We start from the raw sequence: 1,150,576 nt of genomic DNA, 5'->3' as shown, positions 1-1,150,576 counted from the left end.
TCCAGTACATTTGTCTTTTAACCTTCATATTACCTTCACAGATAGTTAATTTGCTAGCTTTACTCTATTTTTACCTTTACAAGTGATTTTATTGCCTTTTTTTTTGATAATAATTTTTTTATCTCTATTTGTAGTCATTGCTTTCCCATTTAAATAAGTCCCTCCAGCATTTCTTGTAGAACTGGTTTCTTGTTGATAAACTCCTTTAATTTTGCTTGTCAGCAAAGCTCCTTATCGCTCCTTCCAATATGAATGACAACCTTGATGGATAGAGTATTCTTGGCTGTAGTTTTTTTCCTTTTAGCACTTTAAATGTATCATGCCATTGATGGGGTTGTGGGCAGGCTGCCCCAAGATGTGCCACTCTGGTATGCAAACTATTTTGAGCTGAAGACAATGAAGGCTCAAAAGACTCAGGAAGAGCATCTGACTCTCCCCCCTCAAACTGCCTAAAGGACTTTAACATACAAGGCCTGTTCCAGGAAGGAGCTCATATCATGTGATAGCTATAGTATGATGTAAAATAGGTGTGATAAAAGGACACCAACCAACCCATTTTTGGGGCCTAGCAAAACCTGTTTAACCAAAATTTGCATTCCATCTCTATGCAGATCGTCTTCCTCCTCTTTGAAGTCCCAGATCACTATGTCCTCCTTGTCTATAGCTAAGGATTCTTAAACGGGCGGACTCAGCCAGATGGCTGAGTTACTCAGTTTCTTCTGGGTTTCTCCCATGTATACATGTTATTAAATTTTGTTTGATTTTCTCTTGCTAACCTGCCTCTGACTATTTAACCAGCCATAAGAACTTTAAGGAAAAGTGGTGGGGGTAATTCTCCCACTTCCCTGACACCATTGTCTTCTTGCCTGTAGGGTCTCAGCTGAGAAGTCTGCTGATAGCCTGACGGGCTTCCCTATATATGTCACTTGTGGCCTTTCTCTTGCTGCTTTTAGGATTCTCTCTTTATCTTTAATTTTGGACATTTTAATTATAATATGTCTTGGTGTGGCCTTCTTTGGTCTTATCTTGTTTGGAGCTCTCTGGCTTCCTGAACTTGGATGTCCATCTCCTTCCTCAGATTAGGAAAATTTTCAACTATTATTTCTTCAAATAAATCTTCTGCCCTTTTGTCTCTCTCTTCTCCTTCTGGGACACCTATAATCTGAAGGTTAGCATGCTTGATATTGTCCCAGAGTTCCCTTGGACTGTTCTCATTCTGTCTAATTCTTTTTTCTCTTTTCTGTTCAGATTGGGTGATTTCTTCTAGTCTTTGGTCTAGCTCGCTGATCCATTCTTCTGCATCCTCTACTCTGCTATTGAGTCCATCTAGTGGATTTTTCATTTACAGTACTATATTCTTCATTTCTGATTGGTTTTTTAAATATCTTCCAGTTCTTTGCTGATCTACTCACTGTGTTCATCCAGTCTTCTCCCAATATCTGTGAGCATCCTCATGATATTTTGTTTGAACTCTTTGTTGAGTAGGTTGCTCGTGTCTGTTTTATTTAGTCCTTTTTCTGGGGTTTTGTCCTGTTCCCTTGCTTGGAAAGTATTCCTTTGTCTCCTCCTTATGCCTCTTTCTCTGTGCTTATTTCTATGTATTAGGTGAGTTGGCTATGTCTCCTGATCTTGGAGAAGTGGCCTTATGTATGAGATGGCTTATGAGGCCCAGCAGTGTGCTTCCCTCTCCTCACCAGTCCAGAAGATACACGAGTGACCTCTTTGTGGGCTACTTGTGTCCTTCTGCTGTGGCAGGGTTGCTCCCACTGCAAGTACCCAGGGAAGCTTGTCTTTCCTTCCCTGGCCAGCTGATTGTAAATCTGGTTTGGGGAGCCTCAGCACTGTTGGCTACAAGGTCTAACAGCACACTCCTATTGCAGTTTTCCTCTTAATTGGGTTGGTACTCAGTGTAGCTTGTTGCTAGGCTCAGGGGCTTAAAGTAGCTATAGGCCTCAGGCCTACAGATGTTGTTAGTTCTCTTAGGAGTGCAGCTGAGTGGGGCTGGCCGTAGGCATGGAAGCACTCAATTGTTTCAGGCTTTGGAAGGCAGGCTGATCCTTTTTATGGCTATTTGTGAAGCACAGGTCTTCTGCCGCTGATAAGCTTCACCCCCCACAGGACCACACACACTGTCAACATAGTCCTGGTCTATGTACACTTCTCCATCCCTTGAAGCATACCCGATGCCACACTGCAGGGACCCCCACCTCTCCACCAATGCCCCCCACAGTTCACCTGGTCCTCACACAGGTCCTGCTCCACAGAGGCAGACACCCTTGCCTGCCTGTAGATGATCAAGGCACCCAGTCAATGCAGGCTGAAAAGTAGCCTGAGGGCTTGCTGTTAGGTGGGGCCAGTCCCTAGGGCAGGTTGCCTGCCCTGGCTGAACTGGATTAAATCTGTGCTCTAGTGGGTGTGGCAGATTCCTGGGCTAACAGGCCAAGGGATGAACCTCAATGGCGCTCACTGGGGTCTGTGTCAGCATGCCTGGACCAGTTCAGAACATTGGCCCCAACCAATGTCTCAGTCTCCAGAGAGGTCCCTCCTCTCACCAAGATGCCCCCAGAACACACCAGGTGAGTCTTGTTTCACCAAAGGACTGTCAGCCTTTTCTCTGGTGATTTTAGGTTGCTGCAATGAGTGAGTTTGTGCATGGGCCCTTTAAGACCCTGGTCTTTTCAGCTTTCGATAGCTTTTCTCGGGGTACCCTTGCTGCAGTTAATAGCCAGCAAAGCCAGACAGTAAGGCCCCCATCTCAGTTTGGCTGAGTCTGAAGGATGCTTACAGAAGTATTGGCCCCTGCTCTCGACCTCACTCCTTCAGGGAGGGCTGCGTACCTTAGGGTGGCTCCTGCCTGGCCAGCTGAGAAGCTCCACTGCTCCCGAAGGTGGCTTTTTCCCTCTCCAGCAGGAATTTCTGCCTCTTCTGCCTTAGTCAGGACTGTCCCTTGTCGTGGGGATTCTTTTTATCCAGTTTTCAGTTTTCAATCCAGGGTAATGTTTCCAAAAATTATTGTAACCCGGTTGTTTTCATTGGAGGAGATGAGTTCAGAGTCTGCTTACGCCACCATCTTGACGGGATCCTCTCTTAAATTCTTTTAGGCAGTTAGGGGGAAGGTCAAAGTTTCTTCCTGAATCTTTTATTCTTAAACATAATTAACCCAAACAGACACATTTTGGGGTGGCAAATTCTGCTTCCCTACAGTCAATAAACTCCAGCCACACTCACCTACTTTCAAGTCTTATAACTTATCAATCTTCATGACAAGCTTTACAATCACTTTGCCTAGAAGGCACTTTCCCCATCGGTTTGCTTAAGTAACTCTTACTCATCCTCTATTTCTCAATTAACTGGCATTTTCTCAGGGAAGCCTTTCCTGACGCCCAAGATCAGGCAAGGCCTGTTGTTACATACTCTCAATAGCCTGTATTTTTCCTTCAGAGCATTTAATAGAATATAATTAAATAATGACTCATGTAATTACTGGTTTAATATGTGTCCTCCCACTTGATTGCAAAAGCTTTTGAAGACATTCAATATTTGTTAAATAAATTAATGAATAACTTGAAAGCATAGTAATTACTGGTTTAATATGTGTCCTCCCACTTGATTGCAAAAGTTTTTGAAGACATTCAATATTTGTTAAATAAATTAATGAATAGCCTGAAGGCATAGTAATTACTGGTTTAATATGTGTCCTCCCACTTGATTGTAAAAGTTTTTGAAGACATTCAATATTTGTTAAATAAATTAATGAATAGCTTGAAGGCATAGTACCTATAGAGACCTTTTCTTGCTCCAGTGAGTGTTTCCTGTAATGACTGCTTATGTCTAGGAAGAAATGACACTAGATATCCTCGTGGTGGGATTTGCCAGCAAGGGGCTTTCTAGCAGAGAATATAACCTCTTCAGTCTCCTTTGTCTAGAACAGGTTAGAGACCACAAGAGAGACTGCTTCGTTAGGGTACCAGTGAAAATTCTCCTTTCCTCTGTCCCTTCTCACAGGAAGGCTAGTATGTTCCGCTACACCTCCATCCACCCACTCAGTTGGATGCTTACTGAGTTGCAGGATCTTCTGTCCCATTCAGTGCCTCTGATGTGTGAAGAAATATCTTTAGGGTAAGATGTCATAATGCATATATAGGGAGCAAGAAAAAATAAAAAAAAACTGGAATAAAGATATTAATCAATTCCATAGTGGTGAATGAGATTCCTGGGAAAAATATAAAAAGTATGAAAAGAAAAGAACTGAAAACTGTGGGCCACCTACAGTTAAGGGAAGATCAGAGGAAGAGAAAAAGCACATTGAATGGGAGAAGCCAGAGGTCTGGAAAGAAAACAGAGAACCTGCATGTCATGGAGGCCAAGGGAAGAGAATCTTTCAAGATGAAAGGCAACGTCAAGTGCTTTAAAGGCTGCAAAGACGTTGAGTATAATTTGATAACTTTCCAAATTATTTCCAACAAGGAGATCATTGATGACCCTTGGGAAGGGTAATTTCATAGCGCTAATGTGCGTGCACATCAAAATGCTGTAAATTAACAAATGGCTTTGAGGCCAACAGCTCTATAGGAGTCATGATTGTGAAAAAGGCTTGGGGCATGGGGCACGTTGAGTTGGGGACATGATTTAAAGAGAGCATATTTAAAGACATGTGGGAAAGAGATTGTACAGAGGGAAAGATATAGAATACAGAAACAAGGGAGGGGATGTTGGATGGAGGGAAAGTCCTTCAGGGAGTAAGTGGTAGCATCTAGGACACAGGAGAAAGAGTCAGTCTTTGACAAGAGAAGGGGGTCAAGGCTGGGTGGCTTGACATGAGTGTGGGGAGAAAGCTGATCCTGTTCTTACAGAATGACTTCTTTTTTCCTTCTTTCAATTAAAAATGAGATGAGATAAATTGCTGCAATAAGGAGGGGCTGTGAAGTCTAGGGTTTAGGAAAAGTGGAGGACTGAAATGCCCATAGGCAGTGGAAGAGAGATGACTTGGGAAGACCAAAGGCGTGTCAGGCACTGAGGCCCAGGTAAACTTGGTGGTTGCCCCCTGTGGAAACACACTAACCTCCAGCGGTGTAGAATCTCCTCTAGCTTGCTCAGTAGTCCTAATAGACAGGAGAAAAGAAAGTATTGGATTGTTAGAAATCTGAGATTTTTCCAGGTGAATGACATGGCTAGGTGCAAGGACTTCCCCCTCCTCCTAATATTTATTATTTAAATCATAGAAGAAATTCTAAAATTTAGAAAACAGAGGAAAGAACACATCTCATCACATAAACAAACACACCAGTAGCACTTTGGTATAATTATTTAAGCCTTTTTAATACATGTTTTCATTGTTTACATAATAAAAATCAAGAAATAGATAATGGAATATATTTTCTTCAATTTTAAAATAATCTTTTACAATAATAAAATTATGTCTCAGGCATGTGGAAAATTCAAATTCAAACTACTTTACTGAAAATGGTTGGCAGGTTCCCTTGAATCCTGACCTCCTTTTGATAATGTGCAGAACGGCCTGTCTTCTCAAACTGATACCGCTCTTGTGGCCAGTTTGATAATTGTCAAATACCTTTTGCCCAAATATGATCTTGTAACTGCTTTTAGCACACTTTTCCAAATTGCGCTGTTGGACTGGAAGGAAAAAAATTAAATGAATATTCTCCATATTCAGAGGCTACAAAGTGCTTGTGCAACTATCACCTCTTTCAGAAATGTTTATATTAGAAGAAATATTCTTACATTATAAGGTAAAAAGAGATGAGTCAAAAGATTGTAAAGTTTTGGGGACGGTCCTGTGGCCAAGTGATTAAGTTTGCGTGCTCTGCTGCGGCGGCCCAGGGTTTCCCCGGTTCAGACCCTTACTCTCCCTGCTTCCTAGCCAGCTCCATGGGAAGTGCAGACCCCACATACACACCTCAACACCTTTCCCGAAAACTCTCTACTCTACTGGGAAGGAAATCCACTTCCCTGCCCTTGTGGCCTAACCCCAGGCCCTGGCCTATGCCCACATATCCTGAATGTTCTAAATTCCTGAGTTACTTCCACACTAAACAATCCAGATTAAAAAGCGAGAGATTTAGGGGCTGGCCCCGTGACCGAGTGGTTAAGTTCGCGCGCTCCGCTGCAGGCGGCCCAGTGTTTCGTTGGTTCGAATCCTGGGCGCGGACATGGCACTGCTCGTCGGACCACGCTGAGGCAGCATCCCACATGCTACAACTAGAAGGACCCACATCGAAGAATATACAGCTATGTATTGGGGGGCTTTGGGGAGAAAAAGGAAAAAATAAAATCTTTAAAAAAAAAAAGCGAGAGATTTAAATTTTTAACCTAGATTTATCTGAATCTGCTGCTTTTACTTGAGTTAGCCAGATAATTTATACCAGTGCCATGCTTGAAACTTTAGAACGTCTCTGACAGCCTGGAAGTCACAATTCCTTTTCAATTTCAGGGCTATCTCTGAGAACTCTGAAGTCCTCGATCTCACAGGAAACTTATTGATTCATGTAAAACAGGAAATACAGTTTTGTGGGAGATAGTTTGGGTGCTGTCCCTTTCGTCTTGTGACTTTAGTTTAGAAATTCTTCCCAGGATTTCAAGTTTCTGAGAGGAAGGGGGTTTCTCTGGGCGTGGCTCCGTGGGAGCTCTGAGATCCCGCAGTGCTCCAGGCGCTGCAGGCTCTTCCTGCTCACGAGCCAATAGGGATTCAGAGTCCTCCCTAACTCCCTACCGCACAGTCTAATAGTGAGGCTCACAGTAACTCAGTACTTAGGGAGGAATCAGGGCACAGCATCCTTAAAGCTGGGCTTCAAACCTAGACCTCCTGATCCCGGACCAGGTTCTTGACCTCAGCCCTTGTGTTACTGAATGTTATTGAACACAGGTTCGTTTACCCCCTGCACAGTGCGGCCAATAAAGAAAAAAAAAAAAAAAACCTGACACACTAGGCCTGTGGCAAGGAAACAGGTTTACTATTATGGACAGGCAGCCAGATGAGGAGATGGGAGTTGATTAGAATCCAGATCCACCTCCCCCGAAGGGAAAAACGTAGGCAGCCATAGACCCCCTCCATGACGGCACTTAGCACTGTGCTTTCTTATTCATGCGTCCTCCCACATTTCCTCTATTCTTCTTAACCTTTCCCTTTCAATGAAAGAAATATTCATTGCCTAAATAAATTAATTTGGTGTTTTTATTTTTGTAATCTCTAAGGACCTTCACTATATCATCCAGTTGGTGTATAACACACTCTGTGAAGTATGTAAAGCAGATAAGGAAACAGGCTGAGAAGGTTTAAATGATGGACCCAAGTTGAACAACTAGTCACCTTGGGCTCCTCATTTTAAGTTCTTGCTCTTTCAACTTCATTTTTTCACTTCATTTTGGGTGTGATTTGAACCAGGAGAAATGGGAGTTAGGGAAGCATTTTAGGTGGAGCAAATAGCATGAGCAAATAGACAGAAAATAGCTATTTGGTTTGGCTAAAGGTCATGATCTGTGTTGAGGAAAAATAGAAAATATGGGAAAGAACAGGGCTGTGTGGATGAAGCCTTGAATGTCAGGTTTGGAATTTTGCATTTTACTCTGATGATTGTGTGCTATATTTTTTAGAGAACGTTATCAAAGTAATCTTATTTTTATTAATAAAAATACTGTTCATTTGTTTTTGAGAGTAAGCTGATTTTCATCTTAGTAGGAGCAAGAGGAGAGATAAATAGTTCGATTTGCACCTGCCAATAATAATCTCCTGAAGCCCACAGCTTCCTCTCCTTCCTCAGTGTGGGGACAAAGCACCTAATCCTGACCAGCTGGCTCCTCAGCTGGTACAACTGGTAACTAGGGCAGTGAGGTTAGAGAGTGTGGGTGGATCAGTTCAAACTTACCACTATTTTCCAGCCACATTCCCAAGTGAGGATGAATTAGCCACGTCTTTGTACAAAGGACGTCATCTTTTTTTCAACTGATATAAAATACTTTTATGGACTCCTTGTTTTCAAGGCAAAAGAGAATTATATGTTTAGATTTTTTTTTTTTTAAGTTCTCAACACAGCAGTCAGAGCAATCCCTTTAAAACATGTCTAAATCATGTTGTTCCTCTTCTGAAAGCTCCGCAATGGCTTTCTATTTTACTCGGAGTGGAAGTGTAAGTCTTTAAAACATCTCAGAGGCCTTACACAACCTCACTCCCCATGACCCTTCTCATCTCTTTTCTGTTTCTTCCTCTGTTGCTCACTCTTCTCTAGCCACATTGGCCTCTTTGCTGTGCCTCCAACACACTAGACCCCATGCTTCCTCAGGGCATTTGCTCTCGTTATTCCCTCTACCTGGATCACTCTTCCCTAGTTACCCATAGGGTTTACCCTCTCCCCTCCTTGTGGTCTTTGCTCAAATATCCTCTTCTCAATGAGGCCTCCTTAATCACTCTGTTTAAATTGAATCCCCACTCCAGCACACCCCATCCTCTCTGTTTCATATTCCAACATAAATTCTTATTACCATGTGGCATCCTACATCTTTTATTTATATATTTGTTTTTGGTCTCTCTTTTTCCACTAGACTGTAAGCATTGAAGGAAGGGATTTGATCAGTTTTGCTCATGGTTGTATTTGCCAAGACCTACAATGCCAGCACATAAAGGTGCTCAATAAATATTAGTTGAATGAAATAAGTGAGGTATTTTATTCTCCAATGATTGTGCATAGTATTTCTTTGGATCTTTTAGTTTGTTAAAGTAACTGTTAATCTTCCATGGATTTCTATGAATCTGGAGAAATTTCTTCATCTATCTGAGAATTTTGGGTAATTGTGATAGAGAAATCATTTTCTTTTTTTTTTTTCCCAGGACTAGCGATGTCACAAGAGTTTAGTCAGGCTGAGCAAAGGTGACCTATTTCTTATAAGTCATAGAATGTGGCTTGGCAAAGCCTGGGACCTTGAGAAACTCTCCATCTGCTGGCTGGGATGTAGTCACAATCTGTGGTCAGAAATATTATTGCTCAATCTTTCTAGTCTATTTCCACTCTAACATTTTTATGTATGTATGTATATATTTAATTTGTGCTATTACAATATTGTTTTATGCCCAGTGACTGCTAACTTTGGAAATTCTTCAAAGGATTGGGCATTTTTCTCTCTAATCAAGTTTTGATACTTGAGGGCGAAAGACCAATTTTCGATGATGCTAAAATGGTGGTGCACAGAAGCTTAATAAACATAGGTTGACTTGGTGTAGTGATGACTGCCTCTTAATTATAAGAGTCAAATAATGCCATAGAAATTATAATCTTATCTGTGGGTACCAATTATACCAAGCTATTAAAGATCCACATAAGAACAAATAAATCTTACATGTCCTTAAAATATCAAGAAATGTGGAATCAGAGAATGGAATGAAAGGATAACTTTCTATTATATTGCTTCAACATTTATCTCCAATTATTTAAGCATTGAGAACATTTTCAGACTCCTAATTAATCTTATTCATTCTGGTGTGTCTTGCTTCCATATATTGTTCTGAAAGTGACTGGTGTCAAATTCATAAGAACAATTTTAGTGAATCCTTCAAACCCATAGGTTTTCCCTAAGCTTCACTGACAGAGAATTTTAGAAGAGTGGCAAAGTTCTGTTGGAGAAAGTACCAGTGGTATAGGTCTTTATCTTGTTGCCTCAGCAAGATAGAAGCTAAGAATTTCAGGTCTGACCTGGAAAAGAAAGACAAAGAAGCAATGTTTCCTAGCCCTGGATCTGAATCCGTGATAGGTCTTAAGGCTTCGCCCTACGGACTCCAAACCAGTTGTCACTGTTATGATATTCACTTCCTCTCTACCATGCCTCTTCCCAGTTTCCTGGGAATCTCAAGGCTTTTGAGAAACAGCACTGTGCCTCAGACAATATTCAAAGTCATTGAAAACAAAAACTATTTGTTAGAGATGATAATGACCCACATTTCCTATCCAAAAAATGATTCCTAGAATTTCTAGGCATTGGTACAAAGAAGCAATTGACATTAGTGGATATCCTTTAGCTACTATCAAACAGAATTGGAATGTCCAATTCCGTGAAGGAATTTTGACAGTTCCATGATACTTGTAACATTTTTGCCAAGATTAGTGGTCTGAACATTTATTCTGTCTTAGTATGGCAGTCCTGAGTTCCCAGAAGTAACTTATAAAAAAAAAGAAAGAACGCTTCTGACACTTATTGAAGCCTACTGTTATTTTCTTCAAAGACATCAAGTCACTCCCTTGTTCCAAACTTTTCATTAGTTACTCATTGGTTTACTGAATGAAGTATAAACACTTTAGCCTTATCATTCCAGCTTCACTTGAAGCCTCCCCTCCAGGCAAGCTGGTCCTCTTGCTGTCCTGCAAATTACACTGGACACCTCAAGAATTCCCATTGCCATGCCTTTGCCAACAAACTTGACTTGCACTTACCATGACCTATGTGCCTAGAGCAGGTCAAACTCAACGTCTGTCTTGAACACTCCCCTGATCAGGCCATGCTCCAAATCTGATCTTCTGGACATTTAATTGTCTAGAATACTCAGAATCATGAATTTGATGTCAGACCTTGTCTCTTGCTAGAAGTAAAATCTTGGGCAAGTGGCTGTCTCTCTATTTAAGCATTGAGAACATTTTCAGAATCCTAATTAATCTTATTCATCCTGGTATATCTTCCTTCCATATATTGTTCTAAAAGTGACTGGTGTCAAATTTGTAAGAACCGTTTTAGTGAGTCCTTCAAACCTAATCTCCACCGACAGAGAATTTTAGAAGAGTGGCAAAGTTCTGCTGGAGAAAGTACCCAATTTCTTCATCCACCGAATGGTGGTAATAATACCAAATTCACAGAGTTGTGAAGGTTAAACTTTGTAAACTCTAAAAAGTTATAGAAATATTAGGTATATCATTATACTTTCTATTCAATTCCATGTGATGTTTACCTTAGTTACCATTTCATGTGTAAATATCTTATTTCTCCATCTATATCCTGAAGTCCTGGAGAATGCTGTATAGTTCTTATACTTTGCTCCTCAATATTCCTGGCCAAGTATCCTTTCTATTTTCTGTGAACAAAAGCATTTTCACTTCATGGACTGGGTTTGATACAGTGATGAAGTGCTTCCAGAGTATCTCACGTTTGATAACTTATTCATTGGTTAGTAGTATGTGAAGATAGTGCTTAATTAATTTTTGTTGTTAATTACAGGGGACCTGGGGTAATTTAAAACATAATCATTGTGACAAAGAGGAGACATGTTCTGTATATTAACAAAAAAATTACAGACCCCTCCCTTTCATCTCTCTGCCAGAAAACCAGTGCTGAATTTGATCAAATATTGCCTGTTATTCACTGCTTTAACTTTGAAAGCTGGGACCCGGTCTTGAGTCTCTAATTGCAGGATGACTTGTAATTAAACCTATTGGGAGCTGGCTGTGTGTCAAAACACAGTGGCTTTAATTAGAGCTTTCAAACAGCTGACAAAAGTGAGAAAGCTAGGGGTGGGTGGGGAAAGAGAAAAAACATGCTTTGTTTTAGGGACATATTTTTTTTATCTGTTGATCACAGGACATCAGTGGCTGCTTCAGGGACTCAGGTCAGTGGAGTCTCCAGGGTTTACTTTAGCAGGTTTCAGGGGTAAACATGACAATCAGGAACACAGCAAGAAAAATCTGCAATACAGGCAAATAGATTATTTAAAAAGCCATCTTTTGGTTACTAATATGCGGTTGAGCAATCTGTTTCTCTATATGCCTAGAAAATTAGTGTTCTTTAAGGCTGTAAGGCACAGTTGAAGGCAACCTGAGGTTCATCTGGGATTCCTTCTCTTCTCCTCTTGGACAGCTGTTATTGGGCTGTTAGTGCTGGCTCGTTGTGTTTCCAATGAGGGCGGAGGGTTGGGCTCTCCTTAAAAAAGGGGAAAAAGAATGACAGTGATGTTCTTTTCCTGTTTCTCAGTGGTTTTGAAAACTTTGGAGTATTTAATTGGAATAAGAGGAAGGAATTGTTAAAGTCAATTTAAAAATCATAGAGACTGTACAATTGCTTGAAGAACAAGGGGAGAAAAACTGTTGGATAAAACATATTGTGTTGTTTAGAAAAAATAAAGGGTAGCCATTTGGCAACATCTATTAAAAGCTTTAAAATGTTCATTATTATTTACTCAGAAATTCTATTCCGGGACCTGCCCCATGGTCGAGTGGTTTAGGACTCGCCCTCCACTTCGGCAGCCCAAGGTTTCGCCAGTTTGGATCCTGGGTGTGGACATGGCACAGCTCATCAAGACATCCTGAGGTGGCCCCCCCACATGTCACAACTAGAAGGACCCACAACTAAAAATATACAACTATGTACTGGGGGGCTTGGGGGAGAAAAAGGAAAAATAAAATCGTAAAAAGAAAAAAGAAATTCTATTCCTAATAATCTTTCAAAAGGAAATGATAGCAAACATGAAAGAATAAAAGCTTTGCTCACCAAGATATTATCTATTATATAAAATGGACCATAATGTAAACATTAAACTATTACCCTTAAAAGTGATATTTATAATAACATGAGATAATGTTAAGAGAAAAAAATCAGACATAAAATTATGTATTTTTATAAATTTTTATAAAATTTATAATAAAAATTTTATAAATTTATTTTTATAAATAATTATAAAATAATGATATTGTATAGTTAAAACTATGAAAAACAAACAAAATAATATATAAAATATTATATGAAAATATATCAAAATGCTAATGGGATTATTTCTAGGGATAGGTAGTATCAAGTTATCTCCTTAACTTTTCTGTATATTGTGTAAGGATAAATACAATTTAAAAACAAGAGGCTTATTTCTCTGCTAAAAATACAGGAAGAGGGGGCTGGCCCAGTGACCCAGTGGTTAAGTTCGCACATTTTGCTTCAGTGGCCTGGGATTTGCTGGCCCGGATCCCGGGTGTGGACCTATGTACTGCTTGGCAAGCCATGCTGTGGCAGGCATCCCACATATAAAGTAGAGGAAGACGGGCACGGATGTTAGCTCAGGGCCAGTCTTCCTCAGCAAAAAGAGGAGGATTGGCAGTAGATGTTAGCTCAGGGCTAATGTTCCTCAAAATAAATAAATAAATAAATAAACAAATTTAAAAAAAGGAAGAGATTTTCCTCCTCTTTTTTTCAGAACCTTTACTTTAGAAAACTTGTAATAAGTATAAAAGTACTTCCTCTTTGAAGTATGTATAAATCCTTTTGAAGACTTGAAGCCCAGATAGGCCTTAGTCAGCTATATAACCTAGGGACATCTCTCTCAAAGATCTGGGAACCATCTCCTTGAAATATAAACATCAAATTTTTCTGCCATATCAGGACACAGCATGAAGAATGAACCTGGAAGTCTGAATCAGGGAGGGTCCGGTCCTCACCAGACACTTGATCTTGGCCTTCCCAGCCTCCAGAACTGTGGGAAAAAAAATTGTTGTTTAAGCCACCCACTACACACACACACACACACACAATCACAAAGAAATATAAATATCAAAGGAGACAGCACACCCCTATCTCCCAGTTTCTGTGGGGGTGGGCGTGGGGGGCGGGCAGGATTCTAACTTTAGTGGGCATCTTGCTCCAAGTTGCAAAACTATCTTCTGTTGTAAAAATATGAGAAGTTTATTTTTCCTCTGGATAAGGTCAGTTAGCTAACACAGATGGCCACCCCAATGACCAGGTGAATTTAGGATGAACTGTGTGTGAAAATGGTGCTGTCCAGTCCTCTTACTTGAGGACTAGTTATTATTATCTTGAAAACATGTGTATAATAGATTTTATCAGCTTGACTATATAAGAGAATGAGACAACCTTCTGTCTGCAATCTCTTAGCAGATTCCCCATGATATGCATTACATTCTGTTTAATGATTATTCAATAATAAAAGTGCTTTCTTTATTACCTTTTTGGGTTGGGAAATCTTTGTGTTTTTAATTATATTTCTCTAACAGTTTCAAATTTTACAAAATGAGCTTTTTACAATGGAAAAATATTTTATTTTATAATTAGCTTCTATTCTCTTAATTGGCAATTTCTTTATCTTGTTGTTAACAATCAGTTTATAACTACTTTATTGGTTTATCCTACTCTAAACTGTCGGCTCTTCTCCTTTCCAAAATCCTTTTGACTTGGATACTGTTTCATTTTCTTCTGAGCTGCATGTTGCAGAGTTTTAAGTCTGGGAAATACACATCAGTACCATCTTGCTACAATGAAGAGCTCTCATTAAGCTCAGACTCCCATTAAAACTTTCCCTGCTTTTCAAAGCAACCAGTTTATCATTAGTTCTGGTTAGCCCTTCCTTTGGTCTTTGCTTTCTGGTGTTAAAATATTTCTTTTTTCTTTCTTTCCTCTATCCTCTCATGCTCCTACAGGAAGTATCAAACGACAACAAAAAAGCTGTAGTATATGTGTGTCCCAAATATCGTGTTTATCTGTCATCTACCTATCAATCATTTATCTACCTACCATCTGTCTATCCGTCTATCTTTGTGTTAACAATCAGTTCAAAGAATAATAAGGTCCTTATGAACTGATTGTTGTTTATCTGAAATTCAAATTTAACTTGACATTCTGTATTTATATTTGCTAAATCTAGCAACCCCACATGTATGGTCATCATAAATATGCTATTGGAGCCATTTTCCTCAGGAACTGTAATTCTTAATCAGGGTCAAGATGAGTAACTCAATATTTTATAGTCTATTATCTAAAATAAGTTAATACATTAAACACAATGAAACTAACAAATAACATATAATTTAAGTGAATAGGAAGATTTATTTATAAGATAAAAAAGATATTTCCTTATTCCTTAGAAATTCAATTGACTTTCCAATTAGGACACTAAAAGACAAGCATTGTTTGAAAGACTAAACAAACTAGATAATTTAGTTTATACCTTTTAAAATTTGTTTTCTCTTTACACATATTTGTGGGTAGAAAATACAAAAAGATTTTGCTACACATAAGTGATCTCATTACTTTTTTCCATTTTACAATATGACAACATTTTTTCCTACAGTCAAAAGAGTAAGTGCCTATTTGCTACTAAATCCTCCAAAATTCTCTAAATTCTTCTTTCTCCTTTCCCCAGCTGCTATAGTTCACAAATACAATAAGGAGAGACAACTCGAGATGGCTGGGGTTGGTAGCTCATTTCCTCCCCCTTTTGGTAGCTGGCTGGATACTGGTCTGAGTCAGCTTGATAAAAGAAAAGGCTGATGGCAGTGCGTGAGCTCTGGGGCTCCCCCTTTCCGACAAGGCTATGTTTTTAATGTCCCATGACACTGTTAAAATAAGCTCCCTTTGGTACACTGTCAAAATCAAATGGCCATTTCCTACCCCTCTGTCTCTATCAATATGTAGAATGGCAGAATCAGTGAGATTCTTCTCCTAGAGCCCATTCCATGACATGTCCTGCTCCCCGCTCAGCATGCCTCCGTGAGAGATGCAGGCCAATGCGATGGTGTATGCCTCACTGTTTTCCCTGCCTATATGGTTTCCCAGGACACCCACTTTATTTTATGCCTCTGGTTGCTAAAATTGTGTGTCTGTGCCCCCACTGCATGACACGTACTGTCTGAATTTGGGGATGATGACAATGGTGTGATTTAGAACCAGATCTGCCTTTTCCTTGTACTTTATGAGACTTAAAAGGCTCTGACCCCAATCTCAGACGGAAACCAGAAAATCCAACCACTTCATTACAATCTCTTGAAAGCCATCCTTCTTTTTATTCCGAAAATTTCTCTTTGCTCTTTTTAAAATTTAAGACAGTTGAAGAACTGTTAAAAAAATATTTTAAATGACAAGATTTCAATTAGATTTTGCCCCTATTATATTTTTTTCTCTCTTGACATGGGCTTGGGATTTAAATAATTATGGAAGCCTTGTTTAGTAAGCCATGAACATTTTAGAGTAAATTACAGAGTTAGAAAAGAAGTATTAAGTGAATGAATATATTTTTAGGCTTCATATATTAATTTAGGATGACCTTAGGGTGCAGAAGTGAAATGTCATTTAGAAAATAATCCTGAATGGTTTATTACTCAATCTTCTTCTTCTTTTTTTTTTGGAATGGATTGAGTTCTGTCATGATGAAAGACTTATTCCTTGCTTTCTTCTTTCACACGAACAAGTTAATGTCCTGAATAAAATTTGGAAAAATCTTCAAATCTCTTTGTCCTCTTCTCTAGCCATTTGAAATTTCTATGTAGTGCCCTTTGCCAACTTAAGCTCCTAAATCCTTTTTGTTGATTTTACTGAGCACTATAAATAAATGACCCTGCTACATATTGAGGATAATTATTGGAGTAATCAGAAAGTCACTCAACAGAAACCATCTACTATCATTTTTCTTATTGTTTAAGTCATTTTAAATCAAAGGTTTAATTTCAGAATAAGTATTGCACAAGCATTTTGGATTTTCTCACTTGCCTTCATCTACTCTACTGTGTACGGCCAGGGCTGGGAGACTACAAATTATATATCCCAGGCTCCTTCGGTACAGGCAGGAGATCAGAAGTGGTAAGGGAAGAGAGACTCTTCTGCCTTGCAGCTCCTACCTGTGGTAATTGCTGGTAGTTGCTGTAATGGCAGTGGAGGTGAGTTGATTTCAGACTGTAGAGTCTGAAAGGAAGCAACACTTTTTATATGAAATGGTCCTTACTTAGCATTCCAGAATCAGCACTGACAGAGCTTCCAACAATGCAGCATCAAGTGCGTCCTCCAGGCCAGGAGCATTAGCAGCTCCTAATCACCAGGAATTATCTCTTCTTCCTTCTTACTCTTCTAGACTTCATCACCAGTTTGTTCTTCCACGATTCCAGTAACTTTGTTATCAATTTCCTATTGTTATGTGTTTAAATTCTTACTGTTGTTTCTGTTTTCCTGACTGGATCTTGACTGATAAAGTACTGATAAGAAGCTATTAGAAATGCTATACTACAAACAGAACATCGGTCTTTGGTGCCAGAACGAAAATTCACCTCAAAGTTATGCCCCTTTTGTAAGAAGGTATATGATTTCACAAAACAATAATGAAGGACATTCATGCTTCTGAAATGAAAATGGAAGTGACGTTTCATATTATAAACTCAACACACCTTTCTGGAATGAAAATTTTACTTGAAGATTTATATTTAAAAAGACAATATTTTTTCACTCCTAAAAGTTTTTGCACAGATGATTTTGCTATTGAATTCTACCAAACACTTAAAGAGATATTAACACCAATCCTTCACAAACTCTTCAAAAAATAGAAGGGGCTGGGGGAACACTTCACATCTCATTCTACGAGGCCAATATTACCAACATTGCCCTCATACCACAACAATACAAAGACATCACAAAAAAACTACCGAGCAATATCCACTATGAATATAGATGCAAAAATCCTCAATGACAAAATACTAGCAAACTGAAGCCAGAACATATAAAAAGGATTGTACACCATGACCAAGTAGGACTTATTACTGGAATTCAAAGTTGGTTTAACATATGAAATCAATCAATGTAATACATCATAGCAATAGAATAAAATACAAAAATCACGCAATTGTCTCAATAGATGCGGAAAAAGAATCTGGCAAAATCCAATTCCCTTTCATGACAAAAAAACCACTCAACTAACAGGAATAAAATGGAAGTCTTTTCAAACCAATAAAGGAGACCTATGAAAAACCTACATTTAACATCATACTTAATGGTGAAAGACTGAATGCTTTTTCTCTAAGATTAGGAATAAGACAAGGATGTCCACTCTTGCCACTTCTATTCATCATTGTACTGGAAGTTCTATCCATGTCAATTAGTAAAGAAAAAGAATAAAATACATCCTTATTAGAAAGGAGAAAGTATAACTATGTCTATTTGCAGATGCTATGATCTTATATGTATAAAATCCTAAGGAACCCTACACACACAAATATTAGCACTAACAAATGAATTCAGCAAGACTTCAGAGAGAAGATCAATATACAAAAATAAATTGTATTTCTATACACTAGTAATGAGAAATCTGAAAATAAGAAAATCCCATGTGCCATAGCATCAAAAGGAATAAAATACATAGAACTGATTTTAACAAAAGTAGTGTAAGACTTGTACACCAGAAAATATAAAACATTATTGGAAGAAATTAAAGAAGATCTAAATAAATGGAAAGACATCACGTTTATGGATCAGAAAATATAATATTGTTAAGATGGCAGTAGTCTCAAGTTGATCTACAGATTTAATACAATCCCTACCAAAACACAGCTGCATTCTTCTTTTGCAGAAATTGATAAGCTGATACCAAAATTCATATGGAAATGTAAGGGGCCCAGAAACTTATTATAATGAGACAGTTATTGAGAGTGTGGTACTAGTATAAAGATAGATATAGAGATCAGTGGAATAGAGTTGAGAGCCCAGGAATGAACCATTATATATACGTGTGTGTATGTATATATATGTGTGTGTGTGTGTGTATACGAGCTATTAATTTTTATCAGTGATGTTGGAGAAATTGTGTATTCACATACAAAATAATGTAGTCAGACCCCCTATCTCACAACATATACAAAATTAACTAAACATGGATCATAATCCTAAATGTAAGACCTGAAACAACAACATGCTTATAAGAAAATGTAGAAGTAAATCTTTATGACCTTGCATTAATTAGTCAGTGGATTTTTAGATATGACACTAAAAGCACAAAAGAAAAAAATAGATAAATTGGACTTCATCAAAAAGTCAAAAAGTTCAAAGGACGCCATCAAGAAAACAAAAAGATAACATACAGAAGAAGAGAAAATATTTGCAAATCACATATCTGATAATGAATTTGTATTCCCTATATGTAAGGAATTTTTGCAAGTCAACAATAAAAGACAATATGATTAAAAATTGGGAAAGGACCTGAATAGACAGCTCTCCAATAAAGACACACAAATAGCCAATAAGCTCGTGAAACAATGTTCAACATCATTGTCATTAGGGACATGCACATTGAAACCACAATGAGATACCACTTCACACCCAGTAGGATGGCTAAAATCAAAAAGTCTGACAATAACAAATGTTGCCAAGGATGTGAACACATTGAAACCCTTGTACATTGCTAATGGAATTGTAAAATGGAGAAACCACTTTGGACAAATATTTGGCAGCTCCTCAAAATGTTAACCATAGACTTACCAAATGACCCAGAAATTCCACTCCTAGATATCTATTCAAGAGATATGAAACTTACATTCTCACAGAAACTTGTATCTGAATGTTCTTAGCAGCATTATTCATAATGGTTCCAAAATGGAAACAACCCAAAAGCCTATCACCTAATGAATGGAAAAAAATGTGGTATATCCTTACAATGGAATATTATTTAGCAATAAAAAAAAGTGAAGTACTGATACATGTTACCATGTGAATGAACCTTGAAAACATTATGGTAAGTAAAAGAAGCCAGTTATAAAAAGCTGTATATTATATGATTCCATTTATATGAAATTTCCAGAATAGCCAAATCCATAAAGACAGAAAGTAGATTAGTAGTTCCCAGGGGCTTAGGGTGGAGGACAGGTAGGTGAGTAACTGCTATTAGCATAGGATTTCTTTTTTGGGTTGACGAAAATTTTCTGAAATTAGATAGTGGTGATGGTTGCACAAGTCTGTTAATAGACTAAAAATCATTGAATTTTACACTTTAAAATGAAGAATTTTGTGGTATATGAATTACATCTCAATAAAGCCATGACAAAAAAGAAATAATTTGGAGAGAACTTCTTGTTCTGGCCAAGATGAACCAGCAAATTCTTTCCAGGTCCTCCTTAAAAACCCTGGACATAACACAATAAAGAAAATTGGAAGACTCTGAAAGCTGGGATAAAAATGGAAGAGTGACCAGTTACCCCAGGATGTGAGGCACGACACAGATTTGAGCTCTCTGTTTTGTTTTTTGCTTTTTTCCTTTCCACATATCCCAGACAGGCACTGGGGAAGCCTGCAACATGGACCATCAATAGGCACAGACAAAAATAATTCCAAGAAAAGCCTATTTGCCCTCGTCAAAGGACCAGGAAAAGATAATGTAACAGAACATAAAAGCTTTTTGACAATATTCACTGTACTCTAGAAAAACACCAATACAATACAATACCCTGTCCACTTCACCCACTGCATACACTCCATGGTTTTGGCAGAGATGAGTGGGGAGACAATTCTACCTCCCACTCAGAGGAGCAGGCAGCAATGGTCTCACATTCCTGCAAGACTAGTGTTAGTGGGATCCAGCTTAAAGCTGAACCTCCACCCCAAGCTGGTATCAGTGAAGTAGAATGAGGAGGTGCGAGCAGGCTATTCTTTACTTTGCACACCCACCCACCTTGGCGTCAGGGCTCAGTGGGGAGCAGAGCCTCTGCCCTTGCCTGGCATTAAGGTGGACCAAGGTGGTATGAGGTGGGCTGGGTGGTGCTCTGATTTCCTCCACTCTGGTGCATCAGGGAAATGTAAATTAAAGCCACGATGAGACATCGCTACATACCTATTAGAACTTCTAATATAAAAAATAATAAGAAATATTGTTGAGGATGTAGAGAAACTGGATTTCTCATACATTGCTGTTGGGAATGTAAAATGGTACAGCCACTTTGGAAAATAGTCTTCCAGATTTTACAAAACTAAGTATGCATGTACCATGTGACCCAGCAATTGTACTCTTCTAGGATATTTTTCACAGAGAAATGACAACTTATGTTCACAAAAAACCTGTATATGAAAGTTCAGAGCAGTTTACATAGTAAAATACTGGAAACTACTCAAATGTCTTTACGTGGGTGGATGGTTGAACAAACAGTGGTACAACCATACGATAGAATGCTACTCGGCAATAAAAAGTAGTAAACTAATGATACATGCAACAAACTGAATGGACCCCAAGGACATTATGTTTAATGGAGAAAAGTTAACTTCACAATGTTAGATGCTGTATGATTCCATTCATACAATACCCTTGAAATGATGAAACTACAGAGAGAGAGAACAGATTAGTGGCTGCCAGGGCATAGGGACAGGTGTGGTGGGGGAGGAGCACACACTACAAAGAGCTATCCCAAGGGAGTTCTTTCCTGATGATAGAACAAATTTGTATTTTGATTGTGGTGGTAATTATACAACTTTATACATGGAAAAAAGTGCACAGAACTACACATACAGACACACACACAATGAATGCAGGTTTTAAAACAGAAACATGCCAATGTCAATTTGCTGGCTATGACTTTATACTACAGCTTTATGAGATGCATCATCAGGGAAGGCTGGGTAAAGCCTGCGTGGTACACTGTTCTGTTTTTCTAACTTTCCATGAGTCTATTACTATTTCAAAATAAAAAATGTGTTTGGTACATGACAACTCAATGAAAATAAGAAAATCTGGCTTCTTTGTTCGTGAATATTTTGTTGCTCTATGTAAGCTCAGAAAGCATAACATTTTTTGTATAATTGTTAATTGGAAACTTTGGTACTTTTGTGCTTAGGGAATAAAGTGGTGTCAACATTGCAGTCCCAAGAAATTGATCTGGACATGATACTAGGAAAAGAACAGAGTGTGCTAAAGTTGCTCATGGCACTGGCTGCCAGAGTGGAAAAGCTGAAAAGTGATTTCTTCAAGTGTCCTCAGAGACCCACACAGCTAGTCTTTTGAGAAATTATTTTGTTACTGCAGGAGTCAGCGTTTTGTTTTTAAACTTTAGACTACATCCTAATGTAAATCAAAATTTTTTTGGAATCAAAAGGATTTCTTTGGAATCAAAAAGTCATTGATTCCAAAATAGAGTTTAAGAATTTCTAACAATTACTCTCACTATATATTTTGTTTTTAAGTGCTTGATTTTAGTTCTACTTCCTGGCAATAGCAAATAAGTACCAAAATATCTGTACTGTGTGCGTGATGTTACCATTCATTTTCATTTATACATTTAAAGTATAATAATTTAAAAATTATATTTCCAACAGGAAATGCATTAGGTGATTTGATATAGGAAGTTTGGATCAGAAGCTGGATATTGGGTAAAATAGAAAAGATAATTTAAAATTTTTAGTATATCCAGAAATCAGTAAAGGTCGGAGAGATGTCTTACCAATGAAATTGATGGTGAAAAAGATTATAGACCATTCTCTTTACTACTGAACTGGTACCAGGTAGCTGCCGTCTAAAAGTAGTAGGATGTATTTAGAGGCATATTTAAAATATGAGACATAATATTGTGGAACCGCCAAACATCTAATCCTTGAAATCTTTCATCGGTTAAAAATCTTGAGAATAATTGCATAAAACATCACTGTTCTTGTAGGTATCATTGAAAATGAACTCTTCAAACAACCAGAAAATGTTGCACCAACAAACAAATAAATATATTGACCAGGAATGAAAATCACAATTAAAAAGACAAAATTGCTGGAGGATTAATTTAAAGTCTATCTAAAGAAAAAAAACTTGGTAATACTCCATGCTATAGTTATGGTCAAACCTGCTGGGGGCTTAAAAAGAAACTGGCAAGGTGAAAAAGATACTGAATGATGCTCAATAGTTTTAACACTCCAGAAGGGTATGCTAGAATGACTAGTTGAGAGATGAATGCTAACCTTGCTCTTTATTTTAAATTGGAAAGCATGGGCACTAATAATTTAGCAATTTGATTAGATGCTGATCTTTGTTCATTAATTTTATAACTTACAGTAAAATATTCAGTAAAAATATTTTAAATATATATGATTTATTTTTAATGAAGGGAAAAACACATACTGATGGGTGCATGCAGGGTAACAAATCTACTAAGCTGACACTGGTGGGAAAGGTCATCCTTTTGTATCCTGCATGGATCAGCACCTCTGAAGCAGCCCGTCAATATCTCCTCAAAGAGTTTGTCCCTTGATTTTCTTTGTGCATTAACGGGCTGGAAAGAAATGCTGGGTTTTGTTGAAAATTAGCAGACATAGTTATTTAGGTACTTATCTTTTTAGATAAATTTGTAAAGAAATGGAAAATAAGTTTGAAAACTTGCTCTTTAACATATGTATGTGCTGGCTTAGGTAGAGAAAAACGTTGATCAGATTTTCAATTAGTGGAGTTACTGGTTTTTAAATGGAGAATTAAATGGAGAAAAAGTGAGAATAAAGCAAGAGTTAAAATGATGAATCATTGCTTTGCCTAATAATAAACAATAGTTCTCAAAGTTGACATATTCAGCAAACACATTTTAAGGGTGAGTTCTTTGTGAAAATGAATTTGTGAAAGTTCTCACCGGATGTGATAAGATTGCAGCAGAATTAGTGTGAGAGTTGTGAAGTGTTGACTTTATCGACAATGAAATTTTGGAAATTTTAATTCAATTGCATGTGATAAAAGTTAGCTCATATAATGTTATTTTTTTCCTTCAGAAAGGCCCTTCAACTATTTTCCCCCTAAAACAATAAAAGAGATAGCCTTACGATATTTCACATGACATAAATCATTTGACTTGTCAGCTAAAAGATGCTTAATGAAATGTCCACCAGCAATCGTCTCACCATTCCGGTGTACTATCTCTTTGATAGTGTTCTCGTCATCTTGCCTTATGGATTACATTTATAAAGTTTGCAAAAACAGTAAAAAAAAAACTATTTCAATTTGCCTGCAAACTTTTAAGTGAGTTCACAGTCTCAAAATATGGTAACACTGACAAGAAGAGAAATTATTATACAATGTAAATTCAAGTTGGCTCAATTTTATGAAATAAGTAAATTCAGTCCAGCTGTGAGTAAAGAAGGCTGAAGAGAGGAAAATCTGTTTTATGTCTCCTGATAGCAAGTGATTAAAACATTTAAAATTTTTGTTAATTGTTCAACAAATATTTATCGAGCCTACTATGTGCTGGCACCTTTCTAAGTTCTTGGAACAATCAGTGAACAAAGCAGACAAAATCTCTTTTGTTTTAAAGACTGTAAAAATGTTCAAGATACAATCCCCCCAATTTGAAGAATTTTAGACACCATCAGAGAGGTTTGGATAGCCATTTCTTTTCTTTGCTATTAGGGAACTTTCTGGAAACATTCAAGAAACACTGGTCTAGATGCTCTCTTACTTCTCTAAATATCTAGGTAGTTAATTTGAGAATCTGAAGCTGCTTGAGTTAGCGTGGAGAGTGAACTGATGGAATTGGATGATGTTGAGGGATATCTGTGGGGCACAGATCAGTCTGGGGGAGCCTCCTGCTTCCACGACAGAATAGTCTTGTGGCCAGAAATGTAATGTTCTCAGACTCTAGCCTTTTCCACTGGACAGCAGCGGACCAGCACTGCATATTCTTGCTCTCAGGGTACCTTTTCCTGGGCTCCATGCAGTCCATCTCCTTTCCATTCAGACAGAGATCAGAGCAGTCAAGTTTTACATTTTTAGTTATAATCACACTGTATTTTTTTCTTTGAGACCATATTCTATTCTTGGATGCAATTTGCGTGTTCCCTATGCTCACTCACTTCATATATACAATGTTGTGTAATTTCTAAGTTCTTCTAAAAATGGTCTTACTCCGATTATGTGCCTATTTTTAAATTTTTATTGGAGAAAAATATCACTTTAAATTTCCAGGGTATCTAACTTTGCTCTATGATCTATTATATGAGGGTATAGATGGCTTATTTTATCAGCTTATCTAGATAAAAATTTTAGATTCTGGTGATAGAGTCACAAGAAAATAACAATAAATAGAAGGTGAAGAGAAGAGAGTTATCAGTCCACACCTCATCATCTTTACCTGTCTTTTTTTAATCCCTCACAGTAGGGTCCTCTGATGGCCTCCTATAAATTTTAGTTTATAAAAATATCCCAGATGAGAGCTCAAGCTGCACTGACCCTCCATTTATTTCAGCTTTGTGATGGTTACACTCCTAGTCGCCTACAAATCGGTCCATCATTTGCAACCCAAATCTTCCTGCCTCCCAACTTCAGTAAAGATCTGGTGTGTTGGTGAAGACCTCTTCATTCCTATTTTCAATGAAAATTTCCCTCCTTACCTCTAACTGCATCTCAACTTTCCTACATGCTGATTCCCAGGACTGGGCTTCTTGATCTAGTATCCTGCATTTGCCAATATCCTTTCCTGGACACATCATTCCTACCCTGGCCCTGGACTCAGCATCGAGTCTGCTGTTTTATGAAGAATCTCCTTGAGGATGTCACCTGCCTGACTCCTGAGAATGGTCCACCCTGGAGTCCCTGATGTTGTGCTTTCTGCAGGTTCTTGAATTGCCAGGGAAAGCCTACTGCTTGCTTTTACTGAGTTGAATACATCAGGAATTTATTTAGCTTTGACTCACTGGGCTACACCACCACGAGTTTCCTTTTTAACAAGGTGATATTTCATCTCAGCTCCCCTCTCCTTGCCTTGGATTTCCCAGGAAGAATCTTTATTCCCAGTGATTTATCTCCTGAATTTTAATGTATAGAGACTATCGTCCGCTTTTACTCTTACATTTACTTTCTTTAAAAGTATTGTGAATGGTTGCCTGGCTTTCATTGCAAATTAACTATTTCACACCAGATATCATTAATTCAGAGAACATTTTACTGAGTTAATTTTAACACAAAATTTCTTGCAAAGATTGAAATGAAAAAATATGTAATTCAGGTTAGGTAATTCGGCATTATTTTGAGGCTGAACAGCATTATCTAGAAAAAAATCTGCAGATCCCAAATACCTGTATTAAATTTGTTTAATGATTTTTATAAAATTACATGAGTAAATAATTTAATTGGAGAATAAAGCCTCAAAAAGAAATCGGTGAGACACAATTAAGGTTGGATTGAGATTATAAATTGAAAATAACTACGTGTTTCCAGCAAAATGGTCTCATTTACTCTGAAGTACACTGAAGATGTATAGCATGAAAATTTTCTGTGATTCTTTTGAAGACTGAGGAGGTCAGGATTCAGTTGATGCTATAGATAAGGATTGCTTGGCTATTTATTGAAATACTTATTGGTTTTACCTTCAACATTTTGGCCTACATACAAAATTTACATAATACCAGAGTATAGGCATTAAAAATGAAAAATATTTTGATAAAGTGAGCTTTCTTTGTGATTTCTTGAATATGATCTCTTGAAACCATCGAAACCATATAAATCATGAATGATGACTTTTGGTTAAGGTCATTGAAAGACAAAATTAAGAGAAACTCTCAATGTAAGCAAAATAAACAATTTCATTGTCATGCATAAAACACAATTGTTCACTCTTTGCCGTCTCTTCCTCTTCTTTGTGAAAATAGTCTGACTAGGAGTCTGAAGAGCTAACTGTTTCTTTCTAAATACTTTTTTTTGGAAACATTTATTCTATTATCTCAGCTATTTAATTTTTCCTGCTGTAATTAGAAATCACAATGGCTGCCTTGAAGTTTCATTGTAAGAAGTAAATAAATCAAGGAATATGAACATGCTTTGCAAACCATCAAGTCATAGATGCACATGGGTATACAGCGAGGGCAGGACACTGCTGTTGGAGCTTGGCTTGGTTCCCATCCCTGCAACCTTGGCAGCCATGCAGAACATGCTGTTTCAGGTTTGTCACTTCTAAATGAGATTGTTCTGCGTGACTTCTAAGGTCCTTCCTATTCTAGACTGATCCCTCCCATCTAGATTCCATAACAGCTTTATACAAGCAGAATTTTTTTCAGAATTTGCCAATCCTCCCTGTTGGATTCATAAGATATTGCAATATGTATCGGATTTTAAGCCTTATGCTTTTTTCCCCAATGAAACAAAAACTACTTCCTATGCCAAGAAAAATTCCTACAGTAAAAAATGTTCAGTAGATACTTGCCTGAAAGGTCCTCCTCCAAATCTTTATTTTGAGTTTTACTTTATGAAGCTCATTTTATGAAGGAGCGTATTTTCTGGGCTATGATAAAGTAAATAAGTCATAGTTACAAATTTGGGTAAAGGTACTTGCTTCTTAGGAAGAAATATGCAGAATTTAAAGCAAAATAGTACGGTGACGGAACTCTGAATCTGCCTAAAAATAATTTAATGAATTTTACCTTGTAAAGGCAGATTTCAGAGGAGTATTACTTTTTCAAACAAAACTTAATCAGACTCCATGAGTAGCTAAATGGGCACAGAGTGGATGTCAGTGTACGAGAAATTATGTGGAGTTGTGTCTGTGCAGGAATTCAGGCGGGCTTGACTTTTAGATTCTATTATATAGAGATATTTTAGAAGGAGCTAGGTAGAACTGTGTACATATCTGAATTTAGACTTTATAAAATTTTCAGCTTTACTGAAGATCACCGTAGAAAAATCAAAATGTTCTCAATGTATACAGATGCCACAGCAGGTGTTTCCACACCTATTTTGTTTGATAGCTTCCAAGAGCTGAAGGAGATTTCAACAGCAAGTCTTGTTTGTCAGCAGATGTGCCTAAAAATAATTTTAAAAATCTTTGTAGGGAAGCAGATTCTGTTTTTTTAATTTTTTTTTGAGGAAGATTAGCCCTGAGCTAACTACTGCCAGTTCTCTTCTTTTTTGCTGAGGAAGCCTGGTCCTGAGCTAACATCCGTGCTCATCTTCGTCTACTTTATACGTGGGACACTTACTACAGCGGGGCGTGCCAAGTGGTGCCACATCCGCACCTGGGATCCGAACCGGCAAACCCCGAGACGCCAAGAAGCGGAACGTGCAAACTTAACAGCGGCGCCACCGGGCTGGCCCGCAGCAGATTCTGTTTTTAAGGTCCAGATGTTTTCTCAGGATGACATGGAGTCTGGCTAAATGCTCTCTGTAGAAGTAAACTGTGCTTCGTGCATGATAATATCTGATCATCTTCATTGTCCATGTAAAAAAAATGAAAGTTGTGGCTAATTTTCGATAAGGTGAATTATGCAAAAGTCATTTATATTTTTATATTCGGTTGTGGACATAGGCAATACAGGAAAATCGTGTGCAAGCATTGTGCGTGCACACACACACACAAACACACACATGCAAAGAAACTCAAGCACTCTTCTCTGCTTCACTCTTATTCCTTTCTGAGGTCAACCCATAATATCAGCGACCTTCTGTTGAAATAACTTGGATTTTTCCCCCAAAAGCTGCTAGGGAAAACTTCTATTAACACAAGTGTTTCTAGTCAGATATTTCTGAAATGTTTACAAATCCCTTAAGTCCAGCGATGATGGCATAATGAATGGCACGTTGTTGGGAAGACAATGCCCATGCAAAGTAGAAAAACTACCAGTTAAAAATCACAATACATCAGAAAAATGTTTTTCAAGGATAATTTCCATTTACCCATAGGTTGTTTTCATAGAAAAATTATAAAATATTCTAAGAGAGAAAACAGAACATTCAAATAATCTGTTTTAGTTTCTTCATCCTTACATTCAAGGAGTTGGACTGTATGCTAAGTTCTTTTCAGCTTTAATATTCTATGATTTTAGTTAACACAAAATGTTAAAATGTGTCCCACTGTTTCATTGAAATGGTAATAGAAAAGGTGGCTTAAAATTGCGAAGCCTGACAATAGAACCTTTGAAATTTACAGGTAACAAAGGCAAGTTCCAGGGAAGAAGCGGGACTCCCCAACCATACCCATCCACTAGGGTATCAACCAATGTCACTGCTTCCAAATCCCCCTAATCATCAAATAGTTTGCTTTGTTTTACTAAAGATTCAGGATTCCCACTCCCCACCCCTGGAAATTCTGCTTTAGTAATTATGGGGTGAAGTCAGGAATCTACTTTTTAGAAAGTGATCCTCAATATTCTGACAAGTAGTTAAAGAAGAGAAACACAGATCCGCATCAGACTCCCTGGGGTGGTGATGGAGAGGAGCAGAGATGTTGCACAGTTCTTACGCAGGCTCTGCAATATCACACAGCAGCATCTCGTTAACAGGTCCATCATTTTATGCCGCAGGCTACCACCTCCCTAGTGTTTTCTTCCCTCTAGATGAAAAGCATATTATATCAGTGACTTCATTTGGTGTCTAGATTACTTTTCTCTGATAGCTTCCTATGGAAAAGGATATCCCTGAAAGAAAGAAGAATTAAGAGCAGATCCATACCCCTTACTTACCATCTGCATCTGCTCCAACCTCACATTCTAGAAGTTTAATTCAGCTCAATTCTTGGAAACTCTCTTTATTGGAAAGCATGAATCAGTCCGTCACTATGCAACAGTCTTGAGCCTTTTAAGGCAGTCTGGGATTTGAAAATTATTACTTTACCTCAAGTTGTGGTATACAATGAAGTGAATTTCTCCAAATTGTGAAAATATATTGTAAGCAGAAGGCCTTTTGAATACTTTTGTCATAAGAATTCCTTAACCTTTTTTGTAGTAAAAGAAAAGCTTAAATAGAGTTAATGTTCTAATAACATAGGTGGTTTTATAAGAGACAATGGCGAGCAAAGTTGCTTCTAAGAGCTTCCATGTAGAATTTCAAGCACCTCGACATTCATATTTCTGTTAGTTCTCAATACAGATTTTATGTGTTCACTATTCGCAATTTCTGGCCAAAAAAACTGTTTCTGTTTCTTATGCTACTCATGGATGCCAAAGTTTACTTTAAGGCTTTTTAATGTAGCACACTCTAAGAAATATATTATAACTCAGCTTTCAATGAAATATCCTTCCTGATTTTTCTTGTTAATAAAAAAGTGGATTAGTCTTTCATCTAGTTATTTTAGGGAAAACATCAGAAAAAAGGCGAAAGTAAATGACTTACCTTTCAATATGTATGACTCCAAATAAAGTAGCTGAACTAAAAGCTTACAATAAATTTAACAAAAAGTAGAATTCAACATAATTGAATTTCTTTTCATATCCCATTTAAGGAATGTTTGTTACTGAAGTTGACAAAATAAATTCATTACTTAGTCATGTCGTTTATAAGGCAGTCTCATGATACTGGCTCTGAGTATCAAGTATACGGTGCAAGCTGTAAGACTACCGACTGATATAGCAAAGCTTTTGTGAACATTTTATGTTTGCTTTAGAAGGCTGATCTGTTAAACTTGTGACAATTTCATTCATTGAAAAGAGAAAACAAGGAGATCAATGGTATTAGTCTATCCTCATATGGGTTAAGAAATTATGAGTTGTATATAGAAATCTACCAACGTTAGACATGTGTATAATTACTTTTCAATGGGGGCCAAGGAAGCAGTTAGTTAATATACGTACCTCAAATGCCTTAAGTGGATACCTATTAAAAGGTTTACAAAATATAAATAATACTGTATATTTTTAAAAATTTTAAATAAACACAAAGAATATATAGGTATTCATGTTATAATTTCAAAGTCAACACTAGCACATAAGGTTTTCTTATCTAAATACATACTAAGTTACTTCCTATTTCAACACATGCGCCTACAAACACGTGGCCATGCACATAACCTTGCTTTTTCTGCCACTTGCAAGAAAGTTAGAATATACAATATAGTACATTGTTTCAACTTAAATCATATTGGCAAATTTCATGAGGATGGCATTAAAAAATTCTGATCTAAGAAATCAAAATAAAGGAAGATAATTATTCTATAGATTAAAAACACTGAAGACTGAGGGGAAGTTAAGATTTAAATTGTTTGTCCCAGTGATCTTGAAAGATACTGAAGAGACGATTGGCTGTAAACACTCAGAACGCTGTCTGGCAATTGCGACTTTTGCAACCTAGCAATCCAGGACAGAGACTCAGACCATCGATGCTTCAGATCGCGGAGAAACGGTATAACTGTGGGCAGTTCTCCGAAAGGCAGGGGGCGCCGATGGTGATCTGGATGCCCATCTGGACGGGAGACGGCGATTTGCTGGTCTAGCAGGTCGGGAAAACCCTCTTCCATGTGAGGATGTCACTGCCATGGATTCCTATGACACAAATGAAGACATTCATCGCACTATACAGGCACAAATAATGGGCTCAATATATTATGAATTTCAACTATGGGATTAATGTATTAGCACATTTACAGGTAAGAAAAAGTATCAAAAACTAAAGAAAATATTTGTTTAATATTTGTGGTCTTGAATGTTTTAATCAAAGTAATTCACTTTCTAATAAGATACTTAAAATCTGTAATAAGATTTGATAAATCTTGCAGATTTCTTCATGGTGACAAATTTTAATACAACTGATCTCTTTTTAGAACTAATGAGTTGAGGATTCAAAAGTTCATATTAGATAACTTTGATATGATAAAACTATACATGTTTCTTAGTGGGATATTAGGACATTTTAGTGTTATTTAAAAATAAAAAGATAACTTGTAAAAGAAACTGTGTACATTTATGTCAAGTTATTGATACTTTTAGAGATCATAAGCAAAAGGTACACAAATCACTAAAATGATTTACCTGATGCTTTTTTTTTGTTAAGAACCAGTCACTCTCTCTCAAAAGTTTCAAAATTATCATTAAAATATTTTAAATATAACTTCACTCTAATTGCTAATAAACGATTACTATCTATATTGGGCATCTCTGCTGAGTGAAAACCTTTTCCTTCTCTTTCCTTTTCTTTCTTTCATTTCTTCCTTCTTTTCTTTCTATATATTTTAATGGAAGAAATGCATTCTTGGACCCTTGCAATTGAAAAAACTAAAAAGCCTCCAGGACACATTTTATAACTTTGGCTCTTCTTGACCTTCTTAACAAAGCCTGTGCTCTTTCATCTGACATAGGCAGTGAGGATAGTCTCTATTTCTATGACAGTAACCTGAATTTTCTTTTTATCTCTTTGGAATTTTATTTTTTTCCATTTCTTTCCAGGGAAGGAGGTTGGAGAACTACTCCTAAGGGTCTACAGCAGAGGACCCCTCCCAAACCCCCAATTAACGTAGAAATGGGAAATATTTAGTAATATTTCTTGTTAGGTAATGAGAATTTGGGCTAGTTATTGTATAAATGTTTCCATTTGCAATCTGAAGCTACAGAAGCTTACAGGTATTTATCGGCTCGACTAAAAAACAGAGAAATAAAAAAGCAGGATAATTATTTGTACTTTGTGGAAATAGGTAAGGTTTCTGATAAAATAGATGAAAACCGATATTTTTGTTAGGGTTTGAAAACCACATAAAAATAATTTTTTACACCAGAAAGAGGAACCTGCATAGCTTAAAACTATGCTGCATAAACACTGCATTATGTAAAACTGGGATTTTCAAAGCATTGGCCAACTGTAACAATATGTCATGTTGTAATGTTCAGTAAATTATGCATACAAAGGGACTGTTGGGTAGCTCATCATTGTAAATAGCAATCTCGTCAACCTCTTTTTAGCCTATAACTAATGAAGATTATATTCTTTTGCAAACAGGTTGGAACAAAAAAGGAAACAGTTTATTTAAATATCTTTTTTTTTTTTGGCAATTTCCATGCTAAGAATTTATACAAAAAAGAATGACCTTAAAAATCTTTAAGCTATCACATCATTTTTTATTTTCATGTACTTGCCTTTTAGCTCTTCAAGCTATTAAGAGAACTTTATAAGGCACTAATTTAAATGATGCGTTTTACCCATACTCACATTCATGTGACTAATCCCATGTGAAAGAACATGAATCAAATGCTGGGAATAACTGAAGCAATTATAGCTAATAACTGAAAAGTGCAAGTTATTTTTGAACTATTCCCCATTTACTTTTAAAAATATAAACACTTTAAAAGAATAAAATTCTATAAATCAACAAATGCACATTTGGAGTATTTTTTAAAGAAAGAAACTTATAACAAATATTTGATCTTGAGGGTCTTATGCCCATTTATTACATCTATTTTATTCCATTTCAGAATTTAGAAAAAAGTTATAATGGGTTACTCCTACTCTTAAAAACTATAAAACGTTCATGTTGAGTGACAATGCTAAGGTCTATATTTATACACAAATGCAAGGTCAAGAAGTTAAGAAGATGCCAAACACTTGCTTACATTCTATTGATATGAACAGGCAATAGCTCTGAGCTATTCCAAAAATAGATGGAGTTCTACCAATATATGTTCATTGCTTTCTCACCTCTGTTATCTTTTTCCAATCTGCTCCTTGCTTCACTTGCTGTGCCCCAAACATAGCTGCCTTTCGCTGAAGCTCTTGTTCTATTTGGAGTGTTTCTAAATGCTGACTTAATGTGGCCCCACCACTGACATCAGAATTACATTTGGTCCAATTATCCTGGAAGCACTTAGAATTTTGTAATGCAGACCCTGTTGATGTCTCATAGGTTTTCAGCAGCTTTTCCACAACACCATAATTTGACTTAGGATCAGCTGATCTTGGTCGGCCAGACAAATTACTTGGTCTCCAGTCATGCTCGTGGAGCATGTTCCGATAACTGCTAGGACTTACGTGTTCTTGCTTTGGTCTGACTAGGCCTGTTGTAGATTTTTTGGTGGGATTATCAGGCACATTTTCCCTGGGCACAGGCAGGTGGGCACTGGTTTTCAGAATATCAGATACATTGTCATCTTCTGATATGTTACCTATATGAGTAATTAAGGTATCACAGGGCTTACGATCTTCAGATGATCCTGAGTAGCTTTGATTTTGCTGTATTGCATGACAATGTCTATCTGTTCTAAACACAGTTCTGTTAAATTCATCAGTCTTCACTGCTAGCTTTTCATTCCTAGCAGACTTTTCAAAGCCACAACTGAAACTTCTAAGTGGGCCACTGCTCTGTGTCACTGAAGCGCTATAGTCATTGCTTATATGAAGATCAGGATGAGATTTAGCAGGATGATCTGGGATCATCTTTTCATATTCATATTTTGGCTTATTGGGAGCAGAGCAGGTTTTCTGAAACCATGATGTAGAGGGACTATTTTTGGTACTTTTCCCAACGTCGAATGCCCACATGCTAAGTCCAACACTTTCATTATATGGAGGCTTGTTATCTATTTTGGCTTCTGGTGCCAGAGAAGAAAACATGATACCATCTTTCAAAGACTTCCCTTCATTTAGACACAGCGTAGGCATCTCATTGCGCCTCAAAAGGAAATGAGGATTGCTGTTCCTTTCACCTTGACCCCCTTGGGCTACCCGGCTGTTGTGGTCTAAACTCTCCTTCAGACTTTCATGGGCTTGTTCAGAATATGGGCTGGGAAAATTTCGAGATGTGCTTCTTGGAGGAGGAACTGGTGGAGTTTCATTTCTTGGCAGATCAATTGTATCAATTCCACATTTTTTCACAGAATTGCTTTGGAGCACACTGGTACAGTTTAGTTTCTTTCTATTTTTCGGTTTGTCTTTTTCTAAATTGATTGGAAGAATGCACTGGCCATCACTGATCATGTGGTCTCCATGAGGCATACTAATTACCCTTGGCATTTCCTGGAGAAAAGAGTCTGACTTCATCCTAAACGATTATAAAACATGGTATATATTAGTAATAAATTTATTTAGGAGAGGCTCTTAAAAGAAACCATAGCTTAAGCAATGGATTTCTGCTTTAGGAAAAGGAGTTACAACTTCCTTAAACATCATTTCTCTGTAAATCCCCTAGTCAAAACCTCCAAGTCCCTTACACTGTAGGACAAAGTCCACCTCAGTGTTGCATTCAAGGCTTTACCTACTCTGAGTCAAACTATCTTTCCAAGCTTGTCTCTCATTTTGTCTATTATCTGCAACTTCATCTACAATCAGACTAGACTCTGCAGTCTCTTGGGTGTCTGCTATTGACATTCCCATTTCCATGGGGTTTTTTTCCTGCCATTTCTTTACCTCAACTCTGCCTACTGAATTCCTACTCCTTATGTCATGTGAGTTCAAGTTCTTCTCCCTGAATTTGAAATAACGTTCTAAGTAGTATGACAGAAATCTGAATAAAAGTGCAATGAGACATGAATAATACTAAACTCAGGGTTTCATTTGGGGTTGAAAGTAAAGTAAGACTTTTTTGGGTGAGTGGAGTAGAAGGTGATAGGCAAAGTGAGCTGTAATAAAAACTGTGTGGTTATTCGAGGAACACTGAGCACTTTGGTGCGGAGGGTTAGAAAGGAGGTGGGGAGGATGAAGGAATAGAAGAGACAAACACGAGGTTAAATTGGAATGTCTTCGAATTATGTATTAAGGATTCTGAACTTTTTTCTAAAGGTCGTGGAGCAACGAGGAGCATATTATACCAAGTGTGACTTGTAAAAGAAAATTGGCAAGTAAGTCTTTTTCTGAGTTCCCTCAAAATAAAAACCTATGGGTCAGTCCGGTGGCACAGCGGTTAAGTGTGCACGTTCCGCTATGGCTGCCCGGCGTTCACCGGTTTGGATCCCGGGTGCCAACCTATGCACCGCTTGTCAAGCCATGCTGTGGCAGGCGTCCCACATATAAAGTAGAGGAAGATGGGCATGGATGTTAGCTCAGGGCCAGTCTTCCTCAAAAACAAAATAAATAAATAAAAACCTAAATATAGCAGCAATATGGATTCAAAAATGAAAGTTAATTAATCATATTGATAAATATAAATCATATTTATATCTTTTCAACTTATAAAATATTCTGAGAAAGCTTACAATAAATAGATAAGTATGCATTAACAGAGAATAGGAGGAAAAAGCTAAATGGACAAGTAGATGGTAAAATAATGTATAAAACATGGTTGGATAAGAAAATCTATTGTTTAAGTCAGTACAAAAATTCTCCCTGAGCTTCCTAAGAGCTAAAGAAAAATAAGGGTACACATTGCTGTAGCTTTCAAAGAGGAAAGCATACTGCCTCACTGGGAGATAGATGTTGATCCTAGAACAATCCACCTTTACTTAACTTGTAGAAAATTCCATAATTATTTTTTAATTTGGCTAAAGCTTGCTTTGACAATTATATAGGTGTTTCTGAACTGAAGCTTTTTATACCATTGTACATATGTGTGTACATACTTACAATATGTTGTTCTGAAAATTATGTATGCTTCCATTATATACATAATGAATGTAAAGAAATAAATAACTCACGTATAAAATATTTCAGTAGAACATCATTATGTAATTAAAACACCACATTGTTAAATCTGACATAGTTTAAAGATGTATTTAACTGGATTAACCCTGCTGTATACTTTTCCACCGGTGAAATACTCAAAATTAAAAGGAACTACATTAGAAGATGCTTGTGAATTTATCATGGAGGTACCTCCTGACTAAACAACAAATGGGTAAAGCATTCCTAATAGCCAAATTGCAAAGAGAATTAGAAAATTTGCTTGAAGAACTAGTGAACAGAGAAATACACACTGAAAATTTTTATCTTCTACGATAGATTTTAATAACTCATTGTTAATTCTCACTAAGTGTGTGGAAGAGGCAGTTTGGATTCATTAATTGAAAATAATATTTTTTCTTAATTTTCCAAATAATCATAGATATACCGGCCTACCTTCTGTGGTTAGATTGCTTTCGAATTTCCTCTTGAAAGCTGCACAATTCTTCACTAACTTTGGCAAGTTCTTCAAGAGCCTTTACATATAAGCAATAGCATGTTAGCACTTTGAAATGTAAATATTTACTTAGCAAGAGTTCTAGGCCAATCACATCTTACTTACTGTGGTGAGGGCGCCAGAACAGCTCTTGCTCTCTTCCTCAGAAGTCCTCAGGTCAGGCCAGGCGTCACATTCCTTTTGGTTGTCTGTGGCCAAAGGATCCATGAACACGACTTTTGATTTTTTTCTTGCTGTTTGTTCCTTACACATTTGATTTCCTTCACTGAGTAAGCTCTGCTCTGTTTCATTTCCTTTTTCCAGATCATCCCTGTGATTCATCCCTGTAAATTCACGTTGTCCACAATTGGGGTAATTTGAAGACGATTTTACTACTTGTTCTTGAATGGCTTTCTTATGATCAAGATCAATGATCTTAGCACGTTCACTCATGTTGATTTTCCTCCGAAGATTTACTTCACGGCAAAGCTGTAAGAAAAACAAAGAAAAAACTTTTTCTGCCCCCTAATTCACTCTGTCAATATTTTTTATACTAAGCACACTGTTGTGAGGGTCTTTTTGCTATAGTACTATATGCTGCCCCGGGTATTAATGCTTATGCCTCTGAACAGTGCTTCTAAAATTTGGATTAGCCGAAACAGTTTGATGAACCATAAAGGCTATTTTTAGTAGGTCAAAGCATGGATGGTAATTTCTATCTTTCGGAGTAGAAAGAAACTCCTTTAAAAATAAAATAAGCCTGTATCTATATATAGATGTCATGATGATACAGAAGCAGTCACAAAATTGAACGACCTGAATCAATTACTGGCCATGCTCTCTAATTGGTTTCAGAGAGAAGCAAGAATTTAACTAATATTACAGTCCTGTTTTTGAAATAAATGGTCCTACTCGTATGCCAATTTAACTGTTGAGAATCTCATATGTTAAATCAGTTCACTGTTTTCTAAATACACGTTTTACAATCAAAGGATGTTTCCTTTGGAAGTTACCTTGGTAAGAGCTGGATATTACTGTGATTTTTTTAATGCCAAGGCTATACCCATTCTAAAAAAGCTCCTCACCCTGACTAAAACAAATGTGACCCCCTAAGTGATATAATAGAACTCTAAAGCTTTGACCATCTATCAGTCTATCTTAAAGTAGACTCCAAATTATCTCTTGATGAGGGCTTAGTTTAACCTGCAGGCACTCTTTCAGCTCACCCCTGAAGAGAGGAATGACTGGCTTTTTTTTTTTTTTTTTTTTTGAGGAAGATTAGCCCTGAGCTAACATCTGCCAATCCTCCTCTTTTTGCTGAGGAAGACTGGTCCTGGGCTAACATCCATGCCCATCTTCCTCTACTTTATATGTGGGACGCCTACCACAGCATGGCTTTTGCCAAGTGGTGCCATGTCCGCACCCAGGATCCGAACCGCCGAACCCCGGGCCACTGAGAAGCGGAACGTGTGAACTTAACCGCTGCGTCACAGGGCCGGCCCCAGAGGGATGACTGGCTTTTTCTTTGAGTTCTGGGAAAGCTTGTCAAATTTCAAAGGAGACTGTCAGAAAACTATTGAAGCACATGACTCTACATTTTAAATCCACAACTTATATCTGCACCACATCTATTATTCAAGGAATATAATACAGATTTATTGCTGCTCAATATTTACCCAAATCTCAGGTGAGAGAAGCACTATATACAGTTGATGCCTGAAGGATGCACAGTACATTTATTTCCTTAGATATTCATAAATCTATCACAAGATCAATCAGAATAGCAGCAGATTGCAGCCATGAATCAATTGTGTTGTCCCCTGTAAAATTATTCATACTGAACTGTTGTGGGCATTATGATTTTGCCTGACCTTGAAGGATATTACAAGAAGCAACTCTCAAAAGTACTACATTAAATCTAAGGATGCTGCGGCCGGCTCCGTGACCGAGTGGTTAAGTTTGTGCGCTCTGCTTCGGCAGCCCAGGGTTTCGCTGGTTCTGATCCTGGGTGCGGACATGGCACTGCTTGTCAGGCCATGGTGAGGCGGCGTCCCACATGCCACAACTAGAAGGAATCACAACTAAAACATACAACTAAGTACTGGGAGGACTTGGGGAGAAAAAGCAGGAAAAAAAAAAGATTGGCAATAGTTGTTAGCTCAGGTGCCAATCTTTACAAAAAAAAAAAATCTAAGGATGCTGCTGGTGACATTGTCCTCTTTTCGAAAAACCATGGGTAAGAAAAAAATTTCTGTAGTTTAAAATCAGGGACAAAAGTACTATTCCTGGAAAATAGGTTTGCTTTTGTATTTTGAATATTGAGAAATATGCATCTGATAATTTTTGTGCTAGTTACTAGGAAGATAGACTTGCTGCATGCATTTCACATACGATCCTTCCTCTTGTCTTCATCTCATCTTTCTCTTCTAGTTTTGGCATATTTTACCTTATATAGAATTTTATATCCTATTTTAAGTTCTCTTGGGACTTAAGAGAGGTATTAATAACCAAGTAACATAATGTTATTGATGGAAAACCATTTATTTTGTTTAAGAGAATCTGTGTTACCTGGTACCCACCCCTGTCAATGGTTATCTGATCATCTGAACACAGGAGACAAGCAGGAAAGATTACAATGTGACTAAAAAAGAAATTCTAAGGCATCTATTAACTCTATCCCGGGTTTCTATCTGTATTATTCCAGGTTTCAAATGATCAAAGTATCTACATGTTGGATTTGCAAACGAAATGCAATGATTGTGGATAGAGGCTGAACAGAGAATCATTAGCATCTTAATTATCCAACGCTGGATCCTCTCACTAGATGATATTATCACTTGGAATCACCAGAGTTATGTGTGTACACTTGGGAATCTACAATTCTCTAATACATGGCTTAATAATGTGTGTCTGATTTAATACACAGAACTTAGTGATAACTGTTAAACAGATATAGTCTATTATGCTTGTGCCATGTTATAATTTTTTTCGGGTGTTGATTTTTTTAGTTTAAAAGATTGCCTTCATTCTCTGTGACATGTGTGGATACTTTCCTGCTGTCTTCCTTAATCTTTTCTACTCCCAGCTTTGCAGCCTATAAGAAGGGATATATAAAAGGTATGTTCTCACAGGCTACAAAGCTGGGAGTAGAAAAGAAATATATATTAGTATGATAAAGGGAGCACAATGCTACTATTCAGATGAAGAGCATCATCAATGGGTATTAAGTGTAAGCACATTATCTAAACATATTCCCAGGTATGGAGCTGTATACTTCAGACAGCAAGACATAAATAGCATCACAGCTACTGTCTAAGAAAAAAAATTACAGCTCTTCTGTCTCCTTGATGCAGAAATGGATAGTATTTCTATGGACTATCATCCTGTTTAAAGTATGCTTAATTCCTGCTAATTGATATGGCTAATATTTACCATAGATGGACTCTACAGAGCTGTCAGAATAATTACTCGACAATAACAAAATTAACCAGATGCAGGTTGTTTTAACTACATGGCTTAAACAATTGGCTAGACTAATTCTGACTCCTTAAATTATTTTGATTGGATGCTAGAATTATCTGAGACTGTTAACTACCTGGACCATCCAAACCTTTGGGAGCCAATGACCCATGACTTCAGGTTTCTAATTGGAGTTTGGATTCTGTTTTGACCCAGGCATCTCCTGTGGATCCAATCCGAGTGCCTGGGTGGAGGAGTTAAGTGAACAAAACACATTTTCCAAACTCTAGAGGGACGAGAAGTGGATTCTCCTTTCAATCTCTAATCGTTCACTACATGCCTGCCATCTCAGCTCTATTTTAGAGGAATAGCTACTCTTTGATTTTTCCATTTAGCATGCCAGTTTGTATTTTATTCACAACCAATTACATAGTTGTTAATAAGACAAATATTTGCACTATAAACACAAAGCATCAGCTTTGATTGCCTGTGGATAAAGGCCAAGGAGTTTGTTAAAATAACCACTTTGGCAATGTGCACAAAACCGTCTAAGTCAATACCATGGATGTTATCAGAAAAAAGCAAGATAAATATAAATAATTTTCAGTTGGAGCAAGATTAAATACACATCAATGTAAATACTTACAGAAAATATTCCAGGCCCAGCAGACTGAGGGATGGTTAATGGGGATACAAGAACTATTTGTAGCAGAGTCGTGGCATGTCATTTTTCATAAGCCCTTCCTAATAAATGTGCAAATAAATGTGGCACACCCTGCCAGAATAAATATCATGTCCACTGTCATTTTCTGTTTGCTATATGATACTCCTTTTGATATGTAATCTCCTTTAGCAGACATTATTCATAAATCATCTTAGGAAAGACCTCTGTTTTAACGTCTAATTGTAATTTTGATAACATATGTTCCACCAATTACGCCCTTTTTACGTCCTCATCCTGGGCCCTATATTTGAAAACTCATGCAAAATACATACCTCACTTTTGATAAGGCGCTCTAGTCAGAAAATAATAAATTGATACACTTTAGAGTGTTATTTCAAGTTCTTAATTTTCAAGCAAGGCATAGTCCCTGTGATACCACTGGGTAAGGTTATGCTATTTTTGGTCTAGTAAATGTCACGGAGACATGCATCTCTTAGGTGGAATAAGAAAATTGAAATGGTTTCCAATACAAACTTAAACAGAATTTTTATTCTGAGCTTTAACTTTACCATGCATTCAAAACAAATCAACTTGTACCTCTTCTATTTTCTTCTGCATGATCTTCCATTGACTTTCCCATTCTTTCCTTTCGTTGTCAAACTGGTCCAGTAATTCCATCTTTTCCTTGTGCCAGTTCGTCTCTGTGTTCTCCCACTGCTTGTGAACGTCCATGGCAACCGTGTGAGTGTTAGTGAAGGCGTGTTTCTGCTCGTCTCTGCTTTCTCTTAACTGTTTCTTGGAAGCTTGGGGTTGTTTTATTTGAAGCAGTCTCACTTGCCTTTAAAATAAAGCCTAATATAAACATAACAAGAGAGAGTTCCAAATCCGTGTGCTTTCTGGAAACATTTCATCATTTCGTTAAGAGCCATCGACATAAACTATAGGAATATTGGACTCAAAAGAAGAGAAGAGATGACAACAATCTGCTTAAGAAGAAGAAACTAACCCAGTCAAAAAAATAAGTATTGTCCAAAGGTTTTTTTCCCCCTTTCTGAGACCAGACAGCAAAATTATAGTGGACAAGATGGGTAAATGCACATGTGAAATGTAAGTATTCCTTTAACTAACCACCTAATCTAAAGATAGAGCTTTTCATGAATATCTAAGAGTGGAAGTAGGAAATTCAACTGTATGGTCATATCTACACAACTGTGGTAGATTCTGCTGCAACAGGTTTATTCCTTCTGTTCTGATGCAACCAGATTATGTACTTCTGTGACAAAGTCCTGAGACAGTGCTGGACTACAGCCTCCATGTTATATTCAGAGTTCAAGCTCATGCGAAATGTGGTAACTCTATTAATAAGACCCCAGAGCTGGTAGTCAATCTGGGATTGATGTATCAACAAGAAACCAAACATTTTCTCAACCATAAAAACATTTTCATTATTTTACTTCAACAATTAAAGTGTAAAAGCAGCAAAACTATCCAGGGAACTATGTTAAAACTTATCCATGCTCTCTTTTCCAATAGACTATATATGAGAACCTATTTAGGATACTGAATACAGAGAACTGAAGAAAACATTTTGGTTGGTTTGCAAGGATATCCTTGATCACATTAAGCTGTGACTGAAATAATTAGATTTCTAGCATTTAGGGTCTGTGTATCCACGGTCTGTAGATGCAATTTAAAATACCAGATTGGTAACTCTGTCATCTAAAACTTCTGAGATTTAGTTTATTTACATTAAAATGGGGGATATTCACAGAGTTGTTATAAAGACTGAATAACATATGGGATGCAAAGTAGTATGAGAAATTTAAAAATTTTCCTTATGGTTTGCTTTAAAAAACCTTGCTCTGACTTCTACTGAAAATAAACTTTTATTAATAAAGTCAAGTACTTTTTTTAAAGGGTAGAACAACACGTTTAAAATGTTTGTATCTCCGTCTAAGATAATCATGCCGATAAGAAGTCTAATTCTTCAGTTTTCTAGGCCATGACCAAAATGTCCTAATTTACCAGGTGGCAGCTTATGCTTACTAAGAGCAAAGTTCCCGAGAGTCAATAGCTGCCTGAGTGCTGGCATTGTGGAATAAAGCCGATGTGACCAGGCAGCAAGCCCCGTTTCGTAGTCACACAAGACGGCTGCATATTTCATTTCCCGAATAAAACATAAACATTGAAGACGAATTTTATTTTTGTCACACTGTTCTGAACATGAATGTCTGAGTGGTCAACTGGGCTGAACATATATTTTTTGAGCTGCACTCTATCAATGAGTTACAGTAGACTAATAAGGATAAAGAACGTTAGTGCTATATGCAGGGCTCCACCTTCAAAAACACTCGAATAATATTGGGATCTATATTGTTATTCTTCTCTCAAACGATTTGCTACAGATACTTTGATCATTTTTACCTATTTCTTTGGCACTCACAATGCTATGATTAATTCAGCCAAGAGAAAGAATTTCAGGTTTAGCCATTAAACATGCTGGCATGTCTCCTTTTATCCACTTAGTCATGCTCCTGTCTAATGTCATTTTCCATCCTCCCTGTCATCCTTCCTCCCTTTTGCTACTCTCCACACCTGTGAGCCAGTGAGCCCAGGTACCTGCTGTAACAAACACAAGTTGTCCCCAAATAAATGTGTCAATGAAGACCTAACAAAATGAAGACAGTAAAGAATATACAGAATTCTGGTTTTCGTTTGTTTTGGTGAATCTGTCATTGATCGTGATTACCCAGTAATCTTTTTGGTTCATCTCATGATTATTCACAGGAAATGTAGACAGTGCTTATTTTCAGAGACTTGCAGACTATTTTAAAGCTGTACATAATTAACTGTGATCTGAAACTATCCATCTTGCTTACTAGCGGGTACTTAACATTGGAACTTCTTAGGAAGAGTGAAGTATTTTAAGAAATCAAGAGATAGTTACAGATTTAACCAAGGAAGTTATAGAAAGGAAGCAGACTAATTTCAAGCTACCTGGAAGAGGTAGCACGATATTCCATGTTTCATGCTGTCTTTAAACACTGGAAATGTCCAGAAATCATCGTAAAGTTTCTCCTACAATTATGTAGCACATGGCTCCAATTTTTCTTTCTGTTTCTAACTTTTCTTCAAACACTTCCAGACCAGGGTTAAAAGGCATCTGACCCTTCTCTTTTTTACCTACCTGAAGATAGTCCAGGAAAACTCTAAATCAGGCTTGCTCCTGGTAACAGGACTATACATGAATCCAGGTAATGTTCCCAAAGCAGACACAATCCTGTACTTCATTGCAAAGAACTAAACTCATCACTTACTATGGAGAAGGGCCAATCTACAGAGCTTCCCCTAACCAGGGCCAGAGCAATATCTAGTGCCAGGAAATATAGTGGTTATGGATCGAACACAAGCCTTTGGAAGTGAATTCTTATAGAGCGATATCTGTGCCAATTTTTGTGGGAGGATTTATTTTGCCTTCTTTGCATCTATGTCTTGTCCTAAATGTCGAATGTAATATGGCTGAATATATTGCTTTCTCCTCTAAAAATAAAGTGAGGGCCATACAGGCGTCGTGAGGCTTAAATGAGGAAGAGAGAGAATGTTTAATAAAAGCGCCTAACCCTGTTTTGGATCATAGTGAGTGATGGATAAACGTCTGCTTCTTGGTTTCTTCCTTCTGTCCCTCTCTCCCTCCATCTTTTTTCTTTTCTTCTCCCTCCCTCCTTCCCTTCATCGGTTCCTCTCTCTGTTTTCTTTCTCCGGGACAAAATTGATGATTTTGATCCTTACTAACTAGAAAATTGACAAAAGCAAGTCTAATTCTGTGACCTCACATGAATTTTCAGTGATTTTTCTTTGCTTTCACTAACTTTCAAATATTTTAAGGATAAAGGGCAAGTTAAATATTTAGGGATTTTTTTTAAGTGTTAGTAAAAATTTGAACAGACAAATCTTATATGAAACTGCCTGTTATAATTCTCCTTAAATATTTTTTTTTAAAAAACTCCAACTAATGAGGCAACTTGGTAGGGACATAATGTTCTACAAGGAGAAGTTACTGGCTAACGTGGTTCAGCAGACTCAAAAACTCACTTTCAGCGACTCAACCGAGGCAAATATAAAAGTTCTCTTTGTTCTCAGCCGTCACTCTTTTTCACCCACAGATATTGGCATCTATGTGGAGGAGCAGGATTTCTGCTATCTGCACCCCTTCCCGTGTCCCTTTGACTCTCCATTTCATTTCACTTCTTCTAGAATTTCATTCAGAATAAAAATTTATTAGAGCAAATGTGAAAGGATAGAGTGAGCTGCCTTACTTAGTCCTGCACACGTTCTTCACCCAACAACTCTAAGTTAGCATTTCACAATCCACTTTAACCTACTTCCCCCTCCCCAAGGCCAGCGGCCAGAACTGTAGAGTTGTGAGTGGGCTGCAGAAGTGTGGCGATGGGAGGAAAACAGTTCTGCCAACCTTCCGGCCCTGCTAGTAAGCAGAATTGAATGTAACACAGGAGTCTCACAATGACTCATTTTCATTCCCCACATTAGCCTCAATTTCCCTCGGTCACACTTCTTTGTCTGAGGGCTGTTCCACTCTTACTACACCTTGGTCATTACCATTTCAACCTCCTCTCCCCCACTGAAAAGTGGACTCTAGCCAAACAAACGACAGTGTTAGGGGAGTTAACTCCTTTCCTACTTCTCTCTTCTGAGACTTTTGTTCAGAGTACTTGTTTCTTGCTCTCCTATTTCCTTTCTCTAAACATATCACTTTTCAGATAACTGGAGATTTTTCCTTTGTAGAAGATTACATCTCTGAGTAGCAATGCCACACACAGTAGGGACTGTCACTCTCACGATTCCTAGAAGAGTCATTACCCTGGAGATGCTTTGCTTCCTCTTAACTTTGGGGGATTAGGATTCCCATGCCTACACCCAGCAGAGTTAGGCACCATTTGCCTCCAAGTTTCTCTAGCCCTTTCTCCAAGCTACTCTGAATCACCTGCATCATTTTAACTGATTAACAGACCTTATTCCTCCCCTATGGTTCGTGGCAAATGCATCTTTCCAAAGAGAACCAGGATTTGATTTTGTTACAGGGCAAAAGGGAATATTTTTTTATTGCTATTTCTTGCTATTTCAGCATGGTCTTCATGTTCCCATACTGCTGCAATTGCAGAGAAATCAATTTCTCATTCTCATTTTACTATCTTCTCCTTCCTTGTTTTCTCTCCAGTTATTTAGTAAAACAAGAAAACATCCAAGATGTAGGTGCACCGATTTGACTTCTCTTAACTTATAAAATAGAAGCTTTGAAAGAAACTTTTGGCTTGGGTAACCAAATATCTAAAATTAACCATCTTAAACAGTAGATGATGTAGTGGTAAGGTTTCCTCCTAACAGCAGATAAACCCATTATGAATGGCACGCACTTCAACTCAAATTACAGAAACACCATGCAGCGAGCAAACCATCATCTTGGATGAAACTACATTTATTTATTTTTCATTGCAATTTTCAAATATCAGCCATCTCAAGGGCTGTGAACTTTACTGCAAATGTTAAGAAGCCCTCATCCTAATGAAAATAGCACTCTAGTGAATATATTTAGAGAAACCCCACAGTAGGCAAACTGCTGTTCAAAGTCTTGAGAAGCTGTGTTTCAAAAACACAGTCTCAGAGAGCGGATGGCACTGTCTGTCTAGAGTTGAGAAATCCACTCACAGCAGCTGAACCCTCTTTTCCCTGGGAGTCAGTGAAATCCATTACACACCCCGCCCCACTGATTTTAAGCCCAGACACAGACACTGAAACAGGCAGATGTTGAAATCACCCTCCTCTTAAACAGTATCCACAGTTTAAAACACGTCTGCAGCAGCCACACTATATTTTGCCACGGTTAGTCACTTGCATTCAAACTGCCAGAAAGAAACATACCTTTTTGCTCCGGGGAGAAAGCCTATGGATGTTCGACCACTGGTCAATCTAGCAATGGAAGGATAGCTAGTTGTTTTAAAGAGAAAAGACTCAGCTCAGTGAATCTTGCTTCTTTGCAAGAAAAGGGAATGCAAAATAAGCCCGACCATTCAACAGAGCGGTACTGACAAGTCCTTTTGAAACCTTCACCACTTTTACAAATCAAAAAGCTGCTCAGTTCAGTTTCACAGCGGCAGCTGAGACTACTGTGACGTCAGTCACTTGGAGGCGGCCTTCCAGCCACCTCTTCCAACCAGAACCCTGTAACTTTAGAGCAGCTCATACTCTGGGTAAACAACTCCAGGTCCAGGACATTTTTAGCTTTTATAATGGAGCTGAGTATTTTCAAACTTGCCAAAAGAGCTGGTGTTAATATCACACGAAGACAATGGCCAATTTTAGATTTCCTCTATTTGGAAAAGTAAAGTCCTTTTTTATAGGAAAGAATTATCTCTTTGCATGCATCTCTCTTTTCCCTTCTCAGCCAGAGTCAGAATGCACTTTTCAGTGCCTTTAGAAACTGCTGTCTGGAGGTGCCAGAAGAACATATGCAGCAATATTATAGACATATGATCTCAAAAGATATATATGGCTTCAAAAAGATTTAAAAACTTTTATCTTTAAATAAAGTCGAAATGGGACATATACAAACACCCACCTCCTAGCTCTATGACAGTTTGCTGCTTATATCTACAGGGATAGTCATGTCTTTCTGCTAGAAAAAATCCGGCCGACGGGAAAGGATGATACTTACTAAGGGAGGAAAAAAAACCATGAGATACTCACATGCTTTTTTTCAGCTGAAGTGTGCTGCAGCCCAAGTGTATGGAGAGGCTCCCTAAGGCATGACCAAATCGATCTGCCCTGGATATCCTCCCCAGCAACATTTCCAGGTTGTGTATGAACTTGTACACATACGCATCTGCTCATGTTTGGTTTAATTGAGGTGAAGAAATTGTCTAGAGCAATTTGTGTCTAATTCAGCAAATAATCTAGATAAAAGTTTAAACAATTAGGCCTTATCGTCAAGTCTGAAGAACTACCTCTGTGTGGTGGTTAAAGCATTACATACTCACTTTCACATTATTTTTGTCTGCTTCCAGTTAAATATTTCACGGGGGGCTAACAAATTTAATAATAGTAACCTGTTCATAGTAGGACTTTAGCACACGTAGGACAAGTGAATGAAATCATACTCTATGCCTTGCAAACTTGGCATCATAATCTCAAAATCAATAACAGCAACAGTTCTAGTAGTCACAGTGACCACTCATAGAGCGACAGCTCTCTGCAAGGCTCTGACTACTTCGAATACATCTTTATCATGGTTCACTCTCATAGCAACTGCGTCTGCAAATATTATTAACCCAGTCTTACTGATAAAACCACAGCTCAGAGAGGTAATGCAGTTTGCTGAAGTTCCTAGAAACGCGCCCAAGCAGAGGAGGCAGGATTGGAACCGGTTTCTCTAACTTGCGACCCTGGAATTTTGTCACAGAGATCTTGATTTCAAGCCCACTGCCACCACTTATCTATGTGAATTTTGGGTTTCCGTTACTTCTTTAAAGGGATAATTTAATTTACTTCATGAAGTTGTAAGAGTATGAGCACCAGGCACACAAGAAATAGCACATTTCTATCTCCATCCTTATGAGGACAAGAGGAAGATCCTGGGGTCGGGATGCGGGGTCTGCCTCAAAGCATCTATACAGAATTGTCTAGGAATAGTGTCCTCCTACCTTCTCTTCCACTCTGACCTCTTAATTTCCATACGTCCTTTGTAAAATTAAGACTGTTTCTAGATCCTATCAGAACTTCAGATAATATGTGGCTAAGTTATAGGAGAAATTATGTTGAACTATACTCTCTCTATACTATCAGTCAGTAGTACCTATTTCAATGCCCTTTTTCATGGATGTCCCAGTAATTATTTACTGCAGATGCTTCATCTGCTTCTCGTCATAGTAAAGCTGACCTTAAATCATATATAGAATCAAAAATTAGGGAAAGATTTTGACAAGAATTTCACTCCAAGTCTACCACTTATTCTAGTATTTACCAACCCTCTCTGTTGAATATTTTAAAATATATATTAGCTAAAATTTCCATGCTGTATTTCATACCCAAAAGAAGTAAAGTCACACAATTAGATGATAGGATACAAAGGCAATAAATATTCTGTGCAGGCATTTTTGAACCTTTCCACTAAAAGCTTTTGTTTTAAGAAAAGTTCCTACTGTTATGTACATAAAATGAATGGACTTAAAAGACTGATACTCGTGTACTCAGCCCTCCAGTGACGTTCAGACATCTTGAAATCCTTGCCATTTGCAATCAGGTGTCAGAATGGCTGCAAACCTTATGGAAAAAATGAAATTTGTTGTGTAATCCAGACTACTTTTAAACTGTTTAAATATTTAAACCTTCAAATATGAAATTGACCCAAATTATTGCTCTATGTATTGGAGAGAATTTGGAAAAATCAATCATAGTTGATGACATACTAATCCTATTTCAACGAATAACAAATATGCAAAAATAATGTACATAGTAATACTTTATGTAAAGTAAATGTAGAAACAGTGGCTACTGTCAAGAAACAAAATCCTGGAAAGGATGTGAAAAGGTCTATATGAATAATGATACTAAGCCACAAACTAAAACATTTTGGAAAAGATGAAAGATGACTACTGAGCACACAAATATCACTAGCAGGTGCTTCCAGACTTACAGGATTTTAGAGCCGGAAAGAACCTCTGAAATCATCTAGCCAACCTTCTCATTTTACAACTAAGGAAAGAGGCTCTGATGTTAAGTCATTTGCTCAAGGTCACAAAGCCACTTACTAGCAATGCCAGGAATAGGATCCAGGTTTTCTCATTTCCATCTGAGGTGGTGTGCCTTGACGTTCAAAATTCCAAGGAGTTTAAGGGAAGGGAATAGAACACAGGGATAAGAGTTTTGGTCATGAGAGGCTGATTTCTGGCTTTGTCAAATTTTAAATTCAATTTTCTTCCAAGTTCAAATGAGAGAGATGACACTCCATCTTCCAAGTATAAAATAGGAGTCATATAGCAGAATATTTACCTTGATGACTATTTATCTAAAGAGGCTTGATCCCGGCTATATAAATTCTGGGTCAAAATATGAAGATGAAATGATTTTAACTTAGTGTTGAAAAAAATCAATTGGTTGATTGATTTGATTGGTTGGGACAAATACATCAACTTTGCCTTTAGTATGTCAGTATACATTTAATTTATACTATTCTGTTGGAAGGAAGATGTTGAAGCGTCACAAAGCAATTATCTATTTAATCTCTTTATGCTATGACAACACTGGCTGTGCATAAGACTGGGAAGCTTCTGACTTCTTGCTTGTATAGCTTTTCAGTCCCTTCTTCCTTTACTCTTTAACATATTTACCAGTAAAGGGGTATTGTATTTCTATTTTCATTGGAAAGGATATGGAAAAAAGTGGAAAGAGATGACTATGAAAAACTGAACTCATTCTTACACATATTAAAGTTTAGAGGCTACTACAGACGACATATTTTAAATAATCCTTCCTTCTAGAATAACATCTGCTCTTTGCAGTTTTACGGTATCTGATCTCAGTTGGTTAATAGAACTCTCTTGAATCTTAAACTTTCTTCCATTCCTAGGGAGAGATCTTGGGCACTCCAATGAACATTCCATTTAACAAATATTTATGAGCATCAAGTCTATGCCAGGTGTAGTGTTAGAGCCTGAGGACTGGAGGAAGAATAAGACAGGTCCTTGTCCTCAACAAGCTCAGTCGACTGAAGATTTCTGAAGTGTGACCTGCAGCGTGACTGCCCACGTCCTGAGTGGCTCACCGCCTTGAAGTAAACTTACAAACAAGTGTGGAGAGCCTCACCTGTAGTCCCCACAACATTCCTTCAAGGAGACAGTGTAGTATTACTCCCAGCCCTGGCTGTACACTGCAATCACTCAGAGAATTATTTTAAAAATTACCAAAACTGGAATTTTCCCGCAGACTTTCTGAATCAGACTATCCAGTGGTATAGCACAGGTTTCTTAATTTTTATAAAGTTGCACAACTGATTCTGTCAAATTTGGCCCTGTGTTGAGTCCTACAGTGACAGAGTTTGGACTCTGTGTTAGTAAAAGAAATAAAATTTTGATACTTACAAGAATCTGTTTTGGGTTATAAAATTATAAGAGTCACACACAGACTATTTATCATCCATGGAAGTTACATATTTAGATTGTCGTGTTTCAGCTAATGTGCTATTTTCCCAGTGCTGGATGTTTTCCCCCTAGAATCATGGGATGCTGGCTCTCTCCTCTATTCTGAGGGCTGGTGACATGTCAACAGACTTTTCAGCCAAGCAGATCTGTCATGGGGCTTATGTACAGGCACTTCCAGATGACAGAAATATTCAAAAGAAACAGTTTCAAGCTATCTGCTCTTTTTAAATGCTGGTCTGTATTCTGAAGAAACAAAACAGTAAAACATTTTAGAAATGTGGGATATTTAAAACTAGAGACAGATCTTGCTTGTTTTCAAATTTGCTTTTAGCATCTCATTACATTATTTCCAGATTCCTGATTTGGGAGATGTTGCTAATGAAGACAACAAAGACTAAATAATACACGGACAATTCTAGGGCTCCTCTCATTCCAGAAAAGGGCCTTGGGAATGCCTGTCCCCCACAAGAGGGCCACCCTGAGTCACTCCTCTCTGTTAGGTATTTCTAGAAGTAAAGCCGAGCCGAGAGAAGCCATTTAGCAAGTACAATTTAAAGGACACAGGAATTAATTCCTACTCTTCTCACCCCAAGGAGTTGCTAGCCCACCCCTATCTTCCACCAGAAATTTTAGATTTATCACCATTAGGTAGTAGCATTATATTTTCAGTAATTGTTTAATAAGGTGCCATTGACAGAGGACACAGTTACTAGCTAGTCACACCTTGGCACAGAAAAGGAGAACAGCTAACACACAGGAAGGACCAGAAGGAACAAGTCAGTATAGGTAAATTTTGACTGGAGCCCGGGAAAGGAAACTGCTTTATTCACAAGGCAGGGAGGGAGTGGGGAGAGGGAAGAAAGATCAGAATGAGGAACTGTAGGAGCAGGTGCTAGATTCTGAGGGATTCAGATGAGAAGTACTGGTGCCCAGATGAAAAGACATGTGCCATCATGATGTGAGATCTGGAGAAGATGACACAGAAAGGGAGGCCCAAAGTCACACTTCAGCGTAGCCGTGGGCCCACTCTGATTAGAGGACTTCTGCAGGGCCAGCCAGACCTTTTCTCCACACCGAGGTCTCTGGAAGTCCACATGAGACTGTAAACACAATGCCTTGATGGCTGAGCCTGGCCTTTAAATTCTATTCTTCTGTTGTCGTTGTTGACATCAAAATATTTTGAATGGTAAGATTCTAGTAACTTCATTCTTTCTTTTCTGACCACTTTGAATCCACTCTGCTATTTTGAATCTATCCACTTTCTACAAATATCTTATGCATTAGCTACTTATGCATAAATTACATTCCCTCTAAAGTGAGGAATGAGACCAGAGATATGAGGGGCTTCTCCTGGAGAAGGTTTTCACCTCGAGATTGTGAGGTCCAGTGCTGCGGTGTCCTCACTTTCCTTCAACTACCTCCTGTGCCTGCTTCACTGTGGCTCTCCCCACACTGTGGAGTCTAACCCGTTAGAGTCATGCCAAGACCCCCCACGCACTGGCCCTGGTGCCTCGGCAGACGCGCATTTCCTTTTAGGTAAAGAAGCTCAGGTTCCTAGGAGTCACCTAAAATCCAGAATAAATTAGTTTTGCTGACCTGTCATGTTGAACTCCCGTTCCAAAGTTCTAAATGACTGATCTAGGCTGACACATAGGATGCTCTATTTAAAAAATCTAATTTTGTTTTATCTCGCCAGGAGTTAGTAATACAGCGAAAATGACATGGATTGTGCAAAAACTGCACAGGTGAATGAAAAAGAAGAGAGAGAATTGTAAATTAGATGTTAAACTGAGTTTTCTGACTTTAGGAAATAAAAGACTATAAGATATTTGCTTTTTAATAAAAAGCTTTTAAATTCTCTTCTCTTACTAAATCATTTGAGGCAACTGGGCAAATTGATGAGGTTCTCTCTGCCTCCCACATCCTCTTAATTTTCAGACGCAGAGGTTAAGGCAGGTACTTTCAACAAGAAATTAAAGAGCTGACTTGCTGACTTTAAAGGTACATGATGTTGGACAATCTGAGAAAGGAACAAATGTTGTTTGCCAGCCTTCAATAATCACTCACACATCTTGTTTGTTAACACAGATTATATAAGCAGCTGAAATCAAAACACTCAGAAGAGACTACAGACAATAAACACGTAAGGCACACTTTTTCAGAATCAATAATTTCCAGAGCTCCATCTCTGGAGAATGCAGTAGAATAAAGCTCCTGAAACAGTCGCTCCATTCCTGAATACTTCAGAGTCGTTTGCCATTTTATGAAATGAGTCAGTATTCTAAATTTTGCTGAAAGGTTCTAGTTTTTAAATAAGTGCAATCCTCCAATTTACTGTTTATTTAATATTTATTTAGGTACAAGATAAAAACTTTCCGTTATTTATTTAACATATCTAAAAATGTACTGATAATTTAAAAGAAAAATAATCAAAATAAAAGCAAAATATGAACTAAGCTTGAGATACCCTTAAACAGAAATTTTTGTTCAGACAACATTCAAAGAAACATTCTAATAAACAAGTCAATAAAGGTCCATGAACATTTTTGAAAAGCCTGAATAATTGCTAAAACCACTAATTCTTATGTCATAGTAAATTTTATAAATCTATAAAATCTTATAATTTTATTTTCAGATGTTGGGTTTTGATGGTACCTTATTTTGAAAAATAGCCATAGGAAAACTCATACAACTATGAACTAAAAAACCTTCTACAATCGTAACAATGAAACTGAATAATCAGGGAATATCACTACATTTAAGTTAATCAAACATACATATCTGAGATATAAGATGAGGCTCTTTAGGACAACATGGCCTGGCTTAACAGTGGGCCGTGAAAGGTGGAGATTTCTGAAGTTTCTTCTTATTTTTAAGAGGCTGCTCCTAGACTCTGATCAAGTGAAGTTATAACACTACTCTACTTGAAAGTTGTTCCTGGAAATGTTAAAAAAATTACCCACAACTTCACTAGGGCAGCCACAGTGTTATTTTAAAACTGGGAGTGAGTAGTTTAGAGTGAGTGAGTCCCTAAGCAGAGAAGGCATGGACTAAAATGTATTTATTAAGTTACAGGGAGAGGACTTTTAGAGAGTCTTTGGTTTTTTTTTGTTTTTGTTTTTTTTTTTTGGTGAGGAAGATTGGCTCTGAAGCATCACCCGTTGCCAATCTTCCTCTTTTTGCTTGAGGAAGAGTGTCACTGAGCTAACATCCATGCCAATATTCCTCTATTTTTGTATGTGGGATGCCACCACAGCATGGCCTGATGAGTGGTGTGTAGATCCGCACCCGGGATCCGAACCTGCAAACCCCGGGCTGCCTAACCACTAGGCCACCAGGCAGGCCCCAGAGATTCTATGATTTTGCACACGCTTTAGAATGGCCAACACTTAAAATAGCTACCACCGCTGCTTCTTCTCCCAACTGCTCAACACAACAGTACCGTTTAGAAGCATTTAGTACGTTAACACATCTATTACTGTTACTATAAAGGTTTTCCTGCCATATCCGGGCCATAAAGTCTTCTTACTCTGAATGAGTTTCCCTCTGAAATTCCACAAGTAGGCTGTTGGGAATCCAGGACACACTCCTAAAATGTTAGTTTCATCAAAATGGGTCTGCAATCACTTCACCTATCAAAAGCTAGATCAAAATTACAAAATAGAAGCAAAACTATCTTTCATTACATCTAACTGGTTCAGAACCAGGGTTTAAGCAGTAGAGTCTTCTCGAATATTGTTTTTGAACTGGACCAAATCCCTGTAGATTAAGAAAGACTTTTAACTTTTAACTCTCAACTTTTCTCACTTTCTGATGTTATCCTTCACTGCTTTCTCTCTTCAATCCTGACATACAATTAGGGCATCTGACCCAAAGCACAACTCTACCAGATAAAAGTTGGCTGTAATTCTATAAGACTATAGCTACAAACACTGTGTGAATATTTGCAGTTAAGGCTTAGCTACCAAAGTGACATTCCAGACTTCCCTGGCAGCTGCTTACATAACTGTATCCCACTCTACCACACGAACTGAAGTGCGGGTTGGGGAACACAGGCCAATACACATTCCAGGCTCTGTGCTGAATTTTCTTTTGTTTTATGAGTTTGACTCAATTGTGCTTTAAAAATAGCCAACAGAATTCCTTTTTTCTTGAATCTAGGCCAAATTACCAAAGACACTTCTTCCTACTCCCAAGAATGTGCATGCAATGGAATTTTCTACAATAAGGTTTGTTTGTTTGAATTTATTTTCAGCATGATGTTTAAATAGCACAGCTCCAAAGGTACAAACAGGAGAAGTCTCTTTGTTTCGACACTTGGGGGACTTTGTTCTCTCGATGAACAAAGAAGCCTGAGTGTTCCTCTTTTAGAACTAGCTTTATACAATAAAGATAATGCGAGTAACAGGATCAAAGGGCAGGGGAAGCAGATGCTGGGGATTCTCTTTCTGAGGTCTTGGGCACCAGATTTGTTAACTTCTCTTACCAAGTTTGTGTCCTGTAGTGTAAGGGAGAGATGCTCCCTAGATGCTGGATGCCCACAGAATAGCTTGAAGTTCCAGGAAGAAGCCAAGGGACAAGATCACTTGGTGCCTGCTGGCAGTTTGCTGAGATCACCTGCCGACTACTGGCCCCCAGCAGTCCCTTGAGATAGAGGCAGGTCTGAATTCCCCGATGCTGGATGCATCTCTCATCACACACCACAGTGTGGTAGAGGTGTGTGCATTCACACAGGCACAAACTGGGAAGTTGGCTATGCAGTGGGCAGGGCAGAGTTGGAAAAAACCTCCCTGGAGTTCGAATATACAGCAAAGTTGCCTCACTAACTTCAGAGGAGTTGTCAGAACGAGCCCAAATGCTCCAGAATCCGTGAGCAGTAGCTAAGTCAGTCCTATTTCCTCTCCCCAATATCTTACTGGGGTTCCGTATATGGAGGGCCTGGATGGAGCTCAAGATTCTCACGGAACTCTTCTATAAAGTCATTGCCTTCGGAGTTCATAGGTGAGATTAACACTCCTATTGCCAGATGACTTTAATTCCTAACAAGAGATCTGAGGATGAGACTGGTGTTTTGGGAGCCCAGACCTCCCTTGGTTAGTTTCTCCTTTCTTACTCAGGTCACAGGATATCATTGAGGTATATATCACCCCACCCCCTGCAGTTATTTATGATATTGTTCCATCCAAGAATGCCTAGGAATTTTATTATGTTTTCTTAGGGAAACCTAACACACTATCAGGTGTCCAATAAATAATAAATTGCAACCACAAGCCTTTTTTTTCACTTCAATAAAAATATATGTTCGAGTTGGCTGTTTACATGTTTGTCCTGGTTAATCAACTGAAAGCTCTAAAAGAGTAGGAACTGAACCTCACTTTCTCTATACCTAACATAGTCAACACTTCAGAATGTTTGCTAAAGACACAAAGGAGCCGTGCTCTATCTTTTTGCTCCATTCTCACATCTCTTGTGTATGCTTTCTCATCTGGGTTTGCAGGGTAGAGTCAGTTGGCATCCATCATTGCTGGTGGGTTTGTGGGATACCATATCCTCTCCAGATCAACATGAGGAAGCTTCGTGGCAGAGATAACTGTATGATGACAAAGTGGTGGGTTGTCAGGGTGTGTGTGGGATCATCCTGAGGCTTTAATTCACTGTGCACGTGTGCCTGTATCTCCAGGTGTGTGCGTGACCTTGTACACACACAATATTCGTGTTGGTTCTCCCTTCTGTCATGTACTGTTCCTATTTGTCTTCTGTGATTTTGTTGGTTTCAAGAACCTGTATTAATGAAAGGAGAGTTTTCTAACACCATCACAGGTGTGAAAATAGAACGGCTTTGTCATTACGGGTCTTTTGGCAAAGGCCGTATGACAAAGGTGGAAATGCTCTAGAGAGGATGTGGACATCCACTGAATGGCTGGAACTTTAAGCTCTACCCAAACCTAGGCAACGAATGATTCTATATAGCCAGTATAGTGTAGTTCACCGTAACGTTGGTACAGGCCGGGTATACATATTTTAGATAATTCAACCACACTTTCCCACAGGGACAATCTTAGCAATTTGAGCAGGACAATTACTTGAAATTGTGACCTCTTTCCTCTAACTGCCAAGAGAGGTTCCCAGTCATTGTGACAACCCAGAATGCCTCCATAAACTACCAAATGCTCCAGAGGTAGCTGAGAATCACTGCTGAGCCAGGTGTATGTGGCTCCAAAGGCAATAAGCATTTCAGATAAATTTCACACATTTAGTTTCAGTTCCATTTGCCAAAGCAGTTGCTCTAAGATGGTGGTCTGGAAGCTTATCAAAGATCTAACAGGCAAATTTTGATTTTTAAAGTGGTTGCTTTCCCTGAGATGAAATTTTTTAAAAGTAAACACTTGAATAATTGATTAAATATAGCACTTATGTTATTTCATTCTTTTTTGTCATGAAGTTCTACCTAGCCTTCTGAATCTCTAAGACGAAAAGCCAAAGGTATGCAGTAACAGGTTCCAACTGTTGGTTAATCTCTCCTCATTCCAGGTCTCTCCTCCCCCCAAAACAAAACGGAATAAAAACCCAAAAGAAATTTTAAAACATGGGGATTAAGAGCAGTCATTTTAAACTGAATTTTCAACTATTGTGAATTTTTAAAAAATTAATCCTCAAAGGGAAATGAATATACTAGAGCATGAGTATTCAACAGATTGTTACTAGTACCAACTTGTGTAACAAAGCAAAGATTTTCCACATATTATTCTTACCCTGGAGGGGCAAGATACTTCACTTTCCAACAGATTTTCATATCCACCAACCATCCTGCAAATATTTCCAAGTACAAGACTTCAATGAGTCCTGGCGCCCCTGAATCTTGGGGGCTGTGGTGCGTTTCAGCTTTCCATGGGGTAAACTGCCAACAAGACAGATGGAATAAAGCCTTTTGGCTAAATGGAACCTATCCAGGCCACTTTAGGTAGGAGAAGAAAGGGGGATGTTCAAGCTCATCAAAGTAAGTTTATGTCTAGAGAGCAACTCCCACTGGAACTATGCTACTGGCCTTGGATTTTGATTTAATGAAATTCTAGAGAATGTCTATTTCTTTCCCTACTCAAAATATTTCACATACTGTATTTCTTGCATATTTCTTGCTCTGGAGGCAGTTCTGTGTGCTAATGTATTATAGAGGACAGAACTCCAAGTTTAATAGGTAAATGCAGAAACGGCTGGTTTGGTTGGAAGCTGATCTAATGCAGTAGGATGGGGATAATTATTTTCTCAGTAAACTAAGGCCTAATCCACTCTCATGCTTCCACACACATCTTTTTAGACAGAACACCATCAGCATTGCAACAAATTATTTAGTTTCCACGATGGTTGTATTTCATTCATTCATCATAATTTTCATTGAAATTTATTGAATATCAACATTATCTTGTTAGTCTAGTTTAACCTAGCAAAGGTAGTTTATAAATCTCTTTATTTTTTTGAAATGTGATCAACTTGTAAATGTCCAGCTTTTGAATTATCATGCCAGTCAACAAATGAGAAAAAACTGAGAGATTCTCAATTTTTACAGCCACTCTTGCAATTATTTATCAAAGAGTACAATTCAAGATATAAAAGAAAGAAGCAAAATTAAAATGATTTATTAAAAAAAGGTCACACTTACTTCCTTACCTGAAATATTTTAGTGCGTGGCCTTCTTATTGAATTTGGTAGTGGCAAGATGTGTCTTTTTAAAGAAACAAGCAGTCTTCAGTGTTTTTATAGCATTGGTTACTACAGAAATAATATTTCTTTTACTTCTTGTCTTGAAGGGTGAACAAAACAAACAAACTGAAAATACTACAATGAATGGTAAATGAGGAAAGATTTACAGTACAAAAAACAGTGTAAAGAGGAAGACAAGTTTAAATATTGTTGTGTAAGAAAGTGATGAAAATAATACAAGAATGAGAATAAGTAAAATGATAGGCTGGAACATCTGGGAAGGTAAATGCAAACACAAAGAGAAAAGTTAATTAATAATAATTTAAAAAACAGATTTATATCAACTAATCTAAGCATTTATTCAACTTAAGATAAAGAAGAACCCTCCTTAAGCCTCTATTTACAAAATCTGAAACCTATTACACAGTGCTCTCTCTCCCTCTGGTGTCTATTTTTTCCCCTGAGAATATAATTGAAAAACGACATGCTCAAAGTACTCAAAAATATTCAACAAGAAAACTAAAAACCAATTGTTTTATATAATAAACAGAAAAAAGAGCCTTAACCTTTCAAAATCCAACGAGTTTTATCACAAATCTTTTTTTTTCCCCCAAAGCAAAGCAGAGCAACATGCAAGATAAATAAGCGATAGGGTTGAAATTTTTCTAGCTGTGACTAAAAGGCAGTTAATCTAATGTCATGCTTCTGTATATAAACTGATCTTTAGACTTGTGTGTCTTAAAAGCCATGCATGCTGTTGTCCTTCTGTGGGTTTTCCGAGAGATACAGGACGCCAGGCTTGCCAGAGCGGGTAGCGCTGCCTGTTTTGTTTTATAAATTCTCTCTTACGTGATTAACTGACACAATGCATTGGTCTTTGGCCACCATACCTGGCTAGAGCAGCTCAGTCCAATTCATCCCGTGTGCCTCTACAAATCAGGATGAAGGAAAATGCTGGTTTCCCTGTCCGGGAATGGTTATTACTAGTCTCTGAATTAGTGTTGCCTTAAAGCTGAGGTGTAACACTCCTTCCCCAGTCCTGAGATTTCCCACTACACAGCTGACTGTGACTTTTTCCAGAAATAACGATCATGTTACTTCGACTTATGGTAAAGGAGCGGCTTCCATCTGTTGTTTTGGGAGGGCTCTAGACACAGCACCAGCTCTCTTTACCACTGGGTTCCACATTTACCAATAGTTATGCATCAATCCTGCTTATTTGGTAATTAAAAAAAAAATTACTTAAACTCAATTTGGATCTTGGCTCGAAAACCGCAAACCAACAACTGAAGATTCCTATTCGGGATCTTCTTGCAGCTCGATCTATAGGAGTCAGTAGAGTAATAATAAAAATGTTGACCTTCAGTAGTAGTAGTAATAATAATAATGATATCTAAAAAATCCTTTCATCTTTACACAAAAACTGGGGGAGGAAGGGGTTAAATTTCCCTTTTAAACGGAACGAGGTGAAATACTGAGCGACTGCGACTGGAGTACGGAAACCTCAGACCTGAAGGACAGTGTGAAAGAAGAGGAGTGCTGTCCAAGCCCAGAGCGGCTCTGAGCCGGGACTTCCCTAAAGCGGGGCGTGGAGGTCGGTGCGCGGAGACGCCCCACTGGGGACCGCGGCTCCGCGGACCAGACTCGCCATCGCCGTGGCTCGCAATAGGCAGAACTGTACCTGACTCACGGATATGGGCTCCTCGGCGCCGCGGTCGTCCGCGGACTTGGGCACCTCGAGGCGGTCGATGAAGGTCTGCAGCTCCTTGCGGAAGGCCTTCATCTGTGCGTTGATGCGGTAGAGCAGCTCGTGCTCGCGGATGCGGCTGCCGTCGTCCTCCTCGTCCATCAGTCCGAACAGGTCCCCGTTGGCCACGTAGATGCGCGCCTCGGTGATGATGGTGCTCGTGTCGGCGATGAGCCGGTCGATGGTCTTGCCCAGGCGCTCGGCCTCCGAGCGGATGTCCTTCATCTGCTGCCGGTCCGAGAAGCTCTTGGGCCAGGGCCCGGGCGCGGGGTAGAAGGAGCGGGTGGGCGTGAGGCAGCGGATGTTGCGCACCTCCTCCGAGTCGCTCTCGCCGCCGATGGGCCCTTCGCGCTTGCGGTGCGGCGGCCGGGAGTCGTCGTCGCTCTCCTTCTTGCCCGCGTCGCTCTCGGCGTCGCTGTCGCGGGGGCTGCCGCGGATACCCAGGTGCGAGGCCAGGTCGTAGCGCTGCATGTTTGACATGAGCACGCGGTTCTCGTACTGCAGCTGCATGACCTTGCCGCTGAGCTCGTTGATCTGCAGGCGCGCCGCCTTCAGCTCCTCCTGCAGGGCCTCGGTCTTGGCGCTGTCGTGGTGCCGCGCACTCTCGTGGCCGCCGGACTTGTACTTGTACTTGTTGAGCTCCGCCGTGATGCGCTTGTTCTGCTCCTCCAGGTCGGCCACGTTCCTCCGCAGCAGCTCCGTCTCGTCTTCCACCAGCTGCAGGTGCTGCCGCAGCTCCGAGAGGGATTCGCTCTGCTCCCTCATGAGCGGGTTGGCCGAGCCGTTGAAGTCATCGCCCCTCAGGTCGTCCAGTTCCGCCTTCAGGCCCCTGTTCTCCACCTCCAGTTCGACGATTTTCCTGCCCAGGATGTTGGCTTCCTCCTCCACCAGCCTCAGCCTGAGCTTGAGTTCTGCCTCCCTGGTGCTGGGGGGCCCCCCGGCTTCTCCTTTGGGCAAAGGACTGTCCAGATCCCCGTAAAAGGATCTGTACTTCTGCAGCTCGTGTTCGAATCTGTCCTTTTCTTTATCAATCTTGGCCATTTTCTTTCTCATCAAAGCAGCTTCTTCCTTCACGAACTGCAGCTGGCATTTCAGATCTTCATTGTCCTCCTCATTTGGAAAAAGAGCGGAAGAGGGTAGGAGGTCATTTTTATGTAAATCAAGAAAACAACCAAAAAAGGACACCTGCAAAACAATAATTCCTTTTTCTTGTATTTAGGATTTAGTGAGAGACACAAAGAGAGAAGTAGATGCTGTATATTTTTTCCAAATCATTTAAATTCTTTGGCAAATAAGAGATTAGGACAATAGTACATCTTGGAAACAAAAAGACAAGGGAATATAAAGAGAAAAAATGTGGCCATCACTATTCAGAGATTATTATATGTTGTAACTGCACACAACTGTTTGGCTGTCATTTCGACAGTGTTAATTTTGCTTGTTTTGTTTTTTGTATGGGTTGAATTCCCTTGACTGTGATAAATATGAAACATTTCCTGGAAGGAACACATGGTTAATGTGCACTCACTGCCGTTTATTGAGTACTGACTCTCAGCCAATTCTGTAAAGTTCTTTATACATATGACCTAATTTAATGTTCCGAGTAAACTTATGAGTAGGTATCAAAATACCTGGTTCAAAGATGTTCAATAACTTCTTCAAGGTTACCCGGCTAATAAGTGGCAAAGGACAAAGGTGAAATTTGAATTCAGTTCTGTCTGACACTAAGGTTTAGGCTCATAAGCACCCTGCCATATGGAAAGTAATCTGTCCTCCATCTTTATTCAAGGGAGAATTGTTTTTACAGGCCTTTAAAGTAGGGAGAGTTTAACACCGGAATGGCCCATCCAAGGAGAAACTGGTAGGTGTTCCATCTAGATCCCTTTTAAAATATGATGTACTCCCATCAGTCTGAAATGGATAGAGTTGGTTCTACCTCATAAAAGGATGATGGCATGGACCCTATGGAAGTTCTTCTCACATATTCCTAGGACAACCTTCAAATTCTAATCATCAACTAAGTTGAAAAGTACAAACAGAAAAATGGAACTCAACTCTTTCTCTGAGAGCTAATATAAAAGCATATGATTGTTTTCAAGGGCATATTTCCCAAGGACAATTTCCTAAAATTCTCTTTTAAGTATGTACTTTGGGTCAATCATGTAACTTCTGTCGACTTTGTTTTCCTCATTTTAAAAATGGGACTAGAAATGCCTGCCTTTCCCAGCACTGAGTCAGCTGTGCTTCAGATAAATTCTGGTAGAAGCAGCAACCACTGGTGGTGGAGGTGAGGACTATGGTGAGCTTTTGCCAGAGATGCTTAGTAAATATGTCCCAGAGCTTCTGAGATGGAAGAGATGGAGAGCCGGGCACGGGGCTCATGTCTTCCCATCTACTAGTGAGAATTAGTATGAAGGTTTGAGGTCTGCTGAGTGTGCAGAGCCTGAACATCATATTCCTTATGTCATTATATCCTCACATCAACCCCGTGAGGAAGGTGATGCTATGTCTACTTCACAGATAAGGCAGTTAAGCTTCAGAGAGGTTTATTAAACATGGTAGAGCACAAGTTAATAAATGACAGAGCATATGTGTATTCAGACAGTTTCTAAAACTCATACTTTTTCCATTGCATGTGTTGCCTCTAGAAAAGAGGCACGAGAGAATAGTAAGACAATCGTGTGAAATAAAAGGCATCAGATGTGTTGACCACTACTAGAAGCTAAATCCCACTCTAATAAATTACATATATTAATTATTTTAATCTGTACAACTCTCTATTATGATACCCATTTTATAGATGAGGAAATAGAGGCATAGAAAGAATAAGTAACATGTTTAAGGCAAGATAGCTGGTATATGGCAGAGATTTCCATCTAGGCAACCTGGCCTAAAGTTACTCTTCCTAGTTGCTATGCAATACCACTTCTCAGTCAATAAAGTCACTGTGCTGCTGGAGGAGCATGTAAGGAATACATCAAAGAAGTTGAGGCAAATGAACAAAATGAAATGCAAAGCTATACAAATAATAGTAGGTTGAGCCATATAAAACTGCCATTTCTGTAGGTCAAACTCAACAGCATGTTGGCAATTTCATAGGGCCCAACTTAGAAAAGGGGGACATGGGAGTATTCAAAATTGCATATTAAGCATGTGCAGAGTGCCAGACACTAGATACTGATGAGTCAAAGCTGAATAAGACGCCCCTGTCGACAATACACCCTTGCTAAGTACGGAAGATGAATATGTAAACAAGAATTACAGTAGAATGGGGATGCTTGCAGTAATATTAAGTATGTGAATCAATGGTCCTCAGCCTTGACTGAGCAATAGAATCGTCTATGGACTATTCTGTAATTGAGATCTCCCATCCGAGGCAGGTCTAATCAATTTATTGGGGTGGGATTTTGAAAAAGAAAGGCAATAATCTCTGAAAATAAATGAATTGGAAACGATAGCAGAGACTTCAAAGGCCACAGTAGCATACTTATAAATTTCCCACCACCTTTGTGCTCATGAAATAAAAACTGGCTGATTGTGATATACCTCGACTGTTGTAAGATCCCAGGTCCCACTGAGGAACTGGTGAAAGCTGTGGATGTGTTTTGTTGAAAGGTGCCCACGGGCACACGGAGTGGGGTCTGTAGAGCCAGGAACAAACAGTTTAGACTTCCTGGATTACAGAATATTGTTGAAGAGAATAAAATAAACTTTAACATGGGAAGTATAAGAATACGACAAATGTGAATTAAAAAAAACAAACTGCTGATGAAAGCTGATAAGATTTTAGAAAAGGGAGCATATATCATCTTCTCCCTAAATGAGGTGAGGAAGAGGATTCATGGCCACATGAGAAATGACCCCCAGCAAAATATTGAGACTGAGGTACCTAAAGTTATGGCAAAGGCAGTGGGAAAACTGTGTGACAAAACATATTTGAACTTACTAAAGGAATGCAGAGAAAAGTAAAAAAAAACCAGTAATGATCTTAGTATGAGATTCTCGCCTGTAAATTTTCTTGTGCAAGTACCAGGAATAAAATTAACCAAGAACAGAGCAAGGAGAGAGAGGAAAGGGAAAATAAACATTTAATATGTTATGCTTTTAAAAAAAGGATTGAGAAAAGTTTTTCAAATTTTGTATATTTAAATATTGCTTTAGTTAAAATTAATGAGAAAACACCTTGTCAGAATAGAAAAAAGTATGCCATAGTACTATAGATTCCAACTTACACACTTAAAAGTCAGTATTTAGGCAAGTGTTTTCGGAGAGCCATAATGTCACTTCTGCCCCCAAATATTTCCTTTTCTGTTTTGAAATCTCCTTTATTGCCTCCATCAGCACATTCTGCTCACCCTGAAAGCAGGGCTTGTCTTTATACTGTGGCTTTGTGTCTAAGGATTAACAAGCCCATGTTGAGTACATCTTTTAAGTTTTATTTTTATTCCTTTGCTTCCTTGGTTTTGCTTTCCTGGTCACTGGTATAGAACATTACTTCGTTCTAGGTCTCTCCAAAGCCATCACGAGCCTCTCTCTCCCCTCCGCCATCCCTTCCCACAGCACTCCTTTCTTTCCTCTCCTCAATATTATAGAAACAGCCATTCTATTGACCTTATTAATTATAAGGGAACAAGATTAGCACCACGGGTACAGTTCTCAAATATAGCAACATATAAAGTACTAATGACATTTTTCTGTGTGCTTACAATGTAAAAGCGATTATAATAGGGATGTCAGTGTTAGTTTTATAAGCAAACATACTGCGTGCTTTATACATCCAGTATCTGTATCTACAGCTACCTAATTGATACGCATAATTTAACTTTGTTTCACATGTGTGTATCTGGCTATTATGTTTGCTTATAGATCTAGCTTATTATTATATACTTTAACAGGTGCTTGATATATTAGTTGAAATTTTATTTGCACATACCTCTGTGGGAGTCTGCTGAGCCTTTTTTTCAGATTTTGGCAAATCTTTGCTTCCTCTTCTTTTTAAGGATAGCTGAAACAAAGCATGAATATATTTAGCTTGTTAAACTATAATTTTAGTTCAATTTCATGTTTGTTTCCTAATCTCATATGACAAAACCAAGGCAAATGAAAAGTTTTAGTTCAATAATCATAAAGGAGGGAAAAAACCCAAATCAGATCAATTTAGATATATTTTTACTTTGCAGTGGAATGCACATCAGTAGAAGAGTAGCTAGCAGTTACCTAATTAATTTGACAAATACAGAAAACCTATGAAAATGCAGAAAAACAATTTGGACAAAATTTAGATTGATAACTCACTATGCTATGTATTCCAAATGAAAGCAAATCCTTGTTAGCATTCCATATCACTAAATGAAAAAAAGAATAAGTTATTATTTCCAGTGTTGGAGTTATATTGCTATAAATTTGTAAAGACAAACTTTCAGTGGATTTATTTAGAGTTTGAAGAACTTCATTCTTTATTCACCACACATCCATGCAAACACGATACACACATGCATATACACACACGTGTGATACAATAGGGAATAGTAGGGTTTGTCGTGAAATGGAGAGGCTGTGCTCCATCTAAAGGAGCAGGAGGAGTGGGAACTAGCTTCAGCTGATTGGTGCAATACAGGAATGTGGGTTTCAAGAGAAGCTGGAAATCTGGATTGTTATGTAAATCCCAGGTTTTATTGGTTGGCCTTAACTGAAATTCAAACAAACAACACTTTGTAGGTCAAAGAATACGTATCTACTGAGTGCTAAATCTTGTCACAGAACAACAGTATATGATCTCTGGCACTCAGTTCCATTTCTAAGCACCAATGAATGTCTCTCTGTATAAATAATTACCTATATGTATGAATATCTATCTTAGATCAGATATTGAGCTGGAGACTGAAAGATCAATTAGATAGTGCGCCTAACATCAGGAAGCTCACAATTAGCACGAGGGACAAAGAAGCCAAGACTCACACGACAAGTTGGTAAATGCCATGTTTCAGGTTCTGTGAAGCAGGGACTTTGCCTGAATGGCATCACCACCATGAGAATACTATTTGCCACATGGAAGATGGTGAAAAAAAATGTGTTGAACTAATAAGTGAATAAAATATCAGATTCTGAGGTCAAAGAGGAGGACGGGAGTATGGACTGACAGTAATAGCAGGAAAGCTTCTCAAAAGACGAGACTTCATGGATTTGCAAAGAACTGCCAATTAAATTCTTTACATGTTAATTTCTAACCCATATCCAGTGTTACATGAAAGCATATGCTCAGGCACAGAAGGCAGGGGAATACAGTGCTGCCTTTGCTTTCATTCAGTGTGAAAGGGAAACTACAGTGAAATGAATAGTCCACGTGGTAATTTACTTCTACTTCTTTACAGAAAGACACCCTCTATGTTGCTTGTACAATATTCTTAGAAACAAAAGCTGTGGGAACTGATTCACCATAACCAAAAGTGATTTAGGAACCAATCAGCAAAAACAGTCGCAAGAAAACCAAAAACATAGCAAGCTGAACTAGGGAATGATGGAACATTCTATGTAGGGGCTACCTACAAAGAAGCACTAAATTCATTTTATTAAATATTTACTGCATGCTTTTACTTTGAATTTATTCCATTATACGTTTATTTGGTGCTTACTAATGGACTTCATAAGGCACCTGTGATAAAACAATAATAAAAGCAACACAGTCTCTGCTCTCTGTGGGGTTCCTAGTGTATTTGGCAAATGGTCTGTTCAGTCTGCAATTTAATACAGTGTAATGAAAGCAATGATAATGTAAAATCAATATTAACTGGCATTAATTGAGTATGAATTAATGTCAAAGACTTTACATACATTATCTTTAATTCTTAAAACATCCTTCTTAGCCTCACTTTGCAGATGGTAAATCTAAAGCTTAGAGAGGTTAAACAAATTGTCTAAGGCAGTGGTTCTTAAAGTGTGATCCCCAGAACAACATCATCAGTGTCACCCAGCAACTTGCTCAAAATGCAAATTCTTGGGACCCATCCCAGAACTACTGAAGCAGAAACTCTGGCGATGATACCCAGTGAGCTGTGATTTAACAAACTCTCCAGGGATTCCGATACACGGCAAAGCTTGAGAAGTACTGGTCTAAAGTCAGTAGTTGGTAACTAGCGGAATCACCTCTTGACTCAAGTCTTTCTGATATTTCTTATCTCCTAGATCACAAAAGGGAAAGCTTAATTCGGTCTGGGGCTGGAGATTGTATAGGGAGCTAGAGATGATTTCCAGGAAGAGGTAACATCTTATGTCGAATCTGGTAGATGAGGAGTCAGCCAGTCGAAGATGGAGAGGAGGGGAAGGGAAGAACAAAGCATCCCATGTAGGAAGATCATTTCTGGGATGCAAAGAAATTCAGCATGGCTGTAACAAAGTCTGAGTAGAAGAGTGACAGGAGATTTGCTGGAGGCATAAGTCAGGTCTTAAAGGACACTGAATAAAGTTTGGATTTTATTTCACTAAGGTTAAATTATTGTTCTATGGTCAGTTAGGAGTGTTAAAGGGTTTTAGCTAGGAGTGTCCATAATCAGCTGGTCATAGAAGAAACACAAAGACACAAAGGTGGCAGTCCAAATGGACATGAGATGATGGGATGGCACACAAGGGAAATGAGAGAAAGGATGCTCTAGTTCTGAGAATTTTTTTGGTCTTTGTTGTTCATTCATTCCACAGGTACCTGTTGAATTCTGGCATATACAGGGTATTGTACGGTATCCAATATGAATGAGAAATATTTTACTCTCCCCTAAAGAGTTTGCTGTTCTTGATGATAAAACGATGCAGATAATTAGCTGAACAGTAGACAGAATTATCTAAGGACAGTGAACGAAGAACAAACAAAGGACTGAGAGAACAAAGAAGCAGCTATGATTCCAGATCTGGAGAAATCAGAGAGAATCATCCAAAAGGGCCAGTCTTTGAAGGATGTGGAATATTTCAATAGGAATAAAATCAAATAAACAATAGGAGCAAAGACTTGGACGAATGAGTGTGCTTTGTAGATTCACTGACTTCTGAAAAGAAGTAACGGAGGTAGAGCCATTAGAGAGATGAAGTAGAAGAAGACACAGGATTGAGGTCAGCTTGTGGAGCTGAGAAATTTAGACTTTATCCTGTGGGCCATGTTAAAATGAGCCCTCTAAATTAATATAAGGAGAAATGCTGAAACTAGGCCATTCTTTCCTAAGAGGCATTTTCTATCTTACTTTTATTTAAATATCACTCAGCTAGGGTGTCAAACTCAAACAAGGCTCCAGAAAAAGGTTTCGCCTTGAATGAAAGCATTTTGCCTTTAAGGCACCTCGAGGACTACAAGTACCTTTAAGTATCACACTCAAATTTTCAATAAATATTTAACAACCTTTTCATATTCCAGTAAGTTTTATTAACTTTCTGACTCCTATGAAACAAAGATGAGAGATTCAGTTAGAGAAATAATGTAAGTCCAAACAGTCTCTTTCCTCTGAGGGTAAAATTTCCTCCCCTCCCCTCTTGTCATCCTGCCTCATCTTCATCCACTAAATCTAGGAACCTCTATAAGGGGAGCAGTTAGGGAGGCTAGAACTATATCTCATATTTTCATCATTGTTTGCACAGTAGGCACTTCAGATGGTTCTCTAGATAAATGCGTTGACGACACGTCTTGTCCCTGTCTTAATTCTTTGCATTCCCAGCCTCAGCCTGTCCAAAAGAGGCTGCTGTTCTTTTATTCACGTGAATGTCAGGAATTGGAGAGTTTTGCCAAAAATTATGCTTGCAAAGCAATTATATAAAATGGCTTATTTGTGTTCTAAAAATGCTTTGAGACTGCCTTTCTTCCTCCATTGAAATTTGGTACACTTCTTAATACGTAGCATCTTTACGTTTTCAGCAATTAAACAACAGAGAAGAATAAATACTACTCAACGTGTAAAATGCTACTGAAAGACATGTGTAGAAGTCTCCTATGTTTTAGATAAAATTAAAGAGAGATCCATTTGTGTTGTGATTAAATCAAGAAGGAAACTATAACTGGAGTAATGGCTAGGATTTATTGAGCACTAGATCTGTGCTATGCACATTTCTAAGCACTATGTATCCACTTATTTAATCTTACAACAGTCTTAGGAGTTTATCATTATGTGAAGCATACAAAGGATAAATCACTCAGCTAGTAAGAGTTAGAAACAGGATGTAAGTTATCCAGCTTCAGAACTCTTACTCTGAACAACTCCATTACAGTTGCTCCAAAGGAAGAAAAGTGCAGGGCGACATTATCATCGAGCATATTCTTCTCTATGCTGTTACACCATGGCTGCAGGGGTTTAGGGCACTAATTTACGTATATTATACACGAGCAATGTGTTTTCAACATTAAGGTCAGCAGAAGTGACATTCATACCCATTGGTTCTCACAGTCATCCTGAAAATACTTGTGACTTCAGGGCAACATTGGGAGGGAGGGACAAGGATTTCTGGCTGAAGGCTGGAGGGAAACTGAAAGAGGCAGGAACTCTGGCTCTGCTATGGTCCGAATGTTTGTCTCCCCAGATTCTATGTTGAAATCCTAATGCCCGATGGGATGGTATCAGGAGGTGGAGCCTTTGGGAGGTGCTTAGGTCATGAGGGTGGAGTGGTCCTGAATGGGATTAGCACCCTTATAAGAAGAAGCCAGAGAGGTAGCTCGCCCTCTTTCTGCCATGTGAGGATGCAAAGAGAAGTTGGTGGTCTGCAACTCAGAAGAGGTTTCTCACCACAACCCAACCATGCTAGCAACCTGATCTTGGCCCTCAAGCTTCCAGGATTGTGAGGAATAGTTTCTGTTGTTTATAAGCCACTCTGTCTGTGGAATTTTGTTACAGCAGCCCAAATAGACTAAAACAGGCGCCAACCCGTTTTGGAAAGGAACAGGAGGGGCTCTTGTCCCTGGAAGTCCTCCTCTTTCCCTTTTATTAGTGTACATCCTGGACACCGACCTGAGAGCCTGGCAGAGGAGGGGCAGGTGAGGACACTCGAGATGTTGCTCATGACCACATTCTCCACTCTCTCCCCTCAAAGGGTGAGGCACGTCCCAAATGCTACACTAAGGTATCATCTTGGGGGCTGAGGGCAATGAGGGTGAAGGAGGTGTGCCAGGATGATCAGTTCGTGTCATTCTCCCGTGCAAAATATTCCAGCCATTTTCACCTTACTCAGAGTCATAGTCATTCTTAATAAGGCACAGGAGATCTCAGCTACACACTCCATCTATTCTGTTAATGTTTTAAAAAGACTTGACCAGACTTCAACCCTGACCAACTAAAATAGATTCTTGGGTTGGGCCGAGGCATTTTTGCAAAGCTCCCACGGTGAGTATAATGTGCAGCTGGCTCTGAGAACCACCCTCCCACCCCCCATGTGGTCAGCGCCACCTCCAACTCCAAACAAACTCTCTGACCTCATCTCCCACCACACTCCTCCTCTGCTTTCCTTGCTCTAGTGTCACAAACATCCTTATGGTTCCCCAAACATGCCCAGCATGCTCCAGATTTGGGGGCTTTCCTCTGCCTGCGACACTCTTCCTTTATCTGCTCTCAAGACGCACTTACACAGTTCTTTCAGGGTCCCTAATTAGAGAGACCTGCCCAGACCACTTCATATAAAATAACAAATAACTCCATATAAAATACTTCTGCTACTTTCTTGCTCCACACACTTCTTGTCTTCCTAACCCTGCTTTATTTTTCTCCATAGCCCCTCTCATCATCTGACTTCTGTATTTGTTTCATGTCTGTCTCTCCATTCTGGAATGTGAGTGCCATTCATGCAGGAACTTTGTATTGTTCTGTGTTAGAGCTCTGGGCTCTCAGAAATACACCTAGCACAAAGTAGTTGCTCAGACAATATCAGTTGAATGAGGAAATGGCTCCTTATTAATAATCAACCTTATTTTGTACATCACTTTGTTTTTGAAGCATCTTAACCCAAGAAGTTGGTAGAAGGTTAAAACAAACAAATAAATAAAAGCCCATTTTGAAAGTTCCACTTAAAGCTGGAAAAATAAAAATGTCTCAAACTTTTCAACAAAAAGACTAAAGAGAAAAAAATGTATGCGCTGAAAAGCATTTAAAATGGAACATATGATATACCTTCCTCCCGTTCTAATACTTTTTTCAATTTTTACCAATCCATTTTCACCACAGTCCAGGTCTCAAAATCATCTTGTAAAGAGTATCTGGTGCTAATATGCTTTGACAGACCTATGTGCCTTTGTGGCTTCTACTTATCAGCTCCTCTCCCACAATTTCTCCTCTGTCCCTGGCCTTCTAAGTGCTCAGAGATTTTGGGATGGCTTACACTGCAAAGCCTGACACATTTACCGAATATTCTTCACCACTGGGATTAAAAAAGGCATTAGGCTAATGAACTCAGATGATGTTTTTGATGTTTTTGAAAAAAATCCATATTCAAACCCAGAAAAGCAAAAGACACATGTAAAAAGTCAGGAAAAAGAGTTGAAGGGGGTTATCAAACATAAGAAAAAATAAATCTCAATGTATTTTCTTTGTTTTTATTTTCCCCCTGCCTTTGCCAATATCTTGATTCCATAAAAGGTGTTTAAATAAAACTGAGCTTTAAACAAATTATTTTAAAAGCTCACCTTTCTGTTCCAAATTGCAGATGCTTCTTTCAATAAAAGTAGGTGTTCAATTAGCACAAAAGGTGTGACATGAGTTAAAAGCTAACAAAGCTCATCCTAACGGTCGTTTATTACAGGGTCTGGCTCAGCACATTTATGAAGCATTTGTTCCATTTGAACTTAGCTTTTATTCTTCGTTTTCAGAAAGAAGTGATGTACACATCTTTACAATGCTCCCTGAGATCTAGGTTTCTTTTTTTTTTTAATTGAGTTAATGATAGGTTACAATCTTGTGAAATTTCAGTTGTACATTAATGTTTGTCAGTCGTGTTGTAGGTGCACCACTTCACCCTTTGTGCCCATCCCCCCACCCCACCTTTCCCCTGGCATCCACTAAACTGTTCTTAGTCCACATTTTTAAATTCCTCATATGAGTGGAGTCATACACAGATTATCCTTCTCTAGCTGGCTTATTTCACTTAACATAATTCCCTCAAGGTCCATCCATGTTATTGCAAATGGAATGATTTTGTTCTGTTTTGCAGCTGAGTAGTATTCCATTGTATATATGTACCACATCTTCTTTATCCATTCATCTGTTGATGGGCACTTAGGTTGCTTCCATGTCTTGGCTATTGTAAATAATGCTGCAATGAACATTGGGGTACATAGGACTTTTGGGATTGCTGACTTCAAGCTCTTTGGATAAATACCCAGTAGTGGGATGGCTGGATCGTATGGTAGTTCTATTTTTAATTTTTTGAGGAATCTCCATACTGTTTTCCATAGTGGCTGCACCAGTTTGCATTCCCACCAGCAGTGCATGAGGGTTCCTTTTTCTCCACAACCTCTCCAACATTTGCTACTATTAGTTTTAGATATTTTTGTCATTCTAACGGGTGTAAGGTGATATCTTAGTGTAGTTTTGATTTGCATTTCCCTGATGATCAGCGATGATGAGCATCTTTTCATGTGCCTATTGGCCATCCGTATATCTTCTTTGGAGAAATGTCTGTTCATGTCTCCAGCCCATTTTTTGATTGGGTTGTTTGATTTTTTGTTGTTAAGTTGTGAGAGTTCTTTATATATTATGGATATTAAGCCTTTGTCAGATATATGACTTGCAAATATTTTTTCCCAGTTAGTGGGTTGTTTTTTTGTTTCATTCCTGTTTTCATTTGCCTTGAAGAAGCTCTTTGGTCTGATGAAGTCCCATTTGTTTATTCTTTCTATTGTTTCCCTTTTCTGAGAAGGCATGGTGTCCGAAAAGATCCTTTTAATACTGATGTCAAAGAGTGTGCTGCCTACGTTTTCTTCCAGAAGCCTTATGGTTTCAGGCCTCACCTTTAGGTCTTTGATCCATTTTGAGTTTATTTTGGTGAATGGTAAAAAAGAATGGTCAATTTTCATTCTTTTACATGTGGCTTTCCAGTTTTCCCAGCACCATTTGTTGAAAAGACTTTCTTTTCTCCATTGTATGCCCTCAGCTCCTTTGTCAAAGATAAACTGTCCATAGATGTGTGGTTTTATTTCTGGGCTTTCAATTCTGTTCCATTGATCTGTGCACCTGTTTTTGTACCAGTACCATGCTGTTTTGATTACTGTAGCTTTGTAGTATGTTTTGAAGTCAGGGATTGTGATGCCTCCCGTTTTGTTCTTTTTTGTCAGGATTGCTTTAGAAATTCGGGGTCTTTTGTTGCCCCATATGAATTTTAGGATTCTTTGTTCTAATTCTGTAAAGAATGTCATTGGGATTCTGATTGGGATGGCATTGAATCTGTAGATTGCTTTAGGTAGAATGCACATTTTAATTCTGTTTGTTCTTCCAATCCATGTACATGGAATGTCTTTCCATCTCCTTATGTCGTCATCCAATTCTCCCAGAAAGGCCTTGTAACTTTCATTATATAGGTCCTTCACTTCCTTAGTTAAATTTACCCCAAGGTATTTTATTCTTTTTGTTGCGATTGTGAATGGTATTGTGTTCTTGAGTTCTTTTTCTGTTAGTTCGTTATTGGAGTATAGAAATGCTACTGATTTATGCAAATTGATTTTGTATCCTGCAACTTTGCTGTAGTTGTTGATTACTTCTAAGAGCTTTCCAATGGATTCTTTGGGGTTTTCTATATATAAGATCATGTCATCTGCAAACAGCGAGAGTTTCACTTCTTCCCTCCCTATTTGGATTCCTTTTATTCCTTTTTCTTGCCTGATTGCTCTGGCCAGAACCTCCAGTACTATGTTGAATAAGAGTGGTGATAGAGGGCATCCTTGTCTCATTCCTGTTTTCAGGGGGATGGTATTCAGTTTTTGCCCATTGAGTATGATGTTGGCTATGGGTTTGTCATATACGGCCTTTATTATGTTGAGGTAGTTTCCTTCTATGCCCATTTTGTTCAGAGTTTTTATCATAAATGGCTGTTGGATCTTGTCAAACGCCTTCTCTGCATCTATTGAGATGATCATGTGGTTTTTATTCCTCAGTTTGTTGATGTGGTGTATCACGTTGATTGATTTGCAGATGTTGAACCATCCCTGTGTCCCTGGTATGAATCCCACCTGATCATGATGTATGATCCTTTTGATGAACTGCTGAATTCTGGTTGCCAAAATTTTGTTTAGAATTTTTGCATCTATGTTCATCAGTGATATTGGCCTGTAGTTCTCTTTTTTCGTGGTGTCCTTGTCAGGTTTTGGTATCAGCGTGATGTTGGTCTCATAGAATGTGTTAGGAAGTGTTCCATCTTCCCTAATTTTTTGGAATAGCTTGAAAAGGATAGGTATTAAATCCTCTCTGAAAGTTTGGTAGAATTCCCCAGGAAAGCCATCTGGTCCTGGGGTTTTATTCTTTGGGATGTTTTTGATTGCTGTTTCAATCTCTTTCCTTGTGATTGGTCTGTTCAAATTGTCTGCCTCTTCTTGAGTGAGCTTTGGGAGATTGTAGGAGTCCAAGAATTTATCCATTTCCTCTAGGTTATCCATTCTGTTGGCATATAGTTTTTTGTAGTATTCTCTTATGATCCGTTGTATTTCTGCATAGTCTGTTGTTATTTCTCCTCTTTCATTTCTGATTTTGTTTATTTGAGCTTTCTCCCTTTTTTCTTTGTAAGTCTGGCTAGGGGCTTGTCAATTTTATTTATCTTCTCAAAAAACCAGCTCTTTGTCTCATTGATCCTTTCTACTGCCTTTTTTGTTTCAATAGTATTTATTTCTGCTCTGATTTTTATTATTTCTCTCCTTCTGCTGACTTTGGGCTTTATTTGTTCTTTTTTCTCTAGTTCAGTTAGGTGTAGTTTAAGATTGCTTATTTGGGATTTTTCTTGTTTGTTAAGATGTGCCTGTATTGTGATGAATTTTCCTCTTAATACAGCTTTTGCTGTATCCCATATGAGTTGGCATGGCATGCTATCATTTTCATTTGTTTCCAGGTATTTTTTGATTTCTTCCTTAATTTCTTCAATGATCCATTGCTTGTTCAGTAGTGTGTTGTTTAGTCTCCACATCTTTGTGCCTTTCTCAGCTTTTTTCTTGTAATTAATTTCTAGCCTTATATCATTATGATTGGAGAAGATGCTTGTTATTATTTCAATTTTTTTAAATTTGTAGAGGCTTGCCTTGTTTCCCAACATATGGTCTATCCTTGAGAATGTTCCCTGTGAGAAGAGTGTGTATTCAGCTCTTTTAGGGTGAAGTGATCTATATATGTCTATTAAGTCCAATTGTTTTAGTTTTTCATTTAGCTCCACTATTTCCTTGCTGATTTTCTGTCTGGATGATCTGTCAATTGATTGAGTGGGGTGTTGAGGTCCCCTACTATTATTGTGTTGTTTTTAACATCTTCCTTTAGGTCTGTTAATAGTTGCTTTATGAATCTTGGTGCTCCTGTGTTGGGTGCATAGATATTTATAAGCGTTATTTCTTCTTGATGAAGTGTCCCTTTGATCATTATATATTGTCCCTCTGTGTCTCTCTTTACCTGTCTTATTTTGAAATCCACTTTGTCTGATATAAGAATTGCAACACCTGCCTTTTTTTTCTTGCTATTAGCTTGAAGTATTGTCCTCCACCCTTCACCCTGAGCCTGTGTTTGTCCTTGGGGCTGAGGTGTGTTTCTTGGAGGCAACCAATTGTTGGATCTTGTTCTTTAATCCATTTTGCCACTCTGTGTCTTTTTATTGGAGAGTTCAATCCGTTCACATTGAGAGTGATTATTGACGCATGTGGACTTAATGCTGTCAATCTGTCACTCATTACCTTGTTTTCCTGTGTTTCTTTTCCTGTGTGCTTTAGACTACCCATTTAATACTGAAATTTCTTATGCTGGGTTTCTTAGATTTTTCCTTATTTATGATTTGTGACTCTGTTCTGTATTTTATTTTAGTGTCTACCCTGAAGTTTGTATTTAGAATCTCGTGTATATTATAGTCTATTCTCTGGTGGTCTCTTACTTACTTGGCCAATACTGATTTAGACCCTTTGCTCTTCCCTTCCTAAATAATTATTTTCATTTCTTATTCAAACTTCGTGTTATGAATTTGTAGTTAGAGTGATAAGATCGTCCTTGCTTTGGTAGTTTCCTTACCTTTACTCTAATGCTATAGTTGAATATTTGCTATCCTGTTCTGGTTCTATCCATCGGTCTCCCTAGTCTGTGGATTGTGACCCCTTTCTCCCTTTTTTCTTTTTTCAGGTATGAGAGCCTTCTTGAGGATTTCTTGTAATGGAGGGCTTTTATTTACAAATTCCCTTAACTTTTGTTTGTCTGGAAAAGATTTAATTTCTCCCTCATATCTGAAGGAAATTCTTGCTGGATAGAGTATTCTTGGCTGAAGATTTTTATCTTTTAAAGCTTTGAATATGTCACTCCATTCTCTCCTAGCTTGTAGGGTTTCTGTAGAGAAATATGCTGAAAGTCTGATAGGGGCTCCTTTATAGGTTATTCTCTTCTTTTTTCTTACTTCCCTGAGTATTCTTTCTTTATCTTTCCTTCTTGCCAATTGTACTACTATGTGCCTTGCAGTAGGTCTTTTTACATTGACAAATCTAGGAGATCTGAAAACTTCCTCTACACACATTTCTCCATCAATCCCTAGATTTGGGAAGTTCTCTTCAATAATTTCATTCAGCACACTTTCTGCTCCATTTTCCTTTTCCACGTTCTCGGGAATTCCTATGATCCTTAAGTTCTTACTCCTCATTGAATCCACTATCTCTCAGAGATTTTCCTCGTTTTTTTAAATTCTTAATTCTCTTTCTTCCTCTGTCTGGAGCCATTCAGCCTGGCTATCTTCAATTAAGTTAATTTGCTCTTCTATGGTGTCTACACGGGCATTCAGAGAATCTGTATTCTGTGTTATCTGGTCCATAGTGTTTGTCATCTCTAGTAATCCTGTTTGATTCTTCTTTATGATTTCAATCTGTTTTGTGAAGTAACTCCAGAACTCATTGGCTTGTTTCTCTCTCTTTCTCTCTACCTCATTGAGTTTTTTGATTATAGCTGCTCTGAACTCATTATCACTTAGTTTACCTAATTCCAAGTCCTCAGGACTTAATTCTATGTTTTTATTGTTTTCCTTCTGGTCTGGGGCTTTTATAAATTGCTGGATGGTAGAGGAGCAGTTTTTTCACACGGTGGTAGAATTCCATTGCAGTTACAGCCTGTCGCCACTAGATGGGGGTCGAGAGCCGTGTGTTCTGAGCTCTCCGCCTTAGGGCAAGATGGCGGCTACCCAGTAGCTTTGCCAGGAGGGAGGGGCTGCTATTCTCACACACAGATCTGGATTCAGATCAGTTCTGTTCTCTGGTCTCCCGAGGCCCTGGGTTTATGGGGTCCCTGTGCACAGAAGCTTTCCCCCGTCAGCTGGTTTCCACTGAACCAGCGGCAGGGGTCCTGGATGATCCCTCTGTTGTGCGGCTCCTCCCCCGCTCCTTCCCAGACCCGCGCAGCAGTGATCGCAGACTCTAGGGGAGGGAGTGATGTTCTCTCCTACCCGTTCTGGCGCCTCCGAGGCCGTCAGCAAGGTTTATGATCTCCACCTTCTTGGTACTGTAGGTCTCTAACATGTTGGCATTAGATTTATTCTCCTAAATTCAGATTTTCCAATCCTTTGTTGTATTTTGGAGGGGAGAGAATCCTGGGTCAGCTCACCCCGCCATTTTGCTCTGCCCCTTCTCCCTGAGATCTAGGTTTCTAATTTATATCTGTCAATCACAACCCTAGTTTTGGAAATATTGCTTGTCCTTCTGTTACTATAGTTTTCCTAGGCAGTGGAAGAAAAATAACTTTAATTTTACAAGATTCCTTGCTTAAGTCAATTTAGGTCTTTATGTTTCAAAACATAAAGACATATTCAACATAAATTCAAAGGAAGCTGTATTCAGAAAATTCTTAATTGTAATTTAAGGATTAGATTTTCCAAACTTCTACTGATTGTTAGGTAAGAGGGCCAGAATTTAGAAAAGGACAGAATGGAGGAGAGTGGAAAGGAAAGTCGATATTTATTCATTTACTCCAAGAAACAGCCTAGGAAGATACAGGAAAGAAAATTGATCAACAATTTAAATCTGGAATTTGTTTCCAGAAGATACTAATAAATAAAAAAGCTGTGAAGTTTGCATTCTTGAGGAAGATGATAACTCCCTTCTGGATATTGTCATAGAGGCACATGCCACAAACGTGGAGAGGTGTATCTAGCATACAGAAGTGTATGTCACAGAGGTGGAGTCCCACATCTGCAATGAATAAATCAACCCTCTTATTCTAAGATCTCCTTCTTCTGTCCCATAAGCAAAGGCCCCATTCCCATCTTATGAGGTCTTCTAAACTTATTTTTTCCTTATCTCCTGAATGCCTAAATAAACACTTTCATTTCTTTTTTATTTTTATTTTTTTTGAGGAAGATTAGCCCTGAGCTAAAATCTGCTGCCAGTGCTTCTCTTTTTTGCTGAGGAAGACTGGCCCTGAGCTAACATCTGTGCCCATCTTCCTCTACTTTATATGTGGGATGCCTGCCACAGCATGGCTTGACAAGTGGTGCATAGGTCTGCACCTGGGATCTGAACAAGTGAAGCCCAGGCAACCAAAGTGGAGTGTGTGAACTTAACCACTGCGCCACTGGTCTGGCCCCTAAATAAACACTTTTAAAAACCAGAAAAACTAAAATCAATCCTGAAGACACAGAAATCTATAAGCTAAATGACAGAGAATTCAAAATAGTTATCATTAAAAAACTCAACAAGTTAAAAGAGAATGCAGATAGACAATTCAATGAGTTCAGAAGCTACTTCAGAAAAGAGATTGAAACTATAAAGAAGAACCAATCAGAAATATTGGAGATGAAAAACACAATGGATGAGATAATGCAGAATGTGGTTTCTCTGAACAGTAGAGCTGATATCATGGAGGAAAAAATCAGCAACATTGAGGACAGAAATATAGAAATGTTTCAGATGCAGGAGGAGAGAGAACAAAGACTAAAAAGGAATAAAGAAAGTCTCTGAGAAATATGCAACTCAATTAGGAAATGCAACACAAGGATTATAAGCATTCAAGAGGGAGAAGAGAAGGAAAATGGAGCAGAAAGCTTGTTCAAAGAAATAACAGCAGAGAACTTCCCAAGTGTGGGGAAGGGGATGGAAATCCATGTGAAAGAAACAGCTAGATCTCCTAACTATGTCAACGGAAAAAGACTAATTGTAAGGCATATAATAGTGAAGCTGGCAAAAGAAAACAACAAAGAAAAAATACTACGGGCAGGAAAGTAGAAGAAAATAACTTACAAAGGAACCTCTAACAGGCTTTCAGTGTATTTCTCAGCAGAAACCTTACAGGCTAGGAGAGAGTGGAATGCTATATTCAAATCTTTGAAAGACAAAAACTTTCAGCCAAGCATACTCTATTCAGTGAAAATATCCCTCAGATGTGATGGAGAAATAAAAACTTTCCCACATAAACAAAAGCTAAGAGAGTTCATTACCACAAGATCCCCCCCCCCCCAAGCTAAAGGCAAACAAAAGAAAGCAGGTATCAAAATACTTATATCAGACAAAGTAGACTTCAAGATAAGACAGGTAAAGAGAGACAAAAAGGGGCAGTATATAATGATCAAAGGGACACTCCACCAAGAAAACATAACACTTATAAATATCTATGCACCCAACACAAGAACACCAAAGTACATAAAGCAACTATTAACAAAGCTAAAAGAGATATTAACAACAACACAATAACAGTAGGGGACCTCAACACACCACTCATATTAATGGGTAGATCATCCAAACAGAAAGTCAACAAGGAAACAGTGGAATTAAATGAAAACCTAGACCAGATGGACTGAATAGATATATATAGAACACTCCATCCATAAAAAGCAGAATAAACATTCTTCTCAAGTGTGCATGGAACATTCTCAAGGATAGACCGTATGTTGGGAAACAAGGCAAGCTTCAATAAATTTAAGAAGATTGAAATAATAATGAGCATCTTTTCTGACCATGATGCTATGAAACTAGAAATTAACTACAAGAAAAAAGCTGAGAAAGGGACAAAGATGGGGAGACTAGACAACATGCTACTGAACAACCAATGGATCATTGAAGAAATTAAAGGAGAAATCAAAAATATCTGGAGACAAATGAAAATGATAGCATGCCATACCAACTCATATGGGATGCAGCAAAAGCAGTCCTAAGAGGGAAATTCATTGCAATACAGGCTCACCTTAATAAACAAGAAAAATCCCAAATAAGCAATCTTGAACTACACCTAACAGAATTAGAAAAAGAAGAGCAAAGTCCAAAGTCAGCAGAAGGAGGGAAATAATAAAAATCAGAGTAGATATAAATGAAATTAAAACAAAAAAGGAAGTAGCAAGGGTCAATGAAACAAAGAGATGGTTCTTTGAGAAGATAAAAAAATTGACAAATTCTTAGCCAGACTCACAAAGAAAAAAGAGAAGTTTCAAATACATAAAATTAGAAATGAAAGAGGATAAATTACAATGGATATCACAGAATTACAAAAGATTATAAGAGAATACTACAAAAACCTATACACCAACAAATTGGACAATCTAGAAGAAACAGATAAATTCTTAGACTCTTACAACCTCAGAAAACTGAATCAAGAGGAAATAAAGAATCTGAATAGACCATTCACAAGTAAAGAGATTGAAACAATAATCAAAAACCTCCCCAAAAATAAAAGGTCAGCACCAGACGGCTTCTCTGGAGAATTCTACCAAACATTCAAAGGAGATTTAATACCTATCCTCAAACTATTCCAAAAATTAGGGAAGATGGAACTAACACATTCTACAAGGCCAGCGTCATCCTGATACGAAAGCCTGAAAAGGACAACACAAAAAAGGAAAATTACAGGCCAATATTGCTGATGATCATAGATGCAAAAATCCTCAACAAAATATTGGCAACCTGAATAAAGCAATTCATCAAAACATGATACACCATGATCAAGTGGGATTTAGACCAGGCACATGAGGATGGTTCAACATCCACAATTCAATCAATGTGATACACCACATTAACAAAATGAGGAATAAAAGCCAAATGATCATCTCAAAAGACTCAGAGAAAGCATGTAACAAAATCCAACATCAATTTATGATTAAAACTTATAACACAATGTGGATAAAAAGGACACTGCCTCAACATAATAAAGGTCATATATGACAAACCCACAGCCAACATCATACTCAATGGAGAAATGCTGAAACATCTCTCTGAGAACAGGAACAAGAAAAGGATGCCCACTCTCACCACTCTTCAACACTGTACTGGAAGTTCTGGCCAGAGCAATTAGGCAAGAAAAAGGAATAAAAGGAATCCAAATCAGAAATAAAGAAGTGAAACTCTTGCTGTTTGCAGATGACATGATTTTATATATAGTAAACCTGAAAGAATCCATCAGAAAACTATTAGAAGTAATCAACAACTAGAGTAAAGTTGCAAGTACAAAATCAGCTTACAAAAATCAGTTGCATTTCTATACTCTAATAATGAACCAACAGAAAGAGAACTCAAGAATACAATCCCATTTACAACTACAACAAAAAGAATACAATATCGAGAAATAAATTCAACCAAGGAGTTGAGAAACCTGTACAATTAAAGCTATAAGACATTATTGAAAGAAATAGATGATATCCTAAGGAAATGGAAAGATATTCCATGCACATGGATCAAAAGAATAAACATAGTTAAAATGTCCATACTACCCAAAGCAATCTACAGATTCAATGCAATTCCTATCAGAATCCCAATGACATTCTTCATGGAAATAGAACAAAGAATCCTAAAATTCATATGGGGCAACAAAAGACCCCAAATAACTAAAGCAATCCTGAGAAAAAAGAACAAAGCTGGAGGCATCACAATGCCTGACTTCAAAATGTATTACAAAGCCATAGTGATCAAAACAGTATGGTACTGGTACAAAAACAGGCACACAGATTAATGGAACAGAATTGAAAGCCCAGAAATAAAACCACACATATACAGAGAGCTAAACTTCAACAAAGGTGCTAAGAACATACAATGGAGAAAAGATAGTCTCTCCAATAAATGGTGTTGGGGAAACTGGACAGCCACATGCAGAAGAATGCAGGTAGACCATTGTCTTATGCTATACACAAAAATAAACTTAAAATGGATCGAAGACATGAAGGTAAGACCTGAAACCATAAAACTTCTGAAAGAAAATATAGGTAGTACACTCTTTGACACGGATCTTAAAAGAATCTTTTTGAATGCCATGTCTTCTCAGACAGGGGAAACAAAAGAACAATAATCAAGTGCGAGGGACTTCATCAGACTAAAGAGCTTCTGCAAGGCAAAGGGAACCAGATATTTCTCCAAAGAAGATGTACAGATAGATAGTAGGCACATGAAAAGATGTTCAACATCAGTAATCATCAGGGAAATGCAAATCAAAACTACACTAAGATATCACCTTACATCCTTTAAAATGCTTATAATAACCAAGACCAAAAATAACAAATGTTGGGGAGGTGGTGGATAAAAGGGAACCCTCCTACATTGCTGGTGGGAATGCAAACTGGTGCAGACACTATGAAAAACAGTATGGAGATTTCTCAAACAACTGAAAATAGAAATACCATATGACCCAGCTATCCCACTATTGGATATCTATCCAAAGAACTTGAAATCAATAATTCAAAGTGACTTATGTACCCCTATGTTCATTGCAGGGTTATTCACAATAGTCAAGATGTGGAAGCAACCCATGTGCCCCTTGACCGATGATTGGATAAACAAGATGTGGTATATATACACAACGGAATACTACTCAGCCGTAAACAAAGACAAAATCTTCCCATTCACAACAACATGAATGGACCTGGAGGGTATTATGTTAAATGAAATAAGCCAGACAAAGAGAAACACCATATGATTTCACTCATATGTGGAAGATAAACACATGGACAAAGAAAACAGTTCAGTGGTTACCTGAGGAAGGGGAGCACTTACATGGTGACGGACAAATAATAACGTACAACTGAAATTTCACAATGTTGTAAACTATTATGAACTCAATTTAAAAAACAGAAAAACTACATCTTTGCTGTAAAACCCACGAACCAATGCCAAATTGAAATAGTTGGGATCTTGTTCTTTGGTATTGTAAGGTTTTTTTAAAAAAATAAAAGACTCTAATGAATTTTCCTTTTCTTGGCTCCTGCATCCTTCTCCCTTTGTGCTGACACAGATATCTACAGCTGAAGTCAGATTGACTATAGAGCTATATGAATTCTTTATTGCTAAGGAATACCAATGAATGAACTTTGTAGAACATGTTATCAAACTAGGCCACCAATGAAAAAAAGTTTCGAATCTTCGCCTGTATCAGAATCAGGGTTCTCTCCTCAGAGTCAAATGACTTTGCAAGGCTCTAGAGTTGCTCAGTTTCTTTCCCCTTCAAAAGTCATTCTTTGGTGCTAGTAATTACTTTAGAACACTGTTGTTCTTTTCCTAGCATACTGTTTGCTAATAGTGCTTGAAGGTTTTCAGAGTGGAACTTACTTTCCATGACTAGTACAGTGAAATTTAGGTAATACAGAAATTTGAAAGCAAAGGAGTGACCTTAACTCCAGAAAATCTAAGAGGTCTTAAGGACCATGGCTTATCAGAGAGAAGAAAACAAATGGAGCTTCTCTTATTAATGGGATGTGGTTGCTATGGAACCAGAGGAAGTGGGGTTGGGAGGAAACTGGAGATGATCTTGTCATAGCTGGGGCTTATAAAATCTCCATGGAAAATATCCCCTTTAAAAAGTCAGTTTTGGGCTCAGTAATTGCCTGCCTTTTGTGGTGTGCTTCACACAATATGATCAAAAGAGCTCTAGATCCTTATGGAGAATCAATCTCTGTATTCTTTAAGCTACTCTAGGACCCCTAAGGGGCTCAAGGCTACTGGTGAGAGAGTTTTTGATACAAAAAAACTCTTCAGTCATTGTAGAAACCCTCTTTTGGAGCAGGGTACAGGTTGTTAGAAGGTTTTCCAAATTACCAATAATGAACTGAACCCGATGCAAGACCATCTTGCTTTAAAAAACCACGGCAACATGATAACATGTGCTTCTCTAATATTCATTGTTGTATCAAGTTCAGAATCTTATAAAAAATATGCTTCAAGTGCCATTACAAGATGGCAGGTAGGTATCATATAGGTTAAAAAGTGATAGCCCACAATTGTGCTTTAAAAATTTTGGAATTAGTTGCCAAATTTTAAAATATAGACAATATACATTTTAAAAATCAAGATTTCCAGTTTCACTTGAAAAATTGGAAGACCTGGTAAAGTTGGGTCTTGGTTATGGCGTGGCAACCTTGGGTTGGAACTGAATATTGAGACATACAATATCCAGGGTGCCCCATCACTCAGCACAAACAGTTTCACTCATTCATATAACCTCCTCAGCCCCTAGTAACAGTGGAGAGTTCAGACTCTGCCCTGGACTGCTAAGGTCATGTCTATGGAAGGGGCTCAAGAAACCCAGTCTTCCAGTCAGTATCTTACAGGACTCCTTTTTGCACCATCTAGACCCTGCCTACTCTTTTCCAGGGGCTTGCTTCTATATGAGGCAGGCAACACAATCCTGTACCAGTGACTCTAATGGATAAAATGTCTTTATTTTGATCTTAAATCTACTTAAAGCTAAAAATCACTTAAAGTGATTCAAAGAATAAATCTACTTTATCTTCTATATATTACACTTGGACAGGTACAATGCAAAGGGCTCAGAAAGTCCCACACAAGCAAATGGATTTAGGATTGGAAGCTTTCTCAGCCAAGATTGTCTTAAATTTGAGAATCTGTTTAATGACTTTTCAAATAATCATCGTTAAAAAATTATTTTATATCTTAGATACTTGACCCACAGGAAATGTATGCTTACTAAGCTATGAACGTCATCAGCAAAAGCAGAGATTTATATCCCCTTCTAATTTGCTCTAGTTAATGAATTGGATTCTAAGCGCCATTGCATTTAGTAACTACGATGCATTTAGAAATTATGGCTAGGCAGTGACAGAAGTTCCTTATAGCCTTTCTCTATAATGAGGCAAAGAAACAAAAACTGCAGCCAGTATTTATAAGTTGAAACAATGACTTGTCCAGTCTTTTTTACACTGTGTCTCAACCAGCTTCTACCTTATTAATGCAGTGACATTAACATCTCAAGGATTTTCTTCTCCAGGCTATACATTCTCCCCAGTTCTTTCGAGCATTTGTCATATGACATGGTTTCATGTTGACCTTATGATCAACTAAACTCCTTGTCTTTTTTTGTGTAAATAGCTATGAATATATTTCTCTCTTTTTGTATTTCTGTAAATTAAAAAAAAATCAAATTGTAGGATATCACATTTATTCATATTAAATTTCATCTCATTAACCCTAGTATGTTGACATGATTCTGATTTTTGTTTTGTCCTTGCCTATATCTTTCTTGATTGCTGCTAAGGAGGATGCTGCTAAGGAGGATGCTGCCTGGATGTTCTTTTATTTACTAGAGACATAGTTGAAATAACTTGAAAACAAATGGCATAAGACGAAAGACTGAGTTAACTTCTGATTACAAATTTATGAAAACATGAACATATTTATGAACATAGCATGACAATCACAATTTCTATAACCTCTACCCATGTGCCAAGTAAGTAAAAATCATGAATAAAGTATGATTATAGAATATTTTCTCTGAAAATCTAAATGGATTAGAAAAAAATCTTGTTCCCATGGTTTTATTCAATGACATCAACTATTCCTGGAAAACTGGCCCTTTCCCATTTTTGAAGACAAAAGAAGTAGATAGAGAAGTAATTGGCTTAACAAAAAATTCACAGAGTATATTTAAAAGGGCAAATAACTGAACCCAAGCTTTTAAAATCAAATAACATACCCACGGAGTGTGTTTTGTTTGTATGTGTATACGCATATTAGTAGAGAAAATGAGTATGAGGGTCTGTGCATGTCTATGTGCACATGTGTGTGTGTGAATATATGTGTGGTGTATGTGTTGGAGCATGCGTGTGTATATATGTATGTGTTTTAGGTCTGGGGAGGAATTTTAGTACATCTTAAAAATTTCTCAGTGAATTCCAAAACACAAGGAATAATAAAAAAATCTGTAATCTCTATCCATATACCAAACAGATCATTTGAAAGCTATTACAGATATCAGAAAACATGCTCATTGAAATAAGTCATAATCTGATTTTACTTATGTTAAGGGTTATTATATTTACTTATATTAAGGGTTACCATGATATCCTTTGGAAGTGTACTGTATTTGATCAAATCAGTCAGCTAATTTCAATGTTATTTTGGAATAAATAGAAAATCACTAAATTTCTGAAATTTTAATTTGAACAAAAACAAGTACCATAGTCTAGGCTAAGTAAATTTCCTTAGTCCCTTGAATAACTTTGAAGAATACACACACATCCACACACATCTTCTTTAGACATGAGAGCAACTTAACAGCTACACGTATAGAGATGCCTTAACAAGTAATAAATAAGTACCTGGGGAGTTCATACATGAACATAAGGGCATGAGATATCACTGGAATAAGAATAAAATAATCCACACATTAAGGAAGTTATGGTAAGTAATCATAGATGAACCAAATTCATTTCCTAAAGTATTATCTTTTTTAAAGAAAATTTACCCTTTTTACATTGTTACTCAAATTGAAAGAATTTTGGTTAATATGGCTTTAAACTATGACTTTCTTCCTATTAAATTATACTTAAAGGCAGAGATAAAAACGTAGATGTAATAACACTGGAAACTAAGGTTAATAGTCAAGCATTTGCTATAATCTGAGAAAATTTCCCTTTAACAATAGCATCAGTGGAATTCAACCAAGAAATATAAACTATCTTTTATGTAGACTTTACTGCCTGAAACAGAAGAATTGGAGATGCAGACCAATCAAAACTAGACATCCCTGTTTCTTAAAAGGTTAAACATAAATTTGCATATGACTCAGCAATTCCACACTTAGGTATATACCCAAGAGATATGAGAACTTGCATTCACAAAAGGACTTGCACAAGAATATTCTTTTCTTTTTTTTTTTTTTTTAAAGATTGGCACTGAGCTAACAACTGTTGCCAATCTTCCTTTTTTTTTTAAAGACTGGCACCTGGGCTAACAACTGTTGCCAATCTTTTTTTTTTTTCTCCTTTATCTCCCCAAACCCCCCGTGTACACAGTTGTATATCTTAGTTGCAGGTCTTTCTAGTTGTGGGATGTGGGACACCGCCTCAACGTGGCCTGACGAGCGGTGCCATGTCCGTGCCCAGGATCCGAACCCTGGGCTGCCGCAGCGGAGCATGCAAACTTAACCACTCGGCCACGGAGCCGGTCCCCAAGAATATTCTTAACAGCATTATTCATAATAGCCCCAAATTGGAAACAACCCAAATATCCATCTACTGGTGAATGGACAGACAAAATATTGGCATCCACACAATGGAGTATTACTCAGAATAAAAAAGAAATGAACTACTGATACATAATATGACATGGATGAGCCTCAAAAACATGTTAAGTGAAAGAAGCCAAAGATAAGAGACCACATATTGTATGATTCCATTTATATGAAATGTCTATAAAAGGAAAATCAATAGATATAGAAAGTAGATTAGTGGTTACTTGGAGTAGCGAGAGGGAGACAAAGAATGGGGATTAACAGTAGATGGGCCTGAGGGATCTTATTGAGGTGATAAAAATGTTCTAAAACTGATTTATCATCATAATTGCACAACTTGGAAAATTTACTAAAAAAATCACTGAATTGTACAGCTGAAATGGGTTAGTTATATAACATGTAAAGCATGCCTCAATAAAGTTATTAAAAAATAAACAACTAGGCAGGACTTAGACATCCCAACTCTGCCTTACCCAATACATGCATAAGAATTGCACAGATACGGCTTTATTGTGTATTTGGAGAAGTGGCCTGGCCCATTTGCAATCAGCAAGTCTCTGATTATTAAAACCCCAATACAAGTAGGAACGAAGCAGGGAAGGAGCTAGGTAACTACTTGTGCGATGAATCATGAAATATATTCTTTCCTTATTCAGGGCTTCCTAGGCAGAAGCAGAAGCAGAAAAGCCTTGGCAGCATCTATGTTAGGGTTTATGGTTTCTCATATACGAAAGGTAGGCACCAGAACAACGACAAACTGCAAAACTCCCTCAAAGTCGATGGACTTGAGTGCTGTTGTAATAGACTTTCCTACATTCCTTCAGAATAGGTCAGAACTAGATGAATGTCTACTAGCTGTCAGAAATTGGGGGCGAGTTGTGCATATCAAGTTGCACCTCAGCTTCGGAACTTCAGTGGGTAGTGAGAGGGACTAACAAAAAAGCTACCCAGTGAGTGTCTTGAGCCAACAATGAATTTAAAAAGAGAGACTGACATTCGATAACATTTTCTAAAAAGACAGAAAAAGTAGGAAAGGAGATAAAAGTTCATTGGATGAAGGCATTTCGATGGGGAAAGGATAGTCTTTTCAACAAATGGCGCTCGTGCAACTGGAAATCCACATGCAAAAAAAGATGAATTTAGATGCCTAATTCACACCATACACAAAAGTTAACTCAAAATGGATCATAGACCTGAATGTAAGAGATAAAACTAGAAAACTCTTAAATTAAAACAGTAGACTGAATTATCCTGTAGGTTAGACAAAGATACATGCTACAATAAGGATGAACCTTAAAAATACTGGTGAAGCAAAAGAAGTCAGATGCAAAAGGTCACATATTGTATGATTACAATTGTATGAAATAATCAGAAAATATAAAGCTATAGATTCAGAAAACAGATTAGTGCTTGACTAGGGTTAGGGGTGAGAACAAAAGGTGACTGCAAATGGGCACTAGGGATCTTTTTGGGGTGATAGAAATATTCTAAAATTGTATTATGGAGATGGCTGCACACATACATTTACTAAAAAACATTAAATTGTACACTTAAAACAAGTGAATTTATGTATGTAAATTATACCTCAATAAACCTGTTAAAATAAAATGTATTGGGTCAATTTAAAAAAAGCATTCAGCTAAAGAGAAAGGAAAAAAACAAAAATAGACGTCTGAATATTTACTCTGAAAAACAGAAGGCAGTTTTAGAAAATATTCTTAATAAGATAACGGCTTCTGTGAACTAAAAATAGAAGGTCATAGAGAAGATTAAGCTCTGAAGAGTAGGGAACTGCTGAGAATAAGAAAAGTCACAGAAGATACTAAAATTCAATGCAAGAATTAAATTTTGCACTGGAGTCTTCAAAAAGCCCAACTGACATGGCAGGAAATTAACTCTATATTGAGAACAAACTTGAGAAATTGTCCAAGGATACAGGTGAAAAGGATAAAAAGAAAGTTAAAGGATGAGAAGAGAGTAGTAAAGAATACAAAGTGAAGCAAATCCTAAGAAGAAAAAATAAAGTGCATGTGATTATTAGGCCTATAATTCAAGAAAGCTCTCAGAGCTAATTAATACATAAATGCTAATTTTTAGAATAAACAAAGACCATCACCTAGATATATCCTGGCAATATTTTTGAACTGGTTATTCTCCTTTAGCTACCCAGATTCATTCTTGCTCCTTCTCTGCCCAACTCTGAGCTCCAGGAGGCTAACCTCTGCATACTTTTTTACCTGGGCTCCCTCTCCCACCAGTTGCCTTCTAGTTGGGTTTGGCCAATAGAAGGCCCTGGTGGAAATGCTGAGGAATGGAAGGTAGGAGGAGAGATAGTTAAAGGTATTTCTCCTTGCTCCCTCACTTTTTCAATAACACATCTGGGCAGTAGCTAAGACCCCTCCAGAGCACAGGCTCCCACTGAGTGGACCCTCCTCCACACTTCCAGCTTTCACTGGCCCCTGTGCCAACATTTCTTCAGCAGCATCTTTATTTCTAGAAGTGTTCATGGTTTCTGAGTGTTGTTGGTCTTCCCTGAATGCCTCATCAGGCCAAATTAAGAGAATGTTCCCTTAATCCTGCCCTGGACACTGTGAGTAATCCTACTCATCTGACTCATCTAAGGTGAGTTCTAATTCCTACTGGAGGAGCCTGATTGATGCAAAGGGTAAAGAAACATATCCATAAATATGTAGAGAGAAAATAATTTGACCCACAAAGGAATCAAAGTCAGAACAATCTCACATTTCTCCACTGCAAAACAAATGCCAGAGGCTAATGGAACAGAATATACAATATGGGGAAAAATATTTTTTTTTCTTGCTGAGGAAGATTTGCCCTGAGCTAATATCTCTTGCCAATCTTCCTCCTTTTGCTTGAGCAAGATTCACCCTGAGCTAAAATCTGTGCCAATCTTCCTCTATTTTGTATGTGAGTCTCCACAGCATGACCCCTGATGAGTGGTGTAGGTCCACGCCCAGTAACTGAACCTGAGCCACCAAAGTGGAGCATGCCAAACTTAACCATTGGCCATTGGGCCAGCCCTGAGAAGAAAAATTTTTGACTCAATTATTCCATTCTGCCGTTCCTGTTTGAAGTCATCCAAATGCTGTTTTCAAAAGTGCAAAGGCTCAGAAAATATGGCATCTACAAATTTTTTATGAAAAAAATCAAGAGCATTATTTAAATTATTTAAAGTTGAAGTCTCAGAAATACAGAAGTTGTGGTTTAAAATCATTGACAGCAAGTATTGAAATTGTTTGACTATACAGAATTGTTCATATGACTATATAATTACGTATGAAGTAAAAAAATCCTTTAAATTAAGACTATATATTATATCAATGAATAATTTAATAGTAACAATCTTAATCTATAATCCCACATTAAATTAACAAAGACCAGATAGTAATCCAAGGGATTGGACTAACTGAAAGAATTCTTAATTCCTTGTTTCATTCTTGAATTTGTTAATTGGGAAAATTGAGAATCATACATGTGTTACAAAAGAACTCAAGGTTAATACCAGTAGCATTAAAAATAGGATAACTACTTTCCAAATCATTGTAGAACATAATTATTCTAATTTAAATCTAGCCATACCTCTAAATAAACGAATTTGATAGCTGTATGTTATCCTTGAAAGACAATACTTTCCATGTAACAGATCCTCCTGAATACACACAAATGGCTATCATAAAGTTCTATGAATCTTTTCTTCCATATGCAAGGAGGCAGTGGATACAACCATATACCAACATATTAGTCATTCATTGTGCTCTTGACTACAATAATCAATTGGGCAGTCTAATTAGTTCTACGATTATTCCGGGTTCCTGGCCAATGTAACGGTAAGAACACTTACTCCGTGAAGGAAAGAAAAAACAATGTAGTTTATTTTATTAACCACTCACCACTATAATTAATTGGCCAGACAAATAGGAAATAATGGAGCTAGTAAGCAGACGAATATAGAATACTTTGAATTTTTAATTTTAAGCGCTTCTGAGCTGAATCAAGATGAATATAAATGGCCCCATTAGGTGAACTATACAAGCATAAAACGGAAATGTCAGGAGAGAAGTTAAATGGCATCTTTAAATGTCATCTTCAAATGTCATTTACCATCTGGATAAAGATCAGTTTAACTGACCCTGAAATGTAAAAATGGAATTAAAACAGAGATATCAAATAAGTGACTGTATTTCCATTAAAAGGCAATCAAGTCTAAAATCTTCAAGATACAACTGAATTTTCAATTTGGAAAATACTTCATAATATAAAGTTAAATTGCATGTTATATTTACTCAAATGTAACACAAGTATTGGAAAACAAAGGAACCGAGTAAATTCTAATCTAAAGAGCTAAAAATGAACTCCCCTGACAGCGATCATATCTTCTTAAACACCTCTTCTCTTGCCCAAGTATTTATTGATAACAGTCTGTGTGTGTGAATTAAATAGAAACATGGTTCTAAAATTCAAAGAGCATAGAATTTAGCTATGGAGTCAATAAAACCTACAAAACAACCTAATGTAGCTTATGCTTGAATACACTAGCCCTTCTCTCTCTGTTAGGGTATTTCTCTTTAAGAGGAACATTTATAGAGCAGCAAACGTAGGAGAGAGACATTTATCCAGACAAGTCAGCATTGTTAGCCCTGTTGAACGCAGGGGCAGACAGTGCAGCTGCATTGTCTGCACATCCCCCAAAACCTTTGCAAATGTGAGCTAATGGTTGGGGAAGCAGTAACGACTAAGGACATGCCTAGTGGAAGAGGGAAAAGGACAGGTGGAAGAAATTAGAATGGCTTCAGAGTGAAGTGAGACGAAAGGGGGAGCTTCAGAGAATGGTAGACATTCATGGAAATAGAGAAAGCAAAAGTGTTTCAAAGGCCTGTACAAATGAATTGGGGTCTTAGATCCATCTAAAATTTCAACCTCATGGATTTAAAAATTATTTCTAGGAGTTAAGTCCTAATCAGCTAATCAAGAGCTAAGTCATGATAACAACAAAAACGACATCTGATGTCTATATTGTATCTTACAGTTTATAAAGCACTTTCACACATATTATCTCTTGTTATCCTTGTGAATAGACCGGAAAGAGAAAATATTCATTTTCCTTTAACAGGTGATTAAACTGAGAGTTGGTTATTAAGTGACTTATCTGAAATAACACAGGTATTAAGTCTGTAAAAAGAGGAGATAGGATCAACAGACCTGAAAACATTTTTTCTAGCCCCATAGTCCTAGGTTTTTGTTTTCCTCCAAAGATTCTCTTTCTTTGAGACAGAGTAGGTTCTTCCTATAGACACCTTGGAATCCTTCTCTCAATGGTTGCTCAGAGCATTTCCTAAACTGTGCTAGAGGTGCAGAACTTGGGGATTCTAGGAGTATTGAGGCCCCTAAAGAGGGAAGGTCATTTGTGGGTCAGGAAGAAGGTGGAAATGGCTGTGGAAGGGACAGCCTGAGTCCCAGCAGTGAGGCCATGCAGCACCGGCCAGTGGAATCTGTGGGCTTGGAGGCAGACCGACCAGTGTGGACCCAACCTGCCGACTAGTGATATTCACCTTTCTAAGCCTTGAGTATTTATCTCTAAAATGAAACTATTAACAACATAATTATTCATAAAGTATCTGGCACAGTGACTAGCTTATAATTAGACTCAACGCTTGTGCCTATTGAGCAACTGCAGCCCTGGGGTAATTTTCCATACCTCTCCAGCCAAATTAACTGCTGAACTGACTGTCCCAAACCTTGAAGATTTAAATCAAACTTAGTTGGACAGTTTTTAGGAGTGCCAGAATCTGCAGTCTTCTCTCATTCTCTGAACCTCCATTTCACATTTTCTCATCAAAGCACACACAAGTTAAACTGCAGAGCTGACGTCCAGGCCATCAGAGCCATCGTCTTGTTTTTGAGCTCCTGTCCTCATTCCCCCTTCCAAGGGGCCTGTGAGACCTTGTCTCAGGGAAGACTTGCTTCTGGGGAATAACTGGGGTTTGAGAGAAGCAAGGTAGAGGACTGGAAGTTTCTAGGAGGTAACAAAGTCTCAAGAGACCTCTATTCTGGAAGCAGGGTGAGGCTGCAGTTACTCATCTGCTTCCTTCTCATCTTGTTTGTATGTCACTAAGCACCGTGGAAAGAGGGCTGGTTCTGAGTCACGTTTCTTGTTCTCCCTGCAACATAGGGCCTGAAACACCTCTCCTAATTTCCATTCATTCTGTCATTCAACATTATTTATTGTTTATCAACTTTGTATCAACAACTTCTGGTTTTGAGGACACAATGATGAGTAAGACAGACGCAGTCCTTATGCTCAGGGAGTTTATAGTCTAGTGCAGGAAAAAGATATATACAAATTAAATATGAAATAACAGTTGTTATAATATTATAGAAGAACGTGGTCTAACTGACTACATGCTGGGCACAGAACTGGATGCTGAGAATGCCACAGTGATCAAAACAGGCATCAGCCCTGTCCTCATAGAGTTTACCCTCCTGAGGTAATGAAGATCAAAGTATTCAGTACAGTGTGCATATGTGTAACTATTGTCAAAGTACAACCTCTACAAAAATGTCTTTTCTATCAGAAAATAATTAACTTGATGTCAGGGACTACTCTCATGGTGACACTAACTGTTAATCCCCTTATATAAATTACACATATGCTCAATAAAAGCTTGCAAAAAGCTTGCTAAATTAAAGTCAGATTAAAGTTTTTGGGTTTTAGCCTTGAGGAAAGGGCTGAGACAGAGAGCAGATGCTGTTTTCTGCCACTGCTAGAGACAAGGCCTTCCTCAGGCAGCCAACAGTGGCCACGGTAGAGGGGAGTGGTAGAGGGGAGTCATTAATTACTACCCAAAAGCCTGAAGGCAACACAGGAACTAGTCAGGTCACAGCTACACCCTTCAGAGTCCCTCAAGGAAAGGACTGAGTTGTTTAAAAGGGGTAGGTCCTACATGAGGTTTTTGTCTGTCAGACACACACACAAAGGCCAAGTGACCTCAAGAGATTCCTGTTATGCTCCTGGAAACATAAAGACTTTCACCTTCAAAAAACATCAGAGAAGTCACAGGGGGATGAAAATAAATTTCAATAACAGCAGAAAACAAATGTTTGAATGTTCCACTGATGACCAGCACTCGCTAACTCAAGGCCACATCCATATGGTGAGAACCTGGCAGTCTTCCAGGGGAAGAAGCCACCCCACAGTCTACACAGTAAAGAACCTACCTCAGAGATGTTCTGTACAACTTAGCACGTCTAGGCACCATCATTCAATTTTCTGGTTTATTTCTTATTGGACAAGATGGGGAATTTTTGGTTACCATGAGATCTCTGTGGCCTCTTGGAGTGGAAAGCTAAGGCTAAATCCAAACTATGGCTCAGATTATTCCGAAGGCACCACTTGTCCTGAGCCCCATGTGTCAGGTCTTCAGTTCTGATTTCTACACTAAACCAGGGCCTGAATGCTGAGGAGTAGCAACAACCACAGAGAACATTGCAGGTCTTAGTCTCCGTGGTTAAAAACCCTTCAGCAGAACTCTCACTGAGTGCCAACTCTGAGTTTAAGGCAATGCTTTGATGTCTGTATCTCTGTGGGTATCTATATGGCCACATTACAGCAGGTCATGAATTACTGTCTGATAAATAGTTGTTGATTGAATAAATGAAAAATATAATTACAGTAATAAAATAATAATAATGAAATGGAATGGTATACTTAACTATGAATAAAACTTTCAAGGAGAACAGAGATGGATAGCTGACAAAGTAGAAAATGACATTTTTATGGAACCTTTGAGAGCATTCCATTTAACTTCTGCATTTATGAATAAAGAAACAGAGGCCTATATATTTCAAGTTATTTATGCACGGTCACAGGGAATGAGAGGTGAACCCTCAAAGACAATTTCCACACTCTATGACATAGGTACTCTCTAGTAAACCACACTCAAATTCACAGCTAATGACAAAATGTCTGAATTTTATTTTCTGCAAAACTTTAATTCCTAATTTATTGATTGTATAGAAGAGAACTTGACAATTGTTTAGAAGGTGCATCCATCCATTGGTTGCCATGTAAAATCTGTTTATAACTGTCAACATTTTGCTGTACCATAATTGACTTTCTTCACGGTTGCTCTGAAGGTTTCACATGAAACTTGATGTTGCCTCCATATCTGGTCATAGCTAGGAAAGAATTTCTTTCAATATTTTTCTCTCTGCCTGGATTGCTATTAAACTCAGAGCCGTTTCATAACAATGGACATCTCTTGGATTAAGTTTTCCTTCATCTTCCCAGAATTCTCAACCAAATTTTTAAACCCTGATTTCAATGGTTATTATTTATTGTGAACCATTTCAAATCCCCTTTTAAGGCAGGCTGGATATAGAAGTTAGAAAAGTAAACAATCCTTCAGTAACTATGTAGGTAACATACTTCTATGGAGATATTCAAACACCGAGAAGCTGCTCATCTTTCAGGCATGGATCATTCAAAGTTCAGCCTAGATCCCCAGACCTCCATTAAACTAGTAGAGTCCAGGGTTGAAAACTCAGCTCTCATGGATATGGTTTATCAGCAAATGTAACAAATATTTCAACATACATTCATTCAACAATTTCTATGAAGCCAAGACATTGCAAACATCAAAATCAACAGATATTTTAAATGGGAACTGCGTGTATACTCATAGGAGATGATTAATCAGATAAAATCCATAGTTGTACAGTGCCTTACTGTTTCAAGAATATAAAGTTCAAAATTCCAGCCAACAGAAGAACTGGGATCTGATCAACTATGTAGGGTATGTGATGCTGATATGTATTTTCATGTAAAAAACCAGAAATTTGAAGTTTATAATATAAGTTCAATATCTTTCATGAAATAATCCACCAACAGAGATTTTCTCATCTATGTCCTACTTTGCTTTTGCTGAAGGCTTGCCATCTCGGTGAAAGAAAGGGCCACTTAACCAAGACTGCGTCTTGGGAATCACTTTAGAGTGCATGCGACTACATATATAATTTCACGAAAAAAAATCCAATAAAGTTTATAATTACTAAATAAATACATCTTTAAAAATGCATTCACAACATATGGTGCCCCAGAAGACAAGCTTTCCAGTGCTTACCTGGAACACTCTTCTCTGTTTTTAATTTAGTCTCTATTATTCCTGCCTACGTGATTTAACAAACTATTGCCTCTGAGATGTGACTAAAGTCACGGTGTTTAACTGATGCATTTCAAAATATTTACAGCAATTTCATTAAAAAATATCAATGACGGCTGTTCCATTTTTCAAATTATAAATTAACTACCAGAACCAGGGGAAAATATTCAAATGCCAAAGAAATTCTCCATTTAAACTATTGGACTGCTTCTTTGCTGATTTATCACTCAATATTTCTTTTTTACACTTTAAAACTTAGATAAACAAGCCCTATTAAAACCAAATATAGTTCTTTGTTTTGCATAAGAAAATAAGTAGGTAATTTTAAACATGCAGGACAAGCTTTTGTTTATTAAAGTCTTATATCTGTAAAGAGAGTCTGAGTAAATAGATGTATTCCATATGTACTCTAAAAAAGAAAAAAAAAACAGGGACACTACTGTTGCAATTTATAGTATTAATTATTTTTGTGTCCTACAATGAAAGTTCATTGTAATGGATAAGATATGTTAGCCAAGTGCACAGAGAATAAAAGTCCCAAGACAGATGGTGTTATTGCTGTTGGCCAGTTAACAGCCCTGTAGAGAGCAGAGACCAGGAAAAGTTAAGGAAATCATTTTCTTTTAAGACTCTTGTGTGAGGGTGAGGGAAGAGACAACACAAAGAGTACAGATTCTGAAATGAAAAAGATGTAATAAACAGTTCTCATCATCATCATCATCTCAATTACTCTTTCTCCCCTTTCCATCTTCAAAGGTCCTCTCTTGGTTATTTCTTTCCTCAAATGACTATCATCAATGCTTCTCAAAAACAGACCTTAAAGGTGACATGAGAAGACCTCTCCCTCTTGAAGAGCAAAGGGGTTTTGAAATAAAGTTGTGCAAAGAAAGGTTCTTCCTATAGAAACAGGAGTTCATGAAGGGCAGTGACCTTCAATTAACTGTAGCAGAGACTCGCCTCTCATGAGCCTCCTCCATATTAGATAGAGCTTCCTCCATATCCTCACTTTATGCTATTTGTGCATTAACCCATCCCGGCATTCAAAAGACTAGTTGTAGTTTCCATGAAATAACTTTTACAACAACTTTTGTCTTTCTAATTGTTTGTGATGCTGGAAGATAACTCATCATTTTTCTCCAGGTTACAAAAAGGTAAAGGCATTTTTTACTGCAAGAAAGCATACTGCTAGAGGCAATCAATGTTTTATAATCAGGAAGAGAATGTCATTAAGATTCTAAGGCAGCTTCCTAAGAGGTCCCTCTTGTTTGCAGTTGGCAGAATACCAGCTGTTTTGATACAAGTAATGAGTTGCAGTAGACTCAGTAATTACCTCCGTCCTGACTCTACTCAACTCTTCTTATCTCGAGGTACCTATTCCATACTCTTAGGGGGAGAAGATAAGCAGATGGATGTGAGCAGGTGCACAGAACCTCGTGCAGCCACTAGCCTTGAGAGCAATTGGTCAACACCCCCAAAGCCAGTTAAACTCTTAGTAAATGGTTTCCAAACTTCAACAGATGGGCTATTGGTCCCAGTTGTGTTGTTCAACATCCATTTTGACTCCATATAAGAAACTAAAAACTGGGAGTTGGAGGATTGCTTCTCTCTAGTATATTCTATTTCACATTTTATGATTTTGCTCCATTAACTAACGTCTTTTCTTTATAATGGAAAGCTTGGCCTGGTTCTATTTTCTCCACTGGTAGACTGCCACAAAGGGATGACAGTCGTATGGTTACAACCCACCAAGGACTTGAATATGTTTTCATTTTACAATCCAGAAGCAGATGATTAAGTGGAGCTGTTGCAGACATACAAGAACAAGTCAGGCTTCAAACCTACAACTCCTACCCCACAAAATGAGCCAGTTATTACTGCAGCTTAGTTTTAGGAGCTATCTTTTTGGAAGATAACAGAAGTACCATTAGAAAAATCTTATTTTAATGGACCATTTCTGATTTCTAAACATATTTCCAAACTACTTTTTCTACTTCTGACACTTTTCTGAACACTATGAAGGGCAATCTCAAATGAATGATTACAGAACTTCCCTCCTAGAATATTTTCATTTTCCCTGTATTACATTTAGAATCCCCCAGATCTTTATCTTCCACTCGTTTGTCCTTCCTCTCTATTTCTATTTCTCTTCCCCACCACCATCCATCTTCTCAAACTATAAATGCTATTTTAGAGCCCATCTTTTTAGTAAAAGGTTACTTTAAGAACTGATGTCCTGCATCCCTGCTCCTAAACTCCTTACAATTTTACTGTTGTAGTCCCTAATCAGGGATTGGAATTCGGCTTTTATAACTCCAGGGAGAATGTGAATTGCCTCTTTGGCGTGAACATATATACCCACACTGCTTGGTTCTACAACAGTGTTTTTCCAATCCAGAGTTAGAGCCCTGAAGGAAGAAGTAGTCATAGGGAAGAGTGTGGGGAACAGAATCAAGGAAATGCATCTTCACAATGATTCTCCTTGAGGACATTTGCAGGTTCCAGTCCTTCTTCGGTAGCCAGATTATTTTGGCTTTTATTTGAAGATGGGAGGGGTCCCATCTGTCTGGCTTACAGACAGCCAGTCTATAGGCATTTTCCCCTTTCCTGGAACAGGATGAAAATCAGAAATCTCTTATGCCATTCTTAAATCCAACTTGAAACACAGTCACATGACACCAAATCACAAGGTATTTGTCTTTCATCCCTGGTAATGAAGTGAAATTTTTTTGACTTGAATGTTTTTAATGGTATAAATGCAGAATATGGAAGAAGGCAAGAGAGGTATGAACCTGGAATGGAGCCTAATGGGACTGACAATGAACTTTCTCTTGGACTATAAGAAGGCATTCAGTAGCTATTGTTAAAAGTTGAATTGTGTCCCTTCGATTCATATGTTGAAGTCCTAACCCCAAGTACCTCAGAATGTGACCTTATTGGAAGATACGATCTTTACAGAGGCAATCAAGCTACAATGAGGTCATCTGTGTAGGCTCTAATCTAATAAGACAGGTGTTCTTACAAAAAAGAGAAATTTGGACATGGACAGCTACAAAGAGAATGCTGCATGAACGTGAAGATGGCCATCTACAAGCCAAGGAGAGCGGCCTGGAACAGATCCCTCCCTCACAGCCCTCAGAAGGAGGAATCCCTACCAGCACTTTGACTTTGGACTTCAAGCCTCCAGAACTGTAAGGAAAATAGATTTCTATTGTTTAAGCCACCAAGTTTGTGGAGCTTTGTTACGACAACCCTAGCAAACTAATACATCTACCTACCCACATCCTGGAACTCAAACTTTCAATTTTTGACACACTTCAACTGTACATTATTGCTGAGGAAACATATATTTAAATCTATATTATTTTTATATTTGATCTCTTAACTTTAGAAAAAAATCTGTGCTGTTCTCTAATAGTAATGTCTTAGGTTTCATGATAAAAGTCACGATAGCCACAGGAGATGCTGAGAATCATCAAAAACATTTTACAACTGAATAAACTGAGGCAAGTAGAAGTTAGAGGTCTTCTAAGTTACCCAGTTAGTTACAGATGAGGATAGTAACATGGCTCCCAGTCTTCATGTTTTTCTGTTATAACACACAGTCACCCTTGGGTATTAGCCAACAATTCTATCTCATTAAAATGATTTTGCCCTAATTTGTCATGTTAAAAAATATTTAAAGTCAGGATGATATAAGATTAAGTAGAAACTTAGATCACAAAATGGTTTACCCCACTGAAACAGTCTTCTACAAATTCTTGACACGTACATATTCTTAATCAGACTATTGATATTTTCATTGTTACACGGTTGATATATTTTTATACCATTTTGAGATAAGCGCAGCAATGGAAGGTGCAATATCTCAGTTAGTCCATGGAAAGACTAGGATTTTCATTTAAATTCTGCATATTTAAGCAGAGGAAAATATTCTAAGGACTACGTATGTATTCGCTAACTCTCAATAACAGTTTTCACAAGTTGCACTGTATCAAAAAGTTAATTATTTCTTGATAGATCTTTTCTGTTTCTTTCCTCCTCCAATTATTTCCTTTGATACTGATTTTGTTCTTTGAGAAGATTCAGGGGAAACATGGTAGGAATCTTCAAATAGAAGATGTGGAAGAGAACTCTGACTCTTCTACCCTAAAGGGTAGAACTTAGATGAATTGGTTAAAGTTACAATTGAGTAGATTTCAACTTGAAGCAAAGAAAACCTCTAAAGAGAGCTATACTGTGATAGCACTGGCTTCTGCAGAAGATCTGAAGGGTTAGTCACTGGTGACGCTCTAAGCATTAGATCATTTGGAGGATTTGTTATAAGGAAGATTCAAGCAATGATTAGATTAGATTAAATGGCCGTTTTCATCCCAAAAGTCTATGGTTCTATGAACTCAGTAGTAATCTCACCGGACTAGCTCTTCATCTCAACTAACACAGGGCTTATTTCTTCATAATCTTGACACCCTTTGTGCTTGGTTCAGCTGTGTAATTTAACTAACAGACACATTTGGATGACACAGGATGAAACATCAGTCATAGGTCATATGTCAGGTTAGAGGAAGGGCTAAGGTCAAAATTTTTTCTTTGCTACTTACTTATTAGTATGAAATCATATATCTGTCACTATATTGGGTGAGAACAACCAAATGTCCTATAATCATTAAAAAAGCCAATTCTTTAACAGTCATATTAGTCCTTGGGAATCTTTCCTAAAGAACTAAAAATACGTAGTCCATTAAGAGATAATTGAATACTAACCTCCTTCATTTTTTCCAGTTCATTCTGTAAAGCCTGCTTTGCAATCTCAACTTCTATAAGCTGTTGTCTCAGTTTCTCATTTTCATCTTCTGTTGTCGTTCTCTTTTCTTCCACATTTTCCAATTCATGGTGGAGTCTCACAGATACATCCTTTGCAACCTAAATGAAAGCAGTTTGTAACAAGAGAATATAATTAAAGACAACAAAATAAGTTGGCTAAAGTGATATTCATACTAAAGTAACAAGAGCCAATGCTTATACAGTGTTCGCCATGTGCCAGGCATCTTTCCAGATGTTTTAAATATAAGCCATTGACATACATAAACCATTTAACTCTCACAACAATCCCATGAAATAGGTACTGTTATTATTCCTATTTTATAGATGAGGAAACTAAGTCTCAGAGATGTGAAGTAATATGCTCAAGGTCATATAGGTAACAAATGGCGAGGGGTCTGGCTCTTGACTTTGTTCCCTTAACTTCTACATGACAGTGTGGTAATAAATGTTCAATTGTGTTTTATTATGTGAGGAGAAATTTCACATATCTCCTATAATTTTACAAAAAAAAAACCTATGAGGGAGGTGCTTCTGTTAATACACATTTTAAAGACCAGAAAACAAATTTTTCACAAGTGGTGTACGGGGCTTGAATTTTGATCCTATACCTCTGGGTGTTTAGTTTTAGGAAACATTTTAGTCCTTGAGATTAAGCTTCTAAAAAAATGACAGTGCGCATTTTTGCCTCCTGTTTTGAGATTACGTTGGAAATTTTAGGGTTGGGAAGAAAGGTGGAGCAGCCTGGTGTAGTGACTCAGTGCCAGGCTGTGGTTTTAGACTGGGTGGGGAGCCAGCCTGGCCACATACTAGTTGAGTTCCAGGTCTGGAAGCTTGGCACTTAACCTCTGTAAAAGGTTCAGCTTGGGCACCTGTTAAATGATGCTATTAATAATCCCTACCTTACAGTTTTGTTGTGTTTTCTACTTGAGAACTAAGTGAGATAATAATATATGTAACAATGCTTGCACAGTGCCTGGTGCCTAGTGTGTACTCAACAAATGAGAGGAAAAGAAGAAAAAGAGAAATAATACAACAACTTTCATAAAATGCTTCCTCATAGCTTTCTTTAAAACAAATATAGGATAATTACAATTGATTTTTATATTTTGACGAAGTTAATACAACTAAAATTATGTTTGTTTCCTTGTTCATAGCCATGAAGATAACATCTGATTTGCACTGTCAGAGAATCTGCCTACAGTCAAACTGAACTGAACAGCCCACACCTGCCTAAAAACTGCATTTCAAGGCTAAAATTTCTCCACTGGGGGAGATTCTGAAGAAGCAACTTCACCTTAAGAAGGAGGCTCTTTCATTTAGTTCGCTCTCCCTTTACTTCTCCAAAAGGAGCCGCAAGTGGACAGTTTTGCTTCTGGGGAGACATCGCAGAGGTAACACAGAAGGGAAGGAGTCCTGGAGGGGGGGGGGGGGGGGGGGGGGGGAGCGGTCTTGCAGAGAGAAATCTTAACTTTAACACCTTCCCAATGCTGTTCTTATTCTGGGCTCCTCCTCTGGAGGAGTCTTCATCATGCTGCTCTTGGGTGCCTGATTCTGCCTGGCCTTCACTAGGAAGACAACCCCTGGAGGCCAGATCAAGGCCAGAGCCTTCGCTCTGCCACGCCCTTGTTTCCGCCAGGGACGGAGGCGCCCTCTTCCCCCCACCTCTGGAAGAGTCACCCCCAGGAGAGCCCACAGGGCTCCCTCTCCGCAAGACCTTCCACACCCACTGGACTCTTCAAACCCACCTGTCTGTTCTGCATCTTCCCCTTCCGGGATCCTGGTATTTTGTGGTCAGCGCTGCAAAACTCCGTGTCCCTAAAGCTCTTTGCCAGTCACCACTGAAGGCCTTCAGCGCAAAAAGCCCTCGACCAGAGTTCCCCCCACCCTGCCCCGCTCCCCGCGCCCGGCGCCCCGCCGCCCCTGCTGTGCGTCCCCAGCCCGGTGCCGCAGACCTTGAGGTCCTGCTCCAGGCTGCGCAACAGCTCCCCGTCGATCTCCCCGGTCTGCGCGTAGCGGAGCCTTTTGCGCTCGGCTTTGCGGAGGCGGTACTGCAAGATCCGGCAGTTTTTGTTGGCTCTCTCCAACTCGTGGCGCATTTCCTGCAGTTGGCAGGCATCCTCCTCGAAGAAAGTGTCCCTCATCTCGTCCATCTCGGTCCTCAGCTCATCGATCTCGTTCTGAGGTGGTAACAGGCCGCGGGTCAAAATTAGCCTCTTCCCCCACCCCTCCGACATACACCGTGTACACCCCATCCCAAGTCCAAATTCCCAGCTTTACTGCCCCTTCTCCGTGAGACAGGAGTGACACGGAGCTGAATGAAGGAGAAGAAACTGAAAAAACGGACCCTCTTTAGGCCTCTCTCTCCTACTCTAGCTCTATGAAAAAGTGGGACATACCATGATAAATCAGAGAAACGAAGGCCCAGATTTGGATTTAAATTAAAATCTAACGCTATCTCAGGCTGCTTTAAATCCGGAAAAGGCCGAGGAACCCCCTCTCCTCATTTCCTGTTCCCCTCCTTCTTCAAGGCTCCCTAACAGGTTAGCAGCCTTTCACCCCCGCCCGGACACGCCCTAATCCTCCGAGGCCCACACCTCCCCTCCCCCACCAGGTTCCCCCCACTCTCCTCACCTTGAGAGTCTCGTTTTCCTCTCGCAGCTTCTCCATCTCCTCCTGCATTTCTTCCTGCTCCTGGAGCTGCTGGGGGTGCGGCTGCGACGATGGGGGCGCCGCCGCCTGCATGCCCCCGCCGCTCGTGCTGCCCTCTGCGCTCTGCTGGGGGCCTTCTGCTGCCGCCGCCATTGGGGAGGAGGAAGGGAGTGCGAGGGGCTCGCAGATGGCAAGGGTGCCAGCGACCGGGGAGCTGCGGCTGCTGCTGCTGCCGCCGTTCTTAGTGTGCATCTGAGCTGCGGCCGCCGCCGCTGCCGCCCGCTCTTTCTTGAGATGGAACTGGATGAGCTCAGACTGCAGACATCCTTCCTTCCAGTAGCTCCCTCCGCCACCACTGCCACCCCCCACCACACCGCTTCCGGAGTTTCTGCTGCCAGGGCCTGGGGTTTTGCCCGCAGAGGAGGAGGATGGCGAAGGGGAGGCCCCCTCGCCGCCGCTGCCGCCCCTCTGCTGAGCCCGTACGCCTTTCCCTCGCCAGCCCCTGGGCGGCGGCGGCGGCTGCGGAGCGCCCCCCTCCCTTTCTCCGGAGCCGCCGCCGGCTCCTCCTCCTTCCCCACCCCCTCCTCCTCCTTCCCCCAGCGGAGGGGGTTCCCCGAGTTTAGAGGACACGGGTTCTAGCTCCCGGGGCGGCTCCTCCGACGGGCCAGGCCTCCTGCCGCCCACCGGGGCCAGGGTCGCCGCGGGGGCCGCTTCAGCACCAGGCGCAGTCTGGACAGCTCCCGGCGCGGCCCCTTTGGGCGCCAGGGGCGCTGCCTTCTCCGCTCCGCCTCCGCCTCCTCGGGCGATGGCTGGAGGCGCTGAGCGGCTCCCGGTCTTGTTGCCCTGCTGTTGCTGCTGCAGCTGCTGCTGTCGAACAGAATTGACTTTAGTGCCGGCCCCCGCAGGGGACCGGGCGGCCGCGGTTGTCTGTCGGACCGAATTGTCCCTCAGTCTAGCAGGTGACTGAGCACGCTGCTGCTTTCTGCTGCTGCCCTCCGGGTGCAGGCGAGCTTCTGTGGCAGCAGTGGCGGCACAAGCTGCGGCGGTGGCAGGGGCAGCGCCCCCCGTCGGTGGCTGACTCATGGCAGTCTAGAAAAAATCTACCCAATGAGATTTAGAACGGTCCATCACCAGATCATTCTCCTCCTTCCTCACTGCCACCAACCTTTCTTTCTAACCTGGCACAAAAACAAGAGAAGGGAAGCGCACAGCATGTCTGAATTGTTGCAGAGCAAAGAGTGATTTTCTTAAACAAGAGAAGCCCTAGAAAATGAGATTTTTGGAAGGCGCTTAATAGAAGCCTTGACTTTAGGAATAGGATGCACAATTATCAATTCTCATTTTGCCCAGGGAGGCGCCATCTCCTTCTGACGCCACCTCAGTAAATGACGACCTGAAAGCAACTAAATCTAACATTCTAGGGTAGCAGGTTTTGGCAAGAGTGAAATATGGAGACAGAAAGGAATTGTTAGGGAGAGAGATTTAAAAAAAAAAAAAGAGGATAAGGTCAGGAGGAAGGTTCAGAAGGAAAAGGAAATGTCCACATGCTAAAGTTGTCAATACCCTCCCCGCTTTTTCGACCTTGCTTTTCCTCACTATCAAATCTGCATTTTAAAGCCTAGTTTAGTGGAGAAAGTTTTATTTAATTAATATTCCCAAGTGTCAATTAGAGGGAAAGGGTTATGATGAAGGTTCCTAGAGATTTGCTATGGATAAATGGCACTATTCTCAAACAACTCTAAACCTTAATGCTCTTGGTTAGAGAAATGTACCCAATTTCCTTTAGATGAGAACTAAGAGAAAATACAAATAATGGATGACTTTAAATCAACTTCAGTTTCAAGAAAATAATGGCATTAGGAATCATCTATATGGTTTAGTCATCAGCAACCCTAAACGGATTTTTTTAGCTTTAGGAAAAATTTTTTAAAATGCTTTTGGAAAAGTTTATTCGAGGCTGTGCACAATTTCTTAAATTACGGGTGGTGACTCTTTCTAGACTAACCCAAATTTCACAGTTCTGTGGAATCATTTTAGTTTCAAGTGTAATTGCTAGATATAAAATGTTTTCATTCTTAAGAATGAAAATGGCATGGAGGGCATATCATACATATCGTAGGCAAAGCTGTACTCTTAAAGTGCCCAGTCCCTCCTATGGAACCAAATTCTGAGATAAAATGATGCTGCATCCAAGACAGCTGGTGCATCCTGACCCTGCACCCCGAAGGCTGGTGCATCCTCACTCATGGCGATAAGAGCAATTTCTATTGTGCATTTTTCCCAAGGCAAATCTATCACTGGGTTTTAAAATCTGGAAAATAGCAAGCCATTGCCTCCTGGGTTCTTCTCCCTAGTGATCCAGCTAGCTAGTAAGCTAATCAATTGGGTGCCTTTGCCTTAGAACTATAATTTCTCTCTAAAGTACCGAAAAGGGTATGACTAGGCAGAAAGTTCTGTTTAAAAAAAATTTTTTTTCCTATTAGGAGAGGAGATACTTGTTAGTTATTTTACTAACATTATGCCTGTCATTAGTCAACCTTCAGTGATACCTCATTTTATAAAGAAAAATTATTGGAAGTATCCTTCTCCATCTCCCTTTCTCTTTCTAGGATCTCCTTCCAACTCATTTTGGAAAATAATAGAGAAGAAAGAAGACAATAGAGAAAAAAAAAGTTCCCCATCAACTTATTTTCTACATGTTCTCCGGGAGCCACATGCTCCTAGAAGAGCCTAGTTCATCGGCATGGGTCACACTAACGTGGACCACCCAAACAAGTTATATTGCCAACGCAAGCTTGAATTAGGCAGAATCACTCTGGAGATAAGTGCCACCAGAGAAACGTTGAACTCGGGCCCCATACAGCTCTCACCCAAGAGAAAGCTCGTTTTACAGGAACACAGCTCCCACAATCAAAGGTACCTGGCTTCTGTCACGTGGTTCTCACAAAGTGACAAGATGCTGTGTCTCTTCAAGGCTTTGCCCGTGGAAATCACCAACCAAGCAACCCCAGCATGGCCCAAACCAACATTTTTAATCAATGGTTTCATCTGCCCACTGACCCACCCCATTTCTCATGCCCATCCCTTTAGAAATCCAGAAGAACTGCTCACTTCTCAGCAGAGGCGATGTTTCCAAGTTGATGCAAATCAACAGCCCTTCCCTTTCGATCTTCCAGGAACCTCAGGGTTTATGATTGTGTCTTTCAGAGACGAGGGAAGTTTAGCTTCGTAGTATGATGTGCGACTTTCTGGCCGAGCACGACTTTGGGCCCGCTCGCCCCAGTTCCACACCCGTTCGATTTCTCCAAACAACGGCGTTAACGTGCAGACTCAGAGGCCTCAGAGCCGGTTCCTTCATCAGTCCGCGGCTGGGGTGGATCTGCGGCTCGAAGGAGGCGAACACGCGAGGTACCACGCCGTGCCAGACGCTCCCCAGGAAGTGCACAGATATTCATGAGCTGACCTCACCAGACCCAGCAGGGGAGGGGGCGGAATTGCAAGGGAGGGTAGAAGTAACCGAAGAGAAGCTACTTTCAAAAGGAAAGAGAAAAAGGCAGGGACGGGGGGCGGGGGGGGGGCAAGACAAAAAGGCCAGAGCCACGCCCGAGATGGAAGATCGGTGGTCGCTCTCAAAGCTTTCAAAGTGCCTGCCTCACTCCAATATCCTGTGCTTGGCAGAAGATTCCCAAACGTCTCGAAATAGGAGGCACCGGTTTTCTGTAAAGCTTTGTCCTGGGCTGGATCAATTTCCATCAATTATTTACTTGAGCTCTTTTCTCAGGGAGGCGGATTCCAACAGCGTTCCGGGCGTGACTGACGTCTCCCGGTGCAGCTGCGAGGCGCTGGCGGGCGGCTGCTGGGAGTTCTCTTTGTTCGTTCACTTTAATCCTCAGCGGAGCTCTCCACGCGGTGCACTCTCCCCACCCCCAGCCCGGGCGGAGTCAGCAGACGTCGTTTCCACGAGTAGATAATGGTTGCCAGACCCAGCGTCCCGCAGACAAAGGGTTCTTGTGCAATTTAGTGCAACGACTCGTTTAGTGCAAACCGAATAACATCGGTTTACAGAGATCATTTGCAGACGGGTTTGCCTTTGGTACATTTTCTTCTCCTCTTCATTAAGTTCTAGTTTCCGCTTTGAATACAAGGAACAGTTGCCGGGATCTGTAATCTTTATAGTAGTGCATGTGGGTAACACGAATCATCAAGAGTGTATTTATAAGATATAAGCTTAAAGGGAATTCAGGGGGAAAAAGGGAATTCAGAGTACATGCCTTTACAATGTACACTAATCCACAGTGTTCCACAGTAATAATATTTTAAAAATCCAACAGGAAAATTCCCTTTTCTCTTCCAGTTTTGTTTTTTGGGGGGAGGATAGGAGCATGAAGGTCTGCCTCCTACCTCTAAGAATTCCTTGGTGAACTTGAAGGTGAGAATAAACGTAAACATTGCTTTCGAAAGGGTATTTTTTTCGTAATTAAATTTCTTTTCCAACAATATCGTGGTTTTGTAGGTAAAAGGAAGTCAATATTTTGATAAAATAATTCTTTATGCTAACATGAATTTTAGTGCAAAATTCTATTTTCCAAATGTAACATCCTGCATTAAAAATGAAATAAAACAATTTAATTATGTAACAATTTACTCAGTTTAACAATGAGTAGTTTGCATACAAGCAACACCATTACAGCAAAATAAAAAAGACGTTCAAGCCCTCGTGATTAATATCTCCAGCGATAAATAAGACAACTATAGTATCAGGACAAAACATTCACGGATTCAGCTGGTCCAAAATAGTAAGTGCCTAGTGCATGGCCAGCACTGTCCAAGGTGCTGGGTATGCAAAGATAAATTAAGAAATAATTCTGTTCTAGGGAGGCTCAAGCTTATGAATGAGAATTGGGATAATTTCCATATAACTCTATGAATACTTATGGCAAGTTGAATTGTGATGTCTGTGACATCCATGATAAATAGCTCAGACCTTGACAGCATATCAAAAATAAAAGAAAAATAAGAAAGTAAAATGTAATCACAATTCAAATTAGGCAATTTGTCATTATATACTCACACTTGAGTTGTGATTTCCTTAAAAAATATCAAGATCCACAGATCTCATTCAACTAAAAATATTTCTTCTGATTAATCTTTAAAAATAAGATAATGATATTATAAACGTACTCTGAGAACACAAAACCTACCTGATCCCTCTTCTCTAAGAACTTGCACTCTGTTCAAGTATCTATGTTTCAAATTTTTCCTAAGGTAGCATTATTTATTTCAATGCATTAGGAACTTTAAAAAGTCTGGTAAAATCAAGAATAGATTATCATGCATACTTAAATCAAGCGGTCACTGTGCTTACAATTGTCAATTTATAATTTAGTGTTATACAATTTCAGGGTTGAAAACTAATAATAAAGAATAAATATAAGTGGTATTTAAGATGCTTCTTTACTCACATAAATATGCCATTAAAAGAACTTTTGAACTGGAAATTTATCTGGTTTATTCCTTGTTTTGCTAGTTAAAATTATATTTCTCCAATTAAGCAAACCCCAAAGATGATTATTCAAAGAACTGGTCAGAATTTAGAAAGGCTTTCATATTATTTTTACTGTGCTGCAGAAGCAGACAGGCCAATTGGCCTTTTAAAGTCTGTCATAATGAATCATCCACTCTGTAACACAGTAAGACGTGGATCTTCAATCAAGGAAAGAAGGCTGAAGTCTCAACTTCAAAGCCCTTAAGAAATACATCGCCTAAAGTATCTACTCTTTCATATTCATGACCTTAAGCATATAAAGTATCTTTATCTACATAGCTTTAGAGTTTGCAGCGCCCTTTCTCTTTGTATGCTCGGAATAGTGTGAAGTAGATACTATCCTCTCCACTTAAAACATGGACTAACTGTGTTTCAGGGATATTAAACAACTTAAGTTCAGTTTCACAATCCTAACTTGAACTTGGGTCCTCTCTTCTGCTTTTTGTATTCTTCCCGTGTGCCTCTTTTCATACCATGACTTAGAAATCTGTATCTCTGAGGCTATTTTCGTACCTGTATCTTAATCTGATCTTTTCATATATCACAGACTATTTACATTTGGAGATAACACTATCCCCTCAAACTCCGTATACAATTTTTTTTCTCTCCTCCAACTGATATCAATTTCTAATCTTTTTTTCTTTTAGTGAAGAAAAACAATATATTCTATATCTATTTTTCTTTTAGTGAAATCATTTGATAGACTTTCCCACTAAACACTAGTTTCTTCCTTGCTTAATCTTTTCCTTTCTCTTCTATATCCATTTTTTTCTTTCAAAATATTTTTTAGGCTTTTTCTTTTTTATTTCCTGCACAATCACTACCAAAATTAAGACCCTCATAGTTCTATGTTTAGACTGCTGTAAATTCTTCCTCTATGACATAGTTTCTTTCTGCCAAATCCACACTATCCAATGCAGCCAGTTTACACCTTTATTAAACAAAATTTTCCTCACGTTACTCTGCTTACAGTCACTGCATCATGTTCATGATGCATTGTCCCCAATTATACCAAAATGCACTCTCTAACACTTCACCACACATACTCTCTGTCCTACTTAGACTTAGTCTCTCTTTTTCTCATAAGCATGTGGAGTTCGTTCTGCTTGTGCAACCTTTCTTCTTGCCATTTTCCACATTTGGCCCGTCCCTTTTCCTTTCCTGTTCAAAAGCTACCCATATTTTAAGGTTCAGCTTAAGTTTCAAATCCTTCTGTCATACAAATTTAGGCAAGTTAGTTAAACTTTCTGAGCCTCAGTTTTTTTCCACTCACTCATTCATTCATTTATCTGTACATTTAACATATATTGTTGAATGCATGTCATTAAAAGTACCAAATTTATGTGATTATTATTATAAAATGGTGAAAGTAATTTTTATCACAGTGCATGGGATATGCAATAATCATAATGATAAGTCACAATTACTATGTGCTTGGCAATGTAAGCTGTCAATAAATGTTAGCTATTATTGTCATTATTCATATTTTAGGAATATTATTAAAATAATTTACACCAAATTCTACCATTTCTGAATTTCTACAACTAATGAATGCCACACTGTTAGAAATACTTGGTTAGTCTTGGATTATTTTGTAGTTGTCCACACAAATGGTAAATATCTTAAAATAATACTCCTGTTTCACTCGTTATCTCTAGCAGGGAGTTGGGCACAGAGAGGCTGGCCAGTGGAGGGGCTGGGTTGATCGGTAGACTTCTAGTGACAGAGAAAACTTATATTTTCATGTCATCTGTTTTTGGAGAGTAATTTAGCTTGTATATAGCCATTTTCTTGACCTTTACTGACATGTATGCAGTCACAAGCCACATTTGCTTTCTGGATTACATTTTAGATAATAACTCATGAATCATAGACTTCTTGGGCTGTAAACACCATGATTCATCTTTTTATCTCTAAGCAGGCTACCCAAACCATATGATACATTGGGTTTAACCTAATTTCAGGCATCTCAATAAAGTATATTCTACAATCTCTCAGAGTAAATGTTCGCATGTTATAACTTGACATTACGACCTAAAACTAATGGCTTAATTCATATATTGGGTTAAGGCTGCTTTGTGAATGGCAGAAATTGCTACTCCACCATGAATGTTTTAGTTACTTGTGCTTTTGCTATTGTCTAAGTTTGCAGTTGGGTATTTGTAGTCAAACTTTCATTGTATTCTTTCTATAAACACTAATGAATATTCACCCTTGGTAATTCAAGCTAATGTCTAACCACTCATTATAGCCAAAATTTTGTGGGATGTCTGTTTTCAACCTAACCCCATTTTCAATCTTATCTTAATCTTGTGGGAGATTTTTTAACAAGTCAGGTAGTTATTATGTAAATACTATCCACATTTAAGGTTACCATTAAAGTTCCCCTACTGTCACTAGTTTAATAACTCAGAATTGTCAAATTTTCTATAGCAATGCTTTAATAATCAGTTATATCACCTACTCTAAATCCTCCTTCATCAATAATTAAACTAACATAGGGGTCGGCCCCATGGTAAAGTGGTTAAGTTTCTGTACTCCACTTCAGTGGCCCAGGGTTTCACTGGTTCAGACCTTGAGCACGGACCTAACATTGCTCCTCAAGCCATGCTGAGGTGGCGTCCCACATGGTAGAACTAGAAGGACCTACAACTAGAATATGCAACTATGCACTAGGGGGCTTTGGGGGAAGAAGAAGAAGAAAATAAAGACAGGCAACAGATGTTATCTCTGGGCCAATCTTTAAAAAAATTAATTAAACTAACCTAATATGAGTACTGTAGGCTAATTCTCATTATGTTGACCAAAAAGGATGGCATCCATTTCACTGGGAAATTTTAGTAGAAGTTTTTCATTTCTGCTTCCTACATTCCTCCATGCTGTCTGTAAAGAATGTCTAAGAGTCCTCTGCATAGATGTAATCAAACAAAGATCCTACCAACTGTAAATGGATCTGGTAGTTTTTTGCATTATTATATACTCCATATTTGTTAAGTAAACTGCAGAGGTAATATTTTAATATTCAATTTGTCCATTTATAGAAAAAATGAACAAAGTGTCACATATATTTTAAAATTTATATCTTGTTTTCCTTGTTGTTCTTAAATATCAGTAAGATTTTTATTCAACGTCTAGTCACTTAAGTTTGTAAGCTATAGTATGTTATGCCAAGATCAGGGCACTTTTTTACCTGACAGGATGCTGATTACTTTGACTTGATTTATTCTTCACTCAATGATGTTTATTGTATGTAAGTGTTCATTCAAGCACACTTAATTTAAGATAATTTGAAGAGGGTTTATTTACAATGGAAGTATTTCTGAGATGTGGATTAGATGTAGGAGAAACCACAATGGATACCTCAATAACCTGTATTTTAGTAACAAGTAGGAACTATCACCACACTTGGACATCATTGGCAATAGTACTAAAAAGATGAGAGAACAGAGTGGTCAATGGAACTAGAAAAAAAAGATTTGTGTAGAGCATGCCACCTTGAGAAGAACAGTGATTTTCTATTGGGTCACAGTCAGCCCAAGATGATGTCATTCTCCTCCCTGCCTCTGGTCTCCTGCTGGGGCTTTCCATTGGTTGATCCAATTAAATCCAGAGGGCTATGGAGTCATTTGATGTGATCCATTCTGGGCAGCCTCCTGGATGGAGAGGAGATCTGAATGAGTCAAATGTAAGATATTAAGCACAATAAGCAACAATAGTATCAATAACTCAGACTTTAACATTATTATGTCTCTCACAACCTCATATCTTTTATGTATGGTGCTGATCTTGAAGTGTCTACTTTAAGAAAAAGCATACATTTTAAGTTCTTTCTTTCACTACCAGTAATGAATTTTCTCTGTGGGTATTGTCATTGGAATTTCATATTAATCAATTGAAGGGATTATTATTTTTATGATACTAATATTAGCTCCACATTAACATGATATATCTTTTTATTTACTTAATAATTATTAATTAATAATAATTTTATCTAATGCAGATTGTCTTTCTGAATCTCAGCAACTTTCTTTTTGGTTTTGAGATCTTATACATTCTTTGTTATATTTGTTCCTAAGTATTTGATATTTTATGCTATTGTCAAAGGTGTCTTCTTTTTAAGCACATTTTCTAATTGCTTGTTGTTAGTGTATAGAATGACAATGGCCTGCTGTATAATGATTTTTTTTAAAGTTTTTTTTGTTGCTCTATCACTTTATCAAGTCTCTCTTTTTTTTTTTTACCCCTGGAAAAGATTTGCCCTGAGCTAACGTCTGTTACCAATCTTCCTCTCTCTCTTTTTTCTCTCCCCAAAGCCCCAGTACACAGTTGTATACCATAATTGTAGGTCCTTTTAGTTGTTCTATGTGAGCTGCCACCACAGCATGGCTACTGAGACAAGTGATGTGGTTCTGTGCTGGGGAACTGAACCTGGGCCGCCTGAGGAAGGAAAGAGGCTTGGTAAGCAACAGAAGTAGCACTAAAATCAGCAAGGAAATGATGGATTATTTAACAAATTGTACTAAGACAAATGGTAAGTCTATGGAAACAAAATTAATTGGACCACTATATCGCATCCTGAACAAAACCCACTTGACAATGGATTTATGATGAAAATGTGAAAGGCAAAACAATAACAGTTTTAAAAGAAAGATTAGGAACTACATTTTTTGAGTCTGAGATAAGGAAAGATTTTTAAAAATGTAAGATTCAAAAAGTGTATAACACAAATGGGAAGATTAGTACATTAGACTTTATTAAACATAAGAATTTCTGTTCATCAAAAGATAATGTGAAAATAAGAATGAAAAGACAAGTCACAAACTGGGAGAAGTTGCTTCAAATTTATAACAAAAGATTAGTATTCAGAGTATCTCAAAGTGTTCCTATAAATCAATAAGAAAAAGATTAACAGTTTAATGGTCAAAAGACACAAATAAGCATTCACAGAAGAGTAAACATGAATGGTCCATAAATATAGAAAACATATTCAGTCTTATTTGTAAAAAGAAAATACAAATAAATGTGACCACTATATCATACCTATCATATTTTAAAAATATTAAAAAGTCTGATAAAACTAAATATTTAAGTGGATATGGGGCAACAGGAAGTCTTATAAATTAGTATAAATAAGTAAGATTAAGTAAAATTGTAAGTTGATGTCATCACTTTGAGAAACAATGTAATGTTATGCAGAAACGTTGAAGGAACATGGTTTCTACAATGTGGCACCTCCCATAATAAGAATAGAATTTCTCGTATGTTTACCAGGATGTGTGTTCATAGAGACATTTGTAATGCCAAAATCCTAGAAATTAAACAACTTAAATTGTGATATATTTATTCAATGGATTACTGTAGAGCAGTGAAAATGCATGAACCATATCTATAAACAGCAGTGCAGATGGTTCTGAAGAATATAGAGCTAAGCAAAAGAAGCAAATCATAAAATACATGCACAAAAAATTTTACACATGTAAGTTTAAAACATATGAAACTAAGCAATATATTATTTAGGGATGTGTGCATAGAAATGAAACTAGAATGAAAAGCAAGGAAATAAGAATAAAATTCAGAACAGTAGTTAACCCTGAGTACAAGAAAAAAGTAGTTTAGGGGCAGAACTGGCTTCAGGAACAGCTGACATACCCGGATTCTAGTGCTCAAAACATATCTCCCATTTGTCTTTTTCCTCCCTATCTCTGCTTTCCTTGGTATTGACTTCAATCTCAGCAGGCTCTCCATTCATGGGGACTACCAGCACTTCCAGGCTCAGCAACCTTTGGAGAGTAAAGACATCTGTTTTCTAGTTGCTCCAATGGAATTCCAGGCATGACTCTCATTTTCCAAACTGGGTCTTGAGTTCACCCTTGCGTTGGTGGTGGAGTTGTGCAATTATCACCACCAATTCTGCACCACGTGTTAGCTGCTTAACCTTAAGTGTCAGGGTCAATCCCAGTAGTCCACATTAATAGAATGGGGGATTTGTGGTCTTCCAAAGGAAAATTAAGGCTCTGTTACCAAAAGAATGGGATATTATTGATGCTGAGATGCCAAAACAACAGATGTGTACTTCAGTCTTAAGGCAAACCATGACCCTCTCTCTGAATCAAATACCTGACAACTTTTAAATGGTGGTTGCTAATATGGAGAGTCTATAGGATGCTTAGATGCTTAGCTAAATTCTGCTCGGAAATTAGTAAATGGGAGGAAAGGCTATCATCTACGTATGACAAGAATACCACAGTACTGTGTGTGATACACTTTAAAAAATCTGACTCAATTGGAGTAAATGATGGAGCAATTGACCCCACATCATTACTGGTTCATGTAATTACAAATTCATTAAATTTACAAATTCATTAAAGATCCATAAGACCCCCAGAATTCTCAACATTTGTGCAGCTTTCACTGCAAATAGAAAGGAGAAAAAATTGGGTGCTCTCAGGTAACAGAACTAAATTCTAGGGATGGGCTTGAGATATCAATTCAGATTTAGAGATCTGGAGTTAATACAGCCACTACAAGTTGAATTCCTGATAAGCAGGAGCCCAGGGAGTGGATAAAGCATGCTGATAATCGGAAGGGTCCTGAGTGGAAACTTTCAGAATGGGGGGGACCTGGGGCCACCCAGGACAGCTGGGACCACTTAGATACACATTTCTAGCTTCCTTGCATTCTCTAGTCCATATAAGGCAGTGATAGAAAAAAGATCTTGAAACATGAAGTTTAAACTTTAAAATAAAACCCAGGAATTTGATCAGTGGAAATACCACTCACCTATTTATTTTGATTGTGTGATGCATGAATTATGATACTTTTGTCTGCAGATTTCCAGAGTTAGTCAGTCCCAGAAATGGTTAATTTCATGACTCAACAATGTTAAGGTTTTGCTTCACCTTCTCTAACGTTCCCTGGGCTTTACCGCTGTGGTAGCAGTATCTTGTCTTGGTTTAAGGCATCACATCATGACACAGCATCTAAAGGGAAAGAAAGTGGATGGAGAGTTTTGAAGAGGGTCAATTAGTCTATAATAAACTTGCCATAATTGTAATGGTACCAAGACACTCTCAGAGTAGTTTTGAGATTCTTCAACTATATGCTTTAAAAAAAGGGATTATACTACAACTCCCTTCATATTTCTACACATTGGATTTGAGGTACAAAATGGGGCAGAGTTGAATTGTTTTGCATTATAGTTGGGGAAGGGGTTGAAGTTCCTTGCGTGGTGGAAAATCTTAGATGGAGAAAGAGAAATCAAAGAGATTGGGCCCTTTATGGGGCAGCAAAAATATCATAGAGTTGGCCAAAAAGGAGCTTTATAGAATAGGATAGTCTACTAAGGGTTATTTATTTATTTTATTTACATATAAGTGGTGCCTAAGTATATTATTGTAAAACATTTTTAAAATATAGAAATACATAGACTAAAAAGTGAAAGTCTACCTTCATATCTCCCCCTTGTTCTATTTCCCAACACAAAGATGATAATTGCTGGCAGTTTAGTGTATATGCTTGCTAGTCTTTCTTATGAATTTTTATTACAAATAAAATGTGGTCATACTATGCATACAGTTCTGCAAAGTGCTTTATTTTGACTTAACAATATGAGTTAGTTGTCTTTCCTTAAAAGTCATATGGATTTCCTTATTCTCCAGTTGCTACTTAGTATACCATGCTATGAATATTCCAACACATATGACATCTATATTGTCTAACTTTTTATTACAAATAGTAATGCAAAAAAACCCACTTTGGGGCTGGCGCCGGGGCCGAGTGGTTGAGTTCACGCACTCTGCTGCAGGCGGCCCAGTGTTTCGTTGGTTGGAATCCTGGGCGCGGACATGGCACTGCTCATCAAACCACGCAGAGGCGGCGTCCCACATGCCACAACTAGAACCCACAACGAAGAATATACAACTATGTACTGGGGGGCTTTGGGGAGAAAAAGGAAAAAAATAAAATCTTTAAAAAAACCCCACTTTGGGGGGCCAGCCAGCAGCGCGGTGGTTGAGTCCACTTTGGTGGTCCAGGGTTTGTCGGTTCAGATCTTGGGCGCGGATCTCTGCACTGCTTATTAAACAACGCTGTGACAGGTGTCCGACATATAAAATAGAGGAAGATGGGCACAGATGTCAGCTCAGGTCAATCTTCTTCCACAAAAAGAGGAGGATTGGCAAGAGATGTTAGCTCAGGGCCAATCTTCCTTACCAAAAAACCCCTCCACTTCTTTGTACATATGCCCTTGTGCACCTGTGTTTTCTGTAGAATAGATATCCAGAAGTGAATTACTGATTAAAGTAAATGTTCCTCTAATCTTCTAAAGATTTGTCCTTTTACATTCTAAAATGTCATTAGTAGTGCATTTTCCTACTAAGTGTGTGAGAGGAATTATTATTCCCCTTTTTGTCAAAACTAGATATCTTTTTAATTGTTGCCACTATATTACGTAAAAAACTATATATCATTTTAGCTTAATATACATTTCCCTGATTATTAGTAATATTGAGCATCTTTTTATATACCATTTGTATTTGAATTGCCTCATTATCTTTTTTACCTTTTTTTCTATTGGATTCAATTTTATTTATTGATTTTTAGGAGTTTTTAATATTCTAGATAATAAATTGTTCTATATTCTATTCATAAATATTTTCTCCAGACTGTCTTTTGCCTCTTGACTTTATATTGTTTTGCACAAAATTTTTAATTAGTATGCAGATGTATTTTTTTTTTACTATCTTAACCATTTTTATGTATACAGTTGAGTGGTAGCAAATGCAGTCAAAATGTTGTATAACCATCACCACCATCCAACTCCATAACTCTTGTCATCTTGTAAAACTAACTCATTAAACACTAACTCCCCACTTCCCCCTCCCCCGAGTCCCGGGCCACCACCACTCTGCTTTCTGTATCTATGATTTTGACTCCTCTAGGGACCTCGCATAAGTGGAATCACACACTATTTGCCTTTTTGACTGGCTTATTTCACTTAGCATAATGTCTTCAAGCTTCATCCATATTGCAGCATGTGTTAGAATTTCCTTCCTTTTTAAGGCTGAATAGTGTTCCATTGTCCATATAGACCACATTTTGGTTCTCCCTTCATCCATGGATGGACACTTGTGTTGCTTCTGCTCTTTGGCTGTTGTGAATAATGCTTCTATGAACATGGGGTACAAATACCTCTTCAAGATCCTGCTTTCAATTCTTTTAGTTGTACACCCTGAGGTGGAATTGCTGGATCATATGGTAATTCTATTTTTTTTATTAAGTTATGAAATTAACATCCTTGTGAAATTACAGTTGTACATCATTATTAGTCATGTTGTAGGTACACCACTTCACCCCTCGTGCCCTCCCCCCACCCCCCTTTCCCCTGGCAACCACCGATCAGTTCTCTTTGTCCATATGTTAATTACCACCTATGAGTGGAGTCATACAGAGTTCGTCTTTCTCTGTCTGGCTTATTTCACTTAACATAATACCCTCAAGGTCTATCCATGTTGTTGTGAATGGGACGACTTTGTCCTTTTTTATGGCTGAGTAGTATTCTATTGTATATATGTACCACATCTTCTTTATCCAATCATCAGTTGCTGGGCACTTAGGTTGGTTCCATGACTTGGCTAATGTGAATAATGCTGCGATGAACATAGGGGTGCACGGAACTTTTGGAATTGCTGATTTCAGGTTCTTAGGATAGATACCCAGTAGTGGGATGGCTGGGTCATAAGGTATTTCTATTCTTAACTTTTTGAGGCATCTCCATACTGTTTTCCATAGTGGCTGCACCAGTTTGCATTCCCACCAACAGTGTATGAGGGTTCCTTTTCTCCACAGCCTCTCCAACATTTGTCACTCTTGGTTTTGGATATTTTTGCCATTCTAACAGGTGTAAGGTGATATCTTAGTGTAGTTTTGATTTGCATTTCCCTGATGATTAGTGATGATGAGCATCTTTCCATGTGTCTATTGGCCATCTGTATATCTTCTTTGGGGAAATGTCTGTTCATGTCCCCTGCCCATTTTGTAATTGGGTTGTTTGATTTTTTATTGTTGAGTTGTGTGAGTTCTTTGTATCTTATGGAGATTAACCCTTTGTCGGATAAATAACTTGTGAATATTTTTTCCCAACTAGTGGGCTGTTTTTTTGTTTCAATCCTGTTTTCCTTTGCCTTGAAGAAGCTCTTTAGTCCGATGAAGTCCCATTTGTTTATTCTTTCTATTGTTTCCCTCATGTGAGGGGTTATGGTGTCCGAAAAGATTCTTTTGAAGCTGATGTCAAAGAACGTACTGCCGATATTCTCTTCTAGAAGACTTATTGTTTCAGGCCTAATCTTTAGGTCTTTGATCCATTTTGAGTTTATTGTTAGTAAATGGTGAAAAAAATGGTTGATTTTCATTCTTTTACATGTGGCTGTCCAGTTTTCCCAGCACCATTTGTTGAAGAGACTTTTTTTCCTCCATTGTAGGCCCTCAGCTCCTTTGTCAAAGATTAGCTGTCCATAGATGTGTGGTTTTATTTCTGGGCTTTCAATTCTGTTCCATTGATCAGTGCAGCTGTTTTTGTACCAGTACCGTGCTGTTTTGATTACTGTAGCTTTGTAGTATGTTTTGAAGTCAGGGATTGTGATGCCTCCAGCTTTGTTCTTCTTTCTCAGGATTGCTTTAGCAATTCGGGGTCTTTTGTTGCCCCATATGAATTTTAGGATTCTTTGTTCAATTTCTGTAAAGAATGACATTGGAATTCTGATTGGGATAGTGTTGAATCTGTAGATTGCTTTAGGTAGAATGGACATTTTAACTATGTTTATTCTTCCAATCCATGTGCATGGAATGTCTTTCCATCTCTTTATGTCGTCGTCGATTTCTTTCAAGAAGGTCTTGTAGTTTTCATTGTATAGATCTTTCACTTCCTTGGTTAAATTTATCCCAAGGTATTTTATTCTTTTTGTTGCGATCATGAATGGGATTGAGTTCTTGAGATCTTTTTCTGTTAGTTCATTGTTAGCATATAGAAATGCTACTGATTTATGTATGTTGATTTTATACCCTGCAACTTTGCTGTAGTTGTTGATTGTTTCTAATAGTTTTTCTATCAATTCTTTGGGGTTTTCTATATATAAGATCATGTCATCTGCAAACAGTGAGAGTTTTACTTCTTCGTTGCCTATTTGGATTCCTTTTATTTCTTTTTCCTGCAGAATTGCTCTGGCCAAAACCTCCAGTACTATGTTGAATAAGAGTGGTGAAAGTGGGCACCCTTGTCTTGTTCCTGTGCTGAGAGGGATGGGTTTCAGTTTTTGTCCGTTGAGTATGATGTTGGCTGTGGGTTTGTCATATATGGCCTTTATTATATTGAGGTACTTTTCTTCTATACCTATTTTATTGAGGGTTTTTATCATAAATGGATGTTGGATCTTGTTGAATGCTTTCTCTGCATCTATTGAGATGATCATGTGGTTTTTCTTTCTCATTTTGTTAATGTAGTGAATCACGTTGATTGACTTGTGGATGTTGAACCATCCCTGTGTCCCTGGTATAAATCCCACTTGATCATGGTGTATAATCTTTTTGATATATTGCTGTATTTGGTTTGCCAAAATTTTGTTGAGGATTTTTGCATCTATGTTCATCAGTGATATTGGCCTGTAGTTTTCCTTCTTTGTGTTGTCCTTGTCAGCTTTGGGGATCAGGGTGATGTTGGCTTCATAGAATGTATTAGGGAGTGCTCCATCTTCCTCTATTTTCTGGAATAGTTTGAGAAGGATAGGTATTAAATCTTCTTTGAATATTTGGTAGAATTCTCCAGAGAAGCCATGTGGTCCTGGACTCTTATTTTTGGGGAGGTTTTTGATTACTGTTTCTATTTCTCTACTTGTGATTGGTCTATTCAGATTCTCTATTTCTTCCTGATTCAGTTTGGGTAGGTTGTATGAGTCTAGGAATTTATCCATTTCTTCTAGGTTGTTCAATTTGTTGGCGCATAGTTTTTCATGGTATTCTCTTATGATCCTTTGTATTTCTTCAGTATCTGTTGTGATTTCTCCTCTCTCATTTCTAATTTTATTTATTTGAGACTTCTGTCTTTTTTTTTTAGTGTGTCTGACTAAGGGTTTGTCAATTTTCTTAATTTTTTCAAAAAACCAACTCTTTGTTTCATTGATCCTTTCTACTGTCTTTTTTGTTTCAATATCATTTATTTCTGCTCTAATTTTTATTATTTCCCTCCTTCTACTGACTTTGGGCTTTGTTTGTTCTTCTTTTTCTAATTCCGTTAGGTGTCGTTTGAGGTTGTTTATGTAAGATTTTTCTTGTTTATTGAGGTGAGCCTGTATTGCAATGAATTTCCCTCTTAGGACTGCCTTTGCTGCGTCCCAAATCATTTGGTATGGTGTGTTTTCATTTTCATTTGTCTCCAGATAATATTTGATTTCTTCTTTAATTTCTTCAATAATCCATTGTTTGTTCAGTAGCATGTTGTTTAGTCTCCACATTTTTGGCCCTTTCCTGGCTTTATTCTTGTAGTTGATTTCTCGTTCCAAAGCATTGTGATCAGAAAAGATGCTTGATATTATTTCAACACTCTTGAACTTATTGATGCTTGCTTTGTTTCCCAAGATATGGTCTATCCTTGAGAATGTTCCGTGCACACTTCAGAAGAATGTGTAACCTGCTGTTTTTGGATGAAGAGTCCTATATATATCTATTAGGTCCATCTGATCTAATTGTTCATTTAATTCTAAAATTTCCTTGTTGATTTTCTGTCTGGATGATCTGTCCATTGGTGTTAATGGGGTGTTGAGGTCCCCTACTATTATTGTATTGCTGTTGATGTCTCCATTTAGTTTTGTTAATAGTTTCTTTACGAATTTTGGTGCTCCTGTGTTAGGTGCATATATATTTATAAGTGTTATGTCATCTTGGTGTAGCATCCCATTTATCATTACTGCCCCTCTTTGTCTTTCTTTATCTGTTTTGCTTTGAAGTCTACTTTGTCTGATATAAGTATGGCAACACCTGTTTTCTTTTGTTCATTATTAGCTTGGAGTATTGTCTTCCGTCCCTTCACTTTGAGTCTGTGTTTGTCTTTGGGGCTGAGGTGTGTTTCCTGGAGGCAGCATATTGTTGGATCTTGTTCTTTGATCCATCCTGCCACTCTGTGCCTTTTGATTGGAAAGTTCAATCCATTCATGTTTAGAGTGATTATTGAAACGTGGGGGCCTACTGTTGCCACTTTATCACTTGTTTCCGGTTCTTTTGCATTTTGTCCTGATGGAGAGCTGTTACTTTGTGTTATTGTCCTTCTGCTTATCTCCTTGTTCTGGATTTTGTAACCTCTTTCCTTTTTTTTGATTTTTCAGGAATGAGGTTCTTCCTGAGCATTTCTTGAAGAGGAGGTTTTGTGGAAATGAACGCCCTTAACTTTTGTTTATCTTGGAAAGTTTTTATTTCTCCATCATATTTGAAGGATATTTTCGCTGGGTAGAGTATTCTTGGCTGCAAGTTTTTGTCCTTCAGAGTTTTGAATATTTCATTCCAATCTCTTCTAGCCTGTAGGGTCTCTCCTGAGAAATCTGCTGATAGCCTTATGGGATTTCCTTTGTAAGTTATTTTCTTCTGCCTGGCCACCCTTAGTATTTTCTCTTTGTCATTGACTTTTGCTAGTTTCACTACTATATACCTTGGGGTTGGTCTTCTTGTGTTAATAAAGTTTGGAGATCTATTGGCTTCTGTCACATGAAGTTCCGTCTCTCTTCCCAAGTTTGGAAAGTTCTCAGCTATTATGTCTTTGAACAGGCCTTCTGCCCCCTTCTCCTTCTCTTCTCGCTCTGGTATACCTATATTCCTTATGTTGCATCTCCTAATTGAGTTGGATAATTCTCAGAAAGTTTCTTCATTTCTTTTTAGTCTTAGTTCTCTCTCCTCCTCTGTCTGCAGCATTTCTATATTCCTATCCTCCAAATTGCTAATTCTGTCCTCCATATTATCGACACTACTGTTCAGAGAGTCCAGATTTTTCTTAATCTCCTCCATTGTGTTCTTCATCTCCAGTATTTCTAATTGGTTCTTCTTTATAGTGTCAAGCTCTTTTGTGACATAGCTCCTGAACTCATTGAGTTGTCTATCTGAATTCTCTTTTAACTCGTTGAGTTTTTTAATAATGGCAGTTTTGAAATCATCGTCATTTAGGTTATAGATTTCATTGTCTTTGGGATTGTTTTCTGGGTGCTTATCATTTTCCTTCTGTTCTGGAGATATAACATATTTTTTCATACTGCTTGATGGCGTGGATTTGTGCCTCCGCATAGAGATAGAGTTGTCACTGCTTCCACTTGTTGCGAGTGGTGTGTGTCGGGGGGGCAGCTGTTTAGACTGCAGCAACCAGGAACCCTGTCAGCTCTTACTGAGTGGACCTGGACCCCTCGTAGTCACAGTGGTCCTGTGGGGTCCCTCGTCGGTTGTGGGGGTAATTGCAAGGGGGCCTCAGGCTGCTGGTGCCTACTGTTGCAGCCCACTTAGACACACTCCCTCCTTGTGGTCTGCAGCAGTGTTGTGGGCTTTCCCAGCAGCCAGGAGCAGGATCACCTATAATCACCGCTTTGTCCCCAACAGAGCCCACAAGATCACACTTGCCCATTATAGGTCCCAGCAGAGCTACGAGTATCTTCTGCAGTCTGTTGTTAGCACACCTAGCTGTGCTACTTTTGCACCAGGGCCTTCCTGCCTTGTGATTGCCAGTTGGGACCTCTCCACTAGTTCTGTGCAGAGGCTTTTGCTGAGGCTGCTGTAGGAACCTGGAGTTCCCCCCTTGGCTATGTAGCCGTTTCACCGGAGCTCCACTCTGCCCCCCTCCACTCTCACAGGATCTCTGGGAGCCCCTTGCCTCGTCTGGGACACGGCCAGAGTCCGTGGGCCTGGTGGTGGCTTGTAAGCTGCTGCCTTGTGGGGAATTCTGCTCTAGGGAGCTTCCTGGTGTTCCGAATGCTGGGCGGGGCCTCCCTGCCAATGGCGAGCAGAGGTCCTCCCTGCTGGGGGGGGGGTGTGGGATCCTGGAGTGTCCCCCCCAGCCACAGAGCTGGGTGTTGGAGCTCCACCCAGTCCCCCAGCATATCCAAGGGAAGTCCGGGTGCCCCCTGCGCCGGAGACCAGCAGCAGCTTGCCGTCTGGTGCAATGCTGGGGAATCCGCCCACCGGGTGCTTCCCTTTGTCCTGGATTCTGGGCGTGGCTTCCCTGCTAATGGCGAGCAGAGGCCTTCCCTGCTGGTGGGTGCGGGACCCTGGGGATTCCCCATGGGCTTAGGTAGGGCTGTTGTCACCTGTTTCCACCGTCGCTCCGCTGGTGAGTGCACACTCCCGCCCTTGGTGTGTGGTGATGCTGTGGGGGAGTCCACTGGAAGAGAGCCTCCTGCAGGAACTAGGCTGTCCGGGGGTTGGGGGTCAGGGGTCAGAGAGTTTTCACCTATTTCCATCTCCTCCCGGGGGAGAAGTCTATCCACCTTCCGATGTATAGTAGCACGAGACTCTTAGGCGTCTTGAGATGCTGTCTGGATATCTTTTGTTAATCAGTGAATGTCCAATTAGTTGTAGATTCTTAGGTTGGCTCCCACCTGGCCAGCTGAGAAGCTCTGCTGCTCCCAAAGGTGGCTTTTTTCCTCTCTGGCCGGAGTTACTGCCTCTTCTGCTTTCGTCAGGACTGTCCCTTGTTGTGGGGGTTCTTTTTATCCAGTTTTCAGTTTTCAATCCAGGGTGATTCTTCCTAAAATTTTTGTAACCTGGTTGTGTTTGTGGGAGGAGGCGAGTTCAACGTCTGCTCACAGCACCATCTTGATGAGAACCTCCACAGATGTATTTTTTGATCATTATATTTATAGCTGTTGGGCTTTGCATCTAGCTTAGGAAGGTCTTCTCATTAGAAAATTATAATTACATTCTCATGCATATTTTTAATTTCAAATATAATTTCATTTTTATTTTGAATGATTAGTTGTTTCAAATAAATCTGGAAGTTATTTTTGTGAATGACATGATGTAGCCATTTAAATATGGTTTAATAAATGAATAACAGGTTATCCTTTCTCCACTGGCCTGATAATAGTAATCGTTGTTCTTCTTCTTACTATGATGATGATGATGATGATGATTATAAATAACATCTTTTGGTTGCTGATAAGGAGAGTCTAGCCTTTTATTAGTTACGTGAATTAACTAATTGAATCCTAAAAGTAGATAGTTACTGTTATTACCCCCATTTTATACCTTAGGAAATCAAGGTTCTATGAGGTTAAATAATTTTCCCAAGATGACACAGTCTATTAGTGTTGGAATCAGATTTGAATGCAGCCAGTCCTGTTCCAGAATGCATACTCTTAACTATCATACTATTTCTATAATATTCTAAATTTCAGTATTAATAGATGTCTTTTTTGTACCATCCACTCTGTTTATTGATCATTTTCCATGCTAATGTATGCTATTTTAATTACAATGAATTCATAGGCCATGTGGATGTGGTAGGGGATGTCCCCTCTTATTTGTTTAAATATTTTCTTGTCTATTTATTTCCATTTTCTCTTTCATATGAACTTTAAAATTAGCTTCTCAAGTTTTATGGAAATCCTGTTGTGATTATTTGACTTTATACATTTATTTGAGAAAATTAATGTCTTTATAACATGTGAATATTTTTCATAGAAACAATCTATTCATTGATTTTGATTTTTCAAAACGATCCTTAACAATGTTTCTTTGTTATAGTCCTGTGCTTGTCTTTTGGTTTTATCTTCAAGCAGTTCAAAATATTTATTTCAATTGTAAATTGCACATTTTTCAACTATGTTTTCCAATTATTTATTGCTATATATGGAACTATAATTAGTTGATGTTTGTCTCTGAGATGTAGCTGAGTGATCTTATAAATTATAATTTTTCTTTTACTATTTTAAATTTCTTTTCTGAAAGAAGACTGTGAAGAGCCTTTTGGATTTCCTTTAGAAATGAAGAATATAAAATCGTTACACAAATGAATGATTAGGAAAACGAGAGCAAAGAGAAAAAGCTTAACATTCACTGAGTCAACCCATTAAAGTAACTAAATTTTATGAACCAGTCCATGTGGATGTGAACCAATGATTCTTTACTTGAAAGATTTTTTTCTTTGCTGTCTTTTTTGGCTTTTTCTTTTCCTTTAACATAAAAAGCCTAAGGAAAAAAATGATATGTCAATTTACATTATTATGATAATCTTGATTCTTGCTTAAACAATTAAGGAGTGCCTGACTCAAAGTGAAAACATCAGCTTTGTGCAGTGATTTCTTCCGTTACGTTTAGTCAACCTCAGCATCTTTGAAAGGCAAAGACTTCATACTATGAATGCCTGAGAAAATCTAAAGAATATTTGTTTGAAACATACACACACACACACACACACCCCACATAAGCATGTACTTCTGAAGAGTGAAAAGCAAAATCAGCAAAGCAACAGTCTGGTGTCAGCCATTTTAGGTAAAATGCCCCATCCTGACCAAGAGCATCTTGCCAGGGGACAGAAGGAGCATGATAGCAGGTTTTAGAGGTTTCTGAAAATATGCTACCTTTACAGAATGCTTTAAACTTGGTAACGTTTCCACACATTGTCGGTTTTTTTATGTTTATTACAAACTGATAGTGGTTTAAGTCAGAAATACTTCAGAGGAAATTAAAATAACAGGCATTGCCACATAACAGAAATTTTATATAACACATCTCATGCTTCATAGAAATTGTACAGAATATATGGAAATAGTAAAATTGCTTGATTTAAAGTCCGAGAACTAAAATTAGAGGCCAAGTACTTGAATAATTCTCTTGAATATTTAGTGGATTCCTACTTTGAGCTGAAAAATATACATATATTCCAAAAGGGGGAAGTTTTCTGGACCTTTGGGAAGACTCTTTCTTCCCTCTCACCTTTCTTTTCCAAAAGCATTTTAAAGTAATGTAAGACATTTTATAATGTTCAGGTATATTTATAACTTTTTCACAATATTTATTTAGTATTTATAAAGTGCAAAGGGAATTAAATAAGATGAAGCTCCTGTCTTCAAGTTTACATCCTAGAGTAGAACTAGTGTATACTGCTAAGAAAACATAAACTGTAAGTGCAAACCAGACCAGTGAGAATTTTATGCAGGTGTTGAGGAAACTCACCTGCGAGGCATTGAGTTAGGCAAAACATCATGGAATAGCAAGGCTTAAGCTGGCTTTGAAAGAACTGCAGGTTTTGCCCATTTGTTGAATTCTCTGGCTGACAGTGATCTCTTTTCACTTTAATTCTGATGTTTCATTTTTTTCATTTAGTGCTTGATGGAAAACTCCTACATCCCAGCCATGGGATGATGACGTCACCCATCACACTTTCAGCATCGGTTATGAACTTCTCAAGAAGAGGGGCTGAGTCTTGTTCTCAGCTGTTTTCCTATGTGCCTCTGTACCTATTCACTGTCTTTGTTCACAAAAGGTTATTTATCCATAAAAATTTGCATACTTGAATAATATTGTTATAATATCACAAATATATATATATATAGTTTTCTCATATAGATTTTTAGGAATGTGTGGGGCCACATCTTACATATTTTTACATCCTTCCCAGTTTCTAGCACAGGGCTCTGCAAATTGTGAGTGCTTCATGAATTTTCTCAATTGAATGATAGTGTTGTGGATGAGAGGATGAATCTAAGCAAAGGAAATGAGAGATATAGACAAGGGCAAGGAAGGAGGTCGAGGTGAAAGATATAGCATCTCTTTGGTTACGGAATAGTTGAGTATCTTCAGCAGTTTTCCAACATCAGTTAGTAGAAACTCCATCTTTCCAGGTATTTGATTCAAAATTCTTGAATCCTCTCTTTCTCCTTATATACCATCTCAAGCAATCAGGTAGTCTTGTCAGCATTAAATACAAAGTAAATTCCAAATAGACCCATTTCTCACCACTCTCGCTGCAACCACTGCAGTCCAAAGGAAATCATCACTTACTTGAAAAGATCTCCCTGCTTCTACCTTTGCTCTCTTTCTGGTGTAGGTCATGTCCACATGGAGGCCAGAGAAATCTTTTCAGAACATATGTCGCTCCTCTGCTCAACCCTTAAAATGGCTTGGCATCTCTTCCAGAGCAAAACCCAAGGAACATATATGGCTCACGAAGCCCTACATGATCTGGCTCCTCCACTCTCTCTGCCCTGCTCTCATCTCACATTCACCTTTCACACTGGCCTCCATGCTGTTTTTCCAACACTACAAAAGGACTTGTGACTCATGACTTTTGAAGTATTGTTTCCCTCTGTTAAGAATACTCTTACCCCAAATCATTGCTTGCCTCATCTCTACACCTCCTCTGGTCTTTTTTCAAATGTCACCTTCTCTGACTATCCTGATATTCTGAATTCTTTATACAAATTTGTGCCCATTCAACAAACAAGCTCTGTCCTCACAGCTGTGCTTTAGCATTTCCTTCATAGCACTTACTTCCACCTAACATATTCTGTGTTAATTGATTTGGTTCCTATCTGCCTCTTTGCCTCCCCACTCTAGAATGGGAGCTTCAAGATGGTAGAGCTTTTCTTTTCTTTTTTTTTTTTTTTCAGTGCTCTAACCCTAGGACCCGGGATAGAGGACCCTAGAGAGCACTCAAAAATGTTTGAGTTTTGCTTTGAGATGAAAATCAACAGAGATACACTTGAAGAAGGGAGTAGAGGTTACCTGTAGTCAGAGAGAGGGTAAATCTGAGGAAAATAAAGAGTAAGGAAGGAATTGCTGTAATCTGATCTGAGGTCACCGGGATCTTGTTTAGGAAAGTAGTTGTGGAAATAAGAGAAGAAGTAATGAATTCAAATGGGACAAAAACTGAATTGGCTGAATTAACTATAGTGGGTGGAGGGAAGTGTGATGCCATAGGAAGTCCTAATACTATGATCTTAGAGAGCTGGAAACTTGGGCCACTCCTAACAAAGACAAAAGTGGGAAGTTAAGCTTGTTAGGAAGAGATGACTTTGCTGTTAACTCTCCTTATTTTGACTTTTACTCTCTTTGAGTTTTTCCTCTTTTGGTATTATTAAATGCAATGGGAGTTAGACTTGAACAAATTACGGAGTAGGGACTTTAAACTGTTTGGCTACACATTTGAATGGATAAAATGAGTGACCATCTGGATTAGTAGGAATTCCTTTGGTCAAAGTCATGGTAACCCAAATCAAACTAGCTGGAGCAAAAAGGGATACTTATTGGAGGGACACCTTGCTGTCAAACGTGATTAAAGAAGTGAGACGAATCAGCTTTTGGGAGGGCAGAGCCGTCACAAGCTCCAGGACTAGCTGGAACAAGGGACATGAACACTGCCAGGACTCTCTATCTCAGCTTCTTGTCTCTGCTTCTCTGCTTTTCAGCTCCAATTTCTCCTATTCAAGGCCAGCTTGCTACTCTGCTTCCTCTGCACCTGCATCCTACATCACGGTGTTCCCACTTCCAGGGAGGCGCTGGCTGGCTCTTGCTAATTCGAGTTTGAAAAAACCCCAGCGAAGGATTCAGAGTCACTCCTTTTAGGTCATAGGCTCACCCTTGGGTATTCAGCCAAGGCCAAGGGGCCATGATGTGAAGTGTCCTGCATGAGGACCAAGAATCTGCTCATTTTATCAATGAGGAAACTGAAGCACTGGGAGATTAACTGATTTGTCCAAGACCACCCTCCTAGTGCAAAACTATTTGATCAGTGTCTATAGACGTTATTAAATAAATATTAGTTATAATTGGACTTGCATTCATTAAAAAGTCACCTGGGAAAGGTCTGAAACAGAGCAGCAAAAACAGGGATATAGATTATATTTAATAGGTTACATGGTACCACCTAGTGGTAATCTGGAGAATTTCATCCTTGTTCATATTTCACTTTAATAACCAAGGAAGTTTTGCTTAATGTAATCTTTAAGAAGGTATCATAAATTGGAAATAACAAATTTACTTATTTTATGGGTCTATTAATAGAACAGCATACTTTAAAGTATCAGTCCAATTAATAATCAGTAAACCAGCTTTGTAATGCTGATGTTGACAATAACTTTGAAGTTTAAAAAATTGTGGCTGAGTTCTCTTACAGAAAATAGCCATCCTTCCTCAAATGCAGTATAAAATGAGCCAGATTTCAAGGCTTGCAACAGTTTGGTAAGACAGACAGTCGTCTTTCTGGGAATCACATAGTTGCTACTATGAACGAGGTAAAATGTAGGTATGCACTAGCGGCCTTTTCTGAGCATGCACTTGCTCATCCCAGAGGCCAGCAGGAGAGCTATTCTGCAATTTGCTTCTAGCAGAGGAGAGGGGGAGCCACAGGGCACAGAGCTGGCCAGTCAACCTGGTTCTGAATCCACGTGTCTACTCCAGTCTCACCAATTTGGATCAATGCAGCCATGCTGTTCCCTTTTATAAATGCGTGATTTAAAACAATGTGATTCTAACATTTATTATTTCTACATATTACAGCACGATTTTTAAAGTAAGGGAAACCTAATTTCCTTTTATAAAAATATTAACCACTTGACTGAATATTTTTAAGATCATATTTAGTTCAACACCATTTGATGATTTTTAGTATAAACTTACATTTCTATTGCAGAAATGATATTTCATAGTGCATGTGATCAATAAATTTGTCCCTGGAGTACTAGATGTGTAACAAGAGATTTACATATCTTTAGAGAATTCACCATACCATGCTCTAAAGGCTGAAATCAGGCTAATATTTACAACTCCAGTTATTTGATGAGATCATTCAAATGTTGATATGATCCACAAGGGGAAAAAATCATGAGAAAGCAGGTAACTTGAACATAATGTTTTCTTCCCTTGAGCTAACAAGATTTCATTATGTGTGGAAATATTACTCTATCCTTCCCTCAGGTAAGAAAGAGTTGCTACTCCAGCTTGTTAATTAGTTCCATTTTCAATTCCCGTATCAACCAGCGGCATGAGAACAGTTTTTAGAGGCATTGGTAAACTAAGGGCTGATAAATGTAGTTGATTGAGTGGTAATATTTAAAATTAGATATATTTTGAATGTAAATCTCATTTATGTGGAAACAGAAGATTTTAATGGCGTCTTAAAATATATACCTGTAGTCCTTAATATATTTAATTTCATATAAATGTGCGGGTGATATATTTTGCTAAGTATATCTGGAATATTTATGGAAACCATCTGGCTTCCCAGCAGTTATTTAAAATTGAGTCACGTTAATCACAATTTTAAAATGTTTCACAAGGGATATAGAAAGCAGCAGCTCCTGCAGTATTTCCCCCTCTATTCCATCCTTTCCTTCAAGAGAAATTTGGAGGTGATCCAGGAATCTCCTGGGATGCATCAAGAATCAATACTCATATACACACTCAGGGCTCAAGATCTTGGGGAGCCTGAAAGAGTGGCATTTGATCATATTTTCCTGATTGGGAAAGTGTACTGGAGAGCCCTTCTGTATCCAAGCAGAATGCAGGATTCCTGGCCTTCCTATAGGTGTGTTCTGTAGCCTTGAAAAATAAAAGAGAATAATGCTATTATTCAGCAAATTCTTCATGGCAAGACATAGCTTAGCTTGCTCTTGGCCTTGACCAGGAACAGTTTTACAAATAATTCAGTGACGCTAAGAGATAAGTGTAGCTAGAGAAAGATCCAAGTAGGAGTGTTTAAGGGATAGGGTGTGTCTGCTCATCTTCACCATGCTGTCGGGGGTCCTCCTCCAAACTCTAGGAGAGTGGAATTGTCCCTGCCTGAGTCAGCAGTGCCTGGCCCTGCCTCTCATCTGAGCTGAAAATTTAGAAGCACAGATGCCTCCATGACTCCATCTGAAGCCCATCTTTAAAACGAGGGATTGATTGGGCCCATCGCTAATGCTGACAGGACCCCAGCCCTTAGCTGAGTTGGGTTTATGATGGAAACAAAATGAAACAAGAAGAATAGGCCTCTTTCTCCAGAGACTCTGTAGGATAATTCAAAGAGGGGAGATGAATCTGGGAAGAGGGTGTGCTTTAATTCATTTTGTGAACCAAATCTCTGGTTCCATGTGGTCTTTTTATCCTCTCTTTGGAGCATCATCCCAAGTGAGAGGACTCTCCAAATGGGTCCCTTCTGATGAGGGCCCTGATGCAGACGAAATCCTCCCCACTTTCCCCCTGTGGATGTTGCGTGAGAATCAACTCTAAATTGCTATGTTCTCTGGAGACATTTCCCACATTTTCCTCGATCCTCAGTTTCCTGCTGGAAACCCATAGGACCAACACCTCCAGGAGAACTTGCAACTATACTTTTGCATGCATCTGCCCATACTTCCTTCAGGCCCACAATTTTCATTCCATTCTACTACTCCCTACTCTTCTTCCATCATATTAGGCACCTGGATTTCTTTCTCAGTGTGTCATTTACCATGAGGCAGAAGACTTTCCTCACCCAGGGAGCACGCAATGGAGAGACCAGCCTCTATGCTAAATTGTTGTCCTCACTCCCTGAGCCTGAGATGGTGGCTTTTGCAACTATTGGTGATCGCGTTTCCTACATTTATCCTTCTTTCTAGGACCCAGTGTAAAGCAAATCTTAGATAAAAATTAGCTTTTGGAAACGCAATGTAAATCAGGGAAAGAGGCAGAGAGGAATTTGACATAATAACCCCAAGGAGACATGCAAGGAGGAAGCATTCCTTGATTCCCACTTGCTTTCTACTGCTCCATTTGTAACTCCAGGTCCTTGGAGGTGGATGGAGTGGAACACTTGACGACATGTACCAAGGCAGGCTGAGAAGAAGAGGCATGAACTTGGGAGTAGAAGCAGAGGAATCAAGGGACATATGGAGTTGAGAGCAGAGGAGAGAAGAGACAGTGGGCCCAGAGAGGAAATTTTCTTCTTCTCTGCTGGCAACAAGCATAGTGGCCATACTGCATAGCTCTAAGACCCTAGATGAAACCTCTCAGGACCCTTGATGATTTGAGTATAATTTGTATGTGGCAGAAAAATTCCTTCTGATACTTCACTATTTGTAAAATGTGTATATGTTGGAAGATATGATTAAAACCTGAATCAAAGGATTGTTTTACAAATTCTTTTGGACTCAGTGAGTGTGGAGAGGAAAGAGATTATTCAATATGGGACCCCATCACCCTTCTCTTCCACAATGCATAGTACCAGGTTATATGTATACATCTGTACAATATATCAATCATGTGCCATCCATCTCCTCTTGAGCTCTTCCAATACATGTCATGAAGAAGAAAATTGAATAAATATGTGTCTAGCATGTTTTCTGCAGCCTTAATGCTGTGTCATGAGAGACTTTTGCTAACTTTCACCAATCCTCTTCTAGACAAGCTGTTCGATGCTCTGATCTTCATAAAGCCAGACCTCTGGAGAACATCTAAATATATTAACATCCAAGAGATAAATAGAAGGATACTTCTAGAAAATCTGAACAATGCAAGTTCCTAGTGTTACCTTTATGTCTGGTTTCTTTTGACAGCCGGCATACTAGGTGCTGCGAGACCTCTGAAATACCCTGAGTCATTGTTTATCTGAGTCATATATTCTACTAGCTGCCTTGTATGGCCCCTGGTCCAAGTGTTTTTGGGCAGATTATAGCAGGACCATATTTATTCCAAAGCTGAGAAACATGTATCTGAAGACCTGTAGTGGAAATTCCTAGAACTGCTCTATCTGCTCAGTCATTAGCAGAACACCAGGAAAAGTCTTCATTAACTTGAAATGGGAAAGCCCCCAACATTAAGGGTATCCAAAAAATTATGGATTTCAGTGGGTTTCCATATCCCATTTTTCAAATTTCACTTCCATTTTAAACAATTTTTTAATAAAAAGAATCTTCTTTACTAATGCATTATTAGTTTCTGCTTTTGGTAACTTAATTTGATAGGCTTCTCTCCACCTGAAATTATTCATCAATATTTTATTTCAGTGTTTGTCTAATTAAATGTTTTCATTAACTCTTTAAAATACTTTTTTTGTCTTTGATGTAGCATTAATTTTTCTGAGGTAATAATCTACCTTGATTTTTAGTTGCTTAGACCAATACATTATTCAAAAATCAAACTGATTTGAAATCCTTCTTTTATCATATACCAAGTTGTTTCAAATATTTATGCCAATTTCTAGGTTTATTTTTCTGTTCTGTTTATCAGTTTGTGCTTTAACCATTACCAAATGTCTTGTTTACTCTTTTATTTTCTTTCTTTAGTTTTACCTTTTATTTTTCTCAAAGATAGGAAAGCTTTGAATTTTCTATTTTTATTCCAGGAACACATTGCTGTTCTAAACTCTCTCATCTACACTGATGGTTTGTTAGTTGATTTTCTTGGCTTTTCTAGGTAAACGATCTTATTGCATGTAAATAGTCATAAATTTGACCCTTCTTTTTCCATATGTATATCCTGTTGATTTCCTTTCTTCTTCCCTCCTTTTTTCCCCTTCTTTCCTTCCTTCTCTCTTCCCATCTTCCCTCCCCGTTCCCTCTCTCTCTCTTTTTTTCTAGGTTAAAACTTTCTAAACAATGCTGAACAACAGTAGGCAATGGTGCAGTCTCATCTTATTTTTGTTATAGTCTTCATTAATGTGAATGGATAGGTTTGTTTGCACTTTGTTGTTCAACAAAATATATTTGCTGTTGGATTCAGTTACTGGTGCACCTTTTGGGCCAAGTGTAAGACAGGAATGGTAGCCTGTGAGTCAGCAGCCACATGCTTCCATAGGGTATATGTAGGGCGTGGTTGAGAACTCCCTTTCCCCATCCCCACTCATCATCTGCCCTGCTTCAGGCTAAGCTTGCCTACATTCCCTGCTGCTTGGAGCTTGATTATGTTTTCACAACTTTCTGAAAACTATCCACTGGCTCTCCAGGTGGGCTAGTGAATTGCTGGGTGGTTTACCATTCACCAAGTTAAATTTATCAGCAGCGTGTCTTCCAGAAATTGCTTGAAGTGACTTTTCTCTGATTTCTCTTAATGTTTTAAAATTTCTTTGGAATGTCAATGGGAATTAAGTAAACAAATCAGCTCAGCTAACCTACTTGAAATGAGATTTTTTAAAAGATAAAATCTATCATATTTAATTCTCAAATGTCAAAACATAAGTGAATCTTCCCTTAAGCTATAAAGACTGATGCAAATGATGTATTAAAATTCAGGTCTTACCACACATCAGTGATGGTAGCTCACTTAAAAATGTTTTCCTGCTTAACTAATTAACACTGGATTAGGAGCAGTGGCTCCAAAATGAAAATAGGAATATGAATAGGTTGTCTCTTTCCAAAAGAAGTGACAACTAAGCACGTGTGTTGAAAGAATTTTTATTCAAATTATTCTATGAATTATTTTCCTTTTATTATATTGGCAAAGAGCCTTCCTAAGAAACAATGTTGAATTTTGGATCAACACTGCATATTAACTAGGAAAAAAAAAACCCTATCTCATTATTCTTTCCAAATAACAAGTATTTTTCCAATGGGACCACTGTAGGTTTGTGCATATTGATATCTGATTTTTCAAAAGATTTACTACTCTGTTCAATGTTTTGCAACACTAGGTCTTGTTGTGTCTTTCACAGTGAAATGACGTCTTTGTTTGAATCACATTTTTGGCAGGATGGTGTTCTGTTACATCCCATGGGAATCTTGGAGGCTGAGAGAGAAGGGAGACAGCTCTTCTTACCTAAGAAGCTTATGCTTGAATTTTTGTTTTGGCTTCTAGGAAACTTGCCCCTGTGCATGAGGTGAGTATAAAAATCTCTGTAATGCTTGATCAAACTAGATTGTTTTCTCAAATTAAAAGTACACCACAGAGCATTGAAAAACCCTTTTCTGCTTTTAGACTTAGTTCAAAATCCAAAATGAATTTGAATGCAACCTATACCAGTGCTCTCCACCTTCGTTCTCATACCCAGACATCTTCAGACATTTTATATCCTCATTTCATTCCTTCAGTGGAAAACAGCTCTTTGGTTCCTAACTCAAACCTGTTCTCTCTGTCAGCACCCCATGCTCAGAATCTCTCCTATTTTTTATTTATTTCACTCAACTAGCTCTCTGATTTCTATAAGCCAGTTCCCTGATTTTCAAGGTAAAACATGGCTAATCTGTCAAACTAAGTCCAAATATAGGCATAGACTTGGAGTTAGTTAGTTAGCCAAATCTAGCTTCTTTTTCTCTATGCTCACATTAACTCATTATTGTGACTATATGATAAAGATGAGATAATATGAAGGGCCTGTGTTATTTCTCATGAACTGACAACTTGGTTTGATACATCTCTACCCTGGACTGCCTGGACATTTATACTGACACCCACACTTTAAATCATATTGAAGGTGATACATAACTAAGGTGTTATAAAAAAAAGTCTGCAAATATCATCTCCCTCTTCTATGGCTTCCATTTGAAGTAACTTCACATCTCAAAATTCTGCAAAGTTCCCAAACAAGCAGGCTTCAATGACACAGATCATGGTTGGTAAGATTTACCATCTTGGTAACTTTCCAGGATGATTGCTATTTTTTTCAAGAAAGCAGCTGTGTGCCCCCTGCAGGCAGGTTGCCTCACTGGTGAGGTCACTCTGCTGGTGGAAAGGGCCCCCCTGTTTCCTAGAGCCATTTCTTCTTCCATATGGCCAGACCATCTCCAGCTCACTCTCCTGATTAGTCCACTGCTACAGCCTTTTAAATGTAGGGCACGTCTCCTATAAACGAAAGAACTGCAAGATCTGGGTTCTAGGCCTGGTTCTGTTCCTGACCCAATATGTGATTTTGGGCAAATCAGTGCCTCTGGACTGAACCTCAGTTTCCTAGGACATAAAATGAGTGTTTTGGATTTTATGATATTTCATGTCACTTCCTGCTCTAAAGTTTAAAATTCTCATTCATCTCAAGGTTCCTTCTCTTTTAATTTATAACTTGCTATCATGGTCTATTGGCTGCTGGGAGGAGGGAATGAGGCAGGCAGGGTACCTGTCAACTCATGATTGCTGGGAAATTAAGTCCTAGCCCAGATATGTGTTTTATTTTTCTCCCCAGGTCATTTAATTTATGTCTACCTGGTGGATGAGTTAAAATAGTAACCCATACCTCCTTCAAGAGCATTTTATTCATCACACACAAATGATAAATTTCCTGAGGGGAAATGATACACAGTCTAGGCCGTGTTTCCTTATATTACATTCCAGTTGGTGACTGGCGCATTTGGACCACAGGACAATCCTCCTCTTATTGATCCTGCATAGGAACGACAGGCCTGGGGTTACTAGAATCTCAGAAAGTCTAGGAGGTCAGAAAAGAAGTTGAAAAAGGCCACGTTTCCAGGAGCTGGTATGAATACCTTTATACCTTAGGTGACTAGGAATTTCTGGTGTGCCTTATTTTTACAGTTTTTCTGAGTAAGGAGATTTGAAGACATGTAATCTCTGAATATTCAGACAACATCAGAGATGAAAAGGTGTCATTTGATTGAGGTTAAAACCCAGGTAGGTGGCTGGCCCCATGAGATAGCAATTAGGTTTGGGTGCTTTGCTTTGGTGGCCCAGGGTTTGCAGGTTTGCATCCTGGGTGTGGACCTACTCACCACTCATCAAGCCATGCTGTGGCAGGCATCTCACATATAAAATAGAGGAAGATGGGGACGGATGTTAGCTCAGGGCTAATCTTCCTCAGCAAAAAGAGGAGGATTGGTGGCCGAGGTAAGCTTAGGCCTAATCTTCCTTAAAAGAAAAACAACAACAACAACAACAAAAACCCAGGCAGGACAAAATTTATTTGTCTTTAAAGTCTGGAATGTGTATGCAAAAAGGAACTAGAATTCCTGATTGCCTGGAACTTACCCCACTGGAGCAGAAGAATTTCTAATTTTTTCCCTTCCTTTCCTCCAGGCTGCCTCTGGAGACCACTGAACAAGTAGGTTAGTTACAGCACCACTAGGAAGCTTGGGAGCCTAGGTTTCTTGAAAGGATTGCAGTAGCATTAAATAAAGCTATAGGAAGCTGAGGCCTACTACTCAGATTTCTGAGGCAAAAATACACTTTGTTATAATAATAGAGCTTAGACTTCTTGTGATGGGTAGGGATATAGAAGTGAAGTAGCAGTCCTTGTCATTACTCAAAGAGTCATCTTGTTTGACCTTATCTGATGCTGTTAAGCAACCTTAAATAAAACCAATTTATTCAAAAACTGAAAGCTAAAATTTAGGCAGATATTTTTTAGATTACTTAAATTCCATACAATTCATCTCAATTAGAAATGTAAGACAGAGTTACAACATTTTTCACTTAAGTTACTGCACAAAAGATCTTTTAAGAAGATATTGATGGTGCTTGGAATTCACCCTTTCATTTTGTCTTGGTTCACCTTGCTAGAGGTGTATGCATTTTGTTGATCGTTTTGGAGAACCAGCTTTTGCTTTTGATTATTTTTAATATTGTTTTCCCATTTTCATCTGTTTGAATTTATGCTCTCATTTTTATTATTTCTTTACTTCTGCTTTCTTAGATTTAATTTACTCATCTTCCTCTAGTTTCCTAAAGTAGAATTGTAAGCTATTAACTTTAGATCATTCCTAATTTCTCCTATTGTAATATATGCATTTATGGTTATAAATTCCCCTCTAAGCACCATTTTTACTGTATATTAATTTTTATTAGCTATATAATTATTTTTATTTTATTCAAAATATATTTTAATTTTTTTGAGACTTTCTCTTTGGCCTCCATGTTATTTAGAAGTGTGTTCTGTAGTCTCCAAATATTTGGGGGTTTTCCAGTCAACTTTCTGTTTTTATTTCTAATTTAATTCCATTGTGGTCTGAGAACATACTTTGTCTGAAATCTATTATTTTAAATTTGCTCTGTAAGGCAATAATAAAAATGAAAGCAGAAATTTGAAAAGTTGGAAATAGAAAAAGAGTACAGAGAGGAAACAAAAAATAAAAGCTAGTTCCTTGAAAAGATTAATAAAATGGATACAATTCTAGCAAGGCTAACCAAGACAAAACAAAAAAAGGAGAGACAGACAGACAGAAGACAAGAACGACCATACCACAAACGAAAGAAGCATTGCCATTACTGATCCCTTGGGCATTCAAAGGACAAAGAGGGAACAGTATGAATAATTCTGTCCCCAAATTTGATAACTAAATGAAATGGACCAATTTCTTGAAAGACACAAACTACCAAAACTCACTCAAGGAGAAAAAAATAACATTACTATCCCTGTATCTACTAAAGAAATTAGCTTAATAATGTAAAACTCTCAGAAAAGAAAGCACCAGGTCCAGACGGTTTCATAGGTGAATTCTATCCAACAATTAGCAAAGAAATACTAACAAGTCTCTGCAATCTCTTCCCAAAAATAGTAGCAGTGGGAACACTTCCCAATTCATCTTAGGATGTCAGCATGACTCCAATACCAAAACCAGATAAAGATATTACAAGGCAAACAATCCCACAGATTAATATTTCTTATGAACATAGACACAAAAACACTTAACAAAATATTCACAAATTGATCCAGAAATACATAAAGGTAATAATACATCACTACCAAGTGGTGTTCTTTCTGGAAATACAAAGCTCGTTCAACATTCTAAAATCAATTAATGTAATTGTCACAACAACAAATCATATGACCATATCAATAGATGCAGAAAAAGCATTTGACAAAATTCAATACTCATTCTTGACAAAAACTCTCAGAAAACTATGAATACACGGGAACTTCCTCAACTTGATAAAGGACAGCTACAAAAAAATCTATAGCTAACTATATACTGAATAGCGAGAAATTGGATATTTTCTTCCTAAGATAAGGAAGAAGGTAAGGATGTTCTCTTTCACTATTCCTGTTCAACATCTTACAGGAAGTCCTAGCTAGCACAACAAAACAAAGAAAAGAAATACAATGTATACAGATTGCAAGGGAAAGAATAAAACTTATCTTCATCTGCAGCTGACATGATTCTGTATGTAGAAAATTCCAAACAAACAAACAAGCAAACCTTCCTGGAAGAAATAAATGAGTATATCAAGGTTGCACAATACAAAGTCCATTTCTTTCCTATATTCCATCAAAAAACAATTAGAATTAGAAATGAGAAGAGCAATGCCATTTACAACAGCACCAAAAAGCTGAAACGTTTGGATACAAATCCAACAAAATATGTATGGATGTGTATGTGAAAAGCTACATAAAAGTGATGAAAGGAATCAAAATAAATGGAGAGATAGTCCACGTTAGTTGATTGGAAGATTCATTATTGTTGAGATATCAATACTCCTCAACTTAACTATAGATTCAAAGCAATCACAGTTGAAATCTCGGTAAGCTTTTTGTAGATGTTGACAATCTGTGATATTATTAATAAATAGTAAATTAATTAATTTACATTAATAACTGAAAGGAACCAGTCTGAAGAGGCTTGTATTGTATGATTCCATTTACGTGGCATTCTCAAAAAGGCAAAACCATAGAGATGGTAAACAGATCAATGAATACCATAGGTTTGGGGTGTGGGGAGATTTGGGTAGATGAAACAGAGAGGATACTTTAGGGTGGTGAAACTATCCTGTATGATCATGTAATGGTGGATGAATTACACTATGCATTAAATTTTACAGCACAAAGAATGAACCTTAAAGTATTCAAATAAAAAAATCAGGAGTTTAGGGGGATTTAAGGATGGAATGCAAACTGTGATATTAGAAAACTATGAAATAATCTCACTAAAGGATGTGAGGACAAAAGATGCTAACCTATGTAACTGTGGAAACAAGTGGAGTCTGTAAGACTAAAAGTAGAAGGAACTACATATATACACTACACTCCAGTTGGTAACATTGTTTCCCATTGGGACAAGGGTTAACAATTCTGAAACTGCTAACACACATGGGAACTGAACAATTAAGTAAGTGAATCATGGATAGTGGGAGCGAGATTTCTCAGTTTTGTAATGGGGCGTTACAGACAAACAAAAGGAGAAGGTTAGGATATTCCGTGGTGTAATAGATTAGAGTTGGATACATCCGTATGAACTCATGTTTAGCTTAATATAGATACAGACAGCTACTTATAGGAATACTTATAGAAATATAGATTAGTACATACACATATATTTCCTTGATCTGTCAGCTGAGAGGGCTTAGAAACAAGGACAGCTTAGTAAGAACTAGCATGCCCAGTACCCAGATCTTGGTTTCTAATACTATTCCTCCAATACAAGGAACTGACTGGGGCTTCCTGGAGAAATGGTTGATTCCAAGACAGGGGCAAGGAACACACATGATGAGTCTGAGGAATCATGTGGTGCCAGAAATCAAGGAAGTATTCTAACCCCTCTCCCCTACCTCTAAAACAAAATAAAACAAAAAACAAAAGCAAAGAGCAAAAAATCCACATAAAACATAAAACACAATGATGCAGACATGTCAAAGGGGTGCAGGAACCAACTGGAAGAGCTCTGTTTGGTCACAGCTAGAATGATTTGAGCAACAAAATTAATAGCACAGTATTGGATTAAATCCAAGATAAGAAACAAATACTCATGAGTCCATACTACTATAAACAAAGATTGAATAAATAACTCTCCCCACCATAAATGTGGGCTGCATATGGTGACTTATTCCAGAGAGAACATTATGGAAAGGGAGAAAAGAGCAATTTTACAATGGAGAAACCTGACAAATACAACCTCAGCCAGATGATCAGGGTTAATATCAGCAGCGATGTCATGTTGATAGTATGTACACTTGATATGATGACATGAGAATGATACTTTACCTATGTAGACTTCCTCCCCCAAATCCATAATCTCATGAAAAAAAGTCATACAAACCTCAATTGAAAGGCATTCTACAAAATACCTGACCAGTATTCATCAAAACTTTCAAGGTCTTCAAAAGCGATGAGAGTCTGAGAAACTATTACAGTCAAGAGAATCTTAAGGAGGCATGACAAGTAAATGTAATTTTAAATGGGATCCTGGAAGAGAAAAAGAGCATGGGATGAACACTCAGGAAATCTAAATAAAGAATGGGTTTTAGGGCCCAGCCTGTGGCTGAGTGGTTAAAGTTCTGTGCGTTCTGCTTCAGTGGCCTAGGCTCACGAGTTTGGATTCGGGTGTGGACATACTCCATTCACCAGACATGCAGTGAATGTGTCTCACATACAAAAAAATAGAGGAAGATTGGCACAGATGTTAGCTCAGGTCTAATCTTCCTCAAGCCAAAAAAGAGGAGGATTGGCAACGAATGTTAGCTCAGGGTGATATTTCTTCAGAAAAAACAAAAAAGAATGGATTTTAGTTAATGGTGTATCAATGTTGGCTCGTTATTGTGACAAATGTATCATGCTAACGTAAGATATTAACAAGAGGGTAAACTGAGTGTGGGCTATGTAGGAGCCCTACATGTTATCTTCTTTACTTTTCTGTAAACCTAAAACTATTCCAAAACAAAAAAGATTCTTAAAAAAAACTGGGTGTTATGTTTAACCACAATAGGTTCTAATCATCTAAAGGTGATGAACAAATTTACTTATGCATTAACCAAAGATGATTAACAACTATAAACTCAAGTATACTAGGGTCCAGTGACATACTTGATCTTCACTGGACTTAATGGGAGACGCCTTCATGGCCAGTGAAAAATAGGATGGGTTTTAACCAATTACATAGATGTTTGTACTAATCCTGTTAGTTTGCAGGGTCCAACATTCAATCCTTTAATTAGTCTAACCACAGTAAACTTTCTATTTCTATCATATAAAAGTTTCTTCTCTTCTTTCGATGGTCACTCAAAGAAGTTCTTCACTGGGCTGTTTTATCTTGCTTGAGCAAGTGAAGAAACTCAGTGTTTGTTTTATTGATGGACAGTCTTTGACATTCTTTTTTTTTTTTTTTTTTTGAGGAAGATTAGCCCTGAGCTAACATCAGCTGCCAATCCTCCTCTTTTTGCTGACGAAGACTGGCCCTGAGCTAACATCTGTGCCCATCTTCCTCTAGTTCATATGTGGGACACCTGCCACAGCAGGGCTTGCCAAGCAGTGCCATGTCCACACCCAGAATCCGAACTGGCAAACCCTGGCCGCTGAAGTGGAACGTGCGAACTTAACAGCTGCGCCACCAGGCTGGCCCTGACATTCTTTTAATGAGAGATCATACTGAGTGAATCTATTAGCTTTCCTTCATCTAGAGCAGGGTTTCTTAACCTTGGCACTATTTTGGGCCACGTAAGTATTATGGGGGCTGTCATGTGCATTCTAGGATACCTAGCAACATCTCTGGCCTCTGCCCACTAGATGTCAGTGGCATGCTCTCTTCCAGGTATGAAAACCAAAAATGTTTCCAGCCAAATGTCCCCTGGTTGGCAAAGTTGTCACTCCTTGAGAACCACCGGTTTAGAGCAACACAGGGCCTGAGGTGTTCAGGATGGGGCCTCTTGAGTCCATGTTCCTGGGACCTGCTGTTTGTAGTGGTGATAACTCAATAGCAACAGAATATTTACTGTTCTCATTGACTTTTGCCTTGTTTCCCAGCCAGAAATCTGCAAGTGGCACACAGTGCCACTATGTTGGGACTTTAGAGTTTGTCGATGGAGCACCCGTCCTTGGTTTTGTCCATTAAATTTCTACAGGGAGAGGTGTTTGTCCCCAGGATTTGGTACATCATTAGTGGGCTCCTCACTCAATCTGTGCCTAGTCTGTTTGTTGTCTGTGTCTCCTATCTTCTCTCTGTCTCCTTTGCTATGTAGACCATCATTGGCCAAAATGTTAAACAAAACTCTGTTCCTCTGTGTCTTCCTTGCATATTAACTCTGTTATATTCTGCTAACTTTCCTCTTGATTCTATGTTAAATTTTGATATCCAGACCATCTTATATAAGTGGATTTCATCGATCATTAAGAAAAATAAATAACTCAATAGAAAAATAGGTAAAGAAAGTGACTAGGTAATTAATCAGTTAGATTGCAAAGATTACAATAATTTACAATAGCATCAGAGTTGTTGAGGTGTGCAAATTTATTTAATGCTAGTAGTTGTGTAAATTAATATATCCTTCCTGAAGTTCCATGTGATAACACTTCTCAAAATTTAAAGTTATATACATTTTAACCTAAAGGAAAAGATTTCCGACTGAAGATACACATTTTTTGATTAGTAAATATTCATTGTCAACTATTATGTGCGATACTGAGAATAAAATGGTAAATGATATAAGAATTCATAACCAGTTAAAATTCCCATGCTAAGAGGCTGGTTATATGTACTTACAAGGTAGTATTATGTCAACCTTAGAAAGAATAAACTACATTTATAAGAGCTGGCACTTAAAAAAAGTAGCAATATTTCTAGAGAATATACAGGATTAAATTACATGTAACAACAGTTAAGTTGAAAAACTGGATAATATAATTCCATTTTGTTAAAAGAAATTTAAGAATGCATCTGAAAGAAAATGAAGGATCTTCACCAAAATTTTGCCAATAAACTATTAAATTGTTTTGCTTTTCTTATCATTAGGACCACTGAACTAAATCAATGAATAAATGAATAAATGTTAAGGAAATAAATTAAGAAGGGTTGGATTATCAAACATTTAACTGCCTACTCTCTAAATAGAATTATTCTTTTCATCTTTTTCCCAAATAGCATGATCAGAAAACTATGTTAAGGAAAATCATTAACAGAAAGACCTTTGTATATAAACATAATCATGATTTATTTTAATAATCCTTAAGGTATAGTAAACCTAAAATATCAGTAGTTATTTAGCGATTAGCTATTTCAGTGGTGGGAGGCGACAACTTCCTCAAAACCTCCAATGAAGGCAGTTTCTTCTCTTGCTCCTCTGTCTTTTAGCTGGGACCCACTGCCTCTTCTCTTTTGCCACATGGTGGCAGCGTCTCAACACTGCTCCTCCATTTCCTCCTGGGCACGTACACTCAGGCAAAACCTCGATCTGTGCACCACAGTATGATCAGAGGGGCATGGCTAGGTGAGACCTACATGCCACGAACACGAACACTTGTGTGCTGTGTAATGCCTTTCTGTGAAAATACTCTGTGACACAGAAGAAAATAATATCTAATGTTCAATTGCCATGTATAAAAATTATACATATTTTCGAATAACATTTTAACTTTTAGAACAACTTTATCATTAATTTAGTTAGCTTCAGAGCAAATTTCAGTACTGGTAATATTTTCTACAATTAATTGTGCTTTTTATCTTATTGTCTTAGTAGATGTAGCAATACTAATTCTTAAATTACTCCTGCCGTCTCTTATTAAAATTAAAAGTAAAATGTGTGATTCACGTGTTCTCTGAGGCTGGGTGGATGAGGGAGAGAGAAGAATCCTTTTAAGGCGGTGTATTTCAGTTTTAGGAAATTAGACTGTCACCATGTGAATGTGCTAGTAGGTAGGACAGTACATAATTTCCATGTTCACCATTCTCTTCCTGGTACCTAGCACCAAGTCTGGAATAAAAGAATAAATTAATAATGATCTCTTATTCCCCATCTGATGATTCTGCTTTCCTGCAGCTGATGTTTTAACTAATCCTCAATATCATCACAGAATGATACTAAAAGTTATTCATAAAAGATACTTCTAAATGCACTTGCCTTTTATTAAATATATGGAGCACATGCATTTAATAGTAACTAAAAATATCTTTGAAAAACTTTATATTGGTTTTCTGTGCTATGTGCTATGGTAAACAGAGTTTTTGTTTTTCCTGTTAAATTTGTAGTTCATAGTGAAAACATTGTGTGAGATGACTATATGTTCACATATATCAATATAAACAAATCATTGGGTCAGTTAAGATTAAGAAAATAGGTCTTCTGGTTAGACATTCTAAATTTCAGTATTACTCACCTAGATTTTCTTGTTCAAGCTATTTAAATTCTCTAAAACTTAGTTTCCTCATGTATAAAAGGAGGATGAAAATACATCTTGTATAGAGTTTGGGAAGATTCAGTGTCAGAATGTATATAAAGCAGTTAGTGGGGTGCCTGGAGCACAGTGAGTGTTATAAATTGTGCTCTGGTTGCTATTGCTTTGACAAAAACTAGAGAGTATACTTCTGGAAGTGGGAAAAATCAGGTTTATGCATTATAGTGAGATAACTTTATAATGGTGAAGAACAATGATGAATGGTGCATGAAAAAGACACTCTCCTTGACCAAGCATTAGTTATGTCCTCTTCTTGATCAGGCCTCCACCTTGGCTTTTGGTATATGTCCTTGCTAAGTCTAAGTTTAACAAGAATCCTACAAAGCAATTTAGAGACAATCCTCTACCCTTGATGTCTGATCAAGTTCTTTGTCCCCCACCTTTGATGTCTAAGTCCTTGACCTGTCTTTAACAACAATCTTGGTAGGCCACTGCAGCAATAATTGTCTTACCTTTGATGTCTCCTTTTAGTAATTTTCCATCCATTGACCTCACTCATCTCCTTGGCTATTAATCTCCAGCTGACTTTGCTGTATTTGGAGTTGAGCTCCATCTCTCTCCCTGGTTTAAATACCTCTATTGCAATAGTTTTGAATAAAGTCTTCCTTACCATTTTAAAAAGTATCAGAAAAATTTTTCTTTAACAGGCACACCATGCATAGAGATTCATCACTGATTATAGGCGTGGATTACAGGATGAATACCTTTGTGTGCATGTGCATGTGTGTATGGGTGTAGATGTGTGTGTAGGCGGAAAGAATCATTGCCAAAACTCAACCTCATTCTGGACTCTGTGATTAAAAAGTGAAACAAGCAATATTTTTTATCACTATAGAAAAAATTCTCTACTTTGTGTTGTATAAATATATCTCAAAGGCTTCACCAGTGCAGACTGAAAAGCAATGTCTTTCCACTATTGCTCTTATATTTCAGATATTTTGGGCTATTTTCACATGCTTGTTCTTTAACTTAAATTTCATAACTTTTGACCAAGTGCCCAAATCATTACTTTTGGATTTGTCGAGATTGTATTGTTATTGCACAAAATTGGAGTTATCCTACCAGATGCACATTAAAAAAAAAACAATTACTATGGCATCAGCTTTTGGGAAAAGAAAATAGCTTTATTGCTAGATTGATCTGCAAGGAGACAGGGTGCATATGCTTTCAGATCTGTCTTTCTGATCCAGGGCTTGGGGAAATATTTATGGGATGAAGGGCAGGGTGGTCTGAAGTGAGGAGATAGGTGACTGGAGGTAAGGAGAAGTGAGATAATTGATGTTCTGTGCAAGCATAGTCAAGCTTCATGCCTCTTCATAGGACTCATTTTCACAAAATAGTGGTGTTAGTATGACGCAAGAGTGGAGTTTTCAGACCTTTGACATCATAAGTTCAATTATCAGGCATTTTTGCAGGCCTAGTTGATGAGTTGGTGGTCTCAACTGGCCTGACCTGGAAAAGGGGTCTCAGTTCCTGAAAAACCACTCATAATTGCTCTGTTGATAAAACGGGGTCAGCTGAACTGGTCATGGAGGGCCTGTGGTTACAAATTTCCCTTTTTTGATGTTCATTCCTCAATCTTGAGGGATGTAGTGTGATGACCAACCACTCCAGCTTTTTCTTGCTGATAAAGAGCACAGGTTGTTCCATCTCACTGAACCAGTTTCTTAGTAAGGTGGTGATTCATGTGGGCTCCCAAAGTTAGACCTATACTGTGTAAGCAAGTAACCAGGTATTTAATAGGGAACATTCCTAAAGAAACAAAAAGAAAAATAAGGCTAATGTTTGGAGCAAATTATAAATCAGTTTCTGAGCCGAGGGAGCAGCAAGTCAAGAAGATTTCTAGATGTCAGGGTCAAAGCATCTTTTGCAGTTGGAAATGTCTCTGATGATGTCATCACGTGTTCAGGCACCTTTCTGAGTGGTTTACACAGCAATAGGCATGAATCTCTCTTAAGTTTATATCAAGTTGTCCAGCCTCAGTTTTGCAAGCCCTCAGGAAAAAGGGTGGTTCAGCTCTCAATGATTCCAAATGACAATGATGGATAAATTGAAAATGCTAGTGTGGAGATTTGTAGCCAGATATTTTAGGAGACTAGAAGAATTCAGGATCCAGTCAAGTTTACAGATAGAAAACAAAAACCTCAATTAACAGAACTATAATCTCATATCCACAAGTGTGTACTATAGTTTCTATTGTAACATAATTTTTCTCTCTAAAATTACCCTCATTTTTTTCTCTCTCTTTTTTTTGTGAGGAAGATTAGCCCTGAGCTAACTGCTGCCAATCCTCCTCTTTTTTTGCTGAGGAAGACTGGCCCTGAGCTAACATCCATGCCCATCTTCCTCTACTTTATACGTGGGATGCCTACCACAGCTTGGCTTTTGCCGAGTGGTGCCATGTCTGCAATTGGTATCTGAGCTGGCGAATCCCAGGCTGCTGAGAAGTGGAACATGCAGACTTCACTGCTGTGCCACCAGCCTGTCCCCTTACCCTCATTTTACCAAAGATAGCCAAATTAGGACTAATTGGTTGGCAAAATAATTCACTTCAATAAACTTGGCCAAATTATTTACATAACTATAGATAAGAATAGCTATTGATCATATAGACTCTTTTAAAATTGCATTGCAGTAACTTTTTATAAGGAATCTCAGATTGAACTTTAAAGGCCTCTTGAGACCAGCAAACCCAAGCCAAGGACTTGTAGTCAGACTCTGCCTGCAATACCTACTGATCTGTGTGAATTCCTCTCTTCTTTTGAGGTTTCCAAAATACCCTGAGGTTCTCTGCACCTTCCAGGGAAGTGATATTATTCATTCACCTGGTAAGGTTGCTGGGAACCCTGTAAGCAAGGTGCCAGGCCAATATTTTCAAGTGGCTTTATTCCATAAATTCAATCCATGTTCCTTAAAGCTGTTTAGTCATGTCTGAGTCTATGCGTGATTCCCTCAAATATTACATTCCAGTCAAAGCCTTGGTAATATAACCAATTCTTCCACTTGTGTCCTATTATAAGGAGAACAGATTCTTATTGCACTTATACAAATAACTATATTGCCATAGAAACAAGAATACTCACTCATCCTGGCCTGCCCCATGGGCAAGTGGTTAAGTTTGCACTCTCCACTTTGGGGGCAAAGTCCACTTTCACTGGTTTGGATTCTGGGAGTATTCATAGTACTGTACATCAAGCCATGCTGAAGTGGCATCCCACATAGCATAACCAGGGGCACTCACAACTAGAGTATACAACTATGTACTAGGGTGCTTTGGGGAGAAGAAGAAGAAGAAGAAAAGAAGATTGGCAGCAGATGTTAGCTTAGGTACCAATCTTTAAAAAAAAAAAAAGAATACTCACTCATCAAGAGTTTGCAAATTCTGGAGGGGTCAGGTAGGGAGAAAAAGATGAATATTTCAATTCTGCTTACAAAGATATAATTTACCAAATTTCTATAGGTCACAGTTAGCTTAAAAGAAAGGAGAAAAGGTTTCCTTAAATCTGGAAAAGCAAAACTTTAAAAATCAGCAACAACTCAAACAAAATTTGATAAAAATTATAATCCTCCCCATCACTTCATTTATTCCCATGTAATCAACTCCTGATCTTGATCTTCTGTTAGCCATATTATGAGGTCATCAGTTTCTCCATCAGAGTTCTCTAATTTCTTACCCACTTCAGCTCTATAATCTGAAAATTTGTCAGAAACCTGTATTCTAGAGCAAGTGTCAGAGTCCTTTCCATGAATCTCTCTGAAGATGAAGCATATTTGCAAAAGCTTGAGTAAAAAAATAGTTAAATATCTGTGAATGACAAAAGATTTAAAAGTGGTATTTGACAAAGAAACTTGGTTATGTCTGTGACATACAATAATTTAAAATAGCTATAATTATGACTGATAACCAGGACCTATCAGAATTTTAAGAATGTTATTTAATTTTAAAAACTCTTATGTTAATAACATTTACCCATGTAATATAACCTAAGAAGGTTTAACATCATTTATTTGACAATGGTTCCCAATATTTTTACATACCAAATAAGCCTAATTAGTTTAATATCTCTTTCTCTACAGAAAAAGATAACAAATTCCTTGAGAAGTCCCAGTGCCCCATTGGAAATTCTCAAAGTTTGAATTTTGGGGAAGTTGGCAAAAAAAAATCAAAAGATTTTAAAACGCTTGATCAGATAGGAAGCAAGGCATAGTTACCTATTTAACCAAGGGCACAACAGAAGGTGTTAAATGAAAGCAGAGAGAGTTAAACAACAACAACAGCAACAACAACAAAATCCCTTAGTTGTCCCAATAGAGAGACCTCAGCTTTTTGATCATAGGAAATTATTTTGACAAAACATAGGTTTTCTGTCTTTTAGGTAGATTTACCCAAAAATAAAGAAAAACCTTTTATAATCTCTTTGCTGAGAACTGACTAAAAGTCTAGGAAAATTAACACTTTAAGAGAGAGGAAAAACCAAATTTTAATTTTTCTATCAGCTTACTTTGACATTAAAACTTATTCACTTAATTAAATTCATTTTAATCTTAGCCAACTTGACCATGTACACAACAATTTAATCAGGATTACTCTTCCACAAATCTTCTATAAATTTCTTTTTACATTCAGAATTTGTCCCATGGCTTCTTTCTTTCCTCTTCGTACTTTAGGACCAATTTATCTTTCTTAACAAAACAACAAAAATATTTCCATTCTTTTTACCTTCTTTACTGAAAACATACATCTTACTTTCCTTGAATACAAAGATGTTTTCCTTATTAATTTTTAGTAGCTTTGATCATATATATTAATTAGAATTCTTAACCCTTACAGATCTTAATTTTTAGTGAAAACTAAGAAGAGGGCAATTATAAACTGTTTTTTACATTAGCATTCTGTGGCTTGACAAGTTTATAAATACTTTTCATAATTTCTAGAAACATGCTACTTCATAGTAAATATAAGACATGTTTACTAATAGACTCAAACATCTTCTTTTTTGTTTTTCAGTGACAAGAAACCAAAAGTAGTTAAACTTAGACATGGTTAGCCATAATGTTTCAGTATTTTATCTTATTTGAAAATGACCTAAGCACTGAATGAATTTTCCATCATTTAACTTAACCTAGCAAAACTTTAAAAGTTTAAGTAACCAAGGAGATTTTGAAGTTAAGTACATTCACTATAACACATAGTTATTGTTGAAAAGTTCACCTAACACTTTTATCTTTTTCACATCTATTTCAATTGTTCTCAATAATTATTCAGATTGCCTAAAAACTTCTTGAGACATTAGGCAAAATTAGCTATCATTTTAAGTTCTTTTTGCTAACCAGTTTGGTAACAGAGATAATATGAGCTTATTTGACCAATAAATGCAGAATAAAGGCTGCATGTCTCAATCATATCCAATGTTGATAACTATGAGGACATGTCTATTTCAATCAAACTAACAAACTTAAATAAACTTTCACTTACCAAAGATTATTTTGTATTATGCTAGCTTGAAGGAACATTGGAGTTAGTTTCTATTACATTTATATAAATGCTTACTTTAAGCCAATTAAATAGAGCTCTTGTAGAAATTATACCATCCAGGGGTAAAAAAATAATCTCTCTCTCTCTCTCTCTCTCACACACACACACACATATACATATACATAGATATATAGACACATACATGAAGACTCCACAGCTATCATTGTAAAATTACTGCCATGAATCAGATATAGTAATATAAGGCTCAGTAGTTATGAAAGCACAATTGAATTCAAATCTTTTTAAGCTTTTTCTACTAATATCTATGGAGAAAACACTCAAGATGCTAGATTTTGGTTGTTGGTGCTGTTATAGCCATTTTTCTTCTTTTTCTTCAGTTTTAGGAATTGGTGAGGAGCTACATAACAGTTCCCCACAGAGGTTACAAGCTTTTTGGGATAAAGGCAATGGGTAGAATCTGAACTGCCTCTAGAGCTGCATTTCCAGTCTTGCAAGGATTATAAGTTGAGGATAGTTGCTCTCAATTCCTCAGAAATTTGGGTTGTAATGTAAATGGCATTATAGCTCAATCTACCTTTCCAACTACATCATCCTAACTTGCTTCTTTCCCTCTGGGTGCTTAGTTTTACTTTAATTTAGGGAAGAAGGCCTGGAAAGAAAATTCTCATCAGGCTCTAAATATCAGCTTCAAGTTTGGCTGAATTTCTGATCATTAGTTGCTAACTCCTTTCAAATATCGTGTCAGATTTCAGCTGGGGTGAGCAGTAATTATACCTGGCAGTATTGAACAATTCTGGTAATCTTTATCTTAGAAGCATTCAAAAACGTCTCTGAGTCTTGTTAACCCTGAGAGGGGCTCATTTTGGGCCCTCCTGTGAAGGTAGATTAAGGATGTCTGTAAAGCCATGACCTAATAGGCTTTTATTTTAGGTATCTTTTATATCTTATATTTTCTTTTTGTCACAAAACTTTCAACAAGTTTACTTCAATAATTTTGATGTCTTTGCTTTTAAGTAAACTTTTAAATGATCTTATCTAGTCAGAATATTCCTTCCAATGGCCAACGTAATTCCCCTGAGGCTGACAGCAGTTTGGAAGGACCCCTAGGCACAAAAGGGAATGCAATCTGCATTTCTGTCCAACCATCTCTGACCAAAAAATGAGAAGCAATCACATTTTTGTCTGACCATATTCTTTGGATCCCCCCAACCCCCGCAAAGCAGATGATTATCAAGCCAAGCTCTCAGGGCACGAAACAAGCTTGGTAAGATTTTGCATTCTTTGTAAATATTTTCAACTTCTGATACCTTTAGGTTCTGAGCAATTGTGCAAGATCATGGGAGCACTTGACATTTTTAAAGATTAAAGATTTTCCTTGTTTCTTGGTTTGGAGGCTCGAAAAGAACCCAAACTGGCCACTGTAATTTTAGATTATCCCAAGTTATCTTGCCAGCTGTTTACAGTTATCCCCAATTTAGGCAGCTCTTCCCAAGGTGGCTGCAAGCAACAAAGTTATTTGGAAAGAGAATTTGTTACCATCACTGAGAAACTCAGTCCCCCAACAGCTAATTTTAACAAATAAAACAGTCAGACAGACAAACATGAAAAGACATAGAAATCCAATATTCTGGGACTGTAACCCAGAGTATTCTGAGACTTTAACTCAGAATTTAGGACTCTAAACTGTTCCTTTGAGTGCACCAGTGGCTGTACCCTTTTTTATTGTCTCCCTTGGAATGAGACTTGAACCCACAATTCTAGCCTTGGGACTGTAACCCAGCAAAAATCTCCCCAGTGAGGACTCTAACCCACAATCCTGATGAGATTATTAGACAATTTTTAACAAAGCCACTCACCCAAAAGACATCTTGCCCCAGAAGCTGTTTCTTCTTCCAAAAGAAAAAAGCACCAAGAGGTCTAGAGTGCCACAATGGGAGACAGAATCCAATCAGCCAAGCCTCTAAAGAAAATTATCTGGGCGGCCACTTAGGGTCAACAAAAAGATCATGCACTCCACTGGGGATTCCAGAGCCTTGGGTGGGCAGTCACAGGACCTAGTCCTTCTGTGGGTTTCAAAATTGTTACCACACAAAGTTGGGGTTCTCCTACCAGATGCACATAAAAAAATGCCAATTATTATAGCATTAGCTTTTAAGAAAAGAAACCAGCTTTATTGCTAGATTGATATGCAAGGAGAAAGGGGGCATATGCCCTGAGATCTGTCTCCCTGATCCAGGGCTTGGGGAAAAATTTGTGAGATGAAGGGTGGGGCAGTGTTAAGTGTGGAGATGGATGATTGGAGGTAAGGAGAAGTGAGGTGATTGACAATCTGCACAAGCATAGTCAAGCCTCATGCCTCTTCATAGGATGCATGTTCACCAAATAGTGGTGTTACTGTGATCTGAGGGTGGAGTTTTCAGCCCTTAGATGTCAGAAAGTCACTTATCAGGCATTTGCACAGGCCTAGTTGATGGGCTAGTGATCTGAACTGGTCTGAATTGGACAAGGGATCCTTCCTAAAAGACAACCCAATTATTATTTTGAGAAGATGGGGCCAGTTGAACTTGTGCTAGGGGGCTTGTGTTTACAGCGTTAAATTTATATGTCATAAAATATCCCTTATAAAGAAAACTTGACCAGGTCACTCTTGATCCAGATGCCAAAATTATTTCTCATTACTTAGAGGATTAAGATCTAAATATAGAAAAATATGTAATTTCTTAAGTTTCCTTTGTCTGCCCTATAAAAATTGTAATAAATGCTTAACTGCCATTATTTTGATAGATGAGTTCACAATAACACCATGTGAATCAGTGAATACTTTAAATAAAGGAAGATTTGTAGGTCATTGTTATGACTGATAAGATGTTATTTCAGATAAAACCTACAGACTAGTGTAGTAAAAAAGCATTCGTATTTTATTATTTTGTGAAATAAAGTAAAATAACTTTTTTCCCCACAGGCTACTGAAGTTTTCTTTACCTGCTATGTGTTGCTTTATATAAATTTCGTAAAGTTACTTATAGTCCCTTCGTCCCATCACTGTCTGTTTTCCAGAGGAAAATTAAATGTTACAAAGACGGAAGTTAAATTGGAACGCTAAACCAGACTATTTTTCTTTTCCATGTCAGATTTATAAACTAGAAAAGAACACAATACAAAACGTGAAAGAGGAGGATTTCATATTTTGTACTGCATTTTTTTCCTAGCTTATAAATCTGTTTAAATGAATTTCCTGTTTTGAATTTAGTTTTCCTGATGTTCTTCCTATAAACATCATCACATTTTTAATTAGAAGCAATCTAACCAATTGTCTTTGTTCTTAAATTTAATTATATTTTTTGAAAATATGGTAAAATGTGACCACATGTCACAGACTGGGTTTTGCCTCAGAATTTCAAAGTTGCTTAATATTAGAAAATATGCTAATTTAATTCAGCATATTTATAGGTTAAAAGGTCAGAATAGCTTAATAGATGAAAATCATTGGATAATATTCTGCCTCAATGAATGACACAAGGTTTTTAGCAGTCACTGAACAGATGTGAATTTCCTTTTTGTGATAAAAGGTATTTTCCAGAGGCTTATACAAAACATAATTCCTAACAATGGAAATATTCTATTTAAATTCAGGAACAAGATAAGAATGTCCTGTCCCTCATACAATTCAGCCTTATATTAGAGGCCCTAGTCTATGTAATTAAAAACAAAAGTAAATAAAATATAAAGGTTGTAAAGAAAGATAAAAATTGCCCTGTCATGGGCAAGTTAATTAATCTGGTAAAGTTAGGGTTTTATTTTGCCCAACTTATTCATTTCTTGTCTGTTTGGTAACATCCAGATTAAAAATTTCTTCCTAGGTTTTTCCTTCTTGCTTGTCTTCTCAGTGTTGAATGTATATTCTTGAAAATTTTCGAGTCTGTATCCCTCCAAGTGAAGCTAGGACGCTAGTGGAAATAATTAGCTTGTTTCCCATCTGCATCCAGACTGACTTTGAGTAAGTCCTTGACCCTGAAAAGACTCAGTGTCTCTATTATGAATTAGGATATTAGTATTCATCTCATATTAATCTTTTGTAGTTTGAGCTATTTTATGTGTGCATGTACCTCAAACACAAATACAGATTGAGTTGTTTTAGTGTTTGTGCCTCAAATTTACAGACAAATTTTTTATCCAATAATCTAATACAAATTTTCTATCCTATTATCACAAACTTCAAACAACTTGAACTAGTCATAATTAGTGGATTTAGGAATATGTAATGCTATTTCTATATTACAGTTAAGGAAAATGAGGCAGAGAGATATTAAAAGACATAATTACAGTGTTAGTTCAGATTAGGTTCCAGATAGTAACAAATCTTGCAAAAAAAATATTGTCTTGTGATAAAACTTCATTTCTTTTTTAGAAATTGGAGTCCAGAAGTAGGTAGTCTGGAGCTCCATGAATATCAGGGATCTAGGCTCTTCTCTATTATTACTACCCTTTTTGCTACTTCATAATCTAAGAAAGTTTGTCAGTCTCAAGTTATTCCATCCAGCAAAAGGAAGAAGGAATAAATAGGAAAGGACAAGTTGTCACTTAAGGAGGTTTCTGAAAGTTGCAACTAACACTTTGGCTTATTATTAATTGGACAGAACTTAATCACATAGCCACACTTAGCTGTGAGGTAAGATAACGTAATCTTTATTCTAGGAACACCCAGTTGCACTAAAAAATCATTGGTACTCTTACTAATAAAGAAGAGAAGAATGAATATTGGGATATATAACTAGCAGTCCATACCATGATAAGTCTGGTCTTCACTTGAAGTTTATTTGTAAGTTTCTAATTTATTTTCTCTTTGACTAGCTTGACACACCTACATGCACTGTTCGTAATCTTTGGATCAATAGATCCAGTTTCTGATAATAACTTTATGATTTCTTATATATCTTCAACACATATCTTACTTTAGTTTGTACTCTTATTTTCTCATTGTATGCAGAAATCTGATATCTATCCCTCCAGTGGATATATAAGGAATGTGCAGATCCAGCCCCACAGTTCCCCATTAAATTCTCATTTGTATACATGTCTTTCTTTTCAAAAAAGACTTTTTTCTATTAGTCCAATGATCTGTCTATTTATGTGTATCTGGTCACAGTATCCCACTGATGACTGTACACATTGATAAATTTAATGTTACTTTAATTATTGAGATTTTATTATAGGTTTTAATATTTGTTAGGGAAAGTTTACTTTCGTTACTTTTTCTATTATTTATAGAGTTTTTCTACTTTATTTTTTTTTAAAAATTTAAACTTAACTATACTGCTTCTAAAAATTCTGTTAATATTTCTCATTGTGATTGTGTTAAATTTATAAATTAACGTCTTGATAATTTTGAGTCTTCCAACCCAAGAACACGCATGGCTTAAACTTGTTGAATTTTATTTTTGATCCCTTATGAGTGTTCTTAAGTATTTTTTCCATATTTAACTAATGCCTTTAAATTTTACATAACAGTATTTTAAATTACATAGCAGTAATTTCCACCATTTCCCTTTTATATTATTAATATGTTTGGAAATTTGAATAATGAGTGATCAGAGGGCTATTGGGTAAATAAATTAACAGGAGAAGGGAGTAGAATCCTGCTGAGGGATGTTTAATCTGGATCATGCCAGGAATAAGCCATACCTGTGACCTACTATGAAACATGTTTTTAATGATGCTAATAATTGGGCTTTCCAAATGTGCTGCTGGAAATCGTTAGTGAGGCAATAATTTTCGCTATGTGTAAGTGAAACCCAAATAACAGTGGTTTATATAAGATAGAAAGTTGATTCCCTCTCAGGTAAAATGCGGATTTAAGGATTCAGGAATATCTCATGGCTCCACAGTACTCCGGGACTCATATAACCTCCAGCTCTGCATTCTGCCATCCCCAAGATAGTATCATTGTCCTTAAGTGTCAAGACGGAATTTCAGCCGTCACATCCACAATCTAAGCCATGACATAGAGTAAGGGATGAGAAAGTGACATGTCCTCTTCTTTTAAGGGACATGGGGTACCATTTTCATTTATGTTACAGCGGTCAGCACTTAGTAACATGGTTGCTTGTGCACAGGATACTGGAAATGTAGCCTTGATTCTAGATGTCCATATTCCCAACTAAAATTCTAAGGAGGAAGGGGAGTTGAGAATTAACTAGGAGATTTTGCCAAAAAATAGGCTTGGTCTATTGGACATACAGGCATACTTCAACTTTTTTCCTTGCAACAGAAACTTCTATTAAGTGGATCATTCACATATTTTTCAGTACATCTTTACACATTACTATAAATCCTAGTATGCTAGACTTCTACTTATTTCATATTTTCTGTACATTAAAACTTTTTCTTAATGAGAAAGGAACACCCTAATATCATTGGTAACATATTTTGTAATCGTAATGTAGGCTAGGGAACACCTGGGAAGTTTCTGTAGACAGTATTTTATCTATAATATTATAGGCCATCCTAACCTATTCTTTAGGTTCTGACACAGAAGGAGTTCCAAAATTCAACTATTTTAATTCTTAGCCAACATATAAATTTTCTCCACAACCCCCCCACCCTCAACATTGGTTATATGGCCTCTGCATGGAGAAAACTCAGCCCTTTTAAGAGTCCATTCCTTTATAAAAAATTATAATCATCAGGAATTTCTTTTTTATATTAGTTGAAACTTACACACCTGAAATTAGAGCCTATTAAAAACTTGGTCTTTTTCTCTAGAATCTAGAGATACATGATTCAGTATGGGAGCGAGCATTTTTCATATTCAATAAACATACTGAATAAATGTTTAAAAAGTTTTTGCTTAGCCTTCTGTGAAGATAACCTAATGGGTATGTGAAGGTTTTCCATCATGGGCCTATGTTGAAACGTTCTCTAGAAGTACTCACAAGACTCCGCATATCGTTATCCTCATGGCTAAGATGCTTTATAGTGTTGTAATAAGGATACACAACTGAACAGAAGTGAAAAGACACCTGCAGAGTCTGGAGGAACGCATGTGTAGATTTCCATGTGATTCTTTCTCCTATGAGAGGTCACACAGAGCATACATTCTCCCTAGTAACAAAAATGCAGCAACATGTGTGATGTTTCTGTCCAGGGATGCTCATTAAAGATGCAGTTCTCAAGGTGTTGACTGGGGGCTGGTCATGTGGGCATCCTTTGGTTTACTGGGGGCTGGCCATGTATGAAAATCTCAGACTCTACAAGGACAGCAGGTGTTTAGCATAAACCATATTGTTTGCACAGTCTAGGCACAGTGAATCTCCCTTGTCACTTGACTTTTGTTTGGGAACTTTAAGAGCCATGGGCCAACCTTGCCAGTGGACTCTTCCAATGATAGCTATCTCAAGCCTAGTTTGTAAACTCTTTTCTCCAAAGATAAGTAAATGCCGACATCTTTAAATTTCTAGATGAATAAGGTCAAGATATATGTGCAAGTGTGTACTTAATTTAGTAGGCATAAAAATACAATGTAAACATAAAGTGTTTAAAATAGTCATTAAACATTGCAATTTTCCATAGTCTTTTTCAACTGTCAGGTGAATAACAAACTATATTAATCACATTATTTAACAATGGAGGCACCCTATTTTTGCTGGCAAGGTATTTCCATCTTCACTCTCCTGTCCCCAGGAAAAAACACAAAGTTTTGATGTGTTGTGATAAGAGCAATACCATGACTTCTTCCTCCATTTCCCAATAAAAGCTCTGCCACAATCTCAATCCCCAGCCAGCTTCAACACAATGGCTTTCCTTCCTCCTTGGGCCTGTGTACTAGTTGGTTGCTTTTCTGTTTCTTTAGCAGGAGACTCCAGTCTCTCAGACCTGTATCCCCCTCTGTGGGAGGAGAGTCCTGGTCAGTTCAGTGACTACAGGGTGGAGAATGGAAAGTACATTATTGATCCCTGGGTATACCCTGAGAGAATGGGGATGTATAAAATCCTACTGAACAAGACAGCCATTGATTTTGAAAGATTTGCACCAGAAAATAAAGACAACATTTTGTGGGGATTGCCTCTGCAGCATGGCTGGCAATATAGTACAGGTAAGAATGAATCTTGTTTTCATTTTAAGGATATACCTTAAATATAACGTGTAGTAATTGGGAAACGGGACTCTATGTGGACCATACTATGTGTTTGAAAATTGATTCTTTTCTTTTCCTCTCATAACCATTATTTTTCTATTTATTCTCCTTCTCCTCCATAAATTCTTCTCCTATGTGTTGCCTGTTTTCACTAGAAACTGCAGTGAGGCTTACAATATAGTTGCCAAACACAAAAAGATTTCATACCTAATCTATTGAACATTACTGAACTCTTACTAAGTGTTAGACTCTGTTTTAAGGACTGGGATGAACAAAACAGTCAAAAGGATATGCATTAAAAACAGAAGGTGTTGTCAAATTAGTTTAAATTTCTTGAAGTCCTAATTTTGATTACCTATACATGGAGATGGGAGTAATACGCAAGGAGTGGTACCTTGTTCATGAGGATGTTTCTCTGCAAATGATTGATTCCTTTTAAACATAAAGTACATTCCAGTGTTTAGTTAGAAGATATGTTTGGGCCAAAGATTCATAGGTTAAAAGATAGTTTTGTTCTCGCTTATAGAAGCTCATGAAGGAGAAAGGTACCTCCTGCCCACTCCATACTGATAATCCCACCAAGAGGAAAATTTGTTCTGGTCTGATGGAAAAAATGTAGGGAGGAGATTAAGATTTCTCTGAGGTCTGAGCAGGAGTCACATGCAAGAGCTCCTGAGGTTGGCAAGTCATCCATTTTTGTCAGGGGATGTCTTGAGACTCAAACATATTACTATTTATCTGGCTTTCCTTGGAGTCAAAAAGACCATGGTCCAGGAGAAATCATTAGCATATGGTCCACGATGGGATGCATGCCAACCTCAGGTAACCTGGAGGCCTATGTTAGATGGATGCTGGAGGAGCTGGTAGATTAATGTTCTTCTTACTCTTTCATTACGTCCACAGGTTAGGGTCAAGCCTGAGTTTTTATACGTATCCAGCACTTTCTAAGAGTAGTGGGGGTAAGGGCGTAAATAAGTATTTCAGACAGTTTTCCTGCTATCAAAGACCATACAACACAATTGAAACTGGAAAGATAGCAGAAATTAAACAGAGAACAATAAATAAGTTTTGGATAAAAGCTAAAAGTGCAAAACAAGGGACAGAGTGAGTCAGCTGGAATAATCAGGAAAAATTGGATTTGAACTGAGGCTTGAAGTGTGGACAGAATTTCACTGGGGAAATCGAAACGAAATCTACTAGAGAATAAAAGAATGAACAAGAGTAGTGGTTCTCAGCCAAGTGGTTCTCTTGGCGCACATTGAAAATAACTGCCTAGTTTTAATAAAAACTAATGCGTAGGTCTACCACCAGAAATTTTATAATGGTTAAATAATGTGGGAAATTAAACTAAAGGACAGAGACTGGAAACAGCACGGCACAGGGATATGTGATTGAGTGTAGGGTGTGTGTGTGTGTGTGTGTTAAAGGGACAGGAAAAGGAAGGGAAGATTCAGAGAGAGGGGCTGAGGGGAGGGAGTTGTGGGGATCAATGAAAGAGGAACAGATCAAATTAAAGCAGAATATTTACTGATATTCAAGAATTAACATTATTGGCATATTGGGTAAATTAAGCTTAGAGTTTGGGTTTAAAGTTTCAGGAGATATAAAACTTCTTTAAGCTCTTGAACAAGTATGATTTTACAAAAAGATTTTTCATCAGGCTTTTTGGTTTAGGTGGATTAAAATAAGGTGTTGGTGTCACTGGGCCAAGCTCAGATACTCTGGAGATAATGCAGTTCTGACATGAGGAATCTGCATGAGTGAATGTCCATGGTGAAGGCTATAAAGATTCTTCAAAGGGAGAAATGACAGGACATGGATTCAGATTGGGTACAGAAGAAAAGAATGAGCTCAGGATGCTGAAATGAAAGAATGCAAAATATTATGCCTTTAACGGAAAAGACATATTCAACCTTGTGTGGATATCAAGACTAGTGCACAATTTCAGGCATGTTCAGTTGGAGATGAGAAGGGATTAAACAGGACATATGCTCAACTGGGTGTTCAGGGCTGAAGAATAATTGTTACCCACATTAAGGTGCTATTTGGAGGTGTCATACAGGCTGAACTCTTTGAGGGAGTAAGTGAAATCAAAAAGAGATGGAGTAACGGAAAGAGGAGTTGGAAGAACCCCCAAAAGAAATGAAAGAGTAGAAACAGAGGAGGAGTGTTTTACAGACTTATCTTTAACTCTAATTTAGCAGTCTGAGGAATAGTCAATTAGGCAAATTCACACTTCTAATACTCACACAGGTAAAATAGCATTAACAAATTCTTATCAATCATTGCTTTGAGAATGATCAGGTTAAAGAAAGCTGAGAGGTAAGGAATAACTAATTGAAAAAGAAAAGAACTGAAGATAGGAATGGAAGATGAGGGTAGCTAGCAAAAGGAAAGAATGACGATGGTGAAATTGTAGAGAAACAGAAGGAAAAGAAGGTGAGCACACAAGAGAAGGGGTAGAAACTAAAGCAGAAGATGCAACACATTGGTCAGCAGAGGCAAGAAGGCAAGGGAGCAGTAGGAAAAGTAAATGAGAACGAGTCCTTGACTTACTTATGTGGAAACTAGGGAAAAGAAGTGAGCAGGCATGGAGAGAGTAAGCTTGTAGGTGAGTAAGGTAAAAAATGAACAAAGCAAAACAAAACCAAACAAAGGGGACAGAAAGTATGACAGAGAATCATAAGGGTGAACAAAGGATAGGCAAGGGAGGTGGGAAAATCACACAAAAACATGAAAAATCAGAAAGGGAGATTGAGAAAATATCAATTGTCATTTGGTGAGGAAAAGGACTATATTCATTGGCAGAAACACTTTTCATGCTTTTTCTCACTTGATGCAACAACCTTATGATGCAGTTAATATTATTATCCCCATTTTATAGAAATGAAAACTGAGGTATAAGTGGTAAGTTATTTAGCAAAGGTCCAGCTAGTAAATGATGGGACAGGAGTGTGGTTTGACTCTAGGCCTCTTTCAAGGGGTTTGCATATTGCCTCCCTAATGTTGTAGAGGAGGAGAGAAGGAAGTAGAAAAAAGCATAATTACAAAAGCAGATAATATTCAAGACAGATAATTCAAAAGTAGAAAATAGTGGTGATGTTAGAGAAAGGAGAAAAAATTGGTTCAGAGATGGAAAATCAAGGATGAAGAGTGATGGGAAGATAAACACAGGTCATCAGAAGATAACTGTTTGTGCATCTTTGCAAACAAAGTGCACCTAGTTAAGTGACAATTATAACCAGTTTCAAAATGTGCCTAAGAAGTAATCTGTGCATCCTCTCTCTTCTAGACAGATTAGCTGATCCCAGCAAAAGGACGGACTGTGGCTATGAATCTGGAGATCGTTTGTTCATCTCTGTGGATAGTTGGTGGGCTGGTAGGTTCATTTAAATAGCGAAGTAGGTAATAACCATTCCCTAAAGAAAGTATTCAACCTAAAATCTTAGGGACAGGGACAAAACAAAAGCAGTGCTATTCCTTTGTATAAATGAATCTACTTCATCATGTATCTTGTAGCCTTTATGTCAGGTTCTAGGATTTAACAGCCACAGTGTCAATAATGATTCCTTCGGACATAGTAAGCTTTTCACAGAAGGACTGACACAAGGAACTGCAAAGGACAATGCACTGGCAGTTAGGTCAGAGGTCCCCCTAGTGACGAGGAGTCTCCAGGATGAGAAAGGATGAGAAATGAGAGAATAGGAAAATAATACTGTTTCTCATTTAACTTTTAAACCCATAAACATGCCACAGAAAAATCTACCACAAATCATTTTATCAATCAGTAATCTAAGGCTTCAGTCAAATATTTAATACTAAAGTCATCAAAAAATATTTTGTAATTCTTTAATTTTATTTTGAGTTTTCTAATGAAGTTAATTTATGTACAATTTCTTAGAGATATTTCCCAATACTCAGAAACAAGACCACATTAAATTTCACTTTCTCTGAGTGACACACACACATCGGTTCTTTTCAAAGTCATGGCCACAATCTGGAATTCAGGCTTCTTTACCACTAGGTTGACTTAGTAGTTTGGAGTATCAGCCTGCTACAGTGGGGCATGGAACTGCATTAAAAAGTGCATGCTTATGATGAAAAATATTCTGCGTCACCAGTGGGAACCTCTATAAGCTTTATAGCCAACCGTATTATAATGTCTAAATCTGTTGGAATAGGTTATACTTGGAGAAATAAAACTCTTAATTCATTGTCAGTTTAATTATCCAAAGATTCATTGTCAAAACTTATCCAACAATTTTGCTTTAAGAACCTAATAGAAGACAAGGACTTTGTGCTATCGTGTTGCACATTAGACTTGGTTAGATAAAATATAAAACATCTATACTATAACTGCATTAAAATATTTTAGAAAAAAAATCACATTTCGTGGTAAAACCTCTGTTAGAGGTGTTGTAGCATTCTGTGCACAAGTAGATGCCTTTCTTTCTTTTTTACCTAAGGCTTTAAAAAAATGAACATTACCAAATCTTTTAATACACCTTTTGTTTTAAAATATTATAGGCAACCACTTTAACCCACATTTATTTATGATTATAGGGTAATTAACAGAAACATGTTAAAGTTATGGATATGATCCTTAGGGAGATTTTCAGTTTTTTTACAGTGACTTTTTTTTCATATATGTCTGGATCTATGAGTTTTTGCTTAAAGATTTACAGATTACTTAAGGATATCCTCTAACACATTTATAAGTACTTGTGGTAATAATAAGTATTTTGTTCTTACAGATATAAATTACTTCCTAAGTGCAATACCCTTCCTTGCTGCGGTTGATTCTGGCATAATGGGGATATCATCAGACCAAGTCGTGCTTTTGCCACCACCCAAAGATCAGACAGAATTCTGTCTTAATGTTTCTAGTTGTCGGTCATCCTTCACTGGGGCAATGAGAACATGGAATGTCTTTTATCAGGTTCCTTTTTTAAGTTTTGTAATTTATTCTCTTAGGAGATGGTACAAGAATTTTTTTTTGGATAATGTTTTTTGTCTAGGTTTTTGTGAGTATTATATTTTTTCCCATGTATAAAAGTGTAAATATTTAGGCAAGCTATATTAATATTATTACATTGCAGCATGTCATTAACACCCTCTAAACCAATGCAGAATTAACAAAAAATCTATTTACTCATCTCACCCTAAATAAACAATACATGAATGTGAGAGTGCACAGGATATCTTACTGAATGAAGAGATTAATCTTGTTAATTGAAACTTCTTGTCAACTGAGGGATAAATCTTGAGAGAGATATGATTATAAAATTCATTTTAGAACAGTCGATTAACTTATTTCAACTGAATTAATAAATCACCACTAATAGAACTAATCAATTATTTGGCCATCAAAACCAAATATTCAATGACCCAAATAGAATACATTTGTTAAGTATAGGCATAGACCAAGATCAATGCTGGAAAGATTGGTAGATTATTAGTTTATTATTTTAGATATGATTAAATTAAATATTCTAATAATTGTCCCCTTTCCTTAATCTTTTGTGGTAACTTCAACTATGGTAGCAGAAAGACAAAAGACAAAAAAAAAATAAAGTCCTCCTGGCCAGTATAAAATATTGACTGTTTGGAAAATACTTGTTCATTTCTTATAAATGCATTCAATATCAGTACTGCTACTAATTATTATAGTCTTTACAGAGCATTAGTCACTAACAGCTTACACAAATTAATTCTCAGAAACAAAATTCTCCTTTCAGGTAGAATATTGCTAAGTTGTAAATGTGAACAAGATTAAACTGTAGAGAGAGGAACTGTGATATCCCTCAAATATGAATCAATTTCTCCTCTTTATGACAGCGTTTGCAGTCATCTTCTCAGAGCTTTTCTAAACTGTTGAAGTACTGATGGGCTGCACATGTCTCATCTTTAGACGATGCTGATGGACTTTTTGAAGATAAGTAAGAATGGATCCCAAATCATTTCTTTTTTTTTTTTTTTAAAGATTTTATTATTTCCTTTTTCTCCCCAAAGCACCCCGGTACATAGTTGTATATTCTTCGTTGTGGGTTCTTCTAGTTGTGGCATGTGGGACGCTGCCTCAGCGTGGTCTGATGAGCAGTGCCATGTCCGCGCCCAGGATTCCAACCAACGAAACACTGGGCTGCCTGCAGCAGAGCGCGCGAACTTAACCACTCGGCCACGGGGCCAGCCCTCAAATCATTTCTATTTAACATGGCAAATGACTTTTAGTCTTATTTATGCCTTTTCATTTTTCTTCTAAAGTGACTGTCAATTTTCCTATTAAATAATATATCTAATCATTGAGGATTTTAATGATGAGGTGTAAATATTTTCTTGTGATCAGGCTTAAAGTGCTTTATGAAGACAGGGCAAAAATTTGAGAAAAAACATCTTGCACCAACCACCCAACTAACCAGCTAACCAACAAGTAAAACATAAACCAGTTCCTCTCTATTAAAAAAAGAGAGAAAATACATTATCTTCATTGTTTTGGTCACAGACACATAATATGGTAGCTATATACTTGGGGAAAAATCAGCTAGCATCAGGATTAGAATGCAAAATAGCCTAGAAGATTATCAAGTCACTCCACTTGTACACCTAGAAGTATAATACACTTAGCTGTGAAAATATAAGAAGGATTTGTGTTTAGATGTGAATGACACTGTGTGTTAGTCAGGTTTCTCCAGAGAAATAGAGCCAATAGGAGATAGATAGATAGATGGATGGATTTATTATAAGGAATTGGCTCCTATGACTATGGAGGCTGCAAGTCAATAATCTACAGAGCTGATGTCCTGTTCAAGTTCAAAGCCCAGCAGCTGCTGTAGAACCAGGAAGAGCCTATATCCCAGGTTTTTGTTTTTTTTTTAAGATGTGTTCTTTTTTCTTTGGTGAGGAAATTTGGCCCTGAGTTAACAGCTGTTGCCAATCTTCCTCTTTTTGCTTGAGGAAGATTGCCACTGAGCTAACATCTGTGTCAATCTTCCTCTATTTCTATGTGGGATGCTGCCACAGCAAGCCACCATGGCTTGGTGAGCAATGTGTAGGTGCACAGCTGTGATCTCAACCCGTGAACCCCAGGCCGATGAAGTGGAGCATGCAAACTCAACCACTACACCACTGAGCTGACCATACATCCCAGTTTGAAGGCCATCAGCTAGAAGAATTCTCTCTTACTCAGGGCAAGATTAGCTTTTTGTTCTACTCAGGTCTTCAACTGATTGAATGAGGTCCATCCACATTATGAAGGGCAAACTGCTTTACTCAGTCTACTGATTTAAATGTTAATCTCTTCCAAAAACACCCTACAGAGACACCACAAACAATGTTTGACCAAATATCTGGGCATCCTATGGTCTAGTCAAGTTGGCACATAATATCAACCATCACAGACCCTATCCAAGGGGTGGAGTCAACCACGTAGAGTGAGGTATGGGGTAGAAATCTGGGTACGGTGAAAAACAGGAACAAAAAAATTAGGGCTCATTGGTATTGTACAAGTAAATTTGTAAATTCAGCAGAAATGTTTGAGTATCTCATATTTCATTGGTTGTTGTTTCTCCAACTGACTCCACCATCCAGTAAGGTAAATAAATCACCTGATTAGCAGATTCTCAGTATGTTTCCTCCTCTACCTATTGGTATGGCTTCTACAATTAGGTATTAACATGGGCAATGGAGGAGTTCTTTCTCTTAGCAGTGCCAGTGATATGATTTGGGTCAGCAGCCATCGCAACAGTTGTAACTCAACTGCTCTTTCTAGTCTGATGACAGGAAACAGGAATGAGATTATCAGATGAGGCTTTCAAACTGGGATTGTCAACCTCAAGATTTGACGGGTAGCAAACCATCTTCCTAGATTGCTTTTTTCTTTTACAGGTTTTTCAGGTTCATATACAAAAGTAAATCACAGGAAATTGCAATTTTCTGTATATGAAACATGAGTACTTTAGTTAAGGAGATTGAAGAATTTTTTTCTTAAAGATATGTTTCCTTTTCCTTGTGAACTTAGACTTTTAAGTGTATTGTATTTGTTCCTATTTATATAACGAAACTGCTTTTGAAAGAAATATGTTTTTAACAGGCCAAATTTATTTAAAAATTTCTCCAAAATACAAACCATATGAATTTTTTATTGAATAAGTTTAAATCTATGTATGACTATTTTGATCACAAACATATAAATTTTTTAAAAATCAATTTTCTGATATTACTAGAAGCACTTTCCTTACTAATTATAACAACACCTGTTTTTTATTAACTTTATTTTATTTTGTGAAATTCTATCTTTCTAATTTGACCTTTCACTTAGGTGTCAATGAATGACCCTCTTAAGTGAATTTTTTAAATAGCCACCATTTCTTAAGTACGATAAGTAAAAGAAATTTCATTAAGTATTTTAATATAATATCTCACTTCAAAATAACTCCTTTTCACAGATCATGAATATGCAACTGAGCTATTTAGTAACTTGCTAAAAATCTTATAGTTAGTGAATGGCAGGGCTAGTATATAAAAACCCTGTGACTCCATAGCCCATCCTCCTATCTTGTATGTTGTATTGCCTGCAGTGTGTGTGGCCTGCAAACTAGTTTTCAGAGATCAATATCTACCAAGATTCTTCTTCCTTTCTTAAAAGATATTAAAACTTATTAAACAATAAAAAATATGCTTCCACTTTTTGGGGCTGGCCCAGTGGCCTGTTGGTTCAATTTGGTGCACTCCACTTTGGCAGCCTGGGTTCAGTTCTCAGGTGCGAACCTACACTACTTGTCAGTGGCCACGCTGTGGCAGCAACCCACCTACAAAGCAGAGGAAGACTGGCAACAGATGTTAGCTCAGGGTGAATCTTCCTCCTCAGAAAAAAAAAATGTCCTTCCACTTTTCACTGTATAATGAAGCAGAAACAAATGAGGCAGAAATAAAAGATAAGATTCACTTCCTTTTATGAAGAATCTTTCACTGGAGGAGAAATGAGCCACAGATGCAATCACTTAACTGAACAAAATGCCCATTCACGTCTCTTCTCCCACCCTCTCACTGGAGAGTGTGAGCAGGACATCCTCGCCCTAGGAGTCCAGAGCTGTGGATAGACAGTCCTAGAGTCTTCCTGAAGATGCTGGTATTTCTACTTCAGGAACTCTTCAGAAGTTCTTTCTTTCTTCCATCCTTCCTTCCTTCTTTTCCTTCCTTCCTTCTTTCCTTCATCTTTTTTTTTATATACTGAATTCAGGTGTACTTTCTTATTTTTTATTTCGGATTATTTTTAGTTTGTATATTATCTATTTCTTATAAGTCAACTCTTTAAATCATTTTTAAAGAGTCAAATGGTTCTATGAGATTTTTGCCATCCCTCCCACCAAAAATAAATAAAACAGCTGTATCTAAAGAGAATGCCATATGACCCCTTGTTCCTGGTTACTTTGATATTAGCTACTGTATTTCTAAAATAGATTCCTATAGCACATTGATTTTCAGCTTTAGGTACTATCCTTTGTATCACTACTGTATAAAATTGCTATTTAGCTCACCTCACCCCAACCTCACACATTCTTCCCACCTCTTGTTTTCTCTGTGTAGTTGTTTAGTGATTTTGTTAGGTCAATATTCAATGCTTACATTATTTTAATTATTATCACTATTCACATCTTGGGTATGTGCAAACTGATTGCTTTCACTTTTGCTCATCCCTTATTCCTCTTAGAGGTAATCGTTGTTCTGCATTTTGTGTTTGCTTTCCGTAGCACATAACACTAATTATGTCAATTCTTTGGTGAACCGGGAAAGTTTCCTCTCAAGATGTTCAAAAGCATCAAGAATGGTATCAATTTCTTCTGGAGAGATTTCTTTAAGAGCTGTTGACTTGTTCTAAATTGCCCCTGGTAGTCAGGTCTCTACTACCCCCCTGAGGATTTCCTTTGCCTCTTTTTTTGTGTTGAATCACTTATTTCTAGTAACCCATCAATTTCCATTTCATGGATTACTTTGTTAGGACTCACATGCCAATGGATTTAGAACAGTTGTAAGAGAAAAAGATTTGTAGGTAATTTGCATATCTTAAAATATCTTTATTTCATCATAATTTTTGGCTGAGGCTTTGGGGGGGGGTGAGTATAAAAATCTACACTGGTAATAGTTAAGATGTTTGAAGGCATATCTCCAGTAAGTATTACCTTCACTTTTGCTGCTGAGAAGTCTAAAACCAGTCTAATTCCTGATCTTTTGTGTGTAACCCATTTCTCATTCTTTTTCTGTTTTTTTGTTTCAGTCTGTTATTTTGTTTTGGTATCTCTTATCCATGGTAGAGGTTTTCCTCAGGTATTTGGTAATACCCAGATGTCTACTCATATTTAAAGTGGATCACTTAGTAGTTCTGAGTGTGTGAATGGAGCTTTTTTGCTACGAACACTCCCTTAGGATAATCTTGCTGGAGTGTTTAACTGGAGATGCTAAGTATTAACAACTGTGTCTTTTCTCTTGAGTCTCGCAGTTCTCCAAAGGAGACACTTTGGTCACCTGCTTCAAAAGTGAAGGCCCAGCTGCTGGTATTCTTTAAGCCCAAAGAGGGAAGGAAGGAGGGAGAGGAATGGGGGATCTTAGTATTCAGTGTATTGTATTCACTTATACTCCCTGTTTCAATATGATGTTCCTGCCTTCAACTATGACTAGATTACCTGGGTTAGGGACATTCTGCTCTACCTTTTTGAGTGTGAGAAGTGGTAGTTATCCACTATGTGGAGTCCAGGAGTGAATCTTTGTATATGACTGCTTCTTGCATATGACATACTTTCAAACCATCATCTTGATTTTATCAACTTCCCTTCATCCAAAGGGTTCCACTCAGTCTTGATTTTGGAGATTTTTGACAAATTACATTAGCATTATTTCTCAGTTTCCCTCTCTTGTTGCTTAGGATTCAGTTTTATGACTATTTTAAATCTTCTTTAATTTGTTCTATTTGATTTCCAGCTTCTAAAATTTTGTTATTCCAGATTCCCCTCCTGTTCTTCCAATCCTCTGAATTTATTCATTACTACTATCATTTTAATGGGGATTTTGCAGCTTGTAGCAAAGTTTATGCATTTATAAAAATAAAAGTTTTTACTCAAAAATCCTGCTGTTTCTTTAATTGAGATAATTTGTTCTTTATTTAATTGAGATATTTTCCTTCTGTTGTTTCTTTCAATAGGTTATTTCCATGTGGTCTGTTTATATTATAGATAAATTTATAAATTGATTCACTATTAGCTGAGTTTAAGAAGAAAAGTTTTCTATCAATTCATCTCACTAGAAACTTTGAAAATAGGATCCCAGCCACATAGAATTCTTCTGACACCTTACACTGATGGAAGGTGAATCTTTTAAGGATTATTAAGATGGAGGATTTCAAATGCCTGTTTATGTTCCTTCTGATATGTCCAGTTCTAAAATTCATTTGAGAGGCTCTAGGCTATCGATTGTTCCTTGAAATAAAGTAATGATGTAGAAGTTAAGATCTTGTGCTTTGGGGTCAAACAAATTTGATTCTATTTGACCTGAGCATCCAAACAGGGATAAAATCAGTTTTCTCATCTTTAAACCTGTAATAACAATAGTACCTACTACATCTGGTAATTTGGGGGATTAATTGAGAAATCCATGCATCATGCTTAACACAACCTGGTACATGAGAAGTGTTCCATATAAAGTGACTGCTCTCATCACGACAAGAGGCGGTACAGGGCAGTTGTAAAGAACATCTGGCTTTAAAGCCAGATGGCCAAGGTTTAAATCCTGGTTCTGCAATTAATTAAGTGTGTGGCCCCACATTTCCTCGAGGTTTTTCTCTTGAGAATGTGAGGCACAATCAACAATCACTAGATCTCAGTGTCATATGACAGTAAGCATTTATTGCTCATATGTCAGAGGTCTAGCTGGCGAGTTCTGATCTTTTCTGGGCTCATCTCATGTTGGCTGATTTTGATTGGTCACGCAGGGATCAGTGGGGAAGCTCAGCTCTGCTCCACTTGTCTCTTCTTCTCTGTTAGGCAAGCCTGGGTGTTTACCACAGTGATGACAGAATGAGAAGAGGGAGAAACCAAATTGTGAAAATGCATTTCTAGCTAATGCTGTGTCAAGTCTGTTAATATCCTATTGACCAAATCAAATGAGATAGCTAAGCCAGGAGCAGGAAATTATACGTATTCCCCTCTTCCCTTTACCCACTGTAGCAGAGAAATTACCATCAAATTACATGTCAAAAACCAGGGACGTAGAGAGTACTGAAAAATTTGGTCCACGTTTGCAATCCAGACTATAGTCTGAGGAACTTCCTTAAATCCCATGTGTTACTTTCTTTAAGTAAAAAAATACACAAAAGGTTATTTATCTTCGTAAGTCAATACTGAAGTAGTATTGACAATACTGTAGTCTATAAATACTTAATTAAAATTCTGTGGTCCTGGATCCTATGATTGGCTGGTGCATGTATATCTATGTTTTAAACTAAAATGAGCCTTTTAAGGTGTGTTATCTTTTTACTTGACTACTTCTTAACTGACTTATTAGATGAATCATCCAATAACACACCCAATTGAATCATTTCAAAGACTTCCATTGAATTTCACTCCTGCTCATATGCCTTCTGTGTCTCAAACTGGTGCCCTCATCTCTTTCCTCCTCGAACTAGTGTTGCTGACTCCCTTGCAATTTGTTTAATCCACTGTTGCTAGGGCTTTGTGGCCATTGCTCAAAATCCTCATGAATTCACATTTCCTTGTATCCTTACTTCACAGTCAGCTGGGATGAGACTAAAGATAATCAAATGTGAATACAAACCAAACTCTTCTCTCAAGGGTCCACTGTACCCACTCTTCGACTTATGGCTATTGGAGGCAGAAAGATGCCCACGAGCCTGGGAGCCACACACAGCAGGTTTTCTCCTCTGGTTGTGTTATAGTTTACTTAACATTGACAAACATAATACAAGTATTTTCTGTTTTATGATCCCTACATATGTGCTATGGAAACAGAGAAATCAGAAAATAACGTAATTTCTAGAAATTTGAATATAATCTAAAGAGAAAATAAACTTTTAAATATATGAATGATATAGTGCTTTGGGAATATAGAAGAGGAAGACATAGTTAATTCCACCTCAGGTGGGCTGGAAAATCTTGTGAAGGAGGTGACAGCTATGTGAGACTTGAAAGGGAATGTAGCTGGTGAACAAAGCAGGGAATAACAATGCTTCAGGGGGAACAGTCTTTTCAAAAACTTCAAGTTGTTGGAGCTGACCCTGTGGCCTAGTGGTTAAGTTCAGCACACTCTGCTTCAGCAGCCTGGGTTCGTTTCCTGAGTGTGGACCCATACTACTCATCGGTGGCCATGCTGTGGCAGCAACCCACATACAAAAATAGCGGAAGATTGACATGGATGTTACCTCAAGGTGAATCTTCCTCAAGCAAAAAGAGGAAGATTGGCAACAGATGTTAGCTCAGGGCAAATCTTCCCAAGCAAAAGAAAACCCCCCAAAAACCCCTGCAAGTTGTTCAGCATGCTTAGACAGTGGATGGGTACAGGAGCTGTAAATTATGTAGTTATAAAACTATTTACTACACCCTTAATCTTTCTACTGTAATAATTTGTTCTCCAAATAGATGAGAGTATTTGGCTTCCTGGCAGCCTTCCTCCTGTAGAAAAAATTCACGTATTTAGAAAATCAGACAAGAAATCAGATATCTATGTTTCTAGGATGCTCAATGCTTTAGGAACCTCTGACTTCAGTAAGTCAACAGTTTTACAAAAGATGTTATAGTCTAGCAAAAATTTTGTCTCGGAAACTTTGATTTTTATCTGTACATTTCTAAAGAGTATTACTTAGTCATGGTCTAACATCCAGTTATTATATGCTATTCAAGTATAAGGTGTCTGGGTAAAAGAGATAAAAACTCAAAATAAAATGCAAGCAACTTACGAGATGGTTCTTTCTAAATTTAAAATTTTAATTACCCATATCCATATTCTCAAAGGTAGGAGCTCAAGCTATCACATTTTAAAACTAAGAACAGCATTCTTAGTCTGTTGGCAGATGATGATCTTTTCTAGAGAGCAGTGAGGCTGAAATTCTGAGTGGACTAATTATAATTGTACATGTTTCCACTTGTTTTTTAGGTTAGAATATTATTCTAAACCGGAAGCAGAGTTTGGAAGAAGTTGGGCTGTGGCCGTCGACTATATAGCTGCATCTCGCTTTCCTATAACCTTGACTAAAGTGTATCAATTCCAGGAGGGCCTGCCACCACGACTTCTTGTTAGTGGGGATAAAGCCCCGTTCATCAGAGACTTTACTGACTTACAGAACGTAGTCCTGTTTGGTAGAAATCTTCTTTACAAAATAAGTGAGTCTACAGGTAAGCCTTATAAACAATATCTTAAAGAAAATCAGTATTATATTCAATAGACAAAGGAAAATATAATGATACCAGAGATGTATATCGTCACAACACACACTCTCAAAGAAAGCCATGATTTCCTATGGGCATCCATCCTATACATTTTGCTCCTTCCACTCATGGCTTGTCCTTTCTCATGAGTCCTTATTGACCCATGAATCCACCAGACTACCTCAAATCCACTTTTTTCATCAGCAAACTCAGCTATAGTCTTTTGTTGTTGTTCTTGTAGTGTCCTTTTTTTTTCCACCTTAATATCACTTATACATTTAGAACAAATATAGGAATCTCAAAAGAAAACCTGCCATGATTAATGGGAAATCTAGCAAATTAACTTACGTAAGCTTCCTACATCCAGCCTTACTAGTCATGGAAGAAGTATTCTGCTCCAGAACCTCAACTGTGAGATTTCCCGACAGAGTGAAAAACAGAAGGAATCTATAATTGCAAATTTGAGTGACCACATCATCCCAATTTTCCAGATATCCTCTTATGCGGTGAATCAAAGTTAAACTATGATTAACATATTTGTATTTCTAAAACCCAAAAGATGAAGCTGAAAGATATAAAAGCTAAGTAAACATAAGTAAATTAAATTTACGGTTTAGAAATCTTATTGGCATTAGTTAGAATAACAAATAAACCCAAACATTTTAGAGGCTTCATGCAATTGAAGTTTCCTCTTGCTCCAGTTCTGGGGCAGTGTTCTCAGTCAGTGGGAGTGTTCCTTCACACAGTGAGTAGCAGACTGAAGATCCTTCCATTTGTGGTCCTTCCAGGCCCTGACCTCTATATTATCTACATCTCACCAGCAGAAATATAGCATTTGGAGAAGGCCTGGACATTTCTATCATTTTATCTCATACTCTATTGGTATGAAATAGTCACGTTGTTTCATGTCTGGATGCAAGGGGCTAGGGAATCCAGCTGTTGCCTGAGAACCACTTTTGCGTGACAAATTTACACTGCGAAAGGAGAAGCATGAATTTCGGTAGTCACCTAGCCATATCTGCCAAATTATGACATAGTATAATTGCATTCTAGGCCTGGACTGTATAAGCTGGCTCTTTCCTGTTAGGATGAAAACATGAGGCACTGCATGCAGAGTTAGAAGCTGTTTCCTTGAAAGCTTGGAAGTGCCATACTACAATATTTTATTATGATATCCAATCTTACTGGAATTTAGCTTTGGATTTAAACATGTGATTTTGGGCTGCTATCACAAGAAAAAAATAGGAGATTGAAACTTGAAAACTACTGATGAAAAAAAGAAGTGAGCCTTGATATCACAATAGCTTACATGTCATATAATGGGGCATTTACTGTTATCTAGCCATGATTCTCATGGCCAACCACTCTCCATGCTCCTATTGACACTCAGAATTCAGTCATAGTACCAAAGTCCTTGGAATTTTCAAATAAGCAGAGAATAGGGAAAACAGAGGTATTGAAAACAAAACATTAGTAAAAAACAAATAATGATATCCAAAATGAGCATTTTTAGTTGATATTCAATAGAAATACATACACACACTTACAAAATCCTTTTAAAGTATCATTTAGCTACTTTTTAGTCTCTAAAAGTATTTTATGTTGCTTTTCACAAGAAACATGAGTTAAATTCTTTGAATATACAAATAAAATTAACCTTTTAAGGATTCAAGTTAGCTCTTCAACATTTTTTGCTGATAGTAAGAACTGGTGTGGAGTTTTTCATTTTTAATTATGTAAAATTTTCAACTACCTCTCCCTCTATAGGAGTATGAGGTTTTAATCCTTGACTACACAAATTCTAATAGTAGAGAGCTCATATTAAAGTTGAGAAATAGTTTTAGGTAATAAATAAATAATAGGAAAAGAAAGCTTGCCTAGATTTTATGTTGTTTTCACGGTTGATATTAAAATAAACAATGGAGACTGAGGGAAGCTTCAACACTTCAGAAGCTGGATGATTCATGTTAATATAATTCAAAGTACTTTACAAAATTATTAAATTTCATGATTCAAGGCTGAGGTCAGTTGCCCCCTTACTATCCTCAATCTTACCAAAAAGGTCTTCATCACTTCCTCCTCGGATGCAGTCTTTGTCACCTCCTCCTTTCTTTGAATGGGGACAGATGTTTGCTGAAGTGTGATGCGTGAAGAGGTGGGAGGAAATGAGCTTGTGCCTCTCCACAGCTTTAATTCAGATGGCACCATAGGAGGCTCCTGAATTCACCTCCTTCTACAAACGTACCATATCTACAGCTACATATGGAACAGTTCCTTCTGACAGAAATTCAGAAACTAGCTGAGTGACCCCTACACATCCAGTGAATGAGAAAAAAACTCACATTGAAACAGGAAAGAGAAGCTGTGACACGATCTTGCCATCATGCCCACACCACCCCATCCTGGTGTGGCAACACACAACTTGGAGGGATCTCACAACTCCCAGCTTCTCCCAGGAGTGAAAGGTTTGGACCCCACATCTAGCAGTCCAACTTTTAAAATTTCCACCTGAGAGATGGTCCCTGAAAACACCTGGCTTCGAAAGCCAACAGGGTTTGCATCCGTAAGACCCAAAAGACTAAAGTGAACTAAGAGACATTTATTAAAGAGCTTGGGCCAACTCACTATGGCAAACTCCACTGGACCCAAAGTAGAGGCAACAGATTGAAACATGCCCAGTCTTTTCATGAAAGAGGCCTATCTGCTTATCTTAATGTTACAGACCTAGGGACAGTCTTCTAATTTAACATATATCAAGTGGCTGACTGCAAAACTCTCCAGAGACTAGGGACCCAGTGGGTGCCATCTCCACTCCTTCCCTCTGCCTTGCTCCAGGTTGCCAGTATCTCTTGGAAAGGAGCCTGTGCACAGATCTAGTTCCCTGTTTTTTGCAGCTGCTGCCCAGGAGATACCACTCGATCACCCGGCTCTAATGGCTAGTGGGGCTTAAGTTTATGGGTTCCACAGGACTATAACTAACAAAAGCTGCTGCCTGAAGATCCAGCTTACAATTAGCTTGCATCTAGGTTCTAACTGAGATCCTCCTCTTTGGGACACTGACAGGTCTTGGTACACCCTCAACTACTGAGAGCCACTAAGAACAAAGAAAGCTGCTTGGAAAATCATAAAGGATTGAGAAACAACAAAGAGCTAGGACAGATTAAACAATAAGATTCATCTCCTACACAAGTCCACTCCTTCAAGACTGGGAGAGGTGGCTGTTTTACCTAATGCATAGAAATAAACACAAAGAGTCAAGGAAAATGAAGAAACAAAGGAATATCTTCCAAATGAAAGAACAAGATAATACCTCAGAAAAAGATCTTAATGAAACAGAGATAAGTGGTTTACTTGAAAGAGAGTTCAAAATAAAGGTCCTAAAGATGCTCACTGAAGTCAGGAGAACAATGCATGAACAAAGTGAAAATTTCAACACAGAGATAGAAAATATAAGAAAGTAGCAAATAGAAATCACAGAGCTCAAGAATACAATAACCCAGCTGAAAAATTCAACAGAAGGATCAACAGCAGACAATTGAAACAGAAGAAAGGATCAGTGAACTCAAAGACAGAGCAGTGGGATTCATCAAGTTAGATGAGCAAAAAGAAAAAAGAATGAAAAAGAGTGAAGATAGTTTAGGGGACATATGAGACAACAACAGACCAATATTCTCATTGTAAGCATCCCAGAAAAAGGAGAGAGAGAGAAAGGACAGAAAACTTATTTGAAGAAACAATGGCTGAAAACTTCCCTCACCTGTGGAATGAAATGGACATCCATATCCAGGAAGCCCAGAGAATTCCAAATGAGATGAACCCAAAGAGACCTGCACCAAGACAATTGTCAAAAGTTAAAAACAAGGAGAGAATCTTAAAAGCAATAAGAGAGAAACAATTTGTTATATACAAGGGACCCCCCATCCCCCCCGGAAGACCAACAACAGATTTTTCAGCAGAAACTTTGCAGCCCAGAAGAGAGTGGCATGATATATTCAAAATGCTGAAAGAAAAAAAGCTGCCAACCAAGAATACTGTACCTGCCAAAGATGTCCTCCAGAATTGAAGGAGGGATAAAAAGTTTTCCAGTCATGCAGAAACTGAAAGAGCTCAGCACTGCTAGATCAGCCTTACAACAAATGTTATAGGGACTCCTTTAAGGTGAAATAAAAGGATGCTAATTAGTAAGAAGAGAGCATACGAAAGTATAAATCTCACTGGTAAAGGCAAAACATAGTTAAATTTAGAACAATCTAATGTTGTAATGATGGTGAGTTAGTCACTTATAAATCTAGTATGAAGATTATAAGACTAAAGTAGTAAAAACAACTACAACTACAATAATGTGTTAATGGATACACAAGATAAAAGATGTCAATTGCGACATCAAAAACATCAAATGTAGGGAGTATGAGAGTAAAAATGAAGAGCTTTAAAATGTGCCCGAACTTAAGTTGTTAACTTAAAATACATCTTAGAAATATAAGATGTTTTATGTAAGCCTCATGGTAACCACAAAGCAAAAATCTACAGTAGATACAAAAAAGATAATGAGAAAGGACTCTAAGCATACCACTAGAGAAAATTATCAAATTGTAAAGGAGGAGAGCAGGAGAAGAAGAAAATAACAGAGGAATTACAAACAGCCATAAGACAATTAACAAAATGACAATAAGTCCATCTTTATCAGTAATTACTTTAAATGTCAATGGACTAAATTCCCTGATCAAAAGACGTAGAGTGGCTGAATGGATAAAAAACAAGACCCAACTATATGTTGCCTACAAGAGACTCACTTCAGCCTTAAGGACACACACAACCTGAAAGCGAAGGGATGAAAAAAGATTCCATGCAAAAGTAAAGCAAAAGAAAGCTGAGGTAGCTATACTTACATCAGACAAAACAGACGATCATAATATAATGATAAAGATTTCAGTCCAACGGGAAGGTATAACACTGCAAATATTTATATGCCAAAACCAGGAGCACCTAAATATATAAAGGAAATATTAACAGATCTAAAGGGAAAAATAAACATCAATACAATAATAGTAGGGGACTTCAATACATGACTTTCACCAATAGATAGATAATCCAGAGAGAAAGTCAATAAGGAAACATCTTGGATAAAGATTAGTTTGGAGAGTATTAGAATTTATAAACCACTGACCCAATAATGGATCAAAACGTTTTTGTTTGGTCTAAAAATATTAATATTTCAAATATAAAATTATTTGTGAAGGGGCCGGCCCGGTGGCACAGTGGTTAAGTTTGCATGTTCCACTTCGCGGTGGCCCAGGGTTCGCTGGTTTGGATCCCAGGTGTGGACATGGCACCGCTTGGCACACCATGCTGTGGTAGGCATCCCACAATAAAGTAGAGGAAGATGGGCATGGATGTTAGCTCAGGGCCAGGTTTCCTCAGCAAAAAGAGGAGGACTGGCAGTAGTTAGCTCAGGGCTAATCTTCCTCAAAAAATAAATAAATAAACTTGTAAAAAAAAATTATTTGTGAAGATATAATAATGAGAGATTTCATGAAAAAAATCTAAATTTCTGAGACTCTCCTAAAAAACATTATAATACAGGGTACAGTGGGCCCACATTCCTGCATGTCAACAAATGTCTAGAGTGGTAGCTGCCTATTATTGAAATAGTTTTTTATAGCTACCACCATTACTAATTTTCTATATTTATCTGATCTCAAACATTTATGTTACCTTCTTGGCCTCTGTAGGCATTAGATTCTGCAGCCTCCAATGTAAGTAGTGATTAATGTTATGCACATGAGTGAAAATCCTCAAGGAATGAGTATTGGTAATTGAAAGGGATCAATAGAACATTTTTTGTCCCACTTAAAATCAAAATCAGTTGAGATAGACAAAGGAGCAGGTGAATGGAGATAGAACCTCGGCTTGAATACTGGAAAACAATTGGAGACTGTGATTTAGATGTGCAGCAACGACGTTCTTCCCGCTCCCGACCCTACTCTAGACATGGGAAAGGCCATCCTGGGGAAAGTCTAAGTGTGCAGAATAGACCACATAACCTAGTATTATTTCCTCACTAGTCTAGGTAGAAAGAAGAGAAAAAGAGCTATTCTTAGATCTCAAGACTTTAATAGATTAGATCTAGCCAGTTGAGAAACCTGAACCAAATTCTCTCACTACCAATCCGGTTACACGCAGCATCTCCATGGAATGGAGTAAAAGATGTTGATGAAAATAGCTCTTCGTGAAAATTTAGCATTGTCCTCCCATCTCCAAAGAGTCTAGGAAGAAAAAGAAGGGACCAAGTGTTCTGGATACTTGCACTCTCTTACCTCTTGTACGTTAACAGATCTAACCTGAAATATTTCTTCTCTTCAAAAATTGATTTAAAAAACTCTAACTTATTTTCTCTTTATTTAAAATGCATTTTAATCCGTATAAATTTTACTGATTTATTTTTAATTAGTTATTTATTTATTTTTTTTTAAGATTTTTTTTATTTTTTCCTTTTTCTCCCCAAAGACCCCCAGTACACAGTTGTATATTCTTCATTGTGGGTCCTTCTAGTTGTGGCATGTGGGACACTGCCTCAGCGTGGCCTGATGAGCAGTGCCATGTCCGCACCCAGGATTCGAACCAATGAAACACTGGGCTACCTGCAGCGGAGCGTGCGAACTTAACCATTTGGTCACGGGACCAGCCCCTAGTTAGTTTTTTAAAATTGAGGTTTCAGTTTTTCAAATGTTTCCTTTTTTCTTTTTTTTTTTTTTGGTAAGGAAGATTGGCTCTGAGCTAAGATCTATTGCCAATCTTCCTCATTTTTTTCTCCCCAAAGCCCCAGTACATAGTAGTATATCCTAGTTGTAGGTCATTCTTGTTCCTCATGTGGGATGCTGCCACAGCATGGCTGGACAAATGGAAGTCCGCAGCCAGGATCTGAACCGGCCAACCCGAGGCTGCCAAAGCAGAGTGCGTGAACTTAACCACTTAGACTCAGGGCCAGCCCTTGCTGGTTTATTTTGAAGTATATTTAACATATTCAAACTTACAAACAGTCTAAAGTGTATAAACATTTATTAAATGAAAATAAAAGTCTTCGTCATCCTTCTTCACTTATATCTCTTGGTTCTTCACTCAATTTTTAAAAATCAGTCTTTGGCGCCAATTTCTAGAATTTTTTTTATACATCAAACAGTGCAAATAAGTGAATAAATAAAACGCATTTGCACAAATGAAATCATACTCACTGCTCTACCTGGTACTTCTTTTTACTAGAAAATCTTAGAGCTTTTCCCATGTCAAGATATATTGATCCAACTCATTCTGTTTAAAGGAGATGTAGTGTTTCATTTAATGAATTTACCATAACTGTGGACATTATTTTCAGTTATAAACTACTGGCAATAATGCAACAGTGTCATTTTATATATATTTTTCTTGGCATAATTTATGATTTTACCAATAAATTTGTAGAAAGGAATGAATTAAAATGGACGAGTTATATATTGCCAAATGGTACTCAAAAAAGTTTTCAGGAGTTTACATTTTTATTACAAAACTATGAATTAGGGTTTCTGTTTTCTTCAACCTACTGTTACATAGCAATTGTTATAATTTGTGATAGTTTGTTATGTATAAAATGCTACTTCACTGTTATATAAATTTACAACTCTTTGAATGTGTTTCTGTGCTTTTCCCAGTTCTCTGGTTAGTTACTTGTGTTTCTTATTGATTTTTATATGAAGGGCTAGTCAATTAGTTGTAATTTAAAAACTTTACGTGTGTAATTATTGTGTAACGAACAACTAATATTTGTATGCAAAATACATAGAATTTTGTTTAAAATAAACATTTTAATAATTGGGTATTAATTTAAATTTACATATAATAATTTTATATCTTTTCCAGGTTCATTATCTTTGACCAAATGGAAAATTTTAATGATAACAGAAAGTGGGAGGAAGCTAGTTCTAGAGATTTTGGAAGCAATTCTTGACATCTTTAATTCTGGAAATAATTAATGAATTAAAAATGAACAATTCTAATTTGTTGAGCAACAATAATATCAAAATTTAACATGATCACAATCATGTAGTTTTCTTGTTTCTGGCATTTTTGATTTAGGTTTACTTGTTAGGATTTTGTTCACACATTCCTAACTTTAAATTAAAATTAATGCTGTGATTATTTTGCTCAGTTAATAATTCCTGATTTTTGACTTCATCAATACTGAAAATGTTTAGTATCTAAAGAAGATTGCATTAAGCTATCAAAAATCACTGAGAAATTAGTAAACAAGCATTAAAATTATATGGCTCTTATGTTGTTATTCTATGTAACCTAATTTCATGAAATTTAGAGTAATATAATTTGCTGATTTATAGCAAAAACCCATAACATTTTAAAATAAAATAGACAGTCAATTAAAAATTTTCAAACTCGTAAAACTGAACTGGCATTAGAATACATAACTGATTTGTCAGGGGTTTTTGTGTGTTTTCACTGACCACAAGTTTATAACAGTTACAACACTAAGCTTCCCCTCCTTTGGTTCACACTTGATAATGAATGCTTAAGGGTCAAGTATGTCAAGCTTGCTTTCTTTTTGGAGAGAGATTGCACTGGCCAGGAGATGGTGACATCCAGAGCTGACGAGAAGCTTTCATATGAAGGTTTTCCTAAGAGCCTCGTACACAGACTAAATCCACCCACTGACTGTTTGAAGAAGAAATTAGATAAATTGATGTGAATAATGTGGACACTGGAGTAGGAACATTATAGTTTAAATCTCAATTGCTTTGCAGAGTGAACTTGGGCAATTTTTCTACTCCCCTCTATGCCTCAGTCTAGTGATTGTTAAAATGAAGATTATGAAACCTACTTGCAGAATTAGTTTGAGGAGTCAATAAAAACATGACTATAAAATGACTAGGAATCTTCCCAATGAGTATTATGTGTCTACACAAGGTAGTAATTGTCACAGTAATTGTGCTCAGAGATCAATGACGTGCTGTATTGTTGGGGCAGTAAAAACATCTTTGATGAGCCAAGACCATGAATGAGTTTTTATGGAATCCAAAAATATACAGAAAATTTCCTGATACTGTATACAACAGAGGTAGTGTAGTAAACATGCTTCCAAAATCTTCCCCTCAAATCATGTGAAATAACTACACATCTACGAAATGTCTACACAAAACCAAATCCTCAAGTTACTTGAAAACAGACAATGCTAGAAAGGCAAAAGAGCTTCCAGTAAAAAGAGAAAAATCAACAACTACCAGCGTCTCCGTAACACAGGCTTTGACCCCATCCCAGCAAGCAAAGGCGGAGCAAGAGAAACTATGGAGTAGACCAAGGAGGGTAGATACTAGCAAAGGAGCCTGAGATTGGGATGGGGTGACCATCAGAATCCAACTTTATTCTGAAAATACTAAAAAGCAATGGACAGATTAGAGTACCTTGGAGCCCAACTGAAGGAAGCAGATTTCAAAGAACGAATACAATTTAAAAGGATAGGGCTGTGATTTAAAGAGAGAAACTCTTTTAAAAGGTCAAGATTGATTTAAAAGGACAGGCACAATTTCAAGTGACAGTCTTCCAAATACATAATTTCTGATGGAGAAAAAGAGTGAAAAAAAGGGAAGACATGTCCTTTGGCAATTTGGTAGTGGAGGAGAAAAGAAGAAAAGGAAGGAAATTTAGTGCTCCTCAAGATAAAAGAGAACTGCAAACTCAGATGACTCTCAATTGCTCCCCCACTGTCAAAACAGGTAAACCAAGAAACAAAAAGAGCTAATGCAAGTGGACTTAGCCGACCTAACAGAAAACTAGAAAAATTAGCTAAGTATCATTAATTAGAAATTTTGTAAAACATTATAAAGTAATAAAATGAACAGGAGGAAAAGAAAATCAACAACGAACACTTGCAGAACATCAGGAATAAAATTTCACGTAAATCAACTAAAGAAATTTCTCTCAGAAAAATCACATAGAAGTAAAAGAAAACTGTAAGTCTATACTCTAAACAGAATTAAATACACTCAAACAAGATTTCGAGGCTATGAAAACCAACTTGAATCAGAAATTTAAAAACTGAAAACGGAGATAAAAAATGGAGAAATGAAAGAAAAAGAGCTAACAAAACTCAGGAAAGAAATGGATGAAAAAGACAAAGTCATAAGAGAAATGAAAAAAATAAAGCATAAGTTGAAATGCCCAAGGGAGAGTAAGCTCAAATGAAGTTTTAATGAGTTATACTAGGGAAAGATAGGAAAACAACCAAAATCTGATAATACCTCAAGAATCAACAAATATATGAGAAGAATAGAATAGAAAGTTCATACGTAGGCCCCAAAACACATGGAAACTTAGTATATGACAAACATGGAATCTCATATTGTATGAGTAAAGAGTGTCTTGTTAGTAAACGATGCTGGGGTAACTAGATAGCCGCTTGAAAAAAGATAAAATTAGATCCATTTCTCACACCTTATACAAAAACAAACTCATCAATTTGTTATGCAAATACAAAAGAATGAAACTATAGCTATGCAGAAGGAAAAATTTGGGTGAATCCCTCTTAAACTTGGTGTGGGCAATGGGCTTCTTAGCTTTATGGCTTGGAGGCAATAAAAAAAGGAGCGATTTGGCTACATAATAATTGATATTGCATAACAAAACAGCATAAACAAAGTCAGAATACAACTTACATAGAAGAAAAGATTCTTAACAAATACCACAGACAAAGAGCAAACATCTTTAATACATACAGAACTCTTAAACTTGAGAGACAAATGAATAAAAACCTGGTATTAAAAATGTGAAAACACATTGAAAAGATAATTCACAAAAAATAGACAAATGATATAAAAAGACATAAAAAATGACTCATGGAAAAATGTTTACATTCACTCATAATCAGAGAAATGAAAATTAAAATAACATTAAATTCCTATTTCTAACCTACCAGATTGACAAAGGTTAAAATATGTGATGGCCATTCTGTTGGCGAGGCTGTGAACAAACAGGTACTATGGAATATCGTGGGTGGGAATGTAATTTGGTGTAATCCTTCAGAAGGGGAAATTGGCAAGATCTAACAAAACTACACAAGCATTTACCTTTTGACCTTATAATTGTACTTCCAGAAATCTATCCTGAAGACATACCTCCAACAATGCAAAATATAAATGTACAAATTTATGTGTTGTACCATTGTTTGTAACTGCAAATTAACAGAAACAACCTAAACACCCCCAAATAGGAGAGTGGTTGCATTAAAAACTTGAATTCTATGCAGCTATTAAAAAAATATGAAGAAGATCACTATGAACTGATAAGGGGTAATTTCCATGGCATACTGTTAAATTAAAAAAGCACTTCAGTGAGAAATAAGAAAAACCCTCCTTATGTGAGAGCTCCAGATCAACATCTTGAGTAAAAACATTGAAGAAACCTCAGTTAAAGCAGAAAATTACACCAGACCAAAAGAACAAACACCAGGAGTTGGGAATAAATGGGAAAATGCTTAAATAGCTGTGAAATTATTTTCTGTCATGGACCTTTTTAAAATTAAGCACAGGTTTAAAAACGTTATAGAAAAAAATGCTAATGCAGGATAGTATAAAACAGATGGAGGGAAATACGAAATACCTTCCAAAATCCTGGAGATGAGTAAAGCAATAGAATGAACTCTACACAGAAAAACAGAAAAATAAGAAAAATGTTAAAAAAAAAAGAAAAAATAGAATTACAATGGCAAAGTCAAGTCAAATTAATATATGAACAAAATTTCCTTTCAAAGGGGTAAATATCCTCATATTAGATAAAAATACAAAATTTAACAGCATGCTGCTTGCAGATAGATAACACTTAAAACTAAGTAGCATGTAGATTTTAATATTAAAAAGTATTATTTCCACTTTGAAGATGACTAAATAAAGATATATTTACTGTTTCTATTTCCTGAATGAAGTGAAAATGGTAAAAACATGAAAGACAGAAATGGAAGTTTCACTTTTGCTGACAGTAGGCATCTTTAACCAGGCATTTAGCATTACCAAAAGATAGAAAATGTTATAATTCTCTATTATGTGTTTTGATGGTTAATTTTGTGTGTCAACTTGACTAGGCTATGGTGTTCGGTTTGCTCAAACAGTAGTCTAGATGTTGTCGTGAAGGCATCATTTAGATGTGATTAATGTTTAAATCAGAAGACTGAGTAAAGCAGATTATCCTCCATAACATGGGTGGGCCTCACACAATCAGTTGAAAGCTGTAAGAGTAAAGATAGAAGCTTTCTAAAGAAGAAGTAGTTTGTCTCGAGACTGCAATATAGAAACCCTTACTGAGTTTCCAGCGTGTGTCCTGCCCTGCACATTTCAGACTCAAGACTATAACATCAACTCTTATCTGAATTTCCAGCCTGCCAGACCAACTCTTTCTCTGTCCTTCTCACGCTCCTGTCTACCATCTATCTGTCTATCTATCATCTATCTATGTATCTGTCTATGTGTCTAATATATCTATCAATTTATCACTATCCTATTGGTTCTTTTTTCACTAGAGAATCATGACTAACACATGTGTAAACAAAGTATAAGTCTCCAAATTTAAAATCACAAGCTCTGGAACCCACAGTGAAGCAGAGAGTCTTGTGAAGAAGGTGATTACACAGAAAATAGAAGAGAAGTTGCAGAACATAGAGAAGACCAGCCCCAGAAAGAGGAAGTTTTACTTCAAGTAGGGAAATACTGAGCACCCTCTTCTTTTTTTTAGTGATGAAGATTGGCCCTGAGCTAACATTTATTGCCAATCTTCTTCTTTTTGCTTGAGGAAGATTGTCCCTGAGGTAACATCTGTGCCAATCTTCCTCTATTTTGTATGTGTGTCTCTGACACAGCATGGCTTGATGACCAGTGTGTAGGATCCGAACTTGTGAACCCTGGGCCATAGAAGCGGAGCCTGTGAACTTAACCACTACCTCACTGGGCCAGCCCCTGAGCACACTTTTAACTACAAGACTATTTTTATTATATTCTAAAATCTGATATCAATATAAGTATCTCCTGTACTATCTTCTCTGTTCCTTGATCTATTCTATGTTAATATATGCCATTTTAATTACTATGAATTCACGTCCATGTTGATATCTTGTAGGGCAAATCTCCTCTTATTTATTTAAGTCTTTTCTTGTCCATTTATTTTCATTTTCTTTTTAGGTGAACTTTTGAATTTGGTCATTGCATTCCAACACCAATTATTTGATACCAAGAGGGTATCCTACAATTCAATTCAATTCTGACCTAACTACCTAGACATAACTAGACATATCTGACATAACTAGCTAAAGTTAGCACAGACTCCACAATTTTAGGGCAAAATCCTTCATAAGACTGCTTCCATTTCAGATGCCAGTTGCAAATCTTTGGTATTCCCAAGCCATCCACACTCATGCCCACTTGACTACAGGTTTGGGACCTCCTACATTCCTTCAGATTTAATAATTCTCTTGAATGACTCATAGAACTCACTGAAAGTACTATACTTAACAATTACAGTTTTATTATAAAGGATATAGATCAAAAGAGCCAAATGGAAGAAACCCATAGCACAAGGTCTATGAAGCTGGAGGTGAGTATCAGGGGTTGTTGTTGTGTGGACACTGAGCTTCTATGCCCTCTCCTATGGAATCTGGCTACACCACCTTCCCAACATATTAATGTGTTCACCAACTACAAAGCTCCTCTGAGTCTTGAGGTTCAGAGTTTTTATTAGGTTTTCATTATGTAGGCATGATTGATTAAATCACTGGCCACGAGATTGGACTCAACCTCCAGGCCCTTCCAGTCTCTGAAGGTTGGACTGGCCTAAGCCAACTTCTAATTACACTAATTAAATCTTTGGTCTTTCTGGTGACCAGCCCCCATCATGAAGGTATCTTGGGGTCAGCCAGGAGTCAGCTTGTTACCATAATAAAGACACTCTGAAGTGTCTTTGGGACACTCAAAAGATCACTCATGAAATTCCAAGAGTTTTTAAAAATCTGTGCCAGAAACAAAGACTAAGTATATTTTTTTATATTATATCACAGTCATGAATTTTTATAAAAGTCTTGCTGAGATTAATTGATTTTGCATATGTATTTAGAAAAATTAGTACCTTTATAATATTTGAATATTCTTATATAGGAATATGATTGGTGTCTCCACTGATTTTGATTTTTAAAAATAGTCCTTAATGTTTCAGGTTTTTTGTTTAGTTATAATCTTGCACTTTTATTTTTGGTTTTATTTTCAGATATTCAAAAATATTTGTTTTTTAATTATGAATGGTATCTTTTTCAGCTATACTTCCCAATTTTTTATTGCTATGTATAGAAACTATAATCAGTTAATTTTTGTCTCTGCCACATAGCTGAATGCTCTTGTAAGTTCTGAAAGATTTTCCATTGATTCCTTTAAATTTATTTTAGAAGTAAAGAATATGAAAAGTCTTTTGGTTCTCTTCTGAAAATGAATCATATGAAATTGCTTCACAAATGAAAAAAGAGTGGAAGAAAGCAAAGAGAAGGAGGAAAATGTTTAGTGAATGTACCTATCAGAAAGAGTAACACAATTTAGATATTTTGAGCTAGTGAATTTGAGTGTAAACCAATTTCCTTCATCTGAGTAAATGTTTTCTTCGCTATCATTTTTCTTTGCTTTTTCTTTTCCTTTTGCATAAAAATGTCTAAGAAAAAATGACATATTAATTTATATTACCATGATAATCTCAAACCTTGCTTGAGCAGCAAAACAATGCCTGACTCAAAGTGAAAATGTTCTAGTGTGTGGTGTTTTCTTTCACCATCTCTGGTAAATCCTAGCAACTTTCACAGGCAAAAACTTTTATACTGTGAATGCCACTGACGGCTTGAGATAACCTAAAGAATATTTTGTTTGACACACACCCCACTAAATATCGGAAAAAAAAGTCACTCTAGGAGCAAAAGAAATCCCAAATAGAAAGTTTCTCACCACCTTACACTGCTGCCACCAGTCCAAGGGAAACTCATATGGTACCTAAAAGGATCTCCCTGTTTCTACCCTTGCCCTCTTTCTTATATAACTAATGTCCACATGGTGATCAGAGTGATCTTTTCAGTTATAAGTCACATCTTATCGCTCCCCTGCTCCACCCTTAAAATGGCTTGCCATCTGTCTTAAAGTAAAACCCAAAGCACATATATGGCTCACGAAGCCCTACATGATCCGGCTCCCTCATTCTCTCTACTCTGCTCTTGTCTTACTTTCCCTTTTCACACTGTTCCTCCAACACTACAAGTGCACTCATGACTCATGACTTTTGAAGCATTGTCTCCCTCTCTCAAGAACGCTCTTCCCCCTAATCATTGTTTGCCTCCTCTCTACATCTCCTCCTGGTCTCTTTCCCATGTCACCTTCTCTGACTGTCAGGATATTCTCTGACTTATTTTTATAAATTTATACTCACTCAACAATCCCTATCCTTCTTACCATGCTTTATTTTTTTCTTCATAGCACTTATCTCCACTTTTCATATTTGGTATTCATTTATTTTTCTTGTCTGCTCTCCCCCCTTACCCTTCACCTACTGTGGGATCAACATAACAGTAGAGCTTTGTTTTCGTTGCTGCTGCATCCCTGGGATCCAGGACAGAAGATTTTAGTAAACACTCAAATATATTGTTACTTATCTGAATAATTAAAAGAATGAATATATGAATAAAAAATGGAAGTTTGAAGCAGTAAGAAAGAATCGATAGAGGTTACAGATGCCAAAGAAGAGTTTTGTTTTAGTATGACAGCCACAGGAATATACTATGGATACTTGAAGAAGGGAGTCGAAATTAGCTGGCAGAGCATGATAACTTTCAGGAAGATAAAACCAGGGTAAAGGAGGTATTGCTGTAATCCAATCTGAGATCATTGAGATCTGGTTTAGGAAAATACTTATGGAAATGGAGGGAAAGTAATTAATTCAAATGGGATAAAAAGTGAATTGGCTGAATTAACTACAGTGGTTGGAGAGAAGTGGCATTTTGCAGACATTCCTAATACTGTGACCTTTTAAGAAGTGGAAAATATTGGGGCCATTCCCAAAGAGGGAGAAATCGAGAATTTAAGCTTGTTTGCGATAAGTGAAAATGATACATATGGGATGTGAGGTGGGTAGCTGTGGTTTATTGATAATTTTTAAAAATAATCTTTGAACCCACAGTACTCTTTATTGCAGTCAGGTAGAGGAGGGTGAATGAATACAAAATTTTTACAGTAAAAAAAAAACCTGTCCTTTTCAAGTCTTGCTTTTATGTTTTATGTTTTATGGTGCTCTTCATGTATCTGAAGGCTGTAATTTGATCAGCATGCTAATTAGCAGAGTAGTTATTCTGTACTGCCAAATTAGTTCAGGGTATGTTTTTTCTGTGACTAAAGGAGTCATAAAACTAATAGATGAGTCCTCAGGTTCTCCCTGGCCCTATGCCCTTAGCCACATTCCCATTTTAGGACTCTACATTCATAGGCAGCACATTGGCATAATGGAATCTCAGATCCTACATTTTTCCATTGAGACAGAACAAGAAGGAAAGTGAGACCCAGAGGGGGAGAGAGAGAGCCCCAGAAGTGAACTTTCAAACTGTTTTTTTGCTTAAGGATTTTGCACCAGAACCGAGTCTCCTGAAATTCTTTTAGTCTTTAATTTCTGAGTGTGTAAATAACTGGAAAATAAATGTTTATTCAATTAGATTACAGGGATTGGAATCAGGACAGTTAAAACCTAATGAAGCAAAGTCAGAACACTCATCGACCTTCCAAAACTACTGAAATCCCTAGTAGCAGAATGTCTGAGAGTGCTGAACTGTCCAGACTTTTAGAACCGAAGCGATGCACCCTTTTACAAAGGGCTTGGCATTTCCAAGGAGGTGTATCCCTTCAAGGTAGTACTTAGTCCTAATGAACCACAAACTTTGAATATATTAACTCCTTGCTTTACCTTTGGGATTCTTTGCATTTTTCCTCTTCTGGTATTATTAAGTACGATGGGAGTTGACTTGAACCTATTATGAAATAAGGACTCAGACTGTTTGGCTACACTTTTGAATGGATAGAATGAATGACCACCTGGATTAGTAAGAATTTCTTTGGTTAACGTGACAATAACCCAAATCAAACTAGCTGGGGGGAAGAGGGGGCATTTAGTGGAGGGATACCTTGTCAAATGTGATTAAAGAAGTGTGACTAATCAGCCCCTGGGAAAGCAGAGCTGTCACACACTCCAGGAATAGCTGGATACAGGGACGTGAATGCTGCCAGGACTCTCTATCTCCACCTCTTGTCTCTGCTTCTCTGCTTTCCAGCTTCATTTTTTTCAGGCCATGTTCCTGTCCTGCCTCCTCTGCACCTGCATCCTACATCATGGTGCCCCCAGTTCCAGGGAGGCACTGGCTGGCTTTTGCTAATTCTAGTTTGAAAAAACCCCAGGGAAGGATTCTGAGTCACTCCTTTTATGTCATAGGCTCACCCTTGGGTATTCAGCCAAGGCCAAGAGGCCACAATGCCATGATTGATGCAGTCTAATCCTGGAGCAGTCAACATCACTAGAGGTGTAGGGGTTTGGTGACCAGATCAGAAATAATGCAGGAGCTCCCATTCAAAGCATGTGACCAGAGAGGAGAGGGGGCAGCTCCACGAAGAAGGAGGATGTTGACCCAAAGGTGCCAATAAATGAAGCATATGACTACACTCTGTATATGGAGAGATTTCAGGGAAAAAAGGCCTTTCTGTTTCTTTAAATTTGATCTCCTATATGCTTGGATTTTTGAAATTCCATATTAGTGTTTCATTCATTTCTTTGATTTAAGGCAGCATCCATATTAAAAAACAGAACCAAAAAAACCCTAACTATTCTTGTAGGTGTGTGCAGCCACTCCTAGTTACCTGCCTGCTAGCTAACCTGTTCCACTTCTTTTCCTTGCTGGCAGAAACTGCCACTCTCCATAGAAGCTGAAAATCTCGCCAGAACCTACCACCATTTCTGGTGCACGGTAAGCACTCAATAAGTGTTGAAGAACTGAGTGGTTAATAGAGACTGAAGGTGTAAAGAACCCCAGCACAGTGCACGGAAAGGCCATGTGCCTGGTGATGAAGTCCCTGGAGTGTGAACTCACTCAGATCTTAGTTCAAGTCTCAGTGCTTATCTTAGGAAAGTTAAAATTTGGAAAACATACGTGCATATACAAATTTACATGAAAGTTCCTGGTAGAGTGCATGTTTGGCAAATAACAATAATAGCTAAGCTATAAAGCGTCAAGGACACTATGGATCACCTTAATAAACATTTTAAAAATGTTTCACTAGGATATAGAAAGCAGCAGGTCCTGCAATACTTCATCTCTACTCCCTTCCCTCCTTCAAGAAAAATTTGGAGATGACCAAGAAGTCTCCTGGTATTCATCGGGAATCAGCATTCATATTCACACTTACGGTTTTCCATTCCATTTATTCAGTAAATTATTTTCCTTTTTTCTTATGTTGGCAATGAACCTTCTTATGAAACAATGTTGGGTTTTAGATCAACAATGCATACTAATTAGGTAAAAAACCCCACCCTCTTATTCGTCTTTCTGAGTAAAGAAAATTTATACACTGAGGCCACTGTAGATTTGTGCATATCAATGCTTAAGTTTTCAAAAGCTTTACTACTCTGATCAATGTTTTGCAGCACCAGGTCTCACTGTGTCTTTCCCAGTGAAATGTCATTGTTTGAACCACATTTTTGGCAGGATGGCGTTCTGTTACGTCCCATGGGAATCACAGAGGCCGAGAGAGAAGGGAGGCAGCTCTTTTTAACTAAGAAGCTTATGCTTGAATTTTTGTTTTGGCTTCCAGGAAACTTGTCCCCACGGATGAGGTGCGTGTAAAAATCTCTGTAGTGCTTGATCAAGCTAGATTAGTTTCTCACTTTTAAGTACACACAGAGTGCTGAGAAACTCTTTTCTCAGTGGTTTATAGGCTTTTAAACTTAGCTCAAAATTCAAACTGAATTTGAACGCAGCCTCCAATCTTTACCACTGCACCCCACCTTTGTTCTTTATACCCAGACATCTTCAGACACCTTATATCCTCATTTCATCCCTTCAGTGGACAACAGCACTTTGGTCCCTAACTCAAACCTGTTCTCTCTATCCGCACCCCACACTCAGAATCTCGCCTGGTTTTTCTTTATTTCACTGAACTAGTTCTCTGCTTTCTATGATCCAAGTACCTGATTTCCAAGGTAAAAGCTGGCTGGTCTGTCAAACTAACTCTAAATCTAGCCATTTGTCTTCTTTTTCTCTATGCTGTCGTCTCAGATTAACTCATTCTTGTGACTCTCTGTTAAAGATGTGATAGTATGAAAGGCCTGTGTTATTTTTCAGGGACTGACAACTTGTTTGATACATCTCTGCCCTCAACAGCCTGGACGTGTACGCGGACTCCCACACTTTCAATCATACTGAAGCTGATATATAATGAAGCTATTATTAAAAAAAAGAAAAGAATCTGCAAATGTCCTCTCCCTGTTCTGCAGCGTCAATTTGAAGTAACTTAACTTCTCAAAATTCTGCAAACTCCCAAAACTAGTAGTCTTCAATGACACAGACTGTGCCTGGTCAGATTTACCATCTTGGTAAATCTTCAGGCTGATTGAAATTTTTTATATATTATATATACATGAAGTTTTCTTTATCCATTTATTCATAAATGGATACTTAGGTTGTTTCCATATCTTGGCTTATAAATAATGCTGGAATGAACATGGGAGTGCAGATATCTTTTTGAGTTAGTGTTTGCATTTTCTTTGCAAAAATATCCAGAGGTGCAATTTCTGGACAATATGGTAGTTTTAATTTTTTGAGGAACTTCCATACTGTTTTCCATAGTGGCCGCCTCTAGTTACATGCCCATCAGCATTGCTCAAGAGTCCCCTTTTCTCTACATCCTTACCAACACTTGTTGTCTCTTGTCTTTTGGATGATAGTCATTCTAACAGTTGTGAGGTGATAGCTGCTTTGGTTTTGATTCGCGCTTCCCTGATGATTAATGACGTTGAGCTCCTTTTCATGTACCTATTGACTGTCTTTATGTCTTCTTTGGAAAAATGTTTATTCAGATCCTCTGCCCATTTTTAAATTGGATTTTTTTTTTTTTGCTATTGTATAAATCCTTTTTATATTTTGGATATTAACCACTTATCAGATATAAGATTTGAAAATATTTTCTCCTATTCAGTAGGTTGGCTTTTCATTTTGTTGGTGGTTTCTTTTGCTGTGCAGAAGCTTTTTAGTTTGATGTAGTCCCACTTTGTTTATTTTTGCTTTTTTTGCCTTCGCTTTTGGTGTCAAATCCATGAAATCATCTCCAAGATCGAAGTCAAGGAGCTTACTGCCTGTGTTTTCTTCTAGGAGTTTTTATGATTTCAGGTCTTACATGCAAGTCTTCAATCCATTTTGAGTTAATTTTTCTGTATGGCACGAAATAGTGGTCCAGTTTCATTCTTTTGCATGTGGGTGTCCAGTTTTTCCAGCCCCATTTATTGAAGAGATGACTTTCCGTTATTCATCTCTTTACCTAAAGTAAGTCCATAGTCCCTCTGGGGGTAAGTGATTTATTATAGTGGAAAGACCATTACTTGAAAGGAAGTGACTTGGGTTTTCACTCCAGTACTACTATCATTTCTACTTTTCTTAAACTTTTTACATAATTATAGACTCACTTAGAAGTTAGAAAAAAAGAAGTACAGAGAGCTCCTCTGTACCCTTACCCAGTTTTTTCCAATAATAAAATTGGACATAACTATAGTAAAATAATAAAAGCTAGGAAATTGGCATTGATATAATACTATTAACTAACTACACAATGGATATTATTCTGATTTCACCACATTATAAATGTACTCTTTTTGTTTGTTTGACTGGTGTGTGTGTGTAATCTCACTCTATGAAATTTTATTACATGTTAGATTTCTGTAAATGCCACAGTGGTCAGGGTAAAAATCTGATTGTTCAACTGAAAGAAATTCTCTTGTGCAATCTCTTTTGTGTCAGACCCTCCCCCAAACACTAAACTCCGGCAACAACCACTGATCTGTTCTTCATCATATAGTCTTTCAGAGAATATTATATAAATGGAATCAGAAGGACCAAAGGAAAGGAAGTTCTAATGCAAATGTTCCAACCTGAGGGCATCTACAACCCCCAAAATATTGGCAAACAAAGCAATGCACGGTAAATGAACAGTTCAATCATAAGTATTTTAAAAATGCAAATTCGTTGTCAAAATTTTCTATTAAAATGTGCTTTTGACTATAGATCTTAAAAACCTATTTCTCCAAATTCTATGAAATTAATTAACATGGGAGAACAATCGGACGTCTATGAGGTTTTATGGCGTTTTATTAATTCACCAGCAATTGTTAGTAATTCAACTGAATATATATTGGACCACAGCATTTTAGATATTGTTGATCATTAACTCAGTGTTTATTAATTGAGCAAATTAACAGCAAGCTTAATTCAAACTTTAAAAAGTGTTTATTTTATTTAGTAGGAACACTTAACACGAGATCTATCCTCTTAACAAATTTTGAGTGTATGGTACTTTACTGTTGACTATAGTTACAACATAGTACAGCTGATCTCTAGAGTTTATTCATCTTGCTTAACTGTAATTTTATGCCTATTGAAGTAATTCCCCATTTCTCCTTCCTCTCAGCCCCTAGCAACCACCATTCCACTCTTTTCTTCTATGAATTTGACTACTTTAGATACCTCATATAAGTAGAATCATGCAGTAGTTATCTTTCCATGACTGGATTATTTCACTTGATATAATGTCCACAGGGCTCATCCATGTTGTTAAATATTGCAGAATTTCCTTTTCTTTAAAGGCTGAATACTATTCCATTATATATGTATGCCACATATTATTTACCCATTAATCTGTCAATGGACAGTTAGCTTATTTTCAAATCTTGGTTGCTGTGAATAGTGCTGCCATGAACATGGGAGTATTAATATCTCTTCGAGATCTGATTTCAAATCTTTCAGATAAATACCCAGAAGTTGGATTCCTGGGTAATATGATGACTCTGTTTTTAGTATTTTGAGGAACATCCATACTATTTTCCATAATGGCAGCACCATTTTGCATTCTCACCAACAGTGTACAAGGGTTCCAATTTCTCCACATTCTTACTTGTTGTCTTTTGTTTTTTGGTAATAGTCATCCTGAGAGATGTGAAGTGATAGCTCATTGTGGTTTTGATTAGCATTTCCCTGATGATTAGTGACATTGAGCATTTTTTCAAATTTAAATATTTAGGTATGACAAAATTTTAATAAACCAAGGACTAATTTATGAAGGTACTGTTGCTTAAGGAGTTGCCATTTTGAGTTTTTATTTCATTACACATTTTCAGAAGTTTTTAATTTAAAAGACGAAAAATAAATTCTAAAATCTTCAGAGAAAGTTTTCTTGCAACTTGGAACCTCATAAAAGTTTCTGTATAGCCAAAGACAATGCTCCCATAAATAGTAAAGATATTAAAGTGCTGTGACTCAAAATGTGATTTTGCTCATCAGATGTTGAAAGCTTGAAAACAAAATTCAATTGTACTAATTTAATTAGCACAAAATTAATATATATTTATAATGCTCTGTAATAAAAAACTAAATGTTGATGTTTAAAATTAAGATTTATGTTTTCATACTCAAACTTATAAGAAACATAAGTAGATAATGTGAATAAACATCAATATATACAATCAGAGTTAGAGAAATGAAAACTTCACAAAACATTGAAATACCATTTTTCACATAACAGACTGACAAAAATGTAAAGGTTTGCTGATTTCATTGTCAATGGCCATGGGTAAACAATAATCTTAATAAACATTTCATTTATGGCAGGAGAAAGAATTACAATACACTATTTCTATTGCTGTTTGTCAATAGCCAAATCATCAGTTTCCACTAATTGACTCTATTATTAGTTTCACAAATGAAGCTAATAAAACACACATTGAAAGTCACTTGTGTATTATCTTCAAGAGCATAAAACTAGACATAATGTAAATCCATTTGATAAGAAGCTATGCATTCTTTTAAGAGAATGATGTTTATGTCAATATAGGACAATATGAAGAACATAATCCCATTTTGCAAACAAGAAAGGCTTTATTAAATAATTTATTTGTTTACATTCACTGAATACTCAGTGGCATATGTTTAATTATGTTTGCAGGAGTGAGCACCAAATTTTTTTGAAAAATATTCGTTGGGTGATCAAGCCATGCAGGCAGAAAAGTAGTATTAGAAAGGGTAAGTTTCATTTTCATTTAATAACTTTCTGTAGACTTTGAATTTTAATAATAGAAAAACATTAAATATACTATAAAATAAAGAATTACAGCCATGTGAAAATTAGGTATTATTGAGAAATAAAGCAACAGTATTTAATGACAGTGTACAGTGATTTTGAACAGAAGAGATGTGTCCGGATAGAACAGTTAATGTACAAGAAATAATGGTCCTGAAGGGTGCAATACTTAGGCTTACTTCCCTGCTCCCTCTTGGCAGAACTAACGTTTATTCATCATTGCTTGTTGTTTCTACAAGGAAATATTTCCATAAATATCCCTGGACCCTTGCCCTACCCTTCATTTCTCTCCCTGAAGGTGAGATGGCACCTTGGTGATGGACAGCAATTGGTTGGAGCTTATATATCAAACGTCCCAAGAGCCAGGAATCATTGTGCTTTCCCATTTTATTCAACTCCACATTCTCATTTTCTCTTTTTAACCTATAGCCACAACTCAAATCTCATAGCAATCCCAATGCTACCTTTCAATAAAATTGAAGCTTATAAAAACCTAGAGATAACTAGCAAATCAGTAAATTTTGTCCATCTCCTGTCAGTGGTACACAGACAAAAACCAATCTTCCCAGCCCGCAGCCCCAGCCCAAGCCGCTAGGTGGCGCCATGTGAACAGTTCTATATAATGTGTTTACTCTTACTATGATTCAGATTCTATTTTTCAATTTGATTTTGGACTTTTTAAAAGGAAATAACATATATGTATGCATGGGTGTGTATATATATAAAGTGTATATCATATGTATTTATAAAACAACTGGTCACTTCTAGGCGTTTAAAATGAGGTGATTCCTTCTTTTAGGCTAAATCTACTGATGGAAGTGCCCTGGATACCAGAATCACCCACCGTGGAATAGAGGCCCCTGACATTTGGGTAAACATCCTTGAAGCATTATTTGAGCCAGAACTAGAATTCCATTGAGTTAAGCCATTAAAACTTAGAGGTTTATTTATTAAAGCAATGTGTTACCTTTAGTATTATAGACACAATGTTTTTCAACATAATATACAATGCATTGGTTTTATTTTTTTGGTTTACTTCTTAATTTTGGATTTGACTTTAATTTAAAACTTTTGCTTTAGGGAACAAGTATTATATGTAATATAGAATATAATTATATAGAATATAAATAATTATAATTTCTCTATAAGACAAAATCAACCAGAGAAAGAAGCAGTGTGTGGCATAGACCAAGCGGGGACCAACTGAGAGTGAGTCTTCTGCCAGTGCTGGGCGGTTGTGCCTCTCTCTCTACTGTCACAGCTGCCTTCAGGCCCCCAGGGCCACACTATTCCCAAGTGCCAATAAAAGAGAAGTCCTCCATGAAAAGAAAACACTCTGCTAAATAACAAATGACTTATTGATACATGTAACAACTTGATTGAACTTAAAAGTTTTATGCTTAATGATAGAAACAAGGCAAAAAAAAGAGTGTTTACTGTTATGATTCCATTTACTAAAAAAATCTAGAAAATTAAAAATAATATGCAGTGATAGAAAGTAGATCAGTGTTTGCCTTGATGGAGACATGGGGATTGGAGATGTGGGGAAGAATGTGAGGAAGTGGTTGCTAAAGGACACGGGAACTTTTGGGAATGATGGGCATGCTTATTATCTTAAATGTAGTGAAGATTCCACAGAAGTAACGTCGATCAAACCATATCAAATGATAGGTAGTGCGATCTAATAGATAATGCACTATTATGGATAGTGCAACCCTAAATAGATCATGCAATCTAATAGTATATGTACTTGTATATTAAATATATATCACCCTGAATGTTTGTTCCTGGATGTACTGCCAGTGCTTAAAACTGATCTTGGCACATGGCAGGTGCCAAAGTAACACGTGTTAAACGTTGAATGAACTACAATGGAAGACTTTAGAAGTTGACAACTCAGTATTTGCCTCAGTGAATGTCCACTCTATAGTACTTGGTGCTATTCAATAAAGTAGCCATTAGGCAATTGTGGCCATTTAAAACAAATTAATTAAAATTAAATGAAATAAAAATGTCATTCAAGTGCATAATAGCCTCATGTAGCCTCTGCAACTATCCTGGACAGCGTGCATATGTAGAATATTTTTATCATCACAGAAAGTTCTATCGGACAGAGCTGGGTAGACAAATCCTGCACACAGTAGGCATTCCATAAATGCTTGATAAAAAAGCATCAATGAAGACTGAGGAGAGAGAAGAACAGATGGGGAAGAGAGCAGAAAAGTAATCAGCATTCAATAACTTCGTGTAGTGCATGCAAAATAAAATTTCCTAATTTTTTTCAGTCACATCAAAGGATTTATATATTTAAAAAGAGAGTCATTCTAACCTGTCTGACATTCCCAAAAAGATCTCCATAAAATATTTTGTTCCTTTTTGATGCAAATTTTGCAAAATATATTGATGCTTGATTTACTACGATTTTATACATTCTCATTCTCTCAGGGTATGGCCAGGGACCAATGATGTACTTTCCATTTCTACCTTATAGCCATTGAGCTGAGCAAGACTCTACTTTCACAGAAGCAGATTCACGACTGAGAGACTGGATGCTCCTGCTAAAAAAGTAAAAAGACAACCAATGATTAGACAAGCCACAAGCAAGGAAAGCCATGATGCTAAAGCTGGGAATTGAGATTTTTTTTCAATTATTTTATTGAGGTCATATCGGTTTATAACATTGTGTAATTTTAGGTGTACATTATTACATATCAATTTTGATATAGACTACATCATGCTCACCACCGATATCTAGCTTTTATCCATCACCATACATATGTGTCCCCTTACCCCTTTACCCTTTTTACCCACCCTCCACCCCCTTCCCTTCTGGTAACCACTAAGCTGCTCCTTATCCCTGTGTTTATCTTCCTTATATAAGTGAAATCATGCAGTGCTTGTCTTTCTTTGTCTGGCTTATTTCACTTAACATAATATCTTCAAGGTCCATCCATGTTGTTGCAAATGGGGCGATTTTGTCTTTTTTATGGCTGAGTAGTGTTCCATTGTGTGTGTGTATGTATGTATGCATGTATGTATGCATATATGTATGTATATATATAGTGAATAATGCTGCAATGAACATAGGGGTGCAAATATCTTTTCTACTTAGTGTTTTTGTGTTCTTTGGATAAATACCTAGAAGAGAAATGCAGAATAGCTGGATCATATGGTAGTTCTATTCTTATTTTTTTGAGGTATCTCCATATTGTTTTCCATAGTGGCTGCACCAGTTTGCATTCCTACCAGCAGTGTATGAGGGTTCCCTTTTCTCCACATGCTCCCTAACACTTATTTCTTATCTTGCTAATGCAGGCCATTCCTACAGGCATGAAGTGATATATCATTATAGTTTTGATTTACATTTCCCTGATAATTAGTGATGTTGAACCTCTTTTCAGGTGCCATCTGTATATCTTCTTTGGAAAAATGTCTCTTCGTATCTTCTGCCCATTTTTTCATTGGGTTGTTTTGTTGTTGTTGTTGTTGTTGAGTTGTATGAGTTCTTTATATTTTTTGGAAATTAACCCTTTTCAAATATGTATGATTTGCAAATTTTCTCCCAGTTGATGGGTCGTCATTTTGTTTTGCTCCTGGCTTCCTTTGCCTTGCAGAAGTTTTTTAGTCTGATGTAGTCCCATTAGTTTATTTTCTCTTTTCTTTCCCTTGCCTGAGTAGACATGGTATTTGAAAGATGCTCTGAAGACTGATGTCAAAGAGTGTACTGTCTATATTTTATTCTAGGAGTTTTATGGTTGCAGGTCTTACATTCAAGTCTTCAATCCATTTTGAGTTAACTTTTCTGTACGGTGTAAGATAATGGTCTACTTTCATTCTCTTGGACGTGGTTGTCCAGTTTTCCCAGCACCACTTATGAAAGAGACGTTTCTTTCTTCATTGTATGTTCTTGACTCCTTTGTCAAAGCTTAGCTGTCTATAGACGTGAAGTTTTATTTCTGGGCTTTCAACTCTGTTACATTGATTTGTGTGTCTGTTTTTGTGCCATACCATGCTGTTTTAATTACTATCTTTGTAGGATATTTTAAAGTCAGCGATTGTGATGCCTCCAGGATTATTCTTTTTTCTCAGGATTACTTTGGCTATTTGGGGTCTTTTGTTGTTCCATAGGATTCTTTGTTCTATTTCCATGAAGACTGTCATTGAGATTCTGATTGGGATTGCACTGACTCTTTAGATTGCTTTTGGTAACATGGAAATTTTAACCATGCTTATTTTTCCAATTCATGAGCATAGAATATCTTTCCATTTTTTAATGTGTTCTTCGATTTCTTTCAATGACGTCTTACCGTTTTCAGTGTATGGGTCTTTCACCTCCTTGGTTAAATTTATTCCTAGATATTTTATTCTTATTTTTGCAATTGCAAATGGGATTGTCTTCTAAACTTCTCTTTCTGCTACTTCATGATTAATGTACAGAAATGCAACTGATCTTTGTAGGTTGATTTTGTACCCTGCAACTTTGTTGTAGTTGTTGATTATGTCTAATATTTTTTCTGGTGGATTCTGCAAGGTTTTCTATATGTAGAATCCTGTTGTCTGAAACAGCAAGGTTTTCACTTCTTCCTTGTCAATTTGGATACCTTTTATTTCTTTTTCTTGCCTGATTGCTCTGGCCAAAACCTCCAGTACCATGTTGAATAGGAGTGGTGAGAGTGGGCACTCTTGTCTTGTTCTTATCCTTAGAGGAATTGCTCTCAGTTTTTCACCATTAGGTATGATTTTGGCTGTGAGTTTGTCATATATGGCCTTTATTATGTTGATGTACTTTCCCTCTATAGCCATTTAATTGAGAGTTTTTATCATAAATGGATGTCGGATCTTGTGAAATGTTTTTTGTGCATCTCCTGAGATGATCATGCGGTTTTTATTCCTCATTTTGTTAATATGGCAAATCACATTGATTGATTTGTGGATGTTTAGCCATCCCTGTGTCCCTGCTATAAATCCCACTTGGTCATGGTGTACGATCCTTTTAATGTATTGCTATATTCAGTTTGCCAATATTTTGTTGAGGATTTTTGTATCTATGTTCCTCAGCAATATTGGCCTGTAATTTTCCTTCTTTGTGTTGTCCTCGTCTGGTTTTAGTATTAGGGTGATGTTGGCCTTATAGAATGAGTTAGGAAGTGTTTCACACTCTTCAGTTTTTTGGAATAGTTTGAGAAAGATAGGGATTAACTCTTCTTTGAAAGTTTTAGTAGAATTCTCCAGAGAAGCCATCTGGTCCTGGCCTTTTTTGGGGGGGAGGTTTTTTTGATTTCTCTTTCTATCTCTTTACTTGCTATTGGTCTATTCATATTCTATTTCTTCTTGATTCAGTTTTGGGAGATTGTATGAGTTAAGAATTTGTCCATTTCTTCTAGGTTATCCAATTTGTTGGCATATAGTTTTTCATAGTATTCTCTTATAATCCTTTGTATTTCTGTGGTATCTATTGTAATTTCTTCTCTTTCATTTCTAATTTTATTTACATGAGCCTTCTTTCCTTTTTTCCTGATGAGTCTGGCTAAGTGTCAATTTTCTTTATCTGCTCAAAGAACCAGCTCTTTGTTTCATTGATCCTTTCTATTGTTTTTTTAGCCTCAATTTCATTTATTTCTGCTGTAATTTTTGTTATTTCCCTCCTTCTGCTAAATTTGAGCTTTGTTTATTCTTTTTCTTGTTTTGCTAAGTGTAGTTTAAGACTACTTATTTGAGATTTCTTGTTTGTTGAGATAAGCTTGTATTGCTTTAAATTTCCCTCTTAGTACTGCTTTTGCTGCATCCCATTAGAGTTGGTATACTGTGTTTTAATTTTCATTTGTCTCCAGGTATTTTTTGATTTCCTCCTCTCATTTTTTCATTGGTCCAATTGTTGTTTAATCTCCACATATTTATGCTTTTCCTTTGTCGTTGATTTCTAGTTTTATAGCATTGTGGTCAGAAAATATGCTTGATATGATTTAAATCTTCTTAAATTTATTGAAGCTTGCCTTGATTCCCAACATGGTCTATCTTTGAGAATGTTTCATATGCACTTGAGAAGAATGTGTATTCTGCTATTTTTGGATGGAATGTTCTCTCTCTACATATATACCTATTAAGTCCATCTGGTCTAGTGTTTCATTTAGGGCCACTATGTCTTTGTTGACTTTCTGTCTGGATGATCTATCCATTGATGTAAGTGGGGTGTTGAGGTCCCCTACTATTATTGTGTTACTATCATTTTCTCCCTTTAGGTCTGTTAATAGTTGTCTCTGTATACTTTTGTGCTCCTCTGTTAGGTGCATATATATTCATAAGTGTTATGTCCTCTTGGTGAAATGCCTCTTTTATCTTTATATATTGTCTCTCTTTGTTTCTCATTGCCTTTTTTATCTTGAAGTTTATTTTGTCTGATATAAGTATGACAACACTTGCTTTCTTTTGCTTAACATTTGCTTGGAGTATTGTCTTCCATCCCTTCACTCTGAGCCTGTGTTTGTCTTTAGAGCTGAGATGTGTTTTCTAGAGGCAGTATATTTTGGGGTCATTTTTTTTTTCTTTTTTTGGTGCAAGATTAGCCCTAGGTTAACATCTGCTGTCAATTCTCTCTCTTTTTTTGCTGAGGAAGATTGGCCCTGAACTAACATACTAGCCCATCTTCCTCTACTGTATATGTGGGACGCCTGCTACAGCATGGCTTGATAAGCTGTGCATAGATCCCCACCCAGGATCCAACCAGTGAACCCCGGGCCACCAAAGTGGAGCATGTGAACTTAAACACTGCATCATTGGGCTGGCCCATGGGTCTTGTTTTTAATCCATCCAGCCACTCTCTGTCTTTTGATTGAAGAATTAAATCCATTTACATTTAGAGATATTATTGATATATGAGGGTTTAATACTGACATTTTCTCTCTTGTTTTCTGAGTGTTCTATATTTCCTTGTTTGCCTTGTATTTCTGACTGCCATTTCAATTTGGTGGTTTTCTGTGATGATTTTGTCAGTTTTCTCTTTATTTGTGATTTGTGGTTCTTCTCTGAGATTTTTGTTTAGTGGTTACCATGAAGTTTGTACAAAAGATCTCATAGATGAGATAGCCCATTTTCTGATAGCCTCTTATCTCCATTAGCCTAAGAAGGTTCCATCCCTTTCTTCTTCCCCTTTGAGTTGTTGCTGTCAAAAATTATTCTGCTTTGTATTGTAAGTTTGTGACTAAATTGAAGTGTTTATAGTTATTTTTAATGCTTCTCTTCCCTTTATCTTTTATGTCATAGTGAAGTGTTTGCTAACCTGTTCTGAAAGAGAGCTCCAATTTTCTGATTTGGTCTGTCTGTTTATCTCATTGCTCAAAGCTTTGTAAAACTTTGCCTTTTTGTTTCAGATAGGAGGGCTTCCTTCATTCTTTCTTGTAAGGCAGGTCTAGTGGTAATGAACTCCCTCAGCTTTTGTTTATATGGGAAAGCTTTTATTTCTCCATCATATCTGAAGGATAGCTTTGCTGCATAGAGTATTCTTGGCTGAAAATTTTTGTTTCAGTATTTTGAATATAAAATTTCATTCTCTCACAGCCTGTAAGGTTTCTGCCAAGAAATCCACTGAAAGCCTTGTGGGGGTTCCTTTGTAGATTATTTTCTTTTGCCTTGCTTCCTTTTATATTTTTTCTTTGTAATTGAATTTTGCCAGTTTTAATATTATAAGCCTTGGAGAATGTCTTCTTGCATCTATGCAATTAGGAGTTCATGCAATTGACTTCAGGTACTTGTGAGTCCAGTTCCTTTCCCAGGTTTGGGAAGTTCTCAGCTATTATTTCTTTGAAAAAGCTTTCTGCTCCCTTCTCTCTCTATTCTCCCTCTGGAATACTTATAATACTTATATTGCTTTTCCTAATTGAGTCTGATATTCCCCCCAAAATATCTTCATTTTTAAAAAATATTAGTTCTCTCTCCTCCTTTACCTGAAGCATGTATATATTTCTATCCTTTAATTCACTAATTCTGTCCTCCTTAACATCAGCTCTATTTTTTATGGTTTCTAGATTATTTTTTATGTCATTAATTTTGCTCTTCCTATCCAGAATTTGTTTGGTTTCTTTGTAGAGCTTTAAGCTCTTTGGTGAAGTATTTCTTTTCCTCATTAATTTTATTGCTGAGCTCATTTAATTGTGTTTCTGAGTTTTCTTGTGACTTAAGTTTCTTTATGACAACTATTCTGAATCCTCTGTCATTTAGACTGTAAACTTCTGTGACTTCAAGATTGCTTTTTGGAGACTTGTCATTTTTCTTCTCCTTTTGTTACTGTAGTTCTTCATGGTGTTTGATGAATTGATCCTTTGCCAGCACATTTATGGTAATATCAGGTTGCAGATTCCACCTACTACCGCTAGGGGGAAGTAGGAGCTGAGTTTTCTAATCTTGCCCCACCTGCTTGTGGTTGTGCCAGGAGGGCCACTCTGTGTTTGCGTCGGCTGGCTGCAGCTGCTTGGCAGGTTGTGCTCACATGGGCAGAGTTTCTGTACCTGGTGGGTAGATTGTGCACTGCAGGTGGGGCCTGCAGCAGGGGATGAGCTGAGCTCCAATGCTAGGTGGGAGGTGTACCTACATGGGGTCTGAGCCACTGCCATTCAGTGTGAAGCATTCCCACAGGCAGGGCCACTGTGGCATGGTGGGCACTCTTGTGTGCCAGGCTACCACTCTGAAAGCATTCATGTGTGGCCAGGCTGCCCCGCCCCCACTTACAGTTGCACTGTGCTAGCTGCTGTGTGAGTATCCACGACCTGGCTCACTGCTGCCAGGGAGGGGGAGGAGTGTGCTCATCTCATTCCACTGCTTCCTAGGGATCCTGTCAACTCACTTTAAGACGTATAGCTCCGTGGATCTCTCAGGTGTCTTCTTGTGCTGTGTAGGGAATCCTCTGTTGGTTAATGAATGTCCGTTTATTTGTAACTTACAGGGGATTGACAAAGGAACCAACTAACTCTACTATGATGCTGACGTCACTCTGGAATTGAGATTTTTATATCTCAACCAATCAACCCTTTGAATTTCTTTGCCTGCTGATAATAGGGTAGAGATGGGAATGCCTTACCAACAAACACATTGTGCCTTGCAGATAAAGTCGAGTATTTGTCAATTTCTGAGGCATGTTGGTAAGTCTTGGTCTCAAGACTTACTTATTTCTGTCTTATTTCTGTCCCTTTGTCTTGTCTCTCATAGCAACTATAATAATAAGTCACATATTTTTACCTTGAGTGTGTGTACTTCTCGTGGAGGATCACTGTGAATCCAAATGATTCTGATTGGTGAGACTTGAGCAACATAACTACATAAAATAAACAGTTCTATACAAAATTCAGCAGAGGTTTTTGTGAGATTTAGCACTTATTGAATCCTTTTTCTGTTTCACTTTATATACAAGCCCAGACCTGTATTTCTGACCTGTCTGAAGTCTAGCAAGATTTGAGACAAAGGCCTGTACACAGGTAATATATATGGGAACATGATCCCAAGAAAATAATGAAAGAAAAGAAAGGAGGAAAAAGGGAAGGAGGAAAAGCTAATACAAGGAGAGACAATTGAGCTGCCACCACTAAAGTAAGATTGCTTAATGTCATGGGATATATGAGGAATATTTTGAAAGGCATCATCCAACTTTTGGCCTTGAGATGTGGAAGTAAGAAGCATTTATCCTTCTTTCATTATCCATTGTTCAAGGTACATTAATTATGTTTTTTATTTCATATATTATGACGTTTTGATATTTCCTGGGGCCTTTATAGACCTGGAGAGACACTGCCTCTCTCAGAGGCAATTAATTCTTGGGGATGGGAGACAGCTTGCCGGAAACATGCCTTCCTGTACAGCCTTGTGGATCCAAGTCTGAGCCCCTCACCACCTTCTTATCTCTCACACGCCTAGCCAACATTTCTCCTGCCCTAAATCATTCCAGGGCCAAGTACCTAGAGACCACCCCTGTTTCCCAAAATGAGTCGTAGACTGTTTCCTCTGCTCTGTCTTGCCTTTATCAAGGAAACCTCAGTGGAGGTCTGACCTATGCTTTCTCCTCACTCCTGTTGTCTGCCTCCTGACCATCCCGGTGCTTCCTCTGTGCCCCTGTGTGGTGTGGCATGCTCACTTATTTCTGGAAATGTCAGTAATAAATTCTTCTTTCAGTGTCATTGGCCTCTCCCTGTCCTCTTTCAATCATACCTCCATAAACTAAATCCTAGGTATAATTTTCAAACAAGGGTGGCCCAATGAGTAGAAAATCTCTTGCTATTCTGGTTGTACAAGTCTAGGTACCCAACAGGCTCTTGCAGGTGCCCCAGGTAGAAGCATAGCTGTAAAAACCCAAGGCAGTATGTAAGAGGTACAAGGAGTGACTGAAATTAAGTTGCACCTGCATGAAGCAAGTCAAAGCCTATTTGGAACTGATCATAGCAGCATAGGCTGCAGTCAGAATTAAGTCCAAGAGGATTAAGGAGTGATGCACAAGAGATGGTTGATTCAGAACCCCTGGACTATGATTTGAACTACGGGCCATAAATTGGGAATATGCAGGACGTGCTTTCATGCAGGCCTAACACTTCCCTGTATGTATGTGCTGTGTGCTTATTCTAACCACAGTGAGTTGCCTGAAAACTATCAGAAAATCATTCCCAAGCCTCTGACTTTAATCAACAGATGTTTATTGAGCAGTGACCTTATTCCTGGTGTTGCATCAGCATTGGGCTGCCATGATAAACAAGGTAGAAAAGATGTCTCTCTCTGGGATGTTCAACAAAGGATTACCATAAAAATTTAATCTCTGATGAAAGAAAGTAATTTGAATATGTAGTAGAAGAATTTTATCATCTTTCACCTCACCCCAGCTTCTGTTCAATGTAAAGGTGAAGTTTCTTTTTCTCTCTCTTGCGTGAGTGAGCATAGAGAATGCCAGCTGCTCTGCAAGTTCCACACCTTATTATTTTGGGATTCCTTTCCTGTGGTGCAACTCCACTGCATGCCAAGGTGAACATCTGGCCCTCATTGCATCATTCTGTGGAAATTAGGGCATGAGGAACTGGCATTATGATGTTCTATGAGTAATAAATGCATTGTTTTCAGATCCAGAGGCATCTTGTTTTCTGTCAAAATTCTATGTACATGAATAATGAAATGCAAAATTATATATATAATATATTATATATTACATCATATATGTGATATAATATATATTATGTATATATTACATATGATATATAATTTGTATATATATAATATATGTCATACTATATAAATATATTAAATAATTCTTAGAGACAAGGAAGAGATTCTGTAAAGAACATAGAGTTGATGGTGACAGTGGCTATATCTGAGCAAACTCTATAGCCATTTGGGCAATATGTGAGACTCTGCTTTGTTTCCCTTTAACGAAGGAAGATGGTTGAAGGTGGTTCAAAAAGCAGCCTGAATGGGACTTTTGAATGTTGTCTCTAATTGGGGCAAGAGAGTGTCTACAGATACCCAAGTTCCTGTTGTTTTGTGTAGAGGGAAAGCATTAGAAGCTCATTTGTTTGTGCTCCCTCCCCCAGGCTGGAGGAGAAGGATCCAGGAGTCCCAATAGCTGGTATAGGGATTTGTATGGGCCAAAACATTGACAGTGTGCATTTTTAATTGCACTTTCTTCCAGATGATAAGAAAAAGGTTAAGTAATTCAAAAAGCTAATGTAAAGCTTTAAATGGGAGGAAAACTGTAAGTGGGCTGTTCTACCCCAGCTTGACCATAAATATGTCTTCTTACTGGTATGGAGACACATTCTCTGCATCCCACCAATTCCTTGCTTCCCTCTGTCCTGATCTCAGCTGTTCTAGGGGTTAGAGGTAGGGTCAAAGTCTCCTCGTCCCTGACAGGAGGGCCCTACATATGCTCAGGAACCCCAAAGGCAGCGAGGGATTCACTCTTTATGGCCCTGTTGGAGCTCAGTCCCATATGGAAAAGGGATGCTTAGCAGAAGTGGGCAAAGCCATGGGCTGTAGGGTGGAAGGCACTGTACCACATGAGGGAGCAGAAATGAAGAGTTCCTGAGCCAGGGCATTCCTAGGTACTGAGAAGGACAGAGCTGAGGGACCAAAGAGAGAAAAACGCTTCTCTGACAGCTCCACCATCACATCTTCTAGCCTAGCCCACCTGCCACTTCCTGCTCCCCTGACTCCCAGGTAAGAGGTAACACAGTCTCTTGGAAGGGTGATTGGGTTTTTTGATATCCTGAAGTGAACTGATCACAGATCAATGCATAAGAAACCAAAAATTGGGAATAGGCCTAAGGGCTACACTCACATGGTCACTTTAACTTACTTTCTTTACTGCAAATTTTGCTGAAACCTCTCGGTTACATTCAGCATTTCAAGGAATGCAATCACAGCTGCCAGGAGATTGTGAGTCTTGTATAACTGTAAAAACTTTGTGTTCATTCACCCTTCTCTAAATCATTGCAATAGAGTACTGTAGTTCCAAAACAGTTTTTAAAAAATTGTCAATAAACCACAGCTGCCCACCCCAACCTCCAGACACAGCAGTGTCATCTCTCCTAAACAAGCCTTAACTTGTCAACTTCTCCCTCATTGAGAGTAGTCCAACATCGTCCAGTGTGCTAAAGGAGTATCTATGAAATGTCACTTCCCCTTGCTCACTATAGTCAATTGGGCAAATTTACTTTTTCTCCCACTTAAATTTATTATCTTTTCTTCATTTCCATGACTATTTCCCTAAAATATAGGCCAGCTATTTGGTAGCTGCTCCTCAATTGGATTCTCTGATGTTTATTCATAATTGGATTTGGGTTATGTGTATTTGGCAGAAATATCACCTAAGTACTACTGTGTTCTTCCAGTGCATCAGGTAAAATAGAACGCAATTTTAATTTGTCCCATTACTGATAATGCCCATTTTCTTCACTTAATTAAAGTGGAGTCTGCCAGATTTCCCCAATGAAATCATATTCTTTTCCTCTTCGCATTTATTATATATTTATATTTTATTTATATGTGCATTAATATTTTTATTTGTTGTTATTGCTTATGTTTCATGTTTGTTACTTATATTATATTTGTTCATGTTATGTATATTATATGTATTATGTACTATATATGCGCATGTGTTATATATACATATATATGTATGCATATGTACACATTATATGTACATATATATGTATTATAGATACATATTTGGAAGATACTTCGAACCTATGTAAATATCCTATTCCTCAACAAAGTTTAAATGTAATTATTCAGTTATTTATATCTCTCTATATTTCTGTTTTATTATTTTATTCCATGAGTTTTAATACTTTATTATTTATTTCACTATTCCGTTTTCCCAGTATTGGCCAGTGGAAGCCTCCTTTGACAATATATTCGTCTATTTTCTTAAAACACATTATTGTTTTCTGGAATAACAAGGTACTTCAAGCTTATCTTTTCCTTTATCTGCCTCAACTCTAGAATCAGCCATTTCTCCAAGGCATCCTTGTTCCATTTATTGAAAAACGCTATTTTGAAGTCAAGATCTGAGTGGTATATGTGTTCATCATTTTTGGGATGTCTCTTCTCACAGACCCTCTCAGTAGATACATCTATCTATCTATCTATCTATCTATCTGTCTGTCTGTAACTATAATCACCTATCATCTAATTTATCTCTATTGAAAATCATGAATTCACAACCATACCTCCAATTCTAATCCAGCAGAACAGGGGTTATTTATCACACTTTTCATGTTTGTAACTCCCTTCTCTACAGTGAAAAAACTTGGCTTCTATTAGCCTTAAATGTTTATTTATTTAATTATTTTTTCTGTACATAAGTCAATCTATCGTCTGTGCCACAACCTCCTCCTCTGTATGGATGTCTTCCTCACCCTCTTTGAGCTCCAATATCCTATGCTATGTGGCCTCTATCAATGAATTCCCTCTTGATACTGCTTGGGCTCTGGCTCCCTTTGCTGGGCCTCTCCTCTCAGGGAATGCATTTTTAGCCAGATTTGGACTCTGTTTTCCTATACCTGGGCCTTCCCTTTGTGAGTACACATCAACCATCCTGCTTGGGCACTGGATCTCCATGCTGGGTCACCGTGACTCCCCTTCTCCTGTCCCCAACTCTTATCTTGCCTAGTCTACCTAATGTATTTTTCACTGAATTATTCAGGAAAGGAAGGGAATGAAGGAGTCTGAACTTGAAATCATTTATAACATTTGTCTTCCTTTAAGACCTCACGTCCAATACATTAACAAATCATGTTGGCACTGCGTTCAAAGTATATCCAGAATACGACTGTATTACCATTTCTATTATGGTCCAAGATAACACCATATTTCCTCTGGATGATCTCAATAGCCTCCTTACCACTTTCCCATTACCTGAAGAGTGTAGTCTCAACAGAGAAGCTAGTTTGGTCACTCCTCTGCTCAAAAAATTTCTCTATGTTCTCCATTCCTTTCCAAGTTTTAAAAAAAAAAGTCCTTATGATGGACTACAAGATGCTACATGGTCTACTTTTTGTACCTGAGTCCTAACCCTTGGCCTCTCAAATCCATCAGTTTTCTGATTATATCTCTTACTTATTTCACCTCATTTAATGGTCTTTCTGCTCTTCCAAGAGCATAGCAGGCCTGCTCCCAGCTTCCAACCTTTGTGTGTGTGCTCTTCCTCTTTGCCTGGAATAGTCTTACCCCAGGTATCCTCAAGGTTCATTCTCTCTCCTCCTTTATATCTTTGTTGAAATACTCTCTTCTTAGCAAGACCTCACTGATGAACCTTTTAAAATTTTTATTAAAAAAAATAAATTTAATTTCTAAATTAAAAAAATTTAATTAAAAATGTTTAATTTTTAAATTTTGTATGCTCAATATCTTCTAGTATTCCTTATCATTTTTCCCTAAATTATTTTTTCCTTAACATTAATATTTACTGAGACTATCAGGTTTGCTTATTATCCAACTCACTGATGAGAATATAACCTCCATGAGGTCACAGATTTCCGTCTATTTTTCTGTTACTGTATAACTAGGGCCTAGGACAGTGCCTCTGGTGTAGTAGGTACAGATGAGTATTTTCTGAGTGAACAATTTTTTTGTGTGTATTAAGTGTAATAAAATTTCTGATGTGTAAAATACATTAGAAATGCAAACTATTTTCTGTCTATTCTCCCTTCCTTGTTAAATGATAATTCACCCCAGGTAAGGGATCATGTATTATTCATTTCTTTTTCCCCCAAACTCATCATAATTAGAACCACACTATAGCATTCAATAAGCATTTATTTCAGTCAAGCAATAAGTAGCTTCCTGAATTAGTAGAGACGTGTTGAAACATTGTCTCCTAAATTCTGTAACATTTGATAAGATTGCATGCCTGTGTTTTCTTACTTAGTCTTTACCTCTCTAACACATTGTGGTATCAGTGAGTGTCTAGAGATTTCCTCCAACTATCAGCTAATAATGATTTCATTGATACAAAAAGGAATCATTGTTTTGCTTTCTTCCTTAGTTACTTTCTTGCTCTCTTGTTCATTTTCACTCCCTTAGACAGATTTCTTTGTTACACTAAGTGGTTTGCTTTATAAGTAATTCCTAGTGTTAGAAAAGAAAGAATTTACATTTAAAACCAAATTTTCCTAGATGGGCTCAGTTTGGTTAGGGAATAGAATAGTCAAAGATATTTTTATTCAGCCATATTAAAATGGAAATTTTCAACATTAGAAATACAAATCTAAATTTTTAAATTTTAAAAATATTTTAGTTGGGTTTTCTGGATCCATATGCTGAGATGGAGTTTGGAGTTAATGCTTTTATAGAGGTCAATACCCTGGAAGGAAGAGGGGGGCAGAAGTAGAACTGGACAGAGATACAAGTCAAACTAGTGCAAGCCCTACAAAGTCCCAGGAACCCATCAGGGTGCTCCGGAGGGAATGTTGCTGAGGATGGGCTAACATGAGAGACTAGGATGCATGGGAGCCACAGATGTAAAGGCACTTCTTACCCAACGAAATGTTCTTTTCCATGGATCTTCCTGGGTATTTGCTAGAGAGTTCAGGGACATGGAAGGAACTGAGAAAGGCTCCTTCTTGGTGTATGCTTGGAGGAAGAGAGAGCAGCTGGAAAGGCACAATCCACTCAGATCCTTCTCCCCATATCTCCTCTATGGTACAAAATCCTTAAGCTGCTGGTGGAGAGGCAGCAAGTCCTATTGCCCTATTGCAACTTAGAGAAGGGTACAGAAAATCAAAATGAAACAAAACAGAAATCCTAGCTCTATTGGAGAAGCAGGAAATCAATCTGCATTCAGATCATTAGAAATTTCCTGCCTCCGGGGGGTACTCAGTCACTGATAAAGTCCTAGGCTGGAGACCCAGTGATGGCCTGAGTGAGACAGAGGATGAACCAGGACAACAGAAAATGATTCTGCCCACCCACTCCAGGCTAGCAATCATCACTAATAACAAACTTCTAACATCAGAGAAGAGCAAAAACATGGAGAGAGACCTCACTGAAGCACGGACTGATGCAGAAAATACCGAAGGCTGAGGGCAGAGGAGGATCATTGAGAAAAACCCTCCAGCAACCCAGTTTCACCCTAAGCACAGGAGACAGTAGAGGAATGTGAAGTCAGTGATGCACTGAGAATAATGGTAGGAGCAACAAAATCCAATTGTTGGCTAGATTTGCTCACTTCCTCTAAACTAAAAGCCTATCAGAACAAGGGGCCTGCTCACTTCCAAGCATGAACACTTTTTACCCTGATCTCTACTCTCCTATACATGTTGTTTGGCTTTCAACCTAGAATTATGGGTCACACATAAAAAAAGTAAGAAAAAATAACCCTCTGTCAAGAGACAAAAATAGCAGAATCAGAGTCTTATATGACCCAGATGTTGAAATTATCTGGCAGGGAATTTAAATTAAACATGTTTAAGATATTAAAGCTTTTGGTGGTAAAGGTAGACTACAATATGAAAACATGAGCAATTTCAGCAGAGAGGTTTAAAACTACAAGAAAGAATCAAAGGGAAATATTAGAAATTTTTTCAACACCACGCATGTTGATAGTGGTGAAAAATCCCTTTAATGGGCTCACCAGCAGACTCTGCACAGCTGAGGAAAAGTTAATGAACTTGAAGATAGGTCAATAGAAATTACTCAAAATGAAACAAAAGAGAAAAATGAGCAAAAAGTCAGAACAGAGAGTAAAGGATTTGTGTGATAATATCAAACAATCTAACATTGGTATAAATGGCACCTCACAGCAGACAGGAGAGAGAATGGAGCAGGAATATTTGAAGAGACATTGGTGGAGAATTTTCCAAAATAAAGAAAGTTATCAATCCCCAGAGCTAGAAATCTCAGAGAGCACCAAGAAGGCTAAATATCTACCCCAAACACACCTAGACACATTGTATTCACACTGGAAGGAATCTAAAAATAAAGAGAACATGTTGAAGGTTGCCAGAGAAAAAAGATAAATTACATACAGAAGAATAAATTTAAAGATCCCAATAGATGTCTCATCTAAAACTATACAGATAACTGGATTGTAGAGTTAAACCTGTGTACTAAAAAAAAAAATAATAAATGAATGAGAAATAAAGATGTTTTCAGTGAAGCAAACTGAAACCAAACACCACCACCACTACTATGACCATTACAGCTGGCGACAACAAAACAGAGAATCCATTACCTGCAAGACTACATTACAAAAGAAGTTAAAGCAAAGCAAGTAAAATTTGCATACTCAGGAATTTCTCTAAAAGACAATCGCTCATTTAAATAAAAACGACAGCAATTTGTTTATCCCATATGTAAAAATAAAATTTATGACCATAGCACAAAGAAGAGAACAAAATGAGAATATTCTGGTACTACACATGAAGTAACACAATATTATTTGATGATAGACCAGTTAATTAAATTTGTATGCTGCAGTCCTTGGAGAAACCAATTTTTACCTTTAAATAGTTTGTATTTCTAAAGTAGTATGAAGTAAGTAAATAGTAGAGTTAAAATGAAATCATAAAAAGTACTCACTGCAAAAAAGGGCAAAAAGTGATAAATGTGATAAAAAAGGAACATATCTCTTTGAGCTTGGTAGATTTAACCTAAACATTTAAAATTACGTTAAATGCAAATGGTCTAATCATAAAAGTTCAAGACTGTGATTGTTTGGATAAAAAAAATCAAGACCCAATCATATGGTGTAAACATAAAATAACGATAAAGATCATGGAAGAAAATGATCAAGAGATTAATATGTTAAGAATTTCCAGTCTCTAAATTTTTCTACTCAAAAATTTGTTTTGTCCTAAAGCAGTAGTGCAAATATGAGAACACAAAAAAAAATGGAAAGCATTTTTGGAGTCATTTTTTTCATGGATTTTTTAGGCTATATATATCCCATAAACTTAACCATCATTATAAAGTTTAAGAAATAATTTATCTGGGGCCAGCCTGGTGGCATAGTGGCTGAGTTAGCACACCTTCACTTCAGCAGCCCAGGGGTCATGGATGTGGATCCTGGGTGCAGACCCACACACCCTGCTGATCAAGCTGTGCTGTGGCAGCATCCCACATACAAAAAGTGAAGGAGAATGAGCAGAAATGTTGGCTCAGGGGCAGTCTTCCTCCAGCAAGGGGAGGGGGATTGGCAGCAGATGTTAGCTCAGGGCCAATCTTCCTCACAAAAAAGAAAAGAAAAGAAATAATTTGTCTGAACCAATAATTCACTTCAATATTTTTCCTTATTTGATCTGAACCGCAGATGTAGGTGGGCATCTGTGAATAGTTTGCACATGACTGTTCAGTCCATATGTTCTTTTCTGAAAATAGCCCACTTATTGTCTGTGTAAAATGGAGGATTATTGCCAATTATTTTTATGCTATGACTGTGTTAGTCGTTGTCCACAGTTTCATTGGAGCTAGCATGTACAACTAGCAGGTAAACCAACACAGCGGGTACAGCCCACCAAACAAGCTCTGTCTTTGGGAAATTTATATTCTGACAAGGGTAGGTCAGTTAGTTGTGGGCTGTGAGCGCATAACTTGTAAACTGATGTAGGCTCTAGAACTTTGGGGAGAAATGATGATGAGTCATGCTCAAATGGAGCAAAGGAATCAGTCTCTATATAGCAAGGGAAGAATAGATTCAATGCACAGAGAGAAATAGAAATGAGTTCTCAGAAAGTTCAAGAAATATAAAGGGCACTTTATTTGGTTCTTGATGAGTTTTTAGCTCTTGGTTCTAATATCTAATAAAAACCATTTGCCCTTTCATCCCACTGTTTTCATGCAGTATTGTACTACATATAAATCCTCTTCCTTTTTTCCTTAATTTACTTTGCCTATTTCACTCCACAAAGCTAAATTACTTTAATTTTTAATTAGTAATATAATCACTAATCAAGATACTGCCAACTATCATTTCTAATATGGAACAGAACAATTCCTACTGGATTAAAGCCATCAGTAGAAAACATATGTATTATTTTGTAATGATGTACTCAGAAATTTGTCATGTGTTTATTGCATTGCGACCACAAATGTGCCATTTTCTTATAGCTATCCTTGAATACATATATTACAGAACAGAAATAAAGGCCTCTAAATGATATCCATGTCTGAACCCCCAGAACACATGAATAGATTAACTTACACAACAAAAGAGATTTGCAGATGTGACCGAATTGGAATCTTGAGATGGGAGCTTGTCCTGGGTAATTTGGGTGGACCTGTTATAATCACAATGGTCCCTATAAGCAAAAAAATGGAGTCAGAACGGTCAGAATCAGAGAGATTTGAAGCCACTATGCTACTGGTTTCAAGGATGAAAGAAAGAGCCATGAAGCAAGGACTGAAGGCAGGTTCTAGAAGCTGCAAAAGACAAGAGAATCGATTGTACTCTTCGGCCTCCAGAAGGAACCCAGACCTGCCAGTACTTTGATTTTTGTCCGGTGAAATCCATTTCAGACTTGTGATCTCCAGCACTATATTAAAAAATATAATACATTTGTGTGGTTTTAAAGCCTCTGAATTTGTGGTCATTTGTTATAGTAGCAAAAGGAAACTAATACAAATGATTAAAAGTTATTAGCAAATGAAGATTTCTATGAATGATAGAGCTGCTGTAATTCAATATGGGTATATTTCGTGGTTTTGTATTCCTGAAGTTTATGCTATAGTAATAATTTATTTATTTATTTATTTATTTAAAGATTGGCACCCGAGCTAACATCTGTTGCCAATCTTTTTTTGGTCTTCTTTTTCTCCTCCCCAAAGCCCCCCTGTACATAGTTTTATATCCTGGTTGTAGATCTTTCTGGCTCTGCTATGTGGGGCACTGCCTCAGCACGGCCTGATGAGCGGTGCTGTGTCCATGCCCAGGATCCAAACCAGCGAAACCCTGGGCTGAGAAGCAGAGCACGTGGACGTAACCACTCAGCTATTGGGCCAGCCACCCTGTCTCTTCTTAAAGGAAAGAATTTTTGCCCTCTGTGACCCTGAAGTACTCTAAAAATATAGACTAGAAAAAGAGATGCTCAGAACACAATTTTCTAACTTTGAGAGAACTAATAACTTCCCAAAACATTGATAAATCAGGTAATACATTATAAACGAATAGTTCATTTTTAAGCGTTTTAGAAATCCAAATATCCTTTTAAAATCTTCTGCCTCTTGACTACTGACCATGAAAATCCATTCCTTCAAATTTTGTGAACTTAATTTAGGTAGAACAAAATCCAAAAGTCCAAGAAACTTTTATGACCTTTATTAATTTAACAGCATTTGTCAGTTATTTAACCGAATCTACATTGGGCAGTTAAACTTTAATTATTATTAATGTTAATTCCATAATTATTAATTAAGTAAATTAACAGCAACATTAAATCAAATTTTAAAATATGGGCACAGTGACAAAATTAAGCAAACATGCAAAGACTAATCTTTGAGAATACTGTTCCTTGAGAAATTATCATTATGGATAAATTTTGAGAAGCAGTTAATTAAAAAAGTGAAGGATGAATTCCAAAATCTCTAGAAACAGTTTCCTTGCAGCTTTTACCTTCATTAAAGTTTTCCATACAGTAAAAGACAATGTTCCTAGAAAAATAAAGATATTTAAAAGTTGTAGGTAAAATTTTAATTTTTATTCCAAATGTTGAAATCATTTAAAACAAAATTCAATTTAGTTAGTATGAAATCAGCATGTTTTCATATTCATTCTTAATAAAACATAGTTCACTATTTAAAATTAGTTTATGCCTTCACATTCAAACTTACAAGATACATAAGTAACTAAAGAGAATAATGAATACAGCAATGATTAAAGAAATGAAAACTCATAAAAAGTAAAGTGATATTTTTCACATATCAGACAGTTGCAAATTAAAAAGTTTACTAATACTACTTTTTGGTGTCTTTGCAGAAACTTGAACCTTAATAAACAGTTTGTGTTGTTTTGTTTTGTTTTTATTTTCACACGGATATACTCTATAGCACACTCTTCAACTGCCATTTGGCAATACCTGACCCATGAATTCATTCCTAGTAATTTAATGTGTCACTATTCTAACAAATTAGACTAATGAAAGAACACATTGAATGGCACTTTTGCATTGCCTGAAACTGGAGAGAATATAAATCCATTCAGTGGAAAGCTGTTATTTAAAGAGAATGATGTCTGTCAATATTTGCTGACTTGCTAATTTCTCAAATATACATGGTTAATGAAAAAGATATAGCACAGAGCAGTGCCATTCCTATAATCTCTTTTATGCAAACAACACAATTTTGTCAAATAATTTATTCATTTATTTATAATCACTAATTTATGTGAATACGTTTTTGTAGAAGTGATTCTGAAACTTTAAAAAAATTTATCAGGCAAGAAATCAAGGTATGAGGTTAAGAGATGATTATGAAAGAGTAAGTTTTATTTACATTGAATAACTTTCTGTAGTGTTTTAATTTTTTAAAAAAGACATATATTGAATATATTTTAAAAATAACTATAAATAAAATTACAGCCATAAAAATGACATTATTAAGAAGTGGAGAAGTATTTAGTAGTGGTGTGAATTTTGAGTGGAACAAACGTGTCAGAATGGATTGAGCAGTTAATGAGCAAGAAAGAAAGATAAGAAGTTTTGAACCTGGCCCTATTGTTCTTTTCCCGCTATTGATTCCCTGTCAGGAAAATCGTGTTTATTTCCCATGGTTTTGTTTCATGAGCAGCTATTTTCATTAACATCCCTGGACCTTTGCCTCTCCGTGGAGGTTCCTGATGGGTGGCTGGCAATTGGTTGGAGCTTATTTATCAAAAGTCTCAAGAGTCAGGAATCACTCTTTCCCCCATATTATTTTACTAGCAGTGAGGCAGGGAGACCATAAAAGTAAGTGGTCTATTCCTTAGACTACACTTTCCCTTGCGTGGCTTTTCCCAATTCTGGTCGAGGTAAATAAATAATTACTTAAAAAAATGCCAGAATAATGGAGACTTGAAATCTCAAAAATATCAAGCTATAAAGGTTAAAATACAAGGAAATTCAACCCAGTTTCTGGTGCAAAACAAAATCTTGAATTTTCTGTTGTCAAAAATGTAGCTGAATGTTATGTTAAAAAGTTTGTTCAATATATGTTTACTGACTATAAACAAAATGTGTTCAATAGCAAAAATATTTTTATTAATGATACTTACTATTAGTTTTTCTATACTTGGGTTAATTAAAAATATTTCAGCACTGTTTCTGAATTCTGAGCATTGTGAGCACGCATTTACTACAGGAAGCTAGGAAGCAAGATAGCTAGTTTAACTATACTCCAATTTGTCATTTTTTATTTTTCTTTTGATTGTAACCTATAGAGAAAATTCAAAACTCCTTAACAAATCTAAAGTTAATTTTAGTAAAACTAAAGCTTAAAAAAATCTAGAAATCTCTTATATACAATCTTTAAATGAAATCAATTCTAACCATCCACTCAGTCCCTCACTCATTACATACTAGGAAGTCAGAACTTGTTTATATCATCTGGGCCTAGATTGTACTTTGTATATCTAACAATGTGGCAAAGATGACTGGCAGATCAACAGATTTCGTGATTTCCCTGTCGGTGGAGCTCAGACAAGGATTAAATTTCCCAAGTCCCTTCCATTCCCCATCTAGTGGCGCTGTATGACTATTCTTGACAAAAGTATGTGAGATCAAGTTATGTTTGTTGCTTCTGGTTCTAGGCCTTAGAAAAGGGACTCCCCTTTAAGCTCTCTAATTCCTTTCATTTTTTAATGGGAGCACAATGGTGAAGTTGCGAAGATTGATGGAGCCACAGAGGGAATGATCCTGGGCCCCTGAATTACCATGGAGGAAAGGCTCCTGTCAGTTCAGTAAACATCCTGAATCATCATGTGAGTCAGAAATAGAATGCTATTGGGTTTTGCCATTACGATTTGAAGGTTTATTTATTAAAACAGCAAGTATTATCCTGAGAAATGCATGCACAATTTTTAAATTTAATATACAATGTATTCATTTTTATTTTGACTTAGATCTTATTTTCTAATTTTGCTTTAAGAAATAGAAATTAAACACACACACATATATGTGTGTATACATGTATGCACCCATATTAATATATATTTATAAAAATATATAAATATATATTTTTTCCTCAGTAGAACAAGGGTAAATGGTACCTGGGAAATAGAAGAAAGTAATTTTCAAATTTACCATTATGTTTTCGACTATTAGTAAACCTAGGATTTGGAAAATTTGGAGAAATATACCTCCTCCAAAATGGGAATTTTGAGGGGTCAGATTTCTTTGTGTCTATAACTTGCAGAACTGAAAAAGGAAAGTTCCTGTAACAATTTATTTCATGGTTCTGTTAATCATGGCAAGTGTCATTATCATGCTTATTACATTTTTCACTTAAAAACAAACCAAAATAAAATAAAATAGTAAAACTTATCCAAGAAAGAAATAAAGATTCCTATTACCTTCTGGCCGAACTAAGATGCAGTGATATTGATCTGCTGTCTTTGTGCAAGGACCTCAGAGGAGAGGACATTCCAAGAGAGGAAAAGACTATAACATGTGCTCATTAAATAAAACCTGTCATAAGCCCACAAGGATTATTGTTAAAATTTTGAAAGAGATACCTATAGGAAGTCAACATTTCCTTGTTTAGATAGCCTGCTGTAATGATTTATAATTATGATTCTAATGTTATTTCATTACCTATGAAATCAACACAACGTATAGAAATTACAAAAAAATAATGACTTGAGGTTTCTTACCTGTATATTCATGCACTTTGCGGATAAAATTTAGAGCAAGCAGGACTGTGTTCTGAAAGCCAGTAAAGTCCTTGATGAAAGGGGCTATATCCCCACTAGCAAGCATCCGTGTCGGCAGGCCCTTCTGGAATTCATACATTCTAGTTAAAGTTGTAGGAAAGCGTGGTGGAGCTAAATAATCCACGAACAAAGCCCAGCTTCTTTCAAAATCCGCTTCTTGTTTAGAATAATATTTTAACCTAATAGACAAGTGGGGGAAAAGTATGCATTTAGAATTAGTCTACTCAGAATTTTGCCAACTCTATTTTTAAAACAGATTTGTTCACAACTACATTGTTCTACATTTTAGAAGATAGTGTTGAATATATGGTGTTGATTTTAGCCTCTGGATCTGAACATTTGAAGAGATGTTATTAGAATTTTAAATCTGGAAATTTCCATCTTAGAAAAATATGTATTTTTAGTCAAATATTTTGTTGTTTTCATAAAGCGTACAAATTCGGTATTTGTGTATATTGGGAAATGATTACCACAAGTCTAGTTAATATTCATTACCATACGAAGGTCACAAAATTTTTTGCTTATCATGCAAAGTTTTAAGATCTATTCTCTTAGCAACTTTCAAATATGCAATATAGTATTATCAACTATAGTAGTTACTATGCTGTACCTTGCATCCCCCTGATACCTTGCATCCCCCTGAAGTATTCATTTTATCAGTGGAAATTAGAACATTTTGACCCCCTTCACCAATCTGTTCTCTGTATCTCTGTATCTGTTTGCTGTATTTGCAGCTTGTCTTTTCTTTAGATTCCACATATAAGTGAGATTATACTGTATTTGTCTTTCTCTATTTGACTTATTTCACTCAGTATAATGCCCTCAAGGTCCATTCATGTTGTTGCACATGGCAAGATTTTCTTCTTTTTTACGACTGAGTAATATTCTGTCACGTATATGTACTGCATTTTCTTTATCCATTCATCAATCAATTGACACTTTTGTTTCCATGACTTGGCTATTGCAAATAATGCTGCAATGAACACTGGGGTACAAATATCTTTTTGAACTAGAGTTTTCATTTTCTTCAGATAAATAACCAGAAGTGGAATTGCTGGATCGTATGGTAGTTCTATTTTTAATTTTTTGAAGAACCTCCATACTGTTTTCCATAGTGATTGCACTAATTTACATTCACACTTTCTCTTCTTATTGAGAGAGAAATTTTAAATTTATAATGAATAATTTTACATCTATGTAATCTGTATCACCTGTTCTAGCAATCTTCTGAGTATGTAAACAACTTGCTATTTTGAACCATGCTTGTTCCCTCTGAAATATTTTATACTATATGGCTTGCTTATTAGGCCCAACGTCCTTCAAGACTTCTATGGAAGTCATGAGGCTTGTTACATTTCCTCTGGCATTACTCTGATACCGACATGGGGATCTAGGTATTATGGATTCAGAAAGAAATTGGAACATATCCTGTGGTTAACCTCTGTGAAAGAAACACACCTGTGTATATGTGCTTTCTATGGAGCTATGGGAGTACAGAGGATGAAATATCTACCCTGTTCTTGATTATAGAAAAACTGGTAAGCACACCATGCTTTTATCAAAACATCATAGCCAAATCTCAAATTTAAGAAAGAGAAGATATGAAACATAAGGATATTCAGTAGGGGTCATACAATCTTAATAATAGCACAACTAGACATTGCATAAATTATAGGACAGCCAATAGCACATAGAAGATAAAAAAAGAGATGCGGGCATATGTTTTCAATTCTCTTGGGTATTTACCTAGACATAGAAACGTTGGGTCATATAATAACTCTACGTTAAAATTTTGAGGAAGTGTTAAACTCTTTTTCCAAAGTGAATGCACTGTTTTCTAACCCTGCCAGCAACATGTGAAAATTCCAAATACTCCACACCCTTCCAACACTTGTTACTGTCTGACTTGCAGATTTTAGCCATTCTAGGAGGTGTAAAGTGCTACCTAACGGTTTTAATTTTTACTTCTCTATTGATTAATGTTTTTTAGCATCTCTTTATCTAGTTATTGGCCATTTGCATATCTTCTTTGGAGAAATACCTACTCAAATCCTTTTTCCATTTTGAAAAATTAGGTTTATTTGTTTTTTTATTATCTAATTGTGAGAGTTTAAAAATATAATTTGGATACAAGTCTTTTACAGATACACAATTTGCCAATATTTTCTCCCATTCTGTGTAATGTCTTTTGTTTTCTTATGGTATCATTTGCTGCACTAAAACTATTTAGTTTTTATGAAATCCGTTTTATCTGCTTTTTCTTTGTCTCTTGTCCTTTCAATGTCTCATCTTAGAAGAAAATTCCTAACTCAAAGTCAAAAAGCTTTATAACGGCTTCTCTAGTTTTAGGTCTTATATTTAGGTCTATGATGCGTTTTGAGTTGTTTGTTGTATTGTAGGAGACAAACTTCATTCATTTGCACGTGGATTTCCAGTTTTCCCAGCATTGTCAAAAAGGCTGTTCTTGGGGCCGGCCTGGTGGCACAGCAAAGTTCACGTGCTCTGCTTCAGTGGCCCAGGGTTCGCTAGTTCAGATCCCAGATGTGGGCCTATGCACTGCTTATCAAGACGTGCCGTGGCAGGCAACCCACATATAAAGTAGAGGAAGATGGGCACAGATGTTAGCTCAGGGCTAATCTTCCCCCCACCAAAAAAAAAAAAAAGAAAGAAAGAAAGAAAAAAAAAGCCTATTCTTTACCCATTCAATGGTCTTACATCCTTGTTGAAAGTCAACTTTTATTTCTGTACTTTCAGTTCTATTTCATTGATCCATATGTCTATTATTATGCAGCAACATGTTGTCTTGATTACTGTACTTTTAGAGTAAGAGATTGACAGAGATTGCATTGAATCTGTAAATAAATTCAGGCAGTGTTGCTATCTTAAAAATATTAAGTCTCCCAATCCATGAACACAAGAAGTCTTTCCCTTTAAATAGATTTTAACTTCTTTCAACAATATCTTGTATTTTTTCAGTGTAGCCACGTTTCTCACTTCTTTTGTTAAATTTATTCCTATGTATTTTATTCTTTTTGATACTGCTGTAAATGTATCATTTAGTTAGTTTCTTAGTTTCATTTTAGGTATTTTTTATTACTTATGTATAGAAATACAACTGATTTTTGTATGTTGATCTTGTATCTCGCCAGGCTGATGAACTCGCATATTAATTATAATAGATTTTTAGTGGATTTCTTAGAGAAAAAATATTACTTCTTCCATTCCAATCTAGATTACTTTTATTTCTTTTTATTACCTAATTTCCTTGGCTAGTACCTCCACCATAATCTTGAGTAGATGTAGTAAGAATGGAAATCTTGCCTTGGTTTTCATCTTAAGGGGAAAGGATTCAGTCTTTCACCGTTATGATGTCAAGTGTGGGTTTTTCTAAATGCCCTTTAGCAGGATGAGAAAATTTTGTTTTATTCCTAGTTTTTCAAGTGTTTTTATCATGAAAGAGTGTTATCATCAAATGCTTTTTCTGTGTCTCCTGTGATGATCCTGTGGTTTTTGTCCCTTATTCTATTAATATGGTGTCTTATATCGATTGATTATCAGATACTAAAACAACTTTGCATTTATGGAATAAATCCCTATGTGGTCATGGTTTATAGCTTTTTTTGTATGTCACTGGATGCTGTTTACCAGTATAGTGTTTAGGATTTTTGTGTCTATATTAATAAGAAATGTCCGTGTGTAGTTTTCTTTTCTTGTGAAGTCCCTGTCTGGTTTTGGTATCAGAGTAATATTGTCATTTTGCTATTTGTCCTTACATCTTATGTCTTTGCCTTCTTTTCCTTTACTATCGTCTTCTTTTGTGGTAAACAGATAGCTTCTAGTGCAGCTTTTTATTCCTTTGGGGTTTCTTATATTTTTTTAAAATTTATTTTCTTAGCTATTTCTTTTAGCTGATGAAATTACAATTACCACCTTAACTTAAAACAATGTAGTTCAGATTAATAGTAACATTTTAACTATTTACATAAATTTTGCTGCAGTGTAGTTCAACTCTTGCTCTCCTCCTTTGTATTATTAATGTTATACTAGTTATATCTTTTCACATTATAAACCCATCCAAGCAATTTTATAACTATTGCTTTGTGCAGTTGTCTTTTAAAATCAAATGGAAAACAAAAGTGATACAAGAATATACATTCACACTTCTTTTATGCTTACCTATGTAGTTCCTTCACTGAAACTGTTTATTTCTTCATGTACATTTCAGTTACCATCTTGTGTCCTTTCGACTTCAACACGGACACCTTTTATTATTTCTTGAAAGGCAAGTTTGCTAGCAATTAATTCCCTCATTTTCGCTTATCTGGAATTGTCTTAATTTCTCCTGCATCTTTAAAAGATAGTTTTGCTGTATATATAAATCTTGGTTGACATTTCTTTTCTTTTAAACCTTCAAATATACCATAGCTCTGTCTTCTGTCCTTCATGGGTTCTGATAAGAAATCAGCTCTTAAACTTATTGAGGATCCCTTGTACACATTGAGTCATTTTTCTCGTGCTGCTTTTAAGATTTTTTCTGTCTCTTTGGCTTTGGATACTTTGATGGCAATTCGTCTAAATTCTAAATTAGCTTTTCTTGAGTTCGTGCTACTTAGGGTTTATCGTGCTTCTTGGATGTGTAGCTTAATGTCTTAAAATCAAGTTTGGGAAATTTCTGGCTATTATTTCTTAAAATATTCTTTCTGCCCCTTTTCTCCCTCTCTCCTTCTTGAAATCTCATTACATATGTATTACACGTTTGCTGGTATCCCACAGGTGTGTGAAGCTCTCTTAATTTTTCTTCCTTCCTTATTCTTTTTGTTTCTCACACCGGACAATCTCAATTTGCCTATATTCAAGTTCACTGATTCTTTCTCTTGCCAGCTTGAATCTGCATTTGAATCCTTCCAGTGAATTACTCATTTTGACTATTATACTTTTCAACTCCAGAATTTCTATTTTTTCTATTAATTTTATTTCTTTATGGATATTATCTACTTAGTAAGACATTGTTGTCAGTTGTCTTACTTTCCTTAAATTCTTTAAATATGATTTCTTTCACTTCTTTAAATGTGTTCATAATAGCTAATTCAAAAATTGTACTAACGAGTCCATCATTAGAGCCCACAGAAGAACAATTTCTATTGACTGATTCTCTGTGTGTGTATGCATCCACGCAATATTTTATTGTTTTTTTTTTTGCACATATTTTACTTTTCTTTTGAACACTAGACATTCCAGACAATATAAAATGGCAACTGTGAAATTCAGATTCCCACTCTTACCAGGGTTTATTGTTGCTTGGTCCTCTTGTCATAGTTTGTTTATTGATTTGCCTGGACTAATTCTGTTATACAGTCTGTATTCTCTGTAATGAGTCATCACTGAAATCGCTGCTCAGTAAGCTTAATGGTCAGCCAATGATTGGTTAAAGATTTTCTTAAATTCCTTGAATCAGCACGTCTTCTACCCTTTGCTGAGGAACTCTGTGTGTTGGGGCACACCTTCAATGTAAGGGCTTTTACAACTTTGCCTTAGCCTTTACTTCTTACTTATTCAGGGCCTCAATGTCAGCCAGAGGAGAGATATTGGGGTCTTCTCAGTTTTGGCCCAAGTATGTCCTCAGTTCTGTTGATGAGTGTAGGCTTCTAGATCCCCAGGGATATTTCAGGCCTTTTCAAAGTGCCCTATGGGCATCTTATCCTCCAGATTGTCCTTTTAAGTTTTTGGCCTGGCCTTTGTTTGCTGCAACTGCTATAGCAGTCTCAGGCAGCTGAAATGTTAAACAATTGATGCTGATTAATTTTCCACAAATGCCTTGGGTATAGAACTTTGGCCACAGAATGCGTAGCTTAAGTAACTACAACACCTTGAGAATAAAATTTTTCCAGGGAGCTGTGAGGCAGGTCAAATAGTGACAGTGCTCTGGGGTGGGGCTTTTTGAGGATCTCCAAACCAAGTATGCTCTTTTGGTGGCTGCACAGCTGTTGGTTTTCACAGCTACATTAGTTACAAGGCTGTTGTTTTTCGAGGCTCCTGCAAAACTAGGGGAAGTGGGATGAGATAGGCCAAGTTAAAAGACCACAAACCCTGCTGTTCTTACCTAAGTTTATCACTTTTGTTGAACAAATATTTTTCAGATGTTGCAAGCCATTGGAGAATTCCAATAATTCTGAAAGTGTTGATTTTGACCATTTTTGACAGCATTTTTGTTGCTTTTATTAAGGAGTAAATTTAGGGAGATCTTCACTCTGCTGTTCCAGAAGTGCCACCCAAATTGTTTCCTTAATAGTTAAAGAAGTGGAGTCACATAGAAAAAATAACCCAATTTTCTACAACTAATAATATGTAGATCTAGGATTTGAGACCAGATGTTCTGGTTGAAAGAATCATATACATAACTTCTACCCTATATATCCTTTTTGAAAAAAAATAATAGTTGAAATCACTTTATATTGATTGCAGATTATATGGCAATTATTATGCTATGAATGTACTTCTAAAACAACCCTAATGTGTTATTAGTCCCATTTTACAGATGAAAAAGTGATTAGAGATTTCTCATGTCCAAAAGTCAGGATTCAATACTTAGATTTGTCTTCAATGAAAATTATTTTAAACACTAAAAAGTTTTACTGTATCCAAGAATGATCATTATCTTAACACATTCCAATATGACATCTGAATGAAATTATAAAAATGGTGTACTAAATAGGAACATATCAACAAAGAGATTAGGAGATAAAGTTGAGGAAATTGGATAGAAAGTTGCAAAAAACAGAAATGTGGAAAGCAAGAGGAAAAAAACTAGAACAATTAGATTTATGATGTAGGAGATTTGACACAGAAGTACAGGAATTACAATAGAACAGAGAAAATGGAGTTTTAGGCTATGCACTCTGCAAGAAGAATGGAAAATAACACACTAAAGCACAACTCCTTGAAATTTCAGAAGCTTTATGAAAAAAGTGAATACCTATAATACTATTTTTTATTTATGATTCTACACTCAGCTAAATTATCAGTCAGGTGTCTTGATAGAATAATGTTATTTTCAGATATGTAAAGACTCAAATTTAACCTTCCATCAACCCTTCTTCTCCATTGAAAAATTGGATTCACAAAAATAAGGAACTAAATCAAGAAAAAAGATTATACAAGATGCAATAAAGTAAGTGTGAAGGGAAGGTTTATTTACTTAACTAATTAAATTCTGAGGTGGTGCTTGACAAAAACAGGCACATACACATTTAAACTTATTCACCAAACAATTCATATGGATGTCTTTTTTCTAGGTTATTTATTAATTTTATATATTGAAAAATGAGTCAAGTATTTCCAAATTATTCAATAATTAGGAATAAATGCAATGAGCATGAAAAACTAAGCAAATGATGGAAATTATATCTATAAGCAAAACTTATCTGCAACATCCTTAAAATTTAACTACCTGAAGTACTGTCATGTTTGTGAGCATAAAAGCAGGTTCTCTCATCCCAAGGAAAACACAAATGCTCTGTAGACATAGCAATAAGTGGCCAACAAACCATTTTAGACTTCTTCAATCAATCAACAAAAACTAGTCTTCATGAACAGGTTTTTGCAAGCCTTCAATTAGTGACATCCCCTTATTTCTGAAGGTCAGCCAACCAGGAATGGATTCCCTGTATAAACATGATTCTACTGACAATTGACAACTGTCTCACCTGAGTAACCCTCTTATACTGATGATTCAATTCACTTAAATGCCTGAAAATCTACCAATCCCTGAACTCAGTATCTCCTAACCACCCATCACAAGATGAGAAGAGTGCTCTGCTCAGTGATACTGTGCCTGACTGACATTCTCTCTTCCTAGAGTTGAAATAAATTCAGTTTTGTCATTTTATTTCAGAAATTGGGTGCTATTTTCATCATCGTTTGAGAGTTGCCATGAAAAATGCTGTTTCCTAGGAGAATTTAGTTTTGCATGTGGTTGGGAAAATCTACAAATGAAAAAATATTATTTTACAAACTATGTTCTATAAACTATAATGGCTTGACCTCAATTCCAATCTTGATTTTGTCAACTCCCTCTATACTTCCTTGGCTGATAACCTCACCCCTTTTTGTCAGTCATCAGAAGTAGGTTGGGAAGTTGAGCCACAACAGAAAAATGTTATAATGGCTACAATCCTAATTCCTCTCACAGACATGCCAAGAGGATGAACCGTCCCATTGACCAATTAAAAAATTAGCCCTTGAAGCAATACCAAGAGACAAAATATACAAAGCAGTATAAGTCTCCTGACTCTGATTTTTTTTTTATCTTAGTTGGGCTTGGGGTCATTAAGAAAGACAAAAGTAGGTGGTTAACAAGCAGACCTCAAACATGTGAGCCAGTTTGCATGTGATCTTTAAACCAGTTAATCTATTTTCCTTTTTTCTTCACAATGTCTCACTCTGGGTGGCAGATAATACCCCTACTACAGTGTCATTCACTTCCATACCAACTCATGCTCCCTTATTCAATCTAGTTTGCTATAAAATGGGGAGAATTTTGAGATTGTTTCAGCTATTTGGCATGATAACCAAGATGCTTCTTGAATATCTACCTCCAAATATGTGTTAACCAAGTTATTATCTCTGATCAAAATGATGTAAAGGTCCTAAAATTACTTGCTACTACATCCTTCTGGTTTATAGACAACAGTTCATGTTGAAACAGCATTTTTTTGGTCTTATACTTCTGGTTTCACTTGGTTTATTGCTTTTTATTTCATTATATTTTGTTTTACAAGCTTACTTTTCTTCATATTTTTCCCTCCCTAGTTATAAAATACTTTTGAAATTTATCAAGTAAAACATTTTCTTGCCAATTTTCTCTTTATCAAATACTCATCTATGTTTGACATATTGGTAAATTGCAAAAGACTTCAATGGAAAAAATGGTGTAAAATTGAAAGATTGTTATCACATTAAAACAAAATAACTTTAGATCCATTCTTACCTATCATGAAAATTTTTATGAGCAATTTTCAAAGATGAGACATGTGCAGCCCATAAGTACTTCAACAGGTCATCAAGGTTATCAGAACATGACTTTACATGCTATTCAAGAAGTAAAATGTTATTAATATTTAGGCAATTATAACAATCTGTATTCCTGAAAATCAATTCTATTTACAAATATAATTTTTCAACATTCTAAATGAGGGGAGAATATTTTTTCTAAGAGTTAAAGTATGAAAGAGTTAATGCTCAACACTCCGTAAAGAGCTTTATATTAGCTATATTAATTACTAGTAATACTGAATCCATTTGAAAGGAATAAACCATGTGCTTTTGAAATGTTTAGAGTTTTATACTGTTAAGAACTAGAAATTTAGTGTTTTACTTCTTTGTTTTTCTCTTGCCATGCAATGAACTTTCCACAAAGTCTTCAGAGTCAGAATTGGGGGAAGTGGGAAGAATAAGAGTATTTTATCTAATCATATGCAATATAATGAACAAGGTCTCTAAAGGGAAATTTGATCTTTGGTTATTTACTCTTTCACCCATGATGCTTTACTTGGGATATCAATATTCGATTCTGATTGTCAAATGACCATTTCAGTCAACTAATATATGACTGTTTATCATATTATTGTTTATAATTGTTTATGAAATAAGCTGATCAAATTCCTCATAGTCTATTCCATAACTGTATTTATATATAGGTTATTGCTCAGTTGACCTGAAATTGTGGTGATCTAGGATACTTCATGCACTATGAAGCCACAATTTCTCCAGGCTCAGATGTTTGTATGTAATTTATTTGGTGTGAGAAGAGTGGACAGGGCAGCCTCAATACTATATTGGTCATAAGGGTACTAATGAGATACGATGTCATGCAGTAATCTACTCATACTAATATTGCTGTCATCATAATAAGCTTTTTCATTTTAAGAACTGCATTCCTTAGGAACATATTATTCAATGCACAAAAAAATCTACATTAAATATTATTGAAAAATTATCTGCTACCTTCAAAGAGTATTTATAAAAACACTAAAAAAAACCTGATAAAATTCATTCCACTTTTTCATTGCTTCTGGAAAGGATGAATGACAGCTAGAAACATTATAACAAAAACTCATCTGATCCTTGGATGGTGGCAAAAAAGTGACATTGTCTGATGATATCCCCATTATGCCGGAATCAATCGCAGCAAGGAAGGGCATTGCAGAGAGATAATAATTAAAGTCTGTATAAACAAAAAGTTATTATTAATGTTAACATATAAAAGAGGTTGTTTTTGAAGTAAAGAAATCTACCATAAAAGTAAATCCACAGATCTAGAAACATGGTAAAACTTAAGCAGTAGTTCTGGGTACTTCAGAAACATTATCAAAAATTTCCTTTAGTGTTATATGCAACTCGAATATGCTTTTCTTAAAAACTCTGCTTTCATAAAGCAGAATGAATTTATGTTGTAGATTTATTATTTTAAATCATAGATAATAATTACATTGAAATTTAAAAACACTAAATTCTAAAGCACAATAAATGAAAAAGGAAAATTTAGTTACTTATCCATACAATGCTGTGCATACAAAAATACACACATACAAAACTCTATGAGTTTTTATTCTGAATTTGAAAATCTGATGTACCTTTAAAATATTCTAGTACGTATCTAGATTTTTTCTTGTTAAAAACATTTTGTTTGATAATATATCACAAATTCCTACTTCTGTTCTATGTATTTAAAGAAAGTTTTGAGGTTTACAAGTTTTCTCTGGTTGATATTTTCATAATTGGATAAGGTACTTAGTAAATTTAAAAAATATCTATCTAAAAATCCATCTCAAAACATTCAGAAGATTTGAGTCAAACAGATTATTTTTGTAAAAGTAGTAATTCTGGGGGTTTTTCCCCTAACTGAGATTATAGGTTGAATTGATTCTTTGTGGAAAGGTCATCAATCTGAGGTTTGACTCTTACATCAAACTCACCGGCCCACCAACTGTCCACAGAGATGCACAGATGATCCCCAGATTCATGGCCGCAGCCAGTCCTTTGGGTGGGATCAGCTAATCTGCCTGAAAGAGAGAGGATCTAGAATTGGGTTTACTTGGCCTATTTTTAAGCTGTATGTAAACTAGGTACATTATGTTTACAAGAATGCATAAAATTTTTATTCTCTGAAAGAACTGTGTCAGCCTTCTCAGCACTATTTTTCCTTCACTTCTTGACTTTTTACTTCTCATCTCCCATTTATATTCTTTCCTTTTCTTTAATATCCCTACAATAATCTACTCTTTCTCCTAGACCTTATTTTTTTAACCTCTATAGTTTTTATTTCTTCTACTTTCTAACTCCTCTACTCTTTGTCTTCAACATCAGGGAGTTGATATTGTATAATGAACAAAATCTATACTCTATTTGCCTAAAATCAAATCCTTTTTCATTGCTTGCCTACTATTTTACCCTGGATAAATAAATTCTGTGTCTCAGTTTTCTAATCTGCATCTTAGGGAGACTAATAACAATGACCTCATTAAGGTTTAGGGATGTTGAATGAAGAAAGCTATGCAAAGTGCTCAGCTCAGTGAACATGTGCTCTAAAAATATTAGCCATTATTCTGTTTTTTCCCTTTTTCTTTCTTGTTCCTGACCCTATATTCATGATGTCCTTCTCACCAGTTCTACCTGTTTGTTTCCATGAACCTATTATGTTTCCTCTTCATTCTCTCATTCTAGTTCCTCACTTGGTTCTTCTTGACCTGCTTACCTTCAACTGGGCAAGAGTAAAGATCTGGGTAGTTCTGTTAGTGCATATAAATTTCTTAAAATTGTTATTCCTTTTTTAAACTGGAATAATATTCAAATATGTGAAATGTTCCTCTCCTGAATCTTAGATTTTTTTCACATTTGGGAGTTGTTTTGACTGTAATTCCAAGAGTCTCTCCTGTTAAGTCCACTCACTCTCTGAGGACATTCAACCATGATGCTAACCTAAGGATTTCTTTATGTTGCTTACTTCCATATCTTCTGATCTAAATCCTCACTGTGTGCCAGTTCCATATTTGTCAATCCCTCACAGAACTCCTATAGTGGTGATTCCAAGTTATCTCCAACTGAACACACCTGAGACTGAGCTCTTTGTCTTGACAGTAAAGGAAGACTGCTTAATGAACTTTCCATTGTTTCTTTTAAGAGTTCCTTTTCTTCTTTTGCACGGAAAGATTCACCCTGAGCTGACATCTGTTGCACATCTGTTACCAATCTTCCTCTTTTTAATTTTCCTCTCCAAAGCCCCAGTGTATGGTTGTATACCCTAGTTGTGAGTCTCTTAAGTTCTTCTATGTGAGTCTCCACCAAAGCATGGCAACTGACAGGCTGGTGGTGTGGTTCCAAGACCAGGAAATGAACCCAGGCCATCAAAGTTGTAAGAATGCTGAACTTTAACCACTAGGCAATCAGGGCTTGCTCATGAACTTTCTGTTTTTTGCCAGAGGATTTTCACTACTCTTCTAGACATCTTCAGCACTTCCCCCTTCTTTACAGTCAAACTGTGTTCTCCTGTTGTTTTATCCTCTGAAGACTTTTTTTCTTGCCTTCCCGTGGCGAGAAATGCTTTCTATACCTTTCATCAAAATTTGGTTTTTGTCACACCCGTTTTTTCAAGAACAAAATTAATGCTATATTTGTTACTATTCAAACGCAAATTTCTGCTGTGAACTTACTCTATTCCCCCACTACATCATGTCCCTAACAAAAGTTACACATCTCCCATACTCTCAACATTTCCCTCTCTTGTTTTCTCGCATATATCACACTAACTCCAAACTTTGTCCTTTAGTTCATTCTATTTCTTTCTTCATGGATTACTTCTTTTTTAATTCATAAACATTCTATCCTTTTTTCAAGATTCACTTCAAAACTTCTATTTCTAGATTATTCCAGTTCACAACACTCTCACTTTTATCTGGTATCTTATGTTTTCCCCTTAACTGTCCTCTAGGTTGTATCATTTCTAACTTTCCTTCCTAATCATGTTGGGAAGTCATGAAATCTACTGTAAATATCTTTTATGTTTGCCTCAGCCATCCCTTTTTTCATCTCTTTTTCTCTTTGGTGCACTTCCTTATCCTGTGTCTGACTCCCAATATTCTCTTCCTGATTCCAACATTTTTCCAATTAAACTTTCTGCTAAGCAATAAAAATGAATGAATATTGACTATTCATTCAATTAATTATTGACTAATAATGAGTGAATATGCAACTAGATGGATGAATCTCAAAGTAATCAAGACAACTGAAACAAATCAAACAAAAAAAGAATATGCAACTGTTTATATGAAAATTCTAGATAATGCTGTCTAATGTGCAATCATAGAAAGCAGATCAGTGGTTACCAGCGTAGTTGGGGAATGGGGCGGGGTGAGGAGTTGAGTGACTCAGGGGGCAGGGAGGGCATGGACATAGAGAGTAAGTAAGTTCCTGAAGATGAGAACACAAAGGGAAAAGAATTTGTTTTGGAGGGTGAGGAAGATTGTCCCTGAGCTAATATCTGTGCCAATCTTCCTTTGTTTCGTATGTGGGATGCCACCACAGCATGGCTTGATGGGTGGTGTGTAGGTCCGCGCCTGGTCTCCAAACCCACAAACCCTGGGCCACTGAAGCAGAGCATGTGAACCTAACCACTGTGCCACCAGGCCAGCCCTGAAAAGAAAATTTTTAGAGCGACGCATAAAATAATTATCTGTGGTGATAGGTTCAAGGCTTTACACATATATTGAACTTATCAATACATTTTTAAATGTACAGTTTATTGTATGTTTATTATATATTAATAAAACTATTTAAAAAATCTGCTAAACAAGAAAGAAATAAACATTTAAAGTGCTTAAGTATTGCACAAACATTAGGTCCTTTTTACTAAACTAAACCACGTTGCTTAAGAGCCCAATTAAAATTTCTCAGTCTGACTTTAAAAATATCTCCTAAACTGGCCTTAATTGATCTCAAATTTACCACCCACTACTCTTTTGCACATTCTAATTTTCCTGTCAATGCAGTAGTCTTGCTCCCAATATAGCCTGCTGTCATTGCCATCTTTGTAATTTGTATTCTAGAAATACCTCCATCAAGCTTTCTGGTCCCACTTTATTCTTGGGATAATCTCAGCCCCTGGTTGTCACCTCTCTTCCCTGAGCTGCTCCTGTACTTATGGTCATTATCTTCTGTTTCAGACTTCACATATTGTTGGTGAAAAAACTTTATGGGCTACTTTCATAATTTTTGATCCTATTTTGATTATCCCTAGTTATGTCAGAGTTCAACTCAATTAAATTCTAAGTAAAATCAATCACTTAAAAAAGAGAAGAATCTCACTTATTATGTTCATAAATGAAAATGAAATTTTGAAAGGTAGCCAATCGAACATTCTGTCTTGCTATTTGCTCGTTACTGGACCCGGAATAGAAAACTTTCCTAAGGGTGGATGTACATCCCGTTCGAGAGTGTTGGTTATTGTTTACAGTGGACCTTATGTTTGAGCTTCTCCTGAACCATGTCTCAGGAATTCAGAAAGTCCGCTTCTCCATGCCAAGGACAGACTAAGAATAGGTGTTATACTGGATGGCAGGAGATCCTCCCTACCCTAGTTTAGGATGTTATCACAGATCAGACCTTGCAGAGTCTCCTCCCTTATCTTTCCCACAACACATCCACTTTCTCAGTGATTCTTTTCTTCCAATACTGTTTTCTGGAAGCTATTGATAAAGATCTCTTATTTCTTGAATGACATTTTTAGCCAGAATAAGATAGGTTGTGATTTATGATATTTTTGCTCCAAAATAAATCTCTACTTTTATTTCTGATCATAGAAACAGTTTTCAGGGAGAGAACATATGAGAGAAAGGTTTTCCTACAGAGGATTTTTAAGGTCTATTGGACATTGCTGGGTAGAAAAACCATGCACCCAGGGGGCATTCCATAAATGCTTAACAGAGAGATTACGGGAGAATGAGGAGAAAAATAGAAGAGGAAGAGTGAGAAAAGAATAGCTGGAAAAGGAATAGGAAGGGGAAAGAGAGAAAAAAATAATTTTCAAAAAGGTGGTAGTATATATACCAGTTACTACTGTCTATTTATTTTAAAGTTAGATCAAAGGGTAATTGCAATGAGAAGGAGAGTCGTTCTTACCTGTATAATATTGCCATCCATGATGTACAGGCAATCCCCATAAAATATTTTGTTCATTTTCGGGTGCAAATTTTTCAAAATACTTGGCTGTCTTGTTCAATAGGATTTTATATGTCCCCATTCTCTCAAGGTAATGCCAGACATTAATAACATACTTTCCATTTTCTACCTTGTAGTCACTGAACTCACCAGGACTCTCTTTCCACAGAGGGGGATATGCATCTGAGATACTGGACGCTCCTGCCAAAGAAGCAAAAATACAAACAATTACTACATAGTCCCAAGAAAGATCGAGTGCCATACTGTTTAACCTGGAGATTAAGGTTATGACAGGACTTTTATTGGGAAGTAAAGGAGGAAGTCATATTACTTGTTATACCTCTTCCAATCAATGCTTTCAGTTCTCTTTCCTGGTAATGACAGGGCGGAGATAAAAAAGAAATACCTTGCCAAAGATAATAGGATACCTCACTTGTTAGCCATCTCCCAAAAAAATAATGTTGACTATGTATCAGTCTCTAGAATTTTTAGTAAGACTTGATTTCTTCCTAAATTTGTTTCTGTCTCTGTATTCTGTCCGTCTGTCTCTCATACTAACCATGATAATAAATTAGATGTCCTTCCCAGAGGTACTTGTATTTTAAAGGATGAATATTGATCCAAATCAATCTCTAATTGGTGGGATTTCAGCAATGTAAAATGATAAAGTAAGTAATTTTAGGTAGAATTTGGAAGACATTTTAATGATATTTTGGACTTCACCAAATCTCTCTTAATTCTCAGCCATGTCCAAGTCCAGATGTGTACGTCAGATCTGTCAATCCAAAATCCTCATTAGCAGGATCTGATCCAAAGCCTTGTGTCCAGGTAGTTTACTTCGGGGGTTACAGAATGAAAGAAAAGGAGAAAGAATAAAAGGAAAGGAGGAAAAGCTAAGACAGAAGAGATAATTGGCTTCCCTCCACTAAGGGTAAGAGTGTTATGTTCTCTTTGGACTAATATGGAACATTCTTATGAAAGAACCACTGGCCTTGAGGACGCAAGCGAGAAGCATTTTCTCTCATCATCCACTCATCAAAGATGACCCAAAGGGTAGAAGCTCTCCTGTGGTTCTGGTTGCACAGTCCAGTGTGTTAAGTGGGCTCTTGCAGGTGTCCCATGTAGAAGCAGAGGTGAAGGAACCCAGGACAGTAGGTAAGAGGTACAAGGAGTGATGAAATTAATCTGTAAATTGCACCTGCATGAATCAAGTCAAAGCCTGTGTGGAACTGATCATTGCAGCTGTGGCTGCAGTCAGAATTGAGTCCAAGAGGATTCAGGAGTGATGCACAGAGATGGTCAATTCAGAACCCCTGCACTGTGACCTGAACTACGGGCCATAATTGGGAATATGCAGGCCATGGGCTCATGCAGGTCCAGTGCTTCCCTGTATATATGTGCTGTGTGTTTATTCTAACCAAAGTGAGCTGGTTAGAAAATCATTCTCAACCTTCAGACCTAGTTTGACAGATATTCATTGAGCAGTGACCTTATTCCTGGTGCTGCATCAGCAGTGACCTGCTTTTGGGAACAAAGTAGAAAAGATGCCTGTCTCTGAGATGTTCAACAGAAGATTACTGTAAAAATTTAATCTCTAATGAAAGAAAGTAATTTGTTGTGTGATAGATGAACTTTACCTTCAATTTGACTTTTTTCGCAGCTTCATTAAGGTATAAATGACAAATAAAAATGGCATATATTTAATGTACATAATATAGTGTTTTGATACACATATATATTGTGAAATCATTACCACAATCAAGCTAATAACACATCCATCACCTCATATAGTTACCATTTTGTGTGTATGTGTGTTAAGAATATTTAAGATTTGCTTTCTTAGCAGATATCAAGTATAAAATACAGTATTATTAACTGTAGTCACTATGCTATAAATTAGATCTCCAGAACTTACTCATCTTATAACTGAATGTTTGTACCCTTTGACCAACATCTCCCCATTTCCTGCACCCTCCAGTCCCTGGCAACCACTATTCTACTCTCTGCTTATGTGAGTTCAACTTTTTTAGATTCTGCATATAAGTGAGATCATACAGTATTTGTCTTTCCTTTGTCTGGCTTATTTCATCTAGCATAATGTTATTCAGGTTCATCCATGTTGTTGCAAATGACAGATTTCTTTTTTATGGCTAAATAATATTCCATTGACTTCTTCCTATAATTTACATTTTCTTATTACACAGAGGAGAACTAAACACATATGCAATGCTGGAAGACTGTAATGGAGGAAGACATCTTAATGTTCAAGAATCCTGTCCGTGGAGTAGGAAGGTTTATGCATAATTGTCAGGAATTTTTTCGAATTATAATATATTGACTGTTATCATCTTAGTCTTTTAGACAATATTGACATTACTAATCCTAAGAATTCAAGATGGCCTTTTAAACAACTCTTTACCTCAAGAATCTAGATGGAATGGAAAGTTTAATTTTTTATTTCTTCTGGAAGGAAGACATTGCTTTATTCTTTCAGTCATTCTTTGATTAATTATCCATTTAGTGAACACCAAATAAGTGTGATATGTTATGGAGAATGAAAACATTTAAAAGACTCAGATAATATTTATTCTCAGGGCTAAAAAATGTCTCAAGAAAATTATGAGGAAAGAGTTATAAAAGTTCTGAAAAGGGAGTGGTATCTGTAGGTCTGAGTTGGCAATGGGACATCAGGTAAAGGGAGATTTTACAGAGCAGATGGCCTCTGAGTTAGAATCCATCTTTATTTACACACATAGCTTTCCTTTCCAGATAACTTGCTTTGCCCTGGAAGGAAATCTTGAAGTGGTTGAAAATGGAATGCAATGAGAAATGAAGTGATAAGTACAGTGTGAGGGAGAACTCATTTGTATGCACTCAGGTGAGTTCCAGGCGTGAGTTGTAGCTTGCTAAGACGCCAGTTCAAGTGTCTGTTCTTCTATGAATCTTCCATGCACGTTGCCATGCATGCAACAGGTCTTCATTTAACGCATTTAATTGCATTTGACTTTAGCAAATGAGATTGTATTCTGGATATATTGTGAATAGAGCAGCGAAAGAAAAAAAAAAAAGAAACCAGTAGCTCTTACTTTTCAGTTCTAAGCTAATTGTTCTGTACCAAATGGCTACATTGAAACTTTTTTTTATTGCCCTTTGTGTTTATTCATCCTCCTTGCTATATAGCTGTTTCATAATCCTTAAAGTGAAACTTGATGCTTGTGGACTTGAGTTGGGTAACAACACAGGCCCAGGAAAGATTGGCTACCACTTATTAACCACTTTCAATTTATACAGAATTTTAATATAACCTGGCAGTGAAATTCTCACCAACTAACTGCCCCAGGTAACTCAAAGGAGGTTTTGAAAGCACCTAACTGTTTCCCAAAGCTGTCTTTTAACTAATGTTAAGAGATACAATCGCCAACTGCCCTGAACTGGTCCAAACCCCATGGCAAGAGCGACGCCTGTGCAGACGGGCTGAGATTTGTCCAAAAGTTACCTTTGCTTCTTTTAAATGTTAAGATTTCTGCCCCAGGAGGAGCTTAAGCCTTATTAGCATAACATGTGATGTATGTGAAAGCAAACGTTTTCAAACTATGCCTATCTGAGCTTATACCCACCTATACACGTGATGACAAAACTTTTGAATATTCGTTCTCCATCCAAACAAAAGGGTCTCTGTTTTCTTTCTCCTGGGGAGCCATGGCTTTGGAATTGATTCCCTGTGGTCTCCTTATTTGCTGCAAATAAAGTGTACTTTGTGTGACCACTACTTCTGGTAAAGGCTTGATTTCAACTCACCGAGAAGCAAATCCACTTTGGTTCAGTAACAAAATCAGGTGAAAGTTTGTTTAATTGCCAATATTTTTTCTTGATTAACTATCTATAAGCATCTAATATGTTTTCACTCACATTTTATTTGTCAAATTTGATGTGTCTTCTTACATTCAGTGTGTTGAAATGTCTTCAAATATACCTGAGAAAAAAATTGGTCCTTTATAAAAAGGGATGATATAGTGATACAGAATTGTGTTGTTACTAGAACAGCAGTGGCCAAAGAATTATTTAAGGGCATCATTGTAATATTCCAGGACATGAGGTAGTTTGCTGCATCACAGATTTCAGGCACAAAACTAGAATTCTCTCATTTTGGTTATAATCTCTGCTGTAAAATTGAATAAAAACAGTGATTAACCTGTTTCTGTTGTGTAATTTTCCATCAAAGGCAATCTTTTGTATGTGTGTTATCATTTTGATATACTGTTAGGTTCATTTGTTTATGTTAAGATTCAATTTTTTGTTTTTAACTATCTTCATTTAATTTTATTTTTAATGTAAATTATTAATGTGTTAAATGTCAAAACCATATGAAAAGGATATACCACAAATTCTTTTCCTTTTGTTATCCATGCTTAACCCATGTTTACCCACACATGAGTGACCAGTTAGTTTCCGGTTTATCCATTCTGGCTTTTTTTCTTTGTAAAAATAAGTATATCTCTATGTGTATCTATTTATCTTCTTCTATATTTATGTATATGTCTCTTATTATTCTCTTAATTTTCCTACAAAAGGTAGAATACTATATTTACTCTTTGGAGTCCTAACTTTTTCACTTAAATTTTTCTCTGGGAAATTATTATATATGCCCTTATAGAGATAGCCTTCATTTAAAAAGTGTTTTTTTTTTTTTTTATATAACTACCTAGCACTTCTCTGTGTGGATGTTTCAAAGTTTACTCAACCAATATGTTATGTATGGCCATTTAGATCTTTTTCCAATATGTTTCAAATGCCAAGAATATCACAGTGAATAACTTTGGATATATAATGTTTTCCACTTCTTAGGAGGTGAATCTTTCAGGTAAATTCCCAGAAGATAAATTGCTTGTTCAAAAGATTAGTGCATAGGAACTTGTGATTTTGGAACAAAATGGCATAGATTCACATTTCCCTAATTCTCCCCTCTACATAGAATGAAATGCCCTCGAAATTATTCTACAGACCATGATAAAAGGACTCAGAATGCTGGATAGAAGAATGTGGACTGGCTAGAGAGCTCAGGAGTTTAGGAATGACATTGTGATGAGTTTTCTGAGTTTTCATTCATTTTCTACCTAACCCAAGACTGGGAGCCAGAGAGACCTGCAAGCTGGAACTTCCAATAGGAATACACAGGAACAAGAAAAGCTGCTCTCTTTGGCCAAGGACCAGGAAAGGGGAGGCCCAACCGAGACCTAGTGGGGTCCCAGGCCCCACTCCACAACCTGAACAGCTGCAGGCAGACTAATGAGCAGGCAGCTCCCACTCCACAACCAAGGCATACATGGGTAGTCCCATCCTCCAAAAGTCCAGCAGCGTGAAGCCCTGTGCCTATATGACCTCCACACCTGCAGCTTCTGCCCTCACCCAGATTGTTTCTCAGTGACAGCAGGTGACTCAGAGAAGTGACTTCTTCAGTAAATATTGAGTGGGAGCCCAATAGCACCAGAAGAACACAATAGATAAGAATAACATTGTAAAGGCTGAGAAAACTAAACTGTCATTGGACTAAAGCACACAAAAGTTGACTGCTAAACAACTTGCTAAACCTAAATAAGGCTATTCTGTGATAAAATGGAAGATTTATATAGGATTAGGAGTCTCTTAACATAAAAACCAAACGTGTAGGATACAATGAAAATCACCAGACATCATAAGAACCAGAAAAACAATCATTTTAATGAGAAATTATAATCAACAGATGCCAATACTGAGATGAATCAGATGTTGAAATTATCTGCCAAGAGTTTTAAGCCAGCCATCATAAAAGTGCTTCAAAATCTAATAGACATTTAAGGAACACTCCCCCAACAACAGCAGTATATAAATTCTTTTCAAGTGCCCATGTAACAGTCATAAAGATAGATCACATCCTGGACAATAAAACCTTAACAAACTTAAAAGAATTGGAATAATAGAAAGTATGTTCTGATCACAATGAAATCAATCTAGAAACCAATAACAGAAGGACAGCAAGAAAATCACCCAAGATGCAAGATGAACAAACAAAAATCAATCATTTCTATATACTAAAAACTGTAAACCAAATTTTTTTTAAAGTACCGTTTATAAGCACTCCAAAGAAAATGAAGTGCTGGGGCTTAAATATAAGAAAACGTGTAAAGGTCTTCAAGATGAAAGAAATCAAAGACCTTAATGCTTGTAGAGACAAACAATACCTATGGTTTGGAAAACTCAATATAGTAAAGATGTCAATCTCCCTAAATGTATCTTTAAGTTTAACAAAATTCTTATTAATATCCTAATAAGTTTTTTTTCTACATGTAAACAATCTTACTCTGAAATTTATACAGAAAGGGAAAGACCCTTTAAGTAAAAACAATCTTTCACTGTAAGAATAAAATGGGAAGAATCATTCTTCCTGGTTTACTGCATAGCTGCTGTGGTCAAGACAGTGTGGTACCGTGGGAGGAGGAGATACATGGAGCAACAGAACAGAATAGGGAAGCTAGAAATAAGGCTACACAAATATGTGCAATGAATTTTTGACAAAATTGCAAAAGCAATTCAATAAAGGAAGGATAGATTTTTGAATAAATGGTGCTGGAGCAATTGGACATCCACAGGCAAACAAATAAACCTCAGTCTAATCCACAACACCTTATACAAAATCAACTCAAAGTGCATCAGGGACGTAAATGTAAAACATGAAACTAGCACAAACATAGGATAAAATCTTGGGGACCTAGGACGAAGCAGAGTTCTTAGCCTTGACTCCAAAGCACTTAAAAGTGAAAATTCTTAAAAGAAAAATTGACAAATTGAACTCAGAAAAATAAAAAAAAATTTCCTGTGTGGAAGATTCTGTTATGAGGATGAAAAGATAAACTACAGACTGAGGGCAAATATTTGCAAACCACATATCCAACAAAAGACTTGTATCCAGACTATACATAGAATTCTCAAAACTCAACAACAAACAAGCCAATTAGAAAATGGGCAAAAGATACAAGCAGACTTTCTACTGAAGAAAAGATACAGATAAACACATGAAATAGCACATGAAAAGAGGTTTAACATCATTAACCATTGAAGAAATGAAAATTAAAATCACGGTGAGATATCACTGGATGCCTATCAGAATGCCTAAAATAAAAGCAGTGATAACACAAATGCTAGTAAGGATGTGAGAAATTGGATCATCATACATTGCTAGTAGGAATGTAAAATGGTACAACCACTCTGGAAAATAGTACCACAGTTCTCTTTAAAGCTGAAAATGGTCTTACCACGTAACCCAGAAATTAAACCCTTAGGCATACATCCCAGGGAAATGATAACATATTTTCGTGCAGAAAATTGTACACAGATATTCATAGCAGCTTTATTTGTAACAGTCAAAGACTGTAATAGCCAAAAACCCAAGTGGCTTCAGTGGATGAGTGGATAAACAAACTGTATATCTATGCCATGGAATACTACACAGCAGTAAATAGGAACAAACCACTGATATAGGCAGCAACTCAAATGAATCTTAAGGAAATTATTCTGAGAAAAAAGCCAATCTCAAAAGGAAACATACTACTACTATTACTACTATGTAATATTTGTGAAATAACATTAAGTATAGCCATGAAGAACAGATTAATCACTGCCAGGGCTCCAGGTAGAGGAAGGGATAAGCTGAATGTAGATCTAAAAAGGAAGGATGAGTAAGTCTTGTGGTAATAGGATAATTAAGTATCTTGATTATGGTAGTGATTACACAAAGCTTTATGCATAAATGTATAATTTTATATGATAAATTTGCATTTCCTTGCAGGTGTAACTGGTGAAATCTGAATAAGCTGTATGGATTGAGCCAATGTCAATATTCTGGTTTTGATAATGTAAAATGTTAACATTGGGAGTGTTTAGGTGAAGGGTGCCTGGGACCTCCCTGTACATTTCCTTGCACTTTCCTATGAATGTATAATTATTGCAAAACAAAAAGTTTTTTTAAAGTGAGGATATATGTTGTTTTGTTATATATGGCCAGATTCTTCTGTGGGTGTTGTGCTAATTTGTCCTGTAACCAGTAATGAAGATTTTAAGCTGCGTGGCTTTTTACTAATTTCCGAGTAGAGAAATGGTGTGCCAGTGTGTATTTTATTGGCATTTCTCTTATCATGAATATCTTACAAAGAATATAACTGTCAAAGCAGATTTACATGAATCACCAATCTTTCCCAACCCAAAACTTAATTAATGATTTTAAAGATACAGGGAAAAAGAAGACACAGAATTTATTTTTGGAGGGCAAGAAATCTTCAGACACTGCATCCTAATTATCTTTTTTCCTGCACTAATGTGCGATTTGAATTCAGATTAACAGATGTGTTCAGAACAATGTGTTCTGAACAAACGCTATTCTCAAGGCAGTGATTTCAGTTTGGGGGCTCCCCAGTTTTATGCTTTGTCACTTACACAGATAAAAAATGCCTACAAGATTAACTCCCATCTCTAGCTCTGCCCCTATAAATCTGTAAATTCTATGTTTATGTACTGGCAAGGATGCAGAAAAACTGGGTCAATCATATATTGCAAGTAAGAATGTAAAATGGTACAGTTACTGTGGAAAATTGTTTGACAATTTCTCACAAAACTAACTGTACACTTATCACATAACCCAACAGTTGCAGTCTTGGGCATTTATCCCAAGGAAATAAAAACTTACATTCACATGAAAACCTGAACTACATGAGTCCATGGTAGTTTTATTTCTAACAGCAAAAAATAGGAAATAACTCAAATGTCTGTCAGCTGTGTCTGGTATAAATGTCTGGCACATCCATATAATGGAATACTACTCAGCAATAAAAAGGAGGAAATTATTGATAGGCACAATAATTTAGACGGATTTTGAGACCTTTATGCTTAGTGAAAAAGGCAATCTTTAAAAAGGCTACATATAGTGCTATTCCATTTATAACATTTTCTTTGACCTTGGATAAAAAATTCTACAAGTCTCAATTTTCTAATCTAGATACTAAGGACACTAACTATAATTACCTGATACAGGTTTAGGGAGTGTTAAATGAAGATGGAAATATTAAGAGCTCAGTGTAGTGAACATGTGCACATAAATATTAGCTACTATTCTTTTTTTCCTCTTTTTTTCTTCTCCTCTCTTATTTCCTATTTTCAAAACTTCAAAAAAATTTAAATTTTTTAATCTATTGTACCTTCTGTGTATAGTCCCTGCATATCCCTTCAGTTATCTTCCCACTCTATGCTCATTTCTTTCCCTCTTTCAACCATTTCTATACTGGGCTTATTCTCTCTACTCTTGCTAGCTTCGTCTTTTCTCAAAGTCTCTCCTAAGCGGTGGGTTGAGTTTTGCTCCTCTCGTCTTACTTGTCTCCTTCACTGGATACATCCTCCTCTTTTCTCCTAAAGATGTTTTTCAGCAACTCTCACCTTTCTTCTTTCTCATTCCAGTCCCTACACTCACTATGTCCTCACTATGTCACCAGTCGTGCCTGTCTGTTTCCCACGAAGCTATGCTGTTTCTCTTTTACCATCTCATTCTAGTTTCTCACTTGGCTCTTCTTGACCTGCTTACCCTCAAGTGGGCAAGAGTAAAGATCTGAGTAGTTCTGTTAATTCATATAAATTTCTCAAAATCATTACTTCTTTTCTTAAACTGGAATAAAATTCAAGTCTGTGTCACATTCCTCTACTGGTTTTTAGACTTCGTCTCCTTTGAGGGTTGTTCTGAATCCTGCCTCCAAGACTCTCTCTCCTTTTAAACCTACTCTCTGAGGATCATCACACATTATACTAAACTAAGGATTGTCTTACGTTGCTGACATCTGGGTCCTCTGTCCTGAATCCTCGCTGTGCTCCAGTTCTGTTCTGGTCAAATCCCTACAGATCCCCTCTGTCTGTGATTTCATGTCACCTCAGACTGACGCCTGAGACTGAACTCATCGTCTTCAACACAAGTAAGCCTCCTTTGTGAACTTTCCTTTTTCTGCTGGAAGAATAAATTCTTTTTCAGTTTCACCACTCCTTTAGGCATCCTTATCTCTGCTTCCCTCCTTATTGGACAATCTATGCCACCATCCTCTCTTTTTTTCCTTTAAAATTTTTTTGTTTTGCTTCCCTTGACTACTCTTTAATCCACATTTGTACCTCACACCTGGATTAGTTCTACAGTGTCTGAGCTGGTCTCAATGATTTCATTTTTTTCTTTTAGTTAATATAACACTCATTTCCAATAATCCTGAAGAAGAAAACTGTTTTTGTCATATCTATTTCTTCAAGACACAAAGTAATTTGGTATTTCTTACTGTTTCAAACTCAAATTCCTGGCCTACTTACACAATATTCCAATTAACTTATCTCCTAAGTACACTGTGTGTATTTCTGATTGGGCTAGGCTTTTCCTCTCTACCCCTCTTCCTTGGTATCACACACACACACACACATACACACACCCACACACACCCCACGTCACAATACTTTCAAACTTGTTTTTTTTTAATCTCATAATATTTCTTCCCACATGGATTACTCTTCTTTCCTTTTCTTTTATCCATCCAAATTCTATTCAGTTTTTAAGATTTACTCCAATTCTCTTTTCCTTCAGTGATTATTCCAGCATACAACCCTCTCTCTCTTCTGAAGATCTTATCACACTTGTGAGATAATAGAAAATATATATATATATATATATAGTGCTCTATGTCCCCAGTTCCTGGCTCGGAGCTGCTAAACCTTTGTAATTTCCTAAGTGATAAGAGCTCTAGGAGCATCTTCTGTTCTACTGAGGTGACTGGGTAGACTCCTGGATGGCTCCTGGATGGGGGCTGGTCACCAAAAAGACCAGGCCATGATTAGAAGCTTTCAACTTTCAGCCTTAACCCTCATCCTCCAGAAGGGGAGAGGAGCTGGAAACAGAGTGAATAATTGATCACGCCTATGTGAGGAGGCCTTCATAAAATCCCAATTGTAGGGGGTTTGGAGAGCTTCCAAGTTGGTGAACACATCCACCTTGGGAAGGTGATGCACCATAACTCCACAAGGGCAGAAGCCCCTGTGTTCAGGACCCTATCAGACCTTGCCCTATATATCTCTTCATCTGATTGTTTATCTGTATCCTTTATAATATCTTTTAATAAATTGGTAAAGGTATGCTGCCTCTATAATCAATAAACAAGTCATGAGGATGTAATATACAGTATGGTGACTATAGTTAGCAGTACTATATTGAATATTTTAAAGTTGCTAAAACTAGATCTTAACAGTTTTCAACATAAGAAAAGAAGTTGTAACTATGTGTGGTGATGGATGTTAACCAGGCTTATTGTGGTGATCATTTCACAATATACACAAATATCTAATCGTTATGTTGTACGTCTGAAACTAATGCAATGTTATATGGAAATTGCACTCAATAAAAAAATTCCTACAGCTCTAAGGGATTTGGCTTTATCTTGAAGTCAGGTGATATAAAGTTATTGTAAGATTAATAACTGGATTATCTTTGTTCCTGGGAGGTGTCTCAGAACAATCTATGTGAGGGGAAAATAATTACAAGGTATAAATAAAGTAGCTTAGCTCCTTGACATTAGTCTTGGCACTGACTTTTTTGGATTTAGCACCAAGAGCAAAGGCAACAAAAGCAAAAATAAACAAGTATGACTATATCAAAGTAAAAAGCTTCTGCACAGAAAGGAAATCATGAACAAAATGAATAGGCAACATACAGAATGAGAGGAGATATTTGCAAATCATATATCTGATAAGTAGCTAACCTGAAAAATGTATAAAGAACTACTACAACTCAATAGCAAACAAGCTGAACAATCCAATTAAAATATGGGCAGAGGAACTGAATAGATATTTTTCCAAACAAGACATACGAATGGCTAACAAGTATAAGAAAATGTGCTTAACATCACTAATCATCAGGGAAATGCAAATTAAAACCACAATGAGATTTCATCTCACACCTGTTAGAATAGCTACTATTAAAAAGACAAGAGGTAATAAGCTTTGGCAAGGATGTAGGGAAAAGGAAACCCTTGTGCACTGTTGGTGGGAAAGTAAATTTCTTCAGCCACTATGGAAAACACTATGAAGATTCTTCAAGAAGGTAAAAATCAAACTACCATATCATCCAGCAATTCCATTCCTGAGTATATATCCAAAGGAAATGAAACCACTATCTCAAAGAGATATTTGCATCCTTATGTTCATTGCAGCATTATTTACATTAGCCAAGACATGGAAGCAATCTAAGTGTTGACAGATGAGCGGATAAAGAAAAGATATATACATATACAGTGGAATATTATCCAGCCATAAAAGAGGAAATCCTGCCATTAGTGACAACATGGATGGACATTGAAGGCATCATGCTAAGCGAAATAAGTCTGACAGAGAAAAACAAACACTGTATGATCTCACTTATGTGTGGAATCTCAAAAAACCGAATTTATAGAAACAGAGAACAGATTGGTGTTGCCAGAGGCAGGGGTTGGAGGATGGGGAAATGAGTGAAGCAGGTCAGAGTTACAAACTTCCAGTTATAAGATAAATAAGTTCTTGGGATGCAATATATAACATGGTGACTATAGTTAACCATACTGTATTGTATATTTGAAAGTTTCTGAGAGAGTAGATCTTAAAAGTTCTCATCTCAAGAAAAAAAATCCATAACCATATGACATAACAGATGTTAACTAAGCTTATTGTGGTAAACAATTCACAATATATACATATAGCAAATAATTATTTGTAGACCTTAAACTAATGCAATGATATACATCAATGATATCTCAATAAAACCGGAAAACATAAAAATAAAAAAATAAACAGTTAAACATAAGTAAGAGTTTCCCTCAGTTCTGTGAGCCATTCTAGCAAATTAATTGAACCCAAGCAAGGGGTTGTGGGAACTCCTGATTTGTAACCAAGTCAGACAGAAGTTGTGGGTAACCTGGGGACCTACTGCTTATACTTGGTAGCAGAAGTGGGGTGGGAGCAGTCTTGTGGGACTGAGCCCCTAGCCTGTGGAATGCGGCGCTATCTTAAGGCAGATAGTGTGAGAATTGAGTTAGATTGTAGGACACCTACCTCGTACTGCAGAGACTTGCTTGGTGTGGGGAAAAACCCCAGACGTGTTTTGTGACTAGACGTGTCAGAAGGGAAGTGTTCTGTGTGAGTGTGGTAGTAGTGTGAGAGTAAAAGAGACACACAGGTTAGAAAGACACAGTTGGGAAAAACTAAGTTTTTCCTTTAAAAAACCACTATCCAGTACTGTATACTTTGGTCTCTTATTGTCCAATGGTTGGTTTATTCCTAGATTTCTTTTCCAACAATGTGTAATTCTTTGAGGAAAGTCGTGAAAAACTCCCTTAAATTCCTTATATATTCTCCACAGTCCTTAGAATTGAGCTACCAGACAGGTAAAAGTAAATGTCACCTCACGAGGTAAAGTCAGAGTCTTGTTCCCTTTCTACATGAAATTATGAAACAAATTACTAGTTGTTCAGTGCCCCTTCCTTTTTTCATCTTTTTTTCCTTCCCTGGTACCTCTTTGTCTTGGCATAACCTCCCAATATTGCCTTACTGGCTTCATTATTTTTTCTACTAAAATCTATCTGCTACACAAAAAAGTGAAAACTTTTGGTACACACAATATGATGGGTAAATCTCAAAATAAGGATTCTTCATTAATAAAATATTTGTATGATTTCATTTAAACAAAATTCTAGAAAATTCAAAGCTAACTGCAGGGACAAAAGGAAGAGAAGTGGTTTCTTAGGGCAAGGCTGTTGGGGCAGGGAGGGGAATGAGGAAGGACTGATAAAGGATTTAAAGTGACTTTTGGTGTTAATAGATACGTTCATTGTCTTGATTGTGATGACATGACTGATGACGCTGTTTTTAAAAAGTCCCGTGCTAACCAAGCAAGAAGCAAACAGTCAATGGGCATAATTATTCAGTAAATTCTAGGTCCCGGTTACTATATATCACCACGGTCTCCTCTCCAATCTTTTCCAAAAAACAATACAAATTTTCTCATTGGTCCTCATCACTTACCTCTTGAATTGCTTTTGTTGGCCAGAACAAAGATAACTCTAGATTTATGATGATTTTTGTCCCAAAAAAATCTCCAATCTAATTCCTGAGTGTTGATGCTATTTTCAAGAGGAGGAGAACTTTTATAGAGAAAGATTTTCCAACACAGGCTCTCTCTCCATCGTCACTCCAATCAGAGAATTTCACATATAGCAGACTAAGCTTATACAGTCTTATTTAAGTAATGTATACAATCTGTATTTTGTGCCTGGGTGTATTCGCAGGGTTTGGAACTGAACTTGACACGTAACACAAATTCTATTAGTAGCTGTTCATTGTTGAATGAACGAGGTCTAAGTCTTCAGAGGTTGGCAGCCTTGTGTTTTGCCTTAGTGAGCACCCACTGTCTAGTACAGTATTCTCCAGTAAGTTAGTCACTAGCCACTTGGGTCATTTAAATTTTAAATTCATTCAAATTAAATATTATTAAAAATTTAGTTTCTCAGTCACATTAGCTCCATTGCATGTGCTCGATAGTTATACGTGGATAGTGCTACCATACTTGAAAGTACGTATACATAATATTCATCAAGGAAGAAAGTTCTATTGGCCAGTCCTGGGTACAAAGTCCTGAACACAGAGGTCATTCCTTAAATGCTTGATACGGAAAAATAAGGAGAAGAAATGGGAGTCATGGGAAAATATGAGGCAGAAACGAGATGGAGTGATGAAGACAGAGAAAAATAATCACTTTTTAAAAACCTGATATCCCTATTCATTTACATTATATTAGAAATTTATTAAAATTAAAAAAAGAGTCATTCTTACCTGAATGATATTGCCAGTCATGCTGTAGAGGTAACCTGGAATCCAAACCTGTGAAACCCGGGCCACCGAAGCAGAATGTGCGACCTTAACCACTGTGACACCAGGCCGGCCCTGACATTTTGTTCATTTTTGTGTACAAATTTTTCAAAATACCTGGCTACCTTGTTCATTGGGATTTTATACATCCTCATTCTCTCAGAATACACCCAGATATCAACATATTTTCCATTCTCTACCCTGTAGTCATTGAACTTACCAGAACTCTCTTTCCACAGACGGGGATATAAATCTGAGTTATTGACTATTCTAGCTAAGGAAGCAGAAATACAACCAACTATTACAGAGGTCCAAGAAAGATGGAGAGCCATGGTGGCAAAGCTAGAGGTTGAGATAATGGCAAGGCTTTTATTGGGAAATTGAGGAGGGAGTCAAGGTATTTTTTATATCCTAGCCAATCAGAGCTTTGCATTCCTTTTCCTAGTGATAACAGGGTGGGGACGGGAATGCCTTACCAATGAAACTAGAGTGCCTCCTTTGCAATATAAGTTTGCCAATGTGGGATTTTACTCACATGACGTGATACAAATTTATTATTAGATTTATTATAAGGCTACATGAGTAAACATTTTTAAGAACTTTAAACATGTTTAATCATGTATCAACACTCTTGTAGACAGTACTTAATATTGCCTATCCAGAAATTTGAGTGTGTGTGTGTGTGTGTGTGTGTGTATAAGAGACAGAGAGAAAGAGAGTCATTTTTCTTTATTTATAAATTCTCTATTTACTCTTTGGAAAATTTTCAGAAGTGAATTTGTTTACATCTCCTCAAAGGACTTGAAAATGACTGGAGTTTAGAACTGCATTGGAATGAAATGAACTTCAATGGAATGGAATGAACACCATCAGAATACAATGGATTGCTAGAGAAGGCCAAGGTTCCAACCACTAGCATGATTCAAATGGAAGCTATGCAATCATTAATTGGAGCTTATTGTAGAAGGCATTTTTACACTCATCAAATATTGTGCTAGATGTTTTACATATTTGGATTTTTTTCTGGACTTTATCTTCTCTTTTATTGCTTGGTCTGTTATTTCCTAATACTACATTGCTGCAAATAATGAGGTTTTGTAATATATTTTAATATATGTCATAACATCCCTCTCATTTTCCTTCATCTTCAGAGATTTTCCTTTCCTGTTTATTTTTCCAGACAAAATATAGAATCTGCTAAAAAAGTTAGACTTCTAAAAAAATCCAATCAGTATTTTTCTTGGGATTCTATTACATTTCAGATAATCTTTGGAATGTTAAAATTTTGATGATGTTGTGTCTTCCAACCAGGAGCTTGAAATGCTTTTCAATTCATTCATATATTCTTTTTTGGAATTCCCATAAACAACGTATAAAATAGCAGTTCAAAAGTAAATTAAGATACATTTTCAGTAAAATTAAAGTATCATGCGTCAACACCAAAAGCACCAACACTGCATACATGTGTAGTAATTACTTAAGGTCCTAAGGAAATAAATTAGAATTTCTAAAGTAATCTTCAGAAGAATAATTTAAAATGATTCACAATTATCAGACTGACTCTGGAATAGATCTCTAGTTACCTGTCCCAATGTTGAGTCAGAGGTCCAAACCTTAGCAGAAATCACCTCCCCACCTCAAATGATAGAGGCCTCCCTACTCAGTGGTATCTCTACCCATAGTGATATTGGCCTTTCCACCTCCATCTGCATTGCCTGAGGAATTGGGAATGGCTCTCCTGAAGCAGTTGTCATGCGAGACAACACTGATTCTCCTCAAGGATCCAGCTCGTCACCTTGTTTGCTTCTACAACTATAACTCAATTCAAGTTCCAGCAGGCCTCTAATGGTGAGGCGCAAAGTGTGTGACCCATGAGAAGTTATATTATACTCCAAAAGAATGACTTGAGTTTGCTAATTTATACAAGGAGAAATATGGGGGAATACATGTGGGGGTGGGAATTAAGAGTGTGGGACAATTGTGGAAAGAATAAAAAGTTGGGTCAGGCCAAAATTATTGATATGGGCTCACTAAGCAGAAATTCTACATTTAAGGTTTCAGCTCAGGAGTTGCAAAGGGTTCTAACAGTTTGCTAGTTTGGTTGGTTGGCTGGAACATGAATTGAATATGGCCTTTGTTGGGGCAGAGAAAATCCTCTTTCTTCCCTTGTGTTCTTTTGGCTGGACTAATAATAAAATTGATGCAAAACCAGATTAACAGGAGAAAAAGCCCAGTTTAAAATGTACATATTGAAAATCATAAAGAAATGATACTCAGAGAGTGAACAAAGCAGGCAGTATAAACTTCTTTTACACAAATATACATAAACTTGTGAGGAATTGACAGGACAAAGAACTTAGGTTTGGGGTACCTAAATAGTGAGGAACTTAAGCAGAGTTTAGATTTGAGGTAGTAAATTGTCAGTTTGTTTATGTAAGCTTCTTGGCCCTGAATTTCCTTGCTCTGGTGATAAGGATGCAGGGAGAGCACGGTTCACATAGGAGATTCATTTCCTGCTTTCAGGAGGACCAGAGACAGGAGGGTCAGAATCCCCTTTTTGCTTCTCAAGTAACTTTAACTCAAAATAACCAATATGCTATTGTGGGACATTTTGGAGTAGTCTTCCCCAGGGCCCAAGAGTTTCCTCCTCTAAAACTTCCATGGAAGTTTCACATATTAAAATTTGAGTAGGGGAGCTGGCCCAGCAACATAGCAGTTAAGTTCGCATACTCCACATTGGTGGCCGAGAGTGCGCAGGTTCAGATCCCAGGCATGGACATACGCACCTCTCATCAAGCCATGGTGTGGTGGCATCCCACATACAAAATAAAGGAAGATTGGCATAAATGTTAGCTCAGTGACAGTCTTCCTCAAGCAAAAAGAGGAATATTGGCTGACAGATGTTAGCTCAGGGACAATCTTCCTCACCAAAAAAAAGTTTTAAAAAGTTGAATTGGTAGGTTGTTTTATTATTTCACTGAATTAATCTCTTAGTCCGGAAAATAAATCAGTTCAGTTAAACAGTTGTGCCTCATTTCAGGAGGCAGTGATGCAGACGGGCTTCCAAAGTTAGGTCTGTGGTGCAAGCAATTAGGCATTAAATAAAAGGCATTTCTATGGAAACAAAGAAAAATAATGGTTAATGGCTGTAGCAAATTATAAACAAGCTCCTGAGCCTAGCGGGCATCCAGTCAACAAGATTCTAGACGTCAAGGCTGAAGCATTTTTTTTCTGGTTTGAAACATCTCTGGTGATGTCATTGAGAGTTCAGGTAAACTTCTTGAGTGGCTTACTCAGCAACAGGCAGAAAAATTGCCTATACACGGGCTGTTGTGGAAATCTCTCTTAATTTTATATCAGGTCGTTCAGCTTCAGTTTGAAGGGCTTCAGGGAAAAGGGCAGCTTTAATTCCAAATTATTCCCAGCAAGAAGGGGAAGAAAAATTGGAAACATTTGTTACAAGAGTTGTAGCCAAATATTCGAGGAAATTAGAAGAATTTAGGATCCATTCTAGTTTTTAGGTAAATCACAAACTTCAAGAAAAATTAATAGCACTAGAATAAATATTCACAAGTGTGTATTTTTGTTTCTATGGAAACATGATTTCTCTCTAAAATAACACTTATTTTATCGGAGATAGATAAGACTAATTTGTTTGTAAAATAAGCCTATTTTCATAAAAATTGGCCTAGTTATTTACGTGATTGCTGCAAGAATAGCAACTGATCTTATAGGCTCTTTTAAATTTGCTGTGCTGGAACTTGTATAAGGAGTCTCCAGAATGAACTTTTAATAGCCTCTTGAGGCTAAAAAGTCAAGCCAAATATTCTGCCTGCAACACCTGTAGATATGGGTGAATTCCTCTCTTCTTGAGGCTCCCAACATATCCTAAAGTTCTTGCACCTGCCAGAAAGTGATCTTCTTTATTCACCTGGTTAGGTTGTAGAGAAGCCTGTAAGTAAGGTACCAGGCTGTTCTTCCAAGGGACTTTATTGGCTTCATGGAATAAACCGTATCCTTAAAGCTGTTTTGTCATATCTTAGTTTATATATGTCCCTCTCAAATATGATATTCCAGTCAAAGCATTGGTAAAATAACCAACGTTTCTAATTATGTTCCTGTTCCAGTTCCAACAACTCCTCATTAGTCAATTCTTCCGAACTACCTCTAGGAACTACTCAATGTCATCCTCATCTACACCCAAGTTAAAGTTATTTTCCAACTAAACCACAGCCTTGTTGATTTTTGCAACCTCTTCATCTTTGGTAAATCCTTTGAAGTCATGGATGAACATCTTGAGTGTCTTCTTCCAGATGCCATTCATATACTTCTTGGTGACATCACCCCAAGTCCAAGCAACATTCTTGATGCAGTCATAGATGCTGTAATCCTTCCAGAATTGCATCAGTATCTTCTCAGTTGCAACAATAGCCTGGGCAAAAGTCTTCCTCAGGTAGTAAGTCTTAAAAGCTGCTATAACTCCTTGGACCATTGGTTGGATTGAAGAGGTGATGTTTGGAGGGAGAAACATGAGCTTGATATTGGGATGAAGATCACCAGTAAAAGGAGTCTACCCAGGAGCATTATCAACAATAAGCAAAATCTTGAAAGGTTCTCCAAACAGTACTTCTCCATTTCACCAGCATAGTAATTCAGGAGGGCATCTTTGAAGAGGAGCTGGGTCACCCATGATTTCTTATTGCTCTGTGGTATACTGGCAGTGTCTGCTTATTGAGATTCTCAAAGGCCCTGGGGTTCTCACTGTGCCCGATCACAAAGAGTTTCAATTTGTAGCCTGCAACATTGCCCCCAACCAAGACCATTATCCTGTCCTTAAAGCCTTGAAACCTGGCATTGACTTAGCCTCCTTAAGAAGGAAGGTACTTTCAGGCATCTGTTTCTAGAATAGAGAAGTTTCATTCATATTAAATACTTGTTCTGGCAAGTAATTTTCCTCCATGATCAGTTTATCCAGAGTTTCCAAAAATTCTTCAGCTGCCTTCACATCAGCCTTCACCTGCAGACTCATCAAACTTTTTTACATTATGTAATGAATAATGATTCTTGAATCATTTAAACTACCCAGAGCTAGCAGTAAATTCACCATTGTAGTCAGGCCTAGCCTTTCCTTTCAACATCACACACATTTTCGCTTTGTCCATGATCATCACGGTGCTGAGAGGGATATACTTCTGTGTCTGGTCTTCAATCCAGGTCATTAGAAGTTTCTCCATGTCTGATATAGGCCCTTCTTAAATTTTTGTTAGTCTCATTGTCTTCTTTGAAGCAGATTATTTAACAGCTGTCACTTTGTTCTTGTTCTTCAAGATCATAGCTATGCTGGAATGGGACATGCCTGACTTGTGAGCAATAACCATCACTGATTTTCTAGTCCTTAATCACTTTTCATTTTGTTTCCAGATCAATCGCTTGATGTGGCCTCTTAGTGGCAGTATTAGCAGTGAATTGTGTATGCTTAGGGGCCATGAAGAACAAAACAACATGAGATTAAATCAAGCACAGGAGAAAATCAAGTGAACAAGATATGTAGTAAACACGAGACGTATGGGGCTGTAAAACAAGGCATACTGTTTTATTTTGTGATGAAGATTGGCCCTGAGCTAACATCTGTTCCCAATCTTCCTCCTTTTGCTTGAGGAAGGCTGTTGTTGAACTAACATCTGTGCCAATCTTCCTCTATTTTGTATGTGGGACACCACCACAGCATGGCTTGATGAGTGCTGCTAGGTCAGCACTTGGGATCTGAACCTGCAAACCCCATGCCTGTGGAAGTGGAGCATGCGAACTTAACCACTAGGCCACTGGGTCAGTCCCAGGAAACTATTTTTTTAATAAGCAGAAAGAGTACACTTTGAAATGATGATAAAAAAAGTGTAGTAAATACATAAATCAGTAATATAGTGGTTTATTATCATTATCAAGTATTATGTACTGTATACAATTGTATTTGCTAAACTTTCATATGACTGGAAATATAGTAGGTTTGTTTAGACTAGCATCACCACAAATACTTGAGTAATGCATTGCACTATGACATTATGACAGCCATGATGTCGCCACGCAATAGGCATTTTTCAGCTCTGTTATAATTTTATGGGACCACCTCTGTATGCACAGTCTCTCATTGAGCAAAAAGTCATTATATGCCACATGATTGTATAAGCCACCCCGTCTACGGTATTTTTGCTAAAGCAGCCTGAACAGACTAAAGCAACCAGTAAAGCCATGTAGCCTATTTGAATGAAGTTATTGCATCATGAATTCAAAATTTTTAGTAGATAACAGAGTTCATCATTTTTCGATATCTACTTAAATCAGTTTTGGTGATTAGTTTCTTGCGAGGAATCTGTATATTTTATTTAGGTTGTCAAATTGGGATCATTTTGTTCATGATACTTCCTTATTATTTTTTAATGTCTATAGGATATGTAGTGATGTTCCCTCATAAATTCTTGATATTGATCGTTTGTGTCTTCTTTCTTGCTTTCTTTATTAGGCTATCTAGATGAGTTTTATTCATATTTTTTAAAGAAGTTACTTTTGATTTTGTGATCTCTATTCTTTCTTTTTCATTTTCTATTTCCTTCATTAGACTCCTCCTTTACTCTCTTCCACGTACTTTGAGTTTACCTTGTCTTACTTTTCTCATTTTTAACATGGAATATTAGATCATTGACTTCGACCTCATTTCTTTTTCCAATATAGCCATTAAAAATATAAATTTCCCTTTAATCATTTCTTTAGCTGCATTACACTAATTTTGGACTGTTAAATTTTTATTTTCATTCAGTTAAAATTATTTTTTTACTTTCTTTGTCATATCTTCTTTTGCTCATGAATTATTTATTCCTTTATTGATTAATTTCCAAATATTTTTGAGAAAAATTTTGCAGATACATATTTGATCTTGCTTTCTAATTTATTTCTGGTGTGATAAGAAAGCAAAGACACTATGCAAAGTTTCAATTCTTCTAAATTTATTGACATGTTTTATGTCTAAGCAAATAGTCTATCTTGGTGAATTCTCCATGTCCATTTGAAAATAATGAGTACTCTTCTATTTATGTTCATGTTAACAAATAAATGTCAGTGAAGTGAAGTTGTTTGTTAACGTTCAAATCATTTGATTCCTCACTAGTTTTGTTTATTTTTTCTATTTTGAAAAAGGGTAACAACATATGCAACTGTAATCATAAATGTTTTGCTTCTTTGCTGTTGTTATATTTTACTTCTTGCATTTTGAAACTATGTGTTATGTAAATGCACAATTAGATATTTTATGGCATCTTGCTTAATTAATTACATTTTCATTATGAAATGATCCTCTCTTTCTTTGATAACATTCTATATAAAAGTTTACATTATCTGATTTTAATAGAACCACTGTCATTTTTATGCCTAGCAATTGCCTATTATATTTTGCTTTTCCTTCACTTTTAAGACACTTTTTCCTATATTATCCTTATGTTTACAGTAGTTTTTGACACAATTTAGTTAGATTTTGCTTTTCTATCTAGTCTCACATTCTCAGACATTTAAATAACGTGTTTAGTTCATGTATATTGAATGTAATTATTAACATAGTTGGGTTGAAGTTTATCATTTTGCTATTTTTAACAGTTATCTTGTCTTTTTTTGTTTTTTAAAGATTTTGGTTTTTTCCTTTTTCTCCCCAAAGCCCCCCGGTACATAGTTGTATATTCTTAGTTGCGGTCCTTCTAGTTGTGGCATGTGGGACGCTGCCTCCACGTGGCTTGATGAGCAGTACCATGTCTGTGCCCAGGATTCGAACCGAGGAAACACTGGGCCGCCTGCAGCAGAGTGCATGAACTTAACCACTCAGCCATGGGGCCAGGCCCTATCTTGTCTTTTTAAATTATTTTTTGTTTTCTTACCCCTTGTTATCAAGTACTTTTAAATAACTTATTTTATCTCCGATAAATTACCTATTTTATCTCTTCATAACTATATTATTTTATTATTTATATCTCTTTATAGCTATATTATTAGTTTTTCTGTGATTCAATATATGCTTCTTTAGTTGATTTATTTTCAAATAATATTATACCATCTCACATATAATATAAACAAAAATCACAACAATATACCCGCTGCACCCTCTGTATTGATGTCAGACATGTACTTCTGCTATTATTTCTGCTTTGACCAGTTATCTTTTTAAAATATAAAGTGATAAAATATCATTTACGTTTACCCACATATTTACTTTTTTCAGTGCTAGTCCTTCCTTTGTGTAGATCTTTGTTTCTAATTGATATCATTTTATTTTTGAATGGATAATTTCTTTCAACATTTTTTGAAATGTAGCTCTACTGGTGTGAATATTCTTGTCTCTTTCTATTTTTTTCTGAAATTTTTTTTTCCACCATCATTTTAGAAATTACTTTTATTAGAAATAGAATTATAAGTTGTCTTTTTTTGTTTTTTTTCCTTTCAGCACTTGAAAAATTCTATTTTACTTTCTTCTGGTTTGCATTACTTCTGGTAAAAAACTTCCATTCATGATTATCTTTGTTTCACTGCCTGACTGCATGTCATGTTCTTTTTACTTCTGGTTGCTTTTAATTCTCTTTATCATTGACTTGCAGCAATCTAATTTTGATTTGCCTTGGTATAATTTTCTTTATGTTTGATTCATTTATGTTCATTGGGTATCTTAAATCTGTTAGTTTACAATTTTGATCAAACTGGAAAAATTTCAGTTATTATTTCTTCAAAAATTTCCTGTGCCATCTTCTCTCACCTATTGTTCTGGACACTAACTACAATTACCTTGAGCTACTTGAGATTGTCTCCAAATTCAGAATGTCCCTCCATTTTTTTCTGGTATTTTTGCTCTCTGTGCTTCATTTTGTATAATTCTTATGACTATGTCTTCCACTTTCACTGATTTTTCTTTACAACATCTAACCTGCTTTTAATTACACTCAGTGATAGTATAATTTCAGATATTACATTTTTTACTTCTGGAAGTTCCATTTCATCTTTTTTAATGTCTTCTATATTTCTCTTCTTTATGTTAATGTTCTTCTTAAATACTTAAATATATTTATTCTATTTACAGTATTGTGTTAAAAATTTTTCTAATCCCTATATCTGTCATTTCTGGGTCCCTTCTCATTGACTAACTTTTCTCCTGGATATGTTTCACACCTTTCTACTTATTTCATATCTAGTAATTTATTACTGGATGATGAATATTTTGATATTTATGTTGCTTAGTGCTAGATATCATAGTCTGCCTTTAAAGAGTCTTGTGCCTTTTCTATGGCAGATATTTAATTCACTTAAGGTTTAGCTTCATCCTTTGGATGCTTCTTAAAATATCTTTTGAGAGCAACTCTAGAGTCATTTTTACTTGGGGCTAGTTATCCTTACTACTAAGGACTGACATTTGTAGGTGCCCACTGAATGCTCTGCTTATTCAACAAGATCTCTCCTGTATGTTCAAAGAAACCTGACTGAGTCCTGGCCCTCTGTGAACTTGGGGAATTTGAAGGCTTAAGCTCACTAGCAACTATTTTGTCTTTGGCTTGTAGATTTTCACTCTACACACATGCATACTGCTATTCAGCTTAAAGACTCAAGGAGAAGTCTATGTAACTTTCTGGGATTCTTATTTTGCATGCCTCCCTTTTTCTCTGGTATTTTCCTTTGCAAATTCTGGTAGCCTCAGCTTCTCTAAAGTCCAATCTCTTTCTCCTCAAGTCAGCATAAACTCTGGAGTCTTGAGGTTTCTCCTCCTGAACTTGCCAAAAAGCAGAAAGCCATGGCTGCTGTTATCCTTCCTAGATTTGTTTTCCTTCTCTGAATGATTATTGCCTTCTTCTAATTGCTCTCCCATGCCTGAAAGCAAATTTTATATATTCTATCCAGGGTTTTAGTCGTTTATGCAGAAGGCAAGTCCAGCTGGGATATCTTTGTAATGGTAGAAACAGAAGTTCTGAAATTGACAACTTGGAGCACGTGGAATAGAGTTTTATGTACTTCGTTCTCAAGGACTGTACTGACAGATCTTGGTAGAACAACACCCATAACAGAGGCAAATTTTTAGTGTTTGGGTACCATAGGTAGCATTTTTATTTTAGAAAATGACAGCTCTGTATTATTCAAGATCAAAAGACCCAACCCCATAATTCTTCTCTCTGCTGGACTTTTAGCCAACTCCTACGGGGAGAGCCAGGGAGATAACTTTTTTTTCTTTATCAGGTCACTGCTGACCTTAAGAAAAATATTATCTTAGACAAAGTTGATATTCTGAAGCCTAGTTATAAGAAGACCTTTACTCATAAAAGATATTCTAGATAGAGATTAAGTGCATGATACGAAATCTTGAAAGTTAGGCAAGAGATATGGAAAGAAGGAGGTATAACTTTTCCTATCTGCTTTAAACATGGATGAAATGATCTAAAATACTCTAGTAAATACAAGTACAGAGATGTTGCTGAAGTCCAAAAATCTAAGAAAGAGAGATAATATTTCAGAAGCAAGCTAGATTGACACCCACTGAGGACCTTTAATCCTTGATAAGAACACTCTTAAAGCTGCAGATACAGCCCCTTAAACAAGTGCGCTTTCATTCCCCAAATGCTAATTGCTTTCCAGAAATGTGTTAAGGAATGGCAAGAAATTCTGGGTGGGTCAGTACAAAATATTTAGAGTAAAACTAGGTGAATTTTGAAGTGATGCAGTTATTTATAGGTGGAATAGTTTTGTGCATTTCAGCTTGAAGTACAGTGTAGCCTTTGAATGATTTCACCTCATGTGCTCTTTGGGACTCCTCTCGGAGATTCCTGAGGCGCTGACTCTACTGCTTACTAGCAGCCTGAGGAGTGGGCTCATGAAGATGGAAGCAGAATGGCTCTGATTAGTTCTGGTCTCTTCCCACCACTAGTCTAAACCATGGTGAACATAAACAGAATGTTTAAGCCTGATTGAGTAAGTGAACTAAAAAATGTTTTACAGTTATAGAGTTATTAAATCATAATTATATATTTACATAACATAAATTTTGTAATTTTTAAAAAGCTTACATATTATATATATATATATTTTATACTTTTAAGAATATAGAGTAAAGCTACATCTCCCCTCAGAGTTTCTCCATTGCTTCATAAAGTATAAATACCCCATTTTCTGAAGAGCAGCTTCTGCCAGACTCTGTAACCAGAGATTCTCAACGCTATCTTCTCATAAGAATTATCTGAGGAGGATAAATAAAAATTATTTTTCCCAGGTTGGGCCAGAGAAATTCTGATTTTAACTTTTTCAGGAGCATAGCCCAGGAATATGTGATTTAAAGAGCTTCTGGGGTGATTCTAAGGTGTAGTCATATCTGAGGATCCCTGCTCCCCCACTCACTCACTCTTCCCCCAAGGAGGAGGAGTGACTTCCAGTGTTTTTCAAAGTTTTAAACACATCACCTGGGGGTCTAGTTAAAATGCACATTCTGATTCAGCAGATCTGGAGTGGGCCTTGAGGGTCTACATTTCTAACAGGTGGATCACCTTTCTCCTTTGAGTAGTAAGGAATTCACTGTTGGGTGAGATTAGAAGGACGGGTATGCAAGTGAGGCTTCAGTTCCCTCCTTTTCCCTCTTAGCCAGCAGCCTTTCTCCAGGGACACACAGTTTTCTCCTCCATGATATAAGTGACCTGCCCCTTTAGGGCAAGGCCTGCTGTTGAACAGATCTGCCTACAACTGCTGGGGGTGATAATCTTCTGCATGGGTGAAATATTCTTCATCTGTTTCTCAATAACATGGTGAGAATTATGAGTAGTGGTGGCGTATTATGGCCTCCAATACTATCACCAAAAACTTCAGTATTATTGGTATAGGGTACAAATAGTTAGACTTATATATTCTATATTGAGAATTCTTTTTAATTTGTGAGTTAAAAGTTCATGAATTAAAAATTCATGAGTTAAAAGCATTTACTATGACATAATATAAATAACATGAATGGCATGGTGTATTTGATGTATTCATGGTCTAATAATACTAATTTACCATTCTAATCACAACCTATCACTATCTCTATCCATATTTCACTTCCCTGTTATTTCTTTTCTGTTTTATGTCATGAGTTTGATTTTTCAGGATGTCTTGGTTTACACTGGGGAAAGTTATGTATATCCTGCGTATCTTTGGATGTGCGTTTCAATGCAACTGAGGGAGTCACACATTCATGGAGCTGAACCATCCCTGTAAACCAGCTTCAAAATTTTCTGTAAAGACTTCAGGAACAAAGAGCTGGTGGTAACATTGGTTCAGTGGAACAAGAACATATGCAACAGCAGACTAGAAAATGTATTGACACTTTTATGATGACAATCTCAATGATACTTCGCCTCTTTGCTAGAATGACTATTCTTTTATGAAAAAATAAAATAACAAGCAAATTCACTTTGATATAAAACACAAGAAAAGGAAAAACATGCAAATGTTATCATTTGACCTCTTTCATTTACTCTCTTCTCATCTGTGGATTATATCGAATTTGTTAAATACTAAAAACTGTCAGCCAATCACACCTCTTCTTGCTCAAACTGTATTTCTTCACTAGTTTCTACTGTTAAGAAATTCAATTGTCACAAAATCATTTCCCGTATTTAATCATGTGGCTTCATATGAGAGTCTTGGAGCTTACCACAGTGGGTTAGGAGATGTGGGTTCCTTTGAGGCTTATCCTGTGCTTATTTGATTGAGTGACCCCAAAACAACATCAGCCTCAACTACTCACCTCAGTGAGACAGGGTCATGAAAACAGAAGAATACAGATGAGAATCCAGAAACGTAAAGGTAGCTGTTTTCCCAGGATTTGTTTTACTGGGAGAGGGTAAGGCAGAGGTAGACAGAAAAGAGAAATGTCTTCTGGAAATGTAATATTCAGTAAAAACAACACCAGTCTTCCCAACATACTAAGCAGACCTGGTGGCCTTGGGAACTAGGTCTGATGTGTTAAGACAACAGGATCTTGCTAGTTAACTCAGAGACACTAGAGAAATTTCCTTCCAAGTAAGTGGAAGCACTTGGTAACTGGAAAGACCATGAAGTAATCAAGGAATGGACTTTGTAGATTACTAAACTGATGAAGCATTATGCTTGCTACTGGCCCTGTGCCAGGACATGTGTATTAGTTTCCTATGGCTGCTGTAACAAATTGCTACAAATATAGGGGCTTAAACCACACAAATTTATTATATTATGGTTCTGGAGGGCTGAAGCCCAATACTGGCCTCCCTGGACTAAATTCAAAGTATTGACAGGACAGCTTCCTTCTGGAGGCTTTGAAGGAAGAATCCATTTCCTTGCCTTATGTAGTTTCTAGAGGCGAGCCGTCTTTGTTTTTTGTTTTGTGATCCCTTCCTCATATCACTCCGAACTCTACTCACATCATCACATCTACCTCTACTCATTTTAATCCTCCTGTCTCCCGCTTATAAGGACTTTGTGATTACACTGGGCCTATCCTGATAATTCAGGTAATTTCCCCATCTCAAGATCCTTAAATTAATCACCTCTTCTAAGTCCCTTTTTTCAGGTAAGGTATCATCTTCTCAGGTTCAGGAGACACAGAGATTGTATTAGTTTAGCAGGGGCCACCTTAACAAAGTATCAAAAATTGAGTGGCCTTAACAATAGAACTTATTTTCTCAAAGTTTCAGAGGCTAGAAGTCCAAGATTAAGGTGTCGGCAGGATTGATTCCTTCCAAGGGCGTGATAAAGAGTTTGTCCTATGCCTCTCCTCTAGCTCCTGGTGATTGGCTGGCAATCTTTGACATTCCGTGGCATCTGAAAACATCACCTGATCTCTGCCTTCTTTTTCACACGGCATTCTCCCTCTGTGTATGTTTGTCTCCAAATTCCCATTTTATAAGGACTCCAGTCGTATTGGATTGGACTTAACCCTGATGACTTCATTTTAACTTCTCTCTGTAAAAACGCTATTTCAAATTAAATTCACATTTGGAGGGATGGGAGATTTCAACATATGAGCTTTGAGGAGGCACAGTTCAACCCATAACAGATGTGGAAATCTTTTGGGGGCCATTATTCAGCTCACCACAGCATGTACCCACATTTTGTAAGGACCTCCTGACATTATGATTGTAAGGGAATCTTTGATAGTTGAAGGACAGTGGCCAGGTGTGCAGGAGGTCCAAACTAGAAGGTTACATCTTGGGGAACACTATGGCTAGCTTAAACTTGATATGATCTCACTCATAATGTCACAGTTGGTTGTAACTGCTCCTGCCTCATTTCCAGGGTAGCATGAATTGAAATAGAACTTACATATCCTGTGGAACCAAAATCACAGTTATTAGAGCCAGAATTGGCATATGTTCTGTCCATAGGTGGCAGATGAGTGGTGCTTCACAAGGATAATTACACAAGGAGTAATTACAATTATATTCCCTACATCCTCCCTTAGATGTGTATGATCCTGTAAAGAATTTGCTCTGAGGGATTTTGAATCTGATTTATTGTTCCACCTAGCAAAAATGATTAGGCAACTTAACACAACTTAACTTGTAAACAAAATGAACATCATGAATCTTTTCCCTGTATGATTTCCTCATTCTTGATGTAAAAGTAGAAAAAGAGTAAATATTGATACGTAAGTCTATCACCTTTCATGTTTTTTCAATGTGTGAATGTATATGCGTTGTGTCATATAAATCTATCGAACCTTTTTATAAACACAAGGAGAAAAATGCATAATATACACAATACAATTTTGTGAAATTTTTTAAAAACAATTTTAACATATCACTACGTGACAGTGTACCCATTCTTTTTCACAAATGGCATTGAATTTTCTTGTATGAATTTGCAATAATATACATATCAAAACCATTTCAATCATAGTTTGGCCCATTTATTCTTTTCCCAGTCAGTCATTTTATAGAGTTTATTTTGCCATTGGGCAATAATATATGAATGATAAAAATATTGTAAGTGGAATTTTAATTTCTTGAAAAGTATTGCCAACGTTAGTTTTTTAACAGTGACAGAGTGTGTATAGTCTCATAAACTTGTTAGTACTCTAGTCTCAAATCTTTTGATCATATCCATTTTTAAATGTAAAAACCAGCATGCTTGTATCTTTCTATGGACTGATTTTCATATCTTTTATCAATTTTTACAGGAATATTGGTATTCCCCTTATAGAACTGTAGTATTTATACATAAGGACAAACTCTTTTTGATATATTTGTTGCATACTTTTTTTGGTCTATTTTTTCCCTCTTTTATTAAGATATAATTGACGTAAAGCATTGTATTAGTCTAAGGTGTATAATAAAATGATTTAATATATGTATATATTGCAAAATAATTACAAGTTTAGTTAGCATCCAATACCTCACATAGTTACAAATTATTTTTTCTTGTCCTGAGAAGTTTTAAGATCTACTCTCTTAGCAACTTTAAATGTACAATTAAGTATTATTACATAGTCATCGTGCTGCACATTGCATCTCCAGGACTTAATTATCTTGTAATTGGAAGCTTGTACCTTTTGACTTTCTTCATCCACTTCTTCCACCTCTCAACCTCCTCCTCTGGCAACCACCAATCTGTTATCTCTTTCTATGAGTTCAGTTTTTTTTAGATTTCACATGTACGGTATTTGTCTTTCTCTGTCTGTCTTATTTCACGAAGCATAATGTCCTCAAGGTCTATTCGTGTTGTCCCAAATGGCAAGATTTCCCTCTTTGTTACGGTTGTATGAAATCCCATAGTGTATATATAGGACACATTCATTATCCATTCATCCATTAGTGGACACTTCCGTTGTATCCACGTCTGGGCTGTTGTAAATAATGCCACAGTGAACGTTGGGGGGCAGATACCTCCTCTAAATAGTGACTGTGTTTCCTTCAGATAGATACCCAGAAGGGGACTTGCTGGATCATACAGGAGTTCTATTTTGAATTTCTTGAGGAACCTCCATACTTCTTTCTTTAGTGGCTGCAGCCATTCACATTTTCACCAACAGGGCACAAGAGATCCCCTTTCTCTAAATCCTCGCCAATACTTATCAGCTTTTTTTGACGATTGCCTTGTTAACATTTGTGAGGTGACATCTCATTGTAGTTTTGGTTTGCACTTCCATGATCATTAGTGATGTTGACCATCTTTTTGTGTATCCATTGGTCATTTGTATATCTTATTTTGAAAAATGTCTATTCAGTTCCTGTGCCTACTTTTAAATCAGATTGCTTTTTTTCCTATTGAGTTGTATGAGTTCTTTATATCTTTTGGGTATTAACCCCTTAAAAGGTATATGATTTGCAGATGTTTTCTCCCATTCTATAGGCTTCTTTTTTCATTTTTTTGATAGCTTCCTTTGCTGTGTGGAAGTTTTTTAATTTGATGTAGCCTCACTTGTTTATTTTTACTTTTATTGCCTTTGGTTTTGGTGTCAAATTCAATGTCAGGGAACATACCACCTGTGTTTACTTCTAGGATTTTTATGGTTTCAGGTTTCATGTTCAGGTCTTTAATTCATTTTGAGTTGAGTTTTGCACATGGTGTAAGATAGTAGTTCAATTCCAACACATTCCATGTGTTTGTCCAGTTTTCCCAACACCATTTGTTGAAGAGAGTATCCTTTCTCCATTGTATATTCTTGGCTCCTTTGTCAAAAATTCAATGACCACTTGTGCTTGAATTTATTTCTGGTTCTCTATTCTGTTTGACTGATCTATGCATCTGTTTTTATGACAATACCATACTGTTTTGATTCCCATAGTTTTGTAATATAATTTGAAATCATGAAGTAGGGTGCCTTCAGCTTTGTTCTTCTTTTGCAAGATTGCTTTGGCTATTTGAAATTTTTTGCAATTCCATACATTTTGTCCTTTGCCTCCACTTATTAGTTTTATTTCTTTATGTGGAAAAGTCTCACTTGCATGCAGACATTGATCAACCTGTTATTAGACTTTTGAACAGTGGCACTTGCTTACTCAAGCCATCTCCTAAGCAACAGTGATAATATAAAAAACATCACCTCTGTTCATAAGAGACAATTTGGGTTGAGAGGTAGCTAAAGAATACTGAGATCTGTGGGAAATAAATGAATGACACATTACAGGGAAAAGGTACAACTGGTGCCTGGAAACATCAGAAGATACTTAACCTAATGTAATTGTTTTCATTAATGCCATCAGAAAAGAATTAATGACGGGCCATTTTAGATAAATTTAACTCATGTTTTTAATACGTGCTTTTTCCACAATGGGGCTTCAGTTGTAGCAAAAATTATATAAAAAAGGAAAAGTATAAGTTTGAGTGATTTACATTGGAGGAGCTCAGAAGTTTCCAACTAGATAGTGAAAATTACTTCTCCAAGAGCTCAGACACTAGGGAAACGGCCTCTTTCACTATGCGGATTGACAATGGTGCTCATATCACAAGGTATTTTGAGCTCAGTCCTAGAATACAAAGTACTGTAAAATCTCTATTCCAGGTGCCAAAACTTGTATCTCGTAAGAATAATCTGTTAGAGAAGAATTTGCCTTGCTTACCTGGCAATCGAGGAGTAAGCATTGAAGAAAGTACCCAAACATTAAGTAGTATAACCCGCCTTCGACATAGATATTTGCATATTCATGTGTAACTCAGGCAATCTAAAGGATTAATTAGGCTTCCACCAGAAATGCAGCTAGATTCCAGGGGCACCAAGGGGTGATTATTGGCTGGTAACTTCAAATTTCGTGGGAAAATACAAAGATGCGAAAGGAATAATGGAACCAGAGAAATTTTCACAAAATAGTAATTATAACATTTAATTGCTTTTAATCATGGAATTAAATTGATCAACTACAGCATCAGTTTGTTACTAAGGATTCTTAAATCGATACCAGCATAATTTAAGCTATTAAAGTCTTGGTATTAAGAGTAGCCTCTTAATGAGGAGTCGTCCCCCAGCCCGTCCAATTCCTGATTTCACGACCGTCTTCCAACTTGTTAAAAATGCAACTCCTGTGAAAATAGAAACATTCATATTTCAGTTAGTAAAAATACAAATAAATTTAGAAATCTAAAAATATACAAAATAAAGTCAATTAAATTTTCTAATTATGGGATTTGTAATATATTAGTAGCTCTGCCTGACACTTATATTTGTCAAAAAATAAAAGAAAATGCATTGTGTTGGACAGTGTAATGGCATAAATAAAGAGCTATTTACCCTATTTGAGAATTTGAGCTATTAAGAAATTCTCAAATAATGCATTAGCTGCGATAAATTAAGGAATACAAAAAGGTCAACAATGAAGTGTTTGTTATAATTTTCCTTCAATAACCCACGGTTACACTCTTCCTACCCTCACTTACAGTGTTTTGTTTATTGGACTGAATGTTTTTCTGGGAGGAAGGAGACCTGGCTGTTTTCCTACTGATGCTAAAACTGAGTGATGTTTGGCATCTCAGCCTCCCCGGCCTTCGAGTCAGTCTATGAAAAGATGGGTTTGGCTACAGGGGCTACACAGTTCTAATTCTAAAATGCTGAGATTTATATGCATAGTATTCATTAATTCTTTTACATGCTCAAATTTCCAAGGAAAGGAATACTGAATAGTGAAGAAAAACCAAACCCACGAGGACTGAGTTAGACAGCTCCTAGCTCAACTCTGCTTCAGCTGCTTACAAAGTGTATCACCTCAAGCGTGTTATTTAACTGCAGTGTATTCTTTTGCTCAAAAATGAGGACAATGCCCCCCATTTCACACTGTTATTATGGACAGTGAATAAAATGATATGTGAAGGCATTCGGTTTAATATCCATTATTTAATTGATGCTCATAAATGTTATAAAACTACCACTCTCTGCACCCGCTCTTCCTCTTTTATCCAACCATCTCTATTTCTTGTTATATTCTCCATCTTGGTAGCTGACACCACTTTACACTCTTTCAGTATCAACCCAAACCACTGAGAGTTATGACCTCTACCTCCCCCTCCTCAAATGCTATTGCTAAGTCCTGTTGATCTGATGCCTTCACGTCCATTCAGTACTACCCTCTCACGTTGACACCCACTGCTATTGCCATATTAAATTCTTTTTAAGCCTTAGCAAGAATTCCAGATTCAGACTCTTACAATTCACCCTCAATATACACAATCTTCTTAGATTTTTAAGGTGAAAAATCACATCTCGTCCTTGCTTAAAAGCTCCTAGCACTTCTATAGTCAGTTCAAATATGAGAGGACTGTGCAATTTACAGCGACTCCTCCAGCTATTATAGCTACCTAGTCCCATCTTTACTTAAACCTGTCTTCTTCCTCTGCTTTAGGCTCAGGATTTACATGGGGAAGCCCCCCTCTAATATGGCCATGCCCCTATTATAATTATGATCAAAAGTTGGGCACCTGTTCCGAGCTTGGCCAGTTGTGGCACTTGGCTTAGGTACTGGAGTAACAAAAATACCCTATGCTTTTCAACCCAGTATGAAAAACTAACAAGTCAATCATTGCATAATTGCACAGTATGAAAAGGATAATGTAGGAGATTCTACTTGAATATAAAAAGTGATGAGAAAGCAGTCCTTGATATTGACCTAGGTTAGCCAGAGGAATGGTCAAGGGAGTGGTCAGAGGAAATTAGCCTTTAGAGAATTTGAGGGAGGGGCAGGAATTGGTCACTTAAACAATGGGAGAAAGAGGTTTCCAGGCAGCATGACTTGTGCGGGCACAGCAGGAGTTAGGTTGCAAGGCAATGATGTTATGGGGGACAGTGGAGAGTTACACGCCAATAACGAAGGGCCTGATTTTCACAGACTAATAAGTTTGAATCTTAATCCAAAACCTAGAATATCGTTAGAGTAACAATAAAAATTTTAAGAGTAATCATATAAAATATTTATTTTAGAACAGTCCCTACTGCAGTAGCGAGATGATATATTGAGGATAATTTATATAAAATGTGGTTAGATCAACTAAGGGGAGAGTGATGAAAACTAGGTAAGGAATGATAAAGATTTGTCCTCAGAAAGTGCAGATGTTGAGGAGGAAGGGACAGAATTAAGTGTGATAAGGAGGCAAATGGTAAGACTTCATAACTTAGGAGAAATGATGTATGCGGCACATGGTGAGAATTTGATATGCCAAATGTGAAATATCTGCGAGATTTGAAAGGGAGATTTGCCAGTGTTGATGTTCAGCACTGAGGGCATAGCTAGAGATAACAATAATCTTATTGGTGCTAACTCCAACAATGTGCTTTGATGTTTCATGTGTAAAGAGTGAGAAGAGCAGGAGGCTGAGGACAGGTAGCATCCTGAAAAGCTGAGGAGAAAGGAAAAATCTAGGACAATTAAATATATATTTTGCCATTTATATGGGGAGTAATTTACACCTCCTCCTGGTTTTGCATAAGCTTTGCCATAGAAGTAAATTTTGAGTATACCTCTATTATTGCACAGACGAAAGTACATTGTGATTACTTATTTATGCATGTAATTTATCTATTAAGACACGAGATCTTAGAAAAGTAATTTTTTATCTATTAATCTAATTATATTCTATATATAAAATACAGTAGGTACTCAATAATTTCTGTTGAAGGACTCATTATATATACATAGATCTTACGACTTTGGTCCATTTAAGCATCATGTATATTATAGCTCATGGTCATACCTGTGATTTCGTTTGTTTTCGCAAGGAGTCTTACTGTTCTCAAATGTGCCTTTTCCCGTATGCTGAAGTCGCTTGTAAGAACATATTGATCTTGATCTGTGAGTTGCCTATGTGGGAAACCCACTGCAAAATCTACGGAACCTTCAAAGTCTGGGCCATATCTTGTATCCTCACATAATTCTACGGCAAGTGCAAAGTCTATGGTGAAGTCTCTTTCAGTTTCAGAAGAATAAAATAATCTAAAAGAGGGACACATTATTAGTAACATGAGTTAAAAATGTTTCATTTTAAATTCAAATCAAAGTCCAAATGTGTGTTTCCTCCTATATTCCTTAGGGTGATTATGTAATTTATTCAATAGCTAACTCATAAGAACCTACAATCTCAGATTGATATAATTAATCCCCATAGTATCTTCTACATTGTGCCTGGCTAGAGAATCTTTTGAACAGCAACAGAGAAGGCTCAATTTTGAATTACAATTTTTAAAAATTGTAGCATACCAACCAATCCCTCTTACTTCCATCAGATTTATTCTTTGTGATTTATCATTGTAATCCACCTGTGTCTACTTCCTATGTCTCCTCTTCTCCTAGCATCAGTTATTTTCCACAAAGGAAGCTCAGGGACTGGGTATAATGAGCCAATATAATGAGTAGAAGGTTATCTAATAGCAATGTCTGAGAATTCTGCAACAAAATACACGGTTGGTTCTGATCTTTATTGTGTATATATACTTAGAATTATTTTTTAAATCATAAGGAATAAGAAATGGATTAAGAATTTTTCGTGGTAACAAAATCACCATTTTGAATTTATATATACCAACAAAACACAGTTGGAAAATTAAGTTGAAATATCAATAACATTAACAATAACACAAAATCATCAAAGATGTAATAATAATTCCAATAAAAGATGTTAAAGAAGTTGACAGAGGAAACTAAAAAACATCTTCGCAAAAAAGGCGTCTACATAATTTACAAAATATGGAAAATCTTGCAAGTTTATTAAGTCATCTGGAATTTTTAAATAATTACCACATTTAGCTACTATTATTTAAAAGAATGGATAAAAGTATGAAAAGTAACCACCTCAAGTATAAGAAAGGATATGGAGCAAAGGAATCTATCAATACTGCTGGAATAAGTGCTAATTTGTAGGAAAATCAAACTATTTGGTACTATGTACTAAATTTCAAGCTGTATATCCTTTTGACACAGAAATCTCTTCATCAGAAATTCAGACATAAGCACACTCAAAGACTCATATGAGAATGTTCATAATGTTCATGATGGTATTATTGGTAATAGTCAAGAATTAAAAACATTACACTCATTCTTGTACAGTAGAATGGTTAATTAAACTGACATATATTAATCTGTCATTACACAGATATGAAAAAGACCAAAGTGTTGCTGCAAACAAAACCATGGATGACTGCAACCATTCAAATTTCAATGGAAGAAGCCAAAATGGTTATTGTATTATTCCATTCATTCAAAGCTAAACAAGCAAAAGTAATTGTTGGTGTTAGAATAGTAGCTGCCTTTGGGTTGAAGGGAAAGAGTAGCAACTGAAAGGAGGAAAGTAGTGCCTGGAGTCATGGTTAGCTGCTGTTTCTTGCCCTGGTGGTTGGTAACACATGGAGCACTTATTTTGTGATAACCCATTGACTTGAACGCTCACAATCTGTGTTCTTCTCTGCACCTGTGTTATCAGTAAAAATGTATTATCAATATTTTCTTCTGTTTCTGGCTTAAGAGTTATAGTGATCAAACTAGTCCGTTTTGCATATGGAACTCAGGGATAGAGAACATGGTTGAAGGATGTTGAACAGTAAAATACACACGCTTTCCTCATCTAATCCAATTTCATTCTTAAGGGATTCCTTATTTACAATAATCTCACTATTCCTGTTCTAACTGTAATTCTTATAAGCCAAAATGAGTCGATCTAAAATTGTTCAATTCTCTAAAACAAGTAAGGGTTTTTGGTTTTTGTTTTTTTGTGAGGAAGAGTCGCTCTGAGCTAACATCCATTGCCAATCCTTCTCTTTTTCTTTTCTTTTTTTTTTTCTTGAGGAAGATTAGCCCTGAGCTAACACTTGTGCCAATCCTGTTCTACTTTATATGTGGGATGTCTCCACAGCCTGGTTCATGAGTGGAGTAGGTCCCATCCAGGATCCGGGCCTGTGAACCTGGGCTGCCAAAGTGGAACATGTGGAACTTTAACCCCTCAGCCACAGGGCTGGCCCTTACAAGTAAGGGTTTGGAAAAACTGTAAGTGAGACACTGCTTAAAAGCACTAGGCACAATCCATGGTCCACAGAATCACTCAAAGATTAAACAATTTACCATAAAGAGCAGTACAGGTTAATTTATTAATGTTATGGTGAAGATGCTTTTAAAATGAGTTTCGAGCTGCTGGTTAAAACAAAAATGTTAAGGCAGTGGGCATGACATTGCTTAGACAAAAAAATTGTATTGTGTCAACATTTATTATAAGCAGACAACTTTAATGCTAAAAGACAATGGAATAGGCATAGATTGATGAGAACTGGAGAAAAAAGAGTCTGCAGTGGCAAAGAGGAAAGTAGCAAAAGAGAATTTTATGGATGAGTTAGCAGATTTTGCCAAGACCATTCACCTTTGAGTATATATTTTATCCCATCTAAATCAAAATACATCCCACTCAAAAGATCAATATTACATACTTTACAAAGGTAGTTACCAGTGATATTTACAGTTCAGAAGAATTATCTCTCCAGGGTTTTCTGAGGTTCCCATACCTATGTATGGTCATTTAGCAATAACAACACCAAAATTTTTTTGAAGTCTGTTTCAAGAAAAAAATCTCATGTTTAAAGGCTAAACTTAGGTAATCTAAATCTCTACAGCTCACATTCATACTAAGAAATAACTCATGAGAATCAGAAGGTCATTGACAGGGTAACGGGCAGGAGCACAGCAGCTGACAATTGGAGTCAAGGGTGGCCTAGAACCAGGCACAGACAAAAGGCCTAGAAGAGAAACAGGACCGGCACTGGGATTCTGTACTTCTCCTTTTACAGCTTTTATTTTACCAATACCCATATAAGGCTGATGGATACTTAGCAGGAGACCCCACTGTAGTCATCGTCAACCATTAAAGGAAATTTCCTGTATTTGCCTGGGTTTATGTTTAGCACGAAAATTTCACATCGTTTATCCCACTACATTTTTGTTTGTTAAGAAAGAAAAATGGCCATCTCTTTAGGAAATCCCTTAAGAAGTATTATAGGAATTGGGTGACTGGGTGGACTCCATAGCATTGCCAAATGATGAACAGATACTAAACAACTACTTCAAACCATTTTTGTTTTTTGGGAGTGAGAGGTGGTGTTGTAAGTTGAGATCTCACTCAGAATGTTTTACCACTCTCTTTGCGTAGCCACTTTATATAAACAGCTAGAATCAAAGAACAGAAATTAATTGCATATTGCACTCATTAAAAGAACTTGATTAGACATAAGCAACTAAGTAACTATGAACTGTACTATCAAAGAATGTCATGGAATTTCCCTTTGGAAGGTGTGTCAACAAACAGCCATCTTTTTCTCTATACCTTCATTGATGGATCAGAAGACACTTAGATGAATTGCAAATAAAATTGGAAAAAGTCTTTTCTAAGAAATTCTGGAAAATATGAGAAATGAATATTTGACACAACAAAACTTATACATTATGTTTTACAATGTCAGGCAGAAACGAAGAGTTAATCGTATCACACAGAGCAATTGTCTTACATGTCACTGAACTTGGGTGTTGCGGCATCAAAAGATGCTCGATGCATCCTCCACACGTAAACGATGGCTGTGTCCTCATCTGTGTCATACTTAGGAATATCTCCAATAGTTAAAACTTTCTTCCTGGACTCCAAATACTACAGAATAGATAAGATCTATGTGAATAGAAGATTTCAAAGTAAAATTAAAATAAGTTTAATCATCAATGTCATGAATTCCTGAAATAGAATACTGTGAAATACTCAATTAGTTATCTAGAAGTAGGTTTATTTTTGAAATAAATTTTAACACTTGAAGATGTCATTTACTTTTACTTATTTTCTTTACAAACAAATTTTTCCAATTTATTTGCATAGACAAACATAATTTGGTAATTGTTACAGAAATTCCACTGAAAAAGCTTTCTTATAGATAAAATTATACTAATTTGCTATTAATTATGCATTTAGATCATTTCAGGATAGGAATAGGAAGAATTCCAGAAGGGCCAGGCAAAACTTTGCACTTATAGTTTCATACGCATGTAAATAGGAAGTTTATCTATTTTTACATCATGAATCTGATAGCAGAGCTTCAGTGTCTTCATTCATCCACTCAGAAAGGGAATAGTCATACTCTTTTACCTGATAAAACACATTGGCTGCATCCATAATTTGTGGGTTTGAGGCACAGCATTCCGCAATTGAATAACAGAAGTTAGGCCTGTGTTCCTCTCAAGATACAAATTCTACCTCATGTGGTAAATTCTTCAAAAACCCAGATTCAATTGCAGCAAGGAAAGGTATAACAGTCACATAGAAATTAATGCCTGTAATGTAACAGAAGAAAGCTGTGTGGAACCATTAACCGTGTATTCATAAATGGAGTTAGCAAAATGCCTCAGGCTCAGCCTATGCAATTTAGCCAGTTTAGCCCCCAAAACATTCTGTTCAATTTGTTGGCTCAGGAAATGAACAGGACTAGGACAACTTGGGGTCAATCACACTCAGGGAATTGCCCACACCAGGGGCACACTTTGGATGCAGATACTTGCCATGAATCTGCCTAATTCAAGCAAATCCCAAAGTATCCAGCTCTATGTTTATTTACTCCTCAAATAGGAAGTATATAACAAGGTTTGACTGACAAACACATTTGCCTCAGTTTGGGTATATATGTCGATGATGCTCAAAATATGTTACTTGTGGAGATTCTGCCTAAATCAATGAAGACATTTCAATTAACTATCTTGTCCTATCCTCTCAGTTTTTTAAAGGATTTCTGACTCTCTTTCCAATCAACATTTCCTCAGTTTTCTGTTTGATATCGTTCTTCTGGTTCTTGACGCGAATTCATTTCAACCAAGTACTACTGGAGTATTGGTGCATATTCTGTCTTTGGACTGGTTATCTACTTCTTGATTCCAGTGTTCATCTTGTCTACCAGGATTCTAGTAGCTCTCAGGCCTGGGTTACTCCCAGCACCACTCCTCAGCCTGGCTTTGGAGTCAGAGGCACGATTCAACACTTCTTGTTAATGAGACATCCTCCCATGTTCCTGCTTGACAACCAGAGGACTATTTTGATTGTTAATCTAACTGTCAAGGAGAAGCCAAGATAACTAGTACTACAAAACATAAGGGAGAAAATACAAATAATAGACAGAAATCTCCAAGAATGTTCTTCTGTCCTTTAGATGACGTCATCTTCTCACGATTTGAAACTTTGTAAACTAGGTGACCTCATTGGTCTTGTTTCTGCTTTTCACCTGAACCCTGAAAATTGAATGGATGGCTACCAATATAAAGTTTACATTGGTCTGTCTATGCTGGGCTTAAAAGACTTTGTTCATTACCAAATATGACCTTTATTTGAAATGTGCATTTACAAGATTCACTTTTTCAAAATTTTGTCACTAGTGAATTTATATTTCTGAATAAATCATTGAGAAGCAGCAGATATATTAGATGGATGCTCCAGTGGCATTGGTCTTTAAGGCCTCAAATAAGTCTTACATTTGGAAATGAAAACTCATTATCATGCTTTTTACAGATTAGGGGTTAAGAAGGCAAACCAGCACAGTGATCAATAAAACGAATTTTAAAGGTAGAAAGATGAGTGTTAAGAATCAATTACTAGCTTTGTGAAAGGAGAAAAATCTCTCCACCTCTGTTTGACTCTCTTTATTACAAGGGTATTAATATAAATATGGAAAGGATTGAATTAAACTATGCCTCTAAGGGCTTAAGTCAGGTGCTGGGATGTAGCAGGGAGGAGTAAATAGTACCTAGTTTGAGTAGCGGCTGGGAACATGTGGAATAAGCAACAGAAAGACTGCAACACTGGATACCTTAAAGAGTCATCTTCTTCTTTAGTGTCTATCTAAAATTAATAATCTGGTGTACACCATAATTTAGAAATGTCTGTAGTAAGAGGTTATCTTTCTCCTTTGGTTACTTTATTGTGTTTTATTTTTTCTGTGGAAGATTAGCCCTCAGCTAACATCTGTTGCCAATTTCACCTCCTTTTTTTTGCTTGAGGAAGATTAGCCCTGAGTTAACATCTGTGCCAATCTTCCTCTACTTTGTATGCAGATTCCACCACAGCGTGGCTGATAAGTGGTGTAGGTCAGCACCAGGGATACGAACCCACGAATCTGGGCTGCAGAAGCGGAGCACACTGACCTTGACACTAGGCCACAGGACTGTCCCCTCAGATGGCTTTTTAACTTTCTAACTCCCCAGGGAAATTGCATAGAAAATTGTATAAATTTACAATGGCAATACCAGGACTTACCCCAAATTATCCTACCCTGTATAAAAACAGAATGAGTATGCCTCACAACCACAGATCAAAAAAGAAGCATGAGGCAAATCGAACACTTACCTCCCCAGCCACTGTTGATGGATATGCAGCCAGGGGCATCAGCCTCATAAGCACAGACTGAAATATTGAGGGGTTCTGAAAATCAATCTGCAGAGTAAACAGAGCAGGCAAAATAAGAAAAAGTCTCAGATATAATTTTAAACTTTTAATAAAAAGTCATGAAAAAGACACATATGCTCCCCTTCAAAATATTCCTGTTAATGATATGGTCCGTTCATAGCATTTCATTTGCTGTCACACACTTTAAGAGCTGGAAGCTTCTCAGAGATGGCAGTATGTAAAGACCCCTTCTTGACTGAGCTGGAGAAGCAGAGTGTCTCTTTACAGGCAGCCTCTCTTGGTCACTTGATTCATCCTCAACAAACCAAGAGCCGCTTGTCATAATTCAAATGTGCAAGCAGTCTTGGTCTATAGCAGGGTACCGCATTCTAATGTTGTTTCACTCTTTGCTCAGCCTGAGTTTTTTGGAAGTCGAATCACTTCCAAAGACAATTTGGAAAAGAATTTCATGAAAATGGAAAGCTGGTTCAGTTAGGAAACATTGGGAATAAGAAAATTGGTACAGAGACTAGAAAGAGTAAAAGCCAGATGGAGAAATTCACCTAAACACAGGAAGAAAATAGAAGAGATTTCAGAAGCCCAGAGCTCCAAACTGAAGCCTCACATCTCTCCTTCATCTCTCTACAATCCTTGTTTCAGTACAAGTCTAGTTACTAGACCAGCTCCTCTCTGTTTTCATTCCTTTCTTCTTCCTGTATTTAACAAGTAACGGAAAGAAGACTGTGTATTGAGAGCCCTATCTTAGGCACACATTCCATTAATATTATGTGAGGAAACCCCAGGCTTTTAAGGTAAAGTAATTTCCGTCCCTTACTTTATATTAAACATTACCCAAAAGAAGCTTTGGCCACGTTTCCTATAATCATCTCATCATATGAAACAAAGGCATTTATAGTACCACATTTCTCTGAGAAGATTGTCAGACCATAAGACGAAAATATTTCAAAAATTGAAAATTTTGGGTGTAGAGGGAGACATGTCTCCTCTAAGCATCATGATTGGCAGCTCACAGCGATATATTTTAAAACTGCATTGTTTTTTAACCAGAAATTCTAAAGTTGTAAAAAATGATATGCCAAATAATTTTACCAACCTACAGGATTCTTTGGTTAGGTCATAAGAAAGTTTGAATACTGTCAGATAAATGATTGTGTCAACTATACACTCCATGAGCATTCAGACAGTATCAGTTAAACACATCAGTTATAATAACAGTGTCAATAATGAAGAAAGAGAAAAGCAACCTTCCTTGGAAAGCATTAAAATGTACATACCCGTCTTATATAACTTTCTATAAAATATGGGGTGTATCCACAGCACATTGCCTCTATTGTTTTCTCCAAACCAAGCAAAGTATTTGTTTGACTCTCTTATGAGAATCTTTAACATTTGCAGTCGATCCAGGTAGTTCCAGCCATCAATGATGGTTTTGTTATTTTGTACTGGATATTCTGCTATATCCCCACTAATCTGGTCCCAGAAAGGAAGGTAGTTGTTGTCTTCTTCTGTGGCTGACCCTGGATTTTGGGCCAATCCTACAGAAAAGAAGCTCAGGAAAAGAAAAGTAGGGATCACCAAAGAAGGCCACATCTTCACTGCCCATTGTTCTTAAGCCTAGATCGAAACTGTGATGAATATTATAGCCGACGGAAATCAAACATTCCTTTTGCCAGTTGGAGAATGAATCTCTGGGCAAGTAACATACTGACCAATGAAAATCTGCATAAGTGATGAGTAAAGAAACGGGCATCTGCCAATATGGATTTAGAAGTTAAAATTATTAAAAGATATTGTAAAATGTTTCAAGCAAGTCATTTGCATGGATAATGGAGTGCAGATAGTCATTTATTTTCTGTAGTTTAAATTAACCAAACGTTATCAGTATTTCTATACCAGTTTTAAATTTAATCCAAATAAATATTTTCATTCTTCTTTAAAAGTTCTCCCAAATGACACTAAAAAAAAGTAAAAAGGAAAGAAAAGGAAAGCAAGAGAGGAACAAAAAATGAGAGGTGTGCAGGGGAGGTTCCAAGATGGTGGCATAGGAAAAGGCTGAACAGACATCCTCCCACGAACACCCAAAATTGACACCTAAATATAAGGCAATTCCTCCTGAGGGCTGACCGAACAGCTCTGCACTTAGAGGGACCACATAGAAATGGGTAGGAGAGATGGTGACAGGTTATTAACAGGAACTTAACTCTGGGTGCAGTGACCTTCTGCAGAGAGGGATAGTGTGGAGGGGCCCATGTCCAGGCTTGCCTGCCCAGGGAGCAGCAAACAACATGGTGGTTTAAAGGGCACCAAGACTATATGGGAAGGAAATCCATTTACTAACCCTAAAGAAACAGTCAAAGGAGCTGGGAACTGCTGGGACTATCTCTGGGGAGAGAAAAGCTTGAGGGGGGAGCATAGCCCAGATGCTGCAGACGTGCTAAGGCCACCCCAGGAAGCCACCAGGAGAAGACGGACTGAGAACATCACTCCTGGCACCCAGCTCTAGCTCCAGCTGCCTTTCGAGGGCAATCCCAGGAACAGAGCAGCCTGGAATTTTCCAGCTGGTGTCCCACTCCAGTACCAGCTGTCCTGCCAAAGCCAACCAGTCTGTGCAGTCTACACAGGGGATGCTCCTGCACAAGGCTGCTCTTTCAAGAACAGGAGAGGGAAGTATTTCACCTACTTCATAGAAACAGACACAGAATGTCAAACAAAATGAGACAAAGGATATGTTTCAAATGAAAGAAAAAGTACAGCCCCAGAAAAAATCCTAATGAAACAGAGATAAGTAATTTACCTGATAAAGTGTTCAAAGTAATGTTCCTTAAAATGTTCACCAAACTCAGGAGAACAATGGAGGGACACAGCGAGAACTTCAACAAAGAATTAGAAAATGTAAGAAAGAAACAATTAGAGCTGAAGAATGCAAGAACTGAAATGAAAATACACTAAAAGGAATTAATAGCAGATTAGATGATGTAGAAGAACAGATCTGTCATCTGAAGAAAAAATATTGGAAATTATCCAATAAGCACAGCCATGAGAAAAAGAATTTTAAAAAATAAGAACAGCTTAAGGGAACTCTGAGAGAACATCAAACATACTAACATTCCCATTATAGGTGTTCCAGAAGGAGAAGAGAGAGAGAAAGGAGCAGAAAATGTATTTGAAGAAATAATCACTAAAAATTTCCATAACCTGGGTAAGAAAACAGACATCCAGCTCCAGGAAGCACAGACAGTCCCAAACAAGATGAACCTGAAGAGATCCAGACCAAGATATAATTAAAATGGCAAAAGTTAAATATAAAGAGAGAATCTTAAAGGTGGCAAGAGAAAAACAAAAAGGCAGATACAAGAGGAGCCCCCATAAGACTCTAAGCTGTTTTCAGCCAAAATTGCAAGATGGGAGGGAGTGGTCTGATTATTTAAAGTGCTGAAATATTCCCTTTATTATTTAAAGGGAAAGACTTACAACCAAGAATACTCTACCTGACAAAGTTATCCTTCAGAATTGAAGGATAGATAAAGAGTTACCCAGACAAGCAACAACTGAAGGAGTTCAGTACCACTAAGCCAGCCTTACAAAAATGTTAGTCTTCTTTAAGAAGAAAAGAACAGGCCATAACTAGAAATAAGGAAGCATATGAAAGAAAAAATTACACTGGTAAAGGCAAATATTTAGTACCAGCAATGGATAAGCCTCTTTAAAAGCTAGCATGAAGGTTAAAAGAAAAAGGTAGTAAAATTAAGTATAATTACAATAATTTGTTAAGGAATGCAGAAAATAAAAATATGTAAAACATGATGTCAAAAGCAAAAAACATGGTAAGGGGCAGTAAAATGTTGTGCATTTAGAATGTGTTTGTAATTAAGCAAGTGTACCTTAAAATAGACTGCTATATATATATAAAGGTTGGTATATATACATAACTTGTTATACATGAACCCTATGGTAACCACAAACCAAAAACTTACAATAGATACACAAAAAATGTAGAGAAAGGAAGGCAAATAGAATGCTAAATAAAACAACTAAATGATAAGAAAAGAGACCAGGATAAGGAGAACGGAACAGAGGAAAACTATGAAAAACAACTGATAAAAATGGAATAAGGACACATCTGTCTAACATTACTTTATATAAATGGACTAAATGTTCCAATCATAAGACATAGGGTGGCTGAATGAATAAAAAAATGAGACCCATCTGCCTGCTGCCTACAAGGGACTCACTTTACATCTAAAGACACACACAGGCTGAAGCTTAGGGTGAAAAAAGATATTCCATGCAAATGGGAACAAAAAGAAAGCTGGAGTAGCAATACTGAGAGCACACAAAATAAACCTTAAAACAAAGACTGTAACAAAAGACAAAGAAGGACATTACATAATTTTAAAGGGATCAATCCAAGAAGAGGATATAACATTCATAAATATTTATGAACCTGACATAGGAGCACCAAAATATACAAAGCAAATATTAACAGACTAAAGGGAGAAACTGATAACAATACAACAATACTAGGGGACTTTAATATCACGCTTACATCAATGGGTATCTCATCCGGACAAAAAAAAAAAAAAAACGGGGAAACAATGGCCTTCAACAACACGTTAGACCAGAAGAACTTAATAGCTATATACAGAGCATGTCATTCAAAAACTGCACAATACACATTCTTTTCAAGTGGACAGGGAACATTCTCCAGTATAGATTACGCGTTAGACCACAAAACAAGTCTCAATAAATTTAAGAAGATTGAAATCATCTCTAGCATGTTTTCTCACCACAATGGTGCAAAACCAGAAACCAACTACAAGAAGAAAGCTGAAGAAGTCATAATATGTGGAGACTAAACAACATGTTACTGATCAAAAATTGGATCAACAAAGAAATCACAGAAGAAATTAAAAATTACCTGGAGAAAAATGAAAATGAAAATGTGACATAAAATGTATGGGATGCCTCTAAAGTGGTACTAAGATGGAAGTCTACAGCAATACAGGCTGATCTCAAGAAAAAGAATAAACTCAATAACACAATCTAACGTTACATCTAAAGAAACTATAAAAAGAAGAACAAACGAATCTCAAAGTCAGTAGAAAGAAGGAAATTCTAAAAATCAGAGCCAAAGTAAATGAAATAGAGACTAGAAAGACAAGAGAAAAGATCAATGAGACTATGAGCTGGTTCTTTGAGAAAAGAAACAAAATTGACAATCCTTTAGCTAGACTAACTAAGAAAAAAAAAGCAGGTTTTGATAAAATCAGAAAGGAAAGAGTAGACATTACAATGGATACACAGAAATACAAAAGGTTTATAAGAGAATATTATGAAAAGGTATACACCAACAAATTGGATAACCTATAAGAAATGGATAAATTCTTAGAATCATACAATCTTCCAAAACGAATCAAGATGCCATAGACAATCTAAACAATCTGATCACTACTAATGAGATTCAAACAGTAATCAAAAAGCTCCCAAGAAACAAAAGTCCGGGACCAGACAACTTCTCAGGTAAATTCTACCAAACATTCAAGGGTGTAATGCTTCTCATTCTTAAACTCTTCCAAAAAATTGAAAAAGAGAGCATATTTTCTAACTCATTTTACAAGGCCAACATTACCCTGATAAACCAGACAAGGACAACACAAAAGAGAAAATTACAGATGAATATCACCAATCAACAATGTTGCAAAAATCTTGAACAAAATATTAGCAAACTGAATACAAATTACATTAAAAGGAATATACAGCATGATTAAGTGGGATTTATTTCAGGGATGCAAGAATGGTTGACTATCCACAAATCAATCAATATGATACACCACATTTACTAAATGAAGAATAAAAATCATATGATCATTTCAATATATGAAGAGAAAGCATTTGACAAGATTTACAGCAATTTATGATATAAAATCTAAATAAAACAAGTATAGAACTATCTCAAAATAGTAAAGGCCATATACAACAAACCCACAGCTAAAATCGCACTCAATGTGAAAAAGTGAAGCCTGTCCCTCTAAAACAGGAACAAGACAAGGATGCTCACTCTCCCCACTCTTGGTCAACACAGTATTGGAAGTCCTAGCCAGAGCAATTAGGCAAGAAAAAGAAAACTACAGAAAAAAACACTTGTTATACCTGCAATCTAGATGTTCAATGGGTGAAACAAGATATAGAGAATTTTTAAAGTTGAAAAATTAAATTCTAAAGATGAAAACTACAATGTATTAAGTGAAAAATGAATAAAACAGAATGGACAGAAGATCAGAAACAGCAGAAAAAAAGGTGAATGAATTTGAAGACATAGCAATAGAAACCATTCAAAGGAAACACAGACAGAAAAGAACATTTTAAAAAGTGAAAAGACTATTACTTACCTGGAACACAACTTCAAGTAATTTTATATAGATGTGTTGGAGTCCCTAACAAAGTGGAGACAGTATTTGGAGAAATAATGATTGACACATTTCTAAGTTTTATTGAAAATAGAAAACTGCAGATCCAAAACTCAAAAAACCAAAAAACAAGAAATACCAAGGTATATCATAATCAAATTACAAATATCAAAATCAATCATAAAGAGAAAATGTTAAAATTGGCCACAGCTAAGGAGTCACTGGAAACAAGACAAGCAAGGAAACAATGGAGAAACATCTTTAACTCACTTAAAAGAAAAAAAAACATAGACATCCATATACACCAAAAGCGTTTCTCAGAAATGAAAGCTAAAAGAAGACATTTTCAAGCAAATAAAAACTGAAAGAATATATCAAAACAAGATTTTAACTGCAAGAAATATTAATGGACATTTTTCAAGAAGAAAAATGCTACCAGACGGAAGACTGCAAGACATGGTAACTACATGTATAAATATCTAAGATCCTTTTAAACAAAGTTATTTAAATCTCTTTCAAAGATAACTGACTGATCAATGGATAGAATAATAACATAGTGTGGGTTTTAAAACATGTAAACGTAAAAGTATAAAATCAATAATATAGGGGAAGAAATAGAATTATAGCATATCTAGCATCCAATTACAGATAATGATGCAAAGAGGAAGGAGACAAGAATGCCCACTTTCCCATTTCTTTTTACGTAGTACTGAATGTGCTGGCAAAACTAATTAGGCAAGAAAAAAATAAAAGACTCTGTTCACTGACAGCATGTTCTTTTTTTTAAAGATGGACACCTGAGCTAACATCTGTTGCCAATGTATATTCTAGCTGTGAGTACCTCTGGTTGTGCTATGTGGGATGCCACTTCAGAATGGCCTGATGAGCAGTGCCATGTCCGTACCCAGGGCCTGAACTGGCAAAAGCCTGGGCCACTGAAGCAGAGAGTGCAAACTTAACCACTCAGCCATGCGGCCGGCCCCTGAAGGCAGGTTCCTACATGAAGAAAATATATTTCACAATATAGTTGATAGAACTAATGAAAAAATTCAGCACAGTTGAAGATATAAAATCAAAACACAAAAACCAATGGTGTTTCTATATGCTAACAATGAATAATCTAAGAAATTAAGAAAATAATTCTCTTAGAATAGTATCAAAAAGAAGAAAATACTTAGGAATAAACTTAACCAAGGAGCCAAAAGACTAGCACACTGAAAACTGCAAAATATGGCTGAAAGAAACTGAAGAAAACACAAATAAATGGAAAGACACCCCATGTTCAGGGATGGGAAGACTTACTATTACTAAGATGTCAACACTACTAAAAGTGATCTACAGGTTTAATGCAATCCCCTTCAAAATCTCAACGGTGTTTATTGCAGAAATGGAAAAATCCATCCTGAAATTGGTATGGAGACAATCCCGGAAAAAAAGAACATACTTAGAGGTCTTATGCCTCCTGATTTCAAAACTTAGTACAAAACTACAGTAAGCAAAAGCTTACAATACTAGTATAAAAGCTGATGTATGGACCAATGAAAGGGAATAGAGAGCCCATAAACGATCTTCAACAAGGATGCTAAGACCATTTAATAGGGAAAGGACAGTCTTTTCAAAAATCAGTGCATGGAAAACTGTATATCCACAGGCAAAAACAATGAAGATGGATACTTACCTTACACCATACATAAAAATTCACTCAAAATGGAGGAAAGAACTACAAGTAAGAGCTGAAACTATGAAACTCTTGAAAGAAAACATTTGGTAAAAGCTTCATGACATTGAATTTGGCAGTGATTTCTTGGCTATATGAGCTGTTTTTATTCATAGCACTTCTGACACATTTGGTCAACAAAAAAAGACTTGCATCCCTTTTATCACTCAAGAAATTCCAAGAATTTTAGGAGTTCTATGCCAGGAACCAGGGACAAAGATCAAATATCTTTCTATGACATCCAAGTATGACATCAAAAAATGTAGACCCATAGAAAATACTTAAAAGATTCAAATCAAACTCATAGAGAGAAAACCACAACATATGAAATGAAAAACGTACCACCAATTAGATGAACAATTTGTGAGATAAACAACCAATTATATGGTGCTGAGAGAAACATTAGTAAACTTGACCATATAACAAAAAAACTGCTTCAAAGAAACACAGTGGAAAAAAGAATAAAACAATGAAAAGGACGTCAGTGAGCCTGGGACAACTCCACTTGTCCTAACATACTTGCAATTGTTGTCCCAAAAGAAAGGAAAGTCAGAAAATTATTTGAAGAAATAATGACTGAAAATTTTCCAACTGTGGTGAAGAATATAACCCATAGATCAAACTAGCTGAATGTATTTCTTACACAATAAACAGGAAGGAAACTACACCAAGGCATATCATAACGAAATTGCTCAAAACCAGCAATTAAGATAAAATTTTAATAGTAGAGAGATTAAAAAGACATTACATACAGAAAAACAAAGATAAGCTGATTTCCCCTCAAAAAAATGCACACAATAAAACAGTGAAACACCTTTAAAATAATAAATATGTACATACATAAATAGTAACCTAGAAATCCATGACCAGTAAAAATATCTTACAAAGGAGAGATAAAATTGAGAATGTTTCAGACATTCCCAAGCTGGAAGAATTCATCACTATCAGATCCATAGTACCAAAAATGTTAAGAATGTCCTTTAGGCAAAAGGAATAAGAACGCAGATGGAAATATGGATCTGCAGAAAGGAGAGAAGAGCACTATAAATGGCAGTTGAATGGATAAATATATTTTTTTCTTATAATGTAAAAGCCTCTACAAATAATTGACTATTTGAACAAAAAGGATAACAATGTATCCTGAGGTTTAGAAGTTATGTGTAAGTTCAATACATGCCTAGAAGAAAAAATGGATGCATAGTATTTAAGATACTTATAGTATACATTTCGTGATATAAAAATCATTTGAAGGTTGACAGTGATAAATTAATAATGTACTATAAACCCTAAAACAACCACCAAAAATTCCAAACCCAGAACTATACATAATAATATATGTGTTCATTGATTGTAAGACGATATTAACTAAAATGTCAATCTTCCCAAATTTGATACATACATTCATTGCAGTCCAAAGCAACATACAAGCAAGTTTCTTGTAAACATGGATGAGTGGGTTCCAAGAATTATATGGAAAGACGAAGGAATCCAGATAGTCAAATCGGAACAAGAAGAATAAAGTTTGAGGACTACTCAGTGTCAAGACTATCAAACTAAACTAATCAAGACAGTGTTGTATTGATTAAAGAACAGGTCAATGGAACAAAATAGAGAGTCTGGAAAGAGATCCACACGAATGTTGTCGACTTATTTTTGACAAAGTTGCAAAGGCAGTTGAGTGGAGTATTTTCAGCAAATTGTGCTGGAATAAATGGATGTCTGTATGCAAACATACACATCCTGACATATACTTCGCACCTTATGCAAAAATTAGCTCAACATGGATCATAGCCCTACATGTACATTCAAACAAATAAAACTTCTGGAAGAAAACATAGAAAAATATTCCCATGATCTTGAGTTTAGTGATGAATTTTGAGATACAACACCACAAGCACAAACTCAAAACAAAAAAAACATACATATACATAAATTGAGTTTTCCAAAATGAAAAATCTTACTCTCATCAAAGACGAACTGTCATCAAAGACAGTTACTACAGCAAAAGACAAGCCACATTGTCAAAATACATTGGAAAGAATGTATTTGCAAATCATGTATCTGCTGCAGGTCTCATATCTAAAATATATAAAGAACACTTAAAACTCGAGAATAAGAAAACAATACAGCAAACTAAAAATGTGTAAAAGATCTGAACAGACACTTCACCAAAGATACATGGGTAACAAATAAGCACACGAAAAGATGGTCAACATCACTGTCAACAGGAAAACGTAAATTGAAAGCACAATGAAACACCAATACACATCCATTAGAATCGCTAATATTAAGGGGAAAAAACTGACAGTAATAAATTTGGGCCAGAATGAAGACTGACAGAAACTCTCCTTCATTGCTAGTGGAAATGCAAAACAGCACAGTTTTGTTTGCCAATAGTTTATCTGTTTCTTATAGTTTAACACAGACTTACTATATGACCGACCCGGCAATTTTAGATATTTACCCATGTGATTTGAAAACACCTGTACATCAATGGCAACTTTAATGCCAAAAATGGAAAACAATCCAGAAGCTGTTTAAAACGATGTGAGACTATATGAATAAATTCTGACCGATATGATATGACTGCGTGGTTTGTCTGCACTTCTCTAAGGGTAGCTTCCTGAAAAGGAGGAGTTTTCCCTTATGGATCCATCCTTCTTCCTGCTGGCTAGAGGGGGAATGTGGAGGTGTGTTTTCTTGATTCATAGTGTTAAGAAAATATCCTACTGATAACAGAAGACTAGGAAACAATAAGTTTAGATCCCTAAAACTGTGAAGCCACCACTCCATCCCTGGTGGGCCTACTTCTAAACTTTTATTTGAACACAAAAATAATCCTACCTTGTTTAAAGCACAGATATTTAGGATTTCTGTTACATGAAGATAAATCTAAAGCTAACTACTAAAGGATTTTTTCCCAAAGCATGTGTAACAAATGACAGAATCCAACCTATGTGATATTGGCTTTGTGTGATTATTTGTGGGTAAGTGGGAAATATTCAGATATTTCAGTCTGGAGAGTTGGAAACCCTAGAGAGAAATTGGCTGAAAACAGAAGACAGTAAGGGAGGGTCTAGAATCTTTAGGCTTGAAAACTATGCCTAGATGAAGACTTTGGCTGCAGTCACTCTCATGAAAATGACACCAGCAGCTAGAAGACTAAAATGTGTCTAAGTTTTAAGAGATTGTATTAAGAGATCGCAAGCGTGATCTGCAGCATCTGTGACTGTACAACCCCTGGGTCCTTAGTTCTGCACTACCTGGAGGAGACAGACTGCCTAAGATCTGTTGCGTGCATATGGTCATAGCCTCCGATTTCAACTTCAGTGGCCATGAAGGATTATGGACGAGGGAGAGCCACCAAGAAAAGAAAGTCAGGTGCCTCAGAGGCCAAGGGATAATGGACAAAGGAGCTCCTCTCAGAGGGCAATACCAAGCAACACTGTGCTTGGCCTGAGTATATGCCATGAGGGTTGAATAACAGCTACAGAGAACTGACTACTGGGTTTCCCATTCTTTCCTTTTCTGGATGGAAGTTTTATTATAGTTATGCTATTGCATTTATATATAGTCCTATAAGTGTATTAGGTATTTGCTAAGGAAAAAATAGGTCCCTTTGTTTAAAATTAATCAATCAATGAGGAGGCTCATCTGAATCAGATGGGAAAGACCATCCATCACCCAAAGATTGTCAACACTGACTAACAGGAAGTGGAGGGGCCTTGAGGTTTCTTCTTAGGGGCAGAAGGAGTGAGAACTTTATAGTTGTAGAACAAGGGTGATGGCAAAGGTTTGAGTAGCCAAAGAGCGCCCTGTGGCAAAGACTGTAGACATCCAACGTGTCCATTTTTCCCTTATCTCTTGACAATACAGCTCCTACACTTTTATCTAGATATGTCCTCCCCTAAGACAACCTACATCATCCTGAAAAAAAGACTCCCTTCTTCCAAGAAACTTTTTAGTGGTGTGGCCCTGTAACAAAGTTCTGACCAGTGGGAAGGAGGCAGAAATGATGTGTAAATCTCAAAACTTGCTAATCGCTGATTTAAGGGTCTCTTCTTCCTTGAGGCTACTTGGTTTGCTCATGTGGTAAAAAGTCATCTTGAATCATGTGGATGAGGCCTAGACCTAAAGTGTGCAGAGAATGAAGAGAGAAAGAGCCAGAGTGCCTGACACTGTGGAAAACTTCTAGCTTTTTATTTTATTGAAAGGCAATCAAATTAGAGCTCAACTGCACTCAAAGAAACAAACAAAAAAATACTGACCATCTAGGTACAGAAGCTGGAATCCATAACCAGTTTTTTCTGATTATGAATTTTACACAGTTTACACTAAACCCCACTAGGGGAAAACTCTGATGGGGATTGGCTGATAAAAGTTTATAGAAAAATATTGACTGTGCTAAGTTTTTCTGCTTCAGTACTTACTATGAAGCTAGTTTTAATATGTTTATATTGTATTCAACACCACTCAAAATCCTTCATTTTATCATGAATTTTTTTTTTTTTGAGGAAGATTAGCCCTTGGCTAACACCAGCCGCCAAGCCTCCTCTTTTGCTGAGGGAGATTGGCCCTGAGCTAACATCTATGCCCATCATCCTCCTTTTTATACGTGGGACACCTACCACAGCATGGCTTGACAAGCTGTCCACAGGTCCCCAACCAGGATTCAAACCAGCGTACCCCTGGCTGCCGAAGCAGAACGTCAAACTTAACGGTTGCTCTACAAGGCCAGCCCCTTATCCTGAAATATTTTGAGTTTTATCATTATATATTTATAATTATGAGTTTAGTTAAAATACTGACTAAACAACTGGCAATGGAATGAGGAGTTAATATCAACTAATTATCTCATAACATCAAGAATAGGCAAAAACGTGCTACATAGTAAATAATGTAAAAAATATTTTGTGTAATAAAATAAATACATACATATGTTCACATACAGAAAATTTACCTGGAAATGTAGACTCAACACAATTGGTAGAAAATATTTTGAGTTGTGAATCTGTCAATCTGAATTCAGTCAGCAAAATATGAATAAAGTTAGATCTCTCAAGCAAGAAAACAATTAATACTAAAAATAAGTGCTCAAAGCACTGATTTTGGGCTAGGAGAACAAGGCTCCAGGAAGATTGCCATCCGAATCCAGGAGATCAGGAGGCTGAAATTACAGAAAAATACCGCCACGACCTCAGGTATCTTCAATATTGAAGCAGGTTTTTCATAGGAGAATTCCCAGTCTGATGCAGACTTCATCTGCGGTCTGCCCGAACTGGTCAGAGAAGAATGAGGGCTTCTCCTTCTCTTCTTCCTTTCAAATCTTGCATGAGTACCAATTACTGAGATTATCGAATCCAGAACTCTCATCACAAGTGAACCAAAGAAATGTAGTTCCCGTACCAGTCTAAGGGGTTAAGGATGATGATGAAGCACCAACAGGCAATTGGCAAAGTCCCCACCTTTGTTAACTCAGTATACATATAGACCCTCTCTCCTGTGAAATGCTAATAGTAAGAACAGGTCATGCTCCACCAAGCATGAGGTCACCAACCCTCTTACAAATGAATATAGGCTCTTCTCTCCAGAAAGTAGGGAACGCAAGTTTTGTCATTCACTTTCTGGACCCATCTCTGTTTGATGATCATTCCCCTTCTAGTTCAATCAAACTGCTCCTTTGACATCCCACAACCCAACATCAAAATTTTAGAGTCAAATTTATATGAAATAATAGGGAATAAGAAAAAAGTCACTTAAATGATATGTGGTCATGAGTAATCAATGAAAGAAAAATGCCTATCTTCAATAGTAGCCATTAAGGCAACTGGTCATGGGAAAATTATAATTTAACTTTCCTAAACCCATTCAGAGTTTTCTTTGTGAAATGACCCAAGACTTTATTCCTGAAGTGTCTAAGCCTATGATAGTCTTACAGGTATTGAGTTGTTGCAGACACGCATTAATTTTTTAATATTGCATTTAGGAACTGGCCAGATAATTCTTTGGTTCCAGACATATCTCTCCTTACCTCCTTTGTATAGCAGAAATCCTAATGCTCTTGGATAATTAAGGTCAATCAGCCTAAACCTACAGTAACCCTTCTCTTTTCCTGGTCTTTCAGTAACGTAAGGAGCCCAAAATGGCTATGTAACTGTCCCACTTCTCATTCAATAGAAACATTTTGTGTGTCTTGGGAAGTATGACATTTAAATCAGCAGAGAACAAAATTAAGGAGATAAGAACAGAAAAATTGTGAGTGGTGTGTTAGTGAAAAATAAAAGAGGAATCACTCCCATTTTCCTCCCCTTGGTTCACAGGATGTCTACTCTAGCAGTGTGAGAAAAGTCAGCATATACTAGTCTTTGCTTAAGAGCAGATACTGTAACTGACAAGACGGCACCACCATACCATGAGGTAGCGTTAAGCTGAGACTTCAATAGCCCTTTCTACTGAAAGTACATGGCAAGACCAGAATCCCTTTGAAATTTCTCTGACTGTAAGTTGCCTATCATGATTAGATGCAGTGTTAGTTGATTTGCCTTGACAGTAATTAAGCATCGAAAAAGTCCATAAAAGCAGGCAGAAGTTTTGTAAATGGGTAATGAAATCCCATATCCAGGGTGTTGATTTCAATGAGTGCAAATTCCTGTTACTTTCATGGTGGAAGAAATATGCTATGACCCACCTAATACCAGTAAACTGGCTGATACTCTCAGAAGATTTTGCCCAGTTGGGGGCTGAGAGTAGTTTCCTGTTGTTTGCAGGTTGAGGACTCAGCGATGGTGAGAGTCGGATCAGCCTTGGATTCGGGAGGCTGAATTCGTCCAGCCTAATGTAGGATTTCCCTCATATCACCATCACCATGTGAGTCCTTCAAAGCTTCTGCTCACTGACAATGAAAGTGTGGAGAACTGTCCCTCTGACCATGTCTCCTTCCAAGTAAAGTGAATGACCAGATGCCCTGTTCAAGTTCTGCCTCTTCCCATAGTCCTTCAGGGCCACATCTGAGGGGGCAAGAATACTGCAGAAGTCAAATTCTGACTGGTATCAGCAGATCCTGAAAAAGGTCAATTGCTCAGCCTATATTTCTTTATCGACAAATTTGAAAGAGGAAAACCCTCTTGAGGGCATAGGGATGATGGAAGCAGAGCTAGCAATGCAGCGTGATTAGCAGTTTCTAATTCCAACATTCCAAGAGTTGGTATAAATATGACTAAACAAATTTAAGAGGGAAAAAAAATACCTTCTTACACACAAGTTATTGCAATGGTAACCCAAGAATATTTGTCATTATTATGTGTATGTTTGATAAATTCTTGGATACAAGCATTGGACATATTTTCCTGTTTATTGCCCATCTCATAAATAGCCCCCTTCATGAATTCATGCTTGACAGCATAGAGCCATGGCTCACATAGCCCCACCTGATTTACATGTTCCAATTAAGGATGGGTTGAACAGAAGTAGCACAATTACCTCGCTATGATCAGAAAGAGTGATCTTTGTGATATGTAATTCAGATCACCTTTCTCCCATGTTTTCAGTCCACTTTCCCTTTGAATTCTGTAGGAGAAAATTTTTAAAAAGTTCAACTTTAGGAAGTCTACAAAGGTATTAATGATCTGCACCTGAAATAAAAAATATATGTGTGTGTGCAAATATTGCAGGTAAACAGATCATAAAACAGAAATTTTAAATATATTTTTATGACTTGTGCTGTTCCTGATGAACACTTAATGATGTTGCATCCACTCTTGGCACCACAAACAGTGTTGCAGCAAATATTCTCTTTTTGATAGCTTTATAATGGGAGTTTTGAATACTTTAGAATGAATTTCACTTCAGAACTGCTAAGTAAAAGACTTTATGTCTATTTCTTAATATCTACGTATTACCTAAATAATTCCCAGGAATATCATAGCAATTTAAAGTCCATAGCAATACATGTGAGAGTGATACTTCCATCATTTTTTCCACAGCTAGTTCTTTCTTTCTCTTCACTGTATTCCATCTGATGGGTGAATTAATGACATTTTGTTGGGCTTCTTATATTTGCTTTTTCCTATTAGTGTGGTTGGACACATTTTCATTTATGTACTTAAAATTTGCATTTCCCCATCTATGAATTTACTGTTTCTAATATTTGCCAATTTGGCAAATCTGATGGGTGAAAAAATGTCACCCCGTTGCTTCTCTATTTCTAATTTGCAGTTCCTTAACTACTGGTGAGGTGGAATAAATTCTCATGTCTTTATTGACAAACTTTATCTTATCTTTTGTAATTTGACTGTTTTTACCAATTTTTATTTTCTAATCAAGTTTAATGTCACTTGGTTTTTCTACTCAAACTTCATCTTCTATCTGGCAAAGAATTTTTAATATTCTTTCTTTTCCTTTCACCTTTGAAGTGGTGATCATCTAAGAAGACTTTATTCTAACTTTAAATTAAAATACAGTAAAATTGACTGTTTTTTCCTTTTGGTGCACAGCTTTATGAATTTTAAGACCAGTGTAGATTCATATAAACACCGTTATAGTCAGGACACAAAACGGTTTCATCTTCCCCCAAATTCCTTCACACTCTCCCTTTATAATGACCACTTTTCCCCACTTTTAACTCCAGCAACCACTGATGTGTACTTCATCATTATAGCTCTTTCTTTCTGAGAACGTCGTATAGACGGCATCACACAGTGTGTATTTTGTTACTGGCTTCTTTCACTGAGCCTTCATGCTGCGCCGAGTTGTGCACATCGAAGTTGGTGAGTTTTGCTGTTGTTTGGTTTTCTATTTGTTTATGTTTATTGTTTTTTGTTGAGTGGGATTCCACTGAACGGATGTGCCAGTTTGTTTATCGATTCATCCACTGAAGGATATTTGGTTTCTTTCCAGGTTTTGGCAATTAGAGATGCGACTGTTGGAAACAGTCAGGTATAAGTTTTTGTGTGAAGATATATTTTCTTTCCTCTGGAGTAAGTATCCAGAAGTAGGATTGCAAGGTCACTGTTAGGTGTGTGTCTAATTTTATAAGAAATTGTCCAAGGGCTTCCAAAGCGGCTTTCTTAGTTTGCTGGGCTGCTGTTACAAAGCACCAAAAACTGGTGGTTTAAACAACAGAAATTAATTGCCTCTTACTGCTGAAGGTGGACGTTCAAGACACAAGTGTCCATAGAGTTGGTTCCTTCTGAGACGGTCAGGGAGACTGTTTCATGCCGTCCCCCAGCTTCTGGTGGTTGGCTGACAATCTTGGTTTGTATCACCTTACTCTCACATTCACCTGGTATTCTCCCTGTGCTCATATGTGTGTCCACATTTTCCCTTTTCATAAGGACACCAGTCATGTTGCATTAGGGGTTCACCTCACTCCTGTATGACCTCGTCTTAACTCATTACACTTGCAATGACCCTATGTTCCAATAAATTCACATTCTGAAGTACTGGAGGTTCGGACTTCAGAGTACAAATTTGGGGAGGACTTAATTCAACCCCTAAGAGTGTGTATATCATTTGGCATTCCCACCACAAGGTATGAGTGTCCCAGCTCCTCTGCATCACCCCCAACACTTGATACAGTCACTATTATTTTAGACATCCTGATAGATATATAGTGGTAGTCGTCATAGTTTTTAGTTGCATTTCCTTAATGGCAAATTATATTTAACATTTTTCTATGTGCTTATTTGTCATCCTTGTATCTTCTTTGGATAGAACTGTCTATGCAAGTTCTTTGCCTATTTTCAGTTGAGTTGTTTTCAAAATGTTGAGTTTAGAGAGTTCGTTATATGTGACAAGTACAAGTAGTGGATTTTAGATGCGTGATTTGCCAGTATTTCTTCCTAGTTTGTACCTTTTCTGTCTTTTCATTTCTTTTTTCTTTTTATAAAGATTTTATTTTTTTCCTTTTTCTCCCCAAAACCCCCCGGTACATAGTTGTGTATTCTATGTTGTGGGTCCTTCTAGTTCTTCGTTGTGGGTCCTTCTAGTTGTGGCATGTGGGACGCTGCCTCAGCGTGGTTTGATGAGCAGTGCCATGTCCGCGCCCAGGATTCGAACCAACGGAACACTGGGCCGCCTGCAGCGGAGCTCGCGAACTTAACCACTCAGCCACGGGGCCAGCCCCTGTCTTTTCATTTCTTAACTATGTCTTTTGTAAAGTGAACATTTTAATTTTGATGAAGTCCAATTTATTATTTTCCTTTATGAATTGTGACTTTGGTGTCAAATCTAAGAACTCGTTGCCTAACTCTAGGTTACAAAATTTTTCCTATATATTTCTTATAAAAGTTTTATAGTTTTACGTTTAAATTTATGATCCTTTTGAGTTAACATTTATGTTCGGTGTAACATAAAGGTTTGATACTTAACTCATGGATGGCCAATGTTGCCAACACGTTTGTTTAAAAGAGTATGCTTTGACCATGGTATTGGTTTTACTCTTTTGTCAAATGTCAATTAGCTTGATTGGGTCTATTCTGAAGTCAATGGGTCAATATCTGGAGTCTCTCTGCTCTTCCATCCATCTGTGTCCTCTTTCGCCCATATCGCACAAACAACTGGAGCTTAGTACAAAGGCTTAAAATTAGATAATGTGATCCCTTTAAATTTATGCTTATTTTTAAAAAATGTTTAATTATTCTACAGCTTTGACATTCTCATCACTATTCCCTATAAATTTGAGAATTAAGTTGTCTGCATATAAAAAGAAAATCCTGCTGACATTTCTTCTGCATTAAATCGATAAATAAAATTGGGGAAAATTTACATGTATTCCATAATGAGATTTCCAATCTTTGAGCACAGTATATCTTTATATTTCTTAGTTATTCTTTGATTACTCTTAGTAGACTTTTTTCTATAAATTAACATAGTAAATAAAAAAACTTGTCCAAGCAATAATTGCATATTATTTGGATTCAAAACATTCTCTAAGTGGGTGTTCTTATAAATAAAAAATGGAATTAGATTATTGTACAAGCTAAAAGTACCCAGAACATTTAATATCAACATAAATAGTTTTGCTGCCCACTGTGTGTCAGGTAAAGTGCTGGGTACTTGGACCACATGTTTAAATAATACAATAAATTAATAGAAAAATAAGACTAAAACAATGATACGTATTAGTAATTTATGACATGAAAACACAAAATGACATACATGTTAATATAAAATTTATATTTGTCAATCATAAATTTAATGAACAGAAGGAACACCAAAGTAAAATAGTAAAAGTTAAAATGGCAATATTCATCAAAAGGAATAAGGAAATGACAAACATAGGCAATATAAGAAATGTCAAGGATAAACTGATTTGAGGAGAAGATACTGTAGGTAGATACACAGCTTCATGTGTCCCGGTAGAACTCTGACTTGGGTGCTTTCTGAGGCTGGGATTTACTGTACAGGATGCATGAAGACTGAAATCCAAGGTCAGTTGTCCTCAAGAGAGAGAGTCAATGTTTGGGTGCAGATTGTAATCATAACTGTCATCAGTCATCAGTTGGCCCTAGCTGATTTAATCTATTCAACAAACATCTACATCAATATAGTGGAAGTTTCCACAGAGCAAAATTGTACATAACAGACAAACAAAGGAACATTCTGTCTCTAAGGTGCTTCCATTCCAAGTGACTTACCAAATACCAGATGGCAGTTGTGATTTTCCTGAAACCACTTTTAATGCCAATTTCATTTGTTATAGGAATAATTTAATTTAATCTAATGTTCTATACATAGATGATGAAAAGTACTTCTTTGCCCTACTCTGAAAAGTCTCAATAAAAGAGAAGACCAAAAAAAATTGCTGTCACATTAGAAATAGATCAGGTATAAAAATTTTGGGGGGTGGATTCTAGAAGGATTCTACACTCAGATTACTTCTGAAGGATCCTTAACTTTTACCTAGTTTGCAGAAATCTATCCAGGAAATCATAAACAAGGGATTGTGTGGTTGAGATAAGAAAGGCAAAGCTGAACCCTAACTTGCCAAGCCAAGGGAAGGCTGTGGCCATGGACCAAACACTGGCTGATACTTGAGGAGCTTTAAATTTTAAGTACAAACTAAACATTTGTTAGGTGTATGTCTTTATATGTTTTATGATTTTCTCCTCTACCAAATCTCTTCAAATCTCTGACCAACTCCTTTGTCATCCACCATGGCTTTAGGAAGCTTTCCTTGAATTTCACCCTTGTTTTTGTTCCTGCCTTCTGTGCCTTGATCTATCTATCATCCTCATCTCCTCCTCTTTTATGTGTTGCCGACTCTCCTGCAGTTTACTTCATGTCCAGATTTGTGTGTATTAAGACTTTGCTGTCCTTAATGAAAATACTTAGAGACTCACTTTTCTACTCTCCTGTGTTTGACCAGCAGCTGTGGTATATTGAAAAGAGCACTGACCAACACAATACTGAAGGAGAACAAATTTGGAGGACTGACACCACCTACTTCAAGACTTACTATAAAGCTACAGTAATCAGAACAGTGTGCATATGAGGTATTGGTGAAAGAACAGACAGATCAGTGGAACAGAAGAGAGAGCCCAGAAATAGAACCACACAAATACAGTCAACTGCTCTTTGACAAAGGAGGACAGGAATACAATGGAGAAAGGATAGCCTTTTTAACTAATAGTGCTCTAAGAATTGGACATCCACATGCAAAAAAAAATGAATCTACACGAAAACTTTACACCATTTACAAAAATTATCTCAAAATGTATCATGGATCTAAACGTAAAACTTCAGGGTTTACGATGGAGGGAGAGATGAACAAGTGGAGGACAGAGGATTTTTAGGGCAATAATCTCTTCTGTATAACATTGTAATGGTATATACATGTCATTATACACTTGTCAAAACCCATAGAATGTACAGTACCAAAGTTAACCATAATGTAAACTGTGGACTATGGGTGGCAGTGATGTATCAGTGTAGGATCATTGATTGTAACAAAGGTACCAGTCTGGTATATGATGTTGATAGTGGGGGAGGTGATGCTTGTGTGGGGTCGGGAGCTATATGGGAGCTCTGTACTTTTCACTCCACTTTGCTGTGAACTTAAAGCTGCTCTGAAAGTGAGTTCTTTTAAAAGAAAAATTGTATTCAATGCTTACCAAGTCCTCCTAGAGGGAGAAGGTAGTAGAGAGGCAGAGAATAGGGTGCTACCAGCATCAGATGCCAAAGGGACAGCAAGCACACTCATCTGGGTAGTGTCACTGTTTATTCAACATTAATAAACATAAACTAAGCTGCTGCTGTGTACTGGATACAGTGCCAGATGGTTAGAGATGGGAGATACAGAGAGCAACAAGAATTCAATCCTTGTTCACTATAGGGAGTGGGAGGTTCAGGATACACTATCCCGACTATGGCCCCTTGACATATTGAAAATTTCAAGCTGAAGGAATCTGAGAAATGACGTGTACAGGAAAGATATGCTGACCTTCCCCTGAAGCAGGTCACACCACCCTCATGTGAGAGGTGGCCTCCCTATATCCGGAGGAATGGGGCACCCTTATCTCTAAAGGTGAAGGGACACAGGGTGGGATCTGGATGAACAGGCCTTGCTAAAACGTTTCCCCCAATTAACACCGTTTATCTCATATCTTTTGTCCTCTGATGTTTCTACTCTTCATCAAATGCATGCAGCATAAAAACACTCAGGTTTAACTATTTCTTCAGGTCTTCATTTCCTTGTGAAGGTTCTGGTGTCACATAAAACTTTTATTAAATAAATTTATAAACTTTTCTTTTGTTAATCTGTCTCTTGTTACAGGTGCCCTAGCTGAGAATTTAGAAGAGTGGAAGAAAAAGATATTTTTCCTCCCTTATAGGAGAAATAAACAGGTAAATACATAGTCTCTACTGAGCCAGATGAGTTTCCAGCAAAAGGAAGTGATTAAGTCAGCTCTGGGGGCACAGGGAAGCTTCCTGAAAGATGAACTATGTCCTCAGTCTTAAAGGATGATTGAATTTCACCTAGCAAGCCAGGTAAGCAGGGGACTCATGGCAGAACTAATGGCATTGTGGACAGATTTTGGGGACCCTTCTCCCTGGTCTAACAGGCGAATCTAGCAACCAAACTGCATAGGCTTTAAGTCAGTACAAGAAAATCCATGTTTTGCAGGCCATCCTCAGCCTGTGTCAAAATGACCTTGCAGCCCCACATCTCATGACTGAAGATGCCAGCCGGACAGATCCACAGCAGGAGGAGGTAAAGGGGTACCTGCTCCCACATTTGCCAGCTACATTTCTTAGAGACTGAGGAACTAATTAATGGTCCTGGTCCTGCCTCCCTCCACACATAGATAACGTCAGCATCTCTGAACTTGTTGATGTATAACCAAGAAATTCTTGTTTATGTTGCCTTCAGTACATAATCTAGAGAAAAGCCAAGATGTACTCTATCCTTTTTTGGTTAACATACATGAACTCTAACCATAATTTTTTTTCTCTTTTCCTCTTCACATGCACTGTTTGTGAAAGAGACATAAGATGCACTTAAACTCACACACCTGGGATCAGTTCCCTAAGAGCTCTCTGTTGAACTGTTTGCCCAGCATTCAAACTCCTCATGCTGATAACTGAGTAAATCCATTGACCAACATGACTTAGACTCTTCAGTTGACAGCATGCAAAGCAGTTTACAGGGGAGCTCTTGCTGCACGCCCAGACAGTCAGCTGGGCTGATGTACAGATTAGACAGTTGCAGCATCATTCACTCAGCTTAAAATTTAATCTTCACTTAAGATTTCCCTTGAAGAAATCCTGTTTTTTGGAGAGGAAAGCTAGCTTTGGGGAAGACTGTCACTAGAAAACTATCACACTTTTAAGAAGGAATAGAAGTTCTTTCTCAATGATACTTCACTTTCTAAGTGCTCTCTGGTTTTAGCAAATAATTTCTACTTAAACAATTGCCAGATTAGAGCCGAAATTGTGCCTCAGCATCTTTGCTTTTTTTCTTTTTTTCCTGAGGAAGATTAGCCCTGAGCTAACACCTGTGCCAATCTTCCTCTATTTTGCGTTTGGGTCTCTGCCACAGAATGTCCTCCAACAAAAGTTATAGGTCCATGTCCAGGAACCAAACCCAGGCTGACATGCAGAGCATCCCAAACTTAACCACTAAGCCATGGGGCCAACCCTCATCTTTGTTGTTTAACTCCATGTTTCAAGTGTTATTTAGCCATGGCCCTAAACAGTGGTATGTATTCTCTTATGCTGAGCATTATTACATGGGGAGAAATAAGTAAAAATTAAACATAAATTTAAAGTTCTAATAATCTGGTTTCACACTTCCAAAGAATAAAAATTAAAGTCACCAGCATCTCCCAAAATATATGTTCTGCTTATTGAACTTATGCACTTGGTTTGGCAAATAATATTTAATCATCTTCTTTGAAAATTAAGGAAGGCAAGATCCAGAAAAAACTCAGTTACTTTGCATTTATTTCTACTTTTTTAAAAATTTCAACTTTATGAAGTAGAATTTGCAAAAAGCTAAGCTGTCTTTGTAGACTGAAGGCTTCACTCCTACATTCTTAATAAGAAACCTGCTAGCAAAGGACCTGTCAAAGTGGATTCTTATTACTGGAGATAGACTCCTCCATTAGTGACTTTGCTAACTTATAGGACAGTGATATCTGATCTAAATTTTCTCCACAAAGCACCTAATTCTACAGGTTCTACAGATTCTTTGATCCATTTTCCATTGTATGGCATGGAAGGGTGAAGAATTAGAAGTTTAATCATAGATATTAATCATTGCAGCTCATGATAAAGAAAGAAAGTGTGACTGCCTCTAGGTCATTTCATCCGCTGTTTCTGCAACAGCAGGCCCGGGCACCTTCTGGCCCTCCCACAGCTGGCCTGCCCTCTCCCTGGGGCGCTCAGGCAGCAGGCTTCTTGTAACATGTTCGTCGACTGACTTGGAGGTAATGTGAAGCCTCTCTATTGCTTTCCTGGGGCTCATTAATGTTGCTTCCTTCATTGCTCTTGAACAGAAAAAAAGTTAAACACAAAACCTGCCCGACTAGTGGAGCGACAATTAAAGCTGCCTTACCAGATTTTAGCCAATCCAGTTCTGGAGATTTCATTCATAACCTAAACCCCTTTCCCCAAATCCTAGTGTTCTGCTCCAGCCCATCCTCAAATCCTAGGTTATACAACAAAGGAAGAAACAGAGGCAGTCTGTAACTGAACGTTTGAAAATTATTCATTTAACCTAATTCCTGAATAAATGTGCCAAATCTAACCAAGTTACAACATAATTGAATCCATAGTAGTCCTTACAGCAAAAATATTCAAATTAATATGGTCATGCAAGGAGAGAAGTTACACATTTAAACATTATATTAAGAATAACTTTTTAGATCTCATATCTATATTCCTGATTCAGATGGTATAAACTCTCTCTTACCTTTTAGAATGTAAAGAAAAGAGATTGGGCGGAGAAGTAGAAGTATTTTTAAGAAAACTTGGATGTTCCAAATTAAAGCTCTTTATGAGTTTCAATTTTACCGAAAGTTAGCGTTAGATTAGATATTGTGTTTGAAAAAACATTGGTGAATAAAAGCGATAAGTAAGCTTTTGAGAACTACATCTGCTTAGATTTATCAGCTAGACAACCAGCAACATCTAGTGGTCGGTCCCACGATCAACCTCTCTTTTCATTTCTGCTGATGCTTAGAATTCAGTCACATGCCAAAGGTCTTGGCAGGTATTTTGAATTAAGTAAAATAAATAAATAAATAAAATACATGAAACAACATAAATTGAAATTTAAGTATTAGTGTTAAGGTATATGTAATATAACCATACAACACATATGCTATTATTTACAACTATTTATTTGGTTTATGAGCAATAGAATTTAATACATTGAGTATTAAAGAGTGTTCAGCTGCTTCACTTGTCATAAGAAGGGTTGTAATTTTCTATACAAAGGAGATAGAACTTTAATTTTATCAACTTTAACCCTAAAAGTTAAATTAATATTTTAAGACTCCTATTAGACACAACTCTCCATCATCTTAACTGGTAAAATTGGCATGGATTTTGAACCATTATTTCTTTTACTTAAGTGTGTGAAATGAGCTGTAAGAACACCAGGTTTCAATGCTTAATACATGTAATCTGGCAGTGAGGGATAATACACATATTAAGAAATAATCACAGCTAATAATTAATCACTCAGTGGTTGCCTGAGAGAAGAAAGTTTTCCTAAAATACATATATTTCTTTATGTCCACAAATAAATCCACAAATAAATAATCAAATTGAATACAGGTTAAAAACACTCAGGAAATGGGATGATTCCTACTAACATAATTCAAATGCTCTAAAATATTAATTCAAATGTTGATAATGTAATATTGCCCTGATACTGAAAACATAGAGGCAATCTGAAAACAGAGGAGAGAAATGCAGGAAAGAAACCAACGTTTATTATGGACATTTCAAGTGCCAGACACTGGGTAATGCTTTGTGTGCATCTGCCATCATACTTCATCTGCATGACAATTCTGGAGACAGAATGTCATCTGCCCCCCTCAGCACCAATTTATAGATCAAGAAATGGAGTCCCACTCTTGTGATCGCAGAACTAGTAAGTGACAAAAGTGGATCCGAATTCAGCCCAATCTGATTCCAAATTTGATGCTCTCAGTGCTTATCAAATAATATACGTAGACTAAATTCACAGTATGGGCAAAAAATTTTAAAAATGATATCATCATTTCTTTATTCTTCTCATTGTTTTGCAAGCTCTGGAAAAAATGGTTCCAGGTTCAGATGTTGTCTTGAAAGACGCCCCATTGGCCAAGTCTGACTTCTATTTGTTAGTGAACAAAGCCCTTCATTTTACACCTTTATTCAACTACAATGTTAGGGCCTCATGAGACTAGAGAACAAGACAGACAGGTCACCATCTTCATGAATCTTACTGTCTAGTCGGGAAAGACACGCACGTTTAAAATGTATTACAACCTTTTAAACTGCTAGACACGAAAAGGGAAAATACATATTGCTTGGAAATGTAGAGCTCCGGTGTCTAAATATCCACAATTAAAGATAAAGCTTAAGATACAAATCTAAATTAAAGGTGGTAAAGTATTATTAAATTTATACAGCATTAGAGATTCATTCATTCAAAAATCATGTTTTAGGTACCTACAATATGTGAGTGCAGCCACAAAGACAAATGACAGAAAGAGCCTGAACACCAGGAACTCAGGGAAAATGTATGCAAACAGGTATTCACAGCACTGAAGACACGCTATCGTCCCACGTGCACAGAGTGGTAAAGGAGAGGAGGGAATGATGCTGTCTGCTTGACTGAATCCTGCAGAATTCACAGATGAGATGGTTGAACTCTGCAGTTCACTAGCTCGACTGAGGCAGGATAAAAGATCATGCCAGTTAGAAAGAGAAGTGCACGTAAAGGGAAGAAAGAGCTGGAGAGAAGTAGATGGATTTGAGACAGATTTAGAAAGGAATAAGCATCAAGGGAAATAACTCCTCATGGCCACAGAGTAATGGGGAATGTGCATCGCCACTGGGATGCAGGAGAGTCTGGTCTGATGAGAAGAAGCTGTGGATTCTTGCTCATTAACTGGTCTAATCTGTTCCTGACATGTTCCCTTTCCTCAACACCATTCCCAATGGTCACTAATTATTCATTTCCTATTTTGGTAACACTTACTATTTAATATAGTTGTAACATTGACTCTCAGTTATTTGTAAAAGTTAAACTATATACCTGTACAATTTAGGCACTCACTCCTATTTACATGGTAATAATCAACCACAAAAATGACTGTGCAAGCTGAAATTGTGCAAAGGGATCTTAGTCATCAATGGGAACTGTTAAAATTGTTCTATAACTTTTAAAAATTTTGTCTAAACATTACAAAATCTTACTATCAGTTGTAATTGTATAAAGAAATGAAAAAGAATAGTAAAACTAATATTTATCTAGCACACTATCATTTAAAACATTAGGAACAGTGAGAATAAAAGTATCATATATCTTTGTAAAAAACTTACCACGAAGTGTGAACAATCTTTCCCTTATTCTTCTCATCATATATCTTACCATACAGAGTGAGCATAATTGGGGAATTCTCATACTTCCTTCTAATTTTAGACCAGCTTCCAACATTGTATCCTTTCAATGTTGTGAGATATCTCAGAGAATTCTTGTAATGTGAAGATATGTGCTGTCACCACCTCCTCTGAGACCTCTTCATCCTTTCTGTCACACCCACCGTCCTCATTTATGGCGTTGAGTTGGCGTCCACCAAGTTCCTCTGGCTGCACACCAAGAGTCTCTCCAGTGGGAGAGGCACCAACATTCCACAGTCAGCTATTCTTCCACAACTCCACTCGTGTTTGAGTCAAATCTCACTGCTAGTGTTATCACCTTTCGTTTCTTTCCTTTTTGTTGGCCTCTTTAATATCTCGTTTGGATTATCCAATTTTGTAAAATGTCATGTAAGTTTATCCCTGGGAGACAAGGAAGCAACATAACTATGTGCTTTATTGTCCTTGTGTCAACTGAACAACAGATGTGCAGTGAGTAACCCAACACCAACATACTTTAAAAGAAGTGATGTGATTAGTCACTGATCAATATGTGTGTGCATTATTTACAAAGGAACGTGTGGACTGAAGAGCTAGGAGCAATGTTTGCCCTTTGTGCACTCAGTTAATTTACTGTGAAACTGAAATTGAATTGTGTTGTTGGGAGACTGGTGTGACTTGTGGTTACTTAACTACACCATGGTGACTGAAAATTGTGTGTGTTTATTCCACCTCACCGGTAGTTAAGGAACGGCCTGTGCACGCATGCGCGAACACGTGGGCGCAGGTGCACACACGCACACACACACTAGACCTTCCACCAAGAGTGTGGAACAGCTGAAAAATCTCATACATGCATAATGAAATGAAAAATAGGACAATTTTGGGAAACAATTTTGTAATTTCTTAAAAAGTTAAGTATATATCTACTATACAACCCAAACATTTCACTCCTAGATATTTATCCAGGAGAAATGGAAGCATATGTTCATTGAAGGATTTGTACACAATTGTTCATATCAACTTCATTTGTAATAGCCATAACTCAGAACAATTCAAATGTCCATCAGCAGGTGAATGGATAAACAACTTGCAGTATATCCGTACAACCTCAGTGCACTCAGCAAAATATAGAATAAACAACTGATATATGCAATAACATACATGACTCTCAAAATAATTAAACCGAGTAAAAGAAGGCAGACGGAAGAGTATATACTCCATGATTCAATTTATAAAAAGCCTAGAAAATGCAAATTAATTTATAGTTATAGCAAGAAGATGGAAAGTAGATGCCTACAGGGAGGACAAAGAGAAACAGGAGGAGCAAATACTAAGGGACACAAGGAAATTTTTTGGCATCGTGGGTATGTTCATTATGTTGATGGAGGTGCATGGTTGTATGGGTGTAAGCATATGTCCAAATTTTCCATTGTGAATATGCACTCTTTATTGTATGTCAACTATATTTCAAAAGCTGTCTTAAGTATGAATAAATATAAAAATATATTTATTCCATTTTCTTTGTCTTTTTTACTGTCATTAGCTTTTCATGTACTTAAAAATTATATTGCTTTATATTTGTTCATTGGTAATAGAAATTAATTAAAATAAATTTGTTTTGATCTTTTTTCAAAAATTTGTTCTGATTTTTCATATCACAAGACAAAAATTTTGGCTAATTATTAACAGAAGATATTTAACGTTCTATGTCATTCTTCTTATCCTTATTCTTATTGTCCAGGAAGTTTCTAAAATAGGTAATGAAATCTAAACCATTACTGAAAGATTGCCTTAATTTTGTGGCTAATATATCAGTATAATTTTACCATTAGAAGTAATTAACATAGCTGCCAGTTGTTGGAATATAGAGCTAACTAGTCACAGAAACATTTGAAAATAAAAACTGAGCTTTTTTGTCCCAGTGGCTAAATTTTTCAATTAATTTAGAAAAAGTAAATTAGAATAATTCCAAATATTAATTACAGTTCTGGGCATATTATTCAATATAAAAGCATATTTTTAAAAATTTACTGAAATTCTCATTTAGGAGTGGCTTAAATATACTCTGTAGAAGTAACATACCAAATGGCTGATATGCTAAAATAAATTTATTGATCAAGACACTTGAAACAATATTTAAACATAAATATCAGTAAGCTTCATATTTTTAGAAATCAGGGGAAACCACAGACCTTCTTCCTTCTTCATAACTGATCTTTAAGCTTATATTTTGACATAACTGAGTCAAACTTTAAGGCAGACATGTCTATGGATCAGACCAGGAGCATGTAGGAGAGAAGTGGTCACAATCTAATCATTCATTCTTTCCTTTTGTGTTACCACCTTACAGTTGAGTGTTTGTGGCCCTCATTGCTGTTAATGGTGAGGTTTTCCTGCGAATAAAATTCAAAATAACAAATTTACATGCATCGTTCATAAAACTGATGAATGGTGTTCAAAAAATGTCAAATTTCTGAAGCAAAAAAGCCCTTAGTTTGGCAATTTCGACACATGATTCTGTGGGGTCCTAGTAGCCTTGCTCAGAGGTTGAAATGTTACTGGATCCTAGTAATGTGGCTGGGCCTTTCCAGTGATTAAACATTTGCTCTAGGCGGCAGCTCTTTGTAACTACTTTAGCGGAAGAAACGCAGAGAGAAGAAGACAGGAATGCTGTTGTTGAATACTCTGACCTGAAATCAGAAACTAACCTACAATCTAGTATAGCCTCAGCAATAGCAATGTCAGTGGAAAAATCAAAATCAGGACACGCAGACAAAATACTTTCATTGTTAAAACTGAAAGTGGGTCTATATGCAACAACATGTACCCTAACCACCAATCTGAATAATTCAACCAACGTGACTGCAATGTTTTCTGTGTCTGGAATATTTGTCTCAAAACAAAGATCAAGGTTATGGATAAGGATAATTACTGCTTCATGTACTATGAAATTTTATTTTAAGAATAATAACTTTTAAATAATACACAATTGTGTCATTTAATTTTTAATATTTTTTATTTGACATTTATTTTAATATTCTTTTTTAAATATTTTCTAATATCAAGTTATTTCAAGTAGACACCATTTTTACATCTTATCACAGTATATTATCTCTTAAGAATGATCAACCATCATTTATCATCTAATATTTATTTTTCAACTGAAAACCTCTTAATGTAATACTCTGCCACACAAAATGACTCACTATTTATTATTATGGACACTGATTGTTATTTTAAAACACATAAATAAATTATTACTGCAAAATATGTGAAAAATCTATGATTTGAAGAAATCCCCAGATTCTGCAGGAATTCCAATTTCCTATTCCCAAATCCCCAGTATTGCTATCCGTAGGGAATTTGAAAACTCTGTTTTGGCAGGTTTATTTTTTCCTCAGTTCCACAGATCCTGATTTACAAATTTCTTTAAAATCTACCTTTTTTTCTAATTTCCATGGCTTGGAGTATTAACCCTGTGTTTAGATTCGACCTATCAAGTGGTTCCAGGACTTTGTAAACCCATATCCAAAATGTCAGTTCCCCATGACTTTTTATGCCCCCATCTGAGAATAGGACGTAGTACTATTTTGAGTACATCTTTCTGTACTCATACAAAAATAAAATAATTAACTTACTCGAACACAAACTAGTGACAAAATTCACCAAAAGTAGTATAAAATAAAATATATTGCCTAATTCTCAGTTTCAAAAGGGAAACCTATTTGTAACAATGTCTGATAAAGTGAACTTATGTTTTAAACTTTTAGAATCTAAATGAGAAATGTATATGGATACCTTTTACTTTCCAATATGTTTAACACATAAGCCAGTAATGTTGATGCAGGTATTCTGAAGCAATTATTCCCACATAGTGGGAGAAGGGAAATAATACAGCAGTACTCCTCCAATAGCAAGTATTAGTCTAATCAAGGATACAAACACTCATAAACATTTTCGCTACTATATCACTACGAATCTCTAACTTAGAAATAAGAACTCTTCACGTATCTGTAGAATCAAGCTGAAATGGAGTCACTCAGGTCAGGGACAGAACGGAGATGATCAAGGCAGACACATAAAAGAAAACAAACCTCACCTTACAGGAATTCACAGCTCTTCTCAGAAATCAGTAGAGGACCCCAGCCAATCCCCAAACACCAATTCTGTTCAAGCCATCTCCAGACTTCCTTGTTCCCTTCACTCAGCTACCCTGATCCAAGCGACAAAGAAGACATCTAGGCAACCAATCAGCTGAAAAGGCCAAATAACCCATAATTCTCTCATAAAAATGCCCTGGTCTGTAAGCAACTTGGAACACATTGTTCCCTTAGCCTTGAGTTCCCTGGTTTGCAGGTCAAAAGCCTTGCAACAGATTTATCTTTCTGCTTTGTTTTATTCAATATGTAGAGTTTGATTTTTAACATATCTTTTCATGGAGTGGAAGTATTCAACCTAAGCTTTAGGTTTCCTTAGAATAAACAGAAGCAAAAATAAATAAATAAAATAAAAAATTTAAATGTCAAGATTATAAATAAAAGAATATAAACATCATATGCGTTAAATACTTTGATAACACTGACTAAACAATCCAGTTCTTACTTTTGAATTCTGGCAAAGATAAGAATTTGGCATATAATGTAGAAAGCATTTATTTTGAACAAAAGGATTTGGGGGCATTTTAAGCAACATGGTAGAGAAAATGTATTCCTTATCTTTTATTAGCATGTGGGATAGATATAAATAAATATTTATGAGATCATCCTAATAGAAAAATGAATTCCACCAAGATAGAAGAGCAAAAGTATATGCATCATAACACGACGTATGATAAAACAAAGTGCATGCAGGGGGTTTTAATGTGTATCTTAAGGGAGGTTTGCTGAATATCTACATCCTCTGTTGGCTAAATCAAAAAGCAATGTTTTCCTCATCATTTTTTTTCTTTTAATTATTATAAAATATTTCATATATACAAAACATATATTTATGTTACACATATAAAGATACAAAGAATCTGATATGATACACACTCACATATGAAGAATAAAAAAGTATGATATAAAGAATACATGTGATGTACACATATATATAAAAAGTTAAAAAATATTCATTTACCCACCAACAAGCATTAGAAAGAAAACATTACTAATACACTTCAAGGCCCTTAGACTCCCAACTCCAATCTCTCCTCAACCTTTAGCAAGGGTAAGTATTGTTCCACAACTTGTGTTTATCATTCCCTTGCTTTATCACTTTCATGCAGGGAAGTGCCCAATTCTTCAATGTGAAGCTCGATGACTTTGTATCTATGCGTGTCTCCACGTAACCAGAACACAGATTGAGTGTGGAACATGGCCAGCATGAGCAGCTCAAATGCAAACAGTATACTTCCTTCCATTAACTTAAAGCAATGTTGCCTGTTCTTAAAATTCTCATAAATGGAATCACACAGCATAGACTATGTTTGTGTCTGACTTTTATCATTTAACATTATAGTTTTGAAATATAGTTGTGTTGTTGCATGTATCATTGCACTCATGTTGTGCATCATTTCCCACAATTTCCTTGTCTATCTTACAGCTCAGGGATATGAATTGTTTCCAGTTTGGAGCTACAATGAATATGGCTGACACAAACATCTCTGTACACATCTTATTGGTAGGCTAATGCACTGAGTTTTGTTGAATTTACATCTAAGGGTAGAAATTCCGGGTCATGGGGAGATATCTGTTTAGCTTTAGTAGATACTGCCAGTTTCCTAAGTAGATGTGTCAATTTCAACTCCCACCAGCAATATGTGTGAGTTCTGATTGCTCCACAGTTTCTTCGAAACTTACTTTTGTAATTTTTTTTAAAATTTTAGCCATCTGGTGGATTTGTAATGGTATATGTCATTGTGGTTTTAATTTGCATTTTCCTTAAAACTGCTGTGATTTTGAGCACATTTACATATGTTCATCATCGATTTGGATATCTGTATTTATGAAATGCCTGCTTAAATCCTTTATGCTTTCTTAAAATCAGGTTGTCTGCATTTTACTTAATGATTTGTAGGAGTTATTTATACATTCTGAATACAATTCTTTTGTTGCAAGGATACATTGTAAATATTTCCTCCCACTCTGTGAATTCTCTTTTAACATACCATTCCTTCTTGATTCTCAGTTTTTATTTCCAGATGTGTTTTTTTTTCTTAGAGTACGTCCTTTATATAGTCTTGTACTTAGAATTCACTGATTGTAATTCCTCTTTGTTTTTGTTTATCTGTAAAAGTTTTTTATTCTTACTTTTTTAAATTATTTAATTGGGTTCACGGTCTAGAAAGTTTTTTCCCTTAGTCCCCTGGGTCCCACCTTCTATTTTACCCTCAAAATCTATTATTTGCCCAACTGATGTCCCAGCCTTAGTTTTGCATCTATCTTCTCAAATTTCACTATTATAGTCACATCGTATTGTACAATGTTTGGGGAAGTACTTTTTTTATCCTTCTTGAGATATGCCATATTTTCCTAACTCAGAGAATTGGCATCTTTTATCAATTCTAGAAAGTTCTCAGATATAGTCTCTTTGAATATTACCTCACCTTCACCTTTCACCATTCTCTCAATTCCTCCTGCTGTAACTCTAATTAAAATAAATATTATGCCTTCTTAAAGTCATATCAGTGTCTTTGAATATATCTTTTATATGTTCATTGTCTTGTCATTCTTTGCTGCATTCTGCCTGAGAACTTAAGATCTACCATCTCATCAACTCTCTCTTCTGTTGTGCCTAACATGTTACTATTTTTATCATTATATTTTTTGTTTCTAGCATTTTTATGTTTCTTTGTAGTCTTGTAAGGACAGGACCACTAGCATGAGTTTTATTTTTAGATTGTCAATCAAATACACAAAGCTCAATAGGCTTATCCAGCACCAAGTTTACTCAGCTTTAACAAAAGGTAGAAAACAGATAGCAAGTACTATGCAGAGCAACAAAATCCTGAGGCCTTCAAACACCCGGGTTCAGTATGTCATGTATCCAATCATTGCACTGTTCTCAAGGACTGACAAGAAGATGTTACGAGAGTGAGTAACATCAGCATAGGGAAACTATGGGAACCAAGGCTCCTCAGCTTAAGCACCTCAGTAGTCACCTAAAGGGATATGTTTCTACCTCGCACTCTTTAGTACAGCTTCAGTACATTAATGACAGGATATATATATTACATATATACAATAAACCATTGAGACAATCATGCACAGAGTGGTTAGATCTGTCCTTTCATAAATAATACAACTCCTCTTAGAGTAGATCAAATAATAAATAGAGTCTTCTGGGCCATGTCCACCTTACAGGGGGCCCACTGCTTCCACAGACCCTACCAGTGGGCATTTCCTCATTTCTCAAGTTATAATCAAAAAAGAGGTACATAGTGGTTCTTGGAACCAGAGAAATGATTCCTTGGTCTGTGGAGAAAGAGTTATTCTAGTAGAAAAAGCTGAGTTGAATCTCTTGAAACTAACTTCACTTACTTCTGGCCAATAGAGTAAACATAAAACAATGTCCTATCCCAGGTATATTGGCAGAAATTAGTGCCATCCACAAAGCTTTAAAGAAAATGTATAGTATGTTAGATAGAATCAGTTATTAGGAAGAAAAACAAAATAAAATAGGGAAGGAGACAGGAAGAAGCATGGGGTTGAGGTTACACTTTGAGGTTGTGTTGTCAGGGCAGGCATTTGTATAAAACCTGAGGGAAGTGAGGGAGTGACCTGTGTGGATGGCTGAGCAAAAAGCACTTGCAGATGAGCAAAAAGTAAATGCCAAGGCCTTGAGGCAAGACTGTCCTGGCCTGTTTGATGAATGATGGGGAGGCTAGCATGACCTGAGCACAGTGAATGTGTTGTGTATTGGTTTGATATGATTTCAAATCCACTTGTTTACAACAAATTGTTTTTAAGAGTGAAACTGTTTTGATCTAAGAGTGAGGTTGTGTCAGGATGTCATCATTCGACCTCTGTGGCTATCAGTAACACTCAGTAGGTCAGCTGCTGAGGGGCACCGCTGGGGGCTTATCCATAAGAACATCTGAAGAAGTAACTATGATGAAGGAACATTTAAACTATAAATGCCAAGAGTTTGTAAGGACTGAAGGAGAATGTTCCATCTGGGCATGGCTACCCTTTGCTGATCTAAACAGCTCTCCGAAGACCATGGGGCATTAGCTCCTGCCATGAGAAAGGTGACTCTTTTTACCAGCAGTGGTTAAAGCCATGCAGTGGCCCTCAAAGGAGATCATTTTGCCGTCAATACTGGCACTGCCGTTCCCTAGCAACATGCTCTCACTTTTGGGCTGGCAGCTGGACATCAGCACTCAGTTGGCTAAGCCATCTCTCCTGAGTACCAGTAGAAAGGTACACCTAGAACTAAATTTGGACTTGTTTCTTTCATCTTCCCCTTGCCTGAAACAATAGCGTAATTAGTCTGTTATTGGTTTGGAGCACGTTATTTCTTTATTGGCTTATTAAGAGACATTATCCTGTATGCTATTGGCTTGTGAAATTATGAGAATTCCTGCAGTGAACCTGTGTTGAGTAAATTATTGGCAAAGACAATCTCAGTCTCTGAGTGTTAATTTATCACCCCTCAAACATAAGATAGTGAGAGGAGAATAGGCCAGAGAGGTAACAGGAATAGATCATGTAATGCTTTGTAGATCACTTTGGGAATTTTTTGTTTGATTGAGGTGGGAAGCGACTGTGGCATGAAGAAATATGATACATTTTAAGGAAATCATTCTGCTACTTCATTGAGAGTACCTTGATTGGTAGCTAGAACAAGAATAAAGAGAATGATTACAGGGTGACTGCAGCAATCCAAGAAGAGCTGATTGAAGCTTGGGCCACAGTAGCAGAAGGGGAATCAGAAAGAAGTGGTAAAATGTGGAAATAGTTTGATGGTAAAATCAGAGGAATACTTTCATTCTATTAGATTCCATTGTTAGTATTCCAGCCTATTGAGATATATTTGGATCCTAATTCTGACTCTTCCTTCCCACAAATTTTACACATCCTCTTCTTTGTGGGAGTAACTTGTATCTTAAGCCTTTGGATAAACATCAAGAAGTCTCATTAATGTTGACTTTGATCTTAAAACACACACTTTTTATATTAAAGTTCTGGTTGTTAGAGCCAAACACATCTCAAAGAAGAACATTTTTCTTTCTCCATTTCTCACTCCCTTTCCATCCTGTTCCCAAAGCTGCTTGACTTATTCAATTGGGAAAAGGATACCGTTACTAACTGGTAGTCTTGGTGGTGACCCAGGCAGCCTGACAATATGGTGAAATTAGGTCATTGTGCTCAGCACTATAGGTCCCTGGTTGAAAGTATGGAGGGAGCGTCTCTGTCCTCTTGGCTTCTTTAACACACGCAGCCTCCTCCTTAGTAGTGAAGAATTGATTTCAGTTCTAATTCAAGAATATTCAAGAATATTTTATTTTATTTTTTGTTTTTTATTTTTAAAGATTTTATTTTTCCTTTTCCTCCCCAAAACCCCCCAGCACATAGTTGTATATTTTTAGTTGTGGGTCCTTCTAGTTGTGGCATGTGGGACACCACCTTAGCATGGCTTGACAAGTGAACCCTCACGAACCCTGGCGAAACCCTGGGCCGCTGAAGCGGAGAGCGAACTTAACCACTTGGCCATGGGGAGGCCCCCTCAAGAATATTTTAACTATTTATTGTAGGAAGACAGTTATTCCACAGTTAAATATGACAAAAACACATACACACACAAAGGAAAATTAGAAATTTATTTTCAACCTCCCAAAATCTTCCATAAATGAGCATGAAGTTTATTATACTTTTTAGTATCGGGAAAGCTGGAAGTACAGTACATAAAAGGACATATTAAATTAGAAATGCTGTATATGATTTCCACTGGAAAGCTCTGGGTGATTTGCAGTCAAGCTAAGACATATATTCTCTTGATTTTCTAATCAAAGAATTGTACTTACTAAAAGTACAAATTTAGTTGTTCTCATACACCGAATAAAAAATACTAAGCATTCATTATTACTTGAAAAAATAACAAATTGGCCTATGAGTTCTATGAGTCCAAAAACACCAGTTTGTCAGAGTTGTTGGGTTGAAGAAGGATTCTCTGTGGACTTCAATAATCAAACATAGGAACATAAATCTTGAAAAGTTCTTGTTCTTTTGGCCAAAAATAAGCAAAATAAATAAAAGTGAAACCACCTCAGAAAATTTCAGAAATTGTAAATAACAAAGTATATTACCACATCAAATCGCAAAACAACTTCTAGGGTATGGGAAATCAGGATTCACTACTGCTTAAAAAGAAAAGCAAAGGTAAGTGGAAGTAAGCTAAATCAGAGTATTAACACTGACTGAAATATCTCTAACCATAATTATTTTTTCTGTTGAAAAGTTGTCTCGTGATTTTTTGTCTTCAGAAACTCTTGGTACCAAACTCATGAATAGTTTCTACAGATAATGTAAAAGAATTATGACGTAGGAGATTAGCTAACAGTTTTTGTAAAGAGTATGACCTAGGAACAAAGTCCAAAGCTTACCATTAAATTCCTGTGTAATTTTAATGAAATTACTTCTGTCTCTTCATTTTGGTATTGTCCCTGTATACTTAATACATAACAATACATGAATGAAATGGTCTTCCTACAACCCTAATAAACATTCATCTAAAGGGTTACCTAGTACACAGTACATAAAATAAGAAGGCATATTATGAGATCTTTGTGATACTGCAGTCACGAACTTTGGTTGTTAGGGGGCAGAGGAGAAAGTTATGGAAAATTCCTGTGACTCATGATGACTTTGGCTGTTAAGCCTCAAACACGCTTATTTACAGTGAGTTTCTAAAGCAAACTGAGAACGTGAAGTCAAACTCATTTCCACAGCTTCAAGGTAATCAGATAAGAAACCTGAGTATTTTAAATCGCTCTTGGATATAATTATTTTTTAAGTTATTTTTAACAGGAATGCTGATAACACTAGAAAAACGGCAAAACAAATTCTGAAAAAAATATTTGGTGGGCTTTTATTCTATTTTGGACTGGTCTTACTCAGAAACTGAAATACAAAATTATCTTTCAGTTGCTTAATTGTTGGTAGTGGAAATAAGAACCAAACAAAATTTGCACATTAAATAAATACGGCCTAAGTAACAATGAAACAATACATATGAATTTAGGCACAACAAAATAGGCTATGGGAATTCCACAGCATAGGTTTCTCTTTAAGTTTTAGCTTTTTAACCTTTGAAGGTTGTTCTCTCCTTTGCAGTGGCCAGTCAGGTTTCTTCTGGGATCCGCTGGAGAATAGTTGTTTTTCAACTAGAAAGCTAGGCTTATTTTTCCATTGCAACATTCATGTTCACTGCCCAAATGGCTTCAGTCACTTCTCATTATTTTTGATGTTTTTCATTTTTGAAGATTTCTATAAGTAAAGGAAAAATAAAAGGAGTATATCAGAAATATGTATCCGAAATAACCAGGAAGGAAAATACTTGCTTTTAAATACTGTTTATAAGACACTCACATGCATATAAGCTTTTGAAATAACAATTGATAGGAAAATAAGAAGAGTCAGGGGGAAAAAAAAAAGGAAGAAATGTAAACCCTTTAGAAACAAAGTAAATGAGGTAAGAGATAATACCTTCAATTTGTGAAGCTTTGTTCAGTTTACAAAGTACTGTTCTTTGCATTTTAGTTTATCCTTATAAGAACTCCCTTTTCTTCTTTTTCTTTCTTTCTTTTTTTTTTTTTTTTGCTTGAGGAAGATTGTCTCTGAGCTAACATCTGTGCCAATTTTGTATGTGGGACGCTGCCACAGCCTGGCTTGATGACAGGTGTGTAGGTCCACCCCAGGATCCAAGATCTGAACCTGTCAACCCTGGGCCGTGGAAGCGGAGTGTGCAAATTTAACCACTATACCATCAGTCCAGCTCCTATAAAAACTCTTTATACAGGTAATGTAAAGTAAAAACCTGAATCCACAGTGAAGTTAATAGACTTGCTGAGCAATCACTCAGCTAGTAAGAGACTGAAGCTGACTGTGCTCTAAAAAAACTGAATGATTGTAGACCCAACACTCTGGCTGGGGTAAAATGCCTTCAGAATAGAGCCCAGACCTAGAACTCCAGTTCTAAAGACTTCAGAGGGCCAAAAGGCGAACTATAAATGTTCAACTGAAGAAAAAGCAGCAGGTCTCAAGCACGAGCTGTACCATCTAAAGCTTCTGTTAACGTATACGCTGACTTGACTTTAACACAACAACATATCAAACTCTCAGGTAAAAAAAAGCTGCATTGCAAATAGAAATCTTGAGTTCAGGCAAGACACTTCAGTCCTTTCCATTATGGCTTTGTGGAGCATGGGGAAGGGTGATTTAAAAAACTCCTGATAGCACACACGAGCACTATACTTAATGGTCAAGAGGTACCAAAAATCAGTCTCTCTTTAGCTCTCCCATACCTGTACATATTGGACTAGTGATCTGGTAAGTGCTGTCACGTGGATGTGGAGAGGAACACTCCGAGGCTCTGGCCCCAGAGTGCCCATTAGCCTAAGACTTTCTTCTTCCCTCCTTCCTCCCTTTTTCCTCCCATTTCTTCCTTCCTTTCCTCCTTCTCTCTCCGTCCCTCTCTCTTTCTTCCCTTTGTTTTTCCCTTCTTCCCTTCTCTCTCTCCCTCTAGTCTTTCCTTCCTCCCCTCCCCATCTTCTTCCTCTCTGTTTCCTTCCTTCCTTCCTGTCTTCCTTCCCTCTTTTTCTGCTACATACTAAATCCACATAACGTTAAGGAAGTTATCTAAGTTTTATGTGCCTCGTTTCCTCAGCTTTAAAAAAAAGAGGGAATATAATAATAGTGCCTATTTTATAGGTTTATGGCAAATATTAAATAAGTTAATAAATGTACACAGTTGGTGTTTTACAGTGAAGAGTTTTACTGTCTCACTGTTAGCTATTTTTATTATATGTGTGAAATACAAAGGCAAAATATAGTTTTTTGACCTCTGAGGGGCTCACAGACTAATTGGGAAAGAAGAAAGGAGATGCCAAAGTAGAAAGAAACAGAATTTCTCCACATATCATGTTAATTTCCCCAGCAACCTGATTTTATTTTTCTCTGTCAACATCTCCCCTCGGTGTTAACTGGGGCTGGTGGCTGGGGTCGGGTGAGGGTAGTTAGTGGCCTGATGAGAGCAAGGAAGTCTGGATTCCATGCTCACCTCGATTTCATGCTCTCTCCTCATCATCTGCTATCCCCAATTGCTGCCTTTCGATTTCTAAGCTTTTCTTACATCACAAACAGCAATAAAACTACACATTGTAGAATAAGCATTATAGATGAAAGAACACAGGATTTTTAGGCAGTGTGCCCAGATTTAATTCCCACTCCTATCACCTACTATCTTTGTGACTATATCTGTAAAAAGGGATAACAACAGTATTTCTCAGTGTCGCGTTTCTTGGGGGAAGAAGTGGGGTGAGGGCAAATGAAATACATTAGAGCATAGAGAAGAACCTGAAAACCTAGGTCTGACTCCTGATTCTAAGACTTACTGGCTGTGTGTCTTGAGGAATCTCGGAATTCCATTTCCTTATCTGTGAATGAGTTTTGAGAGTAATAACTGAATCATAGAGTGGAGGAAACATCAAACGAAATAATGGACCTGCAAATGCTTTGTAAAATGTAAAGTGCTACAGAAATATTACTTGCTATTACCACCTAATATTCACATAAAACTATTATAAGCCTGTCATTTGACAGCTCAATCTGTCACCTTGACAGTTATTAGTCCCACTCTCCTTTGTCAATAAACTGATTCAAGATAGTACATAGTTAAGCAGAAAAATGGGAGGTGAGGGAATTAGGATAATTAAATTATTTCAATATAAAATAATAGGAATTAAACAACCTTAGTTTTGGAAGGGACCTTACAAGTCACCTCTCTCTGCCTGATCTAGCCCAATCTTCCTCCCAGTACAGGAAGGTTCTAAAAAACATCTGTGCTCTAGTGGCTGGCTCAAGTTGACAGAGCAGATTTCATATTGAATAGAAACTGTGTCTTTTATTGCATTAGCTTTCAAGAAACCTCAAAATGTGCAAGAACTAATTTTTCTGGTAATTATTTAGGTTTCAAAATTCAAGTTGATTGAAAATCCTCAACTCTTTTGGCATTCATCAACCATTCCTTTTGGAAATGTCACAAACTTAATATGGAGGTGATGTTTCTTACACTGAATTGAATATTCACTGATTACTTTTGAATATTCAGAATTACTTAGATGATCAAATCAACTGAAGACTGTGGAATCATGTACATTCAGTTCTTCAGGCATCTAGCCAAACACTTCATCCATAGAGGCATAGATATAGAATGCAATTTCATTTTATTTTGCTTTGCTCTCTAAAAAATATCTCTCACTAGTCAAAAGTGTCCTTCAATGGTCAAAATCTGCATCTTTGTGAGAAAAACCTACTGTTCAATCCACAAAATGAAGCTTTATATACATAAAATTAGATGAGAATTTTTTTGAATGAGAGGATTGAGTGAAAGAAAGTCTCCATTTTCTTTTATTTTAGAGGAATCAAGTTCAAGTATACCTAAATCTGCTTTACATTCTCTTATAAAGCTGATGTTCCCTGAAGAGTTTATTTGAAACAAGGCCAGTCACACTCTGCTCGTTTTCCCTTTTGGGAACTTGGGTACCAGTCTCTTCAACTTGCTCAACTTGATGGTGAACAGTCAAACCTACAGGGAGCACATCTACCCTCTTTAGGAGGCAGCTTGTGAAATGCAGTTTCCTGGAATCTCTTCTGAACATGTTCAACAGGATTTTCTTCCTTGTACCCATTTTCATCCTTGTACCCATCCTCTACTTTCCTTTCATTAATACCTTTTGTAATTAAATAATTGGTTGAAATTGAAATAGCTGCTTTATTCTTCCTCTCATCTGTAGCGATTAAGTGGATATGCATCATTTTTCAGAAGTGAGTCTTATATTTATACTCCTGACAACTGTTTTGGCATACAGAAAATGTTTGATAGATGTCACTCATTATCTGTCAAGTACAGAACGGGTTTCATTTCTTTATTCAAGAAATATTTATTGAGAGATCACAATAAGTCAGGCAGTCTTCTAGAATCTAAGGATAGAGCAAACTGATAAAAATCCCTGCCCTCATGGTGCCCTCATATGGGGAAGGGGACCCATAACAAAATAAAGAGATGGTGATGGCCCCATGGCTGAGTGGTTAAGCTTGCACTCTGCTTCAGTGGCCCAGGGTCTGCCAGTTCAGATCCTGAGCGCAGACCTACACACCACTCATCAAGCCATGCTGTGGTGGCATCCTACATAGAAGAATTAGAATGACATACAATTAGGATATACAAGAACGTACTGGAGCTTTGGGGAGAAAAGAAAAAAAATAACAAGAGGAAGATAGGCACAGATGTTAGCTCAGGGCCAATCTTCCTCACCAAAAATAAATAAATAAAGAGATGATGTGTATAGTATGTTAGATGGTATAGGGAAGATAGGTGGTCCCAGTTAGGAAGGTTACAGTTTCAATAAGGTGGTTAGAGAGGGGATCACCAAGAAGGCAATGGCTGAGGAAAGACCTCAAGGAGACAAAGCTGAAAGTCATGTGGCTCTCCGCAGGGAAAATTATACCACTTAGAGAAAACAGCCTGTGTAAGCATTGAGGATGGAGCACCTCTAGAGTTTTTGAGGAATAATTAGGAAGCCAATGTAGCTAGAACGGTAAGAAAAGGGAAGAAGTAGAGAGAACACTGAAGGATTTTGAGAAAAGGAGTTACGTCATCTGACTAAGATGTACACACATTCACTGTGGCTGTTGTGATGAGGATGGACAGTATGAGGCAAGGGCAGAAGCAGACAGACTAGCTAGGAAGCCAATATAAGAATCCAGACAAGAAATGACGATGCTGTGGACTAGGTTGATAGCAGCAAACATGGTAAAAATGGTCATATTCTAGATATCGTTTGAAGATAATGCAGATAGGATTTGCTGATGGAGTGGATGTGATGAGTGAGAAGAAGAGAAAGGTTGTTCTCAATTCTCCTAGTGCATTATTTTTTCCTAGTGTGATCCAGAGACCCCGTGCATCAGAATCACCCAAGAAACATGTTGAAATAGATTCCAGGTTCCAACCTGAGAGCTTCTGAATCATACTATCTAGAGCAGAGGCTGCAAACTTTTACTCTAAAGGACCAGGGAGCAAATATTTTACACTTTGCACATGGTCTCTGTCAAAACTGCTGCTACTGTGTGAAAGCAGTCATGGACAAAATGTAAATGAGTGAGTGAAGCTGTATTCCAATGAAACTCTATATAGACATTGAAATGTGAATTTCATCTAATTTTCACATGTCAGAAAGTATTCCTTTTCTTTTAATTTTTTCCCAGCAATTTAAAATGACAAAACAAACATTCTTACCTCATGGGCTATACAAAAGCAGGCATGGGACAGATCTGACCACTACCAGAGTTTGCCAATGCTGCTCTAGAGAGCAGACCCCAAGAATATCTATTTTTAACATGCTCAGTAAGTGACTTTTTTTATCCACAAGAACTTAGCAAATTACTGAGATAAATTTTAGTTATCACCATTTGTTCCTTCTTGCTTTGCTTAGTTCATGGCCAGAACAAAGATGGGCTTCTTGAGTGAAATAAGAACTATAATTCGTTTGGAACAATGAATAAAGAAAGATTGTCACCTGCCAAGAAGAAAGAGTAGAAGAAAGAGGGAAAGAAATTAAAAATGATAAGACTGAAAGTTGTTCATGAATAAAATTATGGAATTGGGGAGAGGCTCAAAAGCTTATTATTTAGAAGTAACCTCCATACTTTAAAAAAAAATACATTTACCATGAAAAAGAATCAATCAATGATTTATACATGACTCCATAGATGTCAAAGACAGAGGTCACCACCATATATATGCAGTCCCTTGTTCTACTCAAGTTCAGATGCTGTCGATGGTCTTTAAAAATATACTATTTTGTCATATGAAAGAATACCATCTATCATAAATTGCGCATCACGTACGTGCCTCATCTCTGCTTGTAGCAGCCCCGTGTTAGGTCTCAGTTGTCATGGGTTTTCACAGTGACATCTCTTCTCTTTTATTTTATCATCTAGTGCTTCAATTGTTCTTTCTTTCTACTTTTACACTCAAATCATAAAATAATGTGGAGGAAATAAGAAAAAAGTTAATTCACTTAAATGGACTTGTTAATCATAATCATGTTACTGAACTAGCGATCATTCTGGGTTTAAAATAATTAGTTTTGTTTCTTAATCCAGCACGTATTTCTCAACCCTATCACTACTTTTCTGCCATACTATTGTCTTCTTTGCCTCAAGATTTAATTCATCAAAGTTTCATTTCTGAGACTGAATCAAATAGAAAATGACAATTTTTATTTTAGAGAAAATTATTTTTAAAAATACACTCAAATGCAGTTTTAAGTCCTACTAGATAGATCTAAAACTATTAGCAAAGAGCTTTTGCATTTTTTAAAGAACTCATTGGTGAAAAGAAAATAAGTTCATATGTCTCTAGCAGACATTCTGAAAGCGGTAATAAGAAGAGAGAGGACATGGACAGTAGGCAAGATTTCAAACAGGACACCTCAATAACCTGTCTCCATCTGACACTTCTAGCTCCTAAGAGCTGAAGGACATATTTCTTCAAATCTCTAATAGATTAAGTGTCTCATGGTAGTGAGAGTTGCATCACTCTACGATATCCGAAGAGGCCGTAGGATCACATGCTATCAGAATTGACAAGTCATAAAGGTTACCTGGCACACCTCCTATTTTGGTGAGGAAAGTATAACTCAGAAAAATGAAATGGCTTGTGAAAGGCTACACAGGTTGTGCAGCGCTGAGACTAGACCTCAGGGTACCTGCATTTTGTTTTCAGGCCCAGGGTTCATGTTACATGTGAGCCAGAGTTAATACGATAACACAGGAATCAATACGCAGTAGGTGCCAAATAAAGGCCGTTGATTGAGTTCTATGATAATAATAAAATAATTTTTTAGTGATTATTCTGTGCCAGTCTCTACTCTGTGCCAGTCTCATTACACAATTTCATGTGAAACGGGTATTTTTAGCCTCATTTTACCAAAAAGGAAACAAAATCACAAAGAAATGTGACATTCTTTGAATGAGCACTGAATCTTGGGTCTGCCTGGTTGCAAAGCCTGAACATTTTCCTCTATGCCCCACCATCTCACAGGCTGTTTCCCCAGTGGTTACTCTTCCTGTCCAGCCACGGATTGAGGAGAGAATGGAGGGAAACAAAAAAAAGAAAAGATTGCTTTGCCTAGAGAACTGTTTTCCTTTTCAATATGGTGTATGGTTTTGCTTTTATAATTAACATTCTGCTAATGAGATCTCCCATTGGTGAAGGCTGACGAGTCAGATTTTCCGTGAAGAGCAAGCACTGCAGGAAATAAATTAATCTCTAGGGAAGAAGTGGGGCAAGGCTGTCAGTACTCACACGACTGCCTAATAGGAAATGATATTTCAGAATTTTTCAAAGAATGAAGTGACTGCCGTTCTCCTTCCAGAATATTCTTAAACATGTAAACCTCCTGAGAAGAGGAAAGCAGGTAGCTATAAAATGAAGTGCAATCTTATAACATTTGACTTCAGGCTGTCAGTATTTCCAGACTGTGATAATATCCCCTGGAAATGTAAAGGAAGTTCTACTAGCGTCATTATTTTGTTTATGTTACGAAAAAGCCATATCGATGTTAAATAGAAGGATAAAAGATGTACCAGATTTCAGATCACCAGTTTGAAATTATCCACTCTTTTAAATAACAGGCTTTCTAGTCTTTGGAGTAAAAGTAATCATTGAGCTTAGCATTACACACTGCTTAGAATAACACTGAGGGCCGGCCTGGTGGTGTAGTGGTGAAGTTTGTGCGTTCTGCTTCAGCAGCACAGAGTTCGCAGGTTCAGACCTTGGGTGTGGACCTAAACACCACTCATCAAGCCATGCCATGGTAGCATCCCATATATAAAATACGGGAAGATTGGCACAGATGTTAGCTCAGCGCCGATTGTCCTCACCAAATAGAAAAAAAAAGAAAGAAAGAATAACGCTGAATTATTGAAGTGTTTCTTTATTAAAATTGAGAAACAAGAATATATTTTATGATATCCAAAGTACCTACCTCTCGATATACTCAGTCATTCAGACAAAGTTTTAATATAGAATCCCCACTTTCAAAATAGTCCTGATAGGGAACTGACTTATGTTTGGTTTCCCATCATACAAGTAAAATCTGAAGTTTAGGTTAAACATTCAGATTAAATTAAAACTCAATAGAAAGACTTCTTTATCTTCTTATAGATGCATTCTTTATTTCTAGCTTCCACCTTGACCACAGTGAAAAGTTTTCCCATAGAGCTTGTTTCCTCTCTTCTGTTTAATTTACCACAGTAAGTAAGTTCTTAGATGTGGTGAATCATTTCCATGTGAGTCTTACTTAGAGATGAGCAACAGCCGTATCACTCTACGATATCAGACTAGGCCATAGAACCACATGCTTTCAGAATTTTCAGAGCATAAAGTTCACCTCGCACGCTCGCTATTTTGGTGAGACAAGTATGACTCAGAAAAAATGAAAAGGCTTGTGAAAGGCTACACATCCAGGTCGTGCATAGCTGGAACTAGATCTTAGGGTATCTGTATTTTGTTTTCAGGCCCAGGGTTCATCTCATTGCTTGACAAGTCTAATCCATGAAGGATGAGTCATGGCATGGGGTCACTCTAAAGATGTAGGGATAATTAGAAGAACATAGTTGAAGCTTTCTGGTGAAAGGAAATTCCATCCAAGAAGGTTGATCAGGAGAGTACAAAATTTGCTCAGTAGAGAACACTTACGTAGGGCAAAATCCAACAGGCATATTTTAAAAGATTATCTGTCCTGGCAAAGATTGTAGTTTTTAAAGAGACACATAAAGAGGGAAAAAGAAACCAGCCTCCTATTTAGCCAGTCAGATCACCAGAAGCAATCACTGCAATTAATGAGCGACCTACATAATAACCACATCCTTCTCACAACTAAATGATGATCCTCTGATACCAAATGACTTTGCCCTTGGCTGAAGGAAGCCACCTTGCCCACAGTCACTCCTCCTTCTCAGGGCAGCTGCATCAATGATTAATTGATGCAAGGCTATAAAAGCCTGGCCCCCTCACCCCAATACAGGACAACTCTGAAGAGCCACGCCAGCTCCAGCGCTCCCTGTGAGGCCAGCGGAGGTCTGGGTTGGGACTGCATTATGATTCAACTCCTCCCTCTGCCCAGACGTGTTTGGTTCCTCTGCCTTATGTGTTGCTCCTGAGAGCACTTCCCAGTAAACCCTCCCTGTGCAAGTCCACCCTGGGGACTGGACGTGCAACAAATAGCTTAAAACAAACATTTGCACTGAACACGTCATCTGCCAAAAATAGCTCTTAAACTGATTAAACAGTGAAGCCCTGTGCTCCTCCTGAGCTACCGCAGCTAAGGTAAGACAGGGATGAGGGCCACTAGAGAAGGGCAGGGCTTCCACGTCTCTGCACAATTGCAGTGACTTTTGGACTCAGAGGAGCCAGTGACTCGTCTCCAAAGAGGGTTTCTAATACCTCCCACAACCATGGGACTCATAGAGGCCATGAAATTCCCAAGAGGATACAGTTCTTATAGGAAAAAAGTGCAGACAGAAACTCAGAGACTGCAAGAGTCAGGTGCGCACAGCCAGCGCTTGGCACAACGTACTGTCAGGAAGCAAAGTTTTCCTTAGCAATCAACTCATAGAGATGTAGAAGTTAATTATAGTAGCTATGATTCAATTGGGATTTATTATGTACTATACTAACTTTAACCTATTTTATTTAAAATATTCTTCAAAATGGCCTACAGTATAGTGCTATTATTAACTCAATTTTACAAATAAAAAGATAGAGAGGTTAACAAATTGCTCATGGTACACAGCCAGCAAGTGGGAGGCCAAGATTTAAACCCAGCAGTCTGAGGTCAGACTCCAGAGGTTAACCACTTAATCATCCTTTCAGAGAACTGTTCTTTCAGTAATTTATGGACAAAATATCATGCAGACTCAAAAACAATGTTCCTAAAATAAGACATGGGACTTGTGGGGCAAACAGAGGGAACCAAGGACACAGAGAAGGTCATCCATGAGATCTGGTGGGACATTTCCATCAGTTTCTTAGTGAAGAGGAAGTGGGGCTGACAGTACTGATTCTGAGGTATAGTTGGCTATACTCCTGGCCTCAAGAGAGAAAACTCTCATCATACTACATGCGTTCAGCCATTCACGGCGAACCTTCTAGTTGTTTACATTGAATTCCAAAATAAAGAATTCCCTTTAGCATAATTATTAGATACGTATTTAAAATAGTTGCCCTTCATCTAACTGAAAGAATAAGATCTGGGTGTCCAGAAGGACAAGACTAGAAAAGCAGCACCCCCGTCTTAACAAAGTTTTCGTTCTTGCTTTTGCTTCTGTCTGTGATACACTACAATGACTCTAAAGCCGCCACTCTCACCCAAAGTGAATTTGGGAAGTGACTCGTTCGAGTCTAAGCATTCAAAAGAGGAGAAAGCTCAGAAAGGGTATCATTTGCCCATCCTGAACTCCAAGGTGGTCATCGAATATTCAGAGAGGAGCTATATCCATGTCAAGCATGGTCAAGGTTAAGTGGAGATCCACTGAGTTTTTTTTTTTTCAAATGAAGAAACATATACTACAGTAGACAAGATAAAAGTGAGGTTTGAAGAATTATATTTCAGCTATACTTAACTTCGTATTTTTACTTAAGGATTGTCATGCAACTCTAATTCATAATGAAGACAGACTCTGTGATTTACTACAAATTGGGAAAGCAAATGAAATATTGCCCAGAGGAGCATACTAAATAATTTCTAAAGAAATGTATGTTGATATTAACTTAATCTAAATAAGGAGATTTTATTTTCTTCTCTTGAATAAAGTTAGAAAATCTCGCTTGCCTAGAACCACTACTTTAATTCCGGGTCCCCCTTTTTTTTTAAACCATCACTTACAGGCAATATGCTAAAGCAGGTGCTGCCCTGGTCTGTAACATACTCTGCAGTATTCATTCAGGGTGCAAGGCTGGGGATGTCACATACCATCCCAGGAAGATGCACACACAGGGGTAGATCAGATAACAAGTTTTCCTATGATTGAAACAAAAACTTTGATCTCAGTAACTGCATTACCTGGTACTTTTTAGAACGTATAACCTTAAGGAAAAAAAATTGTTTCCAATGAATTAATAATAGCTTGAGACGCAACATGCTGCAACAGTTTTCACTGTAGTAGTTGCTTCTTTTATAGTCACACTTGATTAGTATTTGAAATTTGGAGGAACTGCAATATGCATGGTTTTCAAAGCCCTTTACAGAATTTCATTTTTATCACTCAGAGAAAGTCAATGAAAAGGTAATAAGAAAAGCTCTATGGGATATTTTTTATAGGAGTGTCAGAAGCCAGTAAGCTAACTACATGAAAGAACCCAGATGTACAGACAGAGTTTCAGCAGAAACACTTCAGAGACTTTGTATCTCATATTTTGACATTTTCATGCCCTTGGAGGAAAAAAGTGCTGGCTACTAAACTGAATAAGGAGGGGAAAGGCACAAACCGTATGCTTGAGAATAATTACAGTTTCAATTTTCCTACAAACGAAATGTGAAGTTTCAAAGATAAATTGTAACAGAAACTGAGCTGTTCCGTGTGTCTAAAATATTGCCAAGAAAGAAAATTCTCATTTCCCTTGCTAACTCATCCTACATTTCCACAATATGGAAGTCAGTCTGGGTCGCTTAATTGAATGCTGTCAACTTCTCCACAAGCCCATTTGCTCTTGCTTTGCTTCCAGTAGAGATGAAAAATATCAGATCACCATCTCTACAAAGTAAACTATCATCACTCAGGTCTGCTTAGATTAAATATTCAACAATTCTTTACATTAAAAACATCTCAATTATTTTAACATCTTCTCAAGCCATTAATCCTTCTAGTTAATTCTAGCAAAAATTTCAAAATATTATCATGATAACACAAGCAGTCTTAAAATACACTTGCTTGGCCATGAAAATCATAAATGAGGAGAAAAATCTAATAACAGCAAACAATGAACAGATCTATCATTATTGTGAATGTTCACTATTATGCTACACTGAAAACAACATTTCAATGAGATTTGCAGGCAGGGTGGTCACTTTGACTGAGCCACATATTCCAGACAAAGTGGTAGTAAGAATCTGCACACCATGCATTCGTCATGTAGGCAGTTGAAACCAATCCCGGTGGCTGAACTGACCTGTGGTTGCATTGGTGCCTGTGACTGCAGTTGGCCCACTCTTGCTTCTCTCTTTCTCCAAAACAGCCAAATCATTTTGAAAACCAACTGGAGCTTTTGAATCCAGGCCAGGCTGATTTGAGTGCGGTTTCTTGGATATGTCTACATGGAGACTCTGAAATGACATGGGCCAGAGTGATTCATTTCACACACAAATTATCAGTCCAAAATAAATGCTTTCCAGAGATAATGAAAAGGATGAACATTTATCATGTGGTAAATTATTTATATAAATCTGAAACAGAACATGCTCCATGTCAAAGTGAGTTCCAAATTATATTTTCATCAATATATTTTGGTAAATTAGTTGCAGAATTTTTGAGGTAATCTAAGTGACTAAAATATGAAGTCACCTCAGAAAATCATCTTCAAAGACTACTTGTGTATATTACTTTTTTCATGTGAAGCTAATAATATATTTTCCATTTAGAACATTTTCACTCAGTTTTTATTCTTATAGTTAAATAATCCAGCACTTTATTATATATCATATAACTACATATTGTATAATGAAGAGCAGGTTTCACATCTGTACTATCTGTACTCTTTATATAAAACAAATCATAACATCTACTTTAAAATAACCTACACTTTAATCAGCATTATGTAAACTTGGGAAAGCTCCTCTAGTCAATTTAAGAATAACAATTCATTACAACAATGAATTATTAAGGCATAACATCAAGAGATTCTAAAACTCATCTCACATATAAGAGATGTCATAGTGGTTGATACTATACTGACATATTATATTCTTCAAAAGAATCATAAGATAGGAGTAAAAACTAAAGACCTAAATAGAAATTGAATTTTCAGCCCTTTGCTTCGTACTCATATTCAAACTAGAAGTTCTTCAGTTTGAGCATGATTATAAATTATTCAAAGATTCATACAGTCAAAATTAGCCAGTCAGATTTGGGCATATACATTAGTCCTTTTGGTTCACTAAAGGATACTAGAGTAAACAATTTTCTTTAAGTTCCTTCTACAGATTGTGTATAGCATTACATTCATTAAAAGCTTGGATCAAAGTCTTTAAAGCTTGGAAAAAGGCAATAGCGAAATTCAGGTCCAGCAAGACTAAATAATTTACCCAAATTAACAAAATGCACAGGGCCAAGCCTCAGTAATATATCTCCTGGCCCTTAGTCCAGTGCTCTTCATGCCACTCTGTGATCCGTTTGTTCACTTCCTCTTTCAGTGTGGTGGAATGGTTGCTCTGGTGGCCCCAATTCTTCAACCCCTTTTGTATCCATGTTCTTCCCATATAGTGTTGCAGTACCCTCCTACTCTGACTTTTGACTTGTCCATGTGGCTTCTTCTGGACCAACAGGATGTTGGCACCTGTGACACAGAGACTTGAAAGATGCTTGCACAGTTGTTTTTTTCTCATTCTTGCCCTCCCACTATGCCATAACAACATACCTAGACCAGCCTGCTGGAGGCTGAGCAGGAAAAAGATCAGATTCAGGTTACCCCAGCCATCTGAATTGAGACAACCAACAGGCAGTGGAACTCCAGACATTTGGGTGAACCCAGCCTTCATTGACTGAAACTGACTCAGGTCAACTGAATCTTACAGCCTCATGAACTAAATAAATGTGGTTTTGACCATATGCCATTAAGTTTTCCTGGTGAGTATGCAGCCTCATGTGGTGATAAATAACTGCTACATCTAACAGTCATTTATCTATAGTATCCCAGATACTGGGTGTAGTGTGAGAATACAAATATAAATATGACGTTGTTTCAGACTCTAAATTGTTCAAACACAATTTCTTAAATTGTTTAAACAGAGAATTGAAATAGAGTGTATAAAGTCATTTGTAGATAATTCTCAAATTCCTCTCCCAATGGTAAAATATAGGATCCTGGTGATGCTACCAGGAACAACTCAAAAGATCAGAGTTTGAATGTTGGTATTACCTAGAACTAAATCACTACACTTGTTTAGAGTTGACCCATCCACAGCACACAAAAACCTAAGTCCATCACTCAGTGTGAATTTTTAAATTTATTGTCATTATTGTATTACCACATAGCTTCGGAAAGAAGCAGATTCAGCTAGCATCTAAGGACTTCAGGATTTTGAACTACATACTTTTGGAAAATATTATTCATGTTATTTAGATGAGTTTTAAGTCACAATTTCTCAGTACTGAGCAATAAACTAGATTAAACGGGGGATGTAGCTTCTTGTTTTTTCAAAACAAATTCAACTGATAATGTTAGAACATTGAGGGGGAAATATAGGAAGTTTATGCAAATTATGCTTTATATTATATCCCATACTTTAAAGAGGAAATGGAGAATTTAACTAAAATCCTTAGATCTGAAACCTTTAACATGAAACACCGAGGAGAGAAAATGACTGCTTGATCAGGAGTCAAGTATTGCAAAGGCCCAGGGCTCCTTAATGCAAATCTCTGGCAGACTGGACATTTTAGCATATTCATTTCAATAATTAAGAATCCACTTTACTGGAGGCAATCTCCTCCTCTAGTCAAGCCTTCTCAAGTTTTCCAACATCTCCTTTGCTTTATTTATTATAGGCAGGCCCTTGTACCCTTGTCCTAAGGTAAAGGGAGATAAATGTCTCTTAAGCTACTGACCCTGTCACATTCTCTCAGTCTCATTTACTTAGCCCCTCCCTCCAGTTCCTTGGGTCACCAAACCATCCCCAGGTATTGATTTTCTGCTACAATAAAATTCTCACAATGCTCCATTCTTCACTACCCAATTGCCTCCATTAAACACATCCCTCTCTCTCTCCTTTCCCTCTCTTTCTCTTTCTTCTTTTCTACTGTGCCTTCAATAAACTCGTCGCTGCAATCATTGCGAATACTTATATAGTTATATAGTATTCCATAATATATCTCTTTGATTCAAGTTGGGTTGGTCACTATCTATGGAAATTATAAAGTAAACAATGGTGATGTCAGGGAAAGTGAGAACTAGAGAACTGAGTATGTATACTCTGTGGTCCCGTATTCCCGAGGCATGGGATTGTGGCCTGACAATAATGGAAGAAATAAAACTCTCTGTAAGCATTTCAACGATGTCAAGCCTTCAACCCGAAGATCAGGTCCAGAGGAAAATGAGAAAAATAAAATGTGTGCAAAGAATAAAGAGGAACACAGGTAAGTTTGAACTTGCATGCATCAGCTCTTTGTGATCACTCTATAGTTATACTACAAAAATAAATCCTGTTTATTTTGCGTAATTTCCGTTTAACTTGTCATTAGAAATGAGTCATTAGGATTCTGTCTGCTAATGTAAAATGACTATTAAATTATTTTTCATGTTGTTCTTGGCTTGTAGTTTGCATGCTGCTTTTAGTGTTCCTGCTGAAGGCAATGATCCAATTACAAGGTACTGAATGTTTTTCTTATGAATAAAGAAAGGAACAAATAAACATTACCCCCAAAAGTTAACCCAGATGTCCATGAAAAAAATTGAGAGATTTCTTCAAATCTATCTTTCATCTCATACCTATGGCCATGTTGTTGGGTAAAAACCATCCTTTTCCAAACAATTCATTGAGATTCCCAGTTCATGATTATATTCACTTGTGTCTCTTCTCCCCAAGGGCAAATAAGGCTTGCATAAGCAAGAATATAAACTGAAAAATAATCTAAAGGTAATCATCCATATAAAAAGTCTTCTCAGACGATAATCTGAGGTTTCAAACAGTTATCCATCTATGCTAATAAGCTGCCTTTTCTGTCCAGAATATGTTCTTTATACCTGTTGAAAGAGAATGCTTTTGAGCTTGTTCTCCCCAATCCCAAAGACAAACCATCTTTGACAAGTTTCCTGTCCCTTGCAGCCTTGGGTTATTTGCAGGGGGTTGCCCAGAACTGTGGTTGACTGGCCTCATTTCATTTGCTCATCACAAGGCCATTTCCATCTCTCCCTCCTCTCCCAGGGCTTCAGGCTTTGACCCTCCCAAGTGAGACTCTTTGCTGGCATCACTTACCCTCCTCAGCTCATGCTCTTCCCCTCTCAACCATGCATACTTTCTTCTTTAAATGGGACTATGCTGGCTGGGCTCTGAGCTGGAAGGGGGCCTCAGCAGCAGTCACAGGTGCATGCCTGTGGCCCATGGAAAAGAAAGCTGCCTGTATCTGCTTCCCTGGTTGACCTGATAAGAGACGACAGCCTTCCATCTCAGCCCTTCAAGGTCCTCCTCTCCCTGCTGGACTTGCTAGGACCAGATCCCAGAAAAGCTATCCCTGCTGGAATTATGATTAGAGACCTTATCATGCATCATATATCAAAGACCATACCATGTTCTCTGCGAAGGAAATCCTTCATTTACTATTAAGACTACTTTAAACCTTTGCTTTCAAAGACATGTTTCCAGAAGATATTCTGTATTAAAGGAAGATATTATAAGTACTCATGTATTTCAGTTGCATCCTCCTCTGTTTTCTCTGCTGAAAACTGAGAACTAGACAATTTGACATCTAGAAGTCCCACCATCCAGATTTGATGCTGATTTGACCACCCTCTTGGGAAAAACCAAACCCTAGGTCCTGGATGCAGGAAGAACTCAATATACTCACACTCTTTGTTTGATGGAAACAAGCTTAAGAATTGTCCTCCAGAGTACTCATGGTGGAGAACCTCTTCCCACCCTCTGTCGAGCTCAGTTCAATCTGTTTCCTGCTACTCTAATCTTCTATGAATTTAGCCAAAAAACGAAATGGATGCTTGAAGCAATGCTTAACCAACACATCTTTATTTTAAAATGAGGTCAGAAGAGATAGCTAATCTGTTCATTAGTTATTCTTGAGAAGATAAATGAGAAGTCCAGCCACCATCAAAGATGTCAGCCCATCACTCCTAATAATGGACATGTATGCAAAAGGGTTGGCTATTTTAGAGCTGCCGTGACAAGCTCCTCCCCTACAAAATACCAAGGTCAGCTTACTGCAATGTTGATATCACGAGCACTGGAATAGCTCTTTGTGTATAAATAAATTTTCCTCTTTCTCTTTATTTTGCCTTCCTGCAAACTTTACAATTATTAATTCACATGATTATTGTTATAACTGTCATAACTCCTATATAATTGGAAAACGATAACTCTTAGACTCTGTGAGGGTATTTTGTGGCCAAAGGGCAGGAAAATTAATCTTACTTTGAATTAGAGAAACAGAAATTACAGTAGAATAAACTATGTGACACATTTTTTGTTTAGATTAATTTTTGGTGAAATTAGTTTTGAATCAGTGGACATATGAATAGCATTTGAAAAGCGTCCAGCAGAGCAAGGCTTGCTGCACACGGCAGATGGGAACCGCAGTGTACCATATAATGGTTCTGTATCTAGGAAAAGTATTCTAAATTCATTTCTTAAAAATTACATTTCAAATCATTCTAACCTTCTCGGTATTAAAACACAGCATTTCACGTGAGTGGTTGAAAAGAGTGCATCCTGGCAACCTGATTTAAAACATTGCTGTATTATTATTTGAGCTAGAAACAATTTTGATAAGTATAATTCATCTCACTGTTTCTTTAAGCATTCACATCATGTGAAATTTTAAATGGTGTGCTTGCCACCAAAGTGTTGCTAAAATGCAAAAAGTTGGTGCTATTGTGAAGTGCCCTGCATAGGATATGGTCCTTGAAGGGTGCTTCACACAGGTCACCTCATCTCAAGACGAATGACCTTTCTTTGAAACCCTTTCCCATGAAGGCTGCCCTTCTCACCTCTTCCTATTCTCACACCCTATTCCTCTTTCCCTTTATAAAGTATTGTCCGGCACTGCCATCCAACACCTTCTCTAAATTTCTATAGAATCCAGGTATGACCTTTCAGTCATATCCAGAATCCTTCCCCACTTTGCTCATAATGCCCTCTTCGGCTCAGGTCCTCCTCTTTGCTATCCCTCTACCAACATGACATCAGAGGACCTTAATGTTCACACCCATTGAACACTTTCTTCTGCTCTTTTTTAGCCTTTTGTAAGTACAATCAGAATTTGGACCTGATTGTCCCTCAGAATTTCTCCATCATCAAGATCTTGGATTCTAGCAGTCTCTTCTCAGCTCACACTTACTTAACACTATTCTTCCTTCTCAGTCAATTCACTTCTGCCTATCAGAATCATCTTGCTCACTTGTTTTTCCAACCCACGGGGTTCTCAATATCTGCTTGTTAACAGTTCTCTCACTGTGGTTATAAGGTCCTCACTTTCCATTCTACTCTATTCGCCAATCCCTAAAAATCACTTTCTGCTCTTTCATCCCCAAAGATAGTTCAGTGCTGGTGAAAAAAAAAAAATCTTGTAATTTTCCTATTTGTCTATGGCATAAATTCATTTTGTCTGGTGACATCCGGGTCCTCAGTGTTGCTCAGTTACCTGAGAATCTCAACTTTGGTTTCAGTGAGGGGTTCATAAAGGAGATTTCAAATCTCTTCCTCCTTTATCAAGCTCACAATTGCAACCTGGCATTCCTCAATCTTAGCAAGTTATTTAATCACTTAATTCATTGAGATCATGGCCATCTGGAATCCATTCCCACAGCTTTCCTTGTCTTTTCTTAGAAATACACTTGATGGCTCCTCTTTCTCACTGACTTACAAAGTATCCCATCCTCCTTCTAAAATAAGTACCTCTTCCTTGGACTGTGACACTTTCTCTCCCACTTCCCCTTGACTTAATTAATTATTCTACTTGCTTCTAGTGTATTCTCTGACTCTGCCTCTCCACTGCCTTGTTCATTTTCTGTCGAACTTGAGTAAGATAAATCTATTCTTACTGCTCCTTTTCCTTCCCTCCCACTCAGTTATTATCTGAGTATTTACTGCATGGAATTTGGTTTCTGTTCCTACCACTTGACTAAAAATATTTCCACCAATAACTTGCTAATCACCAGTCATAAATCCCATGGCCTTTTCTCAGACCCTGTGGTTCCTGAGCTTTCTGCTGCACATAACTCTGTTAACCACCTCATCATTTTTTTAAAAATGCTTCCTCTCAGTCTCCAGTAACACTGTCCTCTCATCATTCTTTTTTCTCTTAGATCCTCATTCACTCATCTCTTTTGCTTCTTTTCTCTTTCCTCCCAATCTCTAAATCAGTGATCTCTAAGCCATTCTGATTGTGTGTTCTTAACAATAAAAATTTTAAGCGTAAAACATAAATGTGATACATGTATATACACATAAAATTATATCTATATTCTACTAACACATATGTAGTTATATACATTGACTCTACTAATATATCATGTGCATTATAAAACAAACTCAAGGTAGAAACTTTAAAATAATAAAGTTGAAGCAAAAATATTTTAAAAAATTTTTTTCATTTATTGACAATATTGAGAAAAACGGTTGAATAGTTTTCATTATTTTTTAAATCTTAACGTAATACTTTGTGATACAGTAATTCAATTTCCTGCTTCATAATTCAGTCAATTTATATACCGAGTTTTAGTAGTTGTCACCACTAAAAACGATGCTTCACAAAGATATATGAATCCAAATGAAAAAGTACATTGTTAATTGCTTTCACTAAGTCAGGATGCATATTTTTCAACAACGTCTACTAATTTTTCAAAGGTAATGTTGAAATTGGCTAATAATACCCCATCTTCCCTGATGGCAAATTGTTTTCGAAAACTACACAGATTTGAGGTGATAACTAATTAATTAATGTTGTAACTATTGGGTTTAAAACCCACTGAAATTCTCTGGAAGATTTTATAAATGTTTAGAAATTTTGTTTCCAAGTTTTTGAAGTTTCCAAGATGAGAGGTTTTATAAGTTGGTTGCACACTGTTTTCAGGAATGAAAGCACATTTCAAAACAATCCATTTCCAAAATGTCCTATATAGGATACCTCTTTCATTATAGTTATTTTCTTCTCCTTTTAATTGAAGTGCCAGCTCAAATGTGTGTACAGGTCTTCCTTTCAGTAACAGACTACTGAGAGGCATCCAGAATCGTGGATTATGTAGGCACATTTGAATGCTCACCTTTTTGTAAAATAAATCTTACTATTAATATATCTTTAAGTTTGGAATATATTGTTTGCCACAAGATAATCTGCAAGTCTTTATATGGTACAAAAGAATGCCATAATCGGGCTTGCCCAGTGGCACAGAAGTTAAGTTCGCACGTTCCGCTTTGGTGGCCCAGGGTTCGAGGGTTCAGATCCTGGGTGCAGACATGGCACCACTTGGCAAGCCACACTGTGGTAGGCATTCCACATGTAAAGCAGAAGAAGATGGGCACGGATGTTAGCTCAGGGCCAGTCTTCCTCAGCAAAAAGAAGAGGATTGGCAGCAGTTAGCTTAGGGCTGATCTTCCTCAAAAATAATAAAATAAAAAGAATGCCATAATCATCCCCCCATCTCACAAAGGGTCATGAGGATCTCTATATTACTTACTTTCATTTCCATAAATTAACCATATTCAAAGCATCTTGCAGGACTTTGTAAATTTCTCTCCTTCGGTACAGTGCCTACAGTGACAGTGGGAATACATTTCATATGTGGATTCATTTCTCTAACTTTCCTTTACAATCACTTTAAAAATTCTGGGCAATGTAGCAGCTCTCTCGGTAGGTGTGCTCAGCTCATCCATAAAGCAGCGCGTTCACTAAGAATTCACTAAGGAATAGAATAATGGCTTCTCTGACACATTTAAAAAGTACTCCATGGAGTTCATTATTGAAGCATAATCTAGCAAATATAATAAACATATATGTCAGGAAAAAACTGAATTCTCATGCAACTTTGTAGAAAATCTTCCTCACTGAGTCATTTGTTCACACAAGTGATAATAACAGGTAACATTTATTTTGTGCTTACTAAGTGTCAGGCCCTATTCTATGCCTGTTACATGATTAGCTTATTGAAATCTTCAGCATTTTTTTCTAAGCATCGCCCAAGAGTATTTTCAGAAAAGGAAATGGTTTTGTCACCATATCATTTCTTTGTATTACTTTAGCCATTTTTAGCAAGAACTGGTTTACTCTATAATACGTAGTTTTTTCTTCACCACTATTAAAAAAACTCAAAAGGTTAATGTTAATTTTAATGAATATTAAATGTAATGAAGTACATGATTGACTATAACATAATTATAAACAGCACTGAAAAATTATAGACAATTGTCTTTATATTCTTATTGCTTCGTTTTAAAATACATTGTTAATCCCCACAGTTTCATTTTCTCAGTGGCTAATGTCACACAACACAGCATAAAATATGATGGTTTGTTGTCACTTAGAGTGTTTGTAAATCTTCATTTCAATCTTCTTGATAATTTCAACTTTTTGGCTGACATCTTGATGGGTATTACTAGTTCATTTTCTGGTTTTTTTCCCTTAATGTGGCTGATGGAGAAACATAAGTGTGAAAACTACCAGTTCTACTCTTTTTTTTGCCTACACTATAAGTACAACATTTTAATAGTTTTTTTTACTGAAGTATATAATGCTTTCAGAAAAATGCACAAATAATAAGGACAGCTCAATGACTGGATAGGAACTGGATGCACCTGTGTAACTACTACTCGGATCCGGAAATAGAATGTCAATAGCCTCTCTACAGCTTCCTCAACTCAGTCACATTTCCAATTCCTCTTCCCAAAGCTGACCACGACCCTGACTTCTAATGTCCTACAATAGTTTTCTTTCTAGTTTGGAAACTTTACATTCTTTGAAACATAGAGTGTATTCTCTTTTGTGTTTGGTTTCTTTCTTTTTATCCATAACTTCTTGAGTATTCTATTGTCTGAATACCAAAATTTATTATTCTAATCTATTATTGAAGAACATTTGAGGTGTTTCCAATTTTTAGCTATTACAAATAATCCTGTCGTGAATATTCTTACACATGTCTTTTGCTGACACGTATGCACATTTCTTTTGGGTGCACACATGCGTACCCTTCCATAGACATGTAGTTCTTGGGTCATAGGGTATGTGTATGCCCAGCTTTAAAGATCCTGCAAAATGGTATCCCAGAATTACTCTCACCAGGAGTATATGAAGTTCCAGTTTCTCTGTATTCTTGCCAGGACCTGGTACTGTCAGTCTTTTTATTTAACCATTCTGTGATTTTATACTATTATCTCATTGTGGTTTTAATTTACATTTCCAAGATGACTAATAAGACTAAATAGCTTTTCAATGCTATATTGGTCCTGTGAAGTAACTATTCAAGTGTTTTGCCCATTTTCTCTATTGTGCTGTCAGTAGTTTTGTCATTGACTGGTAAAAGTTCTTTATATATTGTAAATACAAATTCTTTTTAGTATCCCTTATCTGTTTTGCAAATAAACTCCCCCACTCCGTAGCTTGCCTTTTTGCTCTCTTAATGGTGTCTTTAGTAGTTGAACCTTTAATCAATGGGGTTATTTTTGTAATTTTTTAAAATACCTGTCTGTTTTGTAAAAGTTGATTTTGTTTAAACTAGAAAATACAATTTTCAAACAACTCAATCAGGCTCATCAAATCTGCAGAATAGCAGATTTACCATGCTCTGAAATCAAGGGTGCCACTGTGTACTCTTGGCAGGGTACATAGCAGGGTTCCAGTCTCAGAGATACTCAATCTCTGGAAACCGAAAACAAGATCCAGTGGCCAGAACTGCCCTATAATTTGAGCTAATAATGACCATCAACAGCTGCTGAATTCATCAAAAAAGAAAAACAAAAAAACAACCAGATGTTATGTATTTCCTGATGGAAAATACACAGCTGTCTTTATAGAGTAGTCCTTCCAAAAAGTCAAATCTGAATTTATCAAGGTTCAAGATTTAACCACAAACCAACAGAAAAACAAGTCAGAAGAACATCCCCAAAGGAAGCGCACTCACAGGCAAAACAATCCTAAAATATATGATATCTAGAATATATGGCATCTGGAACATATGGCATCTAGATTATAGGACATCTAGAATACATGGCATCTAGACTATATGGGATGTGGCACACTAGGAAAGAAACTGATATACAGAAATCCTATGAGAAGTACAAAGAATCTAGAAATAGGGAAGGTGTTTGGAAAATAAGGTCACAAAAACATCACAGTTAATTCCAGTTTTTATACAAGTTGCTCCGTGAAACTGGCAAAAGAAAAACCATTTCTACCTCTGTTCACTTGCAGCCACAGGAATACAATAGGTAAAAATTTATGCTGTGGGAATTCATGCTATAGAGCAAATCTACTTTCTCCAATAAATTGAGAAAAAATAGGAAAAAGTCTAGAAATTAAAAGAGACCTCAAAAAATATCATTCAGTTGCAATGTATGTGCCTTATTTAGATCCTGATTCAAACTGTAAGATAATATTTATGAGACAAACAGGCAAATTTAAATCCTAACTTGATATTTGATAATATTAAGGAATTATTGCTGATGTTGTCAGATGTGTCAACTATACTGTTTGAAGAAACGCTACCTTTTAGAGGTAGCTAAGGAAGCGCTTGCTGATGAAATGAAATGAAATGATGTCTCCCTCCCAACCCCCAAAAAATAACCAGTGGCACTGAAGAATGTGAGACATAAGTAAAAGAAAATTAGTCTTGAGTTGACGGCTGATGAAGCTGGATGATGGATACCTGAAGGTTCATTATGCTATTCTCTCTACTTTTGCACATACTTGAAAATTTCCAGAATAGTTTGACCTGGCTGGAGATCAAGACCATAATAAACTTATGTACAATGTAAGGACACATAAAAAAAATATACTGGATTTCAGAAAATAGGCGATAGTTTCTTAAATCATCTCATCCGCCTAAAGTTGAGGTTGGTGGTTATTACCAGGCTAGGATGATACAACTAGACCTCCTGTGGTCTCAGAGGAGGAGAATTTCAGACTGTACTTTTCCAGAAGTTACACAAGAGGCTGCAGTTTGGATAAAGTTGCAGGGAGTGGGGAAGAACGTAAGGGACTGAGATCGCAATTTAGTAACAAGACTGAGCAAATGAATAAATATAGGCTACATGATGTTTCCAAAGTCAACATGGGGGTCATGAGAGGCATCTTGAAGAACAAGCTAGACAACTTCTGAACCAGCTGACACTGTTCATGAGGTCCTGCGCTGTAGACAGGAACAATCTGCCTTGCATACCGACAGCCTCAGAAAACCCTCAATGACAGTCAATAGGGCAGCTTCTCCGAACTGTAGGCATTAATGGGTGATGAAACTGTTTCTCACACGGGCCACTCTGTCACCTGCTCTAGGATGTGGAACATGGAGATTTACTTGTTTAGTGATGATCAATGATTCTCCCAAGAAACTCTAGGGAAATCAGCTAGCATGTGTGCTTGTTGAAGATTTGGGGCACTAATCCTCTATGCTACATACATTCTTCACTAATGGAATAATCAGAACAGTCAGCCACATAGCTCTGGACCTCCTCTGAAGGAACTGTTGCAGGACAATAACACAGACCAGATCCTCCAGTGTGGGCAAGCTCACTGTCCACCATGGCATTTGCTCTTGGTTAATTATAGGGAATAAAGCAGGAAGAGAAGGACGTTTGGGCCCAGGTATCTTTCCCATCTACATCTGAAATTTTCCCTGAATAGAGAACCAAAAGCTTAGACATGTCATCTTTTTTGGTGTTTTAGTAACGCATCTCTAAAGTCTTGTATTGAAAAGAAATTAATTTTATTATATATAATGTGTACATTAAGTGGAAAGATCTTAAATTCATACTGAGAAAATATTGAATATGAAGTATAGCTGACATATATATATACATATACACACAGATTCATACATACCATTTGAAGCTCTGTAGAAAATGCTTCAACCCAACCCCACATTTACTTTGAAGAGAGAAATTCAGTAGGGTAGAGAGTAAAATTGATGAGAAGGGATATTTAAGAACTGAGCATTTATTGATATGGGCTTTATGACACCAGAGTCTAACCCCAGGATCATATAAGCACTTTAAATATATTAAAATCTCTACACAGGTGTGTGATCTGTCATTATCATCTGCCAAGTTGAAACTCAGCTGATGGAGAAACTAGAGGAGCCAAAGCTGCTAAATGAAACTCAAGTACAAGAGGATTAAACACGTTCCTCAAATGCAAACAAGATCAGAGTCTAGGCTAAAGGCCCATGGTTTTCAGACCTATGTTCAGATTCCTTGTATTCCTTTCCATTGTATTAATTCCTCTATATTCTTCTAAATCTCCTAATGTAGTCTGAGTTGTGTATTACATTAGTCCCCTTATTGTAATGAGAGGGTTTACTCTGGTTCCTGAAAACTAGAAAATGACGAGTAGGGAAAACTGAAAGAACAAATAGAATACAAGAAAAATATTTGTCAGAGCCTTTTTTTTTATGTCAGAGAAAAGATACAACGATAGAACAAAAAGCTTAAAGGCACTTGCAAAACAATAATAAAGACGTGGTTATTAATTAAAACAGGTCGTGTTTGATTTAAAATACCGTTTTACTCTTGCCTTAAAAGTTAGATTGTAAACAAATACTTGATAAAGCAAAGTGTTTTAGTAGTAACTTTGTATTCCCACCAGATGGCAGGCTTCCCTGGCTTTTGGCATCTTCCTTCCAGAGTCTAGCTCTCTATTGCTGACAAAAGCAAGTGACATTATATCTATGTACTCTGTTTGAATATGGGAAATCTGCCAGGACTCTGTGGCTCCAGGATTAAATTTCTCTCATTTGAAAAGAGACTTCCATGGGCAGAGTTTTTTTATTTTTTCAAGTCATATATATATCTTTGGGACAAAGGCTATTTACATAAACTCCAGGCTTAAGCTGAGCTTCTCAGGATCACAGTTGGCACCTTTTCTTGATGTTCAAGACTCCAAAAGGCTGGTAAATGCACTAGTGAATGTTTCAGAGTATTATATTTCCTAAAGCAGAGCCAAGTAAGAAGTATTCAAATGCCACCAGCATCTCAAGTATTCTCATCTAATCTCAGCTCCTAGAGTATTTACTTAAAACATTTTCATTTTCTTGGCAAGAAGCTATGTAAATACATTCAGTTTTACCTTTTTCATACATATGCCCTTGAGACATTTTGACTAACATCTTAGCTTTGAGAATTTTACTCTCTAACTATATGTGCACAAATATATCATAAATCATTCCAGAATAAAAGGCTTATCTCAATGAGCAGTGACATTTGCATTTAGGAATTATAAACAATTGAGACTTCCTCCACTCCCTATACTACTAGAGAGAACCTTAATTCACTTTCCAACTTATTTATTTTTAACTTGTACTTTTGACAAATCCATATCCCTGACATGGCTCAGTATTAGTGAACTACTTTTTCAACATGGGAATTCATACAATCCTAGATATTGTCTACACTTTTTATAGGGCATAGGCTATGAACATTCTCACAGGGCACCTGCGCAGGGTCAAGGGCTTTGGGGAAAGAGACCTCTCAGGCAGAGGGGTGATGGGGACTCAGAGAAACATATCTGAGGCAGCACTCTGTCCTTATTACCTCAGCTTTTTCCTGCCGCAGGGTAGCTGAACATACCATCCCAAAATATGACTGTAGGAGTTCAGAACATGCCACCCCAAAATATGCCACTTTGGTATTTAAATCACTTGTGACACTTGTGACAGCAAATGCAGGGGAAAAATCTGTTTCTGAATTCCCCTTATCTGCCTAAAAGACAGATCCTCCAAAAAGGACTGAATTGTCATCAATCCCCTCCCGGAAGTTTCATCAAGCAGCAAAGATTGACTTTTGTCACAGGAGAGGAGACTGGAAGTCAACACCCCACCCAGACAAACTTTGTCACAAACTATCATACCGCCCATCTGTTCTTCTAAGGGTCCACTCATCTTTACTAAAAATAACTTTCTCTCCCCTAAGAGGTCTATGTCCTCCTCCCCTTTCCTTATTAAGATGGTTTAAGCTTAATTTCTAAAACTACCCCTTCGGGTTTCTCGGTTTCACTGGTATCTCCCAAGCACACATAAGGTCTACAGGTTAATAAACTTCTGTTTGCTTTTCCTTTGTTTATCTGTCTTTTATTACAGGGGTCTCAGCCAAGAACTCAAAAGGGTAGAGGGAAAATTATTTTGCCTCCCCTACACTACTCACACCTAAAAGAGAAAAGCACAAGCTGTTGTACAAAGCTACAGGCAAGTTCTAGCCTGCCCGAGATTCTCGTTCTCACTCCTTCACCCCTACTCCACGCAAGGCAGTATGCTGCAAATCTAGAGAATTTAAACTATTTTTCAAATGCATAACATAAAGCACGTGTTAGAATTTGGTATAAATTTAAGTAAAAAAAATACTCATTATCCAGAACTAAATTCAGAGTCATCCACTGAGAATGGAATTATAATCCAGTTGCCAAATGCTGTAGCATATGTGGATGCCATTATGCAGAGAAAAGGAAAAATTTCTATGGATGGGGAATTGGGGACAAAATTATTCAGGTAAACAATGCAACAAGGAGAGGCTGTAGTATTGTTCACGCTACTAGGAAACAGAAAGTTCTATCCTATTTCAATGGTAAAGAGTCATAGGTTTGTCATACAAAAAGTTTTCAATTTAACCTCTTTGTTTAAAATCTCTCTATAACTTCCGTTCTATAGTCTAAAGGATGAATTCCAGACTACTTTCTGTGACCTTAAAGATTATTCCACAGCCCCATTTCACACCTCCCCTTCTGTACTTGTAATTCCCTGGGCAGGACCTGACTTTGCTTGTTTGCAAGTCCGTCTTGCTATATAGTGTGCTTCTCGCAGTCTGTTGGTTTGCTCGTCTTTGACATTTCCAGTGAGTCCTCAACACATATGTGATGGATTAATTAATCACTTAAGCAGTTCATGGTTAGTTGTCTGAGGAGGCTATTTCTGTAAAATCCCCAAATGCTTGGGAAATATACGCCTATTCATTTTTCCTTGGGAGACCCTGGAATACCTGCATTATATTCATTTCCTAGGACCACCGCAGCAATTACAACAAAATGGTTGGCTGTTGACATTTGTTGGTGTTCCTTGGCTCATGGCAGCATGATTCCAGTCTCTACCGCCATCTTCACGTTGCCTTTTCCTTTGTGTTCTGTGGCCTAAACTCTATCACTCTCTCTCTCTTATAAGCTATGTATGATGGCATTTAGGTTCAACCGGTTAAAATGGGATAACCTCCTCCTCTCAAGATGCTTAACTTAATCATATCATTGCCATATAAGGAAATATTCATTTTTCTGCCATATAAAGTAATAGTCCAATTTTCAGGTGATTAAGACGTGGACATCTTTTTAGGGGTCACATATAGCCCACCACAACTTGAAAGCAAACAATTAATCACATGAGAACACAAAGCCCAAACTGGGTTCAGGGTATCTTTCACCAACATAGTATTTTCTTGGTTAGACCTAAGCCCAGACGTTTTTATAGCTCTTAAATGGAACGTCTTCATATAGTGCACAGGTGGATTGCTCTTGCTAAGTGCGCTACGAATAACTGACACCTCCTAGAGGAGAACAAGAGGATGCAGGAGACAAAAGGGAAGGAGACAAAGGATAATTTGGGAGACAGACTCTATCAATGAACTCTGGTCCTGCAAATAGGATGAGCCAATGCTGTGGACATTTGGGGACGGAGACCTCAAACACATGTAGTCCAGAGAGAAGCATTGGAGAGCTGGATCCAAAAGGTGGATAGGAAGCCCAAGATGAAAAATGAATTTCCACTTCCAAGTAACAAAGTTGTTGAGAGAGAGAGAGAGAGTAAGCAAATTGTGAGGCAAAAATAAATTGAAATTACTTCCAACTACCTCCAAGGGCTAAGAATATAGGAAGAACCAGCTAGGGGGAAGGAGGAGGTGGCATGTGACACAGGAGAGCCTGGGCAGACTGCTGAAAGCTGTAAACCTAAAATAAACTTAAAATGAAGTTCTGTGTGAATCTGCAATCTGCTGCCTTGTCAGTATTCTCGTCCTCTAAGATTCCCTTATACTAATCATTAAAAGCACGAAGTGGTTTATAATATTATTAATTGAAGGGCTCACGTTCAGCCAACGTGCATTGGTATCGAGCAGAGGAGCATTCACGCTCCGGTAATGCGTATTCTGAATGAGCAGTGCCCATACCAGTTTTCTCCAGTATCATCTCTGATTGTATGCACGGACCTGTAAAGACAGGGTTGGAAAAAAGAGCCATTGGAGAAGGGATCCCTGGACCTTGAGGCAGAGATTCTCCCCTAGTTCCTCCAGGGCAAGAAATAGGACAATAAAGCTTTGGCAACAGGAACCTAATTGCTTTTTTTTTTTTCTGTTTTATGGGTCTTTTCTGAGCAGGTGGGTATATTTTATCACAAAGGACATCTAAAATCATTTAAAATACCCACTAAATTAGGTCTTGGAAACTCAAATACCTTCAGAGCCCATGAAGCAGGGCTCAAGATAGATAATAAAAAAAAAGCTAAGGACCATATTTGTGATTGATTCCAGGGTTGAACCGACCAGTTTGTGACCAGTTTGAGAGCATCTTGTCAGATAAATACTACTGAAGTTTGGAAGCCTCTAGTGGATTTGTATGTTGCTAAAAATTTTTCTTGGATATAAAGTTCAAACTGTCTATAGTCATAGCCCAATGTAATCAAAAAGTGGAACCAAAGTGAAGAATAAGGTGATTTTAGTCAACTCAATTGCATAGTCAACCCAACTGATTCTCCCCAAAGTGGCTCTCAATTGGCCTAAAATCTCTCAATGTCTTAAAAAATGGTGACCATAAAAAAGGCCAGCCTCATTTTGCTGAGTTGCTACAGAAAGACACGAGAGCATCAACAACTTGACCATTTTTTTTTTCTTTTGCTATCTGAAAATAAATTTAGTATGTGGTTACAAATGGCTGTGGAGAAGGGGAAGACTTATTTATTGAAGCAATCTGTGATGGATACGGCATTAGACTGCCAGAGAGCACTTATGAGTTACTAGGACACCAAGATACAAACTATAAACCATTTACTACAATTTTTTTTAAGAAAAAAGAAATAAGAATTTCGGGGGCATTTTATGAGAGAGATACATGTGTGTATATATATGTATATACGTATGTTCTATATCACCAGTAAGTGTTCTAACACCTAAAAATGAAAAGCTTTAAAAATTTTCTGCTTTTATAATCATGTTTGAAAACATTTCCACCTCTCTCTTCCCCTCCATCATATATATAGACACTTTTGCACATGTTTGCTTACCCACCCCTGAAAAGTACTTAAATTTTATAGATACCATCTATGAGGAACCAATAAAACCTACAAATCCTGTAGCTCTGTAGGAAATTCAGTTTTAAATCTGCGAACATACTATCCAATGTCATTATTTCTCAACAAACATGTGGTTAATAACACAGAAGCAGCAAAAGATAACAGTCCACAATATATAAATTATAAATATATGGGTAAGCTTATCATTTCCTTTAAACTTTGCTATTGCGTTTTCTGGTGAGTTTTCAGTACTTTTAAGGTTCAAATAATGATATACCTCATTTAAGTATAAAATTATGATTTTTACTTCCTTTGGTGTTTCTTCTGATCTTGAAAATAGCTCATAGAATAGCGTCATTTGCTGTTGCTTATCAAATTTCATTGGCAATATTGGAAACTTAAAATCATAGGGAGAGGAACAATCTGCCTGATGTATTATGAACTCTCTTCCATAACAAAATAAAGAGTCAAAATAGAGTGAATTAGGAGGATAAGCCAGTTAAGGATATGCAGCAGTTCTAGAATGAATTCTTGAGGCTTGAAGCACACAAAAATCTAGAGACACAGTAGGAAGTGTTCAGTTAGGAATTTAGAAATTTTGATTTTATAACCAGTTTCTCCAGTTCTCTAAATGACCTGTGGAAGTCAGTTAAGGTTCCTCTGCTTTTCAGTTAAGCCTTTACTATACCAACACATTCTCATAATAATAAGTTTATGAATATGCAAAAAGAGAATAACAGCTACTGGTTGGCCAAGGTAACGGGTTAAGGTTACATGAGGTTGCTCAAGCTAGATGAGAGAGAGAGGAAATCATCACATGCTTTTTCATCAGATGACGGCTGATGCTCAAGCAAATAATATTAAACTGGTGGCAGTGAAAAATGACAAAACAGAATGAATAAATGAAAACAATTTAAACAAGTTCCTTGCAGGGAAGCCAAGAGAATTACATAAAATATAGGGGGAAAAGAGGATATGGATCACTGTGGAAAACAGTATGGTGGTTCCTAAATAAATTAAACATAGAATTACCATATGATCCAACAATGTGACATCTGGATACATTTCCAAAAGAATTGAAAGCGAGGACTTGAATATATATTTATACACTAATGCTCATAGCAGCATTATTCACCATAGTCAAAGGTGGAAGCAGCCCAAATATCCATTGACAGATGAATGGAGAAAAAAAATGTGGAATATACACACAGTGGAATATTATTCAGCCTTAAAAATGAATGAGATTCTGATACATGCTACAACATGGATGAACTTTGAAGATATTGTGCTAAGTGAAAAAAGCCAGACACAAAAAGTACAAATATTGCGTGATTTCACTTACATGAGGTACCTAGACTAGTCAAATTCATAGAGACAGAAAGCAGAATGGTGGTTGCCAGGGTCTGGGGGAGGAAGGAATGAGGAGTTATTTTTTAAATGGTGCAAAGCTTCTGTTTGGGAAGATGAAAAAATTCCAGAGATGGTTGCACAACAATCTGAATGTACTTAATGCCATTGAACTGTGCACCTAAAAATTGATTTAAATGGTAAATTTATGTTATATACAATCTATCACAATGAAAAAAGGATACGAGGAATATTTCTTCCTGGGTTTTACAAAAATCACTTATTAGAAAGGTTAACATCAAAAAGAACAGATTATCTTGGAAATAATATACAGCATTTGAAAAGATGATTCACAAAAGAAAGGAGAGTGAGAAAGTAGGCTGCTCTCTTGAGGAAGAGCAGCATGCTAATAAGTGATCCAGAGCAGACTAGAAGGCAAGAGCACAACTAGGTGACTGTCTTCCCCAGGTTACAATAACGATATCTCAGCTCTGGTGAGACTTCTACATTAAAGCCTCTTAATTTCAAGTGTATGACTTGGCTGCTAATCTTCTGGGCACCAAACATTCCAGGTAGGAAGTCTTAAGATTGAGAACATGTCATCACCCTCAATTTTTCTCCCACCCAAATCCAAATTAAATGAAAAAGTCAGCTTGACATTTAGAAATTTATAAATGTGAATGGAATGAAGGCAAGAGGTTCATGTTAGAAATATACTTGGTGTTTAGGAGGAGTTAAAGAATGAGGCATCTGGAGAAAGAGCAGGACAGAATTGTAATGCTCAGAGGATGCACTAGTCAGACCTTAAATGTAATGGGGATGGACTATAATAGGTTTCTTAAGATAGAGTCTCTCTTAGGAAAGATGTACCAGTGTTTCTGAGTTGCTATGGTGTTAGCTTTGTGGGCAGATGCTGAATTTAAACAAAACTACAAACATGTTATTGTGTCCCAGGCTGCTTGACAAATGTGTGATGATGAAGATTATGATTAAATTACTGCCTTTCAGAAATCTTAACCCAAATTTCTCAGGTACACAATGTGTCATAAAAGCAAATCTTGTGTTTAGAATAAGTTCTACGGAAAAAATTGTCTAAATAGTGAAACCTGGGTCTGTTTTTCAATATTGTTCTAGTCATTTTTGTATTATACCTACAAGTGTGTCCGTAGGTAAAAGGACAACAACTCACTAGATTTTACTTCCAACAATATAATGTGTTACCCTTTGAAAATTGCATTGGGCCCAGAAAAAAAAAAGACTAAGTAGTAAAGATAAATAATTGAGATCTGGAAATAAAAGATTTATTAAGTTATTGAAATGGACCAACTTTCCAATATCTGATGTCTAGTACAATGATAAGAGTTGCTCCTAGAACAGACTGTTCATTGTCTGCTCCAGGCAATTATTCTCCAATAAGTTACAGAAGCTGCAAAGGTCTTTATTGGGTTTGCCAGAGTCATTTCGTGACTTAGCTCAGACAATTAAAGAGGGCCTGATCCTGTGGAAATCTTCAGTGGAAACATTTGTCTTTAGGATTCTCATCTTGTTCCTTCCTCTTCCTTCAATTCCCCAACTCCCTTTAATATCCTTATGTTACCCTAGACCCTTCAGACTGTAGCGAACGTGCAACAGAAAAGTATGAAAGGGAAAAGACCAGCATAAAGAAAACGAAACACAGCCGAACTTACGTCAACATGGCTCCTGATATTTAGAGATATTTCAACAGAATCCTCTCTTTATCTTCAAAAGGACTCAGCCAAGCTGACCCGAACAGCACTCTCACACTGATCTAACTTGGGGGAACTTAAATTATTCCCCGACTCTACCTTCCCCATGGGCAAGATCGCTGCTGAAGATCCAACCATCACAGTCACTCCACTGACCAGCCCTTCACCCCCTTCTTTAGAGACAGTTCTTGGAATGCACATATATTATTTCATGTTTACATCTCACTGGTCATAACTTTGTCATATAATCAACCTACCTGCAAGGGAAGTTGAGAAAGATAGTGTTTTTACTGGGAGCCATATCCTAAAAACCAGAAATTTGTATTACTGAGGAGGAAGCACAGAAGAACAGTTAGAAAACAATTAGCAATCTGCCACGCAGTTCTGACTCTTCATCATATTCCCACAGCACATATCACAGTGCTTTGCACAAAATAGATGTACAAGAAATATTTGATTAACAGCAGTTTTGAAATTTAATTCAACTTATGTGAGATGATTCATTCACAAATTTGGGAATATGATCTAGAAATGCCAATTCTGGTCATTTATATTAAGTAATAAATCAAAGATATGCTGAAAGATTTAACAACAAGGAAGCACTGCTTATTAAAATATTGTTTTTAATACTAGAAAATTGGAAATAATAAATGACCAATGATACAAAACTGATTACATAAATTATAGTATGTCCATAAAATATAATACAATGCATGGAAAATATTGGCTCTATATTAAATTAGTTGAAAAGAGCTGATTACAAATCAAATTGAGCAGAGGATAAGGAAACTGAAAGATTTATAAAAATTACTAAGAAAATTAACTAATTATTGAATTATAGGTAATTTTATGTTCCTGTTTATCTCTTTTTCAAAATATTTTTCTACAATAAGCATTTTTGCATAAAAGACTACTCATACGGTAAAATCATTTTTAAAATAATATTAGGATAAGTAATGTCAGCATGAAAAGAGGATGGTGCTCATAATTCTCACTGAATATTCTTCACACTCTGTCAATGTGCAATTGAAGGACATGAGAAATCTCCTTTTAATTCTTTATTGTGTATGTTTCCCTACTTCTCTCTTATTCTCCCTTAGACACTTCTTTTTATCAGACTCTTCTCCTCACACACACACACACACACACACACTCTTACACACTTGCACAGAAAACAAACTAACAATAAACAGAGAAAGAAAGAAAGAAAGTAAACTTCCAAGGGAATCATAAGAACTGTTTAATCTGTCAACAGCCTCCAAAAAAAACAAATGCATGTTAAGAAGACAGCACATCCAAGAACGGACTCCATTTTTCTGCTGGTGTTCTCTACAGTTCACAATGCTGCTGAGTTGGGGTTAACGGTTGGCAGGATCGCCTGCTACTAGGACTGTAGTCTTGCCTCTCTTAAGTAGATTACATTCATTTGGACTTAGTCACCTGAAGAGTCTGCTCTACTAATACACATAATGAAGATCTGATGGCCAAATGGAAATATTATGGATAGTGCACAAAAGTGGGTCAAGAAATGAGATTTTTAATCTCAGTTCTATTACCACTACTACATAACCTTGGGAAAGTCACAATTTCTCAGAAACTCATGTTAACCTATAATATAGTTATGTAATATTTAGATGCTTTATTGAATTAAACTTTGATGTTCATATCTCAAATTACTTCATGGTGAAAGTGAATTGAAAGCCAGGAGATTGAAAGTTTCATTCTCAATTCCTCTCCCAATTTTTTATCGATTCTGGGGTAGACAATGTGTTAGGAGCTAATAACATATCCATAAACAAAGGAGTGGGATATGATGAACTGTAAGATCTCGTTTGGTTTACATGCCATGATTCTTTGAGTATGGCCTCTATAACAACTTCATATGCCAGAGTATTGCCATTGGCAAAAGTCCCCTCATACGTAAAACCTGACCCAGCCCTGGGGATATTATGCCTCATTGAATCTAGAACTCACCACAGGATGAAAACCATTCTTTCATTTACCTGGAAAAGGTGTAATTATTCAGTCTATGCCCGTCACAGTATGGGTAACTTCTTTAGCCTCCATTGTTCAAATATGACAAGAGCATAAAGGTGTTAGTGATTATAAATTGGCTGTAAGCAAAGCAACTGAACTCGATATTTATTCAAACCACAGGATTGATGCTCTCTACGTCAAGTTAATGGGGAAGAAAAGCCTTCATGAAGCTAGATATGAAGCATTGCACATCAGCAGGTTATTTTGAAAGAAGATTTGAAATAGAAAAAAATGATTCATATTCATAAAAAGGCTCTATACATTTTTGGTGCTCCCTTAGGATTTTTGCTGCATGTACCATCTGTCTTCATAGGAAGTGGCATCCTTAATTAAGCGGTAAACTTTCAGGTGAGTCTGAAATGGATGCTGTGCTAGGACCAGACACTTTTTAGAGAATTTGTGAAAGGAGGTTAAGACTCCAATTAAGTAATCTTACTATAAGACCCAGATATAGAATTACCAGGCCACCAGGTTAAATGTTCCTGGACCTTACTGGATTGAAGATGAAGCTTAAGCCATAAAATAGGCCTTATGGTCTGGACACAGCTGAACTGGAAGTTTATTAGAGCATAATACATCATGGAGAATTGCAACCAGCTCCACTCACCGCAATAATACCATGTCATGAATTTTACAGAATATAGGAATAGATTTGGGTTCTGAGTTGATCAAGATGCTAATAAAAAGGCACTTTGGGGGCCGGCCCTGTGGTCGAGTGGCTAAGTTTGTGTGCTCCACTTCGGCGGCCCAGGGTTTCACCAGTTCAGATCTTGTGCATGGACCTAGAACCACTCACCAGCCGTGCTGAGGCAGCATCCCACACAGCAGAGCCAGAAGGCCCTACAACTAGAATATACAACTACGTACTGAGGGGGTTGGCGAGAAGAATAAGGGGGTAGAAAGGTACTTTGCTCGATCTTTTCTGGGACACTAATAAACATCTATTCCTAACCTCTGCTCGTTTCTTCATGGAATGCAGGCACTATCTCCTAGGCCACTTGGAAATGCTTATCAGAAATGTTCTACACAAACAAAGTGTCAATGGCCTCATTGCAATCATTGTTTTTAGAGGATGTTACACATTTCTGTACAGATCTCAGTCAATTAACTCTTCTGGACCCGGGTTGTAATGAAAAAGCTGTCCTTGCAAGGGAGAGGAAAATTACTGGTGTCTTTTACTAATTATAGCATATTCTGATCATCTTTAGTTGAAAAAAATTTTTTTCTCTTAAGTGGGAGAAAAACAAGGAAATATTATGGTTTATGTATTGTTCTATTGAGTTGAACATAGTTTTTGTCAGAGCCTTAGTCTACATGCAAAGTATCCCTTCATACAGACCTCTCAGGCACTGATTTTGTTCATTTTTATAGATACCACATACAGTATTTTTTATGGTCAGTCTGAAAAGAAAACACAAAACAACTCATTAATTATAGGGACAATTTCATTAAGGTCCAGTCACAAGTTCTAAACCAGGATATCAATGTATCATTAATATGAGAGCTGTTCTCCTAACGAATGTTTGGATTTGGATTCTCTTAACAGTGGCACAAAACATAATCAGACTAGGTCTTTTTGTCTGATTTGAGGCAGGAAAAAATCTATTTGTTCTGTTTAGACAATCACTGATACAATTTTAAGTTAATGGTTGAAATTTATAGGAAAGTTAAAATATGATAAAGAAGCTGCTTAATATTCATTTCACATTATTTAAATACTTTACAAGGCATAGATATACAAACAGCCCCCAACCTGCAAAGGGGTTGCATTCCTACACTTGGGTAAAGAGATCTGGAGAATTTTTGTAGAAAAGCATTCTCAGGGCTGGCTCCGTGGCCAAGTGGTTAAGTTCCCACGCTCTGCTTCAGTGGCCCAGAGTTTTGCCAGTTCGAATCCTGGGCACAGACATGGCACTGCTCATCCAGCATCCCACATGCCACAACTAGAAGAACCCACAACTGAAAATACACAACTATGTATCGGGGGTGCTTTGGGAGAAAAAGGAAAAATAAAATCTTTAAAAAATGAAAAGGCATTCTCAATATATGTCTAGGCTCCTGTCTTATTCACAACAGTTTTAATAGAGTTGAACTTGAGTACAAATAATATTTTCAAACTGATATTTAATATATAATTCTTATGGTGAAGTGATGAAATGTATATGAAGTTGCAACTCAATATGCTTTAGCCCAATGATGCCATCATAGACCCAATTCCTGCTACCACTCCACTCTGCTATCTCAGCATGTCAATTCTGTCTACTGTCCAGTTCCCCTCACGGTCACAAAATAGCTACTAGCCACAATTAAACAGAAATGCTTCTTAATTCACATCCACTGGAAGACAGAGAATCCTCTCCCTCAACTGAGGAACAGAATTTCCTCCCTTCAGTCTCATCAGGCAAACTTGGATCCCATGCTCATTGCCAGACCAATAATGGCTGATAGGGAAATTGCCTTAAATGAATCATAAAATAACCCCAGAGCTTGGGAGAGGTTTAAAAAATGGAGGTTATATTAGGAAGAGGGAAGACAGAAATGCATTCTGGGCACTCAGAATGCAGCTTCCAGGATTTGAGCAGGACAGCAGAAGAGGCAATAAAAACAGATGAGGAAAAAATGGTGAGTAGTGGCAATGGTTCAAATTAGTGAATTGTTTATAAACTATCGATAGTTTGGGGAATGCTCATAATGTTCACAATGAAATATGTATGTAGGGTATGTTTCTTGAAATTATTGCAACTAATTGGAGAATTTTCCCAAGAAATCAAGTTAAGCATTATCTTAAAACTCCAGCACATCCGTTCTTTTCAAAAGACCTCCTAAAAAGTATAGGACAGTTTGTTATTTTGGAAATAAATTCTTTAAAGAAAAATTTTGGTCTGCCAGTACCCAAATGATCTTTCCTCTAAAATTGCCAGCATCTACAGAATACATGTCTTCCATGAATCTATAAGGCTCCAAAACTGTATTTGGCATTAGTATCTTCATCATCAATGACTCAGGCAACGCAATTCGAGGTTACAGCACATGATAGGCATTCAATCCCTAAATTAAAAGACCTAAATACTTTCCAAATTAAATCTTATTACAAGGGACTGGTTAGTTTGGCTTCCCAGTCTAGATACATTTTGGATTTCTATTGAGACAGCTATGGAGATTTCAATGAGCAAGAATTGTGAGGTTTCTAATAAAATGTTTGACATTTCTTGTTTTGATCCCAAATATACTTTTTCCGTCACCCTACAGAATGCTGGAAGAATCCATCTGGCATATCAAGATACCACTTTTTAAAGGTTTTTTTTTTTACTTTGGTATCAACTTACTATAACTTTTAATTGTGTGTTGCACAAATATTCACCACAATCAAAGTAATAGCAGAAAATCAGCAACATTCTCATCCTACATGTCATACTTCAGCAATCAATATTCAGCACTAACTTATCCAAGTTCAGAAAAGGATGCAGGGTATGTAATCAAGGGATGTCATTAAATAATCCGCCTTTTTTAAAAAAAGTCTTTATCATCATTGTCTATAAAAAGTTAGGAATGTCATTTCAACCTTGTTTAGTTTAACTTTCCAAAAATCTACATGTAAAAATATCAATATGCAAGAAGCTACTCATTTGTATGGCTTTGGAAAAACAATTGTACAGAGCTGATGTCAGGCTAAAAAAGTAGCCCAAAAACATCTCGTTAACTTGTAGGTCAATGCCACAAATACAACTGTAAAATAATAGACAAATTTTACCATAATTAAGGTTATTACTAATCAATTTCACTTTTGCAGCAGCACAAAAGATAAAAACTATTGTATGATATTCTCTAACAGAATACTTCCATGACCAAATGCAATATTATTTGAGATGGTTGTATGCCCATTGCCTCTAATGGCTACTTTTGACAAGATGATAATAAAATAAGGAGATGAGAATGATCAGTGTACAAAACATTTCAGAAAGCATTCTGGCACTTTTTAATGAAGCTTTTGGGTTTTTCCTCTGACTCCTCTACCTGTCAATCGACTGCAACTTCTAGTATTTTTCACTAATTATTAACTATTTAGTGATATGACAGCTACTTTATTTAGCTGAAGAAATGAAGCCTAGAGTGACAGCATATTTTTTGGTATTTATTATGCTAGTCAAATTAATTCCAAAAGTAAGTTTCATCAGAGTGGTTCATTGTTTAGCTTTTATGAGAGAGTGGTAATGTCACTTTGAACTCCAAAATGTGCCTGCTCTGCAGTCCAATTATTTATATCTTAACAGAAATGCTGCCACAAGTAATCTTGTTTTTTTTTCCTAAATGGACAACAGATATAATGATTTTTCATTTCAGACATTTCCTCATTAGACTGCTTCGGCCAATTTGTGATTTGTGGCAAAAATAAAATAAAATAATACCATAATAAAAGAAATTGTCAACACCTTATTTTAGAAGGGAAAAGTAAGAAATAAAAAATATCTGTACTGCAAGTCAAAAGAACATTCTTTTACTCCATAATAGAGCATTCCAGTAGAACTTTCTGGAATGATAGAAATGTTCTATATCTGTGTTGTCAATTACCATAGCCGCTAGCCACATGTGGCTATTGAGCACTTGAAATGTGACTGGTTGAATTAAGGAACTATATTTTTAATTTTAATTAATGTAAATGTAAATAGCTCCATATGGCTAGTGATCATATTAGCCATGATGTGTGGTGTGATATACTAGTAGTTTCTACAATTATCATCAGAGTTACTGATGATGTATCTAAGCCTTGGATAATATATATAAATTTATTCTTGAATAGACAAAAAATATACTAAAAATGTCACAATCTCTAAAGGCACTAATATGTTTAGGTTCTTTATATGTAAAGAGGAATCAACTCACTCAAAGTTTTCATCATGTCATGAGTGTAACTGTGTAGAAGATAGATATAGATAGATAGACAGATAGATACAGGTAGATGATAGATACATTGATGTTTATATATATATATATACACAAACACATACACCCTGTATTACTCAGTTTAAATTAGTTAGTTGTGGTATCAACAACCACCAATTCTTAGTGGGTTACAATAATGTAGGTTATTCCTTATTCTTGTTATATGCTATTCATGGTTCAGCTATGGCTAGGCTCTGAGACCAAGCTGAAGGAGTGGCTACTACATACGACTTAATTTTTTGGCAGACGGAAAAGAACAATGGTGAAACCATGTACTGGCTCTCAAAGCTTTTTCTTGGAAGTGGCATATGTCACGTATGTCACATTTCATTGGCCAAGTCAAGAGACATGCACAAGTCTAATATCAGTGGTACTGAGAATATCATCTTCCTTCAGGAATAACCTGACCCGGTAGAGAGGAATCAGACAGAGAAGAGCAGCAAATAGACAATACAATTTATTCTCTACAGATACATACATACATAGATATAGATATAAACACCCACAAATACGTGTATGTATATACGTATATGTGTATATGCATATGTACTTACACAGCTTCATTACAAAAGAGATTTGAATTGATTAACAATTATGTATAAAACCGGCATAAAACAAAAAATGAAGAATTGACCATACAATGATAATACGATATAGTCAAAAAAAGAGGGAGTATAAAATATCAAATCATAGATTCTTTACAGTTGATAGAATGGGGTTGTAAAATGGATTAAGAACTTCCTAGTATCCCAAAAGAGGGATACATAATAATTTTACATTTATACTAATCATAAAATAAATCAATTCCTTAGAGAAATAGAGCTTTTATTGGTACAACAATTTATGAAACACTATGTGATAATGAAAAACCAATTCCTTAGCAATTACTTTGAAATAAACATACGTTATAAATACATATCACTACAATAAACGAATACTTTTAATGCCTAGTTGGCTTTCAGTAGGTATTTATTGAATGAAAACAAAAGGAATGTCGAATTTCCTATAGCAGCAACATAAAGTCACTTAATGTGTAACACTGAAGCACAAGAAAGTAACATATTTTCTACAAGAAGGTAAATATATAAATATTTGTGTATACAGGGGTTTCTAATTGTGTGACTCGTTGCAAAGAAAAAGTTTAGAGTATATAGAGGAATGGATGGGCTACAGATCATTTAATTTTTCATGAAAGAAAAAGAGAATTCTTGGATCACTTCATGGAAAAAGAAATTGGTTCTTTATTGGGTAAGTAACGTGATCAGAATTATAATAAAAGTTTACAAGACTTTCTCATCCAAATTGTGTACTTTAAAGCAGATACTTAGGTAGCTGGTGCAGTTCTACGCACATTTTGAGGACTTACAAAATAGTTAGTTAACAAAAGAACTCAATGCTAGAGATGTCAAGAAGCTGTGAAAGAAATATACTAAAAGACTGAAGTCATATTACATATTCCCTTTTAAAACGGCTATGTCTTACATCCAGGAATTGGTTATAGTCTTCAGAATTTTGGAAGAGTACTTTTATTTTAATAAGTAAAGAAAGGAGATTTAATATGTAAGTATAAATTTATATAGGGAAATTAATTTAATACTTTAAAATAAAGGGATTTAATTCAAGGAAATTTATATTTGTCATTAAACTTTTAGAACATAACACAGTGATCTCATAAATGTTAATCAAATTAATCAATGAATAATAGTTATAGGCAAACATTGAGGTTTGCTTTGTCATCAGTCACACATACATAGGTTAATGACACTCAAAATTACATCTCTAACTATAATCTCTTCCTTAATCACTCAACTCAAATACGTAATATATATTCAAGTACCCTCCAACAAGTACAGTTGTATGTCCAAAAGGCATTTTAAACTTACATGCAAAACTTAATTCCTCCTCTCCTGTCAAACATGTTTCTTTACCAATCTTCTCCATCTCAGTAAATGGCAAATTTTTTCTTCCCGCTGCTCAGGTTAATAACCTTGGAGTCATCCTTGATTCTTTGTTTCATATATGTCCATCACTGAATTATGATGACTCTATCTTCAAATATATCCAACATCTAGCCACATCTCATCACATCCAGTCCTACATTCCTGCTCAAGCCACCACTATCTCTTCCTAAGACTATTTAAGAGACTTTTTGCATGATATTTTTTATTTTGCCTTTATCATCTCTTCTTTATAGAACAGCTAAAAGGCTCATGTCAAAATGTAAATTAGATCATGTTACTTCTTTACTCAAAACCCTCTGTTAGCATCCTATCTTACTCAGAATAGTAAAGTTCTTACCACTGCCCAAATATCTGGTCCCCTGCTAACTCTCAAATCTGATATGCTACCTCTTATTGCTACTCCAGCCATGGCAAGAACTTTATCATCTGAAGGCCTTTGTGTTGTCTGTTCCCTCTGCCTTTACATTGTGTGTTTCCTCTGCCTCTGTCTTCTCTCAGAAATAGACATGACTGGCTTGCTCACTTCATTCCCTGACCTCTCTATTTAATTAATCAAAATAGCTGTCTCCATCCCTATCATTTTCTTTACCCTATCTAAACAATTTTTGGTACTCATCAGGTGAAAACTATTAATTTGAGTCTGAAAAACTGACATTGACCTTACTCGAATTTATCATTTCAATCACCTCCTCTACATTATCTCTTCTTGCTGCTATTACTCCAAGCAATTCTAGGCTAAATAAACAGAAGGAAGTCGTTCAGTCTTGTCTACCAAGTTACTGCCACGAAAATCAAAGAAAAACCTAATTAATTGACTCTTTATCCACACTAAAAAAAGGGATAAATAACTCTACTATCTACATAATAATAGAATCTTACATGAGTTTGAAACACCTGGGTAGGGAGGTGGGAAGAAAGACAAGTGGAATGCTTTCAAGTGTCCTCTTTGTGAATCAGTCCCAACCTGGGTTTGTTCTTTCACGTATGAATTTGAGACATAAGAGTTTGAGAAAGAAGAGAATTTGCCTGATTTCCATAACTTGTAAATGGAAAGTCCACTAGAAAGAAAAGGAAGAGCATTATTATTTTAATTTAAGTACACTCACCAAAGAACTTTCTGGGTGATTAAATTATTCCTGATCCTTAACATGCATTACATAGTGCTTTATAGTTTACAGAATGCTTTCATATACGTTGTCTCCTTGGATCATCAAAGTCAAGATTTGTGTTGTGGCTGTAACTGGAGTAACTAATTAATGTGATCCTAAACAAAAGTTAATTTTGAATACCCAAAAGAATTGATGGTTGTGTGAGGCAGGTGTTTCTGAGCAACACCAGGCTTTTGCATAATAGAGTAGGTTATTATTAGAAGTGATTTGAAAACAAAAAAAACCAAAAAAGACCTTTCTCCTAGCTTTTCTACTCTGCTTAGCTATCATGAGCCATGAAAAAAGTTACCTCATCCACTTGCAAATGACTGAAAATATGTAATCAGAGAGAACTTCCCTTAGTTTAAAGTAATACTCTCATTGTATGGATCTGGGCTATCCAATATGTAACTAGTATTCACACGTGGCTATTGAATGCTTGAAATATGTCTAGTCTGAACTGAGATGTGTGTAAGTATAATATACACACTAGATTTTTAAAACTAAAAAAAGAATGTAAATGATCTCTCATTAATAATTCTATGTTGATTATATGTAAATCAATGAAATTAATATTTTTAAATATTGGGATAAAGTATATAAATTAAATTAACTTCACCTGTTTTTAAAGTTTCTTATATAACTCACATTTGTGGCTCATATTATATCACTATTGATAGACAATTCTGCAAGGGAACATAATAAACAAATCTACATTCACAAATTCTAGTTTAATTAGATTTACTTAGGGAAGATATAAATGAGAACACAGGTATCTATCACCAGCCTAGAAAGACACAGAAAAGCGTGCAACATAATTTGGATCTTAAGATTGTCTGATAAAGGTCAATGGGTAACATTTACTGTGTGCTTGCGGATACCGGACACTGTGCATGCTTTACCTCATTTAATACTCATAAAACCCCTTTGAGGTAGGGACTAAATCAGGATGAAAGCCATTTGCTGTATATTTTTCCATGGTCATTTGCCAAAAATTATCTTGTCTTTCTCTTTCATTTGGTTTCAATCTGCAAACTTGGGGCTTTTTTTTTACTCCAATAGCTTCCCTTTAATTTTGGGATAAAATTAGTACTAAAGTAACATTAAAACACTAAAAAGTAAAAGTGGTTATGAAATGTATATGTGCAGGAGAATCCTATGATAAGCAAGATTAAAATATAAACTGCTTATTTATATATTAAAATATAAAAATGTACAGAGATATAATAGCCTCAGAGAAGGGCCTGACTGGAAAGCTTGCCCACTAAAACCTTCCTTACCTGCACCCTGACTATTTAAGTCCCTGTTTCCTAAATAATACACATGGTAAGGATCCAGGACAGGCCCAAGCAGGGGTGTTGCATGCTGGCTATATGCTAAGGCAGTGGCGAGCACTGGTAATCACACTGGGCTCCATAATAGCCTGTGCATTGTCTTGGTCTTCACGTTCTCTCATTTGATTTTGAGTATCTGTATTCTCTTACTTCTTACTTAAAAGCTCCTGAAGAGATTAATATAAATGTTGTCATTTGTTTTGCTCTCTCTCGTCTTCCACATTATAATAAAATTAGACCCCCTCAACTGTAGCAGGAGTTTATGTTTCATTTTGTTCTGACGTCTCCATTTGTACGGGCCACCACCAGGGAAACCTCCTAACTGTGAATTTCAAAGCTTCATGTAAACTACAAGTGTCCCATAAATCTAATCCTGTTATGGGAGGCCCTTGCATTCTCAAGGGATACACCACGAGACTTTCAAGAATTCTCAAAGTCAAGAATACTATTATAGCACATAATTTCTTCCTTAAAAATTCAGTAATGAGGAATGAAAAAAAAGAAATGTAAGTGGTCTCTTCAGACTCTTAATGGCTCCACAAACACAAAGCCAAAATCATGTATGAAGCTATTTGAGGGATAAGAATTACCACTTTCTTAGCTCTCTTACTGCTCACCAACATTATCAGTAGGCTATTTTCTGGGAACTATTTCACAAAGCAACAAAGTTTTCATCATGTCATGAGTGTAACTGTGTAGAAGATGATGAAGAGAGAACAATAAATGCCCAAGCTGAGATGGAATGCCCACCCGGAAAAATAGATGGGGAAGCTAACTTCAGCATACCAGCTTCCAAGCATGGGAGATTCAATTTAAGTTGTGGTAAATTACAAATTATTGCATGTTATCATGCCTAAAGATGGTTTGCAAACTAATGGAGAACATTTTGTAATGCCAAACGTAAGGAATTACTCAAGCAATTTAATCAAAATTGAATTGTATTGGGTATATTTGAATGCTAGCTGACCATAACAGTGTTCCTTGAAGAAATCTGTAGTTATTCTTAAATAAATCCTCACTAATAATCAATCTAGAGCAAGGTTTTCTGGAGTGGCTAATGTACAAGCAAATGGATCAAAATTCAGAGCATCTGCCCTCATGACTTTCAATTTGTGGTACACAACTGAAATCACTCTTTCATATTCTCTCTCTGTGGTCCCTTAAAATGAGAATTCTAACAAACTCTCAATCATCCTCCAATGGGCCCATTACACTGTGGTCTTAGATCTTCTAATGACTGCTTATATTTTTGTGATGCCCACCAGGAATCCCCAAAGTGATTTTCACACATTGCTTGTAGTTTTTTTTGTTTGTTTGATGCAGTAAACAACAGTTTTATTGAATGTAACATGAACCATAAGCAGCATGTGGAAATATTTTTTTCAAATGTTTAATTGAATGATACTTTGGTAAAAATAGTTGGTTACTAGACACAGAGTTAGCCTCTTTCTTATTCTACTTCCAGAAATAAGAGTATTCCTTTCCTCAGGTAAGGAAAATATATTCAACATGTCCAATATAACCATTGGAGAGTATTTATTAATGATTTATGATAGAGCCCCCAAATGTTCATAAGTACTTCTTCCGCTTTCCTCTTACAATCTCTTTCTGTGAACTGTAGCACACACATGCACACAAATATACAATTTCCCCTATTTAGTTCTGAGCCTAGCTATTTAATGATTTTTCCACTCACACAGATTATAAATTGGTAGAAGAATGTGATGCTCCTTTCACTTAATTAAAGAAGCGAACTTTCAGAGAAAAATAAATGTTAACTAACATTATTTGTATTCGGGGATTCATCCTCCATTCCTTCTAACTAACTTAAATACCATGCTGTGTTTCTGGCTTTGTTAACACCTCCAGGCGCATTTCCCTCCCCTTGCCTCTGTCAACCCAGCAAGCTGTTCCTTCTGACTTCAAAGTGCAAATATTTTTGCTTCCTCATCAGTTTTTCAGTCTAAAGGGAGAATTGACTTACCTAAAAAGAAACCATAAGGTCCAACAAATACAATAGAATAAGGAAGCTAATCACTGCTTCCTTTTAAAATATGCATGCCTCTTCCTCCAAAAACAAAAAGACAAGGGAACTTTATTTTGTGAAAGAATAAAGGCAAAATGTGAAAGAGATCTTAAAACAGTATTAATTATACTTTTAAAATTCAGGATCTGAAAATCAGACATCATAATCATCAGCTGAATTATTTATATATTCAGACAATTACTCTGATTGGAAATTTAACAGTTCCAAAAATATGAAAACATTTCTAAACAAACGTCCCCAAGTTACTCATTATTTCTACAAAATTATCTGGCTATAACTCAATGCTGAATGTAAGAGTATCATTTTACTTTCATCACACTGCCTTCACTTCCTAACAGGTTCCTAATTGTTTTGGCAGTCCTGGTCTTAGTTCCTATGGCACATAATCAATCCTTCTTGCTTATCACGTGGCTAACCCTGAAGAATCTTCTAACCTTAAGCAACACAAAGTTAAGCTCAATCAAAAAGCAAATATTACAGTGTTTTAAACACATCATGAGAAGACAACATTCATTTCCAAATCACTTTGCAGATCTTCCTTTACTAGGTGGCTCTCTGAATTCTGGTCAACTTATGACTCTACAGGAAGCTGGAGACATTATTTACATTCGGAAGAATTATTTGATTTCTTAAGCTACACATCACATAAAAAATTTAATGAGGAAAATAATAGACTGGAATAAAACTAACATTTTTAAGGATCCTATTAAATTGGGTAAATCATTTGAGTTAAAGCTCCTTGGCTTTCTTCACTTTGTTCTAATTGGTGACTGAGGGAGCTGTCTTAAACTTCTAAGTTTGTCACGTTTATTATGAAGAAATGAAAATAGGTACCAATTTTTGAGGACTTATGTGCTTGGCAGTGTATGAAATGTTTTCCTACAATATCTTCTTTGATCTCCCCCAGGAATTTACTGGGCAAATATCATCTCCTCATTTTACAAGTGAAGAAAGAGAGGCACAGAGGTGAAGCAAGATGTTCAATGTCACTAAGTCCATATACTCAGGCATTGCCTTCTACTGCCCATCATGCTTATTCTTCTGCCATAAGAAGAGTTTATTTCTGCTCCATTAGACAAAGGACTTCAAAAATTATCTTTATATTCCGTAGCAATCGCTAACCTCATATTGAAAGTTGGAACTGTGAAAGCCTTTAGTTATTTATGGTTCACCTAAACATAGTTTAAAGCCAAAGATGGGATTCTTTTAAGTTGTACCAGTGATTTTTCCTTATTTTTTTTGCTTCTGCATAACTACTAATAATTAATATATACAGGGCCTCTACTTCACTATTTCTCTTTCCTCCCTCCTCTCGGTCACCGCGATCAGCGTGGTCTGTATGTATCACCCCACATATATGTATCAGAATACATATATGATCATATGGACATGTATAATTTTGTTTTGTGATCTTTTTAACAAATGGAAAAATAATGTGTATTTTGTTTTACAAGTTGCTTTTTTTTTCCTTTGCTGAGGAAGATTAGCCCTGAGCTAACATCTGTGTCAATCTTCCTCTATTTTGTATGTGGGTCACCACCACAGCATGGCTGACAAGTGGTATAGGTCTATGTCCAGGATCCGAACTGGTGAACCCAGACAAAAGACATGGAGCAGACAGAACTTTAACCACTAGGCCATGGAGCTGGCCCCTACAACTTGCTTTTTTCGTTGAATAATGTATCTTAGACACTTTTAATTTTCAATACATCTACCTCTGTCTCATTGTTTTAAAATGCTTCATAATATGGATATTCTTGAATACATAATCATTCTCCTATTGACAGACATTTATATTGCTTCCATGTGTTCATTATTTAGAAACAATGATTATTCTTATGAATGCACACATAGGGGAATTTTCTAAGACAGATAATAGTAAGCAAAATTGCTAGGTCAAAACCAATCATACAGAGTATAATAAAACCTATTTCTTCACACTCTCTGTTTAATTTTTTTATCTTTCTTTTTTCCCCTGTGAATTAAAACATCTTATTTTTAAATTTGCATATTCTTGACTTTTAGTGAGATTAAGAAGTGTTTCACATATTTATTGGTCATTTGTAGTTCTGTAAATATTCTATTTATATCATCTGCCCACTTTTCAGAAAGTGTTAGCCTGTTCACAGAGGATATTTAAGGAAGAGTCCTCATATCTGAACTAATGAAGCGTTTTCTTTATAATTTAATTGCCTAAAGATTAAGCTCTTGAAATCATCTTCTGGAAAAAACTTGGATGGGATGTTTCATTTTTGCACAGCCAGGATCACTCAAATATCTTCCTGTTTCTGTCATCCCATAGACTATACTCGTCTCCTCTTTCATAAGTATGCTTGCCAACAGATTCTAATTCCTATGACTTTTTCTTGGAAAATCAGCAACGTCTTTTGACTCTAATGTCATTAGAATGTTTACACTCCCAGAGAAGTCTAAAACTGCAAGAAGTTCTAGCAAATGATTTGGAGATTCAATCTTTTCATTTAGGTAGCTCACTAAAATGTGGGGGGAGACTCAGTCTTCAAGGAATTCTTATTCTATAAGAAGTAAAATTTGTCTATTAGACTTCTCTTGGCTCTGCCAGTCATGATCTACTTAGCATAAAAATGAAGTTATGCTAAATCAAGTGGATAGCACTGGATAAGTTCCAAAATTCAGTGTCTGTATGTATATAAAGATGTGCTGATTCAAACTAAAGTAACTAAAGTCCCTAAATTGCTCTTTGCATAATTTTGCAGATAGAAAAATAATTAAGAAGCTAGAGGTAATCCCAAGAGTTTGCTGATAAGAGAATAGAACTTTGGTCTGAAATGCACGCCCGTGGGGAACAAGGCAAAGAATGTAGCTTCTTATAATTGTCTCATATAATTAAACTAATGTGGAAGCACTGAGACCTTTCAGAATATTTTGAATACCAACTTATCAAAGACTAACAGTTTCTGATCATCACACGTGCTCCATCAATTTCAGCATGACTAGTATTGCCAAGCTCTAATTCTAGAAACTTCCAAAAGAAAAATTTACATTTTTAGAACATGTTTGAGCCTCTTTATCTCATTTTCCATCATTAAAATGAAAGCACTCTAAGGGCTGGCCCGGTGGTGCAGTGGTTAAGTTCACATGTTTTCCTTCGACCAGGGATTTGGTTCCCTGGTGCAGACATGGCACCGCTTGGCAAGCCATGCTGTGGTAGGCGTCCCACATATAAAGTAGAGGAAGATGGGCATGAATGTTAGCTCAGCACCCGTCTTCCTCAGCAAAAAGTGAGGATTGGCAGTAGTTACCTCAGGGCTAATCTTCCTCAAAAAAATAAAAAAATAAAAATAAAATGAAAACACTGTTAAATTACTCAGACATCTCTTAAAAATACTTTGTGCGTTTAAAAAAAAGTAACTGCTTTCCTGTGACTGATAAGTAGCTACAAATCTAAACTTCCACTACAGGATTTTAAAAGACTTTTTAATGACAACAGGAAAACTACAAATATTTTCATCACATACATGACTCTAATATCTTCTTCCCTGCCACAATCTATAAATGACTCAAACTATCACTTAACTTTATAAAAAGCAATTTTAAGAAAGAAGCCATACAACGTAATGAACGATAATTAATATAGCAACAACTGTACATGACTCTAACATTGGTGGCAATGTATTTACATGCCAGAGAAAAAAGAGTTAAGATTAGCTCAAGTTCCATCTGAGAAAATCATAATTGGCCAATTTATTCATTTTTATTCTATAAAATCTTATGTTCTTATGCATAGTTAGTGGCCCATATGAACGTCTGAGTTGTCTGTTGCTGTATAACAAATCACCCCCAAATTTATTTTTTCAGTTTCACTTCTTTTTATTGTTGTTTAAGGAAGTAAAAGGTGAAATTCAATCCAATGAAATTTTTAAGGTCATAGATCATACACCATAAGTTTGCAAGGAATGTATCTGTCATTGTCTCAGTAACAAGTCTTCAGGGAGCCCCTCAGAACCCGATAGCTATTCATTCTAACTCTCTCAACAAATGACCTTTACACAGACTTTCAACCATTAACTCCCTCAATAGCCTACTCTACCCCACCCCCACAATTTATGTGGTCAAAATCACCCCAAAATTTGATGGTTTAAAATAACATCATTGTATCTTCAGTGTTCTGTAAATCAACTAGGCCCAGTTGCATGTAATGTCATCTGGGTCCACAATATCCAAGATGGCTCATTACGTGCATGCCTGACGCATTGGTGAAGAAAGCCGGGCTCTGCTGGGATGCTGTGACAACTGAACACCCAAATGATCTCTCCACAAGATAGCCAATTGTTTTACAAGGAGCTCAGGGACATCTTAACAGCAAAGCAGAACCTACCAGGCCTTCTGAAGGCTTAGACCAGCAACTGGTTTAGTGGCACTTGTACCACTTTCAATTGGTTAAAGCAAATCACATGTCAAGTGCAGATCCCCTTTGGCTGAGGACTACAGAGAGGCTGGAAGACCAGGATGCGTGGTTCACTGGGGGATGTTGAGAGTTTAGCTAAGCTATTCCATTGTATTGCTGCCTTGGCATCCATTTAATTTGGTTAGGCAGCCTACAGGAGACTTAAACTGCCATTAGGCTGCTCATGGAAGCACAAGTCCTAAAGAAGAGCCTACGGTCACAAGTAAATGCAAATACCTGATACATCCTCCCTAAAGGCCCTGTGACAGACAGCCTCCTCTGCCTCCCAGGGTCTTCCCCTTTTCTCCTTTTAAATAAGGCCTCCACAGAGCTTACCAAAACCTCACTCTTTTTGGTTTAAATTGATCAATCCACCTTTGTCCAGGAACTCCAAAACACTTACCCTGGGACCCTAATAAAACATGGTCCCCTGGTCTACCAGCTCTCTCTGCTGCACCCTGCCCTAACCTCCCTGTATGGTCCCTCCAGGTTTGCTGTGTACTTTCTCCAGGACCTGTGAGTAATAAACATCTCTATTTCAGTTCTCTGGTGACTTCTGTTGAACTTCAGCTCACCATCTGACACCCTGGGGCTCTCCTTAACAAATGCTTATTTAATAAAGTCACAATAGTGGCCTTCTCTGGAGAGGAACTACCACAGTTAGTCCTCTGGCCAAAGATGATGCACATTCCTCACACTTTCAAAATACTGTACACTTACCAATGTCCCTAAACCCCCAAAGTCTCATCCCATTTCAACACCAGGATAAAGTTTTATTTTTTTACTTTTTTTCAAAGATTTTTTTATTTTCTGGTGATTTTTTGCCTGAGGAAGATTGTCCCTGAGCTCACATCTGTGCCAATTTTTCTTCTATTTTGTATGTGGGACATCACCACAGTATGGCTTGATGAATGATGTGTAGGTCTGCTCCCAGTATTTGAACCCATGAACCCCAGGCCGCCAAAGTGGAGCATGTGAACTTAACCACTACACCACTGGGCTGGCCCAGGATCATACTGGTGTAAATCATACTTGATGTAAATCAGGTCCAGGTGCAGTTGAGGTTAGTTGCAGGGGACCTCTGCAGAAGACTATGAAATAAAGAAACAAGCTATGCGGTCCCACACACTCAAAATACAATGGAGAGATGGAATCGGGAGAACCACAATAGACACTGCCCTTCAACATAGGAGTCACAGATCTGAGAAAATTCTGAGGTTAAGCTGAGTTGCCCGAGATTCTTGACCCACAGAAACTGTGACATAATGAATGTTTATAGTTTTCAATCACTACGTTTTGGTATAAGTTGTTGTGCAACAATAGATAATTAATGTAGATGTTGGTTATATATCTTAATGAATGTTCCATGGCTGGTAAAGAATGGTGTTTTTGATATTTTTGAGTGAAGTTTTTAATAAAATTAATTAGGTTAATTTTGGTGATAGTGTCGTTCAATTCTTCTAGATGTTAACTTTTTCTTTCTTTTTTCTATCGGTTACTGCCAGAGGAGTGCTGAAATCTCCAATTAGAATCGTGGATTTTTCCATTTCTCTTTTCACTTAATAGATTTTTACTTTGTGTATTTTGGAACTGTCTTATGAGGTGCATACATGTATAAGAACCATGAAATCTTCTAGGTAAATAAATCTGCTAAGGTTAGAAAATTTCTATCTTTATATCTGATAATATTTCTTGCCCTAAATTCTGTTTGTCTTATACAGACTTTCCAGCTTTCTTTTGAAGAGCATTTGAATGGTATATTTTTTCCCATCCTTTCTCTTTTAACCTATAATATATTTATAATGCATTTTCTGTAGATAGCATACAGTTGGGTCTGAATTTTTTATTTAGCCTGCCAATTTCTGCCTATTAATTACATTACATTAAAGTGATTATTGATATGTTTGAGTTTAAATTTACCACCTTGTTTTTGTTTTCTATCTGTTCCATCTTTTTTCTTTATTTCCTACCTTACATTGATTGAAAATATTTTAAGATTTTATCTCCACAACTAGCATATTAGCTTTACTTCTTTTATTTAGTTTTAGAGATTGCTTTAGGGTTTACAATATTCATCTGTAATTTATGACAGAGTTGTTCCAAACAATATTATGCTAGTGTTGATCTATATGTTATTCTTCATAATAAGACCTGAGACATCATAACCAGGAAAACAAATTTTATTGAAAATTTCCAGTACTTAAAATATAAAACAGGGACCAGCCCGGTGGCATAGTGGTTAAGTTTGTGTGCGCCACTCTGGTGGCCCAGGGTTTGCAGGTTCAGATCCCAAGTACCGACCTACACACTGCTCATCAAGCTAGGCTGTGGTGGTATCCCATATACAAAAATAGAGTAATATTGGCACAGATGTTAGCTCAGGGACAATCTTCTGCAAGCAAAAGCAGAAAGATTGGCAACAGATGTTAGCGCAGGACCAATCTCTTCACCAAAAAACCTCATATATAAAAAACAGAGCAAAGATTTGTTATATGAAAATAAAGCCTAATAAGGCCTAAATCTTTATGCAAATAATTATATTTTTAATAAAAATAATTTCAAAAACAATTTTAGCTGTCTGAGAATAGCATATTAATTTTCTTTTAGGCTATGAACATATTTTTAGTGCTGGATCAACAACTGGAAGGCAAGTGCTCCTTCCCAGATGGTGGGCAGACACCACTGTGCTTGGGCTGTGCTCTGTTATCTTCAAATTCTTCAATACCTCTCTATTCAATTAGAAATTGTTTATATGATAAAAAGGGCTGGTTATTTGTTTATTATTTTAAAAGGATTACTTGAGCTTTCCAAATAGGAAAATTCGTTAAAGATTTCTCTTTCAGTTTAGAGTACATGTAGAAAGCCCATAGATATCCATTAGTTTTACAATTGTCTCTGGAGGAGTGACTAGGCTCCCTAACATATGAGTCACCAGAATCCATTCATTGTGAAATCAAGACTGTAGGATTGTTATTCTATTTACTATTACAGACACACAGATACACAAATGCAAACATACTAATGGTTGGTTGCTTTCCACCTACACTAAATATAGATATCTCAACGCATTCTCATTACTGGAGGAATTATTGAGCAAGTGAAATAATAGTGGGTATATATAAACACATACACCAAGGCTCAGAAGAAGCAAATCAATCAGCACTATTTAATGAACAGAAGCAAATATGAAAGATAGATGCTTTCTGACAATCCTCCCTATAGCACAGGATATAGGAAATGAATCTGAGACTGAATTAGATTTTAGAAATGAATTACCTTTCCTTTTTTTAACTCTTCCTCCCTCCCAGTGGTGGATATATGCATAACCAAAGAACATATGTTTCCATTTTTTCACTTTCAACCTGGGTTATTATGTTTAAAATATATTTTCTGTAGACAGCATATAGCTGGGTCTTTATTTTTTATTGTCTGAGAATTCCTGTCTTTTATTGGAGTGTGTACCCATTTACTTTTAAGGTGATTATCGGTGCCACCTCTTTCTAGGAATCTAATTATCAGATGAGCTTTGAAAATTTCTCACATGTTTAACCTTTTTTAAATTATCAGCCCCTTTACATAGAAGAGGCAGAATATTAAAGGTATGCCAAGACAGTGATCCTTTTCGTCATATATAAACCATTTGTTCTTTAAAAGGGAATCACCAGAGCATAAGATTTCATTTTCTTTATTGTACAGAGCATGCAATTGCACTTTATTTTTAGTAAGTTATAGAAGACAGTACTTCATCCAGCCAGATTATTTTTTCCTCCAACTTTATTAAGGTATAATTGGTATACAAAAACTGCATTTAATTAATGTATACAATTTGATGAGCTTGACATCTGTATACATTCATGTTACTATCACCACAATCAAGGTAATAAACATATCCATCATCTCCAAGTTTCCTGTGTCCCTTTGTGTTTTTGGTTGTTGCTGTTGTTTTGTCAGAAGAACACTTAACATGATATCCACCCTGTTAACAAACTTTTAAGTGCACAGTACCTTATTGCTAACTACAGGTACTATGTTGTACATTAATCTCTGGAATTTACTCATCTTGTATAACTGTAATATTTATCCTTTCAACAATAATTCTCCATATCCTTGTCCCCCTATCACCTGATAAGTGCTATTCTATTGTTTACTTCTATACATTTGACTATTTTGGATCCCTCATATAAGAGGAATCATGCAGTATTTGTCCTTCTTTGACTGACCTATCTCACTTAGCATAATGTCTTTCAGGTCCATCCATGTTGTCTCCAATTCATAGGATTTCCTTTTTTTTTAAAGGTTGAATAATATTCCATTGTACATATATTTCACATCTTAGTCATTCATCTGTTGATGGACGTTTGGGTTGTTTCCATACCTTGGCTATTGAGAATAACGCTGCAACAAAAATAGGAGTGTAAACATTTCTTCAACATTCCGATTTCATCTCCTTTGGATAGATACCCAGAAGTGGGATTTCTGGATCATATAGTAGTTCTATTTTTAATTTTTTGGGAACCTCCATACTGTTTTCCATAGCAGGTGCACCATTTTACATTCCCACCACAATGTGCAAGGGCTCCAAATTCTCCATAACCTCAACAATACTTGCCATCTTTATTTTTTATTTTTTATAATAGTTATGCAAACAAGTGTGAGGTGATATCACATTGTGATTGTGCTTGGCATTTCACTGGTGATTAGCAATGTAAAGCACCTTTTCATATCCTTTTTGGCCATTTGTATGTCTTCTTTGGAGAAATGTCTATTTGAGTCTTTTCTTTATTTTTTAATTAAGTTATTTGGGTTTTTGGCTTTTTTTTTACCATTGAGGTGTAGGAATTTCTTATGTATTTTGGAAATTAACCCCTTATCAGGTCGACAGTTTGCAAATAGCTTCTCCCATTCCATAAGCTGCCTTTGCACTGTGTTGATAGTTTCCTTTGCTGTGCAGACATTTTTAGTTTAATGTAGTCCCACTTGTCTATTTTTGCTTTTGTTGCCTGTGCCTTTGGTATCATCTCCAAGAAATCATTGCCAAGACCAATATCAAGAAGCTTTTCCCTATGTTTTCTTTTAGGAGTTTTATAGTTTCAGTTCTTACATGTAAGTCTTTAATCCAGTTTGAGTTAATTTTTGTGTATGGTGTAAGAGAAGAGTCCAATTTCTTTCTTTTGGATTTGGATATCCAGTTTTCCAAGCACCATTTACCAAAGAGGGGCACCCTTGCATTCATTGTTCCAGATCTTAGAAGAAAAGCTTTCAGTTTTCACCACTAAATGTGATGTTAGCTGTGGGCTTTTCATATATAGTTTTTATTGTGTTAAGTTCTGACTATACTTAATTTTTGAGAGTTGTTATCATAAAAGAGTGTTGAATATTGCCAATAGTTTTCCTACATTGATTGAGATGATCATGTAATCTTTTCCCTTCCTTTTTTTAACGTGTGTATCATATTGGTTGATTTGCATATGTTGAATCATCCTTGTGCGACAGGGATAAATCCCACTTGGTCATGGTGTATGATCCTTTTAATATGCTGTTGAATTTGTTGTGCTAATATTTTGTTGAGGATTTTTGCATCCATATTCATCAGGGATATTAGCCTATAGTTTTCTTTCCTTGCAGTGTCTCTGGCTTTTGTATCAGGGTGAGGTTGGCTTCATAAAATGAATTTGGAAGTGTTCCTTCTTTTTCTATTTTTTGGAAGAGTTTGAGAAAGATTGGTATTAATTCTTTAAATATTTCATAAATTCACCTTAAAGCCATGCTTGGCTGGTCCTTGGCTTTTCTTTGTTGGGAGGTTTTTGATTATTGATTCAATCTCCTTATTTATTGTTGGTTGTTCAGATTTTCTATTTCTTCTTGATTCAGTGTTAGTAGGTCATATATTTCTATAAACGTATCCATTTCTTCTAAGTTGTCCAATTTGTTAGTGTATAATGGTTCATAATAGTCCATTGTGATTTTTTTTATTTCAGTGGCATCAATTGTAATATCCTCTCTTTCATTTGTTACTTATTTGAGTCATCAATCATTTTTTCTTAGTCTAGCTAAGGATTCATCAATTTTGTTTATCTTTTAAAAAAGCAATTCTTAGTTTTGTTGGTTTTTTCTATTGTTTTTCTATTCTCTATTTCACTTTCCTCTGATCTTTATTATTTCCTTCTTTGAGCTAATTTGGGGCTTAGTTTGTTCTTTTTCTAGTTCCTTGAGGTATAAAGTTGGATTGTTTATTTAAGATCTTTTTTCTTTTTAACATAGTTGTTTATCTCTATAAACTTCCATCTTAGCACTGCTTTTGCTACACCCCATAAGTTTGAGGGTGTTTTCATTTTCCTTTATCTCAAGATATTTTCTAATTTCTCTTTTGATTTCTTCTTTACCCAATGATTGTTGAAGAGTGTGTTGTTTAAGTTCCACGTATTTGTGAAATTTCCCAACTTCCTTCTGTTGTTGATTTCTAGTTCTTTTACGTTGTGGTCATAAAAAGTACTTGAGATAATTTCAAGCTTCTGAAATTTGTTAAGACTTGTTTTGTGACCTAGAATGTGATCTATGCTAGGGAATGTTCCATGTGTACTTGAAAAGAATGTGTATTGTGCTGGCCATTGGCTGGAAAGCTCTCTATATATTTGTTAGGTCTATTTGATGTGTGGTGGTGTTCAAGTCCTCTGTTTCCTTACTGATTTTCTGACTGGATGATCTGTCCATTATTGAAAGTGGGTTACTGAAGTCCCCTATTATTATCATATTGCTGTTTATTGCTACTTTCAGATCTGTCCATGTTTGGTTTATATATTTAGATGTTTTGATGTGGGATGTATATATATTTATACTTGTTTATCTTCCAGTTGAATTGACTTTTATCATTATGTAATGACTTTCTTTGTCTCTTGTGGCAGTTTTTTACTTAACGTCTAATTTTCTAATATATAGGCTCTGATGAATATATTTATCTGATATAAGTATAGCCACCTCTGCTCTCTTTTGGTTCCAATTTGCATGGAATATCTTTTTTAGTTTCTTCACTTTCAGTGTGACCCTCTGGTGGTTGCAAAGCTGCTGGTTTTCAAGGTTACTACAGAGGTGAGGAGAGGGGAATAGGACTAAAGCCAGTTGGGGGCGAGTTTTTTGCCGCTGATTGAAAGAGTCCTAACCATCATAAGGTTTATCTATGAAAGCATTTTATTTCCAAACCATCAGATAGCAAAGGCAATCACACTATCAACGTATATATAAAATATCCATGATATATGTGAAAAGGCTATGTAAAATTAAGTAAAAACATTGATTGTGAAGAAATAAATTTTTTTTAAGAATTATGTATCTTCCAATTAGAAAGTTTTGTGTGAAGTACATGTCTCTTCTTTAGATTTGATTTGGTGTAATCTTTAAAATATGAAAATATTTTAAAAGTGTTGAAATTAAAATATCTCAGTTAAGTCTTAAAGAGGAAAATCAGCTGATAAACCAATATAAGTATCTTTTCTTGCTTATTCAAAAATCAGAGCCCTGAGAGTACTAAAAAATATAGCCTAAAAGAAAAGTAAGAATATCTTTAATGAAGTGAATCATTACATGAATATTATGCTTAATATTTTTATAGAATAGAGGGCAAATAACTAATTATTTTTCATAATTGCACTCACTCATAAAAGCAATGAACACTGGAAAAAGCATCAGAATCAACTTTGTCAGGACTCTAGAAATTAACTAAATATTTGCAACAATCCAATAAGCTTTTATTTGAGAAAAATGACTGAATCTTGATAAGAACAGTGAGCTTTGTGGTGTCTTGACTGGCTTTAGTCCTATTCCCGTCTCTCCAGGTCTATAGCAGCCTTGAAAACCAGCAGCTTTGCAACCACAGTAGCTGTGAAAACCAAACTTTCAGTCACCAGAGTGGCACACTGGGTCTGGAGTGCCCCAAAAAACATTATGGAGGTTCCTCAAAAAGTTTTAAATAGAGCTATCGTATGATCCAGCAATCCCACTGCTTGGTATTTATCCAAACTAATTGAATTCAGGATCTCAAAGAGATATATGCATTCTCATATCCATTCAGCACTCTTCACAATAGCCAAGATGTGTCAAAGGCTAAATTCCATCAACAAATGAGCAGATAAAGAAAATGTGACATATACACACAATGAAATACTATTCAATCTTAAAAAAGAAGGAAATCCTATGAATTTGTGACAACATTATTGGACCTGAAAGACATTCAGCTAAATGAAATGTCAGTCACAGAAAGACAAATACTGCATTATTCTATTTATATGAAGTATCTAAAGTAGTCAAATTCATAGAATTAAAGACTGGAATGGTGATTGCCAGTGGCTGGAAGGAGAGGAAAATGGGAATTAATAATCAGTGGGCATGAAGTTTCAGTTGAGCAAGATGAATAAACTCCAGGGATCTGCTGTACAAAATTGTACCTTAATTCAACAATACTGTGCTGTACACTTAAAAATTTGTTAAGAAGGTAGATCAATTGTTAAGTTTTCTTACCACAATAAAACAATTTAAAGAAAAAGTCTCATTCTCAAAGTATTGTCACTGTTACTGATCAGGCACCTCCCTGGAAAAGCCACTTTTGTAGGACTTGTCATTATTTGACCTGACTTCACACACTCTGTGGGACAGCTCTACCACACACTCTGTGGCAACAGCTCTACCTCTAGGACATTTGTTGAAAACAATCAGGAGAAATTATTTAACATTGCATCTTCCCAAATATGTGGTACCAGTTGTGGCAATCAAGATATAAGATATCAGGTTATCTCTTCCATATTCTAAATCCCCCCAACTTTCTTGTTTCATTTATCTCTAGCTGTCTCCAGCATGCCTGCATGCACATACAAACACACACACACACACACACCACATACCACACCACTTTTTTCCTTTCGCTGGAAAGCAAAAAACCTTGCATGTGTACTCATGCAGATAAAAAGCCCCAGAGATCACCAATCTATTGGGTCTGTCAGCATGACACTCTGCTGCACCCATGTCACCATGTTCTTTGGATGACATTATCCTTAAACTCAGTATGTTCCAATGAAATTCACACTCATCATCACCACCAGGGAAATGCTTTCACTCCTCCATCTCAACACTCCTGAAAGTATGTCTATGTGAAGAACTCCCTATTTATACACACATTTTTTCTTGGATCTCTTTTTTGAACGTATCATAGAGAACAAATGATATACAGAATATCTTGACAACTTATACCATAAAATAAGTCTCATTCTTCATCAGTATGAATCAATGTGGCACGAGCCTCAGGAAGGGAAGACATCAGTGTTCAATCTGAAATTGTGAAGGATCTGAGACTTTACTTATAAGATAAGAAGTCAGCCTGCCACAGTGATAGGTGGGGAGATAGGTAAATGACAGGTTAATAGATAGGCAGAGAGAGGATGAAAGAGGGCAAGATTGACAAGAAACACAAAGTCTCCAGATCAGAACACAGTTAATTATTTGCAGAGCATCTTAGCACTGGTGAGGTTATGAGAGCTTGATGTTACCCTGCACAGACAGAGGGACTGTACCACAGACTCAAAAAAGTAGAACACTAGAGTTTGGCTTGTACATTGACCCAACATCCTCTCAGGAGAAGGAGAATCTTTTATTCTGGGAGGTAACAAGTGTCTACAGAATAGATACATTTCTAAATCTCTCTGAAGCAATATACTGTCTCTGTCTTCCAGGGTTTGTTTGCTCTTCAATCATCCTTTAACCAGGTTTGCCAGTTGTCTTTCCTCAGAGAGTTTGGACCACGTGGTCACACGAAGGCATTCACAAAGAATCGTCTTCCAACAATCAGACCCAGGGCTTGAGACTAGACGGTCTGGCGGCCTTTCCTGAATTACTGTACAGCTTTCTACTATTGAATAATGAAAGATTGGGAGACTAATGTAAAGGAAGTTTTTCATTCCATCAGGAAAAAGTAAAATGCTTTCTTGACATTTTCATTAAACAAACCAATGATATTCATAATTATTACCTTAGTCTGAACTACCTGAACTTTTGAGAGTAATCATTTATGGCAGTAACATGGTACTAAAATACATTTTCAGATTGTAGTTCCTATTTGAAAGTAAGTTATTTTCACATTTTATACCTATATCTTTTCTTGAAAAAATACAACAGCAGTGATCATCCCAGCAGAAATTCTCCCTTTTTGTCACTGAACGAGCGGTAAATTTTGATATCTTATAAACTCTTTTCAGACAAGGCTACTTCACCTAATCCTCATCACCTTCCACACACTTTCCGAGAATATGAACAAATATTAGAGAAATAAAATTGACTTTACTTTGATATAGTAAAAATATTTTCAAATAAATTTCCAAATTGGAACAACATGACCCTAACACGTAGGTCGCACTTTAGAAACAAAGCTTCGGTGTCTGCGGCATTGCTGATGTTAATCGTTTAGCACCCTCTTACAGCCAGAGCAATTCTCTTAAGACATAAATCAGGTCATACTATATCTCTGCTCCAAACCTTTTGAGGGCTCCTCATGTCAGTGATAGAAAAAAATCAGAGTCTTTTCAACGGCCTATAATACCCTACGTGGCTGGCTCATCCTCGGTAACAGTTGGTTTTTGCTAATTATTTTCTTTTGTTTTGTTTTGCTTTATCTACGTATTCCAACCAACTGATAGATGGTTTGATAAACAATTGAGTATAATTAGCAAGTAGCTTAGAAATGAGTTATTTAGCTTTGCACTGAAACTGGATGCATTCTGTATATAATCCAAATTGCTCTCTTGTTCAACTCCACACAAAGATTTATTAAGCATCTTTTGAGGATGGCCATACACGCATTCAAAACATGGTATTTGCTGTACAAACTATCTCAGGCCTAACAAAGGAGATATGTACATCAATGTTCAATCAATACTAATGTTAGCAAATAAAGCAGCAAAAGGGAAAATTAAAATGCTAAGAAATAAAATGCTAAGATATTCCAAGTAAACTGTGGTCAAGATCATTTGACTTGGTCCAAACTGGAAAATTCTCTTGAGTGAAGTAAGGAATATCCAGAGACTTAGATCCGTTCTATCTCGGAGGAAGACAGAAGTAGAGAGACATTAATTTTATAAAGTTCAAAAAAAATTCGGTAGCAATGGCAATACACAATCCAGGTGTATTGGCTTAACACAGTCTTTGCTTGCCTGGTTACGCACAGACCTGCAGAATCAGGGCAGATCCAACGAGGAAAACAGTGTACTATACACCTGGCTCTCCAACCGTGCGTCAGCAGCACCATTTTTGTGTGAAAAGAAAAATGTTCCTGCTCCTAAATCTATGTTATTGATGTGTCTAATCCCAATGCCTTTCACCTAAAGGAAACAGCTATTTCAAATCATGAAATTTGCATATAAAACAGCTAAAATTGAGCTATCTTTTAAATGGGGCTATATTAATTGCCTTTTGATATGTTAGTTTTTAGGCATGTGTTATTTCTTTGGATTTTGTCCTTGGAACTACCCTGTGATGAAGGTGCTACTGCTCTGTTTTGTCAGTGATGGAGGCAATAAAAATGGATTCCATGCGACGAACAATAGAGCAGAAAAGTTAATAGAGGCATTCATATACCACTTTTCCAGGGGGCATCATGGGTCCCTTAGAAGTACGTCAGCAGTACTGGCAGGAGAGCAGGAAGAAAGGCCCACCCTGACACTGACTGCAAATGGGAACCTTGGGCAAAATTTTTTTTCTTTTTATTTTATTTATTTTTTATTTATTTTTGAGGAAAATTAGCCCTGAGCTAACTGCTGCCGATCCTCCTCTTTTTGCCAAGGAAGACCGGCCCTGAGCTAACATCCGTGCCGATCTTCCTCTACTTTATATGTGGGATGCCCACCACATCATGGCTTGCCAAGCGGTGTCATGTCCACACCCGGGATCCACACCAGCGAACTCCAGGCCACTGAAGCAGAAGGTGCAAACTTAACCGCGGCACCACCAGGCCGGCCAGCCCCAGTTTTCTTAGCTATAAAATGGTGACAATGATACCTGTATCACAAGGTTGTGTTACAGGGGTCAGAAGAGATGGCGTACACAAAACCACTGTGTATTATTCTAGTTGCTGGAAAGACACAACTTTAACATTTGGTAACATATTTCTCAATAACCCGATGTTAGGAAAATTCTGAGAATCATCATTTTGGATTGTGTTTCTGGTTCTTTCAAAATGCTTCTCATTTTGAACTATTCCCTAAAAAGCGTATGTTGCCAATCAAATCTGAATTACTGCCTAACTCTCTAGACCACTCTCTTGAAGGCTGATCACCTTTCAACCATGGTTCAAGATTTAGTTTTCATAATAGGAAATAGTTTTGCAGCGTGGTCTGGCAGGGCTTTATAGAGCAGCTTCAGTGAGGCTGACATGTGCTTTTATTAACTATGTTTCCTGTAGCTGCACAGACAATGAGAAATCCACTTCTGTGAGCAGAACCAATTATAAGTGAATAGGTACATTTTTTCCCTGGCCTAGTCATGATGTCAAATATTTGATTAGAGAGGTCTTGTGCTTTTAGCTAAATGGGGGTAAATTTCTTTCCATTTGCAAGAACAAGCTATTTCTGCCTTTCATTCCATAGCCTCTTAGTGTCTTAATTCTGATTTCTCAATGCCAAATAGAGTCACAAATGTAATACCCTGGAGATGGGGAAAACAATATTGTTATATTTGTTTGAAAACAAATTGAGTTAGCTTCAGGAAGGAATAGGCTGCACCACTGCACAGAATCAGACGCATTTGTGACGTGGGAAAAAAGAGAGACAAGTTACACAGAAAAAATGGGTGCTAGTGTAGGCAACATGGCGATGGAGCCGGTAGCCCTGGAAAGAGATCTCAAGAGGAGTGTCAAATACAGGGAAACTTTAAGTCAAAACAGATAAAAAGGTGGATGAGGATACTGCTGTGCGCATATCAAATGGAGCGACACAATCACAACAAATCAGGTGTGGAAGTGCAGGACTGAAAGAGGGAAGGGGGATTCTGAAAAGAGCCAGTTCCCGGTAAAATCGTCTTGGAGAAGGTAAGAAAAGAGAAAACAGGAACCAAGTTCCTACTAAATGCAGGATTAAGAAGATAAAGCAACTCCCACTAAATCAAGCATTACAGACAAGGGCTCCTCTTTGGATGGCAAAGACAGAGAGAAACTTATAGGAAATGTCACCAGGAAGACCACCATCCCCCCAAAACACCATAAGCTCATTTTTGGATACCTCCTATATCTTCTCTTTAAAAATCTTCAGCTATAGCAAAGCAACCTGTTGATATTTCAAGGGACTCAAATGAAGATTTTCCAGTTACTTTTAACTGTTTACTGACCAGTGTGTAGATAAAGAATCATAGATTGATAGAATATTTAGGCTCAAAGAAATAGTAATGATCTTTACTCTAACCTCATTTTATAGCCAAGGATGCTAAGATTACCCCAGTTCACATGGCACGATAGTAACAGAGCCAGGAAAAAATCATATTCTCCTAATTTCCAGAGAGCCTTTCTTTTCCCCCTAGATATCTAAGATTAAATTTTCAACATTTTCAGAAGAAGACTGTACCTATATGAAGATCTAGAGAAGAAAATTCTGTTAATAAGAGAGCCCAGGGAAGAATAAACTAAATTTAAAAGGTCAGTTGTAGAGAGTTATAACATGAAGATTTCTTACTGAAAGTAGAAGGAAAAAACGCAACTCAGAAAGAAATACTTTTGGCTTTGCACTCAAAATGTAGCTAGAACTATAACCACTTGTTACTTCCATTGCTACCCTCCTGGTCCACGCATGGCACTGTGTATGGCAACGCCTCCCTAAATGGCCTCCTGTTTCCATCCTTGCTTCCTTACTGCCTAACAGCAGCACAGAAGTCAGAATGAGCACTTTAAAATGTAAGTCCATTTTTGTCATTCCCCAACTTCATCCCCTAATCACTTTTGTGTCTCATGAAAATTTAAGCCAAAATCTCGACAGTGGCCTTCAAAGACCTCCACAATCTGCCTCTTGTATTTCCTCTCTGATGTTATCTCCTTTCATCTCCTTCGCTCACGCTAACCAGCCATCCTGGCCTTCCAGCTGATTCTTGAGCACATTAGCTACCCTCCTGCCTCAGGGTTTGTACTACCTCTTTCTTATGTCTGGAATCCCCACCCCATCCCACACCCCATACCCCACACCCCATTTTCTGCATAGCTCATCTTATCCATTCCAGTCTTTGGACAAGGATCTCCATAAGGCATACAATGACCACCCTACTTAAAGTTATTCTACTCCCCTTGCACTCTTTATTTATTTATTTTTTTTTTTTGAGGAAGATTAGCCCTGAGATAACTGCTGCCAATCCTCCTCTTTCTGCTGAGGAAGACTGGCCCTGAGCTAACATCCATGCCCATCTTCCTCTACTTTCTATGTGGGATGCCTAACACAGCAAATGACACGTAATTAAGCCTTTATATCTATGGAACTAAAATAGGAGCAAACAATTGTAATAATAATAATAATTTTATCATCTAAAATAATTATAGATATAAATAATTTAAAAGCATTTTAAATCCAATGTACAATTAGAGTAATTTTAAAGAAATGCAAACCAATAGATTTTTAAATCTTCCTCCTCAATCTTTTATTCTAAGTATATAGTTCCAGTTTTCCTCTCTGTAGCAGTCATATACTCTGAATTTTTCTTGGCTTATTAAGAATGTGTCCATTATTCTGAGCTCCTTAACATATTAATCCTTATCAGCCTTTTTCTTTTTATGGATCCACATCTCTCCTAATGAAGAAAAGGCTTCGTATTCTCTCCGGATCTTATGTTATCACTCACGTGACGTGAAATTCTAAAATTACTAGTGCTAGTCCTACTCTTAGTTCTAGTTCTTAAAGTTTATTTCAACCACAGCTGAGTTGTTACCGAAGGGCTTTCTGCTGATGCCAGGAACGGCCTTAGGCCTTCCTTTAAATTATAACAGCTCTTGGATAGTTTAAGTATTCTCCAGCTTTTTCTAATCACTGGATCAGGAAAGAAAAACCCTTAGCGTGAAAAACGTACATTTACAAGAATAGCATATCAGAAGGAAGTGTCTTTCCTCACCTGATCACTTCCCTGAGCTTTGATATCACCCAGAGGTACAGTTGAAGATTTTGTAACTGCTAAAGACCAGAGGCAGTGTTATAGGCTGGCATCTCTCAGACATTGAAGTTTCTTTAAAAGATGACAGATTTGAAGCACATTTAAATAGATTTTAAAAGAAAGATATGAGATCATTTCCAGTTACTTTCCTTAATGAATCCAGATATATGACTTATTCTACTGAGAGCTATTTTGCATGTATAAAATAAGGGATCTGTGAGTGGACAGGAACTTAAAAAGTGAACATAGATAGAGAAGAGATTGAGGGTTAAGCCCTAAGGCACTGGAACGTTTGCAGTTAAGGCAGAGCCAGCAAAAAATTCAAGAGAAAATCAACCACTGCAGCATAAGGAAATCAGGAGGACATGATGTTCCAGAAGACAAAGAAAGGATTTCAAAAAGTAGTCTTATTCAACTGTGCCATTTACCACTCAGTATTCAAGTAATATGAGGACTGAGGATCGACCATAAAATTTGTCAACCTAGGTATTTCTGGTAACCAGGACACATTATGTACCTCTCAGCTTCAATGACCTCATCTGCAAAATAGGGATAATAACAGCACCATTTCATGAAGCTGTGTGAAGGATTAAATAAGATAACAATACATGTAAGCAGCTAGATAATGCCAGAGACAGAGGAAGAACTCAGTAATGGGCAGGTGGTTTTTTAATTACAGAAGTCTGAGACCAGTCTGGATCCAAGACCTTACAATATTTTATTGAACACAGGATGCCTGACAACCCCACGAGAGAGAATTTGGCTGGGGAAGAACCTAGTTTGAACAGAAAATGTAGAAATGACTACAGCTCAGGGGAGAAACTGCATCCAGAGAGAAAGAGGAGAAAAATAATTTGGGGAGGCAATTCCCATCCTTGGATCACCATTGAGAGAACACACTTCACATGACTTGGAGTTTTACCTTACTTCACAACTAGTAACTGTGTACTTTTTAAACATTAGTTAAGATTGGGAAGGCAGTTGAAAACAACAAACTTCCATTAAGGACAAATAGTATATAAAGTTTAGTAATCTAAATAAGCATAATGTTACAAGTTAAAATTACGTCCTTATCTCTTACACTAGGGGAACAGATATTTCTTGCTTTTTATATATTATGTAAGTCCATAATCTTACAATCAACCCTGAACTGTGTCTGCATAAATAACAGAGACTTACTATATAGTTGCTGTGGTCATTTGATACCTAAATTTATTCCTGTTTCGTTAATTTCGTAGTCAATGGCCTTCTGATTTTATAGGATTTCTTTTAATTTTTTCTCTCCTCATCAAATTTAAAAGTAACTATGTAATTGGTTCATGGTAAATGTCTTAAACAATTGGCATATCTTACAAAATAGCTAAGAGCAACTTGTTCTATTAGAAGTGTATCTTGATAATGAGTACTGGGTGGAGGCATTCTAAGACAGGATCATACTGAAGTTAGATTCTGCGTGAAGTACTATATGAGGAGTTCAGTGTTGTAAAATGTTGGCTAAGGCATTTGTATAAATCTTTTCTTTCTCTACAAATTTTTAGAGTCTTTATGGACCCTGTGGTCTCTTAAGTTCAAGGTTAATTTTTACTTACTATTCTATTTTTCATATAAATCTTTTTCTTCTTACATTTTCTACTCTTCAAAATTTGAAAAAAATACTTATTTTTAGAAGCCCATCCTTATGCATTCTTTCATAGCCATCTTATACTCATTTTCTATCTTAACACTTACTCAGGAAATTTGATTTGGGAAGCAAAGCACAAATGTTTTCATTTAGGCAAGTCTGACATCAACGAAAACACTGCCAAAAGATTAACAGTAATGGTTGATTTGCAAGAAAGTGCGGAGTTGTAGCAAAACTTATTTGCCCAAATATATAGCTTATCTTATGAATTTATTTTTAGGCAAAGTTTTTATTCTAAAATGAATTCATAACTGATAAATATAGTAATGGAAAACTCAGATAAATCAGTTCTGAAAACTACAAAGCTAGTTAGAACCTACCTTCTATAGATTTCTCCAACTATTCTTTAGATTTTTTTAATTTAAAAAACAAAACTGAAGGTAGCGAGCTCAAAGAACAGAACGTAAATATCTAGTGAGCCCACACTCAACTCAATGGTTCTGGACACTAAAATCCCTAGAGGGATTATAAGAACTTGGCAATTGAAATGCCCTCACTTTATACATACTCTGCATTGAACGTTCCAAACTGTTAATTCTCCTGCTATAGCTTGTCATTTCTAAAGAGGGATTTCCAGGCGATAGACAGTTAAGAAAATGAAAACTATTCTAACTTTCATAAAAACCAGAAATCTAATGTGAAATGCTTTACTCCAGATTTCTTTCAATCATTTTGCCAATTGCTGGGAAAATAAGCACATTTTTTTAATTCACACTTTTTTGGAGCTAAAAAGTAAAACTCACTAACACTGAAAATATGATAATCATGTGTTTGGTGATATTTTAGCTCTTGACTCCACAGATGGGAGAAGGAGGCAAGGAACAGTATTAATTAATGTTTTCCATCAGTTCTTCCTCACTCTCCCAGTGAGAACATTCTCAGTTGGTTATAAGCTCAAAGAGGGCCAAAACTTTGGTTCATTCAAGTATTTCCACTAGAAGTGTACTTAGTCATCCCAGAATGGAAACAAAGTTCACTGGACATAAACTTTCTGGAGAAAGATGAGTATTTTAGTAATAGTTTAAGAACTTGTTCATTTTTTTGTTGAAATTCTCTTAAAATCAAGCAATGTTTCCTAATGCCTTACTTTGCCCAATTCTTTTTCATTTAAAACTCTTAAACCATTCTTCAGCTACCCAGCTAGAGGTATTAATGTAGTACAAGTCATGCTTACAGTAAAACTTTAAAAGTTCTGCTTACTTGCCCACTTCCAGAAGCACAAAAAGAGCTTATAAATATTCTGCACTTCCCGTTCCGCACAGACTTCTACCTGCAAGGTTTCCGTTGGAACTCAAGTTTGGCTAATTTTAAACTCAGTACTTCCTTTAATCATCCATTGCCCTCTCCTCCCATCTTATTCACTTCCGCCTATTATAGCTGGTTGTTTACAGGCTCATGCCATTTACTAAACTGTAACCTCAGGCAACCAAAAATCCATGATGAATTCATCTGTATGTGTCTTGCTTTAAGAACAGCTCAAATATCAGCCAAAAATATGCTGAAATTGTATCTCAGAGTTCAAATATGTCAACTTTTTAAAGGAAAATCATTTGTTCCCTTTACGTTTCTTATTATCCAGATTTAAAGCCCCCATTTTTTAAGTATATTTTTATTTTTATTTATATTTGTGTGTGTGTGTTTGAGGAAGATGGTCCCAGGCTAACATCCATGCCAATCTTCCTCTACTTTGTATGTGGGACGTTGCCACAGCATGGCTTGATGAGTGATGTGTAGGTCCATACCCCGGATCCGAACCTGTGAGCACCAGGCCACCTAAGCAGAGCACATGAAATTAACCACTATGCCACTGGGCTGGTCTCTAAAACCCCAATATTCGAAGTAAGCCCACAGTCTGCCTTCATCGCCTATGGTCTTTTAAAATTGCTAAAATAATTTTCCCTGTTCACAGGGAAACAGCCTTCCAACTTCTATGTTAGACCAAGAGGACACCCAGGTTAGATCCACATCAGTGTTCAGAAGCTCAGCATTGGTTACAAATCCAAACACTCTTAATGTCTTTACAGCACATCAGGTTAACAAAAACAAGACCAGATCACACTATCTATGACCGAATTCTATAGATGACACATGAGTGACTGTAACACTCTTCTCTAAAGATCAGGATTTAGCCCAGGAGCGTGGGTTTCTTTAACACTTTTGAGCCACTCTAACTGTCACACCAGATCAGAAGCAAGTCTTCACACCCGGCAGCAGCAGCTGCTGAAGTGTCTCTCTACACTTCCCCAAAACTAGTGCTCTCCTTCTGTCTTTTCCAGCCCTCACTCTCATTCCGCTACAGGGTTTGTTTTCTGCTCAATTCACAGTACCTTGCCATTACTGCCTCCCTTGCTCTCTGCCTTAATGTCTCCTGTGGGTGTTCTTGTCTGACAGAAGTCTAGAAATTCTGGCAGCAAAGTGGACACTTGGGCATTAAATGGCCAAACAGAGTTAGTGAAATGCAAGATTTCTGCTCCCTGTTGCAGTCTCTGAAGGAGTGGAATATCTCATCTTTCAACCAACGGTTTGTTTTTCCTATCTGGTTATAGGCTCTTTCATAAGGATACAGAAGTTACATTTCTCCTGTGTGGCACTCAGAAATCATAGCCATATATATCCAGGACAGGCAAAAACCCCAGTGAGTATATGTTCTTTCAAACTATCTGAAACTACTTCTGACATAGAAACTAACCCTTAAGGAAGGAGAGTCTACCCCACAACATTCTTATTTAGGATACAATTTTAGGCCCAAGCTCATTGATTTAGTCCTTTTATAATATTGTTTTCATCTGATTAAGAATCAGGGAGCCAACCCGGTGGCGTAGTGGTTAAGTTCACACACTCTGCTCTGGCGGCCCGGGGTGTGCAGATTCAGATCCCAGGCACAGACCTAGCATTCCTTGTCAAGCCATGGTGTGGTGGCATCCCACATAAAATAGAGGAAGATTGGCACAGATGCTAACTCAGTGACAATCATCCTCAAGCAAAAAGAGGAAGACTGGCAACAGATGTTAGCTCAGGGCTAATCTTCCTCACAAAAAAAATAAATAAAGGGTCAGAATGCACACATCTTGAAAGACGCTATTTCTACATTGTCACATTGTCACAAGCCTAAAAGGAATTTTGAGGGATCACTTGGTATATTCTCTTCCCTTTGTTTGGGCCCCATATATTATTCTCCCAAACAGTTAACAATCACATTTTAAAAACAACAACAAAATCCTTCAGTGTAAAATTTCACGGCCTTACGATGTGCTGTCGTCTCTGCTGATATCCATCCCCCCCTCACCTGCCCCTGTTCATATCCACAGTAGAATTCTCAAATTTCTACTACAATTGGTTTTTTTCTTATTTAGGTTTTTCTAAAGCTAGGGAACAATCTTACTTTGGAAAACAATTCTTTCTATTTATCCTAGTTCCTAGAACCTGTCTTCGTATATTCTTAATTTCTAAACTCCTTAGATGAACTGTAGGGCTCATAACTGACAATGGATACCTGCCACAAGTGAATTTGGCTAACGCTGAGTGCGTTTGGTTTCTCACTCTTAGACAGGCTGTACATCTGTCCTGTTAGTCAACAGCGCAAGAAATGATCTAGTAACGCTAATGACCTGCTGGGAAGGCAAAAGTAAACTTATGTAATGAAGCATCCGATACTCTTCTCTACGTATGTAATATGATATTTTAGTGAGTTAAGTGAGTTTGAACACTTAAACTCTGAATAACCCTTACAAATTGTTCTCTAAATTTAAAGCAGTATTCCACACACAATCTAAAATCTTAGAGACTTGTTTTCAATGGCTGCTTCCTGCCTGTTGAGTATAAAAATGTTCTATTTGATCACTTCAAAAGCACATAGAGAGAAGAGCTTTAACATAGACGTCAGAAGAAACATAAAAGAAATATATGAAAGGATGGCTTTGTGATAATAAAAAATAGTTGCAAGACTTTTGAGAATATTATGAGGAAACCGACAGTGTCTGTTTATATTCCAAACACGATCCACTAAGTGGATGTCTGTCTTCACAGTGAGAAAAATTGTCGAAAATGAGAAGGTCAGTAGATCTGAACACAGGTAAATTATAGCATCCTCTGACATTTTTAAATGATTTCAAAAAAATATAGTTCTTTATCTACCACAGTAGAATTGAAGGAACTAATCACAGACAAAGAATCATAGGCCCTTCTCAACTGACTGATAAACTTTGAACCAAGCAGGAGTCTCCTAACAACATCACTGACCCAGGGTTTCCTAGCATCTGTTATGACGTTTTCAGAGACAAGAAATCTGTTCCAACATATTACACCAAACTTGTTCTCCCTTTGACTCTCTACCAATGTTATAATGGAAAATGAGAATGTCTCCTTGCCACAGAGTAGCTCTGTAAACGTATAAAATAACTAATATCATCTAGTACCAAGTCATTGAAGTTTAGACTATTACTCAGTTCTCTCAACCTCGGATGAAAAATGATTCCCGGACCTTTTAACATCTTAACAAACAACTCCTAACATCTTAAAAACCTTCAGTTACCCACATTCTTTTGAAGTGGGGCTCAGAACTGGACATAAGAATCCACATGGGGTCCAACAACTGAACAAGCAGTCAGGAATCATTAAGTTGATCTAGAATCCTACGTGTATGAATTTAGTTAAAGATTGCCTTAGTTTCATTTTACTAGCTATGAGATAGTGGAAAATATGTATATTGTTTTCTGTCCCTGGTGCCTGACACAGAGCTCCAGAAACCCTTATAATTTCCTAAGTGATAAGAACACTAGGAGCGTCTTTTGTTCTAACGTTTGGTCTTTGACTCCAGTTCCTGACACAGGGCTCCTAAATTCCTTGGAATTTCCTGGGTGATAGGAGTATCTTTTGTTCTACTGATGTGACTCTGGGTGGGCTCCTGGAACCCTCCTGGAGGGGGACTCATCACAGGAAAGACCAAGCCATGATTAGAAGCTTGGAATTTTCAACTCCCCCCTCCCTCCATTCTCCACAGAAGAGAGAGGACTGGAAATGGAGATTATGCCTGTGTGAAGAAGTCTCCATAAAAATCCCAGAAGTATGGGGTTTGGAGAGCTTCCAGGTTAGTGAACACATTCACATACCGGGAGAGTGGTACATCTCAACTCCACGGGGACAGAGGCTTCTGCACTGGAGACCCTCCCAGACCCCGCCCTATGTATTTTTTCATCTAGCTGTTCATCTGTAACCTTTATCATATCCTTTAATAAAGTGGTGAACATAAGTGTTTCCCTGAATTCTGTGAGCCCTTTTAGCAAATTCATCAAACCTGAGGAGGAAGTTGTGAGAACCTCTGATTTGTAGCTAAATTAGACAGAAGTTGTGGGTAATCTGGGGACCTACGATTTGCGATTGGCTTCTGAAGAGGGGGCAGTCTTGTGGGACTGAGCCCTTAACCTGTGAGACCTAACACTATCTCCAGGTAGATGTGTCAGAACTGAGTTGGACATGCAACTGGCGTTGAAGAACTGCTTGGTGAGGGAAAAGCCCCACACATCTGGCGTCAGAAGTGTTGTGAGTGTGGTAGCAGCATGACAGTAAAGAAGAAACCCAGGAGGAGGACTGGAGGCGCTTCTATGAATGCTTTCTTAATAGTTTAGGATTTTGGATTCCTTCAGTTCTGATTGTAATGGACATCTATTCTTTTGCGTCTCCAGATCTTCATGTCCTGTTCCAACATCTCCGTTATTTGAGAAAGCCCGTCCTTATCCCCTTCCTCACCAACTGGCTGGAGTTGGAGCAGCCAAGGAGTTGATTGAACCAAGAGATGAAAATGTGACCCAAATTCCTTCTCTCTCTCTCTCTTTTTTTTTTTTTTTTTGAGGAAGATTAGCCCTGAGCTAACATGTGCTGCCAATCCTCCTCTTTTTGCCGAGGAAGATTGACTCTGAGCTAACATCCATGCCCATCTTCGTCTACTTTACATGTGGGACGCCTGCCACAGCATGGCTTGATAAGCTATATGTAGGTCCACACCCGGGATCCAAATTGGCAAATCCAGGGCCACTGAAGCTGAGGGCAGGAACTTAACAGTTGCACCACTGGGCTGGACCCCAAAGTCCTTCTCTCTTTAAATTGGAAACAGACAAAGAGATTATATTCTTCTCTAGTGATGAAACTATGAGATGCAGGACTGTTAGCAGTAGCATGCCTCTTGTGAATAAAGCTAGCCTGAGAAAATAAACAAATATGTGATGAAAAGTAAGGACCACTCTGGCCGTGTTCAAGATCCTGTCTCCAATTGTCCCCAAAGCTTAGCTGCACCCTTAGGTTCTCCATGAGCTAATCAATTCATCAAAATGAAAAAGAAAAATAAGCTACTTTGCTTACAAAACAAGTGCTAACTTAAATATAGGTTTTTCTATCTAAAGTTTGTACTTATTCCTCCCTCCCAACTTCATGTCCTATATTAGCTTTCTTTTGATGCTGTAACATAAACTTGGTGCCGTAAACAATAGAAATTTATTATCTTAGACTTCTATGAGTCAGAAATCCGACACAAGTCTTAATGGCTAAAATCAAGATGTCTGCACAGCTGCCCTCCTTTCTGCAGGTTCTAGGAAAGAAAGTTTACTTGTCTTTTCTAGCTTTTAGAGACCATCTGCATTCCTTGGCTTAATGCTCCCTTTCCAGATCTTCAAAGGCAGCAACGTTGTGTCCCTCTGACCGTTCGTCTGTAGTCACAGCTCTCTCTGACCCTGCCCTCAATTGGAAAAGGTTCTTTTAAGGCCTCTTGTGTAAAGGTCCTTCTAAGGACCTACTTGGATAATCCAGGATAATCTCCTCATCTCAAGGTCCTTAAGTTTAAGCACATGTGCAAAATCTCTTTTGCCATCCCATGGAACACATTCACAGCTTCTGAAGGTTGAGACATGGACCTTAGGAGGGGTGAAGGGGTGCAGACGGGGACAGGACATAATTCTGCTACCACTAAAAATGAGAAGAGCATTTCATCTCTCGCCACGTTCAACTCGGTAGTAAAAATATATTAAACAAAAGAAGCCAGACACCCTCCACCTTAATAGCAGCCTGCTAATCAACATTATTTGGGAACAACTTAATTTGAAATAACTCCTTCAAAATTGTTTTTCTGGAAAGGAAACTTCTGCTGGTTTTATCTTTGACAGAAGATGAGTTTGAAGATCTTACTGGATTTCCCCAGCATACAATCAGAATGCCATCTTTGAAACGTAGAATTAAAACCATTTCCATATCCAGTGCTTGAAGCCTGAGGCTGCTATCATTCCTGCATATAGAGAGTAAGCACAGCACCTCTCTTTGTTTTACTAATTGCTTTGTTTCCCCAAGCTGCCATCACAACATCTGCCAGGCCAGAATGCACTTCTTCCACACACCATAGAACCACTCCCGGCCAGATAAACGACCTCTGCTCCCAGTGGAAGGACAAGTGCTTTCCAACCCTCAGCAGGCAGTCTTCGAGAGGCAAAGACTTCAAGTAGAAATGAAGCTGCAACTCACCCCCTCCCAGAATCTTTGGAGTGGTTATGGAGTTGTTGGTTCTGTAACGATCTCATACTGTCTGTGATTTTATTGATTTTGTTTTTCAATAGAACTGTTAAAGATTACAATTCTCAGATAGGCAGAATGTGGGCAGATGCTCATATGCTCACACACAGTTCTGCCAAGATATTTTTACATCTTTCTGCACATAAAGTAAACTGAAGACATGTGTTATAGATGCATGGTATTTGTAACCCCCCAGGAGAAGGAGGGATTTATTGTCTGCTCATTTCCTGGAAGAAGTATTAAAACAACTCTACCTAGAAAAAATGAACAGCACTTTCAAAATAAAAGAGATTTGCTTCTGAGGCACCTTATAAAACATTCCTAATTACCAAAACCCATTGAAATGGCAATTCGGGTCATCATATCCAAATGTCATCCCTGCTATTTCTAATCCAATATCAACTTTTTGTCACATCTACTGGGTAAGCATCAAAATACAAAATGCTGTGACAGCTCATGCTCTGTTGGTGTTCATTCATCTACTGTGCATCAGAAAGGCTCATTTCAAATATGGCATGAAAGAGAAAAGTAAGCAAAACACAAACTCAGAAGAGATTTGAAATAAATTGCCTCAAGAAAAACACTTGAGAGGAACGACAGTAAAATGATAGCCTTACCTTGGAAGACTTGGGCAGACCCACTGTCCCTTCTTCTGCTAAGCTGAGCAGGGTTAACTTTGTTTCCTCCACTGAAGGATGCTTGGGAGGGCGAGGTGGAGGGTGCAAGAAAGAGCTTTCATATCTCCGCATCATGTAATACTGTTCTTCTGTGATCTCTTCAACCAGAGTCCTGACTACAAGTGATCCTGTATCCCTAGACAAGTTACTAACTAGCTGAACAGTCATATTCAAGCGTCCGACAGGAATTTCCCAGCATTCCCTGGGGTTGGCAAAGTCACTTACGAGTAGATAAGAGTCTGTGATAGCTTCCTCCAACTGCAGTCCTGGGGTAGCAGCCAAAATGTCTTCTTCAATGGAAAGATCTCTCACAGATACCTTCACATTGAAGGGCAAGTGGAACTGCGCACAAAGCTCAGAAATCTGGTACTGTTTCTTATCATGAATCACCTCGACGAAACCTCCTTCCATGTACAAAGGGAACAGTGCCGCCTCATAAGATTTTTTGAGGATTTTTTCACAGGCCAGAACGTTCACCACTTTTTTGATTCCCTCACAGAGGACTTCAGTCGTCTGTGAGTGATGCACTAGAAACTGGTCCCCGACAGATACGGATGACAGCTCTTCATGAGGAGGATGAAAGGCTTTGGTGGCCACCACGTGGAGACGCTCCTTTTCACTCTTGGCTATCTCTAAGTCATAGGCGGTTGGGAACTCCCGAGGTCGTCGCTTGAATTTACCTTTATAGCTAGTGGGGATCAAGAAGTGTCTTTTAGGAAAATTGCTTCTAATTTCTGAAGCTAAGATCCTTGATGCCTGGTACTTTTTGTGGATCATAATGGTTTTTCCTGGCTGTAAGATGCTTCTGGGTAGCTGGGTTCCTTGAGATGCTTCTATGACTTCGGCCACTATGGGGAACTCTTTACTGGTCATTTCAAAAAGATCTTGTGTAGATAAGAGCTGGAGAAACCAGTTGGCATCATAACTGTCAGTAATGTCTTTGACTTCAACATCTAAACTGGGGAGGATGCGGACTATATCCTTTCGGACTGAAAGAAAAAAAATAGATTATGACATTTTGTGCATCAAAATGTTGCAGTGGGGAGATATGAGAATCTCTCCAAGTGCTAGAGAGAAATTTCATTTAAAAAAAACAAACTCAGATGTTCATGATATAACCTTTCCTATACGTGACTTTCCTTTTTTCAAATTTTAAAAACAAATAGATCTTCTGTAAAACCAATACCCATAAACCTGCTGCTCAGCTTAAAAAATTAACCAACATCTTGGGGCCGTATGAACTTCACCAAAATCATATCCTCCTCACTGTAGCCTAAGGGTAACCATTCTCCTGATTCCAGTGTTAATCATCCCCTTGTTTTTCTTCATAGTTTTATCATACATAACATACAGGAATATCTATGCATGGGTGTAAATGCATATGTCCATGCATTTTTTCCAGAAGGTTTATTATATCATTTTAAGTCATGCTCTTGAGATCTAGACATTATATGTAAAATTATCTTAGAAGAAAGTTTTGGTACATCAAATAAGACCCTTCCTGCATAAGGCCAAAACATAACGTTTTTTACACAAAAATTTGGCCTCTGGGTACAACCACGTTGTAAAATCAGGGTGGTAAGGTACTTAAGATTAATATATGGAAATGGATACTAAGACGGAATCTTTTTCCAATGTGAAAGCTATTTCTTTCTCCAACAGTGCTGCATTAACACCTGAAAAAGGACTGGCATAGGATGGGTCGCAATGGGAGGAGCCACTCAGGAGCCCTAGGTACGCTGGTGGGTGCTTATCAATGTCTTCTTTGCTTAATGTGTCCCTCTGCACTAATGACTCTCTATATTCTTTCCAACAGTCCACTGTCCCAGAAGTCATTCTTTGAGACTACAGAGACTCAATGCATTATCCTGAAACAATCTGCTCTCCATGTACTTTCCCACATTATATACTTATGAATGATCTTACATTAAAAAATAAAGTTACATGTTAATATTAACAGGATTTTATAGTGGTTTCTATTTTCTCGACAGTTTCTTAACACTTAATATTTTATAGCATTTTCATGATCTGCCACTGTTTCCCAGTATCTCTAGCCACCCTTCTGTTAACATTCTTTCTTCCTTGCTTGCCTTTGAAAATGAATGATTTGGAAGATTTAGAAAACAAAATTTTTTCTTATAAAACATTACCTATATTATTACTTTTTATATTATTAACTGTGCAGCATCTGAAAACTGTAACTCTATAATTTGTGTCATATTATTTGTACATGCTGTGTAACAACTTCCTGAAGACACAGCATGAAAATGTATTATTGGGGCCAGCCAGGTGGCAAAGTGGTTAAGTTTGTGCTCTCCACTTAGGCAGCCCAAGGTTCATGGGTTTGGATCCCAGGTGTGGACCTACACACTGATCATCGAGCCATGCTGTGGTGGCATCCCACATACAAGATAGAGGAAGATTGGCACAGATGTTAGCTCAGCAGCAATCTTCCTCAAGCAAAAAGAGGAAGATTGACAACAGATGTTAGCTCAGGGCCAATCTTCCTCACACACACAAAAAAGTGTCATCTTATTGTCTTGAATATAAAAAAGAAAAAAGAAGAAATCAATTACTGTCTGTAGGCTGCAGGTTGTAAAGATTCCTCATTTTAAAAAAAAGAGAGAGGGGCTAAAAGAACACTTCTTACCTTTATCAGTTCATTTTATAAAGTTTACATATCCAGACTTTTGAGATTGTTGCCACAGAACCCAAGGTAATTTAAGAAACTCTGAAATCTCAGTTATGTGGTTCAAAAGGAACTAGGTATAAGAATTGTAGAGCTAGCTAGGGAACACCTACTCTTTGGTTGAATAGATACCATTAAGAACTTTCTGGGAGATCTAAATTGATCCATCAGAACATAGGGACTCTAAAGCAAGCTGGATGCCAATCTATATTTGGGCATAGTGGGTACTGTGGGAAAGAAATTGTCTTAATACCTTAGGAAGACTTTATTTCTGCCAGAAAAAACCTCCAGGCCAGGCTGTCTAACCTCTGTTAAATTTTATGCATGTAATTCCTGGCCTATCTTCAATACTTCTGTCCTAAATCCATGGAAGGTGTGCCAGCCTATCTCATCCTCTTTGATCTGTCAGCAGCATTTGACAGAGTGGATTGGACTCTCCTCTTTGCTATATTTTCCTCACTTACTTCCTTCTTATTTATGATTCTTCTCAATTTCTTTGCTGGTTTCTTCTGTCTACACACCACCCACTCTCCCCACACACACACCTTTTAGTGAGTCTTGGTTCTCTTCCTTTCTCTATCTACACTCACGCCCACCGTGAGCTTACACAGTCAGTCGCATGTCTTTAAGTACCATCTGTATGCTGATGACTCTCCAAAGTATGTCTCCAGCCAAACAATTCTCCCACACTCTAGATATCTACTTAAGATCTCTGCATGGATGTCTAATAGATGTCTCAAAATTAACATGCCCAAACCAAAATTCTGATCTTCCCAACCAAAACCTAGTCTATTTGTTGCTTTTTCCATCTCAGTTACTGGGACTCCATTCTCCTTGTTCAGTCAGAAATCTCAGAGCTTCTTTCCTTTTCTAGGATCTAACATTTATTACATCAGGACTACCCTGATCTAAACCACATAATCTCTTTCTTGGTTTATTGCAAGGGCTTCCTAAGTAGAGTTCTTACAGTCAAATTTGTATAGGACTGCCAAATTGATACGTCTCTCTTCTGTTCAAAGCCCCACAATGGCAGTCTTTTTCACTCAGAATAAAAGTCAGAGCCTTTGCCATGTTCCTACGTATCACTTGGATCTCACCTGCCACTGAGTTACCTCACTCTAACCTACTGCTGCCTCCTTGGCCTCCTTCTTGTTCATCAGGTCTTTGCATGGCCTGTTTCTTTTGCCTGCTACATCCTTCAGCCTGATATGTTCATGGTCAACTCTTCTTCTTCAAGTCTGCTTAAATATCATCTTCTCAATGAGATTTACTCAACAAATGCTTGCCATAGATTGAATGTTTGTGTCCCCCCTAAAATGCATATGTTGACACCTAACGCCCAGTGTGATGGTATTTGGACACTAGACCTTTCAGAGGTATTTAGGTAATGAGATTAGTGCCCTTATAAAAGAGACCACAGAGAGCTCCCATGCCCTTCCGCCACCTGAGGACACAGTGGGAAGATGGCTGTCTATGAAGCAGGAAGCAGATCCTCATCAGACACCAAATCTGACAGCACCTTGCTCTCGGACTCCCGAACTGTAAGAAATAAATTTCTATTGTCTATAGGCCACCAAATCTATGGTATTTTGTTATAGTTACCGAATGGATTAAGACAGTGTTCTATTTAAAATTACAACTATCTCTATCCCCTGCCCTTGTCTATTTCTTCATTTTCCATGTCACAGTTCACCTTCAACCATTCCATATAATTTGTTTATTTATTATAACCACTGTTTACTGTTTGCTTCCCAAGATTGGAACATAAACTCCACAGGGACAGAAGTCTTTGATTGTTTTGTTCACCAATATATCCCGATATCTAGAATGGTGACCGGCACATAGTAGGTAGTCAATAAATGAATTGAATAAATGAAAAACAGTTGCCAGAACAATGTCCTTGATTGAGCGCTAAAGGATGTGATCCAGTAAATAAGTGGAGTTCCATGTAAAATTTCATTGGGAAACAAATAGTTTCTACTGCTAAAACTCCTGCTATATGCCATAGAAAATATTATATATTGCATTTAAGACATGTCCCTTTAGGTTGTAGTTATCTTACTTAACGGTTTTTTCAATGCAATAAATATTTTTGTTTAATCTCTACAAAATAATGATCTAGACATTTTAAGGTATAAAAACCATCATGATGCATGTGCCTTAAGAGAAGATTCATGGAAATACCTGGAAATACCACATGCAGTGAAAAATCAACAACTCTTCTTAGATCCATCAGAGAGAAGCAAGGGTACAGGGCAAACCATCAGCGTAAAAACTAGAGAGATAAGTAAATAGAGAGAGTTACAGCAAAGTGGGAGCTGAAACCACTGCCGGAGCCAGCAACTGGTAAGAACATTTTAAGAGTAATTGACTAATTGCTGGAGACTATGCATGGACAAGCTTGAAAGATAAAACTTCTGGAGGGCCAGTCTTAGGGACATCCCCCCATGTTTTCATGAGTTTACTTCCAGGAGCTCACCAGGGTTTCAGGGTGAAAATTGGAGAAAAATCCCCTCATGGTTTGGGCAGGATGCAGGGGAAAGTAACCATTTTGAAATACACCCAGAGCATTAGGGTCTCCTTAACAAAGGGCTGCCCTCAAGGAAAACTCTTTACCACAGCCTAACCAATGGGTTTTACCAGCCTCTAGCCAACGTGGGGGAAGGGAATTACCCAACTCCAGCCCCTCTAGCCCTCCGTGTGGGGAAATGGAAATACCCAACTCAACCTCCTCTATCCTTCCTCGCGGGGGAAGGGAGACACCTAACTCTAGCCCCTGCTAACTATTCTGTTTCACTAAGGGGGCATGAGGAGAAAAGCTGAGAAGCACTTGTGAAAGTCATAAGCCAGGGGAACAGGGCCTCAAAAAAGCTGAGACCTAATTATAGTATGAACCTCAGTTTCTTTCACCTGATGCATCATGTCTAGCTTTCAACAAAAAATTACAAGGTGTGTTAAAAAGCAAACAGTATAGTCTGAATAGACAAAGGAAGCATTAAAACCAGACTCAGATATGGCAAAGATTTTGGAAATTTCAGATTGGGAATTTAAAATACAATTAATATGCTAAGGGCTCTAATGGAAGAAACTGCAAGAAAAGATGGGTGATGTAAGCAGAGAGATGGAAACTCTAGGAAAGAATCAAAAGGAAATGCTAGAAATTAAAAACACGGTAAGAGAAATGAAGAATGACTTTGATGGGTTCATTGGTAGACTGGACACAGCTAAAGAAAGAATCAGTGAGCTTGAAGATATATCAATAGAAATTTTGCTAACTGAAAGGCAAAAGAAAAAAGAATGAAAAAAAATGGAACAGAATATCCAAGATCTGTAGGACAATTACAAAAAGTGTAACATATATGTCATGGGAATGCCAGAAAGAAAAGGAGAGAGAAAGGGACAGAAGCAATATTTGAAGTAATAATTGCTGAGAGTGTCGCAAAATTAAGGAAGCTTAGAGAATAAGCAGGATAAATACCAAAAAATCAACACCTAGGCATATGATATTCAAACTTTGACTCAAAATCAAGGAAAAGAGAAAAATTGAAGAAGTCAGAAGAAAAAACATGTTACCTATAGAGGAAGAAGGACGAGAATCACATTAGACTTCTCTTCAGAAACAGTGAAAGGAGAAAGACAGTAAATGGCATATTTAAAGTGTTGAAAGAGAAAAAAACACCAACCCAGAATTCTGTGTCCAGTGAAGTTATCCTTCAAAAGTCAAGAATATGCCACTTAAAAATACACCACTTTGGTATGAGGATTATTTCGAGCTAAAGGTACTCAGAAACTCAGATCTACATAAAAAAAAGGAAGAGTATTAGAGAAGGAATAAGTCAAGGCAAAAATATATTTTGTTTTCCCATTTTTAATTGATATAACAGATAACAGTTTGTTCAACATAATAATAAAAACAATATATTGATGATTATAGCTCATGGATAATGAAATGAACGACAGCAGTGTTGTAAGGGATGGGAGAGAAGAATTGGGAATACTCTGTTATAAGGTAGCTGCAGTGCCCATGAAGTGGTGCAGCCATTGAAAGCAGACTTAGATTATAAATATATATTGCAAACTCTAAGGAAATGACTAAAAATATTGTTTAAGCATAATTCATATGCTAAGAGAGGAGAAAAAGTGGAATCAAATAAATGGCTTAATTAAAACCACAGTAGGCAGAAAAAGAGAAAGAGAAATAACACATCTAGTTTGGGGATGGGGATAAAAATAGATATTAAGAAAGATGTGGCTGCAGCATGAGTTTTTAAGGTTGGGAGGAAATTCCAATCCAAGATAGGATAGGAGAGAGAATATCCCAGATGGTAAGAACAGCATGATCAAAGATAAGGAGGCAGAAAAAATAGGGTGTTAGTGATTAGAGTGTAATCCAGGCTCAGGATTTTAAACTAAAGCACAAGGTCTAGACAGGAGACCTGCTGAAGGTAAGGCTATGAAGATGAATCGACCGCCAAATGCCAGGCAGAGGAAGGTATAACTACTTCAACAGGAACTCAAAATAGTCGAGATTAAGAATGACCAAATTAAATTAGGAGTTTGGTAGATTAATTTGACAGCATAACGGGAAGAGAAGGTGAAATCAGAGCATTTGTCTTTTTCTACTAACTGGCATGAAGCCCAAGGATAGTGACAACTCAATCTGTCTAATAACTTTTGCATCAACCTCAAATTTTATGTATTTTTCTCTCATGTCTGTTAATACATTAAAACAAAACTCTTCTTGGTTTTTTAAACTATTCTCTTTACTCTTGCAGGTTTTAAGTTCTCCATAGCCAATTAAAATAAAAACATAGATTCATTTAAAGTGACCTAGAATTTGGAAATGACATCCTCAAGGTTTTAAACTGGAATAGGCTTAACTAATTTTTGTGACACATTTTATTATCTCTATGTAAGTGTCCAAGAGTAAGATTAAAAAATCAACATTTTTTGCTTTGTTTTTCTTATAAAACAAAAAGTTACATGCTCTTATAAAAATATTTTAAAAAATAAGTGGGATGGGGCTGGCCCAGTGGCACAGCAGCTAAGTTCGAAGATTCTGCTTCTTGGTGGCCTGGGGTTCACTGGTTTGGATCCCAGGTGTGGACATGGCACTGCTTGGCAAAAGCCATGCTGTGGTGGCATCCCACGTATAAAGTAGAGGAAGATGGGCATGGATGTTAGCTGAGGGCCAGTATTCCTCAGCAAAAAGAGGAGGATTGGCTGTAGTTAGCTCAGGGTTAATCTTCCTCAAAAAAATAAATAAATAAATAAGTGGGGAGAAAAAAACATTACAATGCTTTATAAATTTATCAACTTTAGATTATCACTGCTTACATTTTGGTATATACAATTCCAGCTGTGTTTGCATGTGTGTTACAAATTATTTAAACAAGCATTTACTATTTAACAATTGGGAAAGCGTAATCCTCCCTCTTACTGCCTCCACCCCAAAAAAGGCTGGCTATGGAGTTGAGCTAACTGCAAAAATTTCCAGAAAAAGTTACCCTGACTTCAAAATGATGAAGAAACAAGAAGGCAGCAACTCAGAGCACGAGAGACATTCCTGGAGGTGTCTATTACAAAATTTCTGATAAATTAATTTGAAGTAAAAACAATATTTATTCAGAGAACCTTAGTTTAGACTTCCCAAATTTTCTTTCTAGGGGAACATGAATTGTGCTTGCTTGGGTGTGTTTACTGGTTATCCAAAGGGAGCTCTCATGAAAAAAATTTCCATTCTATTTTCTCTAAAACGATAGCATAGATTTTCCCTTTATGCTGCTGAGTCATTTCATTAAACTTTGTCTTTCTGCCTCTTCTTTCAGGGAAACTCCCTTTACAGTTAGGGCTAATGTTAATCAGAACGTGGTGCTTTTCTGCATTTTCCTCTGCAACAATTCTTTTAGCTAAGGGTGAATTTTGGGGACCCCACTAAAAATTATCTTTAAAAAGAAAATTTTTATGTTTATGCTTGGTTAATGACGGCAATGCATGTTTACTTAGATAATTAATATTCAATTCTGGAATACTCTCAGTCTCAACTCAGCATGTGAGGACTTATCCTTTGCAATTGGACCTGAGCTAGTAGTACAGAGTTGGAAATCTGCTAAGATAATCTTATTCAAGGCTTAAGGCAAGGTGATTGTTTCTACCTATTTTTTTCTAAACACATTTTGTAAATTCTAGCCCTGCAATTTCTCTCAATTTCTAGTTCCTTTGATATTATTTTTTAACAATAATAATAATTCATATATTCACTAAAATGTTCCCTTTCTAAGTTTGATTTCTTTGTCATTTACTTTCCAAGAATATAATTGCTTTTCTCAAAAGTGCTTTCACGAATTTCATCTCCAGCTCTCAACGACTCAGTGAATTGTTTTGTTTACATTTCTGCATCACATTATACTCTTTTATTATATGGTGATTATTAGATGCACTAATAATTTCTGAGCTCTGTCTTATTCTAGACTTCTAAACTAAAATATGCTTTCCAGTTCATTCATTTGGTCTCAGTTTTCTTTATGAATATTCTATGAATTATTCTTTCTTCCATTTATTCAGCTTCGTTTCAACTTAGAGAAGCTATACTGTGAATTTTCCCCTTAGTTAGATGGTTCTTCTCTGGTTCTTCTGCTGTTTGTATTTATAAATAGAGAAAATGCCTTTTGGATTCCTCTCAAACATTTATAGCAGAAAAATCAAGCATCATTTAAAATGAATATACTTGCATTTGATATGGATTTATTTGTAACACTACTCTGTCTTCTACATTTTCATTTGGTTTATTAAAGCTAAAAAAAGTGGATAGCCATTTTCTTATACTGGATAATAAACTGAAACATTGACATTTGTGTTTGTTAGTTTTATGTGTCACCTTGACTGGGCTATAGCACCCAATTACTTAATCAAACACTAATCTAGGTGTTGCTGTAACGGTATTTTTGTAGATGTGGTTGACATCTAAATCAGTTGACTTTAAGTAAAGGACGTTACCCTCGATAATGTAAGTGAGCCTCATCCGATGAGTTGAGGGCCTTAAGAGCGAAAACTGAGGTTTCCCACATAAGAAGAAATCCTGCTTCAAAACTGCAGCATCAACTTCTGCCTGAGTTTCCAGCCTGCCAGCCTGTCCTATAGATGTAGAACTTATAACCCCCAAGTCTACATGAGCCAAGACTTTAAAATTAATTAATTAATCTATGCAACTATGTATAATTATATACAATATATAATATTAAATTTATATAACATTAAACATATAAATACATATTCTCTTTCCCTGGAGAACTCTGACTGATAAAACATTAATAGTTGGTAGTGTAAGAATAAATAAATATATATACAGAGTAAAAACTGTGCTTTCTTCTTCTTGCTGTTTGATTTTTCTATTAGCAATAAAACTAGTGCCTAAAGGAGGAAAACAAAATGGGAGCTGACCAGAGTATCCACTTGGTTTTAAATACCATGTTAAGTAACAATATTTTCACAGACATGTTAGGAAAAGCATCACTGACAAAAATCGAACCTGTTAGACAAATATAAATAATATCAACCTTGGTGCCATGAAGTGAATATTCATTCTCCTTAGCTATTAAATTCATAACTATGTCACTGTAATAAGTCAAATCTGGATATGGTGAGTGAGAAAACCCTTTCATTACCTAAATAGGAACTTTGTACTGTACAATTATTTTACACAGAAACAATTATTTTAGTTGCTTCATTCATTCACTTATTCACGTATTTGATTTATTGAAAATTGAACTTTGAAGCACTGAGAAGACAAAAATAAATACATAAGAAATTGACTCTAGTCTTTTTATAAATTACTGAAGATTATGTTTTATTAAAAATATTATTTATAAATTACACTTATCATTTAGCAATTTTAGCAACCAGTTTTTTTAGGATTATACTAGGTCCAGGAAAAAGTCTGGGCTAGGACTAATTTAATTAGCAGTGAGGTTGATGGGTGACATATGCTGCTTTCTACCCCTTTCTTCTCAAATTTACAAAAGTAAAAAGGAAAACAGGAAAGAAAAAAGAGAAAAAGTTCCAATGAACTTAAAAGACATCTGCAATCTTTAAACTAAATGAAGACAGAACTCAGATGGCAGAATGGGAAATGGTTTGGCAGAGTAGAAGGGAAAGCCCACGTGCCTAAGGAGTCAGAGTCTGATGATAAGTCAGCATTTTTGGCCCCACAGGACCCCCAAAAGCCTTACAAACTGGAGGCATAAGGCCCCTCTGAAGGTGGAAGAGGAGCTAAGGGGAAAAAACAAGGGCGTTACGTGAATGTCTGAAGAATGGTTAAACCCAGGTCTCCAACTCTAACCTGGGGAAGATGGGCAACCACCCCTTCTGCCTCTGTCTCTGCAGGGAACAGGAGACAGAGGGTCTCAGGTTCTGGAAACTGGACATAGGTGAGTAGGGGAGAAGCATGGGACTGAGAGAGAGGGAGGTACCCCTTCAACCTGTGGGATGGTGAAACCCTCAGCGACTCCCCACTGGGCCACAACAGTTTCATAACCCCCAGAAGATATCAAGAAGATTCTTCTCAGGTGAAACTGAACAAGTCCTAGAGGAAAGACTCACAGAAAGTGAATTTGGGTAATGCTCGAATGAAAAAGCTGGCAAAATGAAACCTACAATTCATAAACCAAGAGCTTGTAATATAAATAGTGCCTACTTCACAAATTAAAAAAAAAAAGTGTCTCACATGTAAAAAGGAACAAATGGCAGATAATCACCAGGCATTTGAGGAAAACACTTAACAAGAACGACAGACCAAAACTTCAAAAAAAAAAAAAGCCCAAAAGAGGCAGAAAAATGCAAGGAACAGTAGAAAACTTTAAGAAATTGTAAAATAGTCTGAGAGAGAGAAGATATTGCATCCTCAAAATAAAAACACAGTCACGTTCTAAAAATGATGCAAGAAATAACTCTTGGAAATTAAAAATTTGATAGCTGAAATGAAAAATTTATTAAAGCAGCTGGAAATGTAGTGAAGAAATTTTCCCTAAAGGTAAACCAGAGACAAGCAGACATAAAGTAGAAAAGAAAATAGTCTTAGATCAGTATAGGAGCTGCAACGTGAGATTAGAAGTTACAGAAAGCGAAAAGAGAAAAACATGTTGAAAGGAAATTACCAAAGAAATTTTCCAAGAAACGAAGGACCTGAATATCCAGACTGAAAAATGCCGTCACAATGAAAGAACAGACCAGCCACAGAGCACATTACTGGGACACTTCTCAAGGCCCTGGATAATCTCTCAAAGGCAATATCGGAAGGTAGAAGATAAAGGGAGCAAAGTTTTCAAAATTCTGAGAAGTCGTTTTCAGCCTGGAATTCTATAAGTACCCAAACTACCAATCTTACGAGAGTAAAATAAATATTTTTCAAAGACGCAGGTCCTTTACTTAACTAATTAATATTCTCTGCATCTTTATCAGGAAGCAAGTGAAGGATGGGCTCCTCAAAACTGGAAGAAAACCAAGGAAGAAGTTACTTGATTCCAGAAACTGCTAGCGAACACAGAATCACGTCAAAGTGGAAACAGCAGGATGGTTTTAAGTGGAAGCCCCGGGACAGCACTGTTATGAACTAAATGTTTGCGTCCTCCGGTATCCACACATGGAAATCCTTCTCCGCAATGTGATGGACTTACGAGGCGGGGCCCTTGGAAGATGATTAGATTTAGATGAGGTCATGAGGGTGGAGCTCTCATGAATGCGATTAGTGCCCTTATGAAAGTAGGGAGAGAGCTTGCTTCCCCCCTCCGCTCTCCACTGTGTGAGGATACAATAAGTCAGCAGTCTGCAGCCTAGAAGAGGTTCCTCACTAGAATTCAACATCCTGGTACCCAATCTCAGACTTCCAGCCTGCAGAATTACAAGAAACAAATTTCATTTGCTTATAAGCCTACTAGTTTATGGTATTTTTGTTATAGCAGCCCAAGCTGACCAAGACAAGCACTTACGCAGTAGATCTAGAAAGGAACAAATTCAGATTGGAGCATGAGTATGGAGGATTCCAGGAGGTATTTCAGGAGGAAAAACAACAGAAAAGGTAGATCTCCTGACAGTTTGGGCTATGTGGAAAATTGCATTGAATGGCTTTTTTCATAAAGATGTCGGAGAATGCAAGATTTAGGAGACGATTGAAAAAAACAGTGAAACAATAAGGTCATCATTACAGAAAAATAGAGTTATTTAGACGTTTTACATCACTTGACTGAGCAACAAATAGTCACAATAATGAAAATACTTATGCTTAACCGCAACTTACCATATATCGAGAGAATGAGGAAAGGGAGGAGGAAGTAGCAGAATGGGGGAGAAATTTGGGACTGGTCAAGGGCACAAGGTTTGCTGATGACTTTGTTATAAGTCTTTTTATCACTATTTGACTTTTTTGACTTTGACAAAAATTGAAATTAATTTTTTAAATAAAATGAGAGAAAGAAGTCTCAGAACACTAAAAGATCAATGTATTTTTTCTCCTATTCATTTGTCACCTATTATACGACATTCAGATACTGACTTTCTGATATCTCCTTTCTGCTCACGTGATTTCAGTCCTCCGCTTATAAATGAATTAATATGTCAGATATCTGAGCAAAAACTGTACCTCCAAATTTTGTAAGGCCCTGAGTTTTTTCCTAAACTGATACGCAGCTTTCCAACTCTTAAAATTTCTGTTAAGGAAGAAATAATTATCAATCTATACATCGAAACATAACACCTTTAAAAAGTTTTAACGATCAAGATTTCTGATGTTTTGAAAGCAACTTTAAATAGTTGACTCAATTTTTCATTTGCAACCATTCTATATTTCACTTATTACATTAATATTAAATTTATCTTCCTATGAAAGGCAAAAAAATATCTTGCTATGACTTATATGAGACCAGTAATTAAAGGCCTTGGACTGTTATTTATATCTATTTCCCAAAGACATAAAATGGTTTAAAAATCATTAAATGTATGGTGCCAATTAGAGGGGCTTCAGGCCTGTCACGGGGATTATAACCAAGAATTTCCGGGAACAAATATTTCATTTAAACACTTTCTGCTACTTTTCTTCTTTATGGCACCTAAATTTTCACGTTAATAACATATTAAAAACTAGCATTAGGAGTAAAGGTTTCATATTCTCTCTTTTCTCTATTTACTTGCTATGTTCTCTTTTCAGCAAATCAATATTTCATAGCTTCCTGTAGTTCTCAATCTTTTTCGTCTTGCTTTTTCCCCTAAGGTTTCTCTAAAACTTCCTATCCCTGGCTCAGACCTGTGCTTTTTCTTGTCACCTTAGAAAGGAAGAACTCGAGCCACGAGGGGTTTGAACTGCTTGACACTCAATGCCACTGGAAAACAACCAAGCAAACAACACGCTCTTGACCTCAAGGCAACTTAGCAAGCAACATGCCCTTGACCTCAAGGCAAGTTTGAATCTTCAATATAAGAAAGAATATTGGAAAACAAGACCATAGTTGATTTAAAAAATAGTCTGCATTTAGAAGAAAAATACTTACAATGACAATTATTTTTAAAATTGGGCTTATTGTGTTGGACACCCGTCCTCTATTTCCAGGGATATTCTGCAGTCAGGACACATACAAAACAGTCTCATACAGCGTCTGTCCCAAAATTGCTAAACAATGAGAACTAATGTTTAAAATAATCCCTAAGAAATTAAAGATCCAAAACAATTAAAATCAAAATTCAATTTTAATATCAGGAAAGAATGGAAATTGTACTAATGCATTTGGGGAAGGACTTTATTTCAACTAAAGGCTTTCTTCTGGGACCTTGGTTAGCAGAAACCATATTTAGCTCCATCTAAACAATTCGGTTAATACCTCCTGCTCTTCTGTCAATGTTTATATTTAATAAACTGCACCACCATTACCAGTAGATCAAGCCAGTGCCTGGGAATCAGATTGACTTCTTTCTCCCTTCCAATAGACCTCTAAATCTTGCTGGTTGTACTTCTTCAATACCCATTGAGACTAACAGTTCCTCTAATATCCTTCTGAGTGTATTAACCCCAAGGTACCTTGCCACGGACTCAACAGCCTCATTACACTCCTTTCACCTTGTTCCTCCCAGCTGAAACCTTTATTGGTTTGTCCTTTGGACAAATGTTAGCCACTTAACATATATTTCAAGACCCTCCATGACTGATTCTACTCCCTCACTGCATCTTTTGATAATTGTCTCAACCTGCCTTCTCCTCTCTTTGCACCCCAGCTGCACTGGAGGTCCAATCTTGCTTACCTGCTTTCATGCAAGCTGCTACAGCTTCCTCCAACGTTGTCCCCTCCTTCTTTGCCTGACTATCTCCTATTCATCCTTCAGGTCTTAGTTTAAATGCCATTTCCTCAAAGAAGACTTTCTTAATCCTTAATCTAAATTCTTTTGATATTGTAACCACCTTGCTCACATGTTTATGTTCTGGGTTGCCCTTCACAAGCAGCTGTGTGACAGGAGATGCCAGTGGTTTCAGAAAATTAACAAATTTTAAAGTAGGAAAACGTTATTCATTATTTATGAAAATTGAGGAAAACTCAATTGTCAATTTCGATTGCACATTTTGGGATAGCTAACAGAGCACTATGTGAGGTCTAAAATTTGCTGTGACTTCAATTCTTTATCCTATTAAAAAACAATTATGCTGCGGCCTCAATTTTTTGTAGTATTAAAAAATAATCTCTATTTGAGTGGGATTCCTTACGTATACATTTAGTTCAAATGAATTAATCAATTATTGGTTAAATATTTGTAACAAAATTTAACATGCAGTTCTAAAACCTACCCAAAGGTTCATATCAATATTTTTCATAGCTGTATAAGTGACTAGCGGGAGCAGAGATAAATAGAATTTGAGATATCCAAGGGTAACCTTTGACCAAACATTTTTACATAGTGCTTTTCTTTCTCAAGTGTGTTATATTTAGTACCTTAAGGGAACCTTATTTCCTTCTCAAAAGAACTCCAAGAAGCAGGCAAGAGGGGTTTCATCCTTCCCTCTGCATAGACACAGTCTAAATGGCTTACCCAAAGTCGCCACCTAGGAAGTTACTGACCCAGAGTTAGAATCCAGGAATTTTGACTGCAAATACAGAACTCTTTGCTCCATTCTTGTTCCACTTATGTGCCATAATCTTGAAAATTTAAAGTATTAATTCCTTTGGGGTAACAATGCTCTTTTCAGCTATTCCTAGTTTAAAATGCAAATAATCCGATGAAGACTACATATTAAAACACATTCTTGTATGAATTAATTTGTCACATCGTTTTCCCTTAAGTTAAAGAGACTCCCAGCTAATAGGAAGATTTATGACCAGTAATGGATGCCGGAAGGAAAAATAAGGGGGGAGGGGGTCTGTCCCAAAAATAGGAGTAAGGGACACATTAAGAAAACTGTGCATCCTTATCTCTTTGTTTACCACCTCCATACAAGAAAGCTTCTATCTAACAAAATATACTTTATTCCATGAATATTCTAAAAAGCAGCTCTTTTCTGACCATGTGTAACTGGAGGTGATAAAAATGAACTAGCATTTCAATCTTTCTGTACCTGACGGTTGCAGCACCTTACGCTTGGATAGCACCACACAAATTTATAACATGCGTTCATATACATTATTCAATTGGATCCTTGCCCAAAATACATGGTTTGCTTACTTATAGATGAGAATCTAACTCCCGGGGGCCTTAATGGACAAGTCAGGAACAGACTCTCATTCTTCAGACTCTAAATACTTTCTCCTCCCCAAACCCCACAATGCTCATGTCCATAGAGCATTATTCGCACTGGATACTTACATTTCATCACACCTTGAATTTCATAAACAGGCTTGAGAATCAGAGTACCATAGAAACCTTTAGGGAATGGATTAGTTAAGTCCCACTTATTTGAAAAATCTGTAAGTTTCACAGTTCGTGTTCTGTTCTTGGGGATCTTCCATTCGACAATCTCCTTTAGGGTATAAATATGTTCATCTTCACACTCATAGAATTCTCCTTCTTGTGACAAAGGCAAAGTAAATGAGTGATTTTGGTGATTCCTTACCACTCCACAGTTCACCATTATTTCTCCATCGATCTCTTCAACTGAGTTCAGCATGATTTGTTCATTCTGCTTTATGATGAGATTCTCTAGTTTTATACCCTTCTGATGATAGAAGCAAGGATGCCCTAGTCTACTTGGTCCAATAGGGACGGTCCTTGTAATTTCTTCCATGGTAAGGTATGGAGCTTTATCAGCCACAATCTTAAAAAGACCTAAGAATAGAATTGTGTGAATTAAAGAAAGTTCTTACAATGAAAGTTCTCATAAGAAAATCACAGACAGAGAGTTATAAAACAAGTACAATATAGCTTTTTAAAGTAATGTACCTTTTTAAAGATTAGAGATATTTGTTTTAATCCTGAATTTTTCCAGGTAAAATTTTAATGTATTTTCTGTAGATTACTGATCGTTAGATTGAAGCAAGATAAATGGAAACGAGAAAAATACCTTGAAAGAGAAAAGACCCTCTTCTTGGAAACGGAAAATCTGAATGAGATACTGGCTGTGCCCCAACTACCTGCATGATATTGAGCAAGGAGTTTAATCTCTCAAGATCTTTTTTTTTTTTTTTTTTGCTGAGGAAGATCCACCCTGAGCTAACATCTGTTGCCAATCTTCTCCTTTTTGCTTGAGGAAAATTTGCCCTGAGCTAATATCTGTGCCAATTTTCATCTGTTTTGTATGTGGGGTGCCACCACAGCTTGGCTGCCAACAAGTGGGGTAGGTCCACACTGGGGAACTGAACCCAGGCTGCCAAAGCAGAACACACTGAACTTAACCACTAGGCCACAGAGCCAGCCCTTCTCAAGTTCATATTTTTAATTTTTAAAATGAGAGAACTGGATTAGATCAGCATTTCCATAAATATATTTAAAATTAAATTAAATATTCTAGAAGAAACTATTAAATATTCCAGAAGAAACTATTCCAAGGCCAAATTAACAATTACAAAGCTATTATAGCTGGGAACTGGACAGTGGTGATGTTTGTACAACATTGTGAATGTACTTAATGACACTGAATTGTGCACTTTAAAATGGTAAATTTTATGTTATGTGTATGTTACCACAATAAAAAATGTCTACAAATTTCCAATTAACTTAAGACTTCTCGGAAACTTTAGATACACTGTGACTCAGAACATGAAGAATTTCTCAGATTTCTTTGATTATAAAAGTCTTGTGGAAACATCCACTAATAAATTACAGCATAGCATATCATGATAGATTAGTGCTCCACATAGCTCTCCTTGGAAAATGCCAGGTTAGGTAGTTGCTCTGGATTGAATATTCTTGATTATATAATATCCTTTCTTTTCTTTGCTTCTCTCATTTTACCAGTTTCAATATTTGAAATTTTTCCCTCTGATACAATCGGCATAGTCACTAATACAATGAACTTTTACTATTTAAGACACAGCTTTTTATGCTTTTTATGCTCAAACACATGTTTAAGCTTAATGCTCCTCTTTGAATTATTTTGCTTCTATCCTATGGGGGTATTTGCTTTGTAGAACTTCCAGAAATTTACTTATTGAGTAGATTTTAATAATTCCAGACAAAATAAGAACAAATAAGAAATTAAATAATTTCTTCCTTAATCCAAAAGTAAATTAATGATAATATTATACACCAACATGAACCAAGAAGACAATGTATAAAAAAAACACTAGAATCATACAGCTTGGAAAAAGCATGCATTAGCTTACTCAAGAAATACATTCCAATTAAATTCATCTATATATATCAAATCATTATTAACCAGGTTATAACATCTTTTATGTATATTTTGGGTCACTGTACAAACATTTATGATCAGTTATTTTTGTAGTCAATCTTTGCGCACACACAAAAATAGGATTTTGGTTATTTTTAGATTTAAACTTCCTGAAAAAATGTGAGTGACGCAACCTTGGCAAGGAATGAGTCAGGTAGCCTGTGTGGTCCGTCCTGAAAACCCGAAGAGATTGAACAGGGCTCATCCACTGCATAGGATGCTTGAAGACGGGGAGGCAAACAAACATTTACTTTGAAGGAACTTCTTTTTTATTATGTCTTGTATCAGGGAAAATCCAATAAAATAGTACTCTTGAATTCTCCACAGTAAATGAATTTGTGTGTGTGTGTGCATGCGTGCACATACTTAATCTCATTTGTCTGTGTGTGAAGATTTATTTCTAAGAGCCCACAATCATTATCAGGGTATAGGAAACTAAGCAGTTTTTTGTGAAATAAGTTTTAAAAAATAGCTACCTAGAATCTCATAAATGATAGAGGCACATAGTTTTATTTCTGTCCTAGCTATGTTGACGACATAAGTCACAGAAGAATTAATTCAGCATCTTCTTTCTTGGGGAATTGAGTTCACCTAAGATAATAACAGACCTAAAATGTTGTCAAGTAGAAAAAGCCTGAAACCCTTAGGGCCACCATTATTTCAAGTTAATCACCCACTTCTGAGCTATCTTGCTGAATGTCTCTATTGCAAGAAGAATCTATCTATGAATCTATGTGTTTTCCCTTAGAAGATGATTAAATACACAGTTTAACATACTAAGTGGCAGAGAACAGGAAAAACTATATGATAAACATTTCTTCATATACTACTGCAGCCAATCTAAAGAGTCCCTCCCATAAACAGCCACGTAATGCCATACGAAGAAGGGCGAGGGTTTTTTTGATATATAGAAATATGATGTCATATTGGAACTTCAATTTTACAATAAACTAAAGCAGCATAGGCCCGATCAGCTTTAAATTTTACCATTATCTCCTCCATCTTTTTCACAAAGAGTATAATAGTTTTATCCTGGAGAAAATATGACTTCTTATACTTGCAAGGAAAAACAAAACCCATTTCAGGAGCTGAGTGATCATGATGGTGATTATAAAGTAAGCCAATATGTAATCTTCATAAAGTAAGTTAAAAAGCAGAAAGAAAATAGATTTCCATTTCCAAATTTGATTGTCACCTATTAAAATGGATATTATTGCTATTTTTAAATTAGAAGTTGTTCATAAAGAGCATGTCACTTGAGAAACAAAGATTACAAAGAAATGCAATTAATCTGTTGAAAATTAGTCAATGAGTAAATTTATGCTTTGATTTTACATCCCTGAATCCTAGATTTGGGGAGAGTTTATATTTTCAATTAATTCCTAATACTCTGTAATCATTATTATTAATAGTAAGAAGTGAAATTTATAAATTTGAGTGATTTTTTTCATATGTATCATTTATCCTCACAATAATCTTTTAAGAACAGTAAAACAAATATTATTGCTGGGGGGTATAAAAATGGTCATGATTTTCATAGTCATGACTCTAGAATCTCAAATCAGACCTAAATCTCATGCTTAAGGCTGCCCCTCTGTCATACATATGACTTACAAGGACATTGCTTATAAAAACATTTTTATTCTACTTCACAAAACACGTATATAGATTTCACGAGCTGGCCCTCCCTTTGCATGGATGAACTTTTCCAGACCCTCCAATATGAGAAGAGCAAGAATAATTTCCTGGTTCACTGTGCAGAATTTATGCTTATTGGATTTTTTCTACTTTTTTCTTCTTCTATCTCATCAATTCCCTTCCAAATAGGGAGTAATTTTAAAAATTAAATTTTCCAACTGTGTATTACAATATCACTTAATATACATAGCATAAGATCATTGTGAAGAGCTTGCAGTCTTTTTTCCTAGTCAAATCTCAAGCTTGCTTTCTCAGTTCCAACCAAATATATACCCTCTATCTCTGAGATGAAGAATCTTAGAGTGAACTTTACCTACCACTTCTCTTCCTCCTCTCCCATCATCAAAATTAAGATTATTAAAATATTAGCAGCTTAGAATGTGCAGGAAATTTACACTTATAATAATTTAGTTTTCCAAATAGCAATATGAGGCAGCTACAAATAAAACACAAACATGCTACAGATAAGCACATGAAGGTTTGAAGAGATAGCATAAATTCTCCATCATCACATAGCTCATAAGACACATGGTAGGTTTTTGTGTCTCTAAAGATCAAGGGCTTAATCACAGAGTTACACATTTCAACCTTTTGCTATTATCATACATCATAAATTGTTTGTCCAGCCTTTCATTAGCTAACAGGGAGGGTTCCAAGGTAAGAGTCCACCCTCCTTCTGGGTGCAGAAAGTCTTAGAACTGTTTAAATCAAACAACATAAGAGAGTCAACGTCACTGATACTTAAGATGTTGATCGGCACTAGTCTCATCTGTTCGTACGTCAGAAGGCCCTGTGCCTGAAGGTGCAGGTGAGGCCTCCGAGGGAGGCCGGGGAACTACACAAAGGGAAGCGTTGACAGTGTTGCCCACACAGGTTCATACACTGTCAGGTGCTGCAGCTCACCTGGCCATTTATAAGTGGGTTTCCAGAATGTATTATCATAGTTTTTAAATAAAGCAATTCTTACAAAATGGATAAATGGCTTTAAATTGCCAAGAAACCATGTATTAAAAATAAAACTACCATAAACACAAGTGAACAACAAAAAAAATGGCAGAGTTGACATTTCTACTCCCTCTCAAGCTTTCCTTCAGCCATATTACGAGATAAAACAATGATACTCTAGTCTAATAAAATATGAAAAGTTACTGAAACATTTTTGCCACTTCAAAGTTATCAAAATATAGATTCATATCCACTATCATTATAAGGAAATTTGCCCTTGAGATATAGGTAAAGATACATCAAATACACACACACAATTTTAAATAACATATATTTGAGATACATGTTCAAAAATTTCTAGTGGTTTGAGCTATGTGAAGATTTGCAGACAAATCAGACTGCTACATATTTCTGGATCGTGTGTCTTATCTCTCTGCCAAGAAAACAAAGTGCGTCTCACTTCTTTTTGTGATTGTGTGCCTCTGCCTCTTAAAAAACTGCACTATGTTTGTTCTGCAACCAAATTCCTAACCATCCTTGTTATTTTATACTTGCCTCTATAGATTTCTCATTTCACATGCTTCTTGTGACTTTTCTATCACTTTTTTACATTCCTAAGACAATTCTTAGGTCAGCATATCTACAAAAAATATCTTCTTAAAGACTATCCCAAATCCAATATTTCCAAATCATAGCTCAAGCATCTCTACTCAAGTTTACATTGAAATGGAGTGCAGGAAATGCTCTATCCAAGCGAAAAACTCAAAATCCTTGAGCAAAATATTAGAACATATAATAATAATGTCCAAACTACAAGAAAATTCCCCATATTTCTGAGAGTCAATTATAGGATTAGTGAACATCATCAACTAATGAGCAATTCCAACAATCTTGATAGAAGAGTCTCTAAGAACAGAAACAAGGAATGTGAGGAAAGTCAAAGTTCATGATAAGAAAATTTTGCATGGCAGATTAACTGAGTATTTCAAAGGAGAGAAGACATACTGAAGATGGTGACCAAGTTTGTTCAACGTTAGAGGAGAGGAAGTGAGGCTGGAAAATTCTTATGTCTGAGTGTCTTTACATGTAGGAATTGTCTATAATAGCCATTAACAGTTTTTGATAGATCTTTTACCTGGAGGTAAAAAGAACAAATCATAAAACCTTTCAACTCATTTTTACCTCTTTGGTTCAATCATTGCATGAAAAATAAAAAAAACACCCTCCTTTTCCCAATAACATTTAAACTCCTTGAAAAGAGTATGCAATATCCAACCATTTGGGATGTTTAACATGGAATTTACATTAATAATGTTAGGTTTTGAAATCAAACGATATAACTTGATGTCTATGCCTAAAGCTCTCTTATAATCATAGCTTATTAATAAATGTCCTACATACTTGTTCATGTTAAAGCTTTCTCTCTCCCAAGCAATGAGAAGGAGTAATAGACCTCGGGCGAGGAGAGAGGATGTGAGAAATTCTTCTTCTCCTAAACCTTGGGGATAGCACAGCTCCCTGGACTCTTCATTCTGCAGAGCATGACCCCTTGCATTTTGGGAAGGCACATACAGGCATCAGGACTGGAAAGAACCCCCACAGACCTTCGGCACCCCATATCTCTGACTAAGCGTGTTAGGAGAATATTCAAAATACCACACATTTACTACTTCCAGCGCTGAGTGACTTTAGGCAATAGAATTTTCAGGGCCAGAAACACACAAGTATCCCGACGGTAAAGTGGAGTGGTTAAAAGTATGAATTGTTAGTTCAGACAGCCTGGGTTTAACTCTGGCCTCAGCCTTTTCCTCGCTGTGCAAACCTGAGAACTTAAACTCTCAGGGCTGCAATTTCCTTTCCTGTAAAGTGGAGAAAATGATATAATCTACCTCACAAAGTCAATGTGATGATGAAATGCTTAGACAGTATTTAAAACACAGCAAGAACCAAAAGAGCAAGAAACGAAAAATAATCGTTATTCTTTCTCCTCATTTTTTTTCACTCTGGAATTCTCAGCCATTACAGGATGGATATAAGGTCAGAGATTAGCACTAACAGGGCCAAAGTGGACAAACCAGACATTCCAGTCTAGAGCATATTAAATGAGACAAAATATATAGAATCCACAATTCAGTGTCTGACACAGACTGAGCAAAAAATCCTGGCAATGAGCATTTCGATAGATTTCACCAGTGTCTGAATATGGAAATGAGCCTCAGGTGATCGCTTTATGTGGACTACCTAGAGAAAATATTTCAAAGTTGCTTTGAGGAGTTTGACCTCATGCTTTGATAAATTGCTTAGAATTTAACCATCATAATTTCATGCCCATAATGAGCAGATTATAGAGAGATGTAAGCACATTTTAAATGCAAATATCATACTGCTTGTAGTTATTCTCAAGGTATACATTATACACAATTGCTGAAGTTCCCTTGAAAAAAAGCAACAGCAAACTGCCAAGACATTTTTGAAAAGGTGTTTTATTCATGGCTCTGAAAGGTAGTTGAAGCCAGTTGAGGGAGGAGTATATCCTCCCTCTGTTTTAATGATCTAAATTTCGCTAATGGAATGTTAGTGGAAAGAGCCTGGGAGCCCATGTGGCACTGGTGGCGTTGTTCAGTATTGATGTTGCCTGCAAATTAAATGTACCTAAGTAGCCACCTGTTTATGCTTACGATTATGTAAAGTCCCATATGTTTCCCTCTCTACGCATGGGAGGTAAATATTGAAAAAATTATTCTGGTGTGAAGGGTGAAAATAGAAGCAATTCTTCTATAACTGTCAACATATGCTGCAATATTTCCTTTAATGTTGTGCTTTGTCTGACATATTTGCTGATTTTTACCATGCAGTGTTCAAAAAAATCTGTTACCCATGGTTCTACAAACAATTAAAAATCAGTTTACATTAAATTCAAATTAGGAAGAGATGATTTTATGATGTAGCCATAAGTTTTAAATGGATTTCAGAGCTTATGATTTAAGTAGATTTTGATTTGCAATATAAAGAAGACTGAACTCTTATTTTTCTAAATTCATCCACATGTAAAAAGGAACATTTTCTTCCTGAGCACATCCCTTAGATTCCATATTACTAGGCAACAAAAAACTAACTCGAATAACATGAATTTGAAAGTCCCAACTAAAACTGGCAGTGGGTTCTTCCACTGGCTAGCCCACCACTATTCCCACTGGATTTGTTCTAGAAAGCAGATTGCTGGACCCCAGACAGAAGATCTGACCTGGTACTTGGTAGCTGGTACCTGGTACCTGGTTAGCAAGAGCTCAAGAGCAGTTTTGAGATGAGCCTCCTCAGAGCACGGGGACATCTGGGGCAGGGAACATCTGTGGACTGCCTCAGACTCTTCAAAGATTGGCCCCAACAGTAGCTTGCAGGAAAGACCAGAGAAACTGGACTTGCTAGACAATGAAGGTAAACAAACTGGAATTTCATATGGTTTACATCTGATCAAGAGGGGTTTAAACATCAACTGTCTAGCAGCCTAGTCATGACAGTCCCTGACTTCCCAATAAAGTATTCACAAAAAACACACAGAATATTGATAGAAAAAGATGAAAACTTACTGCATCATCAATAACTAAGAATAACAGACCAACTGCCCCAAACGCCAGAAGTTACTTTCATAATAAAGAAGATAGAGCTGAAATGAGAACACCGAGGTCTACCCATGCTCCATCTCATGAAACAGAGGCGCCTCTTTAGGTTTTTGAAAAATAGGAACAACAGTTATCATTGAGTGCTTCTATAGGCTAAGGTTTGTAGCAACCACTTAATGATCACCTCATTTCATTTACTCAATTCTTGGAAGAATTTTGTGAGATAAATAGTATTAGTATTTCCCAACTTTATAGATGAGGAAATTAATAAACTGATGCACTAAAACACATCAAGGAGGTCCCCAGTCTTTTAAAATTTTGGTATTTTTTCAAACTTGACATATACATAGATAGAAATGTTTTAACAACATTGAAACTGTACCATATACATTCGTTTGGATCCCACTTGTTTCATTTAACATTGAACTGTGATTAAACCTCATGTTTTAAAATATTTTTCACAAATATGATTTTTAATGGCTGTATAATATGTTGTAAGAGATGTATCAAAAGTTATCTTTTTCTGCACTGTTGGGCATTTAAATTGATTCCATTATTTTACTATTACAAATAATTCTAGGATGATTATTTCCTTAGAGTTTTTTCTAATAAATAGAACCACTGAGTTAAAGACCCTTTTCTCAGCAGACTCTTGGTTCCGGGAAGGTAGGGACTGAGATGTAAGGATGTCCCTGTCATCAATCGTCATCTCTGCACATGCACAAAAGAAATATTTGCCAATTGACTGGTAGATGGCTCTTGAAATATAATATTAAATTTATTTTCGGTAAGGTTATAATATTCCATATACCATTCAGTTGGGTTTGAGAGTGACCACTTGACAATAGCTTTCTCAACTTTATTGTCATAACTGTAAAAGCTTAGCTGATAAATATGTGGAAAAGTTGTCATTATTGTTTTAATTTGCATTGAGTCCGAACTAACTTCTATGTGGTAATAAGCCATCTGAACTTTTTTGTCCTTTGTCCATTTCCCAGTTAGTGCTCTACTCAATTATTTAACTGATTTTTTTTGTTTGTTTTACATTTTAGTGTTATCTAGTCTTTTTTAAATTGTACCACTTTACTCTTAAACTTTTCTTTTTGTTTTTACTTTCCTGGTATACAGAAAGTTCCATTTTATGTAATTGAATCTGTTGTTTCTTTATGGTTTTTCACTACATTTATAATCTGAAACTTGTTTCAAATACAAACACAAAATAGTTTTATGTAAAATGTAACTTTTTCATCTACTCCAAATTTCCTTTGCTATGTGGTGTAAGAAATAGGTCCAATTTCACCTATTGTTTTCTAAATTGATAACTATATTACAATTGTCTCCTAAATAATTCTTCCTTTAACCCCAGATGTGCAGTACTGACTTCATCAAACAGACAGCAATGCTTATTCTACGGTCTTGTTTTAGTGCCGTAAGCAGATGTTTAAGTGCATGGACACTACAGCTAAATTCAATACACCACGCTGACGCTCCTATAACAATTAGCACCACTATTATTAATTTATTGATTCAGCTTTTGATTTTCTGTAAGTAACATTTTGAATAATTTCTTATAACTTTGTCATAGGTTTTAATATTGGCAGGACAAGTCCTCCCTTATTGTTCTGTTTTCTAAATATTTGCTTGAATATTTTCACTTGTTTATTCTCCCAAGTGAATTTTAGAATTACTTTCTCAAGAGCTAACATGATAATAATTATGATCATAGTATGAGAGTTATGTTTATAATTGCATTAATCTCACAAATTAATCATGTGCAATTGATATGTACACAATATTCAGGTTTTTGATACAAGCACTTAAAATGTCCCTTTGTTTTTAAAAAATAAGCAAGCTTTTATAATACTTTTAAGTAAATAAAGGAGTTAAAGTTTCATAATATTCCTTACACTGGGTATAAAAACATTACGCCTGGTCATTCTGTGCTTTTACCTTACTCTTTTAAAATAGATTACTCATATCTTCTAAATAGTTATAAATGGAAAGTTATGACTATATATATGTCTATATACAAATATATATTTGTTTATGTCTATATTTTATTTATATATTTTATATATATTTGCTTATATGTACTCATTTTGTATGCTTTTTATTCTATCTCACTAAACACATTAATTCTAACAAATTTAAAATTTTTGTTTCATTTGATTCTATTGGTTTTTCTGGACAGTCTTACTGCAAATAATGATTATAACCTCATTTCTAAAAGTTTTCTAACTTATTTGTGTCTGGATGTATTTACTTACTTTAATTCCATGATGTGTTAAATAAGGGTAAAACAAACACCCTTATAAAAACAACTCTTTCTTTGCGTGACTCACTGAGTTTTACCACTTGGTGCCTATACCTGACTCCCCCAGTGCGCAGCTAATAGTGTGACCTGCTGCCACCCTCTGTGTCAGGCTCTGCCAATTTCCAGGAATCTGAAGGTTTTTAAACTCATGTTCCTAAGAATCTAAGGCAGGGTTACAAAAAAACCATTGAATTATATACTTTAAACAGCTGAATTTTATGCTATGTCAATTATAGCTCAATAAAGCTGCTAATTTTTAAAAATGAGAGAAGGGAGAAAGATGGAGAGTTAAGTAAAAGCTTCAAAAAAGCAGTTAGATTAGCCCTCTGATTAGTTCGTGGTGGAACATAAATTGGCAGAGTCTTTATGATATGTGATTTGACAATATGCATCAAAAGCTTTAAAAACATTTTTACTTCTGAAGTCATAATTTCATGTATATGAAACTATTATAATAATCAGAAGTGCAGACAAAATTCCAGTTAAAAGGCTGCTCCTTATAGCCTAAATTGCATAAATGAACATGTTCAGGGTGGATTTATTAATTATGATATATGCATGTGACGGACTATTACAGAGAAAATAAAAATTATGTTTTGAAGAATAATAACATAGGCAAGTCCTCAGAAATAGGCTTGTTTTCCACTATAATAAAGCATTTGTCTATATGTGTCTGGGTATAAAATATACAGAAAACAATAAAAGGAAATATACCAAATACTAATGCCAGGTAGCTCTGGGAATGAGATTTTGGGAGTTTTAATCTACTTCCCTACATTTTCTTCCATTTTCTAATTTTCTACAAGATATATGTGGTATTTGGAAAAATCAATACATTTTAAAAAATTATATTCCTTATGTCCATACAAAAACCTGCACATGGACGTTTCTAGCAGTTTTATTCACAATTGCCAAAACTTGGAAGCAACCAAGATATCCTTCAATAGGTGAATGGATAATAAAATGTGGTACATCCAGAGGATAGAATATCACTCAGCTATAAAAAGAAATGAGCTACTGAGCCCCGAAAAGACAGAGAGGAAATTTAAATGCATATTACTAAGTGAAAGAAGAGCCAATCTGAAAAAGGCTACATACTGTAGGATTCCATCTTTATGACATTTTGGAAAAGACAAAACTATGGAAACAGTAAAATGATCAGTCATTGCCAAAGGCTGTAGGGTGGAGGGAAGAACGGGAGGAGCACAGAGGATGCTTAGGACAGTGAAAACACTCAGAGTGCAACTATAATGATGAACACAGGTCACTACACATGTGTTTAAACCCATAGAATGTGCAACACCAAGAGTGAACCATAATGTCAACCATGAATTTGGGATGCTTATGATGCGTAAAGGTAGGTTCATCAATTATAACAAGTGTACCACTCTGGTGGGGGATTTTGATAATGAAGGAGGCAGTACATATGTAGGAGCAAGAGGCACACGGGAAACCTCTGTGCTTTCTGCTCCACTTTGCTGTGAACCTAAAACTGCTATAAAAAAGTCTTTTTTTTTTAAAAAAAGCTTTTGTTCCAGTGGCAGAAACTTTAAGTCACTGGCATGTAATAGTGCATAAATATAGTAAAGCGCTTTACCAATGTCCAGTTCAGAGAGTCAGAACTGAAGACCCGAGTAGACAGCTTTCTAAGGATGGTCTGGTTGCTCTCCTGAGAGACCCTCTATGGTGATACTGTTGATGTAACACCATGAAGAGTGTTAGAGGAATTGCATATGTGGGAAAGGGGGATGGTAAGAGCAAAAAGTGATGAGATAGATTTTTAGAAGATGTGCGTAAAATGTAAAACTATGCAAACTTATAGACCAGTGCCAGTTGTGGAAAAGCCTATTTTAAAATAATCTTTCTGACAGAATTCCAGTCTAATGCTAAAAAGTACGCAGGTGGGTGAAAAGAACATTTGAACCTAGGACTGTAGTCTATTTGTTTTCCAGATAATACACATTCTAGTTATCCAAGGACCAAGGACTTAGGGAAACAATCTGATCATATACTAAAGAGTAGAAGAAAAAATAGACCAAAAAAAGGGAATTGAAAATTAGTGTAAAATCTTGAATTTCTTGCACTTTTAAATTACTTCACATTTTCTTGCATGGTATATTCAGAATACCCCTTTTTATATAATAGACACAGGAGAATTTATTTTGCTTAAGTGAGCCCAGTGGGGAAAAGATGCCTTAAGAGAAGTTGACCCAGAAAATTTGGAAGAATAGCTGGTGATTCCTTGAATAGTAAATTATCCAAAAGGCAGGGAGCCCTATTTAGGGCTTCTCTGAATTATGTGTCATCATAACATCCAGATGGAAAAATAGGAGCAAATTCTGCCTTATATCTTGCTTCTTTTAGCAACAGTTCTTCAAAACAACAGAATGTAAAAAGGTTATTCACTATAAAGCTATTATATATTTTAAATATTTTTGCATAACAATTTTCTTATCAGGTCCTTTTAGAAGCAGATATATTTTAGTCAAATAAAAAATTAGCTATGATCATAAAGTGGCTAAACATGAAAGATTTAGCCATTTCAATGGTAGATGAAACATAAAAGGAATGACCATTGAATATAATAGTATATATTTTTATTAGTTAAGTATATAGTTTACCAAATGAAACCACGGGGAACTTCATCTCGAAAACATTAATGTATTAGCTATTTTGGTACTCAGGCCTGAAGGAGCAGGTTGCATAAATTTTAGTCATTGAGTCTTAATAAATTTCTTGAAGAAATAATTTTTATTAATCCAATCTTTGTAATTGATTGTTCTTAATACTTTTCTCTATCTTTCACATTTATAAGTAAAATGATTTCGAAAAGAATCTCACTGCTAAGGGATATAGATATGCTGGGAGGGAATTCTCCATGGCATTTTCTACATGTCTCAGAAGATGGAGGGAACAGATTTGTTTCCTGACCAGTATAAAAATTATACAGAATATCTCCCTCCTGAGAGACATTCTAGGATAGTAAAGACTCTCTCTTCTCCCTGAAGGAAATTTTATTACATTCCAGGGTAATAAAGACAATGCTTTCCTAGTGGGCAAAGATTGGCAGGTTTGCCAGCAGCCTCTTACACAAAGGATTCCCTCCCTAGGCTCCTCCACTGTGTGTTTGGCACCCACCTGACTCTGCTCTATAGCACCCCCTGGGACATAGGGCTCAAGAAGCGCGAAGGTGTGAAGCTCCTGCTGTCTGCTGTGCCGTGAGAAATAAACTGCTACATTCATTTGGGCTCATTTTTTCATTACGGACCTAATTTATGAAAGTATGGCAAGTCAGTATGGCAGCTACACGGCTGCTTAGGGATGGCTTGACCACTTGACAGGTAAAATCCATTTATCCATTTATCTAGCAGAAATTCGTTTAAGTAGAAAGCACTACCTGGAGCTTATATTTAAAGCATGATTTAAATCCATTAAACGTATGACAGAAATTTTATATTTAGTGAATTTTCTAACATTTATCTAAAAGTTACTATTTCACGTTATTTTAAGAGTGGCATCAGTTTAGATCCTTTTAACATTGCAACGCTTACTGCCTATATCAGAAAAATTAGAAAAGATGCCACAGATCCAGAGGATCTTGTATTTTCATCATAACATTGATGTTGATTGACAAAAAGACCATTTCGCTCTTTTTCTATGATTAAGCAAGAAGTGCTTCAGAACACAGATTTTGGAACCACGCTGTTTAGTTCTGTATTGGTGCTCTCCAATAGAGAGCCGTCATCAGAGGCACTGTATTGAGTATTTGAAATGTGGCTACTTGACATTAGCATAGCCTGAATTGAGATGTGCTATCAGTAGAAAACAACATGCTGGATTTTAAAGACGTGGTATGAGAAAAATGTAAAATATCTCAATAATTTTATATTGATTAGAGGTTAAAAGGATAATATTTTAAATAAAGTGTATTATTAAAATTAATTCCACTTTTTTTTTTCACTTTTTTAAATATCTGTGCTAGGTAGCCTCCAAGATAGCCTCTTGGAAGTCACATCCTTGTGCAGGCCCCTCCCAGACTGCACCAGCATTTGTCTGTGATCAAAAGAATGTAACAGAAGTGGCAGTATGTCACTTCTAAGCTTAGGTTGTAGAAGGCTATGGTTTTCATCTTGGGCTTTCTCTTGCCCTCAGATCATTCATTTAGGAGGAACCTTATGGAGTGAACCATGTGTCAAAGAACTGAAGCCTCCTGGAACAGCTACATAAATGAACTTGGATGAATGAACATGAACATATGGTCTCACAAATATTTCTACCAGACGGTGCTAGCGTAGATTCGACACAACCACTTACTAACTAGGTGATCTTGGGTAAGTCACTTTTTTCTCATGTGCAAAATATGAATTCAATTGGTAACCTATAGATATACATAAAAATGTTTAAAACAGTTTTATATGTAAAAGTATTTAGACACATCATGAGGCTTCTCGTTTGAGTGGATGATATTGGCAGGATAGAGTGTAGGGTGGTAGTGAATATGCCATCTCTAAGCTCTACTGTCACATTTTTTATGTCTCTTCCTCCAGCAACAAAATTTCTACACAGTAATAAAATTTATAGAGTATGATCTAAAAATTCAAACAGAAAAATTTCAGTCTAGGCTTGTAATTTTAATGATGGTTTTACAGATGCAAACACAACCTTCCTTGGACATATGGTTTAGAGATATTAATATAACCTTGCTGTTTAGGAGGAGGGGAAAAAAACTCTGATTGTCAGAAAAATGTACTGAAACACATTCTTGCAGAATATTTCTCATGTTTAAAGAGAAGGCATTTATTATTCATGCTTTATAACAATACAGAGGAAGAATACATCTTTCCAGAAGTAATCCAGAAATTTGGAACTTCGCTATAACCCAAACATTACGTGATATACCAATCTATGGGGATAACGCAATCAACTACCAAACATCAGAATATATTCTAGTTGTGTTTGGCAAGAATAGCATATTTTCTAGCTCATAAAAATGCTCAGCCAAGAGAACTATCTTGTAAGAGAACAAATTGTGCTTCTAAAGTGGTGTGTTTATTTCCATAAAGAACTGAAATTATTACTTTTTATCTCTTTTAGTGTATTGAACATTTTTTGAGTTGACAAAATAGAGACATATGAAAAGATAATATTAATATGGGATGCAACTAGGGATGTATATTCCAAGTTTAGCTCTCCATTCGCATGTTAGCAAAAACTCAATTTCCAGTTTGTCCCCTGAAAGGCTCCTTACCAAATCTCTACAAAGCTTTCCTTTCTTGACTGCTGCTTCAGATTCCATTTGCTGGAGCTTCTTCTGTAAAGCTATATTTAGTGGTCAAAGGCTGGCTATCTTTCTTCAATAAAGCATCTTTATTTGCAAAGAAATCATCTATGGGCACTTTGTCAAGGTTATAATCATCTTCAACAAAACTTTGAAATACCATGAGAAATTAAGGATTTGTGTTAATATACTTTACTTTAACACAGAAGAGTAGATGTTGCCAGCAAAAATAGTGGAATAAGTACCTCTGAAAATTGTTTCCTCCATAAAAGCAATGGAGAAACTGGTTTAAAAAATTGTCAGAATTAATTTCTTCAGAACTCCAGAAATTAACTAAAGGATTGGAGCAATCTGGGGACCATTTATTAAAGAAAAGTGGCTGAATTTTGGCAAAAACAGCAAACCTTGTGACATTTTAACTTGCTGTATTTCCATTCCTCCCACCCCCTTCAATGCCACAGTAGCCTTAAAAACCAACAGCCTGCAATTATGGCAAAATCAGCAGCTTGGCAGTCACAAGAGGGGGCAGAAGGGAGCTGGAGTTCCTCCAAAGTTTATTCTCAGAGAACTGTCATTATTTGACATGTCTGGTGACTCCCTGCAAGATTCACTTGTGAAACTGTGTTTATTTAATTTTATTTTGAGCTTACTCAGTGGGAAAAGACTTTTCCTCAGGGCACTTCTCAAAAACAATGAAAGACAATTATTTAATTTTTGTGGCTGCCTGCAGTGGTGTATAACAGTCGGGAAAAACAACAGGCTAATCTAAAAGCTTAAAAGGAAAAGCCAAGGAATGAGATGCCCATAAGGACAACGAAAAGTTCCAGTATATTCCCAGGAATCTAGAAGACCACATACATGTGTAGGACTGTGCACTTGCCCTAAGCATGTGTGCATGCTTAGGAAAGACCTAATAAGGTTCTAAGGTCCCAATTCTGGCTGACTTTGAGGCTTTACATGAGCAAGAAGCAAAGGCTAAGCAAGAATTTTCAACTGCCTGGCTGAGTGTTGAAGGCATGACCCCAAATGAACACAGAGCCCCTGAAAAAAGCCTAGGAGACTTCTAAGTTCCAATTTAAGGAAATCTCTGTCCAGAAATCAGCTGTCCACTAAGCTAACTGAGCAGAGACTTCAGTGGCTGAATATGGCAAAGAATTCAGACTTTAGAGATTTCATTCAGAAAAGTCACTAAACAACCAGCAATAACAACGAACCCTGAGGAGGGGGGAAAATCCAATTTCTAGAGTTGCCACATTACATTGTTTAAAATAACCAGCTTTCAACAACAAATTATAAGACAGGCAAAGGAACAAGAAAGTGCGGCCTATAAACCAGGGGAAAAAAATAATCAATAGAAAATAACCCTCAGGAAACCCAGACATTGGATTTCCCAGAGAATGAATTTAAATCAGCTATTTTAAATATGTTCAAAGAACTAAAGGAAACTACCTCCACAGAACTAAAAAGAAGTAGGAAAATGAAGTCTTATCAAATAGAGAATCTAAATCAAACTTGAAGATAAGTCAATTGCAATCATCCATTCTGAGAAATTGAAAGAAAAAAGTATGAAGAGAAATGGACAGATTCTCAAAGATGTATGGGACACCATCAAGCATATCAATATGTGAATAATGGGTGTCCCAGAAGGAGAAAAGAGAGAGAAAGGCATAAAAAGAATATTTGAAGAAATAATGGCCAAAATTTCCAAAATTTGATGAAAAACATTAATCTACACATTCAAGAAGCTCAATATACTCCAAGTAGCACAAACTCAGAGATTCATGTCATCATGATCAAGCTGTTGAAAACCAAAGGCAAATAGAGAATTTTGAAAAGAACGAAAGACAAAAAACTTATCATGTAGAAGATTTCTCAATCAGATTAAAAGCTAGTTTTTACTCAGAAACCATGGAAGTCAGAAATCACTGGGATGACAATTTAAATTGCTGAAAGAAAAGAACTATCAGCCAATTCTCAATCCAGAAAATTTATCCTTTAAATATGAAGGAGAATTAAGACATTTCCAGATACACAGAAACCAAGAAAATGTGTTACTATCAAACCTGCCATACAAGAAATACTAAAAAGAATTCTTAGGGCTAAAATGAAGACACAAGGCAGTAATTCTATTTTACGTGAAGAAGAAATAAAGAGTACCAGTAAAAGTAACTACAGAGATAAATATACAAGAAAGTTTAAATGTACTTTTTTGTTTTCAAATCTTTATTTCTCTTACCTTATTTAAAAGATAATTGCATAAAGAATAATTATAAATCTGTGTTGATGGTCACATATAAAGATGTAATTTTTGTGATAATAACAACTCAAAGGAGGGGGTAGGGAATGGAACTATAGAGGAGCTGAATGTTATATACTACTAAAATTAAATTAGTTCATCCAAACTAGATTGTTATGAATTAAGACATTAATTGTAATTCCCAGGCAACCACTGAAAAAAATACTAAAAATATGTATATATTTTTAAAAAGCATTGGACTTCTGATTTCTGATGTGGCATATAAGGAGTTTGGAAGTTGTTGCTCTGTCCCAACAAAAAGTAAAAAGCTGAACAAACTGAAAAATTAACAGCTCTTCTTAGATCCATCAGAGAAGTGATATCAGAGGACAAACTACTGCCTCCAAAATTGGAGAGACAGACAAGCAAGTACAGAGAATTACGACTTACCAAAGAAGAAAACTCTACAAGAACCAGTACCAGGGTAGGAAAGTCTGAACTGTAATTGATAAATTGCTAGAAACTCAGAATAGACAAGTCTGAAAGTAAAAACATCAGGAAGGCCCTCTCATAGAGGCTCCCACAACTTTGTAAATTTTACCTCCAGGGACTTGACCAGGCTCTCACAGTGAATTTCAGAGAAAATCCCCTCATGATTCAGGCGGGGGAAGGGTTAAAGAAATCATTTTGAAGTAAACCAGAGCATTCTGTTCTTCTTAACAAGCCTGTCCTCAAGAGAAACTATTGGTGTTTTATTAGGACTAACTGACCTGGAAGAGGAAAATACACAACTAACACCCACTCTGGCCTTTCCACTTGGGGAAAGGGAAATACCCAGCTCTAACCCACTCTAGTCTTCCACATGGGAGAAGGGAAACACCCACCTCCAACCCACTCTAACCATTCTGTCCCACCTAAGGGGTAGGGAACAGGACTGAGAAGCACTTGTGAAGTTCACAGTTTAGAGGCACAGGCTCACAAAAATACTGAGACCCAATCATAGAACTATAGAATATTTCCCTTTCTGCCACACCTTATTGCCACATTTCTAAAGGCCTACCTACTACAGTTCTTTTTACCCAGTACCTCAAGCCTGGCTACCAAGAAAAAACTACAAAGAATGCTAAAAGACAAAAAAGACAATTGAAGAGACAGAGTAAGCACCCAAATCAGACTCAGATACATCAGGGATGTTGGAATAATCACACTGGAAATTTAAGACAATTATGATTAATATGCTACGGGTTTTAATGGATAAAGTAGAACAGGTGGGTGATGGAAGAAGAAAGATAGAAATCTAAGAAAAAACCAGAAAGAAGTGACAGCGATCAAGAATACTGTAACAGAAATGAAGAAAGCCTTTTATGGACTCATTAGTAGACTGGACACAGCTGAGTAAAGAATCTCTGAGCTTGAAGATATATCAATGGAAATTTCCAAAACAGAAAAATAAAGAGTACAAAAAACAAGCAAACAGGAGAAAAACACAGAACAAAATATTCAAGTACTGTGGGACAACAACAAAAGGTGTAACATATGCATAATGAAAATACCAGAAAGAAAAGAAAAGAAAGAGTAGAAGTAATATTTGAAGAAATAATGACTGAGAATTTCCCCAAATTAATCTCAGACACCAAACCACAGATCCAGGAAGCTCAGAGAACACTAACCAGGATAAATACCAAAACAAACAAACGGAAAAAAACACTACACAGTAATATCCTATGCCAACTGCAGGAAATCAAAAATGAAGAAAAAATCTTGAAAAATAATCAGAGGAATAGAACAGCTTACTCACAGAGGAACAAAGATAAGCAGTATATCCAACTATTCCTCAGAAATAATGCAGGCAAGAAGAGAGTGGAGTGACATAATTAAAGTGTTGAGGGAAAAAGCCACCAACCTAGAATTCTGTATCCTGAGAAATTATCCTTCAAAAGTGAAGGAGAATTAAAGATTTTCTCAGACAAACAACAATGAAGATAATTTTTTGCCAGTACACTTGCTTTATAAGAAAGGTAAAAAGAAGTTCTTTCAAAGAGAAGAAAAGTTATATAGGTCCGAAACTTGGATCTACATAAAAAAAAAAAGAACATCAGAGAAGGAATAAGTGAGGGTAAAATAAAAACATTTATTTTTTTATTCTTAATTGATCTAAAATATAAAAGTTTATTCATAATAATAATATCAAGAGGAGGGGGCAGAGCAAAATGGCGGGGTGAGCTGACCCGGGATTCTCTCCCCTCCAAAATACAACAAAAGATTGGAAGAACTGAATTTCAGAGAATAAACATAATGCCAGCTCGTTAGAGACCTACAATACCAAGAAGGCGGAGATCATAACCTTGCTTTACACCTTCAGAGGCGCCAGAACGGTAGGAGAGAACATCGCTCCCTCCCCTAGAGTCTGAGATCGCTGCGGCGTGGGTCGGGAAGGAGCGGGGGAGGGGCCGTGTGACCAAGGGATCATCCAGGACCCCTGCCGCTGATTCAGTGGAGACCCACTGACGGGGGGGAAAGCTTCCGTCCGCGGGGACCCCATAAATCAAGAGCCTTGGGAGACCAGAGAACAGAACTGATCTGAACCCAGACCAGCGCGTGTGAGTAACAGCCCCTCCCCCCCAACAAAGCCAGTGGGCGCAGCCATCTTGCCCCAAGGCGGAGAGCTCATAACATGCCGCTCTCGACCCCCATCTAGTGTCGACAGGCTGTAACTGCAACTGAATTCTACCACCATGAGAAAAAACCGCTCCTCTACCATCCAGCAATTTATAAAAGCCCCAGACCAGAAGGAAAACAATAAAAACACAGAATTAAGTCCTGAGGACTTGGAATTAGGTAAACTAAGTGATAATGAATTCAGAGCAGCTATAATCAAAAAACTCAATGAGGTAGAGAGGAAGATAGAGAAACAAGCCGAGTTCTGGAGTTACTTCACAAAAGAGATTGAAATTATAAAGAAGAATCAAACAGAATTACTTGAGATGAAAAACACAATGGACCAGATAAAACAGAATACGGATTCCCTGAATGCCCGTGTAGACCACATAGAGGAGCAAATTAGCATAATCGAGGACAGACAGGCTGAATGGCACCAGACAGAGGAAGAAAGAGAGCTAAGAACTAAAATAAATGAGGAAAATCTCCAAGAGATAATGGATTCAATGAGGAGTAAGAACATAAGGATCATAGGAATTCCCGAGAATATGGAAAAGGAAAACGGAGCAGAAAGTGTGCTTAACGAAATTATTGAAGAGAACTTCCCAAATCTAGGGATCAATGGAGAAATGTGTATAGAGGAGGGTTTTAGATCTCCTAGATTTGTCAATGTAAAAAGACCCACTGCAAGGCACATAGTAGTAAAGTTGGCAAATAGGAATGATAAGGAGAGAATACTCAGGGAAGTAAGGAAAAAAAAGAGAATAACCTATAAAGGAGCCCCTATCAGACTGTCAGCGGATTTCTCTACAGAAACCCTACAAGCTATGAGAGAATGGAGTGATATATTCAAAGCTTTAAAAGATAAAAACCTTCAGCCAAGAATACTCTATCCAGCAAGAATTTCCTTCAGATATGAGGGAGAAATTAAATCTTTTCCAGACAAACAAAAGTTAAGAGAATTTGTAACTAAAAGCCCTCCATTACAAGAAATCCTCAAGAAGGCTCTCATACTTGAAAAAAGAAAAAAGGGAGAAAGGGGACACTATCCACAGACTAGGGAGACCGATGGATAGAACCAGAACAGGATAGCAAATGTTCAACTATAGCATTAGGGTAAAAATAAGGAAACTACCAAAACAAGGACGATCTTAGCACTCTAACTACAAATTAATAAGACGAGTTGGAATAAAAAATGAAAATAATTATTTAGGAGGGGAAGAGCAAAGGGTCTAAATCAGTATTGGTCAAGTAGGTAAGAGACCACCAGAGAATAGACTATATTATACACGAGATTCTAAATACAAACTTCAAGGTAGACACTAAAATAAAGTACAGAACAGAGTCACAAATCATAAATAAGGAAAAATCTAAGAAACCCAGCATAAGAAATTGCAGTATTAAATGGGTAGTCTAAAGCACACAGGAAAAGAAACACAGGAAAACAAGATAATGAGTGACAGATTAACAGCATTAAGTCCACATGCATCAATAACCACTCTCAATGTGAACAGATTGAACTCTCCAATAGAAAGACACAGAGTGGCAAAATGGATTAAAGAACAAGATCCAACAATTTGTTGCCTCCAGGAAACACACCTCAGCCCCAAGGACAAACACAGACTCAGGGTGAAGGGGTGGAGGACAATACTTCAAGCAAATAGCAAGGAAAAAAAGGCAGGTGTTGCAATCCTCATATCAGACCAAGTGGATTTCAAAATAAGACAGGTAAAGAGAGACACAGAGGGACAATATATAATGATCAAAGGGACACTTCATCAAGAAGAAATAATGCTAAAGGAAGATGTTAAAAACAACACAATAATAGTAGGGGACCTCAACACCCCACTCACATCAATGGACAGATCACCCAGACAGAAAATCAACAAGGAAATAGTGGAGCTAAATGAAAAACTAAAACAATTGGACTTAATAGACATATATAGATCACGCCACCCTGAAAGAGCTGAATACACATTCTTCTCAAGTGCACATGGAACATTCTCTAGGATAGACCATATGTTGGGAAACAAGGCAAGCCTCTACAAATTTAAAAAAATTGAAATAATAACAAGCATCTTCTCAGATCATAGTGCTATAAGGCTAGAAATTAATTACAAGAAAAAAGCTGAGAAAGGCACAAAGATGTGGAGACTAAACAACACACTACTGAACAAGCAATGGATCATTGAAGAAATTAAAGAAGAAATAAAAAAATCCCTGGAAACAAATGAAAATGATAGCATGCCATACCAACTCATATGGGATATAGCAAAAGCTGTAATAAGAGGAAAATTCATCACAATACAGGCACATCTTAACAAACAAGAAAAATCCCAAATAAGCAACCTTAAAGCACACCTAACTGAACTAGAGAAAAAAGAACAAATGAAGCCCAAAGTCAGCAGAAGGAGAGAAATAATAAAAATCAGAGCAGAAATAAATACTATTGAAACGAAAAAGGCAGCAGAAAGGATCAATGAGACAAAGAGCTGGTTTTTTTGAGAAGATAAATAAAATTGACAAACCACTAGCCAGACTAACAAAGAAAAAAGGGAGAAAGCTCAAATAAACAAAATCAGAAATGAGCGAGGAGAAATAACAACAGACTCTGCAGAAATACAACAGATTATAAGAGAATACTACAAAAAACTATATGCCAACAGAATGGATAACCTAGAGGAAATGGATAAATTCTTGGACTCCTACAATCTCCCAAAGCTCACTCAAGAAGAGGCAGACAATTTGAACAGACCAATCACAAGGAAAGAGATTGAAACAGCAATCAAAAACATCCCAAAGAATAAAACCCCAGGACCAGATGGCTATCCTGGGGTATTCTACCAAACTTTCAGAGAGGATTTAATACCTATCCTTTTCAAGCTATTCCAAAAAATTAGGGAAGATGGAACACTTCCTAACACATTCTATGAGGCCAACATCACGCTGATACCAAAACCTGACAAGGACACCACGAAAAAAGAGAACTACAGGCCAATATCACTGATGAACATAGATGCAAAAATTCTAAACAAAATTTTGGCAACCAGAATTCAGCAATTCATCAAAAGAATCATACATCAGGATCAGGTGGGATTCATACCAGGGACACAGGGATGGTTCAACATCTGCAAATCAATCAACGTGATACACCACATCAACAAACTGAGGAATAAAAACCACATGATCATCTCAATAGATGCAGAGAAGGCATTTGACAAGATCCAACAGCCATTTATGATAAAAACTCTGAACAAAATGGGCATAGAAGGAAACTACCTCAACATAATAAAGGCCATATACGACAAACCCATAGCCAACATCATACTCAATGGGCAAAAACTGAACACCATCCCCCTGAAAACAGGAACGAGACAAGGATGCCCTCTATCACCACTCTTGTTTAACATAGTACTGGAGGTTCTGGCCAAAACAATCAGGCAAGAAAAAGGAATAAAAGGAATCCAAATAGGGAGGGAAGAAGTGAAACTCTTGCTGTTTGCAGACGACATGATCTTATATATAGAAAACCCCAAAGAATCCATTGGAAAACTGTTAGAAGTAATCAACAACTACAGCAAAGTTGCAGGGTATAAAATCAATTTGCATAAATCAGTAGCATTTCTATACTCCAGTAATGAACCAACAGAAAAAGAACTCAAGAATACAATACCATTCACAATCGCAACAAAAAGAATAAAATACCTTGGGGTAAATTTAACTAAGGAAGTGAAGGACCTATATAATGAAAATTACAAGGCCTTTCTGAGAGAATTGGATGACGACATAAGGAGATGGAAAGACATTCCATGTACATGGATTGGAAGAATAAACATAGTTAAAATGTCCGTTCTACCTAAAGCAATCTACAGATTCAATGCCATCCCAATCAGAATCCCAATGACATTCTTTACAGAATTAGAGCAAAGAATCCTAAAATTCATATGGGGCAACTAAAGACCCCGAATTGCTAAGGCAATCCTGAGAAAAAAGAACAAAACGGGAGGCATCACAATCCCTGACTTCAAAACATACTACAAAGCTACAGTAATCAAAACAGCATGGTACTGGTACAAAAACAGGTGCACAGATCAATGGAACAGAATTGAAAGCCCAGAAATAAAACCACACATCTATGGACAGCCTATCTTCAACAAGGAGCTGAGGGCCTAAAATGGAGAAAAGAAAGTCTCTTCAACAAATGGTGCTGGGAAAACTGGAAAGCCACATGTAAAAGAAGGAAAATTGACCATTCTTTTTCACCATTCACCAAAATAAACTCAAAATGGATCAAAGACCTAAAGGTGAGACCTGAAACCATAAGGCTTCTGGAAGAAAACGTAGGCAGTACACTCTTTGACATCAGTATTAAAAGGATCTTTTTGGACACCATGCCTTCTCAGAGAAGGGAAACAATAGAAAGAATAAACAAATGGGACTTTACCAGATTAAAGAGCTTCTTCAAGGCAAATGAAAACAGGATTGAAACAAAAAAACAACCCACTAACTGGGAAAAAATATTTGCAAGTCATATATCTGACAAAGGCTTAATATCCATAATATATAAAGAACTCTCGCGACTCAACAACAAAACATCAAACAACTCAATCAAAAAATGGGCTGGAGACATGAACAGACATTTCTCCAAAGAAGATATACTGATGGCCAATAGGCACATGAAAAGATGCTCATCATCGCTGATCATCAGGGAAATGCAAATCAAAACTACACTAAGATATCTCCTTACACCCGTTAGAATGACAAAACTATCTAAAACTAATAGCAACAAATGTGAGAGAGGTTGCGGAGAAAAAGGAACCCTCATACACTGCTGGTGGGAATGCAACCTGGTGCAGCCACTATGGAAAACAGTATGGAGATTCCTCAAAAAATTAAAAATAGAACTACCATGCGATCCAGCCATCCCACTACTGGGTATTTATCCAAAGAGCTTGAAGTCAGCAATCCCAAAAGTCCTATGCACCCCAATGTTTATTGCAGCACTATTTACAATAGCCAAGACGTGGAAGCAACCTAAGTGTCCAGCAACAGATGAATGGATAAAGAAGATGTGGTACATATATACAATGGAATACTACTCAGCTGCAAAACAGAACAAAATCATTCCATTTGCAATAACATGGATGGACCTTGAGAGAATTATGTTAAGTGAAATAAGCCAGCGAGAGAAAGATAATCTGTGTATGACTCCACTCATATGAAGAATTTAAAATTATGGACTAAGAACAGTTTAGTGGATACCAGGGGAAAGGTGGTGTGGGGGGTGGGCACAAAGGGTGAAGTGGTGCACCTACAACGTGACTGACAAACATTAATGTACAATTGAAATTTCACAAGATTGTAACCTATCAATAACTCAATAAAAAAATAATAATAATATCAAAAATGTATTAAATTATATATTCCTATGTATAAGTGAAATGAATGACAGCAATGATACAAGGGACAGGAGAGAGAAATTAGTAATATTTTGTTATTTTAAGGTGCTTACATCATCCATGAAGCAATAACCATGGTGTTATTTGAAACTGAACTTGGATTAGTTGTAAATGTGCATTGCAAACTCTAGGGCAACCACTAAATAATGTTTAAAAAGAGAGTATCATAAGTATAATTGATATGCTAAGAAAGGAGAGGAAATGGAATATAAAATGCTCAATGAAAACCACAAAAGGCAGAAAATGTATGGAAGACAAAATTAGAAACAAAGGCAACAAATAGAAAGCAGTAACAAATATCATAGACATTAATCCAACTACATCAATAGTCACTTTGAATGTCAATGGTCTAAATACAACTAAGACACAAAGTGTGTCAGATTGGATCAAAAAACAAGACCCAACTATATATTGTCTGCAAGAAACCCACTTTAAATGTAAAGACAAATACGGAAGAGTAAAGGGATGGATAAAGATATACCATGCTACCCCTAATCTAAGAAAGCTGCAGTAGCTATATTAATTTCAGACACAGCAGACTTCAGAGTAAGGAAAGTTATCAGGGATAAAGAAGAGCTTTACATAATGAGGAAGAGCCACTACTCCAAGAAGACATAACAATGTTTAAGAGGAATGTGCTCACCCACAGAGTGTCAAAATACAGGGAGCAAAAACTGAGAGAACTATAAGTAGAAATAGATAAATCCACTATCCTAGTTGGACACTTTAAGACCCTCCTATCAGAAATGGATAAATCCAACAGACAGAAAACAGTAAGGACATAGTTGAACTCAACAGCACCATCAATCAGTGGATATAATTGACATCTATAGACTACTTTATCCAACAACAGTAAATTATATATTATTCTTCAGCTCACATGAAATAGTCACCATGAAAGACCACATTCTGAGTAATAAAACAGATCTTAACAAATTTAAAAGAATATAAATCATACAATATCTGCTGTCAGACCACAATGGAATCAAACTAGAATCAATGACAGAAAGATAACTGGAAAATTCCAAAATACATGGAGATTAAAAAACACACTTGGAGTCAAAGAAGAAATCTCAAGAGCAATATAAAAATATTTTTAACTAAATGAGAATGAAAAGACAACTTATCAAAATTTGTGGAATGCAGTGAAGCAGTGCTTAGAGGGAAATTGAACTGACTGCATAGATTAGAAAAGAAGAAAGATCTAAAATCAATAATCTACACTTCCACCCTAGGAAACTAGAAAAGAGAAGAACAAATTAAATCCAAGTAAGCAGAAGAAAAGAAATAATAAAAATTACAGAGAATTTAAGGAAATTGGAAACAGGAAATCAATAGAGAAAGTCAACAAAACCAAAAGCTTGTCCCTTGGGATGATCAATAAAATAGATAAGCCTGTAGCTAGGCTAAGAAAAAAAAGAGAAATTACTAAAATCATAAATGAAAGAGGAGACATCACTTATCAAAAGGATAATAACATAATATTATGAACAACTCTATACTCCAAGTTTGATAACCTACAAGAAATGGATGAATTTCTTGGAAGACACAATCTGCCAAAACTCACACAAGAAGAAATAGACAATTTGCATAGTCTATATCTATTCATGAAATTGAATAAATAATTAATAACTTTGTAAAATAGAAAGGACGAGGCCCAGAAGGGTTCACTGGTGAATTCTACCAAACATTTAAGGAGAAATTGTACCAATTCTCTACAACATCTTTCAGAAGATAGAGGATAGGCAATACTTCTTCACTCATTTTATGAGATCAGTCTTACTTTAATACCAAAACCAGGCAAAGATATTACAAGAAAAAAAACTACAGCTCAATATCTCTCATGAACTCAGATGCAAAAATCTTCCAGAAATTATTAGAAAATTGAATCTAATAATATATAAAAAGAAATTTATGGCACAAGCAAGTGGGATTTATCACATTATGAAAGGTAGTTCAACAAGGAGAGAACTGACACCATCTGACATCAAAACTTACTATAAAGCTACAGTTATCAAGACCATGTGGTATTGGTGAAAGAATAAACAAATAGATCAATGGAACAGAATGGAGAGCTCAGAAATAAACACATATAAATATAGTCAACTGATCTTTGACCAAGGAATAAAGGCAATACAATGGAGAAAATGTAGTGTTTTCAACAAATGGTTCTAGAACAATTGGACATCCAGACACAGACTTTACACCTTTCACAAAAACTAACTCCTAATGGACCATAGACTTAAATGTAAAATGCAGAACTGTAAAACTCCTAAAAGAGAACATAGGAGGAAATCTAGGTGACCTTAGGGTTAATGATGACGTTTTGGACAGGACACCAAAGACACAATCTATGAAAGAAATAATTGATAAGCCAGACTCGAGTTAAAAGCAAAAAAATTGTGCTCTGTGAATAATTGTGCCAAGAGAGTAAGAAGACAAGCCACAGACTGGGAGAAAATATTTCAAAAGAATTATCTGATAAAAGACTTGTATCCATAATATACAAAGAACTCTTAAAACTCAAAAATAAGAAAAGAACCTGATTAAAAATTGGGAAAAGATCGGAACAGCCATCTCACCCAGGAGGATATACAGATGGCAAATAAGCATATGAACAGATGTTCGACATCATACGTCATTAAAGATCTGAGAATTAAAACAGTGAGATACCATAGGTGAATTCGTAGTAGAATAACCAAAACCCAAAACACTGACAACACAAAATTCTGCTGAGGATGTGGAACAGCAGGAACTCTCATTCAATGCTGGTAGGAATGCAAAATGATACACCATTTTGAAAGACAGTTTGGCGGTTTCTTTAAACTAAACATACTCTTATCATATGGTCCAGCAATCATGTTCCTTGGTATTTACCCAAACAAGTTGAAAACTTATATTCACACAAACACCTGAACATGGATGTCTATAGCAGCTGTTTTTATAATTGCCAGAGCTTGGAAGCAGCCTAGTTGTTCTTTAGTAGGTGAATGGCTGAATAGACTGTGGTACATCTAGACACTGAAATATTATTCAGCACTAAAAAGAAATAAGCTATCATACCATGAAAAGACATTGTGGGATTTTGATACAGGGAAGACGTGCATATTTAGGAGTAGGTAGTATATGAGAAATCTCTGTACATTCTGCTCAATTTCGCTGTGAACCTAAAACTGATCTAAAAAAATTGTCTTAATAAAAAAAAGAATTAAAACGATACACTAGAAAATACTTGACAAAAAAGGGGACAATGATGGAGGAATAGATGAATACAAAAGGTCCTAAGACATGCCAAAAACAAATGGCAAAATGACAGATGTAAATACTATGTTGTCAGTAATTACATTAAATATAAGTAGATTAAACACTCCAATTAAAAGGCAGAGATTGGCAGAATAGATTTTAAAAGACTGCCTATTTGTTGTCTATAAAACATACTTTAGATTAAAAGACACAAATAGTTTGAAAGCAAAAGAATAGAAGAAAATAGACCATGCAAACAGTAACCAAAAGAGAAGTAGAGTGACTACACTAATATCAGACGAAATAAATTTTTTAAAAAAATTGTTACTAGAAACAAAGAAAAATACTATAAAATGACAAAAGAGTCACTCCATCAAGAATAGATAACAATTATAAACACATATACACCTAACATTATAGCTCCCAGAATATGCAAAGCGAAAGCTAACAGAGTTGAAAGGAAAAGTAAACAATTTAATGATAATAATTAGAAAGTTCCATACTCTACTTTCAGTAATGGATAGAACTAGACAGAAGATCCACAAGGAAATAAAAAAATTGAACAACACTGCAAACCAACAGACATCTGCGGAACACTCCACTCAACAACAGCAGAATATGCATTCTTCTCAAGTGCACACAGAACATTCTCCAGGATAAGCCATACGTTAGGCCATACAACAAGTCTCAATAAATTTAGAAGGATTGAAATCACACAAGGTATGTCTTCTGACCACAATAGAATGAAATGGAAATCAATAACAAAAGGAAATTTGGGAAATTCACAATAAAGAAAGATTATTTTTAAATATATTGGATTTTTTGAGTTTAAAATCTAAGAGCTTCAAGTGAAAGATTTAAGTAAAGTACAAATAAAGAAATTTTCTGTTGAAATGTATGAAAAATATTAGTGGCCTTGATTTTTGTCTTCGTCCCTACTGCTGATGTACAGGGATTACTCCTATATCTGGGATCTCCTTCATCATCACTTAAGATCCTCTTTGAAAGTATTCCCTAATCATCACCAATCACTTTACCCCTTCATTTTAACCCTGATCTTTACAAGCAAACCAGTTTGTAAACACATTTTTCAAATTGTTGCTCAGTTAATGCAATCTTATCACGTAAATCGAAAGCTCAAAGGGATATTCTAAATAGTAACTCTCCAAATTAAACTGTTAGTCAAAAGCTAAGTGTTTTAACTACTCCAACAAGAAACACTCCTTCCACCAGAAGATTCTAGTCACTCTAACTTACTAAATATTTATTATGTATATTTTTTCCTAAACACTGTAGGGATTAGAGCAACAAATGAGATTCAGATTCTGTCCTCAGCAAGCTTGTGATCTATTAAGCAGATGGTGCTCACAAGACAAGCACACAAATAACTTCAATTACGTGCAAAATGTAATAAATGCAATGATTAAAGCATGAAAGACTATAGTGGTTCAAAAGAGAGTTGTTACATCCAATTAGAGTACTTGGGAAAAGCTTCTTCTAAAGCAATGGTTCTCAACCTGGGCTGCTCATTTTTATCACCCTGGGAGCTTTAGGAAACTTTGATAACCAGACTTAATCCCAGACCAAACAAATCAGAATATCTTAGACAAGAGGTCTGAGCATTAGGATTTTTTTAAACTCCTGAAGTGATTCCAATGGGGAGCCAAGTTTGAGTACCATTGCTATAAAGGATGGGGGTGAGTCAGGAATAGTTAGAATTGAACAATGAATAAGATTTCAGTTGAAAGGGGGAAGATACTGGAGCACTTGGGAGAATCTTCTCCTCATATAGCTAATTTATTTCATTCCCCAAACCTCAGATCAAGTATAACATTCTCTGAAAAGCTCTCCTTGACTCCATTGATGATGATAATAATAATGGTAATAAAAGCTGACACTTTTTATAGCTCTTGCTATGTAACAAGTACCATTCTAATCACTTTAAACATATTTCAATATTAATCCTCCCAACAAAACTAGAGGATAGATAATATTATTGTTGCCATTTCAAGTGAGAGGAGAGTGAATAAATCGGCAAGGTTACACAACTAAGAAGTGGCAGAGTTGGGATTCAAATATAATGACTCCAAAATCCATGTTCTGAAACATGACCAACTGGAGTAAGATGTTCCTTTTCCAGACTCTCATAGATCCCATGAATACTTCAATCATACCATGAATCACATTATAGTGTAAATATTTACTAGATTTTTCTCTTCCACTAATCATTCATTCATTCACTCAATAAATAATTAATGAGCACATTCTCTGTGCCGGAAAATGTGCTTGGGACTGGAAACACAAAGGCAGATACGTCATATTTTATCTGTCAGGAAGTTTTAGTCTGGAGCAGAGGTCAGCGAACTACAGTTCTCAGGCCAAATTCTGCTGCCCATCTCTTTTATAAAGACATTTTTATTGAACCGCAGCCATGCACATTGGTTTATGTATTATCTATAGTCTCTTTCATGTTACAACACCAAAGAGGAGTAGTGATGGAGACCATCTGGAGGCAAAATCTAAAATATTTACTACCTGGTCCTTTATTTAAAAACTTTGGTAACACGTGGTCTAGAGAATAAGAAAAACAAGAAAATCATCAACAACTATGGTGCCCAAGATACTATGGGAACATAAAAATATCTGGAATATCTAGAATAGGTTACAGGGTCAGCAAATTTTCCAGGAGATAATATTTGAGCTAATTCTGGAAGACTGAGTAGAGTTAACCAGGCACATGAGAGCAAACCAACTCGCCAGTAAGATCAGACAGGTAAGTTTAGCACTGATCCAGGGAGCCAAAATAATGAAATAAGAGTAAAGAAGGTAGATATGTTTAAGAGAGATTAATTAGTTCTGCATAACTTACAAAAGTATACCTCTAATTTCTTCATTCCCACTACGTAGCACACAGCTAGCGGTGCATATAGTTGGAACCCACTAAATACTTGTTAACAGAAAAGATTAAGTCCTATATAAAGGATGTTTTTTAAGGGGGAAAAATATTTGCCTTCTATTAGTCCTTAAAATCATTGAACTATAAGAATTCTGATTTTTTTCACTCACTGCTGTAGAATTAAAAAAAGAAGACTACTTTTTCATTGTTTTCCATTGTATGGATGTTTATATCTATTAACAATACAGTTTTGCAAATAAGGAATGGTGACAGTACAGTGTACCTGGAAAATTCATAGGCAGTTCGAACGATTGTGGAGACTCAGAACCTTCACTGTGCTCACAGATTTCAGCTATGATCTTCTTAATTTTGAGGCCAGTAATTTTAATCACTTCTCCTGTTGACAAACAGCATTCATTTCCAAACATTTCATAAATAGAACCTGCAAAAAAGAGGAGTAAAAGGAGCTTTTAAAAAAGGATTCAATAGTGAAGAACAAAGTTGGAGTCAAAAGCCTCATACGAAGTATTTTATTCAGTTTCTCTCTTAGCTACCTACTTACTAGGAATTTAATCAACCTTGGCAAAATGTACAACACGTCCCAGGAAAAATATTAGATTTGCACTTCATCCACTGGGCAAAATATAAACAATCGTATTTTTGTTATTAGAGTAAATAGAATTTATGGTTTTCTCAGCACCTTTAGCTCATCTTTCCAAGGTCAAACTACAAACATGTCTTCCCCTGCTGGGATTTATGATCTATTTTTGCTGGGTCACAGAATGAGGCTCGTATGAGTCAACAAGGATCTAAGTAAGTACTGCAAACAAGATTGTAATACAATCCAAGATCTAAAGCCTGACAGCTTACACACCAGGGTTTTGCATTAAGAGCATCATATCTGTTTAGTAGACCTTGTTCTCTTCATCGTCGTGAACATAAGGCCTTTTGTCCATTTTATTTCTTGATTTTTGACAAGCTGGAAACAACTCTCAAAATCTTTACGGCAGTAGGGGGCAGACCAGCCCAGATAAACTGAAAAGCTTCATTTTAGTTCAGAATATCAGTCTCCTTCCTAACAAATTTTTTATCATAGATGCTAAAGTTAAGCTTTTCAGCCATTTGTTTTCCTTTTTATATCTCCTGATGGAAGAACGGTGAGCAGTGAAATAACCAGAAAGTAAGCAATGGGAAAGAAGAAAGGCAAAAGTTCTGGATAATCCAGCCCTAGTAAAAAGAAACAACCGGAAAACTACATCTCTGGGATATTATCACTTTACAACTGAACAGTAAACTAAAGGCTGATGTACATAAATGTTACAGAACTATAGCGGTTGAAATATACCAATTTTTCCTTACCTCCAATATGATTTATATCCTCTTTACTACGCTAAAACAGGAACAATATGAGCACAAGATTTCAGGTTGGTTTGCTTTCTGAATTTTTGTCTATTGAGCCCCCTCGTCACAGAATTTTGCCTGATATATAGCAGGCACCTAAAACATTTTTAGAGCATTAACGGTTATCAGAAAAGTTATTAAAACCAGCATCCAATCTAGCTTTAAAGAACTCTGTGATTGTATCTGTCTCAACAGGGAGCAGGGGCACACTCAAAGGAGAATAGTTTGAGGAGGTTTTAACAAAGGGGCAATTTACCCAGAGGCACAGTCGGTTTTAGGCAAAGCAAGAATATAAATGTCCTGACCTCACCCTTCTCCCTCCATTTGATCCTCTGCCAGGGCACCCCATTGGTCAAATTCAGCCAGAAGCCAGAGCACAAGGGAGCTGCTGATGCCCCTGAAGAAATAAGCCTCCCAAGAAGAGAGTGGAAATGAAAATCCAGCTACCAACCTTACTGTCCATTATTTAATGGAGACCATTTTGCAGACATGCTAATATATCTACTCAAGTTTTAAGTATAAACTTCCATAACTCCTTCCTTTTTCCATGCTATTCTTTTCACTACACATGTATTCATACTTTTCGTTAAATCCAATACATACTGTTGTCAGCCATCTCAAATCCTTTGTGGAAAAAATCGGGATATTAAAAAATAATAATAAATCTGTAGTGACATTTTCCTCCAATGAACTCAGAATAGTTATTTTCTACGATCCTCATTTGGCAATTAATCACATACTAACATTTTACATCTTCAGTATTATCTCATCCTGTGCTTAACTTTTTATGACTTCTAGTTTTCATTACTCCCAATTCAATTTTAAGCTTCAGGAAAGAAAATATTACATTACATTTTTGCATAATTATGTCAACCTCCCTTCCTCATTCATTCAGCAAACTTTCATGAAAACCTACTATGTGTCAGGCATTTTGATTGGCAATAGGTATCAGAGACAAAATGTATAATCTCTTCCCCCACAGAAGCACTGTCTTGAAGGGAACAGACAAGTTTGCAGAAAATTGCAACAGATTATGAGAAAGTTGTGATATAGGAAATACAGGGCATTGTGAGAGTGTATTGGAAACATCTAATTAGGCAGTTACATGGGAAAGAGATTAGAGAAGGATTCCTCGAGGAGATGACAACTGAGCCGGGTTTTAAAGGAACCATCACAAGATGTTAGAACAAGCAGAAGAAATAGTATTTGAAAAGGTACAGAGATGCGAAAGAGCCTGATACAATCTGGAAACTTTACGTAGTTTCTTACCCCTCAAATGTAAAGTAAGAAAGGGGAAGTGGTAAGAAAGCAGACTAGCAAAGTAGAAAGAGTCCAGATCATGCCGCGTCTTTATGAAATTACCAATGACCAAAAAAGCCAATTGGAGTCTGAAGCAACCTAAGTCAGAGAATCTACATTTTCAGTTATCAGGGACCAGGAACTAATACCAATTTAATGAGAGGTCATATGTATCTGGGTGCTGGCTATCCAAAATGCGGTCTGCTACATCACCTGGGAGCTTGTTAGAATCTTGGCCAGACCCCAGACTTGCTGAATCAGAACCTGCATTTTTAACAAGATCCCCAGATGATTCATAAGTACATTAAGGTTTGAAAAGCACTGGTCTAGGCAACAAATGTGTAACTGAAATGGTTTCTGTTCTGAGATTGTTGCAAAACTAACCATAGAAGGAAGGACAGGCCAGGCAAAGGAAGCACTCAGTGTCCTTGAGGTGGAGGGTGTTGTACATGGGGACAGGGGAAGGGAAGAATTTTAAACAAGAAAGCGACATGGTAAGATTTTTCTTTGTCACGTGAAATAGAATGTAATTTAACCTATCCCGTTTCAGCTGAAGTCTGTTTGGCTTAATTTCAATGCAATAAGCGTCTAATTGTAGACGTAATGTATATCAAACTGACTGACTTGGTGTGCCATTTTTCTTTCAAAGGTTCCTTTGGAATTCCAAATTAAAAGATGAATTTATGTGAGATTACACATCAATTCACAGGGAATAGAAGCCAGAGAATTCTATGGAGAGAAAATACTGTGAGTTTTAGTCACCACACAAAAAGCTTTTGACTCTTCAGTTCTCTTTCCAAGCATCTTTCTCCTTTTGAAAAAAGAAAATAATTTCCTTCAGTCTTAAAAGAAAAAGAACCTCATGCAAATGCTAATCTTTAATATTTATCTTTAATTATTTGTGACTTCTAATTTTCTCCAAGCAAGAAAGCTGTTAATTCACTTTGAATAAAGAGTGGGCAGCGACGCCCAACACTAAAAGTGGTATCCATGATAGGTGACAAGAAAATCCAGCAAATCTCAAATGCCTGAAACTGGAAGGATTCTTGTACTTTGTTATCATCAGTATAATGTCTCTTAAAACATATTTTCTCCTCAGTGAAAATAAATATGGTTAATTTTAAAAATAGCCAACTTTCATAATCTCAGAACAAGCACATACATTATGTGTAATTGCCTTTTAAAAATTTTCTGAGATGTGTATCTGAACTACATGTTTGTGTATATGTAGGTATAGATATTAAAATAGTTTTCATTTCATTTTAACCACAAGACATGTATTTTGAATATGCAAATCTCAAATCTATTAAATCTTTCCAGACTGATTCTTTCCAAGTCAGAGCATATGTATTCAGGATAATGCCAGACATCAGAGGAAACTGGAACAAAGCAGCCTGTTTTCAGTGATCAAACATCGCCCCTGAAGGCTATAATGAAAGATCCATGTGCCTTTGAAATCACCTTTTCTGTAATGCTACTTTGCTCAATAAAAATGACACATTAATATTCTTTTATGAGCTCATCCCTTATTTGACAATCCACATAAGCAACGCTGTGATCACATCAGAACAGCCAAAGCAATTGGTTCAATAGATTCTTCCATTTCCTCTACAAAGTTAAAAATGCGTGGCAGTCAGAAAGAGGAAACTTACACTGTTTGGTTTGTTCCCTTTACTCAAGAGGCACCCATTCCCTCCATTCTCCATCTCCCTCCCCTGACATACCAGACCACTCATCCCTCAACAGCCTGTCAAAGTTCAAGCAATCCTACAGATTCGGCTCATATTCATCGTCTTCCTCAAAGCATTTCTTGATCTCGAGACCTAAGAAAGAATTAATTCTTTCCTCTGTGCTCTAATAGCATTCTGTGTATATCTCCATTATAGCAACTGTGCGATTATTATCACAGCCTGCTATCAGGATATTATTTTCTGACCATTGATATTATGTATATTTTAGGATTTATTATGAGTTCCTAGAGAAGAGACATCATCTTAACTATGTGTATACACCTCCTCACATACACACAGCTAATACAGCAGGTTTTGTCACTTAGTAAATCCTTAGTGAATGTTGAGCTATAACTTAGCTTTACTGTAAAATGACAATAAATTATTGTGACTATAGTATAAGTCCTTCTACACCAGAGGTTAAAGCATGGTCAACCCAAGGCTTTGACATGGATTCTGTCTTCATTTGGTATGTCTAGTATCAAATGTGCAAGCTTATGTGAAATTAGCTGGTCACCTTGTGAACTCCCTAGATAAGGAGCATCAAGGTGGGTCATTCTATAATACACATCTCTGTTTGTTACGTTTGCTACCTTACCATATGTTCACTATTTTTATATTGCAGGACTTGAGGGTGAGGTTCCTGAAATGGTCTGAGATACGTTTGGAGGAGTTAGGAAATTATATCTGTAAAGTATGATTGATATTGTACGACAGTGTGTATAATCACATGAGACTAGGGATGCCAGTGGCGATGTATCTTTGCTCCTCACAATCAGGTATGATTATTCTTTGCTTAAGAATAGGATAAATTACCAAGAAGGAGAATTTCCACAAAGCAAACATGTAAGTGTGAACTTATTTTATTGGCCATATTGTCCCTGGACTTGGTGGTTGATAAGGCATTAAGAGACTGTTATAGTGCTACATTCAATTGTCTGAATGAATCTCTAGATAGTTCAACATAAGAATGAAGCTTGAAGTGAGCCATGGATGGAACAGACATATACATGGCCAGGCTTCCATAAACAGCTGTCTCCATCCCCTGTAAGGCAGAGATAAAGTCATTCCCACTATGTGAAGAATATATCTAAGAATAGATGAGCAAATAGATATTTGAATGCAGTGTGCAAATAAGTAAGAGTTAAACAGCAAGCTTGCAACTTTCCTAGCGGTAAATTCTACCAGTTAGATACTGGGTATACCACAAGAGATATAGCTAAACACTGATAGGAAATGGTCTTTCAAGGTCATAGAAACTCTCTTCCCTTTCGCCAAAATATAGGTATAAAGAGGGCAAAACCTCGGCAACAGGTAGTAAGAAAAACCATGGCCACACTAAGAAGAGCTAAGATGTAATCTCTCTTACTGCTAAGAATATGGGGTTCTTCTTGTGAACTGGGGGTTTAACTGTTATACAGGAAGTCAAGTTTAAAGAAAGGAATGTGCTAGAGACTATAGTGAATGTTGGTGAGTCTTAAAAAGGACTGAATATAGGGAAACAATGAAAGGCTGGAGCCTGAGAGTCAATAAAGCTGATTAAAATAGAAGTGAGGCCAGAAAGCAGGAATTGCAGGACTTTCCAACCACTCTGAATGAAGTGTGTCGCATTGAAATGACTACGTGTTAGTGGTTGAGGAAGGAAGATTCACAGTTTCATACACCAGCTAACAACTTGATGTTTGTTTAATGGCAGAATCAGTTTAATAGATTAAATAAAACTGCTAAGAGGGTTGGCAAGTTGGTGTCATGATATAAGTCATCATTGCAGCTCTCTGTGTTAACAATTATCAGAGCAAAGCGATATGGGATGTGTGGGTACGAAATGCATATCCTTCCTACACATCTACGAAACATTTCCCCGTGATAATGGAACAATTCAGTGGTTCTGCATCTCCTGAAACTATTATTAACTAAATATTACGCACATTTTACCTAAATTTTAACCCTCAAAATGACATCATAAATAATGTTATAATTTCTTATATAAAAAACATTGCACTAGGAGTTGGTTTACTGTTTTAGGAAAGATTTGGTTTCAAGTACATTTTATATACTTTAATATACTTGCTTACGTTTCATATCCTAAATGTTAAACAAAGCTACCTTAGACCTCTATATCCATTTAAAATCATAAACCTGTTCTCTACATCCCATTTGATGAATAAAAATATACTGATTGAATTGATTACACACGGGCTCCAATGCACTATGATATGTTCATCCAACGCATACAAAATAAAGCTTCAGTATGTTGTAAACTTCCCTAAGTTCATCATCATGGAACACTTCATTAACTATTCTGCTTATGAAATGCAGTTTAGAAATTGAGAGTAAAGGTTTGGAAATTTTTATAGGAATTTTGAAGTTATTTTATGTCTCCATTAAACTAAATAATAAAACATAAGCTTTATTTTGTATGTCTTTATTGTTTCACTTTTATTTTATAATAATTAATTTATATTGCATTTTATTAAAGTATCAGTCCGTAATGGATTGGAAAAGAACATAAATTGGACGTTCACCACACATAGTTTGAGAAGCACTTCCCTGAAACGTTAAGTAAAAATAGATGACCACAGCCAGTGCAAGGAGCTGGGACGTAGTCTCAGGGAGTTAGAGAGAGTAAAATTTGGACACACTTGCAAAACAAAAGTTATGACCTAATACACAAAGTCTTAATCAGTATTATTAACTCATCTATCTCAATGTCACCAGTAGCATGAGTACCCTGGCTAAAAGACACAGAAATTTTAGTCAACTTGACAGTAATAGTTCTAATTGCAAATTATTACATTGGCATTCTGATTTGTACATTATACTCTTCTGAGTTGTATGAGGCAGCGCTTGAACCTAATTGACCCTGGATGCTTTGAGTTGTTGGACCTACACAGCTAAGGTCCAAAGCCACAAGCAGGTGCAATCCTCTAGGAGATGAATTCCGTGAGTTCTGTCTAACTAGTGTTCTAGGTATTCTCCGTGAGAGAGATTATATTCTGCCATTTTTCCCTCCCCTCCCTAATCATCCATGGCACATTTCCAGCTGAATCCAGATGAGGACTAATAATCCTCCCCAACATAAAGTTCCTGGTGACAATCCATCAATTGAAGATGGCATGCCAGGTATAAATTAGTCCCAGCCCAGTCCTGCATTATGACTTATCTTGCTTTCTTTAAACCTCCTTGGCTGATATTTATTTTCAAAGATTTTAATCCTCAGATTGGGCTAATTTACTCCCAAAGGCTTAGTTAAAAGAAATCTGGCAGAAGAAAACAGACTCCCTCAATCCATCATTTTTTTCAGGGCAGCTCTCCCAACTGAGGCATAAAACATCTAACTTGATAATAATCACAACTTTATACAGCCCAATAGCAGCTGTAGGATGAGTTTCCATTTCATTTACATCTGTAAGCAAAGTGCCATTGATTCTAATGATCTCTTGAATCACTGAGTCTCAGAGGCAGACAGAAGCTTAAATACCATTTAACCCTACTAATGTGTTACAATGACTGAGTCTCTATACAATATCTCTACCAAGTGGTTATCCAAACTATATCTGAACTCTTTCACTGATGGAAATCCAACTATTTTAAAGTGCCCTGCTCTACTTTACAGCAATTCTCACTGCTGAAAAGCTCTGTATTTTGTTAAGTGTTATATGTGTTCCTACAGAATACACATTAGAGGGGTTGGCCCTGTGGCTGAGTGGTTAAGTTCGCACTCCACTTCAGCGGCCTGGGGTTCGCTAGTTTGGATCCTGGGCACAGACCTACACAACGCTCATCAAGCCGTGCTGTGGCAGAATCCCACACAGAAGAGCTAGAGTGACTCGCAACTAGGATATACAACTATGTACTGGGGCTTTGGAGAGGGAAAAAAAAAAAAAAGGAGAGGAAGATTGGCAACAGATGTTAGCTCAGGACTAATCTTCTTTATCAAAAATCATACCTTGAGAAAAAAGGATGCACAGTAGAACTATTTTTAGCCCTTGAAATCATACAGAAAACAACTATTTCTTCTACATAGCAGACTTAAAATGTTTGAAGATAGTTATCACCAATTGTCCTTTATAACAAATCAGTCAAATAACTGAAACACGTGTAGGGCCAAGGCTTGCAGCACAGGTTGCCCATTATAAAACTACTTGAAACACAATTTACATGGAGTTGAATGGCTTTCTTGGAGGTGTGCAACATGGTATCATGCCTCTCAAAAATGTGTGCCCTTGAGCATTCCAGGGGAGGCGCGATAGGTATGTTCAAAGGAGGTTTCCTGGTATGCAACTAAAAATCTTTGTATGAGGAATAAGGCAGACAGTTCATACTAGCAACATTTGGCTTTGCAAACCAATGAGTCAAAGGAATTCCTATAGAAGATGTTCTAAAGCCAAGTTTAAGGAAATAATACCTTACTAGCAGCTGGATTCTTCCCCTGAATTCCTTCCACCATTAAAGACAAGACATGAAGATTATTTCCCCAAGAAAGGAGAGAGATTTAGTCATTGTTTAGTTCTGAGACTCAAAAAATTTTTGAATACTTGGGAGACAATAATCTTGAAAAGATACACTTTACTGGAAGGGGAAAATGTATTTCACAATTGCCAAAATCTTTTTTATATAAATATAAGAATCAAATAATGGAAGATATCACATAGTACATGGTAGACAAGGATTCAGCGCATGACATAAAAGAATTTTCTTTCTGGCTGCAAAGAAAATTAGGATTTTTTTTTAATTGCAAAGATGAAAAGAAATCCAGTATTCTATTTTTTACTTCCAAAATTTGCTCTTTGTGTCACGTCAAGAAAAAAAAAGTTTTGTAAATCAAAGCTTTTGATTTACAAGAGCTATTTCTTGTTGAGAGTAATAAAAGCTAGGTCCTAAGGAAGATGGTTATGGAATTTATACTTTGAAATTAATTCGTAAAGAGAATAGAAGAGTCTATTCTCTGGGTTATCTTCTGGGAGACCAGCTGGGAAGGAGAGAAGTGAGTTCAATGGTGAGTACTCTTGGAGAAGATTAGTTGGGTCTAATGTGGAGACATCACATGGAGAAATAGAGAGACCGCCGTAAATAGTTTACCCCACATCCTCTACGATCAGCTTCAGGAAGCTGTGACTGCAGTCTATGACAAATGAGCATTCTAAGAAGCACTGAATTAATGTGAAAAAACAAGCTCAGTTTCTCATCTTCTCACTTCTGTCTGTTGAGGGCCTCCTTAAATGGCTGCCTGAATGTCCCACCAAAATGATGCATCTACCATACATTTCAGAGGTCCCTACACCCACCCTCAGGTTTGACAACTTACTAGAAGGACTCAGAACTCAGAAGAGCTGTTATAGTTACACTTATAGTTTATTACAGAGAGATAAAACAGATTAAAATCAGCAAAGGAACAAAGCACATAGAGCAAAGTCCAAGACAAGTTTCCACTCCTCTCCCAGTGGAGTCACATGGACAGAGCTTAATTCTCCCAGCAATCGTGGATGACAACATATACAAACTATTGCCAACCAGGGAAACTCACCTGAGCCTTGCTTTCCAGGGATTTTATTCGAAGTCAGTCACATAGTCATGGAGGGCCCATATGACTGATCTTAACTACCCAATGTTCAGCAAGCCCCTCGGAGGTCAAACTTATACAGCATGGCCCAGGGCCCCAGTAAAACAAGAACCGGCATTCACAATAAGTCATATTGTTAACATAAGCCATCTAGAGTGGTCCAAGTTCCAAGGTATACAAAGACACTCTTATCAGGCAGGATATTCCAAGGAGCAAAGGCCAGTCCTTTCTCTAGAACGTACAGAGTTTGAACACCCAAGGCCTGCGGAGTCAACGCTTTACTGCATACCATGTCTCAAGACTTTGCTAAAGCTTGTCAAGAAAAAGCTGTCCAAGACTTGTAAGGAGCAAAAAAGAATAATAGATGCCCTTTCCTTAGAGAACTATATATTATCTAGCAGACATTTTGAGAATTATCTGATTCTATGGAGGTATGCAAATTTGAGACATCATACTGACCTATAGAAAATTGGTAGAAATGTGAATGATACTTAGCCATAGCAGTGCAAATGACTATTTTTCATTGAAACAAAAATAATTTTTTCCAGTATATATACAATTGACCTATGCCTTACAGAAAAGATAACCCTAAATATTTTATATTTGAGGATGATAATTGGGTTTGAATACTGGAAAATTCATTTCAGTGTTTCTGATTGTATTTTTGGGTGCATGTGTGTGTGTGTGTTTGAAATGGTGTTAATATCTTACTTGTTTTCTCATTTAAAGAGTTAAAATCTTTCACACGTTCATTTTATGTGTATATGGGAGTGATGTTTTAACTTTGTGAAAAATTTCACTTTTTCAGTTTCACATTAGTTACACAGCATTTGCATTCTCTTTTTAATATGCCTGGTCATTTGTAACAGACAGTGGGATCCTTGGTTCCCACAAGCGCACTGATGATTTGATAAGGAAAGTGTTCATTATCTGTATTTGGGTTGAAATGCACAGTCCTGAAACTCACCCCTCTTACATTTGTAAAATATTGTATCTGATTTATACTGTAGGTTTTCTTCTTTTTCTTTTCTTTTTTTTGCCTTACTTTATCTTCCCTTGTTTTCTGATTTATTGAAGAATTTTTTAAAAAAATGATTGATATAGTAAAGAGAGAAGATTAAAGATCTATCTTGTCTTCAAAATATATTAAATGTACTGAAGTCCTTCTATAAAGTACAATATTCATAATAAGTCGCCTACCCAAAATGTCTACAGTTTTATTCAGTGAGGAAAAATTCTAAAATAAACACTGATTAACATCATTCTATAGCTATGTGACTTAATAGCATAACTTATTTTTGCAGATCACATTATCTCTTTCTTACAAGGCTTTTCTCATCACAACAAATCTGCAACAGATAAAATTTCAATATCACTTATTTTTAAGAATGATAAATATTTTTAAATTTTATGTTCAAAAGAGTCAGATTGAGAAATTTTAAAATACAATAAAATTCTAAAGTGCATTCTGAATATTGAATCACCCTTCTGTGAAAGAACTCACTGTCCACATATTTCTATAAAGTTGTGAAAACAATGAGGAAAGTTTCTCACCAAATTGAGCTGACACGTATAATATTTAAAGAATTTTCAGTACTCTTATTAATCCGTCACTATCATCTGAGATAGTACACTGAGATCCTGCAAATGCAGAGCATAATACCACAAACCATCTGATGGCAGAAAAAAACAATCAATCAATCAAACAAACAAAAACAAAGGATCCCTCTTCTTTGAGAAGTTTACATTCTAGGTAGCTGAAGATAGAAGTCACATACAAATAGCAAACAACAAAAACACGTAAACCAGTAGACACTGATGCCAGGCACAAAGAATGGTGTCTAAGTCTACTAAAGTTTTTTGAATCTTTGATACAAGTGATAGTAGCCAAGAAAAAATGGTTTTCTGTGCTATAGAAAAGGAGATTTGACTACTGCTTTCTGAAGACTGTTCCTTTCTTCAGGTGGGAAAAAACCTAGAGTTCCTTTGGTGATATAAATCCTTGCTCTTGAGAAAACGTTGAGGCAACCATTGACTTGAATGCAGCTGAGTTTAGCCAAGCGATTTCTCTTTAATATTAATTGGTATGTTTAAGTCAAAACTCTTTCTCTACTTGGATAAACAGAATAATGAATGGTTGTGAACCCACCCCAAGAACCCAAATTCAGCTGCTGAAACAAATCCCAATGGCAGTTGCTTAAACAAGAAATATGTTTATTTCTCCCTCAAGTAACAACCCAGTGGTGACTTGTCAACGTTTATATGGAATCCTCATAGGATTCAGTTTTTGTCTATGTTGCTATTCTGGCCTCTTTAACATCAGACTTCTGTCTTATGTTCTAAGATGTCTGCTCCAATTCCTATCATCATGTCTGAATTTCAACTAGTGAAAAAGAAAGATGGAGAAGAGGAGGAAACATTCTTCTTGTTTTAGCGGCATGTAATAGAAATTTCACACATCGAACACCAACACCACCCGTTGACCAAAACTTAAAGAGGCCACATTAAGCTTCAAAAGAGCTGTGCAATATCATTTTTAGCTAGGCAGCTGTGTTCACAGCTTAACCTCTGTTACTACGGAAGAAGGAGAGAACAGACATAGTTAGGGGAACAGCTAACCGTCTCTGATCCAAAAGTTGAGAGAAAGGTGTGTATATATCACGATTTAAATTAGGCCACAGTATAGCTGTAACTCTTATATTTGCTTATGGGGGAAAACAATGTATATTTTTATTTGAAACACCAAAGACAGGTGGTCTGTTCCTGAGGTTGAGACTGCAAGATGGAATTTCAGGGCTGATCTTTATTCCACTCAAGAGATACAACTGCCAAACACGCACACACTTCCTCTCTCCATTCATTTCTAGGCATTTAACTAGGTAAATATGACAGATAAGAATGCCTTCTCTAGAGTCAAGTTCAAACCCAGGATCTACATTTAATAGATATGTGACCTGTATTCTTCATCCGTATAGGTAATATCTTCATCTGTAAATTAGAATAGTGCCTCAATTTCCTTATCTTTAAAATGATGATAGTAATATTACCTCAAATAGTTGTTCTGAGGATCAAAAAAGCTAAACAATTTTTAAGTGCATAGCCTGCACCTGGCATCTATTTAAGGTTTAATAAATGTTAGCCATTGTTGGTGTCATAATTATTTCATATGATGTTGGTTAAGACTGAATAATTCAGTATAATGTTATACTGTTGTAAGCTGGTGTGATTTTCTTGGTCAAGATGAAAGATAAGTGTCCTCTTATGGGGATGAGGTTTTCCATGAACAAAACATTGACATTTTCTTTGTCAATAATCCTAAGAAAGAGAAGCTATGGAAGAGAAAATAGGGACTTGAGAAGGTGGACTTGGACTTGGAATAAAGATACATTCAAGCTCACCTTTTTCACAACTTGTACCAATGAACTTTGGTATGCCACAAATAGGTTACAAATGTACTACCATATTGAACTTTTCATTCCTTGAAGTAACCAACTCAGGTGAGTCTGGGATGACTGGCTGGTGACCTCTGGCTGCAAGTTGCCTTGTCCATTTACCCCCTGTGCCAAACAAATATTTCTATCGTGTATATGTGTCTGACATAGTTTAAAGAGTTGGGAGGAATGGTCCAGGAGCACTACTAATGGAAAAGATAAGCTGCTTTCTTTCATATGGAGGTTGCATGAAAAGTAACTGTTACACCAGGCAAGGATACAGCTCTATAGTCATTCAGAAAGGAGCCCTGAAAGATATTTCATTTATTTATCAACTTATTCATTTTTAATCTATTCAACAAATTAACTGAACACATGCTATGTGCCAAAAAAAGAACAATGAAAAGTACTACTGATGTAATGGTGAACAAATGATATGTAGTCTCAGGCTTCATGAAACCTTTAATATATTGGAATAAAAGATATTAATAAAAGAATCATACATATATATGATTACAAAATGATAATTACTATGAAAGAAAATTGCATGAAACTAGGAGAAAGGGCCTGGGTTTCTAGGCTCCATGAAGAGTATGTCTTTATTTATTTATTAAACCATTCAACAAATATTTATTGAGTGTCAGACATATTAATCTCAAACTTGCAGTAAAGTTTTATTAAAAGGCTTCATCCGGGACTTTGGTTTCTGGGAAGATGGAGTAGACATACATTTTCCTAACCTCATATATCCCCAACCTGAAGCTGAAGAAGCTGGCAACCTAGAAATGCCACTGGGTACAGACAGAAAAAAAAAAACAGAAAGAAACTCCAACAAATCCTTTTCTCTCTAGCCAAAAGATCAGGAAAGTAATAGCCTAGTAAGACAGCAAACTTTTTTACAATAAACGCTCTACTCAAGCCAAATACCACAGAAAAAATTTTGGTTTCGCAACTACCCACACTAGGAAAGGCTTTGTAGAGACCTTAGAACCCCACCCTTGATGAGGTATTTAAGACGCTCACCCACTCTTTGCTGTGATGGTGTCAGAAAAGGCAAACTGAGAGATGAGACTTGCATCCTTGTCAGCCAGTAATAAGCCCCATCCTCTGTCAGGGAAAGCAAGTGGGGAGTCTGGACTTTCACCCCCACCCAGCAGTACTGAGATGCTCTTTCATCTCCCGCCTGGCATGATGGCAGAGCCTGTCCAGTGAAAAATTGAAGACTTTTGCTACTGCTCAATGTAATGAGGCACTTCTCCACCACATGGTGTAAATGGAGGTCATGTGTGGAACATGAGTAATGAGGTCAAAAGTAATGAGGTAATATTAGCCCTCTCGTCAAGGGTGGTATTGGTGAAAACCTAGTGCAGAGCCAGTATTCCCACTCTGACCAGCAGTAACAAGGATGCTCTCCCCTTCAGGTGTCAACAGAGACTGAAGGGAGAACATGAACTTCTACCCGACCCGGCAGTAATGAGGCAACACACCCCATCCCCTGCTGAAGAAACGAAAAACAGAAACCAAACAGAAAACCAAAGATATAATATCCTTAACGTACAAAGACTTAAGCCCTGATGTATCAATAGTTACATTAATGTAAATGGTCTAAATACATCAATAAAAAGACAGAGATTGACAGGGTAGGTTAAAAAACATGAGCCAAATATATGCTATCTACAAGAGACTCATTTCAAATATAGACAAGTGGAAAGAAAGTGGATGGAAAAAGATGTATCATGCAAACATTTATGAAAGGAAAGCAGCATTACTATATTAACATCAGATACAGTAAACTTCAAAGCAAAGAAAATTACTATGGACAGAGAGGGTCATTACCTAATGATAAAAAAGTCAATCTACCAAGTAGATATAGCAGTCCCAACTGTGTATATACCAAACAACAGAGATACAAAATATGTCAAGTAAAACTAATATAACTGAAAGGAGAAATAGTCAAATCCATAATTATAAGTTGGAAACTTCACCATCCATCTCTCAACAATTGATAGACATACTTGACAGATTATCAGTAAAGATAGAGAAGAACAGCAACACCATCAAACAACAGGATCTAATCTGCATTTCCAGAACATGTACCTAACAACAGCATGCACACCTTGCTTTCAAATGCCCATCAGGACATACACCAAGATATCCTGTGCTGTAAAACAAATCTCAACAAATTTAAAGAATTGAATCATAGTATTCTCTGATCACAACGAATTAAATTAAAAATCAATAACAGAAAGATAACAGGAAATTCTCCAAATACTTGAAAACTAAACACCATACCTCCAAATAATCTGCAAGCCAAAAGAAAATTTCAAGAGAAATTTGTTTTTAATCATATATATATTGAACTAAATGAAATATATATTTTTCATTTTCATTTCATATATATAAACATACACTAAACTGCATGAAAATGCAAATACAACACATCAAAATTTGTGGGACACAGATAAGAAAGTACTGAGGGGGAAATGTGTAGTACTAAATGCTTGTATTAAAAAACAGCAAAATTTTCAAATCAATAATCTAAGCTCCTTCCTCAAGAACTTCAAAAGAAAAACAGAAAAAAAAGATGATTAATGAAACAAAGAAAAGATTCTTTGAAAAGATCAGTAAAATTGACAAACCATTAGCAACTCTGAAAAAGAAAGAGAGAAGGTACAAATTATCAACAGGAGGAATAAAACAGAGGGTATTGCTATAGACCCTCCAGACATCAAAAAGGTAAAAAGAGAATTCTATGAACAACTTAACCTACATAATTTGACAATTTAGGTGAAATGAACCAATTCCTCGAAAGAAACACAATATGCTACAACTCATCCAATGTGAAATGGATAACTGTTTTGGTCCTATAACTATTAAGGAAATTGATTCCTAATTACAGAATTCCCAAAAAAGAAATCTCCAGGCCCTGATTTTTTCCACTAGAGAATTCTATCAAACTTCTAAGGAAGTATTTTCACCAATTCTACATACTCTCTTCCAGAAAATAAAAGAATAGAGAATGCTTACTAATTTATTTTGTGAAGCTAGTATTACCATTAAGCAAAAACAGATGGACATTACAAAAAAACTGCAGACCATATCCCTCATCAATACAGGCAAAAGAAAAAAAAATCCTTCACAAAATATTAGCAAACGGAATCCAACAATATATAAAAATAATTATGTATCATGACCAAATGTGGTTAGTCCCAGAGCTATAAAGTTGGTTCAATATTCAAAAAGCAATCAATGTAATCCTCTATATTAACAGACTAAAGAAGGAAAATAATACGACCACATAAATTATGCGGAAAAAATATTTGACAAAATTAACTATCCATTCATAATAATAATTTAAAAGCTCTCTGGAAAACTAGGGTACAAGGCAACTTCCTCAAATTGATAAAGAGAATCTACGAAAAACCCCTACAGTTAACATTACATTTAATAGTCAAAGACCAAATGCTTTCTTCCTAAGATCAGGAATGAATCAAGGCTGTCTGCTCTAACCGCTCTTACTCAACATAGTCCTGGAAGGTCTAGCCAGTGAAATAAGACAAAAAAAGAAAAGAAAAGGCATATGTCTCAGAAAAGAAGATACGAAACTATCCCTATTTGCAAATGACATCATTATCTACTTAGAAAATCTCAAGCAATCAACAGAAAAACTCCTGGGAACTATTAAGTGAATTCACCAAAGTCAGAGAATACAAGATTGACATCCAGAAGTCAATTGCGTTTTTATAACTAGCAACGAATGTGTGGACACTCAAATTGAAAATATAATTTATAATCACTTAAAAAAACGAAATAATTGTAAATTTAACAAAGCATGTACAGGACTTGTATGTTGAAAAGTAAAAAAAAAAACTGATGTGAGAATTCAAAGAAGATCTTTGAAAAATGGGAGAGAAGTATTGTGCTTATGGATTGGAACACTCAATATAACAAAGATGTCAATTCTCCCCAAATTGGTATAAAGGTTAATGCAATTCAAATCAAAGTTCCAACAAGATTGTTTGTAAAAGTAGACAAGACTATTCTAAAATGCATATGGGAAGGAAACGAAACTGAAAAGCTGAAAAAAAAAACTTGAAAAAGAAGAATAAAGTAGAGAGAACTACACTACTCAAGTCCAAGACTTACAGTATAACTACCATAATCAAGACTGTGATACTGGGGCCCAAGCATAGATAGATACATCAATGAAACAAAATGTAGTAGTACCTAAAAACAGCCCCACAGTGGGGCTGGCCCTGTGGCCGAGTGGTTAAGTTCGCGCGCTCCGCTGCAGGCGGCCCAGTGTTTCGTCGGTTCGAATCCTGGGCGCGGACATGGCACTGCTCGTCAGACCACGCTGAGGCAGCGTCCCACATGCCACGACTAGAGGAACCCACAATGAAGAATACACAACTATGTACCGGGGGGCTTTGGGGAGAAAAAGGAAAAAATAAAATCTTTAAAAAAAAAAAAAAAAAAAAACAGCCCCACAGAAATAAACCCATCCGATTTTTGGCAAAGTTGCAAAAGCAATTCACTGGAGGAAAGATAGCCTTTTAAACAGACCGTGCTGGGGCAATTGGATATTCACAGGCAAAAAAAAATAAACCTGGTACTAAACCTCACATTGTAAATATATATATGTTGATGCAAAATGGATCATGAAATAAAATGTAAGACTAAAAAACTTTTAGAACAAAAAAAAGCATAAGATCTTTAGGACCTAGGGCTAGGCAAAGAGTTATTAGAATTGACACCAAAAGCATGATCCACACACACAAAAAAGAAAACTTCATCAATTGAACTTCATAAAAATTCAAAACTTTTGCTCTGTAAAAGCCAATGTGAAAAAGATGAAAATACAAACTACAGATTGGGAGAAACTATTTGCAAATCATATATCTGGTAAAGAATTTATATCTAGTACTTATAAAGAACTCTCAAAATCAAACAGTAAAAAAAAATCAAACAATCCAATTAGAAAATGGGCAAAAGATATGAAAAATCATTTCACTGAAGAGGATATACAGATGGCACATGAGCACATTGTTAGCGAGCACTGAAGTGCAAATTAAAACCACCGTGAGATATCACTCCATATCTATCAAAATGGCTGAAATAAAAAATAATGACAACAGCAGATGCCAGTGAGGGTGCAGAGAAACTGAATTACTTGTACAGCGCTGGTGGGGATGTAACATGGTACAGCGGTTGGGAACACAGTTTGGCAGATTCTTAAGAAATAACTGAACATGCAACCGCCAGCATTTCACTCCTGGGCATTTATCCCAGAGAAATAAAAAATTATTTTCACACAAAAACTTGTATACGAATGTTTATAGCATCTTTATTCATAATAGCCCAAAACTGGAAACAGACCAAATGTTCCTCAACATATGAATAGTTAAACAAATCAGGTACATCCGTACTATGAAATACTACTCAGCAATAAAAAGGAATGAACTATTAATTTATTCAAAAACCTGATGAATCTCCAGAGAACTGTGCTGAGTGTAAAAGTCAATCCCAAAAGGTTACATATTGTATGATTCTCCTTATGTAACATTTTTGAAATGACAAAATTAGAAAAATGCTGAACAGATTAATGATTGAAAGGGGTTAAGGAGAGGATGGGGGAAGTGAGAAGGAAGTGAATGTGTCTATAAAAGAGCAACAGGAGTGATATGACGGTAGAAATGTTCTGTATCTCGAGTGTATCAATGTCAGTATCCTGGCTGTAACGTTATGCTATGGTTTTGTCAGATGTTATGATTGAAGGAAACCGGGTGAAGGACACATGGGATCTTTCTATATTATTGCTTATTATTATTGCACATGAATCTACAATCCTCTCAAAATAAAGTTTAATTTAAATAAGCGTGTGTGCATGTACTATGCATGTGCTGCAGTGCAACTTTTGACACGAGGGACAGATTGAGAAAGCCTGAATCAAACACAGAAACACGCATGGACCAGCTGAAGTAGTAGAAGCAGGCTGAGGAAAACTGACAACCCTCAAACTGCATAAATCCTTAAGAGAGTGATGAAAGCAGAGATAGAGGCAGTGGGTGATGTTGATAGATGTGGCCTCTTCCCACCTTTGGGACTCCCAGAGGGACTCTAGAGCAGCGCTGTCCAATAGGACTTTCAGCAATGGTGCACATATGCTTTGAGCTGCCCCACACTGCAGCTAATAGCCACATGAGGCTCATGAGCACTTCAAATGTAACTAAGGAACCGAATTTTTAAATTTATTCACCTGTAATTTAAATTTCGATACATTCAGGCTCCCCATAACGACCTTTCAGTCAACAACTGACTGCATATACGACAGTGATCCCATAAGACCAGTTCTGTATAGCCTAGGTGTGTAATCGGCTGTACCATCTAGGTTTGTGTAAGTACACTGTATGATGTTCGCACAATGATGAAATTACCTAAAAACGCATTTCTCAGAAAGCATCTCCGTCATTAAGAGAAGCATTACTGTAGCTATATATGGCTACTAGCTACTGTATTGAACAGCATTTCCTTTTTCTACTAAAAGGAAAAAGAGAAGCTTAAATGCAATCCTAGGTTTCGCTATTGGTAACGTGCTTAAAGCTTGGTAATTTGCGCATCCTCGAGTCACCTTGATGGTCCTCTCAAGCTAATGAAGTCAGCAATGCACAACCTGAAGTATAAGCTCTTACGTATGTAGTAGTTGACGCGTGATTATGGTCAAATGGGATTGCTCTGGAAGACTGGTTATTAATATTGATAGAAAAGGCATTCCAGAAAGTAAAAACATCACTTCTTAGATTTAAACTAATGTATGTTAAAGGATTATCTGGCATCAAGGGTCCTTCCAAGATGATCTGACTACAAAATAAAAAGTGAGTGGTTGAAGAGTACTTAAAGAGAGTGGATTCAAACTGGAGGCAATATAGTGCTATTGTGCTATGGAAGTTCTCCTGAGAGCTACTTGCAGAGTAACAAAAGACACCAGCGGCAATGAGATGTGTGACAGGTGCTGCGGTGATGTACACAGTGACGAGGGACTGAGTGGCATGGCAGCTGCACACACTGAAATGGCCTTCCACAAACTGGTGAAGGAAAAGTAGAAAATGAGACCAAAATGACTTCCAGACTGCTATGCTGGGGCACGAAGAGAGTGAGGCGTACTAAGATGTGGAAAACTTGGGAAGGGAACCCAAGCTCAGTTCTTGATCTATTGTTTCTAATAGCAAATGGTCATCCTTAAGCAGAGATGGTCCTACCTGGTTCCTCTTAAATAACTGTTTGTCAACAGGCTGGACCAGGATTATTTGGGAAAAATATAAAAATACAGATTCTTGGGCTATACTACAGAAATTCTAAATCAGATTCTCCAGGGTGGAACCCAGGAATTTTTTATTTTAAATTTCGTTAGTAGATTCCAAAGTTTGCTTAGATTTGAGAAATATTGTTACAAATCACTAAACAGATAAAGGGAAGTCAGAACTACATATCACCCTGGGAAACTTACAAATTTAGGAGTTAGTTAAACTATAAATGTAAAAACAAAACAAAACAAAAGCAACTCTATGGATAGATTTGCTCCACCAAGAGTGAGATAAATAGAACATCTGAGACACGTGCCAAGATAAATGTTTAATATTATCATAATGTGTGTGTAATTTAGTTACAGTGCTTCAACACAGACAATGAGATACATCTGTATGTATTCGATAGTTTTAAACTATAGCCCTGGGAAAGAGATGAGGAAAATGTTAATATTTGAAGTACACTAATCAGAAATATAAACCCAGAGTGACTAGTTAACACTCAAAAGATTAATTGGGGGGCTGGCCCGGTGGCCGAGTGGTTAAGTTCGCGCGCTCCGCTGCAGGCGGCCCAGTGTTTCATTGGTTCGAATCCTGGGCGCCGACATGGCACTGCTCATCAAACCACGCTGAGGCAGCGTCCCACGTGCCACAACTAGAAGGACCCACAACGAAATATACAACTATGTACCGGGGGGCTTTGGGGAGAAAAAGGAGAAAAATAAAATCTTTAAAAAAAAAAAAAAAAGATTAATTGGAAGTCCATACTCTTGAAACAATTGCCACAAATGCCACCTACATTTATCTCCTATTAACACAGAAGTTTTCTTAAGTAGAATAATGGGCATTAGCAAGACTGCTTCATTGGTGAGATGAGTGGTGTTCGAGATGTGTTGCTTAGTTCCAAATGTAGCAGAGGCGCTCCTGATCTTGCAAAGGGGTACCAGAATTGAGTGAGCCCATCAAAGGCGCTATGCTTCACAGTCTTGGTTCAGCGGCTGATTCAAAGCAGTTTTTTCACCTAACTAGAAGGGTAGCTGGATCTTGTTGCTGGAATATTGCTGCAACAGTCTCTAATGAACCTTTCATGAAAGGTGCTGTCAGAGCATCTAAAAAGACAAATAACTGAGACTACATCAAACTGACACACAGGCCCGCTTGCAAATAAGTGTTTTACATTTGGCAAAATTTGATCTGTTTTCTTTCACTGTATGAGATCATGTATTTCCAAGGACTGAAGGCTATCAATATCTACCAAAAATAACCTAATAATAATGAATTTCCAAATCAATTCTGGTCAGTTTGCAACAAAAGTTATTTTCTCCAGAAAGTTTGGCACGATTTCTTTTTTTTAGTTACTCTTAATAAATAGGATGAAAATAACATTCATCAACAGGTTACTTTAGTAAAAAGGAGCTGCTGAATTTTACTGAGCAGTGAGCCTGTGGTTTTTTAAAAACATGATGCTTCCTTGAATAATTCTGCTTTTTTCAAAGGAATCTGAATTAGAAAAGCAACTAGCATGAAGGCCAACAGTAAAAACACAACGCTACAGATCACTTGTCAGATGAATGCCCTCTATCAGTGTTTAATTTCACTGTCAACTTTTTAATGAGGACTTGCCAATGAATGGTTTATTGTTCCAAGTAAGAAGAGAACCTTCTTAATAGCAGAAATTAAAATTTCCATTCTTCCTTTTATCTTTAATGGTTATTAGCTTAGGTATATTATCTGAAAATTCAGATACCTAATTATCTTAGATATATTATCTGAAAATTCAGATGCTCTAATTAACAGTTGACAAAAACTGTATCAGTCCAGGAATGATCACAAAATCTGTTGAGCACAGGTCATTGCAGAGCAAGTCATGACATCACTGTAAGTGTTATGTCTGACTTCTTGAGGACACCCTGACGTCTTTGAGAGAGCCACGGTGATTTACCCATCTCGACTGCTGCCAGTGCAGGCAGGTATTAACACTCACAGTGTTAGCTGAATAAATGGCTATTCTTGGAGATTCATTTATTCATTTGATTATTTATCTGTTCCCTTATATGTAACTACCATTAAGAATGATAAAAGTTGATCCTATTTGAAAATAACTCTGAAACAGAAATTTCTAATGTTTTTATTAATCATCGGTGAGGGGAATAATTGCACAAAAACATGCCTTTGGATAGCTCACTGCCTTTATAAAACGAGGAGCTTAGTTCCGTTGATCTAGGGTATTGCCTCACTCTAAAAATAACAGATTTACTAGAAATGTAGAAAGTTACTTTGTAATAAAATGGGCAAATTATGCGGGGGCAGGGTGGAGGGGAAAAAAGAAAATGGATCCCCAGGGCGGTTAGGGAGGGAGGCTGGGTGAGCCCCCGCAGCCGTGGTGGCCCCGATGCACCTGGAGAGGCAGCGGGTGGTGAGAGCGCGCGGCGGCGGGAGCGCGGGCGGCGAGGACGGGGGCGCGGGCGTGCACCGCGGCGCCGCGCTTCTGCACAGCGTGGGCTGACCTTTCCGGAGCTGCCGCTGCCCCTCCGTTCTGACCCGACGTGTCTCGAGGAGCTGGTCTCCCGAGATTTGCATCCCGCCCTCTCCAGGCCGGTCCCACGGCGGTGTATTTTCCCGACCAGCCAACGGGAGGTGCGCCTGCGTTAACGCGACCCCGGAGCCCGCTCCTGGCCGAACTTGCCGCCGGTCTAGCCTGGTCCCTAGGGTCGCAGCCACCTCGTTCCTCTGATTTTTTAAAGTATGCAGTGCGTGTAGAGTTGATCTGGAATTTTTTTTAGGTGCCGTCTTTATTACTATCCTCTTAATTATTTGTCCTTTCTTTGAATGAAAAACTTGATGGCAGTGGGGTTTATTTTTTACACCCACTTCCTCGTGTTTTACTACAGCCCAGAACGGGTACTCGAAGTACGTTACAGTCAAAGAGCATCTGTAAACGTATCCAATCTTATCTGACTGAGTAGAGGGGCATAGAAGGGAGGGAGGGAGGGAAAGAGGAAGGGCCAGCCTGTGTCTGATCTAAGACAAGTTCAGATTTCCATTCTCGTGAAGATTCTATAGACTCTTTGAACACGTTAAATCATTGCGGATTTTTTTTAATTACTGGAATAAATACATACGTTATATTTAAATAGGAATTTAAATGGAAATATGTTTACATTAGTAACCGTTACTCATGTTCAAAATCAGAGTGCTTTCTGCTAATGAACAGTTAATTCAAAACTCGAGTGATTTGATTTCAGGAGTTCTGGGAAAAAATGTTTTAAACTTTTCCTGATGTCGATAGAGAAGTGAAAAAAAAACGTCCTTTGATCTGTGGTTAGAGTTCACACATGGTAAGGGGGCAGGTGTTCTTTCCTTAACTGACGCATATGCTGAATCACTAAAACCAACCCTTCTAACCTAGAGTAAAACTCTTTAGACCTGAGTATTCTTTATGAGAATCAGAAAGCTGGACAGCTAATTTCATTACATAGCTTAGTAGAAAACTTGCCCTGTTTCCTAATAAATTACTTTTCTTTAAAATAACAACAAAATCTTGTAAAATAATAACTATCTGTTGTCATTTTAGAAGTATTATTTCATGTGAAAAAGGTATGTTTTATTTAAATAAATTTCATCTCATGGCTGTTGCTAAAATCTTAGTTTTAAAAAGGTGCAATGGTTCCAAATATCTATTAGGACTAAAACAAAGTAGATGTCCCAATTAAAATGTAAAGTTTTTAAATTCAAGAGCTTGAATATTGCATCAAAGATAGTAGACATTTCTAAAAATAATTTTTCAGAATTTTTTGCACCTTATTTGAAGTTACTTTCTCTCCCATTTTCAACACTTACTAGTCATTTAGCAGTGCCTACAAAATTTATCAGTATCATAATATACAAAAACATAACCTACTAAACTTAAGGCAAAAGTTTTAATTTTTTTCCTTTAGTAAATATTGTTCAGTGTTAAATAATTGACCAATAATTTGTACCCATTAAAATGAATTTAGGAAATTAATGTTGCTAACTAAAATGGAAATCCATTCCACAGCACTTGAAAATCTAGCAGCCAATAAAAAATATAATTTTTACTTTGTCTCTTGCTCAGTCATTTCTTTTTGCTTATAAAATGAAGGAAGCATATGAATAATCTATATTTATATTATTATATGCAAAAACATGTGCCAGCACTCCATTTTCTAACTTTGCATTGCGTAGTCAAGGTTGGTACTTAACAACAAATAAGTTAGAAATTTTTAAGTGTGCAACCCCACTATACTTATGAATAATGTACTTCATTGTGCAAAAATGTCCACATTTTGGAACATCTCCACTTCGGTAAACAACACGAAAACTTTTCTGGCAGTTATTTTCCTCTACAGCTTTTGAAAATAATCCAGCTGAACTTTCTCTTATCTGAACCTCTTTAGCTTATTTTTCATGTACCTATTATAAACTTTTTCTCTAAATAAGGCCTGCTTGAGTAAATTTTAGGGAAAAAAAGCATTCCATTCAAGCCCACACACAAAACTGCCCTAAACTTTTAAAATTCTTTTACATTTTAAACTTCAAATATTTTTTTTAAACTAATGTTTAATTATGCTGAAAAGGTAACTTCTTATTGACCTGTAGTCCATGGCCTAAAGGTATGCTAGAAGCCAAATCATATAGTAGCTGAGGTGTCAGATCTTAAATAACAAAAAATGTTTCCAAGGTTGTTGTTTTCTTTAAGATTAGCACCTGAACTAACATCTGTTGGCAATCTTTTTTTGTCCTTCTCCCCAAAGCCCCCCAGTATATAGTTGTATATTGTAGTTGTGGGTCCTTCTAGTTGTGGCATGTGGGATGCTGCCTCAGTGTGGCCTGATGTGCGGTGCCATGTCTGCACCCAGGGTCCAATTAGCGAAACCCTGGGCTCCCGAAGCAGAGCGCGAGAACTTAACCACTTGGCCATGGGCCGGTCCCGGTTCCAAAGTTTTTATAGAAAAAACATTCAACATTTTTTTCAAATCAGATTATGCCTTAAAGAATGTAGCCACACATTTAGTTTTTGCATGTTAACAAATCAATATAATTCCAGTAAATTTTTTAAATGAAACTCAGTATCTAAGTTTACCAAATTTCATTCTGAAAGTGTTCAACCACAGGCCACTGACACAGACAGAGAAAATTTATATTTATTTAATAAACTATTATCCATTTTAAATTTGGGGACATCATAAGTTTGACTTCTTTTTAAAATGCAGATATAAACATTTTTCAATTTGCAACATCTGTGGATTTTGGCTGTCCTGGATCTCAAGAGCAGCTTCATACCCATGAAGCTCACCAGAACACGTTGTAAACATGGAGAAAAACTCTACTTTAGACATTTAATGCTTGTTTTTAGTAAATCTTTATGAATGTAAGCTCACGTAGAGAGATACTAGTGCTCTGTTTTCATTTGGCTAAAATTCTTTTTAAAAAATTTGACAGGCCATATTTCATTAGAATTTTACATAATTTCATTCCTCTTGAGTCTGTATGAAGCAATATCTTTGTTGTGAATACATAAAAAGTGGAAAAAGTTTTTGTTTTGTCTGAATATTTAAAACCTATGAAATATGAATAAATGCAACTTGAATACTACACTATAATTTTCAGATTTTCTCAATTTTGCTGCCACGTCCCTGGCTGACTAAATTAAGCCTGAAGAAAATTAAATTCAATTAACCATAAAATAATTATGTTGGCATTAAAATAGGCATAATTTTTTGCCACATGAATTCTCATACATGCATCAAATCTGTAAAAGTCATCTTCATATAATGCATAATTCACTAAGTATCATTATTCAATACACTTATTCAGCCAGTTTTAGAGTTAATTCGCCAATGTCACACCTATCAAATTGAAGTTGAAATCAGTAATAATGGATGTTATTAAAAGATAGAACAAACGTGTAACTAATGCTAGTTATTTCTTGTTTGTGTTTACTTTAGCAACCCAATTTGTATAGTCAAACTACATTCAGTTAATTATTATAAAACTTCTTAAAATGATTGATGGTTCTATAAGGATGGAATTCGCTATAGAATTTTGTAAACTCTTCAGGTGGGCAGAGTGAGAATAAACTTATAGTTTCATCCCTGGGGTAGAGGTAGGTCCTATGGCAAATCGGTGACCCTGAAAATGGAAATAATACTCTCACAAGATACCTTCAAGGATTAAAAATTTTTATAAATATAATGAATTAAATAATTTAAATAAGATTAAATATATATTTGTACCTGTACACATATGAACACTAAATTTATGTATAGATGAGCATATATAAAGTATTAATTACGTGTGTTGCATTATATATATTCACATATATTTATGTAGAGACATGCACATATATAAAATATATTCATGTATGTATTATGTATATTTACACACCCAAATCTATATGCAGAGAGCGTGGCGCATAATAAGCCTTCAGTATCTAGGGCTGTAATATAATTAATAATCTACTACAAACTATGTCCTGAAGCAAACGTTTCTCTCTCGGTCTAGCGCTATGTCATTTCTTTTCATCAATACACTACCCCCGTTTCTCCTTCTTCTCCAACAGAGATGGGGTTTTTTGGCTTGACAGGCTCCTCCTCTATGTCACTGTTCTTTGAGACCCACATATTTCTTCTGACCGGTCACACGGACCATAGGGTCATCCCTGAAATAACAAGGCTTCTTTTCACCCACTTACCAATCTGTACTGTTAAACCTGACAAATTCGTGACTCCTTTTCCTTCAGATGTGCATTTTTGGTGGTCTAATGCTTTGTATCTGAATGTCCTATAAGGCTTCACGTTCATAAGAATGTAACTGAATCACGCCTCCATCTGAAAACCTCTGCTGCTCTTGTAGGAACTCTTTCAAGTAATATTTTATCATCTACCACGTTTACGTAGTCCAGAAACCTCAGGTTTGTCATCAGCTCCTCCCTCTTGCTCGCTGCTTCTCATAAGCTGTCAAGTTCAGAAGATTCTACCTGAAAAGACCATGAATTCTGTCTCTTCCCTTCTCTCTAGCTGCAATTAGCTCCTCGCTGTATGTCTCATATCCATCTTGTAAACCTCTACTACGATGGATGTCTAATCTACTCAACTTTTTGCCTTAAATAGCTCAGAAGTCCTTTGGCTTTTTCTATAATTTTCAAACGTTTTACAATGAACATGTTTTACTTTTACACTTTGGAAAACACATCATAAAAATAATATCCTTTTATAGGTTCCTGAATTTATTCTTACAGAATAAATTCAATATCCTTATTATAGTTCAGAAGCCATTTAAAATACGGCCACAAATTACCTGATTACCTACCATTCCCTGAGCTGTTCTTGGATCATATTTTGAATTTTCAAATTTGTATAGCCTTCTAAAAACTTTTCTCTCATTCTGGAAATTTCTTATTTACCTGTTCATCTTCTGTACAGGCTGTAAACCCCAGCAAAATCCATCACCACCTCTTGTTAAGCTTTCTTTGATTTCTTGGGTGTAAGCTGTGCTTGTCCCAGTGTTCTCAAAACACTTTACATCTATTAAAGCACCTTTCACATTGTATCGTAAATATTGATTTAAAAAAATCTATCTCCCGGAGCCGGCCCCATGACCAAGTGCTTAAGTTTGCACCCTCTGCTTCAGCGGCCCAGGGTTTCATCGGTTCAGATCCTGGGCACAGACGTAGCACTGCTCATCAGGCCATGCTGAGGCAGTGTCCCACATGCCACAACTAGAAGGACTCACAACTAGAAATCTACAACTATATGCCGGGGGGCTTTGCGGAGAAGAAGGAAAAAAAAAATCTCTCTCCTTTCACTGGCGCATGGAGTCCTTAAGGGCAAGAATCATATTTTATTCATTTTATAAAAGGAAAGAAGGAAGAAAGAATAGAAGGAAGAAATGAAGGGAGATAGGTACACAATTTTAGGGAATAATTTCCAAGATTTTAACATATTTGGGCAGGAAAAAGAAATATAATAGTTAATATATTCAAAACACAGTGCTTAAAAATCTTACCTCCCAAGGGGGGAAAATATCTTCATGGTATTTAAAAATCCCTATAAGAAATACTTTTGAACATTATATTTATGCACTCATTTAAGCAAAACTATTCTCTGACTTCTGCAAATATGTGTATGGTTTTATCAGCATTCTCCTTTTTGATAAACAGGGAAAAGAAATGGCTCATGGTATCTAAATTCATAGTAAAGATAAGAGTTCTGGCATTATTTATGTTATTTTTGCTAATTTAAATGGGTATCTTCAAGTTCCTCACTCTTCTAAGAGTGAAACTCTTGCGATGTCAGAAAGGACTATATGTGGTTCTCCACCATTTCTTCCCTGATATCATTTCTAATCACTCTCTCCCTCCTTCCAGTCTCACTGGTTCCTCACTTTTTCTAAAATATGCCAACACATTCCTGCCATAACCTTTTGCTGAGGATGTTCTCTCAGCTTGGAAAGGCACTCACGTAGATACCTATTTGACGAACTCTGTCAACTAGAGAGAGCCTTTTCTACCTGAGTCATTCCCAACATGCTTTGTAACTGTGTACAAAGTTGGTTAATTCTTCCATTACTTGGATTTAAGGCTTTAGAAAATTCTGGCTAACTCAACTGTATCTGAGACCTAAGGATAAGAAATGAAACTTTTCTAAAAGAAAACTGTGCAGTAAAGGGTTAACTCCATGGGCTTGGGGTGCTCAAACCCTGCACATTCCGAAGAAAGGACCAGCCCTTGACAGGCTCCTGAGAGATAACATCTAAGCCCTTGGAATATCCTGACAGATAAGAGTGTTTTTGTATATGTGGGCACTTGGGCCACACCAGATAGTGAATGCTACCAGCGTGATTTATAGTGAAGGCCTGTTTTTTATTCACCTGGGGTCCTGGATCACAGAGTACCACTTGACCTCTGAAGGGACTGGAGACTCAGCAGCTAAGGTCAGTCACACAAATATTCTATGCCTCTCTGACTGCTCCAGTAAAAATCCTGGATGTGAAGGCACAGATGAGCTTCCCTAATTGGAAAAACTTTGTGCACATTGTGACACATTGTTGCTAGAAAAGTTAAGCACTATCCATATATCTCTACTGGGAGAGGATAACTGTCTTCTCATGGACTCTGTCCTCTATGCCTTTGTCCTTTGCTGACTTTAATCTGTATCCTTTCCCTGTAATAAAACATAATGCTGAGTATGATCACTTTTCTGAGTCCTATATTTCTAGAAAATCATCAGAACTGATGGTGATCTGGAGGACCCCAACACATAGGAGGAAACATAGGAGGAAACTTTCATGATCTTTGGTTAGGCAAATTGATAACACGAGCAGGAGCCCTAAAGAAAACGAAATTGATAAATTCATCAAAATTTAAATCATTTTTGCCTCAAGACAATGTTCAGCAAATGAAAAGACAAGCCACAGAGGGAAGAAATACTTTCACTTACATATCTGAAAATATTTGCAAATCAAACCTACAGAATATAGAAATAATTCTTAGAACTCAATAACAAGAAGACAAACAAAGATAGGCAAACAAATTGAAGAGATATTTTATCAAAAAAGACAAATAAATGGCTAATAAGCACAGAAAAAAATGCTCAACATCATTTATCATTAGGAAAATGTAAATTAAAACTATAATGAGATGTCATTGGCTATAATATAAAATATAGGCAATACTAAGTTTTGGTAAGGATTTGGAGAAAGTAGAATCCTAATACATTTAAGTGGAAACGTAAAATGGTACATTATTCATATCATCTCCAAAGGGGAAATAATAGAAATAATACAAGTGTCCTTTAACTGATGTTAGATCAACAGAATGTGGTATATCCATATGACACAATACTATTTAGCAATAAAAAGGAACAAAGTACTTATACATTCTACAACATGGATGAAACTCCAAAACATTATGCTAAATAAAAGAAGATAGATGCAAAAGACTATGTACTATATGATTTATTTTATTTGAAATGTCCAGGAAAGGCAAATTTATAGACAGAAAGCAGATCAGTGGTTGCCTGGGGCTGGAAAAATAAATGATGATTATTGACAAATAGCTCAAGGGGCTTCTTTGAGGCAATGGAAATGGTCTAAAATTGGCACTGGTTACATAACTCTATAAATTTACTAAAAATCATTCACTTGTACACTTATAATGGATGAATTTTACAGTTTAGAAAATTATACCTCAATGAAGCTATAAGAAAAACCTAATGAGAAAAGATAGAAAAATAAACAATAAATAAGTAACTTACATGATATGTAAAAGGCAATAGGTGCTTGGTACAAAAAAAAATGAAAAACATAATAAAGAGCTTGGGAATACGAGGAAGGGGGTGGAAAATTTGCAGCATTAAATAGAGTGGTCAGGGTAACCCTCACAGAGAAAGGAGTTAGCAAAGTTGACATCTGGTAGAAGAGCTTGCCAGCCCGAGGGAAGAGCGTGATCAAAGCTTTAAGGCAGAAGAATATCCCCAAGTTTGAGGAACAGAGAGAACAGTGTGACTGGAAGGAGAAGAAGATTAGTAAACAATAAACTCAGATAAATAATGAGAGCAAGGAGAAAAAAATATAGGACCTTACTACCCATTGTATGGCTTTTATCTCGAGGCAAAAGCATGACTCTGGATGCTATGTTGAAAACAGACTTTGGAAGTGAAAGAGCAGAAGCAAGGTGACCGGTTAGGTGGCTATTTTGATCATCCTGGCAATAAATTATGAGGGCTTGAACCAAGGGGGTAGATGGAGTTTGTAGTAAGTGGTGAGATACTGGATAAAGCACAGGGCAAGGAATTTTGACATCCATTTTTCTATTTTTAAAAGTTAATTCGTACTTTCACAAAAATTAGAAGAGAATACATCAAAATGTTAGTAGTATTTCTCTCTGTTTGATGAAGATATTGGTAATTTTGTGCTTCTGCATTTTCCAACTTGCCAGTCATGTGCTTGTATTATCTCTATAAAGCAAAAAATAATTTTTAAATATCCAGTTCATTGAACAGGCTCATAGTGCATAATAACTATGTTTTTGCCAAATTTTTAAGTCAACACTAATGTGGTTATATACATATGAAGTAAAGAGTGATAAACGGTAATGTTAGCAATATGGGGAGCGGTCAAAGAAGCAACAGATATTGTTTCCTGAATACAGAGTGGGGAACTCACTTTCCCATGAACATGCGGTAGCATTATTACCCAAGTTACTTTCCTGGCCTTATATGATTCTCTCCAGAATATGTCTGATGTCTAATTTTTTTAAATTGATAATAAGTGCAGTTCTAATCATAATAAATATAACTCTTATCCATCAGGAAAGTTTAAGTTATCCTTAGAACATACTCAGAGAAAACAAACAAGCTCAAAGTCTTAGAGATCTAAACAATAAAGATATATATTTCATATTCCATACACGTCCAATGCAGGTGGGTGAGGGCAGGGTCTCTAATAATTGTTGTCACTTAGGGGCACAGGCTGTTGAAGGCTCCATTTTGACGTGGTCTACCAGGATAAAATATGTTAACTTATGAACTAGTTCTTAAAGTGTCTGCCTCCAAATGATACACATTGCTTCTCTCATGACGTTGGCCAATGCAAGTCCTATGGCTACAAAAGGGTCAGAAAGTACAATCCTATGAAGTACTCAAAATAAGGAGAAAATTGGAATAAATGAACACCAATCTTTTTTTATTATTATTCTTCAGATTTGATCCTTGGCTATAAACTTCTCTTTCAAAGCACTGAAGATGATATGATGACACAGGTCAAGTTATCTACGATGTATATCATAATTACTCAAGAGCTAGCTTACTCAGTGCTTTAATCTGGGATTTATGATGGCAGTTGTTATCTCACAAAGGGATCTCTAAAGTGGGCTACCTACATACAAGATGTGAGGTAAGAGAAAAGAATATTAGGCTTCAATTCATATTCATTTCTACATAGAACAAATAAGAAAATTAAACTATACTAGTATTCAATATAAAAGTTTTCTAATATTTAATTCTAAACTTTACTAGTATTTAATATTTTAAAAACCCTAATTTATTCCTACATCAGATGGTCACATGACATGTATAGTCCACAATATGCTGAGACAGATTGGGAATTCCAAAAAGTGAGAGTTAAAAGAATTGTCTTAATTCATACATTTTACATATGTCAAGTTAAGTTGATTTAAGAATTGTTATAATCTAATTTTAACTATACTAACTCTCACAAAATACTCAATCACTTTGCAAGATGCCTAAAAGACCTTTGAAAATTGAAGATTGCAGAGCCTATCAGGAAGAAGATGGCAGAGTGACACTTCTATTCCTGGTACAAATTTGTCATCAGCTGCATACAATTGCTATCTAAAGAAACTGCCAAAATAAGATTTATGAAGAAGATTATTTCATATATAGATTGATAGCCACCAACATTAATGATAAACCTGCTCTAAGTGTATATTGTATTTGGTGTATGTTGGATCTTTGTGAGGTATCTTTAAGAGCTATCATTCAAAACAAGTACTGAAATAAATAAATCAGAATCATGTCTTTGAATCATTTATACATGATACTAAGTCAACACTTTCGTAAATATTGAAGCAGTCAGTAATGAAAATATTTAACATTTTCAATAATTTTCGGTAATATTGCTTTCACTAAAATATATTAATAGTTAATATATTATAATAAAGTTAACTTTCATGAGAGAAAAATGGGTTTTATTATTGATAAAAAATAAAAATTATTTAAAATATTGTTAATTTTATCTTTATCCTTTTACAATTTTTATTATGTATACTTTAGAGTGAGCATAAATATCAATAAAGAAATACATATATTTAAGGTGCATGCTCATTTGTTTTAACTGATGAGGTTTGTGATTAAATAACATGTCCAAAACAGGATTTCTGCTTTCTTCACCAAAACTCTTCCTCTCCTGGTCTTCATAACTCTGTCAAAATCTATCTAGTGGCTTAGGTCAAAATCCTTGCAATCATCCTTCAGTCGTCTCCTTCCTCACGCCTCTGTCAAGTCCATTAGCGAGTCCTCACATGTCTGCTTCCAAAGTATATCTTGAATGGTCATTTCTCTTCAAACTAAATCAAGGCACCACGCTCTCTCTTCTGGATCATTACTCAGCTTCCTAATGTGTCTCTTTATTCCACTTTTGCCCCACCAGTGCCTATCCCCCCAGAGCAGCCAATGGCTCTCCTAAAATGGCAATAAGATCCTGTCTATCTCCTGTCTCAAACTGGTCGTTGACACTTGTAAAATTTTGAAATGCTCTTGCCCACTCTTTAAACCTCCTCCCATACGACTCTCCTCTCCTGCTTTCTGTATGTATGAGGTACACAGCTATTTTTCTCTTCCTCAAACAGACTAAGCTCTTTTTGGTCGCCAGACGTTTGCACTAGCTGTTCACTCTGTTTGGAACACTCATCTCCCAGATCTTTCCGTGGCTGATTCCTTCTCAACGTTGATGTCTCTGCTCCTAATTCAGCTCTTTAGCGTATGTGGCCTTCCCTGACCACCGTATCTTACAGGTCGCCATCTGCTGCCCCAGCTGCACTCTGTACCAAATTACCTATCACTATGGCATTTGAGGCCTACAAAATCTGTGCTGCCATGTCCCCAGCCTCCCCTCCTTCCCTTCAGTTGCTCTGCTTCATCCCCACCAGCTTCCTTCCTGTTTCTTAACTAGCTGAAGAAAGCTCTAACGTGGTTTCACTTGCTCTGTCCTCAGCAGGAATGTTCTTCCAGATATGTGCAAGGCTCATTTCCTCAGTTGATTCTGGTCTCTGCTCAGTTCATCTCATCAGAGATATCTGCCCTGATCGTCCAATCAAAAGATCCTCTCTTCCCTCTGCCTCACTTTACTTTCTAGCTATTTAGCTCTTCAGGGCACTTGTATACATTTTAAATCTATCATTTGTTTGATATATAAGCTGGAATATAAGCTCCAATAGGTTAGGGGCTTTGTTTTCTCCCCCCACTGTAATTCTAGCCTTTTGAACAATGCTTGATACTGTATTATTGTAATTTAAAAAACATATTCCATACTGAGGCTCATTTGATGTTTGTCTATAAAACAATCGTTATTGTTGTTTTTTGTAATTATATTCTAAGTTAATTTCTAGAGGTCAGATGTTTGTATGCACATGCTGTGTGTTGATGAATATTGCCCAGTTGATACCTAGAAAGTCTGTAGCAGTTTACACACGCACCAGCTGTGCCTCCCCTCATTTCTGCACATTCCTACCTACATTGGATTTTGTGAATCTTTTCAATATCTGTGAATTAAGAGATAATTAAGAGTGATTTATTGCTTTATTTGCATTTGTTGTTAGTAAATTTGAAAAATTTTTATATGATTCTGGCATGTGAACTGCCTTTTATATCTTTTTCTCATTTTAAAATTTTATGTTCATCCTTCTTTATTGTTATTCAGTAATTCTTCATATACTTAAGATATTTACATTCTGTCTACTGTCCAGATTGTGAATACTTTCCTAGTTTGTAGTTCGTCTTTCATCCACGTTTATGTATTTTGGGTTTTTTTCAATAAGGAAGTTTTCTATTTCATAAGTTCAACTTTTTCACTTTTTTAAGTCCCTAGCTTAATATTATCCTATGTTTTCTTTGAGTATTTTGACTGTTAATGTTATAACTTTTTATATTTTCTCTCTATATTTAATTTATGTTAGCAGTAATGGAATTCAAATTAGTTTGGTTTTACTTTTTAAAAATGGTTGATCAGTTTTCCTCATAATATACCAACATCATGACAATCATAATAATAGTTAAGATTTAGTGCAAGATTTCTATGGGCCAGTCATTTTGCTAAATATTTTATATACAATATCTCAATTAATCTTCACATCAACATTCAGGATTATGATGAAGTCTCTTTTTCTTAAGAGAGGAACTGAGCAAGTGTTTAATGTTATAAATTGACCATGGAATCACCGCTCATTGGTAACAGCCAGGAGGCACAGTCCTGAGCTTATAACCCTTTGCTTCATATCAACAGGGCAATTTAATAAGTGCTTGAGCACCACATTAAGAGTATCATGCTGCCTGTTATCACTGTGGTTGTGAATTGGCAGCCTTCAATCCAGTACTCCAGAACCTTACATGACTTCATGTCAGCCCTTCTCAAATTCCCTCAAACCTCCCTTCTCCAAAAATCTCTTGCCGTGGAGTCATCCCTACAGGATGGGTGAGACCTGCTTCCACTGCCTGCACTGACGCAAGAGGCAGAAAGAGGATGAAGCGCGTGTTTCCTTGCCCTTAAAACAAGAGACACCAAGATATTGGAAATAAGTGCTTAGAAAAAGATATTCAAAAGAAAACTAGAGTGGTAATATTATTTTCTAACAAAATAGAACTTAACGAAAAAATCATACAGAAGAAAGGATGATAGTAATAGCATAAGAAGATATAACCCTCATTAACATAAGCACATGCAACATCTCAACCTCAAAAATATGATGAAATGACAGAAATGAGGAGTGAACTAGATAAATGAACAACCGTGAAGGATATTTTGCATGACCTTCTCAGAAAATGATGGGTAAAGCAGATTAAAAATAAGCAGTGAGAGCAAAATCTCAACAAAACAATTAAAAACTCAAGTCTTTGGTATATAGAGAGAGATGTTATACCAAACAACACAATGTATGCTTTTTTTGAGCATATATGAAATATTTCCAAAATAGAACATTTCACAGTGTAAAGGAAGCCTCAAATCAATCCCAAAGAAACAATATAATACAGATTATTATTCTCTAACAACATACAATAAAATTACTAATTAAAAGCAAAAAGATAGTTGAGGGAAACCTATGTTGTCATAAAATAAATAGCATTGGATTTAAAAGGAATAGATTGTACTTTGAGCTGAGTGATAAACACTAAATAGCAAAATTCATGAAAAACAGTCAAAGAAGTATTTAGAGAAAAAATATAGTTTTAAACACATTTATCAAAAAGCAAAAGATGTTTTAAAATGACTGCCGATACAATCTAGGAAGCTAGAAAAGGACCAAGGGAGCAGACAGAGAAACAAGAAAAGAAAATGCTGAAGATCAGGTCAGAAATCAGTGGAAGAAGCAAAACAACAGAGAATATTAATAAAGTCAAATTTTAAATTCCCTCCAAAACATTCCACGTCAGTAGTTCTTTCAGAAAAATTCTGCTAAATTTTAAGGAAGAGTTTAAAACCTTTTTGTTTTTTTTTGCAAGTTAACTCAGAAAATAGAAAACAACAAAATCTATTTAGCTCATTTTAGGAAGTTAGTGTTATCTTGAATCTAACCAGATGAGTCTATTAGCTCATTTCAATTATGATTAAACACAAAAAATAAATATTATGTCAAATTCCTACATTGTATTTTGAAAATGTATATATAATATGAAAAGATTCTTCAGCTCAAAAAATCTTTAAAGGTAATTTACATTAACAGACTAAAAAAAGCAATGCACATTATTATCTTCATCAATGATGAAAAAGTATTGATTAAGTTCAATACCTATTTATTATGAAAACACCTAGAAAGCAAGGAATAGATGAAAACTTCCTTAACTTAGTGAAGGTTAAATTCCAATTTTAGAGCACTACACTTAATGGAGGAATATTAGATGCATTTTCTTTATGATTAGGAACAAGACAAGGATTTCCATTACTACTTAACATAGTACTGGAGGTCCTGGTCTATAGGTAAGAAAAACTTAAAGGTAAGAAAAAATGGACAGTTGTAAAACTTAGCAGGGAAGAGACACAACTCTTGATATTTTCTAACAACATCAATATCTATTTAAAGTCAACCAATGAAATTAAAAAGATAAACTATTAGAATAAAGAAGAAAGGTCATTGTACTGCTGATAATAGTTACTTGTATTTCTCCACTTCAGAGATAACCAATGAGAAAATGGAAGAGATACACCAGTCGATATAGCAATCTTTATATGTATATATATATACACCCATGTGTATGTGTGCGCATTCTAGGAACTAGTCTAGGATACACAAGATCTCTATGGAGACTTTGCATTAAACTTTGATACATGATTTGGACGATGAGTTTTTTTGTTTTTTGTTGTTTTTGTTGTTTGTTTTTAGTGAGAGAGAAACTACGCTCATGGATGGGAAGACCTTACTATTTACAACATTGAGGTTATAATTTAAAACATTTCTACATTAAAATTCCAGTTCAGCAAAGTTTCATTTGCAATTGTACTAAATATTTAAATAAGAAATAACACCAAATTTACACATCTTTCAAAGAATAGAGAAAGACTCCACTCAAGAACTTCCATAAGTTCAATATAACTCAATACAAAACCTGGCTAGAACACTACAAGAAATAAAAAATATAAGCCAATGTCATTCACTAAAAGACATAAAAAATCCTAGCATAAAAAATTAATAAACCAAATTTAGTGTTATATGGACAAATTGGTTTTATTCCACAAGTAAAAGGTTTAACATTTAAAAAATCAATGTAAAAAACATCATATAATCATCACAAAACTTACAGAAACAACATTTTATAAGGTAAACATACTTTCACATTTTTTAAAAAAAAATTTTAGAAAACTAGAAATGTCTTTAACCTAAAGCAAACATTATATTTAACAACGAATACTTGAAACTTTCTCTGTGCGGTTGTGAATGAGACACAGACGTCCCTTATCATAACTCCTATTCAATATCATCCTAGAAGTACTAGCCAGTCCTTTAACTGAAGAAAGAAAAAAGTATAATCATTAGAAAGAAGAAATAAGATCCATCAATATTCACAGAAAACATGAATGTGTACATAACAAATCCAAAATAATGGAATGAAAAAGTCAAATAACTAAGAATAAATCTGAAAAAGTGCAAGAATTCCACAAAAGAATTATAAAATGTTATCGATAGAAATGAAAAGAGATCTGTATAACTAGATAGCTATACCAGGTTCATGGATCAGAAAACTTAATTTAAGATGATGCCAGTTCTCTCCAAACCAATGCACTGCTGATCAAAATGACAAAAGGACTTTTGTGGAAGTTGATAAGTAAATTCTAAAATATATATGAAAATTCAAACGGGAAACTTAAAGGAGAATAATAATCAAAACCTATTCTACAAGAGTAGTTCCAAAATTTGGCTGCATGTTATAATCATCAAGGAGATTTTTAAACACATGATGGTGATTTCCTATTGCTTACATAGTGAAATCCTTATCTCTTAAGGAGAGACCCAGGCATCTATATTTTTAATACATCCCAGGTGTTTCCAATGTGCAACCAAGTTTGAGAACCACAGCTTGGTAGCATATTATTGTATTAAATATAATATAAGTTATATATTGTTGCCAACCTGAATTTAGATGGAGTGAAATTGGTATAAGGATAGCAAGTAGGTGAATGGAACATAATAGAAGCTGTGGAAAGAGACGTAGACGTGTATGGACACTGTTCGTGACTAATGTAACACAGTAGGAAAAAGGCAGTTTTTCAATAAATGTGACTGCACCAATTGGCTCCATAGAAGAAAAAACAAACATTGATCTCAGCTTCATACCATATACAAGAAAATTGATGCCAAGTTGATTGCAGATCTGAAGGAGAGAGTCAATAAATGGCATCTCCAGAAGATAATATAGAATATCTTCATGAACTTACGGTAAAGAAAAATTTCTTTGACAACACAGAAAAAGGAAAATAATTATAAATTGACTACACTAACAATAAAATTAAAAACTTCCATTCATCAAAAGACACCATTTAAAAAGTGAAACGTCAAGCTATTGTCTGAGAGAGGACATTTGCAACACAGATAACTGACAAAGGGTCAGTATCTCTTTTATATAGACAGATAGACAGACAGATAGATAGATAGATAGATATGTCCAATACATATAAATTTCATCCAGTCAATGATAAAAATTTATAAAATCCAATAGAAAAATAAGCAAGAGAAATGAACAACCTTTTCATAAAATAGCCTCTCCAAAAGACCAATAAACATAAGAAAAGATTTTCAGTCTCATTAGTCACCAGGGAGTTGTAAACTAAAACCATGAGCTATCACTATACTCTTACAAGAATAACTAAAATTAAGAAGATTGATAATATCAAGTGTTGTCAAGGATAAGGATTAATCAGAACTCTCATATACTGCTGGTGGGATTGTAAATTGGTATAACTACTTAGGAAAATTGTTTTTTATTAGCTACTAAGGTTTAACACACACATATGACTTGGCAATTCCACTTATTTACATACCCAACTGAATAAATATACAAATGAACATGCATGTATAAGAATGTTCACGACGTTAGTGGTAACACCTCCTAACTGGAAATAATCTGAAAGCCCATTAGCAGTAGAGTGGATAAATAAATTATGGTATATTAATGCAATGGAATATTATACCCACTGAAATAAACTATATAGAACAGCATGGACTATTTTACAAAGATAATGTTGAATATGTATGCCAACCAGAAAAGAATACATTCTATACTTTTCTAGTTTATAAGTGGACAAAAGTCATAATAATAAGGGTTACCTTTGGCAAGGATAGTGGATAATGCTTGAGAAAGGGCACAAGATGAGACTTCTAGAATACTTGCAATTTTCTATTTCTTGACCAGGGTGGTGGTTACATGAATATGCTTATTTTGTGAAAATTCGTCAGAGTGTACACTTTTTTTTCTCTTAATTGAAGTATGACGTACTTGTAAAGTATTAAGGAATGAAGATGGTCTGAACACATGGAGACACATTCTGTGTTCTTTTGTAAGATAATATAAAAATGTTAATTCTTCCCAAATTAATCCATAAAATCAGCATAATCCAATACAAATTCCAGTTGGGTTTCTGAAGTAAGTAATTGATTTCTTTAAAAACGTATTTGAAAGGTCTGTGAATAGCTACATCAACTTGGAAAAAAAAGAGTGGAAAACAAGAGATTGGTCTATACATGAACTACGTATTAAGAGTTATTCTGGAGAAAAAATTACAAAAATAGCATGATTTTGACACAACTGAGAAAAAATAAACTACAGAACTAGAAGAGATTTTTCAGAGACAGATTAATCCAGATGTGAGCATATAACATGATCTAAAGGCAGCAACACAAATCAATGGAGAAAGGGTGCTAGCTCAGTAAATGATACTGGGAAGTCAGGTTTACTATATGGAAAAAAACTGATCCTCCAAATGGATTAAAAACTAAAAGTGAAATATAAAACTGGAAAGTTGATATAAAATAATTCAGGAAAATATCTTTGCAACCTGGACATATGGAAAGTCTTCTTAGACAAAGCCTCAGAAGCACAAACGACGAGACAAGAAATTATTTGGAGCTGGCTTAAGAGCACAGAGACATTTCATCATACTGTATACATGGAAAAACATGGTCTCATTCCAAATAACCAGTTACAAATGAATTAAACCAAACCCTATACTAAACTGATAATAGCCTGCACCAATTCATCGCCTGCAGGTTTGTGTGTGTATGTACCTATGAACCAAGTCTGACATTTGTCAACCTTTGTTTTATTTTATAATATGATAGCTAATACATTCTTTTTCTATGAATGGGACAGATTTGCCTACCAACAGTTCTTTGAGTTATTTTCCCAGAAGTTTGTCTGGACCTGATTTGACTACTGCCTCAATTCTACCACTCTTGCAAGCAGAAATATATATTTGCCTAGAAACTGACTTTGTCTGGCCTGCTTAAAAGATTGCCTGCTTAAAACTAACAGCTTAAAGATTCTAGGGTATATCTCATAGGCTTTAATGTTCTTTTACCAAATTAACATGGTAAGCACATCTAAGCACGTTAGCTTCAATCATTCAATAAATAATTCAATAAATTCAGTAATCTTAATTGAACTCTGGCTTATCAATATAGATTCTTAAAAATTATCCTGTCATTAGTAGACATTAATTTCTATACCTTCAAACAAGAATGTCATTATTTAAGGAATTAAGAGTTAGGCCACTACAGAAAGAGCGAGAGAAGCGGTGACATGAGCAACATTTAGAAGTGGTTTAAGAGTTTGGCAAATTTTTCTTTCTGAACACTGTGCTTTTAATAGTTGCTTTTGTGTTACAAAAACTAAATTTTATCTTTTATATTCTAGAAACATAAATACGGATAACTTTTAGTCTTGATTACAACCAATTTCAAAGGAAAGGCAGAAATAATTTGCCTTTTTTGTTGAACCATTTGAAAGCCTACGGAAAGCTCAAGAAGCTTCACTTAATTCCTTGTCCCCATCCACCCCAGAGTCCAAACTAGTTGGTCCCTTCTCCAACGCTACTGGGTCTTGACCATGCGTCAGTTAGTTACTGTCTCTCTTTTACAATGACCTTTCAGAACTCATTTAGTCTTTATTAAAATCTCCTCCTCCAATTCCTACAAGCACTTTCTAGCCAGCCAAGAGACAAGAGGGTGCTTACCTTCAAAATAAATGCCTGACTGGATTTCGAGAACCCTGGGGAGGGTCCTGAGGTCAAGGGCGTGGATGAATTCTTCCAGCGACAATGCCATTGCTCTGACTTGGATGGTGTGCAGACTTGGTACTTACAGAGGATTAGGGCTTCTAGGTGTCACTGGTCTGCAGTTGCAGTCCCTGTTCATCATTCCTCCCTCAAGCAGGCAGGGATGTCACACTAAAGCCCAACTGCAGTGGAGTAGCTGGAGTAGCCTATGTAGAGAGATCAGAGGGGAGGAGGGAGGAGGCAGGAGACAAAAGGTGTTACAGCTTTTTGTTCTCATTGTGGCTTCATTTCCTTCTGACACAGAAGTAGAACAGGATGGGGGTGGGGTGAGCATGTCTGAACACACACTATCAAAAAACTGAGACGTGATAAGCAGCTCGCTCTGTCTGTTGCTGGTCCAGGTGTGCATCTGCAGCAGGGACAAGTCTGTTTGGGGTCAGAGTTACTTGTGACTTGTCGACCAGAGAAGAACAGGAGTACAGGACTGAAGTCTCATCTTAAAAATGGCACCACGTTAATTATCTCTTTACTTCATTTCTAAAGTTTAGCTTTGGGCCTTATTTGCATATACTCAGTGCATTTATATTAAATTTGGTTATGAAAGTGCTTTGTGTCAGCTCTTTTCAGAAATCTGATACTCTGGAGAGAGGATCGAAACCACTTTTTATTCTTCCACATTAAAAATTTTGCTGCATCTTAAAGGAGGGTGGGGGAAGGGAGTAATATGCAAAGCGATACAGTAAATTAATTCAGTAAGTTAATATGAGTTCTGTAATCACCACCCTATAGTGAAAGTATCTAAATCTGTTGTTAGGAAGCTTGGGTTTCTTGGGTTTAGCTCTGATTTTGATTTACACATGACTTCAGCCTTGTCTTCTCTGTTCCTCATTTGTTTCATTTATTACATGGAAAAAAAGTAGAAGGAGTCAAATTGTACAATTTCCTCCAAAGCCCACCTTCTACAATTCTGACTCTGTGGTCCAAATTTAGGGAAGAAAAATGCCCAAAGTCAAAGGAGGCAAGAGATGCCTCATGAAAACACATCTCTTAAAAACATTCCTCTCTCGATTCTTTGTGTTTGGCTGAAACAATGTTTTAGAGCCAGAGTATATAACTGAAGGTGACATTTTGTACTGTTTTTAGGGGCGAATAAAGGAAGACTGGTTGGTATAGAAACAGGTGAAAGATGCTGAGAAGCTGCACATTCTCCTTATAAATTGGACTCCAGGCTCCCTGTCTAGGAATTGTTTAGCGTCGGGCTGCAGAGAGCTTAGCCAGGTGGAGAGGGTCAGGGCGCCTCTCACCTCCACCATTTCCTTCAGGGAAATGACCTAGGAATAAACATACTGCTTGATTTTGATAGAGCTTACAAAACTCTTTCAGCTGTTGCAGTCCTTTCGACACTTACAGTAATCTGCCTGCCTTCATTGCTTTCTTTACAAAACTAGAATTTATGGGGTCACGTCAATAGTTTTTTCACCAGTAGCTTTTACCTTCCCACTTGCAAATTTTTTTGCCCCCAAATCTCCCAAATTTAAATAGTCTGCCTTCTGCAACCCTCCCCTCACGTTTAGGCTCCTCAGCCGACTACAAACATCGTTTATGGCCTAGCAGCATATCTCACATGGTTGAATATTTGAAAAAAGCTGCTGTGGACCTCTCCTTAAAAATCATACATCTGTTAGAATTGGTGCTACAACAGATTTCGTTCGATACTTAATCCAAGCTGGATGGCACTTGATTTTTTTTTTTTTTAATTTTCCCAAGTCAACTTTCTACCCTACTAGCCAAAGAAGCCATTTCGAAGTATCGCCAATATCTTACCATTATCTATGCTACTCCTGCTTTTGCTCTTTCAACAGATGACCCTCGATTTCTGTTACAATCTGAGTCTCTTATATTCTCGACCTTAGTTAAGACACTGCTATTCTCTTAGTTTCCCAAAGCAGAGGGCTGCGTCATGGAGATGCCATCTCCAGCCTCCACACCCCTCCAGCCCTATGGATGGTAACATCACCATCACTCACTCTGTTCTTGCTCTGTATCCTCCCTGTTACTACTTCAGTCCAGATTGGAATCACTTCTGACACTGTAGGCCAGGAAATCCTGGCACAAACAGCCAAGATAAAATTGACAAATAAGAGTGTTGTCAAGGTACTTGAACCACCAGGTAATAAGATGAATGATAAAAATTCAACAACTGAAACAGCACATTTCAGGTGTAACAACAGTCAAATTAATGAAAGTTCGGCAACAAACCAAAGCATAAATAATAATTTACTATATGAAAAAGGTAAAATTGTAACGCAGTAGGGAAGAATATTTTATTCAACAAATAGTTGTTAAATAATTTTTAAAATAAAAGTTTCCCAAAATTCTATGCAACAAAATTAAGTTTAGAATAAATCTAAATATTAAGTTTAAGTAAAAATAAGCCAAATTAAAAAAACAGAAAGGTGCCTGGACAGAGTAAGAAAAGAACTATTTCTAAGCATTAATGGAAGTCTTAAAGAAAAAGACTAACAGGTTTGACAACAGACATATGACATCCTTCTGTAAATCAAAAAGGAGCTTTAACAAAATAGAAAAAAATACTTCAAATAAAGAATTAATGTCTGGGATCTATAAAAATCACTTATTAATGGATACTCAAAATAAATATATTCAAGGACTTCGGCTTCTGGCTATGAGCTTGTATGTGACCAACTCTCCTACAAAGGGCATCTCAAAAAGTGGATGAGTTTTTAAAAACCTGTTTTAAGGAGCAGGAGAGCTACCAGGGCAGCCAGGACCGTAGAGGCCAAGATCCTGAAAAGGAGGAAAACACAGTGAGGGAAACCCAGTATTCTGCAGTTCTTTTCCCCTCAAGGCACTTGTGGATTAGTAATTGGCACTGAGAGAGGGTGAGAAGAAGAGCAAAAGTGGTCGTTAAGCAGCAGAGAAGCCAAGTTGAGTCTTTAGCCCTTGCACTTGGCTACGGAGACAAAAATTGGAATCTGGAGCTGGCGAGGCATCCAGGTGAACCCAGAGAAGTGAGTTGTTCAGCACTTTTCTCCTTGGGGATTTTACCCACTCAAAAGCAGTACAAGGTGGATTGTATGAGTCACCACTAAGAAAATGGCGGGTGAGAAGCTGAAGAAGCCCAGCAGTGCTTTCCATCCATCTATAGAACTGGGAAGACTGGGCCTGCTGAGTGGGGCGGGAGCTCCAGTAAGTGTTCAGTGCTTTCAGCTAGGGCCCCTGACGGCCACCCCCTAAAAGAAAGGGTTGACTATAAATACAGCAGGGCTTACCAAAATTGAGGTAAATTTAGCCCAATCTCTGATTGGATGAAGGTGATTTATCCCATTTAGCTGCCAGACAAAAGCAAAAGTAAATCCTCCCTTAGGGGAAAATCAACCAGAATTTTGTATAATTTTTTAAACACAGCATCTAGGATTAAAAAAAAAAAAAAGCATACCTGAAAACAGGCCAAGAAGAGAAATAAGAAGCCATGAAACAAATCCATGGTGATGACTCAGATATTAGAATTATCAGGCATGCAATTTAAAACAACTTTGATTAACACGTTCAAAACTAGAAGAGAAGAAGAAGAATTTCAGAGGAGGACTGCCATGTATAAAAAGTATCAAGTGAAAATTCTAGAGCTGAAAAATACAAGAACTGATATTTGGAGTTCAGTAGTTGGATTTGACAGTATTTTGGACAGATAGAGAAGATAGTTGAACTGGAAATAGAAGAATAGAAAATATGTACTCTCTTATCTACAGAGAGATAAAATGAATGGAAGGCTTTAAGTCTAAAAGTAAAAGGATGGAAGAAGATACACCAAGAAAACATTAAACAACAGGAAGCTCATGAAACTACACCAATATCAGATAAAGTAGATTTAAAGACAAGAGGCATTGTCAGACATTTAATAATGAAAAAGTGATCAATTGACAAGGAAGACCTGACAGCTCTAAACCTGTATGCACCCAATAACACAGCTCCAAACTATCTAAAGAAAAGTTGACCACATGAAAAGAAGGTAGAGAATCCACCATCAGAGTAAGAAATATTTACACATATGTTCAATTGCTGATAGAACAATGAAATATTTAGAATCATAAAATCCATGGTGCTGAGGGTGCGGAATATAGCCACTCATATATACTGCAAATTGATGAGGTCTGCCTTGAAATCAATTTGATCTAGTAAGTTTACATTTAAACATAATCAGATACACACAAAGATTGACTTATACTGTTAATTAAAGCACTTATTACTTTTAATGGTAGAACAAAAAAAGGAAAGAAACCTAAAGGACAATAATGGAGATTATTTACATCAATTATACACACAATTGTATACTATGACACCACTAAAAAGCGTGTTTTCAAAGAAAAAAATTGTTGCCATGAGAAAAATGCTAACAATATAATGTTAAAAACTAGAGCTAGAGGAGAAGCAGCATAGAAAACAAAATCTAGAATAGCTACTAAATTTTATATTTTTAATGTGCTTGAGTGTGTTTTTATTTTGAAAAATTTAAAAAGATTGAAAGTGAGTGAAATATTGTTTTTTTCTCTTGAGCAAATAGAGGTGACTATTAATTCTGTCATTTCTAGTACTTTCTTTGCACTGCTTTCACTCAAGCCACCTATTACCTTTTCCTCTTTATTATATCTTGGGGACATTTTTTATTCCTTATCTTACCTTCATATTCATGACCACACTCTTTTCCTTGAAATACTATCTTCACTTGGCTTCCCTCATTTTTCACTCTATTTTTCTATCTGCTCCTGCTAGGTGAAATTTGCATCCCCCTTTTTTTCTGCTTTTAAATATTGTTGTATTCTCACTCACAACATCTATTTGGGTATTCAAACACAATTTTTATCTTACATGTGCTGCAAAAGGCAACATAAATCTCTGAAAGGGCTGATTTTAAGGGAACATGGTGTCAAGGGGCAATGGGCCCCATGGAGAACAGGCTGTTACATCTCTAGCCAATTGTAGTCAGGAAAGAACATAAGCCCAATGGTGCTAGTTTTTCAAAATGTTCTTCTTGTGAAATCACCTTTATATGTTTCAGCTAATTCTCACTTTTAAAAGTGATGGCAAAATTAATATTTTTATGTGAAATTACCTCATCTTTACTAAAAGTTTGCAGCTTATTCTTGGAAAAGGAAATGCTGGCCAAAAATAAATAAATCAAAGGGCTGCCCATTATGACCTCTGACCTGTATGGGTATGTTGATGGCTTCTAAATCTGTGTCTCTGGCCCAAACTCTTTTCTGAGATCCAGATCTATATAAAACCTTTTGGATATTTTTCAAACCTTATGTTCAACATGCCCCAAATTGAACATTTCGTTTCTTCTGCTTTCCCCACTCCCGTCCATGTCTCTCTCCCATATCTGTTGCCTCCTCCTATATTCTCTCATTAATAAATAGCATCACCCTCAAATCCAATTTTCCAAGCCTGAATCCTGCATCTTATTAGTGACACTTCTTCTCTGCCATCCCCTCTACCAGTCACTGAGGAAATCCAAGTCTATTGCTGGGACATTTCTCAAGTCTGCCACCTTTCCCCAAGCCTACTGCACCTACATAATAAAGGCCACCGCCATCTCTTGCCTACATCAGGGTGAAAGTTCTTAGCTTATTAAATTTTCACAACTTCTTTCCTCGCTGTGAGGCCTGAGTGAGCTTTCTAACGTGTGAATCTGACCAAGTCATTCCCCTTATTAAAACTCCTCAGCAGTTTATTCTTCAGTGGTTTTGTTCTAAAGTCTCTCTGTTAAAATAGATTACAAGTGACAGTAACTCAACTCAAACAGTCTGCTCCACAGGACTTGTGGCCAAAATTGACCCCTTTAGAGATTTAACATCCTACGTGTGATATTTGGTCCTTTCTTTGAGGAAAAGAAGGAATAAATACTTGTGACTGAAAGCTTTTGTCGTCAGGTAAGCATCACCATGTCTGAGGGTCTCTCTCTCAGAAAGACGCATTTCACGTTATTCCAATAACTTAAATATGCTTGGAAAGTTCCTCTAGAGAAAAATCTCTGTTCAAACACTGAACTTGCTCCTCAATGCTTTTACTAAAGAACAGAGACGGACCTGCCCATTAACCCCCCGAAAGGAGATGATGGAGTTATAGTGTCATCCTTGCCAATGATTTCCGCCCTAAGAGACGTACTGTTGAAAAAAAAAGAAGGAAAAAAGAAAAATAAAGAAAATAAAGAAAAGCTAAAAATGAGCCTTGCATAAGATAGCCATTCTTTTTGTAAACTCTCAGTAGCTACTTTCTTAAAAAATAAGCAGAACTAGCTGAACATGAAAAAAAAATCTCACTACATAAACTACAAAGCAGGGATTTAAAAGCAATATTTTAATATTTGAGTATAACAGTATTTCTTTGAGTGAAAACTAAACCTTAGAGATCGATCATTTTGACTGGTATCTAAATCTCTTCATTTTCTGAAACTTTCCCCTCATTATTTCTTTTTGAAAAAACAAAAATTAGGGGCCGGTCTGGTGGCGCAGTGGTTAAAGTTCGCACGTTCCGCTTCTCAGCGGCCTGGGGTTCGTCAGTTCGAATCCTGGGTGCAAACATGGCACCGCTTGGCACGCCATGCTGTGGTAGGCATGCCACATATGAAAGAAGTAGAGGAAGATGGGCAGGGATGTTAGCTCAGGGCCAGGCTTCCTCAGCAATAAAAGAGGAGGACTGGCAGTAGTTAGCTCAGAACTAATCTTGCTCAAAAAAAAAAAAAAAAAAAATTAGGCCGTGTCCAGAAAATAGGAATTACTTCGTAAGTTTGGCTTAATTAAAATGTGGTATTTATTGTTTCAAGCCATTGATGAGTTAAGAAGCAATTCTAGCTATAAGATAAACATATTTGGAGAAATTATACAATACCATCAGAGCGTCAGGCTCAGCTTTCTTCTGCACAGGGTGCGTTTCTGGGAGTTCATGCTGTTATGGGAACCCCTGCCAACTGGAGACTTATATCTTCCCAGATCCGAGTGCAATAGAAGAGACTGTCTTCTCCTAGTTATACCAGGAAAAGTCCCAGGATCAGCTCTGATTAATTCAACGTGGATCACATGTCTATCTCTCAATCAATCACTGTGACTAAGGGAATGGAATATGCTAATTGCCCAGGTTAGATTCATGTGCTGTACTTTGGATTTTGTTAGGCCGGTGCCCCAGCCAAATCATGAAGATAGAGATGGGAAAGGAGAGGTCTCAGAGGAAAATCAGTGTGCTATTACCCGAAAAAAGGAGAAATCGGTGTTTGATGGGCAAAATCATACTATGCCTACCCTATGTGTCCCCAGGGCTACATGGCTCCCTATTTGCAGTATTTTGATCACCTTGCTCTTCCATCTCCAACTGGAGGTATAATTATGTATATTCTTAATGTATAAGAATGCATATGAATTATTTTAATAATCCAGAAAGAAAGTTAAACCTGCTATAAAACAACTTATTTATCTTGTCAAAATCCACATGGGCATATCTTTAAAAGGATTACTAAATCAAAACCTCTCACCTTCCCCAGTGAGCCTTTGTGTAAGCCCTGTGAGCGCGTGCCTTCATCATGGCCTCATTTTCAAAGAAGCGCCTGCCTCCTGCCATTTTTATTCTCCTTTTGAACGAAGCTCATTGTAGGACTCACATTTCTTCCCAAGTAGGTTTATCATTCTGATCATCCTTTTTGCTACTCTAATACTTAATTGTTCTTTCAGCAAACATTTGTTGAACCTTGCTCTGTGCCTGTCGTTATACAAGACGCTGAGAATATAAATAAGCCCTTAGAGAGATTACATTTCGGCAGACCATGCACACCAGTTAAGAATCACAATCCAGTGCATAAACTTCTCCACAGAGATGAGCAGCCTACTTTGTGGGAACATAAAGGAGAGACACCCAACCCAGGAACCTGAAGAGTTAGGCATGAATTTCCTGAGGAACAGTGTTCTGAGGTTAACCTTAAAGAGGCAGTTAGGTAGCTGCACTTGCTAATCTTGTGGAGGCTTTATTCAAATGAGGTATTTTTGTTGTTTTGTTGTTTTGCTTAGGGTTCTGCCTATTGCCTCCTATTTAGGATAAAGCAGGTGCACTCTCCTCAAGTATTCTAATAACTGAAGAACGTACTTTGCTCACTTGGCAGATAAGTAAGACATGGCTGAAAACATTATGTTTCTCAAACTTCCTCTATTTTACAACTAAGAACATGATCCACAATTTGACTGAGATCATTTTCAAAGTTGGAAAAGTTATAGATTTAGTGACAAGAAAACCTGGGGTAAGAACTTCTTACGGAAAGAAGCCAATCTGCTGAGGAACTGCGTCCCCCCAGCCCGCCCCCCACCAAGTAACAATCTCAAAGAAAGAGAGTAGCAACGGGAGAGATTTACACACCACTTTATGGAAGAAGAATGACTTTAGATTTCATTACTTCCTAATGCATCCAATTTCTTTTTTTTTTTTGTATACATGAACTAGCTAAGAATAAATAGAGTAAAAGTTTGTTATAGATGATGATTTTTCACAAAGATTTATAGTCATAGTTCAAATTACCTTCTCAGTGACTGTGTTTTCCAATTAAACTCTGAGAGCCTTGCAGCCAGCCTCATCATTTTCCAAGCTCATTGTTTAGATGTATATATTTCGTTCTTAGGAATCATGAATTTATCTTCCAGAGTTTGTTGTCAGGGAAGACAATTCTTGATATCATAAACAGTTACAAGCACATTATGTGAGTATTTGTTTTCTGGTGGTAGATATTCAAAAGTAATTGAATATTTTTATCTATTTCCTGCAACATTATTCCCGGAATAAACTTGTCTGAATAGACTAAGGCACTGGGAAACCTGTTCCTACTCTGACCACGCCTCAAAGATTAGGGGACTTCACATTTAAAATAGAGCTTAGAAAGTAGAGCAACCATCATTTTTTAAATATTTAAATGATTAATTCTAGAATAGGTTGTAGATCTACAGAAAAGTTGCGAAGATAGTACAGAGATTTCCTATACACCCCACACCCACACCCATTTGCCCTCTTGTTAACATTTACGTGACTATAGCGCATTTGTCACAAATTGGAAGCCAATATTGAGAGATTATTAACTAAATTCCACACTTTTCTAGAATTTTATTATTTTTTTCACTGAAGTCCCTTTTCTGTTCCAGAATCCTATCCAAGACGCTCCATCACATTTAGTCCTCATGTCTCCCTAGGATCCTCTGGGCTGTGAAAGTTTCTCAGACATTCCTTGATTTTGATGACTGAAATTTGGGAGATACTGGTCAGGTATTTTGCAGAACGTCCCTCAGTTTGGCTTGTCTGATGTTTTTCTCGTGGTTGGACTGGGGTTGTGGGCTTGGGGAGGAATACCACAGACGTGAAGTATTATTCTCATTCCGTCATATCAGGGGTATGTGCTGCTGATACGACTTGTCACCAATGATAAAATGAACTTTAGTCACCCAACTAAGGTAGTGTTTGCCAGGTTTCTCCACAGCAAAGTCACATTTCCCTTCATTTCATACTATTATCTTTGGAAGAAAGTAATCAAGCACAGTCGACGCTTAAGTGGTGGAAATTTATGTTCCAGCTGCTTCAGGGAGAAGTATCTATATAAATATTTTGGGACTCTGTTGAACAAGAGACTTGTGTCTTCTCCCTCATTTATGTATTAATTCAACCATGTGTTTTCATCAGTATGGATTCATGGATATTTATTTTATACTTTGGGGTATAATCTAATACTGTTTTTTTTTTTTATCATTTTGTAGCTCAAATTGTTCCAGCATTGACCGTTGTATATACACGTCTATAAGTATCCGTCCGTATCTACATTAAGCTAAACATGGCTTCATACTGATGTCTCCAGCTCTAATCCAGTGTGTGATGTGGTCCATTCTAGCCTTCTCCTCTGGCTTATTTGTAACCTTCCACTCCAACCATGAGAAACCTGTCTCCCACCATCTGCCATTCAATTACTTACTTTTTCAATCCCAGCATATGTGTCAGAGATTTCAGAAGTGTTAGCCCATACACAGGTACCTTTGTGAGAAACAACTTTCTCAACTAGAGTACACAATTTATTATCGTTCCTTTTGTCTTTAGTCTTACGGTTTTCAGTTATTTCCAAATTTACTTAGGTCAGCACCTCTTTCTCTCCACCTCCTTCATTAAGGTTATGTCATACATTTATACATAAATACATAATGCAGTTATGTAATAACTGTCTACATAACACACATATTATACATAATAATACAGTTGGATTCTTTCATCACAGTCTCAATTCCATCCTGGCATTCCCCTGGCAGTCATCACTTTTATAAGCTCTGTAGCACTTAGCAGTGAGATGCTTAATTATCTTTTCTAAAATACAGAAGACAGACAGAAAAGTACATATGAATATTAAATTCCCAGTAAATAATTATCTTTTGCTGTACGGAAATACTTAAATGCATGTTAAATGCATGTATGGAAATTGAAAAAATTTCAGAGAATCAAAAACAATAGTAGAATGAAGAAGTACTTTGGGGCCTATTCCTGCCATGAAATATTATGCAGAGTGAAAAACGAATGATGCACAGCTGCATGCATCAACATGACTGCATCTCAAAAATAAGAATAAAAGAGGTCACAAAATAATATAAATAATATGATTACATATAACAGGAAAAAGTATATTTCAATTAAGGCACAGTAATATAAACAAAGGAATAAGCAACACAAAAGTCAGGATACTACAAATATTGTGGGAAGAAGGAAAGAGATGTATTCAAGGACCTCAAAGTTGGCGGTAATGGTCTATTCCTTAAGCTCAATAGCTGTTTTTATTATTATTTAAACTTATTAAATAAGTACATATGTTACTGGATTTGGTTATCTACTTTAAATTATAAAGTTTAAATAACAGACACAGTATACTCATCCATTCATTTATTTAATAGGTATTTATTGCACTACCGTTTGCCAGGCATTGAACCAGGTTTTGTAAATTTTTCTGCCAACCTCAAGTAGATATGATACCTTCACCCACGGAGCTGACAGATTGAAGTTTGCTTGTTTGCCAGCAATGGGAAAAATGAAATTTTTTCCAAAAATGTCATGAGCTTAATGGCCTGTCTCACCTTTGGAAGCCAGTCCGCTCCTTGCTCAAGCCCAGCGGCATGTGCTTCGGCTAAGGGCATAGAAAAGCTCTGGAAGTCACCTGGTTATTCCCAAGTTTCCATATCATCTCAGAGTCAGGAATCCGTTATGTCCAGGACTGGTCTGAGAAATTCTCACTGGAAGACCAAACCCCTCCTTGGGAAAACTTAATCCCTTAATGTAGACTACGACCAACTTCTGTGGTCTAAAGTGAATTATTAATAGACACAATATATAACTGAAAAAGCTTAAAAGCATTAAGTCAATGTAAGAGGAAAAGCCATAATCTTCCTGAAAATATGACAACTGTCATCGCCTTCTGGTGTTCTGTAATAGTGCCTTTCACACGAAATGGTGTTTTTTGTCTTACAAAGTCCAACCCACACAGTGTGGAAGTTAAGGTCTCCAGAACCCAGCCTGAAGTTACCACGTTCCAGCACTTCTGCCGTGAATGCTGTTGCCTAAGCAAAGGGAACCACTTGTTCTTCCAGGAACACGTCACTAATCCAGTGAAGAAAGATTGTTATCGTGTGCTTTTCTCAGCAGTCTGACTGATCAGACGTCCATCCCTGAACACCCTCCAGTGGCCAGGTGTCTGTAATGCTCTGACTGGTCAGGTTAGGTCGCAGGCTCATTCTGACGCTGGACATAAAACACCTGGATGGAGGGTGAAGTAGGAAGTGATTCCTCAGAGAAAGGCAAATAGATACTGGGTGGGAAAAAATAACTCTCCTACACTCATCTTTTAAGTTGTAGCTCTAATTCTTTTACCTCCATGAGCCTTTTCTGATCTTTATACCATTTTCAAAATTCTCTCTTCTTTCACAGAAGTCTCATCAGCTGAACATCTCTTATTATGTGACCTTTTTATGCTTTTTTTCTGTTTCTGGATTGTAATTCCTTAAGGGGAGAGTCAGTGTCTAATTGAGCTGCATGTGATTTACAGCTTCAAACACTGTGCTAAGAAGTATTTTCCAGAAGAACAAATGAATGGCCTTCACATATTTGTCATATTTAATTGAATAATCTGGAACTGAACCAGGTTAAGTTCTGCTCCACCTTTTTCTTCTTTTCCTCAAGATGACAGAGGAAATCATGACCAGACCTGGACACAGGCCGATGCTGGGGCATTTATCTCACCAAGAGACTTCTCAGTTGACGTAGGACTATAAATTCAGCCTTTTAATCCCCAAAGCATTATTTAATCTGTATTTGAAGTAAATATCGACCACCTGAAGAGGCTAAATATTTTTCTCCTGAGTGAAATTTTATAGCTCACACCTTAGAATTCAGTCATGTGTACGACATTTCTGGACTACCAGTATTGAATTGGTAATGACAATCAAGGACTGTGTGCTTCCTAGGACTTAATCTGGAGGAAATATTGCTCTCAAACCCGTTACTGCACAGTACAGAGAAATGGTAGATGCTGAGTCTTAGACTATAAGGGCATATCTGTGAAGATACAAAGAAAAATTTATATTCCTTTTCCTTACCACCTTGTAAATCTCTATGGCATGAATCCCTTATGCTATATATCATTTCATATAATGATAGAATTTAAGGAATGAAAGGAACCTTTTCTACAATGGAGTCAAGACATAACTGTATGGCCTCTGCTGAGTCTTATTTTGTTTGAAATGAAGTAATATTACAGATAAAATTCCAAGTATAACACTTTATAGATGTATATGATTTGGTTAGCAGAAGAGCAAGTGACTTGAAACACAGTTTGACTTTATTTTATATATAACCAGTGAACCCACGGACCTGTTCATTGTTGATATTGAACCATTTTTAGACTCACTTCCATATTATTTTTTCTAGCTTTCTTGTGGTATGATTGAGATTTATTTAAGGTGAGAAATTTAAGGGGTACAAAGTGATGTTTTGATAAATATGTACTTTGCGAAATGATTACTACAATCATTGGTAATCACAATCACAAACATATCCATCACCTAAATAATTACCTTTTCTTTCTTTTTTTGTGGTGAGAACACTTGAAATCTACTCTCTTAGCGTACAATAGCATTCAAGTATACATTATTATTAGCTATAGTCACCACGCTGTATATTCGGTCTCCATAACTTATTCATCTTGTAACTGAAAGTTTTCACCCTTTGATCAATATCTCCCTTCCCGGCCCGCCCCTCCCCATGCAAGCCTCTGGTAACCATCATTCTAGTCTCTGTTATGAGTTCAACTTTTTGTTTTTTTTAATTCCACATATAAGTTAGATTATGCAATATTTGCCTTTCTGTGTCTGGCTTATTTTACTTAGCATAATGTCCTCCAGATGCATCCATGTTGCCGCAAATGGCAGGATTTCCTTCTTGTTTAGTGTTGAATACATATGTGTGTGTGTATATATTTGTTTTATCATTCATCTACCACTGGACACTTAAGTTGCTTCTATATCTTGGCTGTTGTAAATAATGCTTCAATGAACATGGGAGTGCGGATATCTCTTCAAGATCCTGTGTTCATTTCTTTTGGATATATACCCAAAATTGGGGATTGCTGGATCACATGGTAGTTCTATTTTTAATTTTTTGAGGATCCTCCTAACTCTTTTTCCATAATGTTTGTGCCAATTTACATTTCCACCAGCAATGCAAAAGGGTTCCCATTTCTCCATATCCTTGCCAGCACTTGTTATCTTTTGACTTTTTGATGATAGTCACTCTAACACCCTTAAAGTGGTATCTCATTGTGGTCTTGATTTGCTTTTTCTGGTGATTAGTTATATTGAGCAGCTTTTCATACACCTGTTGTCATTTGTATGTCTTCTTTGGAAAAATGGCTATTCAAGTTCTTAACCCATTTTTTAAACAGGTTATTTGGAGTTTTTTTGCTATTGAGTTGTCTGAGTTCCTTATATATTTTGGATATTAACCCCTTATCCAATAGATGGTTTGCAAATATTTTCCCTCCATTCTGTAGATTCCCTTTTCATTTTGTTGATGGTTTCCTTTGTTGTACAGAAACTTTTTAGTTTAATGTGGTCTCACTTGTTTGTTTTTGCCTTTGTTTCCTGTGCTTTTGGTGTCAGATTCAAATAATCATTGCCAAGACGAGTATTAAGGAGCTTTTCCCTTATGTTTCCTTCTAGGAGTTCTACATTTCAGGTCTTATGTCTTTAATTCATTTTGAGTTGATTTTATGTAAGATGGGTCCAGTTTAATTCTTTCGCAGTGAGTATCCAGTTTTTCCAACACCATTTATTGAAGAGACTATCCATTTCCCATTGTGTATTCTTGGCCTTTCTGTCAAAAATTAGTTGATTGTATATGTGTGGATTAATCTCCGGGATCTCTATTCTGTTCCATTGGTCTATGTGCCTGTTTTTTTATATCAGTACCACATTGTTTTGATTACTATAGCTTTGTAATATAATTTCAAATAAGGAAATGTGATGACTCCAGCTTTGTTCTTCTTGCTCAAGATTGCTTTTACTATTTGGAGTATTTTGTGATTTCATATAAATTTTAGATGGTTTTTTCTATTTCTGTGAAAAAAAGCCATAGTAGTTTTGATAGGGATTGAATTGAATCTGCAGATCACTTTGGGTTAAATGGACATTTTAATAATATTAATTCTTCCAATCCATAAACACAGGCTATCTTCCCATTTACGTGTCTCTTCAATTTCTTTTGTCAATGTTTAATAGTTTTCAGTGTACAAGTCTTTCACCACCTTGGTTAAATTTATTCCTCAGCATTTTATTCTCAAGTCCATATTATTTTAGTTTTACATATATTAAAGCCTCATTATAATATTACATAACTGATGGATCCATGTTTTGCCCTATTTATAGGAAATGTACTTTTAGAAAATCCTTTTAAAGCTTTTGTTGGGAGTGTTGAATGGGCCTTATCATACCCCCTCTTTGGGAACAAACAAAATTGAAAACAGACAAGAAGCAAAATGGTGATGATAGTATAGTACTTATTTGTTGTTGTTTGTTTGTTGTGGTTCAGCTGGACTAGAGAACATATCCGAGACTAGGCACTAAAACTACAGCCTCCAATCACCTTCTCTCAAAGAGAAAGTTCCAGATTCGAAACTTAAGAAAATTCACAGCCTCCTTCACAAGTCAGACTTTCAGGCCTATCTCTGGAAAACAGCCCTTGGGGCGCTGACTTGGCTATGCTTACTAATTAAAGGCAAGACAGAGACAAATAAAGTGGTCTGCCTGGGGGCTAGAGAGAGAGACTGAACCACACATCAACCTTTATCCCAATCTTACCAGAAAAGAAGTTTCTCCTAAGGGAGGAACAAGTAAGAAGAATGGGCAAACTTTTTCCCTAGCACTTAAAATAGAGTGCAGAAGGTTCTATTTTATGAAAAATGGAAATCCAGAGAGAGTCAGAAAATTAGCCCTATATTTGTTTAATTTAAAAATTATTTCTTATTTTGAAATATGGAGAAAACGTTAGAAAAAATTTCTATATTTTTTTACGTTACAATTAAATACCTTTATTGAAAAAATAAACCTAAGGAAAGAGTTAGAAGGAAGACCAAAGTTAGAACCACATCCTCTCTGCGGGAACCTTACATTTTGAGAACATTAAGACAAAGAAAGTAAGAAAAATAAAATGGATGGAGTTCATTCATTTCAGCAGTTAGGAATGTTCAGACAAGGTAGTTAATTACTTCCTGCTTCACAGTTAGATTCTAAATCTGGCACTTTCATCTTCTAGAAGAGTCAGTGAACTCTTCAATGTGCTTAGAATAAATTTCCTTTTTGCTTAAGCCCGAGTCAATTTCTGTTGCTTGCAGCCAAGGAACTTAAATAACGTACCACCAGGCAATTGTTTCATTTTCACCAAGTCATAGTACTAGATGAAGGCTATTAAGAGGATGGACAGGTCAGAACACCTAGTCTCAAGGCCACTGATAAGAAACAGAGACTCCCAGGCCAGGACTGGAATCAAAGAGTTTGATTTGCAAGATCACTGGTTTTGAAATCTAGTCCGTAGAGTCCAGGAAATGGGAATAGACACAAGCAAGTAACCAAAAAACTTATGAGTTGTATTTCTAGAGAAAATGAAGCCTTGAAAATGACGAAGTGTTGGATTATTCAAACTCTAAAATAATCCCAAATCTCACAAACTGTAGGAGAAGGGTTACAAAAGGGGGATGGTCCCCAAATCTTGCCCAAAGCTATCTCAGATGTGGTCTGAAAGTCAAAGTCAAGAGAGCGGAATGCAGCCAGTCCTCTGGTTACATTTTGGGACCATACTACACAACAGCTGCCTCTGTACCAACATCCGTATCATTTATAGTCCTTCGATTGCAAGCAACACATATGAAATGCTAATTAAAGCAATAATTTATTGCTTTATATGGAATTTATTAGAAGGATAATGTATATAGAATTGATAAGATGCTGAAACAAGACAAGAACAAGGGCAGCAGCGTTCAGAATGTATGGGCGCTATACCTAGTCTTTCATGTTGACTCCCAAATCAGCAGTTATAAATGCTTCCTGCCTCAAACCTCCTAGGGATGACCGGTGTTTAACATACATCTATCTGCCCAGCGCCTGATCATAATTCCCTTTCTCCTGGAACGATCAGGAGGGGAGCCCCTCTCAGCACCATTTGCATTGTATGATCACTCTGTGGACTGTGGTCAGTTGAAGCAAGACCAATTCCTGAGACAATCTGGGCCAATCGGATTTTCTTCCCCAGAAAATTTAGAATTTGAACTAAAAGACATGCTGGAAATTGGGAATTAAGTGTCATTAAAGTGAGAACTTTTAAAGAACTAGCCACAAATCCCTGCCCCTAAGACCTGTTTTTCTTGGTTTCCACCTTCTAAAGTCCTAATGGTTCAACATTTCTTTGGATTTCATGAGGTATCATAGTATGTTTCTAATAAAGTTCCTCTTTCTGCTTGAGTTAGCATGTCAGCTTCTCTTATTGATATCTGAGAGAACACTAACCACTACACTGTCTAGATAAGGTCCTTATTACGAGATTCAGTGATGGTTTTTAAGAATTGTGCATGGCTGAAATTAACCTTAGAAGCAATTTTCTTGATAGGCCCTAATCCCAGTATAGAGAGTACCTCATCATTAACTCTAAACTGGTGCTTAAGACTCCAATGGACAGACTCCCATCATTAGAAATAAATTAACCCATGAATAACACATGCCCTGTGATTGACATTTTAATCCTAAAGAAAGAAAATGATTATCAACCTGATTCTGCTGTAACAGTAGTATTTTTATTTTGGCTAAGTCTCTGTAATTGGCTACTTGAAAGAAGACAACTCTGAGAGTATATACAAAACCAATGATAACTGTGGCCCTTGAGTCTTACGCAAGAAGGATTATCTTGCAAAGAGCTGTACATTTGATCAGAGAGACTGATGCTCAGGATTATTATCTGCATAAGGGCATTGGAGCTACTCAGATCTTCTCCTCTTCTCCTGCAGGGAAGAAGGGAGCCATAAAGGGCCCTTCCCCCCACCACCAGCCAAGGAGGCTACGGTAAATATAAACCTTGTAAATGTAAATACAAACCTTGAGTCTTCAGAATGCTCCACTTGTGAACCTGGTGTGTCTACAAAGAGGGTGGAGCTCTTAAATATTGATGTGGTTAAACCCAGATTGGACCAGACTCAGTATTTCCTGCTGTGTTAGCTGAAAGTAACAGTAACCGATTCCAGTTAGATGAATCTGAACAGTCAAATTTTTATAAAGTTTCAGAGTTGTTTAAAGGCAAGCTTGCAACTGGGGATCAGGTAAAAACTAGAATCACAAGTTAAAAAACTACCTGGAACTTAAAGTGTTCTCTATCCATCTTTCATTTTTATTTTCCTTGCACGTCATAAAAGAGTCTAAGTAACCCTCCCACGTTCACTTAGTCTGTAATAGAGGTGGAACTGAAATCCAAACCTTTTGACTTCTGGTTTTGAGCAATTTCTACTTCATTTTATCTCTGCCTTGAGAGCAACTAAAATCAGCTATGCAAATCTAACTCCTTTCATGTTTTACTAATTGGTAAATTGCACCAAATGAACATGTATTAAATGAGATTGATGAATAGCGTTTTGAAGGCCCACATCTTTCCCTCCTCCATTCTGTCTCCTTCTTTTCCAACATAATATAGTAGGTGGAGTCATTGACCATGAAGTCACATGGTTCTGGCTCTGCACCTCGCTAGGCAGACCCTAAGCAAGTCATTTAAACTCTCCAAGTCTTGATTTTCTTCTATTTAAAACAAGATAGTAATTGTATCACCCACACAGTCTTGCCATGAGAGTGAAATGACATATTGCACACACACGATGTCCATAGTGCACCAGTGCATGGTAAAACTTTTGATGGGACTAGGGCTATTAGAATTGCTCTTCCCATGTCAGTCCACCACACAGCTCTGCCATGCCATCTCCAGTTCTAAGCACAAATGCCTCAGCCTTGAGCATTCTCAAACCAAGGATATTTATATTGACAAAAACAATCTTTTAGCATTCTTGTGGAGGAGGAAGTGAGGTGAACAGACGAATTGACATTCATTTGTGACCTAATCCAAGTATCCACGTGGTTTCCCAAAGAGAATGGCCAGTATTTCTGGGCAGTTGTCAAACCTCCCAGTCTACACACATGCAATGGTACCTGCTGAATTAACCTGTGGCATTTGCCAAAGCCAACCTCTGCCAGAAACAAATCTCTCTCCTCCTGCCATGCTGAATAAGAGATAGGGATGCATTAAACATTTACTGAGACACTTCAAGATAGTCTCAGGTAACAGGAAGTGTTTTGAGATTTATTTGGCATCCTTTAAGTGCACATAAGACAGCGGGAGATACACAAGAAATATTCTTGAGATTTTTTCTTTTCAATCAGCTCCCTCTGTGTCTTTTATACTATAATTTATTTTTAAAGAGGCATCATAGTTTTCAGGGTGCCATAATAAAATCTAAAATAAATGTTTTTGCCCAGATAAGCACTATTAAAAGGAAAGGATTCTGAATTCATTTAAATACATTTGCAAAAGATTGATTTTCCCAAGGAAGTGTATATATCTTATTTCTTTAATTATTCTTGAAGTTTTGCCTATCAACTGACAATTTCCTACAGAAGGGAAGCAAAACAGGTTGGCTTTCCTGACAGCAAAGAGCTATAATAATACTAGAATGAAAACAAGTCTGTCACTTTCCTTATCTGTTCTAATGTCTGAGTTACTGGGAGTCAGAAATGAAATAACTGCCACTCTCGTGAACATAGTTTCTAAGAATATATTAAACTGAAAGTTAAATTCAAAGTCAACTTTCTCTAGTTTTTGAAGATTAGTATACTAACTCAACTCTAAGTAATCAGTACAATGAGTTATACAAAATTAGAATAAAATATAGTCACAATATGTTTTATTTGTCTGACTACTTTTCTTCCTCTCTATAGCCCAGAACCTGCCACGTGGCTGCTAACAGCAGGATTTCTCAGAGACACATAAGCACTTGATGAAGCACCCCTCAACCCTCCCACTAAGCCCTGGCCACCAGCCCCAAACCTCCTTTCTATCTTAGCACAGCTCCTCTTTAGAATTCATGGTTTCTTGTCATTGAACTTGGTTTGGGTCTTCCTGAACCTGGTCCTCTCTCAAAAGTAACGATCTCTATTGAAGCGTGGTGATGGTTATACAACACTGTGAATGTACTTATGTACAACATTGTGAATTGTACACTTAAAAACAGTTAAATGTGGTCAATTCTATGTTGTGTATATTTTATCACACAGAGAAGTAGTTATCTCTAACTTTTATTCCTAGGTAGCAGAGGGGCTTGCTTTTCAGTGGGCCCAGGCCTTCTTTTTCCAATAGGTCCACCATCTCTACATCTTTATGTGCAAAAGTTAAAAGCTTTTTGTGCTAATCACAGGTATACAAAATAAAACTGTGTGTTTCCACTCTTTCTCTCCTCCTTCAAGAGGTAGAATATAAATTTCCCTCCCCTTGAATGTCTGTGGGCTTGTGACTCTCTTGAAATCAATCAAATGTGGCAGATATGATGCTATGTACATTGTGATGATAGATGACCAAAGGCAATTCATCTTCTTTCCTGCTTACTCAAACTCTCGTGTTGGCTCCCTCAACTGCCACATAAGCAGTCCAAGAATCCTGAAGTCACTATGCTGTAAGGAAGCCCAAACCAACCCCCACAGAGACACGAGTGGAGATGCCCTAGCACGACATGAAGAGAGAGAGATGCGAGCCCTCGGCTGCTCCACGTTCAGTCGCTCTCTGAATGCAACTGCATGAAACTCTGAGCCAGAACTACAGAGCCAAGCCCTTCCCAAATTCCAGACTCACCAAAACCATGAGAGTTAATAAAGTTATTGTTGTCAATTTTGATCCATAAATTGTTAGGCAGCAATGGAGAACTGGAGTAGAATTTGGTACCTGAAAGTAGGTACCATAACAAAACCCAAAAATATGTGACTTTGGGTGGAGGACCAGGCAGAAGTTGGAAGAGCTTTGAAGAGACTATTAAGAAAAGTCTACTTCTGGGCTCTCAATTTTGTTCCATTGATCTGTGTGTCTGTTTTTGTGCCAGTACCATGCTGTTTTGGTTACTATGGCTTTGTAGTATAATTTGAAATCGGGGAGTGTGATGTCTCCAGCTTTGTTCTTTTTTCTCAGGAATCCTTTGGCTATTTGGGGTCTTTTGTTGTTTCATATAAATTTTAGGATTCTTTCTTCTATTTCTGTAAAAAATGTTGTTGGAACTTTGATAGGGATTGCGTTGAATCTATAGATTGCTTTAGGAAGTATGGACATTTTAACAATGTTAATTCTTCCAATCCAAGAGCATGGAATATTTTTCCATTTCTTTGTGTCTTCTTCGATTTCTTTCAACAATGTCTTACATAGGCAGTATGCTCTATGACATTGGTCTGAGCAGCATATTTTCAAGTCCCATGTCTGACCGGGCAAGGGAAACAAAAGAAAAAGAACAAATGGGACTACATCAAACTAAAAAGTTTCTGCACAGCAAAGGAAACCACCAACAAAACGAAAAGACAACCTAACAATTGGGAGAAGATGTTTGCAAACCACATATCAGATAAGGGGTTAATATCCAAAATATACAAAGAACTCATACAGCTCAACAACAAAAAAACCAACAATCCAATTAGAAAATGGGCAAAAGATCTGAACAGAGATTTCTCCAAAGAAGATATACAGATGGCCAACGGGCATATGAAAAGATACTCAACATCATTAGCTATCAGGGAAATGCAAATCAAAACTACAATGAGGTATCACCTCACTCCGGTCAGAATGGCTATAATTAACAAGACAGGAAACAACAAATGTGGAGAGGGTGTGGAGAGAAGGGAACCCTTGTTCACTGCTGGTGGCAGTGCAAACTGGTGCAGCCACTATGGAAAGCAGTATGGAGTATCCTCGGAAAATTAAGGATAGATCTATCATATGATCCAGCTATTCCACTGCTGGGTATTTATCCAAAGAACTTGAAAACACAAAGGCATAAAGATACTTGCACCCCTATGTTCATTGCGGCATTATACACAACAGCCAAGACTTGGAAGTAACCGAGGTGCCCATCAAGGGACGAATGGATAAAGAAGATGTGGTATTTATACACGATGGACTACTACTCAGCCATAAGAAATGACGAAATCCGGCCATTTGTGACAACATGGATGGAACTTGAGGGTATTATGCTGAGTGAAATAAGTCAGAGGGAGAAAGTCAAATACCATATGATCTCACTCATAAGTAGAAGATAAAAACGACAAAAAAAAAAAACACATAGCATTGGAGATTGGACTGGTGGTTACCATTGGGGAAGGGGGCAGGAGGGAGGGCAAAAGGGGTGATTAGGGTCACATGTGAGGGGATGCACTATAATTAGTGTTTGGGTGGTGAACATGATATAATGTACACAGAATTCGAAATATGATGTACATCCAAAAAAAATAAAAATTAAAAGAAAAAAAAAGAAAAAGAAAGTCTAAAGAGCCGGGAGAAAAATTTAGCAGAATCTTAAAACACCTGAAGGAGGCAGTCTGTGAAAACTTGAAGGAAAGTGAGGAAGACATTATTAGAAGCTTTAGGAAAGGAGATCCTTTCATGTAGTGACAGAAAGTTGAGCAAAGCTGCCATCTGAGATAACATGGGAAATAGAAAATGTGCCCAATGAACTTAGTGATCTAGCTGAGGAGATTTCCAGGCAATGTTGTGAGTGCTGCCTGGTTTCTTCTAGCTGCCTATCATAAAATGAAAGAAGAGATGAACTATAAAACAAACTATTCAGGTTTTAAATTGGATTTGAAAAGTATGCAAAGGCTCCCCAAATAGTCTTTTCAGTTAATAAAAGCTTCTCAAAATGAAAAGGGTTTCAGGCCAAAGATCAAAGCTAAAATGTGAGTGTAGGAATATATGAAAGAACTAAGGAGTGCCTCATGGCACTTTTCAGACAAAATGGCCTCAAAAGACCTAAAGGGTGTGTATTCCTTTAGTTAAACAAAAAGTTTTCTGAGAATCTTAAGGTCATGAACCCTCAGCAGCCTCACAGGTAAACCCAAGGTAGAAAAGCATTTATCTTGAAAAGATCTGGAGGTGTGGCTTTTGTCTAGTGAAATTAATACACAAGAAGCCTATAGCATTTTGAAAGAATTGTATTTGAGAAAATTGAAAATTAAAAGAGGACTTTGGACTCTTTAATTTTCAAAGGCAGGAAGCAAGATGATAAAACTAATCAAATACAAATATAGGCTCCAGGCTCATCTTGTATGTTTCCTGGCCCAGTCCTAAAATGAGTCATTTCTCCAAGGAGTCTTAGTTCCTTTTATTGGAGGATGGGACTAGACACCAAGTACTAGGTGTGCTTATTGCTACTGGGATGTCATTGCTTCTATGCCTTCTCAGAAGACAGAGTAAAGAAACAAGTGTGTGTATAGTATTCTGCATATATGCACATCTTTATCAATATTTCTGTATATATTTGAATTATATTGTTATACATGAGTTCATAGTTTTATGTCTTCAATGCTAATCTATTACAACATGGATCATTCTAGCTTCCTCCCTTGCTTATTTCTAACCTCCCAATCCAACAGTGAGAAAGTGGTTCCTACTACTATCCATTTACTTAATTGTTTCCCATGAGGATATGGGTTAAGAATTCTGATACTGCTGCACATGTGTACTGGTATTAAACAATTAAGTAAATGCATGACTGATTTAGACTGAGACAAAAAAGATGTAAGATGAGAAGATGAGCAGGAGCCTTTTGTAGTAGACAGGAAGTACTCCTTTTGTAGAAAGGAAGTACTCAAAAAACAAAAGAGAACATGCACACACAACGATAGGGTATGTCAAAGAGACACAGGCACCAACTGAAAGAGTCTCAATGGCCAAATCTGGAAAAATTTGAAAAAAAAACATAACGTAGTATTGGATTATAACTCAAAGTATAAGGTAAATATTCATGAGTCCACACTGATATTAAAAAATGATTGAATAAATAAATAAATGGAGGAAAATGCAAATATCCTCTGAAGAAGAATTCTAAATAATTTATAAAGACATTCCCCCTCAAGGAGGTGGAGAATAACTCTCCATGTTTTAAGTGTGTCACGTGCGTAATGACTTTCTTCATAACGTACAATTTGGAAAGGGGCAAAGGTTAACTTTTCAGTTGAGAAATGTAACAAACACTAGCTTAAATAGGTAATCAAAGTCAAATCAACAGTAATAAGTCATGCTGATAGCATGTACCCTTGATATGATGTGATAGAAATAGCACTTTACCTCTGGAGTTTTCCTCCCCAAAACCTGTAACTTCAGCCTAATAACGAGAAGAACATCAGACAAATCACAATCGAGGGACATTCTACAAAATACCTGACTATTCCAGTCATTAAAAACAAGGCAAGTCTGAGAATTTGCCACAATAAAGAGGTGCCTGAGAAGTCAGAACGAGTAAACGTAATATGGTATCCTGGCTAGGATCCTGGCACAGTAAGAGGACAGTAGGAAACAACTAATAAAATCTGAATAAAGTATAAAGTGTAGTTAATAATAGTGTATCAATATTGATTTGTTAATCATGACAAATGCACATACTAAAGTAAAATATGAATAAAGGGAAATTGGACATATGTGAGAATTCTTTGTATGATCTTTGCAATTTTTCTGTAAATCTATAACTATTCTAAAATAAAAAGTTTGTTTAAAAGAAAAGGAATATGGAAAGACCTGGATCGCCCCAAGAGTATCACAGAGTTGCTGTACCTATCTTGGATTACCTATTGCCAGATTTCTTATTGCATCTGGAGAATTTCTATGTGGCTAAATTACTCTTGATATGATTTTCTAAAACTCCCTGGCAGAGTAAGGCAATGATAACGGGTATCCTGGGTGTCAGAGGTATGAGAGAAGAATGGATGGATGGAGAAAAGGAAGAGTCATAGAAAGGACTAAGTTCTTTCTGAAGCAGGACCATTATCTTATGCAGCCAGATTCTTACATCATAATGCGGTAAGCAACTACACTTCTTTTTTTTTTTTTTAACAGAAAGAATTACTCACTTTCCCCAGTTGAAGAAAAATCTCTAATTGTTGTTTTGGGTTGTATTATTGAAACAAATGATATTAAAAAATGTGGTGAGTAGAACCTTGAGACAACCCAAGGTAGCAAATGGAGTCTGGCAGAAACAAGGGGGAAGAAGCATGCTGACAATGCATTCAGGAAGGAACTTTTAAGATTTGTTGTGAAGGTGGATGATTGGACATAAAAGATCGTGTCACATAGTCAAGAATCCCTAGTGTTACCTGTGTTACTCAGAGAATTGTTCTTGTTAGGCAGGTTTAAGCTCCTACCATCTGCAGGGCAAAGGAAGTTATAATCTGGCAGCCCCTTGTTTGTCCATGGGATTCTGTGCCTCTTCGAGCAGGAGCACCAAAGGCCCAGTTCCCAAGCAAATGTCTCATGAGACTCCCGAGGAAGGGCCTGGGCCTCTTTTGTTAACTGGGTGTGTCATTCAACCAGTTACTGTCCAAGGTCAAGGATGCCTCATCAATATCATCAATTAGAGGGGCAACAAGGAATTAGATTTAGGTTAGAAACCCACATACACACTGGTGTTGTGTTGGAAGCAAAAATAACAAAATAGAACCACAACGATATCAGAAATAGAGAAGCAGAATGTGGTGACCAAGTAAAGCCCATGACCCCAGTAGAAGGGTATGATGAGGCAAAGGGAAGATCGTGACTTTGGTTCCTGGGCGGTTAATAAGGAACATGCCAAAGCAGATGACTGCAAACAGGATTTAATACTATTTGCTTTCGGTTATAATTCACCCTCTAGAAAACCCTGAAGATCATACCCACATCATTCCCCATGAGATTTTAATGGGGTGAATGTGGAGGTGCAATTGTGGTCCCCAACTTCGACACCTTAGGAATCGAAGGAGTTCTAGAGAAAAACTTTGCATTTTACTTCCTTTCTCAGAAAACCCCATGTCTCGTTTCATAAATTAAAAACTTGGCATGATATATTTAATTGTAATTTCTTCCTCGGCCTATGTAAAGTTCAATCTGAAACAATTTCCAAGTGTTTCATTTTAATGACTGAAATATGTATTCAATTCCTATAAAAAATCCAAAGCTCCATTCCGAATGCAGTTGACATTCTCCAGCACATAATTTAAATTTCTCCTAGTAATTTTCTGCCTTCTGTGAGACAGTGATATTACATTGCCTCAAGGCATTTTGCATATTTTGTTGATTTTAACATTTAAAGTCCTGGTGGTTTTTACTCTCTCATTATATCCCTGTTCATGTCCCACATTTGCCTCTATTCCTCTCTAGGAAGCAGTGAGAAAGTTGAAATAATTCATTTGAGTTTAAAAAGCAATTTCTGAGCTGGGGACAGATGAAGGTTTGAGAAGGAAGCATTGATGAAGATATCAGGAGTCAAGGAATTTTGTTCTGATTATGATGACTATGAGGATAAAATAGTTGAGTTTTTCTACCTACTATGGAGAAGTCCTAAAAATAAAATGGAAGCTGAGGACTGGAATCAGTTTTAACATTTAGGGAAACAAAAAAATAAACCTATAAAACCAATTTATTATTTAAAATTTTTAGGCAAAAGAGTTGGAAAGTCATGGAGAAAAATGATAAAGTGCTCTAAGTCTCTGACTTTTCAAAAGTAAAGTCTGTTAAGTGGAGAAGAAATACTTGCATGAAAATAGGAGAGAAGAATAAGCTGATCTGATCAGAAGGCAATGCCAAGAGCCGTTATGTCTGTTAAAATTTTCCAGATACCTCCATTCCAGTGTATTGGTATGAAAAGGAAAGATCTGCCTTATATCTACTTGTTAGCATATATATGCATTATATATTTTATTTGTATATTCTACATCATACTATCTAGACTATGATACATATTCCCAGGTATGTACTTTTAAACTTTAAATAGTAATATTTTTTATAAGTATTTTCACTTTTAATCTTTACCCCTTATTTCTTTTCATCCATTTGCTTTCTTTGGCCTAGATCTTATTCATTTATTCAGCCATTGATCCATCCACCCAACACTTATTGAGAAATGCCATTAGGGTACATTAAAGATGGCCACAAATTTTTTGACATTTTTCACATTGGGAGCTGGGGGTCTATTTCCCTTTCTTTACAGTCTAGGGGGGCTCTACAACTGCTCTGACCAATTAAAACAATTGACAAAGTAGAAATAACGTTGTTGCATTTTTTGACCAGGCCTTTAAAGACTGCAAGATTCTTCTTCCTATTTCTTGAAATGCTCGTCCTGAAGGAAGTCAGTCACCTTGCAAGAAGTTCGATGGCCCAGACTCTAGCACCGTTGGAGGAAGCCCAGGCTAGCCACATGCAAAGGCCATGTGGAGAGAGACAACTGACTAGCCCTGGTGGCAGACATGTGGGTGAGGAAGATTTGGATGACTCCAGCCACAGGCCAACTGACTGCAACCATGTGAGTGACCCTAAGAAAGAACCAACCATGGGGCCTGTCAACACCCAGGAAAGAAAAAATACAACATTGTTTTACGCAACTAAATTTGGAATGGATTATTACGTGGCAATAAATAACCAGAACAACAGTCCCCAATGTCACGCAATGGGAGGATACAAAGAAAAGAAAACAAGAACCACTCTCTCAAGGAAAAAGTAGAAAAGAGTTTTAATTAATGTTATGAGAAGTAGTTTAAAAGTGACTAATTCTACAGGCACATAGAGAAATAAAGGATTAATTATAACTAGAATCAGGTTTGATAAAAGGTTCATTGCTGAAGTAAGAGAGGTGAGTTAGACTGTGTGAGTTACTTTAATTCTCTGAGCCTGCGTTTCTTTATCTGTAAATCCTGTAAAGATTAAATAGGTGAATCACGTAAAATATTCAGAATATGGTTGGGCCCAAGGTAATGATCAATATGTATTAGCTGCTATTATTATGGTGATCAGCAGCAGCAGCAGCAGTGACAAACACCTCCATCCCAAGATGTAACTGAAAAGACCAGTAACTCTGAGGTTAGTTCTGCTGGCCCTGGCTGGGAGAGGACTCCACGCTCGTGCTTCTGCCTCTCATGCTGATGTTCTTTCGAGCATCTTTGACCTTCAACAGCCACCAAATAGTTGTATTGCTGTAAGTCACACTGGTCTGTCTAAAATCATTGTTTCTAAATAGCATACAGAGGGGAGACACTGTGGCATCATGTTTAAGACTGGATTCAAATCCTGTTTCGAACACAGACTGGCCATGCGACTTTCTCTGCCTCAGTTGTCTTATCCTCCAAACAAAAACTAATTATTCCTCTACCTCAAGAAGTTGTAGTGAGATTGAAATGGGGTAATCCAAGTCCTCAGCACATAGTGTTGAATAAATGTTAGCCGTGATTATTATTGTTAATTATTATTATTACCACTAGCAAGTACAAATAATACAGTCCCTACTACATGCTGGTCATTTTTATATATTATTAGTGAACCATTCAACAACCTTTAATCATAATTAGTATCATTTTTATGAAAAAACCAAGGTTCAGAGACAAATTATTTTCCCACTGTTACCTAGCAAGAAACCGATAAAGTCAGACTTTAATTTACATCTGGTTGATTTCAAACCTCATACCTTCTTGAAAAAAATGATAATATTTACTATAAACAGGAATTAGCACACATTCTCACTTTATTAGAGTTGCCAGATTTAGCAAGTAAAAGTAAAAAATATTCATTGCTTATCTGAAATTCACATTTAACAGAGTGTTTTGTAATTACCTGGCAACCCAATGTCTTTTTTGCTGTTAAACCTAAAAACATTTTGGCTGTTTTGCTAACCATTAAAAATCAGATAGCTGGCCTTTTGACACTTATGCCTTTTTTTGTTAGATGAAATTCAGTTGAGAGAAGAAACATGCTTTTGTATTAGATTTCTCTCATCCTTAGACTCACAGATTGCTACCCAAGCTGAGCGAAAGTGCTCCTTGGAGAAAGGGACTTTGTCTCACTCATGTTTGTGTCTCCCAACTCTCTATATAACATACACGGGCGCTCCAAAAATGCTTCTGGGCTGAAAAGCAGTCAAGAGTTCTTAGGAGTCCTTCAGAGGGAAGAATTGTGCAGTGAGGAAATATTTGCCAATGGTGTGTCCAGCAAACATGAAGCATCAAAAACTTTGTGTAGTTGTTTGGCAACTCAGAAATTAACCCTCTTCTTTCTTCTACAACCAGAAAGAAATATAAAATTCCCATAGCCAAGCCTTAGGTAAATACTTCAACTACTTGCTTATTCATGTTGAAGTTCTAAACAGACAGAACCGATGGATACTAGCAGATGTGGAGTGTTATATACTATGGACCGAAGTTTCACTCAAAGCTGTTTTATGGCAGGAAGGTTTCTTCATGGTCATCATCATAATCATCATCATCACCATTATCATCATGTTACACTTATTTGCACACTGCATCATCTCCAGGATTCCATTCAGTGAGAAAATCATAAAACCAAGGAAACCTTTCGGAGAGAGCAAGAGAAAACCTGACTAAGGTTTAGTCACAGAGAAGGACAATGGAGTCCCTGAAATAAAATTGCCACAAGAGGCAGAAGCAGTGGGTTGGAATGGAGAAAAAGAAAAAAAATAAAGTTTTTGACCTCTGAGCTAGAAAAACTGGAAGGTGATCTGACTCAAAACAGACTAATGCTCTGGGACAGTACATGCATCTAGAGAACTGTGGCCCTGACGGCCCTGGCCAGCTTTTGCATGGAGATCTCTTCACACAGTAATTCTGGAGGGGTAGGGTTATCGCCTTTGCTCAGGCCAGAAATCTGTACTTGCAGCTATCAGAGTGGCAAGAGAAGTGGAGTAATCCAACCACATCTCTGAACTTGACCATCAGTGATGGTACTTATTTACTGTGGGCAATTCATCTACCTTATATGATCTCGTGTAATTTACTCAACATCTCTGTGCCTCTATTTTCTCATCTTTAAAATGGGGTTAATAATGGTACCCATGTCATGTTTGTTGTATAAGCTGAGGTTAAATAACAATATAATAAATGTTTACTGTTAATATTGCCTATTTTTCACTGTAGGCACTGTATTAGGCAGAGACAAAACTTTATTATAATAAAAGAAGCTGTAGCCTTGGGAGCCCAAAACAGCTTTGGCCTTGAACTTCTCTGACACCACACTGAGGGAGTCAGAGGGAGTTCCCCTCTTTGAATGCCCATGTGTGCTGGGCAGTAGGAGGAAACACTTAGTCCTTCCAGCCTGCTCCAATAATTCTGACGCCAGTTTTCAGGCCTAGTGGTCTAGCAAAATGCCAGAGCACCTCAGAAAGCCAACGGCATGGTGGGTGCAGAGCATTCTCCAATCTCCGAGCCTGCACTGGGGGTCATTACCAGCTCTGGGATCTGGGAGTGAACAGGACTGGCAAGTCTGGCCGATACTAAACACATAAGGATTACTGGACATGTCGGGGAAGAGGGAGCTCCTGACCGGGGCAGACGTCTGTCTGATCTTTACGCTTTAGGCCACCACCTCAAAGGATGGTACTCCTCACTCAGTTAGACAGGCACAGATAAGAAAATAGCAACTTCAAATATTTTTTGTGTAAGGAGCAGAGGTACTTGTGGACCAAGGACAAGAAGATGCTCATCACTGGGGTAAGAAGAGGAAAACAACATATATTCTGTAGATCGCTGATATGAATGCCTCCTATATTTTCCATTTTGATCAGAGAAAAAAATGACGCAACCCCTACGTCTCCTTTCACAGCACCTGACCCATTTTTTCTTAGGTTCTAGAAGCTAAACATAGATTATTTTTATTTTTTTTATTCGTGCAGTATAGCATGTTTTAAGTTGTTAGCAACTCCTGGATATGACTGGCGTTAGGAATTTGATAATAGAATAGCAGTGTGTGACATTTGATTTTTTAAAAAATTATAGAACATTTCTTTACCCTTTGAGTAGAATTTACTTAAGTTCCAAAGAATTTATTTGAAAAAATGCAAAACCAAAAAACGAAAAAATAATTCTATGTCTGTTTTTCAACATTTTCTTCCGCTTGATGATTCATCTTATTTTTTTGTCTTGTTGACTCACTATTTCTTTGAATGTTGTGACTCTAAGGCAACTAACTCCTTTAATGTTTTTTGCTTTTTTAAAAAAAACCCACTCTCCTGGTTAAAGCAATTTAGAGTGGATTATTTTCTTCTCTTCCGCCTTAAGTGCTCAACGCAAATACAGTACTTACCACTGCAGTGCTCTTTTCAACACTTTCAGAAATACATTTAGTGGTTTGTGGATGGCAAAATGATAACACATTTATCTGCCCTTCTACTAAACTGTAGATCAACACAGGGTATGTGATGTATACCGTGGATTATAAGTGCTGTCCTCAACCCTTCTAAAATGGGTTATACCAAAAGCCATAAGCGTGAATTCATGATGCTTCATTTAGAGTTGGAAGTCTACAAATCTCAGAATAGCTTATTCTATATCAGTTCTCCTGTGGAAGAGGTATAATCTTTGGAGATTATGTTGGCTAGAATTTTCTCTCTAGAAAAAACAAACATAGCAAACAAACAAAATAGTAAAAATCCTTCCTCTTTCGGAAAAGTCCTTGCAAGTTTTCCTAGGAACAAATGAACAAGAGCTCATCAAGTAAGACTTCTATTTCTACTTCTGACTACAATGTGTGTGTGTATGCATGTACACTCAGCAGTGGTCCTCAGCAGAGAACTGCTGAGGCATACAGAATTTGAGGATCCAAGTTCTTTAGCCACCACGTAAGCAGTTCAACTGCCCTTAGGCCACCACGCTGTGAGAAAGCCCAAGCTAGACCACATGTAGATTTCAGATGGAAAGACTCAAGACTGCATGAAGAGAGAGGCCCCAAGGTGACTTGAGGAGCCGGCACCCAGCTGTTCCAGTCCACATCACTGTCTGACTGCAACTTCCAGGAAGACCCCAAACTGAGACATTTCCAAATGTTTTACCTACACAAACTGTGAGAGATAACGAAATAATGATTGTTATTTTAAGCCACGCACAAAAAAAGATGGAAAACTGCTATTTCCTTCAGGGCACTTGGCAATTTTTGAAGCACAATGAGACCCGGAGAATCTGGACACAGGGTTTGGTCAGGGGGCAACTACAAAGAGGCAGAGAACTTTCAAAAATATCAAGGTGCTAGAGAAACAAAACTTGGAGTTTAAGATTTCAAGCAGCCAATATTTATAATTAACAGCTATTTTTATCACATCACACCCACAACAACGACTAAATTGAAGAAGGCTGATAATAACCAGTATTGGTGAGTATGTGGAGTGACTCGAACTTTCAAATGCTGCTCAGGAGTATTCAAAGTGGTACAGCCACTTTGCAAATCTACTTGGCACTCATTATCTACTAATGGCAAATGTGTATTTTCCACTGCTAGGTATAGGCTTAGATATACACTTTGCAGAAATGACTACATATGCTTGTGAAAAGACATGTGCACTGGTGCATAGTAGTACTGTTCTTAATAGAGAAAAGCAGGAAACAATCCAGATGTTCATCACAGTAGAATGGACAGATAAATAATGTTATATTCATACAATGAAATACTATAGAGTAACAAAGGTGAAGGAATGCTTCTATAAGCAATAGCACATCTCCCACAGATAAACTGGACTTTTTCTGATCTCTTGGAATTTTGGCTAAATTACCATCCATCAATGATAGGAATCCATTCGGTCTAAAGAATACCCAATATACATATCTCTGTAGGATTTTTTTAGAAGGTATGTCAAACAATCCTATCATCATCTGACCATCACCCATGTCCATAAGTATATAAACAAAAGACCAGGAATTTGGAAGAGGTTTCTTGGAAATAATGTAGTTCTTTCCTGGTAGTCATTACTAGATTGATGGAAAGGGCTGTGGATTTCCCATCTCCTCTCCTCTTTCCCTCATCTTCCCTCCCTTTAAGGGTTATGCTGTACAAGAGAACAATCTGGAGATGCTCATCTTACTCTCATACTTGCTGAGCTTCAGAAACTCACAGACTCTCTCTAGCTCATTGCACCAAACATGAGGTGCAATGAGAGAATTCTTAATAGCTTAACCTGTGTCCATGGAGTTTGGGACCATGCATGGACATAGGATCAGATATCTGTTCTCACCTGGACAATGCTGAAGGTAAATAGATAGCTGAAGCTGCCCCTGATAGCAGGGCCAAAGACAGGGAGCCATACACAGCCATCACTCCCAGAAGTTTTCCATGACAGAGCCAGGATGAATCCATGTTGAAGGTCCCCATTGATCAAAGTGGATTGCTGGGACAGTGGAAGCTCAGAAGTGAGAGACCAAGGGATAAACCTGCCAGGTGAAGGACCTGAGTTGGGCCTGACCAGATGTCAGTCAGAGATGACATCATAGATACTAGGAAACCATCCAATGCAGAACTCCCTACAAGTTGTCCAAGGAATGAAATGCAGCACAAGTTAGCATTTGGATGTCTGTAGCAGAGCAGGCATTGACTGCCTATCAGTAGTAGCCAAGAGGAAATAAAATGACAGGGCCAAAAGAGGTGAAAAATAAATAAATAAAAAGGTTACACCTTAGTTCTAATCTCTCCTCTCCTTCACTGTGCTGCTTCAGATTTCGTTTATTTCAGGTAAGAGAGAGGAAGAGTAAATGAACAGACCCTCTACTAACTGCAAAGTCCCCGGTCAGCGTGAGTTGGGATAGGGAAGGGAGTGGCCTTTAACTGTATCAAGATTTAAGGCATGCTGTAGTCCATTCTAGAACTTATAACAACTTCTTTTAATTGAAAGTTCTCAGAAAGCTGTGGGATCTGTCTGCCCTAAATATCCAGGGAAGAAGGCAAGATCAAACCAAACATGTTGAAAGCAGCGGTGAAGAAAAATTAAACTTTCCTTCTTCTAACCTACCAAGATTGGATTGTTCTACAAACAAGTTACGATGATAATGCTCAGACTATATGTAGAATAACTATATCAGAAAGCACATAATTACAAAGGAATATAGTATAATCTTCATGATCTCTAAAAACACTGAAATATGGCAAAATCTGGGCTGGGAATCTACTTCCTATTTTGGTACTAAGGATCTAGGTTTGTAGTGTCAATCCTGGTATAACTGGATTATTTTTGATACAGATTCCACACCCAATCTCAGCCAACCATTTTGTATCTGTACCCAAAGCCATATGTGAAATCTGTATACTGTGAAATACAGTATACAGTGTACATGTGTGAAATACTGTATACATGTACTGTATACATATATAAATACTGTATACATATGTGAAATACTGTATACTGTATACTGACACAGAATTCTGTATTTTCCTGTATCAGTATACAGGGAAAGACTGATACAGTAAAAAGACATGGTGGCATATCCAGTCTTCTAAGAGACCATGAGATTATCAAGATTATGTATGAAGGGATAGCAAAACATCTACTCGATGACAAAATAATAACCACGATCATTGATTGAGTGATGCCAGTCACTGTACAAAATACTTTACTAAACCCATTTAACTGTCACAATCACACATGAGGGAGGTTCATTATCATTCCTGTCTATTTTACATGTAAAGAAACTGAGACAAAAAGAGATTAAGAAATTTGTTTGTCACCCAACTAGTAGGCGGCAGACAGGACTTGAACCCAAGGAGTCCGGATTCAGTCTATGCTTCCTCTAATATTTCTGTAAAAGAAATGCCTCAAGGGGAAAAACAGAACTGGTCAAAAATTTTTTAAAGTAGTTATGAAATTATAAGAGAGTTGTTTCCCCATGTTTCCTTAAGAACCCGGCCCTCCTAATGCCAGAGGTGTCAGTTTTGAAAAATTTCCTCTGCCCAAAGTTGATTATAGCATTATTATAAAATTCTCAGTGCTTGTCTCTTCTGGGTCTTCAAACCCAGTATGGTGGGCAGGGATTTCTTTAAAGTCAAATTTAGCTGGAGGGGAAATATTAATCATTAAAGGTGGACTGGCCCCAAAGGCTTAGTGTTTCAGTTCTTTTATCTTTACACTTACTTCTCGTAATACAAATATTACAAGATTATATATTTCTGCAAATTTTCCTTGTTTTAAGAGCCTAAATATATACTGGCTTCATAATTCTGATTTTAACTTTAGTAACACTCCAGTTGAAATAAATGTTAAGTGCTCAGAACTAGTACATTCATTCCCTCAGCTACTAGGAGTTGTGCTGCCAATTGTTCCCAATTGAGTTAATCTCTAGGAATTATCCTTGACTGAAAGAAACAGCCTTGTCAATATTAAGACACTTCCTTAAGGGCTGCTTGAATTTTATGAGTAGTCAAAGTTGTGGTACAAAGCTCTTGATGCCCTAAACTCAATTGAGGTGATTCTGAAGGGCTATCTCGGTTTCAGAAACTCCATAGGATCAGGTGAGGCCTCTGTTGCAACTCATCACAGTTCAGTATCATCCTCTGCCCTATTTTGCCTCTCTATCCCTCACTTGTGCTGTTCCCCAGGAAAGGCACTCCCTGATAAACCTGCATGCAAGTCTCAGAGTCTATTTCCTGGGGAACCTAACCTAAGACAGTTTGTAGCAAGAGTATATCTAGGAAGCAAACTCAAAAATATGATTTTAGAACTAGATCCACTGTTGGCCGTGTGGCAATAAGGACACCATCACTTGCAGTGCAATTCTTAGAATGTTTACCAGTGGTGAACTGGGATTAGATAACTGGTGAAATGTAATATGGAATGTCCTGGCAGGTGTAATATCATAAGATTTGGTGAGTTTTGGGGGGAAATAATCATAAGAATGATGGAATCAAATGGTCATTGCTGGGACAATCAACATAATGGGAAAAGGCAATGAAAAGCTGAAGGTGATTAATCACCAGCATAAGATAGGGTGGTAAAATCAGTGAGTCTCCTTGACACAATGCAGAGACTTTCATTTCCTGCAGCTAGAGAGCAGAAAAAGCTGAGGGTCAGACCAAGGGCTTAATTATAAGAGGACCTGCTCCAGAACAGGTTGAATTCTTAACCCTGGCGGCTTTATACGCCAAGGTCAAGACACAGATTGAGAAAGAGTGGGACCCTGTGACTTGGAAGGGAGACATCTGAGAAAATATACTAAGGGATCCTGAATCACCAGAATCCTCTGAACATCTGGGCTGCAGCAATATCTCATTCCCTCTTCTTAATGGTTGCATTCTCCGCTTGCTTGAAGACAAAGCATAGGTATCTGACCTGAAGGGCAACAGCTTCCTTGCTCAAGACACAGCCCCACCTTCTCTCCTACAGCTAGTATTGGGTCACAATATAACCAGACCAAGAAAGTGCTAGGCCTGCTAAGAGAAGACACTCACTAGATACCAAAGGCACTGAGGGACCTAGGCAACATGTGTGGATAGGAGCTGTAAGTACATATGAGACTGCATCTTGAGAATGCATATAGACGTGGATGGAATGCAAAGAGGGTGGAATGCAAAGGTGGATAACAGCATTTTTATTAATATGAGATTGCTATAAATCACTACAAGACTTAATACACTGGCCAGAACTTGGGAAAATGCTATTACACTGCTCGATTGACTATAGGAGGCTTGGAAAATGATGGCCTACACTAAGTGAAGTGGAAATATCAAGACTGTCAGGATGAATAGTGAAGAAAAGAATTAAAGAGCTCAAAAGTTGGCATAGTAGATTTGATAGTCTACATAAATCCAAGAAAATCACCAGATGACCATATTCTATTGGAGGTCCCAGAGTAACCTCCAATGAAGATAAAAAACGTGCTTGGGAGAAGGGTAGTGACATCTTAAGAGTTTATTGGAAGCTGCCTTTTATAAACCAGAGCTAGCGGTAGAATGTGCTAGAGGTGGAGGGAGGCCTGAAACACAAAGAGATATGAAGGTAGTTAACAAAACATGGTGTTACCAGAGCAAGATAAGTAGACAGTCCACATGGGTCTTCAATCCATGCAACTAAAATAAGTCAGTGGTTCACTATCAGAAGGCTACCCCAATGACAAGTCATGATCACTATCCAGTTTCCAGACCTGAGCTAGTTCTCAGAGCTGGGAACTCATCAACTGTAGAAGAGGCTGGTTAACCATGAGGAAGGAACCTGCAGCATGAAGACAGGTGTATAGACAATAAGTCTCCCAGTCCTTTCCCCAAGGGAACCATAACTTTTGTTACTGTAGATTGGAGAAAGAGAAATACTCAAACACTTAGAGGCCTGTCAGAAGCATCTTCATTCCCTACCCCCATTAGATTGGTGGCTAATGGGCTCAAGTGGTAAATGGAGTCTGGCCCAAATTCCACTCATAGCAAGTTCCCTAAGTCCATGGACACACACAGTGGTCATTTCTCTAGTCACAAAATGTCTGACTCAAATAGATATCTTGTGAGTTGATGGCATCTCCACATTGGTTCCTTGATCTGTGAGGTAAAATCTATTGTTGCAGAGAAAAACAAGGTCAATCCTCTGAAACTTCCTCATAATATGGTAAGTCAAAAACAGTATTACTCAAGTCTGTGAGTAAACTAAAATATGGAGTTGTGCAGTTTCAATGGGTAAACTGAATGGTATCTTAATTATATCTCAATAAAACTGTTAAAAAATATTGCAACTTTGGGAAATAGACGACGTTAGTGTCACTCTTAAACACGTACAGGATGCAAAAGTGGTGGTCCTTATCACAACCCTATTTAACTCACCAATCGGGCACCTAGAGAAATGAAATGGATCCTCTAGAAACAATGGTCACCACAAACTCAATTACGTAGTAACTCCAATTATAGTTGGCACTCCGGATATATTATCTTTACTAGAGCAAATTAACGTGGGCTTGGAAATGTGGTATGTGGCCACTGATTTGGAAAATTAGTTCTTTCCATGCCTATCGGGAAAGAGGACTACAAGGGGTTCACAGCCACATGGGATGAACAGCAGCACATCTGTGCGGTCTTGCCCTAGAGCTGCAGCTCTTTGCCACTCTCTGACATAAAATTGTCTGAAAGGATCTGGACAATTGTACATTTTTCAAAAGATCAAATTGGTTCACTATTTAATCAAAAAAATGCTAATCAGACCTGATGAGCAAGAATCGGCAAGTACATTGTAGGCCTTGGTGAGAAATAATAACTCCTGAGTGTGGTAGATAAACTCTACAAAGATTTAGTGGCATGCCACATCAGTAAGGTTTTTAGGACTCCAATGGTCTAGGGCAAGCTGAGACATCCAAAAGTAAATAACAAAGAACTGTCCAAAGTAAAGAACAAAAGATCACATCTTTCACCTCCCAAGGAGAAGAAAGTGCAATGCCTAGGGCAACTCTTCTAATTCTGGAGACAGCACACCACATGCTTTGGAAACTGCATCAGTGTATTTACTGAGTGATAAGGAAGGCTGCTGGCTTTGAGGGGGCTCCAGAGAAGGAAAGGGCTCTCAAGCAGGTCCAAGCCACAGTTAGGCATCCCAATTGCTTGGGCCTTGAAACCTGGCAGACTCACTGTACTAACGTTATGTGTGGTGGGAAAGATACCATGTAGCATTTGGGGTAACCAAATAGGAGAATGACAGCATGAGTTCTGGAGCAATGCCATGTTGTCTGCGGCGAAGAATTAATCATTTTAAAAACAACTCTTGGGGTGCAGCTGGGCCCTGCTAGAAATGGAGCCTCTGACCATAGACACAAAGCAATAAAGAGGACAGAGCTATCCACCTTGAATTGGATTCTCTTGGACCCACCAAGTAATAAGGTCAGACAGGCTGAGCTGTAATCAATTCATTATAAGATGGAAGTGGTATCACCTGGAACAAGTAAACAAAGACAAGTAAACCGCAAAATAAGGCAGCGCGGACCCCCACGTCATCCTCTACTGTTGCACCAGCACTCTTCTCTCATTGAATAGCTATAGCTGATGAGGAGTGACCAGCTAATGCTGGGGAGAAAAAGGCCAAGCTAAGTCCATAAATTGGTTGATTCAGCACATGGGTGCAAGCTGAAAATAAACTGCTCTTCCGCTACAGCCCCACTTAGTGGTGGCCTTGAAAGACAGTGGCTAGAGAAAATTATAGCATTCAATAAAGTTTTGGGCAGTTCTCCTAGTTATCCACTTTGTACAGAAAGAGAAACGGCCATGTATGAATACACCCGAATTCATAGATACGGACAAATGGATTGGCTATTTGTTTGGGGTCCTGGAATAAGAAAATTAGAAGCTTGCAGATAAGGAGATTTTGGAAGATCCATGTGGCTACATCTATCAGAGAGGACGTGGAGTGTAAAGATCTTAGTACGGCATATTAATACCAGAGAATGTCCACCACAACCAAGTGGTCAGAATTAAACAGCTAATTGATGTTACACAGCCTTTGTGCTTAGCCACTGGCAAATGTTCAACCTGACAGCAACTGAGACTGATGCTGAGCCTCCAATGTGGTACCATCCCTTGAGGAGATGAACCAGTCATTTGGTGGCAAGTTGAGTACACTGGATTCCATCTACACTGCAAAAACCAGCGATTTATGTTGACTAGAACCAACAGTTATCCTGGGTATGGGTTACCTTTACTGCTTTTTGGGCCACTATCCACTATCCAAAGACTTACATAGTTTTGGCACCAGCCCAGTGGTACAGTGGTTGAGTTTGAGCTCTCCGCTTCAGCAGCCCCCAGTTCACCGGTTGGGATCCCGAGAATGGACTTAACACTGCTTGCCAAGCCATGCTGTGATGACATTCCACATAAAATAGAAGAATATTGGCATAGATGTTAACTCAGCAACAATCTTCCTCAAGCAAAAAGAGGGAGATTGGCAACAGATGTTAGATCAGGACCAATCTTCCTCAAAACAAAAACAAAAAAGAAAGAGAAAGACTTACTTATAAAGTTTTGGTCTGCTAACATGAGGTCTCTCATAACAACAAATAAAACCAAAGGAAGCATTTTAAAGCAAAAGTGGTTCTGCAGTGAGCATGTGGTCATGGAATCCATTGGTCCCGTTACATTACTCATTACCTGGAAACTACCAGCCTGATGGAGTGCTGGAATCGCTTGCTGAATGTGCAGATGAGACACCATCTTGGACAACAAGGCACTATCCTTCATGATGCGAAACTTATTCAAAATCAACATCCATTAGGAGAGATTGTGGAGAAAAAGGAACCCTCATACACTGCTGGTGGGAAGGCAAACTGGTGCAGCCACTATGGAAAACAGTATGGAGATTCCTCAAAAAATTAAAAATAGAACTACCATACGACCCAGCTATCGCACTACTGGGTATCTATCCAAAGAGCTTGAAGTCAGCAATTCCAAAAGTCCTATGCACCCCAATATTCATTGCAGCATTATTTACAATAGCCAAGATGTGGAAGCAACCTAAGTGCCCATCAACAGAAGATTAGATAAAGAAGACGTGGTATATACATACAATGGAATACCACTCAGCCGTGAAAAAGAACAAAATCGTCCCATTTGCAACAACATGGATGGACCTTGAGGGAATTATGCTAAGTGAAATAAGCCAGATAGAGAAGGACAATCTCTGTATGACCCCACTCATATGAGGGATTTAAAAATGTAGACAAAAAGAACAGATTGGTGGCTACCAGGGGAAAGGTGGGGTGGGGGTGGGCACAAAGGGTGAAGGGGTGCACCTACAACACGACTGATAAACAATAATGTGCAACTGAAATTTCACAAGATTGTAACCTATCATCAACTCAATAAAAATTTTTAAAACGTCAACATCCATTACATTGCACTGTGTCCCCACTATGAAAATACATGGGTACAGGAACCAAGAGGTGTAGGTAAGAGTGTAGGTAATCTAATAATGATTAATCTTAATGGCTTACTTGGAGTTCTGCTTCCTGTACCTTCAACTCTAGGCTCTACAGCTCTAGAGTTCTAGTTCCCAGAGAGGGAACACTTCCACAAGAGGACACAGTAAGAGTCCTATCAAACTTTAAGCCAAAGTTGACCCCTGGCCACTTCAAACTCCTTGTACTCAGAGTTCAGCAGGCAAACAATGGTGTCACCATCATGGTAGGTATAATTGATTCTGATTTTCATGGTGAGGCAAGGTTGCTTGTACATAATAGGACAGGGAAGAATTCGTTTGGTGCCCAAGTGATCCACTGGGGCATCTGCTGGTTCTCCTAGGTTGATTATTGACAGTAAACAATTAAGCATAGAAGCTATGGCTTGGGAAATTCATGGGGACTAGTGGCGGTCTCATCCCTCATGGATGTGAGTTTGCATCACTCAACCACAAAAGCCGTCAAGACCAGAAGAGGAGCTAGTCAAGAATGAGGCAAATCTAGAATGACTAGTAGACAAAGATGGCACACATCCCTGAAATTAGCTGTAGCAGTGGGGTCTGCAGTTTGTGCTATCAATCTTCCTCTTGTAAGTTTTCCTGGTAATAGAGGCCAACCAGAATCTTGGAAGAGCTGATTCCATATGGCATGAATTCATTATATGAAGCAAATGGCTCCAAGAGGCACATGGGGGGTGAACTGTAATGAGTGCTGTGGTGTCCCACCCAGATCCCTCCTCAGAGCCTATGCACCCATTCCCCAGCTGTCAGAAGTGTTGAGTATTGGCAGCTCTTAGCTGAGGGCTTCTCTAGAAATTACCCTTGGTTTGTGGAGACTTCCTCATCTAACGTTATACCCCTTCCCTCTAGGTAGCTTCAGCCAATGATGGGTCAATGCAAGCATACGAAGGCCTGGGTTCTTTGCCTTAGTTGGGGCAACCTGCAACTGTGCAGGGCCATCCCAGCTCTGTTGCAACTGCATCATGGTTAAACGCCTCCCTTGGCCGATCCTGCCTTCTTCAGCTCTTACGTCCGCTGTTTTCAAAAGCACTTCCCTCAATAAACTGCCTGCACTCTAATCTCCAGGTCAGGGTCTCTCTTTAGGGAATCTGACCCACAACATTTCCCAACTCTGTTAGAATGATACTTCTTTGTTCTCACCTGGCTGTTATAAATGTATACTAAATTATTTTGTTAATTTTATTCCTTCTAAGACAAGGAATAGGACTTTTAAATGTATACTTGAATGATTCGTTCATGTCGCTTGACTGCCTGTGCATCAAATTTCAGTTAGCATCCTTTTCCTTGCTTCTTCAGAAGATAAGACTGCCAGAGCTGGGTAGCTGAAGATACAGCCGAGGAGATCTGACATCTACCCACCTAACATTCAAAAATGCCATAATGTATTTCTTCTGTTTCTACAGCCATGGCATAAAGAAAAACCCTGCAACAGCTCCTTTTAATATGAAACAATGCAAAGTCTTTACCAAAGCCACCAATTTCCTGTATCTTTAAGCCTCTTTGCCTCATTTCAAGAACCACAAAACACTATCATTAACAAAAGCCAACAGTATTTCTCAAATTAAATTCAAATTTGATATTTCAGTTTGTTTATCACAAAAAAAAATCTCCAGAAGAGCGTCATTATGGTTGCCTGGATAACTTTTCATTGACAACAAAATAAAGTCCAAATGCCTGCCAGGTTGGGCCCTCCACCCTTCATCTTTAAATTAATCTTCACTCCACTCTGCTGCAGTTAAATGGGCTGATAGACAATTCACTACCATCTCTTGTCTTTTTTTTTGGAGTGCCCTCCTCTCTCACCGCTCTCCCACCAGATAGTCAAGCCCCATCTCTCACGTCATCTCTTTCATAAAGTTTTCATGACCACACAGGTCATGAAAATATTTCCATTGCTCATGGGAGAAAGACATCCTTAACACAGCCTAGAGGTCCTGTATTGCGTGGCCTCTCTTCTGCCTCAATGCTATCTTGCGCTTCGCTCTCTAAGTTTCAACCTGACTGGCATTTTTCTCTTTGTAACACCACATTCTTCCTCCTGCAGGGTAATTTGCATACCAGGCCTCATTCCTATAACACTTCCTCTGGCCTGAAATTCTCAGTCGTTAGCCTAGTTAATTCTTATTCTTTTGTACAATCAGTCTTCACTTCCTCAGGGAAACTTGATCTGACTCCCCAGAAGAGGCAAGTATTTCTTTATTATCTGCTCTCGCAGAACACATAATTCCAGTTATGCTACAGCTTTGTGCTAGTCACCCATTCTTAGTGATTCAGAGCTTTTCTTATTGACTCAGTCCAGGCTTGCGTAGAAGATCAGAAATACCCACTGCAGGTATTTCCAGGAAGAGGCGATTAAATATAGGAATGTAAAGATTACACAAGTCTTTGGGGGTGAGAAGGAACAGTGAAGCCTGTGGGAAAACTGCCATTAGAATTCAGAAGATCATAAAGTGAAGGAGTCATTTGTGATCTCTGCTGGACTTTTGTGGCTGATTCATAAGAGGATGCCTAGAAGCGGCTGGCAAAACCTCCTATCAGTTGCCTGCCAAAGCCCACGAAGCTTCTTTACACCCCTGGAGAATACTACCTTCTGCTTCTTTTCTTCCTTCTAAATCTCTTCGGAGCACTTCTCATTAGGAATCTAATTTACTAGGAATTTTAGGTAATATAGTTCCCAGACTTCCAGATCAGGATCGACAAAATTATTCTGTAAAGGGTCAGGTAGTCAATATTTTAGGCTTTGCCATTATAGCATGGAAAGCATCGAGAGACACTGAAATTTGAATCTCAGATAATGTTTACTGCTATGAACTCTTGTTTTTCTCTGGATTTTCCCCCAACCATAAAAAGCATTCTCAACTGGGGAGCAGTACCAAGCAGGTGGAAGGCTCAATTTGGCCCACAGGCAGTTGTTTGCCAATCCTCATTCTACACCCTGCAAAACAAGAAGAGTGAAAATGGTGCTGACATGCCAACAGACAATCTGCTCCCTAGCTAATAAAACCACAATGGTTTTAGCATCTCAACAAGGCCATGGGTGTGAATTAGGGGAGGGGAAATGAAGAGTAGGAGCAGATGTCAGGGGAGTCTGAGCCACCACACTTGAAATTTACTTGTGGTTTCTTGACCCGCTCAGGCTCAGTCTTACCCAAACCAACCACATTTCATAATGGAATGCTGCTGCACACATCTGACTTTATAATTCCTTGTTCAGGTAACACTCAGCTCTTAATGCTAGCCATTCTTATAGTCCATTCTCATAGTTACTTGATGTTCCATACCATACTCAGTTCTTCCTTTTCTACTAGGGCTAAGTAGCAAACCCAAAGCAGCTTTACCAATGGAAAATAGTAGTTGGCAGAAGACGAATTAGCCTTCTCCCCAAACCTCAGGGATCTGCATTATGATGTTACTATTGCTGGCTACATACTTCATCCCTTTCTGACACAAATTATTCACGTACCGCTCAGTCTGCTGAGTCACAGGCCTAAGTGGCAGGTCAGCTTGTGCAGAAGCCTGGACCTGCTGCAGACCTTCTCTTGCTCTATACATCTCTCGGAACAGGAAGCCTTACAGGTTACCTGGTGGATGGATCAGAGCAGTGTATCCAAATATAATCCCTTAGACATACCGAGAGCTAGGGCTCTTTCTGCTGTCAACTGTGCTGATTGAGGCAACTTATCTCTCATTTAAGGAGAATATCTTGACATTTTCACATCATGGTCCTCCTAGAAACTTCATAATCTCACAGGTCTGTGAACTTTTGCTTGGTTGTCTCCCTTCTTCACTCATGCCTTTTCTTCGTAAGGCATCTGGTTGTTAGCTTCTTCCTGATGACATGGTCAAATTAATATGCCCCAACATAATATTCTATTGCTCATCGAGATGATCAAGGTCCCTCTAGATCAGAATACCAGCTATTCAAATTACCTGTCTGCAATGAGGAGGCAAAGAGCTGGCACTGGAATGTAAATCAATTACTGCTTCCTTATCAAAGAAGTATTGCTAAGAAAAAAAGTGTCCGCTGAGCTAAGCCGTGTGCTTAGTGACATAGTTCACATTCTGGTGCAAACTCCTTAAGTCACTGGGGACAAGTAAGAAACATGGACCAGAAACCAGCTCACAGATGGCACTTTGAGAATCACTGCTCTAGTCTAGACTGTAACATGACAGAGATCAGACATAGCTTTGATAAAAAGACGGTGAAAGAGTACTGCTGAACCTCTGGGCAAAGGTGAGATGTTGCAGGTTACATTTACCCATGGAAACTAAAGGGAAAGCGTTTGCTAGGTAGTAGGTACATATCACATGCCAGAGGTGGAATTGTTTTTGTAAAGATACCAGCTATTGTTTGCCTCAGGTTACCAAGGTCCCATTTCCCCTGGCAAAGAATCTATCTATGCGCTCATCACATGTAGGAGGGACCCAATCCCACAGTCCAATTTGATGGATTGTGTCTTAGGGCCATTTCTGGAACCAATTACTGTATCAGTCAAGATTTTGGCAAGAAACGAATGGCATACTCAAATGGTAAATTGAGGGATTTTTTTTTTAAAAAAGACTACTTACTGTGGCACTAGCAAGTTTAGGGGACCAACAAACATTGATGAAGCAGGAAATAGCAAGGGCTAAAAGTCATTGCCATCCCTAGACCTGATGGAGACAGAGGAGGAAGCCGTGTTGCTGGAATCAAGAGAGTTGAAGCCACAGGGTGAGGGGCGGAGCTCCAGGAGGTTGGCAGAGGAATGTAGCCACTATAATAAGTGTGCACCAGCAAAGGGAAAGCACCACTTCCCTGGCCTCCTGCCAGCTGATCTCTCAGTTGGTGCCTTGCCTTGGCCAAACCCTAAGTCAGAGAACAAGGGAGTCCCAGTGATGCAGTCCCAAGAGGTCAGCCTCCCACAACACACAGCCAGGCAGAGACGGGCAAAGAAAGGCTCTTAAGAGACCAAGGAAGAAAAACAAATAGAAAATACGCGTTCATCCACAAGAGAAAGTTTTGATAAAATAGGTTGTATCTCTACCATCGAATACCATATAGCAACCTACAAAATGAACTAGCTTTCCAACATAAATAAATATCTCAAGGACGTAAGTGGAAAAACAGAAAGCAGCAGCAGGATATCCACACTGTAACATTTATATAACATTTAAAAATCCAATAAAACCATATTTTATGGACTCATAAATATGTAGGGAAAGGATGTTCTAGCAGTGACCAATGGAATGCAGTTCTGTAAACATAACTGTTTTGGGTTGAATATGTCTGAAAATATCTTTATTCTACCCCCACCCTTGAAGAATTTGGCCAGGTGTGTTAGTTATCCATTGCTGCATTTTGTAGGTTGAACTGTGCCCTCCAAAAAGATACATTGAAGTCCTAACCCCCATACCCCAGAATGTGACCTTGTTGGGAAATAGGTCATTGCAGATGCAATAAGTTAAGTTAAAATGAGGTCATAGTATGGTAGGGTGGGCCCTCATTCCGATATGACTGGTACCATAAAGGGAGAAGAGACACGGGGAGTACCACGTGAACATGTAGGCAGAAATTGGAGAGATGCAGCTGCAAGACAAGGAATGCCAAGGGTTGTTGGCAAACCCCCAGAAGCTAGAAGAGCAAGGAAGGATGCTCCTGAATAGGTATCAGAGAGAGGATGGCCCTGCTGACACCTTGATTTTGGACCTCTGGCCTCCAGAAATGAGAATAAATTTCGGTTGCTTTTAAGCCACCCAGTTTGCAGTACTTTGTTGTGGCAGCCGTGAAAGTCGAATACAACCTCAGGACTCTTCCCTAGGGTATGTGACATGCTTCTAGGCTATCAGGCCCCCTTAGGCAGAGGTGGGCAACTGCATCTTTCAGTCAAGGGCAGTCTATTCTTATCCTGCACTGGTATGGTTCAGGCCCCGATGTGCAGACATGGTGTGGTCAAGGAGCCCATTTCTCACTGTCAGGCAGCCCTGTGACTTCAGTTTGGCCCTGGTCTTGCTCATCTCACCTGCCACACCCAGGTCACACAGCTCAATCCCTTGCTTACTGCTATGGCTTTTTACATGCTTTTTAGGCAAGCGTTTCCATTTCTTATTGATGAAATTTTTATCTCTACTTTTCATAGTAGGTTCTGTGTTTATAAAATATGTTTATACGTTGCTATCATTTATGTGTTTGGATTGGAATGGATAAAGATGTTGCTTATATTCAATCAGTGATATTGAACTAGTTGAATTGCCATAGTCTCCTTAGACCCAGATTTATTTTTTGTTTCTCATGATTCTGAGTCAAGTTACTTACTAAAGAGTCCATTGAATTCATGAATACTATAAATGAAGTTCCAAAGTACTTCAGTGAATGAGCTACCCAGTATACTCAAAGGATAATCCTGGAAAGCTCCCAGGAGCAGATGCCTGTGGGTTTTATTTCTTTGTCTGCTTTTTCAGAAGCAGAGACACAGTATGATGTTTTGTGGAAAACAGGAGAAGAAAGAAGCAGCCCGGATTCTAGGTCTGGATTAAATTATATCTAACAAACATTTATTGAAATCTGCCATGTAACAGTGCCGTGTATTAAGCTCTGGATTATGCAGTGTGAGGGTGGAGAGAATGGAGGACCAAACTCTTGGCTCTGGCTTAGTAAACCCACAAGCTGTAGACCACTCTCACTGACCTCAGATTGTACCACTCTTCTCAGTGTGCTCCAGCTTCACTGGTCACTTTCTCTTCCTTGTACACATCCAGCTTTGTCCCATTTGGGATCCTTGGGCTGAAAGGACTCTCTCACTTATTCTCTGCAGTTACCCAGTCACTTGTAACATCATCTATTGTAGTCCTCTGCATAGCACACATTACTATCCATCTGTTTTGATTGTTTATTTACTCTTTATATTTTGTTCATCTTTCTGTCTTCTCTATGTGGTTTCACTCTCTTAGGCCCAGTTTTCGACAAATGCAAGATTTGGCTTAAAATCTGTCTCATATTCTCTTTCTTTTGGATCCTATTACACTCCAACAGTAAGAGAAGGAATATGCTGGAAAGGGGTACTTTCTCCATTGGAAAGAGAGATTATGGACTCAGGAGTTAATGACTACCTAATATTTCCCTCTTGATTCAATAAATGGGGAGACGGCTTTGGATTACTTGCCCCTGTGGAGTGGTGGAAAATTTTATAGTTGTATGTTGGATATATTTGAGTCACCTCACAGGTGATGTGTGTGCTGTGGCATACATATCCTTGGTCAGCAGAAGAATCCCTTTCTTTGAGTTTCACCTTCGTGGAAGCTTGAACCGTCTTTTCAAAACTAGGTACACTATCACAACCAGGATATAGACATTGACAGAGTCCCCCAATCTCTTTTGCTTTTACCCATTTGTGTCTGTGTGTATTTAGTTCTATACAGTTTTGTCACGCGTGTAGGTTCGTGCATCCACTACCATAGACAAGCTACTGAACAGTCCCATCCCTACAAGGATCCCTTGTGTTGTGTTTTATAATTACACCCATCTTCCATTCACCCATCCCAACCCCACTCCCAATCCCTGGCAATAACTGATCTGTTCTAAATTTCCAAAATTCTGTCATTTAAAAATGTTACATAAATAGAATCATACAGCATATACCCTTTGGGATTGGCAGTTTTTACTTAGTATAATTCCTTGGGGATTCTTTCTAGCTGTTGCCTATATCAATAGTTTGTTGCTTTTTATTGCTGAGCGGTATTCCATAATATGGATGTACAACAGTGTGTATCCTTCACTGATTGTGTGTGTAACCCTTCACCTATTGTAAGACCTCTGGGCTATTACAAATAAAGCTGTTATGAATATTCATATACAGGTTTTTATGTGAATATAGTTTTCATTTTCCCAGGGTAAATGTCTAGGAGTGCAATTAATTGCTGGGTTCTATATTATTGCATGTTTAGTTTTATACAAATCTGCCATACTCTTTTCCAGAGCAGCTCTACCATTTTACATTTCTATCAGCAATATATGCATGATCTAGTTTCTCTGAATCCTCACCAGCATTTGGTGTTTGGTATTGTCACTATTTTTTACCTTAGCCATTCTGATAGGTGTGTAGTAATATCTCATTGTAGTTTTAATTTACATTTCCCTAATGGCTAACGATGTTGAACATCTTTTCATGTGATTATTGGCTATCTGTGTATCTTCTTCAGTGAGAAGTCTGTTTGTTTCTTTTGCCCATTTTCTAATTGCATAGTTTGTTTTCCCACTATTGAGTTCTGAAAGTTCTTTATATATTCTAGATGCTGGTCCTTTTATCGAATATGTACTTTACAAATATTTTCTTCTAATCTTGTTTTTCGTCCTCTTCACGTGGGTTTTCCCAGAGCAAAAGATTTTAATTCGATGAGACCCAAATTATCAATTTCTAGTTCTAGAGATTATGCTTTGGGGACCAAATTTAAGAACTCTGCATAGCCCTAAATCCAGAAAATTTTCTTCTATTTTTTTTTTTCTAAAACCAATACTGCGCTCTTCGTATTAATATAGCACTACAGTAAGTCTTCATATTGGGTAGAGTGATTTCTCCTACTTTTTAATTCTTTGTTAAGATTGTCTTAGCTATCAAAAGGCCTTTGCCCTTTCATATGAATTTTAGAATAAGCTCGTCTATATCTACCAAAATTCCATTAGGATTTTATAGGAATTGCATTAAACCTATAATTTGGGAAAAACTGATATTTTTACTATGTTGAATCTTTTAACCTACAAACAAATATATCTCTCTATCTAGTTATACTTTGATTTTTTTATCAGCATTTTGTAATTTTCAGCACAAATATTATACATGTTTTGATAAGTATATATCAAAGTATTTCATTTTCTTTGGAGCCATTGTAAACAGTATTATGCTTTTCAGTTTCATCATGTTTATTGTTAATATACAGAAATGCAATTGATATTTTTGTGTTGATCTTGTATCCTATGAACTTACTTAACTCATTTATTAGTTCTAGGGCTTTTTAAGATTCTTTGGGATGTTCTACATAGGTAATCAACTCATCTCAAATAGCGGAAGTTCCATTTTATTCTTCAAATCTGTTTGACTTTCGTTTCTTTTTCTTCCCTTATTGCAGTGCTAGAAATTCCAGCACTATGTTGAATAAAGTAGCGAGAGAGACTGTATTTGTCTTGTTCCCTGTATTATGGGGGAAACATTCAGTTTTTCCCATTTAGTATGAAGGTAGTTGTAAGTTTTTAGATGTTATCAAGTTGAGGAAGTTTCCCTCCAGAGTTTTTATCATGAATGAGTGCTGGATTTTATCAAATGCTTTTTCTCAATTAATATGGTCATATGCTTTTTTTTCTTCAGTTTGTTGGTATCTGGTGTAGAACAATGATTTTCAAATGTTGAACCAGGCTTGCATACATGGAAATAATCTTAGCTGGTTATGTGCATTATTCCTTTTTACTTTGTTAGATTCAGTTTGCTAATATTTTGTTGAGAATTTTTTTGTAACATTCATGATATATATTTGGTCTGTAGTTTAGTTTTTTTAAAATATTGTCTTTGTCTAGTTTTGGTAACAGGTTTATATTGGCCTTATAAAATGACTTCTAAGGTGCCCCCTCCTCTTCTAGTTTCTGGAAGAGATTGTATAAAATTGGCATTAATTTTTTAATGTTCGATAGAATACTACAGTGAAATCATCTGGGTCTAGAGATTTCTTCTTTTTGGAGCTTTTAACTATAAATTCAATTTCTTTAATGGTTATAGGACTATTCAAATTATCTATGTCATCTTGAGTTTTCAATTTGTGGTTTTTCATGAATTGACCCTTTTTTCTAAATTGCCCAATTTATGAGAATACATTTTTTTATAGTATTTATTATCTTTTTAATGGCTGCAGTATCTGTAATGATGCCATCTGTTACAATCCTGATATTGGTGATTTACGTATTCTCTTTATAATTTTTGTCTGTCTTGCTAGAGGCTTCTCGATTTTAATGATTTTTCTTAGAACCAGATTTTTTTTAAGGTATGCTTTTTTTGTGTGAGAAAGATTGGCCCCGAGCTAACATCTGTTGCCAGTCTTCCTCTTTTTTTTTTCCCTCCCAAGGGCCCCAATGCATAGCTGCATGTCCTAGTTGTAAGTCGTTCTGGTTCTTCTACATGGGATGCCACCACAGCATGGCTTGATGAGTGGTGTGTAGGTCTGCGTCCAGGATCTGAACTATGAAGCCTGAGTCGCTGAAGCAGAATGCACAAACTTTTAACCACTCGGCCACAGGGCCAGCCCTTGAACCAGATTTTTGTATCATTGATATTCTCTACTGTTTACCTATTTTCATTGCCATCAATTTCTCCTCTTATCTTTATTTCCTTTCTTCTGCTTGCTTTTGGTTTATTTTGTCTTTCCTTTTCTATTTTCTTGAGGAAGGAACTTAGATACTTGACTTGATTTGAGATCTTATCTCATTTCAAATGTAAGCATTCAATGCTATAAGTTTCCCTCTCAGCACTGCTTTAGCCACATCTCACATATTTTAATATGTTGTCCTTTCATTTCTTTTCTGGTCTGTTTTAAAAATTTTCATTGATACTTTCTCCTTATCTTGTGAATTACTCAGAAGTGTACAACTTAATTTCCACGTTTAGAGATTTTTCCTTTTGCCTTTCTGTTAGTGAATTCTATGGGATTCTTTTAAATTTGTTTTATGGCCCAAGATGTAAGCTATCTTGGTGAATGTTCCATGGTTACTGGAATAAAGTGTATTCTGCTGCTGCTGGGTAGAGTGTTCTGTATTTTTAAATTAGATCCTGCTGGTTGATTGTGTTGTTCAGATCTTCTACAACTTTGCTGAGCTCCTACCTACTAGTTCTATCAGTTACAGTTGGGGATGGGCTGTTGAAGTTCCCAACCATAATCGTGGATTTGCCTATTTCTCCTCTCACCTCTATCAGTTTTTGCTTTATGCATTTTCAGGCTCTGTGGTTTGGTGTGTACACACTTAACATCATTATGTCTTCCTTGTGAATTGATCCTTTTATCATTATGTAATGTCCCTGTATGTAGTAGTTTTATTTGCTCATAAGTCTACTTTATCAGATGTTAATTGCAGCCACTCATTATTTGCTAAATGTAATGTTTGCATGATATATCTTTATCAATCCTTTTAGTCTCAGCCTACCTGTTTCATTGAATATGAAGCATTTCTTGTATATAGTATATAGCTGAATCATGCTTTTTTAAAAAATCCAATATAGGGGCTGGCCTTGAGGCTGAGGGGTTAGGTTTGCACACTCCACTTTGGTGGCCAGGGCTGCCAGTTCAGATCCTGGGCGTGGACCTACACACCAATCATCAAGCCATGCTGTGGAGGCTTCCCACAGAGAAGGACCAGATTGACTCTCAGTTGGGACATACAACTATGTACTGGGGCTTTGGGGAGAAAAAAAGGAAAAAAAAAAAAGAGGAAGACTGGCAATGGATGTTAGCTCAGGGCCAATCTTCCTCCAAAAAAAAAAAGTCTAAAAAAGAAAAAATCCAATATATGAATCTATGTCTTTTTATTGGCATTTTTAGACCAGTTAAAGCAATTATTGATATGTTAGACTGTAAGTCTGTCATTATTTGTTTTCTGTTTATTTTCTCTGGTCCTTATTCCTGTTTCTCTTTCTGTACTTTCCTGTGGTTTATGTGAACATGTCTTAAGATTCCATCTTGATTCATTTATAGTGTTTTTGATCACATATCTTGGTTTAGTTCTCAGTGGTTTCTCTGGGCATGACCATATACATATGTGATTTATTACAATCTAGAGTATCGTTATTTTACTACCTTGAGTAAGGTATGGAAACCTTATTTCTATTTAGATCCTTTTTTCTTCATAACTTTTAAATACCATTTTTGTGAATATCAGATGGTGTTATAATTCATATTTCCATCATCAAAAATAATTTATAAGACAAATATTTGAGGAAAAGGATGTTCTATTGTATGTACCCATAATTCTGCTCTTTCCATTGTTCTTTCTTCCTTTCTGATGCTTGAAAATTTCTTCTTTTTTCACTTCTTTTTTGTTTGAAGAACTTCCTTTGGCCATTCTTTAAGTGTAGGTATAGCAACAAAAGTAACAGAGACCAATGGCATGCAAGGCTTAAAATATTTACTATCTGGCCCTTTACTGATAGACGTATGAGTTCTCCAGGATTTAATTTCTTAAACAATAAGGGCACTGCATTTGATAACCTCAAATATCCCTCTAACTGCTATCATTTCATGAGGAAAAGCAACCCTCTCATTTCTTATGTGAAGGTAGATTTTTTTCCCTGAATGACCACATTTGAATTCAGAAAATACAGAAATTGACATTGGAAAGTAAGCAGTTAACGAATACTTACTAGCTTTATCATACCAAGAATATAACACGAAGGTGAAAAGAAATCAATTTCAGTCTGCTGATTGTGCTTTAGGTAATTAGATTTAGGGAACCGGAGTCCAGGTTCCCACTGTGGGCTGGCAAGAGCCCATACTGTTTTGCACCTGCCATGGAAGTCAGCATGTACCATCACAATCTGGAAGTGTGGTGCTTCCACAGATGCTTTTCTGCACCTGTGAGTCAAATGGTTCAGGCCACCCCATGGCTTACAGAACAAGCACTCCTCTTTTGAGTTCTCAATACTATTATTTCCAGAAGAATTATTTTCTAGTCATCATTTTGGGGGTGCTTACTAGATGAAATGTGTGAATTACTTTCTGAAATATGCTGTTTTGAATTGAGTCCAGGTAGGAGAGAGTAGAAAGACATTAACCTTGTTTTTTTTTCATCTTAGGTGTTGAGATCCATCTACACATTTTTAAAACAGAAAAAAGTACATGAGAAAGCAAGGCAAATAGTAACCAAAGAATAAGTGTGAAAAAATAATTATGACAGTTATTTTAGGAGAACCAAAATTTTTGTTTCTTTAAAAACTTTTTTAAAAGGTCAAAAGAGGAAAATAACAGTTATTTTACCATGGAGGTGACAAACCGGAAGCCTGCGGCCCTTCTACAACCACACCAGATACAGCCTTCTGACAGGTTTTGTTTTCCACAGAGCTGGGCCAGAAGTTTATTTTTGTTTTTGTATTTAACTGGTTGCCAACATTCAAACATTTTAGGAGTTCACATAAAAATTTGCATTTTCACACTCGAGAGATGAGACACCATTGGGTCCATATTCCCATGAAGCAAGGGCTGCTGGGAAGTAAGTGTGCCATTCTCTTGGGCATTATAAATGCTTTCCAGTCCAAAGAGGAGCAGCCTTTCTACTTTGTTCCCTCTGGTCCCCATATGAAACAACAGTTGTCATTTGTCATCAGTCCCATGTTACTGTGTTCCCAGTAGCAGAACTGAAGATGGCAGAACATCTAGTATCCATCTTTCAATCAAAGGTGGGAAAATGCAAGACGGACCAGGAGGGATATAGATGTCACAATAAAAATGGGAGACAGTTATTTTTCATAGAGATGAAAAATATTCCTAGTCGAAAATGCACAAGCTAAGGATGTCTGCTATAAGAGTACAACCTGAGCGGCCATTCTGAAACAGACCTGGCCTATTTCCCTCACTCACAGTACCAGTGGCCTTGCAGACATTTGAGTTTGCCTCTTCTCTTTCTAAGCACATAGCAAATGGATGCCATGGCAATCTTGCTCTCTCTACTTTCCCAAACTGATTTTGTCTCAGACCAGGCAACATAGTGGGAATGCATGGACTTCGCCCGTGTGTACATTCTAACATCTATTTAAGAAAGAACTCATTGCTGATTCAATTGAGACATTCTTGTTCTTTATATTCTGCATCTACTTAGACTGCATCTAAGTACTGAGGGATTTTTGTTGGGCTTTTTCTTTTTGGCCTAAATGCTATATATCCTCTAACTGAATCAAGACTAATAACATTTATAAGTCTAGTAAGACTATGTTAAAATGAACATAACTACATCAGAATAAATCAACACTCAATTTTCTGGGTTAGATTTTAGGTATTGAATGAAGACATTCTATCAGTGATGCATCACGAGAGAGAGTATTTGTCATAAAATTACCACCCCACACCCCCGCCCCACTCCCTGAGTAGATCTTAACATTAAAGAAAGAGCACTCAGATATTCAGTAGGGACTTTATGTTTGTTTCAATAGTTTAAAAAACCCCTTCCGTCGGTTTCTTTCAGGATATGATAACAACAGTGTCTCTATGGTGTTTGATATCTTCCAGGTTAGCATTTCAATTCACTTTGGAGGAAGCTGGAAGTTCAGAAGTCTTATATATCTACCACATTTCCATTGATTTTTGGACAATTTATATTCCAAAAGCCACTTATAGCTTACTTAAAATAGATCCCAGGACAGAGCTTTTCCTTTTAGCTTCAGAGAGATAATATTCTAATCCTCTGCAGACCACTTGAACAGACAAGAGTTGTGAAGAGATTCAGATAATATGTCTCCCACTTCAAGGCTCCCTAAACTGTGGGGAGATTTTATGAAATAATATTTAAGGAGAAATTATTACAGGAGGCACAGCTGAGCTGTCTTCTATCTTCACGTAGGATAATATTGCATAAAATAGCATATTGTTCCTACATTAAATAGGGCTGTTTACTAAAACACTGAAATGATTCTAGGGAGGCTGTCGAGTTTCTGCCCATGGAAATATTTTATAGAGTAAATATTCTACATATTACACTCGGGTATGAGACAGAATATTGATTTCTGGCTATTTTGTTATGAAAAAAGACTGCTTGCTGAAGCACACAGAAATTAAATACAAATGTACAATTGTTACTCCCTTGTGAAAGTGAAGCAAATCTCAAAGGCGATCTTCTAAGGCTAACAGACTATCTCATATTTCTAGTTGAGCTACAGTCATTTCTCGCCTGCATTTTAATATTTATTGGTGTCTATAAGTTTTTTAGATGCTACGAACCTTTCTTTATCTATATCTTTTTCTGACAACGAAGCAGAATTCAGAGGGAGCAGCTGTTGATATCTGACTCCTAAGCTTATTACATGAGTACCTGGAACCCAAGAGAGTCTCAGTGAGGGGAATGCTGAATGAGTACATCAGCACATCAGTGTAGAGGTCAACAGTGAGACTGTGCTCTCCTTTGTCCAGGCAAAAATATCTTTTTTGCTGTTGTTGTTTATCTCTCAAGGTCAGAGATCATCTGGCTGCAATACAGCAACACATTCATGCAAAAACCTTTCCTTTCTCCAAAGACTAAACCTTAGAAAAAGGCTAGGCAGCTCAGATTAGATGGTTAACACTTATTTTCAAAAGTACTTGGCTGAAATACATAAATTCCCATTTGCTTGTCTCTAGCCCACATACTTCCAACATTTCCCTAGTGATAATGTATGGGAAAGGAATCTATAAAATTCAAGTTCATGACAGCCATTTAAGGAATAACTGATACAGAGATAGGAGGCCTTTACCTTGGGAAAGCACGACCACTTTTTAAGAGTTCTGCCAGAACATCTCCTGCCCAGAGGGCCACAACTGAGTGGGACATGACCATGCATGGGACTACTCAGGGAGCTCCACAAGGGTATAAACTATGACTTGTTGAAGACGAGCTTTGAGAAGAACAGATTTGGTCTCCCCACTCCGTTGTCTCCTGATGAACTGGCCTCTGTGGTGCCCAAACAAAGCAAGCATGAAATTTGTATTTCCTGTTAGAGAGAAAGAGGACTCCTTTTGTTCTTTGCTTGAATTTCGGAGGCCACAGGGACCTCTTGAGTCTTGTGGACAGTGGCGCTCATGGTGATTTTGGTGGTATGTGGGTGCAATCGTGAGTAGAAATGAAATCAGGGTCATGCAACAAAGCAGAATCCTCCATAGGATTAAGATCATGAATGTCACCAGGGAAAGAAACTGTGGGTGAGTTTGTGGAATTTTTGTTAAATGCATCCACGTTTAAATGAAAAGTAAGTTTTCCTACGAAAAGATAAAATTTTTCTTATCGAAGTTCTTACTAATAAAAGTCACAAATGTTCCAATAATGTACACAGCGAATGGAAGTTTGAAGATGCCCATAATGATAACATTTTATGAGAAAATCAATTAATGAGGAACAATAAGAATGAAGTGCCAGATTTCTTCGTCATGTCACTGGGAAGCAGTGTCTTTAGTGGACAGTCAGACCCAGATTTGAATCTATTGACAAATCATTTACTTTTTCATTAGCTTCAGTTTCATCATTGGTAAAACAGGGATGATTATTATTATTTGCCAAGTTTGTTATGAGAAAGAAGTAAGGAAATGTATATTACATAAAAGGATAGAGACACAAAAATACAGAAATACAAAAAAGAAATTTGACGTCAATCTCCTGGCCTTTCCCCCCTCCACTCATCTGGACTTTTGGACGTTCAACTAAAGAAATAAAAATGGAAGAAATTAGTGCTTGGACATTCGTTTTACTTTTAATAGAATTTTTGCGGTCTACTTCTATCAATGAGAATAAACTATTCATTTGGGAGTGAAGGGATGAAAATTAAGAGGAGAAAATGATGTGCAAACAATAGCTATTGTAATTATAAAAACTTTATTTCACTCTTACTTTAATTAAATCTTTATAAGCACCATGTCATGTACTGGCAATCTAGAAAGGGGACTGGAATGCTTTAGTCAATAACACACTGCAAGCTGATGATGGAAAGGTACGGCTACGTGGAGCATGTGAACAAGACCACGTTTAGAAAGGTTCACTTGAGATCCCGTAACAATGCACAAAACAGGAATCTGGCACTGATTTGTTCACGCTTCCTATGGTCAGAACCAAACCTTGTGTATGTAAACATCAAAAGAAATACTTTATCACCTTGCCAGTTTACAGTTTGCTAAAACTTGACGCTAAAAGCACGAATGTTGCCATCTTGTTTTCTTGACCCGTGCTCGGTCATAGGCTGAAAAGATCAATCCCTTTAAAATGTAAATGATGCTTCAAGGCTATGTTCAACATTGTACAAGTCATCAGCAAGGCCTTTGAATGTGTGCAGTTCTCATAGATGATCACCAAACCATTATTTACCTAGTGAAATGGTGAAAAATTACTCATTTCTAGCAAAATGTTTTAATTTGGTCCTATATTAAAAGACCCAATCACCAAGGTGTTTTACATAAATTTAATTCACAAGCATGTACACAAGAGAATCACTATAAAGAACATCGCTTCCTGGTTTATGAATAAAAAGTTTATCCTCTACTTACACTAAAACATACAAAAAATAATCTACAAAAATCGTTTACAATTGATTTTAGTGAAAGAAAAAGCTTTCCTCAGAAAAAAAAAATGATTGTGTGGTGGTAGTATTTTAGCCATCAAAAAAGGAATGTAAGTAACCAATAAATAGAATGTGCTTTCTCCATATAGACATATTTACACTTGAGTCTTTGGCTTATGTTTTTTTCTAAAAAGAACTTTAAATGATCCAGCCATCATTGCACATTAAAAGAAAATAAGCCAGTTATATATATTTATATATTTATATAGAGATCTGCTACACTTGAAACATATAAAAAAATGAACTTTACTATGAATTTGCACAGCTTTTCTTTCTTCTTCCTTTAAAGATTTAACATCTTTTATCTAGAAAAGGGAGAAAAATGCCACATAGAAAGTATTAATTCATGCAACATGGTGGCTGGCTCTACCAAAACCAGGAGAGAAAAGGCTGCATATTCACTGTACAAACACTGATCAGTCCTCGTTTGAATCTGGTTCTTATTAAATATAATTTATGTGGCACGAAATGTTGATGCTTTCATACAGTCATAGAAATTAATTGAGTCCTTTTTATTAAGATACACAACTTCATAAGAAAAATACTTTCACCTCTCGAATGTAAAAGTCTCCCACCCCCCACAGGAAAATCTCTCTGCACAGGTCTCACAGGTGCAACAGCCGCGGGCTCAACAGACGAGCAGGTTTGAGCTGGACGCACTGTGAAGTCTCACCTTCTACGAGGATTCCAGGTACTCCAAAGCCACATCATAGCAGAAGCGGTACTGCTCCTGAAAGGCGTTATACAAGAGGGTTGAGGAAAGTTACGACAGCGGAGACTGATGGTGAATCCTAGCTACCGAAAGAACACTGGGCAACCAATTTAGATTATTCAAGAATTACAAAATTATTTTTTCTATATACAAGTTTAATATCTGGGCATATGTATTTTACATTGGAGTCTAATGATTACTGCTTAAGAAAAATAAACTTGATATAAAAGATAGGTTAGCTTTGCCTCATATTTTCTATCACTTTTTTTAAATCTCCAGTATTTTTTATTTGATTATAAAAGTAGTATCTGATCACTACAGAAAAATCTCCCAGTAAAGGAAAAATGAGTTTTTATAATTCTATTATCAGAAACAACTGCTGTCAAAATACTTAGTTTTGCTTCAGTCCTTTTTTACGCATTGTTGAAATTATTATTTTAGAAGAAATATAATTACATACATGCACTTGAGGATATAATTTTATATTTTATTTTCTTTTGTTTAACATTGTTATGCCTCTTTTCCCCAGGTCATTAACATCTCTTTTAATACTACATAAAAGTCTAACATATGGATTGTTTGACTATTAAACTGGGTTTATTTTTTCTCTAATATAAATAATGCTGCAGTGAACATGTGCAAATATTCTTCTCCACACTTCAGATTTTTTTTCTCAGCAGTGAAAAAAGCCAGTCATTTCAAACTGCCTTTCTTCACAATTCCAAATTCTTAATTTATGAAACAGTTTTTGGTTCATCAAAGTATTTAAGTAAATTTTTCAAGAGTAGTTAGTAGTTCTTAAATTTTTTTGAGCTTATTTATACCTCAAAATTGATTTCTGCTGCTTTATATATTTCAGACAACTTGATTGGCAATAAAATTTTTGAGTTAAAACTGCCTTTCCTTTTAAGTCCATCTGTCTGTTGCTCCATCATGAAGAATTTAGAAAAATTCAGAGACTGTATTAAAAATTATGACTTACAACATGTAACTCATTAAAAATTTCCCAATCTAAAACATGTATTATTTCTAAAGAGAACTTCCAGGTGTCTCCAGCAATAAACTAGGGTAATAACTTTCCCCAAGAGGTCTTTATCAATCCTACCCTAAATATCAAGCAGGTGTGATTTTAAATTAGCCTGCCTCTGTGGCAAGTGTGTCTGAAGGACCAACAAGTGCTTGAAAACAGTTAAGCCTCCAGCAATTTGGTTTACACTGTAAATTTCCTTACCAAACCTGACAGTTCAATTCAACAGCACACTGAACTAATCATTAACCCTGATCAAACCCAAATCAGAGGGTGGGGTGTTTAGTCAGAATTCAGGGGACATGAACATAAAGGTAAACAGTAATTCTTTGGAAGGTTCTAGAATGGCAGAGTTTAACCAGAGATTTTTTTTTTTTTAAAGTAATGGTGGGAAATCAGAATTAAATTTGGAGGTAAAATTTGAATTCTGAGGCCAGAAGTGACCTCATTGATGATTTTAAGATTTGATCTGAGAGAGAGAGGCAGAGTTTACATTAAGAAATCTTCAGACTGCAAACAATTTAAAGACATAATCACTACCCATCCATTTTGTACAAAGACCTGAGAATTCTACCTCAAAAACTCCCTCAAATCCATTCCCCTTTCTCCACCTCCACTGCCGATACCCCAGTCAAAACCAACACCGTCTCATCTGGATGACTGCAATAGCCTGAGGGATGAGGTAGGGTGAGGGGGTTTGAGGGAAGAAGTTTGTCACCACTCTTAAAAGTGAAACAGTATAAATGTAACTCTTTAGATTTTTGTCTCAGGAAGCAATGCAGCTCTTGTGTGAACAATCCATGAGCAGGAAGTGGTGAAAATACTTTAAAGGTTTATTGAATTGCTCATGTTAGTTATCTGATCATCTCGATAAATGTAGGGCAAGCAACAATGATGCCTTGGTTTTTCTGGTTTACCTTCCTGTGAGCACACACTACACAGCTGCTCCTGACCTTATCCCACCATGCACAGATGTGTAAGCCACAGACAACTCTTTTTAGAAGTAAAATATGCTAGAGAAGTTTTTCTTTCTTACTCTGCATACACCTTCACCCGGATGAACTCCCACATACACATCCCTACCTGCTCTTGTTTTTTAAGCTGCGTTCTGATTTTATGAGCCCTGGCAAATTCAAGTAGCATCATACGAACTACACTCTATAATTGGTAAAAGCTGAAAACTGTCAAGGACAACAGTGTGAAAATTTATAAATCAAACAGAAATGAAGAATTATAGATAATGACAAAAATAAATTTCAGTTGCCCTTTAAAATCTTCGGGCGTCTAAAGTGCTGATGCAACCTATGAGTATATCCCTCAGATTAAGATTTACCAGTTAACTCAAGATGCTTTAAGAAATAAAAATAAACAAGAATAAAGCCTAGATAGCAGGATTTATTCTTAATATAAAACCATTTACCAAAGTTAACTGCTGCAAATATTTATTGCCTCTAACAGAAAGAAAATCCTATACATTTCCCAAAATTAAGTGAAAACAGTTTTCTTCATCACTAGCAGTTTATGTGATATGTGATTAAGCTCATGTGGGGAGATGGGGATACTCAGCAATTTATCAATTAGGCAAGAAAGTCCCAAAAGACTCACTGACACATCTAATTCTTGATGTGTATATGAAGTCAAATCAATAAGCAGCTATATGAGTGACCAGTCTCTATCCACCCTTCTCCATCTAAAACCCTGTGACTCACCGGGGCTTCCACCATATTGGGCTTGCTGTTCCTTAGTGTCTTGACCGCATGGAACACGTCGACAACATTTTGTCTTTTCACCATTTCAACAACAATGCCTATGGCACAGAACATGCCGCTTCGCCCACCACCATTTCTGAAAGCAAAGAAATTCGCTTCCATTATCTTCTAAATTTTTTTCCATTTGTGTCTTAATTTTTCTTCATATGTGTGCATGTATGCATACAGGGCAGAGAGGAAGGACACATGAAGATGACGTTAGCTCAGTATCTTATGCCTAGGAATACGCCATGGGCATAGAGGGCCGCAACTTAATGAGACACAAGATTATTTTAAAATAATATCTACAAAGGTCTGTTAAGACGTGAGTCAGACACTCTTTGACATAGACAATGGGAAGGCTAATGAGGAAGTGAGCCCCACGCCCCTGCACAGCCAGGCCACGCTGCCGCACTCACAGGCAGTGGATGATCGTCCTGCCTTCCCCTTCCTCGCATTCCTCTTGCCATTTTTCCACCTGCAGGATCAGTTTCAAAAATGACCGTTTGGAGCCGGGCACTTCTCGATGAGAAGCCCACCCTAGATACTGGAACTGCTGCACCATCAGATAACCTTCCTGCGGCTGTTGAGAGAAAAGTATTTTTACGTAAATAAGTTGGGACTAGAATTCTTACTAAAAAGTGCATACTAATCTACACCATGATATAAATGACCTTTACACGAGTCTAGCTGATGTAACTTTGAAATATGTACATACTAGTGCAGAAACATTCTAAGTTACAGAGCAAGAAACATGAGAATTATTCTTTATGCAAGCTTCTCTCTCATACCCTTATCCAATAATCAATTTGTATGATTATATTAGTTAAATAACTTTCAAATTTGTCTCCTCTTTTCCACTACTGGCACCAGTGCACTCCCAATCACAACTTATATAATTACCTCCTAGTTGATCCCGTTCCAAACGGCTCTTACTGCATGCATCAGGATTATTTCGGAATGCAAATAGGATCTTGTCGTTTCCCCGCTTTAATGGTTTCCAAATGATCTTAGCATAAAATCCAAATTGCTGCTAAAGCTTAAAACTCCTAACATGATCTGGCTCCGCCTCCTTCTCCAACCATCCCTTTATTCTAACACACTGTTCAAGTTCTAGACACATTGGCCTTTTAATCCATATATCAACTTCATTTCTTGCTTTGGGGACTTTGCACATTTTTCCCTTTTGCTTTGAACATTTCCTTCTTGTTTGCCTTTCTCAATCCCAAAGAGAGTAACCAACTTGTCTTGGGTCTGCTGAGGATTTTTCTGGTCTTCGCACTGAAACTCATATGTCATGGGAAAACTCTCTGTCCTGTGTAAAGCAGGATAGTTGGTTATTCCACCCCCCAATAGCTTCTACTGATTTTTCAAATTTTGGCTTAAATATCACTACCTCAAAGAAGTCTTTTCTTTTCTTTTTTTTTTTTTAAAGATTGGCACCTGGGCTAACAACTGTTGCCAATCTTCCTTTTTTTTTTTTTTCTGCTTTATCTCCCCAAACCCCCCCGTACACAGTTGTATATCTTAGCTGCAGGTCCTTCTAGTTGTAGAATGTGGGACGCTGCCTCAACGTGGCCTGATGAGCGGTGCCATGTCCGTGCCCAGGATCTGAACCCTGGGCCGCCACAGCGGAGCACGTGAACTTAATCACTCAGCCACGGAGCCAGCCCCAAAGAAGTCATTTCTGATCACCATCACTCAGCTATGTCAGATCACTCAGTCAAACACTCTGTATTCTGTATTTTTTCTCTATAAAATTTCTCATATTTGTGAATAAATGATTATACAATTAGTTTAATCAACTAATTACTCATAACTAACGATTATTTATAAATAATTGATTACACAGTTGTGCTCCCTGATAAAATAAAATTCTTTAAGGACAGGAAATCTCTCTTTTTCCCCTAAACTCTGTGTCACTAGAATCTAGCAAAATACTATCCAGAGAATAGTATTGTTGAATGAATGAGCCCAAAGCTTAAACCCTCAAATGAAAACGTAAGAAAGAATATGCAATTCGTGAGTAAACCAGACCATAAGGCATCAGATCTGAAGCTCCACATGGTAAGGGCTCATAAATCTTTGGTAGGACAAGGACCTACCTAGTACAACACCCAAACTCTCATTGGTGCATACTAAATGTCTGATGAAGTAAATAACACTAAATAATGAGATTTAGAACAGAAAAAAAGCATGCACTAATAACGACCAGAACACTTAATACAGAGAAACATAAACAAATATGCTGACAAAAAAATGTAGCACAGATTTCAGTTCCTGTTCCCAGAATATTTTTCATACAAAACAGCTCAATTAACATCCAAGTCTTACTTTCTTAGTTTAGCAGCTACAGTTTCTCAGCTAAAATATTACAAGAATCATGTCACAGATGTGCAGACATAATGAGATTCCATTTAAATTAACATCTAAGATATGCATGAATATTATGACACTGAAGTTATCCTTTTTTCTCCACCGAAATGAGCAAGAGAATTGGATATAATTTTATCCTCTGCTTATAGTTATATACATATAGACTTATTAACCAGAAACACATATAGCCATTTTGATATGAGGAACACTGAAACACCACAATCCTAATCACACACTTAAAATAACACACATACATAGAGCTGCTGCTCTAAAAATCAAAGCAGGCTTTCTCTTTAAGAAAAAAGTTATTACATGGAAGTTACTAATATTTTCTTTTCAAATTCTGCTTCCTATTTGGTTACATAATCTAAACACTTTTTATTAGTATTTTTTGTTTTTGGAAGGAGAGAGACTCCAAGCTTAATTTGTCACTTAGCTCAAAGCACATGAAAAGTAAGGAAAGGAAGATTCCTGAGGGACACAGTTGCTACTTAGCTCCTGGGGAAAGGCAAAGTGGCAGCAGCACTGGTTCTGTCTACAGATCTGGGCAGAGCCAGATGTTGGGATGTCTAGAAAATGAAATTGTAGGTGGGAGGAGAATCAATGGTGGCTGGAGTTCTCTCTCACATGTAGGACTTGCAATAGTGACATGGAACCCTTCTACAATGGTGGATCTGACATAACCTTTACTCCCGAGGTCAAGCATCTTCTCTGTCATTATTATTATTATTATTATAATATTCTTATTTTTCAATTGCACGCCTTTTCTGGGCTGGATGTCTATACTAATAACACATGCAGTCAACCTTGAGATAAGTCTACATATGATCAGCAGCCAGGTCCAGGCAATCAAACTCAATTGAACCAGTGCATCTGAATCTAGATTTATAGATGGAATATGTTAGTCCAGTAACTGACCAGGAAACCTAGTTTCCAGCACTTCTGCTTGCCTGTTTTTACAATGCAGTTTTGTTCTAGTCCTAAGGTATAAGCTGGTTACTAGCTTTGAGATTGATTACATAATGTCTATTAATTCTACTCTCCCTCTTGTCTGAATGGAATTATGCCCCATCATGGTTAGGATCACCTGTTTTGGATCCGCTCAGTTACAACGATTAAACATTAACTTACTCTTGTTAGATTGCATATCCTAAAAATTCGGTTGATCACATCACAGTCCATTGAACAAGACATACATTCCACTTGGATAGGGCCATACCGCAGCATTCCCTCCTCTGGCCAGTACTGAGGGCAGCCCTAGATTACGAACATTTTGAAAGAAAAAGAAAATGAGCATGATTTTTTTCTAAGTAAGTATAAAGCAGATTTAGCATTTTATTACTACTTTATTAAGTTCTGCGTAAGTACACAAAAGCAACCCATAGCCATTAACCTGGGACAAGTCGACTTCATTTAACATCACAATGGAGGTACAGCCATAATCATACACTAATCTCCAGAAGTCTTTCACAGTGTTTGGCAGAGGGTATTGTGTGACGATGAAAGCAGCTGGTTGCCTGTAGCTCTGTGAAGAAACAAGGTAGATGGAGAAACAAAGAACTTAAAATGCATGATCAGTTGTACAAGCAGCTTCAATAAATTTCAGTGTAGGATCAGTAAGACATAATAGCTTCACATGGAGATGGAGCCAGACTGCTGCAGAAGCCATGGAATAACAGATTTGGACCACTGAAATGTGCTGGGACTAGTAATTAGTCAATCTCATGGTAAGACTTCGATGCCTCAATAGCAATTCAAGTCAAGAATTTGTTTTACTTTGTCGAGGAAAGTAAATACAGGATGAATACAAAAGAAGAAACTGAAGAACTTCTTGAGGTTAAGATCCTCCATGAAGTACCTGTTAGGCTGTTTCAGTTTTCTAAAGGTAATTTGCCTGAGAGGTTGAAGGCAAAGTAGGCACAAAATTCCCTGGGGGTGGTGTGTGTGTGTATCTATCTAGCAATCATCTATCGACTGTTATATATATAACTTTTCAGCTCTCCTCCACTCCAAATAAGAAAAACCACACATGCCTCAAACTCATGTGTTTTTACATTATATGGATATCATGAGCACATTCTGCACATCTTGGAGGGAATCCACTTCCCATAGTTTCCTGGGCATTTCTAATGTATATCAATGGTCAGAATGATAGTATCAATCATTTAGGATTTTTCAAGTGCCAAAGAATAAAATCAATGCACTTCTTGGCCTCACTTAAGAGGGAGTGGCTCCTTGTTTGCCAAGCATCCCTTGATTGGGACACACTACATTATCTTTCCAGAAGGAGGGAGTAGTAAAGGCAATGCTCATCTGGCCTGGGCAATCTGTCATTCTGCAGACTGATGATCTACACTAAAATAGGAATATATATTTCTATGTAATAACTTAAACTAAGGATTTCTAAAAAATAACTTGACAGTTGCCTGAGATAGATTTCCCTAATGTTGATAAACACTGTCAGTGATTTCCTAACTCATTTGTATCACACTACTCTTCAAGTCCTTCAAGTGTCTTAACATCAGTGTAGAAACTGATCCTTGAACTTCATTGATCCTATCACCATTTGGGAGATACTTCTAACCATGGCATTCCACTCTATGGAAGACTGCAGGATAAATCTGAGTAGATGGTGATTCACCTGGTTGCTTCCAAAGGATCTCAAGATCTTACATCTGCAGCTGGAGTGAGTGCTTCCTAAGAAAGGTATGAAGGCTCATGAGAAATATCAGAAGAAAGAAGGAAGCTTTCTTTCAATTAAATGTCTGCTCCATGGACGGTAAGTCAAAGGAGGCTAAAAGCTATTTCTTCATTTTTTGAGTCACAGTGGAGGGGAGATGGATGAGGAGATGACATGTGAGAAGACTGAAGATTTCCTATTTTTTTCCTCTCTAAGTACAGGAGCACATCTAAGGCTTTTAAATCATAGAATCCTTGGCCCCTCCTCCAAAATCTTCAAGGGCATGGCAAAAGGGTGTATGACAGGAATGGTGGGAGAGAGGGCAGGAGAAGCAGGGAGTGTTGACCAATGAGCCTTGTTCTTGGAAGCCAAACCAAACCTTACTTTTCTGAAGTCCCAACTATACTACTAAATCCACAGCACAGTTTCCACTATGAAATATATCTGTGTTGAATCACAGGAATTAAGCAGAGAGGAGGAATAGGCAGAGTACAAAGTTCAGTCTTCATATTAACTAGAAAACCACCTGGAAATTAAGAAAAATTTGACAGAGATGGCAAAGACAAAATTGAAAGGCATCAATATCTTTCCTAATGTTATTATTTTCTCTTTACTTTTTTCACACCTCCTTTATTCACTCCAAATCTAGACTCAGAAGCAAAAAGATTTTGTGTGTTTTCTCTGTATTTAGTATATTTGCCTTTCCAGACAACTAAAATGGGAAGAAATGGTACAATGAGGATCCAATCTGATTTCAGTGGCTATGATTAATGGCTGGGCAAGACTCTGATCATGGCAAAGATGAGAACTTTTCTCCTGAGCTTGCCTTTAGACTATTCTGCTCTGCAGCACAAAAAAGAGCAAAGTAACTGACTAAAAGATTAGTCTTAGAAGTAGAATGTGGGCTTTTCTAAGCCTCTACTATCAGAAGCTAATTTTGGAAAACACAATAGGAGGAATAACTTAGAAAGCTTCATTATTAGTCACAAAAGAATGAACTCTGACTTCTAATTTCTCCTTGCTATGGTTCCATAGGCTAAAGGCAAAAACTAGAAATGTTTATGAAATAAGGTGATAAACTACTTAAAAGGATTCTGAACCTTGATACCCTTCTTGCTTCTTCCCAAGGTAATCAAAGCAAGGTGGCCAAAGACATAATTTAAAACTCTCTTTCCATGTTGTCCTGTCTACGGGATGCTAACATGCTGAATGCATGCTCTTCTATCTACAGTTTATGAAGTGTGGAGTGGGGCCAGATTGTTCTTTTGTTATGATGGATGCCTTAACATGATATCTTCCATGACTTCCCTAATTACTTATAAATAGTCTCTGTTAATTGATGGGCAATAAAACAAATAAGCTATAAATTACTGAACATTAATATCAGAGAGAAAAATTTTGCAAATTAACACAACTTTAGTAGGATGGCATTCTGTGATTTTAAAAATTCATTCCTAACTGTATTCAAAATATGTAAGTATGATTTTCTTTTCTGAAAATAATTAAGATGAAAAATATTACCTGCAGATAGTTCCTATACAGAATACAGTAAGTGACAATCAAGCTCCAAGTTTACAATAAAGCCTGAAACTTACGGTTCCTAAGAATCCCTGTAGGGGAAATTCAAAATCATTCTCCAAGAACAAAGGTATTTCAATGAAAGTTTCCAATTTTCCTTTTTAGTTCATTTCAATTTTCTTGAAAATAAAACTAGCCAGTGTTCATCGTATTATGTAGCTTTTTATGACACTTTACACTAACAAAGAGAGCAGTCTCTTACGTCCATAAGAGCAGCATTGATGTAGTTACTACTCTCCCCATCAATTGTAATTAAAAAAGGCAGACATCTGTCAGGTGGCAGCATGTCCATGAAACGGTTCTTGTCATGGTTCCTTGGCAGGCATGCTATACTGCAGTCTTCAGCTTGTAGTCGAGGGGTGACTGAATTCAAAGTCTAAAAGGAAAAGGGAACCCAGGTTAAAAGACAGTGACCCATCTGATGGCATAACACAGATCCATCAAGTATTCAGGAGGCCAAGTAGAAAGTGAAGGATTTGTACAGGCAACGGCATCTGCCATGATGACAGGCTGATAGACTTTGTAGTTAAAGCTAATGAAGCCTGAGAAGTGACAAAGAAACAATCTACACATTGTTCAACGTGGTGCTTCTTAAAGGAAAAGGAAAGATAAACACAGTTACCTGCAAAATGCATTGCCCAACCAAAGGAAATAGAATTAGAGCAGCCCATGATGATGCCCTGTCTTCAAAGTTGGGAACTATCCTTTGTATCACATTTTGGCATATGCCATAATTGAAGATAGGCTGCGACATGTTGGAAAGAGCACTGGGCAAGAAGCAAAGTGTAGATTTCTAGAGCTACTCTTGACTTCATATTCACATACTTTCAGGGATGTTTTAAGGGCAGTGAAAACATTTGGGGTTATTTAGAGACAAGGTGTAGTACAAACTTCAGCTATTATCATCAATGCGCTTGACTTCACATCATAAGTGACAAGAAACAAGGCCAAAATCCGTAAGACTGCACAACACAAGTTGTAAATACACACAAATCACCACCAAATTTGACTTTTATGATACCTTTTCTCCATACTGTTCTCTGAGACTGAACTCGTTTGCCCTTCAAGATACAGCAGATATGAGCTCATTAATACAAAAGTGATTCCAGAATATGTATAATGAAAGAGACAGGTATCACATATACTTAAAATAGGGTCAAATATGATAAATTTGACTTGAAAGACCTTCCTTAGAAGAATTAATAATGCCCAGAACACATGTAACGAATTGCTCATAAAAGAGGCTCTAGAAATAGTAAATACCTGGAATTCATCTTTGAGATGTGAAGAGTTAGTCTGGGAGTCTATTCGAATCATATCAAAATATGCAGCTTTAAATTCACAGACAGGTATGGCAGTTTCTCCACACAAGCAGGCTTCTAAAATGGCATCATGGATAAAAATGTACTGTTCCTATCAAAAGAAAGAAAAAAAAAATTCGTATTATTTTAATAAAAATTTTCTGACATCAAGGTGGAGAATACAAATAATTTTCTCTATATGGAAATGTTAATAAAATATCAATATTTTTCTATATGACTTGATGAGCTAATATTGACTTATGTGAAAAACATTTTCTGTTTAGTTTGACAAATGTTGGAGGGCAAAAAAAAAAGGCCACTAGTGGTAAATCAACAATCAACATACCTCTGTCTGAACCATATTGATACGACGAGATCTTAAGGCTTTGACACAGTTGTAGATGTCAACAACACCCTCTCTTTCAGCCATGTCCAGCATAATGTCAATCACAATGTAACAGCCAGTTCGTCCAGCACCAGCGCTGAAAAAAATTAAACAAATCTAAAGAATTGCAGGAAGCACGTCTATGCAACCTAAATAAGATCCTTTCGACTTTCAGACAGGTGAATCAAATTGATTTAACAAAGTACAAGACAACATTTGTACATACTGTGCAAACACTTACCAGTGTACAAATAACTTCAGGTAGAGTATCTGCTTTGCTATCAAGTGAAGATTGGAACAAGAGTTCCAAATTAAAAGATATAAACTTTGTAAATTAAATTGTGTTTTGAAAATACTGTATATACGTTGTTCATGTTCCATAGCTTGCTTACACAGTCTTCATTTTATGTAAATCAAATACACAGAATTTCAAGCTCACAGAACTGATCAAAGGGTGGATTCATGCTTTAAAATTTAACCTCAAATTGAAAGGCTCTTATACTCATGTAGTTGTGGGTCCTCTGGCAAACTGCAAGAATGCTGGCTCAACATCTTAAACAGACTTTTGTAAATACCAAGGTAAAAGAAAATTAATTCCAAAACCTTTAAATGGAAAATCTGAGGAGTCACACGTCAGGGGAAGTGCTAATGGTGAGAGTGGGGAAGAAAATGGTGGTTATCAATGGGGAGGAGACCAATAGTAGAAAGAACATATGAACAGCAAGCTGAAGAAAAAAATGAAAATGAATTGTTAGGTACAGAATGTAATTCTTAACAGGTCACAAAGATAGCCACTATTTTACTGTATTTAATTCAGTAACTGAATCATAATACACCGTTGATTATTTCACCCCTTGGGAATGTTTCTCCAATTTTATAATAGAAGTCAATGGACCAAACAAGATATAGCTGGGATTTCTGGGGGGGAGTTCACTTTGTAGTCAGCTTCTTCTTTTCCATAAATTCAGAGATAGCTGAGTGTAAGTGGAAAATGACACCTGTGTTTCAAGAGAGTATCTCAGAATCTCGGAGCACCTCTGAAGCAAGCAATTCATAGGGAAGTAAACCTCTATGATAAGTCAAGACATCCCTGAACTGAAAACTTGTTTATCTCATTTTCTAATTGCACAGATGGGCTATTAACATTTCTTTGTTGTTCAGATTTGGTCACTTCTCTTAAACCCACTGTTCTTTAAGAAATTTAAGTAAAAGATATTGTAGCTATCTCTATTTCTTTGTTTTGCCTACCATCTTCTCAATCACTGTTCCCAGGGTTTAAGACAGGAAAGTAATTGAAAAGTACATCAGATTTCTTGAGAAGGATCGAATTGAAGATCTTTTTTTAAGGTACACAGTATCTGATCCTTACGGGATGCCTTACTTCTATTTCATTCTCTGTGGTTTTTTCCCCCCATTTTGTACATGGTCATTTAAATAGTGAATAGGTTGAATTTTCAGGAAGAAAAAAATACTTAAGTACAGTCTATTATATAGCTTGGAGGGGACAATATCTGAGAATGGTATGCAGCATTGAGGAAAAGCTTTTCAGATTCAGCACATATTGTTTCTGTTCACATCTCAAAATCAGACCATGTAATTTGCCTTTAGCGTGTCTGAATGCTTGTTTTAAGAGAAGTTTCTAATCAGAAGAAAGTCTGATATAATGTTCATGTTTTTCTGGCATATATTTGCTGGATCTCACTGATGTAGTTTTCAAGGTCCACTGATGGATGGATGTTTTTAAAAAAATTCTTAAATAGCTGTTTTACAGTGTAAATTCTTGCAATTTAGGCCATTTAGTAACTCTGTATGTCTCAAATTTAGTTTTAAAAGCTGGGACTCAATTGGAAATTTACTAAATTGGTAAGAAATCTTTATTTTAACATACCATTCCATACAATATGGGATTTGCAAAAGTGATAAAAAACAAAATACAGATGTTGACACTAAAACACTAGTGTCTAGTGACTAGTGTCTAGACACTAGAGTTTCTCTGCCACACATTAGGATGAATACATTTATTTAAGTTTCTATTTTATAGCCTCCTTACAGCTAACTTTTATTTTATTGCTGTTTTACCTTATCTGTAATACATGCAAGCTGGAACCTTGTAAGCACGTGTTAGTTTTTGTGCTTAAAAGCCTTGTCTTGATACTTTTAGAAAGCTGGCTGCAGAGAGTCAACACCATTTGGACCACCACTCACCTGCAATGCACAACAATGGGGCCAGCACTGGGAGGGTTGGAGAACTTGACTCGCCGGATAAAGGAAAGAAGCCCTGTGGCATGGTATGGCACTCCATGGTCAGGCCAGCCGGTGAAATGGAACTGTTTCACTTCACGGATCTCATTGTACCCCCTCTGTGTAAACAGGGTTTCCAAAGAACCACAATAAAACCATTACACACAATCATGGGTACTAGACTTGCTTGGCAATGAAAAAAATGAAAAATCGACCAAGATCATGCTTTTTCTGAAAAAGGATCCTGGCCTGACCTGGCGTAGGAGCTTACCGTTATTGTCAGAGAACTGGCAAAGAAAGAAACTTAGAAGCCTTGCTCAGTTCTGTAAGTCTGGATAAATTTTATGTGCTTTGACAGTTTGTTCCTTACTGGGAATGACAACACATAAAATTATTAGGGGAAAAGGAAGAAATGGGAAAGCTCAAATGCTGCCCTACTGACCCAATGCACTGAGTTCTCCAGTGGCATACAGAAGCAACTTTCTAGCTTCTCATCTCACAAAGAGATTTCAGTTCCTTGCTCACCCATGTTGAAAATGGTTTTGAAACATAGCTTGTAGGGATTTTCCAGGACACTGCTACTCCAGATTGGTTTGTAACAATATACAGACAGCTAAACTGTTCTTTGGGCAAACTATTTTTCTTAACTCTGAAATAATTCAGCACACAGAGTATTATTTATAGTATCAGAAATACAAAATGAAAGAGGAGAAGCATCCATTATTGTGACCCTCTCCTATTGAGTTAATTAAAGAGAACTCTTTAAATGCACATTTCAAAGCTTTTTCCTTTCTTTTTGTTAAAGAAGCCTGTGGATTGTGGTAGCACAGCTTGGAGAGCACAGATGAAATGCTACAGAATTTATTTTGAAGAATCCATATTTGTAGCAAAAAGAACCCTCCACTATAATCTATATGATTCCAACTCTACGGTGAGCTATCTGTGAAATCTCAATCTCACCTGCTCAATCAGGAAAGGCAGAAAAATCGTATGGAATGAACCAAATTGAGAAAGTTACTCTTTAGATTCTATCCTATATGGACCAATATCACCAAAACCTTGGAAGCCACTGATCATATCTTATTACTCATTTTAGTTCCAGTTCCTAGCACAGTACTCTACACAAAGCAGGGCTCAACAAATAATTATAACAGTGACAATGATAAACATCATCATGGAATCACATAAAAGGAAAAGTCACTTTTTATTTTACCAGTTTTCAAGTCAACTCTAGTGAGGAAGGTCATAAATTGTTCTAAGACCTGATTTTAGACATTATTTCACTTCCTTTACACTAATCCTTTTACTGGAGCTGCTCTGAGAGCCTTGCTCTTTTTAGTAAATTCTAATATCTGGCAGCACATGTTCCCTTATCATTCTTCCTATTTAAATTTTCCTGAGTAATTTTCAAATATGTGGTTTTTCAAAAAAAAAAAAAAAAAAAATCATTCTTTGGGGCTGGCCCAGCAGCATAGTGGTTAAGTTCACATGCTCTGCTTTGGCAGCCCAAGGTTTGCAGGTTTGGATCCCGGGCACGGACATACACACCACTCATCAAGCCAAGCTGTGGCAGTGGGTCCCACATACAAAATAGAGGAAGACAGGCACAGATGTTAGTTCAAGGCCACTTGTCCTGAAGCAAAAAAAGAGGAAGACTGGCTACAGATGTTAGCTCAGGGCCAATCTTCCTCACCAAAAAAACAAAACAAAACCCCAAAAAACCCCCATGACACTCTTCTCCAGTTCTAAATAACAAGAAAACAAGTTAAAAACCCAATCATGTTCCATTTAACATTGCATTAATCCATAAAGTAGTATTAATATCAAGTATTCCCATTCCGGGGCACAGCACATGTCTCCATTTATTCACATCTTATCTTATGTCCTTTGATACACTTATTGTGGTTTTATTCACTTAGGACTTGTATCTTTCTTGTTAAGTAGATTCCAAGATACTTCAGAATTTTTATTATTGTTACAGAGAATTTTAAATGTCTACTTCTGTTTATTGCTAACATAAAGAAAAGCTATGATTTATGAATATTTATCTTGAATTAGTCACTTAAATAAATGATTATTAGTTCCATTTAAAAAATACTATCTCTAGTTTTCTTGGTATAAGTCATTTCATCTTAAAATAATTTTGTCTTTGCTGATAGTTATGTAATTTTTTCCTTTTGTTGTCTTATTCATTTGATAGAGTTTCCAAAAATGTTGAATACGAGTGAGAATGATTATCCACGTCGCATTCCGACTGTAACAGCACGCCTTTTGGTTTTCACTCCTTAACATGTGCACATTCCAACTGTAACAGCACGCCTTTTGGTTTTCACTCCTTAACATGTGTGCTATACTAGCTACTGTTGAATCTCCTTTGTCATGTTTAGGGAGTCTCCTTATTTCCCTAATATAATTAGAGTATTACTATAAATGTCATTTAAATAAAATTAAGTGCATTACAATATCTATTAATAAAATATATGGTTTTGCTCCTTTAATGTACTGACATAATGAAATATCCTGCCAGATTTGCTACCACAGTTCTAATATTCATACATTCTTAAAAAAACAATTACTATAGATCATGTGATGTTTTCTTAATTCACTGCTAGGCTCACATTTTCAATCTTTTATTTTGAAATGTTTTCAAGCATTTTCTTGAATGCAGTTGGTCTATAATGTGTGTGTGTGCACACTTGATTAAGTGAGAGACGGGGTGGAGGGAGAAAATTCAAAAAAAAGGGAGACACAGAGAGAAGAGCTTGAGAGAGTGCTATCCTTATCTGGTTCTGTTATTACAGTTAGGCTAACTTTTAAAATGTATTTCATTGGTTTTCACGGTTTTCTATGGCCTACATAGTTTGACTAACATAGGCTTTAGCCATTCCTTAAAGGTTAGAGAAACCTCAACTATAAAACCACAGTGCAATTTTAATGGTAAATTTTAACATTCTATTTTCTTCTATCATCTGTTCAGATTTCTAACTCTCCTTGGGTCAAATTTTGAGAATTATTATTTGTTAGAATATGAGTGTATTTTGACTAAAATCTACATCTCCAAATTTACACATGATCTTTTTATAACTTTCCCAATAGCAAGTATAACTGTAGTTACATCCCTGTTGTGTTTTCTAATATTGCATATTTTGTTTTATTGTTCCTCATTTAGAACTGGCAGTGGTTTATTTTATTGATCTTTTCAAGGAACTAGCTTTTTGATCTAATTTATTCTTTTTTATTTGTTTCTATTTTCTATTTAATTTTTCTTTTGTTCTACTAATTTTTCTCTGATTTTCTAGTTTTATGATTTTTACATGATTCTAGACTGTCTTTCAAAATAGAAATTATTTATGGATTTAATATGTGTCCCAAGGTTTAGAAACATGCCTGGCACATGGTATACTCTCAAATAAATATTTGTGGAACGCATGAATGGATTTTATAGCATCATCAAAACAAACTTTGACAAGGACTTTAAGAGAAAAAACACTTTCAATACACATATTTTTAAACAGAACTTTAAGGTACTTACCCTTTCCAGGGTGAATGTCCTAACGACATATTCAGCGAGTGGTTCCATTTCTACACAAGTTACTTTGAAGTCACCATAAACTTCAGTATCGTCAGGCCAATACTTATAGCACTTAACCTAAATGACAAAAAGAGCATACAGGCGGACGTGAATATAGAATATACCTTAACCAAGATGACCTAATTTCAGTGATAACTCTTCAAGTCACAGTTAAAATACAGCTAAAAAGAATCTGTAAATGAGAAAAAAGAATCTGTTACATGATAAATAGAAAAATTTTGTATTCTCCCATAAAAATATATAAGCCTGATAATGTAAGTAGATTCTAGTATAAAATCAAAGGTTAGTTTATCACTCAACAAGAAATCAAATAATTTCTCAATCATCGAAGGTCCACGTGGGAGCACTCATTTGAAATGCTGTGCCTATGAATTTTATTTAAAGAATTAAATGATATTCTATTTTAAGCATGTTATATTTTGCTACTCAACTTATACTCATGTTTTATGACAAAAAGAATCTTTTTTTCACTTACCCGGCCAACCTCAACTAAATTTGTAACCATCACAATGCAGGCAGACTGTTCTTGCCAGATCATTCTCCAGAAATCATATACTGTTTCATGAACTGGGCCTATGAAGAAATTAATTTGAATATTATATAATCAGATAAATTTTGTTGTTTGAATAAGTAAGTAGTAAGAAGCATAGAAAAGAGTGAAAGCAGAGTAAACTAAATAAACCAAAAAAGAAAATTAAATGTCTAACACAAAATGTCACTGAAAATGCTTAAATTCAATTCATATCTAAATAAATTCACACTATAGGAAGAACTATAGGTATATACAAATTTTGGGTTTTTTTTTCAATTTGCCTTCTATACTTCCCAATTCAAAAGGAAGTACCACTAGTTTCTAAGGTATTTATATCTGTCACTGAGTTAGTTTAATGCATCTTATATATATATATATAAGATACAGATATATGTGAAAAATAGGGAGTCTTTTTTTTTTTTGGAGGATTAGCCCTGAGCTAACTGCTGCCAATCCTCCTCTTTTTGTTAAGGAAGACTGGCCCTGAGCTAACATCCGTGCCCATCTTCCTCTACTTTATATGTGGGACACCTGCCACAGTGTGGCGTGCCAAGCGGTGCCATGTCTGTACCCGGGATCCGAACTGGCGAACCCCAGGCCGCTGAAGCAGAACGTGCATACTTAACCGCTGTGCCACGGGGCTGGCCCCGATAGGAAGTCTTATACTACCATCAACCAAACAGCAATATTACCAATTAAATATACCCACATCATTTACAAACAGTGCATGTTTAGGGGTTAATAAAGAAAAATCTACACATATAAGGACACATCCTACCCTTACTTTATTATATTATCACCTCCAAATTGCAAAAGCATCCACTGGGTTATACTCAGTACCATAAAAAAACTAGAATATTGTTCACCATGGATGATCTTTCTAAGTTTAAAGAGTTTGCAATTAAACTCAATTAATCCAAAGGTATGTGAAAATGCTTAGAAAATGACCTCTGTCAAAAGAGGAAACATAGCTTTTGTTTTACTTTCCTCTTTTATAAAACAGATGGGAGGGGTCTCTTGTGATGGCCAGTGGTCAATTTGGAGCAATAACTAAAGGTGTTTTAGGATACTTCTATTCCCCAGTGTGTCACTGTAACAAGATTTCCCAACTTTCTTATTTTCCAAGAAGAATGAACTTGACTAAGTTCTCTTTAGACCATTATTTGTCTCAGTGTTGACTTGTAAAAAAATTGCTGGAAGACAGTCTCACATCTCATTATAACAATACCGGTCTGGGTACCATTACAGTCTCAGCCGACAGACTACCTTACAAGAAAGCAGGCAACTTACATAAGATGGGACCTCTCTGGCTTTCGTCAAAAATAAGTAATTCCTCTCTCCAGCACGATTGGCTAGTGCTCTGGGCCATCATAACACCAAGAACCAAATCACTTATCAGCAGCTTCTCTTTTACTTTTAATTAAAAAATAATCAAGCTTTAACTTCTATACGTTTTACATAGATAAACAATTTGTATTCTACAAATGAATAACGAGCAACGCTACTCAGAGGAGCTGATCTTTCTTTCAGTGAGGTCAGATAAAATTGTAAAAAACACCATATGGATGAATAAGCAAGTCTGATTGCTCAATATTGTTTAAAAAGGCGAAGTTTTACCTTGAGTTGCAATGTAGTGGCTTGGTCTCTGGTAGCCCTAAAATAGGACAACAGATTGGTTATTATTTTACATCGGTATCAGAAAGAAATGAATGAAGGCATAAAAAGATGAAGACAACCACCTGTTAAGATTAAGTTATAGTAAAAAGTCCAGAAATGAGTAGTGAACTCATAGTTCACTTCTCAAACCTAAGTTATCTGAAAGGTAAACATAAAACAAAAATTAAATATTTTAAGGGCTCTGATTACAATATATATTGCATAATTGTTTTGTTTGCTAGGGAATAACCTCATAGATTTTGTTTGGTTTCACTAACATGTTTATGCCTTCATGTTAATCTTTAGTCATTCATTCCTGGCAAAATTGTGTTCAAAAATATTAATTCTCATTTTATCATCCAAAAGTACAACACACTGCATTACAAATGGACAACGACATATTAGAACCATAAAAAAATAACAGAACATTCCAATGTTAGAGCTGGACAATGCATGTGTGCATGAAGTCAAAGTCCTGCCGAGATATTTTAGAGAATATTCTCCTACTATAATATGTTCAGGAATCTGTCAAAACTATTTTGTGTGCGCTGATAATTTACACACACATAATTATAGGTACACACATATATAGGGAAAGAAGAGTTTTATAAAATGCCTCTTATCCTGAACAAAAAGTTTAGAACTTTTTCTCTCTTTTTTTAGTGTGCCAAGAGTTCTATGTCGTTCAACATTTAATATAGTTTCAATAAAGAGATTATTCCTGATAAGCTGTTAGTTGCTCTCAATTGGTTTGAATTCCAACAGATCATAAATAGCAAAAATGTTAATGGTCTAATAGGGTTAAGCTTTGAATTTGCTTCGTATTTATCAAAGTGCTTTAGTAAAAGCCTGTGGTACAATTTGTCCACATTCTGGTGCAGGCAACTCAATAGACATATATGCATGTAAACTGAGATCCCCAATCTAAACTTAATAGGTTGAGGATTACAATGCTGCCAATTTGGAAGCTTTCCATTTCTTAATATACCAACATAGCACAATGTTTTATGAAGAAATCTTTTCTAAGCTTTATAAGCATTTCATCTCCTGTTCTTCATGAAAAATTTACCAATTGCAGAAGATGTCTTCTAAGTATAATAAACTAATGGGAGAGGGAAAACTATGAAATTGTTAGTAATCAGCCAAAACACACTGGGGTCTTAACAGGAAGACTGGATAGCGACACAGTCTTATTTAGAACACAGCCTCAGCGTAGGAACCGTAATGTAGTATTATTACAGGGATCCAGTGTGTATGTTTTGGCAGGAAACCAAGGTTCAACTAAACAAGTAAGAACAAGTGCAAATTTATCAGATAACTGTTGGTTATTTTATTCTAAAGAGTAGACCATTAGCTTAGTTTTCCATATTGAGATGTCTGATAAATTTAAAATACTGATGAGAGTAAAACGATGATCAGAAATTTAACCAATATACTCAGAGTCTACACTTAATAATATTCATTAATTCAAATATATAAATGAAGACAACTCACTAAATAACTGTAAACCATGAACTTAATAAATGTGATGAAAGTTATTTCCCTGTTTACGGAAATTGGAAAAAGTTGGGTCCTAGTTTTCATGTTTGATATATATAAATGTCTACATATATGCTGCAATTTTTGATGCTTCTACCATTTACCTTACAATTAATGCATATTTTAAATTGATAAATTTTAGCACACCTAGGTTTGAATTATTAAAAAAATATGGCTGATGTTTAATGAGTGCTTAATATGTGCTAGGCATTGTGCTAAATGCTCAACATGCATTATTTCATTTAATTCTCACAACAAAGTAATGAGGTTAGTACTATTATTATTATCCCCCTGTAAAGATGAGGAAATTGAGGCACAGAGAGATGAAGTAACATTCCCAAGATTTCCAGTGTGATTTTCAACCAGGAAGTATGAACAAAGAGCCTGTCCTTCTTATATGTATACATAACATATTGCCTCCTTAACAATATTTTATCTTCTATCTGATAATAACTTTCCACTAAATAAAGAATCTACATGTAGATATGTTTGTAACCAAAATTTAATAGTTGAATATATGATTAAAAAAACCAAACTTTTTGATCTGTATGATTCGATATATATGTGTGATATGTGTATTTTACAAATGTAATTTAGTAATTATTTTGCCTAAGTAATTTTAATACTTTACAAACCAATACCACACACCACAAAATAGTCTCTCCACCCATTTTTAACATCAGAAGTGAAAGGTAAAAAGTAAAATTTCAGAAACACTAATACACATCATACTATCCAGCTTCTCACATGTGTTTGGGGAAGGGTAAGAATAAAAGCCAGAAACAGAAATCATCAACAAATAAAACTCGACTACATAAGAACTTGTCAAAAGCTAAAAATGGTCCTGTCTGTCTCAACATAGAAAAGGAAGGAAGTAAAAGAGATCTTTACACATGTAAAGGAGTTACGAAAAAATGAACATAGATGTACTGCATGAGACTAGTTAGGTGAAGCATGCAGAGATAACTAGTAGTAAGCATTAGTAATAACTGTAATTAAGACTAGTTACAATAAATATTTATAATAGGGTGCTGTTATTTACATATAGTGGTACTTACATCCCTGTACAGCCAAATCTACAGCCCAAACCAAAGTCAGGTGTGAAAGAAAGCACAACAACGTCAGTAAGTACTAGGACGTAGAACAAGGAAAAGTGTACAGTTTGTTCTTTATTTTAAAAAACTAGCAATTACTTTATAGGTAATAACAAGCAAAAAGATTCGCATGTATAAGCCAACAAATTGGACTTACTGAACTATCAAGATACTTACATCTATATAGTTGGCATTAATGTAATCTGAAGAAGGATCATCCTCAACAGGTTGCAAAATTACTCTGGAGTGATCATCTAAAATTTTTAAATAATAAAATAAAAGCTATTAAATATCCCCCCTGATGACACTTAGAGACTTAAAATAATTCAATGGTTGGTAAGAGCTTATTCATAATATACTATCAAGATTTTCTTAAACATCACTCATTTGAAGAAACGTAAGAACCTTAATGAGCTTATTACTTATTACAATATAATATTCTGTTAATAAAGCTTCAATGACTAGCATCGTCATAGTTAGGAAGCTTTTAGGGGAAATGACAATGTCTGATAAATCATCATTTGAGTCATGGACTTGTCTAAAGAACTGAACTTGCCTTAACTCCTAATTTTGCTTCTTAGGCATGATTTTAAATGGGTGGGATCCTTTTTGCCTGCATTTTACAGCAAAAGAGCCACAGAACTAGGGAGTGAATGTGAAACCTTTCTATTTCCCGAGAGTCAAGGTTAAATTTTAATGAATTCATAAGATACCCTAAAATAATTTAAATTGAGAATAGAGTGTTCTAAGTATATCAGTAGCTAGTGACAAGCTAAACTATGTTACTTTCCTTACTGCTTCCGTGGTTTCATATGATAATCAATTTATTTGTCCCATGTATACATCTTGAAGACTTAATGAGGAGGAAGTCCCTAATGATAAATAACAAGGAGCAACTGGAATTCAGACACTGGCTCCAAGGAAGGAATAAAGTTATGTGAAAAGAAACACACTCCCACCTTGAATACGTTTCCCGGAAGTCTTAGAGCTATTCATCACTGAAAAGATCTTTTTTTTTCATTATCCTGATATTCTGAGCTGTTTAATAATACCCTCATGCATTTATGTGCAAACATAAAATCAAACAGAATTTCATCTCCACAGGGTGAAGAGTCTGAGTCAATTTAATTAATGAGGATGATGACAATTTCAGAGTCACTGCTAATAGCCAATGCTGTTTTAATATTAAATAGATTACTTTATAAAGAGATGTGCCACCATCTGGGATTCTCTTAAGGTTTTAAACCATACAGAGAGGAAGTGCAACTTACTACTTATCTTCTACACACCATACTTACACTCACCAAGAATTGTCTGAGAACTTACATGCTATAATGTTTCCGTATCGGTTTTTCGCTCTGTTTTGATCTTTTTTAGCTACATCCCAAGAGGCTGACTGTCCTTCAAAGAAGCTCTGGAAAAAAAATTAACAAGCAGACTGAATTTAATGCCTTTTCTTGAATCAGCTTTCTCTGTTCTGAAGACCAAAATAGTAAAGCCACTTTCTCAGGGAGGAAGGGAGTCCTCCAGTGGTAAACAATTCCATTTTCAGACCACAGAGCCTGTTTGTTGGACTCCCACTTGTTCATCTTGGATTGGACTGAGTTCAAGTTAAGGGCAAGAAAACACTTTAAAGAAAAAAAGGACCTTGAAAGTATTTCAAATTTAAGATCACTATAACTTTGTGAGACAGAAGTAGAGAGAGCATCAAAAACTTCAAAACTACTTTTAATGAGTATCTTTCAAACATACTTTCTTTAGCATTTATAACAGGAAAAAGAAAACCTGTTTTCCCCCATAATTACTCATTAAATTGTGTGCAATACATCACATTTCAGTTTCTTTGAAGATCATGAAAAGGACTGAATCTCTATGACAAGGGACCATATGAAAATTAAAAAGAGTCACCATCTCTAAGAATCTTGGAACAGATGAATTTGTTGATTGGCTTAATTACCATATGCAGCAATTTAAAATATGGCTATAGATTTCTTTTTGCAGAAAAACTCAAACTTTGCTCAAGACAGGAAATGGGGTCTTCAAAGAGTCAACGGTCTTTGAAGTGAGGTACACAAGAATACACTTGAAATGAACACAAAGAACCATCTCTGGCAGAATATTATAATTCCTTGCACTATTTTGTTAGCACAGCATAGTGTTTCCGGCATATATCTGAGATCAACTTTCAAAATTCAAAGATGATTTTAGTTATTCCCAAACTAGGGTATGCAAATAATCTATAAATAAAGTGTAGAGCTGAGAAGATTCTTCGTGAAGTTGGACATATTTTGAATGGTGTTTCAAAGTAGAGTATTGCTGGATTCTTTCACTTTAAATGTGCCTGTACAGTGGTACACATATGCCGGTGGAGGAGCTTCCTTGTACGCCCCAGACTGGTATTTCTCAGGAAGTGAAGGTTGGCAAAGGAACTTTTTCACTTTTGCTAATGTTATGTTTATTGGGATCGTTAGTTTAAATCACTTCCTTTGTGGTTTAAATCTTGGTATTTTTGCTTGAGTAGGAAGGGGAAATAAGGTCAGAAGAATTTTACACATCCTTCTTTTGGCTTAATGTTGCTTGGATTTGTGGTGTTCTGTTTTCTTCCCAGCCACCCTCAACAAACCATCCACAAAATAAAACAAAGAGTGACCAGCAGTACATTTAGAACACAAAGCTTGACCCCATTTTTCAACAGAGGGTCAATGAGCAAAGTGGCAGCCAAGTACCTACTGCTGAAGTCACTTGAATGATAGAACCTGTTATGATACAATGGGACTCAAGGTATCTCGCCATGGATTTTTGAGTGGGGAAACATAAGGTCTAACAAAGTGATTTTTAAATAACATAGTAAGATAAATTATGGAATCCAACATTTTTTAATTCTTAAAACAAATTTGGACCCAGATATTTCCCTGGGAAGTGCCCTTTTCTTTCACTGTGTCTACTGGCTCTCCCCATATACACACTTGATTGTACACTCATAAACACAAGATTAGAGGGTCTACAGAGTATTCCATTCCTTGTTAGGTTAAAGCGAGGACAAATTGTTAAATTCCACTGAGTATCATGGTTAGAAATAAACTTCAGCATAGTATTGAAACCTTCACCTCATATTCCTCTTTGAACCCATAGCTGTCTGACGTCTTCATGAGATTAATGTGCTGCAGCAAGTCGGCCACCCTGATGGCTGGGTGCAGCTGTCCCGTCTGGTAAGGGGATTCCGTCCCCTCACAGAGGTAGCGAGGTACGTCCAGAAGATGACTGGACTCCGCCGTGGCACTGTGGTTCTCATCTGGCATTTTTCAGATTCCAGAAGATTAAAAAAGAGACAAAGTTATCTTGTTTAATATATATCTATGCAAAAAAGATTTTACGACCTAAAGATCTTTCTGATAACAGGAAGAAGGGCAAGAAATACAGTATAGGTCCAAGGCAGCATCCCCATAGAAACAAAGTCTTTCACTTCAGCTCAAGGTGTGAGGTCAGAGTGCACTAGGTTTATATCAGTAAGATAACAGATGCTGTGAGACATAGAGAGACATCTGACCCACTTTTAAAAAGTGTAAGTCGGAGATTTTGCTAAGTTCTTGCTTTTCCTTGTATGTGCAGTCACAGCAGTATAGAGTGGGACCAGAAGATCAAGTTGTCAACTGGAGAGGTGTTTTCGTTGTTGATTCAATTGGTCAAACTCCTTCCCACCCATTTCCCAACCTCCCTCATGGACCAGATCTAGGCCACGCATCTGCATAGGGCTCCTCTCCTCACCCGTGTGGCCTTACTGTGACCTACCACCTGGGTTTCTTACCATGATACACTCCAGACTGGGAACTGTGGGCATTCTACAGAATCACCCCCCGGCGCTGCTCTGTCTGCTAGCCAGGTGACGTGCATTTACACTCAATCTCTGCTGCCTTGGTTTATTATTATTGCTGTTGTTTTTATTGCTAATTTATTTTGACTCTTCTGGCTACTGTGTGAAAGAAACCAGGGTATGTCTCTGGGGTAAAATCCGTAGGTAATTCCTCTGGAATTCTTCCCTGGCTCATCCAGGCTGCGTTACCCAGCTCCTGCTTTCTGTTCCCATGGCCTCCTGTTCTACATGTCATTTCACTGACTCTGGATTTTAATCTTTTGTTTACTGGTCTATTTTCCTCACTAAACTCTGAATGCTTACAGCATACGGAGTCATATTTTTCTTTTTATTCTTAGTGCCTGGCTCAAGGCAGTCACTCAATAAATATTTCAATGAATGAATTAGTTAAAATCAACTGAATTCTCACCACCCACATTTAAGTGTAGGCCCCATCCCAACTGTGTTATTAGCTTAAAATGAAAACAAACTTTTAAGTCTCTTTCTGTCATAAGAAGGAAGAAAAGAACAAGAACATTTTACCTATGAAGAATAAATATTATTTTAATGACCATAGTACTAATCATTACAATGAGAAGAAGCATGCTTATATTTATCACATTTAAACTTACCACTTTAAAAAAAAAACACAAATGTTTTAAGGGATGTTACTTTGAAAAGCATTATACTGCCATATTGGTTAACAGAAGAGAAAATACACTCTGAGGGGAACTTTTGCTTTTAATGATAATGCATACTGTAGAGAACGATATGTAATTAACAGTTAAACATATTTCAAGTGCTGGTACATTTGCCTGTTCTATCACCAACTCTACAGATAGGATATGGCAAAAAATGAATTGTTGTCCCCATGATAAACATTTTTTCTTCCTGGAGAAGGGAAAAAAAAAAAAAAAGAACCCCACAATCAGATTTGCGTGCTTCTATAATTTAGCTTGATTGCATTTACTTTACTTTCTCTTATTAGGCTGAATGCATTTTCCCTTTTTTTGCATTTACTTCTAAAAATATCACACTGAATAAGAAAGAAAAAAAAAGCCCTCATGGACCCTGCTGTGACCTAACCACCCAACTGAACGTATGCCCTTCACTCAGGTTCTGCCTGCCCTTCTACACACAAACATTTACTAGCAAACATGATGCATGAGAGATTTCTCTTCTTCCTATGAGACTATATTCAACTGATCTACCTTTGCTAAAATATTACAATCGATAAACTGACATAAAGAATATATACATCTCCCCAGCAAAATTAAATTCAGAAGCCACTAGTCTGGGCACTATCACAGAATACACAGCTTAGGATGAGAAGTGAGAACAGATATTGTCAGAGAAGCAAACGCAATCACCTAAGCTGGAATAAGGTAGCCAGGGCTCTGTGGAGCAGCCCCAGAGCTCACACTGTACCTGCTAGAGTAGCAGAATATTTACAATTGTAAAAGGCTGAGTGTGAAACACAGAATTCACCCGTATTCCAAATCTTACATTATTGTGTCCCAATATAAAATAGACAGTGCCTTTCATTTTGCATTAAGCTTTAATACAGTAGTACAACGATCAGTAGTCTTTAAAATAATCACATATGAATTATTAATCTTAATACATTTCCATCTTATTAAATCACCTAATAATGTGACTAGCAGTGAGGGTACATGTACTAATCATTATCCTTATTACACATTTAAGAATAGTAACTTCGAATATTTCCTTGACGAAAAGGTTTTCTAGAGTTCTTTGCAATACACTTACCAGTTATAGGGACTTTAACCCAATGAAGCAGTAAAACACAAAAAACAAAAATATGAATCAATATGAAAAGTTTCTAAGCTCCTTTTAATCAGTAAGTAGACATTAATATCAAGCAATATCTTAAGTGATTTCAAAAATTGCTTTATAAATATAAAATCAATTGGATGCAAAACAACTATAAACACCATGATTCCAAGAATGATGAAGAATGCAATAAATCTTTTCTACATTTGCTATGATTAATGAGAGAGTTAGCTTTTAAAAAATATTAAAAAACAAAAATAAAACCCAACCAGCTTGACTTTCCAAATGAAATAAAATGCATAATGACTGTTTCTGCAACTAGATTTCATGGCTCTATTGTGTTAACTCTAGCCTTCCTTAAACATAAATATCCCTTTTCACAGGGAAAATTATTGCAATAAAGTACTAAACTTTATAGTTTGTAAAACTCAAATACATTATCTCATTATCTCATTATCTCTTTACAAAACTGTGTGAAAAAGGTAAGGTAGAAATTATTACACTGTTTACAGATGGGGAAACAAAGATGTAAGGTATTTTCATGAGTTCATATTGTGAGTCAACAGGAGGACTGGCACTTGGACCCAATGTACATGTTCTCAGAATATCACTGTAATGAAATTTTAACATTTGGGCAGCTAATTTTTTTCCAGTGAGTTTTTAACATTTTAATTGAATTTTGCTTATTAATTTGATGCTGACAGCATTCTATAGTGTTCAACAGACAGACAGCATTCTACAGCGTTCCACAGATGATGACATTTTCAGAGGATTTGGTGCCTCCCCAAAGATCATGATTCCTCGCTCCCTCCCTTCTTGATCAGGCCACCCCCTTGGGACAAATTTCCCAGTTCACGTCCCTGTCATTATTCGCGTGGACATCAAAAGGAAAGTGCAATCAGAGAACATGGACTTTCAGATTCTTTTAGAATACATATTCTTTATATTATAAAACTATAACTTTGAATAATTATTTTGGTGAAAAAGAGTTGTATTTTACTTAACTGAATTAGTTGAATTGTTCCAAAATATCTTTAAAATGTAATGAAATGTTGAATACATGGATAACAAAAGCATGCATAAACCATAAGCTAAACTTTTATGTTCACAAGAAATTTAAATATAAAACATAAGAACTGGGAACTTCTAAGATACATTTATATATTTCCATATTTCTTTGATTAAATCTTAAATATTAGCAACACTGGGGTAAAGTGATACAGAACTTATGAGCATGAGCAAGCTGGTCCTGAACCATTGGTGGATAATTAGTCAAGGACGAGAGTGCAAATTGAAATGAAATTGGTTTTACTCTTAAATATACAGTTAGATTAAAATTTAATGTAATTTTAACATCTGAAAAGTCCTTATTCATCACTAGCAATACCAGCTGTCTTTGATGTTATATAGTGGTAAATCTTGGCTTATTCTAAATTTCTTGAAAGATAACACTTACTATGTAAGGTGTATATGGAATGCAAAACTCCACATCAATATTACAGCAACTACCTGCATTTATACATTCTTAATAAAGACAAAACTAAAGCAAATGCACACATTCCTAATGTCTACGTGTAAATGTGTTCTTTAGTTGCTACAAAACTAGGAGGATTTAGAAAATCACTTTCCATCATAAAGATTTTTATATATAAACAAATTATTCAGGTAGCACTGGCCTGAGATGTGTGCATTTGGGTTTATTCTACGAATGTGGATATATAAACATTAGTCATATATTAAGGGCCATTGTACTTTTGCTCCAAATCTAACAGAACCAAGAATTTAAAAAAATATGTTGCTTTAAAAAAGTATACCTTACTAATTCGAAATTGGCTAGATCTGATTGGGTAGACCACAGTTGCGTTCTTTGATAAGATCATGACTACGTTTTCAAAATTAAGCTGCTTCCTGCACTGTAAATAATTACTGTGTAGACAAACTATAACCCATGCAAGGAGGCATGATCCATGCAAAAAAGGGTGATAAAGAATTAGGGCCTCACCTAACACAGCAGTCGGCACAAGCGGATCTTTGGGCACTGTAGGAAAACAGAGCTCATGAAGGAATGTACTACCCTAAAGTTGTATTTTACACTCTTTCTTTCCTTTAAAATAGATTTATGCTTTCTCAAGAAACATAATTATTAAACTTTCTTTGATTACTATACCCTGCAGAGGTAAAATTTTCTTTTTTGGCTTGGGTTATCTCAAAACACCAGGAAAGGTACATCTATAACTATAGGTCAGTAATCTATTCAATTCAAAAAGGCAGCAAGATTCAACTTGACATTATAAAGATTATAAAATTAGTGCAAGGTACTTAGAGAAATAATTATCTCATACTCACTTGAAATAAATTTTTTCAGTTAACTGTGAGAAATGGATTTAATACTTTCTCCAAGTTCATAAGTGAATATTTATTATCACACTCCTGGATTTAAGCTTCTTAATAAGGTACTAACATAGACAATAGATAGAAAAGTTTGGGGAACAAAAGTGCTTTCAAATCCTTAATTGATTAAATACCAAATCAAGTGGTTAGAAAGATGGTACATCAAATTTTCAGCAGAACTTCCTTTCAATAATGATAGTATTTTATGTTCTTCTCTATCATTTAGCTTATAGTGAAATAAAAATAAAATAGATCAAAAAGGCCCTATCATGATTAAAACTTAATTCCAAAATGACTCATACAGAATTTCTAACTTCTAATTTGGTGTAGATACATATCAGGGAAAATGCTGGTCTGCATTTAGGGCCAATAATTACTGAAAAATTTCACAGGCTGAACATTTCAGAAAAAGACTTTCTTTTCTGAAAAGACATAAATGCATACAACCTACAAATACTTTATTTTTCAACCTTATCACTAACATATATTTATAATCTGTACAGAAAATAATGCTTCTATTATTTACTTCTTTCCTTATACACGTTTTCCAAAGTGGGTTAAGCAAACCTCTGGGATATGTGGCCGAATGCCTCTAATGTACACAAGGCCAAGGATGAACAGGATTTGCCTTCCTTAAGCATCAATTTTATTTAAGAATTTGAAGAAACAAAGTCAGTTAATTTAACTTAAATTTTAGTAACTTACACACAGCACTGTAGAACAGAATAGAAAGTTCATAAGAAATGTGAAGATAAACAGTAATAGTGATTGTGGGGCAATTATTAAAATTATCTATTAGACAGTACTTCAGTGGACATATTTTAAAAGTCTTATCTTCATAGATCAACATTAGAATTCTATGTATGTATATACGGATGGAAAGATGGATGAATAGATGGATGGATGGATGAATGGATTTCACCATTCCCTGCCAATCCCTCAATTCAAGTAAACTTTTGGGTTTCACACCAGATACTTAACAGCAGGCAGATTGATCTTTCCCCTAGTTAACGTTTTATTACTGAAATTCACCAGACTCTGGTAGAATATTTTGATAGAATAATTTTACCCATGCCAATAATTCCCATAAAGAATTATGATGTCTCCTCTTATCTCAAAAGGAACTTTATCTTACACAAAGGAAGACTCAAATGACAAAATAATTATAAATAAATTCTGACATGAACTAATTTTCTGTAGGCAATCAAGTATTTTTAACTTAAAGCAATGACATATCATTTGGTCTGAATGGCATATGTTTGGAATATCTCTTATGATATAGTAATAAAACATATAATTTGAAGTTAAACTAAATCCAATATCAATACTGAAAATAAACCTTCCTGTAAATTCCATAATATTCTCTCTTTTTCTAGATGCTTCTTCTCTCTCTCTCTTAGTCTCACTATTCAAAATGTAATGTGTAGAATTCAGAGTGGACTTAAAGAGCTTCAAAATCATTTATTAAAATCTTAATGAAGAACTTACATCTTGGACTAAAGTTATGTTGGTCCATGAAGGTGATGGAAAGTGGATCTTCGGCATGCATAGTGCTCTGATCAGCATAACTTCGATCCATCGCATTCACCATATGAGTCATCTCCTGCCGGGTGTTCCCCATAGCATCTTTACGTTTTTTAGCAAGTTTGCTGCCAAGGCAAATACAAAATGGAAACCTTAGTGTGAGGCTTGAAGGAGAGTTGACACCTGCAGTAAGCAGTTCAGGAGAGCCCAAGGATAAGGATATAGTTGTCGTTCAGAAACTCTAAGAACTGATCATAATTGTAGGAATTAAGTTTGACATTCAAACAATATTTTTGGTTGCTATAAAACTACTTTATTTGCCATATGGATATTTTCACATTTAAGCTGTCAACCCAAATCTCTCATCATTTCCTATATTTTATCACTAAAATAAATATATCATAAAATACAACTATATTTTATTAAAACCATAAATAAATACTTCCCTAGTAAGGCTGTTCAAAGAAAACTTAAGCTAAAGCTAAGTTTTGGTTTTCCTCCTGGGTCATTAATTCTATTGATCAACTTTTAGAAGTTCTTCTGGGGAATAACATGACTACTTTTCCAAGTTTATTTTACTAGAGCCATCCAACTAAAATAGACAAAGAAATGTCTTATTCTTCATTCTCTGTTGTACCACTAAGTAAAAATGCAACATCTGTAGCATCAACTTATTTAGCAATTGTTATATTGTTACAACATTAATCCAAATCTGATCTTAAGAGACTTATAGAATCAATCACAGCTAGATATAAAGCATATACACATGAACATATGGGAAAATTATAGACTGTTTAAGAAAATAACTCTGAGAAAAGCCTGGAAAATACTAGGTAGAGGCACTATACATATGATCATAATCTTGAACTTTGGAAATGTTCAAATCCTAAAAATGTGTTTTAGAACCACATGGAAAACTATCCACTACAGAAATGTTTTATAAATGCAGCAGGGCAAATGATTTAGGGAATTTGGAAATTACCAGAGTCACATTTTTGAGTTATTCAACTATTGATGTCTTTATCTTACATTTCAAGGATGTGAAATACATTCTGGTTCTTTGTGAACGTTACACATGAAACATACGAGGACAGTAACCATGGACGGTATCTACTAAAACATTTACATCACATTAACAAGGCAATTTATATATGATATAAATAAAGGGATTTTGAAAGCCTGGAGTACCCAGACTACGTTTCTAAGTTTATGGCAGTAGTCCTTGTTGCCTTGGAAATATTCTTTAGTTGTTTTCAGAATACCATTTCTCAGCAAGATTGTGAGCTAGGACGTATTCTTCTGATTCTCATTAGTATCTGTAGTAAATATACTACAAATACTTTTAAAAGGCTCATTTAATAGTTGTGTTTATGTCCAAAGGCTTTTCCCTTAAAAAATTAATCTAGCAATTTGAGGGCTGCTCCTGTGTAGGATATTTTTCTAAGAATTGTTAGTACTTGGTCTCAGGGGGTACATACCCTACACATCCAACATATCAACACAGCAGATCTGACACCTAAATATGCTAGTCAGCTTTAGGGATGGAAATGGCATTAATTTCGTTTTTGAAATAATGATGATGATAATGACAGTACTAGTAAATAAGAAAACAGTGACAGAAGTATAACAAGAACTACCTCTATCACCGCCACCATCACTACCACTACCCCCTACATCATCACAGCCACTACTACCACCACCGCCATCATTTATTAGCAATGCTTGCTCTATTCACTTAGAGAGCTATTAGCTCTTTTTTTCTAGTCTAGGGGGTAAAAACCCTGTAAAAATCTTACAGGTTTCAGACAGTTAATACAAGCGAGTGCTGCCGCCAGTGGTAAGACACCACCGTAGAGGGTACTATGGAGAACCGGAGAGCAGTCTAGGTGGCAACCTGCTTCCTGACTATTGGCATTTGATCCCAGTGTTGAGCTTCTGATGTTTAAATTACTTTTAAAGAGAAGCCATGAATCTGAATATTTTTGTTAAAATTCCTGATTTTTTTCAAGTGGTCCTATTTTTTGAAACAGTATACGGGGCAAAGTGAACATTAGCAGGTCATATCTTAGTCTATAGCTTTCACTTTTCATACTTACCTCTAGGCTGTCATACAGGATATTAGTTCTTTGACCTACAACATTCTTGTACCTCTACTATCTGTTCACTTCCACTCCGTCTCGCCTCATCAGGGAGGCTTCTCCGACTGATCCCAATGCAACCTGTCCCAGGTTAGGTTTCCCTGCTCGGTGTTTTTGTAGCACTATATTCTCTGCCCAGAATAACACTCAGCACATATCATCACAAGTATCCTTTTCATTGTTTTCCCCACTGTATGTTCCATGAAGGGACGGACCATCTGTATACCCTCAGCACTTAGAGCAGTGTCTGGCACAAAGCAGGCATTCAATAAATACTTGTTGAATGGATGAATTAGGCCCGCTTTGTGCTTGGCACTTTTCTTTTGTTAACTCAATTAATTCTCAGATGAACCTTCTGAAAAAGGCATAAGGATTCTAATTGTATAGATGAGTTCATTGAGGCTCAGACAAGTTAAATAACCTGCCCAAGGTCCTTTATCTAATAAGCAGTGAAGAATGACCTGGTCCCAAGGACTAAGCTATTATACTATATCTGGTGGCTGACCTGTTTTTTTTTAATTGCCACTTTACAAAGTGTACTGTAATATAAAGCATCTAGGAGTTAAACATTCATTGTTTTAAATTTGAGAATAAGAATGTGAATACAGCACAAATGTTTTTCCATTTTAAAATTTTAAAACAGCTTAAGGAATAACTTCCAATCTTTGTTTCTTGGGCAAGAAGAGAGAAAGAATTCATTCCTCAAAAATGTGAGAGATTGAATTCGATAAAAATAACACAACTTGAAATTTGGATTAGAAGTTATGTTAAAATTTTGAAGATGGGCAGTTCAAAGCAAATAGAAAAGATGTGTTTAAACTTTGAGGCTTTAGTTTAAAACATATATAATTTATACATATAAAGGAAATGATTGAGGAGAAATAGGAAGTAATGAATTTGTCAAATGCATGACAGGTAAAAGATTTCATGGCAATGAAGGCCTTTCACTTTTCAGATTCACAAACCTTTGTTAGCTGACAAATTATGGGGGCATATAACCTTTGTTATATCTGCCAGACATGCATTATCAGCTTGGTTTATATCTTAATCCTCACAACAACCCTGTGAGGTAGGCTTTAATTCAGTTTATTCCAAAACAAATAAAAAAATTAACATCAGAGTTGAGTCTTTTGATCAAGAACTGACAGTTATTACGATGATGCCAATGAATGTTAGTTCAAAGATCGCATCTGGTTTTCTTTTAAGTTCTATTCTAATTTATCTCTACTTTTATTTTAAAAAAATCTCTAATTGAGATTAGCTTCACTAGGCATGTTTAAGCAGCTTTTAAAAGCGTATCTCTGTGACATTCTTTGTAATTACGACTGATAATGCCAGCAGCCCTAAGTATTGCAATAACAGTATCATAACCTACTACATTGTCTAGAATACAGAAACGTTATCCATCCACCAAAAAGCAATCCCATTCTAAAATTATAGATACATCAATGGTTAATGGTAATTAAATACTTATTGATTCCTGTAGGTTTGATGCTTTGTCTTGCTCTGAGCAACCATCATATATAATATGCACTTCAGGACAGTTAAGCAATTCATTTTGCAACTACTTGAGTTTGACAGATGTGCAAATGACTTTCATTATCAAAGCAGCCAACAGCATAAACTTCTGCAGGTGGATATATGGGTGGGCTATAAAGAGGAAAAGTGCTCCATCATTGTGGGAAATGGTACAGTTAATTACTTTTGGCTTCATCAAACATGATTTAACAAGGGTATTATGATTCATCACAATAAGCTAGGAGCACTGTTAGTTTACACCTGCCTGTTTTAGCAGATTTTAAGAAGCCAAATGCTTATAACATTTAAAATGTTGATAGAATTCTATTACAGTCATTGAGACTCTTATCAAATTCTGTTGTAAAGCTAGCTTAGATTTACCCAGTGAAATAAATACTATGAGATATATGCCCCAAACATACTTAATCACAATCCTTAAGGCTTAAAACTCGGTGGACCAAATATTGATCAAGCAAGCTCCAAGAATACTTTGTTGTAAAAGTCCTTTGGATTGGATGAATACCCTGGCATCTGAGGTCATAAACTGAAAATGACTAGGGAACTAAAGTGGTTAATGCTCTCCATCCTTATCCAAAACAGCATTCCATATCTGAGTATAGGATGAGCTAAGACTTAGGAAGAGAAAAGGAGATATGTGACACCTATGTGTGTTTTGTGTAGGTTGACAGGGTGTTTTTTCGGTCTTGGTTTTATAAAATCATTGTCCTATTTAAGTTATAATAAGCAAATTCATTTTTCTTCTCTAAAAAGAATTTTTATTTATTTGTCATTGCAACGTTATGATTGTGTCCATTTATTTTTACAAGAGCATACTGATTGCCTAGATGGCCAGACCAAAGGTGTTCTGAGGTTACAACTCATCCTGGATTCCTGGAAATGTGGAAAGACGTTATCACAGCCAGACCTGACCTGATTTTCACACTGGGAAGCACTTTCAATGCTCTTCTATGAATACATCAGTTGGGTCAGTCTGTCAAATATAAGTGTTACCTAAAGATAGGGATCAGTAAGTTACAACTATTATCTCCACTTTACCAAATGACTGAGGTATCATATTGATAAGGTACAGGTTGACTTAAGTAAATAAATGATGTTTTGGGCTGCAGACTAAAGCTACTTATGGAAAATTGTAAATAAAAATTAAAAGTAGCTGAACATACAGATATACAATATCCCTTTTTAAAAAGATTAACAAAATAAATTAAGAGGTGAACTTTATAGTTTTAGAGTCCAGAAAAACATATCTTTTGAAATGTCACCAAAATCACAAGCATTTTGTTTTTGTTTTTTTTGAAAAGGGATACTGCATCTTTAACACACGTAAAGTCGTATATCACCCATTTTCTACTTACAGGTAGTAGGAGTAAGAATAGTAGCTCCTCCTGGCAAGCAAATCACAGACAGTGGAAAAAGAGAAGCAATGGTGAATGAAAAGCGTGACTCTGTCACATTCAATAAAGCAGAAAAATGTGCGTTAAAAAATAAAATAAAATAAAATAAAATTCATGTTCTTTTGGTTTGCATTTCAATTTGCTCATGCATTGGTTAGAGATCTTTCGCCATGCAATTAAACAGATATGCAATAGAAAAATAAAATTTAAAATACATAATTTGGAAAAAAATAACATGCTGACATTTCTTTTATTGCCAAAAAAATTGAAAAATTAAATGGATTGTGTATTTTCAACATGCAGTTAAGCATAATATCATCCATTACCATCTAAATGTCATGAAAGATGTAACAGCTGCGTATAGAACTTGTAGACTAAATTACCTACTTTTCTTTATATATAAACATAAAGATCTATTAGTTTAATATAGAATATATGCAGAATGACACCTAAATTTCTATAAACAAGTCATTATATCTTAATGATACAGAGGTACATACATATATTATGTGAATATATATATGAACCATATACTATAAATACACAAAGATATATCTACAGTAGATGTATGTGACTATAATTCACAAACATTTACTGTATTGAAAGAATTTCAAATTTATGTTTGGAATTATTAATGTATTCATGCTGTGCATTTAAAATATAATACATAATCAATGAAAAAAATGGCATACATTTGGAAATAATTCAACAGTGATTAAATTAAAAATGACATTGCGTTTTGGAAGATGCAATATCCCTTTTCTCAGCCTATAAACTTACTTTATATATATATATATATATATATATATATACCCTCAGCTGTAGAATTTTACTAAATTGAATTCCAAACCATTTCTTTTCACCACCACCAAAAATACACAGAACTTTTTTTAACGTGAGAAATATACCTATGTATATTATTCCCAGTGAGGGATTAAAGTCTTGAGAAACCTAATAATTTCCCACAAAACTAAAGATCATAAGACACTAAAATAATTTGCTATTCCTTTATTTTTATTATAAACTTGTATATTAAAAGGGAAACTATATTACATACTAAAATTTATTTAAACTTGATACTATCCAATAATGTTATAATTTCTATGATTTTGTGTGTGTATAATAAACATATTTGTGATTAAATCATACACCATACATGTGTGACACACTGCATATGATTAAAATTCATTAAAAAGTTGCTTAGATAAGGGATTTGAATAATTTAGTTATTGTATATCAGAAGGTAATATATCTAAATATGTAACTCTATCTATCTATACAACTGCCACTTTTCCTAGTCACAGAGGTAGTGGTAAAGAAGAGAAACAAAAGCCCCACCATACTTTCTATCAGAAGACAATCAATTAAAGCATAATTATGAAAACTCAAACAGTAAACATTTTAACAGAGAGGCTCATTGATCCACCCATTTAAAATATGAACCAGAAAAAGAATTTGTTACATTATGCAATTTTCCAGAGTTGTCACAGCATTTTACCCACAAGAAAATCATGTGTAGATTGTTTTGGTATACTTTAGAAAATTTATGTTATTTATACAGTAAATTTTGCTATTTATAAAACAGAGGGCCATGGATAAGGAAGGCTAAAATAACAAATGTTTTCAAATAAGCAACAAATAAAAACCGAAAGTTTAACCCAATTCTAACTGAGTGAGGACATAATCAGAGGTCATTTTCATGCTCTCATATCCGATCTGAAGTGACTGGAATAATTTTAATTGTGAAGCAAAGTTTAGTTAACTCTCTAAACTGTTTAGTTCAGTTAACTCTCCAAATATATATTTCAACTAAATAGAGACATCAGATCTGAAGGTTATATCCAATAAATTTATTGATCTCGATTGATAAACTTGTAGTACTAAAATTCCTTAATCCTCCTGCCTCAAATATGATGTATTTTCCAACCACAGAGGTAGACAACAGCAAAAAGAGAAAGCACTATTGGGGGAAGCACGTATGTAGCTAATTTAACACAGAACACTATAATGCATACCTAATGTTTCTAATGCAGATGTGTCTTCTCCAACATATATATCTCCAGGGGATAATTGTAAAGAGGCAATACATTAAAATAAACTCTGATGGAATCATTAAACATGTAGTATGAGTCTTATCTATAATGTTAATGATTTATTTTGAGTACAAAATAACAATCATAATAGTATATGATTTAATGTAATGTAATCAACATCAATATTATATTATTCAATATAATTCATAAATTACAAACACTTCTATACACAAAACTATTTTAGGACTGTACTCTGTATGTTAAGTTTTTTAAAAGTTCTTCCAAATTGTAGTATTATCTAAAACACATGATTGGAAGGACAGGAAAGTTGTATTAGTTTCTAAGACAATGTCTTACAGATAATGACATTTTACAGATGGACAAAAGTTCAAATTATAAAATCTGTATACTTTGAAATGTTTTTCAGCAGGAGTATACTTTAATCTCCACAACAAAGTTCAGTTTAAATTCCATTAAGTCTTAATATCTTCATATAATTCCAGAAGATGGCGATATTGGTTGATATAGTCTAAAAGACTAATAATGCTCAATTTTTTAAAAACTGACACTTCATATTGAAGTACTGAAATATTTAGTCAGTGAATATTTAATATACAATTTCACAAAGTAATGTTTATATTCTTCTCATACCTTACTTGTAGCCAACATTTAGAAAAATAGAGTGAATACAAAATAATTCATAGACCATAACCCAACTATCATACTAAACCCCTATTCTGCCACTCTTATTAAGTAACACTTCAAATATAAGATAAATTAATATCTCAAGTATCTGTGCATTTGAGAAATTTAAATTCATACATTAATTTCAAGGTTAACTTGACAAAACATCTATGTTTATATCAGAAATTAAACTGCAAATACCAATGAGAATTTATTTTAAAAGCATGAAAAACAGACTCAGATACTGGCAACATGGTTAAACTAAAATTCTTCTTGATGTTTGCTCTAATTTAAAAGAGCTCAAGGAAACACAAAGTGTTTAAAAACTAGTGATTATAAGTGGTAAGTGAGTGGGACAGAACAAAATCAGGCCTTACCTCTTTTTGACAATTAATATGACAACTAGGAGGAGGAGGATGAAGACCAAAATTCCAGCACTAATTCCTGCTATTTTCACCACTCTGTCTGTCTGCTTGGCTGGGTCTGGAATCACTTCTGGTTCTTCTGTTGCTGCTGCTAAATGAATCAAAAAAAATGAGTTACTGAAAGCAGCTAATTATCATACAAAGGAAGCTTCTTCCCAGCTAGAAGTTAACTACAAAAGACAACTTATTTATTTTATTTGAATAAAAATATCCTGAAAGTATAAACACAGAAGCCAGCTAAACCACAGCCTGAGAGATTTAGGGTCAAGATAAGGGAAATCTTTCTGAATAGGGGTTTTGTTAAGGCAAAAAGTAAAACAAAAACCTAGAAATAACTATCAGAGGGAATGGTAAATTATTTTTCTCCAAATGTGCTTAAAAGTCAGAAGACAAGATTTTTAGCAAATTGTACACTGGAAAGAGATGGGGTTGCTCTAGAGACTCACTTGTTTAGCAGCAAACACCTCAACTCAGGCCCAAAGTGCTGGCTTCGGCACTTTAAGGTAGTGTCTCCGCCCTTGTCTGGGACACAAGGGGTGACACTAAGGAAACGTCTAGTCTAAGTGCTAGAGGTGTGAGTTTACGATTTGATGCAGAAGATTTGAAATGAATAGTTGGTTTGGAGGAAGAAAAGAATAAGAAAAGAAAAACAGACACATTAAGGAATAGTTCACATTCTCTCAACAAATAAAACCCAGATAATAAACCTGAGAAATAGGCTTTTGAGAAGACGAATGGCTTTTTTCGTTGCTCTTTTTGTTGTTAATTCTTTGTATCCCCCCTCACTTCCTTTCTTTCTCAATGCTACCACCATCCCCATAGACACACACAATTAAAATCATAAACTCTAATCAATTTACAAGCTCCAGTAGCCCTCTGAAGACATTTTTGTTTCACCTCGTTTACCTTGAAAACTGGTAAGGAAAGTATCATCATCTACATTTTACAGATGAAACAACTGAGTCTTAGAGAGATAAGGAGAGATGATAAATTGCTCAAGAACAGAGACAAAATCTAACACATATTTTATCTTCTAAAGCAGCATTTCTCAATGTCTTCAGATCCACAGCCCCTCCTGCTAAGCATCTGTGTGACAAGAGAACAGGTGATTCATAGGATGAGCCAAATTTGGGGAACTGCCTTAAGGCACCCATCACAGGGTCAAGAGATGGTGGCTGAATGAATAAACAAATAAATCCCTAAGTCTAACCTCAGACCTCTCCAAAGGATAATATGCTAATCCCCCTTAAAAAAAAAATCCATTTTTCTACATTCCCATTCTTTCTTCTTTAGCTTCTCTCTCGGCTTCATTACCTCCACCCCCGGCTTTTACCCCCAGTTCTGCATATTTAAATATCTGCTCCAGTTTCCCAGCCACCACAGTCCCCCAAAAGGCAGGCTGATACAAGGTTGCTAATTTTTAATTTTTCCAAGTAGGACGTTAAAAAGAAGTAATATCAATACTATTTCATAAAATGGTAATCTAAAGCTAAACAAGTAGGAAACAGAGTTTGAAGAAAAGTGTTAGAGAGAACACAGTTAACCTTGTAAAACAATTCACAATAACTGTTTGAATTTATCCTGCTGCAATTGGATAGAACAAAGCTTCCCCATGGACCAGTATTTGATGACTGTTATTCTCAAGTAGGAAAAGCAGGGCTTCAGCTTGTTTTTTCTGGTAAGCAAGGGAGTTTGCTTTTCTGACTTCACACTTTCTATATACCCAGGCTTCAGGGAATTTCCAATTTCATTAATTATGACTAGAGGTAGTTGGATGATTACCACATTCCAAACTACACATTATGGTTCAATTCATCAAAACATGTATTAAATATATTAGAGCTCTCTTCCTTCTCAAGAGCAAATTTAGAAATAGATACTTATATCATGTATATACCTATATATAATATATATATATCCATATATCTATATCTATATATATATATCAAATTTAAATCTGTATATATATCCATCTATATATATACTTCCTCATATATGATGTATACATATATATAAAATGAAAACAAGTGGAGGGGCTGGCCCAGTGGCATAGTGGTTAAGTTTGTGCACTCCACTTTGGCAGCCTGGTGTTCAGGAGTTCAGATCCTGGGCATGGACCTACAGGCTGCTCATCCAGCCATGCTGTGGTGGCATCCCACATACAAAATGGAGGAAGATTGGCAACAGATCTTAGCTCAGGGCCAATCTTCCTCTCCAAAACACACACACACAGGCACGCACACAAAAAACCAAGTGGAACATATTCCAAAGTTGGATATAAAGTCTAACAAGAACATATATATTGCTTGTAACTCTCAAATTGGACTGATTTGACACAGTTATTGCCTCATTAGGAAGAGAAACAAAATTATGTAGAAATTCCTAGCAAAAACTTCAATGCCTGCAAGACATCGCTACTCACTAATTAAAGCTTACTCTCATTAGGTTCTATGTGACACTTGGCTTTCTGAGGGTAATGATAATAATCCCTTTGTGGTTTTCTGACATCTCACAGAATTAAATGTTTCTGAAACTCTTTGGGAGAGTTCTTGTTCAATGAGTAAATATATTTTAATATCCCATTTTAATTCAATAAAACACATACTATGGCATAAAATCTTCAGAAAACTATCAGATAATAGTATGTGTATAGATTTGCTAATGAATTAATCTAAGTATATTTCCAGAAGCAAAAAGCCAAATCCAAAAGTAAATTTCCGACCAAAATACAACCCTGCAGGTGTATTCAGGGTGTAAAATAGTGAGACTTTTATAATCTATTACGTAAAACAGTGTTATTACTTTGAAGTCATAGTCATATGTCTTTGTTAAGCACAGGACTTCAATTAATATTTACCAAATGAAGAAAAAAAGAAAAAACACCAAGTTCATTCATTTGGGTTGGGTAAGGTGCTTGGCTGTCATGATTACAACTCTTGTGCAAAGACTCGTTCATTGATGTTTCCACATCACTATTAAACTTGGGTACAGAAGGTTATCAAATTCTCTAGAAACATACGATTTAGTGGTTGTTTTCCCTTGACTGTGAATCTTCCTCAAAGTCTTTAGCTATGACGTATTTTATTATGATTATTACTACTACTACTAACAGTATTTTTAATTAAATGTCTGCATTAATTTATTACTTTAGATACTTTAATCACGCGTATTTTTCTAGTTCTTGGCCTACTAGAACCAAGGAACATAAATATCCTATTTAAAATCATTCAAGCTCAGAAGATTCATTAATGGAAACATAAGCAGTAGCCCCTAAGTGAGCATTTTCTATTTTCTTCAAAGAGAGCAAAAGCTATTATAATGACTGTGCCTCTGAGCCCTGTGTATAATTTATGCACACACACAAAGGCAATGTGGAGCACCTTTTTCAGAAATGCTTTCCTTTGCCATAAATCTTTACCTTTTTTATCTGTCAAAGAATATTCGAAGAGTCCCCAGTGTCCTCAAGCCAAGAGCAGCATAATTCTTTGGATAGGGAGAAAAAAACTAAGGCAGTATTTCATTTTTATTCAGCAAATTTATGAGATGCTTTTTTCCTTGCAAAAATAGTTAAAGTAACTTTATAAATTGTGTTCTTGCTCCCACTACTTAAAAATAATCTACCTAAAAAATTTAGGTAGAAAGTACATAAATACCTAAAAAATACACAAATTTACTTTAAAAATTAAAATTATGTAATAGCTGGAATCATACAAAACCATTCCTCCACTTTCATGATGGATAGCAGAGACGGAAGCCTCTAAGTACAATATATCAGGTGATGGCATAGCGGCTTCAGAGACCCAAGCACCCTGCAAATTCTGCAAAGCCTTCAGGGATTTCACGAGCGCTTTCTTTCTTTCTCAGTTATAATTCTGGAAAATTGTTTACACGCTTCCTAATTGTTACTAAAAATCCTATAATCAAGCTTATGTCCCCCAACGCCACCAACTCACCATCACCAACATTTCTAATGATTTACTAGTTATGGAGTTCAATGTGCAGTTTTCTCATATCATTTTATGTGACCACTGGATAGCGTTTCACATTGCTGTCCACTCTCTCCTCCTTCAAATATTCCTTTCCTGAGGCTGCTATTACTCGGTCATCTCCCAGTTTTCCTATGACTCTGGCCTCTCCTTTCCAGATTTCTTTTGTGAGCCCTTCTTGCTTCCTTTAAAAACAGGTGCTTCTTTGAGTTCCTCAAGGATCTGAGCCTCTTGACACTGCCTTTCATACTTTCTAGCATGGCGATTTCATCCATTTCCATCACTTCAGTTACCATCCATGCTGATCATTCTCAAATCAAAATATCTCTAAGAGTTCCAACGTCAACTCTTGACCACGTATTTATCTGACACTTGTTACATGTCTGGACTTCAATGTAGGACAGTCACCTTCAATACCTCACATCCAAACTTGAACTCATACTCTTAATCCTCACACCAGTTCCTCCTCTAATGTATCCCCTTTCAGTAAATGGCACAGCTCCCTATGCAGTTGTTCAAGCCAAAAACCTGGGCATCAATCCTGAATCCTCCTCTCTCTCCTTATCTCTAGAATTAACCTGTAATTTATCATCCAAACTGGGATGGTTTTGCAAGTGAAAGGGGATATCTTTAATAATTATGAGAGGACAAAAGGCAAAAATTGGAATTGTCCTGGGCAAACTGGGATGTTTGGTCACTTTACTTGTTTTCACATACAATTAGTTACAAAGTACTACTACTTCCTAATATCTTTTCCTAATACTACTTCCTAAATATCTCTTGTCTCTACTTTTTCCATCTCTGCGGCTACTACGTTAATTCAGGTCAACATCATCTCTCACCAGATTACACAGCAGCGGCCTGTCTTATCTCCTTGACTTCATTCTCTGCCTAATCCACATCAAAACCCACATTGCAGCACAGAGTATTTCTAAGACTTCAATTGTATCACGTCACCCCACTGATTAGAACCCTCCCATGGGTTCCCACTGCTGTCAAGATAAAGTCCATGAAAGCAAGGACCATGTTTATTTTGCTTACCGTTGTGTTTCTAGCAGGTCCTGGAAAGGAGCAACAGTACAAAAACTACTGGTAGAATGAATGAAAGAATGACACTAAACCTGCCTATGGTATAGACTGTAAGGGCATATAGAAAATCAGTTGTCTTAAAAAAAAAACACAAGGATATATTTGATCAGACCCAAATCTTGGAGTTTTTTGGATACTGGCATAAGATGAATTTGGTACAAACATTTCTGAATTATCTCCAGATATTTCAAGGCTCTCTGCTAGCCATTCCTTCACAAGACTAACCTTTTCTACTATCTGCCACAGTCTGCCACCAAATCCAAATGCAGGGAAATTCCAGCAGCATAGAAAATACAAGAGATTTGATATCAGCAAGACTCTATTTTAATTCTTGGCTTCTTCTCTTGTTGTGTGACAATGAGCAAGTCAACATCTCTTAGAATTAGTATTTCATCAAAAAATAAAAATAATAACAGTACCTTTATTACATAGCTTTTAGGAATATTAAGTGACATAATGATGGGAAAAGTTTTAATAAACTATGAAACAGTGGTAATAGTAGCAGGAGTAGTAGATGCTGCTGCCCTGGTTGGAAATAGCTTAGATGTTAGTCCTTTGGGTCCAAGATATAAAAATTAAAAATTATGAAGAAGAGAACTGACACTACTGAAAAACAGTTTAAAAAAAATCTTAGCAGTCTATTGTATAAATATATAATGATGAGTTTTGTAAAGTACATGTTATTAATTAAATAGTCTGCCACAGTGGATGGCTAAGCCTTACGGGCATCTTGAAGCATGTATTATTCAAGTCAACGATTCTTTGAAGTCACTTTGCTTCATCATGTCACCTGATCTTATGAAACTTGTCTGGTCTTAGGTTATTGACAATAAAAAACAGAGTCTATCAGGGTTTTATATTAGTGAAAAATGAAAACAGCTACACATCACACATTTTGTTTAAACGGTAACTAGAATATAGTTTATTCTTATTTAATAAAGATATGGATATTAACTGAAAATTTCTGATGTGGAAAATAGAAGACTTTAAACAACTATGAAATAAAAGTATAGATTCATATTACAAATATTTAAAGTTAATTTCACACTGCTTAAGGCATCTTCTTGTAGTCTTAGATTCTCTAAATTTGTTGTGGTTTAAAACCACAGTTCAAAATGTTACATACAATTCTGAAGAAATGATAGAAATACTTTTTTATTGAGGTAACATTGGTTTATAACATTATATAACTTTCAGGTGTACATCATATTTTGACTTCTATATACACTACATTGGGTTCACCACCAAAAGTCTAGTTTCCATCTGTCACCATACAAATGTCCCCCTTTACAAACCCTTTCGCCCTCCCCCCAGCCCCCTAGAAACACCTTTTAAAAAAGCAATAAAATAATTATCACATTTCAGGAATGTACTTAAAGGTTAAAAAAAATGTAATATGTTTTTTGCTTCAAAGTATCTTAATGAAGGGCAAATATTTTGTTATGTATGAATTTTTCATTAAGTTTCCCACTTAGTTAAATTTACATAGTTGGATAAAATAGAGCCTTAGTGTGTTCTCTGACTTCTTAAAACAGTTGTGTCTATTTGTTAAGCTACTGTTGAAATCTGTCCTTAATTCTTCATTCCATCTTCTTACTGACTTAGATCAAGATCTCGTCATCTTGCTTTTTTACTAAGACTTTTTGCTTCACACATAGGCCCCATCAGATTTATCCTTTATAATGGCACCAGAAAGAGTTTTCTAAAATGCAAATGTGATTAAATGACTCCTTTAACTGCTTTCCATTCAAGAGGAGAGGGAAAAGTTCTTGGTATGACATATAAGGCCTTTCAAAACTAGGCTTTAATCAACCTATTCAATCTCATCTACTGACAATTCCTTTAGGGTATCATATACCCTAGTCACTGAAAAGCATCAGCCATTCCCCAATTACTCAAATACTCCTCCATCTATTTCAGGGTCTGACAAACTGTTGCCCCATGGGTTGTATCCAGTAGATTTTGACTGCAACTATTATATGACTGCAAATATTCAACTTCACAAGATAACATCAAGCTGTTACCAACTTACATACTCACAGAAGTGCATGTTAACTTCACTTAAATCACATCTTAACACTTTGTATTATCAGATTTTGTGGTTTTTGCCAAGTTAGTGGTAGAAAATGATATCTAATATGCATTTGATTACTGAATTTATCTTTTGAGATACTTATTTAAAATATTTATGCCTATTTCTTCCCTGAAATACTCAGTGCACAACTTTGACCCATTTGTTTGTATTTGGTTCTCATCTTTTTCTTATTGGTTTATAGAAATATTTTATATGTGGATACTAATCCCTTGTCACTTACATGTGCTGCAAATACTTTCTAATGGGTGACTTTTCTTTTATTTATGGTATCTTGATGAATAGCAGTTCTTAATTTTAATTAAGCCAAATATATCAGTCATTTATTTGAATTCATAAAAACAATCTTTTCTTTTTTCTCTAAAGGCTTTAAAACTGTGCATTTCATATGTAGTCCTGGATTCATCTGGAATTGCTTTCTGAGTACGATATGCAGTAGGAAGAGACTTCAGGTCCCCATTCCCACCTGCATAAATAGCCACCAGTTACCTGTGGATAAGTTTTGAATCGATCCAATGATCTACAAAACCACTTCTGTCCTATATCCAAACTACATAAATGCATGAATTTAGCTTCCAGATTTTCCATTATTTTACAACAGGCAATATATCTATTCTGTGCTGATATAACACGGTTTTAATTACTATAGCCCTTTAATATGTTGTTAATATATGATGGGCATGTTCCCATGCCTAGCCTCTTCCTCTTGAGCATCTCGGCTCATCTCTATATTTTGCTGTGGGGAACTTCTTCAGATTAAAGTCTAGCTGATAAATTATCTGTTCACTTCTGTCAAAGCCTCTAGGTAGTCCATCCAAAGAGTTATTTTTTATGAACCAGTATGCCTTTTCTTCCTAAAAGTTCCCATTTGGTTCCTTGTAAATGGTTCTTTGTTTAGTTACTCCTGACAGCATCTTGCTAAGCTTTATGATTTGTACTTTGTTTCTTTAAATATTTTGTACACAGCCTTTCTGTATTCCGTACCTGATAACCCCAGTCCCTGCCGTCCTTTGGGGATTTAGGTCTGTTGTTTCTGCTAACTCTCACAGTGAGTTACTTTCCTGAATGCTTGGTGACCTTTGATTGGGAGTTAATTGCTTTATGTTAGTCTCTGGGAATCCTGCAGGCCTAAATTGATGATACTTTCATTTAAAAAAGAACTTGCATCAGCTTCTACCAGTACCCATGAGGTACCACAGGACTCAGACTGCCTTTGCACTACTCAAGAGCACCAGCACTACATGGGAGTCCCAGGCAGGGTAACCCCCTTACTACCAGCCCGCAGATCAGTGTCTCGGGAGCAATTGTGCTTCAGCATCCCCCTTCAGGGACTACCAACCCCTCCTTCTGCCTATTGCTCACTGTTCTCAGCTTCGGTCATCTACCTTGCAGGGGAGAGGGGCAGAGGCAGAACAATGGGTCCTTAGAGACCTCCCCTGGGTGATATGAACCCAGCAGTGTATCTAAAGGTGTGTCCTATCTGGGTAGGATTGTTCTGCAGAGGTCCTCCGAGCACCTAACCTGCCAGGCTTCCAAAAGTGGAAGTCAGATTGCGGGATTTTTTTTTTTTTTTAAAGATTGGCACCTGAGCCAACAACTGTTGACAATCTATTTTTTTTTCTTCCCAAGGCGCCCCCAGTACATAGTTGTATATTCTAGTTGTGAGTGCTTCTGGTTGTGCTATGTGGGACGCTGCCTCAGCATGGCCTGGTGAGAGATGCCATGTCCACGCCCAAGACGCAAACCAGTGAAACCCTGGGCCACCGAAGCAGAGTGCATGAACTTCACCACTCAGTCACCGGGCTGGCCCCAGATCATGGGATTTTATGTTTTTATTTTTCCCAAGACCTTATCCTTACCTACACTCTCACTTGTAAAACACCAGTTAGTTATTTGCCCATAACCCACATGTGAATCTGTGTTGCAAATATCTTTCAATGTCTGCAACATATACTAGATTGGGAGACAACTGAGGACAGAGATATAATCTCATTCATCTTTTTTACATCCAATGATTTACACAGTGACCAACACTTCAGTTTAATGAATGAATAACAAGTAAAAATGTACATTTGTCAAAGTGTGTTTTCTACGTAAAAGCATACATCAACTACAATATATTGTTTAAAGTTTTAACATTTTTGAAACAAATACATTAATGCTAGAGTTAACTGAATTAATTTATGAAATCTATGACCGTGCTTTAAGGAAAATTCTGTTCTACAGAGTAGAAGTTGGTAAAGAAGTTCAACATATCTGGAAAATATACTAATAGGGAACACTCTAATCAGGTGGCACTAAATAGTTTTATTATAATAAAACCATTGATCTGGGCTTGAGTTCCAGCTCTGCCAGGTGGAACTAGCCAGGTGGCCTTGAATAAGTTATTTAACCACTGCATTCCTCAGTTTTCTTATGAGTAAGATAGAAAGGATAAAGATACCTACCTACCTTGTAGGTTGATGGAAAGATTAAAAGTGTTACAATATATAAAGTGCTTAAGATAATATGTGATACATGGTATAAGGTCTCAGTGAGTGTTAGGGTGTATATAATTCAATTCAGATGAAATTCTTTTTCCAAATCTAGAGATCTGAACCACAGCTGATATGGGTTCAAATAAATAGCATCAAATGGAGAGAAGCGCAATTTCTAAAAATACAGAGACATCAATGTTCTTCTTCATCATCTATCACGTATTTGCTGAACAACTCAGGGGTACGAAAGGCTGTACTAGGCTGAAAACTAGAGAGATGAACAAATGTTCTTCCTTCAGAGAGTGTCTAATCTAGAAGCAGAGCGAAGCACTTCAATAACCAGACTTATTAGCAGAATATGGCAAGTACCAAAAAGAGGTCCCGGCAGGGCTCCTGCACAGGGAGATAAAATTGTATCTGGTTTGCTGATATCCTTAGAATCATTCTGCATCAAAGTCCAACTCTGGTTTTTAGATTAAAAGAAAACTCAGAGGAGGTAAACGGCTTTTTCACGGTCACAGTATTAGTTATTAACACAATTAAAAATGTAGCCCATGCTTCCTAACTCCCATCTGGCACTTTTACTTGCGAAAAATGTGATTAGTCACCCGCATTGGGAATATTTTCACCACTATCTTCTCAAAAAGAGAGAGAGATACCAGAGAGGCAGCAACCTCAAACACGACCCAACAAAAAGAAACAAGTAAAGTTGGAGACAGGGAAATACAAATAAATTGGCAGTTAGATCAAATCCTTTCTAGAAAAAAGATAGATGGATGGATGGATGGATGGATGGAATCTGGGAGGGTTCTTAGAGGAAGTTATAAAAGATTGGGAAGAAAAAAAAAGAGGAAAATATAAATTCCATGCCCCATCTTAAATCCATGAAGAAGGCATGGGTTTCCATCCTTTCACCAATAAATTATCTGTTGTCCTTGGCACGTGCCCAGCATATTTCTAGGCTCTACAGAATCATCAGTGAACAAGAGAGAGAATAACTCTGCTCTTGTGCAGTTTACATGCCTGTGCTGCAAAGCAGATGATGCACAAGGAAACAAGCATCGTGTGATCGTGAGAAACTCTATACTGGGAGTTAAAATGGGGGATGAGATAGTGTACACAGTGAGCTCTCATCGTGCTTCAAATGGGAGGGAAAACCTCTCCGAAGAAAACACGGAGGTGGATGGTGGACTTCTTATTGCGATGAGAGAGTGTAGCATATCAATAGCAAAATGCTTTGAATGCCTTGTCTATGGACTGGGCCTTGAAGGGAGTTCAGAGACTATGGGGCTGTCTAGTCGATAAAGAAGTTTTTTTTTAACCTCAAGTAATAAAGGAGATGAGAAAATAACAATAGAGTAGAATTAAAATTAACTTGGGGAAGTAAAAAAATAAGAAGACCAATAATATAATGCCATGACCCTGGGGAATAACGAGCTGGACCACATTTATGCTAAAGGTATTGGAAGGGAAAGGAAAGTGTAAATGATCAGGAATCACATCTTCCCTCTACTGATTATTACGTGTGGCACATCCAAGGAGCAACGGCCTATTCAGAGTAAAATAGAGTGAGCTGAAGATTACTGAAAAATAAAAGGAGTAAGTTAAAACAAACAATGCTGAATCACATATCCACACAGAGTTTGTAACAAAGTAGTCCACAGAACAAATAAATTTGAACCTTAAGGTGAATGTTTATAAAATGATGTATGTGTCTATCTGGAGATGTTAAGGGAAAAAAGCTTCATGATAATGTCAGTGATTTTTTTCCTTTTTTTGCCTCTCATAAACTACAGGACCAGGAAAGTCTCTTCTTCAGGGAAAAAACTGGAATATTAAAATCCAAGCACTGCATGTAATTAAAAGGCAAATGCACTTGACATTTTTGTTGGCACAGAACTCAGAATGCCAGATCTAGGCCAGTCATCCAAACATGCCATTCAAAGCATAAACAGGAAAAAAACCCCCAAACCTCCCACATTTGACTGTAATATAATTTGAAATAAAATAGAAATCAAACAAAGCCTTTAATAGTACTCAAGTTATAAGGATGTGATGTGATCTAAAATAATAAATACAACCTACCTTTTAACCTATTTCCACTTTCTTTATTTGTAAAATGAAGGGTTAAGATTAGCTGCTTTTTTGGCTGCTTTTAGTTATGAATTCTACTTTCATTTTCAGCAGGTCATTTTCCACCAAGGCTTGGATAATTCATTAATCTGGCATATCTCAGGAGAACACATAACATGGTTTAAATCATATTAATAGAGGTTGCACTGCAATTTTCACAGGTGTTTATTTACTAAATTAGAGACTGCCTTAATATTGTACAGAGGAGCCAGATTAAAAAGTGACTGTATTTGAGTTCCAGCTTTTCCAAGATAATTTAGTATAAAGTTTAAATTATTAATAAATGGTTTAGAATTTGAGATTGGTTTTTAAACCTAAACTATCTTTGGCCTTGAGTGAACAGATAGGAGCCACATTTTCAAATGATTCTTGATAGTCTAAAATTATCTAAACACTGGCTATTTTTCACTATTTCTCCTCAAAATGTTTAGCAAACACTTAGATCCAAGATACTTTAATTGACTACATTTTGTCCACTTCTAGATAACGAACCTCTTTTTATATTGAAAGCCCTCCCCTTGTCTAAATAGGACCCTTTCAACAGGAAATTTCCATCTCTTCAGTGAAGACTTCCCCCATCCTTCAGTCTCTCTTCTGAACTTCTAGGCACTTATTGGTTCTATTTCTTATCTGTCTTCTCAGTCATGACCTAATAGAAGTAGGGGGCAGGTTTAGGAGGAACGAGGGTTTTTGAGGTCACCATTCACTGATTATATGGATCTGGGGAAGTTACATAACCTCTTTGAATCTCAGTTTCTTCTTCTACAAAACGGGCAGTAATAGTCTTTCATACATATTCTAAGAATTAAAACAGACAATCTTTCAAACAGCTATAAAAGTTTGCTCTCTGTGTGTGTTTTTCATATCTTTTTTCTTTGAGGGCACACCAGCATCTCCACTCTCTGGCAAAGAACAGGAATTCCAGAAATATTTGATCTCCAAATCCCTCACTTACGTTAGGGATTTAACCACCAATAATCTGCTTGCTACTGTTCGGGAAACAGAGTGTAAATGCAAATAGGCTACTTAACCTTTTGCTTACTGTTCCAAAAGCTGGGTAGTTGGCATAAATGTACTCTCAGAAGAATGCCCATCAGACATGCCTTTAGCTCTCCCATACTCTGAACAATATCCTTTTCTCCTTTATCTCTGCTTCATATTCTACTGTGACCAATTTTTAAAACACTGTGAGGGTGTTTGTTGTTGTATCTTTTTGTCATCCAACTTTTGACCCCTTACTTTTCTTCTCTTAAAATCTAATTCTCAGCAGCCGTCAAACAAGTGGCTTCATTTTTATTTGGCCTTTAGTATATTTGCTTTTTCAATTACAGTCACGTGTTGCTTAACAAAGGGGATATCTTCTGAGAAATGTGTCTTGGTGATTTCATTGTTGTGTGAACATCACAGAGTGTACTTACACAAACCTAGATGGGAGAGCCTACCAGGCTATCTAGCACTAATCTTTTAGGATCGCTGTCATATTATGCAGTCCATCTTTGACCAAAACAGCATTATGTGGTACATGACTGTACCTCCGAGCTCACTGAATCCACTCCTCTCAGACTTCTTCCACTTACTGTTTTGAATTCCTTAAAGCTGGTTTCTAAGTGCCCCACTCCAAACGAGTCCTGCTACCGTCAAGGACTCCTAGCTTATAGAGAAAGAGAAAACTTGCGTTTATTCTGAAGAGAGCTCTGAGGCATGGTCCCCCAGTATCACCAGGTCACACAGCTCAGCTCCCAGTCCTCAGTATTTCCTGGCTGACCCACCTTCCTGGAGGATGGTGATCAACTCTTCTTCCATTAACCTCCAAGTAAGCTTGCTCTTTCTCATGGGCTTCACTAAGCCTTAGATTTTATGGGCATATTTCTCTTTCAAGCCCACCAAGCTAACATGCTTTCATATTTTGGGGGTATAGACAGCCAAGCATTTTAAGGGAAAATTGTGCTCTTCTCCAAAGTTTAACATAGTTGGTAGATCCCGTCTAACTTTAGTGACTTGAGATCACTGCATAAACCAAGAAGCCCTGACACAGAGAGTAAAAACTTATATGTATTATAAAATCCCGGCCTCAATACATTTTTCTGCTTTAAAAACACTGAACAACAACTCTGACCTGCAGTGAACTGAGTAGGGGGATGTGCAGAAGCAAGGAAAGAGGCAAAAGAAGTAAAGCAAGACTAAATCTGAAAAGCCAAGCGTAATTTGAGAAACAGAGATCCGTAAAGACACTCAATAAATTATTAATTACATCATGTGTGCATATTAACAATTATTCCAAAATTCTTAGCTGGACACTGATCTCTAATTGCCTTGACAAAAAACAAGCTGAAGTTAAGTGAAGAATCAGATGAAAATATAGGATCTATTCTATTTTTTATCAGCTTTTGCACCACAAGTATTCCTTCAATTTTGCAAGAATAAAGATTACTTTTCATTCGAATTCTCTCATTTCCTTCTTTCAGCTTCCTTTCCTTTCATTTCCTCTAGATTATGTTCACTCTGTGTGCTCCATCTCCTTTCCACAGCAAATCAGATCTACGAGATGACTCCAAACAACCTGGTCTGGTGTCTGGAGCCAACAAGAGCAGCCGTGTGGAGGGTGCCTCACAGTGGCTCCCCACTCTCACCTGCACACCCATGCTGCATCTGCCATTTCCAAGCTCCATTTATGGGGGGGACGAACTTGCAAAATTCCATCTCTTTCAGCAGAAGTAGACCCAGAGTCAAAGGAATCTCATCCAAATTGGCAAATGAAAGCTGGCGCTGTCCCTCCCTGATAGCAAATGAGCAATGACAAGGAGTGTCACTTCTCTTGTGAACAGGCAGGACTCAGGTGGTGCGAACAGGACCTCACATTTCTTTGCACAGTGGTGGACATGTTTACCTACTAATGGACAGTGGGAATGGGTAGGTCTGATTTAACTAAATGGTGAGGCCAAAACCATGCCGACAGGAGAAAGATTCTATCCTGGGTTTCAATTGTACTGTATTCAAAGCAAAAAAAAATGTTCTGATCTGCAAGGTATCCTTATATCACAGGAGATCCCTGGATAGGAAACTGTGCTGGGATTAGGTTCCTGATATTATAACCCACCTCAATTTCCCTTCTTTACATCCTCTAACCTGCCCCACAGATCTGAAGAAATGGAACATGTGGCCAATGACTGAGAGCTCCAGCTTGCTGCATGAAAGAAGTATCCAAAGTGTGATGCATTCTTTGAAGGGGATATTTGATGATTTCTGAAAGAAGGAGTGAGTCTGAAGACTCTCAGGGTATGGCTAAGAAAGAAGGAATGGGGAGAGAAGGAGGAAGTGCCCTTAAAAGGAAAGCTCTTACGGCAAGTGTAGTATAGAAGGATGCTTCTCACCAGTGGTAAAGGAACGAGGACACTTAAGTCAACGAAAATCCCCCTATTTATTCCTTCTTCACCCTTACATACCTCTACAGTCTTCCTTCAGGACAGGACCTCGGATAACTATGTTGCAATCTGAACCACTTAGTCTTGTGGAACAAGATGGGGTGGATACATGGCTGGGAAGGGATGGGTCTGAATTTTCCATTTTCTTGGATATAAGAAAGCCTTCTGGCTCTTAAAGTGGATCAGCAAACCTTGACCTTCAGAATCCTCTTGTTTCCAAGGAACATTTTTAAGAAAAAAGACAACATTCATGGTTCCCTATTATACGTTTGCAATACAATAAACATGCGAGTTTAGTATCAAGTTTTAAAAAGTCGTAATATTTTCACAGTGTGCAAAATTAGAAGTATATTTTAACTAATCTCTGCAAACTACCAGAATTTACCAGAGAATTTCCCAGGACTTCTAGGAAGCACATGACACTAAGAATAAATATTCTTAACTGTTTTGCATAGCTAAGTGAAAAGATTCACTTCTGGACAGGAACTGAAGGATGCCCAGCTATGTCAATGTTCCTTTAAGAATTGAGTTCCTAGGAAGGCAGAGAGCCTCCATCTGAGATCAGTGGCCACCACTCCCTCAGGAATTTGTGTAGCCGAACATGGACATGGAAACCAGTACCCCTCTTCAGAGAGCACCAACGACCTCAGACCCACTCATCTCTTCTGTCATCCTTCTCTGCAGGTACTAACTTCTGACCTTGAATTCACACCTTCCTAAAGTCAAATTTTATCCATCAAACCTCTCTGGAAGCTAGATTCACAGTCTCCGCCCTCCTAACCTTCTCCACTCTCTTTCAGCCCTAGACCTGGTGTGGTCACCTTTCTCTTCCTACTTGTTGTGGCTAATCTATGTGTCAACTATTACTGGGCCATGGGTGCCTGGTTATCTGGTTAAACATTATTCTGGGTGTGTCTGTGAGGGTGTTTCCAGAGAGATTAGCATTTGAATCCCTAGAGCAAGTAAAGCAGCTGGGTGGTCCCCCAAGGTGGGTGGGCCTCAACCAATCCTTGAGGGCCTGACTAGAACAAAAAGGCAGAGGAAGGGAGAATTCCCTTTCTGCCTGACTATTCCATCTCTCTGCCTGACTGCAGGAGCTGAGACACAGGTCTTCACCTGCCCTTGGACTGGGGCTAGAATTTACATCATCACTTCTCCTCTATTTCAGGCTGGACTCAGACTGGAATTACAGCACTGGCTTTTCTGGGACTCCAGTTTACAGACAATAGATGCGGGATTCAGCTTCCATAATCATGTGAACCAACTTTTCATAATATATCATTTCTATATCTATATCCTGTTGGTTATGTTTCTCTGGAGAACACTGACTTACATAGTACCCTTCATATTATCTTCACCACTGAATTTGCTCCCAGCCTGTTTGCATGTTCCATATTTTGCCTGTGGTTTCCCATTAAAACTCCGCTGGAAAGTATTTTTTTCAAAACTATGATAAAGACAAAGAAACGATCACTTCCCATCTAGTATATTTTAAAACGGAACTATTTGATCTCTTGTTTTTACAAACAGGGAACATCTCTAGGGCAATCAGATAGTTCACAGATCTCAATCTCCGTTCACCCATACTTTTCGTTTCAAAACAGGCATTTAACCTACTCCTGAAGTTCAAAGCTACTTAAATATTCCAAGTCACAACAGTAATTCAATCCTTTAAACACATAACATTTCAATCCCTATGAACACATTAACATAATTCCTTGTAAGAGCCATATAAACATCTGGATACATCTTACCCTATCACACCACCAAGTACTTTAGCAACTGAAAGTCTATTCTAAGCACATGACCACAACCACTTGCATATAACAGACGATGTTCTCAGTATAAGATTATGTTGCTATGGCACCAGCAAACCATGATCTTAAGAATCCTCGTCTTTACCAGGAACATTTTTAAGGAAAAAGAAAATATAACGGTTCCCTATTATATGTTTGCACTTCTAATAAATGTAAATTGAGTATCAGGTATGGAAATTAATAATATTTTCTCAGTGTACAAAACCAGAACTACATTTTAACCAACCTCTGATAATCCCCAGAATTTATCACTAGACTTTGCAGCATACCACTATATTGCTGCAGTTCATTAACATGCACCAATAAAATGAATATGAGAAAATAAAATGGAAACTGCAATATTTACCTTTTTAACTGAGGTCACGTACAATGCTAGTTTATTTCGCAGTACAATAAGTATAACTTTGACATATGTGGAATAAATTCTACAAAGCTAAAGGAATTTGCCAGCCCTTTTAAATTAGATTATCGCAAGTTATTTCCAAATCCCCAACAGTGAAACAAAGTTTTGCACTCTTCATGTATGAAGCTGGCTGATGACAAAGATTTGCATAAGACATTCTCTCCCTATGAGGCTAAGTTTTGTTTTTCTTCATTAGTTTCTATGAGTTCATATTCCAAAGTCTCTGATTCAGACAGATCGTTTTCTCCAACTTTCCTTATACCTATGTTATTTAGGCTGAACCTCAAAGGAGACCAAAGCGTTCTTATAAATCTTTTGCAAAATTGTTCTATCTAATAGACAGAATAAGTAAACATATTTAAATGAAGACGAGAATCAATGGTTTTGTATATTAGAAAACCCTGGTTTTATCTTTGCTCAAATAAGATAAAATGCTGACTAAACAGCTTACACCTAAACAACAAGGTCATAATAGAACTTTCTGTCTACATTTTCATTTCCAGTTGCCACTGTAACAGATTAACCACAAACTTGATGGCTTAAAATAACACATTTATTCTCTCACAGTTCTGGGGACCAGAAGTGCAAAAGCAGTATCATTTGGCCCAAATCAAAGTATCGGCAGGGCCACGCTCCCTCCAGAGGCTCTCTGGGATAATAAGCTCCCTGCCTCTTCCCGCTTCTGGTGGCTGTTAGCAGCCCTTGACTTGGAGTCACATCACTCCAGTCTCTGCCTCTGTGGTCACACTGCCTTCTCCTCTTCTGCTGTCAAATCTTCCTCTGCTTCTCTCTTATCACATACAGGGAATTGGATCTAGGGCCCACCCAGTTAATTCCAAGATAATCTTTCCATGTCAAGATCCTTGACTTAATCACATCTGCAAATACTCTTCTTTATGAGGTAACATTTAAAGGTGCCAGGGATTAGGGCCCGACATTATCCTTAGGTGGCCATTATTCAGCCTACTACTATCTGTATGCTTTGCAGCATGTTTTAAACAGTATTTTTCAAGATACATGCTTTAAGTAATCAAGAGAATCCCATGAGAGAGAGACCAAGATGATGGTATTGAGTGACAAGGAACAAGGGAAGACAGAGTATCATTTGTCACATTTGACAGATGTTGTAGGCAAGTCTACTTCTCTTCTTTCCCACTGTTAGTGATTTGTTTTTATTGCTAACAGAACTTCTCCTCATCCTCCACATCCTTTTGCACCTAGTAGACTCAGACGGGCTTGCAATTTGCTTCAAAACTTTACTCTTCTATGTGTATGGGATCTTTCCTTTTCATCAGGTAAGATAACACAATCCAGTCACAACAGCTGTATCTCAACAACTGAAGGGCTACATTTGGAAAAGTATGAGAATCATTCATGTACTCCAATCTTATTTTCACAAAGCCCTCACTGAAACTGCAGGAGTTCAATGCCCCAGTTTCTCTTGCTTCTTCACATGTTTTAAGCTCATTTGCATCTGCAGCCTTTAATAAGGCTGCTGTCCCGCCCTGCCTCTCCTCTGCAAGTCCAATCTCCTTTGTTGCTTCCTTCAGTGTCTACCTCAAACCCATCTTTTCCATGAAGCTTTCACCACTGGCCCTGGCTATATATTATCACTTCATATATCAGAATCTCATGGTCATTTTTTTATTAGAATCTCATAGTCTTTTAAAAAAGCCTTGATTATTCCTGTTTTATTCTTAGTTAAACAGATGCACATTTTGCCCATTACACTGTAAGCTCCTTAACGGCAAGGAGTGTCTTACTCCAAATTGATGCTCTGCTCTGATCCCCCTCCCTCTCCATCCGCATCTTGCTCGAGAGACTGTCATACAGCTGTGGCTCAATAATTGTTCAATTAATTAAGCTCATTCTCTACTTTGGGCAAACTTTCTGATTACATGACTTCGCTTCTCCAGTCAAGTTATAAAGGAGAGAGATTATCTCTTCCAATTCCTGGTGAAAAAAAGACAGTTATAAGAGACATAATATTTATTTGTATTTATTTATTTATTTATTAAGGGTTTGAATTTCTAAAGAGAAACAAACTTTATACTTGAAACCGGTATTTTAAATAGCTATCCAGAACAAAAATTATCCTTTCAAAGAGGAGAAATAACTGTTCAAGTAGTACATTAAAGCATATGCTTTAGTCTTCCAAATGATATTATTTCTTTGGAAAAATCAAAACGATTTTAAGTGTATATTCAAATAATACATGCTATTCAAATACTATGTCATTTCTATTTTTATATTTCAAAATATAGATCACAGATAAATTTATTTTATTCAAGGCAAGAAGTATAAAATCTTTATTTGTTGAACAAGTACTTGACTGCTTTTTATATGCCGGGCACTGGGGAGGTGCTGGGGAAATATCAGCCAGTTAGAGGCAGAACTTGTTTTTAACTTAAAGGAGGAAAGAGACAGTAAATAAAATTTTATAACTAATTGTAATGAATCCTCTGATGTAAAAGACAGGGTATTATGAGAAAACATAAAATAAAACTCTAATCTAGTTTGGGGAATAAGGAAAGGATAATTATAGTGAGGCCTAAAAAGAGTGTGCCAGTGAGACAAAGGTGTGGAATAAATAGGTATTGCAGTCACTGGGCTGTAACTCTGAAGGGACGTCTGAGATAAGAGAAACAGGTTTGCAAGCCATCCTGGTATAGCACAGTGATTGCAGCCATAAGGAAATCTTGTAGCAAAAGTACAAGAGAAGAGGACCCAGATCCAAGTCCTGAGGAGTAGTTCGAAATGAAGGTAACGGGCTGGGTAAGCATTTCAGACAGGTTCAAAGGCTTTCTTGCAGTAAGCAATTAAACACAGCTTAGCGTGGCTAACTAGTGGGAAGTGACGTAAGCCACACTTGAAAGCTCGGTTACAACCACGTAATACAGGGCTTTGTAGGCCAGACTAAAGATTTTAAACTTTATTTGAAGAGCATTTGGAAATCACGACAGTATTTTAAACAACTGACATAATCAGATTTGCATTTTTAAATGCTCTCTCTGACCGTCATACGGAGAATCAGTTGGAAGAAGGCAATGGCACATGCAGAAGGACCAGCTGCGCTGATATTACAGTGGTCCGGGCAAGAAATGAAGGGCGCTTGGACTAAACTAGCAGCAGTGGCAGTAGAAACGGGGGAGAAAAGCAGACAGATCTACGAAGTTTAGGCAGTGGACTCAATATTGCCTGATGACTGGTTGGGTAGGGGATATTAGGAAGAGAGGAGTCAACCATAATTCCCAAGTATTTGAGCTACTCAGTGGATGGCAGTGAGATAAAGAACACTGGAATAAGAGCAGGTTTCAGGCAGGAATGATCAGACTAGTCTTGAAGTTCTTGAGTCCGATGTGCCAGTGAGAGAGAGAGAATGCAATTACAGATAACTCAGAAGAGATGTCTGAGATAAGAGGAACAGGTTGGCAAGCCGGCCTAGGACAAAACACGACTACAGCTATGGCGGAATCTTGTAGCAAAAACGTAAGTCAGAGGAGAAGAGGGCCCACATCCAAGCCCTGAGAAACTCTAAAGGAGTAAGAGCTAACAGAAAACATGAAGAAATTATGCATGGAAAAAAGAAAAAGCCAAGATAGTAGGGTATTATGGAAGAAGCCAAGAAAAGCAAAACTCTCGGTTTAGTTCTATTCTAAGTTTGGATAAACAGGGGAAGTATTTACCCAAAATGTTATTTTTAATTGTTATTTTTAAGTACTAGAGGCCAAAGGACATGTTTATTTGGACATTTCCAAACTGAACAAAAGGCTTAAATTCTTTGTTAAGTGAAAAAAATACATACGTAATTTTAAATCTCATGCACTGAATAAATAAATTACTAAGCACGAAACATCTAAAACCTATAATCCACTTACAGATTACAACTAGAAATTGACACGGAGCATTTTTGGGGCAAAGTTGAAAAAGCAGTGATAAATTATCAATTGTTTCCCCAAAGTTTAATAAGGTCTCTGAAAAATTTATCTACATATGTGCTTTTGTATTTGAAAATCATATTATGACTAGCTTAGATTTTTATGAGAGCTCTCTTCTAAATATCTCAGAATCAGTTTCAGGTTTGTTTTTCTGTTGTTACAATAGGCAAGGGATGAGGTATGACACTGTTCTACAGATCAGAGAGACAGCAGGAAAAATCTGAGTCAGAAAAAATTGCTGTGTACTCTGGGGCAAGTTATTCTGCTTTTTTGAGGCCCAGTTGTCTCAACTTTAAAATGAGATAAATAATTCCTGCTCTCTAGGTTTGTTTTGAAGATTACTGATTATGTGTTTAACATACCTGGAAGTGCTTGGCACATAGCAGGATGTAATATATAGTTATTAGTATCAATATAAGTGAGTAAAAAATTACTGGCATGCAACACATTACATACCTTGGCAGGATTGCCTAAGTTTGGAAAATATTATTGGCATTCTTTTTGCATAGTGTGTCTTATGAAAATCTTTTTTTTGTTGTTTTTAAAATGGAGCAGGGATTCAGTAGTAGATGAAGAAGTTATTATTCATTTTTTATTATTTTCCTTCCCATTGCAATAAGCAGAACATATCCTCACACTGAAATTGTGGCTGATCCAACATTCTAACCATTGTCCCATTTCATTCATTCAGTTTGTATTCATTAATTTATATAATAAATATTTTCGAGCACCTGCTGTGACAGCTGCTAAGGGCAAACAGTTTCAAGTCTGGCCCAAGCTCTGCTCTTGTGGAGTCTGCAGTCCAGAAAAGCAGACCGACATTAAACAAAAAAGTTATAATTGAATTTAGTGCCACAAAGGAAAACGACAACTCATTCCTTTTCCAGAGTTGACTTGTATTCCACAGTGCCCAGAGAATTTCTGGATTCTTGATGGACCTCATCACTTATCGCGTAATTTACAACAATCCCTTGTCTGGCCCCATTAATGTACACAGACAACACATACTTTCACTAGCAAGAGAAGAAAATACCTATCACCATGTGATGACTGAAGTATTTTCATGAATTCATCCTTTCTTGCAATAGTGCATATATCATTTCCTTTAAAAGCAGACTCCACTAGCATGCGTACCACCAGACATAATTGTGTGTTCGTCTAGTACACAGGTAATTATTGTCTGGCTGTTCATGAGTTCATTCACTGAAGAAACATGTATTTGGGGCAAGCCAAATGGTATAGATAGCACATGAATAAGACAGCACCCGCCTTCAAAGAGTTCAAAGAGTCTTTCAGGAAATTGCATGCCTAAAAGTCAAAGTGACCTTTCAAAACATTTGTTCACAACTTCCTCTGTTGAATGAATGATTATTTAAGAGCTTCATAAATGCTGAGTTCTTTTAATATATTATTTCAGTTAACTTTCACAGGCACCTGTGACGCTTGTGAGGGAGGTATTTGCATCTTCTTCTATAGATGACGACGAGGACAGAGAGGTTGGTATCACCTCTTTCCTAGCCCACCTGGCAGAGCTTCCGTTACTGAAGTTTCTGACTCCACACCCCACTCATCTCTATCTATCTGCAGCTTTCATGTGTGATTTTTCTACAACCCAAATATGATCCTATGACTGGCCAGTTTAATAGCCTAGAAAACTTTCAGGGAAAATGAAAGTGGGAATGTAAATTAAAGTAAATATACTTTTTATAACAGTATTTAGTCACTTAAAATGAAAACACATAATGTCGGAAAAGTTCACAATACAAAAGTAACTACAAATAATTAGAAATTACAATTGCTGCAATTATGGAAAATATTTATGTAAGCATTGGATAAGACAAAAGAAAAAAAGCAAAAAATGATAATTGTTTTAGGATATTTTTTCAAAACATTAATGTTACTATGTTGTTTTAACAATTTTTCCAACAGAGGGGAAAATGAAATGCTGAAGCAGTATTGGTAGCTGGCCCCTGTTCTCAAGATGAAGTTTAATCCTGAGTCTTATCATTCTTCCATAACCCTAACCAACACATCTTTTAGCCTAATTTCTCTACAAATTCTTCTCTGAACATTCCACTAACTTTCCTGTCTATGTACCTTTGCTCATACTGTTCCTTATGACAGATATGGTCTCTGGTCCTTTCCGCTGGCTGATCTCAAATGTCATTTTGAACAGAATTCTGTTTTATGTGTAGGCACATTCTATCACGTTATTAGCCCATCTGTCAGGCTCTCTCACTGCTCACAACTCCTTGAGAGCATGAGCCACATCCTATTTTTATTCTCTTAATGTGGCAGAGAGTAGGTGTGCAACAAAATAGTGTTAATTAAATATTCTTGTATACTTTCATAAGTATGAATATTTTTTATTTGATAAGATGTTTGGATGGTTTCCAATTTCAGGTTAGGATGTTAACTGGATTCCACGTTGACATTATAATAATTCTGCCAACTTGCTGATTCTTTGGTAAGCTAAGAATTCCGATTCAAAGTAAGATTAGAATTGTGCTGGACTGCTTGTGACTTCAATTATCCCCATTTCTCTGTGAGCACTTGGCCAATGGAAGGTCAAATTTCTTACTTTGCTCACTCTTCAAAATACTTGTTAGCATCAAGTTCCAGATGTGCTGGAGAGTGAGGATGAAAGAAAAAAGACAATAGGACCTATTCCCTCACATATATCACTACCTTAGGTTAGGTTCCCTACAAGCAGAGCCTGAGACAAGGATTCAGGTGCACATGATTTAAGAGAGTGTTCTCAGGAGGAAAGGAGAGAGGGAAGCACGATGGGAGAGGAAAGGGGCTAACTAAGAATGTGATCTCAGATGGAGTCTACTCTCAGCCTGATCTCATGGGGGAGCACGAATTGCCCCAGAGTTGACCTCACCTTGAAATGAGAGAGCTGGTTTTTTGTACCCCCATGGCAGTAAGTCATCGGCTGGAAGCAGAGAGGGTTGAGAGATGGGCTCATAAAGCCCTGGGCAAAGAAAATGCTTTTCAGTTGTAAGTGATTCTGAAGAGGAGAGCTAGGAGCCCTTAGCAGCTCACACTCACAGAAACTGGGGAATGGGTCCACAAGGTTCGCAAAAGGGATCTGGCCAGAGCACCAAAAGTGCCTAGCTCCTAAAGCACAACCTCGAAGCTCAAAGTGACACCATAATTGTCTCTTTACAAAAGAATATAAAGCAGCAAGAAAAGAGACATTTTGAAAGATACACATCATAAGATTTCTGACCTAACCAGCAGTGTTTCCAGCTCAGCCAGCAGTTGCTCATATTTATCTGTATATCCTGACACTATCTGTAGAAGGTCCTTAAAACCTGATTCTTCCATTAGGTGACTGTGCCATGTGAGACATGGATGTGTCTTCATTCTTGTTTCTAGCTGTGCATCTTGAAATTGCTTCCTTGGGTTATTTTAATCTTATCAAAACCTTCCTGTGTGTGACTCGAACTGAAAAAGGAAGGTTTTTTCATTTCCACAGAATAAGTCCTACATGGCTGATCAGATAGAGCTGGATCGTTCTCTTAGAAGCAGCCCGTTCTCTGCACAAAGCATGTGCACACTGTTTGCTTTTTACTTCCCTAAATCAAAAATCATGTTCAAGAAGAACTTCAAGCTGACCTGAGAAGAATTCTCCTGAAGAGTCAACGATGTCGTTCACTGTGGAAATTGTGATGAACATCTGAACACTGCAACACTGAGTCACAGCATTCATTTTCTCCCCCAACAAATATTTATTAGACACCAGGTCCAAATATGTAAAAGATATGGTAGATAACATGATGAAATAAAATGAAACTTCAAGTTTGGAAGAGATGCTAGATTTCACCACATCAGTGAAACTTTTAATAGCTGGAGAAATTTTTAAAAATTATGACATAATTTGATCTGAAATAAATGAGAGGGCAGACACGGTAGTTGAAGCAGTGATGAAGAACTCAAGCCTTGAATGCTCTGCCTTCATCTTGCCCCACACCCTTGAAAACTACTCATCTAACTGGATTGACAGTCTAGACAACCTACACACCAACTGGTGATGTGGCTGAGGCCACACAAGTGGTTCCTGGAACCCAGGCCACCTGATTCCAAGCCTGATGCACTTCCTTGATCTTTTAATTGGTAGATTTTGAACGAAGTTAAGATAGCTTAAGAAACACTAAAATTTAAAATGACAAAGAGGTGTATTGCCTCCGACTTTCTTTCCCTATAAGAAAAGCAGCAGACCGGTCAGAAGGTGTAGTGACCTGCCTGAATCAACATCTTCCATCTCATGCCTTGTCTTTTTCTGCAGCCTCACCCAGAGTCACGGCTGGGTAGGTGTGACAAGCTGCCACACTGCACTTGTCTCAGGCTCCAGCAGCCACAAAAGCCAAGGACTTCCTGTGGAAGGCAGGCGTTATCTGAACAGTTTAAGTGTTTCTGGTTTGTTGGGCCTGCTCTGACCTCAAAATCCTGTCTGACTTTGACCTCTGACCTGTTCCTAACTTCCAGCTTCTGCATAAGGCAGACAGCTGAGGCTTGCTCTGGCTGCGGTCTCTCACCTCTGGACTCCATGCAAGCTGTGCACAGCAATTGAATCTTCCCTTCCAAGTCAAGGCTGGTTGGTTCCTGCCTCACCCTACCCCCTGCTTCTGGGTTCTCTGCTGTGTTTTTCAGCCCTCTCGTGGTTTTCCTCCTTCTGGCTTCTGGCTCCATGTGGCGGGTCAGACTGCTTCTCACAAGCTTAGCCAGTCACCGAATTCAGATAAGTAACAGGAGATTCGCTGTTTTGTTAAAGTTTTGTGAAGGTCATGGCTCTAATAGCCTCATCAAGTTATACTTCTAGGAAAGTAATTTTAAGCTCTGGTTATAATTCAAGACATCTTCAACCAAATATATGGGCCATTATTTATTATGTCTTACTTGCCTAGGAACTGATTGCAAGTAGGTTTTAAAAAAAAAATCAGACACCAAATATGAAGAGTCAAACTATCGGGATGATAACATTCACCTCTTTAAGAAGGATGAATCGATGTACTAACTTTGGTTTCCAAGGACTGAAAAGTTCCACAGGTTTTATATTTTTTAATATTTTAAATCAATCCCATGAAGAAAGGAGTCAGTAGCATGTGTCGCAGACGGAGGTCTGATGACTGAAGGAACACCAGCAGTGGTGAGGCTCACCGTGAGAGGAGTAGAAACACACCCGGGACAGTGTTATCTGGCCCTGACACCAGACTTTATTCCCTTCGATGATAAATACTTTTTAAAAGACTAATGCCAATAACCCAGAGGTGTACCCTGAACCAGTTCTAAGCTATGTGATCTTCCCAGGGAGAAAGCAGCTGAGTTTCTATGTCTGAACAACTGCTAGGAATGTGGGTGAAGACAATACGTTGCTTTCTGAAGTGGAGAAGGCAGTAGATGTGGAGAAGATAGGAAAAGAATGAACACATTTTGAGTATTTCCCAACTGTTTCCAGGTGTTCGTATTCCCTGAGGAGTCACTGAGCAAAGCATTACTGATTTGGGGACATGAAGGTGACCCTTGCAGCCTGCCATGGATGCCAGAGGCATGCTCTTAATTTGAAGGTGGACTTTGATGGGGACTATCTGGAGCTACTGGGGTATAATGGATAAATCGTGGTCGAAGGCAGTAATTGTTGAAGTCAGATTTGGAGCATGAAAACCCAGCTGACAAATCTCTTTCCAAAGTGTTTAGGACTATACTCAAACCTCATGAGATCATAGCTGTCCTCACAATTTTCATCTTGCCAGATTTCTGAGGATTTTAGAACAGCATGCGTCTGCTATTTCTGCATTAAGATCAATTTTTGTTTTATTTTACTGACAAACAGATTTAGATGTTAAATGAAATGGTGATTTTACATTTAATGAAATATTTTGTTTTATAAGATAAAATTAGTGATTAAAGGTCAATTTCACATGTCAGGAATAGTTTTGTACACAATATTGGCTCTGATTAGGAGCCTATGAATGCCAATGAGGATTTGAACCCCTTAAGTATCACACATCTTTGTATAAAAAGAAATACTTTACATTTAGGAGCAGCTCCTTGAAGCCAGACTGGTCCTCCAGTATGAGCTATGTCCTGATCAATAACTACGTAACAGCGTAACTAAACCATCCTCAAAATTGTTAACCATATTATGTCTTTTATACAAAGGGCAGTGCATTTAAAAAAAAATAAACAGAAAGAACTGTACATACAGTTAAAGTAACTAAAGTCTAACTGTGCCTCACAGAGGAAGGTGGCTAAGACAGCCCAATCAACATCTCCTTCCTGTTTTTGGGAACGTTCCAACTACATGAAAGTAAAGCTATAACATGCATTCAGATTGGTCACCAATTTTTCCCTTTTTTGTTTTGAGGAAGATTAGCTCTAAGCTAACATCTGCAGCCAATCCTCCTGTTTTCGCTGAGGAAAACTGGCCCTGAGATAACATCTGTGTCCATCTTCCCCTACGTTATACATGAGACACCTGCCACAGCATGGCTTGACAAGTGGCGAGTAGGTCCTCGCCTGGAATCCAAACCAGAGAACCCAGGGCCGCCGAAGCAGAGTGCATGAAATTAACCACTACGCAAAAGGGCCAGCTCCAAATTGGTGACCAATTTTTGATCAGTAGCACTCCAACCAAAGTGTTTACTACAAGCTTCCCTTTGCTAAAGGAAACAAATCATTAAAATGTTCATTGAAGAAATATATTTCCGGGGCTGGCCCTGTGGCCGAGTGGTTAAGTTTGCTCGCTTAGCTTCAGTGGCCCAGGGTTTCACTGGTTCAGATCCCGGGTGTGGACATGGCACTGCTCATCAGGCCATGCTGAGGCAGCGTCCCATATGCCACAACTAGAAGGACCCACAACTAAAATATACAACTATGTACTGGGGGGATTTGGGGAGAAAAAGCAGGAAAAAAACGAAAAAGAAGATTGGCAGCAGTTGTTAGCCCAGGTGCCAAGCTTTAAAAAAAAATAAAAGAAATATATTTCCTTGTTAAATCCTTATAAAGTTGATATATATAAAACAACTTGTTATATAACAAGTTATATTCATTTATTCATGTAGTTAGTACAAAAATATTAATGATCCACGGTATCGTAAAGTAAAGGAGGTGATGCAGAGCCTGATACAAATGAAAAGAAAGAGGGTCCTGAATTTTGGGAAACCTACAGTCCCCATGGATTTTAAAATAGACCATCAAAATGTTTTAACATTTTTAAACATCAACAGTTTTAGCATTTAAAACTGAAAGTTTTGTATTTTACAATTCCTCTTTGGAGAATGGAGTAGTTGTGTTGGATACTATTTTTGTCTTATCTTTAGCATGAAGAAAAAGGCCTGGGAAATCAGAAGCAGATGAGCAAGACTTGATGGCTGAGACGCGAACTGGAGCTATGTAAAGTATATAAGTCTTTAATAAATACCTGTGGATGAACTGAGCGAAATGTTTAAGGCAAAGTGGTATACAGCGAAAATTTGTTAAAGAAGCACATATCTGAAATAACACTGTGTTTCATAGCTACGTGAGCTATGTGAACAAGACATGTTAGCAAGGAAAACGATGCAAGTGAAATAGACACAAAGATTTTGAAACTACTTATTTCATGTTGTTTGTGCTGGTTCAAGAAAATTCATGGAGTTCTCGTTTCCTGTCACTTAAAATGCTGTCCTTCCAAAGGGCATTACCTATTAAAAATGATTATATTAATTCCCTTTTTATGAAACATTACCAAATCCTTCAGTGAGTGGTCTCTGCCAATATCATCTGGACACATGACGGCAATATGGTAATGATACAATACAAGCAATTTCACCGTATGATCTGCCACTTGAAGATAAACTCACTAAATAATATCATGCCCAAATGTGGCAGGTCTGGGTTCTATTTTGGGGACTAGGAAAAAAGGAAATATTTTGAGATTGCGCTCACGAAAGCTCCATAGCAAAACCTTCCTCAGAGCAACCGAATGGAGACAGATGTCAAAAATAAGCACTGGTACTGAAGGGTCAGCTCTAGAACAGTGACTCTCAATAGGGCAGACGGTGACTTCTGGAGGCATCTAGAAAATGTGTAGGGACATACAGGTCTCCCAGTGACTAAGGCTCTATAATACTCAGTGGGAGGAAGGCAGGGGAGACCGCAGTAAGAGCTGTTGCATTCCATGATTCTAAGACTAGCAGCAGACTTGGGGGCACTCCTGAAACCCTCTAGTGTGGCTGTATCCCATCGTTTAGGTAATGAAGTACATTTCATGTGATTTCCTTTAGCTTTTCTTTGTACTAACGTTCTGGAATTTTACAGATTACTCTTTGAAATTATGTACACTGGGACACTGAATGGATTTTGTTTCATGAGAGTGAAGAAGGTCTTACAAAATAGCGGTTCTATTGGGGACCGGTAGGGTTGGGGAGAATCCATTTCATAAACATGCCTCAAGGTGTGAGCAAGGAGAGGCACAGGCAACCACGGCTCCAGGAGTCCGAGTCCAGCAAAGCCCCTGAGTTTTACAAGATCTTCTCTCCTGTTGTGGACACACATGTCCTTGGGAGCAGTTAAATCTGAGAGATCTTTTGAGACCAATACTTAATCTTTGGGATAACTAAACCATCTTATGGGTGGTTGCTAGCAACATAGTTGTATAGAGAACACTAACCTTCTAGGTAAGAAATAATTACTTAAAAAAGATTTCAGAGGGGAATTAATAGTTATTAGCCATAAACAAAAGAGAGAAGATAACCTTCATCAATGGAATATGGCAAGAAAAGGATTGTAGAGAAAGAGTGCCTACAGGTCAATACACATCTTAGTCATTTTTGTTCTCTTGAGACTCTTTATACTTAATACACAGCATGACAAGTACTCAATAAAAGAAGATATTGAAATAAATATGGGAAGTAAAGAACGAACCAACCAGCAAAAAATAGATACATCACAAAATTATAACAGTTCCTTGAAAAGGTCTACCAATGATCCCTGATTTTTTGGTAAGTAAACGACTTGATTTCTTTCAGTCTCCTCCCTAACTCATTCTTTTCATTGTGGTTGGAAGCGAGTCTGGTTAACAGTGCCACCACCTACACCCACCCTTTTCTTCAGGACCAATCAGATCCTCTGCCTCTTCTCAGCAAGCAGCCCTGTATATTTGATCACTGGCCCTCGGTCTCTGCCCCGATGGATCCTTCTTGGGAGAAACAAGAGACATTATATACTACGTCATTTAAGCCATCCCAGATAAAAACTGAATTAATTTACATCTCGGAGGAAATTTGAAACTGGAGTCTCCTATCCTGAGGTCCCTCTCCTTCCTGCAGAAAAGCTAATTTAGGTCATTTTCTGATACCCTGCATGAAGAGCAACTGTTCCTGTGAAAGGATCCAAATAAAAGCACGATGCAAATGTGGGGCAAGGCAGTCCTCTGAGAGAGTTACCCAATTGAAGCTCCAGAGTTCTCAGCCTCCCGGATCATTTGCCTACCAAGGCTTAAGAATGTATAACTTAAAATAATATCTAGAAACTCAAATTTAGATTTTATGATTCATATAACCCTAAAATATTCAGGAAGTAAGTCTAGCATAAGTAGGATTTTACTACATGTTTATTTCAATCAAGTCTTTATTTAGATAAAGAAAAATGGAGAGAAGTCAGTCATGTTTAGGGTATCTGCCAAAATCATTTCAGCATCATTTTGATAAATAAATATTTTGTGATCATGACAAAGGACTAGGGGGATGAGCACATCACTGATTATTTGGTCAATTCTAAAACTGAATTCATCTGAAACTAAAAAAGAAGTATTCCATAGTTTAGCAGTGTGATGTATTCTATTTTCTCTGCAATATATTACTTGAGACACCATATATGTTAAGGTGAAACTTGACTTTATTCTTTAAGATTTTTAAAATAATTATTATATTTAGAGGAAAATTGAAATTTTTGCTTCAAAAAAAAATTTCCATGTGGTTTTAACACTGATTCCCAAAACCATATGTTCTTTATCAACAAACAGGATACATAGCTTAGATGTTTCACAGCAATGTTTCACAGACATCATTATGTTGAACACTGAAAGAGACTTCCATCAAAACATCTGGTAAACAGAAGTCACACTGAACTTAACTGGCAATGTGCATATTTTTCTAACTTTTTTTTTCAACTTGGTTATATATCTTAGAAGAGATGTAACTATTTTTTTTTCCAGAAGAAATTTAAAATACTAATTTACTTTATGTATTTTTTATGGTTGTTATGATATTTATCTTGTCGTTCTGCAAAGTATTATGTTAATTTTTCAAATGGCTACTTTAAACTGGATTTTTAAAAAAAGGTTCTCTTACCAATGAATTTAGAAATACTCTCTACATTTGCCTCTGCCAACTGGCTCACCTAACGAATCCCAACTTATTCCTGTGGCTACTCATGCTTTCTTCCACAGTGATTATTTTTTGATGCATTTAGTTTGTTTTCAATGAATAAAAAGTAGTTTTATAACATCTAGCGATGCTGCCACACTCAATGTAAGAATGTCTAAAGAATTCTGAAATCAGAGACTGTTGGTAGTTAATAAAAGCAGATCATAAACCAAAATGATTCAGAATCTATTGCAGCTCAAGAAATGTGACAGAACCCCCATGCATTTAAACACACTGCAAAGCAAAATAAACTATTTCCACGCTTTCCCTTAGCAGTGGCCTTCGATAAAAGAGCTGGGAATGTTTGTTAATGTTTTTCATTCATCAACTTGAAACAAAATGCACCACATAAACTGAATAATTAGCTGTGTTCATGTGATTCTCCATTCTTTATGGGACAGTTTTAAAACAACAATCAGTGTTATCATTCTGTAAATCATTTAACAATAAAACATAAAATGTTAACCGTATTTGCCCATTAGATAAGCAAAATCTTAAAAGACTGGTGTCAATTACTAGTGGTAAGGGTATGGAGAAACAAGCATTCTAATAGATTGTTTGAAATGTACATTTGTATAATTCTTTTTGAGTGTAATTTGACTGTAATTATTTTAAAATATATACATGTCATATGACGTAGACATATTTCTTTTAGGAATTTATCCTATAACAATGTGAAGCTAAGAATGTTTACTCCATTACTGCATGTAATAGCAAGACATTTGAACAATGCAAATGTCTATCAATAGAGGAAGGATTGAACACACATTCACACAATGGAATATCTGTATTTTATAACTTAAAAATAAGTCCAAGACATTTTAGGTTAAAAAAAAAGCAAGCTTCAGATCACCATTTCAGGATGATAGTAATATAAAAATCTGCATATGTTTCAATCTCTAGGTAGAAACAGAAATATAGATATGCTTCCCCAATCATAAATAAGTCGGCAAGAGAACCCACCCCCACATTAGGTAAATACATAAAACTTTGACTCTACAGTACAACATTAGATTGCTGATTTGTTTTATAAAATCTGTTTTATAAGATCTGTTTTGTCTACGTAGTTTTCAGACAAGAATATATTTGTTTAATGGAGATTATTATAAATTATAGCAAATATATAACACAGACTAGAAATAGTTTACTAAAATGAAAAGGGAAGCATACTATTTCAAGAAAAGATCTTGCAGAGTTGAGGAATCTCCATGTGGAAGATGAGAACCCATAATTTAAGACAGATGTGGCCAATCATTGTTTTTGCCCCAAACCTGCTCTGCATAGTAACTGCATATAGGTGTCACATCCTCCATCCCACAACTATCTTCGTTGGAGCTCCATATCTGGCTTAGTGCCTGACAGAGAGTAAGCACACATTAAATCTACTCCGAGTGGATGACCAAACTCCCACTCTTTAGCAGCCAGTGGAAGAGTTAGTTATAGGAAATGAAGCAATGGACAAAGATGCATTCAAGGGATGACGCTGTTCACCATGATGATGTGAAATGCAAATTTAAAAAATAAATTACACACTAATAAAATAGTTGTCACTAGTATCACTTCTGAGAAATGATGTGGCAGGAAAGCTGAGAGAAAAGCCTGAACTACGTGAGGTGATGTCTGAGCTCCAGACTTTTTAGAATCTTTAATTTTCTTTCTTCCTCACCTCTCCCTCAAAATCTTCTTATTTGCTCTAGTCTTTAGAACACTGTTAGAGCACCTATAATGAACCACGTTTCGTCAAACTATCTCCCCTAGTGGCTGAACTTGTCAGAAAAATAATCGCTGGCCAATACAAAGCAGCTTGTGATAAAGGAGTCAGAACCGAGATGATGCTTATCAGAGTGAGCGGAGGAAAGTTTTACCAGTACAGTGAAACCCTACCTCAAAAGCATAGCCCAGTTGGATTTTCATCTGGGAGATAAGAGTAGCAAATAGACCAAGAAAGCAGGAGGTATACAAAAATCGGCGTTTCCTCAATGGCAAAGACTGGGGTTTTAAGAGGCACAGATGCAAAGCCAGGTGTTGTAAATAACAGCAGCAGCCAGCAATTAAAACATCGTCTTTCTGAATTTGCAATATGGAAGGCACACCTGCACACACAGACATCTATCAGGAAGAGTAGCATTGTTCTAAAGGGACAATTTGTTTATTTATTTAAGGGTCAGTGATAGTCAAACTGTGAACTTCTTCCTGCTATTACGAGAGATATATAAAATGTGGCAGGGATCACTTTTACCTCCACCATCATATTTGCAAACAAATTTCTGCATTTCCTTAAACAATGAAGCAGAAATTGTAATCTCTTTACCAATAAATTCAGCAGGAGCTCTTGAATAAAGAATAGAAAATGTAAGAAGTGAACAAGATTCCAAATTTTGAAGCTCAGTCAAGATACGCGTCAAAAACAGAAGGTGACAAATTGAGATTTACTTAGATGTTTCGGTGATAACATTCACTTTCTGCTTTTACAATAAAAACACACTAATCTATCTATGTGCTCACGTATGTGGCATTTTTTATATCTCATTTTCAGACAATCTGAGGAATTTTTATTTTAAGACAAATTAGAATTTCTCCAGGATTTTTATAAGTGTAATAGGGATTACATAATTTACTTGAGAAAACTGATCACAAAAAATACTAATCTAAAAGTTTTAAACATAAATTAAATGTCATTTACTATCTTTGCCTTCTGTCAATCACACATAGCGGTCGCTGCTCATTCCAGAAAGATCCAATTAACTTTGTACTCTAATGCCATTTATTAAATCAGAGAGATAATCTTTAAAGTAATCCACATTTCATTAAAAACTGAATAGAATGCATAATTTCAGACACTAAACTGACAGGGGATAAAGACTACTTTGTCTATTATGGAGCAATAATCATAAACCACTGCTCTCTAACACTCTGCAAATGTGTTTCAATGAGGCCAAACTGGATTTTAATCTTTTCTTCCCTACAATAGGATAAATATAGAAAAAAGAGAGGCAGAGCTCATGGTACTATAATATTGCAATAAAACGAATATAATCTTTTGATGTGGGGATTCACTCTAAAGACCTGTTTTTAATTGCTAAGGATAAAAAATACTTCAAGTTTTCTGTAATCTAGCATTTGCCTTCTTCAAAATCAAAGGATTAAATTAGGGAATCTGTATTGCCACTGTATAAAGATAACAATAATATCAACAAGTTATATATGTATCTAATTCTATGTATGTGTCAATGTGTCTATTTGTCTCTACACATACATACGCATGTGTATATAAATATGTATACACATACACACAAGGGGGTGTGCTTTTACAACTTCTGCACCTTCAGCACTTGCTTGGAAATCTCCTCACCTATCAAGTAAAAATCTCTGGAACAGTCTTTAATCACATTAGAGAAATGATGACTATAGTGGACCTCTGGTAATCATACAGCCTTGGTTGACATGAAGATGAAGACTGAACATATATCAGTATTTAGACTGGTGATTCCAGACAGGCAGTTTGGAATAAATGTGGTATTTTGAAAAAAGCACAGAGAACTGGTTTCTAGTTCTACACTTTTCAACAGTTTATTCTACTTTGGAAAAAACTGAATCATCAACGAACACCAGTTTTCTCATTCATAAAATGAGGGCATGACTTAAGTCAGGGGTTCTAAACTTTTAGCATAAAAATCATTTTTGTAAAAGAAATACTAAATGGAACATTAGTATTTTATTGATATAAGTTCATAAGTTCAAATTTACTTATTACCAATACCAGTTGCATCACTTATTATAAAGCCAATCAGTGAAAACAGGAGAGATGTTCAAGGGTAGATTTGAAATCAGGGGTTATGAGAGGTACCTGCAGTATGTGAGGAACCTATTTATTTTAATGTTCTTTTGGTTGCACATTTTCAATAGCAACTCACTTTGCAATATCAAGATACACTTAAAAACAGAGGTAAAAGGAGAAGTTTTATTTTTACATCTTTTCAGAAACATAGAAACAAATAAGCAAAACTTAAGGAAAGATATTTGTAAGAGATCTGTGTATAACCGGTTTGTATATGTTAGTTATCTTCAATTTTAAAAACAGTTTATTACAAAAGTAGAGTAAATGCTCTTGAAATCCCTAAAATGTATGCAAAATAAACTAGTAATATCTTTGTAACATATACAATAATTGCTTAAAGTGATAATAAAATAATGAATATAATAAGTAAAGTTCAATTGGCTTCTTAGACAAAGAATTCACCACTTGCCAGAAATTTCCCATAAGTAACTTTACTGATTTTGCAAACTCCCCATTACTTTAGTAGAATATTTATCTAATATACATACTTACATTACATACACAAATTTTATGGTATTTTTTCTAGTCTTTTTCTCAGGTCTTTATATGTGTCATGAATCAGACCATACGCTTCTCAAAGTTAAGGGCTTATGTATCATTTGCTCCTTACAAACGATTACACAGTAATGTAAGTACCCTACCTAGTAGAGGGGAGAGTAAAAATTTAACTACTTTTTAAGCTTATTCTCCTCATGCAGAAAAAAAGGTGAATATTTATATAAGAAATAATGAAATTAATATTTCAGGCAAAACTTGTCTTCTTCATTTTGTCCATTCTAAGGGTGTACTACAGTTTAGATGGAAGGAAAGCAAAAGCTGACTGGAACACTAAGACGGCAAGATTTTTATTCATTTTTTTTTTTCTATGGAAGATTAAAAAGAAAATAAGCACTTAAAATTATTTCTAAATTATGTTAATAAGGTAAAAATGTAGTGAAAAAAAGACAACTGATATACGTTCAGGGCATTGAAGAGTGGAATAATTCTGGATAGCAATAGTCATTATTCATTCATTCATTCATTCATTCATCCCAAAGAGACTGACTGCATTTATATTAAATATCAGGCATGGACTTATGGAATACAAGCAGATTGTCACCCCTTCCTCGTAAAGTCCATCCAGACAGTTTTTCATCCTAAGAAATTTCTGACTAATAAAGAATTTCAACAATCATTAGCCTTTGAATCCATTGTAGAAATATTACCTTTTTATTCTACTCTTTTTCAAAATCAAAGAGATAGTTTTGCAAACAGGTTGAAAAAATCTACTAGCTGTTAATCTCTTAGTAGCTTTCTCTATATTTAAAAAAAGAATTTTCAACAATAAGGCCTTTGACAAAGCATCAGGAAATAGTGGTGCCTAACAGAGGTTAGCTCCAAGCCACGAACCACTGATTTAAGTTTCATTAAAATTGTACTTGTTCTCAGCTTGGTTTCACTTAGATATGCTTTCATTTCCCTCAGGCTCTACTCTATTACTCTATTACTAATATACTTCTCTGGAGTTTCCTCCCTTATGAGTTCAAGAAAAATGAAACTCCAAATCAGATTAATTTTTGAAAACTAATGCATAGATCCAATAGGCAGGAAGAACGATGCACACGCATTCCCTAGCAGGAGGAAGATGTGTGAAGACCAGCAAGAGTGCTTAGGCATTCAGAGGAAAAGCAAGATGGTTATTTTCACTGATTACAATTTTTCAGAAGGGCTAACAGCTTCCTCAAAGCTAACCCCATCCTGGGACCAAGTCACACCTCTGCCCAGAGTTTCTTAATGGCCAGACTAAACTATCATAGTTGATGTTGGTTTCCACCAGCTTAAAAAAGGGGTATAGAACAATCAGGAAATCTTTTCTTCATGCTTTACCATTTCCTTCAACATGTAGCTGGCAAAATATAAAGTATCTCAGTGCAATTTAAGAAATTAAGGTTAGAATTCTAGACCCTGAAACCCAAGGAAATATATTTTTTTCTTTAGACCTCACCCCAGCTTTCAAACCACTCTCCACCACATTGTCAGCTCTGTAATGGATAAAGCACAATAGTACAAGTCGGGGCTGGCTCTGTGGCCGAGTGGTTAAGCTCATGTGCTCCACTTTGGTGGCGCAGGGGTTCCCTGTTTCGGATCCTGGGCGCTTACCTAGCACCACTCATCAGGCCATGCTGAGGTGGGTCCCACATAGAAGAACTAGAAGGACCTACCACAAGAATATACAACTATGTGCTGGGGGACTCTGGGAGAAGAAAAAGAAGAAAAAAGAAGACTGGCATCAGATGTTAGTTCAGGTGCCAATCTTTAAAGAAAGAAAAGCCAATTAAAAAAAAAGTTGCAATTCAAGAGCCGGGATTGTTGGATTGTTGAGTTGGACTCAAGTTCAAGTTCATCTGCGGTAAATACGGTGAGAATGAATTCAGTCAAGTAGCTTCTATGCACATGGTGCAACCAAACGGAGCTTCCATGGTTTCACTGTAACTTCTTGACAGACTAAGTGTTCTTTTTCTTCTCATGTTTATTTTTGAATGTCTGATCACTTGAAAAGGCACTAGATCCATCTGCACACTCAGAGAAAAGGGCACCAATGAAAGACTTGACAGAAGCAGCATGAGACAAAACTAAGGTTATGAAGAAAACGTTATAAAAAACCCCTACTCTTTATCCAGTAATTAGGGAATAGACAGCAAAAGAGCAAAGAAAGAATAGTGTCAGCATGTTTTATCATATATTTTGGATAAAATCTTCCACATACATCAACTCTTTTATGACAAGACAATTTTTCTTAATATTGGAATGTATGTTTAAAATGCATGTTAGCACTGAAGTCAAGATATTTTTGAGGCATTCGGGAAGGACTTATATCATCACTGTTCAAAATAAATAATACGCTTAACTAATAACAATCTGACTTAGACCATTCCCTGGAATGGGGATAAATAAAATAAAGAATTAAACCCAGTTTACAGGCATCTTTTGCAATCACACATCAACTTCAGGTATCAAAAGAATAAATAAACTGATATTAAATAAACGGGGGAATGCAGCTATGCATGCCTTAGATAGTGGACTTCCCTCCTTTCCATGGCTTCTAGGAGAACCATCTGGGTTCCTCCTTTCCGGCTCTCTCTGGAGCCCAGGGAGAATAAATCCCACCAAAGTACCTATGCCAAGGCAGCAAATGTGTTTCTAATGTTCTAGACTGACACCAAAAAGAGATTCCCTATTTTAAAAGTGTCGGGGCCGGATGAAAAAGGAATAAAAGGAATCCAAACAGGAAGGGAAGAAGTGAAACTCTCACTGTTTGCAGACAACATGATCTTATATATAGAAAACCCCAAAGAATCCATTGGAAAACTGTTAGAAGTAATCAACAACTACAGCAAAGTTGCAGGGTATAAAATCAATTTGCATAAATCAGTAGCATTTCCATACTCCAGTAATGAACCAACAGAAAAAGAACTCAAGAATACAATACCATTCACAATTGCAACAAAAAGAATAAAATACCTTGGGGTAAATTTAACTAAGGAAGTGAAGGACCTATATAATGAAAATTACAAGGCCTTTCTGAGAGAATTGGATGATGACATAAGGAGATGGAAAGACATTCCATGTACATGGATTGGAAGAATAAACATAGTTAAAATGTCCGTTCTACCTAAAGCAATCTACGGATTCAGCGCCATACCAATCAGAATCCCAATGACATTCTTTACAGAATTAGAACAAAGAATCCTAAAATTCATATGGGGCAACAAAAGACCCCGAATTGCTAAAGCAATCCTGAGAAAAAAGAACAAAACGGAGGCATCACAATCCCTGACTTCAAAACATACTACAAAGCTACAGTAATCAAAACAGCATGCTACTGGTACAAAAACAGGTGCACAGATCAATGGAACAGAATTGAAAGCCCAGTAATAAAACCACACATCTGTGGACAGCTTATCTTTGACAAAGGAGCTGAGGGCATACAATGGAGAAAAGAAAGTCTTTTCAACAAATGGTGATGGGAAAACTGGAAAGCCACATGTAAAAGAAGGAAAATTGACCATTCTTTCTCACCATTCACCAAAATAAACTCAAAATGGATCAAAGACCTAAAGGTGAGACCTGAAACCATAGGCTTCTGGAAGAAAACGTAAGCAGTACACTCTTTGACATCAGTATTAAAAGGATCTTTTCGGACACCATGCCTTCTCAGAGAAGGGAAACAATAGAAAGAATAAGCAAATGGGACTTCATCAGATTAAAGAGCTTCTTCAAGGCAAATGAAAACAGGATTGAAACAAAAAAACAACCCACTAACTGGGAAAAAATATTTGCAAGTCATATATCTGACAAAGGCTTAATATCCATAATATATAAAGAACTCTCATGACTCAACAACAAAACATCAAACAACCCAATCAAAAAATGGGCTGGAGACATGAACAGACATTTCCCAAAGAAGATATACTGATGGCCAATAGGCACATGAAAAGATGCTCATCATCGCTGATCATCAGGGAAATGCAAATCAAAACTACACTAAGATATCACCTTACACCCGTTAGAATGACAAAAATAGTGTCAAAATGTAAGCTACTTGGGGCCGGCCCAGTGACGCAGTGGTTAAGTGCGCACGTTCAGCTTCTTGGTGGCCTGGGGTTCGCCGGTTTGGATCCCGGGTGCGGACATGGCACCGCTTGGCAAAAGCCATGCTGTGGTAGGCGTCCCACGTATAAGGTAGAGGAAAATGGGCATGGATGTTAGCTCAGGGCTAGTCTTCCTCAGCAAAAAGAGGAGGATTGGCAGTAGTTAGCTCAGGGCTAACTACTTCCTCCAAAAAAAAAAAAGTGAGCTACTTAATATAAACAGATTATAATACTTTCAATTTCACATACTATTGGTCTGATTTCTTAGTCTTATTGCAAGGAATTATTCAATATCTTGATTTCTTATCAATGCTTGCTTGCTTAAGAGTTATTTTCTGTAAATGAGTACATGGTTCCATAAATGATTATCCATTGAGAAAATTTTAAATGGCATAATATGCTAAATATTATTGGACAAAATAAAATTCAATTGAAATGCATCTCTTGTTAGTTTAATATGGATAAAGCATATTTACAGAGAAGTACTTTTGAAAATCCTTTGAGTAAATTTTGTTATAATTTATATAATATTTACATGAATCATTAATGTTTAAATCTAACTATAGAAATGTTACTCATTGAAATAATTTCCTTAAGAAAAAATAAAGCTATTGCAGTATAAATTCTTTATGATACCATGGCACAAGATTCTTAGCTACCAATTTAAAAATAATTGTGTGTGTATACCAATATAGGGCAGTATTACAAATTACATGTAAAAAGACAGAGAGCAAACCAATATCAAACAAGCTAAAACAGTATTCTTTCACTGGAGGTTAGAGAGACTTGTGCCTAAACACGCTGAGCGTGCAAGTTGCACAGCTCCCACCTCACTGTCTAAGTAACCTTCCAGTGTTGCCCCTTTTTCCTGATGTATCACAGGAACTTTTCCTAAGACTTATTCTCCTTTCTGCTTTTCAAAGATACAGCTAACTAAATTCCTCTTCTTGTGGTTACAACAATTCTGGTTTTGGATATATGCTTTTTTATAAATGGAATGACTTTCATGATTTCCAATATAATTTCGATAAACCCTTCCACTCCATTCCTGACGCACATCTTCTTAATGACTTCTTACCTAAATACAAGTCAGAGAGGAGCACCACTGATCTCAACTGCAATGAATATAACTCCCAAACCCCTTTACTCGTCTCATAATATATATTCACATCACTATTTATTTTAGACATTATGAAATTATTTACTTCATATCTGTTTTAACAGTCAAGCCAATGTCTATATCCTCTTTATGTGTTGGCTGCCATCAGGTATGAGTTTCAGAAGGCAGGAAACAATCTATTACCCAGGAAAGCTTCTAGAACAATTCTTACATGTTAAAAATTTTCAAAGTGATCATGCTATTCTAGTCTGTATGCTAATTGTTCTTGGCTTTTAAATCCTTTCACATTCAATTCTTTCACAAGAATTTTCAGTGCTGTAAATCAGCATAGTGCATACATTTTAAGTATATAGTTTAATGGATTTCACACAATCCATACACCTGTATATACACCTGTGAAATACTGAACCATTCCTTGCCCATATGGTTCCTTCATGCCCCTTCCTAGTCAGTATGGTTATGCCATTTTAAATATTAATTGTATCTTCAAAATGCCCTGCCAGAAAACTTTTCATTTTCACACTGAAGAATTTTATACTAAAGCCGACCATACTGTATGGTGTTAGTTTAAAATATAGTTAGGCAATAAGTTGATTTTACCTTAATAAATGTGTTTTTTTTTTCATATGTGGAAAAACGCTAAATGTTCAGAGAAAGAATTACATTTGATCTGGATAGAAACATTAAAAAAAATTTAAAAACTTACTTTCCCTCCATGTAATCTCTATCATGAAAATGCAGTTTTGTTTTTATACATATCTCTTTTGTAACCACATAACACAAATTATGTCCTTCTGAAGTAAGGTACAAAATGATTATAATAATTATGATGAAAAGGCAGTTAACTAATGCAATAGTCACAATATACTAGGCACTATTCAAGCCCTTCATATATATATTTATCCTCACAATGATAGTAAGGGGTAAGTACTCTGTTATTCTTATTTTGGGAGTGAGCGGTTAAATAATTTGTTCAATGCTAAAAAATAGTAAGAGGCAAAGTCAGGGTTTGAACCCAGATAGTCTAGGGCCAGTCCTTTTATCTGACTCATTAAACCACACTGTCAACTTGAGATCCAGAAGTATAGCAGGGCTAGATTATTAGACAAAGAAACTACCACAAATAGACTCTTATTTTAGAAAGCGGGCAAATGGAATTTGGAACAAATGCAAACCTCTTACCTTTTGTAGCAATTCGTACACACTGGGTTTTGGTTTCCTGATGGAATAAAAGTGAAAGAAAGTAGTCAGTGTATAGATAATGTTTCCTATTTCACAAACTATAACTGCTATGAAGATCAACTTGGGGTTATAAAGTAGGTTTATACAGAACAGAACTGCAGAATTAAGGAAACTGCTTTTTTTAAATATGTATTTTCAGGGAGATTTTTAAAAGACATGAAATAAGAACTTTAAAATTTGAAATTTTTTTTCCGTGTTTCCTAAAGATTTAGGAATCTGTTTTCACCTCTTAATGAAATAGGCTATCTTGTCTGGAACAAGTGGTAGGGCATTCTATGTGCATTTGTTGTACTTTTTGAATAATCAGAAAGAAAAATGTACTTGCAAAGCTAATACAAATCAGACACAAATATAAACTTCATTTTCACCTCATACTTGTAGACTCAAACCAAAGCTGAACATCACATACTCTCACTTGGATCCTAGCATGACTACAGAGCCATATGACAGAAGGAAAGATCAACAAAAAATTGCATCACAGTTGCACTATAATTTATCTGTTCTTTATTCCTTTGTAGTTCAGTTGTTAGGGGTTAAATATTTCTTAGTGTGGTTATGTTCGTCCTCTTGCTAGACAAATTGATAGAGGAAGCAGAAGTCAAAATCGGAAAGATCAAGAATTATTTCAATTTATGTTATTTTCTTATCTTTTCTTTCTTAAATGTTCTGGGGTGGCACTAGGAGGTGGAACTCACCTCTGGGCCCACACCTCTGGGACTTCCTTCATTCAGCTTATATCTTCGAACATACGAGAGGTTGGAAAATATGTTAAAGCCAGTGAACAAAACAGAGGCTATTTGTTTTCAAGATGCATTTGTAACTCCATCTTGAGTAGTTCTATATATTGATAAACCAAGAGTTTATAATTTTCTCTTAAGCATTTATTATTTTTAAATTGAACAAAATAAAGCATTGAGGGGGGATTCGTAATTAAAAATGAAAGTTTGCACTTCTATTACTTGATTGTGACCTGAAGCCTTCATAGAAAGCTCCAGGAGTTGTCTCCTATTCCCATAAAGGCCCAAAAGGATTTTGATTTCTGAAAAGCAATCACTGTTAACAGTATCAGGGTTACCAGCCTCTGTTGGTTGGGAGTCATGTCAATTTTGAAACTATTTGCCAAGATAGCTGAAATATATTGTTGCTACTCTGTACTTTGATTAAACAACGTGAAGATACATTAACAATTAGAAGAGAAAATTTCTATCAAGGCTTTTAAAGAGAGGCAGAGAAAACCCTTTATAAGTAACAGACATTCATTAACACTCCTCTCATACCATAGACCAAGTAACAAAAGTTAATTTGGAGTCTCTCACCTCTCTAAAGACGAATACCCAAACACAGAACTAAGTTTTCACCACCACGCTAGTTTACACCCAAATTGGAAAAATAACATCCATAGTCTTCTCTTTTTTGAGCAGCCCAATCGCACCAGTGGTACGGAATGATGCGTAGGTAGGAAGTGGGTAGCTGACTTGCCTTTAAACACTCCCACTTATGTAGAAATAAACTAGAAGATGAGAAGAATATTTTCAACCATGAGCATCCTCTGGCTTTGGAGTACATCTTAGAAGATGCCATGGCATTTTTCGTTGGCAAATACTGTAAGCCAACCATGTAGGTAAGCAGAGAGACAGTTTTCATTCAAGAGCAGCCAGTCAATACCCTAAGTTCTCATGGCCTCTGCAGAAATGCAAATGGATTGTTATGGCTTCCAATTCAACTATTCTGAGATCTGATATAACTGTTGCAATCGGATATCACATATTTCACATCATGTCCCAGGTACCCACCTCAGGGATTCAATTACCCAAACCCAGCAATTTCCTACATAGCTACAAGTACACAAAAACGTCACGCTTCTACAAGATTTTTACATTGTGGGAGTTTTCTATTAACATTTTTTTTCTACTCATCTCTGAAAAAAATTAAATTAAGTAAGTTTTAGGAAGAAAAATCTTTGAAAGAGAACAGCATGAAGCATGAAAGGCCAGGTTATTTGCCTACATATGGAACCACTGGTAGTTTCTAACTTCCTGTTGTGTTTTCCTCTTCAATATTCATTTGGGATCAGCGGCAGTGTTCAAAAACAACCGTGTCCAAAATAGGAAAAGGAGGGGCAGCCAGGGGAATCGGAAAACAGGCTCCTCTACCAGCCCAGGAACCCGCCATCTCCAGGCAGCCTTCTGTTTAGGCTGTCAGCTGTACCACAGGCGCCCTATTACTTTGTAATCAGAGAATTGTTACTTGTTATTTACTATTTGGCTTGTACCCCCTGAAAAGTATATAAGGGTTTATTAGCCTGCTGCGGAACACCCATTCTGTTTATCCTGCAGTAAATTTAATCTTCTGAAGAGTGCCGCTACTGAGCAAAGAAGACAGAACAATGCCCAACACTTACTGGGGCTGCAGTCGCACACAGCAGCAGCACACCCACCTTTTCAAATCATTTGACTCACAATTGCTCTTGTGGACTTTCCCGAAGGAGGCGCAAGTAGAAACAGTTACTAGGAAACAGCAATTTCGTGCGGTGTAACTGACACGGAGCCCCAGCCCTACAGTAGGCCCCAACGTGCACACTGCTGGGAACAGAAACACCCCCTACACACCAATTGTTTTTGCGTTTTTTTCCCCTGACAAACGCTACCGAGGATTTATAAAATTTGACTGCTGTTTTTCCTCAGGGCAATGAAAAAGCAAATCCTGGAAGCAGCTCACCTTCTCCACACTGCTCATTGCCTGGAAATAGATGTTGTATCCTTTGCGGGGAGCCAAAGGGGGGTTCCAAAAGCCCTGATAGGTCCTATTGTCGCCCACTGTGAATGGGGCAGGTTCAGGAAGATTCCCCGGGGGCAGTTCCGCAGCGAAGTAGTACGGGGCGCCCCCACTCATGGCATTTTGGTAGGTCACGGGAATCTGATAGCATTCCATCGCTCCGGCTTCTCGCCTGGTTCGGTGTGGGTGCAACTCCTCCACCACAATCTGATAGGCACTTTTTGGAAAAAGAAAAAAAGCACACATTCAGAGATTCTAGACATTAAGATCTCTCAAAAAAAAAAAAATGAAGTGCTTAATATTAAGGTGTAACATTTAAAAGTTTAAAGTCAGTCCAAACCCACTGCATTCTTGTTTTTGGCCATTTTGCAATAAAATAGAATTTCACATGGATTCCAACCCCATCGTAGTCACTAAGGAACTGAAAAAAAGTAAGAAAAATCACCACAGAACTTGACACATTTTTAAATGTTGAGAAATGAGCCACTTTAATAAGGAACCTGACATTAACCAAAGACACATAATGGATTAAGTTCTTTGTCTGATATTTTTAAATGCTTAAAGCTAACATTTTCTTTTGAAACGAGGGTCTGGAAGGCCCAGCTCCAAGGCCCAGCAGAATGGCTGCCTCAGGGCGGAGCTTGAAGCACCAGTTTGCCTTGTCAACGTGTTAGAGGCAGAATGTGCTGACAGGCTCTTCCACCTCTTGACCTTGCCACGGCATCAACATTGGCTCAGAGCTATGCAGATCTAAAGCACAAGTGACACGCTGCAATACGGGCACAGATGGACAGAAATCTGTCCTCGCCACCGAAATAGACTGCCTCCTTCTTCTAGAGCTGTTAATAATAAAATGTTACAAATTGTAGAAACAGATGGCATTTGGCCTATTAAAGCTCAAACCTGAACCTTCCAATGCCTTTCTTAAAAATTTTTCTACGAGAGCTGCTATTTTACAGAGGAAAGGAAAGAATAATGCAACTTTAAAATAAAGATCTGCCTAATCACTAATAATTTTTTTATCAATTTCTGAAACTAGTATATTCAAAATCTTCTTTCTTCATAGGGCATTCTTTAGGCAAACATTTTGTAGGTAATGTACACCTAATAAAGTTGATGTTATTAATATATTTTTATATATTACTAAGGAATTTGAAAGAATTATGTTTCAAAATTCCTGAAAATTATTAGGAAATGCATTGCGGTCGCTGAAATAAATTGAATATAAATAAGCTGTGTGTAGGGTTGTATGGTCGAATCTTGAGTCTCTAGGCAAATATGCTCATTCTATATGGGGAAAGAGCCACTATTCAATGGCTCTCCAGCAGTAATAGAATATTTTCCTTAATGAACTTCCATAAAAAGAAAAAGAAAAGGGGAGGAAGAGAGATTGAATTTGTATCTGTGACAATTAAAAATAGAATTACCAGTTTAGATACCAAGAAAAATACCAGGTTAGAATCTGGTTTAAAACCCTCACTTAATATAAACTCTGTCAGCCCTACAAACTGAAGAGCTTCATAGATTAAAAAGAAAGGAGCCTTACAAATTAAACTTTCTTTTCTCCCTAATTATTCATGTTCCCATTTCTCATTAAAATATTGCTAAGAAACTGGTAGGGTGGTATCCATCTCTTTTCCTTTAGGAAAAGTACAGAACTTATATTAACGTCAGAAGTCGAGATTGGGGCATGTAACTAAAGCAGAAGCCTATGCTATTTGGAATTACGTGTTCCGCGTCATTCTCTGGACCTCGGCCAAGCTGGGTCTCTAAGCTCCTAGGAATGCTACTGACAAGATACCTGTACTCTGAGGGGGTCACGGAGCAGACACTTGCCAATTTTAAAATACAGGAAATACATAAGCATGGCCCTTGGAGAGAAAAAAGAAAAGATCATGGCAGACATATGCCATGTGAAGCAAACCTAGTCTTTTTTTTCTGCTTATTTTCCATTTTGAATCCATCTTTGTATGTTGCACATTTGCAAATCCTGTGGATACATACATATACACAGATAAACTCACGTATGCATACCTCCCAAACAAGTTGCACCTCACATTCTTGCCCTAATGCACAATAATGATAATTACCCACCCTTGTTAGTCATTTAGCCTGATCCTTAAAAAAATAAATTCCTTGTTAATTATCCCATACCTCTAGGAAAATCCAGACAATCTAGTGAAGATTCAGTCTTAACTAATTCTATTACATGGACATAGGTTGTACACTCCACATTAGGAAACTTCAGGCAAGACAGCCTGTATCTCCAGATCTACCAGCAGCAAAGCAAACTGCTGCTGTTGGAGAGGAGTGGATGATGAACAGATGCAATCTGCTCTTTGGGAAAGAACTCGAACTTGAGATGGAGCCCCAAATTGAAAGTTATAAAGTTCATTTTTAAAAGAAATTATCTTGCCCTCATTGTTCAATTTGTCTGGGCAGATGGCTTTCCAACCACATGCTTCCACTTTTTTAATCTGTTTTTTTCCCCTGCTACTTTCTTATTTATCAATACAAATTAATTAAAGGACAGAAAATAAGGAATGAGAAATCAAATTAGAAGTGATTTGACTGATTACATGAAATGGGCCTGTGCTTTTTCAGCCTTGTGGTTGTCTAATTACCTAATGGTACTTAAGGCTAGAGAGATCTAAATATTATTTGAGCTTAGTACTCCAGCAATTTAAAATATTCCAAAGCCACCCGAAGAGTTTTATTCACTCTACCCATATTTCATACATTCACCATTCCTTTAATTAAATTTTAAAATATTTCCACAATTAAGTTAAAATCAATATACCGGCGTTATGAATCTTTACTCAATACTTAAAATATGATTTCCTTATGTTAAAAAACTAAAAATGATTTCACTATACTATAATCTAATTTGATTAAACACTGGTATGTAGTCATTTGTTGTTTTGTGGGAGGCCAAATGATGACTTCTCATCGTACAATTTCCCTTCAGCTATACGATTGTAAGAAAATACATAAGGTGATTTTGCCATTAGCTCAAAAAGCGATTACGTGATACATGTGGTAGATAGTCTTCCTGATTTAATGTTTAAAAATGTTGGAGCTGAACCCAAAATTATGTATAACAGCCTTCCATGGATTTTTTTTAACCCAATAGTAAGTAAACCCTCTGTAAATCTGGTTGTAGTTTTAGCTTCCAAAACTTCTTAGTGATAGCAAATAACAAATCATAGAATTGTTATTCTTACTTTTTATCTGAAATGTCTCCTTAAAGCTTCAGGAGAAATTCCCCAGCTCCAATGTTTTGCTATTTCTCTTATAAACAGACTTCCCAAGATCCTACAGCCACCATTGCTCGTACTGCCCCATTGCCAACGTTTTCATGATCCACAGAATAAAGGTTTGATTATCATTTTGGTTACCATTGTATTTCCTGCTCTCCATCTCTTTGCTCCTTAAATGCTCAAGCGAGGTCTCTCGTGATTTACCTATTTCTGTAAGAGGAACTATCAGTTTCTGAATCAACAAAGCTCAAAATCCTGGCACTAACTTTAACAAGTTCTATTTTTAACCATGCTCTATCTCCCTTGTAATATGCCACTTAAGGGCACATGCTAAATCACCTTATGTGGATTTCTATTCCAAGTATCCAGCTCAGCTCCTGGCACAGACTGAATGTTATTGAATGGATGCATTTATAGAAATGAGAGGTAATTTTAGATTTCTTAATAAAACTAAACTAAATGATCAAACTATACCCAACAAGGATTTTCCAGGTGCCATGACAAAGGCTTTTGGAATTAGAGTTTGACATTGGGAAGACCAGAGCAGAAAGAATTAGATATTTTCACTGGAGCTGGGACAAATGGATGGTGAAACACCATCTGGCAGAGGCTAGTTACGCTATAAAGTAGGGAAAGATAGAACCTAGTATTTAGAGCCTATGATAGCAGACCAACCTAACAGATGGATGCTCTGAGGAGGTTTAGCTGGGTGGTAAATACATCTGGCTTCTCTTGGAGGGGAGGAGATGGGCCATAGACAGAATGCACTGGCAACAAGCTTTAGCAGAGAAGAAATTCCGATAGGCTGACATAAATAAAGAAGAAATTAGGTCAAATAGTTTCAAGAAACTGAAGGTAGTGATGAGGATCCGATCAAAGATTTGAAGTACCAGACTATAAATACAGCATTATGAAAATTGATCGGGTCAAATCTGCAAAGAAATTAGAGCACTGGACAAAATAACCTTCAAGGTAAGGCTCCAGTTACTAGTAGCAATACCAACGGTAAGAACATGGTCAGAGGAAAGAAGATAGGATGCTTTTTTTTTTTGAGGAAGAGTAGCCCTGAGCTAACTACTGCCAGTCCTCCTCTTTTTTGCTGAGGAAGCCTGGCCCTGAGCTAACATCCGTGCCCATCTTCCTCTACTTTTTATATGTGGGATGCCTACCACAGCATGGCTTTTGCCAAGCGGTGCCATGTCTGCACCCAGGATTCAAACCAGCGAACCCTGGGCCACCGAGAAGCAGAACATGTGAACTTCACCGCTGCGCCACCGGGCCGGCCCCTAGATAGGGCTCTTGACTAGAGGATTCAGAAAACAAAGGAGGCAGGTATCATCTGAGGGCCAAATCACCTGACTAGACCAGTCTGGTCCTGCCACCTGGCCTCCACCTATGGGTGATTCCAGATAGCTGGGCAAGTCATCACAAAAAACTAAAGACGGACAAGATGCAATTAGAATATCAATCTATTGGAAAATTGACTTTTTTCCTGGTAATAACATTCTTTTAAAAATACTTATTTGTTCATATATCCTTTAATTATTTCTTCTTGTAAAATTCCAGGTTTTAAATTTCTTTCTTTGAGCACTAATCTCCTACAGGGTAAAATTTAGAGTTCTCAGCCACTGGGATCAATTCCAGAAGAGGTCAAATGTCTTTCCAACAAACACTAAGAGGTTCATTTCTGTGTCCGAAAAAGAGGATATATGACTATCCAGGATGATTTTTGTGTAACCATTAGTTCAGACTATATGAATTCTTGGTAATTAGAAATTTTGTGGGAAGTAAATGTCAACAAAGTAAAAGAAAAACTTTTGATTTAAAAATGTGTTATTGATAACATAGTCATTAATTCAACAAAGTTCCTGAAGGCCAGCTATGAGCAAAGGATTTACAAGACTGCAGGCACCTTTGATCATCCATGACAACTCTGGGCACAGGCCCTGTGTCTTGTTGTGATCATTTTATCTTTAATTTACAGTGCCCAGCACAGCGCCTGGCACACAGTACATGGTCAGTCAATGTTTGTGTAATAAATTGATTAAATGAATAAAGAGTTAGTGGAAGTTATGTCATGTAGCACAATTATGCAATAATAATACACGGTGTTTGCAACTTACATTAAGTAAAGCTGAATTCACTCAAATATCTAGCTCTTAAAAGATATGTGCAAGTACCTAGCCACTCGTTTAAACAGCAGTAGCAGAATGGAACACCTACACAGTAAATTTTATCACAGGAAGAAACATGTGATTGACCCTGATAAGTCCATAGACAAAGATGTTGAATGCAGGCATTTTCTCTTTCTCCTTCGGATAAGCAATCAGACTCACTCACAGATCATTGATTCATGAATAGCATTATACACTTACTTTGCATTTTCAAGTGGCCAGGGATTTGCAAGTGTTTATATTACAAGTGTATTCAGTCATCCCTCTGTTTCTCTGGTGTGGTATTCCCATGATTTTAGCCATAGGACTTAAGAGTCTCCTTTATGGACTCATGTTCTTTTATCAATTTTTTTTTAATTAAGGAAAATATTTCTTCCTTTCCAGAGATATAGGATTATTTGGATGGTTAATAAGTGCTCATAAGGTCAAATGTATTCATTTTACCCGTGGAACAAAGATTAATTTTATTTTTTTTACTGAATAAATAAACAATCTGAGATGATTCAATTATGAAATGCTTGGGCTGATTCCTGTGCCTCGATTTGTTTCTCAGTAGAAGTATGAAAACAGAAGTATCCACAAAATTCACAAGTTTCACATGGAAACTTGTTTAAGTTTTTGGGCATTTATCTAATTACACATGTGCAGAAATTAAAATCATTATAATAATTCGATTCAATTCCTGAAAACACGGCTCATAATTTTCTGCAAGATGAGGGATATTAGGTAATACGGGAGATTTAATACTGAAAAGATAAAGGAAATGGCAAATTGCATTTTAATATTTATTATAGAATTCCTGATAAGCAACAATTTAGGAATTAAAAGGTCACAGAGGCTGCATTCATTAAAACTCTTCTTTTATTTCCTCAAAGCTTCCTATTTTTCAATCACTCATATGAAATTCTTTATTACAGATTTACTGCATTGGACAGGAGTTATTTTCTCATTCCATTTCTGAAAAATACCTTCAAAGCTCATATACCATCGATACCAACAGAGGAAGTGAAATGAAATGGGACTTGAGAAAAAAATAAAAAGAGCAACACTCTTAAATCAAACCAAGCAGAGAGGTGAATGGTTCAGTTCATGAATATCTCAAAAATCCCCTTAGAATTTTACTCTTAAAGTCTATTTGCAGGCTTTGTCCAAATGAAAAACAAACAAAACAAAAATAAAACCCCTCTGACAATAATTATCAAATGAATGTCTGTTAGAAATGAACCACTATATTGACTGCTTAGCAACTGTGAGAAAATAGCTCTCTACTGGGTGTGTTTTCCTGTAGCTATTATTTTTCCCCTCCTACCTGATAGGTGCACCTTTGGCCTGTGCTGGTCTCAACAAGACAGTTATTGTGGTGGCAGTTTCATTGAGAGAGGCATCAACTCCTTCGTAGTCTGGTAAAGTTGGAGCTGAGAAGTGAATAATGAGGAAAAAAAGTTTCAGTCAATTAACAGGAATATATCATGGTTCAGGATGAAGACATGATCCTGACTGAGAGAAAAATCAATTTAATACTTAATTATCTAAAACTATCCCATATGTGGTAGAATAACACATGCCACTGCATGCTAACCCTGGGAACCTAAAGCAGCGGGGGATATGAAGCCAAGATTTGTGGTTGAAATTTAAACTATAATCTGGCCACTTGTGACACAGACTCCAAACATTTTGTGAAGATGCTTTAGCTTTTAGCATCCTGAGACCTTGAAATCAGCATTGACGGGATGGGAGGAAGGCAGTAACAGTGTAGACTCTGGGGGGTACTGGCTGTAGTTGCACCTGGAGATGTGGACATGGGAACAGCAGGAACAGTAAAGGGTCCCGGTGAGGCAGTGCCGTCTGTGATCTAGTGTTATGGAATGACCCAGATTCACATCTGGACCTTTTTCATTGCTGTGGTCACAACAGAAACACATCAAGGAAGTGTGGTGAATGGGAATAGGAACCTTAGTTTTTATTTACCAAAAACTAGTGCATTAGTTGCCAGATTCTTGAAAAGAAGAAACATAAATTTTTAAAATATTTTCTAATGTTTAGGGAGGGGGCCTTCCTAATCTTGAACTGGGTGAAAAAGTAAACTCAAATGTAACCTCAAATGGTTTTTGATTATTTCCATCTAGAAAGATGTTGAAAGGAGTATATAACCAGTGACATGTGTGCATTGTCAGAAAATCGGAGAACAAATGGCATCTAATAAAAGATTTTTAAAGTATTTCATTCATTCATTGAAGTGTTACTGAATCCATACTATGTGTCAAATTTTATGAGAAGTGCTATAAATATAAAGATAAATGAAGCATGGTGTCTGACATTCACAGAATTAAAAGTAGGGATTCACATTTTATCAGAAGTGAGTGTCTTATAAAGTACAACAAAAATATAACAAAATGTTAGAGGACCCAAACGGGAAGAAGGTTAATTTGCCAAAGCAGTGGTTCTTAAATGAATGAGATTAGAAGCACCTGGACGGCTTCTTAAAACAGATTATTGCCCCTCTCCCCTAGAGTTTCAGATTCCATAGGGCTAGCTTGGTAAGGTGCATTTCTAAAAGTTTCCACATGATCATCATGCTGTTGGTCTGGGGACCACACTTGGAGAACCACTAGCCTCAACTTGTGTTGGGAGGTGAGAAGATGAAACAGGGTTAGGTGATGCTAGAGCTGAATGCTAAAGGAAGAGTCAAAACTCACCAGGAAGAGCAAGCATGGAATAAAACTCCAGAGAGAGGAAACAACATTTGAAGACATCATCACTGAAAGGAGATGGTGTGTTTCAATAGCTACAAGCAGTGTGCTATGCCTGGACCTTCAGATTCATCAATAGGAGTGGAGGATGGGAGGAGCCACACGATGAAGGCCACGAATGTTAATCATGCGTAGATGTTTAGGCTTTATGATACTGGGTATAATATCCTATTAGATTTTGAAAAAACTTAAGTAGGAAATATATGTTGTATAAAGATCAGTAGAAAAATATAGCGAAGCAAGGGGAGTCTGAAAATAAGGACACTGGTAAGAAACATATTTCAACAATCTTTTTAAAACATGGTCTAGATGGAAATGAAAAAACAGACATTAGAAAGAGGCAAATTATCTGAGAGTTATTTAAGAAGTAGAATCAACAGATACTAAATATGCACAATATGTATATGTGTATTATATATTTGTGTGTATTATAGACATATATTATATATAGTATGTATATTCTACTGACACACACACACACATATAAATCATGCCCCCAAGCATCAGGCCTCAGATAACTTGATTTCCCACTTATTTAAGTGGCTCTTAAAATGCTGAGAAATATAATTATTGGACTCAAGGGATAAAATAATAAATTCCCTTAAAAGTTCAAGTGATTCTCAGAAACAAACTAACCATAAATTTTATAATCCTTAGCTTGATTACTATGTGTTTCTGAGATACAGGGATTGCAAACAAGTTTATAGAGTTCAAATCAAGTACTCATGTACACAGGTTGATGCAACTGAAACTGCAGTTAAATAATTCAAAGAAAATGCATCTAGCATGTTCCAGCCTTTAACTATAAATTTTCTATTGAATAAAAAAGATTGTGCCTGACCCGTAAGAAAATATTGCTCTCAGTAATGTTCATTTGCTCAATTCTACAAGCTTATGTGAATTTGGGAGATATCTCTATTAAAGGATCTTCCTCATTTCTAGCACTACTGCTAATTTTGGAGGGTAGGAAACATGCTCACTATATCACCAAGTCATAGCTTCTACTAAAGCGATTCAATAAATATTTTAAATTGATGGGTTAGAATTGTTCCATCAGGAAATGAATTGACAATTTCAATGCATTGCTATTTTCTAACATAAGCAATGATATTTTAAAATTCTTTTTTATTAGAATATTAAGATGGGGCTGGCTCGGTGGCATAGTGATTAAGTTCACAAGCTCCAATTCAGTGGCCCAGAGTTTGTGGGTTCAGATCCTGGGTGCAGACTTATGCACTGCTCAAGCCATCTGTGGCAGCAACCCACATACAAAATAGAGGAAGATTGGCACAGATGTCAGTTCAGCACAATCTTCCTCAAGCAAAAAAAAAAAAAAAAAAAAAGAGGAAGATTGGCAACAGATGTTAGCTCGGGGCCAATCTCCCTCACTAAAAGAAGAAAAAGAAGAATATTAAGATAAATCAAATGTTATGCAAAGGACTCATGGCTCATACAGAAATAGCTAATTTTTTCATGATATAAATTTTAAGGTTTTGTGTTATATTCAAAATATTTCCAAATAAAATTTTAGACAAAAAAAATTACAGAGTATTGCTTCCTTTTGATGCAAATGTTACAAATTCACAACAATGGCAGAAATTTTTAAGGATGTAATATAACATATCTATGCTATGTTATATAGTAAAATACCATTTTATAATACATATATAATAAAATACCATACCATGTAGAACTAGCATAAAAAATGAACATAAAGGAACAAAAAGAACTTAGAAACTCAAAATTAGTATTTTAACATATTAAGTGGTTGGTCCTTTAAAACAGGTATTTTTCAAATTTAACTCTTCAGTTCCATATATAACATATTTACTTTAGTAACTTTAAATAAATAAGATAAAACATTACATAAGCTGGAGTAGATTTAGGGCATATCAACAATGCTAATTCCTGGCAAAAGTTTAATCAGGTTAAACTGATGACCCGACTGAAGGAGAAATCACATCTGTAAACAATCTAGTCAAATGCAAACTATGAAATTATATGCATAACATAATATAAAATTTAATAGTATTTGCTTATCAACCTAACACTTTTGCCTTCTGAAATTTAGATGAATTTATGTGAGACTCCTACGAGAAAGAAAAGCTCGTATTTGTTTAAAATTATCAGAATGTCAGGGAAAATGGAACAGAGACAAGGCATGTGGCACAATAACAGTAGATCAAGGATCTTCTACTATTCTTTTGATAAAATCCATTTACAGTACATATCTGAAAGTGTAATAATTACCAATTCCTCAAAAGTATAACAGGTCTATTAGCATATATTATGAACTTTGAGAGATTTCTAATGAAGATATAATGTAGTTTTTAAAAACACCACTGAATTAAAAGCGATTATCTGAGATGCGTTTGCGTTTGGATATATAACTAATAATAATCTGTATTCAAATAATTCTTTAAAGTACCTTCAATCATGAATAACTATGTGTATTAAAGATTCAATAAGTGAGATGAATTACACTCAGAGTATATGAGACTCTAGGACAGACTACTGTAAACCAGTCCTGTTTGCACTTTATTCATTGGCATACCTGAGATATTGGTGGTCACGTTGATGGCTGTGGCTGGTCCAAAGCCTTTCACTGTGCTGGCTCTTATGAAAAACTGGTAGGTGGTTCCAGGATGAAGATGCATAAAGACATGGTGTGTACTGTTCCATAAATTTGATACAGTCTGGGGAGGTCCAGCCACTGGAACTGCAGGATCGAACGACCTTATGCTGCTGTAGCTGACCTGTTTTAAGAAATACATGTCCTATTACATATCCAATATAAGTGATAATGAATTCTAAACAAAGCCCTTTTAAATAAGGTAGTATTCAAGGACATCTCTATGGAGTGAATCACATCTTTTTTTCACTTCTTTTCCTTCTCATTTTGATACAGTTAATTCACTGTCATTCTGCATCTATCTTCCATCTATCTATCGATCGATCGATCGATCGATCGATCGATCTAGTCATCCACAGATATACCTAGAGTTATATCTGAGTGGACCAATAAACATTTATTTTTTTCCACCAAAAGATAAATTAGGGGCCAGCCCAGTGGCACAGTGGTTAAGTTCGCTCACCCTGCTTCGGCAGCCCAGGGTTCACAGGTCCAGATCCCAGACATACACACTGCTCATCAAGCCATACTGTGGCAGTGTCCCACATATAAAATAGCGGAAGACTGACACAGATGTTTGCTCAGGAACAATCTTCCTCACCAAAAAAAATGAAAAGAAAAGAAAAAGAAAAAAGAAAAGACATACATACAAAAATTTATGGTTATATACTTTAATGCACATGAAACACAAAAAATGTTCAACAGGGGCTGGCCCCATGGCCAACTGGTTAAAGTTCTGCACACTCTGCTTTGGAAGCCTAGGTTCACAGGTTTGGATCCCAGGCACAGACCTACTCCAGTCATGAGCCATCTGTGGAGGCATCCCACATGCAAAATAGAGGAGGACTGGCACAGATGTTAGCTCAGGGCAAATCTTCCTCACCAAAAGAAAAAAAGAAGGGTTCAACAAATTAACATTATTCTATACTTTGTCCAAGTTACATAACAAATTTCATGTCAATAGTATTCAACTATGCTAATATAGTCACAAATGATAAGACTGCACTGGTGATTCCCATCCCCAGATGCACTCTGTAGCTGCTAGAAATTCAAGCATTTTCTGCTCTAATCAACACCGACTACACAGGAACAGAACTAGACATTTGCACAATTAAAATAATTTTTTGTCTTCTTTTTAGCTTCTCATATTTAAAAGTAAGAAAATGATTTATATTCAGAGTTGAGATGAAGCTCTGGGATGTCAGGTTTATATTATATTTAGCTTTTTTGACATTAATTCCTCATGCTACTCACTCACTCAACTGACATTCAATGGCCTCCATTCTGTTACAGGATGAAACATGACTTTGTTAATTTTATAAAACTTCATTCATTACAACCATGAGTCAGTTGGTTGACAAGCCTAACCTTGCATCTCTAAAACAACAAAATAACATATATTTACTTTAAGAATTTGAGAATTCTAGGTGTTATACAATATGTGTTTGGGTGCTCAGTTTTGAGATCAAGGAATTTGTAAATTAAAACAGAGGAGAACTAATAATGACTTCAAAGCGCTAATCCTCACTTCTTTTCCATCATTTCCCTTTCTCTTTTTTTTACTCTCCCTTCAATCCACATTTCAGTTAAATTCCTTGTTCTCCCAATACCTCATATTGAGTGATGACTCCATTTGGATCCAAAGGTTCTTTCCAGTTCAAGAAGATCTTATTTTCAAAGGATGTGCCTTGAAGAGAATTGACTGGTACAGGGCCAGGCACTGCAAATATATACATTTTTGGTTATAAGACTCCTTACATCAGAAACAGAAAGAGTAAATCATGTAAGTTAGGTAAGCTAAATTAAAAATAAAGAAAATGAGGGGGCAAGCCCGGTGGCACAGAGGTTAAGTGCCCACGTTGCGCTTCGGCGGCCAGGGGTTTGCCAGTTCGGATCCCAGGTGTGGACCTACGCATCGCTTGTCAAGACATGCTGTGGCAGGCGTCCTACACATAAACTAGAGGAAGATGGGCTCGGATGTTAGCTCAGGGCCAATCTTCCTCAGCAAAAAGAGGAGGATCGATCGGTGGCAGATGTTAGCTCAGGGCTAATCTTCCTCAAACATAAATAAATAAAAATAAATAAAAGAAATAAAAAAAGAAATAAATAAAATGAAAATGTGTCCTTGAAAAGAAAATAAGCTATATGACCAATTTTCTGAGAATGGGAATTCAAAATAAGTCTCTAAGCTTCGAATACAGAAAATGTATAACTGCAAAGTTATTTCTATTCAAAAGAACACTCTATCACCTTAGAGAGCTGAATAAATTGTGTAGTCTAGTTTTCTCTGTTGTATACCTCTAATAACAAATGAACATCTCATTTGTAATTTGTTTCAAGAACAGAGCTGTATTTCCCTGAAAGATTTTTTAAGGATTATAAGTCCCTAAAGAATCTCTATAAACGAAGTTCATAAAATAATGAATTATAGTAATAATTAACACTCTTTAGACTCAAAACCCAAATCATATAGTACTGAATTGAAATGCCCATTAACAGTCGATCTGACTTTTACAGCTATACTTACTCTCTATAATTAAAAAAAGATAACATTATCACAATTTTAAAAAATGGTTTAAGATGAATAGGTTCAAATATCGTTTCAGTTTTTTAAGTGAAATTCACTTTTTCAAAGCTAAGAATCATATCAGACCTGTTTAGAACTCAACAATCAGCATAACTGGTTTTGAAGTGTCCCCAGGTATGACAAGACTCGAGGAACTGTCATTCCAGGTCTTATTTGCAAATGTCATATACCACAATACTCAGTGGCAGCAATGAATGATGTGTCAGCTTCTACTGACAAAACACAATATATGGGATACTTTTGCTGTTGTGTATTTTCCTTTTACATATTTTAATACATAGCTGCCATTTATTCACATAAATATCCAGTTTCTTATTCTGCTAATGTTAAAAAATACAGCTTCTCCATCCTACTTTGCTTAAAAAATATGCTTTCTTTTGAAAATATTCACCCAATATTGGGTAAGTATGGTTTTTAATTAATATTTTCCCTTAATCTAACATTTCAGTGAACTTTATACATGACATTATCTAGGAATGTAGTTTCAGAGCATACAGCAATTTTCTGAGGATTGAAATAAATTAAAAATCACTGGATCAAAGGAAATGCATTGCATCATGGCTAGCAGCATCAAGAAATTCTGAATGATATGTCAAAAGAGTAAGATTTATTTCAATCTACAAGGAGACGATGAATGATGTTATGACCTCTGGGACAGCCAACATAATGTGGTGCATTAATAATAAATTCATAAAGGAAAGAAACTCACAGTAAACAGAAAGGCCAGCACTAACTTCAGAAGATATGTTCATGCATCCGTCAGCTGAGGACTCAGGGAGAAGTTAACCAAAGACATCCACTCCCCTTGCCTGGCCCTGCCCCGCCACTGCCCTAGGTCCACAGTATTGGCACAGGCTATGCAGTCAATCAAGGCAGAGGAGCTGTCATGGCCCCTGTGTGCAATCTGTGGCACCTACTGAGGCTGCCATGGGCATTAGTTTGTTTTCCAAGGCGGTACCTATTGTTTCTATTCCATTCAAGTGACATAAGCCTGTGACTGTAATTAAGGAAAAGTATTTCTCCACCTTTCCATACCTCTCATAGAAGATGGCTATTGGGGGAAGGAAGAGACAAAATCCCAATTAGTTATAAATGTTTATTTGGTGGTATTATAATTACTGCCTGTGTTCACCGAACACAGTTGGCCTGCAAATACTACAAAATGGCATGGATGTATTTCAAATTGTTCACAAATAGGGACAGTTTAAAATGTCTGCACGATTCTGCACTGGAAAGGAGGTAGACCTGGAAAGAAGTCTCCCTAGAATCTGTGCATTTCTCTGCTCTTCTTATACCTGCTCTACGCTGTCAACAGGATTCCCTTAAAGTACCCACATGTCACGTTTCTAAGAGGAAAAGGGTGTGGGAAAATTACGGACAAGACAGTGCCTACTGTGGACCTGGTACCAGGACTAGTACAATGGACAAGAGAGAGAACCACACTTAGGTGAACAACAAAACAGACACACAAAAATGTGGGGGCAGGGGGTGTGGCAGAGGCAAATTCCATTCAATAACTTTCTACGTGTGGAGGAAAACAATGTCTGTGTACACACAGACAATATCTACACGCACTTATGATTTGTGTAAATACAACGGGAAGTCACCAAGGCCATCATCACAGCAGTCTTCACATTGCAGGGACAGCTACTTCACATTTCCACGTCAACAACTTTTAATGGAGACAGAATGCTGACTTTAATTCCCCTGCTTGTGATTTATTTGAGAGCTGTCTCAGCTAATATTTTTGTGTGTATAAGAAAGTCCTTTAAAATATAACTCTCAAAATGAAAAAGAGAGGAAAAATGAAATGTGGGTGGGGCAAGATTATATTAAATAAGCATGATAGCCTTTAAAATATAATAAATGTACATTTAAAAATAGCTTTGTATTAGCAAAAAATGTCCCCAAACCAGGCTTTTCTGCTGAGCCAACTTCATAATATTGATTTTTATGAATGCTTGGAATAAAAAATGAAAACAAAATCTCATACAAAAAATTCTACCCATGCATTAAAAAATGCATGCAATAAATTAAATATAAATTCTACCTTAGGGTTCTGGTGGGAAATCATTCTAGCTTTGCTCTCATGATTTATGGATGTCCCAAGAATTCTTTTCATGAAATTATATTCTTTTATTAGATGGTTGATAATTTATTCTTTTTCTATGTATATAGGGCAGCAATAATTTAGTAAGACTGACTTAATTAGATCATCATAATCCATCAATCTTTGCAACAATAGATTATGATTTAGATATTATGTCCCCCTCTCAGGAACACTGAGACACATCAAGCCTTCCATGTAGAAACTAGAGCTCACATGGGCAGATGTGAAGACTGAGTTACTTGCAAATACTTCACGGAAAGTTGGTACTTCAATCATTTAGTCTTTATATAAAACAAAAGGAAAAAAAACCCTCACAGTGGAAGAAATTACTTTGTGACTGTACTATGAAAAATAATCTGCAACTCAATGTCATTACAAATAATACAAAAATTCTTCAAAACAGAGGTTAAAATAAAACTAGGATAGAAAATAAGATAGAATTAGTCTATATAGTGAATGTCACTTTACTTTTACAATACTATTTCTAGATGAAATAAATACACACAGTCATGAGTTTGACCAATTTAGGACATAATTTAAATTTTCATAGCAATTCACTTCTTGATTATTAACCTAGTCATACGTGTCCCCAAAAATACAGTCAGAAACTTAATGGAATATGAAAAAGATTATATAAGCTTGACTGCGTTCTTTTGTTTGTGGGAAAGAAAGGCAAAGTAAAAAATCATATCAAAGAATACCATCAAATGAATGACACTGTAGAGTGATTTGCTGAAGAAGCACAAAATTCATGTAATTAAGTCTAATATTACCAATTAAGATATCACGTTTTTTAAAATTTTAAGTGCAGGCAAGAAAACACTTGAGTACATTCTTATTACCAAAAACACGAATTACAAAATGTCTAGTGCAAAACAGACATTTTAATATCCATCCCACTTTGTGAAATGAGATAGAGATTTTTCACAGCTTTTGAATTTACGCTTAGACTTCCCGTTTCTACCATCCACCTATGACACAAGTACGCTGACCATTCTTTGTTGGATATGCATGTGTTGAGGTGTGTGTTGAGTGGGCATGGTGTGTTTGGGGGAGTTAATATGAGTGTTTGTGTGTTTTTCTATTAGAGCAGGGTTTGTGTTTATTTTTGCTAATGCTTCAGTTAGGTGCCAGCTCCAACCAGATGGTGGAAGTAATCGTGTTTGGTGACCTCAAACATGACAAAAGTACATTTATCATGAATAAGTCTTAGGCTTCTTCTTTGAAATTTTAGGAATATGGGAATAACTTCATGAATAATTTTGAGACTATTAATTCTTTCCTTCAAACTCTCAGCTAAATGATGTTAAAAAGCTCTCACTTCCTTTTATTACAACATAAACAACAGAACCAGAGTCATTTCCACTTTTCAGAGTGAGAGAGCTTGAAGTGATAAGGAGAATTTCTGGAAACTACGGCACATTGACCTATTTTATGGCAATCTCATATTTGATAGGCATCAAAAGATACATCTGAGCCTAAAGTTCAGAACTTTAGGGAAATTGGGAACACTTCGGTATGCAATACATCCTATTTTCTAAAACCCAAATAAAAACATAGTCCTACTGACAAACTATTCAAGGAGAATTTTAGAAGCCGATGGAAGCATAGAGATCATCTAATTTAAACTTTTCACAGAGATGAGAAAGGGAGAACTAGAAGGGTGAAAGATTGGGGAAGGTTACAGAATTATTAGAGCCAGGGCTGAAAACTCATGATTCGTGACTTGCAGTTCAGTTTTGCCTCAATTCACTATAAAGCACACTTATTTTTCCCCACATGGTTTCGTTCATAAAAGGAAATTTTGAAATTGAAATGTGTTACATTGAAAGAATACATCATTTTTATTATTATTAGATCACCATTTGTACACTTTTTTGTATAGGGTACATTTTTGTTAAATGAGAAAATGTATTCATGTTTGCTTTAATGACACACTATAGTGCTATAGCAGGTGGTGTGCATGTTATAATATTAATATAAATGTTTGCTCCTATTATTTAATAATTCAGAAGTCACACACATAGAAATTGGACAAAATACAGTTCAATTACTTGAGTGGTAATAAGAGGGATAAAAGATGATAGCTAGCCGGTATGTGATAAGGGCCTTTATTTAGACTTAAAGATATAAACTTTGGCCTTCTTTTATATTTAGATTCACATAAAACCGTCTAAAAAATGAATGGAATAGGTAAACAATGCTATTTTCAAATGTTAAGGAAAATGAAAGTACCCTCTATTGGTCTGTAAAATGCAAAAAACTAAATTTTAACTAAGTGCATTTCACCAATAGGTAATCGATATAGTGTCATGAATAGCAAAAATTATTTTGAACATTTGATAAGGAAAACTTTAATAAACTTTTAGTGTAGTTGACACTCCCCTAATGTATAAAAACAGAAAAGAGTAGAGGGTACATTTCCTCTAGTGTTTGATGCTACTTTGAGGAATATTAAGCTTTTCTGTTAAAGGCGACTCCTTCCAACGTTAACCATGTCAAGAGTTATTTAGCAGATTTCAGAATCCACTTCAAGGTTGGGTACTCTAGGAAAAACTGTAAGCAATTACATAATTCTTGTTATATAATTCCCACTTTTTAAAATAACGAAGTACGAGCATACCGTCTTCATCAGTTTGAATAATTGTCTCTTCACTCTCCTTCCTGCCTTCTGGGTTGGTCAGGATCATCTTGAGGCTGACATTTGTATAAGGCGGCAGATGGTTCACAACATGGTGAGGGGCCTTCGGGTCCATGTCCAGACAGTCTGCCTTGCTCTCATTGTGACCACGGAAGTAATGGTAGCAGATAGTGACATTAAAAGTGTGGCAACGAGTAATGTTGTAACCCAAGGATTCCCAGTCCACAGCAATGCGCCTTGCCTGTATCTCAGCAATCTTTAAAGTCTTTGGGGTTCGCATAGGTTCTGAAAAATAAATCAAAGACATAGATTGCTGTCAATTTTACAATAAACAATCTTGGAAAAATAAAACACTGAGCGTGACATAGCATGTGTAAACCTAGGAAAATCTGGAAGTCATCTTTTTCTTTTCTTTTTTTTTTTTGAGGAAGATTACCCCTGAGCTAACATCTGCCACCAATCCTCCTCTTTTTCCTGAGGGGGGTTGCCCTGAGCTAATATCTGTACTCATCTTCCTCTACTTTATATGTGGGATGCCTGCCAGAGGATGGCCTGATAAGCTGTGCCATGTCCGCACTCGGGATCCGAACTGGCAAACCCCGGGCCGCCAAAGCAGAACACGCGAACTTAACTGCTGTGCCACTGGGCCGGCCCCCCAGAAACCATCTTTTATCCTCATTTTCTTGATATACTCATGATCTTATTCTTGAAGGTTTCGGTCAGGGGCCGTGATTTACCAATAGAAAAAGAAAAGAAACGTAAAATGTCCACAGTCCATAGTACTCAGGAACATGGCAGAAAAATAAAAACCTGAAAATGTGGCCACGATGCCTTTACAGTTGTTGCTGTTGTTATGGTCCAATTCTCCACTTTTCTTTTCTTTTATCATTATTGAGCAAGTGAATTAACTAATATATCATAGTTGATAAGAGTCAACACGTTCTGCTCTATGATTTGTCACGTCACCAAGCTATGCTGTGTACTAATTAGTCTAATTGTAACACCAAACTACCATTTATGAAAAATGATGTTGATATTAATGAACATTTATTATTTCAGTAATGATGCTGTTCATCAAAGCAAAAAAAAACCTGAGAAAAATTACAAGAACACACGTGGATATTCACATTGTCATCTATCCTTCTTGATCTCTTTCTAGGAAACACTCAAGTCTGACAATCCATTCACTGTCACCCAAACCAAACTGGGAGGTAAATTTCCATTCAACTGGAAAATGCTGGCAGAACTAAACACTCCAAAGACTGAGTCCATCCGTCACTGCTTCCCAAGTGTATTCCTTCCTCATGCAAGACTAACTTTAATCATCTAACTTAATCAAAATAATTACTCTATGAAAGTCACGGCCATGGCACGGTTTACACAGTAAACAAACCAACACGCAGCAAAACTTTAATACACTGACTTGACCAGTAGATTAATGTCAAGGCCAAGGTCAAGACCTTGTTAGTGCCTCCCTTAACTCACTAAGGACAGACAATGCTCTTGCTAAAGGAAAATCAGTCAGGAAAAAAGAAGAAAATAATTAACACCAAAAGTCTAGTTTGGATGTTTTTATAAATTTTCATTTTTGAGATTAAAATCTCAGTTCTGTAAAAATAATCAGCATGGTACACAGATGGCAAGCCCAAATTGGGATTCTAGTTCAATGTATTTAAGGTGAGATCTGAAATACACGCTGGTGGCTATTTAATTTAAAAATTCAAAACTACATATATATATATACATGCAAATTAATCTTTGGTAGAATCCAACGCTTAGGTTTTAAATGCTGTCTGCTAGTCTTCTGATTGTTCACAGTATCCAGTCTCGCTATTTTACCACTTTTGTTTCATGTGTCTTACCTGAAGCACTGTAGTCAGCTGATAAAGTCAGCTGGAAGACAGATGTGGTTTTCTAATCATTTAAGAAATCTCTTTACACGTCCAGCTCTGTGCTAACATTTTCCCCACCAGGCACAAGAGTGAGGTGATGACACTTTCACTTCAGCCTACTTAGACTGAAAGCACAGTCTTCAGCACCATCGTCCACCAGCTGACTAGGTGGTTGGTTAGGTAGGATCATCCTAAAATTCCCAGATAAACCATCATTTTGCTGCCTGCTAGACAGCAAGCACATACAAGTTAGTGGCCATGTTCAGGTTAGGCCATACTTTTTCTAAAATTATCTAGAATGAAAAAGTAAGATTTCCCCAGAAAATACCCGGAATATATGAAAGAAAAATCTCCCATACAGCAATGAGAGAAAATATCAATAAATATTTACTCCTCTGGTTTAGTTTTTTTAGGTCTAGCATTTATATTCTTATTTTCTTATTTCCATACACCCCTCATTTTGAATCTGGCATTTTCCCCCTTTATAAATTTCTCCATTTCCAAGTGATCGCTTTCATCCATCTTTTGATTTTATCCTATTATTCAATTTTCACTTTTCAATTGAAAAATTTTCACTTGCATTCTAATACAATTTTAAAAGCATAAGAAAGGAAGCACGAAAGAAACTGAAGAAGACACAAATAAATGGAAAGATATTCTGTGCTCATGGATTGGAAGAATCAACATAGCGAAAATGTCCATACTACTCAAAGCGGTCTACAGACTCAATGCAATCCCTATCAAAATTCCAATGGCATTTTTGAAGAAATAGCACAAATAATCCTAAAATTTGTATGGGACCACAAAAACCTTGAATAGCTAAAGCAATCCTGAGAAAGAAGAACAAAGCTGGAAGCATCACACTGCCTGACTTCAAACTACCTTGCAAAGCTACAGCAATTCAAACAGCATGGTATTGGCATAGAAATAAGCACACAGATCAATGGAACACAATAGAGATTCCAGAGATAAACCCACAAATATATCACCAATTAATTTACAACAAAGGAGTCAAAAATTTACAATTGGGAAAGGACAGTCTCTTCAACAAATGGTGTTGGGAGAACCAGGCAGCCACATGCAAAAGAATGAAACTCAACCACTATCTTATACCATACACAAAAATTAACTCCAAATGGATTAGATTTGAACATAAGATCTGAAACCATAAAATTCCTAAAAGAAAATACAGGTGGTAAACTCTTTGAATAGGTCTTTGTATGATTTTTTGTATCTGACACCAAAAGTAAATGCAAAAATAAATAAGTAGGAACTACATCATACTGAAAAGCTTCTGCACAGCAAAGGAAACCATCAACAAAATGAAAAGGCAACCTAGTAAATGGGAAACAAGCATAATCATATGCAAATTATAAAGAACTCATACAACTCAACAGCAAAATAAGCAATCCGATTAAAAAATGGGCAGAAGATCTGAACATTTTCCCAAAGATATACAGATGGCCAACAGGTACATGAAAAGATGCTCACCATCACTAAACACCAGGGAAATGCAAATCAAAACCACAATGAAACATCACCTTACACATGGTAGAACGGCTATTATAAAAAAGACAAGAAATGAAAGACGAGAAATAAATGTTGGCAAGGATGTGGAGAAGAAGGAACCCTTGTGCTGTTGGTGGAAATGGAAAACAGTATGGAGGTTCCTCAAAAAATTAAAAATAGAAATACCATATGATCCAGCAACTCTACTTTTAAGTATTTATCTGAAGAAAATGAAAACACTAACTTGAAAAGGTATATGCATCCCTATGTTTATTGCAGTATTATTTACAATAGCCAAGATACGGAAACAACCTCAGTATCAGTCAACAGATGAATGGATAAAGAAAATGTGGTATATAGATGTATATATACACAATATATATACACAATATAATACATATATATACACACACATAATAGAATATTATTCAGCCATAAAAAAGTAGGAAACCTTGCCATTTGTGACAACATGGATGGAGCTCAAGGGCATTATGCTAAGTGAAATAAGTCAGAGAGGAAGAAAAACACTGTATGATCTCTCTTATATATGGAATCTAAAACAAAGAAACAAACAAAGAAGCGTATGGATACAGAGAATAGATAGGCAGTTGCCCGAGGTGGGTTTTGGAGGGTGGGAGAAATGGGTGAAGGGGGTATACATTTATTAAAATTTTTTTAAAAATTAAAAAAAAGAATCTGTGTTACAGATGTATGACATAACTTCATTTAAGGGAGTGGAGGAAAAATTTACCTAAGTAACCTAGGAAATAAGTAGAGACTATTGACAAAACAACACCGAACAAAAAAACAGTGGATATTCATAGTAATGATTTAAAGTTCACACATGACTTTAAGGTGGAATAATCATAGACAGACTATATTTCTAAACAGCAAAGTTAGAGGCTTGTTCAAAAAAAAGAAAGTGGATATATGAATGTTACAAAGGGGAAATGAAAAGTGGCAAAGAAAGAAAAAGAAGCTATTTAACACTTTATGGTCTAAGAACCTTAAGAAAAGCCTCTTCAATCTGCCTGTTACATCGCTGATTATATTTCTACATTTTCTCCTAAGTGAATCATAAAATAATTAAATAATTTATTTCGCAATTTATAAACTAAAATAATTATAGAAATAAATAGAAATTTTCTTCTCCTAACTAATCTCATTATATCCAATTTCTTTTGACTTCTGGCCTCCTTCACACGACCTCTCTATGTAACACTGAAAACAGGAATGGATGCGCTACTTAATCTCTCTGCTCTGCGGCAGCAGCTAGCTGACTAGTTAGTGGAACTACTTGAAGTCCTGAACAGCCCTGGAGCGAAGGCAAAGTTTGCACAAACTTGATGTTTCTCCAGCCTTGGAAGAGCAAGAAGAGGCGCAGATATGTCCATACTGGGGGACCCAGTGCCAAAAGCAGAAGCAACTCATTAGCCCCTACTCTTTCATTCCCATGTTAAATAAATAAATAAATGGAAATCAAAGCACACCTAGATAGCTCACAGGCCGTGATAGAAGACAGAGTAGTAGTTTCACATCCTCAATATTTACATTTCTAAGAGTTGGTAAAAGACATATTTACTGTGTATTATGTACAAAACTACACAGGGTTCACTCTGAGAATTTTCTTTTGGTGTATTTAAATGCTGCTTACTATGACACTCACATAAACTATATTTAAAAACTTTCATTTAAAATGAGGAAAGGGTAGGTTTATACATGGTATACATATGTGTATAAACCACCATCATAACTTCAGTAACAATACTCTATTAACTGGTACAAAAAACACAAAGAGTTGTGAAAAGAAATAGTCTTCTAAGAGGCAAAGAATCTTTCCACAAGGTCAATATGGTATTTAATATCTATATTTTTCACAATGGCCTGAATAAATGCTGTAAACGGCACTGTTATTACTAAAATAGTGACTTAAAACATAATCTGAGTGTCACCTAGGGCAATATTCAGAAACACAAACACACAGCAAAGTAAACACACACAGATAACACACAGACACATCCAAAGTCAAAGCTGTTATTTCGAGCTATATGACATTTGCAATAACTTAGAGGCAGTCGCTGTCTAATTACACTTTCTCTTAATTGGCATGTGCCTTATATTTTTTTCCAGTTTTTACTGAGGTGAGACCTTCTCAGCTATATATATATGTAATGCATACATATATGTATTCAAGCGTGTACATTTATATATATATACATATATATACACACATATACATACACACATATGATAGGCACTCTGGTACGCAACTCCTCTGAATTCCATTAGGGCTGACAACTACATACACGCGGATCCTTATATTAGAGTATAAACAGCAGAGCCTTGAGATTGTTCTACTACTATGAAATTCATTCAGAGAAAATTCTATCAAAGAAGTCAACAATAAAATTACCTAAATTCATCACCCTGATCCATTATTCTTGCCCCTTACCAATAATTGCATTGAATTTCTAAGATATCAATACATAAATAAAAATTTTAATTTTCTAAGTGGAATAATTACTTAAATTGCCCTAGAATAACTGGAAACAGAATGGTATTGCTCAAAAGTCACTATGTTATATACAAGCTGGGCATAAGTGCTGTTTTAAGGATTAAATAAGGTAAAGACATGACCTGGTAGGGTGAATAGCACATAAACGAATCACAGTAAATAATATTTACAACAAACAACATAAATAACCATAATGATGATAAAACAATGGAGGTCACATTCATCAATGCACTGTCTGTCAAATGTTTTCAAATTTACTAAATGTTCTTTCTTCTTCCCAATTTTTTACTTTCTATTTGCAAATTTTTATTAGGTATTCCATACATGTGATTTTATAAAACAGTTTTCTCTCTTTTTCTCTTGTTTTTGCCTTTGTAGCAAAAGGAAATTTGGGAAAGAAACAAGAAATTGAAAAAAGTTGTGGGGCAAAGTTGTGGCAGAAACTTGGGAAGGAATACAGCAAGGGAAGGAACTTCATGCAGCAAAGGATGACACTAAAATATTCTGAACAAGTCATCCATCTATTACGAAACAAAAATAGATTGCCTATTACATAAAGTATGCAACACCAGACACTGTGGAGAATGCAAAAATGAATAAAACAATAATAGACATTGGGGCTGGCCCTGTGGCCGAGCGGTTAAGTTCACACGCTCCACTGCAGGCAGCCCAGTGTTTCTTTGGTTCAAATCCTGGGCTCCGACATGGCACTGCTCATCAAACCACGCTGAGGCAGCGTTCCACATGCCACAACTAGAAGGACCCACAACAAAGAATATACAACTATGTACTGGGGGGCTTTGGGGAGAAAAAGGAAAAAAAAAAATCTTTAAAAAAAAAATAATAGACCTCAAGGGGCTTAACATTTACTTAGCAAAGATAAGCTAAGAAAAAAAGAAAAGTAATTAAAACAGTATAATATAAATGGTATATGAATGGAACAATATACTATAGGAATAAAAGAGGGAGAAATAACTTTCACCTGTCAAATGGAAGAGACATCTGCATTAGGCTTCAATGGACAAGGCAACAAGATCTAGAGACATAGTTCAGGTAAATAATACAAAAGCAGAGGAAATAAGGTGAATAAATAGGCAGAACACAATTGGAAAAAACATGTAATCCATGTGGTTGCTATGCAAGTTATCTAGTAGAAGATTATGTAGGAAAAACTGGTTGGGAAAAGATTGGGAAAACCTTGGACGTCATGGTAAGATATCGAACTTGATCTAATGTGCTACAGAAAGTCACTGAGTAGGAAATTAACATAATCAACTAATTTCTTCAGGAAAATTAATTTAGAGGTTGTGTCAAATGTGTAGACACTGGAGGTGGAGAAATCCAAAGATTGCAACGTGTTAGAGGAGAATAAGGGGCCAAGAAGGAGTGTGAGTTCAATAGAGAATAGAGGTAACTTTAGGTTGGAAATTGGTGAGTCAAGAACAGCTCAGTAAAGACAGCAAAAGAAAAAGCATGAAGTCAAACTTCCTAGATCATGCTACTTTTTTCTTTTTTTCGAGGATGATTAGCCCTGAACTAACATCTGCCACCGATCCTTCTCTTTTTGCTGAGGATGACTGGCCCCGAGCTAACACCCGTGCCCATCTTCCTCTACTTTATATGTGAGACACCTGCCACAGCATGGCTTGCCAAGCAGTGCATAGGTCCACACCCGGGATCTGAACCAGCGAACCCCGGGCTGCCAAAGCGGAATGTGTGAACTTAACTGCTGCGCCACTTGGCCAGCCCCTAGATCATTTTACTTTTTGAAATCTGTGTGTTCAGTACAGAACTTAATCTAACTGCTTCCCCTAAATCATCAATTGAGGGGTTCAGACTGGGTGAAAGGACTGAGGACACCAGCAGAGGAATTAGAAAGGCTCAAGGCCACGTGTGATATACTTGGAGAACACAGTGGTGGTGGTGGAGGGAGTGGCGCAGAAAGAACACTAAGAAGCCGGTGAAAGAACTGACAGGCAAAATCTAGTCCTTTCCCATTCTCTCTTCCATGCCTTCATTCATTTCCAATAAATCCTAGGAAAACACTTAACTATTAGATTTTTTAAAAAGTATAAATATATATGCAATAAGACATGTCAGTATTAGCTGGTTTTCTTTATCCTTTCTGCAAAATGTTGATCAGCCAGGTTTACTAACTTTTGCCATTCCATTTTTCTTTATATTGTTCACCTATTTCCTAACTGTTACAGGGATCAAGGACACATGAAATCAAGAAGAAATAAAAAGATATGGCAGAAAATTTACCTATCAAATTTACAACCAGTATTATACAATTAGCAGGTAAATAAGGAAGTAACACATCACCGCCCACAATAAAATTCTAAACAGATCCAGCATGGGGTTTCTGCCCATAATAATTTTTGTGTCAAATATTTTACCCAACTTGATAGGATAAAATAAAGAAATATTTAATAATTCTCTGAAGGTTAAGAAAAATAAAGGCAACATAAACAGACAGAACCTGTTGACTTAGAGTCACCTCTCAATAGAAAGATGATTTAATAAGTGGTTCTAGATAACAGATAAAAGGGAGTTCAATTTTTTGGTACTTGCTAAACAACACGTGACATGACAGGTCAATATCCATGTCCTTTTGTAGTGCTAATCTCTAGTTAATTCTGAAAGAGTTGTGAAAACAAAAGCTTTAGCAGCTAGCTACAAGAGAACCAAGGGCAGGGATCATATTTCCCTAGAATCAGTTTTTAATGATAAAACTTATTATCAAGCTGTCAGTCAGAAAAAAATAGAAGAAGTCCCAAAGCTCATGCCAAGAAAAAAAGCAAGATCTTGTCAAAGATGTACACAAATTAAGAACACTGAAGCATGACAGGGAGCTTGGTGCTCCTGGCTGCCTTTTCATCAGAAATCTTAGAAGCTGACTGCAAAGCACAATTTCCATTCCATTTATCAAAACAAATACAGAAGAGTGAATTTCCTGACTGCTAGAGGAAAATATTTGTTAGTGAAAAATAAAAAATAATTGAGACAAAATTTCTGAACAAAGGAGAATTTTAAAAAGGGAAAAGGAAAAACACATTGGCATACCTTGGGGGAGGAAAACACTTAAGGTCTTTGGAAGACACTGTCCTCACTTTTCCCTATTGATGCTTTGTATTTTTATTCTTTTCCTTGTGGTGAGGATGGAAGATAATCAAGGTTTTACATTGCACATCTTTTCAATCTTGTAGCATCATTAGTCTTGCCAAAAAGATTTCATCTCTGCTCCCATGGGTCAAATTGAGTTAATGATAAGTTGGTGAGATGACTTGATTAATACTGTAACATGAGGGAGCCTCGGGTCCAGGAATAATCACAAACCAACTGTCAGCTCTTTTGGCTTTCTGGCTGTGTTATTGAAATGACATGCCTGGACTCAGGGGACAGAGAATGACAGGGAGTGCATGGCTCACTCAGTGCTATGCAGAGTCACAGTAATATTTACCCAGTACCATCAGAACAATACTAAGCACATCATCAAATTAAACCAAAACATGTCATCTTCGCTGTTCTCAAGAGTCTGACCGAAGTTCATCAGCTAATTCTGATAAACTAAACTGCATCCTCTCTACAATAACGCTAAGGAAATCATTTGATTTTTGAACAATAATACCATAGTGCCAGGGAAAAAAGACAAAGATAATTTTTTCTCCAATAGATAAATCCTACTATCCTAATGTCTTATCACGAAACCCAATTTTCAAAATATGGGCAGTTGAAAATTTGGGGACTCTAAAGTTTTTCACTTAAATTTTTATGTAATAATATTAGACTGTGTTGGAAGAAACATGTAATTACAATTCATGAATCCACTTCAACTCATCTCTGATATTGCATATTCCACTTATGTGTTATAACTTAAATAAAATTAAAAAAAATAAAACATTCTCTATACATAACTGCCTGAACTTGGATAAAACAAAATAGAAAAAAGAAACAAAATTTTTGTAATTTATAGAACAAAAAAGAATAATCTACTCCAATTGTAAAAACAAGTTTTATTTTTCATAAAAATTTTTAGCAACAGCATTAATTGAACACAAAAAGGAAGAGTGACTTGTATATAACCCTGAAAAAAAGTAATATGCAAAACAATGCTTCATAATATACAGATTAAAAACAAGGTGACTTTAGAGGAGCTGTATATAACAATGACAAATTTTAGAGGTGATTTTCAGTGCCATCTTCATCCCTAAAAAGAAGATAATGATACACCGCTTAGATTGTCCTAAAAAATGAGGTAAATATTTTGTATGCCAAGCACAGTGTTTATCATTGTACATGCTTGGAAATTTTATTTTCTGAAAAATACAGCAAATAATTTTAATATGTTTTAAGTTCAAGAGCTAATGAAAACAGAACCTAAGAACTTAATTCTGTGTAGCGGTTACAGTGATGGCTCCAACTCTTCACCTCTCCTCGTATTCACTCTGCCATGTGACTCTGCAATTCCTCACACCAAAGAAGTGGGGTCTATTTCCCCATCCTTTGATTTTGGGCTTGCCTTGTGACTTTCTTTTGTCAACAGAATGAGCTAAAAGTGATGGTGTGACAGTTCAGGCTATATCTCAAAAAGTCCTGTGAGCTCCTGCTTGCTCTTACACCTCACCATCACTTCTAGAATAAAGGATACATGTGGAGCACAGCTGAGCTGTCCTCGTTGTACCAGCATAGCTCAGTCTAGATCATCCAACAGCGGTAGATCTGTGAGACAGCCAAGATCATCAGAGGCTGCTAGCCAACCATTCCAGAAGTGGGAGCAATACATGCCTGCTTTATGCCACTGACGAGATTGTGTGGATAGCTGTTGCTCAGCATTTTGAAATAACTTATATTCCTACTCTCCTCATTTGGTAAATTACCTTAATATTTGTGTGAAGACTGTGTCTGTGATCTCTCCATAGAACAGTACTATACAAATTTTCTTTCTCCATTAATGAGTTGTACTGAGCCACTACATGCTTACTTAGTACTATTTTTGTAATAATAGGAAACATTTATTAAGTGCTTGACATATGCCAGATACTTTGGTAGAATGATTGACGCTTTAAAAGAATGACTTTAAATGAATTTGTTTTTGTCTTTGTTTCCAAATGCTCTTTCAAGGTAGGTTCATTTCCTCATTATGCTCCCACTGATACTAATCTATTAAATGTTGGACTAATAATTCTATGAGTGATAAGACATGTCAATACTTTATTCTAAGCTATAATAATTGAGATAGTAGTTTTCTAGTACACTATTCCATCATTGCAACATAACACTTATTAAAATACTTCAATTTTTTATATCAATATGACTTTGCAGGTATATATAAAAGTGAATCTGCAAGAGTCTAAATTTTTTTTACTTTCAAGTGGATGTCTGACAGAAAAAATAACACTTACATATACATTTTTTATTCAAACCCCTCTAACACTGCTTAGATGCAGAAATAGTACGTTTTCCCCAATTATATAACTCCTTTGTCAACATCTTATATCTGTCCTTGAATGAATCAGTCAATTTAAACTAGGAAAATTGTTATAAACTCAGTTAATGAAATGTTAAGAGGGCCCATTTTAAGTGAAGTTATCTTATGACATGAAGTCCCCGACATCACCCGCCAAAAAACCTACAACAATTGCATTACAGTGATATCCAAGTATATCTGGCTCATTTTGCTCCTTACAAAGATTAGGATTTTTTTTTTTTTTTGAGGAAGATTAGCCCTGAGCTAACTACTGCCGATCCTCCTTGTTTTTTGCTGAGGAAGACTGGCCGTGAGCTAACATCCATGCCCATCTTCCTCTGCTTTATACATGGGATGCCTACCACAGCATGGCTTTTGCCAAGCAGTGCCATGTCTGCACCTAGGATCTGAACCGGCGAACCCAGAGCTGCTGAGAAGCAGAACATGCCAACTTAATCACTGCGCCACCAGGCCAGCCCCAGATTAGGATTTTAAGACATCGATTTAGGTCCTTCTTTCATTCCTTCTGCACACTTATTAAATAGATTAATTTGCTTTAGTTCACATTTCTGAAGAAAAAAGAAAATTATTCTAAATTATCATAGAAAAAAGCAATAGTATATGAATTTCAAAAGTGATAATGGCTATTGACACACTTTAACACATCATTTGACTTTATAAATGTAAGCGTCTGGTACTAGGCTTGCTTCGGGAGCACAGAAAGACAGGTAAGGAGCACGGGGCTGCTGATGATTTGTCCATTTCCTCTTCTGAAGCCACCATTTATTCTATGCTTTCATGCATGATTCACAGCTTGCAGATCCTTCACATGTAATCAATAGTTGTGCAGTTTTATATTCGGTTTAGAGATTAGACAGCCTTGATTATAAATTTTATCGATTTGTACAGCTTAGCTGCAGAAATCCCTGTACATTTTTCAGAGATTAAATTAAAAGGAGATATATGGCCTCCACACACTAGAAATGCCAGTGCGATTATAGTTGTGACCTCTTTATACTCATTCCTCTAGATGAATAAAATCTATCTAGTGTACCAAAACATGAATCAGCATGTCAACAAGCATCAAGCTGAGAGAGTAAACACAGTGGAAATGTGACAGAAAGAATTACAAAACCACAAGGAAACCTGCCCAAGTCTATAATTAATGCAGGAAACTTGCAAGGATTAATTGTTTCAGCTCATTCGTAAATTAGGAAATTGACAGAGATAAGAATAAGGAACTCCTTAACTCTACCTGGAAAACTCAAGCTTATTTTAAAACTGAAGATTTATGATTTCTTTGAAGATAAAAGAATGAGGACACCTTTTTTTTAATTACTAGAACAAGAAATATCGTTTTAAAGTTAGCGAATAACCTAGTGACTATAAAATTCATAACCAAATCTGCTTTATAAATATTCCCACCTTAAAAATTTTTAAAGCACTGCTGTATATTTTTTGTCCACAACTTTAAAGCCTGAAGTTGTTCAGAAAAAAATTAATAAACATCTATACAATCAACAAATCCTAGGGAAGCTAATATTTGCCAACTTCAAAATCTTACTTTTCTCTTTTAATGTTCTATTATGGTTTTATGAATATTATTTCACTTTTGTTCCTTGTGAAATATCTTTCATTATTCTGAGTGTGTCCCTGATCTGTATAAGTCCTATATATGATGACACATAAGGCAGAAATAAGTGAAAGGTGATTCATCTTGGCATTCATTCTGAAGAATTCATTTTCTTACCTTCAAAAAGGTATTTAACAATGAAGTCTAGAGCATGGACTGCCTTGAGCCAGTCCACAGGGTTAGACCAACGTCCCAGTGTGTTTTATATTGGCCTCGAAAGGAAATGAAACCCCCTTAAACCATATAAATGAAAATGTAACCTATTTATCATTAAATTCTTTATGTAAGATATTCGATAAAGATAGTTTCTATTACTAATATTTTCAGATGACTCCATAGGAGAGCATAAAATGGTGATAACACCTAGAAATGACAACCTAGGAGAATGCTTTCCTTTGTTTCCACAAATAACATCAAGGAAGGGTAAATTTTGAAGTATTATATAGAAATTCCTAATCTCTAGATATTCACAGAAGAACAGTAAATGAAAGAGAAAGTGTCAAAAGTGTAAAGGCACTGAGAAATTATTTCATGTTTGTCCTGTGTATATGCTCCTTTCATAATCACATTCTTTCTATATCCAAATATGTATGAGCAGTTCCAAATCATCCCTTGAATTTTGGCTCATAAACTCAAACTCCCTGGAGAAGATTATTGTTGCTCAGACACAATACTCTTAAAACAAACTTCATCACCTTCCTTTCATGAGTGCCTCCTTCTAGCCTCCCTATTTCTATTAAAGGCTTTAGTCCTTAGACTAAAACCTTGGCGATATCATTGGCTCCACTGCCCCCCACACAGCCCCTCATCAGTTACCAAATCTGTTTACATCATTTCATAAAATCTATGGCAGCTCTCTGAACCTCTTAATCCAGGGCCTACTCTTCTCTCGCCTGAACTATTAGAAACTCTTGCTACTACCAATACTTTCCAATGTATTCTTCATGCAGACCTTCCAAAGTGCAGTTGTAATTACATGATTTGCCCATTCAAAACACTGTTGGAGGTTTCCTAGGCTAACTAAATATAGTAAAAACCAAAACCAAAACTCTTGTCCTAGACCCCCAGGCTCTCCCAATACACAGTGTATAAAGGGTCTCCTAATACCACTTTCTCTCATATACTGCTCCCAACACCCTGCACTCCATGCAATCTGCTCATCAGATACCAAAGCTAACGTAAACTGCCCAATATATGTCCCATTGTCCATTTCATTCTCTCTACTTAGAGTATCTTCCCCGTAGACCTCCCTATTGAAGCACTTTGATGTTCAGTTAAAAACACATATCTTCCCAGTGACAGCTTGCCCCAGGAAGCCTGACAAGGTGGTAAGTGATCTTTAATTCTCAGAGCCACTTATCTACACCTCTATGAAGACATTTAATGCGTAATATCTTCCACTCATTTTGTGTGTCTGTGTGTTCAGGTCTCCTATATTAATTAATATGTAAATTTGAAATCAGAAACTATGTCTTATATACTACATAAATAGTACACGTAAAATGGGCCTTGAAGAAATAGTGCTAAATAAATACATATTAAAATAATCAGCTAATATGTTTGCAATATATAGGTAGTTTTTAAACCATAGAATAAACTCCAAAATCAGTTCCTCCTAGAACAATTAACTTTAACAGATATTTAGCAAGTAAATACAAATGGGCTAGACTAGTTCCTTGGGATAACAAAAAAAAAACAAGACATGACTCCTTTCCTTGCACAGCTCACAATGCGGTGAAGGTGCAGGCCCACACAGAGGTAAATTGTATTTTAATGCAAGAATAAAAGCACTATCGGACCGAGGAGGTAAAGGAAATTTCAAGACTCTGATGCTAGGAACAATAAGTCATGTCACCATAGTAGTAACAATCAAGCTCTTTTGAAAGGATGACTAGGTGTTCTCATTGTGAAGGGAGTGGATATGAAGGGCCTTCAGAAAAAAGGGGGCTGCAAGGAATCCTCGCTGCCATTTTGGACAGTGGGGAACTTCCACCCACACGTCCAGTATTTCTCTATCTCCGTATTCATCCAGTGAGGAGAAAAGCGTGCATGGGGAAGGCAAAAACATTTGAACATTAATCTCCAGCTGGATCTCTCCCAGAACTCCAGATTCATATATCCAATTACCTACCAAACACCTAATCTGGCTGTCTAACGGGCATCTCAACCAAAATCTGCAACACCGAGCTAATTCTCTTCCACATCTTGTTCCTCCAGTAGTCTTCCCCATCTCAATAAAATAACTGCATATTTTAGTTATCCCTAGAGTCATCCAAAGGCTTTCCTTCATCATATTCCTCATCCACTTCATCATCGATGCTATCTGTTCTCTCGGCAATGTACACATAGAAGCTGATCCCTTACCACTACTTCCACCACTGCTATTTCTTTGATGTTGGCCACCATCACCTGGAGCTGCAATCAGTGAAACTGTCTCCAAACTAAACCAAAATGAACCCCTGCCTCCTTTTGCCCCTCTTTCACACAGTTCTCAGAGGGACCCTGAAGAGCCCACCAGTGACTGTCTACCTAAGTCAGAGTAAGAGTGAGAGTCAGCACCATGGGCTTCAGGTCCTGCACATTCTACTACCCAGCCCACCCCCAACCTCACTCCCTGTCTGGGCTCATCTCTCACTATCTCCATCTACTCCACCCATCACACTCCACTGAAATATGCCAGGCACATTCTTGCCTCTGGTGGGGCCTTTGCACTTGCTCTTCTCTCTGCCTAGAAGGTTCTTCTCTCAGATATCCACTTGTCTCCCTCCCTCTCCTTCTACAGGGTTTTATTCAAATGTCACCTTCTTAGTGGAGGTTTTCTCGATCATCTTATTTAAAATCCAATGTACGTTTACCACTTCTTTTTCCTCTCTGGCATTTACTGTCATCTTATATCATTTACATTTCACTTATTTATCTTTATTATTTCCTGTCTTCTCATACTAAAAAGCTTGGTACATAATTCACTGCTCAATAAATATTTGGGTTGATAAATTAATCAAAGAATGAATATATAAATTAATGGATCTTTGTTATCTTCTGCAGTCAGTAAGTTCCTAATATAATAAATGAGCTACAAATTCTTGCTAATTGAAGGTTACTTTTAATAAGAGAAAAGCCACCATTAAAATTCTGTGTCTGAATGTAGTTATAAAATGAAATTTAAACTACTGACCATATGTATCCTCTAGAAATAGGCTTCATATGCTTTAACGCTTAAAAAGCAAAGTAAAGATTTCAATTTGAATAACAAAAATGTCAAATGACTAGGAGAAAACAAGTGACAGGAGAGGAAAAGGTTATTGTAGACCTGAGAAAAAAACAAAGGTGGAAAATCTCTGACAGAAGGAAGTATATATTTAATGTTGGAAATTTGAAAAGTACTTTAAAAATTTTATCTAGCATGAATATCAGGCTGCTTTAATGACACTCATTTCGAACTGCCTTTTATTGTTTTTTGCTCTTTCAAGTATTTTTCTTATTCTCTCAACTAGAGAGCAAGTTTCTGCAGGGCAAGGAACATATTTACTACTTCACTTATTTCTCATTCAGTGCTAAGCATAGAGTAAGAAAGCAATGAATATATTAACTTTAAACAATTTTACCCTAAAGGAGTTGTTATGAAATCTAAGGGCTTTGAACATTAAATATCAAAATAACCTCATCAAGATGGAGAAAAAAATGCTTGAAGTCAATGGATGTTATTTTCAAAGCACAGAAAGAATAAACTTTCGGTATCTTAGATTATTTGATATTCCAGCTTAAAAATTAGATGTTCTGTAAAAATTGAGTTTAATTTATGAACAATTGATTTTGTTTTGGGTTACACTGTAGAACAGATGGTGTCATTAAACGCATATTGAACATCTTTTTCACTCACATGGAGACCTAGAGAATTAGTTCTTTAATTAGAGCCTGCATCGGTACTGCTTTCCAAGACTTTACTGTCAATCATGTTCTCTGATGCCCAGGGTCAAGCATCTTTGGGCACTGCTTTACTTACACTAGCCTGTTTATTTCAGTGACCTACAACAAGTTTTAGAAGAATATTTCCTAGCCTTTATGTATTTCTACATGTGGTATATATATTTTTTCTTTTTTAAAGATTGGCCCTGAGCTAACATCTTTTGCCAATTTTCTTGCTTTTTCTTTTCCCTCTTCTCCCCAAAGCCCCTCAGTACATAGTTGTATACTCTAGTTGTACATCCTTCTGGTTGTGCTATGTGTGACGCTGCCTTGGCATGGCCTGATGAGCGGTACCAGGTACGTGCCCAGGATCCAAACTGGCGAAACCCTTGGTGGCCCAAGCAGAGCACAGGAACCTAACCACTCGGCCACAGGTCGACAGGTACATTTCCTAAATTACTGAAAGTAACCACAATAGGAGAGCAGAAACCTCCATTCGTGAAACGATCACATATGTGAATGAAACAGATGAAAGAGAATGGGCTGTGGAATCGGACTTCCGGTTACTTAAGTATAAGGTTACGTAACATCCATGCGTAACATTCCCAAATCCACAAAATGGGTGAAAAAAAATAGTACCTACAAAGAATTGTAGTAATGATAAAATATGATGCTATATGTAAAGTGCTTAGAAAAATATCTGCCCCTTTTTACAAACAAAATGTAACTATTAATTCTATTATATTTCTATATTAGTGATCTACTATCATTATCATTTATAAGAATAAAACCCTAGAGAGTTGAGAAGAGGGTTTTTTGTCTAAACTGAATTCCCTGTCACCTATGGCTATTTATCTATCTTCTATGTCCCACGAAGAAAGTAAAAGCATTCATTTATAATTTTCAAAATGTCAAGTTAAATAATTTTTGGAAAAAAGCATGGTTTTTGGATTACTCTGTCCATCTTCAGATGCTTGAAGAATACGTGTGTAAGATACCAGGGAAAACATCTAACTTGAAATAAAAAGAGCCCTATAATCTAACAGAAATCTAACAAACAGAAAACTTTACCAAAGACTAGATAAAGCTGCTGAGTATAAAGCTTTTCTGCTAAACTGAGTCCCTCAAGCTCACACTCATTTTCCTACGTGAATGATAACGTTTTTTCTCTACAAGTGAAGTTTTCAATAAAGCATTAAACACTAGCACTGAAAATTTCAAGAATTCTTGTTTTGAATGTAAAGCTACAGGGAGAGTTGTTTAAAGGATTTGGTTGTTTCTCTTCTACATGTATGGTTGCTCAAGGATATTTCCAGCAACCAAATGTCATGATCAAACTGTAGCTATTTGAAATATTCTAATATACTCTAATGCTTTCTTGGAACATTTTAGTATGTCTTTGAAGGTGCAAAAAAAAGAATTCGGTAAGTAAAAAAAATCTGAGCCCCTAACAAAATTTAGTTTACTATGAATTCTTCAAAACTGGGTTTATTTTAAAGAAATATCCAAGTAGTTAATTTTTGGATTCTTCTGAATTATAATGATCTGTTTTGAATATAGGACAGTATATCTAGTCATCTACTAATAAATTCTCATAAATAGACCAAATTTAAAAATTCAAAAATTACACTTCAACAATTAAGGTTATTGATATATCACTAGCACATAGGATTTTTTGTTTGTTTTTAAAAAAAATTTACACCATACATGGAGGGCTTTAAAATCATTAAAATGTGGTACTTTGCAATTGACATATGGCAGTTCCATCTCATTTCCCTTTTCCTTTTATATGCTTTGAGAATGAATATTTGTATGCATTTTCTAAAGTAAAGTAAAACTCATTTCTCTGGTTCATCAAGGAGTGAAGTACACCAGAGATGTACATGTCTTTATAACGTCTTTAAAGGCATTTTGACACATTTTCCTTAAAGCATTCACAGTTTGATTATTGTAACCATTTAGGGAATCCTTTTTCAAAAATGTCATCCGTACATTCCTGACATCTTGAACACTGCATATGTTGAAAATTTTAACTAAAACAATTATTCAAGCTCATCATCATGGCTGTGGTTTCTGATGCTGCTCTCTTGCTAAAGTTTACTCTCTAATTTGAATATTTGTTAGGCTCTTAGAAAGTCTTCTCTTCTACAAGGGAACTGTGCATTTTGTGAAGACGAGAATTATGCCATATTTCTTTGCACCCATCATGGATCCAAGCACAGTGTCACATAGTAGACACTTACTTAAAACTAATCTACTGAATGAAAGAAAGAATAACTTCATTAGTTTTCAGTAAATGAACACAATGAATCTGTTTCCTGTGAAGACAACCATCTCATCTTTTTGACTGACGTCCCTTGAGTGAGCAGATGCCTGTACTAGGTCCTCCAGCCCAAAGCGGTATAATGCAAAACAGTGATGGGGAAATAAATAGTATTTATTCAATGTCTTTAAACACTAGTTTGTTCAAGTAAAAAACCAATTGAACTTTAAATAAAAGAATCATCAGGTCTTTTATTGAAAACTGAAAACAAAAAAGTGTGAATAGAACATCAATTTGATTTAATTTACACGCACACTATTTTATCACATTTCTTTTAAAAATACAATGAAAATATGTGTTAAACAATAATACTTATGACAATTTGAGAAATGATTTTGAGAAACACTTGAGAGAAAGATTTTCCAGCGTCTCCAATGGAAAGCCTGATTCCCTTACTGCAGCTCTGCATCAGTGGGTGAGGACTCACATCGAGGGGCGGAACTGAGATGGTACTGCCTGTTGAGCAAGACAGCAGTCCCTTTCATGGGCACATGCCAGGGACTGTGCAGCAAGAGGCCTCTATTATCTCTTTGACACAACCGTACTTCTTCTCATTTGTTAACCATCTCATCATTGCAATTTTCTTTTAACTTTACACCAACCTGAAAGTGAACTTTCAACTGTTTCAGCACGTCAACAGGCCGTGCCAAAACCAAACCAAACCAAAGCCCCCAAAACCAAAAATGCACTTCGGTCAACATTAGTTGTTCCTAAGCAAGTTCTTAGGAGCCAATATTGTATTAGTGCCAATACTGGACTGTTTAAAAATTATACTAAGTTTTCTGCTTCCTCTATATGATGCTAGCCAGCTCTGGTGGTCTAGTGGTTAAGATTTGGCAATGCTCTCACCCACCTGGTCTGGGTTCATTTCCTGTGCAGGGAACCACACCACCGGTCTGTCAGTTGTCATACTGTGGCAGTTGCGCACTGCCGTGGTGCTAAAAGCTATGCCACCAGTATTTCCAACACCAGCAAGGTCGCCCATAGTGGACAGGTTTCAGCAGAGCTTCCAGACTAAGACGGACTAGGAGGAAAGACCTGGCCACCCATTTCCGAAAATACTGGGCATGAAAACCCTATGAACAGCAGTGAAACACTGTCTGAGAGAGCAAGGGAAGGGGAGAAGATGGCACAAAAAGACCAGGCAGGGTTCCACTCTGCTGTTCACAGGAACACTAGGAGTTGGAATTGACTGAATGGTACCAACAACCATATGATGCTAAAATATCAAGCTAATTTAGTCATTTTAGTGAATAAAAGCCACCTCAAACAATTAAATATTGTCAATAACCCAATAAAATAACAAAAGAAGCAAAACAAAATTTTAATTTTTTGTTGTGATTACATAGTGCATAAAAAAGTGGAAGAATCTAAGTGTGCATATTGTGTGCTATGGAAAAAGCTCTAACTATATTATTTCATTTAATGCTCACAGCTCCCTACAACTTTATTTTTAAAAAGATGAAACTAGGACTAGGAGGGAGTTGAGTAATTTATTGATGCTTCAGCTAGAATTCAAACTTTATTTTAGCAGATTCAAAACCAATATTTAGTTTCTAACAGTATACAGAATTTATACTAAAAAATTTAGAAAATATAAGCAATGATATATATAAAGTTTTCACAGAAAATGATTAAATTTTACTAGAACACTTTTTAAAATGTAAAATACCTACCATGTGCCAGTAGTTACATTTAATTTATAATGTTGTAACCATAGCTCTTTAAATAACATCAGAGTAGCTAAATGCAAATGAAAAGCCACATCAGCCTTCTAAATGAGCTCCATCCTTCCCATCTTTGCCCTTTTCACTTGTTTCACAAGTTTGAAACGTAAGATTAATTATGATCTTCAATGTAACCCACTTACATTTTTAATAATTTTTACATAATTAATGGCACACACCTGCCATAAGCACTGTGCTGGTCCAGTTCTCTCATCTGACTTATTTTCAAGCCGCATGTGCTATGATTCACACATGTTAACTTTGCTTTTTAAACTGCTACTTTTTTGTTGCTATATGGTAACAATTAAGAATGTGTCAGTGTCTCAGAATTGGTTCATCAAAGCCTAAAAACAGGGGTGAACATATGCAGGTCCTTAACACAAGGAGTAAAGAAGAGTCAAGCGTCAAAATATAATGTGAATTTCTTTGTGCCAGGACAAGCAGTGACAAAAGGGACAAAAAAGTGAAGCAAAATTTGACTACCTGAAACTTGAATTTTCTTATATTGGTGATCCATTCAGCTCTAGATTTCATTGTACTGTCTTTAATAAAATATTGTCAAATAGTGGCTTACATCTATGGACAATTTCTCATCATTTTCAAAACAGTTTCGGCAATCTCTGTAGCAAACCAAACAAACTTTTGCAAAATAAGGGCAAAATAATGTTTTCCATGATGAAATTGCTAACTTTAGTCACCAAAGATGAGAAGGACCAAAAGCAGACTTCAAATTCACACTATTTCTGAGAGGCTTGTCAAGCCACTAAGAAAGTTAATGATAAATATTATGCCCTCAAAAAATCAGGAAAAGCTATTGACAAAATGTCTACATCAATGAACATTTGTGAGATGTTGCATGACGTCAACATGGAGGAGCCATACCATGTAGGAGAGCAATGCCTGTCTCTCGGAAGTAGTAGCAGACATTCCATTTAACATTTGAACAAACTACTGATGTGCAGGGGACATGCTCTTGATGGATGTGTGGGATAAATTTGAGGACACAGTACTTGATAAGTTTGGTACCAGTCATCCCCGAAAACCACAACATGCAGGAACAAGGCAGTGAATTCAACACTAGTGGAACACACCTATGTATGCAGAGGGGAAAGCCGGCAGGCATTTTGAAAAGAGAATTAAATAAAACTCAAATGTCAACACAGATATTTTTTCCTTGAGAATAGCCAGGAGTCAAGCATAATGCTGCCCGACCTTGATTCAGTATTGAAGGAAATAATAAAATAGTGAATACAACCACCTTTTATTTTTCATGTATTGAGTGAAGAAACAAGCAGTAAATACAAGACTGCCTTGACATATTGAAGTGTGCTGACTATCAAGGGGAAAGAGGCTCACATAGGTTTTCAAAACAATGGATGCAATAAACACATCTCTTCCTGACACTGATCATGCTATTAAAGACCATTTCAATGATCTCAACTGGTATGCCCAAATTGCCAAATTTCAGCAATATATTCAATTTATTTAAAAGCCTAAACCTATGACATCAGGCCAAAAAATCACCATACTTAATTCTGAGGATCAGAAAGATTTCTTAAGATGACGGAATAGTGATTCAAATGATACAAATTGTTGCCAGATTAACTGAATTCAAAACACAATGGTTTTCTCTATTTTTAGAGAAAGGGATTCATATCCCATCGGTAGGTATATTTAAAAACATATCCAATGCTGCAACAAAACATGAAAAAATAATTTTTACTCCTGAATTCAACAAGACTACATTAAAATTGATTTGGCAGTATGTCCTAAAACATTTAACTCTCTAGCTTGAGTAGGGTATGCTTGCCAACTTAGACTCTGACAATTTGCTAAAAGTATTTACCAATAAAATATCTATTCATCATTTCTGGTTCCACATTAGATCCAAACATCCACAATTCATAGTCACCAAACACTTACTAGAGATCATTCCCAGTGACTTACAATTAGGAGTTAGTACTTACTAAGTTAGAGGAAACAAGGAAAAGAGAAAGTATGGAATAGAGCTAGAACTTAAGATTCGGTTCAGAATATTCATCTTAAATCTACATACAAATAACAATGAAAGTTGCAATTAATGACATTTTTTCTGATATGAAACAAATATTACTTTTAATTTAAAATATAGTTTTACTTTGGGGTGGGGAGTGGGGGACAGGGTGAAATAGGTGGAGGGGATTAAGAAGTATAAACTTCTGGTCATAAAAATAAATAAGTCACGAGATGTAACATACAGCATAGGGAATATAGTCAACAATATCGTAACAACTTTGCATGATGACAGATGGTTACTCGTCGTAACACGGTGATCATTTCGTAATGAACATAAATGTTGAATTACTATATTGTATACCTGAAACTAATATAATAGTGTATGTCAACTATACATCAAGAAAAACAATATATATGTAATTTTACTTTTGTTTAAAAATTTACCTATAACTGTGTTTTCCAAGTTTCATTAACCTCCATTATGTCATCTGTAGATACCAAAGTTGTGAAAACCACTGATATATTGGGTAAAGTTCAAATTCCCTAGCAAAGCAGATAATACCCTCATTGATCCCAGCTCAGCCTCGCTCGTCATCATCTTCTCACCACTGTCTCCTTCACGCTTCTGGAATACCAAACTGTCTGTCATTCTCCATATCCACATGCATTTTTCTTACTTCCATAATTCTGTTTCTGTTTTCCCTGATATAAGATACTTCCCTCTCTGATACCTCCTCCCTCATTCAACCATTCCATCTGGCTAACTCCTCATAGCTATCCTTTAATATCACTTAGACCAATAATATCACTTGGCTTTTTAGTTTTATATTAGCTCAGATGTTCTCCAGGAATTCCTTCCCTAATCCCACGTCTTCTCCTTGCTCAGTTACATGCCTTTATAATGTTTTGTGACACTAATAACACGGAACTTAGGCTTTTAAATTATCAATGCATATGCTTATCTCTACAAGTGGAACGTGAGCACCTCTAACTTTTTTTATTTTTATATCTCAGAATCCAGCACAATATCTGACACAAAGTAGGTACATCCATAAATGATTTATGATTGAATGACTGCTCCATTTTACCTGTGAGGATGGAGGAGAGGGTGTTGGTAAAGGTTTTTATAGCTTTAATAAGTTTATTCTTCCAATCACTATTCTCACCATCCACATAGAAGCAGGGTAAAGTAAATCTTGATGAGCTAGACCGCTAGTGATAAGGATAGTCATAGATTTTCTAAAGAAAGAAATTATTTTTAGAAATTGACTTTAACTTAATATTCAAACTTTTTAATACACCATTCTCAATTTGTATTTTATTTTTTTGAGGAAGATTAGCCCTGAGCTAACTGCTGCCAATCCTCCTGTTTTTTTTCTGAGGAAGATTGACCCTGGGCTAACATCCATGTCCATCTTCCTCCACTTTATAAGTGGGATGCCTACCACAGCACGGCTTTTGCCAAGCCGTGTCATGTCCGCACCTGGGATCCGAACCGGGGAACCCCGGGTCACCGAGAAGCGGAATGTGCGAACTTAACCACTGTGTCACCGGGCCTGCCCCTGTATTTTATTTTAATGGCATCAAGCCCTTGCTTTCCGGACTTAGTTTGGATTTACTAAAGAGAAACTTAATGAAGAGACCGGGGTAAAACATGCAAAAATAACTGCATTCAAGACTAATATATATGATACTGTTTTTTGAAGTATATATTATAACTTTCTTGGATGAAAACACATTAAAAAGTAAACCACGGTATTAAAGAATTAGTACTTTTTAAGTTAATATGAGATCTCAGCATTATTTTTATGATGGAGAGAACATATTTTAGTAAATTACAATGAATTTTTATTGGCTTAGCCAATGGAAAACATTTGTTTATGAAAACTGTGGCACACTAGAAGCATGTAACAGAGTCAACATAAAAGTAAGTATATCACAGGTTCAGAGCTCTCTTTTGACAAGTTATCTGGGCTGGCAATTCCCTTGCCCCGGCAAGATCATTTTCAAAACACAGCAGACAAATGCTTCTGTGTACTTAAAAAATGCCTCTAGGGGAAGAGGAGTCATAATCTCCCTTAATAATTCACTAAGGCTTTTCCAAACATGGTACCTAAATATAGTTTAACACATAGAGTTCAGAGGCCATATTCTTTGCTTTCACTTTAGTGGAGAATTACAATAGCCTCATTCACTGGGTAAATGCAGTTCGATTTCTTACAGGCCACTCAAACATGTCAGTAACTGAAATCATCATCTCTTTCCCTCTCTCTCTTTCCAAACTGGTCCCCACCCTACAGTCACCCACTCATTTGATCAAACCCAAGATATACTTTTTCCCCTCTTCCATACACTTACATCAAATCAAACCCCAAATCTTACTATTTGCTACTCTAAAATTCATCCCTTCCTCATTACTCCCAGGTCTCACTTAGAACAATGAAATTGCCTCCTAACTAATATCCTTACCTCCAGTTCTGTCTGTCTTCCCCTTGTTTCTAATTACTGAGGCAAATACTCTTAGTATAATAGTCACTGAAAGATGGACACAAAAACGTGTCTATGATGCTGTGCCAATCAACTACACCCCAATACAATGCACATACCTACTCACAGAAAGGAGAAAAACATCTAGAAAGAATTACAAAATGTTGTTGTTAGTTGTTTTTTATGTGCACACAATAACAGATACACATATATACATATACACACATATACATACTACCCTTAATCATATAATGTACATTTCCTACTGGTATTATCTAATGAGAATTGTGATTTGTGTTATAAAGGAAAACTAAAAGGAATTATGACAACATACAAGGGAGCTTTGATGGGTAATAAGGCATCATGAAAGGCTCCCTTGAAAAAGGAGCACATCAGCTGTACCTTGCAGGATGCGTGGGAGTTGATCAGATAGAGTTGTTGGGGGCAGTATTCCAGGCGGGCAACTCAGTGTGAAGGCCCGGAAGCAGAGCACAGTGCAGCCCAGAGCGGCCAGGGAAATAAAGTCAGGTGTGGCAGGAACAAGGAAACAGGAGAGTAGAGTGCTGGCAATGTGGCTTGTGAAAGAGGTGGTGCCCACGTCAAACTATGCCATACGTAAACAATTACAGTCTTGATGTTTCTCTGCAATCACCTGTCTGTTTATACATGTGTCTTCATTTGTGGTTGAAAAAAATTAAATGAAAATGCCATTCTCCAGGGTGATATTCCTAAAACGTAATCCCCTCATGTCGCTCCTCGTCTCCCTATCACACTCAGGAAAATGTCAAAGAGCCCTGAAAGCACATCACACACTCTGCATGGTGGGAGAGTTCTGGCTATTGGCCTGCACCTCTCACCACAACCCCCAATCATGCTGGGCTCCAGCCTAACCGGAACGGCTCTGTGTCTCTGACTGGGCACAATCACTTACTCTCTGTGGGTCTGAGTCAAACACACTTGTCCCCCAGGGTCCTCTGGCTCATACATGTAGGACAACCAGAAGTAAGGGCCCAGTTCCTGCAGCAGGTCCTCCAGGCAACTCACCCTCTGTGCTTACATATAAAATTAGGATTCTCCACCCTGCCTGCCTCTATTTTCCCACATGCGTCTCCCTGGCAAAACTCAAACACACTTAGGTAAAAAGGTGCAGAATGCCAAAAATATACAGAAATGTAAACAGCCACAAGAGAAATGATTTTATCATTATAAAAATGAACTTTGAAAGTACCTGGTATATAATAGAAACCATGCAAGATTAATTAAAAGAGCAAAGAGAGAAATTTCACACTATAAGTTTAAGAAAGCTTTTTCCTATCACTAAAATGGGAACATTAATATCTATCTTACAACACTCTCAAGGTTGATAGGATTATGACATGGAACAATATAAATGAAAGGGATTTTAAAAATATAATATGTCCAAAATGTGTATTTTATTATTAGTTTTGAGCTTAGAATTAAAAATCTCAATGTTCACATGCTCTTATATTGAACAAGTTTTATCGTAAAGATACTGTAGACGGGAAATAATTGAATTTGCTATGCAATGCATATCTTTTTCTCTCTTCCAGGCTTAACGCATGCTAGTCATAAACAAAATTTGTTTAAGTGTTTTTTTAATTGCAAAACAAATATATAGCATGGTATACAGACACAAATAAACCCTCCTCCACTCTTGCTCTGAATTCCCACTCCTAGCCTCCCTCAGCCTTGTTCCCAAATCTAATGACAGACTACTGTTAACATACCTGCAAGTCACAGCTTGTCTCAGTGATTTGTTGCCTTTCATAAGATTTCTTCTATTTCTGTTATATTCTTAGAGAATCTATGATGCTTTTAATTCTATCTTCTCTACTTGAGCTCTAATCTGTCCTCTTCTGTCTACAGTATCTGCTGCTGGTGAGGGATGGATTACAGTTAACTGGGATACAGAATTATCTAAATTTAGATTTAGAACCCATAACCTCTTAGAAATTTTATACACTTCTTGTCTTTTTTAAAAAACAATTTATTTTTTAATAATTTAAAAATAAAATTTATAAGAATTTATAATATTATCTATATTTAATCTTTGAAATGTAGTAGCGATATTATCTGATACCTTCTTTAAAATATCAAGCCATTTAATTTATTCTTTGATTATGGAAGGTCATGCTACAAATACACATTAATATATTGATAGCTACATATCTGGGGGAAAATCAGGAGTCTTCTCAACAATAATCTTTCAAGCAATAAGATATGGCACAACCAAAGAGGACTAGATAAGATGTGGCAGATACAATGCAGCAGAACCACAGAAGTACAATTCCAAAACTTGAATTAAAAATAATTAAATTATTCTTTCTAAGGCTGCAAAGGTAATCCACAGACCTATACCTAAGCTAGCAAGCCACGATAGGATGCAGTCGATAAGAGCAAGGTTTCTGCATTTGGACTGTTGAATTCAAATCCAGATCCAGGATTAGCTGTGTGACTGCGGAAAACTTACATAACTTCTCCAAGCTCTTGTTCCCTTGTCTGTAAAATGCTGTTAGAGAGAGGATCTTGTGTTGAGCAAGAATATAAGAAAAGATAAAGCTGTTATTATTAAAACTCAGCTTCAAATTTCAAACTTATAACACTGAATTATTAAGTATAAATTAATGAATGGGAATAGCAAAGCTGTTTTGATGAACAATTATGTCTGAATTCCGGAATTATGGATGACAGCATTCATGATCCCTACAGTTCCTCCAGGGAGACACAGGTCTCTAAAATGCAGTTGGAAAACCGATTTTCTATGCTAAGCTTCATGTGATCATAACTTGGGGTGATTATCAGTATGTATTCAATAACAATTGAGCAAAACAAATCGATTAGATAATAACGGTGAAAGGGGTATAATATTTTTACCTGTGCAGACTTCCAAGCTTTAGAAGGAAGAATCTTAAATTAATACTTCTGACTGCACTGGCTACAGAAATAGGTATTTCCTAAAGACGACATTTTATTATCTGCTATATTTACATTCTGCAGCTTTCTTTAAGTCTCCAGTCTAATTTATTTTTATCCATTAAGATTTATGCAACTTTTGAAAAAAACGTTGTCTAGTTTTCAGGATCTAAGTATTCATATTGTTCTAAAGATTCTTGTATTTTCATAGTTAAGCTATTTATTTGTGATTGAGTAAATATGATCCAAGAGCCTGAAAATGCACCAATTCCACAAGGAAGCTGCTTCAGGGTGGAGCGGAGAAGGAATTCACGCAGCATGCAAAGGTTTTTGATTATAACAACATTCACAGGCAAACAATAACGATATTAAAAAATAATAGTCATAATGACCTATGATTCAAAATAACTCCATTTATTCTTCTATCCATCAGACTTTCCAGTAAAGGGATCTCTGACTCAATTTGCACCCAATGGTAACAAACCCAGGTTACCACAGATCTGTCCTGTGGCACATCTGTGTGAGTAAAAACCATGGCACTAGTGTCAGCTCTCCAGGCCCAATTCTGGAAGTAAAAGAAACAAGCAGTTTTGCTCTCAATGAAATTTTGATATGTATGTAAATATTATTTTTCTCTAATATGAAGGCTTCCTGTGATGAATATAAAATACAGAATTCAGAAAAGTGAGAAGAAAGCTGAATTACATATAACTTCTCTTAACAACAAAACTTGAAAAGGTTTCCCCCATCAATGTCCTTTGAGCTATTAAAATGCAAGTATAGGACAGCCAGAAGTTTGGAATTGGTTCTTTCAATTTTTACATTTATAATGACCTACGAGTTAAAAAAAAAGTGTACTTTTTTTAGCTGTGTTCTTAATCTTTCCTGTTTTTACTATGATAAACAAAACGATGACATTAGCAAAACTTCTCCATCTTGTCTTCCAAATCGTTAATAAGTCTAATACCCTCAGTACTAAAATTGATCCTGAGGGTACCCCCTATTAACCTCTTTCCAGTTGAAAAATCAGCCATCTATTTCCAGGCTTGCTTCCATCCATTCCACAGTTTGAAATCTGAGAAGGGAATTTTCCTGTTGGTCCTTGGGCATCAGCTTTCCTTAGCTATGTCTTCCTTGTAAAGAGCTTTATCAAAAGTTTGAACCACAGAAGCATTTCCCTTCCCCATACATAACTTTTGTCAAGCCACTTCATTTATTGGATTTCTCTCAGGTAAAGGTTTACTTAGTCTTAAAACAGAACAGTCAGAAACATTATTTAAATATTCTAATAGTACAAATCAGCTGTTTTGAAAAAACCAGGCAAACAAATTAAAGTGACATGAGTAAATTTAAATTTCACCCATCTGCTACCTAATGCATAATCCATTAATCAAATGAAATTTACTATCTTAGTAAAGCATACTTAAATGGGCTTGATTCTCTCCAGTAATAAAATCATACTTTAAAAAATTTTAGCATAAAAACATAACTAAACAAAAAAATTAACAGGTCATGGATCTGTTAAAAAAACTTATTCTTCTTCATTGTTATTGCTTTGAATCAAATTTTCAAAGTTCAAAATGACATGCTTTTTTAGATGGATTGATACTTACACAAATTTTATTCCTCTAATTAAGAATACAAAGTCTCTTAAAATATAAAAGGTTGTGAACATTTACTTTCTGATAAAAAACATTTCACAAACTTCTTTAGGCATATTGAAAAAATTCAGAACTATATAATAGCGGCTTGAAAATATCTTCTCAAAGGATTTGTTCCTAATAGTGCTGCTGACTTTGGTAGTTATTTCCAGAAAGAAGTTAAAGCTGTCTATGAGAAAATGATAACTGGAAAGGTAACTTTACTCAAGGACCAAATTGACTTTATCCCAAAAGAGAAAGATTTCAGTTTTATATAGGTTTCCTGTTTTTTCTTTTCTTTTCTTTTTTTTTTTTTTGAGGAAGATTAGCCCTGAGCCAACATCTGCTGCCAATCCTCCTCTTTTTGCTGAGGAAGACTGGCCCTGAGCTAACATCTGTGCCCATCTTCCTCTACTTTACATGTGGGACACCTGCCACAGCATGGCTTGACAAGAGGTGCATAGGTCCACACCCAGGATCTGAACTGGCAAATCCCAGCCCACTGAAGCAGAATGCGCGAACTTAACTGCTGTGCCACCAGGCCAGCCCCTATATAGGTTTCATGATCGTGATTTTTTCCTGTTTCCATATTAATTTCACAACACCATGATGGGCTTAAGTACAATGGAAAACCAGTAACTACAGTGCTTATGGGAACAGTGTCTAATATATTCATGTTAGACATCCCCTATTTTCAACTGAAATAATGGACACATTTTAAGAATTAATTAATGACACCGCGTATGAAGCAACAGCTCCAGACCAGGAACCTATCTAATTGTTTACATGTCATTTCCTTTTTGAGGAAGATTAGCCCTGAGCTAACTGCTGCCAATCCTCCTCTTTTTGCTGAGGAAGGCTGGCCCTGAGCTAACATTCATGCCCATCTTCCTCTACTTTATGTATGGGACACCTAGCACAGTATGGCGTGCTAAGCGGTGCCGTGTCCGCACCCAGGATTCCAACTGGCAAACCCTGGGCTGCTGAAGCAGAACGCGTGCACTTAACAGCTGGGCCACCAGGCCGGCCCCTGTCATTTCCTTTAATTCCAACAAGATATAAGATTGTTTCTCATGTTATCTCCATATGAGAAATAAGGTTATACATTTTGTCCAAGGTCTCAGTATTGCAGGAAGAGGTCTGATTCTTCAATATTATAATCCAATGAAATCTGAAAAATGTTTACAGTATAAATGTTCTTAACTAATTTGCCAGAGACTTCAATTTTTTCAGATGTTGCACTCATTATTTTAAACTAAATCCTACTTTCAAGGATGACTAGTATTAATTTTTTTTTGCATACTCATTCTAGTCTTTTTCTATGCAAATCTCTTCCTCATAGGCTTAAAAATCGAGATTATATTTGCAATAACAATTTTGGTATTTTGCTCTTAATATTAAGAAATATTTGAAAATATTAGTTGTGAAGGTCTCTACGTGCAGTGCAACTTTCTTCTTTTTTTTATTTAGCAATTCCCAGCTTAGAAACATCTGAGCTATTTCTGACCTAAAACAAGAGTGTCATTGAACATAAATTTTTGTATCAATTATAGATTATTTCTTTTGAATACAGTAATTCCATTCTTCAAAAGTTATCAAATAGACACTGGATACACATTGCGTGAGGGGCGTGATAATTTTTTAATGCTAATGCATTATCAAACTCATAACCTAGAAACCAGGACAGACTGGAGCTCTTGATGTGCGCTAACGATGCGTGCTAATGATCGTATTTCATGTATGTAATGTTTGTGAAAAAGTTTCTTTACTTATTGAATATTCACCATGATCAAGTCAGAAAAGTATCATATCCTTACCTGCACAAGAAAAAGGTGAAAACTAAAACTCAGGTTTGTGGGAGAAAGAAAAGTGAAAACCTGCTTTTTAGTTTAATTTTGTTTTGAAAAACTATTTCAAGACACACTTGATTTCAACTATTATCATGAAGAATATAATGCTAAAGAAAAATTATAATGTATTTCAACAAAACAGCACTTATGCTACTCAAAACAAACTTTTCATTACAAGGAAAAAAGGAATATAGCACAAGAAACACTTCCCCTGGAACAATGTCTCTGTATGTTAGGTGCACAACTTACATTTAAAAGTGTGTTACCAAACAATATATTTCAAAGTACCAAACTAAATAAAGGAATATTTTTCTCCTAACTTCAAGAGGAAAAACTCCATTCTCTTTTTCTTCTACAGAATTGGAAAAGAAGAAATGTAGTAAAAAGTGGTTATTTAAAATAGGTTTTTATCAATCCATCAAAATTATTGAGTAATAACTGTTGTTGGCAATTAGACTTTTGCTGGTGAATATGATGTAGTCTTCACAGAAATCAAAATATAATGATGTACATCTGAAATTTATATAATTATAAACCAATGTTACCTCAATAAAAAAAATACATTTAAAAAAAGAGAACAAAAAATTATTTATCGAGTAATGACTGTTGTCCAGCAATAAGATACTTGAGAAGACTCATACTTTTGTTCAAGGACTTTACAAAATAGTTGTGAAATCATTACTTTATAAAACAATGAAATCAAAAATTAAAAAAGCATAACTTGAAAAGGTAAATGACAGTATTATAAATAAGCATTAATTTCTGGTAGTGAGTATAGCTCAGATTCAGAGATTCCGAGTTGACGGGAAAGTAGAAAAGAAGTGAGGAAGTCTCCCGATTTTAATGAGACTCTATCTTTACCCATGAAGACTGAGATTTATTTACCAAGTCCCTGGGCTGATAGCTCCAACTAACAGAAATGCTAAATGGAAGTACCCAATATTTACTCTTCATGATACAAAAGCAAAATAACAGTGACAATGCTTGAATGACCTAATTTGTGTGTGCATGTCTAAGTTTTCAAATACTTCCTGTCAAAGTGATTAAAACCCCAAAAATAATAGCATTAAAAATTACATTTTCTCCTCATTCTACAATAATATTCCTAAGGCTATAAAGAAACATATACAAACTTATCTACACAGAAACTTTTTCTTGAAAACAGTGTTATAATACTATTTTGCATATGAAACAGGTAATTTAAAAAAAAACTCAAAGGAATACTTCATAACAGCTGCTTCATTTTTCCTAAATGATTGCCTTTTTGGACTTTATACCTTCCAAATGTTGAGTGAATTTTAAATGTCTTTTAACATTCAGGGTTTTTTTCCTACCCCAGCAATCAATGCTAAGATTACACCACACCTGCTCGCCTGTTCAAATTTCACTTATTCTGAACTTAGCCCTAGACTCCAAGAACTGAATTTAGCTTTCTGATTCATGTCTGAAAAATGAGCCAATAAAATTTTTACTAATTTTTGGCCATCAGTCATTTAACTGTGCCTCTCTGGTGTTCAGAGACATCTCATTCTTTGAGAGAAGGGCAGTTAACACCTGTAAGGTAATTATATCTACCAAATGCTGTCGGCCAGGAGTATGAATACGTAATTGTTCCGGCCATCTGTTAATTGTTCTATTTGAATCACTTATTTCATCATATACATTTACTTGGCATCTACATACTTCTACTAGCCTCTAGAAATGCTACATTTGCTTGTAGCAGGGTATGTAAGTCTTTATTAGGATGGAATTTTTAAGTCTTTTGGGGAAGACAAAACTAAAATGGATAAAAAAGCAGATGTGTGCACGTGCTGGGAGGGGGGCGGAATTATTTTAGGGAGAGGGAAACTCAAATAAGAAAGTAAAACACTGTCAGAGGGAAATAGAAATTTAATAGAGAAGGTGAGAGTTGATTGGAAGAGAGCTGGATAATTAAGACAGAATCCAACCTGAAATCCTATGCGTTAAAAAAGCACTATTGACCTCTGTCACAAGGAAGCCCCAGCAAAAGGGACTGATAAATCTTCTTCACACCAAGCAACTGAAAAAACATTCAACCTTCCTCATGGCTTTAAGCCTTAAAGTGGACTCCTCAGATTCCACAGAAGGATACAGAACTCTTAACTGAAACATAGCAAATGTTTGATATGCATTTTATTTGCAATATTCTAACTGTAATGAACACTACTAACACAGGTCTGAAATTTTTTCCAGCTGTGTGACTTTCGGAAAGTTTCTTCACTTCCCAGTTCCCTCAGTTTCATCATCTATACATTAAGGATAACTGAAGTATGAAGCTTAAGAGAGAGAACATACGGAGAACACTCACATCTGTGCCTAGCATAGTGAGGGTTCAATAAAGAGTACCTATTATTATTATAATCAACATTTTTGTGATAATTCTAACACTTGGTAGACCACTAGTATGTTCATTATTACTGCAGATTAATTTGTTTTTCTACAGGCTTCTTTTGGCAGGTTTACGCAGGTGTTTGAAAACCTTACGGATATGGCATGGTATAAGTAGGTTGAACAGTGGCTCCCGAAAACAGCTATCAATATCTAGCACTTCAGAATGGAATCTTACTTGGAGTGAGGCTCTTTGAAGAGGTAATTAAGGTAAAGATCCCAAAATGAGATTAGGGTGGGTCCTAAATTCAATGATGAGTGTCCTTACAAGAGGCAGAAAAGGAGAAAACAGAGAAACACAGGACAGAAGGCTAAGATGGACGCAGAGAGCGGAGAAATGCAGGCACAAGCCAAAGAACTCCAAGGAGAGCCAGGAGTCACTGGAAGCTGAAGAAGCCAGCAAGGCTTCTCCCCCAGAACTTCCACAGATGAACATGGCCCTGTCAACACCTTGACTTCGGACTTTTGGCCTCCAGAACTGTGCGAGAGTAAATTTCTGCTGTTTCTAAGCCACCCAGTTAGTGGTCATTTGTTAAGGCAGCCCTAGAAAATCAACACACATGGTTAGGAGGTGCTTTGTTAGCACTGGTCTTTTTCAAGTCAGCCCTGCCATCCATTCCAATAACACTGCCCAAGCACCATCATAACTTTTTACTCTTTTAGAAAACTTATAGACTTACAGAAAAAGTGCAAATGTAGTACAGAGTTATCATAGATCCCATACCCAGTTTCCCCTATTATTAATGTCTTACCCTGATACGGCACCTTTGTCAGAATTAATGAACTAATATTAATATATTATTATTACCTAAACTCCTTACTTCATTCAGTCTTACTTAGATTTACTTGGCTTAAACCCAGTGTCCTTTCTAAGTGCCAGGTTCCCATCTAGGATACTGTATCACAGGTGGTCATGATACCTCCTTCATTTTCTCAGGTCTGAGATAGTTTCTTAAACTTTCCTTGCTTTTAATGACCTTGACAGTTTTGAGAAGTATTGGTCAGATATTTTGAAGAAGGTCCATCTACTGGGATTTGCCTGATGTTTTCCTCAGGATTAGACTGGGTCTATGGGTTTGGGGCAGGTGGGGGGGTGGGGGGGTGGGGGAGAGGTACAGTGTCATTCTCACCACACCATGTCAAGGGTACACAGTATCAACAAAACTTATCACTATTAATGCTGACATTGACCACCTGGCTGCAGCAGTGTTCGTCAGGTTTCTCCACTATAACGTTACTGTTTTTTTCATCACTTGCGTACTATAATCTTTGGAAGGAAGTCACTGGGTAAGGCTCAACCTGAAGGAGTGGGGAAGTTACCCTACACCTCCTTGAAGGCAGAATTATCTACAAAAATTATTTGGAATTATTCTGCACGAGAGACTTATCTGTTCTTCCTCAATTATTTATTCAATCATTGATATCAATAGGGACTCACAAATATTTTTTTTTATTCCTCAGTTATAATCCAATGAAACTTTGTCTTGCTTGAATTGTTCCTGTTTTGGCAATTGAGAGCTCTTTCAGTGCCTCCTATGTCCCGTTGACATAACCTCTCCACCACAGCGGGGTTTTTTTGAGCACTTCCTTACTTTCTGGCGCTATAAGAGGCTCCAGAATCATCTTGTATTTTTCCTGCCCCAGTCCTAGAATCAGCCATTTTTCCAAGGAGTCCTGGTTCCTTTTACTGGAGATTGGTGTTCGGTGGTAAGGATGCCCATGACTACTGGGGTGGCATTGCTTCTAAGTCTTCTTGGCTGACAGAGCAAGAAAATATGTGTGTGTGTGCTAACCCACATACATACACATTCTGTTTACACATTTCCATGTGTAACCATCTGTATCTACATTAACCTAACGATGAGTTCATACTTACATCTCCAACTCTAATCTATCACCACATAGATCATTCTCACCTCCTCCCATTGCTTATCTGAAAATTCCCATTCCAACAGTGAGAAAACTGGCTCCCCCATCTGCCACCTACATACATAATTCCTCAGTTCTTGTAGGCAGGTAGAGTAGATATAGAATTTTTACCTTTATCCCTCGGGACACAACCTTATCAACTAGAGTACAGTAATAATGTACAGTTCCTTTAGCTTTTAGTTTTACAGATGTCACTAATTTCCAAAGTTAGTTAGGTCAGCACCTTTTCCCCACATACTCTTTAGTAGAGTTTGTTTCATACATTTGTAATATAGTTAGATTATAGTATCATACAGGATTATTTCACTGCCCTAAAAAAGATCTCTCCTGCTTCATCTATTCAAACCTCTTCCCCTCCACAAACCCCAGGCAACCACCAATCTCTTAACCTTCTGTGATGGTAATTTCATGTGTCAACTTGAAGGATGTTTTGGACGAGATTAGCATTTAAACATTGAATTTTGAGTAAGCAGATCCCTCTCCATAACGTGGGTTGGCCTCAACCAATCAGTTAAAGGCCTGAACAGAACAAAAAGATTAGGCTCTGTGAGCAAGAGGGCATTCTCCAGGAGACTGCCTCAAACTTTATCTGCATCACTTGCTCTTCTTGAGTCTCCCGCCTGCTGGCCTTTGGACCGAAACTGCACCATCAGCTCTCCTGGGACCTGAGCCTGCCAACCTAAACTGCAGATTTTGGACTTGCCAGCCTCCATAACTGTGCCAGCCTATTCCTTGCAACAAATCTCTTTCTATACATACATACACATACACATCCTATTGGTTCAGTCTCTCTCTGGAGAACGCTGACTATAACAACTATAGTCTCTATAGTTCTGCCTTTTTCAGAATGTTGTACAATTGGGATCATACAACATTTAGCCTTTTCAGACCATTTTCACTGAACAACATGCATTTAAGATTCAGTCATGTCTAGGTGTAGCTTGATAGCTCATTCCCTTTTATTGTTGAATACTATTCCATTGCATGGATATACCATAGTTTCTTTATCTATTCACCTATTAAAGGGAATCTTGATTGCTTTTAGTTTTTGATGATCATGGATACAGCTGCTGTAAACATCTGCATGCAACCTTTTGTGCAGATGTAAGTTTTCCAATCAAATAGGTAAGATTTTAAACGCTAGATAGTATGTAAGACTACATTTAACTTTGTAAGAAATGCCAAACTGTCTTTCAAAGTAACTGTGCTATTTGCATTCTCATTAGTAATGAATAAAATGTCTGTTGTTCCACATCCTTGCTAACAACTAGTACTTTCATTTTTTGTGGATATTAGCATTCTAATAACTGTGCATTGGTATTCCATTGTTGTATGAATGTGCATTGTTGAAAAGACTATGCCTTCTCCACTGAACTTTCTTTGTGCCTTTGCCAAAAAGCAGTAGACTACATTTGGGTAGATTTCTTTCCATGTGTGCGTCTATTTCTTCACCAATACAACACTATCTTGACTACTGTAGCTAAACAATAATTGTTGAAATTGGGTAGTGGAAGTCCTCCAACTTTGCTTTCCTTCTTCAGAACTATGACAGCTATTCTGGGTCTTTTGCTTTTCAATTTACATTTTAGAATCAGTTTATCAACATTTACAAAATAGCTTGCTGGGATTAGATTGGGATTTTGTTGAACTTACAGATCAAGCTAGGAAGAACTGATATTTTAACAATATTGAATCTTCTATTCCAACACAGAATATCTCTTTATTTATTTAGTCCTTTTTTATGTCTTCAATCAGTGTTTTCTAGTTTTCCAAATACAGATCCTGTATGTGTTATGTTAGATTTATTCCTAAGTATTTCATTTTTGGGGTAGTGCTATTGTCAATGATATTTTTTCAATCTGAAATTCCAATTGTTCATTGTTGGTATATGGAAAGGTAATTGACTTTTTTATACTAACTGTGCATTGTGTGATATTTTTATACTAACTATTATTTCCAGGAGATTTTTGGTAGGTTCGCTAGGATTTTCTACATAGATAATCATGTCATCTGCTAAAAAGGATAGTTTTATTTCTTCCTTTACAATCTGTATACATGTTATATCTTTTTCTTGCCTTACTGCACTAGCCAGGATTTCTAGTATGATGTTAAATAGGGTGGTAAAAAGGACATCTTTACCTTATTGTCAATCCTAAGGAAAGGATAGAACTATTATATGATTCAAGGCATTCATTTAAATTTCAAATCAAACTGAGACACATATCTTCGGCTCATGTTCTTCTCACGGTGAAGAATTTTTCCCTTATTATCACCTTCCAATATATAATATAATTGATTAATTTACTATGTTATTGCCTCAAAAGGTCAGGGATCTTAGTTTTGTTCACTGTGTCCCAAACACCTTGAACAACTTCATGGTACATATCAGAGATTCAGTAAACACTTGCAGAATGAATAAATCTACTGGCCTCAATACTTACTGGATATGTAAGTATTGCTTATTTAAATTTTAGTACTAAAATATTTCAAGTAAGTTGAAATCAATACTTTTCTACTACACAATTCCTGAAGAAATCTGATGACGGAAGAGTCAAGACTATAAGGATTAATAATAAGTAACAAATCATATTTGGACAATGTGTCTTTTCAACCCATGTAGACAATATTGCCAATAGCATGAAAGTAATATACCCCAAATGACCACTCAGAGCCAAAGTTTCACCTAATACAGGAAATTTTATGATTACTTCTTGCCACCTGGGTTCACTATTTGTGGTGATCATGCCAGGAGAAAGAATGAAAAAGTCATATGAATTTTTAAGATAAAGTAAAAACTTTCAAAGGAACTGTCCTGTTAGAGATGAAGAAGTCAGGCTATACCCACAACTCTCCCAGAGGTAGTCAGCCTTTCTTCTCTAATGCTAGAGATCTTTGATGGAAAAGTGTGACAGTTAAGTTACTTTTGTTTACTCACAAGCTAATATAAAATACCAAATGGATATTTGTGGAATGAATGATAAATGAGAGCTAAATAAGCCATAGAAATGACATGAACCAGTACTTCAATGTACTGCAACAGGCGTTCTTTCTAGAAAAGATGCTACCAGTGACCATTTGGAAAAGCGAGGCTAAACGGGACCTATTGATTTCATCAGGAAATATTCCCACTAATTGCATATGCTGCATATTTGACTCATGATTTGTAGAGCCAGAGATCTTGATTTAGTCCAGGTCTTCTTTCTTGCTTTAAAAATTATACAATTTACATTACCTTGATTTATCCTTTAACTGTTTAAGTTGGCTTGTGACTTTGTCTATAACTATTTCTTTTAATTCTGATTATTCCACGCTTAAGCTCAGTGTCTGTTCAAATGATTTTTCCATACCTCTCAGAGTAAGCTATCTCATCATAGCTACTCAAGATAATTGTCATCACTATTATTCCTGTGTAGTGCATGTTTTCATTAATAAATTGACTTGTATGAAAAAAACTGTGTCTTGCCTTATTGCTCTAGAATCTATTGCTTTAATGTAATATTGCTAGCCATCTTTTCCATTTGACCACCGATCAGCTTTGATCACCAGAAATTAAGTATTTGCCTAAATTAAGTTGATGCTATCAGGTTCTTCTCTTCCTTTTTGCTGCATTCACACAAGAGGCAGTTTCACAGTACCTTAAACAGGGAAATTACTCAATAAATGTTTGCTAAATTGAAACTAAGGGAATAAGAAATGCCATCACTTTTCTGAGTTATAGGAATGGAGGCAAAAGTGAGGCGATCTATCATTGCTAACAAAAAGAGCATATGCACATAAATGTAAAAACATAATGGCATATTCAACCCATTTACAAGTTGAACATCATTACCTTCAGAACAATCTCAAACTAATAGTATTTATAAAAAAAATTAAGGTAGTGCATTTTATTAGGCATGTCCCTACGCCCATTTTGTATACACTTTATTGTCATTTCACGACCAGATGTGTCATCATGTCAGTTGAGAACATTAATCTTGCTTAGACTCAAAGAAAAAAAAAATGCCATCCAATGAAAGCAATGAGGCATTTCTCTATATCTTTTATGTTTAAAGGCTTTCTGAGTGTCATCAGATAATGTCACATTCAAACAACCATCTTGCCCGTTCTGAATGTACAACTCTGCTCCTATTGCTGGGCAAGAAGATTTAAGAATGCAGTAAGAGCTATGATATGGTATATTTTGTCTGAATCATAGAACACTTTCAGATGACAATAATGCAGAAATTAAATCATTGCTTAGGTCAAAAGATTAAGGCACCTTAACACAGAAGATAATTTGTTCTAATTATGCTGGCTATAATTTTTCTCTCTCATACTTTTAAATTCAATTTCCTCACATAGCTAGAATACCAAATCTATTTCTGCAAACATTGCATTTCTTCTAAGGATGTGCTTTCAATAACAAATCTTGCAATGTACAGATTGACCTGCTTTTCTTCAAAGCAAGAACAATAGTCTCACTTCGTTGCCAGGACACCTGTGAATGTTGTAAGATATATCCAGCATCCCATTTCAGTGAATGGTCCCATGAACCCTGAGTTACAAGCTGGAAACCGAGCAGTCTGGCTCACCTTACCTCTATAGTCCTCTCTCACCAAGTCCTATCAATTTTTCTTTCTGTATCTTTTGAATCTCTGCAATTCTCTTACTCACACATTAATCCAAGATAATAAGATAAAAATAGGTATTATGGAGTAATGGATTTTATTTAGGGAATGCCCAGTTAGACAAATTAAATAAGGTTATTTACCTTAAGACTCATTAAACAATTGAACATGGTTATTGTCATTGTAACTCCCCAAACCACATCTGGAAAATTCATTTGGCAATTACTTTAAACGCTTGGGGAGTATCTGAATAAACAATGAATTACTTTTCCACAAACAAAAGGATAGCACTGGTATGGAAAATATATTGAAATGGGGAGATTTCACCTCTAATTTAGACACACAAGACTCTGGATACAGACACATTAACAAATAAGGAAACACTTGATATGAAACCCATTTGAACAACTGAATAATTGAATATATTTTAAGGAACCTGGTTTGAAAGACAGAACATTCTGGGGTCAGCTTCTCCATTCCAGAATTATATAATTTGCTATTGCATGAGAGAGCAATTGTTGTCTTCTGTGTTATAATTTCCATCCACTTCACATCCTCATGGGATTGTAAATGTCTCCTTTCTGCTTCTCTTCCCAAACACCTTGTGCACTGTTTTTTTCCTTTCCTGCTTCCATTTTAAGAAGAGAGAATTGAGGAGAGGGTGGCACACTGAAAAGAAAAATCAATTCCCTATGAAGCAGTAAAAAGCATAAGTGAAATAATACACTGCAGATTGCGCCGGAATAGAGCTTTGAGCATTCAATTCATGCCATGGCTTTCTTTCAAAGTCACTGGAAGATAAAGCAGCAATTGTGACTTTGGCAATCTTCCAAATCTCAGCTATGTGTTGTTTGAAAAACTACTTCTGTGGTCGCAAAACATGGGTGATCAGGTGGGGGCTGAGCAAAGGTCACATGACCTAATAAAAATCTATGGGGAGCCACGTCAGGTGAGAGGCCACCACTAAGCATGCTCTAGTCTGCATCTGCTTGAGGGCGGATGGCAGGTGTGCGTCTGGCCACAGGTAGCCTATTAACTACTGCTCGACAGTAAAATTAGCTCTCTTCTGTTGCCAGGCATCTCTGCATCTCAGTATAGGATAGATATCCAACTCTCGCTGCAGTTTTGGCTGAAAATCTTCCAATGCCCCTCCAGCCAGCAGCGAAATTAGGACACCTGCAGAATAGAATGCCCTCCTTCAAGTCAAGTTGAGTTGTATAATAGTGCCTTTTCTTCTTTTAATGAGACTGAGTTGTAAAAGAGATATCCCCAGACCACCATTTCCCAGTTTACAAGAAAGCATGATAAACTCTTCAACAAGTAATTTTTCTCTATATTCATTTAATAATGTTAAGTTTGAGGCCACTAATGCTGGGAGAATACGATTCAAAAGTTGCAAACAGAGTCATTAGTGTTTTCACTTTAGCTCTGATCTGTACACTAAAGAAAAATATTATACTGGTGAACAATTTGTATATAAACTATTTAAATAATTATTGCCATTGATGTACATAAATCATGTATTCAAAGGCCAAATATCTTTTTGAGACAAATAACTATACATCACCGCACTACAAAAAACTCTACGTCTATAATCAAAGCAATGAAATAAAATGCACACTAAAAATATTGTGTAAGATAAAAGGTCAAGTATAGAAATAGTTACAGGTTATTCATTTTTAAAACAAGAACTAGCGTCATCAGCTATAGTGGCTTTTTCTGATTCTCTTTTGCCAATTAAGACCCTCTCTGGAGAACACTACTAATATTGAGCTTTATCACAGATCTTTCCTGAATCAGACAGATGATACCACTACTATACAGACAAAATATAAGTAACATTAGTTAAACTTACGGCATTCTAGATTTTCATTTAGAATAAGAATATCATACTAATTCTATCTTCCACTGAAATTTTTCCACCACACAACCTGAATTCTACCTATGCTACCACAAGTCTAAATGATAAAATGGCAAACATTAATAGCCTTCTCAAGCCATATAAACCAGTGAATGGTCAGAATTTTCCCATCAGCCAGATTTGAACACCTAGGTGTCAACATCTCCCATTCCAGTAAGAGAGCAACTCTCCACAGAGAGACATTCAAAAGTTACTGAGAGAGTCAGATTTATTCACATTATCACATCAGTTACAAAATGAAGTGAAAACGACATTTCTAACAAGGTGTCATTAGTGAAAAAATGCAATCTTAAGGAAAAGAGGAGCATGCTGAAAATTTTAGCTCAGGGTATTTATAGGAAGAAATTCAAAACAGCTACTTAAAATCAAATGTTGAAAAATGAGAGGCCAGCCCCTGGCCAAGTGGTTAAGTTCGCGCGCTCTGCTTCAGCAGCCCAGGGTTCACTGGTTCAGATCCTGGGTGCAGACCCATGCACTGCTCAACAAGCCATGCTGTGGCGGCATCCCATATATAAAATAGAGGAAGACAGGTACATATGTTAGCTCAGGGCTAGTCTTCCTCAGCAAAAAGAGGAAGATTGGCAACAAACGTTCGCTCAGGGCCAATATTCCTAGCCAAAAACAAAACAAGAAACAAAAAACAAATTCAAATTGGATGTCTTAATAAGTATGCCATTAAACAGCAAAGCCACAGGGCAAATATAAAACAAATATCTGTATGGAATAATGACTAAAGAAAATTTTTCAATAAAAAAATAATACATTTGATGTTGTGGATCTCAAATATTTATAGCAACTCTAGGTCTTTTATTTCCCAGAATGGTCCCGATGTCAAACCATCTAGCTTTTTCTACCTACAAATCATTAAAATGGCATAAAATTTAAAATATTTTAAGATTCAAACACTGTCCCTTGCAATCAAATTGGGAAAACAAATTTGGCAAACTATGAGTTCTGATGTTTTACTTTGAACTGTTCCAATAATAATATTATTGTAATATCCATTAACAAAAATATTGGCCAGTGATGGCAACAGAGTAAACCATATTTGTGGTGATGCATATATTTCCATTTCTGTTCCCAAATACATCTATGTGATGCCAAAACAAACATACATGCATATTTATGGCTTCTCTTAGGCATGCACAATCTTAAAAAATATTCCTGCGTTTTAACTGCTCTTTGTGTTAGAGCCATTATTTTTAAAAATTCTACTAAGGAATACAAATATGATATTTTCCAAAGTGGCTTTTTATAATATTGTCAACACTATGCTCTACTCCTGCATTGTGAATGTTGTATTTTTCATTAATTAAATTTCAGGAACCTTTCATAGTCACCTCTGATGGTTAATTTTAAGTGTCAACTCGGCTAGGCCATTGTGCCCTGCTGTTTGGCAAACCCCAATCTAGATGTTGCTGTGAAGGAACTTTTTAGATGTGATTAACATTTAATCAGTAGATTTTTAGTAAACCCTCCATAAGGTGGGTGGACTGCATCCAATCAGTTGAAGGCCTGAAGAGAAAAGACTGATGTCCCCCAAAAAGGAGGAAATTCTGCCTCCAGACTGCCTCTGGTCTCAACACTGCAACATCGACTCCTGCCAGAATTTTCAGTCTGTTAGCCTGCCCTGCAAATTTTGGAGTTACCAGCCTTTACAACTGCATGAGTCAATTCTTTAAAATAAATCTTTCTTTCACTCTCTCTCTCTCTGTATGTGTGTGAGAAAGGCATTACAGACAGGGCTCAAAGTTCTTCCTGGACAACGCAATGGACCTATCAAACACACATCCCAAGTAAGTTCCTGAGATCTGGGCTCTGAATGTGTACGGGAAGATGCCCAACTCACTGAATAGCAAGGCACCCTCAAGCTCTTACTTTTTTCAGAGAAGTTGCATGAGGGGTATTTTCTACACTCCTGCTTAATAAAAATGTCCTTTTGTGGCCTTCTCAAACAAATACTAATTTGATCTGGTATGAAATTCTTGGCTCACTACTTTTCCTCAAAACATAGTAGACGCCGTTGCATTTTGTTCATGTATTTATTGCTGTCGAGTAATTCTGCAGTATTTTTATTTTTTAAAAAAAGGCTCCTATGCTACTTCTTTCAGTTTATGCAGCTTTGGACAAGTCTGAAACCAGACTGAATTTGGGGGACAGCTAAGAAAGACAATTCATCCTTGGTTCTTGGCCCTACTCCATACTCCTTCTGTGATGGCTGCATCCTTTCCTCAGATGGACAACCGAATGACTAATTGACATGCATGCTTCCTTATCCAAGCCTCAGAATCTAGTAGACTATAGTCTGGTGAAGCTCCACAGCCCCGAGGTGGATCTAATTCTTCTCCCATGGCCCAGTGATCTAATGTTCAGAACAGCTGGAATACCTAAAAAACTAGAAGCTCCTCCATAAACTGCCACCTGGCCTTTCCCATCTCTTTTGGTTGTAGCGTGCCATTTGTGGGAACTATACTCTGTAAGCAACCATAAGTTCTTTCCTCCCTTTTTCTCATTTATTCTCAGTTACTTTCTTGGAGTTTAAAACTGATCAGTGGGTACTTGAAGATGGGGTTTAGTTTGAACAGCAAAATCTCTACAATATATGAGTAGTTGGCCAGTTTTTCACTTTGAGGAAATCTTTTATTTTAAACCAGGTTCAATATAGCTTTTATTTCCTGCTTCAAGGTGAGTTTAGTTAGTTCTATTTCCAGAAGCGTGGCACAGGTAACCCACCAACTGCATTTTAAAATCCAGTTCCAACAACAGAGATATGAATATAGGTGTGACAAAGCAAGCACAGTGAAATGACAACAGTACAATCTAGGTGGTGGTTATAAAGGTGTTCACTATAAAATTACTTCAATTGCTATGTTCTGGACATGTTATGTAACTAACTAAATTTTTAAAAATCCAGAATTCCTCCCAAATTCTGGCAGTAACTTGATCATCAGTCTACGTTTTCCATATTGTGAACCGTCATCTTTTTCTGGGACTTCATAGTCAATTTAGTGGAAGTCCAGGGCTGCCAGCCAAACACCATCTAAAAATAGAAATCTCAGAATCTCTTAATAGTAACAAATCGTTACTTACTAAACCCAAACAGCATCCAAGATGCTCTTTATGAAGCAAAGGGAAGCTTACAATCTAATGGTGAACAGCCAAAGCAATTATACTAAATGCTCCCACAAGCTAAAATAATTTAGTAATGCAAAATTTACTAGATCACATGAAACTTCCCAAGCAGTGAATGCAAAGATTATATATCTCTCATGAATTATGTCAAAAATACCTAGCATTAATCAAGAAAACAAACGAGGATCATCCCACAAAATTAGCATCTGCCACTTTGGGTTTTCTCCTGCCCATTTGAAATATAAACACCTGGCATATATTCAGTAAGCAACAGATATTTCATTTTCAAAATATATAGCTTTATAAACATAAAGGCTTATTATTATCAAGGGAAGATGAGTATCTGGATTGTGCCAAATTACTTTTCTTAAAAGAGCTAATACATACTCAGTCCCCAAGTTAGAAATGGAAATCATCTACATGTTCTTCTTGTTTAGAAATAAAGAAACAGGGAAGAGATGTTGAACATGTACTGTCATTTTAAATACCTGGACTGGCCAGAACAATTTCATCTTGCCTAGAAGAGATTGTTTTCTGGCCAATCCCAGATGAATATAAAGTAGTTATACAAGCCATACAATTAGGTTACATGTCTCTCTCTTCACCTTTTTGATTCTTTCCTGCCTTTCAATAGGGAAGAAGAGATATGCCATCTGGGTGTGGGTTCCTGAACAGAGATGGGGAAATCTCATGAAATCTCACTTATTTGTATGACATTTCCATAATTTCACTTCTTTTTCAAAATGGTTGGCACACCTGCTGTATCCCAGAGATTACTGCTCAATTGACTCATGCAAAATTTCTTCTTAAATTCTCCGTGGTGCTTTTATCACCTTGATTTTTTCTTTTTCTTTTTGAAACTACTACTTTTGATTTATTTTCACATCTCCTTCAATTAAGTTAAATCATCCTCTTTTATCTTTATTGCCATTTGATTTGCTAATCAATTTTAGTTTTATATGGAAACAATGATTTTTCCACCCATTATTTAGGACTCCAGGGAACTAGGCACCCTGCCTTTGGAACATCAGCAATCCTGAGCCTTTCAGACCCACTGCTTAGTTTCCAGAGTGGCAGCATAATGGCAGATAAAGTAAGGGTCTTGTACTGGGGAAACTTAATGGACAGATTCTATAATCACTTGAGTGCTTTCTCTGCAGACAGCACTCCTCATCACAGAAGTGATGTGGGAAACACAAAAGAAATGGCAAGGCTTCTATCTCCCCAAGAGACTTCAATCAAACAGGGTGAGGGGTGGGCAACTAGCAACTCATGCAGGAGTAACCATCAGTGAGATTTCAGAGAATAGCATGAGCTGGAGCAGCCTGGAGAAACAGGCTGAGCCAACCTGTGGTCAGGAGACAGTGAGGAAGGAAGAGAATGTATCTGCTGGGAGTTTAGGCTTTGGTCAGAGAGCAATTGGAGGTAAAATTAGACAGAGAGGGAACAGCCACGTCCTTGAGAATCTTAAACAGCGGATGAAGAATTTGGACTCCCTGCAAACAGTGATAAGCCGTTGCAGGTTTTGAGCATGGGAATCAAGTATGTTAAAAGCAATATAAGAAAAAGATGAATCTGTTGGTCTACAGAACAGATATTTTTTTTCCTAAGAAAGCCTAGAAAAGACAGGTTGTCTTGGAAGCAGCTGCAGTGGTCCATGTGTGAAGTGATGAGAGCCTAAATAGCTTTATAGTTATCTCAGACATTTTAAGAATAAAATGTCACATAAAAGACATGTCACTAACATATAAAATGTGGAATTGCATGAAACTATGGTTTAAAGAGCTCCTATCTTCTTTTTGCTCTCAAAGATCCCCTATTGAGATCATTATAGTTAGGAAAATAGGCTTTTACACTAACAAAGAAATATGAAACTTTGAGGGGGTCTTTTGAATGATTAGGGTTCCCTTTTATCATAAAGTTAATGCAGTCAATAAATCTCTCTTCTCTCCTCACTTCTCCCCTTCTTCCCTCTCTCTCTCTGTCTTTCTAACACTAATCCTACAAACATATCTAAATCCAGGCTGTCCTTCATTGACAGTTTCTGATGAGCAGTGTGGACTTCAGGATCCACATCCAGGAGCTCTGTAAACTATGGGGTACTGAAAAGATAATGAGAGGAGACTCTGCTCCAGTTCTCCAAATTCAACTGCTGTCAGATACCAATAGCTTGGTTATAATTCCATACTTTAGGTCACAGTGGTTTGCTTTTATTTCTCTAACAACAATTTTTTAACCCAAGTAAACTGGCATTGAGTAATTAAAAATAAAATTGGGGGGCCGGTTCCCCTGGCCTAGTGGTCAAGTTCACACACTCCACTTTGGTGGCCCAGGGTTTCACCAGTTCAGAGCCTAGGCGAGGACATGGCACCGCTCAACAAGCCACGCTGTGGCAGTGTCCCACACAGCACAACCAGAAGGACCTACAACTAGAATATACAACTATGTACTGGGGAGCTTTGGGGAGAAGAAGAAAAACAACAGTCGTTAGCTCAGGACCAATCTTAAAAAAATAATAATAATAATAAAAATAAAAAAATAAAAATGCAAATCAAATCATTTGACACCATCAAAGATATAATGAACATCCATTGATTTAAAAAAAAATCTGGGAGAACAGAAAGCAAGATGCTAACAAATGCTGTGAACAATCATGGACCACTCAGACACTGTCATCTCATCCTCACTTCTCTGCAGTGAAGGAAGATATTTCCTCATTTCTCGTTTAAAATGTTACTGCACCCTCATCTTCTATCCAGACGCATAATGTTGCTTCCTGGCTCTTTAACAATGGCATTCTGTAGAATTCATTGTATACCTGGCAGTCTAGACGTAAATGAACAACATTTATGACAGTTCTATATATTATTGTTCACACCACTTTGAAGAATAACCCTAACCACAAGTCATCATTTAGAGTCTTATAAACAAAATGAGAAGACTATATTAAAATTCTATAGGAGCAAGAGATAATTTGTGCAAAGGACTTTGAAATTGGTAAATTAAGAAATATATATGCATTTTTTCCTTTAATTTCAAGCATCACCTTTGAAATAACTCAAAGTATACATTACAGTAGTCAAATATCCCACAATAAATGTCAAGAGCTTGCTTAAGACATGTCTATCTTACTAGTCCCATGTCCAGCCTGAATTGTTGCTATGATGTCATTCGATCCCATGATTGCTACAGCAAAACTGATTTGAATACACTGACCACTGAGTCACAGATATGTAATTTTTCAATGATTGGTGAGAAAAATTATTTTTTCAAGGAGGAGTAAATTTATTATGTGAGCTAATGAATACACTCAGAATTATTATGGCTAGAATTTAAGATGTCTATTTTATAGGTAAACATTTTCAGGAGAAAAGACCAGCTCCAAATGAAGTCGGGAGATAAATGCAACTGGACTTCCAGGTTTAATTTCTTCCTTGGCTTTTGCAATTGAAAACACTTTAAAATTCATACAAAACCTTAGTTCTGATTTTAATGAAATAAGCTTCTATTGGCAGAAATGATCTATAGCCCTTAAATGTGAAGATTACTTATCCAAAGATGACCACAGGATTCTGCTTTTACCAGACAGCATAAAACTCTACTCAGAAGCAAATGTCACACAGGAGACTGGTTTTGTGGCTGGAAGCCTGTCTCTGTGTCTCTCTCTTTCCTCCCAGTAAGCCTATTAACTTGCATGTTTACACTCAATGCATTCTGATTATCTATTAAACACAACTTGATTTCTTGATTGGTGAGAAAAACTTAAGCCCATGAAGGCTTGAGTGTTGATGAAATTAAACTACAAAGGAGGATCTAGATTATTTTATTTTGCACTCTATTTTACTAAATAGCACTTAAAATTATTGTACCATTAAAGAACTTTGAAAATGTATAACTAACATTTTACTCTGTTTGTTATAGTAATATAAATTTCTTTATAGCTCAAAGGAATAATCTTGACCAAGAAACTTAAAATTTCAGTACAAACTATTGACTAATATTGTCATATCTCCAAAGATGAAATAGTATCTTTCTACATATGTTGAGAAAGAGACATATATATTATAAACCAAAGTAGGACAAATCCTTATTTATCTCCAACTACCACCATAAAAGTTGCAAAGAACATATTAAATAATAAGCTCTTCTAAACAAAATGAGTGTGAGAGGATGATTTTAGAATACTTTTAGTCAATAAAGTAGACTTTAAAAAAAAATTAAAAGCATAAATAAAACAAAACTCTTCAACTAAAATCCCATGCAGCTTTGGGGAATACAGTCTTTGAACAGCTAGAAAAGTATCACAAAGATATAGATCTGAAGGCAAACCTGAGGTACAGCCTTTTGACTATATTTTAAATAGCCGTTCTATGTGCTAAAGTAACCATTTTGAGCGGCTAGAGATGTATGAATTCAATTTTGGTTGCAAAAGCATTTTATGTTCATTTGTTTTGATTATATAATTGTTGCATCTCAGGGCCGGCCCAGTGGTGTAGTCGTTAAGTCATGTGCTCCACTTTGGCAGCCTAGGGTTTGCAGGTTTGGATCCTGGGTGTGGACCTACCCACCACTTACCTAGCCATGCTGTGATGGCATCCCACATACAAAACAGAGCAAGATGGGCACAGACGTTAGCTCAGGGCCAGTCTTCCTCACCGAGAAAAAAAAAAATTGTTGCATCTCATCTTGGCCTTGGGTCTCTGATACTTTCCCCATTTTTTATGTAGTGGGATGCATCCTAACCATCTTTTTTGATTCTTCATATAGAAGCCAGAAGAAAAACATTTAAATGATTTTTCAGTTTTACTTTCATTTTATATTATAAGACGGCTCATTTTTGCAAAGCAGATTTGGTGAAATATATTGCTCCATCTAAATTAAGATAAATTTTTCTTCCTTCCAAGCATCAAATTCTGATAATCAATAACCAGTTCTTCTCCTTTACTCCTTAAAAACCAAAAAATACATTAACATAGGTGTGCATAGTTATATACTGTTATATATCTTATTAATACGTATATGTGTGTATGCATACATAAAGACTATATAGATATAATACAGCCATTGTAATTGACAACCCATGAACTTGCTTTCCATTCTTTAGTTATCACCGCGGAACCAGAGGGCAGACGTTAGCTCAGAACATGCGCTCAACGAGCAACACAAATTCATTCATTTTTACTTTAAAATTCAAATTGAGAAGCCTGCAGAGAAGCTGATAAGCTGTCTAGTAGAGTATAAAGTCTAGCACAGCCCTTAAGATCTTGCACAGGTGGATTATGTGTAATGAAGTAAAAGGAATAAATATCATCTAAGGTGAACAAATTCGTCACAACTCTCACCCAGGCAGTCGAACACTGGAAGTACATTGGAAGTGATGAATATAACATTCCACTGGAAGCTGTGAATATAAATACCACAAAGTATATATATATTGCTTTCATAGACATACATCTTCCAAATGCAAATGCATTTCTTGGAGATGGTAATAGAGAGGAAAATTTTAAAGTGTTTTTTCTTCTTCATAGAGAAGTGAACTCAAGAAAATTAGAATTTGTAAATAAAAAGAAAAATACCAGTAAATCTTAGTTTTCCACAAAAACAGTCTAAATTTAATAAGATGTGAATACTCTTCTATTTGTAAGAGACCACAGCACCAAGAAATCCTGTTATCATACATATAAGTGCATGTTTCACATACAGGAAAGCTCTGGTACTATCATATATAGGATAGCCTACACTTTAAGCCACAGCCAAACAGAGATAATTTGGTACATTGCTTTTTAAGATAATTTCATATCATTGTAACATAACTATTCAAGATATTTATGGTCTCTGATCTAAAACAGTGACATTTCTCAAATACTTTTCAAAACTCATTCATGTTGAAGGAATCAGAATATTCAGTATTATTTTTCCAAAATCGATTGATCCTGACTTTTACTACACCGCCCCCCGCTTTCTCTCCTATAAAGCAGATCCCCCCACTATAAATGCCTCCTCTGCATCTCCCAGACACAGAGAAGCTAAAGGAAACAGCAAGAGATTGGCATCGAGCTCTGCCAGCTCCTGCAGCGGAGCACGCAAACTTAACCACTCGGCCACGGGGCCAGCCCCAAATATTTTTCTTTTTAATCTGACTGACTTCACCTAAAACATGGTAGTGTAATGCTATCCTGTCCTATGCAAATCTGAAAATGAGGCTCTCTATCAGCATTTTAGCATATTCCCACAGTTATGAGGACCTCTTTCCCACCTCGATCATTACCAATAATTGCAACATTTCCATAACAATTTGGGCCTCCCTCTCACTGACTTCATGTCCTCACCAATCAGCTCATGCTCTCCAATGCTCGCATTCCAGGATTTCTTTCACCTCACTGGGACTCCTAATCTACTGATCCAGCCATCTTTTCATTGGTTCTCATCCTCTATGACCTCCCTTCCCTCCTCACCCAGCTTAAATTCAAAGCACATCATTATAATCACATCCTTTCATAAACTCTCAACTCTTTTGTTCCTCTTAATACTTTCCTGGAGAAATCCCAATTCCTAGTTAAATCCTATTCTCTGACTATTTTGCACTTGAAATGAAGTAGCTGAAAGTTGCTGAAGAAAAAAAAAAAAAGCATAACCATGACAACTGGTTTCATATTCAATATTCGACCACAAATCTGAGGTGGGTCCTCAGCACAGCCAGGCAACCATACTATTTCTGTGATCTAGTCACTCTCCTGGAGGGTTATTTCATGTGACTCTCCCTCCTCATATTTTCTTCTGTTCCTCACTCTCACTCTTAGCTGCTTATAGCTTGGTTCTCTTTCACTCATAAGAGAACATCCTCATCATCCTATAGCAGCTGTGTGATCCTCTCTCCCCTAAGTCACCCCAGTGGTTCTCTTCCTCTAACCCAGTGCTTCTCAAATCATCTGTGGCAAAGGACCAGCTCCTATACCCCAATCTAGTGTGACTCTATACTTTGTAAAATACAATAAACTACAAAATAATAAAGTAAAAAATAAAGATGTGCTATGTATCAAACATCAGATTTGACATACACAATTACTATATAAAATTGCTACAAGATCTTATTCTCAAGTTCTGTTTCTCTTGTTGTGTATCACTGATAAATAGCTTGTCACAGACCCCAGCCCAGTGAGCATACTTTGAGCAGCACTGCCTAACTCTGGTTGATTCCTCTGCTGGAATATTCCTCTCCCAGAGAGCCACATGGCTTGCTCCTTATCTTATTCACCTGAGTTCTAATTTTACCACCTCAGAGAGGATTTCCCTGACCTTCCTATGTTATCCAGCAAAATAAAATCTTGCCTGGGGCCAGCGCCTTAGCCTAGTGGCTAAGTAAGTTCAGTGTGCTCCACTTCAGCCACCCTGGGTTAGGTTCCAGGGCGTGGACCTATACCACTCATAGGTGGCCATGCTGTTGCAGCAACCCACATATAGAATAGAGGAAGATTGCCACAGATGTTAGTTCAGGGCGAATCTTCCTCAAGCAAGAAGAGGAAGATTGGCAACAGATGTTAGCTCATGGCGAATCTTCCTCAGCAAAAATAATAAAAATAAATAATAAAACCTTGCTGTCACTTTCTATCCCTTTGTGTTATTTTTCTTCATAGGCTTTATAATTTACTTGCCATTCTTACCTAACGATTTTTCACTGTTTATTCTCCCAATATAAGATCAATTCTATGAAGTGAATGACTTTATTTTTCTGCTACTGAGTTCCCCGCATTTAAATTCTACCTGGCACACAGCAGATGTTCAATGGTACTGGAAGCAGGAATTTCACCCAAGATCTAACCAAAGATAACTAGTACGGTATTATCACAGGTGTTCGGATAATGGAAAAGGTTTCTGTGATTTCGTAAATGCTGATGTGCAGTTTCTTTCACAATAATATACTTTTAATTCTTTTTTAACATGTGCTCCAAAATTAGGGAAAAAATACCAAGCATGAGCTCTGACTCTCAGGAAACATGGTATCATGGTGGCGGGGGCTCCATATTAACTGTTAGATGTGTTGTTAAAATAAAGTTTACTTCACAAAAGCTATACAACAACAAGCATCTACAATTGCTTTAAGATACTTGAGAAGAAGTCAACTATAACAAGCTTTTATACAGAAGAGATGCCTGATGAAATGAAGGCATGGACAATTAAAACACATTCCTTTCAAGAAAATTAGAGGAGAATTCATAAGATTATTACTCCTTTACAATGAAAGGAGCTGAGTCTATTTGATTTCAGTTCAAAGCTGATTTTACTGTGAACTCATTACATTAAACAATAAACATATTTAGGTGAAATTCAGAATAATAAGAAAATAAATTAAAATTTAAAAATCACACCACATTTCTTATTCTTGAGGTAAAGAAGCAAGAGTGAAAAACCTATTATATTTGGAGGAATTAAAAATGATCAAAATAGATTTCACTTATTTTTTAATAAATATTAAACATAAATCCTTTCAGACAGTATTTTTGCCATAAATAAATTTTCTTTTGCATTAGATGTAATGTATACCCTGTTACCTCACAACAGAGGTATCTCACAGTTAACATATTAAAAAGTCTTTCTTATTTAAAAAACATTAATTGTAACTATCTTGTTGAAAGTTAATTAACTTTTACCAAATTAGTATAATGATAGACATTCATTATTTTATGTTCCCAGCACTCTAAGCCTGTGCCTTTGGGAACAGCACCCATCTTCTGGGAAATGCTCCTTCTTCCTTCTCTTTGGTTTGATGGGCGCTCCATCTCCTAATAAACCCAGTGTTAGCCACAGCTGGGTCAGGTTTGGTACCCTAGCCCTCTAAAGGCAGATGATGGGTAGACCAGTGACCCCGACCTAGGCCAGGCAAATCAGGGCCCTTCCACCAGATCTGGGGTTAGAGGTTCCTTCCCTTTCTGGGGATGGCTATGTAAGATGGGAGACAGTAAAGCTACTGCCTTTGAAGTTTGACTACAAAGAGGCAGAGAGATTTTTGGGGTGACAGAAATGTTCTACAGCTTGATTATGGTAGTGGTTTGTGATGACTCACATGATTGTATACTAAAAAGGATAAATTTTGCTCTATATTAACTATATCTCAGTTAACCTCACTTTAAAATTTAAAAATCCAATGTACTGCTTTACATAATTCATTATTTGTTGGAGTTGTGTTTTCCCATATTGTTTTAATATACACACCAATGCAGCAAAACAGTATTTTTCTGCATTCTAATTTGCAAATATGATATAAGAGGCCATGACAAGGTATTAAAATTAATACTTTAATATCATTCTGGGGAGCAGTGTATAATACTCAACAATTTCATATCTCGTTTGCACAATCTATAAGCATCATATAATTGCTTCGATTAGGAACATGTTTTAATACAAATGAATAGCTTGAGAAAACAGGCACTGGAGAACCAAAGTGGGAACATTTCTCTTATTCTAATCTTATTAGCTCATTCTTCCACATCAGTTTGCTCTCCTGTTATCTTCTGAGGTATTGCTTTGTATAAAAAGAATATTACTTCCATTTTTAACTATTTGCTTAAGTAGTAACTATCTTGTTACTTACCATATATAAAAATGTATGCCATATAGAATAAGAAATTTACACATGACTTATGCAGATAGATATGGGAAATATTTATGAATAAAAATGACAACATTTAGAAACGTTTAAACAGTCTAGTAAAGTAATAATTTGCTTAAGGCTAAATAGTACACTTTTAAAAATAGTTTTTGTATTTAAAATTCTAAGAAACCAGGGGGATTTTATGGTTTCAGAGAAACCATTCATCCTTTGGGCACTCAACAGCAAAACTAACTCTTTGTCCTGGGTGATCCTTCAGATGTTCATCAAACAAGTTCATCAATGCCTCTCTTCCAAGGCAGAAGCTATCTCCAAATATCTATGAATTTCATACAGTACTAAGACTTCAGTTGAGAAAACATAATATCATTAGGAATAAACACCAAATCTTATAAAGAACACGGATGCAAGAGGAAGATGGGCATGGATGTTAGCTCAGGGCCAATCTTCCTCAGCAAAAGAAGAGGAGGTTTGGCAGCAGTTAGCTCAGGGCTAATCTTCCTCAAAACAAACAAACAAAAAAAGAAAATGGATGCAAAAAGTAAATCTCAAAAGTTTTCAATACTCATCCAGAGAAATCTTCCTATGAGTAGCATTTCATTGAGTGTGAGGGCTGAGCACAGATGGCTGTAGTTATGTTTTTAAAATTCTCTCATGCAAGTAAATATGAGGCTGCCCTGGCTCAACATTAGTTCATATGAAAACCATGTAAGATAAAGAACAAAACAAAACAAACAATAAAACTCTAGGAATGAGAATGCATTCTGCCTAAGAAAACAGCCCATGGTCCTAAAATCATTAAAATAAGTTCACAATCCTCCTTCCTCCCTCCACCCACTAAAGCAAAGGCTTTTCTGCCTGCTTGATTACCCCCCATTTCACTGCTCTTACAATATATGGAAACTTCCTTGTTGTGGAGATGGTTAAAAAGTCAATTTATATAATAATACCGTGATGGAGAGAAACAACACAAAACACACAGGAATTTGAGTTGGCTGCTAAACTTGAACCAAAGAATGACTGCCAAGAATTGCAATGTAATCTTCGTGACCAGAAAAAGGGAGGAGAAAACCATTACATCCAGTAGTGGCTGAACCACCACACGAGGAGTTCAGTTCTCAATGCCATATTTTAAGAGGGACGCCAGTGAACTTGTTTGAATGACAAACATCTGCAGGACCATCGTGGAAGAATTAGGGTTTTGCTATCTCTGCCAGAAGCATGAATGAGAATACATTTTCCTTAAGTAGGTAGATGCTGTCTAAAAATAAAAAGGGTTGCTTTGTGAAGTAGAAAATCCTGATTATTGGAATTTAAATATATTCATTCATTCAAGAATTTCATTAGCATATATTATGTAAAAGGCTATGTAAGGCAGTATGGAATGACAGTTAGTAATAATAAAAAAAAGTTATTCCATCGAAGAATTTCTACTCTAGCAATGATCTGGCAGTACAGGCAGTTCCTGTGTTGGATAATTGTAGGAGGCAATCCTCCCTTGGTAGGAAGAATATACAAATGGTCCACTATAATCTCTTCCAACTCAAATGGTTAATGCTGACCATTAGCATTTTATTACTCATTTCCTGAGGTGACTTGATCTTCCTTAACAGGTTACCAATACATTATTAGCATTTCTTCAAGGTACGATCAGACCTGAAACCAAGAATTGGCTAATTGTGCAAAAAGAATGCATTAGCCTTCCATTTCTGTCTTTGTAAATCCTCCAAAACATTTTAGTGTTATGAAAAAAAATGTCTTAAGTTCTGCTTAAAAATGTTTCCAGCAACACTGATTTACTTAGTAAGACAATCACTAGTGCATAGCAAATTTATTTGCATGTTAATTAACTTTGGGGGAATGAGACCTGGTTTACTCTAAGATTATATAATGTCGTTCCAGAAAAAGAACAAAGCCAAAGTTTGGGAAAATGACAGGATTTAATTACCTGTTTCCATGATTTCAAGGGGAATTCATCTACCATATCTTACATGAATGACTGATGCATTTTAATCAAAGGGAACCAAGAACTGAATCAGCCTGTTTGATATTATGGTGCAGGCTGTCACTGGATATCAAACAAAATCTTTATGGCACAGCACAGCTAATGAAATAATAATACCATTGATAATAACACTAAAATAGAATACACCAAATGTAAAATGTACCATATTGGTGTTTTAGACTTGTCTGATTTAAGAACAATACTTTAATTTTTGAAGTTATTATGCTGCAGTAGCAATATAGTGTTGCATAAATGCAATAAACAACTTTGGCATCTGATGGGTATAGAGTCCAAATTCAATCTAGTACTCACTGGGTGACACTTACCAAATGTCACTAAGGTTAATTCTTCATTTATTTTAAATGAAGTTAATAATATGTACATGATAAGGAAGTTGTAAGAATCAAAATAGATAAGGTATGTAAAGTACTTGGTAAGGAACCTAGCACTCAAGTAAAGTCTCAATAAATGGAAGCTCTATATAATGTTGGCAGAATAACTTTCCATTTTGAAACATTGGAGCTCATTTGTATTACTGTCATCACTCTCCCTTCTTTCTTTGTTTCTGCCCAAACTAAATCAGCTTGGATTTATGTGCGAATAAACGATAGGTAAGAGAAGAAATAATCATTGCTGAATGCTTTTAAAACTGAGATCATTGTCAGCAATTGTAGACATTCAACTAGGTGGAATGGTGTTCTGGGACTTATAACATGCCAGGATTTCATAGGAATTATGGGATCTTCCTCAGTAACCCTCAGTGAGTCTTATCATTTCCTGGGCGGTGAAAGAGAGAGATTGCTGGCTCATGGGACAGAGGCAGGATGTGGTCTTAAGACATTCATTAGTTTCAATTTGGGTTACAGGGAATGCCAAGAAGTTCCGTGGGTTCGGCTGTAATTTTTGCTACAATCAATCTAGCAGCAAGCCAAAAAATAAACCCCCAGGGATTGGAGTGAAGATGAGGTAACAGATCCACAATTACCACACTGGGCTTAGTGCTGCTTTTATAAGCTTTTAATAGCACATAAAATCATTTCTGATTTTATTCCTTTTGACTTACACAAATACATATGAGGCAAGAGGCCAAACAAATTGAGTGTTCCCAAAAAAACTAGATGTGGAGAGAAGCTACATAACTCTTCCATTATTTGTGAAGCAAATAATCCAAAACAACTATATTGGTATACGTCCTATATTCTAGATACACTGAACTCTGCAGGGTCTCTCCTTTGCACTCACCACGCCCTCTCTTGGGAGTATGTCATGCCTTCCCTCCTCTGCCTGTCTTGCTTATCTTTCCAGGGGCATTCCAAATGCCACTCCTTCTGTTCAGCCTTCCCTGCTTCACTGCAACTTTCAAACAGTTGACTGCTATCAATGCTTTGAAAACATGCCCTGCTATCACATTACATAAACATCTGTTTATCTATCCCCTCCCTCTTTGATCACACATTTTTATTGAGGAGTCACAAGTTTATAACATACAAATATGGGAGGAACGAAGTGCAGGGCTATGAAAAAGACAGTTTCAAGGTCAAAGCCTGACTCTATCTATATGATCTGGGAGAATTTAGTTGAACTTTTTATGTTTACTCATCATTACAAGAGAACAAGAACATCTCCCTTTCAGGTTTGTATTGAGGATTACATCTAATTTATTGGCATAAGTCATGTAAGGCGATTAGTGCAGTATTTGGCAAAGACAATTCTGTTTTAAAATGTCAGTTATTAGTTTGATTATTGTCAATACTCAAATATGGAATATCACGTGATAAGCGCTTTGGTAGGAGAAAAACAAATTACTAAAGGGATGCAAGGTAAAAAAAAGTAATTTTGATAGGTGTGTCAGAAATATGAAAACTGTCACTCAGGAATTCAGTAAATGTTTACTAAATTGGCTTGAATTTCAGATCTGTTAGAAATTAAACTAGGAGTTAAAGGACAGAATTTTGAAAAGCAAAATAGGAAGAAAGATTTTTCCCCATTTTATGGATTTCAGGTTTATTTCTGTCATTTTTAAGGTATTCTAAACTATAACAAATCAAGAAAATCCTATATGATTACTATACTATTTCATTTTATGGATGTATACAGCCATAAAAAAATAATTAATCAAAATGGGGAGAGGAAAGAGAGAGAGCAAATTAAGACATTCTTAAAGAAAGACAGTCCTTAATTCTAATCTGTAGCTTTAGGCATCTCTTTAGAAGATTATTTTGTCATATTAGATATGAGAAGGAAATATAAATGACAGAGATCAACACTCACTTAATAAGGTGATCTGCAACAAGCAGTAGAAAAGACAATAAATTCTTCATAGATGAAAATCTTAGATCAAATATCTCTTCAAAACTCCATCTCTCTCTCTATATATACATGTGTGTGTGTGCTTGAATACATATACTCAAAAGTAGCATAATACAAGTGATACGCATGTTTTATAATTCTATGCTTATTGGATTTTACACAAAAACTTCTGCTGCAGAGGAGGTAGTATTTAAGAGGAATGACTTAGGTTTGCCCATTAGAAGGTTATTACAAACTTTGAAAACAGAATTTTAATGGAGTGGTCAAAGAACAGAATAACAGATGATTAATGAGTGAGTAAATACCATAGAGACAGAAACTATAGTATAAAAAGGCAAATCTTTTGAAATCCTTATTAGTAAACGAAAAAAAGGTTAGAGCACAGTGAGGGAAAATTGGGGTCAAAAATAAACGGTCTTTTCCTTTGATAAGGAGATTTAAGAACACGAATATTTGTAGCCGGTTTGGAAGAACTGACGTAATGGATGAAGAGAAATATATAAGATGAACTATTTGAAGGAAAAGGTCACTGGAAAGATATGCAGCTAGGATTAAGTGGATTTAGGAAGGGGGTACCATACCTGAAAAGGACATAGGCTGGACTTGCCACAGGGTCAGGAGGAAGGTAGGAGGGAGTAAATTCCTAAAAATGTTTTGTTCAGGAAAGAAGGAGCAATCACAGAGTTTAAATTACACATCTTTAATTTTTCTCACTAAAAGATTTTTCAACTGAGAGTTAAGAGAGCGTTTAGGTGTTTGAAAGAAAGGGACATTATTAGGGTCACCAGCTGGTCCCAGAAATAAGGAGTCAAACAGAGATGAATGAAAGCATTGAGAGTAACCTGGGCTTATACTAAATTTAGCCTATCAGCACAGTAAAAAGACTTCTAGTCACACTGTATCACGAAGGGGGATTGTGGGAACTTCTGGGCACATGGTACCATGAAGGCAGATTGTGGGGTTTATTCAAGGATGAGGCCTGGCAAGAGAGAGGGGCAACCTAGACAGAGTGAGCACAGTGGTGAAATAAACAGTCAAGTAGCAGAATGGGATTGGGTGGTGGGGGACTAGGGGAGAAAGACAGAGAGAAACTGAGGAATTGGGGTTTATAATGGGACTAGAAAAAACAGAAATCAGAGTAGTGGAGAGCAAGAGGTTGAATGGATAAGTTTAATGCTAGAAATCAAAAGGTCCAACGAGTGCACAGGTGGTCACTGAAAAAGAAATACTTTAAGAAATGAAATACTTATTTGGCTAGTTAAGTCACCTACGATGGTAGTAGAGGGAAAGTTAGGGGAAAAAGGCGTGGTCTAGATGGCAACATGGTGACTGAGAATGTAAAAGTCCGAGAGCTGGCGGGTCACGATGAAAGAGCTGTCCTGACTCAGGAACGGGGAGCAACTCAGGGAAGAGAGAAGGTGAGAGAAAATCAACAGGCATCGAGGAACTCTCAGGGGAAGCACTTAGCGAGCTGCCTGAGACAGGGTAGGACTCCAAAACATCTGAAAAACTGACCTCACAACACCAAACGCTCCTTTTAAAATTAAATATTCAACTAAACTAGAATTTGTCATGTGCTTTCCATTTCTCTAAAACTGAATATACTGAGGAACATGGCCCAGAATCTATGACAGGTTTTGCCTCCAAGAAGTAGAGAATATGTTTGTGAAGAAAACCAAAATACAAAAATGTTTGCGAAGAAAAATAAAACACGTGAAGAAATGAGTGGATTACCAAGACAAAGTGTGTGTATTATGTGTTAAATAAAAATCAAAAGAGTATCAGAGACACAAGAGAAAGAGGATTTCAATAAGTTGAAGTTGGAAAGGTGAGACCAGCAAGATAGTGAAGACCATATGATAAAAAGGGACGATTTTCTTACTAAGGTAAATAGCACGATGTGCCGCAGAGACTGGGGCATGGTCGAGAAAGCTATTAATATATAGTATCAGAAAAATAATTAAATCTATTTAATCATGTTCATCTTTCTCTAGCACGTGGGTTTTTCTATTAGTCAGAGCATATTATATATTTACTATCAGAGGAAAGAAAATATGTTTTCCAGAATTAGATTTAAATTACTTGGGTGTAAAACTGTACTATCAGAAAGTGATGGACCATTCAAACTACAATTAGCATTACATTTTTCACCACAGCTCTACAGACTGAAGTCCATCTTTCAAGTCACAATGAATATAAGTAAATACACTATCCTCTCCTTTAAGAATCAGCCAGTTTAGAAAGAATTTAAGATAAAGGCATCATATTGGTGTTCTGACAGACAACGACAACGTTTTAGATACAATGCCTGCTAAATGAAAAATATGAAATTCAGCAAGGCCTTGTTAATGATTTCATGTGATGGAAATTTATTCACTCAATATTCCCATAAAAAAATGGCCTCTTCCTCTGATATATTAAAATAGCTAGAAAGGGTTTACGATAACCAGTATAAAGGTGTAGTGAGGGTCTCCATTTATCAAAATAAGCTTCACTCTCCATGGTCCCAAGAAAAAAGTGAAACTCCATAAACGCTATCAATAATGATGATGGAAGATTAGGAATTCAGAAGCATGTATTCTTTAGCTAAGAAATGATTTATGACTGGAGCAGGCTATGAGTATGATAGAAAAATTCCATAGGAAAGACAGAGAAAGCTGAGTCAGGGTTATTTGCTAAGACTTAACACATAGGTCATAGTTGCTGTGTATAATTTAGTGATTTCATTTGCCTATCACATCTCTTAAAGGCATTTGTTAATACATAATCAATGTACTAATAATTTTGAGATGTTGTATATTGAAAAAAAGACAACTCAATGCATAATAAAGGTATAACCATCATGAATATTTATGTATTGAAGACTATACAGCATCAGAATGTCAACAGCAAAACAAAACTGGTGAAGAAGGAAGAAACTGATCAAAATTCATTTTTATGGATAATTCCATCATTAGCATCTCTAAAAGATGACTGTAATCAAAAATTATATAGCGTACCTTAATAATACAATGACAAGGAAGACTGAATAATGATAAAAATACCACATTTTCAAAGAGAATTTCCACTTTTAAGAGACTACATATCTGTGCAAAAAAATCATTTACTTGGTTAATGAAGAAAAGTTTAATAAATTCTGAAAAGGCATAAATTGCATTGCCTAATTTTCTGACTACAATGTAATGCAAATAATTGAAATTAACTGGAGATTTGAAAAAATAAATGATTCACCGAAGAAACTACTTCATCAAAGAGGAAGTAAAAATGCAATTAGAGATAATTTCAAAAATAACAAAATTGATAACCCAATTTCCCGCTATGAAAAATTCTCATAATTTGTTGCTTGGGTAGTGATACACGATGAAAATACAATTATATGCACAAAGTTATATTTCATTTTTATGTTTATTACGGAAAATGTTAAACGTATGAAAAGTAGAGAGAATGAAGTACCAAACCCTCATGTACCTAGCTTCAATAACTTAGTTGATTTGTTCAAATCTTGATCTAAACACTGTCTACATGTTGCATTCAGTTGATATATCTTTTAAATCCCTTTCAATCTATAAGTCCTTGCTCTCTCTTTCATACTGCATTTTAATAATCAAAGCAACTAGGTCATTTATCCTATAAAGTTTCCTACATTCTAGATTTTTCTGCTTGTATATGCTTAACATTATTTACACATCTCTCAATGCCCAGAATTTCCTATAAACTGGTGGTTAGCTGTGGGAGCTCAATCAGACCCAGTTTGACTTCTTTGGCAAGAATATATCATAGATGTTGTATATGTCTATCAGGAGGCATGGGATGTTCAACGGTCTTTCCTTCTGTGATGTTAATAGCCATCAATGATCATCAGCTAAATCCATTCTTTCATTGAGTTTTGCAACGTGGAGATATTATAGTTCTATCATTTCTTCTTTATTCATTAGCTGAAATAACTCTATAAAGAGTACCCTCACTCTTCAGCTAGGTACCCTGAGTTGTAGTTAACATAGAAAATACAGGTTAAATGTTTGATTCTTTTCCTATATTTACAAGTTTTCAGAGAAGTATGTTGGTTTCCTAGGATCATCCAAAGATTATCAAGGATATCAATTTCTTAGGTATTATTATGAACTTATACATTTTAATATATTCCATGTGATTCAATATCTTGCATTTTTTTCCTTCCTTTCTTAAACGTTATTCTTTCTTTCCTTCCTTCTTCTTTCTTTTTCCTCAAAATATTCCCATTTTGACCAGTGGGAGCGACATCAAGCTGGCTTTTCAGTCATTGTGACACAACCTGGGTGATCTTTGACAGCTTCCTTATTTTCTGGTGTTACAAGATGTGCCAAGCTCAAACTGCATTTCCTGCTCCAGATGTGGTATCAGTCATTTCTCCAAAGAGCCACAAAAATTGGGATAAATCAAAAAGTGCAAGACCAGCAAGATGTCACTCAGACACGTGAATGTTAGGAAGCAGGCCTAAGTGCTGAGGTGGACATCAGGAAGCATAATTCCGTGAGCAGTCTTTATGTCCCCGGGTACAAACACCAGGTTTAAGAACTGTAAGTTCTATGCCCATGTAGCAATTCTGTAAAGTCTTAAGTTTTACACTTTTGATTCTATTTGTTTTCTTCATGATTTACTGTAAGTGTTTTGTGTTCAGTCATCTCAAAGTTGCAAGTCCTACCACAGTAAATACTCGATAAAAATTTGCAACTGTTTTTAGAGATAGAATAAAGAACTTATGAACCAAAGCAGACAGCAAAAGGCCATAAAAGTTTTCAAATATTGATCATCTACAATGTGTCAGTCATCATGTTAGTCAATTTTCACACCTTGCTTTTTTTAGTTAGCTGTTTTAAAATTATTTAAGACATACAAGCCCCCTTGGTAAAAGAGTTAAAAGAACACAGTATGATTTAATATGAAAGTGAAAAATAAGAGATCCCAGCTAACACCAACATTGACATTGACAACCACTATTCCAGGGCCTCAGGGATAACCATTATGAACTTTCTTTTTGATGGGGTAGGATCATACGCTACTATAAATTTCTATGCCTGTAATAGTATATACGTATATAATCCCCATATTTTAGTATTCAAATGTTCTACATACTATCCTGCAATTTGTTTTTTTTTTCATTTATTGTATCTTTTTATCTTTCTATATTACTTTTTTCAAATAAACTTTATTTTGGAATAATTTTGGATTTATGGAAAGTTATAATATAAAATTGCATGAAATATGTGATATGAACATATTGTACAACTAAGGTACATTTGTCCAAGATAAGAAATTAATATTAGTACATTGATATTAACTAAACTCTGGAATTATTTAGATTTCACTAGTTTTTTTTGCTAATGTACTTTTTCTGTTCCAAGATCCAAGCCAGCACACCATGCTGCAGTAAGTCCATATCAGTTTTTATTTTTCCATCTCATTCCATTTTAACAACTGCATAGTATTACATAGTATAGGTGGACCATAATTTACATGATCCTATAAACAAATTTTCATATTGTTTCTAGTTTTTGGTTATTACAAACCATACTGTAATAAACACCATTAAGTCTATATCTTTGTTCATTTGTGCTGTAGGATAATCTTAGAAATAGAAATACTAGGTCAAAGATGTGTACCTTTTGTATATAATTTTGATATAAATATTGGCATGTTGCCTTCAAAGAAATTTACACTGTCATATTCCACAAAATTTAAATGAATTCTTATTTCCCAATAAATCTTGCTAATCTGAGAGTGAAAAAAAAAAAAAAAGTTGCAAGTCCTAGTGTAAGCTAGTACTTTATAAATTGTACCTAAACTAAAAATACCAAATGTGGAGTTTATAGAAAAACAAACTAAATATGAGGTATTTACAAGCATCAATAAAATTGTTTAATCTAGACATTAGAAAACTCAGTTAATATCCCTTAGCAACAAAAATTAAACACAACATAAAATAGTTATTATGAGAATATAAACTTTATTTAAAAAAATCACATAAATGCATAGAACTTTCAGGATCCACTTCTAAATAGCTCTTCATTAACTGCTTGCTTACGTATAAGTTTGTCTGTCTGTACACATGCACACATATATGGTATGTATGTCAGCCAGGCAGTGTAGCATCATGGTTAAGAATATGGATTGTGGAGCCAGGCTGTCTCAGTGTAAATTCTGGCTCCTTCTTTTAATAACTGCATGTCTCAAAAGAACTCACCTAACTCCTCTTTGTTTCATTTTTTTTTTGCCTTTAAAAGGGTGAAAATAATACCTCATCTTGTTATTGTGAGAATTTAAATGAGTTAATATGCATAAACATTTATCCAAATTCTGAACTACGCTGAGGCAGTTTATAGTTTTTAATACACCCCCCCCCCCTTAGTTTTTCTGCAAAGGTATTACCGTGTCTGATCACAGAACGTTGCTCTAGACCCCACCGGAGAATTCTTATGCTCTCATGTCAGAGCATAGGCTATTGATTTTTCACAAAGCCTCTTTAAATCCTGCGAATATTATTGTGTCCCTTCAACAATTGTCTAGCACTTTTTCTTTTTAAATGGGAAAGGTACTTCAAGACTTGTCAGGATTATCTCGTTTCTTAAAACAGATAAATGATACTATTTTCTTTATTATCATTTATTGATGTATATCATATTGGCATACAAATGTAAAGTAAATATTTGAAGTACATCACATCTGAGTAAAAAACACATGCAGCAAAAATTCCTCTGAGTGACCTGATTATTTGTTTTGGACTATTATGCAGCTTGTGAATGGTCAAAAACAAACTGACAATCATTTGAATACCTAACTTTATCTTTCTTCCAAAGGCATTAAATATAAAACTCAAGAAAAATAATTTTTGAAGCATCCATGATAAAATGAGACCTTTTTAAATGTATGGCCTCTCTGTCCAGTTCGTATTGACTGAGTTGTGTTCACCCTGGAAAGCGGAGAAAGCACACATCTAATAGCGGACGGACAGGCCACTGAGGACAGTCTGAACGCTTCATCCACAACACACAGACATTTCCAAATAAATCACCAGGAGTTACATTACAGAGCTCTACATGAACTGCCCAGTTCCTAGTTCCCATTTCTCATTCTTGTTCTTCATCTAATTCTCCATGAAGCAACAGTGCTCTCAAACCGACTAGACTCTTTGAGTTGACTCAAAACACATGGGCACTGTGGTGACTTCAGGTTTCTCGCTGCCACTTCAGGTTTCTCCTTGCCTCTTTCCACACCTTACCAAAGAGTCATTTATTACATCTTTTTTCTTTCTCTCTATTTGAACTAGAAACCTGTTTAATTCCTCTATTTCATTCACTTAGATATATACTATCCTTCTTTTCTACAGGTACCTGGAAAATTCAGCAGTTGGCAAAAGTCTCCCCTCTCAGGTGATCATTTCTGAAGCTCCTTTGAACTCATCAGGACTAATATACGTGAAAATCATTTTGGGGCCAAGTGTACAGCACTAGATTTACTATTCATATAGCACTCCTTTTCATTTTTGAACGTATATGGAGTAGTCAGTGAGGTCAAAATTAGTTTTGGGTGGCAAAGGACACTATTGAAATACCTCTCTTTGATCTGAAAAGTTGCAAAATTCAGTAGAAAACAAAAATACTTTTCATGAAAAAAGAAGTGGAGACTATTAAAGAAGGAAGAGATTCTAAAACCTAAGTTGTCAGTGTCATCTATCTGAATACAGGAATATTGACTGTTCCTCCAAGAAGGTAAGAAAATGCTCTAAGATTCCATTTTTCATGTTTTTGAGCAAATGAAGTAGATTAACGTTCCAGACTAGAAAATTTCCACAGACTACATAAGGAAGCTCCAGGTAACCTCTGCCATTTTCCGATTTCTTGCCCAGTATAAGAATCTACCAATGAGGCTTACTGCTTGCTGCTCTATTTTCCCAGAACAAGATAAAGCTGGATATGTCCAGCTACCACAGTTTCTTAGCCAGTGGCTGCAAGCTCATTTTATAGTTAAGGTACAAAGTAAAAATTGTACAAAACCCATTATCTGAATTCTCTATAAAACACCATAATCCAACATGGTTCTTGAAAGAAATCACAGCATGAAAAGCAAAGTTTATATACTTTCTAAAGCACCAACTTGCAACTCTTGTATTTTAAAGGAAGATGAAGATGAATATAAAAAGAGGAGCATTATCTTTAAAAGTCTGCTGGTGCCAATAAAGTCTATTTTTTTTTCCTGACAATCTCCTCGTGAACCTGCTGTGAAGACAGGAAGATAAATGTATGGTATCAATCATTTCGATGGCAATGGATTGTGATGTCAAAACAGAGAGGAATACGCATTTATAGTTAGAGTGGGACGTTTGGAGATAAAAACAAAATTTAGCATAAGGTCTACAGAATACACAAAACAGGCCAGATCACATTTATTTATATCTTGAGGATTTTATCAATAGTACAAATTATATATTGTTATAGAAGTATTATATTGCATTTATGCACTGATATACAATTTTTCAAACTTATTCTTATTTCAAGACCCTGAAAAGCTCATTTAATTTGAAAAAGATAATGATTACTATTGATTTTTTTAAGACTCCTCATACATTAACAAATAAACATATTGTTCATATTAAGTAAAAGAAAGGTACACTTAGGCAATCAAAAAGGTAGAGTAATAAGAGATATACCACATTCATTGTCAAGTGGAGTAACTTCACCCCTAAGGGGGTGAATATTGGTTCTTGCAGGGGACAAAAAATACTACTTTTTTATATACAGTACACAAACAAATATACAGTATATTTGTGAAATTAAGATTTCATGTGAGGAGATAAAAGAAATTCTAAAATGGCTCTGGGAGGAGTAGGTGACAATTAAAAAAACGTTGAGAAACACTGAATGTACCACCATCAGCTAAGGAAAGGAGTCAGTAACATGATACAATGTGGAGGAACCACAAACCCATGGAAATTTAACTCAAGGAGGGAAGAAGGAATTTGGACTCTAACACTGAGGAGATAGTTCAGTGGAAAAAGAGTTGAGTCAAAGAAACTTGGATTTAAGTTACAACTCAACTTTTCATTAGACATGTGGCTTGTCCACATTACTTAGCTTTCCTGAACCTCACTTCCCTAAGTCTATAATGAATATAATACCTAAGCTCATCAGATTGTTGAACTGAATGCAATAATGTAAATGAATACATAGGACAGAGTCTAACACATTGAAAACAATCAATATGTAGTATTAAAGAAATAAATATTAACAAGCACCTAGTTTAACAGATTTATATTGACCAGTTGAAACACTAAGGTGATTTAGTCTTCAAAAGCCTAGAAAATAGAGATTAGAAGATGGATTTAAATTAAAATAGTTTGAATATAAAAGACTCCCTTAGCAATGAGAGTGATCAAATTCAAAAAATGAGTTATTGAAGGAAGCTTTGGAACTTCTATTTCTATAAAATTTTAGGTGACTACACCTCCATCTGTTCGAGATGGTTTATACATTCATGAGCCTGAAGGAGAGGGCTAGACCAGATGGTCTTGAATTCTCTTCCACCTCTATTATTTTCAAACTTCAAATAGTTTGTGTTCAATGTGCCAGCTTAAAATCATTTATAATGGATCCAATGGAAAGGATAAGAACTTCGAGCCCATGTTCTAAAGGACACTATAGCTTACATTTTGAAAAAATTTATTTAGTAAGCGAAATTTTGTCAAAAACAACAAACGATGGTTGCATTCGTAATTAACAGTTCCAGGGCTTTCTTGAATAGAAATCACAAAGAAACAATATTTGATGAATGCATTACTGAAAGTTCACGTTCTAGCAGCCCTATGTGAATTGTCAGTATGTATTCCATAGTTCATTATGATTTATCTTCATCAGCCATAGGCCAAAATTACCAGACTCCAATTACTTTGCTTCCCAGTTTCAAGAGAGAGGGTGAGAAATTATGTCAGTCTACCACAGGAGATAGCTCAAAATGCCCGAGGTAAAGAAAGTAATCTACTGTTCTCTGACATTAGCTGCCTGAAAGTCATTCACATTAACAACCATTCAAACTTGTTTAGTGCAAGCCAATTGCTTCTATTTCCCTCTTGTCAGTTACATTAGCCTCAATTCAAATTTAACTCTTATAAAATTTAAAAAAATAAAACTCTCACAAAGCCTGACAAGGGCATATATGGGTCCTGACAGAAAGTAATGCTTCTAAATTTACCAACTTTAATGTAATAATTGTCAAATTTTGATTTTCACAAAGAACATTATCCGTTTAGAACATATGCTCATTTTCATTCTCTTCTTTTCCCCCTAAACCACAGTGTGATGATGGGCAAATAAATGTTTACCAAGATAATAAAAATAAAAAATAAAAATCCTTCACTTCCACTAAGTATAGCATCAGCAGAAAAAAACAAATGTCCTTAATTTCAACCAAGACTATGTCATTATTTATGATTATGAGATAGAGATCAAGTTACATTTCAAACTGCATAATATAATCTAATATTCTTTCACTAAGAACTATAATACTCATATAACAGACCATTAACTTCCAGACAATTTACAGCTCACAAGGTTATCAGCACTACAATAAGAAAGTGGAGATGACATATAAATAACAATAAGTGCCAATATACTGTTATACAACCTAATGGAGATATTAGTTTTGATGTTTATCTTATTATGTAGAACTGTAAGACTGTGATGTTCTACAAGTGGATTAAATAATTTTTGATATTATTCAAGACATAAATCTTACATGTGTGAATAAAAATGTATGACATATTACACAACTACCAATGAGCTGAATCTTACATTTTTTTTCTAACTTTACTCTTTTTATCTCATTTTCTTCTCTTTGTAGGTGTTTTTTGTGTGTGCAAGAGAAAGAAAAGACATTGGGCTAGATCTTTCTAGGCTTTACCACAGCTGTACGTGGTGGGAAAGCCTGAATGTGGGCACAGCTGATATATTCACTGATACTGTCTTACACTTTTCACATATAGAGAAAGAGCCCGAGGTGAAAGTAATAGATCCAATTATATTTAGAAATAATTAATTGTCAAATCCTGAGTGAAGGCTGCATTTCAATTCAAGAATGAACCAACTATCTTTTTATGTGTTCAATTAATAAAGGAAAGAGTAGACTCTTTCTTCCCAGTTAACTCTATCTCGGTGAGATCCATTAACGTGGAAAATTGAGCAGTGAGATAAACTGCTGGAAGCCACAACTATTGACAAGATCTTCACAGTATCCTTCTTAGAAATGGTGACCAAGACCTCAGAGAAAAACATAATGTGGACGTCTACACTGACAGGCTTTTCTGTTTTCTTTTCTATGTCATTAGCACAATTTTAGTTGTCTTTATTACTTTATCACTGTATCAGTTATTCTTCTTAGAATTATTTCACACCATCAGACTGCAACCTAAGACTATTACAGAATAGAACCTGGGAGCGTTCCTACACCATCATTTGTGAAAACAAAATACTTTTCTTCTAAGGAGAGATTTTTGAAAACGCAGTTACCATTCTGCCTTTTCTTCACTGTATGTTTAAATGTCTTTGTGCTGGAACAGATGGAAATAATTTACCATTTTTTCCTTTCCCCCATTATACGGGGTACATTTTCTCCATAAAATTAAGACAACAACATGATTAAACGGCAAATATTTCTCAATTTCCCTTAGAACTTTATGCTTGATGACAGAGAAAATGGAGAGATGTTGTCATATTTGGAAAAGAAGGAAGGTTATAAGCAAGCTGAGCTAGCTTACCTCTCTTTCTTTAAAGATTGGCACCTGGGCTAACAACTGTTGCCAATCTTCCTTTATTTTTTTTCTTTTCCTACTTTATCTTCCCAAACCCCCCCTGTAAACAGTTGTATATCTTAGTTGCAGGTCCTTCTAGTTGTGGGATGTGGGACGCCGCCTCAACGTGGCCTGATGAGCGGTGCCATGTCTGCGCCCAGGATCCGAACCCTGGGCCGCCACAGCGGAGTGCGCGAACTTAACCACTCGGCCACGGAGCCGGCCCCTAGCTTACCTCTTATAGCAAAGGTTCTTACACTTTTTTATGCCCTAGCCGCCTTTGGCAATCTACTAAAGTCCAGTCCTCTTATGAGAGAACAAGGTGTACAAATGAGAAAATACGGACACTTGCAGTGAAATGAGTTCTAAGGGAACATAGCTATCAAATTATCTTTTAAATATGTGATACACTAATAAATGTGTTAATTTAGTAATGCATTCAATAGAGGCAGGTCTAATAACTACTGTAACTTCATAGTAGTGATAATGATATTTTCAAGGTAACTGCAACATCTATAATGTCATAGGAGGATATCTGTGATGTTCGTTGGAGACAAAGTCATGAGCGCTACTAATAGTATCATAGGTTGTGACCTATATTCACAATGAAAGGAAATACTGAACTAGAGTTGGAGATTAGAGGAAATAAGACGTACTTTTTCTCATGTACAAGTTCTCCAGTGGCCTGAGATCAATTCAAGGACACGCAGGTTAAGAACCTTGTTTCAGGGGAATACTTTCAAGTGTCCTCCATCACCTTCCCTTACAGCTCACTCCCATCTCATACACACACAAATCCCTCACTCCTCATCATCTTCTGGAGGACAGCCTGTAACCAACTCTAATCATACACCCCCTAATAATGGACATCACTGATGCTATTATATGGCAGCTCTTATACACATATATAAACACCCATGTATAAATAAAGATATTTGAAAGAGAACATTAATGATGAGTCAGAGATATATGCAATACTCTGAGATAATTGTTCAAATTCAGAGATATAACTTTCATCATGAGAAAGAATGACTACTGTTCTTGAATGAAGCATCATCCTGTAATCTTAGTTATGACAACTTATGCCCCTATGTTTATCTCTCAGCTGCTTTCTTAATAAAACAAATCTTTACCCACTTGTTATAGTGGATTACTAATTGCTTTACACTTTAATTTGGTTTTGTACCTGACATTACTATGAAATTGGCTGTCCAGTTTATTACGGTTTATTCTGGTAAAAATACAACTCTCCAAAACCTCTAACTTGTGGTAAAAGATATAATGACCCTGCTTCAAAACCATTAATACAGAATTAATATCTCCATCTTTAAAAAGTTATTAAATAAAAAACTGTGTCAAGTTAATTTCTGCATTTTAATCACTAGCTGGAATGAACTGGTTTGCTGATGTTCATATAATAAATACTGCTTTTAAAACAAGCATAAAATAAAGATACAGTTGGGGATTGTGGAAGATTAAAAATACGTAAGACATTGTTGACGGTGGGAGGAAGGCCAGAGGAAAGGAATATTTGTAAGAAGGCAGACAAAACACATAAAAACAAAACCAGTCAAAGAAAAACAGAGAATTACTTAAGTGTCTTTCATATTTTAAAATACATTTCGGACAATAAAAACTCTCTAATTATAAACAATAATAGTTCAAAGAAGGGCATATAAAACAAAAGGGATGAAAAATAAGTTGCCATAATTTACTAAGAAGGAAATCCAAATGGCTAACAACCAAATGAGATGTTCAAATTGGGATAATTAGGTAAATAATTAAAATAAATGTAAATAAAAAACCAAAAATTCAGTTTTACACTCAGGCTGCCAAAAGTTAAGGTCTGACAATACCAAATACTAGTGAAGAAGTGTAGAAACTAGGACTCTAATAATTGATGGTGAGAGTATCAACAACTATGAGACCTTAGAATGTAATTTGACAATTTCTAGTTAAAGTGAATATAACAAATGACATTACCATTCCAATTTTAGTTATATATCACAGAAAGTCTTTTATGTTTACAAAAGATATATACACAGAATGTTCATAACAGCATTGTTTATAATTCAAAAAACTGGAAATAATTTAAATGATCACCAATACAGAAATGATACATAAATGACAAGTCACAGAGTGAGATAATTTTTCAGCCATGAAACTAATAAACTAGCTTAATGTTTCTATACAGATAAATATCAAAACCCTAAAACTAAGATAAAAGTTATTTGATAAAATTGTTTATACTTTAATACTTTAAAAAAAAATTCCTTCAGAACACTACATTCTCCAAAACAATCTACTGGAAAAAATTCAGTCAAAAGGGATAGATCAAATAAAGAACACAGGGGTAGATAAGTCATGGTGATAAGTGCTTAAATGTGGAACCAGGATGAGAAAGCAGTGAGAATTATGGCTACAAAATGGAAGGCAAATGTCACATAACATCACAATGTAAAATAACAATGTACCTAATATGTTATTCACTACTTAATAAGTAAGTGGTACTGAACTAGGATGTTCATGTTTATACCAAAAAGTCAAGAGTTACCATCCAAAATAAAAACTGAATTTAAAAAAGAATCATTTTGACCCCTTAAGATGTTTCGTAATACACTTTCTTAACTCATCCAATATTTAAAACATACCCGACCTCATTGACTAGATTAGTTTACCCATATTATCACAAACATAACTCTCTTCCATACAAATCTCACAGATGCAATTTTACTTATGTTTGCATCGATATATATATATATATCTCCTGCAAGTTCTATGCGTGCAAGGTTACATTTATAATTGCTATGAAATCACCCAGGACTTTTTGACGCACTGCGTTAAAAAATTTTAAATGAAGACAGGAACCAAAGAAAAAAATGAAAGAAGGAAACACTTGTGATGGGAAAACTGTACCTGGCTGACAGTAATTTCAGTTTTACCTTCGTTTCCTATTTATTATTATTTGAAAAATCAAACATTTATTGTTAAGAACAAGTGCATATGGAATACATTTTGCAAATTACTTTATCCAACTATTAACCCTTCCCTCCTCTTTCTCCTCTTTATGCACATACACATACATACACACATGGCAAGAGAAAGAGATGTCTGAAATGAATTTCACTCAAAATTAATGATCATTTTTTCTGCTTGACAGGACTTTTGGGTGATTTTGTTTTTTTCTTCTTCATATACTTGCTTTCTATCTTTAACACTATGGTAGAAATGCAATAGAAAAATAAAACTAACTTAATGGGCACTGAAAACGATTAGGAGATATGAACTTTGTTTTTTAAATATTTACATATATAAAGTAGTACAAAGCAGACCCAAAATGTACACACAGTTAAGAAAGTAAATAAACTGAGATTTTTATAACTAACAAGATGATTTAAAATTTTTTTACAATACCTTCACTTAAATTTTTAAATCTATCTCTGCCTTAATAAAATCAGTAATAAATTTGTTATAAATTCATATACTATGAATGAATCTTCAAGCGTTTATTAAAAATTAATGAAAATAAAACCTAACCTATCCTCTTTGTTAAAGTTTATATCATAGAACAATTGTAGTTCAATAGTATGCAAAAGATGATAGAAAAGTAAAACAGATACAAAAAAATTTTTAAACTATTGAAAAATAGCATTGGATATTTATCGAAATTCTATGTCATACATAAATTCCTGGATTTAGCTCTCAGTTATAAGAGTATTTTTTCTAAATCCTGATAAGGAGAAAGCTACCAAAATTCTGACCAGCAAGTCTTCCTCTTGGCTTTAATATTAACTGTTCACAGGAGACATAGCTTTTAGAAAATCAATTTGCTCAGAGCCTCAAGACAAGATAATTTGGTAGTAACAAAGAGCAAAGAGATATTCACAAGGATTGCCTGAAGGATATGCATTACAGACATTGCCCTAGACAGGCTTCATTTTATCCCTAAATCAAGCCCGAGCCCCACAGAAGATACTTTTTTCTTATACTCAGAATTAAGACAAGATATATTTTTCCGAAGCAACTGATTTATTTTATTCTATGAAAACTGTGACTTCCGTGGATAAGATCATGGATTTTGGAATCAGAAGTGCGTGGATTTGCACCCCAGCTCAACTAGTTAATAGTTGTGTGTGACCTCGAACAAAATACTTAACTTCTCTGAGATTTTTCTGCATATGTAAAATATAAGAACATTACCACTTTGCAAGATCATTGCAATCATTAAGTAACATAATCATGTGCCAAATTCTGAGCACAGTTCTTAGAATGCTATTAGTGATTGATAAACATTAGTTCTTTTATTATAAATAATAATAAATATCACAGCTATTAATTGATACAGATTTTGCTTTTACTACTACTAAGCTCAAAATGAACTGTATGGTCTCCTCTAATAACACCAGATCCATGCCATAAGGTTTGATTACTCTTATTACCTCATGAATTTTTTTCCCCCGGTGTGTCTTTTTTTTCCCCAAGTTATTTATCAATTTAGTATACTTCTGTTCAATCTTGTATGTTTTAGTAAACCACCTCAAATTATTCTTGAAATCAAGAGGAATGTAAACAATACATATATCCTTATGTAAATATATAAATAATAAAATAAAGGCTATTTGAATAATGTTTACATCCTTTAAAATTAACATTGATATTATGTTTTCTGTTACCTAAGATCTCTTGGGTTATCAATAGCATCAGGCAACAACTAGGAATAACGTATAATCCCTTTAGGATAAAATATTCCACTTCCCCCAAATTAATCAATAATAATAACAACAAAGAATCACTTTGAAATCAGTCCAATGTTTTACTGGAGACATAGCCTGTGCTATTCCTTATACACAAATACAAATGAAAAACTCACCACAACGCAAAATACTATGACAACTTGGTTGATGAGAAAAAAGCAAAATGGCGCAGAAATATGTACACATCCAGGAAAAACTAATCCAATTTTTAATAGTAAAGATTACATTAACATATTATTTGATGGCAAACAGTCTAACAAATGAAGTAAATCTTAAACATACAAGGTTAAATAGAAAATTATACCAGAAGTTTAAAAAAGTTTGTTACATTACTATTTCCCCTGAAAATCGACTGTGATGATTCATTTCTAAATTGAACAAAAAAAAAACATATAAAATTATTTTCCTATTTGCTATTCTGGTGTCTTTTTTTTCATCTGAGATATTCTGGCACTGACTGTGTTTAATATCAATTCAGTATTTCCATATCACTCTCCCCTCCCCAAGAGAGTTAAAATACACTTTACATTACTTGGTGCCTAATGAAAGGTAAGTGGATCATACAACTATGTGGGTTACAGCAAAATTTCCTATAAAGAAATTATTCCTAGGTAATTTTCAGAGAAATTTCATTATCAAGCAGTCCAAATGTAGTAAGATTCTCTTCTACTAAGTATTCTAGTAGGGCAAAATTTAAAAGCAGAAAGGACACTTCATAAACTTGATTCTTGCTATTATCATAGGCTGTACTTATTAATAATATTCCCATCCCATAACTGATGCATTTGCTTCCTTATATTATTTCTACTTATATGTCTTCTCCAAATTCAATTTAGGAACTGATTCTACCCACTGCACCCGTCCAAGAATTTTACTGCATTAAGTACTAAATAAAGATTTAAAGATTTGTCAATGCACTTATTGTCACCAACAAGCTACCTTTAAATAAAAGTTTAACTGAGTTCTAGCCTGGGGCCAAATATTTTCAGTTCTGAAATTTTTAAAAATCTAACTTAAAACAACATTCAAAAAGCAGAGGAAAGTGATATTTTTAAAACCTGAAAACAGAAAATGGCACTCAGAAGCTGAAATCCCCTTCAAACTAAGTTACTGGAATGAAAATGCTGCTGGATGATCCACAAGTGCGGGAATCTTAGTAAATCTTGTGACATCTCCTAAATACGTAACAGTTCAATTTCATTCTCTCACACATTTTGACTGAAATGAAAGGGAAAAGGATTTTGCTCAAAATAAGAAGAGCCGCAAGCCTAAATTAATTGCGTAGTTCGAAGTACATAAATTTATAAAGCCCTCAATTATATCTACTTTCAGAAAAATATGTGTGTGTATGTGTATCCTGAACTCAGTTTTCAATATTAACTTGCAATATCATTAGTATATTTAGTCCTTAAATGGACCTTTTATGCTAGTGTAATCATCCTAATTTTAAAGATATGGAAACTGAAGTCAGAGGCTTAAGTGAACCATAAATTAGTTAAATTCACATCCATTGCTAAAGCCCAATGTCTTCTTTCCACTTTGTTTTTGGTAAATTTTCTGCTTTTTTTTTTTAAAAAAGATTTTATTTTTCCTTTTTCTCCCCAAAGCCCCCCGGTACATAGTTGTATATTTTAGTTGTGGGTCCTTCTAGTTGTGGTATGTGGGACACCGCCTCAGCATGGCTTGATGAGTGGTGCCATGTCTGCACCCAGGATCTGAACTGGTCAAACCCTGGGCCGCCAAAGCGGAGCGCGCAAACTCAACCACTCGGCCATGGGGCCAGCCCCTAAATTTTCTTCTTTAACAAATATTTATTTTTATAAATGAAATGTCTTCAAATAAGTCAAGAAATAACAAAATTACCTATAAAATTATTACCTGACTTTTATTCTTATTTCATCATATCTTGATTTTCTCACTTAATATTATATATTCATATTTCAAATTAAGACTTTATAATATATAATTTCAATGGCTATACATTATTTAATATGGGGATAACATAATTTATAAAACCATTCCTTCCCTTTGAGCATTTAGTTTCTTTCCAATTTCCACCACTATATACCACATTATTTTAAAAAGATGCCTGTGTGTGTGTGTATGCATGCATGTGTGTGCAATTTTAAGACTAATACCGCAATCGAGATGACAAATATAAACATTTTGATAACAAACGTCATGCACTTTCCAGAACAATATAGGAGAAAACCACTTACATCTGATTTGAAACACAAAATAAACTATCAGTGACAAAAATGCTGGGATCCTAGGGAATGAATGTCTTCGAGTTATAGTAAGAGGTTTCTTCTGTTTTAATTGCTTTATTGCTCAAAATTTATTTAGACCGTGAACAAATATTTTAAATGGTAATATGGTTTTCTTGAAGTATGAGTTCAGATATAATAAGTAAAATCTTAATTTTGAATAACACAAAATGAACTATAATGGGAAACTGTATGCCATAACTATCACCAAGTAGACCAGGCTGCCCCTGAGTGATGCCCACAAGGCATGCGAGTACCAGGCAGGGATGAACGCCCCTGAGGTCACAAAAGGGTGAGTGGGAAGATATCTACATCTCACTATCAATAGCTACCTTTAAATTCTATCTACCCATATCTATATCCATATCTATAACTCTTTCTATGCTTTTACTCAGCATAGCCTATTCTCCTGGGAGAAAATGATAAAGAGACTGAAGACATGGGTAATTCCTTTGCAGTCGTATTTGGAGGGTTAGAAAAACTATTGACTTTAGTCTGCATTTTCTAAAGGTAATATTTCCTAATGCAGGAACTTTATTTAAAATACAAACAGGTCTGACCTGACAAATTAAGTTACCAGAGAAATGACCTCTTTCTCAGGAGTGCCACTTTGGGAGTTAGCACTGAGAATTCATGTGCCATCTTTTAAAGTAATAATGTAATAAACCTTTCATTTCCACTCCATGAGTGACACAGACATAACAAGTAAAGAAGAAAAATTAAAACAACTACTACTACACCACGCATGATTGCAAAGGACGTTTTAGGAGTACAAAACTTGTAGCTATAACATCATAAAAGCAAAAGATTCATATTTCACACCAAATGATAGATTATGAATGACTTCAAGAGACAAGGGTTATAGAAACTGTATAATAGGGCTTTTTAGAACCAGAGTCCCTGCAAGAAAGCAAAAAAATTGTGAATCCCTTAGATTGTGCACTAGAGTACATGAACATTTATGTACACACAAAATTGAGAAAATAATAAAACAAAGCAACAAACTACACACTTGCATGGAAAATGCCTTCAGTTTCAGTGTAAGCCATTTCCTTAGTATAACGATATAGCTTCTAACGGGACAAGGAGGTAGGATGAATCTGAACACAGGGCAAGAAGGACGATAGGGTGGGGTGGGGAGAGAAGGAAAGGGAAACGGAGAGAAAAAGAACACCTTAACTAAAATTTTACTTTCCTCTACACAGCTAATCCAAAGTCATTTCAGCCAGTGTGTCACAACCTACTTATACATCAACTGGGTTTGAGTGATGAAAATTTGCCAAGCCAAAAATGATGCAGTGTTTGTCAAAAAGATTGAATTGCACTTTCATATTAGTACAAAAAAAAAATGACCGTACATGATTATTGCCACAAGCATGAGGTTGTTTAGGGGATAATGCAAGCCCCTTAACAGTAGGTAGTAATGGAAAATGTCTATCTCTTTTTCTTTCCTTTCAAGGTAGGCACCTGTAATATGCCTTGTTAGGGTGCCAAACCATATCTCACTCCAAACTCCTTAAATACCACCTGTCCAAGCTGAGAATATATTTTCAACTGAACACATATGCCATATTCCTTGCTAAAAATCACAATACAACAAATGCTTTACTAGTACCATGAAAATTAAAATATTACGTACTATTTGTAATAGAGGAGCAGCTCTGTTCCACTCTTCTGCTACATGCAGGCACACAGTATTTTCCCTATTATTCTGACTTCTGATTATTGGTATTTTAAAGGGCTCTAACTACATCCTCTATTTTTTAAAAGAATATTTCTAACTCTGAATTTCTTCATCAGATCAATTTTTGATTTTAATATATTAATAATATTATCCAATTTTAACTTTACTGTTACAAATATATGTACACATGTTTCTGTCAAAGCATACTTCCAGCTTAGCAGATATCCAAATCTGACACTTTCTCTTACAGCCATTTTCATAATAGAGGTGATAATAACTCATTTTATTAAAACATATTACAGAAATTGATCAACTAATTTTAGAATGTATTTTGAGAATCTTTTCACTGATATTGTACCCAACAAAATAATTGACTAGACTAAACATAGCTTTAAAAAGGGCTTACTCAGGGGGGCTGGCCCCGTGGCCGAGTGGTTAAGTTCGCGCGCTCCGCTGCAGGCGGCCCAGTGTTTCGTTGGTTCGAATCCTGGGCGCGGACACGGCACTGCTCATCAAGCCACGCTGAGGCAGCGTCCCACATGCCACAACTAGAAGGACCCACAACGAAGAATATACAACTATGTACTGGGGGGCTTTGGGGAGAAAAAGGAAAAAAATAAAATCTTTAAAAAAAAAAAAAGGGCTTACTCAGGGCCAGCCCCATGGCCAAGTGGTTAAAGTTTCATGGCCTCCACTTCGGCAGCCCAGTTTCATGGGTTTGGATCCTGGGTGCGGACCTACTCTACTCATTGGCTACACTGTGGAAGCACCCCACATAGAAAGTAGAGGAAGACTGGCATGGATGTTGGCTCAGTGCTAATATTCCTCAAGCAAAAAAAGAGGAAGATTGGCAATGGATGTTAGCTCAGGATCAATCTTCCTCACAAGAAAAAAAAGAAAGAAACAAAAAAGAAAGGGCTTACTGATTACTTACAAAATTACAATTATCAAAATATTGTAACTTTGAGGGCCCTGCCCTGTGGCTGAGTGGTTAAGTTCCACAGTTCCACGTGCTCCACTTTGGTGGCCTGGGTTCACAGGTTTGGATCCCAGGCATAGACCTACTCCACTCAACAGCCATGTTGTGGTGGTGTCCCACATATGCAAAAATAGAGGAAAATTGGCACAGATGTTAGCTCAAGGCTAATCTTCCTCAAGCAAAAAAAGAGGAGGACTGGCAATGGTTGTTAGCTCAAGGCAAAACTTCCTCAGCAAAAAAAAAAAGAAATAAAGGTAACTTCAAGAAAAAGCAATCAGCTAAAAAGGTAGAAATCCAATTAACCTTGTCCATATAATTATCATTATACTCAAAGACAAAGGAATATTTAAGGAATGAATCACAAAATTCTCCCTGTTTTTGTTTTAATAATAGGCAATTGTAGAGTCATTTCCTTAAGATGATATTTGTCCTGCTGTTTTATAATACAATCTCAGTCTTGTTGACCTACATTTTAGTTTATAAGAACATTCCACTAAAACCTGACAAAGTAGAAACACTTATTTGCTGCTCTTCACTCAAGCAAGAGAGGTGTTTTATTTCCCCTGCTCTGGTGAAAATCCTAGGAATGTATAGATTTTTAAGTTTGCCCTACAGATGCATCTGACTTCAGGGTTTACAGAATCAGACTAATTATTTTAGTTCATTTTCAAAGCACTCAAGTGTAGAATTTGATACAAAGTTGAAAAAATAAGTTGTTATAACTCAAAGTTCTGGTAAGGTATCAGCGCCACACTGTTTGTCTCAGAGTAGCATGCCCAAGAACGAGCACACCAGCCCTGCTGTTAATTCCCCGTAGGTACGCTCAGGATCCTCTCCTGTGGTATGTGGAGACACCTGAAGGGAGCACGTTCTGCAGAAGAGCACCAGGAATCTTTGAGATGAGGTACCCTGGGAGGTCAGAGAGCAATTCAGGAAAAAAGGGAGAAGGGCACTCAATGATGTTAGCCTATTTGCAAGTGCGCATAGGATCAGCTGGTGAAAAAGAACACTAAATCCTATTTTAGTTCTGCCCTTGGCCTAATGCTCTGAGCTGCCCAATACTGGGAACACTTAAAATGCACCTGTGGATGTCACAATCCAACAAACTAATCAGTCTTCATAAAGCATAGACTGAACAAGTTTAATGCAATTGAAAATATAAGACAGCCATTGGACATTTTAAAATTGGTTCTAGGGAAAAACATGAACAGTTTCTGCCCTTGAGCGCTCTATATTTTAAGTTGTTTCTCTGTAAAAACATTAACAGTTTGAGTAATCTGAATAGTTCATGCAAGAAGATACTGATACATACACTATAATTCACCTCCCCCAAAAACAGTGTAATTTTTTAAATGCGATTGAATAAAATCTACTTAAATTTCTAATTCAAGAAAAGCATACCCATGACTCTGACACCATGAACAAAATGCTAATATCTCATTTCCAACACTAACACAGTGACTTCCCTTCTAACACTTTCCCCCATGTTTTACCACTTCAAGTTAAAACCTGTCCCTATACCTTAATTTTCACTTCCAATGCGTCACAAAATTCTACTGATTGCACCTTGCAAATCTCTTTCAACGCTGCCTCCTCATTGACGTTCTCATCCCCACCGCCTCAGTTCCAGCCCTGATCAGTTTTTGCTTAGAGTGATGCAGCAGCCTTCTGGTCTCCCTGAAATCTCCTTTCAATCCTTTTCCTAAACTACCACTCGAGAGAGATTTCTAAAAAGCAAATCATTCTAGCATTTTAATAAAAATCCTTCAAACTAATCATCCTTTAAAAGTCACTCTCTTGAACAAAATACTTTAATGTATTAGTTTAAAAAAATCAAGATGGACTGATGAACGAATAAAAAGATGGATTGGTGGATAGATAGATGACATTGTGTATACAGTGAAGTTATAGTGGTAGATACATGGGTGTTCACCGCATAATTCTTTGAATGTTTGTAATTTTGAAAATATCAGAGAAAAGTTATTTTTAATGAAATGGCTTATAATGTGGCAATGGCTAATATTTACTGTGGGCTTCTTATGTGCTAAGTAATCATTTTGCACGCATTATTTCTAGTGGTGTGTAGGAAAACGTCTAACACTTCCAACATGTTTGTCGGCTCTCAAAAAAAAAAAGAGGAGGTGGTGAGGGAAAAAAGCTCTGATTTGTGGCATTTGCCAATTTCTATGCTGTAATAGTCCCACAACAGTTTTAAGCTTCCCAAGACAGAATTGGAAGAGATGAGCATTAGTGTATCATTATGTAGTATCTCCAAAATACAGATTAAATAGACAAATTGCCTCAGGAACATAGATAATGGTGCAATATATTAAAATAATTAGGAAGCTTTAGGTATGTATTACTTTTGTTTGAAATATAATTGTATAATTGTTAAAACTTAATCAATTCTCAGCTTTAGCAAATCATTGACTAGCTCACAAATATCAAGTTGGGCCGGTTCAACTATTGATCATTTTTTCACAAATGACAACACGAAACATTAGAGAGATTAAGTTACTCGCCCAGTAGTAAGTGTTAGAGCCAGCTTTCAACCTAGATTTTACTGACTCATGAATCTTAACTCATAACCACTAATTCTCATGATATGCTGCTTGACAACATTCTACTCACACTTCAGGGCCCCTTTGTGTTCCCAGACAGCCTAAAGCACATCTATTATACCACTTATTGGTCTAATTATTTACGTACATGCCTAACTTCTAATCTGTCTAGGCAGCTCAGCATAGAAACGCACTCAGGCAGCCTGGATTTGCATCTAAGAGTTTACACTAGTGCCGGCCACGTGGTAAGCACTCAATACATGTGAACTGCCACGACCACGAGCTCCTAGACTTTGCAAGGCTGCAGGGCAGTCTTCCTCTTAGAATACCCAGCTCTTAAGGCAGTGTCTCGCATATAGGAGACACTCCCATCAGAGAAAACAAGACAACACAGTATGAAGGATAGTCTTGGTTTTCTTGTCAAAGAGCTGTTTGATATTGATCAAACCTCTTCACTACTGAGTCCAAGTGCCCAGAATGGTGACAAATGGGGGAGTTGGATTTGCTTAACGATAAAGTACTTTCTTGTGCTAAAACTGCACGACTGCACACATGCCCTTGCTGGTGCCAGTAAAGTGCAGTGATACAACACCTACAGACTAACAGAGTAGTGTGTGTCGAGAACTTTTCAACCATATAGAGAAAGATATATGCTCAATCACCATTGCAGCATTTACAATAGCTAATCATCAGAGTCAGTCCAAACTTCCACTAACAGAATAATGGTTAAATATATTCTAGTACATATACCCAATAGAATACCAAGCAATCATTAAAGATGATGATTAGAGTCCTGTAGAAACGCAGGAAATGACTTAATATGATGGTAAGTAAAATAAGCAGAACGTAAAACTATATACATCTCATACTTACAACTGACAGAAAAAACCACAGGCACAGAGAAAAATAAAACTGCATTGACAAAAATTACAATATATAGGTGTAGAAACATTGTAGCATTATAAGTGTGTTTTAAAAAGATTCTATTTGTGAAATTTAGTGTAATGCTTTGTTTTGTATAATTTATCAAAACAATTTGGGTGTACGAATTTTAACGAATCTAGAACTTCCAGCAAGGGACCTCCAAAAAAATTAAGCTTAGTGATAGCTAGTGCACCCCCTGTCACAGTCACATTTTCTCCACCTGAGCAGAGTGGAGTGGGTTGTTTTAGAGAGCAGACGCATGCACAACACACACACATAGGTGCAATGCAGAATTCACCAGAGAGAATGGAGAAACACAAAAGGGAACTCTGTCACAGGGATTCTCCCTTTTCAGTATTCCTCAGTAATATAATTTTTCAGGTGGTGTCCAAATTGCTAAAATTGACTGCAAAATTTTAAAAGAAAGCCTACATTTGTTCAATTAAGCTGAAAACACAAATATTAATGTAATGTAATAAGCTAGCCTTTTCAAAAAGTAACTGGTCTTTGATGGAACTTTGCCTTAAAGCAATGAGATTTTTCCTTGGTGGAGAGCAAGCCAGAGGTGAGGAGGAGGCAGAAGTTCAAGGATTACTGGAGCCAGCTGGAAGGAGGATTCAGAGAAAAACTCTTCTCCCAGTTGCTCTCAAAAACAAGCAGAGTTCTGTATTCCACTGATGTACTTTACATGAGGTGGAAAAACAGAGGGAAAAAACCCATTTAAGTGAAATTAAGTGGAATGATGAGTCAGTTTCCACATTCTGTTCACTTGTTAGAAGGGGATGTACATATTAACTAAGCTACCTGCTAACTTTACTTTTAAAAACAAGATAAATGAGAACCATTGTCTTCTCTTCACCACCTTATGCCTAGCTCTACCTCAGAGCCTGGAAGGAGTCCAAAATTCACGGGCTAAATCATCAAGGAAAACAGGATCACTGGCCCAACCCATGAGAGTCCATGTTAATCATCTGGTAGCAACAAATTGGTTTTGTTTAAAAAGGACAAAGCTTCATGCTCTACAGCACTACTGTTTCATGAGGGCACAAGAAGGGGTCATCTCCTTGGTGAGAGAACAGCTGTTCTTACCTTCATTTTGTAGCTCTTCAATTACTAGAGAGAGCTCTGATACGTTGTCCCAAAATCAAAAATTCATCAATATACCACTTTGTTTTTAAGTTATGTTAGATTTTTCCCAAAAGCATTGTGCTTTAAAAGGCCACCATATAAGGCTGATAAAATGAATAACAGCTTAAGATAATATTGCTTCGTAGTGGAGAAATTAAAATTTTAAAACATATACTTATATTGTTATAATTTACTGGATGGCAAAAACGAAGTAAAAAGTTAATGAAGTATCTAAGCAAACTTTTCAATGATTACTGCCATTTATATTTCAAAACTAGATATCCATTCCTTTAGTCACCTGTAAGGTCTACCTCGGAGAAGGAAAACTTCTAGCAAAGCAATAGATTATGATTTCCAATAACTGTTACACTGAATCTTGAGCAAGGGTTTTAGGTGCTCTTGACTTAAAGAATCACCTAATAATTGGCACAGAAGTTATTTCACTTTCCTTCTATCACTACAGTTAAAAGGGGAACCTATTGGGGCTGGCCCCGTGGCCGAGTGGTTAAGTTCACACGCCCCGCTGCAGGCGGCCCAATGTTTCATTGGTTCGAATCCTGGGCACAGACATGGCACTGCTCATCAAACCACGCTGAGGCAGCGTCCCACATGCCACAACTAGAAGGACCCACAACGAAGAATATACAACTACGTACCGGGGGGCTTTGGGGAGAAAAAGGAAAAAAAATAGAATCTTTAAAAAAAAAAGGGGGAGCCCATTTTATATATATATATATATATATATAAATGTACAAAACCTTGTTTTGACAATAAAGTGTTATAGATTCACATGTACCATTAGTACAAAAAATATGAAGTTTATATATTTTGAGAGGTAGATTTAACAAGACAATACAGTATTTGTTTAAAAATAAAGTAAGTTAACCTGTAAAAATCTTTGTTTCCTGATTATTATTCCTTTATTGTGAAGGACTATGTAGGTATGAAATATTAACAAAGCAAGACAATGGAAGATGAGTTATTGAAACTCAAACTTCACCTAGATGATTTCACTGAGACAATTAAAATGGACATCTCTCAATGATTTCTAGGCTATATCATACGTAGTGACAGCTGAATTTGCACACATCTTGCTTAGGGTGACATGAACGGCATGAATTTCTTTCCTTTGAAGTTCATTTTTTATTGGGTTCACAGAGTATAGCATAACTTACAACACTTGAGATTAGAATTCACTCGTTCTCTCATTCCTGTGAATATGCTTCTTTCCCTTTGCAGCTTATACACAGGTTGGTGGAGAGGAAAGAGGATGGAGCAGTCGTCCCTACAGGAATTATTAGCTATAATAATATGGCCATATCCTGTAGGAAGACCAGAAAGTGATTCTAAGATGATGATCCCATCTTTAAGAGTCAAGTTAAACGATGAAAATAACGAGATACATCTTGATAAAGTCATTTTTTCCATTCAAGAAGTTGTACGGAGTGACCAACACTCTCCAAAAATGCTAATTATAACTAGGTTGGGTCTGGATAAGTGACCAAAATAAGCATGTAAGTTCCAAAAATAAGCATGAACTCCTCCCACCAACCCCTGCCCAAGAAAATGTGTCTGCAATTTTTTTTTTCTTGCCAGAAAACCTGAGTTCTAAGAGTTTTCTTTCTTATTCCAACCCAAAGAAAACAAATTATAATTCAAGTAAGGGAATAAGCAGGACTGACGATTGAAAGCAGAGGTAGATTCTCTGGGTAAAAAGAAAGAAAATCAGGACAAGTGTCTGCACTAATGTAACCACAAGGGCACCATGGGAGACAGGTCTGAAGACCTGCATCACAGGCTGAGTCTTTCGAACTCAGCTTCACAATTAACACAACGCCTAGTGTTTGACATATTGATCTATAGCTTTTAATCCCACCTAGGTCATCTTCTTCTTCAGACAGACTTGCGTTATCATCATTTAAGATATTATTAATACGTCATTTTATTTTTATTTCTACTTTCTGATATCAAATAAAAGACCTAAGACCGGAGGGGAAATCCAGGACATTTAACGGGACTGATGCTGCTATTCAAATCATTGCCACCTGTCGGCTTTATTGCAGTATGCAAAATTCAATAAAAACAAATGAAGCCAATAAAAAGAGTACTTAATGATACTGTTAACAGACTCAGCATGTGTTAAAGTACAATGGATAAATAAAAATAGTGTCATTTTCACTGGTTACCACGTGCTTTTTTAGCAACAAAGTCAGTCAGAAGAAGTCAATTTTAAGCCAAAAGCAACCAACTCTACTGAGTTAATTACACAGCTACTAATATCCGTACAAGGAAGTGTGCCATGAACTGTATGTATGGTTAACTGTACATCTCACTCCTGAGGTAGAAAACAAAAAAGGTAGTTTGAAAAATGATTTCATATTTGTTCAAATTTCATGACTCATGCTGGGAGTGCTTAGCACTATAGATCATTAGCAGGGTTAACAGAAGTTGATTATTTTATAGCTCTCTCTTCTCTATGGAAATTTAGAATATATATGCTCCCCGGAAATTTAGAATAACATTTCTATAGTCTATGGGCCCCAAAGAATTCAAAACCAACCAAACAAATTACAATGATGATTTAAATGAGGATATGAATTATATTTTCTATTTAATACTTCCATCTGTATATACATTTCCTCTCTGTAGAAAGGAAAGAGAGAAGGTAAGTCATCCTTACGGTGGCTACTGGCTTCATATTGTTCTATGCACTATTTCAGAATTAAGAAATTAGGGACAACGCTATGGGTTTGTTCAACAGACACGTCAATCCAACTCTCTTCAGAGAAGAAAAGTTAATGTTGTTTTCGAACACACTGCTTGGGAAAAATTACTTTTTGGTCAGAAATTTTCCCTCTTATCTCTGGATTTCCAAAGTTCTTTGTAGTTTTATTATATCACTTATTATTTTTATTCTTATTATGGTTCTAACACTTGACTGTAAGTTCCTTAAGAGTAGGAATCCTATTTCATTAATGTTGTATCTTCTGCAGTCCTAAAGGTGGCAATGTATACAACTTTGACCCTCAATGAAATTTACGAAATAAATAAATATCCCATCAAATACACAGTAGCTCTTGAGTTTCTCTCCAATCTTTCATAATTTTCTCTTCTAAAACAAGGGGTTATCCTATGAATTTTACATGCATATTAATGACAACCCATCTATTTTAAAAAGAAAAGTAAATCAAACAACAAAGTTAGATCACCTATAAAATCTCATTACAATCCCTTTAATGAAAGGAACTTTCTTTCTTTTTTTTTTTTTTGTGTGTGGAAGATTAGCCCTGAGCTAACATCTGCCACCAATCCTCCTCTTTCTGCTGAGGAAGATTGGCCCTGAGCTTACATCTGTGCCCATCTTCCTCTACTTTATATATGGGACGCCTACCACAGCATGGCATGCCAAGTGGTGCCATGTCCGCACCTGGGATCTGAACCGGCGAACCCCAGGCCACCGAAGCGGAACGTGCGAACTTAACCATTGCACCACTGGGCCAGCCCCTGAAAGGAACTTTCTTGATTGTTACGGATGACGATATTTTCCAGGAATTTACAGATTTCCTCTTTCTAATCTAAAATGAGAGAGACATGCTGCAGAGAAGATTATAGCCAGTGTATTTTTTTTATTATTAGAAGCATGTTTTCATGATCTCTCTGCCCCCCAGTCTTTCCTTAGCTCTAACTCGTCTTCCACAGAGATGAGATGATCTTTCTAAAGGCAAATCTAGCAGTCAGTCAGCTTCTTACGAACAACGGAACAGCAGCCTGGATCATGTGAGGCCCTGCCACATCCCACCTGCGGCCTTGATTCTATCACAACCTAGAGTTAGCCAATGCTCCATCTATTTTCTGAACCCAAAAAACATCAGCAATGTTTGCAATTGGGTTAAACATGTGCTTCCCTCTATTTTTAATTCTATTTTCTGTTCTTTTCCGCCTCAAAACCTCATAGTCAATTTCTAAGACCCAGTTTAAAAGCTATCCTTTCCTGGTGACGGCGTCTCTGAAATGCTCTCTCTTAAAGAAGAGGTTCTTCCTCTAAGTTCCTATCACTTTGCATTTTACTCCTTGTTTATAGGTCTGTCTCTGGTGACTTCAAGGGGCTTAAGTGCAAGGCATTGCTTGCATAGCTTCGAAGACCTGAGACGGAACCCAGCGCTGTTAACAAAGAAAGAAGTCGATAAAAGTTTTTCTTATACTGAATATTTAATAAACAAATGTCTTTCAAACTGAAATATTCTCTACAGAATTTCAAAAACAAAATCAGGTTACTAGTCACTACAAAGAAGAAATCTAAAAAAAAGTTTTTATTCTTTTAGATTTTTGAGAAAACTGAAGAATTGTTTCTCATCACTTTCCCTATGGCTTTTTATCTATAGTTTTTTTTTTTTACTTCAATAATAATAGCATTGCCTTTTAAAATTCTTGCTCAAAAGCAATAAAGAAGCCACATAAAGATCATATATAGGAAATTGATACATTTCAGAAAATTCTGAAACAAGCTTTGATGTAAGCCTTCAATTTAAACCAAATAGTGTGTCCTCCTTACACTGTTAAACCAGACCAATTATTACAAGAGTTGTTTATTTTTTTTTTTAATCTCAAGGCTGAGTTTCAATGATAACTAGACTTTGTGATTGATAACTATCTTGGACAACAGTAAAAATCAATATATGGTTCCATTTTGCTGATGAAACTAACCAAAAAGGCAAAATTTAATTCCTTACCTTGTGGTTTCTGGTACGTGCCTGAGTACTGTTTTGTTTTGGTTTTTTCCTTCCATTTTGGATTTAGGAGAGAAAAAATGCACTTTTAGTAAATGTCTACGTTTAAAATAAGACAGTCTCCTTTTCACTGCTTCATAGATCTACAAGTTTCACTGAAAACTGCCAAGAGCATTGAACTTCAATATAAGAGCAGAGAGTAGTTTTTCCAACTGTGTAAATATATTATGTTCTGGACACCCTGAACTCTTGACCTTCCCTATGAGGGAGATGCTGCTAAAATGTCAGTTAATCATAAAGCAGTGCCATGATGGGTTACCCAGAAGCAGAAGGCAATTTAAAAGAGCAATTTTAACATGCAATTGCCAAAGCATGCAATGCAGGCAATTTCTGATGATGGCATATTTTATTTCCATTTAATAAGAGAAAGAGAAACTATTTTCTTAGCTTCTACACCAGATGGTATACCCAGAGGAAACAGACACATGGAAAAAAACAAGTAGACTTTCTTTGACTGTTCAGTGGAGTTTTTGAATTACTTCCAATTTAAGAGAACTTCACATTTACACCTTTTTTAAAATTTATAAAATGCCTGAAGAAGCATTATGTGAACAATAACATGGGTCAGGCTTAAGCTAACAGTGAAATAATCATACCCCTCAGGTGCACAGAGAAGCATGAGGCAAGCGTAGGTGGCCACAGCCACCAGAGGCTGTAATTACCATCTTTCCTGACTTCGGAGACCCTGAAGCAGGTAACTATATTTACCAAGCGATTTTAATGTACTTTAGAAAGAAAAGAAAAAAATAGCTCTGGCAACGAGGCAGGGCATTTTCAAAAAGAATAAAGTGAAACTTGTTTTTATACTTCTTCAATTGTTTAAAATACTTAAGACACAGCATATATTTGAGGGTTAAGCACACTAATCAATTGTGCTCTCAATAAAAGTGAACTGGTAAATATGAAGCCATGTTTTCTCAGGAAGTAAGTTAGCCGTGCAGATACTACGTTTAAAAATGAACAACCCTCCCCGATTTTACCTATTGTATTTTCATTTATTCATGCTATACTACTATAAAAGGGAAAAAACATCACCTATAGTGGGAGAAAGAGGGGTTATAATTCACGCTTTTCAAGCACCAGACAATGGGTATGAGCCCCCGCTGGCCATCTGTCTGATACTAGATAAGTCACTGTTTTGTGTTTCCTGAGTCTTAGATTCACCAGCTATAAAACTGGGATAAGAATACATCTAACTCACAGAATTGTTGTGAAAATAAAATATCAAGATAGATCCACTTCATATGCTGATTATAAAGCAGTATTAATCAATACTTAACTATGAAAATCTACATTTGCATTTGAAAATGTGAAATTTACTCTTAATACACATAAGAAAAGCCATTTAATTGACTTGCTGTAAAATTATTTATTGACAGATTTCCACCAAGAAAACAGTTTACTATTGCCAGAAATAAAATGTCAAAGGTTTGGGGACTGCTCAGTGGCATCGTGGTTAAGTTTGTGTGCTCTGTCTAGGTGGCCCGGGGTTCGCTGGTTGGGATCCCGGGTGTGGACCTACACACTACTTGGTAAGCCATGCTGTGGCAGGTGTCCCAGACATAAAGTAGAGGAAGATGGGCACAGATGTTAGCTCAGGGATAGTGTTCCTCAGCAAAAAGAGGAGGACTGGCGGCGGATGTTAGCTCAGGGCTAATCTCCCTCAAAAAAAAAAGGATTTCAAAGGCTTAAATCCATTAAGACGAAATTTTTAACACAGTGAATACTGATTTACTCTTTGATTGGCACTTAGTAGTCAAAAATCGTTCCTCTGGTGGTGTAACATGCAGGGTGTATTAAAATAGCTATTTCAAAATAATCAACATTCATTCAGTCTGACGGTATTAACTGTAAAACACTACAACCACGGCGTGGCATTCTCCCAGTCTTTGTATGGAACTGGTATTCAGTGCCACCTGTAAAACCAGTATGCAGAGCTTGCACAACTTAACACAGTTACATGGGAGCTTCTCCCAAGGTCATGTGTGGGGTCTCAAAGAAGTCATTTCCCCAGAATATGAAGAATTATTAGGCTTTTGAAATCTGTACTAAATATCAGCTAACATCATAGCTAGCATTAAGTTGTGTGCTACTTTGCTGTTAGAGGACCTCAGGCTGAGCCCAGGAATGTGCTGGTAAAGGCTGAAGGATCTCACAGTCAACTTCTGCTTTTCAGAGATTGATTAAAAATAAATACAATATAAATAAATAATAAAACAATAACCACAGTTTCTCTTAAATCAACAATGTACTTAAAAATTTAGTCTATAAGCACTTTTGTTTTACCACAAAAACCCCCACCCAACACACCTTATGAGAACATTAATAAATTAATAAACATATGTGACAAAGACGACACATGAAAGATAATTTTAGAAACAAATAAACTTTCTACAGCTGGAAGTAAAGCTACGAGTGAACCTCACAGCATTTTATGCCACAGAGCCCACAAATTAAATGTGTCTCAAATAAAGAATCAGAAAAAAAGACCAACATAATTCCAAAATGTCAAGACATTATAAATTTGAAAGCAGCTATGAGTGTAAGTTATTTTTACTCTAGCCCCTCCCACACAGATAAGGCTATTCTCAAAATAAAATACCTCAAAGCACTTTATAGTCATATCTTTACTTACTGCAGTTCAATATACATTCAGAACTCAAGCATTTGAGGGGGATAAATCAATGCTCATTAACATGTTGTTTTCGTCCACTTAATATAGCATAACTAGCTTTAAAACACAATCTCATTCACTTCAGATCTCCATTGGGCCTCACACCAATAACCAATTTCACATAATTCCTAGGTTAAACAAAAATTACATTCTATTAAGAATACATTGTTTGGGACTGCTAACTTTAAATGGTCTATTCTGATGAAACTGAAAAATAAAAAGGTAGGGGCTGGCCCGGTGGCACAGCGGTTAAGTTGGCACGTTCTGCTTCTCAGCGGCCTGGGGTTCACCGGTTTGGATCCCAGGCGCAGACATGGCATCGCTTGGCAAGCCATGCTGTGGTAGGCATCCCACATATAAAGTAGAGGAAGATGGGCACAGATGTTAGCTCAGGGTCAGGCTTCCTCAGCAAAAAGAGGAGGATTGGCAGTAGTTAGCTCAGGGCTAATCTTCCTCAAAAAAAAAAAAGGAAGATGAGATATTTAAAAGAATAAAGTTTGGGGACCGGCCTGGTGGCACAGTGGTTAACTTCACAAGTTCTGCTTCAGCAGCCTGGGGTTCACAGGTTCAGATCCTGGGCGCAGACCTACACATCACTCATCAAGCCATGGTGGGGCAGCATCCCACATGCAAAATAGAGGAAGATTGGCACAGATGATAGTTCAGGGCCAACCTTCCTCACTAGGAAAAAAATAAAAATTTGAGCACCTTTTTGGGAAGTCAGGAGGAAGACCACTGGAACAGTAAATTACCATGTGTCATTTTAATTTGCTTATACCTTATAAAGATTAAATATAGAAAGAAAGCTAAATTTATTCGAAAACATATGTCAGCAATATCCCCAGTAAAACAGACTCACTGACCACCTTTTTCTGTTAGCAGGGGATATTAATTTTGGAAGACAGAGTGAGCGACTTCCAGTTTCTACACTGTCTCTGCTTTAAATTATTTCTTTGACTCGTTGAAGCTGTGGAGTTAACTTGTTTCTCCCTCAGAAAGTTCATCTACTCCAGTAAGAATAATTTGTCACATTACCTAAAAGGAAAGGACTCAGCAGTACAGAAAATTTAAAAAGCAAACTGTGAATTAGCTGAGTTGTGGAAATTTACCCAATGCCTTCTAGGTTAGAGTGCTTTTCAGCCATAGGATCAATGCACGACACCAATCAAATCAGTACACTCTCTGCTGTCTAAGTCTTAGACGACCGAGCGAGCGGTTAGACTTCCTAGTGAACATCTTTCAATAGGCGCACTTGATATATCTAAAAATTGAGCTGGACTTAAAAATATTTAAGGATTATAGTGTATCTGGTAATTGAATAGGTTGTGCTTTGATTTTAGATCAGAACTCTTGGTGGATAGCCCCAGAATATTATATATGCTAAAGAGATGTTCAAGAAACTGAAGACATTTATAGGCATTTACATTTTCAATGATCCCCACAGTCTTAGTTTTCAATTTTCAGAACGTACGTCATTAAATGTTCAAGATGCACAGAGCCATGTGCTAGCTCTGCAGATATTTCAACATAACGCTTGATGGATAAGAAAATGTCTCTTTCAACTAAACTAAAAATTAAACTATTTTCAATACTAAAATAAACAGTGCACTAAAAAAAAAGCACTCTAATAACTGGTCAGTGGCTTTTAACAAATAGCTAACAATTTCTCCCATTATGACAGCAGAGTACAATAAGGAACTAGGATGTATGTTTATATAGCACATTTTATTTCACTTTTTATTCTTTTTTTGTGATTTTTCCAGATACTATTATTTTCACCCCTCTGTGTCCAGCATGGGGAGGGCAGTAACAAGGCTTAAAAACATAGGAAAGCCTCTCGTCCTCTACAGCTGGCTGTCAAGCTGCTCATTTACTCTCCAACAACAGGATTTTCTGACAGATGAGTTATCTCATAGAGGCTTGCTCCAGGGTAACTTTTCTCGTCTATATTATCAGATACGGCCTCTGCACTGACTAGAACAAAATTATCAAGGAAGACAATTTCCACGTAGCAGAAAGGTATTCAGAATTTGCTTGAACTACAAGGTTTTTCTCCCTCAATAATCCTTTCACCTGCATCTCTCAGAGATTTTGCACTTAGTACAAGCAAGCTGAGCAAAATTACCATGAGAGAAAAGATATGGACTCATAATAATACTGAACAATAATGGAAAAACAGTCACATGGCTCTTAAATGAGTTAAATTATGACATAATCAAGGCTATGACTTACCAAATTCACTGGAACTCTTGGAATAGTGTGAATGTATCATGTAGCAAAAATTAGAACTTTTAGAATTGTGTGTATATTGTACATCTTATACTAGATTCCTTCACCAGGCAGAGCAGCCTGCTAGCCAGTCTTACCTGCACATTTGGTTCTGGTGATTAGCGGAGGTCCTGGGAGCCCTGTTCCACCTTCACCAGGTCTTGTAAGTAGAACACGGATCTCATATTCAGTATCCGGATCCAAATGCCATAATTTATAAGTGGGAGCATTGACTGCATGGGTTTCTGTCCAGGATCCTGACGTCATTCGGTACTCCACTTCTTTCAGGATAATGGGACCATCGCCAATGATGGAGTTGGCATTCAGCTGAATCAGCAAATATGTAGGCCCCACACCGAGCAGCTGGGGAGGAGCAATGGGTCTTGGCGGTTCTAGGAGAGACGAATGTGCAATCTAATTAGTTAAAAATCCAAAAGACTATAGTACATAGATACATTAATGTCTCTCAAAGCCTAAAAGTTTAATGAATAATTTATTTAGGAGTACATAATAAATACTTAAAAGAAAAGTAGGACATGAGTGGTCTGACAACTGTACTTTTAAAGAGCAAACACTTTCCCAGATGGGATATGACCCTTTTACCACAGATTTCTTTTATTTAAAACCTGCCTCTCCAGGAGATAAACTTGTGCAGGAACAGTAACCAAAGGAAATAATGAGAAAATATTTAGACATGGATAGCTATTAACAAGAGTACAGTTGATCTTTGACATCCTTGAGGTCCTAAGACCTCTACAAATCTTCAAATTGATGAATATTGCTGTAACTCCTTATTTCATTCATGAAAGATGGCCAACTGGTGTTTTTGCTTTTGCTTTGCTTTTTACTTCTGCAGACTTCCTGCAGATGAGATAAGGAGGAAGGCACAGCAAAGCAGAACTCCGAAGTTGATGCCAGGTGCTGACTTGTTTCCATACACCCACCTCTGGGAATAGGAAGTTGACATTTTCACCAAGGCAAAATCGCAAATCATGATGTATCATTGGCTTTTGGGAGTGGCATGTGAGAAGGCAATGCATCAAATATTAAACTCAAATATCAAAGGTGTGCAGCAATTTAATTTTAGATAGCTTAGATATTTTGCTTGAAAGAAATTTTGGGAAACATTATTTCAATATTTGAACTTATGGGAATGATGAATGATGAATCAGAGCCCTTTTTTCCTCCTTAACAACACTGTAGCTGAAATTTGATCCTGGGCTTTATGAAGGACTCCACAGCTCTAGCTCTGTCCATATGGTCTGTCCACAGGCAAGGCTGTGTCGTGAAAAAGTTCTAATTGGTACATTGTGATCAGGTGGAGTGTTGTTTGAACATCTACAAGAACACTTCTCTGGGAAGCCAACAGACTTTAAAGGAGAGTGTTAATCTTTAATAAAGTGATAACTGCCCAAAAATTGTTTTAAAAGGTTTTTTTTTTAGAGTCAAAGTAAATTATATAAAGAAAAACTATTAGATGCAACTCGACAATCCCCCCTTCAGCCTCACCCCAGGTAGGGATAGAGTGGAGAAGATGCAGACACAGGGGAGGTAAGAACAGACAGCCAATAGCTTTCAAACTGGATTCTCTCTTTTAATGATAATGCATGCTTGTCATAAGAAACAATGCAAAAAACCCCATAGATAGGTTTTACCTTCTGATATAGGTTTAAATGAAGCAAAGGTTCTCCATTGTAGCCCAGGATTCGCTCTTAAACCTTGATTGTTTCAAAGTATAGTTTCCACATTATGTACCCCTGAGTTACAAATATCTCTGCCATAAGGGATGAGCCGAGCTGGCCGAGATCTCTACACGCTAAAGTCATTTTCAAGAATTTTCCTCCAAAGTTCATGTGACAAATATGTATTGAGTGACTACTAATGGCTAGGCTGTTCTACACATTGAGTATTCATTTAATATGGCAAGGGAGACACAGGAACCATAAATCAACAAATTCATTATTTTAAATTGAGAGTTATATTTAAAAAAAAACCACATACTGTGATAAAGAATAACAGATGGGGGGAGAGTATCTAGTGAGTAACACTATTTTTCTCTCCAAAATCATTTGAAGAATATAAGTTATTCCCATCATTAATCAGAGCTCATTATGGCAATAGCTTTCACACCAGCTATTGGTAGAATCGTATGAACTTGTGTTTCCCTATGCTCATGTTTAAAGTGAAAACAAAACTAAGCTTGAATAAGATAATGTGTGCTATATAAACTGTTTGTTTGTGATTATTCCTATTTCTTTTGAAAAGTAGTTCTTAACACCTGATTTATAAACTTTAACTACAAAATCTGTTCCTTATAGTTTGAAAATTGTTTCAACAATTTATAGTCAAATTGTGTAGAGGGTGAAGTATTTCAAATGCCACAACTGACTTCACTTGAGAAGCCACTCAAGAAGAAAACGCTAAAATAAAACCAAAAATAGTTTAGAATTTTCATTTATCAGCTAAAGAAAAACAGAATTAGACATTTCATAGCATGAAATTTCACCAACTAGCCTAACATCTTTTATATTCCAAGTTTACAAAAGTTTAGGTAGACAGAGGAAAAGAGAAAGTACATATATTTTTTAAACCTTAAACTAAAATGAAACTGAATAGAGAAATGAGCATGATAGAAAAAATGCAAATGTCTTCCTAGACTATCTAAATGCTGAACATATTTTAAGAAGCAGTCTGTATTTCGCGAATAAACTGAGTTGCCTCAGATGTGCAATGTTTGTTTTCATTCCAGATGGCTCATATACTGACTAATTTAAGTAGGAAATGTTGCTAAATTCACAGCTTACTGGGGTTCTCGCCTAGAGCAGCGATGCCTCACATTATAGCTGAACAATACTCTGAAGAGGTCTGATATTTAACATGATGGAACAATTTGTCAAATGAATTATAAATAACAAAACTTGGTTAATCTATAAATTTATAGGTATTCTGAAACCTGACCTAAAAGCCCATATTAGTGAAGGCTAAATCTTACCCATCAAACTCTGCATATCATTGCCACAGAAAATGAAGAGAAAACCCAAGAAGAGAGCAAAAGATGGGAGGGAGAAAGGGGTGGGAACTACAGCAAAATGTAGTATTAGAAACAAGTGAAAAAGTAAAGCATGGTGTTTTTTATTTCATTTCTATTCTTAAGGATATGACATGTAAAAGAAAATGAAATTTGAAGTCAGGAGATTTGGTTTCAAAAAATGCATATGCTGATAGCCAGGTAAACTTTCCTTGGTGTTACAATTTCTTCATTGGTAAACTAGGCATTATTTTCAGAATTTTAAAAGACTTTACATTTCTAAATATGTCAACAAGCCCCACTTTTGATCTATTTTGTTTTGTTTTTGCCAGAAAGCACACAAATTTTAAAACTGAAAATTAATATTCAACACCAGTGTTTCATGTACGAGCTTGATGCCATGAGGTTTTCAGTCCAGAGAAGGGCGCCACTCCACTCCGAGCAGCCTCACATCTCACTTGCTGTGGTCAAGCGAACAAGAGGGGCAGCCCAGGAACCAAAGCCATAGCTCAAATCTGCAGCCATGCCAACGTTCAGAGAGGCTCAGAAGCATATATCTTGATAAACAGCATGATTAGAAGAAGTGAAATCTACCATTAATGAGACTAATATATCACTACGTATTAAATTTTTTATGTTGGAGGTAAAAAGTAGCCTCATATTAGCATATGTATTTTGTTTTTAGGCCCTTGAGAACAAGGAGGCTTATTTATAAAATCTCTATTCATTTCAATAAATTATGCATGAATTTTAATCAGTTAGCAAATGAACAAGTAATTGTTTTGCAGCAATATTAATATTCTTCATAACTTAATACACTCTCAGACTCAGAGGTGTGGTGCGAATAAATCCCGGTTGTACACTAGGTATCAACTGAAGCGTACAATCCCCAAAGTACAAGATAAACTTTGCCAATGTTACCAATTAACTTTCAATTAATGACTTACATTCATTATTCTAGAGCTAAACTTATTATAAAATTGCAATTATACATTCACATTGCTTTATTTGCTTTTTATTTCAAATAATTTTCAAGTGTCTTGAAATCAAGATAAGCCATTACGAAAGCATATTCTCACCCAACTATTCCTGTTACACTGCTTTTCTACAAACATATGTGTCATTTATTAAAATTCAGTTAATTAATAAAATGCAAAATCAGAAATAGAAGCCACAAAGCCAGAGAAGTCAGTTAACAAAGAAAACATCAAGGTAATGACACTGCTACATTCAGCTTTCCACCTAAACAAACTAAATGCAACTCGATCCCAGCTCCTTCCAAATTGTTTTATGTGTTTGTCAAAGAGTCTTTGACACAAAGTATCTCGAGATCAACCTCCCCACTAGAGAAGCAGGCAATGATATTACTTTTGTCTCCTATGGCTGCTGTAACAAATTACCACAAACTTTGTGGCTTAAGACAACACATATTTATTCCGTCAAAGTTCTAGAGGCCAGATGTTGAAAATCAGCATCACTGGGTTGAAATCAAGGCAGCAGCCCATTCCTCCAAAAGTTCTAGGGGAGAATCAGTTCTTTGCTTTTCCAACATCTGCTGGCTGCCAATCTTCCTTGGCTTCTGGCCACATCACTGCAATCTCTACCTCATTGCTCACACTGCCTTCTCCTCTTCTATCTGTAGTCAAATCTCCCTCTGCCCTCTACTTATAAGGACACTTGCAATTGCATCCAGGGCCCACATGGATAATCCAAGATGCTCTCCCCATCTCAAGACCCCTAAAAATCACCCCACAAAGACCATTTTCCAGAGAAGGTGACAGTCATGGGTTCCAGGCATTAGGACCTGAAATCTTAGGGACCATTTTTCAGCCTCCCACAGACACAGACCGTGATCTCATTCTTCCACCTGGGAGACATCTCAGCTCCACCTTTTCTCCAGTTGGTAGGAAGCTTGTGAGCAGAAAATACTTCTCAGCAAGTTTCCTAGCAAGATTCAGAGCAGCGGAAATTATCAAAGAGCTAATAATTTATCTACATTGTCTTCTTTCTTCTATTTATTTTTTGCAAAATGAAACGAAAATAGAGATGATGCAAATTAGTACTCAAATGTCTACAGTAGTCAATGCTCCCTTGCCATATCTAAACTCCTGTGAAAATCTCTATTAGAATATTTGCCTTAGAGATAGATATTTTCTTATTTTTTATTTTTTTACTTAAATGAATGGATCACCTCAAAATCAGCATTTTATTTATTGTTTCCATCATTAAAATTTTGATCCAGTTTCAGTTAAAAAAGAAGATTCTCTACTTCATGCTTCATGTTTAATTTTCTTCCTCATCACCTATTGAAAGCTGAAGTAAAGGGGAGTAGACAGTAGAGACTGAAAGCTGGAAGAATGACCTCAGTGTACCAAATGATGCAAGTATTTATTTATCAGCTGCCCTATAATAATTTTAAATGATTTTAAATTACGCCTCAAAAGGATAACAGTATAGTTTAACGGTACTTGAGGGTTTCAAGAAAATTGAAACAGTAACACTGATGAATAGGGAGATGGCTTTTCCTCCCATAAGAAACAGAAAGCAGGTTATAGATAACTAGAAGCATTTTCTTTGGACATTTAATATCGCATGTATGACAAGGTAATTTGTTTCACTTTTCCTTACATGTTAAAACATGAAGTACACACTTGAAAATTTTTAGACTTATTTAACAAGGTTTCTCTTGCACCCACATCTTATAAACTGTAATGCAAATATATTTATTAAAAGAATAATAGTTCTTTCATGATTTTTCACTCTATTTTTCTGATATTTCAGATTTCCAGTCCTAACAAATTCCATAGGCATCGAATACCTCTCCCTTCCCTCTGTCTAGCTACTATCTCATAATTTTTGCTCATATCAATGAGGCAGTCAGTAAATTCTATAAATTATCTTTCAGATAAATTACTATTTTAATTATGTTCACACATTTGTGCATTGACAGACTGTTTTAAGTCAAAGAATTTTTAAATTTAATATACTAAAATTCCTTTTTAAATCCAACAATCCAGTCGGTAGATAGCTTTTTCGAATCCTATCATTCAGGTGGCTCACAAGCTTGAACTGGTCAGCTAAAGTTAATGATAAGACACCACAAAGTTTGGATTTTGTCGAACCCAAGGCTCCTATGCCAGCACCTAGACCAAGTATCGATCAAAAGGAGTAATTGTTACCTAGTATCAGCTCCATGGAATGCTAGACGGGTGTTAGCATATAGTCATGGTTGTCTCTGGAAAGTGCACTGTGCCCCACTACCCCAGCTCAGAATATTTCACTCAAAAAACTCTGAGAACCATGAAATAAGCATACATGATTCCACAGCTGGAAGTAGGTAAAAAAAAAAACAAAAACAAAAACAAAACTGCAATTGAATAACAAAACCCTCATTTAATGAAATATGTTTGTTTATACTACATATTTTTATCAGCATTAATTATATCCAGCTAAACAATAGTTTCTTCGCCCCCTCCCAGTTGTTCTCCACTGAGGGCAGTTGTTCTTATGACTGAGGAATGCTACTGGCTTTCACTGGGCTGGGCCCAGGAGTACTTAAGATCCTAAAATGCACAGGTCATCCCACACAGTGAAGAATTCTCCAGTTCAAAACACCAAGAGGCTCCTTTGGAGAAACACCACAACCATGTTAAAAATAATTTTTCTTCAGCAATCCTGGGCTTATGCTCACCCAAAATTACATCACTTACAATTCCACTTCTCATAAAAGTATTGGAGCAGAATTTTGAGGAAGAGGCTACAAACCCTGAACAGGTGATCTTTATCCACATTCACACAGGCTTGACCACGGCCAATGAGGTACAGTCAAATGGGCATTTGAGTACGCAGTCTGCTCATAGGAAGTGAACCAATAACGTTTTTGGAAAACAATCCATCAATATATATCAAGAAATAAAAATGTGTTCAAAACCGAAATAATCCCACTTCTAGGAATTTACTTATAAGGAGATAATTTTTGTTCAGAAGTGCAAAAAATTAAACAATCAAAATGTTCAACAATAGGAAAATGGTGATGCACTTTATGGTGTATCTATTCAAAATAATTATACACAAACTTCAAGAACTCAAGTTGTGAAAATTATACAACAAACATCAGGGCACATTTGAAAGTTTAAGATTATTGCAGCTTTCATTTTAAAAAGTGTGGTAGAGGAAGATGGGCATGGAGGTTAGCACTCAGGGCCAGTCTTCCACAGCAAAAAGAGGAGGATTGGCAGCAGTTAGCTCAGGGCTAATCTTCCTCAAAATTAAATTAAATTAAATTAAAAAATTAAAAGGTAAAAGTGCATCCCTAGGGAAAGCAAAAACAAAACCAACAAGAACCACCAGAAGGAAATGCACCAAAAAGCTAACAGCAGCGATTAGGGAACTGTGAGACCAGGAGTGGCTTTGCCTTTTCTTTTGTCTCTGTTTTCCAGCAAAATTTGTAACGCACTCACAAAATGTCTCATCAGTGCATTCTCAGCGTTTGTTACAGTGCCTGACAAAGTTCAATAATATTGTATTAGTGTAAATGACTGCCTCAACAATCCCCCCCCCCCCCACAAAAAGTTACCCATGCCACTCTAAGAAAACATGACCTACATAATTCTACCTATGCCACACAAGAAAATGTAAGAACCGTCATTTGGAGACAGCAATAGTAAAGTTTTGTCTATTTATTTATTTATTTTCAGATGCTGAAATTAAGTCCTTAAAATGCAAGATTTACCACCTCATGCTTTCAACCATGGAGCTAGCCATTTGCTCTGACATTGATACACAGCACCTACAAAATGTTACTATTTAATTAAAGAAGTTAGTTGACTGGAACAAAAGAATACTTTCTAAGCAATTGCTTAGTGACCAAGTGGCATCAAATGATTTATACAGCTTGTAAAAAAGCACAGCTACAAACCTATATAACAATTCTCTTTTGTCTTTTAGTCAAATCAGATCAATTAAATATTTTTTTAAAAAAGGAATTTCTATGTGAATAAAAAGTACACATATATATAAACTTGAATACACATTACCGATCAAGAATATTATCAAAATATACAATTGCACTAATACTAGAATAAATACCAATAACTTGAGTTTCTTGAACAAAAATTTAATTGGGGCAGGAGAAAATTCTGATGCTAAATATGCCACTCTTCATATTAAACAGCTTACTTTGTCTTTTAATCCCTGTGTAGTAGAGATTCACTTTTTTTAACTGCAAGACCTGTGGAATTACAGTATTTAATCTCAATGACACGGCTCTTTCCTGTGGCCTAAAGTGCTGAAATAAGAAGAATCATTTCAGCAACGAAACTGCAAATTTTGCATATTGAAGTTTATATCCTACGCATTACCATGGCATTTTATTCATCTTGATTTGAAAACACCACAGCAATAACTTTATTACCTGCTGAAATAAAAAGGCACAGCAGCAGCACACTGTTTTAGATCTGTCAGCAGAAACTAAAAACAAGGTTAGCCTTCATATTTGGAGTATATGAAAAGGTGAAGAGATTTTCAAAAAGGAAGTTTATTTGCTTTTTAGCCTATATAATCTAACTATGAGAAAACTACAAATTTCTGTCTCATTTTGTCTAAAAACTACACTCTGCCTCACTAACAGCTATGCAATAAATTGGTTCAGAATTTTGAATTATTGCAATAATTCAACAACTTTACAAAGACCTCTATCAGTACCACAATTCATATGGCAGCAAACCACATACGTTACGATGAAAATTATGGATCCCTTTGACTGAGTCATAAGCTAACACAGAAAATTTTTCTTATGGCTGTTTAATCCCTCATTTGAGCTCGATCAGAGCTCAAACTATTCATGCATTTCAAGGAAAGAACATCCAGTTGATTCCAAGAATAACAATCAGGTCAGTAGTTAAACCAGGAAAGCCTTCAACTCTTTGTTTGGCTCCCTCAAGTCTAGGACCATAAACAGATAATCGCCTCCCCATCCCAGCAGTCACCTGTCTGAGGGAGGAGAATATAAAAAAATGGTAGAAGAAAGGTGGGGAACTGAGTCTGGCAATGACAATGTATGCACCAGTAACATGTTTAATATGCCTCGGTTATACAGGCTACTGTTCCATTCTAGGTTACGGCCCAAGGGAGTTGCAGTAACACCATATATTCATTTTATATTAATATGTATTAAGATACAATAGCTGACTCCAGTAAACCAAGAGATAGTAATTAAAAGAAAAACACTCCACTGCAAAATCTCTATAATGAGATTATCATACCTCGCTCTCTCTATATTTATCTATCTAGCTATCTATATATACACATATATATGTACATTATATGTAATATGTATAACATAAGCAAGAAAAAATATTATTTAAAAATATTCTGAGTCTTCCACATGTAAAATATAAGAACATTAAAAAAATCCAAATCTTAAGGAATTTTAAAACTATGCAATTTGAAGAATTTCCCAACATTTAATTGAAACCAAACACAATCCAAGTTTGCCAGCTTGATCCTGGGGTCTAAATACTTTGTTGTGTTGACTCGTAATAAGCATATGTTCTTTATGAATATGTACTTTGTGATTATTCCAAATCAATTCAAAATGACGCAGGAGCTTGTATGCATATGTAGCCACAACAGATGGCCATTTTTTCAACGTAATGACTCAGTGCATTCATGGAATCAGGAGCTACTACCCGCTCTCTCCACTCAATGGCTGACTCCCAGGCAGGTAAAATTCAAGACTCTGTTTACCTCAAGTTAATCAGGAGAATTATTATTTACCTGTTATTGGTACATGACTGCAGGGGACAGAGCAGCCATCTTTTAGCCAGTCATATTCCTCTACGTATACAAGTGATATGGTATTTAGTTTTTTTATGAAAGAGAATTTATGATGACATAGCAAAAACAATCGAACACGTCTTCAATCATATAGAGAACTCCTCTAGATAATAGGCTCTATGTATGCAATACTAACTCCAGAGTAGTCGTAATTTTAGGACATTTTTCAGTTCAAAAAGCATGAACCTTCAGAAATTTTTAAAATCTTATAGCAAAGAAACTGTGTCATTAGCCTATACAGATCCAACTCAGTTTTGTAATGTGGAGAGTCCCAATATATATTCATTTCAAAGCACACATGATATAAATTAGCAATTAGAGAACATTTCCTCAATTTTTAGATTAAACAAAACAAAAAACAATTATGTGTCCTACTGGATTAGATGCCCTTGATTAAATCAGGAGATAGAGAACTTTTAATGTGGAATGAGATCAGCAGAAGCGGTCAATGACTTCACATCAACTATTCCTGATAGAAACTAAATAAAAGACTCAGGATATTTGAACAAGGGACCAGAGGACAGATTTCTGTGCACTTCCATTTAAGTCCTTGAACTAAGAAAAGTAGATTTTTATGGGTAACTCGAGAGTGTACAGGCATAATGAAGAAAAAAAGACAATGCCATAAAAATAGAGCCATCAATGTGGTCGCCACAATTACAAGGACTTCTGAATAATCATTTTACTCATCCAGTTCCATTAGCATTCCTTTAGGGGCCAAAATACCTGTCCCCAATAGTCAAAGTGCCATCAAAAATAAAGTCACCACACCTAGTTTTATAATCAGATGGAAACAGGAGGCAGACAAGAATAATTCCAGACCTATCAGATGAAATAACAAGACAGTGACACTTTAAAGATACTTAACCATGTAAACGGGTACTTGCTCAAGAACATTTTACACAAGTGTGACAGCTCAGCCAGCAAGAGAACTTTTATTTCCATTGCCTTCGACCACACCCACTTCCACACCATAAAGGGACAGCTAGACCTTCAGAATATCAAAATAAATTACATCATCTACACCACAAAATATTGGAAGGCAGTCCTAGTTGTGCCACTCAGTACACAGCAAGGGAAAGTTTCCAGAATAGTAAAATAAAGGGTGTCAAGACCATAAGTAACGCTATTAAATCCTCCTTTCACAGTTACTGCTACTAAGTGACAAGAAACCTCTCTATTCTACTCTGATAAACATCATACCTTTTAAAAATAAGCGCATGAAACAGCAACTGACCCGGACTGTTCATGTATTCTTTTGCAAACTTCAAACTTTCCCACTTTAGCCAGATCAAGTGAAAATTTTCTAGGGGAAAAGAAAACATAAGTAAAACGTGCAGACATTTTCATGGCCACTGAAGAATTTTGTAAACAGTACCTCCATCAGTGGACTTGTGATGAATAAAACTTGGGTAGGAAAGCCTACCATTTTAAGTGATACAAAGAGGAGAAGAGAGTACCATTTCTTGTTCCAAAGCCTTACACTTATATTTTCAAATATATTTTCAAGTATAAGTATAAGCCTATATCTATGTCTAAGTTTTCAATTAAGAGTCTGACATTGCGAAAAGGTCAAGAAAGTTATTTTGGAAATTAATCACAGAGGTACAGCACACATATTATTCCCATAAGGCATAATGATAAGTGTAAAATGTTAAGGCACTAATTGGTAGCTGGATATTTTTTATCTTGTTTCAAAATTTATTTTATTTTAATATATAAATGCAAAACATGTTAAATAGATACTTTACTGATTATAAATTTATGTTCTTCTCTTTATAAAATCAATGTCAATTAGGTGGTGAGGACCAGGTCAATGGTCAAGCCTGTGCTTTCCAAGACATGGTGCCAATTGGGAGATACTCATATTATAGGCAAAATGACCAGGGGGGGAAAAAAAAACTAGATAGCTTTCGTGACTAACACAATATTATGGATGACATACAGAAAATTCCAAAAAGAAAACATAAAATAATATAGTCACTGTGGTGGTTTGAAAACATGGCCACAAATTCTCTGAGAACCCTCCCCATTGACAGGTTGGGTCTGTGCTCCCTCTGCCTGAACCTGCCTCAACATGTAGAGTACAGAGGAAGTGATATATGAGACTCTGAAGCTGGGTCACAAAAGACGATATGTCTTCCCCTCTCTTCACTGGAACTTGACACACTTGCCTTTGAAGTCCTGACCCATCATGTTAAAGTTCAATTAGGTGGCGGAGTAATCTCAGCCCAGCTGCCAGGCAAGTGCATGAAGAAGTTTCCAGATGATTCTTGTCTCCAGGAGTTTGAGTCTCCTTCAACTGTTCAATTTGAGCATTCTCAGCTGAGGACACAACCATCATGTGACAGAGAAAGACATCCCTGCTGTGCCTTTCTGAATTTCTGGCCCACAAAATCTGTGAGCATTATAAAATGGGTATTGTTTTATGCCAGTAAGTTTTGGAGTATTTTATCACACAGCTGATAAATGGGACGCTCTATCTCATCAAGAGGCTGAAGGTAAACTTCAATGAAAGATGCAAACTTCTTAACATAAAATACATTGCTCTTTCATATGTTCCCTGCTTACCCACCTAGCCTCATGTCTTACTACTCTCCAACTCCAATCACATGTTCATGTGTAACAATTTGTATTTTCTACAGGCAAATCTTCTTCTCATCCACATTTACCCATTAGATGCTGCCTGGAGTGTCCTTTCACCAGTTACAGACTTAGAAAACCATTCATCTTCAAATCTCAGATCTTTTATTATTGCCTCTGATAAACCTTCCTCAGCACACTCTCTCCAGCCTGAAATAAACGCAACTTTTCTTGTAATGGATTATTCTATATTTTCTCTCTCTCTAGTTACTTAGCTCCTTGAAGGCAAGAACTTCATATTGTTTGTCTTTGAGTTGGTGTCTTCAGTGATTGGCATATTAGGCAATCAACGATTTTTAAATGAATGCATTTATGAACAAAGGAAAGAAGGGACATAAGAGGCAATTAAAAACAAAAGGTAGGAGAATATCTAGTGTTTGTGCGGCTATGGAACAACTAGAACTTTCACACGTCAAGTCAGAATATATATTGATACAACAAATTCAAAAAACTGTTTGCCAGTACCTACTAAAGCTGAATATAAGCATACTCTATTACCCGGCAATTCCGCTTCCAGGTACAGGCTTCCCCCAAATGAGGATCTCTTCCTCAAAAGTCAGGTACCAGAACATTCACATACCATCATTATAAACAGCTCAAAGTGAAAATAAATCAAATGCCTAGCATGAGTAAAATGGATAAATTGAGCACCATCACAAGATAGACGATTTCCAATAATGATGTCAAGTGATCTACAGCTACATGCGACAATATGCATGAACTTCACAAACTTGATGTTGGAGAGGGAAGACAGAGGAAAGAGTACCAACTATAGAATTCCATTGCCCTAAGTTATTCATTACTGTTAGACGCCAGGGACAGTATGTAGTTTTGGGGGAGTGGGGTTAGTGATGGGAAGGGAGTGAGGGGATTTTGGGGTGCTGGTAATATTTTATTTTTTGATGGTGGATTGTGCATATATTCAGTTTGTGAAAATTCATCGTTATACATTTATGAAGTTACATTTTTAATGTACAATTTTCTGTATGTCTATACTATAAACAAGAAATTAAAAAATAAGTAAAAGAGAAAGGTAATTATGTATTTAATTGGTCCCAAACTCCTGTCCAGACACATCTCCCCACACACACAGCTCAAGAACCATTATTATGATTAGAATCTCATCCTAACTGAGCTTTGCAATTTAAAGTCAGTTTTTATGGCAAAAATCTAATTTGGTGAAAATTTCTCTTGAAAATTCCTAAATCATTCACAAAGAGTAGCTTATCTGTTTTTTCTCTTACATGCTTCATTGCACCGGTATTGACTTCCAAAATGTGAGAATCTCTGAATTCAAAGAAACAAGAGGATGTCAATCTGCAAAAGTTTGTCCATTAAAATCTTTGTCTTTAAGATGGGTCAAGCTCATCTCGGAGGGAGGAGTTGAGTTCCACAGTCACCTTGTATGTTAAGTGTATTATGAAGTGACTACATCATCTAAAGGCATCAAGGAAACTTTTTTCTGCTTTGTAACTCTAAGTTCTTGAGAAATACTTATTTGAATTCATCTGTATAGGATATACTATTTTTACAAAGTTCATACATTTCCTATAGCATCCCTCTAATTTCCTCTTATTTAACATTACTCTGGAATCATGCCAATTTTAGGTCATTAGTGTCTTGACATTATTTGAACTTTGATTGCATTGCCACTGATCACAGGAAAACTCTGTGAGCCCACCTAACAGCATCTCTCTAGAGTTTGACTCAGGTAGCAGACACAGAAATGGAACTACTCTACAAGCGAGTCATTTGAAAAAGTGATTTGACTTTCAATGTGAAGAGCTACTCAGAGCACATCCCTACCTTGAACATAAAAATAGATTAAGTGGAGGAGAAAATTTCCTTTGGAGCATACATTAGAAGTTTTCTAATCCTATTTCACCAAGCTGAAAATAATAAGATGATAGAGGTAGTCTGTAAATAAAGAAAAAAAAGAAAAAACAAGCCAGAAAGTCTGAGATTTTCAACTGACTTGATCAAAGATGGCTGGAGCATAGAAAAATCCACCTTACTGAGTGTTGTCCAGGAGGCTGTCTCAAGCTGTTAATATTCATATGAAATTAAGGATAAGTGCTAACGGACTGACTTCAGAAAGAGGCTAGACCACTAAATTCTGAATGATTTATTTTTTCCATAATCAGAGAAGCTTTGAAATCCAGAGAATCTTACGATATTATTACAGACATTTAAAATATTTCCAAGGATTTTATGGAGCTACAGAGGCAATTCATAATTGTTGGTATAAAATCCAAGAAGAATGTTTAGGGAAGAGGGGAAGAAGAATGCATGAAGAATATCCAAATAGTTTCTTAGCTTTGCAGAACCCACACAGTGCCAGCTTCTGCCTAGATTCTAACAAAGCCCTGGCAGGCTTGCTGGAATCTAGGCAGAGTTAAGGACACAAATGTGCTTGTGCGTACATGGGTGCATGCACATGCTTCTGTTAGTACATCAGAATCGGGGAAACGGCCATGTATGGAGATCACAGTTTTTTAAATACCCTAAATTTGATTTAAAAAGGGCCATATATCTCCTGCTCCTTTATTGAGAATCTCTGCTGTAAAGTGGTAGGTTAGAGCTGTAATGCTACTTGTCAGGACAGGAAACAGTTAAAAACAGTAGCCAACCAACTCAAAGTAAATGTACTGTTTCTAAAGTGACAATAAAATTTTATTAATCATAGTTACATAGTAGTTAGAATCCTGGAAGTTTATGGGGAAAATCTCAAAAATCTGTTTCTTATTGATACTTATTTAAATCTTGCTTCAAGTAGGATTTTGCTAAAGCCACTATGTCAATTTAGTTGGTTATGTATAGCACAGTGTTAGACCCTGATTTTGTGAAAGAAGTGTGGGCTCTGGAGTCACACTTGAGTTACCTGCTGGGACCAATGCCTTTGAGCTACTTGAACTGAGCAAATTACCCATCAGACTTAGGTTCCTGTGCATAAAATGGGGATATTAAGAGTTCTTGTCATGAAACCAGAGAAATAATGTATGTAAGCCATCTATCACAGCACCTCGCACATTGTAAATGTAATATAAATAGGTGTTTTTTATTACAACTTACACTAAACATTTATATTCTGTTTTATTAAGTTCACATTTACTAGAAAGAAGAACTAGCTATTCCGCGGTCATTATCTCCTGTTACGTCAATCAGTTACTAAAACAAGCTTATGAGTTGGTGCTAAGCTACGCTCACTACAAATGTATATGGAAAGTGAAGAAATTTCAAGCATAAAAATTTGAGAAGAAAAAACAAATCCCTGGGACATGCCCTGCTTATTGACATTTTTCATTGCAAAGAAAAGTCTCATTTGCAGGTAACTTTTTAATTTTCATATACTTGTGATTAACTAAATCTGGAACAGTTACTTTTAGCTGGAAATAGAAAGAAAAAGTATAAACAGAAGGTTTAATGGCTTCTTAGATCCTTATGGAAAGAAACTAGAGGAGAGGAAAGAACTAGATTAAGAAATTATTCATGTTATAATTTAAACACTAGATATTCCCACAGCTACATATGGAATTATAAGACCCTAAAGATCATGTGTCTTAGTCATTTTTATTAGCAACAAATATAATGATTAACTTACAGTAAGTGCTCAACAATGTTAATCAAAACAGTGAATAAAAGTTTTACGTTTATAATAAGATAGTTTTTGTTATTTAAAGCGAATTGAAGAGAAGTGAGAGAGAAAGGATAAAAGTCTGATAATCTTCAAAACAAACTATTTGGTTTTGGTATTTCAGACACATTCTCTCATCGGAATCTAAGAAAACACACACATTCAGCAAGAGGGCACACTTCCATCACCCAGCAGAAAGACACATGCTGCTAATGATAAGAAGTATTCATAAAAACAACTTCAATTATATCTTGCACTCTTCCTAAGTCATTCAATCAAGGCATTGGCAACAACAAAACACTTTATTTTCAGCATCCAAAAGAAGATTATCAGTATCAATTGCTTAAACCAACTGTAGATAAACAAGTGACTTTAAAAATACAGGCAAGTAAGCCAAGACAAGAGAAATGTAGAGTGTTAGAGAATTTTTAAAAGATAATTGTGATAAACTTTTTACAATCATCTTAAGAGTAATTTCATATAATACTTTAGGCTCAAGATGAGGAAAGGTCACTAATATATTGCCAAACTCATTTTTATGAGATGAATTCAAACATAATTGCTGCAACTATTCCAGCCACAATTTAGACATAGAATCCAATTATCCATTTCATTTCCATTTATACCTCATAGGCTAGATCATTTATCATGTTTCACGATAATGATCAGAAGACACATGGAAAGTGATTTCTGGAGGTAACAAATTACCTACCATTATTAGCATAGCTTACAAGATCCTGTCAACAACTACTATGCATAAATATGAGGTAATTAAATTTACAATGTGCAGGAGTGTTTGATATGCTACTTGCTTCCTTCACAGCTGCCAAAAATCTGGGTTGCTAAATGCAGCAAATCCATTTGGTTGCAAATCAGGAATCATTATGCCCCGAACTCAAACAGGTAGCTGGGATGCAATGGCTCAAGATGCTGAGATGCATCTTCCATCATCTGGTATTATTACTTCTTGCCACCAAACCATCCATCATGACTGCGGAGACAGCTTGGAACGATAGTCCTGGACCCTTGCATTACTGCTCCTTGAACTCTGTCTCATCCATCTTTTGTATCATTCCTGATTCACAGCTAAGTACCCTCTCCCGGCTGCAAAACTAAATGCGAACCTGTAATGCCTTTAACCTGCACTGCCTCTCTAATAGTAATTGATTTCTCTTTACTATGGAGTCACTGTTCAGAAAAGACCATTCATGCTTGCTACAGCTGAAAGATGATTTTTAAAAGACCCAAGTTACAGAATCCCCATAGTTGTAGAGAAATGCATTATTTTGTTCTGTTTTGCAAGTTCGGCTTCAGAAATGCATTTGTATTTCAATTTTAATATTTATTCATAAAACTCCGACACATAAACCTAAATACAGACATAAATGCCTCTGAGTGCAAAGGTTCACACACCACAAAGGAAAGATAACCTATAACATGTATATAAATGCCATATTTCAATCTGAAATGTATTAATCAGTTTCCAATATGTTTGATAGTAAAACTCATATCTTTAAGGTACTCAGTATGTTGAAATTGCAAAACGTGTGTTTACCCTTGACATAATGCAAACAAAAGAGAGAGATTTAAAGTCAGATGCAAGAATATTTGGGAAAACTTCCTTTTAAAAGAATCTCTCACTCACCTATTTGTTTCCTTCTTCACTGATTGCTAGGAAAACCTTCAAAAATAATACCAGTTACACAGTGGTTGGTATACCATAAACTATCCAAGACTAAAGGGTTTTAATTCCGCTCTATCTGAATGCTGCTATAAAAGTTTAATAAATCAAAATGATCAAAATGTTCCCAGTGGCAGATTGGGATTCGGTTTCCAATTCAAATTCTGTTTAATATATGGCTTCTCTGACATCCTGCATTTCTACCATCCATGTTGAATCCCAAACACCCTGCTTTTCATCATTACCATGCATCAACCAGTCTGCTCATGGTAACTACTTTTTAACAGTCCTGAACAATACAAAGAAATGTCAAACCTAGCGGGGATTTTAACATAGGAAAATTATGGCAGGCGGGAACTCTTTATCTACCCTTAAGTAAATATTTTTAAACTACCCGCTGCAGTGAATGACATTCTTTGAGGCTCAAGAAACGCTGTTGGGCCAAAAGTCTTAGAAAGAAAATCCCCCTCCTTCTAACACTTTAAAAAATTGATGTAAGAAAAAGACATGTCTAGGAGCATTATCATCAGGGGCAATCAAATTTTTGAAGAGCAGAGAAAGTAGAGAAGTCTTTAGACAACTTCCCTTATTTCTATGAAGTAACAACTTTTTACAAAGAAAAGAAAAAAGATTTTCTTTTTACAGCCTCAAATCCAACCAAGAATCTACATGAAGCAGCAGGGAAAAGATATTTACATATGATATATCTTACATGTTTTTATATGTGGATAATGCCAGGAATAAAGAAAAAAAGACATTATACTTAACTATGTCAGGGTTCTCTTTCTAAATTTTCATTTAATTGAATACATCTGCTTTTACCCTAAGTTTAACAACATGAAAAATTCTAATAATATTGGCTAAAGGCTGTGAAATGGAAGCTTACAAAATACAAAGAATTTCTATGCACTAAGTACCTATTGTTTAATTCATCTTGTGTTGAATCCTTATTTAATACCCTGCAATTAGTCGAAGCCTTTCCCAGATGCCTAAAGCTTTTAAATCTGTCTCTCCAGTACCCCAATCAAGAGATTACAACTGAAATTACCATCTATGCTCTCAAATAAGTTCTACAAGCCTTCCAAATTTCTGTCCCTAATACCGTATTTTACCTAGTATGCCAGGCTGACTCCTCCTTCTCCTGTCATTCCACAATGTTCTTAATGATATTTCCATTATAATCTCTCTGCCTTGACCAGTCCTTTCCACCACAACCCCTCTCAAGGACGCCTCACTGTCTCAAGCTTTTATGATTTTTAGAGCCCCCTAAACTTACTCCCTACAAATTCATCATTCTCCAAATCATCTACCATCCTGGTTTTCTGAGATAGACATGAAGCCGTGAATAATCTATTCCAAAATGCCCAAATGTTCCCAAGTCAAATGACTCAATAAATTTATATTTCTTAATCTGGCATTCAAATTGCCCCACAGTTAGGCCTCAAAGTATACTTTCAGGCTCGTCTCAGACTTCTTCCCTGGAAAACACTTTGTTATGGTCAATATTTAATACTAGTCCACAAGAGCATGTATTTTTCCACAAGAGAATGTGTTTTCCCACATCATGCCTTCTGGTTGGAATGCCCTTTACTTAATGACCCAAATCCTACCCATCCATCAATGGTAAGATGATACTTTGCCTCCTCCTCAACATATTCCCTGATGACCAAAGGCTGGGAGCAGGCTGTCCTCCTCTGCTCTCCACATTAGACCATGCCATTCACACGGCACGTTACAAGCCATGCTGTTTTTGTTTCTTTAACAACAATTATTTGATTATATCTGCTGGGTGTTGGCCATGCTACTGGCTACTGAACACAACAGTGAATGAGCAAACGCGGACAGTCCTTGATTTTTTCAGTCTAGTGGTGGAGGCAGATGTTAGGAATGCTGCAATATTTTGAAGACCAGTGAAGAAGCACTGCAGACAGAAAAAGCCAAGGTCCTAAGTAGAAGAGAGCACGGTGCCCTAAAGCAAGTGAAAGTAAGCCACTGTGGCTAGAACTCGGTGAACAAAGGGCAATCTCATGAAGGACTGGAGAGGTGGGCAAAGCCAGACGACGAGGTGCCTTGGAGACTGTAATGAGACACAAGATTCAGACTGCACGAACAAGGAGAGCACATTCTGACTTACTCTACATAATATGATCATTCTTACTGCTGAGTGAAGACTGATTTGGAGGAGCCAAGTGCTGATGTGGGGAACCACATAGGAGGCTTTTTATAGAAGAATAGGAAATAAAAGGTGGTGACATGGATGAAATTGATGGTAGTGAAGGTAAAGAAAGTTCTGGGAACCCAGACGAAATGCAATAAAATTCAGACAAATGAATGAAGCAGTCAAATAACATATTTATTTCTATTTGCTATATCCACATCAACAATGCAAAAATATTTGAAACCATTGTCTTATACAAATATATTTTCTGCACATACTAATAGTAGGTATTAGATAAATATCTTTTGAAAGCTTAGAGCTAAATAACTTTGGAGAAAAAACTGTAAAACTAAATCGATGGATTTTCTTCTGTACTAGAAAATAACTATCATTTGGCCTAGAGGTGTTTTGGAAAAAACTGAGAAGAAACCTGAATGAAATATGAATGTGGAAGCATGCATATATTTGAGGAAAAAGAAGTGCTGGTGGAGGCAACAGCAAGTGGAAAGGCCCTAAGGCAGGAGTATGCGTGGAAGAGTTGGTATGCCTGCTATGAAATAAGGAAGGAGGTTAGGGATAAGAAATAAATTTTGTGTGGTACTTGGGAGATATTTCATTTAAGGATTTCTGGACCAGAAAAAAGACTGATTTTTTTTCCTTAATGTGAAGGGAAGACATTGGAAGGGGTGACACAGTAACAAGAAAGTAGCAATGGTTTCCTCCATATGTTTATGAAGATGAAAGAAAATGTCAATGGCAATTAGGAAGATGTAAATAACCATGTGGGTACAATTTCTTCCTAAGAAGGGTAAGGTAATTATTCATTTATTGTTCCTCTGTTTTAACACAATGACAGATTCTGTGCCATCACAACTAAATCTGATTCCAAATCGTGCAACACTACAGAAAGACAACAAAATATTTTCCTAGTTTAAGGCTCAGAAAGCAGAAAATGGAGAGCAAAACAAAGCCTTCTTCCAAATTATATCCTAAAGTTAAAAAGTAACCTTGTCCCTCTACCTCACAAGAGATGAGAACACATCTGTAGGCCATAATGTCTATAAAAAACAAGGATCACAGCTAAGATAAAGCCGTATAAGGAGAGGCTGTTATGGATTCAATGTGTTGAGGAATGCTGCCACATATTTTGCCATTAATTAATCTCTGTCCAATCCTCAGTCCCCAAATCCTCACTTTTAACACTAAAAAGGTAAAAGTTTTCCTTTTTTATAAAAACTAATAACTATGAACTAAATACAATCCATGCTGAGGACTAACAAAATATAAATGTTTATCTGCACTTATTGGTGTTGACCTTATGATTGTTTTTAATTCTCACTACACCAAATGTTTCTTAGAAAAGGGAATAACAGGGTTTATACTAACTCAAATGGAAAGGAAAGTGCTTTCTGCGGTACTACGATAAAGCTTTGTTGAACAAGTTGATTTGACTGATTTATTCATAATAAATACATACATATTGTCCTCTGTCTTCTTTGTAAGACTTCTACCTAACACTTCAGGAGTGTTTTCTGTTTTCTGTGTATTTCCTAGTACGCAGAATGTGTATCAGCTAGCTTTTAAAAAGATGTGACCATCTAAGTGCAAACAGTTGATGATAGATGCAAAAAGCTCAACCCAAAAAATCACCTGTCAGTCATACCCTGGTAGGGAAGCCTGCTATTATGGACTTTCTTGAATATGAAGTGATGGAGAGTGTGAGAGACTCAAAAACTATAACTAATGAAGTAATGTCCCACCACAACACCTACATGGCCATCTTTACTCAGTGTCCCACTAAAAACTATGAATTAGCTCTCTGCCTCACTGATTGATTTCAGTCTGTCAGCTATAGAGCTTCTGTTTAATTAACACTCTATATGACTCTCACATTACAACATTATTTACCAAATTATGGTTAACAAAGAGTTTTTAATGGAATAGCTTCTTTGGAGTGGTATTTTCTATTTGTTAGGGGATCTTATTTTTCCTATAGAATTAAAAATATGACCAAAATCAAAGTTGAAACTTGGTGCCAAAATATTCAATAATTCTACATTTTCCTATAAAATTAATTAAATTCTAAATTGCTTGAGAGCTGAGACTACACGTGCTGTTTCTTTGTAATTTCTCGGTGCCTACTACTTACCATTGTAAGTACTCAATAAAAGCTGCTAGCTGATTTTTCAATGAAGTTGCAAATGGACTTCATTGCTTCCTTTTTGGTTTGGGGTAAGAAAAAGAAAAATAGTGAACAGGGAGGGAAATATAAATTATGAAGACATTGTTAGTCCATGAAGTTGATCCAAGTCCTTTGGAATAAGTGGACCCAAATTACATTTATAACAAACTCCAAGAGAAGAGAATTATAGGCTCAGAAGGAAAGCACAGACCTACTATCAGGGCTCTGAAATCAAGTTCCCTAGAGTTCAAGAGAAAGCATGACTTGGCTTGCGAGTCACTCTGCTTCCTCTTTGATCCTTCTCAAATCCTTAGGAGGAAGCTCCAACAAAAGCTTAATCCCCAAAGAGTCACTCCAAAAAAGCGACCAGCTCCTCAACTGCTAAACATTATATAGAGCTCTCCATGTGAATCACCTATGCAGACACACTCAGAGACCCTTCGGGGAAGAATTCTCACTGCATTTTCATTTCTAAAACAAACAGAGAAAATAAATAACAAGAAAATAACCACTGAGGCAAAACATGTGCTACATTCTACAATTTGCATGAAGGAGCATAAGGAAACTCAGAGGAGCAGCAAGTAAATAGGAAAAAGTATTTGGAATAATGGTGTACCAAAGTGGACAGAATGGAGTTTCAGTTATAAGACATTACCTTAAATAAGGTCATCTGGCATCCTTTCGCACACTTAGAATTTAAAAATGTACCAGACATCTTGTATATTGAATCACCTGAATTACAAGTAGCTACTGTGAATGAAAGGAGACTCCAAATGTTTCCTTTATCATACTCAAGGTCGCAAAGTAAAATTTTTTGATATGCAACATTTGGAGTCACCTCCAAATTTGAGACATTTGGTATCCCCTGACGGATTGCATGGGCTTTCCTAACTATGTAGGGACAGTTGGGGAAAATTAGTATGTGGTTTATGCATGTGGTTAGACTTTCATTATGTTTAGATTTTACAAAACATAGACGTTTAAATTGAATCCTCCAGATAACTAAATTTTCTGTCAAGTTGACTAGTTTTTACAATAGAAGCAAAGAAAAGGGATTTTCAAATCACCATTAAGAAAAAAGATCTTTACATGAATTCATGAGTCTGAGAGCTGTCCTATGAAAACTAGTAAAAGTCAACAGTGTGTGGTATTAAGCAAACTGCTGAAGGACTGAAGCTAGAAATTCCACGGCCTTTAACTACCAGCTAACAAAAGTATTAGTAAAGTATGTTGTGTTTTCCACTTCCCAAATGTCCCTGCTTCTCATGTAAAAACATTAAAATGAAATATTCAGACCCAATTTTTAAGTAGCATATACAAAAAGACTATAATACAACTTATTGTGCAAATCAAGATTATTTTTCAGGTGAAAACAATGTCATGCTAAACTTAAAGTCACCCTCCTAGTCCACGTGAGAAAGGAGACATTGGTTCAGACACTAGAACAAACAATTGCCATCCTTTTTTCCTGTATGTCAGCAATCTTCACTCCAGCTATAGATAGGGGTGGGTATGCGGTTCATCATCCATACCCTGCATCTTTTATGGTCAGCCCCACAGCTCTGTCTTCAACTAAACGATTGTATTTATTAATTTTTAGAAAAGTATCAATTGTCTTTACGTAAAGTTGTGCTAGGTGGTGCAGCAAACAAAGATGAACTAGACAGGCTCTGATGGAACATCAACTACCAATAAGTACAAGAAGAGCAGAATCCAGAAGGTTTAAACGCAAACCTAGGGTTAGTTTGGACTTCTTCCCTCCTTCACAACTTCATTCGATAGCTGGTACTAGGCAACCGATTCCATTAACAGCTTGCCATTCACCAAATAAGCTATGATCCCACTGTTATCTGACTTCTTCTAACACCCTTCTCCCATATTACCAAATTCCAAACTCTGTATGTCTTTCAAGATTAAGTTGAACATTCTCCTTGTGTCATTGTATGCAGCTATGCAATTTTTCATACTTGTAGGAAGTAGTTACCTCTCCAACCCCAAGTGGATGAGACTAAGGAAGTAGGTAGCCGTGTTGTCATCCTATAACCATAAGGAGACCTGGTTTAGGATAGAAGCCAAAGCCGTGGACTGCAGGGTGAAGAATGTGAAAGATCTGGATCCTTCATGACTAAATGAACCAACCTTGAAGCTTATTCCTGCACTTTCCAGTTACAGAAGGTCATTACACACCCTTATTTTTAAGTTAGTTTGTGTTGTCTTACAAAGGGAAGTATTAACAACAATCCACATTCTTTATGATTTTAAACACTGAACTTTGTTTTTCAGGTCCAGCTACACTGAGTAAAGATTGGGTAGATGAGTTGACATTCACCTTACTTTATAGCTAGAGGTTACTGGTAATCATTAGGAATAGATATAAATATTACCTAAACACTTTTTATGTCCAGAGCAGTTTGATACTGGCTAATAGTTGACACTAAAATTTAAAAATCAAACCCACAACAAACAAAAAACTACGATTTCACATTAAATAACATGTAATTGGAATTTCACAGATAAAAATAATAGATATAAAAGCATAACTAACAACTGGGAAGAGAAATTGACTGTCACTGAAGCAATCAGAGAATTTTGTCTAAGTTTATTGTGGGCAGTTGGTTAGAAATGTGAGTGTTTGATTCAGACAGTTGGAAAGGAGAGGAGCAGATCGCAAATGAGGTAGCAAATGAGAATCTATAACGTTAACTCAGGCTACAAAGTTGGTGCTTTTAGTTTGAAATTTGTAAACACCATTTCAACCTGTATTTCACATTTTCTACACTTCAATTTTGTAGAAACATCGAGCAAAAACATCTGCTCTTCATCTCATCTCTGTAAAAACTTCTTTGTCAATAAAGATTGGCTTCCACAGGCTGAAGACATTATCATTACTCAAAATGATCTGGAAGCAATGTTAAAGTCATGACCAAGTAAATTGTGTTTCAGCGTACTCTTTTTTTTCCTCCTCTGGCTGTGGAAACACAGAGATCAATACTCTTCAACATGAGAATTTTGTAGTGAAATTTTCATTTGTAACAAACAGCAACAAAAAAGCCTTCAGCATGCCTGTCACTTTCAGTTTAGCAGAAAATGCACTAATAAACTCTTACCCTTGGGTCATCATTGGCAACAGGCAATACCATGCCAGCTCTTATTAAAGACTAGTCATATCACTGCCCCCAAAATTTCCTTTAAAATTACCATCTTTTGCATCCACATAGCAGAATGTCAGCTTTGAAAGTGCCAATGAGAGACAGGACCTGTCACCATAGTTAATTCTCAGCACTGTGTCAACACCGGGACAGCTGCCCCCGAAGGGTATGTTCTTTGGTTAGCAATATTTATTTGGTGGTTATCTGGACAAACAAGAAAATTTATTGCTCTATCTTAGTTTTCAAATAAAACACCAAGCTCAGTATCACCTGTAAGTATTAGATATATAACAAACTAAAATGTTGAAAAGAAAAATTAAACTGCCAAAACTATCAAAATATGTTTCTAAAATGTTAACAGACTCTGGATAGCACATCCAAAGCCCCATCATATTTTACCCAACAGGTACAGTATAAAATCTAAAACAGAATATAGGCTAAATGGCAGGACTTCCTTAAAAAAAGAAAAAGGAAAGAAAAAAAGCCAAAGTTTTCTATGAAATTCAAGGATTCTCCCTTTATAAATCTCATTGAAATAATTATTTCTTCCACAAGTGACACTCTTGGAAAAGCCATAATGCAATTGTCTCCGGGTAAAGAAAACCAAACTTTGATAAAATGGTAAAATCTACTTTTCGCTTCAGATAAACAGGTAATTTCTTTTGAAATAAACAGGCATTAAATGACATTAGAAAAGAAGAAAGATCTTTAAAGGGAGCGCCTGGATAAAAGCTTCAACTCTGCCATCTATAAACTGCTGAACAAATCATAGGGCCACTCCCTCAAAAAAAATTATCTCTATCTAACCAGCCGGTATTCAGAAGCAGTCTACCTGCATTATGAAAAGCCAGCATCTTCTTCAGGGGCCGCACGTCGTGAACGCACATACAGTACCATGAAGATACAGTGAGCATGATGACTCAAGAGCACACCTACTCTCCTGTGTCCACAGTATATTGTCACTCTGAAGAAAACCAAGGACACCCTCAGGCTTTCAAACTAGGCTCAGGTGAGAAAGCTGCTGGGACCGGGCTCAACAAAAATGAATATACAAGCATGTATGAACACAGTTAAACTGTCTCTCTACCTAAATAACAGAGCCAAATGTTATCATATTTTCTTATTATTCAATTAATTAGGGCTATGATTTCATGAGCTTAGGTGGGTGATATGAGCTGACTCTGGAGACATGAGGGAAGTTTTATTTAAAATAGAGTCATATCCAATCTATAAAGATCAACTTTTTTTTGATGAGCTATAGGATCTCTCAAGAAAAAAGCATTACAAGCAGCTAACAGCAGTACTTAATAATGTTAATGTGAGATACAGCTGTGTCACTGAGAGTCAAGAAACATGGGGTTAAATTCTGGCTCAATTATTAGATCTTTGTGGCTCTAGGCAATTATCAAATAGTCTGAATTTTAATTTTCTTCTCTCTAAAAGTATTGAAGGTTAAAGCATTAAAACCCAGTAAATCTTAAAATGAAATAATACATGTAAAAGACATTTGATGTCAAGCAATATAAAATATATTAACTTGAATATGAATGTATCTCATTTTCTCCTTCCAGCCTCTGGGCCTTGGCACATCCCTCGCTCTCTGCCTGCTAATGTTTTTTCTCTTACTCCTGCCCCCACATCCACATCCCTCACCTGGGCAGCTTTTTCCCAAGCTTCCATTGGAAGAGATAATCAAGAGGACACCACCACTGGTTGACCCTCGAGCTGGACCAGGGCAATCAGAGGCTTCTCACCCCCTCCTCTGCCCTTGGAATGTATGCTCTGCCTACCATTCCCACAGTAAGGAGCTATTCCAAAGACATAGCCTTGAGGAAGTAAGGTGTTGTTGCAACCATCTGGATGGTATATGTGACTGAACCCAATTACAGCCGCTATATAAACTTCTAAGATTGTGGCAGGCGGGTACAGAGATCTACTCGTCTTGTGGCCGCCCAAAACAAGCCTTGTAAGTCAATAAGTTCCCTTGCTTATTAAACCCGCCACCTACCAACCTGGAGCGGTCTGCCTCTTTCTTTGGTCTCCTTGCCCCCCGTGCATGGGGACCAGTTTGTGAACCAACACCTTCAAATCCTATCTCAAAGAAAACTCACTGACAAAGGCCTTCCCTGGCGCCTCTGACAAGTCTCAGTCCAGTGTAGACGTTTTTCTTAGGACCTCCCAAACTTCTCCTTGAGGACACTTCCTGGTTTATATTCATTTGTGTCCTTATTGAGTGATACCTGACAGTCTATTCAACAGAGCTGCTTTTCCTCAATTTTCACATGGCTGATGTCTTCATTTTTTTAATGTTTCAGCTCAGTTGTCACCTTCTCAGAGAGGCCTTCCAGAGCATCTTAACTAAAATATCAGTCCTCCCCATTTTGTGTGTCTATTTTTCTTCATAACATATACCATGACTTGATAATACATTTTCCACATCTTTCTATATAGTGTGCCTAACACAGTTTAGTGTCAAGCTCCACATGGTCAGGGACTTTGTATTTTATTTACAATTATATCCCCACAGCCTAGAACAGTGTATGGAATATAACAAAGACTCAGTAAATTCTGAATGATGTAATATGCACTGTGCACTTGTACTTATTTTTCCACTTTTCACCTCAGATATGTACTGTGTCATAATCCCTCACAATTTCTCTAGTCATCTCAGTATCCAAAGAACATTAGCAAGTCTAACCACCTAAGATCCTACAGGGGCCAGAATTGGTGAACATCCACCACTGGGCTTTGATACTGGTAAAATTTACAGGTCTACACGGGGATAGAAACTTTGACATTGACCTCATTGCCACAAAGCTTTGAAGAACAAATGTAATATCTGGGGAACTGTTTTAAAAAGGAAAAACAAATTAAATTAAAATGCAAACTAGATGATAGCAATAGGGAATAAAGTGCTTTACATGGTTAGTTCTATCAGAGCTTCCTAAAATGGATTCCTTTGGATGGAAAACACTTGCTGAAAACTTGTCTGGCGAACCATACAACTACAGTCTTAATTTTACCTTAAGATGTTACCAGAACTTTTATAATAATATGATTTTTTTAGTGACTCGAACACTAGGTTTAAAACTCAATCCAATTATCTACAGATTTGCTTTTGTTCTTCTAAAGACATGCAATTTCATGACATGAAAGCAACTTCACATTACCTCTCACAATAAGTTGAGCAAAATTGGACACACCAGAACCTCGTTCTGACTGAGTTACACAGCGATACAAATCCTGGTCAGTTTTTGTCACTTCTTGCAATCTAAAGGAAGCCGCAAATCTTCTGTGATTGATGTTTTTAGTCTGGGCTACTGGTATATCCTCTCCATTTCGTCTCTGCAAACAGAAAGCAATCTTTAAAAAACAGGTTCTTAACATTTCTGTAAATCTAAAGTATCTTAGTAACCAACATCTGTGATAAATTATTCTTGTTATTAAATTAGGAGGAAAATGCCTACATAAGCCCACAAATTTTTACCATTGCCATTCAATCAGGAAAAGTATGTAAGCAAATACTGGTATCCTTTAAGGAGTACAGTGTTGACAGTATAGTCGTAATCTCAGTTTTCCATAAAATTGCTGCTAGCACAGCATATATGAAGAAACAGGACAGGGGCCGGCCCCGTGGTCCAGTGGTTAAGTTCACACGCTCCGCTTTGGCAGCCCAGGGTTTCGCCAGTTCGGATCCTGGGCATGGACATGGCACTGCTCAGCAGGCCACGCTGAGGCGGCATCCCACATGCCACAACTAGAAGGACCACAACTAAAATATACAACTATATACTGGGGGGATTTGGGGAGAAAAAGCAGAAAAAAAAAAAAAAAAGATTGGCAACAGTTGTTAGCTCAGGTGCCAATCTTAAAAAAACAAACAAAACAGGACAGTTAATGGTTCTGGGGTAAATGATTCACTGTCCCCCTTCTCCCAGAGTATATACAGGTACAAGCTTCTTTTAGCCCTTATACCTTACTGCATGGGCTCCAACAGGTTTGTCCCCTCCAGAAGAATGAGACCATGATGGAGGCATCTCAGTCTTCTAAATTGTAGCACGTGATAGCCACAGGATGACAATAAAATACTGATGAATAATTTAGATCAAACTAAACTCTGTGTTCTTTGCAAACTTTTATCTCTTTGACATTAATAATAGCCAATTTATGGAATTTTTTAAAAGTAATCAAAAGAACCTAAATGTTAAAAGAATATCTGTCAACATTCGAAATATCAGAAAACATATTTACGATATCAGGGTGCCTCACACAAGAGCAGTAAGGGTAAAGTATAAAGGAAATGGTTGAAAATTCAACTATAACAAAATTTATAACTTCCATATGTTAGAAGACATCATAAATAAAGTGAAAAAAAATGAGACACAAACTGTGATAAGATCTTTGTCATGGAAATAACCATCAAAAGATAAATAACCAGGTTATGTAAAGACCTTCTACAGTTCAATAAGAAAAAAGACAAATAACCCTATCAAAAAACAGCCAGGCTATAAAAAGAGGAAATGTATATGTCTAATAACCATGAAAAGAGATCCTCAACCAAATTTAAAAATTCTTTATGTCAAAGACAGCACAAAAGGCAAAGAAAAGCCACAGCTACGAGAAAGAATTGGTCATGACCCTCAACCTCATTTCTTCTTGGGGAAATGCTAAAGGTTACCCTTGGTGACCTTTCACACTACTAGACATATCATTTCATACTATTAGTTATAGAAAAGAAAACCACAAAATTACTAGTGGAAGTGTAAACTGCTAAAGTCATTTTAGAAAATACTTTGTTACTATCTGGTAAAGTTGACGATGCGTAAACCTCAAGGCCCAACAGTTCCACTTCTACCTTTCTACGTGTGAATCACTCTTGCATACACGATCATGCAGATGCGAACAGGAAGGTGGAACTCACCATCATTTGTAATGAAAAAGATCCAAATATTCCTGAGTAGTGCATAAACAAACTGAGTTGTATCCATTCAACAAAATACAATGTAGCAGTTCAACTAAGCAAACTAGGAGCAGCAGTGTGCTGGTAAAAAGGTTGAACAACGCCAGCATGCCACTAACTTGAAATACATGTATGCATGCTTAAATCTCAAAAAAAAAAAAAAAAATCCTTAACAAAAATTAAGATATGAGATAAAAATGCAAAATGCTGACTTCTATTAATTCAGAGTGCTGGGTACATCAGTGATTATTTTCTGGTTTTCTATAAATTTTTTGTATTTTTGAAATACTTTTGTACTTTTTAAAGGAGTAAATAATAAAGGGATCATTCTATTACTTTAATATTTTAAATCCTAAAATCCACAGTATCTTTAGCCAGCCTTCTCCATATCTGAAATGATATATATGTGCATATCATGTAGTATATATGTGTATGTGTAAGCATATGAATACATATATACCTTAGGACATAAAGTTCCAATTATGACTTTATAATTTTTCACTCATTCAGTGTTTAGTTAGCTCTTCTTTCCTTACCCACCCAACTCCATGATTTTTGCACCAAGATCCCCTGCTCATTCCCCTGGATAATAATAAAGAGAAAATGCAGCTTATACTCAAAAGCCCTAAATATACATTCATAAAATCCAGCCTAAATTCTTTCCCTACAAACCACATAAACAAAAAATCATTACACATGCACATCTCAAACTGTATTTTTTTCAATTATCACATCATTGCATACAATAGTTCTAAATGGAAGGCTGACCAAGACTCGGCACTCCGTATAGCTGTACACACCCTCACTTCATTTTTCTCCAATTTACCCCTCCAGTTTGTGCTCTCAACCTTCTGTCACCTTTCTCCCTACCATTTGTATTTCACAGTTCTTCTGAAAGACCAGCCAACTCCTGCTGCCTACCCTTCCTTCTGAGTCATCTTGCACATGCACACACACATCCACATCCTTTAACACCATGACTTTCAAAAACTCATCTTGACTTGTGAAGAGATTCTAAGTACCCTTAATATTTCCCTCTTAATAATCATTATTCCAGCTTTTCATCTTAATTGCCATTCATCTCACAATGCCACTTTTCTCTAAATTTTTCTCCAAGGAGGGCACATTTTCTTCTGCTATCTGAGCCTCCCTTTGGGGAAGGCTGCCATTATCCTATTTCCTAACTGTCAGATCACTCTTCCACTATCCCACTCAACAACTATGCAACTTCCACAACGCCCAGCATGCCCAAATCTCCTTCCTATCACAGTTGTCTATCAGTCCAAATTATCCTCTCCACCACAGTCCTGTGAATATTTTCAGTGATCCCAAAATTCACCCCACCCTCAGTGGGACCCACCAGACTTCCTACCACCTCATAACACCCAATTTCTTGTGCTGTGATAGTTTTCTCCGGAAGCACACCTGCCCAGGTGATGCCATCTCCTATTTCTTCAATAATTGGCATCGTCAGTGAGACCTCACTTTCTGACCTTTTACTTTATAAGCAGCCATGTCAAGAGGTTTTCACTAGCCTGAAAGATTCCTAGATTTTTTAACTTTGCATTGTTTATTCATTGCCAGGATAGGATTTGAACCATTTCAAGAATTACACAAATCCTCCTTAGACTTTCAAAAACTATTATAACAAAATGTATAATACATATTAATTAAATTAATAATAAAGGGAAGCTACATGAACACAGAACCTCAAGGACATCTAGACATCATTTATACCAAGCTATTTCTGAACTGTATCACAACTCAGAGATGTTGAGGGGCCTGCTTAAGGTGATCCTATCAGGAGATCACAAAGCTGCTTACAGTACATCATGTGACATTTGTGTGTATTAATATACTAACATACCTATAATATATATATGCTTATATAGGATATACATTATTTATATAATTAATGAGTACAGCAGACAGGCACTATTTATCTCTTGAAATAAAATAACAATTAAAATTATTATAGGGGCCAGCCCCATGGCCAAGTGGTTAAGTTTGTGCACTCTGCTTCAGCAGCCCAGGGTTTCACCTGTTCAGATCCTGGGCACAGACTTAGCACTGCTCATCAGGCCATGCTGAGGTGGCGTCCCACATAGCAGAGCCAGAAGCACCTACAACTAGAATATACAACTATGTACTGGGGGGTTTCCCGGAGAAGGAAAAAAAAGAAGATTGGCAATAGATATTAGCTCAGGTGCCAATCTTTAAAAAAAAATATTATAGAGTCATAATACTCAGGTTTACCATCAATGATCATTTAATAAGAACTTCCTTGCACCTCATGTTATGTTAGCTATTATCTTGGTTCTGTCACAGCTCTCTCATACAAATCCACTATGATAGTCATTTCCATTTAAAGACTGTAAAATCAGGATTCAGAAAAATTAGAAATGTAATACATAGCCTGTTAGTAGGAGTATTAAAACTCAAAACTAGGTTTGAGGGCACAAAATCCAGCAGTGTTTCCTCTAAACTAAATCAAAGCTGTTTTTCACTTGTATCATAGGTCCAGTCCCATGAGTTGATGATTTGTTGTTGAGCCTTGATCAGTGCATTGTAGCAATGAGAAAATATAATGCACTATACTAGACATTGTTTTATTTACTTAGCTTCCAGTAATGCATTACAGTTAAAAGTAGCAATTGATGACATGTACATTTCAGAAGTCAGAAAAAATGATAACTTTTTCTTTTATAATCCAAAATAATAGGTCTTTGCTGACAAGAAGCTATCAATTTAGCAGAGTAGGCAGGAGCACAAAGAAGGAAATAAGAAGTAATGGTAAATTTCTCTCTTATGCAGCAGTGTTTGTATAGTTTTCTGCCTTTATAGTCTTCATTTCCAGGTTCTTTATCCTGCTTTGAGATTATTATGTGATTTCTCCATTGCAAATATCACCAACTCTGAGAAATACTAAGAAATGAATCACAAAATTATATGCTCCAGGAATTATAACCTAGCATTTTGCTTTCTTCTATTCCTATTCCTCTTCCTCTTCCCCCAGGGTCCTTCTGATGTTTTCTTCTTATTTCGTCTCCAAGTATGAGTTGCTGAGACTTGTCTCTTACCAAATAACCCGGGGCAAATCAACAGAATCCCTGAGCATTATCACTCCTCTATTAACCTAAGTAAGCTTCATCATGCAGGGTGCATGCAGCGTTTATGTAACAAGTTCGGTTCCCAGAATAAAGTAGTGGAATAGTAACATTGGTTAATTCCCAACATTTATAATAACCAGGGTATTAACTAAACCCATTACTATTCAGAGTGTGGTCTACAGACTAGTAGCATCAAGATTACCTCTCAGATTGTTACAAACGCAAAGTCTAGAGCTCACTTAAGACATACCGAATCAAAATCTGCCTTTTAACACAATCCCTAGGTTATGCATGAAAATATTACAACTTGAGACACACTGGTTGGGAACAATCATGTAGGTCCTATTCCCATTAACACTGATGGGTCTAAAAACGGATGTGTACCCTCATTCCGGTCAATGAGACACCATAGGAATAGGCCAAGTCATTTCTAGAAAGGTTTCCTTACTCCTAAAGAAGACACAATGTGTCACCTTTTCTTTTTCTCATGCCTAAAAACCAGAAGAGCTGCCTTGCCAGTATAAGAGAGCCTGATCTGAGGGAAAAGTTGACACATTGAAGATGCACATCAAGGAGAAAGAATCAGGCTCCTGATCAAGTGTCTGAAATGATGTCAACATCTCCTAGAGCCCCCTTTGTTTTGGACTTCCTGTTAAGTGACATAACACATTTGGTTTTCTATTACTTTCAGCTTGAAATCCTAAAAGTTAACATGGTACAGTTAAAATATGCTACAGTTTATTTCAGCTTCTCTTCTCAAAGCTGGAGGAAAGAAATTAATCCATTTTAATTTTAAATTAAATAATGTGGCACCTAGAACACTTGCAGAGATTATTTCACTCTACGGACTTAAAGAAAAACTTAAATTACATTTATTGTTTTATTTATTTTTTACTGCTTTTCCTGGGCACATCATGATATATGGCTCCTCCACCTTTTTAGAATTGGAGAAAGTGGAAAGACAGTGTTTTCGTACCTTTGGTATTTAGGTCCCTGTTGAATAGCAGTAAGAGGACTGTATATGATTTGTCAGGACTTGTCCTTTTTTTCCGAAAACCAATCCCAAAGTAAACCTGCACACTCTAATTACCTGAGGTTGAATGAATCACACAATTCAACCCAATTAATCCCAAATACATGAGGGTTCCTTACCAAGACCTGTCTCCCATAAGAAATCTTTGCTTTCTCACAGGGATGATAAAGCTATCATCATCACCCTTATTATTATTGAACAATTAAATTGAAGAATTGTAGAAACATGAAAGGGTATCAGGGCAAACATAAAGGTTCAGAAATTTAGAAATTTCAAAAATTAGAAACACTATGTTACTATTTTGAGAAAAGCATCCATTTACATCCACTAGAAATTATTTACTTATATAATTATTTATATTTAATATATGATTTATTGATATAATTATTATATATTCATTTCAATACATTAAGCACTTCATAAGAAAATAGTGTTCCTCTAGGAAAAAGTTACACGAAAATGACAATATTAAGTTCACCAAAGTATTTACTATTTGGCAATGAAAGGATTAAACAGGGTGGATGATATTTAGCACACAAAAAGAGACAGGTGGCAAATATTCTAATTCTGAAATAAAGCAGGGTAAAAATGTGCTGAGGATAGCAAATTATTAGAATCGGGATCATTAACTTTGTTCCTTCAATTGCAACAAAAAATAAAGTTAGCTATAAAACAAGAAAAGGAGTTTTAACCTATGAGGTGTTGGGAGAAGATAACCAATATGAGGAGCCACACAAAGAGAGCAGAGACTGAACCAGGCCGGGGGGGGCTGACATCTACATTCCAGCCCTGACCAGTATTTTTTAGCTTCACTATTTCTCATTACTTCTCAAGATCTCCAACTTTTCTTCTAAAAATGGGCATATCAATTTGGACCTGTTTATTCAACAAGGATGCTAAGAATATTAGGTGAGATAATGTGCAAACATTCTAATTGCAAATGCTGATAATATCAATATTATGAAGACAATAATTAAACAATATCTAAGTGAGTAGTACATTTGATAACCGAGATGGTCTTTTGATCTATCAACTTGGCTAGGTTACAGTTGCTAGCTATTCAATCAAACACTAAACTAGGTGTCCCTGTGAAGGTATTTTGCTAATGAGATTAAAGTTCATAACCAATTGACACAAAGAAGGGAGATTATCTAGATAATCTGGGTTGAAAGTTCAATCAGTTGAAAAGATCTTAAGAGCACAGCCGAGGGTTCCCCAAAGTAGAAGAAATTCCACCTGTGAACAGCAATTTCAGTCTGTGCCTGAATCCTCCAGCCTGCCCTTCCCAAGGGTTCGCCCCATAGATTTCAGACTTGCCTAGCCAGCCCCACAATCACATAAACCATTTCCTTGCAATAAATGTCTTGAAAAATATTTTTATATATCCTACTGGTTCTGCTTTTCATATTTAAACCCTGACTGATAGTGATGATTTTGTTACCAGAAATTGTTCTAGATGAACAGACTTTTAAGGATGAGTTTTCTGATGTGGTTTGGTTCTGGGTTTTCTGGAACTGGTTGTTTAATCTGATTAGATTTAAAGCCACTAATAAGTCTACTGCCAGTGGTAAAGAAGACACTGCTAGTCCATAGCATGATGTAGTAATATATATATGCAAAATATCACTGTTAGGTATTCCTAATCAAATATTTATAGAAGGTAAAGTTCTGGATGACCACATGTTCGCTACCTTAGAACATTTCAGACAAACTAAGGAATATAATGGTGTAGGGGAGGAAGACAATTCCTCTACCATCTAGGTCCTTCTGGCTGGTCTAAGAATTAAATTGACATGAGACAAAATAACAGGAGAAATATCAGGCAAAGCTTTATAACATGTATACATGGAAAAACCCCAAGGAAAGTGGAGCAACTCAGGCAGAACGGCCAAAGTCACTACCTTAAATATCATTTTCAGCTAAAGACAAATTGGCTGCTTGCTTCAAAGTGCACTGGAGAAAGTGGGGAACGTAAAGAATGTGAGTTTACAATTATAAAACTACACAATTCATAGTAAGAGGGAAGTTGAGTAGAGCAAGGAGGCCAATGTATTAAACCATTACATCTGGGGGATTTTGAGAACTTGGTGGCAGTAGCATTGTTTTTCACTCTTTTTGAATCTGCTACATAAAAACAGACAGGACAACAAGAGAGAGTAAGGAAAGAGAAGGTCCAGACCAAATGAAGGTGAAAACAAAGAAATTCCAGAAAGCAAGCAGCCATACTTTTAAAGGTAACTCAAAGCAACAGAAGAGGGATTCTGTGAAATCAGGAATGCTCCCCTGAACCCCACCTCATTTTAAAATTTTGAGAAAACTTATTTCACTTAAAAATAAACAACTTAACAGCATCAAGGTCAAATCCAATCTAAAGTTACTCTAAGTTTAACAGAGACTAAGGAGCAGAGTACAATCCCTAACGTCAATGAAAATAAGTCAGAAGAATATGTCCACAAAAGAGATCAAAACTGGAACCTAATATTTCAAGAAAAGCTAAAATATACTAAGAAAATTATTCCTGACATGAAAGAACAATACAAATTTGAATTGATAAAACTGATAAAGGAGGAGACAAAACTTAAGAAAAATTAGAAATGAAAGAAAACATCATCTTAGAAACTGTGATTAACAAGAGCGAATAAATTCAACATATGATGTCTTAAGCAAAACAGAATGTGAAAAACAGAGACCATTTTAATTTAAAAAATAGGGAGAACAAAAAGTATTTGAGAGAAAGTGACTAATAATGATGACACACAAAGATCAAACAGAGATAACGGAAGTCCATACAGAAGCAAGGGAACAGAAAAAGTACTAAAGTTTTAAATTAAAAAAAGAACTTTCAAAGATTAAAAAAAGTTATAAAATACATAATAGAAGAACACACTGCATACCTGAGCATAGTAACCCAGAAGGACCCACAGTGATACATATTCTGATAAGACTAGAATCTTTAAAGAAAAAAAGAAACACTTTCAATAGCTAGAAAAAGCAGGTAGATGATTTATAAGGAAAAGTAAATTTATCATCAGACTTTGACAGGAAGGCTTTATGCCAGAAGAAAATGATGTAACATATTTAAGTTACTCAAGGAAAGAAAATGTGAATGAAAGATGTTATATCCTACAAAACTGACTTAAGAATCAAAGGCACAAATAAACTATTATCCACACCCAAGAACTCAGGGGAAATTAATTCCATGAGCTATTTCTGAGGAATCTACTGGACAATGAGTTTCAGACAACTAAAATTACTAGGAAGACATGACATATGGACTGATGATGAACGTTAAAACATAGCTATACATAGAATTAACACTAAATAAGGGCAAAGTGGGAGAGAGTACAGAATACAATGGCTATATACTAACAGTGGAGATGTGGTACAAGCATTCAAAATCACATGAGATTTAAAAACATAAGTAATTATGGGGTATTCTAATTCTCTCTTCCCTTGTGTCATGGAGAACCAAGAATATTAGAGTGGAAAAAAGAAGATATAACTGACAAACCATAACAAAGAAAATATTAAGTGAAAATCTTTAGGCTTGAATTTGCAATATCAATATGAATTCATAGGTATTTTATCTTTAAATATATATATGTTTTTCTTAGTTCTGTTCACTGAAAAGGTCTAGCAATGAGTACCCCACCTCAGCATCCACATGATGGTCCTGAAATACAATTTCTCACTAAAACGAAAGAGGGTGCCAGGTCTGGTGAAGAAAACGTACAAGATGACACTAGAACATCGCACAAAACCAGAAAGCAAAAAAGCTTCAAAAACTACTGAAATCATGTCTAAAGGACTCTGAAGAGGCTCCCACTGGCCAAAGATGAGATAATATGAGTTTTAATAATAGTAATAATTGCACTGAAATGAAGTCCATCAAATATGTTTAACTCCATGAGTTCACAATATTTTAAAAAATAAGAATCAGTCACCTTTGGAGGATGATAGGAAACCACCTCATTATATTAAAAACTAGCAAATAAAGCAAAGATTTGAGCATTTATCTTCCCTTTCCTTAATGAACTGTCACTGGGTAGCCAATTAGTAGGCAAGGAGAAGTATCTTTTCATTAACTAAACAAACGCAAAAGAAAGAATATCACAATTTACAGCCTCCAGGAATGAATATTGGCATTAAGTATCAATGGCTACCAAGATCACAAAAAGAAAGACAAGACATTTTGTGCCTCCTGTAATCACACCAAATACCACCTCTAGTGTTGCCAAAGGATCGAACTTGACTCTGCTTCTGGCTGCCAATTTGCAGGAAATTCAGAGGAACATGTTGAACTAGAAAAGGGTATTTGTATGCGATGAGTAAAATGCAGACTAGGAAATGACAAGTCAAATGGCCTGGGTTCCTCAACAGAGAAATTGTGAGGGAAAGAAAGGGACAGAGGACAAACCCATCGATTAAAAGAGACTTTAAAAGATATGTTTTAAAAAGACAGATGAGACCAATCTATAGTGTGTAGGGGCATACATCTAAGTTGAAAAAACTGCAAAAAACATACACGGGCTAAGACTCATGGTCATTGTTATTTGCAGGGGTAGGGAGATGCCCCAGTTATGACTGGGATGGCGCATTTGTAAGGAGCCTCTAGGATGGCTGGCAAGTCTCTTTCCTGACCTGGGTGGTATGCACCTCATGAAAATTCATTGAGTCATTGTTTTCATTTTGGGGTAGCTTTTTATATCTATGTTTTATATTGCAATAAAGTGATTTTATAAATATTAGATCTTTATATCAGACTGCTTTTCATAAAGAAGAAATTCAACCTGCTGCCAGAGCCCCCATGTTGTAACACTGATCACAGCTCAATGGAAAGTTAAGTGCTTGACGTGACACATCTGGAAAACACTGAAAGGGCAGCTCTGTGAACAGCAGAAGAGTGCATTATTCTTGCACAGAAAAGCAGTAAACTGTTATTTATAGATATCGATAAGAAGAAATCCTTGAGCTTCTATGACTGTCAGGCTTTACAGTCATGCTCCAGGGATAGATAAGGAAGATAGAGAATATTTCACACATTATTCATCTATAATCAATTATGTAATCTGTAGACAACAAACTCAGAGTTTATGAATTATTGAAGAAAAAAATAACACCCTATATTTTTAAGGCATTGAGCTCTTCACATAAAGACAACCAAAATGACCTCAGGAATATTTAACAATCCTAAAAATTAAATATGATTAAACTTTCTGATGCTCATTGTTACAAACATACACGCAAAACACCAAAGGTAGAAGACAAACATTATAATCCGTGATACTTGGTCAGTGATGTTAATTCAAGACCAATGATCATAATTCTTTACATGAAGCCATGAAGGAAGAATATAATGCCATGCACTTGAATAAACCAACATCCTGAAGAAAAACAGGACTGACAAGAGTGATAGCTATTAGCTACCAAACAGAACAGTGGCTCTTAAGTAGAGCAGAATTAACTGTAAATCAGCATATACACAAAAAAAATCACTACCGCTTAAACTGCTTAAACTAAGGATAAACAGAGAAAATTAGAATTAAATAGCAGGCTAGTGTTCATCTATCAGTTTTACTCAAGAGCAGTTTACAAGTCAGGAAAGCACAAGAGACATGGTTAGCACTCCTCTCTGACATTACTCCCATTCTGTGAGCCACAAGGAACAGAAGCCGAGACAGAAAGCGCCAATAGCCCTCCCATAGATTAATTCTCCTAAGTGATACCCAGGACCACTCAGGAGTATAATTTGGCCATAAGCTTCACACTGTCTTGGTTAACTTTTATTAAGGCTAAAAAGAGCCGAAAGGAAAGGGGATGTCTCCCCATCTTTCATTCTAATTTAAGATAATTTATATGCAATTATGAAGATAGAAAGGAAAAAAGTAAATAAATGGATCTAACAGACAAATTAGTTCCAAGACAGAAAATGAGAAAACAAACTCATTGACTTTACATAGGCTTTACAAAATAAGCTTTTGAGGAAATTCAGAAAGCTGTTTCTATTGTTTCGTTCTCACATCTTCCCAAATTCCTTCAACTGGTACCAATCAGATTCAAAATTCTATTGTCTTCTTTCATTTGGCCCTCTCCTTCCCTACTCACATATCTTCCAAATCCACCAGCACTGACCAATCCCAAGCCTTCACTATTTGATGTCTGTATTGCCAACAATAGTTTTGTCTCCATCATGGCCTAGTCCCAACCCTGCCTTAAACTATATTACCTCTGCTATCTATTTTGAACCTTCCACTTCAATAAGATCCATCTCGTAATGTTCCTATACCACCCTGATGCGTACACTAATCTGCAGTGATAACCATGCCCACTTAATCTTTGCGTATTCAAGTCCTTTTTATGTCCCTCAAAGACTCAATCAAATCTTCCTTAATTATTTCAGAAACACTCTATTCTGTCTTGCTCTCTCTCAACTCTGAAATAGTAGAGTGCTTAGATTCTATATGGTCTTTTCTTACGCAATTGTAGAAGCATCTCTCAGGGCTGCAAGGATCTTAAAAAGCATTCAGCCCCATGCTTTTACGTCCTCTACATCTCTAGCAAGTGCTTATCCAGATTATGCTTGGGTACTTCTACTAATTGTAATTTTACTACCTCCTGGAGTAGCTTACTCTAGGTTTCAACAGCCCTACAATTACGAAGTTCTTTCTTATTATCAGCTTATATCTCCCACCAAATTGCTTCAAACCATTAGTTCTTATTGTGCTTTAGCATCTATAGAGAACAAATTAAATCCCTTTTTTATATTCCCAATTTTCTAAGATTTTAAGAAATTTATCCAGTCTCCCACAAATCTCAAGACATATTTATAATATATCCTTTTAGACATTCTGACATCTTTTCTTCAACTTTATTCACTGTCCTGGTAATTATATACTGCCTTTTGTTATTTGAATATTTTAGATATATGTCAGATACTCTTAAAGCTAATGACCTAGAAAAATCTCACAAGTTTGACCAAGTCTAGACATTAGGACAATTTTCCCTATACCTTAGCCCTGTATTTCTTTTATTTCATGGTATCCCATGTGAGCTGATCATACATTACATGCTTAATCAATTTAACTTTGAAAAATTCCTCTCGAATTGTTTTCAATGGATTCTCCACCACAAACTGTATGTTTCTAGGCATAGATTAATTTCTTCCAAGAACTTTCCTTCATTATAATAAATGCAGAATTACCAGAATTTTTTCTCAACAAGAGACAGTATCAGAGATAGCAAAATCTCTTGTGGAAATCAAATATGCTTCAAACACCCAGGTGCTTCATATGATGGTATAAATAGGCACGGGAAAATACTATAGCACGGGGCATCAGAAGGAGCTCTGTTAGCAGTGACTGGATGGCATTTGACACAGTGCAGTAATATATTTCATCAGTTAATCTTTTTTACTTTTAAATTAACACATTCTTTTAAAAATTATGCTTCAGATTTCTACCGTCCCATGATGATGTTCACAGGTAGTAAAGGAACAAGGCTACGACATTTGCTTGGACAGATAAAACTCTATGTGACCAGAAGTTTCAGACCAACCATTTTCTTTGACCCTCAGCTGACAACAGCTGGTACTGGAAGAGGTCGGCCTCTCTCTGGTTGTTTTTTTTAGAGCAATTTGCATCTCATTTTACTAATTTTACTCTCCAATTATTACTCTCAATCCATTGCTTAAATTATCGATTGCTCCACAAGGAATGACATTTCGTTTGGCCGAGAAACTAGCCGTATCACACTACATTAGTGGTGACCAGCTTCACGAAGGGCAAAGTGGTGGCTGACTTTCCTGTTTTGGCAGCCCCACTGAGGAGGCACAGTGCCAGCACCTGCGGCAATTGCTGACAGATTGGCCCAATTGCCACAGCTTTGATGGCAATCTGCATAGGATTACCAGTCACACATTAAACAGCCTCGTCTCAATTTACCAAAACAAATGGTGCCACCAAAGCTCTCCACACAATTCCCTACATTCAACCACTCCACCGTTGAATTTCTCTGTCCAATCCAATGATGCATGCCCGCCAAGCTCTGTAATGATGGATGGAGTCATTAGCATTTTAGTTTCTACACTGAACCTGAAGCCAAAGCATATGGTCTGACAGATGTTCCAGCAATGGGCTCTATTTGATTTGCCATACAGGTGTCCACTTATACTGGCCCTTCGTGAAAGAACACTAATTTGTAAGTTACAGTCCAACCCCTGCTTCAACTCTTTCACATTCCCAAAAGTTATAATATGTTCTGATGACAGAACACTCAGAACATGCTTGCATCTATATTTCAGCTTAAACTCATGATTAAAAATTACCTCTGAACCTAATCAAATCACTTCAAATGGCCAAGAAGGACAAAAATGCAGGTAATGTTTATAGGTTACTGCCATCTATAGCTTGATTAGTACTGCCAGTAATTTGGTTATTTGATAAAATGTTTCATATACTCACTTTTTCTCTCATTTGTGGTTTATTGAGGTAAACTTCATATTCAGTGAATTTGACAGACCTTAACTTCTCTCAAACACACTTACATCTATAGACCCAACACGGCAATAAACATATATGACATTTACATTACCTCAGAAATTCTCCCCCTGCCCACTTCCAGTCTACCCTCATCCCCCACAGGCAAATACTGTTCAGATTTTTCTCACCATAGATTTTGTCTCTCCTGGAACTTAACATAAATGGAATCATACAAGATGCACTCTTTTCTGTCTGTCCTCTTTCTGAAAACAAAATGTTGCTGAGATGCACCCATGCCAGCACATGTATCACTCATTCCTCGTTATTGCTGAGTAGCACTCCATTGCTTGACTGAACCACAAATTGTTTATCCATTCTCCTGCTAACGCACATTTGGAATCTTTACAATTATAGGTTATTATGAGTGATAAACATTCTTGCACAAATTTTTTTTATGAGCACATGCCTTTATTTCTCTTGGGTAAATACTTAGGAGTAGAACTGCTGTGTCGTATGTTAATTGTTGGCTTATATATTTACTTTTTCCTGTCATCACTTTATCTACTGTTCACTCTCGTAAGAATAAAGAGAACGACTAAAATTTTTAACCTACAAAAACTAGATAACCTAATTTTTCTTTTTCCTCTGAGAAAATTACCGCATCAGAACTATAACCAGCTGTTTATATTATTTTACTTGGTAATATAATCAGTATAAATTATACATTAAATTTCATTTGTGATCTTATTTCCTATAACCTGTGCTTTACCCTAGCCTTAAGTTATGAACTATAAATTCTCTACCATTGGGAGTTCCTTAGGGACACAAAATGGCTTAGTTCTAAAACTTGTAAGAATTGAAAAACATCTACTCACGTGGGAAAAAACTGCAAATCCTAAGTTGACCAAAAACTGTTAAGTGTTTATATCTAGATACACGCTACTTCGGTGAGCTTTATGATAGAAAGGGAATTTGGAAATGCTCTAAGAGCAACTGAAGACTTTATTCCCTTATCCAACATGAATGAACTGCATAACACACTTGTTAAAACTATGTTCAGAAAGGCTCATGATTTCACCACATTTCTAGTTTGCTGACACTCAACAGATTTCTGAAAACGTTCATCCATGTTGTTTTATGTATCAGTAGTTCACTCAGCATATACGAGGAGGTTAATTTGGATTATATATTTTGTCACTGTTTCCTAAATGTCTAGAGTGAATGAACTACTTCCAAGACTAGAATTACACAATCTGAGATCTTACAGGAAAGAACACTCCCTAAAGAGACATCCAGAATCACTATGATATGCTATATAAGGTATCCTAGATAGTTCAAGTCACTTCTTTGCTTTTTTTGTGCTCCAGTTTTTAATTTACCTAATTTGTATGTTATTTTAAACAATAGAAATGGTTGAAATATGAATTGCAAGCTAAAGACAATAAACAAGTGAGAGAATTCAGTCTCTAAATGTATTTCCATACATAAATTATTCTAAATATCAAATACTATTAGCTATAACGGTCAGTTTCTTTCATAGCAGTTGTCCTGTATCATTTTTCCTTTAACATGGAAAATTGGCTGCTTTTCTAGTTTTTGTTATTTTATCCCACAGTTAGACAACATTTTACCAACTGAAGCACAATGCTGTATAATGTAAGTGATTTGGAGGACACAAAAAGTTGATCGCCATTTTTTACTTCATTATTTCATTACTTCTGTGATAAGATGCAGTGGCCTTTCACTGAGCTGCTTCGAGTACATTCATTCTCAGTACTGTCAGCAGGTATTTTAAACAGTTGTTCTCACAATGATACTTAATTTAACGGACAATTTTTTCCCATACAGAACTAACGACATAAAAATTATACATTCTTCCATCAAACAAAAAAGGTAGTCAAGGTCATGTTTCAGGCCATTAAAAATAATTTAAAGACCTAATTTAGCAGCTTATAGCTGAAAGGGATTTTAGTCTCTATCCAACATGTCCTCTTATAGATAAGGAAATTGAGGCCCAGAAGAGTTCAATGAAATGTCTAAACTCACACAACTAACTGGGTTAAGTAAGGTTAGAATTAAGATGGGCCTCCTGATTTCCAGGAAGTTATTCTACACCAAGTAAACATGACCTGATGTCTACTTCTATGAGGTGGCTTGTAGATTCAGTGTGGAAGCAAGATTCTTCCTGCTTTCAGCAAAAGATGGAGTAAGTTTTTTAAGTCACTGACCACTTTCTGGTTGACTCATTCTACATATGTATAATAACCAGTCTTATTCATTTGAAAACATCCCTAAAATAAGTAATTGATAGTTTTCAATATTTCTTAAACATGGAGAAGACTCTTTAAGAGAATAAGTTAACGGAAGTGGTATTATTGAAAAAGGTAGGAAGGCCTTTTAATGAATAAGGCGAATATGTAAACTGCTGAGAAATTGTGCAATCTCAATGTCAAAATAGAAGAGAAATACACAAATTCACCTTGGCAAATATAAAGACAGGGAAGAATAGAAAAAAGAAAGCAGAATAGAAGTCTCACAGAATATTTTTCTCCCTCATGTTTGTTTGAAAAATGGCAGGAGAAAAATATTAAGAAACCGTTGTGCAATGAGCCAATCTACGAAGTAGGAAACAAACAACAAATAAGCAGTTTTTTGACTGCAACCCACTCAGACCTGCAGGGCCAGAAAGTCTTTGTCGCCACGAGGCAGCTGCTGTCTGAGTACACAAAACCCTTTTGATTTCAATGTCACATTACATCCTGGGGCATAAAACCAGGGGCAGACCGCAGAGCCTCTGGTTTTCCAAGACAAAACTATATGGATCACAACGAAAGTCAAATGTTCCTACCTAATGAAAAATAATTAGCAAAATAATTAGAAAATATGCCTAAAAACATTTTAAAACTAATTTATTTAGGCTGAGAGAGAGAAAAAGAAAGAGGGATTCTGACTTGACATTTAGCTGATAAACCAGGCTGCACATTATACAATACACTTTCCACGAATAATAATGTTATATTTCAATATCTGTAGGGGAAATTAGCATAATCTCAGAAAAAAAGATGGGGCATCATTTCCTTCTCACATATTCAGGATGGTATCCTGATGCCTGCATTTCAAATAAATTATAAAGTAGTGATAATTAGATTTATATGAAATACATCTGCTACAACATCCAATTGGATTGTGAGAATTAGATGAAATAACACAACATCTAGTGAAACATTAGGCATTACATTAGGTATGATTTCGATAATCATTTATTATAATCATTACCCCAACCACCTGCAAACTAATAATTATCCCCAACACTAATTTCACCTCTTTAAAGATATAGTAAAATAAATCCTGGTGTCTATGTTCAAGAAACTAAGATAATTTTACAATGATTTTTCCTTTTGGTCTCTGTTGGCATTCTCAGTAATTTAAAATTCCAACTAATTAAATGCCTTTCCTCATCCTGATACGAATAGAACCAAAAATAATAATAATAAAGGTACTCAGAGAATATTATTACTTATTTTCTAGCTTCAAATATTTAGCTCAACAGCCATCTGTCCCAGGTCCTGCCTCCTGGCTTTAGAGCTGCTCTTTGCACATTCTTTAGTCTATTGTTTTCTCTCTGATTCTTTTAAAGCCCTTTATATGCACTATTTACATTTCTCTAAAACATATGCTAAATTGCAATTCATTAAAAATATATTCATTGAGATTTAATACGTGCAAGTCAAATGCCTTGACCTCAGATCTGTGATTAACCCTTATACACAAAAATTCTGAAAAAAAAAAATTTAACTTGCTCTCTTCCAATTCACATTTCCAGAACTACTCCCAAAGGTTTCTTAAAATACTTCTAAAAAATTATGAGAGTATGACAGTTTCTCCTTAAACGCTGTGCTCCTGTAAGTTGAATTTTCAAAACATTAAATTAGGAAATTTGCTTGTTTTTCCTATTTCAAATGGATATAGAAAAATGGTTTTTACAGTTCATACATAACATTAGAGAATCAGGTTTCACTAGAAATTAATCCAAATACTTATTAACTATATACTGTTATATTTTTTTCATGTTCCAAAAATGGAAATATCTAAAAGGAATCTGCAGCCAACTAAATGAAACCTACACATAAGACAACTTGTCTTACACACACAAAGAATGAGACCACAAACAGTACATTGGCGACTTTTTTTAAATCAAGGGTACCCATTAGCTCTGCTGCCCACTTGGCCTTACCTGCAGCCATAACTTGTTATGCACAGCATCTCTCCCTGTAGCAATACACTGAAATGTAGCATTCTGCCCTGCATTGACCTCCACGTCCCCCAGACGGAGGAAATGAGGAGATTTATCTGTGGAGGCAGGAAAAAAATTATTTTTTTCACACAAAGAAAACATGCCGGGTTACTTTTTCCCAACACAATAATGTTGTTAATACTTTTACCTTTGGCCAAGACTAATATCATATGGAAGAAAATTGAGTTTTCTTTTTGCTGAAAGATACCATTTCCTCTCTCCCTCTCACAGTTCTTTTTTCAATCGCTCCATTACTTACTGCCCCATAATTGCTAAACTCTGTTCTATACAGAGTGAGCACTCAACAACTCCTGCAGAAAGACCGCCAGAGCATGTTGCATATGGGTGATAATAAAACAATTACCAGTCAAAGCAAGCCAAGGAGATCACATAGGCACAAACCAGAGCATCAGAGAAAAATATAATGAAAACATATAATGATATCTAAAATACCGACATACACATGACCAGTGAACGATTAAGCCACACTTTGAGACATCAGATCTTTCTTTCTTTTTCTTTTTTAACTTCAATAGTTACCATCCTCTCATACTTCAAAGGACAAGGGAATATTTTTATTTCTCTCAAATAGAACAACGACTTAACTGTTGTTAATCCACTTCCTATGATTCTATAACCTTAAGAAATTTACCCAAAAAGGAATATTAGACCAACAAAAAATGATGATTGCAGTCAAAATATGCATGGCTTATATGACTGTCAAACAAGCATGCTCTATAAATACCTTTTAAAACTGAAGCTGTATTCATGTTTTCAACTTTTGAAAGGAAACATAGACAGGAAAAGCTAAGACTCAGTGAGTAAAGAAAGCTCATAGAGGACCACGTCACAATGAAACTGCTGTGGTGCTCAATTCATATTTTTCTAATCTGTTTACTCATGAAAGCCTTTCTTTAACATCTCTTTCAACAAGTGAAAATGAACAGTAGATGGAAACACCGTTCACATACGCTAATAGATGGAAAGAACTTAGTAAACCACTTGAAATTTGAATGAGATAATTTTGTTCTCTTTTTTCTTAGAATATACCACATGGAATAAATCATTTGACCCTTGCCTACAACATCTTTCTCCAGTTCCTCATCTCAGTAAGCACTTGAGAAAAATGAATGCTCAAACGAGAACATGAGCTAGAACAGTGGTTGTCAAACTGTGAACTCCAGACCCAGACCAGCAGCATCAGCATCACCTAGGAACTTCTTAGAAACGCAAATTGTCAGACCCCACCACAGAAGTATTGAGTCAGAACCAGGGGAGGGATGGAGCAATCTGTGATTTGCCACAACCTGAAGGTGATTCTGATCAGGCTAGGGTGTGGCAACCACTCAGGACGAGCACAAGCCGTGCCCACCGCCACCCACCCACTCCCCCCTCAACCCCACCCTTACCCCAGCTGCAATGGTGCCCCCACGCACGCTGCTTACAATGTGTTAGAGAATTTCTACCAGGAGAATTACTGAACAGATAATCCAGAATTCATGGGCTCTATAAAATGCTGCTGTTGGGAAATACAGGTAAAGTTTGAATTTACACCAGCTGTTTTCTGCCTGGCTCTACTGAACGCATGCAATAATTGTCTTTCAGGGAATGTGATGTAAACACAAACACTCACGCCATCTGAAGACCAACCAATGTGCATCTAAGGACATAACAGAACTATGTAAACCAAGCTTCTTGTTTTGTTTGCTTTCTATTGTTTTGTTGTCTAATATGGATTAACCAAACTTTTATTATTAAAAAAATTAGTCCTAAATTTGGAATAAGGTGAACTAGTTCATTCTCTTCATTTCACTCCAACTTGCAACTTCGCAGATCACATAAGTTACTGAGGCTTCTTTTGATTTTCCTTTCCGTTAAACTCTGATTTGTTATTCTTTGCTTTCCTAGACAATTTAATAATACCAAAAAGATGGAACAAGTCCTACCCAGAATTTCATTTACATTTGTATTTTGTTCTCAGTAATTGAACAATTTAAATGAATCCTTTAATGTGTGAACAATTAGTTGCAAGTCTGAAAAATATTTGATTCAAAAACCACAAATATTTCAGTATTCTTTTAAAATTGAACAGAAGGCTAAGAGTCACAACAACAAAGAGAGAGCAATGACCAAGTAATAAACAGTCACTGCCAATATAAGACACGTGTTGAAAGGACACAGAAAAATACAATTCTTAATCACAACCTACCACAAGGATAACTCAGCACTTGGATGTCATCAATGGCAATATAACCGCTTCTGCCTCCTGAGACTTCAGCTTCAAATATCACCTGTCAGGAAGAAATAGGAAACATTTACAACAATCATTTTTAAGAAATTCTCACAGTGGAAGAAGAATAGCTATAATACGATTAAAAAAGTTAAATTTGATTTCTGTCCCGTAAGAATTAAAAGTTTATCTTATAACGTAGAGTAATTTCCTAAACCTTGTACAAGTAAACCAAAGAATTTTTTTTTGAAGAGCAATTAAATTACTGAGGTCAAGCAACTCTTACTAAATTTTTTAAGCAACTACTATTATGTGGTGTTCGATTTCCTGAATGGGCAATACATAGGCAGAAGAAATAGGCAGATACAGCAAAGCTCATATTCCTAAATTTTCTCTTACTGATTTTCTCCATTTTTGTTATTTATTTAACATATGTTGAGCATCTTCAATGTGCCAAGCAGTGCTCTAACCAGTGAAGACATCAAACGAATAAGAAAATAATCTGAGCTTTTAAAGAGCTGAATTTTCAAAGACAGAAGTCATCAGATAGATTGGTGGTATTCCAGGCAAAAGGAATAATAATACTCCAAGGAATAGAATAGAGCTGCATGTTTGGGGAACTAAGTATGGCTACAAATGCTCAAAAAGGGAGAGATGAGGTTAGGTGGGCATGGAAGGCTTTAAGTATCCTGGGAGTGAAGTCAGGAGCATATCCTGTCAATAGTTCCACATTAACAAATACTAAACAAACAAAAATTTCCACGTTCAAATATGAGCTCACATTAGAGTTTTGTTGTTGCAGTCAATAGCAGAACTTCATATAGCATTTCTTTTAACACATAACGTGTGCTGTGACTTTTCAAGACAAAATAGATGTAGCATGCCGCATTTCAACATTTTATTTGACTACGGGCTCCTTTATTAGTGGACATAGATTATTTTTGGAGTATTTTGCAAAGCGTTTTAGGAAATGCAATCGAAGTTGATACTTAAAGTAGGAATATAATATAATCAAAGCGGTCTTTTAGAAATATATTTGTGGGGCCGGCCCGGTGGCATAGTGGTTAAGTCTATGCGCTCAACTTCAACAGCCCATAGTTCACAGGCTTGGATCCCAGATGTGGACCCACACAACACTCATCAAGCCATGCTTTGGTGGCATCCCACATAACGAAAGAGAAGAAGATTGGCACAGGTGTTAGCTCAGTGCCAATCTTCCTCACATAAAATTATATATATATATATTAGTCTGTAAGGTGGAGAATGGCCTAAAAGAAGATAAGACTGGAAATAGACAGTTAAGACTGGAAATAGTCAGGGACTATGCTAGTAGCAGTGGGAACAGAGAGATGAGAAGAAAAAGGAGAAGTAAAAAATAATGCTAGGAATATAGACAAAATAGAACTTATTGACTCATTAATTGTGGCGAAATATAGGACAATTCTGACTCCTGGCTTGGGCGACTAGGAGGAGGATGCTATCAGGATCCCTAGCCAAGTCTAGTGATACAGAAAATGCTACAAATATGAGGGAGAAGATAACTAAGTACATTTCAGACAGTTCAAAGTTGATTTGCCTAGGATACATATGGGGCAAACGCTTAGGAGACAACTAGACAGATACATTTGGAAGAGAAGGAATGGGTCTAAAATAAAACTAGCGATTTGGAAAGCAGCAGCACGGAAATGAGAAAGCTCTAGATTGGGAAGTTAAGGTGAGAGGTGAGTAAGATGGCATAGGAACATAAAGAAGGAAAAAACCACTGAAATGGAAGGCAAGAGGACAGTCATCCTCTGTCTTCCTCTGTAAAGCCCAAAAAGCACAATTTGGACATAATAGTCAAGGAAGGAAGAGAAGTATCAGGAGACTTTGGTAGGTCAACATTCCCACCTTAGAAAAGGCCAGGTAAATTACAATACCAATTTAAAAAATGTAATTTAAAAACATTGGATGTCTGCATAAAAAATGGCTTGGAGATGAAGCCAAATTTGAGGAGGACAGAGTCTCTCCAGTGTGAGTAAGTAGCAGTATCATCAGCATGACATCCTCCCCGTTCTCACACCATACGCCTACATCCGCCCCAAAGTCAATGACAACGGGACACAGTAGGCTGGGTGGATGGTTCATCTCCCATCCATCCACTCCCATCATAAACTTTCTCCAGTGTTACTTTTTTTCTACTTCAAATTGCCCTTTATGTCTACTGATTTCACTGGAATAAGCTGAAGCTAAGAAATAGGAGAATGGGGTCTCTCTGGGAAGAGACATGCTGCATGATGCAAATATGGCTAATCTATGAACACAGAAATAAATATATGCATATATGTGTGTGCACATGTGACTTACATTTCATATAAATGTATTTGATATGAAAACAAGTGTCACGTCACTTTCTAAATATAGGAACAAAGGCTTAACAAGAAATAGAGGAGAGAATCAGAGACTTTAAATAATGTATAACTTCAAGCAACTGAGGTATAGGCCACTCTCTTGGGGGTGAGAAAACTTGGGTTTGACTCCCAACTCTCCTGTTTACGAATTCTAGAGCAAATCGCATAACCTTTTAGAGCCAAGTTCCAACTCCATAGTATGAATCTAACACAGCTTTCGTTACAAAGTTTTATGAGGTTTAAACAGAAGCATATCTAAAAGTGCTACAGAAACCAAAAGGTAAGATTATCAGTATTGTCAGGATGTGAGATTTGTAGAGGTGGATCCCAGGAAAAGAAGTTTGATTTGCTTGAATGGTGGGTCAAGGAAAAGGAAGATATAGTAAGAAAAAGTGGGAAGATCATTTAAAAATTGTTTTCATTCGTATGACTAGACCACGAGTCTATACATGTAATTAATAAATGTTAGTTATTTCAGTTTTGTTGCAGTCCGCATTAATTAAATTATTTTAATTTCTAGGCTTCTCTTAGTTTTACTTTCTTGAACTGTTTAACTTCCTTTATTTCATATACGGGATAAATTTAAACAAGTTTACTATACCCCTGAGAAAAAGTTTCTTATTTGCTCACCTAAATGGAGCTTTATTCTGGACAATAAATTTAGGTCTTGATTTAAAAGCAGCAAAAACAATCAGTTCTTTATTAAAGAAAAAAAAATGCGTCTCTTTCTTAGTGATCTCATTTTCCCTGCTAAGTGTTGTCTTTGCCTCATTAACGAGAGGTAGAGGAAATTTCGAAGATCAGATTCCTCTACAGCTAAGATCTAATCAGCTTTATCACTTCAACAGAGCCTTCACCTTGTAAGGCTCTTGTGTCCAGTCAGGGGAAACAAATCTCAGTGGCTGTATTGCACAAAGCTTGCTTGGGCTAATGCTCGGGTCAGCTCTAATGCCTGGTGTCAAGTAGTCAACCAGAGCTTCCCAGGAGAAGAGAGCAATGGCAGCCATACCAGAAGTCAACTTTAACCCAGCCAGGAGGCCAGCCTGGGAAGAGAACGAATGGGCTCTGCTTTTCATGCTGTTTTCACTCCACTCCATTACCTGAAATACTGAAGGTGATGATTCTAATCAAATTTCTGCTACTCTAGCAACATTCTTGGATTATTAACTAAATAAGTGAAATAAAGTCAAATTCAAGTAGAGGGAGGAAAGAAAGGCAAACCCTAAAGAACAAGCACAACTTTATACTTTGGCAAACTGAATCAATGACAGGAAGTACCTCATATAATGGAAAGTTGACCTCGAAGTCAGGAAGCCCAGGACCTAGTTGCTGGTCTGCTATCACATGTAACCCAAGCAATTTATTTAACTGCGTCTTCTTGGCCTCATCTAAACAATATCGGCCTTGCGTATATCACAGGTTTGTTGTGAAGACTGAATGGTATATGTGAAATGATTAAATGATATACGAAGTACCCCATAATACAAGATATTACGGATAAGAGAAAAATCTCAAAATATTTTGCACTTAATTTTCTTTCAATATATCATAGTGTTAAAAGTGTAGGCTCCAAAGTCAGATATACATGTAGTTCACATTCTTTAAGTCTAACTTTAACTTATGGAAAAACGCGTGTAAAGTTACTTACATAACTTTTAACATGTAAAATCCACACCTCAGTTTATTTTTGTGTAAAAAGAAACTTAGTATCCACCTCAGGGCTACCAGGAGGATTAAATGAGACAATGCACATGAATCATTTAGCACAGCTCCCGGCACACAGTAAGTGTTCCATGTTAATGGGCACCCCTGCCATCATGGGAAGAAAATATCCATAAAGGACACATGCACTAAAGTGAAATTTCTTCCCATTCCCTTCTCTCTTTCATCAAAAACTTAACCCCTGCCCCAAATGGAAAAAATATAGAATAAACTGGTATTTTATTCTCATTAACCTCCTTAAACTTGTGCTTCTGCCATTTGAATTTTTAAACATTGAATGATGCTAATATAAAGTTCAAAGTAAATTACACATTTGCCTTCAAAGAATAAATGTACTAGAATAAAAATCTATTTCTAAATATTCATGTCCAAATTTTGATAATGAATAAAATAGTCATCTGTAACACATAGAAAGATAACTAAGGCTGTGGGTCCATCCATATCAGTGCTGATAAAGCACATTTGTCTACATCTCTCATTACAATGAGAGGCTTTAAAATCAGGAGCTGAGGTGGACTCAAATTTGTGTTCTCAAAGCTTATTCATAGTGCCTGGCACATAGTAGACACGCAACAGAGGGAAGCTGAACAACAACAAAGTATATACACACAAACATACACATATACAAATATATACACAATCTACAATATATGAACAAAGTATGTCACTATCATTAAATACAATTGACTTCTCTCTCTCAAGTAAACTCTAAACATTGGATTCTCAAGGATCCATCTTAGGCCTTCTCTTTTTGCCATACTTTCTACCCTGGTAGGATAAAGAAACATAAGCCTGCAAAATGACAGAGAGGATGGGGGGAAAAAAGTATGTGGAGATATAACAGGGAAATGGGAACTCACGGTGCACAGGTCTGCGCACAGGATCCGAACCCACGAACCCTAGGCCACCAAAGCAGACTGTGCAAACTTAACCACTTAACTAGGCCAGCCCCAACTCTATTATTTTTATAACTTGAAGAAAGAAGGAAAGGATGAGTGAGGATATGAGCAAATTTGTAGGATTGGTAGATAAGGGAGTTTCTAGTATATGGCCTCAATTTTCTCAGCTATAAGAGATAGGCTAGTGAAAAGGAGGGGTGGTTGGAGTTTGGAGAGAATCAAATGGAGAGGAGAATGAGAAAGGGAATTGAACAGAAAAATGTAGCAGGATTTCACAGTATTGTGTGTGCATTTGAAGTTGGTGACTATGAATTTCTAGGGATCCCAATCTACCATGAAGTATGATTTTTTTTAAAGAGTTTGATTTAAAGTCCATAAAAAGGAGACAGAAAAAAAAAGTAAGCAAAGAGTTTATGGGAATGGCAAATGTAACAATAAAGATGATGATGAAATCAAATTTTGATATGATAAGCAAGTTGATGAATTGGCAAAAGACAGATGGTTTGATGAACTAGTGCTCCCTATGAGGTTGATGGATGATCCCAGTAAAATGAATAAGGGAGAAGGAGATGAGTTTATGATATAGTCAGATAGTGAGATGTTTACAGGTAAAGTCAGAACACTTGTGAGATATTACAAGATCTGTTTAACCAGAGCAGTGGGTTAAAATAAAGTAGGTGATTTTGGGAGATGAGGCAAAAGAAGGACAGTGGCATTTGGAGATAAGAAGGGGAAGCAACTATCAAGGGACTCTCTTCAGTACAAAGACACTGAAGTCATCAGGATGATGGTGGGCCTTGGGAGTGGACAGAGCAACTCTGACACTAGCACTAAAGTTTACAATGAACAGAAGAAAATGACTTGGGGTCCAGTGGAAGCCAACAATGAGGATGATGGCATGGTTGAAAGAAAAGAACCTCAAAGGAGCAAGAGTATTTCCTATCCATTGAACTGATCCTAAGTTACATGGGAATTATTATCTGCTCTTGTTAGGGAAGAAGCATCCTCAAGCTAGAGCCACAAACAGAGTATGATTAAAACTACCTGATTAATTGTATAAATAAGTTTTCAAGGTTCCACTCCCCTACTAAAACATAAGCTCATTGAGGGCGGTGATGTCTTACTTCCCACAGCATCACTGAACCACAGGAATTCTGTTGAAAGCTGGGGCTGGAAAGAGTTCCAGTATGTCACAGAAAACAAGTTAATAATATAAGTGGAGTTTAGTTCATAGTTTTGCCTCAAGGGGAAATATGGGATAAGGTATTTAGTTCACTTTTACCTAACTTATAAAATTTGTTGACATAATAAAATGACTCCTCCTTGAGAAAGTCCCAGATAACTTTCCCAAGCTAATTTAGAAATCATGAAAACATAATTACTTCCCTTGAATAGTTAAATAGTGCTGTAAGGAATAAATTACTACTTATAGGCCTCAGAAGATCTTATACCGAGTAAGTCGAATATCTACGTGGAAGTTTCAAAATCTAGAATCTAGCTTCTTTTCAAATGTGAATATTCTATTTCTGTTCATACTTAAAGATTAACATACACATAACTGGCAGGCGATAGCAAAAGTCCAACGCACAACTGCCAGTTGCTGTCACTCACTGTAGCTCCTCTCACAGGCGCTGTCAATCGGGAATTCTGCTTTCTCAACGAAGACTCACTGAATGCGTTAGAGAAAAGAAGCTTCTCCCCGTCAGACCTCTGCAAGCCAGGCTGGCTTGCCAACTGACTCCTGGAACAGTTGATCTCTAAGAGTGCAATGCATGAAAATGCCTTCAGTAAAGGCCGTGGGGCTTTGAAAACTAATGAACTCCACAGCCCTTGCCTATCGGTTGCCTACCTGTTTGTGTAGTTCCTGAAGGAGATAAACACCTGCCACTGAAAAAGGTACACAGATAAAATATATAAGCCATGGAAATACTGGTACATTCTTCAGCTTTAAAGCTGCTTGAGAGAGTAATTAGGGGATTCTAATTATATGCTAACTAAATTGGGAAGGCAGTTAAGACATATAATCAAGCCCAAATAGATTTTTCATCTAAAACCCTTTCATATTTCAGATTTTAGCTATCCTTAGCACCTCCATGACTTACAGGTGCATAAGAATTCAAAATCAGTTATTACTTTCCTTAAGATGTCCTGAGATTAAATATGGCCAGTTTCTTAGAAGGATTAGTCCTGTCAAGACTTTACATTAGGACTTTACACTCTGCAGAGAATAATTAAGGTTCCAGAGATTCTAAAATCTACTCTCTGTTACCTGAATATATACAGACTTTTCGTATAGTTATAGGATCTGCCACTCAATAGAAGCTGCTGTATGAGTTTAAATATTCTCTTCTCTTTCATACAAACACACACACATGTACAGTCCTATCTATCCAAACAATTACAATAACATAATGGTGACTTAAGTTGATTTTAGAATGCAAATTCTATGTATAGTGTAGCCAAGAATTCTTAAATAAAATGTCGACGTTACAAAAATATCCTGAGGTTTGGTATTATCAATTGCCTAAGGGAGGAGAGAGATTGCCACATTACCAAACGTGGATGACAATATACTAGGTATATACTAGGTACACTAGGTATACACTATACTCGGTGTATACTAGGATGACAATATACCAGGTCTGCAATATACTGGGTATACCAAGACCGCACTTGTATGAACAACAAGAGCTTCCATTCAACTGAAACCTTTTTCAGGGTGACATTGTGTGTGCCTGATCAACAACAGAACATGTCTCAAAGCACACGCCAGTGTCCACGAAACACTAAAAATGCAGGACCGCAGATCAAAAGGAGAAAATAAAACCTAAGAGATTTCACACAAAAGCAGACTGTACAAAATAAAAGCCCAAAGAAGATGCTTTTCAGAAGGCTCCACAGTGGAATGCAGATGCAAGCACAGTCCACTCCTACACTTGAAATTAGCCCAGGGAGTTGGCTATCTCTAATGTAATCACCAAGAGTATCTAGATCTAAATAAAGGAACTAGCAATAATCACTTTTAGAGCTTATGCTAGAATGTATAAGTTCATAATTATAGTCCATTAGTTATTTAAATTAATTTTCATTCCTGAAATCTTGTACTTGCAAAAAATTGTCAACGGTCTTTTTACTTTAAATAGATATTGACGTAGGTTAACATGCATTAAAAACACATGATCCATAATGTGGCTAAGAGAGACCCAGACAAACCTTTCATTTCTGAAAACAAATACACTTAAAAGTTGAACCAAAAATAAATAACACTCACAAAATAAACCCAAGAGTTTTCGAGCTCTCTGCACATTCTCTACACCATTAAGATGCCTTTGGGGGAAAAAAGGTATATCTTCCTTTCCCAACAAAGGGTTTGACATTAGCCTTTATGATAATGGAGATACACGCACACATGCACTGCATGCACACACAGCACAGACAAGTGGCCACTGGCATCAAGCACGGCCTGGACTCTGAGTCATAGATCTCAACTTAAATCCCTGTGCTGACCTCATGGGGTCATTGTGAGGATTAAAAGAGACTATACACAATTTAGGAGGTTCTCCATAAATGTTAACCCCTTTCTCCCTTTCCTGTCCTTCTCCAGGGACTTATTCATCATAGGTAGTATCTTAAGATCCCAGCCGGTGAGAAATAAGGAGGCAGCTCCAGGTGGCACTGATGCTGGAGACCATGAGAAAACACCTCTCAGCTCTTCAGTACCGCAACAAACTCAGCACCACACATTCAGACTACCTTCCCCATTCCTAATCTCTAATGTAAAACGTTTCCAGCACCCCACACCCACATCACTAACCTACCCTTACACTGACTCCTTAATCATTTCAATTCAAAGCCCAGTATGATGAAGATGGCTGAGGCCAGAGACCACAGCATAATGTGCCTAACTCTCTGCTCTCTTTAAAGGTATCCCCAATTCCGAGAGAGGCAGACAGACAGACAGAGCATAATGCTACACTCTAAATGCCTATAACATATTCAGAAATAAATTGAAATAGGACCAACTACTCATGGCACAGCCTAATTTATGTTAGAGTATAAATTCAGCAAAAGAGAGAAAAATCAAAAAGACAATTAGAAGAGGGAAATGAAACAAAAGTTAACTGAAATAATCCAAGATCTAAAAATGCCATGAAACACATTTTTCATTCTGTGGGTCTGTCCATAGACACGCAGGCAAGCAACTTACACCATAAAAGGTTTGATGTAAAACAGAAAGTGGAGAAGCAAAGGGTAGCAGAAAATTCATCAGCAAAATGTCATTTCTGTATCTTTACTATCATAGCTCCACCATCTGGGTTATATTTTATAGTCAGTTGTCTGAGCCAAAAATAAAAGATGACTGGTTAAGGTTGCTATTTCTATCAACATGACACTGAATTACAGCACTATTTTTCCTCGCTTCTAGAGATGTGCCATTTGTCTTCCTACATCCACAGGCAGAACCTTTTAAATTTTAGCACCAACAGTCCAATCTTCCCCACAGCAGAAGTAGATCACTTGCACAACTGTATCTGAAAAAAATACTTTCAAACCAACACACTAAGTCTGTTCCTCGCCAAACTGAAGGGACTCTCAAGAGCTTTACTTTATAATCATGGAGCTCAATTAAAAAAATTAAAATTAATATGCAACCTATATGTACCATCACACAAAGTAGCTATTAACTTATGAAATCTGTTGATAGCATGCATTTATGTTATAGAGAAAAGCAAGCTTTAAGTGAGCTCAGTGATTAATTTCTTCCCAACAGGTAGTATAACCAGATCAGTCTACGCAGAGGCCAGGTTCAACTGGGTGCTAAACTTGTGAGCTCTCATTATCACAAATGCAAACATATAAATATGTAATTGTTTGGTTGAGACCACGTGTAAAAAGAGAATTCTTTACTTTCACCACATTGGTTCAAGAATTAAGTAATAGCTTTCCCTCTTGAACAAATAGGTTAGGGTTAGGGTTGGGAGAGAATTTTACACAAAGTTAATTAGAGTAACCAGTTCACATATTCTCAGTTGAATTTAGGGGAAAAAACTCCATGAATTTTTTTTCCTATCTTATTTTACAAATAAATGGGCAAGTACAAAGATATCTTTGACTATAAGGATTAAATACCACCTATATAACTAGCCATTATTATATAATTTAAGATGTCAATGCTTTTAGCTAGTAAAAAGCCTAGTGAAAACTCAAACACTTTGACTAGGTGAAGTACTGGACAATACATTTCACAGTCAGCTTCCACAGAAGCAAATAATGGGGAACTTTAGAAGATATCTTAGCACTGCTAAAAAATGAGTACCTACAAATAAATATGCACAGCTATATCTGCCTTGACTGTTTTTCCTAAAAAAGAAAAAAAATGGATTTAAGGTCAATTAACTAAAAGTATACATTTCACTTAATTCTTTGCAGAATATCAACTCAAATATTTGTTAATATGTTTAATAAAATGATCACGTGTCATAAATCAGCAAAGGGCACAGTAAATTTAAGAATATTTCTTGCGAAAAAGTTTGAAACAAAAAATTATCTAGAATATTCAGAGATCTGAAGTTAGCTAGGACTGAAGTCTGAAATCTCAGTCAAAAGGAAGTAAAATGACATCCTTTTCCTTATCATAAAGTCAACATTATTTTTGAAGAATACCTATAACCTCTCTGGGTCCCTGGCAATCAATAAAATGGGTTATTTGAGGCAGAAAAATTCTGAAATTACCATAGTGATGAGAAAGAAATCCTTACAACTCTTTGTACAGGACAAAAGCCTGAAACTATATAAAAAATGTGACTGATTCATGAACCATTTTTGTTACCCATAGAAGACAAAAGGAATGGAACAAAATTGGGCCTTAAGGACGAATGGGGAGAGACAAATGCTATCTTCATCGTGAACAGGGAATGGCCAAGGAGGGAGAGTCTTAGTTTTATTGGCAGGATTTAGTTACAGATGAGGGAATGTGACATACACTGTAATGACCAAGTGTAATGACACTTCTTTAATGAAGAAGAGAAAATTCAACATAAAGTGACTCAGGTGACGTGAAAGAGTCACTCAGGTGAATTTAGAAGTAGTTCATGAAAAGCAAAGGCCCTTTCCAGAGACTTCAGGAGACATTTAACCTAGTTAAAGTTTGCAGTGCTTCCACTTATTGGCATTAAAGTATCAACAAATCACATAGATGTTGAAGGCTGCAAAATACCTTGGAGAGACCAGGCGGATGGTTCCCAGCATGTTGGTCCCGCCACCAGCAGCATCAGCAACATCGAGGGACTTGTGAGAAATGCAAATACTTGGGCCCCACCCACAGAAACTCTGATCCACAGCCTTCCAGGGGATTCGGATGCAGGCCAAAGTCTGAGAAGCACTCATCTAAGCTGATCCACAATAGGATAGTTAAGAGGTAAACTGAGCCAGAAGTCATTGTCTTAGTCCTGCAGTTAGTAATGGAAGACTAGGTTCTAAGAACCAGTCTACTTGCTTCCTATCTTTTTCTTGGTGTGGAAAATCAATTCATGATTGGATTCATGGGTTTTCTTTTTCAGATACCCAGCTAAAATAAATCTATAGATACAGATACGCCTATATAAAACACTAATTTTTAGAAGTTTAAATAATTGGCCACTCACTTATTCATCAAAAAATATATGGAGGGCTCAATATTTGATAGACATTAGAAAGAGAGAAAGATCTAACTGTTAAGCCCTGTCGTCAAAAGAGTCACAATGCGGCAAAAGAAATGGATGTGTTAGGAAACAACTATAGCATAGTTATTTGTGATAAAGCCGAGTTAGAAAGATAGGAGAGAATTCAGAGGAGGGAGAAAACTACTCCTCTGAACAAAAGACTTCAGAGAAAGTGATCTCTGGGTGATTCTGTGGTCAAAGGAATACTCCTCCATCCCCCAGGCACTTAGTGAGCACACTCTAAACATCCCAGCCACTAGGGATACCGAGATGCATCAAAGGCAGGGCCACACTTACCAGGAGGCAAAGATCTGTGACTTATGGAGAGTGTAACAGACAACAAGGGAAAGGGTTGGCAAATTATTTTCTCTCCGGGAAAACAGAAAATGACTCAAAAGGAAATGATTCCAGAGAAGAGTTTTAAAACATAAGGCAAACAAAGAGAAACAGACGTATTACAGATCAAATGAGGTCCATTTGCAAAAGTAGGACAATAGGAAATTTCTTGACCTATTGGCAGGGGGAATTTATAGAACTTTTAGGGATAGTTAGAAGAAAAGAACAAAGATAAGGCCTGGGAGATAGGAGGCTGCACCCTTATCTTGCAGAGACTTTTATGCCAGAAGCAGGAGTCTGCTCTTTATCCTCGAAGGTGCTGTAACTTCTCTGAAGGGTTTTACAAATGAGATGATGTTGTGGATCTGCATCTTAAAAAAAGGCCATTGTGGTACCAACAGCCAGACTGAAGGACTGGAATCCCATCAGAAGGACCTAAACATCCAAAGTTACACCTAAACATGCTTGGGTATTAGTTGGCCAGTCAAGAAATATTTATTGCACGCTGACTACGTACAACGATGTGAGAAGATTCCATCTCTACATTCATATACATATAGTTACGGAGTGAACAAGTATGTGTTACTACATTTCCAGGAAAACATGTGTATGTGTGTGTGCATGTTGCTCATTTTTCTCTTAAATCCAAAATGTTACTAACAAGGCAACAGTGTTTAAGGTAAATAATCTTAAAGCAGTTTTACTTAAATTTAATATGAGACAGAAAATAAAGTCATAAATATTGTCTTCGTTGCAAGATTTATAAAACAGTGAGTGAGGCTGGTGTAATAAAATGCAGACTTTTTACTCCTTTCACTGTCTGTTAAATCCAGTTTTCATAGACAGGAGAGTGGTGAAAATTCATCGTTAATTTTCTCTATACTAACATGTCACCAAAAAACCAACAACAATTTACTGAACTAATCTAATTCAAAGTTCCCACTCTCAAAGATCAAAGGGTTTTCTGATTTGTAAACAGACCTAAACTTTACTGGTGATAAGCTCATAACAAATCTTGGCAGAAAGAAAAATAGCCAGAATATATTCTATTCAGAAGTCAGTTAGGACCACTGAGAATTATTTAAATATGCTATTTTGAGAAGATGCACAGGAAGGAATGTTACAGGAAATAAAATCATTTCCTTTTTACTTAAACTATAGTTTTACTCATTTTTACAATAACACTAGTTTACCTATGTCTATCCTGTTTGTACCTATTTTCCTCTGTAAAAAAAAATATAGCTGATGGGGGCCGGGCCAGTGATGTGGTGGTTACGTTCACTCGCTCTGCTTCGGCGGCCCAGGGTTCGCCAGTTCCGATCCTGGGTGTGGACCTACACACCACTCATCAAGCCATGCAATGGCAGCATCTTACAAACAAAATAAAGGAAGACTGGTACAGATGTTAGCTTAGGGGTAATCTTCCTCAAGCAAAAAGGGGAAAATTGGCAACAGATGTTAGCTCAGGGCCAATCTTCCTCACCCACCCCCCCAGCAAAAAAATTCTGAGAAATCTCTTAAAACTTCTGTATTAGACCACTACATAATGTTAAATCAAGCAAAGTAATAATTATAATTTATTTTGGAAGTGAGGTGAAAATTATTTTACAACAAACCTCTTTCTCAGTTCAACTCCAGGATGAAAACATGCTGTCACTGAAGTTTCAAATACATTAGAAGAAACCACAAAAAATATGAAGTCATAATGAGTTACTCTCGAAGAACCCAAGAAATATTGCTTTAATAGTTTAACATTTAATGGTATAGTTCCTCTCTAAAATCTGAAACAAAATTAACCTAAATTACAAAACTGATTTGAATTCTCTTAGCTTTCCCATCTCTCATTTTAGCCATAGGCTGAGGTCTCTAATCAGTTTTTATCCTGAGCTTGCTTAGCAGTAATTTCTTTTTACCCCAGTACATCTGTCACTCTGTCCAGATATGAACTTCATTTTCTATTCTACCTGAACAAATTTAAATCCCATCTTGTCATTACTTTTTTTCTATATATCAAGCCTAATTCTTAAAATAAAAATTCCCCAAAAACTTCCATTTCTGTTTCAACAGACTAGGTGATTCATTGTTTTACTTCCTTTGGCTCATATGATTAAAGATGCAAAAGCAGAAATCAATATTCATAAAGATTTTGCAATAGGTTATACGGATTTGAAGTTTGAGGATAATGTTTCTAGAGGGAAAAGAATAATATTACAAATAACAGTTAATTTCCCAAGCTAACCCTTAAGACATTTTAGTCCATAACAAAGGTGAAACAGTATACTGTACACTGGTAACAGGCTTATTTTTATTATACTTTCTTTATAAGATACATTATGTCCTTAACTCTGAGTTAGTAAAATGTTTAAAATACAATACAATGTAGCCACATGTCTACAGTTACTAAAGGACAGGGACTACATGGGACCTTCTGAGTCTAGAACAAAGCTGTCCAACAGAACTGTGTCCCACAATGGAATGTTCTCTATCCGTCCTAGGCCCAGCAACATGTGGGCACTGAACACTCGTAATGTGTCAAGTGTAACTGAGGAAATAAATTTTTAATTTTACTTAATTTTAATTAAATTTAAATAATCACATCTCACTACTTGCTACCTCACCGGACAGTGGAGCTCTGAAATATGAATTTCAACAACTTTGGAGAACAGCATTTAGGAGGTGTATTAATGATAGTAAAATCAAAAGTCAAAAGAAGCAATTGGAGTGTCCTAGTAAATTTTCATAGAAGAGTAATATATATTCCATAAGAATCAAGGATGTAGGTTCTACTCTTAAGGAAAGCTTTGAGTTGAGCCCTCACATGATGAACTAATTATTTAATGGCATCAAGAAGCAAGGGTAACATGACTAACTGTAGAATCCAATCCCAGGAGTTCCTCAGTCTGAGGAAGGTCCCTCTGTGTGCAAACGACAGACCCGGTCACGGGTGCTTTCTCTGGATCACGCAATGCTGTGCAGTTCACTAATAGTCAAATACAACTTTCCATGTTTGGATTTCATCCCAACTTTATGGAAGACAAACTGAGCTACATGGTGAAAGTTATACTACACCACAATATTGTGGATCCACCAATGTCCAGTTTCCAGTATGTTTTCTCCCTAGATTCAAAAAGTATGAGACAAACTCAAGATTAAATTATTGAAACCAAATATATTCATATAACAATATATAATAAAATGCATTATAAACTATACTCACTTGAAAAGGGACTTTGATCTTAAGGAAATCAAATTGAGAATCTTAGTCTTAAATTAAAACAAATATTGATCATCAATATCAGTATTTTACAATCCTAAACTTTTGGCCTTTTTTTTTTTAACTGCAGGAGAGAACTCTTTTGAAAAGTGTTAAACTCTCCACATACAAAGAGAATCCTAACTTCCCAAGGAAAGAAATTAGAGTGCTTATTTACTTAAGTTATCTTTAGAAAGATAAACCCTAAATTATCCCCAATTACAGGGCTGTGGAGGGGTGCAGGGCAGAGAAGGAGGGAGAGAGGTAACAGACACTTTATCCCAAACCATCTAAACTGTCAGTTGCTTTGGAAAATCAGTTTAAGACTAGAGCCTTAGATAATAGGAATATCCACCTTCCCACCTTGTACTTTCACTAGTTTATATGTCAATATGAAGCACTAACATGAAAAGTCTATTTTGTGAAATAAGTAAAAACTATAAAAGACTAGGGCTCTTATATATGTGTATATATGTAAAATAGGAAGTTAACTGGTACTTCATTTTTCCAAGAAATTGCAGCTGCAGTCCAAAACCGAGGGCAAAAAATGTTCTAAGCACTTTACATTCTAGAGAATTCGTGAAAGACTGGGGCCTTTCTTCAATGTTTGGTGAGCGGTGGCAGACCCAGGCCCACCACAGCCCACCACCTTTGACACCCAATCTCAGCAGAACACAGGACAAGGGAGAGAAGTGCATTACTGACAGTGATGGGCACCCCCATGTCCGGGAGGGAGGAGAGGCAGGTGCTGACCCCATAGAAACCTTTCCAGGGCCAAGTAAATGGAAGGTTCCAAAAGAATCACTCATCAAGATTGGGAGTGTCTGCGAGAAGGGGAGGCTGGCAAGTGGCTCCCATACAAATGCTCCATGAGAGATCCCTTGAGAGGACTTGGCAAAAATCCCCTAAGAACAAAGAGGCTGTTCCTTTCTCATTGTGGAGATTGTTAATGGAGAGACATTTGCTATGGTGGCCTGTAGCAGTAGGACCAGAAGGGTCCATAAAGTTGCCCACCCAGTGGTCTACTGGTAAATGTTCAACAAGTGACTGGGAGGAGGGGAGGATGACAGATCCTGGTTTGCAGCTCTTGTTGATTTCAGTAATAGAAATCCTCCCACTATGGCCAATTTCAAGCTACCAATGTGAAGTTACTGAATGCAGAGTGCGAAGAGATGTGGCAGCACGCTATTACATAGTATTTCTCAACATAAAAGGATAACAGACACAAACAGCATCAAGAGCATAGATGATAAAACACAGTAAAACAATTAGGAAGTCATAAGCTTTGAGTATCTGTTACCTTGTTTTTAATATAATTTATTTGATTATTCACTTACATAATGTAATTAGTAATGGCTGTGTTAACAGCAAGATCACAAAATTCCTAAACATTTAACAATCGGCTCTTGTGATCCAGTCCAAGCCAGCTCTTGCACACCATGAGTGTGCCGAGAAGGTGACTGGGCATTTCCCTGCTGTCCTAAGGACCTGGAGGAGGTTCGTCTCTCGACATGGAGCACCTTGTGGAGGCGGTACTGGGGCTTAAGGTCTTTCCAGTGGCTAAGTGAGGGGCCACCCCTGCTGGAAAGGTAGGAGAAGTCCTGGAGGGACACAGCAGCCCCTTTCCAAGGGGGTCCTTGAGGACAGAGGGGGCTGGTGTGAAGCAGAATGCCATGCCAAGGAAGCCATCCCCATAGCAGCAATGAGGAAGGACCACACCCGTCGGTGGGGCTTTGCAGCAAAGCTAAAAAGCTATAAAAGAAGAAAAGTCAGAGTAAAAGCAGGCCTTCTTCCCGCCATATGACATTAAGTCCAGTTAAGGAAGAAGAACCTGCCTCCTTTAGGTCTGCTTCCAAACCCAGTCCTGGCAAGAAGACAAAAGAAACAGCTGCCTGTGCACTGACTCCTCTCCTTCAAGGGCCAGGCTGCAAGTCTGGGTGACAGTAGGGGGAGGGAAGGGAAATAATAAGAGCAGATACACTTATGCTGGACTGACCTGGCTTTTAATAACGGAAAATGACCCAAAACTATGACATTTGTCCAACACGTCATTAAGAATCAGGGAAGAGTGCATTGAAAATAACGGCCAAAGGTAGGAAATTAGGTCAAATCCTCCCTGAGTTGAAACCTCTCAACAAACCAGTTACATACAAGCTTAAGGTGTTACTACTTAGAATACTGTGTTAGATATCCACTGATAACAAGAAAATGAAAATAAACAAAGACAACTTTTCCATTAAAGAAAAACAGTCTATTTTAAATACTGTTATCATGCAAATGGTGCTACATGTAGTCTTGCCATTTTTGTGTGGGCATCATTTCTCCATCATAGATTGACATCTAATGCGAAGAGCCATAAAGTGCTCTAAATATGAAAGTCATCATTATTAAGAATAGTAACACTATAGTATCTGAATGCACGTTCCTTTATTTGATCTGCACAAAAGAGTTGCCAGGTGGGCAGAACAGTTATTGATAGTCACGTCTTATAGATAGTAAAAATGAAGCTGAGGGAAACGAAATGACAAGCTCACTTAAAAGCCAAAACCTGAATACACTCAAAGGCCTACCCAGCTGGTATCAGCTAAGGAGCACTGGCTTTAGGAGTCAGGCCTGGGTTCTAATCCTCGTTATGCCACTGACAGTTATGTGATATTGGGTCAAACAATCTCTCCAGGTCATGATTCTCCTATGAAATTAAATCATTGGACCGCAATGTCTAGAATTCTAGAATCATGAGTCTATTTCACCAACCAGGAAGGCAACATGTCTGGAAGAGGAACGTAGTGATTACACATCTAAGCTTACAATGATGCCAAAGGGAAGAATTCAGGCAAGGCTTACAGGGTACCAGAAATAAAACAAACTTGTGCTAAACCAGCTCTCCCCTCAGAAGCTTTTACGCACTTCCTAAAAACCACGTTTCCAGGCATTTCCAAGCTTGCCTAATCAACAGGGCTTGCAGGTGGAACTAAGTGAAAACATGAAATTGAAGTAAGGTGTGAAGGAATATAGACGAGAGTAATTTCTGGGGGGAAAAAACTGCTAAGCAATCCACATGAAAATTATATCTCACTCTGTTGTAGAAATTATCAATAAATATCATAACATTTTATAATTTACTATGATATTGGCTATTATGTTATTAATCTCATAAAAGTGTAGCTAATTAAATGCTACTTTTGGTTTTCAGGAACAAGCAGAAACAAAAGTATCCACATATTAATGCACACACCCAGAAAATAACAAATCAGTGTCAGTGCAAAGCAAACGGAAAAAGAAGAAAAGTCTCCGATTCATCTACCTGCCATAAATGCACCTTTGAGCAGGCAAAAATGTAATGCATTTCTTCAACCAATTTACCAAGAATTGAAATCACTAGGTGAGTCAATAAAATATGAATTATTTTATTTTCTCTCCCTTATTTCTCTCTCATTTATTATTTCACCAAAAGCTGCTGGCCGCTATAACATTTAAAACTCACGTATTCCATGGGGGGAAACAAACTCTCCCTTATTTATATTTGTTCTTCATATCCACAATAAAGACATGTGGGCACGTATCTACGTAAAACATACAAACCAAAAACAGCTGCAATCAGGTAATTTAGTGCACATGAGATGTTATCTTCTAAAGTGATGAAAACATCCTAACCAAAAGAGAAACCTTTAAAGTCGACCTTGTAAATAAAGCCTAGATTTCCTACTAAGTTTATCATTCAGGTTGACACACCAGGGCTGGGATCCCAGGTCCTCGCTTACTGTTTGACTCTGAGAACACTACATAAGCCTCCCACATCCCTTCTCATCCTCTGAAACACAGGGCTGATCTGAAGGGGTCGTGTGATAACATGTGAACTGTTCTAACGTGGAGTTGGCATTCAACACATCCATTTCCTCTTAGAGTCCTGCTAAAAGGTCGTGGCATCAGTGAGGCTTCCTACACACCACAGTCTCAGCAAAGGCCTCTAGTCTGTTGACAAGAAAGAGTTACACTGACCTCACTCAGCAATCTCTTGAGTCACTCACATTATCCCTAGGAAAAGAACAATGCCTCAGTGTCCTTATTCCTGTTTCTTATACAAAGCTATTAACCATCACCTTGAACCCACCCACCCATCCAACACACAAACTCCAACCAAACTCATGGACAAGATGGCAACATGAGATGGAAAAAACAAACAACTGCTCTTCACCAAGCAATAGCTGCCAGACAGTGCCTGAGGCAATTTTGAACAAATTTGAAGCCTAGACACAATAAATACATTGTACAAGAAAAGAGACAGCAAGCAATTCAGCTAGGATTTTATTATAACTGGATTTGATCCTAAAGCCTATGATCTTAAAGACTGTTAACTCTTCCTCCAACATTTAGCCTCTACCAATAATTCACAAAACAGCTTCCTGGAAAATTTTATACTAAGTAATTGGCCAAACAACCCACAAGACTCCACAGTTAACAAGAACAACATAAAAACTCCCCTCTCTGTGGTCTTGGGACTGTGGCTATGTACAGCCTTGAAATAGCGAGCATAATGTGCATTTCTAGCTTAAATAACCCAAGAACAGTACCAGACCACAAACACAAGACTGTACATCAAAACTGTCAGCAGCAATAGAATATAAGTTCAAATTGGAGATTTCTGAAAAAAGGAGATCTGGTAAGTCATTGGAAAAGGCATGAACAAAAGAGCTCAAGAAAAATCTATTTCTTCTATTATATCAACTACTTGGGCTAATGGGCCATTCCGATTTTCTAGTGATTATAAGGAAATGTACAGTTCAGCTGAAACATATACTGAGCCATCATAAAACTACCAGAATCATATTTTAGCACACAAGAAAAATCCTATTATTCCTCTTTCAGCCTAATAGAATGGGGGAAAAACGGGATTGTGGTGGCAGGGAAGACTAGAATGCAAGCACTCAGGTACTGTGAAATAATCATTACGTCAAAGGAATAGATACATTTGTCTGTACCTTTCCCACGCTTATGCCCTGGAGATGTGTGATTATCTTATCATCATTGCTGTTCCCCAGAGAAACACATTTTGCTTCATGATACAATTTTTTAGAAGTGGAAAATGTATTACCAGAGGTGCTTGTTAAACTGATGATGATGACTTAACCCCACATTTGTCACTAAATTCCAAGGGTCATCCATTATTGAGCACAAAAAGTCATATTTTCTACCTGAGAAGAAACATAAAATGCAATGAAAGTGAGAGAACCATTAATTAAAGTTTATATGAAAGAAGACAGAGAACCATTAAAAATACTTGCGATTTCAGCCTTTTTTGCGATCAGGGTCCATATTCAGAAAGACAAATAATCTTCAAAGACAGACAAAAAGAGTAAAACAGTTTACTTACATTAGCCCACTGCATTACCCTAGAAAATCGTTATTCTGCAATAATCACTGTGCCCCAGTGAACAGTAAAATTATTTTTAACAATTCATTTGTTTTACAACCTCTAAAACACAATGGCTCTAGGTAAATTACTCTACAATAACTTGATCATCTACCTTTGAATCAGTCCTTTATCTGTAGGACTAAGCAATCTTTAAATATAAACATCATCTAAAGGAAAATATTTTCAGTATATTGAACCTATCCCTACTATTTTATTATTTGCTGGCTATATATTCTCTGAAGACAAAATAAGATCATTAAAGTGTTTATCAATGAGTGTATGAACAAAAGCAGAAAATTTAATATATTGCCTTGAGAGATACTTTTCAAGTTTCTTTCCTTGGTAGGAAAGATAGAACTATATTTTTAACATTCCTGAAGGGAACAGTCATTAGTCTTATCATTTGCTTGCCATCAATAAAATGTAAATATGAACTCTTAATGAAGATGACTTGTGACTGTTCATCTATCATGTGATCTTCTTCAATCATTTCCCGTACTATAATCCTCAGCAAAAGACACAATGCAGGTGAATTCATAAGCAATAAGCTATCACTCTGATGTCACCTACAGAAGAGAGACCACATCAATCAGTAATAACCTTGTCAAGTTAAAATCAGACAGGAGAACAACGTGGTAATAAGTGTCTCATATCTCACATGCTAAGGGCTAATTAGTTACAGAAAAGTCCCAGAAGCCAGGAATTTATTCTCTTTGATAAAATAAAGGCAGTTTAACAAAATGCCCTCCAAAATTTAGCTCTAAAATTCCAGAGCTTATCAATCTTATAAGAAAAGGAAACCGGAATCTATCTGTTCTGCAAAAATGTTACTACTTCATTCATTAAATTCATTAATTTCTCCATTATTAGAATGAGAATTAAATTGCCTAGTTGTAAGCCAACAACTACAAGTAAATGCTGTGAACCTGTTACTGAAAATATATGAAGAAAAACTAAATTTCCACGATTACATGTATAAAAAGTATTATGTGATATTTTAAATAATAAAACTAATAATGTTCTGAACAGGTAAATATCTCTGAAACAAAAGTCATTACATAGAATGAATCAAGAATACATAAGTACTTAAATTGCGATAAGGGTTCAAGGGGCAATTCTGAACTTTAGCACCTATTTTGTGCCCAGCACGGTGCAAGACAACATGGAGAACAGAAGTTAAAGTAGAATACACAGATCCTGTCCTCAGTAGCAGAAGAATGATCTCAAAAAGCATCTACCTATAATGTGTCAGGCAGTGCATCAGGGCACTGGGCTACAAGGCTAATACGAAGACAATCCCAATAGCCCAGGAACCAGAGACGAAGTAGAACAAGGGTAGTTACAAAGTGACATTATATGGACTATGACAGATGTAGCTACATAAACCTGCGGAAATGCAGAGGAGAGACTAAGTGTCAGGCGAAGCTGGAGAGACTCAAAGGAAGGTTACAGTGTGATTAACAGGAAAGCAGAAAAGGGGATGATTAGAGAGGCGTGAAAATCAGGCAAAGGATTTTGATTCCCCAAAGTGTTTGCAGAATGCCCTAACTTTGTATATGATGCCAGAGAGGCCAGCTAATCAAGGGGAAAACAGACAGAAATCAAGATGGTGGTGGGAATAGAGAACTTTACCCACATATGAAACACATTACACATAGACAAGGTCATTCATTAACTGATTTTAATATGAAAAAATGTGAAGTTTGGGTTGTGATGAAAGCTGAGTCAGTTCCAACTACAAAGTTTCCAAGCAATAGAGATTCTGAGAACAAGCATCACTGATAGAAATGTCGAAATTGGGACACAGTTGGAGTATAAAGAGTAAATATAAATAGTTTGTGTTTATTGACAGTTAAAAACATAAAATAGCCAGCTATACTTATGTAAAATCTTTCTTTATTTTTATGCATTTCTTTTACTACCTGAATAAGTGCAAGGAATAAGAATTGACAGATGTTAAATTTGGAATAGTTGTTCTCAAGTTTCTTAAAATCATTGGTACAGTATGTAGAAGGTAATATATTCTCCAAAAGCAACTCCTCCTGTATAATGAGTCTGCTGCAGTTTTTCTATGTAATAAAGCAAAATCAATTTAGCATTCTCTGTGGCTGCAAGAAAGTCTTTAAACCAATTAAATTAACTCTCCCTTCTGCTGATCGTACTTGCTAGTCGATTATCCTTAAGTCATAGCAGGTAGTCCTTACTTTTGGGCCGTGATGGTTTCCTGGAAACCACATCTTACAGATGGCTGTAGGGGGATTATGTTTTCCCATAGGAAAGATGTTATAATTTGGGTAGAATTTCTGACATCAGTAAATTATGACAATGACAATTATATATTATTAAAACAAAAAATGCAAATATATAATAATACAAAAATATAACCATTTTAAATGGTAAAATTACGTTCCAAGTCATCTCCTAGTATTTTTGTACTGAGGAAACCTTAGAAAGTACCTAAACTGCAACATCATATTTTTTCAGATAAGAGACACACATAGCCTAAATTCCAAAAGGTTTCAGTGTATTACAGACAGAAACAGGACTTTATCTGAGTTCTACTGGTTCAAAAGTCAAGGTATTTAACATTCTATTACATTTCACTCCCCAGTCTTACGAAGTCACATACAATGACCATAAATATTAAGTACACAATAACTACAAGAGAAGATCCAATATATCACAAAGTAAACACATTCCAGATGAAAGAGGCAATTCCACCATATTCAATTCTGAGCATCGTCCACATAGAGTACAGACACTAGGCATCTTGGAAACATCATTTATACATGTGTCTTTAGAGAATGTCTAATATGCAGCATCCAATAGTCAATGTTTAGAATGCACTTTTGGAGATTATTTATATATTGTATGTTTACATATTGTACGTTTCTTCAAAGTGCTACTCAGGAAAATTTTAACTAATTTCTCCATGAAAAAAGAGAAATAAAACCATCTTTGGAATCACTCTGTTTCAATGTAACCAGTGTAGCATCTTGTCACAGAGGAATCAGTGAACCAGTCAGGCATCAAGAGCCAAGATTGTAACTCCCACTTTGTTTTTTTGCTGCATATATGCTCTACAAAACGGGAGGACAGGACTGGGTCGTAAGGTCTTTTTTGTTTCTTATCTTAAAGAGCTATGATTCTGGCTTCAATTGTCAACTTTTGGCAAGGAAGACTTGCTTTACTCAGGTCCTTAACATCAAAAGCAGCCTTAAAGGAATAAAGAGCAGACAGGCTGCATGAGTGCTGTAGTCCATGGAGGGAGAAAATAGAAGCTGCGACTCTGCCCTGATAATAGTGGGAGAAACAAAATCTCAAAAAAACAGCCTCTGTAGTCCAATCCAAGCAAACTGAGATGGCTGGCAGACGACCAGGTGCCAAAGAAGCCACAGCAGCTGCCAAGTTACCAGCAAAGGAAACATGGTACCCTCCTGCCCCAGAGTCAGAGCAGTGATTACTAGCTAAGTGCTTTAAACTTTGACAGGGCTGGAGAAGGGACTGACCAGGTGTCCACTCTGTAGAAAAGGTCCTCCCTGGTTCTTAAACAAATCAAGATGAAAGCACCACAGGGAGGTTGAAAGCAGATGATTTTACCACCCCCACCCTGTTATCAGCTTTATAAGAGCTGTAGCTGGAAAACGGTTGATAAAACCAATGTAGTAATCTCCCCTGCTATGCTTTGATCTGTTTTTTTTTTTTTTTTTTTTTTGGGAGAAGCAGCTATTATCTACTCAAAAAAAAGAAAGGTCTGATCAGGTACAAGTCTCTATTGGCACCCTGGCCTAAGCTCAGAAGCCCCCTCCTTGACCCAAGTTTAAAAAGCAGTCACAGAACACTAGCACCCAGGGGTTCTCAACTTTGAAGACATCATTACTCAGATTTGGCAAACTGTGATTATAATATCTCTGGTTCTCTTCACAGATGACTGATGCATAATTTCTGGCCAATGCTGTGCGTCCTTAGCAAAGTTGGTTTATTTGCTTTATTTGGAAGAGTTGGAACAAATGCATTTAAGATTACTATCAATCTGAAAGGTTTAACATGAAGTTTATCAGGAAAATAAGTATTATCATATTAATGGCACTCATTATATTAATAATTCAATTTCCTAAAACAACTTCAATATCAACTGCAATGAACTTTTGCTCATGTTGATTATAATGTATTTATCCACATACGAATTAGACATTAAAAGTAAAAAAAACAACAGATAATGGAATTTTTAATATGAAGTTAAAGGAAATACCAAATGCTTACAAAAAACAGTGGTATTTAATCTTTGTGGGGCCAGCCCCACGGCCAAGTGGTTAAGTTCGCACACTCCTCTTTGACAGCCCAGGGGTCACCGGTTCAGATCCTGGGCACTGACATACACATCACTCATCAAGCCATGCTCTGGCAGCATCCCACACAGAAGAACTAGAATGACTTAACAACTAGGATATATAATTATGTACTGGGGCTTTGGGGAGAGAAAATAAAAAGAGGAAGATTGGCAACAGATGTTAGCTCAGGGCCAATCTTCCTCACCAAAAAGAAATATACTTTAATCTTTGTGAAGTCCCAGAACCCATTCTACGGAAGCCATGGATCCACCATCCTAATGGAGTATGTAAAGTTGGGTTCACAAGCCTTTGAACCTCAAAATTGGACAACCTAGTGACCCATAGATCCCAGATTATGAACCTGAATCTCTAAAATTCCTTCAGATTTATAGTCTAATATGTAAAATCTTCTGCTATAATCACTTCAAGACTGAACACAAAGCATGTCTAGGCGTCACGGACCAAGAGTCCTTCTATTTTGCATACAGGAATGTCTAGGGTTACCCCCTTTGAATATACTCGTGGACATATCTGATAGTTTCACTGCAAGCATTACCGCCATAGACATCTTTGCCACAAATATTTTCACCGCATAACTAACTGGCTGTAAGGCAATTTTGCCATAAAAGATAAAATAACTCGTCAACGGTTTGGTTTTCTGTTTGCTTCATTTCTCCATTGATGAATCAATCACCGTAAAAGGTAAAATAACTGGCTGACTTTGGTTTTTGTCGTTTCATTTCTCTATTGACAAAATTCTAGAAGTTATTCCCACTTTTATATGATACAAAACTTAGTAATTGGTCTACACAGTGCCAAGTAGACATGGTGGTGGTGGTGGTGGCGGTCTTAAAACAGTTAGCATTTCTTCCAGTTAGCACATTTATTGATGGCTTTATCAAGCTGATAGATGACAATGATTTGCCCCAGGAGTTGGTTTCTTATTTTCAAACATACTACATTGGAGGAGAAAGAGGGCTGAGCACATCTTTGAGGGTGCAGGGTTGAATCCACACTTTCCATTGAACAGAGACTAGTGCTTAGTTAGGTTCAATCCAGAAAAAAATGAAATAAAATCAATTACTTTGTGCAGTATTACCATGATACACACACACATTTTAAATGTATTCAAATATTTTGTATTTCACCACAAAGTCTTTTTTTTTTCTAGATTGGCTATGAGCTAACATCTGTTGTCAATCTTCTTTTTTTGTTTCTTCCTCTCTCCAAAGCCCCCCTGTACATAGTTGTATATCCTAGTTGTTAGTGCCTCTGATTGTGCTATGTGGGCGTGGCCTGACCAGTGGTGCCATGTCTGTGCCCAAGATCCGAACTGGCAGAACCCTGGGCAGCCAAAGCAGAGTGCGTGAACTTAACCACTGGGCCACGGGGCCAGCCCCTGCCACAAAGTCTTTTCAATTTTATGACTCGTTTTTTCATGTTTCATTACATCCTTTTTAATTAATGTCCCTTTTTTATTTTTCATGATTTTATCTTTTACGGCAAAATTGCCTTACAGCCAATTAGGTAGGTGATAAAATGTTTGCAGCAAAAATGTTTAAGGCAAAAAAACCTAAAACCACTCATGGAATCCCCAGTTAAAAAGTATTCTAAAAAAAGGATCCAGAGAATACTAATCAATACAGAAGTAGCAATTTATTACTGTAATGTCTCAAAATCCCTGTAATAGTGTGAATTTTATCAAGCTTTCCTCTCATCATCAAAATCAAATAATTGTTCAGCAAAAAAATAAAAATTATTATTATAAAGTTATATCACCTCTCTTTCCCAAATATAGACATAGATATACAGAGAGATAAGCCAGGGCTCCTTTTTTTTATTATTAGTGAACATAGTTTGTTGAATTTATTATTGTAAGAGTGAAAACAACAGAAACTACCAGACTAACATCACTAAAAGATGAAGATTTCATTACGCAAGGTGTAAATTTCCCCTCTTCAAAATGTTTGAATTCTACCTTTATCATGTAAGTATAAGAAAAAATGTTAGGGCAATAGAAAAGCAAGCCTAAATAATGACCGTCATTTCTAATAAGATTTTGACAAATTACAACACTAAATGTTATCGTTTTTAATTTCCTGGAAGAACTGCATCTCTAGGACACAGGACATAGGGTGCATCCTCCTTTGTCTCTGAATAACTACATCGCACTTTCCAGCTCTTAAAGAAACTGGCATTCTGTAAAAATCGGAAAACTACAACTATAATCAAGTGTTTGGCTAAGTAAATTATTACTTGGGTCTATAAAGATAACTTAGAAATTATTAAAACCATAATTTGAAAATTCTTTTGAGAGCATTTTAAAATTTACCATCCATATCATAATAAAGCACTTTCTGGGATTTACAACTCACCAAAATAAATTTAAAATTTTATGTCACAGTCCCACAGGCAGATATATCTACAGAGGTAATCACTAGCATTCACATTCGGATAAAAAAAAGCCCAGGTTGTTCCATTGGTCATCACAGAAACAGACATGAGAGGATTTTTCTTCTGGGTCCAGACAAATGATTCAGAAATACCTCCCAAGAGTTACAAATAGGTTGTCTCACTACTAAATTTGTAGGCCAGCTCACAGAAGAGTATAAACTGAAATAGTCTGATTTGGATAAAATGAATGTGTGTCTTCACCATTCTAGATTATCACAGAAAAAGTCAAAAGGCAAACTTCTGGTTTAAGCTAACCAACAAAAGCAATATGAATGAACATGGCCTTTTTGTTGCTAGTGAGGTCTGACAACTAAAATTATTCACTAGACTCACATTTGAAACACCCTGCAATACTATCAATTCAGTTACACCCTAAGCCAAGTTATGTTTCTGTTTCCAAAGTGAAGAATAAGTCAGTCTGTGGGACTGCAACATATTGGACTGTAGTATGAACACTTACCAAGCACATTACCTTGCACTTCAGTAGCACTGGGCAACACACGACACTGTTCCATTTCATTCATAATGACACACTTACAATGTAGCTATTATCCCTACTTTAGAGAGGAAGACACTAAGCTTCTCAGATGTTGACTAACTTGACTGACTCAACAGTAAATGAACTCAAATGATTCCAAAGCCTGTGCTCCTGTTTGCACACCATGCTGCAATATTATCTCTATATATGTCGGTTTACTTTTTTCAGTGTAAAGCCGAGTGTTCAGAGCCCTGAGATGGTTAACTCTGTTTATATTTATTTGTTTACTTGTGGCTTTTTAATCTGTTTATTTATTCATAACCAACAGGCAAACTCCATAACGTTCCCTGGAAAGAGTAAAGGAGTTTAAGGGTCTGTAGCCCCCTCTGGGTCTATTTGGCTGTAAACAGAAAAGAGCTAATAAAGTGATAAGTGAGCACAGTGCAGTTATTGTTAAGAACAGTTGCAATAATGAGGGGCTGAAAGGAGACAAATACTGACCCAGGAGTTGAAGGTCCTGATGGTAATCATCAGGAATAAGGATTAGACCGCTCAACCCTATTTGAAGTTGTCCAGGGGGTAAGCATGGTCCCGACGAGTATACTTTACACAGGGATTTAGTATTCACTTGGGTGCTCTGGAATTAGAACGGGTTATGACAACAGGAGACCTGGCATAACACAAAGAGAACTGGACCAGTTACTGAGAGGTACGATTACAAGTCCCACTGTCAATAACTGATTGCGTAATATCACATAAGTGGAAACTCAGGACCCCAACTGCTTTCACCCATAAAATGAGAAGGCAGGACAAATGTTTTCTGAGGTTCCTTTCAGCAGTAATATTTGATAAGTCTAAAAGACAACTTGTTACAGTTGATGAATTATAACACAAGTTTCTTTCAAAATTATGTCTTATTTTCTTTGCCACGTGATATATATATTATTTTCTTTTTTGGCAAGTCATAACCCAATCAAGCTTCTAAAATGGAGGTAATATATATAAACCTTGACTATTTTGTAGAGCTTAATCAGTGTGATGGCACATGTAAACCCTTTTGAAATTTTAAAATATGCACATAATATTAAATCTTTAAAATATTAAATGATTAAAATCATTTGTTAATATAAGACAGTACTATCTTAATTACAAATGCCAATGCACATAATTACTGAATACAGAAGAGGATAAGATTCTGCTCGAGGCAACATATATTCCATTTTATGATACCTGTAATTTAAACACAAATTTCCTTGTTTATGTCTACCAATAGCATTTACCAGGACATCATATTTAAGACAACAAAACTATTGTCTTTAACCACAGAAGTTCAAAAAGAAAACAAATTTATTTATCTTTCTGAATTCTTCTTTTCTGCTTACAGATGTTTTGTATTTGTTTATTCAGATTCTGCCTCCATTCTAGAGAAGACTTAAGTCAGCTAAAAGGATACATTAACCACAAGAAAATTCCACGAGTGTAAAATCAGAGGGGAAAAAGGAGAAACATGAGAATGAAGACTCGAGTTAGAGGCAGAAACAACACTCAAATATGTTTACCATAAACATTTATATACCTCCTATTAAATAGCCATAAATTGGCTCTGAGCTTTCTAGCAAGAAATGCAGCATGCAGCTCCCGGTGTAATTTCATTCAGTAAAACAATTCCATCGGGAGGCAAATGAATGTGTTCCTTGTGCCAGGCTCCAGAGATCTGGTTTGACTTAGGGAAAGATTTTAGACAAAGAGGGAAACATCAAGGATCACATATCTTTCAAGCAATCTTCTCCAAACATTGTTTCTCTACTCAACAACGCCATTTAAATACAGATGCACATATTTCAACAAACTTTAAATCTGAAGAAATTACATATACAGACTTCATATACTCTTATGAGGATTAAGGAATCTAGCCTTCAAAAGACGTGACCGTGTCCAAAAGGGTGTCCTTCCTTTGTTGAGTGCAACACCACAAGAACAGAGATTTCCTTAGAAAAGTTTTTCTAAATCTTCTCTAAGTGAAAGACAATGCATCACCTGCTTCCTGGAAAATCTACTCCACCTAGCCTGGCACAACAGTCTGATTCTGAAAAAGAGCTGCACTAACGTGAAAACAGCAGTCTGCTTAAGTGGATTTAAAAAAAGTAATTTAATAAAACACACATTGAACGTTTAACTTGGAGTTAAGCTTAAGAATACTACCTGTGAAGTATAAACCAAGGTAACTTGACGGGTCTTTCAAGAAAAGTCATCCACAGTACATTGATCAAAGAAAATAACATTAGCGGCAGAGCATTTGTCAATTTATGCCACTTTTAGATTGATATAACAAAACTATGAAACTCTCTATAAGAAAATGGTTATCTTTTGTCGCTGTCAGAGAGCAGGCAGGCAAGAGCTCTGTCAAAACACCGAGAATCAATTTAAAGAGAAGAGAGGTAAGAATACAATCATATTTTACCCTAATGAATATGTGACCCGCTCTCTCAAAACAATATTCCTGCTGACCCCGACTCTAAATAGTAACGCAGACACAGACTCTGAAATGAGATCAATAACTGGGGTGGGGCGTCTCGGTTAAGCTCTGGTAATCTAGCTCACAACAGACTCCTGACTAAAGAAGTAAAGGTTGAGGAAAGGGCAGACATTAGTTTCTGTGTGGTTAGAATAAAATTCCAGCATGATTTATGAAATGACCTCAGCCATTCGCTTAGGGCTTACATTAATAGCTATCTTAAATTAACTCCAGCCTCCTAGTCCAAACAAAGTATATCCTAAGTTATGGAGAAAACTTGCAGAAGTACCTGATCGCCTCTCTAGTACTTAAAACTATTTGTTGAATGAATGGCTGAATGATCCAATGTGCTATTTGCTCACACTGAGAATATAAAAACGAGCATGATGTGAAAATGGGGACAAATACAGTCCCATTATTTTAAAAACTGAATAAATTGAGTTAAAAAAATCCTACAAACCAGTGTTTCCAAGGTCTCAGTGAAATTCTATTAATATTTTAAATGAATATTTTCTGAGTATTCCCAAAGAAAATCTAGAAGTATCAGAATAGTACATAAAGGAAATGATGCCACTCTTGACTTGTCCATATTTCAATAAAGCATTTGGCAAAATCTCTCACGCTCCCCTTATGGGCAAATTGCAGAGATGAGAGATGGTTATAACGTAGTATTATCACTCTCTGACTAGTCTAACCTCTATACTGGAAAAAGAGTTGACAAATGCATTGTCACCAACCAGGAAGGGCCATCCTGCCCAGGGTCACAGGGCTGGGTCTGTAGCCTTAGTGTATTTATTATTCTTATCAAACACTTGAAAGAGAACATAACTAACACTGATCAAACACACACAAGACTGAAAAGAATACCCAATGCCCTGGCTGAGAAAATTAGGATGAAAAAATTCTTAACAGGCTGTGATAATGAGATACATTTAACAAGATAAAATGTATTAGCAACAATGTACAATCCTTGGTTCAGACACACACCTCCTGATTTCTCAGGTCAGTGCTCTTGTTACACTCCATCACATTCGTACATAAAAAAGTGGAGACTTCTCATCAGTCATAAGAATAATCCAGGAAGGAGCTCTGGGCCGAGAGGCCAGGGGTGAGAGCAGAATCAGACTGGGTTGTGCTGGTCTTCAGTCCTCAAAGCGCTGTGTTTACCTTTCCCACTGGGTGATTAATCACCCTGAGATATGGCCTAAGCACTTATTTAGACTGAGAAGTACCTCACGCTGTGAGCCATTAGAAGTTGAATATAAACAGAATTTAGAGCTGAGAATCATACCAATCCCCCGGAGGAACAATTCTCCCAAATTTCTACTGAGGGCGGATTTTTTAAAGATGCCAAAAAATTGCTTAGGACTAAGCTCTGTTCTTTGAATGTGTTACAGCCTGATTCTAATTAACAACAACAAAAAAAAATTAATATAAATCAGACTCTAGATTAAGAGGGAAAAAAAAGAACTGATTTGTGATCTTTGAGGAAATGGGAAAGCAACAGGTACTCTAGCATTAGACACCTTTAATTAAAAACACAAAGTAAATGGACTCATTCTGCAATGAATGGCTTTCCCTAGCTGACTACAGAACTGCTTATCAGGTACATGTTACAGCCACAGCCACTTCGATAGGGATCAATGGAGCTGGAAGCCAAGTAAATATATACCCCCCATGGTAGACTCAAGAGCTATTTGGCGGTTTTCCCCCTCTTTTTTTTAAATTGAAACCATTGGAAGAAAGTACTTTCACCAAGTTTCTTTTGAAACGTTCAAATAGTTAAGCAGAAAAAGGAATGCAAAAATGCCTTTCCAAAGCGACTATTAAAATATTATTTATTTCGATTTTGACAAGAATAGCCATATATGATTTCTGCTATTTGTTTTCTTCCCAAATTTTAGTTGGCTGGTAGAGGAAAGAATTCATGGATAAAAGCTAAAGCCTTTACTATTAACCTTCTCACATTCCATCCCAACCCATTTCCCAGCATTTAACTGCCAGTATATGTATAAATAACAGTTACCAGCAACCTGAACAAGACCAAGATCAGGCAGGAAAGGCTTTGTTAATTATTGACTTACTAGAAGAGACCCAGAGAAAAAGAGAGAGAGAGAAGCTTTTGAAGCTTTCCTTTATTAATAGCAATAACATTTGAAAAATTATGTACCTAAGATAAATTTCAAGGTTTAAAAAAGACCAACCTCATCTCCATCTCTTACATTAGTCTTTTCTGGCCAGTGTCCCTCCAGGCTCACAGGGTTAGGGGTAGGCCAATGCAGACACAGCCCTGGCGGCCTGGCACCCAGCACAGTGATGGGTACATAGCAGCTTCTCAATGTCAGTAAAAACATTTGAAAACACTGTTCCTATATGACCTTAGTGGCCATAAAATTGTCACTATCTTTCTCCTTTTTGTAAATATACCATCAGGAAATTTTATCAAAGAAGAAAATAATATTAGCTAATAAAACAGAAGTTTAAAAAATACCTGGTGGTGGCACCCTACTTTTAGAAAGCAATTTAACAACATACTTCGTGAGCCATCCTTTCTGAGTTCAAATGCCATCCTTGGGGAATTAACATCTAAGAAAATAATATACAGTAAAATAAAATATATATATATGTAAAATTTAAGAGAAAATTGGAATCACCAGAATTAAGTCAACTATAACATTTTCTCAAGCATGTTTTCCATTCTGAAAACTATGATCATAAAAAAAATGTTGAACTAAGGCAGAAAAACTTTATTATATTAAAATATTTAAACTTTTAAACAGGATATGATACTGTACTTATACTATGATTACAACTATGTGAAAAACACTTAGAAACATCCAGAAAATGTTAATATATTAATTGTAGTTATGTTAGATGTTTGGGACTTCGAACAGTTTTAAAATCTACTGTCCGTACTTTCTGTATCATACTAGGACAATCCTTTTCCAAAAAATATTTTGCTACTTAAGCAAATTAAACTTCTAGGGAAAAAAATCTAGGTGAGACTGATTTCATATTATGACACTTTAAGAGGATTAGAGGAGGTAAAAGAAATCTTTACTTGCAAAAGTCCTGCCACATTCCCAGCAGAGCAGCAATTATTTCTCCCATGAACACAGAAAGGCCTCTGACGTCACGATGACCCCACTAACAGCCCCCCTACGGAAACCCAGCCTAGCCGGGCCGGGATCCTCCAGGCCTCCTCCCCAGCCCAGGCCGCTGAGAGCAAGGGAGAACAGGGCAAGTCCAGATGGGACTGCTCCTAACAAGGCAAAGGCAGGAGGCGAGGGCTAGGCTTTAGGGTCTAAAGGCAGAGAAGAGAATCTTTAGTCTTTTGTCTATTCAGAAATAAGCTGTATCTTAGGCATATTTAATATGGAATATAACCCCATCTCACCCCTCCTCCCAAAATGGTCCCTCCAAGAGCATGTGAAAGGGAGCTCAGGAGCCCAAGAGGAAGGCTCTCAGAGGCAAAGCCGATGATAAACTAGTTTTGCCTTAATTTCACTTGTATCGTCCCACTTTCATCACCCTTACAAAACTCCAGCAACTCGCCTATGCCTGGCACTTAGTAGTACAGAATCAGGGACTCACGTAATGCTGGAATCCCATTTCCCATTAGTCCTTCCCAGAAAGGAGACAGACTGTACCTCAGTGATAAGAGAATAACCCTCATCAACCTGGAGCCCACGTGCCTGCGAATTTTAACTCCATCCCTCTGCACTATCATCCCACTGTCTGCAAACCCATCAAACATCCCCTTCTGTTGTGACCCTAACAGAGGACAGAGAGGTGCAGGGCAGCGCCATATACTTACACACAAACTCAACGTTCTTCTAACTCAAGTTTCTCTGATACACCCAAAAGTCCCCACCAGAACTGATCTGCTATCTTTGTGTGTTTAGATCGAATGGGAATTCAAGAACAGTACTTTCCTCCTTGTTCAATAGCAGGAAGAAGTAGACGAGGGAGTGAGGAGAGAAAGACAAATGCACACACTGAGAAAAAAGGGGAAAGAAGCCATAGGAAAGGGCTCCTCTTCAGCCTCCCTTCCACCCCCTGGCTTATTTGCTGTTTTCCCAGTGAACCCATATGATAAAGAGCAGGAAACACTAAGACACTTTAGAACTATATATTGCTTTCAATTAAGAAACATAGTGGAGCCTCCTCTCTTAAGGGGAAAAGTCTTGAGGGTGTTTTCTTTTGTTTTGGAGAAAAGGCAATCTAGACAAGCCACATCAAACTCTGTAAAAGCATAAAACATCTACCTCAGTTTCAATACATGTTACCAGTATATCAACATAAAAATATTAATTTTGCAAGTCAGTCAAGCTATTACATACATGCAAATGAGTCACACACACACCAGAGGAGCCTGCTGTAATTTTTTAATAATGCTATCAGAACCTGAGTCTGTCATTTGCTGGAATGCCAGCTCAGTAGCTCACTGCCCCCTCATCCCTCCCCAAGAGGCAAGATAAAGGAAACAATCTCGAAAACAGAGGTTTAGTGTGGAATAATTCTTTAAACACCAGAAGCTGATAAAGCATGCTTTACAATTGCAATTTTATGCTACCGGCTTGTTCATATTTTTGCCAAGGGATTCGGTTTACATCAATCTCCACAAATTTATGTACTCCGTGTACAAACATTTTAACATAATAATAATCTTCTATCAGAATAGAGAGACAGCATAGTCTAGAGAATTGTGTGTTGAATACCCTATCCGGCCTTTCTATCTCTGAGGGATTCTGTAAAGATTAATTAGTAGATACCTCCAGAAAGCATTATGAATTCTTTTCCAAACATACCATACAAACACCATGTATTTATTATACTAGAAAGAAAAGAGGCAATAATGTAGCTAGGAGAGTAAAAAGAAATGGCAGTTGGGATCAAAATGAATGAGATAACTGCTGAAAGGGGTTGGAGGAAAGACTAAATACAAGAAATATGGTGACATTGGTCCCACAAATGTAACAAAGGCTAGGGCTTCCTATGGGCATTGCAACAAGCCAGCCCACCACAAGGGGTTAAAACAGGCCAGATTTTCCCTCACAAAGTGTCCTGATTTCTTCTGGAGGACAAGTGCAGCCAGAACCCAGCTTGTCTTCGACTTGCCCTCCCCCTGGCTCACTCCCTACCTGCCCTGGCCACAGAGTCCTGAGTGTGCAGACGTCCTTCACAGACCATTTCCTCCAGGGGTGCCCCAATCAATCTAGAAAATGACAAAGGTGACAGGGAACCAAAAAGGAGAAGCTCTGCAAGAGAGCCCAATCCGGCCAACAAACAGGAGTCAGAAATATATATTAACCTTGGAGTAGAAGGTTTTAGGGGAGCTAAAAATACAATTAGTACATTTTTGATTTATGAGAAGTGTTTCACAGTTATGAAGGCACATATAAAATAGTTTTTCTTCTCATATGCGTAATATTGCTTTTATGGAGGATGAGGGGGACCATTTTAAAAAGCATGTAGTTTTATATGCAAATCACTACTTTACTATTGTAAATTCATAAACATTGCCTATTATGTTAAATAATTTTCAATGTTCTACTCCATAAATTAATCATTCCTAAACGATCATTATCAGACAGAGGAGTATGGACTGAAAAACCATATAAATAGAAGCAAAACGCATATTTACACTAAGATTAAAATCAATAGCATTTATTAAGAAAATAGACTAAACAGCTATAGAAATAATTAAACTGAAGGCAGCAAAAACGCAGCCACTCATCCAAGGATTCCCTCATTTTGTCATATAGTATCCACAGCTCCTGGCAATATCTCTGGTACCCACCCTTGACTTTGCTTCCCGCACATCTCTTCTCAGGCCTTTAGCACATCATACCTAGACTATGACAACAGCCCAGCCCACTAACAAGTTGGTCTGACTCCTTGAAGTTCCCTGTGGCCTAGATATGGCCAAAAGTTATATTTCCCTAAAGCAAGGCTCTAAAGATTTTCATTATGGGTAAACCTTCAGAGCGCTTCTCTTTATTGTTATTGTATACAGCTCACACTTGTTAGCCTGGCATTCGTAGCTCTTCACAATCTGGCCCCCTTCAGTCTTTTATGTTCTCACTCTCATTCCAAAACTAATCCTAAATTCTATTTCGATTGAACTTCTGTAATTCACTGAAAAAGCCTATCTCTCAACTCCCAAAACACCTTTTCAAATGCCACTCCCTGTTCCTAGGAGTAAATCCTAACAATTAAAGGCCTCCACATTCTTAAAATCTTTCCACATCATGGTGATTAGATGCCCAGCTCCATCCTCAACCTCCCTGCCCCTTCAGTCAGAGCACATATCTTGCACTAATCACATGACACTTTTCCTACTCTGATTTGACTCTAGATACTGACCTTTATCTGTCTGTTCTGAAAGGACAGAAACTGCCTTCTACAACTCCAGGTCTCATGTGGTCCCTGCTTAAAATGTTCACTCAACAATGTTGTCAAATGCAACAAACTACTACTTTGCGACAAAACTTCTAAAGGTTATTCTCAGTTTCACTAGAGTTTAGAAGGACAAAAACACAATGACCTACTTTAAAAAATCTGCATATTTATAGAAAAGATGCATTTACAGAACATTTTATAAAGTACATGACTTTTTATAATTATTGTTCATAATACAAACAAAGTAGGTCAGAAGCATCATCTTGTCTTTAAAACTAAGGCAAGTAGACTGCAAATAATATTTCCATAAGGCTCTACCATACAATTATTTAACAGACCTTCAGGCTATCATTACTGTGCTTGGCTTGTAAGTATGTAGGGTTTGTTGTGATTTTTTTTAAAATCTTAATTTGTTTCTGGTATTAAAGAACTGCCACCAATTAAGAGACAGCATGGAAAAGTTCATTAAATATCTTATTAAGTCCTAAGTTATGGGCCAGGCATTGTGCTAGGCAATGAGAATATAAAGTTGAATAAATGTAGTCCTTTTTTCTGGGTCTCCATACCAATACTCTCTGTTCACACACAATACTAAGAGGCAGATAGTTTTCTTCTCCCTACCAAAATTTCACAAGCACAGCTAAAAATTGATTTTTGCCATCCCTGTGCAAATGTTCTAGCAAATCACATTAATGTCCTAAGCCACACTGGTCACTGTCTGAGAATCTTAACCAGTTTTAACATCAAAATGTCACAAAGCAAAGTTAGGAACATTGAAGCCATTCATCATAGTTCTGGTCATCCAGGTACCAGAGGATCCCTCTTAGTTTTCACAGTTCTGCTCAATCTCAATGACTCCCTTCTCTCTCCTCCAACAAAAAAAAACCCTATTCCATATGCCCTCCGGAAGACCCCTGCCATTGTTAAATTCCCCTCTGTGTAGGACCCAGAGTCACCTACCTCAAGATGCTGCCAGCTGTTTCAACCCATTCCAGGGTGAAAATTGGGCTCCAGCCCAGCTTCTGCTGTGCACTTGCCCTCCCACAGCAGAGAGTGGGGGCTATGCCTTTTTCTCTCTGACTGCTTTTAAAATTTTCTCTTTATCACTGGTATTCAGACACTTTATGATGATGTACTCTGGCGTGGTTTTCTTTACATTTAATCGGCTTGAAACTCATTGTGCTCTTGGATCTGTGGGTTTATAGTTTTCACCAAATGCAGAAAATATTTGGTCATCGCATTCCAAATATTTTTCAGTTCTCTCTTATCTTGTGGGACCCCAACTGCACATATTAGACTACTCGATACCGACCCACAGCTCACTGAGACTCTCTTCATTTTTTTTCACATTTTTTCTCTTTATGTTTCATTTTCAATAGTTTCTATTGCTATGACTTCATAACAACAGGAATATCCCTCAAAGTTCCATTTGGTTCATCTTGCAGTCTTCCATTTCTTTCCTTGTCATGCTCATATTTTCCTCTGTCTCTTGAGCATATGGCACATATGCATATAATAGCAGTTTAACATCTTTGTTTGCAAATTTCATCATCTCTGTCCTTGCGGGTATGTTTCTATTGATTATTGTTTCCCACTACTATAGTTCATATTTTCCTGCTTCCTTGCAAGCGAGGTAATTTTTTGTTGGATGCTAAACACTGTGGATTTCACGTTGTTTGGTGCTGGATTTTGTTGTATCCCTTTAAAGAATATTGAGCTTTTTTTTGACACACTATTATGTATGAAGCAATATGATCCTCAGAAGAGGTAGTTTTAAGCTTTGTTACGGTGCATCCAGAGCAGCCTTTACAATATGGTCAATTTACTGCCTTAAATAAGGCGATATTGTTCTGAGGACTACCCATTTCTCCGAGTATAATGAAGGTGCTCTGCCCTGGCTGGTGGGAACGCAGATTAGTCTCAGCTCTGGGTGAATTCTGAGAATTATTTGTCCTGCTGTTTTCAGTAGTCCTTTATCCTGCCACTTAGAGTTTCACCCATGTATATGTCAGTTTGAAAAGACCCCTCTGCAAATCTCCAGAACTGTCTCTTTTTGTGTATCTTTCCCTCCACTTCTCTGTCCTACAAATTCTCACCACCTCAGCCTCCCAAACGCTGATCTCAGTTTCCCCACTTGGTGAAAGTGCTGGATTCTGTTTAGGTTCCCTTCCCTGTGCCAGGCCTGCATATTACCTCCAGGCTAGAAACCTGGACAACCTTACACATCACCTCATTTCTTTCTCTTCCATCAGGGATTATAGTACTGTGTTGCCTGATGTCCAGTGTCTGGAAACTGGTGCTCAGAACTGCAACTCCTGCAGCAGTTAATCCTTCATGAGAAAAAGCAGAGTTCCTCCCACGGATGATCATTTAAAATCCCCTCTCATCTTCTGCTCTTTCACCTCAGAGAGACTTCCAATCCTTTGTTTACCTTAAACCCGACCACTGATCCCCTCAATTCCTCACTTACCTGTAACCTTGATTCCACTGCACCCTCTGTTCTACTCTATGGTTAAAATCAGCTTTACTTCAGGTAAGTGTTTTAGAGAGCAGATTTGCATTCTAGGATAAAGAAAAATGCTTATGCATTTCCAAAGAAATTACCACTTTCCACTACCATCTAGATCTTTTCAATATTTGGGGAGCTAGCATCCAAAACACAAAACAAACAAACAAGCCAAATACAGAGATACACTTCACTACACATTGGAAGAAAATCAAATTAACCTCGTTTTCTTCATGGTTATTTCTAGAACAGTCATTCTCCAAGTGCGGTCCCAGACAAACAGAATTCAATATTCTCTAGGACTTTGTTAGAAATGCAAATGGTTGGGGCCCTTCTCTCTTCCTAATGAGTCAGCAACTCTGGGGATGGGGCCCAGTAATCTAAGTTTACCAAACACTCCAGGGATTTTGATGCCTGCTCAAGCTTGAGAACACTGGTGTAGAGTTTAGTGGAAAAGGAGCATTAGGCTGTAGGATAGAGAATTAGAAAACACTTTAAAGGATTCTACATATAAACAATTTAATTTTTTAAGCTCCCCAAATTTCTCACTTATTTAAGCCCTTCTCTATGCTTATTGGTATAAAAGCAACACATCCGAAACACCAGAGAAAATATCTGAAGATTGAGTTTAGAAATAGAGAGCACAGTAAGACAGGAAGTGAGAGTGTATTAGGAAATGCAATGCAGGAAGCAAGAAATGACAGCACATACCACTTACTGAATTTCTACTACACACAGGCATTAGATAAGGCATTAAATATACTTTAATTTTTTGGTTGTTAATCTTCACAACAGTATCATTTTACAATCAAGGAAACTGAAAATAAAAGACAAGCGTAGTAGGCAGAATAATGGCCCTGAGAAAACATCTACCTACTAACCCCTGGAACCCATGAACACGTTATGTTACACAGCAAAGGAGAATTAAGGTTGCTAATCAGCTGACCTTGAGATGGGGAAGAGTATGCTGGATTACCCAGGTGGGCCCATGGGCCCATGATTACTCTGGTAATCACGAAGAGTCCTTAAAGCGGAAGAGGAAGATGAGAATCAGAGGCATGTAACAGAACAGCTCAGTGGGATGCAATGTGGGAAGGGCTCACCCTGCTATTGCTGGTTTTGAAGATGGAAAGGGCCACAAGCTAAAGAATATGGGCAGATAGTCTCTTGAAGTTGGAAAAAGCAAGGAAACATTCCCTCTTAGAAACTCTGGAAAGAAACACACTCTTGAATACACCTAGATTTCAGCTCAGTGAGACCATGTCAGACTTCTGACCTACAGAAGGATAAGTTCATGAACTCGGTAGTTTTAAGCCACTAAATTTGTGGTGATTTGTTATGGCATCAATAGAAACCTAATACAGTAAGTAATGTGTTCAAGCCCACATCACTAGGAGGGGGGTGAGCTATATAATTTGAATTCGGATTTTTTCCATTGGGTCCTGTTGTCTTCCCAACAATACTCACTTATATCCTACATTTAATGTAGCTCTTACAGCATATTGATATTTCTACTGCTGCTCTGGTTACAATTAGCGATCTCTTAAGGAGTCTTACACTCTTTCCCAGCTGCGATTACCTATCAGCAATCCTTTATCTGAACCAAGCTTGCAGACCTGGTGTTTTAAAGAATACTCTTTAGTTCTCTGGTTCTGTCACTTTTTATTTTATTACAATTGACCCAGTTCACACATTTATGCTATCAGCTTGGCTCTAATAGGCATTTGTTTTTACTGTTCTTTTTTTTTTCCCCCTGAGGAAGACTGCCTTAAGCTAACATCCATTGCCAATCATTCTCTTTTTCTGCTTGAGGAAGACTAGCCCTGAGCTAAGAACTTGCCAATCTTCCTCTATTTTTTTTGTATATGAGACACCTCCACAGTGTGGGTGGTGAGTGGAGTAGGTCTATGCCCCGAAGTGGAGCACATGGAACTTTAACCATTTGGCCACTGGGCCGGGCCCTGTTTTTACCATCCTTGTCTAGATAAAGGGTGAAGTTCTCTCACCAGAACTTTTAACTCCTTTGACCACTTGGGAAAAATCTATAGTTTTAGAAGTTCATGCCCATGCAATATAGCATGAAAGAGAAATAAAATATGGCACTGATAGAAAGGAAAAGTTCTAATGGCATTCTTTGCAAAACATATCATTAGCTACCAATAAAATACTAAAAAAAAAATTGAATTAAATAAATTGTTTTCTCAGATGTCCATAAGAAATCTTAGTATATACTTAATGGACTTGCAAAAAGTAATTGAGAATACACAAAGCAATGTGTTAATATATATATACACACTACATTAGATATAATTAGATAGATAATTAGATATTATCTAATAGATAATTAGATATTATCTAATAGATAATTAGATATTATCTAATAGATAGATATAATATACACTACATTAGAAATACATACACTAATATTTGTTTTATTTTTCTTGTGAATTATATTGTGAAAACATATGTAAATGTTTTAGACAATCCAGTGTTGTTGACTTCATGATTATAATGCATATATTTCTCATGGAATTATGCAATATATCATAAACATAAATCTTCTTTTTTTTTAAGATTTTATTTTTTTCCTTTTTCTCCCCAAAGCCCCCCGGTACATAGTTGTATATTCTTCATTGTGGGTCCTTCTAGTTGTGGCATGTGGGACGCTGCCTCAGCGTGGTTTGATGAGCAGTGTCAAATGCATTTTTGTAAAAAAGACTTTGAAAATTACTGGTTTAGATGAGGAGCAAATATTTTTTAAACATATTAAAGAACACTCCAGTTGATATTATAATTGCAATTTTATCAAGACAAAAAAGTAGTACGTGTATAAATGAGAACTTAATATATCTTTCTCTCTGAAACACTGACTTCTATGTCAAATAGTCTTTTACGTTTACTTTTCCCAGGCTCCAGACACAGAGAAATACAATTCCCAAACATCTCTTCCACACCTCTAGATCTAGAGGTGCTATATTCTCTATTTGTCATGAACCTCCCCCTTTACCCAAAGACAGAATATAATGCCCCATTCAGGACAGAGTGTATCTACCCTGTGAATTCCTCTTTCGCGAATCTCAGGCAATAGATAATCCTCCTCTGTGCTCCCCACTACACCCACAAACAACCATTACAGCACTTGAATGTAATTATTTCTTGATTCCTTTGTATCCCCCACAAGACAGGAAGCCACTCTAGGACAACAGCAGTGGGTACTCCATATTTTTATCCCAACACCTAACACAAATGCCTATCTGGCAGAAAGAATACCAAAAACCTTTGTTAAACAAAAATATCCTTCTACAACTATGTACCGGGGGGCTTTGGGGAGAAAAAAGGAAAAAAAAAATATCCTGTGGGTCAAAGAATAGCCACTGGAGTGAGAGAGTTTGGGGTTCAACGTACAACTTACATTTACTAGCTTTGTGACCCTGGTTAAGTAAACTTCACCAAGTCTTTAGTTTCCTTCTTTATAAATTTGACTTAATATTTCACTTCATCCAGTTGTTGTGAAAGTCAAAGTAGATAATGTAAGTAAAGATATCAGTACACAGGAGAGACAGCTGCTATAATAATAATGGTTAATATTTATTATAATAATATAATAATAATTATTATAATAATAATAATGATTCTGTATTTCAGACCTTCACAGATCTTACTCTCTTTCACTTGGCTGAGATTTCTGAAAGCTTAACAGAAATGCGAAACATCATTTACCAGTCTATGGCATGACAGAAGGAAAGTGCCTACGAACATTTTAGAGAAAGTAAAATTTTCCATAGCAATAAACCAGATCAAAAAAGTTACAAGGTGTTGGGTCTACTAAAATTAAATAATAATCATCATCAAACTATTTGAAAAACAAGGAGATACCCCACTGATGAAAGTAGAGTTCAATTCATTTCAGCAATCTTTTTGTGACTTCCTAGCACAGGTAACTCATGTGCAAAAATCACAGGGGAGATGCACAAACAGAAGGTAGACTCAGTTCCCTGCCAATGCACTGTGATGAGACGGATACAAGCAGACAATAATGCAACCAACAGAATCTGAGAAAGCCTACTTGATATCCCAGTGATGGAGATTTTCTATTAGCAGGTGTGGATCACTATTATTATTATTATTATTTATTCATTTATTTTGTGGGGACAATTGTCCCTCAGCTAACATCTGTGCCAATCTTCCTATATTTTACATGTGGGTCGCCAGCACAGCGTGGCTTGATGAGTGGTGTAGGTCCATGCCCGCAATCCGAACCTGAGAACCCGGGTTGCCAAAGTGGAGCGTGCAAACTTAACCACTATGCCACCAGGCCAGCCCCTATTATTATTTTTTAATCATTACTTTTACATGTTTCCCAGTCTCCACCATATTACATATTTTCCACAAGGATAATCAAAATCTTTCTATTTGATACATTAGTATACTAAGTACATTCCTTAATTTCATAATTTGTTTATTTTACTAAATTTAAGTATATGTAAACAAATATTACTAAAAACATTCAATCAATAAATGTTTGCTGTGCATGCTACATGAACAGAGCATTTTGTTATTCCTAACCCTGGTTCTAATAACCTTTCTAGGGTGTCCAATACAGATTAAATGACAGCCTTTCCTCAAGACACCATTTTCTCCCCACCTCTCTTGGTATCATGTGTAAAGAAATCCCTCTCCTCTTTTTCCTTCCAGTGCACCCTGAAGTACAAACTCTGTTTGATGTCTATTTCTCTTCTGTCACCTGAATTATCAAGCTGGTCTTCTTTGGGGTCCCAGCAGGTTTCACAGACTCTAGCTTCCTGTTTCTGCCTGTAATTAGTGAGTTTTATAAATATCTGCCTGCATTTTGCATACTGAGTTTTAAGTCAATTTATTAGATTAAAGTTTTGGGGCAAAAGATAAAGTTTATTGCATTTCCTGTCTCATTTTGGTAGACAGAGAGTACATTTGAAAATAACCTGAAATATACCTGCAGTAACCAACAAAATTTTAAGATTTAGCTAAGTATCACATTGGCTACGAGCCCAAGTTTTGCTTATCTACTATGATGGCTTCAGACATGTTAAGCAGAGTTTACATAATATTTGTATAATATATATCTCGCCTCTGCTTTATCCTAAACTCAATTAAGTTTTATTAAATAATTTACGAGGGCAGAAATTATTATAATTTTGCAAATATGAATAAGTGACAGAGGGCAGACCAACTCAAAAAGAAATCATAGACCTTCGGGAACAAAGCTAGAGTCATTAAAAAACATATTTGTGCAGAATTACAGTATGAAACAGGAATATATAATGTCCTACATAAACAGGTACATAATCGCATATGTGATTTCATTATACTATTTGGGAGTCCTTTAGTTATTAATATTGGATTTTCCTCCATAAGTTACATATGATTAGTGTGCATTTGAGTCAAACTATGCAATAAACTATGTGTGTCAACATATGAATATTTTTAACTATTACTCTTCGAATTTAAAATAGTTTAATAAAAACTTTATAGTACCAGGTTGTAGATACTGTTTAAAAAGACAAAAGAAACCTTGACGAGTCCAAGAAGTATGAGATAGTTCAGAAAAATGAAATGTAAAGTATCAGTAATGTGATTCCCCATTCAGTCTAGCAGAGTCACTTACATAAGACAATCAGGAAGTTTCTATAACAGCATCTAAGTTATAAATGTACAAGATTATATGTATGAAGGACAGAGTAGAAGAGGAGGAATGGATATTTTTATATGAAAGTACACTCAGATATATGTTGAGAGTACAATACATAGTCTGTATAAACTTCTAAGATTCAATATGCTTGCATTAGGTCTGCTGCTTGGACTAGGCTGTTTTAAGGTTCATTAAAAGACAATCCCCTTGGGACTGGCCCAGTGATGTAGCGTTAAATTCGTGAGCTCAGCTTTGGTGGCCTGGGGTTCACTTGTTCGGATCCCAAACGCCGACCTGCACACCACTTATCAAACCATGCTATGGCAGGTGTCCCACATATAAAACAGAGGAAGATGGTAGGGCTGTTAGCTCAGGGCCAATCTTCCTCAGCAAAAAGAGGAGGATTGGTGCCAGATGTTAGCTCAGGGCTAATCTTCCTAAAAAGAAAAGAAAAAAGACAACCCCTTCTACCTCCCTCCTCCAAAACAGCTAAGTTCCAGAAGGCCCTCATTAGGGCAATGCTATTAAAGTGTGACCAGTCTGCAGCCTGACAAGATCTGGATTACCTGGGAGCAGAATGCAGAGTCTCATCTCAGGCCCTGCCCTATCCTGATGGAATGAGAACCACCAGGAGTGATGCCTAGGAACATGGGTTTTCACAAGCCCTGCTGGCAATTCCATGCACAGCAAAGTTTGAGAAGCACTGCTCCAGGACGGAGGTCAACAAAGCACCTGATAGAAAATATTTAAGAGTTTATCTGCCACATGCTGTCTGTCACAGCTACTCAAGTCTGCCCTTGTAGCACAAGAGCACCAGAGACAATAGAGAAAAGAATGAGCTGGCCATGTGCCAACAAAGTTTTATTTATGGACACTGAATTTTCATGTCATGAAATATTCTTCTTTTCTTTTTCCTTTCTTTACCCAAACATGTAAAAATGCAAAAACGCTTACTGAATCAGGATATACAAAAACAGGCCATAGGCCAGATGTGGTCATAATTTGCTAACCTCTGCTGGAGGATATGGAAAAATCACAGGGCAGGAAGAGATTATAAGTACCTATCAAGAAGCACACTGGTCCTGAGGCAGAAAAAAAAGGATTGATTTTTACGCAGTAATTAACAGGAAAGACTCAGCAGTAAAAGCAATGACATCCTCACACCTGGGCAAAGAGATGTGTAAACGATGCAGCAATGTCATTTCAGTGGGGAAAATGGCCTGGATTAGAATAAAATAAGTAAAGCACTGCGTACAAACCTGATCACAGTAAGTAGTTTTTAGTTCTTGCTTCTCATTCTCATTTATAGTCAGGAAACATGAACCCTCACCCTAGCTCTAGCAAATCCAGCTGAGTGATCTTAGGCAACTTAGTTTCCACAACTACAAATTAGGGTTATTATTTTAAGTAAATCTTAATTCTCCAAAGTTAAACTTTCAGGATTCTGAAAATGAGGCAAATGCAAGCCCCACATAACTTACACTTCCGGACCCTGTAAAGTCACTTGGCACTTCCAAACATGGCCAGTAGGCTACACTGTAGCAATTATTTATAGCACACTGTCATAAACATTAAATTTTTTAAAAAATTTAAATTTACATCCTTACAGAGTGTGTGCCAAAGAACATGAAAAACAATTAAATTCACCAAAATCAAGTCTCTCCTTTACTCAAAAGCTTCCAATAAATCTCCACGCCCTCTGAGTAAAAGTCAAGTCCTTCCCAGGCACTACATGTTTTGAAGTGACCTGACCCAACTCGCTTCTTGGCCTCACTTCCTTCTCCTCTTCCCCTGCTAACTGCCCTCCAGCCACAGGAGCCTCCAGAGCCGCTACTCCTGGACACACTAGGCATGTTTCCACCATATGGCCTCTGTCCTGGCTCTCCTTCTACCTGAAATGCTCTTCTGGCAGATACCCATGCGGCTCACACCCTCATCTTCTTTATATATCTTTGCCCAAGAGCCAACTCAGTGAAATCTACACTATTCAATTTAAAATTACAACCTGCCCCTGCCCCTCAACTCTCAACAACCCCCGACCCTGCTCTATCTTCTTTTCCACAGCTGTTACCACCTTTTAGTCTTACTTATAGCATTAGTTGTTTACTCTTTGTCTCCTGTGACACCCATAATACAAAGGCTTCTTCAGAGTAGTGATTTGTTTGTTTCTTTCATTCACTGGTACATTGTAAGTACTCAGAACAGTGACCGGGATGAGGAAGGCTCTTAAAAAATATTTGTTGAATAAATGAATTGATGTTTGCCTTATTCAAAGGTAAATATCACTAATTTTTTAACACAGGCATAAAAATATACCGATTGTACGACTGGAAAAAAATTTAGCATCACTTTTAATGCAATTCTATCTTTCCCAAAATAATAATGTTTTTGCTCACATTGTCTTTTTTAGATCTGAAAATTAGAAATTTTGTCAGTTTTCTCAAATGCCCTGATGCTTGGTGCTAAGTACAGAAACCAAAATATTTTTCATCACTCTCTTGATATTTTAAAGATGTTGAGTAAAAGTACATATCATATTCAAAAGTAGCTAAATTTTGTGTTTTAATTGTTATTTGCTTTAAAACATAAAATAAAAAATAAAAAGTTAAGAGAAATGTTGAACACAAAAATACATTATGATTTCAGGCTTGTAGTATCTTCGTTTAGACAATAATATTGATTCACTTAAAGTATAAAAGGAAAAAGCCTTTTTTCTTCCTTTTAGAAGAAAGTGCAATTCTGCAAATGCACATCTAACTATTACAAATACAGTTTATTTAATATTGTCTTAATATATATATAGTCTGAGGCCACTTTAGAGTTAGAGAAAGAGTCATCATTGCTGATATATTCTTCACTAACTAGACTGCCTTGTTTCTACTGCTGGAAAATTATATTATTTTATTCTGCCTTTTAGAATAATGATATTATTTCAATGACTTATGTTTTAGATCTAGCTAAGCTATAATAAAATGATTTACATTGTCTTCCTTGCCACAGGTAGGTTATTTTGTAGCACATTCAAAAACATCTACTAAACAGATAATGCATGTAGTTTCATTCATTCAAAGCTTCTGCTACTAAATTAAAAACGAACAGAAACAAATCAAAAAAATCTCTCTGTTTTATAAGAAGCCAGGGAAAAAAACAGAGTACCCTCTGCCCAGAACTATCTACCCTCCTTTGCTCTAGTCACCCTATTTACTCAAAACATGGACTTGGAAGAAGTTAAAACTAAAGTCTTCCATGCTAAAGTCAATAAACCCCCCCTTTTTTCCCGTCTTCTCCGAGATTTCTGCAGGATTTAATATTCTTATTTTTTCCCTTCTTAAAACTTTCTCTTCTCTTACATTTCCTGTCACTCAGGTTCATGGTTTTCTCTTAATTCTTAGTATCTCCCTTCTGTCTCCTCTGCTGGCTTGACTTGCTGGACTTTTCCACAGATCACCATACGAGCTGGCCATTCATGAGACCCCCTCTTCTTACTCTGTCTATTCTCCCTGGGCAACACTAGCTTCCTCTGATGTCTGTCAGCATCTTCACGCTGATGACTTCCAAATCTTTTTCTCTTAAGATCTTTCTCCTGACCTTTAGGCTATCCAAACTATGCATCAGCTCCACATGGACAGCCCACAGTCACCTAAATCAGCATCTTCCACCCCTACAACTCCCAGCAGACACACAACACACACCATCTGCCTCCTTTCAAATAACCCAGATCTCAGTAAAGAGTATAACAATCCACTACCCTTGCACAATTAGAAACCTAGACATCACTTCTATCTTTTTTCTCTAACCGCACAAGTCAAATTAACCTCCAACTCCTATCCATTCCATCTCCAAGCCATTTCTGAAATCAATGGATTTCACTCAAGTCTGAACTATCAGTGACCTATTTCAGGTCCTCTCTCTCTCTCTCTCTCTCTGATCTCTCTACTAAAGGACTTTCCAAAATAAGCAGGCTAATTCCAGGATGTCTTATCAGCTCCCCATTACGAACTAGATCATCCAAAGTTAGCCCCCCTTTTTCGTCCACTGACTTTACCTCTAGATTCATTGGGACTTTCTACTTGGGATAACTATTACTGGAATTCCTTTAAGGAGTCACTCTGTCAGTCTATAGGAAGATGCCCTGGTGCGTGGAGGGGATATGTGTGAAGGTGTCTCTACGAGTGAAGAGTGGAACAGAGAATAAATACTTGGAGATCACATCCACTAGTGTATTCATCCGATTATATTTCTCATCAGTTCTCTTCCATGCCACTGCCTGGGTTACTTTTGCAATGAAGTGATTTAATAGGAGTTGGACCATTCAATGATCACTCGTATTACACTGTAATAAATCAGATATTCTCTAAGTAGAAATGACTCTTTACTGCCTCAAGAGGTTAACCTAATCTCTCCTATAAGTGATTTTCTTAAGCAAGAAGACGTAAGTTAAAGCTGTGGCATGAAGATTCATTGCTTAATTTTATTCCATTAAAATAAATTGTTCGAGCAAATTTCTCTTTCTAAAATGGAAAGTTGAAACACCTGCACTGTTTTTACATAGAATTTAAAGAACAGAAGATTTCCATTCTTACTGCAGCTCCAAGAGTCAATTATCTCAATTACAGCCCTCATTTAACAATTATTTGAAGTCTAGATAGCTTTTGAAACAACAGAGGAGTTCACCCTCAGAAAACAAAAGCTGAACTGTAGTCAGAATAAAACACCATCATGGAAGATCTGATCATAGCCCATGACTCATGCAACTCTAGAGCATTAAAATTACTACAAAGAAACTTCCATATTTTGCCTGTGGCTCACCTGAAAAGACTACGAGCAACGCTGGTGCCTTCTGCTCCTCAGTAGTAAACTGTGGGTGAGGTAAGAGCTCTTTCTGCATAATCTTGCCAAGCAAAACCAAAGTATGATACTAAGAGGGAGGAACACACTTCTTTATGAGAAAAAATGTTTTAGGATGACCCTCAAAGTAATGTTTCCTTTAATTAATGTTACTACTGAAGGTACCAGCATTTAACATGAGGGAGGCAAAATGTTACCAATTATTTTTAATTTACTTAATTACCCATGATTTATTATACCGTATAGAACAGGTATGCACATGATAAAAATACACAAAACACTCTTTTCTTTGCTTAAGGGGAAAAAAGTTACTTGATTGTGAAAAGCATAAAATAACTTATCTTGAAAGAAATTGAACATCGAGGAAATCTTGAGTCACTCAGACATCTTTATGTGTGTGACATGCACAGATTATGTGGCCTCTATGAGTCTCCAAAATCAGGTTGGATCAAATAATCATTAAAACATTCCAGTTTAAAACATGTATAACTCTACCAATTGCTAAGTTTAAAAGCCATCTTTACCTCTATTAAGAAATGCGACTCTGCACAAAGAAAAGCATTTCAAGATTTATTTGTTCAAGAGAATTAAGAGTATTAAATTCCCAGGGAATTCATTTAACATACAATTAAGTATATGTTCCTCAGTTCTGCCAAGAGGACAGTAACGGACCGATAATCTACAAGAAAAAGAGAAGAAGCATGTGTTGTATAAAACAAAATTTATGAGAAGTCATTCTAACTCACCATGGCAATTTAAGGAATGGATTGGAGAGCACAGCTCTATACCTATTTTGCTATTTCTATGTTTCTTTTCTTAAATAAAAATGATTCTGAATATAAAAATAGCTCTTTATTCTACTTGTCTTCTAAGTATTTCCTTCTTGATTGCTATAGAGGAGACTTAAACAGTAAGTTTGACGAAGAAGAAAAGAAATGTTGATATGCCTTTTAGTAGATTTTTTAAGAACCCCCTTTTCAAAGCCACCATTTCATTGATTTATCCCTGTCGTTTCGGTGCAGACCAATTAATAGCTGAAATAAAGTTGACTGATGGAGAGGCTTGAACCAGATTTTGCTTTTGCTTTTCCTTTTTTCCTACCTTCCATGAATCAACAAAGAAGACTGGCTTCACCTTCTACATCATTAGTAGCTTAGAAGACAAAGTTTCCTTTTCTCCGCTATCTGCCTTGAATAGCTAGTCCAGGCATTTTCACTATTACTGGGCCTGTTTATAGAAAAGGGAAAGAAAAGAAAAGAAATCCACTAGAATGCGGAAGTATTATTTCTCTAGTGGTACTGAGAAAGTTGAGAAAGATACAGAAATAAATAAAAAAGAAATCAAGAAAAGAAAAATAGAAAATAACCACTTACTAATAGTTAAAAATACATGTAATTTAGGAAGGAAAGACTCTCCATGGAGATTGAAAAATTGGATCTCTCAGAAAAATACAGAATCTGTCAATTTTCCTAAGTAATATTTTTCATGTAGAAATTTTTAAAATCCAACTCCCCAAATCAAATAAAATATTAAAAATTCACCTAGGACAATCCAAATACAACTGCATAAAATTAGTATCCTTCTACTACTCAACCCACCAATATGCACTAATTATCTATTATGTGCTAAATGGACCCTTGAAAAAAGTAAAAACACGGATGACAAACATTTGAAAACACACTCAACCTCAACAGTAATCAGAGAAATTCAAATAGTCAAAGAAATACAGAGTTTGATAACAATTTTACACCGACTTAATAAAAAAAATCTGAAAAATCTAAGAATACTAATCTGAAAGTCTAACACTACAAATATCATTACATTAGTGAGAATACGTAACAATGCAAATGCTTGCAATATGCTGGTTGGAATGCCAATTGTTCAATCATTTTTGCAGACAACTTAGTGTCGTCTTATCAAGTCAAATATGCATATGCCCCATGACTCTACAATTTCACTACTAGAGAAGATCTTATACATGTGCACAAAGACACACATACAACACTGTTTTCTGATATACCAATTAGAAAATCCAGGAACAACCCTAATATCCATAGTCGGAAGACTGGATAATTAATTTTAGCATACTCAAAAATAGCATACTATACAGCAATTAAAAAGAATTACAGCTACACACAAAAAAAACATGTAAGTTGAGTTGGGGAGGGAGGAATCAAGTGGCCAAAAAATGCACCAAACATGATAACATTTACATAATATGTCAAAAACATATGAAAGTTATAATAATTGTTTTAAGTAAGTTAAGGAAAAAAGAAAGTTTTAATGGAAAGATATTCTCAGAGGATTCTGGTGATATTATTTCAGTTGGTCTGTGGGTATGTGTATGTTCTATGGTTTTTTATCTTGTGCATAGTCATATATTTATAAAATATTTTGTTAAAAATAAATACTTATAAAAGAAAACTGACTAAATACTCAGAACTGCTTATATTTAGAAGAATGAGAAAAAAAGGAAGATTAGAGAAGGGGAGATGAAAATCTAAAGAAATTTTAAAAAAGAAGAACATAGGCTTTTAGAGCTAAGGAAGGAAAACAGAGTCCAGTAATGTCAAATGTCACAAAGAAGCCAAGGGAAATAAGGACTTGGAAAAAGTTAGAGACATCTCATCATCTTGAGATACTAATTTTCAGATGCATGAAAGGAATAACAACCAAGCCACAAGGCATAAGAGAGCATCCTGAGAGGAACTAGAGGCAGCAAGTACAAAAGACCCTCTGCAGAAGTTGGGCTATGAGGAAGAGATGTGCATGGAAGGCCAGTGCAAACTCTTTTCAGCCGGATGAAACTTTACATGTTTGCAGAGAGGGAGGCAGGCATCAGTGGGCAGACGGTATGTATCACGGTGGCCTGGAGAAAGGTGATGACTGTAGAGATGAGGAGAAAGGAGATGACTGTAGAGATTATATGTCACTTTTAAATAAATAATATTCTAATCTTGGGCATTAAAAATGATAAGCTTGCTATTCCCTATATCAAATGTCTTACTCAACAGTGAGAAAATAGTCAACAGGCTATAAATTACAACTCTGCTGCAGAATCGCCTCTTGAGTTAACCTTTCTCCTTTCTTTTTAAAAATGCACCGCAAAGTCTAATCCAACTGAGCACTCACTAGACTTTTTAAAGGGTTATCTTAAAGGGTATCAGAGATGCATCACCTCTCCCACTCCTCATTTCTCCCACCGTCTGCTCCAAGGACAAGATTCTGTCCTAAAGAAGGTATTGCTCCCCTCGGGACAGAACAAGAGTGGTGGTGTAGATGGGGCCCTTGGGAGCAAGGATAAAGATGGAGAGAGGTGAGGGAATTCAGAGTCTAGGGAGAGTCAGAAGCCTTCAGAAACCATCCAAACAGTGCAATAGTGTCAGAGACCAGATGCAGCAGTCCTCCTGTGTGAGCACAGCTCCGACCCTATGCAAAGCAAGAGCCATACTGGTGTGTGCCAGCTGCTCCTCCTCTCGCGGGGGTTACTGCCTCCAAAGTCTGTTACAGCAGGGGCTGTAAGTAACTTCTCATAGGCCTAACCTCTTTGCACTGCTGAAGGAAAGAACTGTAACAACACTTAGAAATTAAAGCATTTCCGTGGGTTGTGAGAAAAAGTACAAATGTCTCTCAATGCATATTTTCCAAATAATTCCCTCCAAATTAAAATATTCATAATTGTTTTTCTCTTTCTTAAAGTTAATAAGCATCATTTTCACAGAAAATTTCCCATTTTCAGACTGATACCGATTTACTCTCTCCAGGCAATATGATCACAATTTATGGTTTCAGTAATCTCCCTACCCAATTCCTTCTTGTAGTGGCCATGAAACTGAAAAAAGAAAAGAAAAAGTTCCAGAGTCTGCTTCCACAAACCACTGTCACCCTTTCATATGACGGTTAATCAGAGATGCACAGGTACTGCATAATGAACAGCTCTTTTCTTTTCTTTCTTTTTTTTAAAGCTTAGTGAGCTATACCCTGTCTTGACCTAACAACCACCATCCCTTACTAAGCTAATTATCGATAACCTTTGTAGGCTTTTACTTGGAAAACAGAAGAAGTGGATTGTGCCTTTCTTTCTGATTCCCAGTTATTCCCCAGGTAGCTGATAGCTACACATGATCTCACTGGGTGTAGAGATAATTTGTCAGGAAAGTCTATGTGACCGAGGTGACAGAACTGCTTCTGCAACATGAGCTCTCTCTGAACTAGTGTGGGGTTCAAGGCTGAAATTCAATTCAGGGCATAACCTCTTGACAAGGTAGCCTTGAATTTAACTTAGTACAATGATAACTAAGAAGCCTGGGATAACTTTGCCTCTTGTATTCTTTGCTTGACTTTCTTTCCAAAAGAACCCTGACCAAGGAAGATCCAAGAACAAACTCACTTAAAACTTCTGTGCCTTATAACTCAGGGCCCTGACTAAGTAACTCAACTGGCTCCAAACTCAGAAGCAAACGGCAATGAGAAAAGCAGAAAGGATCACAAAGGCAGCACACTGACAATTCTCAGGGGCTGGCTACGCTGCAAAAGGAACTCTCAACGTGAACAAGGAGCTCCCTGCTGCCAATGAGTAGGGCCCTCTTGATTGTGTAGAGAGTGAATGCCATTTACTAACTGGGCTGCATTAAAACTGGCAGGTCCATTTGTGAACAGCAACCCACTTTATTTTCCAGGAGATCTTGGGGCACAGCATGCCCTTTTATGGCATAAGGAAACTTACTTGGAACCACTGGTACATAAAGCAAATAAAGGATTAGAAGCCACCCAGGTGTAGGAGATTAAGGACTTAATGGGCAGATGGAGGAGAAGAGCATCATCTGGACATCCTTCATCCTTTATAATAAGGGAAAGTTCCCCAGTGATCCCAGCAGAAAGAATAAGCTTAAAAGAACAAAATTTAGCAATTCTGTTGACAAAGGCAAAATCCTTGAATAGACCTTTTTTTTTTTTAATATGAGTCTGTCTGCCAAAACCTGATCACCTTTCATAATAAATAAATATCTAGCAGAAAGGGAACTAAGTAATAAAAATATGCCTTGTCCCCGACAGGTCATCATCCAAAAATGTTGAACATCACAACTTCAAGAGTCTAGTTTGAACATAATAGTAACAAATGTTGGAGAGGTTGCGGAGAAAAAGGAACCCTCATACACTGCTGGTGGGAAGGCAAACTGGTGCAGCCACTATGGAAAACAGTATGGAGATTCCTCAAAAAATTAAAAATAGAACTACCATACAATCCAGCCATCCCACTACTGGGTATTTATCCAAAGAGCTTGAAGTCAGCAATCCCAAAAGTCCTATGCACCCCAATGTTTATTGCAGCACTGTTTACAATAGCCAAGACGTGGAAGCAACCTAAGTGCCCATCAACAGACGAATGGATAAAGAAGATGTGGTACATATATACAATGGAATACTACTCAGCTGCAAAACAGAACAAAATCATTCCATTTGCAATAACATGGATGGACCTTGAGGGAATTATGTTAAGTGAAATAAGCCAGCTAGAGAAGGATAATCTGTGTATGACTCCACTCATATGAGGAATTTAAAAATGTGGACTAAGAACACTTTAGTGGATACCAGGGAAAGGTGGGGTGGGGGGTGGACACAAAGGGTGAAGTGGTGCACCTACAACACGAATGACAAACATTAATGTACAACTGAAATTTCACAAGACTGTAACCTATCATTAACTCAATAAAAAAAATGAACAACAAAAAAAAAGAGTCTAGTTTGAACAGATGGGGCCTGAATAACAGCTGAGTTAAGGCCCACCTTTGATCTGCTGAGCTCAGTCTTAAAAGAATGACTTTTAAAAATCATCAACTGTCATCACACTGTTGTGCCGATTAGACTCTTCTGAGTGGTCCACAAGCACTTAGGAATCAAATTAGCAAAGAAACCTCACAATCTGGATTTGGAAACTTCTGAATAATAGGGCCCAACCTATTCAATGGAACCTATCCATTCTCCTTCATTTCAATCCCTCCACTTCAGCCAGCCCAGTGTGGCTGTCCCCTCACACGGTATGCTCATTCGCCTTTCCAACCAGCCGAGGGCGTTATCTATGCCCTGTCAATGGAAAACCTAAAACCCCTTTCACTCTTGCCTTTACATACCCAGATCCTGCTCCATTTCTGTCTGACCACAGAGCTAGCCTATGTGTTGCTTCCTTCTTGAAGTTCCTTTAAAAGTACTGTTTTCTTCACTCTTTTTGGGCATTTAACCAAATACCAATAAAGGCAGCCAATAGGGATGTTTTATCTCCCTCAGAGGACTTTCAGTTCTTTCCCATTTTTTTTACTATAACATTTTAAAACATATAAAATTAGAGACAATTGTAGAACAAAACCCCATTTAACCATCACCTACCATCAAAACTTATCAACACAGGTCCAATCCTGAGTGGACTTTATATTCCTGAAAAAAGTATGATTAAAAAGCTCCACATAACTAGAACCTACTCATCTCATCTTTCAAAAGGTCCCCTCTGACCAGGATACTTGTCCCTGTCCCTCCAGGACGCCAATCTCCCCTTTGGGAGCTGTTTGCTCTGTTGCTGATGCATTTCCCTGATCTTTGTATGCCCCCACCCTTTTTGTCATTCAGATTTCCAGGTGAAGGCCAATTCTCAAACAGCTCTTCCTGAATCACCTGATCTGAGGTGGTTTCCAAGACTCTAACTCTCACATTATTTTATTTTAATTATCTGCTTAGCACTTATTGCATTCTGATCTGTTTCCTATTTACTTATGTATCTGGTTTCCGCCCACCTCCCCTGCTCCCTCACCAACCCTTGGAGTGGAATTCCTGGGAGAACAGGAACCTTGAGACTTATTCAGCACTGTGTGTTCCCAGCAGCCAGAACAGCGGACGGCAGAGATGAGGTTGCTTGTCAAATGGATAAGTAAATGAGTCTTTCATAGCAGACCTTCAGAGAGAAAGTCAACATTGCAGTTGTCCTCAAGGCTACTCTGGGTCCCAAGTCTTCTTCAGGCTTGGATATTCCACTTCCCTTACATGCTGTGAGATAATCCCACATCTTTTCAATTCTGTCTCTTTTTGACTTTGCTAGCTTAGTTGGTGTCTTTCATTTGTAGATAAGAGCTTTAAATAGGCTACTTTGCAGCTTTCACTGCCTCCTTCAAGCTCATACAAGACACAAACATTGAGTAGACTAGCTATCATCCCATATTGCAGAGACTGAGGTGCAAAAGATCCCACAAAATAGTGACTCTGCGCAAGGAGGTGTTGAGCAATGGACCTAGGATTGAACACAGGCCAAGTGACATCTGGTTTAAACCTTTACCCAATACATAAAATGGCCTCAACTTTATTTTCTACCAACATAAAAAAAATGAGAACTTCTACTTCTGATTCTCATGCAGCATGCCACAAAACCTAATATAATATACATACTCAGTAAATGAATAGCTACCTGGTTATGTGTTTATTGTTCTGCTTACAAGTGCCCTCTCCCTAAAACAAGGGGAAAAAACAAATGAGAAGAGAGAGAACCATGAAAGAAAATGAAAAGAAACAGCAAACAAACAAAAACAAATAGAAATTCACCCTGGTATTTTGGGGACTAAATTGACTTCACCCCTCTGTAAGCCTTACATTACTAAAATTTACAACCAAACCAAAGTGTCTTTCAATAAATATTAACCCAGAGAGTCATCGCAACTGTTTCCAAGTATTATATTTGTGCTGTTCCTGAAAAACACTAGGATCTAAAGATGATTGAACCAAACTTTGATCTTTAGATGCTACAAATTTTCTACTCTTTAATACTTTATTGAATTATTATATGGTATAAATTTATGACTACAGACCTTATTTTTAAACATAAAATGAAAACTGATTTAATGCTTCCAGAAAGCTAAGAAGAATGATTTTTTAAAAGATCATTCAAAGAATATTAAGAATCTAAATCTCATCAGAGAATTCTAGTGGTGTGTAAAATGGTTATTTATATAACTAAGTGCAGAAATACAATGTAGCAGCTAGTTTTATAATGACAGTTTTTAAAACACCTTTTGAAAATCAAGATAGTTAAAATTAACCATAAATTGTCCACTAGGATACATAAGTGGATGTTTGATTTTAAGACTCCAAAGTTTGTTTCCTTTATATTTCAGCCTATATTACTGACAAGAGAATAATTAGATTCTGTATAATATTACTTAAAGGAATAGTAAAATAAACACAGATCATAAATATTTTTGACATTTCCCTTATATTTCCTTCCTACTATACTCTCTCAATTGAAAAACTTGTACTAAAATAGATAATTACCTCCTTTTATTTTTCCATTATGTTCTAACAATTGAACTGAAATCACCACAGCATAAAAGTTAAATTTTAGATAAAAACATAACATCACTCAGTTTTGTTTTTCTCATGAATAGCCAATATTTTGTTCACATACCACATGCCGTCTAGAAGGAGGAAAAAGCAGGCTTTGAAATGGAAATGGACAAAGAGGTCACAGGGAAATTCAAGTTGCACAGAAACTCAAAAGCCCTAAAAAAAGACCAGCTGTAATTAACTACCAAAGTAACTGAAGAAGCAACTGATTTTAAACTATCTATATTTTTCTTATATGATACAATATTGCATTAAAATAAAATGGTACAGCACTTACAGAAACATCATTAAACTGATTGGAAGGAAATGCTTCTTGCATTTTTCTTTAGTTTGAGTAGGAATCCTGCCCCAGGAGGATACATTTTAAAAATCTTGGTACATAAAGATCAGCCCATTAAATGTATGCTAAATAATTAACACAGAAGTATGGAAAACAAGGAATCAGAAGTACGTTAATTCAGATCCCACGTGCTGGGCAGAATGCAAGTGAGAGAGCAAGGGAGGCATCTCTCCTACTATTCTTTGGAACCTCTGTCTTCCCCAGTCTCGGATAAAACAAATTCCTAAAGAAAAAGTGTCATAAATTGAACAAACTCTGCCCAACTCTCCTTACTGCTCAGTATTTTTTTAATATTCTATTCAAAAGGAAATGAATTAATTTCAGGGACCAGCCGGGTGGTGTAGTGGTTAAATTCACACACTCCCCTTTGCCTGCCCAGGGTTCATGTGTTCAGATCCCAGGCGTGGACCTACATAGCACTCAACAAGCCATGCTCTGGCGAGGTCCCACATACAAAATGGAGGAAGACTGGCACGGATGTTAGTTCAGCGACAATCTTCCTCAAGCAAAAAGAGGAAGATTGGCAACAGATGTTAGCTCAGAGCCAATCTGCCTCACCAAAAGAAAAAAAAAAGGAAGTGAATTAATTTCACGGAAACATTTCTCAAAAGAATTAGTGAAGGGACACTCGACAGCTCCTGCTACACCAAATAAAAACAAGTATGATTTAGCAGAATAAAAAGAGACTGCTCTCAGATACTTGTAATAATTATTATTGTGCTATCTAGCAGGACTCTTCTCTTCATTTGTTTACATTTATTTACAAACTGTAAGTTTCATCAATGAATCAATAGAAACAGAGTCTAAAAGAAAAGTAAAGTAGGTGTTTTATAATAAAAGCAAATCACTTTTAGGAATCAGAGAGAAGTCACCCGCACAGGTTCTAAGTTTTAAGAAAACAATGACTATGATAACCTGGGAGTGATTCCAAACTCATTTGGGGTACTTTAAATGAAACAAATAGGGAATCATTAGGATTAAAAATCAGCAGCAAGGGGCTGGCCCCGTGGCTGAGTGGTTAAGCTTGCACGCTCCGCTGCAGGCAGCCCAGTGTTTCGTTGGTTCGAATCCTGGGCGCGGACATGGCACTGTTCATCAAACCACGCTGAGGCAGCGTCCCACATGCCACAACTAGAAGGACCCACAATGAAGAATATACAACTATGTACCGGGGGGCTTTGGGGAGAAAAAGGAAAAAAATAAAATCTTTAAAAAAAGAAAAATCAGCAGCAAAAGTCTGCTTTGTAAATAGCCTATCAAACAGAAGGTATTTTGCCAGTGTAACATGAGCCGAAGTGCCAGTGGTAGGCAATTACTGATGCCACAACTAGAATAAGTCTATCTAGTTGTGACTAACTTCAGAAGTCACTGATGCGGCTAAAGTCCAAATTTTTAATAGCTGGATTAAATTACTAAAGAGGAAAAGGAGGAATAATTTTGACCACTAAATAACCAGCAGTTCAGTCCATGCATGAAGATCAGAAACATTCATTTAGCACTTGATCAAATATTAAAACAAACTAAAGGTGACATACATGGAAGTATCCAGTCCAGTGTCTTATACACGGTAGACACCCAACAGGTGGTCTTCCCTCCCTTTCTTTCTACTCCCTTCAGTCATCGATTCATTGTCTTGCAGCCTTATCTAATTTTCAAGTACACTTCTGTCTTCTCTCTACAACTGGACTCACAAATATGACTTGTTTCCTTCATAGACAGATATGTACTATACTCTTCATTCTACTATATGTCTCACATGTGCTATCCATAACAGTATGAGTTAATAGGTGGGATTGCTAGAAAGCTCAAGAAAGATGTGACATGGTGTATTAGGATGCTTTTGGCTGCATAGGAGAATACTCATCTACAAGCTGTTTAAAAAATAGTTTTTATTTCTATTATTATTATTATTATTTTTGCCTAAGACTAAGACCCTGGATCCTTCCACACGTTCTTCTGTTACCCTCAGTTTGTCACCTCCTTCCTCATAGTTACAAGATAACTGCAGTAGCACCAAGCATCATGTTCTCATGCAACGACATGTCCCTCTCTTTTTAACTGGGAGGAGCATCTTTCTCAGAAGTCCCCTAGCAGAACTTCTCTCATAACTCACTAGCCAAAGTTTTGTCACAGGCCTGTTTTACCTGCAACGGAAGTTAGGAAAGTACGTAAGGTGGGAGAGAGTCCTGAGAACATGGAAGAAAGTGAAAAAAAATGACTGTTGAATAGATAATTAACAATATCTGCAATACCATTATACAAGATAATGAGCCAGAGGCATTTATAATGCTTATAAATAAAGTTACAGCATTAAGATCTGTGCTATGGATCTAATCTAGTGCTATGGATTGAACTGTGTACCCACCAAATTCCTATGGTCCTAACACGCAATGTGACTGTTTTTGGAGATGGGGCCAGTGGGAAGTAATTAAGGTTAAATGAGGCCACAATCTGACCCTGATCTGACAGGCCTGGCACCCCTCTAAGAAGAGGAAGAGACACGAGAGGTCTCCCTCTCCACCATGTGAGGCCACAGAAGAAGGCGACCATCTGCAAGTCAGGGAGAGAGCTCTCATCAGGAACCAAACAGGCCAGCCCTTGACCTCTGGACTTCCCAGCCTGAGAGAAATAAATGTCCATTGTTTAAGCCACGCAGTCTATAGGATTTTGTTAGGGCAGCCAGAGCAGACTAACTAATACATCTAGGAAAGGAAAATCGTGCCACCTTCCTGTCTTCAGCGGGGCTTGACGTGGCTGACTGAGGACCAGGATAAATTGGAAGTTGCAAGAGCGATCGCACAGGCGTGACGTCTTTTCCTCACTCTCTGCATGGCTGGTTCGTGAGCATGCTCTTACTTCAGCCTCTTTCCCCAAAGAGCAATCTTTTAGAGACTTTTTATTTGAGTAAACAGTCACTTGGTGTAAGTCCCAATCTTCTTAGATCGAAAGCCAGCAGTATCTCTGGAGTGTAAAAGTCATTCTACTGCCAAAATATGACAGCAATACATGTTAACAGAAACCTTTAAAAAGGAGACGAAAACAGAAAAGCCCATGCCTGTCCAGTTCTTACATTTTTTCAAACCTATAGAAAATGTTAAGAAGAAAATGGGTTGCATAAGTTCAGTGTTTGTTTCTCAGTGAATTAGGGGGTGAGAAAAAAAGGGCACATTCTGCTATATTATCATTTTCCAATTTCTGGCCAAACCCCTGTAGTTTTCATCACGCATCATTTTCGTGATTAATGATGTGCACCCAGTTAATGGAAAACAGCAGATTAGGTTTCCACTAATAGTTTTGGAAGTTATGTCTGCCTGCCTCATTTGGTAACAACCTCACTGTTCAGTAAGAAACTAATGGATTTAATCCCAAAGCAGAACTTAGTTTTACGCATACAAGACAAGTCAGATTTCCAGAGTGGAGAACATTACACTTTTAGAGGTGTGCCGATCTTCAATTGAAATTTAACACTGAGATAATTTCTCACAATGTTTGGGGATTTTTTTCTTTTTACTTCTATTTAACGATCAATTTAAAAAGTTACAGTATTTACTTGAGGCCTATAAAAATAGGTAGAATTACAAACTTATAACCATGGCAAATAAAATAAATATGATACTTTCTATAATTAGTATACCGAGCTGAAAAGACACCTATTGTTCTGCAGACATAGGTGAGAAAGAGTTCCTTATATATTAACGTATCACTGCAATTCTTATGTCATAAACAAAATTTACATTTGCCTGTTCTGTTTCACTATAGAAAGTGCTGGCTCCAAAGAACTGCGGTTTAAGAAAATCATGTGGTTCAGTGGAAAGCATACTAATCCAGGAATAGAGGAATCAAGAGGCAAGAATTCTAGTCCCATTCTGCCTCAAATTACTTCGGAATCAAATCTGCCTTTTGTTTTCATTTTCCCCACTACATTTTATATTTCTCTCTCTTAGGTCATTTAACAATTGCTGTACCGTTTCAAGTTTTCTCTATGTCTATCTCATATTTCCCCTCTGGACTAGGCCCCTTAAGGGCAGACACCACATCTGATTTACGTTTTTATCTTCTATGATGCCATGCTGGACCGTCAGCTTCAGAAGAGGGACATTGCCTGTGCTATCCCCAGGGGTTAGCATGGTGTGACTGCATGCTAATAAGGTGTCAAGTAAGTAGACGTTTTAATAAATAAAAAACCTGAAAAGAATAGCATGGAGGGAGAGGGATGAATAGGCCGAGCATAGGAGTTTTCGGGCAATGAAAATACTCTGTGTGATACTATAGCGATGGATACAGGTACACATTTGTCCAAACTGTTACAATGTACAACACCAAGAGTGAGCCCTAAGATTAACTATGGACCTGGAGTGATTATGATGTGTCAGGTGTAGGTTCATTCTTGTAACAAATGTACCACTTTGGTGGAGGATGTTGATAATGGGAGAGGCTATGCATGTGTGGGGGCAGGGGTATATGGGAAATCTCTCTCCTCCTCTCAACTTCTCTAAACACTTTATATATATTAACTCACTTAATACTCACAACAACCCAATGAAGCAGGTACTGTTGTGATCCTCATGTTTCAGACGAGGAAACTACAGTCAAAGAGATTAGAGAACATGCCCAAGGCTGCACAGCTGCTAAGCAGTAGAGCCAAGAGTCACAGGGGAAAGGCTGGCCCCAAAGGCCACGAGCCTCATCCTAATCTGCCAGAGAACCAAAACTCATTATTTGGAGGATCATTTTGCCTTACTGCTCAACTTCTTGTACGCTAATTTTTCCTTTTTCAAATCAGAGCTTAAGCTTCTTGGGGTTAAAGTGAGATCTCCTCATTATTAACTAGTCCACAGTATAAGTAATTTAATTACCACACCAATCTCCTGTTTAGGCATCTGGTAAGACAGACTCTCTGGGAAGGCAAATCACAGCAAAGATACACTATATCTATTTCAAATTTTTAGTCCAAGAGAAAAATGGAAAAGAGAAGAGCTAGCTTGCAGAGAGGATTTTTTTTCACTTCTAGGAGTATGATTTTTATACAGAAATTATCCTATACCAATTAAAGTAGTAGCACTCTGGGGCTATTTTCTTTTTGATTGTTTTTTCGTTAAAGCTGAGTAAGAAGGGGGTGTATCTGAGGGGTGGTTAGATAAGGAAGATTCCAACAAAGAAAAGAGAGGATTCTCCACCAGAAATATGAAGGAAAAAGGAATTAGAAAAATGAAAAGGTAAAAAAGAAAAAAGTGAAAAAGAAGTTTTGGAGAGTGTAAATTCTCTGGAGAAGAGAAGTTGACTAAACTGTGAAACCAAGGAGCATGATTTCTATGCATATCATAACTCTACTTAATCTAGGGTCTGGAAAAAACAAAAAACAGGCAGTGTTTCTTTCAAAATGAAAATAAATAAGCTTCAAACACAGCACATTGCAATGGCTATATTTTAATTTTTAAAAATCCATAAAGATTCTGCATTAAGCAAGAGTCAAAAGTTTTTCATGTCATTTCCTAATAGCAAAAATGCTCCATAAATACAGTTTATGTTATCCTGGTTGTTTCTCATCACTGATGTCCAAGTACAACCAGGTATTTAAAGGACAGAATCGATGCAAACATCAATCAGTAACTTACTGATCACGAAGCACATGAATAAAAAACATTCTGCTCTGTTATTTGCTCTCATTGATTGTTAAAGTTTTGCAAGTTAAGGAAAAAGATGTGGAAGCAAAGTAATCACTTAAGAAATGATCTATGGTTCAAAGTTCAATCTGCAACAAGGCAACATTTATCCACAGGTTCTGTGTATTTAGTAATGTTGTTCTCTGACAAGAGATTTCCAAAGAGATCTCCCTGGTCAAGCTGAAGCGCATCAGGCACTCTGCACTGCTCGCTTAAAAACACCCCAGGTCCTGTCACCCAGGGAGCTTTGTCATGCAAATGGACTGAACAAAGAAGCATTCCTCTAGTTCCAGGTGCTCTAACTCAACATTAGAAGTAACTTTGCACAAATCTGGGCCTTAAGAAAATATTATTAATATCAATGATTCTAAGAGCTCACAGAAAATTAGGAAAAAGTAATTTTATGTACGCCATTTCTTAGTTATGAAGGAACAGAAGTAGGACATCACAGATATATTATTTTTCGATTTATCAAAATCTACTCTATGAGTGTGTTTTTTTTGGGGGGGGGGGTACAACTAACAATTTGATTCCTTAGAGAATGATCTATGCAGGTAGCAAATAGCGAACAGGGTTGAATACAGGCAATGTGACTCCAGAATCGAAATTTTTAACAATTTTGCTAGATTTGTTATTGGGTGTTAGTTTATTTTAAGGAGGCTGAATCCATCAAGAGTTTTATTTTATTGAATCAGAGCTTTTTCTTTTCAGTGTTATGCTAAGCTCCAATAACAGATTCTCATGAAGTCGGTATAATGACAATGTGATGTGAGGGTGAGCCAGCAATGACAGCCATTAGCCCAGTGCTGTCAGAGAGGAGCCCATTTATCTTGCACCCAGCACGTTAGCATTAGGTATACACACCTCCACCCACCCACCCACCTCCTGCATATGCAGCTCTCCCAGAGCTGGGGGCCCTGAAAAAGCAGAGGGCTCTCCCAAACCAAAGAAAAACATCCTTCAGTTCAGGAATAATGGAACCAACTGGAATGTGCTGCAAATCCATTGAAATCTCAATAGACACACAATCCTGAATGGAGAACTTACCTGGGGAACCACAGCTATGAAGTAAGAGGCTTTTAATACAATAGAAAAGTCAACTCAAGACAAAGCAATGAAAACAATGCATTGCTTTCCCCCACCCCCCACCCTCCTCAGGAATAAAGACAACCCTAATCTGAAGCAATCGTTCACTTTTAAAAAACAGACATGAAACTGTTCTTAGTTTGCAAATTACTCACTGATCATAATAAAATACACTTTTACATAAATGCATTCTTATTAGGCTCTATAAAAAACTACAAATGGGCAGGTCTTTTAAAAGTTTAAATCTCAAGACCCAACACAAAAGTGAACTTTCAAAAGAGGTAACTTTCTGTTTCCAGGTACTGGACCTCCCAGTGAGGATTACTGAGTGATTCTCCAAACTGGGAAATGGTCTCTTTTGGTTAAATCGTATAATATCAGTCACACAAAACATAAAGTAGGTACTGACACTATTCACTATCTGGTTTAATCATAACTAAATCAAGCATTTCTGGGGGAAAAAAATCCAAAGACACATGGACAGATTTTCCTTATTTTTGTTTGCTTATTTTTATACTCCATATAATTAACAAAAATATAAATAATTATTCAAAATGATTCCCCCTTAGATAACATATTTCATGAAACACTATTTCATGTTTATTTTCAAGAAGCCAGTAAATCAATTCAGTCTGAATATTGCACTCAACTCAAAAAGACTATTTCTTCCTGCACAGAAACACAGAAATATCCATCAATAAGTAGCTCTTTGGCAAATAACCAACCAGTTTTGTACCTAAAGCTACTTTTATCTATATGTGGAAATATTTTCTCTACTTTTATGGTATTGTGCCAATGTATTCAAACATTTCCTCAAGAACAGGGCTGGAGGAGGGCTAAAGAGACAATCTCTCATTCGCAGCAGCTAGCATTTATCTCCAAGTATTACATCCACAGTGAGATACAACGAGTTCAAAGCATAAAGCAGAAAAGCACAGACGATTACCTGATATTCATTGGGCCAAAAGGTGCTCACTGCTAGCTCAGCCCGAAGCCAGTCTCGACCGGTGAACCCAGTCACATTCCAAATTGGATTGGCAAGAGGTCCCTTATTCACCCGAACCAATATGTTCAAAGTGCCAGGATTCAGCCCTTTCTGGCTATATAACAAGTAACTGAAATCAATACAGTGAGTGTCGTTCTCCTTCATTGTAGGCAGCTGAAGTCTGGCTTTTTCTCCAGGGTCATGATCTGAAGAGTCCACTATCATATAGGAACCTGAAATGACATTACATATAATTAAGCTAAATAGATAGATATGCAAAAGGGAATGCATAGTAATAGAAAGAATACTAAAAACGATACCAATCCATTCTGAGTAGTATTAAATGTAACGCAAAAAGACTATGTCCTCCAGAGCAGACCCATAGAAAGAAATAAAACAAGTAAGTGAACTGAATTCTTAGTAGGTAACAGACATTGTTCAAAGTACATATCATGTACTAATTCATTTACTCTCCAAAACAACTTGTTATTATTCCTATTTTACAAATTAGGAAATTGAGGTATAATGAGTAACTTACGCAACGTCAACAGACCAGGTAGAGCCTCGTTCAAATCCAGATCTCACTCTAAAAACTCCCTGGTCTTACTAAACAGAGGTGTTTTATTATCAAACGAACCAACAAAAGCAACAACTTCTTGGCCTGGTTTTCATAGAGGGTGCCTCTTTCCTCTTGACTATCCATAACACTAAGAGTTCAGGCACTGGAATCATTTCTGATTTCAAATCCCGAGATCATCATTTATACAAGCTGTGTGACCTTTTGTAATGTACTGACCACTCTGAACTTCAGTTCGGGGAATAAAGATACTTTGCAGGGTAAGTGTGAGGACTGAACTTAAAAATGTCAAATTCCTAGAGCTGAGAATCTGACACATAGTAGCTTCACCTACCTGGAGCCTCGCCCACGAAACTATCAGCTAATCATCATTGCCATTGGCCACAGTTCTGCAATAGTTCCTATGCTCTTCTAGAGCCACAAGAACCTGGCTTGAAACTCATTAATCTACCCCATTACCTTTGATTTAATAAGTATTCATTGGTTATGTGTCATGGGGAGGCACAAGACATAAAGAGTCCCAACCTGCTAACACCTCATAGTTCCACCCTCAGCACGATATCTGCACTGCAGGCAGAGGTCACCCAGCGCCAAGCACACAAATGGGACTTGACCATCAGCTGCTGTTAGCCCAAGGACCTCTGCAGAAAAACCACTGGTTTTTCCCACATCACTGTGGATTTTAACAAAGACACACATCACAAAAAAATGTACATATGCCTATTTATCACACTTAAAGTAGAACACAAATTTTATTGTAAAATATTTTTTGCCTTAGATGTAACTTACCCGAAACGCATTAGGTGTACTGTTAGAGAACCCAGTGTTACAAGGATGACGCCTGCACCTCTCTTCCTGACCAACTTGTAGAATGAACCAACCTTCTGTGTGTCCTCCCTAAAACATAAAAACTTCCACCCATCACATACTAAACTCTCACTGACTACTACTCTAACTAGTCCAATTAACCCCCAACAGCAGGTTCAAATCATGGCAGGTAAGAGGGCTTCAACTACACAAGAAACCAAAATTTCAAGTCTGACCAGTTCCCATGAGGGCGTCACTAGGGGCCAGAGCTTCTGTGAAGATTTCATATGATGACACTATGACGAGCTTTCAGCTAAAGCACAGAATAAGCTTACTACAGTGATAGTTACTGACATTACTTTCACTTCATTTTTCCCAGTCCTCATCTTCTCATGTAACCTGGAATTCCCTTTTTTTTATTTCTGGATTCTCACAGATATACACTAACAAATAAATCGGCCATGTATATTTTTGGAGAAATGATGTCTTTTTTGAAACAGGATATCTTGGATCCCAACCCAATTTATCGAATCAGGATGCTTCTCCCCTGGGTTATGGTCACACTGGGAAGTCCAGGGCTGATTTGCCCCGGCGTCTTTCACATTCACCACAGCAGAGCAGCCAATTACTGCTTTTAACTAGGACCAGGCCTGAGATCTTGCATAGGTTACTTAGCGTTATTGGGCCTCAGCTTCTTCACAACACTGTGATCTAATTCTTCCCTGCTACAACAGTTTTTTTCAGTGACATGGCATGGCAGTAGTGGCTTTAAATTATTTTTACAAGTCTGCATCAATTATGGCTTCTGATTGCTAGGTTTAAAGTAGTGCTTTCTAAATGACTTACATGCTTTCAAAGAGTTATTTTCCTCCATTATAAAATAAACTTTGGAATAAAATATACTTTGACTCACATTTTAATTATATAGTATGATATTTACCATTAAGACCATTTAGCAATTTTCAGCCCGTTGCACTTTTAAGCTACAATAATTTTCCTATTAAGAAAATGGAATGAGCAAAGTATATTAATTTGTAGGAATTACCAATTTGATCATTAGAAAGACAAAAAGTCACAAAATAAAACCTTGTCCAAACTATTTAGCATTTCAAGGGCATTCAATGCAAGTTACATAAGTTTATGCAAAGTGCTGATATTTCGTTTCTATAGAATGTTTCTGCTAAATGGGCTTCTTTCAATTCAATCTGACTATTGCTGAATTTGCCGAGTGCTATGAAATAATATGCATTATAATATGGCACAGTTCCAGAAAGGAAGAAGCAAGAACTAGCAACAAAAAGCTATCTAAATCCTTCTGCCAACTGACTTCGTATAGCCGCAATTTACCCCGTAGGCCCCATGGAGGGAGCTGCCGCTTTGACACAAGATTCCCTTCCATCATCTCAAACACAGAGAACACTACGCTATTCTGATCAACTCCTGAAAAGGACTTCTACAGTCTCCCAGAATAGCTTCCAACCCTTATAGTCAGGAAATTCTGCAACATACACTTCCTTCATTCTTTACGTTATAATTTAAGCTTATTTACTATTGTTCTACCAGCCAACTAATCCCTCAAATTTCTAACAAGAGTTCAGTTCTATTTCGCTGTGATTTAGCTCTCCTGAGAATTAGTAATGAAATATCTGTGTGCACACACAGATAATTACTAACTTGCAATTAACGTAACTTCTTTAATGTGGCCTTACAAACATTCCTTAAAGTCTCTTGAGCAATGGAGTTCTCTAATATATCACTTAAGACAGAAGAGAAAAACTTACATGCTTACAATAATTTTTAAAAAGTGTAACCTTTCTGGAGAGCAATTTGGCAATAAGAATCAAAAACCTTAAAAGACAAATATATCCTCTGGTTTGGCAATTCCAAAGCTAAGAATATAGACTGGATGAACAGTCGTGTGTATGTACAAAAGTATAGCTTAGAAAAGATGCTCATCTCACCACTACACTGTTTAAAATAGAGAACAACAAAAGTATTTTAAATATCCAATAATAGGCAATTGGTAAAATCATGGTCAGTTTGATGAATAATTAGGCAGTCATTAAGAACGATATTATTCAAACCATGTAATGGAAGATATTCACAATACGTTAAGTCAAACAAGCAGGCTATAAAATATTATACTCACTTATGATAAGTATATATTCATGTTATATAAATACATTTGTGTAAATGTGTGTGCATTCATATAGGTACACAGACATGCAGCACATATGACTTAAGAAAAACAAAGACTATACAGTAAAATGTGAAGTGCATTATTGGGAGCAGCTGTAATTGTCTTCTGCTTTCTTCTTCTTGCTTATGTACATTGCCTGACTGTTCTACAACAAACATGCATTAGAATTGCATTTTTTTTTTAGAAGAGAGACTGTATGAATGCTATCTTACACGAGGAACATCAAAAGAATAATGATAAATACTTAGGAAATAAACACAGGTATTTTGTCTTTTGAAAATAAATCCTATTTGCATCCTCCAGATTAGCAGCATCCTGGCTTTCAAAAAACACAATACAAATTCAGGAACTTCTTATTTCAATTCATTAAAAAAGAGAGAGAGGTAGCAAGTACTTAGAGTAAACAGCAGTTTTTATTTAAGAGGATAGCCAAAGAAAGCAAGTCCCATATTCATAAACACCATAGTCTAGTATCTAGATGAATAAATAATACCCTATGGATCTTATGTATTAATGGAAATTTTATCTTTTAAGCTATACTTCTAGAAATAACGTGGCAACACAGGAAACAGGATTAACTGCAAAGAAAATAATGAATAAGTAGGTTCCCAAATTTCATCCTAAAACTTCCTTACTTACATATATCCTGTTATACACTGACATAAGATTTTTATTGTCAGTTCTTATTCAAAATCCACTGAATGTGCCTTATAAACTAAACTGAGAGAAATTTCCACTTCTCAGCTTAGTATTGACAAGCCTGAATGATTTGCCCCAAAGTGCATTTGTGACTACCTCCCACTACTTCTCCTCCCAACCATCTCCTCCACTCCGACCGAGTCCTCACGACTCTCTCCACACACCGTGCCAGCTGGCTTCTCCAGGACGGGCCCAAGCTCTTATCAGAAAGCCTCCCCTCATCTCAGCCCCTAGCCAAGTCTCTGCCATGGTTCCACCTCAGCCCCAGCCCACGCTGAGCTTTCTCTGCCTTAAGCCCTTTGATACACGGTTTCTGCCTCTCTGATTCTAGCCTTTAATTATGTAAAATTAAAATTGGTACAAATTTTAAATAACATATATAGAGACTGTTTATCTCCCTGAGAAGAGTAATAATGTTCTCTTAGAAAGCACTCGATTCATTCAGAGTCCAATCAGAAAAGAGAAGGTGCACAGGAAATCTAACAGTGAAAGTGTCATATAAAGAATTACTAACTAGAAGAAGGTAGAAACTCTAAAGTTGTAAAGAGAACCCTAAAGAATAACCCCCGTACCCAAGGAAGGAACAGCTGTGGAACGGGAGTGAGATCACTGAGAAGCAGAACTGCCTTGAAGTGTGGTTGCAGCCCACTGCATGGTGAAGAAGTTTGCTGGGTCGTTCACGCCAGAGCTGGTCTACAGCTGCTGGGCAAGCAGGAAACACTCCCTTGAGGCAGGGGGTGTGCTGTGTGCACCCTGGGAGGGCCACAGCAAGTGGTCACCAGGCCAGGACTAGGACTGCAAGCTCACATGGGGACTGCAGGCACTGGGCACATCACTGGGCAACTGTCAGCTCAGCAGTACCAGCAAGAAGAAACTAAAATAGAAGCGCTCGTCAACCAGGTGGAGAAGTTCCTTCCCACTAAAATGCCCCTTGGGCACCCTCTACTGGCAAAGCGTAACACTGGTATGGCTGCAAAAGAGAATGCTTACAGGGCGAAGCCCCACTATCATGGAGCAGTCCATGAAGGGCAAATTTGGAGCTGTGAGGCATGAATTGATAATTGGCACAGCATCTAACAAGGGCCTTGCACATTATAGAAGTTCAATAAATACTCGGCAATTGGTTAGTTGGGTAGTTAGTTGACTGAACGAATAAGAAGGAGATAAAGAGACTAACGACATAGAACTGCTGAGGCAGCACCAGTCTCACCTAGATGTGAAATAAATGATCAGAAAACATCAAAACAACTACAAAAATAAAACAAACTATTGGAACTGCTTTACGCTGCTTGCAGACAGAATCATTTGATGGAAGAGTATAATGTTTGGAAGTACGCACTTAACCTTTGTGTCAGAGCCACTCTTGTGCATATAAGAAACTTTCTATTAGGGGAACACTTCTCAAACATTTTAGCCTCAGGACGGACCCCCTTTACACGCTTAAAAATTGTTGAGGACATTAAGGAGCCTTGGTTTCCATAACCTGTATCTATCAATATTGACCATATTAGGAATTCAAGCTAAGAAATTTCTAAAACATTTATTAATTCAGTTAATATCAACAATAATAAACCCAGTATATGTTAACTTACATAACGTACTTTTATGGAAAAATTACTGTTTTCCAAAACAACCAAGCAAACTAGTAGGAAGGGAGGCACTGTTTTATATTTTTGCAAATCTCTGTAATGTATGACTTAACGGAAGATGCCTAGATTCTCATTTTTACTCCTGCATGCAGTCTGTTGCAATATCACACATCACGTAGCCTCTGGGAAAATTCTACCATACACTCATGAGAAAAGGAGAGAAAAAAAGGAAAAATGACATCTTAGTGTTATGACAATAGTTTTGACCCTGTAGGTCCCCTGAAAGGGTCTTGGGGACTCAAAGCGGTACCTGGAGCACATGTGGCGACCACTATATTTACTGCATATAACTCTTTACCGTCATGCTGTAATGAGAACAATATCAATGCTTCTATTTCTGTTGAGTCTACTTCACTCATTTGGTCTCTGCAGGGTATAAAGATGTACTCTATGAAATAAACTCTTCCCCGGTATGGTGGATGTCTAGAGAATGAAAATTGAAAAACCTGAATATGTTTACATCAGTATAAACATAAAGGGTATATTAGTCAGGGTTCATCAGAGAAACAGAAACAATAAGGTATACACACACACACACACAGAAAGAGACTTATTACAAGAAACTGGCTCATGCGATTATGGAGGCTGAGAAGTCCAGACCCAGAAGAGTCAATGGTATAGTTCTAGTTTGAGTCCAAAGGCTAATTTATTCTACCCTAACAAGAAAAGCATTTTTATATGTTCCGAAGACCACTCTGAATAGGTACCAAAGCACCAACACACTGTGCAAAACAGTTAGTTTTTGGCATTAAGATTTTCCTAGTAGAAACAGAGAACACGCCAGAAACTGTTGGTGTGAAAAAACTGAAAACACTGTGCAGGAAGACAGTTTCCAGCCCAGCCAGCTTAAGAAGCAATAATCAGGATTGCTGGGTACAGAGAAGAGTGGCAAGTGAACTCATGATTTGGGTCCCAGCCCATCTGGGATGAGTTTTTTCTTTGTTGTAAAATTAACATCTCTCAGCATTTCTGTTGCTGTTACCTTTGTTCTGAAGGCAATGCCATTGACCTATCGTTCATAGTATCTCTCAGCTTCTCATTTTCTTTTTACGAGCTTCGTTTCCTCACCCCATTTTTCTTCATCTGATTAGGTGGTAACATAATAAACCAAGTTACTAAAACTAAGAACCTAGGAATCAGTTTAATTTTTCCCTTTCCCTCACTCTGCTCTTGGAATCCACCAGCAATTCCTATTGTCTCTACTTCCAAACTATTTCCTCCATCCACTCTCTTCTCTTCATTTCACAAGTTTATCAAGCTCCAGTCACCTCTCAGGAGGACAACTAGAACACACCCCAAGAGGTTTCAAGATTTCCACACTAGCAGCCCTACAATAGTTTTCTACAAGCAGCCAGACTAATTTTTTCAAAACATACCATTAATCTTTTCTCATCCCCACATTGTGACGACAATAAAATCCAAACTCTTTGCTCGACTATTAGCTTCAACATAATCTGGCCCCTGCCTTCCTCTCTCACATTATCTCCTACGCCATTCTCCCCTTGCTCAACATGGTCCAGATACAGTGGAAGTTCCATCTGCCCTTTAAAAATCCAAGTTTCTAGGGGCCAGCCCAGTAGCATAGTGGTTAAGTTCACGCACTCTGCTTCAGTGGCCCAGGGTTTGACGGTTTGGATTCTGGGCATGGACCTACGCATCGCTCATCAAGCCATGCTGTGCTGGCATCCCACACAGAAGAACTAGAAGGACTAACCACCAGAATATACAACTATGTACTGGAACTTTGGGGAGAAAAGAAAAAAAGAAGAAAATTGGCAACTTATGTTAGCTCAGGGCCAATCTTAAAAAAAAAAAAAATCCAACTTTTGCCTGCCCAGGGTCTTTACACTGGATTTCCCTCTGCCTGGAATGCTCTCTCCTCAGCTGCCTTATTTTCATCATTCAGGTCTCAGCTCAAATGCCATTTATTAGTGAAGTATCCCTTGGTCTGTTGACTAAAGTAGTTCTTTCTTTTTTTTTAATTTTATTTTTTATTTTTATTGATTTTTTTTTTTTTTGAGGAAGACTGGCCCTGAGCTAACATCTGTGCCCATCTTCCTCTACTTTATATGTGGGATGCCTACCACAGTATGGCTCGACAACCGGTGCCATGTCCACACCAGGGAGCCGAAACAGCAAACCCTGGGCCACCAAAGTGGAACGTGCAAACTTAACCGTTGTACCACCCGGACAGCCCCTGAAGATTCTTTCTAACGTGTCACTCTTTATTATCTCCTTCAAAGTACTTGCAACTTACTAAATTTATTTGTTTACTTGACTGAAAAACTTCACAAAAGGTTCAGATTTCATTTATCTTGTTCATCCGAAAATCTAGCACAATGTCTGGAGCATTGACTTCTATGGGGGGGGAATGTTTTTATGGCAAAATCTGATAACCATCTATTTGTGGTTCCTGCTCTGCATATCCATATCATGTCTATAATGCTCTCTCTCTTTTTTATAATGCTGTCTTACGTACCAAATATACCATATCTACCTGCGCATCACACAGCCCTGGTGCAAGCTTTTCAAGACCAGAAACCTCATTTCCTCCTAGCACCAGACAGAAGGATTTCATACCTGTAAACTCTTGGTGACCTTAACTGAAGGCAAGCAAAAATAAAGAATTTCAAAAATAATAACAGTATTGATTTTTCAAACACAGAACAAAAAGGTAAAAAAATCATAGAATCTGAAATTACTGTCAACAATGTTCTCAATCTTGACGCTTCCCCAAGAGATTCCATTATTTAGGTAAGGTTGACACAAGTTCTCTCACTTTTTTGCACAGTCTATGATTAATTCTTCATATTTTTGCATTCTATTACTTCTTAAGATAACATTTCTCTTCTAAGGGAGGTCACCCCCTACATCATGCAGTTTGTTTCCAAAAGGCAGAATGAGGCACAGTTTATAAAATGTCAGATTAGAAAAAGTAAACTTAGCCCTCAAACTTCAACACAACAGGACTGAACTGGCCTCTTCACAGGATTCTATTCCCAACTTTATTCTCCCTATAATGTTCCACTCATCGCCCTGGCAAAACAGAAACTGCTTCATTCACATTCTGCAGGAATAAAATTTCTTGTAATCCCTGAGAGTAAGGACTTCGTATTTATTCGGTCTAAGTAGCCAACTTACATTTGAAAATAGAAAAATGTCCTGATTTCAGAGAGCAGCTTCTAAAACTTTCAGACAACACAAAACACTACAAAGGTTTCAGGTCAAGTTAGCACAATATTTCTCTGTCTTGGGAGACTAGTGCCCTTAGGGAGTTTATCTGATACATGTTAAGATTTAGGAACTGAGTCAAACGTTGTGCTATAGTTCAATCTCCTCCTCCTACAATATCTTAGAAAGCACAAGCATGAATCTACTTGGCTCCTACTTTGACCACACAAATTTTCATTTTCATCTGTATCATGCAGAAAACCTGTGCAAGATGATTATTACAAGTGGTAATATCCTCTACCTCCTCTTTAGAAGAGGCTAATTTCATAATCTGCTGCGCTTTTCTCTCCAGGATCTTCCAAAACTGCAGTTTTCGCCACCTCCTACCCATCTATTTAACTGTCTAGCTCAGGCAAATACTTTAGCCTTTCCTTGTCTTAGTTTCCTTATCTTGAGATGCCTAAACTCCTGAGCTCTGCCGTCAGTACTAAATGAGATTGTCCGCATGAGGTGCTAAAGCACACTGATTCGAGAAGTCCTTAACATTTGTTCCTTAGGACATATTCATTCCTTTCCTATCGAACAGTAGAGACGATAACATGGAAAAATGTATGAAAAGAATATTTTTCAAAGGTAAAAAATAAGATGACGATGTTAAAGAGTAGTACCCGTAAAAACTTCCAGTTCAATGACAGCAGAACCTTTCTCAACCCTTCCCTTTCATTTCTTCCCAACTCCACCTCCACCCTTTCATCCCAATGTGTCAACCCTCCTTCTGAGCTCTGTCCTTCCCATTCCTTTCTAACCCTCCTTTCTCACCCTTTCTTTCTCTGAAATCTGAGGTAAACAGAGAATACTCTACCTGGCAACACACATACACACACCACCTTACCAACAACTGTAAAGAATTCACGGCCCTAAGTTTAAGATCTCCTGTTCTAAGATTTCCCCAATTTCTGAAATCTTAGCACTCTCCCCAGGGCTCTCCAATCTGCACAGTTCTTATGTGATGTGGTACTGAAATGTTTTGAGAAGGAGCTGCTAAAATGAAAAGCAACTTGAGAGAGAATAGTCAGAATTATATTGCCCCAAAAGGCAAGAAAGATGTTGTTCTGCGGACAATTTCGCAATCACCACTTGCCTCTTCAAAGGAACCAAGATTGGAAACAACAACGAAAAGTAAGAGAAGGTAGTACAGCCTGCAGTCTCTGGAAAGTGCCTGAAGACTAAATATCATACTAACAATTCCAGCGTGTTGTCGGGATATACTTCAGCACCATTAATAATGGAAGGCCAGAACTCAAGGTCAGCAGAGAATGAGTGTACAGTGTTTCTATATTTCCATATAAATGGATATTCCCAAAGTCAAAATATTCTACTCAGCAGTTACAGTATGTCTAAAGGGACTGAAAATCTATTTCAATATATTAGAAAAGCTAGGCTTTATTTTGACTCAAAATTAATAATAAGAGACAACAACTACTCTTGAATAAGCAAATGGCGGTTAAAGATCAATTTCTCAACCAGGTTCTCAGTTTCAAGGGTAATCAGGCTAAAGGAGCAGTCCAACCAAGGAAGTTGCTTCCTGGACCATTAAAGTTCCTCATTACAATAGAAGACACTTCATAAAAGACCTGAGTGGGAGGAATGACATATATTCCACTATCATCCAAATGAAATCTATTCCTGTCTATGAAATGGTTAAGAATTCAGGCTCTGAAGCCAGAGTCCTGATTCTGCAGCCTGGCTCTGAGAATACCAAATCCAACTATCCACCTCTCCTCTACTGATGAAAATCTCAGGCCCAGAAAAAAGAGAAACATCTCAGATATAATAAAAGTACTGCTTGAGAGGTTGTTGTAAGGAGTACAGAAATGGGAACTATCAAAGTAAAATAAAAATCTTTTTATATTTCTATTTACAAAGTATGATCTAAACCAAAAATGTGTCTGCTTGTTTTTGAAAACAGTGCCTGCCTTAGACTGCCTAAGACAAACAAAGGAAAAGAAAAGCAGAGGCTGAGAGCATATGATATGAGAAAAAACGAGAAACTGAGCACAGAACACTAAAGAGTCCAAGTGAGAGCAGAAAAAGAGAAGAATTACGTGCTTACACGTTAAAATGTAAGATCTGGGAAGACAGGAGAAAAGAAGGAAGAACAGCGTGGTAGACAAAATGGGGCTATAATTTATTTTGTCTCCCCAAGTAGCTTCCAAGTATGAAACCATCCAAATATGAAAAAAGAAACTAAGGTCCCAGAAAATAAAAAGGCAAGAGAAAATGGTATCATCACCTCAAATGTTAAGATTGTTGCATTCAGTCACAAGATGATTCATCTACTATAATTCAAAGATTTGATGTAAAATTAAAAAAAAAAAAAAAAAAAACTGAGACCCTTCTGAAGTCTCCTGACCCTACACTAATTTAAGATAGCTCTAACAGAATTACTAGTTCCCAATACTAGAGCAAAGGATAATACTCAGTCATATCACTGTTCTCTAGGATAAGCTATTGCATCTCCAGTGGTGCCAATCCAGCTGTTATTTTAAAAATAATCACCAAACACACTTGGTCAATTGTGAAATGCCATGTTCGCCAATGGAGAGGGAAGGAGCAGCATGCAAATACTCCTCTGACTGTTGGCATACAATTACGTCAACTTCCTCTTAACAAACACAATCACCCAAGGATAGTCCTCCAACAAAACATTCCTTTGAAACATAACCAGGAAAGCTGCATGATGCAAGTGACCTCCACTCCAACAGCACTCCTTCTGCCCTGAGAGCAACCAGGGATTGAACTTTAATGTTTTCACAAATGCTAACTTAAGGCTCAATGGGTGAACACAAACACTGAGAAACTGCAGAGCTTCAGTTCCCACACAGACTTTTTAAAGCTTCCCTCTGGGGTGTACTGCAGCAGCTAAAATAGGAAATAGTTTCAGCCAGTGCAGGGAACAGTGGGAGCTCTGACCAACAATCAAGCACAGGTGTTTCCCCACCTTCCCCCAAGGGGGAGTGCCCTTCTTTTATGGAAAGGAAGAGGGAACTTCAGTAATTTCAACAATTTGACTTTCAGATCTTTCAACTTACTATTGAGATGTACTTTCAGAATTTCAGTTAGATTCATAAGATAAATGGAAACACCTTAAGAACAGAATCAAATCTCTCTCCCTTGAGAATAACCAGAAAGAAGGCTATGTCTCCAACAATTTTTTCTAACTGTAATATTATCAAGTATCTCATTAATAATTGATTAAGTGACTTAAATTTTTAAAAAAAGGATTGCTTTTGAATGGCACCACAAGCAGTGACTAAACTCTGCAAGCACTGTGAACGGGCAGTGATCACGCTAACTACTAGAGGCAGCACGATCTACTGGGCGAAGCAATCGACTGCATGCCCAGACACAGAGAAGACCATGCATTCCGTCTGGAACGCAAAGTCCTAGCAGGTCGGGTCTGCACAAACCTTGCAGTGCTTACCTGCCATGAATTACCAGCGTGAACTCACAGTTCACAATTCATAAAGATACAATACACATTTTTGCCTTGTTTTACCCCTCCTTTTTACTTAGAAGGCTTGTATTCTCTTTTTCTCCCCAGGGAGCTCAATTCCCACCTTCTCATGAATTCCTATGATTGATCATACACTTAGTAGATAATTAACAAATCTTACATTTCCTACCTTGTAGGGCTAGACGTCTGGAATTTTCCAAACTCAATAGTAAACTGAAAAACTATTGCTTCTGACCATGCTTGTCTGCGTGGTGAGCTACACACAGCAGGTATTCCACTGATGGAAATGATGATGGAGGCTAACTGGATTATATTAATTAATACAACTATACAAAACAGTGAAAATACCTTATTTAATTCATCCAACATTCTAGTGAGATATAGAATATGTAAAACACTAAATATTACACAGAAGAACGCGAGGTTTAGAAAAGTTAAGCAACTTGCTTACAAGTCAATCCAAATCTAATACTAAAATTATCTTCTTTAGCTTCTATATTATACTATCTATCAAAGTAGACAAGTCTAGTTTACAAATGAATAATATAATTTAAATATTTTTAAATTGCATGGAAAACCTAGTGAGCACGGATTTAAAATGCTGTAACAAATACCATTTCAGCACTTTGCCTTCATGGGGCTTCTTCCACATGGATGAAGCATCATATAATGATCAAAGCATCAACAAATATACGTCAAAACAAAACTGTGGAAACCACTATAAGAGAGAGGTTGGCTATGAGATCACATAATGGGAAGAGATGACCTCATTCAGAAGGTCTGAAGATCTTTCTGGGAAAGTGAGATTAGAACTATGAAATGAAGAGTGAAAGAGGGTTATTAACTGAAGAGAATGAGGAAGGTCATTTCAGGCAATAGAAACCACTTGTGCACGGGACCTGGCATAGGGTGGATTATAATGAATAAGACAGACTGAAAGTTTGGCTGGATAAAAGAAAATGGGAGAGGAGGATGGAGATGCAGGATATAAACAGACCAAGAAGGCCTTGTGGAAAAGATAAGGAGTTTGGCCTTTATCTTAAAAGTTATAGAAAGACATAGAAAAGATTTAAGCTGAGGGAAGTGGAGGCTGCTGTTCTAAATCAGATTTACATTTTGGAAAAATACTCTGACGACCGTGTAGACAACAAAACGGTGATGAGGTAGTGAACACAGTGGATAAAGGAGACCAGTTAGGAAATAGTGGTACCATTCTGGCAGAGAAAAACTGTATTTAATGATGGTAGTAGACGATGGAGAGGACGTGAAGCAACAATCCAAAGCCTATATGAGAGGTGAAAATCAGGGGCCAGCCCAGTGGCACAGCAGGTAAGTTTGCACATTCTGCTTTGGCGGCCCAGGGTTCGCCGGTTCAGATCCCAGGTGTGGACCTGCGCACTGCTTACCAAGCCGTGCTGCGGCAGGCAACCCACATGTGAAGTAGAGGAAGATGGGCACGGATGTCAGCTCAGGGCTAATCTTCCTCAAAAAAATAAAGAAATAAATGAGAGGTAAAAATCAGCAAGAATTAGTGTTACATATAAAAGTGAAGACATAGAAGAAGATTCAGAAGAAAAAATGCTAAGACACAGAAGTGAAGAAGAGATAGGTGTCCAGAGTGTACAAGTATTTCCTGCTTATAGACCCAAATAGACAGCGGTGCCATTCCCTGAGAGTCAGCACACTGGACAAAGATAAACCCTGGGGAAAAGGTCAGTTCCACTTCTTTACTGTAAAGAGTAGAATCTACCGTATCATTTTTGGCAAAAAAAGAAACTTATTAAAGGACATTAGGAAGCCCCCAAAATGACCAAAATATACCAGGATCCCTCCAATGGAGACACACTGCTGGACATACATAACACTGCTCCCAACACCCAGGTTGGATCCTGTACTTTGCTGTCCCTGGATATCTAGGCCTCCACTCTCTGCAGAAGGATATCCTCAAGAAGCCTCCTTTCTGCAGTCAACAGTTTCCTAATCAAAGCTCCTTTGGGTGGTCTGAACGGCGGAGATTTGGTCATCTGTCGATATCTTAGCTATACAGACGGCTGAAAAGGTAAGCGTTTGACTTCTTTCTCAGGCCATGAGAACTCACAAGTCAAGAAACTCACCAAATATAGAAAAGGCTGCCAAAAAGAATAATAAATATTATCTAAGGAAGAAGGGACATTAATTTCGTTGAGACATACCAGAGAAGACGTCAAGTAGGCAGCTGGATATATGAATCTGTATTGCAGAGGAAAGATCTTGACCATAAACACATTTGTGAATCATCTGCACATATATCTACACATGTAAGTTCCATAATACTACGGTGTTTTTTGCTTTTTTAAAACTTTTCAACAAAATCTTAAATCTTTTACAAATATAACAGAGTAAATTTAATTAGTTGAATTAATGCCACACTGTACGTTACTATGGAACACTGAATGCAGCAATCTAGTAGCAAACCTTTTTATCAATAAGAGTGATAGAAATACTACAGAAGACACAGGAGAAATTCATTTTAAACCTCTAACTTTACGGCTAGCTCCGATAACTAAAAATGTTCTTACTATCTTTTACCAAAATGTTGTTTCAACAGCAATGAACAATTTGGGTGATTTCCAAGACCCCACAACAGACTCTGTCTGCAGCTGGCTGAAAGCCACTTAATAATGTACTCACAAGCACATACCACCAGTGTGGGTATCTCAAGCATACTCACCTCTTGACCCTCACTAAACATATCTTTGAATCTGAACAGCCATCCCCTGATTTATTTTTTCAAATACAAAACTAAAATCCCCTGTTGAGTGTGTTGTATATTTATCCTGATCAACATTTGATTTAAAAGACAATGTGTTCTGGGGAAGAAAAAATTGACAAGACACTAAAACATACATATGTATCCGGAGAGACAAAATTTGAACTAATTGTGATGGAAATACCATTGTGATTTTCCTCTCCACAATAGTTTTGGGCCTAAAATTGTTTCCTGCAACACAGAAAAGCACATAAATATCCTTCCACACCTGAAAAATGAAAGAAATGAGAAGGTAACAAACAAGTGCACGGTGATCAGCCAGCTGCAGTGCCATCTGCTGTGTGAAGAACTTCACACTGATACCAACACTGGGAGTCCGGGAAGGACTTGGGGCCAAGGAGGTCCTTAGATTTAGAAAAGGTCCCACAAGGGGCACTAGCATACCACAGGGCCTCTGATTCTTCTTTTACAGGTAGAAATGACCTCATGGTCAAGGTCCTTAGGATAGTAATGGGGACAGTGGTTTCATCCACCTTTCTAGTTGTCCAGGATCACATTTGGGATGAAATCCAAAGCTCAAAATCACTACCATTAGCCTCCTCCAAAACAAAACCAGAGGAGGAGGGTGGTAGTGGGAGAGATGCAAGCTGTTAAGGGGCTGAGCAAAAGGAAGAGGCAGAAGCCCGAGGAATCAAATTCTTAGACAAACTAAATAGATTTGTCCAGATGACCTACAAGAAGGATAAGATTTCTCCAGTGGCTAGAATTTCCTCCTAAGATAAGTCATTTTGTCTAAGTATAAACTATTTCTTGGATCTCTGTCAAATCAGTAAAAATAGCTAAGAATTCGCTGGTCTGAACTGTCAGAGTAAACCCACATGGCTCATAACATAAACACGGCAAGCAGATAGGGTTTCAGGACTTTCTTTGTTGATGAACATTTCTTTTAAGACAATTTCTTTATGGAATCACTGCTTTCTAAGAGACCCAGAAAGTGGATAAGCATCATTACTTTTATCTTAAAAACCTCCAAATGTGCAAGAAAGCACGCTCTGTTAAATCCCTGTGGGTTTAACAGTAAAGAGTAGTTTAAGAGTAAACCCCTGATTCAGTGTTTCTCAAACATGAGTAAAATTCCAATCTTTAAAAAGGAAAACTTTCTCACAGACCTCAGCGTTAACAAACTATGCATAGATAAGTATCTGAGTACTAACTTAAGAGTAAGAGTTCACTCATACAAACAAATGTAAAAATCAATGTATTTAAATCAATCCTTATTTAACATAAATTATGCTTTGTGAAATCAAAGTAGCAAATATTAGATTAAATAGTGAACAATATATATTTGTTTTATATTTTACATTTCACTTTTGGGTTTGATTTTTTTTTTTTTTTTTGCTCATGAGAAAACATCATTTGAGTCAATGATATTATAATCTTTGTTATTTTTCTTGGATAGTGATTTTTAGCCAGTGATTCATGCTTTTGATGGACCAATAAATTTAATAATGCATTTTAAAATACAATCATAGGAAAAATTTTAAGCTGCTTAATAAAAATTCTTCTCAAGTGTTTACTTATTTATTAACGAGGTTTTTCAAGTTAATGTGTACAAATTCAGGAGCTGCACAGTATATACGGTAAAAAACAGTGATACTGGCTGGCATAACTATCACAGTTTATGACAAATTTCCTATGTTTGTGGCAGGTATTATCTGCCACGTGGTAACTAAAGTCTCCCATTACTTTTCTCTACGTGAACCATTGTTAAACTTTGTTATGTGCTCTAAACAAATATGCAGTTCATACTTCCATTTAACAAAGACATAACATCAACACAAATGGAAATAATGCCTCTGAATTATTTCTCATTCACTCAGACTCTCTTCAATATGTGTATATTAAATTTTAGACTCACAAAAATAAAAACATACAATTTTTAAAACTTTCATAGAACTCAGAGAACATTTTTATAGATTGTAGTTTGAGAAGCACTGCCCTAGCTCACTTAATAATAAACTCAGCCCCAAAGAAAACTTATCACTTACAATCCAGAGAACTGAAAGTAAGAAAACAGGAGCAAAAGCACACTGGAACAAAAGTACATCTACATGAAGCTAAATTCATTTTTTTTTTTTTGGAAGAATACCCAGGACTTTAATTTTTCTGAAGAAAAACATTTTTTAAAAAAACACATTTGGAGGGATTCACTCCCTTAAAATAGGAACCACCACTTGATGTTCTATGCCTTTCTCTTCAACCTCAACTTTAGAATTTAATACCAGGAAAGGCTTTCCTTCCCCCTTAAAAGTCGTAAAGTAAAACCTAAGTAACGACGTGTTTCCTTTTCAAGTTGGTGCCAGAACTTGCATCTAACTTGGGCTCAACTAGGGCAGCAATGCAGGCTTTTGTGGCTGGAAAATTTACGTTTATTTGCTGGAAACTTGATTTTACAATCATGTTTGCATTCTTACGTATCAGGTATCTTCTTTCCTTATTTATCTTCGCCACTTGGGTAACTATCTTAGAAGTAAGTCACTTCAAACTATTCATGTGACAACGTAAGGTTTAAGAAAGTAGATGAATTAAATAAGGAATGATTAGTAAATGAAGACAGCCCCCACTTGTTACTAAGAACAAGTTTTCCCTAAGTGCCTATACCATCTTGGCAACAGCCCAAAAGCCGAGTCTACATAAAATCGTGAATGGAGAAGACACTCAATTGTGATTGCCTGCTAAGCTATATCCAAGAAGAAGAAAAATCATCTACTGGTTATTTATCTCAATATTAAAAACTGAACACAGTTATGCCAAGGAAAAAAAGAAGCCTATCACGTAGTCATATAGCTCTGCCCAACACCACCTCATCTTCCTTGAATAGCTGGGTACTGGCTGAATGATAGGGTCTTATAAATTGTATGAAACTGTATTATAAATTGTAAGTTGATCCCCACTTTTAGAGTAAAGCAGAAAATTCAAACTGTGAACAAAATTAAAATGGTAGAACTACAGGAAAAACTGTTATAAATTAAAGGAGACTTTTAAAAGTCATCTTTTTAACAATTTCATTCTAGCAAATTTTCAAAGAAGAAATCTTTCGATTAGAAGAAATCTTTCTTATTTTGAAAAAGCATAGTTATTCAAAACCTACATAGATCATCATTTTTCATTGGTGAAAATTCACAAATATTTCTTTTAATTTCAGAAAAGCAAGAAAGATGTCTCCTATTTTTCTATCAAACTTTGTTCTGGATATCCTGAACAATGAAGTTAGACAGATGATATAAATGTCTATATAAATTTTTTTTAAAAAATCAATAGATTGCTATCAATAAAAATAATACAAGGTTTTGTAACATTTAAGGAAAAATATAAAATAAAGAAATAGGAGATGACCTGATTTACATAAAAAGGTTATTCATATAAGTTAACTCTACAGCACAGTAAGGCTTCTATTAACAAATTCGTTAGAATAAAAAAATTTAAATGGAAATTCCAGCTGTTTAAATGCTTTATCCAAAAACATTTCATAAATTATGTGAAACAAAGTTGTTTGCATATTTAGCTGCTTGACAAAACATACAAAGGCAAAGTTCCTATTTCTCCCAAGTCCAGTTGAAATAAACAAGACAGATCTTAAACTAAGAAACATCTGCAATTTTGTCTATTTTTCTAAGCATATAGTTAGGAGAATGAACTCTGAAGTCAGATCAAACTTAGTTCAAATCCTGGCTCTACCCCTTACAAGTTAAGTGATCTTCACAACTCACTTCCACTTTACAGAATTGGGCTCTTTATCTGCAAAATAAAGATAATTACCTGCCTTATAGAAATTTTGGGAGGCATACATGGAATATATTTATCCCTTTAAATGTTTCAAATATTGCATACAAAAAACAACAACAAATTTCTGTGCTTTGATTTCTTAAGTCAAAAATACTTCCTCACTCTTCTCACTCAAAAGGAAGCCTAACTCCCTCACATGGATCCCCTGTTGTAAACAAGTCAACTGTATCCTGATCAATAGGACCAAGGTGAAGATGTTTCTTACACCATTCTCTCTACATCCACCGATGCTGCTCCTGCTCTTAGAAACCCTCCCATCATCACTTACCCAAAGAAATCACACTCATCTTTCAAAAACTAACTGAAGTTATATCAGGATCCTTATCCTGAATTCGCTAACAATTGGAGATCTGTGTTTGCCAAAATACTGTAAAACATAAGCTGATACACTACAATGTAGGACATATGCTGCCAGACTCAACCAAATTAAACCATGACTATTCAGAGTCTCTCTTCAACTCTCTCCAATCACCTCTCATTTCTAAGGAGGATTTTTGTTTGTATTCCTCACCTTTTGTCACACCTCTGCGGACCGGGAGAATGAAGGGGGGGAATTTTTTAATTAATCTAGAGAAACTATAAATTTGTTTATTTAATGAAAAGCAGAAAGTTACCTGAGGAACAGAAAACAATTATCCTTAATGTAGAGGAATGGGGAGAAAGGTAGGTCTCTAAATATAAAGCCAAGTGATTACTTTTTGCAGAGACACACAAAATTAGGGCAACTACTATGTGATAAGGAACTTCGAGGAGTCATAGAAAGAGGGTTTCCTTTTTTAGCAAGTTTGCCACTTATTATGATATACATCATACACACACACAAACGCATTGATACATATATACATATGCATAAATGTGAAGGAGTCTTCAGTGAATGCATGCTATTTTACACACTTTTTGATAAGGAATATATGATTCTCACTGATGTGACACCAAAGGGAATTGAGCCTTTAGGTATGAGCAAGAAGAAGCATTTTTGTTCCCATTATATACATGAAATACTTAACTCCGAGACTGGCACAAAGTAGGTATCAAGTGAGCAGTAGCTTCATTCATCCTGTTGTCTATTTTTTAATTATTCTGTGTGTGTTTGCCATCTCCTCAAGAAGACAAGTCATCTTGCTGATGACAACATCCTATTCTACTTCAAGCCACAGCATCCAGCTTTGTACTAAGAAGAGGTCAGGAATCAATAAGGATCGGCTAATTGAATCACTGACATTTGAGACAATCCCAACATCTGAGACACAAATAATTAAGTTATGATGTGAAGCTCAGCCTCAGAAGAAACAAGAATGTTTTCCAATTTATTTCTCCTCCAACACTGTCTAGGATTCCTCTTCAGTACATAACTGAGACTGGAGAGATAATATATGTGCTAATTGTCATGCAAGGGAAGTCTACACTCCTTGCATTTTATCCCTTCTCACCAACACATCTTGTTACCGTGAAGGTGTTTAATACAACCTTGCCTGTTATACCAAATGTTCTGAGATAATGAATCTAAATGTATAAGCCTTATTTCCATTAGACTTATATATATCTAATCCTCAAAATAGACTCAATTTTAACTACAAAGGAAAGTGGTAGGGTTTTTTTTTAATACCCACTGTATTTATTTTTTTAAAGTTACATTTTAAAAAGATATATATCTCAGGCAATAAATGCCTTATTTACCTACTTTCACCTTAGTGAAAAGTGGAAAAGAACATACTTCCACCTCAGTATACACCTGCTGTCTCAAAAATGTTCCAATAAGTAACAATCAGAAGCAGGAAAGAAAAGAGAGATACAAGGATACTACATTCCTGATGTTTCTCTGTCAGATTAAAAATCTGGAAAACACTGAATTTAAGTGACATATCTCAATGACAAACATTGTAAATATTCAAGGAAAGAAACTAAACCACAGAGATGAAAACTGAAAAGAGTCTTTTATTTTTGCCTGATAGTGAGTAATCCTGTCATAAAAAGTTGAAACTTTTAGCCAATTTTCTGATACATCCTATAGCATAATAAAACTTCAAATAATTAATTTCCTGAGTATAACGATCTTATTAATAGACAGTCTGCCGTAAAGCCCCAATCCAAAACATTTCATAAATTATATGAAATAGAATTGTTTTCCTTTTCAGCTGCCTGACAACTTAATCCTGTGCAGATTCTCATCCCTCAGGAAACAGACAGCTCTCAGGAAAGATAAAACACTTATAAAGCTTACGATTGTTCCCAACGACATGGATGGGCTCAGACCAACCCAGTTTAACGCACGGTAAGGGTGTGATCTGGAGTACATTATGTCTCCTTCCTGAAGCACAAGTCCTTCCTCTATCAGACAGGGAAAATGCAGCCTGCCTCACAGGACTGGCATGAAGAATATATTGGAGAGCACCCGCAAAGCGTTTCACATGAGGCTTGGCACACAGTAAGTCTACAACAAACGACAATGCCATGCTTGCTATTCCTGTAACAACAGGAAAGAAATGAAAAAATATTAATTGACATGCATCAAAAGACTGACCTTAAGTGATATACTTTGACTCTCAAGCACACCAAAAACAGTCAATGAGGCTCCTAACAACCATTACAATGTTACCTCACCAGAAACAATATAAATTAATATTTTAATCTTTGATCTATGACTGTGAAAGAAACTTTAGCCATTCACCAGCAAGCTTGGTGGGACAGTGGGAGCAATGGGAAGAGAGGTGAGAAGACGGATCATTTCAATCATGATGGCACTGTCTACTGACTCTGAGCAAAGTGTGAGTTTGTCCGCTTGAGACAATGAGAATACCATCAAGGGAGTGTTTATACCTTCTTCCTTGTTAAACGGTACCTTAAAAGTGTTGCTAATTCAGGCAACTGAAAGGCAAACTAAATTCACTGTAGAGCCAACTGCCATTCTGAGTATCTCAGAACTGGTAGAAACTGGAGATAAATCTATCATCAAGAAAGGTCAATATAATATGTTGAGATTATTTTTTTCATTTGTTTGCTTATCTGTTTTTTAAAACCACAAAAGTCAACCCTCTATCAGAGACCTTTAAGTTTTTCATTTAATCTGTAAAAGTCTGTATCTGAGGATGTATGTGAGAGGGAGGGGGCAGCAGGGGCACACAAACGTAAGGGATTTCCTATCTCATATGTTTTTAAGCTTAGTTACTGTTCCTATCCTCATACAAAATACAGTTAAAATATATGTATACTCATATTTAACCATTACAAATGCAGCTAGTGAATTCCATTCTCTGCAAATAAACTCTTCAAGAAATCTAAAAGTTTCCCACGTTTTATGTATTTATAACACTCCAATCTCTACAATGTAATTAAAATTTAAAAGTGCAATCCAGCATCAAAACATAACAGTCCATGAATTAGCTGTTTTCACTGTTGCTCAAAAAGTTTATTCTAAGTTCCTGAAATTTTGCTTTGTCAGCAATAGAGCACCCATGGGAATTAGATTATGTCAATAACCCAAAGATTATAACAAAAAATATTAAGACATGGGTCTCAATATAGGTCATCTAGTGTAGATTTCACACAAACATAGATGCTTTGAAAAAAGCTGTGAAGAATAATATTCAAAAGTCACCATAGCATTATTAGTATGGAAACATCAAATGAAGGTATATTATTTCCAAATTTGTATTTACAGAATTTGCAAATAAATTTTCCAATTAACTCATTATATGAAAAACAATGTAAGATTAACTAACACGTCTGATTAAACAGAGCCCCAAATTACAAAATTGTGCCAAAAATGAGTTATTTTAGGCAAATGCTGATGAAGACAGATAAAGTTTTGAATTCAATGCCTACCCTTCTCTAAGCCAATGAAAAAGTATTTTCCACATGCAAATAAAATGGTTGTTAGATATATTAAACTAATTTCTCTTAGTTACGTTAACATAACAAAATCCTCCTGCAAATCTTTAAAATATGATTGCAGTTAAGACCTATGCGTATTATATTTTATTCATAGTGGATATTAAAGTTATAACAACTAAAAAAAATTCTATGAGACTTACAATCCAAATATCAGTTTGTAAATTGAAATATTTCTATTTATTTTAACAAAATATACAATCACTTTTTATTTTTTCCTACTCCCACTATACGGGAAGTTTTAGTGGCAATATAATCCTCATAGTCAATTGAAGAGAATTACTTTTCAGTTAGTCATTAAGTATTTTCAGCTATGCCTTTAATAAGTCATGTATGAAAACTTGGAAGCTCTATAACAATTTGCTTAACTTCTAAATTGGAGGTGGAGCAAATCAAACATCCTGTTGAACACTGATAAGAAAAATAATCGCTAATTTGGTGATTATGAATAAAAATATGTGGGCACCATAGCAAAGGAATGACTATATCCCTATTAAATGAGAAAGCAAATGAAAACCCACCTAAGAATGCCAGTAATTGCCACGGGCTTTTGCAAACAGAGATTTCCATACCATACCCACCCTCCCTTATACTACACAAGAAGGCAATTACAGGTAAAGAAAGAAATGAAGGTAAATGAGAAATCACAAAGAGGTATGAAGGAGGCATAAGAGAAAATTCTCACGAGAGTCCCAAAGAATTCAAGTGTGAGACTCAGAAAAAGAAAAAAAATTTCACAGCCAACTAAGGGCAATGAGAAATACTACAGCAAAACCAAAAACAGGGGATGTTACTATTCCTCACAGCTCTTAGGCTCATTCACTTAATCAAACGTAAGCAGGAAACAAAATGCAGAAATAAATTTGCCCATAAATAGTCCCCAGTGAATTTGTTTTTTCAAGAATTAAATCTCTCGGATAGTGGTTTATAATTAAATGTACAATTGCAGATGAATGAGAGATTTTATCAACAGGAAAATACAGAAATTCATTATAGCATCATGCTTTCATGATCTCTGCCTTATCTTCTTTTTATTTGTATCAAATATAAACAAATGAATAAATGAAACGTGAGGTGAGGCCCACAGCAACAATTTAGGTAAAGAGCTTCTGCTGTTTTACTGCCTTAGTTAACAACAAATGAGCGTATCTTCAGAAGCCGGTGCTGCTAAGAAGGAAAGAATAATAGCAGAACCAGTCACACTACTCAACAAAACTCAGTGTGCATCATAGGCTTTATTTGTAAAATACATGTAGAATTTTGATGAAAGGAAGTGCTGTTGAAAAGATGTAGGTGTTAGATTCTGTCTGCTTTGTTTCACTTAAGCAACAAGGAGATTTTATGCATCTGAAATCTACGGGAGCATTGGGATTTGGGCTAGATTTCCAACAGTGGAAACTTAGAGATGATTGGAGGATAAAAAGCCTACAGGTTGGGTGACCAGATTGGTCTTCCTCCAAACCCAAACCCAGAGTAAAAATGGGGCACTAGTAACAATGACGCCCAGGCAACAGATATGAACCAAGACTCACCCAGGAAAAGCAGGCCATGTGGGCAATCTACCCACCAGTTTCAGAACAAGAAGCAGCGTTTTCGTTGTGGCCAGTACTGAAAGAAAATCACGGAAGTCCATGTGGGTGCATCTACTTGATGGGGACAGCAGAAAGGAAAAAATAAAAATTCCAGGCAACAGGAGAGGAGCCAGAAATAACAGGCCAGGAGGAGGAGTCAGATGATCAAAGACATTCAATTTTTATAGGGTACCTATGGACTAGCTCAAAGCCAAGGTAGAAGGTACCAAAGGTACCAATCAGGGTCGGATATAAAAATGTTCTTAAACTTCAAAGGCTTCAGTCTGTTGTAAAAAGCAAGCCAGCAGATACTATACGTGTTGGGGGTGCAAACGCAGAGGATCGAGGGGAGTTAACTTTGTTAAAATTCAAGGACAAGCAGGCTTATCAACAGTATCGAAATGCCCTGAAAGAAAAAGAGGACAGAAGGTAAGAACGAGGGCCCCCAGAGGCAACCATGGATTTAACCAACATTGATACAATCCAGTCATGTCTATACCAGATCAAGGTTTTCAAACCGACAGATCAAGGGTGCAATCTGTCCACAGAAGTGTTTTGCTTGGCCTGCACACTGCTTTACAAACACTTAAGCCGATACTTTCAAAAGGCAACTTCAACATAAAAATCGAGATTTCTACCTTCTCTAGAATAGCTAAAAGTAATAGAAATACCGGGCCTACATTTCTGTGTGCCAAAAAACTGTGGATTGCAATACTCTTTCGTATTTAAACTTTAAACGGACAAATTATCACTAAGCCAGCTTTTATTATCTATTGGCCTGGCAGAACTTTGAATTTTAAATCAAATTAACTTCTTTGGAGGCACAAAGCTAGTCTTTTATCTCCAGTTTAACGAGGTACACTTCTGTCCCTAATCCTCTAACCTACAAGTTAAAAAAAAAAAAAAAAAAGTGAAAGCAAAGATGGTTTCAGCTCTGTCTACTTTTTCAATTCCAGGCATCTGTACATGCAAATACGTGTGATGCTTTGCTAGGTGGAGAGTCATCCCAGAGAGGCAAACCCTGAAATTAGCCAGGAATCTGAAAGACACTGCATCGAGCCTGTGGATGAAAAATAACTCATTCAATCTTGGAGTAATTTCTACCACTTCCTACTTGCTGAAGTCCAAGGGCCTGTAGAATGAGGAATTCAACCAAGAGTGAGGAATCTCAGAACTTTAAGAAATAAGAGGCAGCATCATTGTGTCAAAATGAGTGGTGACTTGACATAAATATAAAACAAAAAACCTGCAAATCCAAAACAACAGTACTCCTACTTTTTATATAGGCAAGGAAATTGGTGTGTTTTATGTGGTAGAAAATGAAGTGTGAATTTAAACACGACGTGTTCAGACAGGTAGGACAGAGGCAAATCATCCCTGTATTAATTCCTTAAAGATCTGAAGGAACGTTTGATAGATGACTGCAAAGGACACGGGAACAAACTTAAAAAGAAAAAATATCTCTGAGGACAGATCATCAGCTTCTCAGATAATTTTCGCAAGTCAAATTGATTAAATGAAAGTTCCTGATAGTGCATTTTCTCACCCAGTTCTTACTAAAAATGTACCCCAGAGCCTAAAATTTCCATTCTCTAAATTAGAATTTACCAACCTGAATTCCCAAAACCCAAAGGGTAATAAGGACTTTCAAATATTTTGTTCACTGAGAATTTCTGTAAAAATGAAATTACGTAATGAAATTCACACAAAGCAAGTAAAAGCTACTATGTCAAGGTTGAAACGGTCAGGGGCGTCTCTGCATTGCCCTCCAGCTTACAAGGGACGCTGTATTCAGGGTTTGGAGAGATGGAGTCAACATCTGGGTGGATGTGGGAATGGCGAATCAGCTGGTGCTCTGAGTCTGGACCACTCATCTCAATTTTAAGCAGAGTAGTTCAAATTACTCAGTTTTACATTTTGGTACTGGCCCTTCCGGTTAGTATATAATCATTTGAAAGATTCTGCTAATAAAAATCATCCACTACACACAAACACCAATACTAGAATACCTTTGAAAGTCAAACACTCCTATGAAGTACTAAATGCTTTAGTTGCATTGTCCTACAGTAGCTTCTCCAGACTGCTGTCAGGGCAATCTCTGTGAACTCCAGATTGAACTGGGTCTCACCCACCACCCTAGTATAAAGGCATGTGTTTTAAGACAGATAATGATATCTTTATGACCCGGCCTCCTCCTGTCTTTGCAGTTGCTCCACTGTCTTTCTTGCACTTTCTGCTCCAGCCATCCAGAACTTCTTTTATTTCCTTTAAAGTGCCATGCTCTCGCCTAACTCCAGACTTTGCATATGCAGCTCCCTCTGCCTGGTAGGTCACCCTCCCACCTATCTTTGTCTGGCTAGCTCCTATTTGTGTGCACATCTCAACAGAGACACCGCATTCTCAAAGGCTGTGTGCTGCCACAGCATCTTGGACATCCCCTAACAAAGCACACATCACGTTTTATAACTGCAGTCCTCGCATTGCTCGGTAGCATGGGACTGTAAAAATGAACATGCAAGCTGAAACTGTGCAAATAAATTGGTATAATCAATGAGAAGACTTATATTTGTTCAATGTCCTTTAGAATTTTTGTCAAAATTGTAAATAACTCATTTTCATTCATAATTTTATAGGGAAATGAAAAAAATAGTGGAATAATTATTACACTGAAATATAAAACATTACAAATGTTGAGAAAACATTAATAAAGGACACTGAAAGTTCAACACTTAAAAAACACACAAGCCAATAAGAAAATGGGCAGGAGGCCGGCCTGGTGGCACAGCAGTTAAGTTCACACATTCCGCTTTGGCAGCCTGGGGTTCACTGGTTCGGATCCCAGGTGCGGACACAGCACCGCTTGGCAAGCCATGCTGGGGTAGGTGTCCCACAAATAAAGTAGAGGAAGATGGGCACGGATATTAGCTCAGGGCCAGTCTTCCTCAGCAAAAAGAGAAGGATTGGCTGCAGATGTTAGCTCAGGGCTAATCTTCCTCAAAAAAAAAAATAATATATATATATATTTAATAAAAAAATAAAATAAAAATGCTTCTCAAATTTAAAAAAAAAGAAAATGGGCAAAAGACATAAACAGACACTTTACTGAAGACATTTCACAGATGGCAAATAAGCACACAAAAGGATATTCAATATTGTTTTTCAATAACATTTGAATATTGTATTCAATAACATTTGAATATTGCATTCAATAACAATATTCAATATTGTTAGCTGGTAGAGAAATATAAATCAAAACCACAACGAAATTACTAAACAACTATTGATACAGCTAAAATAAAAAATAGTGTTAATACTCAGTGCTGGAGAGGATGCTGAGAAAATGACTCATACTGCTGGTGGGAACGTAAAATTGCTTTGTCAAATAGATTGACAAGTTTTTAACAAAACTAAATATGCAATTGTCATACTATGCAACAATTACACTCTTAGATATTTATCCAAAAAATTTATGTTCACACAAAAATATGTAGACAAGTGCTCGTAGCAGCTATATTCATAATAGCCAAAGAGCAAAGAATAAAAATGTCCCTCGGTGGGAGAATGCTTAAAGAAACAGTGGTACATACAGACATGGAATACTACTCAGCAATACAAAGGAACAGACTATCCACACACTCAACAACTTGCACAGATCTCCAGGGAATTATGCAGAGTGAAAAAAGTCAATCCAGAAAGTACATACCATATATACATAATATACACACATACACACACTTGCAGGTACACATTCCATTTACATAACATTCTTGAAATGACAAAATTACTGACAAGGAGAAACGATTAGTGTTTCCCAATGGGTAATGACAAGGGGGACAAGGAGAGGTGGAAGTGACTAATAAAAGGGTAGCCTGAGGAATTTTTATGGTGACAAAAATGTTCAATGTCATGACCATGGTCAGCAGTTACGTGAATCTACACGTGATAAAAATTGCATAGAACGTAGTACATATCCATACACGCAGGTGCACAAACACATATACACACACAGGAGTCCATGTAAAACTGCTGAAATCTGAAAAAGGTCAGGCTGTACCAGTATCAACGTGGTACTGTACTATAGTTATGCAAAATGTAAGGGGGTGTCATTGGGGTGAAGTGGAGGAACAGTACACAAAGGCTGCCTGTATTATTTATTAAAACTGCATGTGAATTTACAATTATCTCAAAACTAAAAACAGAATTAAAAAGTTATCAGGGGGTATAATAACATTCAAGGAGTAAAAGGGTACATGTGTACAGTGACAGATGGCAATTAGACTTTGGTGAACACAATGTAGTCTTCACAGAAATCAAAATATAATGAAATACACCTGATATTTATATAATGTTATTAACCAACGTTACCTCAATAAAAAATAATAAATAACAAAAACATGGTCAAAAGTAGTGTGAACAGTGCTTGCCTTCTTTTCTGCATAAAACTTACCATATAGAGGTAGCATCTATTTTATGCCTCAACAAACTGTCATATTTCTTTCCAAATCTGGATTTGCTTCCAACATTTTATCCTTTGCACTTTTAACATGATAAAATATCTCCAAGAATTCCTTTAATGTGAACAATTTGCCAGTGTCACTTCTTCTGGGACATATTCTCCTTTTGGTCACAACCATGTTTCTCATTTACGCTGCTAAGTTCATGTTCACACAGTTTCTCTGGCCACATATCCAGAGGCTCTTGAATAGCAAGAAGGTCGACATCCCCATGGTCGGCAATACCTTCCATAACTCCATTTAGGTTTGATTCAAATTTGACTTCCAGCATTACCCCTTTTTTTCATCGCTGCATTTTCATCTTTGTCAGCCAATTTCCTCTTTAAACTACCCATTTCTATAAACTGTCAAGTCGGTTTACCACAAGACAAGGAAGCAACACAACCACACACTTGCTGTCTGCTTTGAGTGTACGATAGATGAGCAGCGACCACTCAGCAAGAGACTCTGAAGGAGGTGACAACCAATCATTGATTGCGCTGCACCTCTGTGACTCCTGCGGTGATTTTGCAGGCTGACGACCTAGCAGTAAGGTTTGTGCTTTATGCAATTACTCATGGTCAAGAGACCACAGTAACTGAAATTTGAGGTGTGTTGCTGCAGGACTAGCAAACAGTACAATAAAGCGAGGAATGCTCGCACTTGTTCCATATTCCACCTAGTAGATGATCTCCTACTTTCCTGGCATTATTACCAAATCATTCTTTATCGATCCTTTATTTCCTCCTTATGTAAATATCTAGAGAAGCTCTGAGGAGTGTTTATGAAAACATAAGCCTAAAAAGAAACCACACACACAAGCATACTGGTATTAATAACCACGTTAACACCAAACTGTACAAATATTACCTCGAGATTATCTATTGTTAATAAAATAGGAAACAAAAGTCCTGCAGAAATAATTTATACATGGTTTGGTGGGTTTTAGATTTGGTTTGGCTTGGTCTTGTTTTAACTTCACTCTTCTTTACCCCCTAATTTCCATGCTAAAATGTTGGTTTTCACTCCTTGAACAGACACCCACTCACATCAGGATGAGCCATCACAAAGGGAGCTGCAGGGTGGCAAACGAATCTTATCCCAGGATGTAAAATCTGCTAAAAACGTCCACTTAATTACTATTCTCATTGATTAAATCCAGCTCCAATTTCTTAGAAGGGAATTGCATTCCACGTATAAAAAGACTCATCTTGTATTCCTGTTAACTGTGCATTTAATTTCCAAATATTTCATATGTAGAACGATCTGTATTATTTCCTAACATTTACTATATAAATTTTACAAAAGTAATACACATTCCTCATAGAAAATATGAAAAATGCAAAAAAGCTAAAATTAAAAGCATTCATAATCATACCACCCAGAGATAACCACTGTTTTCATTTTAACATATTTGATTTTTCTATATATGGAAATACTTTTCCCTCAAACAAAATTAGATTCCTAGGACACTCATTCTTATAAATCACATTTCTTTACATAACATATTCTGAATGTTATATTTTTTATTCAATTTTCTTTTACTACCTAACATAGGAATCAATATAAACAGCAATAAGAATGGCTAACATCATTAGAAAGAGGAGGGCAACGTGTTAAGCATTTCATAAGTATTAACTCATCCAATTCTTATGACAGTGTGAGAGTCCTGTTATTATTCCTGTTTTACATGAAATATGAGGCCTAGAGAGTTTAAACTGTCTTGCTTAAGATCACACAGCTGATATATGATGGAGCGCAGATTCGGGCTTTCAACCACATGCCTTCAGTCTCTGGAAGTCAGCCCTTAACATATTCAAGGTCAGACTGAATTAATTAGGTCCAAATTATAGCATGTTTTAAAATAAATACAGTTATTTCATTGGCAAATATTTCATGAAAATTAAGGAATGACACACAGCATAGTAAACATTTGAATGAATTTAATACTTTACTGGAGGGTTAGGATTATTTTTACAGAAATAAAAATTTGTTTTTTCCTTATGGTAACAGCTAACTCTAAAGCTCTTAAAGGTATATTGACTTCGTTATTGTACATTGGTTAAACATTCTCTTTTTAGTAACATTTACAGTCTGAATATTACGCTGTGAAGATGAAAGAGTTTTCCTACACCTATGTGCATAACAATGGAGTTCAATAAGAGACACTGTTTCCAAAAGTGGGAGAGTAGAGGCTGAAGCTGCTTGCAAACCATTTTACCAAAGATTACAAAAAAGTACAGTTCTATCCATGATGGATAATTATTTGAAATTTAAAATAGTAGAAGTGAAATACTTAAGACTGATTACTAGGTCAGTCTTTTACTTTCCCTTTCCTTTCTTACCTAAAGAAAGAAGATTTTTAACGCCTTCAATAAGGCACAGTCCAAACATTTATAGAGGGCCTCATGTGTGTGGAGCAGCCTCTCTTTACCAATAATACGTATTTATGCACACACACACATAAATACACGTGTGTGTGTGTGTGTATGTATCATATTGTAAAAGTCTAGCAACGGGAGAGCAAAGAAAAAGATTCAAGTGAATTGTAAAAAATATTTTTCACCAAAGTTCCCAATTTTTCTACCCACAAACATTTTTTCGACTAGAATTTCACAATTTGAGAATGCTGGCGAATGCAGTTTTTCCCTAATCCTTCTCAAACCATCCTTCTCTGAAGTTGTTAAAAATCAGTGAGCCAACTAAAAGGAAAATAGCTTTGGGAGTAAATAAACAGAGAATCAGTCCACACAGTGTGTTTAACTTAGGCAAAGAGAGAAGCATCTAAGCCACAGGTGTTACTCATCCTGCGCAAGGCGAGGCCTTCTCTCCAGGTGCAGGATCGCATTCCCTTCCGGGTCCTCTCCCCATCAGTTATTCCCCTTCTCTCCTGTCTCTTTAGTCCATCCCTTTTGACTGATCTGCATATAATCTCCTCCATCGTAGCAACAGCAAGAGCCCCTCATTTAGGTCCAGATTCCTCTCCATCTACTGTTTCTCCCTTGCCCAATACAAGCTTATTGAAGGCATAGTCAATGGGGCACTTCACTGCCACCTTGCTCTTGTCTCCTTCTGTGGGTGAAACTTGTTCCACCAAGGTCACCAATGAGTCATCAATTAAGGATTTATGAGGCATTTTTCATTTCTCATCTTAACTCTATCTCTGCACAGTAACAAGAACCATTAATGATTCTTCCACCAACCTGCGGTTCTACCCGTATGCACTTCACTAACAGTAGTGCTATTTGTCCTGCTTCTGCTCTGATTACCCTCCTCAATTTTCTCGTGGCCTCCTCTTTTTCTGTTGATCCCTCAGTTAAAGATTTTCATCTGGCTTTCTTCTGTCTTTCTTCACACCAAAAACTGCAATGTTTCATAGACAATCTTCTACACCCATGGCTTCAGCCACCAATTTGAGCTGATGATGTACAAATCTATATTTCTACTTCAGATCCCTTTCCAAACAACTATGGACAACGGAGGTCTGGAAATTCTTCAGTTTGCCCTCTGTCACACAGGTAACCAGAAGCAGAGTTGACATTGTAAGCTGTGCCTCCTGACTCCACTTCAGTTCCATGCTTTTCTTAACACAATGCATAGCTTCCCTAGTTCTACAAGGGAGGAAATGCTGAATTTCAAAGAAGCAATAGAAAAAATTTGAATGTCAGGACTTTACATGAGGGTAGTACTTCATGATGAAGCTGGAGCTTGGAAATTACGGGGGTTTAAAATTTCCAGACACAATTTAAGAATGAGATGAGGCTCGGAAGTGTTGCAAATGAGACAGGGCACAAGGATCCATCCTTCATAAACCAAGAAAATGAGACTGTTTTTCATCTTCTACATTTTCTTTTTGCTGTATTTTCAATTACAGAACAAAGCAATGCAAGGTAGTAACATCTGAGCCTTAAGCATGTTCATTATACAGTTGTAACTTAGGAACTATTTAATCAGCTATGAATTCACACTTTAATAGTCTCATATGATACCACAATATCAAGCAGAAGGAAAGAGGCCAAGACAGAGATCATGGACCCCTGATTGCTAACTGCCTTTTACAAGTTGTACAACATGACCTAGGAAGTAGTCACTTCCATAAGAGGGCAAAAAAGCCAGGAGCAGGAAAGAAGTATGGAGAGATCTATCTTTCAGCACCTGGCTGGGAAGCCCCAGCTCCCTGATACCTAGTTCCACCCTGAATGTTAAGAATTCAGCACTTCTGGCCACCGTCACAGTACACACCATTCCCAGCCTCAGTCTATTTATATTTATAGAATAGCTAGCTCTCTGTAACCAGAGGAGGAGATCAACACCACCCAAATAACTGTAAATATTCATACTTATGTGAATGATTGTAAATCCATACCTATCATTCATAATTATAATTATAAATTTTCAAGAGCAACTGTCTTTATTTTTCAAAATGATAGAAAAACGATATAATATTTCCATTTCAAGCACTGTATTAGAATTACCATACTGACCATAGCATACTGGTAATATATCATATTGCACTATAACTAGTGTTTATATCTGTCTGTCTAACTTGGCTGTAAACATTTCCTTTATCAGTGCATTCTTTTCTACAAATTGAAGGTAGAGCATCACATTTATGAATAGATGATGTGTTGATATGTTGTAACAATAACTAGTAGCAATGTTATGTAACCATTACTCTATTCAATCACCTCTCTCAGCCAACCCTACATGCTTAACAAACTTCTGTGAAATACATGAATAATTACAGAGAATAGGCACATTCAAAGAACCAGTACCAATTTTATAATTTTATTTCAGTCCTGTAAACTAATCTCAAAGTTAAATTCAATGTATTTTTATAACCCTGAATACTCAAACACATCAAAACAGACTAACTTATTCAAAAGTTAAAGAGTGATAAGAGCAGCCACATGATATGCTAAGCAGTTGTAATAAAGTAGAGACCAAATTCCACTTGTCCCATAATAATCACTATTTACTATAACGGTCCTTAGCCTGGAGGAGAGGCCACATTCAGGCCAGAGCCTATAATCCCATTCAGATGCCCTCAGTGGAGGGGGTGGCAGTGCTCCCCGACACCTTTGTATCAAGCTGACCCCTCCTCTCCACACAAACAGCTCATGGCTCTTGGGCACTGGAAGAGTTCACTACCTGCTACCTACTCAGAACAACCAGCTGTGCGCAGCTGAATGAAAACCCTGCTGCGACCAGAGAGGGAGGTTATTGGAGGGAGTTGAACATCCCTAGGTTTCAGCCAGAGAACCTCGAGCACAGCTCTGGGGAATTTCCCAAAGACTGGGAGGTTTAGTCTACCAAAAATTCTCACTGGACAACGGAATAACTCAGTGCTTCTGTGCCGTCCTCAGTCCTCAGTAGCAGATTACCTGGAAGTGAGATGTCTTTCTAAATCTGTTGTTTCAAAGCAAATAGTTATCCTGATAAGTCATGCAAATAGAACTTGTTCAGCTGAATGACAAAAGTATCCCGTGCATTATCTCAACACATGGGCAGGCAGAGAGATAACAGGAAATGAGATGCTTGTTCCAATTTTCAAATATCTGTAGGCAGCAGCTGGAGAGCAGCAATATGTTTCAGTTGGGAGGAGTAGTTCCTGAAATTATAATAGACTGCTCAGATTTGAAGGCAGAAGGAGAAAAGTGGGAAGGTTGATATACATATGGATAAAAGTCTTTACCTATGTGGTGTTTACACTGACGGTTCCCATTGCATGAGCTAATTAGAAAGGATGTGCAATGTGGGCAACATCCTCTTTAGCTTGCTTTCACTGAGATGCATACTCCCTCAGGGTATTGGCACTCAAATGTGGCACGGAATTCTACTGGAGGGCAACCACGCAACCCAACGGTTGCTCATTAAAAAGTACAATTTCCTATTACCACAGTCGGGTTTTTGGGCCCAGGAATCTTCCTTTTAAACTAAGCATCCAAAGAAATTCTGATGTCTGGCGTCCTTGGGTCATGATTTGAGCAAGAGTGACATGATTCCCTGGTACTCTATGCCCTCACCATCCCTGGCTGCCCAAGAAAACAAAAAGTGGATAATTTAAAGGAAGTTTTAAGAAAGCTGGCTTATGTAACACTAGAAAAATTACTACCTTGCTGAACTTCAGAGAGTTTTATCAAGTAAGAAACAGTTAATTTTAGAAATGGTTTCCATTTTTCAGTTTGATAGCCACATGATATTATTTCACTTATTTTATGTTTGCATTTTGTGCCTCCTGGACTACATTCTATTGTACTTTATAGACATGATTAAATATTTAAGAACCATGCATTTCAATTGCCTGCAAAAATCCTTGTTTTAAATTTGCAACAGTACTCATACTCTATAAATTTACTAATATTTTCATTTTATTCAATTTAAAAGTATTTTCTATCTTTGACTATAATCTGTTAATCTCTAAATAATGGTATAATTCAATTTTCCCTAAAGAATAATTTTTTGTAACATCTAATAGTAATCTAAAAGTGAAAATTATTTTTTGTTTGTTTCAGTTCAACACAAAATCTGTAACATGCCTGTGTGTGAGTGTCTGCTAGCTCAACTGATAGCTGATGAATGAGCCATAGGCTACACAGGAAGATTTCAGGAGATGCTCAGCTGGCAACATCCTTTAGCCTAGACTCAAAGGAAGGCTGATCTCTTTCGCAGACATTTTCCACTGTTGTAGTTCAACTCACTGCTTCCTAAGTGATGCAAGTTAGGAGAAGGCCTTCCTCACTAATACACATTTATCCAAAATAAAAGAGAAATTTCTTATTTCTCCTCAAATGTAAGCATTTTTGCATTCATTGTTGCTCAAGGTTAGATCCCACAGAGTTTTTGCAATAGAAAAAGCCATTTGAGAAAATGCATGATCTTTTGAGATTGACAAAGCTTAAGAGAACATCTCATAAAATTCCATCATTTTAAGATAAATCTAAAAAGTTTAAGAAAAGTAAACTCCTTTTATTTTCCAGGGATGGTTCACATTACTATCAGAAAAACAAGCAACAATTATTGATCTCCTACTGTTTATAAGGCCTGAGTACTAAACCATGACATATATTATCTCATTTAATTCTCCTTTAATCTCTGTATTTCAGATGAGGAAGCAATGGTCTTAAAGTCACAGGCCAGGAAGTGGCACAGACAGGATTCCAAAACTTTGCCCTATTCAACACTACCTTCTTGAAATCTCATCAATCACAGGCAAAGAAGTAATCAGAGCACACTGAGATGTGATGACAGCTGCTATTACATAATGTCAAGTTGAGTCACTAATTAGCATTTGAGAAACACATCCAGAGTACTAACCTAATATGTACGATGAGTGTGAAGCCCATAATTCACCTCCAAACCCATTACTCTACGTCTTCTGCTTCCCTTGGCAGAACTCCTAGACTACTTCTCCAAAATGTTTATGATCCATAGGACCCCATGTGACTCCCTTCATGTTGATTTCAGCATCGATAAAACTTTAATGTGCTTTTAATATGCTTTTAGGTAAACACTGATGAAACTAACAGCTAGGAAACGAAGCAGGGTTGGAAGGGCAATAGCATTCCACTTCCCTTACAACCAAAGCTAGCCTGAGCTTGTTTTCAACATACCATCACTGCACTAAAAGGTTTTCAGGTTCAGATATATAACTACTGCCAGTCCAGAGCTTCTGAGTAACATGAAATAACTTATGTCACCATTCTGATATAATTTCACTAAAAATCAGAGAATTTTGACACCTTAGACAAAATGAACAAATTTACAATGATAAATATACAACAGCCTTTAGATTTTTCAGAAATACTGAAAATGGGACTTAGGACACCCACTACCCATCATTGCTTTCTTACACTTAAGAATCCAGAGCCAAGTGAGAATCATTCACCACTTGAAATGAATACGGCTAAGTGTCAAGTATCTAAGTCTATAAGGACTAGTTTTTCAGTTATTTAGAGTGCTTGATAATTAGTACAGTTTATAGGATTCCAGAATTTGTTTCAACTATTCAGTTTATAAACTCTATATAAAGGTAGTCCCTGGACAAAACCATACTCATAAAATTACTATGTCAAGCAAGAAAAAGGCTTGCCTATGAGAAAATCTGCTTTCCCATTTTGTACCTATGAATGGTTACCTGTTTTCTTCTGTGAAATTAAACCTATATTTCTCCATTAAAAACTAAAAACCAGTATCTAGCTACTTTTTTTTTTTTTTTTTTTTTGCTGAGGAAGATTCAACCTGAGCTAACATCTGTTGCAAATCTTCCTCTATTTTGTATGTCGGCAGCCACCACAGCATGACCACTGACCAGCAGTGTAGGTCAGCACCCAGGAACCAAAGCCAGGCCACTGAAGTGGAGAGCATGGAATTTAGCCACTACGCCCCTGGGGTTGGCCTTCTATTTTGTTTTGTTTTTATCTTTTTACAGGACAGCTGCGACTATGCAGGCCATTAAACACACTGGATGATCCTTTAAGTCATAAAATGCACAATTTTCAATTAATATGAAACATTTTGTATATTTAAATAATATATTAAGGAATTGTTTAATTCATCTAAATAAAGATAGTTTTCGTCAATCAAATAACTGCCTTACAAATAACACATTTCATAGTTTGCAGCTTACTCCCACTCATACACTATCTCAACATTTCAACAGAGTATGATATAAAGCAGACTCCTATTGAAATAAGTCTATCTTCCATATCTTAGAGCACAGAAGGAAATCTTTCGTGTACTTCATTTGTCTTCAAGTCTATGATGAGTCCACAGGTATAATCAGGTCATTTCATTTTAAGTACGTTACTATTCTGGAAATGATTTATAAACCAGAATCTAACTTATTTTCTTAAAGTGATCTATCAAGGTAACTCTTCTGATTCCTCCTTAACCAAAAATTAAGACAAAGAATAGCTGTGCAACTTTTACCACAGCACCACTGAAACTCTGGTTCCTATGCTTAAAAAGACAGACTGAGAACCTCGGAATCTCCAATTTTACTGAAATCAATTTTAAATGTTAAGTTAAAATTCTAAAAGGGCTAGCATCAAATAAAATAGCATTTACAAATAGAGGTAAAGACCACTTTTCACGCCAAAATTGCAAAAAAGAAAAATTGCAGAGTATAATATTTATACTTTTTCTACAAAGAGAACACCAAATATAAATTAGGACAATAAATTTAAATGTAAGTTTCAAACGTACACATACCTTCCCCTCACACAGAGATGTCAGTGTGCTAAGGAAACAGTATGAACCAAAAATTTGACTGTAATGAAATAGGTCATCGTAAACCAAAGAGAACTGGTACCAAAACAGAGAAGTCAAGATAAGAAGAAAAGAATTACTGCAAATACCGTAATAAAAATCAAATTTGTTTTAGTTAATACAACTCTTTAAATTTACAAAAGATAGACAGAGACAGGAAACCTCTTCTGTAGCTTTTCTTTGTGTCATGCATCATAAGCATTCCATTCACTGCCCTCACTTCCCATCCCACTTGTAGTTAGATGGTGTAACGTGACTTTTTCTGACCAAGGAGCTGTGACATGTGTCACTTCCTGAATAAAGCAGCAGGACACCCACGAAGATTTTCTACTCCCTATCTTCTCTTACCACTAAGCTGGAGAAAGTTCTGTGTTCCAAATGGTGCAACTACCAAAATGGACAGCCTCAGGCAGCATGGGTCTCTGAATGACTACAGGATACAAAGACCTCAAGGACGTGCGACAGACACGTAACATAAGGAAGAAATAAATTGTTATTGTCCCTGAATGCACAGTGAATTACGAACTACAACAAAATCTAGTCGAGGCTCAACTAAAAGAACTTCCAAAATCAAAGAGACGGTCATAACAACAGTCTATTCTAAGCTACTTGGTAAATAGTATGTGCTTCCATTCCATTCCATGTGTGGAAGCCTCCTCATGCCCCTATATTTTGACTCATAAATTACAGTCTCACTAGAAACAGTCATAACTATTGTGTCTCCTTTTCTGAGGGTCAGTTTTCTGATCACTCATTTCTATCTACCACTTTTACCACTAATGGCTGATTAAATCATGGCAAAGTAAAAATATTCACAAAACAACTCAAATAGTCCCCCCAAAAAAGCCCATCAAAGAGGAAAGTCCTCTTTTGTAAATCTGTTTGGAGCATTTCCTGTGTGTTTCTTTCGGGCCCAGAATTTAAGGCTATAACACTGTCTTTTTACACGCTGCTTTTGATAGCTAACACCCTTCCAAATGGCATTTCCATACTCACACTCATGGTTAGTTCTCTTATCAGAGTGACAGCATTTCAGAAGTAGAACAGATCATTTAGTCAATCCTTCTCCCATTGTGTGGATGAGGAAACCAAGGCCTCAGAGTTAGTAATAAGCAGAGCAAAATCCTGCTTTTTGGTGTTACTGTAGCCTCCAAATTAGCTAGCACTTTATCCAATAAACAGACCATATTCAAATTTTATCTCAATTATTATATATAGTACTCAAATGTGGAAACATTTTATACTGTGTTATATAATAAAAGTCTAACATATTGTGATTCTGAGTCATGAAGGATTTGCTCAAGGCCTAATTTTTCTTATATGTCCTCAATTTTAAGTTCCAAATTTTGGTATTTTCTTAGATGCACATGCCATTCAAACAATTGCCTTTTATTACTTGTCCTATTATGGAAGGCAAAAGATCCATACATAAACTTGCCAGATAGTTTATAGAAGCTTCTACTATTCTACTGAATTCAACATGTATTGTATGTTTATACAGGGTAACTATAAAAACATATCATTAGAAACACCTAATTGATTTGTTGCCTGCATGAAAACAGGTTCAGTTTACTGTCATGAGTATCTCTCACATCTTGATAAGCTGTTGGCAACATTTGAAAAGGAAAGTGAAGACACTATTAAGTTTTTCATTAGAGTCAATAATGATCAATGAATTCTTCAAAATGAATTAAACAAATAAATAAACTTTTTCCTAAGAAGCAATGCTTAGATATTTTATTTTAAAGTATACAAATAATAATTAGCTATCTCACTTGTTCTTTTCACCTATGTTTAATATGTTTAAATGTGCACACTGTAATTTAAATGTACTAATGAATATTCTCATCCTTTTTACTGCATACTGGTTTTCCTATTAGGGTGACCCAGAGGCCTATAAAGTCTATAATATCCTAAATGAATTATAAAAGCAATCACTTTCCTTTTCCTGCCATCTCATAGATCCAAGTCTGAGTTTATTAAACAGGACTGTTATGGTGAAATCAATGATTTCATCTTTTCCTAGTCATGGTATGACTCTGATGAGCTATATTTCTGTATTGTTAGAGGCAAATCTGAGAACAGGTTATTATAAATATGCTGTACCTGCATATATCTGCATTAGATATATTTTGAAAATGGCAAAGAAAGTCTAAGGAACACTGTGCTTCGAGCCTATCTCTAATTTCTTAGAAGCCTCCTACAGAACCTCACTCATTATGCCACACAAGGTAGACACAGCTGTGAATAAAAACTTGCAAACATCATAGGTCAATTTCAAGCGCTAGTCAGGTGTATAATCCGCATGCTCAATTCTCTTTTTCCTAACAATCTTATCTAAATCTTCACAGCCATAAATAATCAAAGATATTTAGTGAGTTTAAAAGCCATTTCTGGGTTTAAAGTTTGAGGGCTAATGTGTCATTTGATGCTAGTTTTATTTGAATAGGGGTTGAGGTGAAAGGAGAATTGAGGTCATATTTAACTACGAACAAATTTACTGGCAAAATGTAAATAATTTCAGAGAATCAAAATTAGATTATAAGAGTCCTTCCAAAGCCTTTACAGTTGACCTCAAGTGGAACTGGCATTCTTCTAGCCAGTGACCATGACCACTCACATGCCACAAGTACCTCAATGGTACATACCCTTCAGCCTTGGTGTGCCTAGCTTCGGCCGTTGACAGCATTTTGGCACTATGGGACTGTATATATGGGTTTGTTATGCAACTTGTCAACATCAATCTTTTAGAACAGAGCGAGAAGGTCCCTCTCTGAGTTTGAGGGTTGGATGTTTTCCAAGACAATGGTCTTATGTAATGGTTAAATCAAGAACAAAGAAAACCTGATAAGATTGGTTTAAAACCTAATCAGGTTTGCTATCCAAATGCTAAGGCATTCATTAGTACTCTCAAAAGAACAGTAGTGCTGTCACTGTGATACCTGCCACCCACATTGTAAGCCACAGAGAGTAGTTTTCCTAGTCTCTGAATCTTTTCGCAAACATTGTGGGAGAAGTGAGCCAGGAGATTTCCTGTGTGTTCCAATCGGTCACAAGAAATGAGTTATTTAAGTAGAAGACAGATAAGCTCCCACAGAGTCCACCTGGTGGACTAGCCCTTACATTAGAAGGGCTGGTCAGTACAGGGGTCAAACAGAGAAGCCCAAGATAAGCACAGAAGGGAAATGAACCCTAGAAGCTTCTGGGAGTAGATTATCACTCTGACCAGCTCTTCAGCTGCTACACTGTAGATGTGAGGGCATACTTTTGGAGAAGTCGGCAAAAAAGAAAACTTGAATCACTTAGGCAAAAACATTGTAGCTATCCAAAGCAGTTCTAACTAATACAACAGATTTAGTTAAAACACTTAAAGCTGGACTAAAGGATTTACACAAAACAAATTATACCTCACATCTCTTTTGTTGTGGTAAAGTTATTATAATTTCCCTATTTCTAAATGTTAAGTATTACATAAAAATTGCTGCCCCTTTTCATAATAACACAAAAATTTCGGTTCCTTAAGCATCTACATATACCAAGTACTGGGCTAAGGGCTTTGCACATGTCGAACCTGCATAAGATCCCTACAAAGTGGGTATCATTTTACCAGCTTTATAGCTGAGTAAATAAAGGCTTAAAGAAGTTTAAGGTAACTTCTCCACTGTAGGAAACAAGAGTTCAGAAATGAACCAGGTCTTTCTGCCCCCAAGCCTGTATGTCCACAATGCCTTACAGTTTTACAGCAATAAGGACACACAATGAGGATGTGGCAGCACCTCATGTATGTATTTAAATTATATAAAATCAACTGGGTGGGTCCAAGAAACAGGAAAGAGAGTGAATTAGAGTCATGGTGGCAGTTTGCCTGCTTTCAGATTTAATGAGCAAGCATATGAGACAACAGACAGGGATATGCTATTCCCGTCATCTTGTCACTTCCTTGCCACTTCTCACAGCATCAGCTTCTTTAGATGCAGGAGATGACTCCAAGTGTTAGAAGATACGTATCTTCACAGAAGTGGGCTTCTAACTCCAAGCTAACCAGTCATCTGACGCTAAAGTGTTCCAACACTGGGGATAAGAGCTGTGTTGGATCTGGTGTACAAGAGTACCTTGGTTGCTATGTGGCATCTTCCTCGAGGATCTAAACTCCATAAGGGAAGAATATGTACTATTTTGTTCACTTTTCAAACTCCCCTGCCTGGTACACAGTAGGGCCTCAGTAAATATTTGTTGATGCATGGTTAAATTAAATGCAAGTCTACTGTATGTGGTATTCTTCCTGCTGGTTTTCCAACATTGGCAATAGACAATACTGAATTATCCAGGGGCCCCCACAACCCCTCCACCATTAATTCTATCCAGTTTGATAACATTTACTTAAAGAGAGATTATCAATATCACAGGATTCTAGAATTTTAGAGATATGTAAAATCACTCATTAGAACATCCACTTGGACCCAAAACAGTAGCGTTCTCAAATCCAAATCATGCTGAATCCAGGGATTTTCCTAATAAATCCAATATTCTCCACCCTGATACAGCTTTGAGTAGTTTTAAAAATAGCAGTACTCTGGCCCTACCCCTAGAGATTTGAATTTAATTGGTCACACGTGGGACCACCACAGGTAATTTTTAAGCTCCCAAAGCGTCTGAGCAGGTGTGATCACCACTGCCCTTTGCTGAATCTCTGAGTTAAGTGTGGACAGAAGGCCCATAATAAAATAAACGATAGTAGTTAGGATGGCAATAGAGAGTGTCTTTCCTTCTAAGTTGTTTCATATATAAATCAAGCCCCTAACTTGGGCCTCATTAATACTAGGTCCCTACATCAAACCCAGGTCTCTTAGCACATAACAGCAGTGCTAAAATGGAAACCATTAACCACTATAAAAAATACAGAGTAATGCCCTTCTTGAGAGTTTGAGAGAACCTTTGGGGAAAAAATATTCTCACTTTAATGAGTTACAATGTTAGTTCAATTTTAAAAAGCAATTAAATGAAGCAAATCCATTACCTAATTTTTGAGATTTGACTCTCTAATGTGCATACCTAGCCTTCCCCACGTCCACGACCAAAAGTAATACAAAACGCATAGATGTCATCTCATTCCATTGCTGAGCTTATTTTATAAGTTATTGAGTTTAAATCGACAGACGTCAGGAAATTAGAAAACTAACTTCACTGAAATTTAGATGTGGAAAAGGAAGGGTGTTGGGAGGAGGCAGGGAAAACAGGAAGCAGAGACTGAAGGAGAGAATAACTGAATTTAGGGTGACAGAGAGCAGAGAAAATAAACTGAAGGAGGATCTGGGATGAGAAAAATAAAGGACAGGCCCATGACCTGCACTTACTCTATTTAAACAAACAAAACAAAATCAATTAATGTCGACAACTCCATTTAAGGGAGAAGTGCCTTAACAATTAACCCTTCTGTTTAAAATAAATAAACAAATAAATAATGCAGGCAAATCTGTGACAAGGCCAATGACCAAGATCCTGTCTTTACTGGTTGCTTCCTCTGACTAGTTGCAGCTTCCTTTGAGTAATCCTAATTTTCCCCCAATGAAGCTTTATCATTCTTTTCAAGTTACTTCCCATTTATTTTTAACACAAAGTAAGTGCTACCGACCCACGATTGCAACTACTGGAATGAGGAGTATCTGAGTCAGAAGTCATTTTCCTTAACTCTTTAGGGTCACAGGACCAGAGTGAGGGACCAGCCACCCTGCCTGGAACCCAAATCTAAGGAGCTCTGTGCTCTTCACCAAGCAAGTACAGTCAATTCTCTGAGACTAAGTTTTCAGGTCTGTAAAGTAAGGAAATCGAACTGGTTTCTAAAGAACTCCCCAGTTCCTAAGTACTGTAAGATTATAGATTACAATAACGGTTTTTAAAATTCAGGTACCAGAAAATCTTTCCCTTATTCAGGAAAGCTATAAGAATAAAACTCTTCACTTCTTCAAAAGAACAAAAATCACCAAAGTGCAAAACTGCACAGTTGACTTAGTTCACTTTCTTTTAAGGAACGCTGGCTTTGCATGAAATTTAAATTCCACCACCACTTTACAAGCCAAGCTTTCTGCCATTGAGATATAGTAAGCATTTCACCAAGGGGAAAAAAGTTATTCTGAAAGTACATGTATATACTGATTTTGCCCCCTCACTGTCCCACCACTCTTAACCTAAGTTTCACTGAATCATTTTCTATTTTTATATTCCTGAAGAAGACATGCAGTTTTCAGAAGTGCAATCATAATGATTTTAGAGAGCAGGCTCTTCCAAAGTACAGTTTAGCTTCGAAGAGCTCTGCAGAGAAAATGAAAAGGTTCCATATGTAAATAAGGTTCAAACACTGAGCATTTTAAGTAAAACCTCAGTAGATAAGCACAGTATAGATAGACGTCTTACAAGACATTTAAATTATATCAGGCCCTGGTCTGATAAATCTAAATTTAATTTTGCCTTTCACTAGGCGAAATAAAATGCTACAGATGAAAATTAACTATTCTTCATTCTTAAATGCTTGACATAAAAGTGGATATTTAAAAGCAATTCAGGTGTAGTCCATGTCCAAAGAATTAAATTTGGTAGATCAAATTTTAATAAACCTATAGAAAGTACTTTCTTCCAAACTCAATGTACATTTATTGAGAAGCTAGATTAAAATTTAATAAATTGTAAAAAAAAAAAAACAAGCTTTAGAAATTCTTTAAAATATATTTATCTGTTTTCTCTTACATTTTAATATCTACCCAGTGGGCACATGCCACACAGATGGGGAGGTCGTGATTCTGAAGACAATTCTATGGCTACTCTCATGGGGAAATCTATTCCAGGACTGTGCCCTTTGATCTGATGATGGAAGGTAAGTAGAAAGGAGGGAACATGAGTCCTTTTCTTCTAAAACTGACAACCTTGTAGAGGAAGAAACCACTCAAAATTGGACAAAAGCTCAGAATAATAAAAAAGCACACAGGAGATTGAAAATTTGAGGGGGAAACAAACAGTTTAATCATGAAGGAAATAATAGTGAAGGCAAACAAAAGTTTAGAGCTCTTATTCAAAACAGAAGTTGCTTTTAATTCAGTTCATCTCCCCACCCCACATACAGACACACGCCCCCACACACACTCTTTATGTCTATGGCATATTTATAAGACAACATCATTCAGATTTACGGTCTCAATAAACATGTGCTGATTATTCCCATGTAGAAGATTTAAAACAAGGTCTTGAATGAATGGGATACAATAATGAGTAAAAAATGGAAGCTGCTTTTCAGAGGCCTAACATCTACCGGGAAGGACAGGTCATTTGGTCCCCTGCACATAACGGACTCAAAATAAATATTTTTATAGGAAAACTTTTTTTTTAAAAAAACAAGCAGTTCAACGACAACAGCTTCTGCTCATATTGTGGTACTTGCCTTCCAACCTACAGAGCTGAATGTACTAAATAAACAGCATCTTCCACAGGGCATCCCTGTTATTGATGTAGCTGGAAAGTATTATTCATTCTTTATCCAAATGAGGAAAAGGTTTTGGAAGGCTAAATTAGTTGCTCACAGCTACAGAATTAACAGTAAAATAGGGAATAGAACTCAGGGTTCCCCAAGCTATTGCTCCAGATAGTTTTTTTTTCATTTCCTAAATAAAATATTTCTCTTTTATAGGCCTTCGGGGGTATTAAGTAGTTTTTCATAATAATATTCATAAAGCAGTGCTTTTTTAACATCAAGATAATTCATCATACCAAGTCTTCATTTTTCTATTTTAAAACCTACTTTAAATGGACATTATTTTTCTGATGAAAATTTTCCACTCAAGAAAACTCAAGTATTAAATTCAAAATTATCACCTAAACATTCCAAATTTCTATATAAAAATCTCACCCCAAAAAACCCATCATTTTGTAAATTAGTTTTAGTCTTTTGTTACTACATCAGAAAAAGAAGAATCAATTTGCCTCATTAAAGAGAACTTTTATTACTTTAAGAATGAAAAGATTACCTTCATGATTTATTACAAAAAATTCACTATTAAGTTGAAGTTTGTCCTGGAAATAATTTTAAGTATTTGGTTCCAAGCAGTAGCTCCAACACAACTAAATACGAACCACGTTTTCCCATTTTGCCCTTTGTTAGCATGGGCAATGACTTTACCATGTCTTGTGGCTATTGTTTCAGTATAATTGAATTTTTGGAAGAATTCATTTGCCTCAAAACATTTCAAGAGCACAAGATGAACAATTCAATTATAATCAGACAACTCAGTGAATTGAAACTGAATAAACAGAAATACTGGGGTTTGTCTATGAATTATACCATGCTTTTCCACCCTCTACCACTCCCACCACCCCCATCAGCAGGAAACTCAAAAAACATTTGCTTTGTCTTCAATTCTTCTTCCTCACGGTTATTATCCTGCCAATTCATTTTATTAGTTACATCTGTTTAATCAGTTTGGCCTTTAGACTACAATGTGGAGTTAGTAAAAATAAATAGCTACTTCAATAACAATCACATGAAATAACACTTTCATTTCAAAGCATTTCTAACCTAAACTGGATAGCTTGCTAGCATATGTTCATTTTATACATTGTAATAGAAATATTTTTGTGCAATCTATTTAGATTTTGACTACAGTTCTAACATTGTCACTACTCTTATAGGTCTGAACTGGTAGTTACTATAACAACTTGGAACACTTCAAAATCCATTACAATCTGCTGCTGTCCTTCTCACGCCTCATCGGCAAATTTCTATTCTAGCTCATTTCTCTCTCCGCTGAACGGCCTCCTTCCTTCCAAAAGAAGCTCAAAATGGGATACTGGGAGCACCATAACCACTAACTCACCCAACCAACCACCAAACTTTACTTCCCCAAATAACAAGTAAATGTATATTTAATCCCAAGAAATACAAGTTGTTCCAGGTTTCATTCTTCATCCCCAAATTCTCAGCTCTTTAACGAATGTGCTTAAGCTATGAGTTCAACGGCATTTTACTGCAAGGGAAGCTGCTTAAAGATTAGCAACTCAGGGGCACACAGCTGCAGGAAATGAACACTGGCCCAGTTAACCAGTTAGCACCCCTTTCTCTCACATAAATTAAGTGGTTTACCTAGTCTTAAGGCAAAGTCTTCTATGTCCAAGTTCTAACTAGATGACTTCTATTTTAAACTGTCAGGTAAGATTTTCTAGGAACAGCTGTGCTACCAGTTGTCTATATCATAACAAAGGAATGGACTTCAGAGGCATGGCACAAGGATACCAGAGAATGAGGACAAACGCAAATTTGAAATGAAGAAGTACAATTGAAGGAGCCTCTGTAAAAAGGAAAGGATTTTCTAATGCTTTGGATGTGGTGGTTAAAACGATATTCATCCACACAATCATCCAAGAACAAAAGAATCAAGCCAAATAATAAACTTCAATCCATTCCAATATTCAGTGTATCTGGGAAAACCAACGGATGTAGGCACATTGTATCCGTTGTTCATGTAACCCTTAAAGAGAATTTCAAAAGAGTTGAGATGTAAGCCAGAAACCTAAAGACAAATAAGGACTATCTGTAGTTGGTCTTTCCTGCTTGGTTTTAAGTTATTGAGGATGGATAATGATAATGAAGACAGATAATTTTAGTTAGGCTGTATTTTAAGTGCTCACACATGATACGCTGATGAGCACGAATGACTTACTCCATGGGACACAGAATATACCCCTCCCTGCTCTCAGAAGAGTAAGTCTAGATTCTTGGAACATCACAAAGACTTTTCTGGTCAGTCAGTGTCCTGAATTTTTTCACTCCCCCTTGCCAAATTTTGAACACAAACATGGAATGGGAAAATGAACAGAAAAGACTCATGTATCTATGTGTATATGAATTTGGGTGTGTATAGAATGCCATATGGATTCACCATACACTGTAAAGTTTGGAAAATAATGAGAGAGGTAAATTCAAGGAAATGGTGACCTAAGAATGGAAACATTCCAATATATTTATTAGTCTTTTCAAGCAAAAGTAAGGTATACATGAAACACCATAAGTTCCTTCCAAAGATTTTGTACTAAAGCTGCTAGTCAACCAACGCAATTTATTCCTAATGCTCTCATGTTATTTTTACCATTTTTCACCAAATGATTATATAATTAAATATCATTTCAAGGCTTAGGCCTTGGACTATATTCCTTGCAAAGCTGTGTTCATTCACATTTTGAAGTGCAGTATATACATCGATTAGGCACTAATGCATATTCAACACATCATAAACAAAAACAGGATGACCTATTGTAACACAAAGTGCTAGAAATGATTTACACAAAACACACATATACACACTTCCTTTGCTCCCATTACTTTGATGTTTATTACTTTGAAGTTGCACATTAGTATCACCTGGGGGACTTTAAGTATCTATGCCCAGGCCCTAACTCGAGCCAGTTAAAGTTTCTGAGGGTATGGGATCAATCCTTCATACAGAATACTCAGCTCTTCTAAAATGCTGCCAGTTTTGAAAACAGTCTTTCACAACTGTCTTAAAACATCGCTTAAATGTTTCTTGAAATTATCTTTCCTCCCAGACTGAGTATCCTAGTTTTCCATTATCCAAATAATAATATAATATTACAAATTATTAAAGGCAATTATACAATAAATGTGTCCATGTATAGCGGTCTAGAATGTAGGCTTCTCATGATCCATTTGTCCTTGTGTTAGTCACTCCGAATTTCTGTTTATGGGACAACACTTTTGCCCGCCTAGGGGCACCCCTAGGTCTCAGTGCTAGAAGTAGTTATCACTCTCTTAAGCAAAAAAATTGTTTCTACTGTATGTGTGATTATCTTTTCTTGTATGTTGCAATTAATTATATTTCTTTTTTTTCACTTGCTATGTAAAAAAAAGAAAGAAAATCTCAGAAATGAATATGTAGTCCCCATCTTACAATTTTCCAGGACCTCTCCAGGGTACCTTTTAATATTAATTTCACACCTTGTTTCATATAATTTTCCTTCTTTTATTGATAAAGATAGAAAAGTAGACAGATTTGTGATAATTCTCTTCTGCTCTAAGTTCACCTGCATCATTCCCAATATCTGTCACCATAGTTTTCAATATGGTACATATTCCGCTAACAACACAGGCCTTCAGTGCTTAGTTTCCTGTGTATATTTCTCCTCGTCTTTGATCTCTAGACAGTGGAGTAATGCTTGGTTCAGTCCTTGGAACTGTTTATTTATACCTACCATTGTGATCATATCTAGTCTCACGATTTCAAGTATTATCTATATCCTGAAGACTCCCACATGTGTATCTCTGGCATGGTCTTCTCCTCTGAATATCAGACGTGGATATCAAATAGGTACTTCAGATTTAACATCTCTGAAGCCAAACTCCTGTTCTTCTCCAAACATCTGGCCCTCCCACATCCCCATCTCAGTTGATGTGCATTCCAGGCTTCCAAGTACTCAGGCCAGAACACTTTTTATTCAGATTTGACACCACAAATCCAATCTGTCACCCAATCCAATTAACCCTAATGTTTAATCACCTCCTCTGATTATATTGGTCGCAAATTACAATCTTGTCTCTCTTGGATTATCAAAACAGGCTCCTAACTGGGCTCCCTATGACTACTCTTGCTCTATCCCAATGTCTGTTCTTTACAGCCTGCAGTCAGTTTGACCCTGTCAAGATATGTCAGATCCTGTACTCCACTTAAAACCTTACAAAGTCCTGTTGATGGGCCTCTCCAATCACTATTACTACCTTGACTTATCTCCTACTAGAAACCCTCACACTCACCCTCCCTCAGCCAAACTGCCCATGTTTCCGTTTCTTCGATGCCAGGTGCACTCCTCCTTCAGGGAGTTCCCACTTGCTGATCCCTCTGCCTGGAATATTCTGCCCCTTGAGAGTGCATGACTCGCTCCCTCACACCTTTTAAATCTTCCGTTTTCTCCATGGCACTCAGAAACACTGTACATTTTACTTCTAAGTTTTCATTATCTTTCTTCCCATCAAAATATAAGCTCCTTGAGGGCAGAAATTTCATCTGTTTTGCTCATAAGTTTATCCTAAGGGTCTGGCACATATACTATTAAACGAATATTTGTGAAGTGAATGAATGAATGAGTTGGTAAGTAATACGTGACCAGAACTGACTAAATTACCTTCATCCTAGTAGTTTGATTTGTTATTCAAAAATCTCGAGGGAAGTTAAAAGGAATCTGAAGGTGATCAACTTCATTAAAGCAAGAAGCTGAAAAAAACACACACACACAGAATCAAAGTTTACTAGACAAAGAAAATGTACTTAGCTCCAAAATAAATGAAAAAAATGTCCTAATTAACATGGAAGGTCAACTAAAATGAGAACTACATGCAATTTTCATTCACTCTACAGACTTTAATCAACTTCAGAACTGTTATAAGCATATAAATTAGGTTATATTTTAAACACATTAAAACTCTTTCTTTCTCAATGTGAGAAAGAGGACTTGGCCCTTGTTCTGTGTAACTCCAATACAGTCAAGATGTCATCCATCTCCACAGTTTGCCTTTTAGGATCTGCAGCGTCACAAATCTTGACAGAAATGCAACAAATGAACTACACATGTTAAAGTGAAAGTTATACTTTAATAACTATGAATCAGAAGTTACTTTCATTTATATATTAAGAAATTTTTACATTTATGTACTAGAGAGTGAACATAATAAAGTAAGATAAATAAAATATAAGTTCTGTTTTGCCTCTGGACAAGACTGAGTAGTTCCTACTGAACCAACTTTCTCAAAGATAACAATTATAAACTATAGAAGTTCAGGATATTTATTGCAGCATTAATTATGAGAGAAAAAAGAGAAAGAAATTATATATGCATAGTATTGTGGAAACATTTTAAAAAGTATGCCACTTCTGTATGATAAAGAATCTTTATGTGGTACTCATCCCAAAATTATCTTGGAAGATGAGGAAATACCAATAATGTATTAGGTAATGAGATTTGTGTGTGACTGTTTTATGGTTTTCTGATATTTAAATTTTTGTATACTATACATGTACTAGGGTTTGTTTTTGTTTTGTTTTGTTTTGTTTTGGTGAGGAAGATTGTGGCCCTGAGCTAACATCTGTTGACAATCTTCCCCTTTTTCGCTTGAGGATGGTTGTCCCTGAGCTAACATCCCTCCAATCTTCCTCTATTTTGTATGTGGGATGCCACTGCAGCATGGCTTGAATAGTGGTGTGTAGGTCCACGCCTGGGATCTGAACCAGCGAACGCCAGGCTGCTGAAGTGGTGCTCGCGAACTTAACCACTACATGACTAGGCCAGGCCCAACATGTACTAGTTTAGAATCTGAGGAAAATGAGCATGACAAGAATTTCCACTGAAAATACAAATAAAGAAGAAATCTTGAGAAAACTATCAGGAATCTGAAAACAAAGACTGGACTCCAAAATAATTACCGTAATGTATATGCTGAATCTCTTTTGTTCAAAGAAGCCCAAAGAATTTCATGTGAAATATGCTAATATAACTGGAAATTATGTATATTTCACTTTGGGGGAAATTTTACAGGACGCAATTTAGTCACTTTCTGGTGTCATCTATTTTCTTTTTAAAAATGCTATTTTTACCTATATATAACTATCTGTCTACCTTTACCTCCATTCTAATATAATTATTACACTACTTAAGGTTCAAATAAGATTGAAAATAACAGCAGGAAATGATGAGTTATTTCCTATGGCTAAAATGATCTTAGAGACTAAACTTATGAGGCTATTTTAATTATTGAGTATTTATCACAGCAAAGTACCATTGTAGGTACTATCAGGAAAGGAAAGACTAAAACACAGTACCTAATTATTGGCCACTTGCCTTGTCTCCCTGATACTCTTCTACTAGTCTGTCTAGTTTCTGACTAAAAGCTCTACTATGTTCCTTTTGGAACTTGGTCAACTCAATTTTGCTTTATTTCCACATACTCCAGTTCTTGCTTCCTACTCTCCGCCATTGCTACTACAGTCATAGGATAGAATACGGTGAATCAGTTAAATGCTATAGAATGCAGTGCTAGGAACCATAAAATTCACTCATGTTCTTTGAAGCACTGGCTAGAAAAATGACATGGAATAATTAAAGATACAAGCTCCAATCCTCTTACATTATCAACACGATACACTTCTTACTTGTTGGGGTTATTAAAATCTACTTTCACTGTTTTCAAAGTATGTTCACAACCATGTATTATTTTGATTCTTACAACTACCCTCTGGGAAAGGAAGGGCAACTATCAATGTCCTGATTTTACCTTTAAAGAGAGGACCATTTGTCTACAACATGTGGACTTACGTCCAACTGGTAAATGTTTGAATCTAGAGCCTGAGTCTTCCAAAATAATAAGCTCTTAGTAGAAAATGCTTTGATGGCTTCCTCTTCTTCATAAGGTACTGGGTACATCTCTCAAAAATATCAAATCCTTAAGAGGTTGTAGACATTCTCAGACTCTTGGGAAATGCTTAGTAAGTCATATGTTCCCCCTAACACTAGTTGGCTAGATCAGGGAGAAAAAGCTTTGGACTTGTAGGGTATTCACTTCATAGAGAAGAGAGCAAACTGCCTGGGTGTTTATCTTGTTTAATAATGTTTGCTATTTAATATTTTGCTGTTTAACGAAGCTTTTGTGCCTGTTTATTTGTTTTACTTACAGCTTTACCTAGAATAATCAACAATTATTTGCAGGAAATGAGAATACAATGAAGCTCAAAGTAATTTACCCACTTTCTTATGGACAATAGGCAAGTACCTGGAAGAAAAAATAGGGCAGGGACTTTCTAACTCCTGTTCATCCCGCACGTAAACCCCTGCACACGGAGCTTCAATCCCAACTGTGTGGCAGGACAACAATCACAAAATGGGTTCATCTAATAACAGAAATAATCCACAAATATATTCTTGGGAGGGAAAAAATTCAGAGAAAAATCTCAAAAATAAGGAATTTTAAATCCTTTAAACTCTAGAGATGACTGACTCTCTTTGAGGTAGTGGAGATGAAATTAAAATGACACAGGGGAGATTTTGCAGACAGACATCATCTTTGATTGAGTCAGTACAAGCTACCAGACCAGGAGATGAGTAAACTGAGAGTCTGGTTCCCCATTACAAACTCAAGCTTCCCCTAAGGACGGTGCCTTACAGAACTGTCCAATTTTGGACTCTGCAGAATTCTATACTATTCTGTGTCATTTTTCTGATAGTCAGTATCTAATATTTTCCTGGGAAACCATATACATACTTACACACAGATACATACCCTACACACAGATACATACCACACACACAAATAGAATATTTTAAATTTAAAGGGTTCATAAACCCCCTAAAAATTCATTATTAACACAATATGTAGATGAGATATATAAAAAGCAAAGAGAATTGAACTTACCCTTTTTTCATTCTTGAAAAGAGGAACCAAAGCATAAGAAGAGCCAGCATAATCTGTTTTCTCATTAGAACAAGAATTCACAACTAGCAACCTGTGCATATCTCTAGTCTCTGATAAAAGGTTAAAAATTTCCCCAAATATGTAGATGTCAAATAAGCACTTGTACAAGCTCTAGTTTAAGCTATAAAACCAAAATCAGCTTGCATGATAGAAAAACGCAGATTTTAAAAATAATAATAAGCCATATCAGACAGAGATTCAATTTTTCAAATCTACATATTTAGTGGTGCTTGCTTGAAGATATTTGTATAATAACAGACACGCAGTTTTTGTAGCACAAGATACCTTTAACCATTTTTTCCAGTTTCTCCACGTTTCAAATGTTGCCGTATGTCTTCTTCCTATGTCTTTGTGACATTATAGGCTGCGGCTGCTTTCCACATTAAGTAAAATCCAAAGTAAAATGACGTATCTCATTTAAAAAATGTTAGAATAAGAATGATCACAAAGCAATTTAGTAAGCCAAAGAAAAAATTATGTAAAAAGTCTTAAGGAATTGAGAAGTAAAACCTTTTTCCAAATTATTTCCATGTCTTAAACATCCTATCTTTGTTAAGAATAATATTTGAAAAGTTCAGGTTAACCTACAATACTGTTCTATGGAAATCATTTATAGTGCAAAGCACCTGCATTCAGAGAACAATTATGTAGGAAAAGTAATTTTCTGAACTGTACATAAAATAATTCCTAATGAGCTGATGAAAAATTACAGTGGGGAAATGCAATTTATTACTTGCTTAAAAAGTAAGTGAAAGGAATTCAAATCAATTTCTCACAGATTAATGAGATCACTAACCAGCCACGTCACTCTGGACCAGAGGGAAGAAGAGAAATAATACTTATTAAGTATCAACTACATGCTAGATACTACCAAATGGTACATAAACATTATTTCCGTTCACTGGTACCACAAAATAGAGAGAGAAAGAGGTTTTATTATTCCCAATTTACTGATGGGAAAACGGAAGCTCAGAAAGGTTATGTGTCATGACCAAATAGCAAGCAAAAGCACCTGGATTTGAATTCAGGTTACTCTGGTTCCTGTGTCAGTTTACCTACTTCTACATTATTTTATTTGCAAATGAAAGGTTACACTAGAGATAATTTTTAAAGTCTCTTTTAGATTTAATGGAAACTCATTTTCATGATGTTAAGGACACTATTATGGTTCTACTACCCAAAAAGTTTATAGGATACACTGAATTTGGGATTTCATGTGTCAAAACACAAGGAAAATTGAGCACAAAGGAATGTGTCTTCTATTATGCTATACTATCATTAGTCTAGTATAGTCTCATAGTATAACCACGTATTGCCAAGCGTCCATAAAAACCCCAGCAAACATTTAAAAGCAGCCTGAAGGAAATCTATATGAAAATTATAAATCATTTTTGTTGGTAATCATTTCTGTTTATACATTCCATTCTAATGATTTCTTGGGGCCTGTAGATGTCCAGTTTCTAAACACAGATATAGAGCATTTAAAATTCCAAGTAACTTTTGAACCACTGCCATTGGTCTAGTAAAAAAATTGCACAGCCTGCACAGCTAAGAGAATAACATGAAAGCTGTCCTATCTTTTAAAATGGAGTTCAGTACAAAGGGTGGTATAAAGATTGTGATGAGAGAGAAACCTGGACTTTATGATGAGGAATGTGACATATAACAGCGATGGTTAGCTCTTCCCACTGGCTTATTGTCTTCACTGATTTTAGTTTTGAGTAAAAGAGAACAGAAGAAACAGTCACCTCTACAAGCTAAAGAGATGCTGTTTCTTGATTTCAGTGGCAATGAATATACCTCAGTAATCCGGTAAAAGAAAAAAAAAATCAAAATCAGTACCTATCACATCAACCAAGGTTTTACTGTCACAATTATACTCTCAATAGGCAAGTTAAACTCTAAGACATAAAACAAAATATCACCTTCCAATACTGCTGCAAAGAGCTAAAATTTCAAAGCTTTCACATACCACATAGAAAAAAGCATAAACACAAACAATGAAATAGTATTATAGTGTTAATCATTAGAAATTGTTCAGCATAAAAAGTGAAAAGAGAGAGTACCAGAGATCATTTCTAAATATAGAAAGAGGAAGACCTAAAAAAGTTTGGAATTAAACTCACTCAGACCATCCTGCTAACTAGACCCCTCCCACTCATCTACACGGAAATGCTTAAAGGCCAGTTAACAACAGCTGGTAATTTGAATCATTTCCTAAAACACCCCGGTTTTAGTTTTCATCAATATCACCATTCAAAAATAATCTGAATTACAAGATTAATTACTATATGGTCTCAAGAAAAAAAATTGAGTGAAGCTGATTCATATTTCAAAAGATTTTGAGTCACTCATTCAACAATGATTAATTGCAGGTCTATGTGCCAAACACAGCACTAAACTGCACAAAAGTCATGGTGGTTTTGTTTCATCTTATCCTCCCATTTTAAGTATCAGTCTCAACTATTTTCAAGAACGATGTCATTTTACGAACACTAGCACATCCTTTAGCATTGTTTCAGATATCATTGTTTTAAGCCACAAAACTGGTAAGTCAAAAACATTAGTAGGGTTACATTCAGAAGACTTTTTAGAGTTTAACCAAATTTTTATTTTCTATAAAATTCTAAGTTATTTCTTAGCCATGTATAGAGTAAAACACTAGAACCATGAGAGAAATTAAATATCCAAATGTTATTGACAGTTAATATTGAATTTATTTCTTAAACATTTCAGAGAAGGATAATCTATTTATTAACGTAAATACTAATTTAGGAAATATATTCATACCTTAATAGGCTTGCTCCTTACCAACAGTAAAATCAGGAATTTCAAGTCAACTTTTTCCTTTCTTAAAAATTACTCCTTTCTCATTATAGAATAACTTTGTCTTGATACTTGGGTTTCAGGTTAACTTATAATTGATACATTCCATACAAGGGGTATTCCACAGAATGTTTCCCTTGTTAACATTTTTATCAATAGAATGATTTTTGGTTTAATACCCAACTTAGAGATATCTCTCAATACAAAGATATTTAGTCAATACTATTTTTCTGAAAAAACATGTTTACTAATGACTCAAAAACTCAATACAGGATATAACTAAAACTATGCATGGAAAGAGTTATGAGTTACGTTCAAACACAGTTAGTAAAACATCAGAATTGTGTAAATATTTTTAAAATCTCAGAGTAACTAGAAACGGTTTGTGTGTGCAGAATATAATGAATACAAAGCCGTGTATTCCATACAAAGCAATTCTGTAATAAATCTAATTGTCTGGATCACATCAACTGTTTGGCTTAGGAAAAAATGTTTTAAGTATTACTCCGCCTACTTTGAAAATCTATTATGTATGCTGTGTTTTAGTTATATTTTAATTAACTGGTTGGGCATTTTGGTTAGCGATCTAACATCACAATTTTTCCCATTTAAAATTATAGGAAACTGGGGCCGGCCTGGTGGCACAGCAGTTATTTCACACATTCTACTCCTCAGCGGCCCGGGGTTCGCCAATTTGGATCCCGGGTGCGAACAGGGTACCGCTTGTCAAGCCATGCTGTGGTAGGGGTCCCACATATAAAGTAGAGGAAGATGGGGATGGATGTCCGCTCAGGGCCAGTCTTCCTCAGCAAAAAGAGGAGGATCGGCAGCAGTTAGCTCAGTGTTAATCCTCAAAAAAAATAAAATAAAATAACAGGAAACTGACTCTTTGTTGGCATTTTCACACAGAATATATGATTTTCAGAAACAGATTTTCAACATTAAGTGAGAGATTACTGTAAACTAAATGATAACCTATTATGTGCCAGAAAAAAGAAACAAATTTTGTCTTAAAGAAAAAAAAATACGATTGTTTCAGAATGTGAAAGCAACTTGTCCAAAGACAAAATTTCAGTGGATATAAGAAATTGTAACAAGTTTGCAGAGAGAAATTTATTTATCTTGGAGTACAAAACCTGCAAATAACGAGTCTGAAAAACGAGCAACGGACTGTGTTAAAACTCTTGTCAAAGTTGGCTTGGTTTGGATAGGCTTTTTTGTCTTTTCTTTTTTCAAACTTTTACTTCCAAATGTTACATTGTTAGACTGGAATTACGTTTTCTTTCTGTTAAAATAACAAATTAATCCTAGTAATTTCAATCCCCTCTTAACAAGGGGTTGTAAAAACTATCCTAACTTTCTGTTTAACTTGAGCAGAGACTCTGTATGTGTCCAGAGCACTTTCTTGTGCATTAAGTTGACTTTATTATTGTTTTGATCATTAAAAACAAACACAACTTCATTACTACTGGAACAATTAAGTTTTCTTATAATTACGTTGCCTTCTGCTATTTTACTTTTAAATACTAAATACTAATAGCAATTACTATATTAATACAATTACTATCATAAGAAATATTAATAGTTACATTAAAATATTGATATTATTCTTTGTTCTCAGGCACCTATGCTACTCTCTTAGTCAAGTGACCAATCTTCTACAAATAACTTTTGATTCTGCCTGCTAAATTCAGAAAAATAGAAATGTCAAGAAGCCTTTTCTTATAAACTATGGAATTTCCTACAGGGCTTTGAACAACCAAAAAGATTTCTTCCCTTACCTTATGAGCCCAGGGAAGCTAAAAATAATTAAGTTTGTCTGGTGTGCTCCACATATTTTAACTAGCTCAACATCTTTGCAAGGCTTGCATAGGAAGAGCTTCAAATCAGAAAAGTTCAACCTCTGTACATTAATTTTCTTCAAGTAAATGTTATTAAAATAAAAAATATGCCCAAGATAATACAATTTACAGGAAGATCCTGAGAATTATTAATACCCACATGGTCCATATATCTTTTCTCTCAGGGGAAACAATAACCAAATCCTTATGAAATAGTTAAGTCCAGTACCCGACAGATATTTTCTTTTCTCCACCCAGGTATTGTTGGTGACTATAATAAATTAATCACAGCCATTCAGGCTTATCTGCAAGTGGCTTCTGCATTTCTCCCAAACTCTGACTAAAGGCTCCGCTATAAACTATAGGTTCTGGAAAGTGGGTCCTCAACTAATGGCCTCAGTGGATTGGACTGGACTAGATACTTCTAACTATGATGTCTTCAAGGACTCGCCTCACGGGTACAGGCTTCAGCGCTGATAATCTTTACACATCAGCAGACTGTAGCAGGACACAGACCAGAATTTCCAGGGCTGATGACTTCCTGAAATAGACGGCAATCCCCAAATTCAAGACACTACCAATGAGTTAAGTACAACTTAATAACTGATAAGGAAAATCTAATTGGAATTTCTGTATAGAAGATCACTGGTATATTTTTAATGTTCTATTTTTTTATTGGGATAAAGTTCTTCATTCTTCTTGACCTCTAACCCTTACTTTGACAGAACCTTAAATGATATCTTATTCTCACTGATCCTCAGAAGTTCAGGAATACATTCTTTTTCTAAATTTCTTTACTTTTATTTTTTATTTATTTTTATTTTATTTAGTTTTTTTTTTTTTGGACAAAGATTAGCCCCGAGTTAAGATCCACCACCACTCCTCCTCTTTTTCCTGAGGAAGATTGGCCCTGAGCTAACATCCGTGCCCATCTTCCTCTACTTTATAGGTGGGACACCTGTCACAGCATGGCTTGACAAGCGGTGCTAGGTCCATGCCTGGGATCCGAACTGGCGAACATCAGGCCGCTGAAGCAGAGCATGAGAACTTAACCGTTACTCCACCAGGCCAGCCCATAAGTTTCTTTACTTTCAATGGCAAAGTAGCTAACAGGATAAGTACAAGAAGAATCTGCCCCTCTTTCTACCAGAATGTAATTTAACAAATCAACTGTGTGACGAAACTGTTTGACTTTCATGGAGTGTTATATCTAAGAATAACTTTTACTGAAACATGTATGACAAGCCCTCCAAAGGGACAAAGGCTATTTTTCATATGTGGAACCAACACCTACAAAACCCTCTCAGTAATCCTGTCTGTTACTTGGTCTAAGTTTACAGGTTCTCAGCTTGACAGGAAATAAAGAAGGTTAGCTCCTGGCAGGCTAGGAATCTCAGGTGATTTGGGAGACGTAAAAGAGAGAGAGATCACTCACATTTATAGGTACTTTAGGTGATACCCAGGTGGAGATGAATAATTAGAGTTTGGTTTCTTAGCTTCTGAATAGAAGAGTAAATAAAAGAGATTTTTTCAGAAAAAAATTTAGAGTAGTAGAAACTATGAAGAAGACAGTCCTAGATTTCTAATGAAATCTCCAAACAGAAGTCAATGTCCTGCCCTTAGTAGCTGTTTCACACTGTATGGCACTAGCCATTTGGATCCTATGCAAGGTTTGCATTTGTTAATAAGCACTTCTTTCTGTACCTATGTAAATGAATCAGACCAAAACAAAACAAAACCATCTTTTTTGGTTGTTTTTAACAAGAATTATCCTTAGAGATTAATTATGGTCATAAGGGGAAACTGTTAAGGAGAAAAACTTCAAAACTTGGAACTACGCAAAAATTGACTGTACATCTATAACCCAAAGATTAACTAATTCTTTGTGTGTCTACCTTTGATACTATTTGTCTGAGTCACTATTCCCTATCGATTAAGATATTTTATAAATCTCTGAGAGAAGATGTTAATTTGTAGAAAGCTCATGCAATACAAATGATACCTATATGATAATAATGTAAATAAATTTTGTCTGGTATAGACGCAAAGATTCCTGTTTGTAGTAAAGATAACCTCAAAAGTTTTTATTTTATTGCCCTGTTAGACGTTAATCTATTTAGGATAACACTAGGAATCTTACTATAAGACATTACTGAGAGAAACTGATAATGACATAAAGAGATGGGAAGAGATTCCTTGCTCATGGATTGGAAGAATAAACATAGTTAAAATGTCCATACTACCCAAAGCAATTTACAGATTCAGTGCAATCCCTATCAGAATCCCAATGACATTCTTCATGGAAATAGAGCAAAGAATCCTAAAATTCATATGGGGTAATCAAAGACCCCAAATTGCTAAGGCACTCCCGAGAAAAAAGAACAAAGCTGGAGGTATCACAATCCCTGACTTCAAAATGTACTGCAAAGCCATAGTGATCAAAACAGCACGGTAGTGGTACAAAAACAGACACACAGATCAATGGAACAGAACTGAGAGCCCAGAAATAAAACCACACATCTACCAACAGCTAATCTTCGACAAAGGTGCCAAGAACATACGATGGAGAAAAGACAGTCTCTTCAATAAATGGTGTTGAGAAAACTGGACAGCCACATGCAAAAGAATGAAGGTAGACCACTATCTCATGCCATTCACAAAAATAAACTCAAAATGGATCAAAGACTTGAAGATAAGCCCTGAAAACATAAAACTCCTGGAAGATAATATTGGTAGCCCACTCTTTCATACTGAACTAAAAAGGATCTTTTCAAATACCATGTCTTCTCAGACAAGGGAAACAAAAAAAATAAACAGGTAGGAATCCATCAGACTAAAGAGCTTCTGCAACGCAAAAGAAACTAGAATCAAAACAGAGAGACAACCCACCAACTGGGAGAAAATATTTGCAAATCATATATCTGACAAGGGGTTAATCTCCATAATATATAAGGAACTCACACAACTGAACAATGAAGAAACAAACAACCCGATCAAAAACTGGGCATAGGAGATGAACAGACATTTTTCCAAAGAAGACATACAGATGGCCAATAAACACATGAAACGATGTTCAACATCACTAACCATGAGGGAAATGCAAATCAAAACTACACTAAGGTACCACCTTATGCCTGTTAAAATGGCTATAATCACTAAGACTAAAAATAACAAATGTTGGAGAGGGTATGGAGAGAAGGGAACCCTTATCCACTGCTGGTGGGAATGCAACCTGGTGCAGCCACTATGGAAAACAGTATGGAGGTTCCTCAAAAAACTAAAAATAGAACTACATATGACCCAGCTATCTCATTACTGGGTATCAACCCAAACAATTTGAAATCAACAATCCAAAGTAACATATGCACCCCTATGTTCATTGCAGCACTATCCACAATAGCCAAGACACGGAAGCAACTCAAGTGCCCACAGACTGATGATTGGATAAACAAGATGTGATAATACATATACAGTGGAATACTACTCAGCCAGAAAAAAAGACAAATTCATCCCATTTGCAATAACATGGAAGGACATAGAGGGAATTACGCTAAGCGAAATAAGCCAGTCTGAGAAAGACAAACACCAGATGATTTCACTCATATGTGGAATATAAACAAGACATGGACAAAGAAAACAGTTCAGTGGTTACCAGGGGAAGGGGGTGGAGGGTGGGCACAGGGGGTGAAAGGGAGCACTTATGTGATGACAGTCAAGAAATAATGTACAACTGAAATCTCACATTGATGTAAACTATTATGAACTCAATAAAATAAATTGAAAAAAACACCAAAAAAACTAGGAATCTTATTCTAGCAATCTTTCTTTCAGTGACTATAAATGCTTCCTTTGCACCTGTAATCTTCTGAATCAGCCTTATCATCCTGCTGCTTCCCTCATTAATGAATTCAATATATCTTTAGCATGTGTGTTTATCCACACTGTGTAACACTTGACTCATTTACAGTTTTTGAGTTTTTTATAAAGTATGTTACCTTATTTCTTCGATGTCATAAAACTCAGGAGGAAGAGAAGAAAGAATACAAAAGTTCTCAATAGTAACAATTGCAGGTTAGAAAGCCAAAACAAATTTACTAATGGCAAGAAGATTTCCTGCTCCTCAAGTTAGGGAATATCATGCTCCTCTAATAAATGCTGTGTCTACTCTTCTAAATCTGACAGCTTCTCAGCTCTACTACCTACATATCCATCCTATCATATATGCATCCAATAGTTCTAGGACAGGCACTGTTGTTTACGTACCCAATATCCACCCCATCCTTATTCCATTACAATCTGACTGGCCATGTGCGTCGGGGGAGGCCCGGGGGGGGGGGGGGGCCGAAGGTAAAGCCAATCATGTCTTATTCTCCCCATCACTGATTGATTTAGGCATGAATATGTGACATAATTTTGGCCAATTAGACAAGAAGATAAATCTGTTGATAGGCACCTCAGGAAAGTTCTTCATGTTTATTAAAAAAATAAAATAAAATAATGGAGAGACAATCTCTTTTTCTTCATGTCTAAAGTTAATAACTAGAATAGCTGGTGCTGGAACATCTTAGTTGTCACGTGCCCTAGGTATACAAAATACACACTTTTATTGACGAATATTTCTCAATCTTATAGCCATGAGGGGAGTTAGCCTGAAGTCAAAAGAGCGCCTATCAGAATGGAGGAGCAGAGGGATGAAAGAACCCGGATACTCGAGGATATCCTGGAGCCCCCGAATCAGCCAATCCTGGATCTCTTGGTATGTGGAAGCAGCTTTCTCTATGGTTTAAAGATATTTTGAGTTGGGCTTTTCACTACTTGGAGCTGGAGATAGAACTTGGAGTTCTTATGAGATACAACTTTCACCACACTTCCAAGTCAGCCCTGAAGCTTTTTTCTGTAGTTTCTAAAGAAGGATCTCTACTTATACTTGTTTACCCAGAGTCCAAAAGTCAAACCTTTCTCCTATATCTCTACATACCTAGACACCTAACTTTGACTTTCCCAAGACGTGAAACCTCTGGCAATGTACTTAACACGTCTGAACCTCAGTCCCCCATCTATAGAATGAGGTTAATACAGATCTCAAGGGGCTTTTATGAGAATTTAGTGAAGTAACATTTTTAAATGCCTGGAATTAGATAGAAAAGCAATTTTTTAAATATCCAATAAAGTCTAGCCTGGGATGGATAAAAATCACACACTCAAAACATAATTTCTGAATAGCCAAATTTGCTAGTCCACTTCTTTTTTTTTTTTTTTTTTTGAGGAAGATTAGCCCTGAGCTAACTATTGCCAATCCTCCTCTTTTTGCTGAGGAAGACTGGCCCTGAGCTAACATCCATGCCCATCTTCCTCAACTTTATATGTGGGACGCCTACCACAGCAAGGCTTTTGCCAAGCTGTGCCATGTCCGCACCCGGGATCTGAACCGGCAAACCCCGGGCTGCCGAGAAGTGGAACATGTGAACTTAACCCCTGTGCCACCCGGCCGGCCCCCCCTTTTCTACTTAATTTACCAACTATTTAAGAACTGGAGGAAGGTATAGAAATACATAATCAACTTGATGAAATTTGTGAAACTGTCCTATTTAATTTTATTCTCATAACTACAAGAAGCAAGTCAGCATATCTTTTAATCTGTTTCCCTAGGTGAAGATTTCATATGGTGCTGGCATTTCTAAGTTGTCATGTGTTCTAGGTATACAAAACATTCACTTTTTATTGACGAATATTTCTCAATCCATAATTTCTTGTTTGGGGGAGGGGAAGAAGTCTGTACAACATACCACAGTACTCTCAGCAGAATTTAGGTTTGAAGAGAGTCTTCCAAGATTTTAAAAGCATCTTTGTATGTAATGATAATTATAAGTCTAGCTCTATATTTTTAACAATATTAACTACATGAGGTAATTAACATCCCATATTTTTAAATAATCCCTAATTTAATCACTTATCTGTCATTGATTTTTTTGCATATTTTTTCCTGTCATTCTTTTTGTGTTTGAAAGATAAGAACCTTCGAAACGGAGAACGTTTTGAGAGTTCCGTAGCCATCCTGAGACAAGTTTATTTTTGGAGAAGTGAAGTACAACGTTGTAACTGTACTTTTGCTCTCACTCCCCCAGGAAAAGTAATTTTGTTACTTTGGACCAGTATTGATTTTAAGGTCCCTGTGAAGGGAGACTGCCTCGTCTCTGAAATTACTCTATATTCTTACCCCTAAATTCATTTAGGAGGTTGGAAGTTCTCCCACACTGACACTAATATTAATTTTTTTCCTTTTTTTAATACTAGACTGTTTTTTCCACCTGAGATATATTGGGACACATCTAAGTTAGATATATTATGTACCTGAAATATCAGGAAAATATTCCTGTCTCAGCATGCCATTTCTGTTCACTGTAATTTAGACATTCTTCATGCTGCATTTACGTCCACAAGGGTAAGAGTCCTTACATTAAGACCCAGCCTTCGTGAAGTGGCTCCCCCTTCACGTGGTCCATTACAGCCTTTCACTCTCTGACCCCGCACTGCCACTGCTCTTAATAAGCAACTCAAATGTGGTAAACCTTCTTGGCTGTGCTGAGGGCAAAAAGCACCAACAGACACATGATAACATGGTTTGGAAGAGCACACTGAAATAAGCCCATAATTCTAGTCCAAAAATACCCCACTGCAAACAAAGTCTTTAAATTATTTTCAAACCCTAAACTTTAGTCTGAGTCCTTTAGTCCATGAATTTCTCTCCTACCATACCTGCTCTGAGACGGCAGATAATATATGTGTTTCTAAAGGTTTGCTTAGACAGACAGGTGGCAAGTGTTCATCAAGTAACTAAAAATAGCATTCAGGTAAACCAAAGAAAAGATAAAGCATCTCCCTGGGGGATCAGAGTATCATGAGCAAACCCTGGAGCTCAGCAGCAGTCCCAAACAACGGCAAGTCTCAGATTCCAAAGAGACAGTCATTTAAAGCTTTTAGATTTTGGAAGGAAATAGTATTTTAGATGAAGTAGGAGAAAATCATTGTGGATCAGATCGAATATGCAGCTCATTACAGTGGATTTAAATGTCCATGACCAAGTCAAGGAAATCTGTCACCTACACCATAATTATGAAGCACGATGGTATTGTGTTAACAGTAATTTTGATATTAGACAGACAGACTTAATTTCAAATCCTGACCCTGGGTGACTTTACATAAGTTATTCACTCTACTTACCCCTAAAATGTCACTGATTTTGTAGGGTTCATGTGAGGATTAAAAGAATAGATCATGTCCCTGGGATAGTAAAACCCAGGAAGCTACCAGTAAGCCATAGCTAACGGTAGCAAGTACCTTCATCTCGGAGATGCTTACCTGAAAGTGCTAGTGTGCATGGAACCATCATTTGCAAACTGTCCCTTGGTGCCTTACATCTCCAACTGTTTCTCACAGAAGCCACATCGAGTGAGCTGGGATGGCGGGAAGGAAAGAAGTTGGGGTAGGGATATAGGGAGTACAAAGCAAGCAGGTTCCAGGACAATTGGTTCTTTGCTACCAATTTTATATATTTGAGTACTGGGGAATATTACTTTCAAAAGAAGAATTCTACTGTTTAAAAAACATCTGAAAATTACCAAATGTTGCATAACCTTCCAGCTTTCAACTTCTGAGGTTCTCGAGCTCTCTCACCTTCTTGGAATCGAACGCCTGTACCCACACTTAGAGGTTTTCCTACCTGTGTAATGAACTGATGTCAAGCTATTCTCTACCTAGCCCTCTCTTGCCCTCGTCTCCCTTCCCTTCTTCTCTCCATGACCACACATCTCTCAGTTCTCCTTAGACAACTGCACAGGCTCACACACACACTATCTTTGGTTGTATTAATAGACAAATGTTAACTAGATGACAAAAGGAAAATAAACCAACATTGGGTCTGATTTGCTCTATCCTCTCACACAAACAAAACTAGCCATAATATTTTAACTCAAAAATCACATTACTAACACTACATGCACATAACTTTGTTCCCCACTCTCGGCCATGCTTGACTCTGGTAGATGTGCTGTCAAATAAGCCTGTTAGTTCAGATGTGTAAAATTTTGGCAGTTATGACCTGTAGAAACATATGTCTTCCTATCAACTATCTATAATAAACTGATGAAAATATTAGGCCAAGTGATCCACTCATTTTAACAAGCGATTAAGGTTCCTAGACTGATAGAGCATACGTTAGAAATGGTAAGTCAACACAAAAAGTCCCGTGAAATTTCTCCTCAGATATGTTAAACGGTGATACACTACCTACATAATATTGTTTAGTAAATTTTTTCTGTCTTCTCTTGTAAAACTAAGAGACTAGTATCATTAAATAGAAAACGTAGCTGAAATTGTGTTACCTATAAAACGTCATATGAATCAAATTGTGGACACCAATGTTTTATTTGATTTTCACTACATTACGCTATCAGAAGAGAGCCAGGCACAAAATCAGGTGACCCGTGCACACCCCCTATTGAATACACAATCACAGTAAGTCTCTCCAAACAAATATTTGAAGAAGGCAAGCCTTATTTTAACAACCTGGCTAATAATTCATCTTTAAACTCTGAGATAAAAAAAGTATACACAGTTCTAAAAGTAAAAGTAATAAATTAATATAAAGGCACATTCCTGAACAGCACTGTTCATTCCTCATCATCCTCTGTTTGGTCATTTGCTCTCCACATTTTAGTGTGGGGGCAGAACTGAGATCCCGTAGGGGCTTAAGCTATTGAATCACACCTCACTGAGTTTCATAACAGAGGAGAAATAGTTTCAATCTTCAGATTAATTTAATGACGGAGGGCTTTTATTTTTATCATGTGTATTTTTATATACATATATAGTGTGTGTGTGTGTGTGTGTGTGCATTTTACAGAGGGACTCTGCATAGCGATTTACATTATTATCAGTGAAAAGTACCAGCTTGAAGGCAGGAGACGACGTAGTCATGATTTTAAATACTGTCAGATGGGTACTCTAGAGACTCTCAACTAAAATTCAATTAGTCACTTACAAAAACCTGTTAAAACAAAAAGCACTTATAATTACAGTAGAAGGTACATGTATCGAGATGTCAATCATAATCCCTACTCTCAGATCTAGGACAGAATATATAAGAAAACGGCCCAATCCATTTGTTTCATGAGGTCATAAGTTAGAAAAGAAAATCTGACAAACAAGGTCATGGGCACAGATGTATTTGAGATCAAAGCACAATTTCTAGTTCCATGCAACATCTCTCAGTCTCTGTGGGTTTGTTTTTTTATATACCAGACTTTGAGAAGACTGGGATTAATTTGAAAAGCAAAAGACAAAAAAAAGAGAGAGAGAGGGCGAGGGAGAAATCCTAAAAGGGACCTCCTTCTTGGTAGCACTAATTACATTTAAAATTATATCCAAAATAAATAGGTGAAATCATTTATAAAGGCAAAGGCCAAATATTCAGAATTATGCGAAGGTCTTCTAATTACATTAAAATCTGAACTGAATGTGATGCCTGGGAAACGCGGTATTGTTTTACTCAATTAATTTTTTAGTGAGAGAAAGAAAAACCTTTTTTGTTTAACCCTTGACCAAAATATTTTAAACCACATTACATAAGCTGACATTTTTGCCCAAGTAAAATGAAATAATGTCTTGGGAAATCAAAGATGAAAAATATGGCTTATGTTCATGAGGACATTATAGTTTAGTGGAGAGAAGGACATTTAAAAAATGATACTGTAATAGCTGCAATTGAAATATGTACAAAGTACAGTGGGGAGCACATTTAGATGTGAGGGTAGACTATTATGTAAGAGTCAGGAAAATCTTTAGTAGCATAAGAATGCGTAATAGTTTGGTGAGTGGATAACTGGACACGGAAGTGTCTAAGCAGAGGGAAGAGAACAGAGATGTCAAAAGAGCGCAGTATCTTTGAGTGTCGGAGTCGGGGGTCCAGGTTGGTGGAAAAGAAGAAATATATATAGCTTTTATTCTAACCTATAACATCTTTTTAAATTATTAGTTTAGTTTCCCTATAGATCCCTCTGAGCATTGGTTTTATTTTACTTTCTTTTTTGCCAATTTTTATTAACATGTAAGATACATAGACAAAGGTACACAACTCACAATTGTACAGTTCACTGACTTTTCAGTTTTAGCATACCTGTGAAAACACCATCCAGATCAAGAAATAGAGTATTGCCAGCATCCAGAAGCTCCCTCACGCCACCTTCTAAGCATTAATCATGGCCAACCCCTGCCAACCCCTCCTGCAGGTAAATAATATCCTGACTTCTAATATCATCTAGTTTTGCCTGTTTTTGAAATTTATATAAAGTTGTTCATTTACATTTCAGGGTAATATTCCATTCTATGAATATGTCATCTTTGATTTATCCATCGCATTGCTTTCAGTTTGAGACTATTATGGAGCCTGATGCTGTAAACATTCTTGTGCATGTCGTTTGGAGAATACGTGTACTTAGTTCTGCTGGGCTTAGACCCATGCGTGGATCTGTTGGGTCATTTGGATTGCAACGTCGTTGTACAGATTTATACAGCACCAGCAGGCTATGGGCGTTTCACTTGCTCCATAGTCTCACCATCACTTGAAATTTTGATTTCCGTCTTTCTGCTGAGCGTATAGCAGTTTCTCATCGTGGTTTTAATTTGCATCTCCTTGAAGACTGAGTTGAGTGGGCACTCATATTTTCATAGGATTTTCAGCTATTAGAATATAGTACTCATTCTTTTGTATGCTGTTTTAAACATACTTGGCAAGCCTTTCAGGACCATCACTGTCACCTGACAAAGGTGGTACAGGGCTAGGAACTGCTGAGGGACATTTTAAGCCATTATCGATAGCATATGCCTTCAAGTGAGGAGAATTCACTTCTTTCTTTCACTATTCCTCTCTTCCACCCTCCTTCATTCTTCCTTGATTCTAATTTACTAATTCACCCTTTCTTTTTCCCTTCTATGTTTCCAGTCCAAAAAAGATGAATAAGCAGAAGGCAATTAACAAAGTCCAAATACTGTTTAGAGAGTTCAATAGTTCAATAACAAGTTTGCATCAGAGACCCAGCCTTCTTACTTAGTTACCAAATGTTTAATTTATTTTTAATAAATGAAAAAGCATGTCTGTTTATTTGAAAATACATGGATTATTCATAAAATTTTAATAAAATAAATCTAAAAGTCTTCTCTTTTCTAATTTATGACAGATAATGTTCAGTGAGCATTTTAAAGCAATATCAGAAGGAAAATGGAGAAAAAAATAGTATAAATTGTAGAAAGAGAACAGTAAAAGAGGACTATAAACATGAGTGCTTTCTTTCACCTTCTCTGAGATAAATACAAGTTACATTCGGCAAAAATAAAGTGGCCATGACCTTTTTCCCTCCTCTGCATGATTAATTACTTAATGTCCTATTAATTGGAAGATGTGGCTGAATTTCAAACACTTTCATTTTCCGTGCATATCATCCTGTACTGTAACCACCGATTAAGCTGTTCATCAAAGGTGAGCCAACAAGGTCATCTGAGCAGCATCTCTTCAGCTTTTCATTACCCATCTTCAACGGTAATTAACAATGGTAACATTTCCATAAATCAACATCTTTCTGATTATTCTCTGATGATAAACAGTCAAAATGTGTGCATCCCAGCCCACCCCTTTTAATTTTATATAAAAAACTTCAGTCTAAATATACCACAGAGAAAACTCAGGTGAAATATTACAAGAGTCTCCTTAATTAAAATGTACCAGGAAAATAAGGTTATGTACCTTTGAAAGAAAAATACAAACCTATGCACAAAACTAAATGAGTCTGCTGACAACATAGGGTAAAGATACGAAGCAAGCGTGCCAGCCGCCTAGTACCAATTTATTCCTCTGGAAAGGAAGTCAGAGCTCAGTCCAGCTTCAGAAACAACCATTTGCCTACTCAGCCACGGAAGGGGACAATTCAGAATAGAAAGCAGACTTAATTCACCTTTCCCTCAAAGAACACATCACAGGGAGAACCAATAAAAAACTCTCCAAAGGATATATTTACTATATGCATTTGCAAACTGTAATTGGAAAATGTAACTTTTTAGGTTGGTTTTTGTTTACTTTGTGCCCTTGAGGTCTGTTGTTTACTGTTGACTTATTTTTCCTTTTGGTTTTTTTATATCATATTACTTAGTAAGTTCAGGGGTACTACCAATAAAATCTCCTCCCTTCCATCACCAGAATTGACATTTTTATCTCTAATGGCAATGTCTAATATTCTCATATCTAAAATCACACTCAGTTTAGGAAAGTCTTTCTGAATTTTTAGAAAAATTAATTATAAAGTATTTAAAATAATCATAATAAAAATATTGAAAATATATTTTAAAACTTAATAATAGGCAATCAGCCCAACAATTACATGTGATTATATACCATAATTATATAATGATTCTACATTATTCCATAATATATTAATATTTTACATTATTAAATATTATTATATGGTATATTATATATACATAATTGTTATATAAATATATATTACATTTCTAAATATTGGAATGAAAATAGTTCATTCTCTTCATTATTATATTTTAATATTCCTGTTTACATATTCAATTTTTACAATTTAATAAGTTATTGCCAAACATATATACATAGAGCTTGGAATTAGTCTCAAATTAATATTAAGTGAAGGCACATATACTGGTCTGATAGTATATAAAACAGTATACATCTGCTGCTATCCTATGTTAGTTAATGTGTTTTTCACAAGTAAGAGAGAAAACAAACTGGTTTAAACAATAAGAAAATGCATTATTTCATAAAACCAAAAATCAAAGCCTATGACAAAGTTCAGGCGAAGAATGAACAGGGCTCAGCCCTATTTTTCTGCAATTTACTCAGAAAAGACCTCCCATATCGGACAATTTTGTCTTCAGTCTGGCATGCTCAGAGCCACTGGCATGCTCCTGACCAGAGGGACATGGAGAGAAGCACTCCCCCGACCAGGGAATAGAAGTCCTTTCCTTCCGTCTTTTAGGATTAAACCTGTGTAATTTAATCAAATAGAAACTAAGGTTGCTGATCTCACATTTTAAAGATTTTATTTTTCCTTTTTCTCCCCAAAGCCCCCCAGTACATAGTTGGATATTCTTAGTTGTGGGTCCTTCTAGTTGTGGCATGTGGGACGCTGCCTCAGAATGGCTCGATGAGCAGCGCCATGTCCACGCCCAGGATTCGAACCGACAAAACACTGGGCCGCCTGCAATGGAGAGCGAGAACTTAACCACTGGGCCACGGGGCCAGCCTCACATTTTCTTATTTTAGGTACAACAAAATAATTTGTTGTAATACTCTCCTGTGGTCAAGCTCCTTGACCACATCGAGGAGGCTTAATGTACTCTTCGCCTTTCCTTCAGTAACTTTCAACTATACAACTATGTACCAGGGGGCTTTGGGGAGAAAAAGGAAAAAAATAAAATATTATAAGAAAATGCTACATAATCCAAAGTGATTCCCCCAACACTGGGTAACCAGAATGATTCTCACCTTGCGGCATCTCGGGTGGCAGATAATGAGGTTCTTGAGCACTAACACGCACCCATTCGAAGTCGTCATAGAGATCCTGGTGGTAATCACAGGCCCCTGGACCGTCATCAAACGTACAGCCACCTAAAAGGAGAAGAGAAGAACCATGGGTACATTCTAAACACATCTGCTAAAAATGCAGAAGGCGCTGCAGAGGGAAAGGTTACATTGAAATACATAATGTGGTACTAAGTATAATAATAAATAGTACTCCCGTATATCACTATTCTCATTAAGTTTTCACATAATATAAAATTTCTATCAGTAGCTTCTGTCTGAATAAGAAACCAGTTTAAGCCTCAGAAGGCTGAGGCACAGATTTTGAAATATTAAAAATAATAGAAGATACACATATAGTGAGGCTGTCTTGAAATATACAAACCAACTAAAATCTAAATAGTTTTTAACAACTTTAGTGGGGAGAAGGGGAGGGAGGAAAAGCATGAAAAGTGTCTTTCTTTGTAATGTAAGTTCAAAAGGGTAAAGTTAATAGGTAAGTCTTATTAAATTCCTTGCTTTAAAGGAACACTCTGAAATCTACTCATAATAGCAAATGAAACATATAAAGCTTCATAGAGTCTAAGGTATTTGAAGTTAGTGATACACTCTTCCATACCTTATTTAGATTACTTTCATATACAATTATGACTTAAACGGAGGGGAAAAAAACCTGAAGTCTATAACCAATCAGATTAGCTATAATCACTCTCACCACTTCCACTTTATTTAATAACCTCTTTTTTAAAAATGGAGGTAGCTTTTCCTCTTTACATCAGTCATTTTTTCTGGCTTTATTTTCAGGGATAATTTTATGGTAGAACTAGAATGATTACTTTTGCCTTTCAGCCTACACATACAGGCATGCACAACCCAACACATTTCGTTTATTCAAATCATGAAAATAAGAACTGGCCTATATGTCTAATCTTGAAAGAAAATGGATTAGAACTAATGAAAATCCAGCAGTGGGTTTAATGAGAAAAACCAATAACTTGTCTCCTTTCAAGCAGTTTATTTGTTTAGTTTCCATGGGGATCTTTGTCAAGAAACTCAGTGAATTCTCTGGGAGTGGTAAACTTCAGGACTATAAATTCTTCTCTGTAAACAAGGAATTCATTTTCCTCATCAAAAGTTTGTGAATTTGAATATGAATAAGTTATATTCCTCATCAATGACAGAGACAAGCCAGCATGTCAGGCAAAGAAGTTAAAATCAGGGATGTCCAGACGACATTGTAGTCCTAATGACCTTTTCAAAAGCAGAATATGCATGTGGCTATCCTTGAATCACTTAGACCACATCAATCCTACAAAATAACCAAACTTTAGCACCTTGAAAGATTAATATTGTCTTTTCAATTTGTCTAAAACAGCCTTTTTATAAATGCTCTCATGAAAAATGATGTACTTTTTAATTTAAAATCAATCAATGAAAAGAGGATGCTAGGAAATGCATCTTCACATGGCACAGGGAAAGTTTTTCTCAAAATACAATTTGCTCTCACAACCCTAAAATGACTTATGCTTTGCAACACATGCCTTCAGGGTCCCCATTGCCCTTGATAACAGTGTGAGTGCCCTCTGTCTATAAATTTAAAGTGCCAGTCAAACCTATGTTGGCTCATTTGGAAGACAAACGGCCTTAATTGCTGTCCTTCATAGCCATTGTTAATTTTAGACTCCAAGATTCTAATTAGCAATAACAACTAGGAGTAGCCATACAAAATAAGTGGGTCAGCCCCTGCTGCTTGTTGCACCTCACTGCCATATCAGTCAAGAGTCTTGGAAACAGTTACTGGTCTATTTGACTTGAGTGACAAGAAAATTTTAAAAGAAGATTTTACAGTTTAAACTAAGTTCTAATCTAAGAGGTACCGTACATCTGTTTACCACATATAGAACATATCGATAAAACTTTGGTAAAATATTTTTAATTATCTTTTTGTAAAGAATTTTATATTTCAATGTTAAGGACTAATACAGTGTACTGGAGAAGATGATAGAAAATACACAAGATACTATTCCTGGCCCAATAAATGATATGGCATGGACAGACAAGGAGGAGAGGAAGAGGGGAAAATTATATATATATAAATAAAATACAGTGTGCTATAAAGGATAGTAACAGTATGTCCAAAGTCACAAAGAATACAAATGACAAATGATTGGCTACCTACACCCAGGTTGGTTAGGAAGGCTTCATGGAGTTAGGCCTATAAAGATGAATAAGGATGCGCCAGGCCAGAATGAAAATAAGACTGCAATTTCCTAAAGAAACATGATATATTGGGGAATCTCAAATATTCTCAAAAACTTCTGTGCAATGAGCATGAAAATTATGCAGGGAACGAGGCAGAAACAAATCTAAATATGAAAGATTTTAGGTATCATAAGATGTGTAGATTTCATTGTATAGTTATACAGAAGCCATTAAAGGATTTTACCCAGGAGTATGACATAGTCCAAGCCACATTAAAAATAAAAAGTAAAATAATAATAACAATTCTAGCAGCCACTTTGAGTTTAAAGAGAAATGGGGGGAAACGAAGGTGGTAATTTGGTTCAACCACATACAGATAGCACATAACACATCTTGAGCTAATTCCATTACACACAATCCATATTTACCATTTAAGGCTCACTAGAAAGCCCTAAAAACAAAGCCTTCTATACACACATTCCTGAGTTCAGGACATCTTCATATACAGTATCGTAATCTATGTAAAAGAGAAATATCTTAGCAAGGTTATAAATCATAAATAAAAACATAACTCGTGAATTTAAAGTTTCACTGAGCTAGATGGCAAAACAAAAGGAGATAATACTGAAATGATGTTTAAGAAATTTAGTTAGGCAGAGGGGATGAAAAATGAGCAAGAAAATATCTTATATCTCCAGTTGTTGTATTTGCTACTGGTGATAAGACTACTGTGAGTAGCAGCAAATCACATCAGAGAATGGTGACCATACATTCCTTGACCTCTGGAAGAAAACGACTTCTGAAGAGCCATGCCACAGATTGCTAATTCCTCTCTGCTAATCAGCCAGCTGAGGGACAGATTTACCATTGCAGTGGTCTGCCTTCCACTATGGCAAGCCACTTAGAGGGCTTTGCAAGCTGCTCACCTGAAAAGAAAAATCCAGCTATTTTGAATTTGCCAAATTTCTTTCCCTTCTTAAGCTGCTCTCTGAAAGGACTGGTACTAAAAAAGATTAGGTATCAAAAAAAATTTTTAAATTTAAAATTTAATTTAAAAAAGAAATTTTACCCTGGCAAAAGAATTTGAAATCAACAATACAAAGAGGCTTATGCACCCCTATGTTCACTGCAGCATTATTCACAACAGCCAAGACGTGGAAGCAACCCAAGTGCCCATCAACTGATGATTAAAGAAGCTGTGCTATATATATATATATACACACACACACACACACACACATATATATACAATGGAATACTACTCAGCCGTAAAAAAAGACAAAATAGTCCCATTCGCAACCACATGGACGGACCTTGAGGGCATCATGTTAAGTGAAATAAGCCAGACAGAGGGGCCAGCCCCGTGGCCGAGTGGTTAAGTTCGTGTGCTCCACTGTGGCACCCCAGGGTTTCACAGGTTTGCATCCTCGCCATGGACATGGCACCGCTCATCAGGCCACGCTGAGGAGGCATCCCACATGCCACAACTAGAAGGATCCACAACTAAAATATACAACTATGTACTGGGGGGCTTTGGGGAGAAAAAGGAAAAATAAAATCTTGGGAAAAAAAAAAAGCCATACAGAGAAAGACAAACACCATATGATTTCACTTATTTGTGGAACATAAACAAACTTACAAAGAGAACAGTTTAGTGGTTACCAGGGAGAAGGAAGGTGAGGGATGGGCACAAGGGGTGAAGTGGCACACTGACATGGTGTTTGACAAATAATAACGTACAACCGAAATTTCACAATGTTACAAACTATTATGACTACAATAAAAAAAATAAACTGGAAAAAAAAAAAAAGAAAAGTATCCAGGGTCCGGCCCCATGGCTGAGTGGTTAAAGTTCCATACACTCCCGCTTCAGCGGCCTGGGTTCACAGGTTTGGATTCCAGGTGCAGACCTACTCCACTCACCAGGCACACTGTGGAGGTGTCCCACATACAAAAAAACATTGTATTAGCATATTGGCACTGATGTTAGCTCAGGGTTAATCTTCCTCAAGCAAAAAAGGAGGAGGATTGGCAATGGAAGTTAGCTCAGGATGACTCTTCCTCAGCAAAAAAGAAAAAAAAAAAAAGCATCCCTACCCCAAAACTATGCTGCCTAAATATCTAGCACTTGGAGAGAGTCTTGAGTGCTTATTTAAACAGATGGTGGTAGCTCTATGAGAAAGCATGGAATAGAGATCCGTTCTGAACTCACGAAAGAGTGAATACTAAAATCAAACTCTTTCTGAAGTCAAACCTTTCAATAAAACCAAGGGTCAGATTAATTTAGAACAAAGTTGAACTGGAGAAAAGCAAAAAGTCAGTTAAGGTCCTGGACGGCTCTGAACATTTTGTGAAGGACATTCTTTCAAAAGATATTGTACTAGGATCTTCTACATTCTCCCCTCCAGGGCACTAAGGCAGTCTTAATTTCATGACTGAGAATAACAGCAAGAAACATACAGAATTATCTTTCACAGTTCTTTACTGTTCGTAAAGAACAAGCTTCATTCAGCTAAAAATACAGACCATTTTTCTTTTTATTTTCTTAAATCATTTGAAATATGCAGGGTTTTAAAAAGTAAGAGGAGAGTTCTGGACAAAATATATTGACAAATACAATATCCTTAGCACAGTTGTTTTATGACCCTCAAAAATGGACAAATTAATATTTTCCAATTGTAAATTAAGCTGGGATACACAAATTTGTTTGTGTAAGTGATCATCAACTTTGGAATGATCTTTCTTGCATTAAGGACACAAAGAAAGTTGAATACATGACATTAAGACACACGCACTACACAATTAAAGTAGGTCATTCTGAATGGGTCATTTTTATCTATGCTAATCAGAAACTATAAGTTTACTGCTATAATCCCTAAAACTTATTACAAAAAAGCTGCAAATACTTCACAAAAAACTCAAAAGAACAGGAAAGGAACTTATTACCGACTATCTTAAATGTAATTCCATTTAAATTCTGAGTCAATATAGTCCACTCCCAGAAAAAGAGATTACTGGAAAAAGTGTAAAAATTGATACTTTTAAATAAAGTTCATATTTCCTCTGAAATCTACTGGGCTTAATAGATTTTTTCCCCCTTTGAACTCCGCACTTCTGGGAATACTAAACATACAAAATAAGAATTGACATACCACGATCAATGTTGAGGTAGTTTACATCTGCTGTAAGGAAAAGCAACACTCTTGCTCAATTAAAGTACTGAAATTCAAATAGGAAAAGATAACCCAAGAAGATGCAAGAACAAATGCCTTTGAGGGCATGAGTCACTGGTCATAATAAATTGCTCTGGTTAAACACCAAAATAAGAAAATTTATGAATAAAACTTTGTAAAAGGATAACCATTTCACACCCAGAAAAAAACCTTTGCCCTTTTAGTGGTTAATTAGTATGCAAAAACATTATTTGAGCCTGGCTCCTTCATAAAGCAAAAGGAACTTGAGAAACATTTGTGGAAATCTAAACCCATCATTTATTGATAGATGCAAATGACTCTTAATGAGGAGAGAAGAGCTCATTTCAAACACACCCATAAATTATCTAATTATTCATGCCTAGACTTCCATTTCTAGCCAAGAATATATGTTTAATATATATAATACAAGACTATTCAACTCAAAAGACTTCTTTACAAATTGTCTATGATTCAAAGCAAACACTATATTCCAACTGACTGAGTAATCTTCCTTTAATAAGACTGAATTAACCAGAACAGAGTTGCAAGTCCAGCTGCACTCCCCTCCATCTTTGCAGAAAGGCAATATTAAAATCTCCCAAACTTCAATCAGTAAGACTTAAGGAATTTTAAGGAACCGACACACACTACCCACTTAGGTGGCAGAAGAAAGAGAGACAGTGTTTCTAGAGGCAGCAATGGAGTGATGGTTAAATAGAGCTCTGCTATTTTACTGCTTTGAGCTTCAATTTCCTCCGCAGCAAAATCAAGTTAATAATAGCCACAGTACAGTGGTATGAGGATTAGTGATAATGCATGGAAAGCCCTTAACACTCAACAAGTTTTTTTTAACAGCACCCTTATTTTTGTTTCATGCCCCGTTCTTCACAGTTTATTCTGTATATATGCTATACAGATGCAACCCTATGCATGTATTCAACAGCTAAAGTCTAAATGAGAAAAAAAACTTAAATGGCTCCCATATAATTTACCCAGAAAGACTAAGAGTTTCCAGGAAGGCAATATTAGCATATTACCATACCCAGATGTCCCCCAACACTTACCAGACACGCTTTCAGTCAGGAAATACCTCCCTTTAGATCAGGGGTCAGCAAACAATGTGTAAAAAGCCAATTAATAAATATTTCAGGGTTTGCAGGCTATACCATCTCTGCCACAACTCCGTAATTGGTCATTGTTGCAAGAGAGCAGTCACAAACGGTAACCAATAGTATGGCTATATTCAAACAAAACTTTTCTTTACAAAAACAGGTGGCAAGCTGGATTTGGCCCCTGGGCCACAGTTCACCAACCCCTGGCCTAGATCACTCGGATCTGCAGTATACTTGAAAATTATAGGTAGTACACAGTCTGGTTAAAAGCTTACCACCAAGGGTCTCTGATTTCGGCATTACCTCCAAATGACTCAATTTTCTTTCCCACATATCAAAACACAGACAGGAAACTGAACTAGAAATGGAGTCTGAAGGGCAGCCTGAAACCAAATTAGATTATCTGTCTGGGCAGAGGTTAAGTCAGAAAGTGAGAATATGAGAGAGCTAAAGACACTTTTCAAGGTCCTCAAGTCTAAAGGCTTCAAATTTTTAAGACCACAAAGGAAAATACATTTCACATTGTGACACAACAAATACATGCACACAAGAATGCAAATATTTATATAGGTAGTTTGTGTGGACACACAAATACACTGATTTACTCAACCACTTATTATCTCCTAGTGTGGGTCACTAGTCCAGTTTTCTTTCTAGAAGTGAAATGAAATGAAGAGAAGTTGTGTGAATCAGGGAAGGAGGTAAAAGAAAAGAGGCCAGCATTCCTCTGTTTCCAATACCTGTGAGCACACGTCCACTGTGGGAGAAGACCCAGAAGACAGGTGAGAGCAATGCAAGTCCCTATACCCAAGTTTCAGGTCTCAGGCACAAGTGGACGCCAAAAATAAGCTTTTGAGACCTAGACGGCCCTGACAGTCTGTATGTGACTTCATCCAACCTCATTACGGACCTAATGGATGATTACATGCCAAACAGCCATAGAAGTGATTTCACAGAGGAAAAGAGGTTTATTAAAATATAAAAGGAACATACTAATGAAAGGTACCTTATAGCAGAAAAAATAAAAATTGCCCAGGGTCACAGAGCAAGAAAGTCTCAGAGCCAGGATCTGAACCCAGGCACTATGGGTCCTTCACTCTTAGCCACTACACTAAAAACTCCTCAAAATCAGGTGGGAATAGACATTTTCGGAATCGTCCAGTACAGCTCCCCCAATGGGCATCACCTCAAGCCATGAGACCACTATCCAACACAGCCATGTGAGGGCATGGTGGTGCTGCCCCCTTTGAGGATAAAGTGTAGTGAACTTTGAACCCCATCACATGTCAAAGTCTCTCAGGCTTTATGTCACAGGTAGGAATGGGTCTTTATTGGACAGAGCTACAAAAGACTGGCTGATTAACCTGTGCAAGAAAGTTTATGTAAATGAGAATTTGTATGATCAGAACACTATCCTATCATCCCTGCTTCATAACCTTCACTTTGCACCTCATCCACCCCAAACATGTATAAACAAGTGGCTCTTCTATCTTCAAAAACATTAAAATAAATTAAAAGCAATTTTGTTCTGGCAATTTATTGCAGTAGCCCTCACATTTCTGGGTAATTTATGGGTGTCTTTCTAATCCTAGGATCAGAAACCAGGTGTATTTCCAAAGATTGTTAATGTATTTACCCAAGTCTCTTTTCCTATTTTTTTTCCTTTTATCTATTCCACTAGAATCTCATCTTTTTTGCTTTGCATTAGATATACAATCTAAAGAAACCCATTGAACAAAGTAATAGAGAGTAAATGTACTGAAAAATAAAATTCCCAACTGAAGCCATATTTACATTTTAGTAAAATTGGAAACCACCCAAGCTCACACTTACACATGTCTTTGTTTTGTTTCTCGTGGAGAGATCCTGGTGGGCTCCACTTCACCCGTATCAGACCCAGCCTGGCTTATTTCAGCAGTGGCTCCTGACTCAGCTCGAGCATGATGAGTGATAGATCACTTTCATTTACGAAGAGAGTTCTGTGAAATGCTGAAACCATGTAAAAGAGAATTCCATAACCCGGCCTCTGAGAAGAAGGGCAAAGAGCTGCCACGAGGCTGTGCATTTAAAGTTTTATATCAGATTGGCAAAGGAATCTCAAATATACTCAACTACATTTTAAGAAGGTCAACAATTCAGTTTTGTAAGACTTCAAAATACACTTCAAGGAAATGATAATCAGCTAACATAGGTAATTAAAATGCATCTCAAAAGCAAAAAAACACATATCTATTTTTTCATTAATATGAAGCCCTTTTTTAATCGAAATGTTTCTTCTAGACTTGCTGTAATGTAGACGGTATACAGATCAACGTCTGGGTTTTTCATAGTTCTTAAAACACATTCTTAAGAGTAAAGAATTATGGTTCTTTCTGCCATTTTCTTTATTTAGAAAAAGAAAGTTGGATATCATCATTTCAATTGGTATATTAACTACTGATATCGGACGTATTAACCAGTTCTTCTCTCTCTAAGCATCATTTGAAGAGTCAGTTTGGCCTCCTCCCAGGTCCACAGCAAACAAGCCACTCACACAAACACACGCAAATCGTTACGTTAATACTGAGTGATGTCAGAAACCCTGTTGTCAGGGATCTCTGCCCCTTTTCTCGTAAAAGCAGCATTCTGGGCTTTAACCAAAGTTTTTGTGAGGCTTTTGCTATAGCCTTTAAAAGCGTCAACTTCTGACCAAGTCAGTGCTGAAAGCCTGAATCACAATAACTTTCTCTTCTCAAATCGCCTTTCTTAGGAGAGTGCATATGGCTACCATGTTGTGGAATCACCACGTAAAATAAAGATATCTCAAGCAGCAAAAAACACTGCTATACACAGACCTTTAAGGGACATCTAAGCCAATGGCCATTCTAACCTAATGGAGAGAGTCTTAATTAAGAGAATGGTGACTAAGCTTTTACACAAGGCCTCATCAAGATCCAGGTCTCCCTGTGTCTTTGTTTTCTCATCTCTATACCAACAGAAAAACAATTTGGCTTCACTTTCCCATCTCTACTTCCACCTACTACATACAAATACTGTGCCAACTAATTTGAAAAATCTCTCCACAATATCCTATCACATTAAAGCAAAATGCTATACACACTGAAGGCATCATTAAGTTAGGATTTTAGTTAGGAAAACATCTAGGTAGATCCTTATTATTGTTTTATATTTACATAAATGCTTTAAAGTAATGCGACCAATAATTTGGAGGATTAGAAAATGCAAGATGAGCTTACAACAATAGTCCATCATTTCTGAGCCTTTGTGCAAAGATAAAGTGGCTCTATGACAATAAATTCAGGTGTATGTCAGAACTTCATGCCACCACTGACTCCATTCCCCAGTAGAACTCCTAAAATGTAAACGATCACAATTCAACTATTCTTACATAATAAAAATATTTTAAAGATGTTGACTCTGCCTAGATTAGAATTTCATATGAAATTCAAAAATACGAAAAATGCTTCAGTGCAGAAAAGCAGTCTAGGCCTGGAAGAATAATTTAATAGAGATATGAAGTTAACTTTGTTTTGTTGAAAATGCCATGCAGATCAGGGGCTTACAGTTCCCAAGAATAGGAGGTATAAAACTATCTACAGACTTGAAATATCCCTGCCTCATCAAATTCAGATGATTAGCCGAAGCACTGTATTTCATTTATTTAACATTCTTAACTTTACTTTTCCCTCCAGTTCTTGCTCTAAAACAGAAGGATCGACTTTAAATCTATCAAACTGTACAGTTTACTCATAAAAGGCAAACACGCTTCTTCAGAATGAAACGTAAAAACCTGAAAATCTTTCATTTCAAACATATGGGGGGGTGAGAAGTTGGCAAATCAGATTTGAATAATAGATTACAATCAGTCACAGTGGGAAGGTGGCATTTGAAGGCTGGCATCTGCTGTGCAGAAGGACAGCTTTCCTGCCTCGCATCTCACCTCAAGCCATAGCATCTTCTAAAAATAGATAAAATAAAGATGTTATTACAACGTGGAGTTTACAAGGTCATCTTAGCAAATAATTAGTGAAAACAAATTGTCCCTAATTAATGTCCCAATAAATTTATGAAAAGTCTGTCATCCTCACTCGCCAAGCAATGGTAAATTACAACAAAAGTGAGCACTTTTGTCCATATCATTTGCAAAACGTCAGATGATTGATAACATTTAGAGTTGACAGTACACGGGGCAGCAAAAGGAGGCACTTTCTTTAGGGGTAGCAATTTGGTTTTATTCATTGAAGATTTTAATCACTTCCTTTTTAATCCAGCAATTACACTTCTAGCAATCTACCCCATATAAATGTTCACATATGTGCAGTCCTAAATCCTATAAATACAGGCTACGGCTACCAACACCCACAGAAAACAAAAACAAATTATCTATGGGTCTTTTCAATGACACCCAAAGACAGCGGAGCTACCTTCAAGCTTGAAGGGCACTTACAGCCAAACTGCTTGCAAATAAAATCACAAACTTTAGAAGAATGAACACTTGTAGGGTATTATAATAGTTAATTCACATGAGGCACCTAAATGTTCAACTTTATCAACTGGCAAAGACGAAGACAAAACATATTTTAAAAGGCAGTCTAGAATCCAGCAAGTATTTGGCAAACGTTGAGACAATAAAAAGATCCAAAGATATCATAGAGGTAAAGAAATGTTGAACCAATTGCACAAATGGAAAGAAGAAAATGTCATAGAAGATTAATGACATACAAGTATCGTTCCCCAGCCACCAACTCCTTCAACTGGATATTTAAGCAGATTGAAAAAACAAACAAAAGGAAACTACTTATGAGAAGTAACATTTTATGATAAAACACCCAAGATAAGATTGATTATAGCAATAGCGTTGTAAGTCAGCCAAAAATAAAATTATCTAAAAGAATAGCTTTGAGTATAACTTCCTAGTATTCTCCTGACTTTTAATAACATAACTTAGCACTTTTTCACTTATCATGTCGGTAACTTCAGGCTTCATCTGAAGGTACAACCAGAATGAAAAATAGATTAAGGCCTAACAGAGAACTAAACAGGTCAAAAGCATTTCCGTGCTACTTCATCTGCAATGAATGGGTTTGCAACTTTGTCAGAGAATGCATATACAGGTGTATTTCCATGTGAAAGGCCTGGATCATGATTGTCACTGTCTAGCTACTACTCATAACATTATTTAATTCCACATTTTTCTAATAATCTGATATTAGTAAAACAGAATCTATTCCTAGAAACAGCGTTTTCAATTAGTGGAATACAATTCAATCAACTGGTGAAATCACATGTTAAACTTATTAGTGGAAACACAAACATATCTTTCAACTTCAAGTACCTTCCTAATCACTCCTTTTATCACTCAATTTTATGTTTCATTTTAGCCTAAAATTTAGATTTTACCATAGATTTACTTAGATCAAGATGACGTGCGGAGGAGGTAGTGCCGGAGGACGTGAGGCATGAAAATGAAAATCACGGTGCTGAGCAAGCAATCCGCTGATATTCCAAGTAGTTGTATTTGACTAAGATTCTTTCAGGAAAAGCTCTGCAGAGTGCCTAGTAACAGGAAGTGCTGCTGGGCTAGAGAAAATAGATGATAGAGCCCCAGGGGAATGAAAGCATCTCTTGGGGTAGGAACAGGAGAGACTTGGGGGTGGGGCCCTGGGGAAGCTGTGCTAAAGACTAAGAGCTTGAAGAGTCCAAGAGGGCGGAGGGTGGAGGTGAGAGTCCACTGAGGTGAGCCACAGATGGACATGATAGTGGACTTTGTGACCTATACAACCTAAGTGGCAAAACCATAATTGAGGTAATTGGTGTAACCACTCATGATACCATGAATTGTATCTCCTTAAGAACTGCCAGTATAATACACAAAAGGTTTTTAGATAAGTAAGAGGCATTCAGATTCTTGCTCAACAGGTTTTAATCCCCAACCTGTTAAGAACTGCCTCATCTAAAAGGAAATGTGAGGTTAGAAAGCTTCTCCCTGCTGGGATCAGGTCTACAAGAAAATATCCCCCCATAAGATGACAATCATAGATTTATAGGATTCTGCAGTCCACCCCACCCCTCCCCCTAGTAATCCATAAAAAGGACTGGCTACATTTCATATTAGGATTTGTTTTTCATTTATTCGAAGCATCTTGTAAAACAGACAAAAAGATTTCTTTTTGCTGTAGAGATATTGACAATCACATGATCATGTTTTCAAGAAAAATTATCTTTACCAAAACATTAAAAGCCATTAAAAGTTAGCGACCGGTCATGTGGCCCTGCACCAGGCTGTGGCAACCTCTGCAAAACGAAGTCCTGAACTGAGGTATGTGTGATTTTTTTAGAGACCACAATGAGTGAAAGGCTATTGAATCTGACTCAATGGCATTAATTACACCTCCAAGGGTGAAGTGAGAATTGTGTGAGTCAAAGAATAAAATTTTATAGTACTATAAAACACTGGTCGAGAAGTCGCAGGGGAAGGGACCTGCAGGGTAAGTAATTGGAGGCAGGAGAGCTGACTTGCTGCCCAGTCACTAACTTGGCTGAGCCTTCAGTGGTAAAACTTTCTTCCCAGTCTTAAACTTATAATCACAATAACACCGACAGCCTCCAAAGACAACCAAATGAACACACGCCCCCTCTTAAACATTTGAGACACAAAGTAAATCTCTCCAAGGACCCAGCGTGCCAGGCATACGGCATTTATTCCAAATCTCAGTGCTACCGTGGAGAAGAGTCAGATCTAAAGCAGTCAACATTATTGTATACATTATACACCAGAACATATAAACATGTATTTTCCACACAGAGAAAGGAGGAGGAGATTTTTCAAGTTTTCACTCCTAAATTGAGAGCAGTTTTATTTCAATCCTATGATCAAATCTATTCTCTACATATTGACAGCTTCAAGCAGATATAAGTAACAGCAAATTACAATATGTGCCATTTGGTCTGCAGTTTTGCAATTACAATCTTTAGAAGCATTAGAATTCACAAACAAAACACAGCAAGGCTGTATGGATCTCAGAGGGGATTAATGAAAATATTTGATCAGAATACAAATACAGTGTAAAGCCAACAGTTATTTTTAATATACAAAAAATATTTAACACAGTTCACAGCACATAGTAAGTACTAAATAAACATTAGTTGTTTTCTTTTTTTAATTAAAAAAATCACATACAGTCCCACCAACCAAAGATAATCAATGCTAACATTTTGGTGCATATTTCTTTCTAGGTTTTCAAACGTATTTCCTTACTGCTAACTGCTGATATTTAGGAAAGCCACCCACTTTTTGAAAATTTATATACCCAGTCATTTTTCTAATCATCTAAATCTAATAATGTTACAGTTGATGTTACTGGGACTTCTAATATAAATTCATAATGTCTAAATAATGCTGTTTGTTCTCCTTTGTGTATGTATGTGTGTGTATATTTATTTGAATCCATAAGAATTTCTAAAATCGTATTAATAATGGTGACATTGAACACATGTTAATTTCTAGTGCTCTTCCTATTAGACTGTTGCTTTATTAGTAGATCAATGTCTCTCTCCACTCATCTTCAATGCTCCTTCCAAAATGGCATATTTAGGCTCAAGGTAAGAGTAGCGACAGAAGCTGTAATAGTGTCAGAAGTGGTGACAGAAATGGATGTAGAAATAGATGTCATTCTGGTCGAGATGAAACCCCAGCAGCAGGAGCAGCAGCAATAGTAATGAGAGCAGCTAATGATGACCAGCTACTATGTGGCAGGCATTGTTCTACGTGAAGTCATTCATTTAATCCTCACAACAACCTAAAAAGATGGGTAGTAGCATTATGTCCATTTGATAGATGAAGAAACTAACGTAAGCTTAGTTTACTGAGCTCAAGTGATTTGTTCAAGGTCATAATGCCAGTCAGGTTCCAATCCAGGATCCAAATCCAAGCAAAGTTGGCATTTCTGAACTTTCTTGAAATGGATAGAAATCAGCACTTCAAAGGGAAGATGAACATCAAATTTGAGGAGAAAGTCAACCGGAAAGCCAGGTATCACCAAGTGAAAAATGCAGACTCAACAAGCAGCCACAAACCATAGGCAGATACCATGGGCATTTCTACAAACGCAGGAAAAGATTTCTGGAGAAAGAAAATACGTTTTTGCACAAACTATGGCCAATGACAAGAGTTCCCTTAGGAAAAGCAGATTTCATGCATAATGGCTTCCTCTTGGCCCAACAACCTCACAGACTTCTCAAGTCAATGAATTTTAAGCAAGCCACTGGCACTAGTTCTCTTTCACTTCTTTCTCCCTGTTTCTTCTCTTAGAGAAGGGGAAGGAGGCACTGTCTCATTTAGCAGCTGTGGCTCAGCTGTCTACTCCACATGCACACACCAGGAATTTGACATCTCTTCAGACATGCCATTTACAAGCGAGAAATTGTTGGGAGAACAAGAATACAGGCCTCTTTCAGTTAGCATCTCTTTTGTGTAATAAATATTTTTAACTTGGTTTATTTCAGCATCTACAACCCATACATTTCCTCAGTAGTAGAGGGCATTTAATTTACTAGAACCAGCTATTTGAGAATGGTGACTGTATTTAAGCCCGCCTACATATGGCTAAAGCAGGACAAGGCAGTGACATTCTAACCTGACTCTGAGTTCAAAGTAATCCCATAAAGAAAGAAACAAAATATCAAGGGTATCTGCCAAGTGTCTACCTGCATACGGTGCTCCTCGACCAGTGTATAAAAGAACACTCATTTGTCCCTCACCTCAATGAAGTCCACCCTAGTTTTCCAGGAAAATGCAGGGCTCCACTTGTTCTAAACACTCATTTATTTAAAATGAGGGAATTTGAAAATGTGAGGAGTTGCAAAAGATCCTCAAGCCCATTGAGTACAATTCTCCACCCAGTACAGGAATGTCCCCCAGATCTCAGGACAGATGGCTTCTCCGCATCTGCTTGGATATTTTCACGCCCTTCATCTTAAGGCAGGACTTCTGTGCTATCAATGGTATTCCACCATGATGGCTTTGAACTCACTTGACAATTCAGATGGAATGGCATGACACTTGAGAAATCCAATCTTCCCCAAGACTGCATCCTATCAAGTGTAATTCAGCCATTAGACTGCAGAATTGGAAAGGATTCTAAGGGTCATTTAAGCACAGGTCAGTTTTCATTTAACCTAGCCCACAATTTAGGTTTACTTAAGTAGGAGGTTTAAGTTATAATCATCATTGTATGAGGATTACCCTTCCATACTGAGCCAACTTTTCAAAACAAAGCTTCATTTCTGGGGACTTTTTCTTATTCAAACTGATATCGACTTTTTAATTATTCTCTTTCCAGCCCATTTAATTGACCTTAAAAATCCTGACCAAAAAAAAAAAGACTAGTAAAAGTTAGTAGGTCACTAAAGGAAGCAGAAAGTACAATCTTGGGATTGTGATGTCTCATGGGTCACAACTTGGAGAACAAAGAAACTGGCTCCATTCAGCCTTTAAGAGTGACTGCACAGAGAAACAAATTCTCTGTGATACTCCCCAAACTCTAAGGTATAACCCTATTCATATTAAACATACTTGTAATATTAAGTAAAATAAATGCTCATAGAAAAAGGCCGTGCTTTCTCCAACTCCCAGTATGGAAGTAGCAGAACTAGAAGGGATGTAAAATTTTACCGGAATCCACTCCCTGTCTCCAGGTGGGAAAGGGAGCTTAGCCTCCTCTCACAGGGGGACTCCCTAGGGTTAACTGACCTTCCCAGACTCAGCAGATAATGACAGAGAGCCTCCATCCCAGGCCCCTACCCCTAGTGCACCAATTCTTTTTTCTCCATCACACACCACCTTGCAATGCTTATTGTTCAGCTTGCCTCCATTAGCCAATTTAATTTTTAAAATATTTTTTTTTACGAGTGAGCACATATGACATTTCTTCAGAGTGGAAGATTTTTTAAAGACAGCAGATATAGTTATGTCATTCACCTAATTTAAAAGAAAATGAATCAAATAGGCCAGAACTTGGATTGCTTTGCCACTACTTATTTTCAAAACCTCATCTTCTGGAGGAGATTAGTTCTTTTCTTGCTCTGTCCAGTCGATCTAATGTAATAAAGTCATTTCTAAGCTTTTCTAGATGTGGCTGAGAATATGAGAAAGCAAACGCTTCAAGAAAAGATCAGATTTTTTAAAAAGAAAGAAACCTAAGTATCTTTCATAAATCACATCTTGTGTGTCTGACAACATAGGTAGCACTTTCATTTAATATTTACAAACATTTCATTTGCTTTTCTATTATTTCCTTTAATATTTACAAATGTTCACTTCCATAACTATTTCATTTAATACGGATATTTAATATTTACAAATAGAGTCAGTGAAAATGTTCTCATTTTACAATTCAGAAAACTGAGATGCAGTACACTTCATTGATTTAGCTAAGACCACAAAGCTATTAATTGGTAAAATGAAACCTGTATCTCTGATTCCAAAGCTTGTGTACTTTCCAATCCACCTGAAAAACAACGGCAACTGGGGTCTTGACCACATAAGGCAACATGAGGCAACGGCGGAGACTCTTCATGAGCACACGGTCTAGATTAGGTAAGTGTTACTAAATCAGGCAGCTGTGGTTTTGCTTTGATAAGCTTTTTTTAATTTCTGCTCATTTGCTCACATGATTCAAGTGTCAGCACAGCCTGACAGAGCTGTTCTCTGCACGTCACCTTCCAGACGTCCTTCCCAACAATCTCAGAATTCTCCCATGCCAAGGCTTCTACGTGAAAAACACAAGGAAAAGAGATTTTCCTCTAAGAATTTTGGTATTTATTCTTGAGAAAAATCTGGATGAGGCATCATATGAAAACTTCACTTGTGTTTAGTGTCCAAGGCCACAAGACAATTGCCAAGCTTTTCCTTTTAATGAATAACAGTTTATTATTTTAATAAACACAAAAGAACATTCGTATTTCAGTAGTGAAAAGGGTGCCATTTGAAATGCATATTGACAGAAAAAAACATTCTTCTCACAAATCACTTAGGCAGAGATGATTCTTGAGGATAATTCCCATGTGTCAAGTCCCCTTCTCTTCTGAGAGAACAGACTAAGGAGAAGCACCTGAACCCAAGAGGCAGCCGATGAGCCTCGTAGAAGATAATGCCACGAAAAAATGAACCCTAATCCAACAATTGTTATGATTATAATAAGTCCCCATCTGTAAAATACTCTAGGTGTTTATTCACTCAATCACAGTAGCCTGTGTGAATAAAGCAAGGTACAGGCACAAAGGAAGGCTTTAACGACAGCTGTTGCAAATAACTGAAAATATAAGATGAAAAACTTCCTTCTTGTATGTGTGACTAAAAAAAAAAACTTGGTTGTGTTAAATTTGTGACAGTTGGGATTAAATATTTGGGGCTAATAATATCTGTCAGTAACATCAGAGCTCAATGAACCTAGTTACCAGTAAAGAACTCAACTCAATAAACATTTATTGAACCGCCAGCAGCACCATTACTGCACTGGTTGGGAATACAGAGAAGAACAAGTAGCTGCATAAAGGGGGCAGGGAAATATAAGTAAATAATTACAATATGAGGAATATACACCGTGCATATAGTAACAGGATAAGTGATTAAGAACCGCTATACTCGGACAGGTGTTCGACAAAGACTTCACAAAAAATCTGACATATGAACTAAGTTTTGAAGGACGAATGAAGACTGCCAGACAAAGAAAACAGCACATACAAAAACAGAGCTAACTAAAATGGGATTAACTTTGTTTTGGGGCAGTAGCAGGTTTAAGAGACGGATGCTGAGAAGAGCTGGAGAGGTAAACAATAGTCAGTAACAAATGGCACTGTATGCCAAGCCGAGGACCCAGGACTTACCTTATAAGTAAGGGATGCAAGTGAAACATGTGTCTTAAAAAGACCATGTCAGCAGTAGTGTAATGGACAGATTGTAGAAGGCCACACACGAGACACAAAGACAAGATATGAAGAAGTGATTGCAATAGTCTGGGTGAGAGTTGGTGAAGGTCTGAACTAACAGGTTTAAAATCAGATCTGCTTTTAGTACGGTGGTGTACAGATGTTTCTTTTTTGCAAGTGACGGGAAAATAACATAAAACCATAAATTGATAGGCATTATTTTTTGAAAAATTAAGAAGTTTACACATCCAGTATGTCTTGGCTTTCCTTTAAAATTGAAATTAGAGGAGAACGCATGGATACACAAAAACATACACATGTATGCATATACACGTGTATGCAAAAAAGATGGAAAGGACGGGTCACAAAATTTAGCAGTATTTCTTTCAGACTAGTAGGATTACAAGCTTCTTCACATTTTCCAAATTTCTTCCTATGAATTCTTTTATCTTAAAATAAAGATGTCATACATTTATTCTTTCCACTTTCAGACTAGAGGAAAAAACACTTGAAAACAAATGAGAATGTTCACATCATTCAGTAGATATTTACTAAGTAAAGACAAATCATACTTTTACATATACCATACCTATATATATAGATACAGACATAAATCCTGCAAAGCAGAAAATTTTATATAAAATTCTTTATTTTCCTCTTTTTTTGCTTTATATAGTACTCCAACATACAATGAAGAAATAATTTCTTTTTTTACCTTGGGTTAATGTTTACATTTTCAGACCACGAACTAGTTAGATTTAACAAGTGGTCCACGATTAAAGCTATGTGGTATGTATAAGGGGTAAGAGAGCCTAGGAATTAACATACTATGACAAGGATGAGCCATTGTTAGAGAGTTAACTCTAATTTCAAAACTGCTCTATGGATAACTCAATTCTCCCCGCAGCCTTACACAAGGATAGGCCATTAAATATCAAAGAGAAGTTTAATATACTGTTTATACATAGAAAAAAAATGTACCGGTTAATAATGCAAATTCAAAAAACAATAATGTTATAATGGAAAGCATGGGAACCATTTAATAATGCTAACAGGCACAGATCACTGTAATACAAGAAAACTAATTTGTTGGCATATCATCAGAGGTTCTTTTTGTATCTATCACTATTATAAATCACTCCAAGTTCACTAACAAACAAATATTTAATAATTAGGCAATAACACTGAGCCTTCCATCTTGATTTGCTTAATAACAAGATAATTTCTTTGATCATAGCAGTATTTTTGTCACCCAGTCCCTCTTCCTTACTTTTCTCATTCCTAATAATATTGCCATGAATTCACAGTTCACCTTGCCTCCCGGAGGAACAAACAGCATTCCACAGTAAATCTCAGTTACCTGATGTGAGAAAAAAGCAAAAAGAACATGGTCCTTTTCATCTCTAATTCCCAGAGACATTCTCAGCAATCTCTCTCCCACTCTTCACAGTCTGGAGTAATAGACTGCATTACTGCTACCGACACCCGTCCAGAGAGGAGAGGGCAAGTAAAAATGGCTCAGGTACAAGTGAGTGTGTTTGTTTCTTAATTAAGATTTAAAAAAAAAAATACAAAAATGGATGCCAACATTCTGTAAAGACACTATATCTTGTCACAAAAAAATAAATACTACAAAAATACTAGAATTTTATGAATTCTACTTATTACCAAGTTATAACCATTTTTCTTAACATAGTCACAGCTCCTTCAAACCTTGCTCCTCAAAATTCCAAATACTCCAAATAAAATTTTTCTTTTAGGAAAAAATGTGGTTTGAACCAGAAACCATAGTCCTTATTAAAACATTTTTCTGCATGTCCTCAAGCATGCACCACAAGCATATGTCTGCAGCACCCCTGCCTTGCAAACACGTCCCTGGAAATCAGCCTGTCTCCCCCCCAGTACCAGAACACTACTAAAAAGAAGCAGCAAGGAACCAACCTGGACACATCATAGCTCTACCAAATTTTAAATGTTGCATTACGGTGTCTCTGACTTTTTAATCAAACCACTTCTTGTCTACACCATTCTCTTTTCTTATCCCTATTTTTGATGCGTCTCCCGGTTCACAAATACTTCACTCTAACGATTCTCGCTAGCTCTGTAATATACTCATCCACACCATTCCCTCAATACAATCAATCAATTACATGTAGGCTTTGCCCTTCTTCTCTTCTAAAATTCTTATCAGCACTTTATGGAGAAGTCTCCAAGTGTCTACAAATAACTAGTATCCAATAATCCCAAATAAAGTAGAAATAGTAGCAACAGGGTTCTTTTTGATCTTACTACCTGAAGCTCAGAAAATATTTGGGGGTAAAAACCATTTGGGGGCAGGGGTTCATTACTTGAAGCATAAGACTCATTTGTGTATCACAGACCAAAGAAGGAAGAAAATGAAGGCTAAAAGGAGTAGATGTGACCTTTAGCTGCCTCTTTCAAATAACGGAAACTGAAAAAACACAGAACCAGAATTCGATAGGAAACTAACCTGAGAACCCACTGAAGACTTCAATTTCCAGAAAGCTTGCTGCCCTTGGGTGTCCCTCACTGCCAGGGCGGAGAAGCCATGGCAAGAACGATTCTGGTGTTGGAAAGGATCACATGTTCTTTGCGTTCCCAACAAAAAGCAAATATGGTTAGAAAAATATGTGTTCCTCCAAAGGTTCCAGAAAAGAAAGTATGAAGAGATCCAAAGACTGTGCTTCCAGCCTTCCCAGGACAACCCGTTTCCCTTGTGGAAACTCAGGAGGTTGGTTTAGTTAGGTGTGAAATCCTTCATAATAGCTGCTGAGTACTGAAGCCCAGTGAGCACAGAGCAAATGAATAATCATACAGAACACGGAACGTGGATAAGATCTACTTTGTTGTGAGTTTATGCCATTACATTTCCAAACTCAGATCGTATGTACTTGGTCTGCCTCACACATTTCTTAAAATAGGATGCCTGTTCTCCCCAAAAGAGGAAAGGGAAGATTGTCATTAGCTATGAAGTTTAGAGAAAGACAGTCATCTCAAATGACTACATCGAATAAAAAGAAAAAACATAAATTGGCTCAATGAGGCTAAAATTCTGAGAACAGACTTTTTCGCTACACATAGTAGAAGTAATTGTTTAAAATAAGCACAAGGCTCTAAACAGAATTATCTGCCCAATTTTGCCTGAAAGTCTTCCTAGTAAAAAGCTAAAATGCATATTTTTTCCTTTTTTGATCTGTGAATCTACTGTTGTTTTAAATCAATAAATGCTTAATTACCACCAACTAAATCCAAGATCCTATACTAGATATGTGGAACATGGTTGGACAAATGAGAGCCTGTCATTGCCTTCAGAGAGCTTAGAGTTCCACCGTGAAGACTGGGCATGGATACAAAAGATGACAACACAGAGCAATCTGTGGTAATTACAACAGAAAGTACAAGCAAGATCATGTAAGTGCTTAGAAGAAAGTAGTCACTCAATTTTACACCTGCCACTTATGGTCAGGAAGATGTGATGGAAATGGAAGCACTAGGAAAAAGCCATACTAGAGCCTAAGGAGAACATTCAAATCGAGAACAGCATAGGACAGAAGCCAAAGGTGTGCTTGGGGAATAGTGCATTGTGTAGCTTGTATTCGAAGCAGAAAAACAGTGGTAGATAAAGACAGAAATAAGATGGCAGTTCATAGTATAAGATAATCATCTTCAACTGTGGGCAACATGACAAAATCCGATTTGGGTATTTCGAAGCCTTCCTGTGCCCAGGCAAGATACCCTACCTTCCTACCTCAGTGGTACATCTGCCACTCTCAACCTTCATCACTTTTGCTACATCGGTTTCTAGTTGCTTATTGTAAACAATATAATTATTCATTTTCAGATTCTTTAAATCCATATTTATCAAATCTGACAGGTTTGTTTTTCCTGCTGTCATTTTTGTTTTATTTTATTTATTTATTTACTTATGTTTATGTCGTATGTGTGTGTGAGGAAGATTTGCCCTGAGCTAACACCCCTGCCAATCTTCCTCTATTTTGTATGTGAGATGCCTCCACAGCGTGGCTGATGAGTGGAGTAGGTCTGCACCCAGGATCCAAACCCATACACCCAGGCACTGAAGTGTAGCACACGGAACTTTAACCACTGGGCCACAGGGTTGGCCCCCCTGCTGTTATTTTTAAACAAATAAAAGTTCACTGTATTTTTAGGACATTAACTGGTAAAGAAAACTATTACCATATTTTATCTTAAAAATGATAAAGCAACAAAGGTTTTTGGGGGGAAGTCTCACACAGAACAAAATCGGAAAATAGAATTTTTGAGTTTATGAGTTTGGAAAGGTGGAAGCAAAATGGGATATGAAAACAGAAGAGGGGGATTGGCTGTCAGAAACTGTCCCACAAGTATTTAAAAAGAACACTGGTGTTTGTGGCAGAAGATATCGGTCAGTGTTTTATCCAAAAGAGTACAAAGAAGATAGGAGTGGGAAAATTAAAGTGTTTATTGTTTGGTTGGGTTTTTTCCTTCCCTTCTTCTTCTCTCTTTTTTTAAATTGAATAGAAATACTCTTCTGACAAAGATTCAAAACTTGTTGACTAGTAAGAACAGGATTTTTTACAAAGCATTCAAGACTCCACAAGGATTCGCCTTTCCAGAGTTACCATCCATTTCAGGAAGAAAGGATTCAGTAACTACACAAGAGAGCCCCTCTCCGCCCCCCACCCCACACAATACACCCAAAATGAATTGCTAAATATTAGAATTAGTTAGTACTGTTCTTTTTTAGCTGGAATCATAAAGATCTGTATACAAAAAGTAGAGAGTTAGAGGTTGATTATAATGACAGAATTATCATCAAATAATATTTCTTTAAGCTCCACAATAAATCTGAGAAGCTAAAATTCTGTTCTTAATCCTTCTCGTGTAAAAAGAGTCTGGGTTTGGTTACCGTTTTGGCAGGTTTGAAAGAACACCTTACTCTTGTAAACTAACAATTCATGATTCATGAGGCCGGATCCATTCAAACGAAAAAACACGCACACTAAGCAACACACAAAGGCTCACCCACCTCAGAGCCCAGGCCAGCAACCAGGAGCCAAGAGAGCTGCTCTGTACTTCTACTCAGAGTTCCCCCTGCCTACAACCCTTGTTTCATGTTGTAGACCCTCTAAGTGTGTTAATAAGTGGTTATGTTTACTTTTTCATGATGCATTATTTTTCCCCATACACACGTTTTTAATCTGTTATTTAAGGTATAAATTTAATGTTGTCATTCTTGTGTGTGCACGTGCATGTGTGTGTATAAACTGAGTTTGAGACCTTATAATCACTCTAAAATAAAAATCCTCTCCCCTCCACTTTCTCCCAACAAACATAAGTCTCTCTCTGTGAAAGATCTGAAGTACCAAAGAAACTTCTTATACTTACTCTGAAAAACATGTGCCACTACGGCAATTCACCCAGATACAATTACTGATGATTTATTCAGAAAACTTCAAATCAAGTAACGTACTCAAGTCATTATTTTTCCAGTGGCCTCTCATGGGATTTTTGCCCAGCAACTATCTCTAGATGGTTCTACAGCATCCTCACCCTTAATCAACATGGTTATTCCATGTTAGTTTCACAGATTCTGTTCCCTTACCACAGTGAATTGGCACAAGGGTGGGACTTAACCCAACACATCAGAATTTCCTGCCTGAAATTTTGGACCTGGTTGAGACTCACTCCATCAAGAGAAATTAGGATATGAAATTTTGGAACTCTCAATGGTCGTACTATTATGTGGAAAAAAAGAGTGTAACTCAAAGAAAGAAAAATGAAGCCAACACACAAAGAGAAATAGAGAAGGAAATGAAGATGGCGCCCTCAGGGGTTCTGTGTCCCAGTTCTCCTTGTTCCAGAGGTCAGACTGCATGCGTGACCTCCCCATGGTTTGTTGTTTATTATTCCGTTCATCCTTAGACTTCACTAGATTCCCACATAGCTTTCTAATATATTCCTTTTCCCCTCCAAACAGTCAGATCTTTGTCTATAATCAAAAGATTCTTAAGTAACACATTATTGGTCCCATTCGTTATGGCATGGGAGAATGCTTTTTTCCCAAAGAACTCAAAAAGTATCACAGATGTTGTTTAAAAAAAATAAACTGAGCATTTCTGTTCTTTAGAAATGCTACAAACAGAGGTTAAGAGGGTGAAGCGACGAGCATAATAACCTGGGCATCAGTGGTATACACATACAGCGCTAAAACCAAAACTGTCAGAATTACTCTTCTTTCCTCCTTATCTGTGTGGCTCAAAGTCAAGACAAGCATACTGTCATCTTAACAGAAGTTTATCTTTCTCTGGCAATTAAAAATCTTTTGATGAGTAAAGTCGGCGGTGGTCTTTTCTGAGCACTTAAAATCAAATTAAAATGCCTGGAGGAAAACCCTTGGAAAGTCCAGCTTTTCTGATTTAAAAAGAGGAAATCATTTGTAAATTTTTTCTTTTCTTTTCTTTTCTTTTTTTAATGCAGGATCTCACCATTGGTTAGTAATAACAGCTGTGACTAGCAATGAATAAAATGTATTTTCAGACTCTTCTCATGACCTAGGAACATTATCATCCTAAAAATTAAAAAAGCTTACATTAAAAAAATGCCTAAACTCTATCAAACCACTCTGGACAGTTTCTCGTTATTTTTTTTTTTATCAGTTTTGTTTTATTTCATCAAAGTGGCAGGGGCAGGAGACTAAAAGAAGAAAAAAATATGATCATGAGTTTCATGACATTAACATTTATGTAGGTATATAGAGTCAAACAATATACTTCAGAGAAACTTAAGAATTATATATTGAATAAACCTTATGGCTTTCCATAATTGCTGGATCACTATTTTTGTTTTGGGGAGTTTTTCTGATGCTCTCTCTTTAATAAATGTTTCTTGAGATCTTTGGACTATCAGAAGAAAATGCATAGCAGAGAACATACATTTCAATTAATTTGAATCTGTAAGAAAAAACAACAGACTACTCTTAAGAGAACTATAGCAAATGAAATGTTGCAGTACAAAATGTTTTATTTTTATAGTTAGAGAGTAAAGATCTACTGAAGAGAAAGAAAAGCAGCCACTGAAAACTCACTTTGAGACAGGAAGTTCAGGTCTGCTTACGCTGTCAAGTTAGTATCTGGAAGACTGAGAGTAAGGTCCTATTTCTCAACAAAGCAGCATTTTACCTAAAGTCGCATTATTCACAGAGGAGGGAGAAAATAGGACTAAGTCAGTAAATAAGTAAGTGACCCCTGTGGAAGTGGAGAAGGGTTCCCTCCCTTTTACCGACAGCTCAAGAGAGCCTATGGCAAAAGTCACAAGGGAAAGTGGTTCTGATGCTCAGTGTCTCTTTTTCTCTGAATCAAATCCACATTCCCTTTGGCCCAACTGACTGGAAGATACTCTTCTAGCATCCCCTCTCTTCCAAAAGGAGTAGAGAACATCATACTGTTAGAAACTGCTAAACCCCAAGTTATTCTCGTGCTATGTTATTCCTTTACCTCAAAAGCATCCTTGACAACAAGGGTTATTTTAACTAACCTAAATTTATGTACCACTAAGAATGAAAGGCATTGGTAGTTAAACAATGATTAAATGGTAAAATACTTCCTGATTTCAGAGATTTTAAACATTGAGGAGGAAATGTGTGTTTTAGAATCAAAAACCCAGTCTTGTAGTCTGTCTCACATTCACCACAACCAAGTGACGTCAAAGACCTGCTGGGTCTACTTCAGCAAGATCCTTTTCTTTCAAACCTTTCCTCCTCTTACTGCCACAACACCTCAGGTTAGACCTACGTCTGCTGAGAAAGACTTACTGCTGGAGGCCCCTCCACGAATCTCTTCCCAGTCTCCAATCCATCTCATCTGTACATACTCTCCGGATTGACTCTCCTAAAGGGAACACCAGATCATGGTTCACCCACACGAGAAAGCTTCACTCTGATGTCCAGACCTTCCACCACCTTGCCACAACCCCCATGTGGGGACCAACATTTCCCAGGAAGGGTCTGCAAGAAATTCTTTCATAGCATTTTTGTACATTTTACAAAAAAAGAGAGTTTTATGATTAAAGAAGTGACTATAAATAACACTGAATACATTTTTTAACCGAAGACTTCTCAGAATCCTTAATGTTTGAACATCTCTAAAAGGCGTGAATAGTATCCAAAGTTTCCCAAACTAATTTCACCATAGAAACCTCTTCGTGCATGTGATCTCTGGAGACTAGCGTTCTTGGGGAAATAAACTAGGACTCGCTGCTCCTCATAGTTATCCCTCTGATTTCTGTCTCAAGTCCTTGCACATTCTAGTCCCTTTGTTGAAGATGCACTCCCCTCTCACGGCCTCCAATGTGCACTGGTATTTATCAACTCAAGGCCCAGTTCAAACGCTCATTCATTCTAAAAGCTCTGCGTGCGGCCCCTAGCTGGAATACCTCCCAGAGAACGCCGATTCTACTTTTCTTTCAGTACCTACCACCTTCTACTTTCCATTAAAACTATTTTTCTAGTATTTTATTTAATCCCTATAATCTCCTTGAAAGCAGCATCTGGGCCTTATTCCTCTTTTTATTCTTCTCAGCACCCAACAGTGGGGTTTAATTATTTCTTAAGTGAAAAATTCAAATGTAGCCTAATTTTTATAACTTCTGATAACCCCCTATGACCCTATCATGCACCATGCTCCCCCAAATGCTCCCTGCTTTGAAAACATGAACAGAAAGAGTCAGCATTTCCAATATTCACCACATCTTTAAAATCACATAGGAACAAAATCTAATATTTTTAAAAGAAAAGATGGTAGCTTTAAAGTTTTACTGAACACTCTGTTACTTCATCTTGTCATTTGTAACCAAAAAGGCTTTATAACCCATGTTTTGGGAGAGGAGGTAAAAACAAAGGAAAGCATTTGTTTCTGCATAACATAACCGTATAAAGTCATTCTTTCTTGATTTACTTGAAATTAAATACACAAAGTTCCTATTTCAAGCTAGAACTGTCAAGGAAATATTTTTCTACTTTTAAGCAAGTATACTCTGAAGATTTCAGAGCTATGGCTTTTCCGGTTATTCACCAATTTCAACCTTCCATGAGGAGGCCCCACATGCCCAGCAGCACAACTGGTGAGGCACAAGTTCTCCTTTCAAAGCATAAAACACCAAGAAGTTGAAAGATGATGCCCCTCCTTTAATGTATTTCCCCATCATATGTTCTAATGTGCGTTAGCACCAAACAGGCACATATTAAGGGTGTAGGGCTCACACTGATTGTATTAATAATAACAGCAATAATAGCTAACACTTACTGCCACTTACAGTGTGCCAGAGGTTGCTTATGTGCTTTACAGACACTAACTCATTTCACCTTCAAAACAGCCCTATGAAGAAAGCACTATTATTATCTCCACAAATAAGAAAACCTAGGGAGGTCTTACATAACTTATCCCAGTTCTCACAGTCAGTAATGACAGTTCCAGGATTTTAATCCAGGTGGTCTGACTCCAGAGCCAAAACCCTTAGCCATCATGCTCTCCTGCCTGCCTTCTATTAAGACAGTTACATTCATGGGTTGGAGAACCACTCCTCCTACCCAGCACACTTCTCGCCATTACTGACAGTCCGAAGAAATGTCAAGATACTGGGGGGGCAGACCCCGGGGCCAAGTGGTTAGGTTCGCATGCTTCACTTTGGCGGCCCAGGGCTCCGCCGGTTCGGATCCTGGGCGTGGACATGGCACAGCTCATCAAGCCATGCTGAGGCGGCGTCCCACATGCCACAACTAGAAGGACCCACAACTAAAAATACACAACTATGTACCGGGGGGCTTTGGGGAGAAAAAGGAAAAATAAAATCTTTAAAAAAAAAAAAAGATATTGGAAACCAATAATGTCTGTGCTCCATCATAGACAGGTGAAGGATGTCTGCTGGGAAGAAGACACAGTGTAAAGATGAACATGATTTTCAAAACTTTTGTGATTGAATTAATAGATTTTAGATTAACTAAATAGATTTAATTTATCAATTACCTCTGTGTTCCTCAAAGTAAAATTGGAAAACTGTCAATTCCTGGATAACTGCTACACCAGAATCAGTCCTCTCGCCTTAACCTCTCCCTCTGCCAGCCTCCCCACTTCTGGTACCAACCACCTCCATCAGCTAGCAAGACAATATATAAAAAAAACTTTTAGCATTGCCCTTTCCATATACGGTAAAATAAGAAATCATATAAGAATCAGTAGACACTGTGGACTGATGAATCCTCTTCCTAAGGCTTCAATGGACACACTTGCTCAGGGATAACACTGAGTCTATTCTACTGAAGAACCAGCTGCTTGGAATTCTCGAGGGGACTGCCCTATCACAGAGCACTGCACACTTAGCCTAGGGGAAAGCAATCTTAGCAATCTAAAGATGTACAGCATTAGTAGACTAGTGAAAAGATGTGATGCACACCATTATCTATACAAGCTTTCAGTTTGTTCTGTAAATATTTATTAAACACCAGGCACTGTTCTGAGCACACCAAGATCAACAAGACAATGAAATGTTGAGAGTCTACATTCCACAAGCAAGGGTGGGTAGATCTGGGAATGTAAGACAGAGTGGTAGAGGAGATGCCTCCCGGAGAAGGAGCTGGAATGACTGGAAGAAGGACGCCAATGTGAAGATCTGTGGCTAAAAGTCATTCCAGGCAGAGCAAACATCAAGCACAAAACGCCTGAAGTGGGAGCAACCTTTCAGGGGTCACCAAATGGTACACCTGTTGGTAAACCTATGACTTCAAACCCTACTACATTATTCCAAGCAACTGAGCTGAGTACCAATATCAAAACCTCCTTGAGATCTTTAAAAATAAAGATTCATTTTCCCCAATCCTGTTCTACTAATTAAAAAATTAGAATAATCTGGAAATAAGGCACTAAAAGCTACCCTTTTAACAGCAAGGGCTACACTATGACAAAACAAAGGTAATAGTGCCACTTCCAAAGTAATAGCAAAATAAAGTTAACAACTAAAAACATATTCACATCCAACTCATCTATAAAATGTATCCCCTTATCACGCATTCCAGTGCATTCTAGCGGTGAGACACACGGGCAGAAATGTTTAAAGAAAGAAGTGTTTTAAAGAGACATCTATTAATAAAAAAAAAAAATACCATATTGTAGAGGCTCTTCTAGAAGTTTGCCTTAGTGATTCAGAATGTACACTTGCTCTACTCAATGAAGTATGCATTATTAATTAGATGATTTCTGCCTTGAGAGACTTAGAATAATGAAAACCAAACACAACTGAGAACATCCACCATGATGAGATACGTCTGCATAATTTTCAATGCTATATAACAAAGTTTAATTTAAATTATAAGTGTTGTTTGCATTTTTTAATCCACTTCTTGGGTATAGCCTTCTAGGCATTAAAAAAATCAGAACTGAAACCTCAGTAGTTTGTAAGAGATTTACATGTGATTGTGACAACAAAAAGGAATTGTAGGAATTACTACAAGTAACTCCTATTACTTGTAGAAATAATGGAATCACCTTAATAAATGAGTCCAAAAATGGGAATGTTTTATAATATGAGCAATTTAAGTGAAGAAACTTAGATTTGAAAACAGTAGACTACCATTTCAGCTTAACCATGATTTAAGAAAGAAAAAGAAAAAAGCTGCAAAAAAACCTCTCATGAGACAGCTTAATGAAGCTTTAGGAGAAGTAAGAGGAGAAAGCCCTGGACAGTACACTTGTTAGCCACAGAGTTTCCTCATCTAAGGAAAATAGGGATAATACCTCCTTTCTGCCAAGATTATTTGCAATATTATATGGGCATTGAATTCTAAAGTAACTAAGGCAGAGCTTAACGTATATTAGGAAGTCAATACTGGTTAGTTCTCTTTCCACGTCATCCTTTTTGGAACCCTGTTCAATTTCATTTGATTCAACAAGCATTTATTGAGTGTCTGTGTCAAGAAGCATATTGATACTGGTGATGCAATGGTGACCAAGACATGTTACATGACTTTAATGATAGAAAAGATAGAAAGGACACAATAACTCACACAGCATGGTATGTACTATCCTGAGAGTGTAATAAAACACATAAAAATTTAATTCTGCTTAAAAAAAAGAAAAGAAAGAAAACCACAAAGGGATAACTTTTATGTCTGACCTTAAAATATAAGCAAGAATTTATCATGGCAAAAAGACAAAGAAGGCTGTATCAGGAAAAAGGAGACATGAACTCAATAAATATTGACTCATCAGCCTAGTGGTTGCTGAGCTCTGGACCGGCACCAAGTATGCCCAGGCAGAGGTCTGGAGATGTGAATATACATGGGATCTTCCAGAAAGAGCAAGTACTCTAGCAAGTACGCTAGTACTCCCTCCCCAATGCCTATCACACACTCCCACATAAAAATAAGTATGAATAAGCATGGGGATTTTTAAATTATTCTCAATTACTGCACAAATGTGCATATTTTGCATTGTGTTAGAAATCTTCTCCAGAGAAGTTATGTATAAATTTTAAGTATACAATTTTAAAACACAAGTGTCTGTTACAGCTAAAATACGTTTTGAAAAACAATACAAACTATCTTTGTGAGCAAAGCAGTCTGAAACACTGCATATTCCAATCTCTCCAGCGCAACTAGTGGTCACAGGTGATGATGTCAGAATGAAAAGATTTTCTTTAAATATGCTTTAAAATTTGTCAGACAGTACAAATAATATCAAGAGCGTATCAACTGAAATGAAATGCCGTTTCATTTAAGGTAAGACTCATCAGCACTGGAAAAGTTCAAGACGTGCCCATGTTAAACCAACAAACAGTCCAGCATTCTACTGGATGCAATTGTTTGTTTTTCCTTCTATCTTTTCTAATAAAACAACAGTCTCTTCTAAAACCTCATTTAAGTGCCTGGAACACACTAAAGCTTAATATGAGACCTCCATTTAAATCACAGATACCTAACAGTAAAACTGTGTCCTTGTAAAGCCAAAAGAAATGAGTGAGACCTGTCCTAAGGATGGAATGGAGCTATCACGGTAGCTTGATATTCTCCATGTTCTCCACCCCCATCCCTTTTAGAAATAGCAGGAAGATGTATTATATATTCTCTTACCTCTGACACTAGAAGGAAGGAAGAAAGGGAAGGGGGGGAGGGTAGAAAAGGAGGCCTGTTAGAAAACATAGCTCCTTACAATTTTATCTAATATAATTTGTTAGAATTGTCATAAACCACCACAGATCACCTTTATAACTAATATTTTCAAAAGATTTTGTTTTCAAAACTTCAAACAGAAATTCAAAAATCCCCCTGGAAAAAAACACTGCTCCTCACTTACAAAATAGGTAACTTGTGATAACTTGTTATTGTATGAATACTCGGGTATATTTTAAACATGATTCAGTTTTTTAAAAAAAGCTGATATAAACTAACCTTTTAGGAATTGCTACTGTAATATGTAAAATTAAAGTGCACCTTTGGTGTATTCGCAAATGCAATAATGTCATTGAGAGCAGTTCTTAGAGACAAAGGGCTAAACAAATACAAGTTGTTATCCTGGAACTCTGTCCATTAAAGTTATGCAGCAATGGGCCTTGACAACTCAACACACTTATCTAAACAGTAGAACCCATTCAAACCCATTACAAACCATTAAGATTATCAGCTCTCATCGGAACCACACAAAAATATGCCTACGTGCGTATTTCACTTTCAGGATGAAACTATTTCAGGTGGCTCAATTCAAGATCTTCAAAGTTTAATATTCTCACAAAGGACTCAGTTGAGTCATTTGACCAAAAATATGAAGCATGAGATTAGTCTAAACCAACGTTGCCTCCAGCATCTCGGTACACGGACACACACGTACATATCTAACTCAACGTAGTTTCTTTGATTTTACTTTTATATTTTTACTATGAACTTTTATTTAGGATTTACCTTACTATTTCACATTTTCTTTCCTTAATCCTTTCCATTCATGTCACTGTCTTCTGACTTTGTAACTTGTTTATTTTACTTTGATTTTAAGATTATTTTAAATATTTTCTTTCATTCTTCAATTATTTAATTTCCATAGCATTTTCTTATAGTTTATTGTGAAATTTCTAAATAACTTTTGTCCCCTTTGGAATAGACAGGAGGAAGGCACTCGAGCATACCAGATAAAGTCACGGTAACACAATCCACAACCCGTAACAGAGAAGACAGAAGGACGTCTTTCTTTTGAGAGGTTTTGTGTGGAGCCGCCCACATCCCAAGTCCGAGATCTCCCGAGCAGTCCTAGAGAAGATATTTCATCCTAACCATCATTAGCCAGGTGTGGCTGACAGACCTATTTTTTAACTATTTAGACAACCATCTAGGAACTACATGGGCAAAAGTGCCCCTCCAGGAGGATGACAAACCAGCCAACAAAACATCCTGATGAATTGAAGCAACAACATTATCTCATCTCTAGGACAATTCACAGCCTCTCTGAGGAGGCAGGTGGATATACTAAAACCCACGGTCTCTGAGCACAAGCACAGAACTGGGCTTTTTCTCCTGGGCAAACCAGTTGTGGATAAACAAGGCGGCATAAGGGGTTTTCCTAAATAAATCTTTCTACTCAGTTTCAAAACGACTTATACTAGAGCGTAACTAGATACTTCTGGACCTCCCTTCTACCTTTTTTGGAGAGATGCACGAGGCAGAGGGCAGCAGAGCATGCCTGTGAGCAATAGCAGCGTGGATCACCCCTTAATAGCTACGTGACCTTGAGCAAATTGCTTCACCTGCTGAAATCCCAGGTTATTTACTTGCTTTAGAGGTGGGGCACAGAACTTGCCTCATATATATATATATGTGTGTGTGTGTGTGTATTATATGGAATATTATATGTATTATATATATATGGAAGTATTAAATGAGATCATGTATGTGGAGCATGACTGACACTTTAAAAACTCAATAAATATTAACTAGTTAAAAACAAAAACAGCAAATCTGAAGTATTGGAATCTCTCTTATGCTGGCCCATTCCAAACTAAACTTGAATAAATAGAATTATTTCACTTCAAGAAAGGAATTTAAATATTCCCCATGTGTAAACCTCGCCAGTGTGCTGTCCTTATCATAAAAATGGAGAGAATGCCCACAGTTGAGATTCTCCCAAATAGGTTCTCCAATTGTTTAAAACAATTTCAAAGCTTAAAAATTCCAAAAGCTTGGCTTGCAATGGCCATCCTGACAGGGTCTAATGTTAGATGACTCCCACCAATGTGTAACTAAATGGATTCTTCTAAATTAACTGGTCTTTTGAGGATGAAATAGTTTGACTGGAAGTATATAATACACGTATCATTGAGTATGGGCCTACTTTTTTTATTTTTTTCTTGATGTGGAAATGATCTCAACATAACTGGCCAACGGCTTAGATGTGAATTTACTACAGCATTCAGGCAGAGGCTGGGCAAAGTCGAAGAGTCGCACGCAACAGCCTGGGTCAGCTGATGAAATTGAAGAAAATCATAGTTTTCCATCTTGCTAGTGGGTGCTTTTAAAGCAGTTCCTTATCTGTCACTTGAAAGAGAAATGCTGACCCTAACAATCATTAGAGACTACTCTTAAGAGACAGGTCACAAAGAGTTGATAAAGGGCAGGCGAGCAATCGTGACTGTGAAGAAGTCAATCCCTTTAGTATTTTAAGACGTTCACCCCTCTAGTATTATAATAGCTTGGTCACTATGTGACGCTGGACCAAAATATTCAGAAAAGCCATTACTCAGAAATTAGAATGAAAATAACCCATTATGTGCTTTCTAGTCATCAAAAGTGTTTTAATAAAAATTAAGCTCTCGGGGCTGACCGGGTGGCGGAGCAGTTAAGTTTGCATGTTCCGCTTTGGTGGCCCAGGGTTTGCCAGTTCGGATCCCGGGCAGGGACATATGCATCACTTATCAAGCCACACTATGGCAGGCATCCCACATATAAAACAGAGGAAGATGGCCACGGATATTAGCTCAGGGCCCATCTTCCTCAGCAAAAAGAGGAGGATTGGCAGCAGATGTTAACTCACGGTTAATCTTCCTCAAAAAAAGAAAAAAAAATTAAGCTCTCAAATAAACCATATCAGAAATCAGCATTTTGGCATTATGACTGAATGTAGCTTGAGAAGCCAACTAAGTGGCTTGCCAAAATGAAAAAAAAAGACAGGCAATATACAAAACAAGAATTATACTTCTTAGACCTTTTGGAGTCACAGGTAAAGTGACAAAGGACCTCCCCTTAGGCTGTATACAAAAAGATAACTTGTAAGTTGCTCTTTGGGGTCTCAACCAAAATATTTCTAAAACATTGTTTAAAACAATAATTAGTTTCCTAGGATAGTCCCCTAAGGATTGGTAGGTAGTTTAAGTCCAGTTTTAAAGTATAGTTTTAAAATTTTGTATTTGAATTGGAAAATGACAGAAGAAAATAAAGTAGCAAGACTAGCAATTAAAAAAGTTAAATAATCTAAGTGAAGGAATCTTTTTTTTTTAAAGACTTGCACCTGAGCTAACATCTGTTTTGAATGTTTTTCTTCTTCTTCTCCCCAAAGCCCCCTAGTACATAGTTGTATATTCTAGATGTGGGTCCTTCTAGTTGTGGCATGTGGGACGCCACCTCAGCATGGCCTGATGAGCGGTGCCATGTCTGCACCCAGCATCCAAACCGGCAAAATCCTGGGCCACTGAAGCAGAGCGCGTGAATTCAACCACTCAGCCATGGGGCCGGCCCCTAAAGGAATCTTTTAAAATGTATCTCACCTGTTGGAGCTTAAAGAAAAGCAAATTTGAAAATCTCTGGAGGAGGACTACTCAGAGATATACGAAGTTTCTGAAGACAACTTTTGACATTTTTGCTCACTGTGGAAAATGATGTTAGCTACTTTCTCTAAAACACCTTTTCTTTCCCATGCTTTGAGTATATTCTGACACTAATTTCATCAGTTGAGATTACTTATGGCACATAAATGAAAGGGCACAGTGGCAGCTAAATAATAAAAACTAGCAATCATTGAAGAACTTTTCAAATAAAGTGATATGCTGAGAACTTCACATACATTATTTTATCTTCAAAACAAGCCTGTAAAGTAGGTATTATTTTCCTCATTTTATAGAAAGCAAAGGCACAGAGTACAAGCTACCTCGCCCAAAATCATCAGATAGGCAGAAGATTAAAACACATGCAGTCAGACTCCACAGCCTTAACCATTACATTATATTGCTTCTGTGAAAGGTTTTCCTAAAGTTGAGCTGGCCAAAAGTGGCAAGAGTGAAAAAAAATGGAGTTAAATAAATTCTTGCTGGAAAGAAACAGAATGACATAAAATTAAGTGAGCATAATGTGGATAAATAAGGAAAGCATGCCCAAAAGCAACAGTACAAGCAGTGTCATTCTTATTGGGTGGGGCCACAAGGATGTAGCATGTGGGCCAAGAGGAGAGTGAATGAGTAGAACTTGAAAAAGAGAGCTCCTCCCATTGGCCAGAAGGTGTCGCTATTCATAGAGACGCAGGGTTCAACGGAGTATATGTAAGAGCTGATTCGCTGTAAACCACTTCACACCACGGGGGTTTCAAAAGAGAGGCTTCTCTGTGGGTGACCCCCACTGACACTTCCACCTCTGCTCAGGAGTGAGCAAATATGTGAAGATTTGGCATGCAACTTTTAAACAGATGCCAATCCCTGGCTCTTCCCTCTACCTGCTCTCACACACACATTAACACACTCTAAGCCATAATAATTCTTCCACTGTAAGTTTCTCCTTTGAAATGGCAATTGCCAGTGGGGATTTCTCTGAGAAGAATGTGCTTTATCACTGCCAGGGCATAGAGAAGTCTGAATTAAGGAAACAGCTGGCTACTTGCCATAGGCAGGGAATGGAGAAGTAAGAGCCAGTCAGCATTCATCTCTGTAGTTCTGTTCAACTAACTACCTCTGGCTCTCTTCATCTGCCTTCATCTTACCTCCTTTGATTTGGGATCAAATCAAGGAGCTGCTGCCCACCTCAGATGCAACGTATTATCAACTTACAAAGAGAGATGAACAGTGAACTAGGACTGCCCCGGGTCCCAAGTTAGGATGAGAAAAGCCTAAAGAAAAAGAAGTTAAGGAAACCTGAACACATTCCCAAATACTCGTACCACCGCTTAAGCTCTTACTGATCAGCTGCTTCTGAATTAATCCTCAAATAAAGGCTAGCATTTACAGAGCTCCTACTGTGTGCTAGGAACACAGGAGATAGCTCCAATCTTTGCATCAACTCTGGGAGGTAACTTTTGCTTTCTCAGTGAAACTGAAGTTCAAAGAAAAAAATAAATATGATCATATAATTATTAAGTGGTAGACCAGTATTCCAATCAGATCTCCAAATCTCATGCTCTTTCCATTACAGAATGATGTATCTCTCACACCAGGCGCACACTGAGATTTGCTCACAAGGTACTTTTGCGGCAATCAAGCGATTGCTTTAAAAATAAGGGAACACTTCTTAGGAGATCAAGATTCCAATAAATGGTGAAAAGTTCTTTACTAAGTGGGAATTGAATATTTAGGAGAGAAACAACAGTTGAACAATTATCCATCTTCCCGCTTCCCTCTTATTTCACAATATTTTATAATGAAATTATCAAAGGGGTTGGGGGGTGGTTATGAAGGAACAAAGAAGATAGCACCTTTATCTATAAAATTACAAATTAAATGAAGGCAGAAACTGTCTGATTCACCAGCGAGTTCCCCTGAGTCATGAATAAAATCTGGCCCATGGCAAGTGGTCGATATATATTTTTAATAAAAGAATCAAGAAAGACAATTCACACTGATGTCATTTGAAACAATGAGCCTTAGTATGTAGCGCTAATTCAACCCAAAAAGAATCACATATGGGAGGTTTATGATAATTGAATCTCTTTAACATTCTAAATTCATGTCTGCTACGATTTCAGAATTTTTAAATCTCTGTTTTAGGGTAAACAGAAAGTACCAAGAAAACAGGCCAAACACCAAGGAGTAAAGTCCACAATGAACGACAGGGTCGATGACCCTGCAGATGATGACACGCTGCTCCTACTTAGTCTCTCAAAAGTTTGAGGGTTACTTTGTTCAAAGCGAAAAAGCACTTGCAACCAGATGCAGACTTCTGAACCTTCGGAAGGTTCCCAGAGTAGATAATGAAATACATTTGGCCTGTAAGATACTTCAACCATGTGCTAATTCAAAGCACTACTTTACATTCTGGTTCTGAGTCTGATTTAAATTCGGATTCATACAAGAAGCAGGCGGATAGATAAGGAGGAAGGATGTCCCCATCCTATCTTTTGCTTTGCTTGGAGTTAGCAGGCTGTAGGCAAAATTTCAGTGGTTTAAATTAGCCATTGGGCATCCTTTTAGCTCCATTTTCTTGCAAAGCTCCTACTACCTCGTTTTCAAGTCTCCCAAAGGCTTCAAGATGTCGCTGTTGCAGAGTATGGGTGGTATCCTGCCTCCCCTGAGAACTGAAAGCTCTGCAATTGCTCAGTCCCTTCTTCCATCCCAATCAGAACTTTCTCCCTGTTTAGAACTGATTTCACATGAGTATTGAGAAAGAAACAAAGTAACTCACACAAAAGTATGGCTTTTTAATTTAAGTTTCAATAGAATGGACTATAATTGATTTAAGTAGTTCCCTATTGGTGGACATCTAGTTGCTTCTCAATGTTTTGCTATTAAAAGCAGTACTGCGATGAACATCTTGTATATGGATATTTTGAATAAATTCCCAGGGGAGGTGTTATTGGCTATACCCATCTGTATTTGATAGATATTGCTAAATTATCCTCTATGGTATAGTAAGTATAGTTCCCACTTACCAAACAACAGCATGTAAGAGAATGCATGCTTCCAAAAGCTTTACTAACAGAGAGGATTATCAAGTTTCTGCATATTTGCCAATCTGATAGATGACAAAAAGGTTTTCTTCTGTCATTTTAATTTGCATTTCTTTATTATAAGGGTAACTGAGCATCTTTTCATCTGCTTAAAAATTTGTATTTCCTTTTCCACAAACGGTTTGTTCATATCCTACCTACAATTGATATTCATATTGATATTGATATTCATGAATTGATAGGGGTAACCACTTAAACCCCTGAAAAGCATCTGATGTTTTTCAGAAGACTTAATCACCCAAATTAGTCCTTAATTGGTGCTATTTCAGACAACATGAAACTGTGAAATGAAAACTTAAGGCAGGACAGAGGAAACATATTATCGGGCAGAAGTAATCAGCAAAGAGCTCAACCTGGCCTAGGGGTTTTGTTGAAGTGCTCTCCAAAGATTAGAAAATTGAGCCAATTGATAAAGCGCATTTGTTCTCGTGCTAGTGAGGCCCACAATTCACACTCAGGCTCCTCTCCCCAAGGCCCGTTCTCCCTCCCTAACCTGAAGGCCTTCCATCTCTCCTTCAGGCAACCTAGAAAAGCACTAATCTATGTAAGCCTGGGAGTCACACAGATCTATCTCCCGTAAAGAAAGACACAATAATAAAGGGATAACAGTCAGTTCCAAAAAAAGAATTAACAAGACAGATGTACTAAAACTGACCTCCTAGGAGGGAATCACCAGATGAGCCATTAAAGCAGACATATACGGGCAGTTACACGTGAAAGCAGGCAGCTGGTATTATTCACTGTTACAGCAATGAGAAAGGTTAGGAAAACTCAGATCATCTGTTCGTCATCCCCAGAGAGGCCATCAGAACAGAAACATAGATAAGAAGAGACCTCAGTCAGCACCAACACGCGGGAGCTACAGTAAGTCCCACGTCTAAAGAACAAGCAACTAACCCTTCAAAGTCCTCAGACTTCCAAACCCGGACCAACCAAGGAGTTGGCAAAGGTCAGACCTCAGGTGCCGAATCGATATTTGAATAAATATCAAAAGAGAGAGGCAAAGATGAATACTGGTGGACGTGTCCTCAAAATACTTCATAACACTATTTACAATTCTGAATAGAGATGCAGCTTTGTAAAGGTTTACATATGCAAAAGCTGGTTCTGGAGCCATAAATTAAGGAGGTGGACATTCCTCACTGAATTCTCCCTACAATGCCAGATAAAATCCTTGTAGCCCCACCACGACAGCCACCTCATTTCTCTGTACACTGCCTATGCCCTCTTGTACTATATTCCCTTTGTAGCTCCCTCTTTCATTATTTTATCTGTCCATAGTTCAATTTCTTTCCTTCAGCATTGGCAGGACCAGAATATATTAGGGATATGTGGTCTAGCATCCCACTCCCCTTTTCTCAAGCCTCCAAAATCACCTCAAGTAAACTACACTCCAAATAAATAAACATTTGCTTGCTATCAAATGCAGCTTCAAAACAAGCCCCTTGGTCTCCCACCCACAACCACACGGCCACCCAGAAGCCTCTCTTTTGTAGAAAACTGGTCCATCCCTGCCCATAAAATATACCTACTCATTTCTCATGTCAGATACTTGGTACCCCACCAATTACTATGTCATTTCTCCCACACAGTAGTGAGATTCCAAAGAAGAGTATGTTTTCATCTATGGCAAAAAATACATTCAAACTAAAATTGTGCCCAAATGGTAGGGCAGGTCCTGAGTAGAGCAACTGAGGACAGTCACATGCACATAGAGGGTTAAGGAAAAGCACTAATTCATTCATTGATTGACTCTTGCATCTTCATGGCTCTAATTAGTGTAGCCAGTACATTAATATGGCATCAGGAACCTTAAAGACTCATTGTGAAGAAGAATCAGACTCATCTAAAAGCAATTCAAATTGTGATAGCATGGGTGGACAGCACACACGTGTATTTTTAGTAGAACTTTAAAGCTCAGAACTTTAGAAGTTGGTTGCAATTTTAAAATAAAGCTGGCAAATCAAGTTATAATAACATAGTAAGAGAAGCTGCATTTCACAAAGAAAAACATGCAAAAAACAAAGGGATTAATTTTAAAACGGTGGCAGGGAAAAACATTCTGGTCCTTCTTAAAAAACACAGATAATTTGTACATTGTCTTTAAATAAGCTCAGTCTAAATCAGTAATAAGCAAAACAATTTACTTAAACACGTGAGTCTTTGTCATTCCATTTACCAGGTGCTAGAGAAAGGAGATGTGAAAAGGACACGAGGGAGAAGGAGTGACGAAGAGAATTCAAAAAGAAGAAAGAAGGGGATAGGAGAGGAGTAGACAGAGGGATAAAGGAGGAGGAAAGGGAGAAAGAGGAAAGTAGGAGGGGAAGAAAAGAAAAATGATCATAATTACATTCAAAGATGCATGCTCTACGAAGAGAATGGATTTGAGGGAACTCTAAATAAATTAGGGAGCAAACCTAGAAGTCTAGGTGGCATAGACTAAAATGGTGAGGTTGGGGTAAATGTAAGAAAGATCTGACAATTGGCTAACTAGAGCTCAATGCTTGAAGGAGAGGCATAAGGGAGAGCGGGGATATTGAGAATGACTCCCAGGCTTCTGGTAGTAACCACTGAGTCAAGGCTAGCAGGCAGGGCTAGAGGAAGAAAACATAGATCTGTCCAGGAATCGGATTATTTCAATTTGCTACGCCTAAGATATAACCAAACTGAGATACAGAACAAGTGAAAGAAAGGTCCTGGGGCTGGACAAAGATTATCTTCTTGACCAAACTTCAGACAAGCTCCTCTAAGCCCTCTTCTCGACTAAGCTCCATGTTTGCCAGACCTGCACAGCCTAATTTTAGCAAAAACTCTGCTACGTCAGTTTAGTGAGAATCCCTCATCCTCGAAATCTGATCAACCTCAATACCTGAACAAATTCCTCATCTCCCACCATCCCCCCGGTGGTGTCTGATCACCCTGGCTGCCTTCAGCTTGAATCCTGTCAAATCAGTTCAACTAGAATCCCCCTCAGCCCTGATGTTCCCCTTTAGTACTTCTCCATGCACTGACACCCACCCTGCTCCTTGGCATTGAGTCCCCACTTGTCTGTGCTATATTTGAAATGAAGCCCAGTTCTACCCTGAGCTCTCCTTCCCCCTATTGCAGTAGTTCCTGAAGAAAATCTGTTCTTACCACTTTAACTACTCTCCAGTTCTGGTTTTCTTTAAGAGGCTCAGAAGAGAGGTCAGCACTGGAGTTAAAATTAGAGGAATGAATGGGTTTATAGATAGTACTAGTAGCTATGATACTAGATAAAACTATCAAGGAGAGAAAACAGAGAATGAGATTATGAAAAATACAAGAAGTAGCTTTCTAAGGAACTTGTTGCCAAAAGAGGATTGTCCATTCAAAGAACAATAGTATCTCCTTCAAAGCCAGGATTTTCACATACCACTTAAATGGGCAGTAATTACCGGCAGAAAATACAAGAACTTGAGACCCAACTCTTCATGTGTAAAGAATACTTCATTGGGCTGCTAGAAAATTTATATAGGTATAATATGTATGTATATATAATGTATATATAATTTCTGCCACATACCCCAAAAATGAGCGTTCCTTTCTAGTATAAATTAAAAGGCTGAGAATAGGAATACCACTCAGCTGTAAAAAAGAACAAAATCGTCCCATTTGCAACAACATGGATGGACCTTGAGGGAATTATGTTAAGTGAAATAAACCAGATAGAGAAGGACAATCTCTGTATGACTTCACTCATATGAGGAATTTAAAAATGTAGACAAAGAGAACAGATTAATGGCTACCAGGGGAAAGGTGGGGTGGGGGGTGGGAACAAAGGGTGAAGGGGTGCACCTACCACACGACTGACAGACAATAAGGTACAACTGAAATTTCACAAGATTGTAACCTATCATTAACTCAATAAAAATTTTTTTCAAAAAAATATTAAACTACAACAACAAAAATACTAAACAACAACAAAAAAAGTACTAAACAAATCTAAAAAGAGGGCTGAGAATAAAAATGCATTAAATGAGTCTGCATCTATTTACGGTATAAATTTTTTCTTCCTAACATTTGACCAACTTTTAGAAACAAAGCAATGGCAATTGGTATGTAACATTTATATATCTTGATGTTTTAAAATGCTTTGAAATTTTTAGTTTAGGAACTAGGAACGTAGACTGATGTTTACATTATCACTATAGTTGTATGGCCCCAGTAAGAAAAACCATATTAACAATAAGATTGTTGATTCTAGTTTGAGAGTACCCCAAATAACGATTGTTGGATGGGTAAAACACTGCTCACAATGCTGAATTCTTTGTTTCTCTTCCTCTGTGTTTTCGAAACTGAGTAGCAATTAACCTTGGTACAGTTGCCAGAAACCTCCGTGTGTAGATAGGCCTAACACGTTCCATCTTGTCTAGGTTAAGAACGGGCCAGTTTTCTTTGCTTAGAATCCCAGGTTGGCCTCTCACCAAAAATAAACGCTAACTGAAGGATCAGACAAAAATAAATAAATAAATCTAAAGATTTCTCTAAGTAATGGTGATGAACTCACATATGACTTTGCAACCTGCAACTTCTCACTAGCGTTCTGAGATGTCTGGCCGGATAAGCGATTTCCAGATAAACAAGAGCGAGAGTAAAACCACTCTCAGAAAACTCCCTCAATTAGCAATCACCTTCATTTAGCAGCAGCACCTCCACTATGCCAGCTGCAGGGGAAATTAATTAAATTTAATAGAAGCCACGGGGGAAGTAATTAAATTTAATAGAAGTCATGGATTCCAAATGAAGATAAACTGTATCTGTAATCAGACCTACTGTGTCACTTACTCCCAGGTTTGTAACAGCACAAGCCAACTGCAAACCACCTTCCCCGGGAACGCCAACTTACCTGGAATCACTTGCTCCTTCCTGCTTCAAAATGTAAAATGATTGATGCATCTGCTACAGAAAGCATCCCTAACTTCTTTAATTCTTATTTCAAACTAAAAAAATCTGCACCACCGTAACATGTCAATTATGTGTAAACGAGCAGATCTGAACAGCACAGAAGCCAGAGCACAGACAGGAAGTAATGAAAGGTTGGCATGTTTGCTTTGGGAAGGAAAACTAGCGGCCCATTCATCTAAATGCAGTTATGTTTCAATTTAACTAAATTACAAGGTTTGAAATTAGCAATGCTTCAAGCGCCCCGGGCCACCGCTCCCACCAGAACACTTCATCTTTAATACCTGCTCCAGCTTGCAAATAAAACTAAGGAAAACGGTAGGGGAAAATGCTCAAAACATCTTTTTAACAAAGGCCTTTTCTAACTACTGCAATCTTGTGTTTTTTACCCCTCAGAAAATCTAAAGCTTAAATGAGACAAAGCCAAGCAATACTTGATCCTTTTTCTTTTTACTGTGTTCTGTGCGTAGTCATTTGAATATCTGCTTTATTTATCATGATAAGTGTAAGCTTCTTAAGGACAAAGATCATTTCAGTTTCCAGTTGCTTAACTCTAGAATACTTAGCACAGTGCTTTGTACGAAGTGAGGGATTAGAAAACTTTTATTATCCCACTGCAATGGGAAGGAGTTGGATAGCACTGCTCTCTATGAAATCATGACCAACACTGGTTGGAGCGGGCAAGCTACTCTTGGTTGGTAGCACAGGGCCAGGCAGGAATGCCAAGATTACCACCTGACCTCCGAAATAAGAAAGAATTCAATTGCGGACTTGTTTTCAGGACTAGCTGCCATGCGATTTATTAAAGCGCTTTATTTAAGACAAAATGATAATAGCTAACATATAACAAGCATCTACTATATGCCAGGCACAGTACTAAGCACTTTCCATAAATTCTCTCATTACTTGCTCACCAAAACCCTATGAGTTAGCTATGATTTTTCTCTCTCATTTACAGCTCAAGAAAGAATAGTTCAGACAAGTTAGACAACTGACTCAAGAACTTAATAGCTACTCAGCGATGGGACCAGAGTTTGAACCAGCTTGAACCTGTTCTGGGTATCTGAAGGTATGGGACAACTTTGGCCATTTTCTAGTGCGCAGAATCAAGACCACGCTCCTTAATGATAAGAAATATGTACGGCACAAAAGCTAAGCCCTCTTCGTTTAGAAATACTGGTGCCAAGTACATCAGAAATTATTTCATGATTCAGTAAACATCTTTCTTTACAACGTGGCAAGCACAAATGTCTTGTTGATCTGGCCAGCCACTGGCCATGTCAGATGCCCCTCTGTGCTTTCACCTTCAGGGTACTTACTACGTTGATTGAAATTATGTGACTCTCCACCAGACTGTGGCCTCGTCAATGATAAGGACAAAGCCATTCAAGCCAGCACCACCAGGGCCTGCCACATAACAGAAGCTATAGATGCTTCATAAATGTTTGTGGACTAAATGAAGAACTATTAATTTTTTTTATAACCTTGGTTCTAGAGAATCAATACACCATTGCTTCTCATAATTAAGTCACCTGAGTACACACAATTCCAATCGGTCACCTGTTCTGCAAAGAGTTTCCCAGTCTTTTCGTTTCACGTACAATAGTGCCCCCTTATCCGAGGGTATATATTCTAAGACCCGCCAGTGGAGGTCTGAAAGCTCAGATAGCACCAAACTCTAAACAAAAATACTGTGTTTTTTCCGATACAAACATACCTAGGATAAAGTTTATTTTATAACTAGGCACGGTAACAGATTAACAACAATAACTAATAATAAAATAGAACAATTATAACAACACACTGTTATAAAAGTTATGTGAATGTGGTCTCTCGCTCCCTCTCAAAATATCTTTTTGTAGTATACTCACACTTCTTCTTGAGATGATGTAAGATAATAAAATGCCTCCGCAGTGAGATGAAGTGAGGTGAATGACACAGGCATTGTGATGTAGCGTTAGGCTACTATTGACCTTCTGACGATATGTCAGAAGGAGGGTCATCTGCTTCCAGACCTCAAGTGACCGTGCGTAACAAACCACGGAAAGCAAAACCACCGTGGATAAGAGTTGACTCCTGTCCTCCCCTCTCCATAGAATTAAACTCTTACTGAGTCCCTGCACATATTCCTATTACAGACCTCACAACACTCTTTCCCCACTTACATTCCCTACCGTCTCCCTCTGTTAAACTATAAAGACCTTATCTTATTCCTCTTTTATCTTGAGCACCCAGCACAGAGCACAGCATCCATGAGGCACTAAATAATTATTGGAAATAAATTATTTATGGATGCGGCTCTTTACGATGCTAGGCTCTTTGCCATCAGGAATCAAAGATGTGTTCTCTATGTGTTTGGACTGGGGTAGGGACAAGAAATTAGGAATATCATTTACTAAACTTTAATCATTAACCTAACTCAAAAATATTAACCAAGCACAACATTTAGAACTGGTCCCCTAACAAAATATTTTGCCTTGCCTAAGTAACAAAGATCTTGTCAGTTTCTTTCTTATGGTATCTCAGTTTTATAAATGCGTTTGCTTGTACTCAAGTAATTTTTAAACATAAACACATACGTGCATGCATCAGGAGGGGGCTTCACAAAATCTCATACTGTACCTAGTTGAAAACAGCTTCCTTTAAAACCCTCTTAACAATCGATTCCTTTGTCTACATAATTTTGTATTATTTAAAACAGAGACTAATACCTATACATTATTATTTCATTAGAATTTACTATTTTGGTCACTACTAGTGTTTGATGTCAATCTATAGAACTCTTTTAAGTTCTTAGCACACCTATAGAACTTGGAAAGAAAATGCACCATAGGCATTATTATTGTTAGAAGGACACTTCTCTCATGGTTCTATCTAATACTTCAGTGTTGTTTTTTTCTCTACAAAAAAAGAAAAAAAAAACCTGAAAGAAAAGGGTAAAACCAGAAAATACCAGAAAGAGACTTACATAATCTCATCTCTCTTTCCCAGGTTAAAAAAAAAAAAAAACGATTTTTTTCCCGCAAGGTGCCATTTTTTAAATTGACTGTTAACCAAAATTACAAATAAATATTTAATACTAGTGTGTGTAGAATAGACCCTATGTGAATTCAACAACTGAAGAGTCAAATACATTCACCCTTAAGTTATTTTTGCCCACACACGTACTGTGTAAGATGGAACTGCAGTAGCATGAACATAAACCAAGAAATCTATAAAGCAGAGGAATGATTAATACTTTGACAGTGGAGAAGTATGTTACCTGCTCAAATGGTATTTCCATCCAAGGATACACACACTGTTATAAGGACGAGTGAGATCACTATTAAGAAATTCACTGTGAGGCATTATTGTACTTAATTTATTTGAAAATTAAAAACAAATTATCCTCTTCCCTGTAATAGCAGTTTAATTTTTTCAAGCTGTTAAAGAACCAATTAAACAAAACCACTTATTCTAATGCATGGAAGAAATCCTACTGTTAGAAATACATACCAAGATAATTTTTTTATATGTAAGAACAATTGCATTACATGTACATACAACCACTTCCCCCAGCCAATGATACTTGAAGAGTTGAGTTTCCCAGGACCCTTCTAGGAATCATGAGGTCAAAGCTATTTTCATAATGATACTAAGACATTATTATCTTTTTCACTGATAGTGTAAAAGCAATGGTGAGTCAAGCTGTTGATAGCATTAGCATGAACCAAGCAGGGGCAGCAAATTTTACTAGCAGAATTTACTCTTCATTGACATGCAATCACAGTAAATGAAATGCAGTGTCACTTAAGAACGTGTGTAACAAACCTGCAAAATTAGTTAATTTTTAAAATCACAATCCTTGAGTACATACCGTTTTAATATTCTACATGACACAAAAGGGAAGCATGTATAAAGCATTTCTGCTGCATATCAAAATACGATGGGACAGCTGTCTCAAGGAAAAGCACTTATGAGACTGAGATATGGGGTGAACTAGCCCCTCTGTTCGTGAAACACTGTTTTTTTACTTGAATGAATGACTGAAGACCAACTATTCAGAATTGGGTATGACTGACATTTTCGGGAAAAAGAGCAAGGGTACCTGTCATTTCAAGTAAAATAACTGACAGTATCTGTTGCCAATGATAAGAACGGAACTTTTAAGTGAAAATTAGTATCTCGAAAATTTTATCCACCATCCTGAGTTTGATAGCTTTCCAACACTTAAAACATTTTCTGATGTTAACAAATCTAAGTGTTTGATATTATACAATGAAATGAATCAACATCTGGAAGATCTGCATAACTTACTGAGCCCATATTTTCCAAGTGACCAAAGCAGGATGTTAGAAAATCAGGCATGAATAAGACATCTATGCAAAGTACAAAAAAAAACAATGTATTTTACTGTAGCAAAGTATAAAATGTCCACTAATAAAGTTTTTGATTCCTCATTGAAACTAACTATTTTGTGTGTGAGAGAGGAAGATTAGCCCTGAGCTGACACCTGTGCCAATCTTCCCCTACTTTGTACATGGGATGCCTCCACAGCTTGGCTGATGAGGGGAGTAGATCCATGCTGGGAATCTGCACCCGCGAACCCCGAGCCACCAGACGAGCATGCGGAACTTTAACCACTCGGCCACAGGGCCAACCCCGAAATGAACTCTTAAGAAATTACAATCTGTAGAATTTTAGCGTAGTATCAAAGATGAATATCCACAATTACCTGGAAAGTCTATTAAAATATACCTCCCTTTTCTTTCATACATTCCACCAAAAGAACATATCACAAGAGACTGAATGCAGAAGCAGATACAAAAACCTAGCTGTCTTCTAGTAAACTAAAGAGAATTGTAAAATATGTAAAGAAATGCCCATCTTCTCACTAAATATTTTTGTTTTGGAAATGTAGGGGGGTTTTCCCCCCACAAAAAATGCTTTATGTTGGGGCCAGCCTGGTGGCGCAGCGGTTAAGTGCTCACGTTCTGCTTCTCGGCAGCCCGGGTTTCGTCGGCCCGGATCCCGGGTGCGGACATGGCACCGCTTGGCACGCCATGCTGCAGTAGGCATCCCACATATAAAGTAGAGGAAGATGGGCACAGATGTTAGCTCAGGGCCATGCTTCCTCAGCAAAAAGAGGAGAACTGGCAGTAGTTAGCTCAGAGCTAATCTTCCTCAAAAAAAACAATGCTTTATGTTAACATAGAATGGATTTTTTAATTGTTTTTTAAATTTCTCAATTTTAAATCCTTTTATAGTAAATGTTGATAGACATAATCCACATAAATAAAAGTTATTTTAGGTCCTCAGTAATTCTTAAGATTGTAAACGGGTCCTTAGTACAAAAAGTTTGAGAAGCACTGACCTAAATTAAAAAGTCATTATCTACTTGACAGCCTGATTCTCAGTAGGATTTTTACCAAATCTCTAATAAAATCAAAATAAGGCTCTTCCTATGCACACTTAAAGACACCTATAAAATGCCAAGCAGCATGTTAATTCCTCATGATACAGGATGAAGTGCTTGGTTTTCATCCTCAAGTGCCTTACTGTCTCACACGGAGATGTCCTAGTCATCCCAGGACTATGTGGGGACAGGCCATGTGGCAGCTTGAACCCACTCTCAAAGTCTGTGCCACCGTTCCCTACCAGTTCAGAAGGCTTGTTCCAGTTTCAGTGCCACCGTTAATTTCTGCTTATCACATTTCCCACATGTTTTGATTGTTTTGGTCTCCTTTCACTTTTTTGGATTCTCGAACTCTCACATAGAAGGTGCCCCCTTTTAAACAAACAAGGCCATCCATCTGAGTCCTCCCTTCTTTCCACTTAATGTATACACTAGGGTGTTTGGTATAACCTTCAGATCACTTTTTTTTCCCTGAGTTAATTTGTTGCTGGTTACTGATTGTGTTTTCACTAACAAAGAGTGTTGCAGGGATCACTGTATCCTCTGAGCTTTCAGATTTTAAAAACTTTAGATTAGGTAAAATTATGTCCCTATAAAACCTAAACTTTAATAACTGGAGAAAATAATACACACTTATTTTCTTAAATTCAAATTCTGCACATATAATGGGGCAAACCATACAAGAATAAGAAACAACAAGATCTATTATTGAGCGCTTATTTCCAAACCATGAGTAACACCTACTGAAAAATCACAGCAAAATTCTGAGCTGATCGTGATTAGTTGGCACCTTATTCCTTCACTGTTGGACACTAGGCAGTAACTGAACAATGATAACAGAGTACAGAGATATGACCAAGTTCTGACATGGCGAGAGTGAGCTGGAACATATTGCCTAAAATCTGTATTGTTCATTGCTATGTAGGTCTCCGGCATGGTTGAGAAACCCCCTAAATGGCTTCTGTTATGTGCTACTCTCCAAACCACTCTTCATTCCTATGAGCTCTTCCTCCACCTAGTCAGCATAAGGTGGCTAAGAATAAAGACCGTGCAGTCAGAGGAGCCTCCGTTCAAAGTTCCCTGTGTGACATTAAGCACTTTACCTCCTTAAACCTTTTTCCTCAGACATTAAAAAAAAAGAGCTAACAACAACTAATCTGCAGATTTTATGACTGAATGATCTCATAAAGGTAAGTAACCACATTTTAACCATTTGGAAAATGCTAGCTATCATGTTCTAATCAAAATTCCAACCATTATATACAACTGTACATATGTCCATTTTCCTACGGCAGATTCTGAAAATTAAAAACACAGAGCCATTCCATTTCTTTGACTCAGAATAAAAGCAGGAAAAACCCACACGAAGGATGTGACCAAACATATGAAATATCTCACTGTGAGAGGAACAGAGAATTGGGATCCACTGCACAGGCTCTGGGTGTCCCAAGTGTCTGCACCCCTCAGCCCCAGCCCTACCTTCGCTAGTCCCACACCTTTAGACAACTAGGTGAATTTCAGCTTCCGGTTCCTCCTCTGTTGCATGAAGAATTAAATTATCTACTTTATGGGTCTTATGAGGCTCAAAAGAGCTAATGATTGTAAGGGGCTAAGCACAAAGCAGGGCACAGAATAAGCCCTGAATAAGCGTAAGTTCGTGTATTATCGTGGTCCAGTGGTTCAGATTTGGCTTGGCTCTCACTGCCGAGGCCCGGGTTCCTTTGCCGCTCAGGGAACCACACCACCCGTCTGTTGGTTGTTACACTATGGCGGCTGCAGGCTGCTGTGATGCTGAAAGCTCTGCCACCACTACTTCAAATACCAGCATGGTCACCCATGGTGGACAGGTTTCAGTGGAGTTTCCAGACTAAGACAGACTAGAAAGAAGGACCTGGCCACTCACTTCTGAAAAAATTGGCCATGAAAACCCTAGGAATAGCAGCTGAGTGTTGTCCGAATCAGCGCTGGAAGGTGAGAGGATGGCGCAAAAAGATCAGGCAAATTACACTCTGCTGTACGCAGGGTCACTAGGAGTCAGAATCCGCAGGACAGCACTAACAACAAAGAGCAGTATTATTTTCAGGTTGCCTTTGTAGTGTTTCTTCTATGGTTCATTTACTCTAATTTATGATTTAACAAAAACAAACAAGCACCACCCAGAACACTTCTACATAAATTGCTTTGAATAAAATCCATATATTGTGATAAAGTTTGGCAAAAGAATATATCACTTAGTAAAAACAACAGCTATCTTGTAAACTTGCTTTTATAATAAGTGATAAAACTTCGGGATTTGGGAATATATCCAAGCTCTAAGTTGGTGCTTCTCTACCCTGGCTGCACAGAAGAATCACCTGGAGAGATTTTTAAAAATACGATGCATACTGAGGATCCAACTTAGTATGTTGAAAATGGATAGGCAAGGAAGACAACTGTCCCATCTTCCCATTATCAACTGCATTTCAAGGTAACCATAGCAGACAAACAGGTCTTCTATATAAAATAATTCTAGATAATATACGGAGAAGGAACGATATAAAAAGGAAATCTCCATTTTTCAATCCTTAACAGAATAAGACAATGGTCTTCAATGAATGACAAAACCATTAGGTATAAGGTCGATGAGGAATCCTGTAATAAAACGATTAGGCTTTTACTACCTGAAGCCACTGGTCAATTTTACCACCAGTATGTGAGACAATTAGTCATTGTATTCATTGAGATATAACGCAATAAAAGTACTTGAGGGGGAAGATGGAGGGGTTTGGGGAGAGGAGGAGAGAGAAGACAGAAAGAGAAAGGAGAAGGGAAAAAGGAGAGGTAGAGAGAGGAGAAAGGGGAAGGGAGGAATAAGGGAGGGCAGGAAGGAGGAGAGGATGGGAAGGGTAAACAGGGACAGGAGGGGTAAGGAGGGAAGAGAGGGTATGATTGAAGCAGAGACGCAGAAGAAGCTGAACAGAGAAGTTCCTGACTTGTTGACGCTGAGACTCACCATGTTTTTGTCCTTTAGTAACTGGGCACCCCAGTTTCCTTGGAATAAATTTTTCCATTTTCTCAGGATAGCCCATGCCAGTTCTATTAGTAGAATCTTCAGAGTTGTGAATATAAGTAGAACTCAGAGAACAAAAGAGGGATCTACTTTATTCCTAACTTAAAACACTGCAATAGTCGATTACTATTACTAGTTACTAATAGGGACTATTTCAGATTGATTATTGATAGATATCCCAAATGACAAAACATTAGAAGCTGAATGCAATCAATGACTAAACCACATTCTGAAATGATTCAATCCAATGAGTATAAATTTGAATTGTCACAAGAACTTAATGAAAACTTTAAATGACCACCAAAAAAATTAAAAAGCAGAAAATTTCCTCAAGACCAACACATTCTCTGCATATTTCAGAAATATAAATCTAGATTGATGGATGGATAGATAGAAGGAAAGAAAGGACGTAAAGAAGAAAGGATGGAAAATGGAGAAGAAACGATAAGAGGGAAGGAGGGAAAGTGGGAAAAAACACAAGTTCAGATGTTGCTAAACAAATTTTGACGTTAATCCAAAAAGGATGGTCTAGACAGTACAGATTTGTGTAGTGACAATAAACTGTCTTTTGTCAAAAAACAGAGGTTGTAGACCAGGCTCTGGCTAACCAGCCATGCTATCCTAAAGACATCATTGTACTGTTCTCCTTTCACGCCAAACTGACTAGCCTGACAAAGAAGGGTCTGCTGAAGATTAACAGTGGTACTGTACATGAACTGATCTCTACGTAAAAATATTCAAGTATTTTAAAAGTCAAACAACAGTATAAACAAGATTGAAGACAGAGTGCCAATGTAAAATAAACTATTCTAGTAAGTAACTCGGAAGCTTAGTTTCCTCAGCTCCTAATTGATAAGCTAATTATATGTTTCAGAAAAATAATAAACCTTAATTTCTATAAAATCATTTTGTGATTCAGTCTGTTAATTCAGACAGGTGTTGCCCACAATTCATCTAAATTAGCAAGTTTTTACTGCAGTGCTATTAAGCTGCATAGGAAAAAATTAAATGAACCCAAAATGGGTATATTCCCTCATCTAAAATCTCATTACAAATTCTTACCATTTAGTACGCTCATTTTCTTCTTAGCCTCATGCCAATTCTCCACTTCTGTGACCTTGAAAGCAGGGATACTGCAGATAGGAAGCGACCATTACCACCGAGGGGCTCCAGTGACATGTTCTCAGAATTTGGAAATAAGCTCATGGCTTATTGAAAACAATAAAAATTAAAACATAAGTAGCATATCACATCTTAAAAATAAAAAAGATCAATCTGTATATGAGCCCAGTGACAAGTGCCTTGATCGCAGAATCAGACTGAAATCCCAGCTCCTCCACTTCTTTCAGGATGTGATTTGAGGCAAGTCACCGCACGTTTCTCCACCTCTCCTTCCCTCTCTGCTATCCGGGGAGAGCAGTAGTTACCTCCCAGGGTTGTCAAAACAGTTTGAATGTGATGATGCATGTAGAGCACTTAGCACAATGTCAGGCACGGAGTAAACCTTTGACATATGTTGGCAGAGTCCGAGGGTGCAATCTCAGAAAGGTTAGAACATGAGGACATAAGCGGACTATTACAAGTTTGCTCCCTCTCTATTGTCTGAAGTAATAATTAAAGGAAGGGCGAAGATATGCAAGTCATTTTAGGGGAACACAATTATTGGTGGTTGGATGAGTCAGGGTTCTCTAAAACAGAACCAACAGGGATATATAATTTAATATAATATATATTATATAGGATATATATTACATACATCCAACAGGATATATGTATAATATATATATATGTATACATATCTGAGGAAACATTATAGGAATTGGCTTGCACAATTACGGACGCTCAAGTCCCATGATCTGCTGTCTGTAAGCTGGAGACCCAGGAAAGCCAGTCAGATAATTCAGTCCAAGTTCAAAGGCCTGAGAACCATGGGAGCTGATGGTGTAAGTCCCAGTCCGAGTTTTAGATTTAACCCAAGATTTAGGGGGGCTAATGGTGTAAGTCCCAGTCTGAGTCAGAAGCCTCAGAAATGAGAAGTTCCAACGTCTGAGAGCAGAAGATGGATGTCCCAACTCAAGCAGAGTGCAAATCTGCCTTCCTGCACCTTATTGTTCTAGTCAGACCCTCAAAGGATCGATGAGGCACATCGGCATTGGTGAGGGCTATCTTCTTTACTCAGTCTACCAATTCAAATGCTAATCTCATCTGGGAATACCCTCACAGACATGACCAGAAATGTTTTTCCAGCTTTCTGGGCACACTTTTAGCCCACTCAGGTTGACACATAAAATTAACCAACACAGTGGTGTTTGTCCAGTACAGTTCAAAGCAAGAGAACCCTTTCATCCTAGAAATGGCTATCACGTTCCTGGACAGAAATGTCCAGAGACAACTTATACAGCAACCAAAATACCTTTGAAAACCTAACGCACCCAGCTCTAGGCAGGACTGGTTCACCCAGGAGCCATCTAATCTGTAAGGTAATCCCTTGCATGGACTTGGTCATCAAAAGAAGTTAATAGCTAGACAGAATCAGGGAATTATCTCCAATTACACAAAAATCAGTCTCTTTTCAGTTCTCTTATGAGGAATCAGTCTCCTCAAAACAGATAAAATCAAAATTTTAAACCTGCAAAACTCAAGATCCAGCAGTGAAATTGGGTGACACCATCAGTAATTCTGAGAATCTGTAATGCCCTGACAATCCGTGAGATCACACCTATTCTGCAACAAACAGACTTAAAGTACCCACTATGTGCCAGACGTTGGGAATATAAGGAAGACTCAGTCCCTGCCTTCACGACTGAGTCAGACAGAAGCCCAGACGACCTTGAATAAAATGAGAGCAGCCTCATGGCAACTTACATACAAGGGGCTATAGAACAGAGAAGTATCAGAAATAACTTTCGATTCCATCAGAAATTTGTTCATGGGAATCAAATCTAATTGTTTCCCCTGAGAGTTAGAAATAAAGAATGAGTAGAATCATTTCTGGAATAAGTCATAGAATACTAAATACTCTTCATGGGAGCACAAAATGACACAAGGAAGGCAAAGTGCCACAAAATCTCTGAAGCTATGCCATCATACAGTACGGAAGAGTAACTGTAATTATGGTATCCTAAACCAAAGACAGAGAGAGTCCATAATTTAAAGCTTAAGTACCATACAATGGTGGTTTATATACATTACATAAATAAAAGTAAGGTTTTTATTAATAATAAAACCTTATAAAATAAAAGTGTAGTTCTGGATTTTCATTATTCTGTACTGACAATTGCCTGAATCTTCACTCTTCTAAGTTTTTGAGTAAACATTTATTAAATCAGATTTAAACTCTTACTTCCAACTGTCACAGAGAAAGTAAATTTTCTTCACTGTGTCCTTGCACACATAGACAGAAGAGTATTTCTATAGTTTATATATAGCATTTTTTGAGATATAATTGACATATATTAGTTTCAGGTATGTATAGTTTTATAGTTTCCTCTTTAAAAGTAAACAAATTTTTTTAACTTAATATTATTTCCCAAAGATATTTCTATTTCTCTTTCTTAAAGACCTGTGCTTCAATAAGAACTCCCAACCCACCCCTGTAATCCAAATTCTATTTGGTCCTGCAGTGAAGTCAAATGTGAGATCCTGACATCAATTTGTTGCCATGGAAATAATTGAGATGTCAATGTTTCTGCATTACGACTGTAGCACAGGAGCAGATGGGCTGACAAGGGGAAAAATCTTTGCAAATACCTCTCTAATAATTAACCAAAGTGTTGGGTATTATTTTAAGTTCACATTATTATAAAAACTTGAGAAAGACTGATTTGAACAGCACAGAACATAACCAATTTCCACTTCTGAATTTTTACCGAGGAAAATATTTTCACGTTACACAAACAGAAGGGCTTGCCATATTCTTTTATCCATTTGATTGTTTTCTTATTTGTTGCATCACTTTTGTGCTGCATAAAAACATATACAACCAAGTTCAGAATAAATCAGATCTGACAAAAGCAAACTCTATTCCACTAAAGAAGAAGGTGACAAGGTAAGATGAGTAAAGAGACAGACTTAGTGCTTTAACTTCTTTCCACCATCTAAAGGAAAATATTTTCTTTGTGAAGAATACAGAAGTTGGCTAAGTAACTCATACAGCTAATCATTTACAATATATTTTTGCTGTCATAATGTTTGTCAGGTCCTTTATTTGCCACTGTCCCATAAATCTGTTCCAGATAATTGGCTATTTGAATACAAACAACAAATTCCTTTCTGTATGCTCCACAATACTTAACCACATCTCCTGGACTAAGCTGAATTAATAGGCATTTGTGCATTCACTTACAGAGCATTTTTTCCTAAAAGTAACAAGGGTTAGTACACTTAAAATACACTGGGAGATCATGTATATATGCATGCATGCACCATATACATGTATAAAACTGTCACTCTCCTAATCTTCAGAAGGTACCATCATTTGGAACCTCTTACTCTCCCACCTACAGCGAGCCTTCTTTATCCAAACACGAAAACGTTGTTCTTCCCCATTGTGGGCTAATTACACCATCTGTTTAGCCACAGTACTATTAATGTTAACTCCTTAACATTCCCACATGGACTGCCCTCAAATACCTAATACTGTCAAATGTACAAGTGGTAGACAAGGCAAGAAAATCAGTCTCCTGATTTGTATTCTCGACTCTCTCTACCAAGGCAACACCACGACCTCCACAGGGACTTGAGCATTTGGACAATTTACTTCCATCTCACCTTGGTTTAATGGCGTGAGCTGCAAAGACGAATAATAACAACAACAAAAAAAATCACTCCATTCCCTCCACCAAAACTAAAAATTGGAAAAGATGTGAATGTTGTGTGGAACAGATGGGAACAAAGCCAGGAAAGAAGGGAAGATGAAGAGTAAATTATCTGACAGGCATTGCTTATCCTTGAAATCAAGCCAAACAGTTTATTTTCTTCATTATAAACTAAAGGCAAAATAAAGTTAATGAAGCGATACAAATCTCTTCATAGATTAGGAGTATACCCATATAGATACCCGTGATAGATATACCCATGATATATAGATAGACAGGCAGATAAACTCTACACTAAGAAACTAAAAATATAACCTCAGGAAAGATCATAAAACAGATATCTGAATATTGATGAGAAATAAATGGCTACCTCATTTCATACCATTTGAAAGAACCAGAGCATTTTTACATGGAATTGTTAAACATATGAAAGAAATCCATCATGCGCATCTTCTCCTTATTATTCCCTGGACCTATCTCTATCACCAATAAAAAGACACACAGAGAATGATCAAATACTTTTCTCATGGCCACTAAAAATTATATATTCTTTTGATTATTAAAGCCCAGAGAATTTTGGAAATACATACATTTACCTTAAAATTATATGTACATAAAAAGCCATTCTCATAGCTTGAAGATTGGGACATTTAAAGATAGGTGCCATGGGTTAAAATTATCAGCAGTGTATTCGGAAGGAAGAAAAGGATCAACGTTAAGGGTGTCGGGACCTCTGGTAGACTCATTTAGAAAATGAGAAGAATGAATTTCACTGTCTCTATGTTCCTTAAGTTATAATATCCAATAAATCAAAACATCTCCTTATAGTTAGATTATCACACTAATTAATATACCTAGTTTCTAGAAACGTCACAACATGGTACCAAAACTTGGCTCAGTTCATCATATCCTATAGTTTTTAAGCCCACTGTTAACAATGGGACAAAAGGAAAAAGGAAGAAGGCAGGAAATCCACAGACACAAGTGCACCTTATTTCACCTCACCAAGTTGCACCTTGGAGGCAAATGACACAGGCCATCCTCCCACCATCTGAGCCCTTTCTATGGACTCTGAACAGATGGATTTGAAACCTTTGTATCCAGAGCTCCCATTAAAAGACAAACTGACAATCACAGCAACAACAGAGTCATCTGGACAAAAGCACAGGCCCTCAGGCTGGCCCTACTCTCGACAGACTACAAGAAGCTGCTAGGAGTCTGTTACTATCATTCTTTAAGTTTCTCCAAGTAATAAACCTTCACAAGTTGCCATTTTTGATAAATAAGGCAATAATGGTGCTTATCTATCAGAATAATGACATTACATAGAAGATAATAGTAGTGTTTCAGGACATTCGGTCTGCTGTGACAAAATACCACAGACTGGGTGGCTTATAAAAAAATAGAAATTCATTTCTCACAGTTCTGGAAGCTGGAAAGTACAAGATCAAGGCACTGGCAGATATGGTGTCTGCTGAGGGCCCACTTCCTGGTGCATAGATGGTTGTCTTTTGGTTGTGTCCTCACAGGGTGGAAGGAGGCAAGGGAGCTGTCTGGGAGCTCTTCTAAAAGGACACTAATCCCATTCACAAGAGTTCTACCCTCAGGACCTAACCACCTCCCAAAGGCCCTATTTCCAAATACCATTCCACTGGGGATTAGGTTTCAATATATGACTTTGACAGGGACATGGACATTCCATCTACAACAAGTACTCTACAATTAATGGGATGCAAACAGGTGAAGAGTCATAATATGTTATTGATTATGTATTGTTATATGGCCCAACTGTGGCCTGAAACCTGTGAAGAATGCCCTTTTCTTTCCAAAAGAAGTAACCATTAAGGACGAATATAGCTGTAAATTTTAAGTTCCCTGCCCATTAAGTCACTGGCACAATTCAAGTGATTATAAATTTCTTCACTTAGTAGAAACAAAGCCCATCTAATTTAATGGAGACACAACTGCAGCTGATGAAAAAGATGCAAGAAGAAAAAACTTCCCCCCTGAAGACGATGGACCTCTGTAAGGAATGATAACTCCATCAAAGTTTCATGTCTCCACTTTTTTCTCACTCAAGTTCAAGTGGATCAAAGGGGCAGGGAGCATCCATCAACGTTTATATTAGTTGTTAACTATTTACTCATCTATTTATTTTGAAGGTCAGAACAGTAAGTGCCTCAAAATGGAGGACAGATACAAAATAATGAACACTTAGAGGCACAAATATAAAAATAATACTTTCTTAAGATACTGCAATTTGCAGCCATCTTTAAAGGAAAACAGTGAAAGGAAAAAAGTGCAGCTTGAAAGAAATTGTTTAAAAGTACTCTTTCACACTAATCTTTTTTCATTTCTTATAATGGACCAATTTAACCAAAATGTTTCTCTTCAGCACACAGACCCATGTATTGTCCGGAGTTCCTTAGAAAAAAATACATATTTATGCACTTGTAGTATAAATAAATACGTGTAACCATCTTGAAAAAAAGACTTTTTTCTCTTCTGTTATTCTTTTTGTAGATATATATGAAATCCAGATGTCCTAATGGAAAGCCACAATTTATCAGATGTTGAAATATCATGGAAATATAAAGGAATTTTAAAAAGCTATAAAAATGCATTAAAATGATACTTAAATACATTTGCCTAACAAGTCTCCTTTAGGGGGGAAACTGCATTAAAATAACTTGTTTTGCACATATTCGAATTTTAAAAAGGGACTGTAACTGCTTGCAAAAGTTCCAAAACACATTGACCTAGTTTTTCACTTTTTAAGACAAAAGTACCTGACTACTACTAACAGTAACAAGAACATACTTAATTTCTAAGGCTACATTGATTAATAAAGGATAAGCCAAATTTGCCCTAAGCAGCAGGAAAAGGAGACCAGAACACCAGACAAGACTGACCCACGACACTTTGAGGTGATGAGAAGGATCTAATATTTATGATTTTAACAGCTTTATTGAGATATAATTCGCATACTATAAAATTCACCCTTTTAAAGTATAGAATTCAGTGGTTTTCAACACATTCCAAGTTGTGCAACAAGCACCACTATGTGATTTTACATCTCATCTCTCCTAAAAATAACCTAGTACTACCTACCAGCAGTCATTCCTCACAACCCCCTTCCTCCCCACTCCCTGGGTAACCACTGATCTACTTTGTCTCTATAGATTTACCTATTCTAGATATTGCATAGAACTGAAGTCATACAGCATATGTTCTATTGTGACAAGCTTCTTTCTCTTAGCATAATGTTTCTGAGGTTCATCCATGTGGTAGCGTGGGTCAGTACTTCCTGGCTTGCTACTGCTGAATATTCCATCTAACATTTATTGTTAAAAACAGTTTCAGGATATTTGCCATTTTTCTAATTTCTGGCCTCTAAGAAAATATCTGGGGGTGGAAAGGGAGATGGGGGGAGGTTGGTGAGGACAGAATAGGAAGGATGTGTCCTAGAAGGATTAGTAAAAAAATCAATGAGAGAATCTAGAACAGCAGTCCTCAATAGAAATATAATTAGCTCCATGTACGTAATTCTAAATTTTCTACTTAATGGAATTTTAAAAAGTAAAAAGCAAATAACATTAATTTTAACAATATTTTATTTAATCCAAAATATTATCACTTCAATATGCAACAATATAAAAATTGAGATATTTTACATTCTTTTCTTCACATGATATCCACCGTGTAACTTACACGTATTGCAGATCTCAATTCGGACTAGCCACATTTTAAGGGCTCAAAAGACACATGTAGCTGGCTAGTTGCTACCATTTGGACAGCATAGATTTAGAGAGTAGAGGGACATTAGAGAAAAGAGAGAATGGTTAGAAAGCATAGGGATTGAGGAACACAAATGAAAAGAGAGTGGAGGATGGAAGAAAAGGGGCAAAACAGGCAGATTTCAATTTCGACAGTAAACATTTTTTGCGCCCCACATCTACAGTACCTATCACAGTGCATGCATATGGTAGAATTAACTGACTAGGTTACTGAGGGAACTATACAGAAAGGTAAAATACATGTCTGTCCTCAATAAAATATCACTAAGAAAAGGAGCCAAAACACTTTTAAAACTCTAAGTTGGAAAGTGATGCCCCCTATGTGACAAATGCAGATAAAGTGATACGGAAAGGGGGTGGGCAATTCACACCTGGGAGAATCCAGCACTGCCCTTCCGAAAGTTTGTCTTATACTCGCACTGCACTCTTTTATACTTGAATTGTCTCTATTAGAACAGTTAAAATGAAAAGATGTTTGATGTTAGTGTTCTCATCACCTGGTAGCCTCTAGCACGCTACTCCCAGGGTTAACAATCAGTGTGGGATGTGGAGCTCTGCCTCCTACCCTATGTCGCATGTCTGTGATGTACACTCACGCCTTCAAACTACTGAAGCCTCAGTTTATCTGTGAACTGCACCTTCATGCCACATGTAGCCAATATTCATCAACCACTCTAGACACCTAATTACTCGATAGTTCTACATCATTAGTATTCGATCTTAAGCAGTTTGATATAAAACAAATCTACACTTTAAATAATGTGCCCTTCTAGATAACTACAACATAAAATTAAGGTAGCTATTAGAAAGCAAGAAAATTGAAGCATTTTAATTCAAATTTTATTACAGTTTCTGCAAAATAATTTGGCCTTCTCTATAAAAGTCCAACTTGACCTTTAAATAAATGATTTCACCCTTCAATTCCATAAAAATTAGAGGTAAACTAAATTATGCCTGGAATGCAAGCACCTATTCATTATTGCATAGTATTTTAGGCAAAAAGCCAAATTACAATAAACACAAAAGCTTTACATATCTTTATACAACTAAACAGTGGTTTCAACTGCGAAATCATTTAAAAAGTCACATATTCAACTATGAAGTTAGAGGGAGTCTAACCTCTAGATGGAAACAAAATGCTAGATCATAAACTAAATACTGGCAGAGAAACCAAAGGAAATTCCTTAAGATCTCTAGCACTTTTGAGAAAGAAAGGAGTGCATTAATAACCCAAAATGTCCATTTGTGTGATCTGCCTTAGCAGACATTAAAGAAAGCTAAAAGCTAATTTGGATAAAAGCAACAAAGTAGATCTCTGGAATCTCAAACAACAAAAAAAAAAAGATGCTGTACTGATACAATTCTAAATCAAAAGTAATAAATTAGCAATCTTTGAACATCTCATTATTATGTATTTTACCAGGAACACTTTAGAAGCTTTATTTTAGTTTTTAAAAAAAGACAACAGATGGACACCCAATGGCTCCAGCACATTCCGCAGGGAGTACCTATAATGCCAGCAAGATCAACTCTTCCAACTTGTGACAAAGAAGAAAACTCAAACAGTAACACCAATATTATTATTTTTTAATTTAGAAGAAAATAGGGTCATCGAGATTTAAAAAAAAAAAAAAAAAAAAAGGGCACCACCACCAACACAACAAAAAGATTGCCAGTCTATCGGAGTGGGAATAACAGAGGTCACAAAAGTTATGGATGGAAAGATTAAATCCAATTTGTTCTCTCTCTTGGGTTTGATTTTTACGCTGAAAAAAGGTTTGAGAATTTGCCATGGGCACCCCTACACGACTCTTATGTATTAAAAGGCCTTGTGCAAAACAAATATGACTTTCAGTAAAACAATCGAATAAAAAGTATATCTTCCGACAAAAGCAGTTTGGTAACAAGTCAACTGAGGGTGAAAGAAAGGCTGAAATGCACAGTGGGGGCCAGGGACGGGCAGTGATGGTGTGGAAAAGCTCAATTTAAAAAGAAGTCTCCAATACTGAGTCATGAAATGCAATGATAACAAAATAAGATCATGAAGAAGAATATTTATTATACAGTTACCATCAAGCAGCTTATTTTTCAACAAAGGGTAAAAATAACTGTACAATATTTGGTATTAATTTTGTAAATCCAGATTTTAATTTCAAATTCTTTTTATTACTACTGTGAGGGTATAAATAGCTCAATTTCAAAAATCTTTTTTTTTAATGAAAAGTAAATTGAAAGACTAACAGCATGATGTACCAGAAGACAACTACTATTGTAAATTATTTGGGTTCTAAATACAACCAAATCCACTGATAGACCACACTTCAAAAAAAACTAAAAATGTTGAAAACTTCTTTTTACCTTGTTGCTAATAATACAGTCAATAAGTTGCAAAGGTAAAGTTTGTTTCTAGGCACTAGTTCACTATTAATGATTGTCAGGACCAACTACATCATTTGACAAAAGCAAAAGGAAAATGTAAGACCTCTGTTCAAAAAGAAGGAAAAAATTCTTTCATCTTCCTTTCTTCCGTGGTGTCTCAACTTGTAATAATATCTATTATTTGTTATTTAATGTCAAGCTCTGGTGGGCATGGGAACACTCATGGGGTAATTACAGCCCCTCACAGGTGCCGAGGGCCCTGTACTCTACCTCGATAAGCAGGAGACACACACTAGATTCAACAACCCCACACAGGCACCCAAGCGCCCTCTGGGGACAGAAGGTGAAGAGTCACCGGACTGGGCAGGGGCCAGACAGCAGGTGGCCAAGAAGCCATCCCAAGGGGGTGAGAAGCAATGGGAGGTGGACCACATTGATGCTGAGGGCCCAAGCCTCAATCTCTTGCTCCACTGTCCTATGGAGCATCACTTTCAAAACTCAAATCAAAGATAAAATTAAGAAGAATTTCAGGACAGCAATCACAGGGCATTAAACCCCCAGTGTCTGCTCTCTTCTGAAACTGAAGCCCTGTGTGACTGCACTGGTTGCTGGCCACGAAGCAAGCCCTGACAATTGTGACTCAGACTAAAGAAGGAAAACTATCAAACTTTTTTTGTAGCAGCTACTGCAGGTTTTCTTGGTTGACTCTGTCTTCATAATATCTACCTCTAAGTCTTGGTCAATGCTACAGTTACAAATAGGAGAAATCTAACAAGAAGAAAAATACACTGGATATACAATATCTTATCTATTAATCCATGTGTCAGACAATCCAGAGAAACCGCAATGCAAGTTAGTCCTGAAATTTAAAGAAGACAATAGTACGGGAAAGAACGGCAAAGAGAATATACCAAAAAAAATTTTTTTAATCTAGAAAATAAAACAATTACGGTTGAATGGCTTCCTATGCACAATGTACAAGGGACTCCTACTGGCCCCAGGGTAACAACTGGCAGTAGATGCATTTCAGGCCTTAAAATGACCAAAATTTTTTGAAATTTTTGAAAATCTTTGAAATGCAAAGTGATCAGAAACATGGGACAGAATTCGGTTCCTTCGTAGAGAGGGGAATAATAGGTATGGTCAGATATACGACACTTAAAAAATGAATTATCTTTAACTGGGGATGGGAAAAAACCTAATGATTTTATGAGTACAGAGGAAGGGAATATGGCTCATTAAAGAAACAACTAAACATGCAATTAAAATGAATCAATTAGAAAAGGTAGGGTATACTTAAAAGCAATGCTCACAGTACTTTCTTTGAGCTAAGGTATTTAATATGCATAAAACTTAAATAAAACTTAAGTGAGTAAAATTATACAAATGAAAAGTATCCTCAAATAATGCCAGGGAGACTAAAATTGAGAATGAACTAAGACTCCTGAAAGATACTAAGAATAACAAAAGAAGCTTTTACTACTATATTTTGGGCAAAAGGAACAAGAAAAAGTTATGCTCATAACTGGCAAATCCTATTTTAGTTTTGAGAGGAGGTGAGGGGGGAGGAGGGAGGAGAAAAAAGAGGAAGAAAGTAAACCTGCATATAGACGAGAATTCTACAAAATAGTAAATGACCACTTCTGGCAAGTTTACATATCCACTCCCAGAAGAAGTACACCCCACCATCAGAAATCTTGCAGGTTCATGCCACTGAAACCACTTTGGCTAAAATTACCGATAACTTTCACGTCATCCATGCCATGCATATTTTTCAACTCTTTCTTGAAGTTTCAGCAGAATACAATACGATTCAATACTGATGACCACGCCCTCCTCTTCACATTCTTGGTTTCCATGATGTATACCCATTAGTTTCTTCCAATCTTTCTGGCCACTCCTAGGTAGGTTTCCCCTGCAGATTCATTGTCCTCTCATTGGCAACTAAATTTTGGAAGTTCTCATTAGTATCAATAGTTTCAATTACAAGGTAATGCAGATGTCTCATAATCCAAGCACTTCCTTTGCACTCTAAACTTAAATATCCAACCACCTAAGTGATCTCTCAATTTGTCTGTCACAAAGGCATTTCAAACACATCCACGTCCCAGCTTATGATCTACACCCCTATCCTCACCCTCAAACATGGTCCTCTTCCAGGGCTCCCTCTCTTAGTAACAATACCTCCTCTCATCCAGATTTAAAAGCCAGAAAAACCCAGGATACATTCTTGACTCCACCTTCTCTCTCATCCTCTCACCCAATCCATCACCAAATCTTGAGATTTTTACCTTCTAACTTTCCTCTCCATATCCTCCAACACTAACCAAGTTACCAATTTCTCTCACCTGGATAACTGCAGAGGTTTCAGCTCGTTTCCTGTGCCACTCCTACCTGCTGCCATTCTGCTTTCTACACTGAAGCCAAAATGATCTTTTGAAACAGAACTCCAATTTTATCACCACCGTCACCCACCTTGTTGCAATCCTTTACTGAGTTCCTATCTGCCTCTCCTTAACCTGAGCATCTCCTTCCCCTCCATCCTCATCTCACTCAACACATTCTCCCAACGTGCCCTGTGAACTCTCGTACCTTCAGCCACACAGTCTTGGTAAAGGTTGTTCCCTCAAACGGGAATGCTTTCTCTCCCACAATTCAGCTCTCTTCACTTTATTAATTTCTATTTATCCCTCAGATCACAGCTCACCTTTTCAGGGAAGCTTTTCCAGATGCTCACAGCATCATGTACCTTAATGTTATGCAATTAACTGATTAACATGTTTCTTCCCCATTAGACTATAAACTCCATGAGGTCAGGGACTGAATTTGCTTATATTCAGTATCCTGCATCTACCATCTAGCATAATGGCTGGCAATGCATAGACATTCTTCAAGTTCTTGTCAAATAAATAAAGACTGTTCTAATTTGACATATCTTACTTGACAATGGAGAGGACAAGACTTTTTCATTGGTTATTGAGTCACTAGGACAAACTAATTTGGAAGTCATAGTCTCTCGGAATATTAACAGGTTGATATTTCTACGTTTACTAAATATATACGCAAAACACACACTATCTTGGACAAAATTTAAGTCTGGCAATATCACATAAATCTCGAATTTCAAGCTTTTAGTTAACTATACCCTTCAGCAGGAGTTTATTATGATCCTCATTTAACTGCCTATGAATACCACAACTGGACATTTCTTATCATGTAATGCTTATCTTCAAGTAGTATAATTTGTCTATGTTTAGACTGACTCCTTTTTTTCAGTGCTCAAGTGCATATTACTGTTGAACCTATTATCTTTGATATAAAGTTTCATGAGTATAAAATTGTTCTGGAATAAATTTACAGAAAAGGATTTCCCAACAAATCCAGCAGTAATTCCATGACTTCCTGGACAGCACCCAAACCTCCTCACTTGTCATTCATCTACAGACATGTCCACGCCCCACTACCCCCAAGAAACAGATTACTATTAGTTCTGTTTTACTTTTTCATAATTACCTTTCATCTAACTAGTATTTGTCACTTTCCCTTAAGTGGAGGTCTCTCCAACCCTGTGAAGAGTTGCAATGTTTCTACTTCAATCACAAATAATTTTCTAAACTCTTTTATGGAACAGAAACACTGCCTCAGGCCAGGAAAATTCAATATACACATTAAACACCTTTTAAAAACAAAGTTTTAATGTATCTGATTTCACCAACACAGTGTAAGTTCCTTTTCCACAGAAATTCCCTGTGATAAATAAAACTCACAACTGTAAAACAACGTAGTTTTGACAACAACGATAAATGTACGTTTTGCATTTGTGGAAAAGTAAGACCCCGATATCCATGTGAAGATTAACAAAACCAGACCAATATCTCATCTTGAAAAAATAGAAATGGCCACTACAAACGAGTGCTTCCTCTACTTATTTTATCTAGCTAGAAAGCATATACTAAGCCATCTATCAAGAAACAAAAGGTTATCTTGTGTACTTAGCTGTAGATATATGTAAGCCAAGGGAACTTGCTGTTACAAATTAATAAGGTAAGAATGCACACAACGAGAGCATGCCTGATTTCCTCAACTCCCAATAATCTGAAAATACCTCCAAAATAACTTGTATGCTGACCTGGGAATTCACTTCAAATCCAATAAAACAAAATGCTGGCCATTTCTTATATTGTTGTTATTTGTTAAGACCCTAGGGTAGCTTTAAGGAGATGCTCTCACACAAGGGTTGAGGATAGCAGAGGAAATGAGCACTAGATAAGCAAATCAATCTAGGTCTGTGCCTCAAAGAAATAAGCATTTAGATGCTTCTAGTCATGTTTTTAATTTAACGTGAGTATTTAGGTTCGTACTTGTGATAGACAGAATAATGCCCACCCCCACAAGTGTCTTTATCCTAAACCTTGGAACCTGTGAATATGTTAGATGACATGGCAAAGAGGAATTAAGGTTGTAGATGGAGCCGAGGTTGCTCATCAGCTGACTCTGAGATGAGGAGATTATCCAGGATTACCTGGGTAAATCCACTGTAATCATTAGTGTCCTTAAACGTGGAAGAAGGAAGCAGAAGAGGAGAACCAGAGAGACAGCAATGCGACAAGGACTGGGCCTGACCTTGCTGGCTTTAAAGATAGAGAAAAGGAACCATGAGCCAAGCAAGGTAGGCAACCTCTAGATGCTGGAAAAGGCAAGCAAATGGATCTTTCCCAGGAGCCTCCAGAGAGAACCCTGCCGTGCCTGGATTTTAGCCCAGTGGGACCCATCTGACCTCTAACCTCCAGAAGTGTAAGTTAATAAATTTGCATTGTTTTAAGCCACTAACTTTGTTGCAAAGTGTTGCAGCAGCCATAGAAAACTAATATAATACTTCACAACTAAGAAAAATGTTATACATCCTGCTATTTCTAAGCCTAATAATAAACTAATCATTTTACTTTATATACTTTGTAGTTTAAAAAAACCCCAAAAACTCATGGTCTACTTCAGACCTCACTAAACCAATTCATTAAATTACTTCTCCTTGGGTCTCAATTTTCTTATTTTCTAATATAATGGTGTTCATTGAGACATTCTAAGTTTACTTTGAGCTCTAGAGTTCTTTGCATCCTTGTCTTATGAATGCTAATTATGAAGTGTTCTTTGAGATTTGACTTTTTCTATGAAATCATTTTGTTAACCCCTGATGAGCTTCTTAACAAAAGTAGTCATGTTGAAATAAATCTGACAGAAGTCCACCAAGTTATTCATAATAACCTACTGCTCTTCATTCTAGGTCTCTCATAGCAACTTCCTTGCTTTACCACGGCACTTCTCTCATCTTTCAAACAGACCAAGTTCAAGTAAAAGAATGCTTCAGACAGGAATTTCACGCAGCTTTTTTGTTGTGGTGGTGATCTCAGAAGAGGCAAGGTAAAAAAAAAAAAAATCAATACAGTACAGAATTTGGCTTTTAAATAATTCTTTACAAACAGATCTTTACAGGTTCAATAAGGCATTATCTAGAGAAGAAACAATCTATCTCTTTTTTAAATGGCTAAAAAGCCTTTCCTGTAAAATATTACAAGTCCTGGTTATATGGCTTAACATGTACAGTTAAAAAAAAATATATTGCTTTTAACCACGTAGTGAATTTATTTCTCTTAAAAAAAGAGAGAGTGTGTCAAAAAGCTGAAAAGAAACCAGACAAGGAAAGTTAAAGCTGTAGGTTAAGGGTTCAGTTAAGTCTACCTTTCAGTTGGAGAGTCAAAACAGTGTTAGAATACATGATAGCGCCTTCAAGAAACACCACTGAGGGACAGCATTTAAAAGCAAATTGTATGCAGGTCGGCCCAGTGGCGTAGTGGTCAAGTTCATGTCCTCCGCTTCAGCAGCCCTGGGTTCATGGGTTCAGATCCCAAGCGCAGATGTACACACTGCTCATCAAGCCATGCTGTGGCAGCATCCCAGATACAAAACAGAGGAAGACTGGTACAGATGTTAGCTCAGGGCCAATCTTCCTCAAGCAAAAAAGAAAAAGTAAACTTTATGCAACAATGTTCTCTTGCCCTTAAGTGAATTGAATACGCCTGAGAATAACTGACCGTCAACACCAGTAGTTAAAAACATTGTGGGTGCATAAATGTAACATTTTCCCAACCACAGTCGTAAATATGCCAAATAGTACAGGGAGTTGCAAGATATCCAGTTTCTGATAAGCGTGAGGTATTTTTTTGTGTAAAATTTTACCGGACAAAATAAAATGTTTGATTTTCAATACATTTGAAAGCAGACAATGGGGCAGGAAATGAATATGAAAAAGACAAATGAATTGGGCAGAGGATTCTAGATATTACGGAAGATGAGCAGCAAAGGTTGGGACAATCCTGTTCCAGAAGAAAACCACTGATGACAAAAAAGTTCAACTCACAGAACAGTGGTTTCCAGGGACTGGGGGACAGAGGAAACGGGGCAATGTTGATCAAAGTACACAAAATTTCAGCATAAGATGAATGAGTTCTGTAGATCTAATGTACAGCCTGGTGATTACAGTCAATAACGCTGCAAGGTACACTTGAAATTTGTTAAGAGAGTAGATCTTAAGTGTTCTCACCACACACACAAAAAAATGGTAACTATGTGAGATGACAGCTGTGTTAATTAACTTGATTGTGGTAATCACTTCATAATGTATACGTATATTAAATCATCAGGGTGTACACTTTTAAAAATAAACACTACTTTTCACGCAAAAAAATAGAAAGCTTCAGGAAGAGTTTGGGGCAAGGTGCAGATGGGGCAACAGAGATGTGACAGGGACTGTATTAGTGGGGAAAAGAGAGGTCTTAAAGGGAAACAATTAGAAATAAGCAAAAAAAGGAAATCAGAAATGCATTAGTAGATACAAAACAACCTCCAAAACATATATATACACAACAAAAATAGGCCAATCAATAAGGAGAAAGTGGCCTGGCTGTGAAATGGACCAGCTAATGGACTCGGGTGAAGCACATGCCTTCCTATTTTTAATCACAAGCTGCAGGTCGGACAGGTATACACGAGTGGGTGTGAGGTCACCACTGGATATTTGCCTATTGCAGTTGTGGAGCTGGGATTAAATGATTTGAACATAGTTGTGCTGATTATGGTTTCTCAACAACGATTTTAACTGAGTTCATGTGTAATTAGAATATATTAGAAGCAAATCATATGCTTTCTTATGAGAGAGACGTGAAGAGCAGAAGAAGAGAGGGAGAAGACTAAAAGAGGCCAAGAACAGGAAGAAACTGGGCAGGGGAGAGAGGCAGGTGAGAGGAGAAGGAAGGAGAGCAGGAGCCTCAGCCACTCCACATCCCGCCTCCTCCCCAAGGCTGTGTCCCTCCAGAGAGCAGAAAAGGCAAGAGAAATCAGGAGGTTCTGCTGAGCCTTTGTTCCTCATTCTGCTCTTTGTTTTTTCCCCTCATGAATTCTGCCTTTTATTTGAATAGTCCCCCAGGAGCCTGGTTTTGTAGCTTCTGTTTATTCACATGGTTCTGTATGTCACAGATGGTGCCACACAGCCAAATGCAGCGAGTGGGTGTGTGTGAATGTGCGTGTTGTTAGTTTTGTTTTTTGCTTCCCTGTCACCTTTTAGTATAGGGAGCTCTCTTAATTTGCTTTTATCTTTTTATTTTGAAATAATCTCAAACTTACAGAAAAGTTGCAAGAATAATGGAAAGAACTCCCGTGTATCCTGTGTTAACCAAATTAACCAATCTTCAACATTTTGTCACATTTGTTTTCTCTTTCTCTTTCCATATATTTAATCTTTATTCTATTTAATTCTATAGAATTTATTTATGTTTCCGAAACAATTTGATGGTATGCTGCATATGACATGCCCTTTACCACTCAGTAAGTCTATGGTGAATATTTCCAAGTCACAGAACATTGTCTTACATAAGCACAATACTATTATCAAATTCAGAAACATTAACATTGATACAATATTATTACATAATGCATGGTTCAGCAAATCTGTGGGCCAAATCTGGCCTGCCAACTGATTCTGTAAATAAAATTTTACTGGAACACAGTTATATCCATTCTTTTCTGTAAAGTCCATGGCAAGAATGTGAACAATAGCAGAGCTGGGTAGTTGTTGCAAGAGAGACAATATGGTCTGCAAAACCCCAAAAATTTATTATTTGATCCTTTACAGAAAAAATGTTGCTGATTCTGATATAATTTATTGTCCATATTCCATTGTCAGTTGTCTCAATAATGTCCTTTTTAACTGTATTTCCCAGTCTAGGATTCAATCAGGGATTATACATTACATTCAATTGTTACATCTCTGAGTCTCCTTTAATTCAGAACAGTTCCTCAGCCTTTCTTTATCTTTCATGACATTGCCATTTTGAAGAAGAATAGCCAGGTATTTTTTAGAATATTCCTTTATTTGGGTTTATCTGATGTTGCCTCATGATTAATTTCAGGTAACGCATTCATTGTCAGAACACTCTAAAAGGGATTTTATGTTCTTCTTAGGGTATCATACCCAGATCAGAGGACAACTGTCTGCCCCTTCTTAACGACGGTAATTTTCATGTTCTGTTTCTCCACTATATAGGTGCTATATTTTGTCCTTGCATTTCATTAAAAAATCTGTAGGGAGATACTTTAAGACCATGTAAATATTCTGCTCTCCATCAAACTTCTCCGTCCCCACTGATGATTCTTTCCCAAATCAATTTCACTATTATAAATGCAAAATTATAATTTTCCTAATTCATTCGTAATATCACAGAATCCAAGATAGTATCAGTTTATGATCAGAAATCAGACTCATGTTTTGCTAGCCATTCTTCAAGGATCTCTTAGAGAATGTTAGAACTTGTAAAATTCTTGAACTTTGATGGTCGTAAAGTCTCTCAGGCTACAGAATATCACTTCAGACAAATGTTCTCAAGACTCAAATCATCAAAATTTCTTGCTCATCAGGACACAAAACTTATCTTACGAAGCTACCACTTATGTTAAAAAGCTACATTTTTAAACTTCCATTATTTTCACCCTAGAATGAACATTCATTTCTGCAGTACAGTATAGAAAACAGACATCCAAGACAAAACAACACAAAAACAAAACCTAACATATTTTGTATAATATCAATTTTGAGTCTGCCCACAAATCATTCCTTTCCACTTAACCTACCAGGGCCACGAATCATGGTTCAATAACCACTATCTTGGGTGTGAGGAACTAAGACACAAAGTTTAGGAACTGAATTATATATCAGTTCGCTAAGGCTGCCATAACAAAATACACAGACTGGATGGGCGAAACAACAGAAATTTATTTTCTCACCATTATGGAAGCTAGAAGTCCAAGATCAAGGCGTTGGCAGGTTTGGTTTCTTTTGAGGCCTCTCTCCTTGACTTGCAGATGGCCACCGTCTCATTGTATATTCACATGGTCACACAGACGTAAGCATCTGTGTCCTGGTCTCTTTTTAGAAGGAGAACACTCCTATTGGATTAACGCCCACCCATGTGACCTCGTTTTCCTTAAGCACCTCTTTAAAGGCCCTATCTCCAAATATAGGCACATTCTAAGGTACTGAGAGTTAGGACCTCAACACATGAATTTGGAGGGGACACAATTCAGCTCATAACAGGAGCCAATAATCAGGTTCTATTTAAGATAATTGCCACTGATTTCCTAGGTGACACTAAACCATATCTACTTATATACTTGGGTCTTCCAATTCAAAGTGGGACCATGATAGTAAAAAGCCTGAAAGTCATGTTGTGGGAGGAACCTGAATATTCATTTAAAGGAGAGGTGACACACAGGGGGACCTAATGGCTGTCATGAAACAGACGAAGGACTCATACAGAACATGCATTAGAACTTGACTTAAGTCATTCACAATCGTTTGAAATATGACAAAAAAAGATTACATTTTTCAATGGAAAAAATGATCTTTCTAACTTATCTGACACTAGAAGAAAAATCAGTGACCTCAGAAAATAGAATAAATGCTTAGAACAAACTGAGGATTGAAAGAATGGCAAGGAGTTGGCAAAACAAGGCTGTATATTTACATTTGTATATTCTTTTTCTCAAACAAACTTAACTTTAAGACAGAATGCTTTCAGTGGCTCTGTCCATCAAAATTTAAAAGTTTTCTGGACTTTCTGCAACAACTGAAAACTCAAGATTGCCTCAGGCAGAAGCAAGAAGTGAAATATCTTCATACCAAGGTTCAGTGTCATTATATTTTTCTCTGGAGCAAAATGTATGCCCCAAACTGTCAATGATACAAGGGCAGGAAAAGACAGGGCTAAAAGGAAGAGATCATGTAGGGGTGTTGCAAGACATTTAAAAATGACAACTAAAATTGAAGCCATACAATGCACCTAATAGCTTAAGAACCGTTAGTACTTATGACATACCAGCCAAGAATCATTGCCTTTCAACATTAATTTTATACTCAAAGTTTAAAACAATCTCCTTTACTGACAGTGGCAAGGCAGACTACATACCTAGATATATGATGATATAAAATGAGTACCTCTTCTCTCTGTTCACTTTGAATTTCAAACCCTGCCTTTCTCGAAGCTAAGTCAGAAGCACCATAGCACAGTTCACAAACAGGAGATCCAGGGCCAAATCCCGGCCCATTATTATCAGCTATGCGTCCCTGGGCCAGATACTTAATCTCTCTAGGTCTGTTTCCTCATTTGAAAAACGGAGATAATAAGGGTTAGTAAGTACCTCATTTACTTGCTGTGAGGATTATACAAGATAATAGATTTAAAGAGTGCCTCACACACAGAAACCACGTAAAAATAAAGCTCTATTCTGTTGGCAACAGGGAGGCAGTGAACATTTAAGATGGGACTCGCATGACCAGATTTTTGTTTCAGATAAGTCACTTTGGGAGCATAGCGAAAGATGATTGATTAGAGGAGGTCGTTTGTGCAGCCAAGGCAGGACACCAGATCAAGAGACTACTGCAATAGTCCAGGAAGGATATTCTGAGAGGCTTAACTAAAACAGTATTGAAATAGGCAGGAGGTATATGGAATGGGAAATTTTAAAGAGACAGTACAGGATTTGGTGTAAGGAGTTAAAGAGGAAGAATCAGTTGGGTAACTGGAACTCTAAAGGATAGGTATGCAGCATGCTTGAGAGCAAATAATAGAAGTGCTTTTAAACCTGTTGAGATTGAGGCACACTCCTGGCCATCCCTTGGGTTTACTGCCTGAAACAGATCTGAAACATAACGGAGAGGTGGAGTGGGGACACCATTTTGATTGAGAGTCAATCTTATTGCACTGATAAGAAAAATATTTTTTAAATTTAGTTAGAGAAAAACAGACGGCACTGCCTAATACAAAAGAAGGTTTACAGCCAAACCCTAGTATAATGTTCAGTGTCAAGTATTTTGGTACAGTATTTTATACTTATATAAAAGTCATTCCATCCACACTGCATCTATTCTTCAAAATCAGCACTGGTTTTGACAGACCAAATCCTTTTCTTAAAAAATTTAGAATAGATGTTTTATCAACCAGTTTTCCGCTATGTTTCATTCATTATATCATTCCATAATTCCTGAAAGAGGACATCCATAGAGCTAATCTAATTCTGCTGCCCAAGAACTACACTTCCCCATGGCAATCCCTGTGTTCACCAGAACCTTTTCCTCTCATATCCAGAGGTGATCTAGTTTTTACTGGGGTCATATAAACAGGCCTTCAAAAACATCTCACGTAAGATGTTGGTTATGAATATGTCCAGCAGGTCTTGTGTGTTGGGGAACATCCTTTGCGTCTGAGATCAACTCACGCAAAATTATTAAACAGTATTGTCAGCCAGATGTGACTCTTCGGATAAAATATGTATAAATAATACACTGGAGATGCATAAAGTCATTTTATTAAAGCAGGTTTAGCTTAGTAACTGTATAAAATATGTAGATTTAGTTTTATCGCAACATTCTTTGTACTATGATTTGGTAGTCTTTTTAAATAATTTAGTTTCATTCATAAAGCACAAGATCATTTTGGTTTGATTCAGCCAATTATTGCATATTTTTTAGGTTTATGGATTATTACTTATTTAAGTCCTGGAAACCTGCAAACAATTACTGAGGAACTTCGACTAGGTGATATTAAGGTCTAGATGATGGTCAGCGTCAACAAGCATGGGTTCTCTCTAAACTGCTTTTTTTTACCAAGAGTTTTCAAAGATTTTACTTTATTTTATTTTTTGGTGAGGCAGATTGGCCGTGAGCTAACACCTGTTGCCAATTTTCCCTTTTTGTTTCTTTTTTAATTCTCCCCAACGCCCCAGTACATAGTTTTACATCTTAGTTGCAATCACTCTAGCTTCTCTACATGGGATGCCACCACAAGATGGCTTGATGAGTGGTGTGCAGGTCTGCGCCCAGGACCTGAAAAGGTGAACCCTGGGCCACCCAGCGGAACACAAACTTAACCACTCGCCGTGGGGCCAGCCCCTTTAAACTGCTTTCTAAAAACTCAATTTGACATTGAAAAAAAATCAAATATTACTAGGTTGTTACCACCAATATGTAAAATAAAGATGTTTCCATGTGTTTAATTTCCAAAAAAATTAATAAAGAGGCAATAAAAAGTTAAAATGTGATTTCCAAATCTTACAAGGAAGTCAGAGCAATCACGAAAAGTCAGGAAGAATAAAAATGTTTACCATTTTGGTGTGAAATTACCCTGAATTAAATTTTAGAAAAAGTAACACACTTATGACAAATAAAGCAAGCCCATTTTATTTCAAGAGGCTAACAAATTCTATTAAAGAAAATATACACAGTGACACTTACGAATCTCTGGCAGACGTACTATAGCTGAGAGAGGAAGAAAGGTAAGAACATTATTGTCGTTGCATTCAACATTTACCACGAAGTTGCAATCTCTTTTCTGTAACCTATAAATTAAAGTCTAAAAGCTAAACTTCAAGGAGTAACCACCATAAATCAACTAACATTATATAAAAGCCCCAAAGAAAAGGCTACACTTACCCAGTTCTTTCTAAAACACTCAGAATTGAAAAACTCTTTTGTGTAAAAAGCACCCGATATTTGTGATGCAAACTTGATAAACATAGAACATACTCAAAGATACAAGTTAGACACAGAAAACAACTGTTTTCATTAAAAAGAAAGCAAAGTTGAGGGTAACAAAGTTCCTGTGTAAAAACCATCCTCTTTTCATACGTCAGAGCGAAGAGGCACAGCTCAATTCTGAGGCATTAACAGCTCCTCCTCCTCCTGCCATCATTCTCCCTATGCCATCGCCACCGTCACCAAATTAAAGGGCCTTGAGAAAGAACCATGCACAACCTGTAATGGGATGTTTCAGATCACCTTCCTTAGGCAGATGTGTGCATGCTATTTGAAAGGAACTGAAAGAGGGGGCGTGGCATTCCTCCCAACTTGGAATTAATGAATGCAGGCAATCTTCGGAGACACTGTTTGATGTCAGTGGTCAGTGGAAAAAAAAAAAAGTCAAACAAAGATTGAAGAGTTTAAGAACCGGCACAATCTTCCTTGTGGTTCACAAACTCCTTCCCACCTTACCCACCTCTCTCCTCCCCCTGCTGTTGTTTTCTGAGAAGGACACCAGCATACAGGGACCTTCACTTTTCCCTGCTCACGGAGCCAGGCCCGAGCCATCACTGTTTCTGCTTTGGTGGCTGCAATGGGATGCATGCCCCCATCGGAGGCAGCCATTTAGTGGTTTATTCGCCCTCCATGTGAACAGCCTCGACTGTGAAGTACGGCTGCGTACTTTTATTTAATATGCTTGTGCCGGGACTGCTCTCACGTGCCTCTCATCACCTGTCTCCTCTAGAAAGTGGAATACATGTATTCAGGGAACCCTAACATGACCTTCATCCTGACAAGGGCAAAAGAAACGATGCTACAAAACAAGAGTGTGGATACAGGCCACTTTGCAATTTTAGAATGTCTTTGCCACTCTGGATGAGACAGGATCTCAAATGCACATGGGTTTTGTTTGTTTGTTTTTCAGCAAAGGGAAAGATCATCATGCCTTGGGAGTCTGTAGTTTGGAGAACATTTTCATAGTTATTTTGCTTTTTACCTGCCCGCATCAAGAAAAGCTAGAAAAGCTAGCTAGAAAAAAAGTTAGTGAAACAATGTTTTTAAAGTTTTGCTAATATGCATGCAAATTAAGAAGGGCCTTCAATTGTAGGCTAAGATAAATTGTTAGACATAAAACACAAAATTCAGCAGTCTTCTCTACAGCACTTCTGGGGAGCATCCAGCTCCACACCAGCCTCCCCTTCACCATGCTCCCGGCTTAATCTTCCTCACCAAGGCAGTTGGGCTCCCAATCTACAGAGAATGCACGTCCGCCTACAGAGAAGACCAGATGCTCTCGGTGGTGAATGGGTGGGTCTGAGGCTGGTGTGAGGCCTCAGCAAACTCTGCCTATACCAGAGTGGACCTGGGATTGTTCCAGGTGACGAAAAGCTGCTCGGTGACTAGCCCCAGTCCAAGACGCCGAAGACTTCTTCTGGTCCTACACAACGTTAGTGGTGTACTCAACGGTCCAATTATTCACTAGAGCTTCATCACCTCAGTTTCAATGAAACTCTACGGTTCTGGCGCTAAGTCATTGCAACTAATTAGATGTCTCAGACGGACAATACAAACCCACATTGTCCTTCTGAAATGATTATGGCACTGAAAATTAGGGGAAGAAAACAGTCATCTTGGCCTTCCTCAGGTAGACGTTTCTCACTACAACATCATGCTTTAAGCTCTTATTTACAAACTAAACAGAGGCATGAAATCCTGTATCGACTCAAGCCCACTGTCCAATTTCCACTGTAACAAAATCCATCTTCACTCACACATAGTGTTTACAGATGGGGGTGATCGAACCCAGCTGGCTCAGGGCCTCTTTGTCGTAAACAAATTGGGAAGGGGTGTATTTTTAATCTCAGCAGTTGCGAAAGAGGAGGTTTCACACAAAGGTTTTCTCTTTCTGCCTTCCTGCAAGGGATATGCTTTCTTTGGGAAGACGTTAGTGCAGTTAAAGTAGGATTTGAAAGAGGAATGATTAGAAAGGATTGTTAATTGCTCAATGACGACAGAGCTAAAAGGGGGAAAAAAGTTCTTTTCTCTCAACACACTATTAAATTAAGTGTCAGGTTTTATTTAACACTATTTTCCTATTTATTAGGACTTCTATATTCTGCTTCATGGTTAAAATAAGAAATCTATTCTTATTATTTCCATTTCTTCCATAAAATTTTTCCTTCTACTTCAATATTCTGGAAATAGTCCAAGGAAACTACCTGAGGCCACCCACCATCTCATAATCAAAATCAGCAGCTTTCTCAACCTTTCCAGTCCCCTTGGCCTTTTCCCATTTCTCTAACTTATTTTTGTCCTTGACTTCCACACCATTGGCTATGAATTACACAAAGGATTTTCCCCCATCTTCACTCCAACCTTAAGCCAATGCTCTTTTCCTCTCCCATTCCTTCCTCAGTGAACTCGTTCACTTTCAGTTCTAAAGACAGTCTGTGGCTGACACCCAGGAGCCACCACCAGGCTTGACCCCACTCATTCCTCCTTCACTCTGGTCCTTCCAGATGCCTGCAGGACATCTCACTGAGATGTCAACTGAAATTTGAGAAGTGAAAACCTGAGCTCATCTTCCCCCAACAATAAGGAAGCATTCGCAAATTTCCTGTAACTGTCAATGTTAACTCTGTCCTCCCAAACCCCTAGGCGCCAAAATTTCAAGTTATGTTTGACTCTCTCCCTCTTCTACATCCTCAGTATTCAACCTGTCTACAAACTCTGCCACTTCCACCTCTGCCATATCTCCCTGACCCATCCTGTCCTTTTCATTCTTCAATGTCACTCCAGCCCAAGCCCTTACTCCTTGGGCATGAATTCACAGTAAGTCCCTAGCTCATCCGCTCACCTTCAGTTTTTTCCACTACACTGAATTCTCAGAATAACCTGCACAAAACATGGAAGGCGACTTACAGATGAAACACTCATTTTCCTGATGAAAACAAAGGCACAAAGAGGTTTACATATTTAGGTGGAGGTGGAGTCACAGGGTTCATGATTTTCTGTCCAGTGTTGTACCCGCTGCATAAGAATGCTTCTAATTATCACATCAACCACCCATCGGCCAAGGCCCACTCTGAGCCTTCATGCATCACTCTTTGCAAGGCCTAAAACCTTACACTGTACCATTCAAGCCCTTAAAAATACTTTCACTGCTTCCCCAAATTCACTTCTCAGTGTTCATCAGTATGGCCCTCTTCTCTAAGTCACTCTCTTTGTCAAACCCATACCAACATAATTTTTCACCCTGCTGTTGAGTCAGAGTACATACGACATCCTACAAAGACAATCTTCTATTTTTTGACATGTGGTTGAGTCCTGACAACAGTTTTAAGACAAACATGAGAGTCAAACAGGCTTGCATTTCCAATTCAAATTTCAGAGAGCAAAGAATTCATTTAAAAGCTCTAATTACATCTTATCCTTTGAAATAATCTTGAAAATGTATTTTCATCATCTCATACATGTTCTTTAACTTTGTTTTACCATTAAAACTAAATATATAGCCAACTACTTAAGTTTAACTGTTAACTGGACATGTCTTACTTACCTCATATACCAATGATTCCACCATGATTTAGAACATGAAACCTTTATCTTTTTAAAATTTTGCAATTTTGCATACCAAATGCTTTGTATTTTTATTGCTTTATTGTGTTGCATGCCTACAACATGCAGCAATCCCAAAGAGACTACCGAGTCAAGACCTTGAGACAGTGGGCTGAGATAAAATGAATGAAGGGAGATTCACTTTTTAAGCATGGATTAATTCATTAGTTTCCTATTTGCCCTTGCAACATCTGCAACATTGTATTACAGAGACCATGGTCTCAAGGCCCCCTTTACTGAGAAACTCTTTCACAACTTCTCCTCCAGTTCAAATTCTAGCTCCTTCTTTGTTGACTGGATTCAATAATCATTCTTCAGCTACCTTAGAGAGATTTTGATAACAATGCATCCTTTCAATTCATTTGTTTTCAATTTTAATATTAATTGTTAAGTGAGTGAGAGCCAGTCTTCAGTTTCTACCAAGAATTTTTTAAATATGCATCTCAAGAACCTCCAACAAGATTTACATACTTAAAGGAACTGAATCTTACAGGATTTTACCTCTTCTAGTGCTATATGGCATACTATTTTCCAGAAGACAAGTGTTCAATGAAGGCTTCTTAACTAACTCAAGACGGGTTCTAGAAATGGACCATCGGGCTGCTGTGTATTTTCTTCTCATAATTTAATTTTGTCTAATGGAATCATTGTCAAATTAAAATATAAAAAAATAAATGAATAAATAAATAAATCCTGCTTACATGGATTTCAGGCATTAACACAAGTTAGCAGTTTACAGGATTTCTTCTATGTTATTGTTTGTTTGCTTGTTTTGAACACTCACCCCGAGTGGCAGGAAGCACGTTCTTGCTTTCTTCAAACAAGAAAACGGACTCAAGCACCCTAATAAGACCCATGCTGGATGACAATGAACAATATTCCCCAGCCCTTTGAAGAGATGAAGTACCAAGTGAAACAGCCAGGGCTATAATGTCCACCCCAGCAAACAAGTGAAATCAAAAATATTCTCCTGGTGGTCGGGCTCCATCTACCTTTCCTCATAGTTCATATTGCACTGCACACTGTTTTTGGCCACAGTGTATGGCTTAAAGAACTCTGAAATGGGAACAGACTGGAAGAAAATCCTAATTGTGAATAATGTGTGGCCACAGGATGAGAAATAAGAGGAGAAGGAGGTGGGGAAAGAGAAAGAGGACTAGAAATAGAGACCTGGTTAAAATAAAACGTATACCTCAGGGCCGGCCCTGAGGCCAAGTAGTTAAAGTTACCTGCGGGTGCTCTGCCTCAGGGGCCCGGGTTCCCGGGGTTCACGGGTTCAGACCCCAGGTGAGGACCTGCTCCACTCGTCAGCCATGCTGTGGCAGCAACCCACATACAAAATAGAGGAAGAGGGTCACAGATGTTAGCTCAGGGCTAATCTTTCTCAAGCGAAAAAAAGAGGAGGACTGGCAACTGATGTTAGCTCAGGGCGAATCTTCCTCACTAAAACAAAAAACACATGTATATCTCAGAAGAGACAAACAGAAACTCACTGTAGGCGAGAGGCTCAATAAAAATGCTAAAAATGAACTAGCAATGTGGACATTTTTAGATACTGAGTGGTTACATCAAAGTAATAAAGAACAGCCAGATCACAGAAAAGCAGTATCTCCTCAAAAGCCACCAATGTGCCACATTAGTTAGTCAGTCAGTGAACTGTTTCTGCCACTAATGGACACACAACAGAAAAAGCAAGGTGTGAGAGAGTGCAGAGAATTCCCTACTGTTCGCAATCAACAAGACACCAATTGTTCTTGGTTGAATGGCTTATTCTGGGAATTCTTCTGACAGGAGGGATCAGATAGCATCTGCCTCTTTCAAGTAAAGGCATTAAGCCAATGACGAGTTCTCATTATTCCAGACAACAACAAATGAAGTCAGAGCAAGGAGGAACCAGGTGGTATCCTGCTCCTGAAACCACTTGATGCATCGACACCATGCTTTTATCATAGCTGAGCCAACTCAGAACTAATTTCCTTAGAGGCAGGATTCTTGACAAAATAAAACTTTACTAATGTGAACATCTAGTTATTAAGTACTGAGACTTGGGTTCTCAATAGTGTTGTAAATGCCACCAACACTGAGCCCAGCAATTTCTCTATTTATTCATTTTTAAATGCTTGAGCGATGTATTACATTATCAGACCTACAAGAGCAGTATTTTTTCTACCAACATATTTTTATCCTATTGACTCATTCACATCTTGTTTTCCACCACGCTGAATGTTTAAAAGCAAAAAGGCAGCATGTCTTTCATAAAAAGAATATAATTCAAAAATAATATAATTCTGATTTTTCATTTCTTTTTCTTTCTCATCGTCTTTTTCTTGGATTTTATGAATGAGTGTAGTTTAAGCATAATAATATCGAGTCTGACTCTTTCTGAGTAACAATTTATTCATAAAGATGAACAAGGGAACAGAAAATAAAAAGTAACAGAAATCTAATGTACTAAAGGAACTCACACATTTCCCTAATGTTCAGGTCATGAATACTATCTGTGCATTCAATGCCATTTTGCACACAAGCATGGCTATCACTTAATATGAAGAACCAGTCCTAAATAAAATCTCTGTACTCCATGATCAGACAGTCACTGCTTACAACTAGTTTAGAATTAGACTGTAATTAAACTGAAACTCTAATTAAAAGTACTAGACTAATGTGATATGCAATGTCCTTTATCATCACAGGCCAATTACGTCTCAGTTTGCCATTGTCCTCTTGCGTGTATGGATTTTATCTTTTTATAAAAATAACGGAACACAGATTTGGTAATGACATCCTGGGCAGGATGTCCTGGTAATCTCCAGGGTCAGTCATTTCCTTTTCCATTTATTTTCCCCTCTTCATGGTTCTATTATACATCCCAAGGCCCCTTGCTTCCTCAGAAACATATCCTAAAAACTGATCAAAGTGTCCTTCACATGGAGTAACTGAGCAATCCTAAATATACATGTTACTATTGCCATGTTTATCAAAGAAAAGAAAACAAAAGTTGGTTTCTCTCACATGGTATTAATGAGCTTATCTATCATGCTTGGTCTTAAATTATTTCCAAGACAGTATAAAGCAGGTTTAATGAGCAGTAACCTGTTAGCAAATCTGTAGTTTCTCTGTAATAGTGGGTTTCCGTTCCAGTAACTCTTCTTTCCACTTCCTTTTATAGAAGCCTTAACAGTAAATGCTTAGCAACATTTTAAATTCCTAACAGTAAAATTATAATCTAACTCTTTTGGAAAAATAATGCTTTCTACCAGCTATTTTCAATCCTGCTTATAATCTTAGTTAAATTTTCAAGTGAATTATTAACCTTCAGTAAACATCGACCTCCAACTTGTAACAAGTAAAAGAATCTAATACTAGCCTCAACAAATCTGAATAAGATTGAGTCTGTGATGCTGATTTCATTGTTGTTGAGCTGGTTATCAAATGATAATACTAACACATATTTCTGCCCATGGTCAGAAGTAAACTAGGAAATAAAATATTTCCTGAGTAATCCTTTGTAAAGTAAACTTTTAAAACACAAATAAGTCACTTGTAAATGACTTTCTGTTAATGCTCTATTTAAAAAACAAAGTGTTAAGAAAATATTGAGTTATACTTAGGAAATGCAAAAAGAGGCAATGGAAAATTATCCCCATTTATATTTTTTCTACTAATGGTGTCCTCAAAAAAATTTAATTAGCATAGTTTGTTCAAATCGAATCACATTTTTAAACTCAATAGTTTCCTTCCTTTCAGAAAATACAAATCAAATCCACAACCCTAACTGCTGTAATTTTAATTTGCTTCAAAACACATACAAGCCTCATAAAAATTAAATTTCCATTTTAACAAGCAGACAATCTCAACAGGATGCTCACAGGATCAAAGGCATTAGAGTGGAGTCTCTGAACCCACAATAAAAAGAAAGAATGATCTACACATAACAATGTCAATTACGTGAAGTTTTAATGCTACCCACAAATAAATACAAGCCATATAATTACAATCCAACTATATGGTTAGGAAAATTATCAGAAGTACCTAGCAGTCTATAAAAATATTAACCTATGGGTTGTTGCAATCAGCTCATAATGATACTTTAAGTAACTTGAGTAATGACATTCTAAATACAGAACAATCATTTATAATAGCACACATTACACATTTATCACCAGGTTCTAAGCAAGTAACCAGTGCTCATGCTAGTTAGTCTTCACTCAGTTTTGCTGCCATCAAATTTCTAACAATTCCTTTCAATGGGGGAAAAATAGAGTGGGAAGAAGAAAACTTGCCTGGCATGCAATTCTATCATAACCTTATGAAGATCAGTATTTTTAAAATGTTTCATCTAGCAAATCATTCACTGAAAATGCATACAGATGACTATACTTAATACTGTACTGAACAGTGGAAATACGGTAAGAGACATTTCAGATGCACTCATCACACACACACAAGATGGTAACGATGTGAGGAGCTGATATGTTCATAAGCATATGCTTGACTGTAGTAATCATTTCCTTACATATATCAAATCATTATGTTGTACACCTTAGATACAATTTTATTTAAAAATATATTAATAAAGGAAAAAAGGCACATACACAGAAATGCCTACTATATGGCAAGCACTGTAATTACAAAGACAAGGTCCCATTCGTGGAGAAGAGACACACAGACAAGTCCTGCGTGTTGTTACAATAAATAAAATGAAGTAAAACAAAAGAAGAATGAAAAGAGAAGAAAAGAACAGAAGACTATTTAAGGTACAATGGCTGTCACACTGAGGATATGTGTGAACGAAGAGAGATCTCATGGAGCAATTGGGAGGAGCTCTTCCGAGGGTACCAACATTGGAAATAATCACCACAGAAAGGATGCAGAAGCAGAAAAGGGAAGTTGACAAGGTCCAAGAGAAAACAGAGGGGCTGGCCCCGTGGCCAAGTGGTTAAGTTCGTGCTCTCCGCTGCAGGCGGCCCAGTGTTTCATTGGTTCGAATCCTGGGCACGGACATGGCACTGCTCATCAAACCACGCTGAGGCAGCGTCCCACATGCCACAACTAGAAGGACCCACAACAAAGAATATACACTTAAACAACAGAATGGCACTCCTGCTGGAAACATGTTATTAAAGAATAAATTAATAAATAATAACCAGACAAGCAATAATGGAAAATACTTTCTAGAAATGAAGAAGAATCAGCAGTTTTTCTTAGATATTGAAGACACTTTTTAAAAATCTAGGTAATATTTTTTCATTTACTCTTACAGCCAGAAAACAGGTACCATTATCATCATTTTCGAACAAAAAGCTAAACAAGGTTTTAACTAATGTAACTTAAACAGTGACTGGCACATTTTAGATTCATATTCAGTTTTATTTGGGCTCCAAAGTCCATGCTCGCTCCATTATTCTGAATTCTGTGATAAGATCAAGAAGTGCCTGGCCCCCAACCCAACACTGCTCTGCCCTACATTTGGTTTTCTCTCTAAAGTCAGTATTTCTTTGGCGACATAGTGCACCTAATATGAATGAGGACTCTGTCAGACCATTAGAATTCTTTCTAGAAATTTAATACTTGCCTCATATCTATATTCTGTTTGTCAGTGAGTCTTTATCCTCCAAATGACTGTGAACCAAGCGTACCCAAAAAAGAGAAGGGGGTTCTGTAAAGATGCTGCCTATAAAGAGAGAAGAGACTCCCAGGAATACTAAAACCAGTCATAAGCCAGCAAGGACTGAGTCCCTCAAGCAGGCCAATTACACTGATTTCAACGGAAGGATATACCCAGTGCATTTCTTACAACTAACTTACATCCTATGTGCCAGACACCATGCTAAGCATTCTACGTGCATTATACCACTCTAAGGTAGGTACTATCATTAGCTCATCCAGATGAGTTAATTGAGAATTTAATATCTTGTTCAAGGTTATGCACTAAATAAGTAATAGAGATGAAATACGAGTGGCATGGGAGAGACAGAATACATTAAATAATAGCTGGGAATTTATTGAAATAATACATAAGTAAATTGATAAGGGGTTGAAATAGGGTGCAGGTAGTTAAGAATTAAAAGTACAGGAGAGATCATAGAATCTAAACAACTACCATGGATTTGACAAGTAAGTAAACACAGACTGTATTACTAAAATGCTGTGTTAATTTTAAAAATTATAATCAACAAAGCTGGTGCAGTTGTAGGTAAATGATGAAAAGATATATTGTCATTGTCAATACAAATGTGAAAGATCCATTTAGGAATCCAGTATGGAATTACATTAAAGAACATTAAAATAGTCTCATTTTTTCCTCAATAATCAAAGTTTTAGAAATTAACCCAAGGAATACTACTAAAAATGCACAAAGTTCTTTATTTTTAATTATTAAAAAAAAATTAAGTGTGAAAGGCAACCGAAGTGTTTAACATAGGTTAAATGGCAAACTATAGTATGAATTCATATATTATACAGGTTTTTATGACAAATATAAAAAAAATTTAGGAAAAAAGAATGCATTTATTAGATGTATTAATTGGGAAAAAAGCAGAAAACAAATTCTATCTGTTCTGTGATTGTAACTACTGAACATAACTTAGGCAAATGGAAAAGGAGAGGGAAAAAATGAACACAAAAAAATTTGACTGAGGTGACTATCAGTTTGGTTGCAAGTGACAGAAACTGAACTCAAACTTGCTTAGGCAAAAGGAGAAAGGTATTGACTGGTGCAATTAAAGAAAACAGTGAATAATCAAACCATAAGATGTGCAAGAAAGAAGTCGGTTCTTATAAACAGTTGAGTTAAAAATAAAATTCAACTGAGTAAATGTTAAAGATCTTATTGGCTTTGTGAACAACTTAAGAATCAGGCAGCATCTAATCTAGCAGACAGAAAGGAGGAGGAGGAAGAGATGTAAAAAATGAAAGACCTTTACAGGCAAAAGGGAGCAGAAACAAGGAAGCTATACTAGGCAAAAAAGCAAATTGGTTACTGCAAGGTTACCCTTCCTTTAGGAAATGACAGGGATCCATCAGGCAGATTTCCTAACTAGTGCTTATCAGACAAATCCTGATTGACCAGTTTAAGATTCCACTTCTGGGAGAGTGGAAATTGTAGTTAAGTCTTGATTTGGTGATGTGGGGCTTAGCATAAGAGACTCCCTTTTGGGCCTGCTGTCTTGTTTTTAACAGTTGGAATTAGGGATTTTTAACATGATGTGAAATCTCTAGTTCCTCTCTCTAACACTCTTCTACTGCTTTCTCCACGTGGCAGGAAAGATGGATGCCACGAGCTCTCATATTTTAAATTTTAGAGTTTTCACCACCTTTTAGTAAATGACTTTCTCGTCCAGTTTAATAAATTCTAGGGAAGGGCTTTTATTTTTCTAGTGTGGCTCAGCTACCTATGCCCTGGATAAAGGAAGGTAGGACACCTTGACTGAAAGTTCCTCCAAGACTGCCTGCAATCAGGAGGTATAGCTTCCCAGTGCAAAATGCGGATGCTGCCATCAGAAGGGGGAAAAGATGCTGGGCATCCACAAACCACAGCTGCCTTCTCTAGGATCCTAAACAAAAGCAGATGATTATCTTTGAAACCAGGGTTCCACCTCACTTTTCATCTTGAGCATTGTGATATTGTGATTTATAATAAGAAATATATATTTGGTCCCCATTTCTTGACAGAGCTCCTAAAACTCTTGGAATCTTTCAAGTGGTAAGAGCTATAAAGGTTTTGATATTCATAACAAACCCCTTTCAACCACATCTGAGTTTATGTTAATGAAATGACCTTTGCAAAGCACCTAAGGATGGGGACTGGTTGTCAGGGGAACCAAGTGTGTGATTGGAGGGTTGGAACTTTCATTCCCACCCTCACCCCCAACACACACCTCTGGGAGGGGAGAGAGGCTGCAGGTTGACTCAATAACCAATGGTCAATGATTTAACCAATCATGCCTATGTAATGAATCCTCCATAAAAACACAAAAGGACGGGGTTTGGAGAGCTTCCAGGTTGGTGAACACGTGGAGATTTGGGGAGAGTGGCGTGGAGAGGGCATAGAAGCTCCCCATCCTTTCTCCCTACCTTGCCCTATGCATCTCTTCCATCTGGCTGTTCCTGCATTACATCCATTTTATAATAAACCGGTAATCTAGTAACTAAAATGTTTCTCTGAGTTCTGTGAGCCACTCTATGACATTAATCGAACCCAAGAAGGAAGTTGTGGGAACCTCCAATCTGTAGTCTGTCAGCAGCACAGGTGACAACCTGGATTTGCAATTGGCCATCTGAAGGTAGGCAGTAGGGGGGGTCCAGTCTTGTAGGACTAACTCCAGGTAGAAGACATCTCCAGGTAGATAGTGTCAGAATTAATTGCTTCGTGGTGTTGAAAAAACATACATCGGAATTGGTGTCAAAATCAGAAGCATGTTAGATAATTCCACCCTAAAACTGCTTAAATGCAGAGAAGAACTTCCTATTTACAGTTAGATTTGCCAATAAGTAGGCTGAATCTATCGTTTCTGAGAGTGGGGATTGAGAGGGGTGTGATTCAAGAAGAAAATCATTACACCTGTATTAGTATATATAGTGTGTTCTGAAGTCTTTCAACAAACATATGTAAATGTCATTTAATTCTTTAAAATCTGATGACAGTTCTTAAAATAAAAGTGAATTTCAGCTATAATGAAAGAATTACTTTCTTTCACCCTTCACTGGCAAATAGTTTAAAACTAGGACAAGTTTACAGACATAAAACAAATTTACACTGAGACATAAAGCCATTCATCTCTAATGGGAAAGAAAAAACTCTACCATATATGAAAATAATCTTTTTCTCATAATTTACATCCTTTATTTTTACTGTGAGTAGGCTTGAGAGAAGAGCATACTTTAAAAAAAAAAAAAAACAATTGATGTGATTCTCTGATATACTTTCCACAAACCATAAGCCTAGGGTTTTGAAAATATTTTCACAGCAGCCGATTTCAGTGCCATAAAATGAGGAGTGTACATGCAGGTATTAAATAAGATAACTTAAAAAGACAAATGTCTTATTTTGAAAAATGGAATATATTTTCTACTGAATTATACACAGAAATACCAAGATAACAAAGTAGTTCCATGATAGGAAAAAAAACCTTCATAAATCATTCCAAAGGCAGTTTATGTTTAGAGTTTCACACTTAATAGTAAAGTACATTCTCTTGTTTTTTTCTAATCCTGGTAAGAGTCCTGTACACAGAGCAGGTAGTGGGCTGGCCCATAAACTGGGAGCAAATCTCACTAGGAAATGATGCTATTCTCAAGCCTCTAGCATAATAACAAGTGAAGTGATATCAACATGGTTTCAGAAACTAAACTATGCTTACCATGTGACTCTCAACCATATGAAATTAAATAAAATATAAAATGTAAAGATTAATATAATGTAATTTTATTCTTTGTATGTGTCTAAATATCTGTATCAAATTACACTTATATAAAAGGCCCCTGACACTGAACACAAACTAGTCTTCATTTAATTACATCTTAAAAGGAGATCAGGACAAGAGTCCAGGTGTTCACTGTAAGTTTTCTTTTCCTATACCACCTACACAGGTGCACATTCATGGGAAATGTTTAGTAAGCTCAGAAATAAATTTTTTATTATTTCCCAGGCCAATCTCAATGTAAATATGTATGTAATCCATTCTGTATTTGTGTTTTCAGAAAAGATCCCACAAGTTACCTTCAATGGTCACTGTACTGCATTTCACAACTGCACCATTTCTTTGGTTTACTGAGGCATAAGTATCCACCAAGGGCCAGCTCCGTGGCTGAGTGGTTAAGTTCGTGCACTCCACTGTAGCGGCCCAGGGTTCGGATCCTGGGCACGGACATGGCACCGCTCGTCAGGCCACACTGAGGCGGCGTCCCACATCCTACAACTAGAAGGACCTGCAACTAAGATATACAACTGAGTACAGAGCGGGTTTGGGGAGAAAAAGCAGAAAAAAAAAAAAAAAGATTGGCAACAGTTTTTAGCCCAGGTGCCAATCTTAAGAAGAAAAAAAAAAAAGGAAAAACATTTAAAAAAAAAAAGTATCCACCAAAACACTAACCTATTTTAAAACACATAACATATTAAACATATTTTTAAATAATTAGAAAGTGCTCGGTTCATCAGTTAGACCAGTCTTGGGCATTAATATGGCCACTTTAATTCAAACAACTTCTCTTTTTCCTCTCCCTTGCCCTCTTGCTGTCTTTTCTCAGAATTTTTTTTCCAAAAGACGACAGTCAGGGATATACTACAAAAGCAGCCTTTAACAGAAATAATGAGATTAACGCTGGGAAAAAATGAAGGTGAGTTTTGTTATTATTTGAAAAGTTAATGCATGACAAGAAAAATTTTAGCAGTGTTTGCTGACCCTGCTCATTCCAAACCACGAAATTGCTTGAGCCACAGCAAATTACCAACCATGATAAGAGTAAGGGATTCTGCAGATGGATCATTCCTACACAGTACAGCCCAAAGTGACCAGTCCCTGGATATGGCGGACTAGAAAGCAGTAGGACGGGTGAAGGAAAGGAGGGGAGGGAAAATGCTGAGGCAGTCTGTAGTCACACCACTCAGGTCCAAATACTGGGAAGCTCTATCCACATGAGACCCAGGATAGCATGGTGGTTAACCACACTGATTACGTAATCATACTTTCCAAGTGTGAATCCCGACTCTGTTATTTTCTAGCTGTGTGACCTTGAGCCAGCTGCTTAATCTCTCTCTGGCCCTCCACTTCCCCATGTGCAAAATTTGTCTGAATCAATCTGATAGGGCTGTCATAACAAAATACCACAGACTGGGTGGCTTAAACAACAAATTTATTTTCTCAAAGTTCCAAGAAAGGCTGGAAGTCCAAGGTCAAGGTGCTGGCAAGGTTCTCCTAAAGCTTCTCTCCTTGGCTGGCAAATGGCTGCCTTCTCCCTGTGTCCTCTCATGGCCTTTTCTCTATGTGCATGCATCCCTGGTGTCTCTTTTCTTTCTATAAAGACACCAAGTCCTATTGGATTAGGGCCCCACCCTTACGATCTCATTTAATCTTAATTCCCTCTTTAAAGGCTCTATCTCCACATACAGTCATATTGGGGGTTAGGGCTTCAACACATGAATCTGGGGGGTGGGGGCACAGGCAGGGGGCACACAATTCAATCCATAAGAGTGTATACCAATAATACCCACCTCAGATGACTGTGCTGAAGATTAAATGTGCTAATTTACATTAAGTGTCTTGGCACATAGGAAGTGCAATATAAGTGCTTACTATTAGGCCAAGCTCCATTAAATTTCCATTTCTAACAAGGACCCACAAGTCACAGCATCAGGTGGATGAAAAACATTTATAGTCTGTCTTTAAGATATCTTGTATTGGAATGGTGATATCTTTGGGGGAAATGTAGGAGACATCTTGCTGAAAATATTTATCTCAATTCAAAACTTGGGTGGTTAACATAGAAATGTTAGTGGCTCCCAACCAGAAACAAAACCAATATATAGGTTTGATTTTCTCACATTCCCAGTGGGACACAAAGGCTTTTTGTGCCTCAGGATTATGTGCTGATAAAGAATGCGGAAAGAATGTTTATGAGGAAGCAGACAAAAGCAGCCTGGCTCCCATGTATCTACACTTGGCAGCTGTAATGTAGTTTGGGTTATACCAATAATTTCCAATTATTTTACCCGTGGTTAATTCCCAAGCTGGAAAACGGGGATGAGAATGTCAGATTAATTTACATAGACTCAAGTACTCATATGGACACCAAAATCTACTACCAAAATTAACATTAGGCTTACACTGATACATAATTTTTTTCCCTTGTTCCTTTTTCAACCACCCTTCTTGATCCCGGCTGGGGGCCTTGGAACCACAAACGTGATGCACAAGAGAATGTCGGGCAGCAACAAGGACAAGGGTAGTAAAAATTACCACAAGCACAGGACACAAAAGCTAAGGCTGCTAGGTAGGTAACTAACAGCCCAAGCATCAAGGCAGGAAGAGTTCTAAGTGAGGAAGCTTTCCCTGGGGATGATTCACCCATGTTCCCAATTTTTTAAAGAATTTAACATAATCTTCTAATTGTGGAAGTCTGATCCTATCACTCGCCTGCCTAAAATCTTTCCATCATCAGGCTGCCTCCAAGATAGTCAACGCTCCTTGGGACCCAAGGTTTTCACAACCTGACCCAACAAATTGCCCCACTCATCCCTAGTGTCTTCGAAGATCACAGCAGCAGTCTTCACTGCTTTATTCCTGGGCCTTTCACGGGCTGCCCTCTCTGCATAGAAAGTCCTGACTGGCTCTCTCTTACTCTTCTAATTCCTGCACATCTTCAGATCTCAATACTGGTACCCCTTCCTAGGTAAACTTGATCCATCCACCCCCAACTGAGAAATCTGCCTCTTCGGTGTGTTCCCACCATGCCCCAAACCTAACGCTATTATCGAATTTATCATACTGTTATGCTGCAAATACTTAAGCCACTCTTGCGCTCTTCATCCGGAAACTCCAAGGATAAGACTTACAACTGTTCCCCCATCTACGATGCTTTTCCCAGCTTTTCCGGGTAGAGTCAGTTCCTTCCCCGGTCTGTCTTCTCTCAGCAGCTCATTCCTAAGTAGTTACAACATTTATCAACATATCCTTTTCTCTCAACAGACTGAAGCTCCTGCAGGGCAACGTCAAAAATAGAACCTAACCCAGTACCTACCATATCCTAGTGGCTTAACACATTTGTTGTTAGTTTTAATGGTGAATGAATAAAGACTAGTTACTGGAACCTGCTATTTGGTGAATTTGTTTGAGGTTTGGTAGACTAAGTTTTATGTTGAAGTTCATCATAACCATTTTTTAAAGGATATAATAATTTAATTAAATTAGATTTTATATTAAAAAAATAAAATGAGCTGCATTCTGGTCAATTTTGACCAAGATTTCCCTTCAAAATACAGCCCCTAACATTAGGGTATTACACTTCGGATAAGACTTAGGAAGTGTTCTGATCAGCCAGAATTATGGTGTATAAATAGGGAAGAACCTTGAAACTGCTGCCCAACAGCGGGCCCTCAGCAGGGCCCTGGAGTAAGAAAACACTTTTGTTTCCTGGCAGGTAAAAGGTTAGAGCCAAACACAATGGTCCAACAGAAACAACAAAATGAGAAAAAATGTTTACAGGATTTATCTTGACTCTTTGGGAAAGAAAAAATAGTACAAGCCTTCAATCGAAGTGGCACCATGCCGTCATGCAATCCAAAAGCATTTTAAAATCTGCCCATGATGTTTTCTAGTAAACATTTCCGAAAGAGCCTGAAACTTGATTTATGTGCGTGAAAGGGAATTAGAGTATGCCTCCTACATTTTACAATTCACATTAAAACTGTCATAATGCCCTCAAAGTATGTGGGGAAAAATAAGTGTCCAATTCCTATTTTTCTGACTTCAGGAAGCAGCCAAATGGTAAAATCTTTGCTATTCTCACATGCAAAAAAATTCTCAGTTCTCAACCTTCTAGTATGTGTCCATTTTCTAAGACAATCCATTAAAAACAATTTGTTTTAATTTTTTTCCTCTCTCCATATTTTATTACACACCAACTCAGTGCAGTCTAAAAGAAAGTGTCTAAGTGTGGAAGGGTGGGCGTATACATATGCATATATATATGTATTTATGTATATTCCAAAGAAGAGAAAGTTACCAAGGGAAGAACTCCAGAAATAGTAAAGCTTATCACTTAAGGAAGCTAAATTGTAAAGGAGAGAGAATTAATATAGCAAAGTGCCTGAGAGCAAGGATCAGTTAGTTGTTTGGAACCGAAATGGGTAATTTTAAACAACTTAAGTTTTCAACAGACACACGTGCTCGTACAATTACACACATACCTTAAACCATAGTAGAAAGGGAAATGATTTGAAAAATAAGAATATTCAGCCATGATGCCTCAAACAGAATTATGCAGGGAAAAAAGCAACATGCAAATTTGCTTTTAAATTCTCACGAAGACAAAGGTCAAAAATTCAACTTTAATTTTCTCTTTCTTGGTAAATGTCACAATTCAACCCACGTGCTTACAAAGCACCTCTCATCTTTTCCTCTCACCGAGTCCCCACAAATCGATCAGCAAGCCCTATCGTTCCTACCTTCGAAATACATGGTGGCTTCTCTCCCACCCTACCCTCATCCAGACTACCAGCATCCCTCACTTACGTTACAAAGAGGTCCTCCTAACTGGTCTCACCAAAATCCACATGGCCCCCTCCAAACCATTTTTCACACGGTGCTCAGAATGACCCTTATAAGGCTAGACTGTAAGGACCCTGATGTAAAGGACCACGCGTCAGTCCCTAAAGCACGCCACAGTAATGGAGCTCAATGTATACTTAAAGAGGCAGTGAGTGCCCCCAGAACCTTGGGAGAAGAAGCAGGCCTAACGAGGCAGTCTCATCCTAGGGTCCAGCAACGTGCGAGGCTGAACAAACCTTTTCCTAGATCTTGAGGTGGAAAGGAGGACAGACAGACAGGGTGCTAGTCCTAAGACCCTATCCAGTAGTAAAATGGAAAACAGAATATTAATAACGAAATTTTGTCTATGATTGTTATATACTTTATCTATTAAGGAATTTATCATACAATTTATATGTTGACAATTTCTAGGTATACGCGATACGTACAATTAGTATTCAATAAAAGACTATTCTTAAATATACAAATATTAAGCCAAAATGAAGTAAGATATTTAATTTAGCATCTTGGGATCTGAGACCAGGTCAAGATTTAATCCTTACATGTCCTGTCCTAGAGGATCAGAAAGACAGCAATCTTTGAAAGTATGTAACTTCCTTCAGCTTCACCATTAGTAACAACACATACAGCCTTTAAAATTATTACCATCCTGTGAAATTCATTATCTTCTAAGGACATAAACATTGAATAAACCAATTCTCACTGCTTCCAGATTTACAGAAAGCGTAAATGTCACACAAGGTGTGATGATGAACTAATGATGATGTAATGACATTTTCAGGTGTGGTTTGTGGAATTGTTCTCATTTTATAATAAAAATTTTTATAAACAGAGAAGACTATAGTTTCCCTCAGAAAATTTTACTCAGAATACGTTTATAGTGCTTGCAGCACAGTAAACTAAAGAAGGCCAAGCTGGCTCGGAAATGAGTAACACATTATAGGGAACAAACATTAGGTTAGTTATAAACTAAAAAGGGCAACGTCCAAAAAGGATAGCAAAATAACACTATGCCACAGCCCTCCCACATACACAACAGGATGTGAGCAATCACTTATACGATGGCCTTCTATCAATTGTTAGAATTGGAGATGACTGAGTTCTATACTACCAGCTGTCCAAAGTAAGTGTTCACTTCAGAGGGACAAAAGAAACAAGCTAAGGGCCAGTCACTAGCAGAACACTAATCTTAATATTAATAGTTTTAAGATGCGAAGGAATGAGGAAAATAACATTAAAGTAAGCTCTCTTTCTTAAATATTTTTAATTAATTATCCCTGGCTTTGCACTGAAAAAATAGTACTTTTAACACAAACTAGACAGAAATAAAATTGCTCTAAATACTTGAGATTTTCATCTTGCTCTGAAATGAGTAAATGTAAAATTTCAGACTTAAGTAAACATCAAAGCAAGAGTCATACATTGAAATATGTCGGCTTTCTTGTTTTAACTAATTCTTCCCATTTCCCCTCCTTTATGTCTTACCCCATCACTCTTACACATTCCCTCTCAGTGTTAACTCATCCATATTTTGATGAGCCCTGTTCTGTTAGTTCCAATCTGAAGTTTAAGTGATTATCACTTATCAGAAAGGTTCTTCTTTTCTCTTTCTATTAGATGTAGCTAACTCATAAACAGTAAAATCTCATTAACTGGAAGTGGAGTAAGAGGATTTTGTGAATCATTTTAAGATCTGAATTGCAGGACACTCTAAAAGAACATGTTTCTTATACTTTGAAGTATTTTTTCTAACAATAAGTTTTTTAACATAGTGACTAACGTAAGTCCTCTAGAGAATTTTTCTCATGAATAGGTATGGATGCTGTGTTATTAGCATACGAACTGTTTATATCTGAAGTGTGAAAAAGTAAAACAATTAGTTCTCTTAGGAACTGTAAATAAAACTCCTGAAACTGTACTCACTCTATTTCCTTAACACTCACTCTCTTTCTGTCAAGTTGTTAACAGATAAATCACAGCCTAGCTTCCATTCCAAGGACCCCAACTTCCAAACTGTGGACAGTTCCCAGTTTCAAAACAGGCAGTCTTCCCAACCTGGGCTCCTGGATGGGGAGGGGCCTCCAGCCCTGTCCCTTCCAGCAGGAGCCCAGGGAATCTACATTTGGGCTATATTCCTTTGAGAAACCTCAGCACTGGGTACTATGTTGCTCTTCCTGCCCGCTTAACCTGACCAGCTCCCTCCAAGCCACGGAGGAGAGATTTGCTCAGTTCAATAAACAACACTTGGCAAAGAGCCTTCCTCCACCTAATTTGCATCCCAATATCCTCCTCTGCTTTTAGTAAGACTAGACTCAGGGACTGATGAAGAACAGAGGCATCAATGCTCCTCTGTCCAGATAACTGCCTCTTCCTCTAACCACTGCAAAATACGTTTAATTATGATACTGTTCATAACTCTAAGCCTTCAGGATGTATACTGCAATATGAAGTTATGCCATACTGACAAACAAAAGGCAAAATATGTAGATTTTTATCAATATATTCTGGAATTAGGCCACAACATAAGTATGGAATAAAAACAAATATCTTAACAAGAAGTTTCGCTAGATGGCCACATAGATAGAAAGATCTATGACTGAGAGAAAGAATAATAGAAACATAGAAGACAGCTACTTTTATTCACTGAAATACCTCAACTCACAATTTTTACAATCACTTGGAGGGTTTGTGGTCCTGTTTTGTTCCTTTGTTGTTGTTTTTCTTTAAGTCTTGGATATCTTTTTACTCAGAATTTTTTAGATGTTCCATTGAGTATACTATTGGTATTTGAAATTTTTTTTAAAAATCAAGTTTTATTTACAGTGTTATTTTTCTTTTATAATCAAGATGCAAGTTTATTTGAAGACAAATGTGAATAATGAGTTTGTACAGGTATGTCCAAAGTACATTTGCCTTCTGTGGTTGTGTCAAGAGCAACACCAAAATAGGAAAAGTAAATATAAATAAAAACCATAGCTTCTTCATTCAGCACCACATCTTGTCATAAACAAGAAACAAAAAACTACTCAACAGGAGGGATCTCTACTCATGAAACAGAATTGTAGACTTTTGAGTTGGAAAAATACTTCAAAAGGCACTTAATCCAACTATTTCCAGTCAAACCTGGTATCAACTAGTGTTTGAAGAGCCAAAGAGTAAGTCGTTGTAATAATCACACATTTGTACAGATCTTTCAAGGGTGGAAAAGCATATTCACACCAATTACTTTATTTGATCCTTACAACCCTGTAAATAGTTAGGGTAATGGTGGCGCTGTCCCCAAACTGAAGATAAGGAAACAGGCACGGGGAAATTAAATCCCTCACTCACAAATTAAGCAAACCCTGTGCTCTTTATAGTCTACCAGAAGTGGAAGAGCATAATAAAGAATGACCTTGGAGTTTATCAATTGTGTGACCTTGGGCCCATCACAGACCTTGGGTTACTTCAGAGGATTGTAGTGAGCATTACTGTATATGAAAAAGTATAGTGGCTTTCCCACTTTTTGTCAGACCCATAGTGAGAAATTCATTTCACATTGTGACTCAGTACACAGAGACATAAAGATGTATAAATCTATTTAATTAAAACCAAACTGTCATGAAACAATACTTCCCCATGAGACGCATGCTTGCTTTTATTATTGCTATTCTTATATTCTCTTCTAATTCATGTTTTTTTAAGCTGCTACCTACTGAATTGAAATCAGTACTCACAAAATCAGTGGTTACATGCACTTTGAAAATACTGAGCTGATGTTTATAAAGTATTTAGTCAGTGCTAGATCCAGTGAACACTAAAATGTTAGCTATTGAAGATAATTTTTTCGGGGTGGGGGGGAGGGCTGAGGAAAATTGGTCCTGAGCTAACATCTGTTGCCAATCTCCCTCTTTTTGCTTGAGGAAGATTGTCCCTGAGCTAACATCCACGCCAATCTTCCTCTATTTTATCCGTGGAACACCTGCCACATCATGGCTTGAGGAGCAGTATGTAGGTCCATGCCCAGGATCCGAACCCACGAACCCTGGGCTACCGAAGCAGAGTGCGTGAACTTAACCACTATGCCAACAGGCTGGCCCCTGAAGATGATATCTTTAAAACTAAATGTCACTATAGGCCAGTGGACCTAAAAACATTAAAAAAAGGGTATATTTTTTGCAGTTGAAATGACAGTCGAGACAAGACATATAACCAGCCCAGAGAAATATATACCAATGACTCCAGCTTCTGATCCACAACCAGGTAAAACCCTGATGCCCAGGCATTGTTGTGTCATGTCATCGGGCTTCAATGAAGAAGTGGGTAAATACAGTGAGAAATGAATTACAGATCTTCATCAGGCCCTGCTGAATAAACAGTGTTGAGATACAAAGTAATATAAAGTAGAAGTTGTCTGTCAGAAACAGGTGCTCTAAAATGGGTTGTCCTGCGTAATATGATCATGTGATTAATTCAGAATTGAGGGAAGAGTCTTTCATTTTAATCACTGTGGCCACTATTGGTCAGCTTTCCAGCCTTATGAATTACAATATACCTAGCATAATTAAATCTTTGATTACAATTAGCTAATTCAGCCATCACTCTGAATATCAATTAATTCCTATAGTATTGTAGGCATAAAGGTAAGAGACTGACTTTAAAGTCTGCTGATTCCAGATTATACAGCAGAAAGTGATTTTATAAAGTAAATCCCTAAGAGTTTATAATAACATACGCCTCTTTCCTATAACCATGTAAGTGCAGAAAACACAAAGTCCAGTCAACTTAGTACTACACCTTTATGAATACTGAGTAATATCTGTCACTACCACTTTTCCCACTTGGGTTTCTTCAAGGAAGTGAGACCAGTAATTGAGAAGAATTAAATCCACATTCTGTTTTGAACACACTGGGAAAATTTTGTTATGGAATCTAGTTTTAAGTTGTGAAGTTTGGAATGCTTCCAAATTCTTGAAATTGTTCTTATATGAACAATATCAGGGAAGACAGATTTCTTTTTCCAGATATGAGATGAAAGATTTTATGTAAGATATACAGAGAGAAATCATACAGAGAAATCCATTTTGCCAAAATAAGTCACTTGGGGACTGTCAGCACTTTGTCACATATTACTAAATTCAATGAACACACACACACACACACACACACACCCTCCTACTAAAAGGAAGAAATATATATATATATGTACAACATATTCACAATCTGCCAATTTCAAAAAATACCTTACAACATACTCTGAAGTGTGAATATCGTTTATGAGGCATAGGAATTTTCATCTAGCACTGCAGGATTAACCTATAGGACATTTTTTAGAACATGGAATATTCTTGTCTTATGCAAATAAGGATTATAGGAGCAGGTGTTAAAACAACATTCCACTTGTATGTGACATTAGGATAGATTAAATAATGAAAAACTTTTTTAAACCAAGTAAAATAGTCAGAAGTAACTTTAGCTAACTGTAGAATTCAGTGGAAAATAATAATAAAAGATCATTAATGTAAAGCAGAATGGGATGCAAATCCATTCACTTTCAGTGACGTGTTTATTCTTCCAATATTTCTAAGTAACTCAAATGCTGGCTGCTCTTGTGGGCCACAGGCAGGACGTTACTACAAGGATTATAAAATAATTTTCAAGCTATATTGGCTGGAAAAACACCACCTACTGTGTAATATTCTGGAAAAGATGGTGCTTAGCATGAAAATGTACACAATTCAAAGGCATTTAAGAGCTTACTCTTTAAGTAGACTTAACAGGACTCTAAGTTAACAGTCCTTGAAGAGAGCTTGACTACTGACACGAATACCTACAACCAACAATATTCACCCTGTGCAGTGAGGAAACTTGAGGTAAGCAGAAAGCCAGTCTTCTTGGGACTTTTCCTGAGATTAGGCTCCATGGCAGATGCTCCAAAAGCCTCTGACATCAGCATTTTATAACAATGAACCCAAGCCTTGTTGATAACTAAGTCTTTGCTAATTGGTTTCAAGATGGACTAGTCTTTCTCACATTAAATTATGCTCTTTGAGGAGAATGTTACAGAAAGACCCCATAATTAAAGAGGAGTCACTCCCTGGGCCCCTCACACCCACATCCAAGATTATAATGCATCGGGTGGTGTGCTGGAGCAAGCCTAGACCAGCACCTGACAGCCAATTGTTAAAATCTTCAGCACTTTTGTAAGCCAGTTGTCAATCACAACCATTTTTAAAAATTAAATTACAGAAACTTACATTTGAATAAATTATACTTAAAACACAGGTATTAACTCAAAACTCATCACTTCCTAATTATTTTACTACTCTTATATTACATTTATGTTTTGAGGTTATTTACTTCTCTTGTATCTGTATGGTGGAAATACTAAACAGAGGTGTGCTATTATGCATCTCTTCCCAACTCTATGTTCAGGGATGTCACAGTGGTAATGTGAAATCAGCCACAGTGGGATTGTTTACACAGTGGAAATGGGCAAATGCTAAAAACTGAATATGGGGGCGGTCTGTTTTTTGAGAATTGATTGTTAAACATTTACCACCATCACCATTACTTCCTCATTTTTCCATGAGCATTGTGTGCCAATTCTTGGGAAATTTGCCTTTGATGGCCTTCTGCTCCAGAAAGGCCTAACAAATCACCCTAGAAGTCAGTGACTGTCCTTTCTCCGTGTCCTGATGGCACTCTCTCATTGTTCCTCCCACTCTGAATTATAACATTTATTTCTAGATCCCCCAATGAGTCTATGAGGTCCTTGGGTGCAGAGGCTTAATCAACTTTTCCATCTTTTTGCCCTCTGTGCTAAATGCACTGCCAGGCACTAAATGGAGAGCCATTAAATACCTGGTGAATTTAACCAAATTAACATGAAAGGAGTGAGACAAGCTCTGCCATACACATCTTATTGAAAGAAGAGGCCACTAGCTCACCGGCTCTCTACCAGGGATTTCAATCAATCACATGAATGCACAAATCAATGCTGCCTGCCCTGACAAGGTATTGCCAGAAAGAAAGGGCTAATAATTTAGACTGGTATCACCTATTTTAACAAGCTCGAAAGGATATTACATTTGACATGCTGTCATTAAAGTTCCAGTCCACTGCCATAATGTACAGAATAGATATATCCTTTTTGTCAGTGCTCACATCAAAGACAGTGCTCGATGAAACTGTAATCCCCACAATAGATGGGGATGTCAACAACAACAAAAGTCTCCACCTCAAAGGAAGCCTCTCACTGCTTTCAAGGCATTGACACCTGAAAAGGTAAATGCTGATATGTCATCCTGCCCCTCCCATTTCTCCTCTCCTTTACTTGACTATATTTGAAAGCAACCGGAGACATCTTAATAAAATTACATGCCTTTCTAAAATGCGTTAGCAACTGGGGAAGTTTGTGGTACAATTATGAACGAGTGATGGGGCTGGACAGAGTGCTTCTGCCTCCTGGTATCCCAACTCCCAACTGTGAGCAAACTGCTGAGAGACCAGAAAAGATCTTAAATGGATACTTACATGAACAGCACGTTAACTGCGGAAAATCCTGTACCTAAGCTAAGAAGTGAAAAACAGCCCTCCACGCAATTCCCAGGCCTCACCTGGGATCTGCATTCCTGACAGGAAGGGGCCAGAAAAGGACAAGATCTGATCTGCAGGATCTAGGTGACTTTGCCTTAAAAGGGAGGACTCAGAACCCGTGGCTTCTTCAGGAGGTATCTGCTCTAATATTGCCTGGTTCAGGGCTTCTCCAACTGCCTCATGAAAAAACACTGGAAGCCACAGTTTGAACCACACTGGGTAGAATTTATAGTTCCTGTATATATTGTTATATTTAAGTATACTGTCTGTTATATCGTGTTTTCATTCCATAATAGGTCTGACATTCTCAATTAATCTTTTTCTGATTGAGTATCCTTTAGATATTTGTTGTGACATATAAGGGCCAGTGTGCTTTCCAAACAATAACTGGGTCATGATTCTGGAGCCCAAAACAAGCAGTCCAGGTTTTCATCCCCTGTTTCGAATGGTCCCATAATTAAATTTACATGTGCTACAGAAGTTTGTTTTTTTTATTGCTCCTTCATATTAAGACTATGAACCTGTTCAAACAGTGTACCAAAATGCAGCATCTTAAGAAACGGACTCCTTAAAGGGAGAAGAGCATATGAAGACACTTGCTGCCACCACAATCACAAAGAACTATGTCATGGGAGCATCCAGTCAGGATACAAAATGGCATTATTATGGTAAATTGAATATTATAAGCGCGTTTATTTCAGCGAGATTCAAACCTTCAGTGCAAAGAGTTTCTTTGATACAAAAGCTGACAGAAATTTTTAATTACATCTAGAGAACAAATAATTTCAGAAGTATAACATGGAAAAGGAAAGTTTGTTTCAACTAAAGCTAGAAGACATACATCAAGAAAGAGAATGAGTACACGAAATGGAAAGCCTGAATCAAACCTGAAATCTTCGTTGAAGCTTAGAGAAGTTTAGGCTTTCTTCTGAATTGACTGGCGTGAAAGATGACATGCATGAAGCCATATTAAAATAGAGCCAGAGCAGCCATTTCAGAGGAATTGGCTTGCACGTCTTGTTTTCTTTACCTTCCAAGCTGGACCAAACCACCAACATTCCAAGAAGTCACTAAGAATGAGAATATCCTGTTTATAAGGACTGATAAAATTGGACTTTGCTGATGACCGAATCACTAAACAATCTATGAAGTACACACCTAGCCTTACCTCATCTAGCACCAATGAACTCTTCTTTAACGCAACTTACCTCATCTTCCCCTCTTCTTCCCATAACAACTCTGAGCCTTTCTCCTGTAATCAGGACACGATTTGAGTTTCCATCTGAATCTGTGCTCCCCGAATTGCAATTCTTTGATCCCAAATACCTTGCCTCTTAAACTGGTTTCTGTTTTTGTAGGTTGACCCTGGCCAGGGAGCAACTCTGCAAGTGAGCTAACAGTTGTCAAAAGTTTAGACAGCCCCACGCTCTGTACACAGGACTCTAAAATGGCTTTACCTTGTTGATAGTGGCTTGAAAAAGTCTTTGGGTTTAAATGGATTTGAAACTAACTGGGCTAAGGAAGAAAAGAAAACAAAAACACGTTATCTAGAATTCATAGGCAAATGGACGTTCTAAATGCCAGTACCGCATTTACTTGCTGGGTGTCAAATGCAAATAGAGCAGTGCAAATATCCTTTTCTCACCCTATAACCTTTGGGGAAACAACATTCTTTAGGAGCTAAGGAGGTCTCTCTTCTGCTTAATTCTAACGATCTGATTTCCAAATCTGAGTGCTACTCCGAGACCGGACATTAGTCTCATGGGGACGGACACTTCTTGAAGGTGGTTTGTTCTCACTCCTTAACTTTCTGGTCAATTCCCATTTTAATCTTATTCCCAAATTAGAGTTTTCATATTTTATCTGAGATTGAATCTCTCCAGGGGGTAAAAACTTTCATGAATGCCCAAAATCTCCCACCTCCTCCAACCTACCTAAGAAACGTTAAATGCATTTTCCAAAGATTTTTTAGGTATTTTATACCTAAAACTTGATGCTTTTGGCACATTCACCTGAGCTCCCCCACCCATCACTTTTCTGGATGTTTTGTTTTGTCTTGTCTTTCATCCTAAGATTCTGATTCTTAGGAATCAATGTAAAATTGCCTCGTTTCCATAAACATTCAATTATATTCTTTACAGTGCTTGCTGTGGTGTGTTGACTGTAGGCAAATGGGCAGCCAGTTACTTCTCCAGCAAAAATGGGTTTATTTAGGATTAGCAAAGAATTGCAATTCAGAGTATGCAACCGTGGCGAGCCAAGTGCAAGTCTCCAGCAGCAAGAAGAGAAACTCTTTTTTACAGGGGAAGAGGAAGTTGGGAGGGCTGTTGTCAACAAAGAATCCATCGGAGGAATTAAGAGTTTGAAGGACAGGGGCTTTTCACTGGCCCTGTTGTGACAGTCTCTCATTGGCTGAGCTTCCTGCTCGTCAAGAAGAGGAGGTCTTTTCTTCTTCCTGTTTGGCTCTGCTATGGAAGGTAGGATGTGAGAGCTCCCCCTTTTGGCATCCCAACTCCATCTTAATGAGGTTTCTGTTTATTAATTTCCACAGGTCTTTGTTAATCAACATATTGAGTTGATTTATTTCAGGCTTCCTATTTCTACTCTCTGCTGGTTTTATTTTAAAGTAAAAGATAATGCAGTTAGAAATTTTAGGAGATAACAGCATGGGATTAGATATTTTGCAAACACCGGTTAATTTAGTCCAGTAATAATGATGATGATGACAATAAAAGCTAAACTGAATGAATTTTATTAGTGTGCCAGGCACTCTTTGAAGCACTTTAACTCAGTATTCCTCAAAACAAACGTCTGGGATAGGTTCCTGGATAATCCCACTTTATAGATGTTGAAACCGAAGGGAAGTGGTTAGGTCACAGAGCAAGAAAACAGTGGAATCAGTATTCATGCTCAGGCAGTCAGGTTCCAAAATCTGTGATCTTAAACCTTATGTTATACAGTCTATGAGTGTCCTTTGCTTAAACATAAAGGAGGCAACAAAATGTTAGTGACTCGAATAAAGCAAAATAGTTGTCTAAATTTCTACTTCCGAAGCTTTCACCTATGTAATTCAGCACTTGATTTTGCTTAGAAAAAATTTACGCTTCTCCAAAATTACTTTTCTTCTTAATTCACACCCTCCAAGTCATGTGGGCCTCCCTTAACAGAGATTTTCAAAATCTCGATTTTCTAGTAGGGCAATGGGTGTATTTAAATGACAACACCATTGCTCCCCTCAAAATGAATGACCAAAGCCCCAGGAACAGAACTTGCTCTGCTTCTGGGATGAGGTACTGGGGCAGTTCAGGGATGGTCATGGCCTACGCTCATTCCCAGCCGCCAGGCCTCTCTGTTGGCCTCTGGCCTCCCTCTCTAGGGCCTGCCCACTGCTCAGAACAACTCCCTCCGCTGAAACCGCTGTCGAGGCAACAGTGGCAGTTGATGAGCAGCTGTAGGTCACAGCAAATATGAATGCAGCCAAACAACCACGGCCTCTGCGTAAGAACGTTCAGATTGTGAATGCACATTTACATGCACTGTCCTCTACGAGGATGCCCCCAACCTTCCTGCTCCTGCTCCCAGAGGGAGAGTCAGTGACTGTGAGCTTCCAGAAAACAAACATGCTCTCTCTTTTACCCGACTTGTTTATACACTTCCGATTACTCAACTTTTGGGAAATTCCACTTGGTGGAATTTTACTATCGTTGTGGCAAATTTTTACATAATTCTTTTCTGGTAGGCTCCTAGGTTTTTGTGTGTAGACTCAAGGATGTGGAAGGAGGGCTGACCCACTGCATTCTCCCAGGCAAGGTCTAAAGTGGACCAGCAAATTGTGAGAGACAGACTGTGCTTTGAGACTTGCCAAGCCACAGGGGGATGGTCAGTTACAAAATAACCTCAGGCTTCCCCCGTGAATTACTACATGTGGTGGGATTACTGTTCTTCAATAAACTCACATATGCTTCCACAGCACAGGGACAATACCTGGCCTACCTGCCAGCATACCCAGCTACATTACTACATGTGAAGCTATGCAAAGATTACTGTTCTTCAATAAACTCACATATGCTCCCACAGCACAGGGACAATACCTGGCCTACCTGCCAGCATACCCAGGACCTGATGCAGCCTTGTCACGTAGTAGATGCTCAAAGATACGTGGAGTCAAAGAATAAACAAAGGGATACAAACCTTGACAGAATCATGCTCTCACCAACTAGGCAAACCAGCTCAGACAGCAAAAGCATTTTTTCTCTCTTCATGAAAATATTCAAAAAGAAAATCAATACAAACAACTTGCTATATGTGATCTCAGTCCTTAAAACAGATGTTTAAAAATTGACAGTAAAAATATTTTATAATCACATAATTTTTATTAACGTATCTGGTGAGAATACAAAACCTATTTTGTAGCATTACAGAGAAAAATTTACTTAAATATATAAGAAATACATATATGTGAAAATGAATTTGGGGGGCTACATTTTATGATACATAACAAGATTACCCACTATTCACAAGATCCTTACTGACTCTTCTTTATCATACCACTTTCCTCAAAAACTTCAATATGCAAACAACTCAGATAAGCAGTGTATAACTTAGATGTGCAAACAGATATCTACTGTTTTCATTTTTCATTCTTCAGCATATACTTTGTGCCTTCAGCAACAATAAATTTCCTTATTATCAAAGTTTATAGTCCCAAAAAAAAATTTACATTTTTATGGTAGTTTACAATTATAAAAGTACTTTCACATATTTTACTAATCTTACCTTTAAAAGTGTCCTATTGAGTAACTAGAGAAGATATTAAAATCACTCTTCATTGTAATAGTCCCGTTTTAGTGATAAGGAAATTAAGGATCAAGCAGAAAATAATTACCTCCAAATCTCAGAGCCAGAAAGTGACAGAGTGAAGACGGGGACAACACAGTCTTAGAGCAAGCCCCATGCTCTGTGCACTAAAACGGTTTCATACATGGATCTCCAAAGAAGCCTTCTGCTCTCTCTGAAGCAGGAGGCTGCCAACCCCTGCACCTCATCTATTCCCTAAGTACTTAAATGTGAGTTTAGATGAAGGGGCAATAATGTGTCGAGGCCAGACAGCCCTCTGCTTCAACTAGACAGGTTGTCAGACAAATTATTACAACCTTCGTCATTCAGGAGTCACACTTATCACACCTGATAAGGATATAATAAGGGGTAAAAAAGAGTCACAGAGAAAGCAGGCAAAACACAAGGAAGAAAATCATTATTCATTAAGTTCTTTAAGATAAGAAACAAAGGCTGTGAAAAGAAGCCCCAGTGACAGAAGGAAGCATGCTCTACTCAGCAAGCCTTCCTCCACACTCGATGCCTGCACCCTACATGCCTCGTCCACACCCACTGCCTGCATCCTACATGCCGGGCCAGCTCTGGCCAGAGAAGCGCCATCCACAACCGTGGAAGGGCTTGGGGATGACACTCTGGTCTAAACTGGCACAGCCACATTTGGGCCCCTGGTCCTCAGTCACACCCAGCTCTGGGCCACTGGCAGAAACATGGTATCTAATACCAGTCCGCTATCCCTCATGTGAGAGGAGGAGGGTGCTACTGCCCTGCCTTTTAGTCTTTACTCAGTACCTTCTTACAACAACTCTTTCGAATACCCTGTGTTGCTCAGGTTTGTATTATAAGGTTAGGCAGCAGAGCCGAGAAGATCAAAATGATAAACAAGTTCACCTTCACCTCCTTTGAGTTTTTCGAAATTACTTTCCAAAGAGTGAAGAGTGACTAGGTTTTATCCTCTGTATCAATCAGTATCATTTATCACAGTGTGACTTACCCTTTGGCTTCTATTAAAAATAAATGCATACGTGCAAATACCTATTCATGCACATATATATATATACATAAATCCTGTAGGACAGCTGGGAACCAAGCAGTTGTGGAAGACGGTCTCTTTTAGTCTCAGATATATTAATTAGTATCACCTTATATTTGGATTACTGATCTAACTAAAGCTAGTCATTAAGTCAGCTTTGCATTTGGAAATATTCTTTTAGAACTACAGAATACAAACCAAAATAATTAAATAAAACTTTAAATAATTATCTATATAAATCACTGTTAAGCAAACGACATATATGTTATAAAAAACAGTGACCTATAAATCAAAATCTTGAGTTTGAGTTCAAGTTCTTCCAGGCTGTATGACTCTGGGCAAGTTTACTGAATGAAGGGATATTCATTTCCAAGGTCCCTTTCAGCACACAAAATTCTATGAATTTTTAACATTGGACTTTTTCGATACTGAGGCAAAGAGAAAAATAATGAAAATAATAAAATTATGTTTTAAAGCAGGGCTTAAAGGGAAAACCAAAAAAGAAACACTCCCTAAATTATGATCGGCTGATGTGCAATGCACACAATCCTGCCAGGCACAAGTTGCCTCTTTCCTCCCTTCTTCCTCCAACTCCTTCATCTTAGACATGAGGGCTTAGACCACCAAGTCTTCCTGGAGTTCCCACCTATATTGGTTCAGAGCTGGGAACCATCTCATCCAAGTGTCTCTTCCTTACCATCTCCTTTCTTCCCCCTCAGAAGGATTATAAATACACACAGGTGCACGCTGCTCTTTCTGTGCTTTTACCGCACCTGAGTTTCATCTGGAACAACTACACTGTAGTTTGGCTCCCTTTTGAGAACCCATGCCCCTACTGTTGACAACTGATCAGTACACCTGACCTGGGTGGGGATGCGGGGCTGATCCCATAATCCTAGTGGACCAAGCCAATCAGGGCACTTACTGCCCCTCAGTCAGAGCCTTTGATTCAGGGGCTGGACATATGATTCACCGGATCCAATCAGAGTGAATCTCAGGGCCTTTTCAGGTGCAACCAGCACATAAGATCACATTTTCCTAATAGACCTGAACTGGAATCTTATGATGTGGCAGCTGCCAAAGCCACCTCGCCTCCACACGGAGCCTAAAAATGAAGCTCCTCGAACAACCCAGAGCTAAGTTGAGCAGACAGAGAGATCATATCCCAAAGGAATTGTGTGAACTCCTAAAGGAAGCGCCACCTGAACTGTCAGCTAGGAGAGACAATAAATTCTGCTTTTGTTGCAACCAGTCTGGGCTGCACTTTCTGCCAATATGCAACCAAAAAGAATGTCTAATGACTACACATATGTGTCTCTATTTAATAACGAATCTTGGCTCTGGTAGTTCCTCACACCATCACCCGAGGAAAGTTGTTACTTAACCTTTTAGACCTCCGTTTATAAAATGGAGATGATTCCAATCTTAAAGGATTATTGTGAGCATTTAAAATTATGTCAAACATTGATCATAAGGCCTGGCAGGTTGCAGGAATTCAGTAAATGGCAGCTCCCATTGTTGTTTTTGCAATTGCTTTGGGGAAATCTCCCCTCTCCAATGTGTGAGAGAATAAACGAGCCTGTTTATTGCTGACAAGAATAAAAGTAGAACTAGTACAAAAGGCAAACTCTAGAAATTGGAGTAAAATTGGAAAAAGCGAGGAGTCAAAGCCTTCGGACTCTGAAGCTCTTGAAGATACACGGAAGTACCTTTCAGAGTTTCTCGCCATCTCCAAGTTCTCCTCCAACACTGATCTGTCTCCAATTAAACCTCTTCTTAAATGCCAGTGTGTCAAATAACCATGGAAATCATTAATCCAGCAACTATGGCTTTTGTAATTCAAACAGTTTAGGTTAAGCAGACTTTCATTTACAGTCAAATGAGCACAGAATTCTGCTGTGTATCACCACAAACTCCAGCTCCCAGTATCACACAACACAACCAACTATTATGGGTTAACACTAATTTATACTTCTCGTTTTTCATTAGTCTCTGCCATAACCATGTCATTATGCCAGTATTTTCTGAATTGCCAGTCAATGGCAAGAACCAATCTAGCAGTCGTGATTTAATCAGAGACTACAGTGTTGAAACAGCCAGCAAAAGTAGACACATTTAGAATAGTAAATGGGTAACAAAACACACTTACAGGCTCATTAATAAGAAGGCAATTAGGTCTTCTGGGAAAATTCATTTTCTAAAAGAATGCTAAAGCAAGCTATAAAATGCAAGTAAAATTGTGTTTTGACATGAATAGTGTACACTGTCTATTACATCATAATTTTTCTCTTGGGAAACTGACAAGACTATCTGTTCTTAAATATGAGCAAGAAAGATACTAAAAAGAACACCAGTGATATTTAATGCATTCTACCTAACTCCCATTCATTAAATTTGATTGTCCCATAAATGAGCTCCTTATTACGGAGATCCTTAAATTACACGTAGGAGAAAAAGAGAAATGTAAAACGAGAAACTGCTGCTACTAGCAATGTCAGAAGGAATACTGTTTCCTGTATCAACATATCAATATACTAAGTAAAAATGACTTGGCATATACCACGTTCAATTCCTCATACGTTTATCTTTAAATCTTCTTAGACAGCATGTTCATAACCAAAACTACTTAGCCTATTTTTATTGTCTTACGAAAATATTTCTTTCAAAATTGTCTGAGTATGTATTCTTTAAAAAAATTTGAATAGTGTTGTTTTGACATGTCTGAGTTGTTAAATTATAATTAAGTAAATACTGATCAGAAATACAATTCCAGGGAAATTTGTTTTCATGTTGTAATTAATCCTTTTGCAATACTTTTACAATTCTACAGTAAAGTGCATGTGGAAAAACATTTCAAACCATGCTTTCTTCGTCCTAGAACAGTGTTTCTCAAAATTAAATGTTCAAGCAAATCACTGGGGATTATATTAAGCGGCAGATTCTGAGTCAGAAGGTCTGTGGTGGGCTCTGACAGGTGATCACAAGATCATCACAAGTTCCCAGGTGATGCTGATGACGGTGGTCCATGGACCACAATTCACGTGGCAAAATTCTAGGGCACCTTGCAGTTGATGAATCCAATGACCTTGCAGCAATCAGCCATCAACCCCTAGGTGGGCAGTGAGGACCCTAGAAAGGCTTCCTCTCTACTCTTGAATTTGCGGAATGACCTAAGGCGAATCACATCACAGAGCTGTGGCCAGTCTGCCAGTTAAGCAGCTGCTAGGTCACCCCACCACCGGACAAGGATTAGGGGAATTTCTGTAGCTGGTCAGCTGCTGCCCTGGGGAGGGTTTGGAGAATCAGCCTACAAGCAGCTGGTTAAGGAGCGGCTGCATTGACAAGGGTTTATATAAATAGACACCAATCTGGAGGAAGATTTATTATTTTCCTATTAAAAGTATAGTAGAGTCCAATATATTATATAGTGTATACTTTATTTTCCCTTTCAGTTTCTTCATCTATGAAATAGACAAAATAATTATCTATTTTCAATACTCTTTCCAGAATATAAGTATAGGAGTTTGATCCCATCTGCACATGTCCTTAGCTTCCTTCTCACCTGAACCTTTTAAATATCAAGTTCTAACATTGTTGGGGCCCACTTGGTGGCATAGTGGTTAAGTTTGCACACTCCACTTCCACAGCCTGGGGTTTGCAGTTTCGGATCCTGGGCGTTGACCCAGCTCCACTCGTCAAGCCACACTGTGGTGGCATCCCATATAAAATAGAGGAAGATTGGCACAGATGTTAGCTCAGGGCTAATCTTCCTCACAAAAAAAAAAAAAGGTGTATCATTGTTAAGATGTGAGTATATGTGGTCCATGGACCCAAATTCAAGTAGCAAAATTCAAGGGCACCTTGAAGTTAACGAATCCAGTGACCATGAGGCAATCAGCCATCAACTCCTAGGTGGGTAGCGAGGGCCCTAGAAAGACTTCCCCTCTCTACTCTTGAATTTGCTGATACAAATTTACATATTTATATCTTTACATATCTACTTCTTTCAGCCTTCCCAACAAAATAAATGCAAACTATAACTCCACTAGACACTATTTTATTTGGCTTTATTTCTGAGTTCCTCTTATGAAAATAATTCCTAGAATGACACCTGTAGAAGGAATCAGCCAGCACCGCCCTGTTCATCACTTTTATTAACAGAACTCTACAATCATATTAAGTGGAAACACGGATAATTTCATTCAGGAGTACTTAATTTGCTCCTAAAACAATTGTAAGTGACAAAATAAGCCACTTGTAATTTTTATGGATTATCAACACACAGAAGAGAATGCCAAAAAATTCAACCAGAGTTAAGTGGGGAAATGGCACTGTTCCACAAAAGGATCAATGTGATCCTTACATCAGGCCCAATGTTTTCCCAGAACCTCAACAATCTGCAAAACCTCATAAAACTAAGTTTATTTAATTATGTAAGCTCAGTTTTTATTACTAAAATATTAACTACAAATCAAAAGAATTCCCACAAGCATACCACAGGAAAATAAACATTCATCTCACAACAGAATCTTCATGGGACTAATAAAACCTTTTATGTGGAACTATGTTTCTTTAAGAGCATTTTTCATATAAACACATTCCCACTGCGAGGGAGTCTGAAGTTTGTAAACCATCTACCTCCAGAGTTCTCATTGATATCAAACATTCAAACATAATTTTTTTAAGTGTTCCAAAGCATAGATGTATTAACTTCTCCCACTTATCTTAAAATATCAGGCAATAAGGTACCCAAGTTTTTTCTACCACATTTACAAAAAGGAACTTAAAGTCTCTCTTCCACTCAGAGATATGTAAGCAGAAACAAACAAATATTCCGTGACATTAAAAGATTACTTCATGGATTTGCGAGTCTGTTTCTGGCTTCAAGTGAAAAAAAAATTAGCCTGAGTGATGTACTTACTCACTTACTTTGTCATCAAACATCATTTGAAGACATATCATGAACTAATAAAATACCATTATTCAGTAACTATAACAAACAGCAGGCAGGAGTTTTGATGAAAAAACAAGTCATGTTCAAAAGCAGTTATAACCTTTTTAGACAAAGAGAAACGCTATTTGATAAAGGAACAGAAATCAGATATGATCCAAGGGTAAAGTCTGAGAGGAATACCCAAAGGAGAATCTTTACATCCACAGAAGAAGAAATGAAGGTGTTTGGACAAAGGCAAGGGCTGATTCCAATAAACAAGTCAAAAATAGGCCTTTTTTCCCTCCTTAGAAAATAAAATAAAATAAAAGATCAAACACACACACAATCCCAGTGCTCTTTGTTTTGTCTTTAAGAACAACCTGTAAACTCTCTTGATGTTTCCTGAGCGATCTTCCAGTATTCCTCTTCCTGCCTTCCATGAAGAGAAGTCAGGGTATGGGAACAGCACAGGGCAGATGAGGACAGAATTTTCCATGCCTCTGAGAAGCAGATCCATATTTAGCATGATTTGCACTGTCTTTAATACCACCTTGAGCAGACGTAGAACAGTGCACTTCAAAAGTAATAGTAGGCAACATGGTTTCTCTATAAAATAGGACCATATCACATGAACTAAATGTTTTTTAAAGACCATAAAAACATGTAGTAAATCATCATTGCTAGAAATTTGAGGTTTGCTGGGAGGATTGGCATTTGCTCTGGGTAGTGGCTGAGTCATATTTCCAGTTTTTAAGAACATGTCCAGCACCAAAAGATATCTGGCGAAAATAAAAAGGCTGTGATTTTGTGTAGATGCGTGGGGGGCTTTGTTGTTGCTGGACAGGAGCGGGAAGGAGTGTGGGAGAGGGGTGGAGTGGCAGAGGGGTTGATTTATTTTTCAAATTCACATCTATGAACACAAAGAGAAGAGCTGTCAGCAGACAGATGCCAAAGCCCAAACAGCGGCCAGCGCTGCCTCTTCCCGTCTGGGAGGCCAGACACAAACGACATCTTGTGATCTAGGAAAATCTACCCCTCAGATAGAAGGAGACTTGTGAGAGAAAAACCAGTCCTGGAAATGTCTGGTTACATACCATTACCAGTATTAAAATCTGGAGAGAGTCTGGCCAATCAAAACTAGAAAACTAACAGGCAAATCTTAAAACAAGCTGTCTCTGATGTATCTTCCTGGTAGGTAGTATGTATAAGAGAAATTAACTTCACATACAAAGACATCAAGGAACCAGATGCTAAGAAAGTGGCACTGCTTCGACGAGTTGCAAGGTCCTATGGGATCAAATGAGTGCACGCTTACAGTGTGGCATGCCAGAAACTACATCCAAAGCAGGATCTTGAGCTGCATTTCCAGGCTCACATCACACCAGAGAGACAATAGTCCCTCTCTAGGTCATTGATAAGACTGCATCTAAAAAGCTGAATATTTTTCTCCACACTGAGATGAAAAAGCTGTACAACCAATAGTTGAACAGCCAAAGAAACTGACTAAAAACATATTTCTTGTACAATTAGAATACCAGGAATGTTAATTGTGACTCTTCCACAGGTTCACCTCAAGGAAGGACTTACAATAGGCAAGTAAAAAAAAATTGAAAAATAAAGGATAATTTCTTTCACTGTGCTGATAAACTTATGGTCTGGCCAAGATAGGTTGTTCATGTTTAATAATGAATAAATGAGTGACTGGCCAAGGGAAACACACACACACAGACTCCTGAACAGCCTGGCCTCGTGAGGTGAGTGTGAAAGCAGGCACAGGAAGTCAAGGCGCTCAGCTGCCTTAATGGATGATGATTACACCCCAGACAGCTGTGTAACGCTTTACAATTTACAGTGCCAGTTGACATAAATTATTTCACACCATCCTCATAAAAACCATGTGAAGAGGTCAGGATGGGTATTATTATCCCCATTTTACAGATGAGAACGCTGAGTCTCCAAGTTACCTCATCTGTGACTCGTTTTGTCTATCATCTGAGTCCTAGCACAGAAAACTTTCTTACACGATGATATCAAGAGATGACAGCTACACAACCCAGTGAATAAACTTTAGCACATCTTTGTGCTTCTACGCCTCAGTTTCCCCAAATCTAACACAGGACACTAGTGTCAGTTTAAGTGAGAGATCAAACTGAAAGAATACAAATATAAGTTGATATTATAGGAAGTTCTAGTTTTAAAGAGGCTCACCATGCAGAATTTTTACACAAACTCCAAAAGCTAAGAAAAAAGTCACAATGATGAAAATATTCTTAAATTTGCGGTTTAAGCAAAGCAGACTGGATGAGCACATGACAAATCAAAGATCCAACACTCCTCAGTCTTTCAAAATTTGCTTTTGAAGCTTACTACATTAGGAACCACACAATATCTCAAAGTGGTAAACTGGCCTTAATGAATGTGATTTACAAGACGTATTTAACAGGATGTTTAAAAATCCTGAACATACGTTTGTTTAGGACTTCTAAATCCTTTTTACTTAAATTTCTCTAAAGAAATAAAAGTTCATCATTTTAAGTTGAACATAAGGAAAAACAGCAAGAAAGGATACACCTCCAATCTCTGAATCTCTGTCTTTGCCACAAATCTGACTGCCATAAAAGCTGATGATAGAATACCCAATGACTATGGATACCAAGAAAATGTAAATTTTTACAAAACAAACTTTCAATCTATGGAGAAAGGCAGATCCACAATCTGACGGTAAACTATAGGCATAAAAAGCATTCATTTCTGAGCATACATGTAAATGTTGAATGGCAAAATTTTGAGATCCAGTCCTGTGAGAACTGTACTTATTAGGACTGCACATTCTTTTACTTAAATAGAACACAAAGTCAAATGTTTTGCTTTGTTGCTAAATAAAAGCCAGGCATATTTGGTTAAATTACTTGGAACTGGATAGGTAAGAATACAATTGCTCATTAGAGATATCTGAACTCCTGGGATCAGAACTCATCTGCACATTTTGCTGGAGGAAACGTAATATTTGCTTGCTCATTAAAGGGTAAATAACATTTGAAAAGAGAAAAAGAAAAGTTTCTTTACTGCTAAAAATATATCCATCAGCCGTTGAGACATTAATAGTCGCCACTCTTGAATACGTGTAAGTTTAATCATGCAACTGGTAGAATTCAAACTTTCAATTAACAAACTACACGTCTTTTCAAGCGTAGACTCTGTGCAGCGACAAACACTGTGCAGAAATCAATACCCACTCCAACTTGCCTGCATATAATGACTAACATCAAGCACGGTTCCAATACTAACGGCAGCGTATGTCAGAGATGCATGCAGTAATGCTGACGCCAGAAAGAATTGAATTAAGCATCGAATCCTTCACTGCATAGAGCTGTGGTCCTCTGCATACATCACCGATATACAAAGCTTTTCCTCTACACGCTGCATTTTATCATCTGCCTGAGTGCACAATACACGCCGCCACCGGAGTCTGTTGTCTAACTCCTTTTATAGAGTTCTAAAGGGGGGCGAGGGAGGGAACGGAAGGGAAATAAACATTACTCCGGATCACAACAATTCGAGTTTATTTCCAGGAAACAGGGCAGCCACAATAACGAGAAAAACCGACAAGTGCAAAATAAGTTCGCTCTCCGCGTCCTGCGGCCTCAGCCAGGAGCGCGGCTGTCGCTTTCCCTGTCCTCTCCATCACCCCTCGGCCACCTCTGCGTCTCCATCTGCACCGCGCACCAAGGCAGCAGATGCGCTCACCAGCCAAGCTGAGCTGGGCGGATTGGCCAGAAAAGTTGTCAGGACCGGCGGGAGGCAGACGAGCGCCCGGGAGCCCGCTCCCCAGCGCCTACCTGGTGAAACTTCAGAGCCCCCAGAGGAGAGAAGGAAAGAAGCAACCAAGAGGAAAGATAACAAAACTGGAAGGGAACAGAGGACGGGACGGCGAGCCACAGCGCCTCATGGACTTCTCCAAGTGGCTTCATCTAGATCCCCAAGGGCTAACGGGCGAGACTGCACACATCCCTCCTTTTGGGTTCTCCTGGCGAGCGGCAGCCGTTCGCAGCCCCATCACCCAGGCCGGCTCCAGGAGTAGCTGGGCCAGCCTCCCTGCGGCTCTGCCCGAGGAGCGGGCTCCCGGCCCCGGAGTCAGGCTTCCCCAACCCGGCGCCCAGACCTCGCTGCCCAGGATGGCTCGGCGGGATCCTTAGAATCGTATTTCAAAACATCTTCCAGGTTCCGCCAACACACACGGAACCTGCTCCGTGCAGCGCCCGAACCACAGGGCAAAGCCGGGAGCAGCCCCACGCCGGGGGAGGAGAAAGGGACTGGGGGAGGGACGGGGAAGTAGTTAGACAATAGTCCGGGGAGGTTATTCCCGGGACAAAAAGCACCTGGCAAAGCGCGCCGAGGTCAGTCCCTCGGAGTCTCCACGTTTCTGACAATGGCTTCCCAGGGAAATGTTTTTGGAACGCTCTAGGGGCAGACAGCAACAAGCCCGCACCAGGAGCAACAGAGTAGCCGTCCTCGGAGTCGTAACTACTTTTTCTTTCTCTCTTGCCCAGCGCGGTGCAGCCTGCGCCGGACGCCGAGGCCACCAGCGTCCCCTAAAAGCCCTGTCCTCCATGCACCCGCACAGCCGGCCGGCCGAGCCCCAAGCGGGAGCGGAACAATGGGGAGCGAAGAGGAAAGTTACCTGCACCAAGCCGCGCCCAGCCCCGTGCCCCGCGTCCCACCTGGCACCAACTCTGGGGACATGTCTCCCTCTGCCCCGTGCCCCCCGGGCCGCGAAAGCTGCCCCGAAATCCATGCCCCCGGCCCTGGCGAGCAGCCGCCTCCAGCCTCGCGAGCCCGGGGGCTTTCGTCGGGGCTCCGGGCGCCCCCCGGCCACTCACCTGCGGAGAACTGGCCTTGGGCCGACCCGAGGAGAGGCCACGGGGACAGGAGCAGGAGCGCCACAAAAGCGGGCAGCGCCGCCGCCGCCGTATCCATGTCGACTTTGGGAGAAGTTTCCAGCCGCTTGGCAAAGAGCTGCCGGGGGGATCGCGGCGCAATCCACGACGGGGGGCGGCGGGCCGAGGCCGGGGGGCGCCCGCCGGCGCCTCTGCCTGCTTCGCGGTCGCCCGACTACCTCTGGGGCGCCGGCGTCGTCCGCATCGCCGGCCGGCCGCCGCGGCAGCTCTCCATGCTCGGCCGAGGCGGCTCCCGTTCGGCAAGAGTTACTTTGCTCAGGGAGGGACGGGGGCGGAGCCGCGGGTGACGTCGCGCCACGGGCTCCGGGCGCTTCGGAGGAATGCGGGCTCGGGCGCGCCGCCGCCGCCTCCCCCGGAGAGCCGCGCGCAGCCCGGCCGCGCGCCCGCGCCCCGCGCCGCCTTTGTTCCCGCTCCCTCGGGGCACCGGCGGGAAAGGGGTCCCCGCGCCGCTGGTGGCCCGCTGCCGAGATGAGAGTTTGAGATGCGCGAGTTTGGTGCGCAGGGTGGCCCGAGCGCAGAGGACGAGCAGGGGCGTCCCGGGGCTCCGTCCCCACGGCGGAGGGCCCCCCGCGCGGCTGGCGGTAGGAAAAGGGGGAGCGCGGCAGCCTCTAAGGGGACAGCCACCTGCGCTGCAAACTCCCTGTCCTTATTCATGTCACAAGGAATGATTCCCCACCCCCATAGAAAACTTATTGTTCCTTATTCATATAAAAATAAAACTTGAACCAAAATAAACGTTCGGTAACTTTCCAGTGGGAGCAGCTGGCGTGTCTCCTTTCGGGTTTGTCGTTTGCTGAATTTTTGGATTCACTCTCTACTTCACCGACTTTGCTGGTTGTTCTGAAACCTTCCGGCCTCTTTGCACTTCTTCCCTCAGGAGGAAGCTCGGAACTACATCAGGGCTTCCTCTTCTTTCCCTGCACTCCGGTCTGCTGGAGGACAAGAGGGTTTTGGTTTTGTTTTCAGTATCTAATAGCTATTTAAGACAAGGATTTAACAAAAGGACTTTACCCCGACAACGAAAACAGCAAAGGATGATTTTATGCGGAGGAAAATAATGCAGTCAAGTATTTTAGTTTGCTACTTTTTCAGCAGCTTGAAGTGATTTCACCATATGCCACCCTTACTTGCTTCTGTGCAAAGACTGTATATGTAGTTCATACTTCATTCATTTTTGCAAAATATCAAGTAAAGTAGATGTGGTCATAATTGCAGAACCATAATTTTTTATTCACAATTTTGACGTCATATATACAAGTCTTAGAACAATAGAATCTATTGATTGACATCTGTCAGTCACTCAGACATCTTTAGCCTTTGTAAATCAAGACAATGCAAAATTCGATTTAATATAACGTTCCCATAATTTACTGACGCATTTTTAATTGAAATTAAATATATGGAATTAATGACCAGGCTTATGACAGAACAGGAAAAAAATTTATATACATATATATGTATATAAAAACTTGAAGGGAAAGACTCTGAAAAAATAAGAATAGAAGCTTGGTTAAACAGAATTTGGAATCTTATAGCTGGCTCATTAGCACACTGACTAGCCCAACACTTGTCAATTCATTCCAGCATAGCTAAGTCCATTCTTCCTTAGGGTGCAACCTGGAATCTTTTTAAACTCATTAACCTATAACTGTTAGCACATCATTCTTCCTGTTTCTTTGATTGAGAAACATTCCTAAATCCTAGGAACAAAAAACTTAAGGACATATATTTTCCTTTTGAAGCCTCAGCAGAACTTTGTAAAATTTAGCAGCACTATGCCTCGGGAAAAACAAAAGCCCACCATCCATATACTAATTAATCTATTTTTCTACTCTTGAAAGAAAGATGAAGAAAGTTCATGACCTGGTAGATTTGTTTGTTTAAACATGCAAAAAGCTTGTTTAAAAATTGACTTGGAGCGCCAGAGCAAAGTACACACAGTTCTTACCTTGCCCATTCTTTGGGTCAACTGACAGAAGATTCATCTCACTTTTATCCTGGAAGTAATAACAGTAACAGGTAATGTTTTCAGAGTGTTTACAATGTGCTAGGCACTGACTTATGATATACAAAGTGTCATGGAGACATTAAGTATACAATGTCTCCTGAAGTTCAGACAAGAATCCTATGACACTGGTACAATCATTACTCTCATTTGACAAATAAGGAAACAAGGTTAGAGATTAAGTAATTTGCCCGACAGCACATATTTGGGTGAGCAGTAGGCAGGGGAAACAAAGAGGGGCAAGGAAAGTCTTAAAAGAAATCAGCAAACTGAAAGGATGTCTTCCCACTAAAAATCAAAGAAATGCAATAAAACTTTTGCACAAGTAAATCAGTCCACTGGGCCTTAGTTGTCACTGATGCTGACCACAATAACTTATCCTGGCCAGAGTGGACTGAAATCACTTGAGTAAAGAGTGTGTGTCTTCCATATAGTAACTGGCAAATATTAGGAACTTCTAGGCCTTTGTTTATTTGAAAGAATGAATGGATGTATCAATCAATTAACAGAAGAAGTATAAATTTGGTATAACTTAGAAGGAAATTGCCAATGTGCATTAAAAACATCACTAAAATATTCATATTCTTTATTCTCCTAGTTATTTTAAGGAAATAATCCAAAATATGGAAAGTTTTATATACACAAAGATATTTATCATTTACAAAAGGGAAAGGTAGAAATAATATAAATGTCCAACAATAGGCAAATTCATGAGCATTATCTTGATAGAGTATCTCACAGCCACTAGAAATGAAGATTATTAAAAAAAAGAGTAAGTTGCAATGTGGAAAAATGCTTATGATAAAATGTTGGGTAAAAAAACTCAGAAAACAGTACAGAGTTTCAGTTTGGGAAGATGAAAGCATTGTGGAGATGGATGGTGGTGACACTTGCACAACAATGGGAATGTACTTGAATGCCACGGAACTGTATACTTAAATGTGGGTAAAATGGTACGTTTTATGTTATGCATATTTTACTACAATGAAATAATCAGAAGACAAAAGTTAATATGTGCTATGATTACAACTAAGAAAAAAGACTGAAAAAAAACCCATAAACCATAATATTGATATAATTAGTAGAGGATATAAAATAATAAAATTTTATAACTGCCCTTCTCTATTTCCCTACTGTTTTTGGTATATAAAGTATATCTTTTTATTTATTTATTTATTTATTTATTTTGTTTTTGCTGAGCTAACATCTGTGCCAATCTTCCTCTATTTTTTGTATGGGTCATTGCCACAGCACGGCTGACAAGTGGTGTAGGTTGGTGTCCAGGATCCAAACCCATGAACCCAGGCCACTGAAGGGGAGCACACCAATCTTAACCACGAGGCCATGGGGCCTGCCCAAAGTATATCTTTTTAAAGAGGACAAATTTGTATTCTGATTACAGATTTACCACACAGTTAATCCAAACATAAATTTAGATCTGCATTTGCCAAAAATGTTTTCTGTGGAATCCCAGTTCTATCAGAATTTAGTAAGTGTAATTGGAAAATAGGGTCTCCAGATCAAATAAGCTTGGACAACTCTGGACTGAGCAAAGTTAAGTTCAACAGTTTCCTTCTCTATATCAGGCTTCTTTGCTATATAGGACTTTTCCATGGTTACCAATATGGTATTGCTCACTCTGAATCTGTTGGAGGCAGGGAAAGGAATGCATTGTTCTCAAATTTGGGACCATAGAACTCTTCAGTAGAGAAGTATTACTCAAGATTAGGGTTCAGGGAACAGAATTTAGGAAGTACTGCCATAAGCAGCATTTAATATCTCTGTATCTCAGTTTTTTCCCTATGAAAATGAGGCGAATCAATCAGATTTTTCAGAGGATTAAGTGAAATCTATATTTTTAATATATATTTTTCATATAAATGTAAATTTACTTTAGGTATAGATATGAAAGGGCCTGGGTGATAGTAATTGCTGTGTAAGTGTTCTTTTCTTTCTCTTGTTCCACTTAAGGATTATGTACAAACCTGAGGCCCAGCAGAAGCAAGGTTTTATTTACCCACTGACAGACCATGAGTGTACCCACAATATGTATTTATAAGCAATTAGATAATATTCTCAGCTTGTTAATAACTAATTGCTAATATTAGGCTTTTCAGTTTGTAATGCCTACTCACCCACATGATCTCGGTGTCTCCTCAGTCCAACCCTGTGGAGTAGGCAGGGCAGGTAGTTTTATTAATTTCACGTAACGGATGAGGAAAACCAAAGTTTAGAGGGAATAAAATACTTAGCCAGGGTTATGATGCTGGTCAACAGCAGAGCTGTCACTCTGACCTGCGTATTCTGATTCCAAATCTCATCTTTTGCCCATTCCCCAATACCTAGGTACCTAATTCTAATCTCTGAAAACTTCCATTTGAGTTAGGCGTCAAAATCCTCAACGCCATTCCTCAGACAGAGCCTGTTGGGCTGGTTGGTGGAAACGAGCTTCCATTTTCTCTTTCAAAGGAGATAAAAAAAAGAAGAAGAAAACCGAAAAGCACTTCCTTACAGTAATAGTCTTGCATGGGTGGGTATGTTGTCAGTCGAGTCCTCCAGGAAGGGAGGGGCAGGGAATTTCTGACAATAAAGTCCTTGAATAGAACCGGGACATTCAAAAAGAAAAAAAAAAAAGGCGACCGTTAGTGCCTTTGAAAGCTGTTGCTCTGGACTGGTGTTGGAGTTTTCGACTGTAGGGCAAAGCCCAATTGCTCCCTGGAGTAGTGCTGGAACCTGGCCAGTTACTGCTTAGGTCTTAACACCAGAGGATCCAGGAACAAATGGAATAGTCATGACCATGTGCCTAAATCTCTAAGGAAATTCTCCTCTCTATATGTTCTTAGGTAATTCTGGATCAAATGGAAAGAAATGCACTGTTCTCAAAACCAGAGCTATTTTGTGAGTCCCTTGAACCCTTTAAAATATCCATAACTGAGGATTAGTTCAGAAACACTAGTCAAGAAAATGCACGGTCCGAAGGTTTTATCCAGGGGAAAAAAAAAATAGCAAGCAGCTTTGAGAGCTCAGCGTTGCCAATTTGGAAGAGCAATTTGCCTACAGCTGGATATAATTAACAAGCATGGGTCAAAAAGGAAGCCAATCATAAAAGTGTGAATTGGATTGAGCTGGAGGGATGGGCCAGTGACAGTCACTTCCAGAGCTGACATATTCTGACTTCAGAGTCTCTCCCCATTTTCAAAAAGCCTAGTCTAATCATGCTAATAAAAGATTGAACTCTGAAGGAAAAAGTGTTTGGTTTTCATGGTACCCTAGGATGAGTTGAAGTCATCTGGGACACTCAATAGTGCGTTATTCACGCTTTATACTAGTGAGTAATTTCCATGCCATATATAGATATATGTATATATATATTTCCCCTGCCCCCCTGGCTAGCCATAGGAGAGAAGGTATAAACGACACTGACTACGTAGTATCCCATTGAATCCTGTTTGAATTCCTTTAATCTGAATGGACAAATTATCCTGAGATTTTTTTTTTTCGTTTGTTTATTTTAGTAAAAACCAGGAAAGAGGATGACTCTTAAAACTAATTAAATACATCATGTACTCAATAATATATTTTGCAGGGTTAAGAGCTCATATGCAGAGTTGCAGCCCGAGGAGAATTAACACAGCTGAATGAGAAATTCTCTAATGACTATGCTCCTTCCTTCCTCCCACTTACTTCTGAAGGGGATTGGGGCCCTGGTTTCACGTATGGAACCCTGTGGATCTTACCATCTTTCTTCTCTGCTTCTTCTGGTCTGGAGACAGAGTGAAATAGAATTCGGAACACAGAATGTGGTGCTTCCAAAGCCCTGGAGATTTTTCTCATCCTCCAAATGTTCTTCAATAAAATCCTCCTTTAAACTGTTGGTGCTGCCACAGCATTCATAACCAGGGGAAGTCTGACAGCAAAATGAACCGTTAAAGCCTACGCGCAAACATAAGGGCTCATTTCAGTGTTCAAGGCCTCTTTAACCAAAGCAAAGAATTCATTTTGTCATTTGCAACCATTTATTAAGTGTACAACACAGTGATAGTTACTCTATGGGGGATACAGGAGAATTAGTAGTTTACATTTGAGTTTAACAGACAAAAAAATAAGAGACAACAAACTGTGTGTGTAATGTATACATACATATATATATATTCTCCTAAATGTGAAGGAATAGAAAGCAAACTATTAGGTCATGGTGAAGTGAAGTTGGAGGCAAAAGCCTTTGGGGGATGACCAGTTTTGAGCTAAATCTTGAAGAAAGTAATGGTGTGACTGGAAGAAAAAAAGGCCGGAGGTATAAACCACTTTTTGGAGCTTGAACTTCTTACTCCAACAGGCTTTCTGGGAAGTAACTGACCAAAATATGCCTCTCATTGACTGCAATCCCTGTCTATCCTGGAGATGAGTTCTCATTTTATTGTTCCATGTTTTCAAATCACCTGAGAAGCCGTGTTGGAAGACGCATAAAATACAGATTTCTTGTAACATCCGTTTTTATGCTTTTAAAGGTTCACAACTGCCTAAACTAAATAAGCCCAGAGAAGAGTTCAGTAAGAAATAGCCATCCAAGCACAGTGGAGTATTAAAATCACATGCAATTTCTTTGGGGCCATAATGAAATAATCAATTACCTATTTTATTTGTTGACAACTACAGCTGATACGAACTAATGGTCCACCAATCTCAGCAGAAAGTCAAAGCACCACAAGCTACAACACTCTGGGGAAAGAATCAGAGGCTGAGTTGGTCAAAGCCTGGTTTTATTCCAGCTTCTGCGTGATGTAAAATGTCCATTTAACTAGTTCATATAAACTTTAGAGAAGCTTGGTGGACAATGTGAATTTACATAAGAAATGATAGTACTAGCTAATTTTTTAAAAAACACTTTCCATGGGGGTGGTAGGCAGAATACTGACAACCCCTTCACTCCCCCCCCCCCAAAATATTCATGTCCTTGGAACCTATGACTATGTTCCCTTACATGGCAAAAGAGTCTTTGCAGGTGTGATTAAGTTAAGAACCTTGAGATGGCAATGTTATCCTGGGTGGGCTCAATGTAATCCACAAAGTCCTTATAAGGCAGGCAATAGAGTAGAAAAAAGATACAGGGATGGAAGCAGAGATCAGAGAGGAGAGAAAATGCTATACTGCTAGCTTTGAAGACAGAGGAGGGGGCCACGAGCCAAGGAATGCAAGTGTACTCTAGAAAGTGGAAAAATCGAGTGAATGGATTATCCCCTAGAGCCTCCATATGGAATGCAGCCCCCCTGACACCTTGATTTTAGTCCAGTGGAATCCATTTCAGACTTCTGACCTACAGAACTGTAAGATAGTAAATTTGTGTTGCTTTAAGCCACCAAGTTTATAATTGCTGTTATAGCAGAACAGGAAGCACATATTCATGGGTTATCTCGTTTGATCCTTGAAGCTATGATATCCATTTTACATGCTCAAATGAAAAATGACAAAACTGAGGAGAAAATCAATACTCAAATAGGTTACACAATTTGCTTAAGTAAGTGGTGGAGCCGAAGCACAGATCCAGGTACTGTGACCCCAGAGTCTACAGTGTTAAGGAATGTGCTGTTTCAAAATACTGATTTTGAATGGCAAGAATATACTGAATTACCACAGAAAGGTACATTGTGAGAGAAAATTTATAAAAATTTTTTGAAGGTTTTTGCCATTTTCTGTGTTTGCAACAAATATCGTTCTGAACATTCTGTTTCAGTTCCTTTGCTATAAATGCAAGCAATCACATTCTAGTCCAGTAGAATTATATTATTTACTCAGAGGAACACATAAACTAGGAGATAGCCTTATCAGTAGTTGTCTTGAAGGTTAATCAGTTACATTTGGTATATTTCCTTTGGTATATACCATTTGGCATAGTTGTACCTGTCATTACATTGTCTTCCATAGATTATATGCCACTGAAGGGGCTGAGACAATATTTCTTCTATTGTCTGCAAGGCCCGGAGCCCATGTCATCCTAGCCACTTGCTTGAATCTTTTATATCTGAATCAGTTTGTCATTAATTCTGGGCTTCATTGCCCCATTAGGAATCAAACTTTTGTTTCATTGTTGCATAGGCTGTCACTCTAATTTCCTGCAAGTCAAGGACTGTATATTGTTTATCATTGTATCTCCACCCGTAAAATAGTTATCACACAGTTGTTCAATCAGTGATAGTTGAGAAATGAATGAATGAATGGATGGGTGAATGAATGAAAAGACTTTTCAAGGTCAAGCAGCTTTATAGTCTGGCAGGAAAATGTACAGAATTCTGAGATAATGAAAGAACAAACCCTGGAGAGAGAGTTTAAGAATAATAGAATAAACTGAGAAAATCTTAACTCCTGTGGCCATTGGAAGTTTACAAGTATCTTTCTGATGCAAGATATTGAAGCCCATTTTTTCCTTTATTCCATTTCTAATTTTTTTTTGATAGCTACAACATTGATCAAGAATGCAGACTTATTAGTTTATTTCTTATTGTGTTCTTCCTGCCGATGAAATACTTATTGCATGCATAATAAATAGCCGTCAACATCACTTATTTACACCGAGAGATACAGAAGGTTTATATTCACAGCTCATTGTGTGAAACTCAGAACTCAGTTTCTACTGCAGCAATGAAGCTGTGAGTGTAAATCCAAGGCATCCTGAGTAAAGTGAGATTGCACCCTGAGACAGTTTAGGGCTGGTGAAGTCATCTTAGATCTAGGTGTTTGGAGGGTTTCCCCTCTTCCTAGATGGTTTCAAGAAGGGAAAGCTAAGTCTATACCTCTTATTCAGAATGTTGTCTCTCAGCTGTGAAATACCTAAGTAAACACATCCTGATCAGGTCGATGGCCCAGGATCAGTGATTGGTTATCCACCCTCAATTCAGGGGTGGTAAGATACCTCTGCTTCGAGCCTGCCCCACGACACCTGATTTTTTCCTTCATTTATTTAATAAATATTCACTGTATGCCTCACAGTGCTGGGTACTATTCTAGGTACTGTTCATACAGCAGGGCACAACCTAGGCAAAAATCTCTGCACTGTGTTTCTATTCTAGCAGAAGGAGATGGACAATAAACAAATAACTAAAACATATCGAAGGCCAAAAAAGAATAACTTCTATCATTACAGTTAATATTGCAATATCTGAAAAATATCATTAAAAATAGTTTTTTTCATATTTTGCTTTTGAAACCAAGACTAGGTTCAACAAAATGATGTTACCGAAAGTAAAATTTTGACTAAGTATAAGAACAGAATGTGTGATTAATAGATAAGAAAGATTTCTTTCTTTGCAACCATGTGTATTTATATTTTATGAATAACTATTTGACAGTCAGGGTTTCCTTTTTTACTTTGCCTGCTAGGAAACTCAGAGCTAAATTTTTAGTCATCTTTAGTAACTGTGTGTGACTTTTTCATCTACTTGGTTATGTACTAAATTTCTAGTGGTCTTATTTGCCTATTCTACCCTGATTTTTCTTTCACCTTGATTTCTTTACTTATTTATATTTTAATGTATTGCTTTCATTTTTGTAAACCTGGAGCTAAGCCTACCAATAAATCAGAAAAAAAAAAAACACTACTTCAGGAGAATGCGTACTTAAGTTTTATAGATTTATAGAATAGATTGAGAAGTTCTAACTCCCAGCTTCTTAAATCTTTTTAGATGAAAAATGCCAAGTCACAGAAAGTTAGGGTGCCTTATCCAAGATTTCACATTGCATCCTCAGGCATGTGCTAATTGACCAGCTGTCAGGATGAAATGAGAATGGGGGTGGATTCTGCATTATGAAAGGCTATTGGTTAAAATGTAATCTAAGGGTATTCATCTCTAAATCACAGATTCTTGCTAGCTCTTAAGTTCCTATCTCCTCTATGTGTTATCCTTGCCAGTTACCTTGCTATCTGCCAGTTATCCTTGGATTTGGGTGAGAGAAAGGGATTAGGATGACCTACCAGGTCCTGCAAATTATTAACAAAACTGTCAAGGAAAATAAATCTTGGTACAGAATCTATAAATCTTAGCAGATGGACATGTTTGAGGAGACTAGGTAAGACATTAGAAATGCTTTGAAATTATGCAACCTACTCCTGCATTAAAAAGAAATTATGTGATTCAGATCCAAAGGTATGATTTCTCAAGAAGAAAAATGACACTTGAGTTGGTAAGTGACAAGGCCCATCACAGAGCTATTTTGTCCAGTAGTAATACAGCTGCTGATCAGTTTACTAAGGAGCCCAAGGGCAGATTAATTATTTAGCAGTGGAATAAATTGAAAAGTTGGCCCTAACTACTCTAGTACAAATTGAAACACCAGATTCTGGGAAACTCTCAGCAATAATCACAGAAAATGCAAGTGAATTTGAAACTAGGTATTGCGATTTGTTTATCATTGCCATCTGCTTTTTCTTCCTCTTAACCCTCAACTTCCGTCGCCCCCCGCTCCAGCCCATCCAATTACCTCACTCCCCACATCCCCATATGCTCCTTCATATTTACCAATACATTCCTTTTTTTAATTTTCTTCTTCTTCTCCCCAAAGCCCCCCAGTAAACAGTTGTGTATTCTAGTTGTGGGTCCTTGTAGTTGTGGCATGTGGGATGCCGCCTCAGTACGGCCTGATGAGCGGTGCCATGTCCGAGCCCAGGACCTGAACTGGCGAAACCCGCACCTCCAAAGCAGAGCGTGCAAACTTAACCACTCAGCCCCAGGGCCAGCCCCACCAATACCTTCCAATATGGCAATTACTGTCTACATCACTCCCTCCCTCCTTCCCTCTCCCTTCCTTCCTATATTTAATGTTCTGTACCCAGCATTGAGAGGACAGAGATAGAGCACAGGGTCCCAAACCTTCAGGTGCGTATGTTACCATCTAAGGGTGAGTATGGGGACAGGGAGAATGATAAGTGAAAAAAGAATTATGAATAAAGGCAAAAATGATGGGCACAACTGAGGTACAAACAACGTGCTGTGAAAACACCGATGAAGAAGCAATTAATTTCTGTCATTTTCAAGCAAGCATGGGTGACAAATATCTTCACTCTGTTTATTCCCCGCCCATCTGTTTCTCTCACTTCTAATAGGGACAATTTGGGATGTGGGTTGTCAGTTTCTGCTACTGAAATGTGAAACTGGAGGATGAAATTTATTCTGATGTAAACCTCAGAAGAGGCTGTATTTAAGTTAGTATAGTGAAAGAACACTTTGGTGACCAAATCTCTGTGAGGAACAATGATCCCGTTGCCAGTTTCCACTTTAGGACCTGCTGTACTGGTTATTCTGACCATGTGTTCTCATTTCTCCCTCTCTCGTCCAACTTACCAATGCCTTTCTAGGATTTTCCAGTATTTCGCCTCACTAGTTCCTTGTACCAGACTATTCTAGCTGCTGTTTGCTTCAGATACAGACCAGTCTATATACCAGGACGACCTGATTGCCTGTGGATTATGAATTTAGAAGCACTCTCTAGAGACACTTTGTCTAAAATGCCATCATTTTATGAGTCTTACCAAACATTCAAATGTTCCTGTGAGGCTAGAACAGAAGGTCTATCAGTCATTTATGCCTCAGTTTGAATGATTTCTTCATATCATTTTTCTCTAAACATCTAGCAGACGGAAGTTACCCTCAGGAGGCTAATTCATTCATGCAGCCACTATTTATTTAGCACCCTATTACAGGTTAACTTGTTACAAAAGCAAATTAGACTTGTCCCACTCATATGCCTGTTGGGGAAAGAAACATACCATAATTTTAATAAATGATAATTGTATGGAGGAACCACAAATGCTACCTTGGGAACTGGGTACAGGCTTCAGAGAGAGGACCACAGATCTGAGGTAAATCTTGAAGTTTGAGTTGGAGTTGTCCAGAGGGGGAAGAAAATTGGAATTATGAACACTTTAAAATGAGGAAGTTTTGAGTGAAGGCCAGGATAGAGACTTATGCAGCCAGGAACAGCATAAGACACTGTGGGTAGGGGAGAAGAGGTCGATTCAGAACTTGGGAGAAAACACCAAAAGGGAGAAAGAGATCAGAGGAGATTATAAGACAGCCTGTGACTATTTTAGATTTTTGCCATTGAAAGCTTGTTTTAAGAGGCAAAGGAATAAGACAGTTGGGATTACATTAGTAGGATAACTTGGGAGGAATTAGAATGTGAAAAGTAGAACTGACAGTACATAAATCGTTAACATTACTTTTAACCAACCCTTCTCCCGGTCACCTAGGATCGGCATGGTTTGTTACACAGCAACATGTTGAAAAGCACAGGAGTGTCGGTTCCATCACTGATTGACTGCTTGCAAGTACCCACACTCTCAGGGCTCCGTTTCTTCATATTTCATAAGAAAGCACAGGAAAAGATGATCCCTAAGATCTCTCTTAGTCCTAAAGGCTATGCTTATTTTTAGGTCTTGGAAGAACTGTGCTGTGTATTGCAGTATCTGAGTAGACACAATCTCCTCCCCCTGGGAGTGTTACCAGAACATTGGCATCAAGGAACTCAGGGTTTTATTATTTTAAATTTTAAAAATAACTTTTTTCCTCATTACAAAAATAATGCATGTTCATTACAGAAAAATTAGAAAGAAGAGAATTGTAAAACATCACAATTCCTACCCACTCGGACACAACCACAGTTAATACTTAGTGTATAATCTTACTGAGAATGCTATGATTTCATGTAAGACCATGTTCATTTAATGGTGCCTTATTCCCTACCAGAAAAAGCTGCTTGTTTGCTTCCTCCAGAGCCAAGAGATTGTCACACAAATAACTATTGAGCATTTCATGGGGTTCAACAAATCCAGGCAGATTTCATTCTCCCTAGAAAGTCAATCAACATACATTAAGTAAAAGCTAATAGGATCACAGCTCAATACAAATGTCTTCCCTGTGATTTCAGATTAATGCTTTCTCTTCAAGGAACACACTCAAACATTAATAGGAGGTGTGATTTATAGCATATATACCATGTGTCAGGCACTGTACAAGGTACTTTCTATGTGCTATCTTTAAACCTCACATAATTCTCAAGGGCAGGTGTTTTGATCCCAGTTTTGCAGATAAGCTCTCAGCAGCTTGCAGAGGTTAACTGACTTTATTATGACCACCTTGTTGGTAAAGAGCTGAGCCAAGATATGGAACCCAAACAGCCTGGTGCCGAATGCCATCTTCTTACCACAATAGCAGCATTCACCAAAATGTTTTCCAAATAATATTAGTGTCCAGCGAGATGATACGAGTATTCCATGAAAAAAGGCTTCACTGTCAACTCCGTTTGAAGAACATCACACTGCAGGAAAGAAACATATCTAACTTTATTTAATGCTTAGTTCCTTAATCTTATTTGGGCACTACACAGGTTTTCACTGACAGACCTTCAGCCACATCACTGTAGAGACCAAGGTGAGCAATAATGAAACCAGGAAACATTCACTGGTCTAGATTTTTCTCTCTTCAGTACAATTTAAACAACTACTGCCCACTAGGGACATTTCATGCAAGATCAGGGAACCCTTGAATACTAGAGCATAAAAATACCAAAAGCCATTATTTTCTTTGTAGTCTCAAGTACAAACTGAAACTGATTTATTGCAAAGTTAATGAAGATTAATCCATAAGCCCCCTTGCATGGACCCCTTCCAAAACCCTGGGAGGTTCCTAACAAGGTGCTCATATAATCATAAGCTTTTTGTAAAATTTGCGAGAAAAAAAAAAAAGTTGTACTTGTCATTGGCTAAGACTTTGTCTCCTTCCTCTTCAACTTGCCCTGCGCTGCGTTGTGTCCCGCTGAGTGATGTTGGGATAGCTGTGGACCATTTCGGTAGTGAGCTAACTAGATGAATTAGGAATGCCATTAGATTTGCCTAATGCAGTGATTCTCAACTCGGGGCAATTTGCCCTCTCAGGAGACATTCAGTAATGTCTAGGGACATGTTGGGGTGTCACAGCTGGGGTTGGGGTGGGACTATTCCTGGCTTACAGAGGCCAGGAGAGCTGCCAAACACCTGGAGTTCACAGAACACCGCTTCCTCCCACCGACAAAGATTTGCAGGGCTCAAGATGTCAATAGTGCCAAGATTGAGAAATCTTGGTTTAGTGGAATAAATTTTTATGGTTTGCAATCACTTTCACGTAGAGTTAAGTTATTCCTGATTATCCTCATGTAGAAATGGCTTCCGTGAATATTCTGTGCTGACTTGCCCAGGGTCATGACTTGAAGACAGAAGACCAGAGATCATATCGCTGTATGAACTGACTCCGCCATAATAGACACTGCAAGTGTATAGGTGGCGGGAAAGAAAGAAGGTTTGAAATTTATGGGGCCAGAAGCCAGTCTGAGATAATTTTCCCAAACATTTAACATTGAAAATTAATAGGAGGATAACCTTTCAAACCAGAAGTCCTCTTCTGTTAAGAATGTCCTCAATAATGCAGTATGTAAAATTATAAACACAGCATACATTTTTCTCTTTTTGAATGAGGATTATGCAAAGTGGAGTTTATAGAACTCTTCAGATTGTAGGGCACATGCCTAAAGCGGTCCTACAAACTCCATGTATGTCTATTTTTAAAGTCACCTGTTTTATGCATCCCGACAGAGGGGCATCTTGCCATGACATTAGCAGCTACGAACTGTGAGGCTGAAATAAAGCTTTCCAAACTATCATTAATTTAAAACTCACTTGATCTACTATGCTAGAAGACAGACTGAATTATCTTTCCATTCCATTTCTAGAAAATATAGAAATTGTCATAGAAAGAGGTGCCGGCGAAAAAGCAGTATATAGGTATTAGGCAGAAAATTAATAGAAATGTTATGGTTTTCTTGAATTTTTGTGATGTTTATTTTATTTGACAGCTTTTTAAAATATATAATTTGTTGTGATTTCTTTTATCATTTTAAATATTCACTTTTGAATCCAATTTTGAATTTGTAATTTTAATTTCTTTGCTTAAAAAGGGTCCACAAAGTTATGTTAAACTTCAGGCCCCACAGAACCTAGATATTCTCCTAGAAACACACTTTATTTTCGTACAAAATGCTAAATTGGTCTTTCTTTTATTTCTTTAAAGGCAATGTTTGCTTCCTGCTAATGGCTCGTTGCAGAAAGCAGCCCCACTGAGAAGTCCATTTTTTCCCCCTTCTTCTGTTCTGTCTTACTAGGACTGAAACATTCTCTTCCATTTCCCTTACTTAATGGAAAATGAAGATGCAAGGGGAAAAAAATCCCATTTCCTCTGTGAAACCTGCTGCCCTAGAGTCACAAGTATAATTTATGGATTCTAGTCATGCTTGCATTCCTTGCCACGCCAATAAAGTTTATTGAAATTGGAAGTGGAATTAAAAAGGTTAAACCAATAGAACCAGTCCAGGGGTCAGACAAAAATACATATGTAGGCTATACCCAAATAAGAATGTTGCTCTACCCTCAGCCAGACTGTAATGCACGTTAGCAAAAGCCAGTCTGCTTTATTTTCTAATCCAGGCTAATCATGTTAACATTAAGGAAAATTTTCATTTTTATTTAATATTTTAAGATCTAAGATTTGTCATTCCATATTAGAATGAGAGTCCAAGAAAAAGAGAACTTTTTACCTTACAGTTCAGAGTTCCAGGACTTTAAGATTTAGAGAGAACGTGACAAAAAATATCTACGGTAAGGCTAAAATTACGAGTCAGGGTGAGCATTATAAAATTTAAGTAAAAATGAATTTAAAAGTGATATGAGTACATTGAATTGGTTGAAACATAAAATCCCACAGAGAAGTATTTGTGGATTGCTGCAGGAAATCCACATTAAAGCACGTTATTTCATGCTGAGAGAATCTTACTGAAATTATCAAGTACTCCTGTGGCAAAAGGGAAAGAACAACCCGCAGCTTGATGGCAGCAGTCAGGAGAACAGCACAACCCAAAATAAACCCCTCACACTTTCCGAGGGCTAGCTCCAGCTAATCAAATGTCTGGAAACATCTGGGCACTACTCGAAGTTGCCTGAACATTCAGGCCAAAGAGACAGACATGCAGGTGGCAATAGCGCGCAATAATATTTCAGAGACACTGCTTTTGAAGCATTTCTAATTTCATTCCATGTTAAAATGCTCCAGTCTAACAGGGAGGCAAAGACGACGGTCATCAAGAGCCTTAGAATGCAGATCAGGGAACATTTGAAGCTAAATGCACTCAGTAGGCTGGATGTGTGGGGATAATGGGACAAACGAAGCGTTAGGGCTCCTGACTCAACTTCTTATTCTCTACTTTGTGTAGCTCTGGAGTGATCAGAGAGGCTTGCTACCAGAAACTTTCGGGGGGAGAATTTGTGTACTTCAATGTTGCAGTGGGAGAATTTAGTTGAGAATTCTGTCAAGCTCCTGGCATTAGGGAAAATATCTAGAGGGCTCTGTAGGCTGAATCGTTTGCAGAATCAGGAAAAAAGGAAGTAGTCCGACATAAAGAAAAGGCTACTGATTTAGAGACAGAGAAAAGGTACAGAGCTGTGACCTGGGTAAATCTCTGCACCTTATCTGTCGAGTCTAGACCAGTACACATCTGATAGCAGGGTGATGAAGACTGAATAACAGTAACAGATGTGAAATGACTTCACAAGGGGCCTGGAACTGAGTGGTTTCGTTGTTGTTTTAATAATTATTTTTCTCTTCCTTCATCTAACCTCAACTACACTTAGTTGATCATGTTTAAGAGAAAGCTGTTTGTCTACTATATTTTGAAATTAATCATCAGCATTTTGTTTCTTTATATGAGTAAACATTTTGAAATTTGAGGGAGAAGCTGTTAACAAAATGGAGAGACTTACTCATTAGATGGCTCACAGAATAACATTAGATTTCCCGTTTGCTGAGGAGAGGGAATGGAGACGTGACTTCCTAAGGACTCTGACTATGTTGTGTACTCGGAATTTCTTTTCAATTGATCAAATAAGTCCAACCTAATCTGAATAAAAATAAAGTTTCTAAAAAACAATATTACGTATGAAAACCATGCTGAAATTAAGTGCATATTTTAATTTAAGCAGGAAGCTTGAGCTAACAATTTCTACTACCACGCATGAAATGTCTAATCACTATTTACCAGAATGAAATACACCTGCATCTTTCTTCTTTCTTCTCTCCCTCCCTCTGTCTCGCTTTCTTTCTTTCTCTCTTTTGTTTCAGATGAACCAGAAGTGAGTTGGATCTCAGTCTCAATGTACTACATTTTAGACCTAAAAGATTTCGCATAATATTTATAAGCTTGTTCTATAAAGACTCTGGTGACAGGATCATACTGTATTCCAATGTAACAGAAAAGTAGTTTACTATGTTAAATATAATATGAGAAGTCTATATAAAAGTATATCTTAAGAATACTATTTTAAATATAGTAATATTATAATTTTTACAGTTCTTCCTACCACACCATTATTCATAATTCTTGTTTTTTTCTATAAAAATAACATTGGTTTCATGACCCATAACCACATTTCTCAGAAACTACATGACCATTCTGTTAAAACTCTGGGGAAATAAAACTGAAATAAATAGCTGAAATCTACCAGCCATGTAACTATATTATCAGCACTTTGAAAGTTAATGGGCATCTGTTAAAATGTATGCATATATTTTCTTTCATACCTAAGCCCATCTTCCCCAGTTTTATGTCACAGTTTTCTTCTCTTCTTTTCAACACACTGAAATTACAGGTCCATAATGCCTTATCTGCAAATCTAAGATCCAAAATAATCTGAATACCAACAGGCGTTTTGAAACTCATATGATGGGAAAACCTAGCTGAACATGAGGTTACTTATGATCTCTATTTTACACACTTAGGGCTGTTAACATATTTCGCTGTGAAAATAGCCATCTTTGATTACAGGGCTTCCACAGACCCCACTGTGGATGGATATAATGTATGATACGTATCCCACATCATTGGTTTAAAATTTCAAAAGTTCTTAACTTTGACACACATCTTGCATCATGGATTTCAGGAAAGAGATTGTAGACCTGGATTTCCTTCAAGACTGCTCCTGTTTTATTGACTCTCAACTTTTCTTCTTTATTTCTATTTTTAAAAATTCAATACACTTGGATTACATTAAAGTTCAGCGGCGTTTAGAAATTGATCAGGGGTTAATAATTCAAGGCCTCTTTTGTGAGCTATTAAAAGTAGAATTAAAATTATTTCTATTGGAGAGCAAGGGAGAAAATTAGATGTCAAACAAGAGTATGCATTTGAAAACACACAGAAAGGTGTGATTCCTTATCATGGAGGGGGATAGAATGCTAAATTCTAGGTAACCTTATTTAAATGAAGGAGTTTCATTTTATCAACACATCTCAAAAAGCAGATCCCTGGAACTGTATACTAACTGCTAAGAGCCCTATGATTTTCTATCATAATCCAGCTGTTTTCCAAGTTTTTGATAGATGGCCCTCAGTGCTCTGCCACCCTGCTCTGTGAATCATGTAATTGTTTACTGTACCGGTCCATTTAACTCCCTTTTAGTGCCATATCTCATACATACCCAGAGCATTTATAGTTCCTTTCTTTGATGATGAAAGAAAACATTTTATGTTTTCTATATATGGGAACTCAGAAGACAAATTATTAATGCAAAAAGATAATTCACTTTTTTCCCTGTGTTGTCTTTTCCTTTCTTCCTTCCTTCTTTCCTTCTTTCCCTCTCTCCTTCCTTCTTTTCTCCCTTCCACCTTCTCTCCCTTCCATCCTTCCTTCCTTCCTTTCTCTCTCCCTCCTTCGTTTACTCCTTTCCCTTACTTCTTCATTCTCATTTGCCCTTTCTTTCTTCAAATGAATATTATTTTGAAGCAACTTTGATGCATGTGGAGCCCTTCTCTTGAAATATAGTGTTTTTTTCTCATATGGAAGTTAAACACATAAATATTGCCCCATTTAAAACAACCGTAATGAACTTTTGTCCTTATTATCAAAATGCTGTTAGATATTACTTTAATAAGTGATAATATGATTATATCAATTAAGCAAACATAGATTATGTGTTAATGACATCTGGTCTGGATAGAAAAATAGGAATTTGAGAGTAAACTTTTCTAAACTTGTAAAATTTCCAAATCAACTCAGAAGTGTAAAAATATACAATAAACTGCACATAAAGTATACCATTTGATTAATTTTGGCATATATATTGCACCTGTGAAAACATCAACACAGTCGAGATAATGAACATATCCATCACCCAAAAAAGTTTCTTCAAGATTCTTTGTCACCCCTTCCTCCCATTCCTCCTGGTCCTCTCCCCCATCTTGTCATCAGACAACCACTCATCTGCTTTCTGTCATCATAAATTAGTTTGCATTTTGAACAATTTTACATAAATGGAATCAAGCAATGTGTACTCCTTTTTTTTACTGACTTATATCACTTAGTATAGTTATTTTGAAATCCATCCATGCTGTTAGGTGCATTAATAGTTTATTCCTTTTGATGTTGAGTCGTGTTACACTGTATGGCTATGCCACAATTTCTTTATCCATTTACTTGTTTATGAATCACTTTGGGTATATTCCAGTATTGGGTATTACTAATAAATCTGCTGTGAACATCTACGTAAGTATTTGTATGGACAAATGCTTTCACTTTTCTTGAGTAAATATCTAGGAGTGAAATAGATGTATCATATGGTAGGTGTATATTTAACTTTTTGAGAAACTGCGACACCGTTCTTCAAAGGAATTGTACCATTTTACATTCCCTTCAGCAGTGGATGAGAATTTTGATTATACTGCATCTTCATCGACATTCAGTATGGTCAGCCTTTTGATTTGAGACATTCAAATAATTGTGTAATGGTATCCAACTGTGGCTTTAATTTGCATTTTTCTACTGACTAATGATGTTGAGAATCTTTTCATGTGACTGTTCTCCATCCATATGTCTTATTTGGTGAAGTATCTTTTCAAATTTTATATCCAGCCTTTAAAAATAGACTTTATATTTTAGAACAGTTTTAGATTTACAGAAAAACTGAGAAGTTGGTACCAGAGTTCCCACACACCCTACATCCAGTTTCCTCGAACATTTTATGTTAGTATGGTACCTTTGTTACAATTAAGGAACCAATACTACTGATACATTATCATTAACCAAAATCCATATTTTATTCAGATTTCCTTAGTTTTTACCTGATGTCCTACATTTTTCCCAGGATCTCATCCAGGATGCCACATTATATTTAGTTATCATGTCTCCTTAGGCTCCTCTTATCTGTGACAGTTTCTCAGACTTCCCTTGTGTTCAATGGCCCAATAATTTTGAGAGTATGGATCAGGTATGTTGTAGGATGCTCCTTTAATTGAATTTGTCTGGTATTTTTTTCATGGTTAGACTAGGATTATAGTTTTTTTTGGAAAAGTCTACAAAGGTAAAGTGCCAGTTTGATGATATCATGTCAACAACATATACTATCAACTTGATTTATCACTGTTGGTGTTAATTTTGATCACCTGACTACGGTAGTGTCAGTTTTCTTCACTGTAAGGTTGCTCTTCCCCTTCCTTCTTTCCATTCTATACTCTTTGCAAAGAAATCACTATGTGCAGCCCACACCTAATAGGTGGGAAGTTATACTTCCCCTGTTTGAGGGTGAAGATTTATATAAATTATTCAGAATTCTTCTGCACAGGAAAGTTACCGCTTTTTCTTCATTTATTTTTTGCTCAAATGGGTCCAGCTTTGGACACTGAGGGCTCTTTCAGTTTGTTTCTGTATCCCTTTAACATACCTCCGATAACGTTTTGAGCACCTCGTGACTTTCCAGCATAAAAGATGCTCCAGCTTCATCCTCCTTATGCACATTTTTAAATTAGGTTGTTGTTTTCTTATTAATGATTCTTGAGGGTTCTTTATATATTTTGGATATAAGCCCTCTATTAAATATAGGATATGCACATATTTTCTCTAAGTCTCTGGTTTGTCTTTTCATTCTCTTAGCAGTGTCTTTTGAAGAGCAGAGGTTTTTACTTTGATAAACTCCAGTTTATAATTCTTTTTCTTTTATGTGTCATGATTTCAGTATTACAGCTAAGGAATCTTTCCCTAACCCAATGTCACAAATTTTCTGAGACTCTTCTAAATTATTTAAAGTTTAGGTTTGACACTTAGGTTTCTGATGCATCTTGATTTGTTTTGTATATATGGTGTGAGGTATGGACTGAGGTGCCCTTTTTTAGTATTCAGTATCCAATTGTTCCAACACAATTTAATGAAGAGAGTATACTTTCTCCACCCACTGAATTCCCTTTGCACCTTTGCCAAAACACAATTGGCCATATATATGTGTATCTACTTTTGCACACTATATTTATTCTCTTCCTTTGGCCTATTTTTCTATCTTTACATCATTACCACCTTGTTTCGATTACTGTACCTTTATATTGTCTAGAAATAAGGTGATATAATTCTTCCAGCTTTGTTCTTCCTCAAAATTTGTTTTGACCATTCCAGGTTCTTTGAATTTCTAGATGAATTTTAGAATCAGATTCTCAATTTCTACAAAACAAAGATTGCTGGAATTTTTACTAGAATTGCATTGAATCTATGATAAAATCTTGGCTGGGGAGAATTGACATTTTACAATATTGAACTTCTGATCCATGAACATAGTATATCTCTCTATTGGTTTAGGTCTTTTACTTCTCTCTGCATTGTCTTGAAGTTTTCAGTATATACGTCTTGACAACTTTTATCAAATTTATTCATAATTATTTAACTTATTTCATGCTATTGTAAATGCTATTTCAAAATCTCATCTTCTAATTGTTCACTGCCAGCATATAGAAATACAATTGATTTTGTATATTGATGCTGCATACTGCAAATTGCTAAACTAACTTAGTGGTTCTGGTAGGTTTTTTTTGTAAATTTTAAAGGTTTTCTCCATATGACCATGTCATCTGAGAATAAAGATAGTTTTACTTTTTATTTTCCACCGTGGATGTGTTTTACCTTATTTTCTTGTGTTGTTGCACTACCTAGAATCTCCAGTGCAATATTGAACAGAAGCGGTGAAGTAGCCATCCAAAATTTGTTCCTGATCTTAAGCAGAAAGACTTTTGTCTTTTTTCATTTAGTGTAATGTTACCTGTTCCATGTTGCAATCAGAAAGCATTCAATGTTTTACTTTAAGTAGCTGAAGGTTACCTGTAGATTGTGGCCCTTGTCAAGTTAAAGTGTTCCCTTCTATTCCTGGTCAGTTGAGAGGTTTTTGTTTGTTTGTTTTGAGGAAGATTAGCTTTGAGTTAACATGTGCTGCGAATCCTCCTCATTTTTTGCTGAGGAACATTGGCCCTGAGCTAATATCTGTGCCCATCTTCCTCTACTTTATATGTGGGACACCTGCTACAGTATGACTTGATAAGCAATGCTTAGGTCCGCACCCAGGATCTGAACTGGAGAACTCCAGGCTGCCAAAGTGGAGTGTGCAAACTTAACCACTACACCACTGGGCTGGCCCCTGGTTGAGACTTTTTATCAGGAATGAATATTGGATTTTGTCAAATGATTTTTCTGCATTCATTGAGATGTTCACAGAGTTTTTCTTTTCAGTCTGTTAATATGGTGAATTACACTGATTGATTTACATGTTATCAATTGTGATTTTGCTAAAATAGTAAGAATTATTTCATCTATGTTCATCATAAATATTTGCCTGGTTTTGGTATTAGCATCCTAGTGCTAGCATCGCAGAATGAACATGAGAAGTATTCCTTCCTGTTTAATTTTTGGGAGCATTTTTCCTAGAATTGGTATTATGTCTTCCATAGAATTCACCAGTGAAGCCATCTATAACTAGAATTGTCTTTCTGAGAAAGTTTTTAACCACAAATTCAATTTTTAAAGTAAATGTAAAGTGATTCAAGGAGGTGAGTGAAATCCGAATGGGCCAAACCCAAAGAAATTCACACAAAGCCCTATCAGTGTCATACTTGCAAAAACTAATGACAAAGAAAACCTCTTGAAGGCAGAGAGCGAGAAATGACACTTTACTCATAGGAGAAAACCATTCAAATGACAGTAGATTTCTCATCAGAAACCATGAAGACCACAAGGATGTGGCACAATATTTTTTGAGTAGTTAAAGTAAAAGACTGCCAACCCAGAAGTCTATATCCAGCAAAAATAACCTTCAGGAATAAAGTGGAAATCAAGAAATATTCAGATGAAGAAAACTGAGAGAATTTGTCGCCAGTAGACCTATCCTCAAATAATGGCTAAAGGAAGTCGTCTAACAGGAAAGTAATAATAAAAGAATAAATCTTGAAACATGAGGAAGAAAAAACAATGGAAAAGTAAAAATATGTTTAATCGCAATAGTTATTTCTTCCCTTCTTGAGTTTTCATATTGTGTTTTACAGTTGAAGCAATAATTACAATACTGTCTGATGCATTTCTAAATGTATGCAGAGGAATTATTTAAGACAATTATTTTATACATGGGTAAAGGATTATGAGGGAGCTAAGGTTTCTACACTTCACTTGATCTAGTAAAATATCAATGCCAGTAGACTGTGATATATTGTGTATATATAATGTGATAACTATCACAGCCACTAAGAAAGATGTACAAAGAGATACACGTAAAACACTACAGATGAATCAAAATGGAATTCTAAAACACGTTCGAATAATCTGCAGGAAAGCAGGAAAAAGAAAACAGAAATGAAAAAGGAAAAGAACAAACAGAAAACAAAAAATAAAATGGCATACTTAAACCCTAACATACTGATAATTGCACTAAACGTAAATTATATACACACACAATTAGAAGACAGATTTTGGCAGAGTAGATAAAAATACATCACCTAACCATATACTGTCTACAAGAAACTCACTTCAACTGTAATGTCATAGATAGGTTAAAAGAAAAAGACCGGAAAAAGGTATACTATGCAAACCTTAATCAAAAGAAAGCAGGAATGGTAGTATTAATATCAGATAAAGTAGACTTCAGAGCAAAGAAAACTTCTAGAGACAGAGAAGGACATTACATAATGACAAAAGGGTCAATCCACCAAAAAGGCATAGTAATCCTAAATGTGTTTTGCACTGAACAATGAGCTGTAAAATGTGTGAAGCAAAAACAGACAGGACTGAAAGGAGAGATAGACATATCCATAATTATATTTGGAGACTTCAACCTTCCTCTGTCAAAAATTGATAGAAAAACAAGACAGGATTTAGAAGAACTCAACAACACCATCAACCAGTAAGATCTCATGGAGACTGAACATTCTATCCAACACAGCAGAAATCTTAAAATTGCTACTGAATATGTACCAAGACAGATCACATTCTGGGCCATAAAACAAACCTCAACAAATTAAAAGGACTTGAAATAATGTACAGTCTAATCTTTGATGACAATGGAATCAAACTAGAAATCAATAACAAAAACAATAAGAAGAAAACCCCCAAACATGTGCAAACTAAACAATCCACTTCTAAGTAATTCATGGATCAAAGAAGAAGTCTCAAGGGAAATAGATACATTGAACAGAATCAAAATGAAAAAAAATCAAACTGTGTGGGACACAGATAAAGCAAAGCTGAGAGGGAAATTGCTAGCCCAAAGTGTTTACATTAGAAAAGAGGAAAAGTCTCAAGACCATAATCTAAACTCCCACCTCAAAGATCTAGAAAAATTTTAAAAAACCAAAACACCAAATCAAGCAAAAGGAAGGAAGTAATAGGAAAAAAAATGACAGTAAAGAGCAGAAATGAATGAAATTGAAAACATAAAAACAGTAGAAAAAAGAAATGAAGAAAAAACTGATTCCTTGAAAAGATCTATACATTTGACAACTCTGGCAAGACTAACAAACAAACGAACAAAGGCACAGATTATCAACACAGTAATGAAGGAGGACATCACTACATATCCTGCAGCCATTAAAATGACATCAGGGATACTATAAACAACTTTATGCTTGAAAATTTAACTGCTTAGCTGAAGTGAACCATTTCCTCAAAAAGCCAAACTCACTCAACTCAATATGAAATAGATAATTTGAATAGCTTATAAATATTAAGTAAATTGAAGCATAATTAAAAACTCTTCCCCCAAATATTCGGATTAGATAGTTTTACTGCATAACTCTTCCAAACATTTAAAGAAGATTTAACACTAATTCTATATAATCTCTTCCACATAATAGGAGAGTACACGTCCTAATCCATTTTTGAAGCTAGTATTTCCCTGATATGAAAACCAAACCAAGATGGTACAAGAGAAGAAAAATACAAACCAATATCTCCGCAGAATATAGACGACAAAATTCTTAAGAAAATATTAGCAAATAGAATTTAACAGCGTAAAAGGTTATACTCCATGACTTAGTGGGATTTATTCCAAAGAGACAAGGCTAGATCAATATTTGAAAAGCAATCAATATAATTCACTGTATTAACAGGATAGAGAAGTATCACATGATCATATGAATTGACACAAAAACACATTTGACAAAATTCAAAATCTATCTATGATAATAGCTCTCAGAAAACTTGGAATAGAGGGGAATTTCTCAAATTGATTTTAAAAAAACCTACAGAAAAGCTACAACAAATATCATACTTAATAGTTAAAGACTGAATGCTTTTCCTCTAAAGTCAAGAACAAAGGAAGTATGTCTATTCTCACCATTGCTATTCAACATGACACTGGAAGTTTTAGCCAGCACAATAAGAAAAAGAAATCAAAGTCATACAGATAAAAAAGGAAGGAATAAAATTGTCTCTATTTGCAGATGCCATGATGTTCTACATAGAAAATTCTAAGGAATCTACAAAAGAACACCTAGAACTAATGAGTGAGTTCAGCAAGGTCACAAGATACAAGATCAAGACACAAAACCAATCACATTTTTATGGTCTAACAATAAATACATGGACATGAAATTAAAAATAGAATACCATTTACAATCACTCAAAGAAAAATTAAGTATAACCCTTACAAAACACGTACGGGACTTGCATACTGTAAATTATAAAGTGATGAGAAAAAGAAACTTTGAAGTTCCAAATAAATGGAGAGATGTAACCTGTTCATGGACTCGAAATTTCAATAGCATAAATGTCAGGTCTTCCCAAATTGATATACAAGCACAATGCAATTCCTATCAAAATCCAGAAGTATTTGCTTTTAGATATAGACAAAAGTTTTCTAAATTTATTTGGAAAGGCAAAGGGACTAAAAGAGCTAAAGCAATTTTGAAAAAAGAATAAAGTGGGAGAAATCACTTTACTCGATTTTGTCTTATATAAATAACTACAGTAATCAAGACTGTGTGGTGTTGGTCAAGGAATAGACACATATGTCAATAGACCAGAATAAAGAACTCAGATATAGCTCTAAACAAGTATGCCCAACTGACTTTTTACAAAGATACAAAAGCAATTCAATGGAGGAAGGGCAGTCTTTTTTTTTTTCTGTTGCCACCCCTCTCTCTTTTTAAAATTAAGATTACGATAGTTAACAACCTTGTGAAATTACAGTTGTACATTATTATTAGTCATGTTGTGGATACACCACTTCACCCTTAGTGCCCTCCCCCCACCCCCCTTTCCCCTGGTAACCACTGATCAGTTCTCTTTGTCTATATGTTAACTACCACCTATGAGTGGAGTCATACAGAGTTCGTCTTTCTCTGTCTGGCTTATTTCACTCAACATAATAGGAAGGGCAGTCTTTTTAACAAATGGTGCTGGAGGGATTGGATAACCATGGGCAAAAAAATCCTGCAGCAAAAAAATCGCACCTTATACAAAAACTGACTCCAAGTGGATTGTAGATTGAAATGTAGTACATAAAACTACAAATATTTCAAAGATTATATAGGATAAAATCTTTAGGACCTAGAGTTTAGTGAGAGCCTTAGCCATGATCTCCCCAAATGTGATCCCTAGATGAAAAGAAATCCAATAAATTGGGCTTCATCAATATGAAGTACTTTTGCTCTTCAAAAGATCCTGTTAAGATGATAAAAAGACAAGCTACAGATTGAGAGAAAATATTTGTAAACCTCAACAGACAAAGGACTCATATCTTGAATATACAAAGAATTCTCATAACCACAATAAAAAACAATCCAACTAGAAAATGGACAAAACATATGAAGAGGCATTTCACTGGAGAGGATGTGCAGATGGCAAATGAGCACATGAAAAGATGTTCAGCATCACTCGCCATCAGGGAAATACAAGAACATGATGAGATATTACTTTGCATATATTAGGAGAGCTAAAATTAAAAAATAGTGATATACCAACTGCTCTTGAGGATGTGGAGAAACTCAATCTCTCATACTTGCTGTTGGGAATGTAAAATGTTACTGTCTTTCTGGAAAATAGCTTGACAGCTTCTTTAAAAACTACATACATTTACCATACATACCAGCAATTGCACTCCTGAGCATTTATCCCAGAGAAATGAAAATTTATGTGCACACTAAAACTTGGATATGATTGTTTATAGCAGTTTTATTTGTAATAGCCTCAAACTGGAAACAACTAAAATGCCTCTCAAGAGCTGAATGTCTCTTAAAAGTATATCCATACCGTGGAATACTACTCAGCCATAAAAAGGAATGAACTATGGATATACGTGACAACTTGGATTGATTTGAAAAGCATTATGCTGAGTTTAAAGAGCCAAATTCAAAGGTCACATACTGTATGATTCCATTTATATAAATGTCTCAGAATGAAAAATTATAGAAAGAGAAAGTAGATTAGTAATTTCTTAGGGTTAGAGATGATGAGGAGAAGGGAGTGAAAGTGACCGTAAAGGGGGACCTGGAGGCAGATCTTTGCAGCAATGGAATAGTTCTGTATCTTGATTGTGTTGGTGGTTACATGAATCTACATACAGGAGAAAATGGGGTAGAACTATACACAAACATTGTACCAATGTCGATTTCCTGGTTTATTATATTGTACTACAGTTACGGAAGACGTAACCATTGAGGAAATTGGGTGAATGGAACAACGAATCTCTCTGTACTACCTTTGCAACTTCCTGTGACTCCATAATTATTTCAAAATAAAATGTTTTATAAAGATAAATATAATAAATTAAATTATTTGTCATCTTGGGAAAGGTATGGGATTGTTGAATTTTCTTCTGATAGTCTGGGTTTTAAAATTGTTTTTACTGAGACTTAAAGGGAACATATAAATGAATATTTACATAGAATACAGGGGCGAAAAAAAGAGAAGGAGACAGAGAGGTATTTTAAGTCCAATGTGGAAAGACTAAATTATTTAATAGATATTGTTGGAAAATGGACTATATGTCTATAAATTTCAAATGTATCAAAGTCTAGCAATATTGGGAGGAAATATGCGAGAATATTTGATAGTCTTTATTTTCTTTCTTTTGAGGAAGATTAGCACTGAGCTAACATCTGCCACCAATCTGCCTCTTTTTGCTGAGGAAGACTGGTCCTGAGCTAACATCTGTGTCAACCTTCCTCTACTTTATATGTGGGACGCCTGCCACAGCATGGCCTGACAAGCGGCATGTAGGTGTGTACCCATGACCCAAATGGGTGAACCCCAGGGCACCGAAGCAGAACCTGTGACCTTACCTGCTGTGCCACCGGGCTGGCTCCTGATATAGTCTTCATGTGGAAAGTTTTTCATTTTTTTAAAAAAGGAGGACAAAGAAGAAAAAAAACATTAGCTATTAAAGAAAGATGGGCAGATCTGAATATCAAAAAATTAGTTATCTATACAGCAATAAACCAATAAATTTACCAATATCCAAGTTCAGAGAACAAACAGCATATTGGAGACTAATATGCATCATTCATATTTTAAAGAGTGTAAGTTGCTGAAAGCATGGCCACTGGAGCTTAGCTAACTGGGTTAGATCCCACCTGTACCTCTTCATTATTTATTAGGCTTTGGACAATTTACACAAACACTCTGCCTCAATTATTATTTATTTGTTTAATTTGATTTATTTTGGTAAGAACACAACATGGGATTATCTTATTTTAAATGATTATAAATATTCAAGACTGAAGAAAACATGGGAAAAATAGGAATGTCCATACACTGCTGATGAGAGGGTAAATTGTCAAATTTTGTTTTGTTCTCTGTGTTAAATGTTGCAGGTTTTCCTCAAACGTGTTTGAATTCGTAGCTCATTGCTGCTGCCCTTGGGCATTGGCATGGGAAGAGAGTTGGTGGTTAGTGGGATGGGAGTTATAAGTACTCAGCATTCATTCTTTCACTTAATCTATTTATTTTTTCGGTCTAACGCTTCAGTCTCCCTGATCAACCCTCGGGTCCTCTGCTGGAGTGGGGAAACTGATCTGAGGGCCCGTGGGCCCCAAGGAACACCCCTTCCTGTACCAGATCTCGGGGCCTCTGAGTCTCATGCCTTTTTGGGATTCAGAGGGGGTGAATCTGCTAGCTAGTCGTTAATATTCTCCTCTGCAGCTCTTAGATTTCATCTTCATTTTGTTCTGCCAATTTGATTACTCTCCATCTGCTTTTCATCTTCTAAAATTTGTTCGCCTCTCTTACCCGCTGTTGTCTTCTCTCTAATTCTCTTTGTCCTTGCAGGTTTATTCTTTTATCAGCATTACTTTCCATCAGTTTCATTTCTAGAGGGAGTGGAAATAAACACAGGAGTTCTCTCCACCGTGCTTAAATGAGACCCGTTTCCTAAAATTACCACAAGAAATATGATTTAATTTTAAAATTAAAAAAGTTACTTTAAAATGAATGTTGAATTAACAGATGAGGCCACCTCCATCTCTGTATTTCTATGATTCTTTCATTAAGCATGAATCAAATAGAGAGGAAAATGACTGTTTGATGATGTCCACATCCCACATATTCAACAGAGCCCTATCAAGTTTATTTTTATGGTTCCCTTTTCCTTTTTATGTCGAGATTTGATTTTTCAATTTGTTGAACAGTTGCTTGTGTTTGATGTAGGACCACACAATGTGGGATTGGCTTTTGCACATTGAAGAACTGTCAGCTCACTATGATGGAAATCTTCAGAGCTAGTTTCAGGGAATATTTGTCTAATTTGTATTGTTTTTTAAGTCCAAATTGCAAGGAAACAATTTATTATCACCAGAAATGTAAAAATGCCCAATAATCTCTAGCAGCTCCAAAAAATGTTAATTAGGACAAAAATACTAATAAAACCTTCCTGACCTATATAGAATATTATTGATTTGTTGGCTTGGGTTTACTTTCACAGATGTTTCCTACAAGATTTGAAAATAGAAACTAAGTTTAACTAATGTCATCTGATGTGTAAATACCTACCCCGTGCATGTACATATCAGTTTAGACCTCTTCATGGACTATAATACAGTACTCTCAAAGAAGAGTTTTATCTTTTCTGCTCTGTAATTGTTTTCGTTTCCATTAAAAGAGAAAGACACAAATAATAGATAGAATGAAAGCATGCAATCTATGTTATGTCAGTAAATCCTTGATGTCTATTAAAGCCCCACCTAAACTTGCAATTCCCCTGACAGAGCACGTAGGAAGGCCTTTCTCCAGCTGCTGTTTTTGCTGATGAGATGCCAAATGTCTTTACAGATACATCTCAAAAAGAGAGAGAGATGGGAATGCAATTATAGGAACTCTGCTTTTAAAAGTAGTAGTTCAGAAAAGGTGAGTGATTTTATACTTACTAGATCACCACACAAGAATGATTTCAAATGATGTTCATTAACAATAAAAAAATGTTATCTGATTTTTAAGTGTTGCTTTATATCTAATAAATGATGGATGAGCTGCCCATCAACTGCCACTCAAAACTGTGGAGCTTCATCATGTGATGATTTTTTCATTTAAAAAAATCTTTCAATTTTAAACTTTGAACATTTGTTTCATTTACCTGGAATCTAATTTATTCCTATGCATCAATACTCATGAGCTGTACTCTGAAGACTTGTTATACCACAATGAATATAGAGGCAATCAATATGCAAATGTTAGTTATTTTCATGCATATCTTGATTTTATGTAAGTAACGTAACAAAGGAGTAGCGTTAGTGTTGTAAATATAAACTGTATAGTCTGAGAGTGAAATTTCAAGAATTTCCCTTCCTGTTTTCAAGGAAAAAACACTGCAATATCCAAATAATTCCCACTACTCCTGCTTTTCACATGATCTGCCCTCCAAAGAGCTTGCTCCTTATGTAGGAGGTGTTGGTTTAGATGAATATTCATATTTGTGAACATATTGTTTGCATTAATAGTCTTTAATGAGGATCAGCATAACATTAAAAATTTCTAATTTCAAACTTGGGATTTCAGAAATATTGATTCTTTGTTTTTTGCTATATTCTCCAGGCGTTTACAATCAGGATTACAACTTGTTAACTGTGATGGCCCAGGAAATAGAAATCTTGGAGGTAACAAGAAAAAAATAGAATAACAAACTCCTCTCTCTCCCTCTCTGTCTTTTCTTCCCATCCCTCCCATCTTCCTTCTCCCTCTTTCTTCTTTTTTTTTAATAATAGTAACCATAGCAAACTGAGTTCACAGTTATTTGAGATTGGACGATGTTTCTTATTCATCACTTCCTAAGTTAGATTACACGTCTGTTCTTTAAAACAGCAAATTGTTACAAAAGTGTGGAGGAAAAATAAGACTGCCTTTGAGGATGGGTGATACATTTTTAGTGTTCTTGAATATAGGTGCAAATTGAAACGGAATAAAACAAGCAAGAGCAAATAGGGTAAGAATTAAAAACACTTTATCTTCGTTCTTCCATTTCCTTCACTACAGAGTGCAATCAATACTTTACAACAGGGTTAATACACTCTCTTCAAACATGCTATTATTCTTTCAGAAGCGCACAATAACTTTATTAGTTATGCAGTCTGCAGTCTTTCCAAAGTGACGAGACTGTGAGGCTGGGTAGATCACAAGCAATTCTTGGTGCCCTCTGTTGGAGTATTTTCAGCCCACACCAACAATAGCAGCAAGGACTATACAGCTGCAGGTAATTTTAACGGTGGAAGTTCTAATTTTAATTAGTATAATTAACAGAAACAAAAAACCCAGAAGTTTACTCTTTCTGCTCAGTACTTATTGAATATTCAGATCTTACATCTGCTCTCCATTCGAGCAAAGCCTGAGTTGCGCTACTTTGTTTTAGAGTGGTCTTAGTTTTATTTTGTATGAAGACAGTATCCCAGCTTACTCCTGGATACTTTAGCATAGTTCAACTTACTTTTATATAGGTTTTTGTATTTCTAAAAATATATTAAAAAATAAAAGCAAAAATGTTATTTGAGCAACATATGAAATGTTGAATAATGTTGAGTAATACTGAGTAGCATTACTAAAACTTGTATTTCAACCTATTTTTCACAGATGACAGCAGAAAATCCTTTCTCATTGCAGTTTTCTTATTATTACCATTACCACCAAAATAACTAAGGGTAAAAAGCATTATAAGTATAGAAATCAAATAATGTAAATTAAATATCTGCAGTATATATAATGTCATATTAGATAACTCATCATTGTGATTTCAAATGGGAAAAAAATGGAAAGGCATCTGTTACGGGTTGAACTGTCTCACCAAAAACAAAAATGTTGAAGTCCTAACCCCAGTAACTGTGAATGTGACCTTTCTTGGACATAAGATCTTTGCAGAGGTAATCCAGCTAAGATGAGGTCATATTGAAAATGGACCTAATCCTGTGGCTGGGGTCTTTCTAAGAAAAGAAAACAGAGACACGGAGACACACACAGGAAGAAGGCCATGTGAAGACAAGTAGAGATTGAAACTATTCTATCAGAAACCAAGGAACACCAAGGGTTGCCAACCGCCACCAGCATCTAGAGATAGGCAAGGAAGGATTCTCTCCTAGAGGCTTCAGAGAGAGTGTGGTTCGGCTGACATCTTGTTTTCAAACGGTGAGTCTTCAGAACTGTGAGACAGTACCTTTCTGCTGGTTACAGCCACAGGGTTTGTGGTACTTTCTTAGAGCAGCCCTAGGAAACTAATACAGTATCCTCTGGCCAAATGAGATTCCACCTAATCAAAGATATTCTGTTATATATTAAGGCCCTTAAAGCCCTACGATTTGGCTGGGAGTGTAGGCAAGGCTGAGAGAAGAGTTTGTAGGAGAGGAAGACCCATCATAAACTGATTCTGTGCGTGATTACTGGAGGACAATCACCTACACCTAACCAATGAAGCCAACAAGCTGTACAATGATAATGGCACACATTCTCATGTTCTTCAAATACTGAAACTCTGAAAAGGAAAAACATGTGTCTCATCACTTTAACAACTACTTAGCACAGCTGAAGTTCTTTTTTTTTTTTTTTTAAGATTTTATTTATTTTTTGCTTTTTATTTTTCCTTCTCCCCAAAGCCCCCCAGTGCACAGTTGTATATTTTAGTTGTGGGTCCTTCTAGTTATGGCATGGGGGACGCCACCTCAGCATGGCTTGATGAGCAGTGCTAGGTCAGCACCCAGGATCCGAACAGGCAAAACCCTGGGCCAGAGAAGCGGAACGCGCGAACTCAGCCACTTGGCCATGGCTCTTTTAAAAACGTTTTTTGAGAAATTATCAAAGTGGAGAATCATCAAATATAAAACAAACCAATGAAGGAAGGTATCAACTAATTTTAGAGCTGGAGGTTTAGGCCCTAATCTTGTTGACTTGTTACTCTGCCTCTTTGCCTGGTCTTTGCTCTCCTGGCTTTGGCCCTGGCTTATTCCAGCATCAGTTTGCAACATTATTTGCAAGTATTAGGAATCCCCTTATATGGAGAGAGCAAGACATAGATGATCCAGAGACGATAATGCATTAGATTGAGAGAATAGAAGAAAAAGATAGAAACAGAACTTTCACAGATGGATTGGAGAAAAATAATTAAAAGATAGCACATTACACCAAGGAGAGGAAATAAACATTGGAAAGGAAGCAGAAGAAAGGAAGAATCAGAAACAGACAGTGCCCTGGAAAAACAGGGAAGACTGAAACGATATTAGAGGCAGAAAAACGATAACCTAAATTGCATTTGAGAGCAATATTTTAGAATAATGTATAGGATTATAACTTCACAAATATCTTTATAAAATGATAATTTGATTCGAAACAAGTATTAAATAATTATGTAAATGCAGCTTCTTTTTGAGCAAATATGTGACTGGAGAGGTTTGTAACAGATGCATCAGAACGACAGGGGAGAACAGATCAGGCAGGCCTCAGAGACATTGCAGGTTGGTTCCAGACCACCGCAATAAAGCCAATATTGCAATAAAGCAAGTGACACGATGTTTTTGGTTTCCCAGTGACATAAAAGATATGTGTAATCTATTAAGTGTTCAATAACATTATGTCTAAATAAACAATGTACATACCTTAATTAAAAAATACTATATTACTAAAAAGATGCTAACCATCATCGGAGCCTTCCTCGAGTTATAATCTTTTTGCTAGTGGAGGGTCTTATAAAAAAAAAATGCAATATCTGTGAAATACCATAAAGCAAAGTGCTACAAAATGAGGTATGCCTATGTTTAGAGGCCACAACATATTCTTAAATTAGTCTTCTACATGCTTGTCGAATAATCTCAGGACCTGTACTTTCTCTGTGTTCTTTCCCTTTAGATATTGTTACCAGGAGCTTTGGTGATATCTAATTAGCGTTTATAAAATACTTTAATCATTTTCACAAAATGTGGTATAAACTGTTATCAGAGTTTTGTGTATGCATTGTGTATGTGTGACAGTATCTACCAGTAAACAATACAACACCATTTTTCAGAAAGCCTTATCTGCTCAAATGATGTTCACATTCAATCACTCCTATGATGAGAACAGGCTCATCGGCTGCTGTGTGTAGATAAGAGGCACAAAGTGTGTAAGAAGAGAATGGAGTGGAAGAAGCATTTCATAATTTATCAAGATCTGCTGGCAGTAAGTTATTAAAAAAACATAACATTATTATTATAAGGTCATTTCATCCTGTTTGCTTTTCTACAGTCTACACTATTTTCCCCTTTGTTCCAATTAGTTTCCATTTTCTACACTTTGCTGTTTCCTTCGCCCTCAAAATCATTAAGTTTCCAAAGTCCTATTAGCCTAGGAAATATACATTCTCACCTCCCACATTAATCTATTCCACCTCATCTCTTTCTTTTAGTCATTTTTTCTAGTTTCTGTTGCCTAGAAATCTGTCCATTGTGTCAAAATTCTCCCCACTACTTATAATTCCATAAAGGTAAGGGTGGGGGTGAGGGGTGATGAATATCAGGCTTAATTCGAATCTCCTAAATTTCCTCTAGACTATGGAGATGTAAAATACTCCTTTGGGAGGACAGGGCATATGTATATTTCTTTACAGAATACATGTTAAAAAAAAAAAGTGTGCATCTAAGGACCTGGGGAGACGAGCATCTTGACATTTGTAATCCTCCCAGTCACTTTGAACACCCAGTGCTAGAAGCCTTTGTCTAGTTGTCTGGAAGGATTTGTACAAGTGTTTTCTGTTTAAATATAAACATATTAATGTATTATCAACTAACTTTTTAACGGAGATTATCCATGATTATCCAATGGGCAGGCCCTGGGGAAGCCGTAGAACCCTAAGAAGGCAGAGAACCTGGTAGGTTAGAATGACTCAAGGTGAGGTGGAAGCAGCTAAGGACAAACTGCCTGGTCATTTTGATGGCTTTTCCATCCAAAAATACTACCACTGACTGTCCCGTTGTCCAAAACTTTGCCACAATATTTTGACTATTCAATGTTCGATTCTCTTCTGCTGTTTGTGCGCGTTACATTTGAAAGCGCAGCTAGGTTCCCTTGTTCAATACCCTCCCGGGTACTTTTTCTCTGACCCCATTGAAAGCCTATATTTGTTTCTTCTGTACTCAGATGTATTAAACAAATGTGCCAGTTGGAAATAGGGTAAAAACTTGCCATAAATACTTGTGTCTTCCTTTTGGGTTTTATTGTAGTTTGGCTTCTCTTCTCTAAAAGGTTTTTCTCTTTTTGAGTTCAGTTATCATCTCTGTAGCACGACTCTCAATTCTATTGCTTCACTCAACAACTTCCACACAGAGACTTTAATTTTACTAACATGTCTTGGGGTTCCTTGTTTTCTTCTCATTATTTTTCTTTTTTTATCTTTGACCGACATCTCCCCGATTCCCCCATTCCCCAGCCCCTGGTAACCACCATTCTACTCTCTGTTTCTATGAATTCGGCTTTTTAGACTTCACATATAATTGATATTATATAGTATGTGTTTTCTTTATCTGCCATATCTCTCATAGCATGATGTCCTCAAGGTCCATCCATGTTGTCACAAATGGCAAGATTTCTTTCTTTCTCATGACTGAATAATATTCCATTGTATATATATATATATATATATATATATATATATACCACATCTTCTTTATCCATTCATCTATTGACTGACACTTAACTTGTTTCCACATCTTGGCTATTGTGAATAACGCTTCGATAAATATTTTCTGTGTCTAATTTTTTTCTTTTCCTCACTAAATCTCTATTCTTTGTATCTTTCGGTAAGATGTCCAAAGTCACTCCCAGTCAACCAATAGCCAAGCTTTTGCTCTCTCTTGTTTGTCTCTCCTTTTCAAGCTTTTCTCTCCATACTGCACTCAATCTTAGCCCTTTGCTCTCTGATTAAGAGCTTCCTCTTCTTCGCCCTGATATCTATGACCTTCTTCTCTTTAATTTTCTTGCCCTTTTCCTGTTTTCCGAATCCACTTATTCCCCCACTCTCCAAAAGATTTTATTCTCTCATACACTGCTGCATTTGTTCAATTCTCTTCCACATTAGCAAGGTGTATCTTTATACTGAAGATCCTTCAAGCTCCTTTCCATATCCTAAGCTTTCCTTTAAATGTATATATTACTGGTTTTGATAATTAATGATGTGTGTATGTGTTTTTCAAACATGATGAGTCCAAAGAGTGCAGGCAAAACCCACAACTATAAGGTGTAAAATTGGGAAAACAATTCGAAAGTGGTTATACGTGCACAAGCCCTGCTCATTCAATCACAGGAAACATCAGACGGACCCATTGTAGAAGCTGCAACAGGGTTGGGGATTTGAGTAGCTTGATTATGTGAATATGATAAAGCCTTGCTTATTTATACGTATTCAACAGGTATTGGTTGAACTTTCATTATATACCTGAGTACGCTCCTACGTGATATGAAAAATACAGATGTGTTTGAGAAACTATGCATATCTTACAGAAACGAACAATTCAGTAGCTCTGTCTTTGGACTTCTTGTATTGTCGTGCTTAAAAGAAATTATTGCCTAGATCAGGGATTGTCTAGGTTACAGAATCCATGTTCTGGTTACTATATTACACCATTTCACAGGACCTATTGATGATTTCTTCTAAATAATTCTCTTCTGTCCAGTTCTCACTATTCTACTACTAGTATTTCAGTTTGGACTTTAAAAAATAATTAGCTAAATAACTATTTTAGCCCCCTAACTGGTCTTCCTGCCTTCTAAGTTCTCTCTCTGTCACTCTCTTTCTCTCCACTTATCCATCTGTCTACCCCTCTATTTATTTTCTTCTATTTGCCATGTTCTTGACTAATTTCTGGGGATCCTATGATGATACCAAGGTGGTGCCTCCCTTAAGGAAATGACAGCCTAGTTTAGTTCACTGCTGTTCAATTGAAGCTTGTATTTTCCTCCCTGAAAAGTCTTGAACATCTTTCAGTGCCTTTTAGGATAACGTTCAACCTTGTCAGGGCTTGCAGCACCTTCACATTTTGGCACAATGTGTTATTATTTGGAGGGAAAGGCAGGAGCCAGGGATGATTGATACCTTGCAATGTGCAGGGCAGTTCTATTTAACAAGGATCCCGCATGACAGTCAAATGCCCACAGGTGTTCAAAACTTCATGCGAACTCAGAGACTAACTCTGTTTTCATTATATGCCAAGCTTTTAATTTATTTTTTGAAATGGTTTTAATATGCACTCATTTTGATGCTAATTTCAACCAAGGTAGTAAACTAGCCCAATGGCTAGAAGCCTCTCCTATATTCAAACTTCAGGAACCAGAACAGGAAAATGAACAATGCTGTAAGAGAACCCTGGGGTATCACCTCTCCATTGCTCTCTCGACAGTTGACTAGGGGTGGGGGGGTGGTGTGTATGTGTGTGTGTGCAGATGTTTTTAGCCTGGGATAGGCTGCAGCGCAATAGGGCACTTAGGGGATAAAACAGAGAAGAATTTATATTCTGTTCTTGCTCCACTACCCCCCATTATCTTGGGACAAACAGCACCTACTCTAAATCCCTGCTCAGAACTCTTGTCCCAGGATCCTCAAGAGGAAATTTTGGGCAGAAAACAGCACTTTTTTTCTGAGGCTCCAAGAAAAACAGTTGGAGACGATCTGACCTCATCCTGTTGTGCCTCCATCTTACCAGCACAGTGGAACTGTCTCTGGAACTTTTACAAAGACTAATGCCCTGATCCCGCCCTTAACAGTTTCAGATGTAATTGTTTAGGGCGTGGCTTGGAGAATCTAAAGCGGGTCTCTAAACAGTTTAGGCCTAGGGAATTCTAATCTAAGGAGTATCTCCTCCTAACGCTGATTTGGCCAAGGGTGGTGAAAGATGAAGACCTGACCTGAGATGTTTTTGGGGTAAGGAGTGATTTTTCTGGTGTTTCAAGCTCTTCATCTTAGGAGTTACTAACCCCGACCTGCACTCCCTGATTCGTTGAGCTGACACATTGGGACATACACATTACCTGACAGCATGGCTGATACTTCTAGGGCGGTGGTTCCCAAATTTTGTTGCACAGGGGCTGGCTCCGTGGCCGAGTGGTTAAGTTTGCACGCTCTGCTGCAGGGGGGGTTTGGGGAGATAAAGCAGAAAAAAAAAAAAAAGATTGGCAACAGTTAGCCCAGGTGCCAATCCTTAAAAAAAAAAAAAAAAAGGAAGATTGGCAACAGTTGTTAGCCCAGGTGCCAATCTTAAAAAAAAATTTTTTTGTTGCACATTGAAATCATCTAGAGATCTTAAAAAAACACTAACTCTTGGCTCCCACTCATAGACTTGCTGATTCAATTGCATGGAGTGGGACCTGACTTTGGGATTTTTAAGTTCCACAGGTGATTCTAATGGGCAGCAAAGCTTGGGAACTAGCCCTGGTGAAAAAGTTCATAGAACAATACAACAGGATGTCCAAGGAGCCACTTCAAAATGGTATTCTGGGTTACAGACATCCACAGAAGCAGAAATATTAAGACAAACAGATTGTAAATTTAAAATTAAGGAAGATATTCCAAAGATGAAAGATGACCAAAAAACAAAAAAGCGTGGGTGGACAAATTCACACCATATACATATATAAAAATTTCCAGAACAGAACACCAGAGAAGAATATACAATCAGATTTTTAACAGTAAACACTGCATGCAAGAAGATAACGAAAAGGTATAAGTACTAAAGTAAAATAATATAAAATATAGAATTTTCAAACCAAATTATCTTCCAATATGCCAGCATGATAACAAATATTCGCAGGCATGGAAAGCCTCATGAGAATTGCCATGCAAAAACTCACATAGAGTGCAGTCTTAGGTAAAGTAGAAGGAGAGAAAAACTCAAGAGATGCTGCAAAAGATAACCAAATTCAAGATGATTTAAGAGCTTGGCGAAGTGTGTTCTTATTGTAGCCAATTATTTAAGACCAAATAAAAAAAAGAAATATATCCACAATAATCCAGAATTAGAAGTCTAGAAAAGTATTACGTGATGGACATTGTTGTGGAGAAGAATTAAAGAATTTAAGCTTTTGCTAATTTCTTGTCTTAATAAGGATTAGTTTTTTTTAGATTTTATTTTTTTCCTTTTTCTCCCCAAAGCCCCCCCCCCCCCCAGTACATAGTTGTATATTCTTCGTTGTGGGTCCTTCTAGTTGTGGCATGTGGGACGCTGCCTCAGCGTGGTTTGATGAGCAGTGCCATGTCCACGCCCAGGATTCGAACCAACGAAACACTGGGCTGCCTGCAGCGAAGTGCACGAACTTAACCACCTGGCCACGGGGACAGGCCCCAGTTTTTTTTTTTTTTTTTTTTAAGAAAGAAAGAAACAGAAATGGTAAACAAAAACAAGTTAAACTTGGAGACACACGTTCAAGTAAATCAGTAGTAATGATGAATGTAAATGGATTAGACATGAATTTAAATCAAATATTTAAAAATTGAATAATAAAAATTCACATATATATTGTTGAAAAGGCACGTTGACTTGATTTGTGGCCAAGACAGAACAAGAAGAACCAGCTTTCCCCTTCTGTCTGAAATAATGAAAAAACTGGACACAAACAGGAAGGAACAATTTTCAAGACATTGGCCTCACACAACAAAGGACAGAGATCTCTGGAAGGTAGGAAACAAATGAAGTGTGAGCCCTATGATTGCTCCAACTTTGAGAGAATTTCCAGATCATATGGAGGATAAACACAGCTGGAGATCAGTGGGCTCCCCAATTTGAGGAGATTGAGCTAAGAATCCAAGGAGAAGAATGCACTTAGAGTTCACATGGCAGCTAGAGTACCAGAGAAGAGATGGTCATACAGAGATAAGATTCTGGACAACTAGGGAGAATCACCCTTTGATACTCGGCAAGGTACTGATCAGTGCATGCACTTGAGGAGATGACCTCAATAGTAATTGAGGGGAAAGGGCTACCTAAAATAATTAAAGGGAATAGGATCCAGCACTCACATAGGATGAGGAATAGAACTTGTGCCTGTCAGCCACACTGGAAAACCACGCAATTCACAGGGCTCTAAATAGTAGAGTCTAGTCTTGGCACTGGGAATGTTTACCTGGACTATACATGGCTCTAGTCTTGCATAACAAATCTTAAAAGCAGGACACCAAAAGATCAAACTATTTCTAAGTGACTGAATTCATCTCAGAAAAAGTGCAAAATATTTTTAGAATACGAAATATCCAGCACCTAAAAAGGTAAAATTCATATTGCCTGATATCTAATAAAAAATTACATAAAAAGAGTGGAAAAATATAACCTGTAATGAGAAGAAAAATCAGCCAATCAAAACCGATCAATCAATCAATGAGAACTGACAAAGACGTATAATTGGCAGACAAGGATATTAAAATACTTATAACTCTATTCTATAAGTTAAAGTAGCTGGAAGAAAGATTGAAATGATAGTGAGAAAATTGGAATATACAACAGGGAGCCAAATAGAATTTCTAGGAATCAAAACTACAATGTCAGAGAAGAAAAATACACTAAATGGTATTAACAGGAGACTAAGCATTGCAGAAACAAAAATTAGTGAATTTATAGATATAGCAATAAAAATTATCCAAAATAAAACAGGTAGAGAAAAGACTTAAAAAGAAAGTGAACAGTGCATCAGTTGGCTCTGAGACAACTTCAAGCGGTCTAATGTACACATAATTGGAGTCTCCAAAGTGGGAGGGACAGAAAAAAATATTTGGAGAAATAATGGTCAAAAATTTTCCAAATTTGATGAAAGGTATAAACTTACACTTCCAAAAAAAATTATTTGGGGGAACACAATTTAGTCCGCAACATTTTTCAATCTATGTATTTTTAATTTGTTCTGTAATCTATCAGTTAGAAGTCTTTTGTGGAAAAGCACAGTGAAAATATTCATATAATAGTGGCTTGACCATTGTTTTTCAAACTTTGATACTATCCCCAGATGATAATTGTACAACTTCTCTATAGACTTCTGTTTTATAGTCTGTTTCTTTTTTATTTCTTCTTAATCCATCTTTTATTTCCCAAAACCAACAGAAGGATACACTTCAAGATCAAAGTACCAGTGCCTGATATGGTTCTGGGTATTTTTGCTATAAGCATCTTTGGTGAAAGGGATTTCACTGCACAACTAATTGGCTATAAAGACAATTTTCCTGTAAAAGATAAAATAACTGGTTGATTGATAGTTTGGGTTTCATTATGATTTCATCTGGTTACAAATGTTTTTCATTTGGTCCATATAGCTTTCATTTGGTTACAACTATGCACTCTAACATTTGGGTGAAACTGATAGCTGTCTTAATGAAGGAAGAAATTTTAGCAAAGAAAAAAAGTGTGATGCCAAACAAGGAGATGAATCAATACGCCAAAAATTTTTTTAAAAAGTGTAATACTATGAGTGAAAGACTTGGAAGACAAAGTGCTTAGGTAACAATCCACAAAATAAAATCACTTCTTTGTGCAGTATTGCCATAAATCTACACACATTTAAATATTCAAATATTTGTATTCAAATATTTTGTACTTTCATTTTTTGCAGTCATCTTTTTAACTTTGTTATTAACTTTTTATGTTTCATTCTGACCTTTCCAATGTCTCTCTTTTTATTTTTTGTGACTTTATCTTTTATGGCAAAATTTCCTTATGGTCAATTACTTGTGCTTTGAAAATGTTCTGGGTGAAACTGCTTGCCGAAAAGATGCTTATGACGAAAATACCAGGTACAACCTAATGTACGCCTTGGCAGGTAGCAGGCTATCAGGAAATGAGATGTGTGTTCTGTGATGTATCTCAGTCTCGTTCCATGCCATAAAATGAGGAATTATACGACTCCATATTTATAAAGTTCAGGTCATTTGTGAGGCTATTGTATTTCCCTTTTTTTCTCCTCTGTGAAAATTTGTTAATTTTGTTACCGCACAAGGTTGGTTGTGTGCCTACTGCAAGACACGCCAATAATCGACAGGCAAGGTGGTTAGAAAGAAAGGGATTTATTACAGCTTGCTAGCAAGGAGGAAGATGGGGACTAATGTCCAAAAGAACCATCTTACGGAACAAAGACTACAGGCCACTTATGTAGGGGGCTGGTCTCTGGGTGGGGCAGACATCTGGTCTTAGTTTCTGATGATCTTTTGTTTTATTGGATATAGATTAGAGACCAGAGTGATGCCTTATACCCTGATCTATCAGTTGTCATTGATGGCTATCCACATTGACTCTCTGTCTGGGGGTCATCACATTCCCAAGGAACTGAAAGAACAAAGGTATTGACTTATTGCAGCTAGGAGGGGCCATAAATCTACAGAGCATGTATATCTCCTGGAGGGTGTGTATCCAGCTGGGTTAGTTAATCAGGTCAAGTTACAATATGGTTTCTTTTCTACAATGTGGCTTCCCTTATGTCAACCTTGTGTTGAGCTGATAGCAATTTGTCTTGACTTATCCTTATTTCAGTTAAGATTATGTCCCTTTTTCCCTTATCATATAAGTAAGATTGGTGTGTTTACTTATTGTACTAATTTTCTATTGCTGCTGTAAAAAATTACCACAAACTTAGTGGCTTGAAACAACAAATATTTATCTCACAGTTCTATAGGTAAGAAGTCCGGCACAGTTCTCACTGGGCTAAAGTCAAGGTTATGACAGGACATGTTCCTTTCTGGAGGCTGTCGGAGTGAATCATTCCTTCCCCTTTCCAGCTTCTAGAGGCTGCCAACATTCCTTTACTGCTTCTCCATCTTCACAGCTAGCAAAGGCAAGCTCAATGGCATCACTCTGAGCTTGCTTCTGTCTCCACATCTCTTCCTTGGCTTTAACTCTCTCTCCCACTTTTAATGGGCCTCAAGATACCCAGACAATCCAGGATAATCTCCCTATTTTAAGGTTAGCCGATTAGCAATCTTAATTCCATCTTAATTTCTCTTTGCCAGGTAACTTAATTTACATATTCGTGTGTTCTGGGGATTAGAATGTGGACATTTGCAGGGTGGCATTATTTTGCCTACCACACTTTTTCATAACATCAATTTTTGTTCTAGCATCCATGAATATTTCCCCTTTTACATTTTCTTATGTTTATATGAAACGAGTTCATTTTACCCTACTTATCACAAATTGTATCTTATTCATTTCACATAGGTATAATCATCTGATAATTTCAATACTTTTTCTGGTGTACTAGTGCCTAATTCTTTACGTGTTGAAATGTAAATTATTTTATTTTCCTATTATGACTATAATTTTATAGTTAAGCCTTCCTTCATTTTTGAAGTTATGTGTGTTAGTTGGCTACATTATCTATGAATTTTATTTCAGGATCATAAAGAGGATGTAACAAAATAATTATAATAATTATTGTACGGGAGAGTTGGGTATCATAAGATTGAGAGCTACTGTGTTAGAAGTAGAAAGCTGACTCCTTGAGCCATAAACTGAAACCTCTTCAAGGCTAATTGAAGTGTTCTATCCAAAAAAATCATACAAACACCACTCATCCGCAAGAGGTGCATCCAAATACTTTGGATATTCAGGCAGATCTGGAGCTACCATTAATGGAAATGTCGACCTTGGCATGTCATTCATTTTAGTTTTATGAAGAACCTCTCCTCGCAGACCTGTGACTAGAGTATGAAATAGAGCTCATTTAATATACTTCGTTAAAATCTTCACAAAGCAATAACAGTTTAAGCAAATTACCTGAATGATTAAAACCAAAATTGGGCTAGAATTTACATTTTCTAGAGAAAAATTAAAAATGTGTCTTAATTTTATGTTGGCTACCAAATGACAATGTGCATACATTTTCAAAATTAAAATAAATATTGTATTCTTCTTTGTAACACTTTTAATTTCTATTTATATATTTATAATGGAATTCATTACCAAAAGTTTCCTTAATTTTATGGGGATAGTTTACATGCAAATATATATTGAACTAGAAAGTTTTTGTGTTTTTTTTAAATTCTCCACATTTTTCAATGGAGTAAATCTCATCTCTGACATTACAAGTCAAACACAAGCCTACAACAGACTTTTTTGGCTTCCTTCATAAAGATAATAGAGTGACTCAATATTCTGCTTCAGAGTTTTTTCTCTGAAACCTCTTCCCTTCTCCAGCTATGTAGTGATGGCGAGAGGGGCGGTGATGGTAGGATAATGTGGCGCGTAAAGTGCTGGAAATCCTATCCCTCTCACAACTCTTTCACAGTTGGTTCCTTCCATGGGTCGTGCTACGAAGGAAGACACCTCAGAATTTAGAAGGAGTTGAATAGAAATAATCTGTGGAAGTCCTATCCTGGAATGTCTTGAGGGAGAAGAGTCCTTGATGATCTCCTCCTTCTAGAGGTACGTGTGCACCTCCTAATCAAATGGGGGCTCAGTAGATGGTGGTCTTCTGCCTCCAAGAAACTGCCAATCAACAACTCAAATAGCCTCCACTGCCATGAGGATATGTATACAATTGAGTGTCTGGCTGGCTTCACTCATTCGCCTGCCTCCCTGCCCTCTTTCTGGTTTAGGCAGTAATAGATAACTGTGGTGAATTCTTTTTTGTTAGACCTGGTGCTCTTTACTCATATCATTTCATTTAATGCTTATACCATCTCTATGTGGTTAGAATTATTATTATTTTACCGAGGAAGCCAATCAAAAGACACTTAGGAAGGCAATTAACTCTCAAGGTTATCGCAGTAAACAAGTCTCAAGGCCAATAAAAGAACAGTGGTTGTTTAACATGAATTTGCGCAATTCGTTCATTCTTTCAACAAAATATCTGAGTACTTAATATACGTCAAGCAGAGAGCTAGGTGTTGAGAAGGCAATGATCAATGAGAAAGAGAAGGTATTTGCCCTTTGGGAATGTAAATTCTCTTGAGGGAAATAGATGCAAACAAGGGAATAGACTAAGTAGTTACAAAGTGTAAAAATTTTGATGAAGAAAACACCTAAGGAACCCCAGTCAGGAAGAAAGTTATTCCAAGTAGAAAGTTCAGGCAAGGTGCCTCTGAGTGGGGACCATTTAAGCCAAGTCTTTAGGAAGACAAAGGAGAGAGTGTAGGAGCAAGCACAGCTTTCCAGGCCCTCACACAAATGGATGAGGAGGATGAATCATGTGTGGTTTGGGTAAGACTGCAGAGGTCATACGGGTAAAGCATTTTTTGGAGTGTAATTTGGCAATACCCATCCACATTTTAAGTATACCTTAAATTTGCTTGGATGCTGCACTTTCTTTTTGGTAGGCTTATAAAAATGTTCTTGCCTATGTGAACTAAGCTACTGGAAATCAGGTGAATCTCTTCCTTTCCTAAGGGAAAGGTTGTCATTGCTGTTTTTTCTTTTCTTTTTCTATCCTCTGGGCTATAAGTGATAGTGCTCCATTTTGGATTTTTTCCCTACTCTGCAGGCAGTCACTGATAGAGATCTTTCCTGGAATAGTAATAGGAAAATAATGGACAGCAAAGCTGACACACCACACGCTGGCCTCTGTTGAAGGTGCAATCATAACTTTTACTAAAAAAAGTTTATTTTGGTAAAATAATATCTTTCAAGCTGTCCTAACAGATACCAATGAGACCTGTTCTCTGTGGACAGGATGGTGGCGGGAAGCCATCCCAGATCCCCAGGGCCATGCCGTTGGGGCGGAATCCCAGAGCACTCACACAGTGTAGCGACGAGATTGCAGCTATACCAGTAAAACCTGCTCTGTAGGACGGCACCAGGCTAGATTGTTATTTGTGCTTTTGTTTTCCTGTAAATCACTTTTGAGTTTCTGTTTCTCAAGTCTGGAAGCAGCAGGCATGTAATTTTGGCAGAACCATTCTCAGAGAGTTTCTAGTTGTTTTATTGTTTATTTAGAGTGTGGGGGTAAGTAATAATGAAGAGACTGGTGCCATGGGTTAAGACTGGGCAAATTTCCATTTGCAGCTCTGCCAGCTGTCTACATTGTCGGCAAAATGGAGAGTTAAGCTAATTATCCAGGTAGTTAGGCAAAAAGGCGTAAATAAAGAGAGAAGGATCCAGTGTTCCCTCCAGCCCCTGCCTGTGTCATTGAGGTAACAACCACAATGTTCTGCTTTAGTCTGGCTGTGGAAACCTGAGCCTCTTGTGGCTCAGGGTGACTTGCATTCTGAGAGTAGACTCTATCCAGCTCAGTAGGCTGTGACTTCCTTCCTGTGGCATAAAGAACATATGAGGTTAACTAGGGCAGGTAGGTAGACGTGATTTAATTCCAGGTACAAAACTTATCCCGTATTGCCTTGTATCCTTTGCTTTTGTGTGCTCTTAAATCTCCAGCATAATTTGGCATCAATATATTTAGTTCTATTAAGAATTCTCCAGGCTCAGGTCATGCAATCATTTTAGGCAAACTGTGACATGTATTCACATGGATTTTTTTTCAATTGAGGCAACACTGGTTTATAACATTATATAGATTTCAGGTGTACGTCATTATATTTCAACTTCTGTGAGAACTACATCACATTCATTACCCAAAATCTAATTGACATCCGTCACTGCAGACATGTACCCTTTTACGCCTTTCGCCCTCCCCCTTTCTCCTTTCCTCTCTGGTAACCACCAATCTGTGTTTGTTTGTTGTTGTTGTCGTTGTTTTATCTTTCACAAATTAGTGAAATCGTTGGTATTTGGCTTTCTCTGTCTGACTTATTTTGCTTAGCATAATGCCCGTAAAGTCCATCCATTGTTTTTTTTTACGGTTGCGTAGTATTTCATATGGATTTTTATCTCTTTCTTTCCTTCCACATTTATTTAGTGTATATAATATTCTAGGCATTGTGCTACTTATTAGCGAAACAAGTCAAACAATATTCCATTATGCTAATAAACTCAGACTATAGTTGTTGGGGAGACAGATAAGTAAATTAATAATTATACTACACTATGGATGACTATTTAGATAGAAATGTATATTGGAAGCTGCTAGAAAATGATACATGATAACATTATAGTACCCTAATACACTCACACACACAGAAAATACACAAAAACCAAACAAAACAAAGAGCAAATAATAAATAGCAAAGCTACTCAGAAAGAAAAATCTGGACTATCAACTCAGATGAATATTAATATGACATAGTTGTTGTTAGTTTTACGGGAAATGAACCTTATATGCAATTATTGGTGATCTAGGAGAATAGATTTACTGGATAAAATAATTTTTTTAAAAAAGAGGTTTAATCTCTCTTTCATTGAATTATAAACATCATTACAGAATGGGGCATATTTACTTCTTCTTTGAATTATCTACATTTCATGACACATAATAGATGCTTAATTAAAAGGTTTGGAGGAAAGAAGTAAATACCACAACTTTAGAAAGTAATGATTCTTTTTTTGTAGGGTATATTAATGAAACATATTGCATACCTCTCTGTGTTAGTAAAGACAACATTAAATATGACATCATTTCTTTGAGAATTCAGAGTCATTGTTATGAGCAATAATTATTTAATTGAACTTTAGATGTGCATGCAGATAGAGATATAGGATGTAGGGACAAATGGCTATCAATATGAGGAGGTACTTTACATTTTCTTTCTTTTTTTTTCTTGAGGAAGATCAGCCCTGAGCTAACTACCGCCAATCCTCCTCTTTTTGCTGAGGAAGATCAGCCCTGAGCTAATATCCATGCCCATCTTCCTCTACTTTATACGTGGGACGCCTACCACAGCATGGCTTTTGCCAAGAGGTGCCATGTCCACGCACGGGATCCGAACTGGCAAACCCCGGACCACTGAGAAGCTGAACGTGTGAACTTAACCGCTGTGCCACTGGGCCGGCCCCTACATTTTCTTTCTTGAAAAGACCCGTAGATTGCTGAATGATTGCTTCTAGTTTATTGCCATTGATTTGTTTTCTTTCTTACATATGTGGAAGTAAACCAGTGTACTGCTTGGCCCCAAGGGAAATGTAATATGACTATTCTGTCCCAATGTAAATCATAGAACAAAAATACACAGTCTTCTCTCAAGTGTTTCCTTACCCTCCAGAAAATTCTTCATTCTCATTGCCAGTTGATTTCTCAGTAGTACACAAATCATCATCTCTTTTTTCCAACCTGTCACTACTAACATGTAAACTTCAATATATTTTTCTATATATTTAGGTTAATATTTATCAAACAAGTATTTATTGAACAACTGCTATGTATCAGGTATTGTTGTAGAAGTTCAAGAAACATCAAGGAACGAAACAGTCAGAATCCCTAACTTCATGGAATTTATAATTATATATATAACTATAGTGTCTCACTGTTTTAAGAATTCATATTAGTGTAATTGGAACAAGAACACCTATTTATGAAAGAGTTTATAATATTTTACAGTTGACAATGCTCTTATAGAGAATACAATTTCATTGGAATTTCACAGATAAGATAGATAGATAGACAGGTGTTATTACTGTTTTTTTGCAATGTACAGATAGAGAACTTGGGCTTGGACAAAGCAAATTACTTCTGAAGGTCACATGGGGATAAGTAGCTGAGCTGCTTGATTCTAGACACTTAAATATTCCAAAGCTGCCTCAGTATTTTTTAATTTAGAAAATATTTGTATATTCATTATTTAATTTGTTCTTCACAGTAATCTATGTGGTACCTCCTGGTTCCACCCTAATTTTGGTACCTGATGGTATAAAATTTCTGGGTTATCTGTCCAAGATCATCTGGCTGGTAATGGTGGAACTGGAAATCCAACCATGTTCATTGAGGAAATCATCTCTGTGTGCTAAATACCTGACGAATATTTTCTTTAATCTTTCTATATTCTTTTAGGCGAATGAAGTCCTAAAAATTCATCACTATGATGGAAACTTTTGAATGCTTTATGAAATAATATCCCATGACATCAATTTTTCTTATAACATTACATATTCTGAATAACACCCAGGTATACAGTTTGAATAACGAGTTGACAGTGGCAGGCAGCAGAATCACAAAACCATTACACGACGCATTCTGCTTCTCAGAGTATGTTCTACGATTTTCTTAGGTGAACCTATCAGTCAGACAAGGCTTTCAAAAAAGCACATTGCAGATGCCAAAGTAAGGTTAAAACAACCAGAAAAACAAAAACAAACCCTAGCCACTCATCCATTAACACATACCTTGTAAATATAGATCTAGAAATGTACATTATTTTTGATGGATGGAATTTCCAATAGTGCAGGTTTTGTTACATAAAAGACAGCAGGATTGGTATATGCAAAAGCTGTTAAGGTATCCTTTTTCTTCTTAAACTCAGCGGTTTGAGATTATTACTGTTTGGCAAGCAGGAGTAAATTGGACCACAATTTCACCAGCTTTGTAGGAGTATTCCAAGAGACGGTGTTCATAAATGAGTCCCGAAATGCCACATAATTTTCCTGCCACTTCATTGTTTGATGGGTTTCTTTCTATGGACACACTCAGTCCTTAGGTTTCATGTCCCACTGCCAAATGTAAAACCTGCTTGTCAAGTGGCACATAAGGGCCTCTGCCTTTTTGTTAATAGGAAGCACTTTGTATAGTAATGTGGTTTCTACTAAACTAACTGTTATCCTTCTTGTATAAACCTGAACGTTGCTCTGATTGCCCTGGATATTATGGTTTCCTTTGCCAGTAGATACCCCAGCGGAGGGCCCCTTGCCGGGACTGTTTGGAGTAACTTCAAAATGACACCTCCTCCAATACAGTGATGCTCTTGGGGCTCCTATGGTCAATAGGACTCGGGTTGTCCTTCTCCATGAATAGCCTAAACCATCTGACGAAATGTAGCTATTTTAGAGTTTGCTCTAAGAGGCTATTAGGCATTTAAGGTAACGGAAAGATAGGAAATCATCATATATCAGGCACCTAAAATATCTATCAGGCCCTGTGAGATGCCTTCCACATGGTATCTTATTTAATTGACACAAAAAAATCTCTCTATAAATTACATATCATCTCCATTTCACAGATGAGAAATCTGGTACTCAAGAAACTTACATAGCTTATCTAAAGTTAAATAACAGAGCTGGGATTTCAAACCCAGATTTATCTCACTCCTAAGATGATGCTCTTTTTTCTTACCTTTTGGTTTACTGGGTTTAATTTGCCTTTAGACTAAATGAAAGTGAAAGAATTTCTCTTATGATAGGCAAACTGGTAGATTACATATCTTTTTCTTGAATCCATGAGTCTTTTAGTTTTCATGGCTCTATTTTTGGTTTGTTTTCTGTTAGTGAAAATAGACCATATCTATGCAGATGTAGGTTTGGCTATGGGGAAATTTTGTAAGTTGCATAGCAGTAGGACTGCCAAACTGGTTTTGCCCACTCTTTGCCCCAAAGCTCAGTTATAATGGGTAGGGTCTACTCAGTTCAGATATCTGCATATGAAATACGTTAGAAAGAATCTTTTACTTGAGACTTTATGAAGGTAACCAAATGACTTATTAAGAATGACTAACTGTATTCCAGGATGGGCAGGGACCACGTTCCTTTTCTGTATAGGTAACTTAGGTCCATCTAGGGTTGCCATGGAAATAGCTTCTACAGGTGATTTTTCTGGATGCTTTGTATCCCTTGATCCTTTTGGTGATTTAACCAGTCTCTACCATCTGGAATTGATACTCTGTTTCAGAACCCTTACTGACAAGATCTTGGTCCTTGCATCTATAAATAGCAAGGGTTCACTTTGAGTAGAATGTTCATCAGTAGATTTCTATGGACACTGTGTCTCTCCAGTATGCTTGCTGCTTCGTTTGCTTATTAGCTCTTCAATTTTCTCCCCTTTGTCTCCACCTATTTAGGTAGGAGTTTCCTTTTTCTTTTTTTTTAAATTTTCATTTGTTTGTTTTATTTTTGGTGAAAGTAACTAAGAACCTAACTCAAACTGGCTTAAAAAGTAAAAGTGGTTAACCCACCGGCGTAACTGAAAGTTTTAGTGGTTAGTGTGGACTTCTGGTTCCGTTCAATGAAGAATCTTGCTTTATTTTTCTGTTATTCTCTTGGCACCCATCTCCTGCAATTTTAGCTTTGCCCTCAGCCTGGCTTGCCTTATGGTTATAAAATGGCTGCCAGTAGCTTCTGGATTGACCTGTTTCTCCATCCAGGTTTGTGGAAAAGAATGAGAATATTGCTTCCCAAACCATTGAGCTGCAGTTCTAAATTTTTCTCTGAATGAACCAATCATGGATGCCCAGGGGGCATGAGTCTAACCTAAATGATTTATTCCAATCAAGGCTCATCCCTGCTGGAGGTCATGTGCACCACAAATGCTTGGTTTCTACACAGTGGAGAATGACAAATACTCCATAGAAAGTAATCAAAATGCCCTACACACTGCATGAACCTAAACACTATATTTGTCTTTATTTACTTTTTTGTTTGTTTTGCTACTAATACTGGAGCAAAGAAACTTAGAGGGAGGTTATTGGGATCTTTTTTGATGAGAAAGTCACATTCTTCTTGGTAACCATGGTGAAAACAGATTTTCTCATTTGTGCAAGTACTGAGACACAGCGTTATCAAGGCTTTCAGCAGGAGTTAGTATGGTCTAACCAAGTGGTTCTCAAAGTATGGTCCCCAGGCCAGCAGCATCAGCATCACCTGGGAATGTTTAGAAATGCAATTATTGAAACAGAAATCCTGGAAGTGTGGCAAATATGAGTTTTAACAAACACTACAGTTGATTCTGATCACATTCAAGTTGGAGAACCATTGGTCAAACAATGACTTCCACCGTCACTATCCTGTGGTTTCCATATGTACTTGACAGCCTTGTTTACTTTCATTTAATTGCAATTTGAGATTGGGGTGTACCAGACCACTGAGCCCCCAAAAAACCATTTTCTTGTTATATTCTGGCACATACCAATATAATTTTGAATTCAGCCAACATTGTACAGTTAGTTCTGCTATAATGAGTGTTTTTAAAAATGTGATTTTGTTCCAATGCAATTGATATATTAGGAAACAAGTTTGGCAGAAAGCAAACTTTGCACATACTTATGTGCTATTTCATCTGCTAGAAAAATTAGGTGAATACAGGAAACTGTACACAGCTGAGCTGAACAACATACACACGCTCATACCTCACAAGGACAATTGGTGGCCCACATTAATCCACATCTGGTGTTACAACTTCCTGTCGATTCAGAAAACCTTCCTTCCACCATTTCACAGTAACTCACAGCTGCAACCCTTCCACAAACTTCAGGTCATTTTCAAGGTAAAGTGCCATATTTGTTGTAGTATTCATGTATTTCTTATCCATTCAACAAGTGTAAAACTGTGCTACCTTTATTAGGTTCTTTCTGTTTCTGGTTCCACTGACAAATTTTTTAAGTATCATGCCCAGACTCCTATAGTTTTATGCCTTCTTTCTTTTGCATAGTGTGGAGATTTTCTTTTTCTTTCTTTCTTTTTTTTTTTTTAAAAGATTGGCACCTGTGCTAACAACCGTTGCCAATCTTCTTTTTTTTTCCTGCTTTTTCTTCCCAAATGCCCCCAGTGCATAGTTGTATATTCTAGTTGTAGGTCCTTGTAGTTCTGCTACGTGGGACGCCCTCTCAGCATAGCTTGATGAGTGCTGCTACTTCTGCACCCAGGAGGCGAACTGGTGAAACCCGGGGCCGCTGAAGCAGAGCGCTGGAACTTAACCATTCTGCCGCGGGGCAGACTCAAGATTTTCAGAAACATTTGTTGCATTAAAGCAGAACTGAGTGTAATTTGAGCAAAAATTAGCAACTTAAAACTGTTATAATCCTTATTTCAGGGTAGATTCTTTGTTTTATAATCATAATTACTTTGTTTCCTCACTGGTAAGCACAAAAAACTTAAAACTTTCACCATCAGGGAGTGACAGCCTTAAAAACATTTATCAGTTTTTATAGCTATGCATTTTGTTTGGATGTATCATTGCAGGCTTTAAATACTAAAATATGTTACTCTATATCAGAAAATGTTCCAAGAAAAAAAATCTCATTTTTCCTTAGTTTCTTCTCTTTTTGATAACCAATTATCATAAAATACGAATACCTGAAAATGTCAAATTATCCTTCCCTTCTCAGAATAAAGATTTATTGATAAAAGCCAAAAGATTTTTAAAGAACATTAGGAGTTTGGCATCATATTGGGAAGGTTTAATAGCTTTTTATTATTGCTGTTGTTTTTATTGCTATTATCATTATTACTTGAATATATATATTTCTTTGTCTTATTTACCCTTTTCCAAAAGATTTTTATTCTTATATTTTTTATTAAACTCTTTAAGGGATGCAAAAAAATGCCTGTCGATTATAGTCATCCCTTACTGTATGAAGGAGGAAAGTTCTTTGGTGATTAGCTGTGTATATGTTATGCGCTGTTAAAACAATTGGCTTAAAGGCTGTGCTGAAATGACCCTTTGGACTTGCTTATTTTCCACTACATTCCCTGTCACCCTCACCCCCATCCGGTGGTACAGTGCTAGGAAAGCATGATTTCTGGAGTAATGAAAGCTCAGTGAGGAAATAATAGCACCTGCTGGCCCTTTAAAGCATTTAGCAATCAAACATGAATTGTCCAAAATGCATTGACCCTGAACAGAAATACACTGAAACTGCTAAGTTTTATCTTAGTAATTATTCATTGCTTATTACTTTGTTGTTTGCATACCCTCTATGTTTTCCACATCAGTGTTATCTGTCTTAGATTGTGATCTGTTGTGACCTAGACTCTGTTTCTTAAATTGCTCTGTGCAATTAAATGCTTTGTGATTATGATAAAAAGCATCATTATAACTGTTAGACTAGAGGTCTATGTACAAGCTGTATGCCATGGAGAGCAGCTTCTGTCACTGAGCAACGGCTGGGAATGCTCTAGATAAGGGCAGGACTGACAATTACTCAGTTTAAAACAATCCACTTATGCATACCTCTCAGTATACAACACTGGGCCAATGTGTGTGTGCACGTGTGTGTTTGTGTGTGTGTAATTCACTTACTAATCTATAACAAAGGGAATACCAATTACATTTGGTTATATAGGAAGATCAATTAATAAATTTGTTAATGAGGACCTTTTGTTGGCTGTGTTGATTTCCTATGGTTTGGTCTCTTAAATCTGCAATCTTTATTATTCTCACTAGTGACTCACAGTAAGTGGTGAGGCATTTACAGCTATAAATACATTTTAAAATATCAGATTTGATACTTTGTATAATAAGAAATTCCCAAGCAATAGTCTCAAATAACCTCCATTAATATTTGCTTAGTGTCTGATAAATCGTTAGACATATGGTCCAACATAACCAACAAAATACTCTTTTCCAAAATTAAACTAACAGTCTTTGCAAAGATGTTCACTAAAAGAAAATGGAACACAATTACACAAATCAGGTCATTGGGTAAGAGTCAGTTTCGAGAAACACAAATTTGTGTTAAACAGTCTATAAAAACCTCTGAAGAAATATGACTAGTCATTAACTTCCTTATTTTTGAAAGATTCTTTTCCTCACTGAGTTTGTAGTCTTCTGCTTGTTAGCAAATACCAATTGGGCTTAAAAAAAAGGAAAGGAAAAAACCCACAAATGAATGTCAATCATTCATGTAAACTTTTGGCATTGTGTAATGAAGTACCCCGAAATCCTTGATGAATAAACATCTTGAATGCCAAATGGATTTTCAGGGGAAATATAAACTGACAAACATTTCTAAAGTTCTAAAGTCAATTTCTAAATTCCAAGTTATTCTTTCATAATGTACAAAACCCTTCAGGCTTCAACAGAAAGTACTTTTTACAATTTAAAAAAACCCCTGAAATTTGAGAATAAAAGCTTATATTTTAGAGAGTTGGTGAGGAAATAACCCTTTAAAGGCTCCTTTTGTAAATATAAACTGCTGGGGGAAAAATAAGAATTTTAAAAGACAATGAAAACATTCTGGCGTCTGGGCGTGATTCAGTGCGGACAAATACGTCCTGTGCGCAAAGTCTGTGTGTTCTAGCTCTGACTTGTTCACTAGCTCAAGGTTTGACCTTGAGCAGATCATTCATCTCTGAGGGTCTTGTTTCTCTTAAGTCAACGAAGAGTTTTGTCTGTAAAATCTTTAAGGTGCTTCTCTTTCTAAAATATTATAAAATTATCATTCAGATACCATGGTATGATTTTTTAAAACCATTTAAATGTTTACAGAAAAGTATTTTGAATGCACACATTATGCTTAGCTACAACGTTGAAAGAGTTCTAAAAAATCCCAGAAGTGTCACTTAAATTTACTATTGCTCTGATGACCAACCACTATTGGGAACGGGTGCACTTTTTCTCTTAAAACTTGTTTGTTCGCCTCAAATACTGTTGGAGGTATAAGTACATGAATGTCTATTACAAAAACACAGACAATTGGATATTATTTATCATAATAGATCTGTAGATAACATGGACCATTACCTACATATTACTTGTTAAATTTAATGCCCTCTAGCACTCGAGTAATTGTATTGAACCCCTCATTTGTGTATGTGTGTTTATCCTGAGTAAAGTTTATTCCAAAGATCAGTGCCCCTCAGTTAGTCAGGAAAAGGTCAAAGCTCTTAAATCAGCCTGATGTATGTCAACTAAAAGCCTCAGAACTGGTGGTATTTCTCATTAGAGCCTTTCAATTGCAAGGTAAAGAGAGAGAGAGAGAAACCACAGGGCAGATATTTTTCTACAGTGGTTTGATTCAGTGAATGTTGTTGGACAAGTAAACCATTAACTGAATATAAAAATATTGCAAATACATATTTCTCATGTTTGTTTTCATGTTGTCTGCCATTCTGACAACTAAGGGGAAAATAACGCATTTGTAGAAGTAGGTAATCCTTGTATCTCTGTGTTTCCTGGGCCTGAAATAATTGGCAGTGTGAATCTGAAATGCAGACACAGGAAGTCACCCTTGGTTTGATGCCTTTTTTTGGCTTTTCATGTTTTTATTTTGGTGCATTTTTTCTGATATCAAATATTACCTTGGTGCTAAAAAATCAAGAGGGGGAAAATGCAGGCGGAAGAACGAGAAAAATCAGCTCATTACTTCTCTCCTCTGTATGATTGGGCTCATGTGATTGGCGCATTAGACTTTGTAGTGTCATTTTCCTCCTTTCTCTGTAGACATCAATACTAGCAAATGAAAAGCAAAATTCTAAAGTGCGAGGAAAAGCACCAATTATTTATGTATGCACATAGTTTGCAAGGATTTCTAACCATTGATCTTCAGGTAACTGTCTAGGTTGAAGCAGACCTAAATGCGTAGGTGGCTGTGCTGTATTTTTACATTTATTGTAATTAATATCTAAAGCAAGAAGGAAAGGACAAATTGTCACTCTTATTATTTTCCCCATTGGCCTCTGCAAAAGTAGAAAAGAGAGGAGATTGCTTTCTATCTACTTGAAAAACATTTAAGGCATAGTGAATTCAAAGATCCTTAGGCATTTTCCTCACAATTTCTTTCAGTGAAAATTGATATGAATCAGATTTATATTGAAAAAAAGGCAGGGCCATTGCTCCTAGCAGAGTTATCTGAATGGTTTGCTAGGTCAAACACTCTGCCAACTATTTTCCTCTTGATCATAGGATTAGTGTATTAGGCCAGATTCTTATCCTGTGTAACGTGGAGCAAAGTTATTTTTGGAATCTGACAGAGTGTACAATTTAACACTCCTAAAGGAGACTTTCTAAGATTTTACTCCCAAAAACTGAGTGGATATTATAGTAAAATATAATTCCTATACTAAAGTACAGCTGTAAAAACTAAAATGCAGTTTGAATACATTCAGAGCGAGTCTTCAATGCTTTCTCCATTAAATAAAGAGATTGCAAATTAAAAGTACTCAAAAATTGCAGTTGACATTCAGAAACTCATTAGCTTCATTCTTTTCCAAAATCACCATAGCAATTAGTCTAAACTTTAATTGGCCAAAATTGTTCACCATTAAAACACTGATTTTTAAAAGACATTTTTTTTTCTGCCTTGGACTTACATTTTTTAGAATTTTAAATCCATTCCTCTACCAGTTCCTGAAATCATCTGGCACATTTGCATTTGCATTTTATCTGTGCAGAGAGGACCTTCCCTTTCTTGGTCTGTCCCATGTTGACCTCTTCTGCTTGGTCAGACGTCTACGAGCATCTTGTGCCAATCATCTATAGATTGCACGCCAGTCATTATTTCCCCCCAAAAAAGGAAAAACCTGTACATAGGGATCCAATTTCTATTTAGAAATCTGAGATATGATCTTTTGTCAATTCCTAACTTTTTCCTCATGATATAATCTTTACGTTTTCATCTCAATTTAACTACTTCAGTTTAAGATCTTACTTCTTTATTAAAATATTTACCACCTTAAAATTATCTACTACAACTTACTACATGCAAACTTTTATATTCCTTCCTTCCTGTGTTCAATTAGTCATTTGTTCATTCAACAGCTTCTAGTGCTGACACTGTGCTAGCAACACAGAGTAAGAGGAAAGGGATGTGTCTATGATTTAAAAGTGCTTGCAAAGAACAGGTAAACAAAAAGTACTTTTAAGTGGTTAAGAGAACAAAGGAAGCAGATTACACAGGGCCTGCTGGGGTCCCAAAGGAAGGTATGTTTGCTACCATGTGGGAGGGAGATGGTGAAACAGACACCTGCGGGTGCAGATGATGCTTGACCTGAGTGTTCAAAGGTGTTTTTGCCGGATGGTCAATAGATGAAGGTGCTCTCCCTACAGACAGAGAACTAGAGGAAAAGCAAAGGCTGAGAAACTGCAGGGCGAATTCAGGGAACAGCAAGTAGCTCAGCCTGGCTCAAGCAGAATGAGAAACAAGGCACAATAGTGAGGCAGGGTCCAATTAAATGGCTGATACTGAGACAGAGTGTGGATTTCAAACAGCATATAGGTCAGGGGGAGAAGCAACAAAGTTAAGCAAGAAAAATAATATGCTATGTATTTTTTTTTTTTATTTTAGAGGGAACACACCAGATACCACAAGAAATAGAAATAAAACATTTCAGAATCTAGCTTTTGCTTCCTGTTAGCAAAGACTCCACTAAGGTGGAGTAAAGGAGTATAAGGAGGAATAAAAACAGAAGTAAGGAAGAGAGGGAGAGAAGCTGCTCTCCTTCCTGGAATGACAAGAAAGGTGGCCTACACAATTGTGGGAATGTGGGTACTCAAACACAGGTCCTTTCACCAAAGCTTGGTAAATATGTGGGTAAATATGAAATTATATTCAAACAGTTTTCCTTAAAAGTCATATGACAAAAACCAAAACTATAAACCCATGATTGAGAAAATAAACTATATGATTGAAACTATAAACTATATGTAGAAATGATATTTATGACAACAACAGCAAAAAGGACAATAGTGGATAAATATAACTCTTACTTTATAAAATTCTTACATTTTATGTGAAGTGCTATAAAACTAACTCTAAGTAGATCATGGTAAGTTAACGATGCATGTTGTAATCCTGTAAACATCCACTGAAAATAATGGACAGATGTGTATTTAAAAAGTCAATAGAAGAATTCAACAACAACAAAAAAATCAGTTAACCTAAAAGAAGTCAAGAAAGAAAGAAGATAGGAAGAAAAAAACAGGTAAGACAAATAAAAACCAAATAGCAAGTTATAGTCTGTTCTTGTTGTTTTAATTCAGGCTAAGAATCTCTGTCTTCTAATAGGAAGAAATAATTCACTCGTATCTACCATAATTATCAATTTCGTTAGGCCCAAGTCTTATTAAAATACAGAGATTTTTAGCCTGGATAAAAATATAAGGCCCAATTATATCCTGCTTATAGGATAATAACCTTTCTTTAAAGAAATACAGATTGCCTCGAGCAAAACAATGGAAAAAAATTATACTATGGAGTCTGTAAGCACAGGAAATGAGTGGTCATATTAATGTCAGACAAAGTAGACTTCATGACAAAGTGTATTATCAGATATAAGTGTAATATTTAATAATGATAAACTGTTAATTCATTAAGGAAATATAACAATCATACGTGTGTACATGCCTGAGAACAGAACTTTAAAATTCTTGAAAAACGCTTGACAGAACTGAAAAGACACATAGACATAGCCAAGTAACATACTGTATTCTTTCATTAAGATAGAACTAGACAAAAAATTAGTAAGAATAAGGAAGATCAGAACAATATTGACTACCTTGAGCTCAATGATATCAGTAGAATACACTTAGCAACTGCAGAATATACGTTCTTTTTAAGTGTGTGGAACATTAACAATACAGTTGATATGATAGATCCAAAATTAAGTCCAAATAAATTTCAAAAGATCGCAATATTCCTGAGTATATTCTCTGATGACAATGAATGTAAATTAGAAATAAATAACAATAAGATATCTAGAAAAGTCTGAAATATTTGGAAATTAAATAACATTCTAATTTAGTATATGAGTCTAAAGATGAAATCACAAAGAATATTAGAAAATATTTTAAACTGAATGGTAATGAAAATACAATACATAAGAATTTGTTGTATAGGACGGCAAATTCTGTTTTCTTCCATAAGGAGTAACTGGTACAGGACTTGCCCTTTCTCTGTGAACAATTAGAAAACTGGACCAAATATATGAAACAATTGTTTGCAGACATTGGCCAACAGATAACAGAGGACTGTGTTTCCTTAACAAATGAGTTAAGACCTATAAGCCATAGGGAGAAAAGGTGCATGAGAATAACCACAGACTTTTCTTTAAAAACAATGCAAGTCAGAAAGTAATGAAACAATATTTTTTAAAATGCTAAAAGAATTCTATATCCAAAAAAATATTTTCATAAAAGGCAGGCAAATAAAGACTATTCAGACAAACAAAAACTGGAAGAGTTTCTTGCCAGCAGATTTTAACTACAAGAAATATTAAACAAAGTACTTCAGGTTGAAGGAAAATGATACCAGATGGAAACCTGTTTGTATGCAAAGGAATAGAGTGCCAGAAATGGTAAATACGCAGTAAATATAAAATCCTTTTTGCTTTCGTTTTTTGTGGCAAAATATACATAACATAAAATTTACCATTTTAACCATTTTTAAGTGTACAGTTCAGTGGTAGTAAGTACATTCATGTTGTCGTTCAACCATTGCCACGATGCATCTCCAGAACTTTTTCATCTTCCACAAAATTCCTTTCTTTCTTGTTTCATTTCTTTTATTTTTTACTTGTTTAAATGATACTATACCATTTAAAGCAAAAATAATGACAACATATTTTGTGACTTGTAAGATACTTAGAAGTAAAATACATGACAACAATAGTACCAGGTGGGGGAGATATAAGTCTACAATCATAACATCCTTACGCTTTACATAAAGAGGTATAATATTTGGATGTTGAATAGATCACTTAAATAACAATAATTTAAAAAAGCGTACTGTGAAAAGTTGAAGATACGTATTGTAAACCATAGAGAAACCACTAAAATAGCAAATATATAGCCAATAAACCAACAGTGGAGATGAAATGTGTTACTAAAAAATACTCATATAATCCAAAAGAAGCAAAAGATGAAAAAATGAAGAACAAATGGGACAAATAGAAACCAATAGCAAGATTGGAGACTCAAAAGCAGCCATATCAATAATTAGGTTAATTCAAATGGTTTAAGTACTCCAATTAAGAGGCAAAGAGTGTCAGCCTAGATTAAAAATGGAGTACTCAACTACATGTGGTCTATGTGAGATACACTTTTAATATAATGACACAGCTTTAAAAGTTTAAAAGTAAAAGAATGGAGAAAGATTTACCGTGCATTAGAAAGCCCTTATGATACATTGAGAGAGACACGGCACCCTTCTGTGGGAGTCCTTCCCAAATGCATATCCTGAATCCAACCACGAGGAAACATTAGACAAAGACAAGACCCACTGAGGGAGAGCCCACGAAATAACTGATCTGTCCTCTTCAAAAGTGTCAAGGTTGTTAAAGTCAAGGAAAAATGGAAGCCTTCGTCCAGACTGAAGGAGACTAAAGAGACCTGCAAGAAGTGATTCTGAATTGGATCCTTTAAGTATAAACATTATTGGGACAATCGGCCAAACTTGAATAGGGCCCCAAGAGGCAGCCTGAAGAGTTAAATGCGTTACACGGTAGTATTGCATCAATGCTAATTTTCTGATTTTGATGATTACATTTTCTTGTGTAGGAGAATATCGAACGTCTTTGTTTGTAGGAAATATACACCAAAGCAATCAGGGTATTGAGGTTTCAGATTGATACCTTATTCTCAAATGATTCAGGAAAATATTCTTTATGCTATTTGTACAACTTTTCTGTATGTTTGAGAATCTTGAGAATTTTTTTTAGCTTTAAAATTGCCCATAGAGATGAACAATAATTGGAATAACATTGAAACTCTCAATAGTATCATTAGATTCCAGAGATAGTGGAGTAGTGCCTTCAAAATTCTGAGGGAAACTGCTGTTCAACACTGAATCCAATACCCAGACCACCTGTTAATCAAGCATGAGGGTAGAGTCGCAATGTTTTCAGATGCTCAAGAACTCAGAAAGCTTATCTTGTCTATCAGACACTAGAGAATTTACTCTTTCAAAATGAGGGAATAAAAAAAATCCATCCATTGATGGAGAGAAACATTAAAATGGCAGTGCTCAGATAGCCTAAAGAGTTAAAAGAGGGGCTCAAGAGTAGCCGAATTAGGAGATGGACCGAGGTCTGTCTGGAAACTCCTCTTCAGTGTAGGTCTTTATAAATAGGTACATGCATTGCTTTACTCATGATGTTAAAGAATTATATTTAAAATGAAGGAGCTAAGGAAAGTAAATGAGGAAGTAAAGACGGTAAGTGAAGGCCAGTCTTCTCTACAATAAAAGGAAGGAAAAAGCAGGAAAGGTGGTTGGAGAAGAACATGGGTTTGAGAGATATTATATTTCCTGCTAAATTAAGAGAAATAAGCATGGTGTTATAATCTGAGGGGAAGCCAGAAGAGTAGGTGATCAAATAGAAAGCACTAGAAGGATGCTTTTTCAACTATGCTGGTAGAAATGACATGTTCCATGTAGATAGAAATAATTTGTAGTCCTGCATGCCATGGAGAGCTCCACTTTTCTTCATACAGAACATAGGCTAAGAAAAAATCGGACATATAGAACAAAGAGGATTGCAAAGTTTGGTGAAGATTTGAGATAATATTTGGGCTCATAGTTGAAGGAGCTGAAAGAGGGACTCATAGGATTGCCAGGCAGCACAGATGGTCCAGCTTAAGAGGTGAATAGACATTTTTCAGTAGCACTAGCCACACATTTGTATGGTTTTTTTTCTTCAAATGTTATCACAGCCTGGGTGAAGGCGCTAAATTTAGATTTGGGACTTGCCCAATGGGTACAAAACAAGTGTTAACCCGGGGGTGGTCTAAACTGAAGAGAAAAGGTAGCGAAACTCTGCAAGATGAGGAAGGAGGGATTGAAAAACTGGAGGTCAGAATGCGTTGAAACAGCAGTAAGAGTGGGATTAAAGGAGCCTAAAACTGGGATGGTGTGAAATTGTAGTTCAAGAAAGAATATGGTGGGGGAGCAGGAGACAGAATTGGGACTGACTATTCAAAAGAATTGCCATTCAAAAGAAGTGGCCTGGCAGAAAAGATCACCAATAACTAAGCAGGGCTGATTGTGTAGAAGGAGGCAAAGCAGAGAGGTGCCTGGGGAACGTGGAGCTAGCTCTCTAGTTGTTCGGGGAAGTTAGGCTGACTGAGAGCCTCTGCAGCATCCTTGCATTTTGGGGCTGACATTTCTCGGATGAATCAAACTTTCACCACGTCAAAGTGTCTGTGGGTGATAAACCGCCTACTGTGAAGCCGGCCTTTTCCTGGTTTCTACTTTGGCACCGATTTAACACCTTAGTCCTTTCTAGCAAGGTTGTTTTTATTTACGTTTGCAATTTCCTCTGCATTTCAGCGGTACTTGTCTTGGCACACAGTCTCAGCTGCAGACAGCTTTTATTTGTAGGTTTCCCTATTCAGGAAGAGTCGTCCCTGCTTAGGGATTTCACTGTCATTCTAAGCTTTCCACGGAGCTACGACCCTGCGACTTCCTTCGAATTCAACTCACTGGGGAGGCCTCTTGAAATGCTGAAAAAAACAAGACAACATTTTGTACAAAGGAGAGAAGGCAATCAAAAAGAGATTCCAGAACCAAGTAGATACCACAAAAAGGACAGGAAAGTGAAGACAGTGACAGGAGCCAAAAGGACAAATGACAATACATCAAATCCTTCATAAGCCAGCCAGAAGCGCCAACACCAAGAGCAATGGCGTGGAGTTAGAGGTTTGCAAACAAGGAAGGAAGTTCTGGCTTCATAATTCCCAAAACTACCACCCAAGCTACTACAGGTCATAAAAAGACATCCTATTGTTAAAGTAAGGAAGTTACTTCCTGGCCTACAGTATTAGTGAACTGGTTAGTTTTTGGGGACTCTCCTTGAAATTCATTCAGGTATAGATTTTCAAATAAATACATTAATTGAGTGAAACAAACTTGTGTTGAACCTACATTTTAAAAACACAATGGTATAGTTAAGTAATGTGCCTAGATACTGAAAACATATTTGTCTAAGCACTGTCGTATTTCATAAAGGATGTTTGTATCTCTTTTCCCAATATTTAGCTGTCCTGGCTATGATGCAAGATAGATTAACAGATGTTCTGTAAAGTAATTGTAGTCAAATATAAAGATACAGTTCAGGGCACTTATAACGTGCCTTTAAACATGGATGTCAGGAGCAAACTGTAGGTCACACGATCCCCTAATATGCCACATTTTGGACTGTTTGAAAAACATGGAAGTAGTGATGGTCAGGAGAGGATGCAGAAAGCAAGGTGCATGGCAGTTACAAAGTTCCAGAAGGAAAGTCCTAGAAGGTGTTAAAGATTTGTGGCTCCCAAATGAGCCTCTTTTTATCTGGGAAGATTTTCAGAATGATTTTTCAATCATCTATTTCTTAAAAATTAAGGGTATTTTAATCTAAAATACTCCACCCACTTGAGGTAGACATAAGAAATACTGAAAGACCATTTTCACACCCCCACTAACCATTTAAACTAACTCAGCTGTAGCATGTCCTGCCTCACCCACAGATTGACTCCTGGTTCAATATGGCTGTTGACTTTCACCATAAGTGGTACCCTGCCGTAGCTCATTTACTCTCAGCAGGGTGAGGGGGAGCCCAAGAAGAAGGGCAGGAGGGCAGGCTGCCTCAGCCCACTGTCCAGCCCTGGCTTCAGGTCAGAAAAGTTTTGCCTCATCTTCTCTCCACTTTCTACATTTGTTTCACTCTCCTGATAATTTCTGAGGGCCTGACCCTTTGGTCACACACTTGTTCTTCCCCCTCCCATTTCTGATGATCATCCAGACACTGTTTGCTGGGACTTGTGAAACTCCTAACTTGCTCTGATTTCCAATATTTATTTCTGTTCTCTTCATTCTTCCTTGATTACCCATTTCCCTGACTTTTTTTTTTTTTTTTTTTGGTGAGGAAGATTGGCCCTGAGCAAACATCTGTAGCCAATCTTTCTCTTTTTGCTTGAGGAAGAGTGGCCCTGAGCTAAAATCTGTGGTAATCTTCCTCTATTTCGCATGTGGGATACCACCACAGCTTGGCTTGATAAACAGTGTATAGGTCCATGCCCAGGATCCAAACCCACAAACTGTGGGCCGTCAAAGTGGAGTGCACAAACTTAACCACTACACCACCAGGCTGGTCCCTTCCCTGATGTTTTAAAATGTGTTTCTCTCCAGTTTCAGTGCTTTTCCTGACCTCCATTTTGCCCTGCCCCTGGATATCCTGCAGTAATTAATGCTGTGTGAAAGAAACTAATCAACCAATACTTGAAATTCATAAAAACTTTGAAGTGAGAAAAAACAAATCTTGCTTTTCTTTTTTCAATGTGTCCCCATAGATTTCACTATCCTCCTTTATACAGGGACCTCAGTGGCACTAAGTGACAAATTACTTCTGGCAGTTTTCTGGTGATCATGGGTCAAACCCTCCATTCAGATCCAATGAGTCACTAGCTCCAACTTGTGAGCTGGTATTAATTTTGCCTCATTTGCAGAAACCAGCAAGAATTTGGGAGACAAACCATAGCCATTATAAGATATAGCTTCGGAATAAGTGAGGTTTGGGCTCGTGTCCCAGCTCTATTATATCATAACTTTGATCAGGATAACAACAACAATACTTTTTCCCCTAGTCTTACCATAGAGCTTGGTACATAATAAGTGCTTAATATGTATTAACTATGATGGTGATGAGTAAACACATGTAATGAATTGCCAAGATTTGGATTGGCTTTTACATGGACTTTCTTTAGCAGATGCCTGGCTCCCCAAAGTTTCTCATGTCGATGGCATCCTCTCTCGCATAACTTACCAGGATTGTTTGTTAACTGCACTGTTCGCTGGAATGTCCATAAATACACTTCTGGCTTTGTGGAAATACTTCCCTCCCAACAGTGTCTGCTGACAGTTCCAGCTGGTATGACAGTCCCTGTCTAGTCAGGTGCTATCTTTCTGTCCTGTGACACACCTACCAGAAGTATGTGTCTCCAAGTTCATCAGCTGACCTCAGGAACCACCTGGAAAGGTTCCCTCCGGAATGTGACAACACCTCTGACTGAGCCCTTCATATCTCGTCACCACAGACCATCAGGAAAGAAGGTCAGGAGGAAAATGGCACTCCTCTCTTTATCATCTCTTTCTTTTCCTCATTATGATAAGCCTCACAATCCTTAGGTTGGGATGACCTACACGGCCTGGCCCTGGAGTTCTTCCCTGGCTCTTGTAGCACTTGCCACTTGTGACTTAATGGGTTGTTTTCAGCATGTCTCCCCTTCAAAATTCTAAGCTTTATGAAAACAAAGAAAACCTATGTACCTCCTGATTACCGCTTTATTCCCAGTTCCCAGCCCAGGGATGGGCAGGATCACTCACTGGTTAAGAGCTTGCGATCTGCAGCCAGCTGCTTGATACAACTTATGACTCCACCCCTGCTCCCTGTGTGGATTTAGACAAGTTACTTCAATTTACTCGCTTGAAAAATAGGTTTTTTAATAAGAATGTTTACCTCTTAGGGAAAATTAAATAAGTTCATATGCATACAGCACTTAGCATTGTGCTTGGCACAGAGCAAATAGCTATTAAAGTAGGTGCTTGATAAATATTTGATGAATTAATAAATGCCACAGTAGGTCCAGCCATCAGCATTCCGCAGACATCATTTAATCACTCTGACTGGTCCAGCTGCCTTGAGAGCCTCTTGATATTTTTCACACTTGTTTTTCATTTACTGCCTCTCAGGCTTTATTGTATTTGTGTCAAATCCTCTTGTCTAAACATTTAAGAAAGCAAAACAGTGTTACATAGTTTTAAAAACCATTATAATTTGACTCTATGGATTTCTAAAATTTCCCATACACAGTGCTTAATTGCCTCATATGAGGTTTTACATTGCTGATCAAATCCATTCATTTAATAGACCTGTCATAATGTGGTGAGTGGTGTGTAAAGAAGGATGCTAGATTAATGTGTGTATATGTGTGTGTGTGTAGGTATATTTGTGTGTATGTGTGCCTGTGTATATTTGTATGTGTGTGTGTGTTGGGAGTGGAGCTGGCAATGCCAAAGATGAATAGGATGAAGTTTCTGCTCTATGGAATCTTGAAATTCAATAAAGAAGATAACCATGCAAACATCTAAGTAAATCACAAGGTCCCATCCTCTGGGAGCCTGTGAGTATCTGCATCCTGCTCTGGGACGGCATAATCTTTCTTTGTGTCTATAATTTTACCCAGGCTGGCATCTGAATTAGAGTGTAGCTCCTAATGTTTCACTTTATCAGTTTGTACAATGCCCCACGTCTCTGTACACCGAAATACTGTTGCTATTAGCACAATGTGAAAAGAATCGTTTTCCCTGAAAGGAACAAAAGTGGTGCCACGAAGCTATAGAAAAAGGTAAGTCTCACAGTAAAAAGACTTTTCCTAAAAGGACTTCCTAGGGAACTTTTAAAAGTATTTAAACAAACAAACAAATAAAAAAAGACAACTGAGTAGAATTTAAGCCTGTGTCCCTTCCATATTCTCTTACCCTGGTTCTTTTGACCTTTAGTGAATCACTCCTTGGGGTTATTTATTTCCCTCCCAACTTTGCTGTAAGACTGAGTGAATTCCCAGAGGGGAGGCTACAGGAGTCTGTCAGCATCAGAGTCTATTCTGGCAGGAAAATAATTCTATATAAGAAAAAAGAAATGGATTTCCTTTCCCTGTCGTTCAATATTTTCTTCCTCTACTTATTGGCTAAATTCCCCCATCCTATTTCCTCACAAATGTCAGGGTTGGGTTGCCCAACTCTCAGACAGCTCTCTTCATTATGATTATCAGTGTTAATGCCATGTCATTAATCCTCCTGGGCATACGGAGGCCTCACACTGAATGAATGGGGAAGGTCACCATGGAAACATTTGTCTCCATAGCTGACTCACTGCATCCCCCAGAACTGCTCAACCACATCCTGTCTGCCATCTGAATTGCACTGGATCAAGCCACAAATTTGGCATTGTCTGTAGGGCCATAATCTTTTTAAAAGCTATTAAAAACCTATGCCAAGGAAACGTTCCTCAGACTTATGGTAATAATATCGCTTGAGATGTGTTGACGTGGGAGATGCTATGCGACTAGTTGTTAACACATTTCAATAAACATACAGAGCAAATATTACCTGTGGTTTTCAGCTCCCAGTTACTGCCCGATCCTGTGGTCTCCGGAGATAGGCACGGGCAAGAAACAAAGTGCCCATGTCGAAAGTAAGCAAACTGCCTTCACTCTCACATTTCAGAAAGCATCCTCCTCAGGGCGTAGTGGGATCTATCAACTTGTAGCACAGTGAAGCGGAGGGGAATAAAATAGTCTTGGCTGGATTTTTTTTGGCTGTTTCAATGAAAAAAGCAAGCAAGATAACACATGTAGGAAAATTATAGTGGAGGACTGCAGACTTCTCACTCAGCCTTATCATGGGAAGGCAGGAGAGCAGCATTTTCTAGATGGGAAATTAGGTCTATGCCGGGAGATATCAGGCTTACATGAAATTACCCGAGAACTACGGTGTACACCCCAGCCACCTCAGCACAGCCCAGTGGAACAATCTGTCTGGGCTTGCTACACTCAGAGCTGGCTGTAATCGTGCCAACCTAGACCTGCAGGAGAAGCAAGCCTGGGAGTGAAAAAGGGAACAGACTATTTCCAAAGCCGAGCACATTCACTGGATCTTTGCAGGCAGGTGGGTCTGCATTTCTTGTTTATACTTTGGGTACCGGATGGAAGTCTTTACTTTGAGGGATAATAATAGTAGACGTTTCTGTAGCACTTGCTGAAACACATGCCAAGCTGTCCATGTATGAGTTCATCTGATTCTAGAAATTATCATATGAGGTAGGTAGTATTCTTTACTTGATTTGACAATTTAAGAAACTGAGGCATGGAGCAATTTAGTGATTTTCCCCTGGTCACATAGCTCTTAAGTGACTGAGCTGGGACAGAAACCCAGACAGTTGGCTTCCAGAGTTTATTTACTTAAGCATTAGGCCATATATTTGCCTCATTCTCTCCTCTCTCCCTGTCTCCTCCTCTTTCTTTTCTGCCTCTGTCCTCTCTCCTTTCCTCTCTCTCTCTCTCCCCCTCCAACTGGCTGTCCTCTTGATTGGTCTCTTGCTCTCTCATATCCTTCCCACTGCCTCCTGTCTCTCCCTTAACTCCCACTCCTCCTTTCTTCTCCCTCCCGTCTCTCTGTCTCTGGAAGTGGACAGTTGATGGGCCCTACTGGGTACAGCAGCTGGTCCCAGGACAAGGGACTTGGTCTCTCCCAAACTAACTTCTACCTGTAAAGCAGGAAAAGCTGGTCTTTGCTTCCAGATCCCCCCTTCCCACCAACCCTGCTCAGTCCCTCTCACGTTTCCTTTCTTTTCCACGGACTTCCAATTCTCTTGTACTCTTTTCCCTATCAAAACTTTTCTCAGAAAGGATGGATATCTCAAACTCATACAGTGAGTTCAATCTCCTTGTTTATATTAAAGTGTTCCCATTTTATGGACATTTGCTCCTTTTTTTTTTTTTAAACTTTGTTATTGAAGTATACCATATAGATGGTGCTGTGGACTGAAATGTGTATCCCTCCAAAATTTATATGTTGAAGCCTTAAATCTCAATGTGACTGTATTTAGAGATAAGGCCTTTAAAAAGAAAATTAGGAGCTGGCCCAGTGGCACAGCAGTTTAAGTTCACACGTTCCACTTCTTGGGTGGCCTGGGGTTCCCTGGTTCGGATCTCAGGTGCGGACATGGCACTGCTTGGCAAAAGCCATGCTGTGGTAGGCATCCCACATATAAAGTAGAGGAAGATGGGCATGGATGCTAGCTCAGGGCCAGTCTTCCTCAGCAAAAAGAGGAGGATTGGCAGTAGTTAGCTCAGGGCTAATCTTCCTCAAAAAAAAAAAAGAAAGAAAATTAAGACTAAGTGAGGTCATAAGGATGGGGCCCTATTCCAATATGATTGGTGTCCTTTTAAGAGGATAAAGAGACATCAAGGATGCGTGCGCACAGAGAAAAGAGCGTGTGAGGATGAAGGAGGGAGAAGGCAGCCATTTGCAAGCTAAAGAGAGCAGCCTCTGGAAAACATTGTTAGCACCTCAATTTTGGACTTCCAGACTCCAGAGCTACAAGAAAATAAATTTCAGTTGTTTAAGCCACTCAGTCTGTGACATTTTGTTATGGCAGCCCTAACAGATTAACACGTATGGAGAAATAGACAAATCTTAAGTGTACAACTTAATAGATGTTGACATATTTATGTACTCTTGAAATCCCTACAGATCAAGAAACAGAACATTTCATGCACCCAAAGAAGCTCTCTCATGCCTCTTCCCACTCACTTTGCAAATTATGCCCATGTTTTCAGATCTGCCTTCCTGCAGAGAGGGTGTGCTTAGGTCTACCCCAACATGTGGGAGGCCTGTGCCTCTGCAGGCATCCATCATGTCAGTGCCTGGGTGAGTGGGTTGATTCCAAGGGTCAGGGGTGGCAAGGATCTTGGCTCAAGATCTAAAGCAACATTCTTCAAGCTGTTTCACAAATGATAAAGATGATGTTACAATCTTCATCTGATTTCTGTGTCTGTTTCTCAATTGTTTCTCAATTGGGGATGGAAAAATATACCATTAGCTTCTTAAAACCTAACATCTTGGTGCTTGGCTGGGCCCAAGGTTGGAATTTTTAAAAATACCTTAATATTTTTATCATGAAAGGTTTCAAACATTAAAAAATATAGGTACTAATATAATGAATCTACCACCTGATTTCAATAAATCGAGACAATTTGCTATATTTACCTGTGAAAAAAATTTTAATTTAAACTCCCTTAGTAAATCACAGAGTTCTACTATTATTCTTAAAGTCTAAAGGCTCTGGGTCTTGCAAACAAATAAAGACCGCCTCTGACAGAATCAAATGAAAACACAACCCAACCCAAAACTCATAATTGCCAATCCCATTGTTATCTAAGGTATTTCCCAGTATGTTGGATATCATCTGCTAATCTAATGAAATACCCCAGAGCTCAAATTGGTCAATTTTAAAACTTATCACTTCCTTTGATATGTGATTGAGGATCCCATCTTGATTTGAATTAGACCTCTGGTGAAGGGGTGGGGGCAACTGGAAGTTTAAGCAGATTTGGGGCTGATTTGCATGACTAACATAATTTGTCTCAGTTCCCAGTCTCCAGGCCGGAAAGGTCTCAAAATCCATTTACTCACCTTGTACTCCATTATACATATAGGAAGAGCAAGTGGTGAGCCACCACTTGAAAATGGGACAACTTCACCACAGAAAATCTGGACAGATTTGTGAGGGGAAGAGTAGCATAAACTCTTAGAAGAATTGCTGAATGGGTTTAGAGGTGACAAAACTATTACTGGTGGATAGTCACCATGAAGAGTCCTGTGTCCTGAGGGAACATGCTCAAAAAATGAGAAAATTGGGACTTTAAGGGAAGACAGACAAATCGAATCATATTAAAGGTGAGCCAGGGAGAAGTTTACATTCAGAGCTGGTTTGTTAACGTTTTGGTGGGATTATCCATTCTAGGGTGGTGGAGGTAAACTATAGGTAACTTAGAACATAAAGAACTCGTCGACTTCGTGTACTTACACCAAAGACCTAGAGAGCATGTTTGAAAAACAAATGACCAGGCCTCCTGGAGAGAGAGAAAGAGAGAGAGAGTGAGAAAGAGAGAGAGATTGATTGATTGGAATTGAGAGAGCAAGAAAATGGAAAAGAAATTCGTCCCTAAAAATCTGCAAGTGGTGAGACCCCTACACAAGGTGGAGAAGACAAGGGACCAATTTAACAAGCAGGTTAAACTGTTCAAGGGTCCATTCCTTGATTATCTTGTGTGATCGTCTGTTAACTCTTTGGACTTATCAATGCAAATGAGAGACCACATGTATTCCAGTAATAAAGAATCCCAGGCCACAGCTGCTGAAGAAACTCAAAACTGATCCTAGCGTGAGTGAGATGCTTCCGCCAGGACTCAGCAGGAGTTGTAGAGAAATAAGTATGGACTTCAATTTCTTTGAAAAATTAACTCACAGGGAGGAGATTTTATGTGTCAACGTGACTGGGCTAAGGGATGCCCTGGTATTTGGTAAAACATTATTTCTGAGAGTGTCTGTGAGAATGTCTCTGGAAGAGATTAGCTTTCTAATCAGTAGATTGAGTCAGGAAGGTTGCCTTCACCAATATGAGTGGACATCATCCGATCTGTTGAGATCCTAAATAGAATAAAAAGATGGAGGAAGGGCAAACTCGTTTTCTGCTTGAGCTGGGATATCCATCTACTTCTACCCTCGGACATCAGCCTTCCTGGTTTTGGGGCTTTCGGCCACAGACCTGGACTCACACCACTGGCCCCAAGATTCTCAGGCCTTTGAATTTGGACCAAGTTATACTACCAGCATGCCCAGTTTTCCAGCTTGCAAACAGGAGATTGTGGGACTTCTTGGCCTCCATAACTACATGAGCCAATTCCTATAATAAATCTCTTATAATAAATTCCTACGTAAATCTCTCTCTACATCCTATTGGAGCTGTTTCTCTGGAGAACCGTAACTAATGCATGGCCTGAACTCAGAGTGGATACTCTTAACTTACAATACACTGGAACTTTATTAAAACTTCTTTTTCCCTTTTTCCTTTTTATATTAGGATATGTTACTAGGAGAAAAATGAATAATTTAATGATCTCTTAGGATATCCTGCAAAAGTATGCTCGGAAACGTTTCCCCCATTTTACCTGCCACTAACAGTATATAAAGCGTGCAATTTTAATATACCTTGTCAAAATGGGCTGTTATCAATTTTTACATTTTATTTCAGTCCAGATAGACTATGTCATTCACAGTAACAAGCAACCCCCAAATCTCAATGACTTACAATAATTTTAAGTTTATATCTTGCTCAAACTACACATCTTTTTCAGGCTAGATGGGCACTCTGCTCTGTGTCATCCTCTCTCTGGAATCCACCCAGGAGAGCTCTGGAGGATGTTACATCAGCAATTAAATGTTCTGGCCCAGAAGTGAAAAATACCACTGATGTTCACAATCCCGTTAGCCATTACTAGTTACATGGCTTCACCTAATCACAGATTGCTCTGGAAATGCACATCTACCATGGGCCAACAAGGAAGAAAGCTAGAAAATACCTCGTGATCAGCAGCAGGATTGTTACATATTTTCACAAATGTCATAGCTGAAGAATGACAACTTGCCATATTTTCATTTATATTACAAGAAAGGTTGAGAAATTTCTTCTGTGTAAATTGTTCATGCTCTTTTTGTCTTATATATTATATTTGGCATGTTGGTGGAGTCTAGTACAAAAGTCGGTTGAGGAATTGAAATTGTTCTCAAGTTATCAGGAAGGATTTGCCAATGTCCCTTCTTCCCCAAGAAGCTCCATATAAGGAAATATTCTGGATGGTAGTGATCACCTGATCTGCAACACATCATAAGCAACACATCTTAGAGTTGTTTCAAGAGGGGAATTGACAATCAACCCTTGTTGGTGACTTGTGATTGATTCTTACTTATGCCAGTATAACATTAGGCAGTCTACCTAACTTACTCTGCTAAAGGCACCTCTTTTTCCAAGGTATGTTTGTTGGGTCTCTTCAATTGAAAGTGACAGGCTTCTAACTCAAACTAGTTTAATAAAACAAAAATGTATGGGCTCGAGTAAAAACTACAGGCATTCCTTAGGTTTAGGCATGCTGGATATGTGTGGTCAAATAATATTATCAGAAATCTCTCTCCTTCTCCCCATCTCTCATGTCTGTTTTCCTCATGTTGATCACAGGTTTTCTCCACGTGGCTGCAAAGAGAACCTTGTAAGTAAGTGTCAAACCTATATCATCCTTGGAACTAGGAATCTCAGAGAATAGGGTATGACCTTCCTTTTTCCACATTCTTATCAATCCTCAAAGAGACACTGCTTAACCTTGCTTGAAAAATATCCCCCAATGGGACCAATCTCTCTATTTAGGGACAAGGGATAAGTATGTCAATCAGTAATTGGCTAGCTTTAGTTTCATGATATTGTGGCTCAAGTTATGTTCCCCCAAAATTCACATGTTGAAGTTCTAACCCCTAGTAACTCAGAATGTGACTGTATTTCTTGAGATAGTTTCCTTAAGGAGGGCAATTAAGTTAAAATGAGGTCATTGGAGTGGACCCTAATCCAATATGACTGATGTTCTTATAAGAGGAACTCTAGACACAGATGTGTACAGACGGGAAGATCATGTGAAGACACAGGGAGAAAATGGCCATTGACAAGTCAAGGAGTAAGGCCTCAGAAGAAACCAATCCTGCCAACACCTTGATCTCAGACTCTTATGTTTCAAACTGTAAGAAAATACATTTCTATTGCTGAAGCCATCCAGCCTTTGGTATTTTGTTATGATAGCCCTAGCAAACTAATTCATGTCCTTACTCCTGTGGTGTGATGGGATAGGTGTGGCCCTTGGAGTGCCCACCAAGCCACAATCTCCACAAAGGGAGACAGGCAGCCCTCAGGAGGAAAAGAGAGGTCTCAGACTTGAAGAAGGTGGGAGGGATGCTGGACACACCATAATTGCTGATGTCCGCACAGGTGGAGAGTAACCAGTTTGCCTTGGTCCAAAGGTCATGATTTCACAGCACCATTCTGGAAGGACTATTGTTTACGATAGATTTCTTATCAGAATTATTCCAAACATTTTGAACCTCAGCTTCAACCATGACAATTTGGTGTAGTTTGGAATGACCGCAGAGCATAGTGTTTACAGGCTCTTGGGTCAGTCCTGTCTGGATTTGGATCCTGAATCCATCCATTTGCTACTAAGATTACCTTGAGAAGCTATTGGAGTCTGTGTTTCCTCATTTATACAATGAAGATAATGAAAGTACTTTTCTCTTACAGTTGTGAAGATTCTTTAAGTTAATTCATGTAAAATTCTTAACACAATGTCTAATATAGTAATAGAAATAGATGATACTGTCTACTATTATTCTTATCATACCTATTATTATTGTTATTTTTGTTATGTATAGATTGTCCAACACACTAAAATTACCTAATTGAATATGTCATTCAGAGTTCTGAATTTATAGCTTAAATATTATCTATATACCTTATCATTGACATACAAATGAAGATTTGTATCGACATACAAATGGAGATTTTAAATATGTCCTAAAGCATGTTTCAGGAAGAGAATAGAAACTAGACTTGCCAAATTACACACATTAGTGATGAGTACGTTGAATTCGAGGTTCCTGTGCAATAGCAAACTGGGAATATCCAGTTGATGACCGGAGCTCTGATGTCTAAGGACAGAAGTCAGGACACGAGATAATAATTAAAGAGTTGTTTGTTTATGTCAGAGATTGCAAACGCAAATTGAAGGAATTGATTTTTTTTTCTTCCTAAGCAGCTTTTAACACATAAATGGGCTACCATTTCATATCATATCATGTAAAAATTTAAAAAAATAGAGCTCTTCTTAATAAATCAGGTGATGTGGGCATAGTGCTTGGCATTTTCATATGCCGAATATCGTTGGGAACTGAGGAGTAGCTGCCCCTTTTGGCCATGAAGCCAACTCTTCACTCAGGATATGAATGTATATATATTTGCCACTCATTTGGGCCACCTCCCTCCTCTCTGGAGGCGTTTGAGTGAGACCCTTGGTGAAGTTGACATTTAAAGCCAGAGATGCTAGTGAGGTTGCTTGTGGAAGTGGAAGGAAGATGGGCCAATTACTGAAGTGGGGAGAGAAAGAGGAGTCATTCAAGGAAACGGAGAAGAATCAGTTAGTAAGAACACCAGGAGAGAGCATCGTTATAGTACTCAAAGTGGCGGATAATGTTAATCAAAGGGTGATGGTCAAACAGTGCCACGTTCCCGAAGACACCTGGCAGGCTGAGTGAAAAGAATCTACTAGTTTTCTCAATTAGATCACTCATGACGTACATTAACTAAAGTAGATTCATTCTTGTGATGGAACAGAAATCTATCATGGGCAGAGGAAGTGAGGAACTCCTTTTCTGTTTTTTTAGTCTTTTGTCTAATGGAGAGATAGATGAGGTTTTATGGGAGTGTTGCCTCTCTGTTATAGAATAAAAAAGTATTTATTGACCAACTGGGAAGTTGTTCAAGTAGAAGACACTGCAAATAGGAGAGACAGAAACAACTGATGCAGCCCGATTCTAGCCAGCTGAGATTGATAGAAGAAAATTTTAGTCACACCTATATATGTGAATTTTAAGTCTTGTTAGTCTTGAGGTGAATGTTCCATAAGTTCTTGGAGCTCAAAAAGTTTAAAAACTAATTTCACTCATTGATCCTACCCATCCTCAAACATATTTCTATTCCTGTATCCTTTCTCCTTGTTACGCAGTCTCCCCAATGAGAAATCTGGAAGTCGCTTTGTACTTTTTTTTTTTTTTTACCACCAGTATGTTCCTTTTATCTTTCCTGCCACCTCTCATCCAATCAGACATAAATCCTATTGATTCTTCTCTCAAGTATGTCTGGAGTCTCTTTTTTCTTAATCAGGGTTCTCTTTTCTGTGATATCCACTGAACCAGAAGCTGTTTGAGGATGAGGTTTATTCTCTATGTTTTCCCTCATTTCAGTTCATAAAAGCTTAGAAAACATATAAAAAATGATCAGTAAGTTTTGTGGAGATGAACTAAATGGTCTGGTCCTTGGTTTTCCAGTTTCCTGTCCTGCTACCCTTGCATCCTACACTCCACACTCGCTCTACAACCCGCTCTTCCACCAATACCCCAGACTAGTCCGTGTTCCATGTATTCACACAAGCTATTACCTCGCTATTACCTCTGCCTGGAATGCTCTTGACAATGCGTTGTGCCCCTGGAAAGCGGACCTTGTCTCTGAAAAGTTAGTAGAAAAACTAATGCCCCTGTGAAATTTCCCCTTATTTTTCTACTTTTGTGCAGACCTTGCTACAGAATATCAAATACATTTCTTTTTCTTTCTGGCATACAACGAAACATTTCTCAGCCTCACTTGTGTGACACGGCCACAGAATGCGAGTGGAAACAATGTGTGTACGCTCAGGCTTGGCCCATAAATTCCTCCCAGTTGCCATCCTCCTTACCGTTTCCCACATTCCAAAGGCCGATTTAAAGAACCCCTCAAGGAGATGTTAGGAGCTATGTGGTGAAGATGATAGCGCTATTGGAAAAAGGGACCCCAGGTCTACAAGTCATTGGTTGGAGGAGACCTGCAAACCAGCAGCTCCTGCAGGGGACCCTTGTGAGAGTGAGAAATAAACCCTCATTGTATTAAACCACTGGGATTTTGGCATTTATTCATTATAGTTACTAGTGTAATCTTAGCTAAAACAGCTCTCATTGCATCTTGTATCTCCATTATAATTCACCATGTTAGACTGTAATATAATCGATGGATGTGTCTATTTCTCCACTAGACTGTGCCTGTTCCGTAGACTTAGTCTCTATCTCAATATTCACAATATCTGGCACAAGAAAGGGGTTGTTTTACAAACATAAACCCTACATTTTATAAGAGATCCACAATATACTATATTGGGCTTTTCTCAAATTATTTTTTGAGGGGGAGGTTTCACAAAAAATAGTCCTCATAATTACAAGTATCTAGATTTTTTTCACACATGAAATTCTCTTATTAGAAAACACATCAGGTGTAAGCAGTCATATTTTTACCCAGTTACCACAAGGAGTTCCTTCTATTCAGAATAATGAGTGATATTGGACATATTTTCAAATTCAAATGTAATTTTAAAGTGTATAATTTGTTATTTGTATTTTCATCACTGGCAAGTGATGGTAGTTTGTGCAAATTAACGCTCACAGTAGGAGTGTTTTAGTACTATTGAATAATAACAATGCAATTTGAAAGGTAATTCTATTATGGCAAGCTTCCTGGGAAAAACAAGTGGCCTGACTGTTATAAAATTTGGAGTCGTTGTTAGAAATTACAAGTTTATTGAATAAGAAATACAGTAGTCATTTGGCCTTTAAAAGTGAAGTTTTGAATAGGTGTTAAAAAGAGGTAGTTTCATACAATTCTTTTCATTACCTGTCTCTTCTTTTTTCCCAAATTTTCAAACCCTGGATTGGAAGTAAGAATGAGTTGTGAAGGGAGCGAAAGGGTAATTGTTGTTCAAGTCAAAATAATAGCTCTTTTAGTTCTTTCTAAGCTTTTCTCTTCATTCCGGGGCAAATAAGATAGTTTCAAGCCATTTTAATTATAATGAGTGATTGTTAAAATAATAGAGAACAGAAAATGCCTTTGTTATTCAGCATTATTCTAAAAAGTAATTAGTACAAGTAAATCTGAGAAGTACTGGTTACTAAAATCCGATATGAGGGTATATGAATATCATTGTTATGTAGAATCTTACTTTATATTTTTTCTTCAGAGTAAAATCTAATTAATTTGAATTGATAATTATTAGACTTTATGAGGAGTGAAACATTTTAGTCAGAAGTTTGTTTTATTTATTTGTTTTAAAATGTTGACAGTAAAAATGAAATTTCAGAAGATTTGTTTAATCTACTTACAATGTTTAAAAAGAGAAAAAAAGTCATAGTCCTGTTCACGGAGTTAATGCAAATTACAATGGAATCATAGATATTTACCAAAGTAAGTATAATAGGATCTGATTAATAAATAATTGAGTTTATGTTAGTGTATAAACTTGGAGTGGATGCAATTACATTTCTGTTATTTTATTTTTTACTGAGGAAGATTAGCCCTGAACTTAACCAGTAGGCCATGGGACCGGCCCCTACATTTCTTTTAAAATATCATAGAATCTTAGTTTTCTGTGTTTTGTTCACATATTTCTTCATTAAACAACAAGGGACAAGCAGATAGCATTTACAAGATCAATAATGAATCTTTGCTGCTCGGAAAAAAATGTCTCCTCAAGTTAAAATGCAGAAATTCGAAACAGGAGATACGAGGAAGCTGGTGACCCAAAGTGGGTGTTTTTCCCTTCCATTATCTACTCCATCCAAACTATCTGCCTCTCTTGATTCAAATGGCTTCTGGGACCCATGGAATGGCTGATCTGAAAGGTCTTCATTTCTCCTCTTCCCGTAGGGCAAATGCCCAAGACCATCAAAGAAGCCTTGGGCTAGAATGTTAATCACTGGAATCAGAGAAAGCTTGGCCCTTAGAGATTAGTGGAAACCCAGAGGGAGATAACCATGTTTGTGGGCCTGGTTTTCATTGGTTTCCCAAGGGAAATGACATTTTTTTTTTTCAATGAAAGAAAGAGAGTGGACCATCCTCAGACTTCTTGCGTGTCCCCAAGCCTGGGAGAGAATGACCGGTGTGTTAGCAAGGACTTCTACACCGCTGGTGGGCCACCAGCGAGACCTCCAATATTTGTGCTACTTTATCACTGGTACTCTACCACCAGCACTGACTTCCACTGAGTAGAAAAAATAAAACAAAGCCAAAAACATCAAAAGGGGCTTGGTAGCCAGATAGAGGAAGATCATGCAGAACAAACAAAACACGTCAAACACAATCGAACTCCTGAAGAACATAGACAGTAATTTGTACTGACATATAGAGTAACCACGGAGATTCAAGTACTTCTCAAGAAGTCTCTTTGGAGCTAAAATGAGCAAACAAACAAAAATAAAATTCACCCCTTCCCTCCCAAAAAGAAAAAACATGGTTTTCCAACCAAAGAATTTACGAGAATAATCGAAGGAGTGGCAGTCTTTGGTAAACGTGATGAGACTGCTATATGTCCCACAAAACCTGGTTCCTCTTTGTCCTAGGCATATGGTAGATTACACTCCCCAGCCCCTTTGGCACTTATGAGTGCCCAAGCTGTTGAGTTCTTGCTAAAGGAATGTGAATAGAAGTAATGTGCACCGATTCCAGAGCTGAAATACAAACTTCTAATGGTGATCCTCCACTCTATCCCCATCCGCTAGCTTGTAGATGCTTAAGGTGACCCGGGAAGCCCTATGTTGAATATGACAAGTCTCCGTCAGACTAGGTTGGCCAATCAGAGCAGACTCTCCCTGACTTTTACCACTGACACACTATGTGATCAGGAAATGCACTGCAGTTGGGTTGAGCAATTGAGTTTATTGGTTATGCCTTAAGTATACCTAATGAATACAGTGAGCTGAAAATTAGTGGTCTGAAAGATCAAAGGAAAGTAATATCATAATGTATATAATATAAAAATAGATTTATGGAAATTATAAGATATTTGGAAAGTAACTAATATGTGAACAAATGGAGTTCCAGAAGAGAAAAAAAGAACAGAGAGGAGAGCAATGATTAAACCAATGAAGAAAACTTCCCTGAGATGAAGACTCGAGAGCAGTTAATGAAGTTCAAGTAGAACTGTTGAGAAAATATATACACCTAAGGATTCCATGGTAAAATGCTTAAAGAAAGACCATTATAAATATTCACCCAAAAGAAGGAAAAAAATTCTTACAGAAGAAAGAGAATCTGACTGTCAATGGAATTCTCATCTGTAAATGGTAAACACAGAAGAGAGTAGAGGAACATCTTGAAGGAAAAAAGACTTCAAGCCAGGAATCCAATGTCCACTTATAGAAGATATTCATCTATCAGTGTGTAAGAAAGATATTTATGATTACGCAAACCAAGTAGTCTTTGCTGCATTAGAAGAAAATAATTGAGAAAACAATGTATTCAATCCATAAATAAAATAGAAGAGAGATCCTGCAATAGAGGAAGAGGAGAAGAGAATATATAGCCATATAGCTAAATCTATGTGGATAATAATATCCTACTGATTTGGACTGTTAATGTGTTAATTGTGGAGTCATGAAACTGAAGGGATATATGAGGATTGAATATTAGCCTACGACCAAAAGTACTACATCGTTTGAGCCAAACCTAGGAATTGATAGTGGATGGGAGAGGAGAAGAGTAAAAGCATTTCAATAGTTTTATCTGGAGCATGTAGAGAGGGAAAAACTAAACATAGCTCATTGGTTTGTTATGTGTGAATATGTATGTGTGTATGTTTGTGTGTGTGTGTATGTAAGGGTGGGAAAGCAGGAAGTAGGATGAAATTAGAGCATCTTGGTTGAGGAAAGATTTGCCATCTGATTTTTAATAGTAGTAGAGAGATAAGAAAGATATGTACCTGAGTAAGTCTCATTAATATTACTATTAAAAAGTAGGAAAATATAGAACAGACCCATTAATATGAACACGAAAATGAAATGAATTATAACAATATAACCAGCAAAAATAAGGAAAAGGAAAAAGAAGGAAAAAGAATGTAAAATGCAGTCAGTTCTATAACTCAACATGCTCATTCCTAAAATAAATTCTTCTGCAAAATCATGCAATTAAAGAACCACAAGGCTTAGGGGAAAAATGGGGTCAGGGGTACAACACTCAAAAACTTTTTCAGTGATGCATTAATAAAAAGATTGGAACCTGATAAAAATGGTGGGACAGTGTTATATATGTGGAATTGTTAAAAAATACATAAATACTACAATCGACATGGCAAATTACCTTGAAAAGACCACAATTTGCTTGTGAAGGGAGGAGCTGGAAGAGTTGCAGCATGCGAGTTACTGTGAAGTCGGGGGAAGGGGGGCTATCAAAATTTGCAATCTTTTGCAGCTTTAAATCCTGAGGCATGCTTTTTCTGCCTTTGAGATGTAGGTCCTTCAAGACACCTGTTTATAATAGATACTTGTTTCATCAATATTTAAAATTTGATCCAATGCAAAGCCTTCTTCTTTAATTAACTTTGATGCTGTGGCTGGAAATTCTCTGGCTTTCTCATCTGCATGTAGCTTTACCCACAGCTGAAGGCTTTGGGAAGTGTGACGTTTGAAACACCAACCCGGGTGTACTAACCCAGGTGTATTAGTAGCACTAACAGGAGCCAATTCTGCAGGGTTTGGTGACTGCCATCTCTGTAAATGGTGCTTCCTCTTTGATTGTGAGAAAGGTTGTTCCCAATTGTGGCACTATTTGGTCTTTAATTCATATGCTCAGCAATTTTTCAATTTCTTCTATTTCTTTGGGCCTTGTTCTCATTTTATTGACTTTCACAGTACTTGAAGTTTTTCCAGACATAGATATTATTTTTGCGGAGTTGTCTCTGATGGTCCCCAATGTGGATTCTTTATGTTTGTCGGTCGGGAGATATCACACATTCTCTCATCTCTTCCAAAACACTTTATGTCCTGTTTCTCCTCCATACCTAAAGCTTTTCTCTTATAAGCACTGCTTACATGTTTGAGATGTTTAAAGAGTGGTTTTCTTCATATAGGAAAGTTCATAAATTCAAAAGAATAGAAGAATAGAACCATGGAGGACAATGCATGCTGTGAACTGCAGTCGCTGCTGCATGTCTCAGGGGTGAGCATGGTGTGTTTTGTGTATTAATTATGACATGGCTCAGGTCAGCCAGTACAGGCTTCTGCCTTTACTTGGTGTTTTTTAGGATATTTATGAAATGGTTCATAAGAAAACATGAAATTTATTGTATATCCAAGTTGTTCCCAAATATGTCAATCATGTTGGAAGAAATTTGTATTTTAAAATAAGCACAATAGCAGAACCAACCGAATATGGTAAAAAAGTAACATAAGTAACAAAATGTTATATCTGTCATTACATTAAATGTTAGTTGAAATCTCCCTTTCCAAGAAACTGTCAAATTGATGTAAACAAATCACAGTTATGTACTGATTTCACGGAAAATACATTATAACAAAGAGATGAGCAGAGAGATAATGAGGTAAATTCAAATAAAATAACGCAGGAGTGCTAATACAAATAACAGAGAAGTTGAAATTTAAAGATAATGGTACTAATCAGAATAAAGACAGACATTATATAAAAATAAAATTGCATTTATGAGGGAGATATACTGATTATAAACTTTTATTTAACAAACATAGCGACTAAATAAACTAAAATCTATTAAAAACTAAATTAAAATCTAGTGGAATTTATATATACAACAAAATTTTAGGATACCACTTTCAATTTTGAATAGATAAAGTAGAGAAAAAATTAAAAAGTTGTTTTGAATAAAACAATATTATATGTATATATACACACATATACTTGTATATGACCATAAATATAACATTTTTATATCCTTTAAGTATAGAAAATATTATAGATCAATTTTACATTTTAACTAGACGTAAAAAAATAAGTTAAGTATCAGAAAAAAGAATCTTACAATTTATCAAAGAATTAAAACACTATGATAAAGGCTTTATATTAGAAATGAATAGAGATTCATTATCATGAACTCTGCCGCCAGAGTTTAATATAAAACAAAGAGAATAAACATATGTTCATAACAATGTGATGGAAACAGCATTTTTAAAATTTATCAGGGATTTTGAGGAAATCTTTTAGAAAAAAACATTAAAATTAAAAAGGCCATTTACCAAAAACACAGCTGAAGTTTATTTCTTTCCTAAACAATGAAATACTAAAAATCCCTAAGAAATCATTGAGGCTTTATGTTTCCAAATGAAAAATGGACAAAGGATGTAAATGGGCGATTCATAGGAGAGGAAATCCAAAGTGTTCACAAATAAATGAAAAGATGGTCGAACTCACCAGGAGTCAAAGAAATCGAAATTAAATTAACAGTGCAATGTCATTATAACCTGATTACATTGGCCACAATAAAAAAAGACTGCTATCTTCCTACTGCTTGTGGCAGAATAAAGAAAAGAGTATTTTAAAAAATTGCTAGGGAATATATGAATTATTACTTTTTTTGGATAGGAAATCTAGTAACAGCTATTGTAATTAAAAGAGAAAAAATACCTTACATACCCTTTGATCCAGCAATCCAATCCTAGGTTTTTAGGCTGTAGAGTTAAAAGCACCAGTATGTAAGTATAAATATGTAAGAATGCTTAATTAAGCATTGTTCATAATACTTCCCCTCAAAATGGGAGGAAAATGAATACCCAGTATAACGGTTGAATTATGATAGCTGCGTATAATGACTTATTTTGCAGCTATTAAAAATGAATTAGAGCCATATCAAGGAACTTTGCAGAATTTCCGTGAGGTGTTATTGAAGAAATAAGAAGGAAAGGAAAAGAAACAGAAAAGTGTATATAATAAGATTTTGGTTTTTAGTAGCAAATAATGAAAAAATAAGTATATATTTGTGAAAATATATATCAAAAAATAGGGTAAAATAGCTACTATGTCTTTAACATGGTTTTCTTGGAAAGATAAGGTAGAATAAATGTTGTGAAGAGGGGAGGTGAGGAAAGGTGGTATCAAGAAAAAAGCAAAGGAAAAACAAGCAGTAACAGACTACAAAAGAAAAAAAATGTCCAGGATATGATCACATTTATTCATCTATGCAAATTAATATCCTGCTAGTCTTATAGGTTTTTATAAGAAGAGATCGGTATTTAATCATCAATTGGGCTTAATTGCAAATGCAATAAAAGCCCCCATAATGGCAACCTCACTCTATCAGAATATCAAGCTCTAAAAATGTGGGATTACATGGAAAATTTGGGTTTAAGAAGGGTGTGCTTGGGCTAGGCTCCCCTTGTACCTTACAGACCAGAGAGAGCATAGGCAAGATGCCGGCCTGACCTTGCCTCAGGAGCAGTAATGACGGCTTGAGGGCTTGGGTTTCTCCAAAAGGGAGAAACCCTACACATTTCCAAAGGAACCAGTAGGATTATCTTTACATAAGGATCTCATTACTCTGCTTTGCTTTCTCCATTGACAACTGGAGCCAATTGTGTGGAAGGTTATGGCAGGTGGCTACCTATGTACAAGAATATGAACAAATTCCTGCCTTACAGAAAGGTTCCCTAGGTTTGAAACAAACATTCTGATGCCTAGGTCCCAACTACAGAGATTCTAGTTCAACTACTATGGAGAGAGGGGCTGGCTTTTTTGAGATAGAACAACAGAGAGACAGAGAGAGGGAGAATTAACTCTATTGTTCAGCTAGAATTGTAATCCATTTCAAATCTATCAAAGTCTCTGTATTACAAACCATTCCACATCCGTCATTTAATCATTTAATGGGCTACATCATTTAATCCTCATCTGTTAGTGAAGTAGGACAAGATAATTATCTAATTATTATCTCAAAGGTACTGAGAAATAGTTAAAAGGGAATGGTGATGTTTGTCATCAAATAAATATGTAAGAGGTGAGACATGGACTAGAACAGAAGAGATGAAGCTCTAACTGTGGTCAACTTTGGCAATACATTGGAACCACCTGGGGAACTTTACAAACTATTGATGCTCCCCTCCCCCAAGATTCTGATGCAACTGGCCTGGGCACGCGATTTTAAAAGTTTGCCCAAGTGATTCTATTGTGTAGCTAGGGTTACAGATAGCCACTGATCTAAGAGGAAATAGCATCAAACACTACAGAGGTGTGTATAGAGGTGTGAAGACCCTTTGAGATGGATGTCACTTTATTCATTCATTACCTGAGTCAGACATTCAGTTTAGTCATTCTTTTCATTACATTCAATTAACTTGGTATTTATTAAGCACTTACTTTGTATTTTGTCAGTGAACCAGGGGCAGAGATTCTCCACTCACTCACCACTTGATAGCTAAAACGCAAATTTGTTTTCACTAATTTCTCCTTGTGCCTGGAAGGCGTTGTGTATTCTGACTCTGGCTCTGTTAGCAAGAGGGGCAAGTTTTCTCTTCTTTTCTCTTCCCTTCTTTTCTCTTGTTTGGTTTTAGCAAAGTGGGAAAGAGCCTAGGAAACTTTTGCTGAGTATCTACTCTATGTTAGGCAAGGGTTAGCATTTCACAGTTGGAGTCTCACAAATCTGTGAAGGAGGTATTATTAACACCATCTTACAAATGAGGCTACTGAGACTCGAAGTGATTACGTAACTTGTTCAAGGTTAAATAGCCACTTGGTTGCAAAGCTAGGATATGAACTGCGAAGTACTTCCTCCAAAACTTTTGATTACAGTTTCTCTAAAGCCAGAGGAGAATAAAATTACGTCCCCACTGGAAATTGGGTGTATAAGCATGTATTTAGGGAGGTGTCTGGGAAGTTAGCTTCTTTGAAGTTTCTTCTTATAGCTTAAAAATTCATTTGAATTTTTATTTCATCTCCAATATGCTAATTAAAATGTAAAAATTGTGTTTAACATACAATTAGAAAACATATTCTGATGTTTCTGCCTTAATGGCTGCAATTGATCAAGTTTATCAATTTCAGAAAATTGTGTCAAACTACAGACAACTGCCTCTACAGACAAATTTCGGTATCCAGACAATTCTGGTTTGCCTTGTAATCACTAAATTTCAGGAATTCATACTAACATAAATTTGGGGGTACAAATGGCAACAGGCTCTTTTTCACTGTAGTTCTGAATCTCCGACAAGTCTTTCTGAAAAGAAGCTCTCAAATGCCACCTGGATTGAAAATGTCTCTGCATCCCCTGGCCAGTCTTACTTACTTGCTGATGCTGATCTTTATTTTCCCCAGTGGCGTACTCCTCATCTCATGAATCAAGAATCTCAAGTGACTCATAGTCCCTATTATTAACTGTCTTCATCCAATTAAAACTTCATTTTCTGTGTAGTGATCATACACGTATTTCAACCACTCAGTTTGCAGCAATTTGCACCCTTGTAATTATTTATCCAACTCGCATAATTGTCTGTTTAATTTGTATATTTCCTGCTGGTATAAACTCCAGGAAGGTAGGAACTTTGTTTATCTTTTTAACGAGTGTATCCCCACACCTCGCATTTTGCCTGGTACATATTAGGCACTCAGGATTTGTCTAATGATTACAGTGTAGGACTTTCCAAAATAATTTACCCCTAAAATATACTTTTTACGTGCCAATCTTCATTGACCTTGAAGAAAGCATGAAGTAATTTTTAATTTAATTGATTGTGCTTTGTACTGTATTGTTCTAGCCATATTTTCCTTTTAGTTGCAAGATATTCTGAGAAGTTTTTGAGATTTTTTTTTGAAATGTTGATCTAAGAATGATGATTTCTTGTTGCTATTGCCTAGGGGTTTTATACAACAAAAATCCCAATATTCTTGATTATTTATATCTTTATGATAAAAAATTTTAAATATAAATAAGCATCAAAGTTCATCAATACCATTAGTATTAATAGCTTCTATGTACCATAAATTCATGAGTTTGGATTAGGAAAGTATTCTTTGGTTGTTTCTTCTGTCAAGATCATCTCAGGGACATCTGAGGGACAACTGAGTCAATGATATCAGATTGCTATGCATTTCTATTGTCCTGTGTGTTTTTACTGATTTCAGACCTGATTTTCAGATTGTTGGCTTTTAAATCCCTGTCAACATGGCCAATTGAAAATATAATTTAAAAACTATTTCTCTTTTCTAAAGTAAATGAAAAAGTTAATAAATTCCCTATCTACCCACAATTATTAGAATTCTCATATAATTGGGGAGCTCATCAAATCAGGAAATGGAGTAGCTTTCAAAGTTTCCCTGTGCATATCTACTAATTAGGTACATGCAACCACTCAAGTCTAAAAGTTTTTTAGGGTATTATTTCATATGTATTCTTTATTTATCACATGTCAAATACTACAGTTTTATCACATACACAGAAGCATATACATCATTTTTAGTGACACACAATTTTATATTATCTCATAGCATCCTCACATTAACAGAGAAGATATTTGTTGTCTGTTAAAAAAATGAAACAAACAACAGAAAGCAGCTGAGAACATTGAGATTCAGTCTTGCCCAAGGTCACAGAAGCCCGTCTAGAGTTGGAACGAGTCACAGATCTGCTCTTTGTCTGCTGCTGTCCACTCTGATTTCAAAGTAGAGGCTCTTTCTCACTCTTTTCTATTTTAGTTTCAGAGTTCTGGCAGAATGGAAGAAGTATAAAGAGAATGGTTCACTGCTTCTCGGGTATACACTATCTTGTGAGAATTTATGGGTCGTGCTTGAGAACAGTGCCTGCATGGCAATTCTTGCAGCATCTTGACTGCTGTATATCATCCCATTTTCTTATTTGCCACAGTATAAATCAGCTTTGCAAATCGCCACTCACGCAGGTAAGTAACACTTTAGCCTGGACAGTATAGTACTTCCCAATCTCATATATGGTTTAGTAAGCTATATCTGCTAAATAGACCACATTTTTTATCATTGTCATCTCCGAACCATGATTAATATTAACTGACGAATGGTGACCAAGGTAATAGTCTCAAACTCTTGGGGCAAAGAAATGATGCTATTGCAGCACCGCTTTGTTAGCAGGATGTCTATGAGTAATTAATAATTTTAAGATACCTAAACGGATAGTCTATGGGGTTGAGGTAGAAAACCTTCACCAGGCGTTGGCAAAAATAAATAAATAAATGAAAAATGTGCGGTAGAGTAAAATGCAGCTAAAAAATAACCTTGGCAGAAAGAACAGGCACAAAATACAAACTGGGAGCTCTTTTCAAGAAAAGTTTTGAGCTGATCCAACTGAGTATAAAGTAGAGCTGCAGGCCCAGGGTAAGGTTTTGCAAAAAACATTGATAGTGGATGTGTTTATGGTTTTTAAAGCTCGAACTAGCTCGTGTGCCCACAGCTCTGACAGCTCCTGGTGGAGGGGAAGCAGCAGGAGCCAGGAGGGAGCCTCGGACTAGCCAGCGGCGCCCCAGTTCTGCCTAAAGAGTTGGCCTCTCCTCTTGCCTGGGGCTGAGAAGCTGCAGCCGGTCCAGATCAAGGTACAGGGAGGGAGTAAGTAGGTGGTTTGATTGGAAAGACTTGATCTGGCACGAAGTCAAGTAGGTCAGCCAGGTGGGGCCAAGGCAGGCAGGGCCAGAGCTCCGTGAACTTGTAGCTTTGAGAAGGGATACCTGGCCTCTAAGGGCTTCTTGGCTAGAGGCTGCTCTGTTGTTCTTTCCTTTCCTGCCACAGCCCCCACCCCCGCAACCGTGGGGTGGAATCCTCAAGTCTAAAAGTTTCAAAATGTTGGGAATTGTCTTATTGCCTGGAAGTAGTATCACATTACCAGGGGAAGTTTTTGTGTCCTGAATTAGAACTAGTTATTGATCTTTGCCCTCCATGGGAAAATCATTCCCTGGTGCTCGAAAAAGGGGAGTTCGTGCTGGTGAAAGGGGGAATCTTAAAGCCAAGGACACATCTGCGCTTAAGCAGATAAATCCTCACCTGAGAGCATCCGTAGACTCAGCAGCTCTCCTTCCTTTGCCCTTGACTCCGTCAGCTCTCTGACTTCACGAAAACAGTGTGAAGCGACTGATGAGAGGGGTTCCCCAGAGCATATCTGGCCCCTCTTCCCCCTGACTGCGGGTTGACAGTTGATGCAACACTAACTCTGAATAGGTGGAACTGACTGTCGTCAAATTAATATTTATACAGAATTTGCTCTGTATGCAAAACCAGTCAGGCTCAAGTTTCTAAACAGTGGACACTGGTTTTACAGATTGTGATGTTTTTAAATACCGTCCCGGTATGACTGAATCTTATGTTGGCGTGAAAGCGTAGTCATGCAAGTGAGGGCTGGGCCACTTTTAGTGCACAGTAATTAAGAGTCGCCCACAAGGTAACTTTATCATTATCTTTCAAGATAACCATGAGATTTTCAAAACTATTCTTTTTTCTCTCCTGTCTAACTCGAGTAAGAAACTCTCACAGAAAGAAGTCTTAACTAAATTTTCATTTTCCCCGTAACTTTTGTACGACTCTATTCAAGCTTCAGAATTTGGAATAGGCCCAAAAGTTTCCCTTTAGGCCATTCACTGACCAAAATGTCTCTTCTCTACATTCACAAAATGGACAATAGGCTTAAGGTATCATTACTCCAAGAAATTGCACAAGCTGAAAACATATACAGAATTAAAAGGCATATACTTAAAAATATTTTAAAAAAACATTTAGATGTGTCTGAGGAATATTTCAGTCACTTGAAAATACTATGGAAGACAGTTATTCTTAAGCAGGTCTTAAAGGCAGCTGAACGGTCAGAGCCAGTCTCCACATCTGGAGCCATGAAGATGTTTGAGATATAAGGCTGTGGTCAATGGACAACCACAAGGCAATTTCTGAGCAGGGAAGTAAATAAGATTAAGAGGAGTTAAGAAAGGGAATGTAATGAAATGACGAAGGAGATCCTTCTCTCACGTCCCCATCGGATGTCTTCAACATCCTTTATATTTTTCCCTTTTGACACTTAGTAAGTTTAGAATTATGTATATTTAAGTGAAGACTGCCTACTTCCTCAAATAAACTATAAAATCCACAAGGGCAGGAACATTGCTCTTTTTCCTCATCTTGAATCCCTCATTTTCTGTGTATGATGCACATAACCTGTGCAATATGAGTGCTCAATACACTTCTATGAAAGAATAAACAAATGAGTGGAAGGATGAAGGAATCCAGTGGGTAATTAGAAGTTTAGACAATGAAGGAAATAAGTCCAAGGATACCACAGAAAGCAGAGTTGACGCTGAATAATAGACTGAAGGTTTTGTGCTCTGTGTCCTGATTTAGTTTGTTGGGACCTGAGTGCCCAGGTGTTGACAGTGGCCAAGGAGCATTATGAGACCTGGAGGTGAATCTTTTCTCTGTGTTGGTGTTAACAGCAAAGCTAGTACCATACCCTGGATTGTGACTACACACTGTGTATACAATAATTGTGTAACCATCCAGGTAAGCGGTAAACAAAAGCTGTTTTCATTTCTTAAACTCCCCGTGCAATTCTTTAGCATAAGAGATGATAAACAATTTTGGCAGACAGTCAAATGTTTGGAAAATATTTCCAGGGTAGTAATGAATACATAATTATTGTAATTCCTCAAATTTCATGGTAACTCTTAATTGCATGTTCAATAGGAACAAATTCAACCTGATTTGTCTAACTAGGTGGTTGTACAATAATTAATACCCATAATAAAGATATGAAAGGACCATCTTAGCTAATAATAGCAAGTTTATCCTCCTTAAATGGGCTATTTCTTTTTCCAAAATGTTTTGCAGTATAATTTATTAGGACTAGTTTGCATTCACCAAATTTCTTTACTAACTATCTACAAGAAGCAATTTGTCTTTTTGTTAATAGGCTTATAAATTTGAGTTTTAAAGCCAATTAAAGAGAAAATTATCAAATGAAGTAAGCTTAATTTATTTAGCTAACTGACCAGCTTTTGCTTTTACAGAATACAAAAATATGGAATTTTATGTCTTGTTTTTAATGACTTTCACTCTAGTACTTTAGACGTCAGTGCCCCTGTTACAGAATCCACAGAGTGGGCTTAGTCATTTACTGGTTAGCCTCTGAGTATTGCAGAGGCGTTACTTATAAACTAAAGAGGATCAAACTTGAAACAGTCAAAACAAATCTGTATTAAGGAATGTGTTTACTACCTCGTATTTACTAAAACATTAAAAAAAAACTCAAGAGTTTCAGAAAATGTTTATTCAAATAGCAGGCTAGAGATCGGGGACATAGAGATGAAAAATGTAATCTTTGTCCTCAGGAAGTTCGCTGTCTAGTAGGGAATATAGATAAGCAAACCAAGCATTTCATTCCAGTGTGATGAGAAGAATTCACACAATGTTTAAAAATGAGAGCCGAGAGTTAGAGACATGATTTTTCACCCTAGAAATAATCTATTTTGTTGTCAAAGAAGATTTTCTAAAGGCAGTTATACTTGATGGGTTTCTTGAAGGAAAAGAAGATATCAGCCAGGAGGAAATGTGTGTGTATATGGTTGTGTGAGGGCCTATAGTTTGAATGTTTCAAATGGAGAAAAAAGCATGTGTGAAGAGATTAAGGCAACACATAGGTCTTTATTACTTGTAGCTCTGTATAGTATTTATATTTAGTAATCATTGATGAGACGCTGGGGGAGATAAACAGGAGCCAGATCATTGAGAACCTTGTAGAACATGATAAACCAATGACTCTTTATTCTGAGAATGATTTGGACCCAATGAACAATTTTATGCAGTATAGTGCCTTTTTTCTTTCTCCTTTGTTAGAATACATGCTATCTTTCAATATACATAAAAATAATATGGCCTCCTTTAAAAGATTTTGAATTTCGGGGCTGGCCCCGTGGCTGAGTGGTTAAGTTCGCGCGCTCTGCTGTAGGCGGCCCAGTGTTTCCTTAGTTCGAATCCTGGGCGCTGACATGGCACTGCTCATCAAACCACGCTGAGGCAGCATCCCACATGCTGCAACTAGAAGGACCCACAACGAAGAATATACAACTATGTACTGGGGGGCTTTGTGGAGAAAAAAGAAAAAAAATAAAATCTTTAAAAAAAAAGATTTTGAATTTCAAAATAAAAATTATTACTAAAAACAAAGAATTATAATCTCCAATAAGATTTCTAAGTTACTCTGTAATAAATATGATTTGTTTGATTAAAGAAGTCTCTCTTCTTTCATCCTACTCCTTCCCCAACATTTAGATGGGATTATATGATTTCCTTCCAGTCACTCAGTTAAGAATAACAGCTTTAGGATCAGTGCGGAATGTGGATAGAGAAATTTCAGAATAAACTCAGGAGATCTGTGAGGAGGCTGCTGGGTATTGCAGGTAAGAAGCCACAGGTGCCTGAGCTGGAGAAGCAGTGGTAGGAACTGAGAGAATGGGGTTGGTGTAAGAGATACCAAGGAGGTTAGATCAATAGGTCTGAATAAGAGATTAAATGGGTGATGGAAAAGATACAATGTTTAAAGTTGATTGCTCAGTTTCTGATTCAGCCTAATAGGTAGATGGCGACTCACATCAAAGTGTTTTGAAGGAATGGGTATGGAAAAGAGGTAGGAAAAATGTTGAGTTCAATTGAGGATCTATTGATTTAGAAATGAATGATATCTAATAGACGTGAATAAATGGGTTGGAGCTCAGGAGAGAGATCTGAGAGGCAAATACAGATTGAAACTCATTGCAAATACAGATTGAAACTCATTGTAGTTGAAATCACAAGTTTGGCCAAAATGTTCTAGGACAAAGTGTTAACTGGAATTAGAAGAGTAAAAATGAAGAAACTTTGGGAAAAACCCATATCTTATAGAGAAGAGGAGGAAGATGAAACTTCAAAGACACTGAGAACGAGTACCATAGAAGTAGGAATAAAACCCAGACATAGCAGAATCTTGGAAGATGATGTAGGAAATAATTTCAACGTAGAAAAAATAGTCACGGTGCTGGCCCGGTGACATAGCGGTTAAGTTCACAGGCTCTGTTTCAGCAGCTGAGGGTTCGCTGGTTCAAATCCCAGGTGCAGCCCTAGACACTACTTATCAAGCCACTCTGTGGCAGGTGTCCCACATATAAAGTAGAGGAAGATGGGTATGGATGTTAGCTCAGGGCCAATCTTCTCAGTAAAAATGAGGAGGCTTGGTGATGGATGTTAGCTCAGGGCTAATCTTCCTCAAAAAAAAAAAAAAAAAAAGAAACAAAAGTAATCACAATGTCAAAAGTGGCTGAGAGGTCAAGTAAGATGAGGATCTACAAGTGTCCATTCAAACTGGGAATTAAAAAGTCATTAGTGGCCAGATTACCTCATTTGTGAAAACTCAGGCAACATTTTAAGAATTTATGTTAAGCCAAAAGATTTCTCTTGTGAGGATACAACCAAACCAAATCAAACAAAAACACTCTGATATCATAAAAGTATTTCCTTTACTTATTTTTCTAAATGTTACAAGGCCCTTTGGCCAATTGGTTTTTAAAAAAAGGAGAAGAGGAGTAATAATTGCTGCATCAATATCCTTATTAATTCAATCAATTTTGTTGATTTTAGTAAATCCATGTAATCAAAATGACAAAATTGGCCTCTCAGATTCTATTTCTTTTTTCATATTATTTGTATTTCTTTTATTAATTAATAATTCTGAATATAATTTTCTAAACTAGCGTTAATGATTCTATATCCATAATTTAGTTATTATAATGTGAAGATTTTTTCCAGCTTTATTGAGATATAATTGGCATATAACATTGTGTAAGTAAAGTGTACAACATAGTGATTTGATCCACATATATATTGTGAAATGATTACCACAATAAGGTTAAGTAACACATCCATCACCTCACATAGTTATCACTTGTGTGTTTGTGTGTGGTGAGAACGTTTAAGATTTACTCCCTTAGCAACTTTCAGGTATACGATACAGTTTTGTTAACTCTAGTCACCATGCTATATGTTAGATCCCCCAAACTCAATCCCTTATAACTGAAAGTTTGTGCCCTTTGACTACCTCACCCTCCTCAATGCTGGTAACCACCAATCTACTCTGTTCTATGATACGTTTCTTTTTTTTAGATTCCACATATAAGTGAGATCATGCCGTATTTGTCTTTCACTGTTTGACTTATTTCACTTAACATAATACCCTCAAGTTCCATCCATGTTGTTGCAAATGGCAGGATTTCTTTCTTTCTTATCTCTGAATAATATTCCACTGTATCTATGGACCATATTTTCTTTATTTATTCATCTGTTGATGGACACTTAGATTGTTGCCATGTCTTGACTATTGTGAATAATGATGTCGTGAACATGGAGGTGCAGAGATCTCCTCGAGGTAGTGATTTCATTTCCTTTGGATATATACCAGAAGTGGAATTGCTGGGTCATAAGGAGTTCTGTTTTGAATTTTTTGAGGCACATCCATGTTGTTTTCCATAGTGGCTGCACCAATTTACATTCCCGCCCACAAGGCACAAGCCTTCCCTCTTCTGCATATCCTTGCCGGTATTTGCTTTCTCTTGTCTTTTTGATAACAGCCATTCTAACAGAGGGGAAGTGATATGTATACTGTGAAACTTAGCATCAACTTTGGTAGAAGTTAAGAAAGAATTTAATGATTTTTTCAACCCTATAGAACCTCTCAGGAGGAGAGCCTTCCCCAAGTTAATCAGTCAATTAAAAGCATCAAGGAAAATTTATGCCCAGAGCTGGATTTCTCTCCAGCTGATTCAGGTTTTTCAGTTTAACCCTTAATAGGAGTAACACTACATAAAGTTCGAATTTGGTGACAACGAAGACAGAAAAGGGGAGGGAAATAGAAACTCTTACTTGCATTCCTAACAGCTTTATTGTAAACACAGGCTAACTTCTATTTCAAAGTGAAATGATCACAAAAGCTCAAAATAATCTTGGGCAGTACAGGAGAGGAGAGAAAGCACTGAAGTAGACGCCAAAGACGAAGTCTCATGAGATGAAAAAATGGCAGGAGTAATATTTTTGGCCTGGGAAAGGACGAGATGTTTCCAAGAGGTTACTCCTTCCCTGAAACAGGACTGTGTGAATTATGTTTCCTGGGTACATGGCACCTGCAATGTAGATGGTTGGGAATTTTGGAAAAGTTAAATTGGTTACTTATTTCATTCCAGATCAATGCAAACATTTCCCAATAAATAGAACATCTCTACAATTAACAAAGGAAAGTTCCAGAAAGTATAACTCTTCCTAAGTCAGGGTCTCCTTGGTGAATATGAAGATATGTTCTTACTCTGTGATCTGTTGTTCACTCAGGGAGCAGAAACAAGACTGATAAAGAGAATTTCTATTCTTTCATTAATTTAGCAGAGCGAGTTGGAGCCCTTGGTCTTCAGAACATCCACAGACCTGTGACGTCCTCTAATCCAGCTTGTGAGGAACAGAAGAACACCTGTCATTCCAGAGTCAGAGAGACACTCTAGGCTTCAAGTGAAGGTTAGAGGCCCAAAAACTTTCCAGAAATACCCCATGGAGCTATATGTGAAAGCAATAATTTCCTTTCTAATTCTAATTGATTTTAAAAAGTTTCAGTTTGGAAACCAATTGGAATTTTCACCTAAATATTTGAATAATCTAGCACTATGTGTCCGACTTAAGACACCTTTGAAAATCACTGCACGTGTCCACATAACCACATGGATCACCTATGCATGAATATACACAAGATTTTCAGGCCATGCCTCAAAGAAATATGAGATTATACTCTTTGCTGGAAAATTTCCAGCCCTGGTATTTATATCTATAGCATAATTTCCATCTTAAGATGTGATTAGATAATTTTTATAAGAGCTATACAAAAGTGCTTTAGGAAAGAGACATACTTCTCTAGAAAGGTTATCAACCAAATGATAGCCAAAGGTTATCAACTGGGAACAGGTCATTGCTCAAATTTCTATGATCTTGTGAAATATAGGAATGGCTAATTATTCCACAACATTTATTACCAGTTTTAAATTTGTGAAGGTTACTGGGACAAATTAAACAGTGTTAGAAGGAATACAAAAATCTCCCTTTGGAATGAATAAAATTGCCTCTAAAGATGTTCAAGCAATTCCTTAGCTCCTGCTTGTCAAACCCTGGCTACAGAGGGTGACATCTTTCTCACGTACAATAGCTACCACTCTTGTTCAAAAACATGCAGTGACTGAATATTTTCTAGCAAATAACGCTTCCCCCAGCTCTGCTTGACAAAAGTCTTAATCATCTTCAGGTTCTTTCCAAAACGTCATCTCTTTGTGAAGCCTTTTCTGAAGCGTTTCAATGGAATATAATCTCTCCTTCCTCTGACTTCACTAAGTACCCTGCTCTTCACTTCAGTATTCTGTTTAATTTGTTCAATTGCCACACTATTTTGTAAACTTCTTGAGGGCACAGAGTTTCTTCTTCTGCTTTGTATTTTCTCTCTCCTTAGCCCTGTGTCAGATAGGTAGATGGATAGATAAACAGACAGACAGACAGATAGATAGTTGATGTTCTAATATTTTATTTTTAATTTAAATTGCAGCGAGGAAAAGGAGGCAGACATAAAAGGATTTTGAACGACAGAGACAAGACAAGACACTGGCCAAAAAGATCTTTATCGTCAGCTACTAATGGACTACAGTTGGAAGTGTTATGCCAATCCATGTGGAGACTGGCTCTTTTTTTGTCATCGCATAATTTTCACTCTTGTTACAATAGCTTATTTATTATATGTTTACCTTGATCCACTTTCTTCCTACTGCTGGATGCTAGAATGATCATGTCCCCTCCCTTTCCCTTAACTTCCTTCCCTCTTTCCCTTCGTTTTACAAAAATAATCTCTGCTACGTACACTATGCTAACATTTATTATAGTAATAACTAAGATGTGTTCCCTGCCTCGACAGAGTTCTCAGACTGTGTGTTGAGATCATAGGTTAATATCTGTCTTCACCTAATAGATCCTGAGTACTCATCATTTGCTGTGTTTCAGCTGTTCACCATCTAAAATATGAATCTAATGCTGAACACGTGGCTCATGCTGCAGAGAGTTATGTGCTTACGGGCAGAAACTTCACCCCTGACCTTCAGACGAAAATGACTGTTCCAATCGATGTAGTGTGTATAGCTCATGATGTTTTACAGTAGAATTCACTTGGAACAGAGGTACTGAGAGATTTGGATAATGGCCGCATGTAAATTTAGTGATAAAACCAGAGAAATTCATGATGAACCTTTAAGTGAGAGGACATGATTTTTCTTGCAGCACAGCTGAATCCTTGCTATTATAAGAAACATTAGGGTGAAATTTTCTAGAATTACGCAAAACATATTGAACTACTATTGCAATAGTATGAAGTATGATGTCAAACCCATACTGGGATAGGATACACGCTCGGGCATAAAATATATTGTATTTCAAGTTGAACTTCGTGACAGCTGAATAAGAGGTATGGTATTGCCTTTTAATGAGCTAATTCCTTCCCAATTTTAAGAATGATGAAAGGTCAACCCTTTGAGATTGCACAGCGCACATTTCTAAGAACTCTTATAAATCATCCCTATGTTCAAGTGCAAGGCAACCATAGCACAACTCTAAGTGTTAAACCAAAAGTGCCTTTCCAAATAGGGGAGAGAGAAGCAAATATTCACAGTAACAATATGCTGATTGCTTTATGAAATAGAGAATTAACCTTGGTAGTTCCTCAGTGGACAAGGCTTGGATAAAAGAGAAAGGTACTTCTTTTTTATTATTATTATTATTTTTTATTGAGTTATTGATAGGTTACAATCTTGTGAAATTTCAATTGTACATTAATGTTTGTCAGTCATGTTGTAGGTGCACCACTTCACCCTTTGTGCCCACCCCCCACCCCACCTTTCCCCTGGTAGCCACTAAACTGTTCTTGGTCCATAGTTTTAAATTCCTCATATGAGTGGAGTCATACACAGATTATCTTTCTCTCGCTGGCTTATTTCACTTAACATAATTCTCTCAAGGTCCATCCATGTTATTGCAAATGGAATGATTTCGTTCTGTTTTGCAGCTGAGTAGTATTCCATTGTATATATGTACCACATCTTCTTTATCCATTCGTCTGTTGATGGGCACTTAGGTTGCTTCCACGTCTTGGCTATTGTAAACAGTGCTGCAATAAACATTGGGGTGCACAGGACTTTTGGGATTGCTGACTTCAGGCTCTTTGGATAAATACCCAGTAGTGGGATGGCTGGATCGTATGGTAGTTCTATTTTTAGTTTTTTGAGGAATCTCCGTACTGTTTTCCATAGTGGCTGCACCAGTTTGCATTCCCACCAGCAGTGTATGAGGGTTCCTTTTTCTCCGCAACCTCTCCAACATTTGTTGCTATTAGTTTTAGATATTTTTGTCATTCTAACGGGTGTAAGGTGATATCTTAGTGTAGTTTTGATTTGCATTTCCCTGATGATCAGCGATGATGAGCATCTTTTCATGTGCCTATTGGCCATCAGTATATCTTCTTTGGAGAAATGTCTGTTCATGTCTCCAGCCCATTTTTTGATTGGGCTGTTTGATGTTTTGTGGTTGAGTTGCGAGAGTTCTTTATATATTAAGGATATTAAACCTTTGTCAGATATATGACTTGCAAATATTTTTTCCCAGTTAGTGGGTTGTTTTTTTGTTTCAATCCTGTTTTCATTTGCCTTGAAGAAGCTCTTTAATCTGATGAAGTCCCATTTGTTTATTCTTTCTATTGTTTCCCTTCTCTGAGAAGGCATGGTGTCGGACAAGATCCTTTTAATACTGATGTCAAAGAGTGTACTGCCTACGTTTTCTTCCAGAAGCCTTATGGTTTCAGGTCTCACCTTTAGGTCTTTAATCCATTTTGAGTTTATTTTGGTGAATGGTGAAAAAGAATGGTCAATTTTCATTCTTTTACATGTGGCTTTCCAGTTTTCCCAGCACCATTTGTTGAAAAGACTTTCTTTTCTCCATTGTATGCCCTCAGCTCCTTTGTCAAAGATAAGCTGTCCACAGATGTGTGGTTTTATTTCTGGGCTTTCACTTCTGTTCCATTGATCTGTGCACCTGTTTTTGTACCAGTAGCATGCTGTTTTGATTACTGTAGCTTTGTAGTATGTTTTGAAGTCAGGGATTGTGATGCCTCCCATTTTGTTCTTTTAAGAGAAAGATACTTCTTAGAGGAGACCAGACCGCACAGAACACTTCTCATCCGGATGTGGATATGTGCACTATCTGTTTAGTTCTGTGTGTCAGGTCCTTCTGCCTTATCCTCAGATTTCAGAAAACGCGTGCTATGTACAGCATGGCCATGATGGATCTGGTTTAGAGAGGGGTTGCCTGAGCATTGGAACATTTCTAAATGTTCAGTTTAGAGAGATTGAAAAATAGTAAGTGCCACAACTGAAACCAGTGCAGAACCTGGGGTAGGTAGTTGGTGTTGGCGGGTGGCTAGAATTTGGGTTCCACCTCCAAAATTCCAAGGATATTCAGATGTATTTCTCTAACAAAATTGCAGTTAAAGGGGAATGGCATTGGGAATATAAATTGGTATCATATTTATTTTTTTAAATCCTTTTTAGTGAGGAAGATTGGCCGTGAGCGAACATTTGTTGCCGATCTCTCCCACCCCCATTTTTTCCCCTCCCCAAACCCCCAGTGCATGTTGTATATCTTAGTTGCAGATCCTTCTGATTCTGCTATGTGGGACGCCACCACAGCCTGACTTGATGAGTGGTGTGTAGGTTTGTGCCCAGGATCTGAACCAGTGAACCCTGGGCCACTGAAGCAGAGCAGGGAAACTTAACCACTCGGACACAGGGCTGGCCCCTGGTATTTTCGTTTTAAAAATTACCTAGCATTAATTAGTACTTTCTATATGCCAGGGACTATACTAAGTTATTTACAGATAGTTTTATTTACTATGTGTCATGTGCCTCAAAAGTGTTAATTTTCTTGAGCCAATATTTCTACATCCAGGAACTTATACTATGATAGTAACCAATGATCCATATAAAGAATGCACTAAGGTGTTTGCTGCAGCATTATTTATATAGCACAGACTCTGAAATAAATGTCCAACAATAAAGAATGCTTCAGCAAAGTTACATGTTAGGATATTATGTACTTGTTGGAATCATGCTTGCAAAGAATACCTAATAAAATTGGAAAATGATCTCCATGAAATGTTAAGCAAAAAATTAAGTAGGCTGCAAAATAAAATATGTAAAATAACTTTAACGTTACAACAGCAATAAACATATGCACTTTTATAAGAAGACAGAGGAAATACAGCAAAACGTTAATTATGGTTTTATCTGAGCGATGGGAATGATGAATAATTTTAGTAACTCTTTTAAAATGCATTTCTGCTTGTTCCAAATTTTCTGCAAGTTTATGTTGTTTATAATTAGAAAAATAAGCTTAGAAAATTTTCTGACAATATAATTCCTGGCTTCTCTAGAGGAAGATTCCCTTCACTTGGCTCCCTGCCTAACAACTGTGTCAGTGGGACCTCCTGCTCATCTGATAATTCCTTGGGCTAGTGTTTGGATCTCCAGTTAGAGTGATTTTCTTCTAGACTTTGAGTGCATGATTTCTTTCCTCTGAAGAAACCACGCCCCACGGCCGACTGTTGATTGTGGTGCCTCCCTTTGGTGAAGGGATCCTCGGGTAAACTATTCCATTCCACCTTTAGTTACGCACCGACACCCTGACTGGCTTCCTGCCTTGCTGAAGGTACTCTGGTGGGAACTCTGGGGATATACTGAGTGTCTCAAAAAGTACTTGAAAATTTGGGATGTGGATGGGGATATCAAGCAGTCCTCAGCTCTCGTCGGCTTGACCATACCTCTCTACACAGCTGTCTGTCTATTTTGAAGACTTTACTGGCAAGACAGCCTGCAAGAATGTCTTCATGAAAGTCCCTAGGACTCCTGGGTAAGCTAAGGGTAAGGGACTTTGGGGTTAAAAGTCAGTGGCTCC

General features: G+C 36.9%; 6 protein-coding genes across 8 annotated transcripts; 1 reads left to right on the top strand and 5 right to left on the bottom strand.

Annotated features, from left to right (window-relative positions):
- Positions 1-30,756: 30,756 nt before the first annotated feature.
- On the bottom strand, positions 30,757-41,316 carry KIAA0408 (KIAA0408 ortholog). Its single transcript, XM_046675086.1, has 6 exons — positions 41,182-41,316; positions 39,511-39,555; positions 36,588-36,950; positions 36,422-36,501; positions 33,074-34,412; positions 30,757-30,930 (listed from the first exon to the last, which is right to left on the bottom strand). The coding sequence occupies exons 1-6, from the start codon at positions 41,314-41,316 to the stop codon at positions 30,757-30,759; spliced, it is 2,136 nt and encodes a 711-aa protein (XP_046531042.1).
- A 41-nt stretch (positions 41,317-41,357) lies between these two features.
- Positions 41,358-105,568, bottom strand: SOGA3 (SOGA family member 3). Of its 2 annotated transcripts, none has more exons than XM_046677057.1 (7): positions 104,468-105,568; positions 103,789-104,013; positions 101,777-101,935; positions 65,174-65,245; positions 60,175-61,350; positions 58,461-58,767; positions 41,358-41,436 (listed from the first exon to the last, which is right to left on the bottom strand). In XM_046677057.1, exons 1-6 carry the CDS (start codon positions 105,566-105,568, stop codon positions 58,657-58,659), a joined length of 2,844 nt encoding a protein of 947 aa, XP_046533013.1. In that variant the 3' UTR covers positions 41,358-41,436; positions 58,461-58,656. The 2 variants fall into 2 exon arrangements, with proteins under 2 accessions (XP_046533013.1, XP_046533014.1); XM_046677058.1 differs by lacking the exon at positions 41,358-41,436 and adding an exon at positions 54,625-56,576.
- A 54,765-nt stretch (positions 105,569-160,333) lies between these two features.
- On the top strand, positions 160,334-175,937 carry LOC124246672 (protein LEG1 homolog). Its single transcript, XM_046675085.1, is given in 6 exon segments — positions 160,334-160,634; positions 163,969-164,055; positions 165,431-165,615; positions 166,515-166,615; positions 174,834-175,072; positions 175,807-175,937. Coding segments are annotated over 6 exon segments (1,044 nt in total).
- Positions 175,938-219,295: 43,358 nt separating this feature from the next.
- LOC124247138 (protein LEG1 homolog) lies at positions 219,296-253,369 on the bottom strand. The gene is made up of 8 exons (XM_046676198.1): positions 253,263-253,369; positions 253,007-253,054; positions 238,067-238,306; positions 233,869-233,955; positions 232,933-233,117; positions 231,882-231,982; positions 222,836-223,074; positions 219,296-219,642 (listed from the first exon to the last, which is right to left on the bottom strand). The coding sequence occupies exons 3-8, from the start codon at positions 238,185-238,187 to the stop codon at positions 219,542-219,544; spliced, it is 834 nt and encodes a 277-aa protein (XP_046532154.1). The 5' UTR covers positions 238,188-238,306; positions 253,007-253,054; positions 253,263-253,369; the 3' UTR covers positions 219,296-219,541.
- A 64,181-nt stretch (positions 253,370-317,550) lies between these two features.
- Positions 317,551-486,577, bottom strand: THEMIS (thymocyte selection associated). Its single transcript, XM_046676938.1, has 6 exons — positions 486,446-486,577; positions 444,524-444,682; positions 411,871-412,329; positions 395,289-396,337; positions 331,085-331,238; positions 317,551-319,116 (listed from the first exon to the last, which is right to left on the bottom strand). Exons 1-6 carry the CDS (start codon positions 486,534-486,536, stop codon positions 319,085-319,087), a joined length of 1,944 nt encoding a protein of 647 aa, XP_046532894.1. The 5' UTR covers positions 486,537-486,577; the 3' UTR covers positions 317,551-319,084.
- Positions 486,578-543,575: 56,998 nt separating this feature from the next.
- On the bottom strand, positions 543,576-1,049,013 carry PTPRK (protein tyrosine phosphatase receptor type K). Of its 2 annotated transcripts, none has more exons than XM_046675015.1 (30): positions 1,048,778-1,049,013; positions 931,705-931,827; positions 859,490-859,761; positions 793,133-793,214; positions 790,864-790,979; positions 772,220-772,394; positions 743,836-744,129; positions 648,078-648,380; positions 642,368-642,477; positions 640,680-640,881; positions 636,685-636,790; positions 629,885-630,158; positions 627,107-627,143; positions 584,516-584,654; positions 576,318-576,478; positions 569,902-570,086; positions 568,121-568,208; positions 566,972-567,048; positions 564,123-564,159; positions 562,449-562,546; positions 561,914-562,030; positions 558,346-558,500; positions 556,102-556,237; positions 555,718-555,867; positions 554,657-554,830; positions 551,590-551,721; positions 551,328-551,453; positions 548,240-548,403; positions 547,782-547,917; positions 543,576-545,063 (listed from the first exon to the last, which is right to left on the bottom strand). In XM_046675015.1, the coding sequence occupies exons 1-30, from the start codon at positions 1,048,872-1,048,874 to the stop codon at positions 545,010-545,012; spliced, it is 4,320 nt and encodes a 1,439-aa protein (XP_046530971.1). In that variant the 5' UTR covers positions 1,048,875-1,049,013; the 3' UTR covers positions 543,576-545,009. The 2 variants fall into 2 exon arrangements, with proteins under 2 accessions (XP_046530971.1, XP_046530972.1); XM_046675016.1 differs by having other exon boundaries at positions 584,516-584,651.
- Positions 1,049,014-1,150,576: the final 101,563 nt, after the last annotated feature.

The sequence above is a fragment of the Equus quagga genome, chromosome 11, assembly GCF_021613505.1.
Source record: "Equus quagga isolate Etosha38 chromosome 11, UCLA_HA_Equagga_1.0, whole genome shotgun sequence".
NCBI lineage: Eukaryota > Metazoa > Chordata > Mammalia > Perissodactyla > Equidae > Equus > Equus quagga.
The sequence above is the reverse complement of the archived record's forward strand: the minus strand, read 5'-3'. Positions and strand labels throughout refer to the sequence as shown.

Coding starts and splice junctions, on each gene's coding strand:
- KIAA0408 (XM_046675086.1), bottom strand. CDS start 41,316: ATGGACGTTCACAAGCAGTGGGAGAACACAGAGACGAACTGGCACAAG. Junction 39,556..41,181: donor TGCAGAAGAAAATAGAAGAG/GTACAAGTTGAT, acceptor CCCTTCTTATAG/GCTGCAAAGCTGGGAGTAGA. Junction 30,931..33,073: donor ATTGGAAAAAGATAACAGAG/GTGAGAAAGCAA, acceptor TTTGTGTCATAG/GAATCCATGGCAGTGACATC.
- SOGA3 (XM_046677057.1), bottom strand. CDS start 105,568: ATGAGTCAGCCACCGACGGGGGGCGCTGCCCCTGCCACCGCCGCAGCT. Junction 104,014..104,467: donor AGGAAAACGAGACTCTCAAG/GTGAGGAGAGTG, acceptor TTACCACCTCAG/AACGAGATCGATGAGCTGAG. Junction 101,936..103,788: donor GCCTGGAGCAGGACCTCAAG/GTCTGCGGCACC, acceptor GCTTTCATTTAG/GTTGCAAAGGATGTATCTGT.
- LOC124247138 (XM_046676198.1), bottom strand. CDS start 238,187: ATGGGGACATATAAAATCCTATTGAACAAGACAGCCAAGTATTTTGAA. Junction 233,118..233,868: donor TGTGGACAGTTGGTGGGCCG/GTGAGTTTGATG, acceptor TTGTTTATACAG/ACTTTAATTATTATCTCTCT. Junction 219,643..222,835: donor CAAAGTGCATGAATATACAG/GTAAGAAACCTC, acceptor TTATTTTTCTAG/GAACATTGTCTTTTACTGTA.
- THEMIS (XM_046676938.1), bottom strand. CDS start 486,536: ATGGCATTGTCGCTGGAAGAATTCATCCACGCCCTTGACCTCAGGACC. Junction 412,330..444,523: donor ACTGCCTATGAATTTTCCAG/GTACACTGTACT, acceptor TTCTATTCTTAG/GTCTTTTTAAGATTGTGGCT. Junction 331,239..395,288: donor GTCTGCCCAAGTCTTCCAAG/GTAAGGCTATCA, acceptor ATGTCATTTCAG/AGTCTCCATGTAGACATATC.
- PTPRK (XM_046675015.1), bottom strand. CDS start 1,048,874: ATGGATACGGCGGCGGCGGCGCTGCCCGCTTTTGTGGCGCTCCTGCTC. Junction 564,160..566,971: donor TTAATGCCAACTATATAGAT/GTAAGTATCTTG, acceptor GTCCTATTTTAG/GGCTACCAGAGACCAAGCCA. Junction 562,031..562,448: donor ATTTAGTTGAGGTTGGCCGG/GTAAGTGAAAAA, acceptor TTTGTCATTTAG/GTTAAGTGCTATAAGTATTG.